The 949,995-nt window shown below is 35.2% G+C and overlaps 32 protein-coding genes, 2 long non-coding RNA genes and 6 other non-coding genes across 73 annotated transcripts; 22 read left to right on the top strand and 18 right to left on the bottom strand.

Annotated features, from left to right (window-relative positions):
* Positions 1 to 25,674: 25,674 nt before the first annotated feature.
* Positions 25,675 to 31,297, top strand: BBS1 (Bardet-Biedl syndrome 1). Its single transcript, XM_073088009.1, has 11 exons — positions 25,675 to 25,960; positions 26,283 to 26,501; positions 26,901 to 27,203; positions 27,380 to 27,468; positions 27,799 to 27,952; positions 28,340 to 28,499; positions 28,889 to 28,957; positions 29,045 to 29,209; positions 29,621 to 29,754; positions 29,934 to 30,068; positions 30,596 to 31,297. The coding sequence occupies exons 1-11, from the start codon at positions 25,793 to 25,795 to the stop codon at positions 30,854 to 30,856; spliced, it is 1,857 nt and encodes a 618-aa protein (XP_072944110.1). The 5' UTR covers positions 25,675 to 25,792; the 3' UTR covers positions 30,857 to 31,297.
* Positions 31,298 to 33,859: 2,562 nt separating this feature from the next.
* Positions 33,860 to 35,435, top strand: LOC140753399 (uncharacterized). The gene is made up of 2 exons (XR_012103560.1): positions 33,860 to 34,477; positions 34,660 to 35,435. It is a non-coding gene; the product is annotated as an uncharacterized LOC140753399 (long non-coding RNA).
* Positions 35,436 to 38,821: 3,386 nt separating this feature from the next.
* On the bottom strand, positions 38,822 to 41,639 carry LOC140753234 (uncharacterized). Its single transcript, XM_073087708.1, has 3 exons — positions 41,090 to 41,639; positions 40,625 to 40,756; positions 38,822 to 39,739 (listed from the first exon to the last, which is right to left on the bottom strand). The coding sequence occupies exons 1-3, from the start codon at positions 41,354 to 41,356 to the stop codon at positions 38,888 to 38,890; spliced, it is 1,251 nt and encodes a 416-aa protein (XP_072943809.1). The 5' UTR covers positions 41,357 to 41,639; the 3' UTR covers positions 38,822 to 38,887.
* A 3,712-nt stretch (positions 41,640 to 45,351) lies between these two features.
* ACBP-like (acyl-CoA binding protein-like) lies at positions 45,352 to 50,620 on the top strand. Of its 4 annotated transcripts, none has more exons than XM_073087647.1 (4): positions 45,352 to 45,420; positions 48,273 to 48,309; positions 49,480 to 49,594; positions 50,287 to 50,620. In XM_073087647.1, exons 2-4 carry the CDS (start codon positions 48,295 to 48,297, stop codon positions 50,412 to 50,414), a joined length of 258 nt encoding a protein of 85 aa, XP_072943748.1. In that variant the 5' UTR covers positions 45,352 to 45,420; positions 48,273 to 48,294; the 3' UTR covers positions 50,415 to 50,620. The 4 variants fall into 4 exon arrangements, with proteins under 4 accessions (XP_072943748.1, XP_072943751.1, XP_072943750.1 ...); XM_073087650.1 differs by lacking the exon at positions 45,352 to 45,420 and adding an exon at positions 47,901 to 47,933; XM_073087649.1 differs by lacking the exon at positions 45,352 to 45,420 and adding an exon at positions 47,965 to 48,029.
* Positions 50,621 to 51,751: 1,131 nt separating this feature from the next.
* Positions 51,752 to 58,542, top strand: ACBP (acyl-CoA binding protein). Its single transcript, XM_073087646.1, has 4 exons — positions 51,752 to 51,867; positions 52,100 to 52,142; positions 53,307 to 53,424; positions 57,257 to 58,542. The coding sequence occupies exons 2-4, from the start codon at positions 52,128 to 52,130 to the stop codon at positions 57,394 to 57,396; spliced, it is 273 nt and encodes a 90-aa protein (XP_072943747.1). The 5' UTR covers positions 51,752 to 51,867; positions 52,100 to 52,127; the 3' UTR covers positions 57,397 to 58,542.
* Positions 58,543 to 59,383: 841 nt separating this feature from the next.
* On the bottom strand, positions 59,384 to 73,086 carry LOC140753228 (superoxide dismutase [Cu-Zn]). The gene is made up of 4 exons (XM_073087702.1): positions 72,740 to 73,086; positions 70,833 to 70,895; positions 60,234 to 60,461; positions 59,384 to 59,642 (listed from the first exon to the last, which is right to left on the bottom strand). Exons 1-4 carry the CDS (start codon positions 72,914 to 72,916, stop codon positions 59,385 to 59,387), a joined length of 726 nt encoding a protein of 241 aa, XP_072943803.1. The 5' UTR covers positions 72,917 to 73,086; the 3' UTR covers position 59,384.
* On the top strand, positions 61,142 to 62,466 carry LOC140753003 (uncharacterized). The gene is made up of 3 exons (XM_073087350.1): positions 61,142 to 61,536; positions 61,774 to 61,970; positions 62,300 to 62,466. The coding sequence occupies exons 1-3, from the start codon at positions 61,406 to 61,408 to the stop codon at positions 62,464 to 62,466; spliced, it is 495 nt and encodes a 164-aa protein (XP_072943451.1). The 5' UTR covers positions 61,142 to 61,405.
* Positions 64,728 to 66,857, bottom strand: LOC140753227 (uncharacterized). Its single transcript, XM_073087701.1, has 2 exons — positions 66,463 to 66,857; positions 64,728 to 66,263 (listed from the first exon to the last, which is right to left on the bottom strand). Exons 1-2 carry the CDS (start codon positions 66,655 to 66,657, stop codon positions 64,734 to 64,736), a joined length of 1,725 nt encoding a protein of 574 aa, XP_072943802.1. The 5' UTR covers positions 66,658 to 66,857; the 3' UTR covers positions 64,728 to 64,733.
* LOC140753230 (uncharacterized) lies at positions 67,050 to 68,384 on the top strand. The gene is made up of 2 exons (XR_012103549.1): positions 67,050 to 67,467; positions 67,646 to 68,384. It is a non-coding gene; the product is annotated as an uncharacterized LOC140753230 (long non-coding RNA).
* A 1,615-nt stretch (positions 73,087 to 74,701) lies between the features above and the next one.
* On the top strand, positions 74,702 to 76,643 carry LOC140753435 (uncharacterized). Of its 2 annotated transcripts, none has more exons than XM_073088024.1 (2): positions 74,702 to 75,111; positions 76,318 to 76,643. In XM_073088024.1, the coding sequence occupies exons 1-2, from the start codon at positions 74,955 to 74,957 to the stop codon at positions 76,554 to 76,556; spliced, it is 396 nt and encodes a 131-aa protein (XP_072944125.1). In that variant the 5' UTR covers positions 74,702 to 74,954; the 3' UTR covers positions 76,557 to 76,643. The 2 variants fall into 2 exon arrangements, 1 of the variants encoding a protein (XP_072944125.1); XR_012103567.1 differs by lacking the exon at positions 74,702 to 75,111 and adding an exon at positions 75,635 to 75,759 and having other exon boundaries at positions 76,318 to 76,493.
* A 10,545-nt stretch (positions 76,644 to 87,188) lies between these two features.
* Positions 87,189 to 95,218, top strand: Time (time interval measuring enzyme-esterase A4). Of its 3 annotated transcripts, none has more exons than XM_073087506.1 (5): positions 87,189 to 87,268; positions 91,594 to 91,670; positions 92,168 to 92,380; positions 92,733 to 92,983; positions 94,681 to 95,218. In XM_073087506.1, exons 2-5 carry the CDS (start codon positions 91,608 to 91,610, stop codon positions 94,790 to 94,792), a joined length of 639 nt encoding a protein of 212 aa, XP_072943607.1. In that variant the 5' UTR covers positions 87,189 to 87,268; positions 91,594 to 91,607; the 3' UTR covers positions 94,793 to 95,218. The 3 variants fall into 3 exon arrangements, with proteins under 3 accessions (XP_072943607.1, XP_072943609.1, XP_072943608.1); XM_073087507.1 differs by lacking the exon at positions 87,189 to 87,268 and adding an exon at positions 87,385 to 87,514; XM_073087508.1 differs by lacking the exon at positions 94,681 to 95,218 and having other exon boundaries at positions 87,191 to 87,268; positions 92,733 to 93,298.
* Positions 95,219 to 97,035: 1,817 nt separating this feature from the next.
* Positions 97,036 to 97,126, bottom strand: LOC140753625 (U6atac minor spliceosomal RNA). Its single transcript, XR_012103592.1, has one exon. It is a non-coding gene; the product is annotated as a U6atac minor spliceosomal RNA (small nuclear RNA).
* A 1,121-nt stretch (positions 97,127 to 98,247) lies between these two features.
* On the top strand, positions 98,248 to 105,050 carry LOC140753442 (uncharacterized). Its single transcript, XM_073088038.1, has 6 exons — positions 98,248 to 98,980; positions 99,941 to 100,129; positions 100,913 to 101,092; positions 101,608 to 101,741; positions 102,552 to 102,654; positions 104,880 to 105,050. The coding sequence occupies exons 1-6, from the start codon at positions 98,891 to 98,893 to the stop codon at positions 104,964 to 104,966; spliced, it is 783 nt and encodes a 260-aa protein (XP_072944139.1). The 5' UTR covers positions 98,248 to 98,890; the 3' UTR covers positions 104,967 to 105,050.
* A 5,291-nt stretch (positions 105,051 to 110,341) lies between these two features.
* Positions 110,342 to 118,536, top strand: LOC140753441 (uncharacterized). 3 transcript variants are annotated; one of them, XR_012103570.1, is made up of 6 exons: positions 110,342 to 110,532; positions 111,913 to 112,101; positions 112,436 to 112,615; positions 113,112 to 113,245; positions 116,879 to 117,627; positions 118,375 to 118,511. XR_012103570.1 is itself a non-coding variant. In XM_073088036.1 (6 exons), exons 1-6 carry the CDS (start codon positions 110,398 to 110,400, stop codon positions 118,444 to 118,446), a joined length of 816 nt encoding a protein of 271 aa, XP_072944137.1. In that variant the 5' UTR covers positions 110,342 to 110,397; the 3' UTR covers positions 118,447 to 118,536. The 3 variants fall into 3 exon arrangements, 2 of the variants coding, with proteins under 2 accessions (XP_072944137.1, XP_072944138.1); XM_073088036.1 differs by having other exon boundaries at positions 116,879 to 116,984; positions 118,375 to 118,536; XM_073088037.1 differs by lacking the exon at positions 110,342 to 110,532 and adding an exon at positions 110,635 to 110,812 and having other exon boundaries at positions 116,879 to 116,984; positions 118,375 to 118,536.
* Positions 118,537 to 125,463: 6,927 nt separating this feature from the next.
* On the top strand, positions 125,464 to 139,014 carry LOC140753084 (uncharacterized). The gene is made up of 11 exons (XM_073087461.1): positions 125,464 to 126,009; positions 126,082 to 126,270; positions 126,672 to 126,851; positions 127,843 to 127,952; positions 129,482 to 129,581; positions 130,260 to 130,333; positions 133,074 to 133,182; positions 135,583 to 135,768; positions 137,338 to 137,514; positions 137,785 to 138,024; positions 138,306 to 139,014. The coding sequence occupies exons 1-11, from the start codon at positions 125,878 to 125,880 to the stop codon at positions 138,399 to 138,401; spliced, it is 1,593 nt and encodes a 530-aa protein (XP_072943562.1). The 5' UTR covers positions 125,464 to 125,877; the 3' UTR covers positions 138,402 to 139,014.
* Positions 136,220 to 136,292, bottom strand: TRNAV-AAC (transfer RNA valine (anticodon AAC)). The gene has a single exon. It is a non-coding gene; the product is annotated as a tRNA-Val (tRNA).
* A 3,956-nt stretch (positions 139,015 to 142,970) lies between the features above and the next one.
* Positions 142,971 to 165,316, bottom strand: LOC140753351 (23 kDa integral membrane protein). The gene is made up of 5 exons (XM_073087896.1): positions 165,109 to 165,316; positions 148,039 to 148,227; positions 145,951 to 146,133; positions 145,215 to 145,448; positions 142,971 to 144,827 (listed from the first exon to the last, which is right to left on the bottom strand). The coding sequence occupies exons 1-5, from the start codon at positions 165,169 to 165,171 to the stop codon at positions 144,753 to 144,755; spliced, it is 744 nt and encodes a 247-aa protein (XP_072943997.1). The 5' UTR covers positions 165,172 to 165,316; the 3' UTR covers positions 142,971 to 144,752.
* Positions 165,272 to 181,332, top strand: LOC140753350 (uncharacterized). Of its 2 annotated transcripts, XM_073087895.1 has the most exons (8): positions 165,272 to 165,491; positions 172,721 to 172,798; positions 175,617 to 175,759; positions 176,177 to 176,362; positions 178,178 to 178,351; positions 178,923 to 179,032; positions 179,908 to 180,055; positions 180,790 to 181,332. In XM_073087895.1, exons 2-8 carry the CDS (start codon positions 172,774 to 172,776, stop codon positions 180,883 to 180,885), a joined length of 882 nt encoding a protein of 293 aa, XP_072943996.1. In that variant the 5' UTR covers positions 165,272 to 165,491; positions 172,721 to 172,773; the 3' UTR covers positions 180,886 to 181,332. The 2 variants fall into 2 exon arrangements, with proteins under 2 accessions (XP_072943996.1, XP_072943995.1); XM_073087894.1 differs by lacking the exon at positions 165,272 to 165,491 and having other exon boundaries at positions 172,594 to 172,798.
* A 399-nt stretch (positions 181,333 to 181,731) lies between these two features.
* On the top strand, positions 181,732 to 181,802 carry TRNAG-GCC (transfer RNA glycine (anticodon GCC)). Its single transcript has one exon. It is a non-coding gene; the product is annotated as a tRNA-Gly (tRNA).
* Positions 181,803 to 194,410: 12,608 nt separating this feature from the next.
* TRNAG-GCC (transfer RNA glycine (anticodon GCC)) lies at positions 194,411 to 194,481 on the bottom strand. Its single transcript has one exon. It is a non-coding gene; the product is annotated as a tRNA-Gly (tRNA).
* A 9,085-nt stretch (positions 194,482 to 203,566) lies between these two features.
* On the top strand, positions 203,567 to 690,691 carry LOC140753130 (uncharacterized). Of its 6 annotated transcripts, none has more exons than XM_073087528.1 (13): positions 203,567 to 204,062; positions 389,115 to 389,535; positions 414,757 to 414,867; positions 517,708 to 517,844; positions 664,083 to 664,173; positions 676,017 to 676,181; positions 679,365 to 679,530; positions 680,349 to 680,497; positions 680,847 to 680,976; positions 681,361 to 683,611; positions 684,144 to 684,276; positions 684,898 to 685,033; positions 688,388 to 690,691. In XM_073087528.1, exons 1-13 carry the CDS (start codon positions 204,025 to 204,027, stop codon positions 688,567 to 688,569), a joined length of 4,110 nt encoding a protein of 1,369 aa, XP_072943629.1. In that variant the 5' UTR covers positions 203,567 to 204,024; the 3' UTR covers positions 688,570 to 690,691. The 6 variants fall into 6 exon arrangements, with proteins under 6 accessions (XP_072943629.1, XP_072943628.1, XP_072943630.1 ...); XM_073087527.1 differs by lacking the exon at positions 203,567 to 204,062 and adding an exon at positions 254,821 to 255,224; XM_073087529.1 differs by lacking the exon at positions 203,567 to 204,062 and adding an exon at positions 254,821 to 255,224 and having other exon boundaries at positions 688,349 to 688,451.
* On the top strand, positions 229,769 to 229,840 carry TRNAE-CUC (transfer RNA glutamic acid (anticodon CUC)). The gene has a single exon. It is a non-coding gene; the product is annotated as a tRNA-Glu (tRNA).
* On the bottom strand, positions 230,721 to 230,791 carry TRNAG-GCC (transfer RNA glycine (anticodon GCC)). The gene has a single exon. It is a non-coding gene; the product is annotated as a tRNA-Gly (tRNA).
* On the bottom strand, positions 310,666 to 313,487 carry LOC140753257 (uncharacterized). Its single transcript, XM_073087736.1, has 3 exons — positions 312,934 to 313,487; positions 312,469 to 312,600; positions 310,666 to 311,583 (listed from the first exon to the last, which is right to left on the bottom strand). Exons 1-3 carry the CDS (start codon positions 313,198 to 313,200, stop codon positions 310,732 to 310,734), a joined length of 1,251 nt encoding a protein of 416 aa, XP_072943837.1. The 5' UTR covers positions 313,201 to 313,487; the 3' UTR covers positions 310,666 to 310,731.
* On the bottom strand, positions 384,981 to 386,916 carry LOC140753002 (uncharacterized). Its single transcript, XM_073087349.1, has one exon. The coding sequence runs from the start codon at positions 386,691 to 386,693 to the stop codon at positions 384,981 to 384,983; it is 1,713 nt and encodes a 570-aa protein (XP_072943450.1). The 5' UTR covers positions 386,694 to 386,916.
* Positions 460,084 to 462,088, top strand: LOC140753001 (sodium-independent sulfate anion transporter). Its single transcript, XM_083059024.1, has one exon. It carries the CDS (start codon positions 460,316 to 460,318, stop codon positions 462,086 to 462,088), a length of 1,773 nt encoding a protein of 590 aa, XP_082915150.1. The 5' UTR covers positions 460,084 to 460,315.
* Positions 690,692 to 694,211: 3,520 nt separating the features above from the next.
* Ero1L (endoplasmic reticulum oxidoreductin-1-like protein) lies at positions 694,212 to 709,817 on the bottom strand. 2 transcript variants are annotated; one of them, XM_073087538.1, is made up of 2 exons: positions 708,168 to 709,817; positions 694,212 to 694,709 (listed from the first exon to the last, which is right to left on the bottom strand). In XM_073087538.1, exons 1-2 carry the CDS (start codon positions 709,613 to 709,615, stop codon positions 694,658 to 694,660), a joined length of 1,500 nt encoding a protein of 499 aa, XP_072943639.1. In that variant the 5' UTR covers positions 709,616 to 709,817; the 3' UTR covers positions 694,212 to 694,657. The 2 variants fall into 2 exon arrangements, with proteins under 2 accessions (XP_072943639.1, XP_072943638.1); XM_073087537.1 differs by lacking the exon at positions 694,212 to 694,709 and adding an exon at positions 699,003 to 702,064.
* Positions 709,818 to 713,769: 3,952 nt separating this feature from the next.
* On the bottom strand, positions 713,770 to 744,679 carry LOC140753137 (CD63 antigen). 2 transcript variants are annotated; one of them, XM_073087542.1, is made up of 6 exons: positions 744,501 to 744,679; positions 721,347 to 721,535; positions 718,364 to 718,534; positions 717,705 to 717,920; positions 717,301 to 717,392; positions 713,770 to 715,041 (listed from the first exon to the last, which is right to left on the bottom strand). In XM_073087542.1, the coding sequence occupies exons 1-5, from the start codon at positions 744,558 to 744,560 to the stop codon at positions 717,321 to 717,323; spliced, it is 708 nt and encodes a 235-aa protein (XP_072943643.1). In that variant the 5' UTR covers positions 744,561 to 744,679; the 3' UTR covers positions 713,770 to 715,041; positions 717,301 to 717,320. The 2 variants fall into 2 exon arrangements, with proteins under 2 accessions (XP_072943643.1, XP_072943644.1); XM_073087543.1 differs by having other exon boundaries at positions 717,334 to 717,392.
* Positions 744,680 to 755,624: 10,945 nt separating this feature from the next.
* On the bottom strand, positions 755,625 to 780,270 carry LOC140753295 (23 kDa integral membrane protein). The gene is made up of 5 exons (XM_073087793.1): positions 779,753 to 780,270; positions 779,147 to 779,335; positions 778,561 to 778,740; positions 777,672 to 777,890; positions 755,625 to 757,582 (listed from the first exon to the last, which is right to left on the bottom strand). Exons 1-5 carry the CDS (start codon positions 779,810 to 779,812, stop codon positions 757,421 to 757,423), a joined length of 810 nt encoding a protein of 269 aa, XP_072943894.1. The 5' UTR covers positions 779,813 to 780,270; the 3' UTR covers positions 755,625 to 757,420.
* A 434-nt stretch (positions 780,271 to 780,704) lies between these two features.
* On the bottom strand, positions 780,705 to 783,660 carry LOC140753132 (uncharacterized). Its single transcript, XM_073087533.1, has one exon. It carries the CDS (start codon positions 783,657 to 783,659, stop codon positions 780,822 to 780,824), a length of 2,838 nt encoding a protein of 945 aa, XP_072943634.1. The 5' UTR covers position 783,660; the 3' UTR covers positions 780,705 to 780,821.
* A 242-nt stretch (positions 783,661 to 783,902) lies between these two features.
* Arfrp1 (ADP-ribosylation factor related protein 1) lies at positions 783,903 to 787,451 on the top strand. Its single transcript, XM_073087544.1, has 5 exons — positions 783,903 to 784,090; positions 784,165 to 784,335; positions 785,023 to 785,104; positions 786,913 to 787,084; positions 787,202 to 787,451. The coding sequence occupies exons 1-5, from the start codon at positions 783,998 to 784,000 to the stop codon at positions 787,293 to 787,295; spliced, it is 612 nt and encodes a 203-aa protein (XP_072943645.1). The 5' UTR covers positions 783,903 to 783,997; the 3' UTR covers positions 787,296 to 787,451.
* Positions 787,452 to 788,150: 699 nt separating this feature from the next.
* Positions 788,151 to 820,443, top strand: AP-1gamma (adaptor protein complex 1, gamma subunit). Of its 2 annotated transcripts, none has more exons than XM_073087535.1 (19): positions 788,151 to 788,650; positions 790,806 to 790,867; positions 792,128 to 792,269; positions 794,278 to 794,466; positions 802,856 to 803,094; positions 804,405 to 804,481; positions 809,877 to 809,972; positions 810,223 to 810,549; positions 810,946 to 811,164; positions 811,717 to 811,875; positions 812,405 to 812,492; positions 812,857 to 813,004; positions 813,307 to 813,393; positions 813,829 to 813,952; positions 814,549 to 814,644; positions 814,812 to 814,968; positions 815,503 to 815,654; positions 816,667 to 816,759; positions 816,895 to 820,443. In XM_073087535.1, the coding sequence occupies exons 1-19, from the start codon at positions 788,631 to 788,633 to the stop codon at positions 816,994 to 816,996; spliced, it is 2,577 nt and encodes an 858-aa protein (XP_072943636.1). In that variant the 5' UTR covers positions 788,151 to 788,630; the 3' UTR covers positions 816,997 to 820,443. The 2 variants fall into 2 exon arrangements, with proteins under 2 accessions (XP_072943636.1, XP_072943635.1); XM_073087534.1 differs by having other exon boundaries at positions 792,113 to 792,269.
* Positions 820,444 to 820,725: 282 nt separating this feature from the next.
* CSN5 (COP9 signalosome subunit 5) lies at positions 820,726 to 823,937 on the bottom strand. The gene is made up of 6 exons (XM_073087539.1): positions 823,627 to 823,937; positions 822,866 to 822,969; positions 822,449 to 822,579; positions 821,792 to 821,986; positions 821,245 to 821,512; positions 820,726 to 821,017 (listed from the first exon to the last, which is right to left on the bottom strand). Exons 1-6 carry the CDS (start codon positions 823,785 to 823,787, stop codon positions 820,827 to 820,829), a joined length of 1,050 nt encoding a protein of 349 aa, XP_072943640.1. The 5' UTR covers positions 823,788 to 823,937; the 3' UTR covers positions 820,726 to 820,826.
* A 1,977-nt stretch (positions 823,938 to 825,914) lies between these two features.
* On the top strand, positions 825,915 to 828,421 carry Xbp1 (X box binding protein 1). Its single transcript, XM_073088000.1, has 3 exons — positions 825,915 to 826,270; positions 826,856 to 827,272; positions 827,609 to 828,421. The coding sequence occupies exons 1-3, from the start codon at positions 826,128 to 826,130 to the stop codon at positions 827,694 to 827,696; spliced, it is 648 nt and encodes a 215-aa protein (XP_072944101.1). The 5' UTR covers positions 825,915 to 826,127; the 3' UTR covers positions 827,697 to 828,421.
* A 3,590-nt stretch (positions 828,422 to 832,011) lies between these two features.
* Pax (paxillin) lies at positions 832,012 to 895,580 on the bottom strand. Of its 6 annotated transcripts, none has more exons than XM_073087997.1 (9): positions 895,404 to 895,580; positions 853,683 to 853,927; positions 848,657 to 848,897; positions 842,869 to 842,965; positions 839,115 to 839,322; positions 836,878 to 837,096; positions 836,530 to 836,703; positions 836,225 to 836,455; positions 832,012 to 833,922 (listed from the first exon to the last, which is right to left on the bottom strand). In XM_073087997.1, the coding sequence occupies exons 1-9, from the start codon at positions 895,414 to 895,416 to the stop codon at positions 833,656 to 833,658; spliced, it is 1,695 nt and encodes a 564-aa protein (XP_072944098.1). In that variant the 5' UTR covers positions 895,417 to 895,580; the 3' UTR covers positions 832,012 to 833,655. The 6 variants fall into 6 exon arrangements, with proteins under 6 accessions (XP_072944098.1, XP_072944097.1, XP_072944099.1 ...); XM_073087996.1 differs by lacking the exon at positions 895,404 to 895,580 and adding an exon at positions 885,889 to 886,392; XM_073087998.1 differs by lacking the exon at positions 895,404 to 895,580 and adding an exon at positions 871,149 to 871,170.
* A 2,684-nt stretch (positions 895,581 to 898,264) lies between these two features.
* Positions 898,265 to 899,120, top strand: veli (L27 and PDZ_signaling domain-containing protein veli). The gene has a single exon (XM_073087479.1). The coding sequence runs from the start codon at positions 898,364 to 898,366 to the stop codon at positions 898,964 to 898,966; it is 603 nt and encodes a 200-aa protein (XP_072943580.1). The 5' UTR covers positions 898,265 to 898,363; the 3' UTR covers positions 898,967 to 899,120.
* Positions 899,121 to 900,075: 955 nt separating this feature from the next.
* Positions 900,076 to 905,848, bottom strand: LOC140753100 (RING-type E3 ubiquitin-protein ligase PPIL2). Its single transcript, XM_073087478.1, has 9 exons — positions 905,757 to 905,848; positions 905,428 to 905,647; positions 904,814 to 905,123; positions 903,247 to 903,371; positions 902,712 to 902,856; positions 902,155 to 902,303; positions 901,587 to 901,738; positions 900,875 to 901,064; positions 900,076 to 900,406 (listed from the first exon to the last, which is right to left on the bottom strand). Exons 1-9 carry the CDS (start codon positions 905,786 to 905,788, stop codon positions 900,176 to 900,178), a joined length of 1,554 nt encoding a protein of 517 aa, XP_072943579.1. The 5' UTR covers positions 905,789 to 905,848; the 3' UTR covers positions 900,076 to 900,175.
* A 6,259-nt stretch (positions 905,849 to 912,107) lies between these two features.
* LOC140753141 (ubiquitin-conjugating enzyme E2-24 kDa) lies at positions 912,108 to 918,306 on the top strand. Of its 11 annotated transcripts, none has more exons than XM_073087552.1 (5): positions 912,108 to 912,235; positions 912,326 to 912,439; positions 913,335 to 913,673; positions 913,895 to 914,042; positions 915,808 to 918,306. In XM_073087552.1, exons 3-5 carry the CDS (start codon positions 913,338 to 913,340, stop codon positions 915,903 to 915,905), a joined length of 582 nt encoding a protein of 193 aa, XP_072943653.1. In that variant the 5' UTR covers positions 912,108 to 912,235; positions 912,326 to 912,439; positions 913,335 to 913,337; the 3' UTR covers positions 915,906 to 918,306. The 11 variants fall into 11 exon arrangements, with proteins under 11 accessions (XP_072943653.1, XP_072943659.1, XP_072943650.1 ...); XM_073087558.1 differs by having other exon boundaries at positions 912,109 to 912,235; positions 913,363 to 913,673; XM_073087549.1 differs by adding an exon at positions 912,590 to 912,724 and having other exon boundaries at positions 912,113 to 912,339.
* Positions 918,307 to 918,346: 40 nt separating this feature from the next.
* LOC140753136 (CD63 antigen) lies at positions 918,347 to 932,472 on the bottom strand. Of its 2 annotated transcripts, none has more exons than XM_073087540.1 (6): positions 932,318 to 932,472; positions 932,017 to 932,124; positions 930,730 to 930,921; positions 923,507 to 923,677; positions 920,871 to 921,092; positions 918,347 to 919,094 (listed from the first exon to the last, which is right to left on the bottom strand). In XM_073087540.1, exons 2-6 carry the CDS (start codon positions 932,080 to 932,082, stop codon positions 919,029 to 919,031), a joined length of 717 nt encoding a protein of 238 aa, XP_072943641.1. In that variant the 5' UTR covers positions 932,083 to 932,124; positions 932,318 to 932,472; the 3' UTR covers positions 918,347 to 919,028. The 2 variants fall into 2 exon arrangements, with proteins under 2 accessions (XP_072943641.1, XP_072943642.1); XM_073087541.1 differs by having other exon boundaries at positions 932,017 to 932,120; positions 932,318 to 932,458.
* A 1,604-nt stretch (positions 932,473 to 934,076) lies between these two features.
* On the top strand, positions 934,077 to 948,223 carry LOC140753129 (uncharacterized). Its single transcript, XM_073087526.1, has 8 exons — positions 934,077 to 934,225; positions 934,600 to 934,788; positions 936,406 to 936,576; positions 936,997 to 937,206; positions 941,521 to 941,709; positions 945,661 to 945,837; positions 946,392 to 946,622; positions 947,890 to 948,223. Exons 1-8 carry the CDS (start codon positions 934,151 to 934,153, stop codon positions 947,953 to 947,955), a joined length of 1,308 nt encoding a protein of 435 aa, XP_072943627.1. The 5' UTR covers positions 934,077 to 934,150; the 3' UTR covers positions 947,956 to 948,223.
* The last annotated feature ends 1,772 nt before the right edge of the window (positions 948,224 to 949,995 follow it).

Genomic DNA, 949,995 nt, shown 5'->3' with positions numbered 1-949,995 from the left:
ATTAAAAGTTCTTCCACCATAAAGATAGCTATTAAAGGTGTATGAATGTCTAAATCCAATTTATGATTTTTTGTTTGCTAAATTTGTGAAAACCTGTGTGTGTTGTAATTATTCATCAATAGCTTAGGCTATTTACTTTTTACAACTTTGCACAAGACGAATTTTGTCTTTTTTACCTCAAAGTATAGAGATTTATAGTGTTTGTCCAAATAAGTAGGTATTCTAGAACTAGGATTCTGTAAATTTCAGTCATGGCTTACGATGTTCCTACGCATCGAGAATACCAATTAGTCAGTAAGGAAACCTCTGACCAATGTAATAAATTGAAACTTGAATATGACTTTAGTCATTAAAATCAATGAAGCTGCAAGAAGACCAAAACCAATACGAATATGCGACGATATGGAAACGATAATGTTAATTTATTCAAATTTAAAATCACTAAAATGCATACTAATGTGATATTTAGCGCTCAAACGGACACAGATAAGAAATACTTATTAATACCTAATATCTATACACGTGCAAAGCCGAAACTAATATATGACACGATAATAGCGATAGCGACGTACCGTGGCGAAAAACAGAAGAATTATCCAGCACAAAACTATTCCATCTGGCCCTCTATCGTAAAAATAAAGGGTAGATAGTCCAAAGCACGATCACAACACTTCACTCGTGACGTAACAGCGCGTGTGCGCCCGCGCACCTTCCGACGCGAACTGGCGACGGCGACAGGCTTCTGCGGAAGGCTTCGCCGCGTATTGGGAGATGATTTGCGTAATCAGTAATGAGAACCTGTTGATTATTCGATTATGATCGATAGGATCTGTTTACGGTGCGTCTATCGCAATGTTTAGATGCGTTAAGGACTCTACATGTATCATTTTTTGTCTATACTAATATTATAAAGAGGAAAATTTTGTTTGTTTGTTTGTTTGATTGTAATGAATAGGCTCAAAAACTACTGAACCGATTTTAAAAATTCTTTCACCATTCGAAAGGTACATTATCCACGAGTAACATAGGCTATATTTTATATGAATTATATTTGATAAATAGATTTTGAGGCGGTATAAAGTTTGCCGGGTCAGCTAGTAATTGATAAAGTCAATATTTATCTGGAATAATGTATGTAGTTAGACTGTAACTTTGCACAACGTTTGATAGGTGCACATTAATAAGATTCTTATGGACCGCTATGACATGAGACCAAAAAAGGCATTCGTTTGTCTTTCGAGCTCTTTGGTGGTCATAGAGACCACTTACCATAATAAGATTGTTATCGTACCTACTTTTTAGGTGTACTTAGAAAAAACGAATGATTTGGTGCTAATGAATTATGTTGTTGTAAGTATTGTAAACCATCATAAATTAATTGAATATTAAAAGCTTTAAGTTCTCGGGCTACTCTGGTAGTAATAACAGTATGAACCATTGTATGGAGGGTTTTCATTATGCTACAAAAACACATCTATTACCTACTGAACTCCGGTGACTACGGTGTTGTATAACGCTACGTTTAACTGTCCATAGATTGCAATGATAAGATCAGGTGCCGTCTAGCATCTTCCTTATTTGGATTGTATCCCTCATTAGCTGTAATTAAAGAGGTAAATATTAACACACTCATGACACCAAAGCATATGAATGCGTTATTTAAGTTTAATTACGTTCTTGAGAACTAAGTTGGAATGTTTCATTTGGATTTATTCATCCATACAACTTAACCACAGAAGCACGAACATTACTACAGGATAAATTATCTACGGCAAGATGGTGATGGCGCTAAGCCAACAATTCTAAAAATAAATAATCCGTAGCATATGACTAAATTATAACCATTGTTAGAAAATAACAAAGTGAATAAAAATTTATTATCGGAATAAAATATATTATTGAAACTTCATGGTAATAAAATAAAACTATTGTCATTATCATAACGGGCGGGAAACAAGAGGACTGCATTCCGTACGCCATTGTTGCCGCGATACGGTTTGATTGGACGTTTGTTTTGTACCTACGTACAATATATATCAACAAAATGATTATATATTTACTAACCTGACTTCGAATATTTATAACATCGTCAATCCATAACTATCTCACTGCTGAATACGGGTTTTCTCTCAGGACTTACGCTTTTATTTACTACACTCATAGATTAGTAAAGATTACGAAATTCTAACTAGAAAATGTAACCAGTTTTGACAATTGAAATTGTCACTGACATCTATTTTCGTGTTTGAATTATTAAAAATTAAAAAAAAAATAGTTTATAGAGCATTTACGAATGAAACTATATTTCCCGCACTTTTTCGTGTTTTTGCACCACTTTACTGCGCATGTCAGCATTGTTCCGCGTACATTACACCATGATAGCCATTAAATAGCTGACAGAATTGTCAGCCGTTTAAGCCATTTAATGGCTTCCTTCAATTACAAGGGCGTGAGATATCTATACTTATGACTACACTAGTGAAGTGCGGATTGGTAGATTTCACACATCCATTCCAATATTACGCACAATACCAAAAAAATAAATACTTTACCATATAAGTCTAGCTGTGCGCGACCAATTTGTGCAAAGGAGATAAGACTTTATCGGGAATCTTTAGTTTTAAAGTACCTATCGAGTAATAATTATCTACCAACTAACATGCGACCAGTCTACCACCGATGGATTGACTTCCATACTGGTTTCGCAAATATACATAGACGAAACCACTTTCCATATGATGGCCCGTCTGACAAATCATTAGGCTAAGTTATAAAATAAACATAATTTAAATTGAGTTTAAGCGGTAGTTACCTATAGTGAAATTCAGTAAGCTTAGACCAGACTTATCAGGCAGTAACTAAATAATAAAGAGAAAGCTATTTGTGCAATATAAACAAACGGTCATTTACACAATGGATGCTAAACTGAATATTAATGGGTGCCACGTGACGTCGTTACCATGTCACACTTGGGTACACTCTATGGGCATTTAGATTGGGTAATTTAGGTATGTCGTGACGGCCTTGACTGACACTTTCTTTTAGTAGATGTAGATGGCGGCTAAGGGATGAACTTCGCAAGAATAGCAGCTTTTTCAGCGAAGATATATTCTGCTCATTACCCCTTAAAGGCAAGTGCGGGATCTATGTATTGATGAAAATATAATATAATGTACTAGACGGCAGGTATCTTTTAAAGGAGAAACTTTAAATTGAATCATTTGGGAGTTACTTAGTTGAATTAAAATTCAGTTGCAAGATTTAACCCGCACATACTTACGAATTAACGAGGTTAGTTAAATAAAAGCTTGTTACGAAATGCTGTGTGTAGCTACGCATGAACGCATGGAAGTAGTTATACTTTTTGGGGTAATAATAACATATCTCTAGAACATTAAAACAAATTTTAACTGAACATTTTCGATCAATAATAAACACACGACTAATAGATGAAAGTAAAGCATAGACCGCGCCAAACTGCTATTCCGCTCTGAAGTTGTTTCGAGCAGTTTTGCTATGGCGATGCGATTTATTTCTATATTCAGAGCGGACTAGTAGTTTTACAAAGACCAAACTAAAAATTAATTATGTGTTATATTGGCGTACGCAACTTCTTCCCACACTAAAATACACTCTGCTCTTCGGAAACGCGCTTAAGAAAGCACATGTTTATAACCTTCAATAAAAAATACGATGTGGAAAACCTGTGGAACCTGTGGAAATCTTTGTAACTTTTACTGGTTATATTGCAAAAGTTTTATAACTAAAATGATTGCAAAAAGTAATAGTCAGACATCTACTAAACTAATCGTAGATGCTAAGAACGGTTTCTTATAATATATCAGATTACACGTTCACCTCGTATGTACCTATTTTTTGCTAATTGCTATGAAATATTCCACCACTCACTTCGTAAGCAATACAATTACACAATATATGAATGGAATTAAGTAGACACGTAGGACAGGTAAATAGAATAGGTTTTTAGAGTTTTAGGTAACATCGGTTTAATTTTAGTTTTATAGGCGGACTTATTTCTAACAGTATGAGTCTAAAAACAGCAGTGTTAAGCGCTGTTATGTCTCGCATTGAAGGGTGTGGTAAGGGACCTACTTACCTGAGTTCCAACTTTGTCCTCAGGACTAGCAACGCATTTAACGCCGACCTGAGATTGGGATCTAATTTTATTTGGGGTTAATTACAGATGTCCATGAACAGCAGCATATCCATTTACCATCAGCAACCTGATGGTAAGACTGGAGAGTCCACACTCTCCAGTCGAGAAATAAATACAACCTAGACTGATATATGCCGTGGACATATCCGTATCGGCGAATATTTAATATAGATACTACACTACAGTTATTTATAAACATAATACTACTTTTTTATAATTATAATGATTCCAGACAATTAAAACACTCGACTTGGTGCTGTTATAAAATTCTCGGCTACTTTCTTGTCCACAAACGTGCAATAAAATGTTTTGTTAGTAAAATAAATTGAAACACTTAAGTGAAAGGGCGACCGGCTTCAAAATGACAATCAAGTTTCAGATGATCCATGAAGAGTGACAAGCAGTTAGAGGGAGTCCTCATATATATCCATAAACATTCGCCACTGCACGCATCTATGTAAATCTGGACAGAGTTTTCGGACATTAAGTATCATAAGGATATATTCGTGGATAAATTACTCTAGTTCCAAATAAGCCAGAGTCCGCAACAAAATAGATTTTAACAATAATAAATTCCATGTTAGTAAAACGTAATTTTGGAAGTCTATATAGGAAGTAAGTATAATTTTGGAAGTATATAAATTCACATTCGCATGAAGCCTAGGTCATTCTGTACCACACTTAACTTACAGTAGGACGCTATCTTGGGTACGTTTTAAACTTGAAGGTATAATACCCACCAAACTTCGCTCTGAAGTTGTTGTGAGCAGGTGTAGTCATACAATTTGCTATGGCGACGCGACTCATTTCTATATTCAGAGCGGCCTAGCAGTTTGGCGCGGACTATAATCTTTCTCACATAATACTTTACTTTAAAGTTCATCTATTCAATAATGTAGCTACAAGTAAACCGATCAGTTTTTACTACAATGGTGAAGATTAATTAAAGCTTTATTTTTGCAGTTCGGTCGATTAATTTATCATCGCTTGGTTTCTTACCTGATGATAGTATAGAAACTCCCTTCAAACACTCGATGATGCAGCACCAACAAAACGACACAATGAATATTACGTTGTGATGGAAAGCGGAGAGATGTTCCCAGGCGGTCGCGACAAAATGAAACATTATCTAATTTCGGTTAATATAGAAACAATGAAAGCGAGTGTAATGTGTGATGCAACGCCCGTAATCGTTGAGAGCTGAGAATAAAGTAATTGACGCAGCAATCAATGAGAAAAGTGTACAGAATTAAAACGTCTAGGTGTTTGAACGCGAGGTATAAGAGGCTGACGATGATTGTGGAATTGTGTTAGTCTAATGTGCAGTGATTTCTTACTAAGACGTCTTTGCCATACAGACATATACATAATTATCTTAGGTATCACCATCTTTTTTAATACTGTAGATGTAGCAAACAAGCATTCGTCTGATGATAAGTAACGGCAGCTACGGACTGTACCCTTAATATGAGTTTTTACGTTAGTTTAACGTTTACAAATTTGCTCACACAGCGCTTCCGTGGACCTTATCGGAACTAAAATTTCGCATTATGAATTAAAAAAAACTGAATAGTCAATTGTAACGACATTTAATTTTACAAATATAAATAGAATGCACTTATTTTTACATTTTTAATTAAATGTTGATAGCGTTATAGTTCTGTTTTTTAATCTTTTACTGCGGAATTTTAGTTCCGATAAGGTCCACGGGAGCGCTGAAGCAGCGTATTCGTAAACGTTGAACGTTTTCGAGCAAACGTAAAAACTTGTACTAAGGGTACTGTATCTTATCCGTCATAGGCACGGTACAGGTAGGTATTAGGTACGCTACCCCTTGAGGATGGGATTGAAAGGTTCCTAGTAAATTTTTGCCACACACTTCAAGCCCGGGCACAGAAGACAGCTGCGTTTATCACTATTGTTATAAGGAAGACTCTTGAGTAGTGTTTGCTACTCTTAAGGAGTAAGTTGAAATAGGTCGTGTATCTAAATGTCTCTGCAAACTAATTTTTTGCTTCCGGTATGATAAATATCTTGTATACACTGTATAATTCGATACAATACTTTCCAGTACCACTTTATAGAAAAGTCCATTAGCAGCTGGTCGTTACCACGTTTGGTGTTTTATTATTGACACAAAATAACAGGTATTCTGTTACGTCATAAGTGAGTATTGTTGTAACAGATGATAAATAATGCGGCATGTAGTAATATATTAGAATCAGTCAGATGCTTATGTAACTGGCTAGTTGTAAACTATATACGAGTAATATAAGCGGTGAAAATTTTAAGGTGTGGCTTTTAGAAGTCGTTCATCATAGTACATAGGTATTTCGAGTTTCGCGGTGGAGGTGGTCCATCTCTACTTTACGTTATTCGTATTGGTTTATTCTTTGTAATCTATTTTGATATTGGATAGCAATTACCTACACCATTTTGGCCTTTGGCAGTAATGAAATTCCAACTTAAAAATCGAGTGTAAAAGCTACTATGATCAATATTCTTTGAGATTTCTATTAAATTCTTTTGGCTTTACTATGATCAACTTCAAGTTAGTATACATTAAAGTTTTAATTTCGATTTTTTTGTAACTACAAAATTCATTAATGCACCGATGGTTTTAAAGCCCGCAAAGGGGGCCTTCAAAGCGGCCTGCCTTAAGACCTACCACTAGTTACAGCGCAATCTGTAAAGTATGGACAGTAGGTATTAGCCTCCTCGCCATTTCTAGAAAAACAAATATCAAATGTCTTTTAAATATTTTTGTAGGTCAACATTTATTACACAGAAATGATTTAATAGTTACCGTATTGTATAACCAACCAGTTTGAAGCGTCGAGTGCGAAGGTGTAGAGTATAACTTCCCAGATGTGACGCCCCAGGGCACACTGTCAAACGCTGATAAACGGAATGCTGTCATGTTCCGGTAAGTGATTTGTCCGGTTGTAAGACCTGATACAGAAAATTAAATAATTATATCACTGGTTAAGCGGTCAAAATTCTGATAAGAGTCAGTTATACTCTGATAATGGTGCCGGAGAAATAATTTTACTCAATGATTTTATAAAAGAATCTTTAACAAAGATTGCGTGAAAAGTTCTTAGAAAAAAAATAGTTATAATGTAATATTTAGTTCGCAATATTATTTATTTTAATCCTGAGGCCTAATCCTTCTCACTCTGAGAGGAGACCCGTGCGCAGCAGTGGGACAATAATGGGTTGATGATGATGATGATTATTTATTTTAACATCAAAAATATACGCGGGCTTTTGTGCATAAGCGTTCGTAGGTATATCCTAATAAAAATAAGTTATGCCCCTGGTACCAACAAAAGTGTACCCGATTTAATAAGAAGTCAATCACTTAATAGTTATTAATGTCCATATGCTGCTGAATCACCGCGCCTATAAAAAATAAGCAAATTGAAAAAGCTAACGTTCGTAACCAAGTTAAGAAGAAATGTGACCCAACCCATATGGATTTTTATTTAAGTATTCTAAATTCGCACAGGTTTACTTGCCAACTAGTTACCAACTGAATAAACTACCCAATTAACGAGGCAATCATACATACCTACCTACAATCTAGACGTGTGGTGCGACGCATTCACTTAAGGAAAATACTAAAATAGTGGTCATTATAATTTGATTTTTGTGACTTAAATGCCATACGTCACTGACTACTGTGGTATTATAAGGTAATGGAATGAAGTTTTTTCTATACGCAATCATTCAGGATCAGGATATTCAAAACGTATTACCTAAAAAAGCTTACCATATGTTTGTTTGTTTCTACCTTCCCTTTATAACACAAGTACCTGTTACAAGAGGAATTGACCAACAGTGGACTGATGGTTTGATGGTAACTATGATTATACTAATACGCTTTTTTATAAGTAAGAAGCGAACAAGGCCTGATGTTAATTGGCCACTGCCAACCATAGACATAACAGCTAATGTTCTCTCATGGTGTTCCTCTCTACGCCTAGTCACAAGGCCTTTCGCATTCTACCGTGGCCTCGACGGCGTTGGCCTTTTTAGGACTTCTAGGATGGAGCTGAATTGACCACCATACCTTACAAAGCAAAACAGCGTGGACCACTGCCCTTTATGACAAAATACATGCAGCAGAGGTGCTACCGTAGACGAGCCATTGACGGAAAGCTTTCAAAATATACGATGCCTTATTGGTGATATTTTTAGCATTATGGATGGAAACACAAAATAATATTGAACAGCCTTGAAAGTGTTGAAAATTGATACGTCGAATACTTTTGTATTAGAACAAATATACAAAGCGACATCTGGTGAATATTAATCATCAAAATTGGGTACTTGACAGTTATAACAATAAAATATGAAATATGTTGGATATGATAGCTTATAAGTAAACATAAATTATGCAGTATTTCGTTTATTTTTTAATACGTTCTAAGTATTTTAATTTTTAAAAAGAAATTTTCGATTTTTTATCTGTGGATTTTAAATCCCAAAACGGCGACAGTGCTGCCTCAAATGTCATGTGACGTCACTACATCGAAACCAAACAAGACAAATAATAATTAAATCGTTTGCTGTTAGAGTTGGTTGAATTTATGTTGTGAACCAAAATGAAGCCATACTATATTAAAGCTGATAGCGTGAACCTGCTTAAAGAAAATCCATATATGCAGTGCAATAAATCAAAATGGATACATAAACTTCCGTGAGATAACCAATGGAAATATCAAATAAACAACGTAAGTAAAACATTATTTATATTTACATTTAATCATATCGGACAATTAAAACATTTCTTAACTGACTTCAGACAGAAGAAAGGTTGTCTTCAAGTGATTATTAAGATTTTTTAAAATATACTTATATTCTTATGTGAACTGTTTTAAGGTTATTAATTGGTTATATTTATATTTACAGATCTTCCCGACAATCGTATAGTGACGACGTTATAGAGTATGTGCAGTTTAAGAGGAAGGCAAGTTTGTGTTTCATGAAAAGTAAAAGTTGTCCTGAACACAAGGTACATCAATGAAAATGAAAATGTGATGACTGTCCTGCCTAGAAGAAGTGAGGAGCCAAAAGTTTCGAAAGTGGGCACCAGTCTGAAATACATAAATAGTACTTCTTTAGTACTTCTTTACTTGCGTAACCTACCCAACAAGTTGTAGGAAGAAAAGTGACCATACAGTTCCTATTATTGCATTGCAATTTAATTCTGAAAATGACAGTGATAAAAATATATATCCATTTGTTACGGAAAATAATTTTAGTACCTAATGAAGAAAAGCAGACACGCAAGCAGCACAAAAATTTTGCTTAGGTGATCTGTAGTAATTATTGTAACTGTAACATATGATAAATATATTCAAAAGTTCTACTGTGTGTACTCACTAATAGAACCATATAAACCAATAAACAAAGAAATCGGTTAATAAAATACTAATATTAGCAAATCATGTATTTTTAATTATACAGTCCTGTAACTTAATCAGTGCACATACACCATCAATAATAACACAGTCATGAAATATTTTAATTGTGTCCTATTAATTACAGAATGGGCCCTTAAAATAGAATTCTCATAGACGTCTTATAATTATATTCTTATAGACATACACCATCAATAATAACACAGTCATGAAATATTTTAATTGTGTCCTATTAATTACAGAATGGGCCCTTAAAATAGAATCCTCATAGACGTCTTATAATTCTATTCTTATAGACATCTATATAATATATTAAATATATGAATACTTCCACTTGCTGTTTTGTTTTGATTACGTCCCGTTCCAATGATTTGGAATTGACGAATCACTCGAGAGTTACTAAATTTATTCCTTTTTTTCAATAATACTTCTCTTACATAAATAGTGTAAAATGTCATTGCTTGCAAACAGAGGATTTAAACATATAAAAATCTGCAAGTTCTTTAACGTTTATGAGATTTGGGTTTAGGAACTTGTATAAGCAAATTTGTTACGATCGTCCTTGCACACGTCTTATAACTTGTCATTTATTTAAATTTTAGTTATAATAGCTAAATAACTCTCAATTTTCTTCTAATCGTTGTTTGTTTACAGTGTAATGACGTTCCGCCACAAAATGACACTTGACCGCCTGATTTAACGCGACGTTCCGTTCACCGTAAAGAAAGTTCGATTTTTATTAATGAATAGCCCTTTTTTCGAAAAAGTGATCAATAAAAGGCATATACATATAATACGTATACTAATTCATTAAAACACTTTCCCAAAAAGTGTCAAGTAGCCAATTATGACTACATACATATTTGACTCGTGACTTAAAAGCCAATTTGTATTGAATTTTGTAACCACATTTGTATAAGAATATGGAAGTAAAAACGCTAGTTAATGTTTCTAGAGACTTTACACCGGTGAGTTTTTTTGTAAACTTATGTGGTGTAAGTCCTAAATTAAGTCAATATTACAAATCAAGTAGGTACGTGTACCAATATAAGAATTATTTGTCTGTATCGGGTGAAGGTTAAGTGGCCTCTTCCCCACGAAGGTGCGTCTAGTCTTCACACAACGTGTATATTTTGTGTATGTATCTACTTGCAGTCACATTGAGAACTCTTTAACATATTTTGGGTGTGGACAGCCCTTCAATATGCTGACGTGATGAATGTGCCGATATCATCATTAATATCATCGGTACAAAATAAAAGAGATGACAGAGTATATGTGGCTCAGTTTTTTGCTAACCGAAGACTTTCAGTCATTTAGGCAGTAGTTCAAAAATATCTTAGTAAAAATATTAGAATGATTTGCAGGAGATTATAGTAAGAATTTATCATTAGGACTGACAAAAAAAGATTTTTTCATAATGCTGGACGTACGTAAAAAATATTATTATAATTGCAATTTGTTTGAAGGCTATGTGCTAATTACCACTTAATTATAGCAATATAAATTTATATTCTAATTCTTTTTCAAAATTCAAAACCAATTTGTTATAAGTTATATGGTTATAAGTAAGCCAATATTTGCTGCAATCTTTGCTCATACTCCAGGCAAATAGGTTTTCGCGCGCTGACTTCACTGTGTGCTCTGCGATCTTGAATACTGATAATGTGCGGTACCAATTGAGGTGTACTATGCTAATGTTGGTGATTTAACCTACTACCTAGACTAGAACATATACGCACAATAACTCAGTGGCACCTATGTTTGGACCGCCCAGGTTGAAACTCCTGAGGCATGAAACTCTGATTGCCAATATACCAGTATGTATTTATGGTTACTAGTACTTAATAAACAGAAGTAGGTATAATGAGTAATTACTGTTTTAAAAACCGTGTTATTGTTTGTTGTTTTTTATAATTATACTAACTATAATTTACTGATACTATTCAATCTTAGAATCCAACTCGATTTCAACATTTCCACATCAACTGAGATAATCGTCACGAAAGAGATTGAATAATTACATGTAATAATTAAATAACGTATTCTAGTTACGATGGACGATTGCTAGCCAGTAATCTGTAATCAAAACCGTATTTGGAGAGAGCGTTGCATTGGATATCATATCCGTCTCCAATTTCAGATTAACTAGCAAATATTGTTTTAACAAAATTAATAAGGATTACTCATTGCTTTTGCATAACAGCTTTCACTAACTACCTACCCTTACTCTTACTTAAAAACGAAAGTTTAATACAAGAAACTTTCGTTCATACGATAGTTATACGAGGTGATAATTACCTAGTTATATCAACACATTGGACACGTAAGAAACGTACATTGGACATCGGAAGAATGACAAATGTGGGCCTTTGAAATGTCCTTGCGTGTCCGTCGAAAGCTAATGATTAGGATTATTTTGCAAGATGGCGGCCGCGGCGTGGTGTACGGTGAATAAGTTAGCGGGAATACGTTACAAGGAGTTACAACGGTTATGATGTCAATGTTGTGAAATGTTCGATAGACTTGTAAATTATGTTTGGATGTAAAATGCCAAATAATTGAACCTGAATGAAAAGCGTGAAAATTACTACAAACTAATTTATCTACAAGGGAAGCATTGTTAAGTTTGTGGCACCGATAAAAGTTAATGTCATGTATTGGTCGCTTATTGCACTTTTTCATGAATTTACGTGCGTCGGACGTAGGTGCGTTCGGAATGTTATTCAGGACTGAAGGACATCAGTCATGTAGGAGTCTTATAGGTGATTCGAAAATGTCTAATGGATTTACATGTAATAGAACATACAATATCTATTATTTGCTCGCAATTTCGTATGCGTAACTTATTAAATTGAATAATTTTACCAACTTATCCATTTTACCCATTATGGGTAGAATTTGTAAATACGATTAAACACATTCATTTTATTTCTCACCAAAAGCGAAATACAAAGATTCGCAGTGTTTGCATTTTTGTGGTCAAAGTCAAATAAAAATGCCAATCAGATTGTTAGAAACCAAAAATTAGCTAATAGGCACGCATTACAGCAATCTGTCAACAAACCTTCGGGTGGTTAACCTTATAATGTGTTTCGCGACCACGTCTCGCATAACATAAATATTAGTGACCATATATGCATGGCCTCGTGGTTTGGGGCCTCAATGTGTTTAAAGCTGTCTATTAATGTCTGACCGCGCTTGCGACTATGCGATTTAAAATTCGTGTTCGGGTTATACATACAATATATAATAATCATACAAATTATTTTATATTAAGATCGTGTCTTTAGGCGGACAATCATGTTCCAAAACATACGTCCAATTTTATAACCAGGCATATTTAGTATCATATGACGTTTTAAAATACAGAATTCTAAGCAACATGGGATCAATAATAATGAATCTTGCCTAAGTTTTGTCTAGAATAAATCGGAATTTGTCAATCTGTTTACCCACATGTCATTGTCATTGTCATTTTTCGATTTTCCGTAAAAATTGTATAGGTTCATTATTTGTAACTGAAGTTACAAGGTATAAGCGCAAAGTACCGCATTGGTACCTGAACAGTTGATAAAATCGCAGAGTTAGTATTTAATAATCGCACCTTACACAGAAAGCTTTAAACGCCTTTGGGTATAAACATCGTAAAAAGGATTACAGTTAGGCCTTTTATTTTACTCACAAGACCGGTAGCAGGTGTACTTGAGTTAGGATTATATATTCAAACAAGTTGTAGGTAGGTTTATCGTTAGGATATTTACAACAAAATAAATACCTATTTACTAAGTATTTATAAACGCTTTTAAACGCTTTCTACACTCACAGCCCCACACTAGTATTCCCTGTGTCGTGGGTGCCATGGACACACACATAGACAAATACACAAACACCCAGACCCAGAAACATAAATCTAAATTCATCATTTAGATATCTGTCTGGCCGGGGATCGAACCCGGGACCCTTTGCGCGTCAGACGGGTATGGTGGCCGCTTCGCCACGCGGGTCGTAATTGATTTTATTACATTCTTAAACTAAATATTATTACAATATTTCTGATGACATTCATGTTTGGTGTTGTGAGAGGCACAAAAAACAAAATTGGTCCATGAAGTAAATTATTATTTGTATTTAGCAATATTATATACGGATACATAAAACTTCCATGGAAGTCCTTTTTATGAATTTCTTTTATTCTGAGGTGGACTGATTGTAGTATTATAGACACAAAATAAAACCAATTTTAAGAACGTCACGTTCCAACAAAATTAAAAAATTAAGAACCAGTTAAAAGTAAAATCGAAAGTGAAAATACCAGTAATTAACATTCATACACAATAAGTACAATAATCTTGCATACAAGCGTTGCTGTTCCACACTGCTCGCTGGTCGTGTCGTTAACCCTGCGCCTGCGCAACAAAGACTAATTCAGTTCGTTAGGCGCAGACGCAGCTTGCCTTTGTTGGCAGCACTAAAATAACCGCCTTGTAATTAAAAAGATTTGTAACTTTGATCGTTTGATAATTTACGATAAAATAAATTCACAGCAAACCGTTTAAAATTAGTGGTTATAATAGCGGTTTTCCAATTTCGTTTCTTACGTTATCAACTCGTCCGTGTTGCATTTTATCAGAATCCTTAACCCTGTAATTGTTTTTCTTACTTAAACTTATCAATTCGATCGCGCTAAAATTTAACCCATACATGCAATGCATGTTATGTCTCTTACTCTTTAAAAAATATTAATAGTGAAACCCCCTTTTTGATAAATATCATCCAATATTAATAATTTCCTAGATTATTAAAATTAAACAAATATATTTTTCAACTCTTCAATTCGTGGTATCATGAACCATTTAAATTAAAACATTATTTTTTACCTTTTGTTGTACCATTAATTGTTAAATTATTGGGTTGTTACTCATATGTAATTGCGTTATAAGACTTTACTAAATAGGCACTATAACATGCTTCCAAAGTTGGTAGTTCTATGATCTTCACATAATCTCTACGAACGTTCATCCGGCGAAGTCAATTTGCCGCTCCATTGCCGGCGATGGTAATCGCTTCGCTTTGATGTTGTTTCTCGAGTATGCGTTAGAGAAATGGAATTATAACGTGCTAGTAACTATCACAAGATTATTGTTGAAGCACTTTGATAAAATAGCAATAAGTAAGTACGTTAAGTCATGAAATGGCAAAAAATCTGCGAGTTGTTTAAAGTCTACTCATAATAAGGAGCGATTTCGGAGAGAATCTCAATTATAAGAGAATTCTGCTAAACTTCTTTTTGTCGAGTGTCTAATGTGGTTGATTTCAATTATTATTATTACTTCTAATATTTAATGCCTTCTTTTTTCTAATATTTAATGCCTTTATTTAGTAACGAGCTTTTGCCCGCGGCTTCGCTCGCGTTACGAAGTAATATTTTCATCCCCTATTTTATCCCCTTGGGGGTAGAATTGATTAAAATCCTTCCTTAGCAGATGCCTACGTCATAACATCTACCTGCATGCCAAATTTCAGCCCGATCCGTCAAGTGGTTTGGGCTGTGCGTTGATAGATCACTATGTCAGTCAGTCACCTTTTTGTTATATATATTTAGAATATTTAGATATAACTAATTACAGTGGCTAAATAAAAAAATACTAAAGCTTCCTAGACCAGCATTATCACTGGTTCAATTAATAATGTTAATAAATATTAAATGATCCGTGGAAATCTTTATCACCATAAGACCTGCCATATTAAGGGTCTCACTATTATAAGTTGTGAAGAAATTAAATTGATAAATGTATCTTTTGGGTGGTCCACGTAGTAATGTGTGGCTATTATAATAATACGATACGTTGTGTTTTTTATTTGTTTACAAGGTTTAATCTAATATTTAAACTTCTTCAGTGGATGCATTTTCAAAAACACCTCCTTCTTGCTCATTTACATTATTTACGAATTTTCTTTGCAGTCACTGTCAGGTTCAAGGAATGTTCACGTCATATTAATAACACTATCATTCCAACAAACGGTTCGATTTGATCCGATAACTTATCACTATCGTTCATTCCCGCGGTTAGTAACATTTTATTGATGGAATGTTATCTGTTTTCAATTCGCTATATTCTTGCAATTACCTCACAAAAAGTTCACAACTCCATCGATAGGTACTTTCCACATTTCTACGGCACAATTAACAGTTTTGCCGCAAAAGGCAAAGGGGGCCAGGTTCCGATGCTACGTGGTTGTAATAGATAAGGGATTAGGTTCTAAGCGTCGAATGCCCTTAATGGCGAGAGAAAGGCTATAATACCTACTATGGGAAGTCATAAACTATAATTATGATTGTTATTGCTTATTAATTTATTGTCATAAGGAAGAAGTCAGATTAATTTCTTCCTTAAGGTACTTGGTGAAAACCATATAGGTAGTTTACGTGTGTATGTTACCTAATAGGTTAATTGGTAAAAGATTTCACGTAAAATGAATTACGGAAATAATAGCGGATGCATTCAATTGATTCTTTTAAAAGCTTCTGTTAAAATCGTAAGGATCTTAAGAAAAAACATTATGTAACGAGCGTCTATTCTATATACGAGTACTTAACTTTACTTAACAGAAACCCCATGCGTTCGAATTTTTTTTAAAACATTTTTATGTTTTACGAATACTTTTCTATTTTTAGGATTATTCGAAGACCATTAGTTGTCCATGGATAGCCAAGTATAGTAAATAACACATAATATACATGCGGATGCCCGCGCTACCACTAACCAAAACAAGATACAATAAAACCGAGTAAAAATTTAACAACGATTAAGGCCACCCGAATAGAATTGCAATTTAAATTAAATCGTGACAATTCACCACAAGAGAAAGTCAGAACAGATACGTGTGGCTGTCAGCCTCAATCCCTTAGGGCTTAGTGGCATAACGACAAGTAACAAACAACATTATCATACATGTTATATAATTATGTAGGTATAGTTATTTAATTTGTATCTTGTTCACACTTGAAAGAATCGTTACATTTCCGCAACAAAAAACGATTCTTATTCTTTGAAACGTGACATTATTATTATTATTATTTATATTTGAACCTGACGGTAACGCGGACGTGCTACCTAAGTAGTTAACGTCGCCTATGGACATTTGCAACACCAGAGGAGTCGCCATGCATCGCCGGCTTTGAAGGAGATTCTTTTTGCACCTTTTTTGAAGAGCATGACATGGCATAGCGCTCCGGCAATACCTCGGGAGGAAGCTCATTCCACATCTTACACGTCCGTGGCAAGAACGTCCTTGCAAACCGAACCGTGGAGGACCACCACGAGTCCAGTTGGTGTGGATGGAACTTCATCCTTCGGCGAGTGGTGCGATGGAGGAATAGTGACGTAGGCACCAGGTCAATTATTTTTTTAAATGAATATCGTTTTCTCATCATTTTTTTATTAAATTAAAGTAGCATATAGTTCATCTGAAGATAATAGATCACAGACGCCCATGGATATCTCTTATCTGCCCTGAATGGAATAGAAGTCCTACCCGAATTTGGTAGTGGTACCTCTGAGAACTAACTTGGAACGATTTCTTAACTTCCTTACTTTCAAACCAGAACACCCCAGTACTGACACTGTAGCGTCCGTAATTTCAGACTGAAGAGTACTACACCATAAATATATTTTATTATGTAACGGGTACTCACGATATGCGTTTTTAAATTTCTTTATTGCGGATATTTGCATAATAAAATGTCTGAATTCCGCGATAATTTTAGTCTAAAATCATATACCTACACCATAAAGATATCTATCACTTAGGTATGTATATCAAAGGAAATAACAACTAATTATTGTTAAGTGTTACATTATTATATACACAAACGACTGCTCACAACAATTTATTGGAAAACTTTAACAAATCTGATTTCTATAAAGGTGTAATTAATGCGATATTCATCTTATGTCAGAAACGGAACATTGGTCGAAAGGAAGCGCCGTGATAAGTAATCGTTAACTAATCAAACAATGATTAACTGGGCCAAGGAATCTAATTACTCAGTTCCTACGTCATATGTTTGCTAAATATATGACGTAGGAACTAGGAATCAAACAGATTCCTAATAAGTATATGGTTATTCCGATTTAGCCAATCTTGGACTCTGGTTCGACAAGATTTCGATTATGTGTGATCAGACGACAATAACTTTAGGTAAGCGTGGCTTTATCTAAAATCGAAACTAAAAAGAGTAAGTTTTATCTACCCACTCTATCTATGTATGAGTAACATTTGGTGCCTATTCTGATATTTTTGGAACACATTTGCTTGAGTAATAAATATATGTTTTTTATACAATATAATCATATCATTCTCTTGGTATATTTGTCACTATGTTATTTACTATTATATACTTGTTCACGGTAACAAAGTTTCTCTAGTCGACTGAAAATACTCGATTTTTGGATCCTAGGAACAACTAAATATGTACTTAACAAAAGACTTCGGTTAATCTCAAATCGAGTCGTAATTGAAAAACAATAAATCACAGGTGTCAATAACCTATCACTTCACATCTCAGTGAGCAACCGGTACGCTCCACCACTGCAGTTTCCTCTTCAAAGAAAATGTGTTAATTTCCTGGTAACAGATACCTTTTTATTTTGCGGAAATATTAACCGGAGCTATGGAGTCTACTGTCTTATTTAATTATACCCTGCAGTCCGAAGAAATTTATTAAATGCAATTCGATTTACCTTCCATCTTTTGCATTCTTAGAATAGGAATTAAGACAATAATCTTAAGCTTAAGCGCTTGTTAAAAGATAATCGTTTCGGCAATTACGGCAAACTCGTGCTTGTAGTATTTTCAGGAATATTAATAAATGCAAATAAATTAATAAGAGGTGTAATTTGTTGTATTATCGGTCTATCTAAGTTTAGTTTTTGGGAATGAACCTCTAGGTTTAAACTTCTATGAAATGAGTTATGGTAACCATCTGCAAAATTATTTCCGTCTCATTTGTCCCACAGAGCTTAAACCCTCTAATATAGTTATTACAAAATGACACTACTTACCATGTGTGTTGGACATGTTGAATGCAAAACTTCGCCTAACTTAGTATTTATGTCATACGATACGCACATTCTTATCTTAAAGACCTGTGACTAGGATTGCCAGGCATTCAGTTTTCATCGGATATGTCTTGCTTTTTGAAATCATGGTTAGTCGATGCCATTGCTACATAGTAATTATATTTTTTTTTTATTTATTATTATTAAAAGTTTCTAATAACTATTCTATATAAAATCTCCTACCCTGACTGTGACAATCCATGACTGTGAGAAGGATTTAAGTCTTAGTCCACCAAGCTGGCTAAAAGTGTTTGGTCGGTACACATTTTAAAATATTTATTTACTGATCTCTCAGGCATAAAGGTTTTCTCGTAATGTTCTCTTCACCATTAAAACAAGTGACAATTAATTTCTCTTATCAATCAAGTATAGAGCTCAAATCCGCCCAATTTTCGGAACGTGGCCACCCCACCCCACCTGCAACCAGTACATTGGCACCACTCCAAAACAACAACATAACGCAACCTTTGATGTAACAGCGTGGATCCACGGAAACACTTTCAAGTCCTTATACAGATGTGCTCTGATCACGTTATTCTTGTCTTAAGTTTCGAGTACCGCTTATAGGAAGTGGATTGCACTCGTATGTTTTGTGTCTTAGACCAAAAAAATAGATAATTCCATTTGGCAGGGACTTCGATGAGTATTGGAACATTACATAACATGCATTTGTATGAGCGACTTTCTTTGAGCGGAGTAATTTTCATATCTGTTGCGAATGTGAGCTTTTAAAACGATATACTACTTACTATTCTTCTCCCAATAAAAGGTAACCTCATTTTTTTCCAAGCCATCAATAACGCTCATCCGAGCTTCAGCATTGTACATAACTGCACTATTTGGGTGTATCGTGTATACTACAAAAATCGCAGGGTTAAGTGGATTGCATAATCCTTCTCTACTCCTTTTTCACAAAGTGCATAATTATATAATTCTCAATAGATAGCATATATAAATTGATAAATCCTCACAACAAATTCAAATTATTTGTCAGAACACAGTTATTTCACTGATATTATGTACATACGAGGGTGCGTTTTTAAGTCCGCGGAATGGCAGGGTTGGAGGGGGGATAGCGGGCTCGTTAAGGGCGGTACGTGTTAAGTGACTCATAAATAGTATAAATATAAAGTTTTATCACAATTGCATCATTACTTTTAAAACTATCGACAATTAAACAACTCAATCCGGAAGAAAATTGGAAGTATGGAGAAAATCGAGCATCGCGCCGTTATAAAGTTCCTTACCAAGCAAGGAAAGTCTGTGCAAATCATAATGGAAGAGATGTCATCGGTTTACGGGGACTCTTGCCCTGGAAAAACGATGGTTTACAAGTGGAACAACCTTTTTAAGCAAGGCAGGGATTCACTTGAAGACGACCCACGACCAGGACGGTCTGTTGAGGTGACCATTCCGGAAACGATAGCGGAAGTCGAAAAATTAGTACTGGAAGATGCTCGGCTAAAGAAGAAACAGCTTGCAGAAATGGTTGGAGTATCAGATACAACCATTTTTAAAATTCTGCATGACCATCTTGGCATGACTAAGGTCAGCGCGCGGTGGGTGCCGAGAATGCTCACACCGCCTCAGAAACAACAGCGCGTTGAATGTTCCCCTGCGTTTTTGAACCTCTGTGGAGAAGATAAGGATATTGTACTGAATCGAATTGTTACTGAAGATGAAACTTGGGTTCACCATTATGAACCTGAGTCTAAACAAGACTCCATGCAGTGGCATAAAAAGGGTACAGCACCTCCTAAAAAGTTTAAGGTGTCACAATCGGCCGGCAAACTCATGGCGACAGTCTTTTGGGATGCAGAAGGAATTTTGTTAATAGATTACAAAGATAAAGGTGTCTCTATAACCGGAGAATATTACGCAACAATCTTGGAGCGGTTAAAAGAAGCCATCAAAGAAAAAAGACGAGGAAAATTATCCAGAGGTGTCCTGCTGTTGCACGACAATGCGCCCGTACACAAGAGCCGTATTGCACTGGCTGCCCTGCATAAGGTGGGCTTTGATATTTTAAATCACCCACCCTATAGTCCAGACCTGGCTCCCAGCGATTATTATCTCTTTCCAAAAATGAAAAAAGAGCTTCGTGGAAAGAAATTTTCTACAGACGAAGAAGTAAAGGACGCAATTTCCTCGTATTTTTCCGACAAGGACAAAAAATTTTTTTGTGAGGGTTTAAATAAGTTAATACAAAGATCTGAAAAAGAAAAATAATTTTGACATTTTATTTTCGCTCCTTGTCCCTCATTCCGCGAACTTAAAAACGTACCCTCGTACCATAGTCCAGTGTGTCCTACCTGTTGCAAAATGACTTTGCAACCGATATAATTCGTGAACCCACCAGCTATATTACGTGCCGGTCACCGTCACACCGCGTTCCTACGTTCGTAACTGTTCCAGTTCGCACCAGCCGGCCGCACTCTCACGGCCTTTCATTAGATTTGGATGAGAAAATCTTTGCACGTCAATGGAGAAAAGTGTTAAGACAAGAATGAAAATAGTAACCCAAAGTAAAGTTTACTTCTTTATTTAAAAGTTACATTATTGTATTAATTTAGAAATTCTATTTGACGTCAAATTAAAAATTAGTTTAGTCATTTCTGTCTACCAAAATAAATTTCTAAAAATCCTTACAAACTTAAAAAGAGACCTATCAGAAATTTTAAATATTTTTAGGTATATTTAGTTAAAAATTTTATGAACACTATTGCATCTTAAATAGGAAAATGCATCTCCGCTTTTACTATATGGTTACGGAGTCCTAAAAGTATTTATGTAGTGGAATAAGTGCTCAGCCTCTTTTTGCCCTACAACAGGGGTGATAAGACAAATACATATAATTCACGGACATTCCAAGTTAGTCCTTATGAGATTGCAACGCATTCCTTATCAACCACGGATAAGATTCCTATTTTTTGTTTACGACGGAATGCGACCACACATACCGCCGTCCTTCCCAGGGTCGCTTGCTGGACGGTTCGAGCTCCCACTCTTACCGCCCGCAACCCCGGAAGCCCCCTTTTAGTCGCCTCCTACGACAGGCAGGGGATACCGTAGCCCTATTCTAGTCCCGGAACTACAGGAACCTTAAATGTTACACCTATTACTTACATAACTAAATAAATAATACGTTAGAAAGAAACCTTACAACTTATCGTTTAATCAAACAAGATTCAGGTCTCACGCGGCGTCGGCACCATTTTCACAAGTCAGTGCTCAGTAATTCACTATTATTACAGTTTAACCACCAAGCGAGCGTATTTACATTGTATCCAGATAATCGGAGTTCAATAGATGTAAAACAGTACGGGCAAGGTCATCTTACACAATGATGAAAGAAACGTTGAGGACGCTTTCTGTTACCTCGGCGCGCCATGTGATCTTTTGTGGCTCATTGTTGATGAGAAATTTCTGACATTGAAGCTGTAAGGAGCTCTGATGTCGAAAATGATAAGCGACATTAATTGTTAATTAATAGTGGAAGGCATTAACATTTCCCCTGTTCCCCTCTATAGCTCTATCTCTAATGGCTTGCGAAGCTTGAAAATAATTCTGTAAAGAATCTAGTTTCAATTATCATTTGATTGATTATTTATTACCGATTACAATTTAATCAGATAATCAGTTGTCTGAATACGATAATCCTTTGATAGTTGTTAAATTTCTGTGTTTCGATAGCCATCAATATACACATTGTGTCTTTATTAGTAATATTTTAATAGTATGATTAACATAAAACTATAAGCAGAATGTAAACAATAAATTATCTGAGTACCTTTTTGTGTAATTAAAATTTTATTTCCGCTCGACTGCTTATTACCAACATGACTGTAACTATGGTAACACTTTATTTAAAAATTGTAAATTAATCTAGTGGTAATAACTGATTTTAGAATATCATAATTATATCTGAGTATGTAGCCATTCGCAAGGAATGGTGACAGTACATATCATGTATGATTCGCAAATCGCAAACAGGTAGGTGACTAAGGGTTCGTACATAAAACTGCGATGCGACGTCGCATCGCAAAAATCTGCGAGCTCCCTCGACGCATCGCAAGAACTTGCGAATTGATTCGCATCGCACAGTGGTTGTTGTTGTTGGTCACCCTGAGAGACGCTACGCCGCACGATATCGCATCGCAGCAATTCGCATCGCAATTGTCTGCGTTGCGAATTCGCATCGCGTCGCATCGCAGTTTTGTGTTCGAGCCCTAAGCCTAGTCAACTGCCTAGAGCCGTATTTCCTCCACAGATACACAAAAATAAAACCATAACATAACTGGTTTAAACAACTCCATTTGCCGATACATTGCCCAGTGAGTCATCTAGAAAGCATTGTATTGGTATTTGCCTATAAATCTATCCTGTTTGGATTTTTTATAAGATTACGCAGAACGAAGTATCGTTGGATAATAATTCGTCACGTCTATTATATAGTAGGTATGATGCCGACACGGTTTCGTGGTTAAGCTTGAAAACTGCGATAATTCGTACGATCTGGTAAAACATCTACTCAATTTGGCAGTTGATTTAACTTCTGATAGATTTTTTTCCTAAATGACTGGCAATTATTATTTTCAGTGTTCACGACGGTCGACACGACGATCAACGTAAAAATGTGGCGTTTTATGTAAGAAACAAACGAGCGTGCAACTGATTTGCGGCAAAGTATCTTTATTATCCTCTTTATTATCATTAAACCTCTAACCAAAAATAGAACAACATTTATATCAGAAATTACATATATATTGGCATTTTTGACGACTATAAATCTCTATCCTCATATAAGATTATGATTTCCACATCCTTGGAAACTAGTGCACTGACAGCATTGTGGATGAAACTTGGCCTATCAATCAGAAGGTCTGAGGTTCGAATACCAAGCACATATCTCTGATTTCTGAAAGATTTGTGTTAACAGAAATTAGTAACCACTTGCAGCCAATGTAAAAATTTTGATGAAACCTAGATTCCTAAGAGATATAAAAAAAAACCTTTCTCAAATTTATGTGAAGTCTACTCCCATTTCATACTTGGCCAGTATGGTGATCTATGGCTTAAACTCTTATTCTGAACAATGACTGGTGCCCAGCAGTCTGACAATGATCAGTTGACCACATCCCTTTAAGTTTAAAGTATAGCTTTTGCAACGCTATTTAAAGTAAGTTTGTAAAGCTAGTTTGAAGAGATTGCAGATAAATAACTAAGTTGAAAATGTACTTTAGCTCAAGCAATTACTTAGATTATTACTTTCTTATATTGGATAAACTTAAAGTTATATAATAAGAATGACGGTTTAGAAATGGAGCTATGCCTCCTTTGACCGGAATTTATAGAGAACTTGAACTTTTAATATTTCGTAAGCCTATACCTGTAATAATTGCCATTTTGTGCCACAATATTGTATAAATAGCTGATCTCTAATAATTTTATATTTAATTCCAATAAACCTGCAGGCTCATTTCATCCAATCCATAACGAAGAGAGAAGTGTTTAATATGCTATTAATACATTTAAAATGTAAACATGTTATTTCATAAGACAATTGTCCTTAAGTAATCAAATATAACATAATACACAAGGAATATATGACAAACAATATTTCATAACAATTATAGATTAATGATAGATGGTAGAATTAGTTTGGTTTGTCTGGGGGTTTTACCACCACCACACTTATTTCTAGGAAATAATTTTGTAAATAAGTTATTTTATATTTATAGTTTAATTTATTATTTTTAATTTTCTGTAAATTTAATTATAATTGTAAATATTTTTCAGTTAAGAAACGGTTGAAATTTTTACAATCCGATTACTACTACTATAACTGGTATTAAAATAAATAAAAATAAGAACCGTAAAAAAAAAATCTGGGATAAAAAATTAGTTATTAACTAGTTTTCTATTTCAGTGGAAACATATGTATAGAGGCTTACAAACATATAAGGCGACCATTCACTCCCTGTCCTCGGGAGCAGAAAACTGTTATTGGCTCAGGTAAAACCCCTGTTCAATACGGACATGCTAATAACTATACAGCCTCTAATTCAAAAATACTTTGAGAATAATTATTTAATATGAACAAACTATGTAATTATGAATATGTAGTTATAATACTGTTTCTTCACATTACTTTCAATAAAATATGATTTTCTTTTTTCTTTATTCTTGTTTGTTTATTTTCTAGGGTATTCAAGTATCGCTTCTTACCTATATTCAGTATTATCAATTAGAATTAGTATCACAATAAAATAATTAAACAAAGCAAAACAGAACTTTTTGTTTCTTTGAAAAACAAATGAATGAACTTACCAAAGCGATTTATAAGAAGGCTGGAATCATTTTCACTGATTTGAAACACTTTTAATTAAGTTTGGAAAGTAGAATATAAAAATCACTAACAGCGGCTCACAAAACACAACAAAACAATTTTACAAAACTTCAATTGACATTATGTTATGACGTGAAACAAGAAACAAGATTGATTTGATTTGAAGACGTCAACGATTTCTCTACCATATAATTATGACAGTGTCAGTGTCAAGTAATGACATTTCAACAATGTTTTCCGTTTCGTAATAGGCAAACATTTCATTTAGTCGCACTTTTTTAACATTTTAAGCAGCATAAGTTGTATTATGAAATAATTTTAGTCAACCTTAGATACTGAATTTTTATTGCGAGAAAAATCGCGCTAAAATAGTAAAAAATATTTAAATTGTTATGTGCGCTTGTTTTCGGTCAACAGCAGAGAGTAATAAAAGATAAACTATTTTAAATATGTCGTTAAAATAAAGTGTTTTGGGTAGGAGAGAAGTAAATATTAATTTTGAACATATTTGATAGAAGTTTTGCATTGTTAATTCTGGGATTTTATGAGTGACGGATATAATTTTGTTGGCCCTAAAATAAATAAAAAAAAACATTTTATAAGTTTGTTTACCATTACGTTGCTATGGAAACAATAGTTGTCAAATTTACTAATAGCTTACATTATTATAAAATGCAGTAATTTGATTGTTTTCAGAAAGAAAATTTAAAAGATGGTAATGGGAAACATAAGCCGTTGGCTAGACGTGGAAGTCGGTACTGATGACATTGATCTCAATACTCTGCCAAATAATTTAGCCCTTGTCGATCTTAACAATGATAATGAGTTCAAACTGGTTGTTGGAGACTTGGGCAAGGGCGAGGAAGGTCCCAAGTTAAAGGTACACACTTACCTTGTTATTATAATTTGTAATGGCAGTGGCAAAATCAATTTTTCTATATCAGTCATGATAGTGATAGTCATAGTAGTGATAGAGAATCGTTATGAAAACAAAAACCGACACTTTAAACATGTAACGTACTTCACTACCACAATTTAAAATCTAAAGATACCCTGTATAAGCTAAAATCTGCCTAGCTGTTTGAAACAGAACAGCAGAGAATGATACATACACATACATCTATACGCTCATTACCTTCTGCTGTTGTTAAATATAATAAAATCAAAAATACTTGTATCACTTATAAAATAATTTTCCTCAGGTATTCAAAGGCGCAATGCAAATCTATGATATGGTGCTCCCTGACTACCCCTTAGGTGTGGTCAGCTGTTACATGTCAGAGACAGTGCCCAGGTCTATCCCCATCGTAGCTGTGGCTTTCAGCTCCTGCATCTACGTTTACCGAAACATGAAACCATTCTACAAGTACTACTTGCCCACCGCTGATCTGAGTACCTGTGAGTTGGAGACATGGAGACAGGTTGGCAATTAGTTGCATAATTCAAAAATTTAATTTATGCCTTCATTTACAATCTTTCATGGTAGTTTACTACTGACATAGTTACAATTCTATGTACATTAGATATGTTGTGTAAAATTTACTGTGCAATGTAGAGTTTTCAATATATTTTATAGAACATAAAACATCAGTCAATAAAATTGTATTGAGTTATTAGAGTATATTCAGGTTGCTGAGGTGAATATGCTTATCAAATTTCAAAGATTTTTTTAAATTTAATTATCTAAGTGTAATTCATGAAATGACATTATAAGTGGAATTTTTGTGTGAAGTGAATGATGATTGATGAGATCTTTAATAGGTTTTTCTATCATTCCTTGCTCATGTTTTATACTACCATCCTTATATTTTTACTTCCAGCTCAATGATCCAGCTAACCACAAAGAAGAAACCATTAAAAGGCTCACAGCTAGTCTTAACTCAATCCCTCTAAAAGTATTGAGCAGCCAATCTAAAACCTTTTTCACAATGTCTGTAGACCAACAGTTGGAATACTTAGAAAATACAATAGATTTGCCAAAGAAACTCAATCCAGAAATAGCATGTATCACCACATTGAGAATTAGCTCTGTGGATAAGTATGCTGTCAGCTGTTTGGTGGTCGGTACTGAAGATGGAGAGATAATTGTGTTGGATCCTCAAAATTTTTCACCGATGTCTGTGGTGAGAATTTTTAAGATCTTTTATTTCAGATATGTAACTAGACTTACATAAAATTGCCATGTAAAGGTTTCTTATTTTAAATTGTATGTATTATTGTATCCCAAGTGTCTATAGTTAAAAATATATTAAATCATAATTTTTGTCTTACTTTACAATGTCAACATTTTTAAATCCAGGCACAGTTGTGTACAGTGAAGCGAACACCTTATCAGATGATTACAACAGGGCTTTACACTGTTGACTACAGAATTACAGTAGCCACAAGGTGCGAAGATGATTATACTAACAGCACATAATTTTGGCACCTACATTTTATAACAATTAATGTTGGGGCACTCAATATTTCTTTATGAGAATATTTTGTACGGAGTAATTAAATTCTAATGTCAGTTATTTTTAGATTTATGAACATAAGTTTATCAAGAAAATATTATGATGAGTACTCTAATTTTGTCAACAATTTACAGTTATGTCCAATTTGCAAAAACTAAGCACACTATGATAAAGCTTCTGCACATAAGCACAGACACCTTTAGTAGCCCATGAAAGTTCATTAATAATTTTAATATTCAAACAGGATTCTTAAATATTACAGGGAGAAGTCAGTGTGTCTTCTGAAAAGAAACTGGCAGGAAGGGAGACTGCTATTCACTACGGAAGAACACATCATCGCAATAGAAGTGATGACAACCGATAACAGTGTGATGGTGATTTGTGCTGATAATACCTTGGCCTGTTATAGCAAAAAGGTAAAACATATATTTTTGTTTTTAATAAAGTTAAAAAAGTATTAATTATGAAACATAAAAGATACAAAAGCACTGATTAAAATTATTAGTAAACTGAGTAAAAATATTAAAATTTAAATTCTCAAATATCCTGTGTGATGTCGATGACAGATGCAGTATTATGACTTAGGACTGAGGTGGAATACTTCATAAATACTTCACTTTTCATACCAAAAGCAGAATACTGCTACAATATGCTAAGAATAGGTGTAGACATTCTGCTGGAATTAAATTAAAAGAGAGGGATTAGTATATCTTTTCAAGTAGTCAAATCAATATTATCAGTCATCCATAGACCTTCGACTTATAAAGAATGTCTTATCTACACAAATTATTGATCATTTTCAGGGTAAGAAGCAATGGTGTCTGAACCTAGAGTATCGTCCAGTGGCTTTGACTCTGGTTCCTGTGCTGCAGCTGGGTGTCACGCTGACGGGCGTGGCGCTCGCCTCTGGGCATTTACATTTATATGATGGGCAGGCAAAACGAGACACTATCTTTGTAAGAGGTTAGTGAACACTGGAATGTTATTGCAAATTGTACTTCATCTACAACTTGTGAACAAAAATGCCTAATAGGTACATATTTTTTTAAAAGAAAGATGTGAGAACACAAAGACAATTTACATAAAGAGTGCAACTTAGTTGGCTCAAAGTGTGCTCTAATTGAAAGAGCTTGGATAAGCGTATATAAGAGTAAATGAAAAATGAGAAGAATACTATTAATTTTTGGAGTCAATTTCTGTTACATCAAAAACTACATACATTACTCTATGAATTCTATTTTTTCTTGGTATTTTTTTATTTAATTGAATTACCAAAATCTAAGTTGCCATCCATTTCCAGTTTAATTCCATTATGAATATTAGAGGTAAATACTTTTTTTTGTCTTTTGCAGATGTGGTGTCTGTGATGAAATTTGGTCAACTTGGGCAAGAGGAACATGTGTTTACAATTGTGACAGCTAGTGAGTAGCAAAAGAGATTTTTGTCAAATAATTTAAACACATCATTTGTATATAAACCCACCCTTCATTATTTATTTTATATTTTAGATGGCAACCTAATGCTGAAAATATTGAAGCGTACAGCTGATTTCAACGCGCACGCGGCTGGCGTGGATACGCCCACAAGTCAACTGGCGGCTAAACCCTGGCTCATACCGAAGAAGTCCAAACTATTCTTGGAGCAATCTATGAGGGAGAGGGAGAATGCTGCATGTAAGTGATGCTTTGTCATGGATATGCTGTTAAGTTAACTGTGTATAGGAGTAGCGGCCGTGCTTGCAGACCACCTGATTGTAAGTAGCTACTGCAATCTATCCGCAATCAACATCAGACAAGACCAGATTCCCATCTAAGATCAGACAAAGGTTCTCCTGAGGCTTAACTTAGAACGCCTCGGAAAACTATGTTTCTCTTACCCTTGAAACCAGAACACAGAGGCAGAATGAGGTGTGACGGTGGTGCGTCCGAAGTCTAGTCATATAGGGTTCTACTACCTTTAAAATAATAGAACTTTAAGGAATGGTATATTAGAAAACGTGGTAAATGGTAGAAATGGTATATTAGGCGTGTGTACTTATAAAGAGAGGTGGTGATCCTAATGGAATTTATTTCTTAATTTTTCAGCCATGCACGAAACATTCCAATACGACCTGAACAGACTGCGGCTGATGGCGGCCAAGACACTCCTGGAAGCGCACACGAAGTCGGACAACTCAGTGGGCGTCGGTGCTTTGGAGCCGATTCGATTAACTGCAGAGGTTTGTTCCTTTTCTGTCCTTATTTACTATATTAAGACTGGAGGATAGATCTTGTTCCTATTAATCAGCATTGGGCCATATTGGTGGACTATGCTTTAACCCTTTTTGAGGATGGTCCATGACGCTACGCTACTGGGTTGAAGATGACAGATATTTTATCTGAATCATTTCATTTACAGGTAGAAGGTCTGGGTCCCGTGTTCCGAGTGACTTTGATATTGGAAAACACGTCAGCAAACAAAGCAGTGATCGGCCTCTCCATTCTCTTTCATGTTCATACATCCAATTATAAAGTCTCCAAACCATACATAAAGGTAATTACTATGAAAACTTCTGTTGATCTGCTTGTGCTTTCTGCTATTGCATTAAAGGTTGTATATTTCTCCCCTTTCAGTAGGTGCATTTATCATTTATCAATAATAATAAACCTTTATATATATATTTCTTATGTGCGTGTGTATGTCACTGAACTCCTCCTAAACGACTGGACTGATTTTGATGAAATTTGTTGTGTGTGTGCAAGGGACTTGAGAATGGTTTAGATTCACAATTTAGTCCGTGGGAAAAGGTTATTTTAAATATTTTTTAATTCGTAAGTAGTTGTTGATTTTGGAATGTTTCACATTGGATTCGACCGACTTCGCTACCATCGCAGTTTCAAATATTCTATCTATTTTTCAAACCCGTAAGTGATAAGGGTTGTTCACCCTTAACATTTTTTTTATTTATATGGCAACACAACGTTTGCCGGGTCAGCTAGTGTACTATAATTTTTACATTTTCCAGTATTCAATGAAATTTACATTATTATAACATCTTTACACCAACTTTATATTACCAGGTGACGCTGTTACCTCCAGGTGGTAAACTGAAATTCCCAACAAAAATCGAAGAGGTATTCGAGGACAATGTTAACCCAGACATATTCTTCCGGACGGTAACGGGACAAGCCGGGGAGCGGGCGCTGGTGAAGATCCTGCTGCTGAAGGAGGGCAGGCTGAACCCCGTGCTCGCGGCCACGGTGCAGATGCCCCCGACCGACCCCATGATGGTGCCTTACGACAAGATACAACCTACAGCTGATTTTAGTCAGAATGATTAGGTCAATATATTAGACTATACTAAATATGTATCAATGATTTTAAATACAAAATCTTTAAGTGTTGTTTCTTAAAATTGAAAAATGTCAACCTACCAACTTCAAAACTCGGCAAGTATTTTAAATGCATATAGGTACACGATTATGCATTACTACAAATAAGATATTTGTAACCTTATATATAAAATTCTCGTGTCACAATGTTAGTAACCGTACTCCTCCGAACCGGCTTTACCGATTTTTACCAAATCATATATGCATATTCAGTAGGTCTGAGAATCTGCTACTATCTATTTTTTATACCCCTATGTGATAAGGGTTGTTCACAATTAACATTTTTTAATTATATGGCAACATAACGTTTGCCGGGTCATCTAGTCATATTATAAGAATAAGTAATAATGCTTTATTGCCACATTATTGCATTATTGTTATTACCGTGGAATAAATGCATATCAATTATATACAATCTTCGTTTTAATACTCATTAATACATGTTGGGTGGGTGCTGTAAAGGTGATTCCACACTCCCGCTCAAAGATAATAATACTCAGGCCAATTACGAAGCAAGCCTAATCTGTCGCTCTTATTACTTTAGTATAATAATAATGGGAATCGGTACACAGGACTGTAATGAATTGTAATCGATAGATTAGATATGATTGGAAACTTGGCGGCAAAAGCGGTAAAATACATTGTATATAAATGTTTTTAATAATAGGTTTTTAATTTGTCAAGGATATTTTATGATTATCTTTGATAATTATTTTCGATATTTTTATTGGTTCTTTAATAATTAACATTAACATTTTTATAATTAAAGTAGCATGTTTCCAACTAAATAATGGTAAATGGTCACTGTTGCCCATGATCATCTTGTAATCAACTCCATATAGATCTGGGGTTTCACCTGAAGTCAATCATAAATACTTCGCCACTCCTCTGGACTTAGGTGGTCGCCTGATATGGTTAGTGGAGATCCAATTCTGTCAAGAATAGGGGCGCCCACTGAACCAAAAAAGTAGAGAAATTGGCGATTTTCACACTCTTTATTATGAATACAGGAACTATTCCGATATTTTTTTTAATACTCCGATAATATATATTCCGAATAACGAGAACACATAATATACGAGAGCAAGTCACTGATAAATTGTTCCGTATCCATTCATTTTAACTTAACGAGCGTTTAAAACAAAATTATTTGTTTCAAGTACGTCCGCCGATTTCGCCGCCGCGCGTCATTTATTACAAGTAGTTACAACCGCTCGACTCATGCCGCGCCGCTCGCCGCACCGCCCGAAGCGGCGCTCGTAGCTGTGGCCAGCTTCATACACAGACCTGTATTTTGTACCCAAGTCATGTTCATACATTTGTTTTCGCCGCTCGACGTTCACCGCGCCGCTCGCCGCGCCGCTGTTGGCTGTGGCCAGGCGGTTAAGAATGCCAGTGGTATCTTTCCACTCAAACTACGGGCTCTACCATCTTTTATTTTTATAAAGTTAATATTTTACAGGCGACTGTGCTACTAGAAGCGGCTTTTCTTTTGTTAAATGTTGTATGGAAGTCATCGATCAATGTCGATGTGTAAGCACCTTAAGAAATCCACCACACGCTTATAAAATTGTACAACTGCACTATCTACTTTCAGATACCAGTATCTGATGGAAAAATACTATACATTTAATGGGATTAACTTGTCAGTTTAGGTCTTAAATATTATCGCAGAGGGAAAGGTTAATTTTCAAGTTAGGTACTTCTAAAATAGAAGTTGACTAATTCAGTAGGTTACACACATTGAATGCATACATTGAATAAAATAGCATTTTAATTTAAGTCTTGTACCTACATACAACAAAAAGTTAACCTTCAAAATGAAGTGTGTTTATATTAGATGTATGCATCGTATCCATAAATAGGTAAAATTCGCGCTACCTAATGTCCGAGCTCAATTTGATGTACACTTAACCAGTTCTAGTCTATATACCCATTTTTGAAATTTATGATAGTTTAGGAATTTGTAATGCTTTTAGAAAATCTAGCAAATCGGGGCCAATGAGCGTCATCGCCATTTACGTATTATATCGCACCGCCGATCATGAAGAATGCAGTTATCATGAAAATGGTCATATAACGCGAGTCGTTAGATGGAGTCGCATATACATTTTAAGAATTCTATCGTTAAATAGTAGGTACCTATAGCTACAGCTTATAGAATAATATACGTCTACCTTATTTAAAAAAAAAAAAAAACTTAAATGTTAACCATTTTATTACGACACGTAAACCTTAATAGAATACTGATAGATGTATAAACGACGTATATAATAATACGACGATACATATATGTAGTTTAAGTATATATAAGTGCATTAATACAGATATCGATATAAAATAAAAACAAGTCTATAGTAAGTACCTACCTACCTAATTGATAACGATTTCAATGTCACGGCGATAACATTGAAAGTGGATATTTTGACCTCTAATGCAATTGCACTTAAAACCATTGTTTTATGCGTCATCGAATATGCATCTCCTTTTTACTCTTATAGGGAGAGCAAATCCTTGAAAATTTCAGGGGCTGGTCATTTTCACTTAACAACACGTGTTCGTCGGCCTCTAGTCGGAAAACGTCGTAATGAAAAATGATATAATAACTAATAAATAGCATTGGTATTGAAGTGATAGATGTCTATGGACCAGTAACCGTTCAACCTTTCCCTAAGTTAATGGCTAATATTGAAGTATGCGTGATAGAGGATATCAGCAGTACTCCCACAGACCTGTATTTTGTACCCAATAGGTTTGTGAGTACGCATGCTAGGTTATACGTTGATGAAAGCTATGATTAGTTATCTTATAGTAAAAACACAAAATAAAAACTAAAGGTAATAAGCGTAAAAACTGAAAACATTTACGGTCTTATTCATAAAAAGTTATAGCACACTTATAACGTTGCTATAGTACGATTGTCAAAAAGTGTTATTCATAAACGTATTTTATGGCGCATCCACACATGCCGACGGCTTATGCCGCCGGGTTTCAGACCGCCTTGCCGCTGAATGCAGGCCGCCGGCTTTACCGGCGGTTGCCGGCGGCCTGCAGATGCGGTTGCAATTTTCGCAGTAGTGTTGTGACTTTCGTCGAAGTTAGTCGTGTACGTAGGATTGAAAGATGTTGGACTATGATATAGTTGCGTGTATCGCAAGTGTAGTGTTGTATGTTATTATTCGTAAAAAGAACCGCAAAATCAAACGAAGATATTGGGTCAGACCAAGTCTACGAAATAAGCCTAATGTGTCCCTGATACTTGAAGATTTTAGAAAGGATGACATAAACCGAAGAAATATTCGTTCGAAATTTAACACTTTTCTAAGGATCTCTAGTGAAGAATTTGAAATATTACTGAATTTAACTGGACCCATGATATCAAAAACTGACACCCGCTGGAGAAATGCTGTGTCAGCTTCCGATCGACTAGCAATTACTTTGAGATACCTGGCTACAGGAGACTCTTATTTTTCACTCGGTACGCTGTTTAAAGTGTCTCCACAAGTTATTTCTTTAATAATTCCAGATGTTTGTCAAGCGTTGGTATCTACATTATCCAATTATTTAAGGGTAAGTACAAATATCCGTAACACATTAGGTAGTTAGAAACTGAACCTTCCTAAGTAACATATCTATTCCTAGTCGAATTATAATATCTATGATTTTATACTGTACCTGGAATTTTACACACATTTTACATACATATAACTAGAACTACACACACAAATATCACAAACAATTTTATTTTACAGATGCCGAATACACAGGAAGAATGGCTATCAGTGGCTCGGAGTTTCATGCAGAAATGGAATGTACCTAATTGCGTAGGTGCCCTCGATGGGAAACATATACGTATTTCATGTCCAATTAATAGCGGTTCGGAGTTTTTTAATTATAAGTCATATTTCAGTATTGTTTTGCTAGCTTTAATCGATGCCAATTATAACTTTTTATACGTGGACATTGGATGTCAGGGCAGAATATCTGATGGTGGAGTTCTACGCAATTCAACTTTATTTCATATGATACGAGATGGAACTTTAAGTCTGCCACAAGCGATTCCATTACAAGGGAGAAATACACCTGTACCTTTTTATTTCATCGGTGATGATGCTTTCCCCATCTCACAGAATATAATAAAACCATTTTCTGGATATCATGCAAAAGGATCACCTGAGAGGGTTTTTAATTATAGAATTAGTCGCGGGCGCATGGTTGTAGAAGACGCGTTTGGCATTTTATCTAATAAATTCAGAATTTTACATTCACGCATTGGCTTACAAAATGAGAAAGCAAAACTTGTCGTGATGGCTTGTGTGCATCTGCATAATTTTATGAAGAGAAATGAAAGAACTACTGATGGAGTTTTGAACGAAGAGCAACAAAATATTCCGCAGATCGCTCTAAATGTAGAACCGAGTGTAATTAGAAATGAGCTAAAATGTTATTTTCTATCGGAACAAGGTCAGCTTCCTTGGCAATATCAAATATAATGGTTTAAAGAAATAAAATATGATTATTCAAATAATTGTTTTATTTAGGAATCAGAAACATTTATCAATAATTTTAAGCTTTTATTAAAATAAAATAATTCAACTGAAAATATTTAAACATTGATTTTAATCTATAACACTATTTTCGGTTAAATTATTTTCCAAGACTTGTAACAGACTGTCACTTGTGTTGACATCTGGGCTATTTTGCATTTCATAGTTTGATTGAACAGAGTAAGAGCGCGAAGTTGAGGGCGATGGTGACATTGCTGACGTTGTAGGTTGGCCTGTGAAGTATCCTGGACGAACATTTTGATAACTAAGAGGCTGAGTAGTATTATTGGTATCAAAATTCATCGGACCCATTCTCATTTCTGCTTCATAGACAATATTCTGGATTTGATGTTGTACTGTACACATCGTGTAATGATCCATCTTCCTCAACTTGCTACTTATATAGTCTGCAAATATAGCAGCATCATCGCGTTGCCTTGCATTAGATGTAATCTCCCTCAGTAATTGCAAAGCTTCATCAACTTCAGGATCTCCCTCTATGTTTCGCTTTCGTGACCTCCTTGTCGAAGGTAGCGTAGTCTGGGGAGTGATATTAACTTGAGAAGACTGAAAATAAAAAGGAAATCTTATAAATAATTGCAAACAAGCTTTAACATTATGTTTTGAAATATCCAATCAGTATGTAAATATTTAATAAAAACCGGCCAAGTGCGAGTTGGACTCGCCCACGAAGGGTTCCGTACCATTATCTATGAAAAATGAACGTATCTATTACCTACAACTAGCCAAAATACAAACATTTTTCGGCAACAAAAAATAACTTTGTTTTTCATACAAATATATGAATAACAAAGTTATAATTTGCGATTTCACACGTTTATTGTATGGGGACCCCCTTAATATTTTTTTATTTTTATTTTTAGTATTTGTTGTTATAGCGGCAACGGAAATACATCATTTGTGAAAATTTCAGCTTTCTAGCTATCACGGTTTATGAGATACAGCCTGGAGACAGACAGACAGACAGACGGACAGACAGACAGACAGACAGACAGACAGACAGACAGACAGTGGAGATTTAGTAATAGGGTCCCGTTTTACCCTTTGGGTACGGAACCCTAAAAACCAAGCTTATAAACATTACATGTATACAGTCACCATTGATGACGCCTATACCTACACTCTTGATGAGCGCTTATTCCCGAATACTTCGCTTTCGGTGAGCGTTTTGCCGACTGCATAAGGTTCAAATACGAGAGTATGCTCGTCCGCTCTCCGTGGTATTATATATTGTTACCGGGTTGTAGGTAGTAGGTATCTAATATTAATACGCGAGAAAAAATCTTTGTAAAATACATATTTCATTAAGTAATATTTTCGTAAATAGGGGTTACGAAAATATTACTTAATGAAATATGTATTTTAAATTAATTATGGTCGAATTTAGATCAATGGGCGACCAACTAGTCTACTTGATTATAAAAATTTGATGGGTACTTACAATAGGTGCGTGGCTGTTCAGAGTCGGTACCGGTGCATTCTTGTCACTAAGAAATGATAACGCCTTATAAGCAAACCATTTCGGCAATTGAACATCTTCCCGTCCAGATCCACTCCTTTTAGATTCTTCATATTTGCGTTTTTCTCGAAAATAATGGCTGGATAAATTCTTCAGTTTTCTCTCAATTTCTGATGATGCTATGTTGAACACAGAAGCAATATCCCTAATAGCATCATTTCTTTTGTTGCGATTCTTGAAATCCATATGCCTTGGGTTCCACAATGGTTCATTTTCTTGATACTTTTCTATTAATAAAAGTACTGCACTATCATCCCAGTTAAATTCTGTCATTTCGTTATTTACTTCTATGAAATTATACGACAACACTACCACTCCGTATCGAAGCCGCAAGCAAACTGCCGCCGGCAACCAAAAGCCGCGCGTGCCGCGGCTGAGATGCGGCAAATGCCGGCGGCACGGCCGCCGGCCATACCGCCGGCCGTGCCGCCGGGCATGTGTGGATGCGCCATTATAGAGGCCAGAACCCTACTATAACAGTGCTATAAGACAAAGATGGCGGACTCTCATCAGCTGATTAGTGATTATTAACCTAATTTGACAATATGTTTTGAATAAATTTTAAATGGCAATGTCCGTTTTGTATATAAACTTGAAATAATTTATTTAAATATCCGATAAATAACATTTTTATATCACTATTTCAAATTACAATGCAAATTTTACAAAGCTTAGATATTATTAATAATCTAGAAAACCGTCCATTTCGAAGAACATTGCACCAAAGAGTGATCCGTTTTCTTTAAACGACGAAGACTTTCGGAAGCGTTATCGCTTTAATAAATCGACAGTAAATTTGATAATTGATCTCGTACGTAATGATCGTAAATTAGATCGCAGAGATCCTGGTACACCTTCTGAAATACAATGTTTACTGCCATAAGATATTGCGAATGTTTACAAAACGAAACTTAACAAAACATTTATATCCAACCAATTTTCACTCCTTTATCTTTTAACAACTTTTGCTTAATATCCTATTTTAACAAATAAAAATTTTTTAAATTCGCGGTATTTACAAATACAATGACACTGACATGTTATTTGGTTTTATTGACAACGCATAGACAAGAATGTCAAGACAGAATATTTTTTTAGTACGAAATAATGTCATTTAATGGTGTTTATCTATGGATATTTGTCAATTTGTTCGCCGAACTTCACTATAATGGCAACATTTTCATTTATAGTTGACTTTAGCGACACATTAGTTAAAGCGGCTACACACGACCCTAAAATCACTGGCGATATCGCGATAGTGAAATCGGGACTGAATCGGCGATAAAATTGTCTCTACTCTACACACGTCCTTGCCTGTCAGTACGTAACCGACCGTGCTACAGACTGCTCGTTTTTCCGAAATGCAGCCGACGCTCTCAAAACAGCAGAAAATAGGAATTGTCTTGGCACTTACTACGGTGCCACCTAACCAGAGACGAAAAAGGAGGATCTGGGTTAAAAACTGGTTAATGAAACGCCATGAATTGAGCCACATGAATGTCATGAGACATTTAGAAGCAGATGATTTCAGAAACTTTTTAAGAATGGATATTGAGTGTTTTGAAGAGCTCCTCAATATGGTGACACCATTTATACAGAAACAGGATACCGTAATGCGAGAATCCATAAGTCCGAGAGAACGACTTACAGTTACTTTACGTTTCCTAGCAACTGGACAAAGCTATGAAGATTTGAAATTCAGTGCCATAATATCGCCGCAACTTATGTCAACAATGATTCCAGAGACATGTTGTGCTATCTATAATTGTTTGAAACACTTTATTAAGGTAAGTAGACTTAATTCTTATAGAATAATTAAAACATCCATTTAAAAGTTTTATTTTATTTATTTATATTAAGCAAAAACATACAAGGTATTTAATACTATTTATTTTATTTTTTATTAAAGATCAAAAAGTCCTTCATGTCTGAGCCAGTTCCTCTTTGAACTGTTGTGTCACTTGTACAGTTTGGAAATTCAGTGGTAAGATCTATGTCGGTCGACGATGAATGTGTCGCGTTGGTTGGATTTACGTATTCAGAAGAAGGTTGTTCAAATGTATATTGTGGGATAGACTGTAGAAATGGTTGTACAGTGGAGTTATACTCTGGAGATGCTTGAGGGAATTGTGACATCATATGATGTTGGGGTGGTTGAGGAGAAGGTTGTACCGTATGCTGTGGAGGTGTTTGAGGGGATTGTGGTATAATAAATTGTGTAGATGATTGAGGGGACGGGTGTATCGCATATTGTGGAGATGGTTGAGGAGACGGTTGTGCCAGATATTGTTGACATGGCTGCGGTGATGAATTTGTCACCGAAGAGCCAGAGGAATAATGATAGTAGCGATGTGGAATGCGAGGATGTAATACTGTGTGTTGTGGAGATAAAGTGATACTAGATTCGTCTGTCAATTTGCCAAGTTTTCCGTAAAATAGGGAATCATTGATAATTTTTTGGGCAATCACTTGTTGATGGGTACTCAGGTTTTTTAATTGAACGCCTATTGACTTTCCTATTATCTCCCAATCATCATCTTGTCGAGTCATCAGTGTCTGAGCAGCATCCAGCAGTTTTTCTTGTTTACTTTGTATGGACATTTTCTGCTTCCTGGGCTGTGAACTTTTTCCAGAGTCCGCGGGCCCCTCTTTATCATATATTTCTGTATTTATAATTTGTGTCGATGATGTCGATGCTGATATATCTGGTGACGTAACGTTCCCTTTACTTTCTGTTTCAGATGCCTGCAACGCAAAGTGAATGGAAAGATAATGCTAAAATGTTTGAAGACAAGTGGCAATTCGATCACTGTGTTGGTGCAATAGATGGGAAACATATATCCATAGAAAAGCCACCGAGGAGTGGCACGTTATTCTATAACTATAAAGGCTTTTTTAGTACAGTTCTGTTCGCCGTAGTAAATGCAAATTATGAGTTTATGTATATACATACTGGCATTAACGGAAGCGTCTCTGATGGCGGTGTCATAACTCATACATCACTGTATAATAAATTAATGACAGATAAGTTACATCTACCACCATCGTGTACGTTACAGGGCACAAATATTTCAGTGCCCTACACGTTTTTGGGAGACTCAGCATTCGGCATTAATAGACACATTATGAAGCCATACCCATTTAAGAACATAACTCACGAGAAAAGGATTTTCAACTACAGATTATCACGAGCAAGGAGAGTAGTTGAAAACGCGTTTGGAATTTTAGCAGCACGTTTTAGGATATTTCGTCAAAGAATAAGTGTGCACATTGATAATGTCGACAAAATTGTGCTCGCTTGTTGTGCCTTACATAATTATTTAAGAACAAAGTCAAAAAATTATATCACAAAAACATGTGTCGATGCTGAAAATATCAATGATTCTACTTTTCGTTATGGTGACTGGCGGGAAGAAACCACAGGACTTGTATCTCTAGCGCAAATCAGTGAAAAAGAGCGCAATAATGAAGGCAACAACGTGCGAAATAAATTTACAACTTATTTCAATGGACACGGCAGAGTTTCTTTTCAGGAGGATATGTTGAGAGTAGTTCCTACATAAATTTAGTGTGTATGTGTATCTGACAAATAAAACATTAGTTTATAAATTGCATATATTTTTTTCTTACCTCATCCAAAGTATCCGTTCCAGGTCGGCATGGCTCCGTCGTCCCCTCTAGGAATTGGAAGAGGGGGTAATACCATAAGGCTGGTACATAGATGTCATTGGACCCCGATCCTGTTTGCTTGGAAGCATTCACCTGAAACACGTGAATTGAGATGTGCCAAAAAGCGTGAGCTTAAAGTAGGTAGCTCTATTTAAGAGCGTATAACCCTCTTTTGGCGGGAAAATGAGAAAAAGACAAATATCTCGTGATTGAGAAGGAATTTTAGCAAAGTGCTCTATTCATCGACTGGGTAATTGTATTTACATTGTTTTAATACATTTTACAAAGTTTTATAATATTAAATGAAGCAACAAAACGAAAAAAAAAGCAATTTTTCATTTCCTTCTCAATCACGAGATATTTGTCTTTTTCTCATTTTCCCGCCAAAAGAGGGTTATAGGCTCATAATATTCTACATGATCTTACCTTCTTCAGCTCTCTTCCATACGTAGTACGCATATTCTCAAGTTTTTTCTTGAAGTCAGCCAGCGACGTATCTCTGCCGATCTCTTCATTAAAAATTTGCACTAGCATTTTGAATGCCTCCTGTCTCATGTCGCGGTTGAAATAGTCTTTTTGTTTTTTGTCCCACAAATATGGTAAATCTTTAAATAAATCAATGACTTTTGTCCACGCTTCTCGCTCATTTTCCTTCGCCATATTTTCGAAATAAAAAATAGTAGCCGTAAGCATGTCGTAACGCCCGCGGCGACAATAGTAACCGCAAGCACGTCGTATCGCTGCAGCGCTCGAGCGCAGACTGCGCAAAAATCAGTCCTGATTTCGCTACACACGTCCTGACAACGCTCCCTGAGCCGATAATCGTCCCTGAATCGTGAGCTCGCCCGTAGCGATTTAGGGACGAAAAAAATCGGGTACGATTTGCCTACACACTAGGCGATTTATGATACGATCTAGGGTCCTCCCCACCACTGTCGCGATATTGCTAGTGATTTTAGGGTCGTGTGTAGCCGCTTTTATAGGAGGTTTATGGAACGTTTATGAATAAGCAATTTTATAGAACGTTTTATAAGCTTATCGAACACTTTAACTAATGAGTGCTTAAAACCTTCTATAAGCATTTTTTATGAATAAGACCGTTAAACTGCAAGGCAAAGATAAATAAATGAATAAATAACGCTTTCTACTATTCTACATCATAGTCTCCACTCTAGGATATTTCCTGTGTCGTGCCTTGAACGCACACAAAGATGAAAACGCAAACACCCAGACCCAGATAACAAGTTTTAATTCATCATTTAGGTATCTGTCGGGCCGGTGAACAAACCCGGAACCTTTTGCATGTCAGACCGATATGGTAACCGCTCCGCCACGTACGTCGTAATAGTGCAATGATGTAATCGCTGTAGAACTTTTAAAATGAAACTAAGTAAAGGTCATATAAATGTCATATAAATGTTGCAGTGTTACAATTATTGCTAAAGTTATTTAGGTAAATAAGGAACTGTGTCTTGATGGTGAAGATTATTGAGTAATAACTGTAATAAAGATATCGAATAGGATTCGTAACTATCGTTGATAAGTCTTTAGTATCGTTTGTAGGCGCTGATAAGCGTGATTAAGTCTTTATGATTGATGAAATAAATAATATTTTAAGTTTTTATACCCGGTCTTGATCACGGCTCATCACCGGCGGATCACGGTCATGGGTCTTTTTTCCAAAGATCTTCATTGCTTCTTCTTTGTAGATGCTAATATATTTCCTGAAAAGTGTAGGTATCGAAGAAACAATTAATATATACTACCTTATTTTTCTTAAGATTAGAGTGGCAAAGGAATTTGCATTCCACTTAATGGTGAGCGATCGCTGCTGTCCATGGACATAAAATAAACGCTTTCTACACTCACAGCCCCACACTAGGATTCCCTGTGTCGTGGGTGCTATGTACACACACATAGACAAATACACAAACACCCCGACCCAGAAACAGAAATCTAAATTCATCATTTAGATATCTGTCTGGCCGGGGATCGAACTCGGGACCCTTTGCCCGTCAAACCGGTATGGTGACCGCTCCTCCACGCGGGTCGTCCATCTGTGATCCATATAGACCAGTTTTTACCTGAGACTATACACATCCTTCTACAGAATCGAAAATAGTGACAGTGGTATATACCTTCCCTTAGAAACTATAACAATTCAAATCATCCAACTTTAATGCGGATTCTTTGAAAAATAAACTGTTCAAACCATTGATAGCTCTATCGGATTAACTAGGCCATCTAAAATGTTTACAGTGCACTTTAGTTTTATCTCTGAGACCATTCCTGCCACACCTGTAAAATTCGCTATCAATGAATATAAAAAGCAAAGTGATTCTAACGCCACGATCTACTTTCTTTCATATCTTTCCATACAAGTATACCGCTCTCAAATGGCGAAATAGGACGCTATCAATACATTTTTATTTAAATTTGATATTTTTTAGTAATAAGGACATAGCAAATGTGTGTGGACATCTGTTATGAACTCAAGATATGATAGGAGTCCTATCGAAGGTGTGCCACATATTCTCTATTACCCCTAAGGACTAGGATGCTCTAGCGGCTTATTGGCGGAAGGGGCGGTCCGCCCCGGGCTTTCCAGGATAGGGGATCCTGGGGAACCTCCAAACACAGTTGCTAAAAAAAGGTCGCCAGAACTAAACAATGTATGAAATGTGTATCAATCAGTCAGCGAAAAAAAATTCACCGAATCCAGGCGAACTTTTTACAAGGACCCTCCAACTTACCGCCCCGGGCCTTCGACGACCTTAGTCCGACACTGCTAAGATGGAACATTATTACCCTTCCGTAAAGGATTGTCATTCAAAGTTAACTTGCGTATGTCGTACAACGTACTTACGATCGTATCTACTTCATAGATCTATCATCAAAATACATATTATTATATACTTAGGTACCTACAGGTTCAATTCAAGATTTCTGATGTTTGACTGTAGTGTACAGAAGTAGGTTTTAAGAAAGTAAACTAGGAATGAACAATTTGTAAGTCCGGCTCCGTACATCGTCGCAAAATAACAAATCACTGATTCATCACATTAGCATCTTTTATCTTAAAATCCTCGAAAGCGATATTCATAGCCGTAGAATGTTTTTACTTCGATTTTTAATAAAAATAATAAATATATGATAAATAATTAAATAATAATACGTTTTTTTAACGTTCTCAGGACTATAACATGGGGCTCTTCAAGAGGGGTGTAAAAAGAGCTCTCCTTCAAAGCCGGCGATGCATTGGCGACTCCTCTGGTGTTGCAAATGTCCATAGGCGACGGGGACTGCTTTACATCAGGAAGCCCGTCTGCCTTATCGTTAGGTTACATATAAAAAAAATGTAAATGTTACATAAGTACATAGATATACTACTAACGTCTTTATTAGTAGTATATATATGCTTATATACATAAGCGCGTAGGTCCACATGCACAAGAGTGCATGTACTTGTAATATATTTGTAATATAATATGCTTAATACATATTTACTACTGATATTGTTAAATGTTTTATTATTATAAGTGAAAATGACCAAATGCAATATTACTTAGTTGGGTGAAGCGAGATAAATTAGCGATACGTTCGTTTTGGACGATACACGTTATCTGGAGGTTTATAAAATTATAGATAACGGCCTGTAAGTTTTATTGGGCGATATCCCTTTTTGTTTATGACATGGGTGCACGATAGGGTTGAAAAACATAGTAACAATAAAATTAAAAAATATATTATTTAAATTATATTATTTAAGGCTTGTGAAGGTTATTATTGCGTGTTTATCTACTGGATTAGGAGCTCCTCAAACGATTGATGATGATCAAAAAGGACTGATGTCCAAATACCACTCACCCCGTAATACAATCTACCAAATGCGGAGGTTCGGTCTCACAGATGCTCCCTAGACAAGCGACCTCTGAAAACCAGGTCTACAACTGTCAGCTCGGTAATAACTTAATAACTACTGTAGTTTGAGATTATGCCTAGTACGTCCTCTATGTGACACCGTCTACGAGTATGTAATGTAGGTCTTACCCCTAAATAATTTTTCGATGTGACTACTCATAAGAAATTGTATTATGTACCACTGTGCCTGAACGGTGAAGGAAGAAAGCACCATAGGTACCAGGCTGGTACCATAAGTACAGGTTATAGTTTATCTTCGAGTTTTAAAAAATCACAAAGATATTTTATGAAGTACAAACCGCACTTGACCAACATGTTGGAATGCCCTTTGTCGGGACCACGGGTGCGTTAATAGCACTCGTCCGCGGACCTGACGCCGTTTGCCCGCGTCCGGGCCCATCTGAGTTCGGGGTGGAGCTGGAGCTAGTCCCTCCGCTCATGTTTGAGGTGCACGTGGGACCACCGCGCCGGTAGGAGTCCGATATATCCTCTCCGCTGCCCCCGCGGCTGAAAGGAATCCATGAAGGGTTTCCACATATACAATAAAAAAGTACGGCCGATGCACTCTTCACATTTTTAGAAATGGCTACTGGCAAACAACGAGACTGATGTCCATTGAATATATATTTATAGAACGCGGAGCCGCAAATAATTTTCAAACAAATCAACTAGACATTATCTATTTTGAGACACGTACTAATAATGTTTTTCTTTTGTTGACAACCCTAAGTTAATCCGCGAAAACTGATAAAGGGGCAGGCCGCGAAAATTTAACAAGAGATCCGCTTCAATTCATTTCAGTTCCCTTCAAGACTTTGCTTTTGCTTAACCCCCTGGTAAGTACTTAGTGACTATTTTTATAAATATTATTTTATACATATTGGTCTTAGATCCAACCCACTCTGATATTATTGTAATGATATATACGTAGGTAGGTACTGATGCTACCTATTATTGTTTTATTTTTAAGAGTCTAGCTCATTTATTATTATTTCGCATGGTTCCGAAGTACACGTAGGTACACGTAGTTTTACGTAAGTATTTTTTTATTACCTACGTCGTTGCATTTAATTATTTGTAGATCAAAGCTCAAGCTCATAAATTAACGCGTATGTTGACATATTGAGGTCTCACTTTAATAATACACCTCGGAGTTACCAGTCTCTCCATGTGCCCAGGGTGCGAAAAAATAATATTTTCTTACCCCACCTATAAACACCCATAGGCATAGTTTTGTCAGAATGTGGCGAACTGTGCTTATTTAACAAGACAGCCGTAGGTCTCTGCATCACGTTATAGGACTTTTCTTTTTATTTCACATCTAAGGACGTTCCTTTACTAAAAATATTTTCCTGCAAAGTAATTGTTGAGACTCGAGCATTACATTCGGGAGGACGAAAAACTGAGCAGTACATTACATACGTTGAACAATGTAGTGAGTAGAGAGAAACCGTGATGCAATATGGTTGATTTTACAATATAATCCATTTTGATCGTTAAATTACAATGCGCAAGCGAATTATCAGGAGGCAGTCGTGTAACGTTGGTAATGCTCAAAATCGAATTTTAGTGGGTAGACCTATATAGGTTACTATATTCTTTGGGGTAGACCTTCGATCACTAATAGGTTCCTATTGGTGATCGAAGGGGTAGACACTTATATGGTGATTCCCTATTTATGAGTGTCTTCGTAAAACTATTAACCACATTATTACATGCAATATTATTTATCATATCAATCAATATATTATTATTTATTTTACAATATTATTTACTTTAAAAAAACATAAATTATCAATCACTGAAACAATTTTATCTATGAAATTAACCAACAATATCAATATCATTGATTAGGTTATACTTACCTAATTATCAGGTTTGTCCCGGATAATTTTATTTTTGGAATTGTAAACTTTACTAATTAGTAGAGATGCGCCGAATATTCGTTTGGTATTCGCTATTCGGCGTATTCGGCATCGTTTTGCTATTTGTATTCGGCTGAATTATTCGGTTTTGATGCCGAATATATTCGGTTCGAGTATTTCTATTTTCTTATGTACACTACTACTACAGGACTAAATCACAAAACTTCTTATGTAAGATTTATGTTATATTATAAGTCAAACTCAAATCCTATGAAGAATGTCTTGAATAAAGCTAATAAAATAAAGCAATTAAACTTCAAATCAACATTTATTTTGAAACCTCTAGTCAACACATTTATTACTTAATATATAGATAGTATAGTCAACATTTATTTTAAACCTTAAATCAGTATTTATTTTTCAAACTCAAATCAACATTTTAAAGTGTAAATAAACACATATAAATGGAAAATTGACAATAAAAAAATGGTAAACCGAATAATTCGGCCGAATATTCGGTTCGGTAAAGGTTAAAACGAATATTATTCGGTATTCGGTTATTCGGTGAAACCATTATTCGGCGCATCTCTACTAATTCGGTACGCCAGATAAGTAATCTAAAATTTATTTAATACCTAAGATTGCAGTCCACGAACGCTTTTAACGTACATTTTATAGGTATATAAAGTCCGAATTTGAGTAATTCAAGCGTACCTAATCATAAAAGATTTGTTGATTCTTTGCCGCTTGTCGGTTCGGTCAGTGAACTTAGAAAATAATGTCGCCTACAATAAAACGTACCCGTACATCACGTTTTGTAAGTAACTTTATGGTGCCCAATATGTTTAACTAAAGGTATCTAATAAGCTACGTTAAGTAGGTAGTATATTAAGTAGTAAAAGTATTACACAAAGTAGTATCTACACAATCAATAAAATTTAAGTGTTTTTCCACAATTAGTAATTAATTATGTAAATGTATAAAACCAGAGAGGCATTATTAAGATTTATAACCTGTTAAATTATCTATTAACTAGATTATACCAGTTTTTTTAGAATCAATTTTATGTCAAGATACATAAAAACTGTAGGCCTAAAATAGTATAAAAATAGCAACTTTAAGCTATAATGCTGAGGACACACTTGTGAAACTTCAGGTCGCCTACTCAAAGTAACTATGTAACACTGTTTTCATGATAATTTTCATACACAACTATCTTAAAAATAATAATATTATGCACGATAATATTGACTATGTATGCACTATGCAGATCAATATGTCTAGACAAAACAGTTGACTGAGCAAACTCATTTATTATTCTTAGTATAACCTGTGTAATTTCAAGTGTGTTTACTTCAATATTAGCGTTTTCTCATTTATTATATTAACTGAAAAATATTTACAATTATAATTAAACTTACAGAAAATTAAAAGAAATAAATTAAACTATAAATACTTTCTCATTTTAACATAATAACATGAAAGTAAGCAGTTACTTATTGTTAAAATTAAAGGTCAAAATAAATTAACATACTTCATAATAATATGATATTTATAAACTATATATAAGCCTGTTAACGGTAGGTATATTTTTAAACCAATTATTTTGAGTTCACCAATGATAAAGTGAAGTCGAAGTTATTTAAGTTACTTGCCATTTATTTTAGAGCAACGTATTAAAATACAGTTACGTACAGTTACTTCGTTGAAGTTATAACACGATGCGTGCATACATTACGTACAAGTAAAAGTAGAGCTCGCATGTAAAAGTAGACCTACCTCTTGATTATATTTGTATGTTAAAATATTGTTTTCTGTTCCAGATCTCAGCAATTTCCCTTCAATATGTCTCTCGACGAGGTAAGTTTCAGTGACGTAGTACAAGTTGTACATTCGTTCGTAAACCTCTAAAAATGAATTAACATTTGAACCTGATATGTTTCGGTGATATGATTATCAGATAATGTCTATACTTAAATACATGAGAATTTAAACTACTGTAGGAGGCAAAATAAAATATATATTTTATTTAAATATATCAGAACAAACTTTCTATTTCAATCATACTAATCTATGATATCAATATTATAATGCCTATTTTTATTCAGGTTCAAATTAGATCGTGATTTAAAGATTTAGTAAATTCGCAAAATCGTAAAGTTTGAAATATAAACGTGTTTCGCCACACATTCTCTTATGACCCCAAAACAAACCGTAAAGACAATTGGGAAGTAAAATACGACATTTGTTTTACGTAAAACAGCCAAATAATACAGGAAGTAAGCATACAAAGTTTATTCCGCAATTGGTTAGTTTAATTAAATTTTTTAAGGTTCTTTAGTTAAGTAGAATACAAGGCTTTATTTCAATAAGTGGTGTAGTTTTTGAGATGTGTGATGTTTACTGTTACATGAATGTGTGTATTTTCGAGTTTAACTATCGCAGAAAGAACCTTTATAGTACAGATTGATACAAAAACACGAACAACAACAAACATGTTTTCGCCATTACGTATACTTAGTTATTTTTACAAATGTTTTATTTCTGTAGCACTTATTATTTAATTAGTTCCCAAACCCGCTACTTCAACTTTTTGGTGGAACGTGTTTTTAGCTTTAGTAGCTAAATAAATTTGTTTATCAGAGTTATAACAATTATACAATAGGAATAATAATATAGTACGAAATGAACGTCATGAACCCATGTAATAAAAATATATAGACGTCATACATCTTATTTGTTAAGTAACTGTTTACCTGTTTTGTTCATGTGACAGTGAGTTTGTAATACCGTCATATGAGGATACTGTTATAAAATGGTCTTGGGAATACTTCGTGTTTGTTTCTAGGGCGAATGTCTTTTAATAAGTGATGAGGGGACTGAAATCATTGCAACTTGGGTCAATATTTATTAAGATACTTCTAAATAAGGGGTAAACGGAGATGATTTAATATAATTGGTGAACATGTTAATTGCCGTTTTTAATATTCAAGAACTGTGTTATAAAAGTTCCATTTTTTTCATTTCCAGCAATTCCAGAAAGTATCCGATTCCGTCAGGAACTGGAAGACCAAGCCTGCTGACAGCGAGAACCTCGCTCTCTACTCCCTGTACAAACAGGCCACCATCGGGGACGTTAACATCGGTAATTAAATATTAGCCGCATCATTTTTATCAATGTTAAATCAAAGTTAAAGAAACGCCCGCTCTTGATCAACTCTATTGTAGGTTAAAAAGCACTGAAATCGTTACTAATACGTATATCTACCATTTCAAGTAGTCTAGTTACATGGTAACAATATATATTCTATCCTGCAAAAGGCAATTAATATAACAGTCAATTGGGAATCATCATATCCACGTTATACCAAACATACTCGTAGTTGTGGTCACATGAACTGCACCTACACAACGCACTAACTACGTATCAATTACGGATGAACAGGAATTAGATCATTGTTTAATGTAAAAGGATAATCGAATGATTCAAAGAGGTCCCAGGTTAATTAACAGACGCATAGAATTATGAACAGGTTTTATTTATCCCTTATTATCGTTTTATTAACTTTTCAATATTTTGCATTAATTTAAAACGACAATAATGATATTTCAGTTGCATATCATTTAGGTACATAATACAATAAACTGAAGATCTGTCTAATGTTATCCCAAAATTTAACCTAGGTTTATAGATACAAAAACAGTAACTTTGATTTAAGGATACGTCCAACGGAACCTTCGTGTGACAGATGTGTATGATTATATGAGTATTGTGTTATATGTTACTCGACATCTTTATTTATATTTAATTGTACAATAATTGTCATTTTGTTTCAGCTGAACCCAGCGGTCTTGTAGAAAGCGCGAAATTTAAGGCATGGACTGGTCGCAAGGGTATCTCCAAGGACGATGCCAAGAAACAGTACATCGATTTGGCGGAGCAACTCCAATCCAAATATGCATAAATTATTTAGTATAATATTTTATTTTTAGTGCATTATTTTTATATTAATACTTTTTAATTTAAGCAGATTATCTTCATGAAAACCCTCTCAATTTATTTTATGTGTACCAACTTCAATATAAAATGTTTTCCAAACACTTAAATAGAAATATTATGACAATATCTGGATACTAAGAATTATTGTTTCTAGAAGGTTTTTGTAAATAAAATCTTGACGGGTTTAAAATGTGTTTTTTTAAACATCTGACATTCACAAAGTAAAGTATAGAACTTCAATAATTAGGTACTTACCAAATCCACATGTGTTACCATAGCATTAGGAGTGAAGTTTAAATTGATTAGAAAAAAATATATTATTTAACACTATTTAATTTTCTTCGATCAACATTTGATCGTAAATTTATCAAATCAACTTAAATATTTCCTAAAACTACTTAGAAACTACTCATCCTGCCCCGGAACCTACCCACTATGGCATGGATTTGTAATTATCAGTTTCCAATTATAAGTAATGTTTTACAAAAACATCCATCGCAAGACTTATGAATCTCATACTTAATCCATTCTATTAATTATTTATATATACAGTTAATATTTTAAAATATAAGCCGTAACGATTTTTATATAAATAGACGTAATAATCATCTTCTGTCATGGTATCCAGTTGCTTTTAAAAATACTTCCAATCGAAATATATATTATATTATTTACATATAACTTCTTATAAATTAATATAAATCATGTGTTACGCTGTGATTTTTTAATTTAACCATAGCATTTCACCGTCATATCACTTATTTATACCAAATAAAAAAGTAGGCGCAGTCACATGCAGGCTTATAAAAAAAAGGCAAATCTGTGAAATGTCTATATCTACGAAAGTAAACATGAATATTTTGTTACAATAATGATGTTTATCATAGAAATTTTTAGTACTTTTTCTATTTTAAAGCTGTATGTGATATTACGTTTGCCTACTTATAATAGGAACATTAAAAATTAGAAATGACAATTTTAAAGAATGGCGGGAAAAATATTTCCCCAATTCAGACCCCAAATCCTAAGTTCTTTTATGTTATAACAAAATTGCAAAAAATTGAATAAAAAAAAATGTAAATGAAAGAGAAAGGAGGGAAATATATGAAGTAAGCATGAAATTACTAAGTCTAAAATAGTCGGATTTTCATGCGTTTTTTTTCATAAGGTACTTTAAATGTTTATATAAATAAAATTAAATAATCATTGTCACTACAATAGTAGTATAGTACGGCACTTTGCTTCATTTCTATGAACTTGCTTATCAATAGCGAATACGTGAGGTGAATGCGGATTGTGGCTAGTTTTGCGTAATTATTTTTTGCTGTGTTGGCTGTTCAAGTCACTCGACCGAAGCAAGTAAACGTTATTTTCAGTTCATTGCGGTCGCGCATTGTGTGTGGTTGTTTGCATAATTTGTAAGTGTTGTGACCATCTTATTACCAAAATTTATTTTACACAATCTTAACTCCTCTAACACTGCTATATTTATGATACAAGGTTTTTATACTATTTATTGAGAGTCCTTATCAAATTAAATTCGATATGAGTGTCAAATAGGTTATGGGGACCGGCCAATACATCAATCGTCAATTCTTGATTACTGCTTATTGTATTGTAATTTGTTTTAAAGATGTTGTTTTGTTTTAGGTAATTCTAAGCACAATCTATTGACACCATGTCCCTTCAAGAGGTAAGTGTTTTGATGGAATTTATCATTGATTCTTTAAAATGTAGGTTATTCACGAACCATTTAAAGTTTTGTTAATTTACAAGTACATACGACGAATCATTGTGTATTTAAATTTCGATTTAAACACCGACTTGAAATTTTCCACGATTAAATTATGTATGGATTCGATTAGGTCGTGGTAAATAAATGGGTTTCTGCCTAATCATATTTATGAAGAACAACCGGTATAGCTTTATAACTGTACAATGGTGTACAATAAAGAATATTTAAGCAAGTATAGCAAATTATCATATTTGTCACCCAAGGACGCAATTATAAATCTATTTCCTTTAATAATATTTTATTTATTCATTCTTTATAGTGTTATTTATTCTAATTGTACCGGAAACTGGGCTTTCAATAAACAAAGTCATTAACAAGATGAACTGTGTCAATTATGTAGTTTGTGCTGCTCCAGTTTAAACAATAATTTATATAAACACTCATTTTCTCATAATGAGAATCCCGTTATGAGAAAATTCGTGACTACACTTTGATATACTAACATCAAATAAAAAAAATACAAGATATAACTTATATTTTTACATAATAAAATTTAAATCAAGAAAGTTAACATTTTTTTCTATTGTTTCCGTGTTGCTTAAGATTGAAAAAAGTAATTATTAGATAAAGTTGGACTTTGGAAGTATGAATGCGTGTACACAGAATTATCAAGGTTAAATGTGAATAGCTCAATTACAACATGAAATGATGCTACATACCCACTAGTCAGTATAAACATTATTTACCCATACAAGTTTTTATGTATAGGGCTTTGTAAAACAATGAACTGTTCACACAGTTTATCTATTTTGCATAATAACTATTAACAATTTAAAATTACGAATGTTGAGAACAATGTTAAAATAATTCCAATATTGTCTTTAGTACTCTTAATTATTGAATTACAATGAAATAGTTATAATTATGTGTGAATTTGACAATATAAAAACCTCATCAAAATTTTATTAATTGTTTAACCAACATAAATAGGTATCTTTGTCTTATTTTGTATCACAAAGACCATATATAATTTCAAATTTCCAATTGCTTTGGACCAGACATTTGATTTATAAACAAAACAATGATTTATTATGATTAAATGAATTTGTATATATGTTACAGCAATTTGATGCGGCTGCTGCTCAAGTGAAAAACCTTAAATCGCTGCCCAGTGACACTGACTTACTCGAGCTCTATGCCCTCTTCAAGCAGGCCACAGTGGGAGATGCGGACCCAGCTAGTAAGTTGTATCATAAATGATATTTGAGTAGCTGTGTGAAAAATTTCCTTACTCTTAGGGGAAAGATGAACGTAACTTTTATAAAATTGAGATTTTTCACAGATGTGTAGCCTGAGGGTAAAGTTGGGATGCCTTGTATTGTGATGGTACTTTTACCATACCATTAAATTGCTGGAGCCACAAAATTAGAACCAGGAAGTTCGTCCACGTTTTAAATCAATTGATTCGGCAGAACCTTTACATTTATGCATTCATATCATAAGTAATTCAGTCGAAGTAATATGGTTAGGCATTAAAATTAGTAATTAGTTCTATAAATATTACATTTTTAGTAATTATTAAATGCTAGCCCCCAAAATTATATTATACATAAGCTTAACAAATTAAGATGCAAATAGATGAAAAGTAATGAAGTAAATACATTTAAATTCAAATTATTGCATAAGCAAAGGTCCTTTCCTGTTTATTAGCTCCTATTCCTTTGCAGCAAATCAAATGATTAAGTGTAACATTACTTAATATTAAGTATTGTGAATTTCCTTGTATCAGACATCTGACTGGACTCGAAGGCTATAATGAGTTCCTACTAGTGTATTGGTTAACATTCAGGTCAACTTCTGTTAATATAATATAATATAATATTTCTTATACCACCAATAGTGATCTGTGTTGAGTAGTGAAACATAAAAAATACAGGCACACTTCCTACTACCCTGAATGGTGCATTATGTAGACACCCACTATAAAATTTGCTTCTAATTAATGCCAAATGCCAAAATTAAATTTCTAATGGCATAGTAGCCGACATCTCGATGCAAAGTAGATAATGGATTACCTACTACTGGAAGGCCTCAATCAAGTCTGTGATCTACTGGACCCAGTAGAACCCGTTGTCTAAAATGACACACAACTTAAAGAAAACTGTTTGGCTAATGTGGTCTTAGATGTACCAATGATGTGTAATTTCAAATTAGGATGCTAATTAAAGAGTTACCACCATGATTCAAGGAAAATGAGTAAGCAACAGTTTACACGAATAATCGCCATACTAGTGTTACTGACGTCAAAATTTGAAAAAGTTGCATATTGTCATGCCTAACTACTTATATAAAATAAATAAAGTGAATTTGCTATTTGTGAATCCATACTTGTCTGCAATATGAAGAGTGGTTAAAAATATAAATATTTCATTTTAATTTTTATTGCCATGCATAGGTGCCTAGATATGAGCGGGGTAAAAAACTAGGTTCCTACTTTTTTTGAAAATATAATCGTGCATGAGCGAGCACATATTATATATAAGTGAATATTTTAATTACAAGAATTGCCAAAAAAAATGTAATTAAATAAATTTACGATTAAAAACACACTAATTGGACTTTAATTAAATTATTATCTCCATTTTTGTGATACGATACCATGATTAAACCTAAAATAAGCGTCAGGGCTTTATCATAAAATATGATAACCATGATAAGTGTAACTTAATTGGTTATCAGGAGCTTGATAAGCAATGAATCACTAGGTGCAACATATAGGTATAGGTAACGTGTACTTGCATGTGTAGCACCTATTCGAGAACCAGGATTTTGATAAGATTAGATTTTAAGCACTTGTTAGCACCTATTAGTGATGGAGTTGGTTAATTTATAATATTTATATAGAGAACATAAACAACTATCCATAATATCAATAATAATATCAAATACACTGCAATGTAATTGATATATCGATAATTGAAAGCGGATCCTTTTTTCGTAGATAAATTTTAAAGAATATTAGTTTACTTTTTTCACAGACCTATTCCGTACATAATCTAAATAAAAATTAAAAAAAAATCATACTGATCTCCATTATTGTTTCGTATGATAATATTGTATCGGCAATAGTATCGATAAAGTTATTTTGAGGTTTAGGAAATGTCCATACACATTACACAATACATAGATGATTAAAATTACACTTGAAAAGGCACTTATCCTCATTTTATCTTTAACTTTTATCTTTTTTCGTCAGTATATTATTCAATTAAGGAAGTTTGACGCATTCCAGCGAAATTGACGCATCAATACCACTCTATACTGCCACGAATTGCTTATTCACTGTCCTTTTTATTTATGCTCATATGTCAGGTCATATTTAGTTTTGTTTTTTTAATATGATTCCTAAGTTTTTCCTGTATAACAGAGAAGATTGTGTTATTCTATACTTACATCGGGTTGATAATTGATATAATGATGTACGTACATTACGCAAATAGAGTCGCGAATTAATATGATATTATGACTAAACTCCCCGACAAGGCAACAGCTCTATATCACTAGCAATATAATCAGCTACATGTTCACTACATATACTTCGATCATCAATACCATTGTATTCATAACCCTGTAGATTATCCTGTAGATCCTTATACTGTGTCAATACCAATTATTGGTAATATTGATCGAAGCCTATATAGGATAGGTGCTATATTCGTTTAGTTAATTTATTGCAAAATTGCTGCATTGCAAAAAGCTACACGCTTACTCGTCTACGATCACATTTATATATTAGTTAAAACACCTCGTATGCTAGTTAGTTATTATTCTTCACACAAAGGTAATATTATTAAGACTGAGTAATGTGCGGTAATTAAATATGAAGTACCAAATATTTATGCAGTTTTTTATACAATTACTTACATTAATTTGCATACTAACTAATAACAATCTAGAGAAGTAAGAAATGTTTTAATATTTGTAAATAACGAAGGTTCGTGTCTCGACAAATACGAATTATTAATTAAGGTAATCGTCGTAATTACGTGTCAATTATAGTCTGACACTAAATAGTAATAACTTCGGGAAAATGACCTGAGGAGACCTTCAATGAGGGATATTGAAGGTTTCAATTTTGTATAGCCTTTAATTTATAATTATGCATAAATGAAACGTAAGCTAGGGCCATCAGTATCCCTGGCCAAAATTTGGAGTTGCGTTCCTCCACATATTTTCTAGTAAGAATTATCCTAATCAACAAAGAATGAAATCTTTAGTTTTACCGACTCATTTCAACAATTACTATACGTGGAGTTTTTTCGTGTTATGTACGTCGAAATTATAATTATCATTTCACTTAGTGTTTGATATTTCAGTAAAGTTTAGGTATAAAAAACATTGTGTTTATTAAGCCGCGCGTCACAGTATGAGGTCAAGGAGGAACTGCATATAATTATCTTATTGAAGCTATTAACTTGAGTCACACGTAGGGATGTACCAATATATACCGAAAATTCTCGATATTTTTGTCTATTCTGTCACATGGAAGAATTATATATCGATATCGCACTTTTAATACTTATCTTACAAAACTTTTTGAATCGTATATTCTTTTAATTTGTCAGTAAAAAGAAAAGGGCTACCTATGTGAATTAGATTTCAAATTATCGATGTATAGATAATATCGCTTCAAAATGTACTGTATTATCGGTTATCGAACTTTTAGGTCTTCGTAATAAATACCGATATTTTTATCGATAATGTTATAACTTGAATCGTTCACACGAAGTTCGAAGTGAAAGCATAGTCGGTAATAGACTTAGAATTTTTTTCGCCGACTTCTGGGGTTCTAATCCCATGTTTCAGGTCCAACAAAATTATTTTATTTTTTAAAAAGTTATTCAAAACCGACCGTTGTGGGTTTGTTTTTTTTTGACTGTGGACATAAATTTCATTTTATTATGATTAGATAATCGTTATTATTATTTGTTATATAATAATAATAATATCTATGGGTTTAGGTAAACCAATATTATTATATACTTTAATGTTTGTTACTTTCTTTCTTACAGATAAGCCCGGTATGTTCGACTTGAAAGGCAAGGCCAAATTCGAGGCGTGGAGCAAAAAGAATGGGACATCAAAGGAAGACGCCCAAAAGGCCTACATCGCGAAGGTCGAAGCACTAGTAGCTTCCATTGGTCTTCAATAAATAATTTAATAAACTGTTTCAACTGCGAATTGAATATGGTGTACGAAAAAATACATAATAATCAATTCGCATTTGTTTGAACAGACCCTTAGTTTTCAACATTACAGCACGAATGGCCTATCTTGTTGTGAAAGAAGCAAATCGAACAAAACATAGATAAACTTGTTGTGGATAAGATATAGTGTATGTCGAGGAGGTCAAATCGCACTGATTTAAACAGCATAGATTTACTAGAAATCCAAAATTCTGGTGCTATACATCCAAGACCTATGTACCAGTCGCTCAAGAGTTCCAAGACATAGATTTAAGGCAGTAAGCTTAGGCATTTAGGCTCCCAAAACTCGGTATTAGATATCAAAATTTAAGTGCTAGAAATCAAAGCTTCGGGAAATCTAATACTTCCAAAGTTTACTGATATTCAAAGCCTGCGGTATCAATTGTTAACAGTATTCTAAGGATTACTAGACACCCAATACTATTGACTTCCAAGACTTATTCATATTCATGGATTACTAGACTAATCCCAAGCATTTTTCGGTTAATGCATGTCTGTGTTTTACAAGTATCTAATCTATTTGTGTATGGTTTAAAGGTGTATGTTTGATTCTCTGCAATATATAGTATTTCTGCTGTTATGTTGGAAATTATTTACAATTTGAACGTTGCGTAGGGTTCGCAGTGTCTATAAACAATTTTACATTATATTTGTATAGAATACATTTGTATTTAAATCTTTGATTATGTTTGTATATGAGATATTATTACACTAACTTATCGAAGTTTCTTCCTGTATTTAATAAGTAAAGAGTGGATTTTTTAAGTCACATATTAACATTATTTTCTGGTACTTTTTGTAATTTAATATTCAAATTTACATTTGGAAAGCAATATGTAACACATACTTTTAGATGCTAGAACCCAAAAACCGTCCGGATGTTGTATTTATTATCTTCGGTTTAGGTTATGATAGACTTACGCTTTGGGTTATAAAGGCATTTTAATGAATTTACAGTTATACCAAACTACCAGTGATCATCACAAAATCATGTTAGTGTTTTATGACACAAAGCCTGGTGCTGTATTTATTTTGAATTTGGTATATTTTGTTACTTTTGTATTCTGTCTGAATAAATCAGCTAGGAATAAGTCTGTGTTTTATTTATATCGGGTATCTTTTTGCTGAAATTAATAAGAAACTACATACTACCAATGACATGATAATACAGGGTGGCGCAAAAGTAATCACCCTATTTTGAGATTTTTAAACTTTTGTACTGAATTAAAAAAAATGATTTTGAGTAATAGAAATCGTTACCAGGACCTGTAACTTCTTTTTTGCTAATAAGAAAATATGATATCTGTCAAGTGTCTTCCACCAGCGTTCATACAAATTTACGACCGTTTTATCATATTTTTCACGACTTTCCTTAAGATTTCCGCCGGTAACACTTCGCGTTCCAGTCGAATATTCTCCTTATTATAATTGGCAAAAAAAGCTACAGGTCCTGGTAAAGATTTCTGTTACTCAAAATAACTTTTTTTATTCAATACAAGTTATTCAAAAACAAAATAGGGTGATTAATTTTGCGCTACCCTATACATCTATGCTTACTACTATGTTATAGTATTCTTTAAAATAATTAGCAAATTTCAATCGTACATAAGAAGAAAGAAATCAAAGGTGCTGCCTTGGTTCAACTTCGGAGGGACCACGAAGGTAGCATCTTCGCCACATCTATTGCTACTACCACATTACACCAGTGCGAGGCACTGCCTATTATATATAAAGGAGATACACTCGTACTAGATGTTCCACTGATAGATTAGCCAGTAATAGTAACAAGCTTAAGAATCTAATCTTATTGGGTGTTGATTACATTAAACATACCAAATACGAAAACACAGTTTGTCTTAAAGACTTTAATAATTGCGGGCCTAATTCTAATAAATAAAAGGATAATAAAACTAATAAATAATAATAATAAAAATTAATTCAAATATCCAATAACACCGCAAGCAACAGCTGGGCCGGACGTGCCAGTGAGCGCACTGTCCTCGGTACCAGCGCGTCCGTAGTCGTCCTCTCCTTTCGTAATGGCCAGTGAGCGACCTACAATGGACCTTGGTCCTGCAAGTGAGACGAGGTGGTCAACGATCTTCACGTTGACCGCGGCGCCCTCTTCCGCCTTGATGTTGCCAAGGTCGCCGACATGGCGCACGTGGTCCCGTGGACCGCCGTGACGACCCTGAAGTGTGGAATTATTTTTAAGTCAATACAATGATTTAGGATGTAAGTGTTGACTGAATGCAACCTTATCGATAAGACTTCGACTTTAAATTGGAAACAGATGTTCTCCCTGTTAACAAAGTTATTATTTTTTCCCGAAAATATCTTGAAATCATTTGTTAAATTTTGAAAACTACATTATACCCTTGTCTAGGTACAATTTTTCAATACAGTGCAAAACTTAGTAAAATTAATTTTACTGTACAAAAAAACTTAGATTTCAAATTCTGAAGCCTTCAAATCCAACTAAGATTTTTTTTTTATTTTTGTCTTATTGGCAACTTAAAAATGTAATGTTTGAAATGTCAATAGGAAGTATGTACTTAGTTATTCTCGTAAGAAAAACGTTATTACATTTACTGGTAGTGGCATTTATGAGTATATAAAGCTTCTTAATATGATAATAATAATTTGTAAGGAAATATTACAAGAAGCGTTACTAGATAGCTTCTTATATTCGACAATTTGTGTTTAGATGAGGACACTTACATATTATTTTTTTAGAATAGTTCTTTACGTCACGTTCTAAGGCATATGTTTAATTACTCACATAGTACGCAATGAAATGGGGCCCAATCTCCTTGCAATTGTCCCTTACAGCGCCGACCTGGTGCACGTGGACTCCATGCAGACCTGGAGGTAAGCCAGTGATGTTCCCTTCGATGGTCACTGGGCCATTGGGAACAATTTGTGTGAAGACCAGCTCGCCAGTCACGCCCGACTCTTCGTCGTCTTGCAGGTGGACTAGCGCTTGAAGACCTGGCGCTGAACGGGGCGCCTGGAAAGATTAACGATTAGAAAGTTTAAAGTTGATAAAGCTCTTCGTGTTTTGACTTCACATTTACCTTTAACAAATATGGCGATATATATTTTTTGTACAATAGCCACAGTAGCCTCGAGTTGCCACTTGGGTCTCCTTATTAGATCGACCCCGGGCACCACGCTTCCTCACCTAGTTGGTTGAGAGTTTGTGGCGAGGTCAACGAACTCGATAAGATGATCTATCAAATTTACAAGTACCTCTCAGAGGTTTTTGACTGGAATTCAGATATGCACTTATCCGCGTGATACCTCCATTAATTTAATAAAACATATTCTGTTAGAATAACACTTATATCAATTTTATAGAACGTGAGTAACGTTACCGAATAAAGTATACATTTAAACATGTACCTAAGCGATGTAGGTGATTAACCTTTTAATAAAATATTTTTGTTTCCTACACAAAACATAAGTAGGTATGTACTTAGGTAAGTAACTAGTCTCATAGCTTAGGTAATTAATAAAGCTCCGCTTAAAGTTACACTTTAAGTTAAGTACCTATACGTTATATAGATTCGGTAATGTTATGTATGTGATGATTGAACTTCGTATTTCCTATAATAGGGAATATGCATGTGATTTAGATTTGCTTGTTATTTTTTTCTATGGTACTTTAAAGACCTGACTTTACGTCTAAACTATTATTTTTTATTTATTTTGTCTTAAACAGCTTAAAACTTTAATTAAAAATCGTAAATTTTGTGCGGGAAATTCAAATTTGCGAAACGCATTGCCATTGGTCGAAACAAAACGTGACGTAACATAGCGTGTTATGACAATTATCGGCATCCATATTCATCCTATTTAATAGTTTGTATTATTGATATTTGATAGTTTTGAGAGGAAAATTGTTTTTAATTATATCCCTGCAGAGTTATACATTACACTGTATCAAGAACAATGACTGAAATTGGTTTTGTTAAAGCACAATCGGACAATCTACCAAAAATAGATGCTTTTATGATGACAGCGTATTTTGCATCAAATCCAGATTTCATGTCCGCTGAGATTAAAGGAGTGAAAGCTGCAAGGTAATTATCATGATATATTGTAATTTCTACTTCTAAATAGATGTGTATGCATAGATCAATTTAGGTAATTTAACTAAACATAACCTTTAGATGTTAACATTCACCTGCCTTTATATTATAGGTAATACATTTTACTGCATTTTGTATGTTTAAATACTTAACAAAGTCATCATAACGATCATGATGAGATGGTTGAATCTTTTATAATTATTTACGTAAAATTATTATTTATTACAGATCTGAACGAGAATCTTATGGCGATTCAGCTGTAGGCTATGTACAAGTAAAACGAGAGGGGAACATATGTGTAGTTAGAGCTCGAATTACACCGGAGCACAATGTGCATCAGAAGTGTTATGCCGTACAAGCTATCTGTGATGAAACAGAAGAAACAATAATTTCTGTTCAATGTGAAGATTGTGCGGCACACTTAGGTAGTATTTCGTTTCTTTCACTCAGTGGATACCATTAATTTATTGAGTGTCAGAGACCTTGGTTTTGCCACTTGTCATCAAAGTACTGTTCATTAAGATAGGAGCACTAGATTAGTCATACTTTTTTATACAATTGAAATAGCAAATGGCCATGCAGTGCATCTCATGGTGAAGTCAAGAACTGCTTCATCCTTGAAATATCCCAAAAATAGGGATGGTGTTGGTGGTACCTCCCTCGAACCATATTCATTCTACCATGTTTCATGCCATACATAACCAATGTTACATTATTATATGAAACATAACTTAATTTTTTTCTTTTGTTTTAGGAGGGTGCAAGCATGCTATTGCTTTTTTGGCTTGGCTACATCGACGTAGTGAAGATCCACCAAGTACTAGTACGGAATGTTATTGGAAAAAATCCAAGTTAGCGTCAATTGGTACCCAATTGAAATTTATTAAAGCAAAGGATATTTGTAGTGTACCTAAACATTAGGGTGTCCGTTATTTCCCAAATTGGATTTTATTCTGCGAACGCCCCTCAAATTTTTAGGTTATGACCTAAAAAAAAATATCTGACCCAAACCAGCCCTTAATATTCACATTAACCCGTGCCTGAATCATAATACATTTCCCATTTAAATAACATGGGATTTTTGCACTTTTTGCAGTTAATTTTTTTCCACCGAAACAAATGTAGCTAAAAATACTTTGACAGCTGTTTTTTATAGGAAATTTAACGCTCTTCAAAAAAGATCTGAATGCTTTTTGCGATAAAATTTACGGTTTAAAAGTTATTCAACGATAAAGTTGTATTCATAGTTAAATTCATCATGTTCCTATTTTTTATTTACTATCGCTTTTTGTTTGCAATAAAATTATAAAGTAACTCTAATAGGCCCTATGTAAACGTGATTCTACATAAATATAAGTGTTTAAATAATTTTCTTTTTTAAAATTTGTGAATTTAAGGCAATTAAACGAAAAATTAAAAGCAATCACGTTTTAAATTTATTCGTTTTATAATCTAACGCCATCTGTGAGTAACGTGAGAGAACTTGATATCCTTTGAGTCTATAACCTCTCGGTGAAATGTCTGTTTGATAAACTTTATTAGTGTTAACTCATTCAGCAAAAATACTGTTGTAGGCAGCACATGATATTAGTAAAGATTTTTTAGAAACTAATGCTGATACGTGGATTAGAAATGATAATTATTTAAATGGTCTGGCAATTGTTAATAATCTGCAAGTAGTAAACGATGTGGCCGAAAGAGCTGTTCAATTGACACAAGATTATATCAATAGATTAACAACTCAAGAAGATCAAAAACAATATTTGATTCAAGTTGTAAGTGAATACAGAGCGAAATATCCCACTGCAACTAAAAATGTTTGACAAAAAAATTGTAGAATTGAAGAAAGAACTATAAATATTTTGAAATTATTATTTATAAGCAATAATATACTTTATTTTTAACCAAATTTTGTATTTATTTATTTTGTTACCTATCTATATGCATTTAGCTTGATATAAATAAAAATTATGGTGGAAATTGAAAAAAAACGATGAATTTAACTATGAATACAACTTTATCGTTAAATAACTTTTAAACCGTAAATTTTATCGCAAAAAGCATTCAGATCTTTTTTGAAGAGCGTTAAATTTCCTACAAAAAACAGCTGTCAAAGTATTTTTAGCTACATTTGTTTCGGTGGAAAAAAATTAACTGCAAAAAGTGCAAAAATCCCATGTTATTTAAATGGGAAATGTATTATGATTCAGGCACGGGTTAATGTGAATATTAAGGGCTGGTTTGGGTCAGATATTTTTTTTTAGGTCATAACCTAAAAATTTGAGGGGCGTTCGCAGAATAAAATCCAATTTGGGAAATAACGGACACCCTACTAAACATAACCTTGCGCCAAAAACTTCAAGAACACTTCAAGACAATTTTCTTTCAGTGGTGAAAAATAATTGCATGGTAGTTGGTGATACAAATAATCATTTAATGGTCTTTTTTAAGAATCCTAGTATAGTAGAAAGATTGTCAATACATCATCTAATAATTACAAGTAAAGCTACTAACTCTGATGATTTTATTGTGTGTTGTAAATCTATAATGAGTACAGAAGCATGCAATGAAGCTGCATTAGCAACAACACAACAACGAGACTGTCCATTGTGGCACGAGCTGAGATATGGAAGAATCACAGCTTCTAAGGCACATGAGGCTGCAAATTGTAGTGTTTTGGATGGTAGTTTAACTGAAGCCATATTAGGAGCAAGTAAATTGAGGGACACTGAAGCAATGAAAAGAGGAAGATTTTTAGAAGATCAAGTTATAAAAGAAGTAGAAAAAACATTAAAAATTAAAATTAATAAATGCGGGTTAAAATTATGTGCTGATTACCCAACCATGGGTGCTTCTCCAGATGGGGAAAGTAATGAGTACAGCATCGAAATAAAATGCCCAATGACAGAAAAAGCAATCAATCAATATATAACATCAAAAAATGAAGTGGCTCCAAAATATATGGCACAGCTACAATTACAAATGCATTTTTCCAACAAAGCAAAGGGCCTGTTTTGTGTTGCCCATAATGATTTTGAAAATACAAAATGGGTAAATATAATAGAAGTAGAGCATAATAAAGAATTTTGTGAAGCTCTATTGGAAAAATGCATACTATTTTGGCATCAAGCTATTTTTCCTAAAATAAATGTGAACTGAATGTGAAATAAAAGTAATGCACAATTGATTCATTTTTTTATTAAAACATCCTGCATATTAATTAAGCCACAGGCTAATATTATCACTTCATCCATGATGGGAATTAAGTTACAGTCTATAGAAGCATGAGGGAGTAGCATGTGGTATTCTCTCAGCCTATTTATAACCCGTTCCACATGAATTCTTAATGCAGCTATTTGTTTAGATACTCTTACTTCTTCTTTGCTGCTGGCAGAAAACTTTGAAACAGTAGGTGGTCTGACGAGAGTACATTTTTTGGCTTCTAGTAAATGTGATATATTTTTAAATCCTCTGTCAGCCATCACTGCTTTATTAGGGGGCAAACAGTCCAAGTAGCCACAATCTTGCACAATTGCAACATCTGTTGCTCTTCCACCATACCCATCAGAAATAAAATTAATTAATCCATCTGGTGTACATGAAATCAAGTACTTTAACGTATTGCATTTTTTGTATTGTGACCAAGTAAGTGATTGGTGGACTGCATCTGTTGGCTTTTCGATTTGAATTTCCAAGCAATCAATGATTGAAATAACATTTTTATGTCTAGCCCTGAAGGATATTGGTAAATTTTCATAAACCTTTGATGGTGTCGGCCACACAATCAAATCTTTCATTTTTGATGCAATGAGAGGTAAGGTTTTAGAGAATATTCTACTAATAGTGCTCTGTGAATATCCAAAATGTAAGCCTAATATGCTAAATGAATCATTTAATTTTAATTTCTTTAGGGTAATTAGTATATCTATAGTTGGAAGTGGAATGTTATCACTTAATAATTTTATTAAATGATATGATTGTTTAGGTAATCCTAATAACATTTTAGGTTGTTTTTCTATAGCACTTAACATACCACTACGCATTATATTTTTAAAATGTTTTTCATCTTCAGACTCATCTTGCACCCAACTTAAATCGGATGAACTGTATGGTTCATTATGGGATATAACTGAAGAATTAGAAGATATAGATAAACTATCAACAGGGTTATCTCCAAATAACTTTCTTTTTACAACTATTGTAGTTGATTTTATTGGTGAAGTTCCAATATTTTGTGATGCAAGACGAATAGGGGATAGAGCTACATTCTTATTTTCTGTATTTAAATTTACATTAACACCTTTGCTTCTGTACTTCAATTTAATATTTACTTGTATAGCTTTGTCACAAAAGTTTTCCATGTTTCTAGAGACTTCAGTATGCAAGGTACTGGGCTCTGTTTCAGAGATATCCATGCGAGAGGTACTGGGCTTTGCTTGGTAATCATCGCTGCTTTCAATATAAGAAGTACTGGGCCCAGCGTCATACAAACTTTCACTTTTTACAGTACTCTTGATGTCAAACTCTGAAAGAGTTTCGTTTATTATTGATAATCTTTGTTTCTTAATAGGATAATTTCTCTCTTTTGGTGGTGGCATATTTCTTTTTTGGCACTGAAATTTATGAGGTATAACTCCTTCCTTTAACTGCAAGTTAACTTTTTCCCCATGTTGTTTCATGATGCTATATTGCATATAATTTTTTGTATCTTCCTTGATCTGAAATAAATTCAACATTAGTAAAATACCAAATGAGTTGGAATGATAAGTAGCTACAGTTCTTTATACTTAATGTTGACGTGAAATAGGTGAAGAAGGTATAAAAACTGAGTTATATTCTACATCTTATTCTTGCTTCCTTTTGAGCAATTCACACCTTGTTGATTATATCGAAATATAAAAAAGTAATAACACTTACATTAAAATGGTCTTCACAACAATGTAAATGCGCCATAGGAGATACTTTATCTCTTCTCATCATCTTACACCATTGGTTTCGTATTTTCATGTCGTGTGGAACAGAAAAAAACACCTTATCTGGTGTACTTCTGATGGTGTTTTTGCACAGCGGTACTAGGCAATATCTATAATATGGTTCTTTAGTTCTTTCCATGATGTAAAAATTGTTATTAACGTTGAAAAACTTTAAATCATAACTTATGCGTATAGTAAACAACACTCAATTTACGCTATGTGACGTCACACAAAGGGCGCGAAAAAATGGCGGCGTTTAAACGTGTCAAATTTTATGGATAATTTAAATATTTTTTTAAAAAATAAATCAATCACTATTTTCAGTGTTTATATTTTTTACTGTGTTAGAATGAAGTCAAAAGTGGTTTAAAAAAATAAAAAATAAATGTGCATATTCCCTATTGTCTGTCAATACCACCCCCTTAACAAAAATCTTAATTCCATTTTTTTAGTGTCACCAAAGTTTACAAAAATATTGTATATTTTTATTTGTTTAATCAACTGTATTTTGGAATTATTTAAGTGATTTTAATTGGGTACTTGACAGTTATAACAATAAAATATGAAATATGTTGGATATGATAGCTTATAAGTAAACATAAATTATGCAGTATTTCGTTTATTTTTTAATACGTTCTAAGTATTTTAATTTTTAAAAAGAAATTTTCGATTTTTTATCTGTGGATTTTAAATCCCAAAACGGCGACAGTGCTGCCTCAAATGACATGTGACGTCACTACATCGAAACCAAACAAGACAAATAATAATTAAATCGTTTGCTGTTAGAGTTGGTTGAATTTATAATATGTTGTGAACCGAAATGAAGCCATACTATATTAAAGCTGATAGCGTGAACCTGCTTAAAGAATCTCCATATATGCAGTGCAATAAATCAAAATGGATACAAAAACTTCCGTGAGATAACCTATGGAAATATCAAATAAACAACGTAAGTAAAACATTCTTTATATTTACATTTAATCATATCGGACAATTAAAACATTTCTTAACTGACTTCAGACAGAAGAAAGGTTGTCTTCAAGTGATTATTAAGATCTTTTTAAATATACTTATATTCTTATGTGAACTGTTTTAAGGTTATTAATTGGTTATATTTATATTTACAGATCTTCCCGACAATCGTATAGTGACGACGTTATAGAGTATGTGCAGTTTAAGAGGAAGGCAAGTTTGTGTTTCATGAAAAGTAAAAGTTGTCCTGAACACAAGGTACATCAATGAAAATGAAAATGTGATGACTGTCCTGCCTAGAAGAAGTGAGGAGCCAAAAGTTTCGAAAGTGGGCACCAGTTTGAAATACATAAAGTAAAGTACACGGGAAATAGTACTTCTTTACTTGCGTAACCTACCCAACAAGATGAAGGAAGAAAAGTGACCATACAGTTCCTATTATTGCATTGCAATTTAATTCTGAAAATGACAGTGATAAAAATATATATCCATTTGTTACGGAAAATAATTTTAGTAATGAAGAAAACCAGACACGCAAGCAGCACAAAAATTTAGCTTAGGTGATCTGTAGTAATTATTGTAACTGTAACATATGATAAATATATACAAAAGTTCTACTGTGTGTACTCACTAATAGAACCATATAAACCAAATAAACAAAGAAATCGGTTAATAAAATACTAATATTAGGAAATCATGTATTTTTAATTATACAGTCCTGTAACTTAATCAGTGCACATGCACCATCAATAATAACACAGTCATGAAATATTTTAATTGTGTCCTATTAATTACAGAATGGGCCCTTAAAATAGAATTCTCATAGACGTCTTATAATTCTATTCTTATCATAGACATCTATATAATATATTAAATATATGAATACTTCCACTTGCTGTTTTATTTTGATTACGTCCCGTTCCAATGATTTGGAATTGACGAATCACTCGAGAGTTACTAAATTTATTCCTTTTTTTCAATAATACTTCTCTTACATAGATAGTATAAAATGTCATTGCTTGCAAACAGAGGATTTAAACATATAAGAATCTGCAAGTTCTTTAACGTTTATGAGATTTGGGTTTAGGAACTTGTATAAGCAAATTTGTTAGGATATTTAGCAATCGTACTTGAACACATCGTCACTGCACACGCCTTGTAATTTGACATTCTTGCAATTGTACTAATAAAAGTTAAATAATTCCCAAGATTTCCCCTGAAGTATGTGTAGCGTCGAAGTTTATTTCTATATTTTCAATGTGTTGACGTCACGCTACGAAATGACACTTGACCGCCTGTTTTGGCGTAACGTTCCGTTTACCGTAATAAAAATATGTTTTTTATTAATAAATAGCCCTTTTTTCGAAAAAATGATCAATGAAAGGCGTATATAATACGTATATGAATTCATTAAAACAGTTTCCCAAAAAGTGTCAAGTAGCCAATTTGTGCTATCTTAGAATCTAATTTTGAATTTAACATCTTAGAAAATATATTATAATACATGAAAACTTAAAAAACCGACAGCAGACAGAATATTTCATTATTTACATATTTGCTAAAACCTCAGAGTAATTAGTATGAACAAACCAAGAATCTTTTCGTATTCATTGTGCCAATCGTAATGTCAAAACTATGAAAAGTCTAAAATGAGATAAAAAAGATTCTTAAGCGTGTATAATTATATTTCAACAATTAAACATACATAATGTACCTATGTATCAATCTCGACGAGATCACCTTAATGATAAGTGTGATAACAATTATATATTTCCTGCAATTAAGAATTAAGTACGCCTTGATACTGCAATTATAAAAAATATACATAATAACAAACAATTAGCCGTTGTTTGCATAATTATTATAGACGTAGAATTTATTTTTATGTACAAAATATTGAAGGTAACTGTTTATTTAAATATGGAGTGTCTTGTCAATGTCGTGTTTTTAATTGGCATGCCAATATAGGTACCTACTCAAGGATCAAAACGAACAAGCCGAAGTATAATAACAATCTTAATTTTCCACATAGGGTTGAAAGTTCTAAAGCTTTGTAGGCACACATCTATTATTACGATAATTATAATGATATAATGTGTCATTTCCTGTCTTTAACGACTTATCTCATGTAATTCTAATGTGCATCTGTCTACGGATGTTCATAACACAGTTGCCAATCTGCCAGAACATCCTAAGTAGGTAATGTATCATTATTACATGGTTGTGTTCACAGTTTTTAACACAAGATAATCTGAAATAAGGCTGTTGTTTTTTGAATTTACATTTTAAGTATAGGTATAGGTAATGAACATGGAACATGATGTGATTGTAAATTCACATTAGCTTTAACTTTCGAAATATAATTTTCTCTCTTTTTATAAAAAGTCAATAAAGCTCGATGAAATAATGTTATTTTATAAATCATGAAGATAGGCGTGCGAGTTTTGGGGATCATAATCCAGCAACGTTGAGAATATTTTTTAATTAGGAAACTATTACATACATATATTCATATATCTACTTATTTTGTATGAGATAACCTTAGAAGGCAAAAGTCGGTAGATATACCGCGCGTGTGTATCCGCACGCATTTATTGTAAATTTATTTCCTATAGAATCCATCATTTAAAAAGTGCAAATAACTAAATATTAGTCGGGTCAATTATCGTGTACTTAAACGATTAATGGTAGGTTAATGTGCTAATTAGGAGTAATTGTCGATTTGCGTGTCGCTTCATTATTAAAACCTCTGTCAGCAAGTTTTTAAAAACTTAACTAGTTAAACGGCTGGCATATAATGATTTTAGTTGTGGTATAACAAATATGCTATGACATGCAGCAAATGTTAGTTCTTATTAGATTCACACGGTTTATAAAATTAAAGAAACATATAAATTTATTTCTGTTAGTTTTTTTGCATAGCAATAAAATAAAACAAAATAAAGGAAGTAGGCTGATGAAGTAGGTGTGTATAATTGTCGGAAGTATTGTAATTGAACATCACGACTCATCTTTTTATTTGTTTAGATTTATGTAAATGATATTTTTAAAAGGCAAAAGGAATATTTTATTATTCTATTAGGTACCTATGCATTTCGAATTTTTGTAAATTTAGTATACATTTTTCAGTATTAACCAAGAAAAATCTCCTATGCCTCTACACACTCGGCGGAGTCTCACTCACATATTATAGGTACTTAAATAACGATTACGACGTGATTTTGAAAACCTTTTCAAATTACAATATGTATTTATTGATAGATTATGTAGGAAAAGGAATAAGTAATTGGTGAAAAGTTCGGTTTGAAATAAGGCATAAAAAAATACAGCTGAAATACTTACAACTGCCAAGTCTATTTGCTTCTGGGACCGATCGCCAGACCAGGTGTAGGGTCTTCCTAAATCCTGAAAGCAAAATATTATAACTCTATAATCTTTAAAAAGTGATTTTCGACATTTGTTCGACATACCAGTAATAGAACTTGAAAATCAATGAAAACAAAATAAATTAAAATACTGTACCTACATCCCAGTAACTAATGACAAGTTGACAACCAATATTCTAGAGTACCTACAATAAATGTAAAATAAAAGTCATATAATTATCGCATGTACATTTCACATGGCAAAATAAACGACGGCTAAAATTTACTTTGACGAGATAATAATTTATCATGACATGGTTGTAATAATTTGAAAACGACGTGTGCCTGATTTATGTGCATTTACAATCCTGTAGAAAATACTTGCTTAAGACTGTGTGTAATTTTTGCCATTTGGTCTGCAATTATTATGTTCCCGAGCACCTCTGTCTGTATTATCCACAGCAGTTTGTGTTTAATTTTATTTGTATTTTTTGTGAGTACAATTAAGAAGTGTGAAAGATTAACTAAGTTTGGTTGTGGGAGGCTTGAGTATGGAAGTCCAAAAAGTAATAAAACATTGATGTAGAAAAGTTCGTAGACCTAGAAAAAACGAATAGCGTCTAATGAGGATACCGCGCATTGATGGACACGGCGGCGGTTCAAGGAACTATTGTTTCATAAAAAGTTGATGGTGACAAAGAACACATATATTTAATTGATAAAAAATGAAATTATCTATGAAAATCGTGTGGGCAAAGTAATCTGCATTTTAACAGCATGCATTGAAAGTGGTTTTGACTTAATGCGTTCATATGACCGAAGTTTAATTATCTCTTCGTTTTTTTTTAAGATAATTATTTACTGTATTCGTTTTTGTTATGTAGGTGTTACAAGTAATATTACAAGTTCTGATAAGGTACATCCAATAAAACAAATATAACAATGCTGAGTAGGTATATTATGTATAATGTAAATCAATGTAATCGCCGTTTTTAACAGATAAAAAACGCAGGTAAAAACATGTGTCGAAAGGAGAACCTGTTTTTTAAAGCGATTAAAATGAGTTAAGCTAACACTTAGAAAACTATAGCGAATATAAATAATGGTTTTAACTTCAAGAATAAAGAAAAGTATTGGAAATTAATCAGTTTAAGAATCGAAGATAGGTACATACCTAAATGTATGTTTCATCTTCCATGTTTTATTCAATACATAGATATTTTACTTTTATTATAAAGGAGTAAAATGTACGTCAACAGTGGGACATATTGAATTACGGTAGAGTAGAAACCACAGTACGGAACTTAGTTATATGTGGTTATATAGATTTACGAATTACATCTGCGGAAAAGAGTTATTACCGCGAAGGCACAGACTAGCCTGGAATTAAATTTAATCTAGGTATTTGATTGTCTCTGGCTATACGCAAAATGCGTGATGCCACAATAAAAAAATGGTAATTTTTTAGCTTGATATAATGCTCGATATTTAGTTGGAGGACTATGATAACTCAATGAGTAAATTTTTGTTATGCTTATGTAAATATATTTAAACAATAGCGAAGGCTGTTTCAAAATTACAATGTAATGTAATTGAAATATAAATCGATTGTGTGGATATTTAGTCAACTGCAGTAGTTATCAACCTTTCCAATGTTATTATTCTTCTTTAACCATTCACTATCATATGGCCTACAAAATTTTATATCCATAATAGTTTTCTAAAAAAGCGGAAATAAGTTATGAACATTTTAAAACCAAAAACCTAATTCAATATTACAAATTAATAAAATTCTATAAAAATAAATGGTTAAAAATATTTTTGTTACTACTTAGTTAAGTATTTTTTAAAGATTAAACATATACCTATTATAACGATACTTACATACAAATAAGGTTCCATAATCACTTCATAAACATTGCTTTGGTAATCTTCAAGCGGAGGCAGAGCTTTGACTACTAGATTCCTTCCGTATCCCGGGATCCCTTGCAAGTTCTTTCCATTTAACACCGCTAACAGCCACAGAAACTGACCCAAGAAAATGTGAATTCGAAGATTCATTTTTATTTTTTAAATTTTAAAATAGTTTAATGGAAGAATGAATTGCGTTATGTTTGCCAATTGATTTGAATGAGAAATAAAGAAAAAATAAAAAACGCGCGCGTTCGGTTTTCAAAATGCAAGTTTTAAACCTGATATTAAAACGTGTTGGCGGTTCAAATGGTGGGCTATCAGTGATTTGCTATACGGAACATCACCGGTGTGTTTTTGTATAGTAATGAATACATGAGCAGGTTGTCATTACGCGCCAAGGCTTTGCGATCGAGGCGTGACGTAATATGCGTAATTAATTGTGTTACTACTCCAAGATTAGGAAGCATCTCGTCAATTTAATGACACGTACTAATTTGTATTATCAGATGGGATTGCTGGCTACAATTGTTTTCGTAGTGGCAAGGCACCTCTCCATGAAGCAGGGGAACTTACATACTTAATCGGCTACGCTGCTTTAATGTGGATTGGTCTCCTGACTAGCCCGTGTCGACCACTTTCAAATCATTAACTGTCATGGTTTTATGATTGCTATACAACTCTATTTTACAATTACACTTATAGTAAGTGAAGTATGTCTTACAGGTTCATAGATGAGGCATAGAAAGGATCTTTACAACGTCGTAGATGCATACTATTTATTAAATAGGTAGTTAATGTAGGAAAAATATAGAGTCACGATCGTTGATCTAGTAGGTCAATAGCCACGAGTATGTTATCATAGTTCATGTTATATTTAATCAATATACTTAAGTAAGTATTTGTTTCTTGTGAGTCGAAGAGTGCATAAATGAATGATGAATAACGCTTTATGATTATCATAGCCTCATGAAAGCTATCTATCTGTGTCTTGGCATACACACATTCAGTTCCAGACTATGTCATAGGTAAAGTCCGCGTAAAACTGCTAGTCCGCTCTGAATATAGAAATGAAGCGCGTCGCCATAGCAAATTGTATGACTACACCTGCTCGCAACAACTTCAGAGCGGACTAGGAGTTTGGTGATAACTATGACAGATATCCAGTGGAAGGAGGTCGATCCCGCTATCCGTAAAAATCGTATTGGGTACCATATTGTTTCATTAAAAATAATTATGTACATGCCTAAAATATGTAGTTTTGGGGCCGAAAAAAAAATCCGAAACAAAATCTAACTTAATTCAAATTTAATAAGATTTGTAATATTTTGAGCAGAGTGGTTCCAGCAATGGGACTTTACCTACACACATTCACATACAAGTATATAATAGAATACCTAATAAAAACGAATTAACAGGAAAATAAAAGTTGAATTCATTAAAATTATGATTGTTCGAATACTAGCACTTAACAAAAAACAATAAAATATTATTAAATGTATAGAATACAAAGGCTTAATCTATCTGACACGCCACTTAGCACATTACATTCATCTAGCCAGACAATGCCGTGTCCAAACACGAGCGTTTAATTGTTTGACACGAATAGACGAATGCTGGAAATAAATTTCAAAGTCATAAATGTGTAAGTCTAATTTGTCCGACTGCCCTTGTAAGTGTATCTGGCGGGATAAGGACTTTGCCTTGAAAGAGAAGATCAGTAGTACCACCAATGCAAGTTACTGTTACAGGCCGTGGTTTGTGTCGATGACCACATTATATGAATAGGTTCACAGAAAGACGGTGTTTTCTAATTCTAGATTTAATCTCTAAGTCGTCGACGACATCAGCGTAAAACGAATTTGTGTACATGGCCATTCGTGATCAGTTGCAAAAAGTTGAATTAAAAGCCACAAGCGTAGAGCGCAGAAGTGCCGGTTTCGAATTCGTCATACTCGTTATGCTCGTCGACTATCGATATCTGGCATAACTCATAACAATTCAGTTTCCTTACTTACTACCTTATTAAATCACGAAATAAAACCTAAAAAAGCATCCGCTGTCAATCACCGCAACTGACGTTTCACGTCTAAACAACAACACGCAAAAGTACAAAACCCAAAAAAAAAATAGAAAGAATCAAAAGTAGAGGTGTTGCGTGCGTGCGCCCTTCACGATGATGTGAGGAATGAGCCGGCTGCAGCAGCGGCAAGACCGGCAGACGGCGTGGGCGCGCGCGGGCGGCTGGCTGCGGGGCGCGCTGTGCTGCGGGCTGCCCGCGCGCTGCTGCTCCTGCTTCTGCTGCGAGAAGACGGACGAGGACCACGAACGGCCCAGAGTTAACCGTTAGTAGACGAATTTTCTGTACCACACTTCAGTCTAAATGTTTAACATGGAGTGACGCATGAGCCGTTATCGGCAATGATAAGTTTGTCTAACGGTATGAGTGCACCCGGGCGGCTGGCTGCGGGGCGCACTGTGCTGCGGGCTGCCCGCGCGCTGCTGCTCCTGCTTCTGCTGCGAGAAGACGGACGAGGACCACGAACGGCCCAGAGTTAACCGTTAGTAGACGAATTTTCTGTACCACACTTCAGTCTAAATGTTTAACATGGAGTGACACATGAGCCGTTATCGGCAATGATAAGTTTGTCTAACGGTATGAGTGCACCCGGGCGGCTGGCTGCGGGGCGCACTGTGCTGCGGGCTGCCCGCGCGCTGCTGCTCCTGCTTCTGCTGCGAGAAGACGGACGAGGACCACGAGCGGCCCAGAGTTAACCGTTAGTAGACGAAGTTTCTGTACCACACTTCAGTCTAAATGTTTAACATGGAGTGACACATGAGCCGTTATCGGCAATGATAAGTTTGTCTAACGGTATGAGTGCACCCGGGCGGCTGGCTGCGGGGCGCGCTGTGCTGCGGGCTGCCCGCGCGCTGCTGCTCCTGCTTCTGCTGCGAGAAGACGGACGAGGACCACGAACGGCCCAGAGTTAACCGTTAGTAGACGTACTGTGTCTAAAAGCACTTGTGTCTAAATTAATGTCTGTTGTGGAGTGACGCATGAGCCGGTATCAGCAATGGTAAGACGAACGAGGACCGCGACACGCCCAGAGTCAATCGTTAGTGCTTAAAAACTGTTGTAGTCGAAATTATAGCCTATATACCTGTGTGTATGTTCATCACGAAACACAAAATAGTGAGGAGTGATCCGTAGTAGCAGAAGCAAGACGAAGACTGCCTTCAGCTGGGGCTCGACAGTTTGTAGGCCCACTAGACATATACCTAGTGTACTACTATCGTAGATATCGTACAAGTATCTAGAAACATTCACAGGAGGTGTTCCATCCTATTCTTAGATAGAAAACGTCGACAATGTTGACGAAAAGACAGAAAGTCCCTTTATGTTTTTTCGACCTTTTAAATGCCAGTTAAATTCCGTAGATATTTTTATTTCGCTTAAAAAACTAAATCACCCAAAAACTATCGTAGCAGATTCTGTTGTTGCAGTGTAATTATAAGACCGTTGTGTTTTACATTTCTTTATTTGTCTTCAGAGGCAACAGCCACAGCGGAACGAGTGTCTCGTCCACATCGTCCTCACGCGCCTGGTAACAGGAAGTCTACACCAGAAATGATTTCCGCCGTCCGTTGCGCCCTCTCGCAGCTCCAAGGGGAACCTGCTCCCCCTCTAACACAAGCCCAAACTGTGGAACCAACATTGGAACTTGATGAAGAAGTCTGCAAATCAAACAAGGGGAAGACGAAACGTGTGAACTATTTCACTATAAGATAGAGTCCTAATTTGGGTCTGAAAGCCTGATTGTCTAATTTTCTTCCGTTAGAACGTAAAGGATATCTGAAAATTAAACCAAAGACAAGATACCAGTTCTTTTTATTCACCAATTGTAATTCTTTAGTGTATAGGAAAATAAAATTAGCAAAGATTCATAATAAATTCACTTGACTAGCGTAGTAGACTATGGTCTAAATCCTCTCACTCAGAGAGAAGAGCCGTGCCCAGCAATAGGATACCACGAGTTTACAACGACTTACTTATCTGAAAAACCCTAGGTATTTATGAGGTTTTCTGCAACAAGGGACATTGATAATGTTTATTATTTTTTATTATGAAAACACAGACAGTTTTATTTAGTTTTCTTTATTTGCAACGTATAGGCATTATTTTAATTAGTCATAAATACTCAGCTCAGCATCGCGTGATGAAGCTTTAAGTACATTATTATTAATTATCACAAAAAATAATCTCGTGTTTGAAGCAATATTTTTTACAACATTTAAGTAAATGGGCTTTGTAAAGTTTTATTTGGATACTGTAATTATAAATCATTAAAATCTGTGGTTCTCAACATATTAATACATTTAATTCGATTACACTGCTTTGTTGGTAGACATTAATTCATGAATTCGGACATTGAAATATTCCTTTATTGGTGAAGGAAAATGTTGGGATGACTTACATGAAAGAGTTTGTAATTACTTACAAATAGATACTATACGAACATACTTTAACAGCTCTACTACCTATTTATAGAGCTCTAAATGGGGCAGTGTTTTAGTGTTCAGGTATATTATTTCGTGGTTCAGGGCAGTTTGATGAAGATAGTTTAACCTTCATATCCCCGTTGAATAACATTAAACGTGAGTTGTTCCAAGGTTAAAGAAAATATTAGAAGGTTGTGGTTACCGTGTACCATAAAAACCCGTTAGTGATCTATTAAGGATTGAGAAGGAATGTGGTAAGAGAGAGGCTTTTAGACGAAGTATTTTAATTTTGTCCTCAGAGGTTTACATTTGTGACCGACTTCAAATCAGCTTTCAGTAGGTAATAACTGGAGTTGATGTCCTTGGGCACCAGTCGTTTGTTTGTCACTTTTCCAAAAAATATTGAGAACCACTATTTTAAGCCTTGTTTTAAACATTAAAAGGCTCGTGAGTCGTGATGATCCGTGACAGATCGTAATGATGTTACGTTATACGGTATTCTAAGAACATTAGAAGAAGGCCGTCCTTTTCGTTGTTAAACAATATGCACTTGTTTTAACTTATATAAAGTTTCTAAACATTTTCATTTTTTTTTGTTTAATGTAGGTGCTTTGCTATTTATCTATTGCAAAATTTTTAACCTTTTCGAAATTCGTATCGCCTAAAAGCTCAAATAGTCTTTTAAAATTTGTAATTCTGGAATGTTTTTACGAAAAGTTCGCCGATTTTTCTTAGGTTGGCCAAGATCGATCGAGACACTTAATTTTTCGAGTGTTTATTACTATGCATGGTAACAGTAACAATACAGTAAAATGAAACAGTTAAAAATAAAGTGTGGTCTTTCTTGATCCGTGGTCGTCTCCTTGCAGGAAATTGGTGTTCTTTAGTTTGAAAATTCAGTGGTACGGAACCATTACGGAACCCTCTATATGCGATTTAGATTCGCACTTGGCGGGATGATTTTATAACTATAACTCTTATCAGATGTTGAGTGATCATTGCGCTCTGGAGGTTGTCATTCTTTTTTATTTAATGTTTTCACTTGTATTAACAAAAAAACCAAGTTCTGGAAGTTAATTTATTTATCATCTGAATATTATTAGCTAAGTACAATTAAGGAAGATTTGCGATCAATCTAGAGGTAATATTATAAGGTAATTATTTTCTATTCTGGCCTTTGGCATTGTAAGTATTCGTTATGGCACAACAGCGATGCGGTTCTTGTCTGTTGTATTAAGTATTTTACTGTAAAATATAATTGATAAGTTAGTTTAAAGTCTAGTTTGATTAGTTTGCAGCTTGTGCCCTGTTATAGTTGATTATTTTCATTAACATTACCCTAGAGAAAACAACACTTATTAAAACTTCAAAAGTCCTTATATAATTAAAAAAATAAGATGCTTTCTAGCGCCATCTCTTATGAGTATGAACAACTAATTATAAGATTGCTAGTCAGTACATAACTTATTTAAGAAGTTCTTAATAGCACATCTAGATGGCGTTTTAACCAATTCAATTCAATGATCAATTACAATGGTTGGTGAATACAAATTATACACGTATGATATCATGTAATGTGTTATTTCGTTTAGGATGTTACGTTCTATTACGGCGAGTCACGTTTCCCACATATTATGTCAGAGGAAATCACCAAGGACGCTTTAATATTCTTGACCTGCCGAGCTACACAGTTATTCTTTGTACGTTTTACAAAACACCGTGCAGATTATTTTATTAAACGAAAACACTGAACTATGTACATAAAAAACGCTAGTTGAGTAAATAATCAAAATAAAGTTGTGTTCTTCATTGTTTACTAGTTGATCGAGCAGGCATATTAGCATTTCGCGTTTTGCTTTTATTCTTGTCCCGTGATACACAATATGATATACGATCTTATTTTCATAGACTTATCGAAAAGGTTTGAGTCGCAGTACCATATTAAATTGTGGTCCTATGATGACCAATCAATCAATCAGCCTGTATATACAGAATCATATTATCCTCGTAGAAAAATAAGAAACAAAGAGACAAAACTAGTAACTTGTGAATAAATTTACTTTAATAAAAAAGATTGGTCGGACCCAAAAAGAACCCGGGACTAGCTGTATAGTCTATTGATTATATTGTGATTGGTCATGTACCTCTAATCAATTTGAATCTCACGCCGACCTTTTATTAGTTTTTCAGCCTTGCAATTGACGGCCAGGGCCGAATTTGGAGGTATGGAGGCGCTGGGGCAACGAATGAGCGGAGTCTCCTAATTATTTTCCGAATAAAATGAACAATGTTTTACTGTCAAGACCTCCAAATCCTATATATAAAATTATTTTAACGATGAGTATTAGTTAAATGCAAATATTATCAAATTTTTGAGGCGTTCCAGCTTAGTCCTCAGGGGTAGTGGCGCATCTGTGGCCGACCGTAGGAATATCTAATCCTATATGGGATTGATCACAGATGTCCATGGGCGGCAGTAGCCACTTACCATCAGGTGGACTGCATGCTCGTTTGCTACTCCTATATTAAAAACAAAATCTAAAAGTTGCTGATCCGTTGATATTTTAATATGTATAACTGAACATTGGTTAAGAAATCACGAATTGCTTATACGTTATAAAAATTATATTATAGCCAGTTCATTCAACCGTAAGTCTGCAATTCATGGTGGTACCTTAATATTACTGAGAAATAATATTAAATTTAAAGAACGTTTAGACATTGTGGATCTTTCGGTTGAGCGTTCTATAGAATTGTCTTGTGTTGAGCTGGAGAAACATATTGTGGTTTGCGTATACAGGCCCCCTTGTAATGATAACTATTATTGTTTTGAAACTGTTATGGAGGATGTTTTAAACATAATTTCCAAAAGTAATAAATTAATTATAATATGTGGAGATTTTAATGTAAATATCTTGCACAATAGCTTATTAACAACTAAATTATTGTCTTTATTTAAATCATTTAACTTAAACAATGTTTTTTGTGAACCTACAAGGGTGACAACATCTTCAGCTACATGTATTGACAACATTTTTTGTAATTGTAATATTATAGATAAGTCCATAATAAATTGCATTCAGTCGGATCACAGTGGCCAAAGTGTTCATATTCTCTGTAATAATCACACAGAAAATAAAGTATTTTTGGAATATAGACTAATAACAAAAATGCGTCTAAAAAAGTTTAACCAGCAGCTATTAAATAGTTTAAAATTTTTAAATTATAATAACAATGTCAATAGTGTTTATTCAAATTTCTTTAAAATAATAAATACGGAGTTTAAAAAATATTTATACTTAAAAAATATCAGAAATCAGTCGGTTTTAAATTCAATGAATGGGCTACTAAGGGTATTCGTATAAGTCGGGAAACTCTTTTTGACTTGTATAATGAAAGGGCCAATAGTCCTTGCCCTAAGCTTAACGAGCATGTTCGAAGGTACTCTAAATTGTTTAAAAGGGTTTGCAAAATTGCTAAGTCAAATTATTATCATAACAAAATAAAATCATCAAATAATAAAATAAAGGCAGTATGGAAAGTAATAAATGCCGAAGCGGGTAAGTCAAATATGTATACTGACGATATAACTCTTAATACTGAAAAAGGCATTGTCACATCACATAAGGATGTGGCACAAGAATTTGAATCCTTCTTTACTAATATTCCCATGAAAACTACACAATTTCTAAAGTCTTCGCCTGCTCTTTCTGTAACATTCCTTAAAGAAAATGTTAAAAGTTGCAGTGATAGTTTTATATTTAGACATGTTAATAGCAAAGAAGTAATTAAAGTGTTCAAAGATATAAATATTAAAACTACTGAGGATTTATGGGGAATGTCTATAAAAATTTGTAGTTTTATTATTGAGACTATAGCTCCTTACTTAGCCAAAATTTTTAATTTATGCGTAGATCATGGTTGCTTTCCTGATCTAATGAAACAAAGTAAGGTCATTCCTCTATTTAAGTCTGGTGACAACAAAGATCCTAGTAATTATAGACCAATTTCTGTTTTGCCTGTTTTTAGTAAAATATTTGAAAAACTAATACTTAATCAATTATTAGTACACTTTAATTTTTATAATTTATTCCATAATAAACAGTTCGGCTTCACCAAAGGTAGATCAACCGTTGATGCGGGTGTTGAATTAATGCGAAACATTTTTGACGCTTGGGAAGTTGCGCAGGATACTATAGGTGTATTCTGTGATCTTTCTAAGGCATTTGATTGTGTAGAACATAAAACTCTCTTGTTAAAGTTGGAATATTATGGTATACGCGGTACGTCTCTAAAACTGCTTAGGTCTTATCTAGATAATAGAGTACAACGAGTTCAGGTTAAGGGACACAAATCGTTAGGTTCTGGTGTTAAAGTAGGCGTCCCACAAGGCTCTATTTTGGGGCCATTCTTGTTTTTGGTATACATTAATGATCTACCGTATGTAATGCAGGACTTATCAAAGGTTGTGTTGTTTGCTGACGATACATCCTTAATATTTAAAGTTAAAAGACAATCTAACGACGTGAGCGCTGTCAATAAAGCACTTGACATAATTCACAACTGGTTTAGCGCAAACAATCTTGTATTAAATAATAAAAAGACTAAATGTGTCCGATTTGCTCTGCCTAATGTTAAAAAGCTGACGATGAATGTTACCCTTAACAATGATCACTTAGAATTTGTAGATGAAACAGTTTTCTTAGGGATAAATTTAGATTCTAAACTACAATGGAGCCCTCAGATAGCAAAGTTATGTAGTAGACTTAGTTCGGCAGCCTATGCGGTAAAGAAGATAAGACATCTTACCGATATACCAACCGCTAGGCTTGTTTACTTTAGTTATTTTCATAGCATTATGTCTTACGGTATTCTGCTGTGGGGTAACGCTGCTAGCATAGATGTCATTTTTATACTTCAAAAACGTGCAATTAGAGCCATTTATAGTCTTCGCCCCCGTGAGTCCTTACGAGAACTGTTTAAATCTATAAATATTTTGACAGTGCCTAGTCAATACATTTATGAAAATATCTTATATGCTCGCAAAAATTATTCTTCTTTGGAAAAAAATTATAATAGGCACAGTCATAATACTAGAAATAAAGATAAATTGGCCATACCTCAATTTAGATTAAGCAAGGTGTGTAATTCTTTTATGGGGAACTGTATTCGTTTCTACAATAAAATACCAAAAGACATTATCAATCTATCCGAGAAAAGGTTTAAATCTACTATAAAATTAACTTTATGTAAAAAAGCTTATTATAATGTAAATCAGTTCTTACATGATAAATCCGTATGGTATGACAACTCCAGCTCCAACATCAAAAATTAATTATATGTACCACTATGTAAAATTGTATATTATTTACCCTTCAAAAGATGCAAATATGCACACGTATGGAGTTTCTTGCGCCGCTTCTTCTCCATAGCGAAATACCTTCCGAAGCGGTGGTAGTTTGTTGACTTTCAAAAAGTATTCTATATGAATCAATTTTGAATAAATGAGATTTGAATTTGAATTTGAATTAATAGTGAGAGCTCCTTTCTTGTAGGTCCCGGGGCAGTGTCCCCGCCCTGACCTGCTCAAAATCCGGCTCTGGGTGTAGCATTTCATAATACGTGGTCTCTACAAGGTTGTCAACAATAGCTAGCCTACTTTCTGCAGTTTCTCTACACTTATCAGCGAAGCCTTACCTGAGATTACATGGTTTCAGTTACAGTTTTGATAACCTCCGATCTCGGCTGTGTTTATGTAGAAACTCTTTACACCTAGTTGTTTTAATATTTTACGTGGTTTAGTGGTCTCTAGTGCTTTGTCTCTAGTGGAATTTAGCTGTTTTGGTGAGTGAACTTTAAACATACTTAAACATCTAAGAATTTTAAGATAAACCTCATGTAAGTATTAATTTCTTTGTAAAAGTCAAAATGTTGCGAAGCATGACTTTTGATGTTAGGTGTATGTATTTCGTTGTTATTGAATATGCAATTGTGTTGTCTTTAATACTATAAAATAGCAAAAGCACAATAAATAAATAAATGGCCAAGTGCGAGTCGACTCCGTACGTACGATTCCATTACCGTTACCAACATTTTATTTTATTTTAGGTATTTGTTATCATAGCTGACAATAAAAAGTTTACCTATTACTGTTTCATAGATAGACCAAAAAACGCCAAAAAATACAGCCTTTATTTTAACGTTCTTTTTTTCTGTTATTATAGGAGCCATAGTTAAAGTCTATTACGGATAGAAAGAGCAGGATTAGTAATAGGACTCCGTTTTTACCATTCAGGCACGGAACCCTAAAAAGTCCATGTATGTATGCATCATATGTGTTTGCTACAGAACACCAGCATGCCTATAAAAAGTATCTACATAGGTATTATCTGAGTAATTGGCATGTAAATTGCATGTTGTAGTGGTATTACTATAATTATTTATCGATAAGGGTAATTCATCTCAACATTTCCTTATAATGATTGTTTTCTTTGTTATTGCGTTGATGTTAAAAATATGGAATTGTTTAATGAAAATATATATTGCGGTATTAATCTGTGAAAATAATAAAAATGCGGTATTTGTTGCTCTATTTGAGCGTTTCGAATTTAAAATTACATGCAAGACTTTAACACTATTTTGATTTAATATTTTATTTACATTATAATTGTGTATAGAATTATACGAAACATTGAAATATAGAGAAATTATATTGGAAGGTAGTTCCCTAATGTTCCTTGCTGTAGAATTTGAATGAGTAGTACTTAGAACTGTAAGAAAATATTTTACTCGAAAGAAAAAACATTTTGCTTCTTTATTCGGAGTTGAACCACCACCAGTATTGCCAACTCGGATTTAAAAAATGATGTAGGCCAGAGAAATGGTAAAATTTCCGTATAAAATACCTAAATTTTAAATCGTTTGTACAAAATTTTCAATCATACTTTATAGCATATATATGAAATTAAAAAAATACCTTCTAACTTCGTATTTAATGGCGAGGCGAGTGTGCCATTATGAAACGGAACGATAATTAACTTTTTTTCGTGAAAGTAACGGAAATTATACGCATTCAGTCAATGAGATATGTTATTTTACAAATTTGAACAATTTGGAAAAATATCTCTCTGACCCCTGAACTGATCTTAGCGTGAAGCAGTTTTTTTTTATAACATAGCAGTGTTAGGCGCTGCTGTGTTCCGGTTTGAAGGGTGTGGTAAGGGAGACAGACTTTTCTTCTCAGGTAGGAATCTAATCTTATCTGGGGTTGATTACAGATGTCCATGGGCGACAGTAGCCACTTACCATCAGGTGGACTGCATGTTCGTCTACTACTCTAATATAAAAAAGATGATACGCTCATTTGTAACTAACTTAATAAAAATATACGGACTGCAGTAACTTAACTACATTTTTAACATTATTTAAACGTATCGCTCCAAGCTATGAACGTATATACTGTATGGTGATGGTATTGAACTTTGAAGAAATAGACCAAGGCGTACTACAACGGGTTATTGCATACATACATAGAATGATTTATGCACATGTTATTACTTAAATAAAGTAAGCTGGTACCAAAGCAAGAACCAATTTAACTGTAGTTATAAGGTAGGTAGATACTCGACTTTGTATGTGCAAAGAAGTAGATAAGTAGCTTCATATTTAAAATCTGATTTATACCAGGTTTAAATAAGTAGTCCTCAATTTTATTTTCACTACCGCCCGCTTTTAAAATCGATCATTTTGTAGTGCCTCTCAAATTTTAAAACTGACATTTATAGACGGGAAAATCAAATAGGACACAAATAAAAAAACACAAAAGTATGGAGCGCGTAGCGTCCCAAGTAGCGTAAATCAGCTATCGCCCCCGAAACTGCTTCAGAATTCCCCCAGTTTTCTTCACACCTTTTATCGCCCTCTTGTAGACCGCCAGTGCCTCCTTGGGGACATTATCTAAAGTCATTTGATTCCCGGCTAAGACAATTTAGACAATGGATATTATTTAAATACGTAACAGGCCACGCTTGCCACCACAAACTGTCGCGCATATACCTGAGTATTGACTAACTGCTGCTCGTGCGTTCCTTTCCTTATAATAAAACAATGGTTGTTAAGGAAGGAAATGCTCAACTTTCCTGTATCTAATTGAAGACAAACTGAATTGCATTGCAAATCAAGAATAAAATCCATTATTCTTGCAGCATTAGTTGCACCATATTATATTTTATCACGCATATTATCGTATTTTCTTAAATATTGATTAAAAATATTTGCTAAAAAATATTTTAATAAATAGGGTTGACACCGTAAGACATTGTATAGTATTTATATTGTACAGATTTACGGAGAGGAGGGGGTAAATTAACTCAAATGGTCAAAAAATAATGTAGTGCGCAAGACACCTGCTATTTTGATCTCTAATTCAGAAGTTGCGATTGCGTGATCCCTTCTCGAAATTATCTTCCACATAAGCAGCAGCGTTGTGTAGGTTACAGTTACGAACGGACGAATACATTCTTTATTAAAATGGCGATAGTCGTAAAAAAAAAGGTTCTTTCGTCCTAGAAATAGAACATCGCAAAAAGTCAAAGGGTTATTGCTCGCCCCCAAAAACGTGCCGTCCCGGGGCGTAAGTTGCATTTTGCCGCCCAGGTCGATCTGAGACGATTAGAACACCTTTCTATTGGGGTTGGTGACCTGACAGTGTCAATTTACACATATAAGTGTGGGTCGTGCGGTCCAACCACATCCATTTGCTACTTATGTTACATTGCAAAATACTGAAGCCCGATGAAAGTTATACAAGATTAAATGGAACAAAACTATATGTAACATAAGATCTTAGGGTGCCTATATACTAATCGATTGATCGTCAATCGACGATACAACGGATCAAACCTGCTACGTTTTTATAAATACATTTTAATCGACTTCATCGATGTTTTAATTGTCGATCGATCGATTGATAAAAGGCTAAAATTATCGTGGTTTAAAAATGATCACCTTAAAAAGTTACAAAAAAGGAATTTATTGGTTTCATATTTGTAAACATTTTTTAACAAATAATGTGCGGATATTTTATCCTAATCTTTCCGTTTGTGAGCTTAGACAGACTTTATTCTGCCATAAAAAAAAACTCTTATCATTTTCAAAAGTTTACTATCTATCAATTTGGTCCACTATGTCCATTAGCGTGGACGAATATCGTGACACGGCATATAAGATTATAACTTTAAGTATGTATTAAGTATGTGTCGTTTAATCGTAACTACGCAATTGTGTTTACAAACAAGCTTCACAAAAACGTTCATAAGGGTACGTTCACACAGACCGGATCGTATACGCTTGGAATTGGCCGGAGCGGAGCCGCCAAATATTTCACATAGACCGGCTGGTAAAGATCTGAAAGCGGATGCGTTCGCAATAGGAGCGGATCGGCTGCGCGGGGAAGAATGAGCACGCAGTCTAAGCCGGTCGACTCCTCTTATTATTTCACACGAAGCGCGTTCAAGTATTCTTAATGACAAAAGAAGTGCACATGCAAAAATAAACCTAAATACAATTACTCAAAAATCTGTTTCCAACGTGATAAAAATCTCCTCTCCTATCCGAGCCGGTCTGTGTGAACGGACCCTAAAGGTCACATTGCAACAGTTCTCGAGAATGTTGCGAAATAATTGACCAACTAGCTTCAAACTTACACTTCTATCTCTTATTTTATACTACTTATCAATGCATTTTAATTAAATATTTTATTAACAAGTAGATTAATAGTTGCAATGTTTGCGTGGTCACCGGTAACTCTGATTAAAGTTAAACCGGTCTCGTGGCCACTATATCTTGGTCTATTCTACACCCTTCCTTGGATTGTAAGCGGTTCGGAGAAGTATCGGGGCGTTGATAGTAAAGTGTCAAGGTATAATGGCCGCGTACGCTCCAAGCAATGAAGACAGCGTTCAACTAGCATCGAGTCATACATCGCATCTAGAAGCCGTCTTGGTAAGTCGTATCTTATCATTTGTTTAGATTATGTCGCAGATCGGATTGTTATGAGAGAGTAATCTTTCAATTCGATATTTAAATGTTTTAAAAAATGTGTTTTTAAAAAATTCGTGTACTTATTCATTTGTGGTTTTAAAGCGTATTCGTACGTATTGTTTGTTGTGTATGTGAATTCCCTTTCGCTTTCAAGGGCCTGTGGATAATTAGTGCAGTTGCAACATTTACGATTCTGTCCATCTGTTTGTAAGTTCGTTTTATATTAAATTCATTTTCATATTATGTATGTAGTATATTAATAAAATAAAGATATAAATCAAGAATATGTGATTTTTACATATTGGAATTTGATTTGATTTGATTTTTAGGAAAAACGATGCAATCTATTATGCTTTAGCAAAAATTATAGTTATAATATGAATTGGTTGCCATTCGAGATTTTTAAGATTTAGACGTTTCATATTAAATTCATTTTCATATTACGTATGTATACTACATATATCAATAAAATAAATCAAGCATATGTGATTTTTACATATTGGCCTATATTTGTATTTATTTTTCGAAAAACGGTGCAATCTATTATGCTTTAGCAAAAAATAAAGTTATGATATAAATTGGTTGCCATTCGAGATTTTTAAAATCTTACTAGGCTACATCGTATGATACTATGACCAATGACCATGTTATGACCAATTAAATACATTGATGACCGAACGTATTTATATTTATCTTTTTTATCCGAAACGTGTCGATTGGTTCTTCAAACAATTATGATTAGTGATAACATAATAACAGTCGTTAACTCATTATTTGTTCAATAAGATTACACGTATTTGTTTATAATTGTTAATTAACGCGATAATTTGTCAACAGTGCACTTTCTTTTATTATCAATCTTGGTAGATGTTTAGTAAATAAGATAAGTATAGAAAACATATTTTTTTACAAAACATCTTGAACAAAAATAAAGTAATGTTTAGGTCAAAAACTGCATAGTGTCTAAAAAAAAGAATATTTTAATTCAATGTTCGCAAGTTCGAAAGTTTTGTCAACAACTTTTCAGCTGTTATAAAAATACTGCTATATATTAGGTATTACACCTATTTCTACCTAATAACAGCAGTGTTAGGCGCTGCTGTGTTCCGGTTTGAAGGGTGTGGTAAGGGAGACAGACTTTTCCGAGGCGTTCCAGCTTAGTCCTCAGGGGTTGCGGCGCATCTGTGGCCGACCTCAGGTAGGAATCCCTAATCCTATCTGGGGTTGATTACAGATGTCCATGGGCGGCAGTAGCCACTTACCATCAGGTGGACTGCATGCTCGTCTGCTACTCTTATATTATTAAAAAAAAAAAGGTACTTATATATGTTGCAGCCAACTAAATTACACGTTAAATTAACAGACCACACGCTGTCGTTTAATTAGTTTCGTAATAATATGCAGCCATTCAATCAAACAGCTAGGCTATAAGGCAAGAGTTGGATCGATAACGTTTAACTACTTGCCTAGCCATCCAATTTCTGCCACCTGACGCTTTATAATACCCGACATTTTATGACAAGGAAAGACAAAAGAAAATAACAAGAGTATTAAGATGAGAAATAACTGACATTTAAAACTTATTTCTTAGAATTCATCAACTCAAGGAAAATATGGTATTAAATCTTATACGACCTTACACTTACGAAGCAAACAAGACTTGCATGTTTGTTCTTCGACTGTTGTTTTGACCATTATATTTTTTTAGTATTTTGAGACTATGTACGAGTATGTAGGTACGTATTCTTTGGCACGGCCTACGACCCAAACGGTTTAAAAGTATCAGTATTAAAACGTAGTGGTTATATTATCTTTAGTATATATGAGATGTTAGACACTTAAATTGTGAGTGTCAATAACTATATTTTTTAAATTCTCTAGTTTTCAAATAATGGTTACAGTAATATCCCAAATTTGCCACACGATGTTTAAAATTATTTATTATGCATACTAAATTCAATGATAAAGAAAAATAAAATCGTAAATTATTAAAATCGTATTTTAAAATAAAATAATTTTCTTGTAAAACCTGTTTATTTGTATTTGTACTAGTAATAATAAATTGCTTTGATTTTAATATAATTGATGATTCAGTATTAATCATGGAAATAACAGCAATAAACAATACAATTTGAAGTGGCGCGTTCTTACCTATATGTATTACAGGGTCCTAGGGAAAATATAAAATTCCCGCGCACATGGCATAAATAATATCGATGACGAAACGGCTTCTGATTGGTTGGACTTTGCCAGTTGGCTAATTGTGTTTCCTTACTTTAGTTTCCTTTGTGTTCTCCTGTCTTATAGTAATTTTATTTTTTCATGTAATTATCGTACAGGGACAAAAAATATAAAACGCATTAAAAAGTTATCAATGACATCATTTTATTCAGAGCGTCTAACGTATTATGTATTGTATTCCATAAGTTATGTGTATTTCCATAAGTTATGTACATTGTACATAAGTAATCGTTTTTTTTAACTTCTGCGGAAACAATTATCAAGGTAAAGTTTTAAATTTTAAAATTTGATACGAAGATTGTACCTATATCTCATAGATTAGTAAAGATTACTCACTCCTAACAAGAAAATGTACCCAGTTTTGAGAATTGAAACAGTTGCGTAAAAAAGTTTTGCCACGACTCCATGCTAAAATGTCCCTAAAATATTTGAAATAATTATTTATTTATTATGTATATTACTCAGTATTAGTTATTTATTCGCAAATTTTCTGTAAAACTGTTTTTATCTGTCAAGAATTCAAAAAAAGAACTTATTAATAAGCCGTTTGTGGCTTCATTCAATTTCAAGGCGGCGAAGTATCTTTACTAATCTATGCTATACCTAGATAGATCTTTATATTTTTTTATGTGTCATTAAAACAGAATTCGTGATAAATATTCTGATTTTTTCTGAATATATTTCAGAAAATAAAAATACATTTTTCAAATCAAAACAATGTTCTTGTCTTCATATCTTAATGTTAATTTGATATATCGAAAATGGTATAATTTAACGTTATTAATATAAAATATGATTGATATTATAATGCAATTATGTGTGTCCATTTATACTTCTACTAATTGCTGTTGAAATTAAAACCAAATAAAAACTAAACTTGATTATACCACATATAACCATACCATATGATAAAGTATACCACAAATTCTAAATTAAATTTCAATATATTTTATTTTAATAAGTTATATAATTTTAAAAGAAGTAGTTTTTATATAAAATAGATAGTAGGAAAGGTTACGTACATATTTATTTTTCATATATTTTCGAGTTAATTTAAAAACACCAGTTATAGGATAAATGAGGTTTAACTTGGCTAAACCGTTAATGCAATAACCTGTTATTTTATGACAGATTATTATTTTATAAGTAAACAAGGATTTTAATATATTTAATTTAATTATTTGTAACACATATTAAATAAATTTTAGGCTTCTGCACTTATTTTCCATGTCAACTTTACCGAATCAAAATCTCACACCTTCATGCGCGCAATATTAACTTTAAGAGATTCAAAATTATCGCACCGCGTTTAAAAAGAAAATATTCATGTAATAAATAAAAGAAAATAAATAACATAAATAAAATATACTTTATTATTTAAATAAAATATCTGTTTAGTTTTATTTTGTACCAACAATCAATTATTATGATAATATAATTTGATAGCTAGTTACTTAACGTTTCTTTCTATCTTTCACATAGAGTACGTAGTTTGAACTAGTTCAATATACGTAGATTGCAAAACCATATCGAAGGCAAGCCTGAAACCTGTTATAAAGGGTTAATGAGCTTAAAAATAGTCAACAGAAGTAAGAACTAGTTACCTACGCATTATCTGTGTGACATGATAATAAGCTATATTGAATTAATGATGTAAAACTTGTGAAGAAATCTTTTAATTTATGTATATAGGTGTGGTTTCGTATATATGGTTTCGAGTTCGCCGTAGTTCTCGCTGGTTAAAAGTCAAACCTTATCAGAAACTTTCATTATTAACTTATTTCTAATCCACGCACCGATCTCCTCCCAGTGTAGGAAGAAGTTTAGTCTTAACTTTAATCGATTAAGTTGAATTTTCGCATACATCTGGGATGATAATGCACTAACAGATTAGCGTGGCTGTTCTAAACCGGATATGCCTCTCTATATTTTTTAAGCATCCCATGATTTGAGTAACAAATGAAAGGTATGTCTGAGAAGTAGGTGTATGAAAAAAGATTGTTTAAAAAAATAATAATTATATACTTAAATTTATTTTGTTTCAGGATAACCATATAATATGCTAAGTCAATTGCTCCTGCTGGCCTCTGCGGCCGCCATGGTCGCAGCGCACCATGAGCCTGTGAGTATTGTTAAATCCCTCCTAAATAACCAAGTGTGCAATCAAGTGTACTTTACGTAGGTACTCATGCAACGTGAAGTTTGTCTTTTTGTGAATGTTTTAAAGCTTTATTACCATAACCGAGATCAAATAACAGCCAATTTTATAAATCATTTTTGACGTTTTTATTTTCAGTTAAGTAATATTTTTAGATATTTTTATTTCTATCATTTTTAGTAATAGCGTGTATTTTAACTTAGCGGGCATAAATTACAGTAGTTTTCGGATAAGAATGTGTACTTTTATAATTTCGGATTGAAGTCTGTGGTGCCGCGAGTGTAAAATCAATTTATGCCTACCAACTAACACTATAATTTACGGCTAAAACTACTCCGCAACAATTCGAGTTCCGATAGTAGATTTAATCTTATTATAACATGAATAACACCAAAAAAAAATCCTGATATAATTACCTATAAAATGTGCCTATATTTTGCAAAAACTTTGCAACATTCCAGCCAGCGCAATACCGTGCAATCGTCCAGGTAGCCAACCCCGAGGGCAAGCCCATCAAGGGGAACGTCACCTTCCTCGAGCTGCCTGATGGAAAGGTCCATGTCCAGGGCTCGATCTACGGGCTACCCCCCGGCCAGTACGGCTTCCACGTCCATGAGAAGGGAGACATCACTGGTGGATGTTTGTCCACTGGCGCTCATTACAACCCTGAACACGTAAGGCTTTTACCAGTTCTTTATTTTAGGTGTTTGTTAGATAGGTCATTTTTCAAAAGACTTTAAAAATAAGGAAGGGAATGTTCCAAAAAATATATGTATACTGCATGAGGTTCAAGAAAATTGTTGCTATTATTTTTAAGAGCAAAGAAAAATATGTTTAAGTTTGTCCGTCTGAAATATCCCTTTAAAAATATCAAAATATTTAACTATGTATTTTAAATGGACATTATTTTGAAATAATCTTTGGACATTGCTGTATTTCTATTATTAACCGACTTCCCAAAGAAGAGAGGTTATCTATTCGACACGTATATTATCGTACGTTAGTCATCTTTTCAATATTTTCCAGAAAGACCACGGTCATCCCAATGACGACAACCGCCACGTAGGTGATCTTGGTAATGTGGTTTTCGACGAGAACAACTGGGCTCACCTGGACTTCGTCGACGGTAAAATCGCCCTTCGAGGACCTCACTGCATCATCGGTAGAGGAGTGGTGCTCCACGAGAAGGCAGACGACTTCGGGCGATCTGATCATCCGGATTCTAAGAAGACAGGAAATGCTGGAGGACGCGTCGCCTGTGGGGTCATCGGAATCCTGTAGGCAATATATATGAATCTTACATGATAGCAATTTTCATTGTAAAGTCAATTCCAGTTTAAGATCTTGTTCAATATCAGACAAGATCGTTTTATAGTGACAAACAGATATATGAATGCTGGAATCTAAAGAAAAAGTAAATTCCAGATGTTTTAAGCTTTAAGTATCAATACACTCTATTAGTTCATTCTTATTTGTTACTCATATAAAGTGATATGAATTATGAATTGGAAAAATTGCTATTATGGAAAGATCTCTTTGTGATTTTTAATTTTAAGGCTTTTTATAATAAAGTATATTACACCCTAACTTTATTCATGTCATTTTGTGCTAACGTATCATAAAACCTTATTTTATTTAATTCAAGTAGTTTAAATCAATATTTTAAATAGGTACCTACCCTTATTTGTTAAATCATTATTATCATGCCATCAGTTGAAAGTTCTTTAAAAAATCCAGTATTTGATACACAGTTTACAATTTTTTTAAACACAGTAAATATATATCATCAAGTTAATCTGCATATTTATTAAAATCTAAACGGCCAACAATATGATTGATTAGTTCTAATTCTGACAAAGTAAACGTACAATCTATTTCTGTATACTAAGGTAACTAAATTTTAAAAGTATGTAATATTAATATTTATAATGCTGACATTCGAGTCCTATTTGATATTGATTACGGCTTCGTCACTATGCCTACCGGAGGATGTTGAATTTTAATTTTTACATAAATACTTCAATAGAACATATTTATCAAAGGGTTGTTATTTACTAAAAACAACCCTTTATATGGGTTGTTTAGTATTGTATAACCAATATTTTTCTTTTTAAACAATGACATTTGTGTGTGCTATAAATTAACGAATATTGGGTCGTCGTGGGTCGGCAAAATTTAGGTAGATTGAGAAATTAACGGACGTAAAAGGATCGTGAAAATTTTGCTAGTAGAAACATGTAGTTCGGGATATAATTAAATCAGTTTTGGCATTTCTAAGAATTTCGTACTTACCTAAGAATCGGACAATTAGTTTAGTTAAAAATAGATAACGAAATTTCAATATCAGGAGAAAAACAACTTCAATGTCATACTCGCTTATCACTGAGGAATATTACAAGTTTAATTTGATATAGTATCACATAAAATGGATTGATTACGGATATTTATAAATAAGAGACACGAGGGAGTGATGACGTTGCATTGCACTGAATTAGCACGTCATAACAAAAGGTCAAGGCAATAAAGAAGTCTAGATCAGACGTATCTTCCTAAGGAAAAACCCCTAGGATATTTGCATCCAAGTAAAAAGGAAAGAGGAAAAATTAAAAAGTACCTGCTAGTTAGTTGTATATTAATCTTAAACGAAAGTTGTACCCACATATTTCACTATAGATAAAATAACATATAGATGGACTCGCCACACATTAAATGTCGTTCGTGACGTCATATCTCATAACATCTCGTTACACACGTCACAACGTATGACACGTCTCTTAACTTTGACCTTTTACCTTTATCTTTCACGCCAGTTATTATTTATCAATCTATCCAATGATTTTCCTACCAAAGATCAAAATTTGACAATTACCGCCTATTAGAAATTATCAAATAGAAAATGCCTTCATCATATTAAATATTCATATTCCACAAAAACGAATGACGTTAATCAAATTAATTTTGTTTTATTTTTCAGAAAGTCGAACTCTTGTTGTGGTAACTCAGCGCCCAGCATCCCTCTCTCTTCTTCTTGGATATATTTAACTATTATCTCAATTATGTTATTGTTTAAAACCAACTATAATTGAGGACTTTTTGCCGTAAGTAACTAAAAGTAGACTTTCAAATATTATGTAGTTAACCGTCTACAAAACTATCTTTATGGCAATTCAGAAAAATATTTATACGTATGTATGATATCCACGATCAAAACAAGATTTCATGTAGTCCGCGCCAAACTGCTAGTCCGCTCTGAAGTTGTTGCGACTAGGTGGAGCGCCAATTTGCAATGGCGATGCGATTCATTTCTATATTCAGAGCGGACTGGCAGTTTTACGCGGAACTATTCCTATTTCTTTTGTTAAAGCGATTATTTACTTATGTAGGTACTTAGGAGTTTGTTTCTCATAAGTTAGTATTCAGATACCATCCGTGTCACTTCTACGGTACTTAATATATATAAATATTAAATAATACTTATTAAGTATTTGTAGTTTTTAATTATTGTTTTAAAAAAATCATAGATAAGTTTTTTTATAATACATAATTATATAAGTATATTCATAACTTGTAAGAATTCTAAATGTTTATTGTTGTTATTGTTTTTATTTCTTATTGTGTTTCATTGTTTATTTAAGGTCTGTATTGTATTGAAAAAGTACCTACCTACTTGCTTTACTTTGAAGTTGGCATAACCTACCAAATGTTCGACTCCAAAGGCACCACCGCTGCATCTTATAATAGCAATGATAAGCGCTGCTGTGTTCAGGTATGAAGGGAGGTAGGGAGATAAGGGAGACATACTTATTCAAGGCGTTTCAGCGTAGTCCTCAGAGGCAGCAACGTCTGTAGTCGACTTCAAGAAGGACTCCAATCTTACCTGGGGCTGGTTACAGAGTTACAGATGTTCATGGGCGGCAGTTGTCACTAATCGTCAGATGGACTGCAAGCTTTTGATACTGCTATATTACACAAAAATATTAGTATTAAAAAACTTCCTTCATCATTATTGTTTTTATTTATTTTGTAATACGATTGGGACTATGATCTTTTTAAGATCTGACTTAAAATGTACTTAATTATAGGATGCATCCTAATAATAATACAGTTATAGATGTCTTATTTATTTTGTTTTATTTATTTTACCCGCATTCGCAATGAAAACTTATTCGTGTTCTTGTTCTACGTGTTCTATACGTATTTTTTTTTTTCAAAATAAAGTTAAAAAACTGAGTTTTATTCAAAACGTTTTATTCACCACTCATGTAAAGATAATTTGTATCATTATAAAATATTCCATGGAAAGGAAAACTACTTACGTTAATGACGTTATATGCAGAACCTTGCGAAGGAGGACAGAGGGTGTCTTAGGGCACCAACAGACATCCTACTTTTAGCTACGCTGAAAAAAATTATTTAGCTGTCTTTCGGAAGTTAAATGCAGGTGCTATGAGGTGTGCTGTGAGCGCTATGACATGGGGCTCTTCAAGAAAAATGCGAAAAGCGCTCTGTCGGCGATGCATTGGCGAGTCCTGTGATGTTGCAAATGTCCATAGGCGATGGTGATTGCTTTACACAAGGAAGCTCGTCTGCCTTATTGTTAGGAATACACACAAAAATACACTTAAGCATCGGCAGAAACTTTTGGAAAATCTGATGAAACATGTGAATTAATATGCGATGGATTCACGCAATTAATAAACGCACATTTTCAGTACCGTGACCAAACTCAGGTCATCAAACCTACAAAGGATAGGTATCGATGCAATTGTTCAACCGCGCATGCCCGGTGCTATGTGCAAGTAGTTATGTAGTACGTCTGCTGATGCTGTTATACTAGCAAGGGGTATGTAATGCTGCAAGAGTACCAAATATTAAAGGCATCGACATACCGTCTATCATACGCTGTTATACAGACATGCCATTTTATGCTGAGCCACCCTAGTGACCTTTTTTTTTTCGGGTACCTTCAAAAGGTACCCGACGACGTGGGAGCGACGCCGGGTTATGTGGGATTTTTACCGCACTAAAACCCCCCCGGTGGTCGTCCTCAACGCTTGTTGGAGAACTCCGGGATCTCCGAGGGAACACGAGTCCTCCAAGCGGAATGCCCCGTTCGGGCTCTACCCTGGGGGAACACTTTTGGCTCCTCCCACACCATCTGGTGTTTACGACGGTATGCGGCCACACATACCGTCGTCCTTCCCGGGGTTGCTTGCTGGACGGTTCGAGCTCCCACTCTTGCCACCCGCAACCCCGGAAGCCCCCTTTTAGTCGCCTCTTACGACAGGCAGGGGATACCGTAGCCCTATTCTATTCCCGAGACTACAGGGACAAAATGTGGTCAAGATTGTGCCCTTAACCATTTTTGTGTTCCATCCTTGTCAAGGGGAGTGCTAACCGTCTCTCCTTTCAATAGACACACCCTAGTGACCTATCCCTTTTTACGGAATATTCAATCAATACACTACACTAAATTTAGGCACTACAGGAAATGACCATATTATGTAACAGGAGCCTACGCTACGCAGGGCGCAGGCGCGGCTACAATCTTTATATATATATTTCTTATGTGCGTTTGTATGTCACTGAACTCCTCCTAAACAAATGGACTGACTGATGATGAAATTTGTAGTGTGTGTTCAAGGGGACTTGAGAATGGTTTAGACTCACAATTTAGTCCGTGGGAAAAGGTTTGTTTTTAATTAATTTTTAATTCGTAAGTAGTTATAGAATCGGAAACTATGCATTTGATCAAGTGATGATCTTTAGCAAAGTTGTTGTCCAAGAGCCCACGAGGGTTTGGGAGTTGGTAAGACCAATTTTCGAGAGATGGCACCACTGTCATTCCAATGCAGGTACAATAAACAATTTTTCCGTTTTATGTATGTCATATTATTTATTTAAAATGCGGCCGAAGCCGCGAGCACCACTAGTTATTATACATATACATTTCTATAGTTTAATATAAAATGGATTTATAACAAGATCGATAAATACTGTATTTCATAAATAAATAAATAACCATAATGAAATAAATATATTTTTTTGGAATATTAAATTAATATTTTAGAACTTTCTCAGATAATACATTTTTCTATGAAGTTACCGAAGAATTTAACGCAATATAGGACCCATTTTAAAAAGGTTCAACTAGAATAAGACTTATGGACATCCGCAACACCAGTTCCTAATTCATCGCTGGCTTTATGGAACACCTTTTTTCGCAGTTTTTTAATGAAATGCATTGAAAGCTGCGAAGCTGGAAGTGCTTTATTGGGTGTGAAAAAAACTCGGGATGAAGTTCATTCATATGCACCCTAAATAGTGAATTTTGATATTTTAAAAACATCTTCATTATGCAACGTTAGTTCGGCATTCAACTGGTAAATGTAAGTGGTCACTGTCACCCACGTTATCAACGCAGATAAAATAAGAGCCCTACCTGAGATCGGTCACCTCGGAACGCCCCGGATAAACTCTTCATTCAGAAGTAGTAGATGCATGTGTGACATCATTCAGGCCTCAGTTAGTAAGTACTGATAATTTAATACTCTCCATCCCATACAGGCAACCACTCTCACGTGATCTGGATGAGGACCCTCTCGGCTTTGAATCCACCCTCGTATGGAAGATTGAAAGATCTTTTTCGTAGACTTTTTCTAGGAGGCAAAATTTAAGTCAAAGGAAGGAAGAAGTTAAGGAGGCAAAGTTTAAATTAAAATATATTTATATAACTTCTCATTAATTTTGCATTTATACGAGGCATTCTAACTTAGTCCTTAGGAATACAACTGCAACTATGACTGACCTCAGGAAGGACTTGGATCTATGGACAGCCATTTACCATTATCTGCACTGCATGCTCAGTTAGCACTCTTAAAAAAATATATTAGTCACAGTAAAGATAGCCTGGACCTGAATACTAACAACCACATGCATACAGCCTCACTTTCGGTTTACACCCACTCAATATTTCGTTATCAACGTTATTCTCTTAGCTATAAGTGTCAATTTTCTCTGCAGACTCCGTAAAACGTAGTACCTATTTGTTGTGGGAGCGAACGTTTTCAACTGAAATATCTCAGTGCGAATCAAATTGCTCTCCTGTTCATACGATTCGTATCAGTCATCACTATATTATAATACTAATTACCAATCTATTACTAAAACTCTGATCGGTCAAAATGACCAAAGATATGAAAAAGTCCAACTTTCGGATTTTATGTGATTTATTTGCTCCAAAATTGTTAACTATATTCAACATATTGGACCTGGTAAGTATGGTTTAGTATTTCCTTTTCTTTTATAAGCAATTGGAGACGACCATCTTAGTCCTTTGGTGCGGCATTGGCCCTGCGATCGGATTTAGGTGAAAGGTGGTAGATTTAGCACGGTTCGGGCAAGGAGGTACCACTGCCACACCCGTTTCTAGCGTAAAGCAGTTCTGCGTTTGCGTGAAAGGGTGTGGTTGGCGGCTGGATATCGACCATCTTGATTCTCAGAAATGCCGCCGCATCCGTCCTCGGTCAGCGACGTGGCTTCGTTGTCCCACGTGATGGAGTTGCCAGCATTCTGGGAACTCATCCCAGGGACGACAATTTGGGTTTGGCTTTTTAAATGTAACATTTAACATAAAAATATAATATCAGACAAGTATCTTCGTATCAGTGAACATAATATATTACTCAGTAAAAGTCTGATCAATGAAAATCGCTCAGCAATATGATAGTTTTGGCTTATAAATAACTGATTTGAGTCAATTATTGGCTCGTATATCGTTCGTAATCTATTGATTACGAACGATATATTTATCGTTCCTGGTAAGTATGGTTTACTATTTCTCTTTTTTCTTTTTTTTATAAGCAATATGAGGGAATTATCTTAGTCCTCAGAACGCATCTGTGATAGAAGATGTGAATGTGATAGAGTTAGTATGGTTCGACCTCAAAGCTGCTATCGCCATACCCATGTCTAGTGTAAAGCAGTTCTGTTTTACTAAAAGGGTGTGGTTGACGGCTGACGCCGCATCTGTGTTCGGATTCAGGTGGACTACTGTTTTAGATTGAGTGGTTTATACATGTACATGGGCGGCAGTAGACCACTGTTACCGTTGTCACGACCCGACGTGAAGAGGAACTGTAACCTTATTGGAATTGTAATTGACTGCTAGTGACGAGGTGGTACTGTACGCTTGTTTTGCTTTTTCAATTTCATAAAGCTTTTCTTCATTGCAGATGCTAGCGGTTACTAATATAGGATTGATGCTGGGGGATATCAAGCTCATTACGCTATATGGCGAAGGAAAGGCTATAGACATGTTCGTTACTGACGTCGTGGTCTTAGTAGCTAGCGTCAGCATCATACCTGTAGCCGTGTTCGGAATAAGAAATACATTAAATCAAAATGCCAAGCATTTGCATATGGTAAGAGGTTTTGAAGATATTAATATCTACCTGGTATGGATAATTAATTATTTTATTACTGTTGGAAACGGCATTTCTCTAGAAATGAGAATTGTTTGGGGTATAATCAAGCTTCATGACCAAGTGCAAGTTGGCAAACTTCACACGCATTTGAAAACTTTGATAACTCTTAGGCGTAGGTTTCCTCACAATAATTTGATTCCCTGTTAAAGCAAGTTAATTAGCAAATATTTTTTTTAAATCGGAGGTTTGAAGTCATTAAACTATCATTAGTATCTAATAATGCTGCTATACGCCTATTTTTTTTATATTTTTTATAATATATTAATAAATATATATTACTAGTTACTTATATATTAATAAATACATATTTTTTAATAAAAACTAAAACTGGTTATCAGTGGCAGACTAAGGTTGTCGGAGGCACGGGACGGAAAGTTGAATGGAGGCCTCCAGTGTAAAAAGTTCGCCTGAGATTCGGTGACCTTTTCTTCCGCTGTCTCATACACATTTCATAGATCGTTTGGTTCTTACGACATTTTTTTAGCAACTGTGTTTAGAGGCCCCCCAGGATCGCGGGCCCGGGGCGGAACGCCCCTTCCGCTCCCTCCTACCTAACCTAACCTAACCTAACCCCCCCCCCCCCCCTCTTAAGCCGCTAGACCTGGTTATTATTATTGGTTATCATATTATCCGAGTACCTATTGCTTTCCTTTAAAGATTAGTTGACGTCGTTCATATTAACGGGGTCTCTACAACGCACACATCTTTTTAAAATTTCAGTACTCGGTGGTTATCGCCTTAAACTTAACTCTCCTAACGGCCGTCATCATCTTCATGTCGCAACACGGAAATGTCATTAAGTCCGATGTGACGGAGTGGTTGACGAGAGATTTCTTCCGCAACGCCACTGGACCTGCCTTGGAACAGAAAGAAAAACTTTGGGATGACTTGCAATCTAACGTTAGTATTGAATACCATTAGTACATACACATACCTTAGTAATCAGTATATAATATAATAAGATGTATGTATTGTATTTGTGATTTAACTACAATATTATGTCAATCAATTTTGGACTTTTAAATTATGATAGATAGGATCTGGTATTGAATTCTTGATACAATGTTTTCTTATAGGATTAGAGTAACAAATGAGTTCCCATCCCACCTTCGGTAAGTGGTCTCTGCTAGTACATCTTTGACCTGTGAGATATATACTCATCTGCTTTAAATGTAAGTCAGCCGGCACTTACACCCATCTACCATACCGTGGAACTGCTTTGCGCTAGGAATGGGTGCGGCGGTGGTACCTGCCCGTTCTGGCTCTACCACCTTAAAAATGAGTTGGAATATGGTAACGTAACGGGGCATGTTTCAGTTCTCCAGAGTTATAAGATGAGAACATGCTCACCAGTTGGACGGCAACATTTCACCTCTGTCTGGAGAGGGCGATAAAATCAATAACTTCAATTACAGTTTCTCTGCTGTGGTGTGGAAGGTGCTAAAGACTACGACACTATGCAGAAGCCCATGAGCCTGTCCTGTTGCCCTGCAGCCTACCACGCCAGTACTGAGCAAGCGCAGAAGGAGTTATACGAAAATTGTGTGGAGTAAGCTATACCTACCTTTCTTTGAGAATTGTCTGTTTGTTATATGTATTCTGCATGCTTTTCACAACCCCTATACCGGGTTGTGAAAAGCATGCAGTCCACATGATCGAGGTTAATGCCATTTGGTCATCTGCAATAAAGTCTCCCCCGAATATCTCCCCTACAGCACTGTTGAAACCAGAACATACCAAGCAAACACCTACTATTTGAATAGCCCATTGATGATTTGCTTCAATTTGGATGTGGCTTTTTATATTTAATTTAAAATACTCTTATAATATCATACATTAATTTTTAAATAAATGTTCCAACTTTAAACATTTAAATGTTTTTAGATTAATCAAGAGTCATGAGGGACTATAGAAAATAAGAATACCTATTGCATTACATTTCAAAAAAGTACATAAACAACCTCCTGCAAACATATATAATAGAAATAAATATAATCGAGGGGTATCGAGTTCAAACCCCACGCTGATTTTTCAGAGTTATGTGCGTATTAGAAATTAATTATCACTTGCTTAAACGGTAAAAGAAAACAACGTGAGGAAGCTTGCGTATCTGAGGGATTTATATAAAAAAATCTAAAACGTATGTAAAGTCTACCAATCGCACTTGGTCAGCGCGGTGGAATATGGTCTATTTCTTCTTACACTGAGAGAATACTCGTGCCCAACAGTGGGACAATGACGGGTTGATGATAAATAGAATAATAATTTCTGTAGTCGTTAAAGCAGGTGATAACTAATGAAATATAAGTGAAAGCTGAACAAATAAGCTAAAACTGATTACTTTTACCTCTTCCATCAGTAAGTGCCGCACTTTCAAGGGATGCAAGGACAGCCTCCTCGCCGTTGTGTATAGACACGAGAAGATATTGGTAGTCATGGGCTTACTCAACTTTTGTTTTAAGGTAGGTTCGCTACCCGCCACCCGTACTATATTGTATGTACCATACTATATTCACTATTTAGTTTCGGATTTGGCTCTATATATATATATATATATATATATATATATATATATATATATATATATATATATATATATATATATATATATATATATATATATATATAAATATCGTTATATCGCTAATAAGCTTTTGTTTATGTCGCTGTCGCTTGGGCGGCACGTTAACGCAACGAAATATTCGCTCGACAGTTTGACAGTTTTGACAGTGGCGTAAACCACTGCTACGTTTGCAATAATCAATCTCAACCAATTATTAGCCTACTACAGTACTAGGGTTTCTGATTACCCGGCATTTTTTTTTCCCGACCACATTTTCCCGGGAATTCCCGGGAACACGAGAAATAGTCCAAAACGTTATGAATTCTTTGTCTCCAACCATTTTAAGGTATGACTCACTTCCTGCAACTGGGGGATGCCTGGACCGTGTTATACTACGTTATTTTGCCATGGAAATTCGTGGAAAGAGGTACGGATTAGTGGCCGAACCATGTCGATTGTTTAATCCGTTATCCGTAAGACCTCCCAAGAAGATTTAACGACTGCTAAACAACTGCTACAATGTCGCCAATGTCGCCATACAAGAAACCGCTATTTTTCGACCTGTTTCTATTTATCTATTGAACCGTAATAGGTTGACCGTTAAAATTTTCACAATGCTTTTACGTGAATGGCTGCAATAATAACTAATACTAACAATAACAAAGATTGGTGGTATGGAACTCTTAGGGTGTGAGTTCGACTTGCACTTGCCCAATTTTATTTATAATAGTAAGAGAACATTTAGGGCCTCATTTATTTCATTTCCCTCACCTTGTAACCACTGGCATAATGTAACAATATAGTTGAAATATCAGTATTTATTTGAGCTTAAATGTCATATTCTTACGTGATAAGGTCTATTGGAAAGTAGTATGTTTTGATTGATTATTGCGTGTTAAAATCATCATAAATGTTAAAATTCAGGAGTAATTTACGATTTTTAAAGATTTTTTGGACCTTTGAAATTTCCCGACTTCCCGGGATCCCGGACGCTTTTTCCCCTCCCGACTCATCGTGAATTTCCCGGGAATTCCCGACCAGAAACCCTATACAGTACGCTTACCATGAGTTTTTACGTCTTGACAAATATGCCTGTTTTGGTATTTGTTTACGTATTTGCCCATACAAATTCCAATCAGCGCACCTAACGCATTGTATCAGAACTATAGTGTCAGTAACGTGACATTAAATGTCTAAATTGGCAAAATGGCGTTTTATGTTTTGTCTCTTTTTTTTGCGAACATGTGAGGCAGACAAAAAGACTTGAGCACTTACTTGTTGTTACGTAGACTCAGTGTACTGAAGCAAATGGAACAGAATAATGGATTGAGTACACGTAACGTAAAATTGTGGGATATTTTGAAAACTCATGGTAAGGGTACAGTTCGAAATTTAGCAATTATTAGGCATTTGGCAATGTTATTGAGATTGATTATTACCAACCGGCATTAATCACCAGCTACCAGTTGCTCAATCTACAGAAGCCAATAGACAGTAAAATGTAAACAATATGGAGAAGCGAGAGAGGTAGGTATTGGCAAAGTTTGTCGCGCGGTTGCCGAGCACCCGTCATGTACTGTGTCCACCTGTAATTAATTACTACAACCCTTGATATCGAACTAGCATTTAATTAACCCTACTAGTTGTTGTGAAAAATGGCGACATGATGTAGGTGAAATGTAATTGTCACTGGATATTTTTAATCTACATTCTTTAAATTTCCTTAAGTCGTAGGTGTCATGGTCATAGGTGAAAGCAATTATAAATATGAACAACGATATATTATCAAGTAAGTGCTCAGTCGGGTGTCGAGCCTGGAATAAACTGAAAGGTGGTAGAATCAGTATATTTCTATCGAGGGAGTACTACAGCTCCACTGATTTTCAGCTTGAAACAGTTCTTGCTTTTCGGTGGAAGGGTGTGGATGCCATGATTACATGTGAGGCGACCAACTCATCCAAGATGTGTTTGTTTTAATTTACGAGCTACTCTTCGAAACAGCTAAATTCAATTTGATGCCATTCTTGCCACAACAGACTGAACATAATAAGAGCTGAATATAAAAACTCCCAGCAGACACAAAAATATTTTTCCAATATTTTAAACTTGTTTCTTTTTTTACAGCTCTCCTGCTTCGCGTTTTCGAATTATCTTATTCAATTTGGACCATTCCATGTGGTAACCGTCACTGAACTGTCGAAGGCCATTTAAAATACATGTCCACAATTACCGTGGAAATTGTTATAATACTCGTAGAAATGCACTGTATCTGAATATTAAACTTTATTGCACTTATATTCGTGTTTTATTTATACTCCTGTAATTCAACTAGAACTCTTATAAAACTCGACTGATTAAAATATAGTGTTTGTCACTCCCACAGTTTAGACGAATCCAACGACCCCTATTTTAATATTCGTCTAGTCGTTTGGGCTGAGAGTATACCAAAGAATAAGACTAAGAAGAATAAGCGCTGCTTTGTATTAATATCCGCATAAATGTAATTGATAAGGGATAAAATAATCAAAAAAATCCCGAATATACCCCGAACATAAATTACTTAATTTATGTGACGAGACAACTTACGTAAAAAGCTTTCATATAGTTGATAGATAGTTCACAGATAGATAGTAGATAGTGATAGTTTCACAGAGTCGCACATACCTATTATTAAAATAAAACTATTACTTGATCCAATTTATAACTTTTATTATTGAACAAGCGCCGCACCCGCCCGTCGTCAGTGGGCCCGCCCAGGGTCCTCGAGACGGCGACAGACTGAATGGGAGGGTTCCCATTGTTGTGGAGCGTATGCCCAACTGGACGCAGCACTTCGAGGTGCTGCACACCCGATTGGGCCGTGCGCCAAGCGCACGACCGTATGAAAGGGGGATGCGATTCATCCCCCAGACTCCCGAAGAATACAGGGTAATTCAAGGCTTCCTGACCACCCTGTCCGACACAGAGCCGGACCTATCGTTATACCCCACGGGAGAACCGCCTTACTAAGGTAGCTGTGCGGGGGCTCCCGGGGGATACCAATCCCGAGAGGGTGTGCGGGGCGCTCAGGGGCCTTGGGTTCCCTGTACGCTTCGCAACCTATATCCCACCTATAAGAGGACGCTTCGAATGTACATTCTATGTGCAACTCGACCACATCGACCAGGAGAAGTTCGCGGGCCCAAGTGCGTTCGGTGTGCGCAGGGGCATGCTACCCGGGACTGCCCCCTCCCGCGTGACGCACCGGCGAATTGCGCTAACTGCCAGGGGCCGCACATGGCTAGTGATAGACGTTGTGCGGTCCTTAGGCGTGTGGCGCGCGCCAAAAGCGTCACGCTACCTCCACCGATCCCCGGCCCCCGCCAAGTGCGTGGAGCCGCGCCCCCTCCTCCGGCACCCCCTGCCAGTACGCACCCACGGCCGGTGCCTCTCTTATGGCCCCGGCGAGCGGTCCGACGTCTGAACGCCGTAAAAAGCAGAACAGGCGACGGAACCAAGCCAAGCGGAGGCGTGAGCAGGAGACTCGGAGGGCACCGTTCGCCGAGTCGACTCCACAGCCTATGGAGCAAGACCATCCAGCTCCAGAGACGCATCCGGCCGTGGAGGTGACCCCCACCCCGACGTGTTCGTCACAGCCACCTAGGCATGCCCTACGTCTATCCAGGCGTAAGGCCCCAGGCCACGACGGGATCCCAACACGTTAGGTTAGGCGTTAGGTATGCTGTCCAGAGGGGCCCTGGTCGCTTTGACTCGGGTCTTTAACGGCATCCTCCGCACAGGCTATTTCCCGACCACCTGGAAACTAGGGAAGGTAATCGTCCTCCCGAAACCGGGGAAAGACCGCCGTCTCCCGGGTAACTACCGCCCCATAACCCTGTTATCAACCACAGCTAAGCTGCTTGAGGGACTGGCGTTGAAACTACTGCGACCGTTCCTTAATATAAGGGACGAGCAGTTCGGGTTCCGCGCCGGTCACTCTACAACGCTGCAGCTTACGCGGGTTATCCATCATTTATCATCTGAGCTCAATTACGGGCGTCACACGGTCGGCGTCTTTCTCGATATAGAGAAGGCGTTCGACCGCGTATGGCACGATGGACTCATATGCAAAATGATGGATACACCTGCCCTGGCGACGCTGATACGGTTGATAGTATCGTTTTTAAGTGAGCGGCAGTTCTTTATTTCGGTTGAGGGCCCATCCTTGCGGGGATGCCGCAGGGCAGCTGCCTCTCGCCGTGGCTCATCTGGTCACCTGGAGATGACAGTGCGTACTTTGCGTCGTCCCGTCGGGCGGACATAGCTGCACGGAGAATGCAACGTCTGCTCGACCTATTACCTATATGGCTGGATAAATGGCGCATGGCTGTCAATGTCGAAAAGGCAGTCGCAATACTTTTCAGCCGCAAGCGTATCATGCCGGCACCGCTACGGCTCCGTGACACGGAGATAGCTTGGCAGCCTTTAGTTAAATACCTAGTTTGTAACATCGATCGCTCGTTGCATATGATCCCGCAGGTGGAACAAGCGATCCGCCAGGCCCGAGTAGCCCGAGGGATGCTCCGACCGGTGCTTACACCCAGGTTACCGCTAAGGACGAAACTAGGGATCTACGAGACCTACATTCGTTCACGACTTCTACCCTACCTACGCGGCATCGGCATAGTACGCGTTGGTTTCCAGGTCGAACCGACAGCGTCTCCAGGCGCAGCAGAACCTGGCCTTGCGAGCAATCGTGGGGGCGGGACGCTACGTCAGGAACGACGTGGTGAGGCGCGACCTTAAGATAGAGACGGTCGAGGAGTTTGTGGTCCGCCTCGCACGCTCAATGTATGAGCGGGCGAAGGCCGGACCATACTCCCATTTAAAGGGGTTCGCGCCCCTACACGATCGACCACCTGGGGGGTGCCCGCTCCCGCGGGAATTCCCCGGACTGGCAACCTTCGACCATCAGGAGGCCGACCGTCCGCTCCGGGGGAAAATCCGGGGGGTATTTACCACCTGAGAATCTGCCCGGGCAAAGAGGGTATCCTCGATACCCGAAATTTCATGCCCACCGCCATTATGTTAACATTGCTTTAGCATATGAGAGTCCCGGAGGGTATGACGTCCCAGCTGACTGACTGACTCAAGACCGTTCTTTTTCTTTTTTTAACACGCTTTTATTAGATTGGGTTGTATGTATGTATGTATGTACGTAACAGAGTAACGGAATCTTTGAACCCGATTTCTATCCACTTTGAACGTTCAGGTTAATTCAAAATTTTGAAAAATTGACAAAAACCGATGACAATACACGATTTTAATAATTTTGTACCATTGTCCTCATCAACATCCTCAGGATTAACGATTTTCGAGGCGAGAAAAAGCGCCTTTGAGAAATTTCACGCAAAGGTACTAGATTGAGTTTTAATAAAAATAATAATGTTATTTCCCTATAACTCAAATATCCTGAAACATATCTATAATGCCATCTTGTAAAATGTTTTTTAGGATTCCGTACTCAAAGGGTAAAACGAAACCCGCCGCTGTCTGTTCGTAAGTCACAGGGCTTTATCTCTTAAACCGTAATATATAGACAGATAGACACATGATTTTTTACAGACGATGCATAATAATAGTCGCTATAACAACAAATACTAAAAATTAATAAAATAAATATACATAGTTCAAAAAACTAAAAAACACGCTTTTATGATACAATCAACTAAAAAGTAGAAAATAATTTTCAATCTAGGAATCAATTAAGGAACAGTAAATAGTATTATTGTGGAAAAAGTGTGGTGTGCTTTTCGAAAACTGATAAGTGGAGACATACCGTCTATCATACGCTGTTACATAGAAATACTATTTTATGCTGAGCCACCCCAGTGACCTATCCCTTTTTACAAAATCTTCAATCAATACACTACACTGAATTTAGGCATTACACGAAATGACCATATTCTGTACAGGAGCCTACGCTACGCAGGGCGCAGGCGCGGCTACAATTGAGGCTGTTAGAACCAGAGTAGCCTAACTACAAATAAAAATTCGCCAAGTACAAGTCGAACTCGCACATGGAGGCTTCGTACCACCAAATGTACACAATTTTTTACTTATTTTTATTCATTTTATTATTTTTGAAACAACAATAGATGGCGTTGGGGTGACGATGAATGATACGTGAATTTTCATTAATACCTAAGTATTAATTGCCCCAATGCCATCTATTTTTCTGTGACATAACTAATTATGTCACACAAAAATAGATAGCGTTGGTGTGATAATGAATGATATGTAAACAACATATAATAAAATTAAAATAACTATATTAAAATATGTTTTATGGTTCTTATTTGTATTTGTTATAATACCAGTTATAAAAGTAAACGGATTGTAAAAATTTCAACCATCTTCCTAGTACAGTTTAGCAGTTAGATCGAAAAATGCCGAAAACATCCGGTTTGTTGTATGGAGACCCCCTTTAATATTCAACTTTATTTTATTTTTAGTATTTGTTGTAATAGCGGCCACCGTTATGCATCCTCTGTAAAAAATTCAAGTGCCTATCTATTACGGTTTAAGCAGTAGAGCCCTGTGACAGACGGACAGACGGACAGACAGCGGAGTCTTAGTAATAGGCTTCCGTTTATACCCTTTGGGTACGGAACCCTAAAAACATGATTTACCATATGGAGAAAAGTAAAAGAGTGCACATTTTTAAATTACGAAAATACAGATAGGTCAAAAATCATTAAAATACAGTTAGGCCACTCTGGTTCTAGCAGCCTCAATTATGATATACATATATTTAGTTTATTATAAAATGGATTTATAACAAATTCAATGAATACTTACATTCTTGTTTTCCCATTATGCGACGTCACGGCACAGATAATTTATAGACTATTATGATCGACAACGTTTTCGAAAACATAAATTTAAATTTTTGGAATATTAAATTACTTAATATTTTAGAATTTTCTCATAGACTCTCGTAGACTTATTTTCTAGGAGGCAAAATTTAAGTCGCACTTGGGGCACGACTTACGGGGTGGGCATAGACCGTTCATATATTTCACCTATGGCCCTCGCCTTCGTTAACATCCTTTTTTTCATGCAATTTTCACAGGTTTGCCCACACCTGCTGCAGTTTTTTTAGGAACTAATGGTCACCTACTTATAGATCATTCCTCAGTTTGTGACACGTAGACGTTAGTATAATTATATAACTTCTTATTTATTTTTATACGATGCATTCTCACTTAGTCTTTAGGAATAGCAATGCAACTGTGATCGACCTCAGGAAGGACTTGGATGTTATCTAAGGTGAAATACCGATTCCCAAGGGTGGCAGCGGCCACTCACCATTGTCTGAACTGCATGCTTAGTTAGCACTCAAAAAAAAAATTAGTCACAGTAAAGATAACCCGAACACGAATACTAACAACCACATGCATACAGTTTCACCTTCGGTTTACACCCACTCAATATTTCGTTATCAACGTTATTCTCTTAGCTATAAGTGTCAATTTTCTTTGCAGACTCCGTAACACATAGTACCTATTTGTCGTGGGGGCGAACGTTTTCAACTGAAATACCTCAGTGCGAATCAAATTGCTCTCCTGTTCATACGATTCGTATCAGTCACCATATTATAATGCCAATTATCAATACTTATAATCTATTACTAAAAGTAAGATCAGTCAAAATGGACATAGTTATGAAGACGAGGTCCTTCTTTCCGATGTCATTTGAATTATTTCTTCTCTTATTGTTAAACGTAATTCTCATGGTAAGTATGGTTTAGTATTTCCTTTTCTTTTATAAGCAATAGGAGACGATCACGTTAGTCCTCTGGCGCGGCATTGGCCCTGCGATCGGATTTAGGTGAAAGGTGGTAGATTCAGCACGGTTCGAGCATGGAGCATACCCGTTTCTAGCGTAAAGCAATTCTGCGTTTGCGTGAACGGGTGTGGTTGGCGGCTGGATATCGACCATCTTGGTTCTCAGAAATGACGCCACACCACATACGACCCGTCGTGAAGAGGACCTAGTTTATGGAATAAGTAGAGGTTAGAGTTCACTGCGTAAACGCGTCTCGAGTATTTAGGCGTCTCATCTAGTTGCGGGTTTGTGACTCACACACTCACAAGCTCGGTCGGTCGGTTCCAGCGACATAATTATCTAAGAGTGAGATGCGTCGATACTCGGAGAAGTTCGGTTCGCGGCATTTGATGCTTGGAAGTCGATTTATTTGTTATGCGTTTTTAAACCTCATTCAGTGTTTTGTGATCAAGTAAATTGTAAAATATTAAGTAATTTGTGAATATTTTGATATATAAATAACTGACTTTTAATTGATTCAAGTTTTCAATATGATTTAATTTAAAATATTTTAAAACGAAAACATTTTTGAACTTTGCTTAATAGACGTTAATAATTCATAAATCGTAATAATACTCCATTACTAGACCTCGATGTTAAGAGTATAGCCACAGTATAAGGATATAAGCTATACGCTAGTTATGGAAACGTCAATAAACTAGAGACGTACTCGTGGACCGAGTTTTTGGAATAAGTCTGTAGGCGGACGCGTACTTCTAAGACTCAGTACGCATTTTACCTATAGTCTGATTCATAATTAGGTGTCCAAAATGTAAACAAAGAAATGTCACTGTCAAAATTAACAAGAAACAAAAACTTTAAACAAACTTTTAACAAACTCAACAAAAAACTAAATCTTTAACAACTATACTCAATTTAACAAACGCACTATGAAAACGAGAAAAAAATCGAGTTCGATCACAATCACGAAAATATATAATATCAGCTACGAAACTTCAAAATGACGGCACAAGAAATGTTTTGGATTCCGATTGTGTTACCATTATCACATTTTAATTTTCTACCATAAACCTTTTTTTTATTATTATTACTGTATGGAACGACATTGAGGTAATATAAATATTAGAAAATGTGAATTGATCCTAATTTATTTAGATTATTATTTTATTATTGATGTATTATTTTAATATCGTCAAATATAAGAAACTACCATTTGAAATGTATTTTCTTGATAGGTCAACACCTTTGTTTACATTTTGGACACCTAATTATGAATCAGACTATAGTATATCTCACCTCTATTTCATAAAGCCCATCTTCATTGCAGGTGCTAGCACTGGTTACTATAGTAGTGGTACTGACCGAAACCAAGCTCATTATACTATATGGCAAAGGAAAGGCTATGGAACTCTTGATTACTGACGGCGTCGTCTTATCAGCTAGCGTCATTCTCATGCCTGTAGCCATGCTTGGAATGGTGGGAATTTCAAAACAAAATCGCAAGTTGTTGTGTGTGGTAAGAGGTGTTAAAGATACTTATGCCTGGTATGGGTAACCAATTATTATATTAAGTAGTGTTGGAAACGGCATTCCAACACTACGGAGAATAGTTTGGGCTATAATCAAGCTTCATGACCAAGTGCAAGTTGGCAACTTCACACGCATTTGAAAACTTTTTTGATAACTTTCAGATGTAGGGTTCCTCACAATAATTTTCACTGTTAAAGCAAGTGATAATTAATTTCTAATAGGCAAATATTTTTTAAAAAAATCTGAGGTTTTCAATCATTACTATCATTATTATTGGTTGTTATATTATCCGAGTACCTATTGTTTTTTTTAAATTTCAGTACTCCTCGATTTTGATGTTCCTCGTGGCTTTCCAAGTGTTTGTCATCATCTACACAATATTGCACATAAATGGCATTCAGTGCGAAGTGTCGAAGTGGTTGACGAGGGATTTCATTCACAATGCCACTGGAGCTGCCTTGGAAAAGAAAGAAAAACTGTGGGATAATTTGCAATCTAACGTTAGTGTATAATACATTCACATACCTTAGTAACTAGTGTATAATATTATATGATTTATGTATTGTATTTGTGACTCAACTGCAATATTATGTACTCTTATGGAATTTTTAATTCTGATAGATAGGATCTGGTATTGAATTCTTGATACAATGTTTTCTTATAGGATTGGAGTAAGAAATGAGCTCGCAGCCCACCTTTGGTAAGTGGTCTCTGCTAGTACATCTTTGACCTGTGAGACATCTGGTACTCATCTGCCTCAAATGTAAGTTCGCCGGTACTCACACCCATCTCTCATACCGCGGAACTGCATCGCGCTAGAAATGGGTGCAGCAGTGGTACCAGCCCGTTCTGGCCACCTTAAAAATGAGTTGGAATATGGTAGCGGGGCATGTTTCAGTTCTCCTGAGTTATGAGAAGAGACCATGCTCACCAGTTGGACGGCAACATTTCACCTCTGTCTGGAGAGGGCGATAAAATCAATAACTTCATTTACAGTTTCTCTGCTGTGGCGTGGGAGGTGCTAAAGACTACTACACTATGCAGAAGCCCATAAGCCTGTCCTGTTGCCCTGCAGCCTACCACGCCAGTACTGAGCAAGCGCAGAAGGAGTTATACGAAAATTGTGTGGAGTAAGCTATACCTACCTTTCTTTGAAAATTGTCTGTTTGTTATATGTAGGTATAGGAGTTGTGAAAAGCATGCAGTCCACATGATTGAGGTTAATGCCATTTGGACATCTGCAATAAAGTCTCCCCCGAGTATCTCCCCTACAGCACTGTTGAAACAAGAACATACCAAGCAAACGTCTACTATTTGAATACCCCATTTATGATGATTTGCTTCAATTTGGATGTGGCTTTTTATATTTAATTTAAAATACTCTTATAATATCATACATTAATTTTTAAATAAATGTTCCAACTTTAAACATTTAAATGTTTTTAGATTAATCAAGAGTCATGAGGGAGTATAGAAAATAAGAATATCTATCTATTGCATTACATTCCAAAATAAATATAGTTCAAAAAACTAAAAATCACGGAACTAAATACTATAATTGTGAAAAAAGCGTGGGTGCTCCATTTATCAGGTTCGAAAAGCGCCCCACACTTTAACCACAATTATACTATTTAATGTTCCTTAATCGATTCTTAGATTGAAAATTATTTTCTACTTTTTAGTTGATTTTATCATAAAAGCGTGGTTTTTAGTTTTTTGAACTATATTTATTTTATTAATTTTTAGTATTTGTTGTTATAGCGAACACCATTATGCATCGTCTGTAAAAAAATCAAGTGTCTATCTATTACGGTTTATGAGATAAAGCCCTGTGACTCACGAACAAACAGCGGAGTGAGTACGGAAGTTGAGTACGGAATCCTAAAAATCATTCTACAAGAGGGCATTATAGATATGTTTCAGAACAGTTACAGGGAAATAACATTACTATTTTCAAAACTAAAAATCACGCTATAACAGAACTAAAAAGCAATAATTGGGTACTTGACAGTTATAACAATAAAATATGAAATATGTTGGATATGATAGCTTATAAGTAAACATAAATTATGCAGTATTTCGTTTATTTTTTAATACATTCTAAGTATTTTAATTTTTAAAAAGAAATTTTCGATTTTTTATCTGTGGATTTTAAATCCCAAAACGGCGACAGTGCTGCCTCAAATGTCATGTGACGTCACTACATCGAAACCAAACAAGACAAATAATAATTAAATCGTTTGCTGTTAGAGTTGGTTGAATTTATGTTGTGAACCGAAATGAAGCCATACTATATTAAAGCTGATAGCGTGAACCTGCTTAAAGAAGATCCATATATGCAGTGCAATAAATCAAAATGGATACAAAAACTTCTGTGAGATAACCTATGGAAATATCAAATAAACAACGTAAGTAAAACATTCTTTATATTTACATTTAATTATATCGAACAATTAAAACATTTCTTAACTGACTTCAGACAGAAGAAAGGTTGTCTTACAAGTAATTATTAAGATTTTTTTAAATATACTTATATTCTTATGTGAACTGTTTTAAGGTTATTAATTGGTTATATTTATATTTACAGATCTTCCCGACAATCGTATAGTGACGACGTTATAGAGTATGTGCAGTTTAAGAGGAAGGCAAGTTTGTGTTTCATGAAAAGTAAAAGTTGTCCTGAACACAAGGTACATCAATGAAAATGAAAATGTGATGACTGTCCTGCCTAGAAGAAGTGAGGAGCCAAAAGTTTCGAAAGTGGGCACCATTCTGAAATACATAAAGTAAAGTACACGGGAAATAGTACTTCTTTACTTGCGTAACCTACCCAACAAGATGAAGGAAGAAAAGTGACCATACAGTTCCTATTATTGCATTGCAATTTAATTCTGAAAATGACAGTGATAAAAATATATAACCATTTGTTACGGAAAATAATTTTAGTAATGAAGAAAAGCAGACACGCAAGCAGCACAAAAATTTAGCTTAGGTGATCTGTAGTAATTATTGTAACTGTAACATATGATAAATATAAACAAAAGTTGTACTGTGCGTACTCACTAATAGAACCATATAAACCAAATAAACAAAGAAATCGGTTAATAAAATACTAATATTAGCAAATCATGTATTTTTAATTATACAGTCCTGTAACTTAATCAGTGCACATGCACCATCAATAATAACACAGTCATGAAATATTTTAATTGTGTCCTATTAATTACAGAATGGGCCCTTAAAATAGAATTCTCATAGACGTCTTATAATTCTATTCTTATCATAGACATCTATATAATATATTAAATATATGAATACTTCCACTTGCTGTTTTGTTTTGATTACGTCCCGTTCCAATGATTTGGAATTGACGAATCACTCTGAGAGTTACTAAATTTATTCCTTTTTTTCAATAATACTTGTCTTACATAGATAGTATAAAATGTCATTGCTTGCAAACAGAGGATTTAAACATATAAGAATCTGCAAGTTCTTTATCGTTTATGAGATTTGGGTTTAGGAACTTGTATAAGCAAATTTGTTACGATCGTACTTGTACACATCGTCACTGCACACGTCTTATAACTTGTCATTTATTTAAATTTTAGTTATAATAGCTAAATAACTCTCAATTTTCTTCTAAGCATTGTTTGTTTACAGTGTAATGACGTTCCGCCACAAAATGACACTTGACCGCCTGATTTAACGCGACGTTCCGTTCACCGTAAAGAAAGTTCGATTTTTATTAATGAATAGCCCTTTTTTCGAAAAAGTGATCAATGAAAGGCATATATAATACGTATACTAATTCATTAAAACACTTTCCCAAAAAGTGTCAAGTAGCCAATTGTTGCAATCTAGTAACTTTGGGATGAACTTTCTCTAAGGCGCTTGAACAATCTCGCCTCGAAAATCGTTAATCCTGAGGATGTTGATAAGTACCCCTTTAGTACGGAATCCTAAAAATCATTCTACAAGAGGGTAATATAGATATGTTTCAAAACATTTGAGTTCTATGGAAATAACATTATTATTTTCAAAACAAAATATCACGCTATAACAGAACTAAAAAGCAATAATTGTTGCAATATATTAACGTTGGGATGAACTTTGTCTAAGGCAAATTAAACAATCTCGCCTCGAACAATGATACATAAGGACAATGATACAAAATTATTAAAATTGTGTATTGTCATTGGTTTTTAATAATTCTTCAAAATTTTGAATTAAACTGACCGTTCAAAGTGAATTGAAATCGGGTTCAAAGATTCCGTTACTTGTTAGTTACATACATACATACATAAATACAACCCAAGCTAATAAAAGCGTGTTAAAAAGTACATAAGCAAACCTCCTGCAAACATATATAATAGAAATAAATATAATCGAGGGGTCCGAAGTTCAAACCCCAGGCACGCACCACGAATTTTTCAGAGTTATGTGCGTATAAGAAATTAATTATCACTTGCTTAAACAGTGAAAGAAAACAACGTAAGGAAACTTGCGCACACGAGAGATTTATATAAAAAAATCTCAAACGTATGAAGTCTACCAATCGCACTTCGTCAGCGCGGTGGATTATGGTCTATTACTTCCCATTCTGAGAGAAGACCCGTGTAGCAGCAGTAGTATGACAATGATGGGTTGATGATGATGAATAGAATAACAATTTCCGTAGTCGTTAAAGCAGGTGATAACTAATGAAATATAAGTGAAAGCTGAACAAATAAGTTAAAACTGATTACTTTTACCTCTTCCATCAGTAAGTGCCGCGTCAACCTCAAGGGATGCAAGGACAGCATCCACGCCGTTCTGAATAGACACGCGAAGATGTTGCTAAATATGGCCGTTCTCAACTTTGGTTTTAAGGTAGGTTCGCTACTCGCCACCCGTACTATATTGTATATAAAATATAAAATTGCATCATTACCTTTTTAAAAGTCAATTTCCCTAGCCGGGAAACTCGTTCACAATTGGCCGTAACTCTTTTCACTATTTAGTTTCGGATTTGGCCCTGAAGACCAGTTTGAAAAATTCACGCAAATATATTATATAAATATCGTTATGTCGCTGTCGCTTGGACGGCACGTTAACGCAACGAAATAGTCGCTCGGCAGTTTGACAGTTTTGACAGTGGCGTAAACCACTGCTACGTTTGTAATAATCAATCTCAATCAATTATTTATTAGCCTATTACAGTACCCTTACTATGAGTTTTTACGTTTTGACAAATATGCCTGTTTTGGTATTTGTTTACGTATTTGCCCATACAAATTCCAATCAGCGCACCTAGCGGATTGTATCAGAACTATAGTGACAGTAACGTCACAATCAATGTCTAAATTGACAAAATGGCGCTTTATGTTTTTCTTTTTTTCGAAAATGTGAGGCAGACAAAAAGACTTGAGCACTTACTTGTTGTAACGTTTACCCAGTCTACTGAAGCAAACGGAACAGAATAATGGATTGAGTAAACGTAACGTAAAATTGTGGGATGTTTTGAAAACTCATGGTAAGGGTACAGTTCGAAATTTAGCAATTATTTCCCATTTGATAGGCAATGTTATTGAGGTTGATTATTACTAACCGGCATTAATCGCCAGCTACCAGTTGCTCAATCTACAGAAGCCAATAGACAGTAAAGTGTAAAGAATATGGAGAAGCGGGAGAGGTAGGTATTGGCAAAGTTTGTCGCGCGGTTGCCGAGCACCCGTCAGGTACTGTGTCCACCTATAGTTAATTACTTCAACCCTTGATATCGAACTAGCATTTAATTAACCCTACTAGTTGTTGTGAAAAATGGCGAATCCATGTAACTGGATATTTTTTAAGAAAAAGAAATCTACACTCTTTAGATTTCCTTTAGGTGTCATGGTCATAGGTGAAAGCAATTATAAATATGAACAACGATATATTATCAAGTAAGTGCTCAGTCGGGTGTCGAGCCTGGAATAAACTGAAAGGCGGTAGAATCAGTATATTTCGATCGAGGGAGTACTACAGCTCCACTGATTGCCAGCGTGAAACAGTTCTTGCTTTTCGGTGGAAGGGTGTGGATGCCGATTGCCTATTGACTTACATGTGAGGCGACCAACTCATCCAAGATGTGTTTGTTTTAATATATGAGCTACTCTTCGAAACAGCTGAATACAATTTGATGCCATTCTTGCCAAAACAAACTGAACATAATGAGAGCTGAATATAAAAAAGCAGACAATAATATTTTTCCAATATTTTAAACTTGTTTCTTTTTTTACAGCTCTTCTGCTGCATTTTTTCGGCGTTTTTAATTCAACTTCTACCATTCGATATAATAGATATTGAACTGTAGAAGGCCATTTAAAATACATGTCCACAATTACCGTGGAAATTGTTATAATACTCGTAGAAATGCACTGTATGATCTGAATATTAAACTTTATTGCACTTGTATTCGTGTTTTATTTCCTCCTATAATTCAATTAGAATTCTAATAAAACTCGACTGATTAAAATATAGTGTTCGTCACTCCCACAGTTTAGACGAATCCAACGACCCCTATTTCAATATTCGTCAAGTCGTTTGGGCTGAGAGTATACCAAAGAATAAGACTAAGAAGAATAAGCGCTGCTTTGTATTAATATCCGCATAAATGTAATTGATAAGGGATAAAATAATTAAAAAAATCCCGAATATACCCCGAACATACATTACTTAATTCATGTGACGAGAGAACTTACGTAAAGAAAAAGCTTTCATATAGTTGATAGATGTTTCACAGAGTCGCACATACCTATTATTAAAATAAAACTATTACTTGATCCAATTTACAACTTGTATTTTTCCCGCGCTAAAAACAACTCCAACCCCAACACCGTTCTTTTTCTTTTTTCTATGCTAATGAATCCAATGGTGTAACGCATACAGACAGTGACTATATAAATGGGCACTTAACTTTAAAAATAACATATGAAAAGAAATGAAAATTCTACTATAATTAAATAATTTGAATATATTTCTAACAATCCGCCATCCTGAATTCTATTGCCTGACCTCAGGCAATAGAATTCAGGATGGCGGATGCGGATCTATCCGCTAACCTAACCGAATCATTACGAAACATTGTAGGCTATACACTATATGAAATACTATATTACTGGCTATATGAGGTTGAATCAGAAAAGTAAATAACAAACTAATTAGTAAAACCCTGATATTGGGACGGTCCATTTCACGTAAATTCAGTAGTTAAGAAAAACTACAATGTATGCGTTAACCTATGTTGTAGCCAATTTACAAACGTTAACAAGCACGTAAATATTGATATACACCTAAATCTAGACCGAAATTTAAATGAAACCTAGATTTAAACGGAAATTCTCATCCTTCCTACAAAGCCTACACGAACAAGCGCTTGATAATTTATAAGCAAAGTTTGTTATAATGTTTTGCTGAAATATCAGATGGTACTGTTATTAATAGTCATTGAAATTTTGTATTTATAAAATCCTGACTAGATGGCACCAGTTTAGCGATAACTTGTAGCTTTCTATTGATCAAAATGATTGTATTAATTAAAACTAGATGGCACTACTTTAACTAACACTTACAATTTTATCACTGCTTTTTTCGATGAATAAAACACAGCTAGTTCTAAAATATAAGTAGCCTAAGTTACTCCTTATTACATCAGCTACCTGCCAATACAAGCCCCGTCAAAATCGGTTCAGCCATTTCACATATTAGCCAGAACAAACAGACTGAGAGACAAAATTAAAAAAAATATATCTTTTGACATCAAAAGATATATTATGTACATTCATATGCATGTAGTACAAAGTTATTTCAATATTAAAACAGAGATTCCAATTTTATTAGAGACTAGTTTTTGCCCGCGGCTTCGCCCATATTTAAAGGAAAATAATATGACATACTAACGTACATAAATCTGAAAACTAGTACCTTCATTAGAATGGCTTTTTTTTTCGGCAGTAGGTGCAAAAAGTCAACATAGTGCTCTTCAAGTAATTATTTATTAAATTAGAATTGTGCTACAAACTAAAGTGGATTGGTGGATAGACATCAAAAGTACTTACAGTGCTACTAAAGTATTGAAGACAATCACTATTATATGCCTTAAATAGTCATATCATGCACATCCCACTGGCTAACCTTAAAACTAACTGTCACTGGGTCACTTCACATAACACAACAGCTCTCTACTGTGAATTTGGCCAACTATCAAACTGTTGTGGACACGCAGCAAGCCATTGACACTATGCTTATGAAGAAAATGCAGGATTTCGAGAACCAGCTCAAAGCTGCCGCACCCTAGGCCAGCGTCACCATTTCCCACTTGCAGGATGAATTCAATAGTTTTAAAACTCAAGTGTGGGCCATTCTCAATCTGCTCCGTCAACAGATTTCAGAGTGCCTCAGATCGCTAGATGTGGTCGACATGAGACGTTAAAGAAAGTATCTCCTTTTCACAGGCATCTCGGAGGACATTGAAAATAACCTCAGTGATGATTTGGCCACAATCTTCAAGGACAAGTTAGGAGTGCCTGAATTACTTGTGACCAGATAACATCTTGTCATCGTCTCGGCAAGTGTGTTGAGGGAAGGTGCAGGGCTGTTGGTATGCTTCAAGAATCTCTCCTTTAGATCCAGTATTTGGAGGAAAAAAGTTAATTTAAAAGGCACGCCCAGTTTATGATTCTGAGTTCCTCACTAAGCAACGCCAATCACTTTTTGTTCTGGCACGCAAGAGGCTGGGCATTCGTAACTGTTGAACGCTGGATGGTAATATCATTATCAAGCTCAAGGATGGTTCTCGACGTCGTGTCAACACAGAGGAGGACCTGGCTGATCTCCCTTATATCCCGGATAAGTCTCCAGCCGAGGGTGACCAAGTGTGCTCTCTGCCCTCCAACACGGTGGTTTGACCCACCACACCCACCCACCACCACAAAAGCAAGAGAGCTGCTAGGTTAAGGAAGTAATACCACACTCATTTGATGTTTCTTTGTATAGATAAGTAATATAATTACTATAGTTAACTCCTTATCATTTTGTTGTTATATTGTTGTAATATACCTCCTTCTCACAAAACCATTCGATTTTCTAGTTACCTCCTACAAGTATTATAACTAAATATTTTTTCACAGACAATATTACTTAATAACTTTGTTTTGATAATATGACATTTGACGTTTTTGACATTGGCATATTAGGCTATTTTCTGTGTTGCCACTTTAAAACCTGTTGTATTGTATTTAAGATAATGTAAAGTTTGGAGGTTATAATTTTTATTTTATACAGCCTATCCTAAGGATAGGTTTTAGCAATAATTTTGTACAAATGATTATTTTTTCCTCTCTTGTGGAGTTTATTATTCTACTTTGTTATATTTTTGTTATTCACTATCGTTTAATTGTAACGTTTCTGCCAATGTTTAGCCGGTGGGATGGGTGAAATTTTAAGATATTAGAATCTACTTCATTATTTATAAATATTTTATTTATTTTATATACTATATAGTAATATTTATCTTATTATTATAATAGTTTTATTCAACATATTTAATTATATCTGAAGATTATTCGTTCCATTCAGCATGCAATTTTAATACGTCTTCCATGTCTAGTAATGAATCTTTTTGTGAACCTGAAACCTTATGTAACTTATTGAACATTTCTCTTGAAAACTCGTATAGTACTTTCAATGTTTGTCACCTAAATGCACAAAGTATACCCGCGCACTACTCAGAACTTTTAGATACCTTTACCAGTACTTCTGTGCAAGCCATTTTAGTGTCTGAAAGCTGGCTTAAACCCTCTTTGATGTCACACAACTACAGCTTGCCGGGTTTTATTCTTGCAAGGAACGATCGACTGGGAAAAGGAGGCGGAAGTGTAGCAATTTACATCCGGCATGATATTTCTTTCTCTATTTTAGCCTCCTCTCCAAGCAGCAACACAGCAACCGCTGAATTTCTTTTTCTGGAGATTCAGGTGAAGCATTCCAAAGTTGTTCTTGGCGTGGTATACTGTCCTCCTTCCGTCAATTATTTCATTCCGCATCATGATTTAATTTATCTAGCATACAAGCTGAAAGTACCTAAAGCTAAGCCTGAAATAACTCGGATGCGAAACTTTGCACAGATCGACCTGGGCGCATTAGAAAGTGATGCATCGAAGGTCGACTTTTCTCCGGTGTATGTGGCGTCTTCAATTGATGAAAAAGTCTCTCACTTTAACTCCCTTACTCTTCAGTTGTTTGATGCGCATGCACCGCGCAGAGCGGTAAAATTAAAGCGGCAGCCTGCACCGTGGATTACTAGAGGTGTTCGTATAGCTATGACACGCCGTGACAGAACCTTTAGAACTTTTAAACGTGACCGGTCTGATGAGAATTGGAATGTCTACAAGTCACTTCGCAATCGCTGCAATCAAATGGTGAGAGCAGCTAAGCGTACCTATTTCTTTGACAATTTAACTAACTCTTCGCCCGCGCATATATGGAAGTTTCTCAATACTCGCAGGGCATAGGGCATCTTTGTCTTATAGCACTGTTATAGTAGGGTTGTGGCCTCTATAAGTTGTAGAAGGCTTATAGAACGGTTTAGTGCCTAAAATGCGTTTATGAATAACACTTTTTCTCAATCGTACTACAGTCAAACCTGGATATGTGAGAGCTCAAATGACCGCAATCGCTTTTTCTCTTATAGAGGTTTCTTATTAACCCGAGTTTCTAGCTTACAGAGTTACAGAAGTGGTATGTCTCATTTATAGAGGTCTATAAAAATACAGCAAATACGACAATTGTACTAGGCCGATTCTGCTAAACCAAACTTACTCTGTATTTGATTTCGTAATTTCCCAGACTCAAAAGCATTCACAATTTTTGGTTTATCACTTTAAGACAACACGTTGAGTTTTCGTTTAGATATTATAAGGAAGTACCTACAGAAACTTTCTTAACATCTGCTGTTTATGAACTGACTGTAGTAAGCTTGACAAACACGTCGGTACCTGCGCACATTTGGATTTTTGAATAGAATGAATTCCTCGAACTATAATAACAAAACAATAGCAGAAGCACATTTGGTCATTTGAAAACAATTATATTTAAGAATGAGTCATTTATTGTAAAAGTTAAGAACACCTTTAACTGTCGCTTATAGAGGTATAGGCAAGTATCAATCTTACTAAAAGAGGTGCACGCGTGGAAAATGACTGTCCCTTATACATGTTTTATATTTTTCACTTATAGATGTAATAGGAGAGAAAAATGACGGGACCTGGCAAATACTCTCATTTATAGAGTTTATTCGCTTACCCAGTTCTCACTTATGAAGGTTTGACCGTCTATCATACGCTGTTACACAGAAATACCATTTTATGCTGAGCCACCCTAGTGACCTATCCCTTTTTATAAAATATTCAATCAATAGAGTACACTGAATTTAGGTACTACACGAAATGACCATATTCTGTACAGGAGCCTACGCTACGCAGGACGCAGGCGCGGCTACAATTGAGGCTGTCAGAACCAGAGTAAGGTCGTTTGTCCACCGCACCGTCAACGAGCTGATACCGAGAACCGCGACCGATATCGGTGGTTTATTTAGTTCGATCGATATCGGCGTGTTTTATATTGCCGGTACACCGGCCCGTCAAAATCTCGGTGCCGATCTAGCGGGCACGCCGATCTACTCGAAAATTCGGCGGCCGGGATGACGGTGCTTGGGGGACGGACGAGCGGTGGACAAGCGACTATAGTAAATGTATTTTCGCTACTTCGACACTGTCATTAATTAAGTAGCGGCTCGGTGAGGGTGGCGGTGGACAAACAGGGTACAACTACAAAAACACATGATTTACTATATGAAGAAAAGCTTGAAAACTGGAAGTGCTTTGTTGGGTTCAAAGCATTCCCGGAAAACCAACAAACTCGGGATGAACTTCCTTCATACGAGTATCTACCCTAAATAGTGAATTTTGATATTTTAAGAACATCTTCATTATGCAACGTTAGTTCGGCATTCAACTGGTAAATGTAAATGGCCACTGTCACGTTATCAACGCAGATAAAATAAGAGCCCTACCTGAGATCGGTCACCTCGGAACGCCCCGGATAAACTCTTCATTCAGAAGTAGTAGATGCATGTGTGACGTAATTTGGGCCTCATACAGTAAGTGATAATACATCAATACTATCCATCCCATACAGGTTCCATGCGATTCAGTTGAGGACCCCTCGGCTTTGATCCAGCCTCTCATGGAAGATCTTATTCGTAGACTTATTTTCTAGAAGGCAAAATTTAAGTCGCACTTGGGGGACTTACGGAGCGGGCAAAGACCGTTATTATATTTTACTCTTGGCCCTCGATTTCGTTAACATCCTTTTTTCACGCAACTCTCAAAGGTTTGCTCACACCTGCTGCAGTTTTTTTAGGAACTAATCGTCACCCACTTATGGATAATTCGTCAGTTTGTGACATGCAGGCGTTAGAGTATATTTATATAACTTCTTATTTATTTTTACATTTATACGAGGCAACCTATTTTTATCTTTATTAGAAAATGCAACTGTGACTGACTTCAGGAAGGACGTGGATCCTTTGAAGGTTAAATACAGATTACTAAGAGTGGGGGCGGCCATTTACCATTATCTGGACCGCTCATGCTCAGTTAGCACTCTTAAAAAATATATTAGGCAAAGTAAAGACAGCCTGAACACGAATACTAACAACCACATGCATACAGTTTCACTTTCGGTTTACATCCACTCAATATTTCGTTATCAACGTTATTCTCTTTGCTATAAGTGTCAATTTTCTCTGCAGATTCCGTAAAACATAGCACCTATTTGTTGTGGGGGCGAACGTTTTCAACTGAAATATCTCAGTGTGAATCAAATTGCTCTCCTGTTCATACGATTCGTATCAGTCACTATATTATAATACTAATTATCAATACTTATAATCTATTACTAAAAGTCAGATCAGTCAAAATGGACAGACTTATGATAATGTCCTCCTTTCGGATTGTATTTGATTTTTTTGCTCCATCATTGTTAAATTTCTTAAACATATTGGTCATGGTAAGTATGGTTTTGTATTTCCTTTTCTTTTATAAGCAATTGGAGTCGACCATCTTAGACGTCGGGTGCGGCAATGGCGATCGGATTCATGTGAAAGGTGGTAGATTCAGCACCAGGAGGAGGTTCGACCAGGGAGGTACCACTGCCACACCCGTTTCAAAGCAGTTCTGCGTTTGCGTGAGAACGGGTGTGGTTGGCGGCTGGATATCGATCATCTCAGTTCTCAGAAATGACGCCGCATCCATCCTCGGTTAGCGACGTAGCTTCGCTTTCCCACATGATCATGTTGTCAGCAGTCTGGGGACTCATCCCAGGGACGGCAATTTGGATTTGAATTTTTAAATTTAACATAAAATTATAATATCAGACATGGATCATCGTATCAGTGGATATAATATATCATATTATATAGTCAGTAAAAGTCTGATCAGTGAAAATCACTCAGCTCTGAAGTTCAATTTTTGGCTTATAAATAACTTTTTTGCTTCAATTAAGTATGGTTTACTATTTCTCTTTTTCTTTTATATGAGATATGAGAGAATTATCTAGTCGGAACAGTTAGTATGGTTCGAAGGTGCCATCGCCACACCCACGTGTAGTGTAAAGCAGTTCTGTGTTTCACTAAAAGGGCGTGGTTGACGGCTGACTTAAATATCGACCATCTCAGTTATCATAAATGACGCCACATCTGTGTTCGGATTCAGGTGGAGTACTGTTTAGATTGAGTGGGTTATTTATGTTCATGGGCGGCAGTGGACCACTGTTAATACGACCCGACGTGAAGAGGAACTGCAACCTTATTGGAACTGTAATTGACTGTTAGGTGGAACTGTACGCTTGTTTTGCTATTTCGATTTCATAAAGCTTATCTTCATTTCAGGTACAAGCGCTGAGTACCTTAGGACTGACACTATCCGAAAACAAGTTCTTTACGCTATACGCCGAAGGAAAGGCTATGGGAGTCTTGATTACTGACGTCGCCATCTTAGCAGCTAGCGTCATCCTCGAAGCTGTAGGTGTGTTTGGAATGGTGGGAAATTTAAAACAAAATCTCAAGATTTTGCATGTGGTAAGAGGAGTTGAAGATATTAATGCCTGGTATGGATAATCAATTATTGTATTAAGTAGTGTTGGACACAGCATCACTCTCGAAGTGATAATAGTTTGGGCTACAATCAAGCTTCATTACCAAGTGCAAGTTGGAAACTTCACACGTCTTTTAATTTTTTTTTGATAACTCTTAGACGTAGGTTTCCTCACAATAATTTCTTTCGCTATTAAATCAAGTGATAATTCATTTCTAATATGCAAATATTTTTTGAAAAATCGAAGGTTTACAATCATTAGACTATCATTATTATTGGTTGTTATATTATCCGAGTACCTATTGCTTTCCTTCAAGGATTAGTTAAGGAACTTCATATTATGTAAAGGGTGTCTCAGATGCATACCCTAATTTTAAAATTTCAGTACTCCTGGCTTTTGGTGTTTCTCATGGTTCTTCAAGGGATCGTCGTCACCTACACGTCAGTACACAAAAATAGCATGATGTGCGAGGTGTCGGAGTGGTTGACGAGAGATTTCTTTTGCAACGCCACTGGAGCTGCCTTGGAACAGCAGCAAAAACTTTGGGATGACTTGCAATCTAACGTTAGTTTTTTTTTTTTTTTTACACCCCATCCCTGAATTTCTTGTATCTGAAATGTTTATCTTTCAACAACTCTATGGTTGACAGGAAGAAATCGCTTTTATGTTATGTTTAATGTATGTGAATATTTGTCATTTATTAGTTGATTTACAAAAAAGCATTTTTGTATTGTAGTACCTACATACAAAATACCTTAGTAATAAGTATATAATATTATAAGACTTATGCATTGTATTTGTGATTTAACTGCAATATTATGTAGTTTTTTGGACTTTTAAATTCTGATAGATAGGACCTGGTATTGAATTCTTGATAAAATGTTTTCTTATAGAATTGGAATATCAAATGAGCTCGCAGCCCACCTTTGGTAAGTGGTCTCTGCCAGTACATCTTAAACTTGCGAGACATAATACTCATTTGCCTCAAATGTAAGTCAGCCGGCACTTACACGCTTCTACCATACCGCGGAACTGCTTCCCGCTAGAAATGGGTGCACCGGTGGTACCTGCCCGGTCGAAGCGTTCTGGCTCTACCACCTCAAAATGAGTTGAAGTATGGTATAGTCCGCGTAAAACTGCTAGTCCGTTCTGAATATAGAAATGCATCGCGTTGATATAGCAAATTGTATGGTCACAACATCTTTTTTTTTTTTTTTTTTTATAATATAAGAGTAGCAGACGAGCATGCAGTCCACCTGATGGTAAGTGGCTACTGCCGCCCATGGACATCTGTAATCAACCCCAGATAGAATTAGATATTCCTACCTGAGGTCGGCCACAGATGCGCCGCTACCCCTGAGGACTAAGCTGGAACGCCTCGGAAAAGTCTGTCTCCCTTACCACACATCTTCAGAGCGGACTAGCAGTTTGGCGCAGACTATAACGGGGTATGTTTCAGTTCTCTAGAGTTGTAAGATGAGACCATGCTCGCCAATTGGACGGCAACATTTTACCTCTGTCTGGATGGCGATAATATCTGTAACTTCAATTGCAGTTTCTGTGCTGTGGCGTGGATGGTCCTAGAGACTACTTCATTGTGCGGAGGCCCATAAGCCAGTCCTGTTACCCTGCGGCGCAGAACAATTTACACGGAATTTGTGCGGAGTAAGCTAAACCTTTTTTTGAAAAATTGACATTTAGTTATATGTAGGTATAGAAGTTGGGAATAGCATGCAGTCCACATGATCGAGGTTAATGCCATTCGGATATCTTCTATACTTATAATAAATCTGTAGAGAGGTCAATTCTGTAAATGAAATATATTTCCAAAATAACTATCAGAGGATGATTAGGGATCGATACTGATGCCAAAAATGCAATAAGTAAAATTTGTCTGTCTGTCTGTCTGTCTGTCTGTCTGTCTGTCTGTCTGTCTGTCTGTCTGTCTGTCTGTCTGTCTGTCTGTCTGTCTGTCTGTCTGTCTGTCTGTCTGTCTGTCTGTCTGTCTGTCTGTCTGTCTGTCTGTCTGTCTGTCTGTCTGTCTGTCTGTCTGTCTGTCTGTCTGTCTGTCTGTCTGTCTGTCTGTCCGTCCGTCCGTCCGTCCGTCCGTCCGTCCAATCAATAGAAGCAGAGCAGTGAAGGGAAATGTTGGGAAAACGGGAGAAGTTACTCCACTTTTCAAGCTTTCGTCGCGTATGAAAACTTAATGGTTAAAGCTACACAGAAATGATGTATTACGGAAATGTTCTCCTTAAAATTATATAAAAATATCCGACGACAGCATATGTCTATCTTTTATGGTTGACTCACAATAACACGTGTAGCTCCCGATAGCTTAGCAATTCGAAGCTTTCTGATTATATTTGTCTGCTCCTACGTTTATAACACTCTCAGTCATCCCTAATTAAAAAAGTTGTGATAAAAGATAAGGGTTGTTTACCCTTAATTTTTTTATTTATATGGCAACACAACGTTTGCCGGGTCTAGCTAGTCTACAATAAAGTCTTCCACGAGTATCTCCCCTACAGCACTGTTGAAACCAGAACATACCAAGCAAACGCCTACTATTTGAATACCCCATTCGATGATGATTTGCATCAATTTATCAATTTGGATGTGGCTTTTTATATTTAATTTAAAATATTTTTATATTATCATACTTCATTTTTTTTTTATATAAATGTTGCAATTTTAAACATTTAAATGTATTTATGAGATTAATAAGAAGCCATGAGGCACTAAAGAAAATAATAATACTAATTGCATTACATTAGAATAAAATAAATACACAAACCTTTTGCAAAAATATATAATAGAAATAAATATAATCAAGGGGTCCGAAGTTCAAATGGCACACACCTCTGATTTTTCAGAGTTATGTGCGTATTAGAAATCAATTATCACTTGCTTAAACGGTTAAAGAAAACAATGTGTGAAAATTTGCACACCTGAGAGATTTATATAAAAAAATCTCGTAGGTATCTGAAGTCCGAAGTGAATCGCAGTTGGCCAGCGCGGTGGAATAATTCTTCTCACTCTGAGAGGAGATTTGTGCCCAGCAGTGGGACAATAATGGGTTGATTATGATGAAGAGCTTAATAATTTCCTTCGCCGTTAAAGCAAATGATAGTTAATTAAATATAAGTAAACACTAAAAAAAAAATAAAATTGATTAACTTTACCTCTTCCATCAGAAAACTCTTCCTCAAGGGATGCAAGGGCAGCATCGTCACCGTTTTGGATCATCACGAGGATAGGTTGGTCGCTATGGTCAATCTCAACTTAATTTTTGAGGTAGGGTTGCTACCCGTAGTATATCGTATATAGTACTGTAATATAGATTACCTAATATATATTAATAATATATAAATAATTATATTACAAAATCGACAGAAGCCAATAGACAGTAAAGTGTGAACAATATGGAGAAGCAATAGGTATTCGTAAAGTTTGTCGCGCGGTTGCCTAGCAACCGTCATGTACCTGTGACCACCTGTAGGTAATTACTGCAACCCTTGATATCGAACTAGCATTTAATTAACCCTACTAGTTGCTGTGAAAAATGGCGACATTATGTAGGTGAAATGTAACTGTAACTGGATATTTTTTAAGAAAAGAATCTACACTCTTTAAATTTCCTTAAGTCGTGGGTGTCATGGTCATACGTAAAAGCAATTATAAATATGAACAACGATATATCATCAAGTAAGTGCTCAGTCGGGTGTCGAGCCTGGAATAAACTGAAAGCTGGTAGAATCAGTATATTTCGATCGAGTACTACAGCTCGACTGATTGCCAGCGTGAAGCAGTTCTTGCTTTGGCTTTGATGTGGATGCCGATTGCCAGCTCACTTACCTACATGTGAGGCGACCATATTACCCAAGATGTGTTTGTTTTAATTTACTTCGAGTAACTATAACTAAGCAGAAAAAAATATTTTTGTAACATTTTAAACTTGTTTCTTTTTTACAGGCCTTCTGTTTACCGTTTTCATTCTATATGGTTAAATATGGACCAATACTTCTGGAAACCGATGTTGACCTGTCGCAATATATATTATAATTTAAAATATATATTATAATTACCGTGGAAATTGTTATAATACTCGTAGAAAAGCACTGTATGATCTGAATATTAAACTTTATTGCACTTATATTCGTGTTTTATTTATACTCCTATAAATTCATCCGAATACACCTCCTTACCAAGGACTACTCAAGCAGCGTTTTAATTTCTCCACGTATCCCATGACCGATCCCTTCGCTCTTCTGAAAACCTTGCTCTCTTTACTCCTTCCCACTCTACACATCATCATCTTTTGATTGAACGTCTTTTGATTTTGAAGCAGATACCTACTATGAAACTTTGTATTTGGCTTTCTGGATAAAAATAATAAAACGCCTATTTCACCGTTTTTGGAAATTCTACTTCAGCTTTCAGTGCAATCGGGTTTTTGATTTTTTAATTAATTACTTGTTTTATTAACTTGTGTATTTGTAGCGTAGTAGGAGTAGCAGATGAACATACAGTCCATCTTATGGTAAGTGGCTACTGCCGTCCATGGACATCTGTAATGGACCCCAGATAGGATTAGATATTCCTACCCCTACCGCCGCTGCCCCTGAGGCCTAAGCTGGAACGCCTCAAAAAGTCTGTCTGTCTTACCACACCCTTCAAACCTTAACACAGCAGCGCCTAACACCGCTGTTATTAGGTAGAAATAGGTGTGGCGGTGGTGCCGCCGGAATCGAACCATATAGGGTTCTATGTAGTGTAGGCAATTAATTAATTGAAGTATTTACCGTCGATACATTATAAAATTAAAGCGATTCAAACATTACTCGTAAAGCAATTTTCCGATTTTATTATTTTTTCTGGAAAGACTTGAACAAAAAAAAAATTACAAATACATCAAAAGTGTACCCTTAGTATGTGTTTTTATGTTTTTACAAAAAATGACTGTTTTTGTATTTGCTTACGTATTTGCCCGTTTCCTATCAGCGCCCCTAGCATACTGTATCAGAACTGATTGGAAATATATTCGATATAAGTAAAAAAATACAAAAATAGTCACTTTTGTAAAAACTCATCCTAAGGGTAATGTCGTTTTAAAAAGTTCAAATACTTCGAAAGCTTTTCTATATATTCTGTGCAACCTGTGTGTCATCGTCAACCCATTACTGTCCCATATTTGACCACGGGTTTCTGCTCAGAGTGAAAGAGATATATCTAGGTCATAGTAAGGCGCCGCGCTGGCTATGTACCTATTGTATTGGTAGACAAGCGACATCAGACCTATATTTATCCTTACTAGTACGTACCTATTAAAAACGCTGTACGGGTATAATGATATATCAGTTGTCAGATCGCTTATACTAGAGCTGCATTCACAATGCACTTCACATGTTAGGTTCCCATTCAGATCATTTATAATTCAAAATACTGCCGCTAAACCTTCGTACACCCTTTCATTAGATACCTTCAAGCAATTTGAATTATTTGCAACTGCGATCGATACTAAACTAATTGGTACTAGAACACGCGACAAAATATTGAAAATTTTCTGCTGTTCCATAATAATTTCTATTTCTCATGTACAAAGCCTATAGCGACAGCAACTGAAATAGTTTAAAATTCTACCGCAAACAACTATATTTAAAAGCTAGTACAACGGATACTAAACTTTATTTCGTGGTCGTAGGGTTTTCTGGGTCAGTAAGTGTTTAATGGTTTCAGAACAAAGGAAGTCCGAAGACTGTCTAGCGTTGGGAAAAAGACATCTGAATTCCCACGTTTATTTCTAAATATGGACATACATTGACGAGAGAAGCAGAGAGCGGGTGAATATTATTTTGGTCTAAAATCTAAACTAGGAATTACCGTAAGCCATTCATTTACTGGACGAAAAGTATTTAACTTAAGTTTTTCAAAAATGTATAGTGTTTGGATTGGTTCAAAAGGGAAGGTGAAGGACCTTCCCACTTCGAACAACTTCTTCTAGTATATTATTTATTAGTATCTTCTAGTTATTCGGATCTTCTTCTAGTAATTATCATGCAATCTTCTGAATTAAAGATTTTATTAATTAATTGTTAATAATTCAAAATATTACTTTTTATGAGTGTAAACATATAGTTAATAAATAAACGTAAATACATACATGTAGGTCGCGAATACGGTTGACGACGTATTCTTTAAATATGGTTACAAGTTATGTATATAAAATATGCATAAGGTAGAATCAAAACCTAAATTGTATTGGAAATTACCAGTGAACACTCCTCAAGCAATAATCTTGTGTAAAATTATCAGCAAGACAAAAGTCGACACGCTTCTGTGTTTTGATGTTTCTGTCAGGCAGATTTTTCAAGAAAAAGAGAAGAATTACATCTGTGAAGGACACTAAATCTATTTTTATTGAAATTAAAACTTAACATTAATTATTCTTATTTTGGTTTATTATATGAGTTAGTTACATAGATATAATTAGATTAATTAAAGTGTTGCGGCGCACCTTAGGCCCTAAGGCCTAGGGAAAGGCCTATGTGCAGCAGTGGAATGATAAAGGCGATGGTAATGATTGTTGTTCTGCGGCTTGCAGAGATTTATCTGTAAAGATTTACCAAGAACTATACTTACCTAATTCCACGTAGGTAGATAAATGACTGACTTATTCGCTTACTCTCTATTCTCCGCTACGTCTATGACTCTATCCGCTGTAAATACTGACCGACCGCCCTTAACATGCATCGGCCGATATAAATTCAGGCTTCACTAATGTGGCGTTACAGTTATCGGACACACCGGAACGGCGACACCTGGCGGCGGCACGATGAAGTCTCGCAGCGTCAGATGCATGAAGTTCTTCCTTACTCTCTTCAACATCATATGTATTGTGAGCATCTCTTTCTAACATTACTATTAGAGCTTTTAATGTGTTGCCATGTCGTTTTGCATGATTGCGGATTGGGGAAATTTCAGTATTATTTGCAATATTGGGAAGAATACAAAGTTTATGTAACATTTATTTGTCACTGCTTTTACTGTAGATGACTCAAAACTTAGCTTTTGATGTTTGCATTTTCTCAAAACTGAGCAAAAACGTCGTATGTGCTAGTGTGCGCTGTGTCACTTATGTTTTCATAAAATTGTGTCATAATATATGTTAAGTGTATTATGTACTGTGTAATGTGTGTAATGATTTCGTTTAAATAATGTGTACTTACGTAATTGTTATTTTTGCTATCTCGTATTATACTTGATAGCAAAAATTGATCGGTACTGACTTGTAATGGCGCATGTGTTACAATTTTCCGGTGAAAATGATCACCTTCGCAATATCGATTATTGATTTTGTGTGTACTTATTGAATTTCTATTGTATGTGTGTAACAGACGAACCAACCGTTCCTGTAATATGTGGTGTTCAGCTATCATAGCCACAAACAATATATCAAATCAAATAGGACAAGAGCGTCCTAACATCAATTTCAGTCGCTATTTATAGATGTTTGATATGCGTGAAGATTAAATCGTTACCTATACGGTCAAGGAGAAATTTAAAATTTAATTCAATTTTAAATTTGAAAAACTTGTACCAAAATTACAGAAAACTGTAAATCAAAAATGGCTAAAAGGTGGTACCGTCGCGGTGGAACCACGAAGGGTTCTGCCTGAAAGCCCTAGTACTTCCAAGCCCTCATTGTACATAGTCGATCGATAGCAAGTTTAAAATAACTATTGATCGCTGGCTCCACTTCACCAAGGACCGCTGAATAATAAATGTACTGTTGCACTCTTCAATTATAAATGAAATCGTACTTGAATTTATTGATTTGAGGTTTATTTTGAAGGTGGTAGAACCCTTTGTGGTTCGACTCCGGCGGCACCACCGCCACACCTATTTCTACCTAATAACAGCAGTGTTAAGCGCTGCTGTATTCCGGTTTGAAGGGTGTGGTAAGGGAGACAGACTTTTCCGAGGCGTTCCAGCTTAGTCCTCAGGGGTAGCGGCGCATCTGTGGCCAACCTCAGGTAGGAATATCTAATCCTATCTGGGGTTGATTACAGATGTCCATGGGCGGCAGTAGCCACTTACCATCAGGTGGACTGCATGCTCGTCTGCTACTCTTATATTATAAAAAAAAAATTGAGGTTTACTTGCGTTACTAACTATGAATAATTCTCTTTTACTTCTGAAAGGTTATTAAAGTAGTACTTATAACTTTTTGAAATTGAAAGTTTCTTGCCTTTTTTATTCTCTTTATTTTTATGAAGTATAATTAAATATATGTTCCTGATTTAAAACATTTGATTTAGATTTGATCATATTTGCGTCGTTTCTCGATGAATATCCTTCAATTTAAATTTATTTTTATATAGAGAAAATTAATTTTAATTTATTTTAATTAATAGCAGATCAAGATTTTTTGTATTTAATAAGAATGGCCCATTTATTTACTGTTCTTTTTTTAGATTTTAGATAACTCAACTATTATCGGAACATTCGAAATATTTTAGTAAATGCGAATGGGAAATATGTTTTATACTTTTTGGATTTTAGAATTTTCGAAAAACATATAGAACCGGTCACACTTTAATTAACTTATTTAGTAGTAACTTCGTAGCTCCTGATAGTTTTGTGAAGCTGCTAAACTACTATTAAACATCATGTGCTAAGTGCTTTCATCCATTAGGCTTTGAAGGTCAGTTGTTGAATATAGACTTACTTTATTTGACACCTCTATCTATTATACGTACGCCTATTCCTGAACTTTAAAAACTTTTAACAAAGTGGTTCGTAATTATCATGATAAAGCCTACCTTCATTATCATTATTGGAAAAACTTCTTTGGTTTTTTCATTATGAGGCATTAACCTTCGATACAAACATGTACTATAAAGTATTTTTAATCGTTATTTACGACAGTATATTTAACTTACTTATACAGTAAGTTATTGTTATTTGCTACTTAAATTATATTTACCTCAAAGTTTATTTTTAAATGGGTGTAACTTAATAGTCTCTACATTTATAATTTGTATACTTCAAACTAAAATGTAAGCTTCGAAAAGACTTATTTTATATCTTTTAATATATTTAAGTATCTTTACGGTACGGCTCAAAAAAAATAAAATGAACTTACAAATTAAAACGAACATTCATTAAACTGAGAATATACCTAGATAGATAACTGATTTGTGTTTTATTTTTAAGTACTTATGTATAACTAAATTATGTAATAGTTTGTATCCCAAATAAAAATACTTAGTTAATATAAGGATATCTTAATCAGCTCTTCGGCTTAATCCTGATGGCGATCTGCGTGATCAACATGCGGGATCGTAAGGCCAGGCCGGAGCAGTCGGCGTTGTCCCGCGGCGTGCTCTCCTTCCTGCTGACGCTGGGCCTAGGCCTCGTGGTCACGGCCGTGCTGGGCAGCGTTGGCGCCTTGAGGGAACACGTCAAGATTCTTTATGTGGTAAGTATAAAAGGTACTACCGCCGTCGTTACTCGTATTTCTATTAGGTGACCATTTTAGTCCTCAGGAGTACAACGCATTTTTGATCGGCTTCTGGTAAAACCACTACTCTATGTGCAGTTGGTCATAGGTGTCCATAGAGGAGTAGCGATTTTTTTCCAACGTTAAAATAGTTCCAGAAACGGTTTTTTTTTCAAATAAATGTAAATGTAAAAAAATGTAAAAAGCTAAATTATTATTTGGAAATTATGAATTTATGTAAATTCCTTTTTTATAATTTTGAAAAGTTTATAGATAGGTACAATAAATGAAACTACTTACTACAAAATAAAAATTATGTTTCATATCTAATAATTAAAAAAAATACGTCCATAAAAAACTAAAAATACGCCATAATATTTCTTTTTCCTAATTGATACACAAAATATTAAAGTAAATTAGTTAAAAAAAATGTTTCCGCCCGGGATCGAACCGGGGGCCTTCTGCGTGTTAGGCAGATGTGATAACCGCTACACCACGGAAACTTGTAAAGAAGTCTGCAAATATACGAACACTTACCACTTCATTCATTTCATTCAGTACTAAAAAGTAAATGTCAACCAGATACTGGCCACATATTATACTGGTTTTATAATTAGAACACATTCGTACTTTTATCTGTAGTGTTATATCTTTATTGTATTTTTTTTTTTTTTTTTTTTTTTTTTATATGTAACCTAACGATAAGGCAGACGGGCTGCCTGATGGAAAGCAGTCACCGTCGCCTATGGACATTTGCAACACCAGAGGAGTCGCCAATGCATCGCCGGCTATGAAGGAGAGCTCTTTTTACACCCCTCTTGAAGAGCCCCATGTCATAGTCCTGAGGGAATACCTCAGGAGGAAGTTCATTCCACATTTTGCACGTACGCGGCAAAAATGATCTATTAAACCGAACCGTGGAGGACCGCCACGGGTCCAGTTGATGTGGATGGAACTTCATCCTTCGGCGAGTGGTGCGATGAAGGAAAGGCGACGTAGGTACCAGATCAAACAGTTCCTCAGAACACTCACCATTGTAAAGTCGGTAGAACACGCAGAGGGAACCTATGTCCCTCCGAAGGCTTAAGGGTTCTAACCGATCAGAGATCACTGGGTCATCGACGATTCGCACCGCGCGTTTCTGTACGGAGTCAAGTGGGTTAAGTTGGTATTGTGGTGCCCCTGCCCAGAGATGCGAGCAGTACTCCATGTGGGGCCTCACTTGCGCTTTATAAAGCAGCAGGAGTTGCCCCCCAGTGAATTCATATGTAATATTGTAAGACTCAGATCATATAATTATATCAGACGATTGTACGACTTGTTGGATGTGGCGATTTCGTTAAAACAAGTTTTTAATAAACAACTAATACTATGAAGTCCAACCACGTTATTTCTGTGGCGGACTGTGGCTCACCTTTTTAATTTTTAGATTAAATCGGCACCCAAAAGTGGCATGGTAATGGATCAATGATGAAGTCTTTCAATTAATGTAATAATAATAATAATGAATTATAAAGTGTCCATACCTATAGATAACATTATTTGCAGCACGCCTGCTTCTTCGTATTCCTGGTGTCGGTGGAAGTGGTGGTGGCAGTGGGGGGTGCGGTGCTCAGCGCCTGGGTGGGGGGTAGTAGCGAGCTCCGCGTCCAGTTCTACAAGAACTCTACCATCGAGGAGGAAGGTGCTCACCATACTGTATTGTGGGACACTTTGCAATCTGAGGTGATTGGACAATCACTTTTTATACATAAACAATTTTTTATACATACCTTACTTACTGTAATGAACTTGAAATGGGAATATACATTTTAACCCTTTATAAAAATAATATTGACTATGACACTCGTACCTTGTATACCGTAAAAAACCGTCTATTTTGACATCTACAAACATGTGTCTGCTTTGGATATAATCATTAATTCTCAACTGGTTATTTATAGTATGATTTGATTCAATAAAAAAACAACTTCTACATCACACTATTTTTAATAGAATCAGTGCTGTGGCGTCGACGGACCACAAGATTACGCCATATTGAATCGCGATGTACCCGCATCTTGCTGCGCCCGCGCACACCCGCTCCGCGAGGGCGGCGCGCGGCGTCAGTTGCACGCCACCTGTCTCACGGAGCGGGCATATTATGTGCGAGGTTGTGAAGAGGTTTTACGACAGAAAAAAGCTTTTAAAGGAAATATCTTCATAACGATTGGTGTGATTTTTACGCTGCTAGAGGTTGGTATTTTTTATTTAGGAAAAAAACTCTTGGTTTATTTTTATTCATATTACTATTATAGTTAAAAAATATCGGTTTTTGAAGGTTTTAGATCATACTGAATTAAACATTTTAAACATGGCATAATTTTGGGTTAATTTATAATAAAGTGTGTTTTTAAATAAATATTCACTAAAGTTGTTTGCAAAAATGCTTCGAGTAGTGACTGGTTAGAAATGTAATGTAAGTTGATTGATATTTCCTAATGAAACAAAAACGTTTTCAGTTATTTTCTTTTCAGGTTGTCTGTATCATCCTAGCTCTATGGATGGCCAGAACCGTGAGAGCTGAACGTCGAAAGCTTCAAGAGAATCTACAAGCACACTTTGAAAGTTAAGGTGTAGTATTATATAAGCTTTGACTTTGGTAAATATCATTAGTGTTTATTTAGTAAGTATCTCTTTAGATGTATATTATTTTGGGTGTCTATACAAATCTCATATTTTATATCACATTTTGACGTCACAATTGTTAATAGGACACGTACACGAGGACAATTATTGATAGTCTAAAATCATGAAGTAAATAGGCATTTACACATTTTACTACTGGTTAATCGTACACTTTTTTGTAATAATAGTACGGTAATAATTAAGAGCTTTGGCAAGCAACTAAATACAAAACAACTAAATACTTTTACATTTTTTTAAACGCAATAAACAGAATAAAGTAGATATCTTTCGTAGATGGAAATAGAGTTAGAGACGTATACTTAACGTCATTATAGAGTAGAGGAATTAATATCTGTATGTACAGTCATAAAGAGGGACAAACAGACTGAACGAAATATATAGTACTTTAATACATATATTGAAAATGTGCTTTTTTGTAATACAAGCACTATTTTTTTCTGATCTGATCACAGTATTTTTGGCCAATTACAAATTATTTTTTACAAATTTATTCTTAACTTATTTAGCAAGTATTTCTAGGGAATATTATCAGGATATATATTTTATATCACGGCGTGCGTAAATGGACGTTTTACGCACGCTTCGCGTGCGCAAAACCCCCATTTCCGACCCCGTAATATAAAATTTTATACAACACGCGGACGAAAAATGTTTTTCTGACTCGTGTGATTGCAGTCCTCGCCTGCGGCTCGGCCTGCAAACTCACACTTGTCAGAAAAAAATTTTTCGTCCTCGTATTGTAATGTACTATACTTTATTACAACTTATGTCGTACAATTTGATATAAAAAAATAAGATAATCACAGAGCTTACGCAACGAACACTTTAATTTTAAACAATTATAACAAAATGCAAGACATAGACAATAAGGTGTACTCACCTAATTAGAAATCCCCTGTGAGATGTTATACTTGTGTTCAACATTGTTCACTAGTGTATCGAGCAGGGACATCAGAATTATGCTTTTATTCTTGTATATTCCATGATATGCGAGATAAAAAGATATTATAAAGGTATTCTCGGGGCGCTATAACATGGGGTACTTCAAAAAAGGAGCAAAGAGAGCTCTCCTTCAAAGCCGGCGATGCATTGGAGACTCCTCTGGTGTTGCAAATGTTCATAGGCGACGTTGAATACTTTCCATCAGGTAGCACGACTGCTTTATTGTAAGGCCCAAATATAAAAAAAAAAAACTTGTCGGGAAGATTAGAGTCGAGATGTATTCACGCTTTATGATGGTATATTCTATCCACCTAATAAAAAAATAAGCCACTAAATGTTCTTACATAAAAGTAACGTGTAAATTAAATAATTTATTACTGAAAAAAGTACACTAAGATACATGAAGTCATTCATAATATCGTTCTAGGTTAAGTCGTGTTGGCAAGTCTGTTACCACATCATTATATTTATCTTAATTTATAATGTTACGGGTATGTTTTTAATTATTCATAATCATATATTCATTTAGAATACGTAAGTAGTAGGTAGTTCTATCATATGTATTTTTCCTCAAACATTTTGTTAAATCACGAAGAAATTGGCGAGTATTAAAACTAACATTCAGTATTATCACTCAAAAAACCAGCAATAAGTAATAATTAGTATAAAAAATGTATAGCCCCAAGTGTGTTCAAGGCAACCATTTAATGTTTTACGCAACTAATCTTATTTATCATTTGTTAAGAGGACAAAGTCTGTAGTACTTCACAAAATAGACATTGTCCTTTGGTAGTTCTAGTTAATAAGTAGATTTAGTGTTGTGTTGTATCTTGGATAGTACCACTCGATCTCCCGAGATGAGATTGTTTTGCGGACACCAAACACACAGTTAAGCGCGTTTACTTCAGTAAGACCTATTTTAAGGGCCGACGTCCAAATATGGACGGGCACAGGAAGAAAATACATACGAACTGTTAAACAGCGTATGTTTTCCTAGATTAAGATACCAGTCTCCACCAGACTAGCACATATTCCACGCCCCGATCACAAGACACTTCACTAAAAATGCCGTAATCATAGGTTATACGGAAATATTCTTATGCTGCGCACTCACTTGACAAAAATGTAATATAAAAAACGTAATATTCGCATAAAATTGGCCAAGATTTTTTTTCAAAAACAAGATCATAAGCTGTCGAGTAAGCTTTGATGAGTTCAATTTAATAACGTACGTCATACAAAAGGTGTTTATAAAACTGTTTGAATAATTATGAAATTTAATAATACCTATGTTAACTGAAACTGTAGTTTACTTAAATCGCAAAAACATAGATATAGATAAACTTTCACAACTACGTTTCAGTGATAATTTCAATATGTAGTATTTATACTACATTCCCTGATCTGAATTTACTTAAACAAGTAATTTATCCACAGGTCCCAATCTACATAGGTGTTTGATTTTCTCACAATTCACACGTCACTATTGCATCAATATTTGCACCAAAAACGTCAAATGGCTAAGTGCTGTGATATTGAGTAGACCAAGTTTAAGTAAAATGTGTCCGAAATACATTTACTTAAACAGATTTAGGTGTAAAACAATGCGTTCCTCGTTAAACCATTACAAAGAAAATAATGTGTAGGTAACTGAGTTTGAAACGCAACGGTCCAACTTCCTTTAGCTAGAATTATTTCAATAATTTCTTGTTTTGTCGCTTAATAGAGCTACGTAGGTGTTGCTAAGTGTTCTACATTGCTAAAAGTGTGCATAAAAACATTATTAAGCCAATTTTATAAAAGCACTGTCTATGAAAGTTGTCCTATTGTAAATATCAAAATTATATATTTCTTCACGTATTCTAGGAATATATTAATTAAAATATTGTTACTGTTAATTCAATTGATAGATTATTTGTTATTTAAAAAAATAAGATTTGTATTTATCGAAAGTATTTGACATATTGTATATAGTTTAAGTTTTGTGAACATGGATTTTAGGTTATAATTTTGCCCCTACGTATGTTAATTATTAATAATATTGTCACATGCTCTAATGTTGCTGTGAATAGGCTATACTTCATGAGTTCAACGTAAATTCGATGAAGTAAATAGATAAATTTTGTTACGATATAACCAAATTTTGCACACACTTAGTACTTTGTCTTCTACGACTCTACGTGTATAAGAAAAAATTATATTATTAATATTTGTCAAGTGTCACCTCAGAATTATTTATACATTTCAACATCAAACTTTACAATTTTCATGTAAATTAATGATATATTTCTGTAAGTACTGTATTAACTTTTTCACATATTATAATAAGTACCTACATAAATGTAATACTATGTTGTATATTACTTATTTCCCACGTAATGTTATTTATATATTCATAATCACATAATTTTATCGATTCGATCAACTAATAAAGCTAATACACCAATATGTTTATTTTTTATTAATTTCCTCTCGATTTCCCTTCAAGAATTAAATATATGATATATAAATGATTATTTTATTATATACTTAATATCAAATCTTAAAATAAATAGCAAATGGCCTAACCTAACATTGATAAAAAATAGAACGCCTTATATATTACCTTAGCTTAGCTAAGCTAGGAAGAGATGTACGGGGTGGTGTATTTAACTGAATATACGTCTGAGTATAAACTATAAATGGCTCTCATTTTATGCTAATATGTAAGAAGGTAGCAGATGAATGAGGATTAAATTGAAGGAAATGAATAGAATGGTACGAACTTTCCAAGTAGATGTATAATTAAAACGCCAATGACAAAACAAGACATTTATTTATTTAAGAAACTCTAACATTTAATTGCAACACGAATAAACTTTATAGATACGAAGTATTTAATAACATTAGGCATTTCTCAAATAATTATTCAAAAGAAGTTCTTTAAAAATATTTTCAAAATTTATTGTATTTAACGTGGAAATTTATATTTATAAGTAATTTAGAAATTATAACTTCTACAGTGTCCATATTGTACGATGTTCGATTGTATAACTATGGTCAATATCGAATATATTACAATATGGAACTTTTACTTACCATTTTAATTTGCACACATCATGACCAGAAATAACAGCATTTTTTTACATATGAAATAAAACTGAAATACCCCATAAAATAATTTAATCCGATTCGTAGGTGGGATAATAATATCGCTTACTAAGACTAAGCTTATATAACTAATCACACAATTCTACGGTTAAATTATTGACTAGTCATATTTAGTGAAGATTGTAAAATAGCCAAAATACCAAAAAAGTTGTAATTCAATTCAATGTAACGTCATTACTGATTTTAAGTAGTACGTAGTTTTACGTACTAAGATTGGAAGCCGCCATCCTCAATATAAGAAATGTATAAAAATGATCAAACCTGAGAAATGATGAAAGCCATTTAGTGTACCTTATGAATTTAAGAGAAGTGGTGTCCAATTGAGTTCTAAAAATCACTGTGTTTACGTAACTTATATAACAAACTTAAGTATATTAGTGAAATTGAAATAGATTTTTTAAATTGAAATATTCAGGTTCATCATCAACTTAATAGTATGTCATAGTTCCTTCCATAATTAGAAGGTAATAATCCACCGCGCAAAGTGGTTGTCATATTTAACTTATGTGTGTCTTAATTAAAATAAATATTTCATTAATATAAACATTTATACAATTGATACTATATTAGTTTTACGAAATATAAGTAAGTATTTGAAATAGACTCAATGAAATAGCGTCACAATTCTTAACCTAAAATTTTAATTACAATAAATCTAGCAAGACTTAAAATAACTACTTATTTTGTAATCTAAAAATAGAATATTAAGGCTTCAGCCTATTAAAAAAATAGCCAATTTAAATTTTTAGCGACATAAATGCGATTTAAAGCGTTACCAAAATCAAAATGTTACAATTATAGTGCACGCGTAATAAGGAGTGACGGTTAAATATTTAACTTACGACTTGGCGGAGGCACTGCCGTGCCACCAGATAACAAAAAGTCGTTAATTTAATCTGAAGAAATAACATTTAGATCATGGAGGAGCACCATTTTTAATTCAGTGTATTAACATAACCTCAATACTTTTATTATGACACTTAAAAACTTAATCCAGAATTGATAACCTAAACACATAGATTAGTAAAGATTACTCACTCCTAACAAGAAAAAGTACCCAGTTTTGAGAATTGAAATAGTTGCGTAAAAAAGTTTTGCTCCGTGCTAAAATGTTCGTAAAATATTTGAAATAATTACTTATTTATTATGTAAATTACGCAGTATTAGTTATTTATTCGTAAATTTTCTCTAAAAATGTTTTTATTTATCCAGAATTCAAAAAAATAACTTACTAATAAGCCGTTTGTGGCTTCATTCAATTTCAAGGCGAAGTATTTTTACTAATCTATGCCTAAACACGAAAAAGATTTTTTATTAAAAAAATGTAACACAGGTACAAAAATATTTTTAATACAACTTATTCTTTAAAGCTCGTGTTAGTATGGTACAAATGTTTAGTGCTACTAATATTACAAATTACATCACAAACAATATTTAGACAAACTGTGAAATCACAAATACTACGATATATTCGATACAATACATCAATAGTGCTACAATCATTAAATGCCCCCTGAAATTCTAACACATTTGTAATTCTCCTGAAATTCAAATTCTATTATTCGTAATATATTTTCTGGACCACTCCAAACTTTTTCCACTCCACTTTTATTCCAACGAATGATTTTAAATTCGTACTTTTTGTCCCATCATTAAATTTTAGTTTAGTTTATATTGACATGTATTCTCAGTATTTGTATGTAAGAATTTACATATTTAGAATTTAATTTTCAAGTCTGTAAAATACAATAACTATTAAAATTTTAGAGGAAAGTATACATTTTTGACTTAAAATTACTTACTGTGCGATATTTTTTTCTACTATAATTATTCGTACTGTTTCAAAGACACAGTTCTATTACATATTATTACTATAATTGGGATATTTTATAAACAATATTAATAAGCAAAATCAATATACATTTACATAATTAGTTAGGAACGAATATCTATAGTGTAAATTATGCAACGAAAAACGTAATAAAATAAAAAATGGTAAATGTATAATTATGTTCACTTGTATAATATGCACGATAAAGTGGTCGATAATTATTAATTTATTTATTGTTTGAGGTATATTTAGTCGTATTAGTAAAACTTTCAATATATATTTATTTGCATAGAATAGGTGTACCTTAATTAAATGCTAATCGTGGTCTATATTAATATTAAAAGTAATAGATTTATGCTGTCTCCCGACTCTTCCCTTCGGTTTTTATTGAGTGTGCGAGCCATAGCGCGAGAACTATGCCGGCAACCTGAAATATGAAAATGCAATATGAAATGTATGAATTAAATTTTAAATGCTTAACAGTGCTAGTATAAAGGGCAATTGGTGTGAAAGTGAAACAGTTGACCTAACTAGGGTTTAATTTTTAAATTGACTGTTGAAACTAAAACCACCGTCACCGCCACTGAACCAGCCAGACAACGTCCATTTCAAAGACGTGTGCATTATTATGTAGAAAGTTATACTTTATTGTCGCTTAATTTCATTAAATTTAACAAAAAAAAATCGCTCAATAGACAAAAATAAATATTACAAATTAATAACTAAATTTAACTTCGTCCTATTATAAAAATACACTCTGATCTATACTCCTAAATGCCACAGAAGTATATCTTCCGAAGTTTATGCCACTCACCTCCAAGAAGCAGAATAGAATCACGCAGACAATGACAGTCATGCCAGCGCTGTGAACAGTTCCCAGGACCTTGTCTTCGCAGCCCTCCTTGTAGTATCGCTGGTTGGTGATGCAGTCGGAACGCTTGATCTCCGGGGCGCGGTCCGTGCCGTCCGAAGGGCAGCAGGAGAAGGAAGGGCTCAGGGGAGGGTCAGACGCGTAGTTGTCAGGGCCGGTCACACCACAGCATTCCAGCTAGAAAATGCAGATATATTTGCTAGGTAAGAAAAGTGAAATCTGAATGAAAATCATGTAAAGATTCTATTAAGTATATTGAAAAGAGTTGGTAATATAAGTACCTATATGCGAATCTGTTCAGTTTTCAGAAATTAAGTTGCAACTAGAAAAATAGCTTAGCTAAACAGCTTAAAAAGAAGTACAGATTAGAATTATTGTTTTTTATATTCTATTTCTTGGTTGACTTAAGTAATTATTTTAATAAATATTTTTATATAATATGAAAGTAGGTCTGTACATGTACATCTGTGATCAACCTCAGACAGGAATAGAGTTGTAGCTAAAACCTGCTAGAGGGTTGGCAACGTATACGCCCTACGTCGCTGAAGACTAAGTTGGAACGTCTCCCTTACCACATTCGACAAACCAGAATACAGCACTGGATACTTCTACTGTTATAAAGCAGCGATATGTAGGGGTGATGATATACCTATAGGTGTAGATAATGTCATAAACTTACGGTGCTTTGAATGCGGTCCCAGAATTCCCTGTGAGCGGTGTCCTCCTCCCTGGTGGACTTGTTCTTGATGAAGGAAGCTCGGAGTTGGGTCTTCATGGAGCCCTCGATCTGAGGACGCAGGGCAGCCGCCGCAATACCCATGGACAGCTCCAGGAGTATGATCACGATCAGGCAGCCAGCGAACTGGGAAATATACAATACAATGTTTGAAATTGAAATAGTAAATGAAGACCACCTAATTGCAAATGCTATGGACCAAACTATAAATCTATGATCTAAATAAACTAAAATAAAACTTAAGTAACTAAAATCTAAGATCCTAAGTAAGTAATATTACTAAATAATATTGGGATTTGACTAATCGAATTAATTTATAAATGTATGAATGAATGATTTCTTGTCTTTGTTCAGATTTTTTTTTTTTTATGTAATGAAATCATTAAAGGAGTTGAACCATTTGTGGTTCGACTCCGGCTGCACCACCGCCACAGCTATTTCTCAGATTACAGATGTCCATGGGCAGCAATAGCCACTTACCATCAGGTGGACTGCATGCTCGTCTGCTACTCCTATATTATAAAAAAAATCTTATTCGACATAACAAATGTATTGAAAAAGGCCATGTCCTACGATTTTAATCTAAAAGTTTATACGCACTTCGGCAAGGAATTATGTTTATTATGTATTATTAGTTCAATGCCTCGCCTAAGCCTGGCACAAAGCAAGACCTCATCGATAGGAGGTGCAGCGATGACCTAGATCATCCGGGTCATCGCTAGGGTTGCCAACTGTTCTCAAAAATTTGGAATAAAAATCGCGCAAACGTAATATGCTGCCGGGATTTGTGTAACATGACGACATTTTTGTATTGTGTTCATAGCTTAGTTTTTTTCCATAATTATAGTGTTGATGACGAATAGAAAAAATATGACATATTAAATAAATTGCAAGGTTATCTTCAATACAAAATTTGATAAAATACAAACCGATAAATGCTTAATTATTATTTCTACCTAATAACTGCAGTGTTAGGTGCTGCTGTGTTCCGGTTTGAAGGGTGTGGTAAGGGAGAAAGACTTTTCCGAGGCATTCCAGCTTAGTCCTCAGGGGTAGCGGCGCATCTGTGGCCGACTTCAGGTAGGAATATCTAATCCTATCTGGGGTTTATTACAGATGTCCATGGACGGCAGTAGCCACTTACCATCAGGTGGACTGCAAGCTCGTCTGCTACTCTTACATTATAAAAAAAAAAACTAGAATGACCATTAAATTCTGTTTACAAAACCAAAAATTTTTGAAACTGATTAAAGTAATAATTATCTTTGGAAGTTATCACCGCTTCTGAAAGTATTTCCTACAAAGTGCAAGATGAATGATGAAAGTGCATACAAATTCAGACCTGAATTTTAAATAAGGTACTAAGAACCTTGTTATTTAGTTTGTGGCAGCCCTACCCATCACTAAGTAATTGACGGTGGACACGGAAGGAAGATGGACGATCGGTTCACGTGTCTGCAGTAATTAACGCAATTTGATGTATTGTTTTGTTTGTGTTATTAGTGATGATTACGGAGAAATAAAGTACGATGTGTTTAAAGATTTTAAATTAGATACCATTAGAACCGGATTATTTATTGTCCAAAAAAGATTTACCGATGCCAGAAAAATGATACAGTAGAATTTAAGAGAAATAAATTAACAATAAATGTCGTCAGTATTGTTCACCTTTTTTTAGAAATGCGTGCATATTTAGTAAACTTAATTAACACGCAATCCACATGATGGGAAGTGGTTAGGGCTGCTCACGAATACATTTAGGCAAATAATATTGTAATTTAAAATCCTACGCTAAGTTGGCCGCAGATGCTTTACTACATCTGAGGACTAAATTGAATACTCTCATTTTTCAGTACATCTGTCATTATTCATTTTTCACCATAAGATTCAACAAGAACAAAGCAGCGTTTAACAAGGCAGAAACAGGTGTAGCTGTAGCGGTGTTGCCTTCGGAGTCGAAAGGTTTTCTCACCTCAACATATATTAAAAGTCGATATAGTTCTACCATTTAAATTGCTGCGGATAACTTACAATATAGAGCAGTTTCGGGCTCTCCTTCCAGGCACCGAAGCATCCAAACGCAGCGACAATGATGATCAGCACGCCGATCGCAATCAGCACAGCATCCGTCTCGTGGCCTCCCGAGGACTCCATGCCAGCGAAGCCCTTCATCATGCCCATGTCCACGCATGCTGCTGCTATGATCACGATGCCGAAGATCTAAGGGCAAAAAAATAACGGTTGAGAAATGATGCTTCTTAACAGATTTTGCAAAGGAAAAGAGGTTACGATTTATCGTCGATATTGGTAAACATTCATAACCTGAGGATGCCTTGTATAGTATATGTCATGGAAACACAAAGATGAGGAATTCCTACGCCGTGGATATCATGGACCTACACAAATAATAATGGAAACCTGAAGTAAACTTTTTTATATAACTTATATAAATACTCGTAGCAAACGAGCATGCGGCCTACTTTATAATAGATTAGCTCATAACAATTCCTAGTTGGGATTAATGTCCCACTTGAGGGCGGCTACAGATGCTTTGCTATCCCTGAAAACTAAGTTTAAATATCTCGTTAGTTTCGTCAATGTTGTTATTACGCAGAAATAGATGCAGTGGTGGTACTCATCATTAAGATCGGATCTTAACCGCTACGTGTTAGTTCGATGTGGAAACCACTTTGTCACGCAAGTGAATACATAAAAAGAGCTATTATTATGAGTAAAATAGGTACTTCTTAGGTCACAATCGTAAATAACCGTTCCGCACATGGAAACATACATATGTTTCCATATACATTACTTTACCGACAACGTTCAATTATGTTGTTATTGTAATTGATGATTTGAAGGTGGTAGAACCCTTTGTGGTTCGGCTCCGGCGGCACCACCGCCACACCTATTTCTACCTAATAACAGCAGTGTTAGGCGCTGCTGTGTTCCGGTTTGAAGGTTGTGGTAAGGGAGACAGACTTTTCCGAGGCGTTCCAGCTTAGTCCTCAGGGGTAGCGGCGCATCTGTGGCCGACCTCAGGTAGGAATATCTAATCCTATCTGGGGTTGATTACAGATGTCCATGGGCGGCAGTAGCCACTTACCATCAGGTGGACTGCATGCTCGTCTGCTACCCTTATATTATAAAAAAAAAATTAACACAAATTTTAAATAAATAATTTCCTTTAATAAGGCATGCAATTCCAATATAATGATACCGCGAACATATGTACGACATTTTCTCATATAAACTAAAAGAGAACCTTCTAAATGGAAACCATTTAGAAATGTTTCTCAAAGAGTTTTGAAAGCATGAAGTCAGCGTATAATGGGATATAATAAGCATCTCGTCACAGGCCAAATGAAAGCGTTTGATCATCTTTGTTTGTATGAGGCACAAACGTATGAAAATAGGTCAGTGTACGATGAAACGGGGATGGTCCAAACATTTTGTTTATTTTGGACATGTCCCGATTATTTTGCATCATTTTATGCAACATTATTGCGCTTCTATGAATAATCGTAAACTATTTTACCAGGTAATGTTTTTACGTTAGCCACGTAATTAATAAAATCGTCACAAAGAAAGAGTAATAAAATACGACTAAATAGTGTAAACATTGTTTAAACTGTGTTATTAACACTGTCTGATTCTTAACAGCTTACAATTGGAATAAAGTAAGCATATAGCCATAATTAAAATATAGTATTTAGATTAACTGTACAAACATTGAATGTGGCCGTATTTTCCGTAACACGTAACAATATCATTGTTGTTTTTAACTATAAACGTTCTAATGTTTATGTTATTCAATTCCTTTGTAAAACTAATCATGTGGTAACTCTATCAATTACAAGGAAATCGGTAGTAAAGATGTCGAAATTGATGTCACCATATGGATGATGGGTAATGTACAGCATACACTTTGTATATAAATATAGTATACCAGTCACATTATCTTGGTTTAATTTTTTGAGCTGTGGAGCGTGTAGCTATTTTAGGGGGAATTTCTACTGACCGATTGTGTTAATTAATTTTACCATTGCGATGCATTGCAGTTGGCTAAAGTTACATAATACTACCAAAGCTAAGATTATATACGAAAGAAAACTTAATAAATACGTTACGTAAATACGCCAAAAATAAAACAACATTCGAGGAACACACATCGATTCCAATCTCAAATCGCACCCACATCCCATGCAGTACCAACAAAGGTTCTTCGGTGGTTGTGCAAGTGCGTGGTCGTAACTTGACGTTCATTTGTGTAATCCCACTTGTTTGATAGTGACTGATGCAAGCGCGTAAACAAGAATATATTTTGTTTCATCCGTGTTTAGTAAGCTTTAACTCAGCGTTTTACAAAGGTTATCCATTCGTTGAAGCTAAAAACTATTTTTATTAACGCTTTCTACGTCTTTCTCTTTTTTCGTGGTCACGAAAAGTCCTAGTGTGGCACTAGGATCGTTTTAGTATATTTTTAGGAGTCGAGGGTGCCACTAACACACACAAAGACAAATACAGAAACACTGTTTCAGAACTTAAAATAAATCTAGATTCATCACATCTCTCTGGCCGGGGATCGAACCTGTGCAAGGACTATGCGTGCCAAAACGAAGTCTATGGTTAAACTTCAAATTTCAAGGGCTCAGAATAGCGTTGATACCTAAAATCAAGGGCCATTTATTGGCCACAATAACCTAGTGTTACTGTAAAACTATAAAAGTATGTAAATCAGGCGTTATGGCGTTCAGTTGGAGTTCACGGGGTGACCTTGCGACGTGAATCACCGTGGGCGACGCCATATCCTGTTTTAATAAAATATACCTTTATCGATTCATGGAAATGTACTTAGTTTTGTTACGTAAGTATTAAGTAAGGGCATTAATATTTGAGACAAATTGTTACGTAGAAAAACTGAGCTTCCATTTTTTATACGAGAAATTATTTTGAATTGAATGTTGTTTTTTTTATAATATGAAAGTACCAAATGAACATCCAGTGCAACTGTTGGTAAGTGGTCCTTGAACTGTCGTCCATGGGCATCTGTAATCAACCCCAGATACGAAAAAAAATCTCCCTGAAGCCACAGTTGCTGCCCCTGAGGACTATGTCAGGCCTCTGGACGGAAAGCCTCGGATAAGTATGTCCTCTTCGTACTTCTACATTAAAAAAAAAGACAAGAATAGCGGTGTACCAATCTATGTAAAAAAATATTATATATTTTTTTAGTTTGCCCATGATCTATTAAAATAATCGTTAATATGCATCCATGAGCATGTTGATACTGGTACTGGTGAGATTAATTTTTCATAAATATTTTTATGTAGGTAATTTAAAACCCACCGTCGCTATTTCCATTATAATTTAAAAATAAAAAACTCAGTCGTAATTAATCAAAAATAAAAAGTGAGGATTTTTTTGGGGTCTAGTTATTTTACAAGTTGCGAGCCTAGAAGTCGTTAGGTCTATAATTGTAGTAATCGTTACGTATAAATAACGGTAATCTTGGTTTAAAGCCTACCGAGAGGTTCCTTTTGACTTCTGAACAACCTTTGAAACATGCAAGTTTATAAATGGGCACAAGAAAAAAGTACTACAAGAATAAATTACACGTCTACGGAAAGAAATGTCGTAAATAATTAATGCTTTTTTATATACCAAACAAATTACAAAAAAAGCGAGTAGTCGACTTGACGTAAGTGGTCATTGCTGCTCATAGACCTCTGAATCCATATATTTATTTATTTTAATTTATAAAGGGATTTTTTCGCTGGGCGAACATATCATCCCGTACAAACACTATATAAAACAATCCATTCATCATAAATAATTAATTATAGTTTTCTGTATGTAAATTTGTATAATATTTACTTTTTAAATTACAACACATACGGAGTCTGAATCCATTTTAAAGAAGGCGATCATAGGTTTTGTCACTCCTGAGGACTTGTCGTTACGCAAGTAAGTCAGCCGGCATCCACTACTTTCCTAGAGCAACGCAGAACTAGGTACTCGTACTTCGCGTTAAAAATGTAAGGTATTAACCTTATAATATGTAACTACTAAAACACACTAAAATGTTCCTTGAGATACAATTCAATATTTAAAAACTAGTAAATTTAAAGTAAAAGTTAATTAATCCTTATTTGAAAAAATGTATAATACCTTGTAATATGTAACTACTAAAACACACTAAAATGTACCTTGAGATTTAATTCAATATCTTAAAAACTTGTCTAATGTATTTTTAATACACAAATCGTTGGCACTCAAAGTCTAGAATAACATATATTAAGTTAGCTTAAGATGTTGTAATGTAATACATGACTGTCTGTGTCCAAAATACAATAAAATAAAATAAAAATAAATAAAAATGGGTACAGTGCGGGATATGGGGGTGCACGATACCCTCCCGGTCGAACTACATTGACTTTACCGCCTTTTTATTGAAGAAACAGTATTTATCTAAAACTAAATTTGTTACTAATTCTAATTTAACCTACTTTAGGCGTCTTCTACACGAAGAACGGTGAGCAATAATTTATCCCGTCACACCAATTTATAATTCTCACATGTTATAAATTTAAAAGACACCGACATTTTATGACAATAAAACTGAGTTCTAATTCTGTCACCAAGGTCTTATGTTTCAGTAAATTGATTAATTGGTGCAATTTAGACCCGAAGTGGCTGACTGTATCACGTGACAATTAAGATTCAAGATCTCTGTAATATATGTAGAAATCATTGTATTGATATTTTTAAAAAGACACCATTAGTTGTGCCTTTAGTATTTCGTATACGACATGAATAGGTACGGCCATTGAAATAATGATAATACAATTTCGTTATTTGAATGGCTCTACCTACCTCAATAGCTTACGTTGTTATTTATAGATGCTTTATAATTCTAACAGTTTAATAATGAAGTGTTTAATTGAGAGTTATTAAGGTCTAATAGGTTGTATATTAAGTTAAATACCGAAAACCCTTCTAAATTGAATATTACTATAGTTGAACCTTTTGTAATTCTGATTCTTTTAATGTGGTGAGGGAGGAAGTGTTTTCATAAACATTAGTAATTAAGCTCTGAAACAATTTTGTATGGAATAGGACACCGATGTGCATGGGCGGCAATGACCACTCACCATCAAGTGGACTGCAAGCTTGTTTGCATCTCTTATGAAAAATAAGTCAAGTATATATCAACTCAATATAACAACAAAAGTATATATTAACTCAGCTTTTTGAGGAAACAGTCATCAATTTTTTTTTATTAGGAACTTACTACCATTTTGGTTATGGGTGAGCATGGGCTGTAGTGGCTACTAAAGTCAGGCGAACTGCCGTTTACCACTTTCATTACAGAAACTCTTATCGCCCTAAATATTGTAAAGTACTTTGTTATGTTATTAAGACCCGGCCGTATATATTGATCGTATAATTTGTCCGGCCCACTGACCTCATTGATTTTGACCTGGACATCATTACACCACCCCACTTTGTAGTTATTGATTTACTTTATGTGTAACGGAAATGGGAGTATTATTAAACCATGGGTAACCTTAACTAAACGCTGATAGACAGGTGTCTTCTCAGAACAACGGGGTTTAAGATAAGGCAAGACTTCACATATATTAACACACTAGCTGACCCGGCAAACTTTGTACCGCCTCAAAATCTATTTATCAAATATATTTCATATAAAATATAGCCTATGTTACTCGTGGGTAATGTAGCTTTCGAATAGTGAAAGAATTTTTAAAATCGGTCCAGTAGTTTTTGAGCCTATTCATTATAATCAAACAAACAAACAAAGTTTTCCTCTTTATAATATTAGTATAGATAATTATACATTTTTATAACACGAAGCTAACTAGATATTATGAAGTAATGATTCGTTCAGTTTTCTTATTAGATTTACATAATATGTGAATAAGTGCCTATATTTAATATCAAAAAGTTTTCAAGCCATCCTTGGTAAGTATTTTAAACATTTTCATTATAAAACTGTCTTCCAAATTGGATTTTTATTTAACGTTAATCTTATTTTAGTCTAATAATCTAATTTAGTTTTCAATGTATTCAAATGGGTACGATTGTTTTTACTACAACTATCAATTCAATCAACGGATGTTTAAAATCAACCACCCATTAAAATAGTTGGCTCGTTCAACAATCCGATCGGAATGCTTAATGAGCTTAAAATGTGTAAACAATCAATATTTGTACTTCCTTATCGTAACGTCCTTTCATAATAAGGATTTAGGATAGCCCCCTATGCTGGCTTAGTGTTGATTGCTAGATATCATGCATTTTTAGGGTTCCGTAATCAAAGGGTGAAAACGTAACCCTATTATTAAGCATCTGCTGTTTGTAACAATTCCTGTTACATACCATTAGGGGACTCTATCTCTTGATCTTGTAGATAGATATAAACTTGTAATTTTTATAGTGTATATTCTTATGGCCGCTAATAATTAATCTATCAATTGTTTTACATGCTAAAGATCGATATTTGACATCGACTAAAAATTGACAATCTATCCTTGGTAGGCAAAAATCGGATAGATTGAATGTTAATAACCGATGTTTAAGTTCTAAAATCAAAATCTTGATATATACAGATATAATAAAAACAGTATAAATATGGTTGCAATAAATATACCTACTCTACATTTTAATGGCATTGAGTATGCAATATAATATAAAAATAATTTTACGTTCCGCTAAAACACGCATGGTGACTCAGAGCGCCGTAAGAATATGAATGAACTAATTCTTAGGATGAGTTCACACTGTTGTTGAGCGAACAATATGTTTTAATATAAACCGATTATTTAAGATGAAGTAGGATTATTTATGAAATATGATGAGGAAAGATATAATCTGTAATTTTAGTCATTAAGAATCGTATTGTCATAAATACCTATTTTTTTATTATTAGATACTATTTTCGCATAAACAAAAACAGTTTTTAGGCAGCATCTTTAGAAAAATATTGGTCTCCTAAAGGTAAAAGAGGTTAAGAAAAAATAAATATAAATAACAAAAAAATAATCCCCAATAGTTCACAATTACCTGTAGCATATTAGAGGACTATAAATTAGAATTATTATTAAACGAAAAGAAATTAAGAAGATGAGTGGTTAAAATTTTATTCTAAATTTTCGATGACCAGACAAACTTTATCGGCACAGGCGTAGTAATAATGACAGTTATTTATATACGAACGTCGAAATACATCTACAGGTATAGACAATTAAATTGTCACGACATGTGAACTCATCTTTACATACACTGTGATTATTGCGAATTGGGATCGAATAGTTCAGGGTTGACATAATAGAGAGGTCTTGGACGGAGGTTGAGTCATGTTGATATTATTTTAAGCAGCATCTCATAGAGTAGCGTAAAAATGCAATAACACGGCGTATTCTGAAGACGTCCCTTTACTTGTGTAAAAAAATGTACACTTCTAGACGAATTATTATAATAAAGTATTCTTACTTCAAAATAAACAGCAAAATTTATTTCTTTTCAATTTAAATGGTGTTATTAATTCCATTTAAATATCATTATCATTTTAATATTAAAAAAATATCATGGCATTCTGAGTGGGATAAATAATAAAACAATTATTATAATATAAAAAAATAAAATGTGCTAAATATACAATAAATAAATTAAATTATAATTTATTTTTAATTCTTTCCAATTCCTGGGGGTTAAATATTTACTTTTGGCATATCTAAATAAAAACTATGTCATAAACAAAATATTTATATTTAATAATCGTTCTGAAATTATAAGCAATAGTGTGTGCTAGCTCTTATAGTTCAATCTTACTATCGAAGGCCGTAGTTTCAAAAGGTTACAAATCTATTTTGAGAATTTCTTTGTGGAATTTTTATATTGTTGTGCCTACTTGCTATGCCTACACCGTATAAATTAATGAGTATATTGTGTTCATTTTTTTATAAGTAAAGCATAATTTTGCGCACCCACCAGTCCTGCATGGTTAAATTAGCTCCAGGACTTTTGGGATAAAACCCGTGCCAAGTTATGAGACATGAAAAGTGGTGCTTACATCCAATGATCTTACACCTCCGAGTAAGTCTATGAATGCTCCATTTGAAAATGCAGTTCATGCCTATTCTAGCAAAAAAATATCTGTGGTATTTCAAATCAAATCAAATAATTTTTTTTAATTCAAAATAGGTTCTTTACAGAGCACTTTTTGAATGTCAGTAAAACTACCACCACTGCACAAGGCGTTTTGTTATGGTTTTGTAAATACATTAAATATAGAATTGTAGTTGAGATTTAGTAAAAATTGTTGAGATGTTTAATTGATACTTATACAAATATACACACAATGTTTATTAGACTATAAACTGCTACCAATTATAGAAATTACTCATCAATTTTAAGACACAATATATTGCAGGTGGTGGAATTATTTGTTGATCGACTTCGAAGGGACCACCGCCGCACCTATTTCTGTCTCGTAACAGTGTTAAGCGTTGCTGTGTTCTAGTTTGAAGAATTCAGTCCTCAAGGGAACCGAAGCGTCTGTGGCCGGCCTAAAGTAGGAAATCGGTTCTGTTTAGGGTTGATTACAGATGTCAATGCGGTACTGGCTATCAGGTGAGCTGCATGTTTGCTACTTCTATAGGAAGCCTGTAATTACGGGAAGCGACCAATACACCACAGGTATAGGCATCCCTTGCTATTAGTGTCAACCCTATCACTCACACATGCATTGTCAGTGCTGAAAACGGATACAACCTTCACGCGTGGCTTCATCCTGCACATTGTATTTTATATAATAGAAAAACATGTTAATTAAATTGCCATTTATGTCCTATCACAAAGTCACAGCGCGAACAGTTAAGTGACAACTACCGCCCATAGATAATAGCCCATAGATAGCAACAACTTCGAAAAGAATAGGAGCTACTTAAATCTTATGCAGCATCTACACAACACACTTGACACTTGCCGCAAATTCCAGAACTCTAAAAACGCACAGGCGTATCGCAAGCCCTTGGGACAAATACCCTTTGGTTTGTTAAACCAACCCCACCCTTGGATCGGTTACAACCGCTTCCAAACTCACACAAATTCTAAGATTTCAAAATTAATGTATTTTTTGTGTAAGGGTGTGCCTACAATACGAACGTTTACATTTAACTTACATATTGCATATTCCCCAAAGAATATCAATAAATATAAATTTTAAAAATAGAAAGGAGTTCTAGCTATGCCGCGTAATCTTCAAATCTTGTATAAGTACTACAATATTTTCATCTGTCGTGCCAATGTCATACCAACATCACAATACGAGACGCGACGTCACTGACAACTGCATCTCAGATTAATTAACAGATAGATCACCACACCCTACTACTTTCTGTTACAGTCGATAATCGCGTCGAGAACGAAACCTGCGTACGCGCACAACGAAGATATCACGCTTTCTTGAAGATTGAGTCTTATCTCATCTTTTTATAATTCATTATGCTTATTTAATACATTATACAGTTGGTTGCCATGTGCCATGTGTACGAAATCATGTTTTTGTAGCGTAGTTTGAACATTAGCTGTTGATTGTGGTTTCGCGTGACGATCGACTCACACCTACCGTGATTGTGTATATTTTGTTCAAACAATTTCCTTGCATCAATTTTCAGTATCTACTATCTTTTTGTAAGTACTTTGTGTTTGAAAAGCATATGGAATTCGAATGTTTTTATTCATTTCATTTACACGGAAGCGGATTTACGTTTTAATTTTATAATGAATATTTTTTTTAGATAAAACCTACATGTCAGGGATTACCTTCAAAGACGTGTAAATAAACTGTAGATACATGTCTAATCTCTTAGAGGAACCAAAGTAATTCCATAATACATATTTCTAATGTTCTTAGGTACCATTGTCTTTGCTGATGTGTAAATGTAAAAATTATACATTTTAATTACCTTTTAAATAATTATTTTAAGTCGGTGGAAGGGAGGCCTTGCCACTCTCAATTCAAATCAATACAGTAGTAGTGCTGTAAAAGACAGAAATAAAAAATATTGGTACACAACAAAACCTACACAGATCTCATGCGATTCAAATCAAAAAACTGTAACGCACTACATATATTTTTATAAACCATAAGAAATGTACAAAATTATATGAAAGTATAATTGAATTCTACATTCTTTAGATCGTGGTCGATAAACAAAACGAGAACAGAGAAAAACAAATTATTAACGCGTTCCGTTTTGAATTCAATAACAAAAACAAGTAGCGATCTAAGAATGCTGTTTCAAATAAGATTGTACGAGTAGTTATTTTATACGAGTTTTTATTTAAGTCTTATAAGTACTAAAAAAACTTAGGACCTTAACGAGATTAATCTAATAAGCCTAAACACTACATGGGTATCTCGTTCAGTTGCAGTGTTGATGCTGGGCATAGCCGTGGATCTAAAATAATCAAATCAACTCATAAAATATTTTATTCAAAGTAGATTCTTTACAAAACTCTTTTTAAACGTCAATATAAGCCTCTAAGCCGAAGCATAGAAATAGACTTCCGCAATTTAACCGCAAGGGGCTTCTTCGAAAACAATTGCAAATTTCACCTCTACCGGTTATGTGGACGTAATAAAAAAATAGTGGCAAAATTTGATTCCCCTATGGATTTTATTCTTCACTAATATTTATATATTCCAACTTTGCAAATAAATAAAAACTTTCTAAAAAGAATAAATATTAGAACAAAAAGGTAATTTATTAATGCATGCATGCATTCCATTAAAATAAAAGTACCTAAGTAATGTAAATAGCGCGATATGGTAATCGCCGGATTATATCTAGGTGCCCTCGTAAAAAAATAAACCTAATCTTGGAATAACTAAATCAAATATACGTGTGGTATATTAAAATATTACGGTAATATACTTACGCAATGTAGATTATAATAGATTAGTTATTTTATTTATCTTGCTATCTGTTCTGTCAACGCTGATTCTTTGGCGGGAAAGCAATAGTTTGACAGTTGTTTTTTTTTATTTGAATTTTGAATAAGATGCAAATATGTAACAATTCTTAAATCTGGTATGTCTATTTTCATTTTCATTTGTAAGTACATTTATATATTTTTATTTTAAAGATTGACATGTAACGTAAAACAAATTTACACGTTTTAATTTGTTTTCGTAAGGATATAAAGAAGAAGTGATATTTTTTTCTTAATTGTTAAAAAAAAAAACAAAAAGCGTGTTTAGTATGTAAGTCAGCCGGCACCCAGACATTTCCAAAAAAACGCAGAACTACTTTACGATAGAAATGGCAGTGCTATCTCTCTGGTTGAACCATACTGGCTCTACCACCTCTTAAACATAAATGTTAAAAAAATAAATTATGTATATTTTAATTTTAGAGAGAGTTATTCCGGCCTATTGTACTACGTCATTGCATGTCTTTTTCTATTAATGATGACATGGCAAAGGATGTTGCCATTACGCAAAATTAATTCAATTAACAGTCAGCACGCATTAGGCGTGTCACATATGAGGTCATAGCTTTAAAAGTAATGTTAGTTTTATAGTACCTTTTAGTCTTTTTACGGATTTTTATTAAATAAGCTACAAGGAGTGTTGTAAGCAATTATATTTAAATTTTATTACGTCATTATACGAAAGTTGGGGTGTGGGTTCATTTATCAATCAAGGAATTCTTGACAATTTTGTTCCGATTTTTACAATTTAAGTAAAAATGAGGTACATATTTATGCACGCTTTGACGTTAATACTATTAATGACAAAATTGATTTATCCTTACTTAAATATCACACTGAATATAATAAACGTCACAGCTCAATAAAATTTAACATAGAACGAAAAAGTCGCAGAACTCAATTAAATTATAACATAGAACGAAAAACCAGAATTTACTTTTCAGATTTTAATATACAGGTAAATAATATGTTATTAAATGCATGTTATCTTATCTTTTAAAGAATATATGGTCTAGTAAAGCATTAATTGGATAAACTGTAAGGCGCATTGCAGTACGGATTAGCATGAATATGCACCGTTACTAATTTTGTTTGTTAAATTGCATTCTTTATAGTACTTATGTGAAGATGAAACATTATGTCATGCTCATTTTGGACTACAATATTTATTGCACCTGTTACACCTACTCTTAGCAATACAGCCTTTATTACAAAAAACACTTATGGGATTTGTGTACTAACTTTATAAGCGTCGTATGCATGAAACAAAATTATTATATTATTTCTTTATGCAGTAATGTATGCACTGCGAAAAGGTGTCCCATCTTAACTCAGGGGTAGAATTGCAGCTGTAGCATCTGTCAATTTATACTTCAATCCTATTTAGGGTGAATCGTTAGTGCTTACAGAGGGGCAGTGACTGAGTATCTGAGGGTGAGTGAGTATCAAATAAACTACATGCGATTGTTACTTTAATTGCCCAAAAAATAATCCTGATAACAGCTTTTGAATATTTAACAAGTTATATAAACATACCGTGTGTAACAAAGTTACATCAAAAACATTTAAGTGATGTAATTACCATACACGTACCTAAAGACTACTTGTAACCGCGAATTACAAGTATGAATGGGCATGATTCAGGGATTACGTCAATATGCACGCATATGCTGGTGTTAAGCACAATGCGAGTAAGGTTCTTTATCGGAAATGAGGTAAGCTGTGATGAATGCAACCACCTGCATTTAATAAGGCGCATACGGAAATGTATATTTATTTTTATGATATGGTATTTTTGACCTTTGATAAATGTATAACAAAAATGTAGTTAATACAATCATTGAAGTAATCCATATTAATATTATAAAGAGGAAAACTTTGTTTGTTTGATTGTAATGAATAGGCTCAAAAACTACTGGACCGATTTCAAAATTTCTTTCACCATTCGAAAGCTACATTATCCACGAGTAACATAGGCTATATTTTATACGAAATATATTTGAGAAATAGATTTTGAGGCGGTACAAAGTTTGCCGGGTCAGCTAGTATTATAATAAAACGCCATATAAGACAGTATTGGTAGTGGTCGAAAATTTCTTAAATTATATTTGTCCGCGTTGACAATTTCACATTTTCTGGTACGCATAAATTAGTCGAATCGAATAGTTTGATTAATAAAACTCCATCATTCGATTTTTTAGTCTGTTATCCTTTTAATCCAACGAGTTAATTTTGAAAAAAAAAAATCACCCCCCGTATTATTCCACCGTAGTATAGTGTTCTTATAAAGATCGAATACTGGGAACTTGAAAAAATCAATCTATGTGTAGATTTTTTCAAGCATTTCTTGGCAAAAGTTTTAAATTTTTGTTAGCAGCCATTTCATGACGACGTATTTATTTTGGTTATTTTGATTAATCGGTATTGTTATTGCAGCTTGCGCAATGATGGCCGTCGAGATCGACGGCTTACTGGTACCTGAGGTTTTGCAAGAATGGCTGTAAATTATTACAGTACCTAATGTTAAGATGGGATGTGTGATTCTAATAGGTAAGTGATGACTTTATTACTCAGAATTATATTTATAAGTTATAAATGATTATTTTCACCGTCGTCATCAATCTATTACTGTTTGATTGTATAGAAGAAATTAGGCTATAGTAAATCACGCTGGCCGAGTGCGGTTTTGTAGACCTCATACGCCTTTGAGAATGATTTCCTTATGAACATCTCAGGTATGTATTCCTATGATGTACCTCTCCGCCGTTAAATTAGTCATAATTAATGTCTAATGCGCTTGCCTTTGATAGGTGATACGTTCCCGAGGCGTTTCAGCTTAGTCCTCAGGGGTAGCGGGGCTTATGTGGCCGGCCTTGTCAACGAATATTCTATCTAAAGCCGATTACATATGTTATTTCTCCTGAGGACTAAGATGGTTACCTAATTTATATTTTAGCTGGAATTCTCAAAATAAGGTAGTGGTCCTTCTGCATGTAAATATTAAAGGGATTTATGACTTTCATATATAAGTAATGTATATTTGAATAACTAATATAAACTAGTAAATTTCACTAGACTTGTAGGTCTTACTTAGGTGATACTTCTTGAATGAATTCTTCCTGCTTCCATTCTCCTAAACCCAACTGGTTTCTCCGGTTCTAAAGTTGAATAATAAGGGAAAACCATTCTGTACTACTGTTAAACATATGAACACGTAATAAGGAAATTTTGGGACTCTACAGCATAGTGGAATCGTGTAACGTTGGTTTTGCACGCGTTTATTAATTAATTAGAATAATAATCCTTACCAATTTAACAATTAAAGTTTTAGTACAAATAATTAAATACTAGTTACTAAAATAAATAAATGGAGCAGCTACAAAAAAAATATGTAAATCATATATCTTATAGTTTTTCTTTGTTAGTAAGATGTCGTGAAAAGTGCTTTGTTATTAATTTTTGAATAAAAAAATGTTTAAAAATGGAAAAATATACACGACGGCATGATTTCAATTTATCTGGTAAGTTTTTGATCGATAACATTGATTAGTAAAGATACTTCGCCGCCTTGAAATGGAATGAAGCCACATACGGTTTATTTTAGTAAGTTCTTTTTTTGAATTCTTGACAAATAAAAACTTTTTTAGAGAACATTTACGAATAAACAACCAATACTGCGTAATTTACGTAATAAATAAATAATTATTTCAAATATTTTAGGGACATTTTAGCACGGGGACCTGGCAAAACTTTTAGGCAACTATTTCAATTCTCAAAACTGGGTACATTTTCTTTTTAGGAGTGAGTAATCTTTACTAATCTATGATCGATAATAAGTATGTTAAGAATAAGTTAAGATAATAATATGATGTATGTTAAGAATACTCGTATTTATGTTTCGATGACGTCATACCTACTGACTCATGAAAATTACATATGTTACTTCTAATCTGAGTCATCCACGCAGGATTCGATTTTGGTAACTTTACTACGTCTATTATTCTACACTAATATTATAAAGAAGTAAACTTTGTTTGTTTGGTTGTAACGAATAGTCTCAAAAACTACTGTACCCTTACCATGAGTTTTTACGTTTTCACAAATATGACTGTTTTGGTATTGTTTACGTATTGGCCCATACAATTTCCAAGTTCTGATATAATCCGCTAGGGGCGGTGATTGGAAATTGTATGGGCATATACGTAAACAAATACCAAAACGGTCATATTTGTGAAAACGTAAAAACTCATGGTAAGGGTACTGGACCGATTTTAAAAATTTTTTCACCATTCAAAAACCTCATTATCCACGAGTAACATAGGCTATATTTTATATATTTGATAAATAGATTTTGAGGCGATACAAAGTTTGCCAGGTCAGCTAGTTTGTAATAAAACAGAAAAACATTATATATTATGAAACAGGATAATAAGAAAATAAAATATTACGTGGAGATATAATTTTAATATCAATGTAATCTATAGTAACATTTTATAAGGGATCAGAAATATATAAGTTTGATACCCATAGATTAGTAAAGATTACTCCCTCCTAACTAGAAAATGTACCCAGTTTTGAGAATTGAAATACTTGCGTAAAAAAGTTTTGCCACGTCTCCGTGCTAAAATATCCCTAAATTATTTGAAATAATTATTTATTTATTATGTAAATTCATGTAAATTACGCAGTATTAGTTATTTATTCGTAAATTTTCTCTAAAAATGTTTTTATTTGTCAAGAATTCAAAAAAAGAACTTACGATTATAAGCCATTTGTGGCTTCATTCAATTTCAAGGCGGCGAAGTATCTTTACTAATCTATGTTGATACCTAAATAATATTTTTTACACTCATATTCGATGCTAGGATCACCTGTCTCGTGGGTGGTATGATCATACACAAAGACCCAAAACAGAAATATGCATTTAGATTTGTTTTAGTGGTATCAAGGCAGGAAATTTTTGTGTTAGTATTTTTAGATGATAGAGGTATGCATGCTAGTCTTAGGTAAGAACCTAAGTCAAAAAACATTCACCGTTACTATTTTTGAGGACTAAGCTGGAAAGCCTCATAGTCGATGTCCACATGTCAAACCTGAATTCAGTATTGTAAATAAAAAAATAACTATAAGTATTACGTTATATTTTTGAAAACTACAAAAAGTATATCCAAAGTACCTATATGTGTGTATTATTATCCTGTTATTGAAACTTTGTAACCTGTACTCTCGTACAAGAGTTGTATGAGTTGCCAACGGGCTTAATAAAATCATTCACCTCATTAAGAATATGTGCTTGTGTACTTATTTGGTCAAACACAATGCTAAAAAACCAGTCTTCATTCATTGCATAGTAGACAGTCAATGCTGTTCCCAATGCCAACGATAAATATTGACTACTCTATGGTACATGCATTCCTTTTTTAAAATGTCGTAATTTTTAGTGAATTTGATGAATGGCCGAATTTTTAAATGCAATGGCTTCACGGTTTTATGCCATTATTGTGTGATTAATAAAAACCAAAGTAATTAACCTAGCATCCATAGACTTTTTAATCACACTCTATTCAATATTGGCAGTTTTTTCTGTGTTTTAAAATGTTATAAGAATAATATTATTATATTATTTTAAAATTAAAATTTATATTTATGTTTATATTATAGTATGCATATTTAATTAGTAATAGACTCGTTGCATCGCAGCAATAATTGTTGTGGAAGCTTTACGTTTTGTACGTATTAAAACAGCTGTTGAATTACTGTCCGCCATTATATAGGTCATAAAAATTCACGTTCCAAATACAAATTTACGCGGCTGTACGCAACACAACAGTTGTACGCGACGGAAAGACAAAAATAACTTCCTGGTTATTACCACGGCTCAGCTACAAAAATAAAGTATGACACTATCAATTAAAAAACCGCTATTTACAAACCACCGGTAATATCTTTTCTTAAATTTAAAGAAGTAGAAGCGAAATATTAAATAAACAAAACAACATAGTTATGGATGCGTTCAAAAATTATACATTCGTATTATTTTTACAAAAAATAATTAAAAAGAAATAAAATAATACTTACCACAAACAGTCCATTAAAAATAACCAGTAGGTATTTTATGCAATTCATCCCGCAGCCCTCCATTTTGATATATAAATCGGATACACGCACTATTTAAAAAGTTCAAAAACAATTAGTTCTTTTTTTAAATCGCGCGCGCTCGACGCGTTCGTGCCGCGTACTGCCCCGTAGCCTTATGGCGTTTTCGGACGCCACAAGCAGAATGTTTCATAGTGTCGCGAGTCATTTAGTACTTATAGTAGGTAGAAGTGGCGTGTGAGGGTTGAAATCACGCACAACCCCCCAAATTACTTTGACCTCCTTGTAAAGCCGCGTGGAGTAGAGATACGAATCAGAATTAATTGGACGTTAACGATGATCGGTTATTGGTCTCGGTAAATAACGTGAGTATGTAATCGTAAATTGATAGTACATTTCAGTTATTGATTGGTCATATTTTTTGTAAGTTCATCGAATACTCGATACTGAGTTGTGTCGATATTTTTTGTATCCATACCAATACATAATACCGAGTAGGTACTTAACTGGGTATCGATTCCTACGTTTGAATAACTTTAATTGTATGATTGTCACGATCTTCCTGAAGACTATAAAAATACTTCTGGGGTACTTAAGAAGGAGAAAAGTCAACTCTTCAAAGTCGACGGTCCCTTAGCGCCTGGTCTGATGTCAGAAGTAGCACATCTTACAATATGTAGTCGGCCCGGCGTTTTGATCATTTTATTATTGGCTTTTTACGGTTCGATTGCAGCACTTCTATTGAAACGCTTTGTAAAAGTAGTATTAAACGCTGTTGTGTTATAAAGTGTATACAAATTCATAGGACACATTCCAACTTAGTCTCTAAAGATAGAAACGCGTCTGTGGTCGACTTCAGGGAAGATTTCAATTTCATTAGCACCGATTACAGTTGACCATAATGACCATGGGTAGTTGAGTTTCCTGATTGTACCAGGTGGACTGTATGCTACTGTTATACATTTATAAGTCGAAGCAAATATCAATATTACAGCCTAGAAGTATATAAAAGATAGATTACGGGTTATTTAAGAACTCTAACCCTATAACGCAAAGTATATTTTATATAATATTTTTACTATATGCTAATCTCAGTTACGTACCGATAAGAGGGTTTTTGCTCCGTAAAATACGGCAAATCACCATGGCGACCGAGGTTTAACCACTGGAAGTATTTAACCCCGTAGGGTCAATATACTCTCATTTTCAACATAAATTATTGAGTTCGATGACTTGCAGTTAACATGAAATGTAGATTCCGTAACTATTAGTAAAAGATTCCGTAGATCTTTCATTTTAATAAATATTTTAAAGCATTAGATTTCCCTGTATGTACATTGTACGGCCCCTTGTGTTGTGGCTCCCATGGGCACACATAAAGACAAATACGAAAATACCCAGACCCAGAAAACAAAATAAATAAATTCTATAATAATTTATCTGGTCCTGCCTGTCTGAGAATCGAACCCGGATCCTCCAGCATCACACCTGTATAGTGTACACACAGGACTATTTCGTAGCATATTATATCCGTAGCGTCTACAAAAATATGAAAGTTTCCGTAGCTCCTAAGTCCTAAGCAAGATTCCGTTTCGTAGCAGATTTATCATACGCTTCTGTGGCATATACATTTAGGATAAGATTACGTTACGTAGCAAGCTTTATAAAGTTTCCCTAACTTTATCTTTTACATACAGTTTCTGATGTGCAAAATTAAATGTAACTTCTGTAAAGTACACTTCTGTAAAATTAAAATTTCTTATTTCTAAAATTACCGAATTGTAAAATTTTATTCTTTTTTTTTTAAACCACCTTTACTAACTACCTCGTAAAATAAACGGAATCCTAACAAAGTATTACTCACATGTTAACCAAAATACGTCAGCTTCAGAATGTAATTAAGTCAAAACGGAATAATGTCAAGTTTATCGTTCCTAGGTCTTTCATCAGATTTGATTTGTTGTCGAGGTTCTAGGTATGAACCTGACACGAATATTAGATGTATTATGGTAAAATTACACCTCTTTTTTACCTGTAAACTGTTTATTACTTTTACACGAAAAATATATTCGATTTTGACACTTTCACAGTGGTTTTTTTTTTTTTTTAATTGGTAATTGGATAAAACATAAAATTAATAGTTTCATAATAATGAAGATAAATATTTAGTAAAATTATAGGCCTTATCGGTACAGCAATATTTTTAGGATATAGTTTTTAGTGCAATGATGTTATTCATGATAGCGATATACAGAGGATACCTACATACATATTATATCGAATTTATGAAGGTCATATTTAAGCTAAACTTAACAATTCATTTTTTTTAAATTTATCTACTTAATATATCTTATTTAACTAAAGAAGCCATTTGATATAACATCGTGTTGAGCAGTATGATAAGACCTTTATAACATATATTTACTTTCTTTTTAGTCAACATATCTTAATTTTTCAAAATATATCGTAAAATATATATGTACACATCTTTTTTTCTTTTTACAAATAATACTGCCTACACGTTTTCCTCTAGAAAAAACCCTCTATTTTTATAGCTAAGTAAGATCTTGGGCTAGATACGGGTAGTAGTTCCGACTTCCGGTTACAAAAAGCTAATTTTGCACGAACGGGGACGCTCTAGCCATTGACACGGTTTATTTTTACGATAAGAAATCTACTTTATGTTGTTTGTACTTATAATTGCCTTAAGTTACGAAATAAGCCACTTTAATTATTGTACTCAATATTGTATGTGGAAGGTACAAAATACTTTTCCGTTTGTATATGCCTAATTAATAGTAAATTGGGTTATTGCGAAATTCGAAGGTGTTAGAACCCTTTGTGGATCGACTCCGGCGGCACCACCGCCACACCCATTTCTGCCTTATAATAGCTGTGTTAAGCGCTGCTGTGTTTTGATTTGAAGGGTTTGGTAAGGAAGACATACTTTTCCGAGACGTTCCAGCTTAGTCCTCAAGGGTGGCGGCGCATCTGGTGGTGGCGGTGGTCGATCTCAGGTAGGAATATCTAATCCTATCTGGGGTAGATTACAGATGTCCATGGGTGGCAGCAGCCACTTGCTATCAAGTAGACTGCATGCTCATCTGCTACTCCTATATTATAAAAAATACACACATGTACCGCTTTGGTCGTTCAAAAGAATTAGCCGCCCTAGCGACGACTTGGTAGCTTAAGCGACAACATAGTAGCCGAAGCAATTGTAGCTACCGCCACTTGACTACACGATACTAGTCAATTGGCGGTCCACAATGATTACGTCACCATAATTAATTGTGTTTTATTTTGAAATATATAGTTACAATGAAGATAGTAAACAGTGACTCAACAAAATCATCGCATAGTAAAATAATTGTTCACATTGTGTCATTCCTTAATCATCATACAATTCACTCCGTGACCGCGTGGCGGAGCAGCCACCATACTAGCCCGACACGCAGTGGGTTCTGGGTTCGAACCCGGCTAGACAAATATCTAAGTAACGAATTTAGATTTCAGTTCTGTATCAAGGCGTTTGTCTTTTTAAATGTCCATTGCACCAAAGATACAGAAAAAATACTAGTGTGCGGCTATTAGCGTAAAAACCATTATTTAATATTTAGTATTCAATTCAATATGTAGTAGTTAGTTTATCTATTACAAGGACAAATGATTCACGAATTTCAGGAACCTTAAAGGGTAAGACGCTATTGCGTATCATAGTATAAGGTCATGTGTACCTTTGTATCGAATTATTTATTTAGTTTCGACACTCTCAGTGATTCATATATGGTCATATTTTCTTTTTATAATATAGAAATACAAAACCTAGTAGCTATAGGCATTCTTAATCTTTCAAGAGAAAAGAGAATGCACTGAAGCAATAACAGGAAAAATGAAGAAAGGTCAGGAACAGGATGGATGACCACTTACATCCGTGCTTTAGAGAGCATGTTAAGCAGTTAGTATCTCTTATTATCATCAGCCGGCATGATAGCCTAGTGGTTGAAACGCGGCCTCTCAATCAAGAGGTCCGAGGTTCAAATCTCATTTGATTTCTCAAAGTTATGTGCGTATTATAATCACTTGCTCTAACGGTGAAAGAAAACCGGCATACCTGAGGAATCTTAAAAAAGTTTTCAAAGGTAAGTAAAGTCTACCAAAACATACTTAGCGCGATGGACTGTAGCCTAATTCCTCTCATTCTAATACCCGTGCTCAGCAGTGGGATAGAGATAGGTTGATAATGATTATCAGAGATCCCTCTCTAGCTTCTTACCCGGCTGTGGTGTAAAAAATACAAAAGACAAGTAGGTAATCTTCAAAAGAAGCAGATGTAGATTTCCTACAAGGACTTCTCGAGTCATTAAAGTTTATTCATATTTAAATAGAAAAAATAGAAGTACATATGAAGGCTACAAGACGAGCACAATAGGGTGCCTCAATACAGAAATTGCAAATTCCTTGGCCTTGGGTCCATGGTGGTATTGTGCCGTGTGTTGTGGTCCGGTCACCATGGCTACGTGGAGTGGTGAGTAAGTACCACCAAACTGAGCTATGGTGTACGGTCGATGGGAAAAGTTGATTGAATAGTATTTTAATGTAAAGAATTGTACCTCCTATTTTTTATGAATTTGAAGTAGCAAGGTTTTGAAGATAGAAACCTTTGTGGTTCGACTTCAGCGGCACCACTGCCACACCTTTTATTATTATTAAGCCTTTATTGCCAACTTTAATTACACAGTTACATACATATTACATATTTTTACTATTACATATATTATTATATATCTATGTTGATTGTGTCGGCGTGTCTTTGCGACACGAAGGCCTCCTCCAGCTCTTTCCAACCTGCACTCGACTGAGTAATTCTGAACCACAGTGGACCTGCAATCTTTTTAATGTCGTCAGACCAACGTATTCTCTGTCTTCCTCTTTTTCTCTTTGTTTGGAATCTAGGGGTCCATTCCGTTATACGCCTTGTCCATCTGTCATTAGTCTCTCTCATCCTCATCATGTGGCCTACCCATCTCCATTTTAGTTGTTTAACTTTGACTACGACATCGTCTATTTTTGTAGTTTGTCTTATATTTACTGCTCTTTTTTTTCTGCCACACCTATTTTTATCTAATTACAGCAATGTTGAGCGCTGGTGTGTTCTGGTTTGAATGGTGTGATAAGAGAGATAAACTTTTCCGAGGTATTCCAGCTTAGTAGCGGAGCATCTGTGGCCGGCCTCAGGTAGGAAACTAATCTTATCTGGGGTTGATTACAGATGTCCATGGGCCAGCCACTTACAATCCGGTGAACTGCATGCTCATCTGCTATTCCTATATTATAAAATATTTGCACCTTCGATATTTCGATTGTATAGTATGCAGTATAAAAATAGTCACTTGGCCAATATCTTTCTAATTTTGACAGAAAACCCATGTCCAGTAGTGGGTTTACACAGTTTTACTATCAGAACTACTTATGTTAAATGTACCTTTTTTCTCGACAGTATTATTTTGTTAGAAAGCAAATGATAGTTAACGATACCGTACCACGGTGTTACGATAGGCAAGGGTCATAGAATTAATGCACTGTTTGGTAAATATAGGGCAGAAACATACAATTTTCACTTCATTTTCTTGTCTTGTTATGTGTGGGTAATGAATTTCGTAAAGTATATTATTTGTAATGTATTTGTATTATGAAACATATGTAGTAATGAAATATATAATATCAGTTCTTAGAAAATTGAGGTACTAAAGGAGCAGTCTGTCTACCAGTTAATTAGTTTTTACGGTCAATTAACATGTGTAATAATCTTCGAATATAATTGAACTTCTTTCTGAAATGATCACGGATGCGTTATGCAATACCGGGATATCGAAACACTGAAATGCCGGGATTGCAAAAGAGCTGTCTTTCAGAAAGTTATTAAAAACATTTTGGTTCTTATTATTTCATTTAAGTGCCTTCTCTTCCCATTTTGAAATAGTTCATTATTTATTTGCGAAATAAAATGTACCACGCGGGATCCAGACTCCAGTATATTCCGACGGGATAACCTCTGGTCACGAAAATACCGGGATTGAAAATTTCTCTCAGGATAGTCTCTAAACATGTTTAAAAAATTGCTCTAGTCAGATGTTTAATAAATCGAGATAGCCAAAATTTTCTCAAATAAGTAGTTCGCAATAGCAATTATTACTGAGTATTTTCAGCTCTGAATATTAGCACTTCACGTAGTACCGAATGTGCTAATGGAATTATGTCGACCGTCTTACTATATTGTTTCATTTCAGTATTATATAAATCGAGCTACATATTTGGACATTGATTTTGTGAATTTAAAATTATAATACATATTAAAACATTAAAAACAATGAAAGTATTCTTAATTTAAAAATCGTGACCTTAAAACGTAATAATTCGCGAATCAGTTTTATTTATTAGAATAGCTGTGTTTAGAAGAGAGTAAAAGTAATAAGCAATTGAATAGATTAGTGAATGAATATTTAATCGTAAAGTATAAAGAATGGCATTTCTTTAATGAATGATGACAGTGGCCTTTGCGTACTTCCGGTATAAAGTTTGTATGGAAAATCACAAGTCATTTACATACTATTTTCCTGGTAAGTGGAAAAACATTGATCATTACTACATTTTGATCGATTCCGTTTTATACTTGGCGTACTTTTATAAAATATTAATAACATTAATGGCTAAATGTAGTTCGACCTTCGCCTTTGAGAATACAAAACACTTCCCTTGAAACGATTAAGTCGGTAGCTACCCAGAAATTAAATAGACCCTTTTATGTGTAACTTTATAATTTTCTAATTTTATTTTTCTTTATTTACATGGAAAAGTAGATCTGAAACTGATAGTTACCTAACAATTAATGATATATGTATTTACCACATTTTATATGTTTCTACATAGACTCTCGTAGTGCAGAAGATGTGTAGACGTGTAGAGTCCGTATGTTAGCCATATAAAAGTATTTCAGTTCGATCCCTGATCAGGCACACATGTAGTCTGTCTTTATATTAGGTAGGTACCTTCCTACAATTGGCATTATGCGGGTTGACAAAACTCTATACAATCACTCATTATTGTACAACATTTGTTTTTAAGTTGGTAGAACCTCTGGGTAGAACTCATAGTGTCGAATGCTGTTTTGTTTTCTTATTTCAAGGGGTTCAGTAATAGATAAAAGCACGATGCGTGTTTGGTAACCATTTACTATCTCACTGCTGCTTTTTTCTTTCGCTATTAAAGCGAATGATAATTAATTTGTAATTTCTAATGCGCACATAATTGAAAAATTACGGGCTCGTACCTCGTGTTTCCACCTCGGACCTCTTTTCTTAAAGATATAAATATAAATAAAAAATATAAACATAAAATTTCAAAACATAATTAAACGTTACCTATAAACGCACCACTCTTACACATAGCTACATACATACAGTAAATCTTCGCCACAACCACATACCACAAACACATAAACCACGGTGAATTCACTCGCTTTATGTATTGTTATCTGAGCGTTGGTCCATGGTCCGTGGCCCGTGGTTCATTGTGACGTCCATTTATAATGCAGGCTTGGCGGATGTTTCCATCATTTGGGATAAGATACCGGAGGTTGAGGGAGACATGGGCAACGTCGCGCAGAGTCCAGGTGAGATTCTTTCATTTAAATCTTAATTAATCTTGATGAGTATTCATTACTTTAATGGTTAATAAGGGAGTAAGAGATTTATTTTAATTTTAAATGAAATAGATAGGTGTCTAAGGAAAACGGTTTTAATTATAGGCACAGATAATTCGTTATTTTAATAATATATTATATTCCAGATAATTCGCCTAATTCCGGTGATAAACTCTGGGATTAATTGATCTTAAGGTGACCTTAAGGTTATCACATATTTAATTAATGAGGTCGAAGAGATTGTAATTTGACACATTTAAGTAGATTAGTTTGTCTACAGGAAATATTTAGACCTAAGAATTATTATATTATTTATCGGCCAAGTGCAAGTCGCACTCACGCACTTATTTAGGTACTTGCGCACTATCATCACACAATACTTTAATGATACACATGGGCACATAGTAGATTAAATAATAAGACACATCCGAGTACCTTCCTTTTTTTTGTTTACGCGGGGGAAACCTTCAAAAGGTACCCGACGACGATCTCTGACGGACACAACCGGAGTCCCCCAAGCGCGATGCCCGATCGGGGTCAGCCCTGAGGAAGGATTCGGTCCTCCCACAACATCTAGTGTGGTATGCGACCACACATACCGCCCTCCTTACCGGGGACCCTTACTGGACGGTTTGAGCTTCCACTCTTGCCGCCCGCAACCCCGGAAGGCAGGAGAAACCGTAGCCCTATTCTAGTCCCGGAACTACAGGGACAAATAGGACACATACCTAGGTCCTATCAAATATCCCCTAGCACAGCAGTTTCGCCAAGCGATCTAACATTTTAAAATCAAAGCTAAGGTTGCTTACTACTCATCAAATACATCGTTAAGAACTGACAATGAAGTCATCCAATCTAGTCCAATGATACCTAATTATAATGATTGTAGAGTACAGAAATACTTTAGATGAAGATCTATAGTTTCAATTGATGCAATATATCTTAAACGTGTGATGATGCTTGATCATTAGTCAGGTAACCCACGCATCCAGAATTCTACTACCTTAAATCTGTTAACATAGTCATGTTAATTGTTGATTACCTTCTTTCTTGCTCATCCACCACAATAGGTCTGATGTTTGTGAACCAGGTAATAATCACCTTTTCTCACTTGTGTAAAATGTTTTTCTATTTATTTTTAAAACACTTCTGTATATAAAGTATCGAGCCTTTTTGCCACTGCCGCCGGAAAATATACTTTCCCAAAAATGACCATCTAGTGACGCCCGTCAATAATATTCAACCCTTCAGACATAGATTAGTAAAGATACTTCGCCGCCTTGAAATTGAATGAAGCCACAAACGGCTTATTTTAGTAAGTTCTTTTTTTGAATTCTTGACAAATAAAAACATTTTTAGAGAAAATTTACGAATAAATAACTAATATTGCATAATTTACGTAATAAATAAATAATTATTTCAAATATTTTAGGGACATTTTAGCACGGAGACGTGGCAAAACTTTTTTACGCAACTATTTCAATTCTCAAAACTGGGTACATTTTCTTGTTAGGAGTGAGTAATCTTTACTAATCTATGCCTTCAGACAACTTAATGGTTTGCCCACCAAAGATATGCATATGACAATCACTTCATAAAATACATTGTCAAATTTGGATCTTTCATAGGTAACAATTGGATAGATTGTTTATTAATAACGAGTGTGAATGAGGGCTATGGGGTCATTGCCGCAGCAGATAAAAGTTAAGCTAGATTCATATGACATCGTATTGCAAGTTCGTTTTTCATTTAAAATTAATTGACCGCAGTTTTGACACGTCAATCAATGTTGTAATTTGATATTATTATCGAAAACGAGTATTCGATAAAAAAAAACATGCGGCATCGCGTCGTGTGAACGAGATTGCGTAATTCAATACGCAAGTACAAACTACAAACCGAACACATCAAACTATACGATTTGTTTGACAATTCCGGTGTGTGTTTGAAGTACAAACGTTGTGTAAACGGCGCGTTGTTGGTAATTAACTGCAATATGAGTATACGTGTTAACGTGTGAATAATAAGTACGTTAAACCCTAATAGAATAGCTCTATTTATATCTGCAGATTAATTTTGAAGATATAAATGCACCAAATCAAATCAAGTCAAATCAAATCATTTATTTTGCTTAATATAGGTAGATACAGTTGTTATATCCATCGTCCTCAACCTATTAAGTACTGTGCCATTGCTAGGTACGAATCTTCTCTCAGTATGAGAAGGATTAGGCCATAGTCCACCGCGCTGACCAAATGTGTATTGATAGACTTCACATATCCTTGAGAACTTTTTTTTTTAATTTCTCACTTTGTTGAAGGTGGTAGAACCCTTTGTGGTTCGACTGCGGCGCACCACCGCCACACCTATTTCTGCCTTATAACAGCAGTGTTAAGCCCTGTTGTGTTCTGGTTTGAAGGGTAAGGGAGGTGTGGTGTGGTGTGGTAAGGGAGACAGACTTTTCCGAGGCGTTCCAGCTTAGTCCTCAGGGGTAGCGGCGCATCTGTGGCCGACTTCTGGTGCGAATATCTTATCCTATCTGGACTGGATGTCCATGAGCGGCAGTAGCCACTTACTATCAGGTGGACTGCAAGTTCGTCTGCTACTCCATATTATAAAAAAAATGTATTCCTTTAAAGCAAGTGATTATTAATTACTAATGCACACTTAAATTTGAAAAGTCAGAGGCGTGCCTAAGGTTCGAACCTAGAACCCCTCGATCGAGGGGCTGAATTTCAACCATTATAACTGCTTGCATGTACCATAAATCGTGCCATCCCATTTGCAGCAAAGGCGCAAACCGAAGCCGAAATTGGACACACATCGCAGGATCCACCCCATGGCATATCTTACGTGGCGAAAAACCCGAAAACCGAGCGATGCAGACCTTACTGGAAACTTTGCTACATAACTCTCAGTGTAGTCACCATAGTAAGTAAAACTGACTTCATTGGTACAATTAAAATGTCAAAATGATTTAATTTTTTTTGGTTTTCTCTTCAGGCACAACCTACTGCTTTAGAATAGCATTGTTAAACATTGCAGTGTTATATTTTAAAGGGTGTGATAAAAGTGACACTTATACGAAAAGGTTCAATATGACCATTGTCTGTCCGGTACGACTCTAATCTTATCCAGGGTTGATTACTGATGTCAATGTGGGCTCTTTCCTCTGTCTGTATAGTTATACATACAGCCGAACATATCATTTCTGCTTTTTTGAAGTCGAAAGGTTGAAAGAAAGTTTGAAGAATTTGAAGTGTACTTTGAAGGAAGAAGTATACCTACATACAATCTTCTGGAGAGCCCTTTTTCTATCTTATCTTCATCTAACGTCTCTTTTCCCAGTTCCTATGCATAGCAACGATAGCAGTGTCGGTGTCTACCGCTATAGCCACGAAGACGTTCAGCGTGCACCAGTCGGAGCGGCTGGTGGCGATGATCATCCTGGCGGTGACAGCTGCGATGACGCTCTCCATGGTCATCTACGCGGTCATGGCTGTCATCAGGAAGCAGAGGAGGCCTTTGCATGTGGTAAGACCTCACTTTTAACCCTTATTAAAGTGTAATGTTAGGACGTCGTTAACCCATTGTTGACCCACTGCTGAGCGCGGGTATACCTTCAACATGAGAGGGTCCAGGCCAAGTGAGAATCGGTAAACTTCACACATCTTCGGATTGCTGGATTGCTTGTCTGGCAATCCTGGCTTGCTGATTAAAACCTCGGACCCCCGACTGAGACCGAAATTCAATCACAAGACTATCACTGCTAATAAAGCCGTGACTTCTATTATGCGGTTAGTTTTACGACCACTACCACACATAAAACGCTGGCCTTGATGTAAGTATATAATTTATGACTTCATCTAAGTTGTAACATTATTTGTTACGACTATGAATAAAGGAGCATGCCCGAGATTCAAATCTTGGACCTCTCGATTGAAAGACCCGGTTTCACTGCTTCACCATGAGAAATAGTAAGCACTTATACTTATGTGATATTACAATCCCTATAGCTTATTATGTGGTTTAAACATATCTCTCTCTACAAGTTCATAAAAGACCATGACGGTGGTAGAACCCTTTGTGGTTCGACTCCAGCGGCACAACCGCCACTCCTATTTCTGCCTTATAACAGCAGCGTTGCTGTGTTCTGGTTTGAGGGGTGTGGTAAGGGAGACATAGTTTTTCTGAGGCATTCTAGCTTGCTTCTCAAGGTAGCGGCGCATCTGTGGCCGACCTCAAGTAGGAATATCTAATCCTATTCGGGGTTGATTACAGATGTCCTTGGGCGACAGTAGCCACTTACGATCAGGTGAACAGCTCGTCTGCTACTCCCATGTTATAAAAAAAACACTAGCTATAGTACTTCCGTTGCCCAGTCCACAGTACTTTCAAACTAGACAAGTCACAAACCATGTTCCATATCAAACAATCAACCATTTTGAGGTAAACGTCCCTTCAACATGAACCACGTAGATGTTATAAAAGTTAGGGTACATGCAACCTTATCGGGATCTACGAGGGTGGTTGCCACCCCTGACCTTGGGATATTCAAGTTCAACGGCGGATAAGTCTGGCATATCACGCGATCTGCGCCAAGTAAATTACACCTTAAATGTAGTTAATAAAAAAATAAAAGAATTTAAGACCGCGATAATTACACCCGGATTGGTTGACGGTTTCTAGGTGGAAAAGAATATTATTTGGAAATTGAAGCGTCTTTCTATGATTCACGCTTAAGTTCACGATAATAAAAGTTGACCATGCATTTTGAGGAGGATTTCACCCGTGGAGTAATTAATACTTAGAGGGACGATTCTATCCTCATGGATACCTTGAAAAATAGTGAAATTTAGAAAGTTCACGTGACAAAAATATTTAAGACGATGCTAAGTAGTTATTGTTCATGTCATAAAAATAACAATAAAGAATTGGAGGTAGAAAGGGTACAAATAAAAGATACCCGCTATTTACATAATTTTAGTCCTGATTTAGCCTTTAGTAATAAAATATCTTTTTTATAATCTTGGGGTAGCAAACAACCATGAAGTCCACCTCATTCTACCCCTGAGAAGTAAGTTGGAACACCTTAGATAAGTTTGTCTACCTTACCTCTCCCTGCAAACCTGAACACAACAGCGCCTACCACTGCTTTTATTAGGCAGAAATAGTTGTTTCGAAGAGCTGCAGACGAACCACAATGGGTTCTACCAACCTCTTCAAATCTCTCTGGTCTCTTATTGATATACGAATTACATCGATACCTTTAGCACTTTATTCTTCCTTCATCAAAATGGAAGATCAAATCCTAATTTATCACTAATAATTCTCATCTAATTTTTCCAGGCAGCTGTGGTGTTATTCCTGATAGCGATCATCCAGGCGATTATCTGCGTGGCGTCAGTGAAACTGACGGCGGAGGACGAAGCCAGCTTGTTCAAGGCGCTGTCTGATTCCTTCAGGACGGCCAAGGAGGAGAACCCTCGGCATGTGAAGCTGTGGTCTATGACGCAGAGTGATGTAAGTTTTTTGCATTCTCATCTACCATGAAGTTTTATGGAGTACTGTTACCCGTTAATCGTTAATTTTCGGAGGACTTTAAAAGATTTCTCATATTTAATGGAAATTTAAGGGACTTAGTTTTTGATTTTATTTAATATTCAAATTGCGGTCCACCTGATGGTTACTGGAATATTGTTATCAACCCCAGATAAGAATAAATTTTTATCTAAGTTTGACTACAGATGTGTTGCTATTTCTGAAATCTCAGTGATCTGACACCTTATTTACCACACCCTTCAAAGCGGAAAACAGCAGCGCTTAACACTTGTTATTAGACAGAAATTAGTGTTAAGAATGAGTTTTGAATATCCTTTCTAAGTTCTTACCTAAGTTCTAAGTTCTGTAAAGGTTAATTAGGCGGTCCAAGCAAGGACTTAGGAAAGAAGGAATTACAACGAATTTTATTTTCTGACAGTCAATGTCTTAACGACAGAAACCTCTATCTAATGTATTTATAACTTCAAATTCTTCAGCAGTCGTTTTGATCTCAACTCCACAATTCATATCTTACCTGTACTGTCTATTCTAGCTAAACTGCTGCGGAATGTACGGCTCATCGGACTACAGAGTGCCAAATCTACCGCTCATCTTCCCTCCCGACGTGCCCATCTCCTGCTGCCCGACCTACGACCCCGATAGGTACGCTAAATTATATAATTATAAAAAGACAGTGATTTGGGGACTGCCGTCAGACGTGAGAACTAAATTATTTATGAATTGTATCATCGAGCTATTAGATTATTATTTTTGAATTACTTTTGGTTTTTAAAGAAGTGTTAATGACCAATTACATTTTTTTTGTTTGCCCAAAAATTGGTAATGCGTCAAAATAAGTTTTCATTTCAATAAATAAGTAATAATACAGGTCAAATTGGTAAGAAGATAGAATCCTCTGTGATTCGACTCCGGCGGTACCACAGCCACACATATTTCTGATAATAATTAACAGTGGAGTGTTGTGTTCAGTGCTGTGTTCTGCTTTAAAGGATGTAAGGGAGACATAAGTACTTTCCCGAAGGATTTCAGCTTAGTCTAATCTAATCTTATCTGGGGTTGATCACATATGTCCATTGACGACAATAGCCACTTACCATCAGGTGGATTGCTATAGAAATGTGTGGCGGTGTCGCAGTGAAGTCGAACCACTGAGGGTTGTACCACCTTCAAATTACCGGCGGCACTACCGCCACACCTTTTTCTACCTAATAACAGCAGTGATAGGCGTTGCTGTGTTCCGGTTTGAAGGGTGTGGTAAGGGAGACAGACTTTTCCGAGGCGCTACAGCTTAGTCCTCAGGGGTAGCGGCGCATCTCTGGCCGACCTCCGGTCGGACTATCTAATCTTATCTGGGGTTGATTACATATGTCCATGGGCGGCAGTAGCCACTTACCATCAGGTGGACCGCATGCTCGTCTGCTACTCCTATATTTTAAAAAAAATGCGGTTCTACGGGACGAACTGCCCCCAGAGCAGCCTGCCGACAGAGAGCTGCCTTTAATGAATTTTCAAAATAGGTCTGAGCTGGTGCAAGAGCGAGAGAGGGAGAGCTGTAAAGCGAGACGGGAGTACTACGAGGTTGGCTGCCGGGAGCCCGTGCTGCAGCTGTTCCGCTACTCCGCCACCCTCGTGCTGACTGTCAGCATCGTGCTCATCCTGCTCGAGGTTAGTTACTGTCCCACTGCTGGGCAAAGCTGACCATTGCCCACCCGCTGTTCACATGCGATTTTGTAGATTTCGCATATATATTTTTTTACTTTTAGAAGAATTCACAGGCGAGTGAACATACCCTTTTTTTGTTATCGAGGGGGAAACCTTCAAAAGGTACCCAGTGCCGTGGGAGCGACACAGAGTTATGTGAGATTCTTACCGCACTAAAACCCCCCGGTGGCCGTCCTCGGCGCTGCGTAGAGGGATCCGGGATCTCCAAAGGAACGGCTCTGCCCAGGTGAGCTTGACGCTCGCCACACCGTCTGGTGGTCACGACGGTATGCGACCACACATACCGCAGTCCTTCCCGGGGTCGCTTACTGGACGGTTCGAACTCTCACTCTTGCCGCCCGCAACCCCGGAAGCCCCTTTTAGTCGCCTCTTACGACAGGCAGGGGATACCGTAGCCCTATTCTAGTCCCGGAACTACAGGGACAAAAGTATTTGAACCTAGGATTTATACTGCTCACCGTTATCTAAAGACATTTTGAAGGAGTTATACCTCTGATGGGTGGTCACCGTTGCCTAAAAAGTTCTAACATTTTTGGACTTCTAACGACATTTGCAAGTTCATAGTATAAAACATTAGAAATAAAGTTACTTTCATTTTATAATGTGTCGATATACCCTATAAAAGATAAACACATTTATACACATAATATTTGCATATTTTATCTATATTTTTACAGATATTGCTGGCAATACTTAGCGCATTGAGATCACGCAAACTTTTCAAACATAAAAAAGGCGCCGTTGAGCAATCAACAGAAAATACGAAAGGATAACCACAAACTCCACTATACGTTTTAATTTGTCACAGAATCGTAAATAAAATGAAGACATCAGTTAAAAAATATTTGAATGCCAATAAAAATGCAAAATATGAAGGAAAGTAAATTTGTGCGGTTTGAACCTAGAACAATATGTGATGTAACGACGGGAAACCAGATGGCGTTGTAATCAAAATTGACGTTTAATTTGAATAACTCTTAAATAAACATTTTTAAATACGAGTTATTGGATAAAATTATCTTAAAGTGACTATTAAAATCTATGCAAAGCTGACGATCTCAAATTGTGTGTATATAAATGTATTTTGTATTAAACTTTGGAAAACTAAATGACCAAGGCTATGTAAACTGATTTGTAAATAATATTTATTGAAGCAAATGGTAGTATGAAATCATTAATTTAAGGAATATGAAGTAAATATTATGAGACGACTATTTTGTTTTATTTTATGTACCACGTAGTAAGCAACGCCATCTATGACCATAAGTGAGAACTGATTAGTAGCAAAGTCTTAACGTACTTAATAAATTTATAATATCATGTAAGATGGCGCTTTTACAAATAATGCAAAACATTAAAAAATCAAATAATACCGAATTTGTTGTTTTTTTTTATTATAAAATTAGGTACATACAAGAATATTATTTATAATATGTTATAACAATAATAATATAATTAAAAAATTATATATTTTAATTTATGTCAGATTAATTTTAAATATCTGTGAATATATGTTTCCGCGATTAAAGTTATATTATTTGTAAACAATATTTTAAAAAAATATTGTTTTATGAAATACTCGTCTACAATCAGTACTATTTTTTACGCATTTCTCATAAGCATCGGTGGTTCAGTGGTAGAATGCTCGCCTGCCACGCGGGCGGCCCGGGTTCGATTCCCGGCCGATGCATATTAACAATTTCTTGATCCATTTTATTACTATACATTTTATATACAAAACCTTTTTTATTTCTTTTAACTTTTCATCCTACAAAAATAAAAATATTTTTATTTTAAAATTAACATCATTATTTAATTCATGTGTAAGTAGTAAATATTATATGAATACTAGCTGACCCGGCAACCGTTGTATTGCCATATAAATAAAAAAATGATAAAAGGTGAACAACCTCTATCACTTACGTGTATGAAAAATAGATAGTAGACGATTCTCAGACCTACTAAATAATCATATAAAATTTGGTGAAAATCGGTAAAGCCGTTTAGGTTAGGAGTACGGTAACTAACATTGTGACACGAGAATTTTATATATAAGACTAGCTGACCCGGCAAACGTTATTGCCATAAAAATAAAAAAATGTTAACGTATCCTGCTTCACCGTTGAAACAATTAATAATTTGGAATTTAATATTTTATTACCCGACTGCGACTGGTTATGTTATTTCGCGCGTATCTTGTATGTTTGTCTTTCTTTATTTGGTCGAATCTAACAAACGGCTGGATGTATTTTGTCAATTAAGGTGTCATTATATTCGTTTCAACTACCCGAGATTCCTTAGATAAGTGTTAGAAAAAATAAATCAAAATGGCGGATTTTTGGCGCGAAATAGTAATACATTTAAAAAAAAATTGTTAACCGAACCTATCGAGTATCAAATGAAAGGAAATTAAACGGAGATTATAAAAACATATTTGTATATACATAAAACAGCAAGGTGTGACTGACTAACTAAATGACTTTCACATTTTTCAGAAATCAACTTACAGCCAAAACCGCTCAACTTAGGGTTCTGAAATTTTGCACAAGTGTTCGCTATATAGCGTAAATAAGTACTAAGAAAGGCCTTTTGGAAATTTGACCCCTAAGAGGGTAAAATATAGGATGACAGTTTTTTTGAAATCATTTAATTCTGAAACAACTACTATAAAGGACAATGCCCATGAAAGTATAGACCGCCGTCCAGAGTTGCATCAAATTGAAACTTGTTGTGGACGATGTATAATTAACCAAATACTACCACCAATAATTATTTTTTAGATCAGCACCCGGGTTCTGAAGTTATTGACCGAAATGTTACATAACCTCAAAATCGAAAATATCCAACGATAGATTGATGGTCGGTTTTAACTGATAGTAGGTACCTATAATGTAGTTCGATTAACATATTCCATTTACTTTTAAAGGTAGTAGGTAAAAAAACCTAAAATAATCCTAAAAACATAAAATAATGAATTCCGAGTATAAAATACCGCCATTTTAATTTTTAAGAACAACAATCAACATTTCGTCTTATTTTATCTTAAATGAAATCCCCTGTTCAAAGAAACTTTTCTGATCGACAAACTATGTAAAAAAATCAAAAAATAATTTTAATATTACTTTCATTTTGTCGCATGAGAAAAATCATTAGTCAAAACACTAATAGATCTTATTAAATTCTGAGTATAAAATCACGCCATTTGATTTTTTAAGAACAACAATCAACATTTCGACTTATTTTATCTTAAATGGAATCCCCTGTTCAAAGAAACTATTCTGATCGACAAATTATGTAAAAAAATCAAAAAATAATTTTAATATTACTTTCATTTTGACGCATGAGAAAAATCAGTACCAAGAATGGGCATTCTCCTTTAGTATTTGCTTTCTGGATAGGAATAAGGACTATTTATTCCCTTCCGAAAAATCAATCCCGTAGAGGGTAAAATAAGGATTAAAAGTTAATTTTAAGTCCCGTCAATTTTGAAACGAACACTATGAAATTTTGTATCTAGCTTGTTGGATAAAAATAATGAAATTCTATCCCTAACGAGGTTAAATAATGACTGGAACTTTGAATTACTGAAGTTATATATTTTATAGAGCGTGAATGGTGGATTATTTTGCGAAATAGTAACACGTTTTAAAAAAAGTTTACCAAACCTATCGAGTAGGGTACCTATCAAAATAAAGGAAATTAAAAGGAGATTACACATACATTATATAATATGTATATATATATAACACATCGAGATGACTGTCTGACTAAATGAGTAGAGTTGCTGTGCCAGAGATCAACCCAAAGGGACACCGCTGAACTTTGCCGTGCTAGAATTTTACACACGGGTTCTTTATATAGCGTAAATGAGCACTATTAGGATAAAATAGAATAATATTGTTTGAACATCTTTTGTTTTTGAAGCAGATACCTACTATGAATCATTGTATTTGGTTTTCTGGATTAAAATAATGAAACGCCTATTTCACTGTTTTTGGAAATTCTATATTAGCCTTTTAGTGCAGTCGGCTTTTTGATTTTTTAATTAAATTACTTGTTACAATAAGGCATTACATTAATACATATAAGGGATTTATATTTTTAAGTTTCATTATCTTTTTCATCTTGTTTCTTATTATTTTGTCAATCTTATTTTTATTTACATTGAGTTGTATTGTAACCAGAATAGACACATATTTTTTATTTAGTCGGATTAGTTTATATACCTACTTTCCGGGAAGATATGCGTCATAGCACGGTATCCAGCAGAGGTCCTATGTCATGTGAAATCAATGTGCCCTTGAAATTATTCAAGAAAACTAATGTGAAATATTTACCAATTCCTATAACCAACTTTTTTAAAAATTCAAATTCAAATTCTTTATTGCTCATGCTTATTATTATATATATATGGCAATATAATATTTGCAATTTTATTTTTAACACCGAAATATCTTTACCATTATTAAACAAATATTTTTAAATGAATAGTAATAATTATATCAATTGTAACATAGTCACGATAGAATTAATATAATGTACGTAAGTAGGTCGTAAAATACTTATTTTAGATCGCTAATTACAAAGGATGCAAATACCCTCACATTAAGTATACTTTACTACCAAAATGAAATTAGCTTATAGCAATATTTTTTAATGATCCAATCGATCTATACCTACAGCCAATTGTTTGATGGATTAGTACGGAAAGTTACACTAATTTGTAGTCATTATGTAAAATTAAAGGCTAATAACATGAAAAAAATACTAATCTTTGTATGTGCAGTGACTTGTTTTATTATATTGCACCCAAAAATGACAAAAGCAGGTAAGTAATAAGTTTTCTTTTATAATATAGGAGTAGCAGACGAGCATGCAGTCCACCGGATGGTAAGTGGCTACTGCCGCCCATGGATATCTGTGATCAACCCCAAATAGGATTAGATATTCCTACCTGAGGTCGGCCACCGGTGCACCGCTATTCATGAGTACTATGCTGGAACGCCTCGGAAAAGTATCTAGAAAAGTGGTTTTAATCGTTTACAGTTGGTAGAACTTATGGTGTCACTCCAGAGGCAAAATCAACACACCTGTTTCATTATAGTCGCAGAATCAGCGCAGTTTCTGTTGAAGGATGTTGTAAGAAAGAAATAAGTATATGAGACGTTCTAACTTAATCCTCAGGAACAACGCATTTGACAAGTTCAGATTGAACTCCTATCCGCTCTGAGGTTTTTATGTATGTCCATGAGCAGGAGTTGGCCCTGGCCATCAGGAGGACTACATGCTCTGCATTTTACACGGAGTCGCACTCCATCTAACTTAACTTTTTATAATATAATTATAAGCCTAGATCACTGTTCCGCAAACTTCTTGTATTCAAGGTACATCCATACATTAGTAAAGATTACTCACTCCTAACAAGAAAATGTACCCAGTTTTGAGAATTTAAATAGTTGCGTAAATAAGTTTTGCCACGTCTCCGTGCTAAAATGTCCCTAAAATATTTGAAATAATTATTTATTTGCTACGTAAATTACGCAGTATTAATTATTTATTCGTATTTTTTCTCTAAAAATGTTTTTATTTGTCAAGAATTAAAAAAAATAACTTACTAAAATAAGCCGTTTGTGGCTTCATTCAATTTCAAGGCGGCAAGGTATCATTACTAATCTATGGGTACATCTAGGAAAACTATAATTTTTGGAGGTACACCACAAATATTGTTACACCACAAAAATTAGTTTTTAAGTAATATTAATCAACATTTATTGAAACCAAAGAATTAGATGAACGAAACAAAACCCTTCGCTCGTGCGCTCGCGTGATTTGTGCAGGTATTTTACTTACCTTACTTACTTACTAAAATAATTTTATATGATAATCTTATTTTTCCGCGGCACACTAGCTAATGATTACGGTACACCAGTATGCCGTGGTACACACTTTGCGGAACACTGGTCTAGATACTGCCAGTTCCATTGCTATTTAATACGTATAAAAATGTAATGTTTTGCTTGTCAATTGTAGACATTCCATGTAGGTAGGTTCATATCAATTGATTACAATAAGACAAAAATGTAGTGTGTACTTTAGTTAGTAGTAAATTTACTTTTACAAAATCAAAAAATGCTTTCTATTCCAGTACCACCAGACTACTGCTTCCACAGGCTTAACAAAAGCGATTGTAAAGCTAAACCTACACCAGTGTTCTCCTACTACCACCCAGGGGCCAGGTGTGAGCTGGAGTTATGGAGGGGATGCCCTACTTACAATAAATTTGATGACCAGTACCAATGCTCGAATACCTGTATCTTCAAATACCGATGGGATTCTAGTGAAAACATAATTTTGCATTACGAAAAGAAGGACGCTAAAGATGAATTAATCTTTATTGAAAGTAAGATGTTTATGAACTAAAGTTTAGTTTTCAAGAGTTACAACGGATCTGTGATAGGCTTCAGGTATATGTAGTTGGGTTAAATTTTCCATTGACGGGAGTGACCATTTACCACCAGGTGGACTGTAGTATGCTTGCTTGCTACTGCAACCTCAAAAAAAAAACGTAACAATAATACTTGTCAAGTATTTATTTTGTATGGCAGATAAAATTTTAATAACGCCACAAAAGAGAGTAGATTACACTTATTATAAAGAAATATTGTTAAAAATCTGTTAAGAATTTCTATAATATGCATAACGGTTAATATCATAGACCTGTATTTGTTTTGTATCCAAGATCTGTGGTTAATACCTTTAACATTTATTTAACAGAAATAGTATATTAATACAAAACTTAATAAAATTCCAGAAAAGGCAGAAAAAAATTGGAGAGATGAAATTGCATCGATGTCGCGCGAAGACATTCAATATGTGGATAGACTTCTTGATGATGTACTACATGATCTAACCACTACTTCTACTAGTAAACCTACAAAGGAAATTAAGAAGGAGATACCAGAAACAACGATAGCGTTAACGGAGAAAACTATAGTAACTATGACAGAAGCTTTAACAACAACTCAAACAACTGTTGATATTACAACAATAACAACTGAAGCTCCTACTACTGAAATTACAACAATCACAACGGAAGCTCCTACTACTGAAATTACAACAATAACAACTGAAGCTCCTACTACTGAAATTACAACAATAACAACTGAAGCTCCTACTACTGAAATTACAACAATAACAACTGAAGTTCATATTACTGAAATACCAACTGAAGCGCCGACTACATCAAACCCTACAACCCCTGAAGCAATTACAACAGAAACAACACTTAAAGACGACGATATAGCAAGACCAACGACAAAGCCAACAACAGTTACGGATAAAGAAACATCAACGGAGATTCCTACAACAATCACAACAACAGAAGCGACAACGATCGCAACTACTACAATTACTACAACTACAGGAGATCCTGACGAAGTTATTGTAATGTAAAGAAATAAATTTATATTCATCTACATTATAAAATAACACGACCCGCGTTTTAAAAAAATAACAGGACACATATAGCTGATTTTTTTTATCTTTATTGGAATTTTCTACAGATTGCTACAGATATGCACCATTTGTCGAAAAGGAGAATGCCCATTCTTGGTACTGATTTTTCTCATGCGTCAAAATGAAAGTCATATTAAAATTATTTTTTGATTTTTTTACATAATTTGTCGATCAGAATAGTTTCTTTGAACAGGGGATTCCATTTAAGATAAAATAAGACGAAATGTTGATTGTTGCTCTTAAAAATTTAAATGGCGGAATTTTATACTCGGAATTCAATAAGATCTATTAGTGTTTTGATTAATGATTTTTCTCATGCATCAAAATAAAAGTAATATTAAAATTATTTTTTGATTTTTTTACATAGTTTGTCGATCAGAATAGTTTCTTTGAACAAGGGGGTTCCATTTAAGATAAAATAAGACGAAATGTTGATTGTTGCTCTTAAATATTAAAATGGCGGTATTTTATACTCGGATATCATTATTTTAGGTTTTTAGGATTATTTTAGGTTTTTTTACCTATTACCTTTAAAAGTAAATGGCATTTGATAATCGAACTACATTATAGGTACCTACTATCAGTTAAAACCGACCATCAATTTATCGTCGGATATTTTAGATTTTAAGGTTATGTAACATTTCGGTAAATAACTTCAAAACCCGGGTGCTGATCTAAAAAATAATTATTGGTGGTAGTTATTGGGTAATTATACATCGTCCACAACAAGTTTCTATTTGATGCAACTCTGGACGGCGGTCCATACTTTCATGGGCATTGTCCTTTGTCATATCAACTCATAAACTAGTTACTAGTAACTCAACTAGTTCACGATTCTATAAAGGACATCAGATAAACATTCATTTATATGCATTAAACACCATTTTGAAAAATATCCTTATGGCAACTCGAAAACTTCGTTTCAGCGGCCAGTGACAAAGCAAGCATCAGTCGATTCCACAGTTGGGTCCTGCACCCAGCCATTCCTCCTAAATTCAGAAGCTATTGAGGTCACCACGCTGGCCCAGTATCAGGCATGTATGTTTCGTTACAATTAAAGGAAATAGATAGTAGAGATACTAATTTATTTCTAACTGATACCTTACTTCGAAAAATGGTAATTGCAAATAAATCTGACCAAATAAACGTTTTTTTTACAATATAGGAGTAGAAGACGAGCATGCAGTCCACCTGATAGTAAGTGGTTACTGCCGCTCATGGACATCTGTACTCAACCCCAGATAGGATTAGATATTCTTACCTGAGTCGGCCACAATGCCGCTACCCCTGAGGACTAAGCCGGAACGCCTCGGAAAAGTATGTCTCCCTTAGCACTCTTCAACCCAGAACACAGCGCTTAACGCTGCTGTTATGAAGCAGAAATAGGAATCTAGGAACTTATTATATTACTGAACAGTGATTTGAAACTGAATTAATGAACACTTTTTCTTTTTTATAAATCTTGTATTTCATTTTGAATAAACTCTGCTAGTAACATATACATATAAGCAATCAACTGCTAGTGTAACTAAATTAGGTCGATGGTCTTTATCGCACCAACGTAGTATAATCAAAAGCTTATGGTCCTAGGAAGGAAATTAACATCATAAATACTGTAATATCAGAAAATATTTTCAAATTCGGAAATAGAAATAAAATACATAATTATTTGTGGTTAGTACCCATTTAATATTTAGTTTTGTGATATTTCGTATTTTAGGTCTATATAGAGTACTCAATTTGAATGTTATTATTATATTACAATAATTTTACAAATTAGGTTTCACTACCTAAACATTAGTTTAAATGTTTTAGTAAATCATGTGAATCATATATCCTTATACCAATCATATATACTTAGGAAAGATTTAGTTCCTTTTGGCATTATTTTGTTTTTATATTATTTAAAAACTTTTTTATAACATAGAAATAACACATGAGCATGCAGTCCACAGATGGTAAGTGGCTTCTGCCCATGAACATTTGTAATTAACCTTAGATATGATTAGTTTTCTACCGACGGGCAACACACAAAACCTAATTTAAAACGCATTTTACTTTTTCTTATAGTCACTAAATTATTCTAAGGTAGCCTTTTAAAACTAAAATACTGCATTGCAATTCCTAAGTAAAATAAGCATTGAATGCTATAATTAGGAATAAATAAACGAGAGGGTACCCTGAGGTCCAGTCACACAGACAATCGTTATAGTTAATTCTTTTTAACGAGGAACCCACTGATTTATCTACGGTAGGAACATAGCTGCGTCCTCACAGCCCCTATTATTGTGTCAGTTCTCTTGAAATCGATCGCTATCTGCGATTTTATCGATAACACTTATCGATAGATCGATTTTATCTAACTGGATGACAGCTGTATAGTTGCAATTCATTTAAGTCGGCCAATTAAACTTTTGCTTAAGGTATTAAGAGCGTATCCTACGAGTAGTAATATAATAAATGTAAATATATGTATGCTTGGATGATCCTTATTCGTCATAAACCCATTATTGTCCCAATGTTGGGCACGGGTCCCCTCTCAGAATGAGAAGGATTAGGCCATAGTCCACCGCGCTAGCCATGTGCGTTACTTACCTTTGAGATTTTTTTTATATAAATCTCTCAGGCATGTAGGTTTGTGGAAACCTCGTGTGGACGAGGTTTGCCTTCACCGTTTTAAGCAAGTGATAATTAATTTCTAATACGCACATAACTTTGAAAATGAAGGTGCATGCCTAGGATTTGAACCTGGGACCCCTCGTTCGAGAGTCCGAGTTTCTAAACCTGGCTTTCACTGCTTTTTCTTCAAACTTCTTATCCAATCACGCAAAAATAGCTGAACCGATTATTATGAACGTCTACAAATATATAATTTATGACTTGGATTACGGCATAGTAGGAATATAGTAGTATTTTTTCATTACTTAAGCATTCATGTAGTCCACCTGGTGGTATGTGGTCACTGTCCCCTATCGACGTATATAAACAACTCAAGGAAGAAAAGAGGTTCTATGGTAGAACCCCTACTGTGTGGTAGAACTTCTACCTGAAGCCGATCACGAACGGTTGCCTAAGGACTAAGATGGTCGCGTTAAACTTAAGTTAGACGGCATCCAGACATTTCCATCGAAACGCAAAACTACTTCTCGATAAAAATAGGTGAGGGATCAATATCTCCCCGGTCAAAACATACTTGTGTAAGGGTATATCTTCATTACAATCCGTCATCAAAAACCCACTGCTGGACACGGGTCTCATAATGAGAAGGATTAGGCCATAGTCCACCGCGCAGGCCAAGTGCGTATTGGTAGACTTCACACACCTTTGAGATGTTTTTTTTTTTATAAATCTCTCAGGTATGCAGGTTTCCTCACGATGTTTTCCTTCACCGTTTAGCAATGATAATTTATAATACGCACATAAGTTTGAAAAATCAGAGGTGCCTGGGATTTTAATCTCGGACCCCTTGATTGAGAGGCCGAGTTTCTTAACCACTAGACTATCACTGCTGCTATTTTTTATTACAATACCTTTAATTGCTGGTGAATAGCAATATGGCTTAAAACTATATAAAAAGAAAGAAGGATATTATATGTTTTTAACACGCTTTTTAGAGAATAAGATGTCATAAAATGGATTGTCAGAGAAAATAAATAATGGACTTGTATTGAATCTTTTATTATATAAAATAGTATTTCAGGAATAATGAGTTAACACTTGTCCTACCACTTTCGTAATTTAAATTTATTTGTAGTACATTGAAGGATTTTGTTAGAATAAAAATAATACTTAGTAGGAAACATTGCAAAGGAACTTTTCTAAATGGAATTGTTTATTGTTTGGTTACAATACAATGAGCATCAATGGCTACTCATAAGTTAATTTGAAATCGAGATTGCTACGTTTATTATATACTTGCTGACCCGGCAAACATTGCACCGCCTCAAAATCTATTTATCAAATATATTTCATATAAAATATAGCCTATGTTACTCGTGGATAATGTAGCTTTCGAATGGTGAAAGAATTTTTAAAACAAACAAACAAAGTTTTCCTCTGTATAATATTAGTATAGAAAAAATGTTTAAGATATGCGTATACCTTCCTACTTACAATTTTTAATTACGTGATTAAAATGAACTCTCAAATAACTGCTTATGTGAGTTGTTTATATTTCACAATTGCGTATTGTTTCAAAATGATGACTCTATTGTATCAAGTTTTCATACTTCAGCAAATAAAAGAGGCGGTTTATGTAATTCTGTAGCACTTTTGCCATTAGCACACAATTTATGTTTTTTAGGTATTTACTATTTACATACTTTTGATTTATTTAAAATATTTTAACATGTCATGTAATAAGTTTAGAATATTTAGGTAATAGAGCTGTACGTTATTTGGCTACGGCGATAGGTACCACTGTCGTAACAATTAGATATTCCTAACTGAAGTCGGCCACAGATTCGACGCTACCCCTGACTAAGCTGGAACGCCTCGGAAAAATGTCTCCCTTACCACACTCTTCGAATCAGAACACAGCAGCGTTCAACTACTGTTAATAGACAGAAATAGGTGGAGCGGTGGTGGCGCTGGAGGCGAACCACAAAGAGTTCTACCACTTTAATCTAATCATGCTTTGTCATTATGTAAAATTTCAGCTCAATAATCTCGGGCAAAAAATTTAGTTATAAGATTTGACCCTCAACACACACGAACTAACAAAGCAAGTAAAATAAGATCTTATAACTAAAATGTATATAACACTTTAAAATTTAACCGTCGAAATATGTGTCAACAGCTTAACTGATTACTTAATCTGTGTTGGATGACTCAACAATGTCCCCATATCAAGCCACCCCTTGGCAACTTGACAGTAATAGTACCATTTCAAGGGCATCATCCCCCAAGCGGTCACGGTCAAATGTATGAGGGTGAACTTAAAAGAGGGTAGATTTTATCGCCTCTTGTTAGTATGGTATTCATGTTGTAAGATCATTTCTTATTTATTTTATCTAATATTAAAGTTGAATCAGTTTCTAACATTAAAATAGCATGCAGTAGGTTGGTGTTGCTTATAAAGATCTACTTATGATCGACCTTTTTTTTTGTTTTCGAGGGGGAAACCTTCAAAAGGTACCCGACGACGTGGGAGCGACGCCGGGTTATGTGGGATTTATACCGCACTAAAACCCCCCCGGTGGCCGTCCTCAGCGCTTGGTGGAGAACTCCGGGATCTCCAATGGAACACAATTGGAGTCCTCCGAGCGCGATGCCCCGGTCGGACTCTGCCCTGGGGGGAGCACTTTACGCTCCTCCCGCACACCTGGTGTTTACGACGGCATGCGACCACACATGCCGCCGTTCTTCCCGGGGTTGCTCTCCGGACGGTTCAAGCTCCCACTCTTGCCGCCGGCAACCCCGGAAGCCCCCTTTTAGTCGCCTCTTACGACAGGCAGGGGATACCGTAGCCCTATTCTTTCAGTAAATATTTTATTGTGAAACGCAGGTAGATTCTTCTAGTATTCATGTTTGTACAAAGTACTGTAGATAAAGGTAAAACATCGAAAAAAATATCAAAGGAAAAGGTACATTTTTTTTTACTAGTGTTTACTAGTCGGAATTAAAAAAAAAATCCGACGTCTCTATTGTGAGGGCCCCTCTTTTGTGGAGGCCCCGGGGCTGCCACCCCGGTTGCCCAACCTTAAATCCGGCCCTGTCCATAGTGGCAGGTACCGCCAGATGGAGTAGGCTGCATCCTCGTTTACAACTGCCATAATAATATGTATTATAGCTGGCCCGGCAAACGTTGTGTTGCCATAAAAATAAAAAAAATGTTAAGGGTGAACAACCCTTATCACTTAAGGGTATGAAAAATAGATAGTAGCCGATTCTTAGACCTACTGAATATGCATATAAAATTGGTGAAAATCGGTAAAGTCGTTTCGGAGGAGTAACTAACATTTCACACGAGAATTTTATATATAAGATAGTGATAATAAGATGAACATGTCAGCCACAAAAGCGTTGCTAGTGTTACTACTTTCTTGGACTGAATATCAACAATCTGTTCAAATGTCTCTAACACCCTTCTCACACCTATAAACCTGTCCACCTACTTTGTCCAAAAGTAACTTTTATTTTAGTTGTGAGTGTAAAGTCATTATTTATTAATTTATACATTTGTTTGAATTCGAGTACATGATATTGTTGAATTGCATAAATAACAAAATGGAGGAAGTACGGACATACATTCATTTTTGATGTGAAACATCTAAGCCGCACGTAAAACCGATTTCTGGCGTGGCGACGCCTGCCGTGGCGACGCCTCGCCACGCTATACGATGGTATATATAATATATACAGTCTATATACAGTAGTGTGTACGGTGTGGCGTCGCCTCGCCATGCGCAATCGAATTCAATAAATAGTCATCGTTATCTGGAAAAAAATCGTAATATTTTATTTTATCATTATGACATATTTAGTTCCTATCACAATATGTTCTTTTCTGCATATTACTTTTACAAAATAATGTCGATGTTTCACATCTGCCAGGCGTCCCGTGACGGCTCACATTTTTTTATATTAATAAAAATGTGCGTTATTAATTTTAGAGTGGAAATCGAAAAAAATGGCAAAATTAGACAACTTGATTGCTTCTTCAACAAAAAATATATTTTTGGAATAATTTTTAATTTCGTAAAAAATATTTAAACACTGCGTAAACTGAACTAAAAAAAACTGCGTAAAATTAAAAATAAAAATTCGGAATGAACCATCTGATGCATCGGCCGGGAATCGAACCCGGGCCGCCCGCGTGGCAGGCGAGCATTCTACCACTGAACCACCGATGCTACGATTCACTGTTTGAAATTTATAAGTACGTATCAACTGTACAAATTAATATTTTCATTTCCTTTAACTTTACACTAATTTATTTTAATTAATTTATATGTAATCTAGTAGGAAAAGGAATAGAATTTTAGTTGTACGTCGGTAATCATTAAGTAAAAATATTAGCTATAAATTAAAATGTGGTTTATATGGTTTAAGAAACTTTATTCTCATTAAGAATTACAAGAAATCCACTTGAGTTTGCGGGTTACGTTCGAGTTGCTTAGACGCGTCCCACAGCATTGTGTACACGTGCAATCCTTATCGGTTCGTGGAATTGTTTACGTCGACGGCCGGTCCACAGTGACCGGTCCGCTCACTTAAAGTTCAACCGTATGCCAATATGAGTAAGGACCAAGTTCCGCATGAAGAGGGAGCTAATGGCAATATTAACTTAGTCGAAGATAATGAAGAGGAAATGAACCAAGTTGCAGATGACAGAAGTATAATCAGCGAAATGAGTAGACAAAGTAAAAGAGGAAGAGAGGATGATCAAGAAGAGTGGTCTCACGTGAGAAGCAGAAAAGATAGAATGAGAGAAATGCGGGGAGTATTAGAAATAAGTATCACATCTAAGGAGAAATTACCTAAACAATTTGCTCTTGCTAAGTTGTTTAAAAGTCAGAACATAACAAATATTACCCGGGTAAAATATATTAATCCTTATAAAATAATTGTTGAGGTCAAGGGGGACCAGAGTGCTGAGGTTCTTATCCAATGTGAACACCTGTTAGGATTAGGATGGAGATTTCAACGCCCACTGGAGGTAGGTCTATCATACGGAGTAATTAAAAACATTGAACTCGAGTTGACCGAAGAAGAACTTCTAAAATCTATAACCTCCTCTTATGAAGTTGTTAACGTTAAGAGGCTGAAGCGACGTACAGAAGGAGGAGTTGGCTGGATAGAAAGCGAATCTGTGAGAGTTGGTTTCGGGGGTCCGTCCCTCCCATCTTATATATACATCTATGATATGCAATTGAAGGTCGAACCTTACCTTTTTCCAGTCACTCAGTGTTCTAGATGTTGGAGATTTGGGCACTCTATAAAAATGTGTCCATCTAAAAGAATATATTGTCCTAAATGTGGTGGTAAGCATGAGAACTGCAATACTACTGTATATAAATGCATTAATTGTAATAATAACCACATGACATTAAACCGAAAATGTCCAGAATACTTAAAAGAAAAAAAGATTCGAGAAATAATGGCCGAATTTAATGTTTCTTATCGTAAAGCTGTTACAATGTATGTTCCGCCACAATTGCCGACACAGGAGAGTATACATTCACCAGCAAGAACCGAATCAAATTTAAACAGGATTTTTACTCCTGTTCCCACTATCACTCAAGGCTTTACTAATAACCTATTAGGCCAGGAAACACCTTCGACCTCATATGCACAAGTTACAGCATCGGCAAAGCATGACACTGTCTTAAAGGAAACGGAGAACGATACAAATTGGAAAAAGCAGACGAAGAAGAAGAATAAGAAGAAAAAGAAGCAACAGAATATAGAAGATGATATTATGCGAGAGGAAGTGATTTCTACAGATACAGAAGAAAGTGATAGCACGATATTGAATAATAATAAACAAGAGCGAAAAAATCGGGGATCACGCAATATGCCGTTTTATATTTTGTTACGCAATATTATGAATAGTTCTAATCAAAAAGGAGGATCGTTGAAGAGTAAGATTGAAAAGGTTGTGCAAGAAGTTATTAAATGGGTAATAACGTGGATACTTCAAAATATCCAAAACTTGCCTTTTTTCCAAAATCTTTTTGATTAATCATGGGTAAAATAGATATTAACATTTTACAATGGAATGCCCATAGTATTAAACCGAAAATAGTTGAATTTGAACAAATCTTGTGTCAAGAAAAAATACATTTTGTAGCATTAAGTGAAACGTGGTTAAATCCGGAAAGTGTAATAAACATAAAAGACTATAATATATATAGATCAGACAGAGTTGATTCTTTCGGGGGAGTAGCAATTTTAGCACACAAATCTTTTAGAACTGAATTACGTCCAATCCAGTTGCGTAATACAACTATAGAGGTAGTGGTTATAAAAAAATTTAATTGTGAGCATATTAAACATTTGGTTTCACTATATTGTCCACCTAACGCAAGCACGTCTTATTTAGATTGGGACGCCCTTTTCTCAATTTTAAGTAGGAAAACTATAATATTAGGTGACTTTAACGCTCACCATCCCAATTGGTCGAATAGATCTGACAATAGAGGTTCCCAAGTCTTTGATGCACTAATAGATCATAGCTTTATTACTTTAAATAATGGTAAAATCACTCGTTTAAAATTAGTCAACAATGTTCTACAACAGTCTGCTCCAGACATATCAATAGCATCGTCAGATATTGCTTTAAAATTTAACTGGAATGTGATAAACGAGTCGTTAGGTAGCGACCACCTTATGATTAAAATGACAACCTCAATTGAATATACTCCTATTTTTAATAAAAAACGTAACTTCAAAAAGGCCGATTGGGAAAGGTATCGTCAAATAGTAGAAAGTGAATGCTCCAGTTTATCTCTCCCCTCTGATTTCCAGGAAGCGTATAATATATTTATTAATATAATTAATAAAGCGGCAGATTCTACCATCCCATATGTCAAATTATGTATTAATCCCAATGCCAAATTTACCCCAAAATCATATTGGAATCCAAATTTATCGAGATCTATTGCTGAAAGACGACTTGCGCTTTCTAATTTTAGGAAAAATCCAACTCCAAATAATTTAGAAAAATTAAATATAATAACAGGTAAAACGCAAAAGCTACTAAGAAATGCAAAAAGTAAAGGCTGGTGGGAATTTTGTTCATCCTTGAATGAAGTTTCTTCTGCGTCGGATGTATGGCAACGTATGAGATGGCTAAAAGGACGTAAATCGACAAAGTATTATGCTGAAAAATCAATAGCAGAAACTTTATTATGTAACCTTACACCAGATTACGTACCCCAAAATCAACCATGTTTTATTTCTCGTAACACTAAATTAGAAGGTAATATTTCGCTGGACGAACTACAATCATGCTTAAAATCTAAAGATACTGCTCCCGGATTTGACGACGTTTCATATTCAATGCTTTTTAATTTACCGGATGCTGGAAAAAATATCTTGTTACGCTTATATAATCTTTTTCTATCCCATGGTTTTGTACCTAATCAGTGGCGGAATATTCGCATAGTACCTATTCCTAAGCCTGGGCGGGAATGTAATACTGCGTCATCACTGAGACCTATTTCACTTATGTCGTGTCTATGCAAAATATTACATTCCATTTTGAATAATAGAATAGAATGGTATCTTGAAAAAAATAATTTCTTTTCTGAGGAAACCAATGGTTTTAGAAAAAATCGTTCTTGTTTAAATAATTTAAATAATTTGGTTGCTAATATTCAAATAGGATTTTCCAAAAACGATATCACTGTAGCTTGTTTTTTAGACCTGGAAAATGCATACAATAACGTTAACATTTCGTATCTTCTATATACATTAGATGACTTAGGAATAGGTGGTGGTACATTATGTAATTACTTGTGGACCTTTTTACAACAGCGGTTTCTTATAATAGAGGGTAAAGATTATGAACTTAGAAGAAGCACAGGGCGCGGATTGCCACAAGGAGATCCTTTTTCCCCTTTACTATTTAATGCAGTAACATTTGAAATATGTAAAAGTATTAATTCACTTGAAAATGTCAGTATGTCGCAATATGCAGACGACTTTGTACTATTCAGCTCTTCAAATAACTTATTGGACGTTCAAAATAGAATTCAAAATGCTTTAATTATTTTATATGAAATGTTTTGTAAAATTAATTTAGACATATCACCCTCAAAAAGTAAAGTATGTATATTCACCAGAGGATATAGGAGACACAACTGTAATCTGAAAATTAGAGATGTCTCTTTAGAGGTCGTGAACGATGTAAAGTATCTTGGAATGTGGCTGGATCGATCTTTAAAATGGAATAAGCACGTTAAAGAATTAGGAGAAAAAGTATTAAAATTCGTGAATATATTTAAAGTTTTGTCGGGATCGGGCTGGGGAATTCATCCGAAGCATTTACGCCGTCTGTACATATCTTCTGTTAGAAGTAGATTAGATTACGGATCCTTTTTGTATGATAATTCCTGTAAATCAAACTTAAACAAATTAGATATAATTCAGAATCAACTTATGAGAATCATAGGAGGATTTATTAGGAGTACTCCAATTCATGTAATGGAGAGTGAACTTTGTCTATGCCCATTATATTTAAGACGACGTTATTTGGCTGGGAAATTTTGGTTCAAGAACAAATCAGTTTTGAATAACTCCTCTATCTCATTAATATCCCAATTGACTGACCTAAATTCAACGCGATATTGGAACAACAAGAAAAAACCCCTACTTACATCAATTCATCATACCTACAATTCCCATCCGGTTCAGTCTGCTTCTTCAATAGGTATATTTTCCTTTGATCAGTGGGTTACAAACATCAATATTAAACAATCATTAATTCGAGATATAGATGGAGTCATTAGCTGCAAACGTAGTTATCATCCAATCACTTTGAAAAATAAATGTATAGATTTTTTAAATAAAAATTATGGTAGCTTTTATAAAATATTCACAGATGGTTCCAAAGACGACCACGGTATTGGAGCAGCATTTTTTGATTCACAATTGAATATTTCTGTAAAATTTAAAGTCACAGTTGAGATTTCTATCATGGAAGCTGAGTTAGTAGCCATTTACGAAGCATTAGCATATATAGAGTCAATTAAGTTTGACAAGATTGTCATAATAACAGACTCGAAGAGTTCACTTCAACACCTGGCTCGGTGTACCTCGGCTTTCCGAGGCCTGCCTGTAGCCTACGCGATAATTAAATTGCTTCTAAAGCTACAATCCGATTCCAGAGTGGTACTTCTTCAGTGGATACCATCCCATATTGGCATAGATGGTAACGAAAATGTCGATTTTTTAGCAAAACAAGCTATTTCTGATGGTGTCGAGTTAAAAATTACCCCTTCATTTCAAAATTACATACCCTTGTTAAAGCTACATTGTTACAATATTTGGAAAGAATATTTTGACAGAAGATCTAGAGAGAAAGGCATATGGTATCGCACAATCCAGCCACATCCATTAAGATACTTATGGATAGATAATCAAGTACTTAATAGAAATGAGACAGTTACAGCCTTGCGACTACGATCTGGACACATTCCATGTAACAGATTTTCGTACATGATGCGTAAAAATACATCACCTAACTGCCTAACGTGTAATGTCGTTGAAGATCCCTACCATATTTTAATGGAATGTGTGCAGAATAGTAACGAGCGGAAAAATATTAATTTTAATTTTAATTTGATCGGATGCTGCAATAGTATGCTGGCGGATCCGACGTCTAATGATGCCAGGAAGCTTTATGGACTCATTAGACGTTAGATAGCTTAAATTTTAATTGATTATAATTTGATTAATTTATTGTTTGGTTAATTATATTAAAATGTTGATAACCAGGGCGGCATGATCGCATGAGCGATAAAGCCCTTTCTTTTCTCTGAATAAAAAAAAAAAAAAAAAGAAATCCACTTACACGAGAACATATTTGGTACTTATTCTAAATTACAATTTGATACAGTTCAGCATACACATTTATTATATTTAGTAGCAAGACATTTTCTCCTATTTAGTATTAAAAACAATTCTTATTAAATGCACACAGATTTACATTATTCCAATTGTTACTAATAAGGTGGGTAAATGCTAAAAAGTTTTGTGACTACTGCAATGTGAATATATTTCTAACAATATAAAATGTGGATTTTATATTGTTAGAAATATATTCAAATTATTTAATTGTGGTATTATTTTCATTAATTGTCTTGTGTTATCTTAACGTTGGAGTTGTATTTTGCGCGGGAATAATAAAAGTTTTAATTTTAACTAAGAAATAATTTATCTTAATAGTTAATATAAATAAATTAAAAATAAATAAATATTCAGTCGGTATGCCGAAGCCTGTTAATAATAGAAAACTAGAAATGAAGACAATGTTTGAACAAGTTATTTGTACAAATGTTCGTACGTATGACCAATGAAGGTAAAATAGAAATGTAAATTATTACAACAATATAAGGAACGGTTTCAAATTTGTTGGCACAGATGCAAATTGGAATTTAGAACATGCCAAGAGTTCGTTCACTTTGAAACTTTTTTAATTTTCGGATGAATTTGACTTAAATGTTTATTTTTTTGAAAGTTTCACGCCCATTATTAATATTCGATCTATCCAAGTTTACCCGTCCTAAGATTGATAATTTCTTTAGATAATGTAAAATTTCGATCCTTGGTAATAAAAAATGGATGGATGGATTTTTAATTACGAGCGATAAAGCTACCAAATACTAGTACAATAAATATTTCTACCAAATATAATATGCCCTAATATTTAAACTTTCGAAGCTCATACTATAATAACAATTATTTCGTAAGTTATATTAAAGTCTGGTATAATAACAATTCTTCATTCATTACGTTAGTACGGGATGCTCATAATAACCGACAGATGACATTAAATGTTCTTTTTATAAGTAGCCGAACGGAAACACAGACGTTCTCAAACTCGTGTAGTTTTATTGCAAATTAATTCACTCTAATTGTATGGACCGGAGACTTCAATTTATGACTCAGCCATTTACGTAATTTTGTAAGCTTGTGGTAGGTATATTAATTTAAACATAATGTTGGGTCAGTTATTACTTTGTTATTGGGTCGGTAAATTATGAATATATATTTTTTTATTCTTGTATTTATTATACCTTAATTTTTTAGTCATCACTTCTCGAGCTAACTGTTTTGATAACTAATTATTGAAGTAACTGGTAAACCTGGCACTATACTATGTGTAAAACATAACGACCGAACAAATTTAAAATATTTTCAAAGTTTTATAGTTCAAATCTCATTTCAAAGTTAAATATTTTTGTAGTTCACCTTTTATAATAACAGATGTCGCTGTTTGTTCCGAACAACACTTAAAAAAAACATTTTAACAAAAAAATAAAACCGACTTCTATGTCACTACAAAGTAAAAAATAATTGAAATAAATGTTAGTTTAATACATATTTCTGAAGTTGGCGCTCAATATATTTCGTTTGATAATGGCGTAAACAGCGTGTCTAATATGAGCGCCGACTTCAGAAATATGTATTAAACTAACATTTATTTCAATTATTTTTTACTTTGTAGTGACATAGAAGTCGGTTTTATTTTTTTGTTAAATTTTTTTTTTCACCCTTTTTAGTGATGATATGCTAACGTTTGTATTAATATTATGTAAAATTGTATAAAGGTGATCATGAATAAAGGTAAGGTCTAAATTCATACGAATTGGACCCACCCGCTCGCAGGGCGCTTCCGCGCCCTGCTCGCTTAGTTTTATATTGCCTTATAAGTTTCAACCTAACCTAACCAATTCAATACGAAACACTATAGGCGAGGCTACATGCAATTCTATATTGTTTGCAAGGCTAGGTTGGAACAGAAAAGTAAATAAATCAAAACAGGTGGTAAAACTCAGCGAGTGAGTCGGTCCAATTCACCTTAATTCAATAGTTAAGGAAAACTACAGCGTATTTATTAATCATATTTTATATTTGTAAGAAGTAATTGTCAAGTTACTGTTGTTTAGGCCAGCAGTGTCCCTGCGTCTCCAGGATTGAAGACTTTACGGTCAAAGTTATCAGGGTTAAGACCTTGAATTTTCATCCTATGTGTCTGCTTAGCGACGTTAATACATATATGAAAGCACAAAATGGCTAACTCCTGTGGTTTAACTTGGAAGCACACCAGCATTATCAGAGTGAAAGAGTTGAAGATTGTTGATTTTTCATCATATATCTCTGTCTAGCAACTTAATTAAAACAAATGTCTAATCTATATACTTTATATGGGAGGGACCTCTGCATCATAAGGACTGAAGAATTGAAGTTCATATCTTCCATCATATGTCTCTACTCAAAGACCTTATCATATATTCGTAAGCTCCAAATGCCTAACTTGTATGGTTTAGGCAGGAGGCACCTCTGCATTATCAGAGTTGAAGAGTTGAAGGCCAAATTTTCCATCATATATCTCTACCTATCAACCTTATTAAATATCCATAAGTTCCAAATGCCTAACTTGTATGGTTGAGGCAGGAGGCACTTCTGCATTACAAGGTTGAAGAGTTGAAGGTCGAATTTTCCATCATATTATGTTAATCTAGGTACTCAATGTTCATTTAAAGTTTCATGGGAATTGAGTGAGCAGAAGGAAAGTCGTCATAAAATATGTAAAAAGCAGGGGTAGTGATGATGAGTTCCACGCCATTACTTAAGTTCTAATCATCAGAGCATACTAATGATATAGTAGGAAAGTACCGCAACAAAACACCCTTTCATATGAAAAAAAGAAAATTGAAATTGGTTAAGAAATACTCGTGTTATTGAAGTTTATATCGGGAAAGAAAAGAAAGAAATGGGGTTTTTCCAATTTCCCGGGAAAACTGGCGAAAATTTTCAAATTTCCTCGAAATGGGACCCCCTATGAAACTAGCCGCATACAATGGTGTATGAATCATGTCGATCGGTCGCGGCATCGTGAAAAAATCGCCGAACAAACATAAAAAAAAAAAATATATACGGTCGAATTGAGTAACCTCCTCCTTTTTGGAAGTCGGTTAAAAAATAAGAAGCAAGCAAAGTTATTTCATTAGTTGCAAAGTTGCATGGAGGCATTAGATAAAATCACTTAGTTTATTAATAGCGATAGACTAACATCAAAGCAGGTGTAGTACAGGTTCTATTAAAACAACGGAATACCGTCAGATGGCGTAAAATGCTGGCAAGATGGCGCCAAACAAGCAGCTGATCGACCGCACCTGACGCATAGGACCAACCAGTTCTACGACAAGTCGACCAACACTGCTAAGTTTACACAAAAATATTACGACTCAGTCACTTCCCGCGTTCGCGAATGAGCGTACGTGTTTATCATTCATCTTATGCGCTCATAAATCGATTGATAACGAGATGATCGATTCGAGTGCTTTAATTGGATGAGAAATTTTGAAATATTATGTAGCCAGGGTCATCGGTTGCGCAACCGACCCTCTATAAGGATGGTTATAGGATATTATCGATTCTGAAGATGTTGCTTTTAATATGGGACGCTCTCTGTGTCTAGGTCAAACGTAATTTCGGCATGACCTAGTGCAGTATTCTTATCAAAGGTGCAATTATTCTCATGTGATTTCATGTCAATGTACTGAGTATTATTTGTAAGCCAATGACACAGTTGTCATCGTAATCTATTACGGCTGTTACATAAATTGCGTGGGTTCATTTGTTGACTTGTTATTGCAGTGTTAAGTTAACAGAAGTGTGTAGTGTTTGTGTGTGTAACGTTTGGACAAAAAGGATTTGACAACATGTTCGGAGTTTTGATGAAACGCTGGAAACCAAAAAGGTCGGTATTTTAAATATGTCAGATAAGTTACAGTGCTTTTGAATTCTTTGTTATCAGAAGATGATCCCACAGATAAGGCTGCGTGGTCGTTGACTTTGCCTATCACTGTTGATGTTGAAATAAGTACCAAATATGTATTGGACATTGATTAAATTCTAGTTTTGAGTGGGCTTACGACATAATTAATTAAACATTTTATGTGCATGTTTGGGTATGAAAGTAGGATGTAATTTATCTTTTAATTATATTCCAAGACAGGGCTCTAATTAAGAAACTAATAAGAGTTTTAATTATGTTCATGGGAATATGCAACAGATAATAAACATCCAGAAATACAGGTTCATCAGTCATTGCCTCATAACATAACAAACTTACCGAGTAACAACCAACTTGTTATTAAAATATTTATTGATAAATTTAAATAATTTTAGAAGAACTCACTTTAAATAACAAAAAAATAAAACTTGGTCTTTTTGAATATATTTACACAACTAGTTTTGTTTGCAATAAAAAGTGTAATTTAATAAAACTTTTAGAATCTCAGGCTAGATTGTTGTGGTTTTACTGTTTGGAATTACTCGAAATTAAATTTATTTCACTTTTTAGAATATTTTTTTACAAAAATTCATGATTATGTACAAAAATAGGTAACATGTAGGATAAATAAAATACGTAGAATATAAAGAATAAAAAGTACTTAAATAAAAAATGAAACGTTTAATACCTATATTGTATAAATTAAAACTTGTATAGATAAATAGGTAATTGTGTATTTTAAATTTATTCCTTGATGTCATAAAATTAATTAACAAAAACACTAAGTACTACGACTACTTATAATAAGTAGTCGTTCGCGTTTTCTTCCAGTCTCCAGGGAATTTCCTGTCATATTTTTCCGCGTTATTCATTCATTAATCATCGTAGTAATTACAGCGTAAAACAATACGAAGTTTCATAATAATTGCAATTAATAATGCGGTCATTAAGCCTTTAATGTTTTTAAATAATTCAGTATTGAATTGGTTTTAATATATCGTTTACTATCGCAAGAGTAGGTTTTAGTTATCTACTTTTAAGTACTTATATATAAGTTCTATAACTTGTGTAAGTTATATTGGCTAAATAATCAAATAAAAACGTCTTTTATATACATATTACATTTTATAAGATACGTCAAAAATTCAGACTAAACATTGTCTCTGTCATTCTTCCCGCCAAAACAACAAACAAACTTTACGCACTACAGTAATCTACTGACTAATCTACTAAGTGGTCACTGCCGCTATCTAATATTTGTAACTAACTCCACTCCATATAAAACAGGGGATCTACCTGAAGCTGTTCACAGATGCATTGCTACTCCCTATGACTAAGATAGTTGCTTCATATACGTATCCCTTTTTTTGTAATAGTAGCAGACTAGCATGCACTCCACCTGATGGTAAGTGGCTACTGCCGCCCATGGACATATGTAATCAACCCCAAATAGGATTAGATATTCCTACTTGACCTCGACACAGATGCGCCGCTACCCCTGAGGACTAAGCTGGAACGCCTCGGAAATGTCCGTCTCTCTTACCTTCAAAACGGAACACAGCAGCGCCTAACACTGCTGTTATTAGGTAGAAATAGGTGTGGTGGTGGTGCCGCCGGAGTCGAACCACAAAAGATTCTACCACCTTCATCCTAAATTGGGTGTGGTAGTGGTAACAAGGAATCTAATAGAGGAATGATGAGGACGAATTGTCGGAATGATATGAGAGTATTTAACTTGAAACTTTATATGGTAAACATTCGTAAGAAGTAAAATATCATGTAACTGATGTAATTTTATTTCTATTAACATTTGGAAAATCGAACCCCGGACTGTAGCTTATCGTGCTCTACACGATTATTCACGATTATTCACAGCAAAAACAAACGGAATTAAAATGGAAACTAAAATAACGTTTTCAGGTATTGAGTTTTTGCGGCTGAGTCAGCTAATGAGCGGTGTCAGGTTCGAAAAAAGTTAATGCAACTCATACACATTACAGCAGACATACTACTTTTAACATTGCGTTTGCGTTTTGGCGATTGACTCGATGCTACATCATTTGGGCGATTTATTGCGTTCGGTCGCGTAGTAAACGCGCTTTAGCTAGTGTAAGATAATGCCACTGGTACCATTAAACCGTCGGCAATTCGCGTTTTGGCGATTTAAACGATGATGCATCACGTTTTTGCGACTTGCTGCGTTCGCCTTATCAAAATAGCGATTGTATTAACTTCGCGTTTTTCGGGCTCACTTGCTGTGTCGAGCTTCAAGCTGTGTTCGGGATGTAGTATTGGATTCAAAGACATTTAACCATAGTAGTAATAAACTGGACATGGGGAGAAAAGTCACATCCGACTGACTTCCGACTTATTACAAACAACTTATTACAAATTTTTTGTCGTAATTGTCAGACGTTATTTTTTAACTGACATCTAAACAGAGGTTCTGTATTCGTTTGTATATATTTTTTTGTAAAAATCGACAATGTCCGCACTACAGGCATAATGCTTGCATCTAGCTTACGAAAAGCTGCTAAATCGCTGATTTATTCTTAAAGTAGCACGTCTGTTGTGGCCCTTAAACATGAGTATAATGTAACGTTGCTTAGTTCCGAACGTGATTTAATTTAATTTCATTATTACTGTGTTATAATCTAATTATGGGTGGCAAAAAGAATTTGAATTCGCTATTGTACATTTGTACTTATGTAAAGTGACAATTACATGACAGTTTAAAAAGGTTGTTCAAATTGGAATCGGAAAAAACTTAAGTGTTATGTCATGTTAACTTTGTTCATTAGATAAAGGTAAAGGCACAGGTAGGAGGCTGTAACTCATTGCAAATACTTGAATTCTGATAAATTTAAATTTAGTATTCTAGTCACTAGCCCAATTGTTAATTTAGTTATTGTCTCGTTGTACGTGTAATATTTATTTAACCAGTTGAAATGAAAATGAAATGAAATGAAAATTATTTATTGCCAGAATGTAGTGATGGTAAGTGGTGACAAATATTTTATATCTTCTTACATTCTACTATCAAAATAGTGTGCAATGTCAAGTTGATACTACAAATAATATTTTTTAGTTATTTTAGTCAATTATGTACCTATATTAATGTTAAAAATGTTTTATTTAATTTAATTTATTTAAATAACAAGAAAAAAATATGTATGTGAATATAGCAGCTGATTACTATTTTCCTTATACGCAAAGTATTCGCCCAAGTCGGAAAAACATTTATCAAGGAGCCAGTCAGACACTTTATTTTTAAATCTAAAAGAAGTCAATTCTTTAAAATTATTATTATATTATTAGTTTTTAAGTCAGATAAGGGAGAATCGTCATGCAATCATACAATCGAATAAGTAGTTGTTAAGTACTATTTTATTAGTTAATCTAATTCGTAAAGTGTTTAAAATATGTTTTAACGAGATTGTAATTTGTTTGTTATTATGTTTTGTGTCATATATTTATGTGTGTGTGTTGTGTTGGAGAATTACTAAATGCTTATCTGAGCATTAATAATTGTTTATTTTTTCCTATGCGTTGTTATAGTCTACGACACGCACGATTTGTGCGCCAATCTCTTGATTTATGTATGTAGTGTGATGAAGTAACTAATCTTACACCATTAAATAATCCCTTATATAAAGTAAACTTACGTACTTAAAATAAAGTATACATGTTATTTAGTTATTATATCAGAAACAACTGATTCCGTACGCATAAGTAAGTTCATTTAAAACAGAAGTAACATTTAGAAGCGTGATAAACAGACGTTTCTCAATACATAACATTTACTGCGATCGCGGCGTGCGAAATATTTAACTATCCAATGAGGTCATACGCGATATTTACTGTAGGTGAGTCTTATTGCGCACTACAGTTTGAAATGTAAACAAATACACACCACGTTACGATAAATGATATAGTGGGTGATGTTGCAAATTTTTAGAAGATGGCTAAACTTTCATAAACTCTTTCTACACTCACAGCCCTACACTAGGATTCCCTGTGTAGTGGGTGCCATGGACACACACATAGACAAATACACAAACACCCAGACCCATCATTTAGATATCTGTCTGGCCGGGGATCGAACCCAGGACCCTTTGCGCGTCAGACCGGTATGGTGACCGCTCCACCAGGCGGGTCGTCAAACTATTTTACTTTACGTAAAAAAGATATTCATGAACAAATATACTTGTTGTTCAAGATGTTGTTATTTCCGCCTTTTATGTTTCACTGCTGGGCACGGATTCTTTGATATCCTGAAGCAGATTCTAATGCGCTTCTAACGGCTAGAAAACTAGGATTTATGCCTGCTTTTAAAAAAACCAGTAAATACATTATATGTTTATGTTAATAATTCTTTTTTATGAACACCATAATATCAGCACTGCAGTGTGCACAGACCACGCGGTGATCATGTAATTATCGGCAGCTAACAAGAAAGTGCTGACGATACCGACAACGTGTGGAAGGTTACCTCTATTTCTTAGCTGTTTTTGGAGCAGGTCTTCTACCGTTTTTTTTTATAATATAGGAGTAGCAGACGAGCATGCAGTCCACCTGATGGTAAGTGGCTACTGCCGCCCATGGACATCTGTAATCAACCCCAGATAGGATTAAATATTCCTACCTAAGGTCGAGATGCGCCGCTACCTCTGAGGGCTAAGCTGGAACGCCTCGGAAAAGTATGTCTCCCTTCCCACACCCCTCAAAACGGAACATAGCAGCGCCTAACACTGCTGTTATTAGGCAGAAAGAGGTGTGGCGGTGGTGCCGCCGGAGTCGAACCACAAGGGATTCTACCACCTTCTATTATATTCCAGCGCTGCCTCAATGTAGTGACGTTTTGTGAGAAACACCTATTTTTAGTGTAAAGCAGTTCTTGCGTTTCAGTGGACGGATGTTGATGCCAGCTCTGGGCTCAGGTCTGGCCCTTGTGGTTCCGCTTCGAACGCAATACAGCTGCATTCGGTCCCCACACAATATCTGTGGAGCCACGGATACACCAACAGGCCAAATGTAGCTAGCGACGATACCTGATGGGGACAGTCGCCTCGTTATCTGTAATGATTAGAATTGTTGTTACTAATAGCGGGGAGCGCTGCATAAATAGAGCCCCTGCTCTATATGGAGTTGCTTACAGCCTTACAGATATCCATGGACAGTGTTCGTTTTTTACTTCAATTTCTTCAATGATTCCCTGTAGGTACACTATCACTGGGACACAGAATGGAAATTTAAATTCACCATTTATGTATCTACCTGTCCGGGTTTGAACCAGGTACTCTGCGTGTCAGAACCGCTGCACCAGACGTTCTATCAAATAATACTAGTGACCATCTATATATTTTGGATAACATTGCAAATGTTATTGTTCAAAAGGTTGTTATTTTGTAAGAAATTGCAAGAAAATGACAGGCACAATGTGCGGATAGTGGCGTAACTTTAGAAACAATGGTACTATGAATCAATCGATTGGCCAATAATATAGCCAATAGCCCTATTTTTAAGTCTATACTCCTTTTTTATTTCCATTAACGCAAAAAAATCGAGTTATTTCAATAAGTACGACGGAGTTAACCGTAGATTTATAGTAAAAGCGTACTAAAGTAAGAATTTATGCTTATAGCGATGTTCAAATATTATCTAAAATATTGATATCAGCCTGAGAGATGTGCCTCTACCTTTGAGCACTAAGCTGGAATACTCTGGACATGTATATTCTCTTACCACACCTTTCAAACCAGACAGCAGCGCTTAATACTGCACTATTAACTATTAGGCAGAAATGGGTGTGGCGGTGGTGCCGCTGGAGTCGAACTACAGAGGGTTCTACCACCTTCTTAAATGTTTAAGCCAAGCTAGTTGACGACCCTTGTGGCGGAGCGGTCACTATACCGGTCTGTCGCGCAGTCCCGGGTTCGATCTCTGGCCAGACAGAAAATGATGAATTTAAGTTTCTATTTCCGGGTCTGGGTGATTGTGTATTTGTCTCTGTGTGTGTCCATGGCACCCACGATACAGGGAATCCTAGTGTGGGGCTGTAAGTGTAGAAAGCGTTATTTTCATACTTAACACCAATTTTCTTTCATATTAAAAGACCTGGCCGCTTATTCTCCATTAATGAACGCCTTAAATTCTCTTTGTACGTATTAAAATTTCATTGTAACCTTGCCTGATCTTACGACCTGTGTTGTACCTGTAATGCAATGCGGCCAAAGGAGAATTGGCTTTGCTTATTAAAACATAATTCGTTAATTATTATTTCGCTGGAGGCGATGTTTTACGTCAGGCAATATAATGAGATGCATCTATCAATATAAGTCGGTAGGTATACCTATATGAGACAATATGTTTTAATGTGGAAAATATATTCTTTGAGATTATTTTGAAATATTTGACATAGGTAGTGGTGATCAAAATTAACAATAAACACTAAACTAAAACTTACATTTAAAAACAAATTTAATTAGATACCATGGTTAGCGTAGGCATTTTTCATCCATTCCATTACACTCTATGCTTCTTATGGAAGATAACATAAAATGTGTAAATATAGATATACAAGTCTTCTATATTACACATTAATGTGCAAATATAGTAGACTTGTGTATTTAACTTATTGTACGAAATCTAAATAGAATCGAAGTAATAGATACTCGTACATGTGACCTGTCCCGAAGTATAAGTTGGATGGCCTGTAGGAAAATGTCTCTACCTTTTTTCTTTTCGAGGGGGAAACCTTCAAAAGGTACCCGACGACGTGGGAGCGACGCCGGGTTATGTGAGATTTTTACCGCACTAAAACCTCTCCGGTGGCCGTCCTCAGCGCTTGGTGGAGAACTCCGGGATCTCCGACTGAACACAACCGGAGTGAAAATGTGTCTACCTTATGACACCATTATTGTGAAAAGACAGCATTCCACTTCTGTTGTAACTGGTGCCTCAAAGACAAACCAGGAAAGGTTATAAACCTTCAAAACTACTACTATTTTAACATATCCCTAAGAATGTTAGCTCTTGGGAAAGGTCGGAATTTTCTGAATACGTCCGAAGGAATTACGTCGTATCCCATAATTTTATATTTTACACAGGCACGTAATGATAGAGACATAAACATTTACGGCGCGGACCTCTAATCGGGCTTGCGACACGGCCAGCCGCGAGTGTTTGAGCGCTAGGTAAACATAATTCGTTTTGACATCTACGGGCCAATAGGGTTGACACTAACGAGATTTTTTTATTATTTTTTTGTCAGTGTTATAACATTTTCAAAAACAATAAAAATAACAAATAAAACCGACTTCTATGTCACTACAAAGTAAAAAATAATTGAAATAAATTTTGGTTTAGTATATGGTTTTGAAGTCGGTGCTCAATATATTTCGTTGGATTACAGCGTAAACAGCGTGTTAAATATGAGCGGCGCAGTGGTCGCCATACCTTAGTTTCGAACTTTATGATGCAGACCTCTAAATTATGAATTTAGATTCATGTTCTCGGTCTGGGTGTTTTTCACTTCCATATGTACATTTGTATTGTATGTGAGAATGCGGAAAATATTGTTCACTTACTCATAGATTTTATTTGAGAATGCTGCTAATTAAAAATGAATTAAAATTTACCACAGTGTAAAGTAGGTGTACCTAACTATATATAGTTAGGAGTTACTCTATTTTACTGATATCAGCAACCTTACAAGAAGTAGTAGTAGATTGTCTATATATTTAATAATGTACAAATCCATTGGCTCCTAGTCATTTATTTGGCCTTTAAAAAATTAAGAAAAGAAACATAAATTGCCAACCCTATGCAAAGTGAAAGTTACGCGTGACTCCACCGCAGAGCTGTAACAAAGGGATAATGAAGAGCTGCACATCCACGAGCTTACAGCCTCGAGTGCTTGGGTTACACATAGTGGCTGAGTCCTTTATGTCCCACTGTAGGGCTGGATATAGGTTCCCACAAGTGGTGTGGAGTATGTGGGGTATGCTGATCCAATGGTTGATGGAAGTCATGGATAGTAGGAGTATTCGTGGCTCGTACCTATCGGTTTTTAATATATTTATACGGCTTCTGATGAAGTCTGGCTACAACCTTTTTGGGTTGTGCGGTTGTCTCCAAAGATATCGAATGATTAGACAATACTTTACAAGCATCTTGCGATTTATAAAATAAAAAAATTGACCGCTAAATGTAAAATTTATTGTACTTAGTAACATTAAACGTAAAATTGTGTTTTACATCTATTCTAGTAGGTATGTTATTCATTTTTAAAACGAAAATTTCAAGATAATCCACAGAACTCGGTATTCATTTACATTTTTTTTCAGCGAAGTCTACTAAGTGTTAGTAGGAAGAAGAAACTATATTTAATCTTTTTTTTAATCTTAATATTGAACTTGCATTAATTTTCACATTTATATTTTTGTTGGTATTACACTTTGTGTTTGTTGGTACACTTTTTGTATTTTACACTTTTAATTTGGTTTTCGTTTTCAATCGATATTTTTTTTATATTAACATGTGAACACATGTATCGTTGAGCACAACATTCGTTGATAACATATCGTTGATCAAGTGTGTTCTGGCGCCATTTTATCTTTCGCAAACAGATACACGTGAAGAGCGGTTTTGGCCCGATTCTAGTAATCATTGTTGCTTATCAATATAGAGGAAACTTCAATACGATTTGAGATATCAATATTAATAAAATAAAACTATTTTTGCAATAAACAAATAACTTTTTTATTCCCGCTCAAAAATACAACTCTAACGTCAAGCCACCATTTTCTTTTCTTTTTGATCTTAACTCATAAGATCTTATCAGTCAGTGATTATACATATACCTAAACGTCAACTTATTATTACATAAACAACACATCATGAAATTATCCCAAAATAATTACTATAATAAAACTATTTGAATTGTTTTCTAATAATATCATAGGACCTGCTTAATTTATTGATTGTATAACAAAGTTTGTATAAGATAAAAAAGTACGAGATTATAAAAGAACTCCTATATGTATAAAAAACAATTTTGTAGGATTGTTATCTTACATGTAAAACCTCCTGCATCGGCATCTCTCCGGTGAAACTATATCGGTCCTATACCACCTTTCAGTTCTGGTTAAAGAATCGTTTGTAATTTAGTTAATTTTTCATTTCAATCAACTACAATGTAACATCAGAAGGAAAGAAAGAAAAGAACTCATTATGCAATACAATACAAAACTACTTTTGAAGTGGGATTAGGTCCGGAACCTTGGCCGCGCAGCCAATCGCAGGAAATAGGGTCACTACAAATGGGTCGCAATTGTTTCTATAGTTATAGGCCAAGTGCGTGTCGGGCTCGCATTACACCCTGCCCGAATAAGCAGTAATGAGTATGACTGTATGACAAATGTACTTTATTGTTCTTAACCTATTTTTGAGGCCATACTCATATTATGAATATTTAACTCGTATCGAAACTACTCGCATACGTAAGTAAAATGGTATAAAATTAATAATTATAATAATATGTATCAAATTTATTGGGGCTGTGTCTGTTGTTGTGTGGGTTCTTTGGGTGATCATGCAAAAATGCTAAATCGGTTTAAGTAAATCAAGATTTATCATTTTGTTACGATATAATCCGACTTAAATACTGTCGTATTATGCTTCAGTAATATACGTTCAGCAGAAATTGTGAATCAGTTCAATCAGTTCAATCAGAATCAGTCAGACCCGTCTGAATCGTACTCTACCTTACACGCAGTAGGTCAATGAAAACTGTTTATTTGTCTTTATTCACGCGAATTTGATTTGAAAAAAAGATACAGAACCACCGATTTTTGAAATCACGCGTAGGTAGTCGCAAAAAAGTGGTAAAAATAAATAGCAATAAAGTCCACGTTTCACATGCTATAAAGACGCAATAAAATGATTTCTAATTTGACGATATCATTAGCTTAACCCGGCGAGCGCGGCGTTCTCCGGGTTAATCTACGAGTATTTCTCAGCGCTGCCCCTAGCGGCCACCTGTGGAGATTTTAATTCCAAATTGGCCCTCTATTTTTCTTAAAAAGGATATCCCTCACCAGCCGAGTAGAGTACAAAATCAATTAATTCGCTTTACACTTAAACGAAACCGAATTACTTTAAAGTCATGCGGGTGAAGTCGCAGGAAAACTATAATAAAGAAATAAATAACAATTTATAATTAACACATCAAATTTCGAAACGTTTGACATGCTATAAAGATGCAATAAAATAAAATAATTTCTAATTTGACGATATCATTAGCTTAACCCGGCGGGCGCGGCGTTCTCCGGGTTAATCTATTTCTCAGCGCTGCCCCCTGGCGGCCACCTGTGGAGACTTTAATTCGAAATTGGCCCTCTATTTGTAATGCTCACAGCCTTAGAACTTCACGCTGGGTGGTCACCCCACGATCTGTTATTTTATTTTAAACTAGCAGAACCCGCGGCTTCGCCCGCGTAAAAAAATATGATATGATATACAAATAACTGTAATCATAAATTGGTAAATAAATAACCTTTAACAATTTTAACGATTAAGTAGTATTCATATTTTATTAATAAAAGCTTTATTTTTTCGTCACTGTGTACCTAAATTGGTCAAGCTTTCTTCAGAAACATACACTAAAACTCTAATTATTGGACCTTAATTAAACTTTCTTTAAAATATAAGTATCATGTAGGATACAATAATTATTACTTACACTATTCCATAGGAACCGTCCATGTTATATGGGGCCTTACATACAGTGGTGCTATCCAGGGTCGCTGTCTGGGCGATTAGAGCCGCCCGCAACTCCGGAAGTCCCCCTTTAGTCTCGTATGAGAGGCAGAGGATACTGTAGCCCTGTTCTAACCCAAAATCTTAATCCAAGGTCTATGTGTCTACCACATTACCATCACTAATCCACGCATAACCACAACCATACCCCACGGCAGGACAAAATGTTGGCACGCAGTGTGTCCAAAATAATTGCGATGTACCTAATCAGTATACCAAAATGTAGGCAAATTTGAATAAAATTACCCATTATCATATATGAAATCTGCACCCGTCCACGTTGTCGTGTATTTGTCTGAATAGACGTTATCTGAAATTTCACGTTTCTAACTTCGAAACTAAAAGATTCCCGTATACATACATATAACACTACACCCTAACGGGGTTGATTATTGAGTTGCTAAAATGCTGAAACAGATGTGTAAACAGAAAAGCATAATGCAAACACCCTTTTATAGCCGTCTTAAGGGTTGATATAAAAAAAACAGTGACCCAGATGTTTCATTGAGTCTAATGATAATTTTTCATAGTGGTTGCTTCCAAATTAACGGATTATAAATTAAGTTCCAACCCCTATTTAACGACCTTAAGGGTTGATTTTAAAAAAATGGAAAAATAACTGATATCTTATTTACAACCTGAAAGCAAAATACCAATTTTCATAGACTTTGCTTCATACTTCTAAACAAACTTTCAACCCCTATATTACCCACTTAGGGGTAGATTTTTCGATAAATGGTGTTAGAAAATTTCTATCATTCCCAACCAGAAAGCCAATTGCCAATTTTTACAGTCCTTGCTTCCAAATAAACGGTTTTTAAAATAAAGTTCCATCCCCTACTAAACGTCCTTAAGGGTTAATTTTTCAAAAACGATGAAGTAGGTGTTCTATTATTTTCAATCAGAAAGCATAATATTAAATTACATATACTTTGCTCTAAAACTTGCGAACTTCTAAACGAAATTTCTATCCCTATTTTATCCTCTTAAGGGTAGATTTTCCATAAACGTTGTTAAAGAAGATGTATTATTTTGTACCAGAAAGCTAAATCCTATTTTTACAGTCCTTGTTTCCAAATAAACGGATTTTAAAATAAAATTCCATCCGCTATTAAACAACCTTAAGGGTTGATTAATAGGGGATGGAATAAAAAAAACTGTGAAAATAGGTGTCCTATTATTTTCAATCAGAAAGCCTAATAACAATTTTCATAGACTTTGCTTAAAAAGCTGCGGACTTCTAAACGAAGTTTCCACCCCTATTTTACCTTTTTAAGGGTAGATTTTCCATAAACGGTGTTAAATAAGCTCTATTATTTTGAACCAGAAAGCTAAATGCTATTTTTACAATCCTTGTTTCAAAATTAACGGATTTTCAAATAAAGTTCTATCCCCTATTAATCGAACTTAAGGGTTGATTTTCCAAAAATGGTAAAATAAGTGTTCTATTATTTTCAATCAGAAAGCTGAATACCAATTTTCATAGACTTTGTTTCAAAATCTGCGTTCTTCCCAACAAACTTTCAACCCCTATTTTAAGGGTAGATTTTCCATTAATATTGTTAAAAAGGTTCTATTATTTCCCACAGGAAAGCCAAATGCAAGTTTTTATAGTTCTTGCTTCCGAATTAATGGACTTTGAAATAAAATTCCAACCCCCATTTAACGACCTTAAGGGATGATTTTCCAAAAACAATGAAAAAGGTGTTTAGTTACTTTCCATCGAAAACCCAAATACCGATTTTCGTACAGTTTACATTCAAACTGGGGGACTTTCATACAAACTTACAACCCTTATTTAACCTAAATAAGGATTGATTTTCCAAAAACAATGAAATACGTGTTTAATTATTTTCTACCAAGAAGCTAAATACAAATTTTCATAGAGATTAGATCAAAACTGGGGGATTTTCATACAAACTTACAACCCTTATTTAACCCACATAAGGGTTGATTTTCCATAAACAGTAGAATTAAAGTTCCACTATATCTAACCAGTAGAGCAATGGCTAACTTTCTTAGTGCTGGCTTTTAAATTGGAAAATTTTAAAATAAGCTGACAACCCTTATTTTACCAACTTAAGGGTAGATTTTCCAAAAATGGTGAAATAGGTATTTAATTATTTTTAATTGAAAACCCAAATACCGATTTTCATAGAGTTTACATCAAAACTGTGGTAATTTCATACGAACATACAACCCTTATTTAACCCACATAGGGGTTGATTTTTCAAAAACGGTAGAACCAAAGTTCTATTATATTTAACCACTAAAGCAATGGCTAACTTTCATAGTGCTAGCTTCCAAAATGGCAAAATTTAAAATAAGCTGTCCACCCCTATTTAACCACCTTTAGGGTTGATTTTTGAAAAACCCTTAGATTAGATTTTTATAACTTTAAATCAGAAAGCTAAATACCAATTTCCATCCAGTTTGCTTTAAAACTGACGGACTTTCATACTAACTTTCAACCCCCATTTAACCCCCTTAACGGTGGAATATCAAAAAATCCGTTCTTAGTGCGCATCTACATTATAAAATCAAGCTATATTTCAAATTTCCTGATTGTAGCTTCAGTAGTTTGGTCAAAACCTTGATTAATACGTTTTGAACGTGAGTATCTTTTCGCTTTTATATATATAGATAGATATCATTACGTTATGTAGGGTTATAGTTTGAGTATACGGTGTGTTTATATGAATAAATGTTTTTATATCTCTGCAACAATGTGTAACTGTTTTTGTGGAAAATATTATGATTTTTCAAAAGTTATCATAGTTAGTAGTAAGAAGAAATGTTATGCATTCTTTCTATAATTAGGTACAGGGTTTTATTTACTTTTATATCTCTTGAAAAGTTGAGTGATACTCCTTGGTATATTGCCAAGGGCACGATTTGTCTTTATTATAAATAGGGATTTTTTATTATAAATTTATATACCTATATATTTTCAGTGTTCGTTTTGTGCCCTCTGGTGACACGAAACTTTAATAGTCCGAATAACGAAAACGTTTCCAAAATTCATTATTACTTTATTTAAAATTATTTTGCATTAAGCCAATAAATTAACATACATTATCCAACTTATGTACAATAATTTACAAGAAATACAATTATACAATTACTCTACATTCTTTTACTCAAAAAATATGGTTAAAGAGAGATCATTTTAAAGTAAATACTCCTTAAATTTATAAAACACTGCACCGTATGTATCGATGGCATACCTTATAAGTCTTTGTATACATTCTATGCAAGCAACATTGTAGTAAGTCGTATTCTATGTTAGATGCATTACGTTTTTAGTCTCGCATGCATGATTGCATGCGCCCGGGGCGGAGCGAATAGTTATGTTACGTTCCACTAAAGAGTAATATTGATAATGACGTTTTAAAAATTTGTGCCTTTTCAGAGTACTATGTACAGTCACGAGCATAAATATATGACTATGGGCAGATTAGCAAAAATATCTGACCCATGCACGAGTTCAGTAATATCTGCCTGCAAGAACGCAGCAAAAATATCTGACATTAATAGTCAGCAAAAATATGTGATGATAACGTTGATCAAATAATTGTGACCACCTTACGAAGCAAAAATATGTGACAATATGAATCTATTCACTTTTGTTATTCCGGCTCAAAATACAACTCGAACGTCAAGCCGCGTTCTTTTTCTTTTTTATGCTAAGTCATAGAATCGTATCAGCCAGTGACTTTATAAATAAGAACTTATTATTATAAAAATAATACAAAATAATTAATTAAAATAATACTAAGTAAAATAAAAAAAATGAATAGTTTTCTAATAATACACTTTCAAACAATTCCGAAACGTTACACGGCAGCGTTGGATAAAAAAATCTACTACCCACTTTTTAACGATAAAAATATATCAAAGCGATATCAAAAACATACAACCTATTTCTCCGATAATATTGTCAATTGTAGGACTTGGTGTTGCTAATATAAATAATTAAAGTTACATGTATCAAATAACTAACTAACTAACTTCTTTTTTATATTTTTTGTTTTAGCAGAATATTCGTGACCATTTTAGTTTAATAATATATAAGCTACTAGTTTTTGCCCGCGGCTTCGGCCGCGTTTAAAAGAAAATAATATAAGATACTAATATACATAAAACTGCAAATTCGTACCTTCAACTTTGCTAAAGATCATCACTTGATCAAATGCATAGTTTACGATTGAATCCTTACTAATATCGATTAAAATAATCGATGATTTGGGTTCCAAAATATCGATTCTATTTTCGTAGTTCCCGTGGGATTTCCAGGATCAAGACTATCCTATGTCCCTTCTCGGGTCTCAGACTATCTTTGTACAAAATTTAATTAAAATCGGTTCAGTGGTTTGGGCGTGAAGAAGAGACAACCAGACAGACAGAGTTACTTTCGGATTTATAATATTAGTAAGAAAAGAATATTGTAAAAGTCGTTAGGGCATATTATTTTTGTTGTATACAGGGTGAAATTGAAGTTTTCCTATAATTTGTCATTTAATCCTAGAATTTAATCCGTATAAGGGACACTATCCGATAGTGGAATAATATAAGGTGTGTATTTTTTTTTTCAAAATGAACTCGTGCGATTCCCGTATAGGGATATTTTAAATAATTCGCCAAGTACGAGTCAAAATCGCACATGGAGGCTTCCGTACCACCAGATGCTTACTATTTTATAAAAATAAGTAAATTACTTATTTTACGTTTCCATTTTTACCCTTTGGGTACGGACCCCTAAGAACTAATAATGCAGTATTAGATTTTTTTTTATCAAGATCGGTTTCCTAACTCCTTTTAGCATTATTCGCTAATCCTTATAGATTCGGATTTGGAAAACTCACCCTGTTAAAATACATTAATTATCCTGTCTTTGTCTTTAGCCCTGTTTTTTTCTTACGTAAATAAAAAAAATATGAGAAAATATTTTTACGTGTTTTTTTGCTCATATTCTTTCTCCGGCAAAATAAATTGGCCCCTTTGATAGGTATATATATTTATATATACCGTAGGTTGATATATTTACATCAAAGATATTTATAAATTATGTCAGATATTATTGCACTTAGTTGACGTCACATGTCACAATTATTTGATCAACGTTATCATCACATATTTTTGCTGCCTATAAATGTCAGATATTTTTGCTGCGTTCCTGCAGGCATATATTATTGAACTCGTTATTGGGTCACATATTTTTGCTGATCTGCCCATAGTCATATATTTATGCTCGTGACTGTACATGGTTTTATTTATATAAAAAAGGAACATGTTAGTTAATGTTCAGTGTCAGTAAAAGTATTTAATAATTTAATTAAATCATAGAAGAAATATGATTGAAGCTCTACCTAGGATTAACAAGACATAGTTGTACTGTTAAGGATATTCCTCTGACGACTTATTTAGAATGTTAGAACGCCTATATTAAAACTATCCGCCTTCAAAATCTTTCAATTAGAACCCAGCATTTGACACTGCTATGAATAGTGCCGCTGGAATCGAACCACGAAAGATTTGAACCTTCAAAGTGATAGATTTAGAATGTATGTTTAAGCCTTATACATTACAAACCCTTGGCTTTTTTATGAAACATAGATTATTTTAGTGATCTCAATAATTAATTCAAAAATAGGTACTTCTTTTTCAAATCCACTCTCCAGTGGCGCTGTTCAAACGTAAATTGCTGCGAGGATCTTACAATTTAATAAATAGACAATTTGCAACCCTTCGCCGGGGTAATCGAGTGACAATCATTATTGTCGGAGTTAATGAGGTTATTCAACTTGGTATTGAGTTATGTTGGAGGTAGTTGAACTTTTTGTTTACACCGCACTATGTATGAACCCTTCATAGAATTTAAGCGTAGGGTAGCAAATTTAATAATTATTAAAAATTGTAAAGTCCTTACATTAGTAGTTCGACTGATGTGGCCTGCTGTCATCATGGTGATGGGAAATACATTATTTCCCTTATCCTTACTATTTTACTATTACTATTTACTATATTCTATAATACTATATACTATACTATATACTATACTATTACTATCCTTATCCTTACTAATCCTTACTAATATTATAAATCCGAATTTTGTACAAAGATAGTCTGAGACCCGAGAAAGGACATAGGATAGTTTTTATCCCGGAAATCCCACGCGAACTAGGGATGACGATCTAAGATCGATTAATCGGAGAATCGATGTTTTGGACCAAAAGTCGATTATTTTAATCGACATTAGTAAGGATTGAATCGTAAACTATGCATATGATCAAGTGATGATCTTTAGCTAAGTTGTTGTCCATGAGCTCACGAAGGTTGGTACGACCAATTTTCGCCAGATGGCGACACTGTCATTCCAATGAAGGTAAGAATTTTCAGTTTTATGTATGTTAGTATGTCATATTATTTTCTTTTAATCGCGGGCGAAGCCGCGGGCAAAAACAAGTATTATTATAAATGTAAATCCAATGAGAGTAAGTTTCAGTTTAGTTCCGACTTAGTGCTTATGTGTGGCCGCCTTTAGGTAGAACTGCAATCTAATTTAGGGTCTACATAATTCCATGGCCGGCATTGTCCACGTATCCTCGAGTGGGATATAGGCGTGTAGGTTGGTTAAATAACATCTCCGGAAGCACGTGTCCCAATAGTGGGACAGTAACGGGTTGAAAATTCGTCGTCAGTTCGATAACCTTTTCAAAAAAATCCCATTTATCTCATTTGAATACAACGGATACGTTTTTGCTTAAATGTTGACAAGTACTCGATTCGTACAATATGATTTCGTGGAAATATTGACATTTGTAATTATAATATCTACGTGAAAATAAAATTCCTTTGTTTGTCTGTATAATTAATACAGTGTTTTAAGCTAAGCTTGTAGGTATGTACTTGACCATATAAAACTATTTTATTTTATAATATGGGAGTAGCAGACGAGCATGCAAACCACCTGGTAAGTGGCTACTGCCGCCCATGGACATCTGTAATCAACCCCAGATAGGATTAGATATTACTACCTGAGGTCGGTCACAGGTAGTAATATCTCTGAGGACTAAGCTGAAACTGAGAAAAGTATGTCTCCCTTACCACACCCTTCAAACCAGAACACAGCAGCGCTTAACACTGCTGTTATGAGGAAGAAATAGGTGTACCGGTGGTGCCGCCGGAGTCGAACCACAAAGAGTTCTACCACCTTCAAACCACTTGTTTTTTAAATATTTGGCATCTGTCTGGGGTAACTAAGGCTTCATCTATGCTTTTTTAGCAGGATTGCTAATTTTAGCAGGATTTTCAGCAACACTGATAGGCGATTTTAGTGCCTCTACCATACTAAAATTATTTACTATGCCTCTACTTCAAATTACATTAGATCTAGAGTTCCTGTGTAAAAATTTAAAGAAAACTAGTCAGCATGCGAAAAACTAACACGGATGCGGTCACCAACATAAACTTATGAACAATACGAGAACCATCCATCTAATAGCTTATGTAAATATGAAAATACAAGGTTCAAGGCAGTCTACTATGTTGTTACCTCTTAGGCATACATATTTATCTACTACTATCCAATATTTTGCCAATCTGATCCAATCCAATGTTTCGATCTTTGGTAGGCAAACATTAGATAGATTGCTTATTAACAACGGACGGGGATACCAACTTTTGTATAGATAATCCTGATGATGTTTGTGAAGTTGAGTCTTCTGAATTCATTATACGATTGGTCAAATACACAGTTACTATTATTTTCTAAAGATAAATAAATAAATACTTTTACATAAAGTTATATTATATACGATTATACATCTCATATGATCTATAGTTGCTAAATATATTGCGCAAAACTAATTTAGAATGAGTGCTAACAAATAGGTCCCTAAAAGCATTTGTCTTACTAAACGTAGGTCTTATATTTCAGAAGCTAAGATTTATCTGCGTCATCCGTCACTAGTAGGTCCCATCCGTAAGAAAAGTTATACGATATTTTTATTTACTTTGTTTGAAGACTTTATTTTTATATTTATTTTAAGTAAAACCAGCAAGGAGACATGAAGGATAGCCGCATGGAAAATATAGCGCCTTCCAAATTCATATGGTAATACCCCACATTTCGAGTTTTTCGGTATTTTCGGACATTGGCTTATGTGTCTTTGTATATACAAAGACACATAAGCTAAAAACCATATCCAGAACAGAAATTTAAATTAATTTAGGTAGATGTGTCTGGCCGGGAATCGAACCTGGAAGCCAACTGCGTGTTACACTAGCATGGTGACCGCTCTACCCGGGCAGTCGTGGTATAATAATTATACTATTTTCAAAGATGCTTCCAGGGCCTGATTAACCCTTAGGCTAATTAGGCTGCAGCCTAGGGCGCGAGTATCGGGGTGGCGCGCCAATTGTGTCTTCGGCACTATTCATTTCATTCTAGTAAAAAAAGTCAAAACGAATATATTACTTTTGAGGTCTATCGTAACGGTGGGCGCGCGTCTTCATAATTAGCCTAGGGCGGTCAGAACTCTTGATCAGTCGCTGGATGCTTCTAACAGCATCACTACTATACCTATATCTGCCTTGTAATAGTGGTGAACCGCTGAACTATGTACCTACGATAAATGATTTTAGTTTAATGGCTTTCTCTTAAACTTGTTAATATTTATATTTTCATATTACGATTACAAGACGAAAATAGTATAACATATAACCTAAAACAGAAAAACAGCAGTGATAGCCTAGTGGTCTCTATAACGCGGCCTCTCGAGGGGTCCGAGGTTCAAATCCCAGGCACGCACCTCTGATTTTCAAATTTATGTGCGTATTAGAAATTAATTATCACTTGCTTAAAACGGCGAAGGAAAACATCGTGAGGAAACCTGCATACCTGAGAGATTTAAAAAAAAAATCTCAAAGGTTTGTGAAGTCTACCAATACGCACTTGGCCAGCGCGGTGGACTATGGCCTAATCCTTCTCATTCTGAGAGGAGACCCGTGCCCAGCAGTGGGACAGTGATGGGTTGATGATGATGATGATGATAACCAAATAGTACAGAATCACTTGAACATCTGTCTTACAAAACAAGTGCTTACATCATTCAGGTTTAATATTTTTATACTTAAAACACACGTGATGCATTACGTAATAATTATATTTAATTTTGTTGATTCCACGAACGGCAGAATAACTTAATTATAACTATTAATATTAAGATTTGATTATAAAGTGTGGGCGGGCTGGAATGACTTCACATTGCATTACTTTTTTTAGTCTGTGGTTGAGGCGTAATGGATAAATTATAGAGCTTATGCTCTATTACTTAATCATTATTACTTACGGATCGATAAAATAAAAAAAGAACATTGTTAGGTGTTAGAATAACGTAAGTTTAGAGCTCGATTCCAGTATGCAAGTCGTACATTATTTTGACGATCTGTGAGGTGAAGCGGTCATAATCTGGTGTCATACGTCGTGGGTTCGAACCGTGGGTTCGTTCAGAGTTCGAACCCCAGTCAGAGATATCCAAATGACGAAGGAAGGGTCGGTCCGCCCCGAGCCTTCGATCCTGGGGGGCCTCCAAGCACAGTTGCTAAAAAAAGGTAGCCAGATAGTCAAATAGTTCTATGACATATCTGTCATTTTGTAAAATCAAATATTTTTTACAATTTTGGGGGCCTCTATTGAAATTTCCGCCCTGAAGTCCGATGTGAAGTCGATAGCAAAAGTTTATGGGTGACACTATCTAATATATAAAATTCTCGTGTCACAGTTTTCGTTGCCATACTCCTCCGAAACGGCTTGACCAATTTTGATGAAATTTTTTGTGCTTATCCGGTATCTATGAGAATCGGCCAACATCTATTTTTCATCCCCCTAAGTGATAAGGGTTGTTCACCCTTAACATTTTTTCAGGTCAGCTAGTTTAATAATAAGTGGGCATTTTCCTTTGACACACTATTCCCCAGAAACAGATTCCTTGTACCCATTCTTCACAGATAAAATCTCCCGTTACCATAAAACAAACGAATTGTGTAAAATGCATATGATTACCGAAGAATGTTAATTGGCCAACTTTCTTCCACGCTCCATGCGTACAATTTCTCCCGGTTACGAGATCATAACGCACTGGTAACCGCTTGGCTAGTTAACTATGTAAAAATTGGCCAAGTGCAAGTCGAACTCGCAGGGAGGGTTCCGTACGGCGAATATTTTCATATTTTTTTATTTGTAGTATCTAAAGTAAACACATTGTGAAAATTCTATCTACCTATTACGGTGAAATAGATAAAGCGAAAAACGTCGAGAAATAACGATTTCTTGTATGGCGACCCCCATTTATTATGAACTTTTAGCATTTGCTGTTATAGGGTCCACCTTATACATACTCTCTAATAATCTATATACTCTCTAATAATCTAAATACTCTCATATCTCTAAATAGGGTTCCGTTTTTACCCTTTGGGTACGGAACCTTAAAAACTAACTGTTTTGGTAACGAGGCGTTCTAACTTAGTCCTGGCTAGCAACTGGCCGGTTTCAGGTGGAACTCCTTTTCCTTTTCCTTTTGGAGTCCATTGAGGGGGTTCTTAAGTTGCAGTGGCTATTTATCATCAGGTGGATAACACGGTCTTATGCTACTTAAATATAAAAAAAAGTATTACACAACTTTTATTCTCAGACTTAGTTACAATTTTTTCGCTCACCTATATGTTTCGTACACATGATAGTTACTTATTTGTTTTTTTAATTACATAACTGTTATAATTTCAAAACGGTCATGTCTGTTGTCCATACAATACATACAATATTTTATTTTTAATTTTGTTGTACCGACGCGCCTTTCTACGTCTAAACTTTATGGTTTTCTTGACTTTCTTCAATCGGAAATAGATGTCGTTATTATTATAATAATTATAATAAGAAATATTTTTCATGTGTGTAACTAAATGAGTAATGATTTTCTTCGTTTCCTCATTAATTACAATAGTTAAAATATTATCGTATTCACTTTTATGTAAACAGAGAACGTCACTTGCAATGCAAAAGATAAAGTTATCACATTACGAAGTGGATAAAAAATAGAAGTTATAAAACCACGTAGAAGTAGATAATATTCGTAAGGTCGATGTGTCGACATTATCTTTTTACTGTTTATCGGCTGAGTTTTGCAATCTTGCCTGTGAAACTAAATGTAAGCGATACGAGGAGTTATTTCGAGTTTTGAAGATTTTCAGGGTCAGACTCTGTAATCTACATTATTCTGAAAAGTGATTTCAGGGTCAGATGGTCGGCTCTTTAGTATTCACCTTATTCTGAAAAGTTAAAAAATAGTTTAAATAATGTTATTAACAAGTGCTTTTAAAATTTTGAATTTAGTCGATCGATCAAATTAATTTTAACTTTGTCTGTATGTTCATCTTTTGACGACCTGCGTAGCGGAGTAATCATACCCGTTTGATACGCAGGGGGTTCCAGGTGCTATCTCCGGCTAGATAGACATCTAAATGATGAATTTAGATTTTTTTTCTGGGTTTCGGTGTGTGTATTCATGGCAACCACATAGGAAAAATAATAATGTGAGGTTATAAGCTTAGAATTATTACGTAAATTTTCGTTATTTTTTTGTAAATCACATACAAACGACACGAAAGTAAAAGTATCTATTAACTGCATCCTGGACCCATAAATTATGAAAAGAACCCGTGACTCTCCTGTCAAGGGAAAGCCTACAAACACCCTATTGTACTACGTTAGTAAAAAGCAAATAAAGAAAATTCTATACCTACGTTTAAACAACCATTTCCTGTAGTGTCTGAACTAGATAACTTACCTCATACGCCACTCAATTTGAACATGCATTTCGCTAGTTTCCCAAGCTCATTACCATGCGAATGCCATGCTGTTTCCATGCTGACGTGAACTAACATTTGCTCGCTACTTACTACAAGGTTTATTGACGTGTTGACGTCAGGGCTGCCAATAAATAATACGCTATAATTTTACCCGAAAATAGCATATTGGAAAAAATATATAAATTGAAAAAGAACTTATATATATATACCTAATAAGAATATAAGCGACGCGTGTCTGTACATCGAAAACACTAAATTGAAAAAAGTATATTGGCGGATTGAGATTTAGGAATAATAGCAATTTCTATAATTTTTAGAATGTTAGTCTGTTTCTGTACGTTTGAAATCACAGTTCGCCAAAACTGCTAAATATTTATTTAATTCAAATTCATCTTATCTACCAAATTAAAATTTAGAAGTATTTTTGTGAGTACATAATATATGTAGAGCACACAATTTCACTTTACCGATGTGCTCGACAGATAGCGTTATATTCTGAATCAACACGAAGTTCCAGGCATAGCTCGTAAAAAATAAATTCCTTTATTTTCAAAATTAAACAACAATTATACATAGTAAAAAAACAGAGATTTAAGTTAAAGCTTGGTCATTCTTAATTTAGTATAATTAACTTTCTTGAAACTTCGATCTATGTTTTTTAACGTTATGAAATGTTTATTGCGAATTATTAGATACTTGGGAAAAAATCGTAAGGGAACTTATGGGAACTAAATAATTTTCCTGGTACATACGTACTATGCCTTTTCACTCAGAGACCAAAAGCAATAAGAACCATGTGTTGCACTTATAATTGTCATAAAACAATGTGTCATAAGGCTATGGAACAAACAAACAAACAAAAATACAGATTACCACAAAATAAATTATATATGAAACCCTAAAAATCAAAATTAAACTCATTACACCCCGCCTATACCAAAGTTGTAAAGAAGCCCTTGTGTAAGCCCAAATGTAAGCCCTTGAAGTTTCCGATTTGCTTTGTAAGTTTGACTTCGGCTTGATGACACAGCTGTGCTCGTTAGCGGGTTTTTTGTTAATTTTACTCATTAACAGAATACGGAATTAGCAGAATATGCAAATTTCATGTTTGGCATAGTGGCCATGAATATGTAAAAGTTTTTGACAGATATACTCTTAAACTGGTATATTTTAAGGTAAATGAATAGGCTTTTAGGTAAACGTGCATCTCGTAGATACATTTTTTGTTTTTCAGAAGGCATAGTGGTTAAAAGCTGATAGATATCTGAAATCAACCCTAAGTAGACTTAAATCTTGAAGTTGATTATATACACAATTTTGCTAGAACTAAGTTAATTCTGTTGTTTTTAAATCGAATAACAACTTGTATACCAGATTTATACCAGTTTTCTAGTCGTTAAAAATAAATTAATTATGAAAACTCAGTGTAATGTAGTATGTAGGTGAGAAGTATGACTTAGCAAAAACTTTGTAGTTTCGTTGTCAACGGCTCTGTAACTAAGCGTATATAATTCGACTTATTACATAAATCGACGCGTTATGTATTCGTGTAACGTGACGAATTCAGATATTTAGCCGTCTATCCAGCTGATTCTATGTTTTTTAGATCATAAATATTCGAACTCATACGTTAAATACGTAGTCAACTTTGTAATATTTATGGGTACAAAAAAGTAAAATTACACCTGTCCACTTAGTTACATCCTTTCAAGTCAAAAGTAGAGTTGGTAGAGCAGGCTGTAGACACATTTTTCCTCTGAAGACTAAGTTAGTAGGTTTTGTGTACCTTTCTGGTATACATAAGAAGTAATAGGTGAATACGTTCGCCGCTGAATCATGAAGGGTATTAGTCTGAAGTCAAATGATGATAAATTCTACCAATTTACCTTTTAACTAATTAAATCTGCAGCAACATGTGTTTTATATAAAATCACGAAATTTAATCGCCGATCGCTGTCGATGATCGTTAATTTGAACAACTCCTTAGAACTATTGAGATCGACATGACGCAGTAGAGCTCTCGTTTTAAATATGTCACTTCAGTTAATTTTAACTGGTCTAGTAACGTTTCCTACTGACCCAAATGAGTTGGCAGTTATTAGTTATTTTTGATCTTACCGGGTGCAAAACTTTGTATAGGTGGTAAGTTTTGACGGTGCCGTACCTATAGAAAAACCGGATACTATAACTAATTACTACTAATACTAAAAGTCTGTTCTGTCTGTCCGTCTCATCATCATCATCAGCAACCCATTACTGTCCTACTGCTGGGCACGGGTCTCCTCTCATAATGAGAAGGATTAGGCCATAGTCCACCGCGCTGGCCAAGTGCGTATTGGTAGACTACACATACCTTTGAGATTTTTTTTATAAATGTCTTAGGTATGCAGGTTTCCTCACGATGTTTTCCTTCACCGTTTAGCAAGTGATAATTAATTTCTAATACGCACATAACTTTGAAAAATCAGAGGTGCATGCCGATTTGAACCTCGGACCCCTCGATCTAGAGGCCGAATTTCTTAACCACTAGGCTATCGCTGTCCGTCTATGGTGCTCTATTTCTTTAACCTTAATAGTTAGGAACCTGAAAATTTACCGTCCGCGTGCATTGCATCATTATTTGATTACTAAGTATCTTCTATTTTAACAAAAATACTATCAAAAATGTTTAAGATTAAAAAAGCAAACGTAACAGAATTTTAATTGAAAAGGATTCATTTTAATTTTCTAATAATGACTTCTTATAGCCCGCGCCCAAACTGCTAGTACGCTCTGAAGTTGACGCGAGCGGGTATAGCATTCCATTTGCTATGGCGACGTGTTTCATTTCTATATTCAGAGCGGACTAGTTTTACACGTACTATACAATTATTTAAATTGAGTTCAATATTTAAAATTAAAATAAAAGCTCATACTTTTACATACGCTTTTACAAATCATAAATCTTTCTTATTATACGAAATTTTAAACTATTTGATACATCCGATATGGTCTAGTGGCTAGGATACCTGGCTCTCACCCAGGAGGCTCGGGTTCGATTCCCGGTATCGGAATAGTTATATGTTTTTTTTTGTTCGCTTTTCTTATATTATTTTTCATTTGTTTTTATAAAATTTTCATAACAATTGTAAAGTACAAAACAATTTGCATAAAATATTAATTGATTGATTTGTAATTTATTAATTCTTTTTTCGACTATTCTGAGTTAAAAAGCTATCGAAAGCTTTATAATTAATTTCATAATTATTGTTTATACGTAATATGTTATTCCTGCAATTGTACTTATAGATAGCAAGCTTGTAATCATGATATTTAGGAATTAAATCCACAAACAAATATGGTATTAGGTCGATTATTAATATTCAATCTATCCATAATTTCTACTAAAGATCGAAGAATGACAATCTGTGGAAATGTCGATCTTCGATATCAAAAGAATTAACTATATCAATTATTTATATCTGAATATTATAATTACAGATATATATACAATACATACAATAATTATACACAAGTAATAAAAAAAAAATTAAACAAAATCTTTAAATTAAATTCCAAAATTATTGATAGAGGCCGTTAGTTACATTTTAAGAACAGTCGGAACTCGGAACGCTTCTGACGCGGTTCATTTGCTTCGTACGCTTCGCTTCCCCTCGTTTCCCTTTCTAGGAAGTAACCACAAACGTTGTACGAGTATAGGAGATCGAAGAGGGGATCAGAATAAAAAAAAATATAATTTGTTACAATTATACAACAAAATTTGTAAATCAATTGATTTTTAAATTACTTATATTTTCCTTACAATTGTACTTTTACAAAAATATTATGATGATTAATAAAAAAAACATTAACTTTTTCCGAGTAAACCATTTATTAAAAGCAATAAAAAATAAATGTTACAAAACAAAAAAGAAGCCATCAGAAATACAAATATGCATCGGCCGGGAATCGAACCCGGGCCGCCCGCGTGGCAGGCGAGCATTCTACCACTGAACCACCGATGCTTGTACTATTAGTGTCGATTTTAAGCATATGTTTTACCACTGAGTAGCTAATAGTTATACTATATTTTTCAGACTCCAGAGGGTGCTCTCCCGCTGATACTCTATTAATTAGTAGCTAGAAAATATTTTGTAATTCAAGAAGAGCTGAATGTTGTTTGATCTAAAAGAGAACAAGTAATTAATTTAAAAAATCAAAAACCCGACTGCACCAAAAAGGCTGAAGTAGAATTTCCAAAAGCAGTGAAATAGGCATTTCACTATTTTCGGTCATTATTTTACCTCGTTAGAGGTAGAATTTCATTATTTTTATCCAACAAGCCTAATACAAAATTTCATAGTGTTTGCTTCAAAATTGACGATTGTTCAAATGAACTTTTAACCCTTATTTTACACTCTACGGGTTTGATTTTTCGGAGAGGGATAAATAAGTGTGTCCTTGTTCCTATCCAGAAAGCCAAATACAATATTTTATAGTAGTTGCTTCAAAATTAAAGGATTTCAAAAAACTGTTTTCCCCTATTTTACCCTCTTAAGGGAAGAATTTCCAAAAGGCCTTTCTTAGTACTTATTCACGCTATATAGTGAACCTATGTGCAAAATTTCAGAACTGTAAGGTCCTTGGTTTAGGCTATACGTTGATTTCTGAAAAATGAAAAAGGCATTTACTTAGTCAGTCAGTCAGTCACCTTGCTCTTTTATATATAAACAAATATGTTTTTATAATCTCCGTTTAATTTCCTTTCATTTGATACCCTACTCGATAGGTTCGGTTTACTTTTTTTTTTAAATGTGTTACTATTTCGCGCCAAAAATCCGCCATTTTGATTTTTTTTTAGTAATATCTATCTAAGGACACTCGGGTCATTGAGACAAATATAATGACACCTTAAGTGTTGAAATTCATCCAGCCGTTTGTTAGATCGGATCAAATAAAGAAAGACAAACATACAAGATACGCGCGAAAAACATAACCCTTCCTTGGCAGTCGGGTAAAAATGTCAGTAGGTATAAAAGTTTACTTATCATCTCGGCTACTGCCATAGTTTCTGCACGTATGAATTACTATATAATTTATTTATATACTAGCTGACCCGGCAAACGTTGTGTTGCCATATAAATAAAAAAAATGTTAAGAGTAAATAACCCTTATCACTTAGGGGTATGAAAAATAGATAGTAGCCGATTCTCAGACCTATTAAATATGCATATAAAATTAGGGAAAAATCGATAAAGCCGTTTCGAAGGAGTACGGTAAGTAAAATTTTGACACGAGAATTTTATATATAAGATTTATTTGGTTTACCAACAATTGTTCTAACAATAACTTCTTACAACATACACTACGGACTTGCAGTTTTACGCGCACTGTACTTGTACAGTGCTATACGTGAAGAATGGTAGCTATTTTTGAAAAAGTAATTCCAATCGAGTACGTGCCTTAAATATAAAATTATTATCCCTCTTATTATGTTTATAGTCTTAAGGTTCGATTACGTTTACGTTATACTATATACGTTTATATTTACGTTTATCCGATTTTTAGTAAGAATTTTTAAGTAAATTATTAGTAGAGAAATGCGAAAGGGAATGGTTATGCCGGCTTTTGGATATAATAATAATGTAAAATTTTGTATACTTTTAAATAATAATTTTGATTTTCATAAAAAAAATGCTCGTGGGTAGGTATATTTTGATGTGCCATCCCGCTTAAGCCAAAAAATGCATGCTTTATCAAAAACAGGCGGTGAAAGTTCTCATATTACCTACTACATAAGTTATAAAAAAATATTAAAACGGTGAAGGAAACATCGTGAGGAAACCTGCGTACCTGAGAGATTTATATAAAAAAAACATCTCATAGGTATGTGAAGTCTACCAATACGCACTTGGCCAGCGCGGTGGACTATGGCCTAATCCTTCTCATTCTGAGAGGAGCCATGCCCAGCAGTGGGACAGTGATGGGTTAATGACTAAGTTATAAAAAGTTTGGATTACTACAGTGTCTATTTCAAATTGTTCGCTGCCTCAAATAACAAAATAATTTATGTAAGATTATTTACATTAATTTTCATACATTACCTTACCACTTAAGCAAACTTTAAACTTGATTTACAATAGCTTATTGTAATTTACTAAGCTTACAAGGTATTTACTGCTGGTTTGTGAATAACATTAACAACGATGATAATAAATTAAATATAATCTCTGCGATAGTAATAAAATATATACTTTTAGCGTAGAGCAAAGTACCTTTAATATGTTATATTTAATATTGATCGAATATTACTTGGATAGTTCTTAAAAAAATCCTCATTATTTTCTAGCTATTTTGACTACACATAACTATAAAATCATGAGCTATAAAATTGATCAAAGAAGTATTAATAGATAGTAAACGTTTTTTGGGGTTCCACCGTGGTACCATCTTTACTCATTCCTGCCTTATAAAAGCAATAAGCCAACGAGGCTTTAAGCCGTACCATCTTAGCCGTCAAAGTATCACATATATAAAAAAAATACTATATTATACTAAACTTAAAGGTATTCGATAGTTTAAAATCAAGAGAAATCTTAGTAATTCACTCATTCTATTGTTTTGTAGTACATAGTAGTCACATTTAAGAATTATCATATTAAAATAATAAATATATAAAATTTCAAACAAAATATAAAATTTCAATTAAAACTTAAATAATTAAATATATATAATTAAATATAATTATTTAAGTTTTAATATTTCTTTTTTGTTTAAATTATATTTTTTGTGTATATTGTATATAGATTTTAAGTTTGTAAATAGATAGATATATTATATATAATTATGTTACTTATTAAAATGAATAATAAATAATATATAGGTATAATAGTAATGTTACTATTCATAAATTTCAATAAACTACAAAATAAAATAACAGTTTTACGACTACAATGTTTAAGTGTTCCTTCCAATAATGGCGTTGTTATTAAATATATGAAACTATAAATTAAATTTAATGTTTGTAATAAAAATATTCTGAAGAAGAGCCATTACTTGCAGAAATATTATTTTTAGAATTCGATTAAAGCTGTACATTATGCTTCAGTCCTTGCTTGAGGCGAAAGGGAGACTCCCTTTACACTCCCGTTGATGTTGGGCGAAAAATACGTAAAAAAATCAGAATGATGTTCTATCATAGTGATTGTAACGTTCGCTATAAAATAACAATAAGCGTTCTTAATGCGTTTAGATTGTCCCATTTTTGTCGCGCGGTTCATCTGCGTTGAAAATCAATGTCCTCTTTTCTAACACTGATGTATCTAAGGGACACAGACTTTTCCGAGGCGTTCCAGCTTAGTCCTCAGGGGTAGCGGCGCATCTGTGGCCGACCTCAGGTAGGAATATCTAATCCTATCTGGGGTTGATTACAGATGTCCATGGGCGGCAGTAGTCACTTACCATCAGGTGGACTGCATGCTCGTCTGCTACTCCTATATTATAAAAAAAAATCTATTCCTACTTCACCTCGCTTCACATTCAACACTCTTCACACGTAATACATTCCTAAAAACTACATTTATTGACCTTCGAGTCTAATAAGAAGGCGCATACTATGAAGATATTAAGTTAAATCTCCGGTTCTACATTACAGGTGTTTATCGTAAAAGTTTCCTTAATACGTCATATATTAAAATAAGTAACCAAATCCGACGTCACAACTCACGTTGAACTCATAAATGTGACTGAAACTCATAAATGTGTGTGAAATAAAAATGACTTATTAAATCTCATATATAAAATTCTGGTGTCACTATGTTAGTTACCGTACTGCTCCAAAACGGCTTAACCGATTTTCACCAAATTTTATATGCATAATTAGTAGGTCTGAGAATCGGCTACTATCTATTTTTCATACCCCTAAGTGATACGGGTTGTTCACCCTTAACATTTTTTTATTTATATGGCAACACACCGTTTGCCGGGTCAGCTAGTATATGAATATAGTTTTAAATGATGTATTACGTATTTTCATTTTACTTTAGTCTAAAGTTCATGTCAAATTAAATACAGAAGCTTAGTCATATTAAATACGATTATGTACGTTATGTACGTTTGTCATCGGAGACTTATTTATTTAGAATCCCTTTATTTATGACCAACTTTAAGAACAAACGAACACAACACATAAGTTCACGTTCGGATGCTCCGCGAGAGTGTGTTTATGCAATAAAGAACCACGCTGCACTCGCCGGGGCAAGTGCAGTGCACTTACGTTTTTGTCGACTGCAAGTAAATAATAAATGTTGGGTGAGCATGCAACATTTATTATAGCGTTAGGCCTGGGACATACTGCGACAAAGGAAATAAAACGTTACTTTAAAGGTAGTTTTGCTAGCTTGCTAGTTTTGAAGATATTTAAACGACTCGTGTGGCGGAGCGGTTACTATACTTACCGGTCTGACGCGCAGAAGGTCGCGGGTCCGGTCCCTGGCCAGACAGATATAGCAAAAAAGCAGTTCAACCGATGGTAAGTGGCAACTGCGGCCCATTTACATCTGTAATCAATCCCAGATAAGATTAGAGTCCTAACTGAGGTCGGCCACAGATGCGGTGCTATCCGTGAACACTAAGTTGGAATTCCTCGCCAAAGGTTGTTGTTTGGCACACACATAATAATCTTTATATTATAAACAAAAAACAGAAGTATTTCAGTATAATTAACAGGTACATACTCTAAATATGTGGTCCTATTTTCTATAAAACCTTCAGTGTAAAGCCACCTGTATTCGTGATTATTCGCAATTGCTATTAACAACCTCTCGTGACCAGCCGAGCGTCGAACCCGGGACCGTCACGCCACGCGCTCAACGTCACATCTCATACAAGCCATTCTAACCCTTTAGACACACGCATAGGAAGTCGAGATCTGTCGTGTAATAAAACAATAACAGTTAACGTTTAACTGGGAATTGAACCCGTTGGTAGTTATAAGGCTATTAGAACTATAAGGTCGGTTATAAGGTAGGTGAGATACTTCAATGTTTAATTCAACTTTATTGATGTTTTTGACACGCTTTGTGGGGATCGTGTTTTGAAAACGATGTGTAGTCAATACCAAATAGAATTGAAAGCTTAGTTCGGATGTTGCTACCCGCGAAGATTTAATTGGAAGTATATCTAAATATATATAACTCAAAGGTGACTGACTGCCATAGTGATCTATCAACGGACAGCCCAAACCACTGGACGGATCGGGCTGAAATTTGGCATGCAGGTAGATGTTATGACGTAGGCATCCGCTAAGCAAGGATTTTGATCAATTCTACCCCCAAGGGGATAAAATAGAGGATGAAAATATTACTTCGTAACGCGGGCGAAGCCGCGGGCAAAAGCTCGTATAAATTATCTTTATTATCGCACCCTTTAAGCAAAAGTTGAGACTATTGGGCAGACATTGGGCGGCGGTGGTGTTTCCGGAGACGAAACACGAAGCCACACCACCACCTTCCAATTACAGTTTTTTCTCATTACTAGAAATATGGGAACTCTAGAGGTGGTGGAACCCTCTGGGATTCGACTCAGGTTGCTGTAATCTGGTTTGTAAGGGAGACATACCTTTCCGAGGACTCCAGCTTAGTCCTCAGGGGTTACGGCGCATTTGTGACCGACCTAAGCTAGTAATCTAATTTTATCTGACGTTGATTACAGATGTCCATGGGCGGCAGTAGCCACTTACCATCAGGTGAACTGCACGCTCGTCTTCTACTTCGATATTAGAAAAAAAGATCTTCAGTAAATTAAAAATGATATCGTTTTGTAGTTATAAGTGACTGTTACTTGTAAGTTTTAAAAAGAGGAAAACTACTTTAATATTTCTATGCTTGCAAGTTGTTAGCTCTCGGATATTTTCTACAGTTTACAGTGTCTACAGTCAAAGCAATGGAACTGAGTGAAAGTTACGATGTTGTTGAAAAATTGAATTTTCTTCTTTTCAAATTCTACAATGGTAATGAGATTGGTTCAGTTGCGAGTGCATTAGGAATAAGTATCTTAAGTTTTCTCAGTATCTTTATTTGTGTAATGCTATTTATTATAATATAGGAGTAGCAGACGAGCATGCAGTTCTCCTGGTGGTAAGTGGCTACAGCTGCCCACGGACATTTGTAATCAACCTCAGATTAGATTACTCTAATGTCTACCAAAAGTCGAGCAAAGACGAATCTCGAACAACGAATTGTTACGCCTGAAGACTAAGTAGGAACATCTCGGATGAGTATGTCCTTTACCACACCTTTCAAAACGAAACTCAGTAGCTCCTAACACTGCTGTTATTAGGTAGATAGAGGTGGATAGAGGTGGTGGTGGTGCTTCCAGAGACAAACCACAAAGGTTGTAAAGAGATTTCCACGGACGGAAGAAGACATTTACCGTGCTCTTCTGGACATCAATAATTTAAAAAATCCCTAATAAACTCAAAATTAAAACTATTTCTTTTTTATACAGGTTTGCGGAGCATAATCCACCACATAACGGCATAACGGAGCAAATTGCAGAGTTGTTACCCCGAAGCAAAATAAAACAAAGAGAATGCTGCCGCCTCATTATTCTTTCTGACTTCATATGAAACAAGGGAAGGTTGAACCCCATATTTCTGAAGACTAAGCGTAACCTAGTTTGTGAAGGTTTTTACGTAATATACAGAGTTTTTTGGGTTCCGTTCCCAAAGGGTAAAAACGGATCCCTATTACTAAGACTTCGCTGTCTGTCCGTCTGTCACAGGGCTCTATCTCCGGAACAGTAATAGATAAACGCTTGAAAATTTTACAAAGGATGCATAACGGTGGCCGCTATAACAACAAATACTAAAAATAAAAAAGTGGATTATTAAAGAGGGTCTTCATCTTCGATCGTCTCGATACAATAATTTAAATTTTGTTTGCCAAAGATCGAAATTAGACTATTTCTAATAATAGAGGAATATCTTTCTGCGCTAGTATCAACGTAGTGACCGTATGAAATCAGCTATTTCCAAACACAACCCTGTTTTTCGATGTTCCCGAGGGACTCCCCCGCGACCTACTTCCGGGAAGTTGTGAAACGTTCTAGAACGTTTATTTTTTCTCTTTTAGTTCGTTTTACATTATTTTCATACAAATTTTTAACAGTTTTTCTAAAATGCTTTCCCGTATAAATGCTAAGAATTATGAGTTTGTAAAAATAATAAAAGGATGTAATTTGCCATTGTTGAAAAGAAGTACCGTTTAGTGCTAATGATTTGTAATAGTCAGCTAAATTAGGCCTAGTACCTTTCCCAAAATGTAGTGCTGTATGATAAGTACTCTTCATAAGCAATACTTTATTATCGTGCACTTAGTAATTATGGTCACCAATTTAGGAAGATTGATCTTCTTACCTAAGTTTATAATGTTGTTAAAATTATGTTAAAATATCTCGTGATTTTTCCTTAAAATGCCCTTTAAATTAAAACATCGTGGTCACGTTACAAAATACTCATATATTGCTGTACCATTTCCCTTCTTTTTAAGGTCGCGAAACGTAATAAAATACGTAAAGAAATATTAAGTCTAGTACCAATCCTTTTTTTCCTTCGGGAAGACGGTTAATAAACAAAGTTTCTGACGTATACATCATGAAACAAACGTGGAAGCCCTACTTAACGGTTCCCGAGGGACGCCGCGACCCAGTTCCCCAGTTGGAATATTCCTCACTCGGCACTTTCTCCAAAATATACTGGAGCATCTATATCATCCGGACAGATTTTTGGCAGAGTCCGCAGACCTGCGTCATTCTTCAAATGATAAAGTTTTGGCATTTTTGGTGGAGGCTGGCAAATAAATCTTGTGACTATAAATACACGCTAGATAAGTCGTTTGACTGAGGAAATGTGAACATTTTTTTCTTTAACTTTATGCGTTGGTAGTAGGAAAAGATTTTGTAGCCGATACGACGTTAAGTGGTTAGTGCTGCCCTATATCTTTCTTTTACAAGATTGCAATAAACGAACTGCAGTCCACCTGATGGTAAGTGGTCACTGCCGCGTATAGACTTCTATAACCGACGAGCTTTTGCCCGCGGCTTCGCTCGCGTATCGAAGTAATATTTTCATCCCCTATTTTATGTGTGGTTTGGGCTGTGCGTTGATAGATCACTACGTCAGTCAAACTCAAAGAGTTTAGATAGATATCGATTGGTTCCGATAGAACCGATCGCAGATGCATAGTAACTTCTTGGACTAAGTTAGAACTTAGGATACCTATTTGTGTAGTAGTAATTATCGTGTGTACGTAGTAGTACAAATGAAGCATTTTAAGTCAGTGTGAACCAGAACACAGTAGTTTAGTTTAGTTATAAACGCTGAGTGGATGTAGCGATAATGCTGCCAGGGTCCAATCACGAAGATTAACTTCTACTTAAATATATTGTTGTGTCTACAAAGATATAGTATACAAAAAACATGGTAAGACCTAGTAAATACTCATTAGGCACAGTACACGCAAGTACACGAAAATTACAATAAGAATTACAAAAATTGAAGCCAAATATTTAATGACTACTAAACAAAAATGTGTAGATAAGATCTATTAAACCATTTGAATGGATAAGCTTGTAAGGGGATCCCGAGGGCACCTTGTGAGGAAGCCATAGAAGACGCCAGTTGGCACCGAGGTCACATAAAAAAATCTTAAAATATGCACAATCTTTTTTGTACTATTTTTGTACGTTACTAAATATTAGATTGTTATAAATATTTAAATAAATTATGTATTGAAATATAATTATCATTAAAAGGAAGATTCTAATCGTACAGTTACATCTTAAAGTATTACGACATAACAGTATAAATACGACTGTTAAAAAGTAAAAGTAGGTAAACGTCATTTCATAATTATTAGCACACATCATAACTTAATATTTGCTTAATTATATTCGTACATAGTTTAAGTAGATATACGAGAGATAGCGACTTAAATATAAGTATGCAAGTTACTCAAAAAGCGAGCAAAAGTAGCTCTCATTTAAATAAAGACTTCAAGATATTCGCGCTTCGTGACCGCATAAAGTGTGTTTGCACATCTTATTTCGTTAAAAATATTTCAAAGTATTTCCTGAGAGTCGCATCTGAATGTACAAAATAACTTTTATAAATCCTCAAAATTCATCTCGTATTTATACGCTGTTATTTATACAGCAATTATAAGAAAATTTTATCTCCTATTTGATCCTTACAAGGATCAATTTTTTAATTATTTTTTGTAGTCTTCTCTAGGGTATATAAAGAACTATGCAAATAGTATCTCTAGACTCGCAGTCTCCGATGTCCTTAATATCACAGGCAGCGACAAAATGTCGGCAAGCAGTTGTTACTTGTTACAAATTTTGGACCTTGAATTGTGGTATACGGTGTGTATATGTCTGAATAGGCACTAAGAGTATTATTACTTAAATAATTAGCTAATTTTCTCAACTTGAATACATCAAATTCAAGTTATTATTCCAAAACAGCAGCATTGGAGCAACTGGAGCATTGAGTATTGAGACTTGTACTCAATACTCAATGCTCCACATAAAGCGAAGCGATCAGCCCAAACCGATATTGGACCATTGAATTCGGGATTACCGAGATAGACGAATCACGAATTCGTCGCAATAATTTCTCCCTTTCTCTAATTTACGATTATGAAAATGAAAGTTAATATAGGATCGGAATGGAATCGCTTTCTACCTCCGAATAGCACGAATAATGAGATTCTATCGGAATGCCTTACAATGAAGGTTTGAAGCCTCGTACTGATAGCAATTCTAGAGATTTATCGGTGAATGTACAACTCAACTAACGATATACATGGTGTTTGGATTTCAAGCTAAAATATTTTGTTAATAAGGGAAATTTATTAACTTCTATTTTGTGATTAAGTTCACTATTAGTGATGTCCTTGTTGTCCTTAGTTACTCTAAAGGACCAGTTAAAAAAATCCAAATTAAACTTATTAATAATGACTGAAAAAAATTACTCTTATTACTGCTTTGAATGTAGAATTTTAAGTTTTAAGTAAATTTTAAGTCAATATTAATATTATGAAATTTCCCGTTATTCTCTCTTGTTCACTCCTTAATTAATTTACGGAATTTTCTTACGCTAAGATGTGCGACTAAATGATTACAATAAAAAAAATATTTTGCTAAATGCGTTGTATAAACGACTATTCAATAAAATTCGTGCCACCCTAAAAACAGTTCAAGGAATTATGTAATAACCATATTTCAATAGCAAACAATACATATTCTGTTCACATTTATTATTCCACTGTAACCGCTACTGAACCGAGCGGAATAGCGTTACGCTGTGACGTGCTCTGAATAACATTATTGATTAAATCAATGTGGGGCAGTATACCTGGGAACCTCAGGATTTCTTCAATCAGATCTTTTGGAAAAATATGTATTGGTAGACTTCCGATGTCTTCCTTTATTTTTTTTCTTTTTACACATTTCTCAGACATATGGGTCTTCGAAATGTTTTTATCTGCCATTAACATAAACATAAAAATCAAGTTTCGAACTCGAACTCTATAAATTCTGTAAACTTCAACATTTGATTCAGTAATGTGCTTCGTATTCTAGCAAAATCCCTATACTCGTATCAATGAACAAATGTTACTGGTTCTGTGGTTGACGTTTATTATTCCGCTGAAACCGCTTCAGAGCGAACGGGATAGTATTAGGAAGGGATCAACGTGACTCGAATACGGACCTTGATTAAACCTTTGTGGTTTACTTCTAGACCGGAATGGAATCATGGGAAACTGTTAAGATTACGGATAAGTTAGAATAATTCAGGAATTTACTTATTAGCTTTATGTGCAGCGGAAGAAAAGGGTATTAGACACTCTTCACAAAAACATATTTTGGAATAATTAAGTGTACCTAATCTCCTACTACCTAATATCGTATTTCCAGTGGTAGCCTAGTGGATTTAAATCGGCTTTTCAATCAGAGGTACAAAGATTGAAATGAGACTCACCCCTCTCTGACTTTTTAAAGTAATGTGCGTACGTATTAGAAATTAATATTCACTCAGGCTTCAATCCACCCTACACCTCCTGATTTGAAACAAACTCTACATTTCTAAATTAAGCAGGATTTTTTAGAACATTTTCTCATGAATTTAATAACGATAATTCAAAATCTTAATCTATGGCCATATCTCACGTGCAGTGACTAAACCCTATGTGAATAATATACGCTTACACTTATATAAATAACAAATTACCACCAGGCATAGTACATAGATAATAATGTCTACACAGCCTTAAGCTCACTTAGCATCCCGCTAACAAACATAACTTGACCTAATCCAATGACCCTGCTTTGCTACAAACAGAGCCCTTTATCTTCGCTAACTAGGTTCAGCCCTGTGAGATCTCTTACTTCACCCTTAAGTGTTTTTGCGACACTACCTCACAGGCGGTGTTACAGAAATGTCATCTTATACTAGTTTTTAAAGCCTTACCTGGATTATTTCACCGAGTCTAAATATTGTGGTAAATAGGTGTTTTATATTTCTACTGTTGTGATGTAGGAGTAGCTTTTATCATTGTACGGAGATTTTCAAAAGAGGAAGGGCCTGTGATCTATTCTGCCTAAAGGTCTCCATAATAGTATGTAAGTTGTGTGAATTTTACAAACCCGCACTTGGCCAGTGCTGCTTGTGTATGACACTGATCTTAACCCTTATTTGAAGAAAAAACCTATGCCCAATAGCAAATTACAAACAGGCGTTCTAAACGGACACACACGGAAGTTGAAAAAAGCAATAACTATATAATATATCCAAATCGAGCAGTTAACGTTAAAAGCTAGTTATGACCTCAAGTTAACCGTAACTAAAACAATGCTACCCATGAAGTGCTTAACCGTGGTTAGGCTTTTGTTACCGTTAAAGCAACTCAACCTTAAGAATAATTTTCCAAACAAAACGCAATTCATAAGGAAGCAACTCAATACGTTACTTCAGTAACATGTCGAACAATACAATAAGGAACGCAGACATAAACTTGATGGATGGACCGCGAGAATCAAGTTTGAATGCTGAGGCGTAAGCTAAGACCATAGAGCGAGATGAGGAGCTGGTAATGTCTATGTTTATACCGGCTCGGCTTTGTGGGAATTGTAGGTTCTCGCGGAATTAACTCACGAGTAAGATGAACTGTGAATTGACAGTTGCGGGAAATAATACACTTAGATTATTTTACCGAGATGTAATAATAAGGGTAACCAACAGTTTAAGTAGTCATATATGGCAACTGCAGGGCATGGATTATAGATCGGAAAAAGTCTCACTGTTATTTTGAAAAATACTATTTTCCAAATACGTGCTTATTTGTAGGACAAAAACAAAAATGGACTGTGTTAATTTTTTCAATTGTCCTACGATCTATCTGTCTACTTATGAAAAGATGCAGGCTTCTTTTTAAACATTCTTAAACAGAAATATTAAGTTCATGCGTGTGAGTTAATAATAAACCCAACACACAACACAATAAGGAACGGAGACATAAATTTGATGGATGGACCGCGAGAATAAAGTTTGAATGCTGAGGCGTAAACTAAGACCATAGGCCGAGATGAGGAGCTGGTAATGTCTATGTTTATACCGGCTCGGCTTTATGGGAATTGTAGGTTCTTGCGGAATTAACTCACGAGTGAGACCTACACTGAATTAACTGTTGCGGAAAATAATACACTTAGATTATTTGAGCGAAGATGTAACAATTACATGATAACTGTTTCAGTAATATCTAGCTACCGCAGGGCAATAACAACTACATTCGAAATCATTTGTAAATGCAAAATTGCTGTGTTTATCTGTAATTTCAAGACTGCATTTTCCAACTATATATGTGGCATGTGCTTGTACGACAAAATGTCTTCAAAACAAATTTGTCCTTCGGTGACTGCTTAAATATTTTTTGAAACTATTGAGGTTCGGATGAACCTCGGGTACGGATACCTATATAAAAATCCAAATGAAGTGATTATCTTAACCACAAAGTACAATCAATTCATTTTTTATGCTATTGCGTTTTATAATCTGTTATGCCGATTAAATTCTTTCTTTCTTCTTTTAATAATCAAAGTTAGTCAGTAATGTATCGGAAAGGAGAACATGCCCTACCAGTTAAGCTGGTTCCAAAATCCAAAAATCCAAAAAAAGTAGATACCTTACAAAACCACACAAAATACCAAAAATATAATATCATCCCTCTAGTCTACCGTTACTAATTTATTCCAATCACAAACTCAAGCCCGTATCGATACAGAAACTAGTTAAGTGGGTCGCCTCGAGTGGAGAGACATAACGCCCTCTTGTGTGCTCGAGGCATGGTTGCGATATCATACTTTAACTGATAACTGTTTTCATCAATATATCATATCGATATAGAGAAAACGACAACGTTATAACAAATCAAAGAATCTCCAAACGAATAATATTGCAGAATATAAACTAAAATCGGTCTTAATGTAATGTTGTCTACATTTTGTTCTATTTTCCACACTGACGTGAGAAATAAACAGTGGGAATTGAACTGAATGTCAGAACGACTGCGTTTACCGGTTGTTCGTTATGGTTGTTCTCAGTCTATCTACATGAAATCGGCAGCTAAATATTGACATATGAAAATGGTTTTTCATATCGACATATAAACTAAATATCGGTTAATAATCGTTTTCACTTAAAACGAAAAACGACTATATCTAAAATATCGGTTAATAATCGTTTTCACTTAAAACGAAAAACGACTATACCTAAAATATCGGTTAATAACCGTTTTCACATAAAACTATAAGCGACCATATCTAGCACGGTACTCGACATCTCGTCACTCCCACACTTGTCTGTTATCTTTTCATTGGCTTCTGTGATCCGATGTCAAAGCTGATACGGCGATGACTTAATTTTCAAGAATCGAGATTCTTTGTGACATAGCTCGAGCTCCCAGACTATCTGGAAGATTTTATCCATCTCTGAAGTTTAATGGTGAAGTGGGGATTCGGTGTCACAGGGTTATAAACTGTAGACTATAATTTAGAAGTGAGATCCGAGAGACTGTACGTAGTTAAAACATGGACAACTGAAATTATGGAATATTTAAGAGTCGTATTTGTAAAGTTGACGACCCAGCATTGTTATTTTTTGATGGAAAAGTTGCAAAGAAGCATGCAGTTCACCTGGTGGTAAGTGGCCAATGCGCCACATGGACATCTGTAATCAAACTCAGATAACATTAGAATTCTGTCTGAAATCAGCAACACTATTTCTGTGAACCAATTTCGAACACCTCTGAAAAGTATGTCATAACCACATCCTACAAACCAGAATATTGCAGCGCTTAACAATGCTGTTATTAGATAGAAATAGGTGTGGCGGTGATATCGCCGGAGGCGGACTACAAAAGTACTACTACTTTCAAAAAGACTCCTATCTGATCACCTGCCTATGAATATGAAACTCAAGTAGGTATCGTATTCTATTTAGTCAATCACTGTTTTGTGTTAGTCGCTACTCCTGAGGATAAAGTTTAAATGGCTCATGTAAATGTTTGTTTTGCCAAACCCTTTGAGCCTTAACGAAACACATTAGCAGGACCATTATATAACAGAAGTAGAGCTAGGTGTAGTTTATGTGATGACATCAAAGTGCAGACTTTTACCACCCTTATTTATGACTTTACTTAGCCTAATGTGAACTTATCTGGACCACAGAGAGGTTCGGATTTAAACCCCTTAGGTTATCCCATCTGTACATTTGTGTAAGAATTTTATTTTCTATACTCACGAAATCCACATCACTTCGGTGACCCAAGTTGCGGAGCGGTCACCATACCGGCTTGATATTGGGTGGCGGGTTCGACCCCGGTTAGACAGACATCTAAATAATGAATTATGATTCCTGTTCTCAGGCTGGGTGTTTGTTTAATCATCTTTGTATCCATAGCACCCACGACACAGGAAAAAAAACTACATCTACATACAAGTCTACATCTACAAAACGTTACTTAATTATAATTTATCAAAACAGTACGTACGTTGTAAGTTTATGAGTAAGGAAAATTATTTAATGTTTTAAACAGTCTTCTATTTCCATCACGGAAATTAGCTGGAAAAATTCTAGCCCACTTTCCAGTACTTCTGGTAACCTGGTCTTAATTAGCCAGTTAATGATGCGTCCAGTGGCCGTTATACATCAATAATGCAAGTTGGTCTCAATATTACAGTATTGAGTGCTTCTTCACGGGACGACAGCGGTACGGCACGACAATGGCAACCACATAATATTTAAATTAGCGACGCAAGTGTATGTTCTTGCTTAGCGTATTAAAATGTACTTCGATATCTTGTGAGGTCTACTATGACTTCACAAGGCAAAAAATAATGACATGCTTGGTTTCATACAGATGGTGGTACATGCGCTATTTCGATTTATGTCTAACTAACAAAAGTTCTGATTGCATCGGTGCTGTACCGAGTCGTGCCGTTGTCGTCCCAATGAAGAAGCGCCAATCTTCCCACACAATCTGCTTTATTAAACCATGTATCGTTGCGGAAATTTTTTATCGCCGTTTTCCTGTTCCACACATGTGCAGAATTATCGCTATCGCTGGTTGGGACAATATTAATCGTTGTTTTTGTTGGAAGGTTGCTTGCAAACTTGGAAGGATAATGGTGGTAACTGTACATAGGATCTGGTCTCTTTGGTCCGATCAGCTTTATATTTGTAACAACATTCTATACTACAGTATTATTAAGAGATTGTTATAGACTATTTTATTTGCTCATAATATTTAATGCTTTATTTTTGGTGATACCTGCGTATATTCTTTCCTTGAGAACTATGTAAGATTGAGAACTTTACATCTCATTAATCGTTATCAAATCATCACATTGAAATATATTTAAGATGTTAATATTCATAGAATATTAATGACCTTGTTTTTAGAATATTATCTCGTTATATTCAAATACTTAATATGGAAATTAATTGTCACTTTATAACGGTGAAGGAAAACATCGTGAGAAAACCTACGCCCCTGAGAGTTTTTTTAAAAACGAGAAAGGTGTTTGAAGTCTACCAATACACACTTAGCCAGCATTGTGGACTATGGCCTAAACCTCATTGGCCTAGAAGGAGACCCACGACTAGCAGGGGACAATAAACGCTTTCTACACTCAGAGCCCCACACTAGGATTCCCTGTATCATGGGTGTCATGGACACACACAAAGACGAATGAACAAACACGCAGACCCAGAACAGATATCTAAATTCGTTTTTCAAAAATCTGTCTGTCCGGGATCGAACCTGGAGCCCTTAGCGTGTCGACTGTTATGGTGACCCCTGCACCACGCAGGTCATCGAATAATAGAGTTACCACAATATATTTAATTAAAAATAGATTAGATTAATGCTATTGCTACTAAAAGATAAGTGGCGTTAAAATAATACAATAATAACCCCAAGAAGATGAACAGAAACTGAAAATCAACAACTAAATAAATAAAATTTCAACAATAATAAAACATATTCCACAAGAGCAGGTAAGAATAGCTAAATCGGTTTATTACACTGAATAGCAAGTTTGCGAATTGGAGCGAAGTGTGGCAAAGTGAGGCGAGAGGGGCAAAGTGGGGCAATAGCTTATCTTCGTGTATCGATTGTCGTTCCCACACTCGATTGTGATAAATCGATTTCCGATTCCAAGGCTACTGTTTCCTGTCGGCTCTAATTTCGTACTTTGAGGTAAATAGATGAAGCAAGATTTCTTTATAATGTCAAGTTTGTAGTAAAGCACATACTTATATACCACGCGTTCCAATTTAGTCCTCTGGGGATGCAAAGCATTTGTGGCCGACCTCAGGACTCTTATATTACCTGGGGTTCATTACCGATGTCTATGGGCAGTAGCACTTACCTTCAGTTGTACTACCAGTTTGTTAGCTACTTCTATATTATAAAAAAAATCGATTATATTATTAAAAGATTCGATGAGTTTGATATCATCGACAGTACAATGCAAACACGTCATTGTATATTACAGAGAAACAAAGAGAAATGAGACAAAAAACATCACAATAGGCGGTTTAATCGCTAGTAGCCATCTTTTAAGAGAATTGTAATCATTGGAAGAAATTTTACGATTGTTTTCTAATTTTGCTGCGAAACAGTAGATACATTGTTCCGATCTTTTCTGATCATAACTTCTGTTGTTGTAACTTATTTTCTGTACTATTTTATAAGTTTTACTAAATTACTTAAAATTACAATTACAATTGGCTACTTGACACTTTTTGGGAAACTGTTTTAATGAATTCATATACGTATTATATATGCCTTTCATTGATCATTTTTTCGAAAAAGGGCTATTTATTAATAAAAAACATATTTTTATTACGGTAAACGGAACGTTACGCCAAAACAGGCGGTCAAGTGTCATTTCGTAGCGTGACGTCAACACATTGAAAATATAGAAATAAACTTCGACGTTACACATACTTCAGGTTTCGATGTGATCGACAGGTTTCGATGTAGTGACGTCACATGACATTTGAGGCAGCACTGTCGCCGTTTTGGGATTTAAAATCCACAGATAAAAAATCGAAAATTTCTTTTTAAAAATTAAAATACTTAGAACGTATTAAAAAATAAACGAAATACTGCATAATTTATGTTTACTTATAAGCTATCATATCATGTCCTAATTCTGCTGCATAAAAGCTTTGTAAAATTCTATGATATTTAATGGTGAAGTAGTTGAAAGGATAATAGGACGATACATTCTGATTATCCTTAGAAGCAGCATCTGTAATCGAACTCAGGTAGGTTACCTGTCTTATTTTGGGTCGATGACAGGTGTCCATTGGCGGCAGTAACCACTTAACATCGGAAGAACTACTCGTACATGCTCGATTGTTATTTGTATTTCAATACGAAAAAAATATTAACGAATTAGATCCACGTCAAATCTCCTTCTTGTGTTTTCAAAGATTCACAAAATTGCCAAAGCGATTTGCACTTCAATCCCTACCTTAACATCATTAGTTAACATCATTTAGGGTTGTTATTGAATGAAAGATTTAATCATTACTGTCACTATTTCATTAGGGTTCATTAATACAAGTTCATAGAACACGTCAAAAATACCGTTTACGATTATGAAATCAAACTCATCTTGTAGGTCTTGAAGTCATGTAATTATATAGTCACATAAACGGTACAGAGTAACGATATAACAATTATACGTAAGTAAGTTCACACTAGTGATTAGAAGTATTATAACTACACAAGTATCTCCGTTATTCGACTGCTCTTGCTGAAGTCTCCGACCAGAATGTCGCTCTCTGTTAATTCGAGCGCCGCCAAGGTGTCGTCCCCACTTCACCTACCCGCATCTGTTTTTAAACTGTAGTATCAAATGAGTCACTTATTACTTTAATGTAACGTTATAAAAATGTGATATCGTTAATATCCAAGCTTCTTATTAACGACGATAACATTCGGCCGTCCTGCTCACACGTTCGTCCTCGATCGTGTATGGTCTGATGCAAGAGCTGCAAAAGAAAACCAGTTGTTTAATGCCTAAGTCCAGAAGAGTTACACATTTTCTTGTAATACCGACTCGCACGTAAGAGGCCCGAACTGTTTATCAAAAACATGGCTTAAACTCTACGCATTTTCTTGCAATACCGACTCGCATGTAAAAAGCCCGAACTGTTGATCCGAACCAAGGCTTAAACTAGGTGATGTTCATATAGAATCACACTAGTTGTGTATCACCTAGGTTATAAATCTGCCCCAACAGTGTTCACCACGGATTTCTGTTGCAGGCATAGTTCATAAGGACTCTTTACATAAATGTCATATGCGCGACAGGTATTGAAGCGAATGCATTAGACCATTGTTAAATAATAAAACACACGGTTTAAACTAGGTGATGTTCATATAGGATCACTCTAGTCATGTATCACCGCAGTTTTTATACCTTGTTTACGATAACATTCGGCCAGTGCTCAACTCAAATTTACTCTAAAAATGCAATATTCACTCAATGTAATACATCCACCCAACATACATACATACATACACCCAACCATATGCATCACCAAGAGACACCCGCGAACATTACACTGCTCGAGGCATCTGCACTAATCCATCTTAACTACAGATAAATAAAAATCAAACTAAAAAAAATTTCCTACACCTACAGTAATGACAACATCTAGCTGCCCACTTTACTTATGTCTGGATTCTAAGTCCAATAGTTAAATCTCCAACAACTATTGATTCGATAAAGTTACGCATCAGAATAACGACGTTTATCTTATTAGTCCATTTCGGAATGCTCAACAACCTGTTCAATAACTGTTATACTGATAGATAGATAGATCTATAGTTGGCCACTAAATGAATCTGTGCGACTCAAAATACTATTATAAAATTATTTTATTACTACTTAGTACTTCTTTTAATTATTACAATGTTATTTTATACAAATAGTTGCCTTTCCAATGTACGTCTTTTATCAACTGATGAAGCAGTATCAAAATAATAATATATCGTGAATATTTGAAATGAATGATATCAAAGTTAAAGACTAAATAATGGTAAACTAACCATGAATTTCACACAATATAACACGTATAAGTTGTATGAACCCAATTTTTTTACGTTATTTATCACAAATTCAAATTATTTCTTTCAAAGTAGGGCCACATAACCCACTTTTGAAAGTCAGAAAGAAATTTCATTACATTAAATTGAATTTATATTCAGTTATAATAATACATACTATTACATGAATTTCAAAATTTAATTAACAAAGCAAAGGACCCATGCGTTCACGTCAGCGACATACTTGTCAATTGTGTATGGCTTAACTACTTAACTTTTTTTTTTTTTTTTTTTATTTCACCAAAAGTTTTAAATTAAGATTCCCATAAGGAAGTTATAGTTTGGGCTATTTTACTGTAAAAGTTATGCATTATACTAAGGAAGATTTGCTAGACTTTACGCAAACGTCGTTTTTAAAAAAAAAAATCAAATAATGTTATGGAAAGAATAAACACATTAAAATGGTCCGTTAATCTAAACGGAGTTTAAACAGACCTTGTCTTACATTGAGTTCCTCGGAAGCGGATTTTTTTTTTCCGTAGGTAGTTATCAAACGGATAGTGTTATTGAATACACACTCGTAAACTACCTACCAAGAAAAATGACTTCAGAAACCGGCCATTATTTAACTATACTTATTTGTGTCTACAACTGATAATAGTACATTACAATACGAGGACGAAAAATTTTTTTCTGACAAGTGTGAGTTTGCAGGCCGAGCCGCAGGCGAGGACTGCAATCACACGAGTCAGAAAAACATTTTTCGTCCGCGTGTTGTATAAAATTTTATATTACGGGGTCGGAAATGGGGGTTTTGCGCACGCGAAGCGTGCGTAAAACGTCAATTTACGCACGCCGTGATATAAAAGATTTTTTTTTAAACACGCTTTTATTTTTGCCACGCTTTTATTAACTTGTCCTGTATGTATGTAACGGAATATTTGAATTCGATTTTTACCTACTTTGAACGGTCAGATTTATTTAAAAATTTTGAAATACCTATGACATGACATGATTTTAATAATCTTGTCCGATTCTAATTTTGTCTCATCACGATCGTCAGATTTAAAACTATAACTGTTTTACATAACATGTGGCTCCTTATCAATCACAACCTAAAATTTCTATGACCTGAAAAAGGTCTATTAAAGTTGATCATGATTTTATACCAGCCAGCCAAACAAACAGTTAGTCAAACTATCTTATGATACACCTTATTACCGAACAATTCATATTCATTATATATATTTCAAACGCCTCGGCTTCACCTGACTTTTATATAGTTTGTAATAAAAATTATATTAGTGCGTAATATCTATATAGATTATATTAATATAATATGTATCATTTACAACCAACACTCTCAAGGAGATGCTCGATGTTTCTATAGAGAAACCTAGACATGACGCAATTGTGAACCGTATGAAATTTATATGAAAAGTAAATTATTGTATAAGAAAATCCCATCGAAATGTACCTATGCTTTTATTTGATTACATTATTATTCATTTGGCTATGATATACATATAATAAGAATGAAATCTTCACGTGTTTACATCGAATATATTTGAAAAAGAAAAATTGTCTGTCGGTTTGTATATTTGAAAATGCATTAAAACCAAAACTACGAAGTCGATGTCAAAAGTATACATTTTTTTTAAAAAACATTACATGACCAGGTAATGGACAATTCCAAATTACTAACGTACTCCGTGATCTTGACAGAGGGCATTGTATAATTCAAATTATATTTTGAATCCACATGAACAAAGTCGCAGGCAAGACTCGTTTTAAAAATGCAATTCAAATTATATTTTGAATCCACATGAACAAAGTCGCAGGCAAGACTCGTTTTAAAAATGCAATTCAAATTATATTCTGACTCCACATGAACAAAGTCGCAGGCAAGACTCATTTTAAATATGGTATACAAGAGACTATCTAAATTTATGTAGGCTTCAGTGACCGTTTCTCACTTAATACGTATAATAACTTAATTGCTGTAACTTGTAAATAGAACTAAGCTCAAGTTATAAAAGCATCAATTTATTATTATTATTATTATTCTACTTAAAATAATTTATTCTCAATCCCATACAAAGTGGATCCCGTTTATCATTTCGTAAATGGCTCACATAATTAATAATATCGATAGTCTAAGCGTCTCAACGTTTAAGGTACAAACTTCATTTACCAGTATTTGATAGTGCCCAATTTTCAAACCAAAAGGACGTGTAATGTGTCAAATTCAAATTGAAATTTAAAGATTTAAAATTACGAGATGTAAAGAAATATTAATACAAAACGAAACGTTGCATACTAAATTTAAAACAGACATTTAATATTATGTATAAGTGAGTCAGTCTGAAGTAGAATGGGAGATAAGAGAGATATTTTTATATATAATATTCCAAAGACCGCTGCGCATAAGTTTCTCAGTTTTCTTATAGATCATTAACTAATGTGCATTTATACTTTATGGGAGTCAAAACACAGTAGTACACAGTACTGCGTGAATTCGCCTAGAATTGATGGAAATCTAAATTTGGCAACGTACGTATGCTTCTTTCATAACAATTACGTATCAAGTATATGAAATCAAAAGGAAACTTTCATTGATTTATAAAATGAAAATGTGAACAATGTAGATGTGAATGCAAGTTTATTTTTAAATATAGTCAATTAATATCCAAAAAAAAAAAAAAACAATAAACCTTAAACTCATTTACCATTTCCCTCCTGGGTACACTCAGCCACTCAATACCGTGGTCGTGATACTTTTTTGCAGGCAGTTAAATATGTACCACGTAGATATTATACATTTCTGTACAATTATGAATAATCAAAATTTTGCAACTTAATAAACGTGTCACTTATATCAAGTAGGTATACTGTACTCTGTAACTGCGTTTGTTGCTACCGCATAGTCCCTTCCATACAATAAAAACAAACGCATATACGTAAACCCCGTTTGAAACATTAAAAGTTATCAAAAATAAATTCAAATCTAACCTGTATGCAATTTCTGGCGTACATTAGCCTATATTAACAACCATTAGGTTCCCATATCTATAAAGCCTGACATTTAAGATTAAAGATCCTTAAAATATTTTCATAAGTACGTGTATTTCTATATATTTCAAAGTAGGTGTAACTTTAGAACAATTAGGATTTACTTTTTACACCACAGAATTTAACCAAATGGACAGATTTACCACAAGAACTGCCTTGCAAAATTATTTTTAGACACTTCTTCACAGAAAATGCACTTATTTTGAAGTAAACACCTCAGTTTACAATGTTAACAAGTAATTTGATAAGAGTAAAGTTTGTTCACAAAATTTAAGTATATCATTTTCAGAGGGTATTAACATTTCATTGAATTACTAGTCTCAATCTATCCATTTTCTTAATTCAAATGAGTTTTCCCTTACATCAACGACATTTATCTACCCCCATTTTTACTTATTCTACCAAGATGAATTCACATATGACATAATAATGTTTTAACTCACGGTTTTTATTCCTGTGTCAAGTATGTTCGTACTTACGAATCGCCGTCCATGATTGTGAGCTGGTTCTTGTACACTTCTGATGAAATCAAACTCATCTTGTAGGTCTTGAAGTCATGTAATTATATAGTCACATAAACGGTACAGAGTAACGATATAACAATTATACGTAAGTAAGTTCACACTAGTGATTAGAAGTATTATAACTACACAAGTATCTCCGTTATTCGACTGCTCTTGCTGAAGTCTCCGACCAGAATGTCGCTCTCTGTTAATTCGAGCGCCGCCAAGGTGTCGTCCCCACTTCACCTACCCGCATCTGTTTTTAAACTGTAGTATCAAATGAGTCACTTATTACTTTAATGTAACGTTATAAAAATGTGATATCGTTAATATCCAAGCTTCTTATTAACGACGATAACAATTATTTTAATTTCATTTTCCTCTGTTACTGTGTTGTTGTAAAAAAATATTTTTTTATTAACCCGATATCTGAAATAGGTATTAAAACTTTTTGATTTAATTCCTCTGATACACGGATAATACTTATTACCTATGTACTATGTGAATCGATAAATTACGATTTGGACATTCGGTCTTTATTTGCAAAAGATTTAAAATATACAATATGTCCCTACCTACAAATTCCGAGTATTCATATTCGGCCGGTGCTTACGAATGAATGCACGAGTGTAGTTATAGTACACACAAACACAGCCCCATAGGTCCCATTCAGTCGAGCAACGAGTTGACATCTCAAATTTATTAATACGAAGCAACCGAGATATTCACCAACTGCATCGGGCGTGCAGCGAGCCGAGCTAACTTAGCCAGCCAGTCGCCTTGCAACGCTCGCGTCGAGTGTACGTGTGGTGCTCCGTGACGAAATACCTTTTACGCGGTCGTTTTTCATAGTTACACATCGAAAAACAATATTCAACTGCGAATGATAGCGTTTTTTTATTCAATTGAGCTACGCTTATCTCTTCTGTTATAGTCTGTGCTAATAGTGTGTGCATTCCTTATCGTTCGTTAGTGTTTGTAAACGATGGGTGATTTTATATTTGGAACGTTTATTTTCTGACGTGTTTATAGACAAACGCTAGTGTCGATTCCGAATATCGAGTTGTAACGAGTGTTCTGAATTTGAAAACTTAGTGTTGAGTGAATCTTATTTGGTTTTTGTGCTAGTGATGTGAATAATCGGATACAATCAATATGTTCGGAGTCTTCATAAAGCGGTGGAAGCCCAAAAGGTAATAAGAGTACTTTTATTGTAAACAATGGTAACTGATTAGTCGACATGCCTATGATAATTTGTGTAGAAAGGTGCCTACAACAATAGCGAATGATTTTTTCGCCTTAAAAGAACAACGTTTCTAATAATAATTATTCATTGGCATTCGTAGTTAAGTAGTTAATTTTAGAATCGATGTAAAGTTAATGTCGCTGTTGGAGATTTTATGTTAATACCAGTTTTACAATAACAAAATATTTTAATGTAAATAAATTTCGTGTCTAGATAAGTACATACAGCCAGTAAAGTGATTACTTAAAACAATCTACCCCCGAAAATTTCCGAGTATTTATTAGCCATTATTGTATTTATTACAATATTTTCCAAGTTTTTGTTGTGTTTCTAGTAAATTGAATGCTATTACTAAATAAAGTGTTCAGCAAAGTAACTTTCTAAACGTTCTTAGTTATCAAACATAACACTCTACCTACACAAATAATTTACTTGTTGGTTTGTGTATTATGTAACCTGAAATGACATTCTACTTGTAGTATCGATCATACCTTTGACAATACATAGGCCACAAGCTTGTTTCCATTGTCATATTACGATAATTCTGACGTTCTTTCAATGTTGAGCTTTTAGGTGGAAATAAGTAGCTTTTAAACACAGTGATTTAGATAGAAGAAAACATAGCACAGGTAGAACTTACGATAGCGGATAGATAGATAGAATATTTATTCCAAAGTGTGCTTCTTTTAGTGGGAGCTATACAACACAGTGACCATGATTAAATGAATCCTGTAGAGATTTTTTACGCGTAGCTCATCCTTTGACTTATTTAAATGATGAACTACTACATTTCATACATTACATTACAAAGAACAAACTTCCTAAATGAGAACGTAAATAATTTCTCATGTAGCTGTAACAAGTAACAAGTCCCGTGGATCATCAATTCATTTGTATTATAAACTATATAAGAATTAGTCCATATGAAAGAATGTTATATTAAGCATAAGCTAAGAATTGTCACAGGTGATAGTACTGTGCCTGTTGAAGCCCATTTTCATATAGTATATGGTTTCAGATGTTCTTACCAGGATGTGATCCGATACACTGACTCACTGACTTTATTCCTCAAATTCGCTGCCTTTTAGGTTGAAGGTATAAAAAATTGTAGTACCAACCTGTCGATGACGATTTACTAGCCATAATCTGTTTACCTATATTCTCAAGTGCATTTCCTACAGCGTTTGTCATCATAACGTTAACAATCACGATAAAACACTTCCTGTCAACCTGTGTGATCCGTCATGAATGACGTCAATGCACAATGCGACCATCCCGGCCAACTATCGAATATCGATTCGTCAAGTTGCAGCATGCATTATGCATGCAACCGGCTCTCCGTGTCACAGTAACTATTCAAATCGACCGCTTTATAACGCTTGATTGAATTTGCAAATATTATAATGTAAACACCCTTGAGAACACGGACTTGGGTAACGGGTGAACTTTTGTCCTGAAACTAACCGGAAGTTTTAAACATCTTCGAATTAATCAAATTAATTTATGGAGCTCAAGTATTCTTTATCTATATGAAATGTTCTACAATGTGGAAAGCTTTGAGTGTTAAATATCATCTTTGCATACAGATAAGCTGTCAATCAAGTTTCGGATTCGTCCAGTAGTCTCCGAAAACTTTACGGTTCGGATTCGACCTGTCAAATTCAATTTCTCGGGAGTGCTTAGAGCCCATACACTGTTGGGTTGGGCTGTCAAACCGTTCATTCGCCAAGCCCGTTCTTAACGGACATCCGGAAGTGCACCGGAGTAAGGAATATCCGATATTTCGACAAAACTGCAGATTTTATTAAGTCAATCTTCGTCGACTAAGGTACGTCTTGCTGTGGATGATTTATTGAGCTGTCACTTATTGACCGATACTCAGATGAACTGCTAGAGTTATAGCAGTTTATCTGTGTAATGACATTAATATTTGTGAAAATATTTATCAGAATCATTGTAGATGTTTGGTAGAGACAAAGAAAATAATTTCTTCTCGCTTCTTCTCCATAACGAAACACCTTGTAAAGTGGTGGTAGTTTTATTGACATTCAAAAAGTGCTCTGTAAAGAACCTATTTTGAATTTTAAAAAATGATTTGATTTGAATTAGTAGTTAAGAGTAGGATCAATTTCTATTACGTACAAGGACAGTGAAGTCAGAAGACTCTCTGTAACTTGCAAGATAGCCTAAAGAAGCAAAAGAAAGCAAATGCGTTAGGACGTAGGAAAGCGACGTCGCTAGCGTTTTTACTGCGTACAAGCTTGTAGAACTAGTTTAACTTGAACTTGACGAGATGTGACTAACTTGAGAAGTTTCTGATGGCGATGGATGCAACATGTATGCGAATGCATGTTTCACTTCCTTTGATCGGTGTTACGAACTTACGAAGTACGACTTTCAATGTCTCTTTGTGCATACTTCCATGTACTGCTACTTAATGTCTTGCGGAATGATAAAAGTTTAACCTGTAATACACTCTATATTTTACAATAAATTTTAAATAATATTAGGGATGTCTCAAATCTATTAAACGAAACGCTTATATTATTTTAAGATTTTGAATCGATTTGCCGTAAATATAGGTCTCTGTGGTTAGCGATTTGAGCTACACTGCAATAACATCAAAACGAGATATTTTGTAACTACCATAGACTTGATTTTTTTCGAAACTCGTGACGATCATACAAAAATAGTTAATACTGACTATCGTCTGTCAGTCAACCTAGTTAGTCTAAAAATATATTTTTTTAGAAACCAAAATTACTGCATATTTATTTTAGCTCGTATATTTTTTGCATTTTTGTGGTAATATTGGAAGCGGCTGGTCAGATTTTAAAGGGACGACTAGACGGCTTTGTAATGAATACAAAAGGTTCTTATAATCCTGAGCCCGTTAAGAATAGGGATTACATTAGACTTCAATAATTTTAACTCAGACTCAAACATATTTTTCATGTAACATTTCAATGAAGCGCAATGTGCAATTAACTTATTATGTGTTGTCGGAATATATTTTTCTGCTTAATAACATACGATGATGTTATTTTCCAATAATTTAATATCGTACAAAACATTAAAAGCGTGTGTGTACTTTGTGTACTTCATAAAAAGTTATTTACAACCAAAAATAATCGGTACATATACCTACCACGATTGGCGGAATAAAACTATTCTTGAACCAATTTACTTTTATTATTCCCGCGCAAAATACAACTCAAACGTCCATGCCGTTCTTTTTCTTCTTTATGCTAACTCATACAATCGTACCAGCCAGTGACTATATAAATAAGAAATTATTATATAAATAATACATCATAAAAGTAATACAAAATAATTAAATAATTGGAATAATACTAATAATAAAATAATTTGAATAGATTTCTAACACGATATACTGTCTCGACCATTACTTTTATTGATCGCATTCAGTATTATTTGCGCTCTATGTGTGTCTAATAAACGAGTATTACGCAAAGACACAGTGGACTTTGTTTGAACATTTTGTTCAAGAGAATGTAAAGAGGACTATTTTTTGAGAATTCTAATTAAACATTCCAAACGCAGTGTGGTTTGTGCTCTAAGTATTAAACGTAATTCCCTATTCCAGCTCGTTTCTGGAATTCCCGCTTTTTGCGAATCTCTGCAAGTGCATTGCATTTTTTCTTAGCTTTGTAGACGTTTGTTTTTCTCTGTCTCACCGAGCCTTGGTTAACTACATACGATGTTTTAATAGCATTCTTAAGAATTGCTGTTTTCTTTTGTGTGTTTTAAGCAAAGATATTAAATACTGCTATGGAGCAGATTAAGATTTTCATATAAAAACTTTTATCCCGTTTCCCACTTACACCACTTTAGGATAAATTGACGTTTGACATATATTTCAGAATAACTTATTACCAATTGGTAATAAATCTTGGATGACATTTTCTTCGCCATGTCCGGTCAATTAGTACTATATACTGAAATGTGTTTGGTTAGGTTAGGTTAGGTTGGTTTACAAACAGAAACAAAACGACTGTTAACAAGTCATACGTTTTCAAAAACTAGAAATTTCTATGAAATATTTCAACGTCACTCGTCACAAAAACAAATCTAACGAAACCGAGTACTACGAGTATGTTCAATTGTTCATCCATCAACCCGCTGAGGTTACAGTCCGTGCTAAATAAATGTACATTTCATACATGCAAATACTATTGAAGAACAATAACTTCTCATATATTCGGGTAAAAACAATATTGAACAATGATCATCAATGATGGTGAATATAATATCTATACCGTATTCGCTAGCTTCTAGTTTTCAGCGCTCTGTGGAACAGCCACTTGCATTTCTCTGTATTCATATGATTCTTTTTGCTTGTTATTAAAATTCTCTGTGATCCCGCTTGGAAGTGCGGTCGGGAAGTATGTTATCAAACGTGACTTTGACGCCACATTCTTCATGGTTATATAGGGTGATCTAACTTATTAATAACTTCTGTAAATGCATATAATCAGTTTTGTGATAGAATTTTTAGGGTTTTGTTAGCATGCTCGTTGCATGTTTTTTTTTTAATTTTCGTGGAATAGATTGAAATATTTTCGGATTTTAATACATCCTATTTCACTCCTTGTTGATTCTATCTTTCCGTGCCAAAGAAGTGTATATACATACATACATGCACAGTTCACATACAATCGAAAAATAATAACTTTTGATGAAGTCGAACAAAAAATATTCATCAATTAATATAATATCTTCACCGCGTTCGCTAGCTTCTATTTGTTAGTGCTCTGTGAAACATCTACTTTGCATTTCTCTCTCTGTTCATCTTCATATGATTATTTTTGCTTGTTATTAAAATTCTCTGTGATCCCGCTTGGAAGTACGGTGGGAAGTATGTTATCAAACGTGACTTTGACGCCACATTCTTGACGCTATATAGGATGATCTAACTTTTTAATTACCTACTATTGGAAATGTATGACTTTTGAGTTGGAAATTTTGCAAACGTGCTTTTTGAAAAGCTTTTTAAGGTTCAAAACTTATGTTAATTCCTTTGTACTGATTTTTGTCCAAAGTTTCTAGCAAATAGACACCTACGGTACTTTCCAAAAATAGTTCGAGGCTAACAGATTTTAAAACCGAGTTTTTTTGATTAGGTATGGAACAGTATGTAGGAATTTATTATATAATTCGCGCAAACCATTTAAATAAACGGCGCATATTAACGTGTAATGTGTGTGCGTTGTGCGTGTGTTATGCAAATTCTAGTGCAAACATACACAGAAAGTGTGTCAAAAAATTGGGTGTGTTACATCATTGTTAATTGTGTGAGAGATTACTTATGAAATGAAACAGAATTACAGTATACTTTAAAAATTAACATTATGGCGAAAACAAATGTCATTTCATTAGTATAAATAACAGAAGTTTGTTTTTTTATCGCGTATTCAAATTTGGGGCGCCCTGTATATCACTTCACAATATTCTGAAGTGAATATTTGGAATTTCACTTTCTGCCGACGATAAAGTCAGCGTTTATAAGTTTTGGAATTATTTAAATATTTTAGCGTCAGTAGAAAGTGGAATTGCAAATCAGGTTCTACTTAAAATGTCGGTTCATTGATTTTTACTAATTAATTTTGTAACATTAACAAGATTAATAGTCGACGCGTGTCGGAACTTGAATTGTAGTGGGTTCGATCTCCGGTCAGGCAACATTTGTACCTGTGATTTTAGATTTCAATTCTGGGTGGAATGTTTATGTTATCTTTGTGTATGTTCACGGCACGTCACAGGGGGTCCTACTATGTGGTTATGCGTATAGAAAGCGCCATAAGTCAAACTTTCTCATATAATATTTTGAATAATAATATATCAACATGTTAAATTGTATGTAAATCAAACTGTTAGTATTTCGAAATAACTACCGTATCCTAAGCCAACGTAACGTAAACGTAAGGCGTGCCCAAACTGTAGCAATTTATTAGTTTCACGAAGTTAGTGATTAATTTGGCATATTGGTAAAGTTTAGCGCAGTGTAGGGTTGCTATCTTCAAAATTGTCGTAAAATGACTTACATATACTTTACAGATTAGTGTTATATCAATACCAATTCGTAATATTACGTATAATAATTTTATATATAAAATTCTCGTTATCTCTCAATGTTAGTTACCGTACTCGTCCGAAACGGCTTTACCGATTTTCACCAAATTTTATATGCATATTCAATAGGTCCGAAAATCGGCTACTATCTATTTTTTACATCCCTAAGTGATAAGTTGTTAACATTTTTAACCCTTAACCTTAACCCTTAACATTTTTTTTATTTATATGGCAACTACGTTTGCCGGGTCAGTTAATTACTTATAATAAGTTACTTTTATATATGAACTTTTAAACTTCAAATCGAAATTCGTCAATAGTTGTTCAGCTCTTCTCATTGCCATTATTTTTAAAGAAAACAGACTTACGTCATATACGAATCAATTTCCGAAATATTTAAATGTGTATTTTCTCTATTCTGAAGTGACTAAGATACTTATGAATGAATGAATGAACGCATTGCAACATTAGAACTAGTTTCGACTCATGGAACCGCCCGCGCTCACATAAACAATATACATAGGTACTTCTAATATCAAATCTATTAACCCAGTTTGCCTATTGGCAAAGGCCTCCTATAGCTCCTCCGGTTAGGCCCCGCTTTCTTCCTAATTTCATCTTCCCATGCTTATTTCTATTTTTTTGGGGTAGGGTAGCAATCTATGATTGCTTTACTCCACTTTCCTTCTTTTGAACGCGTCAAATGACCAATTAATTTCCATTTTAGTTCTACCCTTTGCAAAATTTCTGTAACCAATCTAAGTTTACATTTTTTTTTGAAAATCTATACTTTAATTTTGGCCTGTTTAAAGAAACGAGTTAAATCAAATTAAATGAAATTAATTTTTTTATTCAAAATAAGTTCCTTACAGAGCACTTTTTGAATGTCAGTAAAACTACCACCACTTCACAAAGTGTTTTGTTAGAAGCGTCGAAAAAAACTCCATAACACACATTTTTTTTAAAATGAAACTATTTCTCAAACTTTTTCAAACATTTAAAATGACACTATTTCTCAAACGACGGACGAACCAATCTTATTAGATTTATATGCGGACCGTAGAGAGCACGTTGGCGAGTTGTCAATTATTTAAACAAGCAGAACACGCGGCTTCGCCCACGTGGTCGGAAAGTGGGTCTCGGGTTCCGTATGAATGGAAAACGGTCATAAAACACTGCTTTTTTAATTAACGTGTGTTACAAGGTGTTTGGGTTTGGGACGGTTTGTGTGATGAAAGTAGAAGTGATGGCTTAGTTTGAAATTCGCTGGAGATCTAAGGTTCGAAATGTAGAATCAATCTGTTAGTAGGTATAGTAGTTGCGAAGATGGTAGAACCTTTTGTGGTTCGACTCCGGCAGCACCACCGCCACACCTATTTCTGTCTCATAACAGCAGTGTTGAGCGCTGCTAAGGGAAGGTAAGGAGACATACTTTTCCGAGGCGGTCCAGGTTAATCCTCAGGGGTAGTGGCGCACCTGTCGTCGACTCCAGGTACGAATATCTAATCCTATCTGGGTTGATTACAGTCCATGGACTACATGCTCATCTGATACTCCAGTATTATAAAAAAAAATATAGACCAATACATTTTTCGAAGTTATATATGTACGCATTAGAAGTAATTGCACTTATTTTGCAGGTGAGAGAAAACGTTGAACTCGACATTTTTGACGAATCTCTTATGTGTGAGATTTTTTTCTTGCTATAATAGTGAAACATTTTGAGCAAACCTACAAATTTGAAAGTTTCATAAAAGAAGTCAAAGGCATGTGAAATATATCTGTACTTGGACTCACAGATGTACGTAGCAAGCTTGCAGTCCATCCTGCCCATCTAACGCAAGTGGACTCCGCTACCCATAGACCTTAAACTAACTCTGAATAGAATACGAATTTGTAAAATTGGTATTTTGTTTGAGTACCTCATTACTAGGTTCCCATTATCATTTATAGACTTGGCAGTGTCTATTTCAAAATTTTCAAATTATATTTTAGTACCCCTATAAGTACCTATTAAAATTTAAAATTGTTTATTGTCGTAAAGATGATGTGATCTTCCAGTTCGGATATGACGTCAGTTTATTTCGTATGTATTAGTCCAGCAGGAATGCAAAATGGAGGTCATATCTGCAGTTTCATCTTGATAGCATCTTACTTGCCAAAACATATTTTATACAACCTACACTATTCAAGTGTTATTTATGTCAATCTCATTGAAAACATATTTTTTGAGAACGTTCGTGGTATACTTATGATGTTAATGAGTGTAATATAAATACCGTTCTGCCAGAAGCTACCGGGTTCGAGCCTTGTCCACCTAGAGACGAATTAATAGAAGAGAAGATAGATTAAAAAAAAAACTTTACCATTTACACCATTATACCAACTGTAATGTTAAAGACGTCTGTTGGTTATACATCTTTTGAATAATACCAAAGAGATCAAACGTAGGTAGGTATAAGGCTATAAAGTGGACATTGTCAACATTTTTAAATTCAAAATATTTCATCTCCCTTCGCATTGACATCATCTTGTATTGTTGCATTGTAACCCTTTCCCTCACGATGTCCGGTCTATTACTATATATAGTCACTACTATATTCTACTACTATGCTACACTATACAGACTATACTACTAAACTATACTCTACAACTATACCATATACGAGTATTACTACTATATAGTCTTTGGCGAAGTATTTTTTTTTTCTTTTTATAATATAAGAGTAGCAGACGAGCATGCAGTCCACCTGGTGGTAAGTGGCTACTGCCGCCCATGGACATCTGCAATCAACTCCAAATAGGATTAGATATTCCTACCTGAGGTCGGCCACAGATGCGCCGCTACCCCTGAGGACTAAGCTGGAACGCCTCGGAAAAGTCTGTCTCCCTTACCACACCCTTCAAACCAGAACACAACAGCGCCTAACACTGCTGTTATTAGGCAGAAATAGGTGTGGCGGTGGTGCCGCCGGAGTCGAACCACAAAGGGTTCTACCACCTTCAAGTAACTAAAGAAAGTTTAGAATGTAACGTCAACAGTACGCTTCCACCATTTATTTGGAGAAATGCCAAGCAATGGGACAAAATATTTGTTTAAATAATTTCCGTCACTCACACGTCATTTTGGGGGCGTGAACGTTACACTGACACTTGTCTTTACGACGTGACTCAACGTTTTATGTAATTTACATAGCAATTTGTTTTGCTATGTTACGAGTACGTATGTGCTTCAGTTTTAAAATATTTAAAACATTTATATAGTTTTAATGTTTTTTAAAAAGCTCTCTCAATTGAGAAACAAAAAATTGTGTGATGTTCTTTTAAATGAATGGCTGCTGCCGCTCATGGCCATATGTAGTGAACACCAGATAAGATTATATTCCTACCTAAGGCCCGCCACAGATGTGCCGCTTCTCCTGAAGACAGCTGGAATACCGCCCAAAACTAAGTGTCTTTTACCACATCTTTCAAATCAGAACACATAAGCGCATAGCACTGCTGTTATTAGGCCGAAATAGGTGTGGCGATGGTGCCGCCGGCGTCGAACAGAGTATTCTACTACCTTCCTTCCAGTTCCCGAGAGACACGCCCAGCAGTGGGACATAAGGCCGCGGCCATATCAAAATATTTTTTAAATAATTTCTTTCACACACGTCACATATTGAATGTGTGACCGTACGTTACACTGACACATGTATTTACACGCGTCACTCGACGTGTTTATGTCATTTACATAGCAATTTGTTTTGCTAATGTTACGAGTACGTGTGTATTCTATTTATGTTTTAAAATATTTTCAACATTTTTGTGGTTTAAATGGTTTTTAAACGTTTTGCTGATTTAGAAAAATATGGATGTTATGCTTATAAAGTATTTTTTGTTATATAGGAGTAGGAAACTGACAATCAATTCACCTGTCGGTAAGCGGCTACTGCCGCCAATCGACGTCTGTAATCATCCCAGATAAGATTACTTTCCTACTGAGGCCACAGTTGCGCTTCTATCCCTGAGGACTAAGCTTGTATGCATTGGAAAAGTATGTTTCACCTAATAAATAGGTACGTCGAAGTCGAACCACAGCGCTACCTACAAGTTCGAAAATTGATCACAGACGTCCATGAGCTGCAGCAGTCACTTACCATCGGACTGCATGCTAACACTTTACACTTTCTACACTCACAGCCCCACAGTAGGATTCCCTGTGTCGTGGGTGCCATGGACACACACAGAGACAAATACACAAACACCCAAACCCATAAACAGAAATCTAAATTCATCATTTAGATATCTGTCTGGCCGGGGATCGAACCCGGGACCCTCTGCGCGTCAGACCGGTATGGTGACCTCTCCGCCACGCGGGTCGTCAAATGCTAATCTCGTACTATATTATATACAAAAGTATTTATAGCTCGACATAGGTTTTTCTATAGTATTTGCTCATACGTCAAGCACGTTTTCGATACAATAGCGCGTATCATGATCGCAGTCGCTACAGTTCACAATAGCGGCACTTTGCATTTGAATGACAAACAGACGAACAAAGCCACTGTCATGGTAATGTATTGTAATCCTTAAAAGATGCACAAACATTGATATTGCTAACTGGGTGCGGTGTGTGATAATCGTCTCCAGATCCCTTAAAAACCTTAACCCTTTTCCTTGGTTCGACTCCAGAAGTACTGTTACAACTACATACAGACTAATTTTATTTGGTATTAATTACTGATGTCCATGGGTGGCAGGAGCAACTTACCATTAGGTGGACTGTGTGGCCGTTTCCATCTTAAAACACGCTTACATGCATACCTCTCCAACTGGTGTTGTGTGGTAAAAAATTTGCAGGCAAAATAACTTATATTTAAATAACAATAACTGTGTATTGTTGACTGGGTTTAGTCACGTAAGTAAGTAATATAATATGGGGCTTGTAATCTAATACATCTATCTGCATATGTTATGCATGATCTTAACTACCAAGTAAATTGTATTATACTTGTATGTATGTTATGTACGCTGTGGTTATTAGAGTATCAATACTTAGTTTTCTAAGTCTATTTGCATCCAATTAAATAATGAGTGTTAGATAGAGTGAAGCAGTGATAGCCTAGTGGTTAAGAAACTCGGCCTCTCGATCGAGGGGTCCGAGGTTCAAATCCCAGGCACGCACCTCTGATTTGTTCAAAGTTATGTGCGTATTAGAAATAAATTATCACTTGCTAAACAGTGAAGGAAAACATGGTGAGGAAACCTGAGAGATTTATTAAAAAAAAATTCAAATGTATGTGAAGTCTACTAATAATTATGAGAGGAGACCCGTTCCCAGCATTGGGACAGTAATGCGTTGTTGATGATGATGATAAAATAATGAGTGATATTTATTTAAATTTATTTTACAACTCATGTGCATATACGATCCTTGCGAATATTTGCAATAATTGAAGGTTCGGAAGCGCTGCTGTGTTCCGCTTTGACGGATGTGGTAAGGAAGACATGCTTATCCGAGGCGTTCCAACTTGATATTAAAGCTACTCGTAGCAACGAGGATCTGAGGTCATCTTTATTCCACCCAGTGACAAACGCACCTATGTTGATTACCGATGAACATGGGTGGCAATAGCCACTTATTATCAGGTGGAGTGCAAGCATGCAAGTATCAAACGAGCACGTTTGATACTCCAACATTATTAAAAATCCATGGTTGCAATATTTACATAGTGCAAATTTTTAACACTACACACAAATAGTGGTGGTTCCATTCCACTTAAGCGAATAATTTCACCACCTTTTATCCCTTCAAACATAATAAACGTCACAAATTACTATTTCCCTATTTCACACAGCATCTCGCCGTTCGTCAATCATCTCGACGTGAGATACGATATTGTAATCTCACCAACCGTTAGATGATACGAAATCTCTTTCTAATAGCGAGTCTTGCGGCGGATGGTGGGAAGTTGTAGTCAAAGGTAACGGTGGTATGATCCAAGGACTATTGAAATGTTGAGATGTTATGAACGTTTAACAATAATCTGAGTTTTGGGACCGAATGCCTCATCGGGAAGAATGAATTTGTGTATTTTTATGTTATTGAAGCGAGCATGCTGTCCACCTGATGGTGAGTGGTTATTGTCGTGGACATTTGTCATCAATCCAAGATAAGACTAGATTCGTATCTGAATTTGACCATAAGTTCGGTGCTACCTCAGAGGACATAATCACAACGCCTCGGATGAGTATGACTCTTCAAATCGGAGCACAGCAATACTTTACACTTCTGTTACTACTATATTATCTGACTCCTACTGGATACGTAAGCCTTATAACAACAGTATTACAGTAAGAGAGGTTTGGAAGGATAAGCAGTATTTTATGGTAGAAACACAAACAAGAGGAGACAGACCTTAAATAGGATTTCATTTGGTGTTCATAAGTCATAATAATAAGGCAGAAATAAGCGTGTGGCAGTCAATAGTGTAAGACATACAAAAGACACAGAGACAGACAAGAGACAATAATGTCTCAAAGACCATCTTAACTAAATCGAAACTCAATTATTAATTCAGATCACATTGCCTTTAATAGCAATAAAATCGAACCCAAGACCCTTTCCGATCGCTCAAAGCTATTGACCCATATGTGTCCACGTGTGTGGTCCTTAAACCATTATACACATTAACCAACCACAACCATTGCAAACCATAATATTATGCACCATTAATATAATTTAGGATGTAATTATGCTACTTTTCTTTTAAAAGTAACGGCTCTGTGTGGCAGATTCTTTGTAGAGCTGCGAATTGCTGGTACTGTTATATGGAGAATAGGTAATTGAATGGATTAGTGGTTTGGAAACTAAAATGGCAAGTTACTGCATTGTAATTCTGTGCGGAGTAAATGGTGCAATCAATTTTTTATTTTATATATAACTTGTCTCACTAAAAATGTGATCTGAAATCGCGACATTTCTGTTGGCCTTCTGTTTATTCTCTATAAATGTACGCAAGGAACATTTAAACCACAGATCTGTATTTGCTTTGTACCTGTTTAAACGGTGTACAATCCATTTTTAAGTTAGTATAAGTTATGTATAACTTGTCTCGTTAAAAATGTGATCTGAAATAGCGACATTTCAGGAGTCTTCTCAAAGAGGGAAATTGGTTCAGGCCATAGTCCACCGCGCTGATTAAGTGCGAATTGACTTCACATACCTTTGAGAGCTTATTTTTTTAACTTTTTTGAGGCTTCTCGATGTTTTCATTCACAGTCATAAACTTATATTGATTATTTAAATATATGATTAATTCTGTGATGATTAAGGTCTATCTATAGTCATGTAACAAATTATATTTGATTTAAAATTTAATATTGATTAATATAACCATAATAGTCAAAAGTTGTTTAAATTAAAATATTTATACGTTGTCAATTTATTAGACGATAAAATATCCATAATTATTCAATAATATTTTTTTTATGGTAATTTGCGGATAACTTTTGGTACCTATATTTTATTTATTTTCAATAAAAAATAACGTCCTTACCAATGTTGTATAAAGCATTTACCAAGACCAAGTTGCCAATATCACTCTTTACGTCTTATAATCCCTGAAAGTCCTATGAAAGTTGATTAAGTTATTTCTAAGGTGAACCTGACTTTCGGGAAACGTGTATATATATGGCTTTATTTTGTAAAACTTAGTATTATCTTCGATTTTTTTTTAATTTTTTTCACGTTAATATTTTTGGAGCAAATGTATGTACCTACATACGAGTATGTATGTCTCATTCCTTGGCACGCCCTGCAGCCCAAACGGCTTGACGGATAACATATGAGGTGTCGTTGGATTCCCCTAAATTGTGGGAGTGACAGGCTATTTTTAAATAGTCTGGTATTTTTTTTATATAATAATTTCTTTTTAAATCTCAAACACTCTTCAATGTTATTTATATTTTCGTTTCTTTATTTACTTGTATGATATTCACATCGCGTAACAAAGAACTTGATCTTGTAAGCAATCGCTAAGTAAGTTAGTTTACATAACTCCTTTACTATTACAGTGAGTTACAAAGTATGAAACACTTCATTGATAAGATATTAACTTGAATTAATAGTATTTTGTAGCTTGTGTAATTAATGTGATAGTTAAGCAACGTCGGGCGCGGTCGGAAAATGGATGGGTGACCGTTAGTGGTAAAATATATATTACAAAAAACATTATTTTTAAATCGGTGTTTATGTTTTACTATCGTACAGATTAGATAACAGTTTATCAATTGTCATTTTCCAAGATAAGCCAGTAAAAAGGAAATAAAGATAATTTCATACTTACAGACAACAAAAATCAATTTCATAAATTTCCTAGTCGTTAGTGTGTACGATCCCTAATATTTTTTGCCAGCACATTTTTTACGGCGCTATCTGTCCAAACGGATCATAGCACGAAATGTAGGTGAGATGTCAAACTCGCTGAATGGTTCTTTTATAGCTGTTATTATACACCAATAAAAAATAACGATAAGTTGTTAAGTAAATCGATATTTCGTGGAGATGACTCAGAATGGTTGCCGATTTCACGGAGATGCGTTTAGCGTAACTGTTTGGTTATTTCTGATTTTTATTGTCTTTTTTAATCTGTGAAGTTAGTTTTTAATCTATGAAGTTTGTTTAGCTTTTTTTTTTTGCTAAAATGTATTGTTAGTGGAGTAGGTCGGGATTTCTTGTGCGCATTGAAAAGTACGTATTTTTAACAATGTCTTCTTTGTTTTTTTTCTATATTTTTTTTATTTTGCACAACAAGAGTGAACTAGAATTAAACTCATTGTTCAATGCGCCATATATATAAGAGAAGATTCATCATAACTAATGCTGGGAAAATATTTGCTGTTCAGTATTAGCAAAGATTTAGGTCATGATACATCACGTTAGCCAAGTTTTGGTGGAATTCACACATTTAGAACAGAGAAACTCAAGTCACGTAAGTGATTGTTGAATTTAAATTTCCGTTTTATTATGTGCTCATTTTTGAGTGTGTTAGTGTGAGCACCGCACAACAGATACTGCGCCGTCTTGAAATTGAATGAAACCACAAAAAGCTGATTTGTCAGTTCTTGACAAATAAAAAAACATTTTTAGAGAAAATTTACGAACTAATACTGCGTAATTTACATATAAATAAATATTTCAAATATTTTAGGAACATTTTAGTACGGGGACGTGACAAAACTTTTTTACGCAACTGTCAAAACTGGTTACATTTTCTTGTTAGGAGTGGTAATCTTTACTAATTTACGGACTAGTGTAGAAAGCTGTTCTCATCCGACTGCAGAAGTAATGTTTTTGAGCGATTTTATTGTTATTCTTTGGCAATATTGCATTTGTCTTAATTATGGGAATAAAGTAAGGAACATTTTAAGTTTAGACTTTTTTGTTTTTATAAAAAAATATAGCGATTTTTATCGGAATATCTTCTTGCATAACATCAACCACATATTATGCAATACTGAACACATATTTGGGAAGGTTTGTTTTCATTGCCAAGTCTATTTGCGAATCTGCAAGGTATGTGATAAATTAAATTGAAGGTCGTAAACATAGGTGTACTATGACGTCAACTTACTTGATTGTTGGTTCTTCGCTTGTGATAGGACGGATAGCAACATTGGGAGAAACTTCATACTTAATTTGAAACATTTAGCCTGTTTGATTGTATAAATCCATAATTGACAAAAGTGATGTATATAAATATGTATATGATTTGCTATTTGTTTTTCATAATAAATAGAACATTAATGGAATTAAATGAAAATAATAGTTAAAATTGAACAAAGTTCGCACACAGGAATGAGGTTAAATTATATGAACACTCAAACATTAAATAATTAAATTTAATCTACTTAATAGAGGCATAGAGAAAAACACATAAATGAATGAAATAAAGATTATAAAATGAAAATAATGAATATATTACTTGTTTTCTTATATGTTGTCACGATGACAACTCTTTTTATTGATCGGTCACAATAAAAACACTTTCGTTACAACTTTCAGCTTAGTTTTTTATCGTCAAAAAAGTGTGAGATTGTTTTTTGTGCTAAGACTATAGCAATGTTGTGAGAATAAATTTCTTTTTATCCTATAATGGAGAAAGTGAAAGTTGTGCAAAAAATACTGTAATGAAACAAAATTAATTTATTCGAAATTAACTCGAAAGAAAACGAGAACGGTTATTAATTAGTTTCTAGAATTATGACTGATGAAATCTCTCAAAATTACTTCTTTGTTGTTCTTTGTTGTTTTTTATATTGGGTAAACTTCATTTTAATTTTAAGGATAATGAATATTCTTGTAGCGCTTTTGTAATACGATATATCTATTTTATCACGAACACGTTTCAATTAATTGAGGAAAGGATTAAATTAAATTACTTTGATTGGATAGAAACAAATGATTTCCCATTCAATAGAGGTATTCTATAAATAAAAACATGAATTCGAATTTAGATTGCCCGATTGACATTACAACTCACTTCATCTATCAACTTGCTGTAATATTTGGAAAATAATGAAATTTGACGAGATGTTACTCTATCATAGATTAGTAAAGATTACTCACTCCTAACAAGAAAATGTAACCAGTTTTGACAATTGAAATTGTCACTGTCATCTATTTTCGTGTTTGAAAAATATTAAAAAATAGTAGTTTTTAGATCATTTAGGAATGAAAAGATATTTCTCCGCACTTTTTCTTCGATTTCGTGTTTTTGCACCACTTAACTGCACATGCATCGGCATTGTTCCGCATTAATTACACCATGACAGCCATTAAATAGCTGACACATTTGTCAGCCGTATAAGCCATTCAATGGCTTTCTTCAATTACAAGGCGGTGAGATATTTATACTTATCTATGGATTGACATAACAACGCACTCTATCATGTTTGAAATAATGAATCTTGAAGTTCGAGATATTACCCTGAAAGTAATGTTAGAATTCTTCACACAATAGTTCATTTCTTCACAACACTCGACATGCGAAGCCACCGGTACTTTCGTCTTAAATTTGACATTCAGCATTCTCATAAAGCGATCTAACAGAAGAGCACGGCAGGGATTAGAATGGGCAATCAAATCAAAATGGCGGGCGTAGGGACGCGAAAAATAGCAGGTTAATTACGCGTTGAACACCGTTATCTGTTACAGTTATTTGTTCATTTCACGATACGCCTGTTAAAACGGTAGTTAGTGGCTTAGTGCAGCTGTTCTCAACTTCACAGCAGTTTGAAAACGATTTCCCTATGGTGACAAAATTGATCGATGTCATGACACGGTGCATAAAATATTTTCGTCTGCTTTTGAACTACTCTTGTACATATAAATTGCGGTTTATATGTATACGATTACAATATACAAATTAAATATGCGATTTTTTCGGCTTAAGGGTGTAATTTTGTTTTGATTTTGTCAAAGATAATTCTTTTGATTTAAAAAAACATGCAATGTCAGCGAGTAGAACGACCGTACGCATAGCATTATTTCTTACTAAAATAATAAATAACTAACTGATATACAAAGTTTGGAAAGCACTGGCCTAAGCAGTCTATTGTTTCTGAGCAGCGTGTCTGTAGTTATTTTTCAGAAATCTCAGAAATGTTATGACAATATGACAAGTAACTTAAATTCGCGTACTAATAGAGTAAGAATAGAACTTTGATACTATGATGATCACTAACTATTTTTTATGAATAAAGCATTTTTACGATTGTTCGAGAAGGTTTCATATTGTTTAGTTATTCATATTAAAATACATACATATACATCTTCTATAGTAAAATTGCCATACAATTTACCAAAAATGCCATTTGTCGCAAAATAGCGTCTGGAGCAAAAAAATGACACAAAGTTTGGGAAGCGCTGCCCAGTGCATTGTAAGTGGAGTAGTCGGTTGTTCCGAGCGACACTTGCGTTGACCCGTTTCCGAGGTTTTGTCGCGAAAGCGTCACTTGCGATTTTTTCGCCAGTTCTTTGTACTTTTGAAATCCTTTTTTGGAACCGCACTATAGTAACCTTATCTGATTGTTCGGTATAGCTTAGTATTTGTTTGTTGAACAAAGGCTTGTTTTGATTCTGTTTAGTGATAAATAGATACCTTCTACATTTTGTAAAGAGAAATTGTGTACAAAAATATTTTTTTGTTTCGATTTTAAGCTTCTTAAATTCTTAAATGTAATTTTCTGAAGCTTTGACTAAAATTTACACTGTTCATACTAAGTTCCTCATCCTAGATCCATTTCTGTCCCATTGCTGGGCACAGGTAATACCACAGTGAAAGGATTTAAGCATTCAAATTAGTTTGTGAATAATTAATGATATTTGTGTATTGGTAATATAATTGCGTAATCGTACTATACATATTATAGAACAGAAAAAAGGTGGTCAATAAAACTAATGTTTAATGTTATGTTATCTATGTAAACCGAAATATTATGTGTAATGTTATATGCTATGTGTGTTTTTGTCATATAAATTCAGTAAAACACTACTTGTTACATAAATAGTAGGTACCTACACATTTTATAGTTTCCGTTATATATGCGTAATTATGTTTTAAAAATATATAATGCGTAAGCTAAGGCAGCTAGACGTTATTACCTCGAGTATATAATAAAGTTGTAATTGATAACAAGTAATTGAGTGCTATGTTATTACCCAGTTTGTAATCTCAGTATTTATTAAGTATGGTGGATAGTAATGAAGTAAGATATGAGAAATTTTAACTAAATCGTTTATCCTGTTTTTGATTTGATTAGCAATAACTAGATGGGAAGCGTTTCTGTTGATACTATCTACAATGTTAAGCAATGTTGGAAACAGTCGGGGGGTGGATCGGTGACCGTTGGTGGTTTAATTTCAGGTGCTTCTGTTATTTGGAGGACAGTAGTTCGTAGAAGAAATTAAATACCACTTGCTTTAACAGTGAAGAAAAACATCGCGAGGAAACCTGCATACCTGAGAAAACGTTCTCCAAACTATGTCAAGTCTACTAATACGCACATCGCCAGCGTGGCGGACTATGGTATAATCCTTCTCTTAGTATGAGTTTTTAAGTTTTTACAAAAATGACAGTTTTTGTATTTGTTTACCATCTTGCCCATATATTTCCAATCAGCGCCCCCAGCGAACTGTATTAAGTGATTGGAAATGTATGGGAATAACGTAAACAAAAACTAAAACAGTCATTTTTGTAAAAACGTAAAAACTCATACTAAGGGTACTGAAGTAGCACGTAATGGGTTGACACCGATACATAGGTATTAGGTATAGGTATCTACGTCACGTACACAAGGTAAATTAAATGAACTTGTAAAAACTTTTTTCTAAATTTAGAAGTTATTTAAAATACCTGTCAAGAGCGAGTTATTGCATAATTACGACATGGACAGAAACATTGTCTATTTGCTGTACATTATTTTGACAGACGGAAGAAAGTGCGTGGGCGCAAGAGTATACAGAAATAAAGTTTATTTTCTCGTCCACCATTTCTCAGAAAATATTAGATTGAAAGCTTTCGAGCGTCACAAAGTAAATAGTTATTACGTTGTTATTTAATAACAAAATAGAATGATACAATTTCATGTTGTATTTTGTATTGTTTTTGACTTACAAGTAACCTAGGACGCGGTGGAAGTTGGGATTAAATTGCTAAAAACCAAATATAGGGCACATATTATCCATACTTTTAAGGGCACATTTAAGCTTCCAGTTCAAATTTAGGGCCTTATAGCCGAAAAATATATAACATATTGCATGAAATCTTCTACTAGTCTTCTACTAATCTCTTCCCTGGTCGTTTCTAGAGAATCGTGAATAAATGAAGTTATTGATTCGGACTGCAAAATAAATAAAAAACATTTTACATATAATATATGTAAGCGTATTTGAAGTCTATCTGATCAACAATAGATTAATAAAAGTTACTAAAATGCCAAAAAAACATTAAACTTACTCTTTCAAAATTCCTAAATACCTATAAAATCTTAATAGGAGAAATAACACCGTGTGTTTATATTACACGAACCATTTGGAACTATTGTTGACCTCTTATATTCTTTGGAGTTATTAATTACAATATTTATGTAAAGCTATATATACAGATATATAAAATTCTGTATATTTATTAAAAAATATTGAGCCTGATTAGAATCTCGAATTTCATAATTGTAGCCCAAATAGTATAAAAACCGGCATTTCTTCACTGTTGCCAATGATTTGACCAAAACCGGATACGGAATCCAATACTGTCCATTTCAAAAATGTAAAAAACCTCATAAATAACCTGCGCCAAAATACCAATAAATATGTTTACGGGAACTTGCTGATAAAGTTGTAATTAATTTGAAAGTTGTTGTTTAAAAATGCTAATTGAAATTTTATTTACATGTGTCCTTTGGTTTGTCTCAGAGAGGTAGTAAAACCGCAAGCGATAAACTACCTATCTTAATTAATTTAATTTTATGGAATAATTTTTGTTTTTCTTTTTATATTTTTTTAATGGAGTAGCAAACGGGCAATTCTCGTGATGGTAAATCGTTACTGCCGTGGATAATTGTAACTGCACCATATAAAACAGTTTCTATCTGAAGGCGATCCCAGGCGTGGTACCACTCCTGTGGACTAAGGTCGCATCTTATGTAAGCCTGCATCCACACCCTTCCACCGAAACGCAGAAACACTTCATGCTAGGAATGGGTCTGGTTTTGGTACTTTTCTGATAGAACCATACTGTAATAAAGAAACATGACAACATGAACCACTCGCAAATAACTCGTGAGCCTTACTTGAGATCTACTAATTCTTTGCGCTATTGTCTCTAAAAAAACATCTCAAATTATCAGCTTTACAACAGTCCCGTAAGGCAAAAACAGGTGTTTTATATAAAAAACACGTTTGTATAAAAATAATGTTCAGTTTATTTTGACTCAATCTGAAATCCATTGAATTTTGCAGCTTTAATACTTTTATGCGTAACCAGGCTCCAATGATTTACTAATCATTCAGCACTCGCTGTCAGTCAGCATTCGGACAAGTACTTAACACAAATTATAATGTTATCTCATTGACATTTCAATACAGAAATGCCTGTGATCTTGCAATTCCAAATACGACCAATTACAATAAACTCGTTATTTTGTGTCAATTCCTTGTCAAACAGTTTATTTATATTGCACTGATGATATAAGCTGCAATTATATGTAATAAAAGCAATGTAAGAGGATATTTTTAAATTACCTTGAATTGAACCCGGATCTTCTATACAAAATGAGACCGGTATCGCAAAAATATAGAAGTCGCAATCGAGCGTGCAGCCCCCCTGATGGTAAGTGGTCATTGCCACCCTTGGATATGTGTGACCAATACGATATAGGACAGGTGTTCTACCTGAAGCCGACACGCGTTGTCACTCCTGAAGACTAAAATAATTGTCTCATGTAAATCTGCCGTGTAAGTACTATGAGCTTGTTATTATCTTAACCAAAAACTTATAATCCACATACCACGTCGTCAAAATATCAATTATAGTTTAAGTACCGTAAAAGTAAATTATGATCACAAAATAAAATAGTTTTTATTTTGTGTTATCATTTAACTATGATGGAAATTGTCATGCGAGAAGCAGCCATATCTCGTTCCAATTATTTATTTTAACGCACAATTAAATTTAAATATTTTATGACAGGTGATAAATGTCAAGTTTGTTTAATTAAAGTGATAAGGATGGACCAGATATTTATAATAAATAAAAAATATTATGGCGGGAGCTTTTGAACTTTTATTTTTTAGGGTTTCTGTCCACCAGAGATGTGCGAGGTAGCTAAGCGATTAGTGTTTTTTATATAATATAAAAGTAGCAGACGAGCATCCAGTCCATTTGATGGTAAGTGGCTATTGCCGCCCATAGACATCTGTAATCAACTCCAGATAAGATTAGATTCCTATCTCAGGTCGGCTAGAAATGCGCCGCTATCCCTTAGGACTAAGCTGGAACGCCTCGGAAAAGTATGTCTCCCTTACCACACCCTGCAAATCAGAACAGTAGCGCTTAACACTGCTGTTATGAAGCATAAATGGGAGTGGCGGTGGTGCCGCTAGAGTCGAACCACAAAGTGTTCTACCGCCTTCAAAACTCTCGTCTTATTCAAGCACATACTTTGCAGTTTCGAGGCTAATCAATACGGAGGGCTTTGCTAACGTATATTATCTAAGGGCCATTGAGTAAAGGTTACGAGCTCCTACATATAGACTGCTGTTGCAATATTTTCTAAGATCTAGAACGCTTTGAAATTAAATTGCAGACGAGAATTTCCTTCAAAGTTCGCTTTAATTAACTAATAGTTTTACAAAAAAGTTGTTTTACTTTACTGTAATTAAGGAGCAGTTTTTATACAATAAAGTAGCTGTTTTCTTGTTTACTAAGAAAGTTCTTGTAAAAGAATTAGTACCCTATGTGGAATTTTGAATTAGGAAATGATTTTAATTTTAATTGTATTATAAAAAATCTAATTAATATGACGTAGACTTCTGAATAAATATTATCACGGAAAACTAAGTGCAGGATGTTATCTATTTTAACATCTTCTATTTTTAGTTCTCTTTTGTTGTTTTATAATAAGGACATATTGTGTTGTCAGTTTTTAAATCGCAATAATTTTCAAATTCCCGAAACAATAGGTATAAAAAGTAAGCAAATGTTTTCAGTTTTGAAAAACAACACAATCAATACAAAAACATAAAAAAACATTTTTTTTAAATTCCTATTAGATAAACATGCTTTAATGCCGCTGGCGTGCACGCGAGCGTCGACGCGCGTGACTAGTTCAGTGTCGCAGTCATAACGCGTCCGTTCTGCTTGTCCGTCCGCTTTCCTTCCGGCTAGCGGGTTTGATGTTAACGCACAATTACACCGAAGTAGATCGGTCACTCTATCAACACGGACGTAATTGTTGCTGGCGGCTTGTTGACGTTCACTTTAGCTGAAAATGTATTTAAAGTCCTAAATCTCGCTCTATTAAACATCGTATGACAATTTCTAGACTCACACACGAGATTACTTGTACCGTGGATGGCATTAAGACACACAAGGACGAATACACACAAATATCCAGAGCTACATAAGAAATTTAAATTCAATATAAATTAATATATTTGTCTAGTCGGGCATCGTACCAGGAATTTTCTTTGTCCCGGACATGTTTACCCAGTAAATATGTTTAAAACTAAATAAATTTAGTAATCCTGGGATGGTTTTATAGCAACAAATGCTTTTTTTAAATTTTCTACTTTACCTAAAATTAGAATACTGAATAATCTCACTGGCGTGCACGCGAGCGTCGACGCGCGTGACTAGTTTAGTGTCGCAGTCATAACGCGTCCGTTCTGCTTGTCCGTCCGCTTTCCTTCCGGCTAGCGGGTTTGATGTTAACGCACAATTACACCGAAGTAGATCCGTCACTCTATCAATACGGAATTAATTGTTGTTGGCGGCTTGTTGAAATTTCATTATATACGGTGTGAATGTAAAATGTGTTTTTGGTCGAGATTACAATAACATTTGTAAGTAATACTTACAGTAATACTAACATTTGTAAGTAATACTTATAAATTTTGTTTTTTGTTTGTATTGGAACATTGATTTCTCCTTGATCCACGATTTACCACCGCCACTCTCCTTCAGCCTGATAACAGCAGTGTAAACCGCTACTGTGTTCTTGTTTGAAAGGTGTGGTAAGGGAGACATACATATTCGAGGTATTTCAACTTAGTTCTCAGGGGTATCAAAGTTTATGAGGCGGAGCTCAGGTAAGAATCTTATCTTCTCTGGGGTTGATTACAAATGTCCATAGGTAGCAGTAGCTACGTACCACATGTGGCCTGCGTGATCATTTGCTACTGCTATACTATACTATAAAAATATTCCAACCATTTTAGAAAAATGAGTATATATTTTAAGACATTTCTTCCATAAAGTCTAAAAAGCAATATAAAAACTTTACGCAATCTGAAACTGTTCCTACTTAAAATCCGCCAACATTACAGTATTATAACCATTCAAAATTGACGCCTGAGAGACTCTACATTGAAGAAGATCTCTGCTTCTAGCGTCAAAGCCTTCTTTCAAGTCTACAGGAATGATGCTGAGTGTACTTCACTCTTCAAATCACGTTTCCTGATTAACGTAGGACATGACGATGATTTTGGAAAAAATGAGATTCTTAGCTTATGCCGTATGTCGTGGTGGTAAGGGTTAAGATAGAAGATATTACGAATTATGTGACGTTTTTGTAAGTTTGTGTACAAGATAAGTTCAGATTCACACGACTTTTATCCTATCAGATTTCTAGGGATTGCCCGTTGGATCTTCACAATATAAGTCAGGAGAAGTATGTCGAGTGCCTCAGAAACTATATTATATAATCTCTGTCCATAATGTGACATTCTTAGGTCTTGTTTCTCCAGACATATTATGTTAATACATAATTAAACATTAATCTTATTTTAATCAAGTTATGATAACTTGATTATAAATATATAGTTCCTTGATCATTTTCCATTATTTGAATGTATTTATTAATTTAGGCATATACTATATCTATTTCTGTAACTTTCCATTCTTACTTTTTCATGTTGTTTTTTTCTACAATTTACTTTGTTTATTTTCCTTCGCATTCTTGTAACGTCTTAAGTGCTTTCTTGTTTTTTCCTCCGTCAATACTAGTTTAAAGCTTTTAGCATGAGGACTTTGTTTTATATCACTTTTAGTGAATAATTAATAATAACTTCACAATTACCATTAGCAGGAACTTGTCGAAGATACTTTCGAAATAGCAAACCAACGAGCCAAACAAACAGCCCCAAAGCGGTCGCATATTCAGATCAGGTTAATATCTAGGCTAGATGCAGTTGCCACACCGCTCGTTAGGTAACTCGTTGATATAAGTCGATTAGATTAGCCTAACTGCAATAATGGCTTTGGAAGGTCGGTTAATATTTGAGAGATTATTTATTTTGTAATAGAAAACTGGTTTTTGAATCATCATCTAAGAAAGTAACTTAGATTTCAATCATTAGTCTGGTATTCTATCAGTTTAACAGATCAGCCGTTGTCACAATAAACCTATAAATGTTCAGAGAAAAAAATCTTTGGTTTTTTTTTAATTTTACGGATCTTTTGATTACAAGGGTTCCTTTCACATATCCAACGCTTTCTTCACGCTTTCTACACTCACAGCCCCACACTAGGATTCCCTGTATCGTGGGTACTATGGACACACACAGAGACAAATTCACAAACACCCAGACCCAGAAACAGAAATCTAAATTCATCATTTAGAAATCTGTCTTGGCCGGGGATCGAACCCGGGACCCTCTGCGCGTCAGACCGGCATGGTGACCGCTCCGCCACGCGGGTCGTCAAACCAACCATAAAGAAGATAAAAGTTCTACCAACTTTTGATTTTGCTTAGAGATTGGTCCATAGGCTAGTCTTCGAAACAGCTGAATCTATCAACAGTATTGTCAATAAAGATATCTAACATTACAAGTCATGTCTTGTTACTAAAATATCTAGAGATCTCAAACAAGGCGCAGAGCAAAACATAAGGCTAAAGATATTCGTATTTTAATAAGCTGGGAATATGCAATCTATTCTTAGTTACGTCCCAGGCTAGTCAAAAGCCTAAGTAACGACAGCGAGTCTCCATAAAGTAGCGATCTGCATACGAATGAACCGCCGGACGACGTGCCAACGGTATCCGGACGGTAGGATATAGTGTACATGCTATTACTGTGCATGTTAAAGAAGATTGTGAGCATGACAATAAATAGCCGATGTTATTGCTTGAGGACAATAGAGATAGCGTTGGTAAGGTATGAGAATGAATAAACGTAGCATAAACATTTTGAAGTCATATTTAGGTGCTTATAGAAACTGATCATATTTTAGTAGGTTAGGAGGAAAATATCGTTCGACCATTGCAGAAATTGCTTATTTCAAGTCTTAATTAGGAATTCTTAGATTATTCTTAAATAAATTCTTTAAATGAGATCTATCCATCTATAGCAATAAAATTTAAAACGTAATATTTTATAGGAAAGTTAGATTGGTTGTGGTAGATCTATGAATACGACAGAAATGGGATACAAAAAAGAGCCTAAAGTAAAGATTTCTTTGAATTCACAGTTGTATGTTGCTTAGATAATGACGAAAGTATTACCATCAATGTTTGACATTTACCTTTCGCACTACAATGACCTGAAGATTCAAAATAAAATTGTAAAAGGCAGATTGGCAGATGAGTTTCACAGAATTTTCCCAGCCAGACGTTTTAAGGGTAAATGCCAGCTATTTAGAGCTGACAGCTCTCGGGTTGAAGCTTAAAGGTGCATTACTTCCGCTAGGCCGAGCAAAGGCCTGGTGAGAGGATTTTACAGGGATTAAATTTATCGCTGAAACGCACAGTAGGTAAAACTCATTTTTTATGTATAAAGTTTATTACGGACGACAACGGCCTAAGAATTTAAATGTAAATGTTGATTAATGTAACTTGTGTATGTAATTAAGACTATGTAAATAAGACATTTTATTGCAATAGATATAAGTCCTACGTAATAAGAATAGATATGTAAGAGTAGGATAGCAATAGAGTGTAAGCATAGAATTGTAAGAGTAAGACAGGCTATGTTAGAAAGGGACGGCAATAGGACGCGGTTGCTGACTGAGCCTGCGCCTGTTGCGGTACCCAAAATAAGTACTTAAGCTCGCCTTTTTGTATGGAAAAATGTGTACGCCTCGGAATAAAAACAAGAAGAAAAGAACTGAAGATTCAAGTTGGAGTTTTATTTGAAAACCCATAATCTACATTGGTCCTTCGAGAAGCCGGATTTAAAGAAGACTCAAGATGAATACGCCGATCGCAATGAACACAAGGGGTCGTGTTCGCTCCGAATCGGGGTACAGCGAGTCAGAAGCAGCCCCGGGCGCTAAGGGTGCGCCAGGGCCATCGCTACACCGAATTTATGAAGATTCTCCGCAGTCGCCGTCGACGGTCGCAGGAAATTCCCAAGAAAAAAGGATGGAGCACTCTCCGCCAGAAGGGGCGAGAGAGACAGCACCAGCGACGTCAACGCGGACGTCCGTCATGGGGCCACCTGCACGACCAGCTAGCACGCCACCAAGGCGTGAAACTTCATCGCCGGTGCGGAGACCTACGTCGCCGGCACACACCGCTCGCAGTAACACTTCAAAGCGAAGCATCGACGCACGTATGAAGATGGCACAATACGAAGCGGAGAAAGAACTCGCGGCTATAGAAGAGAAGCGGCTACTTATGAAAGAAAAGCTAATCAAATCGAGATTAGCCGCCGAAATGACTGCAATCGAAGCCGAATCTGAATATGCGGCGAGCTCATGCAACGAAAGGGTACAAGACTGGGTGGATAGAAGCATGGAACAACCAACGGCGACGAAATACAGGGAAGAACCGGAAGAGGTTCGCCCTCCCGTTAGTAAGCAACGGGGGGAGAACGCGAAATTCCAAGGCATTCAACGGCTAGCCGACACCTTAGAAAAACTAGTCGCCTCAAGACCGTTGCCTCGCCAAACAGCGGAACTACCTATATTCACGGGAGCCGTCGCCGAGTGGCTACCGTATAAGGCCGCCATGGAAGATTCTACAAGACTCTTTAAGTTCTCTCCAACGGAAAATCTCCTTCGACTGCGAAACAGCCTGCGAGGGGAAGCGAGAGAAACCGTGCTGTCACAGCTATTCACCGCATCTAACCCAGATATCATCATGCGCACATTAGAGATGAAATATGGAAGACCGGAATTCATAATAGATCGGGCCATGGAAGAGCTCAAAAAGATCCCGAAATTAGGGAGCGCGAGCACCGATCTGTATGAGTTCGCGGTGAAGATTCAAAATATTGTCTATACGATAAAAAGTATAGATAGAAGAGGCTACCTACGAAACCCGCTACTCGTTCGAGACGTAATGGACAAACTGAGTCCTCATCTCATAAGCAAATGGGCGGAGTACGCAGCCAATAACGAAGCACGCATCATGGAAGATAATGAAATGATAGTACTCTCCGAGTTTTTAATGGCCGAAGCGGACCTTATGATAAGGTACACCCACACAACGAAGCGAAGCGTTCCGGTACCCGTCAGAAGAGAAGTAGCACCAAAGCGGGTTGCTACCAAGGGCGTATACACTGCGGGGGAAAGTCAACCGGAAGAAAGAAAATGCTTCATGTGTCCAACTGGGGGACACTACACTACTGAGTGCGATAAACTCAAAGCACTCGACGTCAACGAGCGATGGAAGTGGGCAAAGGACAACAAGATGTGCTTCAAATGCATGAAAAGGAAGCACAGCAGGTTCACATGCAAAGCCAAGGCCTGCGGAGTCCACGGATGTACCTACCAACATCACGCGCTACTACATAAAGAAAAAGTAACGGAGTCTACGACTACAGTGAGCACTCCGGACGACGGCAGGGAAGACGAAGCAGCCGCGCTAGTAATGAGCGTCACGACAAGGAGGTCGCCTATTACATCAGTACTGCTCAAAACCTGCGAGGTGAAACTCAGCGGTCCACGGGGGGAGGTAAATACGTACGCCCTCCTAGACGAAGGGTCTACTGTGACGCTAATAGACGAAGAATTAGCGAAGCAACTCACTAACGGCGGACCGAATCGACCTCTGAACATAAGGGGTATTAACGATCAGAGAAGGATCGACAGCGAAGCGGTCAAGGTTCGTGTCAAAGGGGTACACGAACAAGAAGCCTACTTATTGACAGCCCGCACAGTAAAAGGACTACAGCTACATCACCAACGCGTACCGCACAACTTAGAACGGTACAAGCACCTGCGAGTTGTACAAGATAGCATCAGTAAGGGAGAAGCTCGACCTCGCATATTGATAGGTGCCGACAACTGGCATCTAATAATATCGCGACAGCTGCGCGCCGGCAAGAGAAATGAACCCGCCGCGTCGAGAACGAAGTTGGGATGGGTACTGCACGGGTCGGTACCCAGGAAATCGATTTATCAAGACCAGGCGGCCGTACTTCACATCTGCGCGAGCGACGTCCAACTACAGAAGCTCGTCGAGTCACATTTCGACGTGGACTCGCTTGGCGTATCGACTAAAGAAAAAATTAATAAGCATGAGAAGAGAGCCAACGACATTTTCGAAAGGACGGCCACTTCGAAGTGGGTCTGCCCTGGAAGATAGATAACCCCACGTTCCCAGATAGCTACGAGTCTGCCCTTAAGAGACTACACACGCTCGAGAAGAGGATGACTAAGGAGCCGGCGTTTAAAAAGGAATACGCGGCTCAGATCGCTAACCTTATACAAAAGGGTTACGCGGTGCAATGCGACGGCAGCGAAAGGGATAGCAACGTAAAATGGTTCCTGCCGCACTTCGCCGTCACCAATCACAACAAGCCGGGAAAAGTTAGAATGGTCTTCGACGCGGCGGCTAAGGTGAAGGGAGTCTGTCTCAATGACTTCCTACTAGAAGGACCCGACCTACTAGCTTCACTCACAAGAATATTGTTCGGGTTCAGAGAAAAGAGAATCGCCGTCACAGCGGACATCGAAGAAATGTTCCTTAGGGTTAAAATCAGACCCGAGGACCAACCGGCACAGATGTTTTTATGGAGGGACAAGCCTACGGACCCTCCGAGAAGATTTAAAATGGTCTCCATGATATTCGGAGCCAGCAGTTCGCCATACCTCGCTCACAGCGTAAGAAACCGCAACGCCGTCGACTATGAAAGTAAATACCCAGAGGCGGCCACGGCGGTCAAGGAGCGACACTACATGGACGATTACCTAGACAGTTTCCCATCTGAAGAGGAGGCTATTAAAATGGTGAACGAAGTTACCTACATCCATCAACAAGCGGACTTCAACTTAAGAAGATGGAACTCAAATAGCAAGAGAGTTTTAGCTAGCATACCCGAAGATAAGAAGTCTGAAAGCGCGAATGTAAAGTTAGCAGCACACCAGAAGGAAAAGACATTGGGGCTGCGCTGGGACCCGAGCTCCGACACCCTCACCTTCAACACTGACATCAAGAGGGTTCCCGATGAGGTCAGACTGCGGTTGAGAGCACCGACTAAACGCGAAACCCTAAGCGCGGTTATGTCGGTGTACGACCCACTGGGGCTTATCAGTCAATATACGATCGTCGGCAAGATGATATTACAACGCTTGTGGCTCAAGAAGGTTGATTGGGACCAGGAATTGCCATCTGAAGACGCTAACCTATTCGACGAGTGGATAAGGCGACTCCCAGATGTCTCAGCACTAGCAATACCGCGGTGCTATAGCTACAACGTAACGCCGGAAACTCACATCGAGTTACACGTGTTTGTCGACGCAAGCGAGCAAGCCTACGCTACGGTGGCCTACTGGAGGATCGCACACGGCGATCACATAGAAACAATACAAGTAATGGCCAAGGCGAAGGTGGCTCCACTGAAGTTACTAACCATTCCGAGACTGGAGCTCCAAGCTGCGTTAATCGGGGCACGAATGGCTAACACTATAGTCAGGGAGCACAGCTGTTGGAAACCCAAACGAGTCATATACTGGAGTGACTCCCGCACCGTCCTTCAGTGGATAAGAAACGAGACGAAAAAATACACGCCGTTCGTCTCACATCGCCTAGCTGAGATCGCCGAGCTCACACATACAGAGGATTGGCGATGGGTGCCTACAACACTCAACGTAGCCGACGATGCGACCAGGCTTCAAACCGACGGGATCGACAGCCGGGACCGGTGGTTCACGGGACCGCAATTCCTACGAGCCACAGAAGAGCACTGGCCTACGGAGAACGGGGAAGGTGAAGAGACCGGGGAGACGTGTTACACCGTCTCAGAAGAGGACTCGGACCGCAACGACTCATTACCCGACATTAGAAGGTTCTCCAGTTACCTGAAGCTTATAAGGGCGACGGCACTTACTCAGCTATTCGTCGAGAAGCTTCGATCTAGAGACAAGACTCTACACTTAGAAGTGTCACACTTAGAAGCGGCCGAACGACGGTGGTTTCAACGCGCGCAGCGGGACTCCTTCAGCGAAGACTTAGCGCGGTTAAGTCACAACCAGCCGCTACAACGACACAGCAAATTTAAAAGGCTCGACGCAGTATTGAACGACGGGCTAATAACCGCAAGAGGCCGTATAGGTGCGCTCTATTCTACAACGCACTCTAATGAGCCGGTAATACTCGACGGGCAGCATCCCTTTACTCACCTGCTTGTCGAGCATTATCATCGCCGGGCGGGACACGCGAATAACGAACGAGTCGTCAACGAGCTCCGTCAACGATTCATCATACTGCGCTTGAGGCCTACAGTCAAGAAAGTAGCACGAGCGTGTCAATACTGTCGCGTGTACAAGGCGACTCCGACGACACCACCGAAAGGAGACCTACCTAAAGTGAGGTTGGACTCGGGGCACCGCGCCTTCACCTATTGTGGCGTGGACTATTTCGGGCCCCTAACGGTGACTATCGGACGAAGACACGAAAAGAGGTGGTGTGCACTATTTACCTGTCTCACCACAAGGGCCATTCATTTAGAGATCGTCCAGTCGCTCTCTACGGACTCAGCTGTTATGGCGCTGCGAAGGATGGCCGCCAGAAGGGGTTGGCCGCGCGTCATATACTCCGACAACGCCACTAACTTTAGAGGGGCCGACGTCGAACTGAGAAATACATACGGAGCATGGATCGCAGCACTACGGGACTACGGTCTGCAGTACAACACCGACTGGCGTTTCATACCGCCGGGGGCGCCACACATGGGAGGAGCCTGGGAGCGCTTAGTGCGTTCAGTAAAAACCGCACTAAGCACCACGCTCAAAGAAAAGTCGCCAAAAGAAGAGGTACTGCAGACGTTAATCACCGAGGCCGAGTACAGCGTGAACGCGCGACCGCTCACGCACGTCTCCGTGGACCCCGAGGACGAGGAAGCACTAACGCCGAATCACTTCCTCATCGGCTCATCGACGGGGCTACCGCGGACGGGGCCATGCACCGAGGCGGACCGCAGCACGTGGAGAAGGGCGCAGGCACTGGCGGACCAGTTCTGGCAGCGATGGCTGCGAGAGTACCTGCCTACGCTCATTCCGCGGGGGCCGTCCAACGCACAGGCGTCACAACTGCGGGAAGGCGATCTCGTAATTGTGGTCGACTACGCCTTACCCCGCAATACCTGGCCGAGAGGAGTCGTCGAGCGAGTTCACCCGGGACCTGATGGCATCGTCCGGTCTGCAGACGTCCGCACAAAGGGAGGTGTGTTCCAGAGGCCAGCGACGAAGCTTGCCGTCCTTCAGATGGAGGAGGCTTCGAAGAATCTACGCCGGGGGGAGAATATTACGGACGACAACGGCCTAAGAATTTAAATGTAAATGTTGATTAATGTAACTTGTGTATGTAATTAAGACTATGTAAATAAGACATTTTATTGCAATAGATATAAGTCCTACGTAATAAGAATAGATATGTAAGAGTAGGATAGCAATAGAGTGTAAGCATAGAATTGTAAGAGTAAGACAGGCTATGTTAGAAAGGGACGGCAATAGGACGCGGTTGCTGACTGAGCCTGCGCCTGTTGCGGTACCCAAAATAAGTACCTAAGCTCGCCTTTTTGTATGGAAAAATGTGTACGCCTCGGAATAAAAACAAGAAGAAAAGAACTGAAGATTCAAGTTGGAGTTTTATTTGAAAACCCATAATCTACAAAGTTAATGTTTAGATGGTCGGGGATTTTGACTTTTAAACGGGTTATTTTAACAGTGAGACGCAGTGGCGTAGAGGGGGATCGTGCCTCACGGGGTGAATGTTAATTTTACCGACCACGAGGAACAACTTGAACAAATAAAAAGTTCGATTTCTAAAAAATTCCCGGCTCTTAAATGTGTCGCCCGGGTGCACAACTCGACTTTGTGGACAGGTCTGCGAAAAATATATGAAATGAAATCTTATATGAAAAACTGTAAAATTTGTAAAATTTTGCCGCCCCCCAAACTGAGGCGCTGGAGCGGACTGCAACTCTCACAAACTTTCAATAGTCTAAAAATGATATGGTATTTTAATCACTATTACTATTGGACACAGTCCCTCCCCATAAAGATAATTCTACCTAGATCTTCAATGTCAACTTTAGCCGTAGCTAAGTCTAATAGGCCGATGACTCAATTCGAACCTGTAACTAGAATACGACCACTTGTCCGATCAACAGACGATATAAAGAAAACGATAACGTTACGTCCGACTTAGCACGTTTTCCCCGACCTTGGCAGTGAGCATGAATGCAGCGAACTTGAACTATCGCGGCGATGTGCCAAGCCCCTCGCCACAATGCAGGTAATATACTTGCATTGTTTAGGGCTGTCACTGTAATAAATATATATTTCGCTCCATTTGTTCTTTATATTATATGATCAAAAATGTAGGATTCTTCCAAGGTTTTTCTTCTTTCTCTTTACGGTTAACTCTGGATAGGATCCTTTTATTTGCATTAAATTCAAACGACGGCGCATGGTTTTATAACCGATGACATTGGCGAATCGTAAAGATTATTTTTGAATTGGTGACAGATAGCCATGTAATTAGTAATTATTAGAAACGTTTCTGTGTTTCGGAACACGCAAGGTAGTTGAACTCATTTGGTGAGCATACACTTTTTCCCCATTTTCTCCCACATTCAGCATTTTCATAACTATTGGGTTCTTAAAATCTTGGCGACTGGGGTATGGTAAGATTTTGCCTGATGGATGTATTCCCAGCAATAGGGCATAAATAGTTGTCATCAATTATGTACTTACCATAATTGTCACCAGTATTAAAAATTCCAAAAAGTAAAATTTTCTGCCAACCCTAGGCTTGCCTGAATGAGCTCTTTTTTCATGCAATTATCTCCCTTAATTCACAGCATTATGACCTACTATCGCGTATACAAATTCACCTTTACTATACGTCAAAATTACCTTTTCACACACGCGTACCCTAAGAACATGTACAGAAGGTTGATGATGTGATTTACATATGTATTGGTGACGTTGAATTTTTGAGTCGTAATTAGGAGCGGTAGTGAAATCTGACGGACATGTACGGTATGGTGACAAATATCGGTATGATACTTATATGGACGCTTTCGATTTTCGTGAGCATGAGTGACTTCAATTGGTCTCTTACGGATATTATATGTGTAACTGAAACCTGCGTTAATTAAAGTGATGCTAATTTGATTAAGACAGACAGAGGATTCTGACCGTTCTCAGTATTGAAAAGAGAAAGTTTAGACGGAAAGACAAGAAATAAACATAATTAGAATAAAAACAAAAACCGGACAGAGGGTAATGTTTTTCGGGCGTATGTAAGTATCTACATATGTATGTCTCATTCTTTGGCACGCTTTACAGTCTAAACTGCTTGACGGATTTGAACATATGAGGTGTCATTGGATTCGTCTAAATTGTGGGAGTGACATAGTAATTCTAGTAGATATTTTTGTAGGTAGTGAACTCACGATACGTGATTTTTAATTCGTTTATTGCCGATATTTCGACCCAATTACATGGAGGCCACGGTGAGTCTCCGTTACATATTAAAATATCACAATTAATAATTTTAATCTAAATTTAGTCTAAAATATATATATTTATGTGCTACTCCATGTAAATAATAAAATATTACGTGCAAGCCTAACCTCTGACCTACTAACCTATATCTTCTAGATGTGATTATTTCCTTGACACAATTGCTTCCGCATCCGTTGTCAGGTTATGCCTGAACTCATCGCTGTCGCTGTCAAGAATATACAGCAATTTTTTTATAAGCATAAAATAAATACTTTTACATATTTATTGAGATATCTAACTGTTGCACTTTAATTTAATGTTCATCATTTGTTAAATATAAATAATAAAAAACAATTTAGACATTAAATCTCTAAAGATTCCATTTTTATTTAATTTAAAAATTATTATTATAAATTCTACATAATAAATAATAAATATCTTAATTTTTAATTTTAAAACAATAATTCTAAAATTGAATTTATTACGTTATAAAACGTTGTCTCGGCGTTGTTTCAATAACTCGACATAATACTGTTAGCGACCACCACCTCGCGTTAAGTGGTTCTCCCCAATAATAAATTCGGCACGGGTCGCTTCGAGGCACATAAATTTAAAAGTTGTAAAACGAAACGGCACGTGCAGGCGACACAGGTGGCACGTTTCCATTGTTACACGAAGTTTTTGACAGTCGCGGCAAGTTTTATTGACATTTTGACAGTTGTAAGAATTACTTTATTTACATAAGCTTAATGATTTAAACACGTTTTTCCATTGCAGTAAAATGTCAGATTTCAAATCTTTTTATTTATGAAATGAATATAAATGTTTACTCAGGTGGTGGAGCCATGACCATAACACTGATACGCAAGGGTTTTCAGATACGATTCCCGACCAGTCTTCTAAGTGATTAACTTAGTATTCAGTTGTGGACTTGAATGGTTGTGTATTGGTCTTTGTGTGTGTCCATAAACAGCCAAGACACGCGAAACTCTGGTACATAGGTTATTAATGTAGAAAGCGCTAAGTTTGGAGTAAATGCATTTTAATTTTCAATTATTTATTTTTTACTATTGGCTAATCTAAATACAATCAAAATAAAACAAAAACTAAATTACTATGCTGCATACGTAATGTATGTAATCACAATTTCTTTAGCTACATGTATAATGATGTCTCAATTATCTCTCTCTTATAATCATCGATGAAGTAACCATTTAAAACGTTTTGCAAACAGATTATCGCAAAACACTGCAAATTAACGTCAACATCAATTGCCCATACATAATTACATTTGATGGCAAATTGTCTTATTTCTTACTATGTATGTTGCTTTTCTGCAACAAATCGCGATTGCTACAGTGATTAATAAATATCGAACTTAATAAATACAAATGTTATGTTAGAGTTGGTAATATTATAATTAATTATTCTTCATTTGAATTTATAAATTATTAATAATTCAATTAATTATTTTAATTTGAAAGAGCGTTATCGACATCTTTTTAGATTTATTTTATTATTTTTGTATACAATAAAAAAATATTTACAACAAAAAAATCTTAATATTTTTTTCTTGCAATATTTAGTTAATACATTAAAATATCGTGTTCATAGAGAAACAGTATACCGAAAGAAAATTATAATATACGAGAATGGTTCGAAAGTTAATCCTATATTGTTTTAAACAAGTGATAGTTTTATCGTGTCGTAAGTAATCAAACAATGGATAAACGCAGCCATCATCCTAAAATACCTTGAGCGTTTCACAAGCAGATTTACACGCTATAAACACAAACATCACAGGCGAACGCAGATATGTTTGTGTGTCCGTGTTGCGTAATTTGATGCCCGGTAGCTCCACTGTTCAATATATCAATCGATGAGCTACCGAATTTAGGAGATTTAAGGTCGTTCAAACAAGAGTGACTACTTGATTCTAGTTGATTTCTCCACAGCAGCCTAATTCTATTTTGCTGCCGTTCTACACGAGTCTCATATGAAGATTTGTCGATTACTATAGTAGAACCTACAACGGTCAAGTTCTGATTATTAGAGTTTAGTTCAGTTCACATGCCTATGTAAATATTGGTAACAAAGGAAAATATTATTTAATTATAGAATATTACCGCGGAATTTATTAAATAAATTGTATGTAATGGATAACGTTTTAATTAATTATTATTTTTTTTGCATATTCAAAATGTCGGCATAAACAGCTTGTAAATAAATTAAAATTAAACGGCAATAAACATAACTTTAAAAATGTTTTTCTATTTCATTTTTAATTTAAATACCGGAATTGAATAAAGTGCAGTTATAAATTATAATGAGTACCCATTAGATATATAATAAAATTTATAGAGAATTTTTATAAAATTGTTTTTTATTATTAGGTCCATATTATTTATAAGTGAAGTCACTTGAATATTTAAACGAATATGATCCCTACCTCTATTATCAGACTGTATTACATTTAGCAGACTCTTCGCTTTTATAATAATAATAATAATAACCTTTTTATTTCGAGCGACTGTTGACTCATATTTGTTAGTAATACAGTAAGCTTATTTCCTATGTTAGTACCTAATCTAATCTTATACAAAATATAATGTGCTTCATTGCCGTGCCATTCCACTAGAAACAGCACAGCAATGGCTCACATAGCTGCAGTCTAGCCTATGCGCAATCATGTTTAGGATGCTGTTGGTACTGCCCTCCAACCTTTTAATACCTAATTATACTCGTATATAAATATATTACTAGTATCACGTAGTAGTACTTAGTTTTTATTAGTATTATTTTTTTATTAGTACCTAAACACGATAATCGTGTTTACAGAAATATGACGTCACGCTACATACGAATACCTCTATCACACAGTCTTACTTTTAGCAGTCTCCGCCCTTAATAAGTATAGTCCACGCCAAACTGATAGTCCGCTCTGAAGTTGTTGCGAGCAGGTGTACTCATACAATTTGCTATTGTGACGCGATTCATTTCTAAATTCAAAGCGGACTATACCTATATATCAATACGTATTAATATATCAGTGACGAGAGATATTGATATTAATTATCAACATCCGCAGCATCACGCCATCCTACGTCTGTAAACAGATATCGCGCCACAGATTTATCGCCGTATTCGGGTCCAATGCACGTAGATTGCAAACAAGGTCAGAAGTAACATTACGCGTCAATTGAAGTCATTTTCATATTAATTCCACTAAATAGAGTCGGTTTCGTTTTACACTAAAACATAGGGTTGTACGAGTACCTCTATATACATGAAAATTAGTATGTTAAGTTAGTAAGAGTTAAGTAAAGTTAATATCGTTCTGTGTTAAGTTCTTAAAGAACAAAAAAAAAAATTATCTTCATAATTTATTTATTTTAGAAGATTTCGTTAAGATTTGATGGAGTTTGCTTGTCACCGCTGCATAATTCATATAATTATTACTACTTTTATAATAATTAATCTGAGGGCACGGTAGTAGTGCCCCGCCAAGTCGAGCAAAAAAGCGATACGGCTTCATTATCGAACCGCCTTTTTAATTTTGTTATATATAAAACTAGAAGTCTGATTATTTGTATAAATATTTATATTTACGGCCTAAAATAATTTTCGTACATGATTCGAGTGTTTAAGTTATGTCATTCTCGACGCATTTCTCCCGTTAACATTTTAAAATTTCAACACAACAACGCAAAAAAGTAAAACGAGAAAGCAGTTCCGCGAATTAATTGGAGTAAAAGGGACAATACTTATCCGTTCATTCAACTTTAAATGCTTTACGCTCATGTAGTACAAATTCGTGCTATAAATAAAAGGCACGATTCACACGATGCATGTCAAACTGGTGTATTAATTGAATGCAACTGAGCAAGGCATGTCTTTTGCATACATAGCACATGCATTGTCATTTGTCGTCCACCTACGGTACCAAAACGGTACATGCACGCGCCTTGCATAACATATGAACATGTTATGTCAATATTATGTGCCTCAGATGTTTGTTATCTGTGGAGATAACGGTTAGTAACTGAAATGAAACATTGAAATGTGATTTTTAAATGTCTAAGTTTATATTTCAATTTTGATTGTCTGAAAATAAAAATATAATAACGACTTGTTACCTATTTATTTCCTTACATTTTTATAACGCAGACAAAATATATCTAAATGGGTTACACGTCCATCAAAATTTTCTTCAATATAACAATTGCAGATATCCTTAGGTCAAGATATAGTCGACGATATCAATTTAAATAATTATATCATCCTGCTAGTCTAAATAATTCTAAAGAGGTCGGCCACGGATGCGCCGCTACCCCTGAGGACTAAGCTGCAATGCCCCGGAAAAGTATACAATATAGAGGAATCCAATAACTTCATAATTATAATGAAGAAATCTGTTTTGGCTGCAGTGAATGCCAAACAATGAGACATACGTACCTATATGTGTATACGGTCGAAAAGTATTACGTTCCTTAGTCGCGTGTATATATAAGATTAAGTGTATTATATTTATTTGCTATAAAAATAACAAATAAAGAAAGAAGAAAGAAAATATTAACAATATCCAAGAATCTGTAGTGAACAATTTCTGCACTTCCAAAGTCAATGTGCGATTGGGTCAAACGTACAATTAATCTTAATCACAGAGGTCAGGGGCGTCGCACCACAGATAAAAAACTTAAAAGATCTGTCGGTACGCTTTATTTATTATCTGTGATTTATTGTTGTGGGATTAATTGTTTTTATCGAGATGCCCGCGGTTCAAGTGCGGAGATAATCTAATTGCGTTATTATTGACGGCACGGGTTAAGATTGATTATTTTAGACTATTGTTAAAAGATGAGTCACTTGATTTATGGATGTACTAGTTTTTGTTTCTTAAATAAATTAAACTATTTAAAGACTTGCAAAACGTTTTAAGTTTCTGATCGTATTTGCGTTCATGTATCTGATAACTTCGCCGTTTTAGAGACATTTTTTTTTTACTTGCACTAAAAAGTGGCCAGATGATAGTTACAAACATTGTACATCCAAATGGTTAATTATAAATATCTAATTTTTTTTGGATTAAAAATGGACTCGACATCGATTTGTTACCAAGTTAATGTTCCTAATTAAACAAAAAAAACTTAGTCCTAGAGACTGCTGTCATAATTCAGTTCAAATGTATTTTTTATCTATAATCGTGTATATGAAGGACATTAGAAGAATTAGAAATCTATACATACAATATAGGTCGGTCCGTGCGTGACTGAGTCATCGGCCAAACCGCGTCTAGAAACCCGAGAGCTGCCATATTGTGTTCGGATTTTAGAAATACGATCTGGGAGGGAAAGGGTCGAGGCTTTTTGTTTCTTGTGTAATCCCTTGAAGTCATGTCCTGTGAATGCATTAGCCCCGCTTAGACGCAGTCTGGAGTAGTGTGGGGTAGGTAAATCGAGCCAAGGGCAAGTCTGTTCCAATATATGTTAAATACATTTAAATTGCGTGGTTCTTATGCGGCGACCACATCGCTATAACTATAAGCTGTATTGACATTCAAAAAGTGCTCTGTAAAGAACCTATTTTGATTTAAAAAAATATATTTCATTTGTTTTCATTTCATTTATGTCCCTGGTGGTGATAACTTATACTTAACTCAAAAAACTTTATGGATACTATTTAAAAAATAAATTATGTCACTCGAATATCAACCTCTTCTTTCTCTATCTTATCTCTTAACCAATCACGTCTTAACTTCCCGTCAGTTAAGATGGCATATTGTTCTAGCGAGATATTACCCAGTTATGAGCTAATATTTGACTTGTCGAAACTAACGAGAGTAGGGCGAGTAAATATGTCGTTAGTAGACTGATTTCTTTAGCAATGTCTAATATTTGATGTTATTTAGTCGAGGGATTTTTGAGAAATTTTATTTATCAAAACATTTGGTTTGACTACAAAACATTATCTATTAGCGAAATGGATTATTTTGTTTCATGAAAATGTGGTTATACGAGTAAGTTTTATAGAACATAACCATATCTATAACAGATATAATTAGAAGAACATGAGCATATTTTTAATGGATTTTAAAATTTCTGAGCTGCGTAATATCCAATATATATATTATATATACGGCACCACTTTTCCCAATTGAGGAAGTAAGAATGTAGAACTGATTTAAAAATATAATTATGAATACTTTGGGATATAAAGTACCCACACGAAAACACTCTTATATAGCAATGCCAATTCCCAATTCGTGAACGAAGACAATGTAATTTGCTTAATTATATTTTCTCAATTCTTTTTGATCCTGTTGTTCCAGAGTACCTGAAAAGTAAATTTTAATACCTCTGTGATTTTCATGAGCGGGAGATCCGTTCCTCGGTCTCTCGTGCCCTTTCTGTTCCTCTTCACCGCTCTGGGTTTCTCTCCAATTATTTCATGGTTCAGTCGACTTTGGAATACTCTTCCTGAAAGTCTTAGAAAAATGTGTTCCAAATATTCTTTCAAGAAAAAAGTTTATGCTCACTATTTTAAAAAAGTGAATTAGACACTACTATCTTTATTACAATTTTCTGGCTTTTACTCTGTTTCATTATTCATGTATACATGTGTATTTTATATATTTAGTTCCTGTTTTTTTTTTTCCTTCTCCTTTCACGTTTATTTATTATATTTCTTTATTTCATCTTATTGACATTTATTTATATCCTTCTATGTTTACGGCCTTCAATTTATTTCTGTACATCCTCAAGGTTGACTGGGAGAAAATGATATTCAGCATTAAGTCCGCCTTTTGCGTCACAACTTTGTTTTGGTCAATAAAGTTTATACTTTTGCATTTATTTATTTACATTTATTTATTTATATAAAAAAATGCAATTTTGTATAAAAAGTCATTGACTTCTTTTCGAGTATTGCTGATAATTAGCATTTGCATAAACCGCAATTTTGTATATAAATATGCGAGGATTCCCACATCTGTACAATTCATCCCAGTAAACGGATTCTACGATTACATTGCCCCGTCAAGCTCGTATTCAGTTAGTGAGCGCTGTCGGGAATATACGTAGTAAAAACTGGGAAAACAAATTCGGAATATTTACTTGTCAAACGTGTAGGTATTTCAAGTGAAATGAAAACATGAGCAGAAATTTTATGTATTTTGTTTTATATGTAGCACGAGCATATATATAATGCACCTGGTGAGTGGCTTCTGTCGCCCATGGACATCTGTAAACCCCAGATATGATTAGATACCTGCCTGAGGTCGGCCACAGTTGCTACCCTAGAGGATTAAGATGGAATGCCTCGGTAAAATACGTCTCCCTTAAAAATAAAGATTTTCTGGAGATTTTTAAATCTGTACAATTATACCCAAGTAAACGGATTTACGATAACATTTCTCCGTCAAACTCGTATTTAGTGAGCGCTGCCGGGAATATACGTAGTAAAAAACTGGGAAAATAAATTCAGAATATTCACCTGTCAAAACGTAGGTATTCCCAGTGAAATGAAAGCCGTCACTCACTCGCGGTTTGCTGTGCAATTGGTTTTCAACATTTCAGGCGAATAGTATGGAATAGTATTCCATTGCGCAATGCAGCTTTCATCTACAGATTTTTTGTCTTTTGTCCACCCATTTTGTGTATTTTGGCGATTGGTTTGTTCTATTGTGTCACGAATCACGCTTACTGTTGATTTTTAGACATTTTCTTCGAAGCTGCTTTTGGATTATTTTATATTTTATATAAACAATAAGAATGGGTAGGGTGAATGGTTCTTCTAAGTCTATGCGTACTAAAATTTAAAACGCTATGACGTCATAAATTTACGTCATAATGTTACATATTACAGTAGGTATTTTACACACTTTTTTGGAAATGATATCGACCTCTACTGCGTCCTCTAAATTTTTTGGTTGCTTGTTCAGTAGGCCTTAATTTTAAATTTTGTTTTAATTTATGCAAAGGAATAAAATAAAATACAGTACTGCGTGCGTTCTTGGAATATGGTAACGCACTCCATGTTTCTTCATGGAAGTCGGATGTTTTTGCGAGACGTTTTCCGATACAGTCAACTAAATACTTATAATTTTATTTGAGAAAAGCACACAGCTATGTCGCCTAATCTACGTCACACAATTTATTTTTATTTTATGACCCACAACAATTCCTTGTCTGATTGTCAAGATAATTATACCCTCATGGAATGTCCCATAGAACGCCAATATACGAAGAAAAAAATGTGTAATGGCAGTACAATTCATATTTCTGCGGGTCGTAATAATAATGTAATGTGGAGAAGCATTAGAGCACTTGTAGGTCTAAATATACGCATAAGAGCGAATGAGGAGAAAGAGCGAATGAGGCTGAGGAATTCACGTTAGGCTTTGAGTGGATAAGTTTTTTTATAAATCTGATGGTGAGTGGCTACTGCCGTCTGTATTCCCAGATAAGATTATTTTCCCATCTGTCATTGACCACAGATACGCCGCTACCCCTTAGGACAACTGGAATGCCTCGGAAAAGTATGTCTTCCTTACCAAAACTTTCGAACCAGAACACAAGTGTTCAACGTTGATGTTACTAAGCAGAAATGGGTTTGATTGTGGTGCCGCCGAAGTCCAACCACAGAACTCAAACATTTGAAAGTCTAAAATATTTTTTTGAAGGGTCATGATTACCCCGGTGATCAAATTGCACTAATAAGTGGAAAATGATCACCCTGGTTATACAACCCAGATGATAGAAGTGGATAGACCTACTATATATACGCTACAATATCAACAAAAATGAATTTATCATGAATACCATTCAAATATTAATGCATCCAATCCATGACGATTTTAGAAAATAAAACACATATTTTATTCTAAAATCACAAGTCCAAGAGTGGATGATAAGTGCTGCCACCTACGTATCGGATACGCGAACAAGACCACATTACACCAACAATCGTTTATGTATCGCGGGGTCGTATTAAGCAACGATCACTTCCCTAGACTAGCTGGCGCGGCTCTGTACCGTGACCGCGGTGTCTTGATACTTGATAACACTTTGCATTAGGTTCTTTTTGCACTAGTAAAGAAATTTTCTTTTGAATAGTACTTATTTAGGCACAATACGTGTCATATAAAAATCACATCGAAAATTCGTGAAAAAAAGGTCTTAGTATAAGTGCTGACACCTACGTATCGGATACGTGAACAAGAGCACATTACACCAACAATCGTTTATGTATCGCGGGATCGTATTAAGCAACGATCACTTCCCTAGACTAGCTGGCGCGGCGCTGTACCGTGACTACGTTATTTTGATACTTGATAACATTGCATTAGGCTCTTTTTGCATTAGAGTTTGTATTTTTGGGCGTTGATTGAACACCAATTGTTTAGTGATTATATTGGGTTAGCGTTATTACTAAGGCAATTAGTTGCATTCATCTAGGGGATAGTATAAATGAGGCGTGTAAAAGCCATTAGACATAGACTACGATATTATTCATTATTTGAGGTAAGGAGTAGTTAACAGTTTAACTTAAATAATACAAATTCAATACAGATAACATTATTTCAAACTAAACAATATTAACTACAGAAAAGTAATATTTTGTAATGCCGAGTATAAAATAAACATTGCATGAGTAATAGTAAATGGTTGCGTCATTTTATTTGTGATTGCTTCCATATCGAAGACAATTTGTTTTGTGCATTGTCCGTTGTAATTTAGTTATACTAGGTCCAGAGATAAAGTGACACATTTGCTATATCTATCACACAAATATTTGGAAACTAAATTATCGACATTATCCCAAATAAAAATGTCAATAGTTACTATTTAATTACTACTGTTTAATTAAATATTACTAAAAATAATATCACAGTTCTTGTTCACGACTCGCGTGACAGAGCGGTCGCCATACCAATCTGACATGCAGTGAGTTTCGGGTTCAATTCCCGGCCAGACAGATCTAAATGATGAATTTAGTTTTCTGATTAGGATCTGAGTGTCTTTGGGGCATCCACTCCACAGCAGAAATCCTAATGTGGGGATATGTGTAGAATTTACTGGATACTTTAAATTTTAGTTTTATCTTCTCAAAAAATCACTTCCTGAAATACTAAAAAACTTATGAATGATGACTATCATAAAAAAAACCACAATGGAAAATATTAATAAATCTTTATTGTCATTTGTCTAACTTTAACTATATTTAAAGACAAGCAACACAACCACAAACCCGTATAACAAAACAATATAAACAAAATAGTTATAAACTTTCATTGTTGCCTAACATAAAGTATAGTAAGGAAGTAATAAAGTAAGTAATAGTAATAAAGTGCTTTAGAAGTGAAATCAATTGTTATTTATTAGCGGGCACGATCCGCGGTCGGTAATCGGTGTCACGTTTGACCTCTGTACAAATTGCAGATTAAAGATAACTGTAGGTTAGGACGAAGCGGGTTTAGCAGATGTTACGTTGACGCAAGTGACGGCAATTAACGATAAGGATTACGTTTGATTTTAATTAGTTAGATTAGAAAAAAATTCATCTATACTAATATTATAAAGAGGAAAACTTTGTTTGTTTGGTTGTAATGAATAGGCTCAAAAACTACTGGAGCCATTTTAAAAATTTTTCACCATTCGAAAGCTACATTATCCACGAGTAACATAGGCTATATTTTATATTATATGAAATAAATTTGATAAATAAATTTTGAGGCGGTACAAAGTTTGCCGGGTCAGCTAGTCGATAATATAATTACGTGGTTTATTTTTAGTTTTAATTTGTATTTTTGTAATAAGTCGTAAACTGATATAGTCTGTAGTTTTAGTTGTTTATTGTAGAGAATAAACCTACTAAATAAAATTACATATTTATTTGTTACATTTAAACGAACATAATAAGATGACTGAATGATGAAAATTCTTAGGTATATAATTTTATCTTGTTTTAAAACTTCAAGCGTGATGTAGTAAAGAATATATGTCATTGTAAATAATATATTTCACGCATGATTTTTTAAATTATGAAACAGGGTAGATAACTTTATTTTAATATTTCGAAGATAAAAAATAATGTTGAGTGATGTCGTTTTAAAGACTTTAGTACGGCAAACACACGAAGCTTTCCAACTTAGTTCCTAGGGATGATAATGCATCTGTGGTTGATGTCTGGTAGGCACCTAATCCTATTAAAAATATAACAATACCAGTCGCGTCCTAAAGATCATCTTACGTTTTTTCGGATTAGATCTACTCTACTATAGCACTATGATACATGCTGTAAGAATGTCACTCTCTAAAAATCTTCCGTGTTTCCAGACTACTACTTTATTTTTAAGGAACATCGCTCAAAACAACTGTGAAGAGTAAAATATACACACAAATACGTGTCAAATATCAAAACCCTTCGAACCCAGTACCTCACGCATCACGATTGCGACAGTTGCTCCATTGAGAGCGCGCGTGGGCGACACCGGTTGACTTGTAGTAAACTACCTTCACACCAATACCACCCTTCAACCGTACACCATACAGGCTACAGTTCCGTGAACCTACCTCGATAGGTCTCGCTCGAAAGGTCTGTAGAAATTAGGATAGTCTTTGTCTACCGATATGCGCTTAAGTAACTATTGGTTACTGAAACGTAAGCTTAAAAGATTTGCGTATAGTGCCTTTGTATGGTCTAGCTTTCTTTCTATACTAGTGAAATTGACAGACGATGTCTTGCAAAAAAAATTATGTACAGCTCCATCTATCGGGTCCAAATGTGATGTTTCATGCTAAAACCATAGACACAATACACGCTCACAAAAAATATTTAATAATAATTACCTTTTTTACACGCTCTATATCAGCCACTTGTCTTGCACTTGTCTATCTGTCGTCTGTTATTAATAACCAATATATCTTCAGATAACCACTAACATTCCACATGTGACAATTTCTGTCTAGATATTGTCAAATTTTGATCTTTGGTAGGCAAACATTGGATAAATTATTTATTCAATGTAATAACAGGCTAAAACCTTCGATCCGAAGGCTAAAACACACAAAGTAGTCAAATCTTGAAAGTCAATTTTAATCTACTTCTAATTGCCATATCGAAATGAAACTTGAATGTATATGTATTTTTTTATAATATAGGAGTAGACCTGATGGTAAGTGGCTAATACCGCCCATGGACAGCTGTAATCAACCCCAGATAGGATTAGATATACCCTCCTGAGGTCGGCCACAGATACGCCGCTACCCCTGAAGATTAAGCTGGAACGCCTCGGAAAAGTACGAGTATGTCTCCGTTACCACACCCTTCAAAACAGAACACAGCAGCGCCTAACACTGCTGTTGTTACGCAGAAATAGGTGAGGCGGTGGCGCCGCCGGAGTCGAACCACAAAGGGTCCTACCATCTTCATGTATGTACATACTTTGAATGACAATACAATATTTTATTTGAATTGGACTATAATTTATGTATACACCAGCGCCGCCTATCATGGGATAGATTTACTATGTACTTATTTGCTGGTTCCTGAAATACAGTTTCCACTTATTCAGGAACCAGAGGCATCAAACTTTTTTTTTTTTTTTTTTTTATTACACTTTATTGACCAATAAAAACAAGTGGTACAATAGGCGGACTTAATGCTAAGTAGCATTTTCTACCAGTCAACCTTAAGGATGTGCAGAAAATATAAAGGCGGCGCACAATACATTTAATATTTAAGATAATTAAAAGAAGAAAAAAATATATATGTAGAAAAATGAAAACAAAAGAATAGAAGGATCGAAAAAGAAAGTCAAACATGAGAATATAAAGAAAAGAGAGTGAAAAAAGGACATATAAATAAATATATATAGCAAATAATCAAACTTCTGTAATGTACTTACATTTTTTGTGTCAATAAAGGTATTAAAAACTTTTGCGGGAGTGTAAAATAACTTTTCTTTCATGGCGATCCGACGATGAGACTAGACAGACAGACTGACATAAGGATACATTTTTATATATAAAAGAAAGTCCATTAAAGGATTGTGTCTGTCTATCAAGATAACGTCAATGGACCTATAGAATTTTGTAAGAGCTAATTTGATTTAAAAAGTCTTGACACATTATCTCGATCTAAATCTATTCCTTTATGTTTTGACCTGATTGATGATTTTATTTATTTAAATCGTACGAGTACTGTAAGAAATCGCGTCTATAAAAGACAGTCTTTTGTTAAGCTTATTCTCGCAGGCTAACCAGAAATTAAAAAAGAACATACTAGATGTCTACAAGTCCTTAATGAAATCGGATAAAACACTTATTTTGAAAATCTGACGTCTGTCTGTTGCTTTTCACTTTCGCTAAGTGAAAAATAGAGAAAAATATCATTATATTTTCTGAAATTGCCAATGTCACAAAAATTCTATGCATTACGTTATGGAATAGTACGTACTAGAATTATTACATTATGGAACATATATATTTTTTTTAATTTTATACCAAACAAACGATTAAAAATATGAATCAATATAGACATTTTTTTTCCTAACATATGGCAACAATGAGTCACATTACATCCTACCTAAAAGTCAGCAGCTCTATCAATGCACCCGTATTCAGATTTCTAAGTTCCGCTTCATAAATAGCCAAGAACAATAGAGGTGATCAAGAGGTCGAGCTTTTTGTCGAAGCTCACAGATGAAGCTTTTAAGCTTGTAGGTTTTACATGATAGATGGATGTTCCACTAATGAACACTTTTAATGAATGGGTTTTTGGGGCTCATGAAGTATGATTTCATTATTAATACCATACTATTAACTTTAGACTTGACCTGTCGTGCACCACTTTAAATTAATTAGATTTTTAATTCATTTCCGTCAATTTCAGTTGGGTAGATAATTTTGTAATATTCCGGATTGTTTTTATATGAAATACATTTCTTTTGTATATCAGTACTTAATGAATTCTAATATACGGAACGTAACGTTACGTAAGTATACGGAAGTTGATTTTTTTTATAATATAAGAGTAGTAGACGTGCATGCAGTCCACCTGATGGTAAGTGGCTACTGCCGCCCATGGACATCTGTAATCAACTCCAGATAGGATTAGATATTCCTATCTGAGGTCGGCCACAGATGCGCCGTTACCCCAGAGGATTCAGCTGGAACGCCTCGGAAAAGTCTGTCTCCCTTACCACCCTTCAAACCGGAACACAGCAGCGCCTAACACTGCTGTTATTAGGTAGAAATAGGTATGGCGGTGGTGCCGCCGGAGTCAAACCGCAAAGGATTCTACCACCTTCAAAATTTAAATCGAAAATGTGACAATAAATTAAGCGGTATTAATTATCCTTCTTTGTAATCTTTTTTATATTGTTACACTCATAATTATGTAATACATGCAGGTTGCACCATAAACGGATATAACAATAGATGGCTGACTGAAGACTTAATGACCGCTTGTGACCAATTTTACCGCATACAGCAATTTTCTATGATCGTTTACCAACATGTGGATGATTTAATTTTGCTTTCGCGTTATAGATGGAAATGATGAAAGACCGTTCTGAATGGCTGTGTGCAATATTGTTGCAGTGTCAATTGGTAATACATTAAGCGTACTCCAGTACGGTCCTCGGGATGATTGCAGGCTTTGTTGGAGTTTTCGAAGTAGTGTTGTAAATGACTAAACGGAAATTCTTAACTTTCCTCAATATTTTATGTCTGGTATGTTTCTGAATAAGACTAACATAATTTTAATTAGTATTTAGACACACGCAAAGTCTACACGCATACCAAAGAACACAATATTGTTTATATTTTATTACGATTTTTTTTGTTTTGTTTCATGGTACTTACATTACGTACCTACCTATTTATTTTATTTCAATTTCGTTTGCCATTCTCATACTCTCAGGTCCTTTGCCCTATTTCCGTTTAAATGACATTGATTACCCAAAACAAAGCATAACAACAAAGTCCTACAAATAATTCAAAAATGATTATATCAAACACGGACTTTCATTCAAGATTAATACAACGCTATCAGCGTTTGAGATGAAATCAGCGAGTCTATAATAAAATCGTGAAACCTGCAAGTGGCTCTCAAGTTAATAATGCCATTACGTTGGCACACTTACAACAGTTTGTTATTATCTTCCGACAATCAGCTGACTACCAGTGTTTCGTGTTTAGCGGGCAGCATTCGTGAATATAATAGCGATTTTATAAAAAAAAATTATTACTTTACATCATTATCCGTATTTCCAGTAGGAATGGATATTTTTTTAATCTACATGCCTGGCAGTCCTTACTAGTCTCAAGGCTTAGTGAAGTCTAGCAATCCGCACTTGGCCAGCGTGGTGGTCTCTACGTAAACTCCTCAAAAACAGCGGGACAGTAATGGGTCGACGAACATAACGGGCGGGCTACACTTCGCTGATACGCACCGTACCGAAACGATGTTCCGTATCGTATTGCTAATTGGTATTTATATTACATATACCACAAACCTTTCTGTATCATTTTTTTACATATTTTGTTAGACATTTTTTGGACATCTCTCATCGCATTGCAAGTCCACGGAATTCCTATTAAACTGTGTGCTAGGCTATGCGTGTTTGTCCCTGTAGTTCCGGGACTAGAATAGGGCTACGGTATCTCCTGCCTGTCGTAAGAGGCGACTAAAAGGGGGCTTCCGGGGTTGCGGGCGGCAAGAGTGGGAGCTCGAACCGCCCGGCCAGCGGCCCCGGGAAGGACGACGGTATGTGTGGTCGCATACCGTCGTATACACCAGATGGTGTGGCGAGCGACAAGCTCACCTGGGCGGAGCCCGACGGGGCAACGCGCTTAGAGGACTCCGGTTGCGTTCCTTTGGAGATCCCGGAGCCCTCAACGCAGCGCAGAGGACGGCCACCGGGGGGGTTTTAGTGCGGTAAAAATCCCACATAACTCGGCGTCGCTCCCACGTTGTCGGGTACCTTTTGAAGGTTTCCCCCTCGACAAAAAAAAAAAAAAAAAAAGAGGCTATGCGTGTTAGTGATTAGTGTTGAAAATATCCTTGAATCGCCGTACCACGGGCACGGTTCTCCTCTCAGACGTTATATTACGGTAACCGCACACGTATCAAGGGACCCTGAAATGCACATACAGAAACTTTTAAAACTGTTTTCAATTCAATCTAAGTTCAAACACGTCTTTGACTAAGATTTTCGCTCCCGCTGACGCTCAAGCACCCGCTCGCACCGTGTCCCCTCTAACAATCCTGTTCACGCCTGCGGTACCACTTTGTTCCCGCTACGAGTACCGCTACTTTTATTTTCCAATTTCGTCATGCGAACGTTCCTAAGGGAACCTGTGGTTAGCCTGCCTAAAGGTCTGTCTATCAATTTGAAAGCTGAGCTTCCCGGAGGGCGTATTTTGAGGAATACCCAATATTTGTGTGAAGTTTGAAGTGAACAATTTTGCTGATCATAGCTTATGAAATACCTCAAGGTAAAGTAGTAATTATAGTGGTACTTAACTTAATGTATATGTTGCCGAAAACAAAACAAAACTACCGCGGGGCAGCGATCTGGCTCATTTACCTATTCTATTCATTACAATTTTTAGTTATTTTTTGATTACTGTAAATATTGTTATTTGTTTTATTAATTTAGTTTAAGTTATTATTATTATTATATTATTATTATAATATTGTAAATAATTTTAATATTTTGTTTGCAAATATTAATTATATGTATTTTATTGTTATATACAAAATTATATTAACAAACAATAGAAATATATATTCAATTTAAGTATATATTTCTATATACTACCAATAATACAATTACTATAACGTTCTCCCTGAATTATCTCTATATACGAGTATTACAATAATCGAGATGAAATTTTGATCCGGTAGCAAAGAAGAAATATTGTAACAATTTGTAAGCATTCTACGTTCCAAAAAATATACCTAACAACTTACTTACTATAATTAGACAAAAGATACTCATAAATAGCAAAAAATTGTGTCAAGGGACTAATTTTAGAATATTAGAATTTTTTCAAAAGCTTTTAACACTAAGCTATATAAAAATGAGCACATATTTCAAAATGAACGGGGTTTAATAATTCTATACTTAATTGGTAGTTAAAATAACAAATGCTTTCTAAATTATAGGCAGCGGAGTAAAGCAATTTCTTACGATCGTCGAAGCTCAAGTAATTTTACAATTACATCCATGAAGCAACTTAACAAACGCGAACAACAACATTACGCAACTAATCAATTGCTAGAGCAACTCAAAATAAGCTATCGAAACACTATTTACTTTAACCGATTTAGAACCGGAAAAGGTTTATTTCTAGATGTAGGCGTCAAGATTAATAGCCTATAAATATGTCGAGAGATACATAGGGAAGTATTTCATCGATACTTTATCTCTCGATAGTGGACGCTTGAAAATTGGCTCTTTTTATCGATACAGCGAAATTCGATTGCAATATCGTTTAACGTATAATAAATATGTTGAGTTAGTGTTGTGTTTTATCGCTGTTTGGAAAACATTGCGGTGTTAAGTGTTGTTCTGGTTAAGGGTGTGGCGGGCGACAAGCTAGGCGTTCAGCTTAGTTCTTAGAGGTATGTGTGACTGACCGCAGATAGGACTCAAATTGTATTTAAATTCATGGCAGATATCCTTGCGTGGCAGGAACAGTTTACCATCAGATGGACCGCACCCTCCTTTGTTATTTCAATAGGAGCATGCCCAGTACGGCATTAATTGGTTGATGATGTTTTTCATGTATGTGAAAGTATTCCACCTGATCGTGATTTATCTGATTATCGTTTATGTGAGGTCGGCTACAGATGCGTTGCTCCCTGTAAGGACTAGATTGGAACGTTTTGTAAAAGTATCTTTCGTTTACCACACACTTCAAACCGGAACACAGTTTCGTTTAACACTGGTGTTTTTAGGTTGAAGTACGAGTATGTATAAGAAATAATTGCCCAAAAGCGAGTTGAAGTTGTATACGAAGAGTTCCGTATCACCATTTTTTTTTAATTATTAGTATTTGATATCATGGTGGTCATAGAAGTGAATTCATTATAAAAAATAATCAGCCTTTATACGGTTCAATAAGAATAAACCCTAAAAAAGATTGTACTTTTAACTAGTTTTATTTAACGTTCCGTAATGTTACCTACGTACTAATTAGACTAAATATTAATGTAAAGCTTGTTTGAATCATAAAAACCTCATAAATTTTATCATCTTGAATGTAAATAATACCTTTAAAAGGCCCCAAACAATAATGAAGTGATTTAACACATTCTCATGCTATAAAATCCTATTGAAAGTTTTTTATGTGTTTTAAAATAGACCTCGACTATCTAATTGACATGCTATATCTTTATTACTCTACTTTACACTATTTTTTGTTTACTGTGGCAGCGTTTCTCAACATTTAATGTGTATAATATTATGTTAATCAGTTTATTTGGCACTAAATTTTTAATGAAGTAAAATGCTAAAGTGTGAGTCGAATTCGCACACGGAGGACTCCGTACCACCATTTTTCTATTATGTTTTTTATTTTTAGTTTTTGATGTTGTAGCGACCGAAGACCGATAGAGACAGTGAAGGCTAAGTAATAAGGTTCCGTGTTTATCCTTGAATATAGAACCCTAAAAATAAAGAATGACAATGAAATTTAGGTATTCAATTGTACTCACAGACAAACATTCTGACAAGACTTAGTATATGACTACAATACAGATTAAAAAGCAAAAAGAATAGAAATTTGCATAAAAACTGTGCCAGATGTCGTCTGTTTTCAGACGTGAAGACAGCGTCTCTACATTTCAGAAATGAAAAGACTCTTTTTTTCGGCCCATTGTTAAATGCTTTTTGTTTCGTGATACGACCTCCCTTAGAGTTGCTAGTTATATTTGAATATTTTATGTACATTGGATTTCGAATTTTCGAAAAAGAAACATTAAATTTCTGTAAATGAAGCATTCCTCGTTATACAGGTCGATTTCAGGTTGTACATTTTACGTATATTCAATCGTTATTATTAATCTTAAATAGCAAACGAATATATAGTTCATCTTTGTCTGTTATTCATAATTCAATCTACTTATTTTTTATCTGAGTAAGATAGAAATTAGAAAATATTTGCTTACTAGAAATGTCAAATTTCGATCTTTATAAGGATCCTAAAACGTTGGATAGATTGATTATTCGGATATAACGGATGCTAATAGTTTGGTCATAAATGCGTTGTTACTTTTGAGGGCTAACATCTAAAGATTTGTAGTTGTAGTTGTTGTGTTCATAGATTAGTAAAGATACTTCGCCGCCTTGAAATTGAATGAAGCCACATACGGCTTATTTTAGTAAGTTCTTTTTTTGAATTCTTGACAAATAAAACCATTTTTAGAGAAAATTTACGAATAAATAACTAATACTGCGTAATTTACGTAATAAATAAATAATTATTTCAAATATTTTAGGGACATTTTAGCACGGAGACGTGGCAAAACTTTTTTACGCAACTATTTCAATTCTCAAAACTGGGTACATTTTCTTGTTAGGAGTGAGTAATCTTTACTAATCTATGGTTGTGTTATACGTCTCGCAAGTAATTTTGTTATTACCACATTTTATAACCAGATAACTGTGGTTCTTAGTATGCTATCAGTATTTGTAGGACCCGCATGGCGAAGCGGTCACCATACCCGTCTGACACGCAAAGTGTCTCGGGCTCGATCCCTAGCAAGACAGATATCTAAATGATGAATTTAGGTTTCTGTTTCTGGGTCTGAGTTTTTGTGTATTTGTCTCTGTGTGCCCATAGCAACCACGATACAGGGAATCCTAGAGTGGGCTGTGAGTGTAGAAAGCGTCATTTAATAATTCAATAAAAATAAGTATAGGTATAAATAAAATCAACACAAACTTTGAGAAGCACTATCGGGTGCATTATTGAATATTTATTAAAGTTTTTATCTAGTAAAAGCGGCTACACACGACCCTAAAATCACTGGCGATATCGCGATAGTGAAATCGGGACTGAATCGGCGATAAAATTGTCTCTACTCTACACACGTCCTTGCCTGTCAGTACGTAACCGACCGTGCTACAGACTGCTCGTTTTTCCGAAATGCAGCCGACGCTCTCAAAACAGCAGAAAATAGGAATTGTCTTGGCACTTACTACGGTGCCACCTAACCAGAGACGAAAAAGGAGGATCTGGGTTAAAAACTGGTTAATGAAACGCCATGAATTGAGCCACATGAATGTCATGAGACATTTAGAAGCAGATGATTTCAGAAACTTTTTAAGAATGGATATTGAGTGTTTTGAAGAGCTCCTCAATATGGTGACACCATTTATACAGAAACAGGATACCGTAATGCGAGAATCCATAAGTCCGAGAGAACGACTTACAGTTACTTTACGTTTCCTAGCAACTGGACAAAGCTATGAAGATTTGAAATTCAGTGCCATAATATCGCCGCAACTTATGTCAACAATGATTCCAGAGACATGTTGTGCTATCTATAATTGTTTGAAACACTTTATTAAGGTAAGTAGACTTAATTCTTATAGAATAATTAAAACATCCATTTAAAAGTTTTATTTTATTTATTTATATTAAGCAAAAACATACAAGGTATTTAATACTATTTATTTTATTTTTTATTAAAGATCAAAAAGTCCTTCATGTCTGAGCCAGTTCCTCTTTGAACTGTTGTGTCACTTGTACAGTTTGGAAATTCAGTGGTAAGATCTATGTCGGTCGACGATGAATGTGTCGCGTTGGTTGGATTTACGTATTCAGAAGAAGGTTGTTCAAATGTATATTGTGGGATAGACTGTAGAAATGGTTGTACAGTGGAGTTATACTCTGGAGATGCTTGAGGGAATTGTGACATCATATGATGTTGGGGTGGTTGAGGAGAAGGTTGTACCGTATGCTGTGGAGGTGTTTGAGGGGATTGTGGTATAATAAATTGTGTAGATGATTGAGGGGACGGGTGTATCGCATATTGTGGAGATGGTTGAGGAGACGGTTGTGCCAGATATTGTTGACATGGCTGCGGTGATGAATTTGTCACCGAAGAGCCAGAGGAATAATGATAGTAGCGATGTGGAATGCGAGGATGTAATACTGTGTGTTGTGGAGATAAAGTGATACTAGATTCGTCTGTCAATTTGCCAAGTTTTCCGTAAAATAGGGAATCATTGATAATTTTTTGGGCAATCACTTGTTGATGGGTACTCAGGTTTTTTAATTGAACGCCTATTGACTTTCCTATTATCTCCCAATCATCATCTTGTCGAGTCATCAGTGTCTGAGCAGCATCCAGCAGTTTTTCTTGTTTACTTTGTATGGACATTTTCTGCTTCCTGGGCTGTGAACTTTTTCCAGAGTCCGCGGGCCCCTCTTTATCATATATTTCTGTATTTATAATTTGTGTCGATGATGTCGATGCTGATATATCTGGTGACGTAACGTTCCCTTTACTTTCTGTTTCAGATGCCTGCAACGCAAAGTGAATGGAAAGATAATGCTAAAATGTTTGAAGACAAGTGGCAATTCGATCACTGTGTTGGTGCAATAGATGGGAAACATATATCCATAGAAAAGCCACCGAGGAGTGGCACGTTATTCTATAACTATAAAGGCTTTTTTAGTACAGTTCTGTTCGCCGTAGTAAATGCAAATTATGAGTTTATGTATATACATACTGGCATTAACGGAAGCGTCTCTGATGGCGGTGTCATAACTCATACATCACTGTATAATAAATTAATGACAGATAAGTTACATCTACCACCATCGTGTACGTTACAGGGCACAAATATTTCAGTGCCCTACACGTTTTTGGGAGACTCAGCATTCGGCATTAATAGACACATTATGAAGCCATACCCATTTAAGAACATAACTCACGAGAAAAGGATTTTCAACTACAGATTATCACGAGCAAGGAGAGTAGTTGAAAACGCGTTTGGAATTTTAGCAGCACGTTTTAGGATATTTCGTCAAAGAATAAGTGTGCACATTGATAATGTCGACAAAATTGTGCTCGCTTGTTGTGCCTTACATAATTATTTAAGAACAAAGTCAAAAAATTATATCACAAAAACATGTGTCGATGCTGAAAATATCAATGATTCTACTTTTCGTTATGGTGACTGGCGGGAAGAAACCACAGGACTTGTATCTCTAGCGCAAATCAGTGAAAAAGAGCGCAATAATGAAGGCAACAACGTGCGAAATAAATTTACAACTTATTTCAATGGACACGGCAGAGTTTCTTTTCAGGAGGATATGTTGAGAGTAGTTCCTACATAAATTTAGTGTGTATGTGTATCTGACAAATAAAACATTAGTTTATAAATTGCATATATTTTTTTCTTACCTCATCCAAAGTATCCGTTCCAGGTCGGCATGGCTCCGTCGTCCCCTCTAGGAATTGGAAGAGGGGGTAATACCATAAGGCTGGTACATAGATGTCATTGGACCCCGATCCTGTTTGCTTGGAAGCATTCACCTGAAACACGTGAATTGAGATGTGCCAAAAAGCGTGAGCTTAAAGTAGGTAGCTCTATTTAAGAGCGTATAACCCTCTTTTGGCGGGAAAATGAGAAAAAGACAAATATCTCGTGATTGAGAAGGAATTTTAGCAAAGTGCTCTATTCATCGACTGGGTAATTGTATTTACATTGTTTTAATACATTTTACAAAGTTTTATAATATTAAATGAAGCAACAAAACGAAAAAAAAAGCAATTTTTCATTTCCTTCTCAATCACGAGATATTTGTCTTTTTCTCATTTTCCCGCCAAAAGAGGGTTATAGGCTCATAATATTCTACATGATCTTACCTTCTTCAGCTCTCTTCCATACGTAGTACGCATATTCTCAAGTTTTTTCTTGAAGTCAGCCAGCGACGTATCTCTGCCGATCTCTTCATTAAAAATTTGCACTAGCATTTTGAATGCCTCCTGTCTCATGTCGCGGTTGAAATAGTCTTTTTGTTTTTTGTCCCACAAATATGGTAAATCTTTAAATAAATCAATGACTTTTGTCCACGCTTCTCGCTCATTTTCCTTCGCCATATTTTCGAAATAAAAAATAGTAGCCGTAAGCATGTCGTAACGCCCGCGGCGACAATAGTAACCGCAAGCACGTCGTATCGCTGCAGCGCTCGAGCGCAGACTGCGCAAAAATCAGTCCTGATTTCGCTACACACGTCCTGACAACGCTCCCTGAGCCGATAATCGTCCCTGAATCGTGAGCTCGCCCGTAGCGATTTAGGGACGAAAAAAATCGGGTACGATTTGCCTACACACTAGGCGATTTATGATACGATCTAGGGTCCTCCCCACCACTGTCGCGATATTGCTAGTGATTTTAGGGTCGTGTGTAGCCGCTTTAACCCGCATACGAGCGAGGCAATGACCTATGCACAACATTGGAATTATAATGCCTGATAACGTTTACGTATAAGTTCTGACATACACCGATCAACACAAGTAGCGTCAAACTATGATGATTAATCACGGCATTGTCTCCTTTATTACTTCAAAGTAAGAGAGAAAATCGTATGAATTTCTAAGTAACTTTTGTGTGAATGTTTATGATTTGGAAGATAAATATTGTCGTATGAGAATTGTATTATCTAACAGAATGTACAAGTACATATGTAGGTACACGTGGTGCCATAAGGGGATTTTCCTGTTTCCTGTTGAGCTTTTGTTTGCCAGTATGCTTGTTTCTTATCCGATTTTGTTGTCTGGGGTAGATTAAACGTGTTAGCTTAGCAAGTATTTCATTAGTTATGAATGTTATGATATCTAAAATGTAATAGAAATGTGGTGACTCTAGTGGCACCACTATCACAATTACTTATTGTGTAACATTGCAGTGCCATTAAAGTCTTAAAAAGAAGCGTTCTAACTTTTTTTTATAATATAGAAATAGCAGACGAGCATGCAGTCCACCTGATGGTAAGTGGCTACTGTCGCCCATGGACATCTGTAATCAATCCCAAAGAGGATTAGATATTCCTACCTGAGTTCGGCCACAGATGCGCCGCTACCCCTGAGGACTAAGCTGGAACGCCTCGGAAAAGTCTGTCTCGTTACTACACCCTTCAAAACGGAATACAGCAGCGCCTAACACTGCTGTTATTAGGTAGAAATAGGTGTGGCGATGGTGCCGCCGGAGTCGAACCACAAAGGGTTCTACCACCTTCATACCACCACTTAGTGTTCAAAGCTAAACGCATCGGTCGCCGGTAGGACTTCAAGCCATTTGTTTGATTTAAGATGTTCTACCTCTGTTGTTCTGTGTTACCTATCTCTGTCACATAAATAAAAAAATACATTTAAAAAGTTTTAAAAGTAAGATTTTTGTAGTTCTTAGTAAACTTTTTAATTTGAAACTCATTTTAAGATGACCGCCCACAGATATACTACTAATAAAACGCAGTAGTATATCTATGTGACCGCCATATTGAAATAAGACTAACGTCGCTAAGCTGTCGCATTGTCCTACAAACCAAACGTTTGTACAAAATTTCGGCTCAATCGATTGGGTTAATTATTTAACCCAACTGTTGCACATGGCACTTGCACATAGCCACTTACCATCAGGTGCACTGCTTGCTCGTCTGCTACTCCTATATTATAAAGAAAATCACTTGCAATATTTGTCACACTAATTATATCTAAATATTGTACTGAACATGGTGTAATATTTATGTTAATCCTATGTTTGTAATTTAGTGTCAATACTTTTATGTAGGTATAATCCTAATTAAGAAACCCAACAGTGGAAGAGCGAGGCGTTTTCCTATCACAAGTGTCTCTGACTACTTACCAGGAATCCCCGACTACTAGTTTTAAGGATTTTTCTTAAATAAATGCTTTTTTTTATTTTATTTGACCCGTACATACTAACAAACTAACGAGGCAATTTGAATAAAAGCTTGAAAAAATCTAAGCATCTAACTATACGACAAAATTATCGTTCACAGTGGAACCCTCAGACCACCAGTTAGATCGATGTAATCAGCACCGAACAATAGTTTCATGGGGTGCATTATGTATGGGGTCCATACGCAAGAGGGATGCGCTTTGTCATGTGCTCAGGAAGACACGTGTCGGAAAATCAATGTTTGGAGTACATTTTTAGTGCATAATTTGTCGGTGCATTGTTACTGAGTGGAAGGAAATTGGTGAGCGTAATGAAAATTACATTTACATAAGCATACTTCAGTAAATACTTAGTTGTTTGAAAACTCTGTTTCACAATGGAGGGTCCGAGGTTCAAACCAGGCACGCAACTGTAATTTTATAAAAGATGTGTCTTCACAGACCTGTATTTGTTTTGTTAAGTGGTATACAATACTTTTATGTTAATTCCAGTTTAAAACATACTATTTCTTAATATGTCAATTTATAATTACATATTAAGTCTAATTATAATACTAGACAGAGCAAATTAGTTAACAAAAGTAGAATTCTTTGAATATATTTTTAGGGAAGTATGTCAAATGTAAAGACGTTTCGAACATACCAATCTACTAAAGTTGAAAGAAAAATTACCTTCTTTGGTACACTTTGACAGCCTAATTCACGTAGGAACTTCTAGGGACGAATAACGTACAGGTACCGGGAAACTAGCGAGATTCCCACGGGAAAGTTGGGTCGTGCAACGTAATAGGAACCATTGGGAAAGTTTCTATCTGATTTCCGTTTTAGTACACAAGTTACAGAACTAAAACCAAAATCTTCTTTTGTGAACTTTTGTTTCTTATCGAATATATATTTTTTTTTCTAAGTAGATTCTTGACGGATCTGAAAGTCAATAAAATAATCTTTCACACGTCCTACTCATTCCACACGTTAGATATCTATTAGTTATGAGGAGTGACTTGCTCAGCAGTGGGATATAAAATTAATTGAACCCTTCGCCATTCGACTTTGGAGGCACCATCAATACAACTTTTTTCTGTCGTATAATAGTAGCCCTAAGCACTGTATTCTGTTTTGAAGGGACAAGAGAGACAGAAGACGTTCGAACTTAGTCCTCAGGGATAGCAACGCATCTGTAGTCGATCTCAGGTAGGACTTTAATCTTATCTGAGTTTTATTACAAACTCAGATATGAGTGGCAATGGTCACTTATTCCATAGTGCTACATCTATAAAATAAAAGAGCGATAAAATGATAGACTGCTAATCTCAATTTATCACAGACTCATAACATTATTTAGGTTTAAGAGCACTATAATCCCAAAAAAAACTGCGGTAACATCCAGTACCCATAAAGATTAATGATGATCCACGAATAATTAATTACAAGATTTGTAACAGAAGTGACTTTGTAATTATTGCTTTGAATTAATGTTGCACTAGAAGAATTTATTATCTGTCTGTCCATCGGTTATACCACCGACGCAATCAACCATGACACCTCAATACTGTGCTGTAAATCAATATCCTCTATTAATGTAATTATAGGCCGAGCGCCGGTTACCATAATTACCGAGAGGTAATTTAGGTGGAGCTTGAAAATGAAATTTGTGGTGGCGTTCTATGAAATACTTTTATGTAATGATTAGAGTATTATTTTTTCACTGCTGGGTGCGGGCTTTACAATGGGAAGGGTTAATGCTATATACTGCCTTAAGTGCGGATTGATAGACTTTTCATAGTATGTATAGCTAGCAAATGATCAATAGTCCGCCTGATAGTAAGTGGCCACCGCTACCCATGGATATCTGTAATCAATCCCAGATAAGATTAATGTTCTACCTGAGTACCTGATGCGTTGTTACCCCTTAGGATTCAGTTGGATCATCTCGGACACGTATGATTCTCTTGCCACCCCCTTCAAACCGGAACACACAAGCGCTTAACACTGCTGATATAAGCAGGAAAGTGTTCTACCATTTTAAATTCTTGATTTAAGTACATAACAATGAAAAATACTTGTAATTTTTAATCTATGTTCCATGGCTTTTATAAAATTATTTCTCAATACATCTCAATTTATAGGCTTAGTTTCGACGTCCTAACTACACGGTATAAGCTAGATTAATGTGCTTTCTTAGTAAATCAATCAAGTGTGCGCTCCATCACGTAGGCTCTTGTATCCAATCGTTAATCGTTGCAAGCTCCTAGTCTATGTTGTAAATTATTCGCGCGCATAAAATATTTTTTCAATATTTCGCGTAGATATAATAATAATTAAAATAATTATCAATTAATTGTAATTTTTATAGCTTTTAAAAACTGTTAATTAAAGATCGTATAAGAATAATAGGTATTTGATACGTAAAACATTTTTTCAAATATATTTTCATTTTGTTTCAGGTACAGATGCAGCGAGCTAAAAACAGTAATTAATAGAAGTAGTTTGGAAGACGACTGAGGAATAAGGAAAAAATGTATTAATAATCAAATGTCTGTGTCAGTCTCACATAAATCGACTGTAGTAACATTATTTATAAGCTCATGTAATGTTTCAATGTAGATTAAGGCTCTCTTCTTATAATAATTGGCCAATTACGAGTCTAACTCGCATACGGGGGATTCCGTACCACCAAATTTTCATTATTTTTTTATTTTCAGTATTTTTTATCATAACCGTTATAGAGGTAAACGCTTAATGTGCTCTACGAAGTACATAAGCGTATATGGTCACCCATCCCACTCCTTCCTGCACTCAACGTTACTTAACTTTGCGGATCAAACGCAAGCGAGGTTTTCCGTGGTAGATTAACCTATCAACTTCATGCGTGTTACCAATTAGGACTCTATTTAATAACCTCATCAGTGTCAAATAATTCGCACTTGACCGGCATTTCACTACAGTTAAGGTCAGACTTTCCGTGGAGCGTGATGAGCGGTCAGTCACCGTTACCACTTCCCTCTAACGGCGAGTGTAGCGTTTCAGACACCCGACACCAGTGTCGCCGGTCTTCCTGCTCTCACGGACATCTGAATTATGTAGTAACTTAGACCTATCACATTTTGCTTTGTTTCCTGGCTGGTGTTCTGGTTTGAAGGGTTTTAGAAAGGTTCACGGGAGAGAACATGAGGAATTTCAACCAAGTAAGTAGCAATATATTTGTGGCTACCAATGTAGCTTATTTAAAGGTGATAGAATTAGTATAGTTCGAGGAGGTATCACCGCCACGCCTATTCTTAGCGTGAACGAGTACTTGCCATTCGGTGGAAGGTTTGCGCGTAGATATGGTTACCGACTAACTTTCATATAAGATGAGCATCATAGTCCTCAGGACTGGTTACAAGTCTGTAATCGGCTTCAGGTGGAACTCCTGTTCTATATGGAGTTCTATTGGTTATAGCTTGGGCGGCACTGAACACTTACTACTAGGTGAACTGCATGATCCTTGCAACTACAATTATATAAAAAAGGTCGAAATAGGTGTGACGGTGGGACCAACGCAGTTAAACTACAAAAGGTTTTTACGCATAAGTTAAACTTTTGTTTAATTCATTTACAAGATATAAACCTTCTCAAGGGCTTTAAGTGCTTTCATTGAAAGCTGGGATGGGCTTTATACAATAGTAACATCCCACAACTTATATGAGACCACGGTAACAATTTTATGGCGGAGTGCAATCTGTGGCACAGATACGATGTTCCATTACGTGTTGGTAAGCGATTTGCGATTATATTTTGGCCTGATAAATATTAATTTTTAAGTGTATTCAACATCACTTAAATGACGTTTGAATGAATGAATGAGTAAAAAAGAAATAAAATACTATTATCATATTAAGATTATAATTATTCGGTTTCGTTTTGGGTGTCAGGATGAAAGTGGACTTAATAAAAAATATCCGGACATAACGCCATAAACTCTGAATTTTGATGTCTCACTGTCCAGGCATAGAACTTGATACTATTTACGTCGGATTTTATAAAATGTTTTTTCCAGTACTTTCCATTATTTAAGTAAATATGCCAGCATTTATTAGGTCGAAAACTTACTTTTCTCTTAAGGTGAGAAGAAAGTAGTCGTAAACAAACTATGCTTCTAACTTAGTCGTCGATAGTACAACAACATGACTTACACTATTTAAGTTGTTATAGAAAAATCATTGCGCACAATACATACTTTTCTCTTAAGGTGAAAGGAAACTAGTCGTTCCCAGTCTATCGCTTGTAGCTCACACGTCGTTAGTACAAGAGTAGCCTTAACACATTTTCTCCTATCAAACGGCGGGATTTTATCACACTCGTAACTTCAAAACATGAAGTTCAATTAACAGTAAAGTTTACGACACGCCACTAAACACAACATTTTCTGTTTAAGCCCTAATTCGAACGAATAACACATCTATGGTTTAACAATAAGGGCTATATTTCTGTGAGCCCTTTTCGTTTTTCATATCTAATGAAGATGGTCTTGTAATTCACTATAAAAGGGAATTACGATATTTTGAAACCCTTATTGCGTAAGTGTGAAAACTCTATGACATACTTGTTAGATTTTTTACAGTCGTAACTTGTATACAAACATGAATTATTTTAACATTATTTTATTTATTTCAGTTATAAAAAACAAAGTACAGATAGTGATAGAAAATACTTTACAAAAATTAGAAAATTATTCTTAAATTAAAATTTTAAAAATACATACACTTTAACTTAAACTTTAACTAAATACGTACGATCGAAAAGCATTACCGTCAGCAGTCGGAAAATTGACTGCCAGATGATAATAAATATTTTTTTTAAATATATTACATTATTATAGCTCGATTTCGAAGCTAGACGCAGCCACGCTGAGGTCGGTCAAACGAATGAGGCGGCAAATTTTCATTACATTTTCATGCTTCGGAGCTCATGTTAATCATCGTGCGCTGTTATAATCATAATTATAAACCAGGCTGCAATTAACGGTGCTTTAAATTTCCTACAAACTTGGTAAACGTTTGTGAGTTTAATAATGTAACATTGTAGGACTCCGGTCTTCCGGATCGTATAAGAGTTACTGCGAACTAGACTCTCTTTTGTGTATTTTTTTATTTGTTAAAGCACTGCTGAGTTTTGGTGAGAAGATCGGGTCTTAATTTATATGAAGCGTCCAAACTTAATCCTCAAGTATGTATTGATAGTAGCAACTTTTTTACCACCGTCAGGAAATACTCTAATTGTATTGTCACAGTTGTCCATTCGCCGCAAGGATCACTTACTAAAAGGTCTACATATTCGTCTGCTACGTCAACTGAAAAATATATAAAAATATATATACGAATAGATATATGGGGACATCATTTTCAAGCATAATAACATATTTTCTAAAAGTCGTTTGAATGGTCTACAAATCTAAAGTATTTGTAAAATACGATTATTTGATGTTTGATGTGATTCCGTAGGTTTTATTACCTTCAAAGTTTTACAGTAATGTCCTATGTAAACTTTCCACACGTTGTGTAAATGTTCTTTCAGTTACATCAGCGATCGTAAACCTTTTAAGGGCAGCCTCTAAACTGCAGGAATGTCTTCGTTTAGTTTTCAGTAGTTTACGACGCCTGTCCTAAGCGCTGGCTCGTAAACTTGACAGATGTAAAATTAGAATTAGATGCCAACAGTTAAAAGTATAGGTACCTACTGTTTAATGGTTTTCGAGGAAAAACTGGTTCGTTCGTAGTGTGATTATACGGGTGTTATATTAAGTGTTTGTCTTATAACGTGTTAGTGCAACTGTCAATGTTTTTGGAACACTATTGTGGGCACACCTGCGCAGGGTTTTAGTTTTTTTTTTTACGAAGGAACCCCGAATTACGCATTTCACGCATACATTAACTTATATTTTTTCACCCACTTAATTTATTAAGATTAATATCACATTAAAATTTGTCATTATTGGTTGTGAAATCTATGATGTTCACATTTAGTCAATTTTATGTATGTAGACGAATTATTATGCCTCGCTAATATCGAAGATAGTTTCACTGGCAACTTATAAGTATTACTTTAGTAAGTATAAACTTATTACACAAGGTTAAGTTATAATAATAATCAGCACGATAATCGACAAATTGCCATTGTTTTAAAATACACAGCCTACAAAGAAACATTCGTGATAGCTATATCCGTACGTGGTTTCAAAGAATTAGCTCTAAACGCTTGCTAAGCAAAACTGACTTGTTTCTCACAACTCAGGTTCAGTTTATTGTGACAGTAAGACGATGCGTGAGATTAAACTGTAAACCAGCACTGCTATCTTATTATTTAACAATAAGCACCGATTACGACCCGAGAGTCTGCGTATAGACTTACACGAGGCGGTCTTAGCCCAATATTTAAATATTACCTACTTTGTACGCCGATGTCTGTGTACCGCACTACTGATTTATCAAAATTATGTGCTTATTAACACGCTCTTATTATTAACTTGGGTTGAATGTATGTACACATACCACCACCATGTGACTAAGTAACGGAATCTTTGAACACGTTTTCTATCCATTTTGAACGTTCAGTTAAATTCAAAATTTTGAAGGATTATCAAAAACCAATGACAATACACGATTTTAGTAATTTTGTACCATTGTCCTTATCGTCAATCTTCAGGATTAACGATTTTCGACGCGATATTGTTCGAGCGCCATAGAGAAAGTTCATCGCAAAGTGGCTAGATTGCAACAATTATTACTTTTTAGTTTAAATACCTGTTATAGCGTGATTTTTAGTTTTGAAAATAATAATGTATTATAACTTAACTATCATTTGCTTTAACGGTGTAGGAAAACATCATGACGAAACTCACACGCTTAAGATTTCTTAAAAAAAAAAATCTCTATGACGTCCACCAATAGGTATGCACTTGGCCAGCTCCGTGGACTATGACCTAAATCTTCTCACTCTCAACTGCTTTACTCTAGTTTGGAATTACATATGTCCAAATGTGGCAGTGAACTTTTGCCACGAAGAAAATTGCAAGCTCATTTGCCACTTTCATTTGACAAAAAATACCTCGGAACTCAAAGCAGGTACTTTAGTGATTATAGGCATAGAAAATAGACTCCGAGAATGCAGGACTCGTAGACAATAGGCACAGGATTTCCTTGGGAATGCGATAATGACTTGACGTCAACGACCATACGAGTATCGTATCTTTAAGTACCTGCGACTATGTGATTTGTTGGTGATTATGGTACTTTCGAATGACTACAGGAATAGCGTAGTGGTAGAAATTTGGAATTCCAGACAGCAGGTCTGAGGTTCAAACTCTAGGGACACACTTGTTTTGCGTATTAGAAATTAGACGATTTTTTACAAAAACCTGAAACCCGACTGCGTTAAAATATAGCCTATGTCTCTCCCACAATTTAGACGAAACCAACGAGATCACGTATGATAAAATAAAGACGTTTGGGCCTGCTAGTTATTGAAACATATTCATGTACTCAAAAACATTATACTCTGCTGTCGAATAAAGTCATTAGCGATAAAATTCTAAGTCTATGAGTAAAATAATACCTATCTATTTCGTTTGAGAGATGAGTCTATATTTTTTGATCTTAGGTGTGGTAACGGACAATGCAATATTGAGTCATTGTGACATCTTTAAGCTGGCGGACCGCATGCGGTCAGTGCGTTGTTTTTTACGCGGTAACATAACGGCAATAATTAACACGAGATTAAATCTTAACTTAGAGGTTAGCGTTTTTAAACCTCGGCTGATTAATAATTAAAAAATTGTCATAATTTTAAACGAGATTGCATTATTTTTTAATGTGGAAGTATAATTTTTTAACGTGATTTCCGAATTTTTGATAGTGGTACATTCTTTAAGGAGAAGGTTCAAATCAATAACAGAAATTTAATTTGCATCTCCTTATACTAGTCTAATATAAACTAGTCTTTGAAAATCTGCGAAAAAGAACTTTTTGATTTTTTATTTATGGTTTTGCTAACAGTGAGTATGGAGAAGCTATTTTTTCTACATCACCTTATAAGCCCTTGAGTAGATCCCTAAGTAGGAAACTAAGGGTCCTGCCGAAGGGAATGAATCACAAACCTATATTCCTTTTTCAAAATAATTTAAAGGCACTGCAATAGTGAAAATTTAATAAGCAATTCAGTGAGGCGTTATCTTCCAATTTTGATCCGCCTTTATGTATGTGTGCGTAATGTCCACTAGCACACGAGCACGTTATTTGTACGCGAATTAATATTACAAGCATGTTTATCATTAGTAAGCATGTCGTGTGTTTGTTTTGCAAATAGGCATTTCTGAGAAATCTTTCTGTTTTTCCCTGGAAATGTTGAGTAAACATTTGCTTATGTGTAAAGAAACCGTGTTTCATTGCGTATTCAGTTTTACTGTGACTGCTTGTTTTAAACATTCAAATTGATAATGTTTTAAGACCTAAAACAGGGCTACAATGTTCAGCAATGTCGGGCGTGTTCACAAGTTGGATCGGTGGCCACTAGTGGCAAAAAGGGCGATTTTGTACCATGCATATTACTTGAAGACAGGAATGTGAATTCCAGTATATAACATAATTGCATAACATTTTTACCCTGTCACCTAAACCTTAACACCTCAGGAAACTGCAAATATAAATGAAGCAATAAAATATATTTTGTAAAAAATACTTCATTTATCATTTGTAAGGACTTTGCTAGGTAAAAAAAAAATATTTCTTAACGAGGTGGAAACCTTCAATAGATACCCGGTTCCGTAGGAGTGAGATAGGGTTATTTGGAACTCTTACCGCACTAACGGTGAATTGGTCCCCAGACCTCTGCGTAGACTATCTATATAAAGCTCAACAGGGTATAAATATAAAACAACATAATTTAAATACAAAATGACAAACAAAGACATAATACGCGCCGATTAATCATACCCAACAAGGAATTCCGCGCATGAACCAATGTGGTCAACCAACTTTATGTTAATTGACAATTGTTTATATGTAAACAATTTATTTGTATGTTTTTATATAATACTGCAGTAGCAAATGTGCATTTTTTATAATATAGGAGTAGCAGACGAGCATGCAGTCCACCTGGTGGTAACTGCCGCCCATGGACATCTGTAATCAACCCCAAATAGGATTAGATATTCCTACCTGAGGTCGGCCACAGATGCGCCGCTACCCCTGAGGACTAAGCTGGAACGCCTCGGAATAGTCTGTCTCCCTTACCACATCCGTCAAACCGGAACACAGCAGCGCCTAACACTGCTGTTATTAGGTAGAAATAGGTGTGGCGGTGGTGCCGCCGGAGTCGAACCACAAAGGGTTCTACCACCTTCGAAAGCATGTAGTCTACCTGGTGGTAAGTGGCTATTGGCGCCCAACATAATAGTAGATAAGAGTACTAGATGAGAGTAGAATCCTACCTGAGGTCTGCTACAGTAGCGTTGATACCCCTGAGGAGTAAGCTGGAACGCTTCGATTGGTTTGTCTCCACACCCTTGAACAATAGAGCTTAACTTTGCAGTTGTTAGGCAAAAATCCGTGTGATGGTGGTGCCTACGGCACCGAAGTATAAAGGGTTCGAAACTGACATACTTATACGTACAATATGTACAATTTAGTCGAAAATCTTTGAGAGTTCTAAAGAAAATACTATACATTTTTATTTTTCATTTCTCAGAAACATTAAGTCAATATTATGTACACATGTTATTTTAAACCTAAGTTGTTTTCGCAAAAGCAGTAATCAGTTGCAAAACGAACATATCCGGCGCTTAAACTAGTCAATATGTTAAGTGGCTGCAAATAACATACAATTCAGCCGACGCTTCCGCGTGAGGCGCGAAATTGCCATTTTAATTAAAATCGACAAAAAAACGTTAACATTAATTAAGGTTGCCTGCAATATTGCCACTTTTAAGTAAGAGGTTATGATTTTGATATATTTTTGGTGTATATTGCATATTGCAATCAAACGAAATACATTGCAACATTTTTATTTACCTTTCCATTGTTTTCTATAATAAATGAGGCAACCACTGTTATTGTTGGAACTACGTATTTTATACTACTGTTGTTACAGAAGAGCATGCAGTCCACCTGATGGTAAGTGGCTACTGCCGCCAATGGACATCTGTAATCAACCCCAGATAGCATTAGATATTCCTACCTGAGGTCGGCCACAGATGCGCCGCTACCCCTGAGGACTAAGCTGGAACGCCTCTCTCTCTTACCACATCCTTCAAAATGGAACACAGCAGCGCCTAACACTGCTGTTATTAGATAGAAATAGGTGTGGCGGTGGTGCCGCCGGAGTCAAACCACAAAGTTCTACCACCTTCAAATTTGTTTATTTTTGTATAAACAAATTACGTATTTATAATAATACGTATTTGTTTATTTTTGTATAGGTGTGGCGATATTAAAAGTTGCTACTTTTGGCTGTTTTGATCTACTACCAGATCTGACCATAACGTTGTCATCAATCCAATACTATCCCACTGCTGGGTACAGGTCTCCTCTCATAGATTGGTTAAGGCCATAGTCCACCGCTTGGCCAAGTGCAAACTGGTGCACATTACATACATTTTAGCTTGTTTTTAAAGAGCACTTAGTAGTGTGTAGTTCGGTTAGGTTAGGTATAGGTTTCTACATGATGTATCTCCATCGTTTAAGTAAGATATAATTAATTTGTAATTCGCACATAACTTCCGATATTCTAGATTTAATATAATCCGAGATTCTAGGTTTAGACATTGAACATTTTTATATTCTTAGTGAGTACCATATTTTCAAAATGGTTTTGGTACACTAAGATTTTAATTACGTTATACGATTATTACTATATATTAAACATCAAAAACATTCAAACATCATTAGGTGTATTTAATCTGTTCGTTAAATACAATTTCTTGCGACTTGTAACCCAATCGCAAAATCGCATTAAGAGTGCGATTTTGCGATTGGCTACAGTGTGTGTTTGCCCTAAAAAAACGCAAAAAGCGGGCCGACTGGCGCCACCGGCGTAGTGAGGTGAAAAAATATAAATAAAAAATTATGTGATTATTAATCCTGTACTTGCAACACCGGAATCTTGTGTAGAGGCTTTTTATAGTTGTTGGGTAAGGGAGTAAGGTTGAGATTTGTGTAAGATGCTGCGAAAAGTGAAAGAATATGCGTGTAGGCCTAGGAGGGTGGCAACACGTTTAGTTGAATATGAGACTGGTTCGTAATATTATGGATATGTTTGGTAGATTTTATCAAACATAATCTCCATATTACGTATAAATACTACCTAAATGTAGATATCATAAGGAAGTTGACGTGGAAGGATTTTGTATTGTTAATAGTCGTGAGAATTTTATTGACGTTGTTTCATACAATTAATAAAATTTGTCTCGTTAAAATATGCAATGACAAAAACTGGTGTAGTCAAAAATATTTATTAAATCGATGAAATAATTATCTATTATAAAATTGATATTAAAACTGTCTGTAACACTTATATGGAAGGGAATTAATTGATTTTGGCGAGACATTCATATGAATTCTTTGATCAGAGGGACCATGAATATTATCTTAAATTTGTCTTTCTTTTGTAGCGTAATTTTCGTATAATTTGATCAATTTATCTTACTTATATTTCGTCAGTTGCTCGAAAAACTGATAACTAGTCGAAATTCTAACATTTTTTAGATTTTGTAGTTCTATAGTTCAGATGTTTTTAATCACAGATCTTATGTTTATTGGACGACAAATTGTAAGCATATTTTTTTAACAATATCTTCACTACCACCATCATGTACACCCTAGCCCGCATGACTCACCCGCTAATTTGTTATTACCGCCTCGCCGGCGCATCCTGTGCCAACCGCACATTATGGCGACAGGATCGACAAGTGACAAGTACATCGACGGCAACACGACACCACGCCCTGACAGGACACGTTAAAGCAGGCAATGGACGCCGAACAACGGTAACTGGATTGCTTTTTCTTCTATTTGCACCGTTTGATAGTTTTACAAATAAAGATTACGTGTTTTACGCATATGCAGGCATTATGTAAGTGTACTCGTAAGTTAAGATTGTATTTAAGTAGATTGTAGCAAACGAGTTTGTAGTTCACCTGATAGTGGTCAGCCTAATAGGTAGTATCCAAATAGGTTTTAAATTTTACTAAAACGAGCCTATTGAATGATCTTATTACATAGGAGCTACATCCCCTGTAGTACCGGGACCAGAATAGGGCTACGGTATCCTCTGCCTGTCGTACGAGGCGACTAAAAGGGGCTTCCGGGATTGCGGGCGGCAAGAGTGGGAGCTCAAACCGTCCAGCAAGCGACCCCGGCAAGGACGATATCGCCGGGTCGCATATCGCTGTAATTACCAGGAGATGTGAGAGGAGCGTAAATTGCTCCCCCCAGGGCAGAGCCCGATAGAAGGGTATCGCGTTAGGAGGACTCCGGTTGTGTTCCGTTGGAGATCCCGGAGTTCTCCACCAAACGCTGAGGACGGCCAACGGGGGGGTTTTAGTGCGGTAAAAATCTCACATAACCCGGCGTCACTCCCATGGCGTCGGGTACCTTTTGTAGGTTTCCCCCTCGTCAACAAAAAAAAGAATGGAGCTACAAACCTAGGAATTAGTTTTACTTAGCTAAGTGAGAGCTATTCAATTTATTTCACATACTTAGTAGCTAAAGTAAGTAACACTAAGTCTTTCTTAGCTCCTATGGGATAGGAATGCCTCGTGTGTCTCTTAAAATATTTAAAGCACACAGTAGCACTTATGATGTGGTAGAAATATATAAATAATCACGTCATAATAAACTAATTTGATTTGATTTGATTTCTTACCTCACGCTCTAAACCACAGTAGCACTTAAATGTTGTTAATAAGCAGAAATCATAACTATTTCTTTAATCATGTGACGTCACAACTCATAATACAATGATAACTAAAATCAGAATACGTCATTAAATTCCATCCGATTATAAATTGATGCTATAAAGTGTGATATAATCTTCATTATTTCCATTATGATACCATCTTCAATGTCAGGGGTCGTCAACAATTCGAATACCATTCGACGGAGTTAATGATTTGATGGATGCATTCTACTCGATAATGAAATGGGTTAAGTTGATGATACGTCATAACAAATGGCTATTGAAGATATGAGAAGACGCTAAGCGTGGGATTATGTCAAGGGCTCTAGTAATAACTGGCATCGATTTGGAACTAAGTCACCGTTACTATACATACCTATTGCTAAAAAGTAGTGCGAGTTTATAATAGTGTTTCGGCCTTTCTGTTAGGAAGTTCCAGGTTCAAATCGCAGCCACAAATATCTAATTTTAAAACTTCATGTGCTTATTAAAAACGCTATAACTTTTGCTTAAACTGTGAAAGAAAAGATCGTGACGATATCTGCACTCTTCAGAGTTATTAAGAAACTTCTTAAAGTTGTGTGTGGACTCGACAAATTCGAACGTACCGAGCTCTATAGACTATGGCCTTAAATCCCTCTCTTTCTGACAGGAGACCCATGCCCAGCAGTGGGACAAAACAGGTTAACAAGCGTTTAAGAGAAGTGTGTAAATTTTCGTTCGCCATTTTTTCGACGTAAACAAAACACCTTGCTCAGCGGTGGTAGCTTACTGACATCCAAAATTAATTCCGTGATGAATCTACCCTGAATAAAAATTTAATTTAAAAGTAAAGTAAGTAAGCTTCCCTTCGCGATTACGCTTACTTCCCCCTCGTTAAACACCCGCCCTTGGGTTAATCTTCCCGTAAAATTACCTTTAAAATAACTTCAGGAATTTCCAAGATTACCTACCGAGCCCGTAAACAAATCTGATCTTCTTAACGTGAAAATAATAATAAATATGAGATTAAAAATACATAGACGTACTTATGTACTCGGTAAAATCATGATCTGCCACAAAAAACGACTGTCGCGCCACCTGACGGGTCCAAAAGTATCAAATTTTACAGGCTGACTTAAATATGGAGAGCCTGGAATAGTGCACACATTGGCACAAATAGACCGTAGATTTCTTTTCTTTTTGTGTCTTATTTTATGTATTTATTATTAGTGTGGTAGTCTTCTTATTCGTATTTTTTCTGTGTGTATATTAACATAGGTTAAGATTAAACTGTATACTAACAATAAATATGGACAAACCTAGTCTGAAATAAATTTATTATTATTAAATATAAGGCTACTTAAATATACATTTTTGAACCCTTTGTGATATGACTCCGGCGGCACTACCGCCACACCTATTGCTGTCTAATAACAGCAGTGTTAAGTGCTGCTGTGTTCTGGTTTGAAGGGTGTCATAAGGAAGATATACTTTCCCGAGGCGTTTCAGCATAATCCTCAGGAGGCCGACTTCATATAGTCTAATAACTATAGAATACAACCTATTATATCTAATCTATTTGGGGTTGATAACAAATCTACCCGAGATTGTATCTATATTTGATTGCTATTCATCATCAACCTTTCACTGTCCCACTGCTGGGCACGGGTCTCCTCTCAGAATGAGAAGCATTAGGCCATAGTGTATCGCGCTGACCAAGTTCGAATTTATTACACTTCACATACCTTTAAGATCTCCCAGGTATGCAGGTTTCCTCATGATGTTTTCCTTCACCGTTTAAGCAAGTGATAAATAATTTCTAATACGCACATAATTTTGAAAAATCTGGTGCGTGCCTGAGATTTGATCCTTGGACGGCTCGATCATGAGGTCTAGTTTCTTAACCACTAGACTATCACTGCTTTTTAGATCGCTATTAAATGTACAATAATATAAAACCATCGAACAAGAGATTATAAATATTGTCGTTGAGTGGACGAGGTGTGTGGTGATCATTACTGTCATCATAACGGACCTCAGAAAGGCGATACTCTGGGAACGTGTGAGGAATGTGCAAGGTACACTGTTACAATACGAGCCATATGTTGCTCAACGAAATATGATTATACTCTGAGTGTCGACTGCGTGGTGGTATATCAAGCTGTTTTTAACATTTTTTTAAATAAAAGTAATGGTTATGATGATGATATTAATTGATTACATGTAATATTGTGGTTTTATAGGACAAAAATGTTTCATTTAAGTTTAAATAAATAATAAAAAAAAATATATGCACTAGTACGAAGTTATATTTCTTATACCAATGTGTACTGTACGCACATGAAGTAAAATTATGTATTATAAAACCAAAAAATATTACAATATCATTCAAAATGATCATATCATTTCATTAAAAAATATTTTAATACAAAACTTACAATATTTACTATCCAACATAATGATGATAATTTTACTTGCATGTTTCCAAAATTCACAACTATTCCCAACGCCCCATAAGAAGTTTAACCTACAAAATATCTGCTAGATTGTACATTTTTATTGTTCTTCGCATAAATTACATACAACATGCCCGGTCTCCGGCTAGGCCACTTTTATATTCATTGGACCCTTAATTAAACAGGTTTCAATCCACAACCGAATCATACTTGCAAATTTAATTATTGTAGCTCAATAAACTGAGATTGTTAATTGGTAGCCATTTTCGATCAATTAACCGTTTTAATGGGGGAGCCTGTCATGTTTTATCTACACTTAATGGAGGTCTGAAAGAGTTTGAAATTCTTTAACATATACCTATTATGACTTTTTAATTTAAATTGCCGATACCGATATGGCTATGATATATTGCTCATTACAAGATATTTTATTGATTTTATTTTGCGCTTTAATAAAGCAGAAAATCATTTTAATTTTAAGTAGATGTGTGAAATCCTAATAGGAACAACGATCCTTTGAATATCTTATATATAAAATTCTCGTGTCACAATGTTAGTTAACGTACCCCTCCGAAAAGGCTTTATCAATTTTCACCAAATTTTATATGCATATTCAGTAGGTCTGAGAACCGGCTACAAACTATTCTTCATACCCCTAAGTGATAAGGGTTGTTCGCCCTTAACATGTTTTTATTTATATGGCAACACAACGTTTGCCGGGTCAGATAGTTTTATATAAGACTGAAGTAGCCAACCAACATGATTATTGGTCACTGTCGACAAGTGTGACCAATTTCATATAGAACAAAGGGTTCTACACCTCTGCCTTTTTGATTACTAATAAATTCAAAAACCATTTTGCATTTCACTTATCTTGTCGCATTTTTCACACAAATGCAGAGTACCATCTTAGTTTTCTGACCTACGATGGAATATCATGGGACTGTCTTTAGATTTAAAATGAATTACAGCCTTCAATACGATAAACAAACTGATTCTATAAATCTAAAATTTTAACTTATATTATATTACCGTGGAATAAAAAATGATAATTTAAAGGAAACCAAAAGTTAAAAAAACAACGAATAATCAATAAAGTGACGTCACTAAACAAGAACTAACACGAAGCAGGTACATAGTAAAATGTCATCTAAATTGAGATGCAATCGTAACCTTCGAGTAGTCGTTAACATTCTTCTAAGCGACTACCGCGACTTGTATGGTATGTGACCACAATTGTAGCTAGAGATCTGCAATACTTTGACAACGTTTTATTACACTAAACCTTGTTTTTTATAAAATTGAAGCCCGCAGCCTATCTGATGCTAAAAAGTGCTGCATGGAATATGGATATATTAGGGGGCATGGCTGAGTCGGCCGTAGAGTCGCCCAGAGGATTAGTTTGGAATCCCTGAGAGTTTCTGCCTTATTCTTCCAACTAGAAAATAGCAGCATTTGACACGATTGATGGTTCTGAGGGAGTAGAACGTGGTGCCTTTGGTGTCAAATTATGAGGGGTTGCACATTTATAAAGATATTTATCCATAATTATAGCTTAGGCGTTTTAACTTAGTTTTCAGGATTAGTTTTGAATCCATGAACGGTATGGTCTCATACCATTTGATGGTCTGCAGATTCGTTTCATGTTTATGTTTCACAAAAATAGTAAAATAAAAAAGGTTATGTACAGTGATTTGGATACGTACCTATTGAAATTTTATGTGAAACACAAAGAACCTTTTATATAACTCAGAGTAAGTATGCCAGTAATTCAACTTACTGGTATGCATACCAGCAGTAATATATGCTCCAAGAAATAAACAAACCCTAGACAAAAGGTCATTCTAACTCAAAGTTATCTTAAACTTAAGTTCGCTCGTCACTCACGGGCCATAAACATATCCGAGGTGCCAAAACTTTAAGTAAATCCAATAATATTGCGAGCTGAAACTGGCAACAATGCGGTAAATACACAGGTATACATAACTAAATATGGCCTCAGACGAAAAATTGTTTCATTTTTTTATGTGCCCACTCAGATTTAGAACAACGATAGAAAATTGAGTGAGCCTTCCATAATGCGTAAATATATACACATATAGGTATAAAGTTATTAGACATTAGTTATTAAGGAAAAGAAATATTGTATAATAAATTTAAAAGCGGCGGCATTTCTCTCGAATCATTTATTCGAACGTTTAACAGTGACTCAAACAGTGAACTTGGTCAAACTTATAAATAACGCAAATTTAGTTCTATTATATCGATCTACATATGTTTTCTTTTCTAAAGAAACCCAAAAGACTGGGTACGGACCCGTAAACCCTGTTCTGAAATGTCTCATTTTTGAATTAATTAATAGAATAATCAAGGAAACACTCCCAAATTTCATAACATAACAATACTTGGTACATTGGCTTAAAAATCAATTTCTCATATGAATTTGAATATATGCCTCGTTATGTTGATAACACATCTATCTATGTGCTCACAGCAAGGCACATCTATGTACTGTATATCTCTGGCAAATGAACAAACTCGAATCAGTCTTCGGAGTCTATTATGTCAGTGACGTCACGACTTTGACAGGCAAATACTAAATTAGCAAGACAATCGCGTTCGTTGGCAGAATTATCGTCAAAACAGAGCCTTGGGCCATTAATATTGTTAAAGTAGTTAACATTGGCTTTGTTAGAGCTGACTCATACATACATATACGATTGAATATTTTAACAATATTTGTCTCATTTTAAAATATGTATTTTTTCTAAAATTGTTTCATTTGATTTTTTGGAATATTCGTATATCAATATGTATGAATGTTTCTGTGTGTACGCATGTGTATTTGCATGTTAATCTTAAAAGTACTTAACCGATTTGGATGGAAGTTACACTCAAGGAATCTACTTATAGTGGTATTGCTTTCTTAACACATTTGAGGTTTTAAAAATTTTAAAAGCCTCGGACGGACTGTTTATGCACGTATTTATTTAATTTTTAAATATATAACGAAACTTTATATTTAAGATTTAAAGGTTCTTTTATTGTTTTAAAGTTATTAAGTAGCTATATAATGTTTCAAATATTTATTAGGATTTCCTATGTCATGTCATAGACACACACAACAACACAGATTCTAAATTAAACATGAATTGCCTGGTATCGCACCCGGAGCCCTCTACTCTACGTATAAAACCGATACGGCGCCTGCTCTACCACGAATCATTAATATATAAAACATTTAAACATTACAACTGTTTTTCATCAACAGTGTTGTATAAAGAGCCTTACGAAACGAATCTCACATGAACTTTCAATTACACGCATTACGGCTCAGCCGATAATGTACTAAATCAAATCCGTGTTAGCGTAGTTGATGTTCGTGGGAGCCACGGAGCTGGGCGTAATGATATGCACCTGTGGTGTCCAGCCTTTATCAAGTGTGTGTTTACTTATGGGAGCTTGAAGACTATGTAGCGATATAATAATGCAGTTAAGAAATACACGACCCGCGTGGCGGAGCGGTCACCATACCGGTTTGACGCGCAAAGGGTCCCGGTTTCGATCCCCGGCCAGACAGATACCTAAATGATGAATTTCAATTTCTGTTTCTGGGTCTGGGTGTTTGTGTATTTGTCTATGTGTGACAGGGAATCCTAGTGTTGGGCTGTGAGTGTAGAAAGCGTTTATTATTTATTATTATTATTTTTAAATGGTGTAGAACCGTTCGCTGTTCTTATCGGGGATAGAACAGATATATACATACATATATATTATTTTCTTATAACAGTAGCTTAAAAGGTGCTGTTTTCTAGTTTGAAGAAATATGAAAGATAGTTAGAGAGACGAAGCTTTTCGACTTACTCCAGTTATCAATAATTCATATACCTAAACCAAATTTTGCCTAACAGAATTAGAAATTTCTTTATGATTAAATTGTGATTTTTTTAATTGTGGCAGGCAAAATGTGGTTAAAACTGATTGTTAAAGGACATTGGTACCCTGGGGTAGCAACGGATCAGTGACCGTACTATGATTGAATTTCAATAAGTGACTGCGGATAACGAAGTAACTAATGTATAGAACTAACTATTGGCAATTACTCAGATGTTCCATAAATAAAAAGTTAGAGTTACAACTACAAACAAGATATATGTTGTAACAACTCTTAATAAATATCGCTTTGAAAACCCGAAGGTAGCCGATTATAGCCGATGAACTTCCTGAACCTCGTTGCAATATTTACGATCGGTCCAACACAAACATGGTGGTCTAATCGATAGTTTGGTGTGTAATACGCTAAACTGTAACGAATGTGTAACTTGGCGATTACAAAACTAACTTCCGCCTGCGGGTTTGAAAGCGTGTGAAAGATTGTATGTATTTTGTAAATAGTTAATTTGATAACCAGCTGTCTCCATATCGGCTTGATACGTAGTGTTACGCATCTACGAGACCATGGCACAAGGAATCTTAGTGGTTAATTTTAATGTGTTCTGTGTTTTGTCTTACATTTGTGGGAGTGGAGACATAAGTCTTATCATACTTTTCCGAAGCATTCCAGCTTAGTCGTCAGGGGTAGCGGTGCATCTGCGACCGCAGGTAGGAATATCTATTCCTATCTGGGGTTGATTACAGATGTCCATGGGCGGCAGTAGCCACTTACCATCAGGTGGACTTCATGCTCGTCTGCTACTCCCCTATTATAAAAGAAAATAAGATTTATCTCCGTCAATATAAATTAGGCGATCCAACTTAGTCCTCTGGGTGGTCCACGCATCTGCGGCAGACCTAAGGTAGGACTCTAGTCAGAACTGGGGGGTGATTACAGATGCCCATTTCCGAAGGCTGTAGTTGCCATTTACTATTAAGTGCACGCTGGTTTGCCACTTCTAAAAAAAGTAGTAAAAACAGTGTGTCGACTACAAGCTTAGCAATATTTATATAGTATTAAAATTAAAACGTTATCTAAACACCGCATTGAGCAACTTTAACTCAATCTAGAAAGCAACAATGACTTATTCATACCTGCAGCTGAATCATCCCATAAAAGATAAATTCTTAATACGATAGCTTACGTCTCCATAAATAGGTTCATGGTGTGGCTCCCACGGGCATTAATCATTGCAGATAACCACTGAATTATGACGTCGAGTGACAAGTACAATGACCTGGAAAGGTCAGGTGTTAAGGTCACAAGATCTTATGTAAACATTGACAGGTCTGCGATCTCTTATGTAGAGAGTTGTTTCACTACCAAGTGCTGGATATAAATTACGGATTAATAAAATGTAATATATATTTACTCGTACTTATTGATAGGGTTTAAAACAGCTTCAAGGCTTCGGGTTCGAATCTCGGGATCGATTTAATTTTTTGTGGAATTGTGGAAAATGTGTGGGGCGCTTTTTGAACCTGATAAATGGAGCACCCCACGCCTTTTCCACAGTTATACTATTTACTGTTCCTTAATTGATTCTTAGATTGAAAATTATTTTCTACTTTTTAGTTGATTTTATCATAAAAGCGTGTTTTTTTAGTTTTTTGAATTATAATTATTAAATTACAACTTGCTTAAAAGGTGAAGAAAATATAGCCAACAAACCTGTTAAAAAATCTGCAAAAGATTTTTTCTCAAAGATTTAAAAAGTTTACCAATCTGCTTGGCTTACATGGTTGTCTATTGTATATTAAGCCCTTTACTTTTAGGAGACCTGTGTCCAGCAGTGGGTTGAAATGGGCTGATGATAATGGTGAATATAGTAATTACATCTTTTTCACATTATTTAGATTATTTAGTATGATATTCTCATTAATTATGTCCTCTATCATCCATTATTAATAATCAATCTATCCAACTATTAGCTACTAAAGATCGAATTTTCAATATAGTATAAAGAAATAGTCAAATGATGATCTTTGGTAGGCAAAACATTAAATAGATCGAATATAAATAATGGTCTTATCTAAATAAATTCGCTGTACGATATGGTAGGTACTAGGCTACCATAGAATTAAGGATTCGAGCTGGCATTGCATCCATGTGTTGCAGATTCAACTCCACGACTTTGTCATTTCGCTAATGGCTTGCATCCAGTCGTGCTGCTGGCGATTTCTTGCCAATTAGGAGTAGATTGTTTACTGGATCCATTTAACCTATCCTGAATGCAAGCCTGGTAGATCTGTGGAGTTTTGAAACTTTGCTGAACTTTGGATGTCCCAATGCTTACTTATTGCTGTCTTGTACCAGCTATTTAGTGCTGTTTTATTTTGGTTTAGTTATTTATTATAATATACTCATAGAAGTAGGAAATATGCATGCAGTCCACCTGGTAAGTCGCTACTGCTGCCTATGGACATCTGTAATCAACCCCAGATAAGATTAGAGTCCTACCTGAAGTTAGCCACAGATGCGTTGTATTTTTCCCCTCTGATGAGACTTTCGACACTGAAATTTTTGATAAAAAACAAACTTGAAAACGTAATAGTATTATTCTGAAACTAATTCCCACGATAAAATGCAATAAGTCAAAAGTAACAGGAATTCAACAACAAATAGACGTTCATTTGGAACTTGGTCTTGGGTTCGATCTCAGTGCAATGAAAGGCATAGCTCGCCGTTACTAATTCGCTGTGGGAACGATGACCTACGAATAAAATAGAGTGTAACATGTAGATCGGAAAATGCAGTGAATTTTCTTATAATATATTTGTGAAGAAATAAGAACATCGTGGTAAGACAGTACATTATTTAAATTAAAAGAAAATAACATGACAATTTAAATAATTTTTTCGTAAACCTGTTTAAATTGAAAACGAAACAAAGTCTCTATTACTGAAACATGTCAGTTAAAACTTATTGAAGAACAAGGTTTAATATTGTGGAATATGTACTTTACTCTAAAAATAAATCGATAACAATTTATTAGTATAATAACATAAATCGCAAGGTAAAAATACTTGAAATGTCCACGTTTATTGAGCAATAAATGTTTTTATAATAACACAAATAATATAACGATATTTCAATTCCGAATCCGTTGTACATGAAATATAATAATTTTTGATTCCATCACTATTTGCAACATTTTTAGGGTTGGGCACTCAAAGGGTAAAAGCGAAACCCTATTACTAAAACTCCGCTGTCTGTCCGTCCGTCAGTCTGGCCGTCTGTGCGTCTGTCACAGGGCTCTATCTCCTGAACCGTAATAGATAGACATTTCAGTATTACTTCAATATATTAAGTATTGAGTATTTACTTCAATGGCTGCTATAATAAAAATACTAAAAATAAAAAAAAATATGAAAATTTTGGTGGTACGGAACCCTCCGTGTGGTAGTTTGACTTGCACTTGGCCAATTATTATTGTACTAATCACGCCCTTTCAAGTTTTGATCACATCACAATGTTTGTACTATTCACGTCCTCTACCATTCGTAGCTCGTTGTGAGTTGTGATTTACTGCGGCGTGTGACCAATCGCTTGATACACGAATGGCAGCCATGGCGGGTCTGTGTCGTAAAAACTATGTACAACCGACCTAATTGAGTTTGCACTTGTTGCTATAGGGATTGCTTGAGAAAGTACTTGTGGATTTTCCTTGAAAACGTTCAAGAGCTGTAAAAGTTTTTTTTGTTCCGGGATTTATGTAACAGCAGTGTTAGGCGCTGCTGTGTTCCGTATCTTCGTACCACCAAGTTTTTTTTTTTAATATAGGGGTAGCAGACGAGCATGCAGTCCACCTGATGGTAAGTGGTTACTGCCGCCCATGGACATCTGTGATCAACCCCAGATAGGATTAGATATTCCTACCTGAGGTCGGCCACAGATGCGCTACCCCTGAGGACTAAGCTGGAACGCCTCGAAAAGTCTGTCTCCCTTACCTCACCAAGTGCCCCGTGTGTGGTATACCTTAGCGCCCTTGAAAATGATGTAAGTCTTTATTAAAACCAGAACACAGTAGCGCTTAACACTGATCTTACTCTGGATTAGCAGAAATAGGCGCAATGACGTTGCCGCCTCCGTCAAACCCTGGGAAGGTTCAACACCTTCAAAGTTATTACTACTGACTTATAATGAGCCATATACCATATCCTATTTCATTACCAACTGTACATAACGAAACCGTTATCAACAGCTAGTCATTAATAAACAATAACTCTAATTAATCAACACAAATATAATTTGGAAATAATAAATTTTGACGGAGATAGATTAAAATAATACATTTAATACTTACTTTATCATGTCCGTCGAAATATAATTATTCATTTTACAGCAGTTATATGCTAGTTAAGATGCTGTGGCAATGAACTTAGCTCGAGAATTTTTATCATGGATCTTCAATCATTCGTTTTTAATCTAAACCGAGTCTTGAGTGGAAGTGTAGGGTTGCCGCTTACGGGTTCAGTTCGAAAATGTTGATGAAATTTTGGAAGGTTTAAATTAAGTAACTCTATGGATATACTTTTAAAAGACGCTTTCTATACTCACCGTATGGCACTGGGATTCCCTATGTCGTGCGTGCCATGGATACGCAAAACAAACACCTATAGAGAGAACAGAAATCTAAATTCAGCATTCAGATATCTGCCTGACCGAGGATCGAACCCGGGTCCCCCTACGCCTAACACACCCGCACAGTGACCGGTGCGTCACGCGGGTTGTCAAATTGCCAAACAGAATTTTGTGCCAGTGGAAATTACCTTTTATTTGAGAATATCAGGTGTTTTTCTAATTCCATTTTTAACGTGAATTTATCTAGCATCCCAAAAATAATATTTCACAGTCTAAATGAGTTAAGAAAAATTTTGGTATATTTTATTAATTTGCGTAACGTTCATAAAGTAATTTTGTTGAACTTCAAAGAAGAGTAAAGATATCCAAAAATAAAAGCAGATCAGAATGAAATTCGTCTTATTATTTTTATTTATACCATGTAACAATATGATTTTCGTTTCTCATAAAAGTAAATCCAAAAAATATGAACATAAACATTGTACCGTGACAACCTTCCTTCCCAGAGTTCCCAGACCCTGGCGACGCCGGCCTGTGTAGCCAATTTCTGAAATTTATCGCCGACAGGACCCAGGCTTTGATAAATGCTAGTAATCTAGGACGGAATGGAGTCGGTTATCGATTTGCTGGCCTTACCGAGTATTTTATCTGTCAAAGCATCTATCGATACATTGGATGCATCACTAGTTCTTAATTATTGTAATCGATTAAGTCGCGGATTGCTTGAATGAAGTATAACTTATCGATACTACTGACTACTGTAGAAATATATATTTAAACTTTATTAATTTTTATACTGGTATTACTTTTCTGAATATTTAATTGTGAATAAAGTTTTTTCACATTTAGTTAGCTTTACTTAAAAATGAAAATGTTTAATATACCTAATTATCCTAGAAATCCTATCGTAGAAATAAAGTGACATTATACCTTATAGAAACATGATATCATATTGGTACTATCCTAGAAATAGACATTGTATCTTATATACAGATGTAGAAACATTTTTTGAAAATAAGTGTAGATTAGCTAAACAAAGTAGGATTAGACCTGAAGTCGGTCATAGAAGCATTGCTACGTTAAGGACTAATTTGGAACGCCTCGTTTGACTCTGCTTTACAGAGGTAGTGGTTCCGCCCTAGTGGCAGGAAATATATAAGGAAATATTGACGTATTTTGCCCATACATATTATTTTATGTAATTATTAAATAAGCAAACAGTTTAAGTATTCCCTATAGTTGAGTTGGAAGGGTGTGAATTTGGCTGGTTCTATGTTATTCTTCAAAGTGCCAATGCATAATTACTTTAGGCGGGGCCTTGTTTTACAATCAGACTTACATACATATGTCAACAAAGAACAGTTATCAGTTGCTAACAGCTGGACATTAAAAAAAACTACATACCTACCTGTATTTTATAAAGAAATTGAAAGTCATCTTTATTCGAACCGGATTGAATATCACGAGCACGCAACACAAAAGGAACACAAAATGACTTCAAAGGGCACGAGTCAGGCAACCTGACCCTGACAGCGGGGGGCTATCCGATGACCGTCAACGAAAATTTGAATTAATTTTATAATACCTGTCTCAAGGTACCATTATAATAATATTGTATTGTACCTAACTTTTGTTCCTTCTTAGGAGATTTCGAGGATTTGATAAGAGATGGCGCCACTGTGATGAAGGATCCTGAATCACGCTATCGAAGTTTTTTAAACTTTTTGTTTTTAATATCCTTTCATGTTAGGGCAAGGTGAGCGCGCACTTCCCAGGCTTCGTCTGGCGAGACCTTCTTATGCCACCTTAGATTTTTACCAATAACGCGCGGTGTAAAACTCCCCTGGCGTCAAATAGAATTGTGTTTCTACTTTGAGTGCTAAATCTGTAAACCTTCATGTGAAAGTTTCGCTAAATCTGTTAACTGGTTTCAGAATAATGTAAATGAGAACTAAAAAAGAAAATAAATTTATTGTTCTTCGAACTATAAAGAAATATAATTTAAATACGTTTCTGTAAAGTACGCTACGTATTAAATTATATTTTACACTTTAAAATTGAAACCAAGACAATAAAACGCTTGCCTTATCACATTCAATTGAACATCGAACTACCCTGACATGGGGCTGGCCATCGGGGTCAGCCTTTGTCATAAAATACTCGGACGATACGAACAAAGAAGACCCTTTGTTTCGCGGCCACACATGAGAAAGAATTCAAGATGGTGTCCGATTTGATATCTTTATCGTTAATTAGCCTTTGTTTGATACATCTACACGATTAAAAGTCTTACAGTTTTCCTTAGGGGCACACGAACGAATTTTTTTGAATGAACGTCACTAATTAAATTAATCAAAGATAGAGAATATTACAGGAAGTAAAATAGAATATTTCATCTCGTTAGGGTGGATCACGGGACTTACAGATTTAACTGTAGCTATTGATATTGCACGACTCATGATGCGAAGCATCAGAGAGTGCTTTACGATCGAAAAATTTTTTTCGCTTCATTTTGGCGGCTATTTTTATTATTATAGCCATGATAGTTCACGGAATCAAGATATTTTGCATACTATTGTCGAGATAATTTAATGGAGATTAATTCCATACTTTTTAAAAATTGATTTACTGCAATAGAATTGGAAAAAAACACCAAAATAGGTCAAAAAAATTTCCTGTCCGTCATGTGTGAAACCTGAAAACACTGTAACTTGTGAAAAAATCCATCATTTGAGTTAATTTTTTTTTTTAAATTCTAATCGACGATTGTAGGTCACTGAATGCGAATGATTAAATTTGAACGACTTAAGTTTTTTTTTTCTTTTTTTTTATATTTCATCATTAAATGAGCACTATGAGTCGTGCACTTTTGGATTTGCCAAACTTTTAATTATATTGAAATTATTTTGAAAAGGCAGTAATTTCTGTAAAATAATTTAATAGTTATATTTTTTTTTTGTTATATTTCTTTATGTGAATAGCCGAGAACCGAACGAGTTTATTTTGTAAAAACACCCTATATTATTCCACGATCGGATAGTGCCGCTAATGAGGATTAAATTCTGGGAAGTAATAGAGATATTTCAATTGGTCCCGAAGGCCCGTTTGAAAAATTCACCCTGTATTCCATGTAGGCACATAGAGATATAGATATTTTTCTGCACGATATTTTACTTCTATAGTATATCCAATTTATATGAAGGTATGTGTTACACATTGATAGTTGATACAACCACGCCTGATTGACTCTATTTGACCTCATAGTCGTTGCGGTTTACCAGTGCCATAATATAGGCATATGGACGTGTGAAAGCTGTTGACTAGATTGAGAACTAAATTGACAATTTAGGCACCCGTCAGAATGGTAGGAGCATTTTCAATTCATGCCTGTAGGTAGTGTAGCAATATACGAGTATATGGTGTTTCGTATAGGTTAGGTTTTTGTTTGTCGCGATATCTATCCGTTGCCCCCGCGACTGACAAGAAACTGCTGGTGTTCCTTTTGTAAAAAAAAGTTAGGTTATTGTTAACCTATTGCTATCTCACTGTTGAGCACAAGACTTTTCTTGTAGTAAGAGGGGATCAGACTAATCTAAATGCACATTGGTAGACTTTACCTGCCCTTGGGGATTTTTAACTCTCAGGCGTTCAGGTTTCCTCACCATGTTTTCCTTCAAGAACATGTGATAATAATAACTATTGTCTAATGCGAACGTAACTTTGAGAAAATATAGGGTTTGAGTTTTGAGTGCTGGACCTTCAGTGTGAGGCTAATTTCATAGGCTATCGCTACTAGGGAAAATACCAAATGGTGTCATTGTAGCATTTATTAAATTTTGTATTACATTTAGCTCGGACACTTTTGTATAAACTGTGGTGTAGAGCCATATAGTATATAAGTTAGTGTAAGAGTAATGTGGTGTAGAGTTGAGCCTTGTATTATATAAGTTAGGTTAAGCTTATTATTAAACAGTAATAATAAAGACTTCAACACAGTAACACAAAACTGAAATTTTATTTCTTTTTAGGTCAAAGTATAATGCATCATTTCAAGTGTTAAGTCTGATAAAGCTGACTGGGTCCGTTATTGATAAAACATTTTTATTATAATTACCCCTTATCTCATTAATTTGTACCAGCGGCCATTAAAGATATTCTTGTCATTAGTATTGCATTAATGTTTTAATTATGCTTATTGATTGGGTTGTAAATTAATGTTATTTATTGTTTGTTTCAGGTAATATTTAGCAGTGTGTGGGCGAAGATAAAAGTAAATTATCATATTTTTATCCGACTATAGTGGATAATATTTTTTTTAATAACATAGGAATAGCAGACGAGCATGCAGTCCACTTTATGGTAAGTGGCTACTGCCCCCAAGGACATATGTAATCAACCCCAGATAGGATTAGATGTTCCGACCCGAGGTCGACCACAGATGCGCCGCTACCCCTGAGGACTAAGCTGGAACGCCTCGGAAAAGTCTGTCTCCCTTACCACACCCTTCAAACCGGAACACAGCAGCGCCTAACACTGCTGTTATTAGGTAGAAATAGGTGCGGCGGTAGGTAAATTATTTCTACCACGGTGCGTGGACCCTAACAGTTAGATCTAGAACAGATATATAAATGCCAATTACATAAACCGGGCGATCCCCGTTCGCTTTCGGTTCGATAACCCGAAGGCCATGTATATTGTCACAAAAAGTCATCTTAATTGGAGATAAGGGTACAGCCCACCTGATGGCAAGTAGTTACTGCTGTCCAAGGACATTTGTGACCAACTCCATAGTTCTACGTAAAGTTGGTCACAGGTGGCCATTCTTGAGGTCTAAGATGATCGCGATAGAAATGAGTGCGACGATGGTACACCAGGCAGTGGTAACCATACTGGCTCTATCTTTCAAAATTACAAGACAAAACCATGTATTACAAAATGTATTACAAATGGTACATATGTTAAGTACCTACTTTACAGCTGTAACCTTTGCCTCTGACATTAAACGTGTGAAAGTAATTAGGAATGCAAGGCGACGCACGCGCCCTCTGCTGTACTTTGTAATGCTGTACGTTGCATGCATATTAATTAACTGTCGTTTGTCATTCTCACGGCGTGTTTTATGAAGTTTGGGCTATTGACAATTTGTAATTTTAATTTGGTTCTTGGGTGGTGGAGGACTTACTGCGAGTCCTACTAGCGTACCCGTGGTCCCGATAAAAGAGGTCCAGAGGATTAGATATTCCTACCTGAGGTTGGCCACAGATGCGCCGCTACCCCTGAGGACTAAGCTGGAACGCCTTGGAATATTACGTCTCCCTTACCACACCCTCCAAATCAGAACACAGCAGCGCTTAACACTCCTGATAATAAGTAGAAATAGGAGTGGCGGTGGTGCCGCCGGAGTCGAACCTCAAAGGGTTCTACCACCTTCATGTACTCTTACGTATGTATGTAGGTGTTAATCTTTGGCATGTCCTATAGTCCAAAACCGCTTGAGAAAAACCCAGACGTACAGTAGAAATCTGAGTTGATAACTCAGATGCCTAGCCGGGGATCGAACCCGGAACCATTTGTGTACCGATCGGTATTGGTAGAAACGCTGTTACCACATTAGATTCAATGTGCAGCGTTTCTCACTATAAGATCGTTATAAATGTATACCAAATGTTAATGGCATTTGACCTAATTGCACATGAGGTAATATTATACTATTCATGTGGTCACGCTCTCTTTACGGCAAATACTGATAAGATGAGATTTACGATTGGTACATGACCATTTATTTCGTAATTTAATAACATTGTTTTGGCGTTGCAATATATACCAAAGAGAACTCATCGTATATTTACTATTACAAATATTTTTCGCGTTAAACAGTGCTTGTAGCTTTTCGATGGAAGGATGTGGATGGCTGACTTGCCTGTGAGGATCACCTTAGTTTTCAGAAGTGGCCACAAACCTGTGATCGGCTTCAGGTAGAAGCCCAGTTCTATATGACATTAGTAACAGACAGTGCCATCTTACCATCAGGTGGACTACATGATTTTTTGCTACTAAAATCTTATAAATAACTAGAGAATGAGGTCAAAAAAATACCTGACTACTTTCAAATATCCTACAAATTAGACGAATCCAACGACACCTCATTTTAAAATTCGTCAAAATGTTTGAGCTGATGATATTTTTCATTTTTATCTTTATGTGACATTTTATTGTTATTGTCAATCTTATTAACGTTTTAATAATATTGGAAATTAGTATCTACAATTTAATAATTTGAACTTATAAAATACGACTTAAAATTATATTTGTACGCCATTTATGGCAGAATGAGTGAAAATTCTTGACTATAACACCAATGTTTCTACAAATAAAGATTTTTGTATTTTTTATTTGTATTTGATTGACGCACCCAAAAATATACAAACATACCTACATAAATACATGCAAAAATCATTACCCTCCGCCTCCAGGCAGTAAAAAGACGGTCTTAGAGATTTCACCACCCGACTGCCCTTCTAATAATTGTATTTAGCGTGCATCTTCTGTAACGATCTGAGTAATGTTTGTCTTTGGCAACAAAGTCTTATCATTTATGATCGGTTTCTATAAAAATATGAAACAAAACATAAATAGGCTGTATTATGGGGAATAAAAAAATCTGTAATGTAAAGTAATTGCAATTTATTAAAACTGTCGGGGACATTGTTACTTCAGTTCACACTGACTACGTTTTTTTCTTTATAACTTTGAACAATAAATTGGCTGACTCTTTATCAATCATTTTATCCCACTGCCGGGCACGGATCTTGTCTCATAATGAGTAGAGTTTCAAGCCTATTCATTCTATGAAGACAAAACTTTGGACTGGGTCGCTGGCTAAGTGCGTATTGATCGAATTTATCCACGATCCATCCTTCGAGAACTTCACTTTTACACTTTTTTGAGTTGACTGATTTTTGTAACTTACATAACTATTGTTGGAGTCATTGCAAGGACGTTAGTACAATTTCGACACTTAAGAAGTTAGTACAATTTCGACAGTCGAAACGAGCTATACTCTTCGGCTTGGATAGATCATATCGAAAGTTAAGCAACGTCGGATGTGGTTGGGATTCGGATGGATGACCGATAATAGTCAAATGACATGCACGCTTCAGTACTTCGATAGTTAAGGCGGATTTTATCAACGAATAGCCGATTTTAAACCTTATTCAAGATTTACGGGCGATTTTTAAACATCCTACTACGTTGGCCAATAAGTTGTACTTTTCTAACTCGTACTTTCTAACAGCATTCACTACTTCCAGTGAATGCTTTAGGCCTCCTCGAATTGTAGGAGACTCTTACGCTGCTGTGGGACGTATGTCTCATTCTTTGTTGAGCCCTACAACCCAAACTGCTTCACGAATTTCATGTATGAGGTGTTGGATTAAAATAATACTGGGCATACTTGGCACAATTGTCATAGGCAATACTTCTTTTTTGAGTTATTTCTTCCAGCAGTCAGGTTTTTTGTTTTTATAAAAAATAATTAGCAGTTATATGTATTATACTTGTATTGTTGTAGTATGTATATTCTGAAATTCCGTTAGCATTTCCACACGACCTGTCCGATAACCGCAAACAATGGCCAAGCGTTACCGCTGCGGTTCGCTACCGTAACGCTCGTTGTCTGAAAGCACCCTAACAAAGGTGTACAGGAAGCTGAATGAACTCGTAAAGTGAAACCGGCGGCGCGCGAAGATGTCGGCGCCGATAAACCGATAAACTTGCGAATTTCATTTTACCTTTTTAGGGTTCCGCAGGGTAAAAACGGAACCCTATTACTAAGTCTGCGTCGTATGTAACAGGGCTCTATCTCTTGTACTATAATAGGTGGCATTTGATTCATAATGTGTATTAATATGGCCACTATAACAAGAAATACTGAAAATAAAAATATATTAGATCCCCATATAAAAAACGTATTTTTTGGCACTTTCCGACCTAACTGTTGAACCGCAATAGGAAGACAGCTTAAATTTTCACAATCCATTTACTACAGCGTTCGCCATAATAACAAAATTAAGATACTAAAGATAAAAAACGTGGTACGGAACCCTCTATGTACGAATTCGACTCATACTTACCAAATTTTAATTTAACGCGAAATTAAAAAAAAACCGGTAACTTTCGTATGACCTTTGAACCGTCCCGTTATTTCCATAATTTATGGTCACTGTAATCAGAGTGTAACCACACGTAACTAACGAATATTGTCAGTGGTATAGATCTTTTTGTAAAGGGTTCTAATTAACCTAATTTGATGTGGCGTGTGATTTGTAAATGTATGATGTGGTTTGGTACATTTGAGTGGTAAAAGTACAGGTCGAATTATTTATTTTATTTTATTTATTTATTTTTTTTTATTTTTTTTTTATAATATAAGAGTAGCAGACGAGCATGCAGTCCACCTGATGGTAAGTGGCTACTGCCGCCCATGGACATCTGTAATAAACCCCAGATAGGATTAGATATTCCTACCTGAGGTCGGCCACAGATGCGCCGCTACCCCTGAGGACTAAGCTAGAATGCCTCGGAAAAGTCTTTCTCCCTTACCACACCCTTCAAACCGGAACACAGCAGCACCTAACACTGCAGTTATTAGGTAGAAATAGGTGTGGCGGTGGTGCCGCCGGAGTCGAACCACAAAGGGTTCTACCACCTTCATTTTGGACACAGACAGTCATGTATTACGTTACGACATCTTAAGCTAATTTAATATGTGTTATCTACACTTTAAGTGCCAACAATTCGTGTATTAAAATACATTAGACAAGTTTTCAAGTTATTGAATTGTATCTCAAGGTACATTTTAGTGTTGTTTAGTAGTTACATATTACAAGGTATTATACATTTTTCAAGTAAGGATTAATTAAATTTTACTTTCAATTTACTAGTTTACTGTTAATAATATTGTAAATTATTATTAATATGAATGTAAATGTACCTTCTCTCTTATAATAAAGTGGTGGAACTGAAGCTACCGCCGCCAAACTTATTTCTGTTCTTATAAGATTTTTGTATAAGAACATAGGTTGCTGTGTCTTGATGATTGGGTTTGGTAAAGGTACCACCAAGCATTCTAACTTAGGGGTTAGTGGTTTGAAATTCGGGCTCTCAATCTGCAGTTCCAGGTTCGAATCCCATGTATGTACTTATAATTTTTTGAAATATTGTGCTTAGTAGAAATTAATTGGCACTTGTTTTAACGGAGAATAAAAACGCGAGAAAACCAATAGGCAAGAGAGTTATTTAAAAAAAAGTTCTCAAATATGCGAAAAGTATACTAATTCGCATTTATCAAAATTGATGGAGTGTGACATACACTTCTGTTACACTGATGGGAGATCCGTGCTCAGCAGTGGGATAGTAATGAGTTAACCATGAGCACTCATCATCAACCCAGTACTGCCATTGTTCTGGGCACGGGTCTCCTCTCAGAACGAGAAGGATTAGGCCATAGTCTACCGCGCTGGCCAAGTGCGTATTGGTAGTCTTCACAAACCGTTGAGTACTTTTTGGATGATTCATGTATGTAGGTTTCCTCATGATGTTTTCCGTCACCGGTAAAGCAACTGATAATTAATTTGATTCGTAATTAACCCATTATCTATTTATGTGTCGATTCCGCACCCACATTCCAAAACCATGTTACAGCATTTCAAGCATTTCAAAGCATTTTGAAACTGTATACTCTCTTCATTGTGCAGGCTTACTCGCAAAAGCTCATATAATATGTAATGGCTTTGAAAGCTCGAAGTTTAATGGTTATTTCAGGCTCTATTCACCAATTCCCAATAGGCTTAAGTGGGTCGCGCCCCAAATATGTCACTGGAAAGAAGGCTCATTGCTCTTGTAAATGGAACATTGAATTTTTAAATGAGTTGTACATTCTTTAGTGGAACTTACATGGCTAATCAGTCGGACGAGGGATCCGTATGCCGGTTTCGGGTTCGGTTCCTGACTTAACATCTAAATGAGTTTAGATTTCCGTTCTGTAGTGATATTTGTGTATTCGTGTTATGTATTTCCCTAGCATTCGCCGCAGTAAAAGTCATATTTCATCTACTTGCGGGTACTATTGCCATCAGCTGCCAAACTACGAAAAAAATTAGGTAATTAGTAATGATTCATTCACTTAGGTTGTAATTAAAATCATTAAAACCCAAATTATTTATTAGTCCTAAAGCAATATTTCTAGACGTCATCTACGTACTTTACAATGGTTATCAATTCTATATTTGATTTAAGCGTAATTAAAATAAGTAGATGGTATCATAACATCCTTAAAGGCTTCCGAATTGACAATAGCGAAATCTTAAGCTTAGTTTAAGAAGCGAGTTGTCACGACAGACGCGGCGCACCTGCCCGCACTTCCTGTACCATCTATTGTTTATGTATCATTTATCTCATGTTGACTAGTTTCTAAAAGAGGACTTTAAGACTGTAATAGGTCACTATAATCGATAAATTCGGTTTTATCAACAATTAAAATTAATATTTGTGCAAAAAGGTGCAAAAAGAGATCTCCTCTAAAGACGGCAATGCATTGGCGACTCTGGTGTTCCAAATGTCCATAGGCGACGGTGACTGCTTTTCACCAGGTAGCACGTCTGCCTCATCGAGTAGGTACGAGTATAAATATGTATAAAAAATAACAATAATATCCCTAAAATTTAAGGTGACCTTTCTATGATTTTAGGACGATTTTCAAAAGCCGAAACTTTAAGTTTAGGTAACTGTGTTATGATGATACGAGTATACCTATAATTTTAAAAAGACGTCACATAACAGTTAAATTAAGATTTTTTACGTAGAATAAGAAACACGAAATGATGTGATAAAGATAAAGATGGCGGAAAAAAGAATTATCCAACCCCATAACATAAGTGTCTAATTAATATGTTGAGAAGAATAAAAAGCTTCTTTGTAAAACCTTTTAAATATTATTTGCTTTTTTTATTGATTGATTTGTTTTGAGCAAATTCCTTAAAATGGTGTTTTATTGCTAGACTACTTGATTTATCAATGTACCCTTGGTAAAAATAACTAAAAAGATTCAAAAAAAATACCGGATGACATCTTGAATTTGCAGTATGCTTTGCCGTCTTACGAATTTTCGATCAGGCCACGTGTCCTGACGCGAGTTTAAAATTGTTTACCCATCAGAAATGAACCCAACGCTGCTAAAGAAGTTTTCACTTCAAACATATACGTCTCGAATACCTAACTTGTGTCCAAGTCCTTAAAAATGTCATTGTGTTCTCCATCTGTAAGAGTCAATGGTTACCAAAAGTTTGTAAAAAGCTCCCGAACGTAATCCCTTTGATGTGATGGCGGGAGACGGATTGTCTCGACGCGGCGCACCTGCGGCCACTTCCTGTTGCGAGCTTTTTTGTTCTTACGGCATTTCCTGGAGCTTTGGTACACAGAGTAGGTGGTAAATAGAGAATACATATACCACAAGTGTCTCCAATGTCATGGAGCTTTGCTGAGGTACATTTAAATAAAATACATAAATGAATTATTATTATTAGTTGGTTCTTCGAAAATTTGCTTTAAAAAGTAAAAAGTTTGTGGTTTTGCAGACAGATGTTTTTGTACATAAATTGTTCCACATAATAATTATGATTAGTGATATTTGCTACCTACCTACTACTTACTTTACTTATAAGCTTCAGATTTTTTTTAATTAGACGCAATTATTTTTGATTTCACTTAATTATTCTTACACTTAGGGAAATTGGGTACCAAATAATAATAAATTAACTAGTACAATCTATGTTTATTTTACAAGTTCTTGTGTATGCCCAACCTTTATTGATGTTGAAACAGCAATGATTAATGATGTGTGTGTGCTTATGAATTATGAATAGACTAATGCACATTTTTGTGTGATCATACCCACTAAGCCCGATAGAGCGCGAACATCAATCAAATAACAGAATTTATTAAAATTAATTATTTAAACCTGCCCTCTCTAGATGTATCATTACTCTATGAATATGAAAGCACCGTTTTTATTGTATGCGAAATGAAGTGACTCCAACATACGCAACCCGTTTTGAATTCGCAAGAGATTATTGATTTCTGATAAAAATGCATTTTTTATCAATACTGAATTTGTTCGTGACCGGTACCAACCGGTTTTGATTTCATTAAAATTGAATGGAATGATTACTGGAATATTAACCGAGTTTCCATTCAACAACTTTAACTGCAAACCAATTTTTTAGTTCGCATTGTTTGAAAATATCGCAATTAAGCTCAATTGCCTTACAAACTTCAATGGCGATTATAAACCTTGTGTCGTGGGAATACGGGCGTATTTTGCTTGTGTTAATTAATTCGTACTTCAACTAGTGTTAATGGGTGCAATAAAAGCGGTGTGGTAAATGGGTTATGAGGGTTGATGAAAACTCTACGTAGAGTCGATTCAACGTAATTAAGGTTATTTTGGGTATAACTCTATTTATTCTTAATTATATCCAGAACTTGCCTATATAAATCATATACGTAATTTATACATATATAATTCAATTTTTGTTACAATATTTACTCGTACTATGATAGGACATATTCAGTGAAAAATGCGTCTATTACGGTTCGAAAGATACAAGCCATTAAGAAGACAAATAGCCTACGTAATACGCTTCAGTACGGAACCCTAAATAGTTAGAGAATATAATGTCCTCCGTTATTTCTTTTTATTTTCATTTCCGACAAAATTATAATGGTTCGGTTTTTTTTCCTGTCTACGGGACCCAAGTCATTACCAAATAATTTTAGACGATCCTTACTTCCTGTCATATATGTACGACTAATGATATTATGGCACCTTTTTACTTTTCAAAGACAGGTTTAAGCAATTATGATTGATAGGCAAAGTAAATGGTATATCGACTGAAGATCTTGAACCCCGTAACACTGGTTAGATCGTAATCGATTTAAAAAGATAAGCAACTTTGGGCGCATTTGCAGTTACATGGCTGACTGCTAGTGGCATAACATCATGCGCTCTTCTGCGCTTGTTGATGCCGACGATCATCTTATGGTTGGTGACTGTCGTCAGTGTCGGTTGCTTACATGAACTATGGTTCCTGTATTATGCTCTTGTATTATTCGCTCATGTGTTACCTCCAGTATTCATATTATTGTATTGGTATTCTTGGATTGTCTTGGAGTAGCTTGGTTGAGTGTGCTCCAGGTGTCTCCTAGCTCCCAGTTGATGAAATCATTCCCAGCAATGACACATAAAAAGGATTTCACATAATTATACTATGTATGTACCGTGGCGCCAGTTCTAAAAAAAAAAATGTGGAGCCGAAACAAGCCATTTTCTGGTAAAAGCGGAGGACAAAGGGCCGTGAAAGAAGTCGTTCGAAAAGCATTAACTCCGCTTTGACGAAATGTACCGGCAATTAGCCCTGAGACATAGATTAGGAATATTCAGAGCATTTAGAGGAATATGACCGGTTTTTGTGAGAAAAAGAAAAGTAAAAAAAAATGTAGGTATGGGGTTAAATTATTTCTAACACGGTGCGTGGACCCTAACAGCTAGATCTTAGCATTACCATGAGTTGGCATAGAAACGCCACTATAGAAATGGTAAATAGAAAACTATTGTCATTTTGCTAGTGAATAACATAACTACTATCGTTACGGTATTTCTTGACAACGTCTGTCAAATTAATGACTCATGGGACCGAATTTGTATGGCAATAGATCATAATGACATTCGCTAGCGATTTGATTTCGATAGGTTTTTTACGTATCGAGTTACGCCACTACGGATTTTAGTTCTACGAGTAACCACCAGAGGCGCTGTACAATTTTTCATACATTTATTTTACGCAGTCGCTAGCGAGTAATACTTTTGTAAACTCATGGTAGTCCTACTGATATATAAATGCGAATTACATAAACGGGGCGATCCCCGTTCGCTTTCGGTTCGATAACCCGAAGGCCATGTATATTGTCACAAAAAGTCATCTTAATTGGAGATAAGGGTACAGCCCACCTGATGGCAAGTAGTTACTGCTGTCCAAGGACATTTGTGACCAACTCCATAGTTCTACCTAAAGTTGGTCACAGGTGGCCATTCTTGAGGTCTAAGATGATCGCGATGGAAATGAGTGCGACGATGGTACACCAGGCAGTGGTAACCATACTGGCTCTATCTTTCAAAATTACGAGACAAAACCATACATTACAAAATGTATTACAAATGGTACATATGTTAAGTACCTACTTTACAGCTGTAACCTTTGCCTCTGACATTAAACGTGTGAAAGTAATTAGGAATGCAAGGCGACGCACGCGCCCTCTGCTGTACTTTGTAATGCTGTACGTTGCATGCATATTAATTAACTGTCGTTTGTCATTCTCACGGCGTGTTTTATGAAGTTTGGGCTATTGACAATTTGTAATTTTAATTTGCTTCTTGGGTGGTGGAGAATTTACTGCGAGTCCTACTAGCGTACCCATTGTCCCGACAAAAGAGGTCCAGAGGAACACCGTGGGGTATTAGCCGGAAGAAGTCTGGCAGAAGAAGATATTCTTCGCTGCCCCCGCAGCTGAGAGGAACCCATGAAGGGTTTCCCTACGAAAAAAAGGGTGGTGGAGAATTTAGACTTCTGCGACGTCTGATTCCAGGTCTTCAAAACAGTATAGGTTTTATTTTATTGTAATTGAGTTCATATGGGCAATTAATAAAAAGGGCATTAATAAACAAGATACATAGTGGCGTTGTGTTGCGTTATCGCTGTAAATCAAAAATTACAAATCTGTTGCTTACTTTTACTAGGCAGTTGAAATCTATTTTTTCTAAATGATACAAACTTATCTCCTTCCTTTTGTTCCAATCTTATCTTAGATGGAACAACATTAGGGCTGTCTGTATTTTCGGGGCTGCAATTCTGAAAAGAGGTGGTGCTGCAGAGGTGGTCCCTTAGGTCAATCACGGGCTACACCGCGGCTATCGGTCGACACGTCCTTTCGTTGCTGATGATCAGTTTTTGGCGTATGTTTAGCCATTTCTCTTAACTAATAATACTTTTGAATAAGTTGCTCAAATACATTAGCGACTTTTTTAACTATGTCAGATGAGATATCTTATACGATTTCACGTATACATTACGACTATTTTCGATATTATCAGCAATTGAATAAAAATAGTAATAAGCGATGCTTCATCTGTTTGTTAGCCATAGATTAATAAAGATACTTCGCCACCTTGAAATTGAATGAAGCCACAAACGGCTTATTTTAGTAAGTTCTTTTTTTGAATCCTTGACAAATAAAAACATTTTTAAAGAAAATTTACGAATAAATAACTAATGTACGTAATAATTACGTAATTTACGTAATAAATAAATAATTATTTCAAATATTTTAGGGACATTTTAGCACGGAGACGTGGCAAAACCTTTTTACGCAACTATTTCAATTCTCAAAACTGGGTACATTTTGTTGTTAGGAGTGAGTAATCTTTACTAATCTATGTTGTTAGCCTACAAGATGTTAAGATTTAATTGAAAAACTTCAGAACCATTCTACATTGAAAAGCATCGAAATAAAACATATTTTTTTCCTTTCAACCTGCGTAAATACGACCGTTTAATGAAAAGAGCGCCAATAATTATCTTTCACCGCAAATCTTAAGAACCACAAGTGCGGTTTATTTTAGCCTTGAAGCTTTAAAAGCAACTAAGTTGCGTATGAATATTGAAGCAATGAATAAAAAGAGATAATTGGTTGCTATTTAAAGAATCATTTGTCCCTCTGCAATATATCTAAAGATTTACAATGTAAGAATTCCCGTATTGTGATGCGTCATTGAACAAAATGAGCGCATTGATGCAAGGCTATTATTTAAAAAAATCGTTTCGAGCATTGTGATGTGCGATTAAGCAAAATAAACGTTTCCTCACAAAAACTTTTATGCCAACAATGCCGACAGGTGACAGACACGTCTGCCCTCCGCTGTAATTACTCACATACTGCCGCGAATGCCGCGAGTTCGATTTATTTCGAATGTGGAACAAAAAGCGAGCCAATCAGCGCGCAGCTGTTCTTCGCTCGTGCGCTCGCGCATGCTTAACGGAGCGTTTCTTGCGAACGTTCCCATTTTGAAATTATACGTTCATTACCGCTTTTCAATTGAATTTTGTTGTCTTTTTGTAGCAGCGGCGCATTGGACAGCGAAGTCAGGTGTGTGATGCGTTTCTTATGGCGTTTGTGAGGGCAGGTGCATACGATACAGTTACGTATCTATACGAGTATAAAAGTAACGGTCGATTAGTAATACTATTCGTGGGCTATCTTTATGAATATTATGTTATCTTACGAGTAGTAGCCGTTACTTCTGTTTGCTTTTTGTTGTTAATTTATAAAGTTTCGGAACGGTACCGAATTAATTTTTAAATACATCTTTAATCTATGCTCTTTATCAATTTTGATTATTACTAACTTTAAAATTATCTGAATTGTTTTTGAGACAATTTACAGTTATAGGCTACACTCAAATAAAATGGTGGACGAAGCTAAATTTGTTATGAAACAACAGGATATACTCGTGGCCATATGCATGCTAGTATTAAGTGGTTCTTATCGCATACTTGCAACCACCTTTAAATTTTACTTAGTTACTTTGTAAGTTACTTTTATGATATGGGAGTAGGAAACAAGCATGCAGTCCACCTGATGATAAGTGGTTACTTACGCTTATAGACATCTGTAATCAACCCCAGATAAGATTAAATTCCTACCTGAGATCGGCTACATATGCGCCGCTACTCATGAGGACTAAGCTGGTATGCATCGAAAAAATATGACTCCTTTACCACACCCTTCAAACCATAACACGGAGGCGCTTACACTGCTGTTATTAAGCAGAAATAGGTGTGGCGGTGGTGCCGCCGGACTCGAACCACAGAGGGTTCTACGTTTAAGTTATTGTTTCAAGTCATGTAACCGGATCATTGCCACACCACTTGCTGTTCTAAGTCATTCTAAACCATTCAAAGTTTTGGTATGTAAAGACATTTAGTTTAACGCACGGTTTGACCTCAGTGACTCTCACGCGCGTGTACGCGCACCTTTAGATCTGCAATAACTTAGGGTGAACGTACTGAATTTGAACAGTACATAATTCACTAGTACTCATATATTTTGTAAATAAGTCCATTTTAGTTTATAGTTAACATTTAATGTAGTACTCATTCTATAGAAATATTAATCATAATAGTCAAGTGGTCTAAACGTAAAGGGAATTGTAGGCGATCATTAAAAATCACTATTGGCATGTCCAGTGTTATGCGCTGCTGTGTTCCGAATTGAAGCGCGTGGTAAGGCAGACATACGGAGATAGCAACGCAACCTGAGCCAACCTGAGGACTCATCTTATCTAGAATTGCTGCCAAATGTCTATGGGCTACAGAAGCCACTTACCAATTATGCTCGTATTATAAAATGCTCTTTTTGCACCTTTTTGAAGAGACCCATGCCATGGTCGTAAGGCATGAAATGGGTGGCAAGGGTGATAGAACTCGATACTTAATTATTTAATATTATTTTAGCATAAATATTTCGATAAATAAAATTAAATATGCAATCTAAAAATACTGTTCCCATAAGTAACTAAAAAAGATCTAGAGTATACACCGCCACGCTGCTATAACACCTACCAGTGACGTTTCATCATCATCATCAACCCATCACCCTCCCACTGCTGGGCACGGGTCTCCTCTCAGAATGAGATGTATAAGGCCATAGTCCACCGCGCTGACCAAATGCGTATTGGTAGACTCCACATACCTTTGAAAACATTTTTTTAAAGATTTATTAGGTATGTAGGTTTCCTCACGATGTTTTCCTTCACCGTTTAAGCAAGTGAATTAATTTCTAATACGCACTACTTTTGATAAATCAGAGGTACCTGGGATTTGAACCTCAGACCCATGGATAAAGCGACCGAGTTTAACCACTAGGCTATCACTGCCTTACTGACAGTGTATACAAGCATAATATTTATGCTAAGCTATAAATAAAAGTTTCATCATAAATGTAAGTGCCTTAACAAGCGAAGATTTATTCGCAACTGACGGAAACGCGATAACCTGACGTCATTGATAACTTACTGTTAATTATTACTGACTAAGGTCTTGAGATTTATTTGCATGTTAAAGATGATGCTTATGACGGACAAACGACTTTCAACTTTATGCGTGTATAATTGTTAGCGCAATGGTTACTTATTCAAGAAAAACATATATGGAATTAAAATATTTGGTGCGTTATTAGGTGGCTGAACATTTGTGATATGTGCTTTTTATTTGATAAATTAAAAAAACTGGTTTAACTAATGATAATCTATGAATGTCAACGTTAATTAATTACTGTCTCATTGCTGGGCACGAGTCTCCACTCCAGATGGGATAGGTTTAGGCTATAATTCACCTGGTGTCTGGTGTGTCTGGGATTTGAACCTCGGACCCCCTGATTGACACCCCAAGTTTTAACCACAAGGCTTTCACTTTTTACGCTGTGAATGGTAGTTTCTTCATCAAGACAAACAAACATACAGGCTTTGTATTTACACTAGTCGGGATTAATCTTGCGTACAGATAAGAGATAGTGCTACAAGACTGTATGACGCTGAGTTATGTTTAATTAGGGCCGGTTCATTAGTATTTATTAGCGTGTTATGTTGTAAACAAATCTTTGGAGTCGAGTGTTGTATCATTAACTTCGATAGATAGATCGTCATATTCTATGTGTTATCCACACAGTGTCCCACTTTTGCATCCCACAAATCTCCCAGAGAGAAGAGTTTCATTCATAGTCTACTCCGCTGGTCAAGTGCAGATTGATAAACTTCACACATTCTTGATTTTTTAATTACTCTCATGCGTGTAGTATTCCTCACGATGTGTTTCATTTGTTTAAGCGAGTGATGAGTGATAATTTCTATTACATAAAAATCTCGGAAAAATCAGAGGTGCGTGTGAGGATTCACACCGAGCCTTACGAATGAGAGGGCCATTTTCAAACTACTAGGCTATTACTGCATTTTCTATGTAGTTTTTTGTATTTTCTATGTAGTTTGAAGGTGGTAGAACCCTTTGTGGTTCGACTCCGGCGGCACCACCGCCACACCTATTTCTACCTAATAACAGCAGTGTTAGGCGCTGCTGTGTTCCGGCTTGAAGGGTGTGGTAAGGGAGACAAACTTTTCCGAGGCGTTCCAGCGTTCCTCAGGAGTAGCGGCGCATCTGTGGCCGACCTCAGGTAGGAATATCTAATCCTATCTGGGGTTGATTACAGATGTCCATGGGCGGCAGTAACCACTTACCATCAGATGGACTGCATGCTCGTCTGCTACTCATATATATATATATATATATATATATCATGAAAAAACGTATATTTACTGTGGTCCCAAAACATTGGGAATTGTCAGCAAAGGCTACGAGTATAGAAAACGTTATTTATTCATTGTGTTTTTAAGAAAGATTAGCCCAAATTTATTATTCACTAATACCTTATCCCAAAAAAACCAGTGATAGCCTAGTGGTTAAGAAACGCGGCCTCTCGATTGAGGGGTCCGAGGTTCAAATCCCAGGCACGCACCTCTGATTTTCAAATTTATGTGCGTATTAAAAATTAATTATCACTTGCTTAAACGGTGAAGGAAAACATCGTGAGGAAACCTGCATACCTGAGAGATTTATAAAAAAAAAAATCTTAAAAGGTATGTGAAGTCTACCAATACGCACTTGGCCAGCGCGGTGGACTATGGCCTAATCCTTCTCATTCTGAGAGGAGACCCGTGCCCAGCAGTGGGACAATAATAGGTTGATGATGATGACCTTATCCCAGCTGTTGCACTTAGACGACACTTCGGACATTTAAATTGTAATTATTTGTGTATAGATGCAAATTAGGAGTCTATTCAATACTCCATTAATGAAATATAAATATTAAACTTTACAATGTCGAAACTAGTCACGTATTTATTTATTGTACGTTTATTTCGTTGCAGCCTCAAAAGGCAACGATTCTGATGTTATCTTCAATCTGGCATTTCATAACGTTTACATTTTAGTAGGCCGGTTCCATATTTAAGCTTAATGGTGGATCTAAACGTTTTTTTATTGGATAAGTTTAAATAATTCAACACCTTTTAGTATAATTCGTAATTTAGTACTAAGCGTTCATAGAAGTGAGAGACATTTATGTGATTTATTTTAACTTAGTCCTCAGCTAAACACCTGTAAGCAACCTCAGATAAGTCTTAGGGCTTTTGGCTTTCATTACTGATGGATGGCAATAATCACTGTTTTATAATTTAGGAGTAGCAGACAAGCATGCAGTCCTTCTGATAAGTGGCTATTGCCGCTCATAGATATCAGTAATCAACCCCAGATACGATTACATTTTTGCCTGAGGTTGGCAACAGATGCGCCGCTACCCCTGAGAACTAAGCTGAAATCCCCCAGAAAAGTATATCTCCTTTGCCACACACTTCAAAGCAAAACACAGCACTTCTAAACTGGTGTTTTGGGCAGAAATACAATCATATAGGCCTTGGCGTGTTGGCTGCATAAATTTTAAGGAAAAATGTTGGTCGAACATTTTACGATCAAGGAGGAGCCGCTAAATAGTAGATATTACGTTATTGTATATGATTTAATTTAAATTCAAGGTCGTTGGCGCAGAAGATAAATATCATTAATATTATTTAATGTCCCGTTCAAATTATAAAATACAACTTCAAACATTCTGTTTGATCCAAAATTAGATCCTAACAGTACATTAAATACTCTCGATTGTGAAAACATTTCATTTCAAGCCCCAAAAGGCTACAAATTTGATGTTATCTTACCTTTGGCATTTTATTCCGATATTCTTTTTAAAGGCCCGTGTAGATGAGACGTCGATTTCCATTGAAATCACGATGAAAATAAGCGCATCACGACTGTTGGGGCTCGCAGGCGATCAGTCATGTTATCTTATAATAAGGTTTGCAAGCAATTTATGTGCGTAATAAGATAATGAGGATGGTAACTGTTTTAATTTCTCAGTATTTTTATAAGTAAATTGTGGAATAAATGAGGCTTTGTGATTTGATTGAGGCGGGGCCTATACGTCTGGAACACGCACACACAAAGATAAAAGATGGTAGTACCAGGAAAGTCACCAAACTTATTACTAAGGCTTCTCAAACGGGAGGTCCGAGGTTCGATACCCAGGCACATTTTTTCAAAATTAATTCTATATTATAAATTTGTTATCACTTGATATAAAGGCGTCAAAAACATCGCGAATAAACGTGAACGTCTAATTTCTTTAAAAAAAATGTCCAGGTGTGTGAAGTCTACCAATTTGCACTTTGCCAGCACGATGGCTTAAAACCCGTCATTTTATGAGACCCGTGTTCAGCAGTGGGACAGTAATGGGCTGTCTTCCATATCTTAAAAGGTCCATGTGTATGAATAATTCAGAGCACATTATGTCATCATTACGATTTACGAGGTTTAGATTTACTTTAATGGCCTACATTTGTATGTCATCAAGTGATATCATGAGCTCGGGTTATTTTTAGTATGTTTGGTTTATATCAAATGGTTTCTGTATATTCTTGGCAAATAAGAATGTTGATGACTTACATGAATGTGTGAGTTTGATAAGTTCGATTTAACTTGTTGTTTTAAGTTTGTTTATTGTATATTATTTTGAAGGAACCACATCTTTCTTATCCATGTAGGATCTGTCGTTATTTGTACGTTTTTTTCGGCGAGATTATCTATTAATTGATGGAGAATGCTCCAGCCCTCTTTCTATGAGAGATTGTTGCTTAGCAGTGGTTATAAAAAGCCACGTATATAACTTCAAAAAATCATGCCTCGTGGAAAGCAGTCGCCGTCATTTATTGCAACACCAGAGGATTTGCGAAGCCTCACAGGCTTTGAAGAACTATGCACCTTTCTAGAAGAGCTCATTCTCTCAATTATCCTGGTATACCTCAGGAGGAAGTTCAACCAATTTGGATTTCGATCATGGTTTTTCCAAGAAGAAGTATATTAATAAACTATCATTGCCACCATGTATGCATACTTATCACTATAAACCTGTAACTTTACTGACCCATATAAACAACCGCGTATTACTCATTCAAGTGTTTATTACGAACATAAACAAATGATTTATTTCTTAAAACAGGTAAAAAGTGTGTCGGTTCGTCCTAAATGAAGATCTTGCAGGTTTTTGCGGTATAGCGGTTTATTTTGACTGCTATAATCGACTCTCGAATATATATGTTTTTGAAGATAAACTAAAAGTATCAGTAGCAGACGAGCACGCAGTCCACTTGATGGTAAGTGGCTACTGTCGCCATCGGACATCTGTAATCTACTCCAGATAGGGTTGAATTCCTACCTTCTGTTCGCCACAGATATTGCTTTTGCTACCCTTGATATGTAAATTGAAATGCCCCATATTGTATTTCCCTTACCAGGTCTATTCAGTTTAAAAGTGGTAAAATCCTTTTAGGATCCAATTCGGTGGTACCACCGTCTTACTTATTTGTAGCCAATACCAGCAGTGATAGGCATTGTTGTGTTTTAATTTGGAGGACGCTTATACGAGACATTCGTAATTGGAAGTCGATTACAGATGACTTTTTCAGTGATCACATTATTTGAAGCCCTTTACTACTATACTAGGAATACTATTAGTATGAATACACATATCTTTTGCACCGAATCTAAATTTTATGAAGAAAGTACCCAGTAATGAGAAAAACTGGATCTTCGGAATTCTTCAGATTAATTATCGACTAATTTGCAATTTCGTCACTTTGTAACCTGTCAAGATAAACGTACTGAATATTTATGAGTTCAAAAACAAAATGTGAGCCGAACTAACTGACATGCGTATCTTAATTAACCCTGAATATTCAAAATGGACAGAAGTACCGCTGGCATCTATTTAGCCTAAGATGTACACACAATCTCGTTGCTAAGAAAGGGAACAGGTATATATGTATATTGTATATTTTATAATCATGTTTGTTAGAAAAGAAACTGATAAATAATAGGTACAGTAATGAAACATAATAATTATACTTAGGCGTTTTGAAAGTATCCACGACTATGTAATGACAGTTACATTTACCGTCAAATGGACTGTATGCATGGACTACATTTCTAGTGCTATTTCTGTATAAAAATCTGCTTTTTATGCAACTTATAGGGAAAACAGAGCTCCTTAGAATCCGGCAAAATTGATCAAAAATATAATTTTAGTAACTTATAGAAATTATTTATAGTTAAATATTTCGTGGTCTAAAAATATATTGTTTTTGTTCACAGGTACGCAACTGAGCTATTAATTTATTTTCCTCCGCGGATGACGCAATGGTATGATGAACTGTCTTCTATTATTATTATTTTTGAAGAAATCCATATTATATTGTAAACGCCTCCAATAGAAGCACATTGTACAAACGTTTGCGTCGTTAACTGTAGTCATGTTTGACCAAGTGTTTATAAAATGTTTGAACGTTGTTCGAGTGTGTAGAGTTGGTCTTAAACCAACATTTTTCTCAGTTCGTTGTCTCTTTGAGGCATCCCTGTTTATATTTAGCCGGTCTCCCATATCTTGAAGCGTGTATTAACGGTCGTGGCGTAATATGATTTAGTAATGAATGACATAATGTTAGGAAATTGAACGCTCTCGTCGAATTTGTTAGCTGATTTATGTTTTAGAGTCTATATTAAAGAGATTTGGTTCATTCATTTTTAAGTACTTGAGAATTGGTTAAAATGTTACTTTTTAATGAGTGTTGTTTTGTTTTGGCTCAATGAATGATTAAAAGGTACCCTAAAACTTTGATTAATATATAATTTCAATGTAATACATGATGCATGATAGACACATGCTCTTTTGAAATCATATTTAAAATTGTTTTTTTTTGTCGAAGTGACGGTTAAAGTATTCATAATTTAAAATTTTAATTGAATTGAAATTAAATACATTTATGAAAATTCAGTCAAACGCAAAGCAATTAGCAGTTGTAATTATATTAAAAAAAAGCTTTTCAAAATACAATTGTATCTTCACGATCTCACGATTTTTCTAAAATATAATTACAATAAAGTAATTACAATACAAATTAAATTCCCTTAACGAAAATTTAACAAGGATCCCTTAATAATTAAAAAGCCTAAAAACAAAAAGGTTTTCAATGCAAATACGATAGTATCCTCACGTTGTCAAAGATAACCTAACAATGTGTCGTGTACTATGTAAATTTACGTTAAGTGGCAACGTGTTTGTAATTTTACGAAACAAATAAAAATGTGTGTTAAGAATTTATGGGTGCCCATTTGAAGCGGGGCCCCGGTTATCTTGAATAGGGGATAAAATATGCGACGGGGCTTAATGGGCCCGCTATCGGCAGGCGCAGGTTAAGGCAGATATTGCGAATGCTTAAGCCTTTGAGATTTTAGGACATTTTGATAGTCTCTCGTAAAATTTACTTGCTTGTACATATATTTATTTTACGGACATAGCAAATAACTTTGAGGACTTGTTGAAATGAAACGCTTTAAAAAAGTACATGTGCCGCGCTATCACACTCTTGAAATTGAGGATCAGAAGATGTGATGTGGTAATTTAGTGACGGTGGTGCCACCATAAAGGAACTACGGAATTTTGCTAGTTTAAGTTAGTATATTCTAGTTACCCAAGGCAGTAGGTCTTCAACCATGCTTTACAATGGTTCGTAAAAAGAGTTTCACCCATATGCTTATTTTCAATTATAATCATTTGTATGTTTGTTTGAACACATTTAACACAGTGGTCATTATACTGGCCTAACAGAGTTCTGGGTTCGATCCCTGGCCAGAAATGGATTATGCAATCATGAATTTAGCTCTGATTTGAATGGTGTGTAGGCAATGCACAGAGAATCAGAGATACGGAGACAGCGAAATTTTGTTATTTTTAATTAAGTAGAGACGTTTTTCTTTTAACGCAAATTGTGCTAGCGACTTTACTAGAAAATGTTACGGTATGTAGTATTTTATTTTAGTTACAGCCCAATTAAGTCAGGAAACGTTAGCATTTCTCCGTGCGGTCAGCGCATCTGGACCGTGCACAGGTGTTGCGGTCAGCTTTCCTGTATTTTGTGACACTATACTATTTCAAACGGTTAAGGTCAGGGGTTCTCAACCTTTTCTGTGACTTCATTTTAATATGAAAAAAGTCTATTATGCTAGAATTTCTGTAACAAATGATTTATTATAACCAAAGTTTATTATCACAATTTGTGTATAAATATCAGAGCTAGATTGATTATTCTTACTTTACTTGATGAGTTCTGACTAAATACTTGGTAATTAAATGAGAGATGCGAGAAACAATTAAAAAACTTAGTTTCGACTTAATTTATGACGAACGCTAAAAGTGATTGCATCCATCTACGTTATAAAAAAAACAAATGTTTCATTAAGTAAAATAACTAATTAATGTAGACGTAGATCACACATAGAAAATTACACATAAAATACACACAATATAAGTGCGACACAAAAATTCATGAATTTGGCTAAGAGTTATTCCTCAGACAAGCTGCCAAAATTGTTAGTTTTTGATAGTTATACGAAAATGACGCCACCACTCACTTCAATAAGTATCTAAACATAAAATGAATGACTAATGACGCAAATACCAAAGCGATTAATGCCAAACTGTAAAAAATAGTACACCATTAAAATAGGTATACCTACAAGTAATTTGATTTGCGATATGTTTTTTTCATTAACGATTTCACATTAAAAATGCAGACCTTAGCTTTGAGACAATACCCCAGGATGCAATTCATATAGCACGACTAAAATAAATTATTTAACTTAATTAAATTAATTTAAGTTTAATTAATTATTACGTTTAATTAATTATGAATTAATTTACATTAATTCATAAAAGTTTGAGTGCCACTGCCCCATTTCACAAACAAACGCCGTGCGAGATAAATGGGACGCGTTTTGTTTGAACTAAATAATTGCCGCTTTGTCACACGCTGTGCCGTGATGTACTGGCACCCATTTTTATAACGCCACTTGTTCATAGAACTGTATGGAAAGTTTTTGATCCGTAGAGTTAATTATAGTTGATTGCTTTTTTATATATTTAAGTAGGAAACTAGCATTCGGTCCACTTGATGGTAAGCGGCCATGGACATCTGTAACCAAGTCCATAAGGAAGTTTCTGTTTTTCTGCGCGGATCATAGATGCGTTGGGTTTTGAACTTCTTTGGATATCGAGAAATACCTTTTTTTATATATAATACAGGAGTAGCAGACGAGCATGCAGTCCGCCTGGTGGTAAGTGGCTACTGCCGCCCATGGACATCTGTTATCAACCCCAGATAGGATTAAATATTCCTACCTGAAGTCGGCCACAGATGCGCCGCTACTCCTGAGGACTAAGCTGGAACGCGACAGTCTGTCCCCCTTACCACACCCTTCAAAACGCAACACAGCAGCGCCTAAAACTGCTGTTATTAGGTAGAAATAGGTGTGGCGGTGGTGCCGCCGGAGTCGAACCACAAAGGGTTCTACCACCTTTAAGTCCTACCTATTGTTTGTTAAACAGTGTCAGAAAATTTAATGAAAATAAACTGATTTACTAAAAATGTATCAATTTCTTTATACGCCGTTCCTTATAAGAATGCACTAGCTTGCACGCGGGCACGCGGGCACGCAGGCAACCTTATTACTGATAAGAAAGATATTGCATCTGATTAAAAAGACGAATGTGCTGACAATGACTCGTATAAACTTAACGAGGCGGTTAAAGTAACTGTATAAACCGCTTTATTTAACTTATCGCGTAAAACGGGTAATTAGCTACGAATTATGAAGTGCGCGGCCTTGTGCAACGGTACTCGTGTTCTGAAAATAAACATTATGTACATAAATAAACAGCGTTTAAATGGTGTATGCTTGTATGTTGAAATGATTGACCCTATTAGAAGGATTTTCAACGGAAAATGTACTTTTTACCGTGAATATGGGTTATGATTTCAAAAATGCGCATGCACTCTCGTTGGTAATTTGGTACATAATAAATAGTACCGTTTTCTTTACTAACAATTTTATAGGTCCACGCTAAGGTTCCCTATGTCGTACCTATATGTCACACACATATAGATACATAAACACCCAGACCCAGAACATAAATCTAAATGACTAATCACTTGATTCATCTTTGTCGAGGATCGAATCCGGAACCCTCTGCTTGTCGGACCGCTGACTTGTTATGTGTCAACTTTTATATTACACGGTTCATTATATTAAAATTATTAAGATCTCTGTCACATTATTTATAAAGCATCTTTAATGGTGTTTAATTAATAATTATATTAATTGATCAAAATATTTATGTTTGTTGTAACATTAAAACAGATTTATAACAAATGTTAATTTATTAACAAACATACTTACAATAAAATTAACAATTGCAATTACATTATTAACCATTTATTAACAAATAATTCAACATAACTATGGAACTTAAATACAACTTGGGAAATTGAGAAATGGAATCTGTGTCATATTTCCAATTCTAGCTTAATTTCAAAATATACAGATTCCCGTCACAGTAAACAAACATTAATAAAGATCGCTCGAGATTAGTCAATTAGCGCTTGGATTTAAATCCGACACTTCGCAGAACAATCGCTTAGTCAGTTGGCTCTGAATAGCGTAGCGCTTTGTTTTGGCAAGCGTTGTCGTATTATTGGTTATTGGGTGATTAGGATTAGTCGGATTTATTTTATACTATACTAGCATAAGGTCGAGTGTCACAAAACATTTTTTGATTAATAATAATATAGAAGTCGAGAATTATAATTATTATAATATAAATACAAATTCATAACAAATGGTAATTTATTATTAAAGAGATCCATAATTAGCAATTGCAATAACTATACTATTATATTACTAACCAACATAATTACGTTTGTTAATAAATAATTAACGTAGAATCAGTATTATATTTTGCAATTGTAACTACAATTTCAAAATATACACAGATTCCCGCCACAGTAAACAAACATTAATAAAGATCGCTCGAGATTAGTCAATTAGCGCTTGGATTTAAATCCGACGCTTCGCAGAACAATCGCTTAGTCAGTTGGCTCTGAATAGCGTAGTGCTTTGTTTTGGCAACCGCTGTCGTATTATTGTTTATTGGGTGATTAGGATTATTGTAGGATTTATTTTATGACTTCACGTGCCAAGGCGATATAAATGAACCTATTTCTGTCTTATTTTTCTATGAAATACACGTAGGTATGTACTCAAGTAGGATGGAACACTTCGGATAAGTATGTCTCCCGTACCACACCCTGCAAATTAGAACACATCAGCGCTTAAGACTGATGTTATGAGATGGAAATAGGTGTGGCGATGTTAACGGTGGTGTTAGTGTACATAAAGGGTTCCACTACCTTCAATACATATAAATGTCGCCTATATTTTTAGGCGATCGGGTTTTTATTTTATAATATTGGTCTACTATTCGTAGAATATCCAAACGCGGATACATAAATTAATCTTGAATTACACATATCGATCCATAAAAAGAAATCTACCTACGTCACCCAAACTGGATTTTACCATAAGAAGAGTATGTTGTATAATTCAGCGTGTGTCTAAACACTTTCCTTCGTTCCTGCTCGGAATACGAGTATGTGGACGAATGCGGAATGAACAGTTTACACAACGTATCAGACTGCATGACTATTGCCATAGATTAGAAAAATAATTAGGAGTTGGAATTGGTTGAGGATGGATGTGCCTACACGCGGCTTGCATCGAGCTTCCTTCCGTCTTTTACTCTTCATTTGATGAAGAGTTGACGAGATAATTTGACCCCGTGGAGTATGTACCAAACCGGTGTTACTAGCAAAAAACTGAAGGTTTGATACAATTATAAATGTGTGCCCAAATTATCTACGATATAGGAAATTCTAATGTGAAATGTGTTATAAATTTTCGCTGTGACCAAGATCCATGTAATTGGGTCGAAATATTGACAATAAAGTAATTTAAGGATTTTTTTTTCTGAAACTACGCGTGCAGAAAGTGTAATATAGCTATCTGAATATGCTTTGGCTAATAAAGTGTGGAAAAGTTAGGGAAAGGTCCGTCACAAAAAACGCCACTGTCAGAAACTTAACAATGGATTGGTTATTGATAAGTTGCAACAAGATAATTAATAGTCCATTGTTGCAAACCTAAACGATTATTTGAACTCGTCTGTTTGTTAAAAGACGTTAAACGTCCAATTCACCTCTCAGTTAATTACATTGTATCGTAACAAGCTACCACACAATAACCGCCTGTCAACTTGAACAAGCATCTTTATTATTGAAAAACAAGAGCAATAGTTCGAACACGATCGAATATTCTTTGACATGTTAATAGCGGGCCATGTACGGCAAGTTGCTCGTAGGTCATGCTTAGGGATGCGACGGTATATCGAAAATTTGATAATATTAGTAATATTGTCTCTAAGACATCGATATTCGACCATGGTATTGAACCATATTATCGTGTCGATAAAAGTGAAAAGAAATAAATATCGATATATAAAATAAAAATATAAAAACAAAGGTTGTAGGATAAAAGGCACTCAAATTTTTATCTTTTGTAAAAAAGATGAATTATTAATAATATCGCGATGAACTTATTATACTTTAGGCCTTCGGGTCAAATTCCGGTATTTATATCGATAATTTCACCAACTCGCAACCCTAGACATGCCTCTCAATCAATTCTTTGTTCCGCATCGCCCCGGGTGTGGGAACAATTTAAAATTTGCATTGAATATCACTTCTGTTCAGTTTTTCTTTTCTGTGGCACCGTGGGAAATTGATTGACTTGGACTGTCTGTTTTTGTTTGATGTTTCTCTGGCTAAGGCTGCAGACAGCAATCGATCGTCGATCGGCGTCATCGATCGATGGTAGATTCGATGTAGGTATATGATCGATAGTAGAACCGATGTCATCGATGGATTGAGGAATGGACGAACATCGATCTTCATTTATTCGATCACTAAATCGATCGATGCCACCATCGATGGTAGAATAGATCATTCGTCGTAAATCGCGGTAAACTTGACAATCGATTGACGATGGTTCGATTATAGGTAGATCGTCTTTATTATAATTTATTATCAAAATCAAACGCCATAGGTCAGCCGAAGCAATACCAATTGATCGACGCGGACCGATCGCGTAGATCGACGATTGATCGAATGGCGTGTGAGCAACCTAACAAAGATGTAAATGTACTTTATAGTCCTAGAAAGCAGTGACTAATCTGCTACTTTTTGCTGCGAATAAAGTAAGGCATTAATTACGGTAAAGGATTACATAACCTTGTAGGGATTTATCTGCTGATCGACTTCTCCGGCAATAAAACTGGACGCGGAAAGATTAAGTTATTCATTTCCGTGTTTGGTGTCACGCCAAATATGGTGGCCAGGTTTTACTTGATTTATCTGTGTCTACATTATAGATTATCGTGATTTGCTTCTAAGTTTAGTCATCATCGTCTACCTAGTACTGGTCCACTGCTTGGTACGGGTCTCCTCTCAGAGCGAGATAGGTTTAGGCCATACTCCACCGCGATGACCAAGTGCGAATTCTTAGACTTTATATTATAAAGAGCAAAATATTAGTAAAGCATTGCATCCATCATATGGGAGGTAGCTGTTATTAATTGTTCCGTGGTCATCTACTGTCGGTTTACGAAATGGAATTTTTACTTTGACACGCTTATTTTGGACGATGGCCAAATTAATTTTGCACTTTTTATAATATATAATATAATAGCACATAAGTATCACATGAGCATGCAGTCCACCTGATGTTAAATGGCCACTGTCATGGACATCTGTGGTCTAGGTGAATAAGAGTCCCACCTGAGGTCGGCCACAGATGCATTCCTACCCCTAAAGACTAATTTAGAACGTCTCGGATGACTGTCGTACCACACTCTTCAAACCAGAACACAGCAACACTTAGTACTATCATTTTTAGGCAAAAATATGTGTGATGTAGTGCCTTCAGATTCGAAACACAAATTCGATCCTCTATCCGAACTTTCATAAATTGTCGAAAAATCAGATTTTGTCCGCGACTTTCACTTCGAAAATTATTTAAACCTAAGTAACAGCACTTCTTAAAAACATTCTTCCTTACGGTTAAATACAGCTATAAATATCGACCTAATAATACGAGTAATATAAACCATAAACATATCATTTATAGCTAAACGGTAACAAGGGGTGCAATAAAAATAAACGCAACGCAATACACCTCAATTGCATCTAAGTGCACTGAACTGCATAATGTAGTGAGCGCAATTAGCTGGGCCGGTGACCATGATGTTTAGGTATTGGAGACTAAGGTAAGTAACACATGAGCGACAGAGCTGATAGAGCGATATTAAATGTTAATGACCGTTGTCTTCAATTACTTTGAGTGTACCTAATTTAACTGACTGATGGTTAAAAGGATTTCCGTTTTCATGCAGTACGCTGTCCGCCTGATGCTAAGTATAACCAATTCCATATAGAACTGGGGTTCTACCTGAAGCCAATCTCAAAAGGATTAAGATGGTCGTTTCATATGTGTGGATAAGTCATCATATATGTAGCCTTACGTTTAGTACCTGCTATAGAAATATCTATAGCATAGTTACTATGCTGCTATAGGGCAAAATTTATATAGCGGTGTCTTACGAAAGATCTATAGAACTGAAACGTTATAAAAGTTAATCCAAATGTAAGTATATCCGCTATTTGACTAATGTATGGTCACACATCATCTCAGGCCGGGTTCGTTGTGTCGATCGCTAAACACTCGTGCTGCACAGACACTGCGGTAACAGCGCCGCGGGACTAGACCGGGAATGAGGAGTCTTGCTACTTTGTTTAATAAGATAATATTAATGGATGTCTTCTACTAAACAAACGTATGGTCACCTCTCATCTCGGGCCAGGTTCGTTGTGTCGATCGCTAAACACTCGTGCTGCACAGACACTGCGGTAACAGCGCCGCGGGACTAGACCGGGAATGAATATTCTTGGTACTTTATTGTTAAATATGATATAGTCTCCGCTCGTATACGCTCCGAAGTTGTTGCTCGCAGGTGTAGACAGAGAGCTAATGAGGTCGAACCCAACTACAAACACATACTCCGTGGTGATAGTAAGGGGACACTAACGCAGCTATGTACACAGTGGGCGAGAGCGGGCAGTGGCGGGTATTGGTGCGGCGCTATCTTCGTCCCGCTAATATCTACAATTTGCTGTTGCGACGCGACTCATTTCTATATTCAGAGCGGACTAGCATTTTGGCGCGGCCTATACCTACATACAATACCTAGGATACAATATTGATGCACAAGCATTTTATTAGGGTAAGATCAACTTTTTATGACATAGGGGTAGCTGACGAGTATGCATCTGTTGTTAAGTTGCTATTTCATCCGATGGACATCTGTAATCAACACTAGTTGAGATAAGATCCCTACCTGAGATCGGCCACAAATCCGCCGTTGTCCCCGAGTACTAAGCTGGAATGCCTTTTAAAAGTATGTCTCTGATGTCTCTATTAAAAGCTAAACACTGTTGTTATTAGGCAGAAATAGATGTGGCGGTGGTGCTACCGGAGTACAACCGCAGAGGGTACCAACTTCAATGTATATGTATATGTAGTTAAGGCGTAAAAACAAACAAACAAACTCACATTCGAATATATATTAGCTAGGATCAAGACCGATAAACCGTTGTACGCGGGATATGGTTAACCGCTAAATTATTTTGACCGCGGGCGTGTCGAATCGCGACTATTCATTTCCGTTTCATGGTGGCAGCTTCATCAGCGAGATGAACTTTAGCTGCCATTGTGCTTTATTTTCTCCCTTTATAAGAAAATTCTGTGCTAATGCACCCCGCATTAGCACAGAATTTTCTTTAGCTTTGTTCGGTAAGGTCGACTTTTAAGCGTAAGGTATTACCTGGCGTAGGTATACGACATTTTAAAAGACTAATGCAAATTGTTGTATGATATAATAAACTTAATTATCGATTGCACAATTTATTTTTTACATTTGGTTATAAAGAAGTAAATGTTACCAAATTAATAAAAATACAACTATGAAACAAAACCTAAAATAAATTTTATTGTTATAGTTATTGTATCATTTCTCATTCACCAGATTTTTTTTTGCTTTGTAGACATGAACTTTTTTTTTTTAATTCTGTTTCCATGTTCAAGGAAACTCTAAATGATTTTTTAAAATTATTATTAAGCTGTAACTAATTTCAAATCTTTTCACATGTCAACCATAAGAAAACAAATAAAAAACTAGAGTCCAAAAATAATAAAAAATATTTATAACTGCTATCCAAAATCAATAATTCTCAGCGAAATTCCTACGCAATCTTAGACATAAATAAATGCGGTGCAAGACGTTAAATGATTGTAGGTGTGATCTAGTTCTGAAAATACAATTGCAATACAGCTATATTATTTTAAATGTATATTATATCGTATCAATCAAAACAAAACGCTTATAGACTCCGGCACAACGAACAGCTTTAAGCATTAGTAGAGACACGATATCGATTAGAAAGTATCGATACTTTACTCCTGAAAAATTTCGATAAAAGTATCGTACTCGTAAAAATATCGAAACAGAAGTATCGTTACTTCAAAGTTTCAAACAAGTAAAAGTACCAAAACAAGTGAACGTCATGAAAAATACTGATGACCTTTTGAATTTTCTCCTAAATACAGTTTTTTCGGGTTATACTTTTTTCAAATATTGGGGATTTCATTTCTATTTTAACCACCTTTATTTCGCCGGTCAAATTCGAAAGTAAGTAATTCCTAAGATTTATTAAATACCATACCAACCTGTCAAAAAGTACTCATTCACTAAAAGTATCGAACACGTAGTATCTAGTACCAAAGTATCGATACTTCCCACCTCCCTAGGCATTAGCTTCAAATAGGCTAACCTAGATCGCGTGAATCACGCCTGTTAACTATAATTAGAATTGCTAATACGATGTTGTATACCTATTGTTTGTTTAGGTTTTTTGTGCATTGTTCTTAGGTCTTTGTTCTGTAAACTGTCTATAGTGATTTCGTGTATCATTCGTGTTTAGTATGTCGTTAAATATGTGTAGTAGTAATGTTGCTAGTTAATTATACATGGAAATTTTAGTCTTTATATTTAATGATCTTTATAAGCTCTAAATAACTGTGCTATATTTAGAGCTGGAGCAGTTGTGTTTCGGTGGAAGACTGTAGATGCCGCCTTACACATAAGATCATCTAGTGCTCAAAAGTACCGCATCCATGATCAGTTGCAAAACTCCGATTTTTGGAGATTTTTGAAGGTGGTAGAACCCTTTGTGGTTCGACTCCGGCATCACCACCGCCACACCTATTTCTGCCTTATAACAACAGTGTTAAGCGCTGCTGTGTTCTAGTTTGAAGTATATGGTAATGGAGACAGTTGTCCGAGGCGTTCCAGCTTAGTCCTCAGGAGTAGCGGCCGCATCTGCATCTGTTGCCGACCACCGGTACGAATATCTTATCCTACCTGGAGTCGATTACAGATGTCCATGGGCGGCAGTAGCCACTTACCATCAGGTAGACTGCTAGCATGTCAGCTACTCCATATTATAAAAAAAAGTTAGTTACACAAGTCCATGGGTGACAGTGACAATTTACCATCAATTGCACAGTAGGTATTCTCGTTTTGTTACTTCTTATAAAACAGCAGTTACAGGACAGTGGTATGAATTTGGGCGTGTCACGTTGAGAATTTGAAGTTGTAATCCCATTTGCATCTAATTTTCTCGGCCTCTCGGTCGAGGGGTTCGTGGTGAAAATCCCAGGCATGCACCTATGATTTTTCGAAATTATGTGCGTATGAGAAATTAATTATCACTTGTTAAGACGGTGAAGGAAAACATCGTGAGGAAACCTGCATACCTGAGAGATTTCTAAAACAAAATCTCAAAGGTACGCACTTGGCCAGCGTGGTGGACTATGGCCTAATCCTTCTTATTCCCAGGGGAGGAGACCCAGCAGCAGGACAATAATGGGTTGATGATGATAATGATTTCGCAACGCATTACGGAACAGTAGAGTTAATAGTGAAAATTAATAGCTCTTTGAGTGTCTTTGACCGTATAACTCAATTAATATAAAGAAACAAGCAAAAATAAAAACCATGTAGTCTGTAAAACCAGAACGCGTTATTAATATTAGTTAATCTATATTTGCAAAAGATAAATTTGACAATTTTTTGTATTCAGAAATGATCAAATGTAAATATTTGTCAAAACATTGGATAGGTTGATTATTAATAACAGTACACAAGTACCTTTAGTACAATTACAGTAACGTACTAGAATGTTTTCATTTGAATGCACAATCGTCCAATCAGCGGTCCACGTCAGTCACGACAATAGTGTATGGTCATTATTTGGCTAGTAACTGTACAATGTGGGTTCTAAAGACTTCGGGAAAAGTTCTTCGTTGGAATAGTTAAGAATGTGGTATTTACTTTTGCAGCTCGTTTCTTATGTCGTATTGTGTCACGTGCTTTAGTTAAAAATATCATTATTGTCCCAGTGCCCATGTGTCTTTTTTTATAATATAGGAGTAGCAGACGGGCATGCAGTCCACCTGATGGTAAGTGGCTACTGCCGCCCATGGACATATGTGATCAGCCCCAGATAGAATTAGACATTCCCACCTGAGGTCGGCCACAGATGCGCCGCTACCCCTGAGGACTAAGTTGGAACGCTTCTGAAAAGTGTCTTACTTACCACACGCTTCAAAACGGAACACAGCAGCGCCTAACACTGCTGTTATTACTGTTCACAGTCTACCAAACTGACGATGCAGAATTGTAGACTTCACTCACCTTCGATCTTGAGATAATGCTACAAATGTCTTCACCGTTAACGCAATGCTATTGTTAAATATCTAATACATAACTTTGAAAAATCACATTTGAACCTTATCTGTTTACAATTAAACTTACTTGACATAAAAATGTCATATTTCCCGATAGGAATTTATCACCCTGTATGTTTTTATAAGTAATAAAAAATCGGATATAGTTGAAACATCAAAACTTCAGTACATATTACAAATTTATAAATAGAAACAAAACAAAACAAAATTTATAGATAAAAAAGGGTTATAAAGAATTATGAAGTTTTCAGTACATTAATTTAGGCAGTAATTAACCCAATACGTCCACTCATAGCAACCAAAAAATAAAAATAATCGCCAAAAATACTGAAGGATTAAAAGGTACTCATTAAAACTTATGACTACTCGTTGTCACGTAATGCAGTCAAAATTTTAATTACATCGCAGACTTACACACGCTTTTGAGTTTAAAAGCTCCCTAAATTCTATGGAAAAGCCCGCTACGTAATCAAGTAAAGCTGTAAAGTTGTGCGCAGGAATGATCCATGTGTGGACTGTTTACACTGTGCTAGTAACTGGAGCGAGTTGATGAGCAATTTGCTGCTGCTTTACTGAGCATCACTTGTAAATGGACGAAAATTTAAATATACCTATAGTCTGATTCATAATTAGGTGTCCAAAATGTAAACAAAGAAATGTCACTGTCAAAATTGACAAGAAACAAAAACTTTAACAAACTCAACAAAAAACGAAAATTTAACAAATATACACAATTTAACAAACGCGTTATGTAAACGAGAAAACATTCCAGTTCGATCACAATCTCGAAAATTAATAATATCAGTTACGAAACTTAAAATTGACAGTACAAGAAATGTCTTGGATTTCGGTTGTGTTACCATTATCACATTTTAATTTTCTACCATAAACTTTGTTTCTTATTATTATTAGTAGGGATCGAAATTGAGGTGATATAAATATTAGAAAATGTGAATTAATCTTAATTTATTTTAGATTATTATTTTATTATTGTTGTATTACTTTAATATCGACAAAAATAAGAAACTACCATTTCTAACGTATTTTCTTGATAGGTCAACACCTTTGTTTACATTTTTGACACCTAATTATAAATCAGACTATAGAAGGAATGGTTAAATATGTGTTTTTTTAAATAATGTCAATACGTTATCCAAATTGTTTCAAGTCAGTGATAAATATAATAAACGCACTAAGCTTACTGTCGCAAAGACATTTAACGGTTATATTTTAATCTCTTTATTATAATTCGAAAATAAAGTTTCTGACTTTGATTGATATAAAACAATACTTTTACATGGATTAACTTTGTCTCTATCATTAGAGTAAATTAGTGATTTACAAACACGCAAAGATAATAGTTGTCAAATATCTTACCTAGCTTACACCCGAAGTGACAGTCAACTATTATTGACAAGTCATGATCGTAATAAATCTGCGTTCTGCGTAAAGTCTATGAAGACAGTTTATTAAGTGTATTATTATCATTATAAAGGCTGGAATATATTTCACTCAACATTTTTGGCTTACAACTTTATAAGAGAGTTACTCGCGCAAGAACTAACAACATACAAACGGTCATAAGCATTATGGGTGCACGCACGTCTGAGTGGCGTCTGTGTATGTAATTATAGGTGGTACTGTTTTGTTCCTGGGTTTAGAGATGTATGGGTACTTACTGTTGGTGCTAGAAATCACGCCTCACATTGTCATGGAAATCACCAGCCGTATACTGTAATCTTGAAAGCTGAATGTGCAGTGAAATGTCACAAAAGTCGACAGTGGCGCCGTACTTTTATTGCGGAAATTCGATGAACTAATATTATGTTTAAATATTTCTGAAATTACTTGTATTGTATCGTCAGAATGTCCTCTTAGCGTAATGGTTTGAAATTCAGCCTCTAGAGGGCTTAGCTTCAAAGCAAGGGCGTCTGATTATGCGAAAGTATGTGCGTATTCTAGTAATAATCAATTGATTTAATAATAAATTGAGTTAAACAAAAGGAAAGAAGCATTCTGTGAAAATCAACATGTCTATAAATAAATTTTGTAAAAACAAAATCCTAGATATCTGTGAACTCAACTCATCCGAACTTGATATAATTATCATAACTAATAATACACAACTTATATTTCATTGAATACATAGACCTAATGTTAAGCTAATGTTAATGTATTTAGGGGATGGTTTCATATTTTCAATTACAGCGCCATCTCTTGACCAATCTTTAAATTTCTAAGTAAGCTCTTTCATGAAAGGACTTCCAAAGTTAACAAACCTAATAAACGTTATATTTAAAAAGCGCCATCTATCGACAAATATAGACGTTCTCTATGTTTAGTATTTCCATAGGTATTAGAATAGCAACCTTTTTTCATTAGTATTACGAAAAAATAATACGCTTTACAAGGAAATGTGTACGTTACGTTACGTTTCGTGGTCTTACAAGCACGTCAAAAGAAATAAAGTGACTTGAAATGACGAAAATATTGCCATGTAACCTGACCATTCAATCATTCTTTACCTGCGTTATCGCCTTCAGCCTTCAGAATCCTTGCAACTGGATCTAATTTCGTTTAAATTGTGTTAGATTTAGGACGTTTTGAGTTCGCGTGATGGCTTCCCGTACTCGGACGTATTTAGAAATGAACTAAATGGGATCGTTTGAAAACAAACGAGTTTCGTGTGATGAGCTCATTCTTAGTGCATAATAGCTGAAGGATTCTTCTACTCTATGGTGAATAGTAGACAAAGAGAATATGCGTCTTGGTAGTCGAAATTTCGAACGTATTTTGACCAAGAAAGATTGTATTGAGCGTACTGAAATCATAGATAACTATAGATATCTTACCGCCTTGTAATTGAAGGAAGCCATTAAATGACTTAAACGGCTGACAATCGGCTGACAATTGTTTAATGACTGTCATGGTGTGATTTACGCGGCATAATGCCGACATGCGCAGTTAAGACACGAAATCGAAGAAAAAGTGCGAAGAAATATCATTTCATTCGTAAATGATTTAAAACTAAATTTTTTTATAATTTTCAATCACGAAAATACATACATACATATACATTTTCTTGTTAGGAGCGAGTAATCTTTACTTATCTATGATTGAAATAAAATTAATAATAGAAGATAATGATAATAAATGAATGCAATACTTCCGTAATTTGTCTAGGACTTATGTTATGTGGTGTCTAGGAATTTGGGTTGTGTTTATTTTTTTACAAATCTGAAGTCGTAAATCTGCATGCAGTCCCTCTTAATCTATACCATCGGTGGACATAGGTGATCAACTTTGAATAGGGCTAGAGTCACTTTTTAGGTTACATATAGGCCTTTTACCCCTGGGCATTAAGTAACGTGTGTAATTGCCCAATCGCCGTTAACCCATTAATGGGCATGGGTCTCTTCTTAGAGTGATAGAGGTTTAGGCTATATATCCTTCGCGCTGGCCACGTGCACATTTGTAGACGTTAGAAACTTTTGAGAACGTATTTTTTTAGATTTTTAAAATTTCAAACTTCTGCCTAATCACACTCTTACAATCAGAATAACCAACCTATTATGCATAGGTACTACTATATATATAGGTATACTTTTAAATCCTTTCTAATATTATAAATCCGAGAGTAACTCTGTCTGTCTGGTTGTCTCTTCTTCACGCCCAAACCACTGAACCGATTTTAATGAAATTTTGTACAAAGATAGTCTGAGACCCGAGAAAGGACATATGATAGGTTTTATCCCGGAAATCGCACGGTAACTAGGGATGGCGATCTAAGATCGATTATTCGGAAAATCGATTTATTGGACCCAAAACATCGATTATTTTAAAAGATATTAGTAAGGATTGAATCGTAAACTATGCATTTGATCAAGTGATGATCTTTAGTAAAGTTGAAGGTACGAATTTTTAGTTTTATGTATGTTAGTATTTAATTTTATTTTCTTTTAAACGCGGGCGAAGCTGCGGGCAAAAACTAGTAACTTAAATTCTACCTATACTGGAAACACTATTACAATTTACAATATTAAATCAAATCTTGGTGTAGGAAATACATCGGAAATACATCAGAATAATGGCAACCTCAATAGAACTTGTATATGCATTATTTTCATTACAGTTCCATGCCATAAAATGGAAATAGGATTTTGTAATTTCAATTTATAACGTGGATTTATTATTGAACAGAGTTCATACTCGTACTTGTAAAATATACAATAACAAGTTACAGTTAAATGAAGTGCCGGTTGTATTCCAATATTTATAGGCTCGTCAATGAGCTTAATTTTCACTTAATTAAATATTTATTTGAAACGAATTAACAGTACTTGATTATTTAATTTGGCTCTCGACACAGGTTCTATAATCATTAAAACGAGAATAAAAAGTCATTACTTACACTCGAAAATACCTTGATGACTTAAAAATTTTATAGATGTTCCATTTCTATGAATGATATATAAAATTTCTATATTAAAGTGTTTTCTTAATTATTATTTGCATTGGTTTTTAACATAAATAAAAAAAAAACATGTGAATTGAGAACCACTTTTTTGAAGTTACAAAAATGCACTTAGCACACGAACAAAATTAACGATATATTATAAAATCACTCCGGCACCGGAAGGTCTTACCACAATATGATATTCCATTACTCGGCAAATACGTAAATCATTCGAATTGCATCATAATTTGTCAACGGTCCGGTATAAATCGTTGCCGGATTCCGTTCCATACGGAATTATACAGACGATTTCGTTCTAAAATACGTCGATCCGTCATTCCCACATCAAAGACTTGTGTTGCCATATCGTAGCTGGAAATGGCATTCAAAATAAACGTGGACCTTTAGATGGTACGACACGACGGTAATTACGTGTCGGGTAAGTCTACATCGTCTGCCTAACTTACGACAAAATAAAAAATATTTAGATTTTTGAGAGAGAATAATTCTATTTATTTTTTTATAAAAAGATATAACAACATTAACAACAATCAAAACTTGGTTGGTTGTTCAGTAACAATATGATCTTACTTAAATGAAAATTTATTAAACGAACGTGCCTGCCTACGATTTCAAAATATCTATCAAATATGCTTCTTCGTTTACTATCAAATTGGAGGCAAGTCATTTTGGAATTTCATGCGACTGTTTTAATAAAGAGAGATAGAGACAGAGAATATGACATAATAGACAGGAAATCTCCATAATCATGAAGTCGTATTCGACAATCGTAACATCTAAACGTTATCTCGAATCCTAAGTAGTAAAATGTTAATTTGCGTTATAAATTGAATCGTCAATACCATTAATATAAATCGGCTTGCGACATTCGTTGCCACATTAATTTGTAATTATTGTTCGCTTTGTGACGTGAAGGCATTTTGATTGGCCAATACGTGATTGGGCTTTTAAGAAATAATTGATATGCATTGAAAAGTTAATTAACCCTTCTCATTTTATGAGGCGACCTGGGCCCAGCAGTGGGATAATAATGACTTGATAATGAGGACGATGATGATGAAAATTAACGATTATTTCTTTACAACTGCAAATGCAACTGCAACGGAATACCTCCATTTTGAGTTGAGACTTGAGACATACAAACATACTAATTAACACTTCAAAAGTCAAAATTTACTCGATTAACACCAAAAAATAACAGGAAACGGACCCAAGTAAGGCATTTTTGGGACAGCATTGTTTTAGCAACTGATTAAAGTTTTTTTTTTGTGATATTTATAAAGAACTTTCACGCTAACACATCCAGATCTCAGATGATTCATGGTTGCCTAATTTCATTGTTTCCTGTCCCAAAAAAGTGTTGCTTGAAGTGCTTTTTCTGTCATCTTTTTGATTTGATACCTTACAGCTAAGTTTGAACGCTTCTTATCGGTATTTTATGTCTACTCGTAAATGACAGTATTGAAATGATTGAATTCTAGTAAGCTTGTAATTTTCTTCGTCATGAATTTTGTCACATTGAAACTATTCGTTTACTTTCGTCAAATTTAAATATTCAGTTTAGCTTTCAAATGACTAATATCCTTCATTCTCGATGAAGCTGGACTTCCGTGAGCTTCGGAAAAAGATTACCTATCCTAAAAGTAACCTAAATGTTTAGGCCTTGGTGTCGATATTCAAAGTACAGTAGGGCTGTACATTATTATAGACACGATATAAATTGAGCTAGTTGGCACTGTATTCTAGTGGCTTACACTAGAATCACGTAGTTATGCATACTACGTTTAATATTTGATTTATACCATCTGTACTTAATAGTAAATGCTTATTTTACACGTCCATATTCTTCCTATAAGTCAACCAAAATTTAAACCTTGCCTTAAACAAATATTATTTAGACATTGAGATTAAAAAACTATACCTGTTTAATTGTGTATTCTAGAATCTAGATTAATTGCAACCGATTAATTTTAGCTCAACAATAGGTGTTATAAATTACTATCTATTAATTTTAGCTATAACTTAGTCATAATTAATCGATCGCCATTTGTTTAGAATCTTAAAAATATAGGAGATATATAAAAAAATATGTGTGTCTGTATGCACTTTATAGAATCGTAAACTATGTATTTGATTATGTGATGATCTTTAGCAAAGTTGTTGTGCATGAGCCCACGAAGGTTTCTGAGTTGGTACGACCAATTTTCGACAGATGGCGCTTCTGTCATTCTAATTAAGGTACAAATTTTCAGTTATATGTATGTCATGTTATTTTTTTAAAACGCGGGCATAGCCGCGAGCACTACTAGTCTAAATATATATAACTCAAAGGGAGCGAAGCCGCGGGCAAAAGCTCGTAATAAATAAAAATAATGTGTGGCCGCGGATTGTTTGGGTAGCTTGACGCCGATGACCTTAACATATGAGATTATGTAACTCCTTGTATAGTTGGTCATACCTTATTAATAATAAACCTTAACCTTGAGATTGGGCCTCCAATGAACCTGCTAAGTCGTTGGCGAGTCGCAAATTCGGGTTGTTTGTGAGGTGCCTAGATGTTAAATGCGTATTTCAAAGTATGAAATTATTTTAGGAAAGAAGTTGAAATTATAATTTACAATAAGGTATACTATATTTTTAGCATCAGAAGTGGAAAATTATTAAAAAAAATAAAAAAAAATAACAGAAAAGTTCATTTATTGAAAAATAACAATTTAAGTAAAATTTAAATCAAATAAGAACTAAGTAAATTCGACACAAATAAATAACGAAACCAAATACTGCAAACTTCAAAGAAATTAAATAACAAAAAAAAAGAATAATTGGAAAACAAAAATGGCTTACATGACCTTAATAACGATCTACACTGATTTTCCCAAACGTCCGTACAGTCCAGCGCTCACGAGCAAAATGCCCTTTCAATTCTGAGTACCCTCCTTATATAGCCCCTCGCCAGGTAGTTGATGACGTTGCATGCGAACTCCTTACACGGCCTCTCCTGACGTTGAGTTGTCCTCGACGCAAATCCCTTGAGTTCCGCTGGGACCTGCGGCCGCAGAGGTCGGTGGGCCGTCATCTACGTCGTCATCAAGCATGGGCATGGATAGATTACTTGTAGGACCAGCCTCAATTGGTAAAGTCTCTTCTTCAATGCTAGTTTCATCTAAAACAAAGAAACCATTCCCCACAATTCATAGAAGAAAGTTAAAAACGTTAGACCTAACAGACCTATCAGAATATCTCCAGTCAATCAATTCATTCATCGTTCTTTCATTCTCATAAAAGTGAAACAAATAAAACAAATTGTATTCCTGTTTTTCATAAGGCCTTTATACTTCAATCTTGATAGTAGACTTCACGATGTTCAGTAACATAGTCCTGTAATATGGCCCCAGGCCCGTTCATACGAACGCATTCCACACGCAGACTATAGTCAAACGTGTGAAGCTTCCCGACAAGCAGACCACATTCATGCGAGTCGAGGCTTCCAAATACGCTGACCATCGTCACACGCATTAGGGCATCTCAACGTGCAGAGCGAATCATACAAGTGAGGAATACTAATCATCCATGATTCACCATAAAGGCTTACACAGGAACTCGTATAGCAAATATTCATCCGTGGTTCACCATAAGGGCTTACACAGGAACTCGTATAGCAAATATTCATCCGTGGTTCACCATAAGGGCTTACACAGGAACTCGTATAGCAAATATTCATCCGTGGTTCACCATAAGGGCTTACACAGGAACTCGTATAGCAAATATTCATCCGTGGTTCACCATAAGGGCTTACACAGGAACTCGTATAGCAAATATTCATCCGTGGTTCACCATAAGGGCTTACACAGGAACTCGTATAGCAAATATTCATCCGTGGTTCACCATAAGGGCTTACACAGGAATTCGTATAGAAAATATTCATCCGTGGTTCACCATAAAGGCTTACACAGGAATTCGTATAGCAATATGTATCCGTGGTTCAAATTCAAATCGTCCATTTCCTTACCAAGGACCAATTTAAATTCCATTTGAAGTACCCTTAATGCCAGTATCGCACGGTAGACCATGCAGCACACGTTAGCACCAGCAGTGCTCGCACTGCACGGCATTGCCCGTACTGAATAACAGCGCCCAGTAACGCCTCGTAGTGCCCATAGCACGCGGTAGCGCCCACAACGCTCATAGCGTGCGGCGGAGCCCGCATAGCACGGAGGAGCCCGCACAGCGCGGCGGCGCCCGCATAGCACGGCTGTGCCCGCAGATAACAGCAGCGCCCGCAAAGCGCAGCGTCGCCCGCAGATCACGGCGGCGCACGCAGAGCGCAGTGGCGCCTGCACATCGCAGTGACGCCCGTAGAGAGCGGCAGCGCCCGCAGAGCGCAGCATCCGCAGAGAGCGGCAGCGCCCGCAGACCGCAGTGGTGCCGGTAGAGAGCGGTAGCGCCCGCAGAGCGCAGCATCCGCAGAGAGCGGCAACGCCCGTAGACCGCAGTATCGCCTGTACAGCGCAGTGGCACCCGTAGAGAGCGGCATAAGAAGCATTTACGTGACCCATTTTCCGCGTCACGATATGTTGTCATCATTCACCGGCTGTGTAGACCAGGAATCTCTATTCGTACCGCCCATGGAGTAACATCACAACATCTATCGACAGACTTGCTGCCTGCAAAAATAACTGACAAGGCCCACAATATGTAGGACTAGTTAAATGTTATTAGTTGTAACAGATTAAACAAAGTTTTAATTAAAATCATGGCTCGGCCAAACCTGACCCCGTCTTATAAGTCTACTCAAGTATTCGACTTCCGTGACTAGAAATGAACATTTGCCTAGATTAATGGAAAAACACGCCATTGTAAGAGTCCTGAGTACCCGGCGCAATTGTTCAATTCCCTCACTTACAGAATTACTAACAAGGAGTATGTCATCGACATAAACTAATACATTGCCTTCATTCATATATGCGCAAAGGGTGTTATTAATAATTCGCTGATATGCTACAGGAGAGTTAGCTAAGCCATAAGGCATCTTGACATATTCGAAGTGTTCTTCTGGTGTCACGAACCCAGTCAAGTGAATAGACTCCTCTTTTAGGGGAATTTAGTGGAATCCCGAGGCCATATCGAGACAGCTGAAGAACTTGTAGCTGCCCAACATGACCTTATGGTCGTCAATTAATGGAAGAGGGTAGCGATCTTTGACAGTGATACGATTAAGTGCCCTACAATCGACACGGAGTCTATCCGAACCATCACGTTTTCTTACGAGTATGATTAGACTTGCATATTCAGAGTTAGAGCGCCTAATAACTCCTTTCTCTAAGAGGTCTTGAATTATCTCGCGGACCTTAAGTTTTTCAGAATACGAAAGCCTATACGGTCTGTAAACGACAGGAGTTGAACTGGTAAGTCTTATCTCCATCTTTCCTGTTCGAACTGTGGTTGTAGCAGTTCCCGATATCAAAAATTGAGAGAATTCACTTATAACAGACCTAAGACCTTTCCAACTCAGCGCCTTGTAAAGGTGTATTTAATTCAAACTGGTCGACTAATTCAACAACGTTAGCCGCCCTATTAACTTTATCAGAACGCGTGATGTATTGTTTATCTTTCGTGCGAATATAAGTAATTCCATCACGGTTCAACACATCAGTTCCGATTATGATGGGCACGTTCATAAAAGACGGTGGAACAACTATTAAATCTACTTCAATTGAGATGTCACTAAACTCTATTGTAAGAGTAACGTAAGACGTTGCGACTACTTCCCGATCACTAAGGCCCTTCAAAACGCAGTGCCTTGGCTTAGGCTGACACGTAAAATGTTTTAAAATGCCTGAAGAAATGAGAGACACATCGAGGGCTCCACTATCAATAAGAACATCTACTGGAATACCATCTATGATTGCTGAAGTTATGTCATTACTGGGTGAAATATCGGATTGGTAAGCACAAAGGTTGACATTGCGTTGATTACGTTGCTCGGACTTAGCTTTGATGAAGCATTTATTCTCAGTGTGTCCTGACTTCTTGCAAAATGTACAAGTATTACTTGAAGACGGCTGCACATTGGAAGTTGTCTCAGAAGGTATATGTGGCGGACGACTATTAGACATGTTGGATTTGGGTTGTCTACAGTTACGACTGACATGACCGAATCGATTACAATTATAGCATTTAGGAACTGAAGCGCCAAGTGGTTTTGTTACATAACTATGTCTTTTATGTTCAACTACCCTATCCCGTTTTCCTGCTAAAGGCTTTGTGTAAATCGAAAGGAATGAAACGATAGTGTCGGGAGCCAGGTTGGCGGCCGCAGCGCGCACTTGTGCATTATCTATACCGCGTATCACTATAAGAGTTCTCAAATCATCACTTATCCCCCGAACTATCTTCAAACGCAATAGCGTACAACGAGCGTATTCAGCATAACTAGGGTACTTATCCGAAGTTTTATTCATTGCGTCAAACAAAATATTGGCATAGTCCAATTTACCAGGACAAAGAGGTATGAACTCGCGTTTAAAATTAGACCAAGTACGATCATTTGACACCCATTCACCTAACCACACCCTAGCGTCTCCCTTCAGACATGACGCTACACGCGACAAGCATTCGTGATCGTTCCATCCATTAGTTTCCCTGGCGCGATCCACCTCTTCACACCATGCTTCGATGCTATTAATTGATGGGTCGAAGTTGGAAACATAATAATGTTGCGACCTTGAAGGTTGCATTGTTTTAATTGCTTGCATCAAAGCATTAGCGAGGGTAGACGCCTCAGAACAAGGAGTACTAGATTCCACGGAGTGCTGTCGCGGCGCAACATTATCAGATATAGGAGTCGTAACTGCGGGTTGAACATTGATTTCATGAGCATGAGCTTGTGCTTTATCTTTAAGTGAACGCGTTTCGACAGGTGAAACATTCCGCGACCGTGACCTTAAACTAACGCGATGGTCACTGCGAGAACGACTACGCGACTCACGCCTAACCTGGGTACGCAACCGGTGTACTTCAGTATTGTGAGAATCAAGTCGATCTCGGACACGTAAGCCATTTCGTGAAAAATGACGCCTATTGCTCGAATCGTTCGGCCTATCACTACTAGAATTGCGTGATCTTCGTGAGGCAGGTCGAGCCCGACTGCGCGAATCGTCCACAAGATCACGCCTCCGTGGACTAGGAGTTCTCGTACGTCTCATTATAACCGTAGAAATGAACAACAAAACACACAAAATATCAAAAAAATGAAGCAAGCAGTAATTGCAACAAGAAAAATTCAATTTCAAAAGTTAACGGTCTTTCAGGCGTTATTGTGAGCTTATGAGTCCTTTATCCCACTTCTGATTTTAGCATCAGAAGTGGAAAATTATTAAAAAAAATAAAAAAAAATAACAGAAAAGTTCATTTATTGAAAAATAACAATTTAAGTAAAATTTAAATCAAATAAGAACTAAGTAAATTCGACACAAATAAATAACGAAACCAAATACTGCAAACTTCAAAGAAATTAAATAACAAAAAAAAAGAATAATTGGAAACAAAAATGGCTTACATGACCTTAATAACGATCTACACTGATTTTCCCAAACGTCCGTACAGTCCAGCGCTCACGAGCAAAATGCCCTTTCAATTCTGAGTACCCTCCTTATATAGCCCCTCGCCAGGTAGTTGATGACGTTGCATGCGAACTCCTTACAATATATTTTTTACTACTTGTAACAATAAGGTATTGATTTTGACTATAATCTTACGTAAAAGCAATGCTTTTAAACAAACAGATTACAATTATGAGTGAAATAAAAATCTACTGTTACAGTTGTACACTACAAAAAACTAAGTACTTTTAATAACTAAGTAACGTATAACTAATTACAAACAAAAAGTGTCACGTAATCATACCATGTAGGTAAGTGTAACACTTGATAACATCAGACACAGCCCACGGAAGCTAAAACAAACAATTAAGATTATCTGTACCTCTTATCTTTTGAAGTGTGAGATTGCTACATAAAACTTTTATGAACTTGAACCATTTTTGTAAGAAGGTAGGTTGATGATGTTACTTAAGATGTAGAACCGTTGTTACAGTATCGAGCTAAATGTTGAGTCTTTTAAGTTCTGTCATTGCTTTTAAGGTGAAATCGGATGGTTTATACTTATATTAAATGTTAAAACGGTATGTACCACGACTTTTTATTTGATATACCTACTTAGTGTAAGTTTCAGTTCTTGGTGAGAACGACAATTTTATATATCGTGTTTTTGTTGGAATAAAAATAATTAACCTCGAATAATGAAACTAAGATGGACACTACTGTTTTAAGAACATCAGTAATATTACTTTTAAAGCATTTTTCATTTGATATTTTAGTACTTTAGATTTTTGTATATTTAAATACCTAGTTATTTATTTTCATTCACACAGAATGCCAATCTAACAACTATTTCATAAGAATTAAAAATATTCGTAATAAACTAAACTTTAAAATAAAAAATAACTTATTTACAAAATTGACATATTATTATACACAACGATTAAAAACAAAAAAATCCATAAAACCACTACATATTAAAAACTAAAATAATTTTATAATTTAACACTGGTAGTGCCATGTTTGTTTCATTTATTGTTAAAAGTGCAAAAATCTGGCATTCGAGTGTTACTCTCGCCGCCATATTATGGAAGTGCTCAAGATTTAACCGGAGCTAAGCTAACGAGTTAACTAAAACCGCGTAAGGTTTGGGGAGAGGCCGCCCAAGGAAAGTGCGCCGCCGGTCCGTCGCAGCCGCGCGGGCGAGCGTCCGCAGCGCACGTTACAAGAAGCGTAGCCTGACAACGAGCGCGTGACGTCACGTGCTGTAGACCTTCTAACTAGAGCTAGCGATCTGTGTACAGTAGTGGCATCACACTTAAAGAATACACTTCCAACAGATAAGGCCGCCGCCGGGTATATATACCGAGCAGAGTAAAAAATTTCGTTACCGCGTTTCAGACTTTGCCACTTTTTTGTATGGAGACAAAAATTTTTTGACGATCGATTTTTTTCGTTTTCACATATGTGATAGTGTATGTCTTTAGCTAACGAATGAAGTATTTTTGATTAAATTCCATTCATAAATACAATTTTTATAACGTTTTTAAGAAAATTGTGTGTTAATTTCTGGTACAGCGCCATCTATCGCTGCAGGCGTACATTTATTTTCATACAGTGCCACATCGGCTTTATACTTACGTTGTATAGAAATAAGGTTGTTTTTACCTGATTTCCAAGTTCATGGAGATAAGTTAGAATTCTGAGATGCGAAAATTTTAAACGGCGTTTATGCGTCTACAGTAAAAGTCATACGGATATCAAATATTATTTAGCTACAAAATAAGCGAATTATTAAAAGTTGATACGAATACCAAAAATGCTCGTCAGTAAGGTGCAATATTTTAATATGTAACGGGTAATCACGATACGCGTTTTTCTTTTTTTATGAAAAACCGTATTGTGCCTACTCGTTACATATTAAAATGTCTCAATCCCGCGATAATTAAAATCATAATTATAAGGCAATCTAATTTTCAATCAAGTAGTTTGTCAGTCCAATTTATTAATTATTTTTTTCTGTTTCAGGACATCAAACAATGAAAGAAATGAGAGTCCGGGTACAGACGGCAGCGTGTCGCCAGAACCACCTGACCGGCCGCCCGGGAAGGTCCGGCAAGTACACCCCGAAGAGAAAACCCAAGTCTTAGCTTACGACTCCTCCTATCGGAAAAAGAATAAACCAAAATCATTACCGCTAGAAGATAATCAGATGTACAACCATCTAGCGAATACAAATGTCGCGATGTCGCCAATGTATCCATTGACGCCGAACATTTGTGTGGAGGGTGGTAAGATCGAGTTCATAAAGTCGCCGCCAGGTAGCGCTAGGAACAGCTTGGCGCTGGCATCGCCGCCGCAAACTCCGCTACTGACGCGCCGCGGGTCACGGGAGAAACGCGACGTGAGAGCGTGTAGCGACGAGCCGGAGAAGTTCGACGGGGATAAGGTAGGTGGCGCTGATTTCTAATTATGATTTTTGATCCATAAAATACAATTTAACAGAAGTATTCTTAAATGCATATAAATTGTTTAAAATTGACAAATGAATGTATAAATAAAGTCTATTTACGTGACGCTACGATTAACCTACTTATTTATTATTATGTGCTTATAACGCGGATAGTATTTGTTATGCGAAATTATAACAAATTATAATATTATTTAAATTATGACAATAATTTGTATATATTATTTGGTTATGATTATATTTGTTTTTAAATCATCTTTAATTCAATCAAAAAAAAAATATTCAGTAAAAAATTACAAAAATGAATATTATAGAAAAACAATTATGACAATAACTCAAAATAGGGAAACCATCATTATTTTAAAATAACATAAAACAATAAAATGACTAGAATGAAAATATTTTTATCGTCAAAATTAAAAATATTTTGAGCTTAATATTTGGACTATACCTTACTTTATGTAAAAGGTACATTCACAAAAAACGACTCCAATTCAAACTGTAACGATAACTGGCAAGTGGCTCGAACTTTGAAACTCGAACGACAATGGTGGAACTTTGTCAACAGAATAAAACTCGGCGAACTACCAACTGGGAGTTACAATACTATTCCAGTGCCTCCCACTCCGCCTTTTATACCTTTTTACATATTTTACAACTTAACTTTGTTAACAAAAATTAAGTTAACATTCCTTTGTTGCTAGCAGTATCTTTTTATTTTATATTTTTTGTTTAGTGACTGAACGGGCATACCGTTGCTCTTTTATTATTTTGATCGCTGCCGCTTATAGACTAAATGAATATACATATATGATATCTAAGTTTAAATAATAAAAGCGTTTCTACTGTTTAGGCTTAACTAAGAACGTCCATTTGAGCAAAAAGGTAGACAAAGCCTTTTAGCTAAAATTTTGAAGCACACCAAATTCTGCAAATCGTCGTTATGTCTACATGAATTATGCGCACATACCTACATAACCAAATCATACCGATTACATTAGTAAGCGGATTATTTTTGGACACATGAACATCTGTAATAAATCCCGGGTAAGATAAGAGTTCTATCTGAGGTTCGCCACCGATTCGTTGCCACTTTAAAATTGAAAAAAAGGTTTAGTGTCGCGGATAATCAGGTTTCCTTACCACACCCTTTACATTATAACACAGTAGCGTATAACAATGATGTAATTAGGTAGAAATAGGTATGGCAGTGGTACCACCGGAATCCTGAACCACTGTTTGTAAAGTTCAGATACAAATACTTCGATAAAATAACCTCTTCAACCTGTCACATTTGATAACCAAAACAGTCGGGAATACTTTGCCAACTCATATCTTCGTCGCGTGTCCAACACAGGTTGTTTTAAAGAAATATAGCACCCACAAAGTTGCGGGCCGTATTTCAATTTACACAAACACAGTATTTTATTATGGCTCTCCATCCAATCGATTATCACACCTATTGTTTAAAAAATAAGGCATTCGTGACATGCCATCGTAAATAAAAACGTAAGCGTACTCAAAGATATGTCAGGCCCTTGTCAAAAGCTTTCAAAAGTTTCCTTTTTCTGACACTTTGTGATATGTCGCTTGCTGTCCGGGCCTTTGTTTGTGGGAAAGTTGTGGAATAGAAGATTTCAATATTCCATTACACTCAAATGTCAAACACCGATAAGGATTCTTTGCTTTGGTTTTTAACGTAACGTAACGTATTTGTGCGTTTGTAAAATTTGTTTTTTGTTATCGTGATTCTTCTTGTTAATATAAGATTAAAATTGATTGAAGATTAATTGACGTCACTTATACAGTTTTATGTTGTTCGTACATACAGAATGTATGTATGTACGAATAACATAAAACATAAAGTTTATCACAGGAGTTATGATATACAGGAATATTATGAAATCAATTCGAGAAATTTTGTCTCTTGTTAAATATATTAAATCATGTCCCATTAATGTCGTGCGTGAATTAGGACGAAATAAGGACTGAAAGTTTATAATTTAATAATGATTGCTATGTACATGCAAATAACACAGCATGAACAGTAAGCACACACACTTATAAGCAGTACAGTACAAATACAAAATACATAATTATTTTTCTAACCTAATTCTCACCTTTTTTCTTAATTTTATTTTCACCTCAATATTTCCTGAACCATGTTGTATTTCACTGCAAACACGCATTACAACTTCAGAAGCTATCAATAAGTAAATCCTCTTATACCCATAATCTCAATCCCCAAAGCTTTCAAACAACATTAGAGCAGAGCTTTCAAAAACAATTTTGGCGCGACTAAAGACGCATTAGGTGCATCCAGCCAATTATACCGCCCTCGGTGAGATCAGAGGATGTGGAAAGATATGCCGCAATATTGTCTCTTTGTAACAAAGTACGAGTTCTTTAGGAGGTACAAGTAATGTACTTTTAGTAGGTAGAAGGTACATTGTTTAATTATTTTTGTTTACATATTGTATTTCATTTAAGTAAGTATAAACAATAAGATTACAAGTTATTTACTTTTAGCCAATACAAGGTACAAGTTATTTTCTTTTAATAGGTACAAACAAATACATTGTTTACTTATTATGTCTTTCACGTACAAAGAGTTAAAATTCAAAAACTTTTACATATTAATTGCGCCTACAAATAAATTGCGCCTTCGCGTAAACTATAGGTTAAGAGTATAGTATAAATAGAGTAATAATATGGCTAGTTAAAGTAAAAAAGATTCATCATCATCATCAACCCATTACTGTCCCACTGCAGGGCACGAGTCTACTCTCATAATGAGAAGGATAAGGCCATAGTCCACCGCGCTGGCCAAGTGCGTATTGGTATACTTCACATACATTTGAGGTTTGCAGGTTTCCTCAGGATGTTTTCCTTTACCGTTTAGCAAGTGATAATTAATTTCTAATACGCACATAAATTTGAAAATCAGAGGTGTGTGCCTGGGATTTGAACCTCGGACTCCTCGATCGAGAGGCCGCGTTTCTTAACTACTAGGCTATCACTGCTTTTTGGAAAGATTAAAAACCTCTTTTTAAATAGAATGCATAGATATAAGTACCAAGTTACGTGGTGTATAAATGTGGGTTACTGATGTTATACCTATAAATTGTTTGCGTAAAATATATTCGATCTCATAATCTTTTTAGCTTATTTTTTGAAAACACTATAGTTTGCAATACAGTAGTTATTATATTTGCAAATGGCTAAAATGTACACAGAGAGTGCAGCAGCCAAGATATGGAATTAATTTTGGCCGCTAGAGTAAATCATTATTAAGTGGGAATTAGTATTCAGGAGGAATTTCAGGTTTATGAATTTCCAGGCAATATTCAGCATTTAGGAATTAAAATCCATTCAGTTTTTCAAGCGATAGCTAAATTCCAACCTGAATATTAAAATTGGTTACTGCAGCATAGATATCTGTCACCAGACTCTACTCATAAAAGAATTACATACTAAACTAAACCACTTAACTAAGAATGTATGTGGAATATTTACGTAACTTCGATGACAATGCAATATAATGATATTATTAAGATGAAGGGATATGGGGTCTTACAGCTGATCTGATGATAGACCCTATTCCTATACCTACGATGTAAACACATTTTCGTTGTGTTTAGGTTAGTGAAGTCCTGATTACAATCGTTTTTGTATCTAGGTACATGAGTTAAAATAATTAAAAATATCAGGTAAGTACTTTTTTCGACGTCCTATTTAAGGTAAAGATATTTTATAGGAAAGTCTCTCCCTTTTTTCGGCGATTTGCCAAAATACTGAAAAAAGAGAATGCTATAAAATAATCTAAAAGTGAGCGTACACAAGATAAGTTTAAGAACCTCTCTAGATGAAAGCATTAAAGTTAGATCTCTTCCATATGCTAACCTAATCTCGAAGCTAGAATTTCATATCAGAGACATCTTACTGTCTGCAGTCATATTGCAATCACAAAGCAAGAACCGACGTACGTATTCAGCTATAAAATATGCAAATCGTTTTCCGATAACGTTCTTACTTGGATATCTAATTGTCGTATTATTCGTGACGTTATGGCAAGGCAAAGTTTACGGTGGAGATCTATTTCACTAGATATGGACTACAAGGAAACCTATACCTACTTATGGGAGTCAAAGTGCGCAAAGGTGTGTGAAGTGAAGTCTATGGCCCTACTATCATTCTTACTTGGAGAGGAGTGTTCCATGCCCGGCAGTAATGCGTTGACAAAGAGATTGCATCGTTATAATGCGACAGGATAATTGATTAAAAATGAAATGAGTTAATTCACTTTCAGAATATAAAAAAAGTCATTTTAATTCAGTTTTGGTCAAAGTCGTGAGTGCACATTGCCAAAAGTAACTTGATTATGGCATCTGTAGATGTATATCATTTTCAATCAAAATTATAATTTTGTTTGTGTTTGTGCCGTTTTTTTCTTTTTTGTTTATATTTGTTTGTATGCTTTACCAATGGTAACATTTATCCATATTTTGGATAATAAACGTGTCAACATAAAATTACCTATTTTAAACAAACAGTTTACCACTTATCAAGTATGTATGTAGTATCACCGGTAATAAACGGTTTTACTATTAACGACATGACATCATATGTTCATGATATTATACAGTCATTTTCAAGATGACTGATTGATGATTAGTTATCTTATCTACGGCCTATACCGTTTAAATCTATATTATCTGCCAAGAAATGACACATTAGACTAGTCTGTTGTGCATACTAGATCGTGTTCGGCTTGTCTTTCATATCGTGTTAAACTGTCAGTAAAAAGTCAAAAGATTTGGTTAAATTATTGAGCCGGGCAAACTCTAATAAAATATTTGGTAAAAATTTTGAGTCGAATATCGTTCAATAAGGTGTGGATTACTGAAAAACTTCACGACATCTAAAGAAGATACGAAATATCTATCGCCTTCAGTAAAAAATACTGTTTTGGAGAAGAACTGGCGAAATCTTAAGAGGATCATGACCAAGTAATTGAAATCAAAGAGATATTTTCTTCGATTACATGAAATCAGAATGAATTTGGCATCATTAGTAATATGCTACCTGGAAGACAATTGTAATATTATTTACGCAATAATGGTCATAATGTTCTTCGTACTTGTTATTATAGACAAGAACGGAAGAAGAGTTGATGTTGAAGAAGAAAGACGTGAAGAACTTGAAACATCTAGAGAAATCAAAATATCAAATAGCAAAGCGGGGACATCAGTGCCTAGAACTATGTTTGTTGACGTCAAAAATAGTGAAAGCCTTCTTGTTTATGATTAACTTCTAAGTAAATGACTAATTAGTTCAATATTGGTGAATAATTATTTGTACATAGAAGAATATAATCATGGTACTTATATGTTTGTAGTAAAAGATAAAGATAAATGTTTGCAGATTATAAGATGATATAAGATTTAATCTCATAAGAACGTTGTAATAAAATTATACGATTGAATAAGGTGTATTAATTATATTGTAGTGATAAATCGTTATGTTATTAGGACAATACTCTTGTATGTATCGCTAAGGTCGGCGACAGATGGGCCACTACCCCTGAGGACTAAGTTGGAATACCTCGGATAACTGTGTTTCCCTTACCCCACAAGCATCAATTTTATTTTTATTTATTACCCGACTGCCAAGGAAGGGTTATGTTTTTCGCGCGTATCTTGTATGTTTGTCTTTCTTTATTTGATCCGATCTAACAAACGGCTGGATGAATTTCAACAGTTAAGGTGTCATTATATTTGTCTCAATGACCCGAGTGTCCTTAGATAGGTGTTAGTAAAAAAAAAACAAAATGGCGTATTTTTGGCGCGAAATAGTAACACATTTAAAAAAAAAAGTTAACCGAACCTATCGAGTAGGGTATCAAATGAAAGGAAATTAAACGGAGATTATAAAAACATATTTGTATATATATAAAAAAGCAAGGTGACTGACTGACTGACTAACTAAATGACTTTTTCATTTTTCAGAAATCAACGTACAGCCTAAACCAAGGACCTTACACTTCTGAAATTTTGCACATAGGTTCTCTATATAGCGTGAATAAGTACTAAGAAAGGCCTTTTGGAAATTCTACCCTAAAGAGGGTAAAATAGGGAAAAACAGTTTTTTTGAAATCTTTTAATTTTGAAGCAACTACTATAAAATTTTGTATTTGGTTTTCTGGATAGGAACAACGACGTACTTATTTATCGCCTGCCGAAAAATCAACCCCGTAGAGGGTAAAATAAGGGTTTAAAGTTCATTTGAACAATCGTCAATTTTGAAGCAAACACTATGAAATTTTGCATCAGGCTTGTTAGATAAAAATAATGAAATTCTACCTCTAACGAGGTAAAAATATAATGACCGAGACTCTGATTTACTGAAGTTATATATTTTATAGACCGTAAATGGTGGATTTTTTCGCGAAATACAAGTAGTAACACGTTTTAAAAAAAGTTAACCAAACCTATCGAGTAGGGTGTCAAAATACAGGAAATTAAGAGGAGATTACACCTACGTTATATAATATATCTTATATATAAAATTCTCGTGTTAGTTACCGTACTCCTCCGAAACGGCTTCACCGATTTTCACCTAATTTTATATACATATTCAGTAGGTCTGAGAATCGGCCACTATCTATATTTTTTTACCCCTAAGTGATAAGGGTTGTTCACCCTTAAGATTTTTTATTTATTTGGCAACACAAAGTTTTCCGGGTCAGCTAGTACCTATATACTCGTATATACACATCAAGATGACTGTCTGACTAAATGAATGAGTTGCTGTACCAAAGATCGACGCAAAGGGAAACCGCTGAACTTAAGCGTGCTGGAATTTTACACATTTTTTAGATTCTTTATATAGCGTAAATGAGCACTACGAGGATAAAATAGGATAATATTGTTTGAACATCTTTTGTTTTTGAAGCAGACACCTATTATGAAACTTTGTATGTGGCTTTCTGGATAAAAATAACGAAATGCCTATTTCACTGCTTTTGGAAATTCTACTTCAGCCTTTTTGGTGCAGTCGGGTTTTTGATTTTTTTAATTAATTACTTGTTTATTTATTTATTTCAGACAACAAGGTCCATATTACATATACCTTAGAGACTAACATACATATATATACTTCTAACTAAATCACGTATTTGCGGCGACTGAGACGCGAGTCTGGCGAATTCCGGGGGTCCTCTCCGTCCACGGAACTTCCGGAACACAACTCCCTTCGGCCACCGCTCCCTCCTTCAGGAAGGTCGACAATTGCTCAGTTGGAACGCGTACAACAAATGAACTAAAATTCACCGCGTTACGCGCCTCCAACTTTTCGACCACCAATCGGAACTTGGTTTTTACCGCCAAATACTCCACTATGTCCAATCAATCCAAAATAGTAGCGCTTAATACTGCTGTTATTAGGCAGCAATAGTTAAGGCGGTGGTGCTGCTGGAGTCGAACTACAGAGAGGTTCTACCATCTTAAAATTATGATGTCAAGTAAAGAATCTAACGAAATCTGTAAAGTTTCACAACTTGGAATTGTAGCTGTCTGGCTTCTGGCATCGCCTGGGGACTCGTTGAGTTAGGCAGTGATCCTGCATATAATACCTATAATAAACTAGCTTATTTCTAAGTTACCAAGAAAATAGTGATGTGATTCTTAAATTCCCTGTTGCCAAATACTGTATGAGATATTAGGCGGTTATTATGTAATCGTTTTGAAAAATGACTGTCATATAAGAGCAGAACTAATGGAAACTATCATTACCTGTCTTATTACCCTTCTTTAGTTCACGACCACGCCCTACAAACCCTTACATAAACATCGTAAGGTTGATAATCGTTCAAATCTCATCGTCTTGTAAGAGCTACGGTTAGGGATGAGCGAATCGAGTTTTTGGGCATAAACATTGACTTTTATCGATATCGGCCAACGACACAAATCTAGCGAATTTAGGATATTTATTGGAAAACCGAAAAACAGAAAAGATTATTTTTGTTGAAATTACGAATGCATTTTTAAAATGATAATATATTAAAGCTATTTTTCTCGTGTTGATATTTTATCGGCCTAATTTCCATATTTTTCACTTATTTCATTCCACTTTTTTCACATATAATAGTATTTTCAACTGACCAATTCTCCCCGATGTGTTCCCAGAGGAGCAAAATAAATTTAAAATATTTTTTGGGGAATCAATATTTTTTCGATCTATTCTTCCGCATTCGATTTATTCAATTTAAAAATCGATATTTTAGTCATGAATACCCATCCCTACCTACAGTAGGTTATTAAAGCAAGCTCTTGTCTATTCCCATTCGAACATTAGCTTAAGTGGCACATATGTTATTGTGCCTGCATTTGATGGCCCGGAGTAAATGTAGCGTGGAAGAGATTCGGGGTCGTTTTATGGCGTTATGGGTGCATTTTGCAAGTGGAATGCTTTGAATTGGTTTCTTTGAACGTTTACTTATACCGTTACATATATCTTTGACACGGTATATAAATATTTAAATATATATTGTACTTAATATAAATAGATACTTATCTGGATAGCCTATTATATTACGTATTATGAGTACGTGATTGCGCTTTGAATTTCACCAGTCTTTTTAAATGTGGACTGGTCGAGTCCATGCTTCCTCTAATTTTGAGAAAGCCTTATACTTATACTTCCATAAGATATTAATTTGAGGAAATTTGCGAAGTTAAGGTTTAATAAGGAAATTAATAATAAATACTAATATGCTTGACTTTCGCATTTCGGTTTAGCTTATGCAGTACGTAGATTTTACAGAATTCTACTGAAATCTTATACCTTAGTTAATTTGAAGTTTTACTGATTTCATCAATTAGCCATAATTTACACGGTAGAAGTACCCTGCTAAAAGTATGACAATTCCGAAATATTACTTTGTACATCCAAAATTCCAAACTACGAAGAAAGATAATTACGACTTACAAGTATTCAGTTCTGTTAGCAACACGTTTGAAGTTTCCCCACATTTAACATTTGAAAACTTTCACCAGTGCCAAGATTGCTACAATTTCAAGACACTGAGCGTTCATCAGGAAATTTGGGTATTCATCAGGAAATTTGGGGAAATAACACTCGGCGAGCAATTGTGGAAGTTCTCAAACTTCGTCTTGCAGTCCACAGACGCAACTCCTTCCCGCTTACAGGCTGGAATTGCTCATGCGATTTTTTCAGAAGAAATATTTTGCAAAATGGATATGGTGAATTTAATTTTCTTATGTCACAATTATGGGAGTAGGTATACGATTATGCCTTAAAAATGGAAATCATATTGATATCAGTTATGCCTAAGAGCTCATTTGGTTTTCAGACCTCATAGTGTACTTATGTTCTCGATTATGTTTTAATGACTAACTGCCACTGATAACGTCTTGTGTTGAACGATCTTCCCGAAGGATACTGTTAAGTAAATTCAAAGAAAGATCTATCATCATTTAATTTAAAGAATCATTGCAGCGTTTGTGCTCTTAATAATATTAATAACCACAAATATTTTCGAAGCATTTGCATGTACTATAAAAATCGGATAGATATCTTTCTAATTTCCGCACAGGTATCCCCGTAAAAAAATAAAAATGGTCCTACTTTTTTAGTGTCGCGTACATAAACATAATGAAATGCAGAAATTATGACGTTTACAAATAGACAAACGTCCCTCAGGTAATGTTTCAACCATTAGCAGGTGAACTACAAGTTCAGCGTTCAACTGATCTCGACGGTTTGGCAAACCGCCCGCGCGTGCCTTAACCCTTGCAGACGCGCTGTCATTTGCATTGAGGACTTTTGTCATGGGGTTTCGTGTACTTGTCATGGTAGGATTTTACGCCTGTTTCATGTTAGTTATGGTACAATGCATATAATTCATAGACAGTTCTCAGATTAACATGTTTTTTTAACAATATCGAATGCGCAAACGAACATTCGCCAACTGATTGCAAGCGGTAACTCCGCTCATGGATTTTTAAGATTACTTTCGGATAGGACAGGGATTTTACGTAGAAGCGATCACAGATATGTTGAGGCTCTTGCAGATTTTTTAACGTCTGGCTTCTTAGTGCCCTGCTGTACTGCGATTGGATACGGTCATTGCTACTAAAATTAACCTGTCTATGTAATTTCGCCTGTGATCTTGCATATCACGGAACATACAAGAGTAAAATCAAAATTCTTAAGTTCCTTCTCCTTCTAATTTTGTACAATGAAAACAGGATGCGTAACATGTCACAGGAGTCTGAAGTCGAAGACGGTCGCGACATAATAAGTCAGTCAGCCTGACAACCTTCTACCAAAAACAAAATTGACAAAACAGAAATGGATGGTACCTCCCAGGTCGAATCACACATTTAAATATAACGGAATTTATAAATATGTAGTGATTTCTTTATTCAAAGTAAATCCGTATATCCGTATATACTCGTAGATACTACCTACATTTATAAATTGCTTTGTTCTAGAAGTAATTACTTGAAACAAACAGTTCTGCAATTCACGATTGGATTAGACGAGGTTTAATCTTCCCGACAGACGGAAGGGATTAAAAACGATCTTTCGTGAGTCTACATTATTACCAACCTAACGTTAAGGTGTCTTATCGCTGGCTGGAAACGATATTAAAGCTATACTTACTTGGTTATCATTACCTAGTATTCCACCGAAACGTTGCAGTTTCCGAAATTTATAGTACGAAATTTGAGTTTCGATACGGTCCACGGGGGCGCTCTATTAGTGACCTTTTTCGAGCCGACGTAAAAACTCATACTAAAGTTACAGGAATAGAAGCGCATTTGTTATTGATTACAGTCCACCTGCTGGTAAGTGGACTGCTGCCCATTGACGTTTGTAATTAACCCCAGATAATATCAAAGTACTATCTAAGCTCGGTTACATTTGTTATGCTTGGGGACTAATCGAAGCGTCTCGGGTAAGTATGTAGTAGTACACCATTCAAATCAGGACACAGCAACGCTTAAAACTGCCTCTATTAGGCAGAAATTGGCGTGGCGATGGTGTCTCCGGAATCGGACCACACAGGGTTCTACCTTCAAAACAATAATTATTCTGAATTTAGTAACTATATTACATTCTTCCTGTTTTATAAGCCTTTGTCAAGTTTTGCTCGTGTTATATTTTACAATACTGGATTAGATAGCTACTAAAAATCCAATTAAAATTCAAATCAACATCATATCAATAGGCCGCGGATTTATAAGGCTTTTTTCACACAAGGTAATCAATCATGCAGATAAGTGTCATTTAATAGATGGCCTAGCCCTTATTGTTTACACTCCCGGATTAAAATATCGATTCGGGGACGCTATGGAATGATTGCTTGGGGCGTTGTGACAAATTGGAAATTTTAGAACCGTGTATCGGGATAACTGTCGAACTAATGGCGTTTGTTCAGATCATTGTTGAGTAACTTTGTCTGTGTTGTGCGAAATGAGGCTGTGTTGGGTTTCTGTACAGAAAATAATGTTTGTTATATATTTAAATATAACTGACACTGCATTTGAAGTAAGAAGTGCGTAAAATTGGAAGGGGAAGAAGTAAAAATGTGCTTGTTAAATAAATACTGTTTGGAATGAAAAAGTAATATAAATTGAAATGCATATAAGTACATATAAGATACATTAAAATAAGTAAAATGCTAAAGGATTAATATAATTATAATATGAACAGTCAAAAATATCTAAGTGCGTTCGTAAGTTCTTTTCGTAGGTAGTTTTTTTGGTATTGCAAGTTGTTTTTGTAGAAATAGAATATTTCTAGTTCTTTCTCCAATTACTTCCAAGTCTACTTTCAATTTGGTATTAAAACCAACGATCTAGTGTTATATTAAATGAACATTAAATTATTTAAAATACTGGTCATAATTTGAATTTACTTTTAAACTTGTCAATTTTGTATTTCATAATGTTACGTACGTACGTTACTTTGACATAATTTAATTTGTTATAACTCGTAAATAATATAACCATAACAAATTGAAAATTTAACATAAATTTAAATATGGAACCTAGATGTGGGTACATGATATACGTGGCGCAGGTGATACAGCGCCATCTGTCGCCTGTAATTAATACTACGGCATTGGCAGGCGGCCAGAACGCCTTGATTTTTTATTAACCATCGTTTTTCGGGGACGTTATCTTAAAATATTTGATCACTTATCAGGGATAAATATTTACTTAAGTTGTAATAATGAGTAATGTAAGTTTCTAATATAGGAGATCATTGGAACTCTAGTGGCTTTTTCAGTTTTATGAATTCCGTGACTCATCATCATCAACCCATTATTGTCCCACTGCTGGGCAAGGGTCTCCTCTCATAATGTGAAGGATAAGGCCATAGCGCTTGCCAAGTGGGTATTGGTAGACTTTACATACATTTGAGATTTCTTTTTGTAAATCTCAGGTATGCAGGTTTCCTCACGATGTTTTCCTTCACCGTTTACCAAGTGATAATTAATTTCTAATAGTCACATAACTTTGAAAAATCAGAGGTACCTGGGATGTGAATCTCGGACCCCTCGATCGGGAGGCCGAGTTTCTTAACCACTAGGCTATCACTTGCTTATTCCGTGACTTTATTAAACTATATTTGCCGTTCAGGTTGAAATACAAGATATTTTAATTGCTAATTTAAAAGCTAAAGGACAATGCCTATGAAAGTATAGACCGCCGTCCAGAGTTGCATCAAATTGAAACTTGTTGTGGACGATGTATAATTAACCAAATACTACCACCAATAATTATTTTTTAGATCAGCACCCGGGTTCTGAAATTATTTACCGAAATGTTACATAACCTCAAAATCGAAAATATCCGACGATAGATTGATGGTCGGTTTTAACTGATAGTAGGTACCTATAATGTAGTTCGATTAACATATTCCATTTACTTTTAAAGGTAGTAGGTAAAAAAACCTAAAATAATCCTAAAAACATAAAATTATGAATTCCGAGTATAAAATACCGCCATTTGAATTTTTAAGAACAACAATCAATATTTCGACTTATTTTATCTTAAATGGAATCCCCTGTTCAAAGAAACTATTCTGATCGACAAATTATGTAAAAAAATCAAAAAATATTTTTAATATTACTTTCATTTTGACGCATGAGAAAAATCAGTACCAAGAATGGGCATTCTCCTTTGATGTCCGGATTAATTGTGTTTTATTTAATGTGAAGACTTATAACAATATGTGAAATGATAATGTTTTGAAGCCGTACATGACAAATCAGTTTTGCTAACAAATAATTCTTAAGTGCATTTGTTGCGTCGAGCGTTTTAGGTTTGAAATTTACTTAATATAGAGAAAGTTAAATAAAACCTGTAAAAATCTCGTAATAATATGCCCCTAAACATCATTGATAAACATCTACATATCTGGCATACGTACATAAGTACAGGCGTCTAATAAAGGGTGCTCCGTAGATGATCACGAGCACCCAATTCTCTAATGGAAAAACAAATTTGGCAAATGCAGCCTTTGACGCTGTCGCGGGTAATCCGCTTGTCTGTTGCCGTTGTGGTGACTGATGCTCGCCGGATTAGTTTGAGGGTGCGTTTGTAGAGACGCTGATTTTAAGCGTAGAAATTTTTTACACAAAAATCAGCTATATAATTCGGCACCTATTTTTAAGCTCAAAAAGTAGTCGATCGTCGTCGTCGTTCGTTAACCGTTCGTCGTGTATAAAAGTGTGTACACGACGAACGACGTGAATACGAATACGTGGTAAAGTATTTTTTTTAATTTTAGTGACAAACGAGCATGCAGTCCACATGATTGTGAGTGGTCACTGCCATGCATGCTATCAATGTAAGACAGGTAATACCTGAAGACGATTACAGATGCATTGCCACTCCTAAAGTCTAATGGTCGGCTTCCTTCATTGCTGCTTCATCGTAGAAATAGGGATCATGGGATGGCGGTGTTACTACCCCGGTTTAACCAGTAAGATTCATACCATACCATCTCTTAAAACAATATTATTTTAATCATACTTTTACTTTTTTTGCAGGATATTTAACTTTTTAAGCAAATAATGACAATTTCAGTTGGTTTTATACAATGGATAAGCGAAAAATTAATAATGGTTTAAGTTTGTTCAACTGTGTATGACGGAATATTTTACTGTTTTAAGGAGGAAATAAAACTTTCCTGAATTATGATGGTTTTTAAAAGATTGTGGTAGGCCCCCTGGTCACGTGCCTGCTATAGTCATACGAGTATTAGCGTAGTTTTGTTTGTATTGTTTTTAGGGTTCTGTACCCAAAGGGTAAACGGAATCCTATTAATAAGCCTACTCTATTTGTACGGCTGCTCGTTTGTCAGACTGTCTGTCTTTTTATCTAGTACTTAAGCATGTAATCTACGTTATTGCAAATCTCTGTTACTCTGGATCATGTTATCGGTCCAAATATGCTGTGAGACTCAATTGAGCTCGAAATTTGTTTGGTTCGTTTGTTTGAACACAGATTTTCGTTTTGTTATCCCATGTCACTACGTCGTGGTTCCGTTTATATGGACGCTGTCTTGTTTGCTTGTTAGGACATTCGTTTGTGACTGTGATTTTAATTGCTTCGATGATAAACGTTATATTAAAATTATATTTTGTAATACGAAACTCAACATAGAAAGCATTTCAAATAACCCACCTAAATATTTTTATGAGTATTATTTTAGAATTAATATTCGACAGGGTGCTATTTGCGAATTGAGTTGGAAAAATATATTTTGTGCAAAAGTATTTAAATACTAAGAAAATATAAATTTATTTCGCATATGCTTATCTACAGATTTATTGTTATTACAGTAAACATTGCTTAGTAGGTACAGGTATTGTTTTAATTTGCAAAATTGCGAATTATTCAGTTTTCACATACTATACAGGAAGTCTTTGCTTTGTTGCTAAATGCTAAAAATAAAACTAAGATTTATAAATTAGGTGAATAGGTTGCATATTTTGCAATTATCATGCTAAGTATGCACAATTGCACATGCGACACGCGTCACTTCGGCATGTATAGCTACAGCATGAACGATCTACAAAGTTAAGCAACGTTGACCGTGGTCGCTTGTTAGATGGGTGCCCGCTAGTGACAAGTTTTATACGCAATTTCGTGTTTTGGAAGGTTTCAATCACAGTTATTCTCGCTAAATAATCGTGAATCTATGTTGAAGGTCTTATTTCGTTTGATAACACTCTACCCTATACAATTCTTTACTCTTTCAAGCAGCATGGTAAAGTATACTATATATCTTTCTATAGTAGCAAGAAAATTCGTGCCCAGAATTGGGGCCATAAATGAAGTCATGAAAATAATGCCTTAAACTCAAAAAAATACACAAGACTGAACATAAACTTAAAAATATGTCACGACATCACACCCACTGCAATTCTGAATTGTATGATAAAGTATCATTATCATCATTGATATTGTAACCTAAATATTGCAATGGCCCGGGACATAACAAGCCATTCTTTGCTAGAGTGGGCTCAATAGGCTTCATATTTAAATAAACATAGAGTACTTTGCAGCAGAGACAGTGTTAAATATGTTAATTATATTATTAACACCAATCTGCATTGGACAGCGTGGCGGAGTCTCATGCTTGTGCTCTTGCGTTGTGGAAAGAGGCTAGTGCCCAGCAGTGGGAGATGAAAAGTATTGCAACTAACACCCTAAAGTTGGAAAGTAAATGAAAAATATATATGAGAAATTGAGAATATTCCCATTTAAATTCAAGTAAAACCTTTGACACACAAATATTCGCTAAATGAGAAATTATGAAAAAAACGATTTAAAAGCTACTTGTTTTTAAGGGTGATATAAAAGAAACAAAACTTGTGAAGTATTTAATGACATAAATCATAATCCAATCTGTTTAATGGGATATCAGAGTAGGTACTGCAAACGCACACACAAACACAGTTTATACGAAATAATTGTCACTAGGCATTTTAATGGAATTAAGTATAACAACAGACCCAATGAAAAGTTATTTCAATTATATCTGTATTCTCTGTGTGGCATTATCCTATGAATTATAATTGACTGTGCCTCCGAAGACGTCCGTAGTCCACATTGTGATACGTCGCGGCCGCTCGTACCAAAACAATAAATATTATTCATTTACTTTCAACTCGCCATCAATTTAATATCTATAAGTGCTTGTGAATAAGAGTAACAAAAGTTGTCATAATTCTTATTATAAATAAACTGGCTGTCTATTGTTTTAGCAGTCAATTGTTCGTCGCCATATTGGATTTTTTAAAAGAAACGATTCAAACGTGAAGGATGAGTGATAATTTACGCACGATTTTATTTCTTATCGTGTAGTGCTATGGACTATAATTGCGTGATGAACCAGGCCTGGTTTAAATGTAGTATGTTAAATTGTTCTAAATGTGAAAACATTAAAAATAAATGTAAACAATACTGGTAGGTACGGAAAGTGAAAAAAGAGGGTATGAAAAAAACAAAAGTGTTATATTACTTTTAAAAGTGAAAATTATATGGACTGTTTAGTGCGGAATTCAGTAGGACTACCATGAGTTTACAAAAGTATTACTCGCTAGCGACTGCGTAAAATAAATGTATGAAAAATTGTACAGCGCCTCTGGTGGTTACTCGTAGAACTAAAATCCGTAGTGACGTAACTCGATACGTAAAAAACCTATCGAAATCAAATCGCTAGCGAATGTCATTATGATCTATTGCCATACAAATTCGGTCCCATGAGTCATTAATTTGACAGACGTTGTCAAGAAATACCGTAACGATAGTAGTTATGTTATTCACTAGCAAAATGACAATAGTTTTCTATTTACCATTTCTATAGTGGCGTTTCTATGCCAACTCATGGTAATGCTACAGAGTGTAAATACAAAAGTGAAAGTGCACTTAAAAGTATATACAAGAAAATCAATATTGAATATTGATTTTTTATAGTTCTGTGTGCATAGAATCCATCTTAATAATATTTAATAGTTTTAACATTTCAAAGTGCAATATTTTTAACAAACAGTGCGATTTGAAACACTTGTGCAAATGTTTATTTAATAGTTTTGTGATGTTTAATAGAAACTCGTATTGTAGTAACAGTTCATGTTCTAATAACGATCGGAATGGATCTTATATACGGGTAAGTTTTATAAATAAGCAAATACGTCTGTTATAGATATCACAGACGTCTTACACCCTCTTCATGGAAATTCTTTGATTTTATTTTTAATGTGTTCGTGAATGCAAGGGTAATAGATTTAATAGTTAAAATGCGTTTATATCTATATTTTAAAAATAAATAAATGTATGTTTGTGTGTGTGTTCTTTATAGAATCGTAAGCTATGCATTTGATCATGTGATGATGTTTAGCAAAGTTGTTGTGCATGAGCTCACAAAGGTTTCTGAGTTGGTACGACCAATTTTCCACAGATGGTCCCACTGTCATTCCAATGATGCTACAAATTTTCAGTTATATGTATATCATGTTATTTTTTTAAATGTGGGCGAAGCAGCAAGCTCTGCTAGTATTCAATAAACATAGAACACATGAGTCCGTTTAGTTGAATGAGATAAATTGTGTCAGTGCCCCGTCAGTTAATTGTCGTAATGGTTTCAATAAGGATACTTTACAGATAGCTATAGCCTACACTATATTGTAAGTAACTGGAAGGTATTTCGCCTATAACCACTGAAGACTTCTACTACCCACTTCCTGTGTGTATCGTCAGACACTCTTAATCAATCTTAATCTATATCTATCAAGGTTTTTACTAATAACCACTGAAGAATATTTTTATTCACTCGTTGGTTCAATCATCAGACTCTCTTAGCCCAACTCAGTCTATTGGGACTTGTAAAAACGAATCCAAAAACCCAAACTTGAGGGGCATACTAGAAGCTATTCAAGACTGCCACCATCCATGTCCTGGCTCCAATATTCCAAATTATTCTATGTCACCCAAACTCCATATTGATTTCTAAACATTGTTCGTTAATGTCAAAAGTAAATTTAATTTTTATACAACCAACAACAACACAGAAACATTATAAATCCATTTACATAAATATAGAATAATAGACATGTATAGTTGTATCAAATATTAACCGTAACATTGTAAGGGTAGATAAACTTAACAGATATACATTTATCATTATAAACAAGCTAAATTGCTTTGTGCTTATAAATCAACCCTAGACGCCTTCGTGCTTTGTACTAACATATTTTTTCTACGAAATCCATCATTTTGGGTTTGAATTGGCAAATTTGCAGAATTATCCCCATTAGGAAAGTATATTCAGCTATTTACGATGACCCGACCCTAGCTCGGAAGGGTTGGAAATCATCAATCAGCCCTGACACACCCAATAGCCAAATGGAGGAGGGACAAAGACTGCTTAGAAAGAAATAAATTGAAAAACCAAATTAAAAGAATACCTATTGTTTTCTCTTCTAATGTCACGGGCTTGATTGGTAGGAGAAATAGTAGGGACTGTTATTTGAATAAATATAATATATACATATATGTACGTAGATTTATGAATTAATAAACGGACCGAATAGAGCACAATACACACACATTGCTTGTGTTGACATGAACATCTATAACTAACATAATAATAAGATTAAAGTTCTGTCCAAGATCGTCCACAAAGCGCTGTTACCCCTGGAGGCTAAGCTACACTTTAAGGAACTCGTGTGCCCTCTCCCTTACCACTCTTCAAAGGTCATAACAGCACCTGACAATATTCTTATCATGAACTACAAATACGTACGACGATGAAACTGCCGATCGAATCACCGCAAATTCTATTATTTAAAAAAAAATAAGCATTAACCCAAAACATACGTGTACATACTCTTATGCGTCACATATTCGTGTGAAGATAAAACTGCCGAAGTCGAATCACTGTATATTATACTAGCTGACTCGGCAAACTTTGTACCGCCTCAAAATCTATTTATCAAATATATTTCATATAAAATATAGCCTATGTTACTCGTAGATAGTGTAGCTTTCGAATGGTGAAATAATTTTTAAAATCGGTCCAGTAGTTTTTGAGCCTATTCATTACAAACAAACAAACAAAGTTTTCCTCTTTATAATATTAGAGTAGATTATTTAAAAAGAACCAAATGAGCATAATACTACATTCATCTAAAGCAATTGATTTTAAATGAACGCCTTGCATTTGTGCCTTCAATGCATTTGCGCCTAGTGGCTTACGCTGAACGATCGCAACGTGTTACATTTGCGCCGTGCAGCTTGCGTTGAACGATCGCTGTTACCATTTAACACTTTTTGCGCCGGATCGCTTGCGCTGAACGCTCGCTGAAACAAAACGAATTAACTCTTACAAATTGGTACCGTTAATCGAACGCGATCTAATTGAAGAAAAGTCGGATTGCCAGGGTTTCAGCGCAGTGTGTTGCTATTTGAAAAATGTTACATTTTTCAAAGTTAAAATAAAAGTAGACTGTAAAATTCTGAAATGGGTCAAAAGAAACCTGCAGATTACGGTGGACAATGAAAAAAAAAAGAAAATTAATGAAACATTAAATGAACATTAAAATGTTTTTGATAACAATTTGAATGAAAGGAATAATTATAGTCTCGCAATGATAATATCCTTCGAGGTTCTTCTTAGGAGATCTGAGGTTCCAATCCCTGGCACTTACTAGTTTTCCAGAACCAGGTGCGTATTAGAAATTATTTATAAAATGCATAAGTGGTACAAAAAAACATAGTGAAAATGCAGATCTTGCGTGAGATTTCTCAATAGCTTTTCTAAAATTTATCGTATTAATACTACTCAACGTGGTGTATGGCGTAAACCCTTCTGAACTTAGTTCTAATACAGTGATAGTTGGATCAATATAATGCTGGGTAGAAATAAGAGCGATAGACAACAACATTCGTGGTGTTATCATACATTTTTGATTAAACGCCGTGATCAGCCAATTTAATTTATGTCCATACTCCATACACTCCGAAGTCACGGGTGACACTCTAATCTGGCACATTAATTACTGCCCGATGAAGTGCCCTGCGTTAGATTGGCCATTGTCCGCTAATGATGGATGAAAGAGGGTCCAGGGAAATTTGTGTAGTTGTAAGTCATGAGAGGTAGCGGGTGAGTTAGGTCGCAAGTCATAAGAGGGAGAGAGAGCGAGATCTGATAAGAGGCCATTGTTTGTTGTACGTTTGATGTAAAATAAATTGGTTTATTCAAATGTCTTATAATGAAATACATACGTATTACGGATAATTACATCCACGACGATTTTATAAAATCAATGAGTTTTTTGGGCCATTCAGTATACTTTTAGTTACATACTCATAGAAATGCCGTATCTGGGGGTAAAATATAAAAGTTGCATGTAAAAATATTTTTAATTCTACATGACATGGAAATGACAAAGAAATTATCGGTAAAATGTCATTGACATCGTATGTACTTTAAAAAACACACATCATTGACGGTTTTTTTTTATTTTTTTTTGGGATCCCTAAACTGTTTTGAATATCGTAATACGTGCATCGCTTCTCACATGGCCCACACATGTCAGTAAGGTTTCACGGGGCTCACTTTAATTCGGGGGTTTAATTCGTTCGGGTTAATCTCGCCCCATTGTCTCAGAGAGGCCTCCTGGGTGTCGGCTATTCACTTGTCACTTTGACGTAGTTGTGTGATGATTTGTAGTTCTAGAAGATACTGCCTTACCTTTACCTCCGTCTCATAATATATTAAGAAAGTAAGTTAAAGTATATTTTTATGTAGTCATTAATAGATCACAGTTATGCTGAGTTGCTAATAAAATTATTTATTTATAAAAAAATGTTGGCGTAAAACTCGTACTTATCTTCGTTTTTTTCAATGTGTAGTTGTAACTGAATAACTTGAGCGTACTCGTACTATTATAATACGAACAATAGTTTATTATCATCATCATCATCCTATAATTGTGTGTCTAACTGCTGGGAATGAGTCTCCTTTTATAGATAGATACTTAATAGAGATATAAACTTCATACTCCTTTGAGACCTATTTTGGAATCTAAGTGCCTTTAGGTTTCTTCGGGATGTTTCCTTCAACTCGAAGTTATTAATAATTGAATTTAATACGCGCATTCGTGTTATTCCAACACCAGATCCCGCAAATTAAGATATCTAAATTTACTACGCCATCATTGCTTTCTTCCAAAAAAAACAGTAATAAATAAAATCACTTGTTTTTTCAATATGTGGTCAGGATCGCTAATTGATACATTTCGGTACCCCAAACAGCTAACAATGGGGCAGAGGCTCAAGACTAATGACCACAGAGACAATACCAAGGAACTCAATGGGACATTGTGGACAGAGAAGGTATAGGGTTTCTGGGGCGCGTACAGATTTGAAATTTAACTGGACAAAAATACAATCTTTTCATTTCAGCGTAGTAATTAAACTAATATAAATGGTCACGATAAAGAGGATAATAATATAATTGTGTCAATTGTGTTAATTAAATGTGTTGGTTATTATGAGAAATATCAAAGAATATTATTAATATAATTTTCAGAATTATTAATTTCATTTGGTAACGTTATTAATTAATTATTATTCCAAATAATTAAAATATCTTAAAAATAATAAGTAAAACCTCTTCATTCAAAATAAATATATTTTGGAAAAGTAGCATGTGAGTGTTTCTTTAATTTTTCAATTTTTAAACTTAGAAATTTTAAGCAGAATTGAAGGGTCTAACTTTTAAAAAAATATTAAAACCAAATCTGTACAATCACAGAATGAAGCGATTCTTTTGAGTTGACGTCCCGACAAGGGTTCCAATGAATTTATCGGGAGCGTGAAAAATGATGCAGGGCGGCGACAACTCGCCTGGGCGGGCGGCGCTGTTACAAATGAAAATGTTTACGATCTACCGGAGAATAGGTAACGCAAAGATCTTTGTTCGAAATGCCAAAATGTATACTAGGATAAATTCTCTTTAACAACAAAACAACAACAAACAACAAAAAAAAGAGGATAAATTCTCTTTGGTTGTAAGATTTTCTTGCAGATTGTGTTGTTTACTTGACTTGACCACTAGGCTTAGATCGCACTGCGGTTAAACGCAAGCTGAATAAAAATTTCTGAAAACACCAAAACGCATACGAACACGCACTGTGGTTGGGTTTGGCATACTTTTAGTAGGTATTGAAGTTCAGAGGCGGAGAAAAGATATGATAAGAATACATAAGGGTTTTTACTTTTCTAGCTAGAATATAAGACGTGCAAAAACGCCTGTTATAAAACAAGAACGGCCCGTATAAGTGTCTTGGCCTTATCAAATCGTTAAACCAGGTCACACCAACACTTAACATGTCTTTATAAGACAAAATAAGTGTGGCTGCGTTGCCTTCGCAGTAACCATAAAGAGTTCAGTACCTTTTCATCGTCATTTTAACAAATAAACTTCATCTATGTTTTCTATTTGTATAGCTCAAAAATCATTCCTAGTTTTTGTTTTCGTTAGTTAACCTCAAGTTTAACTCAGTTTAGCGTTATTTTTGTTTAAGCTTCCACTTGACTGATGAAGCGAGCAAGTCTAATCTTCGCATAGATTTGTCAACGTAGCAGGATCAGTCCATACTGGCACTGCTTAGTACAGAGTAATGATTAGTGTAATTAAGTTGCAGGTAAACTGTCTTGTGGAATATGTTCGAGTTTAAGTATCTATCGGGAAGATTAATTTGTTTGTTTGTCTGTTTAGTTCCAATTTGATCTTGTCTACGTCTTTGCTCGATTCTACAGTAAGAATCTAGTTTTAGACATATTTATGGTCTTATCTGTCTATAATATCGTTTCTTCTTAAATTATGCGGCATAAATGATGTTTTGTTTTTACATTTGTAAAGGTTTTGACTAACCAACTCTATCGATTCGAGTTAAATTAAACTTAATGTTACCTACATGATTAATGCAATGAGTGTAGGTAAGGTACTTTCTAATGCATTGATGAAAAATGTCAATAAAAATCATGCGATTTTCCTAAATTTCATCGGCATCAGCATTAATGAGTTGACTGGTAGAGTGGTCAACCTTTTTGCTTAAAACACATTTTGTTATCACATTTTCTTATATGATAAATGCGTATCTTGCCATAAAATGATCAAAAGTAACAGTGAATTCCAGTGATTCCATAATATACGGTGCAGGGAAGCGTCATATATCTCCAGTATCAATTTCCAATAACTGCGCCCATTAATTCGGCGATGTTTCCAAAAGATTTCACTCCCTTCATCGAGCTACTATTTATAACGCGTGATCCGAGGCGCCGGTGGGTCACACATAGATAAGGTTCAGAATAGACTTACCAAAATAAAACATGAAAATGTTAGATCAAAATATTGACAAAGGTTCTACTAACGCCAAATAACAATTTCTGCCTTATTAAATTGTCAAATATTTCGTGTTGTACGCAGAAAACGAATACCTTTTTATCCTAACTAATAATAAATGCGAATGAGTGTTTGTTTATTTACTTAGGAACAATTTTATCTAATTATTGTATTGTCATCGACCTCTGATCGCAAGCGAAGCCGCGGGTAAAGAATAGTTATAAATAAAGACATAACTATCAAAGATTGAAACTTGATAATGTCTAGTAACGCCTATTATCCATCGAATTACTTAATGTATTGTAGGAAAATAAGGGTGGATTGATTGTTATTGTTGCTAACCGGCGTTAATTGATATTAAATAGATAATTTATCATATTGCGTCTATTAATTTATTCTGTCATTTTTAAACAATATTTAAGAGACACAGGTAAACATCACACAAAATTTAATTCAAATGTAATGACACATTTTTAACACAAAATTTAAACTAACCATCTCCACGCTGTTTACTCTATGTTAAAATTATCACGTCTGCTTTGTTCTTATTCATTCGAATATTTGTGCAAAAGTAGCATACATATGCGGCCTCCATGCACCATTATAATAAGGTTTAGATTCCCTTCTTTAAGGTGCAAATGATAAGACATTTAAGGGACTAATCTAGCTATTGTTCGCGTACGGAAGCAACTCCCTTTGTAAATGTACCGTTATGAGGAAGTCCTGTGAATTATTTATATGACATCCACTGAATGATAATGGTTCTAAATGCGAGGCCTTCGTAATTATTGAAACGACGAAATTATATGGGTTGTGTTGAAAATTGCACCCTCTATGATTTTGGATTGTGAACTATAATGATGTTTGCGTTATGAAATGTGCGCATTTGTAGTAATTCAAAGGGCGGTTTACCCATCTTCAAAAACGATCAAGATCATCTATTCGTCAAAATCTATTTATTATTACAATAATTGGATAAGAAAGTCACCTTGCGCGATGAAGCGCGCACAATGAAGCGAAAAAACTATTTTGGATCACTCTATTTTGTTTTCTATGTGATAATGAACATAATACAGTAACATATTTACCAAACTCATTTAATTACAATTCCCTTAGTTAATAATTAATTAAGTACCCATAATATAAATTAACTTTAGTTTGAACAGACAGCCTATGCCCCAGACCTAAAACAAATACCGGTTGGCCACACAAACATTGATTTTGATCGGCATACATACAGTGCATACTGCTCCGTTTGTAAATATATGGAGTTGCAAGTTTTATTATTTTATTTGCGTCGTCGCCAAATTTAGATAAAGAACCATTCGTAGTTTGACGGCAACAGCAAACCGACACATGTATTTCTTTATTATAATAATTGCAGTAACGTTGTTGTATTCTGGTTTTAAGGAAGTAGATGTGTACTACCAAATTTTCATTTATTGTTATTTTCAGTATTTGTTTTAATAGCAGCCATAGAAGTAAAAACATTTTGCAAATTTGAACTTTCTACCTATTATGGTTCAATAGATATAGCTAGAAGCGCGGTAAAATACCTGTTGTATGGCGACCCCCATATATTTTCAAACTTAGGGTACGGATCCCAAAAAATACTTACTTACATAATTATGAGAAGTCCCAATGCAATTTGAAATGGACAATTAAGTAAATTACACTATTTAAGAAGACACTCAGACGCATATTTTTATATAAGTTAAAATTCCTTGTTCCTTGTTACAGGAACTTCTAGAAAAACGCATAAAGCAGCTGGAATCTCAGCTGGAGGAGGAGAAAAGACGGACGCAGCGGGAACGCATGGCCGTCACCAAGCTACAGAACAAGTTAATTAAGGTATGTACTCTATGTAGAGCGCTTGTATATGTAGAGTGTAAGTAGACATGAGATGATGACCTTGTGGAGATGAGAACGTTGTTGGGAACATATTTTATGACCACACGGAGTAACTGAAATGAAATGAAATGAAAATAGTTTATTTCTCTCACAAAAAGGTCTTATGTTAAATTGCATGATTACAACATATGAATTAAAATTAAAATTTAAATGAACTAAAATTTATGATACATTTTCAAGCTTAACAGATTGTGTATTTTTTTAATATTATGAAAAAAAGCAACTCGAAGGAACACTGAAGAAGATGCGTTTGTTGTATCAGGAAAATTATTTTTCAGCTTTTTTTTTTAATTATCCCACTATGCACATTGTAGTACTTTGTGAAAATTTCAAACTCTTCCTTATTAGGAAGGTTTAAATATATATGTAGCTTTTAATAGATATGGCACGCTAACAAACATTAACATTTTAGACTAGAGTCGAAAAACAGATAATAAATAAAATTAAAAAACATAATTTAATTTGCTTGAGCACTCAGGTTAATCTCTAGGTAGCATGGATAAACAAGCACTAGTACTGAAATTTATACGAGCATTATTTACAAAATACTTCCCTTTTATAAATATTCAAACCTCTTTCTTAGCCATGTGTCTTATGGAACACTAGTAAATATCGCATAGTGATAAATCGGTTGCAATAAGAAGTTACTTTGAGTATAACTAAAGAGTTATTTTTCATGTTTTATTGTAACCGAATTCAGGTGGTGATTACAATCAATAAGATCTAAACTCTTTCACTACAATGAGCTTTAACTTAAGGCCGGTCACAAACACAAGCTTGTTTTTAGTTCATATAGTACACACACACAAACACACACAAATGCACATGTACAGTGCTGCCCATAAAATGCTTAATTGAAACCTGTTATTAGCTTGTTCTGCTTTAGAACCAAAACGCCAGATAGACATTTTTCAATATTTCTATTTTCTATTAGATTCCATATTTTCTATTAGATCCGTTCCATAGTCAGTTTGCATTGTCCCTTTTCAGAATCACTGCTACGATAAGACAAAATTACACGTCCCAACGAAACCACTACAAGTAAACAATTCTTAATTTTAAAGGAATATTGCCTCAAAAGCTATCTTATCTTTTCATATACACTCGCTTGCACTCAGACAAGCGCTTGCTGTAAAATAAACTACATTTATTAGTGGAAGGAGACGGGGTGCATTCTCAAATTTATTCAGAAAGCAACCTCCATATTCAAAGGCGAGAAGATGCAAATACAGACCGTCTAGGAATTATTCCCAGTTACTTAGGTATATTCCCAGAGTACTGGGGAATTTGTCTTATGTTTTATTTGTACTCTGCGTTTAAGATTTTGGAATCTGTTTTCTTTTGAGGTAGTCTTTCTTTTGTGGCTTTTATTATGTAGAGTCATTATTTGCATTTCATATAATTTTCTTTATATTTTGAGTTTATTTATTAATTTGTTATGTTTTATAAATACTGGCAAAGCTAAAGTTAATTAGGTTTGTTTATTAAATTCAATTATTAAAATATCTTTAAGTAATAATATTCGTAGAAGAAATTTATAGGGAAAATATTAATAAACGATGTTTATAATTTATTTATTGAAATACTGATGTATTGATTTTAATGTACAAGTGTTATTGAAATTAATATTTAAGGAATTCATAATAACGGAGTATACCGTGTTATATACTCGTTAATACTTAACTTGTTGTGCCGACTATGTACCGAAGTCGTGCAGGTACCTATATGAAATGTACTCGTATACTTATGTATACTAATGAAATTAATTGCACGACTCATGATGCGAAGCATCAGAGAGTGCTTTACGATCGAAAAATTTTTTCGCTTCATTTTGGCGGCTATTTTTATTATTATAGCCTTGATAGTTCACGGAATCAAGATATTTTGCATACTATTGTCGAGATAATTTAATGGAGATTAATTCCATACTTTTTAAAAATTGATTTACTGCAATAGAATTGGAAAAAAACACCAAAATAGGTCAAAAAATTTTCCTGTCCGTCATGTGTGAAACCTGAAAACACTGTAACTTGTGAAAAAATCCATCATTTGAGTTAATTTTTTTTTTTAAATTCTAATCGACGATTGTAGGTCACTGAATGCGAATGATTAATTAATTCAGTGTCGTTTAATTGCAATTAATAAAAAAAGAAAACTACAAGACTGTATATCTATAGATATTATGTACATTTATTCCACCAGGGGCGCTTGTGCAGTACCTTCTTCCTACTACAGCTGTTTTTTCGGCAATTAATTTTGAACGACTTAAGTTTTTTTTTTTTTATTATTTCATAATTAAATAAGCATTATGAGTCGTGCACTTTTGGATTTTCCAAACTCTTATTATTTATAGAAATAACCATTTTGTGTTGAAATGATAAAGTCGAACATTACTGCCGATATTATTGTTCTTGTTCGTGGTACAAAACTATACCGCTGCGTCACTTATACACTCGAATTTTAAAATTAAAACTACAAAAAATATGTTTTGAACTAAAACCTGGACATATCATAAAAAGCCATATCCCGTTTACTCTAAAACCACGAGCTTTGCTTTCGTTTCTAAGACATTTTGGGCATTTCCCAGAAATCCGATGCAACAGGTGCAGCAAGAACAATAATGCACGAATTTATTGTTCCTCCGCTTAAGAACAAACATCTTTGATGTGACTGAAATAGGGCTTGGTCGAATTTTATAGGTTTGCGGCTAACTGATGGAGAAAGTAAGGAAATTGTGTTTCTATACATAAAATAAAATAGATTTAAACGATATATTTCTTTTAATTTTGAAAATTTATGAAAATAACAAGAGTTTTTCTCGCACTAGGTCTGTCTGACTGTCTAGAATTACTTATATTTTGTTGCCATGGTCACACATAGACGAACATGCAGATACAATCTATAAAAATTTTTACATGAAATATTTATTATCTGGCCTTGGATAAACTAAAAGTCTGTATTTCTGTCGGGTCACACGAAATTTTAAATGTAACTTCAGTGGCTATTCAAAATAAATAAATATGTTATTCTATGAAATATTTTTTTTTGCTACATAATCATGATAATAGGAAAATTCCTAAACTTCACAAATGCACATTTAAGCCCTTATGTTTAAACCATTTATTTGTAAATGACCTAATTTTTGATGTACACAACGATTATTTATCTTAACAAATCAAATCCTTAATATGTATTAAACATGAATCACCCAACTCTCATTAACAGCATCCCTATCCCGATGCAACTGCGGAGCTGAGCAATAATCGTAACATGACCCAACTAATCAAACTTCGGGGTTTCAATTAAAGGCCTCACATGACCCTCTCGTAACACAATCTTCATATCTGTTGGCTTATCACATATGGAAGTATCCTGCCTACTAAGTTATGGAATTCAGTTGGATTAATATGAATCGGTATGTTTTATGATTTGGGCTGCAATTTATAATCTTGTAGTTGTTAAAAAACCTTGGTATTAAAAGTACTAAGTACTTTGTAGTAATAAACATGTGGTTTATTTGGACAAAAATCGACCAAGTGGCATTTGAACTCGCTACAAAAGGAAACAAATTACGTGTAATGAAAATGTGGTATGGACAAAAGTCGACTAAGTGTGATTTGAATACACATACGAGTACAGAGGAATCTGTACCACCATGTTATATTAACACGAAAAAGGTTTATTAAATAAAACGAAAAAATCATCTTTTTAAATTCGTAGCGACCATATAACACACTCTGTAAAAATCATCTATTACAGTTCAAAAGATGGAATCCCGTGACAGACGGTCAGCGGAGGTATAGGAATAGCTACCTCTTAGGTATGGAATCCTAAAATGTAACCTAAGCTTTAAAATGTAGCTTGACCGATGGTTGCTATCACGACTTGCGCGAGTCTACCACCACACTCCAGGACCGACCGACAGGTACCGACATCTAAACTAAAATGTAAGAACGAGCTGTTAAATAATAACTGCAATTGTTATTAATATTATGTTAGCAAAAAGCTTAAGTTTAAGATTTAAAGAGTATTATACAAAACTATCATTAACTGTAAAACATGCGACACAAATACTTGAAAATATACAGTTAGAGACAAAAACTTCCCAAGCGTCGCATTTCCCAGACGTATTTAAACTATGCTAAAGAGAGAACCACGGCACCACGAAAGGTCAACACAGGTGTGACATAACGGGAATCAAAACAAATCAGACGTTCGCAAATACTTAGGTGTGGAGCATCTTGGAAGATGTCCAAGAAAATAACACTTTTAACATCTAAAGTACAACCAAGTCTATCTCATTATCTCAGGGTTTAATTATCTTCAAACGTAACCAGCACTTATGACTTTCCAACATACATCTTTCCCACAAAGTCCTTATACAAAACTAAACTCTATTAACAAGGGATAACACGTTATTATTCAATGTAGTAAGCGAACGATTTAGAACATTCTAGCTTTGAAACCTAAATAAAGCGAGTACCGCAAAGCATCCGGCTCGAAGGACCAGCAAATCGGATCGGTCACGCACATTCCTGCGCGTGCGCTTGCTTTGAGCGCACCGCGGCTAATTAGCGCTCGGATTGATTCATTAGGCGGTACCCTCGATTCGTCATGGCGTACGTATCAAAGGGTTTGGCATTGTAGTTATGGCGTCTTCGTGTTGCATCACATTCCAATGAAATTATAACTTCCTTATTTGCGAAAATTTTGCCTTAATTTTGTTTCTTTTTGGTAATTATGCGCGTAGCCACGCGGCTTGTAGTTTTACAAAGTAAATTACTGCCGCCCATGGACATCAGTAATAAACCCTAGATAAGATTAGTATTCTACCTGAGGTCGGCCAAAGACTCGCTGCTACCCCTGAGGATTTAGCTAAAATGCCTCGGAAACGTTGTCTCCCTCACCTCACCGTTTAAACCATAACACAGCAGCGCGTAACACTGCTGTTATAAGGCAGAAGTAGGTGAGGCAGTGGTGCAACCTCAGTACAACCACAGAGGATTCTACCACCTCCAAAAAATTAACCAAAGTGACAACTAGTAGGCAAAAAATACACTATTATATTCGGTTCTATACTCCGGAGGGAACTTTAAAGCGCCGATTCTGGTTGCTATCATTGGATAGCAGTTAAATAGGGTGGACGAAAAATAATTGATTATTCGTACCTCAAAGGTCATTTTTTACCCTACTGCGAAGGTAAAAGTTTTTCGAGCGTATGTATATATGTTTTATTCGTTAGCACACCGCGCAGATCAAACGGCTTGATGGATTTTAATATATGAGATGTCGTTGGATTCATCTGAAGTGATGGACTACAGAGTTAAAATGATATTTTAGTACAGTAAACCCAAACGTCGTCGAGTTGTATGGGTTTCTTTAGGTCTACCTTCTTAATGTCCTTATAACCACAAAGTTTTATTTGTACGTCAGTTACTACATATGATGTCCCTGCAAATAAACTCTATACGGAGAGATACTTCGTATGTTGTTTGGAGTTTGGCACAGCCCATCTCTATTTCTCACTAAGTCCTTGTTGCTAAGTCGAAACTCATACTCAAATACGCGTTTCTGGCAGCTTAAAACTTTGTAACTTCTGAAGTCACACACGAAACCCGGACGAGGTAACTTGAATTACGTCCGCGTTTAGATAAGTAAGTGCACAAACATACTGTAATCTGTGCGTTCATCTTTATGTTAAATTTTTTTTTGTACCGCTGTCAAAACTTCTCATAAAGTGTTACCTTCATATTTTGTGAATTTGCATAATGTTTTATGAATTTCCAATGAAATAAATTGTTGTGTTCGAATTATTATTTTTTGATAAAGTAAAGATGTGGAAAGGAGTCGACGACCCGCATGGCGGAGTAGTCATTATAATGGTTTGACACACAGTGGGTTAAGGCTTCGATTCCCGGCCAGATCTAAATGAAGCATTTAGATTTCTGTTCTCGCCGAAAGTTTGTACAGTTGTCTTTGTGTGTGCATAACATGCATGTCAAGAAAAAACCAGTGACGGTCTACTAGTGTATCAAAACGAGTGTTTAAACAACAATATTTATTGCGAAAATATCTAATCACTAAAATATTGGTGGACGATCATGGGCACTTTATCACATATATAAGGACTGAATACTAGAATCGTTTCTTAGTTCTAGTGAATGAAAAACAAACTTTTGTACTTACGTATTCAAGTCAACATGTTTATGTGAACGAAAACATGTTAATTCGAACTTTGGCCATATATCCTGAAAGCTTGCCCGTAGTACTTAACTCCATGCAACACAGTTACAGATTTAAACCGTGGTCGTAACATACAACAATGTTGATGAATTCCTAACTTTAACTACAATGCACAGTAGGCTGCGCTTACTATAGTGATTTCACTATAGTAAGTGCAGTCTAGAGCAAGTGGGAGTCTACATAAATACTTTCTTCGTCTATAGAGTGCATACTTGAAGCATTTTTTAAGTAAAATTTAACCGGTAAATTAGACTGGAAGATATACTATTTAGGGTTTCGTACCCAACGGGTAAAAACGGAACCCTATTACTAAGCCTCCGCTGTATGTCCGTCTGTCACAGGGCTCCGTCTGTCACAGGACGTAATAGGTATATGTATATACACATATACTAAAAAAGTTGAATATACAAGGAAGTCCAGATACAAGAAATCAACGCCCAGACGTTACGTCAGTAATATCTGTTTAAACTCCATATTATTATAGGACAGGTTCTACCTGAAGCCGATCAATATACATTGCCACTCCTGACAGTCCTGACTAAGATATTCATCCAATATATTATAATTCAACCTGCAACCACACCTTTCCACCGAAACGCAAGACCTGCTTTACGCTAAGAAAAAATAAGAAGTAAGTTTGGCTGTGATATCTTCCTGGTGGAACCAAAGGGGTTTTACAACCTTATTTTCTTCAATTATTTAGTGCTTGGTTTTGTAATACCAAAGACCTATTCAAATTATCTCTTACAAGAACTATATATAAATTTAAGTTGAACCGTTCGATAATGTAGATATAGCTGTCCCGTCTGAGCCTAAACTTAAATAGACACAGACAACTGGTCAACAGTCCCTGTGTGCCCCGACTCACCCTCAGGCTACGTAGCGTCACCTAAGTACGTTTGTCAAAGGACTGAGTACATACTTATTGTTACGTTGTACGGACTTAGTACCGCCTATGATTTTACGTAACTTTTTTGAGCACAAAATCTATGTTTCAGAAATTTTAGCCAGATATACATGTTGGATGATGAGAATATTTTAATAGTAATTATTATCAAATAACTGCTTAAAAGTTATTTATTGAAATTGAAGTAGTGTAATATGTAACTCCCACAAGTAAAACGAATTCAACGACATCTTATATGTTTCAATCCGTCAAGCTATTTGGGCCGGAGAGCCTTCCAAAGACTGAGACTTACTTAAGATTGCTGACTAACGCCTGAAAAACTTTACACTCCACAGTCGGAAAAAATACTTTAATTGCATAATAATTATAGAATCGAAAAAAAGGACAATTTTAGTCCACTATGTTCTCAATTTAGTTCGAAAAATGTTTTAGATTAAAATGTAAGCATACCGTAGGGGTCTACGGTACTCAATGTACAAAAAAAATCACACCCACATCAATTCGCCCTCAAATTTCGGGCCTAATTCAAAAACTTTGTCAATCGAATCCCGTAAAAGAGTTGGCAATTCACACATCCAAATCAGACTCCTTTGGGAGCATGCGGAATCGAAAGCATGGTGCTCATAATAGAGACGTACGCAAAACAATGAAAAAGGACTCCCAATCAATTTTACGCAATCAGAACATCCCGGCGGGCGCTGCCAACTAGGAATGGATATGATATTTTGGATCTAGATACGGATCTATTGAAAAATATCGGTTTCGGATATGCTTACGGATATGGAATTATTTCGGGTTATCCGATAGTTTCGGATAATTTCAGTTACGCATATGAGTTTTTTTCCAATCAATTCTACGCCAGCAATCAGGACATCCCGGCGGGCGCTGTCAACTAGGGATGTTATGATATTTCGGATCTAGATACGGATCTATTAAAAAATATCGTATACGGTTACGTATATGAAATTATTGGGAGCTGCTAAGTAGGGATGTTATTGAAACGAAATTTTGGATCTAGATACGGATGCGGATATATTAATAAATATTGGTTTCGGATACAGTTAAGCATATGAAATTATTATAAATTATCCGATAGTTTTAGACAATGTCGATTATAGATATGAGTTTCTTAGGAATCGTAAGTAGAATACAAATAAGGGTAATGGAAATGATTGATTTTATTCGTGAAGTAACTGAACAACGTCGGCTTGCTCGGAGTAAAACATTTAGATTTTAGGCTCGAAAATTATTTGAAATTACTTGAAACTTTTATATCATATTCGGTTACGATTGCGTATATATTTTTATTTCCGATATCCGATAATTTAGGTTGCGGGCACGGAATAACGTCGCTGCTGCCAACAGCGGAATGGTGGGATTTTTAAAAGATTATTTGTATAACGTAAATAAACCCATCCCTAGTCCATATACTAAAAGATCTTTTATGTAATTCAGTATCGTTATAAAAGGCGTTATTAATATTAAACACAGTACACTGTGTTCGATAGGACATATTTTGAAAAATTAAAAAGTTTTGTACAAATTATAATTTAACATTCATGTTATTATGTTGTAGGAGTGACATATATTACTTAATTTTTTTTTATTCTTTTTATAAACTCAGGTTCTCAGTTTTTATAATATTAACTAGTTATTTCCTATTCAAATAAACTGATATCTCCATCCATAGATAAATTAAATGGCCATTAAATTCTGTCAGCCATTTAATGGCTGTCATAATGTAATTTACGCGGAACAATGCCGCCATGTGCAGTTAAGTGGTACAAAAACACTAAATCGAAGAAAAAGCAAATTATCTAAAAACTACATTTTTTTTATATTTTTCGAACACGAAAATATATGACAGTGACAATTTCAATTGTCAAAACTTGTTACATTTTCTTGTTAGGAATGAGTAATCTTTACTAATCCTTGTCTCCATCATTATTATACTTCAGATGACACGCACAATGTATTTACTGACATACATATATTCTAAAATATATGACGTAAGTAATTAGGTAAATTAATGTTGCCCCAAATAATCAGTGATTCGAAATTCTGCGACGTTCTCGCAGTGGGGGATAAGGCTTAATTAATAGAAGCCAAATATTTGCAACTCAAGTGAAATTAGTTCGATTCCTGTTATCGTATGATGTTAGTAATTAAAACGTTTATGTCGTAATAATAAGCTGTCGTTTGTAACAAGTAAATAAGAATTATCGAAATTTCGCGAAATTTCTCATAGTTGTCATGGTATAAATACCTACTAATTATTTACTAAAACTATTTATTAAAACATAAACTTTAGAGGCAGAAATTTATTTTAGTTAAACACATACAAGCAGTTTAATGGTGGCGAGCGGAAGTGAGGCGCTTAGTGTTGCCACATATATACTCGTATATATATACATTTTATTAGTTAACCTAACGATTAGGCAGACGTGCTACCTGATGGTATGGACGTGCCACCTATGTACATTTGCAACACCAGAGGAATCGTCAATGCATAGCCGGATTTGAAGGAGAGCTCTTTTTGCACCTTATTTGAAGTACCCCACGTCATAGCGCTCCGGGAATACCTCAGGAGGAAGCTCATTCCACATCTTACATTAACACTATTGTTGGGTTGCCAAGACTAAAGATTTTTTAGAATGTAGAGGTAGCAAACGAGCATGCAGTCCATGTGGACTGTATGTCAAGTGATGGTATGCGGCTACTACTGGCCGTGAACATCTGTTGCCAATCCCGGATAAGATCAGAGTTTTATCGAGTCCGGCCACAGATGCCTTGCTACTCCACAAGACTAAGTTGGATAGCATTTGTGTTAGCTACTTCTAAATTATAAAAAAAATATGCCAACATTATAAGTTAAACAAAATGAACAAAAATATTTTACACATATTATAAAAATGTAAATTATATTTAGAATAAAATATTTATGCACAAACAATAAAATAATAGTTCTTAATAAATTCAAATAATATATTTTAATTTCAATTTTGAAATTACCAAAATCCTGCTCGGATTCAAAATTTCTAATCCCCTATTTATCCCCGAAACGAATTCCGCGAACCGGAAGAGTTAATTTTAAAACCTGATTGATTTCTTGTTTGCTAATCTAAGGGGTGCAATAATCCACCCCATTGTTTAATGTTACCTCTCGAATCGGAACAATTACGGAATGCCGTCATCTTTTAATGAAAGAGATTGGATATTGTTTACTTCCAGAGATTGTCTGTATTTTATTATATAATACCTTTTATTTAATTCTATTGAAAATTAGTAGTTATTATATTGCTTTTTGATTTACAAATGTTCATTTAGATTCGAATAGTTATTTTTCATGGAACAAGATTTTTTCATATAAACATCTAACGTTTTGTTTTTCAAACTTTGTGACGCTAAAAATACGTACGTACGAGTAAAAGTTCCACTATCTTAAGTTAGTGGTACTATGTATATTGTTATATATTTCTTACTATTTGTATATAATATGTTTTATAGAGGGAGGATTTGCGGCACGTACACAAATTATCATATTTGCCGCAAATTGTTCAGAAGTAATCTCCTAAAATAAAAACACTATTTAGTGCAAAAATAATTCCAATATTATGTAATATTACTCACGATATTTCTTATGTGCGAATTAGAAAATTATCACTTATATTAAATTAAAAAATGTGAAAGGTTATTATTTTTCAGGACTTGATAACCAAAAACTGAAACCATAATTTCACATACATCATCCACCCATAACATTATTTTTGTTGACATAACCACGTAATCCGCATACGCCATTGCTATCAAGGGGGTCGAACCTCATAACAGTGACGTATGTTCGGTTATAGACCAATAATCACTTTGAAAAATGACGGACATTATTCCCCGGAAGTGCGGTGTTATGGACGATGGAAACAGTGTTATTGGGGCTCGTAATATTGTTATATGAATTGTTATGTTATATTTATAACATTCGCTTTTCACAATATTGTCCATACTATCCAGTATACAGTATTTTACTATGACTCGCGGATATCTGTAATGAACCCCAAATAAAATGGGATCTCTATCCCTGAGCTCGGTCACAGATGTGTTGTTATACCTGAGAACTAAGTTGGAATACCTCGCATAAAAATAAATCCCTTACCATACCGATTAAATGGAATACAACAGCACATAACATTGTTGAAGTCGACCCACAAAGACTTTTACCACCACTCGATCTCAAAATCACTAGCTGTGCCCCGGGGCCTCACCCGCGTAATTTTATACCCTGAAACTTTGTAACCAAATAACTTTTTCAATAAGGACAGACTGCAAGTAACAATAGCGCATTTAATAAAAATACCACAGTAGTGATATCATTATGGTTTCAATCGGGAGTTTCTAAGATCCAATTGAATATGAGAAATTGCGTGTGAACTTATATGAAAGCCGTAATTTTATATGGAGTTTCAATCTGGTGTTCCAAGGTTTGAATCGAGAATGTGTGTGACTTACATAAACGCCGCCATTTTGAATTACAAACTTTATTAAAACAACTTATAATGAATGCTTTGAATTGGTTAAACTGAAACCCAGGTGCATTAACCCATTTGCATGCGAGGAGCGGGAACGATGCATGCATCTTGCACGCGTTTGCATGTTTAACGAGCTTTCAACTTTGGTTTACGTTGTCATTGAGGTTTGGGATGCAGTTTTATTAAATTTAAGGGGCTTTGCCCACTGTGAATGGGTTAGTTTCGTGCATTTTGAAGAGATGTGTTTACAAAAGGCTTGTTAAAGCAAATTATAGTTTTAAAGATGTTGAGAAAGTATTTATAATATAATACATTCTAACTCCGTTAGAATTAGCTAGTTTAAATAAATTATAAAATATTATGCCAAAAATGCAGATAATACCTTACATTATTTAGTTCCCTGCACTTATGAAACTACTTTTATCTAATTCATTTTTCTTGCTTTCAGGTAAGCATCTTAAGTATTCACTGCCCAGTTACAGGTACAGGTAGGTAAAATACAGTTATAAATTATGGTGCAGTACCCATTTAAGTTCAAATTTAATCTGTCATCAGGTAGCTGAGCATTTAAAATAATTATACATTTATTTCCAATTGGAATCTTACAAGATAACGAAACACGTTACTAATTAATAATGTTTCCATTACCCTCACAGACGGTTCAAAGGAACAACTTTACCATTAAAATAACTTCAAAATATCATTAAGTTTTATTATAAAAGGCTTTGCGAATGGAGAGTGATTTTGAACTGTGTTACAGTAAGATAGAGTAGGAGTTTCTCGGTTCGGTATGATACGGAAATAGAAGGGTTTTAGCAAAATATTAGACGTGTCCCGTCGTTTGAAATCAAAACATTACCAACTTTGGCAAGTATCAGGGTGAAGGGTTGGTTAGAAGTGAGAGCCGGTATATGACTTTCTATCTTTTAGATATTTGTAATTTGATTTTTAAAATAGTTTATTTTATTTTTAAAACAAAATTAAAAAGTCATGTAAATTAAAGTGAATTTGTGTGAGTGTTACAATTATATATTTACTATTTTCTTTCTTTGGAGATTAAAACCTTAGCACGTAATTTTGGCTATAAGTGGTAGTTTATAAAATGACTCAAATTAAAAAAAAAAACACTGACTTAATTATAATGGTGTTATACCTACGTGCGAAACAATTTATGATAATGTGTCAAATACGGTTATTTTCATTATTATCATTAATTAACACAAAACTAGTAAATTTTCATAATGAATTTTATGTTGATGAAATTCTCTAAAATAAATGTAGGTTTTTTTGTTTCATATGGTAATAAGTAGTGTTGTGGCTCTTATATATCTGATGATAATGATAATTAAATAAAAATATATTTATTTTCTATTTCTCCTTAAAACCCAAATTATTATTTTCATAACAACTAAAACACATAATACATAATAAAAAAATGTTTAAAACAATATTTCTTATCTAAATGTCAGTTACACTATCCGATCCATGTGCAGTCTCAATGTTTGCGGTATAATTACGAGGTAAATGAGCGTGACCGGCCGCGATGGGCCAGATTTCCGATGGTATTGTTCAATGTACTGTGCACCATTGAGAAGTAAGCTTTCGTATATTTAGCAAGAGGCTGGCGGTTGTTGTTTTGGCGGAGAAATCAGCTTGGTTATACTGTTGAGGTGTTTTTGGTTTGATTGTGTTATTGTTCGATATACAATATTTTATTTCATAAAGGTCATAGGACCCTTCATGATTTGACTCTGGAGGCACGTTGCTCTGTTTTGATTTTAAGGGTATCGTCATGAAATACGAAATATTTAAATATACTCGTACTAGTAGTCCTTCTTAGTAGTGGGGAATCCTTCGTAGTAGGGAATCGATCTAACTGTGGTCGCCTTAAATTTCTATTACGGGTTTGATTACAGATGGCCATAGGCAGTTACCACCACATGAAATTTCTATGATTTAACTTGAGAAGCCCACTGCCACACCTGCTTCTAGCGTGAAGCAGTTCTTGCGTTTCGGTGGAACGGTGTGGATACCGACTAACTCACAAATAAGGCAACCACCTTAGTTTTTAGTAATGTTAACGCATCTGTGATCCGCTTCAGGTCCTCCTGATCTATATGTATATGGCTACAGACATTCATGGACCACAGTAAACACTACTATCAGATGGACTGTATGCTCCACTGCTCTATTATAATAAAACATGGATCAACGAAAAATATTCAACGTATTTTTAAAACTTCAACTTTATTTTTTTCATCAAAACTATCAACTGTTATCTTAGTTTAAACGTGCAATTCGCCCTACATTCGTAACAACTTTATACAGCCCAATTTAGTGTGACAACAGTGGAAACGTCCCCAAAACGTGGAACTCCACCGTCGACCGTTAATTATAAACAAATTGAGCCACGACTCGTCCTTTATAATTAATACTGTATCGCGCCCTGTAGTTAACTCCACTTTACGTTATAAACGCCAAAGAGTATGGATTCAGAGGGTTACTACCCCTTAGGCTAAAATAAACTTAATGAATATACTTACAACTCATCAGTCTTTGCTATTGGAAAATTTAAGTCATCGTTTTTGAACGCAATTTCTGAGAGCTTTTTTAAAATTCTTAAAAGTGTGTGGAAGTCAATTACATTAAAAGGATTTCAAAATGTACCCGTGGTTAGGAACGTAAAGAGTTTCACGGTTGATGATATTATTTTGATATACAATGATATTATTTTTATAAACTACGTTGAAAGTACTTACAGAATTTATTAATTAAAAGTACTTAAAGAAAGAAAGTACTTAAAGAATTTATTAATCGTCGCTTTAGCAACTAATTCTTAATTATCAAATACTGTTACATAGGATATTACTCGCTTTACTCGACTGTAGGGGGTAGGTAATGTTCGAACGTATGTATGTAGTATGTCTATTTTGTTTGCCGCGCCCTACAACCCAAATGTTTTTACCAGTTTTAAAACCTTCCTTGAATTCGCTAAAATTGTGGAAGATAATTATTAGCTCTATTTTCTGTTTATTTTGATAATAATTTTGTACTTACGGAAAAATTCTGGAATTATTTTTAAAGTTTTCAACAAGTGCTCGCTTATTCTTTGCCCAGCCACGTGGCGAAGGTACGTCCGTCACGATAAATGCGGTCAACGTGTCCATATATTATGTTATTCGCCCTAAATCTGCGGAATTAATTTTGGACATGAACCCTTGGCGTGCGTTTTATGAAGGTACTGCGGTGGTGTTATCAACGTTTTTTAATATTTTTGCTTTAGTATGGTAAAATGTTTAAAATGCTGCCCTGTAATGCCATGTTTAACTACATTTTGTAGTAATGTCTCATGATGTTATGTTGTTGTACAAAGGTTTTGTAATGCAATGTAATTAATACATGTGTTACACGATAGGGCTTACATGTTGACTATATTAGTTTAGTAAATATAATAGTTTACAATATACTACCAGTTTAAAAGTTATTGTTTCTATTTGTTTTTTTTCTATTATAAAACTTTAAAAGATAGTTATATTAGGTGCAGTGGGGTGCGAAATAAACTATGATGAACTTTAATAGTTACTTTTAATTTATAACAAATTACATAAAATAGAATTTAAGAAATGTTAATAATGCTAGTACTGTCGGTCGATGTATGTACCGAAGTGAATGCTCCCTTGTGGGCCTCCGCGTTCCCAGGCCGTGCGGCGTTTCCTTGAATGTTGCACCGGATATCTTACCGATACAAGAGCGGCACTCGGCGATGTCCGTATTCTTACTTAATATTCTTATTTAATATATTATTAATTATATGATATAACTAGATAGTCAAAGTATTGTAGTCTTCGAGAGTAGAAAAGCATATTATGGGCGTCCTCAAATAAGTCTTAAATCCTATCTGGGGTTATTTATATTTTTTTATGGGCGGTAATGGCAGTTGTCATCAGTTGCGCTGTTTTTTAAGGACCTGAAATGGAATACGAATGTAGAGCACCGATGTGTTGACACTACTGAAGACTACGTTGGTCTCATATTTAAAACAAGCGTACAATCTGACATAACATGAATCTTGCAGCTCTTGGTCCTTTTATTATTTATTATACATAACAAAAAGTTTTAGTAATACAGCTTAATATCAAATACACAAAAATACATATTAAAATTGTGTTTTAAAAAGTCTAATACATATATAAATGTTGTAAATATTGTAACAAAGAAACGTACTCATAATTGTAACGTTGGAATGTTTAATTTTAATGTTCCATACTGAGAGCGACTAAGATTAAATTTTGCTTAAGCAGATTACAATTTACGAACGTATAGCGGAATTACGAACTGAAAAATAAATGTATGCACAATGCACATATATAAAACGAAAATGTATTGTTGTTAGCAAATTACGGTCTTATTTTTACGAATCCTAATTTTATGTCAAAAAATGTACACGTGCCTCTTTTCAGGTTAATTTTGTAGACTCTTTTGAATACATGCATAATTTACTTAATTAATATATTTATTTACCAGTAAATAGGTCAAGAAATCGTAAAATTGGTCGGATTGTGTGTGATTTGAAACTAATGTTCTTACACTCGCATTTTATTAAGTTAAGTGTTTTTTTTTAAATAATTTAGGAATAGCCGAGCATGCAGTCCACCTGATGGTAAGTGGCTACTACCGCCCATGGACATCCGTAATCCACCCCAGATAGGATTAGACGTTACTACCTGAGGTCGGGCACACCACACCTTTCAAACCAGAACACAGCAGCGCTTAACACTGCTGTTATGAAGCAGAAATAAGTGTGGCAGTGTTGCCGCCGGAGTCGATCCACAAAGGGTTCTACCAACTTAGTAGGCAGAAATTATTAAATTTCAATCTTTGGATAGATTAACTATTAATAACGGACATAAGTCGTCATAAACACGCTTGGAAAAAAAGTATCAAGTATCGACATTGTGCTCATCTACAACCTCTCTTCTGTCGAATTTAGTCTCTCTTTTAATAAGTGGCTACTGTCGGCCATGTACATAGCCACAAAGTTCTGCTGGGTTCTGCCATCGTTAAAACTTGTTGTCAACCAATTTTTTCTACTTCTCTCTTATAACTTAGACCACATCCCAAGCCACGTACAAACAGCACATTCGGCGTCGCAAATGTTCTTTCGCATCGTAATGATCGTGTAATTAGGGCATGATGTATGTAACCGTAGCGTTCTAACATAATCCTGCAACGCTAGTTAGATTTGCTTGCTGGTTATGAAATTGTAACTCGGGTCAATGAAGATTGTAATTTAAAATTGCTTGTTCGCTTTAGAAATCGCGGCTTTTCGTGTTTTGTCTTACGTCTCCCGGTTTTTGTGAGCACAATTTGTGTGTCAGATTCATACAGAGGAATTTATTGTAGATACTATCTTTATTGAATCTTGCATTTGCTCAAGAAAGGAAAAGTTAAGTAATTTGTGATAGGCATGGGATCCAAAACAATAATTCATTTCGTCCCTAATTTACAATGAAAGTACTTATTCATAAATGCTTCGTAATTTTACTAAGAACAACCTATTTCATATTACATTAATGTCGTGTAAATAATGTTAAAACATGAAAATGATATATAGATGTGAACTTAACAAACAGAAAGACGGAGTTTTATTTTTTATATGTATTAATTGCGTGGGAAAATTGAAAAAGCAGGAATCCTAATCTTGCATATTTTATAGCCTTTGGTTTTAATCTTAACGCAGTAGATAAATCCCTATTTTATAGGTATTTTCGTATTAAAATATAGAAAACAAGGTAAGTGTCTACGGTTAGTATAATTGTATTTATGAGCGGGTACCCACGACCACCAACTTGTCATCCGAAGCCGTTTGTGAAGGCGTTACTCACACCTGAGGCTACGTGGACGATACAAATTAATATAGGGATTAGCCCTTGCCAGCTGCGGGGGCACTAAGATGGCGCTTTTTGATATTCGAATGTGTATTGTAGGAAGATAAATAAACATATAAGATGGCTTTTGTTATTTTGCTATTTTACGTTCCATTTTAGTACTGGGAGATATCAACATATTTGGGGTCAATTTGACTTAAAAATAAAATTTTACTCATGTAAAATTGTCTATAGGTTATATTGACTACTACCGTCAGCTCGATTGTATGCTCATTTTCTACGGTACCGTAGTAAAAAATAAAAAAAGCCATTTTCAATAATAGGTAAGGTATTTTTTTAAAAGGTTTGTTATTTTGATTTGGTCTTCCATTTTAAATTTCACACCCTTACACAAATATTTTTGAATTACCCAGGCGACTAACATATAAAATAACAATATAATTTCATCCTGTTCGTTTATTTTTATTATTTAGTCATTAATGTTACTATATTATTCAAATATTCTACACTATATAAATAACAAACAAAATTCCCCTTTACTTTTACTTTAATTTCTAATTTGTTTTAGTTACATTCATTTTTTTTGTTATTACACTATATAACAAAATAAACTTATCAATATAATAAACAAAAAAACCTTTTTCATCTAATATTTGTTTTTTAATAATTAGTTTTTAGTCATCTCTGTAACGCAATGTGCCATTTTAGCGCCCCCGCGACAACCCTTATCGGGCAGTGGTCGGCTGCTCAGATGTTAAGCTAACCCGTGACAAATTTGAATAACAAACGGATGACCGTACATTAACCGCAGGTGTTGCAGGTTCGGTGCGCGGTTCGTGTACAAATTGTCTTGTTAGTGTTTAAACGTAAACGTACGATGGTTGATTATAGATATTCATGGGTGGCAGTAGCCACTTACCGTCCGGTAGACTGTATGCTCCTCTGCTATTCCTATATTATAAAAATATTTAACTGGTGCTCTTAATATAAGAAATCCATAAATCGTGGTAATATCGAAACAGCGCTGACATGATGATCGTAACTAATAGTATAAATAAGAATGTAAGGTTGATAGTTTGTTTGCTACAATCTCACGCCTTAAGTACTAAACCGATTATTTTGAAATTATGTACACACATTGTTAGGTTCAGAGACCTTGTATCCTGAAAAAGTACCGTTCCCGAGGTATGGATAAAAACTTCTGACCGCGAGCGACGCCGCGGTTATAACTAGTATTGTATAATAAAACAACTGTACCAAGCATTTCTGAAAAATCCTATTTTATTTCATCCGAGTGGGCTTTGGTAGGATGCAAGTTGCAAATTGGATTGCAAATGAGTTCAGGAACTGCGCTGTAACTGAAACTGGGATGAAGTTCGTGCGGCGCGGGACAGTTGCAGAACTGTGTTTGTGAAATAGTAGTACGTTTAAGCGAGTTATTTTTGAAAAGTGACAAGCGTTTTTGGAAAAAAAAGAAACAAAAAAATGAAAAAAAGGTTTAATGTAGTCGCATTATCTTATGATCTGTATTTGATTTTAGTTAGCATTTTACAAAAAAATAAATTGGGATCGGATAATATGCTTCCAATTCTTTGAAAAATTGCAGATTTTTATATTTATCGTTATTTTTCAGACAAAAAGTCTTTACCACTATTATCATCAACCCATTAACGTCCCACAGCTGGGCACGGGTCTCCTCTCAGGATGAGAAGGATTAGGCAATAGTCCATCGCGCTGGTCAAGTGCATATTGGCAAACTTCACAAAACTTTTTTTTAGCACACTCAGGTGTGCCGGTTTCCTCACGATGTTTTCCTTAACCTTAGGCTTTACTACTGATGTGTTGCTTACTGCCAATAGATTTCATTAGTCTACGCCGAGTAACACTGAGGCTGTACTTAAGGTGGACTTGTTCTGGGCTGATATTCATGTCCAAATTCCTCATACAAGTGTCTCTCATACACTAAACCTCAAAGCCTAAACCTTAAAAGGCCCTACAAAGGTTCCATTAAACTGAAATAAATTTATGTTCCGTACGTGAAACAAATCCATTTTACAAATGTACAGAACCCTAAAAATCCTACAAAACATCAGTAAAGGTTAGTCCAAAAAGAAATAAACGACTTGATTCACAGCAGGTATCGAAAGTTGGTAAATTGGACGGTAAATGAGTTTCTCCTTTGATTAAAACTTCGGTTCACACTTACTGTAAGCGCAGATTTCATATTTCCCTTTCACTGTTTCGGTCTTTATGAAAATTAAATGGGAATATTCGAATGGGAATATTTTACAATTTCGGAATTGCAATTTCGGGGTTGTAAGATTCGTATTGGTCTTAATTTTAATGTAGTAAAATTTTCATTTATATATATATATATACCTTTTATGTTTCCACTCCAATGGGACCTCATGCAGTCCACCTGATGGTTAGTGGCTACTGCCGCCCATGGACATCTGTAATCAACCCCAGATAGGATCAGATACATCCACCTGAGGCCGGCCACAGATGCGCCGCTACCGTTAACACTATTGCTATTAGGAAGAAATAGGTGTGGCGGTGGTGCCGCCGGAGTCGAACCACAAAGGGTTCTACCACCTTCTGAATTCGAATGTCAATGGGCGGCAGCAGCCACCTACCGTAATTTTCCACTTCTATTTTAAAAGCAAAAACAAAACAAAAAATAAATTATACTCTTTATTTAAACCTCTCTAAATCTACTGAGAAAGATCCCTCCCATAATCCCTCAGATCAGACGGACAGACAGACTTGTACATTACAGGACTTAGTTGTTAGTTGGTTCCCAATAGTTTGTACTTTGACCCTCGGTTAACAAAGCGGTGTAGTTACTGTATTTGTGTAGATGAGAGTTTGAGCAGCTGGTTCTATTTGATAGATCCTGAGTTATAGAGCGAATTTAATATAATACAAACATTAAGTAGATTTTTTTTGGAAATGAATTATTAACTTGTGTAGTTGTGTGGTAAATGTACCGCCGGTTTGTCACTCGATGTCCCAGGTTTGAAACCACGTCAGGAAAATATTAGAATTATAAATTCAGGCTCTTGTTTTGCTAACTACAGACATAATTGTAATTTTTTTTTTATTTCAGGTAATTCATGTTATTAAATTTATGTCTGGTAAAAGTAAGCTTTTAAGAAGGTTATTAAATGGTGGTCAGCGATATTTAACCAAAATACATTAAAAAAACCAAACAATTTGACTGGCGAAAAATAATGCAACACAATGCCTTTTGATGAAGTATGAAAGACATTCGTCACGATTCTACGTACATTATTCAAATTATTATTAATAGATCATTAGATACCAGAACTATATTAGTTGTATATTTCTCATGGGTACATAATAACTAATTTATCATGAGTAACATATCAATAGAATAAAACTATTTCTTGATCCAATCTACAACTTTTATTATTCCCTCGCGAAACACAACTCAAACGTCAAAAGCGTTATTTTTCTTTTTTATGCTAACTCATACAATCGTACCAGCCAGTGACTATATAAATGGGCACTTATTATTATAAAAATAACACATCATGAAAATAATACAATAATGAAATAATTTGAATATATTTCTCACAATGGTAACATCATCTGCCAAACATCTCCCCGCATCCGTCGCTCAAAGCAAAGTTTCGCTTACTTTGCCCATGACTAACAGTTCTCAACAGTGGTACTCCCGGAATTGAACCACCATACAACTCATACCTTCAATACACGCAATACATCACCAAAATTACTTGTTCCTCATAAAATTATCCCAATAAACGTGAATCAGGTGGGGGCGGCCATAGATCAGCGAAACAATTTCGCCTCTTACCCCTTGATCATAGTTGTAGGGGAGGAAAAATAAAAGCATTTATCTTTCGGTGATTGAGAGCTTTGTGTAACCTCCTTATAAGCCTCTGAAAGCTTTTGAGATGATTATTCTAAAAGAAAATATGAGATAAATTCTAAAAAGAGGCCGTGTCTACAAAATCATTGTAAGTGGCAAATTTAAAAAGATTTTTAAGGAATTAGGTACGTTTTTTACCTATATTTAACGGATTGGGCATGGAATTCATATAAATTGGTCGTAACCCCTTATTAACCATCGTAACCTGGTTTGATTCATATAAGAGTCCTATTTAAGACTAAGTGTCGCTAATCCCGAGATTCCTTAATACTATCAAATAGGGCCGCTATCTTGTAATGTCCGCCATCTTGGATTTGGAATAACGGCATCATGCCATCTAAACCAAACATACAAAATGGCAGCTTATACGGTTGGGGTTATCCGGTTTAAAATATGTTGCAAGATTTTATTCTCGCATACATACGAACTAACAAGACAACTGAAATAAAAGTTTGTAAAAGTAAATCAGTTATTCAAAAATAAACTGTTAGCATATCTCGACAGTCTCGGCACTTACCTTGGATTACATACTACTTTACTAGGCACTTGATAGTTGTCCCTGTAGTTCCGAGACCAGAATAGGGCTACAGTATCTCCTACTTGTCGTAAGAGGCGACTAAAAGGGGCCTTTGGGGTTGCGGGCGGTAAGAGTGGGAGCTTGAACCGCCCGACCAACGATCGCGGGAAGGACGGCGGTATGTGTGGTCGTATACATCAGACGATGTGGTAATTTAATCTCACTTGGGCGGAGCCCGACGGGGCAGTGCGCTGAGAGGACTCCGGTTGTGTTCCTTTGGAGATCCCGGAGTCCTCTACACAGCGCTGAGGACGGCCACCGGGGGGGATTTAGTGCGGTAAAAATCCCACATAACCCCGTGTCGCTGCCACGGCACCGGGTACCTTTTGAAGGTTTCCCCCTCAAGAAGAAAAAATAAAATAAAGGCACTTGATAGTGTCACGTTTTTGAAATTTTTTATTCAATATAATACGAAATGTAACGACAATAATAACTTGTTACTGTTGTTGTTATAAATGCAAAGAGCTAAAAGTTAAGTGATAAAGCAGCAACTATTCCACTACTAAATATTCAATATTCAGCACGATATGAATTTGTGGCTATCGTAGGCTGATTACACACGATGCCAATAAAGTATTAAAATTAACCGAAATCACCATACGCGGACAGTTAGCGCATATCAATACTGAGCGGATGTGGACGAATGCGAATATCGAATGCGAGTGCGAACCGCGAATGTGGGCGTTAATTAAACCGCATTTGCCGCATCGCAGCCGGTACTTTGCGCTATAATAAAATAATAATTCGCCAAGTACGAGTCGAACTCGCACATGGAGGCTTCCGTACCACCAAATGTTCATTATTTTATACTTATTTTTATTCATTTTATTATTTTCAACACTACTTATTTATATGACTCAACAATAGATGGCGTTGGAGTGAATGATTATCAGGATGAATGATACGTAAACAACGTATAATCAAATTAAAATAACTATATTGAAATATGGTTCTAATTTGTATTTATTATAATACCAGTTGTAGTAAACGGATTGAAAACATTTCAACCGTCTTCCTAGTACGGTTTAACAGTTAGATCTTAAAATGCCGAAAAATACCGGTTTGTTGTATGGAGACCCCCTTGGAATTCAACTTTATTTTATTTTTAGTATGTGTTGTTATATCGGCCATCGTTATGCATCCTCTGTTAAAATGTCATATGTCTATCTATTATGGTTCCGGAGATATAGCCCTGTGACAGACGGACAAACAGCGAAGTCTTAGTAATAGGGTTCCGTTTTTACCCTACGCATTTTGGTGTTATCAGTAGTTGCGTTGTGTCAATAGTATCACTTTTTGTAGATCGTTTCGGCTTGATCATATATTTTGACAATTGATAGGATTGATAGGATGTAGGATTGTGTGGAACCCTACCAGAGGGAAAATAAACCGGACTCTATTACTTAGCCTAGGCTGTCTATCCGTTTGTCCTTCTGGCGTCTCTTGGAACTGTGGAAGACAGACGGCTATATTACCTATGACCGCTTTAGGCCGAAAATACTACAAATAAGTAAAAAATAAAGGGGAACTCCCTTGCAAGAAACCAGTATTTTCCGGTTGATCTATTGAACGGTAATAGGAACCTTAAATTTTCGCTATGAACACATTGTGTACAAACTTCTATAGCTCCTTTCATAGCACAAACACCAAAAATATTTCTTCTCAATATTTCAAAACTACAAACACACACAAACTTATTTATTTCTATTACAAGAGTACAAGAAAAATGTAATATACAACATGTAACAGACAATATGAACACATATTCTTTAAACAACGCTAGCCAGATTGCATCCCAGCGCTACAAGACCAGACCACGTTCTGTAGCAAATATTAGAAAAACGGAAACACCCCTAGAGATTCTGTTGTGTAGGTTGTTACTACAAGAGAAATGTTTAAAACGTGCGAGTAAGATGTTTTGTTTTGATGTGGATATTGATGCGTGTATAAAAACATTACAAAGATAATCTAAATTCATCATTTAGATATCTGTCTGGCCGGGGAATCGTAACCGATGTCCACTTCGTGTCACCGGTATTATGGCCACTCCGCCACGCGGGTCGTTTTCGATCGAGATTCGTACATTACTGAATAAAATTTTGTTTTATTAAAATGTTAACCTTTACACTGAAATTATTTATAAACAACGTGTATTGTTAAGGTTAATTTACGTGTACCTACAGACACAGGGCGGTTCAAACGCGTGCCTTGCTAGGCGAAAAATATTCTTTATATCACGGCGTGCGTAAATGGACATTTTACGCACGCTTCGCGTGCGCAAAACCCCCATTTCCGACCCCGTAATATAAAATTTTATACAACACGCGGACGAAAAATGTTTTTCTGACTCGTGTGATTGCAGTCCTCGCCTGCGGCTCGGCCTGCAAACTCACACTTGTCAGAAAAAAATTTTTCGTCCTCGTATTGTAATGTACTATTTTAACGTTTATACATTATTATTTTATATACATTATCATGCACAGTACAACATCACTTGCGAACACGGACCATGCATTTCATAAAATTGTATAGAAAAAAATATAGTTTGGTCGGCCACGGTCCTAATCTGACAGGTTCAATGTCTGTGAATATAACCGGGACCTTATTCGCAACTATCAATGTGGCGCCATCTGTTATCCAATAAAGAAATATTAATACGTTGATATTATATATATGTCGGAGAAGGACGGCTCTCATCGACATCATTGATAGAATCTATGGGTTTTGTGGGCGTTGTCATAGGGTAGATGCAGGCACAAATACAGTAATCACAGTATTTATTGTTTACTATTACTTTACAAACAAAGGATTTGAGCAGCAGGTTCAAGGTAGTGACTACACGCTCCAAAGCACAACGAAATAAATGATCCACCTCGATCACTCACATCAGTTCTTATCAAAGTTTCCCCACCGCGCCGCCACATACCTCGACCCCACTAGAGACCTTTTAAGTCTCTGCTCTGATTCTAATACGAAAGCTATACAATTACTGTTATTATAATTTAAATCAATTAACCCTTCGATTGATCAAGTACCAATAACATTACTAAAATACTAAAGTAACAGTATAGCTAAAGCTATATTAAATAACTCTGACTCTTCCTCCGACATATACAAGAACATTATGTAATGCTGTGTTACCCGTGTTATGGTACACAAAATAGAAATCAGGCGCTACCGCGGTATTGCTACTTACACATACAACAAAACAATTTATTACGGCACGTCAAGAACAAACCCGCTCAATTTTCCCAAAGATTGCAGCTAAGTTTTTACCGAGACGAATGTCCGAGGCGTGTGAACGTGGCTTCGTATTTTACATTCAAATGCAGGTCTGCTGGTTTATTGCAGTTTGACTTCTTGTACAAGTGTTGTACAAGTGTAGTTTGAATAAAGTTTATGTTAACTACGTAATGTTGTAAGGAATAACTGAGGGTAGGGATAAGCAAACGTTAAGTTGATTACTTTTCATTCAAAATAACATATTTAGTCAACTTTATATGGAGAAGGATTGGAGTGTTTTTGAAAACTATTAAAATGAGAACACGAGATTTGTTTCTCTTAAAATTCTTCAACTGTTGCCATACGAAAATAATAGTTCTCTTGTCATTTACTTGCACAGGCTCTTTCTTCATTATTATTTCTGCCTTATAACATTTGACTTTAATGCTTAATTCTGGCTTTAAAGCATCTTCGCAAATCTCAGTACAATCTGAGATGATTGATATATTTAGTACAACGCTGTCCTTGTACCTAAATAACTTAAAGAAATTAATTAATTTCTTCACCTCAATTACATTAATCTTGAACTTCCGTTACAGTCGCAAGAGAAAAGGAACGCAATTAAAAACTTCAAATAGAAACTAAGTTATGCATACGAATTAATTATTCATCTGCAAACAAATTAATGTTTACCCCTTGTTTAACGAGTTCGCGTCATTGTTTATTAACAATAGGAAACGCGATTAACGCGAAGGTGTGGTGTATTAACGCCTGTAGCCAAGGGGTGGACGAACAACATTCATTCGTAATGCTACGGTGACAGGGAAATTGAGCTTTCATGTTCTACAGGCGAGCTACGGCGTAGAGCGTCGTAGACCGCTACGGTAAATAAATAACATTTTTGGTGCGCCAGTTTCCGATTACCAAGTGCAAGTGTGACGTCATAAAATTACTAAGAATATTTACTGCATAATAATACAGTTACTATTAAAAAAACAATAATATGATTTTTTTTTTATTTAATATCAATTTTACAATACTATCTGTCTATCTTAGTATTGAAACAGATAAACATCTATTAAATTTGTTATAACAGAATATCTTTAAATGCATATACCGCGAAGTGTGAGAATTTTTCAATTTCCTCATACACAAATTTGCGTAATTTCGCATAAATTTGCCTTACATTTAGCGTACCTTTTAACATCATTAACCAACTGTACTAGCCATAGTCAGATATTTTAGCAGCACTATGATACAATACTCATAAAGCTATCGAGCCTCTGAAGATATCTACTCTGTGATCGAACCGTACCTACTTAATATGTAAAAGAGTATGAATGCTATATTACAGCGTATGACGTCCCTGTCAATTCAATCACTTTAATTATGTCCACGAAACGTTGAGGTGTGGTAACAGTGACAGAGTAATGAAAACAATGATGAAATAACTTTGTTGTATTTAATACGTTAGGTACTTGATATGTATGTTTGATTGGTATTGATGATTTGAAGGTAGGTATGATAGAAAGTAGGTAGAAGTTTGTGGTTCGCTTCCGAAGGCATCTCTCACACCTATTTCAGCTTAATAACAGTGGTGTTAAGTGCTGCTGTATTCGACTTGAAGGGTGTGGTAAAGGAGACATATTTATCCGAGGAATTTCAACTTAGTCCTCAGGGGTAGCAAGGCATCTGTTGCCGACCTCAGATAAGATTTAAATCTTATCTAGAATTGATTACAGATGTACATGGGTAGCAGTAGCCACTTGCCATCAGGTGGACTGCATGCTCGTCTGCTACTCCTATATTAAAATAAAAAAAATATTAAGGGATTCTGAAGAAAAGTGAACTTACGAGTAAAATTGATAAGTCACCGGGGTTCTTAAGATAAACTGAACTAAAGATTGATATGGCATCACTTCGTATGATACAAGTGACAAGTTACACAATCCAGTCCACGAACGCCAGGCAGGGCGGCGCCAAGAGCACATTTACAATGTCAACTCACAGAGCCAATCTATGCATTTTCATATTGTACAATCCTTGTAGCTTCGTAAAAAATACTTAAATAGTTTAGAATAGTTTTCATTAATTTTTTACAATTGTCCACCAAAAATTAATTTTCCTTTCGATAATCGAGCGTGTGGTTTTTGGTCTAATCCAACTCTACGATATTTAACCTGCAATTACTTAGACGTATTAAATAAACTAAGATCGCTAAGGCTAAGTCTTGTCGTTCAACAAGGCAACACCGCCAGCGTATTGGGAACCATGCCTCACACGGTAATTTTAGATGGTATATTTTATTTATGCTTTTCTTTTTTTTACACCTGATTGTACAAATTGTAAATTGGAAATAATTTGTATATATTTTTATCAACAATTGTAGATATCAAATTGTGTATCTGTATAAATAAATAGTACCTAAGAACTAGGTGGAACAAATCGCTATAGATACAATTGGAATGATATAAAGCGACAATCCCACACTACGCTAGTCCAACCGGCGCCATTGGTATTATTCTGTGCAGTATTGACGTTTTATAAGTACCAAATTAAAGTACTTGTGATTTAATATATTTTGCGGTTAATGTTACATACAAAAACGTACATACACATACATAAAAAAGTTTGTTACAGTACACTACGTTTTTATATTTTTACTAAATTACACCAGAATAGCACAACTACTTTCTGGTTTACCAGAGCGTGTTAGCAGAGACTTCAAAGTATTTGAACTTAGTCCTCAGGTATACAAGGGCAATTCATTGGCGACCGATTTCAGGGAGAACTGAATCTCATATTTTTTGCTAATATCATGGGCCAATTATTGTTTCCTACTTCCATAGACCGAATATTTACAAAAACAACCGAAAATGTACCCCGCTTATTATTAGACCCGGCATTGTACCACCAAACGACACCATAACAATATGAACGCGCTGTCTATTATTCCATAATTCTCACATCTATTCAACCTTAAAGGCATTCGTAAAGCTTTCACTGCACAAAGGAACTTCGGACCAAAAGGCCGGAAGCTTCCGGAGCATTCCGAATGCATGCACGACTGTGAAATATGCAAGCATATGCAAGCAACGTGCGCTGTCCTTCCCGGCGCCGAATGTTATGCTAATCTCAGAATTGTGAGCGAGAGAAGTTTATGAGCCAAATCTTTGGTGTCTGGTAGGGTTGTCAAAAATTTGAGGAGGAAATTATAGGTGTGAATTATGAATAATATTTTAATTAAATTATATCACGTGCACATAGTGCTCTAAAAAGAAACTTAAGAACGGCATATCTTCACGAGTACATATAAGTTTTCCAATATGTAGTTGAGCATGGTAAATTAGATAAGGATATGGTTAATACTACAATATAATTATGTTTAAAAAGTATTACATACCTCGAAATGCATTATTTTTATAGTAGTAATTGGTTGGTTAATACAAAATATTGTTGTATGTGTGCTGATTATTGAAAAACTGTTATTTTATCAGTCTGGATTGAAAAAAAGGTATTTTTAAAAACAATTATATATTACCAAGTCTATAGGTACCTTTAGAATTTGGACAGCTTCTTTTTAAGATCGTTCATATTTATTTTTCATGACATTATTTTTATATTTACAATCACAAAATATTCATTATATTTTTACAAGAAAACCGGAAATATTTACGGGGTGGCAACCCTACATAAGCAAAGTTGGAGCAAGTAATATTCGCCTTAAAGTGTTGTCCTCGTACGTAAGTTTGTTTAAATCTTACATATGTTGTAACATGTTCTGTACGGGAGTACGTTATTTACTTGTGTGTCTTGATTGTGTTTGGTACGAGGCAGCTCTTATGTTAGAAGTTTGACTTTCACTGTATACATTCACATGCCTATTATTCTGTTATATAAATTCTATGTTATTATAAATAAAACTTTTACGAGTAGTTTTCTATTGTAAAAGTAGTAAACGAACATGCCTGAACAGGTGTAGTACCTGGTAGTATGTGGCATCTGCATGAGACATTGCCACCCCAGACAGGAATAAAGTTTGAACTGTGGTCTGTTATATATTAAAAAAGGCAGTGATAGCCTAGGGGTTAAGAAACTCGGCCTCGCGATCAAGGGGTCCGAGGTTCAAATCCCATGCACGCACCTCTGATTTTTCAAAGTTATGTACGTATTAGAAATTAATTATCACTTGCTAAAAGGTGAAGAAAAACATCGTGAGGAAACCTGCATACCTGAGAAATTTATAAAAAAAAAACTCATAGGTATGTGAAGTCCAATACGCACTTGGCCAGCGCGGTGGACTATGGCCTAATCCTTCTCATTATGAGAGGAGACCCGTGCCCAGCAGTGGGACAGTAATGGGTTAATGATGGTGTGGTCTGTTATATGATGCGTTATATATGGAGTTTGTTACAGACGTTCATAGGCGGCTACTTACCATCAGGGTCATTGCATACTGCATTTGCTACGTCAGTCTTATAAGAAACCTAACGCCCATATATAAACATACGAATCCATGTATCATACAACCATACACCCTATAGCTCCACTTTTTTTTTTTTTTTTTTTTTTTTCTCTTTTTTCTCGAGGGGGAAACCTTCAAAAGGTACCCGACGACGTGGGAGCGACGCCGGGTTATGTGGGATTTTTACCGCACTAAAACCCCCCCGGTGGCCGTCCTCAACGCTTGTTGGAGAACTCCGGGATCTCCGACGGAACACAACCGGATCCCTCCAAGCGCGATGCCCCGATCGGGCTCTACCCTGGGGAGCAGTTTTCGCTCCTCCCACACCATGTAGTGTTTATGACGGTATGCGACCACACATACCGCCGTCCTTCCCGGGGTCGCTAGCTGGACGGTTCGAGCTCCCACTCTTGCCGCCCGCAACCCCGGAAGCCCCCTTTTAGTCGCCTCCTACGACAGGCAGGGGATACCGTAGCCCTATTCTAGTCCCGGAACTACAGGGACAACCCTATAGCTCCACCTAACAACACAGGAGTTTCTTATTAATGGCTAACGGGAACCATTCCTCAACTTCGTCATATCTCTTCCGGTTCATTTCTCAGAAGATGGCGGCAGCTTATCAATTATGTATACTTTGACCTGTTCGCAACGTTCCTTCAGTTGTATTTTATGGATATTTTCAAGCTTTTCAGCGCTGTAGCGGCCACTTTCTCATAGTCATTTAATAAATCTATCTAAAGGGTGTTGTAATGGCTCTGCATTTAATAATTTCGCTGACTTGATAAACTTTAAAACTATTATGTTTTCATCATCAATTCATTGCAGTGGCGCTGCTGGGCACTAGTCTCTTTTCAGAATAAGGGTTTATCCCATAGTCCATTGTCCTAGCCAAGTGTGGATTGGTCGACTTTAGAAATCTTAGAATATTTTTAGTAATCAGTTAGACGTGTTTTAGTATCCTAGCTATGTTTTCATTAAAAATTAAATTATGGTGTAATTAATTTATAATTTTCACATAAAATCGTGCGTGCGTGATTCAAAGGTTGGACTCAGAATTTTAGATTCAAGCTACTCCATCACTTCTATGTACTATTTTACTATTTAAAAAAAAAGGATTTATCTCCATCCGACTGTCCTGCGCTCCGCAAAAACCATAAATAATAACCATAGACTACCATTACCGATGCAGACCGATAAAAAGCGGCCGGAGCATCGCGTCACATCCGGTGGCTATGAAAAATGGCGGCGGGTGCATTTCCGGTGCACGTGGCGCGTTGATAATGGGTTTACCTTGGCTTTACGGCATTTTGCACTTTCATTGTTTTCCCGGTTGTATTATATGGTAATAGATTGGGATTTAAACTGATATTCTAATTTATGGACGAGTTTATGTTTGAAGAATTTAGTTAGCGATGTTATAGAAAATAAAGTAATTCATTTCTTTTGGAATTCATGTTGAAAATTGTTGAACTGTAGTTCAGTAGCAGTGATAGCCTAGTGGTGAGGAAACGCGGCCTCTCGATCGAGGGGTCCGAGGTTCAAATCCCAGGCACGTACCTGTGATTTTCAAATTTATGTGCGTATTAGAAATTAATTATCACTTGCTTAAACGGTGAAGGTAAACATCGTGAGGAAACCTGCATATCTGAGAGATTTATAAAAAAAAATCTTAAACGTATGTGAAGTCTACCAATCCGCACTTGGCCAGCGCGGTGGACTATGGCCTAATCCTTCTCATTCTGAGAGGAGACCCGTGCCCAGCAGTGGGACAGTAATGGGTTGATGATGACGATTGAATTTCTGCTTTAAGTCGGCTATAGTTATATGACTTTGTAATGTTACAACTTAGTCCATAGGAGTACCTATGGACTAAGTTGTAACATTACAAAGTCAAACTTCAAACAGTTATTAATAAATCGAACCCTTAAAAACGTATTTCATTAATCATTAAATTTAATAGATTTTTATAGTGTTTCCCTACTCCCTTTCTTAATTTTAATAGCGTTTATTTCAAAATTACGTTTAACTCCATTCTCGTTAAGGGTTAACGTTTAAATCGTTTACTTAAACGTCAATCAGGAAGGTAAACATTACCGTTTAAAGTTAAGGGGTGGTCATTTTTGACGAGGGACCGAGAATGGCGTGGTCATTTTGTAATTAATCTTCGGTACATTTTGATATTGACGTGGGTTACCGTTTACAGATTGAAATTAAAAATTGCTTCGTGATTTTATAGTTTACCAAAAACTTTAGTTACAACTGCCGTTATGTTAATTTGTTGTGACTATAGTCCGCTCCATTTTATCTCACTGTTAGGTCTGGATCTAAAAATATAATTAGAACGGTTTAGGCCACTGGGAAAGTGGGGTTAATATTAGGTAGGAAATTTACGGTGTGGATAATAAACAACGTGTAAAACACTTTATGTTCCATGGATATACCCATTGTAAATAATTTTATAATTACATTTGAAAATAATAATAGTTTTTGAGAATAATATAACAGTCTTTCAAAAATAGTTAACAACGAAATCCGTCAAGCTCTGCCTCATGCACAATCATTGCCTGTCAATAACGGGAGTTGAATTTAATGCTACTGGCCTGATAATCATTAATAGAGAATAATATTCCAAGAATGAAGTTAGTTCAATCGGTATATATACCTACAAACAACACTTATACGTCACATTAAATTTAATTTGGAATGAATTCGTAATTTCTTTTACGTAAATGTGCCTACTGCGGCCGATGGGCATCCGTAATCAACCCCATATAGGATAAGGTTCCTACCTGAGGTCGATCAGATGCGCCGCTAACCCAGAGAACTAAGCTGAAACACCACGGAAGAGTATGTCTCACTTACGACACTCTTTAAACTATAACACACCAACGCTTAACACTGTTGTTTTTAGATAGAAATAAGTGTAGCGGTGGTAGTGCCAGAGTCGAACAACAAAGGAGTAACTATTGACCCATGTCTGTGTTTTAGTGACTGCAGTGGATTAACTGCAATGGGACGCTGAGACACTACATAGGATTGAATAGTATACTACTAGATAACAAATTAAACTCTTACGTAACTCCTTGTCGATATGGACGGCGCCCATCCGTCTGTACGCGATATTTACTCGAATCAATCTCGTTGCTAGTAGGAAAATGTATGTTTGTTCTATTAGCATGGAAAAGACGTGTATTGAGTTTCTTCTACTACTTTAATGCAACAAAGCAACATTACTATATAAAAACTAGCTGACCCGGCAAACGTTGTGTTGCCATATAAATAAAAAGATGTTAAGGGTGAACAACCCTTATCACTTAGGGGTATGAAAAATAGATAGTAGCCGATTCTCAGACCTACTGAATATGCATATAAAAATTGGTGAAAATTGGTAAAGCCGTTTCGGAGGAGTACGGTAACGAACATTGTGACATGAGAATTTTATATATAAGATTAAGTTTTTGTGCTGCTTTAGAATAACAAATTAAAAGTCATTTTGTAGCAATTCATGAAAAAAATGTATAAAAATATTCTACTCTGATTTTATTAGTGTACCTTTTTAGTGTACTACTTAAACATTAAAAAACTAAATTATTGCCCCTGATTCATAGACGTATATAAACTAATCTGTAAACTAAACGGTGAGCAAACAACTATGCTGCTAACTACGTAATGATGAGAGTGTCGGAAAATTCTGAAAATACGAGTCATGCACATTTCCTTTAGCTCAAACGCATTAGTGTGATAGGTGATTAACCTGTTACGAGTATATCTTTAACATAGAACAATCAGATAGGTATATCTTAAAAAATATATTTTACCGGTCAATTTATGAAAATGTCGTTTTTTCAATACTAATACTAATACTATTATACAAATAAACTAAACTTATATTTTTATAAAATAATAATTTTAAATTAAGTAAAAAATCAATTTAAAATTCATGTTCACTTTTTATTAATCATTATTCACTTCTGGGATGTTTTATTTATAAATAAGTAGTCTGGAAATATTAATTTGACACTAACCAAAATAAAATCACCAAAATTGTTAAACTAAAACATTATGTAACAACAAAATATTGTAACAGCACAAACAAGGAACAAAGTGTGATGGGAGCAATCCGCTGAAGTGTCAAACAACAGCGCTGGGCGGGCGGCGCCCAACGGCGTTATATCTGACGCCGCGTCACTCAACACTTCCGTTGCCAACCGAAATTTTCGTTGTCGGGTACGTCGAACCCGGCACTTTCTCTGTAGGAGACGGTACCGGGTTAATATTAGGTAGGAAATTTACAGTGTAGATAATAAACAAAGTGTAAAATATTATATATTGTAAGTGTTAATTGTAAAGTTTATTATTTATAATTACAATACACAGTTTATGTATGGAGGCACTTATACCATTACCATTTGTAATATGACGCATGCACTTATTTAGGGTATTCAAACTTATTATTCTTCTAATGTTAAATGTGGAATGTGGAAAATTAGACTAACTTTAGATTTAGTTCGAGATATTCCATCTTGCTCTTTGAATTCCCGCTCTGAATGATATTGTTTTCAGATATTCAGTATAATACTGGCTGTTTAACATAAGATGGCCGCTTTTTTTATAAGATGAGAGTAGAAAACGATCATGCAATCTAACTAATTGTAAATGGTCCCTACCGCCCAATCATATCTGTAACCAGATCCATATAGGACAGGGGTTTTACTTGAAGAGATCACAGTTGCGTCGCCAGCTTAAATGTAAGTTACCAAGTCTACACCCTTCTACTCATGCTACAAACAGGCGTGGCGGTGTTTCCTTTTTTTTGTTTTTTTTTTATATATATTTAACCTAACGATAAGGCAGACGGGCTACCTGATGGAAAGCAGTCACCGTCGCCTATGGACATTTGCAACACCAGAGGAGTCGCCAATGCATCGCCGGCTTTGAAGAAGAGCTCTTTTTACACACCTCTTGAAGAGCCCCATGTCATAGTCCTGAGGGAATACCTCAGGAGGAAGTTCATTCCACATTTTGCACGTACGCGGCAAAAATGACCGTGCAAACCGAGCCGTCGGGGACCGCCACGAGTCAAGTTGATGTGGATGAAACTTCATCCTTCGGCGAGTGGTGCAATGAAGGAAGGGTGATGTAGGCACCAGATCGAACGGTTCCTCAGAGCACCCACCATTGTAAAGCCGTTGTACCTTCCCGATTAAACTGTACTCGTTCCACCCTTTTTAAAATGCACGGTCGTTTGCTACTTAGTACTTATATAAGATAAAAAAGAAATGTGTCAAGCGTCAACACGGCGTGGGGCAGGCGCCGCGTTATATCTGACGCCGCGTCACTCAACACTTCCGGTGATACTGAGGTTGTCTCTGCTCTAGACCGAAATAGAAAATGAAAGTGTAGAAACAACTTGTCGTTGTTTTTACCAATACTGATAATTGGAACCAAATTTCTATGTGGTTTAAAGCAATATTTCAGTAGTACTCCGTTTACAAGTCCTTTACTAAGAAAATAAATATTCTTAAAATATATTTTACTTGAGTGCTTATTTTGAATTTGCAACCGGACGTAATTTTCAAGTTTATTAATCAATTTTCAAGTTCATTAGCATTGCATTTCATAAAGTATGCATTTACGCTCGCATTGTATTTTTTATCTTTATGATGTAGTCTTTAAATTTTGGAAATAGTACCTAATAATGTTCCTTGGTCCGCTTCTGCATACTGATCTACCTTCCAAGTTTGACATATTGACATTGTATAAAATCTTAATTGACTTAAATTTGTCACGAACCTTTGGACTAAACTACAGTTAATGCTTATCGCTATGCAATAATAACTTTACTACCTACCGTGCTACATATTCGTATATTGATACACCGTACCTTAAACACAATTACCATCACGACGGGAGGCAATCTGCAAGTGTCAAACATAACGTAGGGCGGGTGGCGTCAGGCGGCGGCGTTATATCTGACGCGTCACTCATCGCTTCCGTTCGGTAGTTTGTGCCACTAAAATTATCGTTAGAGTGATAATTAACATTGCGGTATTTATAATATACCTACAAAGTTAAGTAATCTTTTTTTTATATAATATAGGAGTAGCAGACGAGCATGCAGTCCACCTGATGGTAAGTGGCTATTGCCGCCCATGGACATCTGTAATCAACCCCAGATAGGATTAGATATTTCTACCTGAGGTCGGCCACAGATGCGCCGCTACCCCTGAGGATTAAGCTGGAACGCCACGGAAAAGTCTGTCTCCCTTACCACACCCTTCAAAACGGAACACAGCAGCGCCTATCACTGCTGTTATTAGGTAGAAATAGGTGTGGCGGTGGTGCCGCTGGAGTTGAACCACAAAGGGTTCTACCACCTTCAAAATCGGTTCAATCTCAAGCGGTCAACAATTGTATGGATGACCTCTAGAGGCGAACATCATTCGGAGGGCACGTAGCCATATATTCCGGTTGTTATGCGTATACCAATAGTTAAACCTTTCCAGCAGTCTATGGAAGTTTTGAAAATATCCGATATGAGTTGACCTCAAATTTATGGCCATAATCAATCCGCATTGGAGAAGCGTGGTGGTGTACGCTCCAGCCCTCCTCCAGTTGTAGGAAGTGGCTCTCGTCTAGCCATAGAAAATAAAAAGGCTTTTTGATTAAAATATAGGAGTAGCAGACGAGCATGAGACTACCTGATGGTAGGTAAGTGGCTATTGCCATCCATGGACATCTGTAATCGACCCCAGATAAAATTAGATTCCTACCTGGAGTGGTGCACAAATACAAAGGAATTATTTAAATTATCATTTTAAAATAATATAAAAATATATTTTTTTGTTTTTAAAAGTAAAGTTTCATAATAGTGGAAAACCCAAAGCACTGTTTTCAAGCTAAAACAATGCGGAGTAAATACAAGTATTATGCCTTTTCTTTGCACGTGGAGGATTTTTTCTTTTTCTGCAATTAAACAAAAAGGAATCCTAATTGTTGCTCCTGGTTCTTTTGTTTCTTTCTTTGTACTGCAACAAGGCGTAGTTAAAATTTTTGTTTTATTTTTAATTTAGTAGTTTTTAGTTTCTTTTGCATGTGCAAAGAACTTAGCGTATTTGAATCTGCGCGTAATGAAAGTCAGTAAATGGGTGACCATTTAAGAGCTCATCATCAGTAGGAAAAGGTCAGCAAGACTTTTGTGTTAAGCATTCCAACTTAATCTTCAGGAGTATCAGTCATATGTTACACGATCTTTTGCCCGCGGCTTCGCTCGCGTTACTAAGTAATATTATTAACTAAGAAGATTTACACAAACTTTCATCCCCTATTTTATCCCCTTGGGGGTAGAATTGATCAAAATCCTTTCTTAGCGGATGCCCACGTCATAACATCTACCTGCGTGCCAAATTTCAGCACGATCCGTTTAGTGGTTTGGGTTGTGCGTTGATAGATCACTATGTCAGTCAGTCACCTTTGAGTTAGTATGTAGATAGGAATTTTTGCAGCTTGTTTCATGAAATCTGTCTAATATATTTCAAATGAACAGGTTTTGGTACCTCATTCGATCGATTTAATACATTTATGCCTCTCCTAGTTAGTATGTCAATTTAAGGCAATGCTTATGAAATTTCGATAAACAAAATTTAATTATTATTTATTATTACAAACGGGCACAAACCATATACTATAGAATAAATGTGTATATTTTATGGTTATACTCGTATGAACTGTAAACAAAATTAAAGCCGTTTAATTTGCTTACATTTCATATTTTTTTAATGCAAGACGCACCATCTCGCACTAAATTCCATGACATTGAAACAGTTCACCCGACGATATGTAACAACGTATCGTTACTCATACGTCATATTTATAGTTAAATGTTCACAATTTAAATAATTTATACATGAGTGGAGGTCGTTTGCTCGTCTAGACGGCCATTTTTGGCAAAGTCAAGGATTGCATTCCGTTGCATTCAATTTGGACGTGTTGCTAAAAAGTTTACACGAGCTAAGATCTGTGAACGTTGGAATTGGAACCTGTTTTCGGTTACGTAATGTATTTCGAACTTTGCCAACAGTATTTTAATATGGAATTTTTAAGTTTCCCAAAAGATAGACGAGTTTTTTAAGACAAGTATTAACAATTTAAAGTAACAATTTATTCATCCAGTATATTCTTTAGGTATGATCTTGGTTCTATTTTGGTCTAAGTATTTCAGAAGCCTTTAGAAAGTAATTAATATTTCTTTTAAGCGTTCTTTTAAGAGAAGTATACATTAAAAATTTAAAAATGGTCGAATTTAGATCCTACTCCTTTATGAGAAATAAACAAGAAGTATGCATTAGAAATTAATTATGTACTTATTATAACGGTGAAGGAAAATATAGTGATATAACCTATACCCGTGAGATTTCTTTGAAAAAAAGACTCAAAAATGTGAAGCTTGTGGAATCCCGCGTGGTCTGGGCTATGGCCTAAACCCCACTCTCTTTGAGAGGAGAACCGTGGACAACATTGGGATAATACCAGTTTGACGAACACGAACCATAATATAACCAATTTTACATGATTTCCATTGTTTACAAGCTACTGGTTTTCTTCAAACCGATAAATGTCAGTGCATTTACCATTGTAGCCTTAATTCTCAGATAAGTTTTTACAACGATATGGTTTTATTATCTTTTATTCTCCCTGTAATATCTCCACAAGTTAACCCGAGCAATATCAATAAATTTGACAGAGAAATGAATATGAGTTTTAACTGAACAACGTTGACTTGGTCCATGGCCAAACAACTGGCAATGAACTTAAGAAGTTTATTATGAATGAGCTTACATGCGCGGCTTTACTCGTGTATCTGCATAAAAGTTATGCATAGTTGTCAAGCGATTATCGTCTTACCGCTGGTCACGGGTCTCCTCCTAGAATGAGAGGTATTTAGGGCCAGTCCGTCGCGCTGGCCAAGTGCAGATTGGTAGATTTCATACACCTTTGAAAAGTTTTTTTATAGGAATAGGCGTGATGGTTTCCTCGCGATGTTTTTCTTTGCCGTTAAATCAAGTGATAATTAATTTCTAATATAGTCACAACTTAATAAGGTGCGTGCCAGAGATTCGAGCTTCCTCCTGAGTGGAAAGCGAAGTTTCACAGTATTATCAGGCCTTTTTGTTTACTTCGAAATTATTTTTTACGTCGAGTAAATTCCTCTACATTATTCTCAAGAGACAAGAGTTAAATATATTTTATTTTAATCTCCAATGATCTCAAAACTTAATCTGCCAACGAATATTCTACATAGAGAAAACTGGAAGTACACATGATAAGCACATCTGTGCCTGTGTGAGACTGTGTATAAAAATGTAGAGTCGTTCAATTTTCCCTAACGCGTAATCAGAGATTTGGAGCAAGCTCACTCGCCACTTATCTTGAGTAGAGTTGTAACGCTACACGACGTCGCTTCAGTGTCTTGATAACACACATCGTGTTGATAATCTTGTAGAGACTCAGAAGCTTGGGATTCATAAGTGAAAATTTTGGAAGAAACCAAATTCAAAAATATTTCTTAATTTTCAGATTTTTTTATAATATAAGAGTAGCAAATGAGCACTCAGTCCACCTGATAGTAAGTGGCTACGGCCTGCTGTAATCTACGATAGATAAGATTAGATTCCTACCTGAGATCAGCCACAGATGTGCCGCAACCCCACAGGACTAAGCTGGAATGCCTCCGAAAATTATATCTACCTTACCACACCATCCAAACCAGAATACAGCAGCGCTTAACACTGCTGTTATTAGGTAGAAATAGGTTTGGCGGCGGTGCCATCAGAGTCGAACCACAGAGGATTCTACCGCCTTTCAAATATTTTTATTAGGATTTGAAAATATAATTGTGTTATAAGTATACCAGTAATTGTACTTATGAGCCTAAGTGCGTATAATATTGTCTAGTTCTATTTACGTTTCTATACACTAAGGATCAACTCAAACATATTGAGATCAGGCCGTTTCAATTCCAGTAACGTCTTTTGTTTGTGCACACTTTGCTTGATGACGTGTGGTCACTGTCTCTCGTGGACATCAGTAATCAAGCCCGAATGGGATTGAAGTCCTATTACTATGTGGCGTTGTCTATCTTTGTTTGGCTTCAAATGCATTGGTGACCCTTGATGTCATTGTACCAAACTATCTTTGGCCAGCCTAACTTGCCCGCCGCCTAAGTCCTTCTCAATTATACGATAAACCTGCGGATTTTTCTTTTCTTTTTTTTATAATGTAAGTGTAGTAGACGAGCATGCAGTCCACCTCATGGTAAGTGGCTACTGCCGCGCATGGACATCTGTAATCAACTCCAGATAGGATTAGATATTCTTACCTGAGGTCGGCCACAGATGCGCCGTTACCCCTGAGGACTAAGCTGGAACGCCTCGGAAAAGTATGTCTCCCTTACCACACCCTTCAAACCGGAACACAGCAGCGCCTAACACTCCTGTTATTATTAATAATAATAATCCTATGGCCATTTTTCGTTAACAATATTGCGGTTAACAAAAACGTTGCCGGCAAAGTAAAAAGATATAAAAAGAAGTTCGTTAACTTGCCGATTTCATTAAACATTCGCATTTAGTATAACCCGTAAAGATTCAAAATGAAGAGATGTTAAATTTTACGACCACCGTAAATCCAGGTAGCGGGTTCGATTCTCGCGTGTAGTAACGCGACACCGAATATGTCCTATAAGGTTGTGGGGTGGATTTATGGATAATTTTATATTTTACGATGGTTATACCATAACGAGTAACGATCCGTTCTGATGTGTGAGTGCGTAAAGTTTTATATTTGATGCTTAAAAATGAAGCACTTTTGGTTTTTGAAATTGAAGTAGCAAGCGGGGAAGCCCATTTGATAGGAAATGGTCGTTTGACATTTTAAATCAACTCGAAATATTTACGTCCTGCCTAAATTGGCTTTTTTTAATAAGTTGAAATACCTAATATGTCTGTCTTATTCAATCATTCAAAGTATAACACAGTAGCGCTAAACACTTCTATTCTTAGACGGGATTAATCCTTCTGCGAGTAGGCTTGACAGAGCTTAACATATGTAATTGGATTTGACTAAATTATGAAAGTAACATATTGTGTACATTTAAGCAGTCGGTTTTTTTAAATAAAAATAACTAGTTACAAGCAGATTCTTAAGCCTAACGTTATCTAAAAACATATTTACATTTCCGCCCATTTTCAAAACAAATTCGCGATACATCAATGTTCTCATTAACCCTATCCTGCGGGGGTGTTCCGAGCCGCTGCGCCCGGTTTACGGACAACGCCACATTAATACCGGTTATTATTGGGCAAGGTTTAGCTGCAGACGGGTTAATGAATCGCGTGGAGCTATCGGATGTTGGGCTGTTTGTTTTCAATAGCCCGTGGATAATGTAGAGGGGTAATTTCTGGTAACACATACCTACTACTACCTTACAGCTTATAGAAGTGTGCTGCTTAATTATGAATTTGTAGGCTTCTTGTATAAATCTACCAAACATAAAGCTATTTACTTTTATCAGTTATTAAAAATTATTTTTATATGTGTGTAGAGAGATTTGTAGTGTTGTGTGCGGTTTTATAAAGATACATACAGTACAGGGGGACTATATGGATTTTTTATTACAATGTCTTCAAAAATATGGAAATATTTTATCCATATATGAATAACATATTATTACCTAAATTTATTGTTAAATGAATTAATTTATTTTTATCTTTTTTCAGGTAAACATACTTTTGCGTCAATAATCATATCTAAGAAACCTTTGGTAAGTTCTGATTAGGAAATATTAGTCAATACGTTAATATAGGATCATTAATATTAACAGTTCTACTTATCTTTTAGCTCTAATTTTAATAATCCCAACCACAGATACATTCAATCAAAGTTACTTTATAAATCACTGGGTGTATTACGAACTTAATTTCAAAGTTTCTCTACAAATATAACAAAGCACTATTGAAATATTAGGTACAAATGGATTTGCAACTAAACTTTCATATCCCTGTATTTGTCACTCCATTGTCCCAAAAGTTTCTACGTCACGCAGCAATAGATTCACCGCGTGGCTTAATTTTGAATGGGCACTAAGTCCTCTATATATCAAATAAGATAATGTTTCTCGGAGAACATGGTCTTAGAGGCCCCTCTCGCAAACAAAGGGTTAAATCAGATTCACATAGCATTGAACGCCCATGATTTATTCATTAATTCTGTTAGGGATGCGTATTTTGGTGTGTTAACACTATAATGCCTGAATAATTAGCAATGCATAAATTTGACCAAAATAGGATTTCTAAAAAATTGAACTAACAAACGACAAGCAGTCTACCTAATGGTCAGTGGTCACTGCCACCCATGGATTTCTAATCAGCTTTATATAGAACAGTACCCTTACCATGAGTTTTTACGTTTTGACAAGTATGACTGTTTTGGTATTTGTTTACGTATTGGCCCATAATATTTCCAAGTTCTGACACAATCCACTAGGGGCGCTGATTGGAAATTATATGGGCAAATACGTAAACAAATACCAAAACAGTCATATTTGTCAAAACGTAAAAACTCATGGTAAGGGTACAGGTGTTCTAACTGAAGCTGATCATAGATGAGCTGCCACTCCTATGGTTGCCTTATATATAAGTCAGACGGCCATAAACAGCAGAAACTTTATAAAAACCAGTGCTTACTTTAAGCTATTGTTTAAAGTAATCGTTAAGATCGTTTATCGGTGGTGGATTCAAAAGTTTTGATACCTTAATGAATAGCGACACGAATTTGTAATCAAATGGCAATTTTATGTTCCTTGTATTTGGGGTTGGGGGTAAGATTTCCCCCCATGTAAATAAAATTAACTGAAACTAAAATAAACAGTAATATATATTTCAATATAGCTGTTAATGTAGCTATTTCTATTATGATTTTAAATACGTAATAAATAAATATAAAAACGTATTTTATATGCATCTTGTCACTTTTTAGTATTTATAAGTCATAAACTTACATTTTCAACTACAGTTAGTGAAAATGCAAGAAAACTGAGAAATAAAACACTGTCTAATTATTTTGGTTGATGAAATATATTTAATAATGAGGGTCCCGCATTCGATCCCCGGTTAGACATCTGAACTTAAAATCATGTTCTGGGTCTGGGTCTTTGGTACAACACAGTAAATATCTATGTAAGGGTAAGTTAAAAAAACGTCTGTTATCGTTAATGGACTATTAAACAAATGCTCTCAGTACAATGACCTCATTAACTGATAGTAATTATGATTGATCATCAATTCCCCCATTACACTTTGTTATCGTCACCGCATTTTTAAAATGGCTTTTAAACACTTACTGTAAAGTAATAGAAGTGATTAATGATTTAATGTGAGTAATGTCACATTTTTATGTTGAAATCTTTATGTGAAACTTATTTGTATAGTCCGCGTAAAACTGCTAGTCCGTTCTGAATATAGAAATGAATCGCGTCGCCTTAACAAATTGTATGACTACAACTGCTCGCAACACGCCTATTTAGTAGCGATCAGGCTAAGCTATCCAGCAAATGAACGATGTGACCATTGCTGCCAATGGATATTAATTTTATTATTATTACCATATTCGTGCTTTTTCATTAAATATTTATTTAATCGGACTATATCACCAATTAGTCCATAGAAGCGCAAATGCGAGCATAAATAAATAGTTCAACGTGTCAATATGTTACATGTTATATGTTTTTACCTTTATGTATATGCAATAAATCCAAATTCGCTTCATGTAGCTCTTATCCCCAAAACATAAGATTTATTTTAAATATTTTAACCGAAAAGAAAGCCTAGTTTTCTGTAATACCCTCGCCATATGCGTAGCCACGGTCTCCTTACTCACCCTTATCTGCCGGGGTCGAACCCACTACCCTATCGGCACAGACAGGAAAGTCGATAACATCGCAAAGTATAGCATGTGGGTAGAATTAAAAAGGTTTTCGCTGATTTAAAGGATTTGACAGGAGATATATGTCCTTTGTTCGGAGGATTTGCTTCTAGTTCGATGCGATCATTTGAAAATTTTCGAAGTATTTTAAAATCCAATTTAACTCATAGCTTTTCGTTAAAATCGTTCCTACGATCCTCCTCGAACGTCCTCGTTAGGAGTAGCAGACGAGCATACAGTTCACCCTTTGGTAAGTGGCTACTGCCGCCCATGGATATCTGTTATCAACCCCAGATAGGATTAGATATTACCTGAGGTCGGCCACAGATGCGCCGCTACTCCTGAGGACTAAGCTGGAATGCCTAGGAATAGTATGTCTCCCTTACCACACCCTTCAAACCAGAACACAGCAGCGCTTAACACTGTTGTCATTAGGTAGAAATAGGCGTAGCGGTGGTGCCGCCGGAGTCGAACCACAAAGGGTACTACCACCTTCAAATAACCTACTAGTAAATAATAAAAACGTCGTTACCAACATAAAATATTTAAAAGGATATATTTTAAAGATGAATCAAAAATGCTTAAAAAACGGGTTTCTTCTATGGGAACCCCAATTTCTAGTTTAAAATTAATATGCACAAGTATTACAACATTTTTATAGTATTTTAAATTCATTATAAGTTTTAAAGAAAACTTTTTAAAAACATTTTCATTCATTTTACAATCGGCCTTAAAAAGAATTTAAAATTCAAATGGATTTTGGAATCACACACTCATCTTGTACTACATAATAATATAATACACATTCGTATCAAACTCTCGAGATATTACAAAGTCGATCTTCAAGTTCAGATGCAAGATAAACGTATGACGTTATTCGTAATCTTATATATAAAATTCTCGTGTCACAATGTTAGTTACCGTACTCCTCCGAAACAGCTTTACCGATTCTCACCAAATTTTATATGTATATTCAGTAGGTCTGAGAATCGGCTACTATCTATTTTTCATAACCCTAAGTGATAAGAGTTGTTCACCCTTAACATTTTTTTATTAATATGGCAACACAACGTTTGCCGCGTCAGCTAGTAATACTGTAAAAATAAAAATAACATATTTATGTTTGTAAGTTTTGCAAGTTGTCTGAGGCATTCCAACTTAGTCTCCAGGAGAAGCGTTGTTTTTATGTTCAATTTCAGTTACAACTTTTTACAGAGACCACTTAGAATTAAGTCATATGTATGTGACATAAGTACTATTTGAATAAAAAAAAATGAAAAAAATCTATAATCAACGTTTTCAAACAATTATTGTTTATGTCGATATTTTTGTCTTCAAAGTAAAAATACTAATGTTTGTTGAATGTTCCACTTAACAGTTTCCACGACTTTGGTTATGTAAAAGTATGTGTGTTATGTATCAACGTTATTTGTATTTTACACCATACAAGTAGACTACAACATATGTGAATTTAACAATGTAAATGTAACAAACAAAACATGGATCTTGAACTGTAGTGGCGTTTCATTGTTTCTGACACTTATCTCAAGAGGGCGTGATTGGCAGGCTTCCTAGTTGCTAAAGATAAGATATTTATCGCAAGATATATAAGAAAAAGATTGGATCTTATTCTCTTTTTATAAGCAGTTCACTTACCTAAAGGTACTATGACTGTTTTGAATGGAATAAGTAATCCCGAAGATGGTAACACAGTTCGTAGACGAGTCAGAAAGTTCGGTCGCAAATTGTGCAGTAAAAAGACATTAGAAAAACGTTTGCCTATAATAACATGGCTCCCGACGTACAACTTCGCGGTTTTAATCCAAGATATAATAGCTGGGATAACAGTTGGACTTACAGCTATACCTCAAGGAATTGCCTACGCAGTAGTAGCAGGACTTTCTCCAGAGTACGGGCTGTACTCCGGATTAATGGGAGGATTTGTCTACGTCTTCGTGGGAAGCTGCAAATCTGTAACGATTGGACCAACAGCCATCATGTCAGCGATGGTTGCTAAATACGTTTTAGATTATACCTCAGACTTCGCAGTACTAGCCTGTTTTCTATCAGGTGTTGTGGAACTTACAATGGGTATACTAAATCTTGGATTTTTAGTGGAATTCATTTCATCTCCAGTAATAAGTGGTTTCACAACTGCTGCAGCGCTACAGATAGCAGCAGGACAGTTGAAAGGATTATTTGGATTACAAGGATCATCTGGGAACAATTTTGCAGAGTCGATGTACAATTTCATACGTAATATCAAGACGGCCAGACTTTGGGATCCTATTCTTGGATTTATTACAATTTTGATTTTATATTCCTTGAAGCGTCTAGGCCAAGGTTGTGGGCGTACGGACCCCATAGTGAAACAGTTTAGATGGTTTTTGTCCTTAGGACGTAATGCTGTAGTGGTCATTATTGGAATTATCGTTGCGTATATTTTGAAAGTGACTTTAAACAGTGAACCGTTGGTGTTGATCGGAAATATCGGAGAAGGACTGCCAGGCTTTCGTCCACCGCCTTTCTCTACTACAATTGGTAACGAAACGTTAAGTTTTGGAGATATGTTGAGAGCCCTTGGACCACAATCCATTGTTATACCATTCGTAGCAATCTTAGAATCGGTCGCTATAGCAAAAGCATTTTCGGAAGGTCTTCAAGTAAATGCAACTCAAGAAATGATAGCACTTGGAATATGCAATATTATTGGTTCGTTTGTGAGGAGCATGCCAATTACTGGCTCTTTCACTCGTACTGCGTTGAACTACGCATCAGGCGTGCAAACACCCGCTGGTGGTATATTCACTGGTTTACTAATTGTGCTGGCTTTAAGTTTGTTAACTTCAACGTTCTACTATATTCCAAAAGCGTCGTTATCTGGTCTAATCATTACAGCCATGATTTCAATGATAGACTTTTCGATATTTACGAGATTATGGACAAACAGTAAAAGAGAATTATTTGTTATGATAGCGACTATTGCAGTATGCCTATTCATGGGATTAGAGTATGGCATCGTAACTGGAATTATACTTGAAGCTGCTATGCTTCTGTACAGTACATCCAGACCTAATGTTGATGTGAACACAGTTAAGGGTGAAAAGGCAGATCTCATAGTGGTACCACTGTCTGATAACTTATCTTACTGCGCAGCTGAGCATGTCCGAAGAGCTGTTGTTAAAGCGTCAAGGCAAGCAGCAGTAGATTCGATTTTGATAGTTAACGGCACAGATCTTAACTCAATAGACACTACAGTGGCGTCAAATTTAATATCAGTGATTAAGGATATAGAGAAAAATGGTTGTGAAGTGAAATTTTTGAATTTCAAGCCAGCTTTGAAGAAAATGTGTGTGGATATCAACCCAAAATTTGAAAACAAATTTATTTATGCGTCAAATGTCGCAGATGTAACGGAAATAGCCCCTAAAACAGTTTAATAATAAATATATGTTTCTTTTAGTAAAGCTATTCAAGGAATAAGACAAAATTATAACGTGAACATAGTAGTAGGTAGATTTGTTAAATTATATTGAAGTGTTTTTAAAATAAAGAAAAAGATGTAGTTTAAGTATAAATATATTGATATGTTATCAATAAGGTTAAGAAAGAAGGAATTGAATGAAGGCTGATTATGCACATAATATTTAAGTAGAAACTGATAGTTTAGACTGTGGAATTTTTTAATATAAATATATAAAACAAGTGGGGGAATGTAATATAAGTAGACTTATTTTAAATTTAGTAAGTAAGTGTTGTAACATACCTAATGTATTTAAATAAATATTTTTTATCTTATCAAAACTTTCGTTTTTTTAATTGGTTATATTAAAATAAGAACTATATTTAGAAGGTGGTAGAACCCTTCGTGGTTTGACACCGGCGGCACCACCGCTGCACCTCTTTCTGCCTCATAACAACAGTGTTAAATGCTGTTGTGTTCAGGTTTGAAGGGTGTTGTAAGGGAGACATACTTTTCCAAGGCGTTCCAACTTAGTCCTCAGGGGTAGCTGCGCATCTGTGGCCGACCTCAAGTAGGAATATCTAATCCTATCTGGGGTTCATTACAGATGTCCATGGGCGGTAGTTGCCACTTACTATCAGGTGGACTGCATGGTCGTCTGCTACTACTACACTATAAAAAAAAAAACTATTTTACAGTCCTATTTTGTATACATATTAACAATATTTAAACGTAGCAACAAAAACCCCATTATCAGCTTTATCGATGCTGTCAAGATATTATCATGCTCTCAAAAGAAACAAAAGAAATTATTGTAATATATCTGCATCTTGCACATTATTGATGGTGATATACATTTTGTGGTCCGCTTTACATATGTTCTGGCCACAGATAAGTATAGATATCTCACCGCCTTGTAATTGAAGGAAGCCATTAAATGGCGTAAACGGCTGACAATTCTTTCAGCGATTTAATGGCTGCCATGGTGTAATTTACACGGAACAATGCCGACATGCAATGCCGGTGGTGCAAATACACGAAATCGAAGAAAAAGTGCGGAGAAATAACACTTCATTCGTAAATGATCTAAAAACTACATTTTTTTATAATTTTCAAACACGAAAATACATGACAGTGACAATTTCAATTGTCAAAACTGGTTACATTTTCTTGTTAGGAGTGAGTAATCTTTACTAATCTTTTTGGGCATGACAACAGTGACACATTTCTCCCATGCGTTTTAGCTTAGTCTTCAACGGTAGGAACTTACCTGTGGTCGTCTTCAAGTAGGACTTATATCTTACCATCAGGTGGATTGTACGCTCACTTGCACTGCAATTTGCTCGCAGTGACCCAAGCTAATAATTAACTTGGAAACTAAGGTTTAAAAATATACAGGATGAATTTTTCAAATAGGCCTTCATGGCCAAATCCCAAAACGATAAGGATTAGCTAAAAATGCTTAAAGGAGTTTTTTTAATATTTTTTCCCTAGCAGGGAATCGAACGAGTTCTTTTTGAAAAAACATACACCCTCTATATTATTCCACTCTCTGATAGTGTTGCTTATAAGGATCAAATTCTGGTTGTATAAAACATATTTATAGGAATAGTATAAAAATACAACGTAAAATATGTCATTCTTCACAAATAATGTGATAAGTGTAAAAATTCTACAAATGTCTGACTGTCCCATTTCATAGCAGGTGATCGAACGAGTTCTGCTTGAAAAAAAATACACCCTCTATATTATTCCACTATCTGATAGTGTTGCTTATAAGGATCAAATTTTGGTTGTACAAAACATATTTATAGGAATAGTATAGAAAATACAATGTAAAATATGTCATTCTTTACAAATAATGTGATAAGTGTAAAAATTCTACAAATGTCTGACTGTCCCATTTCATCCATGAACCAATGCACGTATGTTCTCTCAAATCCGTCGAGAAATTTGTTTAAAAATCACTCGCGACAAGTCCCTAGATATGAAATGTTCCAATAATCGATTGATCCGTTCAAAGGACAAGGGCTTGTCGCAAATTCGTGATCCCCTCAATATTTCTATTGCTCCGTTGAACGTCAAAGAGGGGTGTCAGTCGGTTTCCTGAAATTTATTAACGTGACTCAGCAGTACTGAAGGTGGCAGATTTATGTCCTTATCGTGTCAACTAAGTGTGGTATAGATTTTCGTTTATCGCCGTCTCCGGTTTTTAAGGGAACGGCACTGACATTAGTCTTATAAGATTTGGTCCAAAAATTTGGCGGCTACAATTGATCGATTTAAAAAATTATGTTCATTATAAAATTTGGTGGACTACAAAGTTTGGTACATTTTATAAATTTGTTGAATATAAAAATTGTAAAGTACAAAAATCAAACGATTGTAAAATAGAAAATTATTACAGAAGTGCATGTTTAATTGTTTAAATGTTTGTTGTTTGCTACTACTACTACTACTGCTAACTAGTGCAACGTCGTGAATATTCTTAATCAGGCTTATAAATTGTTAAGAGTTGTAATTAAATAAAATAAAAGAAATATTTATAAAACCGAACCTGTACGAGAAGATGTTGTGTAAATGTAATATGTTCAAAAACTTTGTGTAAATAAATTACCTTTATTTCAAATATTTAAATAATTTTGGAATTAGGAAAATAGGGAAATAATCAGGGAAAGTAAACTTTGAAACTGTTTCTGTCACTAAGATTTACAACTTACACAAGAATGTAAGTAAAGAAAATATGGAAATGGAGACAAAGTCACAGGTTGTACCCTGTGTGATCGCAGAGAATGTCGGCAAGGCAGTATTCGATCCGTTGCCAGAAGCGTGTTCCTCTTGGTGCCGGCTGCATGCGTGGTATTCATCTTACTAAAATGGAAACGAAAATTTCATGGAATATATTTTTGAATTTAATCTTCGCTTGCATGCAATGTTTAGCGGAGTTACTATTAGAAATTGTTAAGATATGTATATAAATTTATAATTTATTTTATAGGATGTTTTGAAATGTAGTGTAGAGTTATAGTAATCCATTATATATGTGGTATATTGAAATAGATTATTAGTATTATTTTTATATAATATTTTTTATGTATTGACATTTGCCATGTACCTAATTTATGCTTATTGTTGTATAAATACATACATACACTTACATAAGTTTCCACTTATATAATCACAAGACACCATTATATCATGCAGTCCACTTCTAATCAGGTGGACTGCATGATTATTTAAAACTTCACTTTTGTGAAGTCTGTTAAATATAATAATTTAATTAGAACTGTGTGAGTATTCAAAGTACTAGCAAATTTAAGTACAACTCTATAGTTTTTTTAAAGTAACATCAATGCCACACATACATACATGAATGACATATGTTCCAATATGGCGGCAGTATATTTAATATATTACTTACGTAAGGTTCTCTCTACAAACTGTTCATGAAATAAGCATGAAACTGTCTATTTCCGATAAATACACTTAATTTATATTTGAACTTTATCATACGAAGGCATGGCTATGACACGTGAAATCACGTGGAAAGAACGGTTGAGTGGGCACATCGTTGTCTCCAATAACCAGTGTATCTTGACGTCCGGAGTTTATACTGTTAACTTTATGAAATACATAAGCAATATTCTAGTTATCTTTTACATTCGTATAAAAAAAGCGTATAGACTCTTAAATTTAAATTAATAAAAAATAATTAATTCTAGTAACTGTTTCGTTTTAATCAGATGGGAGAAGTTAATCTTAATATAATACGGTTATGTCCGAAACCATCTCCCCGACTTTATGAAACTTTGTATGTATGATACGCATGATTCCAGCTTTGTATGTTTGATTCCAGCTTGAAATATGCTTTTGCGATTTTGGAGAACAGCGCGTTTGAGCACACGTGTTGTTTAAAATTAGCGCGTGTGAATACACCTGTCATTAATAGATAACACTACCTTAGTCTCTGTCTATCAAAAACATATATTAAAACTGCACGTTAAAGGTATTTTGTATATTCAACACATATACATTTTAATGGAAAAAATATTATAAACATTGCGGAAGAATATTACATCACTCGAAGATACAATGTTTATTTTCATTTTTCAAGATCATAGATAATGTATCATATAATCAAATCAAGGTAATGTATTGATTGAAATAGTTATAGGCACCACAGAAAAAGTAACATCAGTTTTTGAAAAATACAGAATATTTATGTCATAAAAATCAAAACGAAGACAGAGGTCAATCAAAACTGGTTATGACAAGAATGGGGGACATCCCCCTCCACTTTTTGTGCAAAATTTCGACCTCTGAATGGAGAATAGTTTCCAGATGATTACCTCCGGCGTTATGTACTGATTTGTGAGGAAACACGTCATCTGTGAAAATCGGAACCGTTTTGATATTTAATATGTCTTTGTGTAGTGTTGTGTTGTGTGGGTGTCACTATACTTGTCGTTTCGTTGGAACTGTACCCTTAGTATGAGTATGTACAAAAATGACTGTTATTTTGTATAAACGTAAAAACTCGTACTAAGGGTACTGGTCAAAAAATCGTATATAGCCTTTTTACTCTACCGCGGAGGGTAATGTTTCCGAAAATGTACGAATGTCTCATATATATTTTTTTAGATATAGGTTTGGGTGTTCCTGTGTTTGTCATTCATAGAGAATTTATATATAATACCTATATTTTTTCGCTTAAAAGCTTAAACAAAAGAAATAAAGAATATGGAAGGTCTTATAATGTAGTAATTGCTTTCCTGAAAGTTTTATCTTTTTTCTTCATGTTTAAATTATTAAATTCTAACATCGTCGGATCGAACCCATCTAGTGACCTGTATCTGTTTTCCGTAGATAGATATTGATTTCTAAAAAGTTACAAGGTTTTCTGTTTAATGATAAAGGCAAAATATTACACATTTTACAGGAATACTCGTATAACAAAATAGTTTTCCGCATCGATGTCTTTGAGCCAACTATACAGGATCCTGGAAACATTTACTTTTTACATGGTTGTATCAATTTTTCGAATAAGACGCCAGCTCTTGAATCACCGGACCTCAACCTTTTCAGGACGGCTTTTCTTATTTTTTTGTATGTTATTGTATGTGGTTACCGGCACCCAACCCACCTTTAAAATATACATCTACTACTAAACCTACATGTAGTACTTAAACCTATGTAGCAGACAATGTAACATATCTATTGAACACAGGGGACTTAAGTGTTCCTCATACAGAAATATCTCTACCATTAAGGCACCGTAATTGCTGTACTCCAATTAAACATTTCGTTTACAAAGCGTTAATGTCATACTCACTCCACATTAACAATTTTACGTCAACCCACTTGTTTATGTTTACGCGAGGGATAACAAATTATAAACAAATTATGCCAGCCGCTCAGGATTTCATAACTCGATACAAACAACTATAAACTGCGATTAATCTCTGCTTAACATTAAACGCCTGTAATTGCGGTCACGTCTATAACAAATACCTAAAATCTATCATACAAATACCAACTTGTACTGAAACAGTCTCATTGTAATCGCAACAAAATTCAATTTCAATTGACGACGAAACGCGAAGTTCGGGATACGTTGTACCAACTTAACATTGCACTTTTTATCGCCGAGTTCCAATGAAACCTAAGTTGAGAGTCGCATGGCAAGGGTTACGTTAGGGTCCGCGTAGGGTCACTCCCGTCAAGTGGGCTCTGTTTCAGACAGAAGTAATGAAATACCTCGCAAATGAGCCGTGCATAGTTGCCTGGCAACGCGTCACGTCCCGACATCGGAAATCTGGGTTTCCGGTCACAAACGGTGTTACTTGTCGCGCGTAGCGAAATGGAACGTAACTATATTTTGAAAGTTTTGGATCATGATCATTGTGCTTTTTTGAACTGTTTATGTGCCACTGCTGGGTATCGGGTTTACCCCATAACAGAGGAGGCCTGGAGCGTTTTCTATGACAGTAGTAAAAAGCGAATTGTTAAAGGATTAGACAATTGGTATCGAACCTTTTCAGACCCCTTCTCAAATCTGGTTTAACTACTACTATACACTGATAATCGAATTTATTGTACTCTCCGAAACATTGAAGCGGGTTTTAAATAAGTATTATCCGCCACTCGTAAATAGATATCAATTATCATTTGCTAATTGATGGAGAAAAACATCCTAATGAAACCTGCACGAGTGAGAGATCTAAAAAAAAAGTAAAATCTATTAATTCGCACTTCCGAGGGAGCCCTTTTTCGTAGGGGCCGAGCCCAGCTGTGGGACAGTAATGTTTTGACGACGTCACCCATCCAACTGCCGACTGCGTCCCGTTAGAGATCGGTTACACACACGCTCCGGGATAGACTTTACTATAGAAATGTTTGCTCCAAGTAAAGCTCTTTGTTAATTCTCGTGTTACTTGTGTTAATAGGCGTTGTTTGACGCGTGTGATTGATGGCTGGTTCAAGTATCGTTAATATTAGCACATCGTTACAAATGGGATGGGAGCGTAAATTGTCTATATAATGGCGATAAATAGGTACTGTATGCTTGTGTATGTATTATTTTGGGAATTAAAAATAATAGTTACTTGCAGTTATGAAAGCGGAAATTGCAACTTGCATTGAATTAGAAATGGCGAAATAAATGCACAAAGGAGTTTGTTTGAATAAAAATACTAAAAAATATTTTTAAGTCATGACAATAATTGTTTTAAATATTTATTTATTTATTTATTTATACTTTATTGACCAAAACAAAGTTGTGGTACAACAGGCGGACTTAATGCTAAATAGCATTATCTTCCAGTCAACCTTGAGGATGTGCATAAATAAATTGAAGGCGGTTCAATAAAATAGAAGGACATAAATAAAAAACAATAAGATGAAAAAAAGAAACATAATAAGAATAAATGTGAAAGAGCTAAAATATCTAATAGCTAAATGGTTAAAAGATGACATTAGGTATTTGTAGTTAAAATGATTTATTATTCTTTGTCAGTGAAAACTAGTTCTCTTATATTTGCAAACTCTATCACTAGTCCAATGTCCTTTACGTCTTGAGGTACTTGTTGGTAAATGTCAAAAATTGTAGCTTAAATCATAACAAAGCAATCCTTATGTATGTCTTCATATATTCTTCATATCTCCCATATTTATCTACTAATCCTTACATCATGTCAATATAAGCATATTACATTCATATTACATCAAACACCAGTATAATAGTAAATACGAGATATTCAAGAGCTCGTCATGGCTCGTTACTCGGCGTCGCGAACTTTGACGTTATTGGACTGAGAGCGCTTTGAATGTGATACTGCTGCCGGAACAACAAGCAAGGCATGCCGTATTACCACTCAAAGACTATTCGATATATGTGACAAATTGGTACAGTCATTATAAAGATAAGGATGCTTCAAGATGCCGATTGCTATATGCCCATTATTAATATTCAATCTATACAATGTTTTGCTAACAATAGTTCAAAATATTATTTCTGTCTACAAGAAATCTCAAATTTTCCTTTATACGCATACATTGGATAGATTCATTATTGATAATGGATGTTTATACAATCATCGTCACGGTGATTGGTTGAATGTTGTATAGTAATCATATTACAATAATATTACACCAAACAACAGTATAATAGTAAATATGAGATATTCAAGAGCTCGTCAAGGCTCGTTACCCGACGTCGCGAACTTTGACGTTATAGCTTGATAATGCTTTATTAATTATATGTAAAAATAATGGCATTTAAAAAAAAATTAAAAAGAGAATAATTATTTTTAAAATTAAAAAAGACAAACCCACTGAGTTTCTTACCGGATCTTCTCAGTAGAGGTCGCGTTCCGATCCGGTAGTAGTTAAAGAAAATATTGTAACTGACAATTTGTAAGTGCCGCCGTTGGCCTATACAAATAAATATATTTCATAGGACCGAGAGCCCTTTGAATGTGATACTACTGCCAGAACAACAGGCAAGACATCCGTATTAGCACTCGAAGACTATTCGATATATATGACACATTGGTACAGTCATTATAAAGATAAGGATGCTTCAACACGCCGATTGGTATATGCTCATTATTAATATTCAATCTAAACAATGTTTTGCTAACAATAGTTAAAAATATTATTACTGTCTACTAGAATTCTCAAATGTTCCTTGTTAGGAAAAACGTTGGATAGATTCATTCTTAAAGATAGATGTTAATCTAATCTTCATTACGGTGATTAGTTGAAAGTTGTTGTTGTATTATTGTAATATGATTACTAATATTACAATAATATTACACCAAACACCAGTATAATAGTAAGTATAAGATATTCAAGAGCTCGTCACGGCTTGTTACCCGGCGTCGCGAACTTTGGCATTATTGCACTGAGAGCGCTTTCCATGTGATACTACTGACGGAACAACAGGCGAGGCATTCCATATTAGCACTGAGACTCTATATAAGATACTCTCGATATATTTATTAATAATGTTAGATTTCTTGGTACAGTCATTATGTCTACATTTGGAAGATAAAGGATGCTTCAACACAGCGATTGACTTAAGCCCGTTATTTATATTCAATCTATCCAATTATTGCTAACCATAGTTCAAAATATTATAATTTCCGAAAGTATTGTCTCATTTTCTTTAATAGGCATATGTTGGATGGATTGATTATTAATAATTGATGTTAATCCAATCTTCATTACGTTGATTGGTTGAGTATTGTATAGTAAGCATATTACATTCATATAACATCAAACAACAATATCAGATATTCAAGAGCTCGTCACGGCTCGTTACCCGGCGTCGCGAACTTTGACGTTATTGGACTGAGAGCGCTTTGAATGTGATACTACAAGCCTACTACTGCCGGAACAACAAGCAAGGCATGCCGTATTAGCACTCGAAGACTCGTCGATATATGAGTAATATACGACGCTTTAGTACAGTAATTATATCTTCATCTGGATGATAAGGGTACTTCATTATTGTTATTGGCTGAATGTTTTGTGTATAAGTCATTATATAACACAGTTCGAACTGTTTATAAATCTTTGTAAAATCAACTAATATGTACGTTATTAGAGTAACTTAACTAGTAATGGCAATCGAGTGCTTTTATGGAACTTTTTAGTTTAAAAGAATGCTTAAGGCGGTACAAAAAATAGTAATGGAACATAGAAGTGGTGATAGAACCCAGTAGTTGGATTGTGACGGCCTCATCTATACATGCACTACTGCATAATACTATTACATTATATTCTGTATTATCAATTTTAGACTACTGTATTTTAGTTTGAAGGGCGTGTAAAGGCCTGTTTTTCTCACTGTGTGTCATGTCTTCGTGTAGTGTCACTCACACGATGTATTCCAGCTTAATCCTTGAGTCATTATTATTGAATTCCAATTGAAAAATGCAAATAATTGTTTCTACAATATGGTAATGGAGAAGTTTCACTTCGTCTCGCATAGTTTTCAGACCCACATAGGGAAACTGTTAAACAGGGCGAGACTGCAGGGTGTAAAACAGATATTCAAAAACGAGAACTAAAGACCCACTAAGGTTAAACACTGTCCTAGGGCTTTCTCTTTGTGCCTTTTGTGCCTTGCATTCGCAATTCCCTTTACGCCTTTCTAATGTGATGGCCATTAACTTGTCCCACTTGAATATTCCTTCAGTTTTTTTGTAGGAAATAGAAGTAGTAATCGGGCATGCAGTGCACCTGATGGTAAGTGATCAATGCCGCTTATGGACATCTATAATGAACCCCAGATTAAATTGGGGTCCTTGGTGGCGTTGACATATTAGCATATTAGTCGAACCATGACGACTTTGTAAGGCGGAAACTCCTAAATAGTGTTTTGAAAAAAATCCAAAGTATTATTTTAACAATTTTATATTTTTATATTCTTTTTTCAATTTCAGATTTTATATTTAAAAGCATTTATCTTTGTTCGTAAATATATATTAAATTCATTAATTGTTAAGTAACGTTGCGCGATTAAAGATTTAATTTTAATCATTACATTTTTATTTTTATTTTTTTTGGGTTCCAACATTATGGTTGGTAATTTTTCAAATGTAACAATGACGGATAATACAAAAAACGTTAAAAACTACGCTACGTCCAAATTTCGTATCAGTTTCATATCCACTTCATCATACCAAATGTAGTATATAAATATGAAACATACATCACCCCACGCAGGGGTTGATTCTAAAAAATGTCCGACATCAACCACGCCCATCAATATTCGCTTTTGTTTATTCTACCGCCATTTTTCGTTTTTTACAATTTATGCCGACATTTTTAACTTTTGACAAGGAGTTTGCTTGCGCCGATAGCCAGTAATGGAAATTTTATGATCTTTTTATGGGTCTTCCAGGAAGGTTTACTGGAACGGTTCAGTTCAGTGTCAGTTTTTACGGTTTATCGCAAGTTTATAAAAGGTAAAGCTTTACAAACTGTTAGGTATGTTTATATTTTTTAATATCTTTTAATGATAAAAGTCTCTTTTGCGTTTCATCGTCGGTACATTAATATGCTATTTAGTACTTACTAATAAGAAATGCTAAGGTTATAACCACAAGATGTCATGGAGAGTACCTATTATGTAGACCTTTTTGTCATGTACTTTCCCACAATAACACACACATTTGAAGGTGGTAGAACCCTTTGAGGTTCGACTCCGGCGGCACCACCGCCACACCTATTTCTACCTAATAACAGCAGTGTTAAGCGCTGCTGTGTTCCGGTTTGAAGGGTGTGGTAAGGGAGACAAACTTTACCGAGGCGTTCCAGCTTAGTCCTCAGCGGTAGCGGCGCATCTCTGGTCGACCTCAGGTAGGAATATCTAATCCTATCTGGGGTAGATGTCCATGGGCGGCAGTGGCCACTTACCATCAGGTGGACTGCATGCTCGTCTGCTACTCGTATACTATAAGAAAAAAAAAACACAAATATTACCTTTACTAAAGTAATCGTTAAAGAGACTCACTAAGGTGAAAACATATACTATATTTAAGTAGTAGTATCTCTACCTTACATTCCTTTGAAACAGGAACAACTGATGTCAGATCTGCCGCGGTGGAACTTCAATTCTTTCCTATGTCTATAGATGGAAGATACATAATTCGAATAGAGAAACATATAGAGTAGTCGTGTAGATAACCTAATTAAGCAAAGAATGGCAGGTGGAGTGGCCACCGAATTCGAAGCACAATCGCATTACGCTACCACTAAGCAAGTGGGGTAAAACAATTTGCGCACAATGACCGCGGACGGACATTGTCGGTTAGCTGTAGTGGATTTGGAAGCTGTAGGTAATTTAGTCTTGTACGCTATATGAGTTAAGCTATAAAATTTGGAAATCATGTAACTTGGTTGGCAAAAGGTCACCGCGGCTTAGTTTTAATTGAAATAGTAAACTAGTTGCTGCGATAGACATTAGTAATATCCCTATTAATACGATTAAAGGATGACATGGACCTGAGGACTAAATTAGAATGCCCAGGCTACACTAATTTTGCTACCCATGTAGACTAAATTGGTATGCCTTGTGGTACTGCTTACCTCTTCCCACATCTTTAGAACTAACATTGCTTATAAGGCAGAAATAGATATGACGGTAATGTCTTCGAATTCAACACAAAAGTTTACACTTTAACTATCTCCTAAATCTAAAAAATATATTTTAATTATATTCATATATTTCATCACAAAGAGTAACTGATACGTTTAAACGTAGCCGACGTTTACCGTCAAATTTGATATTCATTAAACCAACTTGCCATGATATTAAGTTCGCCAAAATTTCATATTATGAGGCGGCTTTGAACGCCGTACCTTAATGAGGGAAATTCTTGTTTATAATGCAAGTCTCATCAGTACCTATATAGTCTGAACAAGCACACTGCTTTGTGTGACATATCTACGCTAATATATAAAGGCATGTCCTTTGTCTGCCTGCTCGTTATGCTCAATTCTTTTTTCTTTATTATTTCTTAAAGTAGACGATATTATTATTAATATTAGCCGTGATAGATATTGATAGTTTATTGGTAGTGAAGAAAAACATCGCGAGGAAACCTTCAGAGTTCTTTAAAAAGTTTTCATAAGTGTGTGAGGTCTACCAATTCGTACTTGGCCAGCGCAGCGGACTATAGCGAAATGCCTTTCACGCTGAAAGAAAACCCGTGTTCAGCTGATTATTGATATCCGTATTTTTTAACACAGTTGAATTTGATTTAACCTGGTGTTGGTGTTCTAAGACCGGACACAACTTCCACTCATATTTTTGTAATATAATAGTAGTGTACAGTGTAAAGTGCTAATGTGTTCCGCTTTGAACGATGTGGTAAGGAATCGACAAGGCGTTTCATCTTATTCCTTAGCAGTAACGCATCCATAGCCGTCTTCAGGTAGGATTCTAATTGAATCTTTGACATTATTTTCGTATACGACAAAATTAGTACATTTTCAGGCCATACCTACCCAAACCACACCGCCTCTCCCCGCGTGTATAATAAAACGGGAAAAAACAATGGTGTCCCGTAAAATATTCATGGGACAATAAGTGGTGTTTTATGGGGCCTGCTTAATGGCGCATCGACGACATTAAACTCAGTTTTACTATATCGACTTCACCGACTGAACGATCGAGGACCCGCGAAATTGCTTTTTCATTGGCACACACAATTTTCGTTAATGTTATGAATAGTAAACAAAAATAACTTATTTTTAAAAAGTTTTACTTAATAATAAATTATTGTATGTAATTAGGTACGTTTCCTCGTATTTCGTATGTAGGGTTTTTTTTAACTTGCAAACCATTCGACAACTTCCGATACACAATTGTGGTATTAATTCCGTTTCCTAAACATCACTTGCGCTGAATACTTTTGAAATCACTTATTGTTAGAAAATATCGTAATTATAACGTCAATTTTCATACAAATAAATGATTTTTAAAAACTGGAACCTCTTACGCCCTACCGCCTTTTGTCCCCTTTTTACCGCGTTTTACTTTTGAAAAATTACGAATTTAAATAAAAATTAGCAGGTCACAAATCATAGTTCACAGTTCTAAAGCAGTTATTAAAATCCAATACAAATCGGATGAATAGTCAAAGAAAAGACGTCTGATCGTTGAATCAGATCAAACACCGATTATGTCTAGACTCTAGACGGAGACGAGTGCGAAATGATGTATTTACGTCTATCTGGTGCTAGTTCGTTAGCCATTTTAAGATAAAGTTAGGATAAAAACTTCTTGCAATAGATGTCGCTGCAAATCTCTTGTATTTTCCTCAAAAGGAAAGGGAGGTGCCATTTTCTTCGTAAAAATTAAGTAGAAAATAAAAAGCTGTATACCCTATGGAAAGTGGTCACTGTCGATTTTGATCATCTGCAATTAACCCGAAGTAGAATTGGAGTTCTATCGAAGATCAACCACAGATGTGTTGCCACAACTGACAACTCATTTGGATCGTCTTTTCTACTGTTTTTAAGATTAACTTCTTAAAAGTAATCCTTAGTAATTGTTGTTACATTACAGATAAATAAACACGGTATTAATATCCTGCGGGTCCCATCTCTGCTTCAAGTCTAGCAGACACTAACGAAAATTGCCTTAAACGCTTCAACTAGCATCTCAGATTGTTTACATCAATAGCGTAGTCTATAGTCTAGATTAGATTACACCACACATCGATCATTTAGAGATCCGCGGTCTCGTCTAGACGCTAGAGACTGGAATGTTAAACAAGGGTCCCGTACAAAGCCAAGGACTATTATACGAAGCAGACGGGCAACGGCCCCGCATCCTATAGCGGGATTTTTGTAAAGTTATTATATTGATTAATATTTCAGTCTAGGAAGCACTCTCCCTTTCGTTCATGTTTATTTTGTTTGACTTTCTCCATCTTTCGTAGTGAATAGTGAATGGTGAGCAGACTGCTCATTTATAAATGGATGCGACTTCGAAAGGGGATAAGTTTTAAAGTTCGGCTTTGGACATATTTTTATACGATGCAGAAATTGAATTGCGAATACTTTGTTTGAGGATTTTCTAACGTCCCTTTAGAGCAAACTAAACAAGTTGTTTGTTTCGTCCTCACGTAAATCAGATTTAATTATGCTTGAGTAATAAGCTTATACAAGGCTTGACATATTTTCATGTGTTTCAATATTTAAATCTGTCTGTAAGGTACTTATCTATATTACAAGATTCCGGATCCCTTAAACTACTCTTAACCACTATTAATGTTTATTAATATATTATTATGTTATAGAGATGTGTGTTTTCGTGATACACATACAACTTGCAGTACGTTATTAAGAACATTCTTCCACTGATTCATGTATTAATGAAAATCATTAAGAAACCATCGCCTTGCATAAGTCACCAGCCTTTAAATCTTTAAATATTTGAGAATTTTGCAATTCCCTCCGGTATATTACTACAGCTTTTGTCATAACTCATAATATTTATCTTCATAAATAAAGTGGTTTCGAAATATCAAAATCGTGTCTTAAATTCAAAGTTCTGGCGTGGGAATAATAAATTCATAACTTAGTTATCATTGTTCTCGAAACTCGTTCTAAGAATTTGGCATAAAATAAATCTAGTTCTCTCAAGAGAGCATTGCAGAGGTCTAGGTCTAAGTCAGTATTTACCGGTGCGAAGTGAAAATCGCCGGTCTCAGCGGTCTAGACCAGTGATTTGTAACCGTATCTACGTGTGTCCAGCGGCCCCTACTACGTTTTTTATAAATATAAATAAAAAGGTTAAAAAGATAATAACATTTCTTTTCCCTCAAACATAAGGTACAGTAAGGACCTGGATAATTTTTTTTATAATATATAAGTAGCAGACGAGCATGCAGTCCACCTGATGGTACTTACCATACCACCAGATGTCATCTGTAATCAATCCCAGATAATATTAGATATTCCTACCTGAGGTCGGCCACAGATGCGCCGTTACCCCTGAGAACTAAGCTGGAAGGCCTCGGAAATGTATGTCTCCCTTACCACACCCTTCAAAACGGAAAACAGCAGCGCCTTACACTCGTCCCTGTAGTTCCGGGAGTAGAATAGGACTACGGTATCTCCTGCCTGTCGTAAGAGGCGACTAAAAGGGGGCTTCCGGGGTTGCGGGTGGCAAGAGTGGGAGCTCGAACCGCCCAGCCAGCGGCCCCGGGAAGGACGGCGGTATGTGTGGTCGCATACCGTCGTACGTACCAGACGGTGTGGCGAGCGCCAAGCTCACCTGGGCGGAGCCCGACGGGACTACGCGCTAAGAGGGCTCCGGTTGCGTTCCTTTGGAGATCCCGGAGCCCTCTACGCAGCGCCGAGGACGGCCACCGGAGGGTTTTAGTGCGGTAAGAATCCCACATAACCCTACGTCGCTCCCACGACACCGGGTACCTTTTGAAGGTTTCCCCCTCGTAAACCAAAAAAAAAAAAAAAAGAAGCGCCTAACACTGCTGTTATTAGGCAGAAATAGGTGTGGCGGTGGTGCCGCCGGAGTCGAACCACAAAGGGTTCTACCACCTTCAAATAGGTGCATACTTTTCTTCTTCAACCTGTATTGGAGGGCGCAGTAGTAGATGCTTCTAGATTTCTCCAGTCGAGGGAGAGACCTATGCCCAGGATCTAGTCATAAAAAGGGCTTCACTATCCCTTAACTAGGCGGAAGGCTTGACTTACGTTATCCAGATTCCCTTTTTTGATACGTTTCATTCAATTTTATTGGTAATGCATCTGTAATCGATTTCACATAGGACACGTAAACAATATGGAGTGGATTATTTATATATTCGTGTGAGGTGAGGCAATGACTACTGGATTTACCATCGTAAAGACTACCCGCTCGTTACCTGAAAGGCAGAAAGTTCCTTAATTTCATAAAATTAACACGTGAATAAGGCAAGCGGTAAATAAACAGCGGCATATGTGATGGCATTACCGATTTAGAAGTATTTAATGACCCGCGTGGCGGAGCGGTCACCATGCCGGTCCGACGCGTAGAGGGTCCCGGGTTCGATCCCCGGCCAAGTAGATTTCTAAATGATGAATTTAGATTTCTGTTTCTGGGTCTGGGTGTTTGTGTATTTGTCTCTGTGTGTGTCCGTAGCACCCACGATACAGGGAATCCTTGTCCCACACAAGTGCTGTGAGTGTAGAAAGTCTTTAATTTTCTAGAGTTTTAATTATTTTTACAAAACTTTTTCAGTAGTAGGGTCTTGTACCGAGGCGATCAAATGAGAATGTCTAATATTTTTATTGGAACGTCAATAGCGGTGGGCAGACAATTTATGTTGGTAATATCCAGCCATCTTTAATATTGGAGACGCTGATAAAAGTTTAAGGATCTTATGTGCTGTGGTGGGGATTTTTAATTTTATACTTGTCTGGGTCTAGCTAGATAAATTTTGTTTTCCCATATAGCACTGTGATAGGATAAGTAAATGGTAATATGTTTATTCAAACGTTTACTTTTAAATTTACTTTAATACACTTTAGTAGTAGTCAGTCTTAGTAGCAGTAGTCTTTGCCAGTGGGAAGTAAAGTATAAATACTTATTTATAAATAGTGGATCTCTAAATCTTTTATATTATTTACAGCTTACATAATGTAAATAGTTTATTATACTGATTACTATTCGTTATTGTATGGATTTCTTTACTATAAAATCAAATTATAACATGAGGTTATCATTATGATTATCATATATTATGCATTAAGTTTTATAGAACCAATTTAAAACATACATGTTAAACATAATGTTAAATTTTTAAAAAGTGTCTAAAATATAAAAGACTTCAGGCAAATTGATAAATAGGCATAGAGCTGTACAAGCAGAGTAACAGCGAGCAGCAAACAACAACAATATAAGTTAACCACACTTTATAAACATTACTTTGTTCCACAACACAAGTAGGTAACGTGCACCAAGTATTTCTAAACAGCGTACAAGATACTCGAGATGTCACTTTGACAGACATTTGAAACTCCCGGCACTACCATTTGCTACTTTGTACAGGATGGTTTTAAAATTAAAATTTTGAATCGAGAACGAAAGTGGTCGACACATTGTTTTATCATTTTTACGCTCTCAACACATTAATGTACCACTGCTGGTACAAATCTCCTCTCAAAATTATATTGGTTAGTTCATAGTCCACCACCTTGGCCAAGTGCGTAATCGTGGGCTTCCCAAGCCTTACTATTTTCTATAAGATTTTCAAGTGTGTAGGTTTCCGCACGATATTTCTCTTCACCGTTAAAGCACGTACATTTACGAATACGAGGTAATACATAGAAAATACATTTTAATATGCACGTAATTTCAAATAATCGGAGGTCGGAGATTCGGACTCGGACCAGCGCATGTAGAGGACGAATTGGGCTTAATACTTTAGGCTATCAGTGCTATCACTATTTTAACATCACGATAAATAGTTAAATAATAGGCATGACTAGTATGTAATGTCATAAGTTTCACTTTGTTACTTTTTATCGATCTTTTCCCACTGTTTCTTCTGTTCGTGCGAGAACCATTAGTAGGGTCGAGAACTCAGAATGATACGTCTTGAGTGACAGTGTAAATTGAACCCTCTTTACATCACGCGCCGTTTACCTGACAAATGTTGGGCGTGCATAAATTGTAGAGTTGTAGAGACATACAGATGTAGAGACTCACTCAGAGAGGTAGAGATGGGATCTATGGTAAACAAAGACGAGTGCTGAAATTTCGTACAGTACTTTAAAATATATTTCTTCAATCGAATTTTGTAAATGAACTGTTTTTTTATTTGTTGGTCCTGTTGTTGTTAATCTGTCTTAAGGAAACTAGAAAGGGATTTATTTACATGCTACGTTCTAATATATTTAAAAGGGTTAGAGAGCAAATCTTATTCTTAAAGTCTTCTCTCTTCGAGTATGCCTTACCTTCAAAGCAGACCTTGTAGTCTTCAAAGCAGATTATAGTAACTATTAAAGGTGAAAGAAACTTCCTTATTATAGAAGTGTTAAATGCTGTTGTATTCTAGTTTGAAGGTAAGGAAAACATACTTTTCCGAGGAGTTCCAGCTTATTCTTCAGGGGCGGCGCATCTGTGGCCGACCTCAAGTAGGATTATTTAATCCTATCTGGGGTTGATTACAGATGTCCAAGGGCGGCAGTAGCCACTTACCATTATGTACATAGCATGCTCGTCTGCTACTCCTATATTATAAAAAAATGAACCGTCCTACAGAAATAATATATCACAACATTTTCCTTCAACATATCCAAGAAGAATTTCTAAAAGAATCCCAAATACTGCACACTCTAAATATTTTGTATGGAACGTTCACGATCTCTATTTAGCACGTTTCCGCGCTAGTTTTTCCGCTCCCCCGCCATCAAGTCCATTTGATGGATCGTCAGGTACTCGGTAATGAGCTCCGCAATCGCTGGAACGTCTTGCTGACGGATCGCAACACTGATATGGGTTTCAGTTTATTGTAACGCGTTTGAAACTAGTATATATATACGTAATTTTTTATCTTCTATGCACTTGTCTTTACTTATAAAAATACTTATCCTGACTGACTAACAGATTGATTAATTATCACGGATCTTAAACCACTGAAAATGGAAGCAAAAAATATTGAAAATAATTTTCATATTAACGTAGGATCCCACTATGGAAGGATGTTAAATTTCTACCGCTAAGAAGGTTACATTGTGAACTAAAGTTTGTTTAAAAATCTGTCAATTTTGTAACCAAGTCTATAAAGAAAATATTTGGCTTTCTGTATTAGAACTGTATTAACTGTATTAGAAAAATCAATCCTGAGAAGGGAAAAAAGGGCTTTAAAGTTTATTATGTCATGATTTATGCTAACGAACTCGTCGACACTACTAACTAAGTAGAGTACAAAAACTTGTGAAAATAATTACATTCTTCATGTAGCACGTATCCTTCGCTAACGTTGATGGATCGTCTGGTTTACTGCTGCCGGTAATGAACTGCGCAATCTACGTCTATCGTAGTACTTAACTGATGACACACTGAAACGGGTAGTTCGATACAAGCATTTACTCAAGAACTTCAAACAAGTTCAATACAAGTACTTCTTTGTAGACTAGTTAATTTGACTGTACAGGTATAAAAAGGCAACGTAAGGCAGCTTAATCGATAGGCAAGAAAAGCAAAACAAAAAATATGTTGTTCAAGTATTTATTAATTCAGAAAACTTACATATTATTTGTTTGTCAAATATGTTTTTTTTACACTCATCAATATAAAGCGTAGTTAAATATCAAAGCGTAGTTTGCTGAATATTCTGTAAATAAAAAGGAATCGAATAAATTAGTAAATATTTCAAAGAGCAAAAAGCTGGCTGCCTAAAATTGTAGTTTAGCCTTAGCACATCGTATTTCTTTAAACCATTTTTTAACCATTATTTAAAAAGCTGTTATAGAAAGTACACATGATGTCACAGAAATAATGACGTTGTTTACTTCCAATTTCGGCTACCGATCGTTTGTTATCGTCATTACCGTGGATGTAGTCTGCAAGACGTAGCCAGGGGCGCCCGTTGGATGCTTGTTGCAAGTTCGGAAACTTTGATCGCTTGTGTAATGTATACGGGTGATACTCGTCTATTAAAGCTGCATTCACCGATAGTTTCAATACAAATGTTTTCTTGATGACAAAAGAACATTGAGTCCATCTAAGGGTGATTTGCCGCCTATTGACATCTGTATTTAACCGTTGATAAGATAAGAGTTCTCCCTGAGGCCGGTTACAAAGGCGTCGCTACCTCTTACCACACCCTTCAACGCTGCTGTCATTTAGCAGAAATAGGTGTGTAGGTAGTGCCTGTAGAATTGAACCACATAGAAGTGAAAGTACCTTACCGTGAAGATACTAATTAAAAGTATTCTTGATAAGTCTACCTTCTCCTAACTGAGGTTAAGCTTTCATAAGAAAATCGTTTTGTACAAAGCACTGTCTTGCAGTCGCTTTTAAGACAATTCGTTTTGAAACGTAAAACTCAAGATTCAAACATGGAAATTCGTCTGACTAATTTGAATGTTTAATGTGAGGGTGCAATATAAACGGTGCTAAGACAATGTCCACGTCTAGACCGGGGACGGTTCAAGGTTGAGAGGCACGTGCTGGGGGTTTAAATCTTTAGGGTTCTAGCGAATTGGATTTCTCTATATCTCCGATAGTCAAATATAATTTTCACTTAATTTCGAAGCTAGTTAATTAGTTAGAGTATGATAAAGTATTTTTAGATGAGCACTAACTAAACTAAAGTGTTCCTGACACTATGAATTATTTTATTGATATTTTTATTTTTCCAACATTTTGAACATTTCACTGATTTGATAAATATAAACGATGCTAAGTCCACGTCTAGACCGAGGGTCGGTTCAAGGTTGAGGAGCACGTGCTGAGGGTTTGAATAGAGGCCTAGCAGATTGGATAACAGTCCGTAGATACTACATTCTAGTCATGTTCCAGACGTTACATTTGGGACATCAAAGCTACTTTTTTACTAGACTAATTTTTTAAAACCTATTTTCACGACTGAAGTCCAAGTTGTGTTCCTTTTCCGTTACTATTTTCTTCCTCAATTTTTTCTTACCTGAATATAGTTAACCTCCTAAAATGTTTTGTGTAAAATTTTATTACAAAAATACTTCTATATAGGAAGTAACTTGAGCTAATTTCTTTTTATTTGTAATAAAAAGATCCAAAACTAATTTTAAATGTTCTGTAAATAATAATAAATTGTGTCTAAATACTCTAATATTATCTACATTTTGATTAAATAGATACCAAAGATGTTCACGATTTTTTCACTATAAATCTCCTACTGAAGAGTTATACTGTTCTTTATATTCCATAATTTAATTAACAGGAAATCAGGAGACATTAAGATAATCATTTGTACATTAAGTAACTTCGTAAATAATGTACAGTGCTCGACTTGGCAATATCAACAAGAACGAAACAGACACGCTATTTCCGTCTTTATCGTAAAACTATAAACGTCCACAGTTTCTCAAAGTTTTCTAACAATCTTTGTCGCTGGGTGCTTCTCTGTGGTGGTCCCACGCTTCGTAAGTTCATCAAGGATTTCTAACACGCCATTATACCTCTTAACTTTGAAACTATAAAGGTTATTATCGTGTGAGGTTAAACACTATAGTTTGGGTTACAAGTTGTCTGCGAGTGTCTATTTCCGTCCATTGCATTTTGTCCACAGCTGTTTTACCCTAATTATCCACATGTCGAGTTCATTCATGGTTACAATTGAATTTATATTACCGTTGACTGATTTAGACGCTCTCGATGGTATGGAAGTTCATTTTATTACGTGTTTCGGTAATATGTTTTGGCTAGTGTTTGGAGAAATAGGTAAATTAGTCTTATTACTATTAGAATACGGTAAAGTGTACTTTTAGGAGAAATGTGTGATGACAAAAATAAGTAGTTATTAGTAGAAGTAATGGGAATAGTAATGCTGTAGTGTTAACAAATTTAACTATTATTTTAATGCGCACAATACGGGCACGCATATACTTGTGATTTCTCTTTGTTACATATGTGCATATTTTAAATGTCAAGGAAGAATACAGCAAACCTACATGCCGGAGAATCAACTAAAACAGTTTTTTAACGTACGGATACTACCAATCTACACATGAATTGAACAGCCTGGTGAACTATGGCCTAAATACTTCTTGACTTAAGTGAAGATCTACGCCGAATAGTGGGCGACATTAATGATTTGATGATATTATTCCATATATTAATATAACAAGGAAGCTAGTTTTGCTATTATATTTATTATAATCTGAAAATCAGTAAATCTGCTGGCTGCGGCGAATTTTGCTCAATAGCTATTCCATTATGCAGGCGTTCACGGACGAGGAACTTTAAAATGAAAGTCTAACGTTTACTATCATAAGCTAACATAGATGTTCCTATTCGTAGGATGGTTTAACTTCAAATAACGTATCATTTATTTTCGCCGTTTAAAACTTTGATATTCAAATTGAAAGCGCCAGGACCGCAAAATATTCAAATCACGCCAAAATTAATTCGGATTTGGCCTTACTTTCCTACCGAATAGCGATAACGAATCGGGTGGATTCAATATTTTAACGGTCAGTAAAAAGCGTTATCCTTTCGATTATTTAGTGCACCGTTCTATTATGTTATCGCAAAACCGTAATAATTTACCCCTCTTAGGGATACAACAAAGAGGCCAAATAAGTTGCGCCCTCGGAGCACCCAAAATAAGGGAGAGTGGCGGCACGGAGATCCCGAGCCAGTGTGAGGTCGGGCGCGGAGCGGTGCGGACGTACGCTCGGTTTGAGGAACGCTGGAACGGCGCTGGTTCGATCGTGGCTAAAAATCAATTTACAAACGGAACGCACATCATTGTCAGTGATAACGAAAGTGACCTTGGCGGTTCGAAATTCAAAACTTGAACTCTGTTTACAAATATAACAGTTTACCAAAATCAGTTTGTAAGACGCTTCACTGTGATTTATTAGCGTTTTTCTACTTATAAACGAAACACGTGTTTTCTCGTGAAAGGACCAAAGAGAAGGAGTAAAAATTATTTTGTATCAGTTTTTCAAGGTGATTTTTGATTACTTAATTTTTTGTTTAGTTTTTATTTTTATTTTTTTGGACTTTATGTTGTTAATAACATTAGCTGAGTCGTTTTGGGTGACCACCCACAGGCTGAATGAGTCCCGCATGAATTCAAATGATAATTAGTTCGGCTATAGAGTAATGAAAATCGTGCATTCGATACGAGAGTTTAAATTAAATTGAAATTGATTTAACGATACAATTGTGGGTCGTAATTAGGTAAACGTTGATTTAATTACATTGCTAATGGAAATGTTTATAATATGTATTTTTCAAATTCGTATCTTGTGGTTGAACACAAATACTGAAATATGACAAATGTTATGTAGCCATATAGTTTTACATTGCTCATTCATAGATGTGGTAGTTTTACATAAGAGCTTAAACTTTGACTGTGAAGTGAGACATAAATAATTCCAAAGTATATTGATTAGTATGGTCTGAATACGGAGTAAAATACACAAAAATCATCAGCAGAGTCTGATAAATTAAACAATGAGCAATAATAACAATAGAAACATAACTCTAACAAAAAAATAATTGATATTAAAAGTTACAGAGAACTTCCTACAATGTTTTAGGAACCGAAATCTCTATAACTAGATACTCTGTGTTATATCAGGGCATTGCTTGCGGGGGCCAACCCTTCGTTTGACGCATTTAAAACTATCCACCATCGATCGCTGCACCGCATAAAGAAACTCCATAAGCACAGCTATTAGTTTTTGCCCCGAGGGGCCAAATCAGTCATCTATTAAGTAAGATTCGTCACATGTTATTCAAAAATAATAAAAATAGAAGGCTGCTAAATGAAAATATTTTGATAAATATATAATCTTCTTCGACAATTCCAATCTAATTGAATTCTTAGTAATAATTCGTTATAGTATATCGAGAAAAAATCTTATGACCTTATGATGTAACACTTTAAAAAGTATTTTTTGGATGCAGTATTTTTTAATAAAAGAAAGATTAGCTAGTGAATAATTAAATTAAAAATAGACACATATTAATAATTACAGATTGCTACAAATAGGCATCCATGAATAAATTTATTAACAAAAGTACAGACAAACATTTTGGAAACATACCATTACTTGGCAAAAAATGAAAAAGTTAAAAATTCATCAGCTGATCCACTGATTAAATTGCCTATCAGTTTGCAAACGCGAAAACGCTATTACCAAACACATGGCAGCCATGGTTAAAGTAGATGACTCACCGGTTTTACTGAACCCCATAGATTGTTAGATAGACATGGTAATTAAGGGTGTAAATCGTGTTTGTGCATTATTTATTGCGATTACATTTGTTTTATGTAAATAATAATGTAATTTTATGCATCGAACAAGAGAAAGTTCTTTCGAAAACAGCAGTAGACTTGTAATTAGAATTAAAAACAACCATACGTCAAACGCTAATGAATTAAAAAATACTAATTAGCGTAAAGAAAACAAAATATTTGCTTGAATACTGAAAATATTAAATTAGAACATATTTATCAAAGAAACAGCGGATTTGAAAGTCAAATGCAATTCATTGATAGGACCGCATTGATTCATTTACTCGTTCGCCCACTCGTGGCGTGGGTGGCACAGACCTGAATGAAAGCGTCTGCCTTGCCCTAAATGGCTTGTCTTACTGTGAACAGTTGACGAGAAACAGTTCTTTTAGTTAAGGATTTGAATTATTTGAAAATGAATATTCGGAATAAGGACTTCAAATTAATTAGCTGGTGAATGATCTAAACCTAGTTCTAGATGCAATACTAGAGGTAATTAATTTTATTTAAAGGTAAGATAACATAGAAATAGTTGACGAATAGTTGAAAATGGAAACGTTGATCTAGGTATTTTTTATTATACATTTTATATTATTCATGTTACTCGTATTAGGTAGCGGTGGGATCAGTCACTTAAGTTGATTTCGTAAAGGAACGTAAATAAACAAATCCGAGACGACTTACTCATGCTTTTGATGTTACAACACGCCGTCACTTATCGACGTTTGAGCACTCTCTTTTATATGTCCGCATCTGTTTTAACTTTCATTTTTCTCACTTTTGTTTTCAGTATTCTTTTCTTCTTTAACGGTAACTTCAAACGCATCCTTTCGCAACTCTATTAAAAGTATCTTCGCTTTGTTTTCAGCTTCCGTGAAACCAAGTGGCTCTTATTAAAGACTAGTTTAAAGACTGTGTTCAGTAATATAAGAGAGACAAAACTGTGATAGTGAAAGGAACGGTCCTAATGTGTCCTTAGCTGTGCCAAATTCATCGTCGGTTTAACCTTTCCGAACTAATTTTACTCTATGTGTACGTTGCTAAAGTTCAATTTGATTAGACGTTGTTGAGGAGGACTGGCATGAATGGCTACGGATGGGCACCAACTTATCTAAATTGAACAAGACCAGGGTCTCCGGTGTCAATCATGTTAGTATTTACATTTTTACGTATTTGCTGTTCGTGTTGCTTATTTGGTGTGCTTTTGTTTTGTTTTTGCATTTCGATTTTAATTGTACGTCGTTCGCTTATCGTAGATCTTTAATTAAATATTGAGTTAATTAACACAGAACAATGTACATATTTTCGGTTTTGAGAGTGTCAAAATTGTACGAATTTAAAAAACATTTTGTTCCGGAATACAGAATTTTTATTTTAATTATTAAACTTAAAATGCTTGACTGTTCCAGTGTTGTGTTTATAAGTAATAAATTCTAGAATAAAATTAACGCATGTATGACATTGAAACTAAATATAGACCGTCAAAAATTAAGATTTATTTCAACACTATAACTTTGGGTGACAATTACTCCTTTCCAAAAATTGGATCAGACTTACAATTAATCCGTCCAGAGATATAAATTTCAGCTTTATTGCATGTATTTCCGTTATTCGTACATACGCCGTTAAAAAGCGTTATTTGTCCCGCGAAGTAGCCTGTAAATCAAAGTTATTTGTCGTGGAAAATATTTTCTTTCGCTCTGCTTACGGTGATATATTATAATTGTTGAGGTCGTAGTGACAATGTTTTGGGCCTTCTTTCGTATAAATGAGGCTTTTTAACATATTTATTACTCCTTAGTATGCTTTGAACATCTATAGTTATTTTATACCGTACGATAATAATTTAAGTTATTCTCTTTTTTAAGTACTTTTATTACACTACTGAGTAACTATTTATAGGACACACATATGTACTATGTACCTATTTCCAAATTTCACACTACATAATCCCATGTATAACAGACAAACGAAAAGCTTTATTAAAAAGCTAAATTAATATTTTTTTCAGACAGAAGTAGACAGGTTAATTTAAAACGTTTTGCCCTTATTCATACCGATTACATGAAAATTATCATTACATATAATATAAAACAAATGCAATCGAACTGAATCGAATATGAGGTAACAGAAACGAAAAAACAGAAGGGTAGTTTGTTGGAGAACTAGTTCTAAAGTGGAACAATTGGAAAACTTTTATGTAAAGCCGCACTGAAACGCAATCTCTCTGTTCGTAAAATTTCAAAGTTACTTGTTACGTAAGGGACGAAGAATGAAAATGCTTCTGCGACTTCCAAATTCTACGACTATTATATTCTCTATGTCTAAGTAGTAAGCAGATATTAAGGGCAGTCTATCTTATGATAAACTCTTTCGAATATTTTTGTTTTTCGATTCGATTCGAATTTTCTTCTCATAGGTGCCATGGTGTCAAAACAAGGATGAGTAGGTATAGGAGTACCAAAATCATAATTGAAATTTATAATTTTAGATGTCTGCCTGGCCCGAGACCAAACTTGCAACGTTTTGGGTACCAAACCTTCGATTGCTATGCGCCACGTAGTTCATCTAATTTGTATACCACTTGACTTGTTTAAAGTTCGAAATATTTGAAACGATACAGATAATGTGACTGTAACATACATCGATTAAAAGCATCATAGTAATGTACTTTAAGAACCATTAATTTTGATTGAAATAGTCTATTAAGTTCTTGATGGTTCTACCGATAAAGCTGTGAAACCACTAAGGCTAAAAAATATTGGTAGCAACCTTGGTGGTACCTTGGATTACAAGGCTATTTATGTCTGAACTTGAAAGCATTTTAAAGTAGATAAAACTTCGTTTAATAGCGAAAGAGGTTTAAAACACTGCGGTATGGTAACACTGTATAATGAACTACTTTGATGTATACAAGTTTAGTTAAGTATACTTGAGAGTAAACATTAAAGTCATTTTCACTTTTGGTCTTCTTAGACCTTTAAAGACCATTCCCGACATAGTTCGACCTTCATCGAGCTGGTTAATGGATGAAAAGTTTTTTTTATATCAAATTAAATATGTCAATTAAAAAAAGAAGCCATAAGGTAGAAATAGATGTAATCTGTATGAAATTTGTATTTATTTCAATAGATCACGAATTAGAAAACCAAAAGGTAACAATTTTTATAATGATTAATATAACATGTCAGCCTTTTGTTTTTGTAACGAACGAAAATAATTTCTAAGAAGCTCCACCCTCGGTAGCTACACATGAAGCTAATGACGTAATGAATCATCTATCTTCAGCCATCAGGGTTCAAACAAAGAAACCGTAGCACAACTCCGTAATAATTTTAAACAAAGCTAATCTACAAAGGATGAGGGCGGAATACTTCGTGAAGGATATAATGTGTGTGTTAATAAAGTAATTGTCGTAAGCTTTTGTGGAGCTATGGAAGAATTATAACGGCTCTTGGAACGAGGATGTCAAAACATTAGCGTATCACCAAAGCCAATTTTATCCCCCGGGCCATTACAAGCGCCATAACTCAGTTAGCTGCCTCTGACTATGTAATTTCTATGCTCATGTTCGTGAGTTCAATAATAATGTCTAATTTTGAACCTTAAAATGTTTTGGTTAAATTTGGTATGTTAAGTAATTAGGCATTGATGGATTGACGTCAATTTTGTATTGGTAGGATATTGGGTTTTGATTCTATTATAAGCATGTATTGTATATCATTTACGTGGGTGTTATATGCAAACTGTTTTAAATGTCCAAATATATTTCAAAGATTTACTTATCAATTTAATGACAAATATATTATCAATTGGTTATTATGTCATTGCTTTATACATATCTATATGTTTTTACGTATAGATTACTGAATTAATATTTCAAATTTCATAATCTTCAATGATAATCACGTTTTTTTCATGTTGTATCAATGTTATGACGAATTCTTTCTGTATCAGTAGCCACTCAACAATGGTATTATCTGGTTATTATGTTTACGTCAATCTTCGATATGAAATTGACATGCTCTCCCTCGAATACTAACAAGATTATCACCCTAACGCAAAATCTATCACTATTATTACCCAATGATTTATCATCGCAACGCAGGCACTTACCGAAATTGACGTCAACACCTGTCCATTGATCATAAGCGTCATATCTATCATATCACGTCTATCATGTTTGGACCTATCACAATTACCAAACGCTAGTAAAATCAAGGAAGCAGTGATTGTTTAGTGGTTAACAATTTCGGCCTCATAATCGAAGGGTCCGAAATTCAAATGTCTGTGATTGAAACTGTGATTAAAAGCCAGGCAAAAAACCTGTTTTTTTCAAAGTAATGTGTGTATTAGAAATATTATATGTGTATCACTTGATTAAAACAGCGAAGAAATACATCGTGAGGAAACCTGTACACATGAGAAATCTTTAAAAATGTTTTCAAAGGCATGTGAAGTCTACTAATTCGTAGTTGGCCAGTGCGGTGGACTATGGCCTAATCCTTCTCATTCCGAGAGGAAACCCGTGCCCAGCAGTGGTACTGTTTATCGGTTTAGTTATGCATGGTATACTAAAAATTGTAAATAAGACTACTGAAGATTGGAAAAACAAAACCATTAATTCTTCTCATATATCAGCAAATCAGCTTAAACGGTCAAAGAAATAGTTTGTTTATCCGATCAAACAGAGTTACAACATAAACAAGATAAAAAGCATGGCGCCGGGTCGTCGACCAATCACGGAGCAGCCGCGACGACTTCCGGATTGAGCGCGGGAGGATTCAATATCCGTTCGAATACGAGATATTCGATTACCCGATTACTCGCATCGGATTCCGTCTCGACTGGACTCAATTTAAAAGTTTCATTCGCTGTCGTGTTGGTATAACTATCTGCCTTATGGATGCAGCTTAGGAACGGAGGATATGAAAGTAGATATTTTGCGGTTTACCGACTTAGAGCAAGGATTTTGGCTCCTTATTGCGGATCTAAGAAAAATTGTATACAATTATTATTGAAGTATCGTTTAGATATAATGTGATATTTGAATCAGTTTAAGGTGTTCTTAGTGGTCATAATACGGAAATATAAGTACAAGAAACGAATTAATATAGAAACAGAGAAAATAGAAATAATGGCATTTACTCCACGGTTAAAGAAAAGGTAATACTAGTATAGAATACATTAGTAAAACATTACTAAAGTATAAACCTGAATCTGAATATATAATAGCAAGTAATAAACGAATTTAGAAAATGGGAACAGACTAATATTATGTTTTGTGATGTATCAGAAATTAAGACCTAAAAATAGTACTAATCACTCATGTCAAAATGTAATTTGGGTACGAACAAAATATTCACAAAAAGAGAAAAAATACCCGGCATAGCGAACATCAAACAACCCTTAATATTTGATGCCTGACAGCCCTACACAGTACGCGTATCGCACGCCGCATCTAATTGGTAATAGTAAACGAAAAGCGGCGAGATCAAAGTATTCCGGTACGAATAAAACGTCACGAACTATCAGGGATGTCACTACCAGATTAGTTGTCAAACGCATTTAATTGCATTAGTCTTCCAATGCGGATTGGCTTTCGTACCGGACCGATAATTTATTAGTTCATTGAATTTCACTCATAATAGGCTCAATTATCGCATGCGTTGCATTCTGTCGATTGCAGGTGGATTGGAAATGTATTCAGTGTAATATAGGATAGATATAATAGGATAATTATGTACGCTTTACATAGTAGAGTAGTTCGTAATGAGTAGTATGTATCTCAAAGGTAAGACAGAAGGTACTCCAGACGTGGAAGACTTTTGACAAGTAGTGGTGTTTTTTATACAATACGTAATTTAGAACAGCGACGTAAGCAATTACATACGAGGTGCAAGGATCGCGCCTCACGTCGCTTCGGAATGTAGCCGTCTTCTACACAGTTATCAATGTATCTTCTTAATAAATCGTAAACAATAACTGTTTGAATAAAACTCTAATACTCGCTGACTGATAAGACAATGTTCAAATCTGTCAGAAGTGGAGTGTGGAATAACATAACATTTTTCCCAACCAAATAAGTATTATGCAGTTGGATTTACCAACTTTTTGGGTAATGCAACCAATCTCACGAAGTCTTTTACTTAAACGCGTAACCCTCGCTAGTCATCTACGAACTAAATTACATTTCTACAACTACAACGTTCGTCGACATTAAACAACGTATCAGTATGTGTGAGTGAGAATTTTTATGGCATATGCATTATTCCGTGACCCTCGATCGAATTCGTAGTATTTACCCGCCGACCGCTGCCCGCTCCGTGCATCGTGTGACCATACGTCCCGTTTTGAACGGGACTCTCCTGTTTTTAACCAATCTGTCCCGGTATCCTGAAGGACAACTTGGGGATGCGAAAATGTCTCGTTTTAAAACTAGCAATTATTATAAAAAAGGAAACACAACAAATGTATAAATGTCATTACTATAACTAAGAAGACAAAATTGTCCCACTAAATTAGACATTTATTTTTCGACGACAAATTGCAAGACTCACATTTCGGAGACTATGTCTTCACGTGTATTTTGTGTTGACTAATTGACTCGTTGAATTGTAGGGCGTCGAATTCGACTTCAATCTCGCCACTGAAATAACATTTTCCACATATTTTCGAATATTTACCCTCTATCGTATCGTATCTGTCGTAAAGGTGTCCCGTTTTAATTCAAAGTAAATATGGCCAGCACATCCATGCATCATGTATAAGTCGAATGAATTGCATTTGTGCAAACAGAAAGGGTGCTTTCCGTCTCAAATATTGATTTATTGTTAGATTTATAACTCGCTGACTGCATGAGTCACTTGTTAGTTGGTAAGTCGTGTTTTTGTCGTTTGGAGAAAACGTTTTTATAACTTTTATATACATATTTTTCAATGTTTTAACGTGTTAGTTTAACTTTTTTTTAATAACAATCAATCCACCTATTAAGCAGGCATAGGTGACCGGAAAGCAAAGAGTTTTACCATCTACTTGTATATAATTTTCAAATCAGTCGCAAAGAGTATTCATCATCTTTATTATTATTAGTTAGTTTTTGCAGTAATAGATTTTGGTATTTATTTACGTAAATATTTTTAATCATAGATATTTTTAGCTAGTAGGCGAAGACTACTCCAAAGAAGTATAGAAAATACAACTGATGCATAAAATAAGACAATATTGAGGGATCGATGTATTTGAACTAAATTACCCGAATAAATCTGAATAGTGAGTGATATCATCGATATCCAATATCGCTGCCAATATAAATTCAAAGTCGAAACAGAACATCACTATTCCCATTCCCATATTCTCCGAACACTATTCCCCGAAATTCTCCGCTTCCATTCCCATATTCTCCGTCATCGTAATCAAATGAACGTCACAAATCGCCAGAACCTCAAACCCCTCTGTCGCGCCATAACAATACACTTTGAACTAATAGTATTAGGAAAACTGGCAAAAAACAGAGTCGACGCCATTCCACTGTCCAGTAAGGTGCGTTTTTTATTTAATTCTGCAAATCCACCCTTGTTTTTGTGGGGTCCCGATGTTCGTTGCAAGTCATAAGCGACAAGCGATAGCGATTTGATGTGGATCGCAAGTATTCTAAAATATAACGACGCTATTTTAATCATGGTTTGAAATTGAGGCTGCTAGAACCAGAGTGGCCTAACTGCATTTTAATGATTTTTGACCTATCTGTATCTTCGTAATTTAAAAATGTTGTATAGTACGCGTAAACTGCTAGTCCGCTCGGAATATAGAAATGAATCGCGTCGCCAAAGTAAATTTTATGACTACACCTCCTCGCAACAAGCAGAGCGGATTATACACTTTTACTCTTCTCTATATTGTAAATCGGTTTTTTGTAGTTAAGCTACTCTGGTTCTAACAGCCTCAATTATGGTCAAATGACATTACAACGTGAAGTATACACATAAAAGTATAATATTCATGTAAAAGATTAAGAGGACAAATAATTGTATGTACAAAAACTAGAACTTTAATATTGTTTGAATAGAATGTCCATACCTATACTAGGTATCCCATCTCATTTCCTCTGGTAGGAACGCACCCATCGCCCTCGGGAATCCAATTCAACGTGGGATTCATTACAGATTTCTAAGGGCCGTAATAACCACTTGTCATCATCAAGTAGACGACATAATTTGCTCTTCCTATATTATAAAAAAATCGAATGATGATTTATCAATTTATCATTATTCGTTTTATAGTGAATACTCTTTACACTTGTACCACACAATAATTCGAGGGTTGTGGAAATCAATACTTGACAACTGTCGGTGTGAAATGTTTACGTGAGAATTATTAAATTAATTTGTCCGGTAACCGACTTGTTTGTACTTCGTCAGATCGAATATTGCAACCCGATGTTCAATTAATTGTGAATACTTCATCCGCTTTTGTTTTTCCATTTGTTTACGCCGCACCGATTGTTTGGTTGGAAAGAAATGAATAGTCTGCAAAATTCCTGTGTAATTAATTGTTACTGATGTTTATGTAAACAGAGTTAATTTTTACACAAGAGCGGACTTTAATGTTTTGCGAGCGTATGTTATTCAGCTACTTATGAACGCTTGGGTGTATAGACATTTTTGGAACCTTAGTATGTTCATTTACTTTTGGAGCTGACTGGATCTTTTTCTTTGACACGCCGTACAGCCCGAAAAACGGTTTTACTTGACGGATTTTAGAGGTGATGTGGCATAATTTGATTCGTCTAAATTGTAAGAGTGACATTGGCTATATTTTTTTATTAGTCGGGTTTTCCGTTTTTATAATCTAGTTTAAATTAGGCGTTACTGATATGAAAGACGTAGATGGTACAAATATAATAATAGCGGAAATAACGAAAAAGTATTAAAGGAGTCTTGGGACCGGTTATCATAAAAACACATCCAGCAGTATTCCATCCTCATCCAATAATATCACAGATAATAAACATTCTGAAGTGGTAATTTAAAAACTTAATAATTTTCTTAACTTTAACGAGCTAAATGTTAATCATTTAACATTTTGACTATTGATTTCAATACATACCTACATACATCTTAGGACGTGGACGTCTTACCTTGAATCTGCATAATTGTCAACCACAGAACTTTTATCAGCCACTGTTCATTCTGCCTAGAATTCAAATTTAATGTGACAACTTGTACAGTTAGAATAAATAATATCAAACAAAGAGAACGTCCGACGTGCCCAAGTTGGCGAATTGTCTTCTCCCAATTGTCTTCCCTCCCAGCTTCAGTTTCGACGTAAATATTAAAACTTGTTACACTTCGTAAGTCCTCCGTATCTTTTGAATGCTAATTAATGCTTCTGTTTCGTTACAGTCAATTCTACTTTAGTGCCGGAAGCCTTATTATTATAAGTTTTATAATGTTCTTGATTGATACAAAGAAATTTAAAATTTAATGAATGTTCATCGATTTAAATGTAGTGTTCATTGTTATCCATAACTACAGTCTTAATGATAATTGAAACTATATCAAGCTTTAGGCTAATCCATATCTCATTATGTTGTTTATGAATATGGCGAACGTTATTAATAAGAGTTGTCCTGTTCATTGCTTATATTTGCTTACCATTTAACATTGTCTTCGATATAATTTTAATAATATGTGAGGCTATCGTTAGCTCCATTATTTTGATACAATATTCTTCAAAACCTTTCATTCCATTATTTCCCTATTCTTTCTATTCACGTTATTATTCAAAGTTAACATAAATCTCAAATGCACCTCGGGATCCATTTCCCTATTTAAAGTTCAGGTATCTGCCATAAAGCAGCTCCGTTGACCGTTCTCCGGAAATTCCATCTCAAACTCCTTCATTTCTGGAAAGCGTTTGAAAACTTCGAAATTTCCTATCCAGACCACTTAAGGTCCATAATCGATTAAATGAATGAATGCCTTCGTAAGATGCCATAACAGTATCATGTTGCAAAATATTCTCTTCCATTCGTATGCAAACATCTATCTTTCAGTGGATACATTAAATAGATATATCGTTGACAGTTTTATGGGCATCCAGTATTGCAGATCAGTGCTCAACTCAGCTACGGGGAGATTTATTCACATTTGCATCGTCACGGTACATAAGATGGAAGGGTTGATATTTTTTGCAATGGCCGGATTTATCTCTGGTGTTATTTGACCCAAATTTTGAATCTTTTTTTTTATCTTATATTAAGTATTAAAATTACATATACGACATAGAATGAAATAATAAAGTAGTTTTTGTTGAATCGTTAACTAGCGAATTAAAACAGCTACAACCATACTCGACATCGTTATGTAAATATCCGAATATATGCCATATGTGCTATATTTCTACATTAATTATTATTAAACATGTTACAATTAAGCGAAACTTACTACACATTATTATATTACCGTGATTATTGTTACTGGTACTCGATTGGTACCTTTTTACCTTTTTTTACCTTTTTATACCTTTTTTTTTTTTTTTTTTCTCGAGGGGGAAACCTTCAAAAGGTACCCGACGACGTGGGAGCGACGCCGGGTTATGTGGGATTTTTACCGCACTAAAACCCCCCCGGTGGCCGTCCTCAACGCTTGTTGGAGAACTCCGGGATCTCCGACGGAACACAACCGGAGCCCTCCAAGCGCGATGCCCCGATCGGGCTCTACCCTGGGGGAGCAGTTTTCGCTCCTCCCACACCACGTGGTGTTTACGACTGTATGCGACCACACATACCGCCGTCCTTCCCGGGGTCGCTAGCTGGACGGTTCGAGCTCCCACTCTTGCCGCCCGCAACCCCGGAAGCCCCCTTTTAGTCGCCTCCTACGACAGGCAGGGGATACCGTAGCCCTATTCTAGTCCCGGAACTACAGGGACAACTCGATTGGTACCTACTGTTCACACTTAACAGTAATTTAATTTTCCCTATTAGAATACGCATTTTTTCCTATCGAGATGGATAAAAGGACCCTCAGCACGACATGACCAATTCACGAAAATAATATGTTCTCCAGTGGGCACATGGAGACGTGTCAAAACTTTCAATTCTCAAAACTACTTACATTTTCTTGTTAGGAGTGAGTAAATTTTACTAATCTATGAAGTTGACATTACACTTTGAAAGTTCTTGAGACAGTACAGACGATTCTTTCCTAAGTATGCAATAAAGTATATTCTATTCTATTCTATTATATTCTACAGACAATAGTTGAAACAGCATCCAAGTGCATCAGATCAGCGCAATAAGATAATCATTACTGTGTCATCGAAGTAACATAAGCATTGCAATGTTCAGGTTCCATCTGTAAAATGAAAGTAGTTCAAATATCAGTTGCAAGTCGCATCTATACTAACATAGCAAGTTAAAAAACTTGGAAACACTTATTTTTGCACACTCTTCTACAGTTTATAGTTAAACATCTGCCACTGAATCGCGCGTGGCTTAAGCCGAAACAACGGAAGTTCGGTAATAGTAAAGTTAACCAATATTCAATCTTCCACCCTCGGTAGTAAGGGTGGATTAAACAGCCATAGTGGCATAAATACGGTTCGCTGCCTGTTTTTAACGAGACCGCTGATCAGAAGACACGGCGTCTGTTTGGTTATGCTAATTGATAATTTGGTTGTTGCTTATGAGTTGTGAAGGTAATTGAAATATTTATTATTATATTTCCGTATAAATATCTATTTTTAACATTATTATCACGATCGCCACACAATTCCTGTCTAATAATAATAGTGTTAAGTTCTGTTGTGTTTTGGTTTGAAAGGGGTGGTAAGGGATGCACTGAAGGATAGCAAAGCGTCTACGACTGACCTCAGGTGGGATTTCATTCTATCTGGTTTGATTACAGATGGCTGTGGTCACCTACCATCAAATATGCCAACTATATCAACCACTACCATCAAATATATCAACTTCATTTGCTACTTTAGTATCGTGAAAAATGTTAAATAAAATATTGAATACATTATTTTGTATGTTCCCTAAGTATGGCAGAACTAATGTATCGCTCTAAATCTCTCTAATGCTATCTGTTATGGCAGGTTGTTTTATAAAACATAAAAAATGCTAATATTATAAATAAGTAGAAAAGAGAAATGTATGCTTATACTTCTAGAGGAACCCTAAAATAAAGCACATTTATCTAAAGTGCCTTCAACATAAAATTACATAACACCAACCTTTCAATTACTAAGTTGAATTTCCGTGAAGTGATTACATACATTATGAATAACCTGACCTAGCCTACAGGGTGGCCATGAAACATAATGTTATTTTATTTTCGCATGTTTGTTCTTAATTATATAACTTAATTGCCATTAAAACTTGCGATTCCACCATTAACGTCGGTCAATGTGGAAATATCATAATTATGACGGTCGCGTGAACTTAATTATGAGTAATGACGACTTCGGAATTATAAATTTATTCAGCACTGCAGCTAATAATTCTTATCTAAAGGGTTTTTGCGTTCCGAATTCCTCCAGTTTGAGTAGTCATGACTTCGTACACGCCAAGCTTTTAATCATTTTGTGCCATAATTTATTTCGTCTTGAACAGAAAAAGAACTGGTATAAAAGTTGCGAGAATGTTTGTGGATGACTAGATTTTATCGATGGAAGCATGAACTAGTAGTGATTATCTTATATTACAATGCATATTATATATAAAATTCTCGTGTCACAATGTTAGTTACCGTACTCCTCCGAAACGGCTTTACCGATTTTCACCAAATTTTATATGCGCATTCAGTACGTCTGAGAATCGGCTACTACCTATTTTTCATACCCCTAAGTGATAAGGGTTGTTCACTCTTAACATTTTTTTATTTATATGGCAACACACCGTTTGCCGGGTCAGCTAGTTTATTTATATAATTTAGGTATTGGTGTAGCAACGACCATACAGTCTATCTGTTATATGGTCATTCCTGTTCATGGAAATGTGTAACCAAATACGATTGAAATGGGCTCTAATCCACCGTACTAAGCAAACAGGAATTGCTAGCCTCAGACCTTTGAGAATGTTACGGATACAGTGACAATTAATTAATTGCATAAAATGAAGTAATAAGAGTAGGAAGGCTCGCGTAGCGTAGCTGTATGGTATACCAAAAGTTCTATGTTCGATTACCGCCCAACCAAATTAAAATGACACAATTTAAAGCTTCGCAATGAGCTCATGACTTTTTTTTTATTATCGTTTCTTGAACCATTTTATTGGCAAATTTTATATATATGAATATGTTTCGCGGACCTTTCGACCAGCTCCTTAAAAAAACCGACACGGACCTTCATAAAAATCAAATTTTCACCAGTACTGGAACCAAAAAATAAAAAGGAAGTCCACATTTTAACTGAAATGCAATCACAAGCGCGGCTTAAACTAAAACCCCTGCACTCGGAGGAACCTGCCCTCGCGGGATTATAACCCTCTGACTACCGGGCTTGGTAAATAGTGTTTTTCCTGTCCTCTTGCCTAAAACCGTTGGTATTCTACTTAGGGAGGTTTTATTCAACAAGAATGTTTGACGAGTGAATAAATGATGCCAATCCATGTCTCGAATGTGAAAAGAAAGGAAATATACTCGTACATCTATAGTCGTGTTCTTACAAATATTCATGGAGTATCCTTTTATATTTATAAATTGGGTTACGTATCCCCGGACTACATACATTATATAATTATGTCATGTTGCATATTTCATGTATGTTCATGTGTAATTCAGTTCTATATTGTATATATAAAATAAAATAAAAATATAAGATATTTTTTTTTGGTGAAAAAAATATTTTTTCTCATTTTATTTACGCTTGGGTTATTTCTAAGAACATTTTCACTATAAATCATAATTATTATGTTTGTACTATTATCCTTGATAAAACATCGCTAAAATAGCCTCGCTAAAATATTTGAATATTTATTCCATTTTGTCGAAAATATAAAAAAAAAACCCTTTTTACAATGCACTACAATATTTTACATTCACTTTATGTTGAAATGTTACGTTATATCTCACCTAAATCCATTTCACATTATTTGTATCCGCTTTATATGAAGGCCCCAATTAAACTGATCAATTCCTTCAATATCGTCAATTTATGTACATGAGTAATTCTTGGGTTCGTTCCGTAATTAGTCCGTCGCTTCAATCAAGGGTCAGTGCGGTCTGTCCGTCCGTCCGTACTAACGGGAGTTCGGCTCAAATTTGTATTTGCCTTTGAGGAAGCCTGTCAGCCGGAAAATTCGGACTTAGGCAGGCGATTAAACTGTAGATCGAGATTACTTTTGATTGAAGCGTTAGATTCTTTGTATTAGTGCGAGACTGTCACGATGTCATTGCAAAATATGAGGAATTATAGATAAGCAAAACCAAATATATGCTTCTATAAGTCCCATAGAATCGTTAGTGCGTCTAATAACTAAGTAAGAAAATATATTTATTATATATGCATACCTTTAGCGCAAGTTAAAAAATAACTTTTCTTGTAATTATGTCCATATACTATTTACCTTTTGTTACTAATAGGCCTTAAGAAGTAACTTCCGATCACCATAGGCCCTAAAATTCAGAAATAATGCAAACGAAACATTTATCTTGAGTTCAAGTTCTTAATACCTAATTTTTTATCATTGAATATAAGTGAATTTAATATTACGATATTAAATACATAAGAAGTACAAAAATTAAAATAATTTTCTCAATTTTCCGTAATTCCATGTTGGAAATGCCGTCTGCACAACATGCGTATGTCTTTACGCCCGAATGCGCGTTTCTCTTCCGCCAAGTAGTGAAAATGTACTGAGAATTTTATGACTGAGCTTTTTCTATTTTTATCAGACACTACGAAGGGGAACTATTTCTTCTATTCTTTGTTCGATAAATATATAAAATATTTCGACTTAGTACCAAGAAATATTTTTAATGTACAGTAAAATATTTTTGAAAAAATCTGACTGATATTTTATTTTTACTACTATTTATTTAGATTTTCTTTGTGTGTCTATTTTTTGTATGTTTTTTGACAAATTAAACAAAAACTGAGATAGGTAAATGAGTTAGGTAGTAAAAGACCTTAACCTGTATTTTTAAATAATACCATACGTAAAATTGTTTTATAAAAGTTATGATTTAGTTTGATGCAAATAAAATGTAAGGGAAATGTGAAACTGACTTTAAAAACAAGTAACCATAAAAGAAATCCAGTAAGATTATCTTAAGGCATTCGCATTTCTATGGTTTTAAATCCCCACTTTCCCCAACTTTAGTCCATCGTTACGTCGTATTATAGTAAGCAGATTAGGGATCGAAGAATCCCTTCACAATACCTCACGTAGTTGATTGTTTATTAAATTATTTATAGACGAAATCTTGGGCATCTGCGATACATTTATTCGATTCGATTTATAGTGAGAGTGGTTTTATATTAAGGATATACTGAGCGTGGTTCTGTCGTAGTGTTTATTATTATTTTTTTTATTTCATCCTATTTTTTCGAATAAAAATAATCGTCCTACTGAAATAGATTTGTGATAAAATAATCTGTTTTTCCAATGATTTGCCTACCAAAGATTTGTTATTTGACAATTTCTTCATACTCTAGATTGTAAAATTTCAATGATTGGTCAGTAAAAATTGGATAGACTTTTCCGAGGCGTTCCAGCTTAGTCCTCTGGGGTAGCGGCGCATCTGTGGCCGACCTCAGGTAGGAGTATCTAATCCTATCTGGGGTTGATTACAGATGTCCATGGGCGGCAGTAGCCACTTACCATCAGGTGGACTGCATGCTCGTCTGCTACTCTTATATTATATAAAAAAAAAAAAGATTGTACACATGATATAGAAAAATAAAAAAATGTGTTAACGTTCTAAAGCAGATAAATCATATATGAAGATTTCAAATTTTGTTAACCTCAAAACCTTAGATTGTTCCCTTAAACGACTTTAAATTTCACATTCCCGGACACAATACCTGATCGATATTAATTTTGGAAGACTGAGAAAATCTTGTTTTCAAATTAAGAATCCATTTTGTGCAAAGTGACTTGTGTGACAAAATGTAGAGTATAGTGTCAATAACGATACAAGAATTTCTCTATCGATGTACCCTAACGTACAAGATTTGGGGTTGCAAGCATCACGGGAGATACTGATTTAATTGGAATTTGCACTTATTGATTCTTGCAGCTGGCAATTTTATTAGGGTAGTTTTTGTATTGTGCCGTAATCCAACAGATGTAGGGGGCGCTATTGTGCAACATAGGTATTATTTGTAATCATCTGCCGGCCTTGAAAGCCCCTTTTATTTTTTTGTATCTATAATACGCTTTATAATATATATTGCTGCATTATCATGAACGAAAAGCAATAGTCGTTTTATTGTTTCCATATTATTGTGATGGCACATTTATGAATCATTGAAGGTGGTAGAACCCTTTGTGGTTGGACTCGGGCGGCACCAGTGCCACACCTACTTCTGCCTCATAACAGTAGTCTTTAGCGCTAGTGTTCTGTTCTGGTTTGAAGGGAGACATACTTTTACGAGGTGTTTCAGTTTAGTCCTCAGGTGTAGCGGTGCATCTTTGGCCGACTTTAGGTAGGAATCTAATCCTATCTGGGATTGATTACAGATGTCCATGGGCGGCAGTAGCCTCTAATCATCAGGTGGATGCATGCTCGTCTGCTACTCTTAAAAAAATGTCTATCGATCGATCTATCGATATGTGGACGGAATCCTATATCATTATCTTCATCAACCTTCATGCATGCGCTGATGTTGTTGTCGTTGCCGGGTTGTTGTCATGTCGTCCCAATGACGTAAGACGTACAATGATAGTATATGTCGGCGATATCCCACTACCGCACTTTATTAATAAACTGAACGAAACTACTTTAATATGAGAATCACTTTTATTCACTTTTATTTACAATTCGGGCAGAGTAACGGCTTACACGACTGATTAAATGCGAATGAATCACGCTCTACCAGCGCGTGGACTTAAATACTACTCGAGTGACAAACAGCGTAAGAACTACCCTCTCACATCACTTGTTTTGTTATAACAAGTGACGTGATTCACAATAAATTTAACTATTAATAAAATAACATTATATTTAAAATATTGTTTTAAAAATACGAGAATAAATATTTTAATATTATTATAATTCATATAATTTATTTGGTATGACTAACAAAGTGTTTTGAAGTACTACCGGAAGTCGTCCATATTTTAATCTAAATATTAATTCCACATTGACAATCAAAATTAACATGATAATTAATATTATATATTATAAAAGGTCTCGCCGCCCATACGGCCATACTGACTCAGCGCGCTCTCTGCGCAGATCTGGTGTTACAAAAATAAACCCACAATAAATATAACATAGTTATCAAATGCCTCACCGCCCATAAACATAGTTATCAAATGCCTCGCCGCCCATACGGTCATACTGATTCAAGCGCGCTCTCGGCGCTTATTACAAATGAAATAAAAATAATAAATTTCTTTTGTGAACTTAAAAAAAAGAGAATCAATAACAATAAAACATTTTACATGTAAAACAAAAATATAACATTTCCTTGAACATAAAAAAAATAAAAAACATTTTAAACTAAAAATAACAATAAAACATTTCTTTGAACATAAATATTTGTAAACTTAAATTAGAGATAAGATAAACAGTATTGCAATATGGTACCAGTAAGCCCCAGGATCCAAATCAAACCAACCATAACAACCATCACCCATATTGGGATCAAGCTGACAATAACCGGCATCACCCATCCCGGGATCTAGCCCCCAAGACCGGGAAAAGGAAACGCATGGTGGCCAGCCAGCGTCAGGGAAAGGAAATGCGGACAAGACAACAACAACACAACACAACACAATAACACACATCGGGCATCACCCATCCTGGGATCTAGCCAACACACAAATCTGGCATCACCCATCCTGGGATCTAGCCTCCAAGACCGGGAAAAGGAAACGCATGGTGATCAGCCAGCGTTATGGGAAAGGAAATGTGGAAACATAGGCATCACCCATCCTGGGATCTAGCCCCCAAGACCGGGAAAAGGAAACGCATGGTGATCGGCCAGCGTTATGGGAAAGGAAATGCGGAAAGGAAATAAATAAAGCGTAGTTACAAATTGTTTCAAAGTTCTCATTTACCCAGTGCCCATACGGCTCCACGTGTGCAAATTTGCATCTTTTTTTTTTTTTTTAAGAAAATAACTTGTTACAAAAATTGAAATGAAGGTTCAGCGGTCCAAATTGTGGCGTTGTGGCACCCAAGGACCACGCGCACCCCGACCACTCACTTGTAGCAGGTATCGACAAACCGCCCCTATGTCTGTCCAGCTAGTGCCATCTCATACTTAGCGCACTCAAACCAACCCTCCACTGGCCATCCGCGGCATGGCCATCGTGATAAGTCAAACGTCCTCGTGTGTTGTTCCTGTAAGACAGAAAAACAAACGGCGAATATTAGAATTTCCGCTCGGCCAATCCTGACTAACTCGTGTTAAGATTATTCGCCACGCTAAAACTAAAAGACTAATGATGAATAGTTTATTTCAAATCACATGAATCTCTCAACGCACAATACAACCGTACTCAATTTCGACCTCTTTTACATTACTATCACTTTTCTAATTAAACAAAATTTTACACAAAATCGATCGGTCGCATTGTCTGTATAAGATTCCACATTTTCTACAACACCATTTAAACAAAAGAATTAGTCCCTTAACATTAAACTCAAACGCGTAAAATAAATTCCAACGAACTATTATTAATATATTTTTTTTTTTTTTGTTTTTTTTTTTTTATAAACTAAGAGCTTAGCTGACCAATTCCTTCTAATTACTAAAATTACTTAGACCAAATACATCAAATAATTAGAGACATTTAACCACTACATGTGATTGATGGATAACCCAGTAACGTCTTGTTACTTTTTATTAACGCAAATCCACTTACATGAATACACATAGTTTCTACTGAAACTAGACCTCCGCCATAGCTGCCTGCCCACCGCATAATACGGCTACACGACAACCTCTGGTACAGTCCGATCAAAGTGCTTACTCAAGTTCTTAAGTCATTATTGTAACTACTTTAAATAAATTTAGTCAGCTTAGCACCAATTACCCCGTAATATACCCTATTTGTATATAGAAAAACAAAATGACAGAAGTCTGGAAGTTCATCAAGGACATTAAAACCCAAATTTTAAATGTTCTAACCTAAATCACCTTCACCTTGCTCAATACAACACACCGTTAAATTCAAACACGAGCGCCACTGAACGCTACGGTATCGTATCTTCGCTGAACCCATATCACAAACACATCTATTGAGCCTTTACCAAAGACAACTATTCGCTTCATCAGAAAAAGAAACGAGGGACCTAATGAATCGGCTTGAGAGTACAAGCTTGGACTTTGGCCTTTTGATAAACAGGAGCAAAACTAAAATTATGATGATCGACCGTTCTGAGTCACTACAATGAACAAATCTGCTCAGCGACTTCGAAATCGTCAAGGAATTTCAATACCTGGCATCAGTCATTAATGATAAAGGAAACTGCGAAACTGAGATACGACGCCGCATCGGTATGGCTAAAACGGCAATGAACCAACTTACCAGGGTCTGGAAGGACGGGAATATTACTAAGCGTACAAAAGTTCACTTAGTTCGTACGCTCGTCTTTTCCATATTCCTCTACGCATCGGAATCTTGGACGCTGAAAGTAGCAGACAGACAAAGAGTGGACGCATTTGAGATGTGGTGCTGGCGGCGAATGCTAAGAATCCCGTGGACAGCCTTCCGGACCAACGCATCCATCTTAAAAGAATTACACCTAGAGCATTCCCAACGTCTCTCCAGCATTTTCCTGCACCGCATACTTAAATACTTCGGTCATATAGCCCGAAGAAATAATGACAACCTAGAAAAGCTACTGGTGACAGGCAAGGTGGAGGGCAAAAGACCCAGAGGACGCAGCCCAAAACGATGTTCAGACCAGGTATCGGACCATCTACCGGTCAGCGAGGCGATACACCAGGCCACTAATCGCAATCTCAGGAAAGACGCTATAAAGCAAAGAAGTCACGATCCTCAGCATTGAGGGACCGACTATAGAGAGAGAGAGAGAAGAGTCTCCATTGAGCAACGTGTAGACTATTAAAATTGCATTAATACGACAAACTTCAGAAAATTTTCACAAGAAATAATGAGTGTACCCGCAAAAATCTTAAAAATTCGTAATTCGTAAGTAAATTCTTTCCCAACAGTGGTCATATTCTTGTAGCCAAATTCTTAACAAACCGTCAAGTATCTCAATTTTTAAAGCATAAAGTCACTTACCGAAAAGGCTCTTACTAACTCACCGCCTTGGTTTTACCAAAGTCAAAAGTATCCTGCCTTATAGCGACCCGTAATATTGACCACCTTCCGGTACGTTTGCGGTCAACACAAGCCCAGTGTCGTTGCAATACACCCAATAAGCAGCTATAGTAGATTCTTATCCTGTGAACACTCAAACATTAGGTGAACATTATAAAATTACGAGATAGAAATAAATTGAAACAATAGACCATCCAAGTGATTATAAGTATCAAAAATGGCAACGTGTCGCCCGTATGAAATAAACGGTCATACTAGACCAGAGTCCACCCCAAAATTGCACTGCTCCATACGCTCAGTCCCGCTATAATCAAAGCATCCAACGGCTGTCATACGCTTTACCAACGGCGTGGCTTCCTAAGGCTTCGTTTAAAACAATCCCAGGAAAATCACCAAACACGCGCGCCAAATGTGCGCGCCATTGCCCCAAACCAATAAACGTCACCATTGATCTCCATCATGACCATGTGGACACGTAGGTCCATCCCACCGCTGCTGTCGGCGATATCCCACTACCGCACTTTATTAATAAACTGAACGAAACTACTTTAATATGAGAATCACTTTTATTCACTTTTATTTACAATTCGGGCAGAGTAACGGCTTACACGACTGATTAAATGCGAATGAATCACGCTCTACCAGCGCGTGGACTTAAATACTACTCGAGTGACAAACAGCGTAAGAACTACCCTCTCACATCACTTGTTTTGTTATAACAAGTGACGTGATTCACAATAAATTTAACTATTAATAAAATAACATTATATTTAAAATATTGTTTTAAAAATACGAGAATAAATATTTTAATATTATTATAATTCATATAATTTATTTGGTATGACTAACAAAGTGTTTTGAAGTACTACCGGAAGTCGTCCATATTTTAATCTAAATATTAATTCCACATTGACAATCAAAATTAACATGATAATTAATATTATATATTATAAAAGGTCTCGCCGCCCATATATACATTAGCCATCACAAAATCCAAAAAACTAATTCCAATGAATGAATATTCGTCAATTTATTTACCTCACATGAAAAGTTTAATAGATATTTTAATTGACTGCGCCCTATTAATATAGCACAGAATTACCATAACTTTAACATTACAATCACATTCGAATAAGAATAAACTCAAATTGCTTGCTAATCCTCTGATTGCACTCAATTTGCACTATAAAAGTCTTACCCAATACTATGTAAATTATTTCTCCGCTAACTATATCGCTACTAGAGCCCTCACCTAATTTAGCGTCAAAAGAGTTGTCACGTGCCGGTCACGTGTCGCCGTTTCGACCAATCGCCATCATTGTTTAGGCAGTGACGTCATCAGTGGGGTTGTAGGAAATGATATATTGCTAGCGTTACAAAGGACAGTAATTAGATTTTTGACGATGAGTGTACTGTACTTTACGCTTAGAGAAAATTACTTTGACCCCCATGGAAAAATCGTTTGGCCTCATTGCAAAATTGTTTTTGCTTTTGTGTTTCAGCCATTTATTAAATAGCTTTCGTTTTAGTTAAGTTTTAATAATTTTGTACCTTATTAATATTTGACACTTTCACATGCCATATGCATGTGAAATTACGAAAACTATGTAAGACATTTATCCTTGATTTAAAGTCCTCTATACATAGGTTCAGTCTTGTAGTCCTTGAAGTTGCATCAATATCGATTCAGCTGACTTTTAAAAGACAAGACAAGCATATACAATATAAATAGCCCATTCTTTACTAGTTCGAGCTTCAAACAGAGGTTCGCAAACAAGGAACCCGATTTGCAATATCGGACAAATATTTGGCAACACTACTTATTTGTGTGCATACACCCTGTTTATGCCACCCTTTAGGGACGCTAATACCTAGCGCCTAAGCAAACTATGAGAAGTAAGGGCGGTGGCACACTTATACAATTTTGAACTATAGTAACGATATTACCTATTAAGTATGAAATTTGTAGAACAAACGAACGAAAATCAGCAATAGGAAATATATCTTCGTTTAATAGTATAGTACAAGATTCGATAATAAAATTATCATTTAACTTAATAAGATCTTTTAAAATATGAACAAAAATGTTTCTTTTAATACTACTTTTATTTTAAAGGTCTCTTTAAATTTAATTTTAACTATTGATTTAAAATCTACTTGAGGGCTACTTAATTACACACCTATTTCTGCCTCTAACAGTAGTGTTAAACGCTGCTGTGTTCTGGTTTTAAGGGTGTGGTAAGGGAGACATACTTTTCCGAGACGTTTCAGCTTAGTCCTCAGGGGTAGCGGCGCATCTGTGGCTGACCTCAGGTAGGCCTCAGACCTCAGATATCTAATCATATCTGGGGTTGATTACAGATGTCCATGGGCGGCAGTAACCACTTACCATCAGGTGGACTGCTTGCTCGTCTGCTACACCTACATTATTAAAACAAAATAATATTTTTATCTAAATTTTAAACAGTTTCTAAAATGTTAGTATTTGTGCTGCAGCCCTTACAAATATATACAGTATCTAAATGCAGGGAAGTTGTCAATAAGGGATGTTTGGCTACGAATTAAGAAGGGTGCTAAGTTCTTTGAAAAAGTGCGGGGGTGACTTTTTGGAGGCTCGGGGTGCAGATAACAAATTTTATGGGGTTTCTTGTTTCGCGTTAACTGGAGATTAGCGTTCGGTTTTTTATCCAAATATTTTCTCAAAATTTTTTGGAAGGGTGTCAGACTGATAATGGACTCACAGAATATCTGACATAAAGGCATGAATGAGCCTTTGGTTGTGGTTTCGTTGGTTTTCGACGTAAATATGAATTTACGCCGATAACGACAAATATATCTAGCCGAAAAAAAGTTTAGCAACAAAGTTTGTAAGAACAATTTCACAAAAACATAGAACTGATGCACATTTTATTCTGCATTCAATAAGGTTACAAAATTAAACATAATATTAAGGATTTAAAACTTCATATTATTACGTCAAATGATTAGAGATTTCTCAAGAAATCACTTTGCTGACGGAATATGATGCACTAATAAGCATATTTGCCGGCCTTAATATTGTTATTTACGTTACATACTTCTGCTATTTATTTTATTGATATAAATTTTATCTACATAGCACTGGCTGATTAAAATAAATGAATTAGTTTACTCATTATACGAGCAAAGAAAAAGAGAAACAACTTTCTTACCAGTGTTATCATACCATACCGACTTATACAATAAGATTTCAAAGGTTGCATAACATTTAAATATCATTACGAAATACAGAGACATTCGGAGACATAACTTCATAAATCTTGTCTGTTTATTAAAACTGTGAATGATGTCTTTCCACAACAAAATGGAGTTATCAATCAACGTCCTGCCCGGGCTCACTGTTGACGCCTCAAAATATTTTTAACGGAAAGACGAAGTAAGGAAATGGACTCCTATTCTAATTCGATAATACAACTAATCGTGAAAAAATATAATATATTTTTTTAAAAGTATGTGTTTTTAAGTGCCCATCGCTGCAGACTAATCTTAAGAAATATTGTACTTTGATGAGACGCGAAGAAAAAATGGCGTAAAATAAAAAAGTATGATTTAATACAGACTAATGCTGGAAAGTATAGAACCAGTTATGATGAGACGTGAACATGATTTTGCAAGAAAAATAACGTTTTGTAAAATTTTATGCTGAAACATTAAACCTTTAAATTTGGATGGGCTTTTAAAATCATGAATAAACGTGCGGGAAATCACGTGGAGAACTTGTTGAGGTCATGATATGTATTACAAGTAACAAAGAATTTCAGTTAAAAATATTAATTACAATTACAACAGAATAATGTAAATTTTTGCTGCTGTAACGATATTTACATGCGCATTCAAATTCACTTATCACATCAAGAAAGACACCTTACATTAGGCGTCTGTTCGCTTCCTCCATCTACGTCCCAGTATTTTATTTTCATATTTTAAAAATCTTTTATTATTTTCTCCGTCTCCCATTCCTCCGTGGAAGCTTAAGTCGGTCACTCCTCGTGTTTTAAAAACCTTTGAGAGGACGGTAAATATTTATGATGCCTTTGAGGTAAGATGATGAGAAATTCGTCTGGCCCTGGTATGGGTGGAGTGGGTTTTATGAAATACTCTATAGAGAATTAAATTGTAGAATTTATTTCGTAGGACGGTATGTGTTTAATATAAATAGTATGGTAGGGATGTTATGAAGCCGTAACTGTAACCGAAACTATCGGATATCGGATAAATATCTATCCAAAATCGTAATCGAATCCGATATGAACATTTCATATAACTTCGGATAGGGGCGGAGTCAAAAATTGACGTAGTCACAGTAAGCGAGCGTGTTTCTTTACAAATAAACTCAAATTGTACCTTATATATATTCTTTCAAGAAAATTGATCTCTAACTGGAGCTGTCGTGGAAGAGACAGATGCCTTTTCGCAGCTTTTTAACGAAAGCAGGGCTCAGTACTAAACTGTTATAAGAAGTAGGTGTTATGATGCACCCGTAGTAAAGCCACAAAAGATTTCGCCACCAATATATATATTTTAATTATTAATACAAACATAACGGAACATAAATATAATAATAGGTGGTTTCTTTTTCAACGTAAATTGTATTAGGCGTAAATTTTTCACACTTCCAAACTTCCTAATAAGATTACTTCGAAAAGGATTACCGACATTATCAAATTTTCTTTCCGTGGAAAAAGTTGAAACCATTTTTATAAAGCGAAAGTTTTGTAAAATCACCTTGAAAGGGGAACTTCGCGATCCGTAGGCAAATGAGTAAAAATTAGACGCTTTACGAGCTTAGAAAGCTCTAATTAATTACAGAGAAAAGTTCTTGTGAAAAGTCCATTGTACTCAAAGTTTCACGTAAGAGATTTTTCATGTTTATCTTGATGGGATTATAAGAATGTAAAATTGTGTAAGTATGTATTTTCTCAAAAAACGAAAGCAAAATGTAATAAAATTCGTTTAAAAAAATCGGGTTATTGGGAAGCTTGAAAGTTTGCATCAATTACTGATTACAATTTAATTATTACTCCAACATTCAGAACATAAATCTTTTTTCATAATTTAGAACTGGTTAGTCGGGGATCGAACCCGGACCCGCGCTGGTAGATAATATAATGTCACTACACCACATAAGCCGATATTTATGTAAGATATAAATCCCTCTGCGGGCGTGCACGCGAGCGTAACGCCTATGCAAGCTTGTAGAGTGTACAGTCACGAACATAAATATATGACTATGGGCACATGGCTGCATAATAAAGAGGTATCAAAAATATGTGATGAAAATGTTCATCATATAATTGTGACTAATTCACGAAGCAAATATATATTTATGCTTGTGACTGTACATCTCTATTATTTACTGCTTATAAGACTACTGTTACAACGTAAATATTTGCTAACGTTACTTTGTAGGTTCTCCCCCGCTGGCACACGTCATATTGACAGTTGACATTTTGACAGCAAAAAGGAATAGGGTGTTATGTGGATGTTTTGTGGTTAGGTAAAATAATTTGGAACACACAGGTATTGTATAATGATGTGTTTATACTTTTTATGTACTCTTTTAATAAGAAAACCACCTATAAATTCGCGTACGACATAAAATATAACAATATCGACAATCACAAACAATCGTAAATTTAAAGTAAAAAAAGCTTGTAAAAGGGGGGGGGGGGCTGGATTCATTTAAATAAAAAGTTATTTTCTTTCAATAGTTTATCGCATACAGATGAAAAACCGAACAGAAAACAAAGTTAAGCTCGTATAAACTACAAAATAAACGCACAGAAGCAAAATGGCTAACACTTATTTGCATAAACTTAAATAATAACCGAATCATGTTTAATACATCTCCATACGACTAATAAAAATAGCGTTTCGTCTAAAAATTCGACGTCGTCTAATCTCTCCGACGGAAACAGACGAAAATAGCCAAAACCGACTTCCTTTCTTTTCGTCGTCAAACTGTTCGCTATCTTCATTTCTTCGGACGATTTGCGGCGATAAAAGATCGGCTCTAAAGATGAAATGAAATGAAAATAAAGTCTTCAAATTATTTATTGCACAATTTGTATACGACATGCACAGTTCATGCATAATTTAGAAGTTATTTTCAAATTTTCAAAAACCCTGGCATATGTTTTGCATGTAAAGTAACATAGTACTCGTAGTAGTAGGTAATAGTGTCGTATTCATATACAGACGTTTCTGTATACATGTTATTTATTTATTAGGTGACAAATAATATTGTAAAGTATTAAATATGTAAATGTACACTAATTTATTGATGTTAGTTGTAACGTACAAGAGATGATTTTACCCACTATGAACATAATTGTTCTGCATATATATACTAAAAGAGCATAATGTAAAGTTACAAGCAAACTAAACTTTCAAGAGAACCCTCTGTAAACATAATTTTTACAAAGGAAATATCACAAAAAATGTCTCATAATCCACTCTATACAATTACCGCAACGCGAAAGCACGAAGAATCCCGAGACAAATCTTGACATTCAGTCCGGAGTGGTTGTTTGGTGCGCATTACATTCCTATTTACGAAACTAATTTCCGTGTAAAACTGAAAATAGACGGACGGGAGGCGAACCGCGCGGTCCTGTCCCGAGATATTTCTGTTGGATGTTGTGGTGTGGATGCATTGGACGGGAGATTTGAAAATGATAAAAAGTGTCTTTACGAGTAATATAAATAGCTAATAGGTTTGCAGAAATTCGTATTCGTTTTAATTTCTTATATGAAATAAATAAAAACGGCTTCAAACTATTTCCTGATCGACCATTCACATCTAGACCCTTCCAGTCACTTATTTTGTCCAGTCATAAGTGACGGATACAAGTATCGATGTCGTGAATCTGGTAGACGTTACTTATAGTGCTATTTGCTATCTGTATTTATTCCATAACTTTCCACTGATAGCCCATCTTTTCACTGCTGTCTTCAGTGATCAAATCATCTCATTGTAGGCCCGTTAGCAATAATCGTGCCCTTCCAATTTTTGCCTACCAAAGTACAAAATTTGTCAATTTTTCCTTAGAAGAATTATGGTTTATATTTGCCCTAATACAATCTTCAATATCAACCAATCTGATACGTTACTTACTAAAAGCAGCACTGACAACTTGAAGAAATCACCACCATCGTATTACGGAGCTAATATTTAATCGGATGAACTTGCTCCTACAGAGAAACCAAAACAAACCAAAGGAATGAATGAGTCCAATCTGTTCAGGACCATATGCACTCCCCCTTACATCCGACAAGAAAGTAACTAATCTTTTTTACTCTCATACCAATTTAGAGTTGATTGTCGGTCGCATGTTCCTCGTTTTGAACGTTCATTCGTGAACACTGTCATTAATAGTCACGTGTAAATACAAATACGATGGTTGTAGCTCTGATTATTCACTTTTGTGTATCAGAGGTATTTCAATTATACTGTGCTGCAGTTGAGTATTAAAAGTTTGAATGATAATATGTATGTTGAAGGGACGTTTTCTAAATTCGGTCTTGGGAGTAATGTTGCGTTTGTTCGTGATATCAGAGATAGGATTCCATTCGTATAAATGATGATGGATTTATGTTTAGTTTAAATTCATTTTGTGTAAGTGGTCGAAAGTTAGCTGCTACCATTGTATGACCGACATTGGCTACAAGTACTACTTCCGTTACTGTAGATTTATCAGATGTATCATGGATCATGAGAGCTAAACTTAGAATGTACATTCTTTCATTTCCGGAAACATCTCGATAATAATAAATAAATAATCGATAATAACAGTAAAAATATCTCGATAATAAAAACTTAAAAAAACAATACACGTGGAGAACGAAACAAAATTTCCAAAAGTATCTTCTGTAAAAGAAGCATGTTATTTACTGAAAAATACAATATCTTTCAACTATAACACAAAACATAAAATGTATTCTACCAAGAAAGCCAGGTAGCGACAAAGTAAGATAAAGGTAACCCGAATACATAAGACGAAAGTTGTATCTCTAACGAGCACATAATTGCTCAGCGTTTTAATTGTAGCAGGACCAAAATTTACTTCATTAACCGGTCTGCCGGGACCAAATGAACTGGAGCCAAGATACGGCCAAGACTAATTTTCAATTAAAACTTCATCAAACTTTAAGCTAGGAATAAACTTGGGCATGAGGGACAGATTAGAAGCGTTAGCGTGGATTAGAAGATTTTGAAGAATTCGATGTTAAAGCAATTGTTTTGTGTTGTGGAATAAAAAGTTAATTTTTGGAAGATTTGAAAAACGTATAAGTAGTGTAAACCTACCTAGAATAGATTTTGAGAAATTTCTAATCTTTAATCTATATCATTTTATTAAATCGGTTGTTTTAAACATATTTGTTTTTAAAGTGATTTACAGTTTTATTTATGGTAAGAGTACTACCAATAGGTGGATTATGATAAGATCTAATATTTAAACTTTGGTAGATAACATTATAATGAAAATTATATTTAATTTATTCGTAGAAGTTTTCAACATTTTGAATTTCTCGTTGATTGTAGAACATTTCAGTTAAAATACTGTGAGAATCGGAATAAATAATAAATGTATACGTAGCCTCACCATCGCTTCAATAAATGTCACCTTAAGTTCCATGAATCGTTCCGCTATAATCCCATAACTTGCGGCTAAACAAAGATAAAATCTTCGTTAAACCAACTGAACTGCAGGTAGTGCGATAGGTTGTTGTGGCGAATATTAACGTTTGTTTTGGACCATTAATTGGGGCACATTAAACTGGAATCACGTTTGTGCGTTAATCGTAATTTTAACGGTAAATTTACTGAAATTATCTCGATGTAACGATTAATGTGTGATTGCGTTCGTTTACGCGTAGGAATGGTTTGGATATAATGTGAGTGATAACGCAACTATTCATAATGTATATTTATAGAAAGGATTTAATTTATAGAAGTCCAAGAAATAGTCATTGACTTAATGATGAGTCTATAAACATACATATTATAGTCCAGTAACATACATTTATTTACCTTTATGAGAAAAATATTTAAATAATAATTCAAATTACTATTTTGGCACCTAGACATAATTAAATTAAATTAAATTAAATGTTTAGAAAATCAAAAAATATAATGTATTTAAATAATTATTACTTGACAGCGGAAGGTAACGTTTTCCTAACGTATGTAACATGTATGTACATTGTACATACCTGTATGTATTTTTCTTTAACACTCTGCAGCCCTACCGGCTTGACGGATTTTAACATATGCGGTCTTATTGGATCCGTCTAGCTGTGTGTGGACTACATTTTTAGGCAGTCGGATTTTTTGTTTTCTCTAGTTCATACATATAGTAGTCATGTGCTGTAAACACAATTTTAATCTCAGTAGGTCCACGAGCTCCGTCGAACGAACGAAATACAGCGCTTTACACTTCAAACGAAAACCATTCCGGGTTTTTTGCTCATAACATCCAGAGTATATCCAAAGGCAGCTTGCGTCCGATGCACACGATTGCATATGACATATCGACGCATGCGACGTCATAAGTGGAGGCCAAATTGAATTTTTATCGGAATTTAAGATGGAACTGTTTTGCGATGTCGGGTTAGTTCAGCTTAAAGCGTTATATTAAACTGAGTTTTTAGTTTGGCAGTAAGTCAAGTTAAACAATTTGTCTATAAATATAGCAAAACAGTATATTGTCCACCTGATACTAGACACATAGTGGGGTGACACTAGGGAAAACTCTCTGTCAGGCGCCAGGAATCAACCATAAATAGAATTGGTCTTACATGAGATTAGTCACAGGTGGGGCATAACAAGTACCATTCCATTTAAGGTTACTGTTTTCTCTTGCATTCCCATCTAAAAATGAGTCCGTAATTTATATCCAAATTACCTCTTCATAAAAGTATCATGCTTATAAAATCCTCAAAGTACCTATGTCTCAACTTTTAAAGCTTAAAGATGCATTCAATGAAATGAACTGACTGTTATTAATATCGTAAAAAATTCATTAAGAAAAAATAGGCAGATTACAATATCGGAAAAATTTAACTTAGGTATAATCTTGAGCAGCATCTCTAGTGTTCTCTCGCACGTGAAAGGGCGTGTGCACGACATCTGCGATGACACGTGGACGTGACGTCACAAGTGGCGGCGAAATTGGATTTTTATCGGATCCCGATAAAGCACGGTGCCGGACGCGGCCGCCGTGGAAATTGTTTCTGCACCAAGCATAGGGCGCTCCCTCACGTGAAATATGTTGCGTTTGTTGTTTCATTGGATGCTATGCCGTTCTGTAATTGCTGGTAGTTACATAGTAAATAAAAGCTGATTCTGTTTCATTGTATGCCGTTCGGTCATAATATATGTGTTGGTAGTAATTTTTGGAACATAGGAAAGCTGATTGTGTTTAACCTTATGTGCACATTTGATTCTGTGCTCCAGGCTTACTTATTGGGAGAGATGGGCCCAGCAGTAGGACAATTATAAGGTTGCAATGTTTATATGGGCTGAGCAGAAGATTTTCAAAGAAAGAAAGAGCTTTACAGGGAAACGAAGCCAATTTTATGTCGAAAATATCTCAGATATTCGCATGTTTTTTATTTTATTTCACAGTGTATGCTATGGAATTTATTTTTGTACTTAACGTTACGATCGCTTACGTGAAATGACGCTCTCGTAATAATCATGTATGATAACGTAGATTTTTTTAAATTTACAATTACTAAAACCTTCTCTCGGAGAAAGAGAGAGAAAGTAGCGTGTAGTCCACCTGCTGGTAAGTGGCTACTGTCGCACATGGACATTTGTAATCAACCCCAGATAGTACGATATTCCTATGTGAGGTTGGCCATTAATGTTTCCTACCCTTAAGGTTTAATTACCTCAGGTAAGTTTGTCTCCTTTACCACACCCTTCAAATCGGAACTAGGCAGCGCTTAACACTGTTATTATTATCCCTAATGCCTCTTAATGAATAGGTGGTGGTGGTGCCTCCGGAGTCGAACCACAGAGATTCCACCACTTTCAAGTCTACCACTTTATTATTACTACATTTTATTACAACAGTGTATTATTATTTCCAGCGCGAGGGAGCAGCTCGCAACGATGCGGAGCGCGAGCGGCGCGCGCGCGGCGACTGGGAGGCGCGGGCGCGCGCCGCCGAGGCGGACGCGGCGCGGCTCGCCGGCAAGCTGCACGCTGCCCAGCGGGAGATTGTCAGGTACGTTGATACTTTGTTATGTAGCTACCTATGATGTGTCAAGTACTAATATGTCAAGATCATACCGAATCGCGCTACCACAGACGATGCTTACACGATGCATCGGTGCGTGCTGGTCCGCGAAATTACATCCACAATGTCTGTAAGGCACAACGTATTGAAGTATATGATAAGTATCTCACCTTTTTTGTGTTGACGTGGAAGTTCCTTCTTTCAAAAGGTGCCATTACCATTGGAGATGAAATGGGAGTGACTCCGGATTATGTAGGTTTTTTACACATTAAAACCCCCACGGTGGCCTTCCCGGGCGCTACATGGAGGACTTTGGGATCTCCGACGGAACAAAAACGGAGACCTTTAAACGTGATATCAGGCTGTGTGCCACACATACCGTCTTCCTTCCCAGGGTAGCGCTTTTTGCCAAGACGGAAAAGATAGTGAAGTTTTCTATAAAAACACTAGCCTGATCCCATTACTTACATAATTTTAACCGATGTAAACAACTTTGCTCCATCAATCACCAAAGTATTTTCCTTTGTTAAAAGGTTTTTTATGTATACAGTATTTCCCTTTTATAATAAGTTATACCTAAAGTCTGTCTTTTATTTATTACATACTACTTGTTTGAAGCTAAAAAGCCAAATATATAATTGGAATAAACTGTAGCTCTAGAACTATGACGAAGAACAAAGTCAAAAGCATAAAAATAAAAGTTATATCCCAAAATTTGGTTCCAGTCATTAGCAGTTCGGAACGGTTTAATTTAAGCGTCTAAATTAGTTCGTCGGCATAACAAACATCATTATGCAAATTGTTCGACTCAATAAAAGAATGTAAATATTCAGTGCGAATATTTGCAATTTGTTATAACGAGTTCGAGGGTGAAACGAGACGAGTGATGACTTTAATAGACCGAAACTGCCTGAGACATTGCCTTTTACAAATAGTTAGCGAATTTCAAAAATCGAACCAATATTAGGTTCGTTATTGAGTCGCGAGTAACGAGTTGCGTAATCAGTAGCGAGCCACGTAAGGGCCGCTGCCGACGTGCGACTTTTAGTCGGTGATTGTTGATTTAGCTGGTTTACGGCCCTACGAAGTCGGTGATTGTTGATGTTGGCGATTTTCGTATGGGCGGTTACATCGATAATGCACCACGTATTGACGATTAACTGCGGTTCGGTTGCGATATCTAATCGCCTTTTTAAAGTGGCGAATTTAATGCTGCATCATGGTTTCGGAGTTATGTTACTGCAGTAGCTAATCTGTTGAGGCCCTTTGGTATGCAAAGATCAAACACTACACGCTCGATGCAGCAACTGAATGCAAAAACGCTGAGTAAGTTATCCAGTCGCTAGAACACGCTTTTTTGATACCACAACCGATCGCAGCATTAGTTATCAAATATGATGCTAAAGTAGCATGTCTGCTAGGGCCGTAAACGGATGCAGGGAGCCGGATTTACGTATCGATACGGTATCCAAATAATCGAATGTGAAAGCTCGGTTTCATTTAATTTAATGAGCCCATAAACTCGGCTGCCGGCTTTATTACTGCGTAATTATAGCATCTATTGTCGCTGGCCGGTAACAGTTCTACTTTTTCTATCCGAAAATTGAATGTTTAAACTTCGAATCGAACGTTCCGTCGCTGATTCGTCGCCCGATAACGACAGTTACTCAGTTCGGTAATTAACGAAGTTGAGTTCCATTTTCGAATTTACGGCGACGGTGTAATCGGTCCGGTGTCATTGGATGGCGATAAGCGTTCTTCCGATTGGCCGATGGGCCGTAACTTCGTCCGAAATACGAACTTCGAGGATTTACGGGCCATGGACCGTTATACATTTGACCCAATTTGCTCGGGTCCTGGGCCGATTGAAATTGTTTTTTTCGGTTATTCGCACATTTATTTATTACTGGCCGAATTGCATAAAAAGGTTGTTACTCCCTGAATGACATATGTCAAACCCACTCAACCTTTTACGAACGTAATAATGTGTCCGATTCCTCTCAGAGTTTCGAAATCGAAGACGTTTTTTTCCTTTTATGGGAACTGTCTTTAATACGTGGGATTTATTCTTGCGTCATGTTTGCAATAAAGATCACAAATATATGTCGTCAATTTATAACTTTCTCGTATTTGAACCTGAGGTCATTTTATTGTAACCGTTACATTGGAGAAATATAAGCAAAACAATCGGAACAAAACATATCAAATTATCAATATAACTTTTCCTTGTCCAGAAAAATTCAGGTTCGATTCCCGGCCAGATTCAACATGTATATAGAATTTCACTTTACATTTCGTCCATGTAGCGAAACATAAAGTGTAATACCTAATTTAGGTATATATTTCTATGTGTGCCATATATATCTACAACACCTTTTAGGTGCCAGTGTGAATGAAAAGCGTTCAGAAATAAATGGAAACGTTGTTCGAGCCAATATTTCAGGGCACTTTGTCTCGGAAATAATTCGTTCAGAAACGGTATTTAGCCGGCGAACCGTTGCGGAGTGGGCTCGGTGTCAATCACAAAAGCTGGGAATCGTCGCATCTGCTCCGGGTTGCCGCGTTACTCCGGTTTTGGGTAGGGTTGTCACTGATTCAAAAAAACATTTTTTTTTGTAACGAGTTCTCTTTTTTTTGGGTTTGCTTTTCAATGAGATTCTGCTGTATAAGGGTTGCATTTTTTATTTTCAAGGTCGACTAATTTTCCATTACAAGTTTTTAAACGTAATATCTTAACGTAAGCTAAATTAAAATATCAATAAAATTTTGTAACTACAAATAATTACGAAAGGACCTGATGATACGCCTTCAATGATTACAAATATTGAGAAAAATATTCCGGACATTTATTAGTTTAAGCCAATGAAACTTTTTATTTGCATTTAATAGTACTGTTTTCAAATTACATGAAATAATCCATAGCCTTATCTTATTAAAAAAATCTTAATCATTAACTTTCACTACAAAATTACTTTATGTTATACCAACATTAATTCTAAAAATATTTTTCCGACAACCCTAGCCTGTACAAAGAAAAACAAATTGAATTCGTCAAAATATTTCCCCCCGTCAAAATATTCCCGTGATAAAGCGATTATTGCGGTCTAAAAAACACTGATACCGTGTCTGTTTTTCGAAATCTAGATAAAAATAACCATGAGTACCTTTGAAGTGTGGGTCTGACATCTAATCAGATATTGGGGTGTTATTTGTGTAGGAAAGAAAAAAATATGAAAGTATATTTTTTAAAAGTGTGACGGGCGTGGAAGGGTGTGGTGGAGTGGTCGTCATACCGGTCTAATACGAAATGGGTTCCAGGTTCGATCCCCGGCCAGTCAGATGTTTAAATGATGGTTTGAGATTTCTGTTATGAGTATTGGTGTTTGTCTTTGTGTGTGTCCATGGCATCCACGACATGGAAAAATCTTGATGGGGATATAGGGGTAGTATTCGTTTGTTTTCGCGTATTTCTTCCTTTTAGCATTAGTCTTAAGCTCTGTTCTGGTTTATGGAGTGTGGTACGGTAACACGTATATTTCTTTTATACTTTATATTATTGTATACCTTACTTGTATTTCGATTAAGTCTCTAAAACTATTAGCAGATAGATAAGTCGTGACAGTTATAGATAACTGACACGACTTACTAACAAGCTTACTGCTTCTCAGTTATTCCTTACATTTCATAAGGTATGCTTATTATATTGTTTTTGTATAGCACTTTAACGACTTTAGTTGTAGTCTTCCTTACGACTACATTATACCTAATCGAATGAATTTATCAATCGTATCAAAACGACAATTTTGACATGAATTTCCATATTTAATCTCTTTAGTATTCCGACAAAATACTAGACTAAAGGTACCAAATACCATAAATCATAACTTTATTGGAAACGGTACGTGCAGGGCAGATTAAGGGCTTATAATAAATAGTCAAATGCACTATACCACCCCAGCATCTTGTGTTTATCTGTGCTCTTACAACATACAAATAAGACGGATCTTAGGTCGATTACAGACGGAGCTTCGAAACCGCTACAATACGCGTAGTGAAATGTAAAGTATATTTATTGTGCAGTAAATATTAAAAGTTTAACAAAAAGAAAAATATGAAAATTCTCGCAATGTATACACCTATATCAATTGGGTTTTCATTTTGTTATGAATTTTGTAAAATAAAACAGAAATTGCTCGGCTTTTTAATTTTTGGAAAAATAATTTACTTATTTGCTAGCAGTAAAGACACGTTAACATACTTAATGCTAATATGAAGATTTTTAAAAATTAAAACATTACTTTTTCACTTTATTATTTTACTGTCTTTATGGTTTAAACATGATACAAACGTTAAAAGCCTAGTGTGTAGTGTGCCTAAGTAACATACCATTACACACCCCTCAGTCAATGCATCGGGGAATCGAACCCGGGCCTACCGCACGGAGGCTACGTGAGCTGATTACACATGGGGTGTGCAGATTAGATAAAACAATGGTTTAAAACAAGTTGGAGGGAAGTGTGGTTTGTGGTTTGCAAACTTGAACTAAAATAAACTTTAGGTAATGTGATACAAAAACATTTGTCGATATTTTTTTACACATAAAATCACTTTGTACAATGCAAGATCTAGAAATTCGCAAGTCCGACTCACACTAAGCCCATTAGGTATGTATTTTTCGTTATTTAGTTCAATGTTTGAACTATATTTATACTAAGTGAAAAGCTTAGTTATAATAATATGTATTATTTCTACTAAAATATAGCAAATTTAAGAATGAAAAGTTTATCTTATGGTGATCCTTATTTATTAAATTTGATATCCAATACGCTCGCAAGAACGGAATGTTGACATATAATCAGTTAAAACCTTTATTTACTAAAGCCACAGGCACACTTTGAAATTTCTATCCTACAGAGATCTAAGCGAAGAAAAATGCTCTAAGTTATGCTATAAACGGCGTATAAAGTGTGGAACCACGTGCGCGGTACGCCGCACGTTGTGCCATCAATATTCATTGGATCGATTGCGTATCGAGTATTTATATCTAATTTCAAACCACTGACGTATGATTCGTTGTTTTTTATTATAACAATAATAGTAACTATATGTGGTCATATGATCAAATAAAACATATTTTCATTTAACAACTTACGGCGTACACGTTTTACTTTTTCTTAACACGCACAAATATCTAAGTGAAGATTTGAAATGTAAAATCTATCTGATCTAAGTATTTATACAATTGGCGTATGAAGTGCCATAGCACGTGCGCGGTACGCCGCAAGTTGTGCTATCAATATTCATTGGACCGATTGCGTATCGAGTATTTGTTGATGTAGTAGATGAAGCTGTATTTAGTGTTAACGATATGTGGAATCATATCCTATAATTTTAGGATTAGTGGTACAAGTTAAAACATAGGATAGACAGGAGAAATTACCAAAATCGAGATTTTTTTCATAAATAGTTACTTACTATTTAGTCGTTAATTTAACCTAACACTTAAAAAGACCTAAATGAGGTTTTGAAATGTAGAATCTATCTGATCTAAGTGTTAATATAATTGGTGTATGAAGTGCGGTACCACGTGCGCGGTACGCCGCACGTTGTGCCATCAATATTCATTGGATCGATCGCGTATCGAGTATTTGTTGACGGTACGTGTTGTTTCACTAGATGATGCTATATTTTGTGCCAACGCTGATGTATAAATGACGAAATTATTATGGAAAATATTTCGACTGAAGAGCTAGCTAGTACAGGATTATCTGAAGGAATTTTAAAAGTGGCCCTATAATTGAGAAATAATACTGCTATTTTTCTAACCGCTGTCACTTTTCGAGGGATTTTCTTTTTTTGCACTGACAAAGAGATATGTTGTCGAACCCTTTGAGTAATACATATGTCCTACCCATTGCCACTTCAGCCAACTAATTTTGCCATCTAACAACTAACATCGCATCTGTGTTCTGCTTCAAGTAAAACCTATTCTATATTGAGTTAATGGCACATGTCCATGGGCGGAACTAACCACTTACCACTGGGTGAACTGCAAACTCGTTATGCTACCTCAACTCTATAAAATACATTATAACTTCAGGTACAGTGTATAACCGCTGTGGATTACTGTCTATAAGATCCACTAACCAAAAAGATTTTAATTGTATTTCTGTTTAACATTCAGTAAGATCGCAGCCATGAACTTGCATCCCCGACCTAATCCAAACTGTCTATTTGTGGCGTCGCTCGTAAAACTTACAAATAATAAACGGTTTATGAAACTGTGTATGAATGTACGTGAACCTTGTTCCTTTAAGAATAGAGATAATATAACCGTAAAGATTATTTATATGCGCAGATGGTTACTTGGATTATGTTAAGGCAAATATATTATGTAGGGATTCACAGTTGGATTCGGGAAAATGAAAAAATACAGATTAAAAATAGTCTGTAAGTAATTGTTATAGTTTTGTTCATAATATTCAGGGCCCCCGTAGCATAATTCATTCAAATTCAAATTCAATTCAAATTCAAATCTCATTTATTCAAAATTGATTCATATAGAATACTTTTTGAAAGTCAACAAACTACCACCGCTTCGGAAGGTATTTCGCTATGGAGAAGAAGCGGCGCAAGAAACTCCATACGTGTGCATATTTGCATCTTTTAAAGAGTAAATAATATACAATTTTACATAGTGGTACATATAATTAATTTTTGATGTTGGAGCTGGAGTTGTCATACCATACGGATTTATCATTTAAGTACTGATTTACATTATAATAAGCTTTTTTACATAAAGTTAATTTTATAGTAGATTTAAACCTTTTCTCGGACAGATCGATAATGTCTTTTGGTATTTTATTGTAGAAACGAATACAGTTCCCCATAAAAGAATTACACACCTTGCTTAATCTAAATTGAGGTATGGCCAATTTATCTTTATTTCTAGTATTATGACTGTGCCTATTATAATTTTTTTCAAAGAAGAATAATTTTTGCGAGCATATAAGATATTTTCATAAATATATTGACTAGGCACTGTCAAAATATTTATAGATTTAAACAGTTCTCGTAAGGACTCACGGGGGCGAAGACTATAAATGGCTCTAATTGCACGTTTTTGAAGTATAAAAATGACATCTATGCTAGCAACGTTACCCCACAGCAGAATACCGTAAGACATAATGCTATGAAAATAACTAAAGTAAACAAGCCTAGCGGTTGGTATATCGGTAAGATGTCTTATCTTCTTTACCGCATAGGCTGCCGAACTAAGTCTACTACATAACTTTGCTATCTGAGGGCTCCATTGTAGTTTAGAATCTAAATTTATCCCTAAGAAAACTGTTTCATCTACAAATTCTAAGTGATCATTGTTAAGGGTAACATTCATCGTCAGCTTTTTAACATTAGGCAGAGCAAATCGGACACATTTAGTCTTTTTATTATTTAATACAAGATTGTTTGCGCTAAACCAGTTGTGAATTATGTCAAGTGCTTTATTGACAGCGCTCACGTCGTTAGATTGTCTTTTAACTTTAAATATTAAGGAAGTATCGTCAGCAAACAACACGACCTTTGATATGTCCTGCATTACATACGGTAGATCATTAATGTATATCAAAAACAAGAATGGCCCCAAAATAGAGCCTTGTGGGACGCCTACTTTAACACCAGAACCTAACGATTTGTGTCCCTTAACCTGAACTCGTTGTACTCTATTATCTAGATAAGACCTAAGCAGTTTTAGAGACGTACCGCGTATACCATAATATTCCAACTTTAACAAGAGAGTTTTATGTTCTACACAATCAAATGCCTTAGAAAGATCACAGAATACACCTATAGTATCCTGCGCATCTTCCCAAGCGTCAAAAATGTTTCGCATTAATTCAACACCCGCATCAACGGTTGATCTACCTTTGGTGAAGCCGAACTGTTTATTATGGAATAAATTATAAAAATTAAAGTGTACTAATAATTGATTAAGTATTAGTTTTTCAAATATTTTACTTAAAACAGGCAAAACAGAAATTGGTCTATAATTACTAGGATCTTTGTTGTCACCAGACTTAAATAGAGGAATGACCTTACTTTGTTTCATTAGATCAGGAAAGCAACCATGATCTACGCATAAATTAAAAATTTTGGCTAAGTAAGGAGCTATAGTCTCAATAATAAAACTACAAATTTTTATAGACATTCCCCATAAATCCTCAGTAGTTTTAATATTTATATCTTTGAACACTTTAATTACTTCTTTGCTATTAACATGTCTAAATATAAATCTATCACTGCAACTTTTTACATTTTCTTTAAGGAAATTTACAGAAAGAGCAGGCGAAGACTTTAGAAATTGTGTAGTTTTCATGGGAATATTAGTAAAGAAGGATTCAAATTCTTGTGCCACATCCTTATGTGATGTGACAATGCCTTTTTCAGTATTAAGAGTTATGTCATCAGTATACATATTTGACTTACCCGCTTCGGCATTTATTACTTTCCATACTGCCTTTATTTTATTATCGGATGATTTTATTTTGTTATGATAATAATTTGACTTAGCAATTTTGCAAACCCTTTTAAACAATTTAGAGTACCTTCGAACATGCTCGTTTAGCTTGGGGCTAGGACTATTGGCCCTTTCATTATACAAGTCAAAAAGAGTTTCCCGACTTATACGAATACCCTTAGTAGCCCATTCATTGAATTTAAAACCGACTGATTTCTGATATTTTTTAAGTATAAATATTTTTTTAAACTCCGTATTTATTATTTTAAAGAAATTTGAATAAACACTATTCACATTGTTATTATAATTTAAAAATTTTAAACTATTTAATAGCTGCTGGTTAAACTTTTTTAGACGCATTTTTGTTATTAGTCTATATTCCAAAAATACTTTATTTTCTGTGTGATTATTACAGAGAATATGAACACTTTGGCCACTGTGATCCGACTGAATGCAATTTATTATGGACTTATCTATAATATTACAATTACAAAAAATGTTGTCAATACATGTAGCTGAAGATGTTGTCACCCTTGTAGGTTCACAAAAAACATTGTTTAAGTTAAATGATTTAAATAAAGACAATAATTTAGTTGTTAATAAGCTATTGTGCAAGATATTTACATTAAAATCTCCACATATTATAATTAATTTATTACTTTTGGAAATTATGTTTAAAACATCCTCCATAACAGTTTCAAAACAATAATAGTTATCATTACAAGGGGGCCTGTATACGCAAACCACAATATGTTTCTCCAGCTCAACACAAGACAATTCTATAGAACGCTCAACCGAAAGATCCACAATGTCTAAACGTTCTTTAAATTTAATATTATTTCTCAGTAATATTAAGGTACCACCATGAATTGCAGACTTACGGTTGAATGAACTGGCTATAATATAATTTTTATAACGTATAAGCAATTCGTGATTTCTTAACCAATGTTCAGTTATACACATTATGTCATATTTATATTTTTCTAAAAATAATTCCAGTTCTAATTCTTTACTCGCAAGACCTTGTATATTCTGGTGTAAGATTTTTAATATTCCACTTTTTATTTTATTTTTGCCAGAAATACCTTGTTCAGTACACTAACTTAATATAGTTTTATGTGGTATTTCTGTTGTCAGTATATTTAATTTAAAAAATGATTGTTAGTAATACTACTAACATCAGTCTGTAAAGAGGACTGCGTTATAGTTTCTATAACTGAATCGTGTATATTAAATGCTACTAATGTAGCAAGTCGTTTTTTCAATTTTTTTGACAGGTACATAGTATCCTGAGTCAAGATAAAATTGTATATAAATTTATTTATGTCAAAATACATAATGTCATTATGACGACATGTCAAATTATAGATATGCATATTATTTTTATAAATTCTATTATTTTGCTCCTTTGTTAAGTTAGAGCAATATGGGAGGGCACATAAAATAAATCTGCACTTGTAGTTACTACTTAATTTTAACAATATATTTATACACCTATTAATGTCCTTATAACCTCATTGATTGAAATGCAGAGGGTTCCCGGTTCGATCCCAAGACAAACACCTCTATATGTTTTAGGTTTTGTTTCTGGGTGTGGGTGTTTATGTATTTTTATTATATTTATTTATTTTATTTTATTTTACTTTATTTTATTTTTAAGAGTTTATAAAATTTGCTTATATTATAAGAATATTCGAAATACTCGAGTTAGCCGTGAGCCAAAAAATAACAAATCCATCTTTGTATCACTCTAAATTCTAATATACAACTCCATAGCAAACTACTATATTAAATCGAAAATCAAACCGGTCTAATATTTTTCTATACCACTTCACAGTATTAAATTTCTCACCCCCGAGGGTAGCCGGGTGGGTATCCGATGTCTTATTATTTTTACTGGCAAGACGAGTTGGCACTTCGGGAATGTTGAGTGTGACAGCTGCTTAAATAAAGATTTTTCAATTGGAATAAGTATTTATTGCTTTGAAATGGAAAGATCTTTTTGAATAAAAAAATATAGAAATATGAACGAACTTTGAAAGACTAGAGTAAACGTAGAATACTAGATTGCATGTTCCTTTACTATATTGCAACAAGTCTGTATGAACGTACTTATGACGTAAGAAAATATACTGCCTAGGCGTAATTAATAAAAAAGGAGTGCCTGTATCAATGTGTATACAGACAAGAAGTAAATATATTACAAAACAAAATAAAATGATCGGCTACTATCATATCATAGCATCTACAAATCAATAAAAAATATGGCATCGTTATCTCCAGTGTAACTGTTTCCGTTAAAAGAATAGTTTTAACAACCCTTTTTTGCCTGTCATGACGTGTATAAAAAGTATAGTCTTCAGTAAATATAATATAACTTCTTAAGTAAAGTCTGATAATCTTATTGTAAAATCGACAAACCATTCCTAAAATTCCCATCAAAATACTTTACAAGTTTGACCCAAACTAAAAAGACAAATAAGCTTCACGTCTTAACAAAAATAATTTAGTCACAATTCACAAACATCACTTCAATTTCTATTGATATGAATGAGGCTGCATATGAAGAAATCACACAAAGTAAACAAGCGTACGTATTCTTCGATGCACTCTTTGATTTAAATTTTACCGCTCTATGTAACCCGAGTGTTTATTATCCAACAAAATGAAGATGTCTGCAACCCAATACGCGGACATAATGATGTCAGCCCCCGCTGATGGCGTTCTCTAATTGTCTGTTTTATTTGTAAGCCAACACTAAGGACTCGAGATGTTTCTTTGCTTTTTTGACAGGAATTATTCCAAGTCATTTTAAACTTGCTAAGTGTCACTCGAATAAGGATCTTACGTTTCAATTAGGGTATGTTTGAAGTGGGTTTATATTGTGTTTGTAAATTCCTTTACTTTGTAATGGTGCTTGGTATAATTGTTTAGGAAAAACAAAGAAAGAAAATAAATTAAAATGATAAACTTAGTTTATCGTCGTCGTCAACCCACTGTCTCATAGCTAAGCACGGATCTCTTCCCAAAATATGAAGCTAGGCCATAGACCACCATTTTTAAAGGTGATAGAACGCCACCGGAGGTATTACGCCACATCTTACTCTACCTAATAACAGCAGTGTTCAGCGCTGCTGTGTTCCGGTTTTAAGAGTTTGGGGGTATTTTAAGGGAGACAATTATCCAAAGCTTTCGAACTTATTCCTCAGTCATTCTATATAGTAAAAAAATCTAAGTATTGCCAGATTTAGCTAGCAAGCTTTTTTATGCTTCACATGATTTTATCATAAGAAAGTCGCCGACAACTGCCATAAATTTTATGGCAATGACATTGCAACTCGTATCCATACGAAGTGGAGGCAGAATTAGTTATATTATCCAGACATTCCTAATTAATGGCTAGAACTTAAAGCTCTTCTGAACACCAAAGTGTATGAAACATTACCATTAAGATAATGTATCGCGTAATTTAGAATGATGTCTATTAAAACCACTCGAGTGGTTCAGGAGAAAGTAATGTATAACATATGTTCTTGGCTTTGTTTGGGGTTAAAAATAATCTGAGTTTAATCAGACAGTGTTGGATGGGTTAAGTTGGTTAAATATTAAAATCGAAATATTTTATTCAAAGTAACTGTTTTATAGAACTTTATAGTCATTTTATTTTAGTAATTTTACCTAAAGGGCATGAATTAGTTTCACAGTTTTCAAAGGTATTTTGTGAACAAAACTTCAAAATACTCGTTATGAACTGTTAAGTACCAAAGTAAATTGCTACTTGTAATTAATAGTATAATTAGAACTTACTCGTATGTCGTAAAGTGTAGTAAGTAGTGTCGTAAGTATCTGTAGTCTCCGAGGTAGATTTCTATGGTTGCAATAAAAATATGCGAAATACAAAATATCGCTGTTTAATTTTATATGAGTTTCAGTAAGCAAGCGAGCATTATATTAGCGACTATTCAATACATATAGTAGATTTACAAATTGTTCAAATAATTTCATGATCAAATAAAGAAAATTCATAACACATCGCGATCCCAATATATTTAAGTATATTTTGAGACACTAATATAAACTATGCAATCAATGTAAAATTCTTAATAAACGTCTGAATTTTAAGTAGACGCATTATTATTATATTTTATTACATACTCCACTTAAAATGAAATGTCTCAACTAAGTACCTACTTATTACAATTACGCACAGATGTTCAAGTTCCGTCTGTTTTTGTCGTTATTTATCTGCGACAAGTGTCACTTATGATACAAGCACTCAGTGGTGTGTCTTTTTGTTTATTTTCTGAAATCTTTATTAGCTGTTGAAGTGTCAATGTTATTAAGCACACAACTGTAGAACTCGTTGCAAACTTAGTCTGGAAGCAGGTAAATTTATTTTTTTCTAGAGCCAAACGGTGTTTTTGAAAATAAATTGGATAAACATGCTTCTGGATTAAATATGTTTAAACCTCCGTTACGAAGTTTGATAAAAATTGTATGAAAGGTGTAACTTTTTTAACTTCACTGATTTTCGCTTTTGTCTTCATAACTTCGAATTTTGACAAGTAATTATTGCCCAGAAAAAAATCAAGTTGTAGAACTTTGGTTTGGAAAATTGGTTAAGACTTAATTTTACTAATTTAATATCATTAATATTAAATATCATCATCAACAAGCCATTATTGTCCCACTGCTGGGCACAGGTCTATTCTCAGAATGAGAAGCATTATTAGGCTATAGTCTACCGCGCTGGCCAAGTGCATATTGGTATACTTCACATACCTTTCAGATTTTTTTATTAATCTCTCAGATATTCAGGTTTCCTTCACCGTTTTAAGCAAGTGATAATTAATTTCTAATACGCACATAACTGAAAAATCAGAGGATCATGCCTGGGATTTGAACCTTGGACACCTCGATCAAGGGGCCGAGTTTCTTAACCACTAGTCTATCACTGTTACTAAATATGGCAGACGATAAAACTACAGGTATTACATACATATATGAGACGACGCGACGAATGTACACAAAGGGGGATACGAAGAATAGTCTACACACTAGGAACCTGTCTTAGTGTTTTATTAACATGTGAGCGATCCTTTCAGACGTGCATTCGACACCTGTATACGTAAGGACAAGGCAAATATCACTTTAACAAGAGTCTGTTTTAGTTTCATCACCATTACTGTTCCACTGCTGGGCACGAGTCTGCTCTAAGATTGAGATCACTTTACAAATTATTTCAGCACATCGGAGGTCTGTAGCTAGTATTCGACCCTATGACCCTTCTATTGTGAGACTGCGTTATAAAAAGTGTATGAAGTCTGAACCCATCCGCACTTGTCCAATGTTGGATTCTGACCTGAGCCTTCTCAAAGAAACTCGTATCCTTAATAAAGACAGTATAAATTAAGTCGAAGATGCCTAACATTCCAGGCAATCCGCCTTCATCCTCGGAGATAGCAATCGATGTCCTGAATAGGTTTAAATCTCATTTGTCTTTGCTCAAAGACCTACAATCAATAGAACATCAGACATACTCATTTGCTATTCCCAAGGCATAACAAATTAAAGCAGTAACGATGTATACGTACAAAGAAATCTGTTACTATGGAAAACCACAACACAGTTCTGAGGCCGTTCGATAAATATAAATAGGCTGTAAGTACGGCAGCGATCAATTCCTACAAATTATGTAGTTGATAGACGAAAGTCTTCTTCGAATGATGTCTATTAAGGATTAAATGGACTGTCTGCTATTATATTATAATATAGGTTTTTGTGCGAGTGCCATTTCGTTTTCGAACTTTCGTTTAAAGGTATTAGAACTTTGATAATTCAAATCTGGTGTTATGCCTATATCTAATTCTGCCTATTACCAGTAGTGTTAAACACTGATGTGTTCTGGATTTAAAGGAAATTGATAATCGACTTGAACGAGGCATTTCAGTAAGTACCCAGGGCAACGCTACTGCGGCCGACCGGTTAGGACTTCACTTTTAACTACGATTGATTATAGATTATGAACTTTTTACAACGTACCCCGCAATGTACAGTACACTGTACATTGCGGTGTAAGGGAGAAATACCGTACATACATGTACGGTCTCTGTATACACCGTGCCTATCATTTCCTTCATCACGGTACAGTAATTGACAACAGCAACACGACTCTCAAACGTTGATCAAAATCCTCATCAAACGTTGCTCCGCGGGGCTAATTGCGATACATATTCGGCAAATACAAACGAAAGTGTACGACTACCTACAAATGTATTCAACGGCTGTGTTTAATTACCTAAACCTTATTGCGATGGAGTAAGGTTTGTGTAGTGTCGCTTGGACGGTAAATCTTTGTAGGTAATCTATGTGATAAAGATGAGGGTTGTTTTCCCTTTAATTTTCGGTGACAAGACAGCCGTTTAAGTTTTATTTGAAAACTGTAACGTTACGATTTTCGTATTGATTGGAAAACTGTTTTGTTATAGTTTGTTACAAAATAATTAAGCAGTGATAACTTAATGGCTGAAATTCGGGCTTCACATTGAGGAGTCCTTTGGCCTTATCATTCTGAGGTGAGATACGTGCAGCAGTGGGAATATAGTGGGCGATAATGACACACACCTTTTACAACTTTCTTATGGAGATATTTGGCTTCTAGGTAAACAAAATTCTTAAATTTAATATTTGAATTTTCTGGACTAAACCACTTTAACACCACTTTGCCACTAACCTTAATTATTAGAACTTTTTAAAAAAATACGTTGTAAAAAGTTTATGATCCCTCAAATGCTTTTAGTTTTAATGATGTCCTGTCCATAGTGTTCATACGACAGCTGAATGTTAGTACATAATGTTCCGGTTACGTTTCATTTTAATTGGCGTCACTATAATTTAAATTAAAAACAAATCACAAACATTGAATCACCAAACAACATTAAATTACGTGGACCGTAACAAGCGCTATTTATTTATATAATTCACTCGTAAATCTGTTTAGATTTAAAACGTAAAATTACATTGTATGCAAATGGGGCGCACCCCTGCACCGAAATAGGGTTTGTTTATACCACGGTGCGTTGAAATTACTAATGGTAGCCGATTGGATTGTTTCGAGTGAGGAAAGATCGAATTTAAGGAATTTGAAAGAATTGCGGGTATGAATAATTATAGTTTTAAAACTAAAAACCATGGTACAATCGCACAAGGAAAATAGTTAATCCTGATGATCCAAATGAGTTGAACGGGATAAAATTATGAAAATCGTATATTGTCATCAGTTTTTCATAAGTGTTCAAAATTTTAAATTAATTGGACCATTCAACGTGGGTAAAAATCGAGTTCAAAGATTCCGTTAAATACATACATACAGGTGAAACTAATAAAAGCGTGGTAAAAAGACAAAGTCACCATGTAGAATTGATCTCTAGAATTGGTGGACGTACAGCCGTGCGTTTAGATAAGACTTTTGCATCATATGAAGTGTTGAACATGATTAGGTACCTACTATGGATTCCTAATGTTACATGTAATTCCACTCAATAATAATGTTAATGTTACACTCTGTCTAAAACATAAATTACAAAATTAAGCCTAGAAATATAAGTTCAACCAATCACAAAAATCCAAACTTGCGCAGAATTGTAAGTTATTTCATGTTAACTGCTGAGTTTCAGAGCACCATAGTACGATCAGATAAACGCATTCAGCTATGGGATGTAAGTAACCGCTCGCAGCTATTTGCCTGCCCCGTGGCCGCCCCATAAAAATGTTCTCTGTTTTAATGTACCGAATGAATACTAATGACTCGGGGATTTGTGGGGAAAACATTTTTTTGTGAAATGGTAACAGCTATACGTGCAGCGCGTCTGATGTAAAGTGGTCATTGTCACCTATGGACATTTTTAACCAATGCTATATGTAGTATTGGCTACTAAATGTATCATGTAGATTAAACGCTATATGTGCTTTAGGGGTTATGTGGGATTCTTACCGCACTAAAAGCTCCCCGGTGGCCGTCCTCGGCGCTGCGTAGAGGACTCCGGGATCTTCAAAGGAATGCAACCGGAGTCCTCTTAGCGCGTTGTTCCATCGGGCTCCGCCCAGATGAGCTTGACGTTCGCCACACCGTCTGGTGGGCACGACGGTATGCGACTGTCACTAGCCGGGCGGCTCAAGCTCCCACTCTTGCCGCCCGCAACCCTGGAAGCCCCATTTAGTCACCTCTTACGACAGGCAGGGGATACCGTAGCCCTATTCTGGTCCCGAAACTACAGGGACAAAATGCTATGACATATGTGGTATGACACAAGCATTTGAACCATGGTACAATTGAAAGAGTTAGAAACTACTTTGGTTTAACTCCGGAGGCACCACCGCCATGCCTATTTTTACCTGATAATAGCAATGTTAAAACCTGCTGTATTCTGGTTTTAAGGGTGTGTGTGGCGTTCCAACTTAGTCCTCTACAATGCGTCAGTGACCGACTTTAGGTAGGAATCTAAACTTATGTAGGGGTTATATTAATGTCCACGGGAACATTACCCACTTACCATCAAGTGGAAGTGCTCTGTGAAGACATTCGTACCCAATTGTGGGCAATAAAATGCTTGAAATATACTATTGTGAATACTAATTCATAATAGTATTTATATTTTGTTACTACTATTTTCGGAATTTAACTACCGACGACTTCCGAATTTTACTTCTGACGAAGAATAAATAATACCGTCCGTAACATACTTCATACGTATGTAACATACGTTCGGTACCAGGAACTCTATTGAAATCTCTATCAGTGTTTTCGTGAAACCCATTAGAATTCACTCAGTTTTCCTGAAAAATCACGATAGCGGGTAAAAGTGAACTGCAGACTGATATATCACTGGCTCCGACCCCCGCTCATTTGTATTCCACCCCTACGTGATACGAGTCTTTATTTTGAACACTTTAAACCTGTGAACTTGTATGTGTTACGGTTTTAATAAAATGGCGTACGCATCAAATTCAGACCATTTTTTTGGTAGGTAGTTGGCAGAAAATAAAAAATATATATATTACTTGCGGAAATTTTAATTCCGATGTATCTTCGTAACACATATTTCAGACTAAAAATAGCAGTGTTAGGCGTTGCTGTGTCACAGTTTGAAGGGTGTAGCAATGAAGAGACTCGTATACCTACGAGGCTTTCTAAATTAGTCCTTTGGAATTGACAATGCATGTTTTGAATATCTTGGGTTGGATTTCAATCCTATCCCAGATGAGGGACAGAATGCAGCTAGAATTTGCCATCAGTTGAACAGCATGCTTGTTTCCTAATTTTATTTAATAAATTAAATAATTTTGGGACAGCTTTCGTCCGTATATCATACGTAAAGATAATGACTGAAAAGGCTGATAGGATCATCCGGCTCATTCGTATTCCGCTGAGCGCGCCGCGACCTACGCTTTGTGAACAGTATCGATCCGCGCTCACTTTCTTATGTACCTAATTAAGATACATGCCAAATTTCAGCTCAATCAGACACTGGGAAGTGAGTGAAATTGAGTTTGCAAGATTTCATTATAAACACCGGGTCAGGTGAAACTAAATAAAAGCTTGTAATTTAATAATTTCGAGGCAGCTTTCGTCCGTATATCATACGTAAAGATACCAAAAAATCAGTCCACTGATAATGACTGAAAAGGCCTGATAGGATCATCCGGCTCATTCGTATTCCGCTGAGTGCGCCGCGACCTACGCTTTGTGAACTGTATCGATCCGCGCTCACTTTCTTATGTACCTAACCTTCGGACGCTTATTTAATATACATTAACAATTTAAAAATTCTATTTACGAAGAAATCTGTCGATCAATTTAGTAATGATTGAAAAGACGTGATATATCAAGTGGCTTATTCGTATTTTACATATGTATTTATGTATTTTTTTATAATATTTGAATAGCAAACGTTCACAGCTTGCAGTGTACTTGATGGTAAACCGTGTAATTATTGCCAGCTTTTTAATCAACTCTCAATAGAAAATAGTGTTTTCTCAAGGTCGCAGCTGCTGTACTATTCTTAAGAACTAAGAGTCGTCCATATACTTATTGTCATGTGTGAGACGTGAGTTGGTCTTGCCAAACCCTTGAAACCAGAACAGTAGGTACCGCTTGTCACTACTTTTATAAAAGAGGATTGGTAGTGCGGTAGAAGGCTTTTTAGTTTCCTTTACCTTTGACCTTAACTTTCAATCTACAGGCATTTCCTTCCGAGCTAGTAACGAAACCTATTTCGTAGCAAGACGTAAGTCATCATTTAAATTTTTGTATAAAAAGAACATTTAGCATATTTAAAATTTATACCAGGTATTTAAATTAAAATCTTTAGTTTCAATTCTTTCACATTCATGCAATTGAATGTTGTGTGTGATGTTCAGTAAATTGTCACAAACTGAAAAGGCCCGATACGCTCATCCGGCTCATTCGTATTCCGATGAGCGCGCCGCGACCTACGCTGCGAGCTATCGATCGCGCTCACTTTCTTACGACCTGACCTTCGGACGCAGTTCGGTGTATTTTCTGTACGTGTGTGACTTTTATATTTACTCATCGACGCTTTCTTCATAATGTTTATTCGGTGTTTCTAAGTATTTACTATATTATGCATTTTTTTTTGTTATTATTTTTGACGATTCGTATGATAATTAGTTTTAATGCTGGTTTGTTAAGTTATAAATCCGGGGTTAAGTTATAAGGCTCATTCTTATCGGAATTTTATCTATATGTACGAGTGCAGAAAATGTTACACGTTAAACTTGAAGTATATTACTGCAATGTGACGAATGGATTTATAAAATTTGTCATCATCAAGATATTTGCTTCAATGCGGCTAAATTCCGCAATACCTACTTTCTCTATAAATAATAGTAAATACAAAATGCATTTAAAATTTCGTTAGTTAGACTAAATGGTTTTAAAAGTAATCCTGGCGGCGCTTCAATTTAGCAATCGTACATTATAGCGAGCAGGTTCTATTGGTTTAGCTCCCTGGAGGCTTTAAGGACTGAGGTAATAGGATTTGCACCTGTTTATCTCTTTAAATTCTCAATTTACGGTGCAATCCGTGCAATGTATCAACCCCGTCGGTATAATGATAAATTCGTTTAGACTAAATCGGTTTAGTTACCTTTTATGTTTTTGTCATTAAATAAAGTATTATGTATGATGTTCACTATAAAATCTATATAAAATGTAATGTCTCTTCAGAGGTACATTAAAAATTTTTGCAATAGTAAATTTTGTCATATATAGGTAATGGAATTTAGTGATGCACTCCATGCATCTTGATTAAATACGAAAGATTGAGCTATGTTGCAACAAATACAAGAAACAGAGTATTATATTGTTGTTTTTTATTTTAACACCTGGAATAGACTACTACTAAATATATCAATATAACTGCAACATATTTAGTTTAATTTTATAGACAACAATTTCAACCAAATGTCTTTAGAATTCATTCCGAAATTTTAATTAAATAAAACAAATGCGCGCTTTTTAACTTCGTCGCCCTCGCAATCTTCGCAATATCCGCTTATCTCCTAACGAATGAATGACCGAGTGAGTGAATGGTAATGAGAGGCGGAATGAAGCAAGAATGAGGAAAGGAATGAGCGGCACGGGAGGTAAGAATAATATTATGAGTCGCGTGCCTCCGCGTCCTTACGTGACGCTCGTGACACCCGATTGGACTGGTTTATGCAGGGTGCTACAGTATTTTTTTATTTATTTTTATACAGTAGCTTACGTGAGATTCGATTGAAATGATTTATGCAATGGTGATAAATGGATATGCAATACTGAATTTTATCCATGTTTTATCATTGAAGATGCTTACGTGACACTTAGTTGGACAGTTTTATGCAATGTTGTACAGTAAACTTTATACATTTTTTAAAGAAGCAACTTCTGTGAAACTCGGTTTGAATTGTTTATGCAACCTGGCACAGTAAATTTCAAAAAGTACTTTTTTATTAGAAGTATCTAACGTGAAATTCGATTGGATAGGTTCATGCAATGTGACACAGTGTGAGCTAGATGTGTTCGAAAACATAACAATGCTATTCTAATTTCGATTATCTAAAATCTACCATGGTTATCACTTATCATAATAAGACATTATTTTTATAACCCAAAAACTAAAGTCGGTTTTATCTCTTCCCATAAATCGATCCCGCACAAAACATTATGACACACGCCCATCCCGCGAAACAAAATTGACTTTGCTAATATCGCCATTTATTACGCCATGATCTCAAGCAAAAAACAGTCCTGGAAACCTGACGTAACAGAATGCACCCCTAAATCAGGGTGCATACCCCAACGTCCCCAAGATATATGATTTTAATAATCGCCAAGATTAGACGAAGGGACGGATTCTTTCAAGTGTCCCTCAGAGGATCGCCTTGAGAAATAGCCGTAGCTATTTCATTTGAGGACCTCTGTACGCTTTGAATGAGGATTCTTTCAAGAAATGTGATCTTGTTTTCGAGTTGATATCGAGTAGCGTTCTTTTCTTGTTTTTTTATAGTTTGAAAGAAGTATTTTTGGGTAATGCTTCGTTTAATGAAATGTTTTGTAGTAAAATACTGTTAAATAAATAAAATTTGATACTTTTATTAATTGGTGGGTGGTCATAAATTACAATTAATTATTCTTTGGTCAAAAAATAAAATATTGTTCGTATTTTTTCTAATCATTTACGAACTATATAATCAAAAACTTTCGTTTACTCATTAGACATGCATATTTGTATTAACTGTCTATTAACCATGTGATGGCATAATGCGACTGATGATAGTGAAAATTCAATATTATCATGATAAATTGATCAGTAAAAACAATATCAATTGCAATAACAATCACAAACAGCTGTTGGCGCGAAAACTTCATTTCCTACGAGACGTCAAGTTTGACGTGTAATTAGTAGAACGCGTAAATCACACATCGCCATCTTCCAAGATGGCGCTCGGCGAGATGGCGGCAAAAACCGCGACAATGACAAAGCTTTATTAATCCGCATGGTAACGCTTCACGTCCTTAATTAACTTTTAATGAAGCTATTTTCTATGTTAAAATCTTAAAAACCGTTGGTTTTAAGTTAAACGCCATAGATCAGTGTTAAACGCTAAAAAGTTTTTAATCTAGGTTGGCGTTTTGTTTAATACCTATGATAGAAAAGGACCGTAGTACGTAAGGTTGAGTATGTAAATAAACGTTGCTATTCCTATAAATATTACTAATAATGTAGTCAATTTCAAAGAATACTGTAAGCTTTACCAATTAAGTTGAAGACTAACCTTTAAAACTGATTTACTGCCTTATCATTTTTAAACATGAGATATATTACATGAGATATTTATTTCGAAGGTGGTAGAACCCTTTCTGGTTCGACTCCGGCGGTACCACCGCTACACCTATTTCTACCTAATAACAGCAGCGTTAGGCGCTACTGTGTTCCGTTTTGAAGGGTGTGGTAAGGGAGACAAACTTTTCCGAGGCGTTCCAGCTTAGTCTTCGGGGGTAGCGGTGCATCTGTGGCCGACCTTCGGTAGGGATATCTAATCCGATCTGGAATTGATTACAGATATCCATGGGCGGCAGTAGCCACTTACTATCAGGTGGACTGCATGCTCGTCTGCTACTCCTATATTATAAAAAAAAATGGATCAAAAGATATAAACAAATTCTATTTTACATGCAAGAACATCACAAAATGGTTCTTCGTACCGACATGATGGCGGCTAAACCGCGTCAGATCGCTTTATTAGAAGTGCAATGTGCAGAGATTTGATGGACGAGAGAACTTATTACTGCACCAACCCCGGCGTGTCGTTTTGATTACATTTTAATAGTTTGCAATTTACTTCTTGAAATTTGTTTAATAGTAACATTTACGATAGTAACATTTTGGTCTGGAGAACAAGATTACTTACGAAATTGTTTAGTGGACTTAAGGAAGAGCTGGACTGGACTACTAGAGCAATGTGAAAATTGATTCGTTAAAATGTTAATATACTCTATTAGCGTCCAATACCGTTCAAGTCAAACTTAGAACAAAATTGATTTTGAAATAATTTCGTTTGGTAAAAAGCATATCAATAGCATAACGTTATTAGTTTTGTGTATATTGTATATTTTAAAAAAAAAATATATCGGTGATGTCATACAGTATGAAACAGTATGAAAAAACTATACCACATAATACATATATCTTTTTATGTCCTGATTATATCTTGGGCATGGGTCTAAATAACGTTTACGTACTTACGTCATTGTGTTACGTTTTATAATCGCCAAGATAGACGAAGGTCCGGATTCTTTCAAGTGTCCTCAGAGGATCGCCTTGAAGTAACCTTACAGTGTATCGAATAGTCTATTGTGAAAATTCCTCAATTTCTTCGCCATATATTTTCTATGTAACATAGGAACATAACACTGTAAGATATAGTTTTGTATTACAATACTTATCGATGTTAAAGTTATTGAACTAACAATTCTAACTACATATACATATCAATAGCAACATGGAAGTTAACTAGTTCAGTTGAAACTTACTGAATAGCATTTCCATAACCGATAATGGGGAAACTTCGTTCCTCCTGCTGTTATCGATCTGTTTTCGAAATTTGATCTAACCTACCTACAAACACCGGTAGTGGATTACTAGTAGAGATAATATATAATACGAGTAATGTTTTCATATTAGTTATTAACTCATTGGGCATTGATCGTAAGTGATAAAATAGTTGTTTTTTAATGATAATAGTTTACTAACTTAGCTTAATTACTGGATATTGTTTTCAACATTCTACGCAAATAAATTTTCGCTGGTTATCAAGGCTCAATCTTTCCAAATATTATTTACAAAAAGTTCGACATTTGACAATTAATGGGCGCTGATGGTCTCAGGCTTCACGTGAAGGATTTCACATCCTGTCGTTTCTACGTTTCTGGGGTTTTATATTATAAATGCTAAATATAAATTTAATAGAAAGTATTTATTTGTATAAATAGTGCTAATGAGAAAGGTTCCTGAAGGCTTTCGAAGTTCATTTCTAATAATTTGTCCTCCATTTAGTCCTCTAAAGGGAGTATTAAGTTTAAATTTTATCAGTGCTCGTTTTACTATCTCTTTATAATTTCTTATCTAAGATCAAATATATATATTTTTGTTCTAAATTTATTTCCCCGTACAACAACAATACCATAAATAGCAGAACCGCAAATGAAATTATATCTGTCCGTCTATCTGTTTCACGTTCTTCCCGCTAATTGTATAGCGCCCGCTTCAGTGCCAGAAGTCGCTCGTAATTCATAATAAACATAACCGTATATGTCTGTTTTAATATTATTTTATCTTAGTATGTGAATGTAAGCAAAATAACATTTCTTTTAGTTTGTCATTTATCCCAGAATATGATCTTTATAAGCGAGGCTATCCGATAGCGCAATAGTAAAGTATTTTTTTTTTTAAAATGCAATTTCGGCTAGGACTTTTTCAAATACTTCCTAATATAAGGTTGCCTAGAAAAAATCGCTATTTTAGGGATACATTATTTTTAAATTTAGTATTTTTTAATTTTAATTAAAATAGTTAGTTGATGTAAAATAAAGAGTTTTGTATACTAATATACTATAATAATAATTATATAACAGTTTTGATTGATTGGACTGATATTAGCATTTTTGGGTATACTCTATACTTTTATAATCCACGCCTTGTAGAAAAATTCATCCTACCTATACCTCCGTGTCTATAGATCATTAATAATTTAATTTACCCCTCAATTAATTCCCCCGCATGACAATTGCAGCGATGCAAAACCGCGTTCCCTTCCGGTTGCACTCCACTCCGTACGCTTCCGGTTTCCTTTACAACTCTAACGATTTTCCTTAAGCCTGTTACTTTGTTACACAATTATAATTTTAAACTGATATTTCTAATATAAACCAATGAAAACATTTTCTGTGAAATAGTAGTAGTGTTTTTTTTTATAATGTAGGAGACAATCATGCCGTCTGATGGTGAGTTGCTACTGCCGCCCATGGACATCTGTAATCAACCGTGGATAAGATCAGATTCCTACTTGTGGTCGGTCAAAGATGCGCTGCTATGCCTGAGGACTAAGCTGGAATACCTTGGAAAAGTATGTCTGTCTTCACTACACCCTTCAAACCATAACATAAGATTGAAGTATGTTGTCTCATTGAAGGATTAAAACATGAGAGGGGTTGAAATCTAGTTTGATTGATCACGCAATGGCTTAAGGTTAAAGGTTTAAGGACTAAGTAGAAATGCCTCGTGTAAGTTTTTCACTCACTAAAGGAGTGAAAACACATTTTTTTAAAATTTAATCGCATTCTCATACATTGTTAAAATTGAAAAAACTAAAAATAAAAAATCTTTACTTTGGTGAATACCGACTAAAATGAGCTTCTATATAATGTTATAGTTTGTAAGCAAATCATTTTTTTAGGAAGATTGATATCGCAGATTTTATGGAAATATTAGAATTATCGCTCTGGTGTTCTGACTTTAACTACCCTCGGGGCGTAGAAATGGCGGCGATTAAATTACAACGACTTACAAACTCTGAAGAATCATAAAAACTTTCCCCGTGACTAAGAAATATATAAATTCTCATTTGGATTTGGTCACAAATCGCTTGGATTTGGTGATTAATACGTTCAGATTCAAAATCGGCGCCAATTTTTAATCACAAAAATAAAATGGATAAGCGTGTGTCGGCCCATGCTCAAAATAGTTTTGTTATAAGGAGTCCATGTTTCGTAGGTCTTCAATGATGGAAAATAACGGTTAACCGAAACTATCCTATATAAATCTCAAAAACAGCACAACACTTATTTTATTGAAAGTTGTTTTTTATTTGAAAGTACTTTTAAAGTAAATAAAATTAACAAGATATTACGAAATGAGTATAGTCTATAATATGCGTAATATCATGTAATATGTATGTGCATTTGTATGTTAGATGTCTTATCACCCTAACATTAGCATATGCACATATCAATACAAAAGGTATGACACGAACGCATTCGGAAAACAAGGGGTCCATGCGAGTTTAACGAAATTAATAAAAGTCCGCCCGAGCACGGATAATTGCGAAATTCATCACCGCGCACCGCCCAAGGCAATTGCTGAAAAACTGCTTTGAAAATTGTGTGAGCTTTTTGTAATTTTAGAGGTGAATTGAGCTTCCATTATGATACACAGGAGGATTACCAATAGTTTTGGAAAAACAACAACATGAAATGTTATATTTCAATTTGGCACATAGGTTGCGCGAACTTGTTTTACATTATAGTCCATTATAATGTCAACTTAGCGAATTTAGGCGCATCATGTATGTTTTATAGTAATGTTAAGATTATGAATGAGATACGCTAAAAGCAATTCTGTTTTTACTATTTTTAATATACTTAAGAGATAAGTTTATAAAAAAGATTAGATGACTACAAAAGGTCACATTTTAATTTATTCCACATAGTTATACCATCGCCTTTTGTTACCTTAACACATATTCAACTTAAGTCAATTGGCTTCTTATTACTAGACATACTACCCTAAACAGACGGACGGACAGATAGACGTAGCCTAACAGTAGCATATCGATCGGCACCCTAAAAATTAACGTCACAAATCCTCAAAAATATTTCCCGTAGAATATTTTATTGCGAATACTTCCTATAATTCCATTTCTAAAACTGGGGTTCCTTCGGTTATTACGTTGAACGCTTTGTCAGATGCAAATCAAGTGGGGTCCGTCTCTTGCAGGGGTACTGAAATATGACGGCAATAAACAGCAATACGGCGCCTGTTGAGAACACCTGACGGTATGGTCACCCCATAAGCGCTTAGTGAGGTAGTGAAAATGAATAAAGACTTGTAAAGTTTATTGAAATTTCGCTCTTTAGACTCAAGCTGGCGTTATTAGCCGGCCTTGCTTTTGTGTGGGCGAAAATTATGCCAATTTTGAGGGACATGGCTTGTATCCGTAATATTTTGTGGATCTTACAATATTTACCTACCTTAAACTACCTTTTATAATTTGGTATTTTTGTAATGGTTCTTAATGTCGTGTCCTCCACTTGCTTATGTACATATTGGATTTTGTTTGCTTTTTCTAATAATAAAAAATCTATTGCACAACAAATATTAATCATTTATTTGATTAGGGATTGATCCGGGACTTTGCCGTATATTAAATCATGGTAACCGCTTCATTACGCGTGTCTGTTAAAGAAAAGAACAAGCCTTTAATTTGTACAAAGAGTAAATTTTCAGCTGAAAATACACCGAGTTTTGTAGCTAAATAGATATCTTTAAACTGTTTTTCTTATAGAAGTATCTGAAACAGCTCCGTTACAACTAAATTGAGATGAATAGGTATATTTTCTCTGTAAACATACAATTTAAAGACTCCACCATTCGTATTTCCAAAACAATGATCGCCTTTGTTACAATTTTCTCGGAAGCACTCCGGATATTGCTTTTGAAGATAAACCGGTAGTTTGGAGAACAAACGAAACGTTCTGAATAATAGACAAAGACAAAGAAAGCATTTTTGAAAATTAAATCAATGGGAAATACGTTTTTTTGTTGAGTTGCCGCGCGAATGTTTAAATGGCTTAAGTTATAAGCATACGGCATACTATGTATCTTGTTATACAGAATATCTTTGTAAATTGAAGCTCACAACTCTGATGCAGAAATAGCGTAGTTATTGAAATAGGGTCTCTCATTCGAAGAGTTCAATGTTAGAATTCCAGGAGCGAATAAGAAATCACGTTTTGACGCTGAAGGAAAATATCATATTCTGGTTTGAGGGTTATTAGGGAATAACTCCTATAGGAGACATTCTAACTTTCTTTCATTTTCTACTTAGGGAAAGCGATGCATCTGTGTCTAACTTCAGATAGGACTTCAATCCTAACTAGGAACCACCTTCAGGTGGAGTGCTGGTTAACTTTTTCTATATTGTAATAAACATTATCAAATTGTAAGACGCTTCTTCACGCGCACTTTACATAGTGTTTATGATACGCGCTATTGACTTAAGTCAAATTATATGTCATAAGTCGTCTTTATTAGTAGTATATCGATGGTCATAAGTACATTTATAATGACAGCGCATGATCTTACCGGTACTTAGACATGTGGTACACTTGCGAAATACGTGGCAAAGTGTAAAATTGCCACCGAGCTCCTAACACTAATGACTCGGTCGTTTGTCTGAAGCTGCACCAGACCCGCTCTTAGCTCGCGAGCTGCGCTTGTTGTAAGTGGAACCGTAAAGTGAGAGATCTCTTCTGACATCTACCGTTTCCACGTCTTTACGTACTAGAACTTTATAAGTCTTCAAATAGTCTTTAGAAAGCCGCATTAAGATTTAAGTTCTGTTAGTAAAGGTATATAAGAAAGGTGGTAGAAGTAGGAGGGATCCACGAGGGTCCACCGTCACACCTGGATGCCAGCTGTCTTACGTTTAAGGCGAACTCCCTAGTTTTCAGGAGTTTCAACGCATCTGTGATTGGTTTAGATATAATCCTTATTATATATATAGTTGGCTACACATGTTCATGGGCGGAACTAATACGTACCATCAAATGAACTGCAAAATATAAAAAACTGCAGTACTAAAAAGAAATCTGATCAGGGCTAAAAAGCCCTATGAGACGTACGCGACATCTATCAATGCAGAAGAACGTTGCAAATTCTATTAGTTAAAAAACTTTGAAACCGTTACAGTGAACCACTGGCCCTTATGACGTCATTAGGGCTCCATCAAGCCGAATTGTATGAGAACAATTTTGTAGCGATGAGGACCACCCGGCGCGATCAATTGGCCACTTAACTGCTCATTGGATCCCTTCGGGAACGCTCCTGCAGGAGCTAAGGGTACCATGACGTATATCAATTTTATGTAATAAAAATACACATAAAATTTTATACACAGTCTAAATATTACTTAGTTACTGGTAAACTAATCCAAATAGAACTGGAGTATTTTTTTGTTGTTTAATCGAACGATTAAGCAGACTTGCTACCTGATGAAAATAGTCAACGCCGCCTATGGACATTTGCAACACCAGAGGAGTCAACAATGCATCGCCGGCTTTGGATGAGAGCTCTTTTTGCACCTTTTTTGAAGAGTCATAGCACTCCGGGAATGCCTTAAATGGAGACAGATTTTTGAGAACTTAGAACGATTTAGGAATTAGCTATTTAATATATCCTACGCCTACTCTTCATTACACTACTTACTATTTGTAGGTGTAATGACATTTGCTACACATGGAATCCTAGTCTCAGGCTTTGTCAAACTGCCAAAAATGTCTTTTGTAAACATACATTCGTGCAGAATGTAACAAGAAACTCAATGTCAAAATCACTAAATACAGATCAGCCTGTACATGTGCGCAACACAGAAAGGCTTCATCTAAATGAAAAACGACGGTCCTTTGTAGAGCAGAAAAAGAATATGGTGTCGCGCAAACAGTCGCTGTAACTGACGAGGCGCCGTCATTAGCCAGGCGAATAAACTGCATGTACTAGTAAATTCATTCAAGTAATATACATATATTACTTTTCTGAAAACGCTTAGAAAGGATTCCAGAAATACAATATATTCTTCTATAATCATGAACATTTTTCAATAATACATCTTTATCCACTGTATTCTCGATCTCCATTTTAAGATATTGCAAAAATCAGTTGACAATTCATAACTCCAAGCAAGACTTATTATTCCAAAAATATTAAAAGTATTCAATAAGTGACATAACTTATTAATAACCAGCAGTTATGTGGTTTGACCATGAATCAGTGTGATGTGTCATAACATTATATACATAGTAGTGATACTATAAAGTTGCAAATGTCCGGTCTAATGGAAAGGGAAAATGTTCACGACTTATTACCAATTGGTAGTAAGTCCATCTGAAGTATATCTACCAATCAATTCGAAAGGGTATTAGTTTTAAGTGGGATGATACTTATTTTTAAAATATTTAACCTAACGACAAGGCACACGGGCTACCTGATGGAAAAGCAGTCACCGTCGCCTATGGACATTTGCAACACCAGAGGAGTCGCCAATGCATCGCCGGCTTTGAAGGAAAGCTCTTTTTACACCCCTCTTGAAGAGCCCCATGTCATAGTCCTGAGGGAATACCTCAGGAGGAAGTTCATTCCACATTTTGCACGTATACGGTAAAAATGACCGTGCAAACCGAACCGTGGAGGACCGCCACGGGTCAAGCTGATGTGGATGGAACCTCATCCTTCGGCGAGTGGTGCGATGAAGGAAGGATACTTTTGAATCATTGATTTTTTTGAGAGCGAAGTCGTTTGTTCTGTTCTTTTGTTTATTGTTTCTGTATCAAAAAATTATAAAGTTTCAATGTTGCTAACCGACATTTTATTTATTTTCAGGTAATTACGTTTACACATTTGGAAAACAATACGCCACGTTAAGCATGTCCAATTTTACACTAAATGGTAAGTTATTCAAATGTACACTTCAGTAATAAACATGTACACATAGAATATATGACAACACGAAGAAATCTTTCAAGTAAAAAAAATATCACTATTTCTTTTAGCCCTTACTAAATTCCAATTTACTTCAATTTTCCAACCTAATTAACGAACTTACACTGTGAAATTCAGACCTTTCTACTACTATTTAGTTACTTTCTCTCACAATTTTCGTGTACAAAAAATCCCAAAAAGAACTAATTATAAAGCCGTCATAACAAACAATACTTCTTTGTAAACCTTAAACTTTTCTAGACGCAAGAATAAATTTCCATTAGGGACATGGAAAAATACGTAAATGAGCTAGTTAGCGAGTTTCGTCGACAAAGAGAGAGTTTAATTCACACTTACAAATAACGAATGTACTTAAAAGTTGAGTTGTCCCCTTCCCGTCTAGACTAACAGGTGTCCAGGTCCTCGGTCTCAAAGTTTCAAAAAGATTGCCTAATGCGTCTTTATTATTCCCTTAACGTTTGTTTATGCGCACCGGGTCTTACGTTTCAGTGTTTATCTGGCATTCCAATTTTAAAGGCCAAAAATCCATATTTTTTATAAATGTATTAAAAAAGCATGTTTGAATAAAGTCCGAATTTATTATAATAAAGTCAGGAAATTAATAAAACCAGTTAAAGAATTTTTTGCAAAATATTTCTAATTCAATGGTTCTATTGAATGTTATCAAAGTTTCAGCTTTTTGAAATAATATTATCTAATTATTTATTTAATAACAATGAGATAAATATAATATTTTACATATTTTCTAAACATCCTGTATATACCGTTAACTTTTTATTCCAACAATGTGATGATGAAAACCGCAGTGCTAATAAATCCTCACCGTACTTCGAACATACTTTCCACTGAAATATAAACGTATAATTTTCTGAAACACCCTGTTTATCACTCTTTCAATATTGTTTAATGTGATTCGCCAAGTTCCAAAGTAAACACATTTACATCTTTTGTTTCGTGAAGTATTAATTGTTATTGTTTAGTTAATCATTTTGCTGCTGAAATGAAATTCAAATTCGCCGATGAGTTTCCAAAGTTCTTTGATAAAGCTTTTCATAATAAAGTTGGCGACAATTTGCGAAAGTTATGTCTATGAGAGTTTTTAGAAAATAATTTTATTGACATTCTTTAGATACATGCATGCAAAACTTTGCAAACTTTCAGGATTCTTGTAGTGCGGTTGTCACCATAATTATCAGAGATAAAAAGGGATTCGGGTTCAAATCTTGGATAGTCATCTGCTTATGCGAGATATGAATTCGATTTTTAGATATCTATCTAACAAATGAATTAAGTTTTCTTTTTCAAGTTGTTTGTGTTTTTATATTTGGCCAAAAAAATCTAAAATCTTGCATCTCTTCGCACATTACACTCACAACAAAAACTCTAAAAATTCAAATTCAACCTATGTATGCAATCCATGTATAACGATCCAATCCAACCTAATATATATTGAACATTATAAAATCTCCTCCGCCAACATAAACGTCGTAAACTCCTAAATCCGAATGATTTATTCAAATAAACCCAAAATTTTAATACAAAACAGACACCAATGCAACTTGCAGCTTGTTACTACCCTGCACCCCTTCCCATTGTTTGCATAACTCACTAAAACGCACCCCTACTAATGAAAACGCGGGGAAAATTCGGGAAAACTCATAATAATAGGGGGCGATCCGAGCGTATAGAGGCTGATTTGAAATTCACAAAGGAAATCTTTGCCAACATTGAAAATTTGCATAAATGTTTCAGATTAACGATCGGACTTTAAAATCAAAACACCGGATCGGAAAACATGAGTATGCATTTAATTTCACATACGAGTACATTGAGTTTCAAGCATTACAAATTTAGTAAAAAGGGTGTAATACAATTAGTGAATGGTTTTTCCCGTGTAATATTTTTTTGTAAACATGATGATTTGTACTTTAAATTGTGTTTGTAATATTTTATAATCTATGTATTATTCATTGTAAAATAAATATTATGCATGTTATTAAAAACAAAAAAATGTCTTTTGTAAAAATGAAAATTATAAAAAGGAAAGATTGGGTATTGTTGTTCTTGTTTTCAGTTATAAGTATTGTTTCAATGATTTCTGCGCTGATTTAAGACGACTGCGATAGAGTTCTAGACAATGTAATTTAAAACATTTGTCCAAACACACATTACATAGAAATAAATACACTTAATTACACTATCTGCATAACGAAAGACAACAAAAATAAAACGATCGACGTTTTGGGACACTATTTTTTATGTTAAACAGCACCCTGTATACAAACAAAGCCGAAATAAATATAAATTCAAAGGCCTGCGCTCAAATTGTGCGAAACTCAAATTGATGCAGATGTCGCCTCCCCTCCGATTACCGTATGCAGATTACAGGAGGTTTAGCTTGCCAATTCTACCTGCACTGAAACACATTTCAGATATAGTTTTACTTTATAGAAATATTACTTAACTTAGTTTAAAATTATCATAAACATATTACACATAAATCATCATAAAAATATTACTCAAAAGTTAATTTATTTTAGAGTTATGTAACTAAGCCTCCACTGTTTGTCCGTCTGTCTGTCTGTCACAAGGCCCTATCTCTTGAACCGTAATAGATAGACACTTCAAATTTATTGAGTATGTATAACAGCGGCTACTGTAAGAACGACTTTTATAAAAGTTATAAATTATTGTAGTATAAATTAATTAATTTCTTCAGCTATATCTGAAAAAAACAGTTTATAAAATTCTTAATAGGCATAAAGTTATATTGGATTGATAATAAAATTATTTATTTCATCAAATCGCACCACTTGTATCCCCCAAACACGAAAAGAATCATAACTTGAAAAATTGCAATTTTCAATTTTCAAATTTAAATTTTGTTTAAAATTTGAAATTCGATTTTTTTGCTAGGGTTAGAATATCAAATTGTGTGAATTCCAAATTGATGCAGATTTCGCCTCCCCTCCGATTACCGTATGCAAATTAGAATAGGTTTAGTCTGTAACTTAACTCACTTACCCACCTGCATCCGAAATTAGATTTTGAAACCATTTGAATTTGTATTTTTATGGGTAAAAACTTTTGATAGTATTTTAGCGTCATATACGATTTTATGAGGAAAAACTAGCTGACCCGGCAAACGTTGTGTTGCCATATAAATAAAAAAATGTTAAGGGTGAACAACCCTTACCACTTAGTGGTATGAAAAATAGATAGTAGCCGATTCTCAGACCTACTGAATATGCATATAAAATTCGGTGAAAATCGGTAAAGCCGTTTCGGAGGAGTACGGTAACTAACATTGGGACATGAGAATTTTATATATTTATCTTAATCGTGGCATTGAGAGATTTTAATATTATTTATTATACCTATACCATATTGATTATACCTAGCACGAAATTGATATTTGAAAGGTGGGAAATACACATAAAAAGTTTAACAGACCTAAACGAGCTCGACCTACTCCCATGGATATAAGTAACCTCAAATTCATTAAGTAACTCAGATTCATGAACGAAATCCTTCCTATACTCAGGATACGTTCTTTACCCTGTGGGCTATGACGGAATTCCTCAAAAAGATTTACCTTACCAAACCTTTTTTGAAATAATACATACAATTAAATAGAGTTTCCTTTATTTTACATGATTGAGAATAGTAAATCATGATTCATAGATGTAATTTGTTCTCTAAGATACAATGTAATCAACACATTCTTTTTTTCTATGACCTCCGATGGCATACAAAATTATTTTGAATTTTCGGACAATTATTATTTTTTATTTTCCCAGGAATAAATCCTGGCCGAGTTCTACCAGTTTTTGTTCTCTAAACCATTACCAATATTAGAAAATTGTTTATCAAACTTTATACCTTTGGATATCAAACCATCAACAACAACCTTCTTGAAACCATGAATATTTGAAGCAACCAAACTTGTTCCACGAGGCATGGTGTACACGAATGTACCTTATCGAGTTTGTGCAAAGACTAGTTTTGCATGCATGAATATGGATTATCTTTTAGTATTAGGTAAATAGGGTTGGCACAAGAATCATTTTTTTTGTACACTATTCCTAGTTTATTATTTAATGTTAAATGTAATGTTTTTTAATTTAAAAATAAATTGTCTGTATTTATAGACTATTGTTCACATAAAACCATTAATAGGAATTAAACGCCTTCAAAATCTGGACAATAATTCTAATGTAGAATCGTGTAGTATGTATTCACAAAACTTAAGAAATGACTTTTTCGATTAAAATCTACTCATATACACTGCTGAAGTAAAGACAAAAGCAAAAAAATACTTCTTTTGAACACCCACTAACCACACCGTTAATCTATACACAACAGAAACAATTTTCTACGAACAAAAACAAAAATGAAAAGTCAAACTTCCAAAAAGTTTGAAAGTTAAAAGTGGCAACCCTACAACTAACAGGTAAGTTTGTGTACTCATCATTTATTTACGCGTGCGTAAAAGTCTCTCCCCTAATTTGGGTAATTATTTGGGCAGGGGCTTATATTCAAATATTGAAGGTGTGGGTCCTTTGAAATTGCCGAATTTACTTTGAAATATGAGACGCGGCCCGTCGAATTTGGGTTCGCGTGTTTATCTATGGGAGGTATATAGATTAAATATAACACGACATGTATAGATTATAGATTATGCATTATAGAGGATAATATGAGGGAAGTTCTTTTACAATGTGCTAACTGAATCTTGCGTCATTATCCTCATCGATCCATTCATTTTTTACTTATTATGTATTGAAATTTGTCAATTGCGAGTTGATCTTTTGTAGAAAAAACTGCGTAGAAATCGACGTTTGATAATAAACTAGAAATTCATTATCACTTGTTAATAGTTAAAGAAAAAAATCGTAGAAAATCCTACAGGCCTGAGTTCTTTAAAAAAATAAAGGTGCACGAAGTCAACCAATTATTAGTTAGCCATAGCGGTGGACTATATCCAAAACCCTTCTTAGTCTGATACTCATACCAAGCAGTGGTAGAATAATGGGTTGACGATCATATAACTTCAAAAAAGGACATTTATTTGAAAACTAAACAAAACGCATCTATTTTATTATTGGTATATACTTGTTCAAAACTTTTATCCAACTTTAAACCTCATCTCACGTATTCTCTTCACGACCAAAGCATTATTCCTCTTGGCGTTCGTACGGACCGTACATTCATTACTTCAAAGGCTCCGTTTCAGGTAACAGACGGGAATTAAAACGTCGAGTGGAACAAAACCCGAATTTCCATTTCAATAGCCCTCGCGTGCCACTCCAAACACCTCTAATGCCGAACGCCATATTAGTCCCAAAATAAATAAACGGGAAACCCGACGAAGCGCGCCGTGATCAAAGTTGTTCCGATTCGAGCATGAATTGCAAATGTTTTTTGAATTAACAATAAAAAAGTGATGATATACACGAACAAAAACTTTTTTATTTACTTTTGTACTATTTTCTATGTTTTCCTTGTTTGTTGTTTTATTTAAAATCTTTGTAATGTTTTCCTATATGACATTGCACTCTTAAATAATATTAAGTTGCATACGAGCGAAAACTAAACTAAAATAACACTTTTACACACCTAATTTTCGATAGGTAGATCTTGTTAAATAAATTTATTCTGGTTAATTATTTTTTTCTTAATAGTCCTTCATTGATACAGCAAGAGAAGTGTTAGTGCTAGTTAAGTGAAGTGGTACGTACCAACTGTATAATATACCTTATTTACGTTGCCGGCAACCTGTATCAATGCAAAATCAACATCTAAACACGCAATCTTAATCTCCCGTTCGAGCATTAAAGCTTTCGCTCGAGAAACGGTCGCATTGTGCGCTTTGTTCACGCGGGGTCTATAGTACCCCATTAGCATTTAAGGGTTATCGCCTTTTGTAGGCCTAACTTAATCGGTTTGTGGCTGAGGCATGAATTTGAGACCACGTGCCATCGATACCTTTTGAGAAAGCGGTGTTCGGTGTAATTTATAAGGACTCGCGGAAACCTTTTAAAGTTTCAATGACTTAAAAGTATTGGGTGATATAATAATATTATTCTGATACTGCAAGATATAAAATCATAATTATCATTTTTATATCGGGTTATCTGGCTCAGTAAGCATATTGATTTTCCCCGCAGTAGGTCCCCTTTTCGACTCGGATATCAAAGTGTTAGAGTATGCATGAACAATTTGATATATGATCTTGAATACCTAATTTACCGATACCGACAGTAGACAACATATCAAAGTGAATTTTACGTAATTTAAAAAAGGAGGAGCTTCCTAATTCCACTATATTTTTCTTGTCAAAGTATTTTTCTCCATACAAATATTCCCAACATTACTAACAGACAATTAATGCGTGTTGATTATGTCTACATACGAGTACAGTCGCGTCTAGTCATTTCTATTAAGTAAAAAAAAAACAAATGCTTCTCAATTTTTTCTTTTATGAACTTTACGTTGTTACCCTGCAATCTGCCTCTTTAGGTCAACCTAAGTCAAGAATAAAACTGCCGCACCACGGTTGTCTTAAACGGGGCCAATTCACCATTCCCGAGGGCCATCGTGAGGTCAAGAACGGGGACTTCGTGTCAACAGTGACACTTGAAATAAAAATACCATTTAAGTAACGTTTCTCTATTTTTCGCGGTTACATTGTTGTAAAAGCCATTTTTTGTACAATGTTTTTATATTTTTATGTAGAACCTACAAAAGGGCATAAGGTACTATACAACTTACGAGTATAATTTGATAGGATATATATATTTTAGCTGTGTTCACCGTGGTTATAAGTACAGTGTGATGACATTGCATTTTCTTTTTAAACAGGAAATCAATAGTAACAAACTAAGTTATCTTGACAGTTTATAAAATGTTACCAGTGAAGCAATCAAATATAACAATCAAAGACTATGGTAAGGTACTCAACTTGAGTCTTGCGCCACAACTTCATTTTATGAGTCAAGACTAATCGAGACTACTATTTCATTTGCTGTTTCTAGAATAACTCCATTACTTCAAGCAGTAAACAACAATATTACTTCATGTTCTTTTAATCAAAAATAAAACTTGTAACTCTATCAGTTCTACAGAATAACTCGATTAATTTTACTAGCAACTCGAGCCATCATACAGTCAAATAACCAATGTCATAATCGCTATGCACCCACAATCGCACGCAACTCGAGTCTCGCGCCACAACCGCGTTTTATGACTCGGGACTCAGAACAATAGAGGAACTATATTGAAGTTAGTGATGGGCTCGGTTAAGGCGTTTTCTATAGGGCATTGTTGTGTCCAACTTTTGTTCGATTTGCAGTACGCCATTTGAAATATCGCCGCAACCGTCTGACAGTTTCTTTATTAGACGGTGTGAATGAGCTGTACGTGAGCGGAATTGAGTGTATAGTCAAAGTCAATGTGCAGTTTAATAAGATATTAACCATGGTTTAAAGATTGCGGGCCCTTTGCTATTTCTATATTATGACTAGTAAATGTAAAGTTTAATTGGAAATAAACCATGCTTATGGAATATAATGGTTACTTGTCTATTGCCAAAACGCGATACTGGAAAATCGAGAACGATTATATGTAAAACAATTTAATTTAAAAAACCAGACAATTTTCATTGTTGAATAAAAAAATAATCATGGACTTTAATGTACGTGTAATGTTCTTTAAAAAGAAAAAAATGTCGAACATTTTTCAATCGTTAAACTTGTCTAAAGCCTTTATGTGGCAAAAATATCGATAATCCAGTAACCCGTCTATGGGTAACAATAGTACCTACCCAACTTCCAGGCAAATGTATTTTACCTCAAAATCCTATCTCCATATTATGTTATATTACCGGATGTCTTAATCTCAGATAAACAATTAGCGCCTTACATAAAAATAACTTCAACGCTTAAAGATTTCCTAACCAAAGACGAGCCAAGCAAACATCGTAAGAACTTACATTCACCACTACAATAACACAACACACATTTTATGTCCAACAAGACACACAACAGCTAGGGCCGATAAACACAAATCCTGAGAGTATATTTATGGCAAATTAAAACGGTCGCGAGGCAGGTGTCACCGGGGCGCTCCATCATGGACCCCTCGCTATAAATCCGGCATCAGGTGCCATCGGGACGTTTCATATGCACTTCGTAGGACTAGGGATAGGCTCTTGCCGGAAAAACATGCAAATGTATGTGCGTATATGTAGGACAGATAGAAACAAAAGTCGTTGTTCTTTTATAGTTCGTTTATTTTGAAATTAATCAGATCTTTCTATGCCAGTAGGTAGAGTTAAATAAGTGATTGGTCAGTACTACTGCACTAGTATGGGTAATAATTAGTAATACACTGGTATGGGTATTATCATCATTCAAGTATAATACCTACAATACATTGTAGATTAAATCCCATCGAAATCACTCCTTACAAAATTATAAGAAGTTTAACATTACGTACTTTGCCGCAAAATGTTTTTAGATCCCTAGAAGAATCAAGTCAGTCATTCTGTTACTTTGAACTATGGAGTACGCAAAATACTCCTTTATCTTAGATTTAAACTAGTAAAATAAATAAAAATTTGTGAACATTATTTCACACTACTTATCTCTGGGACAGATAAATTAATTAGTATGGCCGCTATTTTTAACAACATTATAAAAAGCGTAAAAGGTTTTAAGAATATTAAAAATCTGGTACAAATACAACCCCCCCTCTCCCCACCAGCAGTAACTTATTAACGGCGTAATAATGTCAGGGGCAATTTACGAGCCATAAAACATAGGGAAATATTAAAAGCAAACCGTGGTGGAAACAGGTATAAGTTAAATATAGCGAACGTTTATTTGCTTACTTTTTTATAACTTTTTTTCTAGGTAAATAAGGAATCAAAGGGTTTTTTTTGCTGTTTTTGGGTTCATATTAACTTTTGGAAGATATTAAAGATACGTACAAAATATTGTTGTTTGTCAATGCTAATCTTTTCGGCTCGGAAAAATACATATTATCATGTAGTATATATAGTATAGTATACTATACCTTTAATAATCGCTTACACCCAGCATACATACCGATTTTTAGAAGTATCATAAAACTATTAGATGGGTCTGAAAGTCCCTTGACGTGGCATCAAAGGGTTAATTCATCGTGACTGCAGTGAGCAACCACGTAACAATCTGAGTGATTAAACACTTTTAAATTTAATTCGATGTTCAGTCCTTTGTTTAAGCAAGTGACAATTATCGGACTCTTTACTTCTTTTAACACTCCGTTCGGACTCTTTGGAACACAAACCTGAAACCTCAGTTAAAAAAAATGGAAATAGCTCGATATTTTTCGCGCTATCGACACTACTTAACATTAGGTGAACACGCCCTGTTCTGCATCATAAAAATGTCAGGCAGGCCTCAAAGTCCCTTGTCGCGTTACCAAATTCCGTGTTTGTTTCCTCTATTCTTGGCGGCATAAAATCCCGCTCGGGCCGTTAATGGTCGCGGTGAAGTCTGGAGGGTTCCGGGATTTATAGCTTGGCGTGACCGAGGGCTTAGGTTATAAGCTACAGCGTGTATACGTTATATTGGATCAACGCCAATAATATATTGGTTGACGTAATATATTGCGACTGAATAGTTTATTATTGATACTTTGAGTAATTGACTATTTACATTTTGATTACTTGAATATATTGTGCGTATGAGCTCTATTACGAAATATAGGTATTACGAAATATAGGTATTTTCAAAATAAGACACCTCTTAAATGAGCCTAAAACCCATACATATAACTTAATGATGGTCATATAAAAGTACGTGATCTGTTAAAATTGAAAAGGATTAAATGCAAGTAAATAGAATTTCTATAAGTTCTTATAGAAATTCTAAAGATTTACTGAAATGTTGCAAAAGGCCGATGCTTGATAAAATGTTCAGCTTCAAAAGGAATCATAATATTTTTTTAAATTGCAAAATGAAGTGTTGCAAGCGTCTTTTTTCTGTCCAATGCCTTTTTTTTATTTTATCGACTTATAGCTTTTTATTATAAGTATTTCTATTCTAGTCCCTCCGTTCTTCGCGCTGCCGCTTGCAACTTGTACCACACAAAAGCCCTGCTGCTAGGGTTCTTGTGCGGCTGTATAAAATGCACCTGTTATACTAGCGATGTGATTGCCGCGTATAATTGAATTACACACGGAAAGATATACGGTTTCATTAGGGCTTGCCGCCTGGACGCGTACTTTCACTATCCCGGGGAAAGGATATGTACAATTGTACATATAGTTATTGCAGTTGATGAATTAATTCATGAATCTTACATAGGCGTTATAACGAAGGGAGTATTTTTGTTGATGAAATGTCCTTTCGAAATATGGCTCTTGAATAAATGGGTGGTCTCTGAAACAAATTTTCCTAGAGGATCTGTCCTCTAAGAAATATAGTGTGCAATTTGATTAAAATAATTCATAAAATATATACATAAAAGAATTCATAAAATTAATTCATAAAATGTAGTACAGACGTCATGTATGTTTAAAGCCGGCGATGCATTGGCGACTTTTCTGGTGTTGCAAATGTCCATTGGCGACGGTGACTGCTGTCCATCAGGTGGCCCGTCTGCCGACGTTGACGTTAAATATAAAGAAATGTCTATAGATTTTATGCAAGTACAATAATCATAATTATGTCATGTAGGTACGCAAGTAAGAAGTTGTGCTTCTTTGGTGTATTTAATCACACGACATATGTATGTACCTGTAATGTGTTGTATCCAATAATTATTTGTGTAAGAACACTGCAAAAATTGCACATTTGCCAACTTTTTCATATCGATTCATTCATTTGTATATTAAAAAAATATACTTTCATAATTTTTTCCAAACGCCTCAAAAGTATAAATTTGAAAAAGTTCCGCTTTAATTATTAGCAGCGAAAGGAAAGGAGGCACAATATGTGAAGTTGCGCGTGAATGTATTTACCCGAATCACAGTCAAACAGATGTTAATTCGGTATCTCGTCACCCAACTCGGCTTGCGCAAACATTTGTCCACCGTGTTACAAGCTCCAATACAAATACTCGCTGGTAGCATTGTACCTTCATAACTACGAGTACCTACTTCTGAATCTTTGTTGCAAAAAGGTTACGGTTTTAATTTGTACCTTTAAGTTAGAGATACGACAAACTTCACTTATTTTTTTTTTATTAATAGAACCTTCATCTCGTAGTAGCATTGAATTCACAACAAAAATATATTTAATATAATATAATTTTTAGTTTATATTATAAAGTATAATAAAAATATGTAATTAGTGTTTAAAAAAATCCTTCTATGTATATTTTTCCCAAAGAAGTAGCGTTTCAAAAATCCTACGGGAAGGGAGTTTCGTATGAATTTGCCCAAATCACAGTCAAGTTCGTATTTACCCAAATCACAGTCAAACAATGTTAATTCGGTATCTCGTCACCCAACTCGGCTTGCGCAAACATTTGTCCACCGTGTTACAAGCTCCAATACAAACACTCGCTTGTAGCATTGTACCGCCTTCATAACTACGAGTACCTACTTCTGAATCTTTGTTGCAAAAGTTACGGTTTTAATTAGTACCTTTTAGTTAGAGATACGGCAAACTTCACTTATTTTTTTTTAAATAATAGAACCTTCATCTCGTAGTGGCATTGAATTCACAACTAAAAATATATTTAATATAAAATAATTTTTTAGTTTATATTATAAAGTATAATAAAAAATATGTAATTAGTATTTATTAAAAAAATCATTCTATATATATTTTTCCCAAAGAAGTAGCGTTTCAAAAATTCTACGGCAATCTTTAGGACCTTAATATCAAGTAGCAAAAGGGAAGGGAGTTTCGTATGAATTTGCCCAAATCACAGTCAAGTTCGTATTTACCCAAATCACAGTCAAACAATGTTAATTCGGTATCCCGTCACCCAACTCGGCTTGCGCAAACATTTGTCCGCCGTGTTACAAGCTCCAATACAAACACTCGCTGGTAGCATTGTACCTCCTTCATAACTACGAGTACCTACTTCTGGATCTTGGTTGCTTAAGGGTTAAATCAGGTTACGGTTTTAATTTGTACTTTTTAGTTAGAGATACAGTAAACTTAACTTATTTATTTTTATTTCAATATTGAATTGTTCATGTCGTATTAATGGACGTCAAATGTACCATTTAATTCACAAAATATATGTTTCCATATTTTTAAAACATGACCTTGTCTAGCAATACAACAAATTTTAGGAATCTAAAATAAATATGCCATAACTCCCGAAAAAATGTAATTCGAACTGTATATGATGAAAACCATTATTGTCTGTAATATGTTTTGCACTGTGTTCTCTGCAGAACTTTATTTCACAAAACTGCATTGTTCATATTTAATTTATTGATCAAACAAAGGCACTATTACCAAATAAATAACATAAATTTCAATTACAATGAATTCTATCCACCCTTGAAAGTTATTTTAGTAGGTACCTTATACACCTTCCTTACTACTTCATATCAAGGATAGCGGGTTCACTCGACACCGAACAAACCATCTTAGGTAAATATTAATTCCAAAATCACAGTCAACCGGTACCTCGCAAACATTTACGTACAGTATTAGTGAGCCACCTCATTTAGTAACCCTTCCGATGCGGATAATTGGCTGGGGTCTGTAATGCGTACATTTTTAATTGTGCCAGCCAGATATGTTGTTCCTAAGGGATCTTATTTGGTAACGCTGTTAATTATGTAAATAAGCTCTGAAAGGTAACAACTTTTATCTGGTGTGTACGGGCCACCCTTCTTATGTACAAAGGGTTATGTTTGTGATGTATCTTATAGAAGCAAATGAGTTCGTATCTACCTGATCAAGTGGTCACCTATGAATATCTTTAGTTGACTCCTAATTTCACAGGTAAATACAAACACAAACAACCGGACAAGTTTCATTGCTTAAAAAGTAAAAATAGGTAGTATATTTACAAATGATTTTACGACGAAAGTCTAACCACTGCAATTTATTACTTCTGTATTTTTTACCTAACTCGAGGACTTCCGCATCAATAGAACAAACTGTTTTATTACATAACTCATTCTGCAATGCAGTCAACAAGCGAACTTAACAAGCGGACCATCAATTGCATACGCACGCGAGAACGCACAAACGCACACACACACACACATACACACACACACATACACACACAAGCGAACGCACAAACACGCACACATACACGCACAAGCGAACGCACAAACACGCACACATACAACCACAAGCGAACGCACAAACACGCACACACGCATGTACATACGTACGCACGTACGTATGCATGCAAGTTGTGTGTGTGTGTAACACACACAACTTTAATAGTTTGACGACCGTAGAACAAACAATTTTATTGCATAACTCATTCTGCATTGCAGTCAACAAGCGAACTTTACGAGCGAACAATCAATTGTTTTCGCTTCAAAACTCACTTTACATTCGTTGCACGAGGCTATCGTCTCGATTTCAATCTTAGCTTCGTTGCATTCTGTTAACAATTCCACAAACAACCGTTAAACAATCGTTTAAAAGAAAAATTAAATTGTTTTTAACAAACCTTTTGTAAAGTCAATTGTAATCAAAGTTGACTTGATTTACATTTAGTTTATAAGTTTTTATAAAGCTCAAAATTACACATTTGTTTCTCAACCTACTAACATAAAAGACGCCGTTTTTTAAGTGTTTATGTATATCTTATTCAAAAACAATTTTCTATCTGTATTTATTTTTAATAAAAATGCTTTATATTCGATCTGAATATAGAACATACAATGAACATAGGATAAACTTACCATGAACTTGATTCTGGATCTCTTAAACCGCCGGAAATATATACCACAAACAATCACTGTTCAAAGATCATCGATCTTGTACCACAAACGAATAACACAAACTCTATAGACTACGTACAATGTTTCGCTTACTACTATACCATTAGGTACTATGGAGAAAGGCAGTAATTCTATACTATTCAAAGGCTTTACAGACCCAGAAGATTACACGTTACGATGGCTGTCGGATTCGGAATAGTAGTTTGATGATCGGTGTAAAGACGAACGCAATTTAAGTACTAGTACAGTTGTAATACATGGTACTGATTTTGTTGTATACATGTGACTAGTATGGTGGGGCCTTAACCTTTTTTATGAGATGACGTAGTAGGATTGCCATTTTCTTTAATAGTATGCACATGTTTCTTGCAAATTTAATGCAAAAATAAATTATTTTAAAAAGTATTTAAAGGTGAAGATCTGTTGCTAACCTCAGGTAGGAAATTAATCTTATCTGGGGTTGATTACTGATGTCCATGAGCTGCAATAGCCACTTACCATCAGGTGGACTGCATGCTCGACGGTCGTCTGCTGCTTCAATGTTATTAAAAAAACCTGCTTACTAATGTGGTGGAGCCTAACCTTTCTTATGTCATTTATTAATAGGGTTGCCACTTTTTAAGACAAATATTTGGTGCACGTTTCTTACAAAATTAATGTGAAAATAAAAGTATTTTAGAAAGTACGAGTGTATTGCACTCATTAGTGGGTCGCCGAACCACTGTAATATGTGCTCAGACGCCACATTTTATTTTTTGCGCAAAATCATTTATCGCACACAGAATATTAGGAGCGTATTTATCGACAGTTTATAAAATCAGTCAATTCCATTCGTTTACGTATATCATAAGTGTTCCTCCAACATAATCCAGTCACGTCTTCATGAGAGATGATGCGGTGCTTTCCACGGCACGCACGGACGGACGCCATTTTAATTTGTAACTTGTCGAAACCGTGTGTTGGGTGGAAACTTCGGTATCTGACAAGAACTGGTTGCTAGATACTTGGAAAAATATTAATAGATATTCTAAATGTCGACGATATTATTATCGTAAATATCTATTTATAGTATAGTAGCGAATCAATTGTCTATGGGAGAAATAATTGAATGGTTGCCAATTTTTGCCGTTGAATTGCTCCGGAAGTATTGTGAAGATAAAATTGACATCTTGGTTTATTATTGTGAGAGATATTGACAGATATTTAAGCTTACAGGCACTTTATTTTCTAGTGTTACATCATAGGTCAAAAGTGAACTGCTAATCAATTATAAGGACATTTTCAGTTAAGTTATAGTTGTTTCTTTATTCTTACCTTTTGCTCTTTTTATTGGCAAACAGTACCAAAAACCAAGCAACGTGTTTTTTAAACCAATGCAATTAAGTTTTTCAAAAACAATTCCAAAATAATCTTTAGATCCTTATAATTATTCTTTCACACTAAATTTAAAAAGGACGTAGATTGTAATGTCTGTTAAAAGGCCATAAAATATTGTACAGTTAACCAAAACAATTCTGGGGCCTCGTACCGACTTTCCCGTAATTACTGAAGGCACCCAATTAAGATCCTCGCGATATTTTTGATAGGAAACTTAACGATTTTGAAAGTCTCACCAATAAAATTATGGGTGCTATTTTGGATGCCAGCTTGGATAAGAGAACTCCTTGTTACATTTCGATAAATTATTTTGATACTAGATAGCCTTTGGTCACATAAGGGCTCGGATTGAAATTCTTTGACGCTGAAGTTAATGTGACGTGAGAATTTGGGTGTTTTTGTACTATTTGCGTATAATTATTAAAATACGGAGTCTTGGTAAAAGCATTAAGTTTCGTTACTACCTAAAATCTGTCACACCTGAGGATTAAGATATTGTTATACGCCCAAAAAAGTCTAACTGTGGTACCAATCACGGTTAAAGTGATCTCACTTGCGTAAGGTTCTTAACCTCAGATCCCAGATTGAGAAACCAAATTTCAAACCACCTATTACTGCCTCTAACTGCTTCACATACGCTAGATGGAAACAGAAAAAGAATTGAAAATTGAATATTCAAATATTTTATTCAAATGAGATTTACAGAATTCTTTTTGAACATCAGTAGCCACCACTTCGAAAGGTGTTTTGTTATAGAGAAAAAATAGCGAAAGAAACTCTATAAGACATCTTTGTATCTACGTTTCATACACAATAACTTACGCCAATGGAACATGCGGAGCTGGAACTACTTTACTACAATCATTGAAACTTAGATAGCGTGTTTACCAAACATGTGTTATTTGTTATCTGTCCACCAATCAGTACAACGGCGAAGATCCCATTATTCTTCATCTTCGTTGTGAGTCCCCCACTATCGCGTGACAATATTAATATCTGTTCAAATATCATTAGACTAGACGACGCTTATTCTTCGTTATTGGGCATGTTTTGAGTTTTTTTATTTGATAATGGCTTTTTGGATTTCTTTCAATAAATAGTATCTTTACAGGATCTTGTTGGATAATAATCAGAAAGGTGGTAGAACATTGGATCAACGTCACACGTATTACGATGTACCTCTTACCACACCTTTCAAACTAGAACACTGCTGTTATTAGACACAAATAGGCGTGGTGGTGGTACCGCCATATTTGAACTACAGTTCTACTACCTTTAATGAGGTTTCTACGGAGTTTGAAGCAGTTCTTGCGTAACGGTGGAAGGTTGTGAATGCCGACTGTTTTACATAAGAGGCGACCACTTAAGGAGTGACAATTTGTGACCGACTACAGATGGGACTTCCGTTCTACGTAAAGTTGGTTACAGTACCCTTACCATGAGTTTTTACGTTTAGACAAATATGACTGTTTTGGTATTTGTTTACGTATTTACCCATACAAATTCTAATCAGCGCCCCTAGCGGATTGTATCAGAACTATAGTGTCAGTAACGTAACATTAAATGTCTAAATTGACAAAATGGCGCTTTATGTTTTGTCTCTCTTTTACGCGAACATGTGAAGCCGACAAAAAGACTTGAGCACTTACTTATTGTTATGTTTACTCAATCTACTGAAGCAAACGGAACAGAATAATGATTGAGTAAACGTAACGTAAAATTGTGGGATGTTTTGAAAACTCATGGTAAGGGTACAGATGTCCATCGGTAATTACCACTAACCACAAGTGACAGAAACAGCGTACTCATTTGGCACTCAATTAAAAAAAAAACTTGTGACAGTTAAGTCCCAAACAAGGAGAAACAGCCCGAATATTATAACAAAATAGGAGCAAGTTACGGCAACGTAGGTACAAAGTATAAAACATATTCCACTATTATATGCCTAATCGTATTCCTAATATTCACACACTGATCTTAAATTCCCCTTTTTCTAGACCGAAGTATCTTTATCCTCTAAGTACTCATATTAGGGGTTAGGTTCAATAAAATCCCAATTATATTCGCGTCGTTGCAAATAGAAATGAACAAGGCTACTCACATTAGTCCGTCTAGACTACTGGTGAATGTTATTTACCGCAACATATGTCGTGTGCGGACCGCTTTACAAATTGCACAAAATTGTTCAAGTGTTATTGAATAACTTGGACGTGCTAAATTAATAACGTAAAATAATGATCGGAGAAGTATAATAACTCGTTATGCATATTTGTTTATGTATTGCTTATTTACTAACTCGATAGCTTATTTACCTTTTGCTCATTATATATACCTAATGCAAGTGTGAAAATATAGGTACCAACGCCGTCTTTATAATATTTCTCATATTGAAACAAGTTATGTCTTCTTGTTTAACGCTTTTTAGTCTCTTGGCATTTCACCGGTTAGTATAAAATTGTTTACAATATTCTAAAAGGCCAGACCAAAAGCAAACAAATTCAAAAAAATAAGTACCAAAATAAAAGAAAATGGTTTAATATTTTCTAAGCCAATTAAGTAAAATTATACTTAATAAAGGCCTAATTATGTCAAAGCGCACACATTACTCGGTCTAGACGACGCCCAACGACAATTACGACGTGCCTACCGTGTGCGGACACCTTTAGCAGTTGTGGAAAAATTCCCAAACGTAAAGTTGGTCTTTACAAGTGCAAAGTTTAAAGCGTGTAAACATTTTGTATGCCGTAGCAGATACATACGGACCAAGTCGAATGCGATGCTCGCGAGAATATCGCGAGAATAAAACGTTTACACTTCTGTTTAAATTTTAACGGAATTAACAAAATTGTTTTGTATTAAATAAAAAAAATGTATTTTTATTATTTGCTTTAAATAAGAAATAACTTATTAATAATATGTTTATTAATTCCCTGTTTACCGTATGCGGAAGTCTTTATGAATTGTCGTAAAATAAATTGTAGACGTGGAAAAATTCGCCAGTAGTCTTTACAAATTGTAGTTGTTTGCCGTTTGTAGAGACATTTTGTATGCTCTAGCGACACGAGTCTAGACTAACACGCGACAGTCTCGCGAATTCGTTATTTGTCAACTGCAAGTTAATTAAATATGTTGGTGTTTTATTCTGTTCCTGCACAACTGTTTTGCAATTGTTATTACTGTTTTCGTTAAAACAGTTGTTTAAAATTGTTTACATGCAATCATTTTTCAAGCTTATATGGTTATTTTCACAATATAAAAATTAAAAGTTTTGTTTCCATCGATTCTAACGGGAGTCCCGTAAACAAAAAAGTCATTTTGGGGGTTATTTTTCTATCCAAAATAAACAGTTGCTGTTTAAAAATTCAAACACATGTCAATCGTGTGATTTAGCGAATACATACTTTGGACCATCAAAGAAGTTGTATTCGAATTCGATACTTTCGTTAAACCCAGGAGATCTCTGTCTCTGTGCAGCTGTTATTTAAGTTTGGTACTTGTAGGAAATAAGCTTGTATTTCACCGTGAAACTTGTGAAACATTACGAATTTACGATCCGATGAAACAAGTGACAATCCTTTACCTACCGAGGATCAAAATTTAACAATGTCTATAATTAGTTATATGTGAAATGTCTATATTTGGTTGGCAAAATACTGCGAATTGATTTTTGATATTGGAAGTAAAACTAAGCAATGAAGTGTTAAGTAACTTGTGGATTGACTTTTGGTTGATGAAAGGTTGATGACAGATGGTTCAAGAGGTAGAGCCCTGTGACAGACGAACAGACAAAAAGGGCTTAGAAATAAGGTTCCGTTGTTATCTTTGGGTACGGAACCCTAAAAAGTAAACAAGACAATGACTTCACGAATAAGGATAGACAAACAGTGCAATTATACTAATAACTCGCAAGCCAGTGAACCGAAGGAGCCAGCCAATTAGATGCCAACTACGTCTTAACTGCCTAATGACTACAATTATTTTTTAAAAGACGCTCATTTATTACGACGGATAGCGAAACGCTTTTTTTCTATTTGAAGTTAAATTCATTTTTTAAATTTTTTATTGTTTTTTCGTAATAATTCTTACTATTTTAAAATTATTATTATAAATACTATAACTATATAAATGAGTGGAGGCGCCACTTTCTTCGTGAAACTGTCAAAAAAAATGTCAATTTTACAGCTGCTTAATAAGGTAATTTTAACTAATTTTATTTCAATTATTATCTATTGGTGGGATAGGCCATTGTGAGTTAGAACTTATTTAGGTAGCTTGAAAACTATATCAAAGTGACCATGAGTATAGAAGTAAGAAAAAAGAAAGAAAGAAAACATTTATTTCGGTAAACTGTTACATTATGGGTACATAGTACTTAATACATAAAACAGACAGACAGAAAAATATAACATGATACAACAGGTGAGCAAAATAATTAAATGAGAGGATGGATACCGAAAAAGGGTAATACTCAAAAAGTTAACATTATCTTTTACCACAAAGACAATATCTTAAGAATTCCTACGCCACAATAACCATATAATAGTGTACAAAGGATAAAGACTAACATTAGTTAGCACTCGGAACTAGTTCAAAGATTCCAGGCGGGCCATTAAAAGAAGTCGTTCATACCAACTTTCGCGTAAGCTTTTACCAAAACCCAATTAGTGTGAAATTGCCCTTTGTTTCCTTGGATTAAGGGAAAATTACTATTTTCTTCATGTTTTATTTCTTTATTTGAGATTTATTTAGAAGCTCTCGCCGACCGGTAAAAGCTCTGTATTAAAGTCTCTGGAGGTAGCTTTTTGTTCGGAAAGTACTGAAAATAACTGTAATAAATATTTTCATTATTTATTAGTAAGAAGTTTACTTATAAAATATACTTATGATTTCTTTAATGCAATACTAGCAGCAGATTAATATGTAGTAAATCTGATGGTAAGAGGCCACTGCTGTCCACAGCTATTTCCTAATTAATCCCAGATGGAATTACAATCCTACTTAAGATCAACAACAGATGCATTGCTTCACGTAAGGACTGACATGTATCACTGATTAAAATGACCTGACTGATATCACTCTCTCCTCATCATCATCATCGTCCATAGGGTCAAACCTATAATCAAACTAAGATGGATTTTACCACCTTTACAATTGTTTCACTATTAAATACTATCGAATCAAAATAAATTATATTGTGGTTAAGGGAGACATACTTATCCAAGGAGTTTCAACTTAATCCTGAGGGGTAGCGAAGTTCAAGTAAGCCTGATATGACCTGTGGTCGATAACTGATTTCTATGACCACTTACCATCAGGATATTATAAAACGGGAAAAACCGCGTGACACAACGAGTATAAATGAAACTGACACTTGATCCAGACGAGCAATGAATGGATATGAAATGCAGTAAATTATTCCAATTATTGCGGCTTCCCCTGCTCTGGAATTCATGCGGGCTCCTGGATTCCAGGATAGAGACGGATTGTAATTGCCCCGGGATATAGATCGGGGTCAGCGATATTGTATCCGTTAGTTCAGTTAACTAATGGTAACTATTTTATACCTTAGGACAATAATCTTGAAGGATGTAGAACCCTTTGTGGTTCGTCTCCGACGACACCATCGCCATACCTATTTCTGCCTATTAACAGTAGTGTTAAGGGCTGATATGTTCTGGTTTCATAGGTGTGGTAAGGGAAACACACTTTCCCGAGGCGTTCCAGCTTAGACCTCAGGGGTAGCGAGGCATCTGTGGTCCACCTCAGGTAGGAATATCTAATCCTATCTGGGATTAATTACAGATGTGCATGGGCGGCAGTAGCCAATTACCATCGGGTGGACTGCATGCTCGTCTGCTGTTCCTATATTATAAAAAAATCTTACATTATTAGTTGTCGTCGTCAACCAATTACTGTCTCACTGCTGGGCAAGCATCTCTTTTCTAAATGAGAGTAGTTTAGCACATAGTGTACCGCACTGACGTATTGGCAGATTTCATGGAACATTAAAAACTTTTCTTTGAAGATCTCTCAGGTGACACACCTTCAAAAGTTCAAAAGTTTCGATGTTTTTCATCACAATTATTTAAGTAATTAATAATGTATTTCCTAGAAACAAATATGATAAATTATTAATTGAAACGAAAAAATCATCAAATAAAAAAATGTTTTACTGTAATTGGCGAGCTCTACAAATTATTTAAAATCAATCCACATTTTTATAACTTTAATTTTAAAATTGAAAATCATCCTAGATAGTTAGTCAGTTCCTATTTCTGCTGATGGAAATTGCCATTAATAAATTCCGGGAGAACGGATCGAGGTCGGCCATTTTGAATGTAATTGGTCTGCGAATTGATGTGTTAATCCCGTTGCATCCCGGTTTAGGTTAGGAGCAAATTTCTGGGAAATCTGTCATAATATTATATAACGGCAGTTATTATTGAAAAGTAGAGCAATGTTGATGAAATATTATATTATTGAACTATGCAAAAGTCCCTTTTTGTTTGTTTTTTTTTTCTACTTTCTTCACACTTTCCATTATTCTTTTTTTGAATAACGGAAAGTGTGATACCGATTTTAAGAAATTCTACACAAATTATACTCGTATTTACAACCTCTAATTTTCGTGTGCTTAATAATATCAATAGGATTTATAATTTGCAAATAATCGTATTTATTATAGGTACGTTTATTGTTCACTAATACACGTTTTAAATTTAGTATTAAGTAAACATAGGTTGCAACATTTCGACTAAAGTACCATTATTTTGCGGATGTAAGCAAAAAATATGGTTCTTCTTTCTGAAACACTGTTATTATTCTTCTTTTCCGATCACGACCTACATAGCGTTAATCACAATAACAATCGATTAATCGCAACCCAGATAACAGATACATAATTAAAACGCAAGTCTATGATTGCTATCACTCATTACTTTCCTTCGAGACCTCCGTTTGTAAACACTAGCATTTCTTACTTTCCAAGAACCCTGCATTTTCCTAATAACACCGCCGCGGTATGAAAAGCTCCAATTACGAGAACACACACCTTACAAAGACATAGACGTGATTGAAACTGAAAGTGCTGTACATATACCACACGCATCTACATTCTATCTTAGATGAGTAAAACACATAGATTGATCACTTCTAAAAAGAAAGTGTAACCAGTTTTGAGAATTGAAGTTGTTGCGTACCTAAAGTTTTGCCACGTCTCCTTTCTAAAATGTCCTTAAAATGTTTGAAATACTTATTTATTACGTAAATTACGTAGTATTAGTTATTTATAATTAAATTTTCTCTAAAAATGATTTTTACTTGTCAAGAATTCAAAAAATAAATGATAAAATCCTTTTGTGTCTTCGTTCAATTTCATGGTGATGAAGTATCTTTTTATTTTACTTATCAAATCATTCTACATAGATGTTTGTGTAATAAAGATTAGGGTAGCGGACTAATTAATGATGGAATGGTGCTGTGTTCAAATGAATTCAACATTCGCTAGGATACACGTGCTTTAATTAATAAAATAACTTAAATGTTCCCGATTTTTCTTTCATGTAAGTATGTATATTTGATGTGAATATTAATTTAATTACAGTTCAAGCGTTACATATCGAACTTATGGATTGTAAAATAATTATTAAATAATTTTGAAGATATGTTGATCTATACTAACCATTATAAACAGGACAACTTTGTAAGTTTGTTTGTTTGTAATCTTCGAAAAAACGGAACCGATTATGAAAATTATTTCACAATCAGAAAGCTACACTATTCAGGAGTGGCATAGGCTATATTTTATTATGATTTTATCTGTCTATATGTTTTTATCTGAATGTTTTTATCTGAATATAAATTAGGAACATATTTTTTTCCAATAAATAGCTGAAATAAAAAAAAATCTTGTGGCATTATTTTCATCAGCAACCAGATATAAATGACAGATATTCCTTATTGAAGTTAAACTTCTTTAAATGTGACATTCTATAGAGGAAAATAAATACTTTTTTAAATAATGTATTAAATATTTTTAATCTTTATTGACAGCCAAATGCATGTACGAATCATACGGTTACTACAAATAGGTACCAAAATATTTACCGAAACTGTCAACGAACGTGAAGTGTCAATCGCCAATCAGATCAGACGGCGCTTTCAAACTTTTACAACGTCAAAGCGCCAGCGCTAACTGGATGTAACCGGACAAATCCGGTTAAAACTGCCCGGCTGTCAGCGTCGGCTTGTTTGAACTCATTCCTCGCTGGTCAGCGCTCGCTTGTCTAGTTTAATTAATGTGAAATATGCAACTTGCTTTGAAGTAGCAATTATGGTGCTTATGTGTTCTAGTTTCAAGTATGGTTAGGCTGGATAGTGATATGAAACTTTCTGACTTAGTTTGGAGGAAAATCTACAATCATAGCACTACGCACACAGAAACGCTACGTAAAAAACAACACGCGAAAAATAAAGTAAATTAATATCCGCTGGAAATCGAACCTGGAACCTTCTACACCTCACATCAATACGGTACCCAATACGCGGGTCAAGGGCTAAATAAAACTTACAAACGTACATTCCTACTCACTCCTAGACTAAAGAACAATGAAAACTTACAGTAAGGAAATTAATGTTTAAACGGGCTACTTACTGAAACTAAGTGGGCTAAGTTTCGGACATTTAATTAGTAATCCAGCAACCCAGGCTTAGTCCCGACAAAGTTTAAGTTGCTGTGTAGTTCATAACAACAGCCAAGTAGTTGGTGCGAAACTCGCAAATCCTTCGCTGTTTAGATTTGGTTTGTAGCGCATAGCGTATAGCTACTTATTGTTCGGTATTAGGATGCGATTATGTTTAACAAAATTAGACGCTCAAAATTATTTTAAAAATGATAAAAATAGTTTTGTGCGCCACATTAAAAATAAATACATTATAAATTAAAATTAAATCAATTGATTTATTTATATGTCTATCACAAAAAATGCTAAATAGTATAAACTGTCAAGGAAAACGTTTTATTTTTTCATAAAATAAGTTAAAAAATATTTATAAAATCTCTATTTCTTAAAAATAATTATATAATATCTTAAAAATAAACCATAAATTATGAAAATTAATTTTTATTTTATTATTAAATTTAATTTTTTGTTTAAATATATTTTAAATTACAATAGCATGGAATTTTCCCCTATTCTAAATTTAAAAATATATTGCATAAAGACTTCGTTCCAAATTCAAAACAGAAAAGTATTCGTGCCTCGTATACGACGATAATTAACCGTTTACACGTGCCAATGTTCCCACGGGGCTAAATTATTAATATATGCATTTGCGGCGTGATCTCGTCCGACCCGAACCGATTATTCGGAATCGCACCCTTATTATAATCGGCAATTGTTATTCATTTGACACATCGATTAATAATATTGGGAGAATTAATGAACAGGTCACCTCATTAATTTGCCACGAAGTCCTATGTGGGTTAACTTTGTTCATAAGCTGTGCTTTTGTGTGCATCTGTAAATTAATATAATAAATATTACCAATAATATATATATTTTGTCATTACCACGCTTTTATTAGCTTGACCTGTATGTAGCTATGTAACGGAAACTTTAAACTTGATTTTGACCGACTTTGGATGGTCCGATTAATTTAAAATTTTGAACACTTATCAAAAACCGATGACAATACACGATTTTAATAATTTTATCCCATTCGTCTTATCAGGATCGTCAGGATTAACTATTTCTTTGTGCGAATATAGCGTGGTTTTTAGTTTTTAAATTATAATTGTTTAAATTGTAGTTGTATGTAATCATTTTTTATTATGCACTCATGTATACGCATATGTATTTAATACATGCAATAACTAATAACATATTTTTAATCACTGTATACTTGAATGTCTTTATGTTCACCCAAATTTAGATGTAAATTGGAATTATTCGAACTAAGAATATTATTATCATCAATATATCGCGTTTGTGCCCCTTTAAATGTTATCCGAAGACACCTAACGCGGAACAACTTACGACTCATAAATTACGACCAACCTCAGGTGTGCCCATCACTACGTCATAACCATAAACGAAGCTCCTTGTCAATAAACATCCCATGAACATTACCTTATAAAATCAATATAAACAGGCAATAATTTTATTTTATTGGCCGTCACACACCAGGGCTTCATAAATCGACAGTAACGGTCGCGATACACCTGATTTATCGCTTTGACGGTAAAACCGGTACCTAATGTGTTGGTACAAAGCACATAGTATTTATATTATGACGATTGGTGCAATATATGGGGCTTATATTTTTATGTCCCCGTGGTCTTTACCCCCCGGGTCTCATGCTGCGAGGGGGTCGACAGAAATTGTTATATCTAGTTTTAATTATATTTATTTTTGTTTCAGGTATGCATCAGACCAGTACGTTACGGACCAACATGTTACAGACAGGAAGATGTAGATTTGGTATCGTATGTTGAAAAGCGTTATTGTATAACGAAATTAATAATAATAATAAAAATAATAGAAAATTTCTTATAGCCTTACACTAAAAAATTACGAAGCAATATATTTTTATAGGTATTACGAAGATTCGAAAAGTGTTAGAACAAGTAGGGAACAATTTACTACAACCACACCTATAACTAGCGAGTTATTGCGTTTTGTTGGAAGAATGTGAATGCCACTTGACACACATATTTGGCCACCATCTTAATCTACAGCAGTGGCAACTAATTGACTTCAAGTAAAACCCCTGTTTCATATGAAATTGGTCACAGATGTCCATAGACAGCAATGACCATCTACCATCAAGTTCACGCTCGTTTGCTTTCAATCTTTATTATTTATCGCATCATCCATAAATTCGCAATAAGTCACCTACCGTTCGACCTTCGTCCCAAGCCGGGCAGTTTTATGTCGGATATTTACGTCGTATTTTCACGTCCACAATGGCACATAAATATCGAGCCTCAAATGCACGTCGTCTTCGAAGATGGTCTCTTCGACCGTTAGTTGCAGGCTTCCTGGCTTTTATTGGTTGTCGAGTGTCTTGCAAGAGTTATGATCTTTCGTACTGTTTGTGATAAAATAATGGTATGATATGGAAACCTCTTTTATTAATAAAATATGGGAAAGGATATTTTATTATATATGCGTTAAAAAAATCAGTTAAATATAAAATACTATGTGATAAGTGTTATTAAATACCCGTAAAAAAGTACACAATGCGTTCCATCTTATCGGTCACGAGTATTCACGTATCTATGGCCGAACTCGGGAAAGACTTCAATCCTATTTGGTGTTGATTATTGAAGACATTTACGTCGTATTTTCACGTCCACGATGGCACATAAATATCGCGACTCAAATGCATGCTGTCTTCGAAGGTGGCCTCTTCGACCGTTAGTTGCAGGCTCCCTGGCTTTTATTGGCTGTCGAGTGTCTTGCAAGAGTTATGATCTTTCGTGTTGTTAGTGACAAACGTTTTCTTAATGGTAAGATATCGGAACCTTTTTTATTAATAAAATATGAGAAATAATACTTCATAAGCAAATAATTAAATAAAAATTCAAAAAGGTTTATTCTAACACTTGTCGTTTTAGCTATTATTCATCTATGGCCGACGTCAGGAAGGATATATTTACGTCGTTTTTTTACGTCCACAATATCAAAACTATTGACATGAAGTTCATTTGATACTCATTTGCGTTAATTAATGTTTTGATTTGACTACATGCCCATTTATTTGCTCCTCCCATTTTATAATGAAATAAAAATAAAACACACAATTTGGTCTACATCTCCGTTTTTCCGATATCCCGTTTCACTGTTTCACTTGAAACAGAGCACAAAATGTAAATCCACCCATATTATCATGACTTTAATCCGTGGAGTGTATAAGTATTTAAATCAGTTTGCGCGAGCGTAATGGCAGACCCGTCCTGTGGCGCCATCTCCATGCAAATGTTACAAGTTTCCCGAATTCCCGGGAACGTTTTGGAACATTTTATGCAACTGTCGGTGCTGTTAAAATTGATTTGAGTTTGGTATGTCCTGCATTGATGATTGCCATGGTTTTAGCTGGCTTTTAGATAACATCGTCAAACCATTACTGTCTGACTGCTAGGCACTAGTCTCCTCAGAGCGTAAGCGTGTTTTGGATCATAGTCAACCACGATGGCCAAATACCAGTCGACTTCACACATATTTGAAAACTTTTTTAAAAAAGCTCCCAGATGTGTTGGTTTCCTCACGATGTTTTTCTTCGCCGTAAAAGGCTAATTTCTTTACACATCTTTTGTTATAATCTTGGAAATTAGCGCCTTGTTTTCAGCATGACTCATTATAAACTATGTTAGTTAAAATGCTTTGCAAAATTATAAATTATACAGTGATTGAAACATTTACTTCAAATATATTAGAAGTTTGGGTAGCATGGCCACTAATATCCCGTGGACATTATGTACCATTGCACTTTTGTACAAAAAATCCACCCCTCGACCAAAATTCAAGAATGGAAATTTCACTAAAAATATATTCAGTAACCCAGTTAAGGGCAATATTTTGGCGCCGAAACCGACATTTTGGCGCCATCTCCATGCAAATCGGGATACGCCGTATATAGAGGGATGTTTGTTTATCATTTCGAAGGCACTCAGTCAATAAGGGATGTTTTCCTATCTACATATTGATAAGGACAAATTTATGTGAAAGCTTAACATTTTATGTACTTTAACTTCTGCATAAGATGTCCTGTGTCGTGAACGCCTTAGATAACTGAGTAGATACCCATATACCTATAAGATTTACGAAATAAATGTAGCAGACGAGCCTGCAGTTCACCTGATGGTAGGTAGCTACTACCGCCCATAGATATCAGTAATCTCAGATAGGATTGCAATACCACCTCAGATGTGTTGCGACCTCAAATAATAGTTACTTTGTAATGCGCCCTATGAGTGTTTCTATCTTACCACATTCTTCAAACCACACAGCAGCGTTTAACACTGCTCTTATGAGGCAGAAATAGGTGTAGCGGTGGAGCCGCCGGAGTCGGCACCGGAGTCCACCAAGGGGTCTACCTCCAAAACTGTACTGCACTAAAACCTTTTCTGGGCATTTGGTCTGAGCGCCAATGGATACCTATGAATTAAAAACTTTAACAATCATATTTATCAATATTTGCTTAATATATTATTATTGAAGATTGACATAGCTGCTTCCGAAAACCGCGAAACGCAAAGAAAAGTCGGCTCTATAGCTAAAATCGTTGTCAAAAACAGCAATAGTAAATCTAAGCAGACGTCATCAACCCTCAAAGTGTCCCTTATATATTTTTAATGCGTTCCCTCTTTGCAAGATTTATGTCCAAATCCTTGCCGTCAAGCGCAGGAACGGCAAATAATTATTTTTCCTGTTTGCTCCTTTGGTTTTCGGTTTCCCGAGTTATATCGGTTTCTGTGACGTGGCTCGAGTTATAAAGAGCTACGGTTAATTGAAATTCTCGATATTGAACATAATGTTCGGTTTAGTGATTTTCGATTTAAAATGTTGATCAAAGACTAGTTACTGTTACTGAGCAGTTTCGGATGAGTTTGGGGTCTAATTCTGGGTCTCAGACCCATTATTAAAACGTTTATATAATCTTTGTGTGACTATGGTATCTTCCATACAGGGAATGCTAGGGATGGGCTATGTGTTATTTATTAATGCAAAGCGCAAAAAATTAAGAAAAAGTAAAACTCCTGGTCGGAAATCGAACTCGGTTTGATATGTACATCACTCATAGTTGGATTAGTTCCATTTATATCTATATGTTAATTACAGCCAATAATAGTAATCACATCACATCACCTTACCTTTACCTTACCATACCTTATCATTACCTATACCTTTTCTCTTTTGATTGCCATTTTTTGTCAATTACATCAAATATTCTCAAATTTGATTTGTAAAAATGAATTTTTATTTAAACCAAAAAGCAGGAAAGTAAACAAACGAATGTAAGTAAAAAGCGTTTTCATTACAAAATCATTCGATGGTCCAATTTAAAAATGCAATAACCCGTTACCACGTTCGCTACGTAGCCATAACGCGAAATTATTAATTGATACATTGTCAGCGGTGTGCGGCCTTGCGGACTGACGGCCGATAAACGTATTACACAATATACACCAACCGCGTATTGTGTACACGTACCGCGTATTGCGTATTGAAAATGTGCGCACGTATTGGTCGGTTTTCGGTCCGGGAAAGATAATGTGTCGCCGGTTGAAATAAATATTTATAATAAATGACGTTAAAGATCGGACAAAAAATTTTGAAACCAAACCGTAATAAATATGTAGTTTAGCTATATTACGGCGTAAATTAAAGTAGTTGAAGATTTAGTCACAAGGATTTTACACTGTTTGTGAAATTAAGTTGTTTATTTTTGTATCGTAATTGTATTGTTGTTATAACAGCGATATATTTATCTACTTAATTATATTGTTGTTATCGTATTGACCACTCGATGTATTGGTTTTGCAACTCTCTGTAGAAACTTAATGCATATAAATAAAATTAAAATAAATAAATTATCACTAACCACTATTTTTATATTCTTCTATGATTCGTTTCACAATTAGCTTAGCATTTTCACGCATCGGTAATCCACGATAAACATACACATAGTACGTCTGCGCCGCGTCCGTCCCGTTGTGTACTGTGTGCGCTGAGCGTACTGTTGGGTTTAGGGCCCCTTGAGCTTGGCTGTGTTGGGGTTTGGATGTACATGAGGATGAGGGTAGCTTGTTGGAGCTCTAACCTCTGAAGACGGGATTATGGTTCGTGTCAAAACGTCATTTTTTGCTTTATTGTAGTTTTTTTTCTGTAATATTGGAGTAGCAAAAGAGCCGCTGTATGAGTAGCAAAAGAGCTGCCAGACTTTCTGTTACCGACCTCATAAATAGAACAGGTTCTATGAAGGCGGTCATAAATTCGACGCCACTCCTAAAGACTAGAGTGGTCACCTCATGTGCCAGTCAGCCGACGAATCAGCAGATTGAACCCTCTGAGTACTACTGTACTCGGAGTATTTCTACGTTTGTATATTTCTTCAACTTTATATGGTATGCAGACCCCAAATAAAGTTAAATACAATAGTTCTGTAGCAATCATAGTTATGGGGCAAACATTTAAACCAATCGTACCTCACTATTTATCATTTAATTGTCTCCGGTGCCTCACGCATCGAGTGATAAACACGTTAACGTTTACATTGTTCGTTTACACAGGGCACGCTCGTCACGCATGTGTACAATGTGTACTGTGTGCGCTGAGTCGCGTATTGTTGTGAGAGGTTTGGTTCACTTGATGTATTACGTAGAGCTATATTACGTTTGAGATTTCAGATTGTTTATGTACTTGTATGTCTAGGCGTGTGTATGTCGTTGCGAGAAGTTGTTGTAGCTGCCAATGGACATTTGCAATCAAATCTAAATATGATTGACGTGTTGCCTAGAGCGACCATAGATTAATTTTGACCTGAGCACACCAACTCTCGTTTAAATATTTGAAACTAACCGTATCCTTCGATTGAATTCACTGTAACAATACACCACTGCTATAACTCACAGTCTCCGGTGCCTCACGCATCGACTGATAAACGCGTTAACGTTTACATTGTTCGTTTACACAGGGCACGCTCGTCACGCGTTGTGTACAATGTGTACTGTGTGCGCTGAGCCGCGTATTGTTGTGAGAGGTTTGATTCACTTGATGTATTTCGTAGGGCTATGTTGCGTTTGGAACATTCAGATTGTGAAGTTGACAATGATGCCCGTGAAATATTTCAAATCAATAATAGGATAGGTAGTCTACCTGTGATCGGCAATAGAAAAATTGTGACCTGAAGATTCAACTCTCATATAAGTATATGTAACTTACCGGATCTTTAAATTAAAATCATTGTAGCAAAGCGCTACTGCTATAACTTGCAACCCTTAATGTAAACAAAATTATTTACATTAATCTAATTTATACAATCCATTTTATATTTGTAATCTGTGCATTGTACTATATTATAGTAAGAAACATTTTTTTTTATTTTAATTATGTTGTGAAATCTCGTTTATTTTTAAATTGTCTGTGTGTACTGCGAAACATAGAGACATGCGAAACAATGTTAACATATATCGAATACACGAACAATATCCACCAAACAGTATTATGTAAACAGGATAATGAGGTGACTATGTAACGTAACGTCATGGATTCCGTTCGCACGTTAAACCGCAGTTTACACAACGCAGTGTCAACGCCTCGCGCGCATTATTGTGGTAGCCACGCTGAGCAAACAATGTATCTGGCGGATCGCTACACGTTATCATTTAACTAATAAAACTCTTAGCTTACAGACAGATAGAACATCTTTATCAATAGTGAATCTATCTACTCTTTTGCTTAACGAAGATCGAAAATTTACAATTCTAGGAGACAAATGATTATTTAATTTAAATGTTTTGTAGCCAAAATGATGATCGCTTGAGTATTAACAACGGTCAGTCTAGACAAAGAAATTTCAATTGCCATTGAGTATGTTCAGATAGACTGCATGCCTGATACACCGGTATTATAAAAAAACATGATCATTTACATTAGTAATTAATTTATATAGGAATCTACCAACTACATAAACAGTATCCACCACAATCGTCGAACAAACAGTATTATGTAAACAGGATAATGAGGTGTCTGTGTAACGTAACGTCATGGAATCCGTTCGCACGTTAAACCGCAATTTTACACAACGCAGCGTCAACGCCTCGCACGCATTATTGTGGTAGCCACGCTGAGCAAACAATGTATCTGGCGGATCGCTACATGTTATCATTTATGTAATAAGATTCTTACACTTGCTGATAAATAGCACAGCTTAAGTCGGTGAGCGAAATATGAAATTTGCATAGGAGTAGACGAGTAAAGTAGATGAGGCGCCACCGTCAAACCTATTTGTACCTTTTTTTTTTTTTTGGTTACGAGGGGGAAACCTTCAAAAGGTACCCTATGCCGTGGGAGCGGCACGGGGTTATGTGGGATTCTTACCGCACTAAAACCCCCCGGTGGCCGTCCTCGGCGCTGCGTAGAGGATTCCGGGATCTCCAAAGGAACGCAACCGGAGTCCTCTTAGCGCGTTGCCCCATCGGGCTCTGCCCAGGTGAGCTTGACGCTCGCCACACCGTCTGGTGGGCACGACGGTATGCGACCACACATACCGCCGTCCTTCCCGGGGTCACTAGCCGGGCGATTCGAGCTCCCACTCTTGCCGCCCGCAACCCCGGAAGCCCCTTTTAGTCGCCTCTTACGACAGGCAGGGGATACCGTAGCCCTATTCTGGTCCCGGAACTACAGGGACAAAACCTATTTCTACCTAATAACAGCAGTGATCTTGTATTCAGGTTTCGAGGTGTTTCCAACTTAGGCCTCTTATCTGGGATTGATTACACGTCTCCATGTGCGGTAGCCCCTTACAATCAGGTAACTACTGCATGCTCGATTGATACTTCTATAGTTAATTTCAAATGATGAATGTAACATGAAGTCGATAATTTTATCCATGTTTCAAATACGCTAATCTAATTAGTAATACAAAACATTTGTAAACACCCATGTGTATCTACATAAGGCTATTCATTGACACAATCCACTGCTTACATAATTAATTAACATAACCGCATGTTGACAAACAATCAAAGCGGATTGGCCCTCGCGTATGGATGGTCGATATTGCTGACAGCTCGGTGATGTGTCACTGTTAATATTCTTTTTATATAGGAATGGCAGATGATCATGCAGTCCACCTTATGGTAAATGGTTACTGCCGCCCATGGATATTTGTAGTCAACGCCAGATAAGATTAGATTCTTACCTAAGGTCGGCCACAGATGCGCCGATGCTGTTATAACAGAAATAGGTGTGGCGGTGGTGCCGCCGGAGTCGAACCACAGGGGGTTCTACCACCTCCGACTAATTAATTAACATAACCGCAGCCTTACAAACAATCAAATCACATTGACCCTCGCATATCGATGATCAATGTAGTGACAGCTCGATGAAGCTTCACTGTTTATATAGTGGTGCCCTTTGCGGCTCGACTTTAATACCGTCGCACCTAATTTAACAGCAATTTCAAGCAATGCTGAGGTCCTGTCTTGATTTTGTTTTATAATCTAGGAATAGCAAATGTGGATGCCAACCACTGCTATAAGCAACTTCTTCCTAGAAGTATGTTAGAACACCTCGTGCAAGTATGTCTCTCCACCTTTTAACCTGAATACAACAAACCTTAACACTGCTGCAATGAGGCAGAAATAAGCGTGGTAGTATTTTCCTAATAAGGGTGTTCTACCACCCTTAATTTTGCATGTTAGTTTGCTACTACAATAAAAAATATAGAAGTACGTTACGAGTACTTCAATTCTTTCTATAATTTCTGAATTCCATAATAGCAATTGCAAATTACTCTAGAACTGTATCGATAAATCATCGATACGTAATCGTAATGCATTGGACATCACTAAGCCACACTATCAAATAGAAAATACTATATAAGTCGGAGTATACACAAAGAGTACCAAATCGAAAACCTGAAGGTAACAAGCAATACAGGTTGTTAAATTTCTTCGAGGAGAAAATACTATTCGGATTTGAGACTCTTTTGAAAGGCCAAAGGAGCCAGATATCTTTTGACCGGTCGGGCTAAAATATCTGTCTGTCCTATTGAGGGATTTTCTAAACGCGTCCAAACGTAAAGGGGTTTTAGTTTCTGTACCTATAAGTCTGTCTGTCTTTTGGTTGGATGGTTTTTTTAAACGAGTCGCGCAATACAACCATGACATTATTCTTGTAGTTAAACTGCACGTACAAACCGCCAACTTGTTTTTTTGTAGCAATATTTTAGCTGTTGTGTTCTGATCAGAATATAATATGCACATAAGGTAATCCGCTGTTAAGACACACACAGAAATAAGAATGGTGAATGTGCTAAGAGTAGTCTATCTACGAGTACAATGTTACTACATAATTGTGCAACGTGCAAGGGTTCATAGTTTGCATTTAGTAGCCTGTAGGTAATATTGAATTATCTCTGTGCTTTGCACCTCTTTTATTATACTAATTTACGCAGTCATAACCTACTGCAGTCTTTTAGTCCATTTTTCGCGTAAAAATAAAAAGTAATGTAAACAAAATATTTACTAAAAATATTTATACTGCAAAATTGCATACATTTTCACGGTGTAAAATAATTAATTTCAAACCCAACCCAACTATTAGCCTCTTAACCCTAACAAAGGTCCACGAACACATATATACAAATTGCGAACTCCGTGCAAAATCCAGCATTATCTCGAGTTGCAGGTGTTTGCAAAAATGTGACAGCGAGCCCCGTACGTGACTTCGCATGAATTGCGAAAACTCAAACGATGCATATTTCTATAATTATTTTGTCAGCATTTAAGCCTACAAAAATGAAGGTTAAGTAAACTCGTCTACGACTGCTAATTTGGGTATGCGGTAATTTTTTGTTATGTATATTGTATGAGTATAAAATTGTGACAGTAATAATAATTTTGTAGAAAATTGCCTATCCTAAAACCTAAAAATGTACACACATTTTTGTTAACTCCAATTTTACTCGGAGACCACGTAATGCGTTTATTCAAATATTTTGCCGTTTGGTTTGTATTTTGTTGTTGATACACGTACAACTATTTTTAATCAATATTTTATTTAAACTTTACTATTAAACTTTAATTATTATTTATACGAATATGGTGATTTTTGTCTTTATAAAAAGTTTATACAACGGCCATACATTTTAATGTAGCAAACTTTTCTAAATCTTTAAATCTCTACTCTCTATTTATTCTCTGCCCATTTTGACATAAAAGTCTAATGCGAATAATTTATTATTATGATATATCTACCTACAGACTGAGCACTGAGGGACACTCCCTACTTAAGGGCAACCTTAAGTATACTCACCACGCTGTTCCAATGCCAATGGACAGAGAAATCCATCGTTTAATAAATAAAGCAGCTTGCAATTCTTCTTCTTCTTCTTCAGCCCTTTGTCACCCACTGCTGGATGTAGGCCTTCTCACTCGACTTCCACAAGTCCCGATCTCGCGCTGTCCTCATCCAGCCTCTTCCCACCACTCGTATGATGTCATCGGTCCATCTGGCTGGTTGTCTGCCGACGTTTCTGTGGCCCGTCCGTGGTCTCCATTCTGTGACCTTGAGAGTCCATCTTTCCACCGGTAGACGGCTTAGGTGCCCTGCCCATCTCCACTTTAGTGTAGCAATGCTATCCCCTATGTCTACCACCTTTGTCTTCTTTCGTATGGTGACATTGGGTATTCTGTCTTTGAGGGAGATTCCAAGCATTGCACGTTCCATGGCTCTTTGAGAAATTCGCATCTTTTCCACTATCTCTTTCGTTAGGATCCATGTTTCAGATGCATAAGTCATGGTGGGCAAAACACATTGGTTGTAAAGCCGGGTCTTAAGGCATTGCGGCATTTCTTTGGACTTAAAAATGTCCGCAAGCTTACCAAAAGCTGCCCACCCTAGCTGGATTCTCCTGTCCGCCTCCCGAGTCTGATGAGATTTGCCAATAGAAAGAATGTGTCCAATATATGTGTACTCTTTTACCCTTTCCACCCTTTGGTTGCCCATGCTCAAGTTAGATTCTGAACCAAAATTTGCCATGAACTTTGTCTTGGTTTCGTTTATTCTTAAACCAACCTGTAGCGAGGCCTCTTTTAGTTCATTAAGCATTCCACTCAGATCTTCGGTGGTTTCTGCAAATATAACTATGTCATCAGCAAAGCGCAGGTGTGACAATCTGGATCCATTGATGTTGATGCCCCGGGACTCCCAATCTAGGGTCTTCATGAGGTCCTCAAGAACATTTGTGAACAGCTTTGGAGACAGACTATCACCCTGTCTTACTCCTCTCTGCACTTGTATTGGGTCAGTGGGTATATGCATTTGCACCTGAAGTGTTGCCTTATGGTATATCTTTCTGATGAGATCCACATACCTTCCGTCTATTTGACATCGTTGAAGTGCATCCGTGATAGCCCAATGTTCGACAGTATCAAATGCCTTCTCGTAATCAACGAACGCCAAACAGAGTGGTTTGTTGTATTCGGTGCACTTCTCGATCACCTGTTTCGTGGTGTGTAGATGGTCTATTGTGGAAAAGCCGCTTCTAAACCCTGCTTGCTCCACTGGTTGGTTGGCGTCCAGTTTTTGAGTCATCCTATTGCACACAATTTTTGCAAATAGCTTGTATATGTGAGACAATAAAGCTATTGGTCTGTAATTAGCAAGATTGTATTTGTCTCCCTTTTTATGCAATATCTTGACAATAGCATTGCTCCATGCATCAGGTATTTCGCCGGTCTCGAGGGCTTCGTTGAAGATGTGTTGTAGCGCTTTCAAAACAGGTGTGCCGCCAGCTTTTAGTACTTCAGTTGTTATCCCATCAGCCCCTGGTGACTTATCATTTGCCATTCCTTTTAGGGCGATTTTAATTTCGTAGAGGCTTATCTCCGGGAGATCTTCAGTAAGGTGTCTTTTTAATTTAGCCCTTTTGTCTTCACTGGAAGTTAAGACTTTCTTTGGTCGTTTGCTAGAGTAAAGCTCTGTATAAAACCTTTCTGTAATTTTAAGGATTTCCACCAGATTGCTAGTAACTTTGCCTTGTGTGTCTTTTAACTTGTTAGCTTGCAATACAGGCGTACAACTTAATAATCCTCTCTCTCACAAAGTACATATTGTTCCAAATACTTCAGGTCAAATCAAATCGTGTTAAAATGGAGTAACATTCTCTTGTTCCGAAGGCCGCATATCTGAACGATAAGCCGTGAGCCCGCACTGCGCTGAAACCACGATTAAGCTCAGCTCTGAAAATAACACGACCTTTCTTATTTATCCCCGGTTCCCACGAAAGTAGGTTGTGTAGAACTCGTGTATACTTTTGATGAATTTGTTTCGCGTTTGCCGCAATCGTTAAAGTTGAGCTCAATTTTCAGTAATGTGACGATAATTCGATTAACTTTTCAATGCGAACGAGCATACAGGAAACGTAATGCTAAGTGATATTTGGTTTATGTTTGGTTTGTCCATGGGATCAAAGTCTCTGAGATTAGAATCTTCTTTGCGGTCGACTGTGTTGTAAGAATCCTGTAATGCCTTCTGTAATATTTGTATATACGTAATCTTCGAACAAGAAACGCTTGTTCAAATTTGGTTCTATTCTCTAGATTCAAGTATGCGGAGGAACACGTAACGTTCTAAGTTAGTCATCAAGGTTATAAACTCTTATTCTGCTTCCGACTCGAATTGACCATTTACGAACAAATGGCCTGCATGCTCGATTATTTCAATAAAAAGGATAAATCATTACCCTATACAAATGTATTATGACGACGAAGTCGCAGTATATTGTCAGTATAAATATATATTTTTCTACCCCCTCCCCCTACTTTCGTGGCACAAGGCCTCGCCGTATCAAAGCGATAAGGCCGCCCACAGAGCGTGCGCGATTGAGATTTAAGATTTAGCTCTGACGTAATCTGTTTTTTAACGAAACGTACGCTGCTTGCAGTTCAACTACTTGCGTAGGTATGCAGGAGTGTATGAGCTTTATAATAATGAAATACAAATTTGATACTACTAGATCTTAATGTTAATAGGTTAATGGTAAAGCAATGGTGCTTTGTTTGTAATTTACCTAAAATCTAAAATTGTGACAATTTATTTTGTTTTAATAAAAAATGTATTTAACGGCTTGATTAAGTAATTTTTTTTTTGCTACGTGTTAGGTATTTTTGTAAAAATAATCTGAAACAAGTATATCAAAACTTTAATCAAAATTTATTAAGGTAATAACATAGACCAAATTGGTAATTTTGTATGTTATTTTTCTTTACATAATTAACATATCTTTGACTGTAAAGAGTCTACTTCGAATTAAAAATAATTTTATTCAATTGGGCAATTGTTTCAAGGAACTAAAAAAAAAAATAATGTATAGTTTTCTCTACACGTTTAAACCATATTTGAATAGTAAATCTTTACTGAGAATCAAACTGTTTTGCAGTATATAAAGCTCACACCCTCCATTCCACCATCAACTATCATATCCTGGTATAAAAACCAGGAATTCCCTCAATTCAATAACCGTAAACACAATTTTTGCCTACTTTGCGACTCCTAAAGCTCTCGTAGCGAAAGCGAGATGGGTATATACCTAATATAGAATAGAGTAGGATGCAAGATGATTTCGACAGTTTTATCACTCGGCGTTATTTACTGCGATCTTGGCTTCGTTAAATACAGTTCCAAGTTTTTCAATTCGAAACTATGCCTTTACTCTAAATATTGAACTTTACTGAGTTATTTTTCATTCGTTTTATATTTTTGTGAAAACAAAGTTTAAGGTAGAGAAATAGTGACAAGTACTTTTGGACGATTTTTGTACGCATTATCCTTTAATATGATTCTCAGTTTCATTTTTATCAAAAAAACAGTTTAAAGCCCCAACTCACAGATATACATGGATTTAAGGTCATTATTTCAATTTCGACTAGAATTACAATATGGAATGAGAAACATTACACACATTCACATTAACCAGGAAATAGGCTCTCTCAGGCTTTATATAGATTGCTTTATGAAGCTTTCCTTTACCGTTTAAAATACTAATGAATGACGTACTAAACCACTATTCAGTACACAAAATCTTTGGAATACCACTCGTCCCCATACATCGAAAACGTATCAAAATCAAATGTAATATGAACTTCAAACATTCCGCTAAATAATTTCACTGTCAGATTACTTTTTAGCGAATGTCATAAAAATTCATTCAATTTTTGCTCGCTTTTGCACTCAAAATTGAGTGTCAGACATAATTCCAGGAACAAAACGAATGCAGCGACATTTGAACGAGTCGGTGGCGTTATTGCAAAGCGTCTACTAATTTCCTTCCCCAGGGAACCCGCTTCACACCTACCAGTTAACTGGGAAATGTAAAAATATTTCAGCGACTAACCGTTTTAAATTAAATTTGCATTTTTGATTGCCGTCGTCTTTTATGTCTGATTATCCTTTGGATTATGAAGATGTTTTCTTCATTTGTGTTTGGATTGAAATTCCATAGTCTGAAATCATTTTTATTTAACCAGGACACTTTATGGGTGCCTGATTGTTTTTAGTTCGTAGTGAAGTATTACTTAGAACCTTACACATGTCTGTGTTTGGCCGTAACCCTTATATTCCTGGGGTTCCCAGGGGTTTTCTCCATAATTGAAAGTCTGGACAAACTGGAACACAGAAACCTGAAGCATTTTCCTCCAAGCTACTTTAATGCTAACTGAAAGAGGAAATTACAAATTAGCAGCCGACCGAATATTTTATATCGACAAAATTGACCACTTAATGTTATATTTGAAAGTTGTAGTGTTAAAGTACTTTACTTTATGAAGCATGCAATCTACCAAATGCAGCAAGGTTATAGTGAGGACTAATAACTAAAGCATCGCTAAGACTCCCTTACGTATCGTAGGAAAACCAGAACACAACAGCACTTGTAAGGAACACATAGCGGTGTGGTGCCACCCCATAGACTTCTACCACCTTTAAATTACAGGCTACAGTAATAATAAACACATTCTATACTCATTTGATATTTGTTTCCATTAACATGACGTATCTGACATTCAAACAATGATGTCCGAAGCTTTTGTTGGGTGTTTTGTTACGCGTGTCCATTGTCCGACCGCGTGTTAATGTGTCAAAATGTGTCTATTTCGATACCCATACATTATGCAAATCGGTACGTGCAGTGTAATTAGTTACGGTAGAATGAATTTTGGTTTCCGGGTGTTTGGCTCTTTTGTAATTGTTTCAGCAGTATAGGTAGCAACTGAAAATTTGAATCATTAAATCATAATGCTGTTTCGTGGCAGTAGGTAATAAGTAACTTCCTATGTGGCCATGTATCCTATGAGATATTCCTGGTGGCCCCGCTGTTTTTATATATCCCGTGATGTGTCGTTTAACTGTTTTTGATTCAAAAGGTCCAATTCCGACGACTAAAGCCCTTTTAAGCTTTGAAGCGGAATTTAGCCACTAGCAGTCCCTCGTCGTACTCTCAATGCAATGTACACTATACTACTATAATCTTTAAAAAAACAGTTGTTTCATTCATGAATATATATTAGCTATAAAGACACATTAGATAGAAAAAATGTACAAATATTCAAAAGTGAGTTGGTCTCCACAGGACGATAGTAGTGAATGCCCTACCTAAACTTTTACATCCACATTTAAATAGTTTTGACTTAATTGTATTTATTTTCAAATAATAGAGAAAACTAAGCATACCTGTCAAATGAACTTATTTGTGTGACTTGTTTTGATTTACAACCGCCGTAAAACTACAGATCAAGTTTATCAATGGAAACACTAAATCACTTCCCTTCCACTACATTCTCCATCAATGGCATTTTACTGGACACGGGCTGGGCGGGTGTCATTTAAAAAACAAAGCCCGCCAGGGCGCGAATGCTGGCATTTGTTGAACAATGTGCAAGCAATGAACTGTCATGACCGAATGGTCGAAGTTTGTTTCCATTGTAGGACGATGTTCACTACTTAGGTAATACTGTAGAAAAAGTAGTTATTGCCAAGCCAATAGGGGATTATTTATTAAAGGCTATATACAACATTATATTTAGCATTTTTATATGAATTTCCTAATGTCCGTCCTTATTCTGATCTACTGATAACTTTGAAATAAACTGTTATATTTCAGTGGTTTTGTGAATTAGGAATTGGTCAAATTAGCATTTTTTTTGTAACATTTCTCAACTTTATAATTTGGAATGGCTAATTCATAGCTGTAAATTAATGTATTAGTATAGTTTGTGTAATATTGAAGTCTTTTAAATGTATTAAAATGTCGAATATCAATTAGAAAAATGTGGTATTTTTATGTGATTACTTTAATACCCTTTAAATACTCCTATATAATTTGCCTTACGGACAAAACATCAAAATCAACGTCAAACTGTCGTCAACTTCGTATAAATATGGTACCATGGAAACACGCCATTGACGGAACGCCGAATGTCGAATTTACGAGTCGGCTTATCGGCCCTCCGTAATTCGGCAATTCCAATTTTACTGTCGGCGCCTCTGGTGCTGAATAAAACGCTTCTTTATATGTGGTAATGGAATTTGGTGCTCTTTTCTCGGCCTATAAGTCCGCCTTGTGGCCTTGTGGGGCCCGGTATCTAGGATAGCGCCGTTTGTATCTCGGTCTTTACTTTTTGGAGGTTTTTGTCGTATGTAGAATTTATTAGGTCTACTATTAGTAATAAGGAAACAGCTTAGTCCTCAGAGGTACCAGCGCATCTGTGGTTGACCCTCGGTAGGTAACTAATCTACAGATGTTCATTAGCGACAGTAGCCACTCACCATCAGGTGGACTGCATGCTCGTCTGCTACTACTATGTTTTTAAAAAAATAGGGAAAAGTAAAGGATTTAATTACAACTGCTAAAATTTAATGGAACATGCATTGTAGACGAAACAGAATTATTTCAGAACTGTTGGTCCATTTTAACAATTAATAGAAGTATGTATACTTGAAAATGTAACTAAAAGGCACTTATTTTGACTATAATAGCACTGACTGAGTACAACGCATCCATTTAACCGATGGCTATAGAACCGAAAAAATGTGAAATTTTCCTAATATAACTTCGTAAGGAGATTAAATAGGCGATGACAGCTTGTATCCAATTTATAATCGCGATTGTTTTTATGACTAATAAAACAATAGAAAAAAGCGTAAAATTAAATTCTAGCCATAAAGGAATACTCAATCCACAAACATACGTACGTCCCTTTGGATAATCTGTATCGCAGACGGATTCCGAACAGCAAAGAATCGATCGCGAAGTGAGATGTTCGGCGTCGCTAACAGTTCCGATTGACTGCTCCCGAATACTGCGATCGCGGGATATGTATATTTCGTGAAAACGAAACGGATGGAGCTTTATCTATGTATATATTTCTACGTGGGTCTGTACGAACATAGGTTATACATAACATAGAGCGACCGTTCTCAGAAACTGATTGTTATGGCAATGGACTGGCTACATATCATGGAGACTTATAACACGTCATTAAGTAAATTCTTTTCTATTGCTGGACAACGGACTTCTAGTCAGAATGTTAAAAATTGTATAATGCTTCTCGAAAATGATGACCCGCGCATGTTCCAAGTTTGTTACGTGGCTATTTGAGTTCCTGGACGTTCCGTTCTTTGTATGTATCTTATGCACCTATGACACAGGGAATTTTAGTTTCGGGCCTACCCATAGCCCCGTGTTATATAGAAAGAAGAAAATCAATCAATAAATTTTCTATTCAAGTTAAATACATTGAGATTCTTCAAAATATTGCTTTAGTACTTTTATTTGATGAAAACTTTACACGAGTGAATGTTATCCAACATATAAACTCAAACAATTCTGCTCAACAAATATTTGTAAAACCAACAAATAAATTTCGTACTTTTGCCAAAGATAACATAAACCGTTCTCCAATATGTAAATACGTACGTGTAAGGATCAAAGCTACGTTAGTTCTGTTGGAACCGCACGCGAGCAGCGAGACGCTCTAGATAAGGGCTATCCAATGTTTTCCACGCTGCGAGTGCGGTCAGCGGCCGTGCCTGGAAATGACGATGTATCCTGCTTCAAAATGTTTCGGGAATTCAACTCCCTTGTCCTTTTGTTTCAGACACTTGTGTTGCATCTGAGAGTTTTGTGATTAGTATCTAGGTGTAGGGACTTATGTATACTGTATTGGAGACCATCAAGTCATTACCTTCCTATTCCTGGTCATGGGTCGAGTATAAATGAGAACATATTGATAGTGGTACATTTTGTAAATCTGACACTCGGTTAATTTGACGTGAGTATCGCAGCCGTAGATATCATCAACGAGGTGGATAGCATCAGTTTCATAGTCAGAACCACACGAGGGCAGCGAGATGTCTGGATAAGGGCTATCCAATGTTTTCTGCGCTGCGAGTGCGGTCAGCGGCCGTACCTGAAAATGACGATGTATCCTGTTTCGGAATGTTTTGGGAACTCAACTCCCTTGTCCTTTTGTTCCAGACGCTTCGTCTCGTAATTTTGTGTGGCTTCCAGTGAGTGAGTAAATGTGAATATGATATGGAAGATCATCATTATTTTTAGTAAATTCACGTGGTATGCTCGTTTATGCAGTAAATTAATGGTAAGTAGGATGGCGCTGGTACCTTCTTAATCGAACTCGAATCTTATTTACCGGGTTTTCCAACTTAAATGGCTTTATGTTATCACTAGATAATCATTTCATCCATGAATACGTGATAATTACTATAGCAGTGGTTGAAAATGACTCAAAATAAAATACGATTTTAAATTGGCGATTTTTATCTATGTTTGTCCATTAGACACATTTCTCATGCAGGTACATGAGGTATAGGAGATACATAAGGACACTTTAATGATTTACGCGCGATCGTTCAACTGTGAGCGACCGACCGTCTGCGGCTGGAAATGATGTCTGTTTGGAATGTTCGCTGGATTTAAATCCATTTGTATTTTTGTTCCACGTGAAACATATCGTTTTGTTTTTATGTCTGGACTCTTTACTCATACTTCTTTTACAGTCGAATAATACTTTAATGATTTACGCGCGATCGTTCAACCGTGTGCGATCGAGCGTGTGCGGCTGGAAATTATGTCTGTTTGGAATGTTCGCTGGATTTAAATCCATTTGTATTTTTTGTTCCACGTGAAACATATCGTTTTGTTTTGATGTCTGGGCTCTCTTGACTTATAGTTCTTTTACAATTTAATAAAATATCCTTAAATCTAATTTTAAGATTTTTTTGTGCTCCTAATGTTTAATTTCGTTTCCAACTAGAACAAATGATCACTACTTTTTAAGTCAATACCTGTATGGAAAATTTCAAAGATAGTGATGATGACTGGTGTTAAATATTTTAGTAAACATTATTTATATTTAATTAAAACTATATTTAGTCTAGTCTTAATTATAAAACACTTACTTACTTAATTCAATTTAAAAATACGCTTAAAGAAATGTTACATCAGAAATAATAAAAGTCTATAGGGAAATTCCCATGGACCATGGACTTTTTTATGAATCACAGTCGATCAACATTATTTACAGCACAAGAGCCGTTTAAAAACTTTATTTGGCTTATTAAATAACAATCACACACATTCACAAGATCACAAAACACTTGAAACTACACGTTTCAAACTTAATTGAACGTAAAAAGAACGTATCACGACCACAACTATTGCTGGCGTATCACGTATCAAGTCGCTACAAACCATGGTCTTTTATTTTCCGTACAACCGTTCTCCTGTGGCTATAGTGGTTTATTTATCCGCACAAAGGGCGGATCGCGGCGCAATTTGACGCCTTCAGCGATCGCCTAACCGGAGGATTTTAGAAAATAGATTTTTTTTTTATAATATAAGAGTAGCAGACGAGCATGCAGTCCACCTGATGGTAAGTGGCTACTGCCGCCCATGGACATCTGTAATCAACCCCAGATTGATTGGATTAGGTATTCCTACCTGAGGTAGATGCCACAGATGCGCCGCTACCCCTGAGGACTAAGCTGGAACGCCTCGGAAAAGTCTGTCTCCCTTACCACACCCTTCAAATCGGAACACAGCAGCGCCTAACACTGCTGTTATTAGGTAGAAATAGGTGTGGCGGTGGTGCCGCCGGAGTCGAACCACAAAGGGTTCTACCACCTTCAAACAAGATTGTTTTGACAAGATTCCACTTACCCACCTGGAAATTCTACTTATTGACTTTAGAGCAGAATAAAATAACGTACTCGCTTTCTTTATTCAAATTTCTGACCATCTCATCAACTTCTACCATATATCGCATGTGTTCTTAACATTTTCATACGTTTATCGCGAGTAAAGCGGCTGGAACGACAACGACGGGAATACAGATTAAACAGGTCTTCAGCGCTATAAACACCAAATTTCAATCTAGCAGTCAGTGTTCAAGGGCTGATGCATTGTCAGTAATTGTGTTGCGTGCCCGGGTGAACGCTCCAATATCCTGGGAATAAATATTGACTGTCACCTTGGGGACACACGGCCCTGGCGTTCATGTATTCACATAAAATGGGCATGTGTTACTTTAAGTGTACATGTGAATCATTTTTTATTTAAATTGTTTATATATTTTTTTAAGAAGGTTAAAAATTTTTGAGTTGTAAAAAATTGCTTTTTTCTTTTTGTTTCTTAGACATTACTTATTGTTTCGTTTCGTTTATTTTATCACATGAAAATATGCATTGTATTTCATTAAGATTCTCGTAGTATCAGTTTTGGACTATAGAATAATGAAATCTTTATCACCACATGGCTAAATTTGTCTATCAAAAATAGTCATTAGTTTTACGACTTTAAGATATCGATATTATAGGTAATGTTTTATCTTTAGACAGTGCAGTTTTTAAACCTTGTCGGGCCTTATGGGCGATTTGTAAATATCTAACACCCATTTCTATAGTCCGTGTGTCAGATAGTGCTAAGTGCCACACTGCAACATACAATACAAGGGCATAGTAATTCCAATACATGAGTTAGACGTTCAAGCAATATTTGAACGTCTATTTAAAGCTCTATGAATAAAAACACAAAAATTCAATATCTTTTTACCCGGATGGTGAGGGTAATGTTTCTTGGGCGTATGTAACTTTTTTTTGTCTACGAGGGGGAAACCTTCAAAAGTTACTCGACGACGTGGGAGCGACGCCGGGTTATGTGGGATTTTTACCGCACTAAAAGGTGGCCGTCCTCAACGCTTGGTGGAGAACTCCGGGATCTCCGACGGAACACAACCGGAGTCTTCCAAGCGCGATGCTCCGATCGGACTGTGCCATGTAACACCATGTAGTGTTTACGGTATGCAACCACCCATACCGCCGTCCTTCCCGAGGTCGCTTGCTGGACGGTTCGAGCTCCCATTCTTCGCGCCTGCAACCCCGGAAGCCCCCTTTTAGTCGCCTTTTACGACAGGCAGGGGATACCGTAGCCCTATTCTAGTCCCGGGATGGGCGTATGTACCTATGTAGGTACGAACGTATGTCTCAATTGAAATGGCTTGTTGAATTTTAATTTATGACGTGTCGTTAGATTCATATAAATTGCAACAAAAATCATAGGCTTTATCTTTAAGCGGTCAAGTTTCTTGTTTTTATACTAAATTCGTCGATTTTTCGTGTCTGTTAACTTTAAAGTTTAAAATATTAGTATAATTAATACCAATTACACTAAATAATTTAATTTCGTTTCTTTACCAGTTTCAAAGAATCAAGTGTAACTGGCTAACTAGGTGCCAGTCTAGCTATTTCTCACAGAACTACGGATACGCGCCAAAGGACGTCCGACCGCGTCTCCGGAAACTTCCTCATGCTGCAACGTAACCACAATGATACATGTCCTGTCTGCGCAAATACTGACGTAAACAATGTGTACCAATGTCTAAATGTATATATATGTACTTATGTTTTAAGTACATATATTTTTTTATAGATATAACTAAACGATGAGGCAGACGGGCTACCTGATGGAAAGTAGTCACCGTCGCCTATGGACATTTGCAACATCAAAAGTCGTTGGAGGAGAGCTCTTTTTGCAAACTAATTTCACTAAATATAGGTTTTCCTTTTCTAAAGGTTCCTTTCATTACCAGTTTCAAGGAATCAAGTCTCACTAGGTACCAGTCTAGCCATTTCTCACAGAACTAGTCGGATACGCCACAACAGACGGCCAACCGTGTCTCCGCAAACTTCCTCATGTTGCGACGCGACAACAACGATACATGTCCTGTCTGCGCAAATACTGACGTGAATAATGTGTACATATGTCTACATATATATGTAGTATTAGTATATACTTACTTATATTTTATGTAGCTATATAATTTTAACCTACTTCATCAAATCATCCTGTATTCGACCGCTATGTATGTCGCCTATGGACATTTGCAACTGGAATCGCCAATACATCGCCGGCTTTGGAGGAGAGCTCCATTTGCTCTTTTGTAAGAGCTCCGGTAATATCTCAGGACGTACATAATTTTATTATTTTTTTATTAACAAACGTTATCGATTTCACTCATTAATTATTTACACTCTTAAAGCGAAGATTTAACAATTACCTTTGTTGGAGAAAACTTTACTGAAATCAGCTACTGCATCTTAAGTTTACTGTTTTATTATTCGTTTCAATGTATTAAGTACATGTGTATTAGAAACAACAGATTACGATTCACTGATCAACAACTTCTATATCTTTCCAAAACATAAACCGTCGTTGATACTATTTCATTAACCATTACTCAGCACTTAGCGTTATCTATACCCACCATAACATACTCAATGAAGCGTGTATCACATAATATTCTTTAAAACCCGATATCGGGTGAACGGTTCGATCGTGCGGAATCGTCCCGGGGGTTGCTAATCTGCCCCCGCCTGATCTATCGTTAGCCAGCATCTGTGGAGAGGTATTGTTCAGCAAATTATCCGGGCTTACATCCATCTCATTTACACCTGAGAAAAATTGAGAGGTGCCTCGCGAACACGTAATGTTGTACGATTTAGGAGGTTTTTTTTCAGTGGAGAAATTAGTCTTTGTATTATACTTTTTACTTTATCTTCTCTCGTGAACTCTTTTATGTCCTACCGTTAGACACCGTTCCCGTAAGGTTTGGTAGACTTCTATCATTAAAAAAAAGTTTTAAAACTTTTTAAGAATTTTTGAGCGTGTAGATTTTCTCACGATTAAAACAAGTGACAATTAATTTTATATAAGCACATAACTTCGAAAAATCAGCAACGCCTGGGATTCAAACCTTGTACTTCCAGATTTACCTTAATGCCGAATTACTAAGCTATTAGATTACTAAAGTCAAAAGCAAGCAATAGTCTGATTTATCATCCAATTCTACAGCAGCATGGTTTCTAACCAAAGTCACATAATAAAAACATCTAATCCCACACCATTAAAAACTACAACTCGAGAAATCATTAAGCCACTAATAAATAATTTTAAAACTTACAAGTAACGATCGACTTCTGGCTCACACAAATCGCCACACAGTCTGAGTTAGGATACGAGGAATACGGATTACTTATCTGTGGGAGATAGGCGAACGACCTAAACGACGGATACGGTCAGATTTACGTGGACCCACGACCTCGTAACTCGTGGCGTCGCCGTATAGGGTATGAGATAGTGGGGTGTGTTTTTAGACTGGTTTTGGTTTTTGAGTAAGAAATGTGTGCTAAGCAAAGACATTTAAGTATAACACGTTATTAATAATCAATATATCCAATGTTACCTACCAAGGATCGGATATTGGCAATGTTTAGTATGAAGGAATTGTTTTGAAAAGTAACGGGCCTATGTATGTAATAGACCGGGCATGGGTAGGAAAATTTTCATCTGAGATTTTTTACCAGTTGGTAGTAAGTTGTTCAGAGATAAAAGTCTAAACAGTAATCAATCTGAAATGATGGTAGTGTAATGAAAGACTAGTACTAAGTAGTTTATATAGATTTCTATTTTATATGCGTGTAGAAGGCGATACGTTAGATATTTACGTGTGCCAACAAAAACATAAATGTGAAAAGGGCGCTAAGTTCTGCAGAAACGACGTTCGACATAGTCGTTGTCATCGATAAAAGAGTTGAGATATAATAGATATTTATTTCCATAGCAAATCTTTCAATTATATAATGTAGGTAGAAAGAATGTAGAAGGTAGAATGTAGGTACATTCTTCAATTCATTTACTTAGAAAACAATGTATACTTTGTTTACTATAAGATTTTTAACTATATGCCGTATATCTAGATTTTTAGATTCATTAGGCGTTTCATTAAAACAAACAGGACACAGCTGACTCTTGTTGTAGGCACCGAACTTTTTCAATTCACTTTGTCTCTGAGTTAGTTTTGTCTGGTCGCACTGCCGTGGCGACGTGTTAACTTATATTTATTCCCGCTATTGTGAATGTGCACTGAATGTCTGACCTATTGTCAAATAACTAAAACAAAGCGAACTATAGCAAAATATTAATTTGGAAACACTGAAATCAATTCTTGAAGTTGGAATGTGTTAGTAGTTTCAAAATCGGCGACTTTGACTGGTGGTCCGTGGATAAAATCCCAGACTCACATTTTCAAAGTACGTATTACATATTAATGATACCTTACATTACCGATGAAGGAAAACGCTGTGAAACAAAAGTTCTTAAAAGTTCTATAAAACATTTAAATAACGTTCTTACAGGTTTGTAAAGTCTAGTAATCTTCACTCGGCCAGTGCAGGAGATTGTGTACCCGTCTATTCAAGTTCACCGTTCCCACCTGTGGGACAGTAATAAAATGACGACAACGACGACGTTCAAAAAAGAAAAAATAAGTAATATTTATTTTGACGTACTTATCCGTCAGCCAACATACGAAATTCAGTTGTGAAAGCCTAAAAGCTATCTGTGTACTCGCAGACGGAGCTATTTCCTGCAGCGATGCTCCGGCACTGAGATTGCTTCCTTATCTGAAATCACTTCTTCAGTCCGAGTCTGGGTCGTTTTTATATTCTCCATTTTCATACGAACTTTTGGAGTAAAGGACTCTGTTTTTTTTCATGTGCTAATATTATGCTTATTGGATACTTTTGGGATAATGAGAACGTTTAAAATATAAATTTACGTGTTAAAAACATGGTACTTATGTTAAATTACGTGTAATCACCCATTTAATTTCGACGTAAATTATAAAATTATTTATTCTTTACAAATATTCGGGCATGTATTACTTTATGTGCTTATTATTTTCTTCATATATTAAAGGATCTTAAGTGTTTTAATTCCCACAAATAATAGTGAATTAAAGACACTTACAATCATGTATATATCCGCAATCGCTTTAAAATACTATTAATTAACATAAAAACCTGCGCCCAATTTCAAACTAAGCGCTTCGAAAGCAGGTTGCTAGTAATTTATAAAGATTCAGAGCAAAGCCTTCGATTTAACTTCACCATCAAAAGCCCATCGATCAAGGACAGCCCAAAAAACTCGACAGACGTTCCTCCGTCGGCTTTTCCCGTCGACCCAGTTAAATTTTTCACCATAACAATAATATGTACATAAGCCCAGCGAAGTTTCCTCTCGTTTACGGCGCAAGTTTTTATTGTTATCCGTCTGCTGATTGTCTGATCGCGAAAGAAATCAGATCGGTATGACATGATGAATATACATACATATTATTACATACTTGTAACGTGTGTTTTTTTATGCATATTGAAATTTATTCAATTTTATTTTATTGAATCAAAAGGCATATATGTGTTTCATTAAAATATAATCTCTATTAAGTGAATAACAATAGTCGTACAACAAAGGTCACTTTGTTTATAGTTACAATGCAACACATCATGTCGATAATTCATTGCATATTCATTTAACACTTCATTTTTATTAAGAACCTTTCATACCAGGAACACTTCTATGACCTATTTTCAATAATTTCCAGTAAAGTTATATTTATTTCCACGGTTACAGCAGTTTTATGAATTACCAACAGCAGTTATGAATAAATGCTAGTTTCACAACTTTTTTTTTTTTTTCATATTATAGGAGTAGCAGACGAGCATGCAGTCCACCTGATGGTAAGTGGCTACTGCCGCCCATGGACATCTGTAATCAACCTCAGATAGGATTAGATATTCCTATCTGAGGTCAGTCACAGATGCGCTGCTACCCCTGAGGACTAAGCTGGAACGCCTCGGAAAAGTCTGTCTCTCTTACCACACCTTTCAAACCGGAACACAGCAGCGCCTAACACTGCTGTTATTAGGTAGAAATAGGTGTGGCGGTGGTGCCGCCGGAGTCGAACCACAAAGGGTTCTACCACCTTTAAAAAACTATAACTTTAAACTATAGCGATACTCGCAGCTCGTTGCTCGCTGGTACTGAAACAACCACTTTACAGCGTAACTTTTTATTGTTCCCGTTTAAGAGATCCTATAAAGTTGGTCTCGTAAATCTAGCTCTGCGAGACGGATGGACGCCGGATCCCGAGGTAATGGGCTAAATCTTTCACCCATTATCCGAAACTACGCTAATAAGCCTAAATTAGGGTATTGATAGACGTTAAATTACGTTATTACCAGCTCATTGTTATGTTATATGAATGTTTCGTGATGACTTGACGTAATACATTTAAAAATAAATTTTAGAAGACTCAAATTTTAAATTGTACAAAATATCGATATTACTCGCGTTGCAGGTTTTATCAATTTTGGCGTAAATTGAAGATATCTTTCCCTATTAAGATCACATAATATGCGTGAAAAAACAAGTTAAGACATTTTTAACTTTTTATTTTGCACATTAAAAAACTTCGAGGCGAACCGCCAGTGGCAGAATTGTATACACTTTTCCGTACGTCAGATGACATATTAAGCCATCAGTCCTAGTTAAACATTTACAGCCGTTATCCACCGATCACTGAAAATAGTCAACGCTCCGTCCCTTCAAACGTTTGTTGAAAACACAAATGAAAGACAGGTATTTACTGTAATTCTACGTTCTGCTGCAACTTGGATGAACCACTGCCGTGTTCCCAGCGACATATCTACTCAAATTGATTTAAAGTAAGCAAAACACGTGAAATCTGAAACTAGACGGGAACACTTTGCACGATAATTACGCAGTAACCACAACTACCGGCTAATTGGTAACTGAACCGGTTCTGGGGTAGAATTAAACATGTATAGAGCAAATTACCGGTTGCCGAAATTATCCTGGCCGGTTGTGGTTACATAGCGAGGATTTTTAGTATGTACGACACGATGCGACGATGTATCGTGATGATATTTATGAAGTGCTTTTGCACCGTGTGGTTTTAATAACGATTTTTCTGGTGTTTTATATTAGGGCTTATGACGTCGTTTTTGTAGATAGTTTTCTATATTATGCTGCTGTGAGAAACAAGACAAGCAATGGCAATGCACTATTTTTAAGACGACTTGATCAACCAAGGTGATCGGTTACGTGATAAAGCATGTGTACAGCTGTAAATAAATAGCAAACATAGAAATGCCGTTGCTGAAATCGTATCTAAACGTAAGTTAAACGTACGGTCGTGTGTAATCTGTCTTGTATGGTGTGTCACGACAAATCGTGTCGCGTCGTATGTTCAAGCAAGTGCACTTAGCGTTATATAATAACCCAGCATGAAGTATCCCGCGCGCGGTGTCAAGAATTTCAAATGAAAATTTAAATTTAAATTCGTCTAAAATTATCTTCAGGCAAACTTCCACGTAATCAAATGAATTTTTGAACTGTCTTTCACACGATATCTTAAAAATTATTTAATAAGAGTTAATGGCGATAGAGTCAGCTTTTTATTTCAAAAATGTGTAGATGTAGGATTTCTCCGTAAAATTTGAAAAATCAACATTTGAAAAAACAACAAAAACAAATGTTGAATTTAAAAATCTAATTAAAAGATCCAAGAATACACGCAGGCGGTGCCGCTTGCGCCTAGTACTCGTTTTAGATTCAAATTCTTTGTTCTCCAAAATATGACGTAAGTACACATTATGTAGATATTTAAAAGAATTTGTTTCATGTAGTTTCCGCCTCGACTGAGATGCAAAGCGTGCTCATTACATTTTAATTCATAGAAACAGAAAAACAATCCATTACCTAATTAAAAACATTTATCTTATAAACACGTGCCTACAGTACAAATAAACTCCTGAATTACTAAGTGGTAATTACAAAAAAACATTTATTACAACAGGCCATCCAATTATGCGACAGAACACTACGAAACGAACTATCTATCTCGCTTCAAACTCGATTTCCAATTAAAATTTTCATTTAGGCTGTATATTTCGGCGCTACGCACTCCAGAACTATTGACAAAACTCATTTATTTCAAGTGCGTTACACAAACACGTCTAATTAATTATCCCGTTATTCGAACCAGTCGGAAAACCAAAATTCCACCGAAATCGGCTCAAATGAAGCTCTGCCATCATTCAGACATAATGCCCATGCTACTTATTTATTGACTGTAATCCATTACAACGCACCAATAGAACAGAGCTCTTCAAGAAATATCGCCACTCGAGTGTAGGGGTCTTCTATAATTGGCTACGGGTCCTTGAGGTGCCGACGTAGCAAGATATTTCTTGCCGTGCCATTAGTTCGTCGTGACAGGTCAGTTTATAGTGGCCGCGCTTGAGCATTAAACAGGGCCGCGTAAAGTGGCATGTCTACCTATATCGCCAGTGTAGCGAGACCCCCGCCTCCGTGCTTGTGGTGTTGTTTTTGATCGTAGCAAAAAGGTGCGGTTGGTTTAAGTGAGGTCAAGTTAGATTGGCTGGTGTGGAGGGCTTTCAAAGGGTACCCTGACCGCAGCCTCACTCAGCGTCTTAGGATTTTCACGTACGACGCGAATCCAAATGGGAAATGCTTTATCAAGATGCTTTGCAGCTTGGAATGTAAACGGTACTGACAGTAACGAGACAATCATAAAAATGCTTGCTGCAATAAAATAGCAGGATTGGAATTCTATTTGGTGCTACTCGTCTGTCCTTTGTGAACGGAAATTGAGAAAATATTCCTAATCTTTTCTGCGTCTTTAGTTGTCATTGGAATCTTGCTGAATCCAAAATATTTCAATTTTGTTTTTGATTATAAGCTTTTTTGGATGTGTTTATTTTGGACTTGATTAGCTGTTTTCGTAAATACCATGACATGATTGATGATTTATTTTTTTGAAATTTTCTACTATTATGATTAAGTAAAATTATCCCAAATAAAATTAACTATTGACTCTATCACAACGGCAAAGTACAACTCATTGAATTATGTAGTACTCAAAATAATCTTTTGAACAAAAAAGTCCCTTTAGAACAATAAAATTATGTCCTGCTATTCATGCATATCTTTGTTTGTAAATTCATACAGATACACACATCACATACTTCACATACAAGATACATCATTTTCAAAAATATAACAACCTTTTTAAGTCAGAGTAAAATGTACCGAATGGCATCTTAAATTTTACTTACCAAGAAAGAAGCTCTTTATTTCGTACGATCAACTAAACCTGCTTGTTTTTATGTCCCCCGCGAGATAAATGTGTACACATGTACTTGAAATGGGAGCATTTCCCCCAAAAATCGACTAAATACCCCGCCTTTTCCGTGTCTAGTCGTCCGTGCGTCCGTATGTAAGGGTAGGAGCATAGTGTGCTTACCATAGAAGAGAAAAGCAAGCTGCTTACCGTATCAAATTTTTACCGATTTCGAACCGAGGAGGTACTTTGCTATGTATAAAACTTATTCTTGCAAAATATAGTCCATTTACATAGGTTACATACATACGTTACATAGGTTGCAATAGTCAGAAGACGCAATTTTATAAGTATCTAATGGATTCAAACACATGAGTACTATATGAAGTAATTGAAAAGTATAAGCTTAGATTTATTGTTAATGTTACTTAAAACGACGGAATTAACATGTTTGAAAACAAAAGTACTTTGTTATTATCAAAAAGGTAATCCTGAAAAAAGTTTCACAAAAACTAATCAGCATTTTTTATTCTCTTAGACATCCGCTTTTTAAAAATATGTTGAGGATAAAAATTAAGTAAAAATCCTTAACATATATTTTACTGAAAATTTGGCATATATACTTTTCGATATACTACTCTACAGGCCAAAACACATCGTCACTCTGCACCCAACCGGTAACACGCCCACTTTGCCCTCACCCTCAGCACTTAATACCTCGGATGATCGTTGAGCATTAGACAGAGATCCATAAGAACATCTTGAGGCCAGGCCTCTCGAGCGAGAATTAAGGTCAGCTTAATGCCCACCCGATAAAGCTGACGTAAGCGGATTCTTGTAATACACGGGATCCAGTATGTAGGGAAACGGTTTGTAGATATGATTTGTTGGAAAGATGATGGAAAATATAGGTACTACGCAAGAAGGCGGATCAAGATCTCTTAATATTATTCGTATTTCAGTGAATGAATGCCAAGTTGTTAATATTACTACTTATTTCGTTTGTATATTACTTCATTAATATTACGATAAAAACAGTTCCTAATGTAAAGATAAGTAGTTGAACTATAGTAATTTGAATGTCATAAAACCCGCACCATACTAACTTTTCTGCCTTATAGCTACGAGATTCATAGTGAAAAAAGGTACAAAATTCAAGATATCCTAATCCAAAAACTCGTATGGGACATCGATCTATCACGTAGAGTGTAGAGGGTTCTTGGATTCACATCCCTAATCAGGCACACATCCAAATTATAAATTTAGATTTCTGTTCTGAGGCTGAGGTTGTATGATCTGCGTGTATCCGTGACTCCCATAAATCCTATCTATAAATACGGAAGACGTTAGTATTAAAGTTTTTTATCACATTAAGATTCTCATCTACGCTCTATGTATACTTACCTAATGGTCGACAGAATTTCATAGCGAAGCTTCTTGAATCATATATTAAGGTCAGGTATTATCGGCTACTCGATAAAGCTGACGTAAGCATTTTGTAAGGCACAGGTGGCTGACGAAGGGTTTTATGGTAAGAAGGATGGTTCCTACAAGATTTCTAATCAACTATATGTAACAGGCTTCCTTTTGCGTATAATACTGAATATTGGTTCTATTTTTGTGTTATATGTTTGTTGTGGTATTATCTTTAAATAAATAAATTTTGAGTGTATATAACTCATTTCGCAATGAAAAGTCATTGTAGTAATCGACAGATCGGTACCTAACCAGAAATTTACAAATAAAGCAGAATGTTTCTCATTTTTCTATTATTTTGATTAGTTTTCTAAAAATATAAAAGATTACCCTCCCTCTATTTCATTAATATTAACCTTTTCGGCCAGTTTATATATTAATAAAGTACATTAGAAAAATATCCCTTTTAACACTAAACTTGCTAATTCTCACCTTAGGCACAACAAAAGATTTAAAAATGCGCCACAAACCGAATCCATGTAAATCTAAAATGTTTCCATTGAACCCCAGTTACGTGGAGTTACGTGACGTCCCTCTGAATACGGCATTTAACGTTTGAAGCTGGCGTTCAGAGCATAAAATTAACCCCATTCACTTGGAAACAGAATTAAAAACTAGGTGGGTAGGATCGGCTACCAGCGACACCTACTGTAAAGTGACGTCACATTTTCGACTTTCGGATTCTGCGAACACGGTATGAATTTTGCTGTCTTAACAGTGTAACAGTTGAAATTGTTTGCGGGGTTGTACGTCGGAGTATGGAGCAAATCAAATTAAGTTTTTTACCCTCGCCTTGTCGAGTACATATGTTGGTAACAATGTTCTAATCTAGTTGGACAAATTAAATCTTCCCTGTGCCATTGTGATTGCGCTGCCGAGCGCGTGTATGAATCTTGTGAGATAATGCGGCTCGTATGTGGATGAGTCGCTTTGTAGCTTTTTGAGCTTTTTAGTCCTTGTCGTATTTATCCGGGTTGAGTATGTTGACGACACAAAGGTAATTCATTTAAAGGTTAGTAATAAAAACGTTTGAGCGAAAATTAGAAAATACTATAAAAGCGGAGTGGTACCCTTGAGAAGATTTGTCTGTTTTGTGTAATTCGTGTCTTCATATAATTTATAACCTTTACTATCGGCTTTGCCCGTTTTATCTGAGCATTTCTTTTTTCATATTAATATAGAATATTTTCTTTATTTTTTTTTTTGTAACTATTGACTCTTTATAAGCAATCAATCTCATAATTAGTGGAAGCCCTATTGCAAAACACAAAATACAATTGTTAAAATATTTTTTTTGTACTTCCTATTATGCAAATAACAATACGAGGTTCAATTACAATATATTCTTACAAAATCACAGAGTAACATTTAATTTCATCTATTTACTTAACAAATTAATAGTGCTATTCAAGTACACAAATAAGTCAACATAAAGGCAAAAAACTATTACTACTGTCACGGAAATTAGTCCACAATTTGTTTCGTAGTGAGTTCGGAGTTCACATTAATTATGCCGGTACACGTCCGTCTGAAACAGTTTTTGCGGTTGTGGCAAAAAATGTAGCAAAGCGTCCACAAAGTGGCTGTTGTTGCGTCATTTGTTACGGCTAATATCCTTGTTGCTAACATTGAACCTATTGTTACATGTATTTTGTTTGTGAAAGATCGCGTTAATGTGTGTCTAACACTCGTTATTTAATTTAATTTAACATACATTTAGTTTTATGGAAGTTTTTAATCGATCTCAGAGGGGAGGTGGTTCTCAATTCGGCAGGTATATTTTATTTTTTATGTATGTACACGAATTACTCCGCCGTTAGTGGACCGATTTTAATTATTCTTTTTTATAATAGAGTATAGTTCAATGACGGATTTAACCCGAGATAGTATTATAAGTATTGATGCTGTATTACGCTTTAAACGTGATATTTTTTCGAATTTGTTTATGTGGCGTAGCTTTGTTATTGTTGTTTTAGAATTTAGACGAATCCAGCCATATCTAATATGTTAAAATCGTGAAGCCAAGGGCTATAGGACGTGGCAAACAATGAGACATACATACATACATACAAAAACATAAACTCAAAAACCATTCTCCTTTACTGTTATAGTGTAACGTGATCAACTAGAATCTAAAGACAAAACAAGACAACTTTGTATCGAGAAAAAAGTGCCGCCCAAGACCATCTTACAGCCAACTTAGCCAACTTAGTCCTTTGAAGACGCTGCCAAGAGCTGTAAACAATTTTATGCACTGAAAAACAAGAACAGAACACAATACGCAATTCTATCCTCTGTTACGATACGTTAAAGTTCGTTTTGAAATGTTACTTCATGTTGATAAAAAGGTTTTCTTAAGGTACCGTTCCGTGGAATGCAACTTTTGATCACAGCGAATTTGTTTCTTGTTTTGTTTGTAAATCGTGGTTTTGACATAACTATACGCACCTTTAACTTGAGACTGACATATTTGGAATCGAGATATTTTGATTATTCTAAAGAATATAATAGTATTTTTTTATAATATAGGAGTAGCAGATGAGCATGCAATCCACCTTATGTGGCCCTGTCGTCCATGTATATGATATCTGATGATATGATATCTGTAATCAATCCCAGATAGGATTAGACATGCCTACCAGAGGCCGAACACATATGGGCCGCTACCCATGAGAACTAAGCTGGAACGCACGGAAAAGTACGTCTAACCTTACCACATCCTTTAAACCAGAACACAGAACTGTTCTACCTTCATCAAATAAAGTGAGTGCTTTTAATATTGTTTAACATAAACTTAACAGCTATTCAATTATTATACCTATGTTAACTATAGCTTAATGTTATAGAATGAGCAAAGGGTCTTGAGGCTTAAGTGGTCATTAACCCTTCGACATCGGTAATCAAAGGCTAATAGATCGAATGTATGCTACTGGTACCTACTCAATTATCCATATTATTATTGTAACTACCCATATATATGTCGCAGCTTTATAATGTACATCTTAATACATATACAAAGTTAAATAAGAGATGTATCAGGATTTGGATGGGTAACCGTCAGTGTTTTAGAGTAAAAGTTAAGCCTTTATCATTAGATAGTTGTCATTAAAGCTTATTGGAGTTTTAAAATAATACAAAAAAAAAAAAAATAGTATATAGGTCTCAACTCCAGATAGGATTAAAGTCATCTCGAGTTTTAAGTATTTCTCATTTAAAATTCCCGTCAAACTAGAACACGTAAGGGCTTAACGCTACTATTACGAAACCGGTATAGGAATGTACTGTCCGTAGTTTGACTTACAACGAAGAAAAAATACGTACATACATATTTATATCTATATGAAATGTGCTCGTTCTAAACAATATTAAAATTTAATACAACATACATTTATGCAATATCAAAAATATCCTCATAACCGCGGGCGAAATATCCCTGTAACCCTAAGACATAACGCCAACTCGAAACTGACGAAATCGGCGAAAAAAGCGCGCCATGGGAACAAAGTCCCCATAACGCCCCCTATCGGAGAAGTTTGACAAGTAACGCATATTATGGGAATTAGATAACTGTGATATTGTCCTGAGGCATGGGTTTCTTGTCGAATTTTATTTTTCTTTAGTACCATGCCTTAATGTTGAAACCGCCCGAGGTATTTACTCGTTAGGGAGTTGTTAGATACGGTAATGTTCAAAGAATCAGGATTACGAACCTGTTTACGTTCTTAAGAGTTGAGATCGTTATTTTTGTACTTATGAACTTGAGTTTCTCTGCTTACTTATTCTTCCTTCTATTGTCGTTTGTCCAACATAACAAGGAAAGACACTGTGGTTGTCCAACATAATTAACAAAGAACACAGCGGTAAAAAATGTGCCCAAACTATACTAATAAGCTTCTATATTTTTTTGATTAGATACTAACTTTATTTTCCTTTTTTCAGGTAAGAAACAGAAACTGATATTGCAGATTCATTAGTAAGTAAGTAGTTAAAATAAATTGTTCACACACAATTTGGATTAAACAATATTTTCAGTCAGTTTTTAAGGTTACTTATACCTGATATAGTAAAACTGCTAGTCTGCTCTGAATAAAGAAATGAATCGCGTCGCCCTAGTAAATTGTATGACTATACCTGCTCGCAAAAACTTCAGCGGACTAGCAGTTTGACGCTAGTCTACCATATACCATAAAGTATTATTATTCATCCATAATGCTCGAACAAACAGATAAACACAAAGTTGTATTCGAATTGTAGAAGTATACTATGTGCCGAAATAAAAGATGGACGGGCTAATAAGTAAACGGACGATGAGAACAAATGACGAACTAACAGACAAACTAGCGAATAAACAGAATTATGAACGAATAAATTAGTGAACGGACACAAACAGACAAACACACTTCTGTTATATACCATGTAAAACTGCTAGTCCGCTCTGAATATAGAAATCGCGTCGCATAGCAAATTGTATAACTGCACATCCTCACAACAACTTCTGAGCGGACTAGTAGTTTGGCGGGGACATATACACTTCTATAAAATTATAGATTTTCTCCACTATTTTCCCGACAAATCTCATATTTCCTCGGTTCCGCGGATGCTTATATCGCGCCGCGGTCCCCGCATCTATATTGGTTATTCCTTGTTTATGTTCCGCCATTTTTATTGTCACCCGTGAATTATTGGCGAGATAAGCATTGTTTTTGCCATAAACAATGTTTGTGTAACTTGAGGAAGTCGTATGTGTGCGATAGTGTTATAGATGATGATGGGATCACACATTCAATACACTTCTTACGATTAATTATTTTAGTTTTTGTAGAGATGAAGTAGCTTTTTTTCTTTTTTTATCTCTAATCAATCCTGATATGGGTCTAGTCAAATCTGAGTTTTAATAAACAATCTAATCAGTTAACTACCAAACATCTAAACTTGTCATTTAGTATGTCTCTCGATTTTTGGAAAACGAAATGTTGTAAATTTTTTATAATCAATTCTTGTTTAAATTATTATAGGTAAGTTGGAACGCTATAGGCAATGTACCTTAGTTAGTTACCCTTTATACAATTGATGTTCAAAGGCAGAATAGGTGTAGCTTTGTTGCCCCCACAGTCGAAGAACTCTACCATGAACAAAAGTAATATAAACCCAACCTTGAAAGGCGTCACTTTACACATATTTATCAAAAATATACCTCCGAAATAACTTAACAGACAAGTTTGAAATAATATTCGGGGATGAGTTCGCAAGATAATTTCTAAGTTAGTTTGAGTGCAGCGGGGCGGTAAGATCGCGGTTATCTGCAGGGGGTAATGGGGTAGAATGGACCCGAGACAATGGAAACCTAAGAGGAAGACGTTACGATGGAATAAGATGCACGAGCTCATTGTTTACTTGTGACCCTCCTGTGTAAATGTTACTAAGACTATTATATAGGCACATTATACGAGTACTTAAATCGAATAAGTTGTCTTTTATTATACTTTGTCTAAGCTCGTTTTAATATGATAGTAAAAAAGCTACTTCTCTCGGAATCGAACCCAAAATTTTTCGCATGGTGATCGGTTATCATTATACCTACTACGCGAAACACTACCTACAATAAATGCGCCTATAAGTCCTCACAATATCTATAAAATAACTTAACTAACTTAGGGTATGGTATGCTAACTTAGGGTTTTGTTTATATGCATTGTTATATCGGTAACGTCATCTGCCCATTACTTATGGGCACGGGTCTCTCGGAGTGAGAGAGGATTTAGACCTTAGTCCACCGCGCTGGCCAAATGTGAATTATTCATTAATTCGGTTTCATTTAATACTTTAACAATAACTTTCACTTTCACTTCTTGAGCGTAAACTTCTTTAGACAAAACTTCATCCATTATGCGACTTCCGTAACCACACATTCTTCATATTCTCCAAACGCGTCAAAACAAGTATAACTCGAAAACCACATTCGTGCAAGAACACACCTATTCTGGAAACAATAACATAACAGTGACGTAGCGATCCGCAATAACGACCCCGGATCGAGAGCGCTCCATTAAGTTGATGAAGAAAGTATTTTATCGGCCAACTTGCGTACCGTCTAATTACTTCCGAACGGACGGAATGACGTAGTGTGTAACGAGATATGTTGTGCTGTGTAACTAAGAACATGGTTTTTTGGTTTAGTGGTTAGGAGTCTATTGGTAACAAATGGCCAGGATCAGTCAAAATTATTAGTATTTAAAAGACACTGATACTGCAAAGTTCTCTAGGAGACCACTCCTCTCCAGATAAGGAAGGTTTAAGTCATGGACTGACTGAATTCGAGATGGTAAAAAGTCTTAGACATATTTGACAACAATTTTTACAGTCTCTTTTGTACTCCATAAAATAGTACTAGATGTCTTTTGGATCCAACCAACCCGAATACAAATCGTATTTTAGTCCTTCCTAAAGTTCACAACAGATACAATGCCGTCGTTGGATAAACACCTCTCTATTTTTCTCCCTTACTATATATCTTATCCTTTAAACCAAACTATCTAATAATTAATAATTAAGATAATTGAACAGCAGCGGTAATACTACACAATATTACAGAGATAGGTATAGTGGTTTAGACTCGAAAGTCGAACCATCCGGAGTATAATCACATGTAAAATCAAACCCGCCTTTCAACGAGAAACTCATCGTTCGCATGGAATAAACTCCAGCAATGTGATTAAAATCCCAAGTTTTAAAATAATCGAACGAGTCTCGATACTAAAACAGCTGTAAACCGTTCTCGTAACGATTAGAGCTCGGAATAGGGCGTTTGTTGTCGAAGTCGTTTCAATTTTACAACGGCTTGCATTTCATTAATTGTGTGACTTGTTTTTTTAAATAATGTTTCTTTGTATTTAGTATGCTAGACACGAAATTAATTTTAGATTAATTGAACTAGAAATGTGCGTAAATGAGCATGTAAAAAGTCGTTAATATCCACGAACTTTTGTAATCAATTTCAATTTAATCAATTTAACAACGTGACTAAAGTGCAGTCTCAAGTGAGTATCTTTTATCACATCGTCATAATAGTACACAACCACGCTTTAAGTTGTCTCATACAGGAGTCTCAGGACCTTTCGGATGCATTTTAAATTTCGAAAAAGAGTTCTTGTTTCCGTTCTTCGTTCCCGTTCTCGGGATTCGAATTTCAGACCGCTAGTGTGAGGCAGCTTGAATTGGATTCTATCTCTGGTTCTAATCTATCTACATACTAGACGTGTAAAGAGATGAGCAATATCATTTTATCAGAGATCAGCGCAGGTAGGCTCCGACCGGTTGCAAGCCATTTCCGGCACTCCCGCCCTTCACGCGCCTCTCGTTTCCGGAAGACAATGGCCGTCCTCCGACTTCCGATCGCCGATTTGTCCAATTTTGCTCAATCCGGGATTGGATTTAATAGAATACGAATGTGTTTTGGATATTTGTATGCAATGCCTATGTAATTGTCTTAAGGGTCACTGAGGGTCTTAGGGTCTTTAGTTTTTTGTTACGAAATGTATGTTAAAAAATTATATATAACAGCATTGTTCAGTGCAGCTATCTTCCGGCTTTAAGGGTATGGTAAGGGAAACTTACTTATAAGAGATGTTCCAACTTAGTCCTTAGCAGTGCATCTGTGGCCGACCTTAAATCTGGGGTTGATTGTAGATATCCATGGGCGGCAGTAGCTTTTTATGATCAAGCATCAGTTGGACTGCATGTACGTTCGTGCAAAAAAGGAAAATTATATGAAAAAATAGTATAATCATGCAAAGTTTTCGAAAACCTAAAATTAATCCAAATAGAATTACATAAGTGGACTTTTCAATTTGAAAAATGCTTGACGCAATACGTGGCAACGATCCGCAAAACTAAGTTTCGTATGTTCGCATTACACAATAATGAGGTTGTTACGCAGTGCGGTGTCCGCTTTGTCCTTGTTCCAGCATGCAGGTGCTTGCCAACCTGATAAGAGAGATAAATCGTCTCCATACTCGTGCAATTGTAAAATGATTTCGGGAAATAGCACATTGTAAACTGACTCTGTAGAGCGGTAATCGGTAGCTCGTATGCTAAATTATTTTTATGAACCAGAAATTCCAGATTTAAATCCCAGACACGCAAATATGATTTTTTTAACTTACAAAAAATATTATCATTCGCTTTAATAGTGTAGGAATACATTGAGAGGAAATTTATACGTGCGATAAAAAGTTTTTGGAGGTATTTGAATTTCGTCAATCTACACCTGGCCTACGTGGTGAACCTGTAGGTACCATTTTCATTCTTAAATGTGACCCCCACCCAGTAGTGAAACAGTTAAAAAGGGTTTACCTATATTACCTCGTGATGAGTTCCTGCCACCTAGGGTCATTTCTAATGAACGTCAAATAAAGTTTGAGTCCAATTTTAGATAAGAATCACCTCACCCTCTGAAGAATGACCTGAACCTTACCTTATTATTATCAAAAACAATATTTTACGAAACAAGTCTAATATTTACGTAAATAACATTGTTCAAGAATTTGATCAAATTTTCGTTCAGACAATTTGACTCGTGAATTCCTTGGCACTCCGTCAAGATACGCTGGAGACACGCTTCTTCTGGAGAATTTCAACTATCCGCTCTGTAGACAAAGGACCTTCATACATCATAACGAGTGCCTTGTAACAAATGGATACACAAAAGATATTTTACTCTACTCTTAATGATAAACCAAATGCTTGGGTCTTTGTTATGAGACATCTTCAAACGATCTTGCTTTTATTCTGCTTAAAGCTGAGATTTACATTCTAGAAACTGATCTTCATGAACCCATTATAGTCTCATCAGTATTTCCGATATATACAACGAACATACTGTTCATCATAATACATTTCGTTCCACAACCCGTAAATTTCTGAATACGGCTCTTCTAAACAGGCGTTGTCGTAGTCTTTGCATCCGGCTATATGTTTTACTCGTGGAAGATATGTAACCGCAGGAGATATAACTTCGCAGGGAAACGCTGTTACCAATCCCCTGGCTTTAGGTCCCTGGTCGCCTTTACGACACTAACGGGAAGAAAGATTGTGACTATTCGAGACCACAAGGCATGTCGTATATTTTAAGAAAACAGGTATGATTCGACCATACTATTGCCAAACCTTCTAGCTTATTCCAGTTCTTGAATTTTTAGGGAAGAGGCCACTCACAATTGAGTGAACTGGGTGGCATGCTCATCTGCTTCTTCAATATCATAAAAGCAAACTTAAAACAATTGACTCAAGTCACCTTTCATAATGAGATTTTATACGCTATAGCCCACCACGCTGCCAACTTACGGATTGGTAAACCTCATACACCTTTTAGAACTTTTTTTAGAAAATTCTCAGGTGTATCGGTGCTTTCGCGATGTTATCCTTCACCGTTAAACCATGTGTTAATGAACTTTTAACTAGGGCATAACTTAGAAAAATTATAAGTACTCGAGAGTTGTACCCTATACCTGAAATTGTGGGGAAATTGTTACCAATAGGCTATTACTGTTTTTCTTCTCTTTACAAGAATAAACTTAATCCTCTTGAAATAAAATACCAAGTAATAGAATCAAAAGTGCCATAGCAAGCGAATGGAGCAGATAAAAATCAATTGTGCGCTCGGAGTTGGATCCTGCCAAGTTCTTAATGGCGATCCGATATGCACATAAATTTGTCCCCAACTTGCACCCATTTTGAGGAACATGGTCCTGTAGGATATTTTAAGAAGTTTTGGTTGTCTAGACATGTTTTTTGGGAATTTTGTGGAAGTATGGTTAAAACTTTGAGTGTTGATGACATCTGTTGATCTATGTCTCATCGAATTGTTATTTGTGATCAAATGAGGGCGCATCTGCCTCATTTTTGTATCTTCTATTACAAATATGAAAAAGCTGACAAACATTAAGCTATGTAGTCTTAAGCTGTTCGCTCTGCAGTAATCATCTACCATCAGCCAGTAACACACGATGTAGAAGCTGGTCTAGAGAATCCTAACGGTCACAACTGTTTCTACTATTAAAGGTATCAAAAAGTAACAATTCATGTAACAATTCATCACCAATCTACTAACCATACCGTGTCAATCTCTGAGCTACCTTGGTCGTATACCAGAACATAAACAACAAAGGAGACAATAGAACTGTCCTAGGCATCACACGACGAATCACAAAATATTTATCTCTTCGTCACGAATTTCAAAACATTCTTTCAGTTTTATCATGATTTTTATTATTATTCGTGCCTTGGTTGGAGCCAGAACAAACAATTCATTTGCAGGAGCCGAAATTCAATGTTACGTAAAAAATGTCGCCACTATCTGACCCACTTCAGGAAGGCGCAATGACCTCGCCCAACTCAGACTTGCTATTTTTTGGATTGCTTGTAATACTCTTTGGACATATTTTGGACCATGCCTAAAGTTATAAATAAACAACTTGACGTAAAATAAACAAGCAGAGACGGACTATTTTATATGATATATGGATCGTGGCGTTTATAATTCATGAGACACTTTTACGATAAGCAAAATAATATACAAACATTAGTTTGTACAACGTTAGGAAGTGCCCTAAGTCCTGTTTTATGGGTGCCATGTTTATGTACAAAACCCATACATAAAACAAAACTCTTAATCATTTAGACCTCACGTTATAAGGAATTAAACCGGAATTGATACATTGGTAATGAAAGTCCATACTGAATTTTTATACTCAGTAAATTTATCTTCACCGAGAAAATTCAAACAATTAATTTATAACCGTAAACCAAAAACTTTACGAACAACCTAACAAACTTTATTACAACCACAACAGTTTCAGTTATCGAGCTATTGTGGTTAGTCTGAGTTGACCTCATTCCCTGTATATTTCAGCTGGCATTATTTTAAGGAGCGCCGAAAATTTTCAGCCAGTGACAAAGGAATATCTGTCATAAACCATTCTTATACGCGGTGGTATCGTTTGAATTCACTGAATTTAATTTACAAATTTGTCTTGCATGATCAAGCCGGTAACTTTATTGAGTGATTAAAGCTTCGTAAACTCGATCTGTCGTGCAACTAGTTTGACAACAAGTGTGTAAGCATCTATCCTTTGTGAAGAATCATACAGTTATTCATGAACTTAGAATGTGTCATAGTTAAGGAACTAAATAAGGAATACTACTCGTAATACGAAATAAGGATTTCTGCGTTTAATGCGTAATACTGTTGTATAGTTTGGTTATAAGGCTTAGAGTTTCAGAAATCAATAGTATTCTAGTATTGCAAAATAAGTCAGAAACCATTCCTAAAGGTATTTTTAATTTATAGTATAAGAAATAAATCGCTTCGAGAAAAGAATGCTACGGCCGTGCCGCTTCTTTTGGCTCGACTTGGCGGGAGGCACTGCCTTGCCTCCAGATTTGTATTGGTGTCATAACATTTTTACCGCTAGATACATAACTAGATATTCCTATCCGTATGCAAAATAGGATTTTATTTTGAGCTTCGATTAAAAATATCAACCTATTACAACATATTGGTATTGTTGATCGAAGTTTTGTCATTGAGACTATTCAATAAGGTGGTAGAACCCTTTGTGGTTCGACTCCGGCGGTACCACCGCCACACCTATTTCTACCTAATAACAGCAGTGTTAGGCGCTGCTGTTCCGGTTTGTAGAGTGTGGTAAGGGAGACAGACTTTACCGAGGCGTTTCAGCTTAGTTCTCAGGGGTAGCGGCGCATCTGTGGCCGACCTCACGTAGGAAAATCTAATCTTATCTGGGGTTGATTACAGATGTCCATGGGCGGCAGTAGCCACTTACCATCAGGTGGACTGTACGCTCGTCTGTTACTCCTATATTATAAAAAAAAAATACTTCGACATGTATAAAAGTTAAGTTTGATAATGTAAGTTCTTGACATTTTTTTCTCGAAGTATATTTACATGAAAAGTAGTTTATGGCACCACTTCAACTATAAACACAGTTTTAAATAGTGCATTTATTGGCCTTCATTAATTCAGAAGCTCTGGGGTAGGAATAAATTTGGTGCTATTGCTTTTGTTTTCCTATTAAATGTTTATGGGTGGAATAAACAACATTGTCGTCGAATTGTTTTGGAGTAGTGTTAAGTTGAAATTAAACTATATAACAACTAATGGAATTATTTATTCACGTTTAATAAATAGATAAAGTATCTATGAGAAAATTATATGATCACTTTCTACCGAATATATTTAGGTTATACATACTCTACATAATCTTAGTTTATCATATTATTATTATTATAGAGCATGTAAAGCTCGTGTTATCCTATGTACTTGCATGTAAATTAATTTTCAATATATTATGTATATAATATAAACTGTACGCAATGATATCGCTTCAAAAAATCTTCTAACCCAACCTAACCTAAAAAGATATTCCTTTTTATTTCACAAACACAATTAGCTCTCAAACTTCAGCAAACTCCAGTAAACGCAAACATCCCTACAATCCTCAGACAAAGCATCCCTAAAGGAGAAGGGCGGAGGGAATCGTAAATAAAATTGGAACGTGGAGAGAGGCGAGTAAAAAATCGCCCTATAAGTGAATGTAGGTCCGCGTTTAGCCTCCTTTAATGAGGGCCTCGCGGAATTAGGCGTCGTCAGCGCCTGTCATAAATTGTCGCCGATTCTCCTTTTGCGAGAATTCCGACAGATGTCTGACCGACGACGAGTTTGCCAGGCGAGGAAATAGAAAAGATTTAATTTCAAAGCAATATAGAAACTGTAGTTTTAGTTAGCTGAGTGCCTGGTACACATATCAATACGTGAATTTCCTATTTTCATAAATTATAAGAGATGTCAAAAGAGGAGCAAAAATTAAATTAATAATCTATAGGTACTTGTTGTGATCAGTTCATACACCCATAATATGTGAAAGTGGTACAGACGTAATATAAATCGCGTCAAAAAAGAGAGTAAAAAAATGAAAATTTGTATTTTTAATATTTTTGTGGTTGCCAACAAAATGATACCTCCTTACAACCTTCGAACACCAAATGTGAAAAATTGAATCTTAATTTTGCAGCGCAAGTTTTTTACTTATTTCAACCTCCTCAATATTATATTTTAGGTCAAACTCGCTTATCGCTTTTCGCTCTCCATCATAACAGTTCAGCAGCAAAGAGGGGAAAGACGGAACGGAACAAAAGGTCCGGTAAAAAGTCGTCCCGAACTCCCAACGACGTATAAGCGGCCATCGCAGCTTCCTTACCCGATCTCTTTGATTGCTGAAACCCGGAGATTCGCCCAATTCCGCCAGCTCCAGAATTGGTTTGTTTATGGGTGAAATGAGAAAAAGTTCAGATAACAGAAACGGTTCTGGAGAACGGATCGGGTTTAGCGGATTTGCGGAAGTTACTCATTATTGTCACTGGATTTTATCTTGAGCTTCAAAAGCGGTGTCTTAAACACGTTATGAAAAGACTTTTACATATTAGAGATATTTGTAGATTTTATGTACAACTTACATTATAGGATCAATTTATCTACAATCAATGTTTTCTTTCTAAACATCGTAATTTGTCAATGCCTAGTAGCAGTAATTTCGATCTTTGGTAGAAAAACAATGGATTGATTATTAATAACAGACGTTAGACGGAATAATTTTTGAAGATTGCCTGATCATCGAAAAATCCCGTTCAACACTAGCTCTGCGAAGGATTAAGTATTCCTGATATCAAATATTTGACTTATATATTAGTGTATTAAACAGACAATTTTAGGATTCATACCGACGATATCTTCACTGAGACCGTGCAATAAAGAATAATGTTTTCCCAGATGAATATTCACGCAATCAAAGTCATTTATTATGTTAAACTGTGATATTGCCTGCCGGTATTCGTTTTGTTGGTGCGAAAACATACATTTGTAGGATGTTCCTTCTATCAATTATATCGAAGTCCATTATAAGACATTGATATATCCAAAACAAAAGGTTTGCGCATTATGTCTCTGCTAATACAAAATCCATTAAACGAGAACGTAGCTTTTTTATAATATAGGAGTAGCAGACGAGCATTCAGTCCACCTGATGGTAAGTCGCTTCTGCCGCCCATGGACATCTGTAATCAACCCCAGATAGGATTAGATATTCCTACCTGAGGACGACTAAGCTGGAACGCCTCGGAAAAGTATGTCTCCCTTACCACACCTTTCAAACTGGAACACAGCAGCGCCTAACACTGCTGTTATTAGGTAGAAATAGAATAAGAAAGTATGGCGGTGGTGCCGCCAGAGTCGAACCACAAAGGGTTCTACCACCTTCAAAGCTACACTTAACACGACTGTCATAAGACTAGGTGTGATAATGGTTCTTCTGAGAAGGCACTGACACACTTATTTCTAACGTGGACCTGCTCTTGCGCTTAAGTGGAGAGAGGATACTGGCCGACTTATATTATCGTTATCTTAGTTCTTAGGAATGGCAACACATCTGTGACAGCTTTCAGGTAGAATCCCTAATCTAAACGGTGTTAGTCACAGATGTTCATAGGCGGTAATGACCATTAGCCATCAGGTGAACTGCACGATTGAATACTCTTAATTCATTACTATTATCATCATTTATCCATCGTTTGTCATCCTTTAAAATATACTCACGAAGGTCTCTATCACTTTCAAGGTAATAAAAACTTGCAAGGTATGAAAAAACTAAAAAAACAGTGTAACTTTACACCCGTATACTCTGAGAGCGTGCCACAAAAAACAATGTTTCCCAAATGAATATTCATGGCGCAATGAAAGTGATTTATTATGTTAAACGAATGCGGCGATGGGCGGCCGGTATTAATTCTGCGGTTACTGCCACATGCAGCGAAATATCGTCGACACCTATACCTGGGGTACGTTGAAAATAATGTAATAAATTTTACTGACGCTCTGACTATGATTCTCGATAATTGATGCGACATAAATGTACTATGTGTAACCATTGTTTACAGTTATAATATAGTTGTGTTTTGGTTTCAATGGGTGTTGTAACAGAAATATGAGGTGTTTCAACTTAGTCCCAGGACTGACATCATATCGTCCTCTGTACTTAGTCTCTATTTGTAGTTAATTATTATTCTAGCACCTGCTAGCGGTGTACCTACACCGCAAGCTTATTTTATACTTAAATTAATTAATTAATTAAAATAATTTGGGTCCTCAAAATATTTCTTATCTCTTTCCTTTTGCCAAACTGATTTACCATTAAAACACATCTATAATCAGAAACTAATTTACAGTCAGAAAGTACTTATGACCAAAGAAACCCAATTTCATATTTCAAAGGGTACAAAATCCTTCATTTTCAGTAACACGAGTATAGAACGTCACTCGCACGACACAATGGGACGCACTCGCGATTCACTTATTACATCCCTTCATCCCTTCGTTATATTTAAATCAGTCGCAACGGCTTCAAATCCTCGCCTGACCCATTTCCGCTCAATCCGGTAATGCTCCGCTTTCGTGTGTGGTGCCAGTGTAAGCGGTGTCTGTGATGAAATAATGAAAATGCGTGATGAATGAAAGTACTAATTTCAGACTAAACCATTGAGACACAGTTCATAAGTAACGTACAACATAAATAAGTATATAAAAATAAATTATAACAAAATCATAAAATAAAACAGCTACCTAATATTACGATCTTTTAATTCCAAGAAGTTTTCTGACAAAGGCCCTTTAACTCTTTCTGCTGAAACCTTTCTCTTATGACGCCATTCTGTCAACTACATTATGCGCGACACGGTTTTAATGTTAATATTTTCAAAATAAACTAATATTAGCGTCAATCAATCTTTTTTTTAATACATCTGTCTGTTTTGATAAAGCGAAAATAAGAAAACATAATCATGAGCTTATAAAAATTATATGATATTTGATAGAATAGTACAAACTTCGCGCTCATAAAATCGCTTTCACTGTGGCCATAACCTCACATCCTTCCCGTAACGCCTTTGCGTCTTCTCCTTAAAAAAATAATAACACTTTGCATAAGCATTTATCGTCGCCTCTTAAGCGAACTCAAAACGAGCACTTTTTACATTCAAATGCCTTGAGAACGTGAATATTGTTGAAAAAGTAGCTTACCATTAACCCATTTCCAAAAAAATGTATTTTAAAGACCTTTTCCGCAAAAACAATTAGGAGATTGTTTTATTTTACAAATATATAATGCAATGTATCTATTTTTGTTTAGCTGTACGTCGTAATTTTAGGTATTTCCGAAACCTTCACTGATAGATTTTTGCTTAGGCTGTTTTATAGCCCAAAATCTCTATACCATTTATACACCTACCCTCAAAAGTACACTGCTGAAGGAAGAAGAAGACGATTTCTGCACTCACACCCGCACATTAGGATACCCTGTAATGGGTGCCGTGAAGAAACAGCCTTAAATTCGCCATTTTGATATCTGTTGGAAAACAGTCATTTTCAGAAATGGCACCACCATATAATTTACCGACATTCAAATTAAAATAATGATTGAAAAAAATCCTTATATCGTCACAAAACTTTAAAATCGGTAATTATGCAGTTTGGCTACTTTTCCGAAAATCAATGCAATATATTTTTTTTTAGTATGGGTAGCTTCAATTAGTCTCCATTGATGATATTCCGTCGGGGGAGGCTAACATTGCATAATTACCTTTTTTTTCACCCTTTTTAGTGATGGCATACTAAAGTTACTAATATAATATAAAATTGTATAAACTTGATCATTTATAAAGGTAAGGTCTGGATTGAACCCACCCGCTCGCAGGGCGCTAGGTTGGAACATATATTGTCTTATATGTTCCAACCTAACCTAACCATGAATTGGTTAGGTTAGGAATAGGAAATGTTAGCCTCCCCCGACGGAATATCATCAATAGTGAATAATTGAAGCCACTCATGCTAAAAAAAAATTTATTGCATTGATTTTCGGAAAAGTAACCAAACTGCATAATAACCTTAAAATCATTCATTAGTACTTGAATTGAGTACAGTCATCAAATTAACCAAACGAACTTTATTGTTTACAGAGCTTTTTAAAAGTTCTCTATCAAAATATAACGAGCCGTTTTTAATTAAAACAGCGATCAAACATTCACCAGAAATTAATTGAGAGCTCCTAACTTGCATAACAACCGAAGTTGTGCCACTGCGCTGTACTGACCTATATAAACAAAATAAATCGACCCAATGATATAAATATCACATGAATATTCATAGGTCGGTTTAAGGATTGATAATAAATTGACATCGTAAGCTTCAAGAACATTTATAAACATACATACATACAAACAGTAAGAGAAACACCTAGATTCTCAACAAGAAACTGAATTATTTTTAGTATTTGCTTATCTTGCTTGCTTTGCTTGGATGTCGAACCCGGTATGTATAAATGCTAATGACACTGACTTTTATGTTATAATATTGAGATGTATCCCCACAATAATTTTTATACAGATTGAAGAAGGCTAATGGTCGATCTGTTGGATAATTTAAATTACTCAAAAAAACTTAAAACCCAGAAAACTGGTATGATAACAATTGTGTCATGTCGCTTATCTCCACACAAACGAAATTAGCAACATCCAAACAAAAGCAACAACTCAAAAGTAGAAAAAACGTAACAATAACCTCATTGTAATAACGGGAAACGTTTCAAAATTAAAAGCAAAAGCGGGCCGAAACATTAAGCGGGCGGATCTGAGCCAGTAAACAAAGATTCACTTTCGCTAGATGAGCAATTTCATGAATAAACATAATAAAGTGGCCCAGAAGATCCGCACTTTGCACTGATTTACGACCTGCGTCGCTCCTGTAGCTCGGGCTGTATTACTACGCTACAACTTACTTTTATCACCCTTGCAACAATTCGAAACTGAAATACTAAAACTAAACTAACCAGATTATTCACGTAAACATGCAAAAACGCACGCACGTATGCACATGCACTTATATTGATTCATAAACAAGGATCCACTTTCGCTATATGAGCAATTTGCACTGATTTACGACCTGCGTCGCTCCTGAAGCTCGGGCTGTATTGCTACCTTACAACTTAGTTTTATCACTCTGATTAGTTTGCTTATTCTCCTTGTAACTAATCCAGGCATAAATACTGAAACTAAACACATACACGCAAATATGCAAACACGCACGCTCGTATGCACAATGCACATATTAAGCTAACTGAAAATTGTATGAAATTCCATAAAACTTTTTAATGCTGATTCTAGTTCATAGTAAATCAATCTAAAGTACCTTGTTAGGTTGATCCATAAACAAAGGTTCACTTTCGCTAGATGAGCAATTTCATGAGTAAATATAATAAAGTGGCCCGGAAGATCTGCACTTTGCACTGATTTACGACCTGCGTCGCTCCTGTAGCTCGGGCTGTATTACTACAGTACAACTTAGTTTTATCACCCTTTAGCAATTCCAGACTGAAATACTGGAACTAAGCACAAACATAATATATTGTTCACGCAAATATGCAAAGACGCACGCACGTATGCACACTTCAAGGTAACTGAAAATTTTAGGAAATTCCATAAAACTTTGCATTCCTGATTGTAGTTCATAGGACAGGGTAATTTAGATTGGTTCATAGAAAAATATTCACTTTCACTAGATGAGCAATTTCATGACTAAAAATAATAAAGCGGCCCGGATGATCCGCACTTGGCACGCTGATTTACAACCTGCGTCTCTCCTGTAGCTCAGTCTTGCTACGAGTATATTTCTACAGTGCTACTTTGTTTTATCACTCTTGAGTTACCCTTGTAACTATTATAAACTATATACTATATAAACTATATACATCATCTATTTCCAGTTGTTGTAGTGAATAATATTATAGAAATTATCACACATTCGTACATGTATGTATACGCACCAACGTATGCATAATTGCACATACAACGCACAAAACTATGCGAAGACGCACGAAGGTATGCACACAATTAAGTAACTGAACCATTAAACTCAATTTTATAAAACTTTTCTCTAGTGATCCTAACTTATAGTGCACAGTTGATAAACTAAGATTCACTTTCGTTGAATGAACAATGTCTCGAATAAACATAATAAAGTGGGCCGGAAGATCCGCACTTTGCACTGATTTACGACCTGCGCTCTGGAAGCTATGTCTTTGGGTGTTACTACACTGCAACTTAGTTTTATCGCTCCGAGACGCCCTGTGTTACCTTTTTACACATCCCAAGCAAAATGGTTACATAATGTATTTCTTAGAGTAGTAGAGGTTTCATTGTCGAATATAAATGTAGATGTAGATAAAAACAATTAGCATGTACTCGTATTCAATAGTAATCGTAATAGCAATCGAGATATAACATAATGATATGTATGAAAATTAGATCTCGTACCACCAGTTTAACGACTAATCAATTCCCCATAAAGGAATTAAGCTTATAATTTATGCATCTAACTGTCAACGGGTCGAAGTATAACCCGAGCGTAATGATTGAAATACACAACATTTACCTAACATTTATCTACCAATTCCAAGCAGAAATGGCTACAGCACCTATTTCTTCTAATAGCAAAACCTTGAGAGTAAAAAATTAAATATTTCTATGATACATATGCAAACAAACGCTCGCATCTACACGCAGTAAAATATGTATGTACGCACGAAAGTATGCGGGGTGTACGCATGCAAGTATGCGCTTATACATGCAAGTATACACATGTGCACACAAATATGCACAATTCTCATTCACAGGTGAATTATTATATTTAAGTCACAAGCACACTTCTTTCTTCCTATTAGATGTAAAAAAAAAAACAATATTTATACTTATTTCCAAATGACACTCAAATATAATATAATGAGATGTACGAAAATTAGATCTCGTACCACCAGTTAAACGACTAATCAACTCCCCATAACGCAATTAAGCTTATAATTTATGCATCTAACTGCCAACGGGTCGAACTATAACCCGAGCGTTACGGCTGAAATACGCATTTGAAGAGGTTGTATCCGGACCGCATTCGTCTTCTAATTGAATCAGAGCGTCTTATCAAATATTCATGTGATATGATAATCCGTCTGTCCTGTTCCCCTCTGGCATCAAGTGGATTAAGGCACTTGGTCTATAGCTGGCGAGAAGATGGCGCTTTGCTAAGCGACGTGACATTTTAAACTATGTTAGGTAAGAATTACTGAAGGTTCGTTGATGATCTGCAAAATATCATTATCTTATTCAAAGCGAACATTATCTTATTCAGAGCGAATTGGACCTATCAATTCGGCGGTCAAATATCTGGTTAATGTAATTAGGCAGAGGAATAGTGGACCTGCAAAGTATCTATTTCTATCAAATCTTGCGTCTTAATACATGAACGTTGCACGTATTACCTTATATCAAGACTGTTATTGTGTTTTCACTAGGAAGGCGTAATTACCATATATGCCCGGTACATGGTTTTAAACCTGTAATTTTGTAGTTGGTTTACCAATGTCTATAGGTTCCAATGACGATTATTTGTAATATAAATTTCAACCAATCTTTAAATACTCTTATAAGAAAAAATCGCTAATGAGAAACATATGAATCGCCTGTCGCTTACAGTCTGACAACTTCATAGTTTAGGCAAATTGTGAAGTTTGGCGAATAAGGGTAGGCTAGCAGGGGGACTCATGGGCATTCGATTCTCTCAGCCCTTAGTAGAATTCTTTGTGCTTTGACCTAGCTATGACCTTGTTTGGTTGATTAATGTTTATACTGAATGTATCTATGAATTTTCATGACTGTAAGAAAAATAAATAATAAATGGATACGTTTTGTACAAGGTCAAAAACATAATTAGGGTACAGTGACCCTCATTAATGTTTGTTCAGTTACAAAATTTCACGCCAAATATCATTAATATGAACTGTAATTAGGTCCATATTATTATTATTGCATTGTCATACCTTATTGATATATTAGGACAATTATTGTCATTCATTAGCCCTGATAAATTTACTGTACTGAAGCCATCCCTACAAAGGAAAAGGGTTACCTTTGTTGCTTTCTTGATTATAAATACTGGGTTACTGTTGTACGTGGAATATCGTCAAATCGTCTTTCATACATCCTAAGATATGTAAGAAAAAAGGAAGGAAGAATGGATGTGGTACAATTCCAGACCGACATATGTAACAATTGCTACAGAATTCGACAAGCATTTGTTAATCTACGTCAAAAACTCAAAATGTTTATTACAGTCAAAAATAAACATGAGATGTTAAGTAGCCTCTCGAGTTTCAAACCCTCAAAGGGAAGCTCCCGTCACCCACTATGCTCCCAAAATTCGTTTTCTCCCAATTTCTTACTCATAAAACGTAATTTTGTTAGAGAAAAACTTATTTCATAAAGCGGGGAACGATACGAATTGAAAGAACGCTGAATTTTCAGTGGGAGAAAAATTATTAATGTTCTTTGTTGTAATGGAGTATTACCGCTTTGTAGGTTTAACAATTATTCGTTCGCGGAAGTTTCTCCGTTTACGAGTAAACGGTGAAGTTCCAACGTTCGCGAAACGTTTGAATTTACTTATTATCCGATTTCCTGTTATCAATACTGGACGAGCTTTGTTGTTTTTGTTTTTTTTATTCCAGTGAATATTATAAGTTTGATATTTTACTCTGATTATTTGTTTTCCTTTGACGCTTCTTCCCGTCGTCTCATAGTATTTTTTGATGTGTAAAAAGTGGTATCAAGAATAAACTGAGTACTTTTAATCCCGAAAAATTATCTTAGGATGCTGAACGATCATAAAAGTCTTTCAGTAAGAATTTTATTGTTGATGTGACTAATCAAAAACAAAACTGATAGGGTAAACCACGCAACAAATCTACTGTTAAGTAGTAGAAATAGCAAGATGAGAAAAATATATTAGAGCATCCCTCTTCAAATAACCCGTTCATTGCCCCATACGTCAACAAACGTGCTAAATGGAGGAGTTAAAAAAAACAATTTGGAAGATTCCTAGTGTGGATGTTGGCACCACACTACATCGTATAAAACACTATTGTATCGATAATAATCTGTAGTTAAAACGTATTTATAAAAGGTTTTTCTTAATTAATACTTTGTACAATAAAAAAAACAAATACCTACTGCTAAACTTTTTTTTAATAAATATTCAGATGAAATTTCTACAAATATCTAGCGAAATACATAATGTTTTTTTTTTTGTGTTAACTATTTATTTCTTTAGTTATATTAGTACAGATAAAAAATATTAAATTTTTACAAACGGTACTTTTTAATTGATATAAAATTTTCTTTAAACAAATTAATATTTTTTATCAGTATTATTTATCTACACAATAACTTTTTAATTACAACGTCCGTTCTCTTTTCAAATTCTATTTGAACTTCGTTAACGTCCAAAAATATGAGGAAAATATGTCCAAATTAATTCAGAATAGCCGTCTTCGTACATGGCAGGCGAAAATTTTATTACTCCATAGGCAAGTCGGTTTCATAATACAGATTACGACAAAAATTGCGTTGACGCACAGCCTCCTTGGCGGGCCGTATTTTTTTAATTTTCTCAAACAAGATCTCGGGCCGAGGGATTCGATTATACAGCCACCGTCTTGCAATGTTATTAAATTTGTTTTCGAGAGCGCAGCGGGGTTTTTCGATGATGCATTTATATTGGATTGGAAGTTAGTAAGTTATCGAGTTTAACTTGATTAAAGCTAACAGTGGATTTATGTTGTTTAAGGTAAAAAGTCGTCGCTTTACAAAAACAAAAATTTCGTAGTATGTCTTAATTTAAGAGTCCAGTCGGTACAAGATTCAAGTTTTCTTAAAATAAATAAAATCGAGAAAGAAACGATGTGTATATCATACTTTCTGGTTAAAACGTGTGTTATGGTGTTTTGTCCTTCAAAAATACTTTTTGACCTTCATTCACATATCGCAAACATTTCTTATGATATTTTCTTGGCTTTATTAGGGCTTTTCTTGCTATTTACTGCTAGGGCGGACTATCACTTTTACGCGGACTATACCTAGGAAATCTTATAATTCTTGCCTAAAAAGGCTCTACGAATATACTTGTAACTTAAAATATACAGCACAAATCCAAAAAAAGACATTACCCCACATTTAAACCCTTCCATAAAATCTTGCAGAAACCTTCAATGTAGCGATGTCCTTTACATTTGCAAAGCAAATACAATTTATTGATAAACGGAGAGCTTCGCGAAGGGTCGAGCAAACAGTGAACGATAATAATACCGGAGAGTTACGGAACAAACAAACATTCCGACCCAATTAAATGGCTGGCAGGACTGTGTGCATAGGACCAGCCCTTCGATACAGACCGCCAAGAATTTGTTATACGTGTTATTATGTTACATTTGGGCAGCCTTTGATGTAGCGCTAATTGGATTTAATGTTTATTAAATGGAGATGTATGTTTTTGTTAATACCGGTTGAAGATGGGTATTTCAATGACTCTACCCTAGTTATTTAAACTGTTCTATGTAGGACATTGGACCAAGAAAATGTCTAAAGGAAGAATTTGTTTCTGTATGTATTTTTGATCTTTGTATAGTTGTGTGTATGTTCATGGTATCGTCAATAGTAAATTTTAGTCTGAAGCTTTTTGCATTAATACTTAGTTGTACGTTGTTGTTGTTGTTGTTGTTGTTGTGTGTGTAACACAAAAAACTATGATAATTGGCAAAAATTCGCCACGCCAATCCAAACATGAAGTCGAAATGGTTATCGTTAATCAATTCCGGATGATTTGAAATCCTACTTATGTTATTATGTCACCCTTCAATCCAGAATTTCATAGATTATTATTACCTATGAAAAGTTTTAGCAGACATTATCAGAGATAGAGAGAATAGAGTAATACCCATAAAACATCATCAAAAATTAACATGTATAATAATATTAAGCAATATATGTGAGTGTATCGCACATAATAATTTATTCAAAGAATTCCTAACACATAACGAAGTTAGCATACCCTTACGAGGTCCTTACCGAGATTGCATGAAATAAACCGGTATTCACGGAATGGGGCGTAAGTATTTTTATGTTCTCGGCTATTTGGAGCTGTACGATATTTCTATTTGGCTTTGAAGCCAAAAGAATTTCTTGATTGTATCTCAATTGTTCCTTTTTTCAAATTTTATCTGCTATCTCTTTGCCAAAACAAAATATTTCATGTTATACTAGGACAAACTCAATGGAAAAACTTTGGGTAGTTTGTTAGGCAACATTTTTAAGTTAGAAAAGCTTACTTTACTTTAAGTATAGTTCAAGACAGCTCGTCTGGCAAGCTTATACTACTCTCCTATTCAGGGACTCCGGATTCGATTCCTGGACACATATACGACGACTTTACATTTCTATTCTGGGTCTGAATATTTGTACCCTTGTCTTTGTATATGTTAATGGTAGCTACGTCTCAAAGAATTTTAGTTTAGAGTTATGAGTAAAAAAGTTTAAATAGTGACTTTTTGCTTAATATGTTTTAACCTTTTCTGCACTTTGAACTAACCTACATTCATGTCATGTTGAATACACTTACAAATGAAAGAGGCGTGTAAAAAATTTAAACGCTTGCGTTGGTTGAAATTTTTTCCATCCTACTTCTCTGTATAGGAAACTTAACGAATACATTCACATATACCATTAGAGCTATTCATAGCTCTTTTAATATAAGAGTGCCAATGGGTTGTACCGAATGTTTACTCGACAAACATTTGTTTCCGCGTTTTTACGATATGTGTACAGGAAATATGTGAATGGATTTGGCTCTCTGCCTAGAGAACACTTGAGTAAATCGTATTTATTGGCGTCTATTATATCATACTAAGCTTATCAAGTACTTAGGCTTAGGAGAAAAGTATGTCAAAATAATAATAAAATTTATATAGATACCGTGATTTTCTGGTAATAGCATAATAAATATAGATATCTGTTTCTCATTAACAACATACACATAAGCATAAAAATATACAAGATTTAATAAACATAATGTAGATAATCTACAAAGTTCATACTAGCACGGAACATACGAGTACCCGTAGATACTATTCGTAGGCATTCGTAGCGCTACGAAGCTTCCATCGTAGCATGACATGCTACGGTGGGTTACGAGTGTTGTGTATATAAATAATAAATTAATTACTTTGCAACTGATACAAACATGCTTCAGCCCACTTTCTTACAATAAAAGTTAACTACTTATGCTTTAGCCTATAATATTTTTTGCAGCCAACTTCAATGATTTAAACATGTAAGTCATTGAAGTTGGAACTTGCGCAAGGATTCTCTGACAATCAAAAGTATACATTTATAAATGTTATAAATAAAATAAATAAATAAAATCATAATTATTACTTTAGGGGATAATATATGGATACTCTAACCACTTTAACTACTCGAACTTAAAGTTTAAGTTAATTTATTTTTTATAAATGATTAGTTTCAAATTAAAAAAATATTGCACAGATAGAATATAAGCCATCGTCATCTTGTTCGTTAAATGGAAGATATTAAGGGCCCTTATCTCTTATTTGAATCGAAATGAAGTTCATCGTACATCATTTAATTTTCTTTTCACTTGAAAGGGACATCAAATGAGCATGAATTATAAACATGAATCTTTTGAAAGACCTTCTGAGCATGAATAGACATATGATATATAATTACGTTCTAATATAATATTAAACCCTGCTTAGGGGGATCTTGAATGGGCCCCCGGGAGGCAAATTAAGACGCTGGATGTAAACAGAAAAATTGAAAAGATTCTCGTTTTTCTCGCTTCATCCAATTTGATAGAAGTAATTAGAGATCCCGGCTATCAGCCCCACTTATATAGTCAATCTCCTTAAAAATGTCTTGGTTTATGAGGCTTTTTTTATTGACGTCATATAAAAATAATAAATTAAATACAGCAGCTATTAACTTATAAGACGCGACGTTTATCGGAGAGGTGAATCGATATCTCGGTTCGTTATGGCTTTTCAAAGAAAGGTTTTTTATAAAGTACCAGTACCAGTACGATTAACCTTAACGACTACTTACGACTTAACTTAACGATTAAGTTTAACGATTATAAAGTACCAGTACGATTAACGTCAAACTTTATTATTAGTTAAATCACAGACATTAGAACCTGAAAACAGCACAAAGGGTACTTTTGATTTAACATGACAGGACATTACATGAGGATTGTCATATTGACGGGCATCACTAATAGGCATATACAATTTACACCCGTAACTGAAACTAGATAAGTACACGTGCATACAAATCTACATACGAGTACGTATCAGTATGAAAGAAACGCGCTCGGTAACTGAACCCACGACCCAGTTGCGTCTTAACAGCAATCACTGCGGTTTTGTTGTTGCGTCTTTCAGAGACGTTGATTGCCTGTTTGTTTACATGGACCGACCTATTTATGTATATATGGGAAACTATTGTAACTTACTTTTCTTATGCTATTTGAACTAACGAGTTCAAACGATCGTAAGTGGTCACAGACGTTTATACGCTTCAGTACTGTACTCCAAATATTAAAATCTAATCCAAGATTAATGACAGATCCAATGCTATTTTTAAGGAATAAAATGGAACGCTTTAAGTCTCCGCCTTATAACCAAAACATAACAGCTCTTAACACAGGTATTATTAGTCAGAAATAGGTGTTTTTGGAGTCGTTATGCGAAGAATCATTATGTCAAATTCAATTCAGTACTATTTCCTTAAGACTTAGTTGGAAAGCTTCATGTCATCATGTGTATCTTTTTTACTGTAATTTATCCTTTAAAATAGAATACAGCGGCGCTTATTAACACTGCCATTAGTTCGACATTTACAAAATTAATTAGTCCTTTGAATGCAACTGTTAAATTACCACATATAAAATATGATTAAAACACCTCATTAATATTCCCAATAGCGTTTAAAATAAAAGCCATTCCACTAATTAATTCGCCTTCGCGTCATACGAGTAGGGTCTGTAATTATGACAGACAGACAGACAGAAAGGGTTCTGCTAATTACATTCTAAACGTCAGACTTAATTAATTGAGCGCAGTATTAATGTATTTAACGTCTCTTTTTATTATCGTCCCGTTATTAGAATAGTAATTCTCTTTGAAAAAGAAGAAATGTATGACAATAGTTTTAGATTTGTATTATGAGGTAGTAAACTCCACGTGACTTGTAGAGTTATCCATTGTCCATTTCATGCTACAATCCTAGATTTATTCTGACTAAAAGTTGCCTATGAAATCTTATATGGCTGATTATTTTCTTAATTCAGTTAAATCGTTTCTTAAATTAGCAAGAGTACAAACAAGGACATATAAAATACTAGCTGACCCGGCAAATGTTGTGTTCCCGTATAAATAAAAAAAACTGTTGAGGATGAACAACCCTTATCACTTAGGGGTATGAAAAATAGATAGTAGCCGATTCTCAGACCTACTGAATAGGCGTATAAAATTTGGTGAAAATCGGTAAAGCCGTTTCGGAGGATCACAACTAACATTGTGACACGAGAATTTTATATATAAGATTTTAACTTTGAAATTTTTCGCTTACAAATTCATTGAATATAATTCGAACCGTGTTTAATTATTTTAAAATATGAAAGACAGGATTAAACTTTAAAACGTAAGAAACTTAAGTAATTAAGTAAGATTTTCGAATCCGTTACGCTTTTCAAAATCCCAAATAGTTTTATAAGCCGAAGTTCATAATTTCGCTGAGCGTTTTATTAGAAAAGTTTCTAAAGCAAATCATGAATATTGAACGCGGACTAAATAAGTTAATCTTTTGTGAAAGCTCCCAGTTAGAATTAATTTAAACAATTTTAAGAGAAGTATAGCTCTACGAGTATTTTGTGAGTTTATTATGTAACTAGCTATGTGGTACGGTTTCGCTTTCCTGGTCACATCTTTCAAATTACGAGTATTTTATTAATACTAGTCCAAAATTTATTTAACTAATATAAAAATACACACTCTATATCAAAATGGATAACGCCACAATTCATTACAATGATTAATTGTGCCGTAGAAACATAACAAAAAATAAAAAAACTTATTTTTAAGTTTAAAAAAATAGAGGTGTTTGAACAATTCATCGATTGTGTATGAACGCACCGTCACACCTTTTTCTGCCTTACATATATCACAGATATAAAACTGCTAATCTGATTTAAAAAGTATGGCAAGTTTCTTAGCTTAGTCGTCGAAAACAACGACGCATCTGTCTGTGACTTTTCTCGGGAAGAATTTTATTCTTTGTAGTCAGTTACGAACAGCAGGGGCTAATCAACATAATCTAGTTAGAGCTACTTAAATTTATATCCTGGTGTATTAATAATATTGATGGTAGCAATGAGATAACATTTTTTTACATCCACAGTCCATTCAACCCGTGGGCCATTGACCGAACCAATTGTTTATCTTATGCATATACAATATTACCGGAACATGTTTGCCAAAAATCTTTGGCAAGCACTTAGTTCGACTTAATCTCGAACTCCATCCGATTGTGTGGTTATACGTTATATTTGCCAAAACCTTATATGGCAGCCAGCTTTATGAGGTCTGCGCGTTGAATAGATTTATTTTATGGTTTTCGTTAAGTTAATGCGTTATGTAACTTGGTGGTAAATTCAAGTGGACATCTGCTATATCCTACTTTTAGATTAAATAATAGACAATTTTATTAATTCTGAATTATAACCATTACATTTAGGATCACAATATATTTTTGTATTCGTTTTTATGTCTGGCTGTACTGACGATGTATCAATTATACAAATTGTAATATTGTAACGTATAATAAATTTTGAAATAAACAAAAATCAACTTCTCAAATTATCAAATCAACTGGAAAGTTAAGTGCCTATGAATAATTATTTCATTACAGTTATAGCAATTAAAAAATATTTAATATTTTTGCATTTTATGTAACCTAAACACTATAAATTTTATTTATTTTTTCTACATCTTATCTACGCAAGGATCAAACGAATTTCGTACTTCAGCCTACGTGAAAGACACTGCAATATAAACCTGTGATATAAACAGCTTCTTTCAAACACATACAATATCTAAAATTTGATTAAAAATTAGACGACGTTATTAAACTTCCATTCAAAATTGTAAACAAATCAAATCCTTAAAGAGTACTTAGACTAATACGCTAAACGCAAAATTTGTATCTCAAATGACTTAATGGCAAAATAAACTGAATTTTAAGAAGGGAAAAGCGCTGCCTAAGGTATTATTTTCCCGTGAGACCTCCTCAAATGGGGGTTGGTGATTTTTTACTGAAAACGCTCTCCTCACCAAATTTAATAAGGATTTCTTTCAATGCCTTATTATGCCGGCGATGGATGAAGCGCTTCGTTTAACGCAGCTCTGAAATAATATAATGAAATGTTAAAAGTAATAAGAGTTTATAATGAAACATTTGGAGAGCCGCCTGGCAGCTAATATACCGGTAGGACGTAGGAAGGTTCCTGGTTTATTCCCCAGTCAGGCATATTTTGAGTGATTAGACGTCTGTTAAAATTATGGGTGTGTAATGTGTACTCATCCAGTAAATTACACAAGAATACAAATAATTTTGAATGTAGAAAATATCCACATTTTTCAAGTATAGGAGATTGAACGGGGAATATCTACATTCATAAAAAATAAAGTAACCAAATATTTATTTTTGCAGTATATTAAGTATATTCTAATGTAAAATATAATAACATACTCGTAGTATTGCTCACTGATTATCACGCCAAACAATGAGATCAATAATATTCTCATATGATCCATTTTACTGATGTAATATCAGAAATAATTAAATCGCAGCCCTAGATGATGAAGATAGTCCGTCTCCAACAAAATTCAAGTTCCGTCGGCCATTTTAAATCAAATGTCACCTGCCTTATTATAATTTTGATTACCTCGCAAACTCCGGCGTTCGACGGATAACTTTCCATTTGATATTCAGTAGGTATCCGATGAAAGGAACGGAAATTAAATTTTCTGTAAAGAAGAATAAGTTTTTGAATTGGAGTTTGCTATATTGTATGCGATTTTCAGAATTTTTATTGGTTTAAGTATGTTTTAGCTTATTATTATCAAGAAATCTATGTACCAAACAAACATGTAGCCCTTCTGACGTAAAATCCTTTTGACCTTCTGAGCTTCTAAGTTAAATAGTTTTACTAATGAATTATATTTTTGTTACAGGTACGTTGCTCTACATCCAATTAAACGAATATGAAATACTTTGGTAAGTGAATTCAATTAATGTATCACCATTAACTGGTGGTTGGTTTTACAATTGGTTCTCCGAGTTTAAGTGCATGGATTCACTTTAAAACGAAAAAGTGAACAATTAAATAGTACTAATTTACTCTAATTGCAATTCTCTGCCAAGTTTTAGTCTCTAGAACAACTGCAACCGAAACTTTTTTTCGTTTTTTTGGTAAAATCCTTAAAACTACCCATTAAATGAGGAATAAAGTGCCATACTTGTACAATTACATACGTTGGACCAAATAGACATGAAGTAATCTCATATTTTTGTCTATTATAATAAAAGTTGCTTGAAGCTTGAAGCCCAGCTGATCTTAACTGATCACTTACGCCCGTGAACATCTGAAATGGTATATACCTATATTTAAATACACATTTCTACTAAATAAATAAATATTTATTATATAGTATAAGCTCATTATTCCTGAAATACTATTTTATATAATAAAAGATTCAATTACAATGCCATTATTTATTTTCTCTGACAATTCCATGACATCTTATTCTCTAAAAAACATAATATCCTTCTTTGGTTTTATATAGTTTCCCGTTACATTGCTGCTCACCAGCAATTTAATAGACTCTTATTAACATGAAATAACTAAAAAGTATTGTTATGAAAATGTTCCCTTACAATAGTAAATTCATATTTAATAGCATTTTACAAACAAACCAGAAAATAAATTGCTAATAGCCCATTTCTCCACAAATCCGACATAACTAAAATTTCTCAAATGTGTAAGACGAACTAATTTCACAAGCACTTCAAACAATTTATGCCGATGTAAAATTATTTAATACCGGAGATTCTGGTGGCAGGGTCCGGGCCATGATTAAATATCCCTCCCTGGCAAATAGGCTCTCAGAAATTATCTCCCCTGTATAGAAGTCTTGTAATTAAACTTGCGACGTCTGGGAGCGCTCAGCGAAATTTCTTGAAGTAAATGTATGGAGTTGACAAAAGTACACTACAGTAGCTATCCGGCGAAATTGCCCCAACCTCCGTAGTACTTGAGTTTCGTTAAATAAAACAATGAAGAACAAACAGTTTGTCTCGTTACGCGAAATTGGCCCGTGGAATGAAGGCTGGAAAACTAATTTCGGACCAACTTTAAAAACAATTGTGAAGCACTATGCTTAAATGAATGTAGACATTAAACAGTAACATCGAGCTGTTACAATGCAGTTCTTTCAGAGCGCCAGCTTTTATACGGCACTAAAGTTTTCAATTCTCACCGAACGACGATTAGGTAAACAATTCGTACAAAAAAAATCGCTTTTAAATATACTTCAAGGGTGTTTTAGTAATGAGTTTGCTCCAATCTTATGTATTTGAGGCAATGAAAATTAATTTAACAGGAAATTACAACATGGAGGGTATTACGAAAAATCACCACACGTACAAGAGAAATGACGAGGTTTTCCCCTTTTATAAATAATCCGATTAATATTAAGGGTAATAACTACCCTCGAAGAACATCCATTTGAACCCCTTTCGAGCCATTAAATCTTTTTTTAACCCCCTAAACGTCACTACCGAATCTTGGTCGTTCGGAGAAATTAAAAATAATACTCCCCTAGAGTACCTTAAACCACTTTCTTGAGTCCTTTATGTAGTTAATCAGTTGAAATATTTAATTACTGAGGCTAACGCTCGCCTGTCAGTACGCACTCAACCCTTTTGGTGCGGTCCAAGTTAAAAGCGGTTTGCAGACATTTACTAAGAAAGACAACTTTGAGACTGATAAATATTGTTAATATATCACAAAAACTTTTACGAAGCATTTCTGATTAGTATTTATTCGTTTCCGTTTCCAATAAACATAGAGATTTCAAGTAAATACATTAAAGTTCACGACTTATATTATAGTAAACATGTTGCTGTAAGTAGTTGTAGTTGACATAAAAAAATAATTATAATAATTCACATTCACATTATTTAATGGAATTTTATAATAAGTAATAACTTAAACATGTTTCAGCGAACTGTTTGATGCAGTTTCATATTTTTACGCATTACAGTTTTCATGTCAGAATATACTGTGACCAATAAAATTTACCTATGTTTTTAATAGCATAAACCAAGCAGACTTTTTCTTTTTTTTAATAGTCCAGGACTTACTTACGCTTTCCGCTTTTACTGTGCACCACACCATAAGTCACCGGTCGTCAGATATTTCATTTGCAGGAAGCACTCCTGGGCACCAGTGTGCTGTTTATTAAACTCACAATTGCTGCGATTTTTTCTCATCCTGCCCTCATCCTCGTTCTCATCCTGCGATCCTCGAGCACTCTTACACCAATTAGGTGGTAATTGAATCCCGATTTTTAATTGGATTTTATATTTCCGATCGACTGGATCCTTGTTAGAAGTTTATTGTTATATTGAAATGAAATTTTAATTTGATTCAAATATATTTCTTCTCAAAATGGGAATTTTGAGCTATGGTGTGCATCACTGGCCAAGTTTAGACAGACCTCATATAAGTTTCCAAGCTTTTTTCTTCACAACGTTTTTACTTACACGTTAAGGTTTCCTTGCGACTTTTTCCTTCGCCATTACTTCAGCATGTGATAATTGATTTGTCTTACGCACATAACATCGAAAAATCAGAAGTGCCTGGAATCTGAACTTTGGACCCTAAAGTATGAGCCAGAATTCATACCACTAACGTATCTCCGGCCAGTGGAGTGAATTTTAGGTCTTTCAAAAACACTCTTCAAAAAAGGTGCAAAAAGAGCTCTCATACAAAGCCGGCGATGCATTGGAGACTCCTCTGGTGTTGCAAATGTCCATAGGAACCGTTCACTACTTTCCGTCAGGTAGCACGTCTGTCTAATCGTTATGTTAAGCAATAAAAAAAACAATAGCTTACTTTCAACTAGAAAAATTGCATGCGAAATAAAGTTTCATGTAAATGCAAAAATGATGGTTTGGCAAAACGTCAATTTTCCTTGCTTTTATCCATTAATAATGTTTACTTTTGAAAGACAAACCTCGTTAGAATCTCCCGGTAATTCATTTATGAGCTTAAAGGCTTTCGGAGTCGACTTCGCAGCTAAGTTAAGCTTTAATGCACGCTAATGTCTATTGACATGATACGTAATTGATCCTATTGGTCGCCTTCAAAGTAACTTATGCACCTAGTGGAAACTTCCAAGTATTCGTAAGTTAAAATAAGGTAAGGTTGGTTCAGCTAAGTTATGTAAGGTAATGTTAGAATATTCCTAAGTTTACCATGGGGGGAATAGTTGTATTATGCTATGACTTTTTCTTGCAATCCATAGACCTCTGTTATCTTAATATTATGATAATATTTATCGTTCTCGAAAGACCATTTTGTTCTAATGTTTATCTACCATATTCGAAATCAAATCATATCAATGTCGATTCAGCAATATTATGCATTATGTCGCATATATTATAGCATTCTTAATATTGTACAAAGCGTACGTATCGTACAAAGAAAAAAGCGTATAATCAAAAAGGAAATAAATATATGTCATACCAATACAACATCCATGCGCTTCTCAAAGTTTCGTCAAAAACTCTATCATTACACTTGTTACAGGACCTCCTCAGCTATAATGAATTACCTACAAGATATTATAAAGCCCAGGGCCTAACAAGCTCTGACTGATTGGGCTAATTAAACTCGTCGGGGCAATTTTTCAACCCTGTCTCTTGCTACAGTCCTGTTCATTTGTCGGAATTTGTCGTACGGCATTCGTTTTAGTTAAAAGTTTTGTATTTGTCTCATTGTGTCTCATAATTAATGTGGGGTTTGCTACAGTAAAAATGTAGGTTTATAAAAAAACATTATTATTTATGTAAGCGATCTAACAAGCAGAGGTATCGGGTTCGATCCTCGGCCAGACAAAGTCTAAATAATGCATTTAGATTTCTCTGTTGATGTGTTATTTGTAAGTGAGACCAAATTCTAGTTTAGAAGCATTATTTCTGTCCTGTTGCTAGATATTTTTACAAAGCAGAGGAATTATGACCAATACACCATATTTACAGCCCATTTTATTTACTTTTCAGTCCTACCAAAAAACTTTTAAGCAAAGGAGACTTAAGCCATGTGGTACACGTTCATATCATCCCCATAAAGTTCTTATAATATCTTTCTTTGTAAAGTTTTAAAACGCATATTTTTGGGTCTATTCAATTCATCATTCATAGACTTAGGCGTCTGTATCTTTCGTAAAAATGAAAAGCATCATTCCACCAGTGAATCGTAAATAATATGGGAGGTTGGCGTGCCGATCGGCCTTAACTGAGCCCAATTTAAGGGGCGCATAGACGCTGCAATTTCCCAAACGAGTTTTAAGGTTTAATCACTACCTTTGAAGTTTGATGAATGGCGAATTTATCGGTTTCCTCACGATACGTGCCAACAGGGCTGTAATCGCCTTTGTCTTACTCAGGGTTGCCAATCGTATAATAATTAATAGATTGATACGAAAACTATTGCCAGTAATTGGATAATCCAAGTTCCTTTGAACATTCCGTTTGACTTAGACCTATGACTGTTAAAACTACTAGGTTTATAAATTCAAGATGAAACGAAGGAAAAAACGTAAAAATAGATTTTTTTATGATCAGATAATTCATAAAAAAGCTAATACGCCATTTAGTGGTAAGAGCTAATCCGTAATCCGAAATGACAATTTACAAGGTTCATAGATAGCTTAAGATATATTTTTGTCTTTCTTACAGATACAATTTTTTTTTATAAAAGTCACTATGGATAAGAATCAATTGTTTCTTATTTTTTTCACCCACACAATACCCTAAAGTAGATGGCGGTACAAAATCATAAACATAAACGGTTATTTTAATAACGGACTCCCAAAATTCGCAGAATAAAAACGTTACCATAAACAACACATACTGAATATAAAAAGGACGCCATATTGTCCAGTAATATTCAATGTCGGTACCATCCAAGAGGCTATTCAAAACAGTCACTAAGTATAGTATGATCCACTAAAATTGTATACCAAAATCACGTCATTTCTATTTGCCTCTCGCTTGTTCACTAGAATGTATGAGCGAGAAACGTAAATAAAACCCGATATTTTTGGTTTCAATTTTTACTGAACCAAGTTGTAAGTTCCTTCTCGTAAATTCCAATATGACACAGTCGCGTTCCGTTTTACGAGCGCGCGTCGATCGTTCAAAAAATAGTTTATTTCGTGCCGGTTACCAAATGAAGGCAGCGTAAAACGGAACGCATAATAACATCAAACGTAACTCATGGGATGGAATCGTAAAGCTTTTACATAAATATCGGTGTATGACGCTAGTGTCGGCGGGAAATGCGACGGAAAGTTATTTACAAAAATAATGTACTTTTACTGTAGGGTCACATAAAATATATGACATGTTAAAATAGTATATAAATAATACAATAAATATGGATTAGAGTGGATATGGATAGGTGTACATCGGCGGCGGTAATCATTAGCGCCGGTTTTAATAATCAATCGATCAAAGGTTTCGCCTACCGAAGATCGACTTTTGTCAAATTCATATTAAATTCATAGGTTTCGATCTTGATTTGGGAAAAATTGGATTGGACATTGATTATTATTAATAATGTAAATGTACATCATGTTCGCTTATTACTTCTTTGCAAAAAAAATAAACCTCACTGGGTAGTATTTATAAAACAACCCACCCCGCTAATCAACTGTCACCGCTAGCACTCCGTACCTACCTTTCTCAAATCCGCGTGAAAACATCACGGCTTTATACCCACATAAAGCATGAAGGGAAACGCGTGATGATTTTTTATACACCGTCGAATTCTATAAAGGAACTATTTTGCGCCGTATAGTCGAATAGTCGAAATGTATGTAAAAATGCGCCCGAAAACTGCGCTTTTTAATCATTTACATCCTTTACGTTGCCTTTGATATTCGCTTTTTGGGTTGTGATTTTAATACTGCATACGGTAACCCATTTCTGTGTGAGCCTTTTGATATGTCCCACTTTTGGGGATAAAACTTCGCGCACCTTGTTTTAATGGTTGATGCAAAAAACATTTTAGTAGTGAGCCTGTGTCGGAAGTTTTCAAACAGGCCATAAGGCCTCCATATGTTACTGACCTATCTGTATCGGTAGTTTTTAAACCGTTATTGAGGCCTCCGAAACTTTAATACAATGATGATACCTTTTTTTTTTTTTTTTTTTTTTTTCTTTTTTTTTTTTTTTTTTCTTTTTTTTTTTTTTTTTTTTTCTCGAGGGGGAAACCTTCAAAAGGTACCCGACGACGTGGGAGCGACGCCGGGTTATGTGGGATTTTTACCGCACTAAAACCCCCCCGGTGGCCGTCCTCAACGCTTGTTGGAGACTCCGGGATCTCCGACGGAACACAACCGGAGCCCTCCAAGCGCGATGCCCCGATCGGGCTCTACCCTGGAGGAGCAGTTTTCGCTCCTCCCACACCATGTAGTGTTTACGACGGTATGCGACCACACATACCGCCGTCCTTCCCGGGGTCGCTGGCTGGACGGTTCGAGCTCCCACTCTTGCCGCCCGCAACCCCGGAAGCCCCCTTTTAGTCGCCTCCTACGACAGGCAGGGGATACCGTAGCCCTATTCTAGTCCCGGAACTACAGGGACAGCAATGATGATACCTAGGGCCGCTTTTTTATTTCTTGTACACGATACGAAAACCCGCGATGGATCTCTGCTATACTCTGTGTGTGTGTGCTCTGAGTAACCCTATTTGTGTGTGAGCTAGTGAGACAGTACTAGTATGGGATCGCAGAAAATTTTGAGTGTAAAAATCATTATTTACAAGAAAGCGTCAAGTAATTAGTTTTTATGTAAATAAAAAAAAAATAAGCTTATTGTATTAAATCTACTAAGTTTAATAAATCTAACGCCCGTTATTATTATAATAATCAATCCATCCAATGCTTCGTCTACCAAAGATTGACATTTGATAATTTCTTCGTACTAGATATTGTCAAATTATGATTTTTGCGAAATAAAAATTGAGTGGATTGATTATTATAGACATAAATCTCTGTCAAATAAGTCTAAAATGTCGCAATAATTATCACTTACCATTTTTAGCAAACCTCGAAAATGTTTTCCGCTTACAACGCCTAATATCTCATACGCGTCGTGATTCAAGAGTAAAAAGTTTTATTGCTAGAAGCCTTATTTCCACTGGCTCACACCTCATACGAAATTAAACTCTAATGTTCTTTGAGAAGAGTGAAAATCTTCTCAACACGGCCGTAGATTTAACCAAAATGCTTATAACGACAAGGTTTTTATGACGTCATCAAAACGCTTAAACCTGTGACGTGGCTTTTCTCGAATTCCTCTCACGGAATTGCAATACTTACCCACATTAGATTTGTCGACGCATTTTCCACCCTATTCTATAAGTCGTAGAAATTCTAATAATAATTACCGAGGCTTAAAAAGTAGAAGTGGGTTTTTATTTAAGCTAAAACATGCAAGTAATGGTTGGGTATTAAATATACGTGATTTCAGCCTCGACGTAAATGCCTATTAAATTTATTTTAAAGTAAGTCAAATGAAATTGTTTTTTTTGTCCATGTCCAAGTACATGCAGTCCACCTGATAGTATGTGGCCATTGACACCCATGAATATCTGTAATCAATCCCAAGAATGGATTGGATTGGAGTCTTACCTGAAGTCAGCTATAAATGAGGATTAAATTGGAACGCCTCCCCTATTACATTCCAACTGCTGGGCATGGGTCTCCTCTCAGAGTGACAGGGATTTTGAGCCACAGTCTGCGCTGTCTGAGTGGAAATTTGTAGACTTCACACACCTTTGACAAGGTTTTCATTTATTTATTTAAAATTATATTATTCACAAAACTAAAACATCTATTTACTTATAAAAAATGTACGTCGTCTAAGACAGGACCTTTTTGTCTGCATTTTTTCTTTTGTCTAACGACAATAGTTCCCGATACTAACTAATTTAAAAACTTGCTTAACATAGTCGGGGGAAACTTAATAATTAACTTATACAAGGCTGATCCCTAATTAATTAAATTGAAGCCCGCATAGCTACCCTTTCGCTGAACACTGCAACTTAAAAAACAAAGCAAGTTTAATTAAAGTAAAAACTTGTGAAGGGAGAATTCTTTTAAGTCTGGATAAAAGATGATGTTGATGTACCATTTTTATTTCAGATTTTATAAGCGACTACTATGTGAGAGGTTTTACTTATTTATATCATGATGGTGACTGTGTGTTTAAATGTCAACACTATTTTGGGAAAAATCTTAATGCGGTTCAATTATTTATCATTACTGCTTAAAAGAATTAACGTATTTTGCAAATTCGTCATCGCGTCATGTCAATTTAATAGAATTACTCTTATTTATAATACGCTTTCAAGGTAGTTTTTCATGAGGTCTTGCAATGCAGTTCACTTGTACGGTAATAGAACATTTTATAATTTAGAAGAATCAGGTTTATAAGAAGTTTAGTTGTATAAAATAAACCAGTGCTAGAATATTTGTTACACATTGTAATACGTAACAGAGATTATGCGATGAACATTTTAATAGTACATTTTTTTATAATTTTTACGTAGCGTTTATTTAATAACCCCGTTATATACTTGGATACACGACAAAGCCGCATCACTCCGTCAGTATCGCAATCCATGCTACCTTAATTACCTAAATTTAGTGTTCATCGTTATTTTTGTTAAAACAACACCTATGTTATGTTGTTTTGTTTATGGGAAACAAGTTTCACATCAATCTATCACACATGTGTGAAAATAAACGTCACACCTGACGCGGGGGAACGCTTTACCCAATTTCTCGCGTTCCCACATACAGCAAATGTATATTTGTGACAGGCATCTGGATGTACGAAAAAGATTGCATTGGATAAGTACACATAGCAATGAAGTTATGGCAACTTGTAAGACTTTTCTTTCGCGACATTTACCGTTCTATATATCGCATATCGATGTTAAGACAAAAACATAAGGTACATTATTTTAACAATAATGTGAAAAGGGTATTTTTGTTCAATCACCCAATTAATTAGTCAGATTTACTAGTAATCCGTAAATCTTACATAAAGATATTCATACAAAATAGATTATATTTAACATTAATTGCAAGGGCACGGAAAATAATTGATGAATAAATTTTTAATATCTATGATAGCCAAATTCGATACAAATAAATTTCTATTTGGAAACTGCATTTGAACTTATTATCGGTGATACGACTTGGAGACGGTTAAGTTGGATCTGAGCGCACTCCGCATAAGAGATGTGCACATGTTACCGCATCCAAAATCCTCCGCATAACTTTTCTCACATCTGGCATCATTATGTTCACACATTATTGAAGGCTGTGATATATTATCTGCGAGGGGCGCTCAGCAGATGGAGACACCGACATGATTGGCACCCAAGATTGATATATTTGAGTGCTGCAATACTTATGAGCCGTTCATTCCATATTGCCAATGAAGTGACAAATGGGTGTCTTGTAAATTGTCCATTAGTTTAAAGACGTATTCTAACTTAACGTAAACGTTAACTTGCTTAATAAAAAATGTAAATATATAACCATAAAATATAATCAGGAAAACAGTTATAGAAAAATTACTTAATTGGGCCTTATTTTATTACTTTTGAAATAATACTGAACACTTAACTTATCTACGGTGTAGATGTTCTACGTCGTAGCAACTCCTACGGTTATGTAGACAGTGCTACGATACTCAAATCTTTATCTTTTACTTAAATTTATTTCTTTTATATTAGTCAAATTCTTCAAGAGAATATTTTCTTAATGCTACCACGATATTTTTTTATGGAATGTAATTAAATGAACCCAAAATTTAACTGAGATCTAACCTGTGGTTACCACTGAAGACTAGCTTGAAATACCTCTGTGACCGCCTCTTCTTTCGGTGTAGTTATCGTATTACCACATTCTTGATTTTGATCACAAAATATGTTTTATCTAGAGAAATGCTTAACCATGTAAATCTTATTGTAATGATATTGAAATTCAGAATACATTATTCCCACAAAATATTCTTCATATAAAACGATCTTCCTGGAATATTAAAAATGGCGTTTAATAAAATAACAGAGCCTCTACTTTTTAGGATGAAAGAAACTCGGATGATGAGCTTTTTTGAGTGGCGGTTCCGAAGTTAAGGCCACTCGAGACTAAAGTGGTTGAACAAAAGCTGGCGAAAGCTATTGTAAGGGGCCTTTTGACCCCGTTCCATTGTAGTGTTAAAAGACTTTATTACGTAGAGATATCTCCTCAAGTTAGCTATTTAATCGTGTTTTATTTTTAGTTCGGAAATGTTAGCAATGTTATAGGCTATCTTAACATTTATACGACCCGCGTGGCGCGGTTGCCACCAAACCAGTCTGCCACACAGAGTTACGGGTTCGATCGCCGGCTAGACAAATCTAAATGATAAATTTAAGTTTATGTTCTGGATTTTGGTGGGTGTGTATTTATCTTTACGTGTGTTCATGTCACAGAAAGTAAGCAGTGATAGTTAGTGACTCAGAAACTTGGCCTATCGATCGAGGGGTCCGAGGTTCAAATCCCAGGTTCAAACGCACCTCTGATTTTCAAAATTATGTGCGTATTAGATTAGAAATTAATGATCACTTGCTTAAACGGTGAAGGAAAACATCGTGAGGAAACCTGCATACCTGAGAGATTTATAAAAAAAAATCTCAAAGGTACGTGAAGTCTACCAATACGCACTTGGCCAGCGCGGTGGAAAATGGCCTAATCCTTCTTATTCTGAGAGGAGACCCGTGCCCAGCAGTGGGACAATAATGGGTTGATAATGATGATGATGATGTCACAGAAAACATGTTAGTGTGGCTATAAGGGTACAATTCGTTATTATGTCATTATTTGTAATTCTTTAAACATTACATTCACATATACATATAATGGATCACACTAGTTTTGATTTCACTTTTAATACATAAAGAAAGTTGTTAGTAATTAAATTGTGCTTACGCTACAATGCTATTCAATCACTCGTCCTAATCTTATACTCTTTTTATTATATCTATGCTATTCTGTAAGATCATTAACAACCTCAAAAGCTGAAGCCACAATGAAATATCTAATTTAAAAGTCAACAGCAGCATACATTAGTAAAGATACTTCGCCGCCTTGAAATTAAATGAAGCCACAAACGGCTTATTAGTAAGTTCTTTTTTTGAATTCTTGACAAATAAAAACATTTTAGAGAAAATTTACGAATAAATAACTAATACTGCGTAATTTACATACTAAATAAATAATTATTTCAAATATTTTAGGGACATTTTAGCACGGAGACGTGGCAAATCTTTTTTACGCAACTATTTCAATTCTCAAAACTGGGTATAATTTTCTTGTTAGGAGTGAGTAATCTTTACTAATCTATGAGCTGCTGCTCATAGATTAGTAGCACTCTCTAGAGTATATTTGAGAAGAAGAAGTGTGAGTGTGAAGAGTTCCGACATTACATGTACGTATATAACATAAATTAACTTTTATCGCAAAGCAATTAATATTATATGTATCTAGTAATGTATCGAAATAGATTCAATTATGTTGGTATTAATTTGACCTAATACGTATTCCCTTTGATTATTGTTTAACAAACGTACGTAATATACATTACGGTAATAACCATCAAATCAAATGATATTTATATCAATCGAATATATTAAATGAAAATTAATTGAATATATTTCATTGGTCTTTTAACAACGATTACCACTCCACAGCAGAACTCAATTACTGTTTATTAATTTACAGAGTTAAATGGTTCCATCGATAAAATTATAAAATACTGTTTTGATGATATCAAATTTTAATGGATTATAACCATCCGTAAATGATTCATTTGTGACACAATAAATCTTTTCACTTTATTGATAAATGGATTTATGGGTAATGGCGCGATCAGGTTAATGAGTGAATATGAAATTATACCTGAATATATATTAGGATATTAATTATTGTGGTGTTTAAAACACTACAAACAGATTTTTAATCATATACATTTTGACGACCCGTGTGGCGGAGCGGTCACCATACCGGTCTGACTCGCAGAGGGTCCCGAGTTCGATCCCCGGCCAGACGGATATCTAAATGATGAATTTAGATTTCTGTTTCTGGGTCTGAGTGTTTGTGTATTTGTCTATGTGTGTGTCCATGGCACCCACGACACAGGGATTCCTAGTGTGGGGCTGTGAGTGTAGAAAGCGTATATACATGCTTTCATCCCCTATTTCGCCCTGAGATAAATTAAAAAAGCCCTTGCTGCTCGTAGTCAAACCATTACTGTCTCGTGCTGGCAGAAGTCTCCTCTTAAAGTAAGAGATTTAGACCACGGTCCGCTACAGTGTAGCTGCATATTGCAGTGGCAATATGCAGATTGCTGGACTTCATCCCCTATTTCGCCCTGAGATAAATTAAAAAAGCCCTTGCTGCTCGTAGTCAAACCATTACTGTCTCGTGCTGGCAGAAGTCTCCTCTTAAAGTAAGAGATTTAGACCACGGTCCGCTACAGTGTAGCTGCATATTGCAGTGGCAATATGCAGATTGCTGGACTTCATCCCCTATTTCGCCCTGAGATAAATTAAAAAAGCCCTTGCTGCTCGTAGTCAAACCATTACTGTCTCGTGCTGGCAGAAGTCTCCTCTTAAAGTAAGAGATTTAGACCACGGTCCGCTACAGTGTAGCGGACCGTGGTCTAAATCTCTTATCTGCATATTGCAGTGGCAATATGCAGATTGCTGGACTTCACACGCCTTTGATTTTATTTTTTATAATATAGGAATAGCAGACGAGCATGCAGTCCACTTGATGGTAAGTGGCTACTGCCGCCCATGGACATCTGTAATCAACCCCAGATAGAAGATAGGATTAGATATTCCTACCTGAGGTCGGCCACAGATGCGCCGCTACCCCTGAGGACTAAGCTGGAACGCCTCGGAAAAGTCTGTCTCCCTAAATTTAAATAACTCTTACGCGTAATACTTTCCTTTACTAATAATGCTCATTCTGAGACTTTCATTCTTAAGGACTGATCATTCTATTGGCAACTGTCTATGAGAGGATAGTTATGAACCGCAGTAATGTGCACCCCACGCTTTTTACTCCGAATTGAATTGTTGTGTAAAGAACTTAAATTTTACTATAATTTTATTCCGAGGCGATTCATTATGATTGATAGTTCGATCTTCTACTACTGTAATATAAATTCTTTGACATTAAAAAATATTTTCTAGTTTTAGTTCGATTAGCAATAAAAGAGTGTTTTTAAATTTTTTTAAGTGTTTTTTATTTTAAGTTTTTGATAGTTTAAAAATAGAGTTTTATACAATTTGTCACTTTTTGATTCCACATCAAATAAAAAAAGGTTTAACGAAACTAAATAAACAGACGACATTAAAATCATTAGTATATGTGTATATAGGGACCTTAATGTCTCATTAATCATATTCATGCTTACATATGATACATTCTCAAACATAATGTACCATCTCAAAACATTTTCAAAGAAGCTCCACACGAGCCAACAAGTTTGACGGTGTGTGATTGATGTTCTAACACACTGTGATACAATTTACATAATTACATGTAATGGGTATTAAACTGAGTAACGTATTATATATATGTATACTTGTATATTAAGGGGCGGAGATGGCGTTCAGTTCAGAGGTAAGTGGGATTTGGATTAGTGTAATGTACGAGCTTACAAATAGGTATCTTAATGGTTGTAAGTTTTAAAATGGTATCGAATTAAAATTACATTTATAGTAGATGACACGATAATATAATTGATTTTATTTAGATTTTAACTATATATAAGCATTACTCTATTGATAAGGTGCATGATAAACTTAAATAGTGGTGTGGTCTTTGGAATATATAGTCAGATAAAATAATTATAAAAAATAAGATAACATTTAACTTTTATATATTATTCTCTCAGGCTCTTTTTTATATTATTTCAATTATTGTAATGTTTTTGTTCTGCAATTATTATTGTAACAAGTCTTGAACATATTAAAGTGACGAAGAAAAAAGGTTGTATACCCAAATACTACACTCCATATGAACATATGTAATACTTATGTAGTTATAGGATCTAGGATTTGAATAATAATAGATAAATGTTACCATACTAATAATGTGGTCTAATTAACAGTGCGTTTTTCTTTCTAATTTAATTTCCTTAAAACAATGATAGAGGTCGTTCTTTATATTAACAGCAACATATTTAGATTTATTCAACTATAACTATAATATATGTATAGGTTAGATTCTGAAGAAGCCTCGAACCAGACAAGTTTGACGTGTCATGATTGATGATCTTCTCACGGGCGGCAATTTGCGTAAGCGACCCGTAATGGCCCGCTACACCGCGTTAATCTAGTACATCTACTCAGTAATGGATTTGTAATATAATCGGAAATCATTAGTGGATGTGTGTTTACTGTTCCAAAATATAGAGACGAAGCCTGTAATGTGTCTTTGGGGTGTAATGTACAAATTTTATACATAAAATAATACAAATTCAGAGTTACCTACATACCCTTAACGTTACTACCTACATTTTAAGAAGTGATAGAATTCTTCATAGTTCGACGGAGTCTATGATACTTTTCAAATTAATTTCCAAGGGTAGTAATCACGTAGAAATGCATATATGAGAGGTGTTATGTAGATCTTCTGTCCTCCTTGGAGGGAAATAACTGAAATAAATCCATTGGCCACCACATGACCAATATACTGTTTCAGTTATTCATAGATGAAAAAATATATTTTTTTAGAATATAATGTACATAAATAAATTTAAATGCACTAAATAGACATTAAAGAGCATTCAAATTACTATAATGGGCTAAAAGAATAATGTTTCTTCTAGATGATTAAGGTAACAGAACCAATGAATGATAACATTAAAATCAACTTCGTTGTACAAAAAAATAGTTCCTTTCATAAGAACAAAGAGAGGCCGTTTCTTTTGCGAAAGCACTAATTCAGCATAATTCATTTAACGTATTTTCCTTAAGTCGGCGCCGTCGTGTCGTCCCCGTCACGGTGTCGCGAGTCAGTTCCGATGTCGCCTTCCGGTCTCCTCTGAGGGAAAGAAGTAGGTGAGCTATTTAGGTCACGTTATTGTCACAGCTTCTGTTAGCTTTATGTTGGGACGAAATTTGACCAAAGCAGAAATGCATAAACATAAAAACATTAAACTTTTTGCGATGTAGAAGTGACAAACGTAAACACTCCACTGGATAAGTGTTAGACGCTCATGGACATCAATCAACACCAGACAGGACATCTGTGACTTATATTCAACGTTAAACAATTTTAGCATTTTCGCGAAAGAGTGCCAGGTGATTTATGAAGCGACTATCTCTTAGTCCATAATGGCAAAGCAATTGTGAAATCCCCGTTCTAGATGGAGTTCATTACAAATGTCCAGCTTGCACTGACTATCCAGTGGACTAGATGCTCGTTTGCCCCTTCAGTCTTATAAAAAATGTGACAGGCTCTATTGGTTACTACAGCCCTAAAGCCCATCAAATACGCTACTTCTGTGAACTAGAGAGAACTAGAGTTGGAACGCCTCGTAAGTTAGTCTATCATACTCAATCTTGGAAACTAGAACATTGCAACATTATTACACCAGACCAATATTTGTACCAAGAAGCGAACAAACAAGAATATAGTGATGCTTTCGAATCGCGTAGGTTCATGTTTAATAAGAAAGGGAGCCCTTTATTTCTACGAACAAAATAAAGTTTATCGGTACAATTACTGTAAATAGGGAGCAATAAAATCAAGTGAAAGTACATTAGCATATATTTCGCGACAAGTCTGTGGTCGTAACATAAGTTTTTATTCAACTATAAAAGTAAAATGTTACTCAAAACTCCGAGCATAGTGAAATTTTACACTTTAATTATACGATACGTATGTGGAACGTTCGCCGTGCTCTAATGAAACGTTCCGTGCAATCCCCAGCTAAAAGGCTCATTTGCACGGAGACGGATGTGAAGAAAATTTTCTTAAGCTTTGCGCGTTTAGTCGAATGGCATCACACGTCGCTCATTACTGACGGTAGGGTTGTGAATCACGCAAAATATAGGTAGTCAATAGAATCAATGGAATTTAATTCAACATACCGACAATTCTAATAACGACAAACATGTAAATCAAAAACGCCTATCCTCTGTAATGTATGAACGAGTAACTAGAAATTAGAAATGTTATAATACAATCTTTATAATATCAAATAATAGTTTAGTCATAAAATAGTCTTCATATTTCTTAAGTCGCTTAAATGGCAAACCATTTTCATTTGTAAAGAAAATGTGTGCCTTCAATAATCACCTATATCGTATGTGTATTTAACATTATCAAAAGAAGTATCATTTTGACTACTTTTTGAATTAAAGTAGAATCATGTAGTTACTATAATACATCTACTTTTGATTCACCTATACCTGTGTATATTATACTATACCTGTGTATATTATATTTAAAAAATAATGAAAAATAAAACGCCTATTCAATCCTATCATTTTTGTTAATACATAGTAAACAAATTTTAAACAAAGACAATCGACAACCCTAACAATGTCTCCTTCAAGAACTTTGCGCAAGATGGCGTCCTTATTTTAATTCCTGCCGAATTACACGGGATTCAGCGATAAAACATATTAGACAAAGTTGCACGTGCCCTACAATTAAATAAGTGTGAGCTACAAATCGCGTCGAACTGAACAAAATGGGTTGCTGAAAAGTTATTCTTGCCGTTGACCTACCATGACTGGTTTAGCGATAAGCGAATGATTGGCTAATCATGATCTCCCCAATACTATCCCTCTTCTGGGCACGGGTCTCTCCTTGCGATCCACATACCTTCCTAGAACCTAATTTCGATCCAGCGTTACTTCAAATTATAGACAAGATTTCGTTTTTTACTGTTAAATTCCGAATGCAGTCTACCATTTACCTAGCAGGACCTATCTCATGTAACTACCATGTTGTCTGTGTTGCCAAAAAAAATAGTAACGCGATAAGTAGTTACTAATACACACATAACAGAAAAACCAAGGATTGGAATCCTAGTGCTTATTTTAATAGTTCTACGTTGAAAATGTATTTTAGAAAAGACTTAAAACCAACGTGTACCCTTACCATGAGCTTTTACGTTTTGGTAGGTGTTTACATATTTGCCCATACAATGTCCAATCAGCGCCCCTAGCGGATTGTATCACACCTATAGGTGTCAGTAACATAACATTAAACCCTCCCTTTTTTGCGAACATGTGAGGTAGACAAAAGACTTGACAACTTACTTATTGTTACGTTTATTCAATCTACTAAGCAAACGGAACAGAATAATGGATTGACTGAACGTAACGTAATATTGTGGGATGTTTTGAAAACTCATGGTAAGGGTACTGGTTGGCTACTCGCTGATCATACGACAAATACTCATATGTAAAATAACAGTTACAACGATTTTGAAGTGAAGTTTCACTTAGCGAATGTATTCACGGAACCCTAAGGTGGAACTTTTGAATGAACGTTTACTAGTAATAGTTAGCTGGAACTTTGTACGCAATCTGTTATTTTCAGGCAACAATGCTTTGTGACTTTGTTTTGTAGTTCGTTAGCGCTTTTTGTGCTTTATCGTGACTGTTACAATAGTTGGTAAATTGTAAAAATCTGTAAAAACCGTTTCGAAATTTCATTCGGTGTAGAATGGTGTTTTGGCAGAGAGTTACTAGTCTGCACTGTGTAATACTCGATCCATTTTAATATACATTTTAAATAGATTTAAATTAGGAATTTACATCTGTTCTCGTATCTTATCATTCTTGTAGTTTCACCATACCACAAAAAAAATTGCCAGCTGAGGAACGTTACATCAAACCACAAACCTAAAACCACATTTTTAAAATGATCAAGTTTTTCTCGTCACTTGTACCGCTCCACCAGATTAGCGGCTTCATCAGCGTTAAAACGCGCACAGTTGCATAAAATTCGCAGCCACCAACATTCAATACCACTTACCGGAATCCCGCCCGGAAATTTCTTTACAAAGCATCCTGCGTCAACGTACTTAGCTGAAATAACTTATGGGACTTTATCGCTCCGAACCAGTGCCCGATCAAGCGGAGCAGCCACTCTAAGTTGACCTGTAACGCCTCATTTGCCTTCGATTTCTTTACGGAAGTTCCTTAAGCCGTAGGACGTGCGGAGGTCTTCCTCCCTAGACATCTCCAAGGCTCAATTAAAGAGTTTCCAACAATGACATTGTGTGCCTAAGTCTGCGCACGGATTAGTCGCGTCTTTTGTGCTCTCCAAGAGGACGTTTTCTAAAAATCTTTAGAAAAATATCTGGGGTATATTTTAACGTCCTTAAGAAGAATCTTTAGAAGTTATTTTCTATAATCTTGAAAAGATCTTTCTATCTTCAGAATTCATCCTTATTTTCAATTCCCCTATATCAACGCTTTTGTCAGAAGTTGCGATAATTTGTAACAAAAGATATGTAGTAAATTAGAAATGTTTCGATGTGATATCTAATAACAGGATAGATTTATGTTATGGCTGAAACAAGTATGATATTCTAGGTCGTTTCTTTTTCTTTTCTTGGTTCCATACACAACATTAAATATATCTGTACGCACCAAACTTTGCAATTTCTTATTTGCGTAAACTCTATTGGTCCATTCAGTTCACTAATACATCGTCAGATCTCAAACTTCCTTCCAAGGCTTCTCTTTCGGTTTGCATAGTTACCTCTAGGCAACCTATAGATATAACCTGGTCACATGTGTGCCAAACGCGCTCTCAGGATTACCGAAATCTGGCGATTAGATGTAATAGCCAGTAACGAGGGTCAGGGGTAATACAGTGGCTAATTTATTGCAATCACAGTAATGGGTAGTCGATAGTAGTTATTATCGACAGCCGTTACCGATATCGCAAGATATTGGTGATATTAATACTGTATACGATTTTATTCAATGTTAGGAATATAGGATTAGATATTCCTAACTGAGGCTGGCCACAGATGCACCTCTACCCCTGAGGACTAAACTGGAATGCCTCGGAAAAGTATGTCACCCTTGCCACACCCTTCAAACCAAAACCCAGCAGCGCTTAACGCTGCTGTTATGAGGCAAAAATAAGTGTGGCGGTGGTGCCGCCGGAGTCTAACCACAAAAAAGTTCGACCACCTTCTAAATATAAAAGGATATAATAATATATACTCTTGATATAAAAACCTAAAGTATTATATCCATAGATTGTTACATCAACAAGAATAAGATGATTAGTGGTGTAATCACCGGCGTAATAGTGCAGTGCCAGGCGATATAGCGGCTAATTTATCGCAATTGTTGTTCGGACGCTGATAGCTGCTATTATCGAAGGGGTCTAATGACGTGCTATTTCTTGGCGCCCGTCTTTATATACATAATATGCTCTGGTACATAGTAAACTAACTGAAGTAGTTGGTATAGTCAGTAACTAAAATATATCATTAAGTTAGAGTTGTATTATTTTGCAATATATTAGAAAAAAATAGTTTTCAAAGGTATGTAAACTCTACCAATTCGCACTTGGGCAGCGCGGTGGAGTATGGCCTAATCCGTCTCATTCTGAGAGAAGACCCGTACCCAGCAGTGGGACAGTAATTTGATGACTGGAATGTATAAAAACCGCACTTTTGATACATTTGTTTAAATACATTGAAATACAAATATAATAATATATGAAATGTCTTTAGATCTACAGAATTTTAGGACACATTTGATTTGGCACTTGATTTTTATGTCTTTGACTTTTCACTTAATAAGATTAATTAAGATTAAGATGATTGAGATTTTTATAAAACATGTTTATGTATATTATGTATATTACCTACATTATAATTACTTAGGGATACGAATTAAAACACTCGATATTTACATCAACAGATACTCAGAACGTATTAAACGACTTTTCAAATTGGATATAAAGTTGAACGTCGTCCGTCGTAAACCTCTCAGCCGTCACATCAATTTCCCGTCGCCACTGCGACGCCTAGCGCCTGAAAACAGTGTTTTGCTAAATACATGACGGTGTTACACGTAAGAATAGTAAAATGTGCCTTTATCCTGCTTAAATGTTATTTAAATATTTTTTATCTTTAAAAGTGGTAGAACCTTTTCTGGTTCGACTACAGAGACACCACCGCGTCACCTGTTCAATTATTGTATTAAATATTAATGCATATGTGTTTACATACAATCATACAAATTGAAATGGATTTTTACTATTTTTAATTCATACTACTATTATTATTTTCCACAAGTCATTACCAGTATTATTAATAAATTTATTCCATGAGAGTCATCATCATCAAGCTTTTACTCCTCACAATGTCCTTAAAAACTTATCTAAGGACATTGTATTTATCATTTCTTATAAAAACACAATGAAAAATCATAGGTGCTTATAAAATTCAAATGCTATGATAGCAATACTTTTTGCACCTTATATTTTCATATTCATAAGAGTATTTAACCTTAAAACTTTTACCACCTTTCCTTACATTTTAGTACAACAGTATTCAAGTGCCTTAAAAGCGCGCTTTATGCTGAAAATGGGCTTACAGTCGTGTCATTGTTCTATTGTGGACATGCGGCATTTTAATGCCTCTCTTGATAAACGCCTTTCACTGCCATCTCTTTGACAACTGTTCCGAACTGCATTATGCAAGGAACGGTAGGAGGGAGAGAGACAAAAGATAAAAGGAAAAAAGAGAAGGTAATGTTCTCCTTCGAATAAGAAAATTGAAGGTAATTTAAAAGAAAGAGAAAGAATACCGTACATATTTTTCCTTTATTTACAAGTATATGCAATAATCCTGAAAATTGAACTTATTTTATCAGGGTTTTAAACTATGTTTTCAAGTTTATTTTATTCAGTCAATCCTAATCTAGTGTATCAATTTTTATGAGGTCACTTATCATGATTCAATACTTTTCTACAATTTTTAAACGCAATAAATACCGCTACTGTGTTTTAGTACGAAGGGCATGATAAAGCACAAATATGAATAAAAGACATTCCAACTTAGTCTTCAGGAGCAGGAACACATCTATAATCGTGTTCAGATAGCACTTCAGCTCTACTCAGGTTCGATGGCAAATTTTCATTCGCAGTGTATACCACTTAACACCACTCCAGCAGCAATCGAGCGTACTGTATAGGGTAGCATGCTCTCCTTCATAAATGCATAAATCTTTTTTATGAAAAGTCATAAGGCACTTTGATATGCTGATGAAAAGATATTGTTATGCCTAGCTCACCCCTCGCACCGTCCTAAAACTATCCTAGAAGCTACATTCGCATTCACTCATCTCATGAAAGCCCTCTACGGCACCTCCTGTCATTTCCTTCGATCCTTTGAAAGGGCACCTTTGCATAAATTATAGTAGTACCCTCCCACTTCTATCCCATTGCATAACCCTTGACCTCTGTTATGGGTCCCCTAATTGGGTGCCGCAATATTGCCTCAGAAAGTGCTGTACCTGCGCTGATTAGTTCAGTATTTTTCCCGACGAAGCCTGCGATTATGAGCTCGAACTTTGACCTCTTTCCTTGAGATGAAAAGTTAGGTCGTTCGCTCCGACCTGAAAATGAAATGGTTCACCATGAAGTTATGAAATATTGCCGAGTAGAGTTTTATTTGAGTTTGTGTGGAGTTTTAAACTTTAAACTGAATGATTTTATCGTTTATAAAAAAAAAATATTGAATGTCCTTTTCAGATTTTCAAAATGTATGGCTAAAAGGCATATATACGGACTTATAAATTAACATAAACACAGTGACTCCAAATAGTTTTTTTTAATATTTTTGTCTCCACGAAATCAATTCATAATTAGGTTAAAGGTTAATTTTACTCAATATTTTACTTTTCTACCTACCAAGATGTGATTGCTAAAATGTTTTAAAATAATAAACTTAAATAAATTCTAGTTTGATTATTGTTTATTTCAGTAGCTTTCTTCTTTAAATTAAGGTTCTAAGATATTCATTATTTTTCAAATACCCTACAAATATTGGCAGTTTAAGAAGAGTGGCAAGTAATTTCTCGTAACATTATTTCTCGTAAATTAAATAAACTTTATAGACTTATATTATGCTCCCTACACACTGTCGTAACCGTCCTCAGAAACGCGGTAACCGCCTCATATAGGTAATGTCGTAAACAGGGCCGCAGGTGGGTGTGACCCACTTTGCCAAATATTAAAAATGTACCAGTATTCTTACCAGATACAGTTTGTTGTGGTTTGTTGCTTATTAGGAATTATGATCATAAGATGACATGAAACACTTATGCAGGTTTTTACAGTGTCCTTTATTTAGATAAATTATTAATATGCCACACAACCGAACATGTGTTTTTTTCTAAATAAAATAAAAAAACGGAACACTTTTAAATGAAGAAAACTATATATAAGTATAATTGTTAGTGGATGTTATTATATTTGATTGTATAAGAAATTCGCATAAGATTAAGTAGTTTAGTAAAGGAAAGCCACAAACAAAAAGTTTGTGTATAAAAAACCACTTAGAAAAAATCTAAATGTCAAACAATCTCGTTACCACAAAGTGTCTAAACCCATTAAAATTTACAAAAGCGTCTAAAACGGAACTAAACGGATTATCACAGGTAGAAGTTTTGACGTGAACCGCCACCCATCAGCTGGTGCCGCGTCATCTATTAGTCATTGCACGTTGCGTGTAATGGAAATTGCGTGCGATCGCCAAAAACACAACAAAAACCCGTTCGAAATGCGAAGGCACCCCCGGTAAAGCACTTGTCATACTACAGACGATCAGCTGAAAATTTATCTATGTGTATCTGCTCTATAATTATAGTAATAAAATTGTAACGCTGACTATACAGAATTAGAAACAATGGATCTAGAAACCCGACCGCACAGGACTTTCTCGTGTTGCTAAACAAGGATAGATTTAGAGATATGTAAATAAAAGCAAATCAGGTGATCGAGATATAAATAAGAATTAGGTATTAGATTCTAGCTAAAGTACTAAGAAATAGTAAAAACCGAAAAGTGTTATGTGTACTTATCAATTGTTTTAAATAATATAGTAACTGTATACAATACAAAATTGTGGAATAAACGTTTTCATTTAATATGATTTTTATATCATTTCCATCGAATAAGTCAATACAAAATAAATAAAAATCATTAACTAATTTAGAAAAATACAACAATTTTATTGCAACCATAAAAAGCTCATCTATTATTTCCTTATTTCATTTTTCTGAAATAGTTAATTATGATTCGCTTCCCGCTTATCATCAGGGGTAAGACAATACCCTGAACAAACAGAGCACCTAATTGCTTAAAAACAACTTAAAAATCGGTACATCGGGTGTCAGTAACGGGAATACAATGAGTAATCGTTTGGAAATTAAACCGGCGGGTGCCGTAAATACGTGAACCCAGCGGGGACAGACAGATCCGGGGCTAATGTCTAGCGTGCCGGTTGACAGTTATCGCGCAGTGCAAGGGATGTGCAACAAGCGATGTAAATTTTGAATTTCGAATACAATTTAAATATAGCATTTTTTTTAATATACTCTAAGCATGTTTGGTAAAAGTATACATCGTCATATGAAAGTTATAACGAATAAGACCAAAGGACAACAAACAAATAAATTTGTTTATATACATTTTGTGACTAAATTAGTTCATAGCTTATCTATGGAACTTCAATAAAACTATATTTCGATACGAATATTGTTTCCCAAAGGTACATAAGAAAACAGGACGCCCAACCTTAATGTTATTTTGTTTTACGTATTGCACTCATAGATTAGTAAAGATACTTCGCCGCCTTGAAATTGAATGAAGCCACAAACGGCTTATTATCGTAAGTTCTTTTTTTGAAATCTTGATAAATAAAAACATTTTTACAGAATATTTACGAATAAATAACTAATACTGCGTAATTTACATAATAAATAAATAATTATTTCAAATATTTTAGGTATATTTTAGCACGGAGACGTGGCAAAACTTTTTTACGCAACTATTTCAATTCTCAAAACTATTTTCTTATTAGGAGTGAGTAATCTTTACTAATCTATGATTGTACTACAATTTTTCGAAATATCTTTGTAGATAATTTTGGAAGTTGGACAAAATATATACATTATAAAATATTACGACACAATAACACAAAATAATTTTAAAATTTTCCAACCAACCTCGCATGACTTAAATCATCGACTAATCGCGGACACAGGTTTAATAGGTAAGATTTACGAGCGCTCATCTGGCCAAGGGTCCGGCTGGACGGCAATTTGTCGCGCCATGTTGGATCATGTGTTGCGGGCTTTAGCGTTGCGAAATGGAACGTGCCTAATATTAATGTTGCTAGTACAAAAAATAAGAAAATCATTTTATTATTTTTGCTACATTTATAATGCATTTGTGATCTTAAAGGTTATAAATATTATATATTATTATTCTTATGACTTCTGATATTTTACTTAGAAAAATATTTTTTACGAGGGAACTTATTTACAATAGCGAGTTAGTATTTTTTCTATTATGGGCATCTACCAGACTACCATTGTATGTTTTAGTTGTGCAACTTTTGTTTTTACCCAAAGCTTATAATTTGTATTTTTTATGCTTTTTAGACTTCTTTATGTATGCCATTATGAACACAATCCAAAAGATCCATATAACACCTATCCTATTGATCCTCAAAACGCATAAATCAAAATAAACATTCGGAAACGTCAAAACAAAACGGAAAGCATGCGAGTCACCGTCCGGTCGATACTGCCGTGACTGGGAGCAGTAAAACCGTACGAAAAAAACCTCCGTAGAAAAAACATTAAATTACACTGTAATAAGCCCACGGACGCCCAAACTTCGGGTGATCGACCTCCAACGTAACGAATTTTCTAGATTTTACACGTGGGAAATTCGCGGGAGGTGTGAAAAATTATGTAAAGGTTGCGCCGCGTGGTTGATTAAATTGTCTGTAGTAACAAGAAAAACGCTTAGTAAAACTTATAGGCATATTTGAAGATACAATTCTATATGATTTGATAGTAGACATCTTAATATCGGTCGTTAGTGTCGCCCCACAAACAAAAAGGAACAGAGAAATTAGTTTTTAGCAGGAGCGTAGCGCTAGTATGTTTTAGTACGAAGATCTGCAGGTTTATTCGATGCTTATTTACTACTGGAATTTCTAAAAAATCTCTAGTAATTCATAAATAAGTTCTATAATTAAAAAAAAATAGCCAAATTGAAACCACAAAATGGTAGAAAAAATAATTAGAATCCTTCGCTTTATTTCGAACGCATCAATATTCAATATTCCAAAATCGAAAATTGAAATCGAAACATTGAATGTTAGCCGAACTCTCAAGTAATTCGTTTTTCAAATTCAAATATTCTACTTAATCAAAAATCGTATTTCGGTAGCAGCAAGGCTGAAAAGGAATGGCGGCGATCACTCCCGCGTATATTACATTCGAAGTTATTGAAAAAGTTCATTCAATCTCAATTCCAGGATATGTATTCGGTCCATTGGAACACGAGTTGAAGTAATTCTTTATTGATTTCCTTATTATATACACGACTACATTGGTAACTTTTTCAAAAATTTAAAATTGAAAATATTTTTTTGTTGCTTAAAATTATAGTATGTGTTTTCTTATTTTAAATTAATTATTCCGTTTAATTTTATCCTTGATGTCATTTTACATGTCATCCTTTATTTTTATTGAAACACCAATCTGTTCCTAATATGACAATTAACAATATAGAGGACTAAACTATCTTCGGTATCAAAATAAATTTAGTTAAAAAAATACGTGTGGCACTCGGAGACTGCCGCGGTAAAGCTATTGCATAGCATTTTTTATGCTATGAAAACGCCCAGGAGGAATTCCAGAAATACAATATATTCTTCCATCAACTAATCATCAATATTTACATTATTACCTCTTTATCCACTATTTTATCATATCTCCATTATATAAGACATTTCTAATATCAGCTGACATTTCATAACTCCAAGCAAGACTGAACATTCTAAAATATAAAATAGAATAGTATTTAATAAGAGACGTAAAGTATTAACAAACAGCAATATAAATGGATCAATGCATCATCGCATTGATCCATTTATATTGCTGGTTGTTCATATTTAAAACACTTTGTACACAAATTATTTGTACCATAAATCATAATGGCGTTTTGATTTTGTACTGTCAAGTCTGTCAGTTGTAATTGTACGTTTAAAAATTACAAACATTCTTACGTGATTTTATTAATCCAGAATTCAACATAGCTTATGTTGATAAAATATATTATTTGGATAATGTGGTAATATAATTTTGAATTTTATAATGGGAATATAAAATATACTTCACGCTATTTTAACATTTCCGAACGGATTATAAAAAAAATGTGTATTACTGCCATCTGTGTTCAAGTTGACGAATTAAGGTTATCAAATAAAATAATAAGGAATGTAAAATAATACTTTATTCAATTATATCCATATTTTTCTATTGACAGTCAACAACTCGGTTACCTGGAGACTTGATATCCAACAGTCCTCCACCGCTATTTTCACTTACACCACCAGGGGCGCCGGCAGCATTTGGTCAAGGTGACGGCGCACCAGTATGCCATTTTCAGTTCTGACTTCATAATGGAGTCTACCTAATCTTCGGATGACGACTCCGAACTCCCATTTAACTCTTGGGTTGGTGTAACTGCGGACTTGTACCTTATCACCTTGTCCGAACTCCTTCGTTGGCGGTGCATTTTAATGTAATCTGGATAGTGGGGCGGATTTCTTAAATAAGGCATGCATATAGGTTCTTACCTCTCTGCCGAACATTAACTGATAAGGTGATAACCCTTTTGTATTAGGTGTACGTCTCAAGCGTGCCTTGACAGTTAACAGTTTATTAAATAAACTTCCGCTCTTGCTGATATAAAAGAACATTCAGGTATTAGCCGATTATTTTCTTTTTGTACATTCAAAAATTTAAATTTTAGCTTTGTATATATTTCTTCAAATTCGTACCTGTATTTTATTTCCTCTTCTAAATTTTCTTCTTCTGTAAGCCATTAAATTTTTTCTTGAATCGCGTAGAATTTGTTCAAATTTTCTTGTAAAGAATTTAGTCGTATATTTATTTCTTCAATGTCAATTTTTTCTATTCCCGAAATGTCATTTTCGGTTCGTTTCATTAACCCACGTAATGTGGCTCGTATTTCCTTATTGTTTTTTAGTTCATTCGACATCTCGTCGCCAATATCAAATAAAATAATAAGGAATGTAAAATAATACTTTATTCAATTATATCCATATTTTTCTATTGACAGTCAACAACTCGGTTGCCTGGAGACTTGATAGTTGGATATCAAGTCTCCAGGCAACCGAGTTGTTGAAAGGTGTTACTTATTTTCGTTACGGAATTTCTCGATTCGGTCGCCGCGCTCAAAGCCCGCGATAAAAGCTATGCAATAGCTTAAAAACTAAAAAACACGCTTTTATCATAAAAACGTGTTTTTTAGTTTTTTTAACTATGTTTATTTTATTAATTTTTAGTATTTGTTGTTATAGCGACCATCATTATGCATCGTCTGTAAATCAACTGTCTATCTATTACGGTTTAAGAGATAAAGCCCTCACGAACAGACAGCGGAGGGTTTCGTTTTATCCTTTGAGTACGGAATCCTAAAAATCATTCTACAAGATGGCATTGAGTTATAGGGAAATAACATTATTATTTTCCAAAGCTAAAAATCAATCTAGTAACTTTGCCTGAACGCTCCATAAGGCGCTCTCTCTCGCCTAGAAAATCGTTAATCGTGAGGATATTGATAAGGACAATGGTACAAAATTATTAAAATCGTGTATTGTCATCGGTTTTTGATAATTCTTCAAATTTTTGAATTAAACTGAACGTTCAAAGTGGATAGAAATCGGGCTCAAAGATTCCGTTACTGTTACGTACATACATACATACAAACGTACAACCCAAGCTAATAAAAGCGTGTTAATAAAATATACAACATCCGATGCAATAAAACTAAACGATAATCATTTCATACTGATTAACATTTTAAGGTTCATAAAACGATTAGTATCTTGTAATATCCCTCAGGTCATTACACACTCAATGTCTTTTAGATAAGGGGTTTAGCACTAACCACATTAACGGACTAACTGGAATTGGTAGTGACCGCCATCAAAAATCCCATTACGTTTTCTTTAATACTGTAATCTCGACTCTCAACGGTGTATTAATAATTAAAGAGGGTGAAATGATTATTCGTCGAGGGTTTTGTTTCAGGAATTATCTACTAAGCCGTCTCCAAGGGACTTAAGCTTTGTAGCATAAAGTAAAACGCGGCTTTGCTAAATTAAGAAACCTTACAGTTGTCTATGGATTTGTTAACGTCCTTTGTCCAAGACTGTGACAACTTGTCTTAAAAACATTGTTTATTAAATCTTCTTCAATATTAATAATATAAATACAATAAATTACGCGATTTATTTATGCGTATACTTGAAATCTGAAATAATAAAACTTACTTCGGAGTAATAGCTTGCTTCGATAAAGATTATAATCATGTTATATCAATTTCATTGGTTCTGTAAAATAGTCATGGCTTATAAAAAGATGTCAAAGAAAAGTTCTCGTTTTTAACACGTAAAAACTAATTGCTTCATTAAAAATACGTTTACAATTCGCAATTTGCGTGCGTTAATTATCTGTAGTAGTGACAGCAGTACAGCATAGATAACACAAACAATACATTTCAAGTTCGCGCCATTTGACAATGACGTGCGGCGCCGCGTACGGATGTCGTCCGCTAATGAAGTGCCAAACATTGCTGCATCTTTTTCACTCTTCTTACAATAGTATATTTATCTCCCTCTTACGCACAATATGCAAATCTCAGTCTAGAGATTATGCTCCGTTTGCGAGTTTGATCCATCCACGTAATGAAGTAAGATTTAGAAGATCGCCTTTTGTTTTGCTTACCGGAGAGCTTATTAAGCCAAGCGTTTTAAAAAGAGCTTACCAACTCCTGGCTGAAGATTACTTCCATGCTCAAAGGGAACTTACGGAAAACATGCGTCCTAGCTCTTCAGATAATGCTGTAATAAATTTTAGGAGTCTGAGCTGAAAATTAAAAATGAAGTCATTAGTAGGTAGCCATAACAAAAATACTTCAGGTTTAATAGAAGCAAATGGGGCAATATTAACGTATTATGTGGTAGATTTTGCAAATTGACATTTCTTAAACGAATAGGGTAGTAACAGAAATTCTAAGACGGTCTACAATAATGTCACAAGCTTACGACTTGTATTAGACTGCAACTATTACTATGATCCCATTGATGGCCACAACTATAGAAGGCCTGGAGCATTATCATTGAGGAGTTGGGATATTCGCACAAATAACTAATATTTGGTATTTTTTTGTTCCAGAATGGAGGAGACAGTGCGATCGCTGCTACAACACAAGAGCCGCGTGGAAACTCTGAAGCAGGAGAAAGCCTCGTTGTCGTCAGCTCTGGAGGTAAGGCTCTAAAAATACTAGTACTTGAATATTTCTTCGTCCTTTTGCACTTAGTACTAGTCCTTATTCATTCGAATTGCGAAGTTCAACTGACTAGCAAAACCGAGCTAACTGTTAGGTTGAAGATTCCATATTAGATTCTCTTTCAACACAAATGATTGCAGATTGTTTACGTAATGAAGTTTTGGGGAAAATATATGTATGAGTAAACACTATCTACAAATTTTCTATAAGTGACCAATCATAGTAGAATTCCGCGGTTTTATCTCAGTGGATTTTTTTATGTATTGATTTTAGTTTTTAAGGTTTGGAAAGACAAACTTTAAAAGCTCCTCAATTGCAACATCACTTGCGTCTACTAGATAACTATATTGACAGAATTTCATAACTATCTTTTAATAGGACATCAGCATTGAGGATTCTCTTCTACCACTACCATTTAGCGTCGTTAAAGACCATTTATCGCGCAAGGGGACAGGCGATCATTTTTGGATTATAGCTGCCCCTATAGATAGAGGAATTAATTTACGAAAGTACTGGAACAAAACCAGCGTTAGTTGATCTCTCGGTGGTAACTAAGTTATAAGTTCTTGAGCGATAAGCGATGAACGATATAATTGTTTACGTGCTTAAATAATAAAGTGTCATCAGAGAGACATTGCTTATTCATAAATTTTTATTTAACTTGCAATGTTTTAAGATATTGTGTTATGTTAAATGTTACTTTTGGTACAGTTATAGATAACAGCAAAAAACAATTATAAATTCATGTTTTAGTATTAAAATTTCAGTCAATAATTTGAACTCTACGCTAATTTGTTCTTGCATTATGAAATTTACCAGATAAGATCAAATACCAAAATCTCCACTTTCTCCGTCAATATAGAGAACGGTGGAAAGTTACCTTAATAAAAATGTTATAATGAATTATACTTTTTAATATATTTTTTTCTAAATCCTAGTAATTATAACGGGGGATATTATTTCGCTACCTCGTCGACAGTGAGACCTTGTTTTAGAAATCCCCAATTTTAAGGGGTATGGAGGCTCTTATTAGCTTGGACAGGTCATAACTGGACGTTCTTTGAGGGTTTATGAGGAGTGTGTCGAGGGGATGCGATGTTTTGCGTAATTAGTGGCGGTGCCTTTCTTGGTGTAAGTGGTACTTTGGATGACAAAACTGAGAGACGGGGGAGCTGTGGACTTTTATCATTGAAGCAGAATAATCCTGAATTGAATTGGTCTTGGCTATATATTACGTTGTGCTTTGACCGTAAACATTAGTACTATAGTCCAGAGGATTTTGTTGCAACATACTAGGTATCGTATACTCCATCTGATCAATCTTCGTAAACGTCTTACTTCCTTCACAGTGTAACAAAGCAATATATTTATTGTTTTTTACAATGACATACGTTTTTATGGAGATTATGATTTAATGGACTGAGTCATTGAAACCAGAAAGAAAATTCTACCAATTTAAAAATTCTTTCAAGGTATTAGAAACCCTTTATAATTCGACACCGGGGGCACCGCCACATCTACATATTACAGCCTACAAACAATAGTGTTAGCGCTGCATAAAGTACACTGCACTACCAGTTACAACTTAATTTTAAATAAAACCCTATTTTATATCAAACAGTTAATATATTTTCGAGAAAAAATTTTCGTATCAATTTTTTTGTAAAGTGAATCGTGAGCAGCCAGCGTCAAAAGACCGACAGCGTGGAAATATATGGCGCGAATATTAAAAGTAGGGCCGAACACAATGGCGCCCAGGTATCATTTAAGAGTGACGGGAAATGGAAAAATCAAAATTCGCATTCGCTATTCAGAATCACAGATAACGTGACGTGAAGCGACGGGAGGGTGGTCCGAAAGAGTACTGTAACTGTACATATATATGTAACAAGGAATATAATATGTGTATAACTAGATTGAATTGAATAACGCAGTATTTATGTGCTCTTAAATACGTGCCTATTTTTTTATTTATCTAAGGACACATCTTTGCTGACCCTAATACAAATTTAAAGCTAGTGCTCACAGTCTTTTCCAATGATATGAAGCTATCTTCTTGAATATGTTTTTATTTTTTTACTGACTCATTGTAAGTCAAAGTCAAATTTTGAGTGTGTAATCTTGTCGTAGAGGAGATACAGTTCGCGTTGAGAACTGCACAATTTGTGCATAAGACTGTCGGAAAGAATTTGTGCGAGGTAAAAAGTTAAAGTCAAATTTTGAGTGTGTAATCTTGTCGTAGAGGAGATACAGTTCGCGTTGAGAACTGCACAATTTGTGCATAAGACTGTCGGAAAGAATTTGTGCGAGGTAAAAAGTTTATTCCGTCCATTCCGTTTATATTCTGTTTCTACCAGTGAAAATAGTGTTAATATTGGTTCAGCGGGTATTAAAATATGCCTGATGCCTATAAATACTCTAAAACATTCGGTTTTATATAGATATCACATGAACGAGTAAAAGATAAATTCTTCCACTCCGAAACGCCAAATCTAACTAAAATCAAAGTTAAACAAATAGGACCAAGACCTCTCAGTACTTGTGCGAAAAGGCAAACGGAAGTTTCCCTTATTTGACATGTCTATTCAAACACGAGGGGCGGACATTACGGACAAGGCAACGCTTTAATGAAATATTCTGAATATTTGTGCTTGATTCCGAGGAAACCCAACCACCAGTGTAACAAGACCCGTGAGGTCACTGTTTCTAAGCGCGATCGGTTTGAGCCGACAGGCCCTGTTGTAATGGAAAAAATGGGAGGAATACATCACGTGGCCATACAGTCCTGGTTTGATCGGGACACCCCCGTTTTGTTCTATCTGTCCCGCCAATAGTTTTAAAACTTGGTAACTGCAACCAAAGGAAGTCGACGAAGAGTCCTGTCCTCCAAGAGATTAATAGTAATGTGATTTGGTAGACTTTACTCAACTTGGATTTTTTTATACAACCCCTTGATATTTCATCTCAATGTTAATGCAAGTGACAAATTAATTTTTATTGAGACTGCGCCTGGGAATCGATCCCGAGGCTTACAGCATGGCCATCCTAGGACCCAAAAGTTAGATATAACCTAGTGAATTGAATGTTACTGTTTGCTACACATGATAAAAAGATCCTGTAGATAAACAATATTAAAATACCAAGAAGTTTTATAATATTTTGCAAGAGTCCCGCTCTGATGAAAAAATTGGTCACGATATGGATACATTTTTAATTCGGCAGCTTAGAGCGTGTTTGGGGAACAATTTGCGACTTAATATTTCATGATGTTGAACGGTTGGGTTTCGCGAAGTTTCCAGAAATATTTGATGAGCTTTCCGCGTCGGTATTCATTTTTCTTTTATCGAGAAACGCTAATGGAAATATTATAGAGACAAATTGTTCGGCGTTTGTTATCACGTCCTGAATGAATCATCTGCCATCGATTCCAAAAAGAATTCGAATGTATCTAAAGTACTTCTAGGTTGGGTAGTTTGTGTTCATACTTGTTATAAGTTTGACCATAACACTGCTACTAAAGGATTACTTTATGTTTGTTTAGGTTATATGCAGAACAACGATTATATATCATACCATAATCCATACATCGCATTGTTACATACAATCTTAGCATCTTGTTATTTCTTTAATTATAAAGAAAAAGCAAATGAATGCGCAGTCTACCTATGTTCATTGATTGTTGCCTGCTATCTGTACTATTCAATTACAACTTTAATTGAGCCCTTAAATTTTACTTTGATTATAGTATATGGAACAGTTTTACCACTCTTTACGTAAATTGATTTGAACTGGATTCTTGTTCTTCATAAAACCGACTGTTATTAAATAAATAATGTACGTTAAACAATTATATTACCTTGTAATAAATATATAGATTGCAGTAAAATCCACGCTATTTTCTTTAAAACTCAACATCAACAAGACCACTAAAGTCGAAGCGCTAGATTAAAGGCCAACGGAAACTCTCGGAGTACATAATAACAACTACTCAGCCTCTATTACCTCAAAGTGCCGTTTAGTGGAGCATCACCCCCATGCACCCCTGAACCCCATGACACTCGCCCTCAAAACTCAACAAGAACGAAAAGTATCCGGAACTGTAATAAAAGCTATACAAATGGCAACAATCACTCACACACGCAACGCGTTCGTAAAATGCAAACACGCTGAAAAGTTTTACGCTACGGTCTGAATGAAAGGAGGCAGCGACAAGATTTCTTTACTGGCTTTTCCTAGCGATTAAGTCGTGTATGCGTACGTAGGCTTGTGTGAAACAAGTCATGTTTTCTTCCTATTTTATGTGAGCTCTGAAAGGTATGATTTAGTCATGTTAAAGGCAAAAGAGACTGGGCCTACGTATCTAATACCAACTTCTTAATCTTAGACCCGTAATTCTTTTTTGTATTGTTAACAACCGTTACAAACTAAATAGGAATTTAATTATGGGTTTCATGGTTAATCACGTGTATTTTTAAACGTTGATGGAAAATTGTGAGGATAGATAAAGAATCTTGAATCTATGCCAGTTATCCTTATGAATATTTTAAAATAATTACTTTCAAATACCGAACTGCATAACAACCCTTAGACCACAAACACACACACTTGTACACCAACCATAGTGCGTTGTAAGGACATTAAAATGGCGGAAAGCGGGAAATCGGTTATGCACAACGACTGGAGTTTCCCGGTTTAAAGCCCCCGCCCCCGCGCCTCTAAACAATAATTCAGCTTCGCCCTTCCGAAGTGCAAGGGCGCAGTTACCGAGGGAAGCGCGGTAGGCCGGGGATAGGTGTGTATCGATAAATGTTTATGAATATTTTAAAATGTGATGTAAAGCAAAAATGTTGTACATATCCTCCATGGTTCGACTATGACTGCACCACAGCCACACCAGTTTCTGTTCCAACTTGTGAGTTTTGTTAAAGTTACGCTATTTTGTCACATTTGGAAGCATGAGGCAAGATATTTTAACCACGCGTTCTAAATTAGTCAAAGGGAAACTACTATACTGATTTACACGTAGAATTTTTAAACCTATAGGGGATTATAGACACCAGCCTATACAATAAATAAATACTTGTCAATGTCAAATAAGCTGCATGATCGATTTTTCCTTTCTAACTATATTTTTTTAAATAACCTCTAAGTCACTAAATGTTATAAGGTAACTAGCTGACCCGGCAAACGTTGTGTTGCCATATAAATAAAAAAAAATGTTAAGGGTGAACTACCCCTAACATTTAGGGGGATGAAAAATAGATGTTGGCCGATTCTCATAGATACCGGATAAGCACAAAAAATTTCATCAAAATCAGTCAAGCCGTTTCGGAGGAGTATGGCAACGAAAACTGTGACACGAGAATTTTATATATTAGATTACATATTATCGGGTCGATAAATAATAATATATCGATGTTTGCATAGGGGTCCCCACGTCCCTACGCGGTCAATAGTAGGGTGCATCATTTTATCAGCGGCGCGGCATTCACTAATTGTGTTTGCTTGTACGGTTACCTTATTTGTAAACGGCTTGTGTGGATTATATCGTGAACGCGATAATTTCGACCCCTAGATGAGGTCCATAAAAATGTAACCCATCCATAGATATTTCCCACTTTTACAACTTCATAAAAAAAATATCTATAGTTATAAATATGTACAACATGGAATTTCCGGAACATTGAAATGCAAAAAATTGGCTTTTGTAAACAGTCTGGATTTTGGTGTACGAATCTCTGACAGGGTTTTCCCGAATCTAGAATTATGTGGCAACAAATATATTGTAGTTATAACTATATATATATATATATATATCTTCAGGAAAATCCCTATACTACTAAGAGTCAAGTGACCATAGGCAATGAACTAGGTACATAGGTGGTAGAACCCCATGTGGTTTGACTCCAGCGGCACCACTGCCACACCTATTTCTGCCTAATAACAGCAATGTTAAGCCCTGCTGTGTTCTGGTTTGAAGGTTGTGGTAAGGGAGGCATGCTTTTCCTGCGTTCCAGTTTAGTCCTCACGGGTAGGAATATCTAATCCTATCTGGGGTTGATTACAAATGTCCATAGGCGGCAGTAGCCTAGGAGTAGCAATCGAGCACGCAATCTACCTGATGGTACTAACTAAATGTAATAATAAAATGATATATATAATTTCCATTTTCCATGTATAAGTAGCAGGACTTTATAGTATACAGATAGGTACCTTTTTTGTAATATAGGAGTAACATTAGGTAGATTGCGTGCGCGGCTGCTACTCCTATATTACAATAAGGTACCTATCTGTATACCATAAAATCCTGCTACTTATACATGGAAAATCTATGCAGCGTTAAATCATACGTAGTAGGTACATTAGGACGATAGGTATATTTCAGTTAAGTGTCGTCTTCGTAATTGAGTTACCCAGCCTGGCAGATAGCTCCGGTCCTACCGAAACTAATTAGATTATTCCCATTGTAGAATGGCGATCCGAATTACGGACGTTAATTATCACATTCTTTTTGTCCGCATTTATAATTGTTAATTTGTGTGATGAAACTTTGTCCAGCTGTTGTTCATGAAGAATTGAAAGTATTGAAGAATTCGACTAACCGATTCGATTGCCTGGCTCTATGATTAAATTAGTACAGGGAATGTTAAATCAACTTAGTTTACATACTTATTGGAAGGGACTCGATGCTTCGATCCGGAAAGCATCGCCGCCACACCTGTTAACAGCAGTGTTAACCGCTGATTAACGAGATATATACTTATCTAATGCATTCAAACTTAGTCCTTAGGAATAGTCACGCAACTGAGACCGACCTCTGGAAGGAATCCAATCTTTGTAGAATTGACTACAGATGTTTATAGGAAACAGTAGCCACTTACCATCATCACTGCATGTACGTTTGCTCGTTCGTTTCGTTACAATACGATTAATTAGTTTTCTATTTACATAGGTAAACGGATCTGGCACGCGTACTAAAAAGCTTAACTTCTTTAGCACACATTGACTAACTCTCAATTGATTCACAAAGCTAGAATCAGTTCACAAACGCAGTTTGTTGTGCAAAAAAGCCAGCGCGATTTCTCTCTCGCTCGTAGTTTTTCGCAAAATTCCGCACAAACGGAAAGGATCCAAAATAAATGTGTACGGATTTAGGAATAAACTAGTTGTTATATTGGCGGACTTTTAGCTGACGGTTGCGTTTTGAAAAACACCCAACACTTGTGGCAATCGAAGCGCTACGTTAGGGATGTGGGAGTATTGGTATTCGTAACTTTGGTATCAGTGTTCCCGATACATCGATATATTCATGGGTATACCAGTATTAGACTATAGTAAAGAGACATACTTTTACGAGCCGTTCGTTCAACTTAGAACTCAGGGGTAGCAACGTACTGTGGCCGTCCAAGTAGAACACTAATAATTGGTTGATTACGGATGTACGTGGGCAGAAGTAGTAATTTATCATTCGTTGAATACTGCAAATTATTAATTTACCACTTAAAATAATATACGAACCATACCATTGTTCAATTCTGAGACGGACGAAACTTGAAACAATTTCATATATGTATTTTTCTTATTAGCACATAATACTGATTCCATAAAGAAATACTCTACGCTATCTCATAGCGTATACTTTTACATGAATCGTATTCACATTCATTCGTGTTTAAATATCAATATTTATTTTGTACAACACTACGCACTGGCCGTAACACGCGTCGCTACACAAAGGTAGCGATGTCTACACCGCGAGCCATGATTAATGGCACACGCGGAACGATTTAATTCTCCTTATTGCGTAAATGTAATCAGTCGACAGACCCACATAGGAGGGTTTTTGTGCGCCTATTGTCGCTTCAGTATGAACAATCATTTTTGACCCAATCCATTGGGCTCGCCTTGCAATGTCGTCATTAATCTTCTGGAAGTGCAAGTTGCCGTGTCATAACTAATTTGTAGTCGTAAGTTAATTGGAGTGACTCTGATATCAATGTTGAATAATTTCTTTATGCGAAGATATGAAAATATAAGACATCAAAGCGATGGCCTCATAATGTAATAGGTCTATGGGACTATGGATGATTCTCTTTGCATTTTTAGTGAGAAACCATTTCTATGAATTATTCAAATATTAAGTAACAAGCTTGTAGAAGATTACAAATTATAACTAATTACTTAGTTCATTAGTGTATTGAATTTACAAGTTAAACTTTTGCAACATTACAACTTATTACGTAATCACAAAATGTATCACACATTTATAGCAATAATTTACTTATTTTACATTTTCAAGTTATGTTGTTATAATTTTCCACATTGTAGGGAACGATACTGAAATACATTTATCACCGATATAAGGGTATCATTTTGTTGCACTGAAGTGTAAATGTAGATTATTGCATACAAAGTATTCGTGAACAATCCGAGTTATGCGATAGCAATATTCGCGGTACAATGTAACTTTTGGCTTGTTTTTGGAAAATATGCCGCTCACTGCCCTTATTGGAATTTCATAAAAACCATAGCAACTCGCTGAAGAATGTTCAATCCACCGGCTTATAGCATATCGACTGTCAGATTGGTACATACTTTCCAATTACGTGAAGATATTTAAATACCCACACTTAAGGCAAGTTGGGAATTAAACTTATTTCTGCTACATATGGACTTGATCCTATAAAAACTCTCATAGAAATTGTAAGTACCGGTCACGCAATCCTTTTGGTGTTTGTTTTAATATTACATTTTGGTTTAATATTATTGTAATGATACTAGTAGTTACCTTAATTTATTGAATCATTTAACTACTGCTAACGATAATTTTGTTTATATACATTCATGATAGGTTCTTTTTCTAATTTAAAATTGTTAAAAAATAACTGAAAGGTTTCTGACATGTATATCTTTCCATATTGCGTAGCGAAATAGATCAATGATCAGAAAAAAATGTCTTAACAATATCGTAAAATAATAAAACCGTTTAAAAAATCACTAAGAGCATCCCTTTCAGAAAATAGTTTTTAGAGAATTTCACTCTGCACAATTCTCTTGCGGCAGACAATTTATTTTAAATCGGTACATAGGTACTGTAAATAAATATTTGTCAAATTTGAATTCTGTTTACCCCAACATTTCAATAAAGGATTCCGTTTTAAAGGAATTGACGAACAGCTATTTATCAAGCTAATTGCGTGAAGCCGAGACGAAGGCGGTTTTGTAGAACCCAGGAATGTATAACGAATGCTATAGACCTCGTTGTTTGATGGAAAAGCAATTTCCCGCCATTCGCCATTTTAATTGCTAGACGACAAAACATCTGTGAATTTCACTTTATCTTTTATTATAAATTGATTTTATTTTCTCAACTCCGTCGTTTGCCCCTTGACTAATGGTAATTTGAAGTAGCTAAATAAATTACTTTGGACTTCTTATTTGCCTTGAAAATAAATTTATTTATTCTTTGGTGTGGTTAAAGCATCTACAGACTGTGATCAAAGTCGTATAAATACATTGACTAACTGATGTTTATACCTACTAAAATGACGTCTTTATATTATAGTGTTCTTAAAATAATTTATTAAAAACATGTAAAATTGCAGCAATAAATGTATTTGAAAAAGGTTAAAATAATTTTACTTGAGACAGAGTTTTTAATATTTTTGTTGCCATTCATCTTTAATAAGTATCATATAAAAGTTAATCTATAGAAGGTATTCTGTGCTTTTGTAAAGCTGATGATAACTTCAAAAATGACGTTAAAGAATAGACGAAAATGTAACTTTAATTTAGGAAATTATTAATAATATAAATTTCCGTCGGAGTAATCCCATTTTTATTTTATAATTTTGTACTAAGAAAGAAGGGGATTCATAGAAAGCACTAGACGCAATTGCACGAAAAACTTTTCTTAAAAATACCAGTAAGTAAACAAACATATTATTATTTTATGAATAACTTTTGGCAAAAAAATCTTATATAAATTTTGTGAGCTCAAAATTCTCTAATTTGTCACAATTATGATTTAATATGACCATAATTACCGCGTGGAGTTGGCTTCGAAACTTCTCTCTCTAGGACAAAATTATTCACCGACCATCACAAATCACAGAAGTTCATCCCATGGATATTGGAAGAACTAGGGAGAAACTTAGGGATTTAATTTAGGCTGAGGGCAGCGACGTATCCATGTGTAAGTACGAGTAGTTTATTTATTACGGTCACTTTCTTCTACTGGTAATTCAATAAAGGAAATTTAGCTCAAGCTATGACTTTTAAGGGCTGATGGAAGAAGTATGACAAACAACTCATCATATTTTTAATTTATATTTATATATATGACCAAAATATTTTTGGCCCATAGATTTCGGATGTTATTTTTATCGCCCCAAAACTGAAACATAGAGCAATCGAAAAATTAAATGTATCCAACCTCGTTATTGAAGGCACCCCTTTGACGCCATATCAACCGCGTGTTGTTTCAGACAGACAGACGTACAAACAGATTCCCTGTCTTTGTGTTACGCCCCTATAACGACTGAATGGCAACTTCATCTAAAGCACTGCACTTGTAAATTGAGCTTTAAAGCTTCCCCTTAAAAGCTGTTATAGTGCAATCGATCTGTATTTCCAACTTCGGTGTCCCTTACAAAACCAATGTTGAGAGACCTATGGTGTTACCTACAATATGGGCTGTTTCCTCAAAAAAATTACGGATACGAGAGGCAGGGGAGGTCTGTTTAAGTTGGTTGTTTATTTAACGGCCCTGGGTGGTCGTTTAATTAAGAGTGCGAATGATAGGCCCTTTTTAGGGTATTTAAAAGTATAAAACAGGTTGTGACCGTGCAAACGACGCGCACGGCGGAACATGTTGACGAAGCGAAAAAAATGTAGCGGAGGAAAACGGAGGGTTCTAAATTTTGTAAACGTTTATTTACACTCAATTGTATCCGTATTGTAATGTAACATTTTGTATAAAGTATTAAAAAAAAAACAACGAAGGTGTTATAATTCGTGCGCTTTAGATATGCCAGCCCTTGATTGGAATTTATCGTCGTGAAAAAGGACTGTGGGTCCGTCCACATTATTAGGTCAACTCAACAGTTTTACTGTTCGCCGACTTTGATTAATGGAAAATACCTGGATGACCGAGCTTTGCTCGGTGTTGTAATAATAACACAAAAATACCGATTATTTGAAATAAAAAGGCACGAGTGCAATTATTTTCTCACAAAAAGAAGCAACTCGAAAAAAAAACAATGTGACCGAAACTTGAACCCGGGTTTTCTGCGTTTTAAGGCGCCTGATTTCCCGACCGAGCTATTCTAACTTCGTAAATGGTGGCGAAAATTAGCTTCGTATTCTAATGATATTGTAGGAGGTTTTTAATTAATGAAATCCGAATGATCTGATCGATTTATCGCCCCCCGAAACACCCTAAATACAAAATTTCAAAAAAAGGAGCCATTTCCGAGATCGTTGATATATATACAAGAATTGCTCGTTTAAAGGTATTAGATAATATTTTTTGCATTAAAAGCCCTGCAGTAATATTCCCTATGTAATAGTCCCTGCAATAATATACAGACACATAAAAACGAATATTGAAACACCCATATCTAAAAATAAAGTCTATATCCCTCATTAACACGTCTCCTTAGTTAGTGATCAAACACAAAACCCTCTACTTATCTAGATCCGTTTAGTGTCTGTTCCGCTACGGGATCGTCCCAAATCCCTTACGGACCTTCTAAGTCTAAATGTAAATCTTAACGTTAAACTTTAGCGTGAGCTCTCAACGCGTATCTCTCTCGCAGGCGTCAGCAGCGCACTACCAGAGTCAGTTGGCGACGTTGTCAGCGGAGAACGATCGGCTACGTGGTCAGTTGTCAGCGTTGTCGGCGGGTCTGGGCGGTGGTGACCACGAGAGGCGGTTGGACGATGTCGCGCAGCAGGTCGTGCGGGCACTGCTCTCACAAAAGGTATGACGTCATAAAGATGTTAAAACGCAGATGCCTCTGATAAGGACCAAATATGTATTGATAGGATTAAAAGCAGCTTGGCAGCGCTGACAATAATAAATAGATAAATTATTATATGATATTATATTTTACTTTAAACTTTATACGTATTTTTATAATAAGTACCAAGCTATGTAGAAAATTATATTTCATTGCAAATAAATTTAAGCAATTATCTACATCACGGGTACATCTTTTTACAAGCATTTTTATTATGCGAAACAAACATAAAGATATTATTACACATACATACTTCAATATTTAGTAACTTTTTATCCCCTTTTTAAGGATTAACAATTAAAATGTTTTAAAATATTTTTGCTGTTAAAATACGCATAAAAGCGTTTATAAATACCTATCGAAACCGCTAAAGACATTACAGAAGCCATGTCAACCTTCTAGAACTAGGTAATTGTGTGAACGACTTGCAAACACTTGCAACATCATCTCCTTAGCCGAAGAAAGGCCTAACATAACAGAAATATGGTTTCAGCGACCCCGTCACACCTGTTATCCAATTAGCTCAGCTTATCCAACAGTTAGTTAGCCAATCGTTAGTTGAATGGCCGACCTCGTTTCTGTTGGTACAGCTGGTTTGTTTTTATAGCTTAAGCGAGTAATTGAACGTTTGACGTACAGGCATATGTTACTTCAGCATACCTATTCAATATTGATAAGTATATTGCAATTACAATAGCAAATACCTTTTTTTTCGCGGAGAAATCCTCATAGATTCTCTCCCGCCCGGGGGAGCGGAAGGGGTATGTCGGACTCCTACCGACTAAAACTCCGATGCGTTCCTCTGGACGCTCGGTGCCGGGTCCCGAGACTCTCGTGACGAAAGGCGTTACAATAGCAACTACGTAGAACTATTATTGCACTAATGTAGTAAAATATCGCATTACAGAGTTAAAGGAGGGAAAGTTTCTTTATGTTGTAACGAAAAACAATTATACGAGTAACGTTTTAAGTACATCAAATCATAAAAAAAACAATGTCAGAAAAAAGACCTACGTTCAACATGGAATGAAATACTACCTCCCATAATTTATTACAGACGCGTCCAAAAAACGCCAGCAACACAATTAATATTCGCAAACCGAAAAAAACACTCAAAACCAACATTCGAATCTCTTAATCCGGTCCGAGCATTAAGACGCAGGCCCGAAATTGTTTTCTCATAATTATACTCTGCCGTTGCCCGCACCCGCGGATTATACGTTGCTACATTCGCACATAAATCGCGCGAAATGGGACACTTTGGCCTTAGCTGGCACCGTAATAATTTCACAGAGGCTCTGGACCACTATAATCTTGGCATAATCTGGCCGATAATGCGAGTGTTTGCGTTTAAATCCGACCCACGAATGTCCGCCATGCCGTTTTAGTTTTGGCGCTAACTTTTCAGATAAAGATGGCGGCGGGCCGTCGTGACACTTTTATTGATGCGTTCATTGAATGTTTCGCTATTTGCATAACAGACCTATGGAGTGTTATATAAAATTATTTTTATTGTAATAACTATTACTCTGTCTGTCGGTCTGTCTGGGAGTTTTAATTATTTTTAAATAATTAAAAAACATCGTGGCGACATTTATATTACTTACAAATAGGAGAGTTGTCTTGGCTATTATCTAAATCCAAAACTTAATATTTGCACGCCAATATCTCCCCAACACTTAAGAATTTTGAGGTAATCCTACATAAGATTCAACACAAGTGCAACATCAAATGCCTCTATAACTTCAAATGCGTCTAGACGTAACGTTATTAATTAACATCAGTTTATAGGGAAGGATACTAATCTATGGGGAAGGAATCTATCGGAGATTAATCTTGACGACATGAATTACTTCAAAATATCTTCACTACCTACATCCACGACACATGGATTTCCTAGTGGGGGTAATCCTAGGGTGGGACATAGAGTGTAGACACTGTTACTTTTAATATTATTATAAAGCACTCCATAAATAAATAATTAATATAGACGACCATGCCTACGCAAAACGTAAATTAATTATAAAGAACTTAAGCGAAGTATAATTTTGTAGCGAAGTTGATATCTTGAAATTTTATTCAACTTGATTATACTTATTAACCCTTAATTAACTTTAAAATTAATTCGTCGGAGTCGGGCGAATCTTTTAATAAACAAACTTGGTCTGTCGCAGGCATATCTCCGTTGTAATTTGGGAAATTTCAAAGCGCCGGCAACACTGACAGTGTCTTACCATACCCTGTATCTTCAATCTCCCCTATAATTACCTCCCGTCAATTTCGCTACTCGAATTTAATTTTGCTAATGAAACGTAATTAAAATATACGCATTTATTTTGAAGACAACAGAACTGGTGGGGTATGTTTCGAAGAGGGTGTATCAAGTATTTAAATGATGTTTATAGATTATGTAGCAACGCTGAAATCGTAACAATGAAATTTTAAAACTGACCAAGATGCGTGAGATTTTGTTCAAATAAATAATTTATTAATCTAAATTATTATGAGTAATATAATTGGTTTTTAATTTATTTTATGTTTACACACTTCGTATATGACGGTAGAACATTTTCGGTAATTTTGTTACGTTCAGTCATAACTTATCTCAAGTTTACGGTTACATTGTGCGTGTATCAAGGTAAATAACAACAGATCCAGTACACAACCGGCTGCAGCCCGTATCACATGTCTATCACATTATTGTTATTGTCTTTCGACGCGTAAACATCTCATTTGCGTGCTAACATCCCTGTGATATTTACGTGTTTTAGGAACGCATTTACGCACTTTAGTTTAAGCGTTTTTTTTTAGAGAAATAATTTTAATGTTGTAAATATACTGAGTTGACCTTTTAGGATTATTTTTTGGGTCAGATATTCTAATTTTAGATGTACCTATGCCTGTGAGTATTTTAAAGCAATATATTATTCTCCTACCCATAAATCTTAAAGTTCACTTTTCTTGTTAAAAAATATAATAGAAACATTCATTTTACAAGTTATCTTATTTTTATTTCAATTAAGTTATTCCTTTCGGCCTCCGAAGACAGTGACATAATCATTTCACAGGGGGCTTGCACTCTTAATAACAATAAAAACACTTACCACCACCGCATTTAGCACAATCCCTTTATTTTTACCACAGAGCGTGCGCGAGGAGCTGGGATGCGCACGCGCAAGGATCCGCGAGCTAGAAGCGCAGAACCGTGCCCTGAGCGCGCTGCTCGTGCGCCAGCTGCGCCCGCAGCCGCGGCCCTCCCCCGCCACGCCGCACACACCCCTCACGCCGCACACGCCGAGGGATTTGCAAGGTAAGTGTTGAATAATCTTCATCATGTGACAGTGACCTTATTTTTTAACTCTTGTGTTTAGTCCTCCATTGCCTCACCCTTATACATCGAAACTTTTTTAAGTTATTAAATGTAGATTCTCTAATACTTTCCCATCTAAGCCGTGGGCGTTCATAGCAAAGCTTACCTTACTCCGGTTCTACTTTGTGTTTATCACAGATCACTTACGATCAAGCATATTAATGAGAGAACATATCAATTTAAATAAAACGAAAATGCAAAGAATCCAAAAATCCTTGTCCATGGAGTCGCACAGAGCCGCTTAGTTCCAGTAATCTGATATAGCTGCGGTACATTCACTTAGCGTTACATAACTTGAACCACGGCATTGAGCGCCACGTGACCTTTTACACCGTTATAATCATTCTTCGAGGCGACCGACACTGGAGTGCGGACAAGTAGGGATAAAGTTTTAAGGACATGCGAAACGGTCAGTCCGGTCGTAGCTATTTGATGAATAGCTCTTTAAATTTCATTTTTGGATATAGGACTACCTAAAAGCCCTTGATTTTATCGTTGACATTTTTTTTCCTAACTCTGAAACTCGAGTCCCACCTAGATATGTGTCCCACAATTCATCAGCATTTGCGTTTTTGAAATCAACAATTATCACTTTGTAAGGAAATGTCTTCTCCATTTTCAAAAAGATGTGTGAAGTCTCATCCACACTTGATCAACTTTGTGGATAACCTAAAACTCCTCAATTCAAGACATCCGAGCGCATCAGGAGTAAAATAATAAGGATAGATCAACAATATTCACAGTTATGTATTTTTCAGTACATCTAGTCGACGTGGGATCCTGCGGCTCTCTGGTCTCGTTCAGAGACTCGCCGCCACCGGCCCCGCCCGCCCCTCATCCTCACCCTCTCAGCCAGGACGATAAGCGGAGACATCAGATCCTTGCTGATATTTGGACAGAACTAAAGGTAAGTAAAAACTTTCATCACTTATAGTCTCAAACTAAGATTCCGTATACTTATTGACGGATGATCAAGTGCGACAAAAACGTCAAAACCATTATGATTGATCGATGTAAATATTTGTTTTGGATGAATGAATTGCTAATTAAAGAGTTTTGTATGTCGACAATAATAATAAGTGTTCTGCAACAACGTGCATTCTGGAGTTGGGAATGGACGGTGTGAAAAATCTAATGCTGGCCCGTATCTTCATCCTCACCAATTCCACTCACCCTTCCAATCAGCATGGAAGCTCTGGAAATATACAGTAGGCCTCCGTGAATGAAGACTAATGCAAAGTCTCTACTGTTTCCAGGGTCTGGAGGTGACGCCAGCGAACCTGGCGCGCGCGCTGTCGGCGGTGGACCCGACGCTGTGGGCGCCGCCCGCGCGGCCCGCCACGCTCAGCCTCAGCATGCCGCAACCCTGCACGGATCCCGTTAGGGGTAATTGAGATTATCTGTTTTTTCTCGACCTAGGTCATGTCGATTATGTATATTTCAGATGCTTACCACCTAATTTTATTGGGGTATGATTTAGCGGTTTGAGAAATACTTGCCCTCGTCTCAGTTTTTTGTCCGAAGGATGATATGATAAAGCAACCTGGGCACTAAACTCCAAGTGTCTCGAAGATACCTGCTGCCGATTACGGAAAAGTTCCTTAATATGTTTGAGTTATACTTTTAAATACATTATGGTAACATTAATCTGGATAAATCGTCTTCAAAAATTGAAAAAAATCCTATTGAAATTCTATGTAATGTCTCAATAAATTACTAATAATTTTTAATATGCATGCAATGCCTAACTTACTATGCTCAATATTTCAGGTGCCAGCGAAGAGAAAGTAACAGAAGAAGAAAGCTGTGAGCCTGGCGAGGCTGGTGCTGAATCACCAGAAAGCGGCGCAAAGGACGAGGGATATTCCACTATGTCGAGTGACGTGCAAGCTGACGCTTCCAGGCAGAGCGACCACGCGGCCGACAGAGCTCTGCCCGATCTCAACGAGGCTTCAGACGAAACTGACAACCAAACTATCGTCTCCATAAACCCTAGGGAAAATAGACGGCACGGAAGACTCTTAGCCGATGCCGATTATATATATTTTCCAGTAGGCGTTGCCTTCGCAGGCATCAGAGGCAGCTATCCTCCATCTAGGCCGATCTTACCATTTCAACATGTTGTTCGAAGTTTCTCCGATTCCCACCTCTGCTTAAAACTCCTAACTGGAACAAATTGCCCAACTAGTTGTTTAGATACCCCGACACCTAGCTCAGGTATTTTAGTATTAGATCTGAAACCAGCACCAGAAAGGCCACTAAGGAGAGCTATAGCTTCTACGACAAGTTCTGAACGAGTGTCATGGGGCAGTACGTTTGAAGATCGGGCAGATGGGTCACAGTATGAAGCAGATTATGTTCAACACTGGCTAGAGTTAGACGATGCAAGATCTGCGCTACAGCAAAGGCATCGGGACCTGGCTGACTTGGAATATGATAGGGCGGAACTGGAAGATTGGAGTTTATCCCTATCTTGTGAAGATCTAAGAGATAGACAATCGCCATTTGCTGAAATAACAACGCCGGGACAAATATCCTTATCTACATTACCAAGTATTAGAGAAGATGATGCGTTAGAGTTAGAAGAAGACGTTGGTGATTGTTTGTGGAACGATTGTGGTTTCGCAACAATCGAAATTGATGAATGTAGAATAGCAGAGGACCCAGAAACATCTGAAAAACGATGGGAATATTCTGGGACACACTCTCCGGGCGGATCCTGGTCTAGCGCGTCAGATGCTCCTGAGAAAAGATCTAGTACAGCGTTAAGTGAAGACGGAGACAGTCCTAACAATGTTGGTCTCGATTTTACGCGAGATTTCTATCGCCTTGTTAAATACGAAAGCACAAAAAGTCTAGCATCGAACTCTTCTAGGGGTTTGCCGACTCAAGATCCGAGTAGTCACCTACGAATTCATGAAGTCCAAGCAATGGCCCTACAGGACCGTGAGCAAGCTTTGCAAAATGTGCTCCACTTTATTGCCGAGCAGCAAAAGTATTGCCGCGACAGGGAGGAGTCTGATTCAATGTCATCTCGACCTGTTTCTGAAATACGTGAGTTACCTCCTCCGTATGCAACGGCGGACTTTGATGATGACTCAGTTGGACCGCGCAGCGAAGCATCCGAGGATAGACAGAGGCCAGATTCCTTTGGTAGTTTCTCGGAAAACGACTCTTGTGATGTTATATCTAGTGAAAAGCCAAAAATTCCATATTGTGATACCGTATCCGAGCCAAGATCCACACCAAGATTCATAGAAAGAGAAGATCCATACGTCGAATCCGAGGATTATTACGTAGAAATATCGCGAGGGGAGAATTCCGAAAATGAGGTGAACGACCATCATCTACTAAAGGTTCAAAGAAAGAACGAAATTAATAGGAGTATTGACGTCAGCAACTTGGCCGAATTGAGTCAGTCGTTAGATCAGATCAATACCCAACCGAAGGAAGAAAGGCCGTGTGATATGGAAACTAGTCGAAGCCTAGACTTTAATTCGGCCTTGAAAGAGAATTCCTTGAACATCATGTTAAACAAGCAACCAACTGAACGGGAAGCGGAGACTTCGATGACGAAATCGTCAAGTTTTCCATTCACGAGCGCCGAACCGGAGATATCGTTCGTTGAGGAAGTGTTGAATGCTTGTAGGCGCAGTACGGGACTCTTGGTGACGGTCCCGGAGGAGGAAGAGGGTTCATCGCCGGAGACGAGCTCGCCCCAAATGACTGAATCGAATACTACGAGTACTTCTACAGCTGAAACTGTGATAATAAGTAATAAGAATGACCCGACGCAAAGGGAGGTAAGGAGAAGAGAGAGTCGTATCCCAACGCTTATGGGCGGGAAGAGGCCTCCTTCGTCCCCGAATAGGACCAGGTCGAAGATCCCGGTGGCAGAGAGAAGTCGACCGGGACCAGCGCAAAGTGCGCCGCCGCCTGATCCAATAATTGTAAAGCAGGAACATACGCTTAGCTTCCACGAAGCTGCAACGTCCAAAGATGTTATCGAGGAGCTCAACAGGTGAGATCTTTGTTCATTATTTTTAAGAATAAGTAGCTTATAGATGTTATTACATTACATCTTACGTGAAAGCCATGCAGGTATGCACGGAATGCCTAGTTCCGAAGCTTTTGTACTTTCGGATTTTGTTTCGCAAAATCGAAGAATGAATGCCTTATGAAAATATTAATGAATAGTCGTTAGACACTTTATGACTTTAGGTATGTCCGAAAGACTCAATTTGATAATTAACTGATATTTCTTTGAATGTTTTTCAAACGGTTTGAAAGATTCAAATACGTACATCGAAAGACCATGTGGAATCAAAACTTCAGATAGATAAATAGATCCGAAATCTTAGCCGGATATAGCAGATGTCTCAGTCCTGCTGTCTTCTAACTCTATTCAGTGTACATCCTACCCAGATAACGTAGATCTCTCCGTCCCGCCGTCCTCTAACCACATTCTGCGCATAGCTTATCCAGATCTGCTCAAATCTTAATCAGTGCATTGCTCTCGGTCCCGCCATCCTCTAACCACACACTGTGCGCAGGATGATCCGGCAGAGCGAGGGCGCGGGCGAGGCGCGCGGCGAGGAGCGCGGCGCGGGCGGGCGCGACGCCGCGCTGTGGGCGCACACCGGCTGGGTGCACGTCGAGAGGGACATCGACTTCAGCGACCCCAAGGTACGCACACACTACGCGCTAGGGATGTGGGAAAATAATCGATTGCTTTGTATTATGATGGATTACTTTTTTGTATTAATCGCGTTTTATAATCGATATTTTTAAATATTGAATATAATCGGTTTTAAAAATTGAATGAATACATTATAAATATAAAAAAAAAATTAATAATTAAGCTTATTTTCGCCAGTCAATTCAGAGTCGATTATTTTAGAAAAACAACATTATTCCTAAAATAATCGAAGTTTTGCTTATCAATTTATATTAAAAATAGAAATATCGATTATTCATTTCTTTGTTCATTCTTTGTCACATCCCTACTAGAAATACTACAACCTATATAATAGCAAAGTGGAAAGTTGTACAGGTAAAGTGGTTCTAACGTGAAGCAGTTCTTGCGTTTTGGTGGAAAATCGTGGAAACCGACAGACCTACATATAAGGCGACCATCTTAATCCTGAGGAATGGTAGCATGCATCTGTTATCAGCTTCAGATTAAACCCCTGTCTTATATGGACTTAGTTGCAGATGTCCATAGACAGCAACGACCACGTACCGTAACATGAACATCATACTCGCTTAGAATTCAATCTTATAACAAAAAATAACTGTATCTTCCAGGCTCGAGCGAACCTGCTGGACGTGATGCTGGCGTCGAGCGACTCGTCCCCGTCGTCGTGCGGCTCCTCGCCCGCCGAGCCGCCGCCGCCCTACTCCCGCCTGCACCGCCTGCACCGCTCCAGGCGACAGAAAACCGGTAAATATACACACACCGCGACCGAACTGACTCTAGTCTAGTACAACTGGTAAATATACACACACCGCGACCGAACTGACTCTAGTCTAGTACAACTGGTAAATATACACACACCGCGACCGAACTGACTCTAGTCTAGTACAACTGGTAAATATACACACACCGCGACCGAACTGACTCTAGTCTAGTACAACTGGTAAATATACACACACCGCGACCGAACTGACTCTAGTCTAGTACAAGTGGTAAATATACACACACCGCGACCGAACTGACTCTAGTCTAGTACAAGTGGTAAATATACACACACCGCGACCGAACTGACTCTAGTCTAGTACAACTGGTAAATATACACACACCGCGACCGAACTGACTCTAGTCTAGTACAAGTGGTAAATATACACACACCGCGACCGAACTGACTCTAGTCTAGTACAAGTGGTAAATATACACACACTGTGACCGAACTGACTCTAGTCTAGTACAAGTGGTAAATATACACACACCGCGACCGAACTGACTCTAGTCTAGTACAACAACTGATTAATATAATATACTTAGACACGACCGGCCGGACTCTAGTCTAGTACAACGACTGGTTATATATACGTTTTGACACAACCGGCCTGACTCTAGTTTAGTACAAGAGCTCGAAAATATACATTATGACAAAACCCGACTGACTCTAGCGTAATAAAACAACTGGTTAATATACACACAATCAGCTTGACTAGAGTCTTGTTCAAAAGCTGGTAAATATACACTCACACAAACACAATACTCAATATGTCACAATATGTCTCACTCGGGTCTACTACAGAATATGATAAATATAGACATTCATACAATCCGTCTGACTCAAGTCTAATTACAAAAGCTGGTAAAGGCCGAATCCATTTGACTCGAGCCTAGTACAATAACTGGTAAATATACACTTTCACACAACCGGCTGAACTCGAGCCTTGCACAAAATCTGGTGAATGTACACTTTGATATTACCCCATCAGGCTTTAATGTAATCCATCTAAATATGCCGCCCCTATGTCCACATATTTAGATACCTGATATTAAACAATGGATATTAAACAATTCAGATCAATTCGTCAAGAAGGAGACTACAGTCAGACCGGTTGTATGTTAAAAATTTAAGCACTGTGTATTTTGCACATTATAAATGTTTAGCTTTTAGACTTTATGGATCGTTTGAAAAATTTTGTCTTGTTGATGTTACGAAAAAACGAAAACGAAACAGAAATATCAACATCTTTGAAACTAATTCACAAACCTAGATGAACTAACAACGTAACATTCAATGTTTTAACGTGCCATACGTGTACATACGTTGTTGTTGATAACGGGATTCTATTTAACCATTATTATACATGTTAAATGGTACAACGAAGTCTTATTCATAATTTGTGTGATTATTAAGGTGTTGTTGGAGCGTGATCTTATGTATCAAATTATTTTAGAATTAAAATGTACCTTATAAAATTTAAACATTTGTTTATACAGAGAAATACATTAAGGCGCTGATAATAATATAAATAAAAATATATCTTCATAAAATGCATAAAAACGAAAGCCATTAAGTTTAGTTTAATAGACAGCTGCCTATTTAAAAAGATATTAAAATTGCTCTCTGACCACGCCTTACTAATAATTATTTATTATGTTAATACTTGGTGTTTACAATTAGAACGCTTTTGTGTCCCAAAAATTACTTACACTTCGTTTATTGTACTAATATCATTAATATAAATATTTATATGAATTAGAATTCATGAATTGTTGCAAAAAATATAAGTAAAAATATAGAGTGAAAGTAATTTTATAATTAACCAACACGAACCTTGAGTAGCTTTCTATTTGTAATTAACAGATTCTTAATTTGATTATCTGTATAACAGATTTAAAATACGTGCATAGATTAAAATATAACTAGCAATAAAAAATGCACTTCAGTGATAAATTTGTAAGCATCAAGGTTCGTGCAGGCAAATGTACCATAATGTTACCATCATAATGTAATTTCTGTTTATTACATTTCTATGTGTATAAAATTGGTTATGGGTTTTCCATATTTTAACCGTAAACTTTATTAAATTAATTTTAAATGTGTATAAACCTATTATTTGATGGTGGCAGATTGATGATGACTACTTCTTGTTTCTTCCACTTAGGTACCATGTCCTCACTTCACATTTTATTTCTTTAGCTTTTTATGACATTAAACATGTCATTACATACTAACATGTCACGTCATGTTATATATAATAAGAATAAAATGAAGTGGTGAAAAGGGACCTTTGTATTGTCTATAATTTAAGTGTTAAACATGAAATTATCTTTAGACATTTTACAAAAATAAATGAAAATTGATTTGATGCTTAACACTTGGGATGTATTTGTTATTAATTATCACGTGATGTCATGTCATGTCATGTTGTCTGTTCTGTCACACGTCCAGCCACGTCACACGTTTCCGCTCTCACTTACGCACACATCACTGTCGCCTCATTTCAATAGATGTCATTTTTTCCAACGCCGCTCTATAAATATAATACTAAAAAATACAAATTTTAAATTTCTGTTTTGAGGCATACATTTTTGATCGATTTGATCTTTAAGAAATTTATGGATACGTTTGTGAGAATTTGTCAAAAAAATGGTGCTATATTCGATAAGAAGCTTTTAATGAAAGACCTAGTTCTCGGTTTTAAGATACTTTTTCGGTAGAATGGATTTGATTTTGGTAGCTCCATTTTAGTATTCACACTGACGTATCCAACGGCAGTGTAGCCAATATGAACGTTTTTTCATTAAAATAATTCCGTAAAGACAAAAGTTCTTTGAAGAGACATCTGAGCCAACTATTACGAATATGAGTCGAGAAAACTCAGAGACGGTCAGACCTATCAAAGTTGAATATACCGATTTTCTATTTCTTCTTTGCTGCTTAAAATTCAAAATGTTGTCTCGAAAGAAGTCTATAGCAATAATTAAGAAAAACTTTATTTTCGTTGCCAACATTTTAAAGGTTTTTCTTAATTCTTGCTACGAAGTCTTGCTACGAAGCAAGAATGATAAACCTTTCGAGACTACATTTTAAAATGTAGGCAATGAAAATAAGGTTTTTCTTAAATCTTACTATACACTTCATAGCAAGAATTAAGAAAACCTTAGCATATAAGCAAAGATCGAAATAAAAACCATTGGCTACACTGTCGAGCGGCGATGACGCGTACGCGCGAGTGCGAGCGCGAGCGGCGGGGCGTGCGCCGCGTGCTGGCGCTCACGCGTGTTGTCCCGCAGCGGGCGCGCGGCCCTAGCTAACTGACTGCTGTACGACAGCGGCGGCGCTGCGCTCCCGCGGGCTCGCCGTGCTGCGCTTCCCGCGCGCGCGCCGCCCCTCCATCCTCGGCCGCGAGGGGTTCTTCGTGCGCTGGGGCGAGCGCGAGCGCGCCGCCGTCGCCACCTTCGACTTCCTCGACGACCTCTCCGGCGGCTCCTCGCCCACTGCGCGCGACTCGTGAGCGACGGTCCCGTTAGGTTGCCAACTGATAGGAGTGCTCCGTGAACGCAGTCTTACAGTTTCAAAATGACTAGATTTATTGTTTGATCCATAAACTATGTTTGTATACCGTTGCTTGTTTACAAATGAAAGAACAACTAATAATGCACTGATTAAAATACATAAAGATGTGTGTAATATGTGTTATAAATTTAAATATCCAATGAAAATATTATGTAAGTATTAAGCGCAGTTGGCAACCCTAGTTTTCATAGAACTTAAAATTTAGTCCGTGCGCTCGCCTCGTCGAGCATCGTTGTAATTTAAAGGATATAACTGATTATGGTGCATGCATAAATGGTGTTATTTAAGCAATCTCAATTAATAGCCACGTAGGTTACCTCTTAGATGACATGTCGCCAGTGTCGCCCGACATGCCGCGACATCGTCCGTGCGACATGTCGCGACATCGCGCATGTTTGTGTGAATCAGTGCCGTAGCGAGCGCACGGTGTTATTATATTTTTCTATGTCGCTCGTTTGTGATATTCTCGTTACGCCGCGAGCGGCAGCCGACTGAGATGTTCCGCGTAGTGTCCGCTTTGCGTAGTGTTACGGTAAGCCAAATAGTTTAGTGTAGCGTTGTATTGCTGCACGACGTCCGCAAGGCTGCAGCTTATAGACCGCTTCTGAACGCCTCTTATAGATCTTGTAGGTGTAGTCGTTTCGATTTTCAAAGTTCTTAACTTAATCTATGACGGCACCTAGTCTTAACTTCTTCCTAGTATCATTAGTAGAGATGGAAGTGGGACATGATGATGGCGTGTATTGTTTGTGAGTTGGGAAACAGAATGACTTGTTCTTGTGTCTACTTCAGCGGTGTATCCGTGCTTGCCTAAAGTCAAAGTTGCCAGGTGTTATAATTGCTTTCGAAAATATATCGTCCAAGACAATTCGAATTTTCAATACTTATTGCATGCAATATGAATTTGTATTTAAAATATTGCCTTGAAATTTTTGCATCTATAAAAAAATATTTATCTGTAATTTGGTCGTTTCTGGCAACTATAAAAGGCTTGATGGCCTTTATAAAAGGTTAATATGCGAACCTCAATTTATAATTGGCGCTTTAACAGAAGCTTAACATACCAGCTTCAGTCGAAGGCAATGTAACCGAAAACTTGCTCCGTTGCTTACGCTTCGTACCAATAACCGACGACTTAGGTAAGAAGACGTTATAAGTAATGACTAAGTAATGAAAGCTGCGGCCTCGAAGTAATGTGATATTTTTGTATATACTGTAAGTCCCACTTATTTTCATATACATTTAAAAATGGATTCCTTTCTAACCGAACGAAGCGATGTTGGGTGTGGGTAGTTACGACTCGGTCACATTGAACGGGTGTGAGCGGGACGGCGCGTCAATGATTTGAGTGTGATAGAGACAGACGATGCGTTTTCCTTTTCGCACGTCCATGTGACTGAGAGTTCTCGATTTAAGAGCGGTTGAGCGATAGTGTTTAATCTCTACGAAATTAAAAGAGAAACAATTCGCTAAATCGCCGTGTATTCGTAATTGTAATAATAGGTACTTATGTAAATATTGACGATTATAATTTACGTATCGAGCTAGTAACTACACTTAATAATTATAAAGAATAGTCATTTAAACGATCGATTAATCATATAAAATCCATTAAATCGAAGGGTACTAAAGTATGATAAGTGTATATATGTTATGATGTCATTGAATGCTATTTATTGTTTTTTATCATTTGCGAATTGTCGATCATTTGTATACTTAGGTACATATCATGAATTTTGTATTTTTAGTGTTACATCTTATATCAAGCCTATATTAAGAGTTTGAAGTGGTAAATGTCTTTTCAAGAGCGAAATTAAGTCTAAATAAAATCGAAATCCATAAGAACACGATTTGTAATCTTTATTTTTTTCAATATGTAACACGGCACTCTATTTTCATTCAAGTAATTTACAGAACACCTTGCAATGGTTAAGTTTCATTCTTATAATTTAAATCGTATTTTAATCCTGTTTTTTTCTACATCTTTATTTTAAATTTATAAACTTCAACAAATAAGTTCGTTAAGAGTAAGCATCTTAATACTGTCAAAAATAGAGGGCCTTAATTTTCTTTGATTGTCTTAGGTAATATTTATTTAAAACATGGTAATCTCTTTCGGGATACTTTTGTTACGTTTCATTATCGCCTCGAATTATGTGAATATGTAATGTTAAGCTTGCATTTCAAACTCGAGCTATTATACATGTAATGATTCAGTATAAAAATAATAAACTAAAACATAACACAAACTTGCCACTTCTTATCTCGAACACGGCTCAATTAAGTTGCTACTTTACGTTGCTAAAAAGTATGCAATAAGTTTTCATTCGATATGGTTATGAACCTCGTAGGTATGTATGTATTTGCGGCTTTTATTATTATTATAATTATGTATAGTTATTATACTAATGGCGGAACCAAAGCAATTATACACGAAACACAATTTTGCCACCACTTGTTATGCTGCGACACTCCTTGTTTTGTCAGAAATGTATGTAATTATTTTACCCAGCTTTGTTTTAATGATAAATATTGAAGACAATAAGGAAGATTTATACCTATTATTAATGATTATAAACGAACGACGCGCCGATCGACGTCTAAAGTAACTTTAGTGACATATAGACTACAAATAGCTACTTTGTAATTGAAAAAGTATAATAATACATCCCTAGTTTCGTTCGGATACACGCTCTGATATTTTTCTTATTATGTTCGAATATTATCAAGGTTTGACAAAAAAAAATCGAAATAAAATTTACAAAAAAAATGTGTAACTTTAAGACATTTTTATAGATCTGACATTATACGATAATCTAGGATGTAATAAAATTATCGCAGACTTATAAATCAATTATCTGCGATTAATTCTCATAAATCCTGCCATATTTACCATATACATTATTACATTTACTGTATTGCATATAATTATTATAAATCAAACTTGCCTTCAAAGCGTGAATCCGAATAATATATTGATAAAAGTAATAAGTTACTGTTACGTCAAATATAAATTGGATTTTAACTGAGTTTCTATCAGTCTTCTTGTACTTGTGTAACTTTTATTGTTCATAAGAATGTAAATTCATATTATACTAACAACTTTGCTCTAAAATGGAACGTATTCGAACGATTACCAGTACCTAGCTATTATTTGCGAGCACGAATAATGGATTATCTTATGTTATACCACAGTACCAATGAAATTAATGATTTACGCTAATATAATAAACTTATCTGTCTAGTACTCTAGAAGAAAATAAATAGGAGACGAAGTAATCAAATTTATGAATTTCAAGATAAAGCAGTGACTAAAAAAATCTTTAAAGAATTAGTTAACATTTAGTCATACATTTAACATAATATAAACTTTCTTGTTAACACCAATTTAGAATCATACTTTTATTATGGCATCTATGAAGTATTTCCTTTTTCATTGCGTGGAATATATGCGTTTTTCTCAAGACAAACTATTTTTGCACATACAATGGTAAACGCCTACGATCACGTTTCAGATGCAAGGTTGTTAGTTAATTTTATCAGTAAGTTCATTCCTGTCACATTAGTAATTTGTGACGTAAGTATTCGAATTGGCATTGTAACGATTATTTGTCATTAACCATACATAAACTATGTATTGCATTGTATTCATTATAAATAATTAGAAGGTACTGTGATTGGTAACTACCGAAACTTGGAGCACAATTGGAAGTAAAATATAATAATTAAAAATAAAGTATTCCTCGGTATTGGGTGCATTTGTTAGTACATTCTAACCTAAGACATAGAAATACTTATAGGTAGGTACTTTGAACAGTACAAATGTGTAGAATAACAGTACCTATAATTTAATTATCTACTATTACAGATGGGTTTAATAAACGATTCCGTTCCCAAGCGAGTATTTGTTTTACTTTCTATCCCTCTCCTATCCTATTTTTTATATATGTATCTCACAGGCTTGCTGTGCCTGATGTTAAGTGTTAACTACCTTAACAAGACTGGTGGTCTAAATAAGCACTGGAAATTAGTTTATATTCTGGGTGACACACACTGCGCCAACAGGGTTAACAAAAGTCGGAAATTCTCTTCCTAACATACTACTGAAAATAATAGCACTCGACTAACGAGACACCTACCACCTTCAACAGTAGAAGGAAAATATGCTTACACATAATAAGTTAAAAAGATAAACTGTAATTCACCTATACTCTGATTCATAATTAGGTGTCCAAAATGTAAACAAAGGTGTTGACCTATCAAGAAAATACGTTAGAAATGGTAGTTTTTATTTTTGTCGATATTAAAGTAATACAACAATAATAAAATATAATCTAAATAAATTAAGATTAATTCACATTTTCTAATATTTATATCACCTCAATTTCGTTCCGTACAGTAATAATAATAAAAAACATAGTTTATGGTAGAAAATTAAAATGTCATAATGGTAACACAATCGGAATCCAAGACATTTCTTGTGCTGTCATTTTAAGTTTCGTAACTGATATTATTAATTTTCGTGATTGTGATCGAACTCTAATGTTTTCTCGTTTACATAACGCGTTTGTTAAATTGTGTATATTTGTTAAATTTTCGGTTTTGTTGAGTTTGTTAAAGTTTTTATTTCTTGTTAATTTTGACAGTGACATTTCTTTGTTTACATTTTGGACACCTAATTATGAATCAGACTATAGATCAAACCTAGTCTGTAAAATCGTATAGACATTGTCATCTGCTACCCACCGATAGATGGCGTTGTTAGAATTTAAATGTTAGTATAGTATAATACATAATAGTATTTTATAATGTGTACGTATACGTAATACGTATAGTGTAAAAATAAAAGATAGATTAATAAGATATTATATTGTGATTATTTTTGTTCATAAAGCCTTTTTCGTTCTTTAATTACCTACTACTACTTTTAACATATTGTATGAAGTACGTTTATAATAATGAGATACCTACACGTATTTTTATCCTCGTACATTGGTTTGCTACCCTTTTAATATAATAACAAGTAGGTATACAACTATGCAATTGATAACTCGCTCAGTTGGAAAAAACGTAAGACAAGGAAAATATTTAGCAACACATCTTATCTGTCCAGTTCTTCTTCGTGACTTTTATTCATTGTTATAAGCTATCTTCTGTTGTTTTATACATTGCAAGATTCTTTAAGGTTTGCATTTGTTTTAAAAATATTATAGAAGTGAGTAGAACTACAAATTAGAGAATCGCTGACTTGAATGGAAACTGGAAACTATACCTAATAACACAAAACATCAACACCTCATTATTCGATAAGAGTCACGATAACTTTTACGTTAGTACTAATTATTGATCTATCAAAATGTTGCCTACCAAATTGACAATGTGTTGTAGTGGGCAGCTATTGTCTAAAGAGCATTCGTAGGAAAAACATAGGATGGATGGATAATAACGGGCAGGCTATAGTCCCTTCCACAGACATTGGTTCTAATTCGCAAATAACTCTAAAAATTAACAGTTGTCTAGGATTCGATTCAGTGTGGAGATGGGATGATGGTATTGGGTAAAAATGTCGGTACACGCCACTCTCGAAGAGGCTTTTCGAGTTTTTATTTATTCCTTATAAGTAATATATTTACTTAATCTTAATGAGCAATCGAGCTTGCATCAGATTAGAATTAGTGTTGATATAATACAGAATAACACTCAAAGTAATTGTACATAGTAGGCTCTCGCAATAATCACTGGCCTCAAAAAAATATACTACTACTATCACTAAACGATCTTATTAACTTTCAATCTATGAACACAAAATCATATAAACGTTTGTTCGTAAATGACATGTTTTACCTATACTATATAAACGAGTTATCTCGTCCAAATATTACTAAGTACGAACTGGATGTCAGTATAACCCATAGATACTTATCTATGGTATAACTTAAAACTTATTAATTTTTGACGTAAGGACGAATTATTCTAAGTTTGTCGTTTACTCGCTTGTGGTACAAGTAGGTAAAGTTCCCATAATTTTATTTCACATTCGTCTCACACATTATAAATATATTTCTTTCTTCATCGGACCTGTAATCATGAAATAAAATTAATTAATACATTCTCATACACACATACAAGCAAATATTACGAAATAACTCAGTACCAAATTATATGTTTACAAAAGTTATTTAAAATATGTACAATTATTTAAAAAAAATGCATTGGAATATCGAAATTTTAAATAACAGACAGATATATAAAACTGATCTCAAAATATATAAGAAATTATATGTTAGTAAAACATAAAACTCTAAACTGCATATATGTACCTAATAATACACTACACACACACACACAAAACAAACACACAGTTACCATTACCAAAAGAATGAAATAAAACTACATAATACAATAAAAACATTTATTTCAAACTATAAATAAATTAATTACAATCATGTCATGATCGCCGTAGACCATATAAATCACAGCTTTATAATTTTAAGTATCCCAAAGTCGTTTATTTTATTACAATTTAGACACCAAGACAAAAACATAATTATTTAAAACTTAAATAAATTATACTTAAACAATAATTATATTTTACAAAAACAGTAAACTCTAAATAATAAATATTTGTTTATATTTTACAAATCCAATATTATTATCTAAGACTGTGTTTACATTTAAAACACAATGCATATATTTCCTGAATTATTAATTAATTAATTAATTAAATACTAACACATAAATTGTAATATGCGACAATAATATTGAAAATCAATGAAGTATTCCGTAAAAATGGAAATAATAAAGAGGTAATAAAAAGAAAGAGAAATAAGAGGTAGAGATAACAAAATTACTAATCCATCATGCACTTATTTTGGAAAATAATTATTTAAACAAACTATTATTGGTTAGGTACCAACCAATATAAACACAGTCTTAGCTATATCTCCCAATAACAACTGAAACTAACCCGCTAACGATTATTACACCGTAAACAACATTTTCAAGATTCATTTAAAACTATACAAATTGGTCATTATAAAAACAATCAACAATTATTGTGAAGTGATAAGAAAATCGATACTACCATTTAATTAATTGACTTTTCCATTTTGATTATTACAGTAGAATGGAATGCAATGAGAGTTTATAATTTTACACATTTATATACGATATATTTTTAATTTGATTGATGTTTATTAACATTAAGTGATTTAAGCTTTAAATTAATAATTTGATAATGATAAGATATTATTATCACTTGTTTCAAAAAAGATCACAATCCCATTTGTGATTACCTCTGCCTTTTTCGATTGTATTATTTGTTGACAATTCACATTTAGTCCACCTGATGGTAAGTGGTCGTTGCCTCCCACACACCTTGGTACCAACTTTATAAAGAACTGGAGTTCTAACAGAAGAATGTTACAGTTGCACTGTCACTCCTAAGAGATGGTCGAATCACGCTCAAAGGCTTGGCGGTGGTATGACCCAAATCTAGTAAAAAAATCACTATTACCCTGTTGCTAAAACAGTTATTTTTCAACATTATTTTTTTTTATAATTTTTATCGCAAACTAACATCGTTAATACATTCATTTTAATTGTTCTTAACAGCTGATAAGACCGCCATTAAAAATGTTACCTGTCTATGTAACAGCTGTAATACAAATTGTTTTCATTATCAAGTATAATGTAGCACTATAATGTATTTGAAGTACGTGTTATTTTGTATCACTAATCAAATAAGTAACATATCCGAAATATTTATAAATTTCTATACCTTGTTTTTCCTTTTGAAATTCAAAAAATAATATATAGGGATGAAAATTTTCGTATTAAATGTAATAAAAAAGTTATATGTAATAAAAACTACACTCAATTACAAAATTAATATTTACCCCTGACGTTAAAATGATGAATAATGATTGTTATAGATTACTCATATTTCAAACAACAAATAAAAGGTAGGTAGAAACATATAAACTAACATGAATAGGAACAATACATTCGGAACAACATACTGTGACCTTTTTTGCTTATAATAAAATAATACCAAGTATTATATTGAAATGTAACAGGAAATATCCTGATTTTATATCACATTCATTTCGTGTATATTTTACATGTAATAGAGTTGAAGATTGCTTCTCAAATCATATTTATTTATTTTCGTTTACGTCAATTTATTTAGATTTAGTTTTTGTTTATGTTCAATCATTTATTAATTTTACTTTTCAAATTAAAGCAAATAATAGATACATTTTACAGCAAAGAAAAATCTAGAAACAGAATTAAGTAAGGCTTGCACAATAATTTATATCACCAAATTCACGTATGCGTATGACCTGCTTCAATAAAGTTTGTAATGCATAATGTGATACATAAGAAACATAATATACAAAAACGTTGCATTATTATTTTTACATTATTTATTGAAACAAGTTGCACCTATTTCGATTTGCCCCTTAATATAATTTTAATATATAGTAATGTAATACTAATATAATGGAATACTCGCTGAATAGAGTAACTTATAGGGTTCATTTACATTTACAGACATAGAGCGTGTCAGTCGCGTACCGCAGCAAGCAAAAAGTATTGCTAGACAGTGTGAATTGGCGTTGGGATTTTTATATCTACAGGAAACAACCGTGCAGACACGAACCGTGACTGTCAAAATATTGTATAGAAAATAGAATATGTCTGATACGGCCCGTGTCTGACACGTTTAATGTCTGTAAATATAAATGTGACCGCAACAGTAAATCTTGTTAATGATAAAGACTTCGTGTATATTATTGTTTCATAATTATCCTTAATATGTAGATATTGCTATTAATTTATGAATTCATATATTCGGCAATTAACCGACTTCATTTTAATAATTATATTATCACGTTAAAAATGTCTAGCATGTTTATTAAAATTAAACAAACCTACCTTTAAGGATCTAATCACATTACGCACATATTAACATCGATTATTGCTACTATTCGAGTCATTAAAGATTAGAATCGTAGATGACGGCTGAACGTGCTATCCCTCTCATACGGTGTACTTATTTTGTTACATATTTATTTTTCCTGTCCATACTTTACTAAATACATGTCGCTATCACAGATTCTAATCTTTTATGATTCGATTTATATAAACATTGATAATCATAGTCAATTATCACTATATATAAATTACAAATATGAATAAGAATACATATTAAATATGGTCAATAAGGCGGTGACATGAAAAAACTAAATGAGAAGAAAATACAATTGGTATAACTTGACTCAATAAATATTGTACTCCGAAATAGCATCATTTCTGTTTGCCTCTTGCCCGCCCCAACAATGTATGAGCGAGAGATATACACAAAAGACACTATTCTTTATAATATAACGGAACCAAGTATACCGCAGCCAACTCAATTTGGATACCATTCAAAATTTAGAATGACTCTCAAATATACAACAGAGGTTAATTTAAAAATAAACTTTTATAAGAGACCTTCAAAAAATAAATCGTATTTTAATAGTTAAACAATATAAGAGATTGAGTATCTATTGCACTGAATTTCGTCGTGGAAATGTATTTTGATGACTAGAAGAGGTAAATGATAGCGTGTCTAAATTTATTTATAGGCCAGTCGCCAAACGTGATATTTCACAATAATATTACAAGGAAGACAAAAACAGCGTTCGTGCATATAACATTTTAATCATAATAACATTCCTTTTTAAGTGAACCCATGAAAATTAATAACCAACTCCAAATAAGACTGAAATTAAACCTACAGTGGGTCACGGACTCGTTGCTAACCCTTTGAAATAAGGGAAGTGACATACGAGTGTCAGTAAGCTAAACGAGCCGTTAGTCGTCAGCGCGGGCTGTCGCTCGTATGCCAGAGCCCTAAGTTTCCTCGTGAGGTGTGCAGGCACCCTTAGTTTTAAAGCAATATCGCACGTGACGTGAAACTCATGTTTGGAGTCACTAACAGATGTGCAAGGCGGCATGAAGCGCCTAACAATGGAATCGCATTGTCGCATGTTTACACTTGTGCACACATGTGTACACAACGGTCGCTATTATTCTATACAAAACCAGGATGAGAGTCTACATTTACATTTCATTTATATGTCGTTGATCGTAAATATTGCCTATAGGTACGATTTTTCCTTATTTAAACTTTTTTAATAATTTAAAATACTTTTGGATACAAAATGTCCAAATCACGCTAGATACATGAAGGTATTTTTCTTATAAACTCGTTCATAAACATAACTAGACACACTGATAAAAAATAAATCAAACAAAAAGGTCTCCGTGTACAGATTTATGAAATGGATATCAAAAATTTTAAACGAAAATTTGTGACACAAAGTATGTACCTACCTCAATATACAATAATTTAGATAGTTAATAACTATATCTAAAATATTTACAAACACGCTAAAGGGGTGGTAAAGCTGAATTTTGGTAAATGTAAAATAGACAATAGTTATATCAATAATCATTTTCTTACTTTACTTGTAGTATTTTGAGCCAACCAAAAACTATAAATTAGATACACTCATATAAAACACGACCTGCGTGGCGGAGTTATCAGAGTACCGATCCTACACACAGAGGGTTCATCATCAACAACCCATCACTGTCCCACTGCTGGGCACGGGTCTCCTCTGATAATGAGAAGAATTAGGCCATAGGTCGCCGCGCTGGTCAAGTGCGTATTGGTAGACTTCACATACCTTTGAGATTTTTTTTTATAAACCTCTCAGGTATGCAGGTTTCCTCACGGTGTTTTCCTTCACCATTTAGCAAGTGATAATTAATATCTAATTCGCACATAACTTAATAAAAATCAGAGGAGCGTACCTGTAATTTGAACCTCGGACCCCTCGATCGAGAGGCCGAGTTTTTTAACCATTAGGCTATCACTGCTTGCTGCTAACACACAGATGGTTAGGGGTTCGATATTCAGTACCCGACCGAGTAGTCGGGCACTGAATATCGTACTCACTTCTGAATTATAAGATAATAATAATTAAGATATAATAATTAAGACACTCGTTGTATTCAGGGTTTTTCAAGATACAGAAAATCCTAGTGAGATTATGAGTAGAAGGTTTCAAAAATACCGTTATTGTGTCGTCGTCATATTATATTAAAATAGGGAAAATATTTCCAACTGGCATTTAATAATAAATAGATTATTACCGTGAGTAATTAAAATAATAATTGCCTTTCAGTAAATTGAGCCCGGTTCCGTAATTATACAGCGCAGTCTGAATAATTACACTTTAACAATTCCATAGCTTTGTGACACGTTACATGATAATCCTACATTTTTAACAATTTAAAAAAAGTTAAGTCCACTTCCAGGTGCAGTTTTGACTACACCCGACAATTGTAAACTTTATGTAAACATAACTACAATCCTTTTTTTGTCCCATTGAGTGAGAATCTCTCCTCAAAATAGAAGGAGGCATTTAGGTCATTATTAAATGAAAAAATCTACAATAGAATGAACATTCTCCACCAATTCCAATTGGTGAAAGAAAAAACGAGTAGTGGCCAACCCATGTCAGATGTGTTCGAAGTTCGAACCCCCCATAAAACCTCCAACAAGATTTAATGACTGTCACCCGCTGATAACAACCTAGACGATACCTTGGAGGATAGCTTTACTAGGCTGGAGCGTGGATCACGAAGACCGTTTAGCCACTAACAGTCTCCTATCAAACTCCCAATCTCATCCAACGCTGCTAAACTTTGCAGATCGGCTATGATCTACACATGACGTGGACATACGCTTCTATACATAGGTGTCCACTCATAACTACATTGATTACATTGCACATACTTCTATTGAAAAGCAAAGGCCACGTCAGAAACAAAATAAAAACCGTACCATGTTTTACATATTACTGATAAAATATTAGCGATATCAGATTACATTATATGCATTATACGGGTAAATTTATCGCACGCGCTATCTACATAATTAGCATGACGAAACCCCACATGTTTTACCAAAATTAAAATAAAATAAATACGAATTTAAATAACAATAGTAACTAAAAGGTTATTCCCACCTGTACATACATAAGTAGGCACATATTTCATTGTCTCATTTTACGCAAACGCCTAACACATGGTTTTTACAAATATAATGAAATGAATAACATTTATAACTATAAAACCAAGACAATACGAAATAACTTAATATTCATGGTGACGTATAACCAAAAAAAAACTATACACGAACTGAGGACTTCTTACCAATTCTCAGCTTTACCACAAACAAAGAACAACACTAAACTCACTGGTTTACAATAAATAAAATTTGTGATGGATAAACATTTACAAAATTTTGTGTACAAAAAGAATCTCAATGATTAACAATAATCTCAAAACACCAATTTCAAAACATTATATCAAATATTGTAATATATATATTGTAGACATATTATTATATAACTACACCATACCTCGTATAGATTTAACCGTTAAATTATATTAGAACAATTCGTGTTGGAATCAAACTGTAGAAACGCTCAATTCCATATAACCTTGTTTATTTCACGGGCTTGTGAAGGGAAATGATAAAAAATGTACTGAGTAGGAATTTCTGCTGATCGCTCGGACAAAGGACTTTATTAATAAGAGCTCCTGCGAATGCTTGTAACAATAAATCAGATATGTTTATAGAAAATCAAGCAATGGTCTTAAAAGTCATTATGAATCTTCAGTCGAAGAAGAACATAAGCCAACATCTAATTTCAGGACTAAAAGTGAAATTTATTAAAATTATTAATAAGTCATATTGATTTAAAATGATAAAAGGAACAAGTCAAATTATTTCCAGCTTATCGAGGGCCAGCCCTGGATTAATATTGCTGAAATAATAGTGATAAAGATAGTCAGAATTGCTACTGAAATAAAAATAAAATGTTACAGAAACAGGCACACGAATATGCATATGCATACGAATATGAGATAAATTGTACAGAATTTAACTTCCAAACTACGTCTATTTGTGGTTTGAAGAGGTAGCGATGATTAATTAGTTGACCAAGTGCTGGTTTATTTAGGAGACAGGATGGGAAGATTAATTCAGTCCTTACATAGGAACCTAAGACATATTCCAAAAAGACACCATTTACATTCGAAGCTAAATTTTAACAGACTTTAGTAACAGAACAATTCCTTTATAGAATTGACTGGTTCGATGCATGCCCGTTTACTCCGATACCATCAATTTCCATCAATAAAAATTGTCGATACATTCCACGGACCTCTCTATCCATTAACTCCATATTCTTGGCTTCGCGCCTCCCGACGCGCACTGCTCCTGCTTTGTGTCTACCGTATCTGCTATCTTCGGATCTTCGACACCGCAAAACACGTTTTTCTTCTTCGTCGACTCTGTTTGTGTGCTGTAGATTAAGGCTTTATTTTAATATAGTTCACACTAAATCTTGTGCTACCCAATGATGCCAATAGACAAGCTTGCATGCAAGATGAACACTGATAATGTATCCCGTTCTCTTTAATTCGGCTATGAATGGATTACACCCAACTCAACAGTTTTTTGGTGGTTTAAAATAAAACTAGTATTATCCAAACTGATATTTAAATAGCTACAATATCACATCATAAGAATCCGTCCCACGTCTGTCCTTCATTTTTTAATGAAGCTTTTTCTATTAAGACAACACATGCTACATGCAATTAACTTCATATTTTTAAAAGTAACGTAAAATATCGGTGAATACTTTGAGACAACCTTGCATCATTACGGAACATGACGATTAGGAGTTATGTTATGATATAACCCAGAAAAATTTGCCCACAGTTCAATAACCTCTCTCATATGTTGCAATAAAGTTGCTGCAACCATCGTAAACCATCGTAAAAGGTTGCATCAACAAATGTGTTCTGAGAGTTATGAGAAAAAAACTCAAAACATTAATTGATTCTACTGATCAGATTCATCAAATGAAATACCCAGGAAAACTACAAGATTTTTTAAAATAAATACATGAAAGTCAATTCCAAAGTTACTTGGTTTCAGGATAGCAGCATTTTTTAAATCCTCATTAATCAAAGTGTTTGCTATAATTGCCATAAATTATACAACATGAAACGAACATAAACGTAATTGGAAAACGGATAGATAAGAGTGAAATTGAAACAACAATGAGATGAATATGAGCTTATGAAATTTGAAATTATCACAACCACTCAGTATGGAATATCAACTGATAAGAACGTATCTACTGACACATAATAATTTTTAAAAAGTGACGTAACACCCAATAGATTAAAGGACATTTGCACACAATTCTACTATAAGCTCATAAATAGTTATAAACCGCATGAAAGCATTGGGTTTCAATTCTTTTCAAAAACAATAATATTTTAGGGCTATTCATTCGTAATTCTATTGAATTCGTTTACGCCGTTCTCGATATATGCACTATGAATGCCATGAGATTATAGAGACAAACAAATACATGGAAAGACAAATTCTGATAGACAGACGCATAGACTAATAGACAGACGAACAGATTGTCACAAAGATGAATCAGGTAACCACGATAATTTGCAAATCAATATATACCCAAGCTTCAAAATGCCAATAACAATAAAATTACAACTAGACACTACAACAAGCCAATGAATATATATCGATATGAAAACACTATAGTAAACACTTAATGATGGTTATAACCACAAAACCCATATAATAACTAAATATAAACAAATCTTTTTCTATAGACATTTCAAACATTGTGTAAATAGAAGATGCATTATTTAGAAGATATGGTTATTCAGACAATTTTTATATTGAAAACCACGTTGTTTGCGTTCTAAAAGGAATATAATATTCAAGCGTATAAAATGTTTAATACGTCCCTGATCGTATTTTAGTATTCGCAACTAATAGTAACAAAAGATACAGCAGTATTGTATGAAGTATATTTGGTGTACAGTTTGTCTATTAAAAATCATTGTTGTCGAGATATTTTCATATGCAATTACGGCTAACAATAGTAACAATACAATGTTTTTGTGGTTGTTGTTATCCTTTGATTTGTACAATTAGTAATGCTTTATCATTCGATTCGTACTGTCACACCAATATCCTGAAAATAACGATGACGGAATATAGATAATACTAGGAAAAAAATTGAGTAAATACCTTGTTAATGATCAACACACATTTTTTAAGACGTAGAAAAATAAGACATCACAACCAACTAACTTGTTAAAGAAGTGTATGAATTAATTGACACACTACTTATATCCCTTTACAGAACAATACTTTATCCATAAAACTAAGGAAAGCTAGGAGAATATTACACTACGCTGTTTACTTTTAATGCTTACGCTGGGGAAGATCAGGAAGTTGCCAACTCTTGTGGGATCTTTGCGAACCTCCTATTATTACAACAAGGTTTTTGCAAAGTGATTAATTTTTAAGTGATAAGCATAGTTTAAATCAAACCAAACCCATGAATCCTTTGAAGACAAAAAAAATGTTTTAAAACAATAATTTCACTGATTTCCTCACCGCCTATGTATCACACGGATACAAGGCGAGAGGCTTGGCGCTAACAAGCGATAAGTGACGTTACGTGAAATAAAAAGTATTTTATTTCCTTGAATTACTATTACGATAAATCAATTTTAGAATTATAATGTTTTCCAGCCATCACTTTCTCGTATTGCACAATACTATTATGTAGAGCGTAAGGTTCAATTAACGTTAAACTAGAGATAAACATTGAATCACGCCAGCTCTACGACACGCTACGTGACATTACTCTTGTAAGACTCACCGAAGGACTAATCCTATTCAGGTACACGCCTATTATTAAAGAGAACAAAATGCATGGTCGTACAACCAACTATATTTTAGTCATGTCCGTCCAAGCAGTATTAGATGGCTGTTTGGGGAAACCTGAATTCAGTAAGATTATAGACAACCTAAATGGGAGATCAGAAGAAATCAGAAGAAACTTTTGAGCAATTTGTCTGACTACTGACAAATCTTTTCATTTATTCTAATTGCGCGATCAGAAAAAATTAAAGTGTTTGAACAATTTGTCTGAGTACTGAGAAATCTTTAAATTTTCCAATTAACAACTTATATACTGCTGTGTGAATACATGCTGACTACGCAACAATGTGAGAATCAGCTTAGCGATGTTGCAACCTTTCTTGTGAAACTAGATTGACTTATGACCTATTCAATGTTCATACCTATTCATTGATTTTCGCGAGAATTTTGAGACATACGACGGTTTAAAAGGAAATTTTGTGTAGGAACAGATCGAGCACGTCAGAGGTCCACAATGAGTTAGGGTATACACAACACCTCTAATTTTTGAGAGTGACGTGAATTTCCTGTGGTTAGATGCCTTGCAGCAATGCATTATCATTGAATCGATATTCATAACAAACAGAATCCTTTACTACCTAGCGATCCATTGACGAAACGAGTGTTGCCAATGTTCATAGGCGATGGTGACATAAGCGACTCTATGTCAGGTTGAATTCCAAAAACTTCGAATATTTGGTTCCACTGTTTAAGTGGGAATATGGGGCGATGATATTTGCGCAAACGTTTGCTGTTTCGTAGTAGAAAACTATTTTTTCAGCCATTGTGTGGCCAGTCCGCCAACACACCTGGTTGCGTGCGTCATTACTTAAAGCAAGTCCATTGTATTCGACATGTCGTGGTTTTTTACGTCCTCATTTACACACTCAGTTATGTATAATCCGCGAAAAAAAGTTTAATAAGATTACATACTGCATTTGCATTATTTTTTCAATTATTTTCGAAGATAGAAAATATGTACTTTCCCAATGAGGCAAATTCAATCAATTAAATAATAAATAGCATTTAAATTGTTCGTCTTTCAGTTGGTCTGTAGTCGTGCTAATCCAACAAACATTATTAGTTTCATCATTGTTATCCTTTACATATCAAAGGTACAGTCCATATGTCTAAGCTAAACCTAAGCTAAGACAATAAGGTTTTGAGCTAGTCAAACATTTATATTATACAATCTTTTTTTCATTTTTTCAAAACAATCTGACAGTTTCACTGACACCAATAACACTTAGAAAATACAAGAACTTAGGCATTATTGCTTCAGGATAATTATCTGCTTTACGACACTGTTAAAGTAAGTTTAGTTAAAGAAAGTTAAATGTAATTGTACATCTAATTACTTTTATAGGAGTATTAACAGTCATCCGGTAATCCAGCTTAAGGATCGGTAAGATAACATAATGATCGTTAAGTATAAACAATTACAGGTTACATGAAAAGGTAATTAAATTAAAAATAGGTGTTTAACAAGCAAAGCAAACCGTATCGTATAAGCATACGTAACCAGGCCGGGCACGTTAAGAACCAACTTAAACTAAATTCAGTCCGGAAGCATTGTTAGTACCCAAAATAAAAGCATTTGTGCGTATTACAATGGATTTAGACCACGGGTTTTCCTCGTACTTTAAACTCATTATAAGCAACAAGACCTAGTCAAGCTCTTAATCAAAACATTAATAATTTTAAATTAAACAAACAAATTATCGATTATAGTCTAATTAAGAACCTCCTCATTTCTTTAAGTCGGTGAGATATTATAAACGATCTATCTAGCTCTATTTGCTCAGTCTAATGTGTTCTAAACCAATTATTAGTAAACAGATAAGCAAATGTACAAGTATCCTTTTCACACTTGACGAATAACGCTTTCTAAACCCGTAAACCCCACTCTACGAGAGATCCTATTCAGAGGTCGCGGGTACCACCGAGACACATACGTAGATCAGATACCTTTTTTTTCTTTTCGAGGGGGAAACCTTCAAAAGGTACCCGAAGACGTGGGAGCAACGCCGGGTTATGTGAGATTATTACCGCATTAAAAACCCTTAAGTGGAAGTCCTCAGCGCTTCTCCCACAACATCTGGTGATTACGACGGTATGCAACCACACATACCGCCGTCCTTCCTGCTACCCCAGCATACTGGACGGTTCGAGCGTCCACTCTTGCCGCGCGCAACCCTGGAAGCCTCTTACGACAGGCAGTGGATACCGTAGCCCTATTCTAGTCCCGGAACTATAGGGAAAGATCAGATACCTACACTAATAAATTAATACGTACCTGGCCGGGCATCGAACCTGTATGTCAGACCGGTACCGTGACCAATACCACACGCGTGCCACAGAATTTGGCTTTTTATAAAATCATTGGCACTAAGCCAGCGTATAATTACATGATTGAAAACATGCATCGTTGCGACTGAAAGGTAATAGGATAATCGGTCCGTTCCAGTGGAATCAAGGTTAGCATAGCATGTTTAATAGCATAATAGGGATGGGGAAGTATTATACCCGCAATCAATGTGTATATCATCATTAGACCTCGTATAATATACTTATTTCATTGCTTTATTCGAATACATTTTACAAATGGAACTATAATAATAAATGTATAAATTTTAATATAGGTCCTAAAGCAGCTATACGAGTACAATTTAACTGCTGCATAAGCATTAACTGTTTAATATTTAAAAAAAAAGGCTTTAAACGCGGAAAATATCTCAAATCGTCTAGTTTGATCGATGTTACTAAGCTCGTCATGCAAGCGTACATATTATTTGAATAAAGCTTAAATATAATAAATAAACGCAATCCTATAATACGTGTATAAATAGTTATAGTAAATGAACTACTATTGCCTCTTTAACAAATGAAACTATCTGCGCGCGTCCTAATACGGATATGACGAAATAAGAGAAAGCCTCTTGTGCAACAAGCGATAGCGAGTGATGTACAGACCTACTTTACTCTTATTTCATAATAGCAGTAAAATTATATATATATATATATATATTGCCAAATACCATGCAATCCATGAATAAAACGTTAACAATTCTAGTTAGTTCGAGACAATTCGACGCCCACTATTTTTGGCAAGGATAAAATAATGGGCGTCATTATAGCAGGCAAATGAAATATTAAACAAAATTTTAATCATAACCTTGAAACTAAAGCTGACATCGGTACAAAAACGTCTATTGACATCTTTAAATATTTTTCAAAAAGAGTAGAGTAGGCAAAAACGAAAATAATGTAGGAACAATTTAATGAATATGAGCTTGCATCCTACATAATTATATGAATGTGCAGTTATATAAACCGGTAATGTTAGTTTTTTCTGATGATAAATAATCAGTGGCATAATTATTTAATATCAGATTGCTATATAATGCTACTGCTATATAATGACATAACAAAATTCAGTATTCAACCAAACAGATTTCAGAACATCAATCTATTTATGGTTGTGATAAATATTGATGGTCAGCAGTGACCATTTATCATCAGATATATAATAGTCTTTTTGAACCAATTGGATACTAACAAAATTTTCTGTGAAAATGATTCAATTGTGTACATCTTAATAATAAACAAATAAATTTCTTAAATTAAAATCTTAAATTAGCAAAAAATCTCACCTGAGCATTATCCTGAAGTTTTCTAACTCCCTTATGCTGTTTGATAACCTTGCAAATGCATTGAACAGAGCCACAATCTCTGTTCTCTGCAACCGTTTATTGGCTTTGTGTCTGAGGGGTAGATTACCCTGCTCCGGGTCACCGGGACTGTCCCATCTTCCGGAAAACAGTATTTTTAAAGCAGTACCGAGGCCTTGCGTTTGTAGCTTGCCCCACAACTTGCATTTATCACATCCAACGCAATCCATAATCCTGGATATATTCCAAAAATGTTCTCGGAACTCATTCTTCAATTTCGTTGCCTGGATGCCACCAGTAAACATGGAGGATTCATTAAAATGATCAGGAAATGTATAAATAACACTTAACATATTACGAATTGCATCCCCAGTTTCCTGATCCTCGATGGGGTTGCCAGTGAAATAATCCTCATTTTCCAAATAAGGTCCGGCCTTAGCCAATGCTCTCATTTCTAGCAGATACACAAAGTAAAGATTCTTTAACCATGCAGGACCCTCACCAAAAGTTTGTGAGGGATCAAAACGACGCTGGAACTCCTCTAGATTAGGACCCCATTCCCCTTCAGGTGGGGCGGCGAACCCTACACCCTTTTCTGACAGCAAATACTTTGAACACAAGTGAATATTAATACTGGTATGTAAACCTGATACTGCTCTGTAAAATACTCTCTTCTCCAAGCACATATTACTGAAATCTGAGCTTAGCACATAAGGAAATGACTCATATGGGTTCATCTTTGGTCGGAAACAATTCTCTTGGTATATGCTTCTCCAGATTCTATGTGCCGAGGGTCCCTTGTAACCGGTATATCTTTCCGGATTCAATGAGAGGTCCACGTACTCAGCATCTACATCTCTATCATCACAATCACAGAAGTTATCGATAGAATCGTCGTGGGCTTTCCACTTAGCTATTTCGAACTGACTTGCAGCACTAATTGTCATATTTAAGTATCCCAAGTCAGGGTCATGATCGGAGTCAGAATTGCAAGGAGTAGTCTGTGCCTCCTCAGAATACTTTGCAGCAGCAGTTTCCTCATCCAAGTCGTTGTTGTAGCCGTTTTCGTAACCCGGAACACTCTCTTTCGAGCAAGTCTTTATATGGCAATACTTCATAGCGCATCTGCTGTCGTCCGCCCAGAACGGACATTCTTTTTTCAAATTAACTTTATAGAATCGGAAGTAGTCTTTGCTCACGAGGCTTTGGATCCGAGGGAAGATCTTAACGTTGTTGAAATAGTCGATGGTGTCAACATTGCACGAACAGTCTCCGAGAGCGCCGTGTAGAGACTCGAAGCAAGCGTTGCTGTCGCACGGCGGGTCGTACAGCTCGGTGTCATAACCCACGGCCTGGACGATCGCAAGAGCGAATAATATAAACACAACACAGTAGTTCTTGTATGCCATTTTTGAGCGAGCACCTGTCATAGCATACGTCTCATGAATTAAAAACTGATCGAATGAAGTACACCTACGTTACACATCTATGAAACTGAGTCCGCATTAACATTAGAGATAGCGGCGAAATTTATTTTAAAGCACCGAAATGACGAACCCGTGAGTAATTTACGGGCCGACGTGCACTAGCAAACGTTTACACATATCAGCTTGACAAAATAAATTGGCTCTAGTATACGTCAGTGTCAAAGTGAAAGGTGATTGATTCGATGCACATAGATTAAATAATTATATAAAACGATTAGAACTTTAATCATAAAAAATATATTAAACGAGTTTAAATTATGTGATATAAAATCGATTATGAAATATTGTACTTTGTGTTTTTAAATGTATAGGATAATAGTTATATTCTTTCTCTGGTTCTAGCAACATTTAGTGTATTTTATTATAACGACGTGCACCAATCAAAAATGAGAACGTCATTTCCTTATCTCTGGCAGCATATTTGAAATTAAAAACCATATTTTAAATTACGAAACTATCAATTAGATATTTTAAAATGTATGTTTAGCATCAATCATAGATTTAAGATTAGTAGATTACACACTCCTACCAAGAAAATGTACCCAGTTTTGAGAATTGAAATAGTTGCGTAAAAAAGTTTTGGCACGTCTCCGTGCTAAAATGTCCCTAAAATATTTGAAATAATTATTTATTTATTATGTAAATTATGCAGTATTAGTTATTTATTCATCAATTTTCTCTAAAAATGTTTATATTTGTCAAGAATTAAAAAAAAGAACTTACTAATAAGCCGTTTGTGGCTTCATTCAATTTCACGGCGGCGAGTATCTTTACTAATCCATGGCATGAATTAAGTGTGTTAATTATTAGTTTATAGTTAATTTTTTGTTTGAGAAAAGTAGAGCATTTTGTTAAAGATTGCGGAAATTGTCCAGGGTAATATTTAGAAAAAAATTAAGCTGTAATTACGACCTGGCACAATGCCATAGCGGCTGCAAATGCTGGTTTTTGAATAATGAATAACATATTTTTCACCTCCTCCTATTTTTGGAGTGTGTGGGAGTTTTTTCTAGGCCCGCCCATTTTTGTTGACAGCCTTATGTCCAGCGACGCATATAAAGGATAAAAATAATATTTGGGCTAGAGGTGATTTAGAGATTTTCATAGAACTTATTTTTTATTGACTAGTAGTCAAAGTTACATATTTTCATCTCTCATAAAGATTATGGTTTATGAATATTATATAATACAACATTATATCGTAGTTTAAGATTGAGTAAAATCAAATAATATTTTGAAACATAATTATTAATTTTGATATAAAAATGTACTGATTTATAAGGTTTTAAATAAAACGCCTGGTTAGAGTCGGTCGAAAATTTAATATTTGCCATACAATAATAATATAATTATAGATCATTCACAAAAGCAGTTTCATCGGAAATGCACAAGAGATTCAAAATACAGTAATAAACAGACATTTGCTCCCGATACATCAGTAACTATATACATTGAGTGAAACACTTAGATAAATCACATTTTATAGAAATGCATACAAATTTTAACATTTTTTATATCATAATAAATTGTAAATTGGACGTAGAATTATTACAACATTGAATTAAGAAAATACTTTATATAATTTCAATTTTTTATATTGTAACATTACAAACAGTAGCTTAACTAACTTAACAATACTTATAGTTTTGTATTTAATCAATAAGTTTGTGTAACAAAAAGAAATTACAAACTAAACTAAAAAAACTCGCCAAATATCTCTACTTGCCCGATGTCAACTTTAAAAAAATGTAAGAAATAAGAATTAACCTTAAATCAATATTCGATCTTCTTTTTTTTAATACCCAATCAGTATTGGGTGCATGAAAAGTATTACTTTAAATAAACTCACTTTTCTTGGGATACATTTATTTTCAAGAATAGAGTTATGTAAGGTAACAGCTAGAGCCGCCTTTACCCAACGTAAGGTCCTATCCTGTATTGTCTGGATAGCCCTTTGCCCCTTTGATTAAACCAACGGTTTTTTTATACGGAATAAGGTGTGAGTGTTTAAAACTCTTGTTCTTGATACTGGATAAAACCTTCTTGATTTCTAGCGGAAAGCTTTAAATCCAAATGTAAGAATTTTAAAATACAAAGCAGGAGTGAATTTAACGGCGTTTGAAACTGTCGGGCGTTCGATAACAAAATACATGTAGCATTATACAATTGCATACTTGCTAGTACGTTATGTAGGTCGTTTGCCGACCCTTGCAAAATACGATGTCTGTAAGCGCTCTAAATGTCTTAATCGCTGAAGAATCTATTGGTATTTTTCGTTTCTTACAAGTAGCTGATAGTAAAATGTTAATTTGTGCTTTAATGTTTCTTATAGAGTTCTGGCTTTGAAACAAGCCCCAATATTCGAGTAAACACAGGCCCTTACATGGCGTAAGACGACCCTGTTTCGAAACAAACTTATGTCAAGAGGTGGGGCATCTAGGTCGAACTAAACCTTAAATTACATAACTTGTACATAATTAAAATATAATATAATATGGTATGTTGTGTCGTTCTATATTTTCCTGTTCAAATTTCTTATTCGATTAGATTTCGTGATGTCTCGTTTTAGGCGTACCTGAAATTTGAAAATACAATGAAAAATTATTAACAGTGTCACTTACTTCGTGACTACGAAGTTGATTTTTAATTTATTTTATACTAAGTACTGGTACCGTCGTGAGAATTAAACACAATGACGTTATTTTCACACCTAACATGACATACCACGTAAACCAGACTATTTGATTAAAATACTTCCACAAAAATCATGCTTTAAGTACACATAACAATACTTGCCACGGACTCCTAACTTTATTAATAAGTATTTTTTTATATCGTATCTACTAATATGAAACTGAATTTACTTAAAAATCATTTATTTTTTATTTCCTTCCCAATATTGTTCGTAAATTGTTTTAACACAAACAAAATATGCATGCAATTAGTACGTCACAAAAGAAACAAACTTACCATTTCCGTATTTAAAACAAAACGTGGCAACCCAGAGAAATATACCAAATTATGCAAAAATGGGTGTTTCTAATCTACTGTGATTAAAAAAACAACAACGTCACATTCATCCTTTATTTGAAAATTACAAAGTAGCTCGAAACACCATAAGCTAGATTTAGATGCGAGCTCTTAGATTTTATGCCGAAAATAATATTTAAATATGCTACATATAATTTTAATTATAGTGTGCCTCATTTTAAATTAAATAACAATCCCAACTTATTACTTATCCGTTGACCATAGACAAGATTACTACATTTTTTCTTTCTTTCTTTGGCACGTAATAATATGTAATCACTCCGCTAAATATTTACTTTTTCTTTATAAAATTTCACACAATTTGTGCTATTTAACTCTATTTATATTAATATATTTTATAAACTCTACATTACATGTCTCTTACATTTCACAATTTAACTTCATTTTTATTAATATGTTAATTGCGCACAAATATTTGTTAATAAGCCGTTGATGGATCTGTTTACTACATTTATGTTACAGTATTCTACTGGCAAATTGTTTGGTACTATAGAAAATATAGTAAACAGATCTCTTTCCAAGTACAAGCGTGTTATTTATCACTAAGTGTATAATACCAAATCGACAGACGATCAAAACACGAAAAATCGAAGGTTATTACATTTTAATAAAAGGCATTAGGCAGTAGTAGAAAAAAATTAAGCTGTAATTACGACCTGGCACAATGCCATAGCGGCTGCAAATGCTGGTTTTTGAATAATGAATAACATATTTTTCACCTCCTCCTATTTTTGGAGTGTGTGGGAGTTTTTTCTAGGCCCGCCCATTTTTGTTGACAGCCTTATGTCCAGCGACGCATATAAAGGATAAAAATAATATTTGGGCTAGAGGTGATTTAGAGATTTTCATAGAACTTATTTTTTATTGACTAGTAGTCAAAGTTACATATTTTCATCTCTCATAAAGATTATGGTTTATGAATATTATATAATACAACATTATATCGTAGTTTAAGATTGAGTAAAATCAAATAATATTTTGAAACATAATTATTAATTTTGATATAAAAATGTACTGATTTATAAGGTTTTAAATAAAACGCCTGGTTAGAGTCGGTCGAAAATTTAATATTTGCCATACAATAATAATATAATTATAGATCATTCACAAAAGCAGTTTCATCGGAAATGCACAAGAGATTCAAAATACAGTAATAAACAGACATTTGCTCCCGATACATCAGTAACTATATACATTGAGTGAAACACTTAGATAAATCACATTTTATAGAAATGCATACAAATTTTAACATTTTTTATATCATAATAAATTGTAAATTGGACGTAGAATTATTACAACATTGAATTAAGAAAATACTTTATATAATTTCAATTTTTTATATTGTAACATTACAAACAGTAGCTTAACTAACTTAACAATACTTATAGTTTTGTATTTAATCAATAAGTTTGTGTAACAAAAAGAAATTACAAACTAAACTAAAAAAACTCGCCAAATATCTCTACTTGCCCGATGTCAACTTTAAAAAAATGTAAGAAATAAGAATTAACCTTAAATCAATATTCGATCTTCTTTTTTTTAATACCCAATCAGTATTGGGTGCATGAAAAGTATTACTTTAAATAAACTCACGTTTCTTGGAACCCATTTATTTTCAAGAATAGAGTTTGTAAGGTAACAGCCAGTGCCGCCTTTACCCAACGTAAGGTCCTATCCTGTATTGTCTGGATAGCCCTTTGCCCCTTTGATTAAACCAACGGTTTCTTTATACGGAATAAGGTGTGAGTGTTTAGAACTCTTGTTCTTTATACTGGATAAAACCTTCTTGATTTCTAGCGGAAAGCTTTAAATCCAAATGTAAGAATTTTAAAATACAAAGCAGGAGTGAATTTAACGGCGTTTGAAACTGTCGGGCGTTCGATAACAAAATACATGTAGCATTATACAATTGCATACTTGCTAGTACGTTATGTAGGTCGTTTGCCGACCCTTGCAAAATACGATGTCTGTAAGCGCTCTAAATGTCTTAATCGCTGAAGAATCTATTGGTATTTTTCGTTTCTTACAAGTAGCTGATAGTAAAATGTTAATTTGTGCTTTAATGTTTCTTATAGAGTTCTGGCTTTGAAACAAGCCCCAATATTCGAGTAAACACAGGCCCTTACATGGCGTAAGACGACCCTGTTTCGAAACAAACTTATGTCAAGAGGTGGGGCATCTAGGTCGAACTAAACCTTAAATTACATAACTTGTACATAATTAAAATATAATATAATATGGTATGTTGTGTCGTTCTATATTTTCCTGTTCAAATTTCTTATTCGATTAGATTTCGTGATGTCTCGTTTTAGGCGTACCTGAAATTTGAAAATACAATGAAAAATTATTAACAGTGTCACTTACTTCGTGACTACGAAGTTGATTTTTAATTTATTTTATACTAAGTACTGGTACCGTCGTGAGAATTAAACACAATGACGTTATTTTCACACCTAACATGACATACCACGTAAACCAGACTATTTGATTAAAATACTTCCACAAAAATCATGCTTTAAGTACACATAACAATACTTGCCACGGACTCCTAACTTCATTAATAAGTATTTTTTTATATCGTATCTACTAATATGAAACTGAATTTACTTAAAAATCATTTACTTTTTATTTCCTTCCCAATATTGTTCGTAAATTGTTTTAACACAAACAAAATATGCATGCAATTAGTACGTCACAAAAGAAACAAACTTACCATTTCCGTATTTAAAACAAAACGTGGCAACCCAGAGAAATATACCAAATTATGCAAAAATGGGTGTTTCTAATCTACTGTGATTAAAAAAACAACAACGTCACATTCATCCTTTATTTGAAAATTACAAAGTAGCTCGAAACACCATAAGCTAGATTTAGATGAGAGCTCTTAGATTTTATGCCGAAAATAATATTTAAATATACTACATATAATTTTAATTATAGTAAAGTGCCTCATTTTAAATTTAATAACAATCCCAACTTATTACTTATCCGTTGACCATAGACAAGATTACTAAATTTTTTTCTTTCTTTCTTTGGCACGTAATAATATGTAATCACTCCGCTAAATATTTACTTTTTCTTTATAAAATTTCACACAATTTGTGCTATTTAACTCTATTTATATTAATATATTTTATAAACTCTACATTACATGTCTCTTACATTTCACAATTTAACTTCATTTTTATTAATATGTTAATTGCGCACAAATATTTGTTAATAAGCCGTTGATGGATCTGTTTACTACATTTATGTTACAGTATTCTACTGGCAAATTGTTTGGTACTATAGAAAATATAGTAAACAGATCTCTTTCCAAGTACAAGCGTGTTATTTATCACTAAGTGTATAATACCAAATACCAAAACAACAGACGATCAAAACACGAAAAATCTTAAGGTTATTATATTTTAATAAAAGGCATTAGGCAGTAGTCCAGCTCAAGCCCTTCACCAGAACCCATGAAACATAAAATTGAGTGTTTCCAAAATAATGAAAGTTTCCTATAAGAACAGTTTGTAATATGTATAGTAGCATTACGAAAGGTAGACATAAAAAGGTTTAACTATAATATTATATTATATTTTTATAAATTAAATTATTAGTTATTTCAGAATATATACTTGTCAACAAAATTCACAAGTACAAAGAGTAATCGAATAGGAATTAATGACCCTCTTAACTAATGGCCATAAAATTTGATGATCACCTCACAAGGCAAAACCCTGTTACGGTGGTTATGAGGGAAACAATCTAGATAATGTCTAGAAGTTATTTTTTGAAAAAAAAGTGAGTGGACTGTCCGTCTGTTGATAATTTAATTACTAAATAATGAGCATAAATATTAGGCCATTACTTCATTGCTTACAAATTATATCGGCAATTAATATTGAATTGAAAAATACTTTGGGTATTTAAATTTCAAAAGTAAGCATGTGGTAAAAACATGTTTTAAACAACCTAAATAAATTTGCTCAATATGAAATGTACTCACCATAAATGTATTATTAAAAGCTATTCACACACAATATAACCCAGACACAGTCCGAAACATACAAAATGCATTTAATTGTGTATTGAATTCCACTTGATAAAACAACACAATGTAAATATATTTTTTTAATTAAAATTCATTTCTGATTATTTTTTGTTGGCTTATGTAGGTACATTGTAATAATTGTTCTCACTTTATAAGTTAAGAATTAAATTTTGTCACGACACAAGAATAATATTTTTAATCAATTTCCCAAATATATATGTATTCGTCGCATATATTGTATTAGTCCAAAGACAGCTAATAAACTTAATAATATTTATTTTTGCGCTAAAGGTTAAAAATAAAAAATTGCAAATCCCTCCATCAATTTACATTGGGGCAATGTGCAATAAGCTACAGGCTTATCCCAGAGGGGAGATACCCGTGCCCAGCAGTGGGAAACAAAAGAAAGCAACCAAAATCAAGTGAAATTCAAAACACAAAGGTTTATGTATAAAAATGAACCGAAACGCCATGCAGTGAACACAGCCCGCTCGCAAGTAGCCAATAAGTAAAACCAAAAAATTGTGTTCATAGGTACCAGTTGTAATGTACAAAATATTAGTAGCGTGACCTTCTGTCCATGTTTCTTATGGAATTGGCGAGGCAAAGTGCGAACAGGGCTCCGACGACCTGGAAATAGAAAAGATTTCGTTTATCCATTGTATTTAATTCAATACTTATTACAAATGACTATTTTCATGCTAGATAATTATAGTGAATATATTCTCAATGGGCAATGAATCAATTGTACCCATGATGTTGAATTTACAATTTGCATTTTACAAAAAATAAAGAAATTCTTTGGTTCGTTTTTCTTTATGAGTCAATCTTGGAAACAACTCAATCTTGACCAGACTTGTAACAAAAGTTTCAAGGTAGAGTCCGCGCCAAATTTCTATTTCTATATCTTCCTACATAAAAACGGAAAAAATCCAATCTCACCTCAATACAAGCAACACCGATAGCAACTCCAGCGATCGCCTTGCTCCACTTGTCGTACACTCCGCCCACGCGTGGGCCGCATCCAGTGGTGTTGGCGTCGGCGAAGGTGCAGGTCTTGCCCAGCAGGTTGCCCACGGTGCCCATCGACGTGCAGCACGACTTCGGTGGCGTGAGGATGCCGTAGTCAGCGGGGCTGTTCTTGCCGCAGCACTCCAGCTGTAAGGGTAGGTTATGAATAAATAAAATATCTTTTCATTATATTTAAGTAACAAATGAGCACGCAGTCCACCTGATGGTATGGGCCTACTGCCGCCCATAGACATCTGTAACTAACCCCAGATAAAATTAAACTCCTAAATGAAGTTGACAATAGATACGTTGCTACCCCTGAACACCAAGTTGGAATACCTTGGATAAGAATCTAATAATCCCTTACCTCATCCTTCTAACCAAAATACAGCAGCGCTTGAAGCTGTTGTTATTAGGCAGAAATAGGTGTGCAGTGCCAGTCAAACCGAGGGTTCTTCAACCAAACCAACTTCACTAAGCAGGCTACCAACAGCAACAGCTTTTGGCGCCTATAAATATTTGTAGTCAACCCCACTTTGATTAATACTTTTTTCGTTTCTTTATTACGTTGCAAATTGCTACCATCATACCTGAGTCTCAATACTGGCGAAAAGTTCCTCGGTGACCTTGTCCTGCGTGCGCTTGTCGTACAGCGTCTCAACGGACTTGACCAGCGCGTCCCGGATCGTGTCGGCGTACGTGAACATCAGCACGGCGATAACCACTTGCACGATGATGATCACCAGCAGGAAGATCGCGTACTGGAAGAGAAATAGTTAAGATTTTGTAGACAATGTTTTGTAGACAATACACAGTAGAATGGAAAGCGCACAGCCAGGTTCATCTTAAGGATTCAAGCGCGGTCAGCAGGTGAATGGATGACCGCTGGTGGTAAAGTTTTATGCGGGCTCCCTTGCTTTCATGGTTTAATGGACCTGCCATTATACGATTTAGACTTGGATGTTTGGAAAATATCCAGGATTGGTAGGCCATTAACCCATAATCCCTCTGCCAATCCACATTGGGAGAGTATAATCTATCCCCCGAAGTGGAGATTCCATAAACTTACACATAATACGTAAACGTACACATTATAACTTTAGTGGTTAGAAACTCTGCACTCAAGTGGAGTGTCCGAGGTACAAACCCCATACACGCAAATCTTGTTTTTCAAGTTATGTGCTTATTAGAATTCAATTTTCACTATCAATTCTCATTTAACCCGCGCAGTGGGCTATGAGATAAAATTCCTCTCCGACAAAATTCCAATAAAAAAAGGCAAAAATCATCAATTACCGGCGATAGGCAACCAACTACAAAACTAACAGTTTAGGAGATCAAACACACGTTTGTTGATAGAAAAGGGTCGAGTTGTGGAGTTTTTAGCGCACGCTATTTCCGCCCTCAGCGACCGAGAATCACGTATATAAACATCTCGAATTGCTTGTACAAACACGTGTGACGAACGTGGTCCGAAAAGGAGTCAGTGGGCCGAGGCTTTCTTTAGATCTAATGGAGAACGGTAAGCCAATGTGAAGAGTTAAAACCTATACTCAAATCAAATCAAATCATTTTTTTTTATTCAAAATAGGTTCTTTACAGAGCACTTTTTGAATGTCAAACTACCACCACTTCACAAGGTGTTTCGTTATGGAGAAGAAGCGGCGAAAGAAACTCCATAACACACATCTTTTAAAAAAATCGATTTTACAATGTTAAACTTAACCTAATGGTACATGTGGAGCTGGAACTACTTCAGACCACACCGTTTTGTCAGTCAAATAATCACTTAGTTTATAGTATGCTTTTTTACATAGCGTTTGTTTAACGACATGTTTGAACTTTTTTTCTGTGAGATTCAAAATGTGGTCTTGCATAATCTATGTTTAGGAATGATACTGACAATACTGACATAGGTCACGCTGATATAGGCTAATAAAATAAAAGATTTATCTATTTGCTATTGCTACTGGACTGGACACTGATCTATTTCAGTATTTCAATTTTCCAACCATTTGCTACAATTAATTAAATCGATTCAGACGGTTCTTATGCCGAAATATAATCAAGATATCGTCTGTCCAAAAATACAATTACATACTATTCAATGTTGACATAATATATATATCATCGGTGTTGTTTATATTATAGTGCTTGAAATTCTTCGAAAACCTTTTATACAAGCTCCGGCGAACAGTCGTTAGCGTGATTCAGAGAACTGGTAGCGCCATCTAGCGGTCTTTATAAACACCAAACTTCTGAGCCGGATTTTTCAGCAACTTAATTTAGGGATAACACTTTTTAAATGTAATATTTTGTTATTCATTGCTCCATAATTATAGCCAGGAAAATATTATATATAAAATCTCGTGTCACAATGTTAGTTACCACACTCCTCGGAATCGGCTTTGCCGATTTTTTACAAATTTTATATGCATATTCAGTAGGTCTGAGAATCAGCATCTATTTTTTATACCCCTAAGTGATAAGGGTTGTTAACCCTTAACATTTTTTTATTTATATGGTAACACAACGTTTGCTGGTATGATATAAAATAGAGTCTCTAGGTCAATGGTTTAAAACCAAGTGTGAACTGGACTGGGCAGTGCAGTGAAATTGTAAGGCGTTGCTTACATGTACTGTACCTCTTTCGCTAGAGAGAGCGACCCTGTTGGGTTAACAATGGGAATTCTTGCGACGCTCGTTACCAGAATGCGTCTTATTGTTGTACGAATGCGTCTATTTGGAAATACTTTCACGTTCCGATGTTATTTGCTCGTGCAATTTGAGACGATTAGCGTTTGGGGTTGTGGCTTTTAAATTTTTTTCTTAAGAATATGGATTCATTTCGTAAGATTAAATATTTTCATACTTAAGTTGCAAATCGTAGAAGACGACTGGAGAAGAAACTCCTGTCAGTACGAGTATAGCTAGTACTTTGAGAGGAAACCTATGTCAAAAATGACATTATAAACCCTGCTATATGAACTCAATTTTGAAAATTGTTAAGATAATTTGAAAACATTTTTGACGCATAGGTACCTACTTGTTAACCAAACTTTTGTTTTATAAGGTTTTGTTATTAAAAATATAAAGTACGTTACTGCTACGCTCATTGCTTTATGTTGCCATCACCCCATTATTTTTCCACATCCGGGCACAGGTTTTCTCTTAAGAGTGAGAGGATTTAGACCAGAGTCCACCGCGTTGGCCAATACCAAGTACGTATTGGTAGAATTCACATACACTTGAACTGTTTTGTATGAACTTTCAGTCGTGCATGTTTTACTTACGATTTATTCCTTAACTATTACCGCTGTTTTTGCTATTTAAATATCTTATGTCTTTTCCAAAACATTAAAAGTAAAATTTATTTATTATATTAACTGAAAAATATTTACAATTATAATTAAACTTACAGAAAATTAAAAGAAATAAATTAAACTATAAATATAAAACAACTTATTTACAAAATTTACATATATACAAAAATGAAAAACAAAAATATAAAAACAAAAACACTACCATGTCTTTTCCATAATTATTTTGCTGCTAATATACATAAATACTTACTGTGACCACCATGCAGTGACTTTCGCGTATGGCTCCACAGCATCCGAAGAATGCGATGATGAACATCACGGCACCGATGATGATGAAGACCCACGGCGCTACCGTCAGGTGGCCCTTCAGCTCATCCTTGATCACCGCCCAGTTGAGATGCACTGCGATACCCAGGGCGATCATCGCCACACCGAAGAGCTGTAAACAAAACGGTTTTATTAATAATTGTTATTCACCGTAATAGGAACTATGATATCAAATACTAAAAATATTACGTAAATAACATTTTGGTGGTACCAGAACCTTCCATGTGCGAGTTCGCCTCACACTTTGCCAATTATTTTGAGTACGAGTGCCTTATGATTAATTAAAATGAAACAGGAAGTCACTAAACTTTAAATTAAATTTTAGTACGAATAAAAAATAAATGAGCAACAGTTTCTTGATAAAAAATAAGTCGAATAACAACCTTATTATTAACTATAGATTGTTTAAATGTACCTAAGACATGCATAGTTTCATTAGAATTTCCTGTGTGATAAGTGACACGAAAACGGACCCAGTATAAACCCTAGCTTCTCTAGAATTCCCGAATGACGGATGTTATAGTTGTACTATGTACGGATATGATATTATTTTAGTTACAAACTGAGATTAGAGTTAAAATAATCATCCTATTTGTCAGCATGACCTTTATCTGACATGCCGACATTATTGTGATAACACATATCCTTTTACAATTAATTACTTTAATTGGGCATTAAGAGTAGATACTACTAATGTATAAAAATAAACTGTACTTAGTATTCGTCTGGTGATTCATAATATCATAACTAGCAATTAAAGGAACTTTTAATACCAGAGATACTAGAAATTTGTTCTTTATACGGAGGTACAGAAAAGAGAGAACTAGCAATATCTGTTATAGTTGTAAGATAGAAAAGAATAGAAGAGAAGTTAATTCCCGAAATTCCCAAAAAATATAAATAACAACTCCTTTATTCATTGAATACGTAGTAAACTTGTTTGTACAAAACAGTAGCATTACCATGAGTTGGCATAGAAACGCCACTATAGAAATGGTAAATAGAAAACTATTGTCATTTTGCTAGTGAATAACATAACTACTATCGTTACGGTATTTCTTGACAACGTCTGTCAAATTAATGACTCATGGGACCGAATTTGTATGGCAATAGATCATAATGACATTCGCTAGCGATTTGATTTCGATAGGTTTTTTACGTATCGAGTTACGTCACTACGGATTTTAGTTCTACGAGTAACCACCAGAGGCGCTGTACAATTTTTCATACATTTATTTTACGCAGTCGCTAGCGAGTAATACTTTTGTAAACTCATGGTAGTCCTACAGGAGTAGGTATGTATGTTAAAAAAACCGTTTAAATACATTATTCTGCCACAGAATTACTGATTTGTACATCAATCTTTTTAAACACGTTGATACGAATCGTGTACCTTAACCAATGTCATTTCTATCTGATCGCTAACCTGTGGTACGAGCAATGCACACATGATGGGTAGCAGATGTGCACCCAATGTCGTTAGTTCATAAAGCGATATACACACAATACCGACATACATTTAACACATTGCATTTGCATTGCATAATGCGCAGATGCAACTGCATTGAGAGAATAAAGTATTTCAATAAAGAATATTCCAAAATGTCTACAATTATATGGTCGACTGCGCAGGCATCACGGCCACAACGTTTCTGATTTACAAGGGAGAGAGACTTATACTTGGGGTTCCAACTCAGTCCTCCGTCAAAGAAACGCATCTAGAGCTAACCTCAGGTAGGACATCTCTTCTAGATAAAGTTCCTTACAGATCTTTATGGGCAGCAATAACCACCATCACATATACTGAATTTAATTTTCATAAAAGAAAAACATTTAACAAAAATGTGTACAAATAAGAAACAGGCATTAAATGAACATGATAAATGACTCAATTAACACCGTTGTCGGTGATAATGATGTCACGATACGAGTCGAGTGGACTTCAACGTGATTACACATATTTGTAGAAGAAATCAGGACAAACATGAAACTGGAGCTGAAACAGCTTTATTATGGGGTTCATTGTGTTTTTATCAGACTGGCATGTAATTAAAGTTACAATGCCATACTGCACTTGATTAACTCAATCTATTGTTTAATATATTGCATCATACATTAAGTTTGAAAGTAGAGGATCTTGCGTTCCAAAATTTACCACTTATTTTTTTTTAAAGCGCAGTGACAAGCGCTGCTGTTCAGGGTTGAAGGGTGTGGTAAAAGAGAACACAGAGGACAGAGGATGATGTCGAATGTATGACTTGGACAGGACTTAAATTCTATTTGAGATTCATTACAGACTTTTGAAGGGTGCAATGACCACTACCAACTACGACCAGGAGGACTATTTTGTTTTCTACTTCAAATTTATTAAAAACACCTATTGCTTTAGGTATTTTTAAACCAAGTTGGAACGCCTTAATACATAAACAGTTTCAGTTAACATAGTCGCATGGCTTACTAGGTAGCGAGTAGATTTGGCAGTATAACCTCATGTTACTAACAAAAAAGAGAGGGTTAGTAACAACCGATCTGTAGGTACATTATATTAGTGTGATTAATCGGTAGCAGACAGGGCGCGATAACCACAGCAATGACCTCATACCCCCATATCGTAACGGAACTCGGCCCACAAGGGACCAGTTAGCGGATACTAGCTTCTACCGTGACTTCACTCGCAAGTTTATATGATTAGTTTTTAACCCCCGCAAATATATACCCCGGTTATAAACTGATACTATAAACATAGGCTTCCTTCTTCCCTTTTCTGTTAAATATTTTTAAGCAGTCAGGTTTTTTTCGTTCGTTTTAATTAAACCTAGCGAGAAGGCAGACGGGCTACCAGATGGAAAGGAATCACGGTCGCCTATGGGCAAGGGGAGTCGCCAATGCAACGCCGGCTGAAGAAAAACACTTTTGCAGCTTTTTTGAGAGACAGATTATTCATCAATATTTATGTAGTTCCTATGCCGCTGCTCTTTTAAGTCACAGTCAGCCAAGTGTTATTACGTAGCTGCCAACCATAAGCCGTAAACGACGTGCGGTCTCGATTGTGCATTGGGTCCGACCACATGACATTTACCATGCATTGAGGTCAATCACGTTATGCAATGTACTTTGCCTTAAACTTATGCTTCGAAGTAGCAAGTACATTTGTATAATAGTTACAAGTGCATTTTTAAATAACACTTTCCACACTTATAGTTTTACCGTATGGTTCCTTGTGGATCTGATTATAATTAAGTCAAATTCGCTTGAATACCCAGACCAGAACAAAATCATAATTTAGCTTGTCTGCTTAATCGGAAGCAGAACCCGGATTCTTTTGAATTTTAAACCGATATTATAGCCGTTAGACCACTCGGGTAATTTTTACTATACCTACGTTTGACATAAACGATTTTTTAATGCTTTCCCTTAAGCTATTTTGTATAAATACTAATAATTTACAAATTTAACCTTCAGAAATAGTTATATAACAACAAAACGTAATCTTCTATATAATGGCGCATAGGATACTACACTTACTTTCTGTTGTAATAAAAAAAAGTAATCTTCTACAAACTAAAACAACTTTCCACACACAATCTGTTTAATAACCTTGACTGAAATAAACTCCAACCCTGTTACGATAACCTAAGTATTTCTGAATCTAGGTTACCACAGGTCGACGTCTGTAGATAGTAGGACGAAATCGTTATTGTGTAGTCACTCCCTCTGTGCAAAATATTTATTTATCACGACAATATATCATTATTGAAAGATGTCATTCTGTGATTCCTACCTCTGCCTAATAACATTAGTGTTAAGCGCTGCTGTGTTGCGGGTTGTAGGATGTAGATGTTCCTACTTCCTCCCAGTCCTCTGGAGTACCAAGTAGCAACTCATCTGTGGCCAACCTTAATTGGGAATCTAATCTTATATGAGGTCTATTACAGATGTCCAGGGCGTCTGTAGGCACTTACCATCAGATATTTCAATATTATAGTTAAATGTGACAGTAGTGTGAGTAACCCTTTATTTTCCTTTATTCCTTAAACCCTTTATAGACTAAATCGTATTTCCATAGAATATGCTCAATAACTCAATATCAATCATTAAAGTAGGTCAGTTCCGTATCTTGCATCCTAGACCTAATCACTGTTCTGTCACTAATTGCCAATTAACGGGTCAACTAGGAGGAATCTATTAATATCGCATTACATGATACATGACTGGTTTTGCCGGTGTAATCAATGGCCGATTATAGTACGTAATTGTTTCCAAGTTTTATCACCTGTAATATTTTAATGTCAGCATAATTATTCTTGCATTGTTGTTTAACTGACTTTGCTTACAACAATAAGTAATTTTAACGCAAGTGTCATACTTAATCAAAAGACTCATATTACGTATATGAACATTTGTACAATAAAAATGTAATCAATGGCTACCATAGCCCAAAATGATTAAATTCTTTTACGATATTAAAAGTTGTAATTAGGCCACCGCGCTGAAAAATTATGAATTTGTAGACTTGACACACTATTGAATTTTTATCTTAGTCTACTAAATATAGATCCTACTTTCGTTTAATCGTAATTATATGATAATAATTGCTCGACTTGGCGGGACACTGCCGTGCCCCCACATCAGGATATTATCAAAAATTACACTTACATAAATTAATGAAAACCTAAGTGGTACAGTGTTAAGCATACCTACCAGTTTACCAAGATCTAGATGTGGATTCAATTTCAGACAGTCCCTATACGCCAAGGTATTCTCATATGATTGTGGGATTGTAAAAAAATACTTTAGTAAGTATCTAAAGGAAACTTCTTATCAAAGATTAATTCGTGAATGTGTAAATCTAATTCGTAAACAAGGCGAGCTAACAATACAGACGACAATCAACGCTAGTGTAATTACATAGCGTTAACACGACTGTATGCAAATAGTGGTAATCTTGTATTATGTTTACAATAACAATTGAATTCATTGTAAACAAAGGCTCAATATTATCTCCACTGGGATTGTAACAAGATATTGTAGGTATAGTTCGCCTGTACATATCTATACATATAAATAAAATTGGAATGTCTGTTTTTAATATTGAAATATTCGCTGTTTACTACATGCATATGAATATACATATGGTACATAGACCAAAATAACATTTTTTGCAATTTTTGTCTGTCTGTCTGTTTGTTCTGGCTAATCTCTGAAATGGCTAAACCGATTTTTACGGGACTTTTATTTGCAGGTAGCTGATGTAATAAGGAGTAACTTAGGCTACTTATATTTTAGAACTAGCTGTGCCCCATGGTTTCACCCGCGTTATTTATTTTTAACGCGGTTTCAATAAATGTGAAAATTTGCCAAATTGCGTCTAGTGTTAGATACCCTTACCTATAAACATTTCTTATGGTATAAATAGATACCTGTTTCCGCTTGGGAAATTGGTTAAAATACGACTGAGACACCGGTGATGCAACAATAAAATTAATCATCATTTATAACATTAAACAAATTATAATTACTTTACCCACTCAAACTCGTTTTATATGCGTACTGTTATTAATTATAATAAAATGAAATGTTTAATGAACAACACATCAATCATCATCAACACAACAATCGATAATACAAAGCTGCGTACCGAATGATATCGAAACCATTATCTAAAGTTCCAAGAAGGGATCGTAGCGTCACTATGACCATTAACGAAGGAATTCTGTTGGAAAAATATTGTTCCGATTCCGAAAATCAGTCTTTGAATTCAGGTTGATTACCGTGAAAGGGAATTTTATTACAAATAGGATTTAACAAATACAGAATTCTGGTAATCATGTTCGTAAATACTTACATATGTATGTAGTTATAGTACAGATATTTTATTACTATATAAATATACTTACAGAAGAGGTATTTACCAAGTATAAACTTGTTTTAAATGATAACGTCTATTAATGTAAAATTGTAAGCTCTATACAAAGATTGCATTGTTTGTAGGATACAAAACATCCGCTATTAACAAAAATAATTTAAAAAATAAAGCATTTTTACACGATAACAAAATACAGTATCATATCATAAAATGTATATCCGTTTGTACTGGGTAATTCTAGAAACAGCCAAGCTGATATAGACTGAAATTCGACGCAAGAGGACTTTATAGCTTATGTTAAATACATGTTAAATACTTACATAACGTTACGTATTACGTTATAAATAAAAATGACTAAGTAAAAAGTCGTCAGTACGCATTATTATAATAAACACAGAATGTCACAAATCGGTGATACGGCCGTGACTCAAATCTTAAATCACTTAACCTTGGCAGTATTTTTTGTGTGCGCAAATCTTGCGAATATCATTTACAGTGGAATACGTTGTTTTATAAGCGTCTGGTCGGCGGGTGCGCTGAACCAGCTATTAATAAACGCCAGAATCTCGTAGCGAAATCAAAAACATAGTATTGAAGCAGTTGATGTTTTTAACCAGCATAGGTCGATCGGTCATCGCACCTTTTAGAATCCTTGGATTTATTTCAACTGGGAGAAAGATAGAAGATAGAACTAGATGTGGTATGTTCCTACAGTCAATTAATTCAGAGCCCCAACAGATATTCTCCTTTTAGCATCGGCGATCGACGATTTAGCTGCTTATCGTAAAATAAATGCAGCGATCAGACGCTCCACTCATAACGTTTGAGCGCCGATCGCAGCTACTTTTGGACGCTCGACGTAGCAACTGAACGCGAAAAACGCAATGCATTGAAGCAATTGCGAAAACACGCGATTTTTATACCGCCGCCGAACGCAGAAAGTCGTCAAACGTGATGAAGCATCGATGTAATTGCCAACACGAATCGTTGATGAAAATAAAAGTAACGTGTCTGAGGACCGAAACACATTTTTTAGTGTTGCACTATAAATAATTAACTTTTAATTTTCTGTCAAACCGTCAACCCAATCGAGTATTCTCCGACAGCAACAGATATTAATTACAAACGGCTATTATGCACCCGTATCGCAAGTACAAAAATTTGGTTGCGATACGGGTGTTCTGTCTAGTTGGGAATAGTAGAAAATATCACGATTTAAGCTGAAAGTAAATGATTAACAGTTATGAAACCATTAGTTTGTATTGTAGTATAATTGATAGTATCATAGACAATTATTGTAAAGTACTATCTACATTGTACAGGAAATTTCTCTTGCATGGAAATACCCGTAGAAGTACCTACTTCTACGGGATTCTCTTCTTCAAGGATGAAGGATACCTATCCTTCATCCTTGTTTATTTTACCTCAATGTTACCGAAACCTTGTATTATTCCATTAAAGTTTGTAAAATTCTGGATGCCACGCTGTTTTTGAAGGGAACGATACCGACGACACAATTATAATGTGTTTAATTAAATACCAGAATTGGACTGACATATTGGAATTTACAATTTTCATACCACGAATAAGTTCAATTTCTACAGGACCAGAATCGAACCCCGAACCGTCTGCAAACTAGTGGCATCCGCTGCGTCACACAGATGATGTAACCATTTCACTAACACAAAAACTGAAAAATATAGTTACGTATCAGGAAAATCGTATAAATAAAAACGGGGCCGACATTTAGGTAAAATATTAAGGCGCGGGTTTTCCTGAGATGTCAGACCTCACCCCAAACCCTTCTCACAAGACAAGGTGTTTTAAACGTTTGTACGGCATGTAATTTGAGACCAGACGTCTACACTCAAAGTCTAGACTACACTTAAGACTAGACGCTTGCGGCTTCTTTTAAGAGATTTAAATGATGCTATGTTTTTTTACAGCTATAACTACAAACGGAGGTGAAATCTTAAGTATATTTTACATAGGTTGATTAGATGATCTTACCTAATGACATAAAATAATTTGCTATTAAAGAGAAAGAGATACTTATAAAAAGAGTCCTAAGTTAGTCCTCAGGGGTTGATTATAGATATCTAAGGGCGGTATTCACGCTCATTTCATACTTTTATAGTTTAAAAATTATATAAGTATGAGCTCTGCCTGCGACTTCGTTCGCTTGGATTTAGAATATGATGTTAATCGTACAAAGGCTCTATCAAGCCTACGGAGCACATTGGTAAAGTGATAATCTCCGCTATGCATACACGTCATGCAATGTTAGAAAAAATATTGATTTTAAATTGTACTAACTTAATGGAGTAGATCAGTTTGATTGAAATAAAGAAGATTGTAATATATTGTTAACCCATTTAATCCAATTTAGGAAATTTTGGTCTAATGTGATCTCAAACATACAGACAAGCAGACAGACAAAAAATCTAAATATACTAGAATTACTATACTTCACTAGAATCACTATTTTTATATTCAATGAGACATGCGAAGCTTAGGTAATTTTTACATATTGTATAGATCTAGATATGTCAATGCACCTACAAGGATGGAGCCGTCAGCAGAGCACACTTAAGCTGCGTGGGCCGGCATGTCTTACAATCGACCGTTGCCTAATTAATCTCAATAAGGCTTAATTGGCGCGCTCTTACGAATTGACCCTAAATGCTCTCTTTTCTCACTCCATTACAATTTGCTCTATCTATTTTAGTTTTATATGTTGAAATTGAATTACATTATGGTGTAAAGCACTTAATAAATGTCTGTCAATGTGTTGAGCTTATTTTTTTGGAAACATAGCAGTAGCAAACGAACATGCTGTTCACTTGATGGTAAGTGGTACTGCTGCCCAGTGCCCATTGAAATCAGCCAAGATTCGTGTACTATCTTAGTCAAACTGCCCCGCATAAGTACGCCTCTCTTGCCCCAACTTAAACCTCTCAGCAGCGCTTTACATTGCTGTTATTGGGCAGATTTAGGGGTGGCATCATCTCTTGTAGAATAAGTAATTCGCGAAAAAAAAATAAGAAGCTCATCTTACATTGCACTGGACCACTTCTACCTTGATAACGAAGTCATTATCATTATGTAACGATTTGCATAATCTCCACGTAAGTTACGAAACGCGGTTGAAGTGATCCGATAATGATACCACGGATACAATTACACAATGACCATTGAACTACAAACTTCAATGAGACAAATGTTGATTTTAATCTTATCCCGACAGAGTCATTATTTTTTTCCATGTTGTTGTTGCAGACAATCATGATAGTGAGTAGCTTCTACCTCTGGACATCAACCCTAATCAACCCATGATAAGATTAGATTCCTACCTGAGGTCTGCCACAGATGCGCCGCTACCCTTAGGAACTAAGCTGGAACGCCTCAAATAATGTTTTCCTTACCACACTCTTCAAACCAGAACACAGCAGCGCTTAACCCTGCTGTTGTTAGGCAGAAAGTGATGTCGTCGGAGTCGAACCACAGACGGCTTTACCACCTTTAATTAAATGTACGGAAATTAACTAAATGATATTACAATACGAATAGTTAAGATTAGGTAGGTAGTAAGACATTCGACAAAAGGATTTTTTCTAGCTTTTATTAACATTAATACCTACTGGTAAATGGTCACATTACAGATGTGTTTCTTAGGAAAGTTGCAGCGCTAAGTCTAATTATATACCTACTACTTACTCTTCACGACAACATTACTACTATCTATAAGGCAAATAGTGGTAGTGGTGCCGCTATCAAACCGCAATCTCCCGGCTTCAATGTACCACAAATAAATCGTGAGAATTGACGTTCAAATACCAAAAATACATTAAAAACAACCGGTTCCAATGTACAACGATTGTCAAAGTAGGCACAAAAGGTGATCACGTCAAAAATAACAAAACCATACATGCCGTGCGGAGAAGCAAGCGAGATGACCACGTTTTTTGTAGCTTACCAAGAACCTGTTTAGCAGGTACAGCATTCGAGCTATGTGGGAATTTAACGGACATCACTACTCGCATCTTTTAATGATAGTTTTAACTTAAGATGCCAATTGAATTCAACATTGAATTAAATTCATTATATTAAGTTTAAAATATTTTCGTAAAGCTCATAATATGTTATACGTAAGGCACTCGTGTGCATTTCATTCAACTAGACGTCTTAAGACCCACAGGTTAATCTGTATAAATTATTACCGTTGGCCTTACACTATGTTATAAAAGGATATCTTATGTGACAGTCAAAGGTTTTATCAAACAACCTACGAAAAAATACAAGAAAACTTTATTTATACTTTACTTATTAATTTTATTTACTTCGAAAACGCGATAAAGTACTGACAACCAATAATTCGTAGATAGTGTCAGAGGCACACATTAACAAAAGACTATGTAATATTCATCACTTCATCTTTGTTCCTGTATATGACTGTAAGGTTAATTAAAATTCATCTGCCAAGAAAAAATATTATAAGGAATACATATTGTTATATTAATGAGAATTCTTTTCTTATGTGACACTTAATGCAAAATCATACTTACTATATTTGCAGCTTAACACGTGGGTGTAAGGTAAATCCAGCTATTTCTAGGATATCAAATATTTTACTTTCAACATAAATAATTAAAATTATTTTCACTGATATCGTGTTTTTTTTTTAAATATTAGGCAGTATAATAACTTTAAAACAAAATGGAAAACTTAGTAATAACAATGAAATGAAACCAAGACAAATGAATGTCTTTAAATAACCGGTACGTTCGTACGAAATCTATTCTTGAAGATGTAAAATGATTTACTTGTCCTAGTTACAAAGTATTACACGCATGGGTCAAAACACGTAACATTTCGCAACTGGTAGTTGTATAACTTATTTTTTTCTCCAAAATTTAGATAAACGAATGAGTCCAGACTCATCGAACCACTCAAAACTCTCATCATCAGACTCATCAAAAGACTTATCACTCCAGGCAAGCAAAATGCATACTCGTATCACAAAAAAAGATCTTGACAATAACGCCAACAGTCGGCACCAACCTTTTAAGTTGAAATTAAATCGGTGTCGAAGCGTGTATGAACAGTGAGATTTACATTAAAAATAAAAAAATAAACATACGCAAAGAGACTTTCACATACGCACAGACGCTATAGATGTTGGGGCGTGAAATATAAGCCAAGATACTCATTACCTTATGACGTAACAGTAATGATATGCACACAGCGATATTTCACAGCCGGCCGGGTTTGCACAACGCTGTCACACTACGATAGCGGCTATCCTTTGCACAGCTTGCATGCGTGTTGCGTAAATATGACTCACAACTTGAACGAGTCAGGTTTACGCCTACAGGCTACTTTGTTTTTCAGAAGGATTCATAACTTATCTTCTTTAAATAAGAATTAGATGCAATTTTCCAAAAAAAACATCTACGCCAGTCAATCAAATAAAGCTATAAAGTTGACAATGTTGAGATTTTCATGCACAAACTTTCATCCCGTTTCCCCATTTCTTGTCGATTTTCTACCCATTGGTAATCGCGCATAACACTTGTCCTCTCCATGCCCGATGTATTTCTTTTTTTTTTTTATTTGCCTAACTATCATAAAATGTATTCAGTAACAATTCACGTCCTTATAAAACAAATTAGCTTTCGTAATTAGCAAACACAAATCGTTTAGGCGGAAATGGAATTAGATTTTATTGACGTGGCATTAACTATTGATCCACTGACCCCAATAAACATGGCTGCCATGGGGCCAGAGTGAGAATGATGGCAATGGATCTTCAACTTTGACATATACTATTTATATATATACGTACACACGTAGCAGTGGTGGAACCCGAACCCGAAGGGCTAAAGGGCTCAAACAAATAATAAGTCACGTATTAAAGTACATCCGTCACCTTTTATGGGGCGGCTTTATAGATATGTGGGACTTTTTTCCACTGATTTCCGACTTATTTCGGAAACAGAATATTTATTTACTCCTTATAGGAAAACATTTTTGGCCATTAAATTCTTTGAAGCCTGCCTTCGGCTGAGTCGAGTTTGAACGAAAATCCTGGAAAATCTATGTAATATGAGCTTTTTAAGAAACAATGTTTATTGTCCATTAACCTACTTACTAAAAGCTTACAATGATAATAAAATATACTATATAACAAGTCATCGTACAATCTATTTAGGTATATTAGGCTTTTGATTCTAAAGCGTGTAAATTATACCTCACTATAAGTGTCAATATTTTATTATTCGTGAAAAACTTTTGACAAGCTAACTCGAGGAAGACGTACAACGTAAAAACGGTACAATGAACATAAAAACGTTAAAAACCCAATAAGAAGGAAAGCGATAGACCAAATATAAAAATATTGCACCCATACGGTTGATAAGGAGGCATAGCCAATAGTTTCCAAGAAACAATCATGAAATTACGCAATGCTAATCACAATTCGCTCCCGTTGGAAGAGGCGATAAAACCTTCATCGCAGAGGTCGCCAACCTTTCTACTAGCGACCTAGATTTTCTTAAAATAGCCGACTAAAGTTACGTTTAACCATTTGATCAAAACCACGTACGACTTTAGGTTTTATAATGACATACGATATGGTTTTGTCGATGATGCAACGTTATTTATCATATTGTTTGCTAAATGTTAACGACACCGATAAAAAAGGCATCAGTCTATAAATATTAATACTTTATGATATAAAAAGTACACATAAAGTAGTGTGCGGAGATAATCTTTGAACCCTGACTACGATGAAGTGATTTTTTTAATTTATTTCGAATTTCATACTTTTATTCGAGCACCTACTTCAAAATTAAATAAACTTACTCTATTTTTTGTTGCAATCCTATCCATCAGTGATTACTGCTATTAAATAAATCGTCTTATTTTTTATGCGAAGCATACATGACTTGTTATATCACCATCACAATTTATTCATTAAAACACCATTGAAACCAAATTATTCGCGATAGAGTGTTTGCCTAACAGTAGTAGGTCATTGTGCAACGTTTAAATGAAGCTCCAGGCTACTTCAACTGTATCCCTGTAGTTCCGGGACAAGTATAGGGCTACGGTATCCCCTGCCTGTCGTAAGAGGCGACTAAAAGGGGGCTTCTGGGGTCGTGGGTGGCAAGAGTGGGAGCTCAAACCGCCCGGCCAACGGCTCCGGGAAGGACGGCGATGTGTGATCGCATACCGTCGTACGCACCAGACGGTGCAGTGAGCGATAAGCTCACCTGGGCGGAGCCCGACGGGGTAATGCGCTAAGAGGTCTCCGGTTGCGTTCCTTTGGAGATCCCGGAGTCCTCTACACAGCGCTGAGGACGGCCACCGGGGGGGTTTTAGTGCGGTAAGAGTCTCACATAACCCTGTGTCGCTCCCAAGTCATCGGGTACCTTTTGAAGGTTTCCACCTCGTCAACAAAAAAAAGGCTTCTTCAGCTGATAGATCCCAGATTATTTTATTATCATCAGTACTTGAAACGCGTATAAGTTTTTCCTTATTCTTCATTAAATTTAAATCCGCTTGCAAGACCAGATTTATTCTCAACATACTTAAGCACGATATACATACTTAGACACACACACGCAACATAAATCAACTCCATCATAAAAATATACCAAACGAGCGACACGCGGAATCGAAATAGAAACACGATTTACAGTTACACAATCCAGGTGTCCCATTCAAATTGACGTGTATTGCATAAGTCCGCGGGTCGACGACCCAACGAGGCCTGGGGGGAGGGGTAGGACAGACAATGAGTCGGAGGAACTATGGTAATCCCGAGCCCTTCATAATCAGACGGCTAAGCAGCTTTCGTCGAGTGCCTTGCAGCTAGCAAAGGTGTGCATTTCTCGAGTGGAAAGCGTACTACTTTCGAGCTAGCTTTGTTATTCAGGATGTGTCGGGCTTTTGCGTCCGTTAGCGAAGCAACTATGTTATTTATTGTACCATGCCAGGAAGCTAATCTAATTAGAATCAGGTCACGTTCGTTTATATGGTTATTGTATTGTCATTCTGCTCGGCTCTCAACGCCTATCAAGCTCAGATCGATACCACTATACATAATAGACTAGATGTCAGAAAATGATTATGTTCTACTTGCATTGTAGACTTAATTACCCATGTTATTTATAAACGACATTGTACCTGCGTGTGCGTAGTTTCAATTTTTATTCAGGATTCCACAATATTTCAGAATAAATGCAGGTAACAAAATCATTAACGTGCTGTTATGCCTTTAAAGCACACAACTTCGACGCAAATTATTCACTTTTAATTAGGCTTCGGAGCCAACAAAAAATAAACGTACGAAACCATTTAAGCGTCGTAATAATTTCCTACGCGAGGGAAATATTAATTTTGGGGTGTCGGGCACAGGCGCCACTCGGGCGGTGGCCATTACTCCGGCTTTATTTTGGTAGTAATAGAGAGATTTACACGTAATATTAAGATTTTATGATATCATTAATTTTCTATTACCGAGCCTTAAGATACGTAACTGCTTTATTTACGCACGATTATCAACGCAATGTTCTCAAAACTCTTCTCATTCTGAAAACACCAATGCTCAAACGTAGATCATAAATGGTAACCTCAACATCGTAGGCATCGTAATGAAAACTGTACATTTTAAGTGCATTTACCTATCACAGTAATATAGAGAGAATTAATCCTAGGTACATACATAAAATATAAAAACTACAACAAATTGTATACCAAAATAAATTACAATCTCTTATTTTATAGCTGCTGACAAGTAATTTATATTATTTATATGTTCCACTAACCTACACATTGAATAACAAAAGAACAATAAAGTAAACAAAAAATATCACGTGAACATTCTTGAAATGTGAAAACATGTGGAATAAAAATGCTGAATATTAAGTATTCATTTTGCATTTTATAAGTGACAGGCAATGTATAACTTTATTGATTCTAAGAAAGGGTTTTATTAAAAATATATATAAAGATAATTAAGTACTACTGATGATAAGGTTTCTTGCGCCGTTCCTTTCTCACGAAAAAATTCGAAGGGGTAACTTTTGTTGTTAAAAGAGTTCGATACGAACAATTTTGAATGTCATTAATCATTATCATTATAATTTAATGGAACAGTCAATAAATGATAGTGAGACAGCAAAATGAAACTGTAGGCTCCAAGGCTGTTGTTTGCAACGTCCGCGACTTCACTAGCTGCTACTTACAAAAAAGACATTGCATCAGTTCGTTAGCAAGACGTTAATATTGGATGTAGGGTTATCACTTTTTTAAAAATATATTGAGAATAAATTGGTAATGATTTCTTTTGTTTCCAAACAAAGGCAAGGCTGCTACTTTTATATTAAAAACAAAAAAAAAATATGATAGTTACTATTCGTGATTTTATTATGGAAACACCTATAATTTAACGGGTAGTAACAGTTGGACGTTTTTACTTGAAAATTACGACGAAGATTACAAGACGCGACAACGTCTCTATATCGACATCAATGACAGATATTTAAAGTTAGCTAGCCAATTAATGGTTTGACATCGGCCTCGAATAGCAGCACTCCCTCTCCTCCCGAGAATGACATAGGCGACTCAGGAAATATGTACATACATCAAGAAGGTATATCTACTTTGGTTTCCAACACGCACTGCCAAGCTGTAATGGTAAAAACTTAGGGAAAGTCTAAACCTAGGGACAGACTTTGGATGGTTGGATATAAGGTGCCTATAAGTAACGGAGATTAGTTCTTTTTTTTTTTTTATTATATAGGAGTAGCAGACGAGCATGCAGTCCACCTGTTGGTAAGTGGCTACTGCCGCCCATGGACATCTGTAATCAACCCCAGATAGGATTAGATATTCCTACCTGAGGTCGACCACATATGCGCCGCTACCCCTGAGGACTAAGCTGGAACGCCTCGGATAAGTATGTCTCCCTTACCACACCCTTCAAAACGGAACACAGCAGCGCTTAACACTGCTGTTATGAGGCAGAAATAGGTGTGGCGGTGGTGCCGCCGGAGTCGAACCAAAAAGGGTTCTACCACCTCTAAAGTTCATACAAAAATATACGAATGGCAACCCTGATTGGAACCGGTTGTCGCCTAGTGCGCACCAGTCTTCTTAAATTGAAAGTACATTTTGAAATCTAGTACGGGTTCGTATTGGACTTAAGTGCTCGTGGGCCTATTAAATGTGAGCAATGCTTGCATCCTCTTTAAGATCTTGCTATTATCTTATTCGTTATGTATCAGGATCAAACGGGAATTAGTCTATCTGATGTTACGTGATCATTACACGGTTTTATAATACCACAGCTGGGAAAAAGACGCTCACAGCCCCACACTAGTATCGTGTATGCCATGGTCACACACGTAGACAAATACACAAATCCGAAAACAAGAATCTAAATTCATAATTTTGATATCCGGAGATCGAACCTGGGACACTGCATTAGACTGGTGACCGCTCCGCCACGCGGGTCGTTAAAATGTTCCACTGGAGCCCTCCTGGATATGAACACGCAATCACTAGGTATAATGTATTGGACTCGTCCAAACTAACCAAATGAACCCAAACTCGATGGGTTTAATAAGTTCCATTAAAGAGGTCTATTAGCAACCTCTTGGATAAAGACCACATCAGCTCTATAGTACCTACCTACCAAATGATATACTGCCGTCACAAACAAAAAGAAAGACAACATTTCAAAGACGCATTGAAGGACACTTTGCACGTATGACTTTTCCGATTTATTCGCGCTTGATGTGTATATTTCGTGTATATTACGCAAATCGGAGGAATGTGGTATGCATCAACATTTTATTTAAGAGGCTAGAGAATATTTTTTGATCTGCGATCGTCGTGCAAATTGCGTATTGCAAAGTATTACATTAATACAACAATTAGAACTAGGTTAAAATCAACTTCCTATATTTGTTTACATACATTCAACATTGTCACTTTCATACATAAAACACTAATTATAAGCGTTTTAAAAATAAAACCCATTACGCTGATATGTAAAGATAATAATAACAATGACAGCACCTAAACGTGTGTCAAGAATCTGTGCCAAGTGTGAATAAATGACGTAATCAAATCGTAAAATAATACCTAAGCATTGTTATTCATAAATAGGTTTATTCGGTCATTTCATAACTCCATTTGATAATAACCGTGTTAAATGTTTGAATCTCATTATATCATACTAGTTACGCCTGCGGGTTTGCTCGCTTGCGTAATGGTGTCCAAAGCTATTAAATTTTTTGTGTTTCGACTCTAGCCTGAGACCACCGCCTTGTCTATTTCTGCCTTGTGACAGTGTTAAGCGCTACTGTGTTCTGGTTTGAACAGTGATATAATCCTTTAACAAAGCGTTCCAACTTAGTTTTCAAAAAAAGCAAACATGTGTAGCATATTTTCAAAATACTACACAACGGTTTTATTAAGATCATCTCAAAGGTTTCTTTTTTATTTATTACAGTAACAACTTCATAATTTCTTCACATATAAGTATGGGTAAGATCGTTACATTCTTAATTTAGCAAAAGCACTTAGCCCTTATGTCAGGAAAACATATTAATTCACTTAGAAACCCAACTCAGGGGAAACTGCCGGCAATTCCTTAACGTACATCCGATATCCTGCCCGCAAATCAATTACTACGTTTACTTAGATCGTGCAAAGATGTAGAAGACGTTTTCAAAGAATTGGTATAACACGATGATACAAATACCACACGCCAAATGTATGGTAGTATATCCTTGGCCTTCGGATATAACAACTGCTTTGTATTGCAAAATAAGAATAGGATTTTAAAATAGCCACAATTATGGTAATATTTTAGTAGCTATTGGCAAGTAATCGTTAAGTGAAGATGTTAAGTAGGCAATCTAGCCGCTAGTCACCGTCACAGAAGCCTTGCTTTCCCTAAATTAATAGGTATGTGTACACGTCAAATAAAACAGCAGCCAAAACTGCTATTATAAGGCGTCACATAGTCCCAACAACAACAAACTATTAACAAAAACGTTAAGCATCTACCACTATTACCTAAGACGCGTCGTCTACATTCCTTTATTCTAAGACCGTCAAGTTTATATGTGCGGGGCGCCAGAACGGCGACTCGGATCGCTAAGATGATGTCACCTCGGTCACGTGTGCACGCAGCCTGTATAGCTCCTTACAATCTTAGAATCACAAATAGTAAACGTCTGGTTGTTTTATTTTGCCGTGAGCAGATAAAAGTTTATGGTTTATCCGGTATCATTCAAACGTAGACTTACCAGTACGAGTTAGAGTTAGACTCCGAGTTACGGAGCCTTCCAAAAGCCAATTTGACCTAACTAGTTATTCAATAAAAAAAAATCAAATAGCGTTAAAGCCAAAAAGGTAGCTGTCAAATGAGCAATAACGTTTATTCTTTATAGAAGCCCGTCGGTAACAGATACGCGTAATAAAGGAGTAAAAATGCCCGAAACTGCGTACGAACCTACAGATTTTATGCTTACATATCTTTTCAGTTTTCAATTTAGATTATGGTGCAGTATGGAGTGTATATGTGTAGAACTATTAGTTAGATTTAGAGATTTATTAGATTAGTTAGATTTACTACGAGTATTAGTACAGAAAACGCTAGTGTTTCCTCTTTTTTTTCTCTCTTTTTTTTTTCGAGGGGGAAATCTTCAAAAGGTACCCGACGACGTGGGAGCGACGCCGGGTTATGTGGGATTTTTACCGCACTAAAACCCTCCCGGTGGCCGTCCTCAACGCTTGTTGGAGAGCCCCGGGATCTCCGACGGAACACAACCGGAGCCCTCCAAGCGCTATGCCCCGATCGGGCTCTACCCTGGAGGAGCAGTTTTCGTTCCTCCCACACCATGTAGTGATTACGACGGTATGCGACCACACATACCGCCGTCCTTCCCGGGGTCGCTTGCTGGACGGTTCGAATGCTAGTGTTACCTACTGGTATTAAACAAAATAAGTATATGAATCGATTTATGTGCACTTTTATTTCCTCTTACGAATTAAATAAGTATTTAAGGAACATGTTGAATTTACAAGGTGTGATAATTTAACGATACATTTAATTAGTATTTAGGTACTACAGTATAAGTGGCACCCCTTGTTCAAACTCAAAGCTTGCATAAATAGCAGACTGATAACAAAACCGTTATCAGTAGCTTCGAGTGCTAGTAACTTCGTTACTCGAAATTGAGTGGGCATGGTAATCTCCAAAAGAGTGCACTTGAACCTAATTTAAACGTTGAACGAATATTTCAACCCATTTCAAAAAGTACAGCCTTAAAGTATTATATGAAATATTCAAACTTAGTCCTTAGGAGTAAAAGCGCAGAGTCAGTCTGGATCCTATATTATTTAGAGTTGGTTTGTTATATTCCATTGGGTCCTTTCTTACAGATAGAGCAAGCCTGAAGCATTCTTTACCACGCTGATCTCATACGGATTCATAAAAGGTACAGGCAAACTCATGACGGAAATTTTCAAACCGCCTAGTTAACTAGGAACAAGAAAAGGATTTACGATTATCTAATGACAAAAAAGAGTGACGACTTAATGTGCTAAGCTTGAAGGTACGCACGGAATCGCCCATTCAACTTCTGATCTTTAACTTTGTCGATCGGTGATATTAAGAATCTACACAAGCTGTAGTAGGCTACGCGCTTTATATATCTGGAAAATTACCTCTTTTACACAAAAGAAAAACCTCGTGAGCTAAAACGAGACCAATGTAGGTTTCAACGGTATTTAGTATTCAGTATGATTCAACAACCTTAAACATGACACATTTAGACCTTGTGGACACAAGGATAAGGTTCCGGAAAGCCGCTGCCTTGAACAGTCACGTTCTAGTTCAGTTTTCCTACAGACTTGAGAAATTTTCCTTGACCCGATTGAAAATTTTACGTTATAGACGACCTCGTGTGCCCGAGTAAAAGTTTATAATTCTTTTCTCGTTACCCTTATAATAAAACGAAATCTACACATATTTTAATAAGGAAAGTGGTGGAACTTGGAAGGTAGTAGAACCCTTTGTGGTTCGACTCCGGCGGCACCACCGCCACACCTATTTCTGCCTAATAACAGCAGTGTTAGGCGCTGCTGTGTTCCGTTTTGAAGGGTGTGGTAAGGGAGACATACTTTTCCGAGGCGTTCCACCTTAGTCCTCAGGGGTAGCGGCGCATCTGTGGCCGACCTCAGGTAAGAATATCTAATTCTATCTGGGGTTGATTAGAGATGTCCATTGGCGGCAGTAGCCACTTACCATCAGGTGGACTGCATGCTTGTCTGCTACTCCTATATTATAAAAAATGCACTGTCATGCAGTAGTGTTGCTAGGGTCCTCTTCCCTATTGTCTTTTTAAGATACTAGAGCCGTTTTTTTTTTTGGAAAAAAAAAAACATTTCTTGTCCGATTCAATGTGTGATTCGTAATTGTACAATTCAATGTCTTGACTGCATTTATCCATCACTAAAAACCTTCCACTTTTATCATATTCATTTAAACTACGCCCATATGCAAAACCCAAATTTACAAAATGGGTCACAAATGTTCAATTTGTAATAATGACACATTAGTCCATTCGTACTTAACATCGGTGATGTCATTGATCATTATTGACGTCATGGGATTTTTATTTGTCAATTCTTATAATTGCTTATTATAATACCTACATATTGACTCATAAATACAAATATTTTATGACTCATATGGCATTACCCAATTAATGATCCAATTAAGTAAACATAATTAAAAATGGAACACATCAAAGTCAAAAAATATACACGATATCCAAACTAAAAACCTTTTACGCCCGGCTTATTTAAAAACGGGTTATAATTATTTAACATGCACAACTTTTAAATAAAAGATTTTTAATATAAAACGACTCCTATCCAAAATTGTTTAGAGATTGAGAGTCAAATTTATAAAACAAGTATATGCAAAATGTGGAATGGATTTCCTCCCGAAGTATTCACGGAGCGGTATGACATAAGATTCTTTAAAAAAGGTGCATAAAGACTTATTTTTAAGACTGGTGATTCATTGGCGACTCTTTTGATACTGCTGACGTTTTCTTACATAATATAGAATTAGAAGACGAGCATGCAGTCCAACTGATGTTAAGTAACCACTGCCGCCCATGGACATCTACTATAAACTCCAGGAAAGACCAGATTCCCTGAACAACCTTCAAACTAAAACACAGCAGCGCTTAATACTGTTTATACGACGGTAACTGCTTTCCATCAGGTAGTTACGCTTCTGCCTTATTGCTAGGTTTAATTAAAAGACCGACGCTGGCAAAATGTTGTTTTTAATAAATTAGTTCTATTGTTATATACCCAAATAAACGCATAAAAACAAACAAACAAGCAACCAACGCCGAAGCCGGGAAACTTGCGTGACAATGTAGCCCATTCCCCTTAAACAAAACCGGTCAACAGGTGATTTTGAATAATTAATGATCCGGAAAATTCCGAGCCGAGATGACGTGCCCATGGGGAAGCAGAGGTCAGTTACACGAAAATCATACTTCAGAGGGACAGTGATATCAACTTCGGGGATTGCCGCCTAAATTTGGGCAAAAAATAATTTAGAGACTTTTAAGGCTTAACATTTTTGGTGGTAGTTTTTTTGGAGACATTAAATTTGATATCTTTTACGGCTGGGCGAGGTTTATTTCGCCGTCAAATTCGCGACCGAATCGAGACGGGATGTTTCTGCTTATTAGAAATTGCTATTAGGGTACAGAAAAACATCGCAAAGGCAAAGGCTATTAAAGCCTAAATATCTATTAAAGCTTTCAAAGCTACGTAAAGTCTACCAACAAGCATTATTACGAACACGGCCTAATTAAGCAATAATGAGTTGATAAATTACCTGCCGACCATGCAGAGGATGACTTAGGGTAATTAGTTTGAACAATGATAATGACCTCACAGGGAAACGAGCAATAACCGTGATTCAGTTTCAGATATGTCAGAATAAGTTTTTAATACCCAGAGAATAGTGAGTCAATGGCGAAGTCAATATGACATCACGCGCTCTATTAACGTATGAATGTTACTGAATTCGTAACTCATCGGCGTCATAAGATCATACATTACATTTGGGTAATCATTATTTTTAACAAAAAAAATATAGTACAATTACTTTAAAAATAATCGAAAATACGCCCTGCAGTGTATTTTATTCCTTAGTGCTCCTAGAGTTAATAACTTCAGTTTTTCATTTTGTGGGGAATCCCCGCCAACTGTACCATTTGAAAGATTTGCCAACTGTTGACTCTTTTTTATTTTAACTTCGTAAATTTACCTCATACGTGCGGGGCACTCATCACTTAACATTGTTATAATAATCAATATATTTTTTTAGGTTTTCATTTGAATAAATATTCATAGTTACTTTAAAATAAACCTTTGTTCGTTTTCTAAAAAAAATAAAGAGGGACTACCCTTAGAGAATGAATTTAGCCTCAAATAAAACGAGACACACAACAAAGAAGTAGTAAAAATCTCAGTAGCACATCATTTGCTTTTTTTCAAAATAGCCTGTAAGAGCCAGCCTGTTGGTAAAATTTATAATATTTAATGCAAGAGGAATATTTAGTCACGTCAATAAAAGGTCATTCTACCCCAAATTTCGTAAAATTTAAAAAAAATATTTCGTAAAATAAAAAATGAATTGTACATTGTTCTTTCCTTGTCACACACACCTCTGTATTAAAAGAGTAAAAGAGAAAGTAATAAAATTGTAGCGTAGATGTATTATTTCTATTCTAGCGTCATTTTTAATAAAAGCTTTCATGATAAAGAAACTTGCTTAGCTTATCAAGCTGATTGTAAAACATGAACAATATGCTTTATCTTTTTAAAACCACTTGTTGTACCAGTCAGTACAGTGAAGAACACAAGTGCTGTATAAAAATGCATTTTAGACAAAGAATTTGAAAGGATGACCTCACTGTTCACGGTTAAAATAATTAAACGATATCACATCACGAGTTCAAGAGCGAAAAAAGTATAAAAAGTGCATCTGTAATTGGTACTTCTAACAAAATGCCGGCCACGTAGGGCGCTGGGCTTCACTTCGCTGACCACGGTACCTCCGGAACCGGTTATTACGCCCTTTGAGTAACTCACCGCGACCACCAAGTTGAAGAAGAAAAGCACATATTTCACAAAACTCGTTCCACACCCCATTTTGAAAGCACTGCAAGTCACACAGAACTCCACAAGTTAGCCACACACGAATTTACGTTTGCTGTCAGCGATACGACAACCTTCCGACACAGCCTGTAGAAAGCGACTAATGAAAATAAACTGAGATCGCGATGGCGACGCCCCCCCTCCCGCGCGTTGCATGAATCGTGACCCCTCAGCCCCTCACCTCATTCAGTTACTCGCTCTCTCATTCTAACCTTTGCATCCTCCATAAAAGCTGTCTCCCTCATAAGCATCTCAACTCAATAGGATTTTTTATCAAAGCAAAATTGAACTTGTATACGTCAAAGTACAATACAATACAAAACACCCAATTTACTCGCCTAGCACTAAGAAAATTATTTTTAAGCTTTGAGCTTTACTGTGGTAACTGAGTAAGCTTATAAAGTTTATAAAGTTAATGGGCATTTCTTCACTGCACAAAGAAGACTACATGCCTTTTCAAAATGTTATTGAACTTGCACTAAGCTATAGCTAAAAAAATACACAGTTTGACATCTAATGACTATGATGCAACCAGACCTTATACCACATGAGTAAAAAATTCTACTCATGTGCTTATATCATAACCACAGTATAAGGATCTATAGGTATAGATATTTGTACCGTGCCATGACGCTCTATGATGCAAACTGGTACACATATATAGTCCGCGCCAAACTGCTAGTCCGGTCTGAAGTTGTTGCGAGCAGGTGTAGTCATACAATTTGCTGTAGCGACGCAATTTATCCCTATATTCAGAGCGGACTAGCAGTTTTACACGGACTACGGCCATATATCAACCACAAAAACCAAACTTTAAATATGCCACTTGTTTTAAAATCGATTTTTATATTCAGTAGGTGCCTATATACTTCAATTTTAATATAGTACTAGTAGATACTTCGTAGTTGTTTTTAGCGTTTTTTTCTCCTGGTAGGTACTGACCTAAACGTCCTAAATTGTTTAATCATTTAAAAGTTGTCGAAGAACCACGGCACAATTAAACAGAGCATGACTATTTTCCTATATTTGACGTCAAATTTATTAATTTCGCTCAAAATATTTAAAACAGGTAGCCCTCAAAGCCCTAAAGGTCGTGTTGATTGAACCCTTAACGGGGATTGTTCGTCAGCGCGTCGCTAAAGTTTAATCGATAATCGTCGGCCAAATATGATTTCGTTAATGTCCTCGTCTGGGCTCTGTTTCCATAGCACGATTCGTCACGATAATTATGTGCATGTTGCGCATAGAAGGAAAAACGTGACAGATATAAATAACAAAGTTGATTACGAAAATACAATATATACAATACAATACTTTTGTTTTTTTGATATACCTACCACTAGAACGGAACAGGTTTGTTCAATAGGACTGAATCAATCTATTTCTGCTTTATAACAATAACAGAGGATTCTTGTATTCTTGTTTGAAGGATAAGGTAAAAAAAAACCCTTATTCGAAAATCACACTTATAGGTACTTACTTAGCAGTAAACAGTAAGGATAACAACGTATGTATTAAATATCTATTTATTTGGTGTTAAATTGATTTGTTAAGATTAGGCACTAGTTTATTTTGGAAATCTTTAAAAATTAAACACCAAAATAAATTTATAAAACGCTTGAGAAAGCTGAGCAGTCGAGTAGAACTTAAAAACTCTCATACGCCAATATCAAAAGCGTATATACCTACATAATAACAGTAGTATATCTACTTAATAAAATTTACATTGACAGTCAACGCACAGCTTTTATACCCGTAGTTCTACAAATATGATTTTTATAATAATATGATATACTAGCTGACCCGACAAACGTTGTACCGCCTAAAATCTATTTATCAAATATATTTCATATAAAATATAGCCTATGTTACTCATAGATAATGTAGTTTTCAAATGGGGAAAGAATATTTAAAATGGGTCCAGTAGTTTTTGAGCCTATTCATTACAACCAAACAAACAAACAAAGTTTTCCTCTTTATAATATTATCTATATATATATAAGAGATTTCCACGTATATAGTCACTCATCACGATATCTCTGGAACCATTAGAGCTAAAGACTTGAAATTTGGTAGGAATATTCTTTTCACCGAGTAGAGGTCAGCTAAGAACGGATTTTACGAAATTCCACCCCCAAGAGGGGTTGCGGGGGTGTTAATTAAAAAAAATCACATTTTAAAACTACAGCTCTTATAGGTATGAAACTTAGTCAGGATATTCTTTTTGGCATGTTTGAATTTACTAAAAACTAATTTTATGATATTCCACCCCCAGAGGGGAGTGCGGGGGCGTTGAAAATTAAAAAAAAAATTTATCTTCCAAGGGGTTGACAGCTTATTTTAAATTTTATCATTTTGGAAGCCAGCACTATGAAACTTAGCCATTGCTTTACTGGTTAGATATAATAGAACTTTAGTTCTACCGTTTTCGGAAAATCAACCCTTATGTGGGTTAAATAAGGGTTGTAAGTTTGTATGGAATTCCCCCAGTTTTGATGTAAACTCTATGAAAATCGGTATTTGGGTTTTCGATAGAAAATAATTAAACACCTATTTCACCATTTTTGAAAAATCAACCCTTAAGTTGGTAAAATAAGGGTTGACAGCATATTTTAAAATTTGCCAATTTGAAAGCCAGCGCTACGAAAATTAGTCATTTCCTTACTGGTTAGATATAGTGGAACTTTAATTCTACCGTTTTTGGTAAAACAACTCTTATTTGGGTTAAATGAGGGTTGTAAGTTTGTATGAAAGTCCCCCAGTTTTAATGTATACTGAACGAAAATCAGTATCTTTCGATAGAAAATAATTAAACACCTATTTCACACCTATTTATTGTTTTTGGAAAATCATCCCTTAAGGTCGTTAAATGGGGGTTGGAATTTTATTTCAAACTCCGTTAATTCTGAAGCAAGGACTATAAAAACTTGCATTTGGCTTTCCTGTTGGAAATAATATAACTTTTTTAACACCAGTTATGGAAAATCTACCCCTAAGTGGGTAATATAGGGGTTGAAAGTTTGTTTAGAAGTAAGCCGATTATGAAGCAAAGACTATGAAAATTGGTATTTTGGTTTCTGGTTGTAAATAATATATCAATTATTTTTCCATTTTGTGAAAATCAACCCTTAATGTCGTTAAATAGGGGTTGGAACTTTATTTTATAATCCGTTAATTTGGAAGCAACCACTATGAAAAATTATCATTGACTCAATGAAGCATCTGAGTCACTGTTTTTTTAGATCAACCCTTAAGACGGTTATAAAAGGGTGTATGCATTATGCCTTTCTGTTTACACATTTGTTTCAGCAATTTTAGCAACTGAACAATCAATCCCATTAGGATACTATAAGTAAAGGAAGTTTCTTTAAAAATCGTTATTGAAGTTACTTCCTTTGGCGTGTCTGGAAAAAGAACAGAGTGCACAGAGGTTTAGTGTAGGGCGAAATTCCACGAGCCGTCGTAACATATATTTTAACATGGGAATGTATTGCACGTGTTAAAGTGTAGAACAGGGATTTTTTAGGGTACCTAAAGGATAAAAACGGAACCCTATTACTAAGACTTCGCTGTCTGTCCGTGTATCGCAGGGCTCTATCTCTGGAACCGTAATAGATAGACATTTGAAATTCTTACAGAGGATGCATAACGGTGGCCGCTATAACAGCAAATACTAAAAATAAAAAAAAGTTGAAAACAAAAAGGGGTTCCCATACAACAAACTGCTATTCGATATTTTTCCAACTAACTTTTGAACCGTCAGAGGTAGACAGTTCAAATTTTTACAATGTGTGTATTTTAATGGCTGCTGCAATATTAAATACAAGAAATTAAAAAAAATGAAAATGTTGGTTGTACGGAGCCCTCCAGGTGCGGGTTTGACTTGCACTTGGCCAATTATTAGTAACGTGCAGACCCGCGGGCCACACGGGAAGGTCGAGGGCCACACACCACCCGTAGGTGTCGGGATGGCGACCGCTGGTGTTGAATATTAGCTTTCAGAAATTTGCTGATAAAGTATTTATTGATGCATATGTACATAGGAATGTTTTTGAAATTCTACTAAGGAGGTAAAAGAAGTGTTATATGTATGTATACGGGAATCTTTTAGGTTCGAAATTTCAGATAACGTCTATTCAGACAAATACACGACAACGTCGTCCACGGTGCAAATTTCATTTACGATAATGCGTAATTTTATTCAAATTAGTCTACATTTTGGTATACTGATTAGGTACATCGCAACTACTTTGGACACACTGCGTGCCAACATTTTGTCCTGCCGTGGGGTATGGTTTTGGTTATGCGTGGATTAGTGGTGGTGATGTGGTAGATACATAGACCTTGGATTAAAATTTTGGGCTAGAACAGGGCTACAGTATCCCCTGCCTGTCGTACGAAACTAAAGGGGGACTTCTGGAGTTGCGGGCGGCAAGAGCTCCCACTCTAACCGCCCAGCCAGCGACCCTGGAAAGAACCACTGTATGTAAGGCCCCATATAACATGGATGATTCCTATGGAATAGTGTAAATAATAATTATTGTATCCTACATGAAACTTATATTTTAAAGAAAGTTTCATTACAGTCCACTAATTTGAGTTTTAGTGTATGTTTCTGAAGAAAGCTTGACCAATTTAGGTACACAGTGACGAAAAGAAAGCTTTTATTAATTAAATATTACTTCTCCTACTTTATCGTTAAAATTGTTAAAGGTACTACAAATTTACGATTACAGTTATTTGTATGTCATATCATATTTTTTTACGCGAGCGAAGCCGCGGGTTCTGCTAGTATATTATATGTAGATAGAGAGTTAGAGACTGATTACCTAAAAAAGATAAAATAATATAAAGATTGTGTTTGTAAAGCTGGAAAAGTGGTAAGTCTATTTCAATATTGTCCCTGTAATTCCGGGACCAGAATAGGGCTACGGTATCCCTAACTATATAATAACTAAAGGGGCTTTCGGGGTTGCGGGCGGTAAGAGTGGGAGCTCGAACCGCCCGGCTAGCGACCCCGGGATGGACGACGGTATGTGTGGTCGCATTCAGTCGTATACACCAGACGGTGTGGTGACACAAACTCACCTGGGCGGAGCCCAACGGGGCAGTGCGCTGAGAGGACTCCGGTCGCGTTCCTTTAGAGATCCCGGAATCCTCTACGCAGCGCCGAGGACGGCCACCGGGGGGGTTTTAGTGCGGTAAAAATCCCACATAACCCCGTGTCGCTCCCACAGCACCGGGTACCTTTTGAAGGTTTTCCCCTCGAGAAAAAAAAAGTATATATAAATAAAACGAGTGATTTTAAGTATACTTCGGCAAATAAACTTTAAATTCCGATGCTCTCATGGAATGAAACTTTTATTCACTTTAATACTAAATACCAGACCGACCCACAGATAATCGCGCTAGATTAAGCTAATATCGCGGGATATATAATAGGGGATAAAGCTTATCGTGTGAAGAATTCAAAGGAACTAACGCTATTACTCTATTAGCGATAATGGATTAAAACGTAACGTTACTGAGAATGCAGTGGAAACGTTACAAACCTCGCAATGCAAGGACGAAGCCACATTCCGTCGGAGGATTACGTCTCAGGGGAGATATCGATTCGGTCCCTTCGTGTACGAGAGTACACTAGTACTACGACTAACTATTGATGTGTGAGAATAGTGAATTTACGAAGGGTGTCTGGGAGAAATGAAAAATGTGTCTGGAATAACGTCTGGGGGTCGGGACAATGAAAAGTTTGTGTACGCATTTCATTTGTTATTATTGTATATTTTTGTTATTATCTTTTGACAATAAAAGAAACAAATTAAAAACGAGAGTCAGAGTCGGGGTCAGTTTTATGATCGTCCATCAATTCATTAATATTAGACTGCGGGACAAATAATAAGTCTTTTCAAATGAAAAGGATGCAGGCTACACATTCACCACATTGACTAAGTGCACATTTGAGAACAGTGTGCAAAGCTTGGACGGAAGGAAAACACATAAATAAATAAATAATCGCTTTCTACACTCACCACCCCATATTAAATTCCCTGTATTGAGGGTGTCATGGACACACAAAGATGAAGACACAAACACCCAGAATCAATACAGATATCTAAATTCATCACTCATATATCTGGCCGGGGATCGAACCCGGAACCCTTTGCACGGCAGACCGACGGTGACCGCTCTGCCACTTCGGTCGTCAAACACATGCCCTTCGAAACATGGATGCTGGGTTAAAAAGTTAGCAGTCACCGATTTATCTCGCCTGCCTTGTATAATGCTCAATTTTAGAGATCGATTACCATCTGCAGAAGCTGAAGGGTTATTTGCACTTACTTCATTTTCAAATATTTACGTACATGTGTCCTATATAGGTAATTATAGCAACTTTTCACTTTTGTTGCTATCACGCAAAGACCATAGGCTAAAACGTAATAATAATTATTCTCAATAATATTGAACGGAGTTGACTCGCCAACCGAGCTGAAACCTTTCGTCTACTACCATATTTATACATATACCAATTTACAAAGTATGTTCAAACATTCTTATTTCGCTTTCAACGCACAAAAACTGCACACCCGTGCCCTGACCATAAACAAGACGAAGGCACTGGTGCTCAACATTTAAGTATTCTATATAACTTTTTTTGTACATGAGAAATCTGTCAATTTGCAATTGATCAGAATTGCGACTATGTTAGAAACTTTTCTTATCCTGAGAGGTGACTAGAGGGTAATGAGTAAGTAATCAGTTGATTATAAAGCTTCCACTTGCCTTCGACTATAGCTCGCATTAGCTGTCAGCTGTCATACTCGAATTAACTTTTTTAAGCAACATATATTTCGTAAACTGGCTCATGCAGAGTAATCACATGAGGATGCAGGGTCATATCAACTCCAAAATATCACTAACACGCCGTGGCAGAAATATTAGGAACTCTAGAAAAGGCACAACTCGATCTCAAAAAGGTGTTCAAGTGTGAATAAGACACAATTCAAAACTCTTATCTATTATTTCATTATATCATGAAGTTTTTGTTAAAGCCTGTTCTCGCGGGTTTTATTTGTTCCTATAATAAAAAAAAATCTCACTCGTAAATCGGACTACATGTCAACGGTTGAGAACCACAGGGCAGAGAAAGTCACGCCGGACGCACTCCATGGCGCCGTTGTACGCACTTACGTACGCACCACTTTCCAATAATTCGATTTGCCCCAGGCTTCCATACAATTTAATTACCCACTAGGGGATAAGATGAAATAGCCTGTATGTGTGTCAATGAACTATAGCTGATCGCTGATACGGTAGTAAGTACTACCAGAAATACTTGCTTTATTTTTTTTTTTGTATTGTAACAGTTATTTTAAGTGCTGCTATCTTTTTGTTTTAGATAGGAAGGCCTTTCAACTTGGTCTTCTAGGTATCTAGCAAGGCATCTGTGACCGATATCAGGCAAGAATCCACTCTTATTTGTCTATAAAGTTTAGTTGCCGCTCACAATCACCTGTAGTCCTGTGGATCCTGAACTATACGGTTTGCCATTGCAATTTAATAAAAATAAAAAATGCATAAATTATAATTTATAGTAGCTTCCTAAGTTTCTAGGTTTTAGCAACTTTTATTAAATTCCGTCATACCATATTGCATTATCCTGCGTGAAGCCGTGAACTACGCTGGCTCATTTAGATTTAACATTTAGTAAAGTGGTTATCACCGTGGTTTTGACGCTTGGGAAGATGCGCAGGATACTATAGGTGTATTCTGTGATCTTTCTAAGGCATTTGATTGTGTAGATTCTACAAGAGAGTTTTATGTTCTACACTGTAGAACATAAAACTCTCTTGTTAAAGTTGGAATATTATTGTATACGCGGTACGTCTCTAAAACTGCTTAGGTCTTATCTAGATAATAGAGTACAACGAGTTCAGGTTAAGGGACACAAATCGTTAGGTTCTGGTGTTAAAGTAGGCGTCCCACAAGGCTCTATTTTGGGGCCATTCTTGTTTTTGGTATACATTAATGATCTACCGTATGTAATGCAGGACTTATCAAAGGTTGTGTTGTTTGCTGACGATACTTCCTTAATATTTAAAGTTAAAAGACAATCTAACGACGTGAGCGCTGTCAATAAAGCACTTGACATAATTCACAACTGGTTTAGCGCAAACAATCTTGTATTAAATAATAAAAAGACTAAATGTGTCCGATTTGCTCTGCCTAATGTTAAAAAGCTGACGATGAATGTTACCCTTAACAATGATCACTTAGAATTTGTAGATGAAACAGTTTTCTTAGGGATAAATTTAGATTCTAAACTACAATGGAGCCCTCAGATAGCAAAGTTATGTAGTAGACTTAGTTCGGCAGCCTATGCGGTAAAGAAGATAAGACATCTTACCGATATACCAACCGCTAGGCTTGTTTACTTTAGTTATTTTCATAGCATTATGTCTTACGGTATTCTGCTGTGGGGTAACGCTGCTAGCATAGATGTCATTTTTATACTTCAAAAACGTGCAATTAGAGCCATTTATAGTCTTCGCCCCCGTGAGTCCTTACGAGAACTGTTTAAATCTATAAATATTTTGACAGTGCCTAGTCAATATATTTATGAAAATATCTTATATGCTCGCAAAAATTATTCTTCTTTGGAAAAAAAATATAATAGGCACAGTCATAATACTAGAAATAAAGATAAATTGGCCATACCTCAATTTAGATTAAGCAAGGTGTGCAATTCTTTTATGGGGAATTGTATTCGTTTCTACAATAAAATACCAAAAGACATTATCGATCTATCCGAGAAAAGGTTTAAATCTACTATAAAATTAACTTTATGTAAAAAAGCTTATTATAATGTAAATCAGTACTTAAATGATAAATCCGTATGGTATGACAACTCCAGCTCCAACATCAAAAATTAATTATATGTACCACTATGTAAAATTGTATATTATTTACCCTTTAAAAGATGCAAATATGCACACGTATGGAGTTTCTTGCGCCGCTTCTTCTCCATAGCGAAATACCTTCCGAAGCGGTGGTAGTTTGTTGACTTTCAAAAAGTATTCTATATGAATCAATTTTGAATAAAAGAGATTTGAATTTGAATTTGTTAACACTGACCAAGTCTCAGGGTTTCGGCTTCGAATTCTGCTCAACTGCATTTACAGTAAAACGTGATGTTTCCATGATGTTTCTTAATGTTCCCGAACGAAATAAAGTCGTACTACAAAGGTTTATATTGTGCTGACATATGTTTACTGGTCCCATTTACTTATAGAGTTAGCTGTTCAAGTTCACTTTTACAACTGATATATTCTCGTGTAAACAAAGAAATACTGCTAAGTATGTACTGGTCATAAATATTGTGAGGGGTGGGTAGCCCTATTTTATTCATAAACCATCCCCTTTGACCTTCGGGAGTCTGGCTGGGCGCCAGCTCGCTGTTTATACTTCCTTATGAAATCAAACTCATCTTGTAGGTCTTGAAGTCATGTAATAATATAGTCACATAAACGGTACAGAGTAACGATATAACAATTATACGTAAGTAAGTTCACACTAGTGATTAGAAGTATTATAACTACACAAGTATCTCCGTTATTCGACTGCTCTTGCTGAAGTCTCCGACCAGAATGTCGCTCTCTGTTAATTCGAGCGCCGCCAAGGTGTCGTCCCCACTTCACCTACCCGCATCTGTTTTTAAACTGTAGTATCAAATGAGTCACTTATTACTTTAATGTAACGTTATAAAAATGTGATATCGTTAATATCCAAGCTTCTTATTAACGACGATAACACTTATAGAAGAGATAAATCTTCCCAGCCCATTTCTGCGACGCTCTCAGCATCAACAAGTATTGAAGGTCAAAGTTATAGTAACCTACTGTTTCTTCAATGTTTTGTTGTTGTTGAAGACAGTGTTTTCCATAGTATGAATAGAAATATCAAATATTTAAGCTTAGTCTTATTTACCTTAATCGATCTGATTTTTTAAATATGGAAGTGAAGAACGACCATGCAGTTCACCTGATGGCCACTGTGGCCTATGGACATCTATGGTCAACCTCAGAGACAATTACGAAGAATCCTGAGAAGAATATGAGGTCAACACATATAAACTTGCTATCACATGCTTAAAGACCGTTCATGGATTAATTGCTACTTCTGAAGATTTTAGACATGAGCGCATATAAGGGAGATTTGAAGAAATACGGAATCCCCTAATAAAAACAAAAAAAATTAAACATTAGGACTTTTTTATTTTTCGTCGAATAATTTTAGAGACACCCCCTATAAGGCTTTATATGGAGAAAAAAATCAGAGACTAGTTGACCCGTTTAATCGTCGACCTCGAGACTATGCTATGGCTTTTGGACTTTTGGACTTCTCGTATCAAAGGTACCTCTGCGCTCATGGCCTTATCACTCCTGGTCGAACCAAAACACGATACCTATAGGACAAAATGTTTGTCGATAGTGTAACCGTAGCTAATATTTATTAGAATCTATGTTGATAGGTACTTACGAGGACGTCAAAGAATTCATAGAAAATGGCATAGGATGGCTAAAGCATCATCAATGACTCATAAAACTTTGATTTATGGTTCACGTGATGACTTCGTCAATACGTAATATCTAGGCCTATACGTACGCTTTAATAGAATTTTACTGTGTATGAACGTGTAACAGTATGAAGAAAAAATTTAATTGTATGCAGATTTCTTGCTATTTGGCAACGATATTTCCAACAGCATAAATCTTGTACTAGAATGCAATGAATACCCAAATTCATTGCATTCTAGTACAAGATTTATACTGTTTTAATGTGTTTACGAGCGTGTGATTGAAACGAAATCCTATTTATTTTTTGCAATTTGCCAACGATGCTTCCAATTTTAATGACTACATTTTTATGATAATATAGCCGGGACCTATTGGGTGTCAGATCGGTATGGTGACTGAACCTCCACGCGGGTCAATAAATACCCCAGTAGCTACAATTTTTATGCTCATGTTTACTATTTTGTAAAAAAAAAGTAAAACGGGCAGTTAAATCGTTTATTATCCACAATATAAAAGTGTTACAAAATATCTACTCTACAAGTAATACAATTATAGATAAATATGTACCTTACATTATACAGTCACACAACCAAAATAATCACTAGAGGTTCCTACATTAAAGACATCATTTATTTCAAGAGGAAGCTAAATGGAAGAGACATCTGTCGAGGCCGGAGCATGTTTACTACGCCAGTTTCATTACAGTAGCGTCATAGAAAACATAATTATAGGAACAACGCGACGTAAACCGCAAAAAAGGTGTAAGGGGGCGGTTCACTTCGTTCTCGCTTGATGTATCTTCTGTTTAGCTTGGTCTTAAGAAAGAGCTATACTTATACATATATAGGAAACTAGATTACACAGCATTTTGCAATTTCCACGACCACCTTAGAGTAAATCGACAAGCTTGTCAACTTTTACCGGAAATGTGTAGAGGCAACCATTTTGTATGTAAATGGAAATAAGAAAATATTATTTTTTCTGAGAGATTTTCCAAATGGCTAAAACTTGAGGCTTCATAAAAAATTCTTTTACCTAAGGCGTTGCTACGCGAAACCTTATTTTTATTACAAATCAATTACGTCACGTAAGATCACGTTAGATATTATCTACAAAAGTTTTGGTAAAAAATACTTTCTGGTGTAAACCAAATATTCAACATCTCCCATCCTAAATACAAATAACCATTAATTTCAATGGACATTATGTACCTATATGTTACAAAATACTGCTTTCGTTGTTATTTAACTTCGACAAAATACATAAATAATATATATAATAGATAGAGGTAAAGCTTGGAACACAAAAATTGGTCTTATATTTAATTCTAGGTAGAAAACAGGTAGAAAATGTCTGCAGTAACGAAAGGCACAAATAGGTAAGGTGGCGATGCTTCCGGAGTCGAACCACAAAGTTCCTAATAACTTTAAGACCTATAAATATTATAATGTTGCAACAAAGTATGTGCAAGTTTTAATTTTTATGATATTATTATATTTTATGACAATAAATCTTGAGTATCTCTGTAACATTAATACTTATGGTTAGGTGCGAATAATTAATTAACTAAAATACACAATAATTCGTATGAATTAGTCTTTTCTACGACAAAATAATTGCATATTATCAGTAACGGATATACTTAAATCGTATGTCCCTTTATTATTGGATGTTGAGATCAACTAATACTTCTACTTCTTCTAAGTACTTCTAAGATAACCTCCAGTCGAGATTTTTGACGAGATTTCATTACTAGAGGTAGGCCTTGAAACTTTATTTACATTTTTAAAATGGAGTATTATTGCAAGATTTTATGTAACTTGCCTTGTTTCTGTAAAATTACGGATCTAATCTTGCAACTGAATTGTAATACAGTTAACCCCAACGTCCCCATCGGATTGAGCTTGAGTCCACGTTACGTAATAACAAAAAAAGAATTACTTCATAGAAGTATTTATAACATACGTTTTTATAATAATTTTAAGCATATCCGACCCTGTCAATTTGCAAGTATTTTCGTTTATTACTTTAATATTAACTAGGCGATACTTTGCAGAAATCAACTCTACGATGATTAACTCGAAATTATGGAAAACAAACCATGATAAGGATTAGATAACTTACCACAGTGCTGGCACTGCTGTGTACTGCTGGACGCAGGTAATCCACATCTAAACGGATCGGAAGAACAGAGCAACAAAGGTTCATATCCTCAGGAATATAAACTATCCTCTTCCATCTGATTTCTGCAAAGTCCGCCAACTCTTACATCTAAAGCTAATACTTTGGCAAGGTAGGTGCTGGAGCGGTTGGTGCGAGGAGAGAGTCATCCGGAGCGGCGAAGGTGGCTTCCCTCACGGAGGTGGAGTGCCTGATGGACGCGCGACGCCTCTCCCGGATCGCATGCGCCAGGAAGAACGTGCAGAATATTCCGGTACTCTGCAACAAAAGAAACTGACGTCAGTTTTGATTCTACATGAAACATGGGTTTCAAGAAGGTGGAACATCCAGACGTCCTGATTCACATACTCTTGACAATAAGTGTAGAAGAATTTGTATCACCTGTGCTGCAACTGCCACCACCATCTTTCATATTTAAGAGTATTAAAGGAAATATGTATAAGGTACTCCAGTACCTCTCTGAAGTTATAGCTAACATATTTGTGCCTTTTTCGGAAGTTCATTTACTTAAATTACAAAGACATTTACAAAAACAAATATCAAAACAAAAGCCTACAAAAAAAAAAGATCTTTTCTTACATCGCTGAACGTTATTAAGCAATTTGAGATTTATACAAGCTTTTTCGGACTCTAATTACGAATATTTATTTACAGACGTAAGTTTTATAATTTCCACGTGATTTATGTAACACGATGATAAAAATAATCAAGTAACCCATTATGCTTTGTCATTGACATTTCTAATGTAAATGACCTAATATATCCGCTGGACTCGGGCCAACGGCGGCTCACCTGCAAATTGATGCCGACCTGCTAATAGGCCCGGTTATAGAACTCGGGACATGAGTAAACAACAGACACATGTACAAGGAAACCGTTATATCTAAAACTGTAACTGCCTGGTTTGCCTTACAACCTATTATTGGTGCTTTGGTCTCCACAACAGAGGAGACCTGGGGTGTACCCCCTATTCTGCCCCGACACCGTTTGATGATACCTATGGGTTGTTGCCCAACTCATGTGGGTTATATACAAAAAGCCCATCAGGCCAGCGATAAGGCTTAAGGTCAGCTATTCTGTGTCAGCATCAGTTAACGAAGGCTTAACGTGCACTTGAAAGCGCGCACACCACAAGCACCCATAAAACTAAGCTATTACCGGCCACGAATGTCACTGCTGACAGCAAAAACATTCATGAACTACACATAACATGGACTATCTTAGTCCACAAAGAGTCGCAATCATTATCACTTAGAAAGCGTTAGTAAATATTACTATTAAAGAATGAGACATATGGATTGCAGCTAGTAAACAAACAAAACAAGCAAAGGATTCACATGTTACGTTGTTCTACGAGTCCATATGTAAATGTTTAAGAATGAGGCAGGTACTCTATCCATACATAGCATGTAAAGACTATTGTTATTCCTCATCCCAGCGTATTGAGCGCGCTCATTGTAATGTAAGTTTCATTAAAATTCCACGCCTGTTGTAGATAATTACATCTCAAGTATGTGGTTACAATTGGTGATGATATCAAGATAGGTAGGTAAGATTTACTCGTACTTAGGTAGTAAGTAATAAGATTCAAGGAACGATTGAGGTAAATATCACAAAAACTGTCTGAGCGCGCTTCAATTTTCAAATGTGTGTGATATAGGAACCTACTAAGCACTTGACCAATGTGATGGATATTGATCTTATTTGTTCTCATTTATCATTCTGAAGTTAGTTTTATTTAGCAAACCGTAATGGACTGATGTTAATGATGATGACAGATGATACTAACAATACGTAAACTGAATAACAAGTAAAGTGATTCCAGTTAGTGTTAATCTGCAATCCGCAATTTTTAGCGTCGGTAAATAGGTCTCTTATCTACCTTTGTGTTTCCGTAATGGAAACATCAAACAAGACGACAGACGGTATTTTAAACAAAAAGAATTGACCTAAAACCTTAACAACAAACAAAAAAAAGACTACACAAGCATTTGTGCGAGGTTGTTCTTTGTACTGAAAGGAATGGGCACTTGTAATTATTAAAATCAGCAAACATTGTTATGCTACAATATTTCGTTCGAGAGGCAAAGTCTATATTCATTTCCTGCTCTGAGACCGGTATTTTAGGTATGTAGGTTAGTCATCCGTAAACCTAAAACTATTGTAGTGCTACTGTCACAAAGAGGTCTCTCAACTTATTAAACACAATAATTTGACAACATACGTCATCAGGCAACGTCGCGGGCGGTTGGCTAGTTATTTATACGTATGATGTTACATTGTTTGCATGCTTGTGATAATTATGAGTCACATCTGAGCACAAAAGGATCGCAAGGTTGGCTGCTCACGGTCTACCTACGTAGAATAATACCTACGTACGATAAACTGTGTTTGTTTAGACTTGATCACAGGATAAAAGAGTAGATCGCACAGTCTGTGTAGTGCGACCGTGATATATAATTTTAGGTTTGACTAGACTGAAGCACTTATTTATCAAGATTTTTATGTAATTGTAGTAGCAAGAAAAATGTTATTAAAGATGGATAGCGATGTTTATGGAAATCCGTAACCTACAATGAAATACTAACTATTTGTGTACTACAATGAAGTACTAACTATGTGTCTATTTGAGAGGGATCACAGATATGTTACAATACCTGAGGATTAAGTTAGCCTCATTTCAATAAGTTAAGGGAATTAATTATACGAATGCAGAGTTATGTTACACCAAAAAAAGAAAACTACGATTAAATAGGTACTAGTACATAGGTACATTGCTGTACTAAGAGCGATTCTGTCGCGGTTAATGATCTCTACCGCTCTTACGAACTCTACCCACGTGATATACTGTATGCAAGATTTATTCCAATTGAGTTTACAAATATCAATGGGCAGCAGTGACCCATCAAGTCACTTTTAACTACTTCTGTACTATTTATTATAAAATTGAAATAAGGCTTTGTTTGTACTGAAGCTAATTTTGACTCTACTATACTCTATCATTTACTTTAGATTTTTTTTGGCAGTGTGTAGTGTGTGGTTATTTTCGCAAAAATAATAAATATCCTTAATTTTGTTGAAAACGTATTTTCCACTTTAAAGGCAATAAATTGGCAGTATTTAATGTACGTTTACGTTTTGAAAAAGTCTGTTGAGCAGACCTAAAGATACAACTTGACCCGTCATATAGGTACGTGAAGAGTCAATGAAAATGTTTATATCCATGTCGATTAGATTAAAACGCACGAATGTAATCGGATATTCACCGCGAATGTTTGCACTTCAGCGGCGGAAATTAATAGCGTCCTCGGTACCGATTGATTGATGTCAATGGGGGGTTTGATTGACAGGACTAATTGATATTTCCACACTTTACTCGCACTGTTTGCATGAATTTTTCCACATACGTTTATAGATATACTCTGATTCATAATTAGGTGTCCAAAATGTAAACAAAGGTGTTGACCTATCAAGAAAATACGTTAGAAATGGTAGATTTTTGTTTTGTCGATATTAAAGTAATACAACAATAATAAAATAATAATCTAAATAAATTAAGATTAATTCACATTTTCTAATATTTATATCACCTCAATTTCGTTCCATACAGTAATAATAATAAAAAACAAAGTTTATGGTAGAAAATTAAAATGTGATAATGGTAACACAATCGGAATCCAAGACATTTCTTGTGCTGTCATTTTTAAGGTTCGTAACTGATATTATTAATTTTCGTGAGTGTGATCGAACTGTAATGTTTTCTCGTTTACATAACGCGTTTGTTAAATTGTGTATATTTGTTAAATTTTCGTTTTTTGTTGAGTTTGATAAAGTTTTTGTTTCTTGTTAATTTTGACAGTGACATTTCTTTGTTTACATTTTGGACACCTAATTATGAATCAGACTATAGTATGTTAATTTTTTCACTTTTTATAGATGCAGTATTATTATATTGTATGTAGTATGTGTATGTAGTATATAAGGCGACATTGCTGTGAAAACCCAGCCTTTAATAACAGTTTTATCTGAACTTTACGTTCATACAAGTTTTATTGCATTTAAGTATATCTTCTTACTTCAAACTAAACGGTGATATATTGAACATTAAACGATTTATGTAGTTAACAAGCAATTTCGCTCATTCATACAAATTACCATAGATAAACTGCTTACGTTACATTATTCTATTAAATAATCTGACCCTGGAAGCTATATTTACCAGCGCTTAATCGGCGAACTCGATACAGAATACAGGATAAATTCAATGATCCACACAGATATTTATACTTGAAAAAGATTTACGTGTCTTAGTCAATCTTACAGTAAAAATTACAATAAAAATTAGGCCCACTCGGATTAAACAATGAAGACAACGCCTGATGGAACGTTATATTGAAGGATAACTTTCATTTACGTGGGTGACTTTGAGTGCATTGTAGATTTAGTAAAAGTTGCGAATTTAAGTAAATGGGTTTTAATGCATTGACCGTTGACCAAAAAGAATATTTTGAGTCTCTAACTTCGGAGAGCTTCTTCACCAAAAATTATACCTACCTTAGAGCCTGAAAATTATACTTCTTTTTAAATAAGAAAGATGATCCGCGTGGTATAGCGGTCATCATACCGACCTGACACGCAGGGGATCCTGGTTTCGATTCCTAGCAAGACAGGTATCCAAATGATGAATTCAGATTTCTGGGTCTGGTTGTTTGCGTATTTATCTATGTGGTACTCACCACATAGATAACCATGGCATCACGACACAGGGAATCCTAGAATGGGACTGTGAGTGTACAAAGTATATTTATAATGATAAAATATAAAAGTGATAATGGTTCTAGCTGTTTTAGTTACTACAGTAGGTACTCCAAATTTTATTCAAATGCCAAATGTAATAAATGATGACCAAACCTTAGCGAACGGTTTTACAACCTTAATAAACTTTGTCATAAAATGTCGACATATTTTTTACGTTTTACTTCTTTTTCGGTCATATTTGATCCAAGTTTTATGGTCTTTAGATCGTTGATAAATTTGTAAAATGCGTAAGATTTTTTTTTTATTTCAAACCCCTTAAAATTGCCTTCAAGGTTTCTCTGTAGACTATTTAGAATCCCTGTTGACTATTGGGAATCAATTGGTCTCAGGAGGCTCGGGCCGGATGAAATAGCATTAATTAGAGGAGGACTATAACCAGCAATGGACCTCCAAAGCTTAAGGATTTAAGTTGCTACTAACCGCACAATCTAGGTATCGACCGTGCCTTAGCGTGTTGAATATCTATACTTGAATGTCAACAAGAAGCCGAAAATATAGAAAGTGTTTAGTCATCGCAAAAAAATAAATAAATAAATCATTTTCAATAGAGGTTTTGAACTCAGTTGACAATTTTTTTTTTAAAGCTTAAAATATTCTTTAAACATTATTTTGATTTCACCAATGATTTTCGCGGTAAAAATCAGAGGTGTCGCCAGCCTGTGATTCCAACCGCTAATATCCAGACTGAGAGGTCGACATTTTTTATTTAATTAAAAGCCAATGAACCAAGTTCAAACAAAAAACCAGCGTCCCTCACAGATTTTCTTTACCAACCGAATAAATCCAGGACGAATTATTACGACAAAACTTTTGAATAACGACTAAAACTTCGGTATTTTAGCATCCAGGCGCATTGTGTTCAGCTAAAACCGTTTTGAGGACCGGGAACAATACGACATTGAAAAACGGGTTCGTAATATGAAAATTGACGCAGAACAGAGGATGTAGCGTAACGACACTCATTAAAGGCAATATGCCCACCTGGTGCTCCGCGTGGGAACATCATACAGGACGACGGCTGTCCCTCTCTGCTTGGTATAGATAGAAAAGGTAAGAGCCAGTATCACTTAAACAGGACGGCAGCCGTCCTTCTCCACTTGGTACAGAGAGACAGGGAAGGATACAGTATCACTGGGTTATACTGATTATAGCAAGGATTGCAGTGATGGCAGTGGGAAGGGTACTTTGCAGTTATTGTGTTATATTAATGTTCAATTCAGTTTCAGGTTACCGACTGAAAATTGGCGAACGTTGATCATGCCGATTTTGGTCAAACCCAACTCTTATTCTAAAAGAATACCTGAGCCCAGAAGAAGGACATTACGAGTGTTCATTACCCGTAAGTAGTTAATTTAAGGTCTAAAATTAAGTTACTTACGATTACTTGCTTCTAAATCTAGTCCACAATTATTGCATAATACTAAACGCTTTCTATCATTTGCCTTATATCTCTTCCTCTATTAACTCTATCTTACCATCTAACACGCAAAAAGTTCCGAGTTTCAAGTCCCATCTATGCAAAAACATGTAAAATGATATTTATTACATTAAATTTCTGTTTTTGATCTGGGTGCTGCTTACTCATCTTTGTGTGTGTTCAGATTGCACAATACACATATTTATGTCGAAAGTCCGACACAGGGAATCTTACTGTGCATTGAGTGTAGGAACCATCATATCTTACTAACGAAATTCTTAAATGGGATTCTGTTAAATCTAACGTTGAAGCTAAATATAATCGGCCATAATTTAAATTCCGCATAAAAGGTCGACGCTGTTTATTTCTTAACAAAAAACAATTAATTTTAATGTAAGTAACCTCCATAGAAATCAACGACCTTATTTTTCATTACATCATGCCCTCGCAAACAAGACAATTATGAGATAAGTAAAATAAACACGCAGCGTGAATCATCTTAAAATAATCACATTTTCTTTATATTATCCTACATAGTTACTAGCGTGTCATAATGCGGCAAAAAATAAGCTGCATTTACATAAATCTCACATTTAATATTCGTGTAAGATTATTTAGAAGGTGGAAGAACCCTTTGTGGTATGACTCAGGCGGCACCACAACCACACCTATTTCTGCCTATTAACTGTGTTAAGCGCTGCTGTGTTCTGGTTTGTGGTGTGGTAAGGGAGACTCAGGGGTAGCAAACGATGTGTGGCCGACCTTAAGTAGGACTCTAATCTTATCGGGGGTTGATTATATATGACCATGGGTGGCAGTAACCATTTACCATCAGATGGACTGCATGCTCGTTTTCTAGGATTACAATATTAAAAAGAAAAGATAACCGATAGCATATACCTAACCTATGTACTACTTTTATATTGTTATACAGATAAAGTCCTACATTATTTTGCAATTGTACCTAATTGTTGCAGTAGGTTTATTTAAGTAGTCATCCTAAACACCCTATTGTTCTATTTAAATTCAAATGTGAAGTAGTTAAAAATACCAATAGTAAAATGCAGTTTCCTTTATGTAGAATTCGCTATCTAGCGAAGATTGTGAATTATACGTAATTACTCGTATTAATGGTAATTTCCGTCGAACGGGAATTTTGTGACTCATCCCACTTACGAACAAAACAACTCTATGTGTGTGCGTTATCGTATTGGAAATAATAAATATATTTAATTAACTGTTTAATATATTGTTAACCACGAATTAATAATAAATTTTCCTCAATTATTATTTTTGTTCAATTTCCTGTTTTTTAATATTTAACTTCCAAATAATATAGTGAGGGATAACCCAGCCTAATAAATAACTATTAATAATATGCGTGGCTGACAACCGCTACGCATATTATTAATAGTTATTCACCGTTTTTTCGATAACAATTGTTTTAGAAGTCGTAAATCTAGACTTACAACGCAGACTTTTTGCAAGCTTTTTTAACTACGGCAGATAAATATACAGATACAGTTCTCATTTTCTGTAACCAACTCAAAAATAAGACTGGATGTCCTATGTATGCCTCAGTTGCATCACTAACCTATTCGCGAGTTCATGGATAGTGGTATAAAATTTGATTTCTGAATCTCTGGTTTCGACGTTCAAAATCCAAAATCCTCTTATTTTTTTAAATTTTGAGCGTATTAGAAATAAATTATCACTAATTGTTTTGACAACGAAAGAGGACGTCCAAAGGTGTGTAAAGTCTAGGTACTAATCCGGTCAGCCTACTGGACTAAGATACCTAAACTCTTTTCATTTAGAGAGGAAACCCGTGTCCAGTAGCGGCATTAATGGGTTGACGACGACATTCGTGAGGGCGTTGTCATGGTTGATCGCCGGCCATTAGCCGCTTGGTGACGTCACCGGCGCACGCGCAGATTCAATTCAGAGCAAAGATGTCTGCCGTGTGATTGCTCGGGCTATTAGTTAATCTGTCACTTAAGACAAAAGACTGTCGATTGAATTGATGCTTTAAGTTGTAGTTACAATCGTTATAGTAAGAATATGTCGCTTTCAGAACCCTTTCTTCAGTAAGTGAGGACTTCTATTCTAATGTAGTATATGTAGTATGCCAGGATTCTTTCTACCTTAAGTACAATATACACAACAGCAAACGAATATTCAGACACAACATAATAATAGACTTAAGCCTGAATCCATCAATGAAACGTTTTCTTTGCCGCAGTCAAACCCAGAATGATCTGCATGATAAACTAATACAGTAACTACCCTGCTATCGGGTCGTCGAAAGTCGAATATTTTTAACACAAGGAGCAACTGCGCATAGAGCCTATTAGGAACCTATTAGTGAAACCAAGGGAACCTATTAGTGATCGAAGGTTTCTATTAGTGATCGAAGCATAAAACTAACTCGAAGTTCGAAGTTGCAATCTTGTAACTACCCTTCACCAGAAGCAGACCTTTTAGCCTTTATCGCAATTTCGTTTTACTAACAATGTTATAATTCATGTACCGTTAACCGTTTTGAAGGTGGTAGAACCCTTTGTGGTTCGACTCCGGCGGCACCACCGCCGCACCTATTTCTACCTAATAACAGCAGTGTTAGGCGCTGCTGTGTTCCGTTTTGAAGGGTGTGGTAAGGGAGACAGACTTTTCCAAGGCGTTCCAGCTTAGTCCTCAGGGGTAGCGGCGCATCTGTGGCCGACCTCAGGTGGGAATATCTAATCCTATCTGGGGTTGATTACAGATGTCCATGGGCGGCAGTAGCCACTTACCATCAGGTGGACTGCATGCTCGTCTGCTACTCTCATATTATAAAAAAAAAAAAAAAAAACGAAATAGTATAACTTAATAACGTACACATATGTTGGTGTAGCACAAACCGACACAAACAACTACTAGAGTAGGTACATATGTACATATTTGATTTTCATAATTGTTTGATTCACACACACTTTACTGTGAAGTGTACGTACACAATACCAATAAGATAAGGGTTGAAACACTTAGCAAGTGACGCCGCTTCCTAGATTCTTAAGAAAAATGGTGACATCACTACTAAGTACTTATAAATCTCATGATGACGACAAGCTGGAAGTGTTATTATAATTCACACTAAGCCATGAAGACTATGAAACTATGTTACAAAACAAATATCCTTTCTTGTAACCTTTCTTACCTTATACCTTTCTTAAAATATTTTAAATTACTTACCAACACAAATGGGTACCTACTTATATTACAATAATAAGAATAATAAATGGGAATAAAATACCAAATACCAAACGTTTATGTAGAACAAGAACGAAATTATGATAAGGAAAAAACACGCAAAAAGTTTCGATTACCGTACTTTCAACCTGAAGGCTAAAAGTTGGTGTGAATGCACTCCGTGCGTCTGGAACTTTGTATTTTGTTTAAGGATAGTTGAAATTAACTTAGAAAAGTCGTGTTTTAAAGTTAAACTCACGTTCATTACGCCATTACATGTGTTAGGTACAATGTCAGAATTTCTCACATTCACATCTGAATTAGACACTTGGGATAATGGCGCTACCAGATTTATCAACCGAATTTTATATTTCACTCCAACTACCAAAGAATCTTATAGAATAGAATGACTCAGGTGAAAAACCGAACGAGTTAGTGATACAGCTAACAGGAAGATGTTTCAATGAAACAAGATGATATCATTTTACGTGTGCCTATATCAATTTCCTACATACGTCTCTGAAAATACGAAACTTAAAGACGCTTAAACCCCTTTCTAGATAGGTACTTCCTAATGATGATAGAACCTTCTACGGTTCAGTTTGGTGGCATGGTAAAATAAACATGCTTATACGAGGCGCAGCCCTCAAGAATATAGTACGATATTTTACCTTGCATTTTCCCCGACGAAATATTAATGGGTTGCCATATACTTAAACAATAGACGCTTAAGACACATTGGCTCACCTTGAATTATTTAGCGGGCTCTATCATATGGCTATACGAATCGCACTTGCGTGTAGGTAAGGCGGCAAAGGTCAGGAGTTACCATTATTTCCTAAGGTTACCACCTACTTACTGACAGATATTTTTAAAAGTGTGTGGTATCTCCAGGTAGAAACGCATCACTCACTGACTTTAGGCAGGACTCTAAACCTATTTGAGGTTGTTTGCAGATGTCCATGGTCACCAGTGGTAAATTAGTATCGTACATGCGCTTTTCCTATTAATTTATTACAGGTCGGCGCAAAATTAATCACCCTATTTTATTTTTGAATAACTTTTGTACGGAATGAAAAAAGTGATTTTGAGTAATAGAAGTCATTACCAGGACCGGTAACTTTTTTTTGCTTTATTTTATTCAGTACAAAAGTTATTCAAAAACAAAATAGGGTGATTAATTTTGCGCCAACCTATATAACAAAGTTAGTTGAATGCATATATCTAAGTAGGAATAACGTATTTCTAAACATTGGTAGAAACGCTTCTATCCCTAAATACTAATATAGAACGTCTCGTTTTTTTTATAATATTTATAAATGTATGTTAATTATAAACCAACGATATTAAGTAATTGTAAGAAATAAATATGTATTTTACTGTAGAGATATACTTATTTAACAGTTAAATATTTTGAACGTAACAAAAAGGAAAAATATCCATAAATTTAATTATACCATGCACTGTTGAAATTTTGTCAAATTTTCCCATTATTATCGCTCCAAATACCCACGTATATTTTTAAATATGTTTCGGTAATAGGAAGGAAAAAATAAAATATGAAACTAATTATTATTTTTCTTATCGTAAAATAAATTATAATACCTATGTATTTATTAAAATCGGCCAGGCTAATTACTAGAAATTGTAGCTACTTAAAAACCTTTTCTTTCCATATGTTCATATTATGTAATGCTATGAAGCATTTCAACATAACATTCATATAGGCTATTTTATTTTAATAAATAACAAAATTCTTAGTTGCGAAATCGATTATATCCTCTTAAAGATACTTATCTTATAATTATAGCGGAGCCGGTTCCATTATTGGCAAGAAAAGATATAACCAGGAAAATAATGTGGTTCGCTTAAAAACACTTAAGTAGGACCTTGAAAATTAGTCATACTTTCAAGAACTAGAAGACGAATATTGCCTCATATGCATGTCAGTAATGCTACACATTAACGTTCACGCGATCAAGGTAACGTCATTATGTTCTGTTCTAGGAATGAAGAGTTTAGGCCATAATCGCCCACGCTGACCAAGTTCTGAATGGTAGAATTTACATACTTTTTTACATAATTGAGTAATATCTTAGAGGGTAACATATTGTTTTTGACATATTTCCTAAAACAAGTCAAACTATTTGGAAAATATAATTATTAGGAAAATACAAACCGGCAAAAACATATATATGTGTCGGAGGAAGAGTCAGAGTTATTTAATATAGCTTTAGCTATACTGTTACTTTAGTATTTTAGTAATGCTATTGGTACTTGATCAATCGAAGTCATTGTATAGCTTTCGTATTAGAATCAGAGCAGAGACTTTTAAGAGGTCTCTAGTGGGGTCGAGGTATGTGGCGGCGCGGTGGGGAAACTTTGATAAGAACTGATGTGAGTGATCGAGGTGGATCATTATTTCGTTGTGCTTTGGAGCGTGTAGTCACTACCTTGAACCTGCTGCTCAAATCCTTTGTTTGTAAAGTAATAGTAGTAGTATAGTATAGTTATTTTGTAAATCCGAAGTTACAATGTTAAGAACAATAAATACTGCGATTACTGTATTTGTGCCTGCATCTACCCTATGACAACGCCCACAAAACCCATAGATTCTATCAATGATGTCGATGAGAGCCGTCCTTCTCCGACATATGTATATATATACCTTGTACCTAATATGTAAAACATATTAACGTTAAATATAATACGTACGTTAAATATAATCTATTAACTTATAAGTTAAGTGAACACGAGTTCCTACATAGTTGTCACTTCAATTTAACGGTTAAATCACTGATGCGAAGTAACCTCAGAGTCAGTACCGTGAAGTTTCCTGTATAGGAATGTTCATAGGAGGGAACCGAGTTTGAGGTCAGGCTGGAGTCACATAAAAAGAATAACAATAAGTCTTTTTTATGTGACTCCGACATTTATGACTTGGGAAAACACAGCTTGTGTTACTGTATGCTACACACTACAGGACTTGACTGCTATATACTTGGATACTCGACTTGGAAAGATTGGCGAACGGCGAAGGAAGGCATAGCGAAGTATAAGCAATATAATATGCGGGTTTTTATTAAGTAACTCTTTATTAAAAGCTGGAATATGTTTCCTGAGTATTTTATCCTAAAACAATTAAGTGCATACTTATTATCAACAGTTTGTGTTTTTCTATTTTGTAGTCTGACTAGTGGCTACACTCCGAAAGCGTAAAGCTGTATTAAATCTGTTTACAACTCAGTTTTACAGAATCTCTAAATCGTCGACAGTAAAACCGTAAATAGCGCTTGTAGTAAATATTCATAAAACTACTCGCAAACACCTCGGGTAGACACGTAAATAAGAGGGTTGGTTATCTGTCACGATATCAAGTACCTGCGTTGTCGGTCACGCGAGGGGTAGCGCCATTAGGGGTAACATAACAGATGTACTTTGACAGGTGATGCATGCATAAATAAGTAAGTGTAGTGTCAGTATATCTGTGAACAAACGTTTGTAACATTTTAGGAATAACCAACGAGCATGCAGTCTACTTGATGGTAAGTGATAACTGCCGCCCATGGACTTTAATCAAGCCCAGATTAGATTATATGTTCTATTTATACTTGAGGTTAGTCATAGAGGCGTTGCTACCTCTGAGGACTAAGTCAGAACATCTGGGATTGTTATATCTCCCTTACCACACTCTTTGAACCAAGGCTTTAAGTTAAGGAGTTAAAAGCGTGTGTGTCCTAATAAAAATGTGTGACAGATTTTAAGTTTAACAAGAAGAAAAAAGAACGGTGTTTTACTAAAGAAGAAATAAATTATTTTTACTCTAAATAGATTTAACCAGGTTTCGCTCATAATACCTATGTGATTGTACGTATATTTAATTATCACTTGTTTTAAGTACGTTTAATACGCCGACATGACGTAACCTCAAATAACTAGGCGTGGATATAAAAACTTGAAACAAATGTCTTTATACAATGTATAAATACCATTCATTATAAATACAATGGACAATGGATTCTTATGGAAAAATTACTCTACGCACAAACAATTATTGTCCTTAAATAAAAATAAATATGGCCGCATACAACACGGCTCTGTACGCGTGCCTTGTAAACTGAGCGATAAAAACGTTGTTTAAAACTTACTGTGGTTAATTGTTTTCGACCAAATTGATCTTAGGTTGTATTTATGAGACAACTTTGTCGTACTAAGTAGTAAATTCTATTCAATCAATATCCGATAAGTCAAGCATCTAGCTATAATTTATATGACTCCTTGAGTGGATATCAGTTAAGTAGTAGTAACTTATAGAAAATACCTTGAATGGCTTGAATCTTAAGCTTAACTCTAGCTTATTTTTTGAGTATAAGGTATACCTTAGGTAGGTATAAGTATAAAGCATTGAATATCCATAAACTCCTACGTTCTTTGTGTGGGTTATTTTGAGTCAACATTTTGGGAATACTTATAAATTAACTTTTTTCGAAATATCGAACTTCAAAAATCCGGATTATAATCAAGCCGAGCTATCACTTTTAATTAGTTAAAGTTATGTGCGTTTTATTATTTTGAAGTTTACCAATTGTCTCTTGGTCAATTAATATTAAACCTTCTCAGTTCTCATGAAACAAACGCCAAGTATTGGAATTGTTTTATTTACACTTTGGCAAAGGGAGATCTCCCGCCGGGCTAGGTGATCTTGCCCGGGGAGCGGCCGTGCTCCGACAGTCTCAGTTCGGAACTTGTATACTCGTATATGCAGGATATTTAGAAAACTTCGATAGCGTGGTTCAGAATACTCGTGGCGCCATCTCTTGACGAGTAGCGGGAGGTCGCCACAACACCAATGTCAATGGCATACCACCGTGCGAGAGATCGTTTAGATTATAAAATGCAGCTATTTTATTATTTATATTTATGCGTTCATTAACATTGTAGAATTATAGCCATGTCAAATCTAGCATAAACTTAAAAAGAAACAAGTAAAACTAGTTAGCCACGCACAATTAAGTTCTATGACCTAAACATATAAATGTGACAATATTTTTATCATTATTAAATTGTAGAATGAGGGCTCTACGCTGTAAGGCTTTCTACCACAGCTTTCTACTCTCAACCACAGAAAAATAAGGGTACATTCTGTGACTCAACTCTCATAGCCCTCATATTACGATATCCGTAGTCCACCACGGTGGCCAAGGGCGTTTTGATAGAATGTACGCGTTTTTGAGTTTTTTTCATTTTAGGAACATTAAAAAAAATAATTGGTGTGAAATATGTCATTGTGTAATAGGAAGATTCACGAATAGGTACATCAGTTCGCAATGTCTATTCCATAATTGACAGGTACTATTTTGTAAGGCGATTCGGCGAGTTGGATATTGCACACACGTCCGAGTTTCATATCGTGAACCTGGTAAGGCAATTGCCGAATGTATTGGCCAATACACAAATCAGCAAACCTGTCGCAGTTTAAGGTTTAAACTTAATGTCGCGCACATAATTTATAGGGCGATGACTTCTGTCGGTTCCAATATTCAATTGTTTGAATAATATTTCAAATATAAATTATGTAACTAGAAAAAATCTATAAATGTTAGTTACTATACGTAAAGGTTATATAATGTTTTATGGGTAAGTAAATGTGTAGTGAGTGAGAAACATCGGTAGCACCGCATCTTAGGTAGGAACCCAATTCGAATTAGTGTTGACTACAGATGTCCATAGACGGCAGTAGCCACTTATGATCAGGGGGGGCTGCATCATGCTCGTCTGCTACGACTGCTACTCTATTATATAAAGAAACTACATTCTGATAGTTAAACAAAATATTGCTGTAAACAGTCGCTTAGGAAGCAGCCCTATTTCCAATTTTAGCTTCGCGTACAAACGCGAATTGAATTAGCACCAGCTTACAGTATAAATCAAACTCGGCCGCGCCCGCGTTTAAACAACCCCAATCATTGTCGTGCCCACCGTTATCGGTCTTTGTACGGCCGAACTGTAGTTTTAAACGAAGTTTCGATATTTCTCATTGCATCATATAAGTTGATACTTATTTTAACAGTTATTTTTTTTTCATTTGAAAGCTAATAGGGTCGAGTTATCGGTCTTCGTACGGCTGAACTACAGTTTTAAACCAAGCTTCGAATATTCCAAATAGCGCTTACCTATAGGGGTGCTTAAACAGTTATTTTTTCATTGGAAAGCTAAATCCAACCTAGCATAGTATTAAGCCCGCCAGAAAAAATACAAGAGGCGTTGATTGCTTAAGTTAGGGCGAAGCCCAGAGAAACTTATAGAGTGTTGAAACTTGATTTGGTAAGGACTATTAATTATTTTTGCAAATCGAAAAAGTAGGCAGTAGATGTTTACAAAGAAAAATATTTTACTACAATACCACGAATTTTCATAAAAGAGTCTGGAGTTAAAAATTCAGAAGTGTGAAAAAGTGGAGCGACTACATCTACTTAACATTCCGAATATTTGAGCATGCAAGAAAACAGTCCTGCATGCATGATATGCATAAAACATCAAGTTTAATCGATACGTTAATAGCTGACCCAGTTCAGCGTCATTAATAATGTTTCTATCACGAACATCGTTTGTAAATAGACTACACGAGTCCTTGAATTGTAAAAAATATAGTAATCAGTATAGCCTATCTACCCTTTTTTACGGGCTTTGATATTAAAGTTGCTTTTTAGTTCATATGTACCTATGTGAGGGCCAAGTCTTGCAATGGATATTTAACCAGTTGGCCCCAACCGATTGAGATGAAATTACATTAGTAATGGATGGATACATTTAGTAATGATTATCTTAGTGACATCATCCTAAATACTTTTTTAATATATTTTTTAACATAATATTATGAAGGTAGAGCTTTCTACTGTACTGCCGCCACCGCCACATCTAGCCCTGTCTTATAAAAGCAAGGTAAGGTGTTCTAGTTGGAAGTTGAAGATTATTTTATAAATCTGTCCAGCTTTGTCTTAAAGGATAGAAACGCATGTAAATCGGTCGAAGTCAGTAACAAGTACAATCAATTAAAAGAAAACCTTCCAGTATCGTCCAGGTCCAGTTCGGACTTCGGACCTTAGATTATCCACAAAGCAAGAAACTGTATTGCCAAGACTTTCACTTTTAATTAGTGTTGGCCCGTTGAAGATGTTTGTGCGTTAATTATTCACAAACGGAGGCGGTGCGAGTAGTGGCTAGAAATAGATCTTGGAATATACAAAATGTAGAAGAAAACGTACAAAAGTGCAATTTTCCGTAATAAAATAGTTCCTGATATACTTATCAATGAGTTTGATAGTAAATTGAATATTTTAAATTCGATTTAATTTCTTTTTATTTAAGTATCTTAATTCTGAATTATATCTTAAGTAGGAATGTGAAATATTAATTCTGTTGCAAAGCACTATTATATCGCAGTGAGAAACTTTCTTATGAATAATGATATTTTAATTTTAAAGTGATAACTGCGCTGAAACAGCGTGTTCAAATTGAATAGAGATATATCAGACGGATTCTATATATTTATATATCTGAGAAATAAATGGTTTGGTAGAGTTTGTAGCGGTCTATTGTTGACATTTGAACGCAATCGTAACAGCGAACGTGGGCGAGCCCAACGCACAGCCGCTTTCTACGATTGTGAAACTCCCAAAAACACCGTGTCTCACCAACGGCGAAAATTAGCTTGCCAAACATTTTATCGCTAAGAGAACTGAACAGCTATTATGGATACAGAAAAAAAACTGGCGAATGAATGACCTGCATTCATTCATTAACCCCGGGTAGTTCTCTTTTGAATCTATTCTAATTACCCATGATTGCCCAAGGTCCAATGTCTGATTGGGCAATTATCCTTTTCCAATTAAACCACATAGCCAGAATCTACGTAGTGATTAATATCGTTACATTATTGAAATACACACTGAAATATAAAACAGCCGAGGTACACGATAGGTTAAGACGGTTGCCATGCATGCGAATGCCGCATATGCCTATGCATATGCATCTGTATGCATGATCATTTCATTTGCATATGTGGCCTGCTATTATTCACAAAATATTAACGTTAAGTTGATCGAACTTAGAATTTTATTTTTAGGACTACATCCTAACTTGTAACTTGAGTATATTTTATAAGCTACACTTTTGTATAAGTTACATAACCTGTTTATATTACTCCAGACACAACAAAAAATATCTAAAATAGGAACTGGGTATAACAAAGGTAGAACTACATAAACTCCGAAGCTTAGAGCAAATAACGCTGTTTCCTAAGAAATTATGTTTTTTTTTTACAATATGTAAGTAGCAAACGAGCTTGCAGTCCACCTGATGGCAAATGGCACTGCCGCCCATGGGCATCTATAATCGACCCCAGAAAAGATTATAGTTCTATCTCAAGTCAGCCTCAGATGCCACTGAATCTGAGGACTAATTTGGGTGACTTCAAATAAATATGTCAAAGCGGAACACAGCATCGCTTTATACCGCTGATATAAGAAAAAGGTGTGGCGGTGATGCCACCGAAGTCGAACCACAAAACATTTTACCACCTTCAAAGCTCTTGTCATCATTCAAGAAATCAACTATTACCGCTTTACCTAATAAGACTTTACTTCAAGTGTTAATAAGGTCTCGAGTGACAGCAAAGGACTCGTCATAACAAGTCTTGAAGACTTAAAACTCACGGGATGTATTATGTCATGGTGGCACAACCACATGTTAGCTATGCATTCGTGTCAAGGATGATTAAGATCGCCATCAACGTCGTATCACAATGGCCGCCATGTATGTACGATCAAGGATTTCTTTAAGGATAACGCATATAAACACTTGGCTGATTTGTTGTACATTGATAGGTAGGAGAATTCTTACTGGACGTTTAATATTAATCAGAGTACAGTAAAATAATGTTGATCGTGGCGACACTTTTCGGTTTAAAAAGAAGTCTGAAGATATGCGTTTTGAAAACTCGTCTCTATCTTTTATTAAGGGTCCTCTTATTATTCATTTAGTCATCTCTAACATTATATAGATAAACAGGAAAATATTATTGAAAAAAACAGATCGTGATAGTGCTGGATGTAGATAAGACAAGACTCCAACTTGGTCTTCAAAGACAACACATCTGTGATAAGCCTAGTACATATTTGAAACGGTTAATACAAATTATTTATTTGAACAAACATACTAAAATATATTTTATTATTGTATGCTCAGTGGTGGTGTTAAATATTATCTTTTATCTTTTTTTTTTTTTGCAGACGAGCATGCAGTCCACCTGATGGTAAGTGGCTACTGCCGCCCATGGACATCTGTAATCAACCCCAGATAGGATTAGATATTCCTACCTGAGGTCGGCCACAGATGCGCCGCTACCCCTGAGGACTAAGCTGGAACGCCTCGGAAAAGTCTGTCTCCCTTACCACACCCTTCAAACCGGAACACAGCAGCGCTTAACACTGCTGTTATTAGGTAGAAATAGGTGTGGCGGTGATGCCGCCGGAGTCGAACCACAAAGGGATCTACCACCTTCCAAAATCTTATCTCTAAAATATTATCTGTATTCCACAATTTGGTCTGGATTTGACCTCATGTAGGTCTCCATTCCTAGTCGGACTCATCTTATTGTCTCATACTCTTAACGTCCTTTACACAAACTGCGCTATGCGATTTATACAATTGTAACAGTAGCCCATTATTCACAATATATCGGTATTTATAATTATTATCGATTTCTTCTTGATAACTATTTATCAACGTGCTTGATAAAAATACAATAAAACTCATAAAATCAACGGATGCCGTATGCATGCATGTAATTAGCCTAGTAAGGGCTTAATACTTGATCATTTCCTGCAGATGCACTAGCGATATAAGAGCTAATAAGGTTCAACGATGCATAAATTACAAGATAACTTTACATATTGAAGCCTGAACTAGGTTATAGCATATATATCGGTTACTAGTGAGCGAAATTGGAACGTTTTATTTTTTCAATATAGGAGTAGCATTCATGCATACAGTCCAAACTGATTGTAAGTGGCTACTGCTGCCCATAGCCATCTGTAATCAACCCCAGATAAGATTCCTACCTGAGGTCAGCCATAGATGCGCCGCTTCCCCTTGAACTGTTAAACCACAGAGGATTCTACCACCTTCGATAAGCGTCATGTTCCTTTTGTTCGCCTATTTGTATCTTTGCTGTGTAAAAGAGGTACTGACTTTGAAACGATACGAGAAACGGTCTTTTCTACGCGTCGTACGCAAAAAACTATAACTCGAAGCGATCATAAGGTTTGACTCTACATAAGTAGGTTCTTATTATACTTTAGGATGTTCTATCACTTTTTTATGATTGTTTTAGTCATTTAAAAGCATTGAAAGGTAGCATGGGGTAGTAGCTAACCGCTATCAGGTGTCTTCTAACCATCCTTACAAGGCCCCTGACAAGGTTTAATGACTGCTATCCTATGACATGCTAACCAGGCTCAACGGTTTAACGAGCCCAGCGAAGCACAAAAGCGCGCATAACTACTAGCTAGGCACTAGCGCACGCATACTGGTTAGTATGGGTGCGCATCTGCGCACGTATGCGGTTGCATCCAACGCTTAATTCTGCATGTTTTCTCCGATCTACATAAAGAAAACTCCATATTTCCTTGCATAAAAAAGGTATTTTTATGAAAGGATAAAGTTTGTCCTTTTTGCGGGGACACCCTTCATGGGTTCCTCTCAGCTGCGGGGGCAGTGGAGAGGATATGCCGGACTCTTACCGGCTAAAACCCCACGGTGTTCCTCTGAACGCCCTTTGTCGGGACCACGGGTACGCTAATAGCACTCGTTGTACTTACTGACCTGTAAAATAGACGCAGCGAGCGCAGTCATCGCGACTAAAATCAACTGCTCCTTCGCGTAGTCGTGTAGCGGGTTGCCGCAGCCGCGCTGGAACAGCGTGGAGCAGTCCGCGGCGTACGGCTTGTGCAGCGCGTCCAGCGGCCCCTGCCCGCAGCACGAGAACGGCACGTGGCCCGTCGAGCTGAAGTCGCTCGGGCCACTCACGCCGCAACACTCGAACTGGAATTTATAGGGATATGCTGTAGAATTGTCGTAAATGTATTGAAAATCCGATTTACTAATGTATATAATCAAATTTGCTCAAAGCCTACTACCATGCGTTTAGGTGTTCAAATGACATTAAATCTATGTCTTTGAAACACGTTGAAAATTAAAATACTTAACTGGCAGGTCTGTATATAGGTATACTTTTAATAATACCATTACTCATCGTTAAAGCTAATCAATATAGTGAATTTCTAATTAAAAATGTACAGCAATTATGTAATTGCTTAGGAATAGGTACATACCTTTGTATTCCTGTGTATTTTTTTCTTTGTAAATGATAATATTATGTAGAGCACCCAAAAAGCTTTAATTATTGTATAAGCATAATTATAATAATTGATTCAATTATAAGTGCTATACGGCGAAGATATGAAGTTATGTGCCTACAATGAACTCTACATCATTTAAGTTAATTGTTACCTATATTGTTGGCCTTTCGAAATCGCAGTACAATAATAATTCCGTTATTAATGTCAGGATATGGATTGTAATACTCGAAATTTCTAAATATATTTCGAAATATTGTACCCATATATTTACCCTCCATTGGGGTCTTTAACCGGTGCCCTTCAATTTCCATAATACCAAATTAAAATAATGTTACGAATTGTAATATATTTACCTTCACATGAAGCCTGTCCCATCTGACAGTGTCAGATGTGGGGTCACCGCCCCCATGGCTTTCCTCGAAGTACGACGTCATTGTGGTCTTAATGTCTATCTCGATGTTGTCCCACACCACCATCGCCCAGACGAAGCAGGTGAACTCTATCACCACGACCACTATTATTAATAGGCCCGCCTGAAACAGAAAATTAATTCGTCAAATAGGTACATACCTATAGTAATATGTACGTCGTGATTCTTTTTTACTTATTTACTATTTATTATAAAAATAGATTGTTTCTACGAAGGGCGGAACTAATGTCTTAGTGTGGAGGGCATTCTCTATTAGTCACTTTTTATCCATAGTACGGTAGTACCACACATTTTTTGTTTACAAAACTTTTAATTAGGTAACTAAGTTTGCTGCTAAATGCTATTGTATCGAAATGCATGCTGTCAAACTACACTACATTTAATAAATAATTACATACAATTTCATGTATGAAATGAAGATAAGAGCTTTTTTCATATTTTCCAATTTCAGAACTTCGAAATAAGTAAATCCAGTCCATAACTTGTCGTGAAATGTAATTATTAGTTACCATAATGACGTGTATTTGGTGCATAGATCTCGCTGTTCTCCAACCTATCCACGCTATGGAGCATGTTATAATGGACATCATGAGCAGCAATATGGCAGGGTATTCCACATTAATCCCTATGAAGTGGCGGTAGATGAACAGCTTGTAGAGCAGAAACCCGCTCGCTCCAAATAGTACTAGCGCTGACATCTGTTGAGAAATATCGGAACTACATTAAAAAGGCGTTACGCGACCGAATTCAGTAGTTCATTCGTATGAAGTCATCGCAAATTCTGTCTCACTCGCACTTAGGCGTCCGTCGTAATAACTAGCGCCACCAACCCGATAAATCAAACAAGATGATTACCAATTGATAACAGTAGAATTTACTGCGCTCAATTTAGTTTTGTTAAAAGTAAACGAGGTAACAAAAGCCAGTTTATTTATAAATAAAATAGGTCCTACTCGGCTACCGGCACGGATAAGTAAATAGTGGAATTTCGCTACATGTTTGCAACGCGTAAAGTTGGGTAAATGTTATGATTTACGAGTTGTTATGACAACATACTTAACGCGCTGATTCAGCATAACGGGAATTAAACAAAATTTGAAGAAAAATATACTTACAGCGAATAGCACGTTGAAGGTCAACACGAGATATTTCCAGCAATTCGACGACAGAGCCATTGTGTTCCGTGTTCACATGTCAGAGTTCTTGTTTGAAACTCGGCCCAAAACAAAGCGCGGTCGTTCCACCTCAGGGAACGTTCGTATGTCGCTCTGACCGCGTAGCTCACGACTGATGCAACGACACCGATGTACAGAATTAAACGTACTTTTATCTACTCAAATATGCATTTAAATTGATTTTAAAAAATCGCGTCAAAATATATTTTCCTACTATCACCGCTCCCAGAAAATGATTCGTTAATCCTTCATGGAATATGTATGTTATCAGCTTATCGTGATGATAAACTGAAACGAAGTACAGTTTCGTGTTGTAATCTAACCTAGTTTATAAACGGCACGCGAAACCAAGGGGTTTTACTTTTTGTATATTAACTAGCCAGTAGAAGTATTAATAGAATAATGACATTTCTATTTCTGCTTGCGCCTACACTCCCTTTGCTTTCTGTAAGGAAACTGAAACGATGAAAGGAGACTGAAATTAAAACATTTTGTGTCAATATTGATTAATGTGACTTCAAACTTTACCACACAGTCGGGGTATTAATCTGCGAACAAATAATTTTGAAAATAATAGCAATCTTATCAAGAAAGTCTAACTAAATAGTTATTTATATTACATCCACTGTGTTTAATATGATTGTTTTGAGTACCTATCATTCACTTGATAAACTGCCCATGGTACAAAGTTACAACTATCTTGTAATTTAGACACAAACAAACAATCTTGATCTTGCGCAAGAATTGCACGCTTACCTATAACCTACAACAAAGGAGAGTCAGGCAAACAAGCCGGATTACCGGTATAGGGAAAATATCAATTAAAATTGTTAAACAATTAACCTGCTTAATCAACCAATATCTATAAGTGGAGCCAAATTAATCAAGAAGCTGTCTTCAAATTTCTATATTTACTCATAAAATAATAAGTACCTAAGTATACAATAACAGAGCAATTTATGAAAGTTAAGTTCCCACAATAGTTCTCACGTACGTGTTTCTACAGTTTCTAGTAATAATCACAGAAGCATAAATTATTTACTAAAGAATCGGGTAATTCCTCGATATGGACCACATGCATAATTTTCTTCAATTCGTCCTCAATAGCAGCACTGATGGGCCCTACTTGTTTAGCAGTGCGCAGCATAGCTCTCGCTTTGTCTATATTTTTTTCGCGCATCGCAAGTATTGATAAAAATGCCCAACCATCTGCTAATAAAGGCTCAGTATTAACAGAGACTGTTGCCCAGCGAACTGCTAGCTCCTCTTTGCCTAATTTTGCATAAATCCTACTCAGTATAAGAGCTGAATGAGCTGATGGCGCCACTTGGTGTGCACGTGCAGCTCTCTGCAAGGATATCTCAGGATTAGTCTTAAGACCGCCTAAAGCGGCACGTAAAAGCAACGCTGGACACGGTTCCGCGCCAGCTTTATCGGCTTCAAGCAAAGCTGTATCACACTCGCCGTCCCATCCACGAGAATACACTAAGCAAATAGCTCGCATTTGAGACATTAGCGCAGAAGGACCGAATTTTCTTATCCCTTCATTAACAGTTTCAGTGGCTAAGTCAAGATTTCGTTTTAAAATAAAGGATGCCGCCCTTAAATAAAAGACGTCAGAATTTAATTCGCTTGTTATATGACGACGTGACCCCCTGCTCGCACAACCTTCTTCAACGCATTTCAAAAGCCTTTCACTAAACTTATAACATCTTAAACAAAGGAAAAACGCAGACGCTATTAATATCGGATTTTCGGAGTTTATAATCCCAGGAATCCAAAATACTTCTTCTTGGCCACTTGTATCTATCCAACGCTGTAGATACTTTCTCCAATCCTTAGGCAGTTCATAAGATTTCCGCATTTTTTTAGCTGCTACAAACGCCGCACATGTATTCTCGTTATAATGATGCAAGGCGTGTAACGCAGCCCAGCCAATCGCGCATGTTGTCCCATCTGAAGTGTCCCCCTTTACAGCGATACGTAATGCTGCTGCGGCTTTTTCACTAGCCTTCTTTTCTTTATCAAATTCTAAACCTCCAAAAACCCAAAGCAGGTATCTGTTTCTTATTTGAGCACTTAATGCTTCTAGTAAATAACGTCGTGCTTCAAATTCATCACCTTCTTCAAGGCAACGCAACACTTTAGAAAGTAAAATATATGGATGACCTCGAAGCGCAATCATATCATTTTTCATATGTTCATTAGCAATCCTAACATCTCCTGCTTGACGATTTCTAGAGGCAACAGAACGTTGTGATGGGCGAAGGGGTGGTGGTTGTGGAGCAAATGATGCTGCTACGGCCCGCCTACAAGATGCGTGCTGACCCGCAACTAAATCTTGCCAATCTAGGTAGGAACATTCACCAGGGGCAAATTGTTTTAACATTGTTCGTACGCGGGTCAACAAACGATTAGCTGCCGTGCGTTTAATACTTTGCGTCATTTGCAACGTACCCTTGCAAGCTAAATTGCTTAGCTCTTTATGGATACATAATGCACCATATTCCTTACGTATTTTTCGCACATCTATAGTTGGATCCTCCGGCAATGGATTCATACTTAATTCGTCCACAGGTGCAACGGGACCGTCTGGTACAGGAAACCCAAGAGTTTCAAATAGGTTTGTCATTTTTGCTTTCGGAACTAGGGGGTCAAATAAATCAAACCTTATTACAACGTATGCTTGGTGACCATTTTCATCTACAACAAAATCACTTTCTCTGATAGTTATTTTAGCACTCGTTGGGGGAAGGTCTAATAGCCCTCCAACTTGTTCAGGTAAATCGGCTTCATTATAGAACATAAGTTTCGCACACGTTGTGACGCCATATTGGCCTGGTTCTAATAAAACACTTGCATCTACGAATGCCATGTACCGCCCTCGCACGTCAATTTTTCCTATTCTAGGTACCCCAGCAAGTTCTATCAGAAAAGGTGACGACAATCTTTCACGTAACACTATGGGATCTACTAGGACTCGTGTAAATGCATTCCAGAAAACTGAAATGCATTGATCTGTATTTAAAGTTTCCAAGTTAGGTTCAATAAACATATCTTCGCTGGGTACATTAAATCCACTTAAAGTGGCCTGACCACCATTACTAGCTGATGCCCATATAAGTTTTGTAGCCATGGGCGTACTTAACGACATACCAAAATTAACTGCCATTGGTTCATGAACTCCATTTAACCCAATAGCACTTAAATAAACAGTACCTTCTCTAGCATATGGCAAACAATGTGCTGATATCATCGTAAGCATTAAGGGGATTTTATAACTGTCACAAACCCCAGGAGAATATGCTCGCACTATCACAATACATTCTGTAGTTTGTCCAGAACTTAAATAAATCAGTGGTAACTTGAGAAAAATTTTCTCTTCGCCAATTACTAAAGGAAACAAATCTACATTTCCTCCAGCTTTATTATCTGGATTTAACAAAGGATCAGGTTCCCTTGCACTTTTACCCCCCGAAGAACGTAGGAGAAATATAAGAGGTTGATTCGTGACGAGTGCCTGATAGTAAGGCTCTTTTAAGTTTATAGGTAAAGTATTAATAACAAAAGTATTTCCACTGTGCCATTTAGTATCCAGTATTACTTGACCGTTAAAAACTATAAGGAAGTTCCATTCTCCTGGGCCGGTGTTGCCTTCTAATATAAGGGAAAGGCAGATAGACCGCGGTGTAATGATATCTTCATATTCATCACATACGCTTTCTACTGTTGAAGCTTTTTGAGGTTTCTTAGCATCTTTTGGAGGCATTTCCTTTTTGTAGAAAATTATAATGAGCTTTTTAAACTGACATAGAATGCAACCACAAGTCATAATGATGTCAGTCATAATAATAATTCTTGATCATATAAGCACAGAGTGCCTAAGGAATTATTATTGTGATTGTTAAAGTTTAATGATAAATTGTATTTCTCATTGAAAAGCATAACCTCCACAATAATTCAAAATATTTTTTTATCTTATTGAAATATAATTTTCCTATAATAAAACATTACAGGTTTTAGCCTTCGTTGACTAGTCCAGGTATTCAAAATATTAGTGACGTTGTCAGTCCGTGTCAAAACTGACATATATATTGCGACAGTTGAATTGACAATAAAAAAAAACATTCTACATTTTTGTTTAGTTACTTTTATTGTCTTCTTTGAGTTCAAAAATGTTATAAAATGTATACTTTACTCCACGGATTTTACAAGTATTTGGTTCAGAAAGACGAATACTGCGTATTAATTTTAGGGCTTGACAATGCTGGCAAAACGGTGATAAGAACATTTCGTTTATTGTAAACTTTCTATAGGAATTAAAATTTTACTTAAATATGTACATTTTTCAGACTTATTTGGAGGCCACTAAAACGAAATTTACCAAAAAGTATAAGGCGATGAACCCCAATAGAATAACCACTACTGTAGGATTAAACATAGGCAAAATAGATGTAGAAGGAGTGAGGCTTAACTTCTGGGACCTAGGAGGGCAGGTGGAGCTGCAGTCGCTATGGGATAAAGTATTTTGGAACATCCATTTAATTTTTTTATTTTTACAAACCACCACTGTGCATACTAAAATATATGTGTCTGAGATACCTTTTATGAAACTGGTAAATTATTACAATATTGTTGACTATAAGAAGTAAATTTGCTGTATGAAAACTATATATGAAAAGCTTGATTTTAAGATTATAATGAAAGAAGTCTGTAAAAAAACACATCTTTTGTATGCACAGTGATAAAATATGAATATAATTTACTTTTACCTAAAACTAATTTTTAGTAAGGACGAATTTGAACTCCACCTAATGGCAAGTATATGTGCAGGCAAAGGTGTTTTCCTCAATAATTAAAAGGAGCTATAGAAAAGATAGCAATGCATCTGTTAAGAAAATAAAATGTCATGCTTACTATTCATGTTTCAAATGTTTAGTCTTATCAACTAACTTACATAATAATATGTACCCTTAGATCTCTTTAGTGGCTATATATCTGTGATTTTATCCTCAAGTATAATGCTTGTTCTATATGTAGTCTAAAGCATCAGGTGGTTGTTTCGTTTCGTTTGCTATCTTATAAAAATAACTCTTCACCCTGAAATCTGTTAAAAATATTCCCACCCTAACAAGGCTCTTATTGGAAAATTGTTTAATTGTATAACTTTTTCCAATATGAACTCCAATAACATGGTTGTCTAATTTCAGTATTATGCCGAGTGTCATGCAGTTATATACATAGTGGATTCATCAGACAGAGAGCGAGTTTCAGAATCAAAAGAAACATTTGGTAGGTATCAAATATTTTTATATTACAGTAACAATCCCAAATTTTATTTATAGTCTATGTTACAATAAGCAGAATAATATAAAAAAGATAAATGATATAATATAATAATATTTTTAACTTAATATAAAAAGCTACATCCAAATTGCTATATGAGTTCCCAGAATGCTGGCAAAATTTTATTTCAGAATTTTTTTCAATTCGGGATTATTTAGAAATACTAGCTAGTTGTACTTTTGCCAATTTTGAAAGACGGGTTAGCCTTTTGTGGCTCAAATCTGAACTGGAACTGCCACGCCTACTTCCCAATTTCTGTCTAATAATTACGATAACTACAGCGATTCTCAAGTGTTCCAACACACCTGAAGTCGACCTCAAGTGATGCTCTATTCCTATCTGGGCTAATTTTTAATGACCATGGGCAGTAATGACTAGCTTGTCATCAGGCAGACTGTATGCTTGTTTGCTTTTATGATATAAATAAAAGAAAAAATACCACTGGTATAACGATAACATGGTCCAATAAAATGTTATCTTTCCTTTCTCGTTTGGACTTTTCCTTTCACGAGGGAATAGTTTGTATGCGTGCCCCACCCACACGCATGAATTTGAATCCGCTAAAGTCTCTTTGCGACCTGCGTGCGTGTGTCGTGCATGTTAGGGAAAAGATCTATAAAACGATAGGATACAAGTGAATTGGTGCGTACATTGAGGTTGCCGAAAATACCTCCTCTTGATCAGCAGTACGTTTGCGGACAAAAAGTCGCGTGACAGGAATAGGCTTTAAATGAACACTATTTCCATGTAAAATTGCAATCATGTTCATATGTAAACTTTCTTGTTCTTGCCGCCCATAACCACGAAAACCTCCTTTTAGTTGCCTATTACGACATTGGCCTTGTCTACCTGATAAGGGACAAGCTAATTCTGCTCTTCTCCCGAGACTTCAACAACATGTCCCATTTTTCAATCAAAAATAAAAAATGCAATTTGTATTGTTTATGAAGCAAGCGACAAATTTTGATTTCGGTTCATAATAAATTCTTCAAAAATCTAAAATGCTAGTGAGCATGACCACCTTTAACCCACGTTGGGTTAAACGTGGGAGAACCCTATTGGTGTCTTTATGCAATAACAGCAGTGTTTAAGCGCTGCTGTGTTAAGGGTGTGATAAAAGAGACATACTTTTCCGCAGAGTTCCAACTTAATCCTGAGCGTTAACAACACGTTTGTAGCTGACCTCAGGATTCTAAACTTTTTCGGGATAGTTATAGATTTCCATGGATGGCAGAAACCACATACCATCAGATGGATTGGATGCTCGTTGGCTACTTCTATATTATAAAAAATGACGAGCGTTATTTTAGTGTTTTGTAAGGCAATGGCATTACGAATCATATAGAAAGGCAAAAAGGTTCGAAAATAAAACTATAAATGAAAAGCTGCTTTTAGGGCACTTTTCGGTTTTATAAAATTAAAAAACAAATCTACTAGTTTAGTAACATTTTAAATATCGTAATAACTTAATAAAGGAAGTGTGAAAAGTTTTCGACCCTTTTTGCTGACTTAAATCGTATGAGAGTTGGCTTTCGGCCTGGGCGATGCGAACCCACGTTACTACACGTGTTGTGCTCATTATTATGCGTGAGTTTTCAATCGCAATTTTTGTGTAAGTTCCGACTTCTCCGTGCTAGCTCCATCCATAATTCAATCATATGACTGTTCGAAGTCGCAGATAAATACTTAGTTTTAACGTAAACGTAACCCACTTGAAAAAAAGGTTCTGTGTTGAAAATAAAATTCTTTTTCAGACCGCATGATAGCTTCGGAGCACCTTTCCGGGGTCCCACTTTTGGTGCTAGCGAATAAACAAGACATTCCTGACTGCATGGGCGTTCACACAGTGAAGCCGATATTCAACCAAAATGCGCACCTCATTGGCGCTAGAGATATTATGTTAATGGCCACATCGGCATTGACTGGGTAATTAGTTGCAATACTAGCGTTTCCAATTGTTTGTTACGCAATAACATTACTAATTGCTTGCAAATAACTAACATTTGTAAACCAGTCCTTTACATACATTTTGATTAATTTCAGTGATGGAGTCGACGAAGGCATCAGATGGCTTGTGGATTGCATTAAAAGAAACAGTGTAGACCGGCCCGCGCGCAATCATGATGATAACTTATGAATCAATAGCGACATCTACGGCATAACATACGTTCGCACCTACCTAATACTATGAATAATAATTAGCTTTCCTATTAAGATAATGATGTTGTGATGTGACTCGACCCATTGTTTTGTACATACAGTATTGACATTTGAAAATAAAACATCAACTGAACAGTGTCTATATTGCTATCCTTTTTCAGTGATAAATGGTACTTTTGATAAGAGATACGTAATTACTGGATATTTGAGGAGCACCTGCACCTGATAAAACATCACTGATAACAGTTCAGTTTGCACTGTCGTGAACTACTGTGGCATTCTAGTGAAATGTGTTTAGTGTTTAGGTTTTAGTTAATTTTGGAGCTTTATTGTAACTAAATATGGCTTATCCCATGTATGAAGTGGATTGGAGTGTGTTACCACCAGAACAGAACAGAAGGTAGGTCCTATAAAGGCTAAACTTTATAAATTGCTAATAACAAGATTAGGTAGGCAGTAGTTACATATAGGAAATACAACATTAAATAATGACATTGTTGTAAAAACATATCTATCTCAAAAACTTATCAGTATAATACTTTGTTTTGATCATGAGAAACCCTGAAAATATTAATGCTCTGAAAAGTTACACGTAGCGTCCGTTCAAATAAGTACAAATAAGCACAGACAAGTTGTCTTTTCCTGAAAGTTAGTCATAACAAATACTTTTAACGTGGCATATACGAAATTATAAAATAAATTTTAAATTAAGTACTTTCCTAATAAACTAATTTTATTTAAAGCTTGTTTATTGAATAAATAAAATATTATTTTAACTGATAACAATAAAGAGATCTAAAATTCTGTGTAACGTCATGTGCGAGAGCGAGTAGGCTGCGACTTATGTCATGTCATGTCGATCGGCCATGTTGAATTTCTTGCAACGCAGGAAATGTCAGCTGGCGGCTGTCGTAATATTTCTTTCTAAAACCTGTAATAAACGAAAAATAGAAGGATTTCTCTGTGATACATCAGTTAACTCGATACATATGTTATGATACAATTATGGTTTGAAGTGAAAATATGATATTATTTGATCAAAGGTGGCATGCGATTTCTCCTGCATTTTTATGGTTTGTGACAAGATAAAGTGGTTTTAAGCCTGAATAAGTTATTCTAAAGTATTTCTTGTCTTTTTAAGTTATAATAAAAGTGTTATAAAGTGGTACGTGTAGCGTGAAGTGTTGGGTTCCTCTGATACATTTTCCCTGTACGAGTTACATCTGCCGAGTGGCCGAACAATACTCGCTGAACGATCTGAAGGAAGATCTGATTCTAAATTATATAAACACGTATTTATTAAGTGGACAAGATGAACGGCTCCGAATCCGGGTAATACTTTAATCTTCACAATTTAGTAATGATTATTGTAACCTATTTAGCAATTATGAGAACGACATCAACTCAATTATTTCCTGATACTTGGTGCTTATATTTATTTCAATAGCGCTAATTAGTTTCAATTCCAACATGTAAACTTACGTTTAAGAACATACACAGAAATCCAACACTGTTAACAAAAACAATTAGTTAATGTTGTAAAGTTACAATAAATGATATTGCCATTTTGAAATGATATAATTTAGCTAAAGATACACAAAATTATAGAAAACATCCTAATATATATTTTTGTCAGAGGGTAAAAAATTTTTTGAAAAATCTGTTAAATGTCTTATTCGATATGTAATAATTATATACATTCCATGTATAACTGCAACTATATCCATCAAATAAAGTTTAATTGATGATCAATATAGTCAATTACTGTTCACACTGGGTCAAATCTGGTAATAACAACAAGTTGCTTTATAATTTCCATTCCTGTATTCACTCATGTAGTTATGTATGTATTATTTATTGTTAGTTGTCATTTAATAGCTTATATTGTTTCTATGTCCATGCTTGAATCATCATGAATGCTTGTCTCTACTCTGTCCAAAATCTATTTTGCTTGCACACACATCCGAGATACGTGATAATAGTTCTAAGTAATATTTGAAAAATTTTCATTTTAAGCCCTGAGTTATGGATAATTGGTAACATTTGTTATAAAGAAATTTGTGTATTTAAAAAACACTGTTAGGATAGAACATATTTTTGTGTTTCATTCAACTTATAGATTCTAAGGCTAATTTGATTATGCATATGTTTTCTTACTCTTCCCATCTATTTTATTCAAAATATGTGTGATATTGTAAGAACATTATGTGGCAACTTTTACAATAAAACTATTTGTTGCATGCATAGCTATTCTAAACATTACAGTACTTGTAAAGAACTACTATAATAGAAAGATAAAAACTACTTTATCCAAATGAATTACATACTTTAAGTGTAATTTGATGTTAATAAATATGTGAGTTGTAATTTTTAGTTATCAATCTATATAACATAAAAAATAATCTTTGTTGTGTTAAGTAATTCTAGAAGTCCCAAAATAATCAGTATACAAAGTATAATATTAATATTCTCGAATCGAAAAATCATCAGTATTATAAGAATATAAGGGAACAGTGGCAAAAACTAGGTTAGATATAGCCTCATTGTTACATGCTCATTGTGTGCTGACCTATTGTAGTAGCCAACAAAGCTCTGACATTCAATATTGTGTGGAAGCAAAGGACATCTGCATGCTCCATATGATGTTTATGTTTACTCTGTGATAAATTGAACGAAATGGATCACAAAACAAATACTGTGTTTTCATATAAAATTCTCAGAAACTAGTGGACTTGGTTAGATATTGTTCTGTAAAAAAACAACATAGATTAGATCTAGACGAGAGTATCACTTATAAGGCCCAAAAAATTCTTTTTTCGAGCTGAAACCAGCCAAAACTCATAAAATTATGTATGAGCGTTTTTGGACATAAGCTTATGTTTTAAATTATCAAACATATACCATACCTACTGTTTACTTAGGGCAGGCTTAATGTATTTTCACCAATCTTATTTTCCGTCATTTTCTTTGACCTTAAAATCCCCAAGAATAAAAGGACTGCCTGTATAGCTTTTAATGTTTTGTTTCTTGTGCACGTTTGATAAAGTTAAGAATGTTTACTTACATGTCTGATAGAAATTGTAAAATATTTATTTTGTAAAAACAAATAAGCAGCATGATATCTAGAGGTTATGCAAGTGGACTCATCATTGTCTACTGTACTTATTTGTGGCACATACATTGCTTATTCCACACAAGTGAAACTGATATAAACACTGTTACTTGTCATAAGACAAGTTTACAATTTTCATAATGTTTATGGGCCATGGTGGCAACCTGACGCAAAAAAGTATACAATTAGTTGGCATAACTCCTTTACAAAAAACGATAATCTACTTTATACTAATCTATAGACAATACCTATGCATCCAAAAGTAATTTGGCATGAAGCCAGCCTTGGAAAATATTCAACTTCAGGTTACAATTTACATAAGATCTTGATATGTGTTTCATTCCTATTGAAAAACAATATTGAATTTTGTTTTAGGTTTAACCCGGCATTCAACATTGCCACGATCAAGCAAGTGGTAAATGAGGCCATAGAGAGAGGTGAGTACTAGATTGACTTGTTGAACTATGTAATCTAATTTAAAAGGTAAACATAACAGCACTGTTTGAACACTGATTCAAACTGATTTGGTAGTGCAACACTTCTCACCTGTATAATAGCTTTATTTTGCAATTTTAAATGATATTTTCTGGTCACTGGATTTTTTACTATGGTTGTTAGTATTCTTATTCTACTGATTATTGCTTTATTAAATTACTTTTTGAGTATTTACATTATTTTCTTTAAATTAACCATAATATTTATGGAAGGTGGTTAAATTTGCAATATATTATTAACTTGGGTATGGGATATTTGTAAAACTAGTATTATATAAATATTTCTCCTTTCTTTCTTTAACAAAAATTTATGATTATTTTTTCAAGCCCATAATATAATTTGATCTAACAATATTTATGGTTATGTAGATAGCACTTAGTTTGATTTATTTAATTCTCTAACACTAGGATTTGAATGTTGAAACTTAATGTGTAATATATAATGTTTTTTTTATAGAATATATTTAAAATAATTAATAATATAGTGTTTAATTATATTATTCAATGTATCAATGACATTTGTTTCTACTCCTCTAAATGTAAACATCTAAACATGTTTACACATTGTAATTAGCTCATTTTGTTCTGAACAATACATAGTTTTAGTATCTTTATTATCAAATGAGGTAAATTGGGTAAAGAAGCCATATAATGGCTCCATATCCTCGACGTGCGAATGAGCTTATCACGGCAAACGAGATTAATTTAGGTATCAAAATATTTTGTTGCTGACTAATGCCCTTTATTAGTTTGTAAATCGCGCCGCAAACAACGCAATTTAACGTTAATTAATTACTTTACAATCTGGGAAGACACTGGATTTTAGAAGCGAGGATAAAATTATTATGACAATGATTTATGAGTCCTTAAACTTAATTTATATCATGACATGATTATACAAAAAAATTATACATTGCATTCGCGCACTCATACAGTACAGACTCCACCATGAGATTTTAAATATACTTTTCATGAAAGTACTACGAATTTATTGAATAAATACTACGAAATACGACATAACATTATAATTGCTTCTGATGGTTCAAACTCTTATATAATTTTTGTCACTGTGTAGCGCATAAATATATTTCTCAATTAAGTTTCAACATAAATCCTTCCACGCTTAGCTTTTAAGTTAACAAAACAAGTGCACTGATGAACGCTTTATGTGTGTGTCGTCCGTAACAGTCGCGCCGGTTTCAGTGCGGATGACTACGCCCACCAGGCTCAGGGATCTGATTAGACAGATTCGTGCCGCTCGCACCGCGGCCGAAGAACGGAGCGTCGTGAACAAGGAGTGTGCGTACATCAGGTCCACGTTTAGGGAAGAGGACAGCGTTTGGAGGTATGTTCGATATTTGATGCGATTACCCTAATATAGTCTCTGAAGTTGTTGCGAACCGGCGTAGTCATATAATTTACTATGGCGACCCGATTCATTTCTATATTCAGAGCGGACTAGCAGTTTTACACGGACTATACTTATGTACCGAGGTTAGATCATGTTACGAGTTTCATCTTAAACTTGATTAGGCCTTTGAAGAGGCTAGTGATGCTACTGCTGCACCCAGTGTTAGTCAGAAGAATATGGTGGGTAGAATGCACTGTTTTTTTTACCAAGCTGTCGGGAACAACAAACATCACATATTAACAAACTCTCCACACTTATTGAGTCTATTTTGAGATTCATTGCAGATGTCAACGAGTTCATTGATTATCGCCAGCTACTGCATTTCAACAGTATAAACACTGTCTAATTGGCAGTGAACATGTCGACAGATCATTTTAGAAATGAGAGCTCTTACATCCATCTCTAATTATAAAATTCCGTGTATAAAATCGTCACTTATAACGTAAGTGTATTACACATTTATTATTATTCTCTGCATCTTTGCTGTTAAATACTCTTCGGCACCTATTCTATATGTCAAAATGTGTTTTATAATTTATCTGTTAGCGACTATATTTAACTTGTATATTATGTCTTACAATAATGTCTTATAATAAATATGATGTCGTACATAATAAAAAATCCAAAACAGTCATATTTATTTAATGTCAAAATCTGTGCCACATATATTCGATCAGCATAATTGGTGTCTCCTTGTGACGCTCCACTGCGCCTACATCAATAACAAATCTCAACAATCGTGAACCCTCGACCCAACCTTAGTGGGTGGAAGTCACTTATTGTTTTAATGACATCCGCATAATAAATAGTTCATTTTCCTCCGTCGAGAGTTGCTCTCGTCAACTATTGTCTTATGGTTATTGCAAATAAGTAGGTTATTTAATCCTATCATATGAGCATGCGTAAAATGTGATTGATTTGTATTGAACGTAGTACGGAAATGGAGAACAGTTTTTAATTTCGATTATCAGTCTAGACAAAGTGTGTCACCGTTATCTAGATTATCGACATACATAAACATTTTTCAAGTACCTATGTATATACTTACATAATGTACCGACAAATTCCTGGAAATTTTGGAATTTTTGAAGTTAAATTATCTCTACGAATCTTCGTAGAGATAATTTAATTTATCTAGATTATCTCTACTAGCAGTCCTTCACCATTTTTTCAAATACGGCAAACGCATAAATAATTATAAGTAAAAAGTATGTGAACTGGCAACTCCTGTAACCCTATGCTCACCATACCTATCCGACAAACGGATTCGATTCTTGGCTAGACAGTCATCTAATGATGAATTTGGATTTCTCTTCTAGGTCTGGTTATTAGGACAGTTGTCTTTGTATGCGTCCGTAGCATTTACGACAAAGGATTGTGAGTGCCGAAGGCGTTGTTTGTTTATAATTTACTGTTGTTGACGTTTATTTGTATGGGTGACTGTATTTATTGATCAACACATTTACATATCCAATGAATTTAAACAAAGATACCTACACAGCACAGCACTTACAATTGAATGAAATTACCAATACAATAGTATGGGTAATACTTGCAATAGGATTATAGTCGTGGTAGTGTAATTACCAATATGTAACTATTATTATGCTAATTTATGAAACATATTTCTTTGTACCTAATGGAGTGATTATACTTAATACCAAGAAGTAACCTTCCAGCTGTTACTAGCGGGTCTAGAGTTGGAATCCCAGCCAAACATGTTTGATTTTATTATATTACGTGTATGTTAAAAAAAATAACAATGCCGGAAATAAAAATATGTTGATTAAATGAATGTACCTGACTGCACCAAAAATGATCAAAGATACCTGAATTGACACCATTGTGAAAATTTACCTTTACTAGTCTGACGATTATGACCGCCTCTTATTTATAAAAATTGCTTGAAATAACGCTTTAGAACACATTCATTTCGAACCAGATGCCGCAACATCGCGAAGCTCCTCTACATCCACATGCTGGGCTACCCGGCCCACTTTGGACAACTGGAGTGTCTCAAGCTAATAGCCAGCCCGCGGTTCACGGACAAGCGCGTGGGCTATTTGGGCGCAATGTTACTCCTGGACGAACGGCAAGACGTACATCTACTCATCACGAACTGCTTGAAGAAGTAAGTTAAGGCTTCCTTTTTAATTAACGAGGTGACGAAAGTGGGTTATGTCTTTCGAGTGTGTGACTTAAACGACTTGATGGATCTTAAGCTACAATACATATCGGTAGATTGGTCGAGCGTGTGATAAGGTAGATTATAAACAATTAAAAAAAAGGATTTTTTAAATTCGCTTTTTACGGTGCGACATATCTATGCCGAAAAACAATAAATTATATAAATAGTCATCTGAGTATTTATATCATTTCTTATTTTTCAAAGAGTTATACTTTTTTCCATTAGTATGTTATGATTTAGGTTAGGTTGGTTAATAATTTTGTGGTCGCAAGAAACTCGCAAGTATTAAGATGTGTCACACGTCTTAAGCATACGATCCACGTACTGGCAATTCAATTAAATTGCATGCGTCTTCTACGCCGTAATCTACAACACAATATATTATGTATACTATATTGGGTATTGCAGATTACTACGCTATTTGTATAAGATTTTTTTACTATACATTGTTTTGCTTAACCTCAGATGGATTTACTTTCCTACCGTCAGTAGTAGCCTAATTTTATGCCATACTAAAAGATGTATTTTTATAAGTACATACTTTCTTACGCCGTACTTCCTTTATTACCGCTGAATTGTCATTATCATTTAATCATAAGTATTATAAACACACAGGTATGTACTTGTGTGTATAATTTAGACGGATCTGAGGAGAGAAACATGGTCAAACAACCTCTTACACATCTCTATATTAAGACGTAAATATTTGGCAAATTTACTTAGGTCACTTCGATCCTATGTCAATAAACCCTTTTATGTTAATAGCCAATAAATAATCTTGTTTGCTCAGAACTGGATGCCTCGCCTTCTACAACAAACACTATAATTATATTAATTTATGCTAATTACTTAATCAATACAAATCATAGTAATTGATTGAGGTTTTTATGTAAATATAATTTACTTATATGAAGTTTACTATATTGTTATGATAATCATTGCTGCTATTTTTTTTTATATTTTTTCTTAATCGTAATCTTAATTATGTTACAGCAGCAGCTAGTATAACTTTAATAGTTATGTTAGTTAGTATAACTTTAATGTAGATTTTTTTATTTCTCTACCAACTTTCATTGGATCAGCATGGAAAAGTACTCTACAGACAATCAGATTTAGGGAGAGATTCGTGTCCAAAACTGCAAATAATCATCTTTACTGATTACGTTTACTTAAACGTAAATCTTAGCAGCAGTGATAGCCTAGTGGTTAAGAAACGCGGCCTCTCGATCGAGGGGTCCGAGGTTCAAATTTTGATTCCTCTTATTTTTTTTTTTATTTTCAAATTTATTTTGATTTTCAATTTCTTTTTATTTTTTTTTTGATTTTCAAATTTATGTGCGTATTAGAAATTAATTATCACTTGCTTAATTTTACGGATTCACGTGATATTTATATTCTTTATACACTTTCTTATACCTTTTTTAACCGTATACAATTTTATAAATAGCATTTCCAAAGGAAATTGTATCGGTCACTGCCAGTAATTGATCTGTCCATCGCAAGGTCGTTCCATAATGGCCGATAAATATAACGTAAAACGTATCGGACGACACGCAAAAGTTTACACGCCTATCCGATTTTACGGATCGACGTGAGGTGTCTTTGGTACATGAGAGAAATAGCAGACGAAATTTGAGATCATATCTCTTTTAAGTGAGAAATATAAAAAATACAATATTAGATATTTTATTTAAAAATGTTAACTGGGAAAGAGTCCGATATGCAAGATTCAACTATAAGTAGCTAAGAACCATCCTGGTGATTCTATAACTTAAACAAAAATTAATTTCGGTCAATGATTTAACTTTAGATTTTCAAAAGAAGGTTTAGTTAGTTGGACATGTATGTGTGCCTGCAATGTATTTTATTTAAATCGATAAGCTAATAGTTGCAAGTTGTAATAGATTATTCGATTATATATGATTGATTATCTTCAATTATCCATAGTCTCGACCTTGTGTTTAAAGCGAAAAGTTGGAAAAAATAATCTAGAAAGTGTGCGGCGAACGGTAACCTTGACCCTCGTTTTCCATGTGACCATTTTGTCTGCCTGACTTGTAAGGTATATTATATAGTAAAAAACTCTTATTGTAGAGAGCCTAGACTGTAACTTACTAATGGTAAAACTTGTGGTACAAAATCGGCGGCGTCATACGAATCTTATAACAGGAGCTCTACTATTCTATTATTAAGGGTTATCATTAAAAGCAATCAAACATAGTCCTCAAGGTATCTACGACCGATCATATTTTGCAGAATAACTATTCGTCCCATTTTGTGTTTGTTGATAATCAATTAATATGAGATGTATTTTGCCATCAAAATAGGAAAGAAAAAATATTTTGATGAAATAAACAGACCGACAACTTTATATTTCTTTTGGAGTTAAAGTCTAAAAAAACAATATGTATAATATTCGAAAGTAAGTTAAAAGTAAGTCAGACTGGCGTACAGTCAACTGGCTCAAAATAATCAATTTTCTACGCCAATTTGCATAAATTAACTGATATGTTTCTTTGTAGCGTAACTATCTTTGCATTAACTATATTACGAACGAGCTTTTTTTATCAGCTTCACGTGTAAGTGTCCCCGATACATGGTTTTAAATTTTTTACTCATTCGCAGATGTTTTACTCATTCGCCTGAATTTTCCTAATAATTTTCTTTTTTTTATACTTCATTTTTTATTTCATAATACTAAAGTAGCAAACGGACGACAGTTCTGAAGTTAAGTAGCTACTTCCGCCCATGGACACCTACTATCAACTGAGGACTAAGTTGGAACGCCTGGAATAAGTATGTCTGCCGAAACACAATAGCACGAAACGCTTTTATTAGGCAGAAATATGATTGGCGGTGACCTATAAAGGACTACTCCCTTCAATCTACATGTAGCTATGTGATTATAAACCGCCCTTAAAATCAATTCCATATATAACAAGACTGCTATTTTAATTCAATCACAGAAAAGTTGAGGATGACTAATGTGGAACGCCTAGAATAAGACACAAATAGGTGCACTGTTCGCCATCAAACTAATAATAAATAAATAAATAAAATAAAAAGCCTTTATTATTTCTTGCAATCATTATAAATATTTTCTTAACTCTATTTCTTATGTTAGTACGGTTAGTATTTCTTTCTTATGTTTATTGTTAATTTGTTGTTAGTTATTATTTGTTCTACTTATGCAAGAACCCCAGATTGGGTGAAGGCCTCCTCCAAAGATCTCCATTTGGTTTTGTCTAGCGCTAAATGAGCCCAGTTTGGTCCGGCTATTCTTTTTATTTCATCGTCCCATCGTGTCACAGGCCTCCCTTGACATCTTTTGCCTTGTGGGCCTCTCCATAATGTTGTTTTTAAGGTCCATCTCTGATCTTTAAGCCTCGCTACGTGACCTGCCCATTTCCATTTCAGTTTTTGTGCATAGCTCAAGGCATTCGTTGCTTTTGTTATTTTTCTTATTTTAGTGTGACGTATTTTATCAATTTTCTTTATCTTGAGCATGCTACGCTCTAGTCCTCGCTGACAGGTGTTAATTTTGTGCTTGGCTTTAGCCGTAAATTTCCACGTCTGGCATCCGTATGTCAAACTCGGTATGAGGCAAGAGTTCATAGCCTTAGATTTCAGTTTTATCGGCATGTTACTTTTAAAAATTTCTTTAAGACTCCAATATTTATTCCATGTTTTCTGTATTCTTCTATCTATTTCTATATCGTTATTTCTTTTGTCAAAACTTATTATCTTTCCTAAATAGATGTATTTTTCCGTGTATACCAGTGGATTTCCGTTTATTTTGATGGGTAATTTACAACTATTTGTCATTGCCATAGTCTTATCGAGGTTGATTTCCAGTCCTACTTTTGCACTACCTATTTGTAAAGATTCTAACATCAATTGTAGTTCTGAACTTGTCTCAGACAATAGTACTATGTCATCTGCAAATCTTAAGTGACTTAAGAAAGCGCCATGTATGTAGAGTCCTCGTCTTCTCCAGTCTAGTTTGCTTATTATCTTTTCGAGGATGGCTATAAATATTTTTGGGGATAAGGCGTCGCCCTGCCTTAAGCCCCTCTTTATGGGAAAGCTTGGGCCCAAGGTTTCCAACTGTATTCTACCTGTATTATTATTGTATATGCTTCTGATGACTTCTATGTACACTTCGCTAACTTCCTGTTCTTTCAAGCTCTCCCATATGCTGGCGTGTGTCACGGTATCGAATGCCTTTTGGTAATCGACAAATGCGAGATATAGTGGTCTTTGTTGCTCTTGATACTTCTCAATAATTAACTCTAGGGTGTGTATGTGGTCGACTGTAGAGAATCCTTTCCTAAATCCTGCCTGCTCCACGGGCTGTCTTGCTTCTATTGTTGGACTGATTCTTTTGTTTAAAATAGCAGAAAATAGCTTGTAGAGACTCGGTAGCAAACTTATTGGTCTGTAGTTTCCTATTTCTTTTGGGTTTCCTTTTTTATATATGAGAATGATATTTGATTCCGACCATTGAGTAGGTGTTTCGGATTTTTCCAATATCAAATTGAATAATACAGCAAGTGGTGCGGCCAAAATTGTGTGTGCTGCCTTTAATGCTTCGTTTGTGATGTTGTCCGAGCCGGGGGATTTATCTAGTTTTAATTTTTTTATTGCTTCTATGATTTCAGCTTCTTCTATTTTTTCAATCGCAGACCTGCATGTTTCAATGTTCTCGTTGTCATGATATGTACTCGTACTAACTTTTTGTTTCGTTGTTATGTGAGATTCTTCGCTATAAAGTTTTTTGTAAAAATTAGTTGCTGTAGTCATGATATCAGTTCGTTTGTATAATTCTTTATCGGACTTATTCAATCCTTCTATCCAATTCTTGTTTGTTTTAAGTGTCTTGTAGGCCTTCTTCGTGCTTCCCGTGAGCAGTAGATATCTCTCCATGATTTCTTGTCTGTATTTAGCGTAGTCGTTTTTTATATATTTGTTTACTATTTTGTAGAGTGCGGAGAGTTCGTTCCTCATAGATCGTGTTTTATTCTTTATTTTTTGCAGTTCCTTTCTTCTTTGTAATAGACTTATTGTATGTAGAGATAATATTTTATGTTGTTTATGTTCATTTGTTTTTACCCGGGCTTGTCTTAAACTCTCTATGATAGCATTTATTATATAGTCATATTGGGCTTGTATTGTGTGATTAACGTGTTGATCAGATGGGTTTGATAATATTAGCGATAAATTTCTCTTATAGTTCATTATTTCTTCTTCACTTTTTAGTTGAAATTGTATATTTCTAAATTTAACTCTACTCATTTTTTGCCGGGTTAACTTAATTGTTGACACGATTAGCCTATGGTCCGACGGGTAGTTTAAATTCATAGTATTAATATTCTGGAATATTTTAGGCTGGTTGCACAGTATATAATCAATTTCATTTTTGATTTTGCCATTTGGGGATTTCCATGTCCATCTTTTGTTATCCTTCTTTTTGAAACATGTGTTTATTATTGTTAATTTATGTTCAATTGCAAAATCTACAAGTCTCTGTCCTCTATCATTTCTTTTCCCATATCCGTATTGTTTCATAATCAAATATTCTTCTTTTTTGGGAGAGCCGACCTTCGCGTTAAAGTCTCCCATCAGTATAATATTCTTATGTGTGGTTTCCATCGCTTTTTCAATTGTTTTATAAAATTCGTCTATGTCGCTCTCGTTCGCAGCTTCGGTTGGTGCATATACTTGTATAATGGTTATCAGAAAGCCCTGTATATTCATGTTTAGCACTGCGACACGCTCTGTCAGGCCAGTGAAGCTCTCTATATTTTTTTTATGTATTATGTTTACTATGAAACCTACTCCATGTCTGCCTGGTGTTTGGCCGATGTAGCACAATATAAATTTCTCGTATTCTTCTATATTGGTACCCAGTCTTCTAATTTCTGAGATGCCTATTATGTCGTAATTAATTTTGCTTATTGCTTGTTGAAATTCTAATAAGCGATCGTATGTTGACAAGGTTCTGGCATTGTATGTTGCAATATGTATTCGATTCCTTTTTTCATTGTTTTTGCTCCATGTTACTGTAATTTTCTTTGAAGGGTTATGGTCATACTCTTCCACGGTGACCGGCCGGGTTGGAAGATGTTCTATGTTTGTTATTCTTGTTGTTTTTTGTGTTGAGAGATCAAGAGGGGCTGATAGTGATTGCTATTCTATGTTTTCATGTAGTTTGTGCCGTAGAGAAGAAGTTTTCCCATGGTTGGTAGGTGGCGGTTTTCTTACAATAAATTTATTCATGTTATTTGTTTTGTTAATTTTTAATGGTTGTTTTTGGTTTTGTTTTTCCTTGTTAATAGAGCTATTTGACGTCTCAGGTGACTCTGATAAATTTCTTTTATTATTATTTGTTTTTTGTGGTTCTTTTTGATATTTATCGTTGTTTATTATTATAAGTTTATCGTATTTTAAAATTGCTTTTCTTCCTTGTTCTCGTTCTCTCTCTAAGTCTATTTGTAATTCCTTTCGCTTTTTTAATACTTCTAAGGGAAAATCTTCTTTTATGTAGTAGGGTGTTGTTTCTAGTTTTTTCTTATTTTTCTGTATTTGAATTTTGAGGCCCATCGTCAGTAGAGTTAATACAATGGGTCTGACTTTCTCTCCTTTTTTTCCAAGTCTTCTTACTGATTCGATACCATAGTTTTCGCATTTAACATTTAATATATTATTTATAATGTCTAGAACCTTTTCTTCTAACCCTTCATAGCTCTTTTCATTTTCTTCGACCCCAAACAATAGTAGGTTTTTTCTTCTCATATATCTGTCGAATTGTTCTATAGCTATTTTTTGGGAATGTAATTTTTGTTCAATAAGTTCGTGTTTTATTTCAAAAGCTTTAAATTTCTCGTTCATGTTATTGTTAACATTCTTTATGATATCATCTTTCATTTCTTGCATTTCTAAATTTCGCTGTCTTATTTCCTCCTGCATACTGCTCAATAAGCTTTTAATCTCATCCATTTTTCTTGCTAATTGACGTACAGAGTCCTCTGGGTACGGATGGATGGAAGTTTTTTGTTTACAACTTCGCCAGAGTCTTCACTGTGCAATTATTTCTTAGAGGAGTCCCTAGATGGCGTTACTGCTTTGATGTTATAGTAGGTAAGCTTGGTTATTGATTATTGTAGTGATATCGTCAATCTCTAATAGATGGCGTTGTAAGTATGTTGTAAAATGATAACGATGATTTGGCAAGTTTTGAGGTTATTATGTTTGTAAATTTTTATCACTGCACTTTCTTTTAGATTTCAGAATTGTTTCGTGTTTCACAGGTTGCAATCACTTTGAGCACTACTTATTATAGTTTCTAGGTAGGCTGATTTTGTATATATAGTCACTAAATGCTTGCCACTGTTCTCTTCACTTTTCTTATTTATTAACTTCACACTGAGTTCGGATTTTATTCATCAAACTAATATCTCCCATCAAAATTAAAGTGAAAGTGATATTTACCTTAAGTTTCAGTGACGTAAAACGTCTAAAACTCCATTATTTCACAACTTAATCTAAGGTTATCAAAGTGTAGATCTAATTTCGACTGGCAGTTAGGCGCCGCTTGTAGGTGGGTACTATGACGTAGGCAGACTTACCCGCACCCTCGGAGTAACGACCTCTGTTTGGGTCCGAATCACGAACAACGTACTTATAGTATAAGTCGATTTAATATAACTCTACGTACATTAATAAAAAAAGGTTTATTTAGGAATGAGTAGGTGTTTGTTAGGAAGAATGAAGAAAGGACAACTTTGCTTTCTTCAGGAATAATAGAAAAACAACACAATTATCCGTATCCGCAAGCAAGCAATTATCCTTATTGTCGAGATTTAGTCCGTACTTTTTTTTACATTATCCTGTACTTAACTATTACTGTACTGTATGCCTAGCGCTTATATATTACTACTACTACTATACTACTGCTATACTACTACTGCTACTGAAGAAAGTAACAAATATTACTCGAAAACATGTAAAAAGTTAATATATTTGAATAAAAAATTCAATCTCTGCTATAAAATCAAAATAATCTGTGTCTGTGACACAACAACATGAGATCCGATCCAACCCTAAACTATTGACCAACGCCCGTTAGGAATAATAATTTGAACAATTTGCAATTTGAACTATTTTTTTCCCTACCATGCTTCGACATTATAGTTAATTTGTTAAATTTCAAAAGGGCGTTAGCATAGACTGACAGATAGTAACTCCTATTTTAGTCCATGCAAATATCCAAAAAACTGATATAGAATTATTGACTACATTAGCACTTACCTGCGTTTATTCTACCCAACAGTGACCTAAACAGCAACACGCAATTCGTAGTGGGCTTGGCATTGTGTACGTTGGGCGCGATCGCCTCGCCGGAGATGGCCCGCGACCTCGCCTCGGAGGTGGAGCGCCTGATCAAGTCGCCCAACGCGTACATCAAGAAGAAGGCGGCTCTGTGCGCCTTCAGGATCATCAGGCGGGTGCCGGATCTCATGGAGATGTTCCTGCCGGCCACTAGGAGCTTGCTCACTGAGAAGAATCATGGTAAGTCTCAGCTAGAGTGAATCTTCAAAACAGAGAATCCCCGACTCATTCGCGTAGCTCTTTTTTACTTTTTAATATAAATAAATGCATTACTTTTTACTGGTATTTGTATGTAGCAACATATATGGAATGCCGTTAATTGTACTCAGTACTTTATTTATATTCCATAAGGAAAGAAAAAGTGGAGCCGTACTGATGAGTGCGAAGTTTCGAATAACTCAAATCTTTCCTACAAATTTCGAAAAGGGACGAGATACTATGTTCGGATGCATGTATTTTTTACAATATTCAACCAAAGCTCGTGAAACATTTATTTCGTTAGTTTAATGAGATAATATTGTCACAGATGTAATGTATTGTAACAGCTGTGTTGAACGCTTTGTTATGGTTTGAAGATGTTATGGTTTGAAGATAAGCCATATACATATATAATGCGTTACAGCCTTAATCTGAGGAATAAAACGCATCAGCTGTTGTTATTTAAATTAATGGCTGATGTCTATAGTAAGCAGTGATCGCTTATCATCCGGCGGCATGCATACTCAGTCGGTACTTCAATAAAAAAGTACTTTGTCTTTGACTTGATACAATTGCATTTTAACCTTAATTCAGATTAAAACATTATACATTGTGCGACGATAACACTGTTTAAAGTCATATTATTATCATTTCATTGTTATCTAAGAATGAACCGTTATAGACCGCCCACTCAGCCATTTAAGGCTCGATCGCCGAGATTGATTCCACTTGACCGCGTTATCACAATTTTTATGGCTTCGTCGTGTTCTATTTCTGTTCGGATAGTGTTATCGAATGAAGTATATAATAGGTATATTCTACGAAAATCACGCATCCCTATTCGCGAGAATGGTGATACGCACAGAATGTAATCTGTCTCTGTCAACAGAGGTGTTTACCACCTGAGTGACGTTTATCCTTAAGGTTGCCAACCTTATTGTATAATGTATGTTTTATATATATATATATATATATATATATATATATATATATATATATATATATATATATATATAAGTATATATATATAGTAAAATTTCTTAAATAACCAATATAAGAGGGAGGGATTAATGTTATTTTATTTAATTAATAGAACTCTAATAGTTCCCTAACTATTAGAGATCTATTAATTAAATACAATAACATTAAATAATTGTAAAAGAAAATTGTCCAATTTTACGCCCGAATCCTGTGTATTAATATTTTATATGCCTATTAATTTTAGTATACAAACACTATCCATTTCTGAGTATTTTTATTAATACAATTTGTAATCCCCATTTTGAATGCAGGTGTGCTCATCACCGGTGTGACCCTCATCACCGAAATGTGCGAAAACAGTCCCGACACGCTCAACCATTTCAAAAAGGTAAGTTTTAAAATCATATTATATATCAAAATTTGAATCAAAGTATAATAAGCTTACTTAAATTCTTGATATCACCCTTTGTGTAAATTTTCAATTGTGGATTCGACCAATCGAATTTAGAGCTCGATCGTCCATACAAAGTAATATGCAGCCTCTGTTGGTTGAAACTTAAATATATCATTGTAATCATTCGATCGATTGAGCCCTCGAGTGAACAAAATGTTCAATATAGGCTAGCAAACGTCTTTGGATGTATATAAATATTGATCAGTTAATTCAGTTATAAATGATGTCACAGAAACCAGATATGTAATAACGAGCCAATGTGAAGTCTAAATATAGTCATTAATTTATTTACTCAACCTGTATGTATGACATGTATACTCAAAATTTAAATGTCATTTGTAATATCACAAAAATATACCATCATAAACTTTAAATATGTTTACTTAAAAAAGCACCCCACACTTTTTCCACAATTATACAATTTACTGTTCCTTAATTGATTCCTAGGTTGAAAATTATTTTCTACTTTTTAGTTGATTTTGTCATAAAAGCGGAATTTTAGTTTTTTAAACTACATTTATTTTATTAATTTTTAGTATTTGTTGTTATAGCGACCATCATTATGCATCGTCTGTAAAAAAATCAAGTGTCTATCTATTACGGTTTAAGAGATAAAGCCCTGTGACTCACGAACAGACAGCGGAGGGTTTCGTTTTATCCTTTGAGTACGGAATCCTAAAAATCATTCTATAAGATGACATTATAGATATGTTTCAGTACATTTGAGTTATAGGGAAATAACATTATTATTTTCCAAAGCTAAAAATCAATCTAGTAACTTTGCCTGAACGCTCCATAAGGCGCTTTCTCTCGCCTCGAAAATCGTTAATCCTGAGGATATTGATAAGGACAATGGTACAAAATTATTAAAATCGTGTATTGTCATCGGTTTTTGATAATTCTTCAAAATTTTGAATTAAACTGAACGTTCAAAGTGGATAGAAATCGGACTCAAAGATTCCGTTACTGTTACGTACATACATACAAACGTACAACCCAAGCTAATAAAAGCGTGTTAACAATGATGACTTCTGACTGAACAATGGGATATAAAAATAACTATGAAAAATCCTTGGAACTTGAAGTAGGTTTATTTATTTATTATTGTACAAAGTATTAAAATCATTTTTCTAACAGTTGGTATTGATTTATATCGACGCTTATCTATAAACATCATCTATAATGAGTTTTCACTCGTATCAATTTATTGTCAAAATAGATAGATTTGTTGTGCACACGCCTGGACCAATATCTATAAGGATTTTGTCACATCAATAAAATAAAACGGCAGTCACTTTAAATTGTCCATGTCAATTGTATAACTAAAGTACAACATAATATAAATATATAAAATTATAGTACTTATACATTCTTGAAATATATTGTAGGTAAACGTGTAGAATAAATGTATCATGTTTTTGTGGTCACATCTTTGTAATAAGATACGTGTCTGTCTGCAATACCTAACTGAAGCACCTGTACTTATGTATAGTGTATTTCTGCCTTACAGATTATAGATGCAGTTATAACCAGTGTCGTATGTTTAAAGATATTATAAATTTAATTTGGGATTGACTACAGATGTCTAAGGGCTACAGTATTCACTCACCATCACGTTCTTTTACTATAATTTTCTTCGTTTAAAAATCATCTATATAAAATATGTTAAGATTATCATACAACAACAAAAGATTATGAGGTGTTCCTCAGGTTGCATGCCAGCGGTCTTTTACAAATGAACACCAGGTGAGCTTCATGCTCGTTTACTTCTACAAGGAAATGAAATAAAAAACCGTCAGTAACATAAAGAGACATTAGGAGAATTCACTGCTTTATGGTTTTCCTTATCTTACATTACGTCAAACAAAACGTCACGTTTCGATTTTGTGCACGTTAACTCAATCTATAACTATAATACTGACTGACAAACAATTTACACAATAAATAAGGTCCTTATATAACGTACATAACATTAATAATGGTTATATGGTGGTTAAGCCCTTGAGGGGCCTAATAGGAGCAACATTCGGGATACCATGTAATTTGAAAATATATTTTACCTTCCATTCATGAAATGTTTTTAGACAGAGGTCCTTTCAGGCTGCAGGTTTTATTAAGGACAAAAAGTATCATGCTAGTCAGGTGCGGATCGCTAGACTCGGAATTGTATTTGTTAAAAGATAATAGATTTAACCTCTAGTCAAACTTATCTGTGATTCCTCTTATAAAGTAAGAAAGATACCGTTTATTTACATTCAACCACTATCAATCAAATGGTCGTATGTAAAAATTTAGTTTACGTAAAGCTGAGTATGCATTATTTAAGGTAAATTGGTCAATCAGGTATGAGTAAGTAAATTTTCCTGCTTTCCTGTTATGATCATATTTTAATAGTTAATTTATATAAAGCATATTATATTATTTTCAAGTAAATTATTTCGCAATTGTTTTTACTTAAACAAACGAACGATAATTTAAATATGTGACTCATAAGCTCATAACACGTTCGAATGTATTATAAGTGTACATTTAAAATGAAAGTACGCTGACTTTTTACATTGGCTCTATTACTCATATTACTTATCAGGTGTTTTGTTTAAAGGTAAAATATAAAAGAGGTGTAAATAGACCTCGGCGCCCTTATCAGCCCTCGTCGGCTGTATCGGACACCACAATGCTTATCTGTATCGCGTATCGATATAAATTGTACATACATTCACTAGTTATTTTAATAATGCGACTTGTTCTCTTTGATTTTTTTTTATGATTTTAAGATAAGCATAGTTAACTGAGAGATATGACAGAGTTGTGTAGTTTTATATGAATGGTCCAGCAATACTAATTTCCATTTTTTTGTTCAGTGGAGAACTGAAAAACTAGCAAGACTAAATGAAACGAACTTGCAATTTATCTAATGGACCGTTGAATTTTAGTAATATAAATCTGACCTAACCGTAGCTTGATACATACATGCTGCAGTGACCTCTATATTACTATTAGTAATACACCGACCCTATTTTCTACTAAGTAAAGATGGGAAAAATCTACACATTTATATTGTATACTTTTATGTAACAATGCGAACAGAATACAAAGTTGAAACATTCGCAATACTAATTACTTGTTTTATATTGTCCTGTAGGAGAGCGGGCAGCGCGAGGTAATCACAAACGCTGGTCCTTGCACTATTGTACAATTAGCCTCTTGACACTCGCTATTAAAATCCTTAGAAGTATTTATTAAAAATTAAAATTTACTATAAAAACTTAGGCTTGTATTATGGAAATGATGATCCTTAAGGAATCCATCCATAAAAGGAGTGTAACGAAACATGATCGTAGTTTTCTACTCAGTTATAATTGGATCAGAGATTATTCTTAATAAAAATGTTATATTAGATACAGGCATACAGTATCTAAGGGCCTTAACTCCTTGTTCAATTAAAATGGTTTTGCCTGGGTAAAGTACCTGCGATTGATATTATATGATCTAGACTAATCATAATAAAATTAATCAGCATAAAATTTAAATGTATGCCTTAATGTAAAATAATTAGGAAATTAAGATTGCATCATCTTTCATCTTATTTAATAATACAAATATACCTGAAGCAAACAGTGTCAACAGGCTAAGTGTAAAACGAGCATGATTGTCATATTAATGTATTGGTCATATGTATGTTGGTTACAGAATATTATAATTGATTGATGTAAGATTATCATAGTAAAATCAAGTAACACGTTGCGCCTTACAATGACTGCAGCGAGTGATTAGCAATTCAGCTGCACTATTGATCTCAGCAACCTTCACTCATAATATTCCCTACAGTCTAAAAGACATTAATAAATCATCTCTGCGGAACTAATGTCCTTGTAAACTCTAAGGGAACTTAAAACTATATAAATCATTAGTATTTTGTAAAGCCGGCATTAGTAACAACTCCCATTTTTCGTCCTTCTAAATATTTGTGCCGAACTCGACATTTTCCCACTCGACCCCTGAGGGGAAAGGTCGAGTAATGTTAATATAAATGCCATCCACCTTTTTACGTTGATAAATATTCATAAATATGACAGTCTTACATCAATACATGATTATATTATAATCATGTTTAAATGCTTATGTATAACATATTATTTCATATAACTATACTTCCGAACACCCCTGTAGTAGAGTTAAGTAGGTTTTGGAAATTATACTCTTTTATCGGGCCTTCGATCACATCGTAGATAGAGTATGTTGAAGTCAAATTATAAGTCTTGATATGTGACAAACTATGTATATGCTCGTAAAAAAATATTTTATGTAATATCATTATTAATAATTTATACCAGCAGATAACCGGCAGGAGTTTTATTTAATTGTTTTTGCCTTATAAGTTTCCTCTGACACAAATAGGATGTAATAAAAGTATTATATTGTTTTAATAAAATTATATTTATACCTTTCATAAAAGCAAACATATCTGCATTTTAAAGGAACAAAGGTAAAAATAAGTTGAGGATATTTTTATGAGCATAAACATTACTTAATAAATCATTTAAATTAATCAATTATATCTATGTAGTTACTGTCCATTTATGTATTATCTTTAGGACAACTCACTTTAAAATACTTGTTTGTTTTACATACAAAAAAGACCATGTATGACATCAGTCACACGGTACTAACTCAATTTTTCCAAAAATAAAATTTCACGGTTGAAACTTGCACTAAATTGTAACTAATCTGCAAAGGAGGGGATGTTTATTATTCATTATTCAGTTTGTTATGTTTTTAATTTTAGTCTGTTAATAAAATCTCAGTATATTACTATTTTGCAGTGACACCTTCTACATTTATTCCCATCATGTAGAAAATTTATTTTTAATGTCGTTAATTTATAATGTAAAAAAATAACCATTTATAGTAACCGTTCAAAGGAGGCAGCGATGCACACAAATTATTATTAACTTTATATGAAGGTGTCACTCATAATCTACATCCCAAGCATATTACAATCCAGTATTATTGTGCCCCTTAGGGGTCTTTATACTCGACGACAATGTATTGTTGTCATGTATAAAACCCTTTATTCTGTTTGTCGCCTTTGTATTCGTGTAAACGCAAAGTGTATTCTACAAGAATGGTATATTGTGACTTGTATTCAATCCCATTGCCGTATTTAGAAAGTATTTAAGATGCATCAACCCTTTGCCTGTACTTGATGATTGTGTATATATCAAAATTTTATTGGTTCCGCTTCGCAACTGGATGTATGTGCATCTTTGCATCAGGTATTATTCTGTGTTTTAATTGCAGAGATTAATCTGATGTTTTCTCTTTCTAGATTGTTCCAAATTTAGTAAGAATATTGAAGAACCTTATCCTGGCCGGATATTCACCGGAACATGACGTCAGTGGAGTATCGGATCCATTCTTACAGGTAAATCATCTGGTACATTTTAACCACAAAACATTAATTTTCTGTTACATATTTTATAGTAATAAATAGTTGTAAACGTCCTAATACGTTAACAGTGACAAAGGGAGCTTAATTTCTGGGTGGTTAATAGCTCTTGTAATATTTTTTGATGCTGTTTATTAATAGAATACTGTTTTATGCTCTAAAATATTTGCAACACTCTTGTGATCCAGTGAAAAATAAAATTTTACAATATTTTCCCCTCCCCTAGGTAAAAATCCTCCGCCTCCTCCGAATACTGGGCAAGAACGACGCCGAGGCCTCCGAAGCGATGAACGACATCCTCGCCCAAGTGGCGACCAACACGGAAACCAGCAAGAACGTTGGCAACACCATCCTCTACGAGACAGTGCTCTCGATCATGGACATCAAGTCGGAGAGCAGCTTGCGTGTGCTCGCCATCAACATCCTGGGAAGATTCCTGCTGAACAACGACAAGAATATACGATACGTGGCGCTGAACACGCTGTTGCGGACTGTGCACGTTGATACGTCGGCGGTGCAGCGACACAGGACCACTATTCTGGAGTGCTTGAAGGTATTTTTAAAATGTTTTAACATATTACTAAGATGTAAACAAAAACAACTGCTATAATCACTATAACTATGGGCTTAGCGTACAGTAATCAATCAATCCTCATTGCTGAAAGTTGCAGTAAGTCTTTTGTTATGTTACTTTAGAGAAAAATCTGGTCTGGCCTGTGAAAAATTCGCTTTTGTTTTTATGTAAAAAAAAAAAAAACAATTTTTGAGCTTTAGAATTGTATTTACACATATTACTGTTTAGTTATTACTACTTGATATTTTATAGTCTATTTTCCATTATTTTCATCACAAGCTACAATATATTGCCACACACACAATAAAAACCACTAACATAACCTGGTTAGGTTAGGTTAGGTTAGTTTGGTTAAACATCTCAAATAATTTCCAGGACCCCGATGTGTCCATCCGCCGGCGGGCAATGGAGCTCTCGTTCGCGCTGATCAACGGGCAGAACATCCGCGCGATGATGAAGGAGCTGCTGGCTTTCCTGGAGCGCTCGGATGCGGAGTTCAAGGCGCACTGCTCCAGCGCGATGGTGCTCGCAGCCGAGCGGTACGCGCCGTCTAGCAAGTGGCATTTGGACACGCTGTTTAGAGTTTTCCTCAAGGTATGTACACTTAAATATTGACTGAGTCAAACTGATTGATTGTAGATCTTAACCCACCTGCGGTCGACAGTTGAATGAGTGATCGCTAGTGACTAAATGTCGAGCGCGCTTCCGAGCTTCGAAGAGGAGTGAAGTACGAAATAGAAGTTGCAGTTTTGTATGAAATACAGTGATAATACATAATATAAGATATATAGATTAGTACATGAACTGTCCGCTATGGTAAGAGAATAAATTCCAATAGCTTAGACCAAATAATGAATTGATTATGATTTATAACTTTTAATACCAGCCAGTGTATAAGCTAAAACACGTCATTATGCTACTACTATAATTCTCATTATAATTTGTATTTCCTTTTGTCACTATGCTCATATTAATAATAACATGATTCCTATAAATTGAGAACTTACTCCTTTTTTTAAGCCGTTTAATAAAATAATATTTATTCGTTGTGAATATTGTTTTACCATTGAGATTGTCCTTCATACATTCAAAACAAAATATAAATCATGACCGTTTAACAACAACACCACTGTGTTATATCCCCAGGCGGGCAACTACCTGCGCGACGACACGGTGTCGGGCACGCTGCAGATCGTGTCGGCGGCGGCGGGCGAGCGGCAGGCGTACGCGGCGATGCGGCTGTGGAGCGCGCTCGAGCGGGCCGCCTGCGCGGGCGACGCCAGCGAGAAGCAGCCGCTTGTGCAGGTACACTAGCAGTCCTCTAATAATATTTAAATTTAGGGAACATTGTCGCATCCTTTACACGTAGATACAAATCGTAATGACGATTGATTGTCGTGATAAAAGGACTATGTAGTCACTACATGTGTAGGGGACATTGTTTTACATAACAGGAGAGTATATATAACACTAAATTTAATAATATCCATATTATTATGAATTTGTAATGGTATTGTGTCTCTACATTCAAGATATTAAATAATAATAGAACTAGATATTTAAGTTTACCCTTCCGTATTGTGCTCAATACAATAAACACCGGAAGTTAAAAAAAAACTTGCGCCACTGTCATGGCAAATTATTATAGCACCTGCTTTTATATGATGAAATGTGAATGATGACGAAATTAAATGTAACATGACTTGACGCGACATAACAAAACGTTACTTTAAAATTGTGCAATAGTTCTTCCAATTGATATGATCGCCTACATTAAGTTATACCTTGAGAAATATAATATTATAATAATAATTATAACATTATAAAATTTCAGGTAGCGGCGTGGACAATCGGTGAATACGGTGACATGTTGGTATCAGAAGCAAGTAACGCAATATCTATGGTCGATGAAGATGGCGTCGGTAAGTTACCATTTTTAACTCAAATTCTTTAATATTCAAAAATATGTTATATACAATACGACATCTTCATAGTTGTTTTTACTACGGAAAAATTGTGTCATTATACTTTTCCAAAAAGTATGGGAACGATTGGAGAATTCCTAATTAGGTCTTGTCTATGTTACGTTATTTCTCAAGGCATTATTACTAATTGTAATGTGCCTAACATTAATTCTTTAACAATAATTCTTTCTCTTTCTTCCCAACCATTAAACTATTGAATCCATTAAATTATTATATACATTGACAATTAACATATATCATATACATTGACAATCAATAACTGTAATATTCAATGCAAATAAATGATTTCCCTATCCTCCAGATGACTTCGTGCGTCCGACGGAGGAGTACGTGATCGATATATACCAGAAGCTGCTGTGGTCCACTCAGCTGTCGATCACCAGCAAGGAGTACCTGCTGCTGTCGCTCGCTAAGCTCTCCACTAGGTTCACCACGAGGCCGAGCCAAGAGTGAGTTAATGTTTTTGAATAGCATAAAAAAATACGACTGAATTAGTTGATTGTACGACTTACTAAAGTGTCAGAAATTAATTATCTCATGAGGATACCTACTTGTCCTGGAGTTTTCAAGAAAATAGTTTTCAAAGATGGTGGCCCGTGGTGTGAAATCTTTTTATTCTTAAAGAAAGCTATGGCCCAGTAGTGGTACAATAATAGGTTGATAGCGATAGCGATAATGGATCACCATACAGACAAAGCAGAGGTGAAAGCTAGTGAATTTTGCACTCAACTCTTTTTTTTTACTTTTACAGAAAAATTCGTGTTATAGTCGATACATTCGGTTCACACATACACATTGAGTTGCAACAGAGAGGCGTGGAACTGGGACAACTGTACAGGTAACTAAAATATATAATTATTTTATGTTTGATAATCTTCGTAAATATATGTAATATTTTAAAATATCGCAATTTGCTGTAACGTTAAAATATTGTGAGAAAACCTGAATACTTGAGGGATTTAAAAAAAGATTTGCTAGATTATGACCTTCTTCTGGAATTCTTCTCGTTCTGAGAGGAGAACTGTGCCCAGCAGAGGCACAGTAATGGCAGTTGACACGATGTGTGGTGGTAGGGCCTCTGGAATTGAATCCAAATCAAATCAAATTATTTATTTTGCTTAATATAGGTAAATACAGCTGTTATATCCTCAAAATATTTCTCTATATTCCACCTCTTAGAGGTATGCTAAATTGTAATGAATACCAAATCCTATCCTAAACACTTCTTAAAACATTGCAGAGTAACTGAAAACTTTTGTTTCTTGGTTTACAGACAGCACGCCCACCTGCGCGGCGCGCTGCTGGAGCGCATGCCCGCGATGGAGGCCGCGGCGCCCGAGCGCGACGACCCCGAGCCCGACCCCGACCCGCTGCCCGCGCCCGACACGCCCGAGCAGGTCACACGCGCTCACACACACACACACACACACACATACCGTGCCGACATCTTCATATTGATATACAAACCATGATATCATGATGCCATGACATCGATATCATACACAGCTCTTTTGATTTATGATCTTAAACTAATGATACATTGTGACACATTTTAATAAAATTTAACTGGTAATCATGATACACTGTTAACGTATCTGATGACCCGCGTGGCGGGACGTTCATCATACCGGTCTGATACACACAGGGTCCCAGGTTTGATCGTCAGCCAGACAGATTTCTAAATGATGAATTTAAGTTTCTGTTTGATTGTGTATTTGTTTCTGTGTGTATCCATAGCACCCGCGATTCAGGAAATCCTATTGTGCGGCTGAGTGTAGAAAGCGTTTAAAATATTACCCACATGTCTAAAGGTATTTGATAGATAAATAAGCTGACTTCTTAACTATTCTTCTAAACAACATTATGACTAATCAAATTAATGTATCGGGAAGTAAAATTATCTACGTTGATTTCTAAGAATAGACAAGCAGGTGACCTACTTACTAATATGTTCATGTGATCTGATATTTTATGATAATATTTATTTTTCCAGGATGCCTTATTAGACCTGATCATCGGATCGGAACCTTTGTCGAACGGCGACGTGGAACATGTGCCTGCTACTACGAATAATAATAACACGACTAATGTAAGTATATTCTGTTATAGAAGTATGCCACATTATTATTACATATTATTCCTAGTCATTTGAAAGTGGACAAAGTTCATAATTATGATGAGTGTGTGTACCATGGTATTTTAGGAGTAACTAAGTGTGAATTTTCTTTGTAAAATGAATGTAAATATCTTCTTTAGGACATTCTGGACCTACTGAGCGGACTGGACCTAAGCACGCCGAGCATGCCGGTGACGACGCCGGTGAACAACAACCCCGTAGTGCCGACGACGGCGCCGTCGCTGCTGCTCGACGGACTGTTCGCGCCCACGCCGCAACCGCAGTCGCAGCCACAAGGTAAGCACTAGTCGTAACATTTTTAATATTTTTTTTATTATTTATTTTCGGATTTTGCTGTCATAGATAGTCATTTGAGAAATTTATCAGTTTTTATATAATGGTGTTGATTAATATTATTATAAGTGGAAATAAAGATATATTTCCAATTTATTACGTAAAGTTATGCTCAATTAATGTTTGACATGATTTTTAGAACTTATTTATTGAATCTTTAAATAAAATACGAGACTACGTGACAATAGAATAAACTTACTGTTTTATGGCATTTGCTACCAGTCGATCCTGTAGGGATAAACATTAAAACGTAAGCGTTAGATTTTACGGTCAACATATATAAATGCCGCTATGGTAGCGTGTAATGAACTTTTTTCAAATAACTTTTGAAATACGCGACACGTTGAATTATAAATTTCTACGTTGTGACGGGCGGAATCGTCAGTTTCGATCGTGCGGCACTGCGCCGTTCTTATATCGGTATCCTTAAATTCAAAATGCGAAACGATGTATTGTTAATTAAACGTACGTTACCAGAGACGTTGGTGCCGGCGCTGGAGCGCGGGCCGCTGCGCGTGGCGCTGTGGGCGCGGCGCGGCGCGGCGGGCGAGGCCGCGCTCACCATGCGCGCCGCCAGCACCGCGCCCGCGCCGCTGCACGACTTCCTCTTCCAGGCCGCCGTGCCACGGGTAACTACTGTTAATGTTCATGAGCACCTCGTACGGATGGCCTCATTGTCCATGTAGTTCCGGGACTAGAATAGGGCTACGGTATCCCCTGCCTGACGTAAGAGGCGACTAAAAGGAGGCTTCCGGGGTTGCCGGCGGCAAGAGTGGCAGCTCGAACCGTCCGGCAAGCAACCCCGGCAATGACGGTGGTATGTGTGGTCGCATGCCGTCGTAAACGCCAGCTGTGCGGGAGGAGCATAAACTGCTCCCCCCAGGGCAGAGCCCGACCGGGGGCATCGCGCTCGGAGGACTCCGATTGTGTTCCATCGGAGATCCCGAAGATCTCCACCAAAAGCTGAGGACGGCCACCGGGGGGATTTTAGTTCGGTAAAAATCCCAGATACTCGACGTCGCTTCCACGTGGTCGGGTACCTTTTGAAGGTTTCCCCCCCTCGAAAACAAAAATAAATAAAAAATGGGGTGATCTCATGAGTGCCTGCCAGAGGCGCAATTTTACTAACCTACATTAAAAAGAATATATATGTAAGGAACGAAGACGAAACAATGGTCTTTGCGTCATCAAGAAGTCGTTAGATTCTTTTTTATAATATAGGAGTAACAGACGGGCATGCAGTCCACCTGATAAGTGGCTACTGCCGCCCATGAACATCTGTAATTAAGCCTAATAATAATTAGATATTCCTACCTGAGGTCGACCACAGATGCGCCGCTACTCCTAAGGACTAAGCTGGAACGCCTCGGAAAAGTATGATTCCCTTACCACACCCTTCAAACCAGGACACAAAAGCGCTTAACACTGCTGTTCCTTTAATGTTCCTTTTGTATAAAAATATCTAGGGACGAAAACCAGAAATCTTGTCAGATGCGCAAAATCCATATTTAGTCATATGGGCTCGTGACTCATAACCTCAGCTATTAAGCTGTAAGTTAAATAAAAAACAATCTAAATTTCTAATACATCCACGCTCAATAACTCTAATTCAAACATGACTGAAAAATTAAATTATTTCAGACATTCCAACTCGACATGATGTCACCATCAGGAACCGTGCTAGAGCCCCAAGGTGAAATTACGCAAGTGCTCAAAATAACCAACCCATCCAAGGTAAGATATTTTAAATGTTTTCTTGTTGGATATCATGTCACACGGATTCTCAGGTTCCATGACTAATACATACTACATATCAAAATTAAATAATCTTTCTTAACTTTTAAATCCATAATCTAATTCCTTCCTCAGACACCCCTGAGACTGCGGATAAGAGTATCATACACGTTGGACGGTAATCCTGTTCTGGAGCAAGCGGAGGTGAACAACTTCCCGCCCGACCTGTTCAACTGACAAGGGGCTCCGCTCCCGCCCCAGCGCGCACCCCGCGAAGGCCGACCACAGCGCTCCCACTGCCAACTGCCGATACGAGATTCTCACAGGTGTATCGGACATAAGGCAAGTTAACACTGAATGAGGCAAATTACCTGCCTTCAATGAAGTCTTCATCATAAGTTTATAAGCTACTGATTGACTACCACTATCATGAAGAAGTTTCTACCACGCCTATTCCACTATTGAAGTCTAGATTTGTGTGCCCGATTAGCATAAACCTACAATGATAAGAGGGATACAATGACAGATTATGTCGGGAGCAAAATTCACTCTTATCGATAATATTTATACCAATATAAAGATTCTGATAGAAGATATAGCTTCAACAATTATATCAACCAATCTGGTAGCACTGACATACAAAAGAAAACATCTTTCCTGCCAACTAATAACAATATTAAGCATACCACTCACAGGACGTACAGGATAAAATCATTTATTATCTTGTAATAATTGAAAGATATTTAAATGCTAATAAAGAACTTGTATGTAGTTACTACCCTGGACATCTGTAGCATCACTTGTCACCATTGAATGGCACTACAGCATTGCGGAAAGAGCATGTGGTCTACAATTTACGTGTAAATGGCAAGAATATCCCTGCCCCACGTTATAAACATTAGTAATAGACAAGAACATGGGACTAATACAACATTAATCATGTATCATTGAAATGAAAATGTTTGTTCAAATATGTTCTCATTTTATTAAAAATTGTCTTGTTACATTTTTAACCAGATAGTAGATAGTTCGTACTTGGTAGGTGTTATTTTCTTATCATGTGCAAGAATCAACAGAGAAAAAGTTCAATTGAAAGAAATGATGAAGTTGCCATTCAAAGCTAAGTATTATGTGGACATGTGGTTGAGTCTGGCCCAAAGCGTGGGATCGAATATAAAACAAGGTTTTCTACTTGAAAAGTATGTTATATACATTTCAGTGTGTTTGTCTTTGTAGTTTATGTTTAAAAGAAGGCAGCTTAAATGTTTATTTGCCGACACTTTTCAAAGGTATCGCATTAGGTAGTTATGAAAATCGGTTACTTGACCTACGAGCTTCGACCATGCTAAGTGCCCTATTGTACTAACGAATCTATTGACATATCCAATCTTTTATAATCGTAAGCATCATAATTCATGAAAATTAAACCATTAAAGTAATAACAGTACTTCTCCATTATTTAGTGCAATGGGTCATTTAAAATGTTGTATTTAACAACTACAAAGATCTCGGCCTAAACGATGGCTGATGTATCTATCTGGTTATGGCATAGTAACCGTAAGTATCTAAGAACAGGATAGTAACCGATTTTTTGTACAGACTTTATGGAAACGTCAATTTTATACTAAAGTTACAATAAGGCGTGTGAAAATAAACTGACACTTTGTTTTGTAATATTTAGCATGTGTATAATGTAAACTTACCTAAAGCCGCCCCAAATGTATTAAATCCGATTGAAAATATTTATGTTATTATATTATGAGTGGCATCACTGAAGGTACAATTAAAATGTCACACAAATGCCATATTAATTTTAATTAGTGTCTTACACATCTGGTAATACCGACAGAAATATCAAAAGTGTTTAAAATGCCTACATGTTACATATTGTTTATTCCCCAACTATAAAAACCTGCAGGACAGCCTGTAACACTTGTTTTCCTGAATTAATTAAACAGTTTTCATAAAGCATTAAACAGATACAATTTTCAATCGGAAGTTAATAGAGCGGGGCCAAACCTACAGGCGATTTGATACATTAATTTTGTGTGCTAGGAGTTTGTGTGGAGGTAGATGCTAGGTGTTGTTTATTTTTAGAGATTGGTTCAACATTCCACTTTTAGATAATTTTACTGAGAGACTTTAACTGATTAAGTCTGAAAAATGTTATCGCCCACGCGTGGGACCTAGCACGGTAGTCTTGAGATTCATGGTTGTCGAAGAAAATGGCCTTATTGTAAACTTTAACTAAAGTGTGTAGTCATCTTTAAAAACTGAGGACTGTCTATGCATACTTGTATTTTTGGAATATTTTTATTGGTAAGCACTTAAATTGCTATTATAATCTATAATTGCTATAAATTTGCATTGTATTTAAGACTAAATATTGTTAGCTGTCGCCTACGATTTTCCTATTAGACTTGCATTATGTAGGTAATTGTTTTTTCTTAGTAAAGGTTAATTGTCGTAATCTTTATAACATTCAGCAACTAAACAATATAGGTTATGTTTTAAGATATTGAAAATTAATAGCATTATTGTATTCATTGTTTTGTTAACTTTATATTAATGCAGATGTATTTTGAAACGGCCTAGGTTCCATGCGTCGGGCAAGATTTTAAATTTAATATTACTGTCGTGTCTTGTGATGTACATAATGAGATTGTGAAATTGTAACATACAATGTATATTATGATCAGAGATGGGAAATTATGTGCAAATGTACTTAATAGAATATGAATTAAAAATATAATTATGGTTATATGCGTTACGTGTGATACGTTTAGATTACGATTTTTCAATTATCTTGTATCAATGTAGTCCCCAGTCACGATTGCATTGTTTTTATTTATTTAACGCGTAACTAACCTCAGATTATATTTGGAAGAAAAAATTATTTCCAATGCATTTTTGTTTATAGGCTGGTGCGTGAGATTTGTAACTTTAAACTATAGATAAAGTAACCAAATGGACTTCTAATGTGTTAGCATTTTTCAAATATATAAATTTGTGAGATATCATACTGTGTGTGGCTTAACACTAAGTATAAAGGTAGTTCCGAATGCTATGTGCCGCATAAAAAAGGTATGTTTCGTAAGAAAGTGGTCTTGCATTAGAAGTCTTATTTAGTTACATTGTCTATGCTTCATACTCTAAGCATACATACATGCATACATTATATTATGTTGTTAGTCCCTTATAAGGTACTGAAGTTATTTTATTCTGTGACAATGTAAATAACTAAACGTACATACATCTCTAAATAGTAGGTTAATTATTATGCTAATTTTATAAGTCCCTACAATCTTATTTTTGGGATGCGTTAACACTTAGGCACTTATTATTATTTACGTCCTATTTATGTTTAGTCACTAACCAGCACACATTCAAATATAGACGTATTGTATGATATATGGTGGAATCCGGTCCCATGATACATACGCCCTTATCTTCAGTAGACCGCGTTAATATCATGGACTTTCTTTTCAACAGTATAAAGAGCTTGGCAAAAGAATATATCGCAACCTGGTGCTTGTTTTATTATAGTGTCTGATTAAATAGAAGGCCCTCCACAATGTGAGATGTTATGATTTTATGTATAACTAAAGCTATGAAAGATGTACATAATGATAATGATTTTATGTAAATTGGTTAATAAATATTTGAGAATGTTTATATAATCAATTAATTTGTTTTATTTGTTCTTAAACCCTTTACATATTAGTCTGATGATATGCCGTACAGATGAGTGGTTTATTTTAAAACTACAGCAATATTTAATAAACATGTATTTGGTTATATCGTTTTTATATTACATCACTGAAATCTGAAACTGCAACATTATACAGAAATAAATGCTTCAAGATAACAAACTCTTTCTTCGGACTAGAAAAGTTGTGTTTCTGGAAGAATTTGAGCCAAATAAAGTAATTGTATTTTAATATGAAAAGTTAATTAAAACTGCACTGTCATTTGCTACATGTATTACACAAAATTAACACTAAGAGTTGGTAGTGACTACAGCACTAGCTCAACTGACCTTATGTTACTAAATTGATGAATATAGATTACTCGATCATGGGCGTAGCTGCCGGTCTCCCGCTGACGCTGTTGAAGAGCCTGTCCTTTATCATCTGCGCCATCAAACCGTGGATCACTTCAATAGTGGTCTTGCAAGCATCCTTGGTTGCCTTACCAAGTTTGTCTTCAGTTCGTTTTTCATGTGGGTCTGTACCGAGGACTGTGAACCCACCGCGACCTATAACAAAGATCAATGTTACCTATTTACAAAAAAATAATAATGTATGGTTATCACTTGACAACAACTTGAGTACTAGTAAGACTACCACTAATGTCTCCTTTGATTAGATTTTAAGTTAACATACAGGTGCCCAAAATGCTAATTAACTAGATGGAACAAACAAAATAACATTTTTTCATGTTGGATAGAAATCAAATTATATTTATTAAAAATATGTTATTTACCTAAGCAAACTTCACTCTGCTCCAATTTATCTGAGAGATCAAAGATCTGCCCAGTAGTATAATCAGCGTTTGTGATCAAACTGGAGCTACTGAGGGTGTTCACCCAATACTTGTTCCAAAGCGAGTCTAACAGCCTGCGATCCAGTGAGGATTTGAAATATGACACTTCTAAGGAGTAATATTGTTTGCAATGAACTCCAAAATCTTCAATCTTGTTCAATGGAATGGTTTGGTACTCTGAAGGCTCCTCATTGGCTGGTTTGTAGCCCTGAAACATTTTTTTTTATTGGAAGTATTAAAATGAAGAAGTGTAAAAATTGATTAATTTATGAAATAAAAAAAACGACAGCTTCATTATACCTTGTATTTTGTTATCTTTGTGTACTTTATGTATTTATTTATAAAATAAAAAAAACCCACAGTTTCAGTGGGTATTGCTTGTAATTTGTTATCTTTACATACTTTAATTAGTTTCTTAACCTATTCAATTGTAGGTTTGAAATACAAAACTATTAATTTACATAAATAAATTAAACTTTATTATTACCTTAGGATATGTGCGGAAAGCCCCCAAGCACACTTTCCCAGCGGAGATAGTTCTGACAGGGTCAATTACAATAGCCACAAATGGTTCCTGGAAGTTCTGATTGAGCATCTGTGTAGAGACATCAATGCCAGAAAGCCAGCAGCCATACCCAGGGTGGCTGTGATACCAGCCAATAGCATTCTCATGTCGACCCACCTGGGAAAGAATTACATCATTTATTATTGTGTAAATTTTTTGAATAAACCATAGTATAGTCATATTTACGAATAAACTGAAGTTAATAAAGCCCTACTTATGCCCCCACTGCTTAAGACTGTATGAAAAAAATATGGAAATCTGATGCATTGTTCATAAAGCCGCTCTTATGAAGACATACATTGGCACTATTGGCAACTATGTGCATAGAACACATCTTTTTTTTATAATATAGAAGTGGCATACGAGCATGCAGTCCACCTGATGGTAAGTGGCTACTGCCAACCATGGACATTTGTAAACAACCCCAGATAGGATTAGATATTCCTGCCTAATAACAGTAGCGCCTTACACTGCTATTATTAGGCAGACATAGGTGTGGCTGTGGTGCCACCGGAGTCGAACCACAAAAGGTTCTACCAGCTTCAAGCACATCTTGTTATACCATTGTCATATACATACCAATTTAGCATTTTCTATATAAGCAGTCATGTACTCATATGCCTGTGCTTGAGCATTAACTCTGGTCTCCGTACCCTCCACTGGCAGAGCAAATGAATCCATCACAATCATTGTATTTGCATCCACTTTACCTGTAAACAACAAATGACGATATACATAAAAATCTATGGTAATAATAATTAATCTTGAAGTATTTATGATCTATCTGGTGGTATAGTGGTCCACATTTACAAATTACTAAAAATATTTGTATGTTATATACACTATTTTACTATTATTCTAATGTAATGTTTTAACAACCTTGGATTTCTAAAAGTGCTACCTGCATGAAGAAATTAATATTACACTTTTGGTACTTAAAATTTTTGATATATTGATTCATAAGATATATCTTTTTATAATTCACAAGGTAATTACCTAAAAGCAAGCCCATGACTTCCAAAGTACCTCCAGAACGGGCATGCATAACCATCTTCAGTAAGGCTAAAGCAGAGATTTTGATGTCTTTGAAGAAATGTGGGCTGAAACAGATAGGCAAAATACAAATTAACAATTATTGACAAACCAGGGTAGTAGAAACCTTTGTGGTTCAAATCCAGAGGCACCACCACTACCTCTTTCTGCCTAACAAGACTGGAGAGTGCTGCTTTTACCTGGTTTCAAAGGTAAGAAAGACAAGCTTATACAGGATGAATTTTTCAAATGGGCTAAATCTGGAACTATAAGAATTAGCAAAAAATTCTGAAAGGAGTAATTTCAGATTAGATTTTTAATAATCGGATAGGGGCACTAATAAGGATCAGATTCTGGGAAGTAATTATATATGACAATTTAAAGGGAAAGGTTAATTTTGAAGAAATACATATTTTAATGTTATCTTTTATTAATCATTAGCTTATTTGTTACTTCTATATTTAAATAACTACACCTGTTACTAATTCTCTAGTCGTGAATTTTCTATCTTCTATAAAAGGGGTGTGAATGTTGACTAACATACATTTGGACCAACCATCTTACACCTTAGGAATGGTAACACATCTGTGATGATGGTCAAATAGGAATTTGCAAGAGAATAATGACAAAGCCTAAGCAAAATAATGACAAAGAAAATACTTTGGTAGAATTTGGATATAAAGTGATTAATATGAAGCTAAGGTACATTGGGTAATATAACTCACTCCTTTTCCCAGGGCTTCGCCGCGAGGATGTCCTGCTGTTGCTTCTTGTCGTAGCGGTAGATCTCGTCAACACTAGCCACTGCCTCCATATTATTCGCCATCACCCACGTTTTCTGGGCTATATTCGACTGCGATTCAGCACTCGTCGACGCCATGGCCATTATTATCCTGAACTTTTGAATAAATGACTATTCTTTGTTGGTGAACAGTATTTTTGTAAAAGCTACAAACAAATCGGACAAAATCAAATCGTCAATTTGGCGACAATTCTGACATTCGACAGATCGACAATCGACATTTCAATAGACAGTGACAGATGTCAGACAGCCATATTCTAATTTTACTTTTAACTATATAACGATTAAATAACTATTAATAACTATAATTATTATATTAACGATTTCTATTCCCCTTTTTTGTATATTATTATGTACATAAATATAGTTATAATATAGTTATTGTAAATATGTTTTTTTATAAATAATGTAATGTAGATATATTTCAAGTTTGTTGCAATAAAGATACGATTAAACCAATCTGTAGAATATTTGTCATTCAAAGGTCGCTTTTGTAATTAATAAGTATGACAAATAATAACTTGTAATATACAAATAATAACGTAGAGTTTTAAATATTAAATATTTCAAATAATTTATATTAAAAAAATGTATGTATGTAACATATCGGTCATGTGGTCGGCAGGTGTGTCCGTGTGTCCGAGATGATCAGAATGATGCTCATTCAACGTATTTTTATCAGGTTCATTGGACCAGGGCGTTGGACCATTATTTCTCATTGACTACCATACCAAAACTTCTTAAAATGATTAAAAGTATTAAGGCCGCTCCACACTCTCGCGAGAATCTGGCAAGAATCTCGCGAGAGCGCGAAAAAAGCCCGATTCGTATTGGCTCCACATTCTCATTTCTTATGTTTTTATTTTATTATTTTTATTTATTTATTTAGACATACAAACAGCATAGTATACATAACGTTTTCAACTTAAATACAATAGTAATAATGTACCCTATATACATGCCAATTATAAGTATGTACAGCATTCTCGTAATTAGCCAAAGACATGTTATTGCTTGTTGTAAAAACAAAAAAAAAAGGCAAATATAATAAGATGTTGATAGAAGGTATTCATTAAGCCTAAAAATGACTAAATGTTAATATAGCAGTTCAATTTAAACACTAAGCAAATGAGTTGTTAGTTTGTTTTTAAACGAAAGACACGAATCATGGAAGATGTCGATGTCTACAATTGATGCACGTGCTCGGTTGTATTCATTACATATTCTGCACAGCGGAGAATTTTTGAAGAGACCAGTTCTGCTTGGAGGTACACTAAAAACTTTGGTTAAGGGATGTCGTGGATATTGGTAAGGAACATTTATATTTATCTTTTGCAGTAAGTGACTGCAATCTATGTTTCCGGATATAAGTTTTTTCAGAAACATAATACTTAGTAGCAGACGACGGTTGTTAAGGGACATAATTTTAAAGTATTTAAGGCGCATGTCGTAGGTACTGCGATGAGATATGCCAGGTGAGAGATATGCCAAATGTCTCGTAAATGACCGCTGTATAGTCTCTACACGCTGCGTATAAGTAACGTATTGAGAAGACCAAATCTCTGACGCGAACTCTTTTCTTGCGTTGTTGCGAGATTCCCGCGAGAATGTGGAGCGGGCTTTAAAATCACCCATGCCCAATAGCGCAATAAGTAACATATGAATTTTACTATTTTAAAAAGATGTGATAAGTGGTTTCGAATAATAAAATAAAAATGTGCATATTCCCTATTTCACAAAAAAGATAATCATCAAAGTAATTATAATTAATTACTTACTCTGAAAGATAAATACTACACAATATTTGAATTATTATAATAATAATCATAATTTATTATATTAAACGTAATAACAGTCATACTACAATTATAACTTTATTTACTGCATAATTTTATTTTTCTAGAGTTTCACCGGTACCCGGTTTTTGCGAAATACATACCGTTTACATATTATTCTAAATCAATTTATACTGTACAGTCTATAGTGTACATAGGTAATTATATAATTGAATTCAGTTGATGAAAGATTGAGCAAAAACTGAATTAATGAATTTCCCACAAAGTTGCGTCAGAAAATCATAGGACAGAAAATAATTTTCCTGCTGCGTCTCTATATAGCTATTCCTTTCTAATAATCGATTTGAGTTTATCGTCACCGCCTACTTGATAACAATCATCCAATCAAAAAGCAGCACGTACGCGTATTCGAGAACCATACAAGTACTTTACTACGTAGCGCGAGCTTGAGTATGTACGACGCAAGTGTATTTTGTAGATGGGCGAAAATTACAAGAGACATTGTGTAGTAAACTGTTGTACGGCATTTAAGCCAAAATAAAATAGCATGCGATCGTTAAGACTTTAAGCTTCTAATAAGAGCAGAATCCGGAGTGTTAGTGTCATATAGTTTGATAAATAAAACGATATGAGTACGCCGATTATCATCACCGTGCCTAACAACTACCTGGTGGACGACGTGGAGTCCACGGTCGTGGACCTGGCTTCACCTCAGCCCTCCAGGAAGCGGAGACTGGACCATCTGACATGGGAGGAGAAGATGCAAAGAAAGTGAGTCATCAGTGCCTGCGTGTCATTCACAGATTCTAGAATTAACGGAGTTCATTTTACGCTGGTTTATTGAAAGTGTACATTATGTTGCAATACTTGCAATTATTACTTGAACCGCGAATAGAATAATTACGTTAACAATGTCCATTATGTAGAAATTTTTGAATCCATTACTTTTATTTCAATAATATGATTTAAACTTTTTCAATTGCGTGATTATGTAGGTACTGTCTTATTAATTTTTAATATCTTAGGGATTTAAGTTAACATATTTAGCAACTACTATTTCTCCTACTTCGGATGCTCCATCGATCATCCATAGGTGTACTCGAATAAACTGAAGTTAATGAATTATTTTATCTAAAATTTTATTGTTGTTCATATTTATTATTATATCTTACTTCATCATGTTATAGGCAATGTACCCACATGGAACATTATGAAAAGAACCATGACTTACAAAATAAACATTAAACTAAATTTGCTGATATTTTAGATGCAAGACGAGACATTTTTTGGAATAGATAAAATTATCTTTACTCTTATTATAAGTTATTTAAACAATATATATTCTTTGTTCCAAAGGAAGCTGAAAAACCGGGTCGCGGCGCAGACTTCCCGCGACCGGAAAAAGGCTAAGATGGACGAGATGGAGGCCAGAATCCAGCATTTTATGGACATGAACGAGCGGCTCTTGAGCGAGGTGGAAAGCCTCAAGGCTTTGAACGAGAGGCTACTGAGCGAGAACGCAGCGTTACGCAGCGCGGCGGCGGCGCGGACCGTCGCGGAGGCCCCGGGACCAGCAGCGTCTCATCCTCGGCAGAAGGAGGGGCCTCCGTCGGCGATCCCCGCGGCACGCCTGCTGCTAGCTCTGTGCCTCCTCTCGCAGACCTCCTCGCACAACTCGAGTCTCAAGAGTATCTCGACACCACCCTCTTGGATGAACTTGCAGAATCCCTCCTCAAAGAGATTGATCCAACTGCTGCAGGAGCGGTTGAAAATGTAAGTTAATGTTTATGAATAATATAATATAACAATTACTTGTTGAGTATGGAATTTTTGTAATCCTACAACAGTCTAAGGAAATGGCACCTGTAGTAGTTATGTTAATTTAAAATATGCATTTCAACACAACTAAGCAAAACAGTATTCAATTCGGTGTAACAATAACTTGTATATCTGATGTAACACACAGCAATGTTGCATCAGAATAGGTATCTAAATATCTACATGATAAAATAACTATTAATTCTTGTACTTAAATATTGTACACTTTGTAAGAATAATTCAAAATTATTATAATTCAAATAAATATAATGTTTTATTTTCCATTTTCAGGTCTCAGTCGGGAGCACTGCAGGATGCCCTAAAGCAAGCGAAGTGGTGGGGACCGCAGCAAAGCAACTGGAACCCAGTGAAGGTTTAATCGTAGGCCAAACACAAGTTGACATGAAACATGATGTTGACAGGATACTGGCCCAGCACTCTTATGCTCATCCCTACCCTAGCGAAACAGTCACAGAGCCCCAGGACACAGTACAAATTAAGGAAGAAAATGGCGACAAAGGAGACTTATTTTATGCCAGTTTTGATGAAGCAAATGATTGCATCACCATTGAAGTTCCCTGTGAGGATCAAGTTGAAGTGGTAGAAGAAGTCACCCCAATTAAAGTGGAAACGGACTTTACTTCATTGACAAACAACAACTCTGAAATTACATTGGAATGTGACATGAAGTTATTGTCACCCTTGAGCTTATCACCAAAATCAGTTGAAGAAAACTTATTTGGTGTGTCTCCTTCCCACACAAGCCTCAGTTCAGATCTCGGCTATGAGTCACTGGCGTCGCCGCTCAGTGAACACGAATCTATGCACTTATCAGACTTTTGGTGTGAATCTTTCTCAGAATTGTTCCCCGGACTAGCATAGGGGGACACCTCTGTGCATTTTTCTCATCAAAGACTGATTAGTTTTAGTTTCACAATTAATTTAATATAATTAATCATTGTTAATTTAATAAAAGACAAATTATTAATATATTAATTAATTAGAATAGTTGTTTAGGGTTAATGCACTATGTAAATGATTTTTATGTGATTTGTTAGTGTAGGGATGTCACTAAGTGTTGTAATTAAACAGTGTTCTACAAGACTTATTCCTTTTTTCTGATACCCAGTCTCCTGTAGTTTCTACTATTTCTATAGTTATACTGCCGACAACATGGCTTAAACTAAATATAATTACTATTTTAAAAACTGTACGGCAGAGGATTTAGAAAACGCCCATCAATGTTTTTGTGAAAATAAGTTAGGAGGAATGAGTTATGAGCTGGAAGGCTCAATCGGTCGATTTCTGATTTTTGATATCTTCACAAAAATGAAAGATTTGCACAGCCCTAAAGCCCACTTTGTTTACTGTGTAAATTTAAAAATTATAATCTAGGTAGGTATCTGCCTACTTACATATTCAATAAATAATACAAAATTTAGGTAGTCCAATTCAATAAAAGTTAAATATCAGATAATATTTGCATAACAGTTACTTAACACGTTCTCTGCGTATCACCCATTATCGGCCCGACGCAGCGCTCTAATTATTTGTAAATTCCATATAGAGAAATACAATCACGAGCCTGCATGAGGTAGCTGATATGAGTCATTATTTAATTTATTTACAACGGGAAAAACCTGTTCAGTGACTGATGTAATAATGACTAAATAAAAAATTGAATAATCAAAACAATTTCAAACAGGAAAAAATATTTTAAAATCTTTCGATTCCATGAAATCTTAAAAAAACATCAACAGGCTTCGGATAACTGCTACAGAATCAAAAACTATGTATTTATTAGTTGGTTATGCTGATTAGACGCTAGTTTTAAGGCAACAACAAGTCTTTCCGCCTTCAATCAGTCTCTTATCAGCTCTTATCACCATTAACCTATTATATTAACTCCATAGTTTGTATCGATAGCTTGTCGGAAATTGTATACATGCTGATAAGCAACTATACTCTATAGACTTAAAAACAAATAGAGCTTATATACTCACTTGAACCTAGAATATTCTTTTTATTCTATAGACAGGTATTCCATTATCATTCTTATCATAATGTGGTGGATACCTATATGTAGATATTGAGTATTTACTACTTGATTTGTATAATCACATTTCACGTACGCATTCAATCTTAGTTATATGAATAAGTGATAATGATGATTGATCGTATAATCGATACGGAGTTCTTATGATTAAATTATGCATAGGTACTGCCAACCAGTTTTATTATTTATAGTTCATGTCTGTTTATTGATGTTCCCGTTGTTGAATGTGGATTGTGGATGAATGTTGGAATTATAATTGAAAACAGATAACAAATACGACGATAACAGTTTAGACAATTATATTTTTTATGTTATCATATAAACTGTTTGTGTAATAAAGTAAAATTACATGTAATCTTAAAATTCCCAATTATAACAAGTAGCTTTAATAGGTGATACCAGTGATATGATTCATCATTTAATTATTTATAGTCTATTTATTATCTGGGCGATAACATAAGAAAACTTTATTAGTGGCTTGACTTTGTGACCTCGTTGCTTCGATAGGGGAGTACGTTAAAAGACTTCACATATTCTTTTGTGAAACAGATCAATCTAGATTTTAAAGAGACAAGGCAAAAATAGTACTATGTTTTAATAGTTATCTGATAAGAATTTTAAGAGGTATATCTAATACCTATTACAAGAATTATTTTATTCCCCTTTCTTTTGTTGATATTTGAATTAAATAAAAAACAAAATTGTTCTTCAAAAAAACATGAAATATATTTGTTAAAATATTACAGATTCAATAAAATCGCTCTTAGATTACATACATCATGTATTACATATACCATCGTTAACTCGCGGTTAATGTAACCCACACTCGCTGCATCTGGTTATCGAGAAGAAAATAATTGAGTGGCCGCTCACAGTATTCATTAATATAACATTAAAATGTTCTTTCAAAGACATTTTTATTAATGTTGCGGTAAACTATGATATTTTTAATCGACGTAAAAAATATGGCGCTTCATTTCGACTGTATTTTTTAATATTTCGTAAATTTTAATGATAAAACGAAACTCCTAATTTACATATTATTTAGTGTCCGAATGTGAAAGTATATTGTACATGTGAAATACATACATACTTATATTGATACTTACGACAGTATCAAACAAAAAATTTATACGTAGATAAGACACCGCTCATTAGTTACGTCACCGACCGTATTTTCTGGTTATAATACGGTCATGCTTTCGTAAGGTGTATGTTATGTAATTCCGAGCTTAAAATATTAAACAGTCTCTATGATTTTACTTTTAAAACATTTATAATACTGTTCAATTTGCAATAAATACTGGTCTTTTGCCATATAGAATTTCTAGAAAATGTGTGGTAATTTCATGAGCGACCACCCTTAAGCTACCCTACACAACGTTTGGCACTCACACCTAATGAACTAGCGGAAAGCGATAACATAATTGAGTAATAAAATATAACACGTAAATAACGCAAATACAAAATAACTGTACAGTTCGTTACACTAATGGAAGATTATTGAACTTAATTAAAAATGAGTCGGAGGATTTGTCACAGGGAACTTTTTGTAGCGGCTTACATGTAATTATTTTAAGAATCAATAAATAACTATATAAATAGACGGAATTAAAATTTGTGCAGTCGAAATAAATAGAGAATAGTTTTTTCTGTCATTTGGAAAAAATAAATTTTGAGTTTTCATGGATCACATTTAAAATACGCATCTGATATTTTATATGGCTAAAATAGTTCGATAGTAGTAAAGTAAGACTTTATAATGTATATGGATTATTACTTCCTACGTCAACCTGAGCACACACTCATAGACGATGACGTATGCACTATCGATAAGATCATTTTTATTTATGTAGTTTGTTTCGTCACCTTGAAGCTAACATGAACAATGTATTTGAATATTAAAAGAAAATATGTTTTATTTAATCTTATATATAAATACTTTCGGTACCTTTTCTTTGTGGACGATGTGTGTTGTGTGACATTTAATAAGAACATTGATATACACAAAATATTTTTTCTCCCTACCACCAAATAAACATTGCTACAAAAACAAGCGCATGACAAATATATCATTAACATAATTATAAATAATAATGAACAAAGCGTACAACGTAAAATGCACATAAAAACTAAATTACCATGAATCCCAATTACTGATCCATTCATTCATGTTTCATATTTTCTTATACATAACATTATATTTCCAAAATTCCGAATGATCTTACAATACTACATAATTATTAATATACTCATTTTTTTGTTAACGTCTTTGACATTTTTGACCAAATTGCACATCTCATATAATTTATAAGAAAAATTTCTATCTAAATTTTAGAACGTTTTTAGTACAAATATTCTAGTTTCATCACATGTAATATTAAGTCACAAATATATCTAAACTCTAGCTCTACACGAATATAACTTTCTCTTTAGCAATAAAAACAATTACATAGTTTTAGCTCATATTAACCATGTTTGACTTGTAGCATTTTAAACAATATTTTAACTATGAACAAAACAATAAATTTAACGGTGTTTGTATATCTGTCAGTCTTGCTTTCAGATACTTTTGTAAGAGCCTGAGCAAGTCTTGTCTTGTAAATTTGAAAGTTACATACTTTCAAATTTTAAATTATGTATTTATATTAATATTCAATTTCGCAAGCCTAAACTGACATACACCAAAAATGGCTCCGTTTTATAATATAAAACATATAAGTCATTACTATTATAGTGATATTGATTGAGTATGCTAATCCTTTTTAGCAAAGTAGGCTTGAAATCACAAAAATAGTTTAGCTGTCTTTAAAATAGCAAAAATAGTTTAGGATTTCTCAAAGTCAATAAGAGTTACAAATTTTTTCAGGCAGTGTCTAATTGCAATACGCTTTATCAAGTTCTGTAGAAGATACGAATATTTATAGCTTTAAAATTTAATAAACATCTGTTTAATCTGATCTGAGCCCATTTACTTAACTTACACTACATCCGAATAACGTAACATTTAAATATTAAACAAGTGATGTCGATACCGCTTCTTTTTTATGATCGTTTCATTTTTTTCTTAATCGACATATTCTTTTAACAAGTTTCAGTTGATAATCATTTTCTTTCAATAGCCTGAAAGAACATATTTATCTGTTGCACATTGCACATTGAACTGTTGCACATTACAACCATAACGTGATGTAAATAAAGTTACAGCGCCCTCTATTGAATGAATCTAGTCAACGAGCTTAAGAGGCGTGGCTTGTCGATTTGCTCTTATTGATTTCTCGTAGGAAGAAAGCGCACGTGAAGAAGTCGGGCTAGAACATGCGGCATATAGCGATGATGCAAATAAAGTTACAGCGCCATCTAGCGAGCTGTTTGAAGAACTCCGTGCTGTTTTGATTTCTGAACGTATCCTTAAAACACAGGTGTACACGAAGCGAGCACTTCTATTCGAATCTTGCAAGGACATGGCGGTGGTGATAGCTTAACGAGTGATTTAGATACAGTTACGAAGCCATCTATCGCACAGTTAACCGAAGAGCTTATCGAACCATGCAAGGCAGTAGGATCTATCATTCTGCTCCTTAAAGGTCCCCTTATTGAGTTGTCGCAGGCAGAAAGCGCATACGAAGTATTCCGGGTGGAGCTTGCGGAACATGGCGGTGGTGATAGCTTAACGAGTGATGTAGAAACAGTTGCAACGCCATCTATGGCAAAGTTAACCGAAGGGCTTATCGAAGCAGGCGTGACAGTAAGGCTTATCATTCTGCTCCTTGAAGGTGCCCTTATTCAGCTGTCGCAGGCAGAAAGCGCAGACGAAGTTTTTCGGGTGGAACTTGCGGAGCATGTCGGTGGTGATAGCTTAACGAGTGATGTAGAAACAGTTGCAACGCTATATGTCGCCAATCCAACCAAAGAGCTTGTCGAAACACGCATGGCAGTAGGGCTTGTAGTTTTGTTCCTTGAAGGTTCCCTTATTGAGTTGTCTCAGGCAAAAGGCGCAGACGAAGTGTTCAGGGTGGAACTTGCGGAACATGGCGGTGATGATAGCCTAATGAGTGATGTTCATAGAGTAACAGCGCTATCTATAGCATCCCTAACCGAAGAGCTTGTCGAAGCAGGCGTGGCAGTAGGGCTTATCGTTCTGCTTCTTGAAGGTGCCCGTATTCAGTTGTCACAGGCAGAAAGCGCACACGAAGTTTTCGGGGTGGAACTTGCTGAACATGGCGGTGATGATAGCTTAACGAGTGATGTTCATAGAGTTACAGCGCCATGTATAGCATCCCTAACCAAAGAGCTTGTCGAAGCAGGCGTGGCAGTAAGGCTTATCATTCTGCTCCTTGAAGGTCCCCTTATTGAGCTGCCTCAGACAGAAAGCGCAGACGAAGTGTTCGGGGTGGAACTTGCGGAACATGGCGGTGATGCAGCGGCCGGCGATGGGCTTGTGGCAGCCGGCGCACAGCGAGCCGCGCTTGCCGTGGTAGTGCGTCTCGCAGTACGGCTGCCCTTCGTGCTCGAAGAACGAACCGCCGTGGAACGGCTCGCGGCACTCCTGCAAATGTACGGGGTTACTGTCAACACGTGCAATCTGTACTGGAACTTTCATTGCAATTTTTTGTTTATTTTAAACGATCTATACGTTTGCCTAACGATTAGGCAGACGTGCTACCTGATGGAAAGTAGTCAATGCCGCCTATGAACGTTTCCAACACCAGAAGAATCACATCTTATTTAAAATGTAATACTAACACAGTCAAATAAATATATAAATAAATTTTGCAATGCAATATGCTTTATGTGCTATATTTTTGTAATATGATTCTAATTGAAAGTGAGATGTGTGAGAGTATGTTATTACTTCAAAAAATTAAAATTAATTTCTGCAATGTGAAGTTTTAAGATCATCTTGAAGTATTATAAATTATAAATACAAGATAAATCAGTGTCAATTTTCAATTTGTGTTAAGAGAAATAGAGATAGAGATCATGGTAATACGGAGAGATAGCATTGTATGTATAGATTGTACAGTTCAATACAATATAACCGTACCTGTAACTTATAAGTTACAAAATATGAATGTACATACTCATAATGGTCGAATGTAAATGTAATAAATAATAAGATTTGGGGTCAAGATATTAGTATACTTTTTATGTGTGTGTGTGTGTGTGTGTGTGTGTGTGTAGCATCGACACCGTAAGGAATCCTAATAGAGCTGTATGTTTCCATATATAAATATATCTTATAAGTAGGTCATCATATGTTATGGATTAATATGAAAAAAATAGTATTGAATTTCATATTGTTAACCTAAAAATAAATATAGTTATATTTAGATAAAGAAATCTTCCTACAATGCCTAATTGTTTACGAACTCTCGACGTTAATATATTAATCACAATGATTTAGTGATCTGTTAATTTTTTGCAACTACTGGCATTCCTCCAGAGAGCTATTTCCCGTTCACTCAAAACAATTATTAAATGTCACGAAAATTATACTTCATTGTGGAATTGGAAAACAGTGTCACTACATTATTCTTCGGATTTGCAAAGAAAAAGTGTTCTTCGTGAAGAAGACATTTATTGTCTAGAATGTATACTTTGCGTCAAAGCAAAGTTGTCTGATAGCTTTTTGTAGTGACAGGAAATGTACAATGCATTTTATTATGCTGAAATTTATTCTCGAAATTTGATATTTAGATTCTTCATTGTAACAGTATCGAGAGTAGTTAAAAATATGATTACGATAGCCGCGAAGTAGAGGCTACGTAAGGATTTATTTATGTATCCATTTTCACTGGCATCTTGTTTAAAGAGGCTTAAGATGTGATTAGAGGATTTTACAGAAATTGCAACACTGTGACCTCGAATATATCTGTATCAGCAACTAATCGGATTACCCCGAAAAAAATGAGTCAAGGATTTTGACAACAACGTCTCGGTACGTGCCCACAAAGTTATAAGAGGTGCATTGCGGCAAAAATAGCTTAAATCGGATGGGCCATAAACAATCCGGCCTGATTTAAAGGAGCCGGTGTGGCTGCGACGCCCCGTGACGTCACGGGCTATACTTAGCGCCGGGCGCGGACGGGAAACCCTATACGCCTAGCACTTGACCTCATTTACGATTCCATCGAGTTTTTCAGCACGTCCCCGTTCAGACGTAACAATGCTTTGATAAGAGTTCATTGCTACGGCGCACGCACCGACCTTGCCGCACGCACGTACGTACTCGTTTCATTATTGTGTTTTGTTTTTATTGTTTTTGTTTTTTTTTTGTTATTTTTTTATTTATTTTTGTTCTCTTTATTGTATAAATCTTATCATTACAATATCATTACAAAAATATATTACATAAATTTGATTCCCTATTTTAAGTACTCTAGGACTAGGAAGTTACGGTTCGTCTGCGCGACCGAGTAACATCTGTGTAGTGTTGTGTTTACAGTACATTCCATCGCAGGCGACCAAGCGGTCGCTTCTCGGCGAGCATAGCTGTAAAAGAAATATGGGGAGGGCATCCATTTTGGGGGGGACATTGTTGTGTACATCCTTTACTCCTCTTCGTCGACTCCGACGCATGTTGGGCATACCGGTTTCCCTTCCATGGCATAGAACGATTTGCCTTTGACGGGATTTTGACATTCCTGTTCGGATAGAAACATTTTGTTAAGGCAATTTCGTCGCTTAAACGTCCAAATTTTATATTTGAACTTTTAAGCTGTTTTTCATACTCAACCTGGCGTAAACGCTAATTTAGATTTTAGCAACTTGGTTGATACTACACCTGTCATCGATAATTTTGTCTGCTGTAATGAGATCGCGAGTGTCGTCCGACCTAGAATACTGACCTTGCACACGAAACAATCTGGGTGCCACTGGGTGTTTAGAGCAGAGATATAGTTTTCCATGATAGGCTTGTTGCAGCCACCGCACTTTGGCGCGAACATGTCGAAGTAATCCGCGCGGCAATACGGTTTGCCGTCCCTCTCATGGAAACCGTCCTCTCCGAACTGCTGCCCGCATTGGGCGCAAAAGAAGTGCTCCGTGTGCCAGGTCTTCTCCAGGGCTGTCACGCATTTCTGAAAAGAAACCGAGGTTTAGAATCCAGCGAGGAGGGCCAAGGTCATCTGCAAAACAAAATGATTTCACTAACATCGAGGATAGGTCCGTTACAGTAGGCGCATCTAGGCGAGAAAAGATTGTGATAATCCGGCTCGCAGTACGGTCTTCCATCGCGCTCGAAGAAGTTCCTCGTGCCCAGCTCCTGGTTGCAGTGGGCGCAGGTGAAGTGCTCCGGATGCCACGTGCGGCCCAGCGCCGTGATCACCTGCACCAGAAGAATTGTTCGAATATTCACTCGTAAAAACGATCGCACTTTAAATAGGAGTTTACGACTCGATTTCACAACAACATTCGCAAGACGTTTCATTCATTTCGAAACGCTCAGACGCTTCCGTTGGATGGAATTCCAGTCGCACTCCGTGGTAATCAGGATGTCCACCTGTCCCACGATGGGCTTCTCGCAGGCGTTGCAGCACCCCTTCTGGGGGGTTTGTACTCCTTGGCGGCTCATGTCTGCCCGGAGAGATCCGAGCATATGTTCAAGAGAGGCGGACTCCGGCTGGCGCGGGTTGCTGCGGTAGTGCTCCTGCCACGCGCGCTTCTCGCGGTACACGTGAGTCCCGGAATCACCGCCTGGTGCTACGCCTGCTCCGCTCACCTGCCGATTCAGAAAAATCTAGTTAAATCCTGGTTTCCATTCTGCTGTCGACCGCTTTCGATTAAATCGAAAGGGTTGTCGCTACAGCAGAATGAAAACCAAATAAAAATTGGATTGTTTTCCTTTCGATCATCGCTTACACTCGAGATCGGCTATGTCTCGAGTGTAAGTTGCAGATCGCGAAGTGTGCGTCGGCAACGTACGGAAGGTAACCGGCCGGTCGCAGAGTACTGGAGTGAATGCGGCTCGCGTGAAATGTTTGACTATGTACTCTAATATTACAAGCTCGCGGCCCCACTACGCCTGTGATGTAACGCCCGGGACTATCTTTAGCTGCGAGCTTTTCAACAGGCGGGAAAGAGACGACGGGAACGCTGGAGTGACGCCTGTTGGCGCGGCTGGAAATAGCCGTGGACCAAGAAAGGAGACTTGTAAATATTATAATAAACGGAAAAACGAAGTTCGCTGTAGTGCAGTGTGCCGAGGTGGCCGTGACAGCCGCCGCCCGATATTAGGCCTTACAGTGGCGGTGACTCAACCGATTGTTTATGTTGCCACGAAATCAGATCGAGAGAAACGTAATGAATATTTTGGGCACTTAAACGATAAAATGTATTGTTTATTAAGTAAATAGTCGGATTATGAATGAAATTTTGAACACAGCCCCACGAGAGGAGTACTGTACGTAAACGCACACATGCAATACTCGTACATGCAACTACACATAACGATGCTTATAATTTTTTGGCAACCGACATGCTGTCCCATTTTATAATTACAACGGCAAAGATATTAAACGAAATTGTATGTAAAATAGAGATACTTTCATACATACATACGTACCTACAACAATATTTTTAAATTTATATAAAAGCATAAAAATTAAACAGTGAATTTATTCTTCAAACTAATATGCAGTATGACACATATTATTATTGACCAATGTTGTAATAGGTACTGCCTTGATAATGACCATGACCTACATTTTGTAACGAGCTGGGACGCATGGCCCTGAAGTTGAGCTTTACAACCATCCAGATCATTAATTAACCTAATCCATATATATGGTTACTGTTAGTATAACTGACCTACCAAGAAATCAAGTTGAGGTTGTGCAGAGAAACATCTAAATGTAAGTTTTATCTTAAAGTGTGTTTTGTATAAGCAAAAAACGGTACCAGAAACGGATACAGAGTGAGACTATGGGGCTCAAGTCGTCCCAAAAATTAAAATGTACTAAGTCCGTTGGTAACATGAAAGGGGCGGCAAAATTTTTGAAATAGGAGGCTCTAAGCCCCTTCCTCCAAACCAAATTATGTATCTGTCCATCCATCATCTTTTCCCTTTAGTGCTGAGTTTTGACTTATTTCTGAGATTGCTTGTTTATTCCTATTTTTAGGAAGACCTTTTTTGTCATCAAGGTTTTAGGCTGGGTTAAGTCAAGACCAAAATTAACAAGGACACTTTTATGTGGTACAATTATGTAAATATTACACGGCAAAAATGAACAAGTGGGATGTGTATAATTTTTTTAGTCTGTCAAATGTTATTTATTGATTTCAACGTTAATAAGATGTTTTGACTTATCCGATCAAGATGATTAATAATTGTTGCATTACTAAACGATCTCATATTTCACATCTACAAAAATATATTTTCTTCACTTTTCTTTTTTTCTCTACCACTGATTTTTTAAAACAAATTCTGGATCATTACGATTATGTATAATTGTAGCTAAGATTGGAATCACTCTACAAAATTGTTGCGTACCCAAAAATATATGTAATAATACAAAAAAATATGAGTTGGTCGGATGCCGTCCCTAACAAAGCTCCTTACCTATTTATATACATAAATTTTGTAAATTTCTTACGATGTCGATTAAAGTGATTCGTATTTATCAATTAATTATTTCTAAGTTGTTAGCAGCGATTTGGATTCAAAATCGTAATACTAGCCTAGGAGGCCACAATTTAGATCACTTTGCCACTGTGTTCGAAGAAAATGCAATAACTGACCTTAAAGTCAGAGAGCGAGGCCATCAGGTCATCCAGTTCCTTAGTAGCACTGGAGGCGTGGTGGTGGTGGCGGACGGCGGTGGTGGGCGGCTGCGGCTGCGCCTGCGCCGGCTCCACCACCGTCTCCTGCACCGTCACCGTCACCTGCTTCGTGCCCGGCCGCGGCAACGTGCCCGACGACGGCGGCACGGGCGATGTTGATGCCCGCCTGTTGACAAAACATTTAATGTCAATTTTCAATTTAAATAAAGATTTAAATAAGGATAAAACATATCCTTATTTAAATCTTGTTTATGTATTTAACACCTGCCGCGAATTTTCTAATTTCAACCAGGGTTGACTGATGGAGAATGCTATCAGGCTTCAGTTTGCCCTGTTGTATCCTAACATTGTGTTTGTGCAATAAATAAATGAAAAAATAAACTTTATCTTTAATCTTTCATATGTATCGAATTTAATAATGTTTTTAAAAGACTTATTTTGACAAGAATACTTGGGAAGGTAAGACGTTTTAAAAGATGCTTTCTCCCTCCATTAAGCATGACTCTTTTCATGTATTCGACATTCGTACATTGACATTACCTACTTCAGACATTAATAAAATAATGTACAAGAATCAAGATACTTAAAGTACACCTACTCACAAGTTGCAACGAATTTATTTTAATCTTAAATTGTATCACCTCACATTAACAGCGGTTACATATAGACTCTTAACGACGACATTAACCTGGCGATGGTTTTTTTAACAACAATACAGACTAAATTAGCTATCTAATACGTCAATTTGGCACGGCCGAGAGCGCTGCATATGCACACATACGAATTACGTACGTGACGAATGAACGGACTCTATGCAATTAGTTTTCATAATTAGTACACGTCAGGTTTCTACATTATATTCATTAATTCATGATACTAATGTGCGACGATAGTTCGTTATTTTACAGCGATTCTAAGTAAAACTTTTGATGCGAGGCGGCTCTTTGGGTGCGAAATAATAAAACACTATACAGAAAAAAAATCTAATTTGTATCACAAGTATAGCTTATGTGGCATAAACCAAACCGGAACTGGTTTAGCAATCTATGTCAGAGATACTAAGATTATGTTTAATAATGATTAACAAAGAAGATGTTTAATAATGATTTAAACTTGTATGACGTTAAGTGAAAAAGGGATAGATCAAAGAAAGGTAACATTACGATAGTGTCAATATTAAACATTACAACAAAAGGCAATAAGAAAACACAGACTGATCCTGTATGATAACAGCGCTGAAATTAGCGATGCGCAAAAGTCTACTAAGAATACCAAGAATAATAATGGCGTATCTTGTCCAAGAAAGACAGGTGGATGTAACATTTAGTTATCCACTTCCAACCTAGGCCATAAATACGAAGATACACAATAATTACACAGAGAAAACTACTGGATCTGTCTTGCCAAGAACAATTATACAATACTAGTTATTCAAAATGTTACAAAGGCGCGTGTATGCTTAAAAATAAATGAGATTTATATTTAGTAAAGTATGTGTGAATAGTACGTACGTATGTACCTATTGTCTGTTCTATAACCCTGAATACTAATATTTTTCGTAGGCATAGAAACGAAACACGAAACTTTGCCGGAGAAGCATGTGTTGATGTGTTTATAAAGGTGCTCAAGAAAGGTCCACAAATACGAAAAAAAAAATGTTAGCATAATTGTTTTGATTAAAATGATTTTTGAAATTAATTTATACTACATCACATTGTATGCTTTTAAACTCTGTACGTGAGTCTCTCTCTCTCTCAATCTGACATTTGTATTTTGGCAACGAATTTCCAATCCATTTTGATTTCGCTAATGATGTTTTACAGAGTAATCACTTATTATGAAATTACTTAACTTTTGGAGAATTTAAATTGTACGGACAAAATTGTAAATACATTAAAGTTATTAAACCTGTTTTCTCATATAGTATAACGCTCAGTAGTTAATTGTTTTTGACTGATACTTGGAAGATTTAAGATACACATTTACGATGGTATGATATTTACGACAATGTTGCTGTCTTTTCGTTTAATATTTTGTCGGAACTTGGACATTATTCAGATTCTGTGAATTACAATTATTTGGCGTTAATTTGGTTTTAAGAGACCAAATACAATGTTTAAAGTTTATTTTAGTTGGATTACTTTTTCGAATTTCAATCTTACATTATCCTATTAATTATTTTATTTTGTTCCGAGACATTACCACAGAGCAATGAGTACTAAATATGTAATGTTAACACTAATATTGCTAACATCCTGTTGAACAAAGATTTTTAAAATTATACTCTACTAAATTTAATATTATTTTCTAGTCTGTTGTGTTTTCAGTTGTTTGCAGTGAAACTATAAATTTATGTGGACCGACATAGGTATTTGTTTTATTACTTAGTGTCGAATTTAGATTGTAACGGAAGTCATTAATCATTGCTAAGTTCAATCATCGATTCGCTAAGCTCTCGAGATTTACGGCTTGGCATCCTTTCATAATAATAGAAAGACATGACGCCGGTATGTGCTAAACAATTCCGACTATCTCTTGACTTGTACAAACTCTATTCTTGTTGCCATAGAAAATCTGTGCATAACAGGCATTTTTAATAATAAACTAAACAGACAAATCTCCTTAGTTAGTTTGTTGTTTTGTTATTAAAATTCGCTACAATTTTGTGATTTAAGGCCATGCTTTCTTTTAAGCTGTTGGCATCAGACAGTTCCTGAACATGCTTTTTTTGTCATACATCATGTTGGCCATAAACTGATCATCAACACGCGCGACCTTAGTGATCTACAACTTGGCACCAGGCAACATACCGCCATTTTCTCTCATACCACCAAGAAGTCATTGTTTCTCATAAACTTTAATTCGTATAACTCTAATTCTGCAGTCATCTTTATGTTTGTCAGTTTGATGTATCTTGTTTTTTAATTTATTTATATTTTTCTTTCCTGAATCTCTCTCTGTCATTTCTTTAGATTCTGAAACTTGTCGTCTCAATGTCCAAATTGCTATTCTATCTACAAATGGACAAAAACGACGCGACATTGAGCTTCCTTTATATTTAAACGACCGCTTTATAAGACAGTTTTAGTAGCAAATTAGGCTGTACGTAAGACATTGCGCTGTAAAAACATAGAATTCAAGTTCAGGACCGTCTCATAGCGTCGCGGCACGTGGTAATAGTGTCAGTAGGCGATTATTACAACAAAACCGATGTAAGCGTGACGTAGCCGCCTATTCCGGGCGCGGTGCGAAAATACGCGTCCGTTTCACACGACCCGCACGCAGTCGCTGAGCGCACACGCGCCAAAATATCTTTATTGACTAGTGGCCCATTATTTGTGAAAGGTTACAAAATTACTGAATAGCGGCCAGTTAAATTGATATATCAAGATATAGGATAAGGAAAGTATTGGTCACTGACGTAGACAAGACATAGTCATCATTTCCTGAAGACTAAAGAAAAAAGAAACAGTTCATGTCTGTATTATAATTCTCTTGATAATATAAAATTGCCAATATAAGTATCGAAGTAATGATAATCAACTAAACCTATATTATGGTTCATTTTATGTTCAACTCATATGTAATACTGCACTTTAACGTTCATACTGAACGTCATAACTGAAGTGAAAGGAGATATGATGATGATAATAACATCAACCCATAAGAGTAAAATAAATAAACCTGGATTAAAATTATCATAACAACTCACCCATTAGGTACGTCGGTGCTGAGTTGGTCGAGCAGGGAGTCCACGGTGGGTCTGGTGGAGGCTGGGCTCGTGGCACCGTTGGTGCGTGAATAACCATCTATAACAAACATAACATACACCGTAGAAACACGAGCACAAAAAATAAATGGAGAAGAAGGATAAAGGATGCTCCATATCTAATCCAGGTGTAGTACTAAACCCATTTCCAGCAGCAAGATTTAAAAAAGAATACTATTGGCTGACTGCCAATAAAATTGAAGTAATAGGTGATGGTGGTGATGGACACACTACGTGGTTCGATTGCGGTGACACTGCTGACGCACCTTTTTAAATTTTTGAAACACGATATTAAAAGTTTCGATAGGTATTAATTTTTATTGTAGTTCTGTTAGTGTGATCAAATTTGGAAAAGGATGAACCGGGATGGCGCAACATAAGTACGATGTATCGTTTTATAAAAAAATGTCATGAATTACTGCCATAAAATTAATTTAGCGTGAGTGGCGGCCGTACGATATTATACCTTGCTGATATTAAATAGATTAGTATTATTTCTAAATTTGCGACTAACATACAAGACACATTGCTGGAAATATATTATTTGGCTGTAATTTACTTTCAACGTTTGAAATACATGATCATGTTTCAGCTTTCATCGGTAACAAATGTATTTACAAATTTTGAGATGCCGTCGTCGACGTTTAACAAATTTGAACATAAAAGCGAAATGCAACTGCGCAAATGCGCTAATGACAGTAATGATAAATATCCTACAAAGATTTGAGAAACGCCTTTGTGTAAGTAACTCTTAGTGCCAATTACAAACAATCAAAGAAATCTAAAAAAACCTAAAATACAGACAATCGAATTCAACAACGGTATCTATAATAATTTACAGTATGATAATTTTATTCAAAAGTAAGTTTCTCAATATTTCTACTCCTAAGAATTTAAAGATGAAGTTAGAGCGACTCATATGAATGTGGTGTAAGTCTGGCCGTTCTCGTTTTTGCCAAACATAGCAATAACGTAGCAAGTCTTCCGGGGTAGCATCATTGGGCCTTGAGATCGGCCATAAACAAAACATATAAAGGGCCAAAGATATGACCAAAACAATATACAAGTACAACTAGATAAACCCATCAAGCGGACTGTTTGCTCGTTTGACACTTTAATTGAATAAAAAATGTGATGTCAGTATTTGTTGGTTTTTTTTATATGTAGAGTATAATACGAGAAGATATTAGCGGACAGGTGGGTAGGGAAGGACATGGCACCAATGCCAAGAGCAAGTAGGGGCCGCGCCGTAAACACGTGCTTCCGTGCTTTTTGGACATCGCGATGACAGATTGTACAAAGCGAAGGTTGTGTGCATCATTTGAACTGTATATGAGTTTTTTCTATACACGTTTGTTATTTTTATATATTTTATCTTTAATGTGCAGAAAGTCAACGACAGACATCACATGCATGTTTTTCAGAATCATCAACAATATTAGGTCTTTGATCTATACGATCGATGCAACTCTTTATAACTCTATAATTACTCAATTATTTTAAACAAAAAAACATACACATTATCTAAAAGGAATGTGCCGTAGCTTTTCTAAGCAGATAGTATAATTAAATATAGAGACATAACGATAACCTAAAAAGAAGCAGATTCAATTGAAGACAATTGTAATAAATTGACGTAAGTACGGTGCCTTCATTACTCTAGTCTTCCACATATTACAAGTATTTCCATAAAACCATTAGCACGATGTGGCACTTGGATTAGTTTTAGACCTTGTCATCTTCCTGATATGATGACGCAATTCGCTGTGAAAATATCTCGATGAAATATTAAAAATCTTATGTGTCCTGTTAATGTGTCGGTTGGGCAACACCTATAGCGAATGTTGTCTTTGGCAAGGCCATTGCTTCCCTTCCAGACTACCAGAAATAGATCACCGTGATCACCGTTCGAATGGGATCCGCTTCGGATTGTTTAATTCTCGTATTAGTCTTTGCTTTGAAGTGTTTTATACCCCACTTTACATTGTACAGTGACTGATGCATGCGACTATTTATCTCTATCGGGTTTGTTTTTGTAAACTCTTAAATCTAATTTAATTTCCCTGCCAATATTACTTTGCAATTTTCCCTGCCAATACTATGAAGAAATAAACAAAAGAAAGATTCTTTTGTTTATTTCTTCATATTTATTTTAATCTCTGGTCAGTGGTCACTTAATGCCTTAACGTTTCATTCATGTTCTTTAAATTACTTTTGTGACAAAACATTATTTTCTTATTACATCGATTCAAAAAACATTGTGATTCTTAAATTATTTAAAAAAATAATTAACGTAATACAAAACGTTCGGCAGCATAAAGGAAGTATTTCTCCCAAACAATTAATAGTTGAACCCGTTAAAATTGACTTAGTTGGCGCACAAAAATATTCTTCACTTAATTTAAATATATCTAATTCGCCAATAAACACGTCAGCAACGTTAGAAAAACCATTTAAAATCCCTGGACCTATATCAAGCGCTTCGTATTTTGGTCCACAAATCATGCGATATGGGCTCTCTAACGGCTTCTGGCATCGTGGTGACATTAAAATTTAGACATTCGACTTCAACTAGTGAACGGATCGAAGCTCATAATTAAATATTTCATGGCTAATCTACAATAAATGGATCATACAGTTGAAATTTATAATTCGTGTTATTCGACTCACAGTTAATTATTATTTTTTTAGAAAATAAGATTATCGCTTTCGGAAATATAAACCACGTAAAAGAGAAAAGCGTTTTATTTTAAGTTTTTATTTAAAGTGTCTTTGGTTTTTATGAATACACGCCATGGATTAATAAGTATATTGCTTTTAAATACATCCGATACTATTATATAATTTAAATTTAAAGATTAAATTTCATCGTGTGTAAAACAAATAAATATCGAGGAATGAAAGCGAAAACTGCATAAATTCAGCGTGAATGTTTGCACAAACAAACAGTTCGAGTTTAGCAACCCACTAATGTATTTGCATTGCGAAAGGCTTAAAATAGTCCTTGTGGTTTTAAGTTTACGTTATAACCCTTAATAATTTGATACTAGAGTTTAACGTTTACTATGTAAGTAGACTTAACAATATTTTAACCTTAATATCAAAAATAAATGTAATTATCTATGAAATCATCAAACGTATAGTCGTCACAATTTAAGAGGTCCATTTTGACACATGCCATCGCTACGGCACTAAGCAATAAGCATGTGATATACAAATCGATAACCAAAGAAACCGATTTTTACGACAAATCGATAACAACTCCATATCGCATTGTATAGAATACTTAATATTTTGTTAACAGAATATTTATTTAATATATTTCTAAATCATCTAAAGATTTAATAAAAAGGAGAAAAGAAAATAAATTATTTCGTAACTTAAAGATTTAATCATTTTTAGAAGATTAAATAAAGCATCGCTCCTGCTATCGTATGTATTTTTTTTATTTTATCATTCACTAAGGAACAAAGTCTCGATTATTATATTGTTGTTATGATGAAAAAGAAACATATAATTAATGATTGGTAATTCTAAGTTTCGATTATTTAAAAGTTAATCGAATATGGTTTCTTCCGAATGGTTTGAAGCCCCAAGCTGTAGCTGCATATGCGTAAAGGCGCAAAGGCGTAAACCCAAATTACCCGACTGATATAACATTGCAACGACGCCCTATGATAATTTATAAATTTTATTAATTAGTCTTGTTTGCAAATTATTGCGTTATTGTATATTTAGAAGTATATGACTGTCCAATTACGTGTTGTACGTTCACGGAAAGTTAGATCAAAACTTTAATGACATTAGGATGGCATGTGTCAAAATGGCCCTATTAAATCGTGACGACTATAGATTAAATAGTATTTAAAGATATGTATCGATTCGATCATAAAAAGCAAATTCGAGATGAACTCCATAAAGTATTGCAGTTTGAGCACTATTGTGAAATTAGTGAATTTATGAAATAGAAAGCAATATATAGGTTTATCAACAGGCTCATAGATAAGATAACATCAAATACTTATTTCCATGAACTGATACTGTTAAAAGGTAAAAAAACACACACAGCATATATTATAATAATCCTGTTATTACATCGACCATATCAATGTGCAACTAACAAAATCGTAAAATATGTATTCGATTTTATTTATACATCAAAGACTTAGTTTTCCTGCCATAAAACTACAAAACTGGGCGAGTGTTAGAGATAGTTATTTTGTGGAATTGTAAACTCCATCCTATTACACTTAATAAAATATGTTATGTGGTCTTAAAATTTGTATTCAAGGCTATTTTTTTCATGAACATTATTTAACGTCAAACATATTCAACAATATAGAAATATCACTTAGAAGACTCAGGTTTAGTTACAGAGTTCCGTAAACAGATCAGCAAGTAACTCTCGGGAGTGCAGCTGAATTTTATTCCCACAAAATCATCACTAGCATTAGTAAGAGAACCGTGGCGAACTGGCGAATGAATGAAATGTAACATGCTCAGTGAACCTAATTCAGTATTGACGCGACCCAAATAACCGCTCAAACCGTCTGCAGTTAGAAATGGAGCAGACGTAATGTAATTTGTGTAATGATATTAATTAATCTAGTCATTGAGATATCGCCGATACACGTATTTAAGTGGTGCATCTACGATCTACTTCTACTGGGATGTATGATGGTCAAACAATTCATGCATCTAATCGAATGAGCAATATAGAACTAAAATCCAAGAGTTGCTTATTGACTCTACTTCTAAGTGATGCTTGTCTATGGCATTTATTTATTTGTCTATTTAGTCTTGTTCTAAATCAAGTCATAAAAAATGGGCTTATATTTCCAGGCTTTATGAAGAAAGGTCTGGTCTTCTTCCTTGGGGAAAGAATATATGATACGCCCTTGGGGACGTTGGACTGGAACCCTATAAAAATGGTTGTATTTTATGAGGAATATCTCGTTGTACAGGTTTTTTCTTATTGCACGAGGCCTGACTTCTAAGGCATAATTGAGGCAACTAGGAACTTCATATAAACAATCACATTGGCAATCGCAGTTTATAGTCGTCAGCTGCATTCGCTAGCCACATCAAACCAACAATAGACAAATGTCCGTACGTCAACATGGTTGGCAAATAATAAATCGATACTATATTTTCCGGTTTGAAAATCGAAGGTCAAACTAAGTATGTGGCTGATAGCCAGACGATGCTTGACGATCGATAAACTGTCTTCGACATGAATTGATTGGTGACAATAAAGATAATGATGGTGTATTTATAGAAAATACATATAGTTCATAACAATCAACGGCAACAAACAATTTCATGCACTGTGTCGAAAGACAGATGTCGAGCCACAAATCGTCAAAATTTCTATTCAGGGTATACATAATGCATGCAAAATACGGCAGCTTCACTCAGTGATCTTATTTCCTCACGGATTGAGGATACCAAATGTTTAGGAATAATCTTTTTTCTGTGTAATTATTCGAAATATGTGTAGCAAGCTGAATGTATTAATAAATATCCTCGTAATTAACCAATTCTGCTACCGCTTCGAAAAGTAAGAAAATCCTTTCGAAGCGGTAGTAGATTTTTAACGTGAATTTAAATTTGTAAATTAGTAACAGAAAACAGTTTTAAATTATTTTATTCCTTGTAATTCCGTTTAATTTATTCCTTGTAAAAGTAGTAACTTCTAATCATAATTGATCTATGACAGTACACTACTCACCATTTCTTTCACTGTACGTGTTCTTCTCAACATAGTTCCCGTAGCGGGCGTTGCTCAGGTCATCCAACAAGGTGTCCAGCTCAGACAGGTTTCCGCGCCCGCCCGTCGTCCTCCCGTAGCCCGTGGTCTGGCCAACATGACTCGTGTAGCCCGGCGAGTGGCTACCGTAGCTGGACGATGTGTTTGTGTACTTCGATGGAACCACCTTCTCGTGGACGCTTGTTGTGTTTTGATACGTGGGCTGTAGACAACGAAAGAGAATAAGTTAATTTATTTTTCAGAATTATGTTTTAAAATCTTTAACATAGCTACGGTGGTACCAACATCACAACTTTTACTGTCTTGTAGAATCAGTGTTGAGTTACTGTGTTCTGATGTGAAAAATGGTCAAAAGGGGACCTGCCCCTTCGTTGAAGCGAAAAAATATTTCAACTTATAACGAAGGTATTTAAATTAAGTTAAAGATGACCCTGAACGAAGTGGCTTCATATCAGAGTCATATTATTGTCATCGGATAAGAATTTTTCAAATTGTGGTAAATTAGGCACTTAAAAGTATCTAAGTATGATCGTCATCCTTTAATTACCATTCAATTAATCACGATTATGGTCACGATCGATTTTAAATATACCATCTTTCCTTTAATGATGATTAGATTCCAGTCTTGAAAATGACGAATATGGTGCATCCATAGCTGTTGCACTCAATGTTAATCTATGTGTGGTGTTGCATATCAACGATCTACATAGCTCATAATACAAACATTTGTAATTATGAAACTAATAATGTAGTCTAGCTTTAGTTTTACTTTAGTCTTTCTTGATCACAGAGTTAATATTGATGATATTATAGTTTTATTTTTAATATAATATAGGAGTAGTGTAGGACGAGCATCCAGTCCACCTGATGGTAGGAGGCTACTGCCGCCCATGGACATCTGTAATCACTCCCAGGTAGGATTAGATATTCCTACCTGAGGTCGGCCACAGATGCGCCGCTACCCCTGAGGACTAACCGACACAAAGGAAGCTAAGTGTTAATTTTTGGAACACCTTCAGCTGTGTTCTTCGAAAAAGATATCGAGAAATAGGGCATTAAAAGGACATTAAAAGAGCCGCAGTTACTATCGACAAGCATAATAATACACGTAGTTGATTCTAACTGGATGGAGGTTACGGGAAAACACACTGGGCCCAGTTGGCTCCGGTCCCACGTAAATAAAACAGCGCAGTCGTATACGTATGTAGTTCAAGTGGCTTTGGAGTTTACATGAGTTTTAGTATTAATCATATATGAAATACGATCTAATGCATACATCTAACAGATACATACTAGTTTGTAGAGTTTAATGAGGGATTGGCACGAACTATGTTTACCAATTATAATAAAATGGTCCATCTGTGATTTTAAAATAATGGACTTGATACTTGACTCTTATGCTTATGAGCTATATATATGCTGTACATAATCGCAAACAATCGTTTTTCTATAAATATGGGGTATGGGGTTATTTTCGTAAGTATGGGGCTATTTCAGAAAATACTGGACAAGTTCAATAGGTCCCAATGAAAACATTTTCAAAGAGTTAAGTACCTTTTGCCTAAAAAATATGAATAGCTGCTTATTTATCAGACTTTTTAATACAAAATTGATAGGATATAATCTATTGATTCCTTCCAAGCTTAAAAGCACGAGGATATTAAAAATCAATTAAAAAAGTCCTAAATAATTAAATTAAAAAAAAATACTATGAGAAATGTATAAAATTTTTTTGAGAACAAAACCAACTTCACTAAAACAGTAACACCACATTAAATGTGGTGTCTAGCGACATCTAGTTGCCCAGACGTTATTAGTTGGATAGTTTCCAAGCCGCAAAGTGTTTCATCCTACCGTTCTGCATCCAAATGTTCATCAGTAAAACTAGATGGCGTTGTCCTAAATAGATCTAAGATATCTTTCAACTAAATTTGATCCATGTAAATATTTAAAAAGCATTATAAAACGAGGTTCAATGATATCTTATAAAAAAAATATCGTTAAAATGTGTTAAATCACATATTTGAAGTCGGCATTAGCTAATTCTCTTACAGTTTTACACTAAAGATAAATGTTGTCCGAAGAACGTAACGTTATATGAAGAATTGAATTATATTTAATCTTTTCTAGCTAGGTGTGAATCAAAATAAAATGTAATATAAGGAATCGTATTGATAAATAGTGTAATTCCCAGAAACAATATTTAACACTTAAAGTGCAGATTATTCATTAAGAAGCTAACTTGATTTAAATCATAGGTTTAATAATTACCTACTTGAGAAGTGTATGTTTACTACTATGTGACATAACTGTAAAATAATGTATAATTTAATTATATACATCAGTATGACATCAGACAGCTCCTGCGCTACTGGTGCAAAGCGCATACAAACGTTCCTTAAGCTTGGAGATTAGAATATGGTTAAATTGTGAGAATAAGATTGTGCAATACATTCATTTACAAATCGACCTTATATGACATGATAAGAAGACTAGTTAACCTTTAAGATTATTTACTTAACTAAGTTGTTCTACATAAAATATGGATTATGTCCGTGTGTAATTTATTGTTTGATTTTTTTACACTTACGCGAAAAGGCATTCTGACATATGATGAAGATTAGCCAGCTAGCTTCCGGACATTGCCATGAATGCATCGCCGGATATCACGAAAAATCTTTTTACCACGCTTTTATTAGCTTGGGTTGTATGTATGTAACGGAATCTTTTAAATAGTTTTTTTACCCACTTTGAACGGTCCGATTAATTTAAAATTTTAAACGATTATCAAGAACCAATGACAATACACGATTTTAATAATTGTATCCCATTCTCCTCGTCAGGATCGTCAGGAATCAGGATTAACGATTTTCCTTGTGCAATTTTAGCGTGGTTTTTAGTTTTTAGACTATAATTATTTACATTTCGTTTCAAAAGGCTCATTTCATAGCGCTCACGGAATACCTAGCGAGGAAGTTAATTTCAAAACCTGCGCAATGCACACTTGCGGCAAAAAATAATATTTTTATGTACTGTTGTATTGAACTGTTATTGTTATATTATGGTTGCGACTGGATGTTATACTCCTTTTTTAGTCTCGTTTACTATTATGGTTTATGTTACATAATTATAGACTATTGGATTACTTTTACGTTAATGTAATGGTATGTAGACGGGATTTCGTATACCCAGATAAGTCATTATCACTCCATTACCGTTTCACTAATCAACACAGACTGTAGCCGCCATCAATCTGGAAAAGTACTACTTTACTTTTGTTTAATTTTCAAGTTTTCCTTCATTGTTAAAACAGATTATCATTATTTTCAGTAATGACATCTAAAACGAAAAAATTGTGCAATGGATTTAAATAACAGATCTTTAGTGAAGGTAGAGATATTCCCGCAGCGCTATGATATAGAGGCTCTTCAAAAAAGATGCAAAAAAAACTCTCCTTCAAAGCCGGCGGTGCATTGGCGACTCCTCTGGTGTTGTAACTGTCTAGAGGCGACGTTGACTTTTTCCACCAGAGATAGTACGTCTTTATCGTTAGGTTGAATTATAAATAAATATTGACTTTACGCAAGGTGTACTTAGTTTAACATTGAGATATTTCGCTTATTGCTTTTAACATACGTTTTTCAACAAGCTCTTCCGCGATGATCGTGGGCGGCGCGTCTGGACGGTAAATCAGTATCCGTGTAAATATTTTAAAATCGGACGTGATTGACCTTATGTTTCACTGCTCTTTTATCGGGAATATTTAACTTGGTTTTTTCGCGTTTGAGAGATTACTTTAAAATCACTTTATATCAAAGAAATAAACGCTTTCATTTGCAAAAAATATAACATAGGACTGTTGTATGTGATGAATTGTGGTGGAGGTAACAAACGAACCTGCAGCTTACTTGTGTTAAGTGGCCAAATGTTATTCATGGATATGTGTAGAAGTCTGCCTGGGATTGATTTGGTACATCAGCCGTTTAGTTTTCATTAACAGGCCTCATATTAAGGTTTCTCTATATCTTTATTAGGTTGCACATGCAAATATCATGATATAAAGACAAGTAGTGCCTGAATTGTTTCACAAGAATTCAGGCACTACTTCATGGATTTTTCGCGCCAAAAAAACGAAACACAAAACCACCTATTAAGCAAAAAACCCGTATTAAAATCGTACCAGTGGTTTTGGAGATAAATGCTAGGTTGTACAAACATCCTCTTACCCCAAACGCATATACCGTCTCCATTCCGTCGTGAGTAAAAATACGAACATAAACGTCGCGACGATTAACAAATACTCACTATTAACATTATCGTCGATGACTAATTAACTTCAAGGAAACTGAATTCATCATAATAATAATATCGCCTTGCTCTGTCAATATTTACATTACACGATCGACTTGTTTACCGCCAACTGTGGATGTAGACTATCAAATGCAGTAAATGGAACTGTTTGAGAAACACATCAAATATTACATAACATATTGTATTATATTTAAGGGCATTTCGTTCATTTATACTTGTTTTAATTATAAATAGAAGTAAAAAGTGGTCTGTTGCTATGCAGTTTGTAAAGTAATTATAGGGACTGATTTGGTGTTCTGGATGTACAATACTGGATGTGGCAATTCTATTCCTTTTAGTCAATACCGGCTTGGTTTAATCAAGGCGGTATTTTACCAAATATTGCTGGAACAAACTGATAAACCTTGACCTTAGTCATCGAAATCACGCGAACAACGAGTCATCTAAAATCGAAGTTTATTTTTTGTGTATTAGGTAAAATCCTTAGTAAAAAATTAAATAATTTTAATCATACACAACTCATACACAACTGTATTTGTGAGTACCTACTGTTAATACTGTACATTTCTAAAATGAACTATTGTTTCCTTAACCACCTTGGTAAATACCGTTATAGCGACTCTAATATGTTACATATGTCACATACTATGTACAAAAACACAGTAAATTGACTTACAGAAGCTGGCTTTGTGTACTCCGATCCGATGTTCCGTGATCCGTTGATAGATCCGTATCCGGTGGACGTGGGGGAGCTGAGGCTGCCGCCGGGGGAGCTGAGCCTGCCTGGAGAGCCACCTCTGCCGATTGGCGAAACTGTTCTGCCTGGAGAGCTGGTCCTGCCACCAGGAGAGCCGGTCCTTGCGCTGGGACTGCTGACGCGGCCGGGGTTTATCGAGTTCTGGAGGTCTGCGAGGAGGGCGTCTGAAATGAAAATACGATGTCTTTGAGTAAGCGATACATAACTTTTTAATTAATTTAAAGGACAATTCTGGCAATTGAGACTTCCTAGGAATACTTATTGGTCGTATAGAAATTGCAGGAAATATCAAGATCGTATGCATAAAGAAGACATCAATGAGGTATAACAAAACTGATATCATTACCATTATTACTACAATTTAATAAAACTATTTTTAAATGAGGTCAGCATAGGGATAAAGACATAGACACACACACGTAGTCGTAATTGTTATGATGTTTTCTTTTCTTTTTGATTGAAGAGACCGAAATCAAAAGATAACAGACCTAATAATTAAGTGGTTTGAATTTTACATGGAACACTTGACTTTTATTGACTTGAATTTTAGCTTTTATTTTACTTGGTCTTGTAATACAATATATTACAAGACCAAGTAAAATAAAAGCTAAAATAAGTATAGACTGGCTCGTTAAATGCATGATGTCATGTAGTAGAGCAAATCGAGGGTCTTTTAATTGGCGCCGATGGACAAACACAAATGTTGTCACAATTAACCATACCATACGTAGATACCATATCTATAAAGGAAAATCGTCAAACAATATGTGTTTTTAGTTTTTAGTTAGTTTAATACAGAATAACCTAAATCGTATTTACGCACATAATCGTTGCTACCATAATGATTTGAATTAATATTTGTTAGTGGAGAAATATTCGGATGATGTTAAGAGGTTTCGTTATATTTTGGATTCCTGTTTCGGCAGTTTGGACCGTAAACACGACATTGGCAAAGTTTCTTGCCGTCCTTGTCGTCACTTATACCAAAAACTAGTTTTTTGGGGAGAGTTCAACGATCTTCGGAATCCAGTTGCGAGGAAAAGAATACGATTATCTTGTGCAGTAATATTATTACAGCACGAAGATACTGTGTAGGATAATCTTTGGTCTTGTTATCGGTCAATAGTACTCAATAGGCTTGTGTCTAAAAGACAGACGCTGTTCGAAGACACTGCGAAGTGCCTCTTAAGGACAACATCAATGCATGACACAGTGATGCCATCATAAACATAATCATGTGTACAAGTAACTTTATGACTGTAATAAAATATACAATATAGTTCAATAAGAAAATGCAAAATACCCAATCCTTCGACAGCCTCGTAAACTTCTGCGTAATCCGTTTGCGGTTTCAAATGCGAATTGTTCTTAATTATTTTCCCGTAAATATCGTCGTTCACCGTGTAGTACGATCTTGACATTTTGAGTCGAATTAAAATTGCTTTTGTATCACGAACTTCAGTGTTGCACTACTTTGACGGTTGCCAAGGAACTGGCCACTGACGTCGATTCGCGAAAGTCGTAAAAATTAAAAAAAAAAGATACACGAAAGGGCGGCAGAAGGGAATCTAAATTTAAATACCTCGTTTGCCCTCTGTCGGAAAGGAGGCGCGAGCGACTCTCTTATGGACTAATGCAGTACTGATTCACGTCCATCGAGCGCCGACCGCAAAAATCGCGCACAGCCTAACACATTGTTCACATAAATATTTGTAATTCCTCGACCGTTTTGTACTCGAATATATTAGACATTCGATTTATTTCGGGATATCGCTCCCAATTTAAATTACCAAGGAATTACTATCCTATGTTTTTTGGCACTTTACAAATTAATATACTATACTATGTTTTTGGCACTTTACAAATTACTTGCTGTAAAACAGTACCAGGACATCGGGCAATTAAACTGTAATCAAAATCACATGTTCTTTGACAGGTGTCAATGAACATCACTTGACATTGGTCTTGTTAGCGCTTGGAAGAAAGTAAGAAATAAGAATGATAATGACCAGCACATTCGTATTCTGCTTCCACCACACTCTTCCATACCCCGATCTACTGAATCTCCGAACAGTACGTTGAGGGTTTTAAGCGCTATTTTCAAAGCAATTTATATTGTGGTAATATCGCGCAGCGCTTAGCGCTTTAAGGTGTGACTTCATCAATGAACCCGCTGACGCCGCACTGATAATGAAGACGGCGTCATGCGATGACGCGCGTCGCACGGAATGTCTTGCCTGCTCTCTCTTGCCGGGATTTATGATGTACCGGGTTCGAAACGGGCCAATGAGCATTTAAACTATGACGTCTATTTCTGTTGTAAACCTCTATGTAGGTAGACATCGCCAAATTTGAGCGGAAGTTTGCCTCATAGAGGCAAGAAACTTGTTAAGTTGACTTTAAACCCGGACGGAATTGCGACTCGAAAGTTATGTTATTTCTTTTGTCTGGTCACCAGCACCGATCAAACTAAACTAGTGATTCATCATGTGCATTTGAATACTTAATTTATGTCTCATTATTTGCTTTGAAACGTATTATAGAAAAACGTAACTGAGTGGTTCCGTTGGCAGTCAACTTTATTATGGTTTTTCAGTTTATACGATGGAACCATACATATTTTTGGGCTAAAGACTACCTAGAGACCCTAATGTTTGCGTTTATCAAAAATAGTTTAGTTGTTTCAGAGCTCACAGGAGGACTAATTTTAATAAGCTTATATATTGACATCTTACTATGATTTTTAACCACGACAGACGCTTAATTTTGGTTCAATTGCATAACAAAGAGGACATTAGTATGATTAGAGTGTAACCAAAAGCGATTACCAATTCAAAGTGAAAAGCACGACCGACTTGAATGTCGCAAAAAACGGACGGACAGATGAATATTCACTAGACATAGGCAATAGTCCTTTTTTGTTTCCGTATATACAAACAAGACACCCGCCTCATTCGTAAGCTAATATGAGCGTTTTAGCTATAATGTGCTGTCTTGTACTGTCTTCATGCCCAAAATATTATAATAGAAAGAGAAGGAATACCAGCGCTGTATATGCTGTTGAGCGTTTTTGAATACATGGCTATTATTCTAATCAGTTATTTAAATACTGAGGCGGTTTTAAATCGACAGCTGGACTCTCTTTTTACAGGAATCACTTAAACAGCATCCAAAAACCGACTGATTTGCAAGGCTCAGAAAAATAGAAACTAAAGAAAAAAATACGAATATGTATAAATAAAAAAAAAAAACAATATGAATGATCTTTACATTAAGTTTTTTTTTTTGTTTTAAGATAAAACGATAAAGCATTTATCGATTTTATGATAAAGCCAATCTTGTTTGCATGAGCGATGTAGAGTACCTATTTGTACTTTTATTTGAGTTATTTGGAAAGCATCTTTTATATAAGACTTTGTTGATAATATAATGTTATTTAATTTAAACAATATTTTTTAAGTATAACGCACAACTCTAGAATGAATATGAATACTACTAAATACATTAAAATAAGATTTTCTCTGTGTTAATATGAATTGGAGCTGCGTGGTCAACTACAGTCTTCCAGTGAGGAGACGAGGAGACCTAAAAGTGAGACACAAAAGGGTTGCTATATTATCTTTCAAGTAACTAACTAACTTTTAAGTTATTCATAAAAAGTAGCAGTTTGTGTATTGCGTCGGAAGTGCCTGATGATTTGTTAACAGCAACAAAGTTTCGCAAACAGTTTATGTTCAATTACTCACAGGCGCATACTATTGCTGAATTTACATCTCATAACTTATTGCTGTAGAAATGCGTTGCGACACTTGCTTTTTTGTTCATTTAAGATTTTTGATGGGATACATTTATTGCATACGATGAAATACATTTATGTAATAATAATGTATAAATTTATAATCTAAACTTCACAAAAAGTTCAGTGATGTTTGACCACACATACCACCACCAATGGTCATAAAACCACAGAACACTTTTTGCATCCGATTTGCTGCGCTTAGAACAAGTTGTAAAGCTCTAAAAGTCTAAGATTGCAACCATTCTAATTAACTGTTTCTATCGCAGGCTTTATTAGATGTTTAGTAAGGCTTCTTGTGTAACGAAGTATCGTTGTCGAGTAACTAGGCTTCGTGGTTGGTGCTATTTCGATCGGAAGGTCTCGTAAGTTTACTGCCCTGCGTTCAGTTATTATTTTAGGATCATTACGACATTAGTGTTGGTCATTTGCCAAACACATCATTCAATGGCAACCATGAACTGAGACATAACGACGAAACAGAATACACATTAAGTTCGACGGTGTATCAACACCATAACACTTTTTTTTATTTTGTGCGTTTTCTTAACGCCTACATATACGCATGTATATGTGGCGTTAGGAAAAGCCAATAACATAGAGGTCATATGTTTATACATATCCTATATTATCTTTTTGGCTTTCTGGCTGGCTGCCTGTATGTCTATCTGCTCTTACAGGGTAATTTTCAATACGGCTGAACCAACTTTAACGAGGCATTTAAGCAAACATGGCACATGACGACTGTATAGCAACTATTTACCCCTTGAAATACTTTAAAAATACCTTGGACCCAGTTAAAATCCATGTTCAAAATATATAACTAAACAAGCTATTAAATAAGGTTTGTACGGATGAAACATCGGCAGAGTCGCGAACTCCGGCGGTCTACATAGTTTAATGAATGATAACGACCATTAATCGTGAGTCGCGTCACCGGATAGTAAGAACATGATTAAGTATCTGTAAGTGACCATAAACTATCGATAGAGGGTTGTGGGAGCCGCGAGGTTATCTGCTATTTGACTGTATGTTCCTTATCTTTGAGAGATATAAGTGAGACATCTTTACGATATTGTCTAGTAGCCTGACGCAGTTACAGGCCTTTAGTGAGATCGCGTATTAAACAATCCTTCTCCCCCTTTTTACATGGGAAGCAATTCACGAAGCCGACTTCCCGTTTGTTTAGATGTTCTACTATTGACTAGGTATATGTTACGATTTAGGCCTCTTATCAGGCATTGAACATCCCAGACACGGCCCATGCAAGTGACAGACAAAACTATATTTTTCTATACAATTGTTTGACAGTCATGGCCCGTGCCATATACCATCAATCAAAACACGTGTATTGGATTGGATTGTATATGGGAAAATATTTTTTGTCTGCCACGGCACGCGTCTGAAACGCTCTGTCTGTAGACCCTTAATTTTGATAAATTATAATATGCTATTTAAAGTAATAAAAACATAGTTTTGGACTCCTATAATAAATCTCTTTGAAAAGATTCTACACATGAAATGTAATTTATCACCCTTGTCACTAATATTATAAAGAGGAAAACTTTGTTTCTTTGGTTGTAATCAATAGGCTCAAAAACTACTGGACCGATTTTAAAAATTCTTTCACCATTTGAAAGCTACATTATCCACGAGTAACATAGGCTATATTTTATATGAAATATATTTGATTAGTAGATTTTGAGGCGGTACAAAGTTTGTCGGGTCAGCTAGTTGATTAATATAAAGGTAACATTGTAATCGTTACCTACAACAACATAACATAAAAACAGCAGCCACCCACAAAAACAATAAAATGTTAACTACACGTAATTTCTTAGAATAAATGAGTAACCTTATAAAATCTGTTATTTTATACGCAGTAACGTAATCAAGGATTCTTGTGAATCCAGCCTCAAGGTTTTTAGAAGAATAAAACAAAATACATTATTCAAAATGGAAGACGACACTTCGTAGACCAAATATCAGAGACAATCCAGTAACATATATGACATTACATCTACTACACAAGCTAAAGAATCTTATGATCGTCTTCTTCTCATTATCTCAATAGCCAGGATAAAATATTTATTGCATTAATTATTTAATTTGACATGCCATGACTTTTCTTGGCATCTCTTTCTCTCTAGTAGAATGTCTATATGGGTTGACATATGCCTTTCTCATGCTTTGTTGGTCTTTAGCGTAGCGAAAATATTCTAAGTCTATGATTATTACAAAAAAAACACTTCTAGATTGTACCTTCAATTCCTCTAATTACCAATCAGGAGATGGTCCTCAATCAATTCGTAAAGCACATTTAAGAGTTATCGGAAATTGACATTTTTTTGGCAAATTTAATCTTTTTTGTATGACCCTTATATCATAACCGATATCCCTAACGACAGCTAGATCACCGCTAAACGGTCAACAAAGTAACACGGTAACGACACTGGAACGTTGCGGTGCGCCGGCGCCAAGCCGCAAGGTTATCGGCAACTTGACACTTCGCCTTGGTGTATCATACATTAGTCACTTTCGATTGCCGAATGCTAGAGCTGAGATTTTAAGTTCGACGGAATAATTACAATGTACTTGATACGTTAAATTGCTGGTCTTGTTACTTTTAGGATTTTTTGGAGTTGGATCTATTAGAAAAGGGACTCATCATTGGGATTTGAGACACTGATTATTCATTATTTTGACTTTAGTCAGGGAAAGTTGGTTCTAGAGTCAGCAACAAATTTGATCGGTACAAGTCACCGATTCTAGAAAAGTGAGTATAGCAAGGATGAGGAGGGAAGATTAGGAAGATCAAATGCCCTAACCCTGCCACTGAGGTATACTATATCCTGAAGTATCCCTTAAGTATTTTCTCCGAATAACGAACTTAAATAACATCAGAGATAGACTAAGCTTTGTAACTCTTATAATTCTTTTGCCTTTACGCTTAACCCCTTCTTCTATATCCAGAGAAAACCATCTAAGTTGCCGTAACAAATCACAATCAAAGTTTATTAGATTCTAAGATGATCTTCATTGGTCAACAGAACACAGATTTTATTATTTGCAATTGCGCAAAGTTTGTTTACTGAGCGGGACCGACTTCCAAACGCTCCACTAACACGCTACAGATATAGAACAAGGCCAGACAATAAAAGCTATCTGACTCATTCGCAAATCGTTCAAATTCAATATTTCTTTACTCACCAAGATATGAACTGAAGTCCGAGAAGTACGCTCTCCAATCCGTCGAATCCAATTCGGGCGGATAGGACGGCCCGCGATCAGCACTGTACTTCCGTTCAAGAACGGGGGAGAACGAAACAGTTTTGGGGGATGCAGAGCGCGTGCGCACGGATGCCATCCCTCACGGTGGGGTATATAAGGCGGAACGGATCAAATTCGCGGGCAGTCGTGGTTGGACTGCGGCTGGTGCCAGACTGGTTATTTCGGTGAGAGAGACTTTGGGTTATCGGAGCGCGCGCGACGTGAGGATAGCGCGGTCACACTGCAGAGCTGACGGTTGGCGTGTTACGAGACGTGCTATTCCCGTCAGGTGGTCGCTTCCGTCGCCGTATTTCATAACAGTTCGCGAACTGACTTCATTAACCTCTTTACTCACTCACCTGGTCAACGGATATAGGGCGTCATCTTACTAAGTTAATTTGGATGGAACGTCTGTTAATGTCAGGGATGGTCTATTAAATAACGAAATAACAATATCAAAACTAATTACTAGTTAGTATAATGATGTTGCATGCTTATTGAAGACGCCGATGCAACTTGAATGGAAGACCGGATGTTCGAAGTTACTTTGGTATAACAAGATAGTCCATCTAGTGGAAAGTGGTAACTGTTTCCCATCTGTAATCAACCCCAAACAGGAGTGTACTCTTTAGGAAGGATTAATTTAGGTCACTTCTAGTAAGATGACTGTATGTTCTTCTTTTAGTCACGCTTAGCTGGTACCCTTCGGGAACCAATAAACAGTGAAGTAGGCATATGCATGCATAAACCATAGTTACCAAGGTCTCCTAATAATTACCTACCATCAAAGAGACTACCATTTCAAAAGAACACATACGTCAATGGGCATAACAAGTCAATGATGAAAATTACATAAGTGGTGATTTCGTTAGTCTGTTTCGCGTGACGTGGGCGGGCGTCGCGCCCTACAAAACGTCACATGGGGACGTGGGTAAACATAATTAACCTGTTTTCCAAAGAACATATTCTTTTTATTAGCAGTTTGGACCAAAATTAAATATTGTCGACATAAAGTCATCGCTAAATCACTGCTATTATCGAGTAAATACTTGAAATATATATTTGTTTTCATGGTGATCGAGTTATAGGATAAATAGCGAACTTGCCGGATTAATCGCGATATATTACATGGAATCTGTACCCTTATATGAGTTTTTACGTTTTTACAAAAATTACTATTCTTATATTTGTTTACGTATTTGCCCATATATTTCCAATCAGCGCCCCTAGCTATGAGAACTGATCTTAAATTTTAAACCTCTGTAACTATGTAACTTTAAGTAATTTCGGCCTATGGTTATATCATTGGCTGATGCCATCGATGAGGTTATGGCGAAATGACTTTTTTTACAATAAACGACGTATCCTATCTCATTTATTATGGACAGCTTTCCAGAGTATCGATACTCAATCGGAAAGGTATGATTAAATATAAGAAGTAAAATTGATGTTAATGATGTAAAACCCAGTATCTATTCTATATTTGAAATGCTAGGCCATAAGCAATATTTTAATACCAAATATGGGAAACTAACAAAAAACTACGAAGATAGAACTCTACATAGAGCTCTCGTATATGGACAACTAGTTTTCGCCCGCGGCTTCGCCCGCGTTTAAAAGAAAATAATATAACATACTAACATACATAAAACTGTAAATTCGTACCTTCAACTTTGCTAAAGAACATCACTTGATCAAATGTATAGTTTACGATTCAATCCTTACTAATATCGATTAAAATATTCGATGTTTTGGGTCCAAAAGATCGATTCTCCGATTAATCGATTTTAGATCGCCATCCTAGTTCCCGTGGGATTTCTGGGATAAAAACTATCCTATGTCCTTTCTCGGGTCTCAGACTATCTTTGTACAAAATTTCATTAAAATCGGTTCAATGGTTTAGGCGTGAAGAAGAGACAACCAGACAGACAGACAGACAGACAGAGTTACTTTCGGATTTATAATATTAGTAAGGATCTATGTACTACGTACGGCTACAGACGATTGACATTATCGAATAAAACTGCCAAGTGGGTCAAGCTCTACACATAAACTATTTTAAGTCTTTAATTACCTAAATAAAAATTAACAGTCAGTGTTTATCTTATTGAAAGTGAGGTTATATAAGAAATCTGAACTTCTAACTACTTCCACTAACGAAGCTACATTCGGGCTCTCGTGGTAAGAAATAATCACGGAACAAGAAAATAATCATCTAGCGGCGATATATAAATGACATAATGGTAGATGTATGGCAAAACATTCATTAATGTTTTTCGGAACAAATGATAGAGATAGAGCCGCGTCATACAATATATAGGATTCAGTTTGATGTCAATTTACAAAATTGGGTTAATGCTTTAAAAATATCTATACTATCGAGGTTTAGTCTCTTAACACACTCTATATAAAGTTTTCATCGATAATGATTCTAATAACACGGTGTGTTATGAGGTTAAAATTTTATATTCCTTATCGATGTGCTGTAGGCGACGACTGTAGGCGGAACGTGGCAGAAGGCCGCCATTTATTTTATCCAACATACCATGCAATTATTGAGAAATTCCTTAAGAATTATGGTAACAAGTAAATTTGCAAACCGTGAATTTGATTTATCTTTAGTTTTTTATATAAAACTAGTAGAGCCTGCGGCTTCGCTCGCGGTTTAAAAAAAATGAAATGACATACATATAACTGAAAATTTGTACCTTCATTGGAATTGCAGTGGCGCCATATGTCGAAAATTGGTCGTACCAACTCAGAAACCTTCGTGGGCTCATGTACAATAACTTTTCTAAAGATCATCACATGAACAAATACATATTTTACGATTCTATAAAGGACATACAGACAAACATTACTCAGCTTAAAAAGGAACAAGAAACTCCATGTAAATATAATAGAAGGCATCGCAAGTAAAGCCTGATTCACGTTCCGTCTCAATGGAGCATATTTGTAATGAAGCTTTATCTCTTTTGTCTATTCAAATCAATTACACGCATGGCGTCCATTTATCACTAAACAAAAGAATGTTGATTAATTGTGGGTGTCGTTACGATGGACGCGACGAGGTATCAACTATGTACTGCATCTTACTGTTTTGATTGGTATGTGTAGATAGGCTAAGGCTTAGATGGTACAAGAATGTCTAAAGTTTTTCAAGTTCTTAGCACGATATTTAGAGGTTGTATTTGTATTCTTAAATGTTTTAATATCCGAAAACGACAGTGTGAAGTAAAACGTTTAACAAAGTTTATTTTTAAGCTATTTTCTACATTTAATGTGTATATTTCAGTAATTCGTTAATATTTCCTTTGATAAAATAAACAATAGTACTTTTAAGACGTAAGTGTAACTTTTCAATATACATACATAAATTAATCGTATACATAAATTTTATTTTATTAATAGATCACCATACTCTTGAAGTAGAAGTAGAATTACTGTAATAATTTAAGTTAAGTTTACAGAGTACACCCGCGCCTATACATATAACATGTTTATTATTTACAAACACATAACGCAATACATGATTAGTAACACATCGATATGGCGAACCATATCATGTATTGATGTAAATTCTTCTTTGTCCTATATGAATTATTCATTTGCCAATCAGCAAACATCTGCGCAAAATTTCACACCATACTGAGAAGGACGTGGCACGGAATAACTCTTCATATTGTTGTACTCGATCTAACTCTGTTGTCAATAAACAAGTTGCCTCTGTACAATTCATAAGGAACTCTCGAGTCCATCCGAAAGTTCGTTCTTTGTGGTGGTTACCTGAAGTAGGCGTCCAAAGTATATCGTATTAGAAAATGCCCGAAACTTACAGTGAAACGGCCAATTTCCTATTTACCTACTATATTAAGTATATACCTCAAATACTATTATGATTACCCTTTCTCCTTTATTTATTGAGACGATGAAGAAGTGGTCGAAGGCTCTACAAGCAAGATTCAATGTTAAACGATGCGTATACTCGTATATAACAGTTAGAAGCTTTATATATGTAGGATACAGTAATGTAAACCAAATAACAAAATGTGTTCTTACGCCATGTGCCTAAAAACCACCAGTTTACCATGACCTTTGTTATGCTTTACTCTACATCCTGTCGTATCCGATTTTATTCAACGTCAAGATCTTCCTAAACTGGCTGATACGCAAACCCATTTTATTTATAGGCAATTAATAGCGATCTTGTGGCGACAAACACTATTTCACGAGCTTTTGATAGACTGTTGACATTTCGTTACAAACATTAGATTGCGTTTGCGCAAAGCCTTTTTTAATGTCACTGACAAGTGACAAAAGTTGCGACACAGTGAGTAACTAAGTAACTAAACTAAATCAAGTAGACAGGTACCTAAATGCTGAACATCGGATGAGAAAAAATGTGAGTGTAAAAATAGAACAGGCAGTCTTATTCATAAATATAATAAAGATTATGCCTTTATCTATCATATTTAGATTGGTAGAAGGAATGAAGATAATTCATACAACGGTTGAAAGACTAATATTAGGTTTTGAATAAGGGAAGTGACCACCGACAGCATATAACCCTACGACTCTGCGGCAAAATAAACAACCAAAACAACACTTTAATTTATGATACGAGGGCAGCATGCACGCTACGTTCCCAATCGAGAGCAGTATTTACATCCATGTTCTAATTAATGTTTTGTCCCCACTAGGGACAATTTATTGTCAGCCAACTGTCAGCTCCAGTGTAAACGTTAACGAACACAAATTAACCAATTCGTCTCACTAATTAATCTGTAATATTGAGCGTTTCACGTTTGTGACGAGCGGTACAATTTCGGCGGTAATGTACCGATTTCAGAACGTGAATGTTCTGTCAAAAGATCGTAAATCGAAAGCACGGACGCGCGTGCACGCGGCGCGGTCGGATGGATGTCGTCGCGGCGACTGACAAGGCTCAGCCTCCGTATCTAGGCGTAACATTGTGGGACGGCTTCTAATGATCTTAGTTTCATTGTAGTATGGAATGGCGCGGTTAATGGGGGCATGTGGGCGACGCATCGGCCGATAACCAGTGTCCACCCAGGGAGTCGCAGAATGGTGCGTAGCGGATCTTCGAAGCATTCTCGGAAGCCGCCGCGTAAGGGAATGCAGGACGCGGTTGCGGAATGTTGCATTTGCTTCCTAGCTTGGTGTTGGAATACGGAGCAACGTTACTTGTGAGTTCATTCGACATGTTTGTATACAATAAACAAGTAATTCCGATTTACGACTTACGAGACGCAATAGTCACTATTCGCATTGCCCTGAAGCCACGAGATTCGATTACACACAAAAATTAAAATGACGTATTTAGAGAATTGTCCGGGTTTGTGTGTTTTGACATCCACAACAGAAGGATTCTAATTTAAAGCTATGGGTACTTATTTATTTTTCTATGGGAGTTGCTTTTACGTACTGGTATGATAGCAGTAATAATACATGACGCTTTCCAAGTTAGTACTACACATCTGCAATGCATTTTCATCATATCATATTGTGTAATTTTAATTGATGTATTTTAATTTATGTTTAGTTTATTTGACATTACTTTTATATTGTTGCATGCCGATATTGGCCAAATGTGCAGAACTTTGTCAAAATATACCATCTAATGTACCATATTTGATGCAATGAATAAATAAATAAATAAATAAATCTTTAAATATCCTATTCTGGTAACAGATCCGTGAACTGCAGTGACCACATCTCGTAAACAATGCCTTGCTGCTTGTATAAAACAACAAAAGGTCTAAACAAAAACCTTTCACGTTAACCATAGTTACGCTCTGCCACCGTGTATAAAACCCGTGTAATCGCCAAGTACCGAAACACTTTCCCATGCATTTTAAATACATGAAAACGAGAAACATAATACTAACGATGATGACACGACGTGGAACAAACCGTATCGAATCCCGTGGCCATCGGCGCGCCCAGCCAGCGGAGCGTACATCGAGATTTACCATGAGACCAATCATTACTAATATTATAAGTCCGAAAGTAACTCTATCTATCTATCTGTCTGTCTGTCTGTATGTCTCTTCTTCACGCCTAAACCACTGAACTGATTATAATGAAATTTTGTACAAAGATAGTCTGAGACCCAAGAAAGGGCATAGGATAGGTTTTATCCCGGAAATCCCACGGGAACTAGGGATGGCGATCTAAGATCGATCAATCGGAGAATTGATCTTTTGGACCAAAAAATCGACTATTTCAATCGATATTATGCGATGTAAGAATTTAATCGTAAACTATGCATTTGATCAAGTGATCTTTAGATTTTTGATTTTTTTTTTTATACGAATTTTTAGTTTTAGGTATGTTAGTAGATATGTTATATTGTTTTCTTTTGAGCGCGGGCGGAGCCGCGAGCAAAAACTAGTCATTAAATAAGGTAGATACCACAATTTAAACAAGATAAGCAAAAAAGGGTTCTTAAGGACGTAGAGCTATTGATCATTCGATTACAGAAGGCCACATTCACATATTTCTGTATCAAGGCAGCGATCTTAAGGGCAGTTGTGTTCTGGTTTTAAAAAGTTTGAAAGACAAAGAAGTGTCTTTTATCATATCTAAAGGTGTGCCAACTTAGTCCTAGGGGGTAGCAACTTAGACTGGCTCCAAATACAACTCCAATCCCTTCAATTCTATTTAGGCTGTAGTAACCAAATGCGCAGGTGCACTTTATACTCACTTGCTACTTAATTTACTATAAATGTAGTTTTAGACCTAGGTCTTTATATTACTATGATTAGGTCTATTAAAACTACATTCCTAGCCCTCTACGGTTGATTAAAAATGCATTACAAACAAAACGAATTAAACATGGACAATCAAATATGGCTATTAAAAAACTATGACGGACTTCCCACACTGACTCTACAATACAAGACATACATGAATATATACCTGTACCGGATACATGTTTAGTACAATAAAATATTTTGCAAATGAGTCGTGTTCAAAACGCGATTTTGTCATAAAATAACTCTACCATACTGACTGTAGGTAGAGATGATACAACAGAAATATAGAGGATAAAAAGAAAGAAAATTAGAATTATATTTTCGGACCTACCATCTTTCTCGGACAAGTCATTTCTCAACAAAAATATAGTTAGGTATATAGCTCAATTGGAGTAGATGTACCACTGACAGATAAAATTCATATAATGGATTATTGAAAAAGTAGTTAGTAGTTTTTAAGGATATTAAACATCTTAATTTATTTATACATTATTTAATGGAACTACAAAAGTCATAAAGTCCAATTGATGGTCATTACCCCCCATGAACATCTGTAGCCGACCGTAAATTCCCTGAGGTAAATCAGAAACGCGACTACTCGTGGGGATTAGGTAAGTATGGAAGAGAGGTAAGGTGGAGTGGCTATGGTATAGCTGGCTGGCTCTAATACCTTTTAAACCCTAACATCGCACTTACCCTTATATTCCCACTAGTATTCTTTTTCTAAACAATTCGGACTCCTACATATCTTAGTTACTACAAAGACTACTTGATCACATAAAAACGTACACGTGTACATATCTTAACAAGTTTTATATAATCTACGCTTAATGAACCCCCTTCCGGGTACAGTAAGTAGTGGGCGAACACTATTTTTGGTAGCTTGAAATCAAAGCAACAAATTATAGTAGGGCCTCAAACATCGTTAAGAGCGATGAGATGTTAATAAAGTTAAAGATTTAAATCGATAGAGAGGCCATAAGATTTTGTGGAATTATATCTGCCCGTAATAACCACAATCAAAGGTTTTTAGGAATTTGAAGTACGGAATGAGTATACCGACTACGTAATCATAAGAGGTCATTGCCACCCATAAACATCTGCAATCAATTTAAGATATTATGGAAGTCCTACTTGAGGTTGGCTACAGACGGTCTGCAAATTCACAAGACTTCCGGGTTCAATCTCTGACTTAGTAGAAATCTAAATTATGAAATTAAATTTCTTATATGGTTGTAATTTATTATTTACGAGTATATCAAGAAACACGCAGAAGAATCTTGCGCCGCGCGCCTTTTTAGTCATTTTTGCAAGCAAGTCTTGTGTCTGGTAAATTTGATATAAGTATTCGAGAAGTAACTTCTAAGAATCATTAACCAAATATAGAATCAAGAAACCCAAGGGATATTTTAATTATTTTTTTTTAGCAAAAAAGCTCCAAATCTGCATTCATTCATACATTACAAGCAGTTTATTATAGTGGGAATTAATTCATAGATACCTTCTTTAAATAAACAAAATAAAAATGCAGACGGGCATTTTATTCGTTAGACGTTATTTCAAAATCAATGTCATATTCAGTGGAGATATGAGTACATGAATTATCTATATGCGATTACTATAACTTACATACTTTTCAGACAATTGAATAGAAAACATGAGGGAATCTCTTGTGATGATAGCTCGGTATGAACCGACCTATTTTTGTTTTCCGGAGCAAACATGATGTAAGTGTTAATTACCCTCAAAATCACCGCTAAATAGCTAGCATACACAGTATAGGTAGGATACCAATTACCAGTATAGGTATATTTACCAAAGAAATCAAGTTTTCTGTAAAAGATAGTCCTTTAGGTTATGCTTCAGGAGCAACAAACACACATCTTTGTCCGATCTCAGGTAGGATACCAATTCTATCTAAGGTTGATTATAAATGTATAATGGACAGATAACAGTTATCGTAAAGGATTACTTAAATACCAAGCTACTACTTTGATACTTAAATTTAATAAAAGCACAAGGCTTTAACAATAAAAATAAATAAACGGAAAGAGCTTATTTGTGGTCTGATAAAAATCTCAAATATTATAATTTAAAATAATAATGGTCAGCGTGTCTCATGTACTTTTTAATTCCGAATATCTAATAATCTTATCTTTTTAGAAAGCTTTTTAAAGCTATGATATTGATGTCTGGTATTTGGAAATAAAGAAAACACATTTAAGTAATTATGTACATCCATATCGAACAAAATTAAGAGATGCGGTCCCCCGGGGAATTCCTATTAAGTTTTTAATTGACCCACGAGACCTCGATGTGAAACCACCATTAATATTTTACAACCTTAGAGAAGGAATAGAAACAGACATCTAAATCACGACAAACGCTCTCAGGTTATATATTAAATAATAATGAAAGTAAAATTAACAATGCTTCTTCTATTTAATGCCTCAATATTTTTTTCCGTGTCGTGGATGCCAAAGGGGCCCAAAATAAAAAAAGGAAATTAAATTTTGTCTTGTAAATTCAGGGAATCTAACTTAAAATCGTTCGATGGCAGGCTGTTACGATGACCACTGTTGGAGTCACCAGTATATGTAGTCACACCTCCACTATTATAAAATAGCACCACTAAGCATATTTACTACTCATTATATTAAAGTACATGAAGTCTATAAATAATAATGCGGATTATTTGGCATGTTTTTTTAATTAAGACCTCTGTATAATTTAATCCTCTTAATATTTTGTAATTTGCGATTTGTGATGGGGATTACTTTAAGAAACATAGTCATACTTTTATTTATGTGTGTTGTATTTAATCTATGTAAATTAGGAGTCTATTTTAACATCGTTTACGTATCCAACGATACTAAGTCTCGAGTTGGGTTATTGACGAGCTTCGTTCTATTCATGGCCGCTCTAAGTAATATATTGGGCGGGATGCACTGCGGAATTTATGGTCGATTGTTTTATTTTATTCTATGGGTTCCGCGTCCTAGGCTTGTCTGTGCCGCGTAACTGTTTACACAAACGTTAATATCTATTGGATTTAGCGCATGTGAATATATTTCAGCTTAGTAAACCACGTAGAAAGTCCGCTGCCGAGCCAAGATTAGTTTGTACACACAAATAAATAGATAGACCAACTGTAAGATAAAAAAAATATAAATAAAATTTATATTACGTTAACGATTCTAAAGCTCTAACTTATAGAGCCGATTTTATAGGAAATTTATTCTATGAATAGTTAGGTACAAATATAGAGCAAATCATTATTACACATCATCTTCACACGTGGGTAAAGACACAAGAGAACTGTTGGCGAAAATGGAACCAATTTGCGTAGGCTTAATAATTTACACACTGGAAACGTTTACGAGTACAACGCCATTCGATAACTAATAAAACCCAAGGACCACCTAAAGCAGGCTAAAAATAAAAAGTATTTTTATAGAAAGCATAAAATCATATATGGAGTGCATAGAAACAAACTGTGCTACGACAAAAATACCTATGGCCAATAAAAAAAATACTCACCAGTCATTTTTAAAAACCGAATAATAAACGCACTTAACAACAATTCAAACTTAAATATCGAACAGTCAATTCAAATATGGAACACTAGCTCTCGTTCGTAGATTAATACACAACTGAAAGACTATTCCAGAATATTAAGGGGATCTGTTCACCCGCCATATGTTTTGTATTTGTACGCTGGCGTGGCTATTGGCAGCTGAAGGTATACACGAAAGTTCTGTACTATTCGGCTTCTGTGTAACAAATATGATTGGTCCAAAAAGTCGGAATCACAGCACTGCAACTTGTAAACACTTCAATATTTTTAGTATTTCTGTCAGTATAAGTTTACTTTTGACAATAAAGTATTTGGATTATTACGGACTCAAAAATAAGGAAAAGGATGGAATAGCCAATAAATGATCATAATATAATTAGGTTATTTCTGTAATATTTATTTTTGTTTAAATTAAATTTCCGCTATTATCGACAAAAATAAAGGTTTATGGTAGCATTTTAAAAAACACCCTTTTAATAGATATTTTTCACTCACTGACACAGGCACACTAATGACGAAAATATCTTTCTCACACATGCACAATGCACGTACATTATATTTCGTCTTTATTGCGTGTAACCCGCCAATGCAGGTAAAGGACTGAAAATGTTTTCCATGTAACGTGAAAATGAGTACCAGGGTAGCAAAGGTGCGTAAGTGACATTGATGTTTTTCTCGAGTGGGCGGGACGCGATGCACCGGTTATTGCACTCGTGACGTCACGGGTTGCTATGCGACGGTGATATTGATTACCCACGAGTCATTCTATCTTTCCGCCATAAAAAATTCCGCTTAAAAAAAAAGAAAAAAATAGTAATATCTTTCTACGTTTGTATATTGCTACTACGCGTAAAAGCGCCCTCTGTTGCTACAAAGCTGAACTCGATAGTGCCGCTGTAGACTGGCGCTCTAGTACGACTCTAGCTACGCAGTTTCCGTGCTACGCGCGTAGATGGCGCAGCTTTGACGAGTTATAGTTTGGCTTATGGTAAAAGGAGGCATTGTGTTTATCTGTTTTATAAATATTTTATTATATAATATTATAATTATGATAGAGTCGTAACAACGTATATAATATGTTCTATGAAAAATTGGGTTCTACATTTGCATCAAATTTTATAGTAAATCGGAAATATTGTATCGTATCCTATACTCTAATTATTATAAAAAAACAGTAAATGAATCTTAAAAATATAAAAACGTCATATTGCATTAACTTTATTTAGGCCTTTTTGTTGTTTACGAGGGTGAAACCTTCAAAAGGTACCCGATGCCGTGGGAGCGACACAGGGTTATGTGGGACTCTTACCGCAATTCTTGCCGGTCGGGCTCCGCCCAGGTGAGCTTATTGCTCACCGCACTGTATGGTGCGTACGACGGTATGCGACCACACATACCGCCTTCCTTCCCGGGGCCGCTGGCTAGGCGGTTCGAGCTCCCACTCTTGCCACCCACGACCCCAGAAACCCCCCTTTAGTTGCCTATTCCGACAGGCAGGGGATACCGTAGCCCTATTCTTGTCCCAGGAAACTACAGGGATAAACTTTATTTAGGCCTAGATGGATTACGGATAGATTGGGTCTACCCCTGTAACTAATCTACTCTACTTTGGGGAACGTAACATACTGTACTTTGCATCCATTCATCACCCACCTTTAATACCCGGTTGTTTGGCGTTTTTGCCGAAGATCTTAAAATGATTGTAAAATTAGTGATCATACTCTTATTAAAAGCAGAATAGTTGGTATAAATACATTCAACAAGATAAACAGTTGAAACATTTTAAGAGAAAAGTCGTTGTTTTTAAATACCTTAAAATAATCACCCTTCTGGCGCTTCCTGTGCGAAGGAGTGATTTAGACGTCAGAAATATCGTGTGAGAAGTATATTCTGTTGAAAAATGATGAAGTGGGCCTTTTCACATATCTAATAATAAATGGAGACGAAAATAAAGGGAGTCGGTAAAAGTATTTGGCGTGAGAACTGAATTTAATGAGGCCGTTCACCGATATTTGTATGAAATACAAAATCCATCATTTGAAGAAGAACATATCATAACTCACAAAAAAGTTTCATAATTAAATAAACTTTTAAACTGCGATAATGTCGGTATGAATTTGTTACGGGATAATAAAAAAGTTATCTGTAATTTTACACATTTCACTAACTAGGGTAATGGTTTAATTGTTACGCAATTTGCTGGCAGACTTTTATATAAGGCGACCGTCTTAATTCTGATCCCCAACTTGAGGTAAAGCCTTTATTCTACATGGAGTTGGTTACATATGTCCATGGGCGTCAGTAACCACTTACCATAAAGTGAACTGCAGGCTCATTTTATTTCGTCAATCGTATAAAAATAATCTAGGCTCCCTAGTAATAATATAGAAACGGCTAAGCCAACAAAGCTGGGTAGGGAAGCCTGTGAAAAACTATTAGTGGTGGTATTAATCTTTGTAAATGATATAGCCGGCAGCCCGGTAGATGCCTGACAAGTGCCATTATGATTTGGCGGGCTTGGCTCCGGCTAGGTCAAGGTTATATGACAAAATAATTCGACATAATGAAAGCATTTCAGGGTTGTTCCGTTGGTTCCTTTATGTTTTAAAAGCCGCGTCATATTCAATATTATTTCCCAGTAAAAAAATCTGACTCCATTTACTTACTTACATACTTAATGTTTAATTTAATGTACCTCGTATTGTATTAAAATAATTTATATAAATAATAACGTCAACAATATTATACAACATGATACGAAAAATGAAAAAACGCTTAATAGACATACAATCTGCTTAAAATATGCATATGTATATGACTAACTTATGGGCTTGCTTGGAATTTCAATAAGCTGCTATTTTAAAGTCTTAATAATAAATAATCAACGACACATTTGTTACCGATTATCTACATTAAGATTATCTACAAAATATGTAGAGCGGTTAAACTTATCAACAAAATAAATAAAGGGAAAATACCACATACGTTCATCATTCTTCTAAGAAAAGTCGTGAAATGTCTCACAATACACGACCGCATCACATCACGCACATACAAGAAGGTCGCTGCCTTCACGCCACCGTATGAGGCTTTTCCTTCCTAATGCTAATCTAATTACACGCCACAAGAAACACTTAGAGCCAACTGTACAATTTTCACACACTTTCTTCGCTTTCTACAATCATAAATGAATATTTACGAGTTTGAATTGTCATGTCATACACCATATTCGAAATACAATGCCATGTAAGTGGCAGCAAGTGTTTTTTCGTTGAGTGAAAATTTATAGCATCGGTACCTACCTATTCTTGAATTTTAAACTATACCAGGAAACAATTTTCAAACCAAGTGTTACGATCAAACATCAATTACTTAAATTAATTTCCGTATTGAACGTAACAAATGGTAAAGTAATGAAAATTTTATTGATTCCATATCGATCAAAATCAGCTCCACTTTTTGTCATTTTTTTTTATTTATTTTGATAGTAAATGGCGTTGAACGAAATCAAAATAAATAAAAAAAAAAAAACATTTTGCCAAAAAGTAGAGCTGGCTGATTCGCGAATTAAGGTTTCGATATGTGTAATTTTATAATCTACGATCAATAAAATAATTGTAAGTCGAATATTGTAATGCATCCAATGTAAACACATAACGTTTTGTATACTTAAACAATTCCGATTACATAATAAGCATAATTAATTTAAAAGCAAAAACCGACTACTTAAAATATAGCCTATGTCTGTGTACACACACTATGTATGCCAATGTCTATACCTACCCCACTTTAATCTTCAGAAATAACAATGCATTTGTTTAAACATAACTGATTTAATTTAAAATTCCTATTTCAAGTTTAATGATATAAAAATATATATAGTTATAGTTTAATGATTTAAAATGAATCATTTACAAATGAATGAAGATCCTATTTATAAGACAAAGTAATTTAACAGTATTTTTAACAAATGTAATTTTATGCCTTTCATAGCAATTCTACGTACGGGTACGGGTGTCAAAGGCTACTTTGTTAGACAATATAAAAGTACGCAAGCCGTAACAAAAGATCTGAAGTTATCTAATCGAATATTTCTAAAACACTATCAAAAACACTGCACACTCTGAGATATATTTAATTGGCACTCATCCAATGCATGACAATAATGACCTCACATTTGTAAGCAATGATTCCAATGCCAATGACCGGTTCATTATTTATTCTAAACGTTTCATATATTTTTACAACCAAGTAATGATAAATAAGTAGAGTATTATTATCTTAGTGCGTTCATTAAATATATATACATAAACGAGAAAATATTCCCATATGAAAAGTACACAATCATTACTAATATTTTATAACGTGTAAAAGAACCTTTCATGATAACGTCTATGATGTAATTCTGAATAATGATGACAAAGTGTAGAGGATTTTATTAAATCATAAATTAATGCCTTCTTTCTGTTAACTCGAGATATCCTAGAAAATAACTGTTAATGTTTTAAAAGAAGTTACTTGCAGTGATTTAAAAATATAGGGGGAAAAATAAAAAGAAATGTCATTTCACTCATGACCGCTGCCGGAGTTGCGGACGGAAGGACGCTAGTTTAAAATACCCATGTTGACTCCACTCTAGAAAGAACAGAATTAGTCCACGGAACTATTGTATTTGTCTAAAAACCACGAACGTAATAAGATTGATGGTACTGTAAATTCTAATAAAAGATCACATAAACACTAATTTATTATCGTCATTTTTTAAATGAATCAGAGAGATAAGTAGCTATAATTCGGATAGATTTCTAAGGTATAAAGTGGTATCTTCGGTAATGGGTACTTCAGATTTTATCGCATTTTAAATACGGAGTCCTAGACAATAAATTGACAGGACCTATTCTACACAATACATTGAAGTCAGCAACGTATTTTTTTTTTATATGTCGTGTGTGTGTGTTTTAACAGTCTTGTCTTAAAAAGTCTGAAAATCTCATCTAAATAAATAATCTTATCACTCTCTAGTTGGACGTACACAAACATAGCAATCGATACTCAAAACATCACTTCACTTAAAACAAATTCGTGCCAGGGAATGAAAATCGAGTGAGAATAGAACCAAAATAGAAGATGCAAACGAGCCGACAACTGCCCCGAGCGAAGTGAGTCGGCGCCGGTTACTCAAAGGTGCTAATTAAGCCCTAAATAGAACCATTGTAGTGTATGAATAGACAGCCTAAACCGCCGGCGTGTAAGCTTAAGGCTATGATCATGTTGCATGCAGGGTTTATGTCATGTTAAATGTGCTTACTGACCATCTGGTGTAAGATATTATCGCAGGCCATAGACATATTGTCCCTGTAGCTCCGGGACCAGAATAGGGCTACGGTATACCCTGCCTGTCGTAAGAGGCGACTAATTGGGGGCTCCGAGGTTGAGGGCGGCGACAGTGGGAGATCGAACCGTCTAGCAAGCGACCCCTGGAAGGACGGCTGTATGTGTGGTCACATAGCGTCGTAAACACCAGACGGTGTGGCGAACTCTGAAGCTCATCTGGGCGGAGCCCGAAGGGGCAATGCGTTCAGAGGACTCCGGTTGCGTTCCGTAGGAGATCCCGGAGTCCTCTTAGTAACGCTCAGGACGGCCACCGGGGGGGGTTTAGTGCGGTAAGAATCCCACATAACCATAAAAAAAGGCCATAGACATATACGAACAACTTATTTTTTGGTAAGACCCTTAAGAAATTAGGGATTCCAACGTTTTTCCTAATGATATCATCCTGTACACAAACATACAAATAATAAAAGTTCCATCACAGATTCTTTTAAAAGCATACATGTTATGTCACATTACATGAGTATCTCATTCATGGAATTTAACGTTTCGATATGCCTTCACACTGAGACAACTATAATATGCTCGTAATTTTATGAACCATGATGACGTGATTTTTTCATCAAAAGAAAGCTCGAACGTTTCCTTATCAAATTGCAAGACATTAATTTATGACAAAACCAAAAGAAAAAATGGATGTCAAGGTAACAAGTTCGCAGGATTTGAAGGTGGTTCAAGAGCAGATACGATCGCGGATGAACTTAAAAAACAGTTATGAGAACACCCGGCCACCTATGTACACCCATATAGGGAAGGCTTTCGAGATTGATGACCTTCTGTAGCTCCGTGAGTCATCTGGTCATACGTGGTGATACATTTGCTCTTCATTGTAATTCTGTTCCAGAAATAAATGTACCAAAGGTAAATTCTGAGTAATCATAACTTGGTAAATTGTGTCATGTGTAATGCTTTGTGGTTTAACTTCGTTGCCACTGGCTATTATAAATCAATCAATGTCATTTACAGGAGTCTGCATAACGCAGGCTTCGCCACAAATTTCCTGTTGGTTTACACACGAATTAACCGCCATGCAATTTGGAATTGACAGCTCTGAAATTGATTTGCATAAAATTATGGAACTACAGATGTAAAATTTTAAAGAAATCTAAAATAAAACTACAAAGTGTAAGAAGAGTATAGTTATATATATTTTTTGATCGAGGTTAAGCAGACGCAACTATATACTGTACTACGGTAACTTGTACTTTTTGGTTTAACAGTTGAACAGTAATTTGGTACTTGCCAATGTACTTACATAATATATTCATTCATAACATAAACATGCTCTTTATAAAGTAATGAGTACGACACTTAGAGAATCTGTTTCGTTTTGGAATACTAATTAACAAACGCGAATATGGTAAGTTCACCGTATTAGGACTACGTACTCATGTTTGAAAATGGCGCTGTTCGCTGATTTCGTAATGAGGATTTATCCTTGCATGTGTAGTGACCGATGAACTAAATTAACTACGTGTTTTGTATGTTCAAATGCATATGTGGTAGTTTGTTTCTGTTTCTATGCCGTTTCTGCGTAAATGCAAATAGAAGTTTCGTTTTAATTGATTCGGCACGAAATCGAAATTGATCTTTAAGGCAGAAGTTCTTTAGAATGTAATTAATATATTTTACTACATCCAATAATTGTGTGGTTAAATATTATGATTGGTTGATACAAATATATGAACGAATAGAGATGAAACGGCAGAAAAGCAAAGGTTACATCTTCACTGATTATAATTAATCATATTTAAATAGATTGCCTCAATCAATGTAGCTATTTCCAACCATTATGACCGTGTACCACCAGACAACCGAACAAAATTAGAACAGTTAAAAAAACGATTTTGTGCTTGTGTTGCCAGAGAGATACGTTAATTCAGAGCTCGGGTAAATAAAATTGATGCCTGACACTATGACAAAATCAACAGGAATCCTGAAGAGATGTTTGTAGAGCTATCAGTACCAAGATTTTACGGTTTAGGTCGAGTTCTTATTTTGAGTACAACGTAGATATACGCTAAAATCTTTCTAACAACACTTTAGCAGGCCTCTGAGGAATCTGCGGTCGGTCTTTTCTCATACTAACTCATGTCTTTACTCTATTAACAAGAGACTGTATTTTATTAAGATAATATGATTATACAACTGCGAATGCAAAACCACTACTAAAAGAACCTCCTTTTTAAGCAAATTTAACTATTGACCTTTTGGCAATATTAATTCAAGAACATTTTCGCGACAATGCGTAATTGAATACGGAATTCTCAATGAAAGTGTACATTACAGTACATTCGTACTCTTGATAATCTTGGGTCTTTATAAACGAGTACCACATCCATCTGTAGCGTAACGGACATTATGTCATCCGACCTTACCGAGGTCATCTTTTAATAAAAACGAGTCAAGTTTATCCACGTTGACACGCGCCCAATGAAAACTGGTTTCCCTATAAAATTTTCTTGTAATTCTTATTATTAGTTTCTGTGGTTCTCACAAATATGTCAAGGCAGAAACAATTCCATTCAATGAATTAATTTGTTAATGTAATGATTTTTTTGCAAACAACATTATAAATGATTTATTTCTTAAAATGTAATTACGAGGCTATCAGGTTTTATTAAAATTTTATGAATAAGAGTCTACGGAGTTTACGCTGTAAGGATAAAAGTAGTTAATATAGAATTATGTGTAGAGTAGGGCAGAAAAGTCTCTTAAAAATGCTAAAACATAGTTCGAGCACAATCCAGATCGTTTTTCATAACTGTAGCCTTAGTATGAGTTTTTCCGTTTTTAGAAAAAAATCTGTTTTTGTATTTGTTTACGTATTTGCCCATACATTTCCAATCAGCGCCCCTAGCAGACTGTATCACAACTGATTGAAAATGTATGGGAAATACGTAAACAAATACAAAAACAGTAATTTTTGTAAAAACGTACAAACTCATACTAAGGGTACGTACACAATACGTAAAGCACGCGAGGTACTTGACAAGCAGATGTAGAGTACAAAAACCTATGAAACATTATAATGAAATCTGAAAATGACTTAATCCTTTAATTATTCTGCGAATTATCAGCAAGTGCGCAAGGAACATGTGGCGTTCGTCCTTAACTTGCTTCGACTCACGTGCAACCTTGTGACGATGCGTTAAAGTAACGCTGGTACACATAAAACATGTTAATTGCCACACGCTTGCCCATGTGATGTATATTTTTTATAAATAATAGCCATAACAGAAGTTATGGAATTTCATTAACTATACAGTTCAATTTATTTATAATTTTTGTCTCAGTATTTCATCCTGAACTTACCACTGACTGACTGACATGCCGTTCTCCATGATGCCGGCGAGGAGCGACTTTGTTGTCTATGGCGGGTTTTCTCCTGTCCCCCCCGAGGCAAAGGGAAAAATATGAGATGCCATAGATTCAAGATGGCGGCCGATTTAAAATTTTTAACTTTTTTATTTATTGACTTTACGCAGATGTTTGTTTCTTTTTCGAATAATATTCGGGTGGGCGTTACGATGAAATTGGAAAAAAATGAAAAACCAATATGGCCGCCGAGTTTGAGTTTGAAATTTTTCAATTTTCGAGGTGTTTTTGGGAGGTCGTATCTCTTGGGATTTTTAATATTTTGTTGCCATTTTTTTAAATTTTCTCGGATATATCCTTAATTTTGCCAAATCGGATTTATTTTTTTTTCAACAAGATGGCGGGTCGTCTGTTAGGCGATTTGTAAAATGTACGAAAAAACGAATTTTTTTGAAGTGAAATATTCGGAGGTTGGCAACGTTTGAGCTATTTGGTTTGTTCGGGGCGGTCGTGGGGCTCGGTCCGAAGTGTTGCCAGGTTTGAGTTTTTTTCTCCCCACTCTTACAATTTTTCAAACTTTTCATTCAAAAATATGAAAAGTAGAAGGAGAAATATTTTTGATGAACATTTTTCACAGGAATATTTTTTTTGGCTGTCGTAATGACATTTGACCATTTTCGTCGATGTCGACTGGCAACACTGGCCGCAGGAATTTTTTTTCAGTTTTACGAAAAATCGACTACCTCGACCTGAAGGAGTGGTGGGGGGTGGGTTTGATGTATGAGTGGAATTTTTTATTTGCCTCCGTGTCTATGGGAAAAATCTGAAACTTTCAAAATTCAAGATGGCGGCCGAGCTGGATTGGGCAACTTTTTTTTTTATTTTGCACCTATCCAAGATCGGTATCGTTTCCGGCTAATTTGAGGGCGACTGATACGATGAAATTAGAAAAAATTGAAAAAACAAGATGGCCGCCGAGATACTTGAGTTTGAATTTTTTCATTTTTTGAGGTGTGTTCGCGGGGTGGCACTGATGTGTTTTTTTAAATATTTTTTTGATTTTTTTAGTTTTTTTTCTCGGATATATGCTCAATTTTACCAAATCGGATTTATTTATTTTTTTAACCAGATGGCGGATCGTTCGTCAGGCAATTTGTAAAATGTATGAAAAAACGCATTTTTTGAAGTGAAATATTTTGAGGTTGGCAACATTTCAGCGAATCGCCTTGTATGGGGCGGTTGTGGAGCGTGACTTGAAGTGTTGCCAGGTTTAGGATTTTTTTTCTTCGTTCATACTTTTTTTGGAACTTTCCATTCAAAAATGTAAAAAGTAGAAGGAGAAACATTTTTAATGAAAATATTTTACATGGGTATTTGTCAGGGGGGTCGTAATGACATTTGACCATTTTCATCCAAATTAACTGGCAACACTGGGAGCTAGATTTTTTTTTTCACTTTTTTGACATTTCGAGTAGCCCAGCCTAAACTATTGGTGGGGGGTAGTAATAATGTATGAGATATTTTTTCGGTAAATAATGGTGGTTATAGGAAAAATGGGAAACATACAAAATTCAAGATGGCGGCCCTCCTGCGATTTTCAACTTTTTTTTTATTCTGGGCGCCTATCTGAGATTGGTGTCATTTTCGGCTAATTGTGGGACGACTGTTACGATAAAATTAGAAAAAATTGGAAAAACAAGATGGCCGCCGAGATATTTGACTTTGAAATCTTTCATTTTTCGAGGTGTGTTTGTGGGGTCGTAGCGCGGTGGTTTTATTAATATTTCTTCGATATTTTAGATTTATTGGCCGGATTGTATCCTCAATTTTATCATATGGCAATATTATTTTTTTTAAATCAGATGGCGCACCTTGTGTCAGCCATTTTGTAAAATGTAGGAAAAAATGCATTTTTCGAAGTGAAATATTTTGAGGTTGGCAACATTTGAGCGAGTCGCTTTGTATCGGGCGGTCATGGAGCTCGACTCGAAGTGTTTCCAGGTAAAGTTTTTTTTTTCATCGTTCATACATTTTTTGGAACTTTTCATTCAAAAATGTGAAAAGTAGAAGGAGAAATATTTTTAATTAAATTTTTTCACAGAACTATTTTTTTTTGGTGCCGTAATGACATTTGACGATTTTTGTCTTAATCAACTGGCAACACTGGGATACAGATTTTTTTTTCACGATTTTCACTTTTTGAGTACTTGGGCGGAAACCGTAGATAGAGCATATAAGTAATGTATGGGAGATATTTTTTATTTCAACTGAACCCTATGTAAAAAATAGAAAATCCAATGTTGCCATATACAAAAAAAATGTTTTCATACAAATGCATTTTCTACAGGATTATCGAAGATTTCAGGCTGTTGCCACCATATGACGTCATTTTTTGGTATGAGGCGCTTAATGGCACTTATAGTCTGTACCAATGTGTAAAAAAATATTTCAGTGTTGCCATACAAAAAATAATAATTTTCATACATGTGCATTTTTGTATGTCACATTTCAAGCTGTTGTATTTTTTTGACAACGTTATAATGTATGACGCGTTTGTTCGTACTTATAGACTGCACATTTTGGTAAAAAAATATTTTAGTGTTGCCATACAAAAAATATTAATTTTCATACAGATGTATTTTTGTATGTAATATTTCAAGCTGTTGTCTTGTATTGGTAACATTAGAATGTATGAGGCGTTTGTAAGTACTAATATTGTGCACATTTTGATTAAAAAATATCTTAGTGTTGCCATACAAAAAATAATAATTTTCATACATTTGTATTTTTGTATGTGGTGTTTCGGGCTGTTGTCTCCCTTTAAAGACCACCACCATCATGCCCAGCATCACTAAATATCAGTTTTCTGTATGAGGCGTTTAATGGTACTTGTAGACTGTATAAATTGGTGGAAAAATATTTCAGTGTTGCCATATAAAAAATAATAATTTTCATACAAGTGTATTTTTGTGTGTCATATTTCAAACTGTTCTTTCCTTTTGATGTCATTTAAATGTATGAGGCGTTTGTAGGTACTAATAGACTTCACATTTGGGTAACAAAATATTTAAGTGTTGCCATACAAAAAATAATAATCTTCATACATATGTACTTTTGTATGCAATATTTGAAGCTGTTGTCTTGTATTGATGCCATTAAAGTGTAAGAGGCATTGGTAGATACTAATAATCTGCACATTTTGGTAAAAAAATATTTTAGTGTTGTCATACAAGAAATAACAATTTTTATAAATAGTTATTTTTGTATGTAATGTTTCAAGCTTTTGTCTCCTTATTATGTCTTTAAAATGTATGGCTTATAGACAAAAAATCACGACCCAAATTCTTGGTATTTTGCAAATATTAACTCATATCTTTTCCAAACAGCCCCAATCAGAATTAATAAAACTTCAATATAGGGGAAAAAATGTAAAAAAATTTTGCACGCAAAACTAAAGAAGACAACCGTTCCGCGAGCTGCTTTAGCAGCGAGCGCACACAAGCGATACCTAGTTCATATCTAAATATAAGGAATTTTATAAAATTTTTGTATAAACCATTATAGTCCAATTTTAATTTATGAATTTATCCTGTAGAAGATAACATTTGCAGTACGATTCCTCCTACGAGATAACCTAGCATTATACTAAATATTGAATTCATAATGTATTGTATAGAAAAACATAATTTTATTGACATTATTTATATTCCAGATCATGAGTTTATATTTTTCATTAGTTACTAAGTCTCGTACGCCAAACTCGTTTTTAAACTACCTGCTGCTCAAAAGCCAATAATCATAAAGGTATACGTGGAAGGCGTAGGTGGTGAGCATTCTCGTATATTTTAGCAAATTCATATTTTTCTTAGTATTGCTAATTGGGATGAAACTTTGAATATATTTCGTCTTTCTTAAGTATACCAACTTAACGTAAACTATAAAAATAATTGAAGCCACTTGGTAATCAAAATATAAATAGTAAACATCAGTAACATAAACTCTATTGACTGATCCTGATGTAGGTATATGACAGATCTGCTAAGCAAAATGTATCCTAAAAACCATCAGACATTTTGAGACCACTGATCTTCAACAATAGTATCAAAATTACTAAGTAGATAATTATAACAAACATACACTCGATATACACTGAAAGTTAAAATCGTATTCCTAAAATGGCAAAAAGTGCAAAAGACTAAACGTCTCAAGATACTAAATCACAGGAACGCGTGGGCGCTCGCAATGGCATTCAGCGTGGCCTTCTAAATGCATTCAGAGCGAAACAACCGGCTTGATGCTGCTGCCCACGGGCACCAGGACCCTGCCTGCATTATACTTACATCGGTCAAGGAAAATCTCACTACTAAAATCACGTGATAGACATTAGATACAGTTAGTGAGGATAATAATGGAACAACCAAAAGACCTCTGTCGCCTTAACGTTTTGGTCAAGTAAAAACTAAACCGAATGATTATGAAGATGTGATGTATAAATTTAAATATCATCGTGAAAAGAAAGTAGTGTTTGTGGTTACATTATGTATTTAAGATAAAACAATTAGCAGAGCTCAGCTTTGGTATGGAAATCCTATTTTTTTAAATCTATTAGTAGTAGTTCTAGGTAAAGACATAAGAGCAAATGAACTCTGTATATCGTATGTACCTAATTAGTTTCCATTCAATTTTGTACTTAATTGAAATAAACTTCAATAGAGAAGAAGGATAATGCGCATGATGACAATGCTATGGAAGCTATTAAGGATTATTAGCTACGACCGGGAATAAATTAACGTTGATTCATATCATATCAGATGCATCTTTTTGCTAATGTTATTGTAGATCATAATTATCGATATATCAATAGAAGTTCTAGCTTAGTAATCACGTAGTAACAGTTCTACTTGAAGTTTGGTCATTTCCACTATACTAATCACATATTGTCCATCCATATCCACTATATGGTGCATATGCTGCATATCCGCATTATTAAGCGTAAAATAAGTTCATATAAAAATATATTTAATTCTTTTAGACAAATAAACAAAATAGGTTCTCGTGAAACTTCCAACATTAACATTGGGAAAATGCCTATGCGATCCTAATTTCCCAATAAAATGGATCATAAACAGGGCGATGCAATAAAAGTCGACATTTTATTTCCCACCCACGGGGCCATCCAGGAATAGGCCCTGGGCTCGTAAAGTGAGCAAAGAAGAACCGCAAACTAATGCTAATGGAACCAAATTAACCTGACGTACAACAATCATGATGACCTCACCCTGACTCTGATTAGCACGTACGAACATAACAAACACCGCCTCTGTAATATATTACAGAGGGTTTTATTGTGCACGGTCATCTGCTAAGTGTAAATTAATTCTTTATGCGTAAAAGTATGCAGCTCTTGTATCAAAACTGATACCGATATATGAATAGAGCAAGTGGAAAAATTAACTAAGATCTTAAGTGGATTGAACGCATGCGTACTTATCTTATATTGTCAAGAGTCCTTCAAACAACAATATGATGGACACTTGAAACAACATCAATGAAACAAAAAGATCGTTATGACAATTTATCCATCACGTTTCCAAGCTAGTTAATATATCGCGACACCACAAACGTAACTAAACAAGCTAAAAATATGTTGGCAACGATCACTAAAATTACAAAAGAGACGATGTTCAGTGCTTCTACACTCAACTCGATGACACTAATAAAAGTAAATAAACACACATTGGAAGAGTGCGGTTCACTGTAGAAGCAATGCACTCTAGAGCACCTTATAAAAATAAACATACTGGATGAATCAACGAAAGCGTAAGTAAATGTAATCATTTGTAAAGAAAACACGCACTGTTACGGTACACTTCCTTACGTAGTAAACAAAACCACTAGAGCGAAGAAGCAAATTTTACATATACTAACAAGGTTTCTTCGTCAAATTGTTGCGTTTTAAAGTAAGTAATATAATAAATTCAATTTAATACTCACAGCCCGGCGATATTCCGTTCTCCTTCATCGCGCAGCGAAACGGGTAATAGGTGCCCGGCAGCACCTTGCCGTACATTGTCCGATCCATCTTCGACCAATCACGAAGCTGATTTTTAGAAAAATTACACCCACAGGTCCAACACCACGTTCAGCGCACCATAATCACAGCCTACGTCTTATCTGAGTAAATCGCGTCCTACGCTGTGCGTAAATGCAGGATACACTTGCAGTCTTATGCAAATTTCAGTGATAATGAAGCTATTATCACAAACGTACACAAGTTTCGTTCATGTCAAGGGCACGAATTCACTGAATTTACAATTATCATCGGTCCAACCGGTCATATCGTCATATCGATGTTTCGGTATCGAATATTGATAAACACGTTGATAAGAGATAACGCAATGTCAGGAGGACGAGGTCGCGGTGTCGCGGCGGCTAGATGTGCACCGAGCAGAGTATTCGTCAACGCGTCCCAGTCACAACTAAAGTCTCGTGTAGTGGCGAGCGTTACCGGCGCTGGCGCACGCCACTCCAGCCACGCCGGCTGGAGATTATTTATAAGCGGGCACAAATCAAGTGTATTCGTCAAAATCGACCAATTGTTCGAATGTCGAGGATGGTATTTATTGTAAAACACGCCAGGGTCGCAAAAATTTACGATTCTATACAATTCATGTTTAAATATGCGTATGCGTAATACATAATGTACATTTTCCACTACATTACACGGTCTCAGTAGATAATTCTACTCATGACGTTTGTCTAGAGGCAGTCGTTATTTATGAAGGTATTATTGTGCAACTCCCACGCTACATAAGGGCCAAGAGTCAAATGTAAATTAAAGTTGCTTTCTAAAATGATTTGTTACATGCTGGTAACAAAATCACTTAAACAATATTTAAAGCTGCAATTTACTATCCCCTTTATGATTCATAAATAGTAATAAAACGTTTGAAATACTTAAGATGCTCAGAATTAAACTAATTTTATATACGAAAATTCGTTACGTCAATATTTCCTTTCCGTCAAAATGAGGATATCAATTTAACGCTCATCACCCAATATTTAACAGGGAGTTCTGGATATAAAATATCACAGTATTTAATTAATTTAGTCAACTCGGTTCCACTAAGAGATAATTAACCACGGTAACGATATAGAATACAGTGGAACGATAGATCAAAGAGGCGCGACTTTTCTACTAATGAGCGCCGTAAACTGAGGAGGAATTTGAGGGAGCGAGAGTGACGAGCGGAAACCTCGTGAGTGACTTGTGCTCCACCGGATACATTTGGATTTGATTCTGAATGAAAATTTCAGGCGCGCAAAGAACGTGAAGCGTACCGATTTTACATATGACCAAACAAGGAGAGCTTAAACGTCGTAGCTATAATTGTTACAATTCTTTTGTGTTTCTTCGTTCTTAACTGTTTCGTACAATTATTTTTTCTTCGTAGAATTTGGTGCAGTATACCTAAGACAAACTAAAAATCCGAAATAGACTAGATTATTCCAAAAAGTTTTGAAGCCAATTAACACCTATACAAGACAAACATATTAATCCTGTAAGATAAGTTAGACTGATGTTAAAGATAACGACATTATTATGAAAGCTTTTAAGTCACTTCAAAACATTTCATCAATGGCCATCAATCTGAAGGGACATTTATACAAAGCAGGAATAGGAAGTTAAATTAGAACGTACCGCTAGGGAACACCATTGGAGGGCTCTTCGTGCCTTCCGTCAAAGTAACATGCGAGGAGAGAATTTTAAAAATCCTTCCGAAGCTGGCAGCTTTATTGTCGCCCGAGTGCTTGGCATCTCTTTGATCGTATATCTTTGATCAGATACTTCGCGTCGTGGCAGACATAGACAGGTGTTGTCTTTACTTTTTTTGGACGAGTTAGTATCGTTAGTTTACACAATTTGTTTACCATATACTCTTTACACTTTAGAATGTAAACATACAAATGTATCTATCATCTTTGTTATTTAATTTTCTCCAGCAATTTAGCACCTTGTTACTATGTCATGCAACTGTCTAAATAAACTTTTATTTAAATCAGTATCAATCTCTTAATTTCTGAAATCACATACCACCGGCAACAAAAAAAGCCAAAACCAAATTTATATGACCGTCCAAGGAAAAGATTTACAAACTCGACAAACGACGCACAGTACAAACGTTGTACCAACTCGTAATAAACTAATAGCCGTAATAGACGTAAAGTACCTTCGCTTTACTACGCGTTTACGAGCGTCAGTCAACCTATTGTTCCCCAGTGAGGGTTCTAACGAGGAAGTCAATATTTAACCTGGTGCAGCCGCGCTAACTCGGACCACTTGGCCAACACGGTAATGGGCACGTGCAAATAAGGACTGACGTCCATCGTCATACTTCACATACAAGTAAGTCCACCCGAATGTACGCAATAATGATACTATTAATAATAATTTTAGTATTTTTCTTAATTTCAGATAGTAGTTCTGTCAATATTCATGTGGAAGCTACGGATTGCCTTTTGTTATTATTTCAATTGCCTGCTTAGCAAGTATTCATAAAATAATAAAAAGTACATCGTACAATAATCGAAATTAACATACAATTCAGAATTTATCAAATTTATATAGAAGTACATGAACAGTATTTATGACGATTTGTATTCGAAATGATCTTAAGCTAATGTGGATCAGAATGAGGTAAAATTAAAGAACACATTGATTATTTTTTAGGTACCAAAGTCAATAGATAACTTTAGATGTGTTACCTAAAATAATTATAGAAGACTGTAAATTTAAAGGCCAATTGAAAGGTTACCTTCAATGTTTATTAACATTTTAGTATGTATTTAATGACTGAGGATCTGTGACGAGGATATTTGAAGACAAATTCCAATGTGTCATTAGCACGGAATAAATGTGGGTTTAATATCTCATTAAGAATCAAGTATTTTAATGTTAAATAAGAAGTTTTAAATGAAACCCAACAAGACGTAACTATTTAAATTTTATATACAATTAATATAAAACGAATACTGTATAGACAGGTAACAAAAAAGTTTTTCAAATACAAAAAGTAAATCTGAACTAGTCAACAAAATAACGTAAAATGTTTTGGTATTCAAGAAATAAATACATGTAAATCAGAAATTATGGTGAAAGAGAACAAAAACATAACAAGGATTTCTTTTCAATCTAGAATGAAAAAATATTTAAAGGGAAGATATTGAAAAGCTTCGCCTTACGCGATTCGTTCGACTGCGACAGGACAATAGCTATTCCTATATCTGTTCATTGTAATTTTCTCGCATTAGTGTTAGAGTTTGAAGGATGTGGTCAACCAGGGACGAGAATAACACGAAGCATTCAAACATAGTCCTAAGACGTAACCACTCATTTATAAGAAATTCCCACAAGATTCAGGATATTTGAGATTGATTAAAGATGTTTATGGATTATGGCAGTGTAAATTTAACACCACAGGAGTTCTTCCTGAAGTTGTCCGAAAAGCGATTGTTACTTTTGACAAACCGCCTTCAGTTGAATTACTTCGTGTAAGGGTGCCTTTCCACCAAAGTTGTGTGAGGTAGATAAGCTATGGTTGATTTGAACGCAATTTCAGTGAATTAAAATCAAACAAATGTATAGGTGGATTAGATATAAATCCATTGCTTAGCTACCTCGCGCATCTATGGTGTAAAGGCACCCTAAGTGTATCTGTTCTAGCACACTCCTTACACCAGAATACAGTAGCGTTTACCACTGTTGTTTTAAGCTATAAAAATACTTGTAGAACAATTTACACCAGTAAAACACCAATTAGCAAAGCATTTGAACAGACATGCTGTTTAGACATTGTGTCCTATGTATTTAACAAGAATAGACAAGTAACACAAAGTGCAACATCTAATGAGATGGTTTTAACGAAGCGTTCGTTCATATTCACGACGTGTTGACCAGACTTACGCTAAATGAACTCTGCGTTTCCGTCATTAATATGGCGGCATATATAATCACTGGAACGATATCAACTAAACGCATTTGAATTAACGTCAACACAAAACTAACAGTAGAGAATAGGGAAACGCGACAATAGTCGTAACCCGGAATCGATAGCTATCGCCCGATTGTTGTCACCCGAATCTATAATTTGGTTATCTGTATTTCCGATGGTTTTGGTTAATTTTGTTTCGTCAAAATTTATGACGTACGAATTTGAAGTGAATCAATTTACACGCGAAAATTTTGAAATCATCTTTATGTGCCTACAGGAAAATATTTTTGTCACTTTGGACCATATAACTGGTACATTATTAGATCATGAAATTTTTGTTGGAATTTTATTTGCTTTGTAAACAAATGTCCAAATTTTATCACCGATTTTCCGTCCGCACTTTTTCTATCAATATATTTTCTCACATTTGATTTTCAAGCACACGTGTTTACCCGGCCTACGCGCCCCACTGACGGCTGACGGACAAACACAAATGATGGGGACGCGGATCGCAACTCATCGTGAACCGCCGGGGCGCCCGTGACGTGGGGTGACGTCAGAACGGTGGGTGGTTAACTGATAATCACCTTAAAACTAAGTCACATAAAATAGTGAAAGAATTCGCCTCAGCAAAATTCTAACTCAAGTAAGTCCAAAATTTAATTGAATTGATCGAAACTATTCTCACTCTCTCAGGAGATTCGTGCTCAGCAATCGGGCAGAAATAGGTTGATAACGATCTTTCAAGGCACATATGAGAAACTGCACGTTTGATGTTCCACTCATGGCATGCTTCTGTTGTCATCATCTTCCATATTATCATCAAGAAGTAAGAAATGTAGAGTCTATCCAAAGCTGACAATAGCAAAACATCAAACAATAATTTACTCATTACTATCAGAGTGATCTATCTAGATACTTGACTCCTTTCAGAATCAGAAGATTTATAAACGACGTTGATGGAAATGCTCTAGTAAACTCTCGATATTTTCTATTCGTCTGCCAACGATAAAAAACGTGTTTGTACCTTTTCGATGTCTTCTAATAAAATCTAAATCATAATAAAATATAAATCAGCTTGTCTCATGTAAATACGGATTTAAAATTACATCATCAATCGCTTGTGACTCATTGAAAACTTTAAATCGATTTGTATAAGTCATTTCTCTTATACGTTTCTCTGGAAGGTTCTTTGCGGTATTTCCTTTACGCACGAGTCGTTTTAAGGGACATGACAACCGCTAACGGTGATCCAAACAAACATACAAACGAAATACGAAATCTGTCGTTCAATATCATGTTTCTGTTTTGTAGTACGACTTACGAGTATCTTTTCTATGTGCGTAAAGTGAGAGTTAGACAAATGGTGAATACATATATTGTATTACACATAAAAATATGGGATAGCCTAATTGTAAGAATGCCTCTGTAACGAGGGTCAGCCGTGCAAATCTTAGTTTTACGAGTATTTTAGCACATTTTAAAAATGGTTCATCTCATTCCTTAATGGTAGAGGAAAACATGTCTTGAAAAAAGTGCTCTATAAAATCATTTAGTCTAACGATCTCCACATTTTCTCATTTAGGGGAGAAAGCCTAGCAATTGATTTGTTATGTGTCGGTGATGAGAATTACGATGATTGTTTATTATGGTGAACATTTCAATAAAAAGTATGTAGGTACCTAATTTTGAATGAATAATAGATGAACATGCAATTTTTCACGAGGAAACCGGGAATTCCTCGTAATTCACTTCACTTCATACGTGTATTACGATATAAGTAAATGGGTAGGATCTACTCAATATCTTTTTTGTGAAATCAACAGTTAATCAATATAATGCATCGCGGGGTAGGTGTGGCTGCAGCCATTACTGCAGGATTTAACGAAGCAGAACGACAAATAATTAAGTTAATTAACGTAGGAGTGGGCTTGACAGTAGATTAGACCGTGACATTCCGTCACTAATGGGATTGGGAAAAGACCTTTAAAATACTTTAAAATACCATTTATGTTACATTTTTCTTCAAGCGGGGTAAGTAAATTCATCAAATTAGTCGTAACTCTATTAATTTTATATGATTAGGAATAATAAAAATCGCTAGTTTTGAAGTGGTTTATATTCTATTTCACGTAACAGTTACGTAGGTGATATTCATGAGTGTTATTTATCTATGCAATGATATTAAATATAACTTATAAACTAAATGTAATAAATCTGTAATATATCATCATAAATAAAATTAATATGTAATATAAAAATACGTTTGAAGAAAAACAGAAAACGAGTAGAAGTCATGAAAAACGTTTCATTTTTATTGTAAATGATTTGTCAAAAGAATATAATTCTGATAGAATCAGACGCAAATAAATCTATTACAAAATAATGTCTCAATCTATGCGGAGTCGTAGCAAAAGCTAGATAAATACTGTCTGCTTCCGATCAAACTAACTGGGGACAGTTTCAGAGAAATCAAAGGGAAATTGAAGTTGTAAAATAGTAGTGCCAATTATCTTCATTTAACGAGCGTCAATAAATTCCCGAGCGACATTAAGAGTCCTACTAAAAATAAAACTATCGCTGGCTATATTTTATCGGAGAAATGCACACCATTGGCATGCCAGGTATCTGGCGCTATCTGGTTTATGTCGAGAACAGATGGGCTTCTCGTTAATACTGATTAAATGTGATATTACGAAATGTGCTAGATACCGTCTAAATGCTTTAATAGGTCAGTGCGAATAATTCGATTTCTTACTTGCAAGTTAAGCTTTTAATTTATGACATCTATTTTTTGGGTTTCGCTTTGAATAAACTATATTCTTAATAACTACTCTTATATATAGAAGAGTATTGCAATATAAGTACATAAAACGCCAGCATCCCGTAATCGACGACATTTGTACGTCAATTTCAGACGATTTTCATGCTGATGACAGGATTTGACCGGTGGAATAAACTAATAATTTTCCGTTCGTCCAACAGTGCCCCGTTTACAAATGACTACATTATCATATCACCTGGGGAGTAGTACACTCCCTTGGGAATAGCCCAGTACACAGGGGTTCAAGAGACCGCACAATATATATCTCTATTTCGCAGTCACAGGGTGTTAAGCCCCAGTTGTACAATCTGCAGATCAAGGTGATCGCGATAGATAGACAAATCGAATGAAAATACTTAGATAACCTATATTTAGGTGAAACCTCTTTTTATGTCTCAGTGCTAAACTCGGGTGTTATCTGTCGACTGGGTAGACCTTGGAGCATATTCTGTCGTGCTTACAACACCTTAAAGCGTCCTCTGAAGAACTGAAAAGTATGAATAGTGACTACGTGTTCTCCGCCCAAATCCCTGCAGCGCTCGACATTTTTTAACGATTCCATATTAGCGCCTTTTATATCAGAATCTAATTATGATATTTTGGGTACATTATGCTTGTCCATTTTGTCATGTCCTTGGGTCAATAACAGTTCCATAACTATATTAAGGGCGCGGTAGCCATTAATCACCCCGACATGATAGGGAGCCGCCGCGTGAAGCATTATCGTAAATTGATATTAATATCATATTAATATAGAAAAGGAAATTGCCTAAATTTCGACTTAGTAAAAATTCACATTAAATTACGCTCGGCCTACATGCAGGGCGTGAGTTGGAGTATGGGGCAACAAAGGCGCAGAGGCCCTTAATTATTTCCAGACTAATGGCAACAATTTTTCAATTCCTTTAAATTTGAAATAATTGAAATAAACATTAACTTCCAACAAATACAATTATTCTAACATAGAAATTATTTAAGTGTAAGTTTGCCAGTAAAAGTGCGAAAAAATACTGTTTGGAAAAAATGTACAAGTTGCGGACCAGTAGAAATTTAGATTTCCTTTTTTCTATCTTGTGTAGTCCTGGGGGTAGTAGCCCTCCCCGATGTCCGGGCTTGTTTGTACATCCATCTCAGCTGCTGCTGGGAAATCTCAATCTTGCGAATTGCAGTTTAACCAACCCCATACTTCAAATTACAGATTTGTGAACATGTTATGAATGAACAGAATGTTCTTAATTTATTTATATTATTATTGAGCAATCATAAAATTAAACAAACCAAAAAGAAACATTACCAGTAGCATTATAAAGGAAAAATCTGTAATAACGGGAACTTGATCCTGTCTTAGAACCTTGATATTTATCGAGTATTCCAAATTACCTTTTCAAACTCTTTAGATAATTTACCCAAAACTATAAGGCTGAACGAAAGGATTTAAGAGGGCAATGTTAATAAAAACGAAAACCATTAAATTATCAATCTAATTCTTATAATCAAATCCCCTAGTCGAGAATAAAACAAGTTCAATTTGAAAAGAAATATAAAAATACAACTATATTATTGCTTCAACCGACAGTATTGCTTGTAAAACCAAATTCCAAGAAGTCATTAATAAATGATTCATTAAAGGAAAACAAAATTACTTAAAGTACTAACCAATTCTTCAATATTATGTTAATTGCTTTGCTTGGAAAACATTATGTGTGTAATATAAGTAATAATATAAGTTTTAAGCATCATATTATCAATTCAAATAAACATATTGAATCAGCTATTATTAGCCATTGTCCCTATATTGTAGTTATTATACTATTGAAGCTGGAGGTCGCTATAATAGTATATAGAGTGAAGAAATGTCCTCCTCACAGAATGAAAATGTATCAGTTCAATACAACGCCCAACTGGTAAAGTTCACACACCTTTCAGAGTGTTTCCTTTACAGAAATCTCCTGCTTATCAGTTTCCTAACAAAGTATTTTCAACATTAGTACCTAGCCTAGTCTAAACTTAGCATCAAGTAAGTCCAACATGCATATTTGAGGTTCGACCCACAAATCCAGTGTGAGAGGCAAAATAACATCACAAACTATGACTATTGGTCTAAGCAATTAGTAAAATTTACTTTATGTAGACTTACAACACTATGTTTATCACTATTGTGATGAAAAAAAAAAACAAAAGTCAGTGCCTAGCTAGAAGAAAATTGGTGTTATAGTAAAAAATCTGTACGCATTACAGTAATCTGCACTTCAACTTAAACTCCTAACATTAAAATTCAATATTCCGGTATGTTTTTGTACTATACAATTGCCGATTTATTCAAGGAATGGATAAGGTGTTGTTTTTTTGATAAGTAGCAAGTTATAAGATGATCTCCACAATAATAGTGTTTTTGCATTGAGATCTATGATCAACCTTATTGTAGTGAATGCAGTATTCAGTTTTAATAAAAAGCTATAAACAGTAACAATATATTGAACTGAAACGCCGAGCAATATGTTCGGTTTGTTTGTTTTATATAACGACACGATAGTGGTGATAAGGATTTATATACATAGGTTGCAAAACTGAGATGTGACTATATTCGTCTTCATATTGAAAGTCTTCAGATAAGTATGGTAATGAGAGATATTTTTAAAAACACGTCATTTCAGCAGTACGGGGCAAACAGGTTATTACGATAACGTACTCACCTAAATCATCCATGATGTCAAATCCTTGATTCTCTTAAACACTAACACTGATTTACACTTATTAGCTGCAATTAAGTAACTGCTGATGTTATATTATAGCTGCAAGTTATTATATTTACGCAAAATAAAACACGAAATTACAACCCAAATATGGGTATAACAGTTGGCACTACTGATAAAATGTCATTTACCTTAGGCAGGGATTTGCAAAATAACGGCGGGGTCAGATTTGAAGTATGTAGTGGTATTTCTGTCAAGATATCATTCAAAAAGGCAATTTAAAATAAAAATAAAAATTTAAAAATAATGTCATGATATAAGGACTGAGATATTCTCATCGTATAAACAATAAATAATGTTGTGTCTATTTAGGTAGCTAAATATTAGAATGCAAATACAATCGAGACGTGGAGGTCCAGACTGGCGGATCCTAGTGCCGGCTTGCGGACAATCGAGGCAATTCGTCCGATTTTTCTACAGTGGTTGCGTAGGCGATTCGGCGTCATATCCTCAGATACTCTCGGGACATGGTTGTTTCGGGAGTTATCTGTGTCGGATCGGGCGGGAGCCGACGGCCAGGTGCAATCACTGCGACAATTGCCTCGATGAGACGGCCCAGCATACGCTGGAGGTATGCCCTGCGTGGAGTGCGGAGCGCAGCGCGCTCAGCTCTGTATTGGGGGCCGACCTCTCGCTCCCGTCCGTGGTTCACGCCATGGTCGAGAGTGACAGGTCGTGGCAGGCGGTGCGCTCCTTTTGCGAAGCAGTAATGCTCGCGAAGGAGGCGGCGGAAAGGGCCAGGGAAGCTATGTCTGCCCAGCCAATCCGTCGCAGGCGCACGGGACGCCGTAGAGCGGCGTTCCGCACGCTCATCTCATGAGGAATATCACTGAGAGAGGCCCCTCCCTCTCGGGACGTGGCTGGCGTTAACATCAGCGCCGGCTGACGTTGTCGGGTCGCGAATGTAATGCTAACGCTTCTCGCGACCCGGCATCAAGCGTCCAGTAGAACGCCGCGGAGTTTTAGTCGGTAAGAGTCCGACATATCCCTTTCGCTTCCCCGGGCGGAAGTGAATCCATGAGGATTACTCCGCGTAAAAAAAAATATGCAAATACAACGCAATTGGTATTTATTGGTATTTCAGATTTATCAAAAAAATATTATGCTGCAGGAAAGCCCTAATGAGTACAATGTCCTTAACATGTGTGATATTAATAATTTATTATACTATTTAATGTAAAAATATTTTATGAATATTTGTACAGTGTATACTATGCCTTAATATGTAGGAAGTACCAACATTACAACAAAACATGATATCTGTCATAACAGATTATAGACTGGATCAGTTCAGAAATACTATTCTATAAAATAGCAGTAGCAGTCACTACTGCTTATTTACTTATTACGGTAAACCTCTTATTGGACTACTTTACTAGTCCACTTTTTTATAAAAAAGTAGTAGAGAATAAAGCTATTTCATTTCTTTTCAAATCAGAAAAAAATATTAACATACATTTATTTCCTCGAAGAAGACAAATTCTGAACGCACTTTGTATCTGTCTAATGTCTATTCCATCACCTCTAGAGGTGTAAAAGTAACGAGAAAAAGCAAACCCGTATGTATTCGTTACTATAAAAATGAGTACTCGTTACTTTCGTATCGTTACGTTACTCGTTACTTTTTGATACCTCAGAGGTTCAGTATGATAACCCAACGAAACGAATCGTATCGTTCATTTGGTACGAGTGTATCAGTGTAGTGTAGAACTGGAAATGATGAACTATTGAGTAAATACCTAGAATATTATAATAGGTAGTATTAATGAAATCTCTAATTCATAATGAAATACCAACACTACGTCAAAGTTATTTATTGTATTGACATTTAAACAAATAAATCTTTTATTTTGAACCTGAAATTAGACATTATTAAATAAAAACATATTTTAAACAACATAAATAGTTTGTTCTAATGAAATTAGTCATATTAAATAAAATAAAATTTCACATAATACTAATATAAATCGAGGAACGAAATCGTGCGAGTAACGAAATTCATTCAGTAGTAACGTTTCGTTACTCGGTACCAGAGAGCGCACCCGTTACTTAGTACCGAATACATACGGTTTGCTACAGGTCTAATCAAAGAGTAAATTAATATATGAGAAAAGAGTACCCTCTTGCGGGATATTTATGCATCTCATTTAAAAGCGCCATCTGTATTTCGTTGCGCGCAATAAAATCGTTGTTCTATACGTACCTATATATGTGTATTTGCCATATTATGCTATAGATGTGTACATATATGTTGGTATTATTAGAATACTTATTTTACTTGTACTTAAGTATTAAAAATATTAAAGGGGTTGTAAAAATAAAAGTCAAAGTTGACAAACTGGAGATATTCAGGCAGTGAAACATGCATTAAAGTCACAAATTATAGCAAACAACAAATACGCGCACACACGCATTCGCATCCACCATATTTGTGATTGGAATATGTCAAAACCAGTCAAAACTCAAAACCGTAAAAATTACATTTCTGTACTTGCCCGTACGCAAAATTGACCATTTAACTTGTAATCGTATAATTTTTAATAAAAATTAAGGACATATCTAAATAACATGTTTATTGCAATAGCTGTAAATACATTTTTTAAGTATTATTTGGTACAATTTATTTATTTTTAGACTTAAATTATACATTTGTAACAAATTTTCTATTAAGCGACATCTGTCGTGACATTTATTAAACATAACATAGAAATGTAACGCGATAAAATATAGATGGCGTACTTCGAAATGAAAACGTCACAATGTATGGAAGTGTACCCCCCCTGGGTCTAATCACCTCAGCTCAGCTTTTTAATTGTCACTTTGTCGATCGATTGGATTTTATGGAAAAAATTCTTTAATTTCTTCTATTTGCCTACTTTTGACCCAGTAATTGGTTTAAAATGACAACTATGAGCAGCACTGGTGAACAATTGACGTTAGCGAGGGATATAAAAAGAGCGATAGAGCTACTGGAAAAACTGCAACAAAGTGGTGAAGTACCTGCTACGAAACTAGCTGCGTTGCAGAAGGTGCTTCAGAGTGATTTCCTAAATGCTGTTCGGGAAGTATATGAGCATGTTTACGAGACTGTCGACATTCAGGGATCCGCGGACATCCGGGCATCCGCGACTGCTAAAGCGACAGTAGCTGCGTTCGCTGCAGCAGAAGGTCACGCCCATCCTCGCGTAGTCGAGCTGCCTAAGACTGAAGAAGGCTTGGGCTTCAACGTCATGGGTGGTAAGGAGCAAAATTCTCCGATTTACATATCCAGAATTATTCCTGGGGGCGTGGCTGATCGTCACGGCGGCTTGAAGAGGGGAGATCAGCTGTTATCCGTAAACGGCGTTTCAGTAGAAGGTGAGAATCACGAAAAGGCTGTGGAACTGCTCAAGCAGGCGGTAGGATCTGTCAAGCTGGTTGTCCGCTATACTCCAAAGGTTCTGGAGGAGATGGAGATGAGGTTTGACAAACAGAGGACAGGCAGGCGGCGTCAGAACTACTAAATGAAGCTTGTAGTGTTCAAATGGAGTTCTTAGACATATTTACTTTGCAGTCAACCTTTTAAGTGTGATTAGTTGTGGAAACTCAATATCATTGTGAGTCAGAATCGGGACGGAGCATAAATACTTAAATAATGCACATGTGCAATTTTTTTAAAGACTCAATACAATACAATAACAATACAATAACAAATTATAATTTGTGGTAATGCTATTTCACAACCATCTTATTCCATTATTTCAATATTAAAGAAAAGATCTCATTTTCTCTTTAACATCTTTTAGACTCAAAATAATGAACTTTATCATAGGATACTTCTTATCAAAGGTTTTTTTACTGGGCTTTTCTTTGACAATAAGCATGGATTAGGCCACTATCATACTCAAGTGTGTATTGTACAGGGCAATGACTTGATTTGTTATGTTTATGTATTTTAAACATTATGTTTAGTTGTTAACTCATTTTTTTATTATTATTGAGCATTACATATTAAATAATTAATTATTATTATTCTAATTAATTATTGTTGATTTGTTTTTGTGTGTTTATGGCAGCAATAATGCCAGGATCTCTAGCAATATGAGAATGAAATAATTTTTATAATTATATTATTATATTAATACCACAGAGCTCACACATGAATAAAGAAGGGCTTACTACTGCCATTATAGGGCAGAAATAGTTATTGTGGTGGTAATACCACTGCCAGCCACAAGGTGTACTACCATTAACACTTTGCTACTGAATTTGGATATTATGATAATATATGGTAAAGAAAGATAATTTACAATTAACACCAATATTACTGAATAGAGTTTTTTATTAGCAATTATAAATTTATGTAGGTAAGTATGAGAAATGTTTATGTCACTTTATTTATATGCACTAAAATAAATCACTACCCCTACTTAGATGTAAGCAACACTTTAATTAATTAATTCTACTTAATAAGTAAATTATTCCTTATATAATAACAACAATTTAACATGTAATAACATTATAGCGTGTAATTTATAGATTGACTGATCATTAATGTTAATAACATTCAGTTTATTCTGTCAGTATTGTAACAATTATATTAAATCTACAGTTATAGAAATAAAAAAATATATAAATAAAAGACTATTTATTTACACTTACATAATAATCCTACATGTGTACATAGAAGATGATAAATAGTTCACCATGCTCCTACCAGATTACAATTTTTTTTACCAGGAGTCAAAACTACCAAACCCACTCTTAGCATCTTTTCTTGGTTTCTTGACAGGCACTTCATTTGTTTTGGCAGCTTTAGAACCTAACGAGTGCTCTTGAATATTCAAATATTTTCCAACACCATCCCTGAACACTTTCAGTTGCTTTGAGACTCTCTTCTGTTTGTTTTCTTGTTTTTCAGCTTCAGATTGTTTTTTAAGCTCTTCAGCTCTTTCCGCTGCAAGCTGCAAATACATCAGTAAATATATATTCATCTCTGTACTGTGTTATTGTTTAATATAATTATTCTTTAAGAAAATATCTAAACACTAATATGTTTACAGATAATACGAGTAAATGGCCACAGACTGAATAAGGAATCGGGAAGTACATAGAGAGTTTGTTTTATCTTGGGGTCACGTTATCAGATTCAGGTCAGATGACTATTAAAAGACTTAAAAATATATGTCACATATTCATCAAATAAATTCATACTTGAAATGTGACTAAATTAGTTTAATCCACAAAACAAAAAAAAAAAACTAAAATCAGTTTAAGATTATTGTGAATATTTATATTTCACCATAAAAAAAAAACAAATTACAGAGTTTTGTTTCGGGTTGGTTACAGATTGGCTTAAGACAATATAAATTGAATTATAAAAAATTAGAAGTTATTAGATTTTCCAATATAAACATCAACAATTAGAATACCTGTTCTTCAGCTTCCAAGAAGGGGTCCACGAAGACCTGCGCCACTTCAATTACGATGTCTTGGATTGGTCTGTCCTTGTTATCCACCTCAATGTGCTCCATAGCATTCAATGTCTCCAGTCCACCAACCAGCTTACCAAATATTGTGTGTTTACCATCTAATTGTTTGCAAGATCGGAATGTTATAAAGCTGAAACAAATTGTTTCAATGGTATTCTTGCCATATTTGAAGGTGGTAGAACCCTTTGTGGTGAAGGTGGTAGAACGCTTTGTGGTTCGACTCCGGCGGCACCATCGCCACACCTATTTCTGCCTAATAAGAGCAGTTTTAGGCGATGCTGTGTTCCGTTTTGAAGGGTGTGGTAAGGGAGACATACTTTTCCGAGGCGTTCCAGCTTAGTCCTCAGGGGTAGCGGCGCATCTGTGGCCGACCTCAGGTAGGAATATCTAATCCTATCTGGGGTTGAGTACAGATGTCCATAGGCGGTAGTAGCCACATACCATCAGGTGGACTGCATGCGCATTTCGAAAATATGATAATTTTTATATAACCCACATATTTTTTTTTATAAATTGACACAAGGTAAGCTAGTTAATGTCGTAAGAATCGCATAAAACACTACTAACAAAGTAATTTTAAGTATATTTTTTTCTAAAAAAATGCTGAGAAAGTTAAAAAGTAAAGTGTATTTATAAACAAAAATATACTAACAATTGCGATCCATTAGTATTGGGCCCTGAATTAGCCATCGAAAGTATGCCTCGACCTGTGTGATGCAGATTTGGTTTAATTTCATCTTCGAACGGCTTTTTCCATATAGATTCGCCGCCAAGACCTGTGCCTGTTGGATCTCCACCCTGGATCTAAAATTATGTTGAAAAACTTTTGGTCTCACACTAGGATTGAATAAGAAGTAAGGGTATATAGGGTATAGATTAATGGGTATGCAGTTAAGTATATCTACAGACATTGAATGTGCCAGACATGAGGCATGGCATTCAACCAATTTTTTTACAGGCTACAGTATAAATACATTGCATAGATAAATGGTATTTTGTTTGCAATGACACATGCCTAACAGAATCTATGTCTGATACAAATGAATCCTAATAGATGATTGATGGATCCTAAGGGCACAAAGGCAAGTACACAAGCACCTACAGGCAGAAATTAATTGATGATGTTAATATGACAGCTGGCCAAGACTCTAAATTGAAATCTGAAGATGGAACCAAAAGATGGAAAGACTTCAGAGAAAAGATTAACCAACGTAACTTACCATAAAATTTCTAATTGATCTGTGAAACTTTGTGCCATTGTAATATCCGTTGTTGCAAAGCTTTATGAAGTTATCGCAAGCTTTAGGTGTAACATCACAGTACAGCTCGAAGTTTAAGGGGCCGACATTGGTCACCAATCTGACATAACCTGTGAAAATATATAATGTAGATATCAAATAGAAAAGCAATACTTCAATACACATATTTAGTTTAATAATAATAATAGTACTCAAGTCTTTCAAGTTATTATAAACATGGTAGGAATGAATTGTGGTTATTGCATTTGCTATTAATTAAATATTGTACAAGGTATTTAAGAGAAAAGTCAGCAGCAAATTTTAGTAAATTTATTTGAATTGACAACCATCTCATATAACCATGATACCTGTCAAACCTAAACCTGTCAAACATTGATACCTGTGTAGGCACATATAGAAATTCCCTCTAAACTAGTAAATTGGTATGTGGATTATGCAGTTTACAATATGCAAAGTAGATGCTTGGGTGTCATAAGTTTCATGTTTGTACTTAAATAAATTCTCAAAAGTGTACATACCCTTCTTCTTAACCCTCTCATATTTGACCTCATCTTCACATATAATGGCTGCTTCGTGCACAGTTTCAGGCCCCATTGCTGTGGATGTGAAACTGGCAGCCACTTTACCAGTTGAGTAGTGTGCTGCATTGAACTTGTCTGCTACCTACAGGAATATATTTGTTTGAATCAGTTACTAACAAATGAATATAAAATTTTGGTTTAAAGATGCCTGCACTTGCATGTTTTTTATCCCAACACTTTAAGGGAGTGTAGTCCATGTTACTCATTCGAAACTATCAATGAAAACCCCAAGGAAAATAAGTTCATTCTTTTATAAGATAAACTTGCACAGTGACTGATGTGTAGTTTCATTTTACAGAAAAAAAATATAATTTAACATTGTATAGTATGTTTTTATCAAATTTAATTTATTTGTGACCTGTTTTCATACTTTACTGGAGCTATATATGTATTTATATTTCTACTCTGGTTTTATTTATTTGTTATTTTCGAGTGACTTATAGTATAAAAATACTAGATAGGCAAAACAAACCTCTTTCTTAACTTCCTTCACTTCAGGAGCCTTGTACACTCTGTTCAGTTCATTGAGTATATCTCTAGTTTCTGCTGAAACTGTCTTGAGCCTAGCGTGAGGGTCCTTCCTCATTGCTATTTCCTCTGTAAATTGACGATGGACATATTTTTAAAAGGGAAAATAGAAACATGAGGTTGATGGCTCTCTGTATGGAGGTATATCAAAGCATAATTAGAAAGTAAACATGAATAAAATATATTTGTAACATCATAAAAAGGCAATCTCAATTTAGATCTGCCATGAAGAGACCTAAGTATTATTTGTGGCCTGGCAAAAATTTTAAGTTCTACATTTAAATATCTGTTTGGAGCCTAACCAATTTATCTTTTAGTGAATGTGAAAAAGCCACATAATGACAAATGACAAAGAATGATGATTCACAATATACAGGGTGTCCCGTAAGTACCACGACAAACTTGGGGAGAAAATAGGTGAGGGTCTGACCTCTCTGGGAAAAAAAAATTACCTTAGTAAAAGTGTCACCGTTTTTGCACTATCAATTGTTTTAGATTTTTTGAGAAATTCAGCCCTCTTCAGCTTCTTTCGTTAACTGCGTATACAAATTTGGTGATGCAGTGTTTATTTTTTCTGTTAAATACTATCAGATAGTTGGTCTATCATATTGAAATATAAATTGGTTAAAAGATGTAAAGGAACCATGAAAAAAATAGGGATATGTTTAGATTTTAATTTTTTTACTATTTTTCCCTCAACTTTGACTCGTCGCGGTGAAAAAAAATGTACTGGACTATAAGTGTACGTTGCGCCAAAAAATATGTCCAGTTATTAGAGATTTGAAAAAGGTACCACACTTACTATTTAAAGTTGAAAAAAAGTTAGGCCGTTTTTGCATGAAAGGGACTGAAATCAACTAAAACGTAATGATCGATTTTTTATTTAAATTACGGTTTCTACCGACTCACAACGTGTCAGGCAGTACTAAATCACATTATTACCTAGTTACACACTTAAAAATATTATTCTTCATTTGTAAAAAAACAATTTAGTAACTAACTAGCAAACAAAGTATTACAATTTATTAAGTCAATTTTTACCTACTTCGAACTGTCGTTTCGAAGTGAAACTTCGTACATGTATGTAATTTGAATGACAATAACATAATTTGACATCTTGGAACTGATCTGATGATGGAGCCAGGATATGGATGGTAGATCTCTTACTAATTTAGCCCAAACTCGAGGGATTTACTAAGAAATGAACCATGCACTTGCTCCTTTACATCTTTTAACCAATTTACATTTCAATATGATAGACCAACTATCTGATAGTATTTAACAGAAAAAATAAACACTGCATCACCAAATTTGTACACGCAGTTAACGAAAGAAGATGAAGAGGGCTGAATTTCTCAAAAAATCTAAAACAATTGATAGTGCAAAAACGGTGACACTTTTACTAAGGTAATTTTTTTTTCCCAGAGAGGTCAGACCCTCACCTATGTTCTCCCCAAGTTTGTCGTGGTACTTACGGGACACACTGTATATATGTTAATAACAGCACTTACCCTCAGTTTCCACCCTTAAGTTATTCTTGATATGGTGGAAGTTGGAAATGTTAAATTTATTTAAGTTCTGTGGATCTTGTATTGTAATTATGACAGTTCTTGCGAATGGTGTATCATTGACGAGGTCCTTCCAATTCTTGCCTTTGATGTTAAGCTGTTCCACTGCCTCATAAGAGTATACATTACCAGTGGTCTTAATAGCCACAATGTGTGAGTTCTTAGTGAAAGGCTTAAATAAAACTGGACAGTGGTAATCCTCTTCGGCATTCTTTGTGAAGTTCAATTTTGTAAGGGCTTTCAAGTCTAGTTTCTGGAAATATATTTAGAGAAATTTATAGTTACATACAAATAATTCCATAGATTACTTTATACAAATAAACAAATTTATTAGTTATCATTTAAAAATTATGGTAGGTAAGAAATACAACAGTCTTATCTTATGATTAGCTTAATAAAATTGAGATACCCAACCTTAATAATTTCTAACATAAATCAGTTTATATGTAAGGTACATTGGGTTCTAATCGGGTGAAATAATTTTTGTTCATGCACTACTTCTGCTATTTAAAGCTTACAATAAATACAAACTACATTCAAACAACATCAAAGCATACCTTTCCAGTAACGGGATTAATTTTGAACTTTTTCACAAACTCTATGATTGCTTGCAACTCAAAAATATTTCCATCAGCGTCACAATAAGGGTCGTCGAAGGGTTGCAGGCATAGGGAGCAATGGTCGAACGGAAGTCTCTTAAATGTTGTATCCTCCTCCACAGCGGTGCCAGACCTTTTCCCACCGTACAGTGTGGTCCACTCCGTGTACGTAAGGTACCTAAATAAAATGAACAGTAGGCATTAGGTACATTACATTTTCACAAATGAGAGGTATGTATTTTTAAGAGAAAAGCAAAAAAAAACGTAATATTAGTATTCATACTAACATTTTGTCCTTCTGATGCTGTCGTTTACCCATTTTGGTTGATGATTAGCACGATTTCTATAAACAATATTTTGTACAGGATTTCCTTCTATTTCTATATAAACGTTACGAAATAAAAAAAATAAATGGCGATTCTATTAATTACAAAAGAATTTTGTACTCTTTGTTTTGTAACAATTCAAATTAACGCGAAAATAGTATTGTATTATATCAATATTTGCATGAAACAAATCAACAATATTATTATTATAAACCTGAATTGACAAGTGACAAATATGACACTGACATCTACATTTGGTTAAGACCTTTTTAAAATATCTTGTTACGGCTACGATTTTTTTGCTTTCGGCCTAAAAATAGACAATGTTAAAATTTTATCTGTATAACTCATAGACAAAAAACTATTGTTATTGATTCCTATTTATTATCATTACATATTTTCAATAAAACAATAGGAAAACAACCCAAATAAAAAAATATAGTTATAAAACTGCTAAACTCATTTTATTAAAAATAACCAATTGTGGTGAATTCGTCTCGAAGACCAAAAATGTTATGCATTCGGCTCCGAGACCGAAAATATTAAGATTTCCGCGGCCGTTAGAACAAATAAGGAACCGAATGTTCCTCTCTTCGATGGACAGGATGACCGTGTCCCGAAGAAGGTTAAGTGGACTGTATATACGAAAAATAAGATGCAAAGTGCTATAGGGTCACGCACTCACCTGCTGCTGATGGGCGCAGCCTCTTGTACTAGGTATAAGGCACCTTCAACTCACCCTAAGCTCGAGCTAGCTAGTCTTACCTCGGAATGGTCTACCGGTTACCTCTACCTTCTTCCTCTTCTCACGTGGCGTCGATCTTACAGCACGTTGCACCGCGAACAATGAAGTTAACGCGAATTTAAAGGAAACGCTACGAATACGAATAGTGGCTTCTACTTCGGAGTATAACTAAAACGACAAATATGCGCGAGCGCGACCGACGACTCCGAAGCTTCTCGAACAAGTTTATCCCGGTGGCGGCATACACCACCGCGAACGACACGACGACAACGACGATCTACAACGAACTATTTCAAACTATAAATCTCTATGCTTTTAATCCTACAGATTAAAATTAATACCAACGACAGATAATTAATACGTAGAACCATAGACAAAACTGAACATACCGCCCACCTAAATACTACGTATTTACGAAAACAAATAGACATTACTTAACCTACGACAAGAAAGAGTTAAGTTAAAACTAACTATTTTGCGAAAACGACACATATTATGAACTACGACACGAAAGAGTTACGTGGAAACGTAACTAACTTACAAAAACGACACAAATTATTAACCTACAACAAGAAAGAGTTACGTTGAAACGTTACTAGTATACGAAAATGACAAAAAAAACTTCTAGATCCTCTCACCACGCTCACGAAAGAGAGCAGCTACGGAACAAATAGCTCGTTTAGGCAAGAGAATCCAAAAATTTTGCGAGAAAAAGTTTTGTAGAGTTGGAGCACCAGGATGCATAAATTTCTTATGGCACTCTTCGATAATAAGAAATGTTAATCTATGATTACAAGGTAAAAGAATAGGATGTCTATCGGTAAACTCTACATTAGCGTTAGCTAACCGACCGCCCACCCTCAAAATACCCGCGTCATCAACGAAAGGAGACAATTTACGCAAGGCTTTGGGTAGCGAATTAGGCGAACCTTTACTTAGACAATCCAATTCAAACGAAAACGACTCTACTTGTGCTTGCTTTATGAGCAACTCAAAAGCTTGACGTAGCTCACAAGGCTGTAATGCACCGACAAATTTATTTTTATAATTTCTCAAATTATGAGCGAAACGAAAACAAAATGACAAAACACGCTTTACTTACGAAAGCGACGAAAAACGATTTAACAAATCGCTAACGAGATTCCCCTTTTCCGGTGACAGAAGGCTAAGAATCCTTTGTTCTTCTGCGATAGAGTCTGTGTCCTGTTCTACCAATAATGAAGAAGGCCAATCATTCTCTGGCTCTACAAGCCATGAAGGGCCCTTCCACCACATGGAACAGTCAACGAGGTCAGCTGGAAGCGTACCACGAGAACCAATATCAGCAGCATTCGAACTAGAGCTCACGTGACGCCAATGGTCAGGAGCTACTCTACTCTGAATGTGGCTGACTCTATTCGCCACAAACGTTTTCCACTTGGATGGACAAGATTTAATCCAAGCCAAAGTGACAGTAGAGTCAGACCATGCGTAAAGTTCTTGAACTGCATGAAATGGTTTTAAAGCCTCTACCACTGATTCCATTAAAGTAGATAACAAGACAGCAGCTAAAAGTTCCAATCTTGGAATCGACAATTTTCGCAAAGGCGCGACTTTCGACTTTGCGCAACAAAAATGAACGGATGTAGAGCCATCCGCCTCAACGACACGAAAGAATGTGACAGCACAATAGCCACGTTCTGAAGCGTCACGTCAAGCCATGCAACTGTAACGACACGAAAGAATTTACCATACGCCGAGGAATGGTAATCGAAACTAACGACGACAATTGAGACTTAAATCGCAACCACTCGTGTGCAATGTGAGGTGGCACATTATCGTCCCATGAAACTCCCGAAGTCCAAAGAAGTTGCATAAGATATTTAGCATAAAACGTAATCGGCGCTAGAAATCCCAAAGGGTCATAAATCCGCGCAATATGGGAGAGTATGGTACGTTTGGTGCACCTAGAATCATCGGGGTTGACGACACGAAATCTAAAATCATCCGATTGCGGATGCCATAAAAGTCCCAAAATTTTTAAGGAGAGGTCTGACATCTCTTCGAAATGTTTAAATTCTTCTGAGTATAAGTCAGAAGATGGAAGATCAACGAAAAACTCACTACAATTAGATGTCCACTTTCTTAAATGGAAACCACCAGACGACAAAATTTTGGTGAGTTCCGAGCGCAATTGTAGAGCTTGCTCTACCGAGTCAGCGCCCGACACGATATCATCGACATAAATGTCTCTACTAAGAACTGTAGAAGCAGCCGGAAGTTCTTGGGTAGAGTCTTCTGCTAGTTGAGCGATCGCACGAAGAGCCTGAAACGGTGCAGATGATACGCCATAAGTGACCGTGCGAAGCCTATAGTCACGTATAGGACCGTCAGCAGATGGGCGCCACAGAATGCGTAGGTACTCGGTGTCATCTCTACAAACCAAAATTTGTCTATACATCTGTTTGACGTCACCAGTAAAAACGACAGCATGCCAACGGAACCGAATAAGTAAATCGAAAATATTAGTTTGCAGTTTAGGCCCAGCAAGTAGCGTATCATTCAAAGACAATCCATTAGCATCTCTACAACTTGCATCGAACACAGTACGAAGTGGGGTGCTAACAGAATCTGATCGCAATACTCCGTGATGAGGGATATAATAAAACTTCCCAACGCTTGAAGTCGGGGGATCCACCTGCTCCATATGACCGGCAACCTCATACTCATTCATGAACCGAACGTAGGCATCTCTAAATTCAACATTTATATTAAGTCTTCGCTCGAGAGAGAGAAATCTTTTTAAAGCAATTTCACGGGAATGTGAGAACGATGGCTTTACTGCAGGATTCATGAATGGAAGAGGCACCACAAATCTACCATCATCGTTACGACTATAATTATTAGTGAAATAATTTTCACAGGCTTGATCCTCCTTCGAAAGGATTTTACAGACAGGAGTGCGAACCTCTTCTGTTTCCCAGAATCTTTTTAAAGTGTTATCTAATTTTATATTTGATAAATAAGAGTTATCGACGAAAAAACAATCACTCTGTTTACCATTACGACATTTGTGTGTGTGATCTACCTCACACTCACCCATTAGAATCCAACCAAATATAGTATTTAGAGCCTTTGGTTGTCCCGGCCTCCCTCGTCTCAGACCAGGTATGAGAGATGAAGCAAATATATCCGCATTCAATAGCATGTCAATAGCCCCTGGACGAGCGAAGTCTGGATCAGCCAAAGGTAAATTCCTAATATGTGACCAACCACAAAAATCAACAAAATGTGCAGGTTGGTCACTACATATCGACGAAAAAACAAAAGCTTCAAACTTAAAATCGATTTTATTTGAGTTATAGGATTTTATTTCACAACATAGTGAACCACGAGACTCAGCAACAGAAGATCCGATTCCATTTATTGATTGTTTAGTGTTTTTAATACATAACCCAAGGCGCTTTGCACATGGTACCGAAATAAAGTTGCAAGCGCTTGCACAATCCAACAACACCCTTACAGGTTGAAAGTTTCCCCAACTATCTTTTATAAGAACCTTAGCTGTAGAAAACAAGATTGTACTTTTACCATCGACAGAAGTTAAAACAATATTACTCAGTTGTGCATTATTATTAATGGAACTAACAACTTCAATATCAGGTTGGGAATTGCTATCAGCGGACGGTGTAACCGATTTTTTAAAATGTAACAATGTGTTATGTGAACACCCACATACACCACAACTTATAGGGACTCGACAAGTTTTTACCCTATGAGTTTTCGAAAAGCAACGGATACAAAGATTTTTATTTTTAATGAATTTAAATCGAGAATCTATATCTAAATTTAGAAAATTCTTACATGATGAAAGACTATGTTGGCCAGTACAAAAGTCACAAGTCACTCCCGACACGACAAATGAGGATTTGGACTTTTTAAAGTTACTTGGTTTCGGTTCTTTTGATATTCCTACATTACTTAATATTGGGTTCGGAGTTACCTCACTTAATGCCCTAACTTGTTTCTCAACAAAATCCTGAACTTGAGTGAACTCTGGTATCTCATCTGAATTAAATTCTAATTGAAATGATTCTTTTGTGGCCCGATCTAATTTTGACCAAAATAAATGGAACAACATGAAGTTCTTATCTGGTAATCCAAACTTTTCCAAAACACTTAAATTCTCCACAAAAGTTCTATGAACACGCTCAAGTTCTACAGCTGATTTTGTTTTCACTGGCTCACATGACAACAACTTTTGATAATAGGAGGCCGTTATATAGCGCTTCTTATTATAATATTTATTAAGTGTATCATACGCGTCTATATAATTTTCATCCGTGAGTGGAAAGTTCCTGATTAAATCATACGCTTTATTTTCGACACAAGTTAACAAGTAATGTAACTTTTCCACATTAGGAATATTTCTATTATGGATCAACGACTCAAATAATTGTTTAAAAGATAACCAATTTTCTAGCTTACCATCGAATGGCTTAATGTTAATTTTAGGCAGCTTAGCAAAACCCGAAACTACTTCTTGTTTAATCTGACGGTCACTATTTAAATGCCGCAGACGGGCCAGAACACTTCTAAATTTTGTATCAAATGATGCAGTTACACCAATTTCAGACTGGCGTTGGGCAGCACTTAATGAACGCAATAAATTTATTTGCGCTTTATGGAATTCATTTGAAAGTTCCCTAAGGTCCTCCTCAACGCAGCCTGTCATATCCGATCCCGCTATATACTCCAATCGCATCATACTGTAATCCCGGGCAATCCTATTAACGTCCCCATCACTTGCGCCACTTTCGTTGCTCCCAGTAGACATTGTCATTAATTAATATAAGTTTATAAACTTAACGAAATCGACAACAATAGCAAATAATTGCAATGTCACTGACAGCTGACTTCGACACAATAATACGTCAAAGTCTAATACAATTTGACAGTATTGACAATATGACCAACGACAAATAAATATGGCGCAATGCAATACTGACAACCAACGACTATTAATAAAAATAGCGCAAAGATGGCGGGACCTAAGTACAACTAACAAAGTGATGAGTTGTAAAGAATCACACCCACCCTCAACATAAAATGTTAATCGACACAACGAAAATTACGAAATTTTATAGAAATGCAATACAAAATAGCAAATCTAATACGAAATACGACACGAAACGACAAATTTAGAAGCCACTTTACGTAAATGTTCGTTCCTTTAGCGAAATACGACACGATAAAATTAATTTCAATGTTCGTTATGTTCGGTCGACGGAAAATAGCAAAAATGGTGTTTAGGACGATGGAACAATTAAGATCCGCCGAAGTGACCAAAAATTTGTCGTTTCGTAACCAATAGTTAATCTTTTTTTTCCTTGGTATTATGTCGAAATATTTATAATTTTAAATTTTTTCGACATCCTTAAATCTTCCTATATAGGTTACTATACTCTTTGCTTAAATCAACTACGTATATGTTATTTTATTATTATTATTTTTAAATACAGATATTATTATCGGGAAGTGGAGTAATGTTTTGTCTATGATACTTTTTTATGTAATAGTCGATGTGGTATGGCAACACACCGGTTTTTTTATAAACATGTCGGAAAGTGGTTGTGCATTGTGAATTTCTCAAAATCTGAAAACTACTGCTTTGATTTTTCCATAAAGCTTTTTTAATCAATCTGATTTATTATCTGTAAGGCATAGAAAAGTAATACATGGGAATTTTATACGTAATATGATCAATTGTGTTTAAAGTTATCCCGTGTGTAACTGTGAATTTCAGTGGTTGTTGTGCAGGTGAGGGTGATTTACAGATGAATGAAATGTGGTAGAAGTGGACAGATCCTGTGATTTTTTTCTGAAAAGCGGGAAAAGACAAGCTTTAAGTTTGAATAAGGTAAATTTGTTGCTCAATTTAACCCGCAAGCATTGTAGCGTGTTTATTCTGGACGATGAGAAAGTAACAGTGAGTTTGCGCTTTGCAGTGCCGAACACCTGACACTGAGATTCCATTCGCATTATAACATTGATTTTGTACATATTCCAGACGTTTCTTTGTATCCTATCTGTAGAGAATCGGGGGACGTCTATCTATTATTTCTATTCGAGTCCGTGGTGAGCCAAAAAAATATAAATTATCGGATAACGCCAGCCCACAAGATGGCCGACTGTTATTCGTAAGGTACAAAATAATCATTTTCCGTTCAATTTCTATGTAAAAGTAATAGTTTTTATTTTATTTGCGGATCTTTTTGATGCTATTTTATCCATTTTTCGTTACGTTGCTGTTGTATCGTGATTAGCGTACAGAGTGGATGAATGTCTTTGTTCTGAAATTTTGTTTTTATTGTTTAGAAAAAAGTATGTTAAGCATCCTTTTTTGCACATGAGGCTAAAATGTAATTTTCTACATTATTGGGTATCGTTCCATATCGCACAATACGCCTTTGTCAGTCTTGTGATTATTGATTATTGAGGCACACATTGATGTGTCGTGTGTCAATGCCCTTCCACTGTTTGTCCATACTTTACGCACACTTGTTTATTTTCGAACTTGATGCTCGAGTACAGGAACCTCGCTAATCTTACTTTTGTGTCCATGTGAGCATATATGATGATATATGCTATAATGATAATGACCAAGAAATTTAATGATTTCAATAACTTAATTCCATTTTTGTTTGCTTTCATATTTCGAGGATTCTTTTCATCATTCGTGCTTAGTCCATGCGTCGTGCTTTTTAACAAGTAGCTTTTTTGTTTAGCGGTATGAGTTATTTGATGGTTTTTAGATAATGTCCGGTGCGTCTGGTTCATCAGGGAGCGGCACAGGACGAGGTAGAGAAGGCGCGGGCTCCAGTGGAGCTGTAACAGACAATAAACCAGACACCAAGGAAAATAAAGCAAATCCCAAAATGTCAAAAGCTTTGGGTACATCGGCAAAGAGGATTCAGAAGGAGTTGGCTGAAATCACATTGGACCCCCCGCCCAATTGTAGCGCAGGCCCTAAGGGAGACAACCTCTATGAATGGGTGTCCACCATCTTAGGACCACCTGGATCAGTGTACGAGGGTGGTGTCTTCTTTCTTGACATACATTTCTCACCAGAATATCCCTTTAAACCGCCTAAGGTATGCAACATTCTAGTTACATTATCTTAATATTCAAAATATATTCATTTTATTTTTATATTTTAGAACTAAATTTTAGTTTTATGGAGAAGATGCACAAAAACTTGATTCCATTTATTATTTTCTTTAGAAATTTCATGAATTGCTCCCAGCGCACCAATATAATTAATCAAATAGTCTTAAATAATTTAATCAACAAACTTATTTTACATTGTTTTCAGGTGACATTCCGCACCAGGATATACCACTGTAACATTAACAGCCAGGGAGTGATATGCCTAGACATACTCAAGGACAATTGGTCCCCCGCACTGACAATATCTAAGGTCCTGCTCTCAATATGTTCTTTGCTGACTGATTGTAATCCAGGTGAGGAAAAATTTAATCTATTTTTTTGTAAAATAAGAGTTGCAGATGAGCATGCAATCCAGCTGATGGTAAATGGCCACTGCTACCCCATTGATGTCTCCAATCTACCTTACATAAAATCAGATTCCTACCAGAGGTTACAGATGCACTGCTACTCCTGAGGACCAAGCAGAACACGCTTAACACTGCTGTTATTAGGTAGAAATAGGTGTGACAGTGGTTCTGCAAGAGTCGAACCACAGAGTTCTACCACCTCGATAATTGTTATTGGAATCTAGATTTGGTTTTTAACACGCTTTTATTAGCTTCAGACGTATGTATGTTGGTATGTTAGTATGTAACGGAATCTTTGAACATGATTTTAACCCCCTTCAAAACGTCGGATTAACTCGAAATTTGGCATACTTATTAAGGACCGATGACAATTCAATATTTTAAACATTAATAATTTTGTACCATTGTCCTTATCAACATCCTCAGGATTAACGATTTTCGAGGCGAGATTTTTCAAGCACCTTCAGCAAAGTTCATCGCAACTTTAGATTGCAAATTATTGCTATTTAGTTTCAATAGGCGTAACTTTTATATCGTGATTTTTAGTTTAGAAAATAATAATGTTATTTCCCTATAACTCAAATGTTCTGAAACATATCTATAATGCCGTCTTGTAGAATGATTTTTAGGATTCCGTACTCAAAGGTTAAAACGAAACCCTCTGCGGTCTGTTCGTCTGTCGTTGGGCTTTATCTCTTAAATCGTAATAAATAGACTAGATTGATTCTTAGATTGAAAATTATTTTCTACTTTTTAGTTGATTTTATCATAAAAGCGTGTTTTTTAGGTTTTTTGAACTATAATTATTTGATTACTGGTCTTAAATAATGTGTCTATTATGTTTATAAAAGATTTGAGCCCAATATTAATAACCATAATCTATATAATTTTAAACTGTCTCAGGTTGAAATTTTACTATTTCTACTTGGCAAAAATTGTAATATTTTTATCTTTGGTTGGTAAAATATTGAGTAGATTGATTAATAACTAATCTAAGTTGTTAATCAGCATTATTATGTCTTCAATCTTAAAGTAAAACATAACTTTAACCAGGCATCCCCAGGCATGAAAAAAATGCTATAACAGAACACTGTTGTAGCATTTTTTTCATGCCTGGGGATTGTCAGGATAATTTAACACAATTTTTGTGACTATGTATGTTAGATTTGCATATCTCCTTGCGCAGTTTAATATGTTATTATCTGTCTTATTTTTATCAAATTTTTACATATTCGTGTATATATACTTTAATGGGTAAATATTTTTATGGGTGATATAATTTTGAATGCATACACCTTTATGCAAGACATTACAATTTGTTTGTAGGGGCCACAATCTACATGATTATGTCCTCAGAGATTCTTCACTAATTTGTGATTGTATTTTACCATAAATTTTTCTAAAACAACCTTTTTCACATTTACCCTCATCCTCCTCTCGTGACAGCCAAAACATCTGTAGGTTTGGTGGAGCCTTTATTGGCACCGATTTTAAACTAGAATATTGCAATTGATTAGGAATACTGATGGTAATTATGATTTCTGTATGGTTTTTACATAGATAGAATCTTCTTTGTAAAATAATAAATAGTTATTAATGTTCCAAATCTTGTTTTGTTGGAACCCAAGGATACACAAGGACTTATTAGGAGTAAGTTCTAGTAATTTTTGGTTCTAAAAATACCTTCTAATTGGCAAATTTGTAATTTCAGCGGATCCACTAGTGGGCAGCATCGCAACGCAATACCTCCAGAACAGAGAGGAGCACGATCGCATAGCGCGCCTCTGGACCAAGCGCTACGCGACATGATTCCACTGCCCCAACACGCTGCCACGGAACAAGTATCATACTCAATACCATTCTGTTACAAATCCATCCTGTTCACATTAATATAATATTACAATTTCATCCAACTGTTTTTATGCACAATTAACGCCATATTCATTCACTTTGCTGTGTGCAATCCTAGTTATAATGTTGCTTGTTCAACTGGTCGGACTCTTGTAAAATGTTCAAAGTTCGCGTATTAACACAGCAATGGACTTTGAGTGTTAGTTCCTAACCGATCGATTTTAGCAATAATCGAATATGTCGTCAAATGTGCACATTTTCTGTAGTGCTTCTCATTATAAGTTGCGATTAATGTGATTTAAACATGCTTGAAAACAATGTTACTTTAGGCGATATGGTATTTAGTTGTAAATTTATGAAATCCTCTGTTAACGTTTCTAGGTCTGTGTGACATACAGTGATAATAATAATGTTACGTAATGATCGTGTATCGTCGGCTTAACCAGTGAATTGAGTCAATTTTTTTCTGCAATAAAGCATTGATCTCATACATCCATTGAAACTGCTATTTAGTGTTGTCTGAAATTATACAAAGACGTAATAATAAATCGCGTTGTCTGCGAAATGTGGTTTAATTTCTGCCATTTTTGCGCCAAACTTCGTTTTAACACATGTATGGTATTTTTTGTAATAGTAGTACCATCATGTTTGATCATAATTTTTGGTTTTGATCATTACAGTGTTGTCGAATAATTGAAATAAGCTGTAAATTGGTGTTTTAAGACCCTCGAGATTGCCTTTCACTATTTATTTTTGGTCATGAAATCAAAATTTCTATTTGCAACCTATTGATCTAGTCAATTTTTACTCATATATTAATTAATGTGACAATCATTAGCAGATTGACAAAGTCGTACCACTGAATAAAGTACCTTTATAAGTAACGTGGCAGGACAATATTTTATAAGATCATAACTACCAGTATTTTTTGTAGCCAAATTGATTTGGCGTAACAATGTTAATGATAGTTTTTGCACCCCCTTCCATAAATTTAACTTATTGAGTTAACTACTTGACTAGATCTATCCATTCAAACAATCATCTTTAATTAAATTTTCATTACAAGTGTTCATCTAAACAATTTTGTATACTTAGATGGTTAACAATAATAAAAACAAATCTTCTTAGTGTTCATATGCTTGGGTACTTATGACGAGTAGAATAAATTTGAGGAAAATTTGTCTTCAATAGTTGTAAGTCATACTAAGGCAATCATTTCCTTTTATTAAAAACAAATTTGAACAATATTAATGTCCACAATAACTGTTCTGTATATATAATGAACATTTAGCGTGACTATGTGAAAATTATAATTTACATTTTATATTTTTGCGCAAAAAATAAGACTTTGTTTAACTCTGTGGCTTTCAGTATAACGGGTGAGATAGGATTTGTCCATTTTGGTTTAGAATTAGATAGTTAAATTATTTAAAATTACTAGTGACATTGCCCATGGAATGTTGTGTTTTCTTACGAGTGAGATTTCAATTCAGTTTGTAAACAATCATTTTACTGGAGTTGCATTGTAGTAATGTAATGAACTCTGTAGATTTCACATCAAACAAAATAAAAAAATACTTATTTATTTTTATAGTAAAAGCTTATAAAATTCATTCTATCGCTGTATTAGTCTAATCCTTAAGAGGGATTGGATAAGTCAAAGCATTTGACAATATTATGTATTCTCGATACACCATGATATGTTTGGACGATTTTTTTTAATAATGAACATATCAAAATTCATCTGACTTTGATGTTGGCATCCACTGTGTACTGTACATGTGTTTAAATTGTGGTGGACTGCAATGAAGTACGTGCCAAAGTGTATCAGGCACTCGCCTCAGCTCCGACCGTACAACTCATTTTTCTAAAATATTCCGTTTAGGTGTAAACAGTTATTAGATGTAAGTTATTTTATTGTCTAGGTAATGTATAATGTATGTCTTAACCCTAGTTTTAAAGTATAGAAACTTAGCAATGTAATTAATTTTTTTAGCAAGATGTATGTCGCGCGTATATGAATGTATGGTGATACCGTTGTGAAAAAGAACTAAGAATTTGACGACTATGTTGTGGTGTAACTGGTGCTGTGAGATTCAAATGCTTGCGACATACAATAGAGAGATGAATACTGGAGCTGTATTCGTGACTGGGATATATTTTGTCATTGTGATTTTTTAATTATTTTATACTATGACTCGAAATGTGTTGCTTGCAAGACAACAGCTGTATTCAACGCGACTGATGTTCCTCTAAACTCAATGTTCATAAACTCTGACCCTTAATTATAATCATCCTTTGTTAAAATTTATATCATGGTATAAAATAGGAAAATAAAATGTGTGTAACTAGGACACTACCGGCTGTTTTATTGAACCTGGATCTCTTGAAATGAAACATTTGTGCATATTAATACTTTATTATATTATCATAAATATTCATACACATCCAAAGACAAAATGTTACATTTTTTTTTGCAATGATGCAACCTGTTTACAATAATAATTTAATTTCATCATTTATATATTTTATTTGATTTTTTTGTAACTTTTTCCCTTTGTGAACAAGTTGCATCATTAGTTTTATCATGGTGTGCCACGTCTAACAACTAACACCAATTATAAAAAGAGTACATTAAAACTTTGACACATCTAATAATTGAAATACGAAAATCTTGTGAATTCAGTAGTTTGGAATTCGGAAAAACTATTTGAAAAATCAGTCTTCTACCCTGAGCACACTCTGTGATGCTAAAACTTTCAGTGCATTGTGCTTTAACACCCAACATTAAGAATCGATCTTTACATTGGCAGATGAGTAATTGCGATTCGAGATTTACAAATAATAGACTGAGATATCTTTTTAGCACCGAAAAAGGTATCACAAAATTATAATAAGTAAAAAAATAAAATACAATCATAAAAAATATTCTGCAATAATAACAAAATAGTAAACTATGTGGAAAATTACACTTACACTTAAAATCACATTAATTATAAATAAGATTAAGGTAATCTGTGAAGCTAACTTTATGGTAGGTACTACTGTATACTTGAATGATGTAAGTTGTGCAGATTGAATTTAAACAGTTTCGTACTGGCTGCGGATGGACCGCGCGAGGCAGCAAGCGAACACCACTCCTATGAGCTGAAAGACAAATAATTTACTTGTGAAAACCACAAACATTGATAAAAAACATCAAGAAATCCGACACCGTAAAAGGAGTTAACAATCGTCGCATATTCTGGAAAGTTACTAAGTCAATTCAATTGTGTTTGTTGCTGGCCTAATTATATAATATTTTATAACAATTGCAACATTTCCAAGACTATTAATTTAATTACTTTCAAACCGATAAGCAAGTTTAGCTTTTACGTTTAGTAATAATCATGCATAACTAATTTATTGATTGACTTTAATTTTAAATTGAAGGAGACGAAATTTTATAGTGTCGATCGAAGCTTTGACTTGTGCCATCTTTGGTCAAAATGGGCCGTAATTTAGGCAGAGTATTTCATCAATAGGTTTTCAACATAAACACAGAAAGCCTTAGAATGACAAATACATTCACTTTACACACGGTTCAGTAACATGAATATGGATTCAAGGATGACCACAACCGACTTGAGATTTTTTATGCATGAATTATTGAGGTAACGTAAGTCGAGAACCACGCGAAGAAATAAAATCTACAGGATTTATTTTAAATTGTTTACTAGAGATTGACGATTTGTACTTGTACGGAAAATAATTATAATAGGTTCTTTATCATTGTATTGTATTGTGGTATTTATAATTCGAGCTCATCGCCGCGTCACGGCCGGTTGGTCGTACTTGTGTAACAACAACAACATATTAATCACCTGTATGCTATATTTTTATAGTTATTAGAAGTAATTTATGCTACCTCTGGATATGTATTCTGTTAGAGTTTGACTAGTCTAGTTCATTGAAAAACCTTACTAATCTTTGTTTTACATTCGGGTATATATAAAAAACGAAAATAAAATATCACAATCCGTTATAAATATCTCTGAACTGGCGAAAATAGGTATTCAAAACGTTTGTGTATACGTAAGTAGGCGTAGCAATCAATTTATAATGCGAATGTGTAAACAAAACATACGACAATGTGGAGTCTATTTTTATATTTCCACTCATTTTCTAAACATCGTCAAGTAGAACTGGCTACAATGATTTAAAACTTTCTTCTTCTATGCAAAGTTGCGTATCATTTTAATTCCATGACTCGACGAAGGCTAGATAAAATGTTAATGAATAAACTCCTGGCAGCAATTTAGTACTCTATATCAGGGTGCATGCAAGGGTTACCTTAGAGTTCCTTTAGGCGAAAGACAATTAGTCAAAGGCTGGAATATGGGTTAGTAGGCTAATCCTACTGGCCTCACATAACTTCCTTACTAAAATGCCTTATTAATTTAACGTCAATAAATAATGACTGGCGTTACGTACAGATTAGAAATTAATTATCACTTGTTTAACGGTGAAGGAAAACATCGTGAGGAAACCTGCATACCTGAGAGATTTATAAAAAAAATATATTTCAAAGGTACGTGAAGTCTGCCAAAACGCACTTGGCCAGCGCGGTGGACTATGACCTAATCTTCTCATTCTGAGAGCAGACCCGTGGCCAGCAGTGGGACAATAATGGGTTGATGATGTTACATACAGATTTATGGCGTCGAATAAAGATGTCGGTATGCACGCATTGTAATAATCCACTTCCATATTTTTTTCTAAACGAACCTAGTATACTTGAACAAATCTAATTTTGGCAGTAATTTGATTCATACGACAATATCCAAATTACACCAAATAGCTGTGTTTAAAAGTAGAACTTCAAAAAATCGAATTTTGGTTGTAATTCGATTCATACGACTTTATCCCGAGTTATGTGTTTACCTGTACGACGGCGATGCCGAGCCCGACGCCACCGAGCAGCAGGGCGACGTCCTTGAGGTGCACGAGGATCTTGTCGAGGCAGCCGACCGCGTGGAAGCCGGGCGACGCCTCGCCGCAGGGCGGGGCCGCCGCGCCCAGCTCCTGGCCCGCGCAACACGTCGCCGGGATCGGGAGGCCGTTGTTGGCCCAGTCCTTGGGGCCGTACACGCCGCAGCATTGCAACTGTGGACGCGAGTGGAAATGGTCATGATGAAATTAAAATATTTACAACACAATTATGCTGTGATTCTCGCAGTGGTAATAATTCTCATAATAATAAATCGAGCATAATCAAAATGTCTTAAATACTTTTAAGTAATATCGGTAAAGTGCATTAAACTGCCATAAAAAAGAACAGTTCCAGAAAAGAAAGTTGAAGGTGGAAGAACCCTTTGTGGTTCGACTCCGGCGGCACCACCGCCACACCTATTTCTGCCTCATAACAACACTGTTAATCGCTGCTGTATTCTGGTTGGAAAGGTGCGGTAAGGAAGACACTTTTCCGAGGCGTCTAGCTTAGCCCTCAGGGGTAGGGGAGCATCTGTGGCCGATCTCAGGCAGGAATATTCTAATCCTATCTGGGGTTGATTACAGATGTCCATGGGCGGCAGTAGCCACTTACTATCAAGTGGACTGCATCCTCGTCTGCTACTCCCGTAATATATAAAAAAAAAGAAAATAGGTTGACAAACAAAGAAAGACAAGTTTAATTGTTATGTCATTGCCTATTAATTACCTAAGGAGTGTTCGCAATGGAGAAGAAGCGGCAAGTATAATGTGTCTTTGCATCTATCACACTTATTTCGTCTTTTCGATTTAGTCAGTAGGCTAGTAGAATAGCAATCTAGACATTGGAACGGAAAAGTCCTTGGATCCTTCCTGTGTTTATCACATACTGAGATCAATTGATGTGATGATCCACTGGGTGTATTATACTGTTAACGTATAAACCACACCTATAATACATCGTACGTAATTTTAACATGCAAGGTACGTGCGAATAAAAATAATACTATAACGTTGAGGCTAGCATTGCGCTTTAAGCATAAATAGAGGCAGGCTCAGTTAAAAAGATAAATAAGAACGGAATTGTAACATGTATATGTTACAATTATCCGGAATAAACTAGTTCCTTCTACTTTTTTCAGACTTGAATATTTTGTGGGCGGAGTATTCGTTTAATTTGGTAACTGGTTTTATCTTACTTATAAGTTACAAGACGAAAGAATGCCAAATTTCATAAGTTATAGACAGACTCCACTTGAATTTTAGTTATTTGTATATATTAAGTGTGGGTTGGTTGAGTGGAAAAAATTGAAGGGCATTATTGACGTGTATGCCGTTTCAACGACTGACTGTCACGCTTATTCGCTTCAACATTGTATGCTACAAGTATGTCGAAAGCATGCAATTCCTTTATGAAGATAGCGGTTAACAGCGGCTGTAACGATTACTAGGAACGCGACATAAAGGGATATTATGGGCACAATAAATAGATTGTTCATAGTGGTAGCATAATAACACACAGTTTTTATTTTAGAAGAAAAATCGTATTTTAGACATTTTTTTAAATATTATAATGCATTTTAAGTTTATATCAAAATCGGCCTCATAACGCGTTTCCGCAACTTTAGTTAATCCTTATTTACGGATTTCGCCTTCCATGTCCACTTGCAAAAAAATACCCCTATATATCAATTGCGTATTTTTCAATATGTTTACCGCCGTCGATAATATGAAAAGGGTCATGTTTTACTGCTTAATGATAAGACTACGAGTACGATCACGTTTAAAAATAGCACAATTTACAAAGCAAGTGCATCTCACATTGGAGAACAGTTATTTAATTAGTAATAGTGATTGGTCCCTGCTCTTTGGACCTTTCCTGATTAATGAAAGTCGACGAGGTTATTCGTTTAAGTTGATTCTTTACATTTACATTTTATTACAACTCGCTCGTCCCTTTTCAAGGGTATAAATTAAAGTTTACGAGATGGTAGGATATATTGTTTTGGTGGTGATATTTTTCTTCATAGGTTTTTTCTGTTTCCTAATAAGCAATGAGCAAAGGTTCTGGTTTTAAAGAACTTACTTACACGAGGCGTTTCATATGAATTATCAATGCCTGGATATCAAATTCCCTGTGGTTGGCAACACGAACGTCTTAAATATCATTTAAGGTTAACTGCAGATGTTGACGATCCTAATGCACGTGTCGTAGATAGGCTGCTATATGGCACAAATAGGTGTAGCAGTGGTGGCAGCCCAGCTTATCGGCAGTTTCCCCACCTTAACCTTAACAATATAGACGTTGGAGGTGGAACCCTTTGTGGTTCGACTCCGCCGGCACCACCGCCACACCTATTTCTGCCTCTTAACAGCAATGTTAGACGCTGCTGTATTCTAGTTTGAAGAGTGTGGTAAGGGAGACATACTTTTCCGAGGCATTCCAGCTTAGTCCTCAGGCGTAGCGGCGCATCTAATCCTATCTGGTATTGATTACAGATGTCCATGGGCGGCAGTAGCCACTTACCATCAGTTGGACTGCATGCTCTTCTGCTAGTCCTATATTATAAGAAACGTATAATCCAACTTACATCAGTCTGGATGATGTCATAGCTCTTCTGGATGCTAGGGTTGTCCTTGTATTCGACGAGGCTCGCGTTCAGCGCTCTCTCGATGGACATCTCCAGGTCGCGGTGCTTCACGTAGCCCGTGATGCCGATCGCCAGCTCCGCCACGAAGATCAGGAGAAGGAAGACCGAGAACTGCGACAAAGTAGAAGCATAATTTTATTGACGCCTCTTACACTCATAACGTTTTTAAACTTTAGTATAGTCCGCGCCAAACTGCTAGTCCGCTCTGAAGTTGTTGCGAGCAGATGTAGTCATACAAATTGACTATAGCGACGCGATTCATTTCTATATTCAGAGCGGACAATATGTTGTTACTTAAAATTTGGTATGTTGGTCGGATTATTATTGGTATTTGTGGATGCCATAGACATACATAATGACGGGTATAAAAATCATTCAAATCAGGATGAGAAGACTTTCACCCTTTTATGACTGCGTGGTTATTGAATGTAAATAAAGATGAGCAGCTGTATTTTTTATGTATTCATATTTCTACGAAAACCGATAGATGATATGATCTATACACTTGTATATTTGATTGGAATTTTATATGTACCTTTGAATTTAAATATATGTATTTTACATAATATTTATGACAGAGTGATTCATTCGAGTATTTATTTTATAAATGCCTATTAAATAAGCAAAGATAATGAGCATCCAATATAGTGTCAATAGACCCGATATAGAGAGGCTGAGTGTCATGCACAATTCATTACCAATTGGTAATATTATCGTTCTAAAGTATGTGTTAAAAATGACACAATTTGAAAAGTTAGTGTAAGATATGTAAGATTTTTGTATGGAAAATCTTGACAATGCCCTCTCTATAGCCTATATATTTATCAATTCGATGACGAGTGACTCAACGGTCGCAAACAAGTGAATAAACAATACTATCTTATCTGCCCATGATTCTATTCTATAGCTTCCCTTGAGCCAACTTGATGTATACAGATAAGAATAGCCATATAACTTAAGAGTATTTTACTCGTTTTTAATATCTAAATGCTATATACAGATATGCATATAAACAGATATATTTGCTTACGACTATTCTACATGTACTTAAAATTTGATAGAGGTGTTGGTGTGGTTTAAAAATGTCTAATCTTCAGTGAATCAAGTGCTATGTGGTTGACACTAGGTAACATGGATTTGATCGAGCTAATTTAAGAAATAACTTGAATTAATAACAAAGAATTGTTTAGAAGTTCTACTTAAATGAAATAAGAATGAGGCTGCTTTGAGCAGTCCTCCGAAGTTCATAGATGTAGGTCTCAACCCTTGGAGTTTTGTCATTGTACATAGCTTTGTCAGTGGTTGCATTATATAAATAACAGGAAGGTATTTTAGACACCATCTATGAAAAGATTGGTGCTATTCTATGAAACCCGATGTTTTAAATATTTTTCAATCACGTCACAAATGTATATCTTCGATCACTCTATAAGTAGGTATATTATATGGGTGCTAATGTCCGAGTGGTCAAGTGCCGTTCATTATACAACTGGTCTTGGAGTAACGATGTAGCTAATAGGGTCATTATCATTAACTGTACAACGTGGGCGAACCTACTGGCTGTAAAGTAGTACTTTCCCCTGCCCCTCGAGTTATATTTCGATTTTTTTTATTCTACTACTTATACATAATTATTTTCTTGTTTCCTGTTACTCACGTGTTTAAAAATATGCATTTGAATTCAAGTATCTTTGTATATGACAGTGATTTAAAATGTAAATATGTATTAATTTAAAATGTTTTATATTTTGCCTCTTTATAAGCAGACTTTTAATTTAAGACTTTTATTTCCTTAGTGGTGTCTTAGGCAATATTTCATCCTTCTTGGCTTTCTGAATTAGGTAACGCGTTGTCACAATAATAATTTTATTAGTACATTTTGTATAAGTTAAAAATATACACATTAATCTATCGGTTGTTACAATGCATTACCTATGCATATTTTTCTAACCAATCATCAGTGACACAAATCCATGCATATTTCTGAACATGCAAAATGTCGTGTACACTCATTTTTTTAACATACAATTGTTATAAATTCGTTTCATTGGTGGATCTTACATTTTCTAAACACAGGGTTGAATCATAGCACAGACCGTATTTATGATTCACGATTGCCCGTCATGCGTCCAGTACATTTAATTTTATAATAGTATTCAGTTCCAGTTTACCTAAGTCATATAATATTACATTTATGTATTGTTATAACGTTAATCTATATTGGCATAGAATCACAATTATACGGACTACCTATTTCCTTAATTAGTAATTGCAAATTTAGCTTCAATAAATTGACTTCAGTGTTTAGTGTTCAAGACTTCAGTGCATATAGGAAGAAGTCCACAGAATCGTAGATATTTTATTTTTTTATTCTCCAGCGATAAAACAAAAAACATGATTCATTGTGGAGTTACGTCGGAGTCACAGTACAAATATATAGATCCTTATACTGTGTCGGAGTATAAAATAACTTAATATTAATTGATATTTCCTCATTTTATATCCTCGTAAACCTTGAATTGTTATCGTTACGAAGCCAAATTATTTCAAATGGTCATCTGGTGTCTGTCCGTCTTTTGTTTGAGCGACAAACGGGAAACCATAGAAATTTATCCCTTGTAAAGTGGTCCCTTCTGACCATATGTATCAAAACTCTCCGTAAAAAAGGATTCCTACCTGAAGGCGATAAGATGTATCGGTGTCTAAATTGTAACACTTGATAGATTGTATCCAGTTAAGGAAATATATATTTAGGTATATACATAATCAAATATGTATTTTAAATGCAGATCAAGAGTGTCGCAAGCCGATCTCATCTCACCAAGGCAGCGGTGTATGGGACAGTGGTTTTTGTATTTCTCCAATTGCTCTCCTTGGATAAAGTGTATAACTTATAATATTTCAGTAGCCCCGATGTTGAATGCGTCTCAACGACAATGTTTGTTATCGTAAGTTCACCTTGCCCGTTTGTTTAATCGGGCGTTAACCGATTATTGCATTATGGCTTCTTTGTACTGGATTGGGGTTATTTTACTGTTACTCATACTTTAGGATTTCAAAAATCGAAACTGTCTGTTGTAATACTACCTACTATAAGTATTAGACAAATCCAATCATTTGAAGTCTAATGTTCGTAAAAAATAATAATAACTACCGACCACCGTATGACAAGAAAATCGATATATTATATTCAAAGTAGATTAATTGTAAGAACTCTTTTTAAACGTTAATAATTGGCGTTATTAGAGTTAACGTAATTTGGTAAGTATACTCATAAGAAATATATAATCACCAGCTGACCCGGCAAACGTTGTGTTGCCATATAAATAAAAAATGTTAAGGGTGAACAACCCTTTTCACTTAGGGGTATGAAAAATAGATAGTAGCCAATTCTCAGACCTACTGGATATGTATATAAAATTTGTTGAAAATCGTTAAAGCCGTTTCGGAGGAGTACGGTAACTAACATTGTGATACGAGAATTTTATATATAAGATAATCTACGTGTGAATATATTTATGTGTGAACTTAAAACATCATTAGAAACTCAAAAAGCTATGACATCCCACGTGTGATCCAATGGTGTAAGAAATTTAAAAGGATATTCTAATATGAAACTGTACAAAAACGGGCCGACATTGTAGTCTTGTAAAAAGGAACCATTAACGTTAATGGTGAGCAGGAAACTACCATTTATCGTGAGGCAGCTGACGACACGAAAACGACGTAGCTTGAGTTTGGCTCGTGTCCTTAAATTTATGTACGGATTGACTTGCATCAATGTTTTTTTTATATTTAGGGTTCCGTACAAAAAACCACAAAACTTTGCTCCGAAACTGCTGGACCAAAATTAACAAAAGTATGGTGTAAAGTGTATGGTCTAAATACTCGTAGAAAACGGTAAACTCCTTGGTATTGCAATGTTATGCGATCAAACTTACATTTCCAATCGGAGCATATTTTTAATTTGGGTTAAATAAAGCAACTTAAGTAATAAATAATCAACGTACGGAACTTTTACCACTTGAGGTTAACCCGGTATTTTCCGGTTGTTTATTAAATATACTGGATATATAGTTCAACTGGTTATAAGTTGCCACTGACGCCCCTGAACATTTGTAATCTCAGGATTTGAGTAATTAATCTCAGGGATTAATTACTAATATGTTGCCATAACTATCGACTAAGTTACTAAGTGACTAAGTAAGAAAAGATTGGTATGAGTGTCTACTGGGAATTGGTACCCTGTCCCTGACACCATTATCATCAGTACCTTTTATATTGAATGAATCTTAAGCATTGTATATCAATTACATTGTAATATTAATATTATAAATTGTAATAGTTTAAAGCCATGAATAAATTCTTTTGCGTTTTTTGCAGCCTAATTTTAATACATTTAAAAATCATATGAACTAATCGATAGCCCTGCAACTACTACAAATCTTATAGTCAACGTAAAGAAAATCTTAAAACCGCACAAGTCCAAACATATGTTATATGCAAGCTTGTATTTTTTCTTTAATATAATTTTCGGTCTGTTTTCCAAAACAGTGTAATCAGAAACGAATGACATTCGATATTAAACATTTCATTTGAAGCCGATAACGTCCGACACATATGTTGCAAATTGTACTAGTATTATACTTGGTTAAGAACAAAACAATCGCTATTGACCAACTCCACGATTTGTTAAACATGTTATTACTACTTATTTGAACTGTTTATATTCTATCCAGACTGGAACATACGAAGCATTCAATGAAATCAACCGTGACTTAGCCTTCGATAAAGGTCAAAGCTCTGACGTAGGATGTATGACGTAACTTCTACAAAACTACATTGTCGAAAAATTTCCTTTGACACTCGTAATGGTTGCAAAAATATCAGGAAGGCAGTTCTTAAATCTAATGATTCTCAGGTCGATAGCATTAAAAAAACCTGTAGGTAGAAATATTATCAGGAAGGCAGATAACATACTGCATGAACATGGAGGACAGAACCCAGAAACCTACTTATACAATCACATCGATAATACTAAGAGATTAATAAGTGATAGTTGTGAAAAGTATTATCAATTGCCAAAAATACTTCCTAAGTTCCTAACAGAGGCGAAAACGGAGAACCCTTAATAGCGAAATAAACCGATTTCATTTCGTCTTCAACCCTTTACTGTCCCTTGCCCCTTGCCCGTCCTACCTACTCGTACCCTTCAGTGCTAAGCACGGGTGTCCTCTCGGAGTGTGAGAGATTGACACCATAGTCCACCGCACTGGCCAATTGCGGAATAAGGAGTACCAATACTCCTTATTTTTTATCAGAACCTAGGATTCGAAGCTTGCGATTCGATTGGAAAACCGGATCACAACCACCAATTGTAATAACTGGTTGCTGTTTTCGTTATTTCATTGCTAATACACTTTTATTGTATTACTCTTTAATTTCGGTACCTTACGAACAGAACATCTATTTACTTACTTTACGCCATAATAATTAACAAAGGAAACAACCAGTTATAGTATGGTACATCTTACAGACAGCATAATATATGAAAGGGCACGGCTTGTGACTCGTGCGGGGCAATTGGTTTAAACGGATCGGCCCAATTGCCTTGTTACGAATCACATGCTCGGGTTCTCGTATTAAATTAATTCAACGATTTGCCATGTTTGGCCAAAATTATGCCCTGTGTTTAGTAGGACATTAGGTAAATGTGAGAATGACAATAGTAATTTAATGTTGATATTTTCCCGTTTGTCCGTTTGGATTTAATTTTAATCACCTAACGCTCTAGGACGTGTAGAAGCAGACCAACCACATTTTGACTAATGTGCACTGCGAAGAGGACAGTTATAAGTTTAGAAGTGTAAATTGAAAACTACTTAAAAGTGTACGCATTTGCGTGTACGATACATATACGATATGCGTATTACCAAATTTCACTCCAAAAATTGTAGAAAAGATAAAAAAAAACACTATTAGGGCTGGAGCGCGGTCAGAGCGGTTTACCTGCTCGTGAATTACTTTCCTCGTACATACATGAGGAAAAATAAATCAACATTGACACAATAATATTTCATGAGAATGAGTCTCTTTAGTAGGTATGTATTGCTATATTATGCTCATTATGTTAGCAAATTTTGACTTACTTCTGTATCATTTTCATTAAGATTGAAATTCTTTCTTTAGAGGGAAAATCTTTGACGCTTGTGAATAACTTTTAATGACTCCATTATCTAATGAGTAATGACAAATGATGGCACTTTCTAAAGCATTTTGCATTATACAAGTTTGTAATAAATTTCTGCACAAATATTTCGAGTTTTAAATACTTTTATACACGATTGCATCGGCGTTAATCCGAAATAAGATTGTATATAAAAATTTAATTAGAGAAACATATTTTTATTCTCATATTTATATTGAACAAAGAAAGCATAAATATGGTGCAACCGAGTTTTTATCATTGTGTTATGAATAACAGTTTAATAGCAAAAGATAGTATGCATGCATACTGCATTGTATGTGCAATATATAAATAGATAAAAGCGTAAATTATTCTAGCATAAATTATTATAGTCAGTTTTTGTCAATGTTATGCATTTATTCTCTAATAGGTGGTAAATGACCTACTTTTGATCTGACCTAGTCTATATAAAGCATTTCAGCTATACAGACTTTGTTTCAAGTCTGGTATGCAAGTGTGAACCAAAGACAGAGTAACTGGCTTTTGGCCAAATTTTACAGAATCAGGGAATATAATTGACTTAAAAAATAATCGAGTATACAGGGGTGAAAAGGGCAGCTCCTATCTTCATGTAATAATTTTGTCTAAATATTTAGGTGAAGCTTAGAGAATATTGAAATACTCCCTGTAATAACTCCAATATTAGAATGTTTGTATAGTTGTTGTTTTATAGTTGTATAGTAGAATTTTAAATTAATGGTAGGCATTTTCCATGATATTTCAATTAGTTATATAGTATATGTCTGTGATGTTACTTTATTAAAACTTCTATGTATTTGCATAGATACAAAAATAACAAAAAAAATTTTAAAATGAGTTTCTTCATTCCAAACCTAATACTTAATTTTATATAGACTGTAAGCCTCTCAACTAACTTTAGTGGTGGAAGAATAAAGTCAAGATTTTTTATACTAACTGTGACTATCATGCAGTGGTTCTCCTTCACAGCTCCGCAGCAGCCAAAGAATGCCACGATGAAGACGATCAGGCCAATGATGATTAGGAGCACAGGGCCGGTGGTGTAGAACTTTTCATCCGTCAAGTCAACATACGGGTCCGCTCCAATTTGAGCCTTCACTCCCACTATCAGGATTATGAGGCCACTGATCTAAAATAAGGAATATACCATGTATACAATATATATTAATTGCTGTCAATATATTATATTACTTGCTGTTGGCTGCAGGTCTTTAAGTAGGATAAGTGTTAGCATTATTAAGCTAGATATATAGTACACATTTGAAAATATTGTGTAGAATTATACAGAAGTCTGTTTTCTTATGATACATTCTATCAAAATTACAGCAGGAAGAAACTAAAGTTATTAAATGTTAAATCATGGATTATTTTGGAAAGCAAATTCAAATAAACCTGGAGAAATTTATACAAGTAACACAAGCAAAACATATTTTACTAAAGTATTATAATTACTCTAGTTTAATGCCAGTTAGACTGGTCACATAGTTTATATAAAGAACTTGTTAAGAAATGAATCATTTATACAACTTGAGATTTCAAGTTAATATGATAATATCGACTGAATAGTTTTCGGAAAATAAATAGTAAGGGTAAAACTACTGTCAATAAATAAAAATATCTTTCTTTATAATAGTATCCATCCCTTATGCATGGATGGGATCCCTTAGGGATTATTATTAAGGGATAGTATGATATATTTTCAAGTTAATTATGAGTAAAACGATTACTTATTGCAAATAATGGCCATAAAAAATGCAATTTATTCCGAAAATATTATTTTTTCGCATACTGCGTCATTTTGCATCGGTTTATATGAATCATCACCAATCACTAAGTTGTATTATACTGGAAAGTACCGTACTTGTTTAACAGGTAAAAAGGTGCGTAAATACGTGACTGAGTACTTTCCACATCCTCTAGTCCTAATCTACCCTACTATTTTCAATAAAAATCATTACATTCTCAAAAACCAATATATTGTGCAACAATTTACACTACTTAACATCTTAACTAATATTATAAATGCGATATTTGCCTTTTTATTTCTTGATATTCAAAACAATACTCTATTTATATTACTGGCATAATATTTACAAATTAAACAATTATTAATTATTACTCGCAAAGATGCATTTGACACGGCAGTATCACGTGCATAATTAGCGAGCGGCGGGGACCGCGCCACGGCAGGTGGAAGGCTTTCAAGGAAAAAGCAAACACTTACCGCGAACAAAAGATTGACGCCGAATAGTAGATATTTCACACACGACATTCCCGCTCCGATAGCCATTTTTAAATCTCGATGTCTTCAAAATCTAAATTTAAAAGCTATCTGGAACAAAGATATTTAAATAAAAATTCTTTCTACAAGCTCTTTGAACATAAAGGTGAAAAACATCGATTTGCGTCGTTGGCTCGGGTTATAAGTATATTTTTACAGCCACATTGTACCTCAATATTTAATTTTCACGCGCACTTCTATGAAAATTACACTAAAAACAAGTATTGGCAATAATATAACTTACCGTCACTTATTGATGTTTTTAAATATAACAAAACACACGAATTGACCAAACACCAGCCGAGTGCTAAACGAAAAGCAAATCTGCCTGTGTTTCCAGTAACAATTTTACACTATTGATTTTACAATTTCTACCAACAGGTACAGTGTTACCATATTGTATATGCGAATAATGAGTATTTATTGTATCTAATTTAATACCGTATTTAATTTTCTGATAGTTATAAATTATTAACTTGGTGAAGATAATAATGGTTAAGTATACAGGTACTTAAAATTTACTATCAGTTACTTCGTTTTAAGTGTTTCATACCGTATGGAACTGTGGTGCCATCTAGAGTCATAGTTTCACTTGTGTAGAGTTGTGTGTGAAGACGTGAAGTGAAGATTTTTGAGTGTTTTTTAACCATAGACTAGTTCTTACTTTTCGATACTTGAAAAATTTACCAGAGGTGCAATAATATGTTAGGTGAATTCTATTATTACACATATATGCTCAAACTTGAGTCATGTCTCAAGGAGTTTATAATGATAAATAACTACATTGATCCTTCGTTTCCTTTTCTATCTCTGTAACAAACAAGGCGTAATAGTAGTAGACAATCATAATATATTTTTTCTCTATTGTATAGTAACGGATATTATAATTGATCATTTATAAGTAGTTTGTTTCAGTTGGTTTCAACAACGACTTACAATGAGACTGAAGCAATGTTAATGTTGGGAAAAGTTGAGATTGGGAGTGGATATCGCCGGTTATTAATAATCAACATATCCAATTTTTGCCTAAGGATGGAATTAATGGATTTGATAATATCTGAAGAACTTTTCACATTTCAATCATTGGTAGCAAAAACATTAGATAGATTGATTATTAATAATGGGCATATTTCATGTGCCCTTTTGTCCTTCGAAGGACACGTTAGGCCGTCAGTCCCGGTTGTTATTATTGCATAGTCGTCGTTAAACTTGTCGGAGGCGGTTTAAAAATATTTGACAAGAGTTTGCTACTAATCCTTAAGATTTGACATTAATCCACATTGGACTTTGAGCCAGTTGTAGGCAGAGATCTGTATACATTAATGAGACATAAAGAGCAATAAGCAACGTTACTCTACTAAACCGGCTTAGGTAAAAGCGGTACAGATATCGTCTCTTTCTGTTTGCATTTACCCCACTTAGCAGAAATAGTTTATCTCCGCCCTATGCTAGAAAATACCCCCAAGGCATATTTAAGCCCCTTTGTTTTTTATTTTTAACATATAAAGTAAATTTATAACTGAGGCTACTATATTTAATGACAAAGGGTTTCATGTAAGAGATATATTCCAAAGATTTACTCCGTTCCTTCTTTAAAAATGTGCTGCATATTGCCGGGACAGCAACAATGGCATCCTAAATACCATTCTAGAAAGAGTGGACTGTCCTATAGTGAGGTACTGGAATGCATGCCACATGGACTCCAGAGCCACACCATTTAATATTAAATAATTGAATGTAATTGATATGTAATAAGTAAAATTCAATGTAGGTAAATGTATTTGTATTTCTTTTGTATTTTTAATGTGTAGTACTAACATAGTTCGTAAGAATATACTAACATTTAATGGACTTTGTCTGAAATAAATTATTATTATTATTATTATATTACTTTGCATTCAGTTATTGAGAAACAATATATTTTTACGTTAATGTAATATTCGGTTATGATTAGATGAAAATGTCAAGATAAAAAAGATATTGGTTAGTTTTCAGATTGATAAAGACATCTCAACATTAGTCTACGTGTTATCTCGGCCAGTGTGCCGACAGTTATTTATTTGGCGATTTTTTCAAAATGAGCAAAATAAAAGTTCCAGAGTTTTTAAAATCGGTGCGATATTCTCTGGCGGCTGTAAACGCTGTATTTTTGGTGAGAAGTTTTTTTATTAAACTTTTAAAATGAAAAAAAATCTTATCAATTTAATTTCAATAAATATTAATTGGCTTCATAGGTCGCACAATTTTTGATGACTTCGGTACGTGTCACAGTTGTTACTATATTTGATTGCCGCGCCAATGATTTGGGTTCGATCCCTGTCAGTCCGAATGTTGATTTAGAAGTGTAGTGTATGTGTGTTTGGTTTTTCGTTTTCATGGCACCCACGAATATCCGACGAGTGTATGGGTGTGACAGTAGAATACACAAGTGCAAATTAGAACTCTTAGTCTGCGGCAGTTTTATACATATTTGTAAGATTTTAATCTAATAATAACAGTTTTCTACAATCTACTATTGTTCTATAGATCACAGGATGTGTCCTCCTTATTGTTGGAGCAGTGATTCTAGCGAGGCACCAGGACTACAGCGATCTGATCACACAACGGTTCTTCACACTACCCGGCTTCGCTATAGGCACTGGAGTGATTATTCTATTGACTTCAATCCTTGGGTTCTACGCTGCAATCTCTGAGCATTTTTATTTTATCCTCGGGGTTCGTATCTTCATAATATTTATAAACTTACCTACCCTTATTTTATGATTCAAAAACAATTACAAATACACACACATACTCAATTATAATAACAATAACGTTAACAATAATCCATTCAATCAGCCTATTAAAAGCTGAACAAAAAGAGGGGTTTTGCTGTTATTATCCTGTTTCAGCGCCGCCTCTAGCCTTTGATAGGTAAGGGTGGATCGCGATTGCATTTAGCGCCCTTATAACGCTTTTCGTCCACTTAGTTATAGACATATACTTACTGTTACTGTTATAAAAAAAACTTTTCATCATATTCCAATTTTTCTTCGCTGGTGAATTTACTTTTTGGCGCCGATTACCACCTGGCCCCTGGTGCAATCGTTCTTCTAACTTTACCACAGGGCTGTAACTCTTGGCACTGTAGTAGATTAAAATGCTAGTCTTTTTTCCTGGATTTAAAGCCTTAGGACATCGAAAACAAATCTACTGGAAGAAAAAGAGCAAATACATCTTTTTTACTTTATTATACGTCATATTTTTTATTATTTTTTATACGTCATAATTTGAATTAGTTGCCAAAATGTAATTCGTATTTTTGCCATTATAATATGATAGGAGCGTCTAAATATAAAAAAGTCTATAGTTCTATTTGCGTATATTTGCATATTACTAGGCGTTATTTTACAAAAAATACGTTTACATAAACAAAACGGATCAAAACCTCCCTTGTTGTGAGAAGAGACCGGTGCCCAGCTGTAGAACAAAGGGTGCATATGAATCAATAATATACATCCCTTTTTTTTTTTTTTTTGTTTACGAGGGGGAAACCTTCAAAAGGTACCCGGCGCCGTGGGAGCGACGCAGGGTTATGTGGGATTTTTACCGCACTAAAACCCCCCCGGTGGCCGTCCTCGGCGCTGCGTAGAGGGCTCCGGGATCTCCAAAGGAACGCAACCGGAGTCCTCTTAGCGCGTTGCCCCGTCGGGCTCTGCCCAGGTGAGCTTGACGCTCGCCACACCGTCTGGTGCGTACGACGGTATACGACCACACATACCGCCGCCCTTCCCGGGGTCGCTTACCGGGCGGTTCGAGCTACCCACTCTTGCCGCCCGCAACCCCGGAAGCCCCCTTTTAGTCGCCTCTTACGACAGGCAGGGGATACCGTAGCCCTATTCTGGTCCCGAAACTACAGGGCAAATATACATCCCTACTGTAGCTTAAATGTCCCTCTACACCAGTAGTTTGAATGAAGAACACTCCAAGTTACTCTGTACCTATCGGTAAGGGTCAACACACTAGCCCGTAGGTAGCCGATAAGACCAAGATAAAAGATTCAATCATGAAATTATTGATATTCTGAAATCACTTAGAATATATTTGTTCAGTTATATTTTCTATCTACTACTCCTGTACTATAGATTTACTAGAGTTTCTTCCCTAGTAACTATCTGTTACAAATGCGTAGGTACCCTCGGAGGCTAAGTTGAAACGAATTTCCGTTACCGTACCCTTAAACCGGTACACAGTAGTGATTGACGCTGTTATGAGGAAGAAATAAATGTGGTAGTGTTGCCATGATAATAAAACCAAGGATTCTACTACTTTTAAAATAATTTTTAATTTCAGTACATAGCACTCTTGTTAGTGGTTCTAGTATTCGAGATTGCAATTACAATAACTGGCTATGGGCTGAGAAGTGGAGCCGCGACGGAGATAAGGGACACCATGCTCCAGAGTCTGGCTCAATATAGGAACAGGATAGAGGTTGCCAAGATCTGGGATGACTTGCAAATGGAGGTAAGTAGAATATCAGTTTGACACATCAGTGTCATAGAAGGAAGTGTTCAGATTCAAAACAAATATCTAAATGTCTGCACGGCCGGGATCAAACCCGATACCACCTGCATATAAATTGAGCATGGGGACCGCGGCGGCATAACATGTCGTCTTCAGATCATAATATATTAAATTAGCTTGTTAGCTAATTGTGAAATTAACTAAAATGTTTTCTTCACACATAAATCTACTACTTTACTTGTCGGGGATAGACTGTCTTTGTTGTGGATTCATATAAAGTAATTGCACTACTAAATCAATTAATATGATCAAGGATAACTTGTACTAATTTCAAATAAACATATTAAGCAGTACTTCCCTTATACATATATAAGTACAAGAAATTCTTAGATAATAAACATTTATTTATATTTTGAACAGTTCCAATGCTGTGGTGTCGGTGGCCGAGACGACTATTTGTCGAGTCTGATACCAGTAACGTGTTGCCACATCGACTATGGAACCGTTTCTCCGTTTGTTTGCACCTTACAAACTGCGTACAGGACTGGCTGTGCCAGTGAGCTGGGCGAGTGGCTAAGCCACAACCTGTTCATCATCGCCGTCTTGGCGCTCGTCGTCACTGTAGTGCAGGTGGGTTTGGTTGGCAATGAGATATGAGGCGTTGCAATTTAGTCAGATAGGGTAGTTAGAGAAGTTAGTTAGTCGTTAGGATAGTAAAGCAACCGTGATTAACTTCGCCTTTTATCGCTATCTTTGTTTGAATACGTATGGGTGGGAGTGGCTATAACACATAACCATGTATAATATGCTTTAACCAAAAAGTACCTACTCCATGAACACCTTATACTATATAAGTACAACTTAATATTTTTGAATATTTAAATCATAGATTAGTAAAGATTCTTCGCCGCCTTGAAATTGAATGAAGCCACAAATGGCTTATTAGTAAGTTCTTTTTTTGAATTCTTGACAAATAAAAACATTTTTAGAGAAAATTTACGAATAAATAACTAATACTGCGTAATTTACGTAATAAATAAATAATTATTTCAAATATTTTTGGGACATTTTAGCACGGAGACGTGGCAAAACTTTTTTACGCATCTATTTCAATTCTCAAAACTGGGTACATTTTCTTGTTAGGAGTGAGTAATCTTTACTAGTCTATGACTTAAATTCAAATTTTAAATTCTAACCATTTCCTTTCAGATATTTCTCACCTCAGCAGCTGCCTGGTTAGCCTGGAGGTCGAAGTTTGAAGAAGTTGAATTAGAGCAGTAATGTCTCTATAACCAAAGTCATTTTTTTAAATAGAACATAAAAAAATGAATATTGAATTGAAGGTATGACTCTAGTGATTCCACTACAGTGACAATTTCGACCACACGTACGTTTGCCCTCAGAATAATTTAGTAGTACCAGTATATATTTACGTTGAGTTCCTGGTTTAGGTACATAGCTATGTAAGCTGTATTGTTTGTATAGTATAAAACAGTGGGTATGTACTATTATAATGTCTAGCAATCTTCAAAGAGAGCAATGCAGGTATCCTACAGGTAGGATTCTCAGTCCTATTTGCATAAATTACACTTTACCTTAAAATTGGCTACACGTTAATTTCGTAACAGTCATGAGTTGCTTTCAAAAGCAATGGATTGATTCATATAAAGTGAAGATTCGTGCATATTAAAGCAGAATAAATTATTGATTGTCAATTTTGGTATTTTATTAGCTTTCATTTCATCTGTCCGCCTGTTTAACATCAATAGGCGGATAGGCGGCATACGCAGAATTTAAGAACCTATTTTGGTACATTTGACAGGCTATAGAAAAAATAAATAACGTGTATCTCTCTAATATTGATTCGGCTCAACAATCAAATTATGTCAAAATTAGGCTGTCGAGGTCATTACAATTTTTTTGCGACTAGCTATTACTAAATAGCGCTGTAACACATGTGAAATTTCATAGGAAAAATAGTTGCATATCGTCGGCCATTGCTTATCTTATAACGTTTTATCGAATAATTAAGTAGATAGCACTTATTGTTAACTTATTCTAGTGATAATAAATTATTATTTACTTACACTGCATTTTATTTAAACCTTTCGCGCATTGGCTTTGTTATATGAATTTTTAACTTTACAAAATAATATAAAAAAGTTCTCGGGATATTAAGAGACAATATGTAATTTAAATTTACAAGCCCTATGAATAAAGAATTTTCATCACAAAAATTGTATTGTTACTGAAAGCGTTACTTCTTTATATAAAAACAAATGAAGTATACTTCATTTACAAGCTATTTTTGTCGAATTACGTAATTAACGTTAACTAATCTGAAAACCTTTATTTGTTATTTACAAATTAAGCATATTATTTCCACCGACATCGCGTCATCAATCAATGTATGTACCTAATTAAGTTTTTGCCTATTAAAGTTTGAAAGACAATTTATGCCTAGGTAAATTGTCAAATTTTGAACTTATTAGTAATAAAGGTTGAGTGAATAGGTAGAGTCGCTAGGTGATCCGAGGATTTCTAATATAGATACCGAGTACTTTGAACTACAGAAAATATTCGACACAGACTTACTTAATAATAATAAACCGTTGATATCTCATGCTGAATATCAGCAGTTGCATTGTTAAATGCGTGATTACAGTAGCTACGTAGAAAAGTGGCATGGACTGGATAACAATGGAAATTAAGTGGTTGCGATACATTCAATACTTGTTTTCGTATCAGCGCCACGTTTCTTGATTACATACTGCGCGTTTGCTTTGGGAAGTCCTGAAAAAGATATTAAAAACAGCTATCTGTAAGCAGTTGATAGCGGTTTATTTTATTCTGTTTGTTGGTGTTCTTGATCTGTGCTTCTTTCATAATATTTTCACGCCATTAACTCAGGTGAGTAACAAAACCTACGTAAGTGATTAACTGTTATTAGTTCGGTTTCTTTCGCACGTTTACTTAACTAGTATTTTTTCTAATGAAAGTCTTTTTTACTTAAGTGTAATGGATAATTGGTGTTAGATAAAAAGTACAAGTGATTATCTACATTTTTTTGTTGGTGATTGTTATCCGGTTTGATAATATAATCCGAATCAGTGTAGTTATTATTTACAATAGCGGCGTATTTAATTTTATATATATCTTTAATTAACCATGTATTAAAAATATATGTAAATCCTACTCGTACTGCATCCCAATGCACAGGGCAAGAAGCAGACGTAATAAAATTAAAGTTTGATTGCCAATAGTCATGTAGTTCAGATGTTATATCGCATAGACAGAACGTGCAATTTTTTTTCCCTTTGATTCATATTAATACTTACTGAACATAATTAGCTAGAAAACGTCAATTATTCTGAAAGGTCATACAAACATTTTAAGTAGTTTCATTTATTTGAACGTATGAGTAACAAAACGATTTCTTGTATTTTTTGTAAATATTAAAAGTTATGCACAAGTAGTGCATTACATAGGTGTTGCTGCGAGATAAACGATAAGTAACCTTGCAAGTATATGTTTAACATATTACGTAAACAATAATACACAGTTTATGGAATATGCATACATGTTTTCTTTTAGATATTCTAATATGGACAGTATTTGACCAACAAGTGCAGCTGCCTGTCGATAACACTTCTTTATCTTTTTATCTATTAAAAGTATTAGATAGTAAGAGATAGTACAACAACGATATCATCCAATGACGCTGGTATTGTGTATCATATTTTAAAATATACAGGCATTTAATTTTTGTATTAAGCTAAGTTTTTTTTTTGTAATTAATAGAAGATGTAAATAATGTGCAGTTATTATAAGGTCCATTGGGGTAATATTGTGTTCGGAAAAAATGTTTGAATTAATTTACAGGCTACCTACAAACTTGCTTTTGCCACCTAATTGGCGTCGTCATACACATTAATCATTTTCAAGGCATGGTGTATGATGCCATACCAACTTTAAAAAATAATCAAATAGCGTACAATTTACAATCATTACAATCATAGGTAGGTACTCCTTTTTCCGGTACTAGAATAGGACTACGGTATCCCCTGCCTGTCATAAGAGGCGCCTAAAAACCGGCTTCCGGGGTTGCGGGCGGCAAGAGTGGGAGCTCGAATCGTCCAGTAAGCGACCCCAGGAAGGACGGTGGTATGTGTAGTCGCATACCGTCGTGAACACCAAATGGTGTGGGAGGAGCGAAAACTGCTCTCCCAGGGTTGAGACCGATCGGAGCATCGCGCTGGGAGGACTCCGGTTGTGTTCCATCGGAGATCCCGGAGTTCTCTAACAAACGTTGAGAGGAGGGCGTCCGGGGGGTTTTAGTGCGGTAAAATCCCACATAACCCGGCGTCGCTCCCACCTTTAAAGCACCTTTTCATGGTTTCCCCCTCGAAAACAAAAAATAATAAAAGGTACTCCTTTACCTCAGCGCCGATATTATCCCAAGTAACTTTACCTGCTATTATGCGACCTGTTCTGTTTTTATTGCTAAATGTAGATTAAGGATGTAATAAAAATCCATATTTCTTACACATAACAGGTAATAAGTACTTAATAATCTATATTGCAGGAAACTTCCAAGTACAAGTGGACAAGGACGGAATACATTGATGATCATTTCGCAATAATGACGGAAAGTCAAACTTCATGACGGGAGCCCCGAGCAAGATAAATCCGTTTGTTCTCCTTATCAAGATTACGGCGGTGATAAAAATATCTGAACTAAACCATACGCCGTGCGGCTGTCACGAGTAAACACGTGTCGATAACGTAGCATTTAATAAATAAAAATGTGGTCCAAAATATTCACCACCGTGAAATACACTTTAGTTACAGTTAATTTCCTATTCTTGGTAAGTCGTATAATTTCGCGGATGAAATTGTGAAGGTAATAGTGAATAAGTGAGTGATTTTGGATTCGTGTTTCAGATAACGGGAATTATTATCTTGTCTGTGGGTAGTTCGGTTCAGTCCGCTTACAACGGCTACCATGAATTCCTTTCGGAAAGATTCTTCTCACTCCCAGCGTTTTGCATCGCGACGGGAATCATTATATTCCTCATCTCCTTCTTCGGTTTCTTTGGAGCCTTCAAGGAAAACTATTACTTGATTATGGCGGTAAGTAATACCATATCTTTTTTTGTTACTTAAAATCGTAGAGCATTCATTGGTTCTGTTATGATTTCAAGTCTCAAATTAGCCGGTTTTAATTGTAAGACCGGCATCGACCTATTTTCTTCGTAGTTAAAATGTCAGTAATCTATTATAAATAACTTCACACGTTATTATCTTGGCATACTATGCTTTATCTGTAAGAACATTAGAAGAAAAATCTTGCTGTACCACGTAATACAATGTAGGAATGATAAATATTTTTAATTTAGCATGAAGAACAAATACCTCGTGAAAAATCTTATATATAAAATTCTCGTGTCATAATGTTAGTTACCGTACTCCTCCAAAACGGCTTTACCGATTAGCACCAAATTTTATATGCTATAAGTACCTACCTAAGTCACGTTTACCAGCACGTCGCAAGAATGCGGCACTGGCTACTGAAAATCAATTTAATTTCACATGATATTTATGAACACAAATATAGATTATCGTAGGTACAATAATGTTTACGATATTTATTCAAGTGTTTATCAATAAGGCATAATTCAGGAGTTTAATACATCAACCCATAAACGATCTATTTCCAACCAGGTAATTTTAAGAAAACACTCATAATCGTCCATGTTTCGTTGTATAACGTCTACTCTGGCCTTCATTAACCCTTTTAGCGTTTAATGTTAACACTATAATGTAAGAAGTTTGAGATGTATGCTTGTATGTACAGTTTATGACATAAACAGAACTATTTTTAGAACTATTACTCTTTGTCAGTTTTTCGGAGATTTTATCAGTCAAATTATCATGCTTTCAAACGCTTTATACCTACATTACTTCTTAAGGTAATTTGTACAGTATGCGGCAATACCGACCAATTGTAGCTGAATTATCTACTACTTTCTGACGAGAATCCCTCATTCCTTTGAATTTATTATGAAACTTGATAGTATAAGATGGTTTGTCTATTTATTACAAATAAAAAAGAAGTGCTAATGATAAGTTTAGGTTTGTTAAATGGGCGAATATATACCTAATTACCTACGTGAATATTGCAAGTCGATGGTTACATAACAAATAAAACGTTAAAAACATTAGAATCTCAAGTTGCATGCATCTATTGAAATATATTTTTGGTTTAGAAATGCACTAAGTACATTTAAGAACCTAAAAATGAAAATACGAACCGAAAAAGTATAAAATAATTTGCATGAAAAATGTGGGGCGCATACAAAAAGTATTGGCTATCAGAAAGTGATCCCATATGAGACCACATCATTTGCAGTTTAATTTTACATATTTTAGATAAACTTAACGCCTCAATTTTAGTATCTATCGAATATGCCCCTTATATGATTATTTTAAAATGTATCCTCACCAAACGGGTTTTGAAAATCATTGAGTTAATTGCTATTATACTGTAGCATTACCATGAGTTGGCATAGAAACGCCACTATAGAAATGGTAAATAGAAAACTATTGTCATTTTGCTAGTGAATAACATAACTACTATCGTTACGGTATTTCTTGACAACGTCTGTCAAATTAATGACTCATGGGACCGAATTTGTATGGCAATAGATCATAATGACATTCGCTAGCGATTTGATTTCGATAGGTTTTTTACGTATCGAGTTACGTCACTACGGATTTTAGTTCTACGAGTAACCACCAGAGGCGCTGTACAATTTTTCATACATTTATTTTACGCAGTCGCTAGCGAGTAATACTTTTGTAAACTCATGGTAGTCCTACTGGTTTAGTGTAGTAGGAGGATAGACTGTATTTTCCATAAATTGAAGATGATAAGTGTGTTAAAATCCCACTATTTCTTCCAAAAATCTTTATTATAAACTGTTGGTAAGGTGGTAGTGTATGAGTTACAATAACTATCTTAAACAAATTTTTCTTAATTACTATAATCTACGGTTATATTACCTAGGTGTCATTTTCAATTTCAAACTGTACATATACATTACGTAAGAAGTAAAAACATATACGAAAGACACAAAATAATATTAATTACGAAAATACTAACAACTTTTATTTAAGCAGATGCTCCTAATTATTATATTTAAAGTTAGGACAAACAATATATTAGCAATAGTCCCAAAGTATATGATAACTTTTTTTGTTTGTTTGACTTTGTTGACTTTGTTTGACTTTCACGCTAACATGTTAGTATTTAAATTTATGGATTTCCATAGAAGCTATGGACTTTTAAAACATCAGTAGGTATCCTGTGAATGAATATCTAAGCGTTTGATTCGTGTCAAACTCCAATCACTATCTTTTTCGCAAAGGCACCGATTTTATTTGTTAAGGCATGTAAAATTGGTATTGGTGCCTTACAAAGAAAACTGTATAAGTACCTGGCTTATCATAAGCTATGCAATTAATAGCTACCTCGCTATTGATTGTCCGAAACTGTAAGCATACCGAAAACGCTTTCTATTGGCAAGGATAAGAAAACAAAGGACATAGATAAGATATAAGTTTATAAGAACAGATAAATAATAATATTAAATTATTACTCATCTTATGACTCATACGGTCCATCACCAACCATTACTGTCCCACGGGCAGAAAAGAATTAAGGCTATAGGTACCTGTACTATATAGTCCATCGCTGGCGAATTACGAATTGGTAGATTGTACACACCTTTGAGAACTCTTTTGTAATTTCTTTGAAGTTAGTTTTCCTTCTTCGTTAAATCAAATGATAATGAATTCCAATACCAACATAATTAAATTTTAGAAATCAAAGGTACGTGCTTGGGATTCGATCCTCAGGAAATTATGTGACCGACTTATGATTAGTATACAGGAATTTTTCAAATAGGCCTTCAGCGCCAAATCCGAAACTATAAGGATTAGCGAAAAATGCTGAAAGGAGTTACGAGGGCGATTTTGATAAAAACTAAAACTGCATCATTACTTTTTAAAAATATCGTTTTCCCTGGCCGGGAATCGAACGAGTTCATTTTGAAAAAAAAAATACACCCTCTATATTATTCCACTATCTGATAGTGTTGCTTATAAGGATCAAATTCTGGGAAGTAATGTTATGTGACAAATTAAAGGAAAATTTGACTGACATACTAATCCTTAAGGATTATACATAACATATGACTTATGTAAAATGCTTTAGGATTATAGATAAGCCATAAAATTGAAGAATTTGTTGGTTAATCAACTAATTCTTCGATGTAATGACCATGACACATGGCTTAGTATGAGCAAGTACCTAATAGGTTGGCAACTAAGTTTCCGCAGTTTTTATTTTTTCAATAGAAGTAGGTAATTCATTAATTAGTAAATTCTTATTTTTTGTTGTTTACAACTTAGTTTCAACGTTAAATATGATTTTCTATATCTCTTCGTTTAGTAATCACTCGTATTTGAAAAAAGTCATTCTCGCAAATTGTTAACTTTACATCTATATTAAACAAAACTTCGCGCATAGCAAGACTACATATGTATATTAATAGGTAAACCACCTACAAGAATCATTTCCACAGTACTCAGTCGATACTAGATTTGTTTTAGGTACTTTTATATGCGTACTTTTGTGAGCGAACTGTGATAACTATTGTTACTCAAGCATTTATCGCATTTGGCAAATAACACAGACAGCTAAATGGGGCCAGACAAACAACCAGACATAAGTAGACGATACATGTAAAACCAAAAATTCTTAAACTATTCTGAAAAATATTGTTCCTTCACACACCAGCAGACAGGCAAAGAGCGCGTCAAACGCGTGCCATGACAGACACAAGTTTGTTATGCTCTATAGGCAATGTGTGACGTATTTATATCTTCTATAATACAACAGCGCAGACACAATCGAATCCTGATAAAATATTGTACTGTAAAGCATCAGTACATCCCTCTACCCCAAAGATATTCCGCACTTAGGTATGGCATTCAACGTTTTCATTTTCATAATTTCAGTTCGCGGGTGCGATGGTGTTGATGTTCATTTTCCAACTGTCGGCTTGCATTGCTGGTTATGTTCTGAGGGGGAACACCGTGGCGCTGGTGCAGAAGCAATTGATGAGCACCATGGAATTATATGGCGCGAATCAAAACTTCGAGGTCACGAAGCTGTGGGATGAAGTTCAAGATGACGTGAGTAATGTATTTTATTATGGCAACGTCCACCTAGACATGGGTCCTTCGCCTACTAGAGAAGCGAGAGTACTTCATTATCCTGCTGAAGATTTGGGTTAGTGGTCAACAACATGTTGATTCAACTTATATTAATAGTTCTATGGCCGTTATTAATATTCTTGTATTAACAACCCGTATAAATTTCTTAACTTATTGTTTGAAGCATGAACAATATACTTATTTAACTACATAGTAGGTTTGTTTTATATGCTTCCTTTGGCAGGTCAATCTAAACATAAATAGAGTCAATCTCTATCACTTGAACATCGTATATTTTAAGCTTAACTATGTTACTAAATACTATAAAAACCATAGATAGTTTACAATCTTAGCTAACTAAAACTGTTGTTGTTTTAAGTAAGTCCTCAGAGGTAACATGTGGCATTCGCATTTGCTATGTTTCATGTTCATGGCACTTATTGATAGCTGTTTTGACTAATGCATAACAGGCAGATAAACTCTTTGAATTGGGTTTTGAAACTACTATGTGTACTTAATTTTGATGATTTCAGTTCAATTGCTGCGGAGTGGTCAATGCCACTGACTGGCTGTTACCGTTAGGAACCCAGGACACCCTGGGGGTTCCCGTGAGCTGCTGCGATCACATCTACGGGACCATACACACCTTCTCCTGCAACGTCACCGTCGCCTATCCAACGGGATGCTCGGAGGCGTTCGGGAACTGGGTACAGAACCACGCTACGGCTATAGGTGTGGCCGGGATATTCTTAGTGTTGATGCAGGTTCGTACAGTTGTCATATGGCTTTTAATATATCCGCCCGGGAACTATTTGCTATATGTGAGCGAATTCTAGTATATAGTTTTTGTTTACGACAAGACAGATAATGAGACATATATTATGGACAGCGTAATTCTCAGTCATTTCTATGAATAGTCATACGGGAAGCTTTAAGTCCCACGAGGTAGTCATTCGTGTAAATTTATTCTTTCATTACCAAAAAGTAGAACTGTGTGCCTAGTTACTTTTTTCCTGAGAGATGTAACCTAGATGTAGCCTGAAATTTTTCAGGACAAGACACGATTAATGAACTAAATACAAACACAAACTTCTGCACAAATGTATCGCATATTTTATTTCGAAATAAGGAAAACACATGCCATTATGATGCCTATATTACTGCTTGGTTTATCCGTAACGCCAAATTATTAATTTTGTTATTGTGATAATAATGAGTAACGTCAACATTATGGTATTTTATGAGAAAAGCAATAAAACCTCATAACTTGTGTGAATACCTAATTATGAGTATTATAATTATGTATATCTGTGAACGTCTTTTCAAGGACGAACTCACAGACTAACGCTACAGACACAAAACATTTGGCGCTTATACAAAATTATTTAATTCCTCTATTTGAACGGTAGAATTACTAAACGCACTATGTTATTTTTTTAAATATAGGAGTAGCAGACGAGCATCTACATCCACCTGATGATAAGTGTTTACTGCCGCTCATGGATATCTGTAATCAAGATAGGATTAGATATTCCTACCTGAGGTCGGCCACAGATGCGCTGCTACCCCTGAGCTGGAATGCCTCGTAAAAGTATGTCTCCCTTACTACACCCTTCAAACCAGAACACAGCAGCCCTTAACGCTGCTGTTATAAGGCAGAAATAGGTGTGGCGGTGGTGCCGCTGGAGTCGAACCACAAAGGGTTCTACCACCTTCAAAATGTATATAAAGTGTTTCCAATTTTAAAGCTTTGATCTGCATCCACACGCTTGACATTTGCCGCAAACTCGAAACCTCTACAAATACACAATGTGGATAATACAATGTGAATACAGAGTGTGGAACCGTCGCAACGCTTGCGGCAAATTCCTTTTGTTTTTATAAAAAAATCGACTCACCTATTGGATTGGCTACAAGCGCTTGCGAACCTACACAAAACAAAGTCAAAAGCTCTATCTGCACATTCCCATTTGATTTGTTGAAGTTTGCGTTTTCGGCACGCAACAATATAATTTTCACCTTTTGTTTCAGGCTTTAGCCGTGGCAGGGGCGTTATGGATGGCGAAAATAACGCGACAAGATCACGCATACCCATGAAATAGCCATAACCTACTTAGTTGTATAAAATTTAGTCCAAGTTACGTGTTTAGTTTAGGTAATGTTTTTATTGCGAGTCATTTGTAAATAACAGCTACATAAATATTTGGTTAACAGTTTATGTGCCTTATCATAATTATTATATTATTATATGTATGTATTTATAAGTTGTGTTCATATTATAGGTACTTACCTACTTACATGAAATAGAAAAATATGCAATTATGGTTAATTTTATGTTATGGTTATAAAAAACGGCTATAAAATTGTTGTTGTTTTCTTTCAACTGTTAACACGTTCCCTGCGGCACAGATTTTTTCTGTACTTTCCATTACTGCGTTACGAGTTGTTTTAAACCTCGTCCTATATCCGACATTGTGGCGGCACGAGGCGTGTTAAATCCCACCGCCCGAAGGAGACTAAAATCCTTTTTTTGGCGCCAAATAAGATAAAATCGACGGCTTTTGTCTTGATTATTATTAACAATGAGTTGATTAACCTAAACCTGCCGCCGCCCTTGGTTAAATTCGTTACTTTAGATTCTATGGGTAAAATAAAATGTGGGTCTAATGCACCTCGGACCGCACTGAAAAATGGCAGGTTTCCATATAATTTAGTGATGGGAAAATAAATATCGATTTTATTTTATTGTTTTTATTTATCAACGTTATGGACAGAATGAATACAAAAAGGGGAAAAGTTATGGATGTTTTTCATTGAAACATTTCAGACAATAAGGTTTTTTGCAAACAGTGCATTCCGTGAGATTTTTTTTTTGGTTTTTATGTCTGCCTCACGACATGTCAAGAATGTGCGGAGTTTTTCGTAGCATCCGACACATCTCTTCTTCTTTGGACCCTTATCGAGATGATGTGCTTTCTTTGCAGTGGATTCTGAAAAGTAGGAGCGAGTAGATTAGGGTAAAGAGTAATCGGAATACTCGGTAACGATTTTGCCTACGTTTCCTATATCAATAATGTAGCTACTTAACTTTTGTTTGAACCATAACAGGAAACGTAATTATCTATAATGTAATTTCTTACTATACGGATATACGCCTAGCCTGCCAAGTCTCACTACTGGACTTTCACCTAGACAGAGTATATTTGTGACTTACCTGTTTTTGAAATATCTTCCTGTATTCTGATTCTGGCTCAGATTTTTCAACCGGTTTTTCTTCATCTTCCTCCATGATCAACTTTTTTCGGCAACGTTTCGACATGATAATTTTCAACATAAAGACAGCGGTCCTACTTCGTCGCTACGCAGCCTCGACTGCGTTGCACAACACTAACCACGTGAAGCTAGCGTGGGGTGCGGTACGAGGTGCGTGGGGAAACGAGGCGTTCCCAACCTCGTTCCGCACTGTGTTAGCATTATTATTTGTTCAGTGCGGTACGAGGTCTAACAAACCCGACATTAGGTTGGTGTACCATAGAACTAGGAATCAGTAGCACATCACAAACATATAGTTATCACTCTCCTACACTGAACCAGACGGAAGTTATGCCTCTCGCACCACAGAGAAGTTAAAGTTTTTTCTTACCGCTATAACGACCAGACATGGACGAGGTGTTTTAAGCCGCGTTCCGCAGCTAACGTGTTAAGCTAATCTTATGTAGGTGCGAGAACGTCAAAAATAGGACGTAACGCCTAAGTTTTACACCCAGAAAAACACTCTGTTTGAACCAATACTTAGCCCTATCAGTATTACAGAAGCTTAGGCACTAAGATGTTATGATTCACAGAATCCTGTGTATTTAAACGTTACATAGGCGCATACGTTTCTGTTGGAATATTGACAATATCGCTCAATGTCATTTGTGATCAACCGTAAATAAAATTAGAGCTAAGCAATTCTTTCCAAGCACAACAAATATGAGGACCAAAATGGAATGCTTCGTGTAAGCCACCACTTAAGTTTACCACTTCATTCAAACCAGAAAGCAGAAGGTTACGACATAGCTGTTATAGTAAGGTGAGAAGTCATGGTTGAGGTAGGTACATCTTCTCCCTGTTTGTTCAAAGAATATATGTCGC

This window comes from Epargyreus clarus, unplaced genomic scaffold, assembly GCF_041222505.1.
Source record: "Epargyreus clarus isolate Ecla_fem2 unplaced genomic scaffold, WU_Ecla_fem_2.2 ptg000026l, whole genome shotgun sequence".
NCBI lineage: Eukaryota > Metazoa > Arthropoda > Insecta > Lepidoptera > Hesperiidae > Epargyreus > Epargyreus clarus.
Note: the sequence above shows the minus strand (reverse complement) of the source record. Positions and strands in the feature narration are given on the sequence as shown.

Bases quoted from the DNA above. Each gene is read 5' to 3' on its own strand.
- BBS1 (XM_073088009.1), top strand. From the start codon at position 25,793: ATGGTAATGGGAAACATAAGCCGTTGGCTAGACGTGGAAGTCGGTACT. The intron at 27,469-27,798 runs GTGCGAAGATGA...TAAATATTACAG, and splicing joins AGAATTACAGTAGCCACAAG to GGAGAAGTCAGTGTGTCTTC. The intron at 28,958-29,044 runs GTGAGTAGCAAA...TTTATATTTTAG, and splicing joins GTTTACAATTGTGACAGCTA to ATGGCAACCTAATGCTGAAA.
- LOC140753234 (XM_073087708.1), bottom strand. From the start codon at position 41,356: ATGCTTACGGCTACTATTTTTTATTTCGAAAATATGGCGAAGGAAAAT. The intron at 40,757-41,089 runs GTAAGATCATGT...CACGTGTTTCAG, and splicing joins ATGGAAGAGAGCTGAAGAAG to GTGAATGCTTCCAAGCAAAC. The intron at 39,740-40,624 runs GTAAGAAAAAAA...TTTGCGTTGCAG, and splicing joins GAACGGATACTTTGGATGAG to GCATCTGAAACAGAAAGTAA.
- ACBP-like (XM_073087647.1), top strand. The intron at 49,595-50,286 runs GTAATTAAATAT...ATTTTGTTTCAG, and splicing joins CATCGGGGACGTTAACATCG to CTGAACCCAGCGGTCTTGTA.
- ACBP (XM_073087646.1), top strand. The intron at 53,425-57,256 runs GTAAGTTGTATC...TCTTTCTTACAG, and splicing joins GGGAGATGCGGACCCAGCTA to ATAAGCCCGGTATGTTCGAC.
- LOC140753003 (XM_073087350.1), top strand. From the start codon at position 61,406: ATGACTGAAATTGGTTTTGTTAAAGCACAATCGGACAATCTACCAAAA. The intron at 61,537-61,773 runs GTAATTATCATG...TATTTATTACAG, and splicing joins AAAGGAGTGAAAGCTGCAAG to ATCTGAACGAGAATCTTATG. The intron at 61,971-62,299 runs GTAGTATTTCGT...CTTTTGTTTTAG, and splicing joins AGATTGTGCGGCACACTTAG to GAGGGTGCAAGCATGCTATT.
- LOC140753227 (XM_073087701.1), bottom strand. From the start codon at position 66,657: ATGGAAAGAACTAAAGAACCATATTATAGATATTGCCTAGTACCGCTG. The intron at 66,264-66,462 runs GTAAGTGTTATT...AATTTATTTCAG, and splicing joins GTTGTGAAGACCATTTTAAT to ATCAAGGAAGATACAAAAAA.
- LOC140753228 (XM_073087702.1), bottom strand. From the start codon at position 72,916: ATGAATCTTCGAATTCACATTTTCTTGGGTCAGTTTCTGTGGCTGTTA. The intron at 60,462-70,832 runs GTAAGTATTTCA...TAATCTTTCCAG, and splicing joins AGCAAATAGACTTGGCAGTT to GCGCCCCGTTCAGCGCCAGG. The intron at 59,643-60,233 runs GTGAGTAATTAA...TCCACACTTCAG, and splicing joins CCCATTTCATTGCGTACTAT to GGTCGTCACGGCGGTCCACG.
- LOC140753435 (XM_073088024.1), top strand. From the start codon at position 74,955: ATGAGCCGGCTGCAGCAGCGGCAAGACCGGCAGACGGCGTGGGCGCGC. The intron at 75,112-76,317 runs GTTAGTAGACGA...ATTTGTCTTCAG, and splicing joins CGAACGGCCCAGAGTTAACC to AGGCAACAGCCACAGCGGAA.
- Time (XM_073087506.1), top strand. From the start codon at position 91,608: ATGCTAAGTCAATTGCTCCTGCTGGCCTCTGCGGCCGCCATGGTCGCA. The intron at 91,671-92,167 runs GTGAGTATTGTT...GCAACATTCCAG, and splicing joins TCGCAGCGCACCATGAGCCT to CCAGCGCAATACCGTGCAAT. The intron at 92,984-94,680 runs GTAGGCAATATA...TTTATTTTTCAG, and splicing joins TGTGGGGTCATCGGAATCCT to AAAGTCGAACTCTTGTTGTG.
- LOC140753442 (XM_073088038.1), top strand. From the start codon at position 98,891: ATGACCAAAGATATGAAAAAGTCCAACTTTCGGATTTTATGTGATTTA. The intron at 101,742-102,551 runs GTAAGCTATACC...CTCTTCCATCAG, and splicing joins TTATACGAAAATTGTGTGGA to TAAGTGCCGCACTTTCAAGG. The intron at 102,655-104,879 runs GTAGGTTCGCTA...CTTTTTTTACAG, and splicing joins TACTCAACTTTTGTTTTAAG to CTCTCCTGCTTCGCGTTTTC.
- LOC140753441 (XM_073088036.1), top strand. From the start codon at position 110,398: ATGCCAATTATCAATACTTATAATCTATTACTAAAAGTAAGATCAGTC. The intron at 110,533-111,912 runs GTAAGTATGGTT...TCTTCATTGCAG, and splicing joins TGTTAAACGTAATTCTCATG to GTGCTAGCACTGGTTACTAT. The intron at 112,616-113,111 runs GTTAGTGTATAA...CTTCATTTACAG, and splicing joins GGGATAATTTGCAATCTAAC to TTTCTCTGCTGTGGCGTGGG.
- LOC140753084 (XM_073087461.1), top strand. From the start codon at position 125,878: ATGACGCCACATCTGTGTTCGGATTCAGGTGGAGTACTGTTTAGATTG. The intron at 126,271-126,671 runs GTAAGAGGAGTT...TTAAAATTTCAG, and splicing joins ATCTCAAGATTTTGCATGTG to TACTCCTGGCTTTTGGTGTT. The intron at 130,334-133,073 runs GCAATATATATT...CTAATGTGGCGT, and splicing joins GAAACCGATGTTGACCTGTC to TACAGTTATCGGACACACCG.
- LOC140753351 (XM_073087896.1), bottom strand. From the start codon at position 165,171: ATGGAGGGCTGCGGGATGAATTGCATAAAATACCTACTGGTTATTTTT. The intron at 146,134-148,038 runs GTAAGTTATCCG...TATATTTCCCAG, and splicing joins GCCCGAAACTGCTCTATATT to TTCGCTGGCTGCCTGATCGT. The intron at 145,449-145,950 runs GTAAGTTTATGA...TGCATTTTCTAG, and splicing joins GGGACCGCATTCAAAGCACC to CTGGAATGCTGTGGTGTGAC.
- LOC140753350 (XM_073087894.1), top strand. From the start codon at position 172,675: ATGGTCCGTGGCCCGTGGTTCATTGTGACGTCCATTTATAATGCAGGC. The intron at 176,363-178,177 runs GTAAGACCTCAC...TAATTTTTCCAG, and splicing joins AGAGGAGGCCTTTGCATGTG to GCAGCTGTGGTGTTATTCCT. The intron at 180,056-180,789 runs GTTAGTTACTGT...ATATTTTTACAG, and splicing joins TCGTGCTCATCCTGCTCGAG to ATATTGCTGGCAATACTTAG.
- LOC140753130 (XM_073087528.1), top strand. From the start codon at position 204,025: ATGTTCGGAGTTTTGATGAAACGCTGGAAACCAAAAAG. The intron at 414,868-517,707 runs GTATGTACTCTA...TATTATTTCCAG, and splicing joins TACAGAACAAGTTAATTAAG to CGCGAGGGAGCAGCTCGCAA. The intron at 664,174-676,016 runs GTAAGGCTCTAA...TCTCTCTCGCAG, and splicing joins CGTTGTCGTCAGCTCTGGAG to GCGTCAGCAGCGCACTACCA.
- LOC140753257 (XM_073087736.1), bottom strand. From the start codon at position 313,200: ATGCTTACGGCTACTATTTTTTATTTCGAAAATATGGCGAAGGAAAAT. The intron at 312,601-312,933 runs GTAAGATCATGT...CACGTGTTTCAG, and splicing joins ATGGAAGAGAGCTGAAGAAG to GTGAATGCTTCCAAGCAAAC. The intron at 311,584-312,468 runs GTAAGAAAAAAA...TTTGCGTTGCAG, and splicing joins GAACGGATACTTTGGATGAG to GCATCTGAAACAGAAAGTAA.
- LOC140753002 (XM_073087349.1), bottom strand. From the start codon at position 386,693: ATGAGACGTACGAGAACTCCTAGTCCACGGAGGCGTGATCTTGTGGAC.
- LOC140753001 (XM_083059024.1), top strand. From the start codon at position 460,316: ATGACTGTTTTGAATGGAATAAGTAATCCCGAAGATGGTAACACAGTT.
- Ero1L (XM_073087537.1), bottom strand. From the start codon at position 709,615: ATGACAGGTGCTCGCTCAAAAATGGCATACAAGAACTACTGTGTTGTG. The intron at 702,065-708,167 runs GTGAGATTTTTT...CTTAATCTACAG, and splicing joins AACTTCAGGATAATGCTCAG to CACACAAACAGAGTCGACGA.
- LOC140753137 (XM_073087542.1), bottom strand. From the start codon at position 744,560: ATGGGGTGTGGAACGAGTTTTGTGAAATATGTGCTTTTCTTCTTCAAC. The intron at 718,535-721,346 runs GTAAGTATTTAT...TTTCTCTTCCAG, and splicing joins GTCACTGCATGGTGGTCACA to TACGCGATCTTCCTGCTGGT. The intron at 717,393-717,704 runs GTGAGATTGGAT...TTCTATTTCCAG, and splicing joins TCGGTGTTGCTTGTATTGAG to GTCGTCGGAGCCCTGTTCGC.
- LOC140753295 (XM_073087793.1), bottom strand. From the start codon at position 779,812: ATGGCTCTGTCGTCGAATTGCTGGAAATATCTCGTGTTGACCTTCAAC. The intron at 778,741-779,146 runs GTAACTAATAAT...TTTCTGTTTCAG, and splicing joins ACCAAATACACGTCATTATG to GCGGGCCTATTAATAATAGT. The intron at 757,583-777,671 runs GTCAGTAAGTAC...CTTTTGTTGCAG, and splicing joins TCGCTGCGTCTATTTTACAG to AGTACCGGAATATTCTGCAC.
- LOC140753132 (XM_073087533.1), bottom strand. From the start codon at position 783,659: ATGACTGACATCATTATGACTTGTGGTTGCATTCTATGTCAGTTTAAA.
- Arfrp1 (XM_073087544.1), top strand. From the start codon at position 783,998: ATGTATACTTTACTCCACGGATTTTACAAGTATTTGGTTCAGAAAGAC. The intron at 784,091-784,164 runs GTGATAAGAACA...TACATTTTTCAG, and splicing joins TTGACAATGCTGGCAAAACG to ACTTATTTGGAGGCCACTAA. The intron at 787,085-787,201 runs GTAATTAGTTGC...GATTAATTTCAG, and splicing joins GCCACATCGGCATTGACTGG to TGATGGAGTCGACGAAGGCA.
- AP-1gamma (XM_073087534.1), top strand. From the start codon at position 788,631: ATGAACGGCTCCGAATCCGG. The intron at 792,270-794,277 runs GTATGTTCGATA...ATTTCGAACCAG, and splicing joins GAAGAGGACAGCGTTTGGAG to ATGCCGCAACATCGCGAAGC. The intron at 815,655-816,666 runs GTAACTACTGTT...AAATTATTTCAG, and splicing joins TCCAGGCCGCCGTGCCACGG to ACATTCCAACTCGACATGAT.
- CSN5 (XM_073087539.1), bottom strand. From the start codon at position 823,787: ATGGCCATGGCGTCGACGAGTGCTGAATCGCAGTCGAATATAGCCCAG. The intron at 822,970-823,626 runs GTGAGTTATATT...TATCTGTTTCAG, and splicing joins GCGAAGCCCTGGGAAAAGGA to CCCACATTTCTTCAAAGACA. The intron at 822,580-822,865 runs GTAATTACCTTG...TGTTGTTTACAG, and splicing joins AGTCATGGGCTTGCTTTTAG to GTAAAGTGGATGCAAATACA.
- Xbp1 (XM_073088000.1), top strand. From the start codon at position 826,128: ATGAGTACGCCGATTATCATCACCGTGCCTAACAACTACCTGGTGGAC. The intron at 826,271-826,855 runs GTGAGTCATCAG...TTTGTTCCAAAG, and splicing joins GAGGAGAAGATGCAAAGAAA to GAAGCTGAAAAACCGGGTCG. The intron at 827,273-827,608 runs GTAAGTTAATGT...TTCCATTTTCAG, and splicing joins CTGCAGGAGCGGTTGAAAAT to GTCTCAGTCGGGAGCACTGC.
- Pax (XM_073087994.1), bottom strand. From the start codon at position 860,926: ATGGCATCCGTGCGCACGCGCTCTGCATCCCCCAAAACTGTTTCGTTC. The intron at 837,097-839,114 runs GTCAGTTATTGC...CTGAATCGGCAG, and splicing joins CCTCGCTCTCTGACTTTAAG to GTGAGCGGAGCAGGCGTAGC. The intron at 836,704-836,877 runs GTGGACATCCTG...CTTCTGGTGCAG, and splicing joins AGAAGCCCATCGTGGGACAG to GTGATCACGGCGCTGGGCCG.
- veli (XM_073087479.1), top strand. From the start codon at position 898,364: ATGACAACTATGAGCAGCACTGGTGAACAATTGACGTTAGCGAGGGAT.
- LOC140753100 (XM_073087478.1), bottom strand. From the start codon at position 905,788: ATGGGTAAACGACAGCATCAGAAGGACAAAAT. The intron at 902,857-903,246 runs GTTTGTTTTGCC...ATATTCCTGTAG, and splicing joins TGAAGGAAGTTAAGAAAGAG to GTAGCAGACAAGTTCAATGC. The intron at 901,739-902,154 runs GTAAGTTACGTT...ACATAATTTTAG, and splicing joins GATCAATTAGAAATTTTATG to ATCCAGGGTGGAGATCCAAC.
- LOC140753141 (XM_073087552.1), top strand. From the start codon at position 913,338: ATGTCCGGTGCGTCTGGTTCATCAGGGAGCGGCACAGGACGAGGTAGA. The intron at 913,674-913,894 runs GTATGCAACATT...CATTGTTTTCAG, and splicing joins ATCCCTTTAAACCGCCTAAG to GTGACATTCCGCACCAGGAT. The intron at 914,043-915,807 runs GTGAGGAAAAAT...TTGTAATTTCAG, and splicing joins GCTGACTGATTGTAATCCAG to CGGATCCACTAGTGGGCAGC.
- LOC140753136 (XM_073087540.1), bottom strand. From the start codon at position 932,082: ATGGCTATCGGAGCGGGAATGTCGTGTGTGAAATATCTACTATTCGGC. The intron at 921,093-923,506 runs GTAAGTTGGATT...TCGCGTCCACAG, and splicing joins ATGACATCATCCAGACTGAT to TTGCAATGCTGCGGCGTGTA. The intron at 919,095-920,870 runs GTAAACACATAA...TTTGTCTTTCAG, and splicing joins TCGGCATCGCCGTCGTACAG to CTCATAGGAGTGGTGTTCGC.
- LOC140753129 (XM_073087526.1), top strand. From the start codon at position 934,151: ATGAGCAAAATAAAAGTTCCAGAGTTTTTAAAATCGGTGCGATATTCT. The intron at 934,789-936,405 runs GTTCGTATCTTC...TTTTAATTTCAG, and splicing joins ATTTTTATTTTATCCTCGGG to TACATAGCACTCTTGTTAGT. The intron at 936,577-936,996 runs GTAAGTAGAATA...TATTTTGAACAG, and splicing joins GGGATGACTTGCAAATGGAG to TTCCAATGCTGTGGTGTCGG.